General features: G+C 38.9%; 2 protein-coding genes and 1 long non-coding RNA gene across 4 annotated transcripts; 2 read left to right on the top strand and 1 right to left on the bottom strand.

Annotated features, from left to right (window-relative positions):
- Nucleotides 1–119178: 119178 nt before the first annotated feature.
- On the top strand, nucleotides 119179–823304 carry GRID2 (glutamate ionotropic receptor delta type subunit 2). 2 transcript variants are annotated; one of them, XR_007203777.1, is made up of 17 exons: nucleotides 119179–119349; nucleotides 265947–266102; nucleotides 535207–535491; nucleotides 550625–550830; nucleotides 602081–602134; nucleotides 609990–610163; nucleotides 615210–615371; nucleotides 623020–623139; nucleotides 678284–678385; nucleotides 690405–690602; nucleotides 697506–697818; nucleotides 717045–717183; nucleotides 727355–727550; nucleotides 755531–755697; nucleotides 816230–816470; nucleotides 818108–818503; nucleotides 820587–820675. XR_007203777.1 is itself a non-coding variant. In XM_048304515.1 (16 exons), exons 1-16 carry the CDS (start codon nucleotides 119262–119264, stop codon nucleotides 821007–821009), a joined length of 3024 nt encoding a protein of 1007 aa, XP_048160472.1. In that variant the 5' UTR covers nucleotides 119179–119261; the 3' UTR covers nucleotides 821010–823304. The 2 variants fall into 2 exon arrangements, 1 of the variants encoding a protein (XP_048160472.1); XM_048304515.1 differs by lacking the exon at nucleotides 818108–818503 and having other exon boundaries at nucleotides 820587–823304.
- LOC125326348 lies at nucleotides 757030–775329 on the bottom strand. The gene is made up of 3 exons (XR_007203778.1): nucleotides 775267–775329; nucleotides 757998–758136; nucleotides 757030–757407 (listed from the first exon to the last, which is right to left on the bottom strand). It is a non-coding gene; the product is annotated as an uncharacterized LOC125326348 (long non-coding RNA).
- Nucleotides 823305–836377: 13073 nt separating the features above from the next.
- On the top strand, nucleotides 836378–838131 carry ATOH1 (atonal bHLH transcription factor 1). Its single transcript, XM_048305111.1, has one exon. It carries the CDS (start codon nucleotides 836378–836380, stop codon nucleotides 837245–837247), a length of 870 nt encoding a protein of 289 aa, XP_048161068.1. The 3' UTR covers nucleotides 837248–838131.
- The last annotated feature ends 40844 nt before the right edge of the window (nucleotides 838132–878975 follow it).

The following is an 878975-nucleotide window of genomic DNA, read 5'->3' as shown; positions in this document are numbered from 1 at the left end:
AAGTGGATTAATCTTGAGAAGGACTGTAAGGGGCAGTAAACTATTCAGTTTTACCAATGTTCTTTTAGCTCTTGTAAATTTATCAAAAATTTATTTGCCAAAAGAAAAACTTCTCAAAATTTCTAATTGGGAAAACATTTAATAGAACCTGACAGTGGTTAAGAGGAAATTTCAGAACAGGATGGCATCATACATTATTCTACTTGTCTTTGTGAAACTTCATTTCTAACATGTTGGGGAAAATTAGAGCAATTGACTAAAAGCACAGACCCAGTCAGTGGGCTGACATTTATTAGCATAGCCCATGTGTGACAGGAAAGTAGGTAAATACCTTTTAAGTATTTTGTTTCAAAGAAAGCAAAAGGTTACAAATTTCACTTTAATAGGGGCTTTTATCATTTAAAATAATACATGGATTAGTCATGCCACAGTAGATGTGACAGTGGTTACAGTGATACTTCTAACTCATTCACAATCCACCTGCTGTGTTGCTCGTAAGCTACAGGCTTCCAAACTGCTTGAGGATCTGATTCCTACAGAGCAGCAGAATAGAAGTGTGGCATCACACTAGGCACTCTCTCAGTGAAATGTAGTAAAATTTTCCAACATGAAATTCATCATCAGCAAACCCTTTAAAGCATCTCACTGTGTTGTTTTGGAAAAGACTATTTCCAGTAATTTGCATTTCTGGAAGCAATACAAGAAAGTTGATTTGCTCTAGTACACCTTGTGTGTAAAGCATTGAGAATATTTGTTCATGGGTGTGTCAGCAATGTGAGCGTCCTAGCATGGAAAGATAAGTTTCACTGTTTATGTCTGCAGCACTGTATATGGACACATCTTAAGCTGGTTCCTGTGCAGTCCTTCATGGAGCTGCATCCAAACTCATCTCTGTTTCCAGAGGTGTAAATTTGCAGCAGGTCTGGCACTCAGTATGTAAGTGCCCAGTTTCTGATGCTGAGATTTCAGGGAATATTTGCTTCTTACCTCTTGTGTTCTTGGCTGGCAGGATTCTGTTTAGAGTAAAGCAACCTGCTGAAGATGAGTGCTCTGAATCTTTTTAAGTATCTGAAGCATTCCTCATTTTGTGAAGATAATGGAGGACTGGATCATTCTAATTTCTTGTATCTTGCCTACTTCAGTGTATTCTCCATATTTAAGCAGTCTTTACAGCATTCCTTGTTCTTGCATTACGTTTGTTTTGCTTGAACTTGCAAAAACATTTCTGCCGTTTTATTGGAAGAAACTGTATGGGTTTTTTTTAATAACCTTAAATTTTGCATCATACTAAGATTTTTTTTTTTTTACATAGATAGATATATTTGGGGTGATTTTCTTTCTTTGTGTTTGTTTCACATCTTTACTAACAAGACAGAATTTATTACACCAAATGTGAGTTTCTAAGAGGTAAAAAGGACAGGTATGGATATGACATGTAAGCTCATTTTTGTTTGGTATAGCTTTACATTTATTTGTACCGCTACATAGACAAAGACCTGCTGAAGAAACACAATGTTTTAAATACAAATATTTGAAAATGAATATTTATTACTGTGTATTTTGCCAACTATTATGGAACAGTTCAAATTAATGGTACAGTTGGATTAACTAAGAGTAATTTGAAGTAATTATAAATGGGCTTAATTATTTCTAGAAATATCAATTATTTACTAGGAAGCTTAAGAGAATATGCTCAAATTAACAACTGAATATTCACAAATAGCACACATGGAAATACAAAGGAATAAACTCTCATTCCTTTTGTGAGAAGGAAGGATGAGAACAAAGGAACACTAGGACACGTGGTTTTAGATACTTCTGTCATAATGAATTTTTATGTGACTAATGCACAATAACCTCATCTCAAATGTGTATGTAATTGAAAATGGCTAAATGCCATTTAAATAATGACATCTCCATGTTGTGCATATAAGTTGCACTGAAATCCTTCAAAAACTTAGGGATGTTTTTGACAGTATGTTGACCTGCTTCAAAAGCAAGGTCACTAAATGGAATTGGGCATTTAGTTACTTTTTGGCACCCACTCATGACATTATGGGCCCTTCACCACAAAGTGATACCACATGCATTGAAATATTCAGGTTTCATGTAAAAGGAGTAAGTGCTAAGTGAATGTGAGGTGTGGGGGAAGAGAAGGAAACTGCATGTTGCCAGTTTTATGGAAGAGACTGGATTAAGATAAAAGTGAGTTTTCCCCATAGTTTGGAAATGAGAAGTTGAAGAATGAAAGAATTTCTGTCTTTTAGGAATAGAACTCTTTCTGGCCCCTTAAGCTAATAATTACTTTTCATCTATAATCCACTTGCACTTTTTAACATGGAAGCTTAAGTTAACTACTGTAACTAGTATAGATAGCCAATACTTTTTTTCTTCCACATCTCTTCTATAAGTTTTGGTAGCTTTTATTTCTCTTTAGCCACTTGAGATGCAACGGCTTTTCAATTTCTGCTCTCTGTTCTGGAAAAAGACTTAATGGCTAAAAGCATTGCAGGAGTGTGTCCTTGAGGGTCACCCAGGGCCCTGCTGGCACTTTATTGCTGGTGGAGATGCATGAGAAGAAAATTATGCAGATTTCAGGGCAAGGCATTAGTGGTACATTTCCAACTAACAAATAATGCTGGGAAACATAATCTAGCACCTACCACAGTATTTCAGAAGCTGTGTCCTATGAATGGCACCAAGATGAAGTAAAAGTAAAAATCAGTCTTTCTTTGACACAAGGCCACTTTATTTGATGCTTCTGTGGATAAAGCGATCTTGATTCTTATACCTATTCCATAAAATAAATTAAACAGTCTTACAAACAGTGTTTTTTCAGGATGAGTCTGACGCTTACAGCCTCATATTAAATTTTAATTGATTCTGCTTTAACATCCTGTTGTTGATTTGAGACAGTTTCATTACAATTATTGGGACTACAACACTCAAGTATGTTCCTAGATGGATTTATGCTGTCAATTACTTTGCAGAAAGCAGCACATAAGATATCTTACAGTGTTACAAGTGCTTTATTGTATCATCTGATCTGTATAAGAAACAGAAACTCAATTTAAATTAACTGTAACAAAGGTTATTCCAATAAATTCAGTACATAGCTCAATGAATAATGGATTGCTGAAGGTGTTTATAGATATAGAACATCAGCTAATTTTACTCACTGTCACTTATTTATAAAGCAGTGTTTGTCATGAAAGAGCAGGAAGCCCACCATTGTCTCCTGTGACTGTGTTGAGAGTGAGTAAAATCCAGGTGCCAGATTCAGTCTGAATCAAACATGTTACAAGTTCTTGCAGCCACCATGCATCAGATAGTCCACATTTTATGTCAGTAAATGCATATTTAATACACATTGTCCTTTTTCATTAGTAAATATTATGCCTTTTCTGAGGTGATTAAATTGGGTTATATATCCCTTCACAGAAATGGATGTACACACAATAACATTAATCTGCTGTTTTCTGTTGCACTAATGAGCCTTTTAAGAAATCTAAAATAAATTTCTTATTCTAAGCCTTGAGCTCTTGTCCATCTCAACAAAATGACATGAACTGGCCAGGTAGACTTTAACTACAGTGAAACCTAACCGTGAAAAGTCTGCAGTGCCTTGGGAGGAAGGGTTTGAGTCTTACTGTGCAACCGGTCCATTGTATATTTTACCAGTTAGAAGGACAAGAGACAGGAACTTAGAAACAGCACAAAACTGAGGGTGTTTGAGTGAAATAGTCCTGCCTGATGAATATTCATATGAATATATATGATGAAAATTTTGTCTGAAGAATACCTTGCAAGAAAATACACTTCACAGGATGAACTTCAGTTTTCCAGTGGGGAGTTGTGTCCAAATTGGTAAACAGATTTTGGCTGTGTATGAGTAGATAGCTTCTAGCTTCCATGGCCAGCTACAGCAAGGACAAACTGTCTGGTCTGTTACAAGTATGATGAGAACAAAAGATAAGGCATTTTCTAGGGGTTTTTTTAATGCTAAAGACCAAAACCAGACTGAAAATCTTTTCTGGGTCTGTTGCAGTGTACTCTCGCTACTGCTGGAGACGTTGACAGAAGCACCTGTATCTCTCCTTCCTAAGGTCACTTTTAAAAATCGCTGACTGAATTTATCTAATACTGCAGTCTGCTTTGAATACTTCTGGCCTTGAATACTTGTAGTCCCAATATGCTCTGCAATTTACTGCTCCTAGACAACATTTCCCTCCCACTATTCCCAGTACAGAATGCACTCAGGTAGTTCTTTCTCTGTCCCTTCTTCAAGGAGAGATGAAAGAACCATTCAGGAAATGTTTTCTTCCCAGAGTGTTTTTGGCCTGTTGTGCTACCTCTGAAAAAAGGATGCCATTTTTGAACATGGAGCATAAAATCAGCATTATTTTTTCTCAGGTTTCACAAACAAGCAAAAATAATTCCCAAAGAGTTAATGATTGCTTCCTTTTGTTTAACTCCTGTGGCAGATTGCCGTATCAAGTTTTTTGTTAGTAGACTGGTGAATGTCAAATATGTGTTTTTAGCACAGCAGATGCATATTGCTAGTTGGAATGTAACTCTGACAATAACAGCATTTTTATTTACCGAATATTCAAATGAATTAGGTTTTTTACTGTTTGTTCACTTAACTAGTGTAGAGTAGCTGATTGAAATTTGACTTGAAAGATGCTTTAGTTGTGAGTTCTGGGTGAGGGACTTCGTTGTTTGCACTATGAAACATCAAATACTATTAAGACTATTTAATGCCTAGCACCTTTAATAGAGTAACTGTTCAGTACTTTTATTCAATTGAAATTTTCCCTCAAATGTCTAGAGAATGAGATTAAAATTCCCCATGGGATGAGCAGTTATTAATGTGAATAAATATGTAAAATAAAACTATTTAGTGTGAGTTCAGTTTTGAATTTGTCAGGAAACATCAACTGTTTATTCAACGTAATATTTATCACTACTGAAAATTATGTTGCATACATCTTTCCATTGAGAACAACTTTGTACAGGTCCTGAGGCTCAAGAGTGAAAAATGTTGCAGAGCTTAGAATATAGGAAATAATGTTGTTGGTATACTATAAGATGAGAACATGGTCATGACTTACCTAAAAGCATATAAATGACTTGCAAAATCATTAAAATACTCAAAGTGAGATAAGAAAGGATAGGTTCATATCTCTCCTGGTTTATCTGGTTTGATTTCTGTATTTTCCAATTTCAGTTCTACTAATACCACATTCTGTTCTAAAATTTTTCATTTTTGAGTAAAGCTTCTATTGCTTTTTTTGTAATGAGCATATATCTTTCCTTTTTTTTTTTTCCCCTAGGTAACGTTCATTTACTTATTGTTTACACTATTTTCTTCTATCTAGAATGGAAATATTTCTTATACACTCATTCAAAATCACCATCTTCATTTTTAATCCTGGAAACAGCATTACTAATGGGCTCATTATCATTTTTATCACTTGAAAACGAGCTCATTATCTGATGAGATGCAATTCTTTTCATATGTATTTTAAGATCCTTGATTTTCTTTTTTATAATCTTTGTAGGCAATCCTTCCTCATGATCTGTAAAGAAGAAAATTTATGAATAGATTAAGATTCTATTTATTCCTTGAGTAATTTTTATCTGTTACTTGTCTATGTATGCTTGTGGAAAAAAATTTCTCTACCACTTTTCAATTTTTTTTTTTTTAATTAGAATTCTTAATTGCTTAGGTTCTTTGTGTTGAGCTGGATAGTTCACTTTAAAGGTCTTTGAGGTCCACAAAAGAGAAGTTCTACCAAAAATAAATATTTATTTTACACTGAGAACTCCCTCTTATATCAACCATGCATCCATATGTAATTCACCCATTTTAAGGTATCTTTAGAAGTGCCTTATATAAAATCTAAATGTTTACCCCTTCTCTATTGGTGCAATTGACTTGGAGTAACTCATATCAGTTAATCTGACCAGGCTTTTTGATTCCTTGTGCCCTTTGTTTAGTACTTATAGATAGATGAATTATAGGCGCTTCAAAAGAGGAATAATTTCAACTCTGTGATCTGGTCCTCACTCACTGTGTGAATATAGCTGTGGATGGAGGCACATATGTAAGCACTTACACACAAATTAAAGAAAACCACCCAAATATTTTTCTGTAGTCTTCTGAAGAAAACATTCTCATTTCTTCTGCACCAAGTCAGACAACTGACTTTTTAAAAAAAATTTGAATTTTAAGTGTGGGTCATAAAATCAACAGAGCAGGTGCTGCTTAATGTAAGTTGGCTGCTAAGTTAAATGAGAGAGAATTAAAGACATAAACCCAGACAATTTCACTAATAAGGTATTAGCTAGGCTCCCCCCAAGCCCTAGTGAATTTTTTACATACAAGCTTGTAAATTTTTGAAGTATGACATTGCAATGCTGGATAGAAATGTATGATCTAAGGTATTTCAAATTTACTAGTGTAACTTAATCACTAAGGAAATACTCTAGAGTCCATAAAGTATTGAATGTAGTCAAAAAATTTTTTATTGCAAAGAATTATTGGGAATATGAGCCTCTGTTCTAGAAGAACTTGAGATATATAAAGACATTCTGTCAGCCTAACACAAATATTATTTCATTAATTGACTAGCATCATATACTTGTGGAATATCTGTCTGGAAAATAGTTCTAGATGATTTCTATAAAATGAGATTTATCTTAAATTAAACCCTCATTAATCAATCATTCTCATAAAAGTATATGCTTGGCTTTGAATATTTGCAAGGAGCAGAGTCAAATGGTATTCTCTGAAGTGCTTTAATTTTACTTAAGATGAAACATTTTACTTCTAACTTACTTCATTTAAAAAGACATATTGCAGAAACCTGTGATGATTTGTCAATCAACCCAGATCCTGAACTGTGACAGATCAGATACTTTTCTGCTCTGGTAGCATGTAATATTTACAAAGAGTTCAGGAGAAGACTGGCTTGTTAGTTTGTCTTAATTTGTTAGCATGGCAGTTAAAAGAAGAAATTTGAGAAAGAAATGCCCTAAAAGGAGAAAATAAAACCTTTTTATTGGATATGAAGTAGCATCCAAAATATATCCATCTATTAAACAAATTTTCAAAGAGATAAGACGATTTTTTTGGAACACTTGTCCCATATTTTTTTTTCCTTCCATTGAAAACCGAGACTGTACTAAGGGTGTTCAGTGGGTCACTATCAGGAAAAACACCAGTAGTTTTCAATCAAGCTGTTGCATGGAAGGAAGCTGCAGTTTTAAGAGTGTAAATTGATTCACCCCAACCCCACCTGGTTTAACAGAAATAACAACAAATGCCTGCATTTGGAGAACAGAAGTGAACACAGGATGAGTTACCCCAGTTCTATCTTTCTTTTTGTTTGCTTATTGGCAACTTCTCCCTCTGTTAGTAGCTAACAAAGCAACAAGGGATGTCAGATCTGGGATTTTTCCTATTGTCTGTACAGGATTTTTCCTTCCTGCTGAAGAAAACATAATTCCCCCCCATCTCTATAGGAAAGGAATTTGTGGTCCTTGGTAGGCTTTTTTTCTTTTTTTTTTTTTTTGCTTTGCTTGTTTGCTCAGCAAATGCTGGGGAGGCTGGGTAATCCTCTTAGGTTGGTTGTCAACCTGTGGTCTGCAAGCAAGTGCCAGGGGATGTAGGTGATGTTAAAGATGTACTGCCAAATGCTTTAACCTGTGTAAGGAATTTAATGGTAGGAACCATAAGACATCAACAATGCAGGAGATCAGCAACAGGAATGAGTAATGAGGCTCTTACCTGTTTTTCTTCTAGATTTAAATCTTGTTAAGACACAGCCCCTCAATTGTAATCACTGATCACAAAAAGTCAGCTTTTTTTGCACTCCCACATGTAATTTTTTCGTGTTTTTTCTATGTTAGGTGTAGTTCATGATGTTTCGTTTACTCTCTCTGTATCTGGACTCTGATTCAAGTTAGAATTTATCCAGTTATGGGGGTTAAATTCAGATCAAGATAATGTGACATAGGGTCAAAAGATTGTTTCCCTTTCACTTCATGCTGTCTGTGCAATGAACAAATTTTGCTTACAGATCAAATTCTTGAACTGAATTCATTAATCTGAACTGATCTATGATACATTTGTTAAAAATCCCAGGTCAATCAGCTTTTTTATGTGCTATTTCTGCACCCCTCCCCCCCATATATGTATTAAAAACTTTTGTATGCGGATTTCACCGTCACTAACATTGCTGATTCTACAATATAGCTTCTGGATTATTCTTAATGCCATACTTATCTTAGACTCCAACCAGATTGTTTTTCATTCTCCTTATTACCTTCCTCTATTATATCCCAAGTTATTCAGGAAATAGTCAAGTGCTATCCCTAATCCAGTTGTTTTTATTAGCTCACACTTCATGAGGCTGTATGATTTAAAGCTTGCCTTCTCCATCAGAGTGTTGTGGATATGCATGCTTACACACATGCTCACTCATCTTAAAACTTAGAGGGGACAACAAATCTTTTTTTAGTATGTCCATTAATGCAGAAAAAATAATGTGGACCATGGAAGTCAGTGCCATTTCATAGTTGACATAATACTGTTTGTAGTTGTTAGAGTTGTCCTTTGAACGGATTTTTTTTTTCTTTTTTTTTTTTGTTCCCTAAGTCTAGGAAGCAGATATACATATATAAACCTCATATCCTCTAGAGGTACAAACTATCCATTGACTTCAGCAATACCATCAAAGTTTATATGCATGAACCATGAGAGACGAAAAAAGTAGGGAAGTGTGTTAAAGAAGTCAAGACTTTGTGCTAAATGGTCAGCACCTTTTCCAGAATACTCTTCAATAGAGGCACAAAGAGTGAGAAGAAAATACACTCAAAAGAAAATTATATCAGTAAAACTACACAAAAATAGGCTATGAAAACTATTGTACTCAGCTGACAATACGCATTATGGCTAGGAATTCAATAACAACTTTGTATAGCAGATAGCTTCATTTAGCAAGACATTTCTTGCCTCAAAAAAAAGTGTTTTAAGTTCACAAGCATATCCTCTTAACAAGAGAAATGAATTAGAATATAGATGAAAAATATAAACAAATTAACCATCATGGGATCTGTAATTTCCAAAGCAAACTGCAATGATTCATTAGAGATATATTGGAGAATTGTGATGGAACAAATAAAGGTCGTGGTCTTATTGATTCAAAGTAGAAATCAATTTCTAACCATGATATAGCTCTAATTAATAAAAGTAGTTAAAAACAATATGCTAAAACAGATTATAAAAATAGAGAAAAAAGTATTCTAATGGAAAAAAAAATGGTTTTGTAAAATATAAATCGTAGCATCCCTCTCGAGATCAAATTTCTTCAGTTCAAGGAAAAGTTCCCATAATTTAACCACATGTTTTTAGGAACATCAGTTCCTAAATGACCAATTTTGTGCCATGATCTTGTTTGGAATTGCACCTTCTATTTTGCCTTCTTAATGGGCAAAGCAGGACTTTCCAAAAATCACAATAGGAAAGGCAACATAGTGCTTATCCTTGGGTGAATCAACCTGCTGGATGGCACTCGTGCGTTTGAAGCATCCCAACCGGTTTAAGCAGGGGATGAGGCGTTGATTATGTACCTGTATTTCACCAAAAGATACGTACAGAAAGTAACCTTTTTTTCCAGTCTACAAAAGGTATCTCAGAACCACTTGGTAGAAGCCTGCTAAATGATATTTTCTTTTTGAAAGCATTTTATTTTTTAGCGGAATTCCAGTATTACTATTGATAGGCTATTGAACTGTGCAGCATGAAATATAAGTAATTTTAGACTATTTATGTCAGTATATAATACTCTGGTTGGCTCAGTATAATAAAAAAGTCACCTAGATATTTACATGGAACTTATTTTAATAAATATATTATTGAGTAACATATATTTTACCTTATTAGTCTCAAGGTGCGCTGAAACTGTATTGGCAGCACAATTTAGCATTTATAATATGCATCTTTCTGAAATTAATCACTTTTATCTGTATGTTCTTAAACATTTTTGGCCAGGGGAATGGATACCATTCATCACTCTGAAATACTGTGTTGTTGTCATTCTCCTGGGCACTATTCAACCATGGTGTACATGGCATGCCTTTTAAACAATTATCTCCTGATCTTAGAGATAGAAGGAGAGTGTATCGTCCAAAAAAGGTTCCTTTATGGCTGTTACTCCAGAACAGAGTTGCAGTTTTGACAGGGTACATGTGCAAATACCTGATGCTGAAATTCCTGTGGCTTAGTGAGCCATTTGCTGTGCTGTCACTGCCCAGGTCAGCCCAGCTTCTAAACGGAGCTTTTCTCACGGCAAAAGAGGTGCTGGCAGGGGTATCCTTGCCATCTAGAGTGGTGTGAATTTGTTGACCTTAGGTGTGCACACATAGGGCTTCCTCTGGTGTACTAATGAGATGTCCACTGGTGCTTGGGAGAAAGGTGTCAGTCATGGAATTCCTAGCAGGTGTGGCAAAGAAAATGAATGCGTTTTAATTTTATGATACAGGTTAGATTCACAATAAATAGACAAAGCTCAGGGGAATTCTGTTTGCATGTTAGTGCAGTTTCCCATTATTTCCTTTTCTCTTATGCAGCACCACAGAATGATAAGGATTATATAATCATAGTAAGAGGGATGGTATCTCCTTAGTAGCTTTTGTCTTGTTTCAGAAGCCTACCACAGCAGTGACAGGCAGGACGGCTTTGCTTGCTTTCTGTCTACCAGAAATCGCTTGTGCCAGCATATCCAAATGGTCTCTTCAAAAATCTGTGCTTAAGAGCAAAAAAAAGACCAAGTTATTTCTGATTCTAGAGAAGTTGCTAAGCATGGTGATACTGCTGTAGCAGAACTCCTGGCTTCACAAAGCAAAACCCTTGCCAAAAACATTCAAAAGTAAGCACCAATTTACTGTTAACAGGAAACAAGTAACTGTTGGAATATAACAGTGGTTTTGGATTTTAAGATCTTGATTAAAATTTCCAGACTCAGCACCAGGGAGAGAGATCTGTGCCCATTGAATACCAACGCTTTGGTCTTGTGTGCTCTGAATAAAAAAGATGCATGTGGTAGCAACAGTACTCTGTAGGTGAGTGAGGGTGGGGGAAACAATTCTGGTGCAAAAAAATTAAAGTGAACTGAAGTGACAAGTGTCCAGTGTGGGGGACTTGACTTTTTTCAAGTCTTTTTTCAAGTTTGACTTTTGGACGAACAACTACCTATGTAGAAGACAGATTCTGTTTCTCCTGAAGTCACAGTAGTACCAGTGAATTTACTGTCATGAAAACTAAGAAAGAAAAGCTAAAGCAAAGTACACTTAGCCTAGTGTAAATTTGAGTTTGTAATGAGGCAAATGACAGATCTTTGCCACAGTGTTGATCAAATTGTTGGCTTTGTAATTCATCTAAACATCAGAATTTGATTTTTTCCCCCATAACTTTATTGTGAAGCTTTAACCCACAAAAAGCAAAATTGTTCTAAGTGAAGTGCTTTATTAATAGATATTGTGTAACATGTCTGCCAGCACTTCTCCCTGCTATTCAGACGTTCACATAAGATCAGCTATATTCAATTATATGGTCAGATTTTGGCATGAAATATAGGGAATTTTTAAAAAGTCAGAAATATTTTCCCTTGAGACTTAAAAGGACCAGAGTCTTTCAACATAAAAGGAAAAGAAACAAAAAAAATTCCTGGATTTAGATATCTAGGCATTCCAAATCTGCAACTAAGATTTGATCACTGAGCTAGAGGCTGAAGCAGTTGAGAGAAATCTGAGCTCTTTTGAAGTGTCACAGACCTAACAGTTGGCATGGTAGACAGTGTATATTCAAAATCTGGAAGGCATCTGACAGCACATCACAAACTATAGTTGCAAAACTGTGAATAAATAATATTAATATAGTTTACCATGTCTCCATGTAAAGTAAGTTGATTCTGTTCTGAGACCGTGAATAAGACAGATGTTTTGAAATAATCAGTAAAATAAAATGCATTTAAACGCAGTGTTGCTGCAGTCATCTAAAAAGGCAGGTCAAAAAGTGCTGATAATGGCCACAGTACAGGTTGCATCCATGAACTTGTATCAAACTCTTTCAAGTAGCTATTTTTGCCTATATTTTTCTTTGATCTGGCTAGCACTAGATAAAGACCTGTGACTTCAACTCTGATTTTTCTTTTTTTTTCCTTTCTGTGAACTTTTTTCCCTCTTAGAGGGCTTGAGGAAGTCAGTGCCATCTTTCTTGACCCATTTTAGTACTTCTCGTATCAAAGCAGTTATTCACAATCATCACCTGTATTGCAGATCCCTAAATGTGTGCTCTACAATTTGCCTATCTTTTATCTTGGAAGTAAAAAAAAGAAAAAAAGTTGAAGAAAATTTGTCCTAAAGACAATCTCTTCAAGGTTGCTTATTGCTCAGTCAGTGAAAACAAAAAGATATAATATACATTATATGGGTTGGGAAAATTAACCAAATCTCTGGCAGAAGCTGCAGTAAATGAGGAGGTAGGAGTTATGGCATGAGGTCCAGGTCGGGAACAAGCTTTTAAAATGATAGAGAAGCTTTGGCATCAGCACCTGCTATTGTTCTCCTGGATTATGCAAAGTGCTTCAATTTATAGATGAACAAAAAGGAAGAGCCAGTGGAGTGGCCACACAGAAATTAGGACCTCACCAGAAACCTGTTCCACTCCTTCATTCACCTAGATCCAGTGCAGCAGGAGCACCAGCCTGTATTAAATCTGTAGCAGCAGTGGCCACCATGTAGCAAGAAGCCACCCCCTCATTTTGGGACACTCTGTCTCAGTTGATGTCCCACCTGAAGTGGAAGTACTGTTGGAACAGTGTGCAGCACAAACATTAAGCAGCCTTTGGAGGTCAGGCTGAGGGAAGAATCCTGAAGTGTGATGCTATTTGTGCCAAAATCAGCATTTTAACTATTGATGTCCCCCCTCAGTAGGGGAAGAAGTTAAGAGGAGACAAAAGTTAGTGTGTTCCCTTTGACATTGATAAAAAGCTTTGCAAGGAATTACATACAGAGAATTGCAGTACAGCTGCGTTATTGATAATTATTTGACCTATGATCAATTTTTATAGTATTCTGTTGACCTTCACCACACTATTTCTTGTTGCATCCAATATTTGAGGGCTACACTATCTGAAAAAGCCTCACCCTCAATTATTTGTCTTTTTTTTCTCCTGTGCTGAACTTGTTCTCTTTGTTAAGTTTTCCTAAAAATTTGTTTTCTCCATGGGAGCTCTGTATTGGTTAGTTCTAGTGTTTTAAGTCAGATTATGAATGAATGATTAACACCAGAAGAGTACAAGTTTGAATTAGAGTAGAGCCAGGGAGATTGGCAGCAGGACTACTATTTTTTCAGTAGGTTGTGGAGGGAATTAAAGTCTTAAAAGTTTTGTGGTATTTCCTTCCCTACTATTTCTATTGTGTTGCATGGGTTTTTCCCTCCAGCCTCCCTGTTAGTGAAATGTATTAACTTGGGCCTCAAGGAAAAAGAAAAGGACGGAAAAGGACAATTTAAATTTCTTTGTGTTCTCTCTTAACATTTCTGACTGTAGAGGAAAAAGCATATTACCTGCCTGTAACCTGTGGCCTAAGGTCACGTTTAGGCCCTTATTCCCTTTTAAAAGCGAGGTCTGTATCACCTTCCTTTGCATCTGTCTCCAAATATTCATAAAGACCAAAAATGGAGGACAAATTACATGTTCCCTAGGAAATAATGCAATAGAGATATGTTTGATTCTGCAGCCCTAATAACAAGAGAAAAACAGATGCCTGAATAAGAAATGCAAAAATTGCAGGATTTGCAGGTATGATCTTTAATAAGATTTTTGGATGAATGGAAACAAATTTTAAGCAGAAAATGAATTCCATTTCTATTGTTAAAATGCTTATTACAGCATCTTTTTATGATTCATGAAAGTTATTTGCAGTGTGATATCCAGAAGTAGTACTGGTTTATGTATGTGAACGTAGAGAGAAAAACACACATGACTTGAGTTAATTTGAGTTATTAGGCTAGCTTTTAGGCTGAGAAATGTAGCAGATGCTACTCTTAATGGCTCAAACACAGAACTGAGTGGTTGATGCATGGATAAGTGGAGTACACTTAGGTAAACTAGCAGCAGAACATTAAGGCTATTTCCCTCTTTAGTGGAAGAAAAGTTCTATTTTGTAATGTAAATAAGCTTGAACTAATATCCCTGTCTTGTTTTCATAAGTGAAAATAGTCTAAAATGTTCCTTTACAATATTCAGTACTATCAAGAACCACATAATCTTTTTAATCACAATAATTAAGCTACTCCTTTTGATATCTGCGTTTTTTTATGTTTTGAAATAGTATCTGACTCCTTTTTTCTTCTAAGAAGACATTTAAACATGGATCTCTAAATGTGTGGTTTATGCAATGTCCTCTCCTTGTGCTGTTACTGCATTCATCATTGGTGTTAAGTGGATTTAAAATAACCTTCAAACGCAAATTTATATTTTTCCATCCTGACCAGCATTTTGTGTGTAGATAGAGTAATTCCAGGAAGTGCAAGCATAATGACATTAGTGGCAAACGCTGGTTTGGTCTTTCCTTTCAAGTGGTGTTGCTCTCAAATGCTTCCTTTCATGTCAGTGTGCTCCTTTTTAGAGGAATGCTTTCTACCACCCATTAGTCATTCTGTCATTGAAAGGCAATCCAAGACTTTGGAACACTCTAAGACAAACATTCACCAAAACTCGGCTTTTTTTAAAATCTACCTTTTTAAAAAGCAGTACCTCTATCAATGATAAGAGGGCTGAAGAAAACTGAACCCACATGCCAGTGGGGAGAGCCCTTAAAAGACCATTGTTTCTAGGGCTGGCTGATCTGAAAACCACAGGAACAATACAAGGACAAATGCAGATGTGTGATCCTTGACTGTAACTATCTTAAGACAGTGATGGTAGATGAAAGTGTTGGGAATGTGCAGAATATTTCAGCATCCAAAGTCCTCAAATATCCTCAAAAATCTAAATACAAAATCACATTGTTGATTTGAATATCCTTATTGACTTACCTCTATGTTTTAAAACGCGTATTGAGAATTGTAGAAGGCGTATTTTCCACAAGTTCTCAGGAGCAAACCTTAAAGATGAAGATTGGTTCATGTTTGCTTTACATTCAGGCATGGTGAAAAGGGGAGCAACAAGCTCGCTTCTCATGTGAAAACATCTTTGTTACTTTATTTGCATTTTACCCTTGTAAATGCATATTTCTTGTAATAAATCTGTCTCACTGTGGCTTGAAAATAGTGATCATTCATCTAAAGTCAGCTCAATGCTATTCTTTACTTTCTAGACTTGACTAATTGCCAGAATATTTTCCTGTTTTTCACCATTCCCCCCTATACGTTAGTTATAAAGGAAAACAGGAAAGTTGCTAGTATTTTCTCCATCAGGATATTTAAATTAACCAACCTGTGTTGGCAAAAAATGATACTTTTGCTTTTGAGGGTTAGGGAGAAATGAAATTCAAACTTTACACCCGGTAACAGAAGTTTGGGATGCTATTCATCATATTTGTCCTCAGGAAGAGAGCAGTCCAACACGACAGTTTGCAAGGAGACTAATAAATTGCATGGAAGTGTAGCCTCAGGCAGGAATGGATGGATAGGAGCTCATCTCCTGTGCATTGCTCTTTGCTGCTGTCGTTAGTAAGCAGCGTTGTTTTCCACAGCTCTTCTGGGAAGTGCGCCGAATTATCAATAATACGTTAACATCATTCCCCAAGGAGTCAGGGGCTGGAGGGACAGAACTGCTCATCCATTGATTTGTCACATTGCCTTGTGTTCAACTAGAGTACAGGTATTTAGGATCTGTATGTTTTGAAGATTTAATTTGTATCTGCATTTAAACCACAATCCTTTACATTCATCAGTTGCTTCATAAAATGCTTTAAGCTGAGGATCTTTTGATCTATTTATTCCAAAATTTCTAACAGGTACTTCTCTTTTGAGAACGAAATGCACTGTTGCCTGAGGTTTTAAAAAAATTAGTGCTTTCCGGACAGCTGCACCCCAAACAACTTTTCCCTACTTCCTATAGAAACAAGGATATAATAGAATAAAACCTGTTCTTCATCAAGGTTGCCTCAGACTATGCTGTTAGAAGCAAAAGCCACATTTTTTCCCCCAGTTCTTAATGCATTGTATATACACACACATTTGGATACGTGTATATAAATATTTATCTTTATGCACACCTCTCTGTGTACTGTATCTCCATGGCCCTTCAGCTGGAAAAGTTTGATTCCTGACAAAATACTTGAGAAGATTAATAATTTACTTTCCAAAGATTACTGTGGTTTGACCTTGGCCTATCAGTTCTTAGACAGATTTGACCTCAATGCTCAGAAAATAAATGTCTCTGCCAAAACCGTATTCTACAATGTAACTGACAGCTGCTTTCTTTCTAAATCTTGCCTATGAAAGAACCCTTGAGAAAAAACCAAACAAATTTAAACCTAAAATGCAAGAGAAATTTGCTTATCTTGGCAGAAACTTGGAGATTATTAATAAACTGTAAAGTGAAGAGATTGACTGTACTCGACAGGGACACCAGGAATAGTGATTTCTCTTGAAGAGCATTAATAACAAAATAGAATGTTGGTTGGAAAAGTTCATTCTAATTTTTTACATACAAGATGTTAATAACTAACTTTATTATATCAAGTGACTTTGAAGTTCTGCTGCCTCTGCAATGAGCCATCCTTCTGGGAGAGCCAAGGTAGTTTTGTTTGTTTAGTGTGTCTAGTTGGTTTCGAATGTCAGTATTTTAAAGGGGTTTTTTTGGTCTTATGGTATAGCTAAAAGATAAATAATGTCTTTTTTTTGCGGTTTTGGTTGTTTGTTTTAATTTCATTAGGGGAAGGTTTTTTGCTGTTCATTGGTTCAAAGCCGCTATAACATCCTGAAGAAGTCTAAGGGCAAGTCTCAGGAGTGTGTACCAAAACTCCCAAAATTTGCCTTGAAAAAGAATAAATGGCCTGAAATTGCCTTTCCCACTTCCAACATCATCACAACTACATAAGCAGAATTAACTGAATTAACTTATTTTCTTATATGGGCACTTTCAGTTTCCTCCAGTGTCCTTCCCCATCCAGGACCAGGAATTACTATGCAGATAAGGGTAAGAAAAATCCTCGGAGCAGTCAGGGAAAGTAACTTTGTGGCATCATCTAACTGCAGAAACATGACCTCGTTTATTCCCACCCCTTTTTCTTTCCCCTAATTTTGAGAGAAACATATTTTTACCCAATAATTAATTTATTTCTGTTTATCTGATACTTCATAATTAAACTGCTTTTAACAATGAAATCAAGGACATGTCTATTCTACTTGGAGGTAGTTTAGCACCAACTGTGCTGCTTCTAGGTCTGAGAAGCAGTGTGGGTGCAGGGGGAGTGATTCCAGGTCATGGGTTGATATTTTAACAAGATGCAATGTGATGGAAATACACCCACAGTACGATGTGGATAGAACAGCTGACTAAGTGGAATTTAAAAATTAGTGCCTTTTGCAGCACATACGTGCTGTAGGGCCTATTTTGAAAGCAGGAGTACAGTAGCTAAATGCTTGTCTCTCCCAGTGCCTAAGCGTGCATTTGTCAGTAGAATTAAGCTATATGCTGTTTGAAAGTAGGATTTAAGTCCTTACTTTTATAATTGCTTCATGAGAATATTATCTAGGGCTCAAATAACAAACTTTAGAATCAAAGAAGCTTGATAGAAACACTCATCTCTAAAAGTTTGGATGACCTCTGGACCGACACTTGGAAGCAAGAGTCAGTACATTTTAAAACACATCACGCATTTCAAACCCATTAAAACTTCAGATAAAAACATTAATAAATCCCAAATTTCAACCCTAAACATTTTCAAACAGCTTCAGCCTCACTCTTTTAATGCTGTCATATTTTTTTTTATCTCTATTTTCCACAAGCACGCAGAAGACTGCTTCTCTTCATGCCTAAAAGGGCTTCAGCTTTGATAGGATTGAGTAGTCTAGTTGATGCTTAAAAAGAGTCACTATCCAGAAAAGGGTTATTTTCTTCCCTTGACGCTTTCTGCCTCATGGTTCTTGACAGAGTAGTCATTACTAGAGGATACAGGTCATTTAAGAGGGAAATAGGGATATCTGCTTTCTCTGCTCACATTGTTGCCATGCTTAATGTCCTTGTACATGACTGTGAGACATTCAGCTCAACTTCCTTCTCTACCTGAGGTCGTTCTCATGCCCCTGTTGGGTTGATTGTAGTGATTTTTGTGTAAGGCATTTTCCATAATTTCTTTAATATTAAGAGAAAAGGGGGAAACTGAGTAGATAAAAGGGAGATTAAGATATCATAATCTTGTGCACATCACTGGACAAGAGAATCCTATCTTTCATTTACTGCTCCAAAGTTAATTCAGAAATTTTGCTCTAAAGAAGTCACTTAACTGTAAACTCCTCTTGCACTAAATTGAGCTTTTTTGTCTATTTTCCTCTAGCAATAAAGCTCTTAATCACAAAACACATCATGTGAACTCCTCTTTCACACAGCCAAGCTAAAAAAAGGGATTCATTATCATTGCCACTTCCACCTTTTTCTCCCTCCAACCCCACACTTTTTAATGAGCCTTTAACCCAACTATGAAATTTACGGTCTTGCTCTGTTTTGTAATTACGACTTATAGATTTTCTCTTGATGTTTTTATCAGTGTTGCTGGCAAATTTCTGACTTACATCCTTTAGTCCAACTTGAAATTAATAACTAGTTCCAGAGAAAAAAAGTCCATTTACCCTATGCTGAAGCAGCCTACCAATCTCAGGAAGAAATCTTCTGAGAAAGCAGAGCTCTTTTCCTCTTTGTCTGAAGAGGAACACCACGCATATTCAAGTAAAGGGTAATTCTTTCATTTCTTTGCAAGCATCAAATACTATCACCACCACAGCAGTGTGCTTAGGATTGTAGGGCTTGGTTTGGGGTTTGGTTTTTTTGTTGGTTGGTAGGTTAGTTCATTTTGTAAGACCATCACCAGGACTTGGATGGCTGCTCTAGTGAGTTTTGCAGTCCTACATCTCCCAAGAAGCAGCCCTGGCTAAGTGAGAATCAATAGCAAAGCCCAGAAGATCAGGGAATGCTGTGGGTCTGGCAGCAGGTGAAGCTGGGGCTGAGTGGTCACCTGGTCTCGGCTGTACATCAAATGCCTTCCCCACGTGAAGTGAGAGTGAGTCCTGTCTCCTCAGGCTATGCTGATTGGGAAAGGAAACTGCTTAAGCTGTTGCCTCAAGGGAAAAGGGCAGTTTACGTGTTCTGTGTGAACAGCAGCATTTCTCCAAATACCAAAAGTTTACCAGTGATGCTCTCTGCGAATAGTGAGAACCAACCCAGAGCTGTTTGCTTGGGTTGAGAAGGGTCAGCAATATAACTGTAGTCTGTGACAAGGTAATTAGTTATTTAAAATTTAAAAAAAAGGGAAAGTGATCCATCGGACAGAAACTGTGAGAGGGTAGCAGGATTTTAAAGGTAAGCATTTCAGGTTTAATGGAAGATCTGAGCTGAGGAATTTTGGTAGTGAGATACACTGTTTTTTGCAGCTTGTGCAGTTTGAATGGGTGTCTGTGGGAATTTGGAAACCTGTAGAATTGGTCTTAACTAAACTTCTTTGCTTCTTAAATGTTCCTAACACACCAGATTTGATTCTACCCATCTTTTAAAGGCTATCACATGGGCAGGAGAGTTGCTTGCATTTCAGCCCCTGATCCTCTTCTCACAAAGGCTGCCCCTGCAGCCCACCCTTCCCATCCCAAGAAACAACCTTGCCACATACAGACAATTCAGTGATTTTTGGTTTTCCTCAGTGCTTGATTAGCCTATAATGGCCTTTTCTTGTGCAGTAACCATCACCAGGTGTGTGAAGGAGAAGGGCAGATCAGAGGCAGTGCTTAACTAGCAGATACTGCTGGAAATCCAGGAGTGTCTTGGGGAAGCTTCAGAGTGGTGGTAGGATGACACACACATAGCCAAGATCCATTTTACATATAGGAATGTGCTAATATTTAAACACATTTTGGAAGAATTGGCTTTGGATAGCAGTAATACTGATGTTATGGTAGCAATTGTCATTCTCCAAAAAAGAAGAGCTAAACCAGAGATGAACTGGATTGAAAACATATTCAAATATTATTGTCATCTCTCTGCACCTCTATACTGAGATGAGTTAAAGTAGTAGAAGGAAAATTAATAATAGAAGTTGAGCCTGACAAAGCTGAGAGATGTATCTTTCAGAGAGCAGTATTAGATGTTTCTTCAGTCCTTGCTGTTTTACTGAGTCTCAGGGAAAGCAGGATCTTAGTTGTAGGTTCTGGACGGGAGATCTCTATAAGCAGATCTTGGAACATGCGGTTTATTGCAAAGGGCGTGGGTATAGGGGCACTGCTTAGAGCTGCAGCTGGCAGCTCTGAGCAGGCCCAAGAGAGCAAGAGAGTAAGCGAGTAAGTAAGGGGAGAAAGAGAGAGAGAGAGAGTGTAAGAGTGTGCGAAGAGTAAGAGAGGAATGGAAGTGAAGAAGAAGTGATGAGAATAGAATGGAATGGAATAGAATCTTGGTTACAATACAATAAATCATCTTCTGTACTGAATATTCTAATTGTCACTAACCAATCTAATACAAGATACAAATCCTATAGCATTTACATACAGCCTATAAGAGTTCTTATATTAGCATAGAGTGTTACATCTTAACTTCTAAAAACTACTCTTTGGACCCCTTCTGCTGAGCTAGTAGGGTCTGCTCTGACCCTTGGACCTGTTTGCAAGCAGAGGGTATTGTTCCATCAAGAGGGGGTTACCTTCAGTCGGCCATACCATTCTTTTCCAGTTGTTCAGTAACTAAGACTTGGTATTTCAAAAGTGGCTTTCATTTTGATGTCGCCTGTAGTTTTCATATTCCCAAAATCTTTTGTCAGGCAATCATATTTATAAGGCTTTCCTGTTTCATCTTCCCCAACACTTAGTTATTTTAATGATCTGAGGATGTGGGGCAGGAAAACAGCTGTATTAGTCCACTAACTTTTAGGCATTGCCTTTAAACTGAAAGGGTGTGTATACAAGATATTTTTCCCTATGAATATTGAGGCCTGCTCATGTCATTACTTGTTTCTTTCCGTGTTTACAATAGTATTTAACAGTTGCTGTATCCGTTTAATGTTTTTATTCATGTTTGGATGGTAAACAGATTCACAGGCCAATCTTGTGGATTAGTTAATTTCTAAACACCCTTGATGAACCCTCTTTAGAATTCCATTTAACAGAACCATAATTGCTCTACTTCTGTGTGCATATACAGCACCTGACAGGCTGCTGAAGCTCTGATGTAATCCAAGGTCACAGGAAGAACTAAGACGTTTTATTCCCCTTAAAGTATTACTATGCGGTTTTGCAATGAGGCAATTTCTGAGCAGAAAAAAATTGTAATGGTAGCCATGGCTTACTGCTGTAAAGAAGGAATATGGTACATAGCTTAAAGGAGTGCAAGGACCCTGTCTCTTGAACAGAAAAGTGAAGGAAATATACTACTTGCCTTGCTTTGTTACTATTCTGTGGCAAAACTCTCCAGTTTTCTTATCTGGAAGATGTGGATAGCAACACTTCATTTCTTTAGTGATATTTTGAGAGCTGCAAATAAACAACCTGGATATAGACTCTTTGGTTGGTGATATTTTCCTATGAGCCTGTTCTTGTTTTGCTCAAGGTCTTGGTTACAACACATGAAAAATAAGCTTCTAATTCATCACCACCAAACCCTCTGGAAGGACAAATCATAATCAGTTGGGACATCTTTATGCCAGATGCTCTCCTTCAAGAGTTTGAACACTGCTCAAAGACTGTCATTATCCAGAGTGGAAGTGTTTTTGCTGATGATGGTCCTAGAACTTGTGATTGCCATTTCATATGATCCTAATGATCCTGAATCAAGTACGGACTTTCAAAAACACACTTAAGCATCTAATTATATTCTAGACCACTGGATGCTTTTAAAAGTCATATTAAATAATTCTACTTGGACCCGTACAGCTTAGATTATCACACTGTCTTAAAAGGGAGGCTGTTTTAAACTTTCTTTTTTATATTTATTCAGACAAACACAAAGAAACTACAAAAATGGCCCTGGAAGGATTGTATAACAAGTTTTATTTCTTGTAATCAATAGCTATTCACACATCCAAAGGAACAAACAGAAAAGTTCCAAGGAGCCAATTATACATACCCACCCATTCCACCTCCCTCCACTCCCCCCCAAGTTTAACTAGATCAACTACTAGGTCATTGACTTAAGGGATCTAATTTGCTTTTGCACTAATGTTAGTTCAGGAAGCAGGAGTTCTTTGAAGAGGTCTCAGTGTAAATGGCAGTCAGATTTACAAGGAGCCCGCACTTGAGTTTAGTCTTATTTTGGTAGTAGAAATACAAAGCATCTCTATGAAATCGAATGTGCCTTATTCTCTGTTACGTTAAGGCCACATCAAGGACATTTCATCGCTTCCTAAAGTGGTTTAATGGGGATTGGTTGTTGTCAGTATGGTGGATTCTTGAGGGAGGAGAATGCAAATTTAGGAAAACACAGAAATTGTTTCTTCTACTACATGGTTAAAAAATATTTATTTGCACTAACTACATTGTTACAAAATAGATTAAACCCAGACATTCAACTACACTGTAAGAGCATATTTGTAAAGCAAGTGCAAAGAGTAAGTGATGAATGTGAAACATCTGTAGTCAATTTAAAATGACCAGAAAACTATTAGTAGTCTCTGAAATAGTTTCAAAAATTTTTCGCTTACAAATGTCTTATTTTGAATATAATTTTTAACACAATGCATTTGAATATAATACATAATGCATTATGTTTATAATTCTTTTGGCTTTGCATTTGCTTTCTCTGTTTATAAAAGTGTCTTGAAAGGGAAACTGAGGATGCCGGGGAATTATTGCCTGGAGAGGAAAACGAATCACAAAGCAAAATATCTCTTGCTATCTTCAGTGTGAGAAAGTTAGGAGGGAGTTATTTCAGTAATTCTGACGAGCTCATGCTCTTACAAAGCAACTCATAAACCATGCTCTTATGCACATGCTTTGCCATTAAATATTTAGTTATGAAGATGGCAACATTCCTTTCCCTGCTGTGAAAAATAGAAAGCTAAAATGGAAAGTGCAGTTGTAGCTTGAATTACAAGGTTTTATCTGGATTCACTTCTACCTTTGCAATGGGAATGCAACCCTATAATGAATCTTGATTTATACAGAAATTCTTCTTGTGCCTGTATTAATGAATAAATTTCTTGTAAACTACAGAAAACTGGGCCTTCATCTTGAAAAAAAACCACTTCCACACATTTGAGTTTTAAATGTTATTCTGACATGCAGGTGCAATTCCATAATATATCCTTAGCTGGCAGTATCTCAGTGGACAATTTTAGTCCAGTTCAACAGCTTTCCCAAAACAGTAGGAGGTCATTTTGCCTCTAAGTACGAAAAGACTAAATGACATAAAATACTTCACTATATAAAAATGCAGAATAAAAATTAGATTTAGTCTGTTTCATCTTTATTTGATCTTTGCTTCTTTAAATTTTTGGTTGGCAACCTCATTATTAATAGACTGGCTCAGAGTTTCACAATTAATGCTTGGTTAAACACCATTTAAAATATGATTTTTTTTTTGTTTCCATAGAAGTCAATTCTAATCCCATGATTCCATGAACACTTAAATTGTCATGAAATGCCTGTCTGCCTAAAAGAAGTAGTTCCTCTTTGGAGGCTAGGTCTGCACAAATAAATAAATAATTAAATCTCTTGGGATTAGCTTTGAGCGCAGATCATTTCTTGACCCATTTCATTGGGCAGGCACAGCAGTATTAATGTCAGTATTAATGCTCAGAGGCAGAGTGGGGCTGCCTCTTTAGGAGAGGGCTTCATGGGCAACACATCTCAGGGAAGTGTGGGAATTTCACTTGAACTGTTGCCAATCAATGCAAATTTCTCATCGCTGATTTTGATCTTGGTGAACAGGACAGAAACTTTAGACAAATCTCTTGAGTGAAAACCAATTCTCCCCCTTCCCATGCTCCTATTTGTGCCACATGAAGATCAAAACTAGGATATTTTTTGCCTCTCACATTTGTGTGTCGTTCTGCCCTGTGTTCCACATTAGCAGCTCAATCAGCTGAGCGGAAGAATGAAGGGTATTATTGCACTGCCACCTTTTTTAAAATACTTTTTTCCCCTTGGATTTTTCATAGGGATTGCAAGAGACGTACTCTTGACACCCAGACATTTCACATCCTGATTTCAAGCCTGCACTTCAAAGCACAGAAGCTTTCCAGCATAGTGTAAAGCACTGTATTTTTGTCCCCTAAAAGTAGGCTGAACTATTTTAAATGAAACTTAAAGGAAAAAGAAATCAGCCTGAGGTAGACATGCAACATAGAAAATTTCAGTCTGAGCAGCTTAAATTCATCTGCTGTTGTTTCTAGGCCAATTTAGGCCACAAAGGATGCAATCTGTGTATGGAAAAATAATTTAGGGGGAAACACAGGCTTTTTATAAACTCTGTGTTCTTACATATGCTGCATTTAGTTTACTGAAATGCAGTTCTTACCGTGGAAAGTTTCCAGCAACATTAGTTAGGGCTAATGTTGTTCTAGGTGGATTCTATATTGATCAGACAAAGTATAATCCCAGTTCATAATGCACACAAATGTGAGGTTTGATAGCTGGATAAGATTTAAGTTTTCAAGCATGTAGCAGACACAGCAAAACCCAATCAGATGCTGAAAGGTTTCAAAAATCTGGTAAAAATTATCAAAATATAGCTCGATAACTCATTTGAATATCATTTCAGACTTTCATTTTTTTCAGGATTGCCTCTGCTTATGTAAGGGCATAATTTTCTTAAATTTTTTTAAGTATGAAAAGGTTTTGTTCACCATCAGTGGTACAGCATTCACAACACCTTAATTATGTGCAATTAGAAAGATATATTAATTTCTTATGGGCATACTAAAAAGTGCAAAACTATTATCAAAACTTCAGCCTTTTTCTTTATATCACAAAATTTGCAAAATCTAATTGAAAAAGAACCATGGAACTGCTTTAGCCAAAGTAACAGCAGGAGATTTAGTGTTAAGTGTTCTGCATCAGACACCTAAAGGGAGTACTTAATATTATCCTACTGTACTTTTAAACGAGGTAACGAGGTAATAGTTTAAACGAGGTAATAGTTCCCAGAGCAATTTTAATTATTTTTTTATGGTACACAGGTAACATTTCTGAACTACTGTACTTTTCATTTGTTATGTCTTCGTATGATCAAGCAAGGCAATATTGAAGATTTCTGACATTCAATGTGAAATGGAGGACTAAACTGAAGGGCCAGAACTAACATTGTCTGTGCAATTATTACCATTTAGAGTCATAAAATCATTAAGGTTGCAAAAGACCTCCTAAATCATCAAGTCCAATCTTTGACGGAACATCATCATCTCAACTAAACCATAGCACAAAGCGCCGTGTGCAGTCATTTCTTGAACACTGCCAGGGATGGTAAGTCCACCCCTTCCCTGGGCAGTCCATTCCATTGCTTAAACACCTTTTCAGTAAAGAAATTCTTCCTCATGTCCAACCTTATTCTCCTCTAGTGCAGCTTGAGGCCATTTCCTCTTTTCCTGTCAATGGTTGCCTGGGAAATGAGACTGACTCAACCTTGCTACAGCCTCCTTTCAGGTAGTTGTAGAGAGTGATAAGGCATCCCCTGAGCTTCCTTTTCTCCAGGCTCAATAACTCCAGTTCCCTCAGCTGTTCCTCATAAGACTTGTGCTCCAGATCCTTCACCAGCTCTGCTGCCCTTCTCTGGTCTTGCTCCAGTACCTCAATGTCTATTTTTTTGTCATGAGGGGCCCAAAACTGAGCACAAGATTCAAGGTGCAGCCTCACCAGCGCCAGAGGGACAATCACTTCCTAGTTCTGCTGGCCACTCTTTCTCTGATATGAGCCTGGATGCCATTGGGGCTCTTGGCCACCTGGGCACACTGTGACAGCTCATGTTCAGCTGGATGTCAACCAATACTGGTTGCTCCTGAAGTCATATAAACCGCTGATAATCTCGCTTTTTTCCTCCCATTACTTCTACTTACATGGCATTACACTTAATCAAGGTATTGTATAGTGTGAACTATACAGTTTTTAGGATTGTTTGGGATCTATGGAAATATTGACTAAAATTATCCCAAGAAAACATTAAGCAAAGAAGCAGCTAGCATCCCTATCTTAATGTGCTTGTTTTCCCTAGAGCTGGTTCCAGTTTCATAAAACGCACTTTGATTTTTTTTTCCTTGTTTCTCAACAATTTCAACTTGATACTTAGTTAAAAGCAAAGAAGCTCATTAAATAAATCTCCAGATCTCAGTGTTCTAAAGAAAGCTTGAAACTTTGAACGTTGAAGACTCTTTAAAGTATAGATACATGATACAGAAGTACCTTTATGTAGTTATAGAAATATATAGGGATAGGTATTGAAAGTTGTGCATAAATGTATTTTCTAATATTTGAAAGTTTATGATACCTCAGAGTGATTAAGGACCACTGGATTTTGTGTAGTATGCAACAGGTGTAGAAAATGAAAAGTTAAAATGAGGACTAACATTCTCTTTGGGTCCTACTTCTCTGGTAATAGGTAATTCTGTTTTCACTGGCTTCCTCAATAATTTATTCCTATCAATTTAATTGTTTAATTTGTAATTAACGTTCTTTTAAAGACTCTCTTAAATATCATTCTGTGCGCCAAGTTTCTGAAAATATTTTAAAAGAAAAGTAATCTTCAGTATGCAAGGCTCTGACTGCCTTTTTCACTTGGTGTTTTGTGGCTTTCCATAAACCTTGCTGTTGGCCCTTCTTAGTAATTATAACTTTTTAACTTAATTTTAAAACACCTAGAAAGGCAGGTATTGAAAACATGCTAGTTTCTGACTAGTCTTAGGGGAGCTGGACTTCACTGGGACACCACTGCAATATGTAAATATTCCTAGTAGGCCTTACTTATAATGTTTTGATGGGAATCAGAAGAAAAGAATTTGTAAGATCGCTCCCCATCATCATAAAATATTCATTTTATAGCAATTCTCTGAATTTTCTAGTCCCCAACATGTGACTTGTGGCTTATTAGCGTCCCTAAAGTCACAAAGGGATAAGCTGCCCTGCTGAAGTGCTCTTTCTAATGAAAAAAAGGAGCAGGAACACATTCAGGGTGGAAACATGTACCTTTTCTTCCTGTTTGTTGTCAAAACAACAGGAAACTCTTTGAGGAGGTGGGTTTCTCCTGTTGATACTTCTGAGGAAGTAGTACCTTTTCCTGATCTTCACAGTAAGGCAAGCTGAAGTTATTGCAATGTAGATTGCTTTAGAAAGCTGCTAACAGCTTATTTTTAGAGATAACATGAGATGTTTTCTGTTCATTAAACTGTGGAAGAGTTACTAAAGTTAATAGTTGTAGTTACCTCTGCTGAAGTCATTATGTAAATTCAGTGACAGGGATGCAATTTGCTGATTATGACAAACTGATATTGTCCTAGGATATGTTAAAAACTGCTCTTACAGTAAAAACTGCACTAAATCTGTAAGAAGCAATTTCCCGTTGCCTACTACAATAACAGTACTTGCAAATTGGTTTTATTGTAATGTAACTGTGTGTGTTATTTAAAGAGGTAAACAGCTACTGGTAAGGTAAGGAAAATCTATGCTGCAAAGCTAGGCAAAATGTAGTTGGCATGAGGTTAAGAGATCAAGGGTTTCTGTTATAAATGATAATAGAGCTAATACAACAATATTAAGTTTTGCTCTCTATTGCTGTTAGTCTGAAGATAGATAAAGATCAGGGGATTAGTATATTCTTAAAGTATCTGGGTTTGGGTCTTAAAAGATTAATCTTCAGATGACACTAACTGGAGCAAAAGCTGAGCCCTCATCAGCAGGGGCTGTGCAGGAATGATGTAAATCAGGAGTTGGTTCACTGCTGTTGTGAATCTCCTGAGTCAGGAGAAGAATTCGGACCTTAAAGAGCTCATGCTTTGGTAACAGCTAAACAGTGCTTTGATTCCATTTATATATCCTTTTCTGTCCCTATCCACAAACATTTCAAACCTACCTGGTCACCAGCTGTTCATCTTTATAATCTATTCAACATTAGCGCACGCACACTCTCTACCTCTGCTGGGAAAGTACTGAGTGACTTTGAGACACCATGGTAGTGGGATGTGACTGTGGAAAACTGGAGAGAGTGGCTTCTCAGTGGGACTGCCTGGTGGAATGTTTAGCTGTCAGTAGCTGAGATTTCAGTATGCTTTTAAGATCAGAGCATTTGCCCTGCAGTCAACCTGTACCTTGACAGAGTGTGCAGCGGGGCTGTTGCTGGCTTTACTGCCAGTCAGCTGCATGTGGTGATGGAGAGGTGAACTAGATTTATGTCTCAGTGTCTTTTTTTAGGTGCCATGCTTATGTCTGAGTTTTGGAAGTAGGAAATCATGTTCCCTCCCTCCTTTTGAATTTCCTTGTTTTTCAGCTAACTCTGAATGTGTACTATTGCTGCATGCACCTACTTTCCTCTTTGATCCTTTTATATTTGCTCCGTTAAAGTTATCTTTAGATTTGTTTGTTTGTCTCTGACTCAGACATCAGTGAGCAGTGTTGCCTTTGATGGCTGGATCAGTCTGACATTTGTGAAAATACAGTAATTTTTCCACAGGGAGGCACCAGTCTTCTGGTTTGCTTTTCTAAAACGTATGGCCTCTTGCTGGGCAATGCTACAGAGGACATGCAGCAATCTCTGGCTGCAGCACTGGTTTCTGGGCTTATGAGAAAACAGAACCCACATTTTAGAAGCTCCAGACTTGTTGGAAAGAGTCATGCAAATTTCATTAGTGATTGTTTTTCTTCTTCCTCTTGAATGTCGAAGACTTACTATGTTAGCAGCTAAGATGTGGGGACTTTGTGCAAATATTTCTTGCGGATAGCTGTTCCAGGTGAATGTTGTCCACTGACTTAAATCCAGTAAGTTACTAAAAACTAAACAAATAATTTGAATATTTTTATTCAAAATGGAGAGGAATCTTGACTCCTTTCTATTGTGCATATATGCCAACTTGCATAGACATAACAAACCTGTAGATGTATCAAAAAGATCTATTAGGGTTGGAAACAAAATGAACAAAAAGCATTTCCTAGTTGGTTTTAAAAAATTTAGTTGTATCTCAGCAACAGTCTTTGTGCTCATGCTTCACTAGGAGAGTAAGTGCTGTATGCAATAAACTCACCTACTTAAAATCGTAATGAGAGCATAAAAAGGATTGTTCTATCACCATGTAACAATATCTCATTGCACTGTTCACTTTAAAGAAAATCATCTGCGTTTTTGTGGCATGCAGATAAGTATTTTAAACAGTCAAGAAAGTCTTCAACATTTTCTGCTATTTTAGCTTACTTCTTTGTAGCCCAGGAAAAAAGGTGGGGGGAGGAGTAGACGGAGTGATACAATCAGTTTTGGAGAATAAAATGGTATCTTCTTGCTAGGCTTCAGGAACAGATAATTTCTCATTTACAAGCCTATGCTTCAGGCATAATTCAATAAAATATATAAAGCTTTTGTGGTCTTGTGAGATTTAGTAGTGCAGAAACTGGATATATTTTTATTGAACCTATCTTTCAGAAAATTACTGAGTAACAGCCATGAGGTTCTGTTTCCTCTTCAGAGCAGTGTTGCAGTTTTATTACAGTAACATCCAACTGTAATGCTCTGTTTAAGGCTGTTGAGACAATTTCATTCTATTCCCCCTATTCAGATGCTTTGTTACTAAGCCAAGCTGAAGTCTGAAGTTTGTGATAAAAAGGGATTTTAAAAAGATCTCTGAGCATAAGCAAATGTTGATGTATTATGAAAATGACAGATTATCTTTCTTCCCTCTTTTCTAATTTTAACATTGTAATTCATCCATCAATTTATATGCACCCTGGGTTTGCATCTTTGCACATTAGTCTGTCATTTACTCTTTGTTACTGACAATAAGGGCATCATTTCAAATTTTCTTCATCTTCTTGAGTCAATTTGATGTTGATTGTGGGGTTAGATTTTTGGTTTTATTGTTTTGGTTTCTTTTCTGTGGGTCTTTTTTTTTTGTTGCTGTTCTTGGTTTGGGTTGGTATTGTTTGTTTTGTTTGGCTTTTTTTTGCTATCCTTGCTTAATTACCAGTGAATAGGCAGTAAGATGTACTGAGAGAGAGGAGATGAATAAGACCAGAAATTTCTCAGTTTCTGAAGATCATTCCTTAGGGATCTGAAGTTGGAATTGCAGGGAACAGGACTGTAGTTGTTTCTGCTATCATGTCTTTTTAGAGATGGAAAATGATTGCTCCTGGAAATTCTTGGCACTGATATTAAAATGATTAATATATTTTTTTTTTTTTTTAAATCAGGTATATTATGAAGAGCATATCCAAAATATGTTGTTTGGGTGTTCTGGGTTTTGGGGCAGTTTTTTTGTTGTTGGTTGTTTTTTTTTCCCCTCTGTAAAATCCTCTTTTTTTTTTTTTTTCATTATGATACACAGAAAGTTTGTCATGTGTTATAATAAAGCTGCAAAACACTTTTAGAAAAGACCAGTATTCCTTGGGGTATATTTCTAGGGGAAAAAAAGCCACAGTAAGAACATTCATGACAAGACCACTTACAAGAAAATTATACTCCTGGAACATATTTGAAAAGAAAAAAAATCCAGAGATATTTTTTTCTAAGTTTAGCATTGGCAGACAGGAATTTATGACTAGGAGTTGAAAAAGAAACACAAATATAAGGATATGCCATATTATTGTAGTTTTAATACAGAATAATTTTATGGTATTTTCTAATTTAGAAGTGTTTTGCTTTTTGATTCATGGCAAATTCTTAAGACAAACCCTGTACCACTATTAGTCCTAGAAATTTATTTTAAAATTATGCCTTTTTCAGCCATTATTTTGTTAATTTTTTACACATTTAGTGGACAAGATTAAGTCATTCAAAGGCAAGATTTTAAACTGTTGGTACTTACCTCATAGTTTATTAAAAGGCAACATTGCTATTGCTATTTCTCAAAATCTCCACACACTGAGTGGTGCCTTTGGTACCTCCGTGCAAGCGGACATTTTGATGTTATGTGTTAAGTCTAGGTCTCCTTCTGGGAAGAACACTAAGGTATAAGAAATACAGTCTGACAGTGAAAATGAACGATTATATAAAGATCTCTCACAAAGGTGTGAAGAAAACCTGTCACATACTTGGCTAGTCTAACGGCAGAGCTATTAGAAAATAACTAGTCTAAATCATGTACATTGGCCAGTTAGGCTGTCTACAGGCTTCCTTACATACAAAGGAATTCCAAACTAGTATGGCACTGATCTCTCTGCTGAAAACAAAATCCTTGAACCAGTTCTCTTGTCCAGCTGGAGAGGAATTTGTAATTTGCCCACATAAGTAGGCACACATGTTGATTTTGGAAATCTGCCTCCAATTAGCAGGTGTTTAATATTCCAAATGTATTTGCTCAGGTATCCACAAGCAGGAAAGCTTCCACTGTTACTCTGTATGAAAGGAAATTCTCATCCATAGGTTAGTAATGGAAAGGTAATTGAATTAAAAATAGATACTGAAAATGAAGTCTCAAAGCTATCTGTGACTTGTGAATATTCTAGAAAACATGATTTACGTCGCGTGGCTGAGGGAGCTGGTTTTGTTTAGTCTTGAGGAGGCTCGGGGGGACTTCTTCATTCTCTACAACTTCCTGAAAGGAGGCTGAAGTGAGGTAGGGGTTGGTCTTTGCTGTGCCTGCAATGACAGGAGCAGAGGAATTACCTTTAAACTGACACAGGGGAGATTCAGATTAGATATTAGAAAAACTTTCCACTGTTAAGTGGTCAGGCATTGGAACAGGTTGCCCAGGGAGGTGGTGGACTCACCATCACTGAAGGTGTTGGAGGGCCATCTGGATCTGGCATTGGGTGATGTGGTTTAGGGGTTACAGTGGTAGTGCTGGGTGGATGGTTGAATGGGATAGTCTTGCAGTTCTCTTCCAGCCTTGATGATTCTATGACTTTGATTCTATTCCCCAGTCTTTTTAATTACAAAAACAAATATTGTGCCTTCTCCTGGGACAAAGGAATTCACAGCAAATGATAGAGCTGGTCCCTGGTGATGTAATGTGAGAGCTACTCTGTTCTAGGTGGACCACTGATGGAACAAAAGGAGAGAACAGGGAGACTGTCACCTAGTATTACATAGCCTGAGCTTTTGCTACCCTGCTTCTCCCCAAGGCAGCACAGTGTGTTATATCAAAGGTATTTTAAATTTACTGGATACTAGATTTACAGTGCCAGGTAATCTAGTGGGAGATAGGAATGTGTGCTCTTCATCCATATTCCAGCAGAGGAATAATGCAAACTGTATTAAAGAATATAATCTATGCTCTATGAACCATGCTTCAGTAGCTAAAACAGGCTATACAGTTGCTGAAAATTGGAAAAAAAAAGAGGAACCCAACCAGCAGAAATGTAACATAATATGCACTGTGTCATTGCATATTGCTTCACTATTATATCATAAATCTGTAGTTTAGAGGCAATCTGCACCACTGTGAAAAATACTTCTGAGCAGAGGAAAGGGGAGAACATAACCTTAAAGTTACATTATTTTAAGGACCGAATCAGTAATTGCTAATCACTCTATTTGCATTAACACTTTGGTGAAAGAGAGTTACAATCCATCCTTTGCATATGCTAATTATTTTAAATAACGTTACTCATGAGAAAAATCTCAGATAGTACTTTCAAATAAATTAACTACAGGGTATATGTTTTGGTGCCAGTGACTTGTTTGATGGTGTCTTATTTGAGTCATCAGTGGCTCATTTAGTTGTTTTTTCTGGGTTTTACCTGATATTACAGGTCAAACACTGAGATTAATTTTGAGTGTTCCATACCATTTCATATACTTACTAGGCACAAGGTAATTGTGGGCATAAATTAAAGAAGAGAGGAGATTATTGTAACAGAGGAAAAGCTAGCAATAAGGTAGATAAACCTGGAGAATAGGTATTTGTTCTTAGTTCTATGTTATAAATAAAAGCTGCCTTCTGCACCCACAATTGATCCAGTGTCCTTTTGCTGAGCTAAGATGCTCCATATCATATCTGAAATTCATTCCATGTTAATCATATCAGTTGAGATTTTTTAAAAGTAGCAGTTTTGTGAAAAGGGGATAAAATGTTATAGGTGAAATCCCATGGTCAGGCAGAGGTTTCAACAAAAAAAGCTCCACTCATCCAGTGGATGAGTGCCAAATCTCCTCAAGTAACTCTATTTGTAAGCTTTTCTTTAAGTGAAAGTTAACTGTTTGTTAAATCCTCCATAATATTGACAGCTATGATTTACAGCTAAACAAATAAGTGTATCATTGCACATCTTCTCCATTTGCTAACGTGGCAGAGATCCTCTGCAACATCCAAAGAGGTTATTATCATGCAAACAATCTTCTGCTCATCTTGAAGCAGATGGATCCTGTCTCATTTAAATCGCCTCACTTTGTGCAAATGACAGAGCCCTCATGTTTCCACATGTTGGATTGCTCCCGAAGGAGGAAGCCAAATAGGTTCTGTTGCTGCCGACGCTGGCACCGCTTCTGTTCCCTTTTGCATGGAACATAATAGCAGATACGTTGTGCTTGGAAGTATCAGGACCTGTCCACCACATCCCCCTTTAAAAAGGAAGTGGTGTTTAAAAGAGAGTGACAAGTTTCAAATAATAGCAATTAACTTTGATTTAGAAAGCTAGAAGTGCTGGATTTCCTTTATCAATGCAAGGAGGTTTGTTAGAGAAACAGAAAATATTCTAGCACATCAGGAATTTGTGTCATTCCTGTACATTGGATAAGACATCCTCTGTAGGCAGAGGATTTATGTAAGGAGGTAAGCCAGGAGTTTTTAAGAACAAGTCACACAAACATCTGCTTGGAGTGTCCTAAGTATGCACTTCATCTTGCCTCAAAGAAAGAAGATGAACTAGGTAATCCCATTGGATGCCTTTGAACTCAGCATGTCTTTGATTTTCACATCGATAGGTACTTCCCTGGAAATATTTTCTTGTTTGAAAGAATAGCTTAATAAAACACAGAGGAAGGTGTTACCCTCTAAATCATAGACATATTTGCAGGATGGACTGTTTCACTGGAAAAGATTTTTGGTAGGTCTCCAGTTCTTCTGTCTACCACAGTACTACTCTGCTAATTTGGACAAGTTGTTTTCAATGTTATTTTTTCTTGAGTGCTATGTGAACAGAAATCCAGCTTTAATTTCAGTCATGTTTCTACTTCAAAAAGAACAGTGTCTTTCTTTAGAGGTATCAGGTGACAATGTCTTTTGGGACAGTCATATAGATTATCTTCTTCTAAAAATCAGCGACTGTCCTCTTTGGTAGACAGTATCCTATTGTGTTTAGGGAAGTTGCATTTTCATAAAAGCCAGTTGGAAATTGATTTTAATAGTGTTGGGAACTTCTTTTGGTTTGCTTTCAATCTTCTGAAATGAATGGAACCCTAACTCAGAGTTTTATTGGCCCTGATGTTGTAGCTCTGTGGTTTGCTCATACAAGTTTGAAACAGGAAGTTGTTTTGAATCTGATACCATTTTTTTTAGGCAGTGACAAAAAGAAGACTCTAGTTTATGCGTCTTTAGGAAGATAACATTTTTTCAATTAAAATATCTTTTCAGTAACTCCACAGGTGTGACAACAGTCAGGAGATCTGATATCTGCTCCACTATGACCTAATAAGGGAGTATTTTCTCATAGTTAATGTCAGTCTTTGTTTCAGAAAAGTAGTGCAACTGTGCTGGGAAACTGCCAGGCCCTTTATCATCCTTGAGTTTGAGTTGGCTCACTTGGTGTGAATCTTGCAGCCTTTGGGAGGATAATAGATTTTCTTTTAATTACTCCACTGAAGAACTGATCTCTTCACCCAAGCCTCCTTTTAGTTTTCTTTTTGGTTTTTTTTTGTTCTGGGGTTTTTCTTGGTGGGTTGTTGTTGTTGTTTTGGGTTTGTTTGGGGGTTTTTTTGCCTTTGTTTGGTTTTTTGGGTGGTTTTTTTGTTTGGGTTTTTTTTGCTTGTGTTTTTTGGGCTTGTGGGGTTTTTTTTTGGTCTGTTTTAATTACTTGCCATTCCTGATGAAGATTGGTGGATGCTAGGTCGATTACACAGCGACTGATCTTGAAAAATGTTGTTACACTTCTAATTGGAACAACTGATGTAGCCTAATACAAAGCAAGTGTCCCAGGAGACTTTGCTTCTGTCCAAGGTCTGCTCAAAAAAACCCAGGACTGAAGTTAAGTATTATTTAAGCCACTTGCATCTTTTCTACATTTCAGGCCATTTGTAAGCAGCCTGTAAGGAATGATTTCAGCAAACAGGGATTAGACTCTCCCAGCTGTCTTGCATCAGTGTGCAAGAGGAATGATAATGCAAGAGAGGATGCGAAGGCCACTGTAATTAGAATATTCAGGTGTAATCTTTGTCAGGTTTCTTAGCCAGGTTTATTGATATTTATAGAGAGGAAATTTAAGCTATACAAAGAATGACACAGTCAACAAGGGAAGAGTTCATGTGAGGTGATGAAAAATAAGTTGTGGTACCTGGATTTTTCAAAACTTGTCAATGGTCAAGCTTAGCAATGAAACCTGTCTTTGTTTACCTCCTTCGTGTTTGCTGTTCTCAGCATCCTTTGTGGCTGATCCTTTGGAAACAAATAAGGAAGTATAAGGGAACAGTCTCTTGCTGTAGTGTATATTAATATATACTACTCTACTACTGTAGAGGTAGTGTATATTAATAGTTAAAAGCCACACTAGCAAGGAGAAAAAAGTAGGTTCCATTTCCACTTTCAGTGTAAAGGCAATGCATATCCTGGTCCATCACACCATTCTATTCTCAAACTAAAACCTTTCATGTTGTGTTATCTTGTCTATGTCTGAAATAAATAATTATCTTTTGGAATTATGATGCGCTTTGTGATATTCCATTCTTTCCCCTAATTTTTGTAATTATTAATTTCTTAATAAAAAATTTTATCACTGAGCTGAGACTCCCAAAGGCATAATTTCTTCAGTGCTATGACAAGAGATAATAAAGCTAAAGGCCCAAGCCTATATTTATTTTTATTTTCGCAGATATGGTGTTACTCCAGAATATGCAAGATTTGAACTGGTGTTACTGAGGTGAGAGGTTGAATATAATCTGCTTGTTGGTTTCTCTTTATGCATCTCACCATCTGCTTGCAGTTGTTTAATTTTCCCCTTCATACTTGGTATTCTGCCTCTGAGAAGCATTTAGAGATTGTACTCCTGTCTTCCTTCATTAGCATGTCAGAGGGTGCAATGTCAGGACTAAGCAGGCATTGTGTATGGTTCACTGGAAACTTTAATTAGTGAGAGGGTAGGCACTCCACAGTCCTGAGGATGTACCTTTGCACACTGTCACTCCAGGTGCCATCTCGTGGCTGCACAGGCTTGTAATGATTGCAGCTTTGTCTCTACCTTGGCATGGTGGGTGCCCTTGGAGGAAATTTTTTATCTAGCTTGATTGTTGGTATGACAACTGTGGATCTTGGAGGGCCTTGTTCCAACTTTTCTCTCCATATATATTTCATATAATGTTTGTACCCAAGTGCTTCTATAGCAATTATGATCATGTTTTCTCTTTTTGGATGTTGATAGCTTGTCAATGCTTTATCTAAAGCAGATGACATCCTCACACTATGGCTTTTTTCTGATGATAGACTGTAATGTCAAAAGCTTTCTTCTGTCTCCTTGTCCATTTTATATGTTCCTAGACTTTGTCAATTGTAGCTTTTTAGAAAGTGTGAGTTGATTTGGTTTGGTTTGAGCTTCTTTTTAAACTGTTTGCCTCATGCTTTAGGTTTGCCAAAAACAAGTTACCAACTTGGAAACTCTGTGGTAAAATGGTCAGAAGCCTAATGCTCTTTGCCTCATATGTGCTTTGTGACCCACTAAGGGTTTTATCCTTTGTTTTTATACTTCATGACTGTCGTCAGTTTGTATCTCTGCCAGGCTCCACTGACACTTTAAGCCTGAGTCATAGCTGGAATCCCTGACTTCTCAGTGTTCTCTGGGGCTCTGTTTGAGTCATACAGTAAAGACTTTGTTCCACTAGTGACACAGCTCTAGCAACAGAGAGCACTGATGGCCTGGAAATGGCAGGAGCCTTTTCTCCTCAAAGGAATTGGTTTTGCCCTTGGTTGCCTCATTGTAAAAGCAAAGTTTGTGTAAAAATATTTGGATTGGCAGAAGGTTTTTTTTTGGTTTTTTTTTTTTTTTGTTTTTTTGGTTTTTTTTTTTTTTTTTGAGTTAACAATTCTTTTGCTGGTTTACAAGATTCATTTGCCAGCAGAAAAAAAAAAAATCAAGCTAACACAGAAGTGTCATTCTTTTCTTCTGAATAACAATAAAAATAGATCTATATTAATAGATACAGTTTAAAAGTCTTTTTGGTTTTATAGCATGTAAGCAAACTAACATGCAGATGAGCCTAGTTTTCTCAAATAAATTGTCATCAATGTTTCAGAGGGATACATGAATAAATTATGCCTAATTAGCATCACATTTGTGTTCATTAAGCATGTTACTTAATATTAAACATCAGAACTAAGTAATTTTAAATAACCATCTGTTTTCATACATTAAATCACAGTATTATTTCTGTAGCTAATGCTATTCTGTTAGTCTCCCAGGCAAGACCATAAAGCAAAAAAATGAATATGTCTACATATGAATCCATCACCAAAGAAAAACAAAATGCTAATGAGTATCAAGGAAATAGGTAATTAATGAGTATTGTAAGTGATATGATATTCAGCCTTTCAAAGGCTGAAGAAACAAAAATGTAAGAATATACAAACATTGAAGTAAGCTTGCCCCTGTTGGTACCTAACCTCCCATGTCTGTTATGCCACATATTTCCTATGTGGCTTTTAAATGATATATATAAATGCCATTCATTTCCCTGACAGGTTGTAAGTTATCCTGAATGTAGAATCACAGAATCATTTAGGTTGGAAAATACCTTTAAGTTCTTTGAGTCCAACCATTAACCCAGCTCTGCCAAGTCCACCACTAAACCACGTCCTGAAGTGCCACATCCACATGTCTTTTAAATACCTCCAGGGATTGTGGTCACTCCTAAGCTTGACTGTTTTCATCATATTTATCTTACATGCTTTCTTTCCTGTTGTTAAGTAGTTTAATTTGATTCATTTGTAAAGTTTTTGAATGGCCTAGGTTATAGTCAAGATCCTCTTTACTCAAAAAACCTATGGACAGTCTCTGGGAGCAGGGAATGAACTGGCACTAGAAGACTGCACTGAGAAGATCTTGTTCCTTGCATGCCCTTTCCTCATTTCACTTCCCAATTTCACTTCTCAATACAACCAGTATTAAGCAGCATGTCAAGGAAACCTGCAATAGAAATAAATAATCACTGCTTTTCTTTTTAAAAGATGAAAAACACCTTTACATCTTAGGTATAATTTAATTGCTGTTAATCCGTACAAGGCTGTTCAGTGCCATTGCTAGAGCTGTATTGAAGGCATATACCTCACCCATAAAAACACACAGTACAAAAAGTCTCAAAACGCTCAAGATGTTTGAAAAGGAGCACAAAACGAAGCTTTTTGACATCATTGCTGTGAACTCATTCTGTGGGAGGAGAGTAATTTCTCACTAGACTTCAGCAAGCAGAATTTTACCCCACACCTTTTCTTTCCTGAGCAAAAGAAGGAGGAGGTGCTTTAGTCAGAAAAGAAAAAATTTAGAATTGGAAACTGGTATATTAATTAGCTCAATGGATTGCAACAGTGAAATCCTAGCTTGTAACACCTTAAAGAGTTGGAATTTTTTAAGAAGTCTGTTATTCAACTACATCCTCAGGCTGGGAAAGTCATTGGATTTCTTTCCATTCCCTATTGATAAACCCATAAGATAACAAGGTAAAGTTGAAAAGACCTGTCAGCTCACGTTGTTCATCTCTCTGTACATTCAATGCTCCCCCTGACTGTCTGCATTTTTAGCACTTTGCAAAGGCCAGGCTTCAGTGTCTCACTGAGCTCTGTTGAAAAAATATTGTGGATTCTAAAACATAATCACTTGTGTGGCTGCAATGCATAGTGACAAGGGCTTGATTCTGACCTGTCTCTAGTTTAACAGTGAACTCCCTCTTTGAATTTTTTTTTATCAATCTTCATGCATGGAGAGCCAGATCGATGCAAGTGCATCACATTTTTAAATAAGATCAAATTGTATATAATTCAATAACATTGTTATATTTATTCATTCCAAAAGTTGGTTTGAATGTGGCATCAGTAGGCAAGTACTTCATAGTATGATTAGCCCTTATCTTCTTGTCTCTTGGGTTTTTTTTTTGAGGAAGATGGATTTAAAGAAAAAAAAATCAGTTGCAGTTTTATTGATTATATACTAGAGGGATCCTGTGAGAATTAACAGCTCATTTTTGCTTTTAAGTCAGGTTTCAGGACACATTTTTCCTCGTTATTCTGAGTAGCTCAAATCAGCAAGCGTTGTCATTGTTGCCATCATTATCATTATTATTTCACAGTAAAGATCACATTGAATAGCATAATAAAAGGTCAACTACTTAATTTCCTCTACAGTTCTGCTCCAAATGCTTCCATAATTTTCCTTCAAAACAAAATGGGTGTTGGTTTAAAACCTCCATGCTCTGCAGGTTGTTCTGTATAAACATTAATCTTTGTTTCAGAAGAATGCTATTTATGTCTTGATGTTTTTACAGTAAGTTTAAATAAATAAACATTGTAAAATGCTTTTGCATTGCTTATAGCTTCAATAAAAAGTCAGATCTGATAGGAGATGACCCATGTGAATACACAGATAGTTAGAGAAATGGGCTTCATGAAAATGAAAGAAAGTAACAGATCCTCTCCTTCTAGGATATTGAGTAGATAACAAGTCAAAGATGTGGGATTTTTTAAAATGTGAGACACTTTCTGAGTAATCTGAGAGTTAAACATGAGGTTAAATGAAATTATTCTAGCAGAGTTCTTTGGAAAAATTAGATGCTTAGAGAGCCAAAGGGATCCAGCAAGACTAAGAGGAAAAAAAAAATTAAGTACTGTCAGTCTGTCAGTCTTGAAGTCAGCTTGAGACAGTTTGAGAGACCCAAGCAGCCTTTCTGCATTTAGATTTGATTTAGCAGGGCAGCCAGGAAGGCAGGGAGCTCTCCTTGCTTTGGCCACTCAGGGCCACTCCAGGGTCTTACTGAGAACAACCACATCTGTGAGACATTTATTGCACACCAAGTCTTGCCTCGGATGTGACATTGGAAGTTTGACTGGTTATAGTTGATTGATTATGCTCTTCTGCACACATTGCTGCTGCTTCTTGAGCCTGCTGCCACCTCCCATTTCCTCCTTGCTTTTTAATGTCGACAACAAAACCACAAAATAAAACTGAATAATATCTGTTTCCATCAAAATCGATGGAGTTGCTCACATAATCTGAAATACTGTGAATAGTACAGCCAGTTGGGGATATTGCAATTGTTGACACTTAAATTGTGCTGTTTTTGAAGCTGGAGTATTTAAAAGACCGATACAAGAATTAAAATGCAGTAGAACTTCTGATTTCTATTTACCTTTTTCCCCGCTACACTATCTCTAGTAGGTTTGTAAAGGTCATGCAGCTCATTTCACAGCAGAGCAAAGGAAGGGGAGTCATTATGTTGAAGGCATTTGGACTAGTATAGCACACAAAAGGAAATGAAGATGAATAGGGTATTTGTGGTGGGTGGTGGATATCATAGATTGCTCTGGTAACACCTTAGTATGGTAGCCTCAGTTAAATTCACACAACAGCTGGCCAAGCTATAAGGAAATACTAAACCAAAGAGGTCTAGAGTATGATATTCAAGTTGAATGATTATGGAAAAGATGATGGGGTTCAATTACAGAGTTGGTGCTGTAGCTGACATTATTTTTTTATTTGAAGTTTATAAATATCTTCATAAACCCCTCAAAGGGGTTTCCAAAAGGCATAAGCACCATTTAAGTTTGTGATAAATGCAGAAAGTGTCAGAGTTTCAATACAAGCCAAGGTCAGGACATTTCTATTTCAAGTCAATCCTTTTAGAGAATACCCAGCATAACCACCTTGCAGTGAGGAGCCTCCATGAGAGAATTGAGCCTTTCCCAAATAATATTTGCCCACCTTTTTGAAGCAAAATCTTCCAGAGTGCTTTGGCTGTACCATGGCTAGTCAACAAGTCTTAATTTCGAGCTGTTTTGCTTTTAGTAATTAAAATTCAGGGGGTTTGTGTAGTATGGGTAATAAGCCCCATAATTTAATCTATTATATAATGGGATTTCTCTCTTAATTTTTCTTTCACCACTCCAGTTATTTGTTAGAAAAGTGATTTGTGATACATAGCCTGAAATCCCTGAAAAAAAAGTTTGAAGTTTTCAGCTGGAGCAACTAAGCAGATTTTTAACCTTGGAGTCCTTTTACAAGTTCCAGACTGTAAAAAAGTAAAAAAAAAAGTAAAAAAAAAAAAAAAAAAACAAACCAAAAAACCACCCTGAACTTTCCATGATCTTTTGCTAGTTTAGACTGATACAAAAAAGAACTTTTCCCCTTTTCTCTAATCCTTAAATTACACAGACATGCACCCAGGTTTAATGCTTAGACTGCAGTTTCCAAATGACACCATTACATACACATGTACAAGACCCTCTGAGATGCTAGAAATTAGTCTGAATTACACAGAAATGCATCTAAGGATCTGTGTCAAGGTGCCTTGAAATACTGAGACCAAAACACCATCTGGTTCTATCAAAAACTAATGTGTTAGACAAGTCAAGCAGTTCTGAAAAACCAGGGCACTTAGTGCTCAATATGTAACATGCTGAGCAGCTCCTGCCCTTCAGGATCAAGCTGCTTTTAAAACCTAAGTTTGAAATGTTGGACGTAATTAATTTTCTGCTACAATTAGTTTGAGGCCAAACAATAGAATGCAGCCACAGATCCAGGCTTTAACTGGGTGCTAAGGACATCCTTGCTTTGAAATGTAATATGCCTGAAGAAAGAGATAGTCCCACACTCTTTGTTCCTTATGAGAATTTAAATATTTAATGTGTGAGAATGTAGAATTACATTTTAAATCTGTGTACTGAATATGGCTATCTAAGCCACTCTTATTAGATATTTCTCTGCTAAATTTGTTCTTCAGAAATCCTTTTGATGATTTACTTCCCATATCAACAGCCATTACAGGGAACATTACTGAAACATTTCATGTTATTGTTAATTTTTCATTAGGTTTTATTATTTTAAATTCGTACACTGTTGCTAAACCTCCCCCCACGCTTTATTAATCAAAACTCCTAATGTAGTAAAACCACATGGTATAATTTCTGCTGAGCTGTTTGTCAATGTTTTGTTTACATTTATCCTTATCCAAGGTCATAAATAATGAATGTTTCTCTCAGTAGGCCTTTGCAGCCTAGTCCTGAAATCCCTGAGCTCGGTGGTGAAAGACTGTTGAGATCCTAAACCTGATACCACCCAGCCTACTGTTTCTGTTGAAAGATTTTGCTTATACCATGAGCTTCATCATCATCAGTGTTTGTGCCTTTCAGTGGGCCACAGGACTCAGGTTTGCACAGACCCTCTAAAAGAAAGGAAATGGAATCAGAGGGAAATGGAAACGGTGCTCCGCTGGCAGCCACCGATTCCTTCATTGCACACATCACATTTCTGAGTTTTGCTAAGTTTTGTTCCTCCTTGCCCTGCCTACAAATAAAGACATTTCTTGATACAAATCCAAACCCAAAGATGATGATCATTTTCAGCTGTGCTTGGTGCTTGTTTGTAGAGCTTGCAAAGCAGCCACCTGTGGATATTCATAGCTTTGGTACACTTACCTGCCTGCCAGGAATAGCTTTTTACCGCAGCTTTGCTGGGAGCCCCAGAAACTTTTCAAACCATAATTCACGGAAACATTTCTAAAAGCTTAGAAAAGTAGGAGAAAGAAAAGAATAAAGAATGAACCCTCCCCACACAGCACCACCTCTGGGGTCTGCCTGATATATACAAGACCATAGATATTATTAGGAGCATTTCCTTGTTGATAGTTAAGTGTTCCTGATGCATGCAGCTAACAAAACAGGTTCCCTTTTTCTGGGCACAAAAGTTTTGTGCGAGCTGCTCAACACCTGCTACAAATGCACTCATCCCTACCATGTTCAACCAGGCTTGAATAGCTGCACAGATCAATTATTTCCTACTGTTCAGGAAGAGAGTTAACTCCAGCTAGCCCACATTGAGATACAAGAGTGCAATAAGAACTGGCCACGAGGGACATCCATAATGGTCATCAACAGTGTTGCTCCTAATGTGAGTACTAAATAGTAAAGACTTTCAAGTTCTTTTGGCATCTGAAACTGATGTCATCATCTTATTTACCAGTGGGATAAAAAAATCTAGCTATCAATCTATTTTATGGCAAGTTGTTCCATCACAGTGCCATACGTGTTGAAGTACCATACCTTATGTATTAATGTCATCCACTCAAGCTGCCCAGAAAAAAATATAAATGAAAAAGCTGTCCTCAAAGTAAAAATTAGTTTCTAAAATGTCTCATTTGGAGAAATTTAGTTTTCACCAGAAAGTTTGCAGTAGCTTAATGATTTTAGAGCTTGTGCTCTGGCTTTTCTTCTTAGTCTTAGAGATTTTCTTCCATACTTTCACTAATTCAGCTGCAGTTGGGGGACACTACTACAAGGAAGTGAGGACTGTGCCAGGATCCAGCACTATTATGCTGGTGCAACTGGAACTCAGCACCATTAATTAATACTACCAGAACAACAACCTGGCCCAATCTTCATAGGTCAAACAAGCAACACTCATCCTAGCAACTGCAGCTCAGCTCTGTCAGGTGCTGGTGGTGGTGATCCTTTCCTCTGAGGGCCAGGATGCATACTAGACCTGGGGAGAAAAAAAAGGAGCAATGTATGTTATGGCAGATAACAGAAGCACCCCTTCTGCTTCAGTACCGACTATAAAAATAACCTCTTTGCAAACACTGAGATGCTTGAAAAATGCACTGATGATTAGAGCGTAATTTCTAATTACCACATAGCTGAGTGAAACATGTTTCTGATTCCAGGAGTAGTGAGTAAATCTCCTAACACACAAAAGAAAACTGAAATAAGGAATGTCTTGGAATTGCTGCTTAGGCAGACGGGTGAATAAACTCACCACTACCTAAGGCACAGCCCAGCTACACAGGAGCGCTACGACTGCTGCTGTGCACTGATCCCAAGTGGTGTGTTGAAAGTGAAACACAGATGAAAAGGAGTGTGGGGTGGATGGAGAAGAAAAGGAGAGACAAATACCAAAGAACTTAGCTTGAAGGGACAGGAGAGCTTGACTAGAATTTTTCTCAGGATGTCTTGTTTACTGCATGTAAATGCTTAAATTTGTTCAAAGGAACTTCTTTTCAAAGGATTTTAATGTATCTCACGGTGCTTAAAAAAACATCTTTGAACACGGTTTGTTTTCTCTGTGTGTTTTAGGGAGTGATTGATGCTGCTCACAGGACTTCATTAACCTCCTCCCTATTTCTGCTTGTGTTTTGTTCAGTTTTGTTATAAATGTTGGGAATTTAGGTAACTTGCTCCAGGTTATTTTGAAATGTTGCTCCCTGCCAACGGCACCTTCATTCTGTTGCCTCCAAGCAGGTTCATTAAAATCTCTGTAGAGTAGCATGCATTTTATTTGGCATTAACTCTAGCACAGCTCCTTGAAACAGCAGTTTCTGATTGATCTCGAAAGCTACTTTGGTTTTGGCTTTCCTGCAAACCCCTCCAGTGCACCTTGTACCTTCTAACAGTGTTCACCACAGACAGCTTTTCAAACAGTTTAAACTCTTGGAAAGCCATTGCTACTTTAAGCTTTAGTGAGTTTGGTCTTTTTTTTCCTTTTCTTCTTTTTTTTCTTTAAAATCTGAGGATAGAATGGCATAAAACTCTAGCTAGCAGTCATTTTTCCATTTGCTAGTCACCTCCTTTCACCACCACATCTTTCCAACTCTGATAGCTGTAATACTTTCTTCCTGCAAATTAACATGATTTGGCATTTTCCTTTAAGCTGCAGCAGTTTGCAGAACTTTTTAAAATTCCATGTTAATGTCTAACATCTGATTAGTTATAAATCAGGGAAAAAAATAACAGTTTACTCTTTTTAGCCAAGAACAATTGCAGTTACTTTCTCACCTGCTCTTCTCCCCAGCCCTGGAAATTTGTTAAAACAACTGCAACTAAAATCTCTAAATTATGAGTATCTTCTTGTATTTGCAGAGAAATGAGCGTTCATATTTCTGTCTGGCATAAGTAAGTCTTAAATTATAGCTATTTTCCAGCAATGAGGTGCTTCATCTCTTTTATGGTTTTCTCTCAAGGACTGTATCAGTAGGTGAAGTATGGTCTGGTTCTGTATTCATTCTACTGACAAAGTCAAAGTTATTCAGAAAACCCAGGCATTGCTTTGGTAATGTCTTCTCCAAGTGACGTGGCATTATTGGAGAATGGCTTCTTTATTCTGGCCACTCTCATTCTTATTATTAATTACAGCCACATCTAAAATCCTTGTTCTGGGCTAGGACTAAATTGTACTAGGTTTATAGAAGTATTTACAAAACAAGGAATTCCTGTCCAAATGGCTCCTGATCTAAAATTAAGCAGATTGTCTGTCTGAAACTTTGAGGACTTTCCACCTGAATTTGTTTGTCTCTACATGGAAGAGGACTAAAAGTTAGACTTCATTGCTTCCTGAATGTGTTTCATATAGTATGTTTTGATCTGTTAGGGAATCTTCTCTGTCTGCCTATATTTTCCACCTGGTAGATGTCAACTTTAAAGAACTCAGATGAAGATATTTTCATTTGGCCTTCTTTCAGTGATTTCCACCGACAAATAGAAGTTATTGGGAAATACTTTCTGCTGCCCAGGATTTTTCTATGTTCAGTTACACTGCATGACTTTTAATATAACATAGCCTCAAACCAACCTTTATAATAACATTACTCTCCTTTTTCCTTTGATGTCACGCTAAGTCATTCACCATGTTTTTGAGTAGGAATATGGTATAATATCAGCTTTTTAAAATGTTTGATGTTCCATTTGCGGTGCCTCCTTTTCTGCCACTTTGGAACGGCACTCAGCTTTCAACAAGGGAATTCATTCCCATCTCTCAATTCCAATACCCATGTTTAAATTTTTCAGACTGCCATGTGTGTTGGTGCTCTATTTTGCTTCAGAGTTCTGCATTCTGTAAGTTTTTAAGCTGTGAAACTCAATATTAACATTCTCAAAGACCATCTTACTGCCCATCTCTTTCTGTTTCCTTTGCATTTTTCCACTTGGCTATTTTTGAGCCTCTTTTTCTGAGTATGGACCTGGAATCATACAGAGAAACATTATGAGCCCCAAACACCTCCAATGAGGTCACTAAGGATCCTGCAGATTGCCAAGCAGGGTGTTCCAAGACTGGCTGAGCTCAGTCCCCTTCCCCATGACTATAGTTATGTACTTCAATTTCACCAGGACTCTGACAGCATTAAAGATCATTGATATTCCCTGAAACTGTGTCCTTGCTTAAGACCCTTTTCAGCCTCCTCTCCTTCTTCTTCTTCCCTTAAAGCCCTTCCCTCTGTGATTTCCCTGCATGCTGTGCTTCCAGCACACTGGCTGCTGCTTTCTGGGACTGCACAGCCCCACTCTGAAGCCAACCCTCTCCCTATGGAGCACATATGTGAGCACACTGTCATAGACTGTGTGCTCATGCACATGGAAGCAGGGCTGGTTTATGTCCCTTTTCTGACAGTGGTTGTTTCAACACTGGATTGCTCTCTCTTGCTCCCATATTTCTTTACTTTTCTGTGATATTGTTTTTGGTATTTGACTAAAATAAGACTTTTGTAAATTCTGAAAGAGCAGAAATATTACAACACAAAGGAAGCTAAGATAACATAATTAATCCTTTCAAAAGTCTTCTTTATGTGGTCAATGAATGTTCAAAGGCTGTCCATATCAGTGCTACCTAATGCCGTTTATGTTTGTTATATTTTATCCTTTTATAACAGAAACTTAGGGCTTTACCTACTGTATACCTACACATAAATGCACATACCATGCATAATAATGTAAGCACATATTATAATATTAAAAAAAAAAATCACACTTCTATCAACTGCTGAAAATCCAACCAAGATATGCTTGCAGCTCACAAAAAAAAAAGAGCTCATATTCCAACTCTCTTTACAGGCTCTTCAGAGTGTAATAGAATTATAAATGAAGAAACATCTTTTTTTAATCAATAACTTGATGTAGACTAGCAATTGCAACAGAAAAGACAAAATTTCTTATTCCTCCAATTGCTTGAATTGCTTCTAATGATAAAAAGACAAACAATGCACATTCATGGAATTACCTTATTCAAGGAGAAGAGTTTTACACATTCAGCACAACATGCAGAATTGGGAAAGTGTAGTAAAGCTAAAAGGTAGTTAAGAAACATTAATTTTTTATTTTTTGGCTTTGTGGTGCACCATACCCCCCTTTCTGAAAAAGAGCCTTATTCAGGTGACTTTACTGTGATACAGTAAAGAACTGCTCTACATCCCACTGCAGGGGCTACAAGTGGTGGCAATTCCTTTGCTAGATGAGCAGAGCAATGGAAGGAAACTGGAAGGAAGGTGAAACCTCTCCTGGTTTGGTCTTGGTATAACATAGTCTGGCAAAATATCTGATAACCATGAAAAAAAGCAAAATAACATGCAATCTTTTCAAATGTGTTTCATTGGCTGTGATATGCAGTTAGCTCTACCGTATCAATTTTTGAGATGTTCCAAAAAACTCATTGCTGCTTCTGAATGTCAGCATGTTTATCCATTCTAGCATGTATGTGAAGTATGAAAACAAAGATGAAGATGGTTATGGATTTTTATAGCACACTATGACTTTTTGGCAGCAGCAAGACCATTTGCACATAATATTGAAGTTAGAAAATCAAATTTTAACTTCTAATGTCTATTTAAATATAGTTAGCGTGTAAGTAAACAGCTGTGCTTATTATAAGATCCAGAATGTAATAATAATAATAATAAAATAATGTAATTTGAAGTTCACCCTTCTAAAATGCTCCTCTGAGATGAATTCTCATGGCTCCCAGCAAAGAAAGTGGGAGTCAGAGCTCCTCATCTTCACGAGTTCGGCCCTATAAGAGCAATATGTTCTTTAACATTGTTCAGTAATATTGAATACCCAGAAAATGCAGATTTCCAGCTGTTACACATCATCTCACAGCAATAACACAACTGTGATATTTAAATCTTACCATGTTTGTATAAGTGATATTTGGTATAGTTGAAAGTTGTCAGTAAATAAATATTTGAATGTTTGGCTTAACTTGTTTATTGGTACATCTGCTTGGGAACTTGGTGATAGTGATTGGTATTTCTGAAAATTAAGCTAGCAAAGGTTTCTATATGTTTCTATAAGTAACTAGGCATGGTCTATTCTGCTCTAGTTCAGCTGTAATAGGAAATTAGGAGGCAGCCCCAGCTTGTTCTCAAGCTGGGGGAGCTGCCTGAACCTGGTGGTTGAACAATCCCCTACAGTCTTGCCTGAGCTGAGCAAGGCTGAACTGTGATGAATCCTTGCTTTGCCACTCCTGATTTTCTCCTTTCCCCCCCCACCCCCCCGCGTTTGTGTAATTTGCTCTGAGGTGTGTGCCTGTGTTTGTTTAGGGCTTGCTTTTGGGTTTTTTTGTAGTTTCATCCTGAGTGGAAATAAAGTGGGAAGAAAGCCTATTCCAGCTGGCAGTGCATAGGCATGAACCAGTGGAGTTTCCATATCTCCTTTTTTTTCCCCTCCACACCTGCCAAGGAGACAAAAACCCCAGAGCAGTTACAAATGCAGTTGTCTGTCCCCATAAATGCAACGAGCTCCTAACGTGACAACTGCTGAATGCAGAGGCAGGGGAAGTGCCTGACAGCTGGGCTTTCCTCAGGCAGTACTCATGACTTCAGCCAGGCTGAACCAAGCACTTCACTCTACAGACTTAGAGGATACCATTTGGAGAGCATGTTTGCAAATGGTGTTATTGTACAGTGTTTAAAGGGAAAGAGTAAGAATCCCATGAAGGTTGGCACTCCATCTGGACCAGGAAAAGTGGATTGCTTAGCAACTAGCACTTACTGTTCTTCTCAATTATTCTTTTCTGTTGCAAGTATATGTCCAGACAAGTCTGTCTGGATTTTTTTTTTTTTAACCCTTTTAAAATGCAAACACACAAATGAGAAAGACTCCAAGATGTGGAGATGCCTTGTAACAGAATGCATTTCAATTCCTATGGGTCCATGCCTAAAATCAAGATCACAATCTTGCATGTACCCCTATGTGCTACCATATAAAAAGAGAATTTTCTGTAAGGTCCAACTATCCATGTATATCTGAACGCTCTCTCTCCTTGTATTCATTCACTGTATGCGATTTTACATCCCCTAAAATGAGTGACGTATTTGAGTTAAACTCTTCCCTCATTTCCTACACAAACAAAGTATTTTTCTTTTACTTAGATTTCTAAACTTCTACACTCTATCTTCCTACAACTTCCTACAACTTAGGAAACATAAAGCATGAATGCATACAAATGTAAATAAACACATACCTATGTACATTTCTGCCAAGCTGTTGATGTGTTCCCTTTTATGTGAGAACAGTGGATCTCTTTGAAAATATTTATTCAGGTCCTTCTCTTGTTGGATGATCAAGAATCAGCATACATAGGTGGTAAGGGGAAGATTCAACAAGTTGTTAGAACGATATAGTAGTACAGAAACCCTACTTTGTGGCTCCTGAGTTTGATACAGACTTTTTTGCCCCTTGACAACAGCTATTTCGCACAGCTGGCTTGTAGGAATCTGTTGGCTCTGATACTGCGAATAGGGCTTTTTGTGCTAGAAAAGCTATTATGGGGAGATAAATTGGTGTAAAATCATAATAGTATAAAAAAAATGCAAGAAGCTGTAGGTTATTTTCTGTGTTTTCAAGGAGTTTATAAATCCTGTTTACTATATCGTGGAAATGTTTACAGATTATTCGAAGCATTTTTCACTTCCTTTGATACAGTAAAGGTTTAGGGTATGCTGTGCATGAAGCACCCGCCTCACACACTGCATTCCTCTGAAAAAAACTTCATAATTGAGCTTTTATGAAAATATTTATCTTTAACACACAATTCAGAAGATGACTGATTAATACTTGAACTCCGTTCATTGGAACTGAACCTGGCTTTTCCCTCAGAGTTAGCAGAGAACCGAGTGGATGAGGGTCTGACTGGATGATGAATTCTGATATTCATTATAAAGAAGATAAAATCATTAAAATGTGAGGGTCTCTCTTTTCTCTCTTTTCTCTCTTTCTCTCTCTTTTCTCTCTTTTCTCTCTTTTCTCCTCTTTTCTCTTCTTTTCTCTCTTTTCTCTCTTTTCTCTCTTTCTCTCTTCTCTCTCTTTTCTCTCTTTTCTCTCTTTTCTCTCTCCTCTCTCTCCTCTCTCTCCTCTCTCTCCTCTCTCTCCTCTCTCTCCTCTCTCTCCTCTCTCTCCTCTCTCTCCTCTCTCTCCTCTCTCTCCTCTCTCTCCTCTCTCTCCTCTCTCTCCTCTCTCTCCTCTCTCTCCTCTCTCTCCTCTCTCTCCTCTCTCTCCTCTCTCTCCTCTCTCTCCTCTCTCTCCTCTCTCTCCTCTCTCTCCTCCTCTCTCTCCTCTCTCTCCTCTCTCTCCTCTCTCTCCTCTCTCTCCTCTCTCTCCTCTCTCTCCTCTCTTTTCCTTTCCTCCCTTCCTCCCTCCCTCCCTTCCTTCCTTCCTCACATGTATGTGTTTTGGAAACCATTTATTTTCTGTATGCCCCTAAATATGGAGAGACACCAGTCATGCTTTGCAATTTGAAACAAAGTAATGTTGTGGGATAACGAGCTGCTATCAGCTGAGGCACTTGAATGAGTGTGGTATCTTCTTAGCCTGCACTACACGGAAATTAAAATATACTAACATAAGTCTCCATGAGAAGCCTTTCAATTCCTTTTTTAAATGAATAAAGGAAATATTTTATTTGGATGGGCTGTTTGATTCTATATTTTTTTTTTTGCTAAAATCTGAGCTATGTGATATTTCCCTTCTTAGCATTGTAGTCTTTTTTTCCAACATGCAAGACAGCTACTCCAGCACAGACATAAAATTAGTTTTGCTCAATGGACTTCTTGTCATGCATGTGCAAAAAGCTTCATTTGCCTTCAATTTAAATTTTTGTTTTCCTCTGGTGACTCATTTTGCTGCATCTGTGTTTATTCTATAACCTGTGGATAAGGCATGTTTTCCTAGCTGGGAGCTGGCCGGGCTTTTGCTGATGTCTGCCATGTGTTGGTTTAGTCTTGCATGCAGTTCTCTCTTGATTTCTCTAAGCTCTCACAGTCAGCATTTTCCCAAGGTGCTCCACACAGGTCTTCTGGGAAACCCTTCAGGTAAAGGTCATCTTCAGGCTTATGTAAGACATCACAGATTCTTTGTCCTTTGTAACAAATTTTATTTCTCTACAAATATGCATACTTCACTGGTCTGTGATAGACGACTTATTATTGTAGTTCAACTCTTGCTTTATAGATTCTATTTTGATCACAGTGATTTGATCTGTTTGGGTTATCTTGCATTTTACACTTATTTCTTGGTATCATTTAATTCTGTATCCTTTCAATGAGCTGCTGCTTGCATCACTGGGCTTTGTGGATGACAGGAAGAGACTTACACACCAGAAAGGCTAATGACAAGAAAGAGGTCAAGCAACTGCTTTCCAAGATAATCTTCTAGGCAGTCAATAGCGTGAGTTTGGGAGTTGCTTTTTATTGATGAGAGATGAAATTTTGTTCAAGTGCTCCTGTAGGTACGTTTGCCTTCTACTTACAGTAGAAGTCTATATATTTTATTGTCTACATATTTTATTTGTTCTTATAATTGCTGTAGAAAGAGTCATGTAAATACTTGAATATATTTTAGTCTTTCTTCAGTATCCTCTCAGTCCCTCCCAAAGTGCCTTCTTATCTAAGTGCCTGATCTTTTTTGAGAAGATGGAGCTCTTTTAGAAAGGAATGGGAGTTTTACCCAAGCAAAGACTGTAAAATTGACCTATTATCGTGCAATGGATTATATCAAGTTCTAAATAACTATGTCAGATTTCAACTTGTTGATATCTAGATCTGTGTTTTTCACTGTTAAGTTGCTTTTGGGTGATGACTAGCAGAGTGTTAGCCTGTGTTATGTTAGGAAGTGTTGTATTAATGGTGTTTAAGATAAAACAGTTCTTGTATCAAGTAACAAATGACACGTGGAAAGTAAAATTCTTTAACCTTTAGCATTTGCTTAGGAATGGTTAGTATGTTTCTGTCCTCTGGGAATAGTGCAATGGCGGGATTATCCTCAAAATTATTTTGATGTAGTTCAGAAAAATTAATAACTTCTAAAAACAATTTTTCTACCCTTCTTGTATGTGGCTGTTCGGGTCATTCCGAGTTTTTATCTACTCGGCATGACCTTGCATGGTGTTACTGTCATGGAATACTGCTTTACATACCTCTTCTTCTTACTTAGCACTTGTTACTTTATTAGAGACTGCTTGTGGCTTTGTTTCTTCCTTTGTTACTGACATGCTTCGGCGTGAAGTGTTTGTGTGCATAAATAACAACTCACTCCACGTTGTTATAACTCAATGGGATGATAGGGATGATGGATTGCTTGCTGAAATGAAATACCAGCTTTATTTATGACCTCCCTTCCAAAGGTTCTGATTAAGATACTTCAGTACAAATCCATTTCTTCAGAGCCTTTACATTCCTTCATTTAAAGCTGCCTTGATAACGCTGTGTGCAATAACTAGTGTCAGCGCTGATGCAAATTTTTGGTTTAAAGGACTGCATGTATGCATGGACTCCTTAAGCAGGCATGGGTCCATTAGGTTATGGAACAAGAAGAATGCTCTCTGTTTTCTTCACTGTGGTGTGCCTATGAAATATTATTTGGGAATCCAAAGCACCTCTGGTTCTCTATGGCTGCAAAAGAGTAGCTGTGACAGTGGCTGAAATGCTGCCAGAGAGTTCTCTGTGGGTTTATGAATGTATCACCCCTCTCACATGACAACGTGCACAGATCCCCTTTCTGCTGTACATTTGCTACCTCTTACAACTGAACGAGTTCTTAAATGATAGTAACTACTTTAAAATGCCTGCTGTTTAAAATGCCTCCCACCAAATTGCTTGTCTGTCACTGTAAAAAAGAGCAGTTACTTCAGCTACTACCAAACCCTTTCCACATACAAAGACTGCTTCTCTCCCAGCCTGCACATTCCTCTACAGTGCTCAGACCCAGTCAGGCAGGCTAATTAAAAAAACGAGAGGAAAAAGGCAATTCCGGTTACTCTTTTCTTTCACATTTTCAATTCAGAATTTCTCATAGGCTTTTGGGCTGGCAACAAATAAGATTAAGTGGATTCTACTGCATACAACATCAGCTTTGAGTATTGTGGCTGGAGTTTACTCTTACTGACTGATTCTACTGAAGAGAAACTTCTGTGTTGAAAGCGGGCATAGGATCTAAAAGAGATTTACCATTAAACTATTTTCATTTAGTAATAAAAGCTTGAGGACACTGTTAAATTTTGCTATGTGGTAGGACATCATCTGTTGGGCAGAGAGTCTAAGCAACTGATATCAAACCTAATTAAATTTTCTGAGTCTTTCTGTAGCTCTTTTTGCAGTCAGTGAAGCTCTACTGTCAATGATCAGTTTTTCTCAAAGACCTTGCCAAGTAACTGATCAGAAAAGATCATATGCAGACCTTGAGTCTATTCCTGAGGGCGGTAGAGAGATGGAGAAAAACGCAAAGTATTCATATGCTTGGCATCTAAATCCAGGTTGTTATCTCTGCCAAAGATATAGCTACAGCTGTTGGCTTAGCTTGGTAAGTGTAAAGATAAGGCAGGTCAAGAAAAAAGGAAAGTGTCAGTGCCAAATGGTTCTGTAACTCATAAAATAATTTGCTTTACAACAGTCTCAATATTTTAGCATTTTTATGGCAGGAGTATCAGAGCTATTATAATTAATTATATTTTATAATATATTCCTTTAAAGGCACTTTCCTGTAGATGATATAAGACTGGGTCAGATTTGGTTAATACACTGTATTCTCCCTAATGAAGTAGGAAGACTTGAGGAGTAGAAAAAAACCCCAAACCTCTAAACTTGAGCCCTAGTGAATTCTCATATTACTGTCTACAGGTCATATCCTGGGGTTGTCATAATCTGTAATACAAAACCTTTCAGATTTGCACAGCTTGGCCACAGCAGGCAGTGGCCTGAAAGGCAAGAATATTCCCAGTGAGATCTGTGGAGCTGTGCAGTGAAACTCTCTAGAGTTTATAGAGATGCACTTACATGTTGCCACATTTAAACTCTCATATCTTGCTACTGTTCCCGGGACAAATAGAATGATTTTGCAGAGACTGTGCATTAGGAGATTATCCTTTACTTGCAGCAAAAGCAAGCTAGGTTCCTATATAACAGAGTCCCCAAAGAATGCCCCAAGTAAGGCAATGATAAAGGCTGCTGGCATGAAAACTGAGGACACACACCATTTGGGGAGGGTAAATCTTCAGGGTTTTTTCCTCTCAGCCTTACCTGAAGTATGAAGAAGACCTGTTAAAAGGCTTTTGCCTATACAGACATGTGAAGACCTTACAAATGTTTGGAAACTGAGAAAACCTGACACCTGCAATGTGACACAGTACCTAGGAAAAGAAACTTTTAAATTTGAAGGGGATGAACAATACTTGTATGAAAAAGTACCTTTTTTTTTCAGTATGAGAAATATTATGTGCAGTTTTGAAAATACCAGGAGTTTGGAAACTAGTTAATTATCTGTAACTGTTTAGGGCAGTGGATGGGTTACCATAGTGAAAAAGGTTCAGGTGCACTTTTCTACAGTTTTGAACAGACTGAACAGCCTTATAAGGCAAGAGAGAAAAATTTCTAGTCTTTAAGTTTTACAGACATCACAGATTGCTGCAACAGGTGACTCTAAGTAGCCTTGCCAGCAGCTGGAATTCATTAAAACCTTGATTTTGGGATCAAGATACACACCACAACTCCACCCACCCCTCCCCTTAAATTTAAAATATTTCTCTATGGCTGTAGAAGCCCTGGTATTGAAGATGTGATGCTGAGCATTGGTAAGGCAAAATCTCTATAATTTTTAGCAAGTTTTGATAAATACACATTTACTGAGGACCTTTGTAAGGCTGTGTGCTAAACTCTAGAGCGGTAAATTTGAATCTCCTGTGCAGATAAGTGCCTACACCCCTTTTCAGATTAGAGCAAAATCAGGGGGAGTGTTGCATATCTTTGAAGCCCTCAGCTAGTTACTTGGGGGGAGCTGCTCTAGAAGCTGCAGGACTTTCATAGAGACTTGTTATAAAATAATCAAGGTCAGTTTTGGGTAAAGTTAAGCTAAATGCTGATCAGATTGCTGATAACTGCTCAAAGGGAGCATAAGCAGCAGTGGGAAGGGGATGGAGAAGGAGAGGGAATATCTGGGCTCCTTTCACCTTTATTTTCTGTGCCTTTTGACTGTAAGCAGCCTTTATGTTATTGGATGAATTTCATTAATTTTTACTTCGTTCTCAGGATGTCAAAACTTTTTTTCTATTCCCAATGAAAAGCCTTTCAAGGATCTCATAACTAGATGCTGAGTAATCAGGTCATAGGCATTTGTGTGTATGCCTAGAAAACAAATCATGATGTTGAGGTGACTGCTGCAAACATTGATATTTGGCAGGATTGGGGGAGTTTTGGGCTGTTTGTCTCTATCTGCTTAACTTCAAAAGGTTAGTCTGAGTTAATTTTGGCTTTTTGCAGTGCTGCCGAGGATACAACCGTGGTCCCCACTGAGGAATTATACTGCTGTAAAGATTAGACTTCACAGTCTGTCTGTACTTGTCAGCAACTGATATCTTTAAAGAATTCCTTTGGAAGATGCTGCTTGTGTTGTTTTGACATAATGTCAATTTTATATAGATATATAAATATTTTTTACAAGGTATCAGCACACCCAAAGCCAACAACCCACAAAACCTCAGGAAAGTAGGAGGAAAGCTTTTGATGTTCCTTTATAACTCAGATAAATTGGGTATCAGGAGTGTATGATAGTTATAGATGAAACTTTATTTGTTTGTGATGGGCCCCTGAACCAAGTTAAGATAACTTACATAAAATGATCTCCATACACTATTAGTAATACTTGAAATTTAGAGAAATGAGACAAAGTGTTAGACACAATATAATTTTTCTATCTAGAAAAATTTTTCTTTTTTTCTATTGCTTTCTAGAGTAAAAATAAAATATTGTAGAATTTGCAGTTGCATTTAGGATTTATAGCAAGCAGGTGACAATGTAACAACTTAAGGGCAGCATTATGGACTATGGGATAACTAGGAACATATGGTCCTGGCTGAAACCTGCTGGACACATCTCTGTCCTCAGGAATGATTAGTATAGCTTTTCTGTTTTAATTATGATGGTTTTATTAGTAAATAGTATAAAATACACTTTAATAGGACACACTATCTGCTTTCAGACACAGTGTTGCTTTCTTAGTTTTGTTAATTTGATTTACAAGAAGTTTGCAGAAAGACATCAGTATGCTGGTTCTAACACAAGAATTTGGTACCAAATATCTGCTCAGATGCTTTTCAGTAAATCTGTAGTCATTTGGGAGCAAGAGACAGGATAAAGATTTGCAAAGAAACCAGGGACCCAATAGTAACACAAGGAGTGCTGGCAGTAGCTTTATTTCCTGATAAGGTACATCTGTCTTCCTTCTCTATCTTTCTACCCTTCCTTGGCCTCTCTGCATCTTATGAATAAAATGAAGGCTAATGGTCCTCTGATAAAAGAAGCTAGAGGCTTATCAGAAGTAGCTGCATGCATTTAAGATAGCCTTCTTACTGTACAGTAACTCTGAGAAACCTTTAGCTCTTACAGCTTTTTCCAGAGGTGCTGGATTTGTTTGTGGTGGCTCTGACCATTCTGGCTGTGCATGCTTTTACTTTAGAAAGAATAACTAGCTGAAAATGTGTTATAATTCACTTTTGCTGTAGTAATATGCTGTTCTTCTCAAAATTTTCAAACAGCATTTCAGCAAGGAAAGGATATTTATTAGCAATGGGATTAATATGGTATTTGGATGCTGCAGAGTGGGTTGTTTTCTCACCCTTTAATCATTTGTCCATTAAAAAAAAGTAATTTCAAAAACCTGGTAACTTTAATTTATTAATTTATCCATATAGAGTATGATGAGGAAGCTTAAAGAAAAATGGCCTCCAGGTTGTTATGTCATCATGCAGTAGAGATAGGTGGTGTGGATTAGGCAAGACAAATGCCCTAGTTTTTAATTTTTCCCCTTTTTTATTTAATTGAAGTTACTAAGTGCACATAGCTAATAGCACGAAATAGTGCTCTCTCAGTATTTCCTGGTATGATGAACTGATCTATTTTAATTACCAGTTGCTGATCCAGCTGGGATGAGACTTTAGCTCAAGCAAATCGAAATCAAGCAGTGCCTGTGATGACAGCCCCTGGCCCATCTAAACTACTTCTCTCTCTGCTGCTGCGTGTAGATGTACTGTGACAATATCAAATTGAGGAAATTGCTTGCAATGGATTGCTGAGGAGCCAGGAGTTGTTTTATATCTAGAGCTCTGTATCTTTTAAAATCAGATTGCTTAATATGTGGTGAAATAAATACTCGAGTGGGACTATTTTTCAGTATATCTATTATTATGAAGCGAAATTTAAAATCAAGGAGGTGTGACGGACTAATACCTTCCAGAAGCCTGAGGCATAAGACAAAATAAAAAAAAACGAGCTTTTCTACTCAGTTCATTATAACACCGTGGGAGATCAGTATCAGGGAAGTTTCTAAATGCAGAGGATAATAGAAGCATTACACGAAGTTTTAGAGAAGAAAATAATTTCCACTGCCCTCTGCTGACTGCAGGCTCTGCAGTGATCCGGCTCTGCTCAGCCATGTGTAGCTGTGAGAGTTTTCCTCAGAGCCTGCACTGAGCAGTAGGTGCAAGCCACGTTATGAATGGAGCTGTGAGAGTGAGTCACACTTGGAGGATAACGTTTTGCTGCAGGTGCTACTACAATATCTAAAAGGTTTTCTTTATGCTCACCTGCAATGAGCCATGATATATTGGCAGATGTGAAAAGCTTTTTCAAGTCCCTTTTGACTGCCAGGTTATACAGACTACTTAATTTCAGTGTGCTGTCTTTGCCCTTCCACTGCATGAAACTGTGTGAATTTTGGGCTCCTAGAGAGGTATGAAACACTGTTCTGGACTATTTTGTGTTGCACAATGTCAGTTTTATCCCAGTCATTGAAGAAAAGAAAAAACAAAAAAAAAAATGCCAAGACAAACAAAGAGGAAAAAAACCATAGAGGAAAGTTTTGCCCTGTCTTTCCCAGAAGAGCATTATAAGACTTTAGCAGGCAAACCAGGCTTTAGTATTACAGCACCTTCATTCACTCTCTTAACCCCTGATGGTTTTGAGGTCAAAACAGTCTTTGGGGTACCTTAGAACGAAGAGGCTGCAACTTTCCTTTATGGTTGATGTTATCATTTAACAGGCTTAAGTTGCAGTGTGAGAGCAACACAACTCCAGCTTGCTTATCGTGCTGTGGATTACTTGGGAGCCTCAATTTATCCATCTAAAGGTTAAATCCTTTCCCTGTAATTGTTTGTAGACTGGATCTAGTACCAGGTTAGGACAGTGCTAGTGAAGGAGAAGGTTGGGGCTGGTTCAGTACTACAAATCAGAGCAAAAAAATAAGGTAATTTTGAGTATTATAAAAATTATGGCTCCACTTAGTATTTCTATAAATTGATTATAACATTTCTAACATTATTCTGTTAGAAATAGCTTTTTCCTTCAACTTCTGTAACATCTCTGTGCTTCAGTATTCCAGTATTCCCCCTCAGCTTCTGTAGTGTCTTCACTCCCTGACTTAAACTGGAAATGTCAACCTACTAGTTTCCTGTACTAGTTTCTTTGAAACAATTTCTTTGGATGTTATGTGCAGGTATTGATGTGGTCAAGTGCCAGACACCTTCTGCATTTTCTAAACATAAAGGAAGGCAGCACTTCAAGGCTAGGCTGCTATTACAGACCAAGTAATTACTCTGGGTCAGTAGATGTATTTCAGTAAGTATCACTTGGTTAGATCAGGTCCCAGAAGGAGATTAAAAAGAGCAAGATGCTTCCCAGGTAAGTCTTTTATCTCCTCCTGAGTTCTGTGCAATGTGGCCGAATGCTACCTCGTAGGCTTGGGGTCGGTCAAATGAAACTATAGAGAGGAATAATGGTGTGTGGGCATGATCAGGTCTGAAGACCTTGAGGGTGTGTTAAAATGCTTATATACCACGAGGAAAGCAAAATGTGAGTTGGAGTCTCAATTTTGTCAGTAAGTATTTTCGTCAAGCTATTGTAATTTGTGGTTGTACTTCCATTCAGAGTTCTTCCAGGCCGCTGTTTCCTCTTTCGTGTTTAGTATCACAAGTGGTCTTCAGGGGTTCTTGGATGCTGCTGCAGTGCAACCTGTCCTGTTGGCAGCCAGAGCTGCCTCTGAATCCTGTGTCTTCCTCTCCTGTAGATTTGAAGTACTCTTGGCACTTCAGCATGAGCACGTGGGACCTGCTGTAGGAAAGCATGTGCCCCTGATCTGCTGATTTCAGATGCCTCTATATCCCAGAAATGGTTTGGAAGGTTATGTGACTGCACAGTGTGAATGCACCCGAGGGTCAGGACATGGATGGACAGTGTAGGTACTTAGCTTATCACACCTGCGGTGTCCAGTATGTTCAGTTCACTGGCTGAAGGCGTAGGGAGCTGTGTGAAATTTTCTGTGTGAAATTGTTGTCTAGCCTCTGCATCCTTAAATCAGGTCAGTGATCACAGTTAAATGTAGCTTGGAGGAAGGCAGCATATGAAAGTCTGTCTTTTTCTTTTGGAAGAAACTTGATAGATAAAGCTGTGCCAACATTAAAACTTGTACAGTTCTGAATGCTTCCATAGATGGAGCACTTGCAAAATTCCAGCTATCACTAGTTGGTGACCTTGTAAAGGCAGGTAAACCCTAAGAATGCCCTTGTAAAATAACATTTGGTTGGCCTATCTTAGGGGGTGAAAAAACCTCACTATGGTTGTCTTGTGTGTTCAAAAGATTTTTCAATTGGTTCCAGCATGTTGTCTAAATGAGATAAATCAACTGTTGCTTTTTCTTGAAAGAAAAGTTCTTTAGAGGAAGGTTCATGGGATTTTACTGAATTTAACTTCGACTGCTGCTTGTCTGTTGTGCTCATCTGATGCACAATTTTTTCAGAAACCTTATGATTGCAGAATGAACCCCAAACTATGAGCTGTGACTGCCTCTATATTACTGGCTGCTCTTTTGTTTTACTCTGACACCTTTAATTCCTGGAATTTGTACTCTGCCAAATACCTTTCAGGATCAATGGGTACAGAACTTACATTTTAAGGCTGTTGTTTCATCTGGCAATTAAGTATTGACAGTGGTAGTAAGGGGGGAATTTTATTCTGCAAACAGTCTTGGTGATTGCCAATGGTTTCTTTGATAAAAAGATACCCGGATATATCTGTCTATTGACTGAGTTAATTAGCTATAAACCGACTTGGAAATAGACAGTTGATAGTTATTTATTAAATGAGCACAGTTAATTTAGAAGTTATTCATCTTGCAAACAAACTGCTAGCTCTGTAAACAGCTATGGTTAACAATTATGATTGCATGTTTCTGGCATTCATTTGATCACTGGAAACAGAGCTAATTTAAGCCTTCCTCACAATACATTTGCAAGGTGTAATTGATTAGTACTTAGTGACAGTTCTGTCAGGAAGGTATAGAAATAGCATGCAGATGATTCAATCTATCCCAATCCTGCAGGACAAGGAGGAGTAAAATATATCATCTTTTATTTGACCTGAAGTCAGATCATGTGAGACTGTCTGCTTGTGAAGGGAATAGAAAGTTATCATTTTCACATTGTCATTTTTTCTGAAGAGGACTGCAAATTAACAGTTCAAAGGAGAAGTCTTTCCCTAGCTGATTGCTGTAGAGTTTATAAAGGTGTATTCTTAATCAAATTGGAACTATTCATTTGGTTTTGGACTAAGTACACGTTCTTCAGTGAGAATTAACATATCTTCCTTCTAGTTCTGATAGCTGTAGCCGAGCTATCAAGAGAGGAAGGTTCTCAGCCAGGTCTGAGAAGTAGGACACAACAATGACATGGATGGTTATGATTAGATTTCTTGCTAATTCAGTGTTTAAATATTGCAGTGCAGTGTCTAAATAACAACACTGTCATTTATTATAATTGATTATGCTATAATTAGGTTGTGGTGCCTCCTGTTGAGTCATGAGCTTCAGTGAGACCTCCTTGCTGTCTAAATTTCTCAGAGAAGTCTAAGTGTGGCTAGGATCACTTAGTTTCAGATTTGATCAACGGTCCATGTCTAAAGAGTCAAATATAAGAAGGCTTGGTTAGAAATGTGCAAATTTAGTCTTTGGCCTTGCAGAATGCACAATTGCAAAGCAACAAAGCACCTAAGCAGTTTCTTTAAGATTTTGTCTCCTTATTTGATAGGACCTGAGTGATTTTACTTGCCCATCCAAAAGCGAGTTTCCCCTATTTTCAGCCAGGTATACCCTGCAGGCTCCTTGCTGGGACAGGGATCCATCCAGAAGCTGCTTGCAACCTTTGAAGGCTGTGGGTTTTCTTCGTTTCAGTTTCATTTTTATTCTGACCTGTAGCTGTAGGGTGGTTGCATGCCAAGTCCCTGGATACTGTTAGAGGCTCATGTAGGACAGGGGAAGCTTCAGTTAATAGAAGAAAGAACCAGTTACTTGCTTTTATAATTTGACAGCTATTTTGGGAGCTTGCTGTCCTTTTCTATATTTACTTATGTTGCTACTTGCTGCCAAAGCTGTTTGTTTTCTAGTTTGTCTTTATTATCCATGTCCTTACTCTACTTGCAGATATTTGGTATGCAGAAAGGCAGGGGCATTGTATTGAAACAAAAATCTATGGGCATATTGTTGGTTTAGAGCCCTTTCTTGGCAGTCAGAAAAGATATTGAGGGATAGTCAAGTCCCAGATTTAGAAGTGATGTCTTAACTGTTTTTAAGAAACATATAACAGCATCATGCTGTTTCTGGCTCTGGAAGAGCAACTGAGCTCATTCTGCAGTTTCCTGAATTGAGGGTACTAGAAAGTCATCTTTAACATAAGGAAACCACTCTTGGCATTAGTAGAACCCACACCTAGAGGAAAGCTCATCAGGTCTTTGTGAGCAACTGTGTGCTTTGACTCCTGGGGAGGATTTGGGGCTGGCATAGGTCAAAGTCAGGCACAGCATGAGACCAGCTCAGAGTTTGGTGGCCTAGGGCAAGGGAAGCAGTACACAGATATTGTTAGCATTTTACATGGACTAGTTTGGACTCATTGCCCCATTCTGTAGAGACTTTTGATGTTCCTCATATGTAATGTGGGAAACCTTGGGATTTGGTTCCACTTGAGAGGTTGAACTGCTAAAAGCTCAGACATTTCTGTATTTAATCTGTCCAAAAGCAAGACTCTTTGTGTAACACTTTATATAAACCAGAGCAGTTACTCAGCAGGTGCTATTCATTTTGTAAATCAGTTAACGCTCAACACTGTGTCAGGAAAATTAAGGCCAGATCTGTTGCATCAAACCCTATTCTGACCCACCAGATCTTATCACCTAGCTTTTCCTCCCTTGTGGGTAAATAAGGATAATCTAGCGCTGTCCCTAGTGCAGGACTATAATGAAGGTCTCCTGTAGGCAGGCTATCTATTTTTCAGAGCCACGCCAATACACTGGAGTGAATCTGGACTCCCAGTGAGAGGGGTGTGACATTTATCAGAATGTTAATTAGTGAATGCCATTGTGTATGGGAAGCATGTGGAATTACAAAGTGCAGATATCCTTATTTTTATCCTGGTGCCCTGTTACAACTAGAAGTGTTGAATCTGAAGTGTTGTGTCCAATACATGTGTACTTCTACACAAGGCTTTTGTTTTGATTGACTCCTCCTGTTATAAAACTCAGAAGTGTTTGCACAGAATGACCCCTCCATGGAAAGCAGCTCTACTTTGTCATCACATGAGGAGATTAAAAGGTTTTTGTTCTCTTCAGTAGCAAAGTTATATAGATGCACAACTATTTCCCCAAGATCTTCAGGAAGTCAGGGCTGTCCATGGAGAAATAATAACTGCTTCAAGTCAGGTCTCACAGTCCTCCTTTTGGCTAGAATTTTTGGAGAGAATATTCTACTAGCATTGCCTTCACCACATACAGGAGCCTTGGGAATGCAAGGAAAGGAGCTCTGTGTAGGATAGTGCCCTCCATAATTCCCTAAAACAAACAAACAAACAATCTACATTTTGGTTTGTTTTTAATGGAGGCTGCAGATAAATGTGGATTCCTGGCATTATCCACAGTTTATTCATGTCAGACTGCTGTGTACCAGCACATTAGGTAGACTGTGTCACTCATTTTGGTGTACTGCAAAATGAAACATCTGAAGTATTTGTATGAATCCTCTATATATGATATAATTTAGAATGGAGAAGAGTCCTTTTCTCTGTAAGGTTGTATGTAGAAGCAGCATGTTAGTGTAAACCATTTTCCTTGTAAACTCACACTTGGAATTGATTGTGATGCATTAAAAAAGATACCCAGATTAACTGCTGATCATTTTCTTCAGACTTATGTATATTTTTGAGGGCTTTTTGCATTTTTATCTACCATAACGAAGACAGGCTTCTATAGATGCATTGCTCTCAGAGAGCACATGCTGTGACTGGATAAGTAACTAACTTTTTCAGGCATTGCCTTTAGGGGAAGAAAAAAAATCAAAATTTCTTAAAGGTCACTTTGTAAACCAATAGTTTGTGTCAAATGCTTCTGCAGTTCTGGACACTGTCTAGTGGTCACCTATAATTGAACATAGCAAGAAAATGTCATATCTTGTCTTTTTGTCACTTGTTCTTTATCTTTCTAAGGTGCTAATTTCACTCCTCTCCCAACTCCCCACTGACTTTTGCATTTCAGTAGTTCTGTTTCAGTATATCTTGTTAAAAAATATTGCAAGTGGCCCTATAGGTATGCTTTCCTCCACAGCAGAGAAATTTACCAAAATTCATACTTTGCCCCAATAAGAAAATGTTAGTGTTATGTTTCTATCACACAACTTTTTTTTTTTTTTTTTTTTAACAAAAAGGAATGGAATGTGAAACTTCTTTCTGACAAGTCTTCTTCTCTGTGCTGTTGATCCATGGAATAAGTGCAGTGCCATATTACCTGTGCATTTGTGCTCATTTCCCTCGTTTGTATTGCGATATAATTACAAAGGAAGTGTTTAGTTTATTTCAAGAGGAGTTTGGAATGCATGATTTTATCTCGATCCTAGCAAAACACAGTTGAACTATTGAGACATCTTTGCTTGTAGCTGTTCTTAGGATGTGAAATTTTGTTTGCATGTTCATCTTAAATGATGATTACCATGAAGCTATATTTTTACTGCTTCAACTAGTCTGTCTGGACTTCCTTTTCCATGGCTCTTTAATATATTAAGTGCATAGCTTTGCTTGTATTAACTGGCTGTCTTTAGCATATGTATGAGGAAATTCACAAGATGTGGTTGAGCCAAAAGCTTTTAGTAAAGTTTTGGGGTAATATTAAATTACCTGTAGAAATTAATTTTATGAGACTTCTGATGTAACTAAACAGCACATCTATTCTTGCCTGAAACCTATTAAGCTTTACAGGATCGTGCTTTGCAATTACTACACAGCATCCCAGGAATTTAAAATATGTGTGGACTTACACTCCTGTATCATGCAGATATAGTATAACCCTTGGCAAAGCACAGGACAAGATGTGCACACAACATCTAAATCCTGTTATTGGATGTGTGCACATGTGGTGTCCAGCACTGACTGCGTGCCTTGCAACTGGGCTGACATTGCTGGTTGCATTGATTTCCAGTTGGACAAATCAGTAAAGAAAATCAGTGTGCAGGATACATACTTTACAAAAATATTCACTTTTGGCTGTGCTGACAAGAGGTAGCCAGTAAGACTTATTTATAATGTTTTCAGCCATTAGCTCCAAACTGGGAACTAGTGCCATCTTGCTTTCAGCCTTTCAAGTGCTCATTCAATCACCCTCATCTGACTGATTAGCATATAACTGTGTTTTGTACTCGGCCTGACTGTGGTACAAGTGCAGCTTCATCATCTACAGCAGCAGCAAATAAGTGGGATCCTTGAAAGAATGATAGGCAAATGAATCTCACTGACAGTACATCAATTAACTTAGTAATGTATTACAATTGCCATCAGCGAAGAATACAAGCCTGAGCAACCTTGAGCATATCAGAGCTCTGCAGGATCCTGGCCTCGCATGCCTTGCCAGTGCAGCACTGCTGAAGAGGAAAAACGGCCAAGTTATGCTTGCAGAATTAAAAAGTAACATTTTCAAGTTATACTTGTGGGTTCAGTACAGCACAACTGCTCCTTCCTCTTCTTTTGAAACCCCCCTCCACCAGAACATGCTTTCCATAATGACAATTGATGGGGAAAGGGTTTGCAGAATACTGCTGCAATTGTGTGCCACCAGCAAGCTGGTGCTGGAGTTGCTTCATTCATGCTGGTTAATTAGGGCTCTACAGACTTCCAAAGCAGACTGGTAGAGCACCACAGCTTCAGTTTGCTGCTCCTATCCTTTGGTTCTCTGCTGCTTGCTTTAGCTGCAGAGAGTTGGGGCAAGGAAGTTCTGGACAGGTGAGGTCAGTCTTTTCTCCCAGGTAACAAGTGATAAGACAAGAGGAGATAGTCTCAAGTTGCACCAGAGGAGGTTTAGGCTGGATATTAGGAAAAATTTCTTTACAGAAAGGGTCATCAAACGTTGGAACAGGGAAGTGGTGGAATCACTGTTCCTGGAAGTGTTCTAAATATACATAGATAGGGTGTGTAGAGACATGGATTAGTGATGGACTTGGCAGTACTGGATTAATGGTTGGGCTTCATCTTAAAGATCTTTTCCAAGCTAAATGATTCCATGAAGTGTGTTAAACCAGCCCTGGAGGCATTACTCCAGAGACACAACTGACCAGTCAAGGTCTGCAAAGAGATACTGTACGCAGGAATATGTATTTCTTTTTCTCTGTGAACCCCAGAATATGCACAGAGCAAGGCAGTAGCTGCAGTACTTCAAATTTTCGTTACTGTGCAGGTAGTACCTGCAACTTCATAGTGAGAAGAACACCCATGAAGACCTAGTTTAGTTTTCACCTACCCAAAGACAATCTGGTAAAGTCGTCTTCTTCTTACAGCCCTTATACCAGGGATATTTCTTCAGATTGCTAGCTATAGGATTTCTAGAGGGAAGGTGATCCTTTAAATCTGAAGCAATCAATTCTAAGCTCTTAAAGGAAGTCCTTGATGGATTTCCTGATTAAAAAGCTTATTGATCTGTGTCATCTTCAAAAAAATATATCAAAAGTCAAGTATTTGAATATATGAAAATGCAAGAGTATTAAATGCAAGAATGCTAATTCTACATGTTAACTTTTTCTCCACATTCCTGAGTGCCTCCCAGAGGTAGGACAGCTTTTGCAAGAAGGAGGAAAAGAGGACAAGACTGACTAATGGGTGTCTGGATCGTAATACCAACTTAAAGGAGGGGGTAGGATTAAGATAGAACTTATTGTAGTGCTCAGTTTCATAATTTAATGTCCTTTTGTTACAGCTTCCATGGCTTCAATTTCTTTTGGAAAGACGATAGTAAAGATTAGCACTTTCTTCAACTCCTAAAATAGAAATGCATATATTTTGCATGTTGGCATTTTCAGTTTTTCCTATGGCCTTCATTTTCTGAATGCAGTGAGAATATGCAATGTGAGGGATTTATTTAATGCTTTTATTTTTACCTTTCTAAATAATTTTGGAAAAGAACAGCTTTCCTAGATTTATAAATGCTATAATATTCATTGGTAAAGGAAAAACGAACTTTTTTTTTTAGCTCTTTTTCTTCAGAGTGGCAAGGCACATCTGTTTTCTAAAAGTTTTTAGTTTATTATTTAGTTACCTGCATAATTAGAAAGAATCTTAGGCTTGCTGATAATTTCAAATATAGAGAACTTGACATATGGCTATCCTACTTTAAAACAGTTATCTACAGGAAAGAATATAACTTCCTAAATAATTATTAAACCTTGATTGTTTTCTGTTTTGACATAGCTGACCACCCTTTTTTTGGATAGACTGTTTTTGGTGAAATTGACACATTCATATTGACAAATCTCACTTGCTATGGAAATTGTCTGTACTGTTCAACAGAGGTCTATGGATCATTGCAAGGCCCTCAGACCATGATGGGATATTTCATTATGCCCTTCTCAAGGAATGTGCTGTGATTGTGAGTAGTTTTTTTTATCAATTAAGGTGTACCAGTTTCCAGTTATAACTCTCTTCCTAACTAATAATACTTTTTCAGCCCAATTAAGGTTTGTTATACAAGTATCAGGTGAGAACTATCATTTAGTTCTTCTGCAAGTAACAAAGGCAAAGAACTGAGGAAGGAGACCCAGCTCGTTTGAAAATTCAAGCTTTCATAAACACTTCTAAACAGGGCTTGAAAAATAAAGCATAGAGTTTGAACTTCATTCAGCCTCCTACACTGACCCTCTTCCTGCTGTCCTTAATTGCAGGGAAAATCCTGTTTCACCTCTGGTGGTAATTTTACACCCATGCTTACAGGACACAACTTTTCTTTGCTTTTTAAGGACTCAGTCTTCTTGTAGGAAACAAATATCTGTAATTGCTCAGCAATAAAGGTTAAAAACATGTTGCTAGAGCTCTTTGAAAATGGAACAATCTTGTGCATGTTGAATTGTTGCTATCTATCTAACAGGCATACAAGGAACACTACTACCATTTTATTATATTAATATTCCCTATAATAGTTACACTATATATCATTCTTCTCTCTCTTCTATTTTTTTTAATTTGGATTTTATTTAAAATAGTATTCTGATGTTCTTTCTGCTGTTGGGTAGTAATTTTCTCAGCAAATACTAACTCAGGCTACTGGCAAAGCAAAGTGTTGTTCAACATGATTAAGGATATTGGAATTACCCCAAATTGTTAATCTTGTACAAATACTACTGTATTTGAAGTTCTTGTATTCTGGAAATGGGGGGAAATTGATCTCTTAAATTGAGTTAGAAATATAATATTAATCAATTGAGATTTATACACTGAACCACCTCCAGTGTAATTTGTTTTGTACAGATTATAAGGCATAAGGGATATTTTCTTTCTGTATTTCAACAGAAATGCAGTAGTCTAATAAATGTGCATGGGATTTAAATTAGTTTGAACTTAAACTTCTGTGATTTAAAGTATTCACATATAGCAATCAAGGTGCAGCCTTTTCCCCTGAGTTACTGCACGAAAATATTTTCAATAACACTGCAACTTCACGACTTTATGGTCAGATTGTCAAGTAGAATATGTTTTTGTCTAGTCCTTATTGAGATGCTTAGCTGGAACATCCACAATGGGAATGACGGTTTGGGGTCCACCCCCACCCCCTCCACCCCCAATCCTTTATAGTTCTGTGCCTAATTTAATTCACATTTATATTTAGGTTGAGTAGAAATGAGGGGTTGTATCTGTATGCAAAATACGGGCTGACAGCAATTTCTGCCCTGGGTGCCTCTAGACCTCAGTGATTTGGTGGTGAAGGTGATTATCTGCTATTAGTCACAACAATGGGCTTCTGGGCATAACAGCACTGAACTAGACAAAAAGCTTAAAATGCCATAGAATCAGCAATGACAGGACCCAGGTGGGTGAAGGAAAAGAGGAGCTTTGGTGCTGAACTTAAAAGGCAGCTCTTATACCTCTCCTCCTTTAAACTTAAGGGAAAGAAAAAGAAAGCAATGGTGGGTGGAACAGACAGTTTCCGACAGTCTGTTCAAACTATGAGGAAAAATATCCTGAGGCAAAATATTAGGTTTTGTGACACAGGTTAGGCAAATATATATGGGGATGGTTTAGCTGTGCAGAGCAGTGTGCTGCTTTCACCGTCACAACTGCAGCAGCTGATAAAGTTACTTTCTTCAGAAGTGAAGGGACTTCTGAGAAAATGTGGAGATATTCACTTCCCTGAAATGCCTGTTTACTCATGAAAAGTTGCCTGACACTAAATGGACTTTTACTCTTTGCCATGTCCATTAAGCCATTGAATGTTCATTGTGATTGCAGAGCAGGAGCATCCCTTATGCCACATAAACAAGCTGTAACTACTGTAATGTGAAAAGGATGATGTGGCTGTGGCTAATATTAGGCACAGCATTGCAGTCCTACACTAATAGAATGTCTAATGATAATAACAATAATGATAATAATATCTTATGTTTCTTTCCATGTACTGTGTTTAGATTCAAGTGGAGGCAGTGACGTGTTGGAGCTAAGGAAAACACTAGAAAGGAATAGATTATAATCTTAAAACTTGTAAGCACTTTGTGAACAAAAGATTAAGGAGGCAAACCCCTACAGGAGAATGGCAATCCATAGAAGCTCATGCTCTTAAGGATGAGGCAGACGAGACAGTCCAGTCTATCTTATAAATGTCAAATATCTGGGTGACCAAGAACATTCCTTTTGCTCTTATGCACATACAAAGTGCTGGTACGTAAAAGGAGAGATCTTCATTCAGCACACTTGTATGAAAAGATCTCAGACAAAATTGGGGGGTTGCAGTTGGTCTTTTGGGTGACTTTACAGTATCTGAGTTAATTTACTTCATAAGTGTCACAGAACCTCAGTAGCCCACACACCTATAGGACACACAGTTGTTTAGAGAAAATCCATTTCAGCTCATATGGTGTGGTAGAAGATGAATAGAGGCTTCCTGACACTCAAATTAAGGGAATAAAATGGAAATTGAGCATGAGAAGTGCTTAACACTGCAACAAAAAGATAGGACTGCTAAAGAAAATAAATCTATTTTGTTATGAAATTGTAGCTTAGAATTGTAAGGTTTAAAAATGGTCACAGCTCTCTAATTATATCCTATTGTCCCTAGTGCATGAATGAAAATGGAAAGAATGAGCATAATGTTTTGATCTGAAACAACTGGTTTAAAGAAGTGTTCAGATGGATGAAAGCAACCACAATGTGTAGTTATTCTTTATGTCATCATTTTAATTCATTATTTATATAATCTATTATAAATTTATATAATCAACAGAGCATATTAAGGCAACTTCTTTCTCAGTTGGTAATAAAAATACAGTGCATAAACAGTAAGCAGGCTTTTGGAAGGGGAATGGTGTTTGTGGGGGGGTTTTTTTGGATCTCGATTAGTTTTGCTGTGCTGAGGGCTATTGAACTTTTTAAGCCACAACAGTGATTTTAAATATTTTTTTAGTCCCTGAATTGAATTTTTGACTGAAACAAAAACACATTTTAAAGAAATTCATTAATACTTAACCTAGATATATAGTAGTAAATCTTAAAGTAAGAACTCTTCATATCTTTATTGAAAAAAACCATAAAGTTAAACAGATCAGAGTAAAATGAGGTGAAAATTACATATGTAGCGCTTGAGCTGCAACGATTTGTGTGATCTGTACTTATTTTTCTATTCTATCCTATTGTGCTATTTTTCTTGATGCACTCCCACTGATATAAAGCTCTGTGGCTATTTCTCCAATATGACAAACCTTTTCATGTTCAGGTCAAAAAATTGATTTTCTTTTTTTTTTGCGTGTGTATAATTGTTGTTATCCAACAGTAGGTTGAAAATGTTTTTCAAAAAGCTATTTTATTATTGAGGGCTGTACATTACCAGCATATAGAGAAATCTTTTTTTTTATTCTTCCAAAATAGAAGATGCACACTGAACTCCAGAAGAGGTAGAGCTCAGAATCTCAAGAGATAAATGGAAAAATATCTTCTTATCCCCATGTGAACAGATAGGGGGGAAAAAAAGAGAGAAAACATAGAATCATGAAAATGAAAAGCTCTCTAAGATCAATGAGTATAACCATTAACCCAGCACTGCCAAGTCCACGACAAAGCCATGTCTGTACGTGCCACATCCACACATCTTTTGGATATGTCCAGGAATGGCAACTCCACCATTTCCCTGGGCAGCCTCTTCCAGTGTTTGACAACCCTTTTGGTAAAGAAATTTTTCCTAATGCCTAATCTAAACCTCATCTGGCACAATTTGAGGCCATTTCCTCTTGTCCTATCACCTGATACTTGGGAGAAGTGACCAATCCTCACCTGGCTACAGCCTCCTCTCAGGCAGATGTAGAGAGCAGTAAAGTCCCCCCGTGCATCCTCTTCTCCAATTCCCTCGGCCGCTCCTCATAGGACATGTGCTCAGCCCCTTCACCAGCTCCATTGCCCTTTTCTGGGCACACAAAAACATGGCATCAACAAAAAGAAAGAGCAAATTCCCCTCAGACCTCCACCTGTCAGTCCTGCTATACAGAGGGCACATAACTTTCCCTGTGCGCTGTATTCACAGGGATGTGGAGGAGACAGGTCAGTATGGATAACAGTACGACTTAGGCTGCTCAGAAATACATCTTAGAATGGGTGGTCTAAATAAATGGAAAACAAGAGAGAAGTGCTGGCAGGTTGATCCAGAGTGCTTTTATTTAGACTGGAGATATTTACACTGGGACGAAGGGCTGCCATTGTAATGTTATTCCCCGAGTAGTTAGAAGAACAGCTTACCCTGCCTTCTAAGTTTCTTATCCTAGGCACCCCAAATAATCACTTCTCCATTTTTATATTATGTTAAGAATTCTGTTGCTGTACCAAGGTAAATGGAGGGAGCAGCGATTAATGGAAGCAAGGCTATGCATCTGGTAAACTTTCAGAGTTGCCTAAGTGATTAGGAATCACTTGCTTGATATCTGTTTTTTTTATACTGTGTAACTTTAGGTCATCATTCTGAAGCAAAGAAAGAGATACATCTTGAGCAGAAAATCATGGATGGGTGAGGATGAGATAACTCATGTGACTGTACTATGACATTTTTTCTACACTGGTGAGTTTTCTACATCAAAATATGACTGACTTGCATGGGTTCAGTATCTGTACCATGACTATCAAAAAACTGAAACTCAAGGTAAAACAGGTGTCACTTTGCCCATCTGTTTTTCTCTTCATATTTGAAGACATTTAAGGAAAAAAAAAAAAAGAAGATACAGATGATACAGATGTCAAATCTTGAAAACCACAGTGGACAGACACACCAAGAAGAGATTAGTTTGCTATTCCTGTAGGGCAGTTTGGGAGACTATTAGAAAACAAATGGAGAGAAGTGCTTGGGTGGGTCCTACAGTGCAGGGAGCCTTAAGGATGAGGAGGAGGATCATGAATTAGAATTAGAGTAAGATCCTAGACCAGAATGCAAAGGTTAGGTGTCAGATACAGTGTCTGCTAGTAATTATTGTTTCTTTGCTTGATGTAAAGGAACCATCATAAAGATTGATTAAAGTCCAGGCTAGTTTTATCAGTTCTGGGAACACAAGTGAAGAGATTTCTTTTTGAACAGATACTGTTGACTTGCTTGACTTGGACTGATTATGTCAAGTAAAGCTGTCTTATACCACATGTGTTTCATCCCAGTTTTTTCTGTGACCTAGAAATACTTTGCTCACAAGGAACTTTGACTTTGAAGAATAGAACTTATAATATGAGAAGAGGAAGTGCAATGTAGAGCAAGTCACAGATCCATTGAGACTGAAACCTTGATAACTGAGAGAAGAGAAAAAGTACTTCAATACTCATATGAAGCCTTGTAATTGAAACATTGGCTCACCTGAGTTACTGCTTCTATAAATTGAAGTGGACAATATGAAGTGACAATTTCCTCATGGGAAATAGGCAAGACCTTGGCCCTTTAACAAGATGTATTCAAAATAATGAAGTGCTGTTCTATGCATTACCTTCAGAAATATTTGCAATTTAAGATGTACCCATTAATTTATCAAAAAAATCTTAATTTAGTGTTCTCAGTATGAGAAACCAACTTATGCGAGTCTGATGACTTAATTAAAAATAATAAATTTTGTATACCATCTTTATTTTTTATAATTGAGCAAAAGAGATAATTATCAAGGCTGTAAAAATAATAGTTTGAACAGATTAGTTATTTTTTCAGAAGAGTAGTGCAAGCTTTTAAAAGCTGGATGTGCAAATGCTTTGGCAGGATTTTACCCATCTCTGAAAATGAGCTCCAATCCTGCACTATAAATGTTCCTTAGCCAACCTTGCAGACATGTCATCCTTGAGCAACCTTAATCACAACTTGCTGTGATAGTATATAACGTTCCATGCTGTACTATAGGAAATTGCCAAGTGAGGCCTTCAATAATTGAGACTTGCTACTTACTTTGTAGTGCTTTTTCTTCAGAAAATGGAGTCCTCCCTCCTCCCTCACCTGTTTACAAAGGACATTTCTAAACATTACAGAAAAGAAAACAATTGGAAACGATAGAAAAATGTTTGTGTCAATAGCTATTCAAAGAATTAAATCATTGGAAGAAATGTACTCTGCTGTTTGATCTAATAGAGATTTTATCCTAGTGATTTTCATGGAATAGGAACCTTCCAGCCTAGACAAATTATAAGATTATTAAACTCACGCATGTGTTGTGAAACTAAGGCTGAAGTCTGTGAAAGCTGGCCACTAGCTGCTGTAATAGAAATAGGAGGGTCTTTCCAATGAAGCAGACAGTTATTTATGAATATGTCAGGGTACCCACCACTGGAAATTTTAATTAGTATTTAATTACTAATTTAAGTAACTTAATTTCAGAACTGGCAGGTTTTTGTTCTCCACAAGTATTCAGGGATATTTTTTTATCAACGTGATATCCAGCCACTGAATGCAAGAGCATTGTAACTTCAGGCAGTGTGGGTTATAAGAACGCTCCTTTTGGCTTTCAGTGCTGAACAGTGAGCCATGTCCTGCAGGAGAACACTCTACTATTACTACCTGTACTGCAGTAGCATGTCAACATCTCATTGATGAGCTTGAGACTGCCCCTCTGAGATAATAATTTATACCATCAACAATGGAGGAGGAAGCAGCATTGTCCTGCCAGTCCTCAGACTGCCCTCAGGTATTTAGGTGCTCTTAGACAAAGCTGTAGCTTGAACGCTGTTGGGTGGAGGCAACCTCATCAGTGACCCTCCCAGCAGCTGAAGCCATGGCAGTCAAGTTCATGGAAGCTTGTAAAGTCTGGCCAATGTAATTCAAACCATAGGAATGAAACTAAGTGTTAGACTAGCTAGTTAATTTCTGACTTTAGAGGCATGCCCTGGGATCCTAAAACTGATCTCCACCTGAGTGCTCTGAAGCATTTAATAATGCTGCAAAGGTAAATGGGATTTTCAATGGTCTGCTTTTTTATCTTCAGGCAACAGACAGAATGTGATAATTTAATGATCAGCTAGAATGCCATCATATCTTCACTGCTCAGTTGGTGAAACTCAGGTTTTTCTTCTTCTATCTTCTAAATTAAATAATATTAAAATGACTGGAACACGTACTTTACTCAGGATATCATAAGGCCTCATCTTCTTCTCTTAACCTTCTGTGTTTTTCTTTCATAATGGTTATGTAAGAGTTGTATTAAAGATATTTTTCCTAATTGAAGAAACAGTTAACAACAAAACAGTTTTTCCATCTCTCATATAAATCAGGTTTTTCTTCCTCTAATCTTTATCATGAGCTGCTTTCACAATATGTACTTTTGTTCAAATTTCAGAATTGTGGACTTCCAAATGACTGCATTAGCAATCTAGTCTAAATTGAATCCATGTGTGTTATTAAAGCCCCATGTTACAAAAGAACTGCCAAGAACCTGCAAACATTTTAATTTTATTTATGTAATATTACAAAAGTAGTCCAATGACTGCTATGGGAAAAATAATTTCTAACCAGAAGATATTAGATTCAAAAAACTTTTCTAGTTTTTCTGCAGTGTTCACTTGTAACTTGTTCTCTCTGCTAAATGTGGTTGTTGGCAATATGCTATGTTAAAATATTACCTCTACCAGACCCCAAAATGTGAGAAGGGTAGAATGATTATAAACATTGCTTGTATTTAAAGTACCAATTCCTCACATAGAGGGTTTGGCTACCTTGCTGATTTTGCAAATAAAGAAAGCAAATCATAGCTGTCTAGCAGCTGTGGTTTTATAAAATGGAACCAAATTATTTCTTTAGCAATAATTTATCTATGATTTTCACAGACCAGTTGACTACCATGCAAAGGGCTACAGAAAAACTGGTCATCACTGATTTTACTTGGGTTTGCTGCAATGTGACATTGAGAGCCAGCAACTGTTGTTAGTAGAAATTCTTGTTTCTAATGCTCTGCCCCCAAATCAGGAGCCCCTCCTTTTGTTTTGTAAGTTGTATTTGTCTGAATGGAAAGCTATTTATTCTGTACAAACTTGATTATAAAGCATCTTCATGCAGAGGAAAATTGAACTACTTTTGTCTTCTGAGGTAGAAAATAGAATATAAATATGTCAGTTCATACACTTTTTCTATCTGGTTATTCACTTTCTCTCCCAAAATGGATATTTCATTCTATTTGAAGTGCCTTTGTTGTACCTTTCCTTCATGATAGCAGGAATGTAAGTCTATAAACAGAGACTAATAAAGACATAGTATTCATTAGAGAGATTATAACTTTGGAGCATATTTCTCTAAGCTGAAATCAAGTATGCTAGTAGTATAAATGCATTTCTACCAGGATAAACTGCTAACCCAGATCACAGTTTCAAAGAAAATTATTGGTGCATAATTAGACAGTTGATATTTGGAGGTTTTAGTTATTGAATGCTTAAACTTTTGTGTTTCTTATATGTTAAAATGCCCATGTACATGTGGTGTGTTAGGGTACATTTGGCAATAGGAGTGCTAGAAAGATTGTTTTACTTAAGGTGGTAAATTTCCAAGTGTTCAGAAGAAGAGTTTGTTTTTAAACATCTGGACTTCTGTGCCCTAGAATTTGCTAAAAGAATGAATCCCACAATAACCACTGACCTGCTAGCAGTTGTATATGAAGCCTTTCCCTGAATGGTTGTGCTCTGAGCAGATAATGTGACCTTTCCACAATGGAGTATATGGAATTTCTAAGTGGATGATATTGTCTCTTTGCTTGCAGCCACAGTGCTTCAGTTTTATTTAGTTTTCTGTGTTTATAACTTAACATCATGGGAACTGTAGATAGTTACAGGGGCTTCTTAGGCTTATCAACAAGAGATATCTGAAAGGTGGAGGAATTAGATGACCCAAGAAGGCAATTAGACCTTTCTGCAGAAAACAACAGTAATTCATGGTTCAAAGTAAAGAAAGATTACTTTTTTTTTCTTCACTGTAACTTTATAGAACATGTTTTTATTCATCTTCCTTCAGAGGTATTTAAAGACATGGGTCTGTGAGCAAAAAAAAAGGGCATTCAACAAGAATGGATTCAAAGAGAAAACAAGTGTTAATGGGACTTTGGAACTATCAGGGCAGGGCTGTGTCTTTTCCTGCTTGGTGGAGGTGGTTTTTTGTGTATGTAGCTTTTTGTTTGCTCGTGGCTTTATTTTTTTCTCCTTCATTTCCTAGGAAACAAGCCCAGAACTCAGGCAGACTTAAAAACTTGAAAGCAAAACATAAAGTGCGTGAAATGGTATAGAATGTGACATTTTAGTTAATGCAAACTAAATAAAACCTATTTTCACTGCTCAGATGTGTCGATTGAATTTAAAGGAGAGATCAAACCTAAAGACATCTTAGACTTTGATTTGAATAGTATCTTAGTCACTGTTCGCACACTTGTACTCTCAGTTTTAATCACATAAGGACTGGACTAATGGATTCATGTCAAGACCAATTTTTAAGTGCTTGATTTGTATAACTAGATATTCCTTGAAGGTGAAACTTTCTGTGTGCATTAATGCTGAAGGCAAAGCAAAACTGTATTCTGGTACTGTGCAACAGTATTCTCTTGCTCCTGAGCAGAACTGAAGGTGAAACTTGCATTTTTTTGGGCATTGCTATAAGTGGCATTTCACTTGGAGGGCCTGATCCAGCTTCTGTAATTGATTGACTGTGGCAGAGTAGTAGAGAGAAGACTCTTGGTCAGATACAAGAAGCGTGATGCTGATTATGTAGATGATTATGATTAGATTTATTGCTAATACAGTACCTAAGCACTGCCAATGCAGTAGCATCATCAGGTCTAAAGGGCTATAATATAAGGCAGGTTTGGCTAGAAACATACAGGTTTAAAACCTTTGGCCTTGCAGAATGCGTGATTACAAAGCAACAAAGCACCTATGGAGCTACATTAGGATTTTATTTCTGTATGTGACCAGATTTTTGTGCTTTTCCTCATGCATCTAGAAGGGAGTGTTTCCTGTCTTCAGGATGGACATAGCCTGAAGCCAGCCCTTCCAGAAAGAAGGATCCACAGGGAAGCTTCCTGCAACCTTGGCAAAACTGTTTGCCCCATTGGCCCAGTCCGCAGCAGCATTTTACACTGTTTTGCAGGCCAAAGTTCACTGAAGTCAATTGAAAATCCCCCCAGCTCCCCGTCAGGGGACTGCATTAATTATGTGAGCATCCAGACAGTTCCTCCTGCAAATCCCACCTATCTTTTGTCATAGTTGCAGTCACATTGACATGAACTCCACTGAGAACAGGAGTGAGCTGTGCCAGAGCGGTGTTTCTTGACAACTGTGGGAGTTGGGTAGACGTACTCCTTCAGTAGCATACTGTGAAAACCTGTCAGACCATCATATTCACAGATAAGTGGCTTCTAAGAAAATTCAGAAATGCAATTAAAATTTACTAAGCATTTGTAAAACTTGGTTCAAGACAGAATGTTTCGTTTGCAGCTCAAAGTTGAGATTTACTGTGGGGTTGTTTTAACTCAAAGTGGGCAAATGAAGGGATAAGACAAAATACTCGTGAGCAAAATTCCGGTTAAAACATTGGAAGTCAATGGTTTAGCTTAAGGACAATGGAAGATAATGTAATGAAAAGGTTGTGCTGGGACAGGCAGGACATTTATCTCTCCTGGCGTCCTGTCTCTGATAGTCTCTGGGGGGAAAATGCAAATACTTGAGGGAGAGTAGAAGGCTGTTGAGGCAAGTGCACAAAAATACTTCATTACTTTCCCAGCCTCAAACCATTTATAATTTGGAAAGTTACTGGGCTAGAAGAGCTTACTGTGTAGGTTAATAAAACTATTATAAATGCATTTCTCTTTCATGAAGGTACCCAGGCTGTTCTTGAACTTGTACTAACTTGCAATATCCTGTGGCCAGGAATTCTACAGCTTTGTTACAAGCTTTGAGAGGAATGAACTACTTTCAGTTATTCAGAATTTTTCATGTAGTAATTTTAATTTGGAACAATTGAGCTCTTGTACTAGAAGAGGTGGTGATCACTGTAGACCCTTTTCCCTCCATGTCATTAATGTTTTAGTAGTTAGTTGCTGCACATCCGTCTCTTTATTCAGACTAATAAGTCTGTACCTATTAATTCATAGAATCCAGGTTGGAAGAATTTTGGGAGGTCTTCAAGTCTAACCCCACTCCTTGTTACAGAATCCATCTTATCCTTTATGTTCTTTTTTTGAAGACTTTCCAGTTTTTCCAGGGCCTGTGTAGACAGAGGATCATTCATACTGCACAGTCCGTGAGATGCAAATTTGCTATGAGTTTATAGCATATTATAATGAAATTTTCTTCCTTTTTTTTTTCTAGACGTGTACCTATCTGCATTAAAAAAACCCCAAAAAACAAAAAAACAAAACCAGCCTCTTTAAATTGCAAGACATGTAAGAAGATATTTTATATATGATAAATTTGTGAAAGGAAGTCATGTGTGTAAACTTTTTTCAGTTAAAGCACTGCTACTTGTTGAAAATCTGAACATAGAAAATACTATATATCTCAGTTGAGAGCTCATTATATAAATGGAGTTTCATAAGAAAAGCTCTGTCTTTTCACTATTAATATCCATGATAATGACATAAGATGAAAAGATCTTATACTTAACATGATATTAAAGATAGAAGTTGATGGAGGAAACATATCACAGAAAAACTCTTTCTCAATTACATTTAAAACTGGGAGGAGAAAGAGTAAAACTGCAGCATTTTGCAGTGAACAGCACAGCATCTGTCTGAACTGTGGAATTCATTATTCACCCAAGACTTCTGTTGCTTGTATTATAAACAGCAAATAGTGATATAAAGATGGCCCAGGTACAGAGAAGGATCCAAAGCTTAATGCTATCAAAATGAATCAACTAAATAAAGACACCTTCTTCCTCAAAGAATATGTGGAGCTGAGGCAGTACATCACACAGACTGTCATATCAGACTAAACACTCCCCTCACTAAGGGCAAGCAAAGCTTTGATGCCAGGTGAGGTGTGACAACAGGGAGCATAAAGCCCATTACACATTCATTCTTTCACACCACTTCTTCAAAAAAATGCAAAACCTACCTTTTCAGTCTGTGGGACTGTGTCTGAACATGTTGGTCATTGCTGGGTATTGTCGAATGCTATCTAACTTTTTATATAAACCTGCGCACCACATTTGGGCTTATCTCTAATGTCATACACATGGCCCTCTCAATAGGAACATGGTATCATTGGTGGCAGTGCTTAAAGGTAGACATGACTTCTCAGGTGCTGATCACCAGCAAAATGTGGAAATGAGACCCCCCTGCTGCTTTTAGTAGTAGTGAAACTTTAATTATTGCGTCTAACTTTCCATCATACTTCATGGAATTTGTGGCCAAGGGAGTGAAGTCTAGAAAATTTCACTGACAAAATGTTAGGAAGCTTAGGACATTGTAAGGTTTGGAGAATTCTTGAAGACAATGGATTCTGAGATGCAAAGAAAGCAGAGGAGGTGAGGTGATAATTTGCAAGCAGATTTGAATTAGCTGCAGTGACAGAATGAATTAAGTATTTTCCATATTCTCCTATGCATCAAGCTGATTGGCATATAACAAAGATGGGCTGTCATATGCTGGGAGAAGTCTTGAAGCACCTGGAAGGAAGACTTGAGGAATCTATATCACTAGAGGTTTTAGAAAGAGTTTGCAGAAATAATATAGCTGCTGCTGCCTTGCTTTCAGTCTTGATGAGACTGATTCTGCTGCACTGCACAAGCCAATGCTGGTATTTAATGGAAAACCAACCTGAAAATAATGTGGAAATGAGCTATAGAAAAAGACTGACAGGCTTGAGAAAATGTACTAATGGGCTACTTTTATCTAACAGAATCATCATAACAAGAACTAATGACTGGAAGCAGAAGATGCATAAACTCAAAAATAAGACACAGATTTTTATGCTGAGAGTGATTAACCTTTGGAAAAAAAACAAGTGCCAAGGGGAACTGTGGATTGTGTATTTCCTGAAGATAAGGAATTAATACCAAATGTTCTTTCTGACAGTTAGACTGCAGTTAGGCTTAGTAACAGTCTACAAATAGCCTAATCTTGTTTTCAGAAGTGGAATTGATTTTTTTTTTTTTTCTTTGGGGTTTTGGTTTGTTTTGGTTTATTTTCAACATAGTCAATTTTTACTTCTTCCAGCTTGCTACAAGCACAGTATCACCTGCTGGCCTTCCTTTTGGATTCCAGTCATCAGCCCCTGTTTTAAATAGACAGTGGAACCATGCATCATAGGAAACAGTAGTTCAGAGTTTGGATGTGGGAGGCTCAAAATGACATAAATTCTTTCTTATTATGTTTACTACAGTAAAATCTTGGTTATTCACATGCTACAGGAAAAATGGGCAAAAATTTTATTGGTGAAACAGTGGAAATTAGGTTAGATGATGTAATGATGCCTTACAGACTAAGAATATATTAATTCATATACAACTACTACTAGCAGATGGTAATGGTGGGCTTATTTCTGTTTAGGAATTTGTGCCTTGCCTGACTTGATGCTATTATTGATCAATTTCTTAAATAACATAAAAGTAATAAAACATGTCTTTTTCTCCTCTTATGATATTTTGATTTTTTGTATTTAAAATTCACCTGTAAATTGCACTATAAATTTTATGCGCAAGGTTATCATTTGGTATTAAATCCAACATTCTGTGCAACATTAAATTCAGTGCTTTAACCCTGCCTGTAGCATACAGAGCACTGCAATCAGCCTGAGGGGTTAATATATTCACGTTACTAGGCTCCTGTAAACCATCTGACTGTCATTAAGTCTGTAGTCAAAATAACAGAGGTCTTTTTTCAGTTGTCCCATGTCCTTTTGTATGCATAAAAATATAGTAGTATTTTTAAAGTATAAAAGTTTAGCAGAAGAAAGAAACCAAAAAGATTAGGGGGAGAAAAAAAATCCATCTTTCCTTACTTGACATTTTGTTATTAGGGAAACTCAACAACAAATAATTACTATAGGATTCTTTGCTTACTTAGACTGCTTATTTACTCCTTACTTAATATTTGTATGTTCAGTAGTGTCAAACAGCACAACCAAAGCTTGTTCTGCATACAATAAAAGCTACTCCCTGGCTCTGGAGTTATACAGTATGAGAGTCAGCTTGTAATACCCTTGCTCATTTTGCAAAGATATATACTTTGCAAATAGCCATTTTGAATTAAGCAATGTACTACTCAGAGGGAAGAAAGGATGCAAAATGTGGCCCGAAGGATAAGATTCATCTCCCTTAAATTAGCTATTCAAAGTGCAGTTAAACACTTCCTACTTGATCCCTTTTAATATTGATTCAGCTGTCTGGCCCAGGCAGACACTTCCCTTGTATATATAAAGTACTGTATTTTGAGCAGTCAGGAGCCTGACTTGGCAGTGAAATTCCAGGCTCTTAGACTCCTGCTATGGTTCTTAGAGTGCCCATCCTTTCCCTGCACTAGTTTCTTCAGTTGCCCACTTTTTGCTGTACGTGTCTTATCTTCCTTTTATAGAGTCATAGAATCATTTAAGTTGGAAAAGGTCTTTAAGTCCAGCACTTAACCCAGCATTGTCAAGCCCATCACTGAACCAGGTCCCTAAGTGTCTTTGAAATACCTCCAGGGATGGTGACTGCGCTATTTCCCTGGGCAGCCTGTTCCTTTCTGGCTTTTTCAGACAGGCATTTGAAGTATTCTATTCCCAATAATATCATATGAAATGAGGGCTGGGGAGAAAGGGGGTAGAGGGAAGATAGATTGACCAAACTGAACTCCATCTTCTTATGTCTCCTGGCATGGTGTTTCAGGATCATATGGATGGAAGACATGATTTCTCTCCTTCCCACCTCATCATTTCAGACTTGGTACCTGAAGTAGAGGTAGCTTGCACCTTGGTGCAGAATAGAGGTCTGAGGCAGCAGGACAGCTATTTTGGAAGATCGTAGAGTTTGAAACTGGGATGCCATCACTAAGAAATGGTGCGAGCATCAGGAAAAGCTCTTTATCATGGAATGGTGCATGGGGAAGGAGGAAAGGGAAATGTGCCAGAGAAAACTGTTCCACAAAGACTTGTGCTTCTCTGTCCTTAATGAGAAAACTTCAGGGGAAGAAGATGAACTCCAGAAACCATGTCAGAAGCCTTCAGCAACCTTTCAAAATGTAAAGTGTGTTTGGTTTTCTGCCCAGGAACGGGGGGGAAATCCCAGATTTATGTAGATGTACAAGCATCTACTAGCTCAAGAGATGCTTACATACCTTTGATCTAATGGGCTAAGTGTGAGCATAAGCATTGCTTCTGCTTCCACTTCTGCGTGAGCCAGCAGTATAATCCTGAACAAGTGTCTTTGCTTGCTCTTGCTGCTGGTTTCCCTGTGCATAATACAAAGACCATAATATCGAGCCAATTCGCTTCTGAATTTTGGTGCATGGACATAACTAAATTGCATGCTGTACTCAGGAACTAAAATAATTTAGAGGATGAGTTAATCAGCACTTCTTACTAACACCCATCTACTTGTGAAGTGCTCAGGCATTATGTCAACTACCGTATGTTTGGATTCATTATGCTGGAGTGGGCCCACATCTATCTCAAAGATAGATTATACAATGCTTAGGCTATTCTCTGTCTCAGACCTTGGCTAGCAGTCTGGGGCTGTTATAAATCTGGGATTGTTATAAATCTCTGCTGTAATTTCTATTATACCAGACCGGGAATTGAGTTTTTCTCCTGCGTGCTTATGGTAATGGATTGCAGGTTACCAAAATTACCACTTATTGTATCCACCAAATGCAAGCCACTAACTGACAAAATTACCAATTACTCTAAGGCAGGTAATTGTTTTCCTTCAGGTTTTAAGTCTTTTTTTATGGGATTCTTAATTCGTCTAGATGTTGTTTGTATCCATCTAGCCAGCAAAACAAATAGATCTGTTAATGCTTCCTCACTTTTAATGATTTTTTTTAAATAGGTGTTTCTTATTCATCTTGAGTTCTCATGTGTTTTCTGAGAAAGTTTAAATGGAGTTTTCTGCCTTGGAATAAATGTACCTGTAGAATAAGTGTCTGTTTTCTGAAGGATTTTTTTTTTTGAACAGAGTATTTATGCAGAAGAACTTATGAGGAATAAAAAAACAACTTGGGGGGGAAGAGAATGGAGAAAAGTGTCATGCCTAGATATAATTTAACATTAAGTAATATGTGTAGATATAACTTAATGCTTTTTTTTTCTGTTTCTGTAACTGCATTCCTGCAGAAATGCTATTCTATGACTCACAGATAACTTTTAGCAAGCTATTTATGTATGTAACAAAGTTTGATTTGTTGTAGTTTTTTCTTTTTTTTTCCTTCTTTTTTTTTTTTTTTTTTTTTGGCAGGTGAATAATGTAGTCAGAAATCTCTTCCTCACAGCTATGTGCTTGTGAATAATTAGCTGAAGAGCCTAATTCTCTATTTCTCAACCACGGCATAAAAGGTTGGGATGCATGTGTGCCTTTCCAATGATACTGGTGTTTCTATTTGACCCATTTATTTGGAGAGGAGAACCAGCCCTCTTTATCAGTGAAAGAGGAGAGAAGACACTCACTCTATTCTTTAATTTGTCCCACTTGGTTTCCATGTACTTTGAGAATACAAGTTCAGGAAACTGGTAAAGAGACCAAGCTTTAGTTTTGCAAGCAGTCATAGGAAACTCTTGCAGCAACTTAAAATTTGGGAAAGGTTTCTTTTAGAACATTTTATTTGGACAGCAGTATCATAGAATCAAAAAATTGTTTAGGCTGGAAAATACCTTGAAGATCATCAGGTCCAACTATCAGCTCAGCACTGCCAAGCCCACCACTAAGCCAGATCTGCGCGTCTTTAAGCACTTCCAGGGATGGTGACTCAACCACTTCTCTGGGCAGCCTGTTCCGGTGTCTAACCACGCTCTTGGTGAAAAATTTTTTCCTAATATTCAATCTAAACTTTATCTGGTGCAGCCTGAAGCCATTTCCTGTTGAACTATCACATCCTCTAGTCCTATCCCACTCCTCCATTTAAACAGGTATTTTAGCAGTACAGGCTTGACATCTGCCCTGTGTCTGACTTGCAAGATGAAGTTCTCCAAAGAAACCACCACTAATACTGCTATTAAGGCTACTGGGGAGAAGCAGTGCTTTCTGGAGATTCACAAGGCAAACTCTCAAATATGTTTGTAAGGACTGTAATGAAGACCTGTCATATTGTTTCTCCAGAGCTAAAAGCAAACCTTTTCTATACTGCATCAAATATTGTTTTTCTCCCAAGCGAAATGCTCTGCCTCATCTGTATATGCCAGGTGACAGATTTTATCTGCTCATTCTATCTTTAAGGAATGTATAGACAAGTTGGTTTTTCTTGCAAAATCTGATGAAAAGCTTGTCTCTTCTTTTTCCATAGAATTTAAATTAAATATACTGTTCCCTGCTTGTGATAGGGTTTACCAGGGCATAGCTGCTTTTGTTCCCTTGTGAAATATGGGCAAATAATCTGTTGGGACAAGAGACACTTGAAAGATTGTAGGGTACTGAAATGATCTGCAGGACCACCTCCCTGTTCATTTAGAGGTTTTATAAATTTCATGTGACCTTTCCAATTGCTGCATAGGTAAAAATATTTTTAAATGTGAAATTGCTGCTGGTGTAGTACACTAGGTATCTTTTCTTAAGTTTAAGTCTTAATAAGTTAAGTTCACAAACAGACAAAATATCTATGTTCTAACCACAGCAAGTAAAGAGATAAATTGCCAATACTTAATGGATGTAAACCCTCTTCATTTTAAGGTTCCACTCTGTTTCTAATATTTCTCTTAAAAGGAATAGTATTTCACACTATACCATATTGCCTTTTGTTCCCATCTTTTCCCAGCACATCCTAAATCCACAATTACATGAATCCATGATTTTTTGGTTACACTTCAATTCAGGGTTACAAACCTTGTCCAGATACAGTTCTATACTAAGTTAGACAAGGTAGACGAATCTTTAGTCAAATGTCAAGGGTTAAATTTGTGCTGTTCATTTCAATTTCTGTCACCTGCATTCTTCCTTCACTTATTTTTACACTATTTTAAGTAGTTCCATAAAATGTTTAGCAGTTGCTAGAGAAGTTGTTTCAGAAAAAAATAAAGGTCACTCAAATAAAGACACAAAATTACCAAATGCAGCTAGAAAAGGCTCAACCATTCAAAAGGTCAGATTGAATAACACACACTGTGGGGTAATTTACCCCCCAGCTGCTTAGCTTTTATGAAAGTTGATGACAGCACAGAGGTGAAGGAGCTGTGTTTGTAGAAAGAGTTTCTGAAGGAAAAATTGATGAAGATTGATGTGTCTTTTGTAAAGTGCCCTTCGAAGATACCTATCCACTTAGAAGGTGAATATCTTTTTGTGATGATCACGAAGCGTTCTTTTCAGCTCTCACATCTCATAAAGCAAACACCCTCAAGATAGAATTATAAAAGGACAAAGATGGAAGGAACTTTAAGAACTGGCTCAGACTTTGGTGCATCTGCCCTTGAATTTTGTGTGATGCCTCTGAGTGCTGACAGATTGAATACTGTATTATGTGCTGCACATTGGCAACTGATAATGTATTTTTATTAAATGCTTCATTTTTTTTTCAGATTTTCCTTTGAGAAAAGTAAAGGAAATACTGTTATAGGTAGTGTATGTCAGTGAATGCTTTAAGAAGGTCATGTTGTCAAAGAGCTGCCCTGTGTGCTTGTGGGAATTTATCTGTTTTAAGTCCATCTTTTCTCTTTTGAGTGAAAGGTTCAAGGATGCTTGTTCACAGCAGTTCAGTTTTAAATATAACACTTATCGGTTTTATAACAACTCTTTGGGGCTGCTTCAAAAACTGGTAGGTAATATTCTCCATGCAATGAAAAGAGACTGTGTTTGTGGGAATACACGTGCAAGGTATGATCTTAGGTATGTTGATCATAGAGAGTTAACAGTGAAAGGAAGGAAGAGGAGATAAAAATGGCCATCAAAGGTGCTTTTGTCTGAGAATCTGGGAAAATTGGAGAAAAATTGTGAAAGTTGCTGGGGGCTTTTTTAAGGAATTGTTTTCCCCAGTTTCCTTCAATTTTTTTTGTAGAATGACTGGAAGCGTTCATAAGGAATTGCACATCACAGTAGGACAGTTATGTGCCCTATTTCAATAATCGTTTAGTTACCATTAAGGAGTTTCTTCTGTCGCAGCTGATGCTTTTGTCTCCACAGCAACTGTTATTCATACAAGAAAGAGGGGTTGAGGTCTGGTGTTTGCATATGTGTGTGTTTTGGGAGGGATTCTTTGCTAAGTGCTTTACTTTTCTAACTTTCATCCAACTTCCATCTGTAGAGATCAGTTTCAGACCCCTGTGTAAATCACCCTGGTAGTCCGGAAACTGCACTGAGAAAGCATTGGACTACAAGCAAAAATTTTAGGCATTTTCAGACCCTTAAATGGTATTGAATTTCCCTCTTTCAGAGGCTGTTTTTCTTGCAAAGCTGTTGTATCAATAGCAGAGTTAATAATGAGCTGAGACTGCTGCCCCCCCCCAATTTGAAGGCCAGGGAGCCCAGCCACATCTCTCTGGTGGAGGCAGCCTTCACAGTTCTCTCCTTGGAACAAGAAACTAACCTGCAGGACACAAGAAAAAGCCTCACTTCTCTGATTTTAAAAATTATTTGAAACAGATAAATAGGAAATATTTGTCCCCAGTGTGAAGCTTGGGTCTCATAAGCATCTAAATTTTGAGGGGTCATTTTATTTGTCATATTTTAGGTAGAGAGTTTCCAATTGTCTTTTATTCTGCATTAGTATTACTGTATAGTAATTACAGCAAAACCACTGAGAACTTAGGTCCGCACCTTTTTATGTGTTATGTTAACACTAAATAAGAAGTGTAGTTATCCATTTGGATAGCACTTTCATCTTGAGTACTTTTAGCAGTTTTTACCTATTTTTATATTTTTAAATTAGGCAGCTAACCTGAAATAATCTGGTATAAGTGACTGTTTATTTCACCCTTCTGTCATATATTCTTAGGGGTTCAGTTTGCTCTATCAGCTTTGACACTTAATCTTTGTCAAACTTGCTTTTTGGATGGAAGAAAGTGGTGTTATCTGTTTAGTTAGGTGTAACTAGCACCTCAGGGTTAAATCAGGAACTGATGGCTGGTTGTCATAGCAGGAAGGAGTGTTCCAGCTGAATCACAATATGTATTTTATTACAGTAAAATATGCTTTCACTGACATGGTCACCCACCCCACTTCTGAAAAAGAAACGGTGCAGAACTCCATAGTGCCTATAAAATTCACCATTGCTGGGGCCATATTCTTGAAGGTTAAAGTACATGTTAATTAATAAACTATTAGTGTACATTTTAATAGGATTGGTACATCTCATTTGGGTTCTTCCATCCATGCTACTCAGAGTGCTCCTTTTAAAGCAGATGAGAGGGATACTATATGTTCATAAATATAGTGTATACAGCATGCCTTTGAATGGGGGGGGGGAAAAACCCTACCCTGTTTCAGGGGGACTCTCCTGGATTTTCATCATGTTAATGTGGTACATGTATTCTTTTTTTTTCCTCATGAATTTGGACTAAATTTCAAAGATACATATAATTCTCAGTGCTTGATTACTCTTCAATTTTTTGCTTTAAAGTTTACATTTGTAGCTGCTCGGTAGACTTTGTTAAACTCTACTTGGTGGCAATCTTGGAAAGGATTTTTCTATGCTTTTCATCCTTCATAAAGCACGAACAATAACCAATGTATTACTGGTGACCACGTAGAAGAGCCGTAGGTGCAGGTGACGGTGAAGTACAATCAGTAAGTATTTGAGGCGATAGCTACGATAGTTTCTTGGATACATGATTGCTTTATAATTCCCCAAATAGATATTTTTGTTCCTGTAGTGCTGCACTAACACTCCACTACAGTAGTATTCCAGTGGTACTTACTTTATTAAGTGTATTTCTTGTTTCAGTCTAGTTGGGTATAGATCAGTGAATCACTACAACGTTTTTGGAAGGCAAGAGACTGCATTCTTGTACAAATCTAAGTTCTTATATATTGTTTGATAAAACTAAGCAAAGTTTTTAATGCTTGTATATAAAAAGTAAAAATCACTAAGACAAATCTGCTGCTAAAGAGGTGCTTTCCTGACTGTGTGCTGGCATATAAAAATTTCTAAATAAAGTTCAGCTTACTGATACTGACTGTCTACTGAGAGGTATTCTTGAGGTTTTCACCACTTCTAAAAATAGAAGGAAACAAGCATTTTTCATTCAAATTCTCTAGTCATGGGAGATTTTCAGAGCCTTCTTTGGAGTCTAATTGCTTACAAGTTCTTTTGCAGTTTTAGTTGGATTCATTATTTTCTATCACTGCATTTCAATGTAAATGAGCTGTGTGCAATTATACCTTCCTGGTGACAAAAGCCATTTCTGTACCTGGCAGCATGTAAAAATTCAGAATGCAAAATTGTCCAAATGGTAAACAGCATGCGTTTCTGACATTTCTACTGAGCCATGCTAATGAACTTCTGTATTTTACATGCAGTAATTAGTTGATTGCACAGATAAGAGAAGGTAAATGATGCAGTAAGTATGGACTTTGTTAGGGTATTTTTAGTGTTTGCTAAAATAATACTTTGATTTGGTTTGCTTTTTTTCTGTGTTTTCTTTTAAGGGTGTTTTTCTCACTGAAATGCACGCAGTGCTGCACAATGGTTAGAGCATGATATGCTGTATTAAACTTGGTCCAATCCAAATCCAACTCAGTTTCCAGAACCTACTGCTTCTGTTTTAAACTAAAATCAGAAACAAACATGCACAAGCCAGCTATTAGATTCTCTTGACATGACCTATCATATTTTCAACAAACCCACACTGTTAATTAGTTTTAGCCTGTTTACTCCTGCATGTTCACATACTGCCTTCTTCACTCTATGCTTGTTACTCTTGTTAAAACCTAAGTCATGTGTCCTGCTTGCATGTTTCAATTAGCACATCTTTCTTTTGCCAGTCCTCCATTATTCCTCCTGATGTCTGATTTCCTGAAGAACACTTTTATGTTAGCGTGACTTCTTCGGTTTACTTGTTTAAGGAGCAGCAGGTTCCCACCTGAAGACAAGAGCTCATCTCTCAGACTTGAGCTCTGCAGACCCCTGAACCAGCACACAGCACAGGAGTGTGATGTTCAACCCTTAAGGGCAAGGGAGCACCCAAGATTTGTAGATGCTTGTGGTTGAAAGGAATGATGAAAGTCCGCGTGTCTGCAAAAACTCACAAAGTTTTCTCAGTAAATTACACAGTTGGCACGGAGGTTAGAATGTTGGTTCCTAACCTACTAAATGAGCACACTGAAGTGGGCTTTGGATAAAGGGGTAAGAGGAAATGAAAGAAGGAAGGAAGGAGGGAATGAAGGAAGGAAAGAAAGGTCACCAGTCCTGGTTACAGTGTTGGTCCAGCCGATGGGATGTCCAGGGTTCTGGAGCATGCGTTCAGCCTTGGTGGGGGTACCTTTTTGTAGACAGGTTTCTCACTTCTTATGCAAATGAGTTCCATGCACACCGTTCTTTCAGACCTTTCTGGAAGTGGGCCAGAGGGCTTTGGGGATCTTGGGTGGTCTTGATCTTCCCCTACAGTCTGTGCCCCCTTCAGAGCCTCATCCTTGCTCTAGTGCTGTACTGTGTTGTGCTTATCTGCAGGAACTAGAACCCCGGAAAAGTGGTGCCCTGCTCCCACATGGCCCACCTGCTCCAGCTACACCTTGCTCTTTCCCATGGCGTGTTACTAGCAACAATTCTTGTCTGTTATTGCCAACAGTCCTTGGTTGGTTGCACAACCATCTGGCTATCGTGTTCAAGACACGCACACTAGCCCCTTATCCTCTGGGATTCTACAAGGAAGGCACTGCTCAGAGGTGAAAAGTGGAACAGACTTACTGGAAGCCAGAGCAGGATGGGAAAAACGAACTGCAGACATTGACAACACAATAGCAGTGAAGTGCATTTTGAGTTACAAGATGCAATCAGGCTCCTGTTCTTATATTGCAAGCCACTTGCTTACTTTACCCTCTTGCAATTGCTTAACACTCTTTTACGTATTTAGTTATTTATTTTTAATTTGAAACATGCCAACTTACAGGAAGGCATCCCAGTCTCTTTCTGAAAACTCAAACACTCCTCTTTTCCTTGGTGCTGTACAGGAGTTGTGAATTCCTTCCAAACTAAAACCCCCCTGTATCTGATTCACAGCTTCACCGTGCTCGAGTCTAAAAACCACAAGGCACAATAATCCTGGCTCAGCACATTAAGTTACTAGGGTCCAATTCAACCTCTAGTACTGCTGAAATAGTCAATCTGTCTGATTTTAAATTTGGAACAGGTATTGAACTATGAGCAGCACTGGCCTAAATTTTTTAGCTAGAATGTGACAAACAGCAAAGGCAAAAAAATTATTTACGGATGCTTGAATCACTTCCAAATATTTTGTTTCCTGTCCATGCATTATGGGCCCTTGCTCTTCACTAATTTTGGTGAGATTAATATTTTGCCTGTGAGACTGCTTCTAAAACGTGAAAATTCCATCTGTGGGTAGAATACCACCAACAGTTAAGGACAGACTATCTCTGCTCCTGTTCAAAGGTAAAGATATGTAAGGAGTAGGCACCTGGCTTATTCCAGACATCTCTGTGACTCCATTCAAATTGTAGAAAGCCCCTTCTAATTTTCCAGCTTCCTGATGGAGAGTAAATAGGTTGAAGGGGGAATGGAAAGCAGAAGAAAATCTCACTGCAGTCCCTGCTCACAGCAGGAGGTAGGCAGGTCTTTCCATGGATGAGAAGAAATTATTTCAGTTCTGTCCCTCTTGGGCACACATGGAGTTAGAGAAACTGAGGTGTTCTAATTTTTCTCTGTTCATGGGACAGCTTGTGTAATAGCAGTAGTCCCAGCCTCTTACGGGAAGTTGGGTAATCTTCTCACAACACAGAACTAGGGTGTGATTAAAGTCACACGTCTGATAGGTTAGTAACTATTATTGGACAGAAAGGGAATAAGTGAATAAATTACCAGTTCTTGCTGACTAATAGGATAGAATTTTTTCAGAATTATTTTGTTTGTGCGTTTCGAAATAACAAATTACTGTATACTACAGTCTTTTTATTGCCCATTTAAATGTATAATATATATTAATTTCCCAAAATAGAAGAAAAAATCGAAGCAACAATTAACTCCAGTGCTTATGAAAGCATATGTTAGTTTCTGAACCTTTAAGACACTTGTTCTCATCAAAATACATTTTGAGAGAGAAAACACCAAATACAGAGATATTCTTTAGAATATCTCTAATAGAGAAATAGAAAAAGCTCTGTAGATATAAGTGAACACAATGAATGTATATGAAAAAAAATTGACCATTTGGACATAATAATAGGAAAAAAGGTGTTTCTAGATTAAAATAGCATGTGATACTGTCCTATCAAGGAGCAAAAGAATATTTTTTGTGGCTTTCAGTGCAGTGTGTAATAAATACATATATTTGTATAAATGGATGTTGTTTCCACGTATCAGAAAGCAAAAGAAAAGATATTTATATTCCACGTCCTAAAGTTAAAAAGTTTTAGGATTCATCTCTGCTGACACATGTAATTTTTATTTTTTAAAATTCTTCTGCTTTATTATACCTGTCAAGCTAATCTCCTGTTTCTTGTTTATTCCCTCTGTTTCTTTGTACTAATCATTGAAACAAGAGCCTACTTGTGATAATGGGCTTGTATGTGGATCGGTGGTGTCACCATGAAAGGGTGACATTGAAGTTAAAAGAAGCTACTAACGAGGGTCTCAGGGGAAGTGGAGCTAATTAATCAAGTTAAAAAGGGATAATTCATTGCAGCCTTTGTCTTAGAAACACATTTCAAAGTTTCATTTCCATTTCAAAGTTGCAGACTGTAACTTGTAGAGTTATCATGATGCATTTAGCTGGAGAAATAACAATCTGGTTCTTTCTGACTGGCAGCTGAACAAGATTCCTAGTGGCATGTGAATCTCAGGTCATACCCTTTTAAAAAACCTAGATCATCACATTTAGGGTGACTCCTCCAAGTTGTTTTGAGCATGTTTTCATTCTTTCCTCTTTTTCTTTTTTAGTTATCTTACAAACCTTAAAAATAATATGCATATACATGTAAAACCAAAAATTTCTACCTTTGAAAAATGTGTCAGTTTAAGTTCTGCACAGGATTGTGCACAGTAGCTCAGTTGTCTCCATAATGTAAAGAATATTAGAAGGTATGTGAGCAATCAAAATGCTTTCTAGCTATCTTTGCTGAAGATTGAAATGGTGAGAGTTGTGCAATTGCCATAACTGAGGTTTTATGTTGCTCTAATCAGAACTGAAGTTTTTTAATAGTTTCACTTAGAGTAGTTAACTCTATATAATTTCTTTTGAGAGAAGTAATTTTAGGATATAAGGAAAATAGTGAAATATTACTTCCCTATTTCTAAACAAAATAAAATATTTTAAAACTTTTCCAGCAATTATATCTGTGAAACAATGTAACTTTTAATGAGCAGTAGTTTATAATCTGTCAAGTGAATGCTTCAGCGATCATACATTTAATTGGAACGTGCCAAAAATCTTGTTTCCAGAAGAAAATAATGCTAATCTGATGCTGTTGTCTTGAGTTAAAAATTATATGGTTAAGGAAAGTATCTAGCTAGCAGGAAATGATCAAGTTAACATTCCATACATCATGTTAACTTTGCCTCTTGCATGTGTATGTCAGGATTGCAAACATTTTCTCAAATCATGTCTATAGAACCATAGAGCTATTTCTGACAAAGACCCTAATCTTCAAATGTGATTAACTGCAGTTCATGGCAACAGAGGGTCTTCACATTGTTCGTGATATAAAAGCTCAGTGAGGCATTTCTATTCAACAAGCCAGAAGTTAATTATAAAAATGTTAAATAAGACAGAGAAACTTGTGACACATGATACCTGAATCTGCAGCTGAGCTGGCTTTGCAATTTGAAAGGCATTTGGGAATACATGTATTTTGAAAGCTGAAGAGAACAGTTATACTAATGATTACAGACTAAATTGGAATGTATAGTCTAGCCAGCAGCTTGCTTACTGTATTTTACTGTCCACAAGGGTTTACTGGAGAATTACAAGGAAAAACCTAAAACAGAAAAGAATGAAAATAAAAGCTGAAATATTATGGAGGAAGCTTATTCACGTACCTTAAGTATTATTGTTACTGACAGAAGAAAAGTAAAAATAAAATTCATCCACTTGCAAGTGTACAGAATAAAATAATTCCTCAAGAAAGGAAGAATTGAAAAATACAGTAAATGAAGTAACTTAATATGGAATATAATTTAAAACCTTTAACCTGCACAAAACTAATTTACTAGCGTTTTGCATTAAATGATATTATTACTAAATAATATAATTAAAATATTATTGTATGAGTATTATTGTATGACCCTTGTGTTTAAGGACCTGATTCTAGAAATAGATGAGAAAATCTAGAAACCACAAATCTCACTGAACTCTACACACTGTAGCCTTAAAAAACAGTGATTTGAGGGTATCTGATGCTTACAATTCTAATTCTATGTAAGGTGATCTGGATAAAGTACTCCAAGGGAGGCAAATCCTATAGAAGGAAAGATACAGTGCAATTTCTCTGACAGACAGGTACTCAGAAACTTGAAAAGAGTATAGATGGAAATGCAGATTCTGATTTGGTGGGTAGAATTATTTCCTAAGTGAGGCTGCAACTTCAGTAACAATGCAGGCCTTTCACATACAGAATTTTCTAGAAAACGTGAATAATCCTTCAGTTTGATGCTCAGAGCTTTGTAATGTCTTTCTGGTTGCTCTGTGACATATTGAAATAAACAGAGAGCTATTGTTTATTCGGATAGTAGGCCAGTATACTCAACAACTAACCACCTCCATTTCTTAATACTCTTTAAAAAAAACCCTAAAAACCTGGGTGAAATAAATCATTGGGAATAATTTTGTTTGTGAAACATTTAAATTGATAACATCTCACAACAACCTGGCCACAAAATTCAACATGAACAAAATTTCCTCTATGATATGAGGGTTGCTGTCCCTCCCTGCTTTGAACTTTAGAGAAGCACTAACTCCATTTTCTTTGTGTAGAGAGGAATATTACAAAGACACCATGTTAGCTTAGGCTTTCTTCAGTTTAAGCTTTTAAGCATTTACATTGATGGGAGACAGGGTGATTCTTGACCTTTTGAAGTCATTTTCCTTTGGCCATTACTCATTTGCAAGCTCATTTGAAAAGCACCTCAGAATCATCCTTAAGGCAAGAACTTAACTTATATAATTATTTTACTATACAAAGGGAAAAAAGAAATCTCTACTTAGTAGTAGATTCTGATGTGTATTTTCCCCTCATTCCAGTGGAATCTTAATTATGCAATTATGTCAGTCAGTCTTTTATGTCAGCAGACAGTCTTTTTCTCAAAAGACTATTTATTCTATTATGTAAGTCTGTGAAGTAATCTTTGCTCCATTATGACCAGCAAAACCCTGTGGCATTGTGACTTCATTTTGTTTAATTCCCTTGTGAGAAAAATTCCCTCTACAGAAGTCCTGCAGAGAGCTTTTCTCACTATCTATGTAGAATACTGGAGTCACCGGTCCAGGAACAAATTTGTGTGGTGTATTTTGTCCTCATTTCTCCTTTTTGTGTGGATGTTGGTGTCCATGGTGCATATTTCCTTGAGTATTTTGTTTTTGTTTTTAAAACAGTGAAAGGTAGCATGTAACATGCTGTATCATTGAGTGGGTAGCTAATCTCTTTTAAATTATGTCAGTTCTGTGTCTAAAATGCTTTTCAAATAAGGTATTCAAACAGAAACCTTCTGTAAGGTTGTGGTTTAACCCCAGCTGGCAACCAAGGACTGTGCAACTGCACACTCACTCCCACCCTCCTGGTGGGGAGGAAAATCAAGAGGGGGAAAAAAAGAAAATAAAACTCCGGGGTTGAGATAAGAATGGTTAATTAACTGAAACAAAATAAAACATGCTAATAATACTAATGATAATTTTCGTGAAGAGGAGAGAGAGTAATAAAACCCAAGAGAAACAAGCAATGCCCAGTGCAGTTCTCACTCCCTGCTCACCAATGCCCAGTCCATCCTCCAGCACTGATCAGTGGTTCCAGCCAACTCACCCTGGTTTATACACTGAGTACGGTGTTCTGTGGTATGGAATAACCCTTTGGCCAGTTTGGATCAGCTGTCCTGGCCATGTTCCCTCACAGCTTCTTTGTGTGCCTTCTCACAGAGTATGGGAAACTAAAAGATCCTTGTTTTAGGGTAAGCAGTTCTGAGCGATAATGAAAACATAAGTGTGTTATCAATTATTATTGTCATGATAAATCCAAACCCCAGCACCGTACGAGCTACTAGGAAGAAAATTATATTGTATTATAGTCAAAAGTGCCTGGGGGGTTGCAGGGCTGTGTTTATAACCAGGTGGTCTTTAAGGTCCCTTTCAACCCAAGTCATTCTATGACTCTATGAAAACTAGGCCATGTAGTTAAAAGGAAGATTCTCATTTACTTGCTTGTGTAAGGGCTCAGATTTTCCCAAGAATATGCAGTATTCTATCTGCGTGAATCAACAGTGTCATTAGTCCAATTAACAGAGATGAACAGGAAACTTAAGATATAAGTTGCTGGTAAACATTGTTTTCTAGAAAAATAATAGTTTGAAAAATCTCTCAAAGCTGAAAGTACTAAAATTATTTGCAACCTAAAATATGAATAACTTTCCATCACTTACGAAAAGGATGAGCCACATGGAAACTTGCTAAGGAAATTTATCAAACTGCAGAGAAATACCTACCTTTTCTTTTTTTCTCCCCTTTAAGTTCTGGGTCATTCAGTCCTATCAGCTGAAGCCAAAACATTTCATTAACTAGGCCATCGTCACTGTTTGAGTGGACATGAGTAGAGCTGTTTTAAAACAATGTCATATGTCAGACATAAGACCCCATTTTCCTATACAGTGAAGCGAAATTCAGATATGCCACTCTTTTAAAAAGCATAGCAGATGTTGGTTTCTTCTCTTTATTAATGAGCTGCAAAGTAAAAATGGAATCCCTGTTCCACATGGGGGTGGTTACAAGTAGAGGCCACATTTCTTATGTTTAGAGATCACCTTACTTTCACATTGACCTGTATCTGTTCTCATATGTAAAGCAGGACGTAAGAATTGCTTTTAACTTCAATGGGAGTAAAGAGAAATGTGTATTTCTTTGAAATAGAAGTGCTACATCTCTATGGTCTGTTCTTCCAGTTCAATAGAATATTTAGTCTATTAATACTGATAAAATGAGGGATGTGTTTCTTAAGAAAAGGAAGTTTTGAGACTGCCTTCTCCTGTTCCCTCATCTGAAGTCTAAGTAACATTTAAAATCTAGAGAAATAATAAGCCATTAGCCTAGTTTTGAGAGCCAGATTGGAGCAAATGATCTCCAGAGGTCCTTTCCAACCTAAACTATTCTGATTGTCACCAAACAGACAAAGCAAGCAACAGTGTAAGTACAGACTTGATACTCAATTCCAGCAGTGTATTATCAGAAACACCATTTTTTGGCTTTTTTCCCTATCTATTCTAGGTCGATCTCTAGTAAATCGTTGTTGAATTTTCGTCTTAAAGTTCATCATGTTTAGACTTATTTAGGCTTCTAGCAGATCCCCAAAATCACCAGACTCTTCATAAATCATTTCTACAGAGTAGATGAAAATTACCTGTTCCAGAAGCATAAAGAATTTCCCGCGATTTTTGTAGTTGCACAAGTCTGGGTGTTGTGTCTGAGGACAGAAACACTTTCTCTCTTTTGATTGTTGGATGGGAATATCAGTTGCATTTCTGGTTCTTCTGGTGGAAGTCATTGTCTTATCTGTTCTCTCCACTTTACTCGAGGTTTCAGATTTCTGAGTATTTCATTTGGGCTTTTTATGACAACTATTGATAGCTGCCCTGAGCAAGACTTAAGCTACGGTTCAGACCATCCTACACAGGATTTAGATGAAGCATGTTCAGCAGTAGGAATGGCTGATCCAGTGTTTTGGGGCTACCAGAATACAGATGTGTTAATTGAAATCGGGTATCGCTATTTGAAGTTTATGAAACTTCTGTTCAGGGTGTAGAGAAAATTTTTGACCACTTAATGCCACCTGTTTGAGCTCAGTGATTACATTCAGGGCCATCTTGAAACTATCAGCTTGTGTGACTCTATATTCTTTTGATATGAATTTAACCTTATGATCATGGTGAGAGTTTTAGACTGGGTCAGTACTCTCCAGCAAACAAAGCACTGTGTTTTGACCGAACTTTCTTCCTGGCTATCAAAAGCTGTTGGAGGCAGGATATGCAGAATGCTACAGTTTACCCCTCATCCCAAAGTTACAGACAAAATTTAATCGATCAAATAACAGTGATGATCTGTCTTGCTGGAGTCTCACAGTGCTTGCAGCATTAAGGGAGTTCACACAAGCAGTGCAGAAGAGCTGTGTGAGAAACAGGTTTGTTGTGTGCATAGGAATGTCATGCTGAGTGACATCCTTTTGTATGAAGATCTGCTACATCTTCATATTTGAGGGAGAAAAGGGTTGGAAGATTTTTAAGTCTAAGACCAATCTTGGATATTAGAATAATTGTTTACTGCTATTACCTGATTAACATTATTATGGTAAAGATGTCAGGAAGGTGTTTACCAGCTCTGTTTTTCTCACACCTGTTCAGTGATTCTGGGGACAAGGATAAGGTACCCCAGCTCAAGTCTGCTGTGCCAGTCTGGAGAGTGCTTACAGAGACACAAGACCCTACCTATGAAAAAAGAAATTGATTGACTGCGGTTGTCTGTGAAAAGTCTAGTGCTATGTAGAAAAACTTACTGAATGTGAAAACTGGAAGTGCAGTTGTGCCAGGAATATAACTGTGATGTAACCCAACACCATGCCTATGGCCTAAAATCCAGAAGGGTGGGACTATATTATCTATAATGCAGTCTGTGTGAAGGAGACCAGGATGCATATCCTAGACTATATTTTTGCCACTGAGTTATTTCTAGATGCTCCTCAGAATGGAGAAATGAGGGAAAACTGGATGAGAATAGGAGGGGACACAACAGGTGTTGTGGACTTTATTCAGTTGTATATGGTCACAAAGTTTTGAGGTTACATTTTTCTGTGTATAATGATTTCATAGAACCATACAATATTTTGGGCCGGAAGGGACCTTGAAAGGTCATGTAGTCCAAGCCCTGTGTAATGAGCAGGGACATCTTCAACTCCACCTGGTTGTTCAGAGCCCCCTTACTTTGTTAATCAGTTTCTGAAGGAAAAAATCTGGTGTGCAGACAATCGCACAACTTGGCAATTTCCTGTTCACAGAAGCACCCAACATGAGCATGTCTCACAGACTCCTCAAAAATTCACCTTAGCGACTATGCAGCCTCCCTCATGCTTTGGGAACTGAGGGCTACAAGGGTCATCCCCCAATTCTTTTTGGTGGCATGGTGATAACCCAGTGCACATCCTGTGAGAAAGAAAGCAGTGGAAAAATGAAAGCTCACCGCTGTATGGATTTCTTTCAGAATGCTACACTGGCCTCTACTTGCATGTCCATGTACTTTTCATGTTCCTCAAGCAGAATATGTGTGTTCCTTTCTCTCCAGAGGAGAGGAAAAAAGGTGCTATTCAGCTCCCTCCATTCAATGGTTTATGTATGTGGCTGGAAAATAAAATATTCAAATCTTTCATGAGTTACAAGGTGATGAATATCAAGTAGGATCCTACTCCTTGCATGGCTGTGCAGTCATTCATTGGGTGAAACAGCTTTTGAATTTAATGGGTGCTTTTCGCAGGGTGCTATCAAATGCTACCATGAAAATGACTTGAATTCCCTGGCAGGTCCCTTCTTTTGATTTCACAACTCTGTAAAAGGTGAACCACACCCAGAGATATGCTTTTCAGCTGCAGGACAAATGCCATTGCTCTAATTGCAGGGATCCTATTTTGTATAAGCACTAATATATTTATCAAGGCAGGGTTTTTTTCTCTGGCCTTGACATGTCAGTTGAATGCCTCAAATGCAAGTAATTAGCAGTATACTGAAAGCAGTATCTGCTTAAATTTTTTCATGGTCACAATGTTTTTCTGAGATACATGCACAAGAAAACAAAAGGTCTTGATTTGAGAACACTGAGGTGTCCTTTTAGCAAGGTCTTATGCGAAGTGTCAGACAATCTCTCTCTTGATGCAGCTCAGTCCATCGGGTTTTTGGTACAGCTGAAGAAAAATAGAGTAATGTCAAGAAGGGATTTGCTGCATGGGATTAGTAGCAGATCTTGTAAGACTGACACAAAATCAATCATGAGAGCCACCAAGAAATTGAAGTCATGTGCTTTCCTGAGGTTTTGAAATTCAGTGTTGATGAATGGTGCATGCCTTGTGGTAAGAGACTCCTTCGGCTTTGGCGTAAAGCAATGGGTTCACAGTCTGTTGCTAGACCACACTTTGAAGCATAGAATGCACCTGCAAGAAAAGAGGTAGTTTACAGGAGTTTTCTCTAATGGTCCAATTTAGGAGCACAAATCCTGTGAAAATCCTTATCTCTGTTACCAATAGAAAACTATATGTATGAAAATACCAGTAGCTTGCATAAGCAGTAGAACCCAGATTTTTTTTCATATAGTTTCCCTCTACGCAGGTATAAAGCAGAATCTGTTACTGAAATGCACAGAACAAAATAATCTTCAAATATCTCTTTACAAACCATGAAAATAAATAAAAGCTTTTGAATTTGGTGACCTATCATTTCATTGTTGAAAGATATATCTGCTGGATGAATTTGTGTCATCTTCTGAATACTGTAAATAAAATCCTACAGGCATTTTAATGTTAAATTTATACAGTGAGGTCTCCTCAGGAGATGGGAAAGATATCAGAAGTATGTCTTTTGAAATTGCCACTCCAGGTAATATGGGCTATTTGTATACTTCTTTTGTAGGATTCTGTGTTCATTATATTCCACTTGTTTTGGGTTTGTGTTTTTTTATTCTTTCTGTTTAATGTATACTTGTTTGTAACATAAAATCTGTCTTGCAGCCCAGCAAGCAGATCTAAGATTTAACAGTCAGACTGACTTCTTTCCTTTTCATGCATTGTCTGTAGTCAGAGAAAGCCTGCAGGCCTGTCGCTTCCCCTAACTTTTCCTGAGCAATTCAAGTCTTTTTGGATTACTCCCCTGAGCTGCGGATCCAAAGCCATTTAAGACTAATAGGTGTGTACATGTGTAACTGAGTGAATGGCCTGGAGCCAGAGAGGGTTTTGTAGACATACCTGTGGGTCTGCAGTCCCTCTTTTACCAGTGTTAGTGTGTTTCATGAAGAAGCTGATAAAAAGGAGCATCTGATCCCAGGAAGTACACAGTGCCAACATTTTTATAGAGAATAAATACTTTATAGAGAAGTCAGTGGAAAAACGCTGCCCATGGAATTCCCAGGGCTGTTTCCATAAACGTGTTTTCACAAGAACCACACATAAGTTCAGACTCTGTTGCTGTTCCTGGTAGATCTGTGACAAAGAGATTGGCAAGATCTGAAATTTTCTAATTTCCGTGTAAACAGAAATTTTCCATAAATTGAAATTTCACTGCTAGAGGAAGTGAAACCAAGAATAATTAAAGAATTTTCTTTTTTCTACAGCTTTTGTGTCCTAGCATTTACAGTAAAGCCTTATTAGATTTAAGCATTAACCTCATAATTCAACACATCAGTAGATATTACTGTTGATGCCTCACATGAGTGGGGATCTTACTGTCTTCTGTTTGGATAGAGTTAAGTAGTAGACTGAAATACTACTTTGTAACACAAAACAAATATACCAGGAATCTGAGATTCAAGGTGCTGAGATCTGTTTACAAATGCAAGCCTTACCCCTTTAATGTGAGTTGCAGAACTGATTGTGTCTGTACTGTGTAAAGCTGGTGGTGCAGTTAATCTTCGTGGCAGGGGCTGTCTTTCAATGGGCTCTTCCTATACATGCTGCTCTAAAGTGGAAAAATTGCAGCAAATTTTTGGAATACTAATTTTTCCTATTGTTTTCAATCTGGTCAGGTTAGTTTCTGTGCTTGCTTCTTTTCTTTGCCCCGGAAAGTTTTATTGTTTCATAGGAATAGTGGTTTTGCTTGGGGATTTGTTGTTGTTGTTTTGTTTCTAATGCGAAGTAAATGCAGAGTGCAAAAGACACATTGAAAATATTTGGTCCTATTCTAACTTAGTTTGAATCTGTACTACTTGGCGAAGGTTGTGTAGTTTCCACAACCACCAACCATGGGTGACCATCCCTTAAAAAGTGATATATACCTTGAACTGTTGGTAATAGTCACTGTCCACACTTAAAATTCAACATTATGTATACATATACAGTGTGGAGAAGAAGAAAAACTATTCATATTCCTGAGAAGAAATAATTTGGGGGTGCTGATGGATAAGAGGCTGGAAATGACCCAGCAATGTGCACTCACAGCTCAGAAAGCCAAACACAACCTGGGCTGCATCCAAAGCAGTGTGGGCAGCAGGAGAGGGAGGGGATTCTGCCCCACTGCTCTGCTCTGGTGAGACCCCACCGGCTGTGCTGCATCCAACTCTGGGGTCCCAGCACGGGAAGGACATGGACCTGATGGAATGGGTCCAGAGGAGGGCTGCCAAGATGATCAGAGGGTTGGAGAATCTCTCATTTGAGGAAAGGCTGGGAGAATTCAGATTGTTTGGCCTAGAGAAGAAAAGGGTAACCTATTTGTGGCCTTCTAGTACCTGAAAGGAGCCTACAAGAAAGATGGAGAGGGACATTTTACAAGGGCATGCAGTGACAGAGCAAGGGGGAATGGCTTCAAACGGAAAGAGAGTAGTTTTAGAATGGATATTAGAAAAAAATTCTTTACAGTGATGCTGGTGGGGCACTGGAACAGGTTGCCCAGAGAAGCTGTGAATGCCCCATCCCTGGAAGTGGTCAAGGCCAGGTTGGATGGGCTTTAAGCAGCCTGGTCTAGTGGAAGGTGTCCCTACTCATGGCAGGGGGGTTGGAAATAGATGTCTTTAAGGTCACTTCCAACCCAAACTATTCTATGGTTCTATAATTCTGTGAGCAGTGTAAGGGAAATCCCTTGATTCCCTTGATGCAAGCTCACTGCTGCAATAACAACAAACTCACATTATATACGCTTGTATTCATTGAGTTGAGCTTATGTTAACTGAGTTCAGAATCAGTAGGTTTAACAGACCTTTCCCAGAAATCTCCAGTGAATTTTAGAATGGTCAAGATAAAACAAATTTTTGTAGTGCATCTTCAAATAGACTTTTTAAAGCCTTTGGGGTGACATAAGAATTTGGATGCTGAAATTCAAATTTGCACACTTCGTCCAAGAGTACATTTTAGCCTCGGTAATCTTCAAATATGCCAAAGCTAGCATTGTCCTGCAATTCTCAAAGCACTGAAGAAATGTTTGTGTCTGTGCAGTCAATACAAGACAAAAAAAAGAGAAAAGAAGCATATATTTTTTTATCTTGAAGAGTAATGGGGGAAATTTAAAAATTAACATAGCTACATAGAAGAAGAGCCAATAGGTGACATCTGAGGATTAGAAAAAGGAAACTTTAACTGAGAGGAATGAAGCAGTAAGCTGGAGAAGTTATCTGAGCTCATGTGAATGCTGCTTAGCTTTCTGAACCATCTGTGGGACATGTGGTAGAGACTACAAAGAAAGATTTCAGACAAAAACCTAAGATGACCTTGGGCCCTACGTACAGAAATGAAAACTGCTTGGACAGGCTAGGGATGTGTTAGCGAAGTGCTGTCTTTTTAAAGCAGAAATCTGCTCTGCTTCCCTAGCAAGAGATCCACAACCCAGAGGGCATTATGAACCTACAATAAACGACTCTGTGTTAACACTTTGGATTATTCAGATCTCTCAAAAAAATCAGGTATTTTTCAAACTCTGTTGGGGCAGTTAAGGAAGAAACTCCTTTGTTGGTGAATCTGTTTTAAGTGTTGACTGACTGGGGCAACTTGAGATACTTTAATAAGGCGTGGAGTTAATACTTGGAAGGAGCACAAAGTTTAGACATACACCTTTTAGAGACTAAGTGAATGCCAGATGAGGAGGAGTAAGCTTTCAAGATATGTATAAAAAAATGGAAGCCAAAATACATGATTCAATTGCTAAAGAAATTTTATGCACTCAAGGAACATCACAAATTGACAGCTTTGAGTGAAATGAATACATCAGCTGAAAGAAATTCGTATGTCTGAAAGAGAACAAATGATGTGGAAACAGTCTGATGTATCTAGACGAGTTGTTAAAATGTCAGCAGAGTATTACATTAGCAAAATATGAATCCTCATAATTGTCAGGGTTCCAAACCTACTTATAAGTATTCTTGGTAATCAAAGGAGTCTCGATAGTCTAAAAGATGAACCTAAAGGATATCTAAAAATTAGTCTATTAGACCCTATTGAGCAGATCTAAATTTTGATAAGATTTAATCAATGCATACCTATCATCATTTCATTTTTAAGGAAATAATAAATTGTTCCATGATTGTCTCTTCGATTGTTTCATCAAAGAGCTTGCTCTTTTTCCCAGCTGTCTCTTTAAAGTGATGTCAAAGATTTGCAGACCTATGATTCATCCATGCTCTTGATGCTAATTTGCTGTTGACCAGAGTACATTTGTGTTTCAGCCAAAATTATAAGCACTGAGGTATACTGAAGTATAGGATCAACTCAGCAAAATTTGGTCTAATGAGAGGGAAAACCTTTAGGAAAATATCTGGACGGAAAGAAAGAGACCAGCAGCAGAAATCATAATTTTTCTAAATGTTGCTTGATTGATACTATACATTTATTTCAGCATGATCATTAACTTCCATGATATGAAAGCAGCTGAGATAAGACATTCCTTTTAGAGAAATACTTCAGGGGGTATCCCATCACCTTTCATTATAGACAGAAATTTTTGAGGATAGGGAGATCAAGTTCTCTTTTTTAACTACCATCATTCTATTTTTTGGTTAGTGAAAATATTTAATTGGTATTCTAAGGAATAATTTAAGTCTAATTTTTCTAGGAATTCATGAAAGTTTAAAGTAAAAATTTTAGTCTAGTCGTGCATGGCAGACCCCATTTAGACGTTTAATACAGTGAAAACAAAGCAGACTTCAAAACAAATATGACTGCTGAAATATGAGTGCACATATATATTTATACAGAGAGACGTATTATGTACGTCTTTGTGCTGAAATTTGAAAAGCTTAAAGTGTTTAAAACTTAAAATTTTAATCTTTTTTTACTGACTCATGAAAAATTAAAGCTCCCACTCTGTGATTTTTCTACACTTTTTCTTTGCTTTTCTTAACTTACTTTCTATTTTGGGGAGTATGTAAGATATGCAATAAAACTAATATTTACATGCCTTGTTGAAAGTAAAGAGAAGTTATTGAAATGTTGAGAATAAGGACTTCATTGTTGGTATAACAGGCTGTGGCTTTGCCCTCCTGTCTTTTTGGTAACTTCTTTAGGTCAAACTGATATAAGAACATACTTGACTTTTAGCAGCTTTGCTTGAGAGGTGTTGATGAAATCTCAAAATTATTACATCTGTCAAGGAGCTTGCAGATTTTCCCCCATAAAGGAAATGGGCTTTGCCTGGCTCCCTAGTCAGACAGTGTAACATTTTGTCACATGAATATCCAAGACATCAAGCACAGAAAGAAGGAGAGTATAAACACAATTTTAAGAAGTACTGAAAGTTATGACCCAGGTAAATTCAAAATCAGTAGCAAATCATGTTTATATTATATACTGTATATGAAAGTAATGTAGGTGAAGTTATCTTAATGTCAGAAGGTTTGTAAGGTGCAGTGCTAGTGCTCTAAACTGAAGTAGTTTTGAACTTTGGGAACAGATTTTCTCTTTAGGGAAACCTCAAACCCACTCTCAAATACGCAGTATCAGTATACGTGTAAATTTAAACTCAAAGTCCATATAAATAATGATTTTGAGGTAAATATGTGTGGATATTTGCTTATCAACTGTAGACACTTTTTTGCCTCCTTTTTAACTCTGCTCCACAACCAAATTATGAAACTTGACATACTGGGAAAGGAAATTATCTGTACGTATGTACAAGCCAAGTAACCTTGTCTCTTATGCCACTGTGCTGTCTTTTATGTACTGTGATGAAAACATGACGCTGTTATAAATTGCAAGGGAACTTATTTTGCAATGGTGGTTTTCACATGTAGTATGTGAAACTCTGAGACAGTGTGGACTAGAGATGTCCATTAGAAATTCTCAAGCACAGTAAAACTCAAGGGAAAACTGGAGAATTGGAGGTCTCCTGTCTGATTGTCTGGTATCAAAAATTTTGCTAACCAAATGAGAGCTTTTGGAAGCTTGCTTCCATCCTTTATTTGAGGCCAAATTGCGTATTTTGGAAACGTGTGTGGAGGTTCAGTTGCACGAGGATGCTTATGCAAGATACTATTTTGGTTAAAAATCAAGCATCCAAAAATTTCCCGACAGCTATTATGCATTATTAACATTTAGTCTTTATTGTTTTCAACTTTTTTTTTTTTCATAGCACATTATTAACTCTGCCAAAGGAACAATTATCAGGTTTTTCTCTCTAAAGATTTTTCAGACGGACTTCTACCACAGAGTGGAAATTGTACAAACAGCCAAGAGCAGTAGGGAGTGTTACTTGTTGCTAAATACTGACCCTGTTTCTCTGTCTCCCTGGCAATTTCCTACACATAAAGCGTTCACGTCCCTCCTCTAGATGTACTAAAAGGAGCTGAAACAAAGGTTAGTCTCTTTGATATTAGGCTGGAGTTCAGGAAGAAGTCTCTATGTTATAATACTGGCTTTCTTTTTAATGGTTACGACCTGCTGGGAATGCTTCAAGTTGAGGATAGGTTCTTCTACCTATACTGACTTTTACTGCAAACTCTTATAAAGACCAGATGAAAATACCATTGATGCTTTCATCTATACTCTTTCCTTTTTACTTTTTTTATGTCTTGTTTTGTTTGGGGTTTTTTTTAAACAAAGAATGGTGCACATCTTTGTCCTTTACCTTATGTCTGTCAGCACTTTTAAAACTGAAGTTGAAAACACAGAACAGTTTCAGGGCTGCTGGTGTACTCTGCTACAGCAACTTCAGTCTAACACCTTAAAAAAAAATCATGGAGACATTTATAATATACATGGGCCTAGTGCAATACAGGTGATCTATTTCACAGATGTTTCAAAATTTTTTAGATCTGCCCCTTCCTGTAATTAATCTTAAATCTTACCAAGTGTATTCTAAACAACAAGAAAAAAAGAAAAAAAGAAATCTTACTATAGCTGCTGCTTTTGTGGACAGGACCATTCACAATAAAAAGTAGAAAATTCAAATTAAATCATATGTGAGAATGGCCTAAGCAGAGAGTCAGTCTCCCTTAGCTAGAGCATTATTTATAGAAAGTGGGACAGCTCTGTCAGGAGAAGCTCAGGTGCATTGTTTAAATTGCTGTTCCAAGGAGTACTGAGCTCCTAGTGCTGCATTTTCACCCTCACTGTGTCAGGCTCTAGTCCTAGGTATGTATGAGAGCCTCTGTCCTGCCAATGACTTGGTTATCTAGGGAAGGCAAATGTTTCTGGTCTGGCCAGGTGCTCACACAGAGAACCATGACCTGAGAGCTCTGAGCAACATTCAGCCAGACCTTATTTATAGCATCATACTTCAGGGGCTCATCTGGTGTACAGAGACTCAGGTTCCAGCCAAAGGGCTGCCTTACAGTTTAATATGAAATGATGTTGGGTTTTTTGGATTTTTTTGTTTTTTTTTAATAGCGGTGTATCATTGAATGTTTTGCTTTTAACTTGAGGTTTTGCTTTTGTTTGGTTTTGTCTTTCAAGAGAAACTAAATTGATGACAAACCAGCTATTCAAATGTGTACCATTCTTGGATGAGCCCCTTTCTATTGCTTTGAATACCACAGAAAACTAACATGGGATTCAAAATTCCTATCCATCTTTTAGTTTAGCATTACTTCCCATAGTGTTTATGAAAGTCCCCTCCTGCTTCAGTCCTTATCCATGGCCCTGTGTTATTTTACACATGGGTTTGGATAACAGAAGTTAATCCAGAGGAAGAACATGTGATCTGTCCCCCAGATCCTCCTTATTAAAAATGTTAGAAGGATATTTTATTGCTGCATATGAAACTGGTTTTGCTTCCTCTGGATGCTTTTGTGATAAGTCCTTAGAGACTTCCTTTTCTTTCTTTCTTTAAGTCCTTAGAGACTTCCTTTTCTTTCTTTCTTTAAAGGTGACTTTCCAAAAAATAGGAAAGATCACTCCCTTATTTCTGCTCCCCTGAGTAGATCCAAAAATTCAGTTCTCACTTCATTCTACTGGAAGTCTGATTTTTTTATATAGAAATAATTCTCATTTTATAACTAGCTTGATAGAAGACAGAGCTAATTAGTCTGAAGTGCTTAATTCATTACTTGGTTTGTTTTAACTCAGTTTAGCCTGTCAAAGTTCACCTTTTGTGACACTTGTAACACATTTAATTTAAGCTCAAGTCCAAACTTCATATATTCTTGCAAAATGATTTTCATTTACAAAGGAGGAACTGCTTGATTTCTCTTAGTAATGAGACTGGAGTCAGACTACTTCTGCTTTGTATTGTGCCTGGTAGTTTCACCCAAAGCCGGGGGTTAGAAGTATCTCTGACAAGGTGTTTATTATAAAGTTGCTTATGCTCTGTCATTTCTTAAATACTTTTTTTTTTTTTCCCTCCACTTACCATGGACATTCAAAAAGGAGACATGGTAGTTCCTATGGATTATTGATTTTTCTGCTTCATTTTTCGAAGAACAGAGGTAAAAAAAATGCCGTGGGGAACAAATAGACAAATCACATGCCCTTAAATTCCAGTCCTTTAAACTTGTATTTGTGTGTTCAGTTTTCTGTATATGGGAAAAGTCTTTGATTTGATTGAAACTCTCTGAAGCAGAGAATAGAGCAGATGTGTTTAGCCTTGATTTAGTTGAGGCTTTAACTGATTTGAAAGGGAGTTGGGTAACCAAGTTGTGACGCTAACACAAGTTTCTGGATTCACCCAGAGTTTTAAACCCCTGAGGTGACTTACTGCTTTCCACTTTGTGCCAAGATTCACCCGTCAAAAATGTTTCAAATGAGATTTAATGCAATTATTGTTTCCCCCTCACTGGGTTCTTCCTCTCTCTGTGTGGAATTTGCTTTGCAAGAGTGACAGTTTAAAGTCTGGGACTGCAGCTCATCAATTAAGTTGGACAGGTCAAGGGCCATCTCAAAGGACTGTCACCCGTCCTTTACTCCTTACACAATCCCACTGCACTTCCCTGCAATTACTTGAGGAGCAATTTATATTAAAGGGCCAGAACTCCATGTATTTGCATAAATGTCTCACCATGTCCATATATACAAATATATATATATATATATATATATGAATGAGAATAAAAATGGGGAAAAGCAAAGAATTTACAGCAGATCTTTAGTGAAGTGGAACTTACTGAACCTGAACAACTTTTTGATACCCAAGGGAAATAAGCAATCAGGCCAGATATTCAGGCTAAATGGTTTGCAGCTTTTCAAGTAAGTAGCTCATGTGTCAGTAGAAGTCCATTCAGTCTTGTGCATGTAAGGAGGATCATAAAACATGTAGTTGCTTATCTACAAGAATAATTTATATGCATTTGCACAGTTACTCTACTTGGAGGATTGTCTAACAAAGTAATTAGAAGGTGGGTGGTTTTTATAAGGTGCATATAGTGCACAGCTTTTTCTTTCAGACCTTGCTTGGCTTTGCAATTATTTTGCTACAGTGTAACACAGGCAAACATTCTGTTTATTGATCGCCTCCCCTTTTCCATAGCCAAATGGCAAATGGAAGTACTGAATGTTATGGAGCCATTCACTACTGTCAATATCTTATTTTCTGAAGAATAAAATGAGGCTTTGTAGAGGAACTTTTGGGGCAGGAGTGTGGTTATACTCTTAATTCTTGGAAGGAAGAAAGTATTAATTACAATTAACACTTAAAAGAGTTAAATTATTGTTACTGCTTGCTATTTCAGAATAGACCACGTACTTGAAAAGTACTGGACACTGTAAAGGACAGTGGAATGGGGTGCTTTGTTATCATCCCCAGTGGTGAATTTGTTCCCAGTGTTTCATCAAACTGGTAGGTACTCAGAAACATCTTACCTGTCATTAGTCACCTAAATGTATATTGGCCATCTGCTTATATTTTGTGATTTAAGCTGATGAAAAAGATGGAAGAGTAAACACTAAAGAGGAAAAGAGAAAAGACATTAATGAACATGGAGAACAGTAATAGTTGGCAAGCTTGTAATATAAATAGATATTGTAGAATTTTTGTCTGTGTAATGGGGATGATGCATGAACATCTGATATCTAGAATCATCCAAACACATTTTGCAGTCATGCTAATAGGAATTGTTTCAATTTATCAGCATGACTTCACTAATGTGAAGAAAATGTTTAACCTAGTCAAAACAGAATATGCAGCTTTTGCCTTTCAAAATTCACTTGTTAGTAATTCGAAGTAAATGAAGTAGGCATCAATGAAAAATAGGTCATAATAGGAAGGTAATTTTACTTTGTGTTCCCTTTTTTTCCCATATATTGTAGGGTTTTATTAGAATTGTATGTTTTCAAAAGCCTTTTTGAAATTAAGTCTTTCTGACTGGCTTTCATTGAAATGGTAGCACTTCAGAGCTCTATAGCCTTTCCAGTCCTGTTGGGATGGTTATACAGGGTAAATATTATGTGAAAAGTACTTGCAGAAGCCAGTCCAACTGAGAAAAATACGTTGTTTATTTTAATTTTAGGTACTGTACAGACAAAGCTGAATTATCTTAAAAATCACCACAAATAATTCATCATGTTATTTAGGTGCTTTTCCCCTTGTCATGTCATCAGATCTAATGGTTCTTTCTTAATTTATGACAGAAATTCTGTGGAATAAGGTAAATGTCAACTATAATGATGCTGTTTGTTATGATGAAAACACAGAAAGAAGGAAATTATGTTTAATGCATCAAAGAAAGAAATTTCAAATAGGTTATTTCAGTTACCTTGATTTAATATGTCTTTTGGGGAGAAGGGAAGGAAGGAAAGGTGAGGGATTAGTACCAAAAGTGACAGTGTGAAAACATGCGTCATAAAGAATGGTTAGAGACTCTCAGATACAGAAACATATTTTTCTCATCTATGAAGGAAGGATTCTTTTAGAGACTACTAGACATAATAATATCCAATATGTAATGACCAGCTGGTGCCTTCTGGCCTGGAGAATTGTTTGACTCTTCACATAAAGGTAGTAACTTACACAGTTCTCAAATTCATCAGCCATCTTTTTCTACCTGGGTCTTCATTTGGTTCAGGTGATGCTTTGTTTGTTGGAAAAACCCAGCACCAATAATTGTAAAGAGGAAAACTTAGGCAAGACATGAGATTTATTTTGCACTGAGAATTATTTTTTAAAGTCAGCACACAGGAATGAGTGCACATCCTAGTTCAGACCTTGTGTTACAAGAACTTATCAAGTGTTTCTGGGATCCTGGTACTAAAAACGTGTAAGTTTACAGGCAAAAGTAATTTTTTCTCATGCTGCAGCTGCTTCTTGAAAGAGACCAGAGGATGTTCCAATGCACCAGGAGAAAGAATGGATAGTTTTGGTGAGGACTTTCCTGTACTGCAAATTGGAAAATTCAAATTCTGCTTCAGATTTTATTACATAGGATCTTGAGAATATGTTTGTCTTTTTTGCTTCCCTTCCCATCTCTAGTTTTTCTCCTGTAATCGGAATGTACTATATTGTGGTGAGGACTATTTTGCTATACTTTTTGTGCTGCATCTGCCACAATGAAATCGTAGTCTTGCTAGTATTCTCAATATAACAGTAATATAACACTAATGATTATTACTGAATAAAGATGCAATAGAAAAATATGTAGAGCTTTGCAGGTGTCAGCCTAATGACAGTGTTAAACAACCAGCAATGCCTGCACTATTTGTGTTTCGCAAATAATTGAATCCTATTTTTGTTAAACCACCAGATTTAACAGAATTCTTGATACCTTTTCCAAACAGGTAAAAGACTCTAGTGTGCCAAGTTTTCCCCTGCTAGATCCATGGGCTCACAGAGCAACAGTAATTCTGTTTTCCCACACTACGCTTTTCTGATTACCTCTTCCACCACTTGCAGTAGGAAAGACTGAGCTGATTCTGGTCTTGCATTATACAAAGCAAAGAGCATGTGGCATTTCTGGTTCAGTGATGACTTCCAACTGGCCTTTCTTTTACTGTCACAGTTGAAACTGCCTTCTCTCTTCTCAGCAGCAGTGAAGGCATAGAATGAGCCCAGTTAAAATGGTTCGCTCTTGGTTGGCTCTTTCACTCCATATAGTACCTAGAATAGTCTGAGTCCTTCAGCCATGTGACACTGAAAGGCTAAATGAAGAGCTACTTGGATCTGAACTGTGACTTCACTGTGCTCTGCCACCGCTCTGCTGTCTGCCACCAAAGCTTTCCTACAGATTTCTCTCTACTGTAACATGTTGTGTTCTCAAAGATAGTTTTCCAACCTTCCTGACTTCTCCTCCGTGCATGCTTTCTCCAGAGACTGGTATATTTGGCTTGGTGCTTCTCCGTCATGGTGGCTTCTAGCCTGTGCCTAGAATGAGCCTAAAGTCATCAATGGATGTTGGGAGTAGGAGTAAGATGCACAGAATTGGAGCAGAAAACACTCCCATACCCTTGGGCAATTACTAGGAGTGCTGTTTCTGCACTCTCACTGCCAGTCGCACCCTATTCAGGTTCTGAGACCCGCCCAAGCACTTGCTGAAAGTCACTCCACTCCTGCTGCCAACAGAAGATCCACAGGTACAAACTGTACCTGTGTCTGCAGCTGTCAGCATATTCCCTGCTTCTTTGCTTCCTCTATGGGCTTTCTCCTCCATTTGGGATGTGCTTTTCACCCAGCATAATTGTGATGTGGCTTTGGCAGAGAGTGCCTTGCATGTCTTTCACCCTCCCACAGCTCTTGAAGGGAAAGAAAAGAAGGGGCAAAGGGACGATAGCAACAAAGGCCATGACCGTGCAATGTAGGGAGTAACAGGAGGAGGAATAGAAGGACAGGAATGCCAGCAAGACAGAAAAGTGAAAGTGTATATTTACCATGTAAAGTACAGTAAAGCATCTTTGGGAGGAACCAGGAAAGACCTGGAGCACAACAATTCTGCAAAGAGCTGAATAACAGGGAGTTTGAATGAGAGTCTGAGAGGCTGAGGAGGACAGCTAGCTGGGTTATTACAGAGACAGGAAGAACTTGGCATTAGAAGATTTGGCTTAATATTCGCTGGACAGAAGTGGCAAGTGAAGGGAGAATTTATTCTCTGGTTTCCTTTTAACATAGTTAAAATTGAAAAGATGTTACATATGTACGTATCTCAGAACATCACATTTGCTCTGGCACCAATGAAAGGAATAACTTGACCCCACTTTTCTTCTGTTTTGTTTTCTCAAGGTTTTTCTTTCTGTTCAGACCATGCCAAATAAACCTTATGGCTCTTAGGCCCTGTGTCCTCCTCCCTCCAGCAGCCTAATAGCGTCTAAGCAAGGTACATCACAGGATGGCTCAGGCAACATAGGAGATCTATAACATGAGTTTGAATGGAGACAAAATAAATCTACCTCAGCAGCAGTCTCTGCAAAATCACTTGAAAACACTGGTTGCTCTAAGGGTTGACTTTACTTCATAACCGCTTTCTAAGTTTTATGTAGTGAGGCTAAAGGATAAAACACAAGCTCTCAACTAAACTCAATTGTATTGTAGTTTTTGAAAAAGCAGAAAGCTTTGAAATCCTTGCTATGTACTGCATCAATACTCTTTTTTTTCTTTTCCCAATTCTCTAGCCCAGCAGAATAACTCTTGATTCTGGTTTTGTGATGCATTCATTTGTGATAAGATATTCAAGGCCACATCATGCACTGTCTGTTGAAATGCAGTAAATATTTAATGTTCTGTTTATTTCTGTAATGCCCAAATGAAACTACTTTCTATCTATTTACCTATCTGCATGTGCACACACACACACACACACTCTTGGAGATATACACACATTCACATATTTAAACCATGTAGAAACTGAGTGAAGGAAATTGGAAAAAGGGTATAATACTTTGCATTTTTTGAAAATGAACAAACTAGTTAGTTCTCAAGCTATTCCATTAAGTAAAGGCAAGATTATCCACTTTATTCAGGAGGGGTGACAGAGGTCCAAGAGTGTATGTTTCACTCCAAGTGTGACAGGACAGATGGAGTCAGTATCTGGGCCACTACTTAGAATTGGAATGGTTTTATTAACCTGGACCTCTCTTATAACGCAGAGAGCAACCTAAAAGTTGGCAGCAGGCTAAAGCTTAAATTTAAAGGTTATTTGGCGGTCACTGAAGCAAGTCTATTTCCTAATGGACAGATGTCCACTTAACTAAAGCCCTCCCAGATGACTTCTTGTCTGAAGCTATGCCAGGTAAAGCAAAGACTGAGTGGATGTGTCAACTCAAGTAACCTCTTAGAGAGAGCAGCGTTCCCCGATAGTCTGGGCACCAGCTCAGTGGCACAGGAGCATTTGCTTGTGGCACATGGTCTCTGGTAGGTCTCTCAGTCAGTTGCATTATATCAGCACTTTTAGAATGCAAGCAGTTTAAAAAAAATATAGCATTGCAAGGTGAGGGATATTTGTCAGTTTGTGTTTTGAAAATGGGGGGAAACTGTTATTTAGATTGAAATAGTATTGTCAAATGGAACATGTTGCCCTACATAAATTAGGGTTGGAGGCTCATGGTTGGTTGTTTTAGTCAAGAAATATTAATCTGGCCAGCCTTGAGTATACCAAGTTTTAAATTTAGGTACACCTTCTCAGAACCTACATCATAATAATTATAAATAGTGAGAATTAATATTAATAACTTTTTTTTTTGCCTCATGTAAATTAGAATATGATCTGGGAATGGTGTCCTTATGGGGAGATCCTGTGCCCATTGAAATGACTCTCTACATGTATGTGTCTTATCACTGTCTGAATTTCTTTGAATACCTGAAGGATCTCCTGGGACTTAGAATTAAACAAATGAAAAGTTGACCTCTGCGTGGTCAGAGCTGTTTGTATGGCCAAACAGATGGGGAAGGGGGCATTATCTTATCCAAATTAAGGGTTTAGATTACTGAAAAGCAGGTGAAACTTTTGGCTTTAGCTCTCTCTCCTCTGAAGACAGAAGCTCAGGTCCCAGGCTGGCTTGGTTAAGGTAGCAGTGTGTTTTATGTGGGTGTGAGGAAATAAACTTTAGATATACACTTTTTCCCCGCACTGCATCTGTTTTACAAGAACAGCCTCTCTCTGCTGCTCCTCCAGGGGCTGCATTAACGTGCAACACTGTAATAGCTGATCAGTGCAAACATAATGTACATCAGCCATTAACCACATTTGAGTCAGACTGCTGGAAAGAAGACAACCCCTCCCTGCTGTTAAAAACCGTGGCTGGTCACTGGTGGCACTTCTCCCACGGACACCAGCAGTGGAGCTGGAGTGACGTTGAGGGAATTGAGGGCATTTGGGGAGGGAAGTCGTAGCAAACAGAGAGTGGCATGGCTGAAACCTTTGGGACTTCAGCTTCCAAAGTTCCTGAGGCAGCAACCGCTGAAGACCTGCGAATGGTGATTATGGCTTTTTTAGGAGCCTGGATGCGCTCATTATTTTTTAGGATATTTTCACAGTATTGGTAACTCCTCCGTTCTGAAATTCTTTCTTTCCCCTAGGTTTAAGTTTCTGCAAATGTTCTGTTTCTGTTGAATAGAAAAGACAATTATTCGTTTTTAATATTTTTATGATACCTGGAACTAACCACATAGCACAAGATTTTTTTCACTCTGTTTAAATGGGTTTTGTTTTTAATGAATGAGTATTAAAGAGAATGGAAATGAGGAAGTGAAAATTACTTTATATCTGTGGTAGATGTATATTAAGTCAGTAATGCGTTCGTTATTTGAAGTAATTTTATTTGAATTTATTTTTTAAATTCAGTCTCTTTCCTGTCAATTTTTTATATGGTGTTCTTTACCACTGGAATTATTATTCAGAAATCCACTCAAAATTCTTTTTTTGTATTAGTTAGAGGGTATTTGTGAGCTACAAACTCTTGGCTGTCTCATGTATTCTGTTATATGTGTCTACAGAGTTCTGCAAAAAATTCCATTTAGTGTGGCCAGTTTAGGGCACTAGAGGTTTTAAAGAGTCAGTAAGGACATCTGGTTCCTAGATAAGGCCTCAAAATTCTTAGTATTATCTAAACTGAGGATTAAAAAGTTATTATTTTCCAAAGGTTTCCATTACATTTCTTATTCTGCCTACTGTGCATTGTACATTATTAAAGAGTACTGCTCTGACATGCCCCCCAAAGAAGTGAATTAACATTTCGTGTGAACTCTGTTCTTTTGTGAAGAAGTAATAATGATTCAAGCAGCTCCAAAAGTTTCTCAGATGAATCAAAATTTATTACTTGTGAAATTAATGCCCATTACATTCACTGATACTGTGCATAAATTGTCATTTGTAGGAAAAAAATCCCCTCTTTTTTGCTGTTTGCCCTTATTGATAATAGATATGTGACTTGTAGAGAGGATAGGGACAAATGCAGCGCATGACTGACATAATTTGTGAGACTTTTGCTTCACACTGCTCATCTCTTGTTCACTTTACATACCTTTTCTTTTGTCTCTAAAGCAATTCTAGTTGTGATTTGTTACATGTCTTAGAAGAGAGAGAGTCTATTCTAACCTGTGAAAAGATGAGCCCTGACTTGTGCTTTGGATTGGGCTTGAAGCCTTTTGAGTGTTACTATTTGTAGAAAAGTTCTCACCTGCCAAGGTGGACTTATGCAAAGTCGAAATTGCTGCTGGTGCTTTTTCTTGGTAATGTTAGTTATTTTTGTTTGTTTTTCTTTTAGTAGAATCAGTTGTCTTGCTGTTGGTTTAGTTTAGCTTTTCTTGAAATGCTTATTTCTCTCTCTTGAACTAAACCCTTAAATTTTATAGGTATACAGCTGTTTTTGCCAACCAGTCCCATAGCTGAAAGAAGACAAATGCAAGTCAGGAGAAACAGGAGAAATATACAAGTTAGTTATGATGAATTTAGAAGTATTATAACTAAGAAGATGCCTTCAAAAGAGGTTTATTCTGAAGAAAATTGGTTGATCAACCTCTCACTGGTTGACTACCAGGACTTATCAATGGCTTGTGTCAATTTAGGATATAACTACTACGTTATGAGCACTTCTTTGATTTCTGCTTCCTGTCTCTAGTGGGACTAGAAAAATCCAAGTCAGAAGAAAGTGTAGTAAGACATAAAGTGGGGATTTAGTCTGTTTTACAGGAACATACTTAACCTCTCTGTACAATTCTCTGTCTGTGTAATGGGGATAATGTATTTAACTACAGCACAAGACGTCTGAGGATTAATCGGTTAATGAATTCATAGAACCCTGAGCATGAAAAGTGCACTCTAAATGTTTCCCATAGAATTTTCTCCATTACCTAAAGAGAGAGGAAGAAAAAAGCTAATTCATTGCTTTAAAGAACTGTGCAAATTCCATCAAGAACACAGATAATTAAAGTAATATTAATAGATTTTTAGGTCTTCATTTTCCCCTTGAGGCCAGGTGTCCCTGATTTTTTTTTTTTCTGTTCCCGTTCAAGTAATGTCCCTGACTCAGTTGTCAAAGACTGAGGAAGCAGAAGTGCCCATCTAGCTTTGAACTTGATCCCCACAGTGAAGTTGCAAGGTTAAGTAAATGGGGTGGGTTGGGTTTTTTATTTTAAACTGAGCATAACACTTCAAAAAGGTTCTCTCTCCCCCCTCCCCCAATGTATTTTTAGGTTGTATGCACTCCTGCCTATGTCTGTTCCTTAGTCCCAGTTGAAGATTTCAAGGGAGTCGAGGGCTCTATATTGTTTCTCCCATGTATTGCAGATAGGGGGAGGAGGTGGTTATTAGAGAGAAGCGCTCTCACTCGCTCGCTCTCTCTGTTTCTCCCTCTCTGGCTGATAGCACTTATCTCTCGCTCTCTCTCCTTCTCCTAGGTGATCCATTTCTAGGCAACGTGCTGGCTGGTGCTGGAGCTGCCAGCTCTCTCTGCATCCCACCAGCAAAGCAAGCTCCAAAAGCAACCTGCAGACCATCATCTGCTTTCCTCTGCCTCGCTCCGGGTACTCCTCCTCTCGCTTCTGCCCTGTCCAACCACCACCTTGCGCGACAGAGACAGCACGCTGGGCTCCATTGGCAGATTTTTTTTTTTTTCCTCCAGTTGTGGGAAGCGATTTTTCTAAGCGAAGGGTGGGGGGAAATTTCTGCATTACTATCTGCATTACCTTGAAGTTCACTTTGTTTTTTGGCCTCCGGGGGGGCTTTTCCTGCAGGAATCTGGCTGCTGGGAGCGGGATCGCCTGCTCCCTCGGTCGCCCGCTCCTCCCACCTCGCTGAAGGCGAGCTATTTGCTGCGGGCTCCTGGGGCTTCTCTGGCCAAGAGGGTTTGTGCGTGTCTGCTTGTGTGTGCGTGTCTGCTTGTGTGTGTGCGTGTGTCTGTGTGTGTGAGCGTGTGCGTGGTGTGGGTTGGAAGTTGCTGTGCAGCAGCGGGACCGAGCGGATCCCTGGACCCAGCGGAAGGATGGGGATTGTCTGACCAGCAGAGGCGTCTGCTGCCCGCGGCGGCGCCCGGGCTGGATGGATTTGCTGCCGGCGCTCCCAGCAATTCTGGTGCTGCCCAGGAGCCCCGCGAAGTGACGCGGGGTTTCGCCGCGGAGAGAAGCGCTAGGAGCCCCGGGCTCGCTCCCTGACCAGCCGCGGCTCTGCGCCAGCCATCGGGATTTTACACGCTCCTCCGGCTGCACCTCAAACTCTTGGGCTTCCTGCGCTGCACTGTCCTCCACGGCCGCACCGTGTGGCGAAGAGATCTGTTGTTGTAAAGCCTGGACCTCTGGAGGAGATGGAAGTTTTCTCCCTCATCCTGGTCGTGTCCGTCTGTTGGACTCGAATCTGGAAAGCGGCGATTGCAGATTCAATCATTCATATCGGTAAGGGGGTGCTGCGCCTGCTGGTGCTGCTGGACACTTTTCCAGCTCTCCTTTGCAACCTTCCCTCTCTTGGAAGGCTTTCCCCCTCCCCCCGCTGCCCCTACTCTCTTTTATCGCTTGATCGCTTGCTTTTTTTCCTGTTGTTTTGTCCCCTCTTATAACTGCTTTCCAGCCAGGATCTTAGGCGTCCTCTTTTTCCCCTACTGCGCTGTGTAAAGGTTTCTTGGCGGCGGGGTATGTGCTTTAGACCTTGAGGTTTTGATGAGGCTGATGATAGGGGCGCCCAGGGCTCGGGCGCTTCCTCGGTTCCTCCCCACCTCCCCTCAGCTCCAACCTGCCTTCCGCTGCCCCGGCTCGCCCTCGGCCGGGGGAGACCCCACGCCTCCCCGTGTTCCTCACACCGCGGAGACGGCCACGGAAAACCCCCACCCCCCACACTTTTTCTTCCTTCACACCCCCCATCCCGCCTTCCTCTCCCGCGGCGGAACAGGTGGTTTGGCAACGTGAGCGCTTCCCCTGCCGCGGGCGGGCAGGGCGGCCGCGGGGGCGGGGGGCTCTGGCCGTCCGGCGCCCCCTTCCCGGCCGCCACCCCGCCGGCTCCGGGCGCGCCTCCCGGAGACGCGGCTCTCGGGAAGGGCAGCGGCCTCCCCTCCGCCCCGGGGGCAGGGGGCAGCTCGGGTGATGCCGGTGCACGGCGCTGCCCGCACTCCCGCCGCCCGTGCCCCCTCGCTCCCCGTTATCCCGAGCCATCTCCGGCACGCCAGCCCTCCCTCTCGGCGGGCGCATCCCTGGGAAGCGCCGAGCCCCGCTGCCGAGAGGCGCTTCGCTCCCGCGCCTGGCGAGAGCGGGTCGCCCCCCTGCGCCGGCCGGGGATGCGCGGGGAGGGAGAGCAGCGGGGATGGGGAGATGAGGAGAGGAGGGCGCTTCCCCCGCGGCCGCTCGCCCATCTGCAGGCACCGCACGCAGGCGGAGCGGGGGCGGGCGGGCGGCCGACGCCGCGCTGCCCCGGGGAAGGTGCATTTGGGGGCAGGGTCCCGCCGGGGTTTTGGGGAGGTTCCTGAGGCGGTACCGGCCCCGTCTGTGGGGCAGCTGTCGCTCTCCCCGGGGCTGGCTTTATAAATATGTCTGCCGGTGCTTGTCGTGGGGACCCGTAGCGGGTTTCTCTGGAAGGGGAAGCGGGGAGTGTTTGGAAAGCCCGGCCGTCAGGAGCTTTCCTGCAGGACACCGATATTTGGGCAGCGGTGCACCAGCCCTTCGTGTAGCCGTCCCCGAGCCCACAAGCCACCGCTCCGCTTAGGTACCGCAACTTTATAGGGGTCAGTCCTTTTGGCTGTGTGCGACTGAAGCAGCAAATATTGCACAGGGGAGGTAGCGCTCTATGCCCTCCTTTTAAAGGGAGAAGGACTTTTTAATGCCTCCCAGTTGTAGACTGTTAAAGCGACACTAGGAGACAGCCTTAGGATTTCTTTCTTAAGAGCTTGTAACAAACGATCACGTCCTAGAATTTGGGGGGAAATTTTGACTGTGTGGCAGATGAGTTTCTTTTCAATCCACTGCCGCCCGTCCTCCTGGCTAAAGGAGTGCTGCTGGGCAAGCTGTATGCCTTTGCATTACCGTCAGGGGAGACAGCAGCTTTCCTCCCCGTGTGTTAATGAAAATTTGTTTGGTTTACTTGTTTTATATGATAAATGCATCACATTTTAACTCTCTTTTTAATTTTTTTTATAATGCTGTTAGTGATTAGATACATCAACACAGTAAATCCTCATTGAAAGCAAAAAAAAACCCAACCCAAACTAGCAAAACCAAAGTAGTTGCTTCTCACACAATTAATTTGTCTTGAGAGACAATTAGTACAGTTGACAAGGGGATTAACTCTTTTTATAGACTGGCTTATGTTGCCCTGAAAATGGCAAACTATGTAACTGTTATACAGAGCTTTAAATCTACTAAAATGAACACTCTGAAAATAAATGATCTGAAATTAGAACTGTTTTAACAGTAAGTGGTACACAGCTAAATATTCCAACTTGTATAGCTCACAAATGAAAATTTGGCCCCGAGTAGCACCACTGTATTTTGTGACCTGGTCTTCTGACCCCCTTTTGCTGTTTTCCACTCTTACTAAATAAACTTATGCATAAAATATTTAGACATAAGTAAAAAGCTGTATTTATTTAAATGAGTCAGCAAAAGCAGTAGCATGGTACTCTATGAAGAAATTAACTATAGAACTCTTAAAGCCAAAGAAAAGACCAAAATGCTCAGTTCAGGGGAAAAGAAATTCTACCAGAGGGAGTACTGATGCCTTAGGCAACAGACCAAACAAATGCATTATCTTTTTTTCTCGTTCTGCTGTGCTAAGATATTCAAGTGGAAAATATTTTCCATGTTTGAGAGGGGCAGATGGTCATAAGAAATAACATGCTACCTGTGAATACCCTTTTCCTAATAGTACATACTTTTTTCAATATAATGCACAAACTCTCTTAACTTGGCTGTGTTTTATTTTATGTGTTTCCTGTAAAAGGTTTCTTTCTGTCTCAAAGTATTTTATCAAGCATCTCTTAGACAATGCCAAAAAATGTTACAATTTAGTGAGTAGACATTAATGACTTGATGATGTCAGTGGGAGGGATACGGTGACTGATACCCATCTATGATAGTGCTTTTTCATATTCCTGTCTTCTGTGCACAGTTTCTAATTTGATCATTAGAGCAGGTCTGTGTGTATGTAAATGTGCACATTTAAAAAAGAAAGGTTTTCCTGTGTCATATTGTAAACATCGGTAGAGCTGCTTGTAGTCTGTACGTTTCTGCTGCCCTGCTATTATAAATAGGAACTGGCGGTTCAGAAAGACTACATTAAGCTCTCTTGTGAAAATGGTGAAATGAATCGACTCCACTATAATTTTCCTTACCCTTATATAAAAAAGAGAGGGGCAGGGTTACCATGTCAAAACTGTGCAATCCTGTATTATGCTGCTTCTCTCAACCCGTGCATTGATTGAGTAATTTCATCAGTCCCACATTACTTGATTGCTTAGAAGTTTCCTAATGATCTGTATGCTGTAGGAAGAATCTGAAAGTCGTGAGTGGAATGGTAATGATTCTGTGTTTTATGAGGCTATTCAAAAAGTCGCTCTGATTTATGTAGCTCGAAAGCTCCCAAGTCTTTGAGATTAGCCACGCTGCCTGATATTTTCTTCATACATCAGTTGTCCCACACTCCTCACTCCCTAAACAGGAGTTTAGAAGAGTGTTTTAATTAAGCAGGGATTAGGTGGCATTCCTTGTCAACTGCACAGTTTGCATATGCTTTATATCTTCTACCGCTGATAGTCTCATGCTTTTATATCTTGTACTTTGTGCTCATTATTTTCCCCTGATATGTACACACTTATGGATTTCCTATTGTGCCTATAGAAACATATAGGCAGATACGTGTGTTTTAGGTGCTGCAAAATCACCTAGGGCAGCAGTCACATTGTGTGGTACAAAAGTTTTGCTGAAAAAATACACTAAAGTATTTTTGAAGGCTAATTAATCTAGTTCAGCCTCCCTGATTACTTCAAGTTGGTTTTCATGTTTATCAGTAACTTCAGTCATACACAGTCAGTTTACTGCCCTTGGCTTTTTTATTTTTAATGGGAAATTCATAAATATATGTAAGATACAGTTATATATATATTATATATGCTTCTACGTATAATTATACATCTGTTTTTAATATATATATTTTTATATACAATATTTTTTTTTCTGAGAGAGAAAACTAATTCTGCTCTTACCTCACTCTTCTCAGCTTTTAGACTTTGTAGGCCAGGATTGCTGCATTCCTTGTGTTGGACAAGTTCCCTATATTGCTGGGTCCTTAGCTTTGGCTCGTACCTTTAAGTTCTTCTGTACCATAGTTAATAATATCAAGGCAATTCCAACATGGGGTCTATTGCTTGTTTCTCCTCTTGATATTAGTGGTGACTAAAATGTTTTTGTTTTTTTTTTTTTGTAAGGGAAAGGGATTCTTGTTGCTTGGTGGTATGCACGTCCACGTTTCTTCTTGTAAGCTGATGTGCTACAATGCAGCTTGGGTTGTGTTGTGAATTGGTAATGGGGATTTAATTTGCTGTGCTGTTGGTGAAGCCTCATTAGGAGGTATGTAGTGTACGCCACTAACTGTTCATTACAGTACTCTCACATACATTTGTAAAGCACAGGACAAACAAGCAAAACAGATTTATTAAAAACAAATAAATCTCTGTGTGCCTGCAGTGTCCGCAGAGGAGCACTCAGGTCCCTGTTTTCCTTGCTCTAGGGTGTGGGAAGGTTACTTGCTTATTTTAAACACACCTAGGAGTGTAGATCTGGAAACCCAGCGTGCTGGGGCTGAGCAGCCAGGAGGTTCTATTAGTAACTGTGTTCTACTTAAATGCTCAGCCTGCGTGACAAACTCTCTGCTTCTACGTGCCTTATTTCTGAAACACTTTCCCAGGTGCTTAGGTTTGTGGTAGTGTTTCAGTCCCTGTGAAGTGTGTTAGTTACTCTGTAGCTAAAGACAGATGACTTTGCATGCCATGGATTAGGATTTGCCATCATCCAAAAGCATGTTTGCCATTAGGTGTCACTGCTTTCTGGAGTGTTTCTTAGTCATCCTCAGGGCCTGATCCAGAGTCTGTCATAATCCAGGTGAGTTGCTTAGTTGACTTCAAAAGATTTTAAGCTGAGCCTGTGGATTGCTGACCACAGCAGGCAGCTCCTTTTCATGTTCCTAAATAACTTGTAGTGTTATATCAGGTTCCTTGCCCTTGATAAAGGCAGAGTAAAAAAAAAAAAAATCAACCATCCGTTTTCAAGTGGTGCCCTAACAAATGTCTGACATGGCAATCACTGCTGCTACTCTGTGCTTTCACATGAGTACTTTGGGATGCACTGAGCCTTTATTCTCACAATGCCATCTTTGAAAAAACACACTGGAGAAAAATCTTTCAAGACTGTGACTGCATAAACCTACCAACTAAGGTTCATTTAACTTAATGAACAAAGGCATTAAGTATGGTTCTCTTCCACTCCCTGGCCCTGTAAAGCAAGTGGCATTGGCAAGAGATGACTTCTGTAAGCCATTAGGTTACTCCCTAGATATAGACTTGAACTTACATTATTTTCTTCCATTTGATGTATAGCTATCTATAATCTGCCATGACAGCCTGGTTTTGGCTGAAATTTATTGGAGGCTTTTGCCTTTTGAGTTGAGGTTTGTATTTTTACCCTTTGTTTACTGCTACTCCATTGCTTTATTTTTTTTTTTCAGCACAGTGAAAAAAGGTTTTAAAAACAGTTTAAGTGTAAGAGTAGTTCTATTTGGCTATCAGTTTCTAATTAATTTTCTTAATTACCTGGGTTATATATGAGAACATGGTAACACTCTTTCCATCTACACTCTCTCCAAACATATTTTGTTTTGTATCTTTAATGTTCACAAACTTACTAGACACAGATAATTACCATTGATGTTTGGGCTTACAAGCGACCAATAAGAAAAGGAAGTAGTATTCAAGTATTTTGAGCAATTATAAGAAAATGATCAAACTTTGAAAACATATTTTGCACATATATTATGATACATAGTGGTATGTGCCAAAGGTTGATTTCAGGTAATACATTGGTAATGAGGCAAATTCAGATACCTTTCTGCGTCTGCAAATTTAATTGTTGCTTTTTTTTTTCTTCTTGTTTTTTCATTTAGATTTGAATTCCAGAAGAAGTAAGTTATTATCTAAGCTGTTGAAATTTTGAAGAAAACTTTAATTTCAGATTCAGGGTTGGCATGCATGTCAGAACTTGGGCAGCTCCACACCTGCGCATCCTATAGACCTTAGAGTCCAGTTCATAGCTCTGGTCATGCTCACACCCATTTATGAGAGCCTCAGATACAGTTTGTGCTATCTAGAAGTGCCAAGAGCATGACTGTCACAGCACAAAAGTAAAGCATAACAGGCAGGTTGTTGGCAACCTGACAGTGTGGCTGGGAGCTGGTCATGACAGCTCATGTTTCTTTGAGGTGTTTTGTACCCAAGGCTGGTGGTGTAGTCCCTGGCTTCCTACTGGGCTTCCTGCATACAGATGCACTTCCTCTCCTTCTGTGGTGTTACATTATCTTCCTGCATCATGTATTATGTCTGTGAGGAAGTAGTTGCTGGCCTGTTGCTTGCAGTAGTTACCAAAATGAGTTTCGTTGGCCTTTTCCGGAGTAGTGTTGACCATGGCTTCCTCGCTCATCTAGGCTAGAAGACTGTATTGGAAAAGGTGCAATACTGAGGGAGTGCAGTGTGACATGTGGCGTGGAATATGTGCTAAATGGATAAGTTTGGTGCAGTGCTAGTTAATCCATCCTCAATACCAGGTAACGAAGGCCTGGGCAAAGCCTTCTGGGCACAGCTTTAAGCTGGCTTGTCCATCTGAAGCAGCACGAGGAGAAGAGGAAGTGCTGTTGTCACCCCCACAGAGGCAGGATGTAGTTTTGTGTTCTTGTCATAGTAATTTAAACACCAAGACTGATATGGAAGCATTTGGAGGAGGAGTGGGTGAGGAACAGGTGTCTGTCTGGATTTCCCATGAGCACCGTCAGGGCACTTTCCTCTGCTATTCTTCAATACAGGAGTCAGGCTTTGGTTTCTGGTTATTGCTTGCCAAGTAGTTGTGAGAGCTGGTGGAGTAAGGGAAAGATTCTCTTGTGTCTGCAACCACTATAATTAATAAAGGCTTATGTGACTTGGAGAGTCATAAGTGATCTCTCTAATATGGAGGACACAGGCTGAAATTGAAGGCTAGTAAATGAAATGTGCTGGTGTTTGGATGACAGTTCTGAAACCTGGCAAGGGAGCGTGTTTGATATTGTGCAGTGCTGTAATTTTGTAAGGTTCAGAATTTATGTCCTAGTTTCAGTGATAATATACTTAATTCAGAGAAGGAGGTATTTTGTGTTCTGTATTGTACCGCAGAGTGCACTTCAGCTGGAGAGACTTCTTCCTGCTTTGGTCTGGGACTAACCACAAAAGCTCAAGGAAAGGATATTGTGAGAGCTGTAAGTGCTGCATTAAATAAAAAGAAAGAAAAGCCCTCATAAAAAGTGACACTTACTTAATGAGAAAGGATAATACAGTAACTACAGCATTTCTGTATAGCATTAAAGTTATGGTGGAAGAGGTGGTACAGAGGCAATTACTCTAGTTTTAGTCAACTGTAAACTGGATGGATTTGTAAGAGCAGGGTTAGATTTAAAGTAGATTTCCATTACACACATTAGTTGTGAAATGATGGGGGAGTAGGGTGGAAAAGACGAAAGGGAAAAAGTTTCTTGAAAGTTATGCTTGGTTTATCTGACAAGCTGTATAATCAAGAGGAAAATGAAAAAGAAAATGAGTAAAAATGCAAGGAGGGGAGGAAAATAAGATATCAAAGGCAAAAGCCACTAGTTCTGTCTGTTTCTATTTCTTTAGGAGCTATATAATGCTCCTGTAAATGCTATGCTCAATGGAAAAGTTCTGAACCGGAAAGGGGAAAATGTGAGGATACAGAATTTAAATGAAGAATTAGATGTGTATTTTAATGTATTAGATAACACTCTGTGCTGAAATGCTAATTATTCCTAATTGTTTTATTTGCTTTACCCATGAATAAAATATCACATATCTAATAAAATATGCAGTGAAAATAACTGTAAAATTCCTCCTGGAGCCTTTCATGCAGCTTTAAAGGATTTAATACCTTTTTTTTCATTGCTCTTTAAAACATTAACTTTCTGTAATCAGTTGGATTGCTAAGGCCAGTATCCAGTGAACCTAACAATAATTGCTTGTTTTGCAGAACAATTTTTTGTTAGTCCAACCATATCTTTCTCAGAGGCTTAAATCGAGTTGGTGATTTCATTATAATAATTCACTTGTGATAAATCAAAATCAAACAGCACCACTCCAGTGCTGTGGAAAGGAGCTCCGGATGATAGCTCTGGAGAGAGCAGAGGATGGCAGAACAGCAGACCTGAATGCCAGGCCTGAATTTGCTGTGCCTAATTTTAATGTATACAGATAAAACAATTTTGCAAACCCATTTTTAAATAACGAAATGAAACTTTGTACAGGGCAGGTTTCCCTGCCTTGGGATGCCAACTCCAGACCTCTGTTTGGGACCTAGACCTGATGACAGACAGTAAATTGCTTTGGTTTTAAAGCATGCAGGAACTCATCTCAGTCAAGCTCAGCCTCCTGAGCCTTTGGGATGTTTTGAAGATGTCAGTTGTATTTCTCAGGTGCCAGGACACTACTGCAGAGTTACCTCGCTGATTACAATCACTATTAAAATTGTCTGGCAGTGTACCCTGGGCTAAAAGCACACAATGAGGGTATCTCCAGACCATACACTATTAAGCAAGGATATTTCTTTTTGTATACCCTTTGCCTTCTTGCCATCTTTATAGTGTTCAACCTAAACATTTGAGAAATATTTTAAAACCTTTTCATGTACTAGAGAGTTGTTAAAGGGAAAAAGACAGTAGAAAAGATATTTCTTGCTCAGTGAAGCCACTGTAGAGTAGTGGCAGTGTGTGGCCAGTGTACAGCGTGGTCTGTGGAAAGACGATAGCTATTTTAGGTCTTATTAAAACACATTAATTTCTCCCTTTCATTGTTTTTATTAGTTTCTTTCTCACATTCCAGGCTCGTGGCAAGAAGTTGTGATGGTCACTTTGTTCTATGCTCTTAAATATCTGCTTTTAATGTCCAGGAAGAAAAAAGTGAAACATACCATAACACAAATATTTGTTATTTGGACGGATAAAACTGTTTTTTCTCTGGAAATTTCCTTGGAACTCCACTTATTTGACCTTTTTTTGAGACAAATACACCTCGAAAAGTTGGTTTTTATTCTTAAAGGTAGTCTTCCTTCAGCTCTCCTCTTTGGGAATAAATAGGCTGAAGAGTATTGAAGTATGTCCACTAATCTATTTGCTAGAAGCATCTTTAAAGATTTACTATTCTGGAGCTATTCTAGCTCCATGCTACAGGTTGATAGAAAGCACTGTGTATGTATTAATGTATGCATATAGAATATATAAATAGGTACTTTTTCAGTAGTCAGAAGAACATTCTTATTGAAAGTATTTGACTGGATTTTTCTTTAATTTGGGATGGTATTAGTTTCCATCTTAAGTAACAACACGAAGATTCGGGAGGCTTTTTGCTTGCAGGCAGGAAGCCTAACGTGAATACAAATCATGAAATGACACCCCACCGTGCTGGAAGTTGTACAAATATGAAACAAAAAGTTGGCTGTCAGGAGATTTGAAGATGAAGTGAAAGAGAGGGCTTGGATCTGTCTGTGACTCGGTTTGTACACCTGGAGACTTGTGTGTCTTTTGAGAGGTAGATTCACTCATTCATGTTTGTGAATGATCGCTTTGGGTACAAAGGGATGAAAGCAGGTAGAAATATCTACAGGGATGTCCTGTCAGGGCAGGTGCTGTGTGGCTGGTATCAAAATTTCCTGATCTGGGGCTGTGAGGTGAAAGAGTTGACAAGAAATGAAGGGCAGCAATGTGTTTATAATTATTACCTACAATATGTTATTGCCAGTAACACTGATTAAATTGGCCAAATAGAAACAATCATTACCTCATCAGCTGCCACCATGTTACTCTCTGAGTTTACCTAGTACAGGAGGTAATGCATGGTTATGCATATGCCCACTCTCACTCTCTGTCTCACTTGGACAAATATTTCATAGTACAGTTTTGGAAGACCAGGTAGGAGGAGAAAACCCCTTCTTGGGAAAGTGGAACTATATAAGTTGCAAAATTCCCTACTTTGTTTAAAGGAGATACTTTAATATAGTCAATTATTCTGAAAGTATCTGCAGCCTTATTTGGAAGCCTTGCGAAGCTTTTGTATTGCTATGGAAATATTATTGAAACAATCTCGAGAAATGATTTTCCAACTCCTGGAAGCAGCTCTCCTGTTATGGAATTGGATTGCATCCTGGAGATACATGAGAAATGCTCATTTACTTGAAAAAGTTCTGCCATTTTTGGTGTCATTGCAAAGCGTATAGGGCCTATGTCAAATAAAATGGCTGAGGGGAGTGGGCCAGAAAGAAATACGTGTTCTCTGCCACAGAGATGCTCTGGGAGCAGGACCACTATGGGCAGGGTTCTGGTGGTGCCTTCTATGTGGGAGCTTTATAAGGGGATTAGCAGTGGTGGGAGTTGGCTGGGTGGTGAAGGGATGCAGGAAACATTTGGAGGGGTTGGCAGGCATGATGGGCAGCCTATCTCTGTAAGAGTACAGGATGCCTGTACTCAAGGAATAGCAGGAAATGTTATGTTTGGAGACTGGGCTTTATGTTTGGGACAGGCCTTGTAGGGGAGGGCTATATGCCTATGCATATGAGAAAAGTTGGGAAATCCAAAGGAGCGAGGGACTGGAATGGCACAAATATTACCGAAAAGATTAATAATATAATGCAAATGATGCTTTGAGAACAACATAGCTAGGAGATAATATTAAGTTTTAAAGAAACTAAATTATACATTAGAAAATGGGATTGTTTCTCACTGTCTAGCCTCTATAGCTTTTACCATACAGCATTTGGTTTGTGTGGTAGACCTTAATTTTTTGAGTTTTTTCAGCCAATAATTGTACCTGGTTATTTGGCAGAAAAGTGAGATCCATTTTACCTTTGTATTTTTTAATACTGTTGTACACAGATGCAAACAATGAGTACTGAGGTGTCATCTTCCACTCCTCTCCTTCCAGGGTAACTCCAAGAGTATTGTACCTTCCTGTGCCTCAGCATTATCTTAGCATTTTATTTCATAGGCTGGTCTGTACCATGCCTCCTTTTAAACTCAGCTTCTGTGGCTGGTGAGTAGGAGGAAGGGATGCACACAGCCACAGCTTCTGCTCCATTGATTTTTGACCTAATTTAGGAAGGAAGGAAAGGGTAAATAATGCAGCTTCTGGATGCAAAGCCTGCCGTGACTTTCATGGAATGAGGGGGCGAGTGCTAGTTTTCTCCTCATCTCGAATAGCTGCATAGCTTGCTTTAAAAGTTACATCTTTCTTCAGTGAAGCTCCAGAGTGGTGAGTGGATCTCCTTTCACGCTTATCTTGTGGCATATGTCCTCATTTGGTCTGGTTTTCTGTCAACATCCTCCTTGTCCAACCCCCATTCAAGGCAGTAAAGGCACAGCCACTGGCTTGTGTTTCCTGTAAATGAGACACATTAAGAACTGGGATAGTAGTTTTTTAAAATATTTTTCTGTTTGAGGTCAATGATTTCTAACAACAGGGAACGATGTGTGGAAGGAGGAGGTAAATACTTCCTCAGGGGAAGGTAGATAATGATAGCATTTGGAAACTGCTATTGCTGAAAATCATCTTAGGATTTAGTCGTTAAAAAAAAAAAAGAAAAAAAAGTCTGTTCATTAAAGTACTGTGGGGTTGGAGGTTTTCAGCATTTTTTTAAAGGGATGCATTTTTCCCCCCATTTTTTGTAAGACTGCCAAATGTCCCTGAGGCAAGAATTAATTGGCTCTTTGTGTTGTGTCAAGTAAGGAGTACAAGTGTTTTCAGAAAATACTAGGTTTACAGACTTCCACAGAGAACATGAAAGGGAGAGAGGGGCTAACTTTCTATAAACAAGGTCCTTGCGTCATTTTGTACCAGAAACTTGGAGTAACAAATAGAATATTGAAATTGCTGGTGTTGGTGATTTGGAAGCTGTTGGAATCATCCCCGGTGCCCTCATCTCTTCATTCTGACTAATCCTCCCTTCAGAACAAGCATGTGCTGATTTCTTTTGCTCTCACCTCCAGGCATCTGCAATGAGTAAACACCTGCTCCTCAGAAATAACCAGCATTTGGGTTTTTTGAAAGAGGTTCAGGAGTAAGGGCCATGGAGATGTATTTTGTTGTTGGCGTTGCTTTGGTAATACAACAGAGGTTCCTTGTTGCGGTTCATTTCACAAATTCCCCCTGACCGTTTTAGATTTGGAAGTATTTAATCATTTTTTAATATTGCTATTTCAAAGGCTACTTCTTAAAATGGATTGAAGCCAGTGGATGGCAGCAGTCGTAGATGTAAGCTTTGAAATGGCCCTTTTATGGAGGGGTTTGAGAAGTAAGTCTTGGAGCTGTTGCATTAAAATTCCAAAGTGTTAACTTAAATGTAATAATGCTCTGACAAAGTGCTACTACCATCTGCTAGTGAGAATTAGTACTATTTAAAAATCTCCATAATTCCCAGAAAGAGCAGAGGAGTCACGGCATGAAGAAAAGTCTAACTCTAAATTAGTATTTTAGTTCAGGAAGTCACAAACTCTTTGTGGGGACCACTGACTTCTAGAGATTTTGTGTCACACTCTCAGCTCACATAAAGGAGTAAATATTTGTGGTATATGACTAGAATGGTGCCTGTTTCTAACTGTTTCCAGCTTGGTCCCCAGTTTTGAAGCAGAATCCTTTTTATTTACAACCACTTCTCATCACAGCAAGAATTCAGTGGTAACTAAAAATACAGTTTGCACGGTAAAACAACAAGGGAGTGTGTTCCCCATGGGTATGTAAAAAGCTTCATTCCTTATAATATAACTTTTGTGGACTGAGAAACTGTTCTTTGTTCAGTGTTCCTATGGGGTTTTGAACACCACCTAAACACTCAGCCCTTTCTGCATGTGGAAGTTGAGCTGCACTGAAGAGTGTGAGCTGTGGCTGGAAATGTTCTTGGTACCAGAACATCTTCATCCCTAGATTTCTCTCAGCTGAATATGCAGAAGTAATTCAGCTTCTGGTAGGAAGAGGGTCTGACCAGTTTTAAACCTATTCCAAAAGCCAGTCTAACTTACTGGTATCTGTTAGGAAATGCTTTCTGTGATAGTAATAAAGCTACTTCACTCATATTAGCAAACAGCCAAATCTTGCACAGTATTTAAAGAAGGGAGTAAGAAGAGAAATCTAGTAATGACAGACTACAAGTAGCTGTTGGATTGTCTATTTTAGGAAGGATTTTGAAGATCCATATTAGAAGATGCATTTTATAAAAATTCCATTTGAGAAGAAAAGGCAAAATGTGGCTAAGTGGAAGCGTTTTTCATGTCTTTCTCTTCCTCCTCCTAGAAGGACTTGCTGAGTTTTGTTTATTCATAGTCTTGCATGGAGTATAACTAATGTTCTTAGCTTGCTTTGCACAGAAATAGATCATATCTCATATTCTTTTAGCTGAAATAATCTTCATCAGCATTTCTTGCTGAGGTACAGGTACTGTATGTCCATAGGCCTATTGGTGCAACAGCCACGTGGCCCATGTAGCTAAGACTGGCTAAGTCAAATTCTCCTCAGTTATAAACCAGTTCTACCCTGCATTATTCTTTTGTATTATTTTTTCCATGCTGGAAGTACAACTGGAACTGATTGTGTGTTTGAGGAGTCAGGTCTTTCACTTGTTATTTTAGGTGTAAAGATTTTCACCTCTTCCAAAATGCCCCTCAGAAACCCACGCTGCTTTCCTTGTTTTTCATGTAGACAGGCTGATTACCCATAAAGTTACTTGTTTGAGACAAGTAACTGTAAATCCAGGATGAATGAAAGATTTCTTGTCTGTCTGTTACTCAGTTCAAGCAACTATGTTGTCTTGTACTATCACTGAGTGATATTTTGGTTTATCTGATGTGAGAGGGAGTACAGAGAGCCATCTTCTATTGTGTTAGCAAACCTCTGTGTGAGGCAGAGGGAACAGAGACTGAACTGTGAGAATGAGGTCTCACCATAAGTGTATTCTTGTCATGCTCTTACTTTTTGCTTAGACAGGTTTTTCTTTCCATTCATATCTGGTGTATACAGAGAAATAAAACCAGATGGATTTTTCACACATTTACAGTGAATAATGGCCGATGAAATAGAATTGCCCAGCCCACAGTTGTCAGTCAATAAACCTGCCCCTTGAAGGGATCGCTGTTTTTTGTGACTGGGTGCTGAGTAATCTCTGCTGGGTCTGTCACATGGTGACCTGCATGAGAACGAAGCCAGATACATTCCCACATCAGTTTCACTGCTTGTCTCCTTGTATGTAAATGTTTATCTTGCCTTTTAAAACTGTTTCAATACTGACAGATTCAAAGCACATACGAGCAGGAACTGAACTTTATTAAGAAGTAACTCGTGATAGGGCTAAGGAGGCCAATCTCTACCTCATGAATCCATTATTTTTGAAAGGACTCAAAGCAATTTCTAGCAGCTGTCTTTTCACTGATCCCTCTAGTTCCCAGCATCTTGATGAAGAATGAGGTTGATTTCACCAGGAGCAAGGAAAGGAAGCACTTGTTCTAGCACCGTAGAGTAAGGAGCAAGGGAAAAGGTGGTTGGTGATTTGTTGCAGGACTTCATGAATTTTGCCTCCAGGATTGAGTATAAAAATGGTAAAGTGCTGTGCAAGGCACACATTTATTGTCTGCTTCTTCCTTTAGAATCATTGGAATTTTCTTAAAGCTGTGCAGAGAGGTGTTTTGTGAGATTTAAAAAAAAATTCTAGAAGTGCTCAGAAACATAGTCCTTACTGCGAATCCTCCTCTGTACATACCTATATTTGTAAATAAGCAAGTGTCTTTTTAAAAGTGTGATTGGCAAAAGGTAGAGTAGCCTGGCTAAAAGTGTTTTGGGTCTAAATGGCACAAATCTGAGAGTAAGCTCGCACAGGAGTATCCTGATACAGTTTGATGAGGAGCCACTCATGGTAGCTAAACCAGCTCATAGCTGGGCAGGTGTAAGGTTCTCCTCCTTTCCTTACCTTCTCACCAAAACAGCTTGGATGTGCTCCTGGCCACCCCTGACTATCCTGTTTTGTGTATGCAGCTGCCTACCTATGTCATTCCCAAGAAGATTCTCTCATCCCATCCCACGCTTCCCCTTATTTTTCTATCACAGAAACCACTTCCAGAGGGCAGTTAAGGCTTTACCCGCATGCCAGCAGTTTCCTGTGCTCGTGAAATGCCAAGGGTTGAAGCCAACAAAGTGGAGAGTTCTCTGCTCCTTAGCAGGTACCTCTAGCAAGTTCTCTCTTCAGCATGTCTTGGGCCACTCCCTCCAGACAGAAGTTGATATCAGCAATGATATTTATTGTCACAGTACCTATGTTGCAAAAACCTGTATTTATGGAGATCCATACGTTTGAGATGAAATGACTGTGTATTGGCATGCAAGCATATTTATGTTGAGATCTGGCAAAATGGTAGGGAGGAAATGGAGAAGTTTCTGAGGCAGCAGCTTTAAGGCAAGAGTTGTCACTGAAATTTGTAGCTAAATGGCAAATTGTGTTCCCTAGTGCTGTTCATCCAATAGCATTGCTAAGTACCCATGCTGGGGTGAGAGCATCCGAGATGATAGATCTGTTTGATGTGCTGTCTGCAAAAAGTGTGTAGTAGAAAGCAGTCCATGGTGAAGTTTTTGTAATCTTGGTGTCTTGTTTCCCATAAGCTTCATTTACTTGGTCTCACGCCCCAGGACAATGCTCTTGTATCTTTGTTACCAAAAAGGTAAAAGAAAGCTTCAATAATTCTTTTAGCCTGAAACTATTTGGGAAATATTTCTGCTTCTGTTACTTCTTATTTTTCCCCATCTGTGCTGACAGATTATATTTATTAGCACTACACAATATTTGGAGCAAAAAAATCCTAGTTAAATTGCTTATTTATCAGTCTGCTCCTTATAAAAGAGGATTTCTAGGTTCTTGCTGGTTGCATGATATAAATGACACTGGTTTGGGGATACTAGAGCTAACTTGGCTGGGCACAGTACCTGAATTACTTGGTCATGTTCGATGTATAGTCTGTATTGAGCTGCATTTATATGTAATCAAAAGTGAAGAGCAGATAGAGAAGCTCAGGGTTTTTTTTCTAATTGACAATACTAAGTTGTGCAGCCAAGAAGTTTTTGCAGTGACACAACAAAGGATTTTTGATGCATTTGTTTTTATGTCATGCAAAGCAGTATTTTTGCAGACTGCTGGTGCTGCAGACTGACTACAGCCTTGAAATATTCTCAGACTTTAGGTTTTTTCTATTCTGTAAAGATCTGAACGAATGTGTCATTGTCCCCTCTCACTGTCTGACCATAGTGTGCATTTGAACTTGTTGCTTGGTTCAAATGGAGCTTTAATCCTGTATTAATTCTTTTCTTGGTGATAGTTCCTGCTGGAACGGTCATCAGGATAAAGACTGCTGGCCATGTTCCTTTTCTCATCTCTAACTGGAACGCGGTGAAGGGCTAAGTAGATTTTCAAAGTAGTCACTGATGCACCTTTTTTCAAGCAGGGCATGTAATTCCCAGCTGACATTATTTTCATCATTCCCAAGGGCTGTGGTAGTGGAGCCACTAATGCAGTCTGACAGACCTGAGTGTGTGTGGATAGAACCATTTTTTAGGACATAATGTGGGGGGAAATAAAAGAAAATATTTTTCATATCACATGTTAGAAAAAGCTGCCAGAGCCACTTAAAAGGAAACAAAATGGGCTATAACTATCTTCTTATAGATGATTCTTTTAGATAAAATCATTATGTCCTCTGTTGTAAAACTTTTGGAGGAAGAGCATGCCTACCATTGGGCTTGAAATCTATTTTCTGTGTTTTCAGACTCCGTCTCTCATGACTTCTGAAATCAGCATGAATCATTCAATTGACTTTATTGGACTTTGGATCATATCTTCTATATTTATGTAATTCCTTCTTGTCCTTTTATCCTTTCCTTCTCTCTCCCATCAACTACTGCCTTGCATTTTTTTATGCAAAGGCATTAGTAGCTGCCAATACTCATAAGCAGCCTTTCAGTAATGTATGTGTGAATTGAGGAAGACTGACTAGGGAAAATTCACATTCAGGTTTAAACATAGGTGGGAATCCCACTGGTACATTATTCCTATTACTCTTCTGGTATTTTGTATTACTTTAAGTATTTTTGTCTGAACAGGAAAAGCCTTATTCAGAAGCAAGTTAATTTTCAGTGTTTCTGAAACATTGCTTACTGTCAACTGCTAAAGACAGAACAAGATGGACTACACTGACATCTGTTCAGGGCAACAACTGTATATCCTCTATTCCACGCCTTATTCTTATTATGGCTAACAGGAAAGGAGACAAACAGTAGTTTTATACTTAAAGAATAAGATTAGAATTTGTGAAAGTTGAATTCAGTTTTGGACTCTTTCCTGATCTGGAGGAACACATGCAATGATTGACAATGATATCAAAATGGGATCATCAGGGCTCCGTATGAGCTAGTGTTGCACCCTGTTCAGTTATTGCCTTGACTTGTTGAACATCTCTTTTCCACGGGGAGAAATATATCCCCTTACTGAACACCTTTTGCCTTGTCTGCTGTGTTTGCATTCTTCAGGCAGAGCTCTGCTTTGTGCTGCATTGTATCTGCATGGCCAACGCCAGTGATACCATTTCAGCTGAGAGCTTTGAAGCTTCCTGTACAACTGTTGGTTGTAAAAATGTATTTTTTGCATCAATGACTAGAACAAGCTATTCTATTTTAGGAAGGCAAAATTTGGATGCAAGCAATGAGCTTATTCTGTGATATGCTTCCAAGATGATTGTGAGTGATGGAGCTGGAGTATTCGCTCAGTTTTACTGGAGGGTGGAAAGTGCTGATGTGGATTGCTACTGTTATGGGCAGAAACTGGGGCTTTGGGTGCAAGTTAAAAATATATATGTTTATTTATGAAAGCAGCCAAGCTCTAGCTTGTGTAAAGGCAATTATGACAGTGTTTCAAAAGGCACTGTAAATGCATCTCCCCATAAATAGGAAACAAACTGTTTATTTTTTTACATATTCTTATCTGCTGTTGCAGGTAAACGTGTTATCTGAAGGAATTGCTCTATTTTGCATTTGCTGCACTACTTTCAATTAGAACCTGAAATATCCAGTTTGAAAGCCTAAACCTGAAAATTTTAGATGATTTCCTGAACTACCAGAGGATTATGTGTTTGTTTTTTCTCTGACCTAGAACACTACAACATTGTAAGTCCGCCAAAGAACAGGTTAACTAAAACAATGTCATTTATTCTACACGGCAGAGCAAGTGTTAGGGCAGAGAAGTACACATCTGTTTTTGAATTAATGTCTGTACTTCAGGTGGGCCTTAAAATCATCTTTAATTTCACACCTTTTTTTCTTCTTACCAAGATTTTGAAACAGAAAAGTAATTTTGAGAGCAACTTCTCTATTGGAAATAATAATTGAAGATGCCCTAATAGTTAACAGAACAGCTTGCTGCAAAACATTGTGTGGTTTTGAAAGAGGGGCACCACTAAATTGATGCGCAGCCTGCAGGATATGTACAGCAAATGAAACAAGCCTAGCAATCAGTTGGTTTCCTCACCCACTGCTCAAAGTTGACATAGGAATCAAAAAAAGAGGTGAGACACGTTTCCTGAGCAGAAAAGAAAAAAAAAAATTATGCATTGTTCCACTGAGCAGTCTGCATCCAAGATGAGTGTTTTCTCTGCATGTCCTTACTTGTGTACCACCCCTTAGTCAGCTTCACCTTTTCTGTGATTCCAAAAACATCCACTGCTGTGTTCTGAAGGATGTCCTACTGCCCTGCTTATTTGTGTGGAGTTTCTATAGTTTGGGATTCATCTTTCTCATCTGGCTGTCCTATAAGCGCATGTGTCGGTATCTCCAGTTGTGTCTCTTAAGGGCAGCAAACTCCCCTTAATTGTCTTTTCCTATTAGATCTGTATTTGCCTTTTTACAGGTGGCTGAGGGGTACAAGTATAAAGCATATTGTATTTGTATTCCTTTATTTTCACACTGAAGTCGACCGGTTTGCAACGTTGTATACTTCAAATATTTAAAGGGATTAAGTTTGAATAAGCTCTAAAAAGTTCATGCATTTCACAGCTCAGTTTAAAGTAATTCAGATTCTTCATCTGCAAGGCTTTTTAAAAGAATGGATAATTTTATGGTATTTCATTTCAGGCCAGGCTGAGTAAAAGCAGGTTTTTTTTAAAGTTACCCAACAACTGTAAGTCTTAAGTGTTAAGCATGAATTCACATTTTAGGAAGATTTGTATTGTTTATTATGCTGGCTGAATAGTCAAATCCTATTTAAAATATTAATAGGAAGAAATGTTAGCACTCACAGTAGACTTTCAGCTTTAGGAATATTTTCTGAGCAAGCAAGGTCCGATTAGCAGTGCACTTTAGATGTAAGAATAATGCTGTGGTTAAAGCACTTGACTTGCACTCAGGAGACTCCTTTGTTTTTTGCTATTTCCACTAATTCTGGCATGACATTGGGCAAGTCATTCATCTTGCTGCATTGTGTGGACAACAGTGAGCATTTCTGGCTCTGTCACTATCTTCAGAATATTATTTTGCAGTTATTAGGATTTATAAGAGAACACTGAAAAGCTGGGGCATCCTGAGCAGATAAGCAGAATCTGGAGCTTCAAAACAAACAAAAGCCCATGCCTTGAGCTTTTCCATGTCACTCTGAGGCACACTCAGAATGTTCTGTTCCCTCTGAAAGATAAGATCTGTAATATGTAACTGAGGTGGTATTGCCAGATCTTGACAAGGCGATGACAGCATATATATAAAATGTTTTAGTGTGGCAGTGGGAATTCTTCCTAGACTGTTCATACACATATTTACTTACACAGCCACATGCAACCACGTACTTTTACTATTTCATTCCCCCAGCAATATTGAGAGAGACGATTTACTTGTACCATTACTGAAAATGGACTATAGCTTCTATTTCAACAAATGATTAAAAATAATTATTTGAAGAATTTCATGGTTAGAGAACCATGACTGACCCACATACTAATGTAACAAACAAGGCGAGTTAAATTAAAAAAATAAAAAATCCCCAAACTTACTATTTTCTTTTTATTCAAGACAAAGAAATTACATGGGTGGACATTGGGTTTTTTTATAGCTTAATAAAAGCTTCCTTGTAAGATTTTGTTTTATTTTATGCTGTAGTGTTTACTAAGGATGCCTTAACCCAGACTAACAGTTAAGTACATTGATTTTATGGATATCTGCTATCTAAATTGGTAATGTTAAGGGTGCTACTATTGTAGAAGATAAACTATTCCTTTTGGTTGCTAACAGTTATTTCTCCTGCATATCAATTATTTTTCCTTCTGTCTTAGTATGCCTATATAGCTCTTCTATGAGTAATTCCGTGTATGTTTGTATAATCCTACAGTGTTTTTCTGAATAGATTAAGGAATTAATTTGCCTTCTAATTTTCTTCTTCCTTATTCATCATTTGTAACTATGCAGAACAATAATTAAGACGAGGGAAGAAATACAGTGCATTGATTGTTCTTTAAATCCATAACTGCCTATTAAAAGGGACTTTCAGCTATAAACTCTGTTTATCAGTTAAATAGTAGTGTTTATTTTTAGAATTTTTAGTATGTTTATTTTTAGAAGGGGTGTGTGGGTACACATATGTAATACTAGCAGGCAGGTGGTAATGTCAGTAGGTAACTCGGCCTCCTGTATGTGAATATTGTTGGTTTTGTGCACCCTACTGACTTCAGTAATGTTTTGCTGGTATTCTGGAACTAGACCTAAGCAATATCCAGTTCTGTAGGGAGCAAGTAATTTGGTTTCTGAACCACACCAATTCTCAAAACTTCCCACAAGCCACTGTGTCAACTTTGCCTATTGACCTTGCTCTGAATGGGAGAAAGATGTGGTTTTTGCAATGTAAAAGGTAGGAGAAGTACATTCCCTGCACTGTGAAGAGGAAGCAAATGAGTTGTCCTAGCCTGTATATTTTAGCATTTTAAGCCATTTTAGGGTTACATTGTGAGTTGTAGGTTAGCTGGTCAGAGTTGTGCTGGAGGAAGATAAATTTTAGCCATTAGCACATTAGCAGCGTGAAAAAGAGAAAGAAACACAATTCTATTAACAGGGCTGATGGGCCAGTCAAAGTAGCTGGAAACTCATTAGAGTCTGTATTTCCATCAACATGTACATCTGTAGCAATTGAAAAACACTTAAGGAGTTGGAGACTTCAGATTATGATGCAGACACTTGTCTTCAGTAGGACATTTGTTTTTGTGCTAGCTGTTGTGATTAGAAGCATCTCTTAAAATGCTGCAGAGAACTACTCTGCAGTTTTCCTAATCCCCCACACCACTGTGCAGCTATCTGATGTCTGTGAAAGGCAAAAGAATTTAAGAATATGAAAAACAGAAAGAGAAATGCAATTTGCAGAATGGTTTTCTTGATTTGTATGTTTTACCATACATGAGATTGGTGTGGGAAATGAATGATGAATACAAGTAATACATTGATTCATTGTGTATTGTCAAAATACGAATATAATTGTATTTTAGTTCTTGTCTGCAGCAGTGTTTGCTGCTTGTGATAGCTTCTGGTCTGCTTACAGTCAAATGTGAGCAAAATAGGCTTTCACAGCATCTAATTCAGACTCCATGGTCCCTTGACTTCCAACTGCTGGTTTGAAAAACTTTTGCCCTGAGTAATTTGTGCTTTTTGTTTTCTAGTAGGAAAACTTTTTTTACCGTCTGGCAAGTGATGGCCTTCAAAAGATTATTCTGAAGCAGGAACAAAGAAAAGCCGTAAGGACTCTGGTTATTCTCTCCCTCCTATGTACAGCCCTCTGTAAAATACCACATTCTTTTTAATCATGGGTGCCAGGGCACTGCTGCCTTTTCACTCTCTTGTGATGTTTTCCAAGGAGAATTCTTGCTCTTGCAGTAGATTGTAGCTACGGACAGAAGGAGCAAGTTATCTCAATGTGTTCTTAAGCTAAAGAAAGTCTGTGGTTTCTTCAGAATCATTTCTTGGCTCAGTTAGTTCCTTTGAGGACAACAGCTTTGAGGTAACTTGCTAGAAAATCAGTGGAATTTGAACTTTTTGAAAAATCAAGTTAAACTCATGCATATTTCATGAATGCTTCTGTAAAGAAATGGCTTCAGTGTACACAGCAGGTGCCAAATTACAAACTCTCTTTCTCTTTCTATGTACACATACAAACTCAGTGAATCATTACCAGATTAGTCACCAAACAGTTAGAGTGCTTTAAGATGAAGACACCTGTCTTGGCTGTTTGTCAGAGCTCCCTCTCCCATTAGCTTCCAATATCTGACAAATTGGTGTTCCCTATCATCTTATTTCCAATTGAAACTCTTAACTACTGACCTTTATGCCAGAAGTTGTGGTGGTATCACTGGCAGGTAGAAAGGAATATGCATTCATTTAGCTTGGATGACCAGCTGGCCAAGTCCCTCATTCTAGCAGAGACACAAGTGAAGACACCTCGGGTAAATTTAAGCGACAAGAAGTCAGTTGAAATATAAATAATAATATTAACTTTCTTGTTCAAAAATCCCAATAACTTTAGTAATCTAATATATTTATTAACCCAAGAAATTCAGGGGAACCACACAGAAAAGATCCTGTCTGAATTTACTTGGTGGCAATGAACATTCTTGGTTAGGTTAGCCCTTTTCCGCTGGTGTCTTATTGACTGAGCTGGTGTTGATCTAATGGCCTAGGAACTAAGTGAGAAGGTTGGGGCTGATTCTTTGTGATAATTTCTGGCCTTGGAAAAGGTTAATCAAGCCATGTCTTCCACAGTACTTATGGAAGAGAAACTATAAATAAGAATTTCTCCTGTGGTTCCAGTATCATAGAACTTCTCTATGATAAAAGAAAAAATTTTCATTCATTATCCATATAAAAATAATGTGGGTTAATTAAAAGAGAAGGAATGTATATTTTCAGTTTTCAAAAGTTTCAGGGTTTTTGTTTCTGTTGTTTCCAATCTTATATTGTACATATATTAGTCTTTGAATAAAAAGTCATACACCTCCATCCTGGGGAAGACAAAAAATCTAGATTCTGCTTCCTCGAGCTTCTCCTAGCAGTATTCTTGCATCATTGTTGACATTCTTTAGAAATATCTCCTGCCACTAACGCTGTTAGACAAACAAAAGTCACTACAGCATAGGAAATACACAGATCATTCTGTATTTTTTTTAGACTAAGTTTTATCAGAGGGTCTCAGGCTGTGGATTATCTCTTCTTAAATAATCCCCTTCTGTGTAATTTTTATCAGTTTAAGCAATATGATCTCTTTTGTCTCTCAGCTTAATGTTCAGCTGTATTGATTCTGGAAGAGACTGGGGCATGCATACCTATGCAGAGCACTTCTCAGAGAACTTCAAAGATTTTCAATTTGCTGACATGCAAATTGAATTTCATGTGATTACAAATTCAAACACAAAACCAAATTAAATACCTTTTCTATAATTATGTATAAATTTAGGTTTTAAAAAGTGCTTTATATGCATCATTTTACTTTTGTCTTTAAACTGCAGACTCTAGTTTGAGGTGTATTGCAAATGTCATGGATTGATGAACTGGTTGAGAAGAAAGCAAAGATTCTGCTGAATTAAACAGGAAATTACATTTACTATGTATAAAAAGCATAAAGTGTATGAAGGCCATTGATTTTTTCCAGTCAGCAAGGCTGTGGTTTGCTTTGTTTCTGTACAGTGCTGTTTGTTTCCTGGTGGGAAATACACCCCATCTGAGAGGAGGAAAAGTAGACTACAGCTGTTTATCATTTTGTGCCATGTTTGCTTATGTAAAGTAAAAGCTCGATAATCCCAGCAAGCTAGAATTCTTGGCAAAGGAAAGCGTTAGGTGTGGGGAAATGGTATGGAACAAGACAGACAACTTTAAATTGCTTTTTGAGAGTTTGGCTGGTCAAGGTTTGTGTAAGAACTTCTTGCATGTCTGAAGAGATAAACCGCAGTCTGTGAATTTCAGTAAGTGGCTGGTGTAGATGAAGCTTCAGTGGTCATGTTTGCTATCGTCAGAGGGGTTGCTTATCCCACAAACATGACCACTTTCCAAAGCATGATCCCATGCTGTGGGTGAAACTATTTCTCAGAGCCTTGAAAGTGCCTGAACCATACCATGCCACTAAAAAGCATGCTGGACATTGCCTGTGATGCTTAGTGTAAGAAGGAGTAGGCTCCCAGTGACTTGCTGGAGCACCATCTTTGAGGATTTGTGACTAGGTTCATGAGTTCCTCAGTGAAAAGACCACATCCTGCACACACACTCACTTGGGATTAACAATAACCTGTTATCAGCAAGGAAGAACTGTATAATACTGAGGAGTAACAAATGCTTGACCCTCTGGTCCTGATCACTGTCCTCTCAATGCTGCAGAAGGAAGTAGGTGTTCCCAGCAACAGGAGGTGACACTGCGTGTTTGGGTGATGGGAGCCCCTCTAGCACAGCCACTGGCAGCCTCTTCCCAGCCTGAAGGGTTGGCAAAGCAAGCTCGTATTTATAGCTGGATTCTCAGCAGGCAGTGCAGGTCATACCATGAGCTGGTGTTCTTTGTCTCATGAGTGGCAGTTCCTTACAAGATTCTGTGTTTTAGCTTGTTCTGTCAAGGAGAGGATCTTTCAGGGCTGCTGAGTTTGGGCACCATTCAAGGCCAGAGGTGCATGCTCAAGCTTTCACAGGATTCAAAGCCAGGGATGAATGCTATGTCACACTTATACAATTTTGCATTGTTATTTTATTGTATTGCATGTATTTTTCTGTGTGACAACTTGAAACAAGTGTGATTAAAGCTTAAATATTTTGCCAAGCATCCTTTCTCTTTAAAAAGGGTTTTGTTGTCCCCACTGGAACGCCATAGTAAACTGCTACTTAGAATTCTCTGAGTGAATGAAGAGCTGGTGGAGGGCTAATTACATGTAATCAATTGATAGCTAAGGAAATCAAACACTATTATAAAATTTATTTGATGCTGCTTAAAACAAGGCTTTCTATAGATTAGGAAGTATAAAGCATATAACTGTCCTGCATGACATATTGATTTATAGCAAATCAGACTAATGCATATTGATTCATATATTCAACTCTGTTGCTGTGTGACAGTGCCTTCACTAGCATCTCCTTCTTTGGTAGGATTTTCTTGTAATATTAAGTAGCCTGCGATAAATCCACCTTATCTGGTCTCCAAAGCCTAGCAGCAGTGCCCCAGGACTTTGCTATAGGGCAGTTTGCAAAACACGGGGTAATGGTGTTTTACTGGGTCATGTTTTGTCCTCCGAGTTGGTGAGGGACTCTTGGGACAAGCACATAGTTGCAGATATTTCTAGTATTAGTACCAATAGTTTTAGGAATATTGAGAAGCCCTCGTGTAAATGTGTAGTTTTATTGTTTCTGTTGAATAGGAATACAATACTCTATATTCAATTGGGAAATTGAATTCGGAATTCAGAATTGGGAGCCATATGGGATTGTGCAGAAATTATGTCAGTTACACATTATGAGAGTCAGAACCTTATGCTTTCTGATGAGTACTCCTGTAGCATCTGCTTAAGAACATATCATCCAGCTTTATTTTAGAGCTCTAAATTTTGCTTTAATTAGAAGTGACTTGCATGTCAGTGGACAATAAAATGAATAAAGCTTGAGTAGAAGTGTTTGTAAGAACTAGGCGTGTTCTCTAGTTTCGCCTTAACAAGAAATTTTTCTTATAAACCTTCTAGGTGCACTATTTTGTTATATTTTATCTAATTTGTTTATGTGGCTGTCATCTGTATGGCAAAATTCCTTCCTTTTGAATGCTGCACCTTTGACCTTTATGTTTGAGTTTCAAAGATGCGCAAATTAACAGAAACCTTAGCTTCCACTCCCCTTTTGTTTCGTGTTTGCTGATTCATTCTACAATAAAACCAACTTCTTTCTTCTTCCTCTTCTACAATCACTGAGTTAACTGAACACTGCACAGATGAAATAAGTTTGCTCTGTTTGGATTTGACCCCCTTCTGGACAAACTCCAACTTCCTGGCTTTTGTAACATGTATCAGAGAACTGGTATCTCTTTTGTTTCATTAACACTTTTACAGAGTAATTTTTTAATGAGGTCAGGGACCAGGTAATTTATAATCCTACAGCTGAGGAGGTTACAGTTTATTGCATTAATAGAGTAAGTATTTGCTGCTAAACCACTAAAATCTGTTTAATAGATGATCTCGTGAGGGAAGAAACTTTTCCAACCCTTTGGAAGAATATATTCAAAATATATTGATTCAAAATATAGTGATTGTGGGCAGGAACCTGGGGATAAGATGCAATCTAAATACCCTTTTGTGAGCTTAAAGGAGGAGACCTACTTGAGTTTATTGGTCTGAACTGAAGCTAGAAAGGCTGCTATGTTCAGAACTGTGTTGTCTAATGCCTCCAAAGCTTTATAACTTTTATAATTTTTCTGAGCCTTATTTCCCTTCTTTTTTAACTGTGACTGGCACACATGCTAGCACTAAATCTGGTACCTCAAGCCATCAGCAGCTATCAGTGAGGCTTTCCCTGGCTATTTACACAACTTCAGAGACTGGCATGCATAACTCAACCTGAACAGAAAACGTGATCCATGGGGGTATGTTACAAGGCCTCAGCAGCCTGGCTGCACTGTGGTTTCATTTCTGGGGTAAGTGGTGCGGATTTATTACCCAAGTATACGTTTCAGGTCGTCTTTTTATGATGAAGCTGAATGGGATAGGTTGGTTTTTTGGTTTGGTTGTGGTTTTTTGTTGTTTTTTTTTTTTTTTTTTTTTTGAGGGGCTTTGAGTCCTTACTCACTAAAAAACTAATGAGTCACTACTGATTTAAACCTCATATTTACAGACGTTTATATTTGCAATGCTCACTATTTTAGGAGAACATGTAATGTGCTATTTGCTGCCATTCTTTCTTATAAAAAATGTAAGAATAAAAGTCATACATTAAAAAAAGAAGGTAAGAAGAATTAAGAATATAAATCATAGATTTAAAAGAGACATTTTATGGACTCTGTAATAGGAAAGAATTGTGGTCTGGGTTAAACAAACACCCCTATACATTGGTAGAGTTTGAGAGGAGAAAAATAAGTGCAATGTGTTCTTTAGTTATCAAGCCCTTCTTCAGTAATAATCTTCATCAATAGACGTGTTTTGTCCTATAACATCTTACCTCTTCCTTGAAAACTGAGGTAATTACTGTTGATGTTTCCAGGGACTTCTGATAGTGTAACTGTCTTTAATACACTAGTGTGTTCCTAGCTGTTATTTTTTGCCTCTAAGAATACATACTTTTTAGTATTCTTAAATAATTTAAAGAGTTTTGCTTATGAGAGACTGTATGCCCTATGAAATACTCAGCAAATAACTGAGAGCAAGAATTAGCACTTCCATACTCTCACACCTCATAACATCATCTCCAGAAGGCTCCTTGCCTCCTGAATTCAGAGGCCGTGAACATGGTACCTTGTGCCTATCCGAGTGTGTTCTTTGGTTTGGCTGATCTTTTTAGCCTTCTCCTGCGGCAGCAGCTAACTATTAAAGGATATCCCAGGAAATACTTTGAACTCATTTGTGTAAGCTGCAGCCACTGAAACTTAGGACAGTTGAGAGTTTTTAGCTATACTTAGTAGTATCTCCTCATGTTTTATTCTGCTTTCGACAGATATTGCTTTTGACAGATGTGGAATGAGCTTACATTTGTTTTCTATAGCTTACCCCTGCCACTGTGGTCACACTTAGATGAAGAGTGTATTCTGAAATCATGATATTTGCATGCAGACAGTGGAAATTAAAACAGAGCTGAGTAGACTTTCAAGGGACCCAGACTTAGTCTGACAACATGAATATTGGACTTGTTAAATGTCAGCTCAGTCTGAAACCTGGTTCACAAGAAGAGGAACAAGGCTGTGCAGGACAGACTTCCAGCTGCCGAGGTCTGGCTTATGGACAGACAGATGTTCAGGTCTACTCTCAGACATTCAGAGCATACCTGTTTGGTTTCTTTCTGACTCAAGTCTTAGAATCATAGAATGGTTTGTGTTGGAAGAGCCCTTAAACATCATCTAGTTCCCACCCACCCTGCTGCAGACCAGGACGCCTTTCACTAGACCAGGTTGCCTGAGAGCCTCATCCAGGCAGCCTTGAGTACTTCCTGGGATGGGGCATCCACGGCGTCTCTGTAACCTGCTCCACCCTCACAATGAAGAATTTCTTCCTAACATCTAATCTAAATCTGCATCTCTCAGCTAAAAGTCATCTTCCCTAGTCCTCTCACTGCATGCCTTTTCAAAACGTTGCTCTTCAGCCTTCCTGTAAGCCCCCTGGAAAGTACCAAAAGGTGCTATATTGTCTCCCCGGAGCCTACTCTTTCTCCATTGAGAACAGCCCCAACTCTCTCAGCCTCTCTTCATGTGAGAGGTCATAAGGAAGTACTCTAGGGAATGAGAGAGCTCATCCTTGTCTTGGGTGTAAGCAGTGGATTTACAGTAGCATTTATGGTGCTGTCACATATGAAGTTGGGCTTGTTCTGGTTTGTAACCCAGACAGATACATTCCCTTCATGTGTTCTCAGGATGTTTCAAGGGTTTCATTTGTCTCTGATTGAAATTAGTCATTGAACTTTCTTTCGGTTATAATGTAGAGTGGGAAGAGAACTGGATGAGGCACATTTTCATATTTGATTCTAAATTCTGTTTAGATATTGCTATTACCAGTAGCTTTACCATTCTTAGTTGCATATTGCCAATAAGAATAACATCTTCACATTCTGTAAAATAGAAATACTTTTTTTCTTTCTAGTCACCAGTCATCTTTGTTGAAGTCTCTGTGAATTGATTATATTGTTTACTGGAAATGGAAGAATTCTTACATCTTATTTTGAAAAGTTCATTTCTGCTTGCTTTTTTGAGGTAAATCTGGCTAGAAGTTAATGTATGAATGAAATGTCTTTCTAAATCACAGAGCCATTTTATAGTACATTGAGAGTAACCCAGGCAACAGGTTTTAACTCTTGCATTTATACAGAGTGTATCAGATGATTTACTCTTGTAATGTTACAAATCTGGACTAACTCCACATAATATTATTAAACCAGTGAACAATTGTAGGTACTGGAATTAGCAATACTGCAGCACTTGGACACCTCTAGTCTTTACCAGGGACACACTGTTGCTGCTAAACTGATAAAGACAACTTGATAAAGAAGAAAGATAACTTGAAATTCTAAAGCATCTACAGTCTGAATACAGGACGAGACGGCAGCTGGATGTAGGCAGTTGCATCCGGACAGATACTGAGATACTGTGGGACTGGATTAGTCAGCTTTGTAGGCAGTCAACAGAAACATTAAGAAGGGAGAGGAGAAGCACGTCCCTGCTTGTCTCTGCACAAAAAACCCCCAAAACCCGAACTGAGATTAGTTGCTAGTATCACCTGAATTATTGGTAGCAAAGAATAAGTAGAAAAAATGATATCAAAATACTGTCTTCTAATATTACAAAGAAAACAGAAGCATGCATTTACCTCCAAAACACCTAGTGGCCCTCTGTAATCAGTGGTTGTAAATATCGATTAAGCATCACTGATGCAGCCATTGCTTCTTCCCTTGTTGTCTGGATTGTCAAAGCTGAAAGAAAGGCAGTGCTGCAGTGTGCTCTGAACAGGCATTGGTGTGAACAGAGATGTTTGTATGTAGGGGACTGGACACTTTGAAAAGATGTTGTTTTTCCAACAACTTATCCATTGAAACTCTCAAAAGTCATTTAAAATCATACATCAATGCTGGTCCTCACATGAAGCTGAAGCAGTTTTATAGTGAAGCCCCTGACTTCATTGATATAGAAGGTTATTGTGTTCTTTTGATCTCCTCAGCTATGCCCACCCTCCCAAACCCATCTCCCAAGCATGTGTACACATCTGTGTTTGTGTTTGCCTTTTTTTCTCAAGTAATGTTTTCCAGGATGTCAGCATCAAATAATAAATAAAGAGATTATTTTGACAGAAGCTTGGGGAGGCTGTGACTGGAAGGGGCATGTCCTTCACAGTCAAATCATGGAAACTGTACCTTCAAACCAATGTTCTCCTGCAGGCAGGTCAAGAAGAGTGCAGTGCTTTACAAGTGAGTGTGACAAATGAATAAAATAGTGGGGAAGAAGATTTTTTTTTTTAGATCTGGTTTGCTTATTTTAGTTTCTAAACTGTTTGCCAGTAAAAGTCAGGGAAGAAAATACTGTTAACAATGTTGGCAGTTTTTTTCATTTGTTTGGATTTGTGTTGTTTTGGTTTTTTTGTTGGTTTTTTTTTTTTTTTGGGTTTTTTTGTTTTTTTTTTTTTTGGTTGTTTTAATTTGATAAATCTGGGATGGATGGAGTACCTGATTTTAAGCAATTCTTAAACTTTGGTGAGTCTGTTACCTTAATGCATCTCTTTCTGAAAAAAAAAATGGATGCTAATACTGCAATCTGTGTCAATAACCTTCTTTTTCAGTACAGCTGCTTGAGTTCAGGTGAAACACTGGCAAGGGGAATGGAGGGTGAATTTAACCTTCCATTCATGATGACTTTGTTTGTGTAGAAAGATTGAAGAGACAAGCATGGGAACTACAGATAGTGGAGTAGCATATTTTTTTTCATGCTTTTTTACTTTGACAGTCCCTGCAGAGTCCGTCCATAAGTAGTACTGATGCATTCATTTGGTATTTTGTCCTATTTGAACAAAGTTGGCTACCAGTCCAAGCAAATCAAAGAGCCAGTACAGCAAGATCTTGGACCACAATTGCTTATGTCCAGCAAGCTAAAACACCTTTTCCTAATTTGATCCCAGTGACATTTCCACAGGTATCTAGTCTTCTGCAGTGCCAGAATTTCTGGTATTTGTCAATGCCAAATCTCCCTTGCCTTGGACAGTTCCCTGAGGCTGATGAGCTTTTCAGACCTTGTCAGATGGCGACCTGGGAGTCTGTAAAGTTGACTCCTCAAACTGAATTCTCCTTCCCAGTGGCATTTGGTACCATATAGATTTCTCTTTATTATCAACTAGTAACCTAGCTCCACTCTACAAGGTAGGATGAGAACATTACTAGACTTGAAAGAAGTTTAAAGATGAGCAAAGCTGTGCTCATACCTATTATAAAAGTTTGGACTATGGTGCCTACTCAGGTCAGTGAATTCCTCAGGTGGGAATTCATGTTAGTTTGGGCATACTCTTGCTGATCTTTACTATGCGTCTTCTGGTGCTGTAGAATGAACTTTTCCTTGCCACCAATAAATTTCTGCACTTTTTGGTTTTGTGATATGCAAGAAAGGTCTGAGTTCCTTTTTAATTTTTTCTTTCTTTTTTTTTTTTAATTAAAAATTCAGACCTTGATGTACTGTGGAAATGAGATACCAGTATTGTGGTAACTTTGAGATACCAGCTTTGTTTTTGTACTCTAGTTACATCCAGCTGTTATCTATAGCTTTATCCTCCATAAGCTTCTTGGAGTAAAGGTCATTGTTACATATTTGCACTGAAAGTAGTAAAATGGGCTAACAAAGCATTGACATAAAGACGTTATTCAAGTAACACTTGAATAAATATGAAAAGAATAACATTTTAATATTTTGAAATTTTTGATATTGTTTAATTAAAGCACTAGGGTTGAAAATAAAACAATAAAGAAGCTGTCCCTGTTATGAATTCACTGCTTTGTCTCCACTTGGAGGAATAAAGAAGCATTTTGGCACATCTCTGAAATATCTAGCAAATTAAATAAAATCAAATCATAAAGATTTGTGTAATCAGTATCTAAATCTAAGTATCTAATAGAACAAAAACACTTTCTGTTTTAGAATAAATTAGCATCTCAGGCTGCCTTTGTGGGCAGTGAAACAAAAATGTAAGTCATCAATCTGTTTCTTCCTCTTAGCTATTAGCTGTAATTTTCTTTCCCTTCATTCTGGTTGTCTTCCTCCCCACAAGCTGCTGCTGCAGGTGCAGTTGGGTGATGCTTTCTGTTGGAAATGTTATTCAGCTTCTTTTCGGAAAAAACAAAAGGCTCCGCTTGGTTTCAAATGTTTAACTCTGTGATCCTGTCATAGCAGTGTCCTCAACTGCTGCAGCGAGGTTGACATCTAAAAGAAAATGTTACCAACTTCAAAGCAATCTATACCAAAGTACTTTCAGTTGGGGCTGATAAAAGAGGTAGACACTAACACCAGAGGGTTCTGGCTTGAACACTGAAGGAACAAGAATTACACATAGCTCCCTAATTGAAAGAATTGTATGAGGGAGAGAGAAGGTTTTCTAACCTTCTTGCTGTTTTATTTTATCCAACTAAAACTTTCTAGTAGATGTCTGAGCAAACTGCCCATCTGAACAGGATGACTAGACTTGTGCTTGGATTGTTTTCTTGCCTTTGTCCTCCCACTCTAAAGGGAAATACTAATGGTTGCTTTCTGGGGTCTAGGCCCATGGGGCATGTTTTGTGGGATACTTGGAAGAGACAGGATCTACCTTAAAAAGCATTTCTGCTAAGAGAGATGGCTTGCCTGATAAGGAGCACCTTAATTTGGGGCCATTGTTCTGAGCTGCTAGTTCTAAGTGGTCCTGCTTGAGCATTGGGTTATGTCCCAACTTCAGCATTCTGTAACTGCAATTAGCCTGTATATTCAAGTTAATTCTATTAAAAACAAGCAACTTTTTAAAATCACTGAGGTGTTTATTTAATACAGATGAATAGAAAACAATTGTGGGGTATTTTAGGACTGACTGATGCATATGCATGTATTTCCATTCCACAGAATATATAGAATGGTCTGAACACCAGGGTTGGACACTGGTTTTGACTGCTGCTTCTCTGGACTGCTACAAGCCTTATAAACTATTTGGTTTCAAGGGGTGTTGTGTTTTGGGGTTGATTTTTTTTTGTGTGTATTGCTTTTATCTCTTTTATTTTTTTTTTCTCTTCTGCGTATAATGCATAATGCTTCAGTGCTGGACAGAAGCTGCAAGGAGATTAAATAGACAACCTCAGGAAACTACTTCGGTTTTAGCAAAGAGCTGTCCATGTGATAAGCAAAATTTTCTTAGAAGGCATTTAAAGAAGTCTGGTAAACCTCTGTATTTTGATGAAGTCACAATTTGAGAGAAATGCAAAAGTGAGAAGATGGTACAGAGACTGAATAGACTGTTTTAGTGTGGGGGAAAAAGCAAATAGGAGAACAGAATAGTGTAGGCAAGCAGGGAAGCATAATGAAGAAATTTAATCTCCACTGTACAATGGAGGGGTCAGATAAGAGCCACATCATCAGAATGAAGAAGGTGGTATTTGCTAGTGCAAGAGTTTGTGTGGAGGCAAGTGATTGCACACAAAACAATCATGTTTTCTTCTTGATAAACAAAGTTAACAGGAACTTTCTAAAGGCAGCATGTAGAAAGCGGCTGGCTTTTAAAATTTCTTTTAAACCCTGCCTGCATAACATGCACCATGAATCTCTGTTCCTCCAAGCAGTAGATCTGCCTTTCCTGAAGGAGCAGCAGGATTTGAACCTCAATCTGTCAAATGCAGATAGACCCATTAGTCATTTATTTTGTGTGGTGACTCACTAGGTGACCGAGTCTTACCTTTTCATGCTCATCTTGCAAAACAAATTAAAACTGAGTCTGTTACCCAGGAGCAAAATGAGACTGAAAGCTACTGACAGGCTTTCTTTTCAATTAAGCCCTAAGGTCTGTCAGCTGACCTCAGTCCTGGGTTTCTGAAGGCAGATATGAAGATGCAAATCTGGAATGTTTCTTCTTCAGTAGCTGTACACCAGAGCTGTAGTAAGCTTTCATGTTAATTTTTTTTTTTTCATACCTGTTGACATGCTCTATAGTTCTGCCACAGAAATGTTTGAATTACTGTGCACCACACTTCACTCACTGATAACACTCTTAATTAGAATAGCCACAGTACCGGGATCTCTCTCTAAGGGCAACCTAATGATACGGAGATGCAATGACTGCTGCTTGATAGGGTAGAATTAGGTTATGTTCTGCTCAGTGGTGCAGCAGCTCCCTGGTGCTCTGTTACTGAATGTTGTTTAACCAGGTGATAAATAAGTGTGAAATTCCAAATCCTGATCACTTTTAATGCAGCAGATTAAAACGGAAAGCAAACACATTGTGGTAAATCTTGTTGTTTTTTGAATTCTAATTTAAGTTTTATCTTGTTTTTCCATCAGGACCTCCTTCCTCTACCAGGAGTGAAAATTTATTTATTTAATTTTTTGTTTTCTCTTCAGTCATGTTCCTTATACGATTTGAGGGGCAACATTAGAACTTTTCAAGCATTCCTTCATTGCTTGCTTGAATTTTTAATTTCTTGTGGCGAGTTAAGAAAGTCTTTGGGGACATAGCTAACGATAACATAAGATATTGTATTTTGTGTTTCAGCTGTTCTTTCCAGCTCTCAACAGATGGGTTAAAGCTGTAGGTCGGATGCAGATAACTTGATATTGCTGTTTAAATCTGCTAAATAGCTTTAGAACAGTGATCTTTTTCCTCCCTTCATCCTGTCCATTTTTATCACTAATCTAAACAAGGAGAAAATCCCAAACATCTTAGACACTGGGATTTCAGTCTCAAAAATGAGAGCATTCATGATGTATGTGTGTCAGAGCTGACAGGGAACTGGTGTGCAAGGGTTTTGCTCGTGGCTTCCAAGGTTACTGATCTCTCTGCTTAGCTGTGTGTACATTTAAGACACGCATTGCTAGATGATGCCTGTGATAGACGCCAACATTAGTGTATATTTTATTAAAAGAAATTTGAAATTTGTGAAGTAATATTGATGTTAATTTGGGTCCTAGTCCTGATCAGAAGTCACTGGGTGCTACTGCAGTGTGAATAAGAATGTTTTTGGGGAGAACCAGGAAGCATTGAAAAATGGAATTTTAAAAAGCTTTCAAATGGAGTTTCTTTCATATGTTATTTGAACTTTCTCACACATCCAGAGTGAAAATTACTGCATAGAACATTTCTATGAGAGCCTTCATCTCTGTGGTACTTTAAGGAAAAAACCCGAAATCATTAAGTGTGGATATAATGACTGCTTTGTTAGGGAATAACACACTTTAAAGTGTTAAAACCTTTTATCTAATAGAAGGAAATTTTGCTTCTTGGAAGTAGCAGGAAGACACTCTAGTAGGCCTGTTTTTGCCCCTAAGCAGATGCTGCATAAGCTTTAAGGAAAATTGCATTTATTCAGATGATCACAGGAATTCAAGTTGTTTTTTAAGGTGACTTCAATGTGTAGGTAAAAAATTCCAGTGCCATACAAACAGCATGTGACTTACAGCTTTTACAGGAATATTTGATGTAAGCAGTCCTGTCAAACAGATAAAAAATTATCCAATAATGTGAAAAACTAATAGGCCTTGACTGTAACTTGAAAAAATGCTGATCCTGATAAGGATCTAAATCGTTCACAATTCAGTTGAATCAGCAGTGAATGATTTTGTGCATCTTTGTCTCCATGCCAATTCAAAGGGTTGAATTTTTGAAAGTGAAGGAATTGGATTTACATCTGACTTACATTCCAACTTATTTTGTATTTGAGCAGTCAGATGGAGATTTCTCCTAAGGTGATAAATGTTTGGGTTGCTCAGCTGAGGACATCCTGCTTTTTGGGAGCACTAAACATTTGTTTTCTGGATTTGGGCAGAATTAGTTTCTTCCCATCTGACTTTAAGCTGACTTTAATCTTTGGCTCAGTTCTTAAGCCAGGTAAGTTTTTATTTACTGGCAAACTGTCATGAAAGAGTAGTTGTACCAGTATTTGAGGACTAATACGGTGAGCTGACTTTAATACAAAAAGAAAATAAATTTAGCAATGAAGAAAGTCAAGATTTAAACCGTCCTAAGCCTTAGTCCAGAAATTGCATTGAGTAACCTCAGGAAGTATGGATATGATGCTGGCCTTGATAGTTAGCCAAACTGACAACAGTGAAAGAGGAATCAGGTAATATTAAGCAGAATAAACCCCCTCTAACACTGTTAAAACTACCACTTCATTGTTTTACAGAGATATAAGCATTGTTTTCTTAATCTCTTTTAATGTGTATTAGGTTGTAATGGGCCAATGAATGCTAACATTTTCAGGATATTTGCAAATCTGAGGAAAGCATTTTTGTATTGCTACTTTACATAGAACTAATAACGGAATTGAGGCCATGTTGGTGAAAGTTGTCACCAAACCCCCTATTGACTTTTAATGTGTGTGACCCACACTAGTAAGTCTGCAAGACAGGAGCTGGCCTTTAGGTGTAGCTTGTATGTTGAGGTCATACCACTTACTCAATGGAGTGGAATATGTAGATAACATCCACATGAATAACACCAATCATGTAATACAGCTTCAAAAGTCAAGCATTCACTATGCTAAACAAATTTTCTCCTTGTGTACCTACATTAATAGTCTATATTATTTTTATTCTTTTGCTTTATACATCTTCTACCTCACAGTGCATTAGATAAACCAAATGGGTTCCCTCTGTGAGCAACTTTGATACTTTGCTTTTATCGTGATGTTGCATGTGTGTCTCTGTATCTTATTTACTGCACTCCATTTGAAATCTTTAGGAAGTCACAGTTACGAGCTTTACCATGGCACTCACTGCTGTAGTATCTGAGTTCATCCCAAATAGTAATGAATTTATTCTCACAACAGTGACTTCTGTTGCCTTCACTCGCTGCTGCAAGTGCTTAGCACTTCTGCAAGTCAGACCCCAGGGTCTCCAGGCAGGCGACCAGAAAATCGGAGCCTGCAATTGTTGACTATCTGTGAAAGCTCACTGTGTTTTTTTCTCAGATGGGATTCATAGGTGATTGCTGACAGCAGAGTGTTGGCAAGACTGGGATTCCTTGGTTGCATTCCAGGCTCTGGCGTAGCATATATTTCATTTACTCCAAATTGTCTCATGTTTGATTCCACTGTTTTCCTTTCCTTGTTCCAGGCTCTTTTTCTTTACTTGCTAAGACCCTGTTTTTACTTCTTGAGCTCCTTGCCAGCAACTTCTCTCTCCCTCCTGCCATTGTATGAGCCAGTCTTTTTCTTCTTCCCCCCACCCCACCTTTTCTTCATCCCTTCTCGCTGTTCTCTGAATCCAAATCTAGATATCGTCTCCTTCCTATTCCATTGTGCCGTTACATCGCCACCCCATCTTCTCAACAGCCCTAGGTTTAGTTCAGAACTTCATTGTTTTCCTTGATATAAATTCTATTTCTTCCTCCTAGCTCCTCCTTCTCAGATTTCATGCAAAGCAAATACAGATTTCTTCTGTCCAAGTTTTCTACATTACCTTATATCCTAACATTCGTATTCCTGTTTGTCCTAGTCCCTGTACAAATTATTTCATTCATGCTAGCTCTGCTTCTATTGAAGGCACAGTTTTCCTGCAGAGCCATTCTGGATGCCTTTTCCAAGCATCTTTACCATTTCCCTTCAACTTCCTGCTACCAGTTTCTTTCTTTAGTCCCATTTCTTACCCACCTATGAGTGTCACTTATTTGCATCTTCCATATTTCCCCTTATTCTCTCATACCCCTCCTGATGTATTTTTTGTCTCCCTTTTGTCTTCTTGTCATGAAGGTTCCTTTGCTGTGCTCTTGTCCTCTTCCAATAAATCTGGGAAAAATACTGGAGAAATGAGCTGTCTGCCTTCGGCTCCAGTTCCTGGGCCTGATCTGCCTGCAGGCTACTAGAGCTGCATCTTCATGGATAGTCCTGGTCAGTCTTGGGCTTGAGCTCAACAGTGCAGTTTAGGTAGTGAATTCAGATCAGAAGAGACTTTGTGAATCAGAAGTGAGGCTACATTAGAACCTTCTTGTGTCAGAGATCTGTGAAGGTGACTGTGGCACATCGTTGAAATGAAACCTGATGGGACTGGGATTCTGGAATGGCAACACAAGGAACACGATCTCTTCTTCAACATTAGTTTAATTGCCTTCGTTTAAAAACGATAAATTAGACCCAGGCAGATACTCGCTAGAGGAAAAAAAAGTGCTCAGGTGGTTATAACTGTGATAAGAATTTATGATTGTCATATTGGAATACATTTATATGAGTGAAAAATTGACACTATTACCTACAGGTTCCCCTCTGCCCCCTCCCTTTTTCTGTTTTTCCTTTTTTTTCAACAGTTAAAGGCAAATGAGACATATTTGAATTAACTTTTAGATGAATGCTTTTGGGTCACTGCACTTCAACTTGGCATGTCATAATCTTGTATATAGGCAGCCACCCGACTTCTGTGTGCACAGGGAGCTTTTTCATTTGTTCTTACCCATAAAAGTGGGTTCTCAGTATTTCAGTTAATATAAACTAGTATACGGAAACACGAAATGTTCTTTATTCCTTTTCTGTTGAATAGTCACAGCAATTTTATACTGGCTACTGGGAGAGGTGAATTCTTTTAAATATACATTGCATACAGAGAGAATTTTAGGGAAGTAGTTTTAATTTTTTAATGATGTTAGAGAGTATAAAGAAAAGTGGAAAACTAGGGCTGGAATGGGCCTCAAGAGGTAATATTCTTGCCCCGAGTAAATTTATGTGTATTGTTCCAGGCAGATATCTGTCTTGCCTGTTCTAATTACAGACTTTCCACATCCTCACCAGGCAATTTGTCACAGTCTGTTACTCTTTTCCCTGCTTGAAAGTTTTCATTATGTTTAATATGCATTGTTCTTGCTGCAAGTGGAATCCATTAATGAACATGGAAAACAGACTATTCCCATCTTCTTTGTTAACAGCCTTTTATGTACCTGTGGATTACCATCCCGCATCTCCTCTAGCTTATCTCTAGCCTGTCTTCAATGCTGCTACGCATTGTTTTGCTAATCACTGAGATCTCAAATGACAGATTTTTATACCGCTTTCTTAAGTACTCTTTGTTGGGGCTTATCCAAAATTCTGAAAAGGCAGATACTATATCCAGGCAGGGAGATGGGTAGATTTAAAGGGCTGAAAAAATCTCCTCCTCTTTGTTTACCTGGAAAAAAATTTCTCCACTATATTTCTTTGAGATCCCTGTGAACTATTTTCATAACCAACCTGTTGTCCCTAACAGACATTTCCACTGTGTAGAAGCATCTCATGAGTGTAGACATCTCACGCTCTTGTAGAATGTCCATAGTGATGATCACAGTGTTCTTGTTAACATTTATTCCATGAGCTTATTGCATTAGTATGATTATATGATCAGGTGTCTTTTGATTTGTTGTTTTGTAGAGGTTTGATTTTTAGTTTTGTTTTTTGTTTTGGGACTCTATACATGACCACCTGTGCTATAGGAATGAAGCAAAGTTGCATAGATTGTTCTTATTTTGGTTCAAGGCACGTGGAAAAAATGACAATTGAATAGGAATTGAAGTAGACTTGAAAGATTTGCTGGAGAGTACCAATATTTGCTGCATATGCAGTGAGTCACAAAAATGTAATCTTTTCTGCTTGTTCTTTTTTGGCTCCCCCACTTGATATACATGGTCTCTTACTCGAGGAGTGGTTGTGGCATTAATCATATCATTGGAAATTTCACAGAAATACAGACTGGGTTCTAAGATATTGTTTTCTTATTAGCCAGGTAAATTAATTGACTTCTGGACAGTTTTACCTTTGCTTCCCCTCTGTTCTTTGTGTGTAATATGGAACCACCTTTTACAGGAGAGTTATGAAGCTAGATTAATTCCATTTGTTTAAAAGAGGAGCACAGAAAGATAATAGAATAAGAGAATAGTTGAAGGCCCATGAGGAAAGTGATAATTTTGTATTCCGTGCAGAATTTGGATCGTGTCCAGTAAATACACTGTGGGATTACAGTCTGGGTGGTGAATGTGGGAACAAGAGAGGAATAATGATCTATTGAGTGCTCTTCATACCCTGCCTTGAACAGAAGAGTTGTCCTGTAGAAACACAGCATTTGAATGTAGATAGAGAATATGCCATATGCATACAAGGATGTCAGGGAGAGTTTGTTTAGACAAGCTTATTTCTGGAATCTTCCAACATCTGAGGTATTGAATTTGCCAATACTGTGTTCTTTAAATACTAGGAGTTTTAGGGGGGAGGCTGTAAACTTCATGATACCTGGATTTTATAGGATGCTGTCTTGGTTTGAAAGACAGGTGTCTGCTAAGGAAGGCAGAAGCCTCCCTTGGAATGGCAGATGCGACCCCCCCTTCCCTCTGAGTTATTATAACTTTGAAATCAAGGGGCTTTTAGGCAAAGATGTGGGAAATAGGAATAACAGTTCTTTACTATTATATATCTATATATGTATAACAAGTCAAACAAACAACAACAACTATGGCAGTAACAGCAATCACAAACCCAGTGCCAGCCTTCTCGGCTGTCGGGCCCTTTCCCCTCGGGTGCAGTTCCGCTCGCAGCCGGCAGGGGCGCTGGCGGCTCCCGGTGAGCAGGGCAGGTGCGATGGTTCCCCCGCGGCTGCAGGGGGCGCTCCGGAGCGAGCTCGGGGAGCATGCGGCACTGGTGCCCCGGGATCCCGGGAAGGGATGGAACAAAGGCTTCACAAACCCCTGGGCAGCCGATTCCGGTGTCCGGCCGGACCCTCAGGAACAGCAGGCTGGAACGGCAGGCTGGAACGGCAGGGAGGAGCACAAATCCTGGGTAGCAGATGAGATGTATCCAAACGGGGAACCCCCCCGGAGGTCTGGGCAGGCAGGGTGAGCAGGGCTACAATGTAGCGAAGGCTCAAAGCAACAGAAAAAAAAAAACCAGGAGAGCTCCTAAAACCCCAACTTTATCCACCCCGAATTGTTCCCACACTGACATGTTACATGAAACTTAACCCTTTTAACCACGTATATACACATGCAAATACTGATACAAGTACAGAGCCATGGGTAGTTCGCCCTAAAACAAGGTCCCCTTGAGGTATGCATCGGGTCTCTCCATCCTTTTGCATCACCCACCAGGTGCAACCTGGTCCCTGAGTGAAGACAACCCAAACAGTTTTTCCAAGCATACCTCTCATGTGCACCACTGGAACCTTATCCCCGTCTGTTGTTTGTAGGGGTTCGGATTGGGCAGGGCCTGCTCAGCTGGTGGAGCCTCGGGTGTTAACTAACCAGGTGGCTTTTGCTAAATGCACCTCCCAGTTTTTTAAAGTCCCCCCACCCAGTGCCTTCAAGGTGGTTTTTAGCAATCCATTACACCGCTCAACCTTCCCAGCTGCTGGTGCATGGTAAGGGATGTGGTACACCCACTCAATGCCATGTTCTCTAGCCTAGGTGTTTATGAGGCCGTTCTTGAAATGAGTCCCATTGTCAGACTCGATTCTCTCAGGGGTGCCATGCCTCCAAAAGACTTGCTTTTCGAGGCCCAGGATGGTGTTCCGGGCAGTAGCGTGAGGCACAGGGTAGGTCTCCAGCCATCCAGTGGTTGCTTCTACCATCGTGAGCATATAGCGCTTGTCTTGGCGGGTTTGAGGCAGTGTGATGTAATCAATCTGCCAGGCCTCCCCATACTTGTATTTGGACCATTGCCCACCATACCACAGCGTCTTCACCCGCTTGGCCTGCTTGATCGCAGCGCATGTCTCACAATCATGGATAACCTGGGAGATACTGTCCATGGTTAGATCCACGCCTCGATCTCGTGTCCACTTATAGGTGGCACCTCTGCCTTGATGGCCTGAGGCATCATGGGCCCATCGAGCTAGGAACAACTCTCCTTTATGTTGCCAATCCAAGTCTATCTGGGACACCTCTATTTTCGCAGCCTTATCTACCTGTTTGTTGTTACGATGTTCTTCATTAGCCTGGCTCTTGGAGACGTGAGCATCTACATGACGGACCTTCACGGATAGCTTCTCTACCTGAGTGGCAATGCCTTTCCACTCCTCAGCAGCCCAGATTGGTTTCCCTCTATGCTCCCAGTTTTCCTTCTTCCACCTTTCCAGCCAACCCCACAGAGCATTGGCTACCATCCATGAATCAGTATAGAGGTAGAGCTTTGGCCACTTCTCTCTTTCAGCTATGTCCAGAGCTAATTGGACAGCTTTGAGTTCAGCAAATTGGCTTGATCCACCTGCTCCTTCGGTAGCCTGTGCAACTTGTCATGTGGGGCTCCATACAGCGGCTTTCCATTTCCGGCTAGCGCCTACAATTTGGCAGGAACCATCAGTGAAGAAGGCGTATTGTCTTTCAAGCTCTGGTAGCTCATTATGTGGTGGGGCTTCTTCGGCACGAATCACCTGCTCCTCTTCTTCTTCAGGAGATAACCCAAAAGTCTCACCTTCCAGCCAGTTCATAATTATTTCTAAGATCCCAGGGCGACTTGGGTTTCCAATTCGGGTGTGCTGCGTGATGAGGGCGATCCATTTTCTCCAAGTAGCGTCGGTGGCGTGATGCATGGGGGGAACCTTTCCTTTGAACATCCACCCCAGCACCGGTAGTCGGGGTGCCAGGAGGAGTTCTGCCTCTGTGCCGATTACTTCTGAGGCAGCTTGGACTCCTTCATAGGCTGCCAAGATTTCCTTCTCTGTGGGAGTGTAGCTGGCTTCAGACCCTCTGTATCTTCGGCTCCAGAATCCCAGTGGTCGGCCCCGAGTCTCACCAGGCACCTTCTGCCAGAGGCTCCAGGAAAGACCATTGCTCCCGGCTGCAGAGTAGAGCACGTTCTTCACCTCTGGTCCTGTCCTGACTGGGCCAAGGGCTACTGCGTGAGCGATTTCTTGCTTGATCTGGGCGAAGGCTTGCTGCTGTTCAGGGCCCCAGTGGAAATCGTTCTTCTTTTGGGTAACCAGGTAGAGAGGGCTCACGATCTGGCTGTACTCGGAATGTGCATTCTCCAAAAACCTATGGCACCTAGGAAAGCTTGTGTTTCCTTCTTGTTGGTCGGTGGAGACATTGCTGTGATCTTATTGATGACCTCAGTGGGAATCTGACATCGTCCGTCTTGCCACTTTACTCCCAGGAACTGGATCTCTCGGGCAGGTCCCTTGACTTTGCTCTTCTTGATGGCGAATCCAGCTTCCAGGAGAATTTGGATTATTCTCTCTCCTTTCTCAAATAGCTCCGATGCCGTGTTCCCCCACACAATGATGTCATCAATGTACTGCAGATGTTCTAGCGTCTCATCCTCTTCCAGTGCAGCCTGGATCAGTCCATGGCAGATGGTGGGACTGTGCTTCCATCCCTGGGGCAGTTGGTTCCAGGTATACTGCACGCCCCTCCAGGTGAAGGCAAACTGAGGCCTGCACTCTGCTGCCAGAGGAATGGAGAAAAATGCATTGGCAATGTCAATAGTGGAGTGCCACTTCACTGCTTCGGACTCCAGCTCGTACTGGAGCTCCAACATGTCCGGCACAGCAGCGCTCAACGGTGGAGTCACTTCATTCAAGCCATGATAGTCCACAGTCAATCTCCATTCCCCGTCAGACTTGCACACAGGCCAAATGGGGCTGTTGAAGAGTGAGTGGGTCTTGCTGACCACCCCTTGGCTCTCCAGCTCACGGATCATCTTGTGGACGGGAATCACAGCATCTCGATTTGTCCGATGCTGCCGGCGGTGCATTGTTGAGGTGGTAATTGGCACTCGTTGCTCTTCCACTTTCAGGAGCCCAACTGCAGAAGGATTCTCAGATAGTCCAGGCAGGGTGTTCAATTGCCTAATGCCCTCTGCCTCCACAGCAACAATGCCAAACGCCCACCTGAGTCCTTTTGGGTCTTTGTAATAGCCATTCCGGAGGAAGTCTATGCCCAGAATACACGGGGCCTCTGGACCGGTCACAATCGGATGCTTTTGCCACTCCTTCCCAGTCAGGCTCACCTCAGCTTCCAAAAGGGTCAACTGCTGTGATCCCCCGGTCACCCCAGCGATGGATACAGGTTCTGCCTCCACATGTCCCGATGGCATTAAAGCACACTGTGCCCCAGTCAATGCATCATATTTTTGTGGCTCTGATGTGCCAGGCCATCGAATCCACACCATCCAGAAATCCCGGTTCTCCCGTGCCTCTTCCTGGCTAGAGGCAGGGCCCCTCTAGCCCTGGTTATCATTCTTTCCCTGGGCATACATGCTCGAGGTACCTTCAAGGGGATCCGACGTATCATCCTCCCTTCTGTAATGCCTGGCAGCTCGGTCACGGGAGGCTGAGGCTACCTTCACCTTAGTGGAACCCCCTCGGTTAGTGCCTCCCTCCTTGAGTTCACGCACCCATGCTGCCAGGACAGAAGTGGGTTTCCCATCCCACCTTCTCATGTCTTCCCCATGCTTGTACAGAAAAAAACACAGTTCAGCTCATGGGGCGTACCCTCTCTCTCTAGCTGGGGAATGATGGTCTCTGACTTGGGGGCCTGTGACTCGCACTGGTGACACACTGATCTTCCTCATCTCCTCCTTCATCTCCTCCCTCATCTCCTCTTTGAGGTCCTTAACCACAGCAGAGACATGAGATTTCAGTGGACGATTGACCATACTGTCATAATTTCTGAGCCTATTGGAAGCAGAGCCCACTGTTTCTCGGTTGTTGTCAGCATCAATTGTTGCAATGAAGGTGGTGTATTGTGGTGGCCCTAGCTTTGCCAGGTTCCACATCATCTGTCCTGTGCACCTGACCTTATCGGGGTCATTATCATGCTGTCCCTCCTTCCCAAAGAGTACCTCTAATACTGCCACCTCTCTTAGCTGCTGGATCCCTTCCTCGAGTGTCTTCCACTGCGTTCTATGATGGTACTCCTGCATTCTTTCTTTGTGGATGAACCTTTCTCTCACATTAAGAGCCGCTCCCAGAGAGAAAGGGGCCCTGGCTCCCTCGCAAATATCTGGTCCACACCTGGATCCTGGGTCAACGATCCCAGATACCTTGCCTCACCACTATCCAGTTGCACACCTGTGCCCATAAAGTCCCAAACTCGAAGCAGCCAGGTTGTATAAGGCTCATGCCCCCTTCACACAATGTCTTTTCGCATACTACGGAGACTGTCGTACGACAGGGACTCAGTGAGGATTTCTGGCTCTGGCTCTCCTGCTGGTTGTGAGGGCCCTGGCTCCCCATCATCATTAACTGGTCGTACTGATTTGGTCTTACACTTCCTCCTTTGCACAGGGGCGACTGCTGCTGACTGTGATTGTCCTTGTGGTTCAGCTGAAACCTGGATGGTTGTAGCATCCGTGGGTTCCACTGCTGCACCATCGGACTCACCCTCTTTGGGGCAGGGAGAGGGTTTTTCACTAGCTGAAGTGTATTCCCTTAGCACCTGGCACATCTCCTGCATCCCCTTCACCAGTACCCCCACCCAGTTCGGGTAGTCCATTTCTGAGGTGGGCTGTTGGGCGGTATCAGGCTGTGGGGCAGGGTCAACCTGTGGGGCAGGATCTTTAGTGTTTGGGGCTGTGTCAGGCTCTGGGGCTGGATCAGGCTCTGGGGTAGGATCTCTAGTCTCTGGTGCCGGTGTCTGGGTAGTTATCCAAACCAATCTCAACTTATCCCTGAGTGTTAAATAGAGTAGGCCTATCAGCACCAGTTGGTTAGTACCCAGAGGAAATCTAAACCCTTCAAAAATTGATGGGGTGAGCCCAAAGAACTGGTTGAGGGGTTGGGAGAAAACTTCCCCTGGTGTCATTTCCACACAGAAGGTACCATTGTTAACATAACCCCAAAAACATGCACTTAGTGTGTGATAGCCCTTTATCCATGTGCCCACATTACGGAGGAAGTTAAAAGCCCATGAATTCCTCACCTACTCGACCCATAGTGCAAATTGGATAACAGCAATGGTAGCCTTAATCAGAGGACCCATGTTTAGGTAAGGAGCTGCAAAGGTGAAGAATATAGCCACGACCACCTGCCACCAGAACCAGGGTAAACTAGACCACATAGTGCTGCCTAGCAAGGTTCCTATATTCAGCACACAAAATCAAGTTACCCAGGAACTGTTATTCCTCTTTCACTCCTTTCTCTTAATGCCCTTAGGCCACATATTGGACGCCAAGATCTGTCTTGGTTTGAAAGACAGGTGTCTGCTAAGGAAGGCAGAAGCCTCCCTTGGAATGGCAGATGAGACACCCCTTCCCTCCGAGTTATTATAACTTTGAAATCAAGGGGCTTTTAGGCAAAGATGTGGGAAATAGGAATAACAGTTCTTTACTATTATATATCTATATGTGTATAACAAGTCAAACAAACAACAATAACTATGGCAGTAACAGCAAACAATCACAAACCCAGTGCCAGCCTTCTCGGCTGTCGGGCCCTTTCCCCTCGGGTGCAGTTCCGCTCGCAGCCGGCAGGGGCGCTGGCGGCTCCCGGTGAGCAGGGCAGGTGCGATGGTTCCCCCGCGGCTGCAGGGGGCGCTCCGGAGCGAGCTCGGGGAGCACGCGGCTCTGGTGCCCCGGGATCCCGGGAAGGGATGGAACAAAGGCTTCACAAACCCCTGGGCAGCCGATTCCGGTGTCCGGCCGGACCCTCAGGAACAGCAGGCTGGAACGGCAGGCTGGAACGGCAGGGAGGAGCACAAATCCTGGGTGGCAGATGAGATGTATCCAAACGGGGAACCCCCCCCCGGAGGTCTGGGCAGGCAGGGTGAGCAGGGCTACAACGTAGCGAAGGCTCAAAGCAGCGGTGGGGGTAGGGCAGCCACAGCCGGGCTCCCAGTGGGGCAGGGAAGGTGGGGTTGGGATCCTGGGATTTCTCTGGCAGAAGGAAAAGCAGCCGAAGAGAGCAGCCTCCCTCTCCGTCCAAACGCTGGGGACCGACTGTCCACACACCCAGTTGAAACAAAAGAGTAGCCAGATGCACCCCACCCTCAGTGAGTAGATCTTTTATTTTTCTTAAATATCCAGCAATTTGTCCCCCTAACAACACGTATGGGGAAAATTCCTTTAACAGAAAAAAACCCCAAAAACCCAGGAGAGCTCCTAAAACCCCAAGAGATGCCTAACTTTATTTTAGCCTATTGCTATAAAAAGCATACTGGGAATTTTCGGTAAGGAATAGAAGTACTGGGATAATAACAAGGTAATAATGAAAGGGTGGTCATGCATGTGGAGAAATAGTGCCATGCAGTAAATGAAATGCACGTTTATAGCAGATAAACAAATTAACTGTCAGGGAGTAATTAAGAATCCTTGTTGAATATCTAGGCCTACGTTTAGTATAAGACTATAAGTGCTTGATCAATGAATGTGGCATACCAGGATAGGTCAGAGATACTTGTCAGGAAACACAAGAGAAATGTGTTATTTCAGCTCACCATGATTGTGGCCTCCCATGTCAATTGGGTAATAGCTGTCAAGTCAAACTAAACTTTTAGACGCCATAAATAACTTTCCACTGAGGAAGCTAATTGGTGAATCAATGCAGGGGCAGTTTATTGACACAATGTTGTTACCAAAGTACATTCTGTAACCAGGTGCTTAAATTCAGCATGCTGTCAAGAGCAACAGAAGTCAGAAGAGCCAATGCAGAAGTACTTAATTCTACAAATGGGGAGTTTCAGGAGAATAAGGATGCTTGTTAAAAAGAAACTTCTAGAGGTGGCTAAAAAATCATCTTAACAGATGACATGGATATCGTTTCAAGCCACTGTATTGGAAGCTAAAAAAATATAATGCATTAAAGCATCGTAGGAAGATCAAGTTTGAAAAGCATCATTGTTAAATACTGAGATTAGAGAAATTATCAAATATGCAGATGTTCTTCACAAAATTGAATCCCTATTCAAATCTCAAGAATAATAATTAAAAAAAACCCTGGAATGTAGAATCTGCTATGTTAAATGTGAAAAAACCTGTAAGGCAGAGCAAACACAATAGAGGAAGAACTTCTAAAGACTTTCTCAAACTCCTGAAGTGTGGAGTGTCTGCCAGGTAGTACATAAGGCCTGTGTAAGATTACAGTATAAGAAGATGGAGCACAGCATTCATGCATAGAAAACATTTGTTGCAGTAACAGTACAAATGCAGAATAAACTGGGCAGATTCCCACATGGTGATTTTTTTTTCAAAAGTTGATTAGGGAATGTAACTCAACAGAAGAGACAGTGGAACAAACTGACAAAATAAACAGTAAATATTGATTAAAAATATCTGAATCCAGTGGGATTTTCCCTAGAGGTCTAGAGGACCATTAAGGGTGAACGAGTTAAATTGATTTGTATTTATTGTGTTGCCTAACATTTCCTTGGTACCAAAGCCTTGGAGAAAGATTAATATAATGCCAAGCTAGAAAATGGTTTCTTTAGAGTATCCAGGGAACTGCTAACCACTGAGCCTGCATTCACCAAACTGATAGAAACTATGACAAGGAATAGTAGTAACTGGACAGATAAATATATATGGTATCTTGGGGAAGACTCAACATGGCTTATTTAGTCATTCCTCACAGTTAGAATTTACTTGGGGGGCTAGAGTAGTCCTGTCAATAGAGTCTACTTAGGTTTCCAGAAAGTATTTGAAAAGATTTCCCTTTTCCAAACAACTATAGGAAAAACTATCTAGCCATGACAATTTGAGAGGTACTAAACATGGAGAAGTATAAAAAAAAAAAAAAAAAAATCCACAGAAACAAAACACAAAACAATAGGGCCAGAGTTAGGGTTCGGTCATAGGGTTTTGCACTGCGGTCTTAACTTTCTGGAAAAAGGGATTTATTGTGGGTAATAATGAAATTCTTGTGAGATTGCCAAGCTAGTCAAGATGATGAAGAGAAGGAACAACTTCTAAGTGCAGCAAAAAAGGAGATGATGAAATTCAGTCTAAGTAAATGTGCAGAAGTACATAGAAAGGTAGAAAAAAAATCCCAACGGCAATCATACACAATGATGGCAAACCAATTAATTACTACTTTTTAAGCATGAGATGCAAGGGCTGCAATGAGTATTTCTAGGCCATTAGAAATTATAGGGAAAAGAGTGGAAAAACCCTAGAAAAAATTTTATGGCTTTATATACACTCACAGTATGTCCACGTATTGAAGTCTGACTTGGACAGGTATATTACTATTTGCAAAGTCAAGAAAAAGAAGAATGATAAAGTTTGTTAGAAAATTACTTTATCCTAAGTAGCAATTGAAAAATCAAGGAGTCCAGATTAGAAAAAAAAATATATGACTAAAGGGTATGTGACAGGAATCCAGAAATCATTGTTAGGTTGAGAGAAGATGAACAGACAATTATTATTTACAGGTTTTTTCTGTACAAGAACAATGGCACGTCAGGGGAAGTTAGCAGAAAGCAGTCTCAAAATGAGCAAGAGAAGATGCTCCTCAGAAGACACAGTTAAGATGAGCAAAACTGGGCCATTGGATATTAGAGGAATGCCGAGTGGTTTTTTTGGATCTGAAAAAACAAGTGCACAAAAGCAGAAAAAGAGATTTCAGAAGGATGTTAAACATAAATATATTACCACTGATTGAGAAGGCTCCTGAGCAGCAGATCACTGGACGTAAGGAGCTTTAGAATGATAGCAAAAGTATGGAAAAGGAGAGACAAAGCGTAGCTCCATGTGTTAGATAACAGGAAAGTGTTTCTGCACTGTATGAGAAAGGGTGAAGATAGAGAGGAAGAGGAGTGAGCAGACCTGGTAGAAACTGCAGGTGGCTGAAAGATCAAAAATGGGAATTTGACACCAATGCTGAGTAAGTAGCACTCACGTCATTTAGGAAAGGAGTGACGAAAAACCGACAATAGAATGGCAGAGAGCTGAAAATTGCGATATTTTGTGTATGTAGCTGTATTTCTTTCTTGGATTGAGTGTTAGCCTATTGATTAGAAATGTTAGATTGATTATATATTTTTAAAGTACAGGAATTACATTTTCCATGTGTTTGTAGGCTATTGTGCTCATAGCAATTAATGTAAGAAGGTTTGGGAATTAGAGCTGTGTTGAGATGTAAACTCAAGTAAAATGAAAGTCTCTTTAGTCCATAAATGTTCTCTCACATGTATGATAATAAAATAGGAATCATCAACTAGGATAGTAGATTTGCAGAGCCTGTACTATAATTTTATTCCCGGTCTTGCGGCAGACCTCTCTAAAATCAGCAGTGTATATATTATTTTTGTTTTATGTTGTTTTGTTCTCACGTTCATTAGTTCTTTCTGTTGTTAGACCACAGTCACTTTAGCTTGTTAGCCTAGTGAGGATCAACTGAAACATCGAAATCTTCCAGCTATCCAAGCAAAACAAAATAGAAATGAATTTCTGTGTTCTTTGCTGCTGCATGCTCTGTAAAAAAAAAGTCCTCCATTGATGAAGTGATATTATAATCTTTCCAAAGAGTGTATTACAGACAGACTCAGGAAAGGCCACTGAGGTAAGTGACTATGTTTTACAATAGGGTGAGACAAAATTAAGGCTGATAAACACAGTGCTTTCAAAGGAGCGCTAACGTTAAGCTCAAAGACATGGCTAATAAAAGAAACAGGGAAAAGAAGATTTTGCTTACTATATAACTTTTCACCCAAATCACTGGTTAATCCTCAATACAGTTATTTCCAATGTTTAGTCAATTCACACATGCAAAATACTTCACTATTATGTATTGCATAGTAATCAGCAATTATCCAGCAAAATATCAGTTCCATGAATGCTGCTAATTCACGTTGATTGCTTTCCAAGATGTGCTAGTGAAAGACAAAGATCTTGTGGGGTAGTTTTGCTAGATTTATTTGTCGCTTTAGGTTTAAAAGAGAATTACCTTCCCTTTCAAAGCTGATTCCTTTGATTACTAGCATGCATAGTTTCATTTCCAACCTAATACTCTATGCAGAATGCATTGCATATGACTCCTGAGTATTTCTGGTATTTATTTATCCCACTGCAGTGGGAGCTGGTTCAGAATGAAAATCCTGTATTGTCTGTCGGACAGGTATTAAAGTGTGAAACCATGAAGCCACAAGGTTTACGTGATGATTAGTGGTTTTTTTTTTTTTCTACTGTAATTAGCTTAGTCTCACTCTTACTAATTGGATTACATGTGAAAATGCAAGTCACCCTCGGGTCTCAAGGCTTGAATGAGGAATAACCATTTTGCAGTAGTTTTTCACTCTAAAGGGAGTTTTCTCAGAGGCTTAGGTCTTACCTGTCATTCAAATGGACTGTGACAGTGGTTTTGGGTCAACTTGACGAAGTTGCCTGGTAGTTGGTAGTTATGCCTATGCAAGTGCCTGCAGCTATTCCAGGACCTGGGAAAGTTCAGAATTTGTTTTCTTTGAGACATGCAAACCCATCTCTGTCTTCTTTTTTCACTGGTTGTCTGTTTCTTGTTTCGCAGCTGGCATGTGATAAGGCATGCTCCTTTTTTAGGAATAAGATTAGGAGAATTCTCCTGTTGACTTTAGGGCATCTTGGAAGTTGTCAATGAAAGCTGATACCATGTCATTTAGTTTGCAGGTAAGTAATTTCTGTGTTATGCGGAACTTTTCACAAGACCGTTTGGGGACTGTTACTTCCTCAGATAGACCTTCACAGTAGTCCCAGTTTTTAGGTTGGGTTTTGTGGCCAAACAGTGAGTTTTTTGATTTGACTCGGGTGTACTTACAGAGAGCTTATGTCTTGCCTGACTGGGTTTTCTTACATTACATTTTAAAATGCATTCTGATTCCAAGCAGAATGCTGTTTTTCTACAGATGGAGCCTTCTCTGTCATATTTGTTTGTAGTTTTCCCATTTTTTGTGTAACTCTCCCTCTCATTGTGTTCAGAGGTTTTTCACCAGGCTTGCAGTGTTACTTTTGTTATCACTCATTTCTAGAACACTTTTTATTTATAGTTCTATGAAATGCTCAAAGTACCTATCTGCATCAGTTTTATCTGTCTGGCATAGTCTGTCCGTCTAGGAGACTTATCAGTGGTGAAAGAACATTGTTTGTCTAAGAGTAGTTATCAATGATAATGGGACTTTTGCAGAAAAGAAAGGAAAAGTATATTTTACAGTACATTGTAGAGATATTCAGGGGTATGTATTTCTGACTGTGTGGTCTGATGCAATTTTTATTGAAATAGTGACTTCAGATAGATAGTATTTGGTCTCAGTCATAAAAGACTTGTCGGGAAATAGCAAACTGAGTTGCACTATAGGTAGGAATTGTAAGATTCCTTAGAGACTGATCTGCTGTTTTTAGTACATGCTGGAATGCCATTTAAATCACTCTGAGTCTTGGATCCATGAAGAATAAGCCGATAGCTTCATCCAAGTTAGACTTTATTTCTTTTATTTTAAGCAATTTGTTGTAGCGAACTGTCAGTGGGTAAAGGTAGAGGCACGTTTTACATCCCCACACCTGTTTGAAGAATGAACACCATCTGCCCAGGATTGTTGAGGATTGACTAATCTAGTGTTTTATTGCTCTAAATCGAGAGAAAATGCTACCAATACGTGCTCACAGGCTGCCATCTTCATTCAATGAAACAAAACATTAAAAGGTGCTGATACAGGAAAATGGAGTAATTTATAGGCCTCTGGATTAATAGTTTCACTTAAGGAGTAACGAGACAAAATTGTGTAAACCATATTTCTTAATGCCTTCTGTACCAAGCTATACAGGGTTCCTTCCCCTCACCCCAGGCCCCACTGATCTGAAATGCATTTGGTTTGTCAGGAGAAAATTCAATGAGCTCAACAAATCACAAGTTCTGGGAGGGCAGTATTATTTTACGGAATAGTTTGAAGTGATGTTACTGTTGAACAGGTCTTACAATTACCAAGATGAATATTTAATTTGAGCCCTTTAGGTGTGTGTTGAGTGACCTCATGGCAGTCTTTCTTACCAGGGCGACAAGAAAAATGCTCTTCAAGAGCCATTAAGACAAGTGATAACTATATGAATGGTACTGTATGAAATACTAAAAGCACTGGAAGTATTCTTTTATATTGCCCCAAATTCAACTACTAGATAAGGAACTTTTAATCAGAGGGGACATAGTGAAAGCCTGGAGTGGTATTATTTAGATCTGTATTTTACAAAGTTGGTGGGCCTTTTCCTTCTTTTTAGGCCCTATGATTCTTTCAGCTATAAGTGACACAGAAATAGTTTCTTCTACATCAATTCACAGATCTTTCTTCAAGCACTTCTGATATGTAGAAGGTTCCATTTTCATTTCAGTCCATTTGATTTTTTTCCATTTCATAAACACAAATATGCATACAAACATACACATTAAAGTGGGGTTTGTGCCCGCACGTTCCAGTGTCCAGTGACAGTTTAATGAAGACTTCTGTGAAAAATGGTCCTAGACTAAATGTAAGTTCCTAAATGTACCTGCCTTTATACATGTCAAATCTTAGACTAATAATAGATTTAGGTATCCTTATTTACATAAGGACAGACAGTTTCAACAGTGAAAACAAGGTATTTTTATGTTAAAAAATACATAAGTATTTTTTAACATAAAAATGTTAAAGTGTGACAAGTAACAATAAGCACTTCATTGTTACTTCCAGTGGATATCTCAAGTTATTTGGAGATCTATAGACACCAAGCTAAAAAAAGATTAACAAAACCTAATTGCAGTTGCTTCATAGTTAAACCTTCACCTGTGCATTGAATAATAAAAGCATTTTTTCTGTATTTTATCCATCACCCTTTCTCAAGGAAGACCCAAAACTGAAAAAATCATTAATGTTTTCTATAATGAGATGTGCTTTCAATAAAAATTTGTTTTTACTTGATATAATTACCATTTGCATGTAGTAATTGAAATAAATTTGCTTATGTAAATCAGAATACTTCTCAGCATATAAGCTACTTTTAATAGCCATGTAATTTTATGAAGTTCTTTATTCCTTTAAACCAGATCTTATTTTCCAATTTGCATATGCCTAACATGCAAATTACTTGTGTTCTCCATATCTTACTAATGTTTTACTTAGTTTTAATTGCTAAACTTCTTTTCAAGTACTTTGAATTGGAGAGTTACACTGCCTTTCATACTTCTGGAAAACATGATTTTATTTTATGAACCTCTACATAAGAAAGAGACTTCCATTGAGCCATGATTTGAAAAGCAGATTAAATAGCAAACCCTAGACTACTCCTCTTCTTTACTTCTAATGCAGTCCATGCTGAAGCAGAGACAATGAATTTAGGTGTGATCCATGCAGTTTCTCACTCTAGAGGCCCTTTGAGCTGCACAAAGTAAGGTCTTTCAAATAAATAAATAAAGTTGCTTCTTTATTTTCAGTGTCTTCCATATCCACGTGGATGTGTGCATGGCAGGGCACTAAAACTGATGCAGTTCACTTCTTGTTGCTTTGTTTTCTTTTTGCTCATGAGTATCTAATGTTACCAATATGGTCACCTAGCACAGTTTGTCGATGGAGTTTGTTGCTTACTGGTGCTGCAGAAACTGGGAAAAGACCTTTGCTGAAGAGGAACTTTGAACATTTCATCATTACCAGTCCCTTGCTATTGCTTTCTTTCTCAATTCAGTTTTTTATGGTCTTGTTTGACATTTTTGGCAGCTCTATTAATTAAGCAGAAGTTATCCCTGATTAATGTACTGTAAGCTGCTTCTGAAGTGCTATAAATAATGTGGTGATTAATTGCTGTATCCAAACGCAGTCATCCCTTAGCATACTTCACAGATGGATTGTTTTGGTGAAATGATGTCCCATTCTCATACATATTAGAGACACTGATTGCAGCAAAACTTATCACTCAGTTTTTCTGTTTTCTTCCAAGTAATTTATGTCTTTTGATCACTAGGACAATCAGTATGGGGAAGCTATTTTGAAATTACAAATGTAATATACTTGTGGATTCTATACAAGCTCATGCAAAATCCAGTTGAAAGAGAATAACAGAATATCTGAGTTGTGGAATATTCAACTTTGTTCAGCTCTAAAAAGAAAATTTAGGAACCATACACAAAGAAAATACACTCCTTGGAGGATAAAGATAAGATTTTAACCTCAATTGAAAAAATGACTGTGTTTTTTCATGGGTTTTTTCCTGCAAGTAAGACAGAAAATATGCAGACAGAAATGTAATTTTTGTTTAAAAGCTGGTAATATCCAATTTGTGTCAGAGAAAAGGCTGAGTGTAATGAACCAAAATTCTTATATTAACATTTCTGAATAAATCATCTTTATTTGAGATTCTGATTTTAAACTTACTAACTGAAAGGAAACTAGTAGTGCTAAAATCAGCAAAGCTTTTTAGAATATGTCCCTTTCAGAAAATTCCCTTACTGTAACAGCAGAACTGCTCTTCTTGCTTTTCAGATATGTTTAACTATTTGGCTTCTATTAACCTTGACAGAAAGCCAATTGCTTCTTCTCACTTCTGTGAATAGAGTATTTTAAATTGTGTGTGTATACATGCATGCATGCAAAAGAAATCTCTGGGAAAGGGGTGACACTTGGCGCTGTAGGCAAAGCCCTGGCTTGAAATCAAAGATCTAATGGGACGGTTGGACGTTTTCATTCAGAACCCAAATTAGAGTAACAGGGGTGGACAGTTTGATGGTCACAGCTGTGTATAGGCCATGGAGGCCTTCCTGTCTGCTCCAAAGGCCACTGGATCACACTCTGGCTATGCTTCAAGGAGTACAGCACTGAAAGAATGCGGTTCAGGAATTTTGGACTGTTAGTCTGTGTAAGAAAAGGGGTTTGACCAGACGGGATCTCACCAAAGGGCAAGTCTGTGGGTAAAGAGGAGGGATGACTGCTATATGTAGGAAAGTTCTTGTCTCAAATGCTTTGAATATCACCTTGCAGTTGATCTTATTTCAGATTTCTCAGCTAGGACTGGTCATGAGCAGCTTGTAGTAATATATTAAAATCAAAAATCATTGCATTATTGTATAAGCACTAGTATTATCCCATCATTTAACAGAAGACATTTTTAAACACACTTAATCTCCTAACCTCATTTTCTTTCTCAATTTTTCTAGAAACCTGGATGATAAATCTAAGCACCATCTCTGTTAAGAGCTTTGCTTATTAGGCAAGAAATAATATCATCCCTGGTCCAGATGGGCTTCTTTGTTCCTGCATGGCCTTAACAATGACAGTGGGTTTCTTTGCTGATATGAAGAAACAGCTGAGAGTCTCAGCCCATTGCCTTTAAGCATCATGTTTAAGAAGTACAGTTCGTTTTAGCCTAATAATAATGATGTCTTGATTCTAACATAAAAACAGTACTGATCTTTTTCACTTGCTCTCAAAAAAAAACCAAACAAAAAACAACCCCAAAACCCCCTCTCTTTATGAAATAGAAACAGTCTAAAAGATGATTGTCTCTCAGTTTGGAGACTGTCTTCACAGTCCAGATTTCTACCATAATCTTCCCTTTCAGTAAGGGAAGAAAAAAATATTTCTGTAATGTCCTAAATAATTCAGAGTAGAGGAAAATGAACAGCTGGCATGTCCTTTTTTATAAGCGGTAATGTTTATTTCTTTACCCTATTGGTATTGTGTTTGGATTGATGTGCAAAATGCACTATGTGAAAATGGAAAAGTTACATCTTCCTGCATTTATTTGCAAGCACAAAAACCAGGAAAGGTAAGGAATTCTCAGTTTAATGACTTGTAGATAAATTTAGGTGCGGTGGCATTTGAAATACCCCCAATTATTATTGATACTTCTAACCAATCTATTCTTCTCTTAGTCTAATTATGTTAACATGCTTTTTGTTAGACTGAAGGATAGATAAACTGATTCCCATTGAAGTCAGCATAAGCTGGAAAAAATCCCAGTTCTGCAAAGGCTCGCATGTTATGCTTATTTTGAAATATGTAAGAAGCTCAGGTATTTACAGGGAAATCTTCATATGTGTAGAAAATGATGTTCATACATAAGTCTTTACAGAGTGGGAAATTAGGATACAGATGTTTTTGATGGCATTTTTGTGCTGAACTCAACTTTTCACTTTTTTTTGTACATTTGAGAAAGTGTTAGTAGTACTTTTCCAAGCGTTCTTCTTCCCATTTGAAGAGACTTTCAAACAGATATAGTAAATGCATGATTACATTGAGAAAGAATGTAAGAATAAAATATTCCATTGAGTATTTCCTGGATTGATACCACCAATGCACAGCTCTTTGTGCATTTTAGCATTTGCCCTACATTTTAAAGTATTCTCATACAATATTTATTGTACATGTTTATAGTGGACTAAAGTACTTCTGTTCATAAAGTGCAAACAGATAACCCTGAGAGGGCTGTGAAGAAAATATTTAAGGAAAAAACATGTATATTATACATATTTATTTGTATGCTTTTGTAAGCCTCAGGAATATCTTCCCATGCTTTTTACATGCACCATTTAGATCAAAAATTTATGAAAACATCTAATAGAGCATATACTCAAACTGCAGAGGTAGCTGCTAATAAGAAGGGCAGTATATTTGCAAACAGGCATTGTGCTCAACCAACAAATCTTCCCATCTTCACAGATGCCCTGCTCTTTCTGATAGGAATTAAAAATCAGCTTAATAGGAGTTAAACTGACCAGTCATCTGTTGCCAATGACTGTTTTTCCAATTAGTGCTTTCCTCGTGACCACAGGATAAAATGCCATGGCTTTGACAGCCTATATGTAAAAAAGCAGAGAAAAATCCTAAGTCTTAAGGAGAGTGCTTCTCTTCCTCTCCCCAAGATAGATCTATTGTCAGATAAATCCTAGAAGTGAGCCTTAGAAATTTTAGTCTGAAACTACTTCAGTCATTTTGCAAGCCCTCTGTCTCACAAATAACGTCGTATGCTACCAATAGTTTGAGAGAACTGAAATGTGAAAAACTTAGTAAGAAGATGTCTTTTGGCTGAGGACAAAGCCATGAGAGCTATTACTAAACTGAGGGTATAAGGTGTCACATTTAGGGGGTAGGGAGGTAACCGATTACTATGAAGAATGTCTCAGTGATTTGTAAGACTATTTCAAGGAGAAAAGGCATGTGAGGACTTGCAGTGCATTATATGTAATTTCCATACTGAAATGTACAAAAGGAAGTTATGAATGCAGCTGATAGCTGCTAACTGTGAAAGAACACAGGCAAGGCTAAATGTCTGAGTAGAGAAAAATACTTCAGAGTGCAGTTCTGGAGATCCTTGAAGAAAAGATGTTGGCCCATAATGTGAGTGCCATTATGAAATGCACAAAATTACACTACTTCAGGAGGCAGGCTGTGCATAGAAACCACTTGTCTTGTGAGGAGTTACACCTTAGCAAGACGTATTGTTTCACTGCACCTACACTGGATATTATGGGGTAATAAAAAATGTGGTATTTTGAGGATGTCCTCTTGGAGTTTCCAGTTGAACTCTGTCTCAGGAGACATCTGTTAACAAGAAATAAAAGAAGCTGATTTTGTTTCAGGGGTTCTTTTTGTCGTGCTTTTGTTTTTGGTGTGGGGTGGTTTATTTGTTTGGGTTTTTTTTGTTTTGGTGTTTGTTTGTTTGTTTTTTTGTGGTAATTCAGCTAGTATTTGGTGATCTTAGCTTTGCTACTCTATGTTGATGTGTACCTTATACTTTTCCTTACAAGATCAGGGTTAAACTACTCCTACTGAATGGACTCAGATCCTTCCCCTTACTGGCATAATTATATGAAATAATTTGTTTGTCTTCTGCCATCTTGGGAAGCCAGAATACAAGTCTACTAAACTTTTAATTACCTGTTAGAAAAATGTAGTTGTTTTAAGGGAACTGGGGTAATATATTTCAAACCATAACATATGCTTTCCTAAAAGCTAGGGTGCATCAAATCTTTCTTTCGCAAGTGTCCTAATTTGTGGTCTCAAATGGAGTGGATATGCTGTCAACTTTTCATGTAATTTTTAAAGTGGTCATCTAGGAAGAAGTGTAGTATACCAACCTTTCTGAAATTTAGAATTCAAGGTCAAATTAATTTTAAAGTATAACATGGGAATAAAGTTTTATTGAAACAGCTTTTATAAAGGTGACACCTTTTACTGTGTCCTTTTTAAATTGAAAGGATGTAAATTACATATTTCTGAAGGAATAAAAGTTATGGGCAAACTGCATTTCCTGGAATAGGGACAATTGGATTCTCTGTCAGATGGGAATTTATATTTTGCAGTACACTGAAACTTGATACTCAGTTTCAAGTCAAATTTAACACTTAGTCTCATACAGTGTTTTTTACCTAACAGGCAGGTTGGTAGAGTCTATGGGAAAACCAAAATCCAATGACAGTTGCTAAGACATGTAGAATCATTCTGTTGTGGTGCAAGAAATTTATTTTCCCCAGTCAGCAAAGAAAATAGACATAAAACTGGAATTAAATGCGTGCTTTTAAATATCTGGTTAAAACAGTTAAATTCTGTGTATTATTTTTACTTTTTACGTTTACCCGCAGACATTCCTCAGGTATCTCTAAGAAATGAAGAATCAAATCATAGTCATCTAACTTACTTAAATTTTGAGTAGCTAACTTGAATCATTGATCTGTTCTTTTGAAGTGGGGTCATATGTTTAAAATTAGTCATGTGATTATGTATTTTGTAATGGAGTGATCTTCATTTGTAAGAACACTGAAGTCTTCTAAGAGCCAAAGTTCACATCATAATGTACGTCTGTCACATAATTAGAGCAAAAATTTGCCACAGCTGCAATGCTGGGTAACATTTTCAAATTTACATAGGAAATCTGTCATCTGACATTCATTTTGTATGTGTATGGTCATCACGCTGGGCGATGAGGAGGAAAAGGTATCAGCAGTTCTCCTGATTGAGTATTGCAGTCAATGAGAATTTGCCTTTCTGTACCTGCAGCACACAGCCTTCATGTCCCTGTTCTCTCTGGGGTGGGTTGGATGCTGCCAGATGCCCACCTAGGCACTGCCTCACTCCCTTTTTTCACCAAAGTACAGGAAGAGAACAAGATGAGAAAGCTTCTAGGTCAAGAAACAGGGAGATCACTTACCTATCGTGTCATGAACAAAACAGGCATGACCTGGGGAAAAATTATTGTCGTGTTCTGCCATATAAAAACAGATTAGGACGATAAGAAGGAAAACCAAACCAACCTTCTCCTTCCCCCTGCCTGTCCCTGCTTCTTTCTTGGCTCAGCTTCACTCCTTCATCCCCAGCTTCTCCTATCAACTCCCGCAGGTGGGGCCAGGGAGTGGGGGGTGAAGTCAGTGCAAAACAGGTCCTCTCATCTGCTCCTTTCTCCTCCCACTTTTTCCCCACTCCACTGTGGGTTCTCAGTGGGTTCTGCAGTCCTTTAGGATAAACCTGCCCAGGTGCCTGGAGCATTTCCTCCCTGTTCTCCGCTGACCATGGTGTTCACAGGGCTATTTTTCACACATTTAATTTTTAGCTATTCTCTACCAACAGCTCCACAGGTTTTTTCAACCTTTATTAAATATGCTTTCCCTGAGGCACCAACGCCTTTGCTGAGGGGCCTAGCTGTGCCCAAGTGGGTTGGTTGGCGCTGGCTGGAAGTGGCTGTGCCTGGCCTGGGAGTGCCCTCACACAGCCCCGCCTGGGGCCTGCATCACCGACAGCGCCCAGCTCCTTCTGCCAGGAATTTTTATCGTCCTTTGAGTGTTCTCCTTGACATGCTCCTTTTTTTCTAAGGATTCATGTACAGTGGAAAACAAAATCAAATCTTTCAGAGCATGATTTGACAACACTGAAAGTGCTTTCCTCATTTTTGGAAGGGAAAGAGCGGTATTAAATTGTGTCTCTTGGGTGTCATTGGCTTGTCAGAATAATGGAAGCTACTGCACAGAGGAGGCATCACCAGTGAATTGACCAAAGAAGTGATAATCATGCATGTATGTTTGAGGTGACTATTAGGATTTTCATATCCAACAAATTAGATAGTTGGTGAAGCTCTACTTTTATTCTAGGGTGATGAAAAAATTATGGTTTTCCTCCAAGCCTTCTTGCCTGCCTAGTGCTTTGTCTAGGAAAGACTGAGGTCAGATATTATGTTAATGTTTATTTACAGAAAAAAACCCAACAGGGCCACCATGGCAACAACTGCTTTATGGACAGCAGATTAATAGCTGTAGGTAGATGTTGTCAATAGAACACAAATTCTGGGACTAAAAGCCTAAATGCCAGAGACTCTGCTGGTTCTGGGCCTCTGATGGGCAGTGGCAATATTGGCTATTTCTCGAGAAGAAAAGGGATATTAGGGGTTTTTGGTGGGAGAAAAAAAACAAACCACATTTATATTTTACTAACTTTACCTAGAATTTTTAATGCAACAAAATTATTATTACTTTAAGCAACCTAATTCCTAAGTAACCAGCAGTAAGTGAATATTTAATTGTTAGCTTTAGAAGTTTACTTTTTCCCCTCCACTGAAAGTGTTAGTGCACTGGTAGTGCTGACTAAACAACATTAAGATTCAGTATCGAAGATTTTATCTTCAATAAGTGTAGTTATCAGAATATTACTTTTAGTATCCCAAATGCTGTAAAAATTTAGTTATAGCTTGTTATTTTTATTGTGAGTAGTCCTTAATGTGTTTTTTTTTTTTTTTTATGGGAGATAGCAAGAATTCTCTCCCTGTGTTTGTACAATTGAATCTAGAATGGACAGAAGTTTCTGCAGGCAGAATAGGGCAAGGTACAGGTCAGGATACCGCTTGATATCCCAGTCTTAGGTGGGAAAGGCTGAAGGATAACAGAAAACGAGATGATTGTTTTGACCAGATGCACAGGGGACAATGGAAAAGCATGTGCAAAAATGTGTTGGCAATCCAAAATGCATGTAAAGTTGTTAACACTCTCCCGTCACCATCAGAAACCTCTAGCATGTTTATTTCTAGACAGGAGACAAAATGCTTCTGTTTTAGTACTGAAATTCATGATTCTTTCATTTTGTGTCTGAAGGCAAAAAATAAGAACTGAGGCCCAACCATATTAATTTGTTTGTGATATTGTGCAGTAGATTAATGCCTCCATTTTGTATACTGTGATATTAAAAAATAATCAGTATTACTGTGGAACATAACCCTCTTTCACAAACCAGTCTATTGGTGATCACTATTCTCTTTGATGTAAAGCAGAGTATAAACAACATAAATTTTATATACATATTTTTATACACATATTCTGTATTAATCTTTATGGTGATCAGAACTTATCTGCATTGCATGTTTAAAGTTAATATATACACGAAATGCACTTTAGTCATGTATTTCTACCTGTGTTTGCAAACATTAGTAGAGGAGGTGACAATTTTGAGAGAATAATATCCCAAGAATTATGGTGGTTGTTATCAGGATACCTAATTAACATAAAGCATTGGCATTTTTTTCTTCATTAACAGAAAAAATTAGCTTAGTAGAAAAGATTTCAAAACAATTAGAACAGTTTGTAAAAGTTAAAGGATAAATCACTAAAAGCATTTTGTTAAATTTCCCTGATGTGAGGCTGTTTTCATATTTAAGACTTCATCCAAAATGTTGGAGTCTGTGTTACTGAAGTTTGTGACTGAAACTTTGAATTCTTTCCATGGCTTTTTAGTTATGGCTCTCTACTCTGTCTTTTTTTTTTTAACTGGAAGCCCTTCCCCACAATGTGGAGAGAAAAAATAGGTGAAACTCAGCATAGCAATTTTTGAAAGTTTCTTTTTTTCTGTTGAGGCAGCTATTCAGCCAGGTTTTCTAGTACTTGTAACACTATTGCAAAGTATTGTAGACTGGTAAGTACAGGGTTTACTTAAACAATTAAGGCTGTGGGATGTCTTTGGCTACAGTATCTCCTGTATCAGCAAAAATATCAAAAAAGTGAGTCTTTCCCAAGGGTGCTATTTCTTTATCAGAGTTTAGCTGCAGTTTTATCATCTGCATCACTTAGATACATCCACCCAATACATGTAATATCCATGATGCTTTGTAGGGTTGCCCAACTTTAATGTAGTGTTGTGTGGTTTTAATAGAGAAATGTTTCTCGGTGCCTTCTTCTCATTCACTTGAGCTATTTGCATATTTTTTGTTTATGAACTTTTTTACAAGGCATTGTTAGAATAATGAGGTAAATGTTATGCATTAGTCCTAGAGCATTCTTTGAAATTAGTTTTTTTTCACCTAGTGGAGGTGAAAAAAAGAGGCTTTAGAGAAAGGTGTGGTTTTTACCTTGACCAAGACAACATTGCGCTGTAAGTTTAATCTTACTTTACAATGCCTAAACACCAATTTCAGAGGCAAAATTACCTGAGATATTATTACAATATAATTCCATTCAGGAAGCTGATCATCTGGTTAGAAAAAAAGTGTTACAACTTGAGAAGGACAGAATGTATTTAAGATGTTGAAATCCTCATAAATAAGCTGTTTCTTGCATGATGCTAGTTTTATACAGAAGCTTACAGAATGAGATCTGTGATGATCATGTATTAATAATGAAGATTAAACAGATGTTCTGCAAAATGGATTTCACGTGAAATGTTGTTTAAATTTGTTTAAGGAAAGAAAACAGGGTTAGATCCTCATCTAAATCATTATAGCTCCATGGAGAACAGTAATATAGATGCTGAAAAATGATCTGTGATGGTAGTTTGGACATACAGCAGAATAGCAGTAACATCAGGTGATCAAAATATAGCATTATTTAATACAACTGAATTTTTTTTTTTACACGATGAAATTGTGAAGTATTTAGTTATATTTTATACTTTTTTATTCTTTTATGTGCAGTTGTCTTTATTTTTAATTAATTTGTTTTGGCATAAGTGAAAAGAAGAGCCAGGCAAGGTAGTTCTGAAGGCAAGACTATTTGTAATTTCAAAGTAATTGTTCAACATTTGATACCAGCTTGTCTTCACTTATTTATTCTCTTTTAGAATTTGCCTGACAGTCATAGCTGCAGTTCACACGGTGTGACCCTTACATATTGGGCTGACAAATCCTTTTCTTTCTGGTACTAAAGACAACTTGGAAGTCTTTGGTTTGGCCCTAGTTAATGAAAGGTTGAATTTGTTAATGGTACATTTAGACTGAAAATGTGTATTTCCGCCTCTCTTAAGTGCCTTTTGTACTTATATCTGGAAATGGTTTTAATCTGCATAGCTTAATATCATTGCCACTGTATTGTCCTGTAGCTCTATTGACTCTCATTTATTAGTTATTGGAAACAAATGCAGTTCCTGTAATAACTGAGTAAAGAAAGCCCTACAGCTCCTTCCAGCCTATCTCAGTATAATAATTTTGGCTAAAATACAAGATAAATTAGTGCTGATTGAATTTAATTATGACTGTAGAAGACCTAGTCTGCAAGGACAGAACGACTATGCAGGGGAGCCATGGTATCATCACTGTACCTGGCTTTATGGGGATATTTTATGAATGGTGTATAAAGCTGCAAGTATACTTACATTAATGCAGCTGGGCATGACCTAAAATAAACTTTGATTTATTATATTAGATGGGAAAGTGCAAATTTTGGTCGAAGTGCCCCAGTGAGTGAAAGCACTGCTTAATTGTTTGCTTGATGGAATTCTACAGACACAGAAAGTGATATTTTTTCTGTGTCCCCGCTCTGCAACTGTATAGGATATGCATGAAATATATAATATTTACCTGCTTAGAGTATTAGGAAGATTGCTTCCATTGTATAAAGAATGAAAAATACTTCTTTTCATGATAGAATGTGATAGGTTTTGTGCTCATGAAGAGAAATGGTATCATTTCTATACAAATTATTTCAGTACAATTTATAAACTTACAGCCTTTAAACATAGTCATTTAACCGTGCTGGTATTACAGCAGAGGATTTTGAATATAGCATTCTTAAACTTGGGGGCTGGGAGCACATAATACATGCGTTGGAGTGCATTCCTATCTGCTCTTTTCACACAGCCTTGAATTTAGGAGTGGGATGACATTATGGCATTATGCTCTGGTTAATTGTAAACATCCCAGGAGCAGAAGCAAACCAGCAGGTTGCTGTGGCTTTATTATGAAGTACAGTATAATTTAAAGCATTATTTAAATAAAGATACTTCAGATTCAATGTGTTGTCACTGAGGTCCAGATACCCAGAGAGGCTGCCTTCAGTACAGGCACAGACTTGAGAGTGGAGGAGAGTTAAAGTAGTAGGTGGAGCCTGCATGACAGAAGAAAAGGAGAGATGTACATCAACAGATGTAACAATGGAAAAAAACAAACAAAAACCCTCTTCAGATATATGAATGGTTAACAGTTTTAAAAGTAGGCTTTAACTAGATGCACTTGAGACCTTCAGTATGGCTTTGGGAAAAGCTCTCGGGCTAAACCAGTGGAATCGCACGCCCACACTGCCACCCACCAGGTTTATTTTTAGCTTGCTTCTCTGTCACCTTCTCTGTATCTTGGCTAGTATGCATTAAACTTTCCGCTATTAGATTGTGGATTTCTTCAAACTTTGCAACTCTGTGTCATCTTTTAGTGTTTTGTATTTTTTAGTTATGTTTTTGGTAAATAAAATCTAACAAATGTTTCAGTTCCTGTCTGTACAAAACCCTTACTTATGAAACATGCGTGGTAAGTAACTGTACTTCCTCTAGGTGTATTCTCTTTAGACTGAGATCCATATAGTCATGATTGCTTTGTGCGATCCCGTCACAATTGTTTGGTTCCCCGGTGGTTGCAGCATTAGAGAGTAAATTTAAATGCCACTTCAAATAAGCAGTTGTTTATCATCCTATTTGTTTATGTGTGTTGCCTTTTCATTTTCTTTTGAAGGACAAAAGCGATTCTGTATAAACAGAACATTAAAATATTGGTGAAAGAATGACTTAGATTCTGGTGGACTGAATCATTTGAAATGCACAGATCAGCAATAGGGCAGTGGTGGTTTATGCCAGCTGGAGAGTCTTGTCAGAGGACTCTGACTAGCCAAAGGTGTATGTTAATTTGTAAGTAGATGCAGATGTTTTTATAAAAGCTGTCTCTTCATAAGTTTTATCTGCTTATAGTATTGTCTCCTTGAAGGACCAGAATAGTACTGATCTTATGGGCCATATAATGTGTTGAGGTAAAGAAGATGGTTTGTGTGGTTTGAATTCTATGGTCAGTCAGACAAGATGATAATTTCAGTTTTCTTCCTATTGTGGTTCTTCTTCCCCAAAATAAACACACACATTGGCTCAAACGAAAGAGATTGTCATTCATAGCCATTCCTAAAGTGCACAGAGGAAATATATTCTGATTATCCATGTTTTCAGGGCAAGGCTGCTCTCTACCAGCTCTGCATTAAAAGGCATTTGTGGCCAGTTGCGCTGTTTGTGACTCATATGCCCCAGTGTATAAATCATGAGCTGCCTCTAGTGGACTGCACCCTCACTCTCAGATCTGTAGTAATATTCCTCCTTCCTGATGGCTGCCTGAGCCTGGCTCCCCATCCATAGAAGAACTGTTGTAAGCATTCTGTCCCCCTCTATACAGTTAACAGGCTGTGTTAAACCCTTTGGTTCCTTAACAGAGAACGCCTATGTCTACACTCCCTTAGCAAAGGCACTGCTAAATAAACCACACTGTCTTGATCTTCAAAATGTTATGAATTGCCTCGTATCACGAGTAACTGCATTGTGCATCCAAACACGCCTTGAGTTCTTTGAGAGTACTGTAATTGGATTAACAATATTCAGGCTTGACTAATTAATCATTGTAATCAGGTTACTAAACAATTCATGATGCTCTTGATAACTCAGCTCTGAGGGAATGATTAATGGTTTCTTAGGAAGGATTAAAGAACAGCTGACCCTACTTTGGGGAGGAGATTGGATCGAGTGCCCTGCTGAGATCCCTTTGAACCTGAATTATTCTATGATTTTATGAAAAATTATTAGCAGGGCAAATCTTCACATGGCATGGTTGAGAAGACTTCCATCAGAAACAATAAGCCCAGATCATTTCACACTTACCCTGAAGTTTTTATGCCCTCAATGACTTTTTTTTTTTTAACTAGAAAATTTTAATTGTCATACTGCTAAATATGCCTTTCACTTGGGGTCTTAAATTATGCTATAAATATTATTTGTTCCTCAGGATTCTTTGTAATATTGTAAAGTATCATAGACTCCAGTTATATAATAATCATTTGCACAGCTCGGAAGATAATTCAGGAGTCCTAAACTTAAGCTGCAGCTATAATCAGTTAACTACACTTTCTCAACACCAACCATTATACTGATTTTCTGTGCATCAAGATATGGATGCTGCTCAAAACAGTTCATGTAAATAAACATCTATATTCAAAATTAGATCTCTATTTAAAAAAAAAAAAAAGGACTTTCCACCCCAGACAGAGCAACTATTCCAAATGTGAAAATTATGTAACTCTGTCACACACTGTGACATTCAATATAGTACTTCATGACATGTGACATTGGCATACATGAAAGCTCTGGGAAAAAAAAAAAATATGCAGAAGGGCAATGACATACTCCTTACATTCTGTTTGTGCTAGTTTTTTATTTTCTGTCTCAACATTGTCATTGCAGGCCTAAAAAAGACTTTGATGTTTAAAACACACAATGTGTCACAAGAACAGCCTAAGGAGGAAGATTCAAAGGCAAAGAAAGAAGGATCATTCTTTGTCTGCCCTTTGTATCTATCAGCATCTTTGTCTTGTTCTGTCTGCCAGCAAGTTATGGGTAAAATAGCATCAAGGTGAAATGAAGTTTTTGTGAGGCCACCTGTCATCCAAAACCAGGATCTTCTCCTGTAAATTACTATGAGATTTAGGTAACCTATTGTAATACCTTGTTAGGAGCAGGTGAGTGATCCAAATGGCTTTTATGTTACTGCCTAACAGCTCACACTTCAACCTTAATTTTTGACCCTTTGAATCTGAAAAAGCTAATGTTTACTGACAGTGGGAAATGCAGTAGGGATTTCCTAGTCTGGTAGGAATTTGTTACCTTGGTTCTTAATGAAATGCGCTTTCAGCTGTTACTTTCATCTTTGCCTGAATCCACACTATGGCTGACTCCCAGATCAGATGCAGAGTTGCCTTTGTCCTCATCCGTTCTACAGCAGAGTGAAACCAGTGGAATGTTTTCCCATGTAATCTGTACATCCTTTTATCATAATGTTTATTCCTGGCCATCTTTGAGTGGGTTTTTTTGTTTGGTTTTGTACAGAGTAACTGGCATGAAGCAAACTCTGTGTTGCAGTCCAATAAATTTTTGGTTTTGAAGCAAAAGAGCAAGGGCAGGCGTTATGTGCTCTTAAGGTCTGGTTATTAAAATTATTAGATGTCTCTGCCCGAATTAAGGTGCAAACAAGACCGTATGCTGAAGTCAGTAGTATGGATTTTTATTTAACAGTAAATGTGAGGGAAAGGTAGAAAGAGGAAAAGAGAGGAGGAGAGAGAAAGAGAGTGACAGAGGGACACATTAAGTAGAAAAAATATTACACTCTGTGGATCCTGATGGTATTCTGTTGGTCCTCTTCTGGTTGTCTCAGTGGCGAGGGTCCTGTTCTTATCCAAGTGTGGTTGCAGTCTGGACCAGTGGAGAAAGCCCAGAAAACCCAGAGCCCAGTGGGTTTCCTATTCACTCAGATTCAGCTGGGAATGCCCAGGTACCCCCCTGGGGCAGGGAGTTTTACACTGGATGATGTAACGCTTGTCATCTCCTGCTGTGGAGGGGCCTTGGCCCCAGCAGATAAAGTCTCTGGTGGTAGGAGTGTGGCTGTCAGACTGGCTCCTGGATGGTCAGACAGGAAAGTTTCCTTCACATCAGGTGTGCATGGAGAGGGTCGAATGAGGTGGAATCCTGCATGTGGGAAATAGTGTCCAGAGCAAAACTGCCTGAGAGCAAGGTGGCTGACTTATTTGTAAAAATAGTTTGTAAGTGTGAGAAATCAGACAACCAGGACTCAGGAGAACTCAGATTTTCAGTCATGGTTTAAAATCTGAGCTTCATAATAGACTGAAACCCCAATGAGATTCCCAAGCTCAGCTAAATGTGTCTTGAAAATTTAAATGGGTAAATGTGTAGGAGAGAAGTAGATGGTCTTTTCTACCCAGTGAAAAAAAATCTAAAAAATCAGGCTTTTTTCTGAAGATGTTAGAGAAGAGAAAGTAATAGGACATTTTTTTATTTCCATTTGCCAATACAGCACATTATAGACAAGGAGAAAAAAAAAAAAAATAGGGAAGAGGAAGAAAAACTGACAGTACATTTTTCTTCCCATATAAAGCCTGGAGAATATTTTTCTGTCACACCTTATTATATAAAAAGTTAAACATGACCCTTTTTTCGTGATTTGTCCTTAAAAAACCACACACTGAAAACAATGAGATTTGCTTCTATTATGGGAAACTTAGATTTTAATAGCTTACTTGAAACACTGTATTATTCTTTAAATATCTTTTTGCTATTTAAAAGAAAATCCAGTGTCACTAGAAGCATTGCCCTGTATTTTTCTCACAGCATCTCTAAAAATACTGCTGCTTTAATTAATCCCATTTCACCAACTTCTTTATAGTACATGGTCTTGTCTTGCTGCTTAGAAATATTTGTGGAGAAAAACCATTTAAAAATAGATAAAAATAATGCATTTGAATGTTTTCCTCACCTCTGGCTTACTAAAGCTAAAAGCTGTGTGAGACTAGGCGGCATACTTGAAAGATGCTTTTTTTTTCATTTTCCTTTTCTATTTTGAGTGGTTTTTAGTAGTCAGTAAAGACTAACTATTTAGTAGTAATAGAAAATGGTCTCACCTTAATGAAATATACTCTATTTTAACAATAGTTACACATCTTTTCCTGTGATAACATTTTTCTTAGTTCTTAATATTGTTTCATATATCATATTTGTTGTTATTTAAATCTTGGGAAGTTAACTTCTACATTTATTTCTATGGTTAAAGTGCTGATATAAATCTCCTAGATGTTTTCTGGTCTGTGAGGGAATGAGAAAGAAGAAGCAGAAGTGTGGAAAACATAAATTACATTGTACGTAGAAGTGTTTTCAAAGTGTTTATTTTCCCTTCCTAGGGAATTAATTATGTCTGTTCCATTGAGAACACTCGTCAACTTAAAGCTCTTTAAGTTTTATAGTCAAGTAATTAACAAGAGACTTGGGTACTGTCATCTATGTTAACAGTTTTCTGATGGATGTTACTTGGTGGAAAATTACCTTGCACCATTCCTATCTGCTTCACTGCTGCAGGAATTTACCCACCTTGCAGTCAAAGAGCAGAGTATGGTTTGCTCCTTGAACAACAGAGCAGTATTTGTGATAATGATAAAGTGGACATTTTTCATAACGGGTAAAATCACAGCAGCTGGGCTTCATCTTAGCTGAGGGATGGCAGGTGGAAGAAATGCCACTCTGAAAGAGCTCTCTGCTCTAACTTATTTCCAACACCTCTTCAGACAGCAAGAGCTTGTTTACAAAGTGGGTGCAGCTGTGTGAAAGGGAGGTGATGGAAACACCTGGGCTAATGGCTCACACCAGTTGTTCATTAAGGCCTTGTCAAGCAGTTTCTGCTTTGTAAAACCAGCAGAGGAGGGGCCTTTGGGATAAAGTTTAGGGGGTGTGGTGTGGTGACTTTCCTGTGAGGACACAGTTTCTGCTGGTGTAGGAGGGAGAAGGTGTAATGTGGATACTTCTCTGAGTTGGTTCACTTATATGAGCATTGTTACAACTTATTTATGGTAAGTGAGTTTTATTCTCAGATGCAATTTATTTCACTGTCTGAGGGACAAGTTCTTTGGTGAAGGCTGCAGATGCAGGCAAGTCTTGAGGAAAAAAAGAAAATAAATATCTCTAAGCCTCAGTTCAGTATGCAACTCCTTTTTTTTCCTAGTAAAAGACTTTATAGTATTATAATGTAGTATAATGTATAGTAGTATATAGTATAATAGTATATACTAGTATATAGTAGTATAAAGTACATGTTGTGTCCATGTGAGTAAAAGTGGAAGTTACCACTACCAAAAGTGCTGGCTGTAATTTAGCATGTATCAAGCTTGCTTGACACTGTTGTGAATGTTTAGGGGAGGTTTTTGGGTCAGAGTCCAAAAGTGTTTCTTGAAATGAATTATTGCCATGCATCTTACCGACCTCTTTGCTGTAAGATATGAACTTAGTTCTTAGATAGCTTAACTTAGTTTTATCCCTAGCTATACTATTGTTTATGACGGCAAAATAAGTCCTGATGGGACTGGGGCTCTGGGGTTAAGTCAAAGCCATGTAAAACACTCCAGCCACTGCTCCATAATCTGTATCAATGGAATTTGAACACTCTGGTAAATGGCACAGCGGTGTTTAAGGAGTATGGAGGTGATTTTGTAAAAGATATGTTTGCCCTTAGAAATTTGGAATGGTATTTAAGCCAAGCTTATTTGCTTTTTCCTGCTATTATTTCCCTTGCCTTCTCTGCCTGTGTCAGAAACATTGCTTAGATGCCAAATTTGCCATTTGTGCCCATCCTCTGAGTGTATAATTTACCTCAGCAGTATAATTAAAATCACTACCTAGATTACAGCTAAATTAAGTTTAGTTCTTACCCAAGGCTCTTTGTCTTAGTCTGGCTTTTCATCTTTTTTTTTAAGTGACCTCAAAAAGGACCTCTTCTGTTTTGGTCTAGGCATTCAAACTGAGTCCACAAACTTTGACTGCATTTTTGTTTTTCCTAGATTTTTTTTTTTTTTTAATGAGAATTACTTCTTCATTACTCTTTATATAAACCACAGTTACCTAAATGAGCCAGTTTGGTTCTGTTTTCAATCCCAAGATAGTTGTCTTATCCAGACTTGGTCTTACAACCTGCATAGGCAAGTAGGGAATTGCTAGGAACATGCTTTGGAGTTCAGCATAGTGCCCTTTTGGTCTAGCTTTTCTGATTTGTCATGTGGTGATGGAGAAGAACACCTAGTCCACTAGGTGGTACTTTAAAATGGTGTGTGAAAATGCTACCTTTTTTTCTACAGAGCATTTGAAAAGCCAAGTATCAAATACCTGTTCCCAGAGCTGTTCAGTCAGAGTAATGTCTCAGCTTAATGAGACATTTTGGTTACAAGAAATTTTGACCTAAAATTCAATTTTGTTTTGCTTCAACCTGTCCTCAGAAAACTCTTTGCTCAAGACTCTTCCTGCATCTCCAGTTTTATATGTGAAATTTGCAAAATAAAGAAATTTGCCAGCAGAGTTCCAGATGGATTAAGAATAGAGTTAAACTAAATTAATGTGCAATGAGGTTAATTTTACTTGGTCATACCTTGAATGCAGCATCTACTATCTTCTGAGAATGAAAAACCAGTTCTAACTGGGACTTTCAAATACCGCTTTCAGAACTAAATTGTAGTTTTGCCTATATTTGCTTCAGTCTCTTGGGGTTTTTTTGTTAACAGATCTTTGTCGTCTTTTCACTGCTTTGTAGAGAAGAAAGAAGTCACAATTACTTGTCTATCAGGTTTTTATTAGAATGATTTTTTCTCTTTAATCAATGCAATTTTGCTTTTGGTAATGATGCTGAGCTTTTGATTGCCTTTTGATAAAGCTTACTGGAAATCAGTTTGCTTCATTACTTGCCCAGCAGAAGATGATGAAATAAATATTGTGCTAAAAAAAAAAAAAAAAAAAGGTGGCTCTCACATTCACTGCAAGAGATCTTGGGGAAAATTTACTCTGAGTAGAGCCCCAGCCTAGAAAATAAGTGGTCCTAACTAATATATAACCAAGCACATTGTGCTAGAGTGAAAGTGAGACCTTTGTTCTCACTTTTACCTCTTTTTTCATCTAATTCAGCAGTGTTTAAGCAACTAGCTAATTGTAAGTGCATGAACAGCCCAATTGATTTATCATGCTGAAGTGCCTTAAACTGTAGGGCAATGAGCTTGGCTTTTTATTTCTTTTGAGGAAAGGAACACTGGTGTTTGTGGCAGTAAAAGAATTATATTTCTCTTCTAAGGAATTGAGAGCATTTCTATTTATTCCAGAAATATACTCGTAAGTATTACATTTGTTGCCTTGAAGTGAGAGTTGTTACCAGAGAGTAATTTTTGGTGAAATGGTAACATATTATGGAAGTGATTTAAGAAAGAATGATTACTAATATATGTTTACTTATTTAATTATTTTTCACCAAGCAAACTCAATGCTATTGTGGCATCTTTTAGCTACTGCGCTTCAGTATCCTTTTAATGCAAGGTTTATGCCAGGTAAATGCCATCTTTTGATTTCTGGTAAGTGCCAAAAAGGATGTGTTTGAGTTTTAGGTCTCTTGGAAGGTTGTTTTTGTTGTAGTTTTGTATGTTTTTTTGGCGGGGTTCTTTTTCCCCCATTGGGATGTGATGATCTCTCAGATGATTCCTTGAAAAATAAGACTTCCAGGAGAACAGGAATAAGGAGTATGCTTGAAGTCAATAAGAATATCACGTCATGTAAGTCAGTACATTTGTGTATTGATGGAGGAGTATGTTCTGTTATTTGCTGCAGCAAGCCAGTGTCAGGACAAGGCATTCACTTATACTTCTGTGAACTATATTGTTTTGGTGAGAAATTACTGGCTGCATATGGAATACTTTTTCTTTGTTTGTCACTGTGGGAACTAATGTCTATCATATATAACTAACCTTAAATCACTGGAAAAAAACCCCATGTCAAATTATTTGGTATATTTCAAGCATAACTCAAGTCAAAGTTAAAGTTTGAGAACAAACTAGTTAGTGTTTTTGCATTTAAATAATGAGGGTTATGTTATCTTCCTGCAGAATATCCACATGTGTGCTCTGGGCAATGCTTGAATATAGTGTTGACTTCTGTAGTATAGGAAGTGGCTCTAGAAAAATCACTGCCATAGCAGTCTAAGCTAAATGCTCAGGTGAAAACTGGTATTAGATAAAATTAACATTTCAAAATTTACTTCCTGTCTAGTCATTCCTGTGACCCTTCCTGCATGCCACAAGAAAGAAGTGTCACAGTTTGGGGTGAAATAACTCTATGTAAATGACTTTTTTTTCTTTAGATTACATGTTGTTTTATTGGCCTTTCAAGCAGGAGATGTACAGACTGTTAATTTCCTGGGAGTGACCAAGCTACGAAATGTGGGAGTTAGCAGGACTTAGGTTATTTAACCTACTGCCTGTATTTGCTGGTGATTCATATGATTCTGTTCTTCATACAACATTAATGATGCTTTTTGCTAAATTGCCTCTCCAAACTAAATAATGCTAGAGAAATGAGCAGCTTTCTTTTCCTAATTTGATGGTAGCAGAGTCAAATACATTAGTCCTCAAATCAGTTGTTCAGACATTTGAAAAGACAGCTTCGTTAGCAGTACAAGGGTTATGCAAATAATCATGCAGAAAGGATTTTCTTGCTGTTCTATCTAAGGAGTTTCTTTGCATCTCTTTGGGTTTATGATTTAGAATTGCAGAATCACTCAGGTTGGAAGAGATCTCAGGAGGCATTTAGTCCAAGGTCCTGCTCAAAGAGGAGTCAGCATTAAATTAAGACCGTGCTGTCTGGGGCTGTAAAGTCTCTGAGCATGGAGATTCCCCAGCCTCTCTGGATTCTGAAGCCTTGTTATCCTCATGGTGAAACCTTCCCTGCCCACTCCCCTTTATCCGGTTGCAAGCCCCTATTTATGGCAGGATGGATGTCTCTCAACCTTCCACTGTGCACCACCATGAATAACCTGGCTCTGTTTTCTCAGTAGCCTCCCTGTAGTACTGGAACTCTGCTGTTAAGCCCCCTGCAGCCCTCTTTTCTTTGAGGCTGAACAAATCCTATTTTCTAAAATCCTGTTTTCTCCAGCCCCTGACCATCCTGGCTGCCCTCCAGTGTAAAAACTGTGTGCAGAAACTTGAGTTTCCAGCATTTTTTCTTGTTATATCCCAGTAGGCTATCAGCCTTCATTTATTCCGGAGTCCCATGCTGGCTCATCTTTAGCCAAACATCCACAAGGACGCTTGTGACCTTGTCTACAGAGCTCCTAACCAGGCACTCTGGGCCTAGTGGTACTGGTGGAGTCAGTCCAGTCTGGATGGTAGGACTTGATTTGCCCTTGTTGAGTTTTGTAAGGTTCCTCATGCTGTGTTTATCCATATTACAATAGTGCATTGCTTAGTAATTTGTACTTTGTGGTACAGTGTTTCTTGCAACCCATTTTTACCAAAAAACCCCATAGAAATGTGGACCAAGAAAAGTCTTAGGAAGTTATCCAATTCTTTCTGTCTGCTTGGGGCAGGATTACAATGCTATTGTATGATGATGCTGAGACATACCACACATATATTTTCTTTAAATTTCATACAGTGTTATGCATTAACTGTAAAAGTATTTATATTTTTTTACGATATTAAGTGTATCAAGTATTATCACTATGAGGAGAGAGAAAAATGTCTTAGTTGATGAGACATTTACTTGCAAATTAAGAGACTTGTACCTTGTTACAGATTCCTTTGTCTACCTTTAACAAAGATTCTGCTTGTATTCCTCATCTTTATTTTTTCTTTATTCCCATCAAGTTGTCCAGGCATGACATTTCTCCTGCCACCTCTAGTGAACAAATAGTAGAGTTATGGCATCTTCTTGCTTTTACCAGAGTATAAAGCCTTGATTCCAGATTTAATGTATATTAAATTGGCTTGCAAGTTGAGGTATAGGATAACACAGAAAAATAAATAATGGCATTGATTGAGATGAAAGAACACATCTTTATGCAAGTCAAGGCTATAATGAAATACAGAAAAGCAACAGAAAAATGAGCAATTTCTTTTTCTAGTTGGCACTGTGGGACACTATTAAGCAACATTTGGAAAATGTGATAGTCATTGGCAATAAAAACTTCACTTTTTGTAGAGCCTTGTGCTCTTGGATCTTTTGTGGTGAGTGCCATTTTTAATCAGGTTCTACAAATCACTCAGTTTTTCCCAAATTTCCACTTGACCTCAGTAATCATTAGCATAACCAATTGTTCTTTGTTTTTCTTTGACTTTTTTTGTTCCATTTCAAAGAATGTTGGAGATGGTTTTTTTATAGCTATATTGATGACTATCTCTTGAAGTGCTAGATTTTTTCACAGAAACATGTGGCCAGGTTTCCTTGCACACTTGGAAATCTTTGTGCTACTGTGTTTAACCACTCTTGTTTGCCTTCTGTTCCTTCTGTCTTTATTAGAGACTGTACAAACATGGTACAATGTACTCATGATGGATTCTGTCCTATTGTTAGACCTCAAGTGGCTGATCTGTCCTGCAGCTCATGGCCAGTGAGTCTTAGTTTAGTCACTTTTTAGTGGTGGCAAAGGTTATAACAATATCTATTCAGGAATAGGTTGGTTCATGCAGAATTTGATCCAAACATTAGCCTCCCTTCAACTCCAAGGTTGACTGATTCAGCCTAGAGTTCCTCTGTGGGACAGGAGGAGAAGGAGGTTTTGGAAGGAAGATCCATCTGCATGTTTGCTGCCATTCAAAATGACCAGGGGGGAAAAAAAAAAAGGAGAGTGAGGAAAACTGAACTGAGTGGATGTTTGTTAGACAGCAGGATCTGAGTGTTCCACGTAAGTGGCCATATCATCCTGCAGGCATTGACGCTTGCAGAACTGCTCGCTGCTGCCCCGTAGGACTCTCTGGAGGTGGAATAGTCACTTAGAAAATGAATACTAGTCTTTCTGAAGGAGAAAATCCTACCTGTAATGGCTGTAGTGCTTGGTTTTCTTACTGTATCCTGATTCCTGATAATTTGTTCTTGTATGATCTAAAGTGATTTGGGTTTTTTTATCATTTTATAGTGTATTTTGAAACCCACTTAGGAGGAGAAGAGATGCTTTCAAATGGACTCGTAAAGGGTTATGGTTTGAATCAATTTTGAGGTCAGGAGTTAATCCAGAAGCCTTAGAAAAATCTCACAATTGCCATCACCTACCTGTATCTTTAAATTGACTTTAGTTTATTGGGTAGTTTTTTCTGAGAGCTTTAAAGTGTTGAGTAAGTGAGGAGGCTGCGTTGCTCACCCTCCCAACACTGAATTGACTCAGCAGTATTTCCCTATTTACATAGTAGGCAATTTCAGTTCATTATCCATAACAAGCTTGTGTTTATGCTCTTCCTAGTTAGATATTTTTGTACATACTGGCATCTATAATTTAAAAGCTCTATTTTTGACAGATTGGAAAATGTGTGTAATTTCTCAGCACTTTTTTCCCCCCCTCCTTCTCCACTAACTCAGCAGATTTTTTTTTTTTTTTTTAAAGCAAATAGTCTTTTTTGTGTTGAAAGAGAAACAAGTAGCAATATGCATTACAGCAACAAACCAAGTATAGTAGATTTCATTATGTGGGAACTTGGGAAGGGAGAAATTCTGTATCTCTGTTCCATTCCAGGTGGGAATTCCAGTTCTGGGAGGATAGAGCTAGAAGTGCTCATGCTGGATACACTGCTTCCTATATCGCATGATTCCCCACCTCCAGTATTCTAGGGATTGTCCCTCCTATAGGACATTTAAATAATTGTGTATACCCTTGTATACATGTTGTATTTAATTAACCTTATGCTTTGAAGCAATTTCTGGCTTGCAGAAGAATCAGCTGTTTTCTGAGACAAAATGGTCAAACAGTGTCACTGCTGACAGTAAAAAAGTCCAAGAGCAGCCAAATGACTCAAAGCCAAATTTGCCTTTTAACGTCCAACAAAGTACTTTGTGTCAAAGGTAAAACCAGCTGATGTGTTCTGTTAGCACTCACTGTTTCTCTTTAGATGGACATAGGAGTGATTGATGAGCACAATATATTTCCCTACCTAGGTGAGAAAGGGGTGGTATCTTAATTCTGCTAATATCAGGACCTTAAAATGGTATTCGGTACTTTTGATACATGTGAAAATATAGGGGGAATTCTACAAGGCATCCTAAGAAAATGAAGAGCATGCAAAAATCTGCAAGCAAAAAAACCAAGCAAGGTTTGTAGAATCTTAAATCCTGTAGGCTTTGGTTTTATTAAATTACTTTTTAAGGTCTAGTCCAATTATGTGAAAGTACAAGGCTGTAATGAACAGCATCTCAAGTCCCTACATTTTTTTCATTTATTTCAAAATATCACACACAGAGTCATGGGTGGGGTTTGAAGGTGCCTCTGGAGATCACCTAGTCTAACCTTCTGCTCAGAGCAGGACCAGCTGGAGCTGATTGCTCAGGTTCATGTTGTGTTTTGAGTACCACCAAGGAGACTTCATTACTTCTCTGGGACAGGTTGCCCAGAGATTTCAACCCTCTCCCAGTGAATAAGTGTTTTCTTATGTTTAAATGAGGGGTTTTATATTTCAATTTATGCACATTGCTTCTGGTCCTTTTTCTGAGCACAGGGGAAGGCTCTCAATTCCTTCCATCTGTTGGCAATGCTGTACATAATGCAGCCTAGAACCCTTTGCACAGTTCTGGCTTGTGTTCATCTTGTCCACCAGGATTCCCGAGTCTTTCTCCTGGAATTCTTATGTGTTTCATATGCTCTTGTACATTAGTCTTGCACAGCCACATATTTCTGAATCAGGCAGAGAGCAGCATTGCCATTAAGAGGCCCAAATCCAGACAGGATCTATGGGTACTCAGCCCTGCAGGATGTACTTGACAATTATCATGATTGAGTCCTTAGTAAAGGTCTGGCTTAGCAAACAAAAATGACTCAATGGGCTACTGGTAGCAGTTGCTGCCTGATTTTCTTTATTATGTTCTGTTCTGAATTATTTTTTAGAGTATGTTATTTTATTGCATAATCCCCCTTTCAGTACTCCATGTAACTTCCATAAATGTTTCAAAATTTTACCTACAAAATATCTGCAAATTTCATGCTAACAGGTCCTGTATATACTCTAAACTGAAGATTTTAAAGGAAGTGCTGTAGAATATTAAAGCTTTCAAGTATCAGTAAGAGTTTGGGGCAGTTACTCTTTTGCAGAATGCAGCTATTCTCAGGATTACATCTTGGAAAGAGTAATTAACCTAAACTATTTCTTCTGCACTTTTCCTTTTTTCTCAAATGATTTATGCAGATCTTAGCTGGGTTAACTTTAACAAAATTCAATGTGAAGTTAGAGTCTTTTTTACTCAATCATAGTAAGTTCTTTGTAAGTCTAGTTTAATTTTGGTTTAGGTTACTCAAGCACTTCACGTCACATGGTATCAGGGAGTGACGGTGTAAGATCTGTGACTGTTCCTGCTCTTACTCCTGCAGAGGCACCGTTAGGCTCTGTGAGGAAGCGTAAGACACCATTTGCTCAAAGACTACTGCTTTCTGTCTTCAAACTATACTTTATTTAAAAGTTTGCACGTGTTTTAGTTCTTGAATCCTAGTGATAACATTTTTTTAATGAGTCCATTAAAAAAAGGCAAGAAATCTCCTTTCCTTCAATACTGTAAATAACCTTGCCTTCATCTTTGACTGGGTTAGTGTTGTTTCTGGGACCAGTTTGGGCATTTAGCCAGAGTTTGATATCGAGTTGAGTCATCTGATTTTCATCCTTGTAGGATGGCATATTAATACATATATGATTGTGACAGTGATTGTTGAAAGTTTCAACAGCTGAAGTTGAAAATTTTTGGGAATTGGGCAATCATTAAATATTCTAAACTGAAATATTGATAAAGCTTCACATACTCTGCTGCCTTCCATCCTTTTGTGTTCTCACATTATAGCTGTCAAGAGGGAAGCAAGGAAAACAAATATGTTCTTATTCACATGGCATTAATTGAAATTCAAGCATATTGTGTCAGAAAGGTGACATCTTGCTGAAAGTTCAGGTTTACTTACTACTGTAAATGAAAATACTGGTATGAAAAGTAACTGTAAAACTAGAACTTCATAAATAGTTCTAGCCCCCCCCCAAAAGGCACAGATAAAAGCTTGCTTCTGACATATTTTACAAGACTGTATTCTGACTGTGGGAGGTATATTTAGTGTTTTGGTAAATTACATTCCCATTAGTATAGTACAGAAAACACTGAAAGAACAGAACACTATCTTGGGCATAAATAAAGCAAAGAGCATGGTTAAATGTAAATGCTTAAAAATTGCCATGGAGCTATTTACTTTCTGACTACTTTATGGTTTAATATTTGACTGACTATTAGATTATATTACTGTAATGGTAAATATTAAGTGGTTGGAGGATATTGTCTGTTTGCATAAATGCGCAGCTTCATTAAAGGAAGAAAATGGGTGTGTTTTTAATATAGGGCTACTTTCTATGATTTCTAGGATTAGCCTTTTTTTTCCCAAAAACACCTGTTATTCTTTGTGTATTTCCATTTAATTTTTATTAGTTGTTTAGCTATATCTGGGTACTCACACACTGAGATTGTGCAGCTTGATGAATTTTTCCATTTCCCATTTTACTGCACGTTTATGGTGCTAATGTCAACCTCCATTATGCTAGTCTGACAAACCACTCTCCCTCCTAAAGAGCCAGTCTATAGCTTTGACTTGGGCTATAAATATATACACAGCTGTGCAGATTTTAGTTTAAGCCTTCATAAAGCATGATCACAGCTGCTGGAGGAGGTAAGAGTTGAAATATAAACATGGGGATAGGGGGATGAAAAAGACATTGGTGAGATTGAAAAGAAGAACTGATGAGTTGAAAGTAGGGTATTCAATGTTTTAGCTCTTTGTCTCTTTTATTCCTTTAATTGATTCCTGGGAGGCATGGCGACAGTATGGTAAATCAATGCTTTTGTGTAGGAAGCAGTTTTTATCCTTAAATGTAATTTTATGTTGTTGTGGTTTAACAGACTGTTAAGTCTGAGGATAAGAAGATATGTAGGTAAATTAGACACAAGTACAAAATAAAGGTTGTCACAGATGTGCTGATGATCATAATTGTGAAAATGAAGGGAAGTGACCATGACTCAAACAGTTAAATGACAAACTGTGCAACACACCAGTTTCAATATCACCTGTTCATGTTTTTCTTGGGTACACTATTATGCATTTTGTTTTGCTGAATTAGCTACAGGATATTCTTTAAAGGACTCCTTGCATAGGTCATGACAGACTGAAAGTGATGAATGAGACAGATGGAGAATGAAAGGTTGAGGTGACAATAAAGCAATGAATGTAGATCTCAGCATCATGTTGATGAAGATGTTTATTTAGAAAGTAAGACAGACCTAAAAATAATTGCAGGTGAATCAGTTTTGTAATACATGTTACTTATCAAATGGTCTTTAAATCATTTCAATAGCTGTTGGGGGTGTTTTTTGAGTAATTCAAGAAATCATTGAGTGATGATTTTAAACCTGATGGCCAAAATAAAAGAGCAACATGTAATAATTTTAGGAGAATCTTTTCCATATCTGCTTGAACTTCTCATTGAATAATGTGAACAATGAAATATATGAAGCATCAATCATACCTCTTTATTATAGCACATGGAGATGTGAAGTTCTGCATTGTTCAGTTTTGGCAGATTGTTGGAATGTATCATTAGACAGTAATAGATAGCCAGCTTTCAAAGTGCCACTGGTATGTTCTTGCTGACTAACAGGCTAACAGAGTGTGTCATGATTCATGTAGGAAAGGATAAACCTACATTTTAATATGCAAGAAATTCTAATTTAAAAGAGCTTGCACAAGTTGTCAAAACCCCCACAATGAAGAGTTAACAGTTCTTACTCATCTGCAATAAAGTCTATTCTAAAGGCTTCATTAAAGAAGGAAGCTACAGATGGCAAATTATGGTAGCTGTGAAATAAGTTTCCTCAGGGGCACTTGGAAACCTTGTAGTTTTCATTTTTTATCTGGGAAAGTGATGGTCAGTGTCAACAAAATGCAGTTCGGTATTTTTTTTCCTTTCTCTATAATTTCCTAGGCTTGCTTACGGAATTTTTTTTGAGTAGGGGCTGGTTTTGGTGGGGTTTTTTTTCCAACTGCTATGTCCAGTAAAATTGGATCCTTTCCTTGATAAAAGTATTATCAGTGCACAGCTACTGATATTTCAAAAGCAAAATATTTTCCAAATGGTTTACTGAAGTTCCTCAGATCTAGAGCAAAAGAAAAAGGATGTATATTAAAGGCCTGTATTTTTATTAGATAAGAAGAGTTTTGACATTTATTCTTTCTGGACTTGGAGCACTTTTATATCCCAACAAGTTCTTATTTCAGTCTGGAATTTTACCTGCACAGAAACTGCATGCTAAATTAGAAGTACTACTTCTTAGTGTAGTAGTAAGTCAACAGGATAGCGTACAGGAATAGGGTGCTCAGTTAAATCTCTGAGGACTTTATTAAGGCCTTAACATATAAATCACACTGCCTCTGTATCTAGTGCCAAAAGGCTTTTAAGATGGATTGCTACTGGTTTAACATGAAAGGGATCACTGGTTTGCAGATCTGCTTTTCTGGAGCAGGTTTTGCTGCTGAGGAGTGACCATCAAGGTGTTCAACAGTCAGCTGTAAAAGCTCTTGGGATTTCTGTAGGGCTCCTGCTTGGGGATGCCTCTGGGTCTTAGGTGCAGCACTACGTATTCATAGTTTAGAATATTTGACTGATTTGTTATTTGTACTGCTTCCCTAATTTACTGGGTTCTCTCCACTCTGAGCCCTTTTGAGGGCATTGTGCTGTACACAAAAAGTATTTGAGAACGGTGGACAAGAGATTTGATGGGTCCTCCCGTGCTTGATGAAGCTTGGTACCTTTTCTATTTCAGGGCCTGAAGGCAACAGGACAATCTTTTTGTGTTCATGCTAAATATTTTTCATGGAGGAAAAGTACTTTTTGAATGAGATATTATTTCAAGATATTTTCGTTCATACTGGGTTTTTTTCCCCCTTTGTAGTTATCATTTGATGCTGAAGGAATTCCTAATGTATATTCGAAAAGGGCAACTTGTGGATTGTGTTTGAAACTTGGATGTAGCAGGAGTCTGAACATAAGTAGGCAAGCGAAGATCGAGAACATCAGTGCATAGAAATTCTTATATCCTACAGGGCATGATGATCTGGTGATAAATATAGGTAGCCCAAAGTCAACAGGGCTTCATTAAAAACACTGCATTTAAATGAGGTTTTATAACTCATAAAAGGCTAAGTTCAATGTTGTGTCAGCAATGAAGAGATGTTTTAGATCTCTTCATCTCGTGTGTTGAAGTTGTGAGGTATTTACTCTGATATTAATACAGACAGGCAACTGGTAAGTAAGTGGAGCATAATAACTTCAGTAAAAAGAAAAAAATTACATTCAGATTATATTTGTATAGACAATTTTGTAGCAGAGAAGAAATGAAAAACTGAAAGGAGTGAAATAATATAGTACAAATCCACATAAGTGAAACTGACAATTTAGAAGATTGTCTTCAGTACACATTTGCCCTTAATTTCATACTTATTTGGAAGTATGTTGACATGATTTTTTTTTGGTCGCAGTTTCCAACAGAAACAAGCGAAATTTTGGAGAGACTAGAAGATATTATACATTTTGAAATCTTATATAAAGTACTGTAATATTAGTTGCAATGGAAAAATAATCGAGAGATTTTTGTAGGTTGTTTGGATCTATAATCCATTATTGTCTTCAGAAGTCTTAAATTTTGGAAAATAGTTATGTATTTCAGTTATAGTTCATTAATTAGTAGGCATTTCATTTCAGTTTTTCCCTGGGAATAGATTAACTTTCTATAGCTTTTTCTTAAATCCCTTCAAATTTCTCACTGCCTGAAAACTCTCTGAATTTTAAAGTCACCTGGCAAATTACTGAGGGAAGGATTCTTGTAGCTTTTTTAGATGGCCTGTCAGAAGAAAGGGCCAAACATCATGTGGCACTGGATCTTTGTGCAATTCCTAGAGCAGTCATGGAGTCCAAGTTTAACATCTGACAACTTTGTTTACAGGAGGGATTTTCCATGGGTGAAGCTAAGTTTAAGATTTCAGTTTAGTTCACTAGTGTTAGTTAGTGTTTGCACAGTTGGGATTGTAGGATAAACTTAGCAAAGAACGAGTCTGAAGTCTGCATTGAGGCAATGCTCTCCTGACTTAGAGTTGCTTTAGGTATGTCTCGTATGCTTCAGTGTTTCAGAGAAGTTCTACAAACAATGCCAACAGGGAAAATTCCTTTTATTTGCATGCACAGGATACAATTATAGGTGATTTTGGTGTCTTAGAAGCTCTTTACTTTTCAAACAAAGCACACAACGCTGCTTATTCATGTAGAAAGTTTTCCATGTTTGCTTTATAGGTGCATATAAAATTTATTTTTTAAAGAAGTGAGTATAGATACGTGTGTAAAATCCACAAGTGCATGCAGTACGTACATGTATGTTATTCAAGGGAGTGCAGTGACAGTGGTGTGTGGTACAAAGTGTCATTAGCAAAACTCAAATCTATTCATTCTTATTGTCATTTTGCAGATTTCTGTTTAACAGCAGGTAAGCAATGATGGTAGTTCGGTCTTGAAAGTAACACAGGAGTCACTTGGGAGTTTAGTGACTCAGAGGAGTGACCTTGCTGCTTTCCATTGTTGTGTTTTTAATATAAATGTTATTGAGACAATAGCAGCAGTCATGGATATGCTTTTCTAAAAGGTATTCCTTGCTAAAGTAGAGAATCCCTTAATGGTGAGTATAACCCTGAAGTCATTCTTACAGTCTCTCCAACCATCTGTCCTTGGAGCTTAGGAAACAGCTTGAGATGCTGTTCTTAACCCCATGGTGGGAATTTCAGTGTTCCTTATTTGGTTGTTTTTTTTTTTTTTTTGGAGTGAGGTAAGGTTTGTTTGGTCTTTTTTTGTTGTTGTTGTTTTAATAATATTTATATAAAAAAATACACTCTCATCAGGAATAGTGTTCTGTGACTTGGTTATTGATGGTGACAACTTTTCCTGTTCTGCCTGTAGAAAATTCAAGAAGGGTTCACTGTTTAGTCTGTCAGCTCACCAGTTACTTCATAGAGCACACTTCAGTATTACTGATGTTTATATGAAACTACCCTTTTTTTGGCATGTTAGAGTCTAGGAAGAGTACCTTGCAATAATTTTCAGGTTATTCTTTAAGAAATGAGGTGGAATACAGCAAATGAAAATTATTTGAAGTTTTTTGTGGGTGGTTTCATAAAGGTGGGTTGACTTTCAAATTAGTTGAATAAGAGTCTTAATATTTCCTCTTTTACGTTGAGTGTTTTTGATAATTAATTAACTTTAAGAAAATTTTTTCAGTTACATCTAGCTATCCTAGTCAAAACCTTTTTTTTCTTCCCTTCAAGCTAAATGGCACTGAATAGACACCTTGCAAATGTTTTGAATATATCAGAAAATTTTGCTGCTGTTTAGTCAACAGCTCTAATACATCTTTTTACTTTAGTGGGTCACCTTTGGGGTGGGACATTGGAAATTTTTCTGGTGATGACTCATTCCAAAATTCCTTTTGAAAACCTCCAAGGAATCTCACGTTCTTTTACTCTTGGGATGTTTGAACTCTTGCAACTGTGAAAAATTATAAAACAGACTTATAAAGGAAGCTGATGGAATGAATGTGAAGGGAGCAATTGAGGATTCTTTCCACCTATTCTGTATGTAGGCTAAGACCTACATGTTGGCTACGGTCCAATATGTGGTCCAATTTATTCATCTTTGCTGCTGCTTCTGTTTTGTTCATTATTTTGTAGTTAGGAGTTACAAATTGGTATATCCTGTATGGAGTCAAAGATGTTCTCTTCTAGCAGTGCAAGAAGAAATTGTATTGTTGAGACATCAAGTTATGATCGTGCTTAAATACATGGCCTTTTTTTCACTTTAAAAATCCAGCTTGCAAATCCATTAGAATGTTTGCTTCTGTCTGTCAGAAAACAGAAATTATTTAGAGATGTGTACTTTGTAATACAATGCTTTAAATCCTTACTTAATAAACTTAAATGCATCGTACTTTAAATAAGCACAGCAAATTTCTGCTGGTCCTATCTGAAGAACCCAAGTAATTTAAGGAAGTTTGAGATACCTACAAGTTAGGGTTTTCAAGAATGTGTTTATAGTCCTCTTTTTTAATAGTCTTTCTTTTTCCCTCCAGTTTCTCTTGATCTGAATCTGTGCTCTCTTCACCTGCTAGGCTGCTTTTCCTCTCCATTGAAGGCCTTTGTTATGCTTGGAAGTCTACAGGGTGATGCTGCTATTCTGATCTTTGGCACTGTGTGGGTGTGGCAATGGCAGGGAGAAAATTTCCATGTTGTTTTCATGAGGCACCTGACACCTAGAACTGAATCACACTTTTAAACAGATTTGTTTCTTCCCAGGGATAATTCAAATAAAAAACTGTTAATCTAGTTTTGTCAATTTTCAGTAGGAAAAAAGAAATGCAATGAGTTTTGAAGCTGTATTTAGTGAAAAAGAAGGAAAGATAATTTCCTTTGATAAAACCTTTCGTATTGTAATGCCAGTACATCTAGAATATCCAGCCTAAAATGAAATAAAACTGCTATAGTAAAAATTTTAGAATGAAATGAATTGTAAGTATTCAGAAGGGACAGCAATTTTACTTACTGAAATATAATGGTCAGATTTCAGTAGACAAAAACCCTCAAATATTTTCAAAATAGATTTTAATGGGAAATATTTTACTTGGAGTGAAAATAAAGCACTGAAATACTGGCATATTCTATGAAAAGCAGTTTTCTAGCAAAGCTGCTGCTGGATACTTGCTTCAGCATCCAGTGATGGTTAGTAGTTCATCCTACAATAACTAGGAGGGATCAGATCAGACTGTCACTGTGATTATTGGCTTACCCCACTTTTAAAGGCTTTGCAAATTATTTTATAGTAACACCGATGACTTTTCTGGATGCATGCATGGCTGCAAAACTAACACACAGTCTCTCTCCAAATGTGCAGTCTGAGTAGCTCCTTTTTAATTGTGATGATCTTTTAAAATCCATCAGACCTCTCAGTTCAAGTTTCTCTTAAATATAAATTGGTGTGTGAAAACCTTGGCTTCCATTAACATCCATATTTAAACAAAAATATCACATAGCACTCAACTCTGTAGCTTAAAGAAATGAAGCACCATCAAAAAGAAGTAGTTATCTGTTAGTGAAAAACTGAAAAGACAGCAGCAGCATCCAGCATCTAGTAGGCAGACACCTGTTCATTCACACATATACTATCACAACTCTTGAAGAATCCTACTTCTCTTAGAAAATCTATATGTACAGGGTGTTATTTTTTAACAGCTTAAAATGAGTGGTTATATACAATTCAAGATACTTTTTGGTGAGTTTTCAATAGCATGACCTGTTTACTTGCTTCTACTTTGCATCCAGTGAAAATGGGATGATTCACTCCTTTTAAAAAATGAAAACAAAATAAAAAATGCATTTATTTCCATTCTGTGGAGAGCAACTGTGCTATAAAAGCTATGTCTGTATCACATAAGGCAAAAGTATCAAGGAAATTCCTACTCCAGTATGTGGAACTTATTCTGCATAAGCAGAGTACTTTTTGGTCTAGTGCCAAATCAGATTGTAAGTAACATCTCAAGGGTAAAGATTCATTAAAATTAGGAGGATTAAACCATCAAAAGTTCTTGTGAATTATGTAAGCCTCTATGACAGTTTGGTTAACTGGATGAAATTCATGTTGGAGGCTAGCTTTCTGTCCTTCATTCTGTAGGTATATTGAAATCACAGTGTCATATTATGGAAACTGTAGAACTGTGTCTCATTCCTATATCTCAGAAAGGATGAACACAACATAAAATTATTGTTCTTGGCTTTAGCCTTCATTTATTCAAAGGCTTTGAGTTTGTGTTTGGATGGTGGGTTGGAGCAGGGTGGCAGAAAACAGTCAAGATTACTGTCAATGCACTTGTAGAGAGGGAAAAATCCAGGCATTCAAATTTTGATGTTGGGATTTGTTTGGCTTGGTTTTTGTAATAAAAAATTTAGCAAGCTTTGATTTTTACTTACTTACTGCTCATTATTCTGGGCTATGTTGAGACATCAGCATTCTGGTGTGACAAATTTATTCTAAAAATCAGTTAAACTAACTGACATATCACTGCAGTGGTTATTCACAAAATTATGGTAGAGGACCTCTTATTTTAGGAATGGGCTTGTGAGTCTCACATGGGGAAATATAGGTTCATGTTTTGTTTCTTGTGAAAATCACATAAGTGCTATGTGCATGAGAAAGTATTATTGGGGTTTTGAAATACAGTTCTGAATGAGAGATTACAAAGGTGTAGAAGTCTCCACGTCTTCCTTTTTGATAATAAACTCCTTGATTTACTTTTTTACAACAATGTTTGATTTTCAGCTAGTTAAATGCAGCGAAATATTTTATCACTTTTTTTTGTTTGTGAAAATTCATGTTATGCAAATGTGGAGAAAAACTGATGACCCCAAGCTATTTGCCTGTACAAACACTTTTGAAGGTACTGCTAAAAACCCCACCAAAAATGCATTGAAAAAGCAGCTGGTGAAACCCTGAGTGAAAATTTGGAATACTAGAGTCTTTGCTTTTAACAGTGATGTTTGCTTCATTGCAGAATAAGGTAACATTAAGAGTAATGTTGTGAACAGAGGGCAGGTTCTTGTGGTCTGCCTGCTGATTTTGGCAAAAATGCCTGGAGAAGTGCAAAACCACATTCTCCTGCATTGCAAGGGTGCTTCTTACTCTGCTTCACTACTGATGTAGTCACTGGAAGCTGCAGAAGAGGCTTCTCCAAACTTACAATCCCAGTACCTAAGATAGCTAGGAATGCATGTGATAGTACACACGTTGTTAGAATATTTTAGTAGTTTTGTACGTGCATTTTTCCAGCTGTGGATCCGGGAATACTGGCGTGTGTGTGTGCAGTCTTTCATCTGTGGGTATTTCAGTGATGTTTATACTTGCAGCACGAGTAAGAGACTGTTCAAGTGTTGCACATTATCTGCATTTGAAAAAGGGCCAAAGTACCTAGAAGTGATGTAATTATCAGTGCTGAAGAAACATTCTAGGAGAGAGAGAGGCAGAGTGGGGTTCAGTGACATTATCTAATATCTGTCAGACCTTTCAGGGTTTATGACATCTCAATAGAGCCAAAGTCATGTAGGCTAAGAGAGAAAGCATGTTTTTTCTGTGTTGATTTCTATCTGAATGTATAAAAGAACTGGTACTTATGAACCTTCTCTATTAATAAGTGGACTATAATAAAATGCTGTTTTAAAAAGGCTAGTCTTATAAAAAGCTCTGTCGTTAAGTTGTTGACTGCTTCACTTACATGTGGGTAGAGAGAATTCCTCTTTCTTTAGCTGAAAGTAATGCAGGACCCTTGTGGTGGGGGGTTTGGTTGGTTTGGGATTTTCTTTGGTTCGAAGGTTTTGCTTAGGTCAGAAAAACCTGCGTAAATGCATTACTGGGAATGGCTTCTAAAATTATCTTTGTTTAACCTTGCAGGAGAGTGGTTTGCCTTTGCATGCATACTGTATTCTTTTTGTCCTGTCTGCAATTCTTCCCCCTTTCATGATCCAAAATGGATACCAGTGCAACTGTGATGACTGACAACAGTTCCTCAATGGAGGATGCGGTAGTGTTTTGCTTTTAAATAGGAATTTAAATATAAACTTTTAAAAATTCTCTGCTATTTCTCTATCTTGTTATTTGTTATTTTAAAAAGTATTTCAAGTTATAAATGCAACCAATGAAATAATGAACTGTAATCTGTGTGAAATTAGGATTGAGTAAACTCAGCTGCACAGGAAGAGAAAAAAGAAAAAGTAAGGTTCTGTGAGAAAGTGGCGTGGCAAGGGATCTTTTCCTGATGGAAAGATGAACCATGTAATAAAGAGCCAGGTAGAATATAAAAAAATAAGCTGCCAAGATCTGAAATAAAAAGGTGATAATTTTAATGGAGTTTGGACAGAACTTCAAGTTTGAAAAATGTGTTAATGGTTTGCAGATGTGCAGAGATTATGGGGACTTAAAAAGCAGGATGAGCTGGAGTAAAATCAAAGGAAAAGATCCCTGCAAAATACAAAGTGAGCTACTGTGTTTAAGGAATATGAAATTACCATTGTTGTCTTTGTAAATTAAAAGATGCTGCCTGATAGCAAGTGTCACTTGGGAAAGAAATATCTGCATACAGTAAATTAGAGGTCGATTGTGGAAGAAATGACTTTACTGTGTTAAGGGAAAAGCAAGTGCGTGGATACATATTTTTTGCTACCTAAAATGACAAGGTCTTGGTTAGTTGTAGTACTTCTTTTCCTCAAGGAAATAGTACTTAGAGAAAAACAAGTAAGAGGAAAAGACAAGCAAGATGTGTAAAAGGTGAAGATACTATTAACTATTTTTAGAGATAGATAATAAGAAATGTTGTCCTTGACTAAGGTTGAAACCAGGAGATAGGGAAATATTTTGGGGCAATAGCAGATTTTATATTTTCTTCTGGAATTTTGGTTAAATCTCACGACACCTGAAAGTAAGAGACCTATGGAATGTTTGTATGCAGAGGTTAGTGTACACTTTCTCCCCACCCTTGAATGTGCATGTATTTTCTTCTGTTCTTTTCTTCTGGAAGATACTTGGAGCCTAAACTCACTGAGGAAGAATTCACACATGGATAATACAAGTGTGCATGCACCCACATATGTATTGTGTCTGGCGAGATATTGATTGTAAATACATGGGGGTTGGGGGGGGGGGGGGGTGTTTCTTGTTTTTTTGTGATTTTTTTCCTTTTTTGTTTAAACTCAAATCTGTTTGACGGAGATTTAACACCTTCATTTAAAATACAGAAGCCACAGTAAAAAGTGTAACCATTTCTAAAATCCCTCTTTGTATCTCTGTGGGATCACAGAAAATGATAGGCCAAAAAGACTTTCAAATTCATACAGTGCTGCTACACCACCAGAGTTCTATTTGGTCATCTCTGTCCAAAGCTTCTCTTTCCATTTTGGAGTCAGCTGTTGTAATCTTGCTTGTGACAATGCTTATGATGTCATTGGCTTTTTCACAAAAACTGTATCCCACTTTCAGGGGGATGGCCATGTGCAAAGGGATGCCTCATCATGCACGAATACAGGGTCACTGTGTCTTAGGTTTGCATCAGTCTTGATAGCAGTCCTCAGACTGCAATTATGCAAGTGGACTTAGCAAACGAGCTGATGTGGTGCTTTCTGCCAGCTGAGTTTCCTGAGCTAACAATGAGCTATTTTTGGGGTAAAATCTATCTAGCAAAAAATAATTTCATGTTTCTGGTGCATTTTTTTATATCACACATTAAATCCTAAATGGCATTGTCATGCTATCTGTCAGGAGCTCTTCTCAATATTAGGCTGAAAGAATAAGTTTTTCAGTAGATAACAGAAATTTAGTTCTTCCAGACAGGAAATATAGTTAAATATAAGTTGAAAAACAACTGGAAAATTTTGCTCCTAATGCCAAACTTCATGGCTATACACACTAAAGCTTTCATTGTTTCACTCTATTATGGTTCTGAGGGAAGGCAACTGAAATTCTGGGGTGTCTGAAACAGACTTAAGAACATAATGATACCTTTAACGATAATACTTTTTACACGGTTAAAAACGCTTCCTCCTGGAACACAAGACTTTTCCGATCTCCTCAGATTACTTACTTCTAGCACTGTAGCAGGAATGACTGGCCTCAGCATCAGTGAAACCCAACAAGGGCACATTGTGTGAGTGGGTTTTTCTTTTTAACGTGCATCAAAAATAAATGAAACCAAGCAACAAAAAGCCTGGTTACATTTTTCTGAAAAATGTTTTGGTGAGGGGAAATTGTTGATGAAAGCAGATATCTCTGAAAATATCCTAGTTAAGAATAACAGATGTGTTAAGTCCAGTTTCTTCATGCATTAGTGAAATCACCTCTGATCATTAATTAAAAAACTGCTTAAATCGTCTCCTATGAGGAAAGACTGCGAGAATTGGGCTTGTTAGGAGTGAAGAGAAGGCTTTGGGAAGACCTCCCAGCAGTCTTCCAGTACTTGAAGGGGGCCTATAAGAAAGGTGGGGACAGACTTTTTAGCAGGGCCTGTTGTGATGGAACAAGGAGTAATGGTTTTAAATAGAATCAATTTAGGCTGGATATAAGGAAGATGTTTTTTGCAATGAGGGTGGTAAAACAGGTTGCTCAGAGAGGAGGTGGATGCCCCGTACCTGGAAACAGTCCAGGTCAGGTTGGACAGGACTCTGAGCAGCCTGATCTAGTTGAAGGTTTCCCTGCTCTTTGCAGGGTGATTGGACTAGCTGGCCTTTAAAAGGTCCATTCCACTCCTAACTATTCTATGTTTCTATGAAATCAAAAGGAAGATTCTTTGCTGATACCAGGCAGCATTTTTCAGGAAGCATTTATCTTAACAGACACCAACAATCTCTTACAGACTTTTTCCTAATTTTTTTCTGTTCCTCCTTCATTTTATTTTTCTTTTCTTATCTTCTGAGATCCCTTTCTCATATACTTTCACATGAACTTCATGCTTTAGATCTCTGCGCAGTTTCACATTTGTCTTAAGTTTGTGGTACTCGTTGTCTGGCTATGCAGAGTTAGATTTTTTAGGGTCTGAGTAGTTGTTAGAGCTCTACATAGTCTCCTGCATTTCTTTCCATAGGGAGTATTACTATTTTTTTAAGTCAAGTGAAGATTACACTTCCTTTATGATACACAATATTATACTTTTGGTTCTCTGAGCTTTTTTCAGTCCTTATTCGTACTGGATATCTTTCCTGGTACGCTACTTGGGTTATGCCACAGTGCCAGTGCAACTTTATAACTTCAATTAAGGAATTGGAAATAGTTACAGTAATAGGGAGCAGCATCTCCCCTGAATGTTCTTTCATTCATTCAGTGACTTGAATTCTACTCTAGTTGAAAGGGTGTGTGATGTTAACACACACAGCTTGAATATCAATGGATAGTTCCATCTGTGCAATGTGCACTTAAGTATGACAAGAAATGAGTCACTCACACAAATATGTAATTGTCCCACATAGGTGGTGGTGCACAGTTATGCGTGCCTGCTTCTCTCCCCTTAAATGGTGAATTTCCTGAAAGAAAAAAGGCATTTTATTAATTTGATGGCTATACTTACAAACTAACTCTTGTCAGTTTTTATGGAGCTGTTTTCAGTGAAGGATTGGGGTAATGTGCTTATGGTTTGTCAGGTACTTAAAAGAATGATGGCCACATGCAGAGAGGTGTGTAAAAGATTCGTATCAGCACCAAAAGGGAGAATGAGGTGTTTCATGTTTGTTCTTTCTACATAACATTAATTTTGGCAGCAAACATCTACTCAGGATTTCCTGCAGCTGTGGTGCTCTCTGAGGAATAAATAAAAGCAGCATGTGAATAATTTTGTCTTCCTCCTCCCCACCTGGCTATTCCTATTCTCTGTGTTGGTTTTGCTGCAGACACAATGATTTTTATCAGAAAAGCCTAGAAGAGATGGAAATGGCTTGGGATTTTAAACTTCTCAGCTCTCTCTGCTTGGTTCTTGTTTGGTTATCCTGTTTTATGACCCTGCTCTGTGGCAGGAACTGTTACAGCTTATGTTAGTAGAGTTCACCCTTGATACTGACTTGGTCTAAAGGGTGCTAAAAAAATCAATGTCGAGTCAGAATTTTCATTCCTCCACCCCTTATCCATTTAAGAATCTGTACTGACTAATGCTCTTTTGTGAGGAAAACCACAGAACAGGGGATCCTGGTTTACTGAAATTTCTGTATAAAATCCACAATGGGATGTGTACAGGATCGAATCTGAGAATGTATGATGATCAATGTTTTAAGAAATAACTGTAAAAATAGAAAGGTAGTTATGATGCTGAAGCCTTTTATGTACCTTCATTCAATAATAACTGGTCTCTGCCATGGAAATAAAGAAAAGCAAGGGGGTAAGAGTGAGTTGCAGCCAGTTGGGAGAACACCTCAAACCAGATGTATCTGTCATTAGAGGGGATGCACCCCTTGCACTCCTCTTCCATTTTTTTGCTGTTCACCTCTTTATGATGTGGACCCTATGCATTCAATTCTCTACTATGGGACTCCCTCCAAAAACAAGAAAAAATGATTCCAAGCACACTTCACATGATGCTGTATTAGTCAAGTGCTACAGTATGACAGTAAAGCTTGTAAAAATCACAAATAACAATAATAAAACAGATTTTGCATTTGGGAAAAAAAATAACCAAGGATAAATGAGAGTATTTTTGTTCAGTTTTTTTCTTTTCTAAATTTGTTAGAATTATTTCTTTGTGAGTTGTAGACTATCATTTCTGAGGCCTGCAGACTATAATTTCTGGCGTCCTGCTGTGTGAGGTTTCTTATATTTTTTAAAATTATTTTGTATGTACTATAGAACACCTAAAATCACTTTGCTTGTTCAAAAAAGTTGAATTCCAGTACTTTATTTCTGCTCCTGAATTTGATCTTACTGTATTATTTCATAGAACTTTTGGGAGGAGTTAAATTGTTTTGAAAGCTTTTTCCCATTGTGGATGGATCTGGACACCTTTATTGCCAAAGTGAAAATAATAAATGTAGTTTTTTAATTTGTGGCTTTGTAACTACTGTCTCCTCTTGGATATGTTTCATCGAAGCACAAAGCTCTCAAAGTAATTTTTAAGCCAATGCAATTCCTCCAAGACTCTCAACTTTATCACTGTTATCAACTGGAAGGGCCCAAACTGGTTCAAGAGCTTGCTAGAACCCCATCCCCTGGCACTTATTAATAATAATACAGCCAGAAAGGTGTGTTTACTAGACTTATTTTTATGCTGCTGGACTCTAACAATATTATCCAGGTAGCATAAATGGCACATGGAAGTTCTGGTAAGAAGCCTAGCTGTTTTTCTTGGCTTTGTACTTCAGACAAAAGGTAAGGAAATGAAAGGACACACCCTTACCATTGTACATTAATGTTTCTTCCCTGTGATGGAGGTGTTGCTGGTGGGATAATTCCTGTATCATTCATTGATATTTGTATGCTTAGCTTGCTTAGATACTTCTGGGTGCCGGACAGTGGCATGGAAGTGTGTTACAGTGAAAGCTGAGGTCTAGGAAAAGGAAATATGGAAGCCCTTTGTAGGGAAGAACCTAGAAGCAGTTTGGTGTTTGAGACATGCCTAAGGAAACAGTAGTGGTTCAGAAAGGACTTAGGGGCTGATTTTTCTACTATGGCATGGATCATTCCATGTGAGAACTGAGGATTTTTCAAGTAGTGAAAAGACAGATTCTGTATATTCAGAGTTATTTAGAATCTCAGAAAAGTATCGGTACACCTTGGGTGTAAAACTGACAGTGTAATAATTGCATCTTATAATGGTAATTCCAAATAGGAAGCTTGGAATTTTCTTAGCATATTGCCCAAGTGGGAGAGGAACATTGAAGAAAATTAACTCCACCTCAGCCCAAACCAGCACAGTTATAAATGTGGCTGAGCCAGGAGAGTTCTGACAGCCAGCTGAAAGAGCAACTTGTGTGTTTAAGCCTAAGGGAACTTAAATCTCAGTCTTTCTGTGGATGATCTGGAAGAGCAACAGCAGCAAAACAGCTTGCCATCTTGGCAATGAGAGAACTTGACACATGAGTTGAAAAGCTCCTACTGTAGGAAGAACAGTTAAAGGTTCTTAGACATCAATATTGTACTTGACTCGGTGCTTTGAGGTTTTTTTTAGCAGTAATTGATTGTGTCATTTGCATGTAAAGGATTCCTAGAGTGGGAGTTAGTAATTCTCTCACAACCACAGGGAGGAGAAAGCTGGTTTTCCTCAAACTGTAGTATATTTACCACAAGTGTATTCAAAGGTATGGTTTAGTCATATTATTGAAGCCATTTCATAGAAGATTATTTTAAGCGAGCTGTAAATACCTTATTGTGTGAGACCTACTGAAAGTGAGTGGAAATCTTACAGCTTTCAGTTCTCAGGCAAGTCATACATTTGTGGTGGGATTTCAAATAATTGGCTAAGTCTGCAGTTATGCTGCCATTGACTCTCATGCCTTGATTTCTCCACTCAGGTTTCTGTGGTGGAATTGAACTATTTATTTCTGATAGTTGTCTTCCAAAGTTGGCATGTGTTTGATCAGAGTTGTCTCTGATGTCAAAGTGGTCAGAAGAGGCAAGAAGGAAGTAAAGTGATTTGAAGACTATCTGCCCAGGTGCTTTTTAGTAAGAAGAAATAGTAGCTTTGTGCCACAGCTGAGCAAGCACCAATACTGGGGAAGTGCTAAATCTTATCAAACATTTTAATGGTTTCCAGAGCAAAAGCTGTGAAAGCAATCTTCTAAGGTAATGAAGAATGCTTTCTACTAGATACTCGGCATGATTTTCTTATCAGCCTTCCATTGTGGGAAGTGTCAGCCTTTCTCAGTGTTGCATTTAGCCTTGTCAAGCCCACAGCCACAGAACTGTAAAAATTAGGATGATCAATATTTTTGTTAATCTTTTTCAGCTGTAGAATCTCAAGATTGAGTTAAGTTTAGGTATCCAGCACAATAATGGCTCCCAAAATTTTCTCTGTAGCCTAATCTCAGCAGAGAAAAATTCAATAAGCCCTGTCATCCTTGGTAGTTTATTTTCAGTAATGAAAGTCCTGCCAGTTTGAGGCAATCCAAAGTAGATGAGCTAGAGGCACTTGCCTGCCTATAGAACTTGGGAGGAGGTGACCAAGTAGTTGATGCACATTAAGTGACTATATGCTAATTCTACCCAGGGGATGTTGAGATGGCTCTGCCTCATTGCACACGCCTAGCTTTTCTTTAGTGGCTGTCTTTTAGTGCACTTGCTAACCTAATTCCCTAACTCTCAAGAAAAAAAAATAGGAAGAAAAAAACCCCTCACACATTTTAAAGCAGATGTTTTGGTGCAGTGCTTGTACCTGTCACCAAAGCTTTTATGCAGTTAGATTCATTTGGTCTTTTGTTATTGCTGTGAGTTTTTCTTTCCCCATTACATGAAGCATAAGAGTTTCACGTTGCTTAGATGTCATTAGTTTGCATTGGCAATGTTCAAGTACATTGCCAAGTACAGTTTATTTTCTCTTTATTTTGTAGAAAAGAGAAGTTACATGATAACTTGGTGGCGAATATTTCCTTGAATAAGCAGTGGAGACCTGTCGACATATCAAATCTATCTGAGTCTGTAATTACAGATACAACAGAGGTACACTTCACAGCCTGATTGCAGTAGTGTGGTGACAACTAAGAGGAGAGGCAATCTGCTGGAATATATCTATTGCACTTGTCACAGTGTAGATCTGCAGTTCTTTGAGTGCTGCAGACTCCTAATTTCAGTGACCTCAGGGCTTGTTCTAGACATCCACTTGAATCTAATCCTGGAGGAAGGTGTTTGTTTGCTTGCTTTGGTTTTCTTGGGGATTCTTCTCTCAGGGTGATTTTCTTTACTGTGAAAAAACATTCTATATTCTGTGACAGGAACGCAATAGGTTGGTTGTCAATGGAATTGCTATGAGTTAGTTTTTAAAATTAGTTCCTAGAAAAATAAGAATAAAACAAAGAGAGGACTTAATTTGCATACTTAATTTTAGCTTTGATGTCTAAGCACATTTTCTACTTTTTGGCTTAGAGGATGTGTGTGTGTGAACATGTGCACCTTTGTGTATCTGTCTGTATAAATCAGATATATGTGTATATATAAACTGAAATATTTTTATTGCTTGATATATGCCTTTAGGCAAATACTGCTACCTAAGGGATAGGTAATAATGTAATCTGAATAGGTGATTTGTGCTATTCACAAGAGCTCAGAAGTGCTAAGTGTAGGTGCTGTGTAGGATACCACTTTAGAAAATAATTAGTCCCTTTATCAGATAATAGATTTGGTTCTTATCTTTCACTTAAGTAAAGTGAGATAAAATCATGCTTTATTTCTATTAGTGCATACTGGCATTCAGGCTTTAAAATGCAGGGAAAACCAGTGAGGTTGGTAGTATCTATCTCAAATACAGCTATAGACAATTAGCTAATTCAGTTGATTAAAAGAGTGTTAAAAGGCATTTTTTCCCACTAATATTATAGAAAGTAACAGGCAGTATAGCTAGCATCAAAGATTTAGGCACTTTTGTGTTGCTTATGTGGGAGGCTTTTTTGAACAGTCTCATAAAACACAATGTCATTGCTATTCCTCTTGCAATATTTGGATTCTCCTTTCAATGTGCAGATCATTAGTAAACTGTGAAGCAATCAAGTAATCAGAGCCCAATTAAATGGCTCATTCCATTCCTGGGCTTAGAGAGGATAGTAGATGTGTGAAAGTCTGGCTGCTAAATAGAGCCTGAACTGCATAGTGAGGGAAATCTCCGTGAAGAATACAAGGTAGTGAAAAATAGAGATGTGTCAGCTGACCATGAAGAAGCAAGTGCAAGCTCATTTAAGTTTGTATTTTTTTCATGCAAATGTAATCACAAAACAAACTGTCTGTAGTAGATTTAGGAATTTCTAAACTGTAATTAAATTTGGAAATATAGTCATCCAAAGTTGATAAGGCTGTTTTCTGCCTTGCATTTTTTTTTATTAGAGCTGTGTCTCACATTTCCTCCTCTGACTTTTAGACCTTTCCAGTCTAAATTTGAATATTTAATTGAGTATTAATCTGTGTGCAGATTAAAAATCAGATTGAGAATGTTATGCCTCATGCTAAAAAGGAGAAAGAGATGCTGAAAAAGTAACTATTAACTCAGGTCTTCTGGTCAACAGTGATTTTTGTACTGTGATTAGGAAGCAGTTTTTCCAAGTATGACAGGCATGAGATGGAGATGTATTGTTTTAGTTTAGGAGAGCAGAAGCATTGTGCAGTTAGGGTTCCTGAGACCAAGAAATAATTCAAGCATAAAAGAAATATATCTACCTGATACCTGTGTAGGTGAAAATGTGACAGCAGAGCTAAAAATAAAGTCATCACCTCAAAGACTTGACTAGAAATATTTTGGAGGTTAGACATTGTCCAAGAGAAGGCAAGAGAGTTACTGTTTTATCCATGATCAACTCCTTGTGGAAGGGTTAGAATGAAATAGATCATTTTTGAAAATAAATTTTCCCTTTTTTGGCATGATGAACAATTCTTTGAAATAGTTTAATTTTTTATTCCAAAGAAGGGACTAACAGTGGTAGTCATCAGCGTATAATCCTTGATTGTATTGAATTTTATATTTCTCTAAAGGATTAAAGAGAAATCTGTCAAACATTTGCAACTCCACCTGATTTTCCAAGCAATCAGCCTAGCCTCTCCCCTACAATTTCAGTTATTAAACCCCACCAAATTATATGAAGAGCTAGAAAGTTAGAAGCCAGGTGATTTCAGCATGTATTTAGTTTAGCAGAAGGATGTTAAGATTGTCACAGCTGAGACACGTGCCAGACAGTTTTAGCAGCTCCTCAGTAGTTTCTTGTAACACTGGACATCCCTTCAGCACCAATCTGCTTATTGCCAAGGTAATTTTGAACTTATATTTGCCAGAGTATTGAAGAGCTTTAGAATATTATTTGTGTCTCATATTCAATGCCTAGGGTTTTTTCCCTTTGTTTTTTCAGTTCTTTTATTTTTTTCTTGTTTAAAGCACATTCTTTTTATTCTTTTGAGGAGAGCACTGTACACCAGAAAACATACATAGTTTTTATCCCAATTCTGGCATTCAAACAGGGTTGCATTTCCTTAACACTCTAAGTAGGCATTAAGTGTAATTCCTTATTCTGAGGACTCTGTATCCTTCCTTATGTGACTCCTTGTGTTTCTAACTAGTGATCTTGGTGTCATGACCATCCCTGAAGCTGTATCTTTGACACGATAGTGAATTTCTAACCAGATAATTTTTATTCATGCACAAGTGCTGTCTCAAGGCATGCATAAAACCCAGTAATAGCAGTAGGGGAGAATTACTGTTATGCTGGAAAAGAAAATCCTTTATGTGAAATTGGCTCCTAGGTGTTCAGTGGTGCTTGGATGGATATCCTGCTCATTTTAAAGAGGTAGTAAGAGGCATTAAGATTCTGAATGGAGATTGCTAATAAAAAAAAAAATGTCTGTAGAACAAGCAATGAAACTATGGAACTATGTCTTAGTATTTCTTGTAGTGGGGATGCTATGGTCAGATTTTTCCTGAAATGTTGGTATGTGAAATAGAAATGACATGACATTGAGCTAAAAATGATAATGACTTCTTAAAGAATCAAACAACTCTTACTGTAGGGTCCTACATGGAATCACTGTTCACCTTTTAAAATATTTGTCTCTAGAGTATTTGAGATTCGGATGATACACGAGCGTCCATCTGTTTGAGAACCTGAAAAATAGAATAAGTGGATAAATTGATCAATCTATTTTCATCATTCATTAACTTTAAAAAAGCAAAGTAGAATGTAGAAAATCTGATTGATCTGAACTTCTGTTTTCTAAGCATTTAATAAATTCTTATCAATGTACCTATTGAGTAATTTCTAACCAAATGGGAGAGTGTTGGGACAGAGTTTTCGAGTATCATCTGGAAATAAGTGGGCTTTAGGCTGGGGTCAAATATGGCTCTGTAACTTGCTTCCATATTTTATGCCTGAACTGGTCAATCTCTGTACCTCCTCCCTACAAATTTCTTCACTTGCAGCATATATTTAAAAAAAAACTTCTCCCTTTTTCACTACTGGTAAAACCAGCCTCACCTACAGGGAAAGCAAATCTGGAACTGTGCAATGGACCAAGTCAGAACTCAGAACCATTTAAGAAAAGCCCAGTGGGTGGGTAAAATGGGATGTGTAGGCATCAGTGAAACATCAGAGGAGAGATTAAGGCACCCAGTTTGTGAAAAGGGTAGCAGGATGACCCCAGCTTTTCTGTAGCTTTGAAGACAGAAGAGGAAATTACAAAAAAGTCTGGTCTGTAAAAGAGGTTGCAGTGATTGTTTTGATTAAAAGAGGAGCTGGAGAATACTCTGTGCACAACTTTTTCATATAGTTAAATAGGATTTATATTACACCATCATTGATGAATTACAGTTAAACCACAAGGGTGTTTTCTGTAGTTCTTTTCTCATCATTAGTAATTAGAATGATATTTGACTGTCAATATAAATCATCTCCTCACTAATTAGCACTCTGGTGCGATTTGTTAACTGAAGCTAAAGAAATAGAACTGTGTGTGACTCATCCCAAAATGCAGCTCTGTTCAGAAAGCAGGCCTGCATCAGAGTTTAATCTGGTGGCAGAAGAAACAGGTTAGTTCGGAGAGAAAATGGTTTTAGTGGCTAAGACTCCAATAGTTCAGTCTAATCTAATAGAGGCAAGGCTCTACTGATTTTGATTGTGTAATCTTTGAAAATCAGCGGAGTGCTCAGAAACCCTAATTTAGACATTAGGATTTTTTTCTTTTACCAATAATTGACTATAGTAATGAGGTTCCAGTAGGGACATCTACTTTGTGTGCATTATGTTAATATACACATTCATGGAATTCCAGAGGCAACAGAAAGAGGACTGGCCTGTTTGTCTTCTGGTTTGAACTTTCCTTGAGTTACAGAAATGTCAGCGCTGTATGTTTTCAATTTATTTTACAACAAGCCTATACTGCTTCCTCTGTTGAAGTTTTTAACTTTCCTGTTTAGAGTTTCCTTTAGAATAAACAGTCTTCTTCAGGGATGACTTCTCTGAGATTTGAGCTGCACATTATTTGTTATGTTGGTGCATATGCTGCTACGTTGCTCTGCTCTCTGGTGAGAGGGCTGAGAGCACAGACTTGGTAATGAACCCTTGAAGACAGCAGGGGGAATAACAGTGGAGGTAAACAAATGTCAGAAATTGTGCTTAAACTATAAATTTTTCAGCTTCTTAATTGTTGAGATCTTAGTCTCTCACCCTTTGGGAACAAGTGCTTTCACTTGTTATCCAATTGTCACAAAATGTTCTGGCTACTGATGTGTCTGAATGTGCAGCAAAGCCTATGAGGCCTGGGTGCCAGACTAAGAGGGTAAGGGAGGGAGCCAACTCTTTTTGATTGTCTGGTTGTGGGGTCCTATTTTTATATCTCACATCATGATCTGTGCCCATGATACTACATTCCTGCTTCTGCAGAAGACAAATGTGACTTAAAATTTTGTAAGGAATAGATATTTCAAAACTAAAAAGCTTCTTAGCAGCAGCAGCAATTAGTCTTTTTCTGCATAACTAGAGAAGTTCCACCTCACCCATGGTGTCAGAAGGCTGTTGACCAGAAAGGAAATTAGTAATTGATGTTAACTGTGTCATTAAGGAGGGCTCACAAAATGAGGGGTCTAATGGGATGTTGTCTTGAACGTAGCAGAGTGATGAATTTCACCTATCCTGTGGAAATGTCAACCCCTTGTTTCTATTCTTTCACTTACAGCAAGATGGGAGGAATTTTTGTAATGCAAATAGAAGAGATAGTGCAGCATTTTGGGAAAAAAAGGAACACTTTCCTTGAACGGTGGCCAAATTGCTCGGAGTGTACTAATGGAACTGGGTAATAGGTGAATACAAAATTACTTGTGCTGCAAAAAATGCCTTTTTTTTTTTTTTTTAAAGAAAGCAGTAAATTAATTCCTAATAAATGAATTCAGTAAATTGTCCATCCCAAATGCTTTCTTCTATTTCCATATTGTTTATTTATGACGTAGAGCTATGTGATTTCCAAATTCTATTATTTTATTTAGCCAATCTTTTTGCATTTTCTAAAAGCAAAACAAACCAGATTAACATAAAACAATTGGTTTTGAGTTGTCAAAATGGTTGTCTTTGGCCAAATGCTAAATGATTTGTATTAAGCTAACTTTTCAAAATGGTTAATGAACACTTAAGTTATTAAGCACATTTTTCTTAACTGACCAATTGGGTTTGAAACCTAGAATTTCAAGATAAGGAAAGTAAAAGCCTTTTGAAGTGGTTTAGTGACCAGGCTTTTTATGGTGTCTATAGGAATTGAGTGTCATTTACTTGTCTTAAGGATTATTGTGTTGAACTCTGCCTTCTCATCAGAATACTTCGGGGAGAAGGAAGAAATATGTTCCGAAGATGGAATAGGAAATTGAAGAATTACCAATATAAGCTCCCAGTGCGTTTCTTCACTTCTGTAATTTTGCTCTTGATGGTAGAAGGATAGTAAAGACTGTAATACAAAAGTTGTTATTCGTGGAAAGATACCTAAAGGTAAAACAGGGCGTTTTTATACAGTGTGTGAAACAATGTATCGGTTGCTAGTAGCAACTGTGGTAAAATACTTTCCCTTGAAACTCCCACTTTTCACACGTCTGCAGTTTTCCTTAACATTCCCTCTCTAATACAAGATTTTCTGAAGAGTTCCCTTTAAGTCATTACCCAAATAAAAGAAAATGTGGGAATTATTGTCTACTTTTTTCTTTTTTTTTTTGACCAAGGTTTTTTGGTTCTGTTGGCTTTTTTATAGAAACATGAGAAAATTATCAATTGAATTGGATTATTACTAATTGAAGGTATTTGATTTTTCCAATATAAGCCCTAGATATGATAATTGGAAGCCTTGAATGGTCATATGAAAGTTAAATTAGTTCTTTTCTTTGAAATATATTCATGGTACAGAGAACATTATTATATGACTGCTGTGGAAGCTTTTTCATCAAATCAAATGATCAAATGTTAGTCTTGGATGTTTTAAGGTCTCTCTAAAGCTTTTGTAAGCTGTAATGTAAATGCTGTAAGTATTTGGATTGTGTGAATAAATTTATTTCTGATGGTTTTTCCCTGGGAGTGATTTAAGGGTCAGGGAAGCATGGTATAAGTCATTTTAGTTTTGGAGTACAGCGTGGTTATTGTCAGTCTTATGCTCCTGGGCCATTCTGTCAACTCCCGGCAAAGGAATGTTTCAGGATCACTCTGTATCCTCAACCCTAAAAGGACTTTACATTGTAAAATCATAATTAGTGGGATTGGAAAGGACCTGAGGAGGTCAGGCACTCATCCCTTCAGAATTCTAACACAAAATTTGGTAACATTTCTGTGTTATGTAGATAAAGCACGGTGTTAATAAATAAATAAATACAAGTAAAAAGATAGGGTGAGGGGAATTCAGTTTGAATTTCTTAAATCCCAATGAAAACCCCTCAATGTTTTCTTCAGAAATTAGGGAAACCAGAAATATTTTCCTTCCCACAATGGCCGTTTTTCCTTCTGCAGGATTAATCCTTTTTTTTAAAGAATCTGTGTGCTTCAGGTGCATAACAGTACAAGTACAAATTAGGGCAGGTCATACAGAAGTTTTATTCACTATGGTCATAGTGAGAGAACTGTGGGACAGCATCTCCCTGCCCTGTGTCCCTTGTCCTCTTCCAGGTGGTTGCAGAGACCCAGCCTATGGACTGCTTCAGAAAAAAGAAAGAGGTGAGGGGAAAACACTCATTTCAATCTTAAAGCCAGGTGTCCGTCCCTGGGAGGGATGGACTCGAGTAGCGTGCTAACTGCCATGGTTCAAGTAAATAATGAGACAGTGTGGAGGCTGTAAGAATGGCCCACCTGGTATTACTCTAGCTCATGAGTGGGGAGTTGGAGATCATCTCAGACTGTTAGCTTTTAGTTAAAAAGAATATTATTGTAGTAAAATGCTTTCTTAGCCAGATCTCTCAATTATAAAACATTAATTTTACCACCACAGTGTCTTTCCTTTCGAACTTTCCTCACAGGTCAGATTTTCTAGGTCTTATTGTTCTCACTTGTGTATTGATTTGCTGTGTGTTTGGGTTTGTTTTAGGGGTTTTTTTTCTCATTTGTTTTTTCTTTTTTTGAACACACTTCTGCAGCTTCCTCGAGAGCATCGCACAAATTAAAAGAATTAACTGATGTTTTTTGTGGGCTGAACACCACTCTGCACATCCCAGTGTGATGTTTATCTTTCTCTGTAAAAACATAAGTGTTTACTCGTGTCGAGTTTGTGACCATTATAATATGTAAATTGTGTTCTGCAAAAAAATATTACCTAACTTGTCCTTTTTCATCTTCTATTATAGAAAATATGCCGCACCAGTGGGACAGTAGTGTTTTAAGGATTCATAAGTTTATAATTATGGTAAACAATTAAGAGCTCCTATGGCACTTCTGCTTTCAAGATTAGAAGCTTGCTCTCCTGTGTGTTTCCCTCTCCTTTTATCATAGGAAATTACACTGTTTCTGTAGTGGCTCCCATCCCAGACCTCAACATATTTTACAAAAATTAATGAGGGAACCTCAGCACTGAATTTTTACATAGAGATTCTAGGTCCTTAGGGGAAATGGTTTCTTTATTATGAGTCCAAACAGGTCAAACAGTTTCCTGTATGTTGTCTGGCATTAGTCAGTGATCTATAAAGTTCAGCATCATTTTTATTCCCAGTGAAGCTAATGAGATTAGTCATATGAAGCAGTCTATCTTAGCTGAAATTATCGTACCTCAGTGAGGGCTTGTCTAGCACGTGAAATCCAACTACTGAGGCTTGTGTGATTGTCATCTTGGTACTGTTAATTACATCAGCCATTAGTAATGTCTGGTTTTCAGAAGACACCTTCTGATTTTCTTAGATTAGTAAAGACAATAAGGTATCAAAAAATTTAAAAAAAAAAAAAAACAAAAAAACAACAAAACTCAAAAATGGTCCTGGGAAGGTAATTTTTTTTTTCATTTTTTTTGAGAACTGTGGAGGGAGTTTTGTTTCCATTGTGCTTTTTTGGGTTGGATTTGTTGGGGGTTTTTTGTTTGCTTTTTTTGAGGTGTTAGTTTTCGTTTGGTTTTGTACTCCTGAAGTTCTTTTAGTTTTGAAGTATGAAATGCTGCTGTGTCACAGCTAATGTACCAAATAAATTCCATGGGCTGGGCTTCATCTGGGAAAATCAGAATGTTTTTCTGCCAGAGATATAAAATTTCTTTTCATGTACTGTAATTTCTCTCAACCCCAAAAATGTTGTGGAATTGATAGGGGACCCCACAATCTTGTGTCCTTATCTGGTATTTGTATCATTAGACTTCATTCACCCAGAACTGAAGTTTCTATTGTTTGAGTAGTGCAAAAAGTAGTAAATACTGAACCTGTATTAATTTTATTTTCTCCTTGGTTGCTGCTTGCATTACTTCTAGCCAAAAAAGATACAAAAGTCTTCATATGTGTCAGAGGTCTAACTGTAGGGTGTTCTGTAGTCAGTTGAGAATGGTCTATTTGACAGAGAGAGTGAAATCTTCTAGATGTCATCTTGGAAGTCACAACTGCATTTCTTCAAATGCATTTTCTTATCAATGTAACAGCAATTCGTGCAATGAAGGGAACAGTGAATTGAAACAATAGATTACATTTTAATAATGCTTGACCCAAAATGCACCAGAGACATCTTTCTTGCTCAGTGAAGTATGGCACTCTCATCCCAATCTTTTCTCTAATTTAGAAAGCTGTGACATTGACATAGCAGGACTGCAATTTCAGCACTTGGAATGCAAGTTCTGGTGATCTAAATCCAGCAAAATATAAGTGGTAGCAAAAGCCTGCCTGTTTAGACTGCTTTCACTTACTTCTAATCAAGTATTCCCATGAGGTGGATTTTAACTTTCTCAGTTTTCTTTATGTAATGTTTGATTCAGACCTTACTGCTTGTTCATGTTAAAATATTTTATTTTACTGTTATTTAATGGCATGAATACTGTATGTAGTCTGTGTTTTTTATACACTAGATCTGGTTCAAGTAGCTGGAGAGGGTGATGCCCTGTGCTATTCACAGTCTAGGCAAGTTTAGGAAAAAAAAACATTCGAGACATGACTGGAAAGAAGATATTGTTCCCTAGTGCCTCAGTCCATGAGTGCAGTCAAATAATTCTCATAGTTGCTCATTATTATCCAGTTGCAAGGAGTTGCTTGAACAGTTGAGCAGTGAAATGCAATGCTTAGAAATATTTAGAAAAGGATTGTACATTTGAATTTTTGCACTTTTACTTGCAGCTAATGCACAGATTAATTCTGAAAGACGTAACTCTGTCCACAGTGTAATAGAAAAAATGTTTGCTTCTAGATAATTGCATTTTTCACATACTACATGCTATGACAAAAATATTCAAAAACTCGTTGTTAAATCTCGAATACCAAATAACATAGATTTCCTAGTCTCTGGGATTTTTTTAAAATTTGCCAAAATTTTCTAAATTTCAAAAGGTGCTTCATGCTATTTAGCTTTGAATGTAGGGCACCATTGAAGCGAAGAATAGCAAGGTTGGGTTGCTTTTGTGCATTTGCAATTGGGGCCCCAAAACATTTTTTTCAGCTACTATCAAAAAAAATAGAAGAATAGTAATACCATTTTTGTATGTTAGCTGTGGAGTTCCCATTTCCTCTTTGGGGATTTTGGGTTATACTTTCTTTTTTGAACACCGTTTTCCAGTATTCTGAAGATTAGTTGTAGAAAGCAGTCTTTCTTAGCTGAAAAATTTCTGTATGAAGAATTGGTCAAGGTGAGGTATTAATAGAAATTTCCACTATGTTGTGTGCTGGGAGGTTTCTCACAGTTCATTGCCCCCCAACATTTTTCTATGATTTCCCTACATTTGTGGAATTTGTTGTCTGTTAGTAAATAATGTGAAAGCTGATTTAACTCTAAAGCTGGCTCCACATCAAACACTTTAAGAGAATTATTTTTAAAAATAAAGACATTTAAATAACAAATGGAAAGTTACCATAAGAGATTTGTACAAGGGAGAATAGTTGATGTGTACAGCCAGTGTCAGGATACCTGATTTGCTAAAAGAATCACTGCTAAAACACCTTGAAACAAATTTCATTTTATTTGCATTTCCAGCAAACAAAGGTGATCTGCTAAGGTGGAGAAAATAACCAAGGGAACAATAATTTTACACTTATTCTAAAATATGGTGAGAAGAGAGCTCAGTCTGAAAGCAGAAGACCATCAGGATGAAACTGTTCTGAAAACACCTTAGAAACATAATATTTGAAAGGATCACTTGGTCCAGTGCCTGTCATCCTTCTGACTATAAAGAAAGAGAAGGCATGATAGCAAAGGATTGGAGGCAATGAGTATTGAAAAGTAGGTTTCTGTCAAATAACAAAATAATTAGGTAGAAGAAGTTATTTAAAGGTCTTGAAAAGAGACAATATCTAAACCACAACACAAAATTATTTTGATGTAAAATACAGATATGAAGTGAAATAAGGAAAAATTTAGTTTTGTCAGAGATGCCTAAATCAGAAAAGAGCTGTACTGTAAGTGGTAGTTGCACTGTCTTGGCAATGGCACATATAAAACGGTGACACAAACATACAGAGACAAAATTAAAAAGATGGATTAAGTTCCAGTGAATAAAAGGCCATAAAAATGTCCTGTTTATCATATTAGGTATGAAAAGAAAACAAAGAAAAACCATAAATCCTTTTATTGAGGAAGAGGAAATAATTAATAGCTCATAGTAAGCTAAAGAGGTCTATTTTCTTCTGTGCTTCAGGCCTTTTAAAAAGAAAGATACTTAGAAAAATGTAACATAGTAAAGTCAAGAGTAGAATGAGTACATAGACCCAGAGCAGGAAAAGCATGAATCAGAGAATATTTATCCCATCTCGGTGTATTTAAGTCATTTATGTCTGATGAGGTTTACCTACAATCCCTCAGGAACTAACCGGATCAAAGGCTCAGAAACTGGCAGTGTTTATCTTTGAGAGCTCATAGAGAATGGGTTGGCCCCAGTGGGCTGAAGAAGGGCAAACATAGTAATTAATCTCTCAAAAGAGGAAAAGCAAGCATGACTGATAGTACAGTTTCTCTTTCCTTACTCCAGGAGTTGAAAAGAGGGTAGAGAAAAGTTGCAAACAACTGGTTCTTAAGAACCTAAAGAACAAGAACAAGCCAATATGAGTTCCCAAAGAAAAAAATAATGTTAAACCAGTGTGACTTCTTTGCATGTAGGGTAATCTTCCTAGCATGTGTGGTATGGTGAGTTCTTTGGTAGCCTTGCAAATGACTTTCAAAAAAGGAAATCGTAAATAATGCAAATGCCAGATCATTATATGATACTTCTTCATCATTGGTAACTGTGTTTAGAGTATTCATCAATAGTTCTCTGTGATTATATTAAGAAATAGGAATCACAGTCCCAAAGGATGTAAAATTGTATTTTAAAAAAATTTCTGAGAATATGCAAGATCAATTCTTTATAGATGTTTAAAAGAAAATGTCAGTTCTGTGGTTTGTAAGGATGTGACTCTTAACTGAGACAAGCTATCGGGGAGGCTTTCCGGAAAAGTTACAAAGAACAAGGGGGTTATGTTGCTTTTGGTAGCATTTAAGTATGATCACATTTCCACTACAGAAATGACGTATCCTTTGGTAAATTAATTTGTTTTAGTTTGGCACCTGTCCCAGTAGTCAGTTTCTGAAAGGGTTATGTGAAACACGATAACCTTTGTTTTACAACAACCTTTATTCATGTGGGCATTCAATCAGGCCTTTTCTCCTGTTCTCTCTCAAGGTCTTATGTTCTGTCCTGAAGTTAAATACTTCACATTTGGGATACTTCAATTCTTGTCATCAGTTCTGGCTGTGCTTAGGGCTGCGGTAACCTTTTGCAGTAGTTAGTCATAGACCAGTGCTGACTATCATTCCTATTGTGGATGTCTCTTTCTTTGCTAAGTTATTTATATTCAGATTGTTGCTGGAAAGATAACTAATTTTTTTTTTTTGCTAATGTTTAATAAGAGTTGCAAGAGAAATATTTTCCACCTGGCAGAACATTTCTCAAGCTGTCCTACACGTTTGACTGTTCCAAAGAAGATTGGTACTGAGATTGGCAGTCACTGGGCAAGGAAGACTGATCTCAGGAGGCTAAAAACCCTATAGCCATTTTTAAAGTTTTCAGAAGCTTCTTTTGCACTAAGAAAACTCTGCCTGGATGTTTGTTTAAATGGATTTCCCAGTAGGAATAAACCTTTAAAGCTTTCAAATGACAATTGGGGCTTTCTCCTTTGGAAGGCAGAATTCAAGATAGCTTTTGTTGGAAAGCCCATTTTGAAGATTTCATTTTGTATGCCAAAATAAGGCTCTTGAAGTTTAAGTGACCATAGGGAATTTCTTCTTCCTGTGCTTTTACTCTCAGCCAGGAGAGCACCCAGGACTATTGTGTAAAAGAGCAGGGAATATGGATTACTAGTCAGTATTTCACATATGTGAACTAGTTGGGTTTTGAAACTTTATTTTTATTTTTACTTTAACACCTATTGCTAGTAACTCAACCAATATGATTTAAAAAAAAAATTAAAAATCAGCTGTCTTATGTCTTATTATGTCTCCTCTCCCATAGCTGGTAACTGCAGCACCAATAACTCAGTCATTGGAGGATGAATAGCAAAGGTGTGATTTCAGATCTTGATTCCATTGACATTAATGGGAGTCTTGCCATGGATGGTTTGTGAAGAGAGGAAAAAAATCATTGTTTGCCTTCAGAAAACAATAATGCTGGTCTTCTGAAAGCATGAACAATAGCTTTGTGTGAGCTACATCAGGGAAGATAAAAAGCAGAGTAGACTCTTCTCTGGGCTCTGAATAACTCTTAGATGTTAGAAGTGTTTGAAGCTTTTTTTGACCAGGTCAGGCATGATTTCTCTTGGTTCTGTATTTACATATAAAAGTCTCTCTCTTTTGCTCAGGTAAAGTTATGACCATAATTGTTGCATGAGGTTTGCATATATTCTAGCAGTCATCTTTATTTGCTTCCATATGCAACTTGCACATACTTTTTGTGTATTTACTACCTAAAGAAGCTTCACGGAATTCAGAATGGCTGAATCGTTACAGTTCTGGGTGATCCTGTCTTGTATTACCAACATCTAACTGGCAAGAATGCTTTGTTTGCCCTCTGGTTTCTTTCCTGCTCGTCTTACAACCCTAAACATTGCATGATTCCACCACTGAAGGATCCTTATTGCTTCCTCACAAAACTACATTTCAGTTTCTAGTGCCACAGTTACAACTTTTGCATTTTTCACTGTATTTGTTTTATATGCTCAGCCTTACAAACCCCATGATTAGTGACTTTTTATTCATCTTTAATTTCAAAATGAGGACATAATTATATAGACAGGTAACTTTTGCTTCATTTTTGAGGAGTTGGGACAGTCATTGAATAACATCTGCGACTGACAATTTTACATGGTTTTGTATTTTTAATTGTAGATGATGTTCTGGGGTAGCCTCTGATACTGTATTGTCAGTTTGAAGGGAGTTAAATCTATTTATAATTATCCCACCTTTCTTGTAGAAAGTACCACAGCAGGCTGCGTTTTTCAGGGCTTAGGGTGAATTTTTCCAGCTCTACTTTGAGAAATGTGATTCTCTCTTCCATGAAATTAATTCCAGTATAATTTTTTTTTTACTATCACAACATTTTAAAACAAAAGGAACCGTCAGAAAGTAGAGAACTAAATAAAGGGGTGCATAATTTATTTACCAAGCCTGAGACTCTTACTGAGTTACCTGAAAGGATTTAAAGGTGGACACTGATCAACTGGCAGATGAAGAAGGTATTGAGAGCAATAAAATATTGAAAGAATTAACACCAAAGTAAAGTAACTGACAGCCTGAATTAGAACAATTACTTCCTTCTTCATAGCCTTTGGTTAGCCTGGCCCTTGAATTTGAAGTGACACGGATGATGGCTGCTTGATGCTGCTTGAGTTCTGCCTTGCTCTGTGGAAGAGGTGTCTCTTCCTACTGTATTAATTTAACATGCTTCACTAAGAGACAAGCTTCCAGGCTTTCCTTAATTTACTCTGGTTCTCCTTCAGAGAGTTCGTATTCTTTGCATTTTAAGTTCCCTTGATAATAGGATGTTTCCGGCTTAAAGCTGCATGGCACCTTTCCATGTCGTTTTGTGCCAGCACAATTCTGTATTCTGCGTTGCTCAATCAAGGTTGCAACATCCTGATATTATTGTCACAAAAAAAAGTGGAACTAGAAAATTTGGTTCTTAGATAATGGAAGTGCTTTAAGGATATGACCTTACCAACAGTTATTGATCATAGAAGGTGGTTGGAACTAGATGATCTTTAAGTTTCCTTTCAACCCATTTCCTAAACCAATCCATGATTCTATGATCATCTGCCTTTGGGGATCATAGTATTGGGCACTACAATATAAAAAAGACATTAAGCTATTAGAAAATGTCCAAAGGAGGACCATGAGGATTGGGAAGGTACATCCAGGCAAGCATAACGTATTTCAAGCTCAGGATAGGGTAATCTGATTTTTTTTCTCAACTCAGTATTGCAGCTAATCTATTTCTTTTTGCTTTCTGGTGATTCTTTAAGTCACAACTGCATAGCATGCACATAAGATGAACTGGTTTGTAATTTTAATGTGTCATGTACTGTGTGCCCAACTCTGTGCTGTTAGGGCTTAAGATGCAAAACTAAAATATCTGAGATAAGGCCAATATAAAGAAGGGGAAAAAGTTCAAATAATGAGTGGTGATCCATAGTCTGTCATCGGAACCTAATAGATATTTTCAGTCTCGTGAATATATTCTTTGTAACTCTTAAATAGTACTAAATCAGTCATGAAGATTATAAACTGAGAAAGCGAAATGCACTAATGCAGTGTTTTAAATTTTCATACCCTTTTGAGTGCTTGTGTGACCTTTACAAGATAAAATAAGCTTATTAGGTTTTGTATGCACAATTCAACAGTCAGGTCAACTTCCAGGACTAATGAGAGAAGGAGAAAGTGAAATTTATTGATCTGTTGGATGCAGTTAACTGGCAATTTGGCATTTGTGTGCCCCCTTATGCATTCAGATATTGCCAGTTAACTTCTGTAGAAGCACAGTCATGTCTACTGAGTTTCTAGTTGAGCACTTTGTGGCTTTTTTCTGCAGGTAAAATGGTTATGGATTGGAGGAGACTTTATAGTTAGAGGCTAACCTGATATTGCCCTGAACTTTCCTGTTCTCCTTCAGTACAAAGGAGAAAAAAAAGACCCCTGTGTTTTTAAATCAAGGGAACTGACCTATAATTCACTTGTGAAGCTCTACTGATGGAAAAGAGGTTTCGATTTTAATGTGAATCAGCGTCTAGGTAATGAGCCAATATCTTTGAATCATTCAAGTACTTAATGGCTATGGTTAAATTTATGATACTGCTGGGATTGTGGAAGCTTCTAGAAACAGCAGAGTGACAGGTTAACAATCACTAACTTTCTAAGAACAGTTGATCAATCTAATAGCACAGTGTCTGCAAAATGAATCATACTACTTAACCTTACACATTGTCAGATGTTATTGGTCTTTACAGGTCTTTACTGTTTACATACTCTCAATTTTACTTGTTTCTATGATATTCACTGTCTGATAATTCAAATTCTATGATGGGTTTACTGGTGAAATGTCACACATGAGGTTCATTAATTGTTTCTGTTTCTCTTCTTAGACAAGATTGTAACTAAAGTATGTGTATAGAGTAAGTAGGCCAGGTTTTCTAGCTGTGTACAGCGGCAGCAGCTATGAGCATCTCAGCTTATCTGGCATGGGTGCATTTGTATAACTATATTAGTTTGTATTCTTTTCACACTTTGTCCATTTAAATAGTGGAACTTGTATGCAATTAAAAATCTAAATGGCGGGCCTTCTTAGTGTTGTGACAAAACAAGTGTGGAGTGTGTCCGAGTTTTGTACCATCCAAAGTTACAAATGTAGGTATGGACCATCACAAATAACAGTGTACTGCAGGAAGCTAAAAAGTTGGTGATGATGAATATGACCTGCTGTGCAGTATTACTGAATTCTTGAGAGAATAAAATGCTACTTGAGTATCTCTTATTGCCAAGGTTTCTGTTTTGCTGAGAAGTGCAGTGTGCTTGGAGGAATGGATAGCCTAATATTTGCGATCCTGGAGGATGTTTCGTGGAGAGAGCTCTAAATGCTAAATAAGAATGTCTCTCTCACTGTTAGACCCCATACACTCAGCTGTATGTTTATCTTCTGATTTTTCAGCTTCAGGTTTTCAGCACGAGAAGATTTGAGGATTTTAAAATTTCATTTTATTATAATTATAATAAGATGTAAATATCTTTATTATTGTGTGCACAGAATAATACTCCTTTTGCAGTGCAGACCATTCTGGAAAGAGGAAGCAAGTCAAAATTTCGGCCAAAAATCTGGTTAGCTGAGCCATGCAAGGTGTTATGAACAAACTGAGCCATTAAATTTACTTGTAAGTTCAGGGTAGCACAAGAAATATATCTAGAGGCTATAAATAAACTACAAATAATTTACAGTTCACCATCGTGTTTTCTCCATTCATCCACATATTACAATCCTTTCAGAGCAAAGATACTTTTAGCATGTGGGTCATATCAATTTAGTATTTATTGCTCAGGAGATGGTTGGCTTGCTGATACTGTGTATTTTTCTTCACTAACAGTAATGAAAAGCTTCTGGTTGCTAGATACTTGCCAGATAAACCTACATGTTTAATAATGCTGGGGTTTTCTGGTCGTTTGTTGGTGGGCTTGGGGGCAGGATTTTTGGGTGATGGGTTTTAGTAGCTAGTGACATAGCTGGCCTACAGAGCTCATAGGTTTCAATGAGACTTACAGGTTTCAGTCAATTGTTTCTGGTATGTTATATTCTGGCCCTGGAGTCAGAGAGCTTCAAAGGGAAGGGAGCCTTGTGTAGAGAAAGGAGACAAAGACTTTTTCAGACTCCCTCTTTGAACAGGCATCGTAAAATTTTTAGGTGAACCATCAAATAGAGAAATCCGTCAGAATTAAGATATAGCTTTATAGGGGAAGAATCTTGGCTTAAACTTGAGAACTATTTTCAACCCCCAGGGAAATCAGTTTATTTTATTTTATATTTTAATGGTACCCCTTGGGTTGCATTTCTTAATAGCACATTCTCTGAAGAAGTTGTTTCTTAATGCAAATGCAATGATGATAAAATAGGATGAGGGTCTTTAAAGCAATAATAATGTATGAGATATATTAGGTATTCTGATTTTTTTTTTTTTTCATTGAGTATGTAAGTTTTCTTTAGATATTGTTTCTGGTTGCTTTCCAGATGTTCTGAAATGCCCAGAGGCCTGAAAAATACTGTTTTGTTCTAAGGTTGAAAGCTAGTCCTAACTGTTACCAAGTTATCCGCTCATTTCCTAACACTGCCAGAAACTGCAATTAAAAGTATGAAGTGAAATAAGTTGGTAAATATGGGGTTTTATAAGAGTGTGTTGAGAGAAAACCCAGAAGTTAAAAAAGGCCTTTTCATGCAGTTGTAGACTAAATCTGAGGAGCTAGTTCTGTTTGAGCAAACCATGCTGAAGCAAACCCTCAGTATTTGTGCAGTTTTTATCTAGTACAGCTCGCAGTAAATGTTTTAGGATGCTTTTGAAATATGGAATAAAATGTACCTATTTAAAATCTACAGAGGGAATCATTATAGCTAAGTTAATGATCAATGTTTATTGCTATACTGTTTATTAATGTTGGATTTATTCAAATTAAATTCAGTTGATGGTCTTTTCAGATAATTTAAATAAAGTTCCATATGAAAATGTTTCTACAATTTTAATACATGTTTAATGAAATAAGTGCATCTTAATATTAGTGTAAATTTGAGAACTGTTCACAAACTTGTCTAAAGGAAAGAGATTTTGAGTCACAGATATTTCTTATCTTTCAGATGTTTACACCCATTTCTTCCCTTAGAAATATTTTTCCACTTCTGCCTATCAAAATCTCATGTCCTCTCCTTTTGTTCCTTGTTGACCAAGGATTAAAAATGAGAACCCAACCCGTTCCTAGCATGGAAAGTTTTGTTAGGGCTTGTAAAATTTGTGTTGTCTGTTTTGTTTCCTTGCCTTCAGCCTCATTCTCTGGAGTTCCTCCAGTCCCTTCTGTGTCGTGTCAGTTTTTCATAGGGTGACCACCAAGACATTCCAGCATCTCAGATTATGTGCCATTTCATAATTTGGTGCAAACTAGCTGACAACTTCTTGCTTGAATGTAATTTTCATTCAAAGCTGCTTTGGGTTGAGTGTTGAAACAACAGAGATGTCTGAGCTAGTTTAAGAGTAGGGGAAAATCTTTTTCAGGTGTTAGAGCCTTCAAGCATATCCAGGCCTCAAAAGTCAAAGCAAGTGTTTTGTCTTTTTGATCCTGTAATTGTCTATTGCATTGTGGGCAAAGCCTCTCAGTCAAGCCTGCTCCATGGGTTGAAGTCTGTTGGAATAGTGAACACTCATAAGTAGGTTGGTTCTTTCTTTTCCTTCTCACATATCCAGCCTCTGTCTCTGCACTCAGATAAAGATTTTGGTTATCATTATATCAACGTGTATGTGTGTGTGTGTGTGTATATATATATATATTTATATATATGTTATGTTAATTACTGTTGACAGAAAGGTCTGCAAATTTCAAAAATGAAAAGGGGGCTCATCTAAAACATGGGATGTTAGTAATTCAAATAAAACAAACCAGACAAATTATTAAAATGGTTCCTTTCTACCTCTACCCTGTGCCATTATACTTTCAGAGCAGAAAACCAGACCAAGTTAAATACGAGCTTTTCAACATGGTAAATATAGGCAACATGACATCTGAGAGAGATTTCCAAAGCTCCCTTATGAAGTATGGACTGAGCAGTTTCTGCTAGCTGCAACTTGTTACTCCTCTAAGACCTTTCCCTCTAATTCAAGTAGAAGAAAGAAGAAAATATAGAATGCAAATACAGTGAGAAGCATGGAATGGGGGAAGAAGAACTTGAGAAAGTCCTTCCTGAAGATAAATTTGTTCTCTTTTCTTTCTCAAGTCTGAGCAGATTTGAGCTTCTCAAAGTTATCTTGGTTTCCCTCAGGCGACCAGATTGTAGTGCATTCTTTTAGTTTCATTGTTGCCTATAGCCATCTTGCTTTAATGAGCAGTTTGAAATCTTTGGGATGAGTTGAACTGTTAGCTCCTAGAAGCTTATCAAGTCTAGAACTGAGCTGTCGAAGTGTTTTAAAGACAGCTCTGGAAGATGAAATACAACTGTGGGAGTGAGCAGTTAAAAGCAGTTCCCTGCTGCTTTCTTCCATCTATTTGGTTTTTCTTTTCAATTTTTTTTTTGTATTATTAATAGAAGTAACTAAGAATTAAATGGAACAAGAGATAATCATGAGATTTAGCTAAGTGTAATTCAACTAAGTTGCTGCAGTATCTTTTTCGTGGCCTGAAATACAGCTGGGTTGAAGAGTTCAGGTTCGCATTTACATACGGTATGTTTGACTGTTGATTCTGAATTTAATTTCTGACAGCACTAAATGCCTTAATGGAATACAGACGTAAGAGCAGAGATGACTTGCTTTTAACAGCTCATCCTAGGAGGCACACAACCCCAGAGTGATTCATGTAGTGAAACACTTAAAGGCTGAGCCAATTTTGTTTCCTGCCATTCTTTCAAAGAGAAAGGAAAAGTGTGTTACCATGTACTACTGTGTCCTTAGGGCTGCACCATCCTCTGATGGCATTAAGCCTGATCTGAATCCAGAGACCAGTGATAAAAATGGTTAGGAAGAAAAAAAAAAAAAACCATCAGAGGCGAGACTGAAAGATCTAATAATAACTTGAAACAAAAGGAAGGGTATGTAGAATTTCTATGCCATATTCTTTTTTTGGTTTTGATTCTTCTTTACATTGTGAGCCTAGATGGTGTAAATTATTTTAAATTTTTTTTTCTTACCATTTTTCTCAGTTCTTTCACTGGAGATCTTCCCAGTGCTCATATCTCCTTTGGCCCTTAATCACAAGGATTTCCTTCCCACTGCTCTGCCAGATGTCTGAGTTAAATGTGTTCACCAAAACAGAATATTTAAAAAAAAAGCTGAGCAAAAGTAACTTTTTTGCTTATTAAATCATATATTGCTACTTCATAGTTCTGAAGACACAATTCTTACAAGATTTTCAGTGCTTATTTGTCTGAGGGGAAAAAAGTACTACAGAATTTTTTTTTGAGGCTTGTGTCTTTCCAGAGACACTAATTATTGACTTGCTTTAAAATATAGAAAGATATAAAACATTTACTACTTCCTACTTCTGTATATCACTCAGACATCCATGTAAAAATCTTTTAAAGATCTTTCCCAAGGAAATTTTTCAGCTTTCAAGTACCATCAAGGTTAGACATGCACTAAGCAGGGTTGGCCCTCAGACTTCTTAAAGATAGGGTAGGCAAGAATCAATTTTTTATTATTTTTATTCATTGGAAAGTTTCTTTTTTTTGGTATTTTTGTCAGTCCAAATGGGAAGAAAAATGACAGGGAAAAGTATTTTGAGGTAACTGGCAGAGAATATTGTGTTCTCTTGAGATGTGAAGGATCCAGCTCCATAATCAGGTCTTTAGCTCTGTCTTAACCAGGATTTTCATCTTGGGCTTCACAAGTTTTATTGACTGTTGTTTGTTGTCCAAACAAAGGCTTTAAATCTGGAGAACTGGCACTGTTTGGGGAAAACATGTTCTTTGAAATACTTTGAGACGCAGCAGGAGAGTACTGTTGATACAACTAAACTAATCAGAGCTGATGATAATATTTGTATGTCACTGCTTCTCATGTCAAGATTTAAATCCAGGGTACTGTTGCTGTCAGGTGCTCTTAACAGATTAAATCTGGTTGGAATTTCAAAACATTTGTTGGATTTCCAGGTTAAAGTGCAGTCAGTGTCATTAAAAATCATTGAGCACTTGTGTTTTGGCTTGCAGGGAGGCAGAGTGCTTCACTGTCAGACTCTGGATGTTATGTCAGCTCCCTGCTGGTTTCTTGTCATGAAAAAGAGCAGCTGGGAAATTGAGAATGGGCACATGGCTACTGTAAAAACTTTTGTCAGAAGCCAGGCTCCCCTCAGTAGTGTCTGTGGGACTGCTAGAGGAGGTATTAATGCTGTTTAGATTTGGATCCAGAAAAACTGATGCTTGTGTTCCTTGTGTGGAAGCTATAGATGCCAGTGTCCTTGTCTGTCCCTCTTCCATGGTGTTTGGTGCGTTGAGGAATCCATTCAGCGCAGGTAGCTCGGGGTGCAGCTGCATGTTCAGCTCTGGGGGCAGGAGCCCGAGCCCCAGGCAAGAGGCCGTGGAGTGCTGACCCTTTGCAGAACAAAGGGCACAGGGACCTGTGGCCCAGCCAGGGGACCGGACACCCAGGGACACAGTAGGAGCTGGTGATTCCAGACTTTCCCACCCTTACACTGTGAGGATGTGAAAGCCCAGGGGCTCCTTGGTTCTGGGTCCCTCCTTGAGGAACCAGCTTGAGCTATTATTTTGTTATTTAGTCATGGTGCAATAACTAAATTATTTTAATGATCAGGATGTCTGAGACTGTGCTATGGGATCAAGTCAGTAAGGAAGCCTGGGGGGAGTATGGGGTGTGTAGTTGTGAAGGGGCCTTGGTCCCATCTCAGGTGGTGTGAGAGTGGCTGCCAAAGGAGCTCCAGGATGGTCAGACAGGGAAGCTTCCTTAACTCTGCCAGCTGCGGGAGCGTCACATCAGCCCTGGAATGGTTACGGGCTTTCTAGCTTTTTCAAATGTTTGTCGTGGTCTTCCAGAAAATTTTTGTTTCCCTGTCCGTTTTTACAAGAGAATATCAGATCATCTACCGACTGTGTTGGCATCAGAAGGAAATGAGCTTCAAGGCACAGCTCTATGAAGCTGTTATTTTCTCTCTTCTGTTAGTATTTTGTGAAAGCTATCAGAAACATTCTCACAGATTTTCTCAACCTAAAATTTAGCCTGTCAGTGTGGCCATACTGAAAATGAATAGGAAGGAAAAAAATACCCACAGCACAAAAACACTCAAGTCAATACATAAGAGAAAAAGATCCAAACCCTGTACAATAGAAAAGCAAGGTGTATCAGTATAGAAAACATAAGAGTCTTGTTTGTTTCACACTGACTCTTTGAACTGCTCCTTGAACAAAGGTTTAACAACTGTCACTGTCATTTGAGTCAGTTTGCTGACATTTTGCTGAAGGAGCCAAGAAAACAGATCTCAGTAATAACTCTGACTTTTATTTCCCTCTGTGGTAGTACAAGGGGTATCATCTAGTGTTTAAGGTTTTTGGCCCTCACCAACAGCACCTTTTTTCCTGCTTGAGAAGAATGTGAATTTTTTTATTTGTTGTTGTTATTATAATATACTGGTGCTCAACCGTGGTAATGATTCTTCAGAAATAAGCATGTTGCCTCACCTGCAAAGTTCAGTACACTATATAATAGGATTTTAATTTTTTTTCTTTTCCCACAGTGATCTTCCTTATATCTATGAAAACTGTAGAACGTCAGGGAGCCAGCTAACTTAGGAAACATACTTTGAGCTTTACAGTTTTAATTATGACGGGGGCAAGCATCATCATTTGGATTGGGAAGCAAGTACAAGGGCCATGGCTTCTCTCTGAACAGTAGAAAAAAGCATTTTTCTATTCCTGTCCCCATGGACAGCTCTGGTCTTTTAGCATTCCAATGCTATAAGGAGTTCCAGCAATCCTTTTATTATTTATTATTATTGTATTATTATTATTTTATTTATTTTATTACCCTGTTGGTTTTTTTGCACAATCCCACAGCAAACAGCCACAGGGTGACATTTTTACCATATTCATGCAGAATTAATGCAGATCTATAGAAGAATTTTTACGCAATGAAGATCCATGCTCTAAATTTTTATTTTTCATTTTGGATCATTTATTTCTGGTTAGGAGGTACTGTTCAGATATCAAGACCAAATTTCGCTTACTGTTCAGGGAACAGATGTTTGTCTTGCTGCCTAAGCCGTATTTTTGAGCTTTTCAGGTGAAGATTCATTGTAGTAATATTAACTGCCACTTTGACATGCTAATTATAAACCCACGTAAGTTTGGATAGGATACAGGCCTCTTTGCTTTATGATGCATAGCCTCACAGCTGAGGTTCTTTGGTTTATGTTAATACAGTTAATAGGCCTTAAATATGTGCAGATTATTTGTTATGATCTCACTTATGACAACAAATAATGTTAGGGTCTAATTATTAAAAGATGCCTCTGCCCCAATTAAGGTTCAAATGAGACCACGTGCTAAAGTCAGTATTATGGATTTTATTTAGTGGTAAATGTAAAGGTTGGGGAGGACAAGGGTGGGGGGAAGAGAGAGAGAGCGCCAAGTTAAGTAGAAAGATGGTCACCACCACATGGGTGCTGCAGTGTCCTGATGGCCCTTCCTCTGGTCTCGGTGGTAGGGGTCCCCAGTGTGTTCCTCTGGAAGTACCACTTTGATACAGTCCAAGTCCCAGGTGTCCACCATGTGTATGTGCCCTTCCGACAGCTTGGGATTGCATGTGTGTAAGGACTTGCTTCCTTTCCCACAGTTTGCTATGGTGAGAATTCATGCCCAGAGCGGTTACCCAAATCTGCTTCGCCAGGCCTGGAATCTTCCTGTTGCTGTCTGCGTTTTCCTTACAGTGGCATTTTGTCTGGTGTGCTAGATCCAAACCTTTTACCTCAATGTATGTCTGTTTGTTTTTCTTTTTTAATGTGATAAGATACCAGCATTCTGACATTGATTTTACAGAGAAGCATATGAAGGGAGACCACCTGTTCTGGATAACCCAGCCACAGCCATTCTTAAATCATTTTTATGTGTTGTGATGAGGATTTACACACTCATTTGGGCGGTAGGGTGAACAAAACCACATCCTCATTACATTTTGAACTGAATTCTTTCAACCCTTTACTATAAGGTTTTTCTATAAACTTCCTTTTTATTGATATAGAGATCCTTTTGAAGTGCTAATTATATTTGAGTGAATCCTGCAGTTTTCCCCTCCTAGAGTTTGTATTCATTCTGCAATGAAGAAAAAGACATTAGCTAAGTTTTGTGCTGGTGTTTTGCGTTTGGCAGGTAGCAAGTGTTTGCTTTACTCTTGTCTGAATTATATTTTAATGGGAAAGACCCATGACTCAACAGCACAGTTAACTTGAAAATAAAGGCTGTTTTACTTTGCTAATAAAGCCTATGAGAGAAAATGGAAATGCTGTGATTTTTCCAAGCTCTAATCTGTAGGAAAACCCCTTCAGTGGGTGAGCTGCCCTGAAATGCTTTGGTTCAGTGAATGTTTGAATGTGAAATTCAGGTCTTCTGGCTGCACTTGTTTTTTGGTTTTTGTTTATGTTTATTTTATTCTCTCAAATGGAAGCTGAAATACTGTATGGTTAGAGATCATAAATGAGGTACTCAGTTTATTGTAAGTGGATGACAGGAACTTGATATTTTATAATTATCCTGTAGCAAAAGATAGCTGTAATAAGTTTTATGTGGTTGAAGAACAGCAGAATCTGATTGTGTATTATTTTGATTATACAGAACCAGTGTGAGCAACTGAATTCAAAGGACAAGTCTTTCACACCTAAATAATTGACATCAATTTGTGGTTTTCATTTTTACTTGGATTAAAGTAAACAATATATTCTAGCTGACTACACAAGTTACAGCACAAGATCCTTGAGTACTTAGCATAGTAGACTAATTCTGACTATATTTTAATTTTTTATACTGCTGAAACAGAAATGGAGGATTATGTCATCTGAGAAAATTACCTTCTCTGAAGCTTGTGAAAAAAATACATTCTTCGATGTGGCAAAATTTGTCTTGTCTTGGACATAAATTATGCAGTCTGGTGGATTGATGAAAGTAGCAGTATGTAAGCATTCACCATTTTTCATTTTTGGAGTTGAATGACTGATTACTTGTGCTCAGTTGCTTTTTTGTTTTTTCTTTTTTCTTTTGCTTTTAAATCTGACTTCCCTTTTATGATTACGACGACATTAATTTATGATATATAAGTCTCTCTTTGTGCCTTTAAAAAAGGTGTTTATATGCAGTGGTGTAAAGTAGTACTTTAAAGGGATGTTAACAAAATCTTGTCATTTTCAAAAAGATCAATTTCACAGTGGTTTCAGAAACTGCATCTGATTATGGGTCACCATGCCAATTTTGTTGTGTTCTTACAAATGCAATTTCATGTGTTTTATCTCTTGCTGTGTTGTTTAAAATAGTAATATACCAAAGAAAATGAAAGCTGGCTTCCTAACTCAAAAGAGAGGTGTAGCAATTTCTGCATAAGGATCTATATGTGAGATTCAGAAAGTTAATGGAAGGTATAAAAGCATAACTGTATCTAAAAATAACAATAGAGGGGGGGAAAAAAAATGAGATGATGTAGTGTGTTGTACATCATCCTATTTTAACTGAAGAAAATCTATTCAATACAGTGTGTTTGTAAGTTAGTGACTGTGACTAACTTTTAATACATCTTCAAACTGTAAAAATGTTCCTTGAACTGGACATCCGAAAAGAGAGAATTGTTGTCCCCTTAGTCTGGAAACATAAATCTTTATTTCTTGATCTAGAAGGCAAGCACAGTAATTTAGACTCCACAGTCTCAGAATCCCAAAACCTCTTTAGGATTTAACCGAATAGACAATGGTGTGCCTTGTTAGTTGAAGTTGTATTTGCATGCCTTAATGTGCCTTGCAAGTCTCAGTCTCATTCTTTTCCATACAAAGGGAAAATAGCTTTACAGCAAGAGCACCAATACATTTTTAAGCCAGAGCAATTCACCTTCTGGTCATTTGAGGCCTGATAATCTACAGTCAGCATCAGGTTGGGTTTCATTTAGAGTAAAGAAAAAACCCCTAAAATATCAGAGTTAGTGTTTTCAGAATCCAGGCAACTGCAAGATGTTTCAATTTCAATAAGAAGCTGATGGTGATGAAAACCACATAGAAGCCAGGAAGGATTCTAGCAGAAACCTTCCCCCTCTGGAGAGGAGGTACCATCAGAAACTTGCCCGTTTCTTGCTAATACTTGTTCTGTATGCTTGACAACTGGTTTGAATGATTGCAGAGTGTATTCTTTGTAAGCATCCAAACTGACTCCTGGCCACTTTCCTTCACCTATGTGTTCCTCTAATCTGTGAGCCCTTTCCTGTAACTGGTGGGCATCTGCATCTGTAGCCTTGAACTCTCATTGTTTTGAGTGGAGAAATCTTGCTCTCAGTCCCTTGAAACCATTCTATGACCTACTGACATGAAGAACAGAACGTGCAGTCACGAGACTCTGTGTTTCTCAGGCAAGAAAAAAGTTCCCTGAAGATGCCAAGGTGCTCTACTCTTGATGTTCAGTAACATTTTTAACCCCAGGGTCTTCCTCTCTGAAGAGCTGCTGATTTCAGGTCTTCCATGTTTGTTCTATACGACAAACTAAGTTTTTAAGTAAGAGATGCATGAAGTGGTTATATTTCCACAGCTACTCTGGACAATGATGCAAAATGGATAAATACAAAAGCCTAAAAGAATCTAACACTGTGCAGGTATTCCCCAGAAACTGTCTTGGAAGACCTGACTTAGGGGAATCAAAGCAGCAGTGAGCTTGCAGAAATACATCTCTTGTAGCTACTTGTCTGGAAACAGAGATAAAGTAAATCAAAGCAAGAGGAGAGTGAAAAATGAGCCTAAATCAAATGAAAGAGATTAAATTTTGTAATTTAGTCCTTACTGGAAGATAGCTGTGTAGAAAAACAAATTTTCTGAAAAGTATGCTCTGCAAGAAATCTTTCACACTAGAATTACTTATGTTGATCTCAACTGTCTTGAGTGTGCCAGCTCAGAGGAGCCTTTGACACAGGAACTGTTTAGCATGCAGTATTGATCTGATGGTTAGAGGTGCTGAGTACCCAGGATCTCACACAGGAAAGGTGAATGGGGCCCATCTCAAATGGCTTCTAAAAACTGCTAGTGTACAAGTGTATGCCTTGCTTGAGAAATCAGAGCAATACTGATTTTACTAAGGCCATGTACAAGTTATCCTCTCCTATAAGGAAATAAAAATCTTTTCACACCTGTCACACATGGGACAGAGCAAGGGAAGAGTTTCAGGTTCCAAAGGGAAACCTGAGGGATTTGGGAAAAGAACAGTAAACATATTTACAGATGAAGGTGTTTTGTAAGGAAAAATGCAAGAAGTTTCTGGATGCTGTGGTGCAATGCTTCAGAGGTTATTATCGAATGAGATAATTTGAATGCTCCGAGCCTTATGCCTGATTTCATTTGGGTTAATCTGTCTTGCAAGATGTATATTCTGACTTGGTACCCTTTACAGAGGCTATAGGCTGACTGACCTGCTATTAGTTCACATTTGTGTTAGTACACTGTCATAAAACCGTAAGACTTTAGGTTCTTGATTACAAAGGTTAATATTGCTTGGCTTTCAATTAGCAGCTGTTGAGTTAGGGGAATCTAAAAGCTTGTCTTCAAAAGCAAGTTGACTTTTGTAAGATTAGTGATACATTTAGGATTTTTCAACATAGTAACTTGCTCATAAATGAGCAGAGGTGGAATTTACACAACCCAGGTTGTCCAAGCTGGTGATCATTAGAGCAGCATGGCTCCAGAAGGATAGAGAGATGTCATTTTTAAATTTCTTCTGTATGCTGGATGAGTAAGGACACGGTAAAGATCTATCCTGTTGTGACTTTGTAGAAAGCAGAGAATGAATCTTCATAAACTTGGGGTGAAAAATTCCCACTTGGAATCAGTGTTTGCAAAGTAGCACCCAAACGCTGCCTCTTGGTGTAGCCAGAAATAACTGTGAATACTAACCTTGAATGCGTTGAGGAAAGTCAATGAGTGTGCTCTAATGACAGCAACAGAATGTTGTTTGGAGGCTGAAAGCCTTTCAGGAGGTTCTGAAATGGTACCTGATAGGTAGGCTGCAGTGGTAGGTGAGTGCTTTGGGCAGTTTAGTCATCATTTGTTTGCTGTGTGCTGTTCTTTGCCATGTTAATTAATGTCTGACACATTGAGGGGAATTACGTTGACTGATCTGCAGTAATAGCCTGATTCAAAGTCCAGTGAAGCTAATGGGGGCCTTTACACAGGCATAAGTAGAGTTTTAGCTTCCAGATGCTCTTCACTGCATATTGTAATTGCATATTGTATTGTTCTCAGAAAAAATGACGTCTCTGACATACTGGTATATCTGTGAAATAATAGAAATTTTTGCTGTTGCACTTAAGACTGTTTGATTTCAGTCTTACAGTACTTTTATTTAAATTAGACTGAGTTTATTGATGCAAAATGCTACATTTAAATCCTTCTAGAATAAGTAAAAACTTCTACTGCACTTTACTAAGTCTTTATATAAAAAAAAAATTACAACTAGTTAAATTATTAATGCCTAATGCTGAAATAATTGAACTAACTTGTAACATCAGATTAGTAGTGCTGCTGGATGTCATAACAGTAATTATTGCAGGTAAAAATCTTCTGATAAAATGGCAAGTTTGCAATCACTAGAGGTTCATACATGGGGCAAGTCTAGCCTAGTGCATTTCTGAAAAAGAAAACTGGTAACTGCTGCTAAAGCTTTTCTGATTTCAGGTATTGAATGATGAGTAAGCAAATGTGCCAGAAATGAATCCAAGGTGAGGTTTCCTGACTTTCTGAATTCTCACTTTGATAGATTCATTTGCATTCCCTTGGAATATGAACATATACACATTTACTTATTCTTCTGTGAGTCGCTAGACAAATCTGAGGTCAAAGCAAATTCTACCTCAGTGCTCCAGTGATGATGAATAGATTATACTTAGCCCATACTGCTGTAGTATCAAAAGATTGCACAGTTCTTCATGTACCTATCTTCATACACTTTATGTGAGATTGGAAATTGACTATATTCAGAAGCCTTTAGAAAACATATTGTTTTTTTCTTTCAAAAAATAGGGCCAAAATACAAATTATGACCTATTCTGTTATTGCCATTTGCACACAGCCAGTCCTAATTTAATTATATTGATTTAAATTTGGTGTAGGTTTTTGAATTGAGTTGATTTATAATGATAAAGTTTTCTCTTAACATTTGCACTCCTATCTTGTAATATCTATATACTTCTCCACTTTCTTAGTTGTGTTTAGGTTGCAAGAAATTGGATGTAGGAGGAGCCCAGCAATTAGGGTTTGGCATGGAAAATAAATAGGCAATTCTATAGGTAATTATGCAGCTGGAAACCAGGGAAACTGAAGTCCCAATTTCTTTTAAATATCTTTGTTTTAAAGTAGTAGCTCTAAAGGTGTAACTGAGAGTGAATGTTTGGGATGGAAAGTAGAAAACATTCAGAAGATATTAGACTAATTTTGTTACTTTTTTCCCATTTTATTTTTAAGCATTGTATTTCTATTCAAAAAGGCCTTATAGGTATGATTGAAAAACATGTTTCTGAAAGAGACTGCAAGGGAATGCAAAAGCTTAGCAGATTAAGTTAGGAGTATATGGGAAACAGTGCAGTAAATGGAGCAGAGAAAAAAATTGGCGCTAAGGCTGAAAGGGAAAACCTAGGAGGAGAGAAGAGAGAATGCAAAAAAGGATCTAGGCTTTAGTGCACAGAGCACTGAAAAAAAGATTAAAGAAGAAATTAAGGAGACCTTTAAAGAGGATCCACACTTACTTGTGTTGTTCTCTGAGATCACATAACAAGTTTCTTTCAAAGACATTTCCCACAGGATGAAAATTGTGGTATTTTGTAATCAGACCTGGTACCCAGTTAGCAAGTTAAAATTGAAGCACATGGGTGTGAAAACTTGCCAAGGGGATGTTGTTCTTTTGTTTCCTAACTCAGCAGATGGTGTAACCCAGAGATTTGAGAGTCTTTTGATCAATAAACATTTAAAAGTATATGTGGGGGTTGTTATTTGTTTTGTTTTAAATTATTTTCCCTTGGCCATGATCAGTGCAGAATGCACTGTCCAGTCTTTTAATACTACTCAAGGTACTTTTTGAGGAACACACCTTGGCAATCCATTTCATTCTTCCCTATTCATAAATTTCTGGAGTTTGAAGTAAAATGGGATTAAATAGTCTAGTAAATCTATCATACTGCAGTGGTGTCATCAGAAGAAGCATAAGGTTGAGAAAGTAGGAATAAAGTCTAAAAATCTCTTAATTTATAATATCCCTGCTGATCAGGGGTAGCCTGTTAAGTCCTTAAATGACCATTATTTTCCCTCCCTTCTCCTTGGAGAAGCAATGTTTATTCAACTTCTGTCTGCCATGTTTAAGAGATCTTCCAACTTAGAAAATGTTTTCTGGTTTTGGAGCTGCCCAAGCTTTCCTGAAACAGGTTGATAGGCCTCTGTTTTCATCTTATTTTTTCTCTTTTGATCCCACTCTTCCTAACATCATTTATGCTTTCTAATTGCAGTAACCTAGGCATCCTTAGAAGCCTACCTTCTTTCCTGAAGCTTCAGGGTTAAAAAGAGCGATGTGATGCAGCTTGTGTGATGGATAAAAAATAGATATCACAGTCTTTTCTATTTTGTCTAGCAGGGTGACTTTCTGCCATTCTTTGCTTTGACAGACTCTCCCTGCAGGTTGTAGTTTCAGTCTTCCTTCAAATGTGTGTAGGCCAGAACCCTGGCAACTTATATTTCATCATTTGATTTCATTCATAGTGCCTGTGTATAAGCATCTCTTCAGGCAGGTTCTGCTCTCGGCCACAGGGAAGGCAAGAGATGGCATTCCTGATCCTGACAAATGTGTTGCTTTCCCTAAGGGGAAACCTGAGAGGAACAGTGTGCTTACATTTCATTATTGTTTTTTAAACTCAAGGCTGGTTGTCAGGTTAATGTCTTTTGAAAATTAAACAAAACTTCTGACTTGTCATTGACTTTTAAGGTCTTGCTCCCTAAATTCTAAGATAGAATCTTAATTAGGCTTCATGACTTTTTGAGGGATGGTTCACCCATTTTTTTGTTTTCCCTGCTGATAAAGCTTTTCCTGATCTGGAAGAATTCCAGACCACAGTAAAATCCTGGACAATGTTTTTTTCAGGAAATTTATCTATTTGTGACACAGAAGGTAAAATATTTTCCTAGAGGATAACACCTTTTTAAAATTTTTTTTATTTTTCTTTCTCCTCATAATTTATAAATCTCTTTGCAAAGAGAGATAAAACAGTTTTAATTAGCATTTACTAAATTAAATTTAATTTCATTCATTTAAAGCATTTTATTTTGTATTAAAGAGATATTTGTTGATTGGGAAAAAAACCAGACAAACTGCAGTTTTTCGTTAGGTAGAATAGAAATTGCTGCAAACACCTGCAGAGCATTCAGACTTTGCCCATGTTTGAGTCCCAACTTGTGTGTCCCCATGTTGAGGTTTTTAATTCACCATGAACTTTTTCTGCCCACACAGAGCTGGCTCAGGCTGAGTTATGGATCAAACACCTGGTCAAGCTGCCAGTCTTTGAAAAAAGCATGATTAAAGTTTGGGAGACTTCTGCCTTCAAAACCTGACCATTGTAAAGCAGTAAGAAGAGATGCACATCTGTGTATATACCAGCACACATCTGTGCAATTGAGAGGTGTGTCTCCAGCCAGCGCCACCTTTCGAAACACTCATTCTTTAGTGAGGAGGAAATTCATTTAATTTTTCTCTGAGACTGATTTAGTTTCAAAAGGGAAATCCCTTCCTGCTTCCCAAGGGGTTATTTTTGGAGGCCTTTTAGAGAAAAAAATAAAAATTAAGCAAATGTGCATGTGTTTCTTTAAAAGAGCGGCTCTGGCAGATGCAGCATGGTTTGCAGCATATTCTTCTTGAATCAAATAGGATGAGTATAAGTTGCCAACAACAGCAACAAAAGATGGTGGTGGGGGGAGGCAGAGGGAGAAACAGAAAATGTGTTGACAGTGGATCTGACTGACACAGCCCAAAACAATAGGATGCATGTTTAGCATGACTGGCTCTATTCATTCTCCTGTCAAGGCTTGGTGTGCCAGCCTCTCAAAGGCAGCAAAGCTGCAGGAAGTGTCACTTCCTCACAGAATATATAGAGAAATTTCCTTGACACTATATTCTTCAGCTGCAAATGCATGGTTCTGATGGGGTTTTGATTAGCAAGTAGCTCTAAAAACCTGGTGACTTAATAGTTGTGATGCTGAAGAGTAATATGCATGCATGAGAAAGGCCAGTTGTATAAATCAGCCTCGTGTCTATTGACTGGGCGAGCTTTTCTCTTGTGCTACACAGCACAGTATTTGAGCCTGCTGCAATGCGTAGGAAAAACTCTGTCTGCATCCTTAAAATGCTGGTTTTCTGGTTCAGAAAACCTCAGGTACACTGAGTCCTATGGGGGCATGTGATCAGCTGCCATTCAAGAACATGTTTACCTCACCACTGACATGCAGCCTTGTGCCACATTTTCCTTAAAGTACAATCGCAGCGCACTATTTGATCATCTTCCAAGCCCTTTAATATGGCAAGAGGGATGGCTTGAAAATTGCATATAAAAAGTGAACCCCCAATTACTCTGTATTTGCAGTACTGCTGCACTTCATTTGCACAATAGCATTCTGTGGCAAAAAGACTGTGGCCACTTCAGGTTGTCTGGATAACGCCTACAACCCCACTGCAAATCCATGCCTGTTTTCTAAAAATTTCAACTGCATCTTCTAGAGCTGTTCTTCTCACACTGATTTCTTGTTTGCAGAATTTGTGAGAAAATATATTCACTATATATTCAAATATATACATAATAACATATTCAGGTCATTTATAACATAATCTAAACTGGAGGACATCTGAGGATTCCTGGTGAAGGGTTTCTGTCTGTATCTTCTGATGAGTTGTTTCTCCCTGGGGTAAGAGCTGCTCTTAGCATTGGTTCACCATGGCTGATTAAAAGCTTTCTGTCTGTTTAATTTCCATGGCTTGCCAGCACTGAGTTTGCAGTGCTTGGTGAGAATCTGCTTTTGAATGGTTTTTTTTATTTAAAGATGATGATATGTGCTCGAGCTGTGCAGAAGTATTGAGCAGTCCTGCGTGCATTTAAAAATCTATTGAAGAATATGGGGCAAGTGTCAAGCTCTTCCTGAAACCCACAGAGTTTTTCAGTTTTCTCAGGAAATTTGTCACAAATAATCTTTCTGAAAATTAGTTCTACTTTCTCAAAGAAGCAGTTGATTATACCCCTTGCCAGACTGTTTCAGTACATAAACAATGTAAGTAGGTGAAAGGCAGGTTAGCCTCTCTGCAGTGATTATCATGATTGCTTTTTAGCTTGCTGCTTAAAAAAACCAAAATGCTTTACAGGCTCTTATTTTATTGAAATGGTATTTTTTTTAAACACAGATATTTTCAGTATCTGAAGCTAATCTGGTACTTACTTGCATTGCAGTAGAGCCAGCACCAAGGCGTTCAGACTTGGTTCTTTTTCCCTTTTACTTTCAGAAGTTGATACCAGGATATGGTTTTTAAAACCTTAACATAGTATTTGATAGTAAAAAGGCTTTGAAAGCAGCCAAGGAGATACTTCAAAAGCGTATTTATATTTTTATTGTTTAAATGAGAGTATAGTTGCAAATTGCAATTGATTATTCAAACATTTTGGAAACACAACTGCAAAATGCTGGTACTCTTGATAAAAGATGCATGGATAGCAATTTATTGCTGGTTTCTTAGGAAAAATAATCTCCTGATGGGAGTTCATTAAGAAATAGTTTCCCTTTTGCATTTAAGCACTGATTTATGGCTGCTTAATCATTATTTGATGATCTTACTGTATATTATTTTTTCCCAATTCCTAATGTGAGTTCAAGGATTTATTTTCTGGAATTCTCTCTAACTCTTCTGCATATTTCTGAGGATGAAGTAACCTAATATAAAATGAACATGCAAAGAAAAAAAAAAGAGGGGCAAGTAATATGCAAATCTATATTCGTAATATGGTAAACTCTTGTGCAGTCATATGGAAGAGGAAGTTTGAAGATTTTATTTGTGGAAACTTAGGTGTCAATCTTAAGGTTTTATAATGACTCACAAGCATAAGTGTTTACTTTAAAAAGCAGAACTGACTCCACAAGGCTTTTTGAGATGTACTGCTTTTTTACTTTTGAGTCTTTGTCCTTTGTGTCTATAACCATCTCTAAAAAATGGAGCTTGAGATATAGATTCATACATAATGGGCTTTATATGCTACTGCTGAAGAATTGTAATAGAATAGTTAGTCTTTGTTAGCCTTGTCATCCTGTTACATTCTAGGATAGAGCTGATAAACCTCAAATGACTTCTACCTGACCAATTTTTATTACACTTTTAGAAGGCTCTGCCTTGGCTTAAAATATGTGATGTGCCATTTCTCTTCAGGAAACCATGTTCTTTAGCTTCTTCACTTTCTTTTAGAAAGTGTGTATGCATGAGATGATAATTCTATAGAGTGTTCCCCTTCTGTGAGCTTGTTATATGCATTTTCATTTTTTAATCCAAGGTTTCATGAATTTCATGTAATGCAGGATGGCTTATTGCAGACTGCAAACATAACAATGCGACCTTTTAGAGTGATGTTTTTATTTATATACCCTGCATAGCTAGGAGAGGAGATGTCCCTTCTACCTCATATGAAGTAATATTGAGGGATTTTTTAAAATGTAATTAAAGTGAAATATGATAAGTCATGCATCTTCAAGCTTGAGTTACAGTCATCTTCCCCATTTTCTGTGTATATTCAGAAGGAGAGAGATAAGACGAGCAGAAATAGAAAGTGAAAGCTTCTGAGGACAGGTAATTATTCCAGTGGAATAGCTTCATGTAGCAAACAGGTCAAGAAGTTACCCAGGCACTAAACTGGTGTCTGCTACTGGGGCTCAGATCAGAAGCACAGAAGTGTCTGCATATGTGTGTTTTATTTGTTTGTTCTGAGATAACCAAAGAGCAAGGCTGAAACTTCAGCCAGAATATATCTGGCTTCTGTAAGCATAGCTGATGACAAAGGTGTGCTTTCAAACCTGGCTCTTTCCTGAGTTGAGGGAAGCAGAGAAGTACTGAATGGAAGTCCTATGGGATATACAGCCCTGAATATTCTACAGGAGATAGATGTGTGCACTCCCTTACTTATGAAACACAGTGGAATGTGTTTTGTAGTGGGATAAAGAATAATAATAAATCAATAAGGAATGGTCCTGATATTTCCTCTTGTATTCTAGGACGTTGTTAAAGAACTTGTAAAAAGTGCTCAAGATGTCTGCTCAGTTTTGTGCCTTCTCAGGAGTTTAAACCATGTCCCATGAAAATGTCCCAGCCACCATTGCAGCATCCTGGTACTTTGAGTTACTTCCCGGACAGTAGAACAGCTTTACCAGTGCTATAAATATATCTGCTGCAAAGTTTATTGATACAAAGCCCATGAAAGTGAAGGAGGGATGGGAAGAGAAATGTGGGTAGGGTAATGTCTGATTTAAATTTTACCTTATGTTTCAAGGAATCTTTTTTTGGCGTTCTATTTCTAAGACCAAAGAGCAAAGTTATGTTATCTGTATGTGGGGGGAAAAAAAAGGAAAAAAAAAGAAGAGAGAAAAGTGGAAATGCTTATGTATGAGTGGTAAGATGCTTTGAAAGGCTTATTTTTCTTCAACCTGTAAAAGGAACTATCAGGAGATGTTTTACTGGGATGACTAGAGGCTGAAAGGGTCATACTGAAAGAAAATCCTCTAAGATCCCAGAATCAGGGAAATACCTCTTGGTTGCCCTGTCAAGCTGATGAAAAATACTTTTCCTTTGTAGAATATTAACTGGTTTTGAGGCTTGAGTTTTTTTCCCCTCAAGCAGCAGGAAGTTGAATTTTGTTCATGAAAATGTGGATTGCTACCTACAATTTGATTTTAGAGCTGCATATCTGAATACAGACTCACATTTTGTCTGGAACAGAGGATAAGGAAGAGGAGATCTGGATGTGAACACTTGTTGTGGTCCCATTTCTTCAACTAATATTACCCTTTTTAAAGGGCCAGTTAAGTACACGTGCTCTGTTGTTACGCAACATGTACCTAATTCTCAAATCCTGGGTAGTATAGTTTTCCTTTTTCTCAGAAATTTTATCTTATTTTGGCTGCACTTTGTTATAAAGAGTAAATTATCGTACAGTGATGATCTAGCATGGAAAATCATGACCTCAGTAAAGTTGTACTTGCTTTTAAAAATGAGGGATTAGGAGTCGTGCCTGCAGCTGAGATCTAATACAGAATATTTAGATATCCTCTTCTTGCTTGGAAAGAGGCCAATGAGAGATGTAAAAAAAATCTTCTAAGAAACAAGTTGTGTTTGGCACAGTTGGCTGGGGAATCCCTGTATGAGTGCTTAATTGTACAGGGTTTTTGCTAACCTCTGGTTAGGAATTTGAATACCGGGAGTTATGGGTGCAAAAGCATTTATATTAGGTAGAATTCTGGTGTAGTCTTTTGGAGTAATTTGACAAAGTAATTACACATTCTCCCAGATAAAATGTGCCACAATATACTCAAGGTATTCTGTATTAATTGGTAATAATACAGTAATAACTAATTAAAATGGTCCTGCGATAATTAAGTGATACGATAATAGTGAGATTCAAAACCTGTAGACAAATTTTAAAGCTTTATGTCTGTGATGTGACAGGCCTGTAGGCAAAGTCAATGTGGGCTAAGTTTCCGCTTCTTTTCCCAAACCATGAAAGGACTCGGTTAAGGCAGAAGTGGCTGGAAAATGGAACTAAATCTATCTACTGGAGTACTTAAATGTAGAGGAGAGCAGAATTTAGATTCTAGGCTTGAATGTAACCTGTCCTTCTGCTTTGTAAAATAATTTCCTAATTTCCTTTAATGTTCATATTGAAGTGACTACTGGGATTGTTTTCTCAAAGTTGCAGTAGTAGATCATAAGAAATGTTTTTTCTTCAGCTAGTGAGCTGGGAGAATTGCTGATACTAAAAGTGATTACAGGAATAATAGGAAGGTTATTCTTCTTTCCTGGGTTTCCCTGTTTATTTATTACTTGGAGGCTTATCACATGTGACAGAAAATAAAATGCACATTGTTTACAGGTACTGTTCTGCTGACTAGAGGAAAACAAAACCTTGATCTTGGTTCTCAGAAAGTTAGTAGCTGGCATTATTTCAGATTATATTCATGTTTTGTTAAAGAGAAAAGCTATTTTTTATTATAGTGGAAGTTTTCTTGTTCTCTTTTTCCCACTTTTGTAAATAAATAACAAAATTTTCTCAAAATTATCTGTTGCCTACAACTGGCTGCTGTCAAAACACTTCTCTCTCGCTTTGGCTGGCTTCTCACAAACTTAAATGGATCAGTAGAGATCATGCAGCAATAAGAACAGGATTTATACCTCCATAAGTATAACTTCTGGAGGTTTTTTTATTTGTGTTCAGGTCTCTAAATTGCAAGTTTAAATTTGAATATGCTTAATGACACAGTTTTTCTTGGTTGGTTCTTTGTTTTATTTTGGGTTTTTTTAAATAGATATAATTTCATTTTTATTTTCTTTTTCTACTTGCCAGCTTGCGTTTTTTTCCTGATTTAAATGAGGTCTTAAAATGTAAAAGAAAGCCTTTGCCTAAGTTACTCGACTTCGAGTCTGTTCAAGTTAGAATGATTTTGAAGGTATTAAACACATTTTTGTCACCTTCAGTTTAGAGCCACTTCAGTTAAAAAAACCGATAAAAATCCAAACCAAGAACACAAACCAAAACTTACAACCTCTCCTCCTAAAAATCTCCAACCAAAAAAAAAGCAAACTAAGTCTCTTTTCTAATGAAATTTTCAGATAAAGTGGGAGCTATAATAATAACATACTTACTGTTATTTTAATATCAGTGTTCCAAGATTGTGTTAAGTGATAGAAATAAAGATAGGTACTTTGAATAATCAGGTTTTTATTAGATTCTTCTAATTTTGACAAGCAACTAATTATGGAGTGTCTGAAGAAGTCACTCCACATCTGCTTAATATTCCTTAATCTCTAAAATGGGAAAGTAATTATTCACTTGTATATGGCTTTTTATAAGTTGTTCTTGACAGATGATAACTTAAACCAAACACATAGTTCTAGGTCTCATTAAAAAAATCCAAAGCCAGGGCTAGTTTCTCAAAAGTATTTGTGATCTTAGGGAGATTAAACTTTATTCCAACTGTGGATCTGGAGGTTAACATTAAAGAAGCCATTGGAAGAAACACCTGTTCTTCGTTCTTTAGAGTTCCTGTCTTAAAATCAGAAATTCTGTGTTGATTAAAAAAAAATGTTCAGACATTTATTGTACCCTAGAAACTGCTCTTTTGAAGAACTTGGGCTTTTAATTGACTTACAGTGAAGTTTGGGAAATGCGAATTTGCAGGCATTTCATATGATAGTGTTATCATTTTCAAAGAGCTTTGTATTTCTGAAGAACAGTAGGGTTATTAGAACAAAGGGTGAAGTTAAATTGCAGCAGAGAGTTGAAGAAATTTAAAGCAGGACTTTTTGGTCATGTTCTAATGTGTCTCATGTAGGATGACATTAACTTTTTCTTACTCTCCACTTCTTATTTTGCCTGTTCCAAAATGGAAACTGCATTACAATAATTTATTGGGTGAAATTTTTGAGATAAAAAATTTGTCACTTGTCTGAGAGATATTTTCTGAGAATCTATTTTTTATACACACATGTAAATGATGAATTGAGAAAGTAGAAAATATTCTATCAAACTTGTATAAGAAATACAAAGATGATAGGCATCACCTTCTATGGAAAGTGACAAAGAATTTAAGTATTCAACATCCTGGATCATGAAGGCACTTTGAGCCCATAGTCCTGAATATTTTCAAAGAAAATTTCTGAGCCACGTGGGTTGTCCTTTTGCCAAAATGATAAAATTAAAAAATTATAATTAAGTGGAATAACACTAGTTCAGCAAAATCTGTACTGAGAAGCAAATAAGAATCCTGTTTGTAGAAAGAGGGTAATTTGTACCATTTCTTGGAAAGTGGCTATTTCTTGGGGCAATTTTGGATGCGATTTTTTTTGTGTTGAAACTGGAAATGGATTGATTCCAGATTTGTTACACTCTGTGAAATAAGAGTGAAAGAAGTTACATATGTTAATTTTCAACTGGGATATAAATTGCTCTCTACAAGGTAGTCCTGTCCTGTCTTGCAAGAAAATGGACTAATTTGTTTGGTTGCTCTCATTTCCATTCAAATTCCATGTCTATGTGTAAATTTGCTGAATGTCTTTCTTCCAGCAGAATAGAAGAGCTGTTTGAGAGATTATTTTCAGAGTCTGCTTTTGCATATTCAGTCAGGCTCATAAAACAGCTTCTCATTCCTGCTTTCTTCCCTGTGTTATTTAATTCTTAGCCATGGCATTCATATCACTACACATTGTATCAGATAGATTTTAAAAAGCTATATATTTAAAGGTTACTTGTCTGTACTTCTCTGTTGTACTCAGACAAGCTGTGCGTGCTCCATCATTGGATCTAGTGAAAAGTGTCCCTCCCCATGGTCTTTAAAGATCCCTTCCAACCCAAACCATTCTGTGGGTCTGTGGCATGATGACTCAGCACCTCTGTCTTATTTTTTTAGAGGGAAGAGGAGGCTGAGTTTGTACACCGTGTGGTAATCAAGAAATAATCCCTTATCCCTGGAACACCCTCCCAGTGGCAATATTCAGTGTCAACACCTGTATTTCAGTTTTGTAAGCCAGGCTTCTGTACTCCTTGAAATGATTAAATTGTTAGTAGCAAAAGGCTTGTGAAATTTCCAAGTGAAATAGGAAGGAAAAACCAGAAAAGTGCCGCACCCCCCAGAAAAACCTCACGCTCTAATCTTTGCACTTTCACATCTGTGTGTGTGTACGCAGACATATGTTTGTGTATTAACAACATCTCCAGGAGATTTGGAACCTCATTCTCCATTAAGTTCAGCTGCTACAGGAGTAAGGTGCTACAGCTGCCTCATGTCATAAAGAAATGATTTGGCAGCAGAATTCTCTTCATCTCTACCTAGCAGTCTGCATCATTTGACTAATTAAAGCATTAGTTTGTCTTTCAAAAATCACAAAGCAGAATTGTACACAGAGGCAGAACAACAAGTATGAGAGTGGAAGACAGTAGGCAACGACAAAAGCTTAACAACTGTTTAGGAGTTATTTTTTAGGATACAGTCATCCTTGTTGAGGCTTTTTGAAGTGTTCCTTCATTAACAGGTAGGGGCTAATAAAATTGATGAAATAGAACATAGAATCAGTGTTTGCTGCAGTTTTAAGCCAGCATTTAAGCAAGCTCTGAAAATACATCATAAGGTTGTTTTTTAATATCCTTTTCAAGAATGTGGATACCATACAGTAAATTTATGATAATCACATTAACTTTCTGTATGGGATGTTAATAATATGGCAAGTATATCTACCAAACCAGATGCTTTTCACAGCTAGACCCTAACTTGATAGTTATGGATATGATAGAAAACATGAAAAGCTTCTCATTATTATCAGCTCGTTTGTTGCATAATGAATGCGAAGATATTATCACTGTAGTTAATCACCACATCAAGTTTATAGTGGAACAGTGCACAGAAGATATCTTAACACTTACGCTGTGAAAGGTACATTGTGTATAAAATGTATTGTTTATATGATGATAATATTGTGCCCTGCTGCGTTTACAAAAGTAGTTAGTGGTCTCCAATGGCACAACAGGTGCTTGTGCAGCACTTTTCAGTCTGCAGGAACGAATACTACGTGGCTCTGCAATTTGTGCGATCAATTAGTTGGCTCTTAAAAAGAAAAACAAGGTGTATGTCAATTGTTATTTCTTTGATATAGTAGTTTTTACACCCCTTTTCTACTTGAGGACTCCTTAAGTCAATGAGAATGTCAAGCAATTGGGAAGGGACTTTATTACTTAGCTAGAGATTTTCCAGAGTCGCCTTTTAAGATGCCATTGATTATATGTTGCATAGAAAAAAAAGCATCAGAATTGATGGCACATGATATGGTTTTTGGGACTGGCCTGTGCAGGGCCAGGAGTTGAACTTTGATAATCCTTGTGGGTCCCTTCCAATTCATGACATCCTACAAAATGCATTTCTTGGTAGGACTACAATGTTTTGCCTTCTTCTCCCTCTGTATTCCTCCTTCTTGTACTTGGTAGCCAACAATAACACATCAGCAAAAGGGACTGGCAAATGACAGCTGTTTTTTAAATGAGATTAACAAGACTCAGCAGATGATTTTGACAAACTGTACCATTTGCTACATTAAATATAAGTGTAAAATGATGGTTTAGAACTTGAGAACAATTAGAAATATCTGTCAGGATGAGCTTAAAATAATTCAATGGTGATTGGAAGGAGTTCGTGCTTCTGCATATGTGCCTGACAGACAGTGTAAATAAGGAGGATAAGATCTTAGAATCTGTTCTTTCCAAATGTGAACATAATTCCCAATGACACTGATGTGTATCCACAATGTTCTTGTAGAATTTAACAGAAGAAAAAATTCCATATGCATTCTGGTCTTGCAAACTGTCAGAACAGTGATTTTCAAAAATTCTTGAGCTCCAGAGAACTCTAGCACCTATTGTGTGCAAATGAACTGACTCCAGACTGCCTCCAATCATATTAAAATTAAATTAAGGCAGTGCAAAGACAATTGATTCCATATCTTCAGGCTTGTGTTTCATCTTACCTAGAAATTCTCTATCACCTTATAATTTATAGGTTTGACATACAACACCTGAAGCATTGGCTCCCACTGCATGTAAATCTGTTCAGAAAAGCTTAAGAAGTGAAGTCTTTATTTAATTTGTCAACCTGTCAAGCCACCATACTTCCAAAGTTTGATTGGGATACTCTAGAGATAACAAAAAGGACAAGGTGTAATACAGTGGGATACCCTCCTGAAGTCAAATAATTTAAAACAAGTATCAGTTTTCAAAGCCAAGCGGAACTGCATCGGTTGTTTTACTGTGAGATTGGGACATGGAAAAACAACCATGTTTTGGCAGAAGAATGGAGAGACATTTCTGTATTTAGATGATAGCTGCGCTTTTCTGACTGTCTTTTAAACAGACTTTGCCTCTAGCAATTTGCAGGATTGAAACACCTGTAAAATTCCTCATTTGCCTCTGTTTCAAATATTTCAAGTTAGAAAATGAAAACAATAAAGGGAAGGAGTTGCTTTATCACTTCCATGATATTCCAGTCATATAGCTGTTCTGAAAATGGGTTAAGTGCTTATAAAAGGAACAAAAATGGACTGTGATTTGGGTAATGGTTCGGGTAAGTGGTGCCATACAAAGTTGGAAGCACTGTATGAAGCTCAGCAGAGTCTTGTTTCCAGATGTAACTTGAGAGAGACTATTCATATACCTAAGTTTAGGTTTGTACATTCAAAAAGCATTTGCTAAACTTGGGTGGGAACAGGGAAAACTTTCATTCTCCATTCCACGTCATTAAATGTCTGATTTAATTGTTATGTCCAGCTAAAAACTTAGCTTCTCTAATTAATACCAGTAATGTACAATTTGTGTACATACGCCAGACTGCAGAACTAGATTTGTAGGGAGGACAAGATTTGTAGGGAGGGTGGCTTCCCTAGAAAATAACATGGGGAGTTTTGTTTTGGGGTGGGTTTTTTTCCACATATTCTGGTTATATGTGGACCTTGTATTTAATAATTTTGCTGTTTGTTGGGGGGTTTTTTCATTCCATTAAAAATGGATGCAGTTGTTATTTAAGGAATGCGTTCTGGAGATAGCAGCAATCTGTACACAGGCATATGTAATGTATGGTCACTCAGTGCTACTGCTGTCAGGGAAATGGGCATTGCTCATGGTCTGGAAAAATATCCGCTCCTCTCTATCAGAAGCAAACCTTTACAGAAGTCCATTAAAAAGATGACAGTAGGCCTGATGCTTCTGTTATTTGATCAATCTTGCATCAGTGGTAATCAAGAAACTGAAGGGAAGTATTTCTGATCTCATCTGTGCTGCTAAAGTTATAGGTAGAACTTTTATACATTAGTGTGGCAAGTACATTCTCTTAAGCTGATTGTTTTAATTTTTTTTACGTGTCTGATGATAAATAGTAGAAGATATGTGCTAAGGTACTGCTCAATGTCTTTACTGTGCTCGTTGAAATAAGAGATATATAAAGTAGAAACACAAATCTTTAGAGTTTGGTGGACATGGAGACATTACATTCTCTGCAGAAGATGGTGCAGGTGCTCCTCAGCCTGTCTTGCTGTCTCTTTTAACGTCATCATGGGAGCTGTGAAAGTCTTGAAAAATTAAAATGAACAAACAAATAGTGTTTTCAAAAATTTCAGCTTGACCTAGATGCACTCTGGTGCCGAGATCCCTGTGGTGCAGAGTAGGAAGGCTCTGGGGAGCAAACACATGAGGCTGACGATTCCAGATGCGCGGGATTGGCTGTGCCCTAAGCTAAAGCCCCACGCTGGCCCCAGGTGAGCCAGCTGTGCTCCCCACAGACTGGGGAGCTCACTGGCCAAGCCCTGTACCGTGGCTGGCATCTGCAGCCTGATGTGCGAGGTGGCTCAGGACATATCTGCTGGGAACTCCCTCCTGATACAGGAAGCAGAGGAGTTCAACTGCCTTTATGCTGCAATGACAAAATTAAGCTTACAGTACTGTTTCTACAGGGTTTCTAAAACAACCTAAAAGACAGAGACAAAGGACGCTGTTTTCCCTTCATTGGCAAAATCAGATGTGATTGCACGTACTCAGCTGCCTATCAGTCAACAGAGAAACTTAACAGCAGCTCTAAATGTGTCACAATGAAATTTAGGGTCCAATTGTATGAAGGCATGCTGAATACCATGGTAATGGGAGCTGCATGCACAAGGCCAAGTCTCTGTATGTGACTTCCTAAATTCCTGCTAAATTACTGCAGCCCCTCTCTAAAACTCCTGCAGTCCCTCTCTTTGTTGACAATAATGCCATTATAATTGGCCTACTAAAGCTGTATGGATATATTCAGTAAATCAGATATGATAGTATGCGATACAGCCAGGCATTTGCCACTGTAGTTAAAAATGAATGAGTTTGATACAAATTTTCCCAACCAGACCTTCACATGGCCTAGAAATAACATGAGATTTGATTGCACAATGTATCTGAGGTTCTCAAATACCAGTCTTACTGAGGCCTCCAGAAATTAGTGTCTCATATCCTTATTTCATATTGTGGAGCCGGACCTGTGGCAAGGAGCTCATAGATCTGAAGGACATTTCAGATGAGATCTGCCATGAATAGTCAAAACTCCCAGCTTCCTGTTCTGAGCATTAACAGCATGGCCATCCTTCTCCCAGCAGCAGTGTTAAGTTTCTCATTCAGAATAATAATTCAATTGCAGCAGTTGAGAAAATACAGTGGAATTGGATTCAGACACTGGAAAATGTTGGCAATACCAGTGGCTCAGAGAACTGTCACAGAATCAGGAGCTGCTGAGAACATGAGAGAGTTGCTCAAAAAGTTCCTATGTATACACTTTCCCATTTGCATCCTTTTCTCTCCAAACATTTACCAGCTGGAATGAGCTGGTAAATTATTAGGCAAAGCATATATGGTTTTTATTGGTGAGGGGTGTGTGTGCAATGTTAGGAGGTGAAAATCAAACACGTGCCGAAATTGAACTGTGACCTCAATTCACAATGGTATTTAATCCATGTGCTCTTCCTCCTCTTTGAAATAAGGTACTTTATTTTCTGAGGGTAATATGGGGCACTGAGGTCCAGAAATGTCACACTTCCATATGTAATAAAATTATAATACGTGAGAACATTGCCAGCAGTGGACTTTGTCCTTTCTTACTTGATAGAAAGACAAGCAGTGGTTTAAATCTCTTCTTGCTTAGCACTTGCCATCATGATGCATTTCTCTCACGCTTTTGTTTTCTGGACTGATTCCACAAGACTGCTCAAATCGCTCTAGAAATAGCTGATAATACTTAATTTGGATTATTTTTTTTTTGTGTGTATGGGTCAGTGGGACAAGGGATCATTGAAAAACCATTCTAATGATGTTATCAGTATCTGAACTTAGTGAGCATTCGTCTGATTTTGTCTATATTAACTTAAAATGACAGATTTCTGGTGGCATGGCTGAATGCAAAGACTTCTCTGCTAAACCACATGACATTTTTGATGTGCTGAGGGTTTTTAAAAAGCCAGAAGAGAATTATGTTTGTGCTGTCCTGATCCAGATTCTGAGATAAAGCTGAAAGTAATGACATGCTAATAAAACAGGAGGGGGAAGCTGGTGCAGAGTAGTTGCTGTGTCAGCATGTCGGCTCTTGATGCAATCATGGGAATGCTCCTTGAGCATAGTTAGAAATGACATGTTTAGTGTGAGGACACTTCCAGCTGAGATGAGCAGTGGGGGTGGAAGAAAAATGAACAGCATTACTTTTGTATAATTTTGAAGACTTTCTCCCTTTGTAAATAGTGTTGCATCATTTTTCTAGTGTGTCTTACAGTATCTATAGAAATAATCTGCTTTTCCTCCTCAGCTGTTATTACTTTCTGTAACAATTTTTCTTATGGCCAAAGGGTTCATTCTAGACATGTGCTCCAAGTAAGTACTGTGGTCATCCCAGTTCTCTCATTTCCAGCTCTACATGAAGAAATGAGAGAGCATATAGGTCTCACTATGGAAGTAATTTTAAAGTCTGATAACTTTTACTTGTTCATTTGGGTTTTTTGACTTGGTTGAATGACTGTATTTGAAAGAATACACAGAAAATCTTCAGACTTCAGGCCTTGGCAAGAGCAAATCATACCTTATACATAAGGTTTAAGTTAACCCCTAGGTAAAAGTTAAAGGAGCTAGATGTAAAAATTTTGATATACCTGTTTCACATTAGAAAGATCAATCCTGTTTACTAGAGGATAATTTCTGAAATGACAGTGAAAGGGAAATATTCCAGCAATGTTAACACAATGTGAACAATCCCTTCCATCTTTTCACTGAAATAGATTTTCTTTTAGAAAACAAGCAAAAATAATATCCCTTCCATCTATCTCTGTAATACAGAGACATATATAGACTCATGAAATACAGCTGAAAGAGGGACATAAAATTATATATATGGGAATAGTAACAATTTAAAAGTTATTCAGGGGTTTTGTGGCTTGGCTTTCTTTTGTTTTTTGGTTTTCAATTTTATATAACAACTGAAACTAAATTTTGAGAATCGATTATGTAATAAAATTTCTCTTATCACTGTTTGAAATTGTAATGCATGTGCTGCTGTGCACTGCCATCTCCTGAAAGGAACAGTGCAATCTTTATGATATCTTAAAACAGTTTTTGTGTAGAGAAGTTAGATACTCTAATGAATGAGGCCTGAGTTTCTGAAGGAAAACAATCTAATTCCTGCTTGGATGCTTAGACAGGAGCTATGTTTAGAACTAATTTTTGCAATTCACCTGTATGTGTTTTCCTGTGGAGATACTCCTACACTAGAATGTGTGTGATGTCATTTCTGTGAGGTAGTTTCTTTAAAATGTCAGATACAATATTGGTTGCAGGAGAAATTTTGAAATTTGCATCTGAAACATGGAGCTATAAAAACATAAGCAGCGGTCAGAGCAAAAGTGGAGGCATTGTACTCAAGTGAGAAAGAGCAGCATTTGTGAAAACAACATCGAGTTTGATCTAACCTAGTCCCTTACATTTCAGATGCTGATAGAGTTAGGATTTGTTTCAGGTTGAGAAACTGGAGAAAAAGCATAGGAGTTTATCAGGAATATCTGTGTGTGAAAGAAAGAGAAGATTGTCAAGAAGGTTTCTCTGTTGAGAAACCTTGATGGATTCACCAGCCCAGGATTATCTTTGCAGCAGCCAGTGAAAGGGCAAAGGTGCTGAAGGGGATTTTTATGATGACACATACAAGAGAAAACTAGTTACCTGGGACTTTACTGTATCCTCTACTCAATAAATGACCTGAATTGTTTTGGGGACCAGGCCAGGCTTCAGATGACATTTCCCATCTGTTGAATAAGAAGCTGTACTCGGCAGTGTTGGCTGGAAGATCTTTGTTTTGCCATGCTGTTCTGCAACACAGTTGACAGCTGTCCTGTGTGTGTGTGTATGAAATCCATGTATGTTCACTTCTTTACAGTGTAGCATTTGTGACAGAATTACTCTACAGGGATAGAATTTGACTAATTACTATAATTATTTTCCAATTCTTTTTTTCCCCCCCCTTAATTTTACCCTGGTTACTTAGTAGCCATCCTTCAAATGCTTGCAGGGCTATGTCATTATCACCAGTATAGGTGTAACCCCAAAATGAAGCCTTTGTGGGTTTGGTTTGAGTTTCATGAGGTTAGAAACATGTTTAGGCATGTCTTGGACACAGTTTTTTGTCCCCTTAAATGCTACATGTATCCACAAATAGCTGTCTTTGTGGAGAAAACAGGGTTTGTAACATCTTGCATACCAAGCATGTTCTCAGCCATGTGCAGCTTTGCTTTATGGAGCTAAATAAAACAAGGGAAAATGGAACAGGGGCAAGGGGAAAAATGAATGTTCTCAGCTGAGATTTGCACAGAGATGACAGGTGAATGAGGTGGAGAGGTAAAGAACAGCTGTTCCAGATGGTAGGAGCTTCAGGAGGGAAAATGCTGGAGTCAAAGCGGTCAGATTGTAGGAGGAGATGATGTTCATGAAGGATGAGTGGTGCTGGCAGGGAGATGAGTGTGGGAGGTCAGTGGGAAAAACACAGTAAACACTTTGTATGAAGTTTATTTATCTTAAAGTAGCCATTTCTTCTAAATGAATTGCAGTCAGTTCTTTCCAGCACTGATTGCAGGAGTTTACCTGGAGTCATCAATGATCACTATTTTCTGTTGTCATTGTCTGCCTCAACACATTCACTGCCTTAGCTGAGTTCTGTACTGACAGCAGACCCTCAAAAATAAATAAACACAGTTTTCAGAAGTCTGATTTTGAACCAGCCCTTCTGTCTCTTTAATCTACTGCCTGGAAATGAAAGCTTTTAAAGGTGCTTGAAAATCTAACAGCCTTGATTTTAAGGTTTTAAACAATCTAGCATTTGTCATAGGACTATAACAGTGTAGTTGGAGCTTATTTCTGGATAAATAGTTCATACAAAAAGAAAGCGTAAAATAATAGGAAATCAGTGATGTTAAAGGTGATCCTATGGTTTAAAGAAAAAAAGCTTAAAACCTCTGGATCAGTCTTGGAGTTCTTTTTCAGTACACATGAAGAATTGGCTAAATGAGAGTTGGGTACTCTCACTCTGCCAGCTCCTCTTGAGTGTTTTGGTTCCCTGTTTACAATGTTCTGTAAAATGTTGTGAAGAAACAGACAGAACATTCACTTTCTGTGAGTTTTTTAAAGGCAGAACTTATTTTAATTAACCATTTAAATTTAACTTACTGGCCTCAAGAGTCAGACAATTAGTTGGAACTGTTGTTTTGCAGATCCTATAGGTATTACACCTGAAATAATTTATATTGGCTGCTGACCTGTCTATTGATCATGGGTGACAATTCTACCTCATTTACCCAGTGCTGCTACCATTTTAGGCTTAGTCTCACATTGTTTGAACTTTATATTTTTTAATTGTCAGTAGACATGATGTTAAATGTATATCCTAGCTCACTGTAGTCATTCAATATATTAAATGGCACTTTTGGAAGAAACTCAATTTTCGTTTCATGGCCGTGTTCTTATACAAATAATTTGCTTTGTGCCTAACTGTTTTTTCCCCAATATTTCTAGCTGGAATCAATGCTCCTCTTCAATTTGTCTTAAATTATGTCAAAATGTAAAAATTGTGTATATTGTGAAGCAATTTCTGGGCTCTGTATAGAGAGAACTGCTCTTAAGGAGTGAGAAAGGGATGATGTTCTAGCAAAAAATGTCTTAAGTGCTTATGATTAATACTTTGGGATACTGCAGGTGAAAGGTGAAATGTGATTTCTGTTCTTTTTTTTCTGCACAGGGGCGATTTTTGATGAATCTGCCAAAAAAGATGAGGAAGTTTTTCGAATGGCAGTTGCTGATCTCAACCAGAATGATGAAATCTTACAAACAGAGAAAATCACATGTTCAGTGACATTTGTGGATGGCAACAATCCTTTCCAGGCGGTTCAAGAAGGTAGGACAACTGAAGAGATTTCTTGCTGTTGTTTTTGCAGTGACATGTAAAATATTACCCTGATAGTTTCTTAGCTTTATGGGAATTCGTAATTTTTGTTGGCTCCTTTTTTTTGTAATATCAAATAGCACATTTAGTTTTGGATTTAGCTGCTTTGGTTCGTGTTGGTCATAGTGACTTTTAGCTATAAAGTCACCTTTTATCCATTTTCTATGTATAGGCTGTTGAAATGTGATAAAGAAGTCAGACACACTTTGCCTACATCGTTCTTCTTTTCCAGCCTGTTTTGAAGATACTGTCAAAATGATGACTACTTCCTGCTACTTTTTCATTTAATTTTGTGCAACTAATGGCAATTTGTTGGGAAACATAGGTTGTTGTGTGGGTAACTTTTTCAGCCTGCACGCCTGAAAAAGTTACATGTTTTAAAGGAAGGATGAGAAGATAACCTGGTGACTCGAAAGTTGACTGTGTCCAACATGATTTTGTTCTTAGCCTGACCTTTGTGTCATTCCACAATTACTGGACAAGGGATGACAACACTACTTCGGGCTCCTGTAATAGTGGCAGGACGATAACAGAAAATAATATTTGAAATCCCTCTGAGCTGGATTAGTAAATCACTGGTGTGACTGAGGAGTTCTCTGGAAAAACAGCTCAAGAAGTCTTTAGAAATACGAATTCAAATTTGGGGTTTAAGCATTTGTTATTTCTTTGCTGTTCTGGCACACTAACAGCTGCTTGAGATGCCAAAGTTATTTACTGAAGGTATATTACCAAATTTTTCTTAACAACAAAAGTAAATTTTGATGATTTTCTATATCATTATTGGCTCTGTATTGACATTGAGATTTAAGGGAAATACGCAAATAGTTTCTTCAATATTTGTGTAGTCAAAGGTTTGGCTTCAATTGGTTATTGACAAGGCAATGCTACTGAAAAAGCCTTTAGTGCTTATTTTGTTTTTTTACCAATGACATTCTTAATTTTTGACAATTTAGTAATTTAGTCAATTTTCTTCTGTTAAATTTTACCAGTAGATAGATCTGTGTAACAAGAAGCATTGCAGTCTGTGCTTGATAGAACTGAAGCAGAAAAAGAAGTGATTTTGAAAGTATTCCGGTTAGAATCAATTCCATCTCTTTCCATCTGGAAAGGCTAACATAGAAACTGGAACTACTCGATACTTTTAGAATTCAGAGGGGAAAATGAGTAAGTGAGCTCAATCTTTTTAAGATGCTTTCTACATTTTTTCTTTATTTTTTTTTTAAATCCAGGATGGATGATATTAGCTGATGCTCTGTGGTTAGCATTAATTAACTCTGAAAATTAGCAATTAATTTCCTGTATCATTGTGGTTGAGTAGTTGCAAACTATTTAATGAAATTATGCTTTAAATACAGTATTTATTAGTGATTTAGAGAAACTGCAAGTGTCTAGTAAAGTAGAGCATTCCAAAAGAGTTAATGACCTAATATTTCAGTATTCAATTATTTATTTTATGCAAAAGTTGTGTTTGTCATTGTTGAAAGTATCTTGGTATAGTCAACATTTGAAATGTGAATGGATCAGATTTGACATAAATTTCATTACCATCTGTTGGGGAGACGAAAGGTCTGTTGCGATATTGATGAGTTCACTATTTTCCAGTAAAAACTGTTTCTTGTGAATACATGGTCAAATACAGCTACAGGCCTAGCAAATATATTCCCCATCTTTTAAGGGCCCTGTGTTTTGCTTGGAATAATCCAAGTGAAGAACAAAGGTTTGCATCTTTTGCACGTGCATATCTGTGACATTTTGCTTGTTAAAATATTTTACCACAGTTAATGTGCTTTGTTTTAACTGAATACAGGCAGAAGCTGCAGTGTAATATTTCAGGTACTTTGCACCAGTTTCTTGCCTTTCTCCTTTTCTCTGTATCTTTATATCACTCATCTTCTGCTCTTAATTATATTTCTAGAAACGTTAGTAGCACGGAAGGGGACCACTCTAACTTTTGTCACATATTATGTGGTTTATAACTTTGACAAATGCTTACCAAAATGCACTGTACTAAATACCAGAAAAAAAAAAAAGTTCATTTAAACATTCAGGCCATTCTAGTCTTTTATTTGTAAAAGAATTACTAGAATGAGGCTAAATCTCATATTTTTCAATGTGTGACATTCAGTATTCTCAAACTTGTCTGTTTCATGCAAGCATGACCCTTTCCTTGGAATCCTAGCACTGAGCCTGAGGTCCATGGAATCTCCTATGAAGCAGAGCCTAATGTTAAAAAATATACAATTTATTTAATTTACTAATTGTTTGTTTTAATTGTTTTTATATAAACTGATTGAAGTTTGCATTGTTTTAGGCCACAATATCTGGAATTCTTTAAGGTCTTGACTTTTTTTTTATAGTATAAACTACAGAATAGCCTTTAAAAAACCCAACTTTTAATGCTTGGTAAAATGCTTATTTAAAGCATTAGATCCATAATAACAGCTTAAAATTGGTCTAAAAATGGTCTAAACTTGTCTTTAAACTGCCCTTTTCATCAAAAAAGAAAGATAAAGAATTTGCCTAGGACTGTGAATTTCAAAAAGCCAAGAAGTCATGAGCAAAGACCTCATGAAACAAGACGTTAGGTACAGAGTTATTTTTCATAATGCAGTAATGGACAGCCTGCATTATTTCTTTTATTTCACTTTTAGTGAAATTGGCAAGTAACTCCCAAACAATGTAAACAGAAATACTCCGACACTTCCTAATGATTTTGGGATGTAAAGATAAATAATTTGAGAGGATTGCCAGCTGTGCAGTACTGTGTTGTTCTCTCTGAATGTGTTTTTCATAAACTATTACAGTGCCCTTAAATGTCTTCCATTTGTACCTTAGGGCATCTCATTAACAGCTCTGATTGGGGTGATGATACTATAGCAGAGCTGAGTGGTTTTATCCTAGAAGACCTATGAATGACATGCCCCATAATATCACTGGAAGTGCCCTCAGGGACAATTTATAGGCATGTTCCAGTGCATAGAAATAGGAGGTGAAATTCTTGAAGTTAGGAAAGTTAGTCTTCCCTTCTGTTGGCCACAGAAAGGGCCAACAGCAAGTGTGGTGCATCCCACGCCCTTGTGGAAGCTGCAGCCCAGTCGCTAAGTCACAGTGATCCCTGTGGAAATGTCCAACATGGCAGGTTCTTTCCTCTCTTTCTTTCTTTCATCAATACAAAATACTGCACAATATTTATAGTTCTCTTCTGTGCAGTGTCTCAAAATATTTCCTTGCTTGTGTGGTTGAGAGAGGAACAATATTGTGATTGGCTTTTTTATGCTGTGCCCATGTCAGGTACCACAAAGGAAAAGCAGAAACTGAAGTTTTCTTTGTACATAGACACAGAAAGAAGTTGGGATAGTCAGGTTTTGCATGGTGGCAAGTCAGTGATTTAGTACTATGAAACAAGGAATTATGAGCCAGATCCATAGTGGTGCTAAGAATGTGTTTTAGTATAATCTTTACTTCCTTTTCTGTGAGACTCCAATTTACAGCAGTATTTAAATAGGGATGGGACAGGACTTCGAAAGGGTTTGAGTTCTACGTACACTTAAACTGTAATTATTTTTTTATAAAAGACATGCTTCTCTATTTCTTTGCAATGGACTCTTTTTTTTCTTTCACTGGGAAATTTGGTTGAAATAAATACAACACTTATTTTCTCATTTGTCAGAAAATTACTCTGTTCTCTTATCTTTCTCTTAGTTTTATTATGCTTGTGCTTACTTCAATACACTAATAATTAAAGTTTTAATTTAATGGTTCAGAGCCTGCTGTTTCCTCCAGTCCTTAATTTATCATTAGTAATATGACATAGAGTAGCTGAAAGGTTGATATAAAATATGTGATGGCCTTTGTGTTTTTGTGGCAAGTGGGGGGAAGGGGTGGCTTTGGTAGCTTGGACCAAAGGTAATAGCTTGGCTCCTGCTGACACATGTCCTTGTGCAGCACAGTTTCCTCAGCCCTCATGCTGCCATTTCCACTTGCACACCGAGAGTTATGGAGCAAACTCTGCAGGAGTTTGCAGTGCTTGAGGCATCCACAGCATCTGGAAGGTAGTCAGAGCTCGGCCAAAGATGTGTGTCAACCTTGGAGATCCATTGGCAAATATTTGCTTTTCATTTAGTGCTGGTGGGGTTTTTTTAATCCTACTCCTTTCTCTTAACTCTTTTTTTTTTTTTTTTTTCTTTTGACAATATCACATTTTACTTATCTTGAAAAATAATTCTACAGTAATCCAGTATTTTCTTCTATAGGTTACCTATAACACATGACAAATAGATTTGACTGATGTTGTTTGAAATTAGCTTTGCTGGACCCATTTTCTTATTGCAATCAGAAATATGTGAGGCTTATTTTTCTTTTTTTTTCCTAACCCAACCTTTTTGTCATTCAGGCTAGTCACCAGAGTATGCTTACAGACACCAACTCAAGCCTTCGTAATGGCTTTTGAAAGCTTATTGTGATCAGTGAAGTAAATAAGGCAGTGAGTCATAACTAAATGGGATTCAGCTGTAGAGTAACAGAGGTTTGTAGGGCAGCAATATGTATGAAGGTCACATGCAGGATTTTATTCAAGCAAAGTTTTATGGTCAGAAATTACAACCTGATGGATACATCTGCTTTGGCCTTTGGGACTAGATGAGTGTAATAAGATTGTCCTTTCCCATTTCTCTGATCACCATAGAAATCTGTTTAAATCCACAGATTTCATGGCCTGCTAAATTTTCTTTCACTTTGTGTCACATATTTCTTCAGATTTCTGAGCCTTCCTTGTGCTTTTTATTAACCAGTACATGTTCAGTTTGAGATTAAATCTTTACAGGGTTGAACTTCTTCACTGGCCCTCCATTTTATTTCCAATATGCTTTTTTATTTCCCAGTAAAATGGATTTTGATGCAAAAAGATATACTGAGGAGGAAAAAAAATCAAGCAGGATTTGAGCTATAAAAAGTCAAGGAAGAAGAGGAGGAGAAGCATTTCAATAATGATATAAAAGTCCTTTGTAAAATCAGAAACTGTTGGAAGTGTTTGCAATTGCAAATTTCTTGTATCGTGAGCACTTCAGAAAATACGGTGGGAGATTGTTTGAATTACCTGTCCTCTGTGCTTTCTCATAATGTACCAGCAGTTGCAGCACTTGGCCCTGTTCTCAAAGTGCTGGGTGAGGAGCTTACTACTCTTACACAGCCTTTGTTCTCATTTTAGTCTTGCTAACCTCACAAAATCAATCAGATCTCCAATCTGCATAAATGTACCATGGGAGTCCAAGTGTCGACAGCTTAAGAAAAGAGATGTTGCTACACTGGTGATAACATCCTGACAGTTGAGAAGGCAGTGGTTGCATGGGAGAAGATCACAGAGAAGGGGGAGGAGTGAGCACTGATGGAACTAAAAAAGGGACATGTAATAGAGGCTTAGTTTAGGATGAGCAGGTTGCACTTTTAACATATTTTCATCAACAATTTCAAAGCTTTTGTGACCTTTCTTTGCCCAGAAGTAATCTACTCAGAGCATACTGCAGGCTGTGAAAGGAGACCAGATTTATTCTCAGAAAGGCCTCAGAGTGGTACAGCAGATACAGTAATTGCAAGACTTCCATCACTTTCCAGCCTTTGGATTTTTGAGCCTCCAAGTTTTCTAGTTCCTAATTCTCTCTGTAACAATGTTTTCTTGATTGTAAGACAACTTCCATTATCTTTGTTTCCAGTTTGAAAGTAAAATCTGGCAGCTGTAAGCTGCACTAAACTTTCAGATACTTGAAAATTTAAAAAATTGTTTATATTCAGCTCTGAAAAAGTCCCCCAAATCCACATGAATTCAAATAGAAAAAAAGAAATTTTAAAAAAAATCAGTCTACCAAGAATGGCTTTTTTCAGGATAGCTTAAGCAATGTGAGAAATTAAGCTATAGATATTAAGGTGGTTGAACAGCCTTCTCTGCCATAGGCTTTCCAAACTGCTGAGCCAAAGAGGGGAGGAAAGGGGCTTACTCCAGTGCAAGCTAGGGCAAGATCCAGCCATCCTTTCTTTAGGTGCTGTTATCCACTTTGTCTCCCAGAGTACCTAAACCCCACTGAATGTACACTTTATGAATGCTGCATGTCTTTGCTGCGGTTTAAGGAAAGAATACTAGTGTTTCTATGGAAACCACTTTTCTTCAGGTGACCAGGAGACCTGGTAACATCCCCCGTTACACTGCAATGCATTGCAGCATTCAAATGCAACGCTGTGACTGAAGGTGCTTATGTGGGGCCACACATCAAACCGAGGACTTTGGTGTTTCAGACTTTGCATTACCTACCACACTACTTTTCTGGGGTCCTTCTTCCCCCCTTCTGCTTTCTGATGACTTGAAAACAGCAGGACTGATTTTCCTAACGCTGATGCCATTTACCATTTTCAGTTGCCAAAGTTTGGCTCGACTTAATTTTTATGGCAGATTTTGACATTTTTATCAGAGCTTCCACTTTCAAATGACAGGCAGGAATTTTAATAGGCTTGCAAGAAGTTCCTTCCTAGGCTGTTGCTTGAAAAGCATGTGACTGTGAGACTTTTAACCTCTAACCCCTTTTATAAAGGTGGATCAAATAAATGAATAAATACACACTGGACAAATGTGATGCCTTTTGATGGTGAGGTGCAGAGTGAATTTTATCACATTACTAAAGGAAAAGCTGGACAGGCTGCTATTCTGCAAACCTAGATTGGATCATTTCTGGTTTCTCAATAGACATGTTTCCACTTGCAATTCACAAGTGCCCAATATGTGTTTTCATACATTAAGCACAGAGCTTCAGTCTGCTGTGTTAATGTACTCTGACACACTGCTAAGCGTTTACTTTTAAGAGAGCTATGCAGATTGTGATGTGATTAAATAATATCAGTAGTACGTTTAAACGTTTAAAGCCACTGTGCCTGGAGGGTTTTGGGGTATTTTAACAAACAAAAGCATAGAGACAAAGGAAATGAGAGATGGTTCATCTTCCTAGATGTCAATTATTTAACTAGCACCCTGAGCTATTAGTCCCCTAAAGTAATCTCCTTAAGTAAGTAATGGACACCCTTTCTGGATTTTCTTCTCAACCTTTTGTGAATAGTGTCCACTAAAATTACTAGAGCAGTCAATCATCACTGCCCATGCAGACATGTATATTCCCAGACAGGCCTCACAGCTTGCAAGCTTGCAGCAGGTTGTGGCAACTACCAAGCCATGAACTGCTGCATTCAGCTGTTTTCTGCTCTATTGAGTCCTCCTGAGTCCTCTCATAGTGTTAATTGGAGATTTTGCTTTTCTTTCTGCTGGCCAAATTTTATGAATTAAGTGAAAGTCACCAGGTCCTTGTTTCACCATACTGTTTAGGTACAAACATGGATCTGACTCCTTAAAGATCCATATTTGCTGCATCTATCTATGTCAGTGCTTGTTTAAAAGTCAATAGAGTTAATTAATTTTAATAAATTAATTTCTTAATTTAATTCTCCCCTTTTAGCTTTCCTTGCACTTCTTCATTCTCTTCTCAAAAATATTTTGTTTCATTTGCAAGCTGGTTTTGTTATAATCTGTTAGTTCTTTGGCCACTGTAGTCATAGTAAGTACTGTGTTTGAGGCAACTGGGTATTTGTGTGCTTCAAATAATTTTATACGCACTCCTCTCTCTCTTTGTATAATCAGAGACAAAGTGTACTTTATGGAGGACAGTAGTGTTTTAAAATCTAATTTTGGTAATGAGGAAATGAGCCATGACAACTCTGGAGGTGAAGCCTGAAGTGAATTATGAAGGTCATTCTCTTAGATGGGAAAATTAATTATATTTTAGCTCGGTTCCTTGTTACTTAGACCCTTTATATTGTACACCACCAAGTAATTTTGACTAAATACCAATTTATGAAAAATTATCTGAGCAAAAGAGTGCAGTTACAAGGACAGATTTTGAAACTAGGAAGAGTTTTATTAAAACACTAATCATATCAGAAAACCATAACCTTTCATGCTATCTTTTTGAAAGGATGTCTGCTGTGGGATTTTGATGCTCATTCATTTTGACTGTGGGTGGGCCTTCAGCTTCTGTGATTACAGGCTCTTCTGAAACTCATTTTTCTCCTTAAAATCCAGTATTTTGAAATTTTTCATTGTGTAGTCTGGAGAATACCGAAGTGAGCCAAGCCACTCTGAAGGATGCAGCCACTAAGTGCAGCACTTGCAGCAGGCAGATGAAGCAGGTAGCGTTGACAGTAATTAAAAAACATTTACTCTGAGCCTGAAATAGACACTGGAGTCTTGCAGAGCCTTTCATGTTCTGTTGACACAGAAGTGGGAGCTTGGCCTTGGGATCTTTATGTAAGGGTATAAGGAATTAACACACAGGGCTTAACTCGATGTGGAAATTAAGCACGTGCTTAAAGGCTTTCCTGAGCAGGGATATACTTAAGCAATCCCAAATCAGTGACTTAATTTTCTTCGGCAGCTGGTATTCATTATTTTGTTTACTTTAAGGGCTCATTTTCTCCAGAAACTTGTAGATCTTTGCAGCACTTTCACATCCTGCACCTCTGGTTGTCCAAATGTGCCAGGTGGCTGTAGCTCCTCTGGTATTGCTGGAAGCAGAAAATATGGCTGCAGGTCATGGCTGTGCCTTGTGACATCTGGAAAAAAGTTTGAAATGACAATGAATCTTCCAGAGTGCCAGGCCACAAAACACAGCTAAATAAGTAAAAGCCTACAGAGGTTTGGCTTCTGACATTACATTTCACACTGAGAGGTTTATGATGTACAGGGCTTGGTCATCAGAGTACCAGAGAGCTGTACTCAGAAATTGCAGTTTCATGTTACAGGTAAACAGTTTATGTTCCTCCCATCCCTTTGTGATCTGGTGCAGGAAAGGAAGCCAGCAAGAAGCTACTTTCTTTTCAAAAATATTATGTGTCTTTAATAGCAAACTGTGAACAGTGGCAAGCCGTGTGATAGCCAGCCCTTGCTAAGGGCACAGGAAGAGAGCATGAACTCCCTGTTCCAGGTGCAGGCAGATGTTGGAGCAGCTTGCTGTAATGTTGGATGCCAGGAGCTGAAAGTAAATGATCATTAGTTGTCAAACACAGAAAAAACAGCTGCCCTAAGAGAAACTTTTTCACTTTTCACTTTTTTTTCAGTGAAAAGGGATACCAAAAACTTTGTTTCCTGAACAGAGAAGATGAGTGTTTCGAGAAAATGAAATCCATTCAGACTTACCAGGAGTTTAGAAAAAGAAAAAAAAATGTTGCCTAGGTTGCAACAGTTGACATTCTCTCTAACGGGTGCAGTCTGAAGAGTGAGGTGATGCAAAATAGCGACTTGCCATGACATTTGTGAAGAGGCTCATTGGTTCTACTTAAAACACGAAATTTGAGTTTTTTCCTGAGGTCTTTGCTAAACCTAGTTCTCTGATACTAGAAAGGAAAAGGGAGTAAACTGGTATAGATGAAGCAATGTTGCAACTTTCATTTGGATATCATGCCTTTCAATGTATTTTTCGTTCTTAATTTGGCACTGGTGGATCAAATGCTGAGCCAAAATCATATTCTTCTGTGTGCTTGGCTCGTTGAGTTCCACGCATTGTGGAGTAGAAACTGGTTCCTGTGGTGAGAGCAGGAGACAGTCTAGAGATACCTGTGCAGTACAGGAGCAAGTGGCACCTAGCTCAGCTGGGTTAGCCAAACACAGTGACCTTGATTTAGAATAAAAATAACAGTGTAAAACAAACCTCTGAAAGCACTAACTTAAGAAAATGTTCTGAAGTTATGTTCTTTGTTGTCTTAGTTTACATGGCATTAAAAGATGTATTGCTCTACCTTATCTTTATATTAAAAAAACCTCCAAACAAACACAAATCAATAAAAGAACTATACAGAAAAACATGTTCCTGTATTCAAGACTTTTCTTTGTACTCTGTTAGTAACAACTGCTTCTTTCTTAATAAAGAAATTATGTCTTTCAACAGCAGATAACAGCATTATATTGAGAGTTACTAGGAATTCTGTAGTTGGGATGTTTTTTCATTGAATTTCATTTTTTGGAGGATTAACATTTTAAAATAAGGTCAGCATCCAGGGAAGCTTCATGAGCAGTTATTGAGTGGCTCTATGAGTCCCACTCAAGTCATAATTTTTTAAGCATAAAACATATATCTTTTTCAGTGTTTCTCAATCTGCCATAGAGAATTGAGCACAACTAGTTTCAAAACTCCAAGATGTACTTATTAAATATATTTGGGCATGCCAAGATCACAACTCAAGATTTTCTGAGTTCAAGTTTTGTGTCAAGTCCTCAAACTAGGTTGATACACGTAACACGTTTTCCAGTTCACATATGTTTCTCGTCCCTGTGTAATACTTTTTTTTTTTTTTTTTTTTTGCTGTTCAGACATTCATTTCATGTGCAGTCTAACTTGATGAGAAAGTTAGAAATTTCTGTGTATCAGCAGATGTTCCTTGCGCAAGCTGCAGGGGCTACAGGTAGTGAATATAGTGGATCACCTCCTACTCCTAGCCAGAACAGACTCCGGAGGAGCACAGATGGTATCTGGAGCCTCCTTTGGCAAGTGCTGATGCTCAGGCTCTGCCACGAACTGTGCCTCAAAGAAGAGTTTTGGACTTTACGTAGTACAATATCAGTTGCTGCTACAATTAGGATGATTTTGGAAGACATGATTCTTTGGTCTAACTGATCAACAAGTTCACGTTCTGTGATATTTGTGAGGAAAGTACCTTGAAAAACAACCATTTCAAAGTGGAAATGGGCAGCTGAAATCAGCAGCTTCCAAAAGCATGAGAAAGGTCTAGTCCTTTCTGTGCTTGTTGTTAATATTAAAGACATTCTTAAAACTAGTTACTGCATCAGTTTTTAAACTTCAAATTATTTTCTGGAGCTTCTACCAAAATAATAAGAGCAAAGTTTTGTTATTTTACAGTATTAGTTTGTTACTTTAAAAATTGTCACCTTGTAAGAGTTGGTCCCATGTATCTTCTGTCAGGGAGTTTTAAATTCCATATTTTTCTTTTATCTTTTTTTTTTTTTTTTAAATTACTTGGCATTTTGAAATCTTTTTTCCTGGGTGTTTGTGCTCTGTGCCTTTGGCTTGTTCAGTTTGTGCCTTTATAGACTGTAATTTGGTACTGCAAAAGGTGTTCTTGAGGAAAAAATTGACATGATCAAACATGGTGCAAAGTTGCACTTACCTCCTGCATTAATGGGAAGGGAATTTAAGGAGAAAGGCTCAACTTCTCTTCCTATCACCAGCAGTAATAGTGACTTGAAAGTTTGTTCCCTTTTATTCTTCATATCTATTAATGTTTAATGCAGGGACCAATTCATGTAGAACACTCCTCATTGTCTATTCATTGGCTTCAGGAGTTGGACTTGGTGATCCTTGTGGATCCCTTCCAACTTGGAGTGTTCTATGACTCTTTATCTGAACTGGAGAAGTAATTTATTTTGCAACATGAAAAAAAAAAGTGATATCAAAAGTGTCTGTGGATGAATGATTTCCTTTGATAATGAAAAGCAGAATTTTGAGTAGTTTTCCTTCATGGGAATTCTTGTATTGCTAAACTGTAGTATCTTCCTCCACAGCTTCTAGAGAAGTGCTTGAGCTTTTCTTTAAGGGATGACCTCCTCCATTCTTCTCCTCTTGCTTAGTTTATTCTTGTTGATTATTTCTGGATGGTCATTTTTAGACCTGGTAGTGCTTGCTGTATCTGGCCATTTTTGATGACATGATTATATAAGAATCAAGAACAAAAGTACTTGTCTTTATCTGGCTTTATGAAAACCAAAAATTCTTCATTCTAAATTACCTCTGAAAATCAGTATGGCTACTAATGCTTGGAAGCATCTGGCTCAGCAAATCTTTCTGATAAGTTGAGTGTGATCGGTTGTGTGCAAGTTGAAAAACATTATGCGTGAAAAAATCTGTGGGCTCAACAATGTGTCTGCTACAGTGATTTTATTCAATGTCAAGGCCAAAAATAGAAACAAAATAGCATTAACATAGATACTGTGTTGCTGTAGTATTTTCCGTGTCTTGCAAAATTTCCTCACTGCTGAGATCTTGGTGGGTGTCACTTCTCAGTAGAATTAATTTCAAACTTAAACTCAGATTCTTCCCAATGCAAAAGGGTGTTCAGTTTTAGTAAAGGTAGCTGAAATACACAAAATGTAAGAAAGGTCTGTCAAAGAGCAACAGAAGCAATGTAGGAAGTGAGACAAACCGATATATTTTTTTCAGAGAAGATTTCTTTCTCACAAATTGACAAGTTGAAGCATGCTGCTGATGTGTAGGAAAATAGTGAGGGATGGTAAAAAATGAAGAATGTGGAAGCAACATTTAAAGATTTGTTCATGCCTTTCCAAATGTTGTTGATAAGTGTGTTAGAATGCAGTGGTGTTAAGACTAGAGATTTAGATAAACTGTTCAAAGGACAAATGCAAAAAGTTCGTGGTGGCTTTTTTACTGCTTTTTCTAGAAGATGAAGAAGCCAATTAAACAAAAATGTAGGTATTTATTGACCATATCACAATAAAAATGGCTTGAAGATCTCCTCCTCAGATTTTGAATGGTACTGGTGATATGGAGCCACTTGGGAGGCGGTACAGGTTTTGTTGCAAGACTCACATTACTTACATAAGAGGACTTGAACGTTTTTAAGGAACAAACATCCCAGTGTGAAGTAAAAGATCTTTTAATGCAATTTTTGATGAGATGCCTGCATCTCAGGAGATCTCTTTTTTCTCAGCCGCAGATTTACAGAGTGAATGCAAGTTCTCTTATCTAGGAAATTATTACTTCAGTTTTTTTAAATTGCTCTGTTTCTTGAGGTGAATTAGGATGGCTATTTTGGTTTCAAACAATAAGTGTAAGTCTTTATAAACGTACTACTGTTCAGACTTCACAGACTTGGAGAACTTTAGAAGTTTTGGGGTGACTGTGTGCAGGTACTGGAGGGGCTTAGCTGCCTTTTCAATTACATCAAAAGAGTTTAGCTCTAAATAGTTATCTCCTGGAGAGACCTGTGTTCTATAAAGGATACAGAAAAGCTGGAGAAGGAAACAGCAGAGATTTTTTCTGTATGCAAGAACCTTTCTTTTTGGAGTCTGGAGAAAAAAGGATTGTAGACTCTGAGGGCCTCAGTTGTGACACACAGAACTTATGCAAAATTAACCACATTTATATTAACTGTAAATATTTATCAAGCAAGAGTAAATTATATCATCCCAAGGTATAAATATGTATTTATCTGGCTCTTTTGTAACAGGAAATGAAAAAAACCTTTAGAGAAACATGAAATGCACCTGCTTGTCATGACTTGAAATATTTTTCGTCTAATGTGCCTGACTAATTCAGGGTCTTTTTTCCTCCTCTCTCTCAATTTCTATTGAGGACTCACAAATTCTGTTAAAAGAGTTGAAAAGCTAGCTCCCATGGGGTTGGGTTATACTCCTTTAATTGGTGTACGGGTCACAGAAAGAGATATGAAGGGTTTAAGCCTAAGTCTCTAGGTCCCACTTTCAAAATAGAAATTGAGTAGAAAGCCATGCCTCTAACCACTGTTGGACTTTGCAGAAAGCCTGAGCAATGATATTGCAAGAAAGGGACAGGTTTGATTTTTTTCAGCTAATACAAAGAATCTGAAGATATGTCTTTAAATCAGCCATGTTTATAAATTCTTGATATTTATAACCAGCAATGCATTAATATATTGCTATAAGAAAAAGAAAAGAAGGTACCATAGCTAGGAAAAAAAATTGTTTTGGTTAGAGATAGACATGTGTGGATCTGTATGGAATATTAACTAGTGATAAAATTGTTATTGTTACCAAGGCTACTAGAGTATACTCGATGTTGTCTTCAAATGCATCAGTAATTTTTTCTGTTAAACCTATCATTGTAGCAGCACTTGAGCATTTGAAGTAGACATTTCCCAAAGCTTTACCTGGCATAAAAATCACTTGGCAGATGTATCTGCCATGCACAGTCATTACATCTGGCAGCTGGAATATATATCTGGATAGAATAGATTGCAGTTTTGGAAATATCATACTTTTGGAAAGGTAAAATATAGTTCTCTGATGTTATGTTAAACTTGGATGACAAGGAGCTTTGAAATGTTTACCTGCTTCTGGTAGCTTGTTTGTAAATTTTTTTAGAGCCCACAGTCTGCAGTCAGATTATTTCATGAATTGTTTCTTTATCTGTGGATTCATAGAATTTAATTTTAATAATATAATTTCGTATTTCGACTCTCACTATAGAAGTATGTGGAGCATAAATATTTAAATGGCCTGCTTTCTGAGGTTTACCTTTGCTGTTTCCAGGCTGCCTCTTGAAATAGTTGAATCAGTTTTTGTCTTTCTGATGGCTGTGTTCTGGACATCACCAAATTTGGAAGGCGCGCATGATCCTTGGCTGGGTTCCCTATGGCAGATCTCCTCATTACAGTTCTGCAGGGCTGTGGTTATATGGACTAGGAACAAGACCTTTACAATGCACCAAAGGGGGTTAAAGGTTACTTTGTACCCAGAGGAATTGTGTTAAGCTAGGATATGAATTAAAAGAGAAATAACCATGTGTGATCTCACCTTAAGAACTGCTAATTTGGAACAAATTTCTATGCAGGTAGTGCCTAGGCTGTTCGAATTTCAGACTACCTGAGATTAAGTTTCACCATAATGTTAGGAGAACATAGAAAAGAATCCTTTAATGTTTAGGACATGATGCTTTGATTTTCTTGTTGCCTGATATTTTCATGTGTGTAAATAGCTCATCTAGTTTGGAGAAGATGGGGGGGAAGAGGGTTAGGACGGAGCAGGAGAAAATTTCATAGTGCTCCTTGATGTGGAATTTTCCTTTCTTTTGGTTTAGTGTTTTGCTTGGTTCTCTACTTGTAAAACATGACATTTTGATCAGCATTTAATTTTCTGCAGAATAAGTAACTTAGATTTCATTCCAGACAAACTGTCTTGCAAACTTACCTAGCAGCTGTTCTATGCTTCGCTGTCATTTCATGCAGTCTTGCCACTCCAGGTAAATAGCAGTTTATACAAAGACTTATTTTGGAATTTTCCAAAATATGTTATGAAATATGTCTTTCTCCATAAGTCAACCTGAAATTTAGCTCAGCCTTTTCCAGTTATCGGAATCACCGGTACCAATTATAATCTCTTCTCTGAGTCTACAGTTTTTCATTATTCTCTTTGTGTGGTTGAAGCTGCTGTGAGAGCCCTGTAGTTATCAGGTCACCCTCCTTCAGTATTGCAGTAGTAACACTTTAGTGTTGCAGAAGATCTCTGCTATTTCAATCTTTATTTTAAAAATTAGTACCAGCATAATAGCAATTATTTCCTTGGCTAACTTTTAGGATTCTTGAATTATGGACACTTAGTTTTACTAATTTGGAAGCATTTGTTCTTGGTGAATGAGATTGTTTCAGAAAATGATAGAAACATATACTAAAGATACATCCTTTTAGGAATGCTAGTGCTCTTTTTTTCCCCGCTGTCTCTCTTTGTGCCAGCCAGCATCCCAGCCTTCTTCTCTGACTTCCAGCATCAGTGGTGAGGCTGTTCTGAATGGCTGTCCCCATGGTCTGATGATGATCCATCAGAAAAAGCAAGGCTAGGATAACAAAATGCAGAAGTCCAAGTAGAAGGGACAAATCTTCCCCAGCCTGAGTGAATACCACTTGCTGTTGATGAGTTTTGGAAGCTCCTGTGAGTGCCATTTAGATTAATGTGTGTTGTTGAAGGACTAAAGAATCCAGGGATAAGGGTAGAGGAGAGATTTCAGAGGATAATTGCTGTCACTAGAAGGGCACTGTGCCTAAGCAGCGAGAATTAAACATCCTTGAGCATCGTGAATCTGTTTCATTGCATTCACCCACTTCCTCTGGCATCACATTCTGGTTGTTTTCTACAGCTGTATAAACAAATTAGATCTGTTTGTTCTAACTAAAACTCTGAATACAGGGTAGTCAAGCCCAAGTTTATTGCCTGATCCACCTTTTGCTCCTTGCTCTTCATTATTATAAGAGGGCAAGAGAGCTTCATGTTTTATTCAGTTAATACAATGTATATTTAATTTGCATTTTTAGTGTTTTCAAAGGTGAAAGATAACTTCAGCAGCCATGAATGTGGTAACTTAATTGGTTGCAGGGTAATAATAGGATTCTTGGAAATGGTTTAATTGGGAAATCATGCAAAGCCTCAAACAAGTGCACTGGTCAGAAGCTCACCTGTGCTGCACTGCCACACACCCTCACGAAGTAGCAGGGAGTTACAGATGTGCAGCTGTCTCAGTGTTGCCTGCTCATTTAATTTCAAAGGTTTGCAGGAGGAGAAACAAAACCTAAAGGGATGAATAGAGGCTACCAAGGCATACTAAACACTGCTGAATGCTTTCCTTAATTTCTCTGCCCCTGGGAATGGTTGGGGTTATAATTTTCCTTGTGTACCTTATAAATGGAGGAACAAAAAATGGCCTGTATTAAAAGGTGGTGTACAAAGTTTGTGACAGTGAAATTTATCTGTCCTAATGCAACATCTGCCTGTGGGATCTGGGCTTCTAAGGCAGCAGCTTTTACATGTGTGGGTTATGTGTTATGAAAAATACCACAAAAGATGGGAGAGGAATACCCCAGGATTTTTGATGGCTAGGGTCTGCCTTTTGCTACATCATTCCCAACTTAGAGAGAGGACAATTCTATCAAGAAAAAGGATCTGTATTCTCCAAATTAGATGCTACAGTGATAATATTTTCAACCAGTTAACAAATATGCAAAATTTTCTGAGTGCAAACTCAGAAGGAACATCTTTTTAATCAAATTCAAGTTGGTCCAGAGAGGTTATTTATCTGCAGTGTGTAATTGTACCATTCATGTTTTATTGAGCTGCTATTACCAAAATAGAGTTCACTTAAAAAACAATACTAGATACTGTTTCTACAGTGTTTCTTCACTGTGGCTGAGTGTTGGCTTTTTTATGCTACTTTTATCATTGGTGGTAGATGTAAGACTCTGTTTTCTTAAAACAGTGGGTGTCAGCAAAGCTGGCGTCTTAGTACTGAACTACATACACACAGAGGAACTATATATGCTTTCGTCTTCCAAGCCTATTTCTACATTTCATTCCAATTTGCAGTTTGACTAGCACCTAATATACATCTTTTACTGTTTTCTCTAGAGCTTCTTTTTTTTTTAATTCTTTTGAAGTGTTCCTGAAATGTGAGATTTTCTTGGTGTGAAGGTACAACATGGATATGAGAATAGCCAAAGTGTCTAAACCATGATTTTTGACCTGAAGTGGGTTAATTTTCCCAAGATTCCTCTCCTGCCTTTTCCTACAGTGATACATGTTTTTTATTATTTTTGTCCTTCTGGTGTACTTTTTACCATTTAGAAGCCCGAATTGTGAATGTACTCATTATTACTTATCTGAAGTTGATGAAGATGTTCTGTACAATGTGCAAGAACTTGGTGTTTTGTTCACTAACCTTCTCCTTTTTAGACAGATTTTAGTCTGCTTAACTCTGTAATTTTCTTGGCATAAGAATCACCAAAAAAACCTGAAAAGGTGGGTTTGTTGTGACTCACCAGATCAAATATCCTTGCACCTCCTACCTCCCCCTCTTGTAAGCCAAAATACGCACATAGACTTGGCATGGGGATGATTTCATTGAAAGCACCGATTTAAAACTGCATCATAATAGTTTCAACAGCATCCAGCTGTAGTGTTTGTAACCAGTTTAATCCTGTATGAATTATTATTTAGATAAAGGTTATTAATTGCCAGCTGCTGTTCAGTTAATGGCAAAATGCCAAGAAAGCACTCAGAGGCCTCCCTGTTCACCTATCTGTTGTAGGGAGTCAAGTATTTGGCTTTAAAGTAGAAAATGTCAAAGAAATTTTTCTGCCAGGCTTTTAAATTCTTTCAATTATTCTTTCTGTTAATAAAATGCAGATTTGCAGCATTATTTTTAAAGTCCAGATTAAGGTAGAGATGGAGGAGCTAAAATTGATTGGGAATTGTATCAGGACTGCTGTGTCATCCCACTTCCTAGCTATCATTAACATTATTATTATAGGTACATTAGTAATAAACTCCAGTAAAAGCTGTCTCTAGTTGTGGCTGTTTTCCTAAGCCACTGGTCTCTTTCGAAAGTTACTTAATCTTTTATTGCCTGTTCAGTGATTATTTCTGTCCATGACTTTTTATCTCTTTCCTCCAAGAATATTTGTCTTTGCAAGATATTACCACAGAGTGTAATAAGGTTTTTTTCTACTAACAAGTTACCAAGGCCTGCTGCAAATTGCATTATTACAGCCTATGCAGGGCAATTACCTATTTAAAAATAGGAAGAGAAAAATCAAGGGAGGGCAAATTTATTCTCGTTACTGTTATGCTATTTGACAGTTTTAATTTTTTGTGATGAACTAGCACTTTCAGATGAAAAGCATCAGAGTCTTTAATTCTTTTGTGTAAATTGCAGTGTAGGATTCTGAAGGAAGAGCAGGATGCTTTACCGAGTAGCTTCCAAACACAAGTGATAACTTCCTTCAGCAACTCTTATATAGCAATGGGAGCCCTGGGAGGAGCATCCAAGGGCTAAATCAGCAAACAATCCCATAAGAAGCAATTGTGGCAATTTTACCCCAGGGTGGACAGACACAGAGCTTCTTTAAATGTGCCTTTCTTTTTTGTTTTATTTTCTTGTACAAGAGGCCTGAAGGATGCCATGCAGATATAGTTAAACACTTGTAAAAAGGGTTTCTTTAATTTATAATTAAAGAATATCTCCAGGTCTGAAGCTTTGGTTTATAAAATGGCATTAGTGGATGTCATGATCATGTTTAAAACAAGCAGCAAAGCCCTACATGGGCTTTTTTCGCAAAGGCAGCCACTGTTAGGCTGTTTCACTTGTGATATAGGTTTTTTCTTGTGGAATTACACTGTTAAGTTATAACCAAATAGCTCTATGATAAATTTTCTAGGTGAAAATACGGTTTCACAGGAGATTTTATCATTTGGAACATTTTTATAAGTAAATGCCGTAAGGTCTCGAGCAAGAGCCCTTAAAACAAGAAGCTTTATTAAAAAAACTATAATGTCTAGAGAGACCATATCTTTGAAGCTGTCCTGATAATCTTGGCACAGAATAATTTCTTTTTGTTGCATCTTTTATTGATGGGGTTTTGCTCAAGATACGAGCATGTATTTACACTCCATGATGTATATAAATAAAATGGGTCACAACAGCAAACAGGAGGCTTAGCAAACACTTTGCAATTTTTGGTATGTGTATGAAGCTATTATATAGCTGTATATTGTACAACAGTAGTGCTTTAAACCATTTTTCCAGCTAAAGCTTTTAAGTTGTCTATGTTAGTAGGCCACGTTGGAAAATGAAAAAGAATGTTGGTGTGGAGAGGAGAGGAACTGGCATTCAGCTTGTTGGCTTTAATGCACAGAGAGTGACAACAGGTTGGCTCCTAGAGGAGGGAGTTCATGGTTTCTTCCTGTGGTAGTAGGTTTTTCCCCATTGATGCTTGAAGTTCAAGACAGTGTGATTTTGTATCTGGAAAGTTAAAGAAATGTCCAAAACTGTTGTTTACCTGGGTACCTTTGAACCTAATTTAGGCTAGTTCACCAAAGAATAGGGGGAACTTGATTTATTTCCATAAGGAATTGTAGGGTATGAGGAGTTGTTCTGCTGTACTTTAGCTGTGGATCCATATAACAAAGAAGCCCCACAGCCCTGGGAAAGAGCTGAACCCAAAGCTTGGGATATATCACAACTTTCTGTGAGTGACTGACATTCAGGATACCATTAAATGTAACTGCAGGCAGCTTTGTGTTGCCTCACTCTCCCAATGCAACAGTTTTAGACTAGATGGACATACTTTATGACACCTTCCCGCCTCATGCTACTCCTACATGGAAGGAGCTGCTGTTTCCTTTCATCTCATCACTTCATTCATTACTGTGTCTGGTTGTAGGAAGACTTTACATTCAACTAGGTACACACATAGCTGGCAGCACAGGAAAAGCACCTGAAGGTACAAAGAGTTGCTGGAAACTAAAAAGTTTTCTGATATTCTCCCTACAGGGAGAGAGAAAGGGAGAAAAGAGCCATGACGTAGGTATTTTTGTGAACGAGTGGAAGGAATGGAGGAAGACACATTGGCAACCAAATGACTTGATTCCAGCAATGGAAGGAAAAGGAGATAAAAAAGTGTGACACATAAGAAATTCTTAAGAATGCTTGTTGTATTTCCACTTTCAAAATCTACAAATAATGTCTTTCTTTCCCCCACTAAGGTATAAACGTCCAGTGTCCTGACATAAGTTCACGTCATTGCATTACTGGGAAGGAGGTAAACTTTTTACACCATCAAACCAACGTGTTGCTAAATCAAGAACTCCTTCCAAAGCATTGTAGAGATAGATGTCTCAGCTCTACAGACATTCAGTAGCAGATGTCCACACAGGAGAATTGCCAGGGAACACCTGTATTTGCTGCACATGGCTTCCTGTATTTGCTTCCCGAGCTTCTTTTTATAGTTGTTGAGCAGAACTTTCAGTGCCAAGTCCCCATGAGCTGCTGTATGGCTCCATGCTTTTTTCCTCCAAACTCTGGTTTTTGTTGCCTGCTCTGGGCTTTTCTTACTTGTTGACTAAGTGAATATTATTTGACCATTTTTTCTCTCTACCTATATCTCTCTCTCTACCTCTCTCTCTCTCTACCTATCTCTCTCTCTCTACCTATCTCTCTCTCTCTCTCTCTCTACCTATCTCTCTCTCTCTCTCTCTCTACCTATCTCTCTCTCTCTCTCTACCTATCTCTCTCTCTCTCTCTCTCTCTACCTATCTCTCTCTCTCTCTCTCTCTCTCTCTACCTATCTCTCTCTCTCTCTCTCTACCTATCTCTCTCTCTCTCTCTCTCTACCTATCTACCTCTCTACCTATCTACCTCTCTCTCTCTCTCTACCTCTCTCTCTCTCTCTACCTCTCTCTCTCTCTACCTCTCTCTCTCTCTACCTATCTCTCTCTCTCTCTACCTATCTCTCTCTCTCTCTACCTCTCTCTACCTCTCTCTACCTCTCTCTCTCTCTACCTATCTCTCTCTCTCTACCTATCTCTCTCTCTCTCTCTCTACCTATCTCTCTCTCTCTCTCTACCTATCCCTCTCTCTCTCTCTCTCTACCTATCTACCTCTCTACCTATCTACCTCTCTCTCTCTCTACCTCTCTCTCTCTCTACCTCTCTCTACCTATCTCTCTCTCTCTCTACCTATCTCTCTCTCTCTCTACCTATCTCTCTCTCTCTCTACCTATCTCTCTCTCTCTCTACCTATCTCTCTCTCTCTCTACCTATCTCTCTCTCTGGAATTAAAGAGCAAAAGACAATTTAGTTGAAGGCAAAACCTGAGATCACCTTGTCCAACACCATGTGTGATTAGCTAGAATAAGAATTGTGCCTCCTGAAGTATGCAAAGCATTCCTGTGTATTATCAAATAGTACCTTTGATTTCATCTATGGGTGGATGGATATCAACTTAGAAAAAAATCATCCCAGAACAGTTTGGAGAGGTTTTTTTTGTTGGGATTCTTGGTTGTTTGAGGTTTGTTTTTTTTTTTTAACATTTTAGGTTTAGGTTGTATTTGAGTTCCTGTTTGATAAGACAAGCTATGCAGAGAGAATTGGATCATGTGGGCTTTACTGATTTGTAAAAACAGTTTTCTTCCTTATTTGGTTGCAGTATAATAATCCGAGGGGAATTTATTAATGGTTCCAGGAGAATGATACTTCAGTGTTAGTAACAGGGATGTGAAACTGAGAAACATGTTTGCCTGACTTATGGTCCATTCTGATGTTTTGTCCACTAATATCCTGCAATTCCACAAATAGGAGGATCACACAATTCTACTCATCCTACCTTGACTTGTTTGTTAATGTTTATGTGCTTATTATTCTCATGCTTTGTTGGGGGTTTTTTGTGGTTTTTTGTGTTGGTGGTTTTTTTTTTTTTTTTTGTTAAGACAATCATCCTTTTCTCTCATAATCATTATAAGTAGAAACAATGAGTCTTTACATCTGCACTGATAAGTTTTCATGGAGATTTTGTAAGTCTGCAACCATCTCTTTTGGACTGCAGGGATTTCTTAATTAAACACAGGCTTAGGCTTATGTTTTATATTTCTTGTCAGAGACAGCATCAATACTGTTCTACAGGCATGTAGAACAATTGAGGCTTAATTGTGGAATGAGATAAACATGTATAAAATCCAATTTCTTTTGTTATTGATCTTCTATATATTCTAGGGAGATAATTTATGTTTGCATACAGATCAGTAGGTCATTGGAGAGCAATTTAAACCTTCCAAGGCATCAGATCTTGCTGGAAGAGCTGTCAGACTACAGACATAAACCATTCCACAATTTAGGATGGTAATAAGAAAACCTTTGTTAATGGACCTACTGGATTTCTCCTTTATTGGCTATTGTCATCAGTCTGGAAGCATGAATACAGACAATGCATGATGCCAGACTTCATTTAGCCAAGCTAATAGCAGTACTTAAGGTAGAGTGGGAAGACTTATTCACTCCCAGTTTGGTGTGTGACTTGAAATCCTTTTGTGAAATGTCTATTATGTATATTGGTGGTTTTTTTGTTAGTTTGTCTATTGAAGAGTGGTTGTGTTTATAAAATGTAATAAGCACTCACAGCACTGCTTAAATAACATTCTGGCAGTGTTATATTTGGAGTGAAATAACACAGGGCACAGTGCTCTGATGGATATGGATTTCACAGTTACAGGGATTTTCAAGGCAAAAGCTTTTATTTTTATTCTTCTCTTATACTTGGCTGCTTTTAGAGTTATGCCTATTAACTTTTATAGATGTCATACATTTTTATGTTAATGGTTCAGCTTTGGCTATAGAGAGAAGCTCAACTTCTGCTCATCAAACTAGTGTACAAGCAAAATTATGACACTTTAAAATGGTTAAAGAGCTGCCTTTATTGTTTTATGTCAATTTATTGCTTGCATGTTTTTATGGTAAAAAGAGAATTTTGTTTCCTGTGTATCAGGACAGACTCACAGAACTTCATACCTGTTTAGTAGAAGGATTCAGGCTTAATCTCATTTTTTTGTAGGTGTTGGCACTGGCAATTTCAATATTGTTGAGGCTCATGCCAGATTTTGCAGTGAGGTAGCAGAAAAGCACCTGCGTTTCTATGGAGCTTCTTTTCATCACTGAGTAATGGGTACTCTGGCAGCTGTGTGCCTTTGCAAAGTCCCACACCCAAGGGGGATAAAGCCTAGTTTTCTGTCAGTCACTACAGCTAGAGGCAAGTTTCTGATTTCATACAAAATCATTTGTGATTCTTGCTAGAGAAACACCCTTTGTAATATAGAGTGATGTATCCCAGAAATAACTGAGAGGCGAATCTGTATTAGAAATCTTCCAACAGCATGGAGCAGCCAGTGGAGCATGCAGAGAAAGAATTGTTCTTGTATTGCTCTTCTGATACAGAGAGGCTAAGACACTGTGCCTTGGTTTGAGCAAGCATAGGGGTTTTTGGATTTTGCTTAATTTGTATTTCCACCAGAGCGACAGATGATACACACAAATTTTGTTTATGATTTCTTGACCTATGTGAAAAAAAGACACTGTTTCCTTTCTTTTCTTCTTTTATTTGATAAGTTCCATATCCAGACTCATTAAAACATCCTTGGTGACAAACAGATTTTCCTCAGATTCAGAAAACTAGAGTGCGATGCAGTGCATTGAAAAATTTGGCTGTAAAATTTTTTTTGTAGTATTTTATTTCAGTTTAACGGTTTGTGTGTACAAAATTATGCACTCAGAGAACCAGTGCTTGTTATGGACTATCTTCTGTTTTACTTTGCCCATTTAACTTCAGATGGAGGTGAAACAGGGAAGAAGTAGTCCATCCCTTTTCCTTGTGTGACCTTGGCCAAGTCACTAAAATGTAATTTCCTTGAGACAGAGAAAGTAAAATAGTGTCAGCAGAAATAGTTTCTTAGGTTTTACAAACTGTTGGTAATTGCTGAATATGGTGAGGCTAATACTCAGAAGCTTATTTTCCTCTTGAATTATACAGTGAACAATCTGTCAATAGACTGTAGACGAATTGCCATTTTTCTTAACGTGTGTTTGAATCTGGGCTAACTACAGGTTAAACTTAGGAGAAAATTCACTGTTATTTCAAATTTTGGCTTCTCATTCAATCACGTAGTGTTCCTTTCTTGGAAGAATGGTATAAGTTTGTTTTGTTGGGATTTATTAAGTGTTTTCCTCTTTTTCTCACAAACCAGTGAAACAGTTGCTGTTGCTCCATAGTCCTTTTCATTAGTTTATCAAAATATTTTTTGATTTAAAAAGAATAATTTACCATAATTTCATACCACCCTTTCATACCATTGTGGGAATTTTTTTCATTTTACAAATTCTAACCAAGTATACGATAAATAGCAGCATTGTCTGCATCCCAGCTAGAGATGGCTCTATTCCAAGACAAGACATTTTGCTCATTTGAGCAGTATGCAAGTTTGGAAATTCAGATTTGTATCGCTGTGCTGTATAACCCAAATTCCAAACAAAAATATTTTATATGCCATATGTATGTCTGTGATTATGCACTGACCTGCATTACCTACATGTGTCTCAACATAATAAAACAAGGGAACATTAGAATTATTTATGTGAGATTGCTGGGGCAGGCCAGATTAAAAAGAAATCAATGACTCTCTGAAACCTTTCAAGTTCAATTATTTGCAGAAGCTGAATGGAGAACATTACCCGATTAAAGGAACGGTATTTTTCAATCCAGTTGGCGCAATTTGTGAAAGACCATACACAGGTGATAATTGGGAGAATATCATCCTCTGTTCAGCCAAGGTGGAAATATCAAAGAGAAGCACTTCCAGTTGGAAAATATCTGCTGAGTAGGATTTAATTTTTATCTGAAGTCACTTCTGTCTGTGACTTCCAAAAGGAAAACAGTGATATTGTTATGATCACTGATGGCACATGAGAGACAGGATGAGCACTCTGAGCCTGACAGCTAAGCCAAAATAATTCAGCAAATTCAGTTTACCTTTGGTAATACATTCAATAAACTTTTTGAGTGCAGTTAGGCAAAACCAACAGTTAGGTGAAAGCAAAATAGAATTGATATATAAAAATGACAAAGGAATGAACACTGTTTGACAGAGGTAGACACAGCCATAGATAAGAGAGACCTGAGATAAAAAGGTTCTCTCTTTTCAGAGTATATCTATACTATATGGGATATATTAGTCGGTGAGTTTCTCTTAGTTTTGAACCAAGGCCATGTAATTTGTTCCTGAAATTACTGCAGTAATACTACTCTCAATCAAAATTAATTTCTCCCCTTTGGGAGAATTTCTCCCCTTTGCAAAAAGTGAAATTTTCAAGAAGGTACTTTAAAATGTGAAGAAGTTTTATGTTACCTTTGCTTGTCATTATTATTTGTTTCTTTCCCATTTTCTTTAGGAAATTTTGATGATAAAGAAAAAATATTCTTTTATTATTTCAAACAGAAAAATCCTTTACAGTTTTCAGCCACATTAAGAAAGTACAACCTGCATCATGATTCAGATACTTTTGTTGTAATGTAGAACATATCTATTGTACTATAGCAAATAAATATTTCCTGAGCTTGATGATAAAGTCTCAGTCCAGTAAGGCATTTAGATTTCTAATTTCTGTTAATATTCTATGAGCATATTGGAATGAGAGTTAGGCCTTTGAAAATCAATGGCATAGCTTCTTATGAGATAGGTTTGCATAAATTATACACACTCTATATTGAAAAGAATATTTTTAATGTGATATACTGACAGATCAAAAAGCTCTAGTTCGTGTGCCATGTGAAAAAGTGGACAATTTCAGTTTCTTTCCTTTTAATCTTCTGCGGTGTCCATATCCCTTACTTTTGTTATAATTTCTATTAACTATGTTGCTTGGGCTGGGAAAATAAGAAAGGTATTACATTAAAAAAATAAATTTAGAACAACACAAATATTGTGTAGTTTGTAAGATGTATTTCTAACTGAGCTATCACAGTGAAGGAAATAGCTGAATGGGAAAAACAAAGGCTCATTAAATCTCGTTAAATGGTGATTTTGCTTCCTTCTTTCTCACTCAAAAAAATAAGTTTCTTTAAAAGGAAAAAACCCATTCTGGTGTGAGAGCCAGCAAGGTAAAAGCACTGTCTTTGTCTGCTGTGTGTCTCATAGATTCTCATTACCCATTCTGTTTGGCAGCCTGCACATAGACTTTAGATTAGTTTGCTTTGCAACCAACAAAGCATAAAAGACCTTTTGCTATCAAATAAATAAGTAAATTGACTTATTAATCTATCCTATGTATTAGGGTATTATTTGAATATGTTTGCCCCTAAAGAGGTGTAAGAAGCAATTAGAGGCTGCTGTAATAGCTGCAGGATGATGACAAAAGAGAAAGGCAAGGTCTAATTCTTCCATCTGTGATCTACCCTGTGTACCCTCTGCATTATCTTTGCAGATAGAGATCTGCTGATGTCAAGGAAAAATGAGTTGGCTGAAGGATGAGGTCCTGTGGAGATAGAATGGTCTTGGTTTGGCTATGATGAACAGCATAGAACAGAACAAAGTCGTCTGATTGGAACTTTGAAGGCAACCATGGCCAAAATATTAACTTTTGCCTGATTCAGTGTCATTTATATTAGAAGTACACCCTGTATGTGCTAATAAGCTTAATGAAGTAAATGGTACCCCATATATGACTGCATTACTCAACTCTCTGCTTAGATCTTGCTTTACATAACATAGGAGGAGAAAAATAAGATGGCTGTATATAAGAAGGGTAGAAATTTCAGCTCGTTAGGAGGAAGACCCAAAGGACCTCAGAGACAGTCTAGAGGATACTCTCCCTCCTTCCAAAGAGGGATGCCTTCACTGTAAGCTTCTTCAAAGGATTACCATTGCCTGTGTTAACACAATATTATTGTTATCGTTAGAGCTCTATCACAGCTCGTGCATTTGTCAATGGCAATTCCAAAACTTTTTTTCTGTTGCTTTAATAAATTGCACTATTAGTCAGTGTGTGATCTCAAGGTTCTTACTAAACGTGACTGGACCTATAAGTTTGGATTGGTTAATCTCAGTATTTGTGGATCTGTGATCATGCAAATTCTTATTGAATGTGACCAGAATTCTAGTGCTGAAGTGAAAAACTGCCCTATTTATGAATCTGTGCCCCTGGAAGCTCCTATTTAACATGACCCGACTTACAGAGCTGCAAAGCCCTCTGAACTCTGGGGACTGACAGGCTGCACTGCAAGGGGTTTATTTTCTGTGAAATTTCATAGTCTTAACACATAACAGATATATACTCGAAACATATATATGTAAAACACATTTATATCCCTGTCAAGTATACAATGGATGTAAATCTTAGTTCCAGATTGTCAGATCAGAAGACAGGTGGGTACTGACCATTTTTTTTCTTTTTTTTTAGTTCCCAGCTCCTGCAGCTGTATGTACAGAGAATCTCTTACTGAAGGGTAAATTTCTAGGTGCCTTTTCCTCCCAGCACCCTGCAGCAAAATACCTTTGTTTAAAATGAATATGTTGTTTGTATAATGATCGTTCTGATTCGAAGGTGCAGGATACTCTGCACAGGCGTAAAACTGTAAAGGACAAAAAGGTACAGCTTGAAGGTAGAGAGGAACTAAGAAATTTTGAATTTGGCTGCCGACAGAAATGATCAGTATTAGTTCAGGGTTCTTTAGACATTCTGGTGCTGAACACTTGAAAATCCTACAGTACTTTTGTTTTTCTTGCAAAAGCAAACTTGGCAATCACAATCATCTGTGTGGAAAGCAATTCAAGCCTTCTATTCCAGTTGGTGAGATTGGTAATGGGGTAGGTAGTTATATTTTTTTGCTTTGTTTCCTTTCTAAAATTGATTCTAGATTCCACTGATTGAAAACACTTTCTAAATTATTGGAAATGTTTTTGTTTTACTGCAGTGTTTAATATTCTGTTTATCTCCACATACACAGACTTTCTAGTTTCTCTCACACCACCCAGCCCAACTGTTCCCCACAACATGAGTTGAAGCCCTGTTAGGTCTAGCACAAAGCCCTAAATGTTTGCAGGAGATTTGTAAACAGTGTTTTTATTTCCTGTCTCTGGCATGAGGAGAAGGCAGTCAACCACACGCTGGTATTTGTGCATTTGTAGTTATTGACAAGTTTATCCAGGTTTTTGGACAGAACTTGATGAGCTCTGGTCCCACTCAGTGTTTCTCTTAGTGCTTTGCCCAGATTGCAATTTTGTGCAGTTTTGCATGCCCTTTCCAGAGTGCAGGGTTTTGTCCTGCTGCCCTGGCACCACAATATGCTTTATGTCCTGTCCCTCTGTATCTTGCATCTTTCAGGTGACTGGAGTTGTTGCATTTGTTTTTCCCCTTCTTTCTACCAAGTGGAAGTCTGTTACTATGTAAAGAGCATACTGATACTGAAAATTTTGAGGATGAAGACCAACAAAACCTCTGAGAACTGCCTGGTACTGGTTAATATTGTTCACTAAGTGCTGTCCCATCACAGTTATTTGAATTTGTTATTTTAAAGCTAACTATTCCATTGTAGGTGGATCCCACAGGTTCAGTTTCTTAGTTCCTACATGCCAGCATTAAAGACCTCTGACCAATATCTGATTAAAATAGCTTCTTTGATCAGATGCATTCAGAATGAAGGGAGAAAATTTTAACCTTTGGAAAATCCTACAGACCTGCACTTCAAGCAGAGGGTAGTGCACATAAGCTTTGTAATTATGGTTCAAGATATGATGCTAAGTAAATTAAGCAAGATACAAGGAGGAAGAAAAATACTCCCAGATGCCATTCTGTAAGTTGTGCTAACATGAAGGAGATGTCAGTCACCAGATCTAGCGATTGACAGAAATATCCCACCTCACGTCTGTTAAACAGGATATTTCAGAAATCATTTTCTGATGGAATCGTCTTTTCCCTCCTCTGTTGCAATTTGTGTAGTTAGCCAGCTCAGTATCAGGGAAGTAAACTGAGGTAGGAGTAATATTTCTACAAAATAAAGTGGATTATGCCCCTATTCTTTCCAGTTTTGCACAACTTGTGTGTAGACTATGGTGCTCATGGTGTTGAAGACTGATCTGCTCTTTGGGCAAATGCTGGTTGCATCTGTCAGCAGTATGGAAGTGGTGACTCAAGGAGAAATGATACAGTGCTTGTCCAGATGCCTATCCCAGCATCCAGACAAGTGGGTGTAAAGGGTCTCTCAGCATACTTCTGTGAGTCAGGGTAGCTTTTGCTCCTAGATGAATTAACCTTTTTCACTTTTTTGCATTTTTTCACACCTGTACTGATGGGTTGCTTAGCAAAGTGTTTTATCACGTATAGGACCCACGTTGAGAACAAGAACCATGGACAAAGCTGGTAGGCCCGTATATAAAATAAAATAATTTGACTACATCTGGGTTGCTCCTGTGTTATTACTGGCAGGAAAGGGATAGGCCGCTGCTCATCCAATTTTAAAGGAGCAATGAAAGCAACTAATTCTGGATAATCAATCTGAATATCCTTTGATGTTCCAGCTCTGTTAAATATGCCGTTTCTGGGACTGTTGTCCCAACACAGATAATAATATTATTTTGCAGGTGTGAGGAATCAAAATTGTCTTTCTGTTTAGAAAAGAAGATATATTTTTATTCACTTTTTAGGTGGCCTCATGGAGAACTCTCAGTCTAGGAGGTGAAATGGGGGTATATAATACTGATATGTTGCCATGAATTTTGTGAGTAATTCTGCTTTCAAAATTGGCTCTGTGGTGACAGGATTCTGTCAGGAAGACAGGCAAGTCACTTTTTGGAGTATAGTCTGAAAATTATGAAAATTTCAGAGCAATTGCTTTCTAGATGTGATGTGCCTGAAAATGAGGATGGACTGTCTTTAGGAAAGCTTGAAGCAGGCATCTCCTTTTTATTGCAATGTCTTTTGGTTTTTTTTCTATGGTCAACTTGAGGCCAAAAGCTAGCACTCTGAAAATAGGATTGTTATCTTAGAAACTTTATTCTTCTGTACTTTGTAGTTCATGGCTTATTTCTGTGAACCACAATTCTTGGAACCTTTTGGGTAGCAGAATCAACGGGAGCATTTCATTTCAGTATCAATAATTATTTCTGGTGATAGATTTTAAGTGGTCCGAAAGAGGATGGAAACAGGAATTGCGATTACAGTGAAATAGGGGAGTAAATCTGTGCTCTGTCCCCTTCTCAGATCAAGGCCAGTCGATTAACACAGCAGTGCTGAAACCTTTTTGGACAAATGTCAGCAAATCAGGCTACAGGGCTTGTTCTGCCTGTAGTCTAAATGGGTAATAACTCCCAAGTGCCTTGAAGCCAGACAGCTTTTCAATCCCCAATCTGAATTACTGCTGCAGTTTTAACCTGGTTACGTGAATAAATCATTCTAAAAAGATACAAGTAAGAGGATATTGAACAGTCTAAGTATTTATGGCTTGTGGTTACACTGGTCCCGGACACAGGGCAAGAAAACCAATTTCCAGGGGTGGCCTACTTCATACATCACTAGTCAAGTATGCTAAAGTGCTGATGGCTAGGAACACCTAACTATGCATGATTAGACCAAGGTGGCAGGACACATTTTCTCCTTTTATATTCCTTGGTTTGAAATTAGAGGACACATCACTCTTCAGCTTAAAAGATCAGAGGTCAGGAAGTTTCAATCTTGTCCTTCTCACATCACAACCTTAATTTCATTTTTCTGCCCCAAACACTATTAAGATCTATGATTAGATGCCATGGTTAGAGGCACTAAAATATCCATCTCTTTGGCTTGTCATCTGTCTGTCTCAACAAACTAGATAGGAACTATGAACTAAAAGTGAGAAATAACTAAATAAGGCCAGGGCACTGCGCATATGTCCTCTTTTTCTCTGATGGATGTCAAGCAGACCAGGACTAAGGGGAATGATTCTCTAGACTATCCAGGTGTGTGCATTATCTTGCAGAGGTGTGATGGTGGCACAGAGCAGGAAGTCTTTAAAATCTGAAAAATGTTAAAAAATTATCAAGATAACATTACAAGCCTATGCCTCAAGCCAGCAGCTGTGAAATTGAATCTGTGTTGCAATCTGATGCTCTAATGGCATCTTCCCAGGCCTTTTGCTGATGGAAGTTGCATCCTTAAGCAGATGAGTAAACTCCTCATAGAAAAAGTTTTGCCAAGATTCAACATGGGTTCTTTAATCATGCTGATTGCTTATTGACCTGTAGGTAAGAATTTTTAACTGTCATGAACTGAGCACAATGCTTATATAGATTGTTGGGGTTTTTTGTCCTCTTCCAGTATCTAAGAAGGAATAAATGATAGCTTGATTGTCAGCAGTCACCTAGGCCAGAATCTCTTGAGTTCCACACCTCCAGTATTCAAGCTTTGCAGCTTTGTCATAAAATCTATCGGTTGACTTGTTAAAATGTTGTATTTAATATTCTCTTCCAGAATGGACCACAGCAGTGTGTTACATGCTTGTACAGTCATTAAAATTGTGAAGAAGGGATGTAAAATACCCTTAATCTTGGTGGCAGTCCCTTTGTGCAAGTCTAGATAAATGCAGGAACAACCAGGTAATAAATAAGTAGTTGTTGCAGTCTTCATTCCTCAGGTGTATTTGAGGAGGTGGCTATTAACTGAGAAAGTGATTTTTGGTTATCTCAGGGACTGAAATGATGCTTAATGTGCAAGAAAGGTTTCAACTTTCTCCTTCCCTCTGTCGCTGGCCTGCTTTGTCTCCCCCTGAATGATCCCCATTGATCACTTACTCGCTTGGTAAGCCAGTTGAGCTCACCAACGTAGGAGAAAACAGACCCAGCCTCCTGCTCAGTGGAAAGACAACTGGGAGTAGAAGGCTGGGAGACTGGGCTTTGATAACTCTGTTTTCATAAACAGCAGCTTGTTGTGTCAGCTCTCTTGTGAAACTTTATGCTCAGAGCAGTTTCAGGAGTCATAGCTTCAGCACTCTCTGGTTAGGGTGCTCAGCAGAGGCCTTTCTGCTGGCAGGGAAGTCTAAGCTTATAGAAGAGTCATTTTTATTAGCTCTTTCTTAGCTTTTAAAAAAATAATTTCAGAAAATCTCCATATTATGCTGAGAGTTACTAAGCTCTGCATGTGACTGCAGTCTTGTGGAATATTTGTGACACAGGGAATCATGTACATTTAGTCAGTATTGGTTTCCTGCTTCTTGGGATAGAAGGTTAAGAGGTTTTTCTTACATGTGCACAGGGACTATCTAGATGACGGATGATTCTTAAAACTGCCTTGGACTTTCAGTGTTAATACTTGAAAAACTTAATAGCCTTAACACGTGTGAAGACTTTTTGTGTAACAGTATGGTGGTGTACAATGGGATGTGTTACAGACCTTGTGCTTTATTTTCAGTTATTTATTAAAGGTTTGGTGAAGACAGAAATTGTATCATCCATCTAGTAGACTCTCCCTTGTTCTCCTGTGCTTTGCAGTAATGGACATAGGCAGAACAGAACTCACCTGTAACACAAGTAGTTTTATGTTCAGAGACACTTGGAGTTCCACATACAAAGAAAAAATAAACAAAACCTATCTTTCAGGGTGCATAATAAAGACTAGAAGAAAACAAAAATTGTTCAGAGAAACTGGGGAGATGCTTCCCAGTACAGCTCCCTAGAGCCTCATCACTAGCTTACTTGATAGACCAGTAGCTGTGTGCAGACTGGCAAAATACTGTTATTTAAGACTTTAAAAATGTGGTTTCTTTTATATTCTTCAAAAATATGATTTTTAAGATTCACTTAAGAAAATCTAATTTGAATGCATTTTTGTGTAATTGTAAATTATTCATTTTAGCAAATTTGTAATCTCCCTTTCTCTGCATGACAGTCACCTTTCTTTTCCCTTTTTGTACACAGCTGAATTCTTATTTTCTTTTCCCTCATCTCTCTTGAGTTTTTATTACTGAAAATGTAGCAGGCATACTGGTGCTTTGCGACTGCCCTCTGAGAACTAGAGCTGTATAATGGAAAACAAGGTCACGCCACAAATGTATGAATTCCATTACAGTTTGTTAATTCCTATTATTTGTACATATATTATTTGAAATTAGATCAAGTTCTGTGAGAGAAGGGTAGAACACAATTTTGCTCAAGCAGAAGATGAATCAAAATCCTAAAGGTCTTTCTGCACTTTATTCAATAATCCCAGACTAAACAGTGATGGAGAAATACAGAGAAGTGGTCTCTGGCACAACTGGATGAACATTCTTGTTTTCAATATTCCCACATATGAAGCTAAGCAAGCAATTCAGATAGTTGTGGGCATAAATGAACTTTGCTGAACTTCTTCAGACAAATTCTGTACTCTCTTTTCCTTATTCACAAGTTCTGGCATGTGACTTTGCTAGCATATTAGTAGGTTTCTAATGACAGTAATGGTGTGTGAAGAGTGCAACTTTAAATTGCTATACTTAATTATAACTATTTTTCCCTCTCTGCTCTCCTGCAAAATTATTTCCTTTTTTATTTGATAGCCAGTGATCAAATGATTTAATGAAATGATCTGTGGAGAGTTTCTATGGAAAGCAGATTTGACACCTCTGATAATTCAAGAGGTTTTGGTTCATTTCTTAGGAGAAATGGCTTTAAAGAGTCTCTAGGGCTTTAATATTAAGTTCTGCCTATAATTTACCTGTTGGATATTGTTTTTAAGAATGCAGTACCTTCAAAATTGCATTCTTTGCTATTTAAAGCCCAGTGTTCAAATGATCAAATGAAATTACCTCTGGAGGTCCACAGTAGTCTAAAGCAATGTCTCATGATAGACTTCAGCTACCTTTAGATTGAGCTATAAAATGTAACATTGGTTACTAGGCTTCAGGAAGTGCTGTCTTCATCAATGAGATCTTATTAAAATCTATGGACCCTTTTAGTGTCTGGATTAGCTGCCACTGCTCTGGGTAAATCTATTTGAAAGAAAAAGGAGGGAAATATCTGTTCTCTAAATACCTTTTGGCTGTCTTCTCAGTAAATTGGACATAGAAATTTGAGGTAGAAATGTGCTTTTTCTCCTGCAAACGAACATTTCATTTGCCTGAAGGGCACAATGTGAAGGCTACTGTCTCCTGCTCTGGGAATGTGTTGCATGATGACAATAGAAGGGAGTATATTTGTATTCTTTTAAATTCTATCTTCATAATGTTTTAAAATATTAATTGCAGAAAAGGGTGGGAAGGAGCGGAACATGGAATAGTAGGGGAATAGAAATTGCCTTGTGTGGGTTAGAATAGAGCAGCTGAAAGGCAAGAACAAGAAATTATCTGCTAATTTGTGCATCCTGTTGCCATATTAGGATAGAAATAAGTTATGCAGAAGATAGAAGTTTATGCTGAAGTTGTTGTAGCAGACAACAGCATCTTTCTAGTGCACATATGAGCTTGTGAACTAGCAGAACACCTCTCTGAGGGCAGAGATACTGGCAAAAGATGTGCAAGATGCTCTCTTTATCCTTTCCACTCCATTAGTGCAACAATGTAATGAAGTTTAAGTGAGGCAGTTTGTTATTGATGGAAGCTCAGCCTTGCTGCTAACCCATAGCATAGAGGAGGTCGTGCTCTGCAGTGTCAACGAAAATCAGTGCTAATGGAATAACTTAATTAAAATTAATTGGGTATGGTTCTGTCTCTTAAATGTAAGATTGATGCAGGTTATTTTTAGCTGCTTTTACTTAAGGCTAAACTCAGTTTACTTAAGATATCCCATATTCTTTGTTTTCTTCTCTTATTCACATAAAAGTTGGAGTACAGTGAAATGGTTCAAAAATATGGAGAATTCAGGATTGGGAAAGACATAGCAGACCATCCTAGTCTGTTCTGCTTCTAGACCTCGTTAGCATCTATAAATTCCCTCATTCCTCAGCATCTATGTTAACTGATGTCACAATAAGGATTGTGTTCATGAGAGCGAGAAAGAACTGCATGTGACAGGACATGCTGCATGTTGCATATCATCTGAACAGAAAATCTGGCCTTTTCTCAGTCAGTGACATTTTCAGCACTGCCTCAACTTTGGTGTGGTAGCTGCAGACTATGCCCTATAAAACTGTGGTTTTTATATCGTTCCATGCAACTGGCAGATGTCTGTCCATGGAAGATAAGAACAAGTATCCTGTCATGTCTTCTATACAGCAGTAATTTAGGTGCTTGCCTGTGTTTTGTACTGGCCTTGAGTAAAGCCTACAGAACCTGCATTTTCTTGTCTGATGCTATTTATTTACTCTTTTTGCATGTACCAGAAGGTAACATTTAAAAGTGTAAATACTTGTGGATGGAGAAGAAAAGAGGAAAGGTAAAAACCACAATTGTCTGTATTCTTGTTGTTGAAAATGGAATATAATGTTGATTCAGGTTATCATCCTATTTTTGCTCTAATGCACTTCAGGGAAGATCAAATTACCTTTATTCAGGTCACTGTCACCACTACTCTGGAGCAGTACCTGTACATACCACAGCCTGTATAATCAGCCACAAAATACCTTGTTTTATTGCACAGTTGACACTTTCTGAAGCAGAAAAGTAAAAAAACAATGACAAAATCGTGGCATTCTGTGGGGCATCTCTTGCCTATTCTTACGCAAAGAACTTGTGCCTTGAAGAACCGTAAATTAGATGGCAGAAAATTGTGTGGGTTGCAACTCAGGTTAAATGCCTCCAACTATTAAAAGCATGCCACTGCAATCAAATGTGCCTTGCCTCAGAGAAAAAGAATTTAACATCTCCCTCCCCCAAGCCCTCCATATGCAAAACATACGCTTAGTGGTTCTTCCCTCCACAGCTTAACTAAACACTGGGAAAACTGAACTTGCACATATCTGCTTTCCTATGGCCCCATTTCTTCCTGCTGATTTCTGGTATGCTTATGGTTTTTGTGAGATTACTGGGGGTATTGAGAGAGTTCTTAAGTTTTGAGAGAGGTCAGTGATTAAAATACTTGCTTTTCTGTGTGCATGTGGCCACACTGGTAAGTGCTATAAGCATGCTTATTTTTCAGTATGGTATTTCCCTTCCAAGATAGAATACTTTTTGCCAGCATTTTGCAGAATGAGCAAGAACTAATACATTTTTTCTTAGACAACTCCTGTAAACTGCTAGAGATAATCCTTAGTTTTCTACTGAAAGACCAATGAATCATTAGCACCACAGGAGAGAATTGTAATGAATTCTGATTAATCTGTAATACACCACCACTCCAACATCCTTTGTTAATGGAATTTTTGATTAGATTAATATTTGAATTATAAGGGGTTTCATCAATTCCTTCTGTAAAAGCTGTACATGCAAGTGACTTTACCAGCTGGGGAGTATTTAGCTGGCAGAAGCTGTAGGGGAGTGTCCCCATCTCAACATCTCAGTACAGAGCCTTCAGGAATCTGTCCATTCTTGTAATGGTTTTCCTCAGCTTTTCTTACAAGTATACTAGTATAGTGACCAGTTGCTACTACCGAGATGTCTTCCCTACTTAGTCTTTTCACAGACAGGTGCTTGCCTTTTATTGCTTTTCCTGCAGGTATTTTTAAGTGCTTAGCAGATTGACTGAAAGGAGATAAGGTGGGCAGTGGGTCTCTAGACTGGGAACTCTGAAGCATAATTTCAATTTCCCTTCTGGAAGGCAGGCAAAGGTAAAAGGCCAAAGTTGCCTTCAAAAACTGCCAGGGATCTGACTGGAAAATGGATGAATGTGGCCAGCATCCACATGATGCACTAATTAATCTTTCAGAGAAATTATAAAATAGATCACGTCTAAAGTAGTTCTGCATTTGTTTATCTATATCCTCTCCTTTCATTGAAAAACCCTTCCATTATTTAGCAGAGAAAAAAAGTATTATTTGATATATTTTATGTACTGGTATATTTACCAAGTAGTAAAGAATATTTACCAAATATGAAAGGGATGATATTTCAGGCTGAATTTCTTGAAGGACAGATAAAGTTCTAGAGAACACCTTTCTACAAACACTAATTTCGTCCAAGTGCTTGATAAACTAGAATGGTTTTTTAATTATGCAAAATAAGCTGCTACCACTGCTGAAATTATGAGAGAGATCAAGCATTGCCTGCAGGAAAGATCCAGGGTGTTCTACTTAATAACAATAAGTCATCAAGGAGACTTGAATTGAACAGAATAGGGGAAGTGTCCTAGAAATTAAAACTTACTGTACCCCTTTTTAGAGAATTAGCTCTCCAGTGAGCATACATAATAAATTTTACAACTGTGGCTGCAATTTCTACATGCAAGGATTGTGACTTAAGGGGGCTTCTTGGCAGGGTTGTGGTATCTGTGGAAGACAGAGTGCAAGCTGTAGTGCAAGTTTGTCTGTGGGTAACAAAGCTTCTCAGTCTTCAGAGGAGAGCACATGGGTTCATATTTTGTGATACAAAAATCCTACAAATATTTGGCATTCTGTAGGTGTGATGAGACTGAGTCATCTATACCTTCTATGTGGATTTGCCTAAGTTCTCCTCTGTAGCAAGTGCTCCCAAAAGACAAAAATAGCTTTAAATTCAAAAGCCAGACTCATCTTGAGTATAACTTATAGCAATTGATATTTTGAAGCAGAAAATAACCCCACTCAAAATATCCACGTAAACTGAAACTGATATTAAAAGTTTGCAAATTTTACTCTGCCTGACTTCTTTCCACTTGCAGTCTTTCCATTCCTTCTCTGGTACAACCCCAGCCTTTCCTTCAGGCTTAGTTTTCTCCACAGTGGTTCTGTGGCTGGAGAACAATGTTTGTGTTCTCCTCTGGAGAAAGGCTTTTTATCCATCACCTCCAAGGCCCGACTGCCTCTCACTTCTCTCGGCCATTTCTGCTGTCCAGATTCGTGTCCTTTCTGTAAGCTCTCCTTCCCAGTCCTCCTTCTTCCTTCTCTTTCTTCACTCTTCTTGCATCTCAGCCCCAGTGAAATCCTTTCTCTCCCCAGGAGCCTCACCATGACCCAATGTGCAGAAGCAGGACAAAGCAATAACAAATTTCCCCCTAATGTGCATCCCCAATGTGCTCTGTTATAACATACCTACACAATACACATGTGTTTTATACAGTAAAAGAAAAATTAAAAGTAAACCAGATGGTGATCATTACAGCAAGACACTGTGGGTTTGCAGAAAAATATAAATACATTAGGAAATCAGCAGAAGTTAGAAATGTTGGACATGCTATGAAACCTGAATAATATACAGAGGATAAAAAGGTACACAGCTTTTATTGACTAACAGCCCCTTCATGATTATATTAAGGTCAGTGGCAAAGCTTTCCCTCATTTCATTAGAACTGGACTTGGTCTTAGTTGTTATTACTTAAAACACTCCAAGGAATAAACAGAACAATCAGAATTGCAGTGAAAAGGATAGTTCACTGGATGGAAAAGAGAAAATATCAATAAAGTGGAAATGTATTTATCACTATGATAGATGGTCTTCTAAATCTCAGGCTTGGTACTATGCGTGATTTTGGCCATTTATTATAGCCACTTGTTATATGAGCAAGTAGAGAAGCAAGACTATACATTAGCAATGACTGGGTCATTCCAGGTAAGAAAAATATATTTTATGGTAACAAGTGCAAAAATAAAATTTTAGTTGAGGGATAAAAGACTGAGAGAAATAATTTTTTTCCTTTTTTCCCTCTGTATTATACACTGTAAAATAATATGAAATATGATTTGTTCTATTCTACTTGCAGGAAAGACCAGTGAATGCAATTTATGGTCACTGCTGGAGGCAGTAGAGGCTTGAGCTAGGTATACGATGAATTTTTTTTCCTCATAGTTCTTAAACTGCAGAACGGTTTGTTGTATAATGCTCAGGTACTAGCACCACTTGCTAGGTGACTAGCAAAGAATGATTTTTAAAGAAGATGCCTTCCATCAGTTTTCTTGATGAAAAATGGAAAGAAAGGTATCCTCACTTCCTTCTGCTGTGTTTTGCTTACCTTCACCTTCATATCAGAGCTATTCTTTTGTATGGCTCTAGTTTTTCTTGGCAGTTTTATGTGTACTATGAGGTTTCAGAGCTGACATTTCAGGGTTCAAACACGTTCAAATGTAATTTGGTAATGCTAAAAGAAGCAAAGATGATTTAGAGAATTTATTAAATACAACAACATGTCTGTCTCAGGGGGTTATTTGCTGGCAGTGCAGTAGTGGCAGGTCATTAGGAAGAGAATAGATGAGTGCTTTGGTTTGTTCTCTCACCTTCCTGCCACAGCTATTTCCTTATGCTTTGCAGGCCTGGGTGGGCTTCCATGTAGTTGACTGATTTGTTTTCGATTGCACTTACACTTGCATATGTAATCTGAAAAGAAAAAAAATAAGGCTTTCTTAATATATACTTAATTTCTAATATTTTTTTTGTCATCTCATTTTCTCTGCAATGAGTTTCCAAGACAGCAAAGCTCACCATTAGATGAGGTACAAACAACAGCTCTCTACTTACCATATCTTGTGCAAAAAAATATGTAAATATACTTCATAGTTACATGAAGCAAGAAGGATCAGATATTCAGCTCTAAGTTGGGATCAAGTTGAAAAAATTAGGGATCAGTTTGAAAATCCACATGAATGTACTTTGTAGTTGATAGTGAGGTCTTAGGACATACAGGTGTACTAATTAGGAGCTGAGCAGACCAATGTCATTCCAAAGACATGAATATACAAAACAGATCTTTGGTCCTGTATAGATAGCTCTGTTTTAATTTTTTCTTATTTTGTGTCTCATAAAACACAGTTGTGGAAGTGGAATGTTAGTGATACTGTAGATAGCTCTGCTCAGCTAATGATATTCGAGGATGGTGCCTGGCTTTAAGAAAAGCATAGTCCACATAAGTAATTTCCTTTCATAGTGTTAGTCTTGTATAAGTTTACATACTTTTAATTTTCAACTTCAGGTTTATTTTGATCTTTTAATCTTCTTCACTAGCATGTGAAGGGCAGTTAATCTTCACACCACTTTATTAAAACAACAGAGTAATGAAGCTCCTTACATGGATAGCACTGGCAATCAGATCCAATAAGAAAAGCACAGAGAAGAACTAATGGCTGGGCTAGAAACATAATTGATTCATTCCTCTGGACTTTTAATTAGAAATATATCAATTTTAGATGTTCAGTTTACTTCACGGAAATGAATCATCTCTCTCAAGTTGACTTTCATGTTTTTTCTCCTCCAACGGGTCATATCTTGGTTATGTTCTGTAATGCAGTCTAGTTTTCCATACATTTTTTTCACACTGTAATCTATATGCAAGGCTGTTGGATTTTATGTATTTTTTTTGTTTGTTCCCAAAACCATATATGGAACTTTTTCAGGTAGCAATAGACTCCAAGACTTTGGCTGTATGGACATAAGTTTCCACTCACTGCACCAGCGCTGGTTACCACTGTTCCCCAAATGCTCGACAAACAGGATGGAACATTTCCTATTTTTTGCCGGTTCAGGAGACTCCTGTTTCCAGGGCTTTGTCTCCTCACCAGTTTGCTTAGGAGAGAAATTGTATTTTGCTGTTTATTGTTTGCAATGCAGATATATGCAACCATTTTAAAAAAGCTGAAGGCCAAAACTGTTGCGATTATGCAAATATCTTCTGGATTTTGTCATTTAGCTGGGATGGGAGACTTGGTGCTTGTCCAAGTGTCACATCCAAACAATCACAGACCTATGGCTTTGTCTGAAATGCAGAAACTGTGCTTTCTTTGGTGTTTGCTTTCAGATTATATATTGGGTGTTGGCGTCTTGTAGGTTTGTTTTGTCTTTCTCTCTCACTGTTCTAGTCTAGTTTTGATTAGAAATTAATTAAATTAATCTTTCCCAAGTCATTCCTTTTCTACCTGTGATGGTAACTGGTAAGTGACCTCCCTGTCTATCTCAACCCCGAAGCTTTTTCATCACATATTCTCCTCCTTTCCTGTTGAGTAGGGGGTGTGAGAGGGCACCCAGGTGAGCACTGGCAGCCAGCCAAGGTGAAATCCACCACAGGGTTGTAAAGTTGGGGGTTTTTTTTTATTGGGAGGTTTGCTTCTTGAGTGAGAAGTAAAAGGTGTGGAAAAAACATGCAGTGATCCTGGAAGAATGCCTCTTCCCCATCCAGCTGATCTCTGGGAACAGATGTCTTGCAGACCACCTTGACAGGAGGTAGGGTCTGAATTTGCTTTGTGATAGAAGGCGAGTCAGTGAAACTTCATTTTCTAATGAAGTAGTATGGAAACTCCAAGTGGTTTCTCGGAGTATCAGCTGTGAAAACTGTAATTACAGCTATAAAGTAGCAAAAACTTCAGTAGAAAAGCTCTAGGGTACTACTCTTAATCTGTAGTCTCTTAAGCACCTGTAGTTTGGGGGAGTTTAAGAACATCTGGATACAGATGAGCCTGTTTAGTAATATAGGAAATTCTTCTATTCACCTGTTCTTGAATTCCTCTAAGAATTTTCTTACGTTCCAAACCAACTGGAACAGCGTAGTGCTAGAGAGAGATTAATATCAGTTGCTTTGTCAGTCATTTTTTTTCTTCTAAAGAGGAAAGTGGGAGAGAGAAAAACCAGTTCACTGACAACTCTATAGCTCCAGGTTTGTGCTTATTCTGGTTAGATGGTTTAGCAGTAAACAGTTAGTAAACACAGAAGCATTTGCTGTCCAGCACTACTGATATGTCTCACAGCAAGAAAAATAGAGATAGTGAATGCTCCAGGATTCTGACGCAAACATTCTGCCCTAAACACTAATTTAGTCCTTTTACTTCCTTTCCCTGCTCACCCCAACCCCCAGTTGTAATGGTATGAGTTAAATCTTGTCTTCCAGACTGTGGAAGTACATTTGAAATGTCTGAATTTCTGTGTGTTAGGTGCCTTTGAATTTATTTCTGTCTTGAGTGCTTGCCACAAATTAGAATAATACCGCTCCTCCTCTTTCTGTATTAAGTTCTCCTTTCTTTTAGGAACTGAATTGCTCATGAAGGTATGTTTTTCAAATGCCTTTCTGCATTTTACTTTCTAATTACATGACAAAGATGGAGTTATTAATGCTGTAATAAACTATCTGACTGCGATTGCTGGAGGGTATTCCATTTTTGCTTAACTTCCAACATTTATCAAACCCTAAACTGCTAAAAATTAAATTGGGCCCTTAGAGATAACACTTCTTTACCAGTGTTGTGTTGAATCTGACACCAACATCTGGGGGTTATATTGAGTATTACTTGATTGGCATAAGTAAAAATCAAACTAAAAATTACATCACATTTCTAAAACATGAGATTTTATCTTGCTTATAGGCATTGCTTTCAATTCTCATTACAAATTAAAATTACAGTGAGACACATCAGTTTTCTGTACAAATGATGCCTAATATTACCAACTGTCAGGTTTAACAGATATCAAAGACAATTCTTGGCCCAGGTTGCCTTGACAACACATGTTGGTTTTGGCCTTCTTTGTCAATTCAAATTCTTGAGTTCATAGAATTTAATTAAGCTACCTTTTTCTTTTTTTTTGGTAAAAAGAAACCATTCAGGGGATGCCACTGAAATTTGAAATACATTCAAATAAAACTATTAAGAAGTGGATGCTATAAGATTTTTTTATATATATATTACTTGCTGAAAACAGAATTTATCATACTTTTTTGTCATCTATTCTGCTTTGAGGTTTCAGCATGCAGGACTGTAAACTCATCAAGACCCATTCACTCCAGTTGTTTTTCCCCCTGTACCCACCAATTATTTCTCTAGATTAAATCCTGGAGTTTGTAAGTTGTCATTTCCATCTAACCAGGGACCTTCAGGAAGTTATTTCTTAACTAATGATCTGTGCTTTTTGGCAAGCACCAAGCTTAACGTTCACGTTTCTAATGCTGCAGAGCTGATGTCAGCCCATGATAAGGTGCTTCAGCGGTTCATTGCCTCCAGTGTTAAAAATAACCTCCTTATTTTCAGACTGTATTAATCTTACTTCGGGTTTCGGTCATTCATTTGTGATTCTTCCATTATCAAATATTTCTGCTTCATGTATTTCTTAAAGGCTGTAATCAAGTCACTCCTTCATGTTCCTTTAGATCGGCAAAGCAGGTTGATGCTCCTTTTTATGTCATGCTTTCCTGGTTTTTTAGGCTCATATTTGATGTTGTCTTTTGAATCTTCAGTCTTCAACAATTTTTCTGAAGTATGAAGAGGCAGGTAGGACTCACCCATCCAAAGGCACTTTGATTCAGTGGCAGATGAAAGGTACTTGGACCTTCCTAAGCCTACTCAGTATTTGCTTATCTATACACATCCGAGTGCCTTTTTTTGACTGACACCACTGCAGAGTTGCTCAGGTTCCTCTAAGTAGGTGCTACGACCTGTAAATGTCCATCTTCAGCCACCGTTCCTTTGGATAGAGTCACCACTTAGTAAATCTAATCTTTGCTTCACTCCTAGGAACATGAGTGTCATAGTCTACATGGAAATGTAAGAAAAATGAGGGGGGAAAAGAAAAGGCAGATGGTTGAGTTCAAAGCTGTCATTACAAAATTTAATTGCATCCAATTTTGCAGAAGAAGAGCTGAAAAAAATCAGACTTTGGTGTTTGTTTTGACTCTTATCTATACAGATTATTTTCCTCTAATTTACTTTAAATTTTGGGTTTACTGTCACTCAAAGTCACTCTTTATTTATTGGTCTGCTGCTCAGTAAAAGGGTAGCAAAAGTGACAAATCATCAATCAAGCTGGAGTACAAGTGATCTTTTAATAGGGTTTTGTTTTCAAAATAGATAGCTGTTGAATGACAAAGCAAATGACTTTTCTGTGCAACAACTTTGTTGCTGTTAATTCCTAACAATCTCCTTTCCAACAGAAACTCAGACTTTCCCTTCTGATGCAGCTCAGCTTACTTGCTACTGTTGTAGCACAGAATCATATTGGTTGCTGCATTTGTGCCTCTAAATAACTTATTTTGATAAATACCTCATAGACCATGTCCCAGCTTCTGGAGAAGCTTTTAATATTTAATTTTGCCATTTTCATGGATATAAATTTGAGGTGAATATTTTTATCCAGAAAGCATTTCGTCAGTTCTATTCAAAGAGCAAATGGTGGCACATTTAATTATTGCCATTTAGAACGGGAATACATGTTCATTTTTAGCTTCAAGAACCTGATATAATGCAAAAAATACAATTTGTTTGCCTGCATTCATCTGTGTTTGAAGAAATACTCCAGCTGTGTTATTCACATAACTTCAACAGGTTGTAGGGTTTCTGTAACCATTTTGATCTGCAAGGAGCAAGGGTTTAGGATTTTTTTTTTTGTTAGTTTATTTGGTTTTGGTGTTTCTTGCTTGTTTGTGGTGAGGAGTGTTGTTTTTTCCTTTATTTTGGGAAAAGGGAGGGAGGGAGCTTTTTGCTTTCTTTTTTCTTTTGTGTTGGTAGAAACACATGTACTCACGATAGTACCAAACATCCCCAGTCAGAAATGACCTGTCATGATCTATGCTGTGCTTAAATGCCTTTTCTAGGATTGGGCTGTCTGCCTTTTTTTTTTTCGTACTTTTCAAAGAAAAATGCAGTAGATGGGACTAAAAACCAGGAGAAGAGAGGAAATGACAAAGTTGAGCATGAAAAAATAAGACCGTGATTTAAGATCACTCTGCAGTTTCAAAATATTATTTATCAGTGTCAATAAATAAATTATATCAGTTTTCTGCAAGTGCCACTCAGCTTGGCCATAATTTCTTAACTAATAGCTGTTATGAATCATAGACAAGATTTAATCCTGAAGAGAGATTTATTGGAGAAAGAGGCAGAATGCATAGACGAGCAAGGAACACAAACAACAAACCAACCAAACAAGCCAAAAATAACTTTTGTATTACGAAACTGCCTTAAAAAGTTGCTTTAGTTTTTTTCCACTCTCAGACTGCATCCTTTACTCACTCACTATGACAGATTAATTTGGACAACAAGGATGAGACATCTGCCGCTGTAAACTCTGCCTCAGCATAGGGAAAGCTGCCCTTGGCACAGCAGACCACAGAGATTCTGCGGGACAGGGGACAGCTTGTTGCATTCATGTGCAGAGAACTATTTATATTCAAGTCTTCCTGTTTTAGTCCTAAACTTCTCCCTTGGAATTTTAAAAAGCAAATAGCAATTAAAAAATGCACGTATCTTTGAAAAGCCTTATGCTTATACTTTACAAATGTAAGCTTGATAATTTATCTTCTTCCTGACATATGTATGAATTATATGCATAACTTGGAAAGTATTACGACAGTTTTGAAGCCATGTTTAAGATACATTTGTAAAGCACAGATTGTGTCTGAACTCTGAAAGATTCGGAGTAATTTTTGGTTTGCAAGGAAGAATCATATAAAAGCTTGGAAAATTGGAAACCAGTTCAGTTAGCCTAGTGTAGATTTAAGAGTGAGTCTGAGGTTTGAAACTCACTGGTAACACACTCTTCTGAACTGGGATTCTGGGGAAGTCTTAAAATTATTCTAGATGTTACTTATTTTTGTACCACAGAAACATCTGGGCCTCAAATTAGCTGAAAAGGCCTGGGACAGATCTGTGAAAGGATTCCTGTCAGATTCAGTCAGCCTGTTTTAAGTATCATGGAATCTCAAGAGGCTTTAGGCTATAAGAATTGATAATGAAGTTTTTCTCACTTTCTGCTCTTGTCCCTTTCTCCAAAGGTACTACTTGACTTTGGAGCAAAGGACTCTTCAAGTCCTGGAGCTCAGCCTGTGTGTGCCAACTTTTTGTTTTGTTGATGACAAAGAGTGATGACACCCAAGTGGCAAAGGGCTACAGAAACCTTTCCAGGGTTAGTTCTTTGTTGTGGTCCTCCTCTGCCTTCCAGCAGGTGTTGCACTTTTTTGAGAATGCATTAGCAAATGATTTTAAAATAATCGGGAAAAACAGAAAGGGAAAAAGCAGTGGACCCATGCTTTTCCCTTAAGGTTAGGCTAAGTATATTGCACTGTTGGATTATTTTTTGGTTTTAATATCTGTTTTTATAGCTGTGAACATTTTTCTTTGGTACTCGAATACTGAGAAAACATTCTGTATGTCAAAAAGGGTAGCCCTCAGTCTGTAAAAAGGGTAAAGGTCTGCACCTTCCTGAAATTTTGGAATTGTGCCAAAGGTAGGCTGAATATCCTTATGGGAGACAGCAAAACACTGATAGCACCATCAAGGAAAAATCCTAGGAGTAGTCAAGAGTTACAGTCTTTCCATCAGCAGTGAGTATTTCTGAACATGGTTTTGTATATGCCTTTTCGCTGTGTATAGTTCGAGTCATAAATATTCACATTTATGCCACTTCTCAAAACATCATATGAGAGCTTTCAGCCAAAAGAATTCATAAACAGAAGCAAAGAGGGAGTCTTGAACTGCCAGCATATAAAAAAGGAGCAGAATACATTTCCGTGTACGTTTGTAAAGAAATGCAATGAGTGTCATGTGAGAAAGTAAACCACCATGACACTGCACTCCCTATTCACACATGCTAAAGGCAAACTGTGCCTGGCCACGGAGTTTTTCACCTGAGGGCTCCTAGCTTTGCCATCAACCTCCACTACTATTCCAGAGTCAACTTACAGGCATGGAACAGCTCGGGAAATTCTCAGGGCCTCAAGTACAGGCTGATGAAAAACAATACTGTACAGTGGCAGCGCTTCCTCTGCCTCTCCACAATGGGTTTTTCTCTTTCTGTACAAGGCAGCAACTTCCTTTTAGGGTTAGAGGAGAGACCCATACTTTTTTTGCCATTTTTTTGGTAAGGTTATTAACTACATTATGAAAATAAACTAAATCAATGGAAACACGAATTCTCAAATCACCTGCAAGGTAAGTAAACATAGCAGGCATTTTCTTGCAATGAAACAAGGCTTTAGTTTTGATATCCCCAGTAAGCCTTGGCAAAAAAAAGAAATCAGAAGTTGTTCTTTTGTGCTGTTTTAATATAAGACCTATTTCAGTAATTATTTTGTGCTTATTTTTGTGCTGTAGAACCTCTTGTAACAGCAAAAGCTCCTTTCATTTTTTCTGAGAACTCAATCTCTCTCCTAGTATTAAGAAAAGAACTTTGCTCAGCAACTTTTTGGCATATTAGTAGCGTGTACTTTGTCTTGGTTGGGAAATGCATTAGATTGCTATGTAAAATGTATCTAACAGTTTTCCCCTACATAGGTTGTGCAGGCTGTGTGTCCTGAAGGTATTTGATTTTGCCACAATTTTTTTGGCAGGGGAGCAATAACTTGCCAAAATCTTTAATTTATATGAAGAGAAATTTTGAATAATAAGTTACATAAACAGAGATAGAATAGATCTTTGATATTATTCATGGGTCCTCTAGGAAACAAGAGTAACTGTCCTGTCAGGATGCTTGATTATTTCTTTAAATTGTTCTGTATATTCTATGCTTCCAGTGTGGTGTAATTTAGAAAGTTGCCATTTAAATCCACATATCTTACCGTGATATTAAGTGTATTTAAACCCCATAAAATGCCTTCTAATTTATTTTTCATTTAGTCCATTTAATAAAATAGTAATAATGTTCTTTCAAGTGAAGGTTATGGAAGGAAAATTGCTCCTACTTTTAAAATATACTCCTCAATTTGCTGTACCGTTTATTGCTCTGCAGAAGTCATTTACCCTCTGGAACATTCACTTAGAATAAAATTATTGCCTAATTTCTGTAAAAAACACCGGAGATTGGTCATGTTCTTCATAACTTTAAATGCAATTTTGTACATTGTTAATGCTTCATTGGTTATGCCTAGCAGTAAATCCAAAATTTAATTTATCCTTGGTATTGTTTTTGATTTGCTTTCTGAAAGCTTTGTCTTCTTCTGAAGTCTTTGGAGAGGTAATAAAGAATGACAAAAACTGTTGCAATGATGATGCTTAAGTTATTTTACAGTGTTTTATGTTCCACCGCTGTTGCTCTCAGGTTTGTTCTTATTACAGAAGGAAGCAGTTTTAACATAGCCTATATTGTTTTTGAAGATGTATGGGGAAGGCAAATTTGGTTCACCAGCACTGCTGGGAGGTCATTAATTTCTGATGTTCCCACATATTTTGAAGACATCTAGGAAGAAACATTAAAATAGCTTTAAACCTTTTGAATCTGGTCAAAGTCCAAGTATTATTTCTGTGTTGGGAACCATCTGTTCTCTTTTCTTCTTGCACCTCTGTGTGCCAGCCTTTCCTTCAGTCATACTGCATTCAGAGAGTGAAAGTCCAAGGCTGAGCATTGGACTTGTACCTATGACAGCTTAGTATTTAATTTCTATATTTCATTGATCTTCATATAAAATATTCTCAGTTGATAGGTAACAACATGCATTTCCTAAACTGCCAACCCTACGTATACCTCTGAGAACTCTAAATCTGGCAGTGCTACAACTTCGATGATGTTGCTGTGGTTCAGTGATATTTTTTCCTTGTATAATTGCCCTCCACTTACACCTGTGCAGCCCTGCTGTTTTCAGTCAATATGAGTATTTGTAACTGCTCGGAACTGCTGATTTGGTGCACAGGAGCAGACTAAAAATCACTAGTTTGTCTTTGTTGTCCTGCAAACCATGGCCTTGGTTTATGCATCCTTGTGGAGCAGTTTTGTTGCTGTCTAATTGAGTGTTACACTTTCCACAGTATTTTATAGATAAAAACCCCAAACAATACAGACCTTCCCCACTCTGGAAAAAGAGACTTCCAAAATCAGTTCAGTTTAGGGATGCAAGGGAATATAAAAATTATCCTTTTTTTGACTTTTAGCTTGGGTTTAAGATTTTAGTCTCAGGCCTCTTGCTATTGTCTTTGGTCGGTTCTTTTCTTGAATTGCTGAGATTATGCCTTAGGATCTTGGTTTTTTCAGGTAGATCTGCTTAGACGCAAAGACTTACATCTTGGTCCAGGAGGGTTCAGTGGTATGGAACTTGAGTGTCTTCTGCACTCTCAGCTACTCTGGGACTCCTAAAGATTTCATTGCAACTAAGAAGTGCCTATCTTCTTTTTCAAAACAGAGAATTAAACTTTTTGATCTAAAGCAAGGTTATTCTTTCACAGGTACTAAATTCCAGGGATAATAGTAATTTTTATTTATTTACTTCTGTGAATTGAAAGTAGTGAGTGAGCTTCCGCTAGGAAAATTATTGTTCTTCCTTATAGTTGTCTTATTATTTGTTTATCTTGCATCTAAATTCTCTGCTATTCATTGAGTGGCTCCTAAATACCTTTTTTCAATATAATATCCTGCCAGACATTAGAGCAAATAAAACTTGGAAGATATAGGTAACTGGTCTAATACTGGAAATAACTGGCCTTAACAAATTAATTGAGTTGAATTAAAAATCTGTAAATATTCACACATGCTGCCTGGCATTAAGATGATGCAAATTTTCTTCTTCTGTGCATAGCCAGGTGTGTTGGTGGAGGTTGTGGGGTTTGTGAATATGTGAGGGAGGCTGGTCAGTCCCAGGGTCAAACACAACTGCAAAGGTTTTTGCTCAGCCTGGCTAAACAAATAAATTGCATTACTTTTGTTATGAAAGGCCTTTATTAAGTTCGGAAGGGACAAATATTTCATAAGAAATGGAAAAATATTGGGCCATGCATGAAGTGAAAAGGAAGAAACGATAACTGGTAGAAAAATATATGCATGGATGAAATAAAGGTTTAGACTCTCATGTGCTGCTTATGGTTGACCATAAACATCTCCCTGTGTTAGGAATATTTGAAATGCAGAGCTTTTCTTTTTATTCATGTTCTGATGAAATATCTTATTAAAGTTTTTTTCAGAACCCACTTGTGATTTTCAAATTGTTTCCAAAGAACTGAGCACATTGTGAGAGTCACTGCTTTAGCCCCACTTTGTGAAAGCTACCTTTGAAAATGTCTTTCAATAATGATGAAAAAAGAAGGATCCTTTCTCTTTGTGTGGGAGGATAACAGAAGCGTTGTAGCAAGTGTAAGTCTAATTACCTCCAGTGGTAAGAAAAATGCCTACATTCAAGTCTTTAGAATGCCTTCTTGCACTTAGGTACAGGCAGAAACACCTACAAATCTGTTTTCTACAGTGCAGCTTCTGCTGTAGTTAGCTAAGAACATACTGGTTTAAATATTTCTTCCAGTTTCAAAATTAACATTATTGAACTTTGGCAACACAGCTTATTCTGTTGTTCCTAAATTATTTATGAACTTTCCAAAATACCTTTCACTTTGTTTGTGGTGCTGCTGCAAGCTCCACAAATGGGCTCAGATTTAATTTAATGACAATTTCTTGTATGTACAGTGTGGGTGTGTGTTTAGAGATGCACAAAATTGTGTGGGTTTTAAAGCATGATGATTTGTTCTTTTTGTGTTTGAAAATTAATGTTTAATTCCCAAGGTTCTAATGTTTTTTTTCTAGGTATTAGAAGCACTTTTGGCATATATTGCATGAACATTTTATTTCATATGGCTTGTGAAGAAAGGTTTCTTTTAAACTCGCATAAAGGGGAATTAGGCATTATCTGGAGTCAGAACTGTAGACAGATAAGACTAGAATGGCACTTGCTCACTTCCACTTGTGAATGTATTAATCCCACCTGTCTATCATTTTTCCATCTTATCCCTCTCTCTTTCCAGTCCATTGTTACACATGGTGTAATATTCACATATTTCCCAAAAGGAAAGTTTGATTAAGCTAACCTTTGCTTTACTGAACCAAAAGGCATCACAGGAAATGTATCCTCTTCTCCTTCTCTCCTTTCCCTTTTTTAAATTTTGCTTAGTGTTTTGTATAGATGAAGCCCAAAGTGTAAGAAAAACTGCCTGTGGGGATGCCATTTGTTTAATTTATTCTGCTCTTAAAATCTGTTATCTAGCTGCCTCAGGTCTCCTGGTTTTTAGGATGTATTTATGACTGTTTGACAAATTATGTTTGTAGTGTTCTCCTCTCAAGTTTGCTTGGGTTCACAGAATTAGTGCCATCTTTTCCTGAGGATCAGAGTGGGGTGGTGGTTTTGGAGGTGGTGATAACAATCCCTGAGAGTAACTTCATCTCACACACAAGTAGTCAGTGCTCTCGAGTCTCTTATCATGAAAGCATGATAAGGATGTTTTCTTTGGCTTGAGAAAAAGCTTGGGGATATTGCAGTGTTCGGAAAATATGAAGGAAGTGTATCTAAGTTAAAGTAGGTGTGGGTATGACCTGCTTTGCACACCTCTGGTCCCTGTAAAATGGATTGTGAGAGGAAGCTTGCTCTCCTTTGTCAGTAATAGTCCAGCTTGTGGTCGAGGTATCAGTAGGCTCTAAACAGCTTCTGTCTTTGAAAGGTATTTTTGTAAGAAACAATTAACACCTTGATAGCAGTGTTGGTTGTTTCTTCGTATCCTTTTTAACAATGGTGTTATTCTGCAGGAAATGTTTAATTTTCACCTGCCATTGGTTGTCATTTCAAAGGGGTTAAAGCAGAGCTCTTCATCTCCTCTCCATTAGTGCTGGGTGCAGCATTCCTAGTAGCTGTGGGGAGTATCATCTCTTCACTGTTTTTTGGCCTATAACCTTGATCTCATCTCAGTTTTGATTACCTTTTATATCCCAGCATCTGCTTCCTTCTTACACAATTTTGTTTTTCCATAAGAGCTCTAACATGCAGCTTTTGTTAGCCATGTGCAAATCTGAAAGTCACTACATTTCACATTCCAATAATTCTATTTTCTGGTCTTGGCAGATGACATATTTTCTAATCTCCATCTACTCTCATCTACTGCCCAAGTATTTTTCGTAACCTCTGGCTTGGAACATTTTGCCTGCTCTCAGCTAACCTCCTTTCCTCTATCACATCAGAATCAAGTGCTCATTTTTTCTGTCAGTGATGCTGGAGGCATTTCCCAGCCTATGTGTTGTTTGTGTTCTATCACGACGTTGTGTCCTTTTTGAGACAGGAGGCGACACAAGGATTTTGTCACGTTACTATTTTATTCTATCTACTTCCTTGTATTAGCTTGGGGGGAGCACTTGCATTGGCACACAAAGCCACTCACCACCTTGCTCATTATATGGATCCTTAATATTCTGTTTCTCTAGGAGAAGCCTGACAGCAGTCAGGCTGCTGCAGTGCCTCTCATCCTGGCTACCGGGCTTCTCACTGCTCCTTGTCTTGTGCCTTGCATTTGGGCTGAAAGGTCTTTAGAGCAGACACTACTGTCCTTTTTGTTCTTTTTTGCAGTCTGATAGGGCTTCAGGAAAGGCTCTCAACTACTACAAGAGGATAAGAAAAAGCTAAAGCTGCAGGAATTATGTATATTGGAAATGGCCAATTTAGAAGTTGCTAGTTATACAATGGCTACTTTAATAGAGGAGCCTAGCCAACAAAGTTTGTTACTTAAAAGGAATGGATAATTTTCTTCTTTGTCTTTTCCCCTTCTCACACACTACCATTGCTTTGAAATTTTTTTATCAATATCTACTAAGTTTGTGTTTTATTTACTGTATTGAAATATACATCTACAGGCTGAACCATTTTTATAGAAAGGGAAAGAGCAGAATTTTAAAAAAACCCCAACCTGTTGCATACATTTTTATAATCTGAGGTGAAACCAAGGAAGTGAATTCTGAAAGTAAAGGGAAAAAAAGATTGCAAAGCTTAGAAATTGCTACAAAGGAATCTTCATGTAATTGTCTTGAACTACAGAAAGCAGGATCAAACTTAGATTTCTATCAAATATAACTTAATAAAACCATGTGTCTGTTGAAAATTTGTTTGATTATACAAAAGAAATATTTGTGTAAAGCTCACTTTTCAGACTAATTTGATAAAACATTTTACTTGTACTTTCCAACCTTTCTAAATGAGACCTCTCCTTGGCAGCCTGGAGCCTTAGGAGGCAGGCAGTGACGATACAGTTCCCTACCTTAGAGGGCTTCATCTATGAGTTGCTTTTTTACCTTCCTATCTCTTTTGCAGTGCTAGTTTTTTTCTTATCCTTCCAGTTTTTCAAGTTCCAATAATTTGCTGCAGCAATGCTGCTTTCCTCTCTTCTTGGAAACAGAGCTACAGTGATATTTACAGCCTATGAAATATAATGTCACTTTTCAGGCCTCTACAGCCTATTTTTGATTCATGTTTTGGGGTTGGTTTTGGTGGTTTTTTGTGGCTTTTTTTTCCTGATTCATATTTTTTCCTTGTTTTTGGTTTTGTTTGTGTGTTATTTATTTAGCTTTTGTTATTTTTAAATGATGTTTTGGCTCTTCTCCACTGGAGATGTGACTTGCTCCATAACAAAGCAACTGGTCTGTTGAAGACATGATCCTGCTTGCATCGATGGCTAATACTTGATATGTCAGGGCAGGAAAACATACAACTTGTCTTGCTGAAGGTCTGAAGCTATTTCTAGAGGAAGAATTCCTTTGTGATCTCTGCAGTGAAATCCTAACACCCAAGAGTGTGACATTGCCTTTTCACTCCAGCTTTCTTGCTTTAAATGGAAAAAAATGGTTTTTATTTTTTTGGACATGTTGCCAATTACAAGCTGATAATATAAAATTTCCTGCAGAAAGCTAATTGAAAGGGAAGTAAACCTTATCTTGGTTTCCTCATAAAGCAAATTATATTATTGTATCTTAGTGACTTATCTTTGTATTTCCTTTACCAGTGACATAGACATCTTCAGGTTACTAAAATGTTTGTGCTACTGTGCTTGCAGTATTATTTTTAGTAGTATGAAATAGTTGCATTTCTATTTCAGGCCTAGAATCATCAGCAGATAATATAAAAATCTAGTTGTTCTTATCCTTATAGTAAACAGGTATGGCTTTGTAATTATACCCATGTATAGTACTTAAGCTTCCCTTCCACACACAGAGAAAAGAGCATTCTGGTGTATAATATTTTGATTTGAGCTATGGTTGGAAAAAATGTGAGAAAACTAGTTAGTCCAATGTGTTTTCTAAATTATTAGGAGTTTTCATCCCTATTCATTCCTTTAATTACAGAGATAATGATAATTGTATAAAAATTAATTAAATAAAACTTGTTTGTGCTATTTGCTGGCATCTGTTCTTTAGAGCAACCTGTCCATAGCCATGCTCCAGGTGGTGGGTGAGGAACTGGTGTATATTGAAAGCCAAACTCGGCTCACCTTGTGCAATGGAGGGGACCTGCTGTTTCTCTTTTTTCACCCCTAACACTGGGGCTGAGCAGCAGGATGGACTTCACTTGAGAGCTGTGTTTGTGAGACCTAGTGCTGCCACATCACCCACATCACCTTTTTGCATGTTCCTCCCTCTTCCTGAAATACTCTCTATGTTCACATTTTGCTATCCCAACAGTAAAAGTGAAACTTTAATAGGGTAAAAGATATGGCTTGCCATTTCTGAAATATTCTGAGGTCTTTATTAGTTAGTGAAGGCTCAAGTGGAAGTGCATGAAGCTTGCTCTCTTTGAAATTTACTTTTCTGTATGTTACAGTGTTTAGTAGTTAAGTTTGAAGCAGAGACTGGTTCAGACTGTTTTAGAGTACCTTGGGAGGCATCTAAGAAATAGGAAACAAGTAGTACCCAGGCTTTCTGGATGTTTTCAGATTGCAGAAATGAGGATTTGGTCAAAAGCAGTACTGAGAATGAAAGATTCTGAACTAGAAGCAAAGATGCTCGTGTGCATTTAGTGATTTGTGGCATCAGTAAAATTTTAGCCCTTTTTGCCTGTCAAAATACTATTCCAAGTGTTTCTGGCAAAGTCAATCACTTTGGCCAAGGAGGACTGGGAGAGAACAGGGTATATGCTATTTAGATGCTTGATGTTGGACAAGGTTTAGATGAATTTCATGGGCATCTCTTGACATAAAATGTCATTTTAGGAAAAAAATGCAGGAACTGTGCTGTTGGTCTTTGCAATTAAATGCTTCAGTCATAAGCAGCCTTCACCTGTGAGGTGTAATTCTCAGATTCTCAGTTATAGGGGTGCTCCTGGCATGATTTATCCTTCCCCTTCTCTTTAGTGATTGTTTGTCCTAGACACTATGTGCTGTATTTCCAGCACAGAAGTTTTCCTATCTATTTGGCTGGAACAGAATGGAGGGTTAAGCGTGGGAGGCTGGATTTTCAGACGCGTACAAGTTAATCTGGAAGCAGTTTCTTGGAAAAATCAACGTGAGTTGTGCTCCCAGGTCATGTAGGTATTTTTTTTGTAAATCCCAGTAAAACATTGAAGGCTTTGTAAAAAGTAAACAGTCTTAGAGTCACTTAATGAATCTCAAGGAAGGAGGAAACAGACTCTCTTGGAGTATGTAATCTGCTCTTTCCTGCATGCAAACAATTGACTTCAATGTATGACCAAATTCACCCATTGCTGAGCTCATGCACTGTTTGATCCTATGATGCAGGCTGCAGTAGTTAGCTTTATCAAAATAAAGGAATAATAAGCATGGAATATACTGGAGTCCTTAAGACTTGCTACATGTTTTGATCTTCTGCTATGTTGATAACAACAAAGCAATCTATTTGTTCTGAGAATCACCTTACCTTGTTAACTTTGGAAAGGTAACTCCAAAAATCATAACTCTTCCTCACATACAACCTTTTGGGCAGCAAATAACAGTAAGGAGGACAAAAAAAACCTCAAGGAAAATACTGAAAACTGATATAAAATGATGCTGTTAATGCCTTAATATTCATTTTCCTTGTATCTGAAAAAAGGCTTATTTATCTGCAAAATAACATACAGTTTAATACTTTTTGGCTATTTCCTATGCTTTTGGAGAGCTGGCAAGGGATGGAGAAAGCTGCATGATTTTTAAAAATTTCAATGCAATGCAAAGCTTGACCCAAATTTTCCGGACAGTGGAAGGTTTGAGCAAAATCATGGTGAAGGAGAGACAGTGTGTATTTGAAAGAAGAGTATTGATGGAAAGAGCAAGCAGTGCTTGCTTTTGGTAGAGAAAAGACCATGGACTTGACAGCTTAAAAGAGGACTACTACACTGACAACTCCTCAATTTCCACCACATCCTCTGCTATCACTGCTTTCCCTGCTCCATTCTTATCCACATGCAACCTAAAACTCGGTTTGAAAGAGAAACCTAAATAAGTTCTCCTCTGTTTCTTTGCCTTCACCCCACTCCTGTTCTTTTCCTGTGCCATTAGATGAAAAGCCAGACAAAGAAAGAAACAAAACAAAGCAGAGAGGGATTAGAGAAATGGGTCATGAAATAGGAAATTTATAAATTAAATGAAGCCCTGGTAATGAATTGTACAAGTGCAGTTGTGTAAGAGTAAGGAGAAATTTTTCCTTTTAAATAACAATCAAAATTCTAAAGGTTTAATTTTACTTTTCCTTCTGGATTTTACAATGACTAGGAGTTTCCTCATGGGACCAGTTCTGCTCATATTCACCCTAGTTATTCTTCTTTTGACAGGCTCTTGCCATCATATTTGCTGTAGCTAGCAGAACCCAGCTGTCAAAATGAGCTAGCACGTGTAAAAATCTTTCTGCACTGTACTAGCATCTAATTGGTAGATTTTCTAAATAAATATTAAAAAAATGAATATGATATATTAGTCCTACTGTAGAAACCTTGATGGCAATTATGAGAAACTGAATACCATGGAGTTTACAGGTGGTAGTGGAATTAGATTCCTTATGGAAGGGATTAATTAATTTATTTTCAAGACTAAGTGATGTCAATTTCCATTTGGCTGGAAATAATGCTTCCAGTTCAAAGATCACCTCTGAGCTCTGGTTATAATATGTTAATGACATAAAATCATCCAGATCTAAATCATTTTAGAGATTGCATTCTCTGATCTGCAGTACACTCTGCTAGTGTCAAGTAATAAAAACATAAATCAGCTGCAGATTTTCATTCTGCATGCATTTGTGCACAGCACATCCACTATTTTGACAGACAACAGCTAATGGATCAGAGAAGACCTCAGAAGACTTTTAAATATCAACATAAATCTGATCTTGTTTGCTTTCATAGTTTGCCATTATTTTAAATGAAATAAAATTAGGCTGTGTCATGAACATCATACTCAAAGTAAAGATCAATACGTACTCTTGGTTTGTGACATTTTGATTTGGGAAAAAGGTTTTCTTTAGCTACTGCATGTCAAATTCTAGGGACACATACGTGGGTTTGATGTATCACACCAAGTAGCTGCTTGTGCTCTCGAGGAAGAGGTGTAAAACACAAACACTGGTGGATTGTAAAGAGTACCTATTAATGAAGTCGTACTGTGTGAATATTTTACAGGCTGAAATCTGGATATAGCTGTCAGTTGTGTGTTTGCCACCTTTTCCAAATACAAAGGGGGAAGATGTTTATTGTCTTTATCAGGGGTTCTGGGCACAACAGCTGCATCTTCTATTCGTTATGTATCTGGGCTGGTCTTATGCACATCTCACCTTCATCAGTTAGCAGCCTATTCCAAATAACTGGGCCAGATCCAACAGCTTCAGGGAGAATGTGATTATTCATTGCTTTTTGAACTTAGGACCTGAGTGTATTTCAAGGCTGGAGCTGATGGCAGCCATCAGCCCCAGCCTGAACCCTCTGTCTGTGTTCATGTAAACAGCAGACATGCTAGGAGGATTATGAGATTAATGTTTCTACCATGTGCTCTCTAATTCTTTAGTATTTATTTAAAACGTGCTAAGCAGTATTTATTTTATGGTTGAACAGTTTGAGCAGTGCACTGGAAGTCACATCTATTGTTGGCTATTTAACCCCAACCATCGTGGGAAGTAGAGAGTGTCACACCTATCAGAAAAGCACAACAGCAAATGTGGGACTGAGCACCAAACCTTTTTTATTACCGTTGTTGTTATCAGCAGGCTCTGCAAAATCAGTGTCAGAGACCTTGATTAAGGCAGGGCAAGAGATAAGCTCTTGTGAACTGGTGCTGGGAAATTCAGAATCGTGCACTCTCTGGGTATTGCTTATTCCAGTACGGCACAGTGCTTGCCTGTCGTATTTTTACATTACCCATTTTCCTCCGATTGATTTTTAAAGTGACAGAACATATTCCTTTCACATCATAAAGAGCTTAAATATGTGCACAGATTATGCAGTGAAAAGAAGGCTCTCCTACAAAACCAGTTGAATGCTGTACATGTGGGGTTTTGCCTTTGACTAGAAATCAGTTCTTGAGGAGTTGGTTATATGCACTGTACAATTCCAAGATAGATCCTCTCTCTGCACAGGGATGTTAACTTGTATCAGACAGGAGGATAAATAGTGTTTTCTAAGATAAGGTAAGGATTTATCAGCAAAAGTGATAGTCGTGAATTCTCTTCCCTCTCAGTTATTGGAAGTCTATGTGGTATAAATTTTAATGAAGAATGTGTTGCAAAATGGGGAGGAAATAAATAAGGCTGTACTTATTATATGGGAATGTGCGATTTCCACATGATCTATTAAAAAATAGCAAAAAACATGTCTAAAAAAAAAAAAAATCTAAAAAAAGAAATTACCTGTCTCGTGCCATTGGCACAAGAGCTATACCACTGGCCTTCTTTGTGCTAGGTTTGATGTGGTTTACAAAACCCTATGCTGGCACCATGTATGTGTTCTTTTGTCTTAATAGTTTGCTTTTCATTAGGGACCATGCTGTTACCAGTGAGACCTCGTTCTCAACGTCTGACCAAGCTGCTGCTGGTCAGGAGCACACCTTCTGCTTGCTTATATGCTCCTCAAACCTTTTGCATTCTCCAGAAAAATGTGATTTCTCTGATCTCCAGGCTGGACCTGCTTTATTATTTTTGTGATTTGTGCAGTGGATTTTCTTTATGTTCATTTGAGATTAGAGAGATGTTCCAGACCAATTATTTTTCTGTTTAGGTTATTTAAGTGAGTTGATAGTTGTTTGTGTCTTTCTGGAGTGTGAATCTCCTTTGTGTCAATCAGCTCAGAAAGGATCTAATTCTTGCACTTCAAATTCCCAATGACATTTGAAATAAGTTGGGCAAAAAAAAAAAGTTGCTTGTACTTCTAAGAACAGGAAAGTTTTCCAAAACAAAGCTTTCTGTAGTAATACTCTCCTGCAAGTTTTAATAATGTTAAGACTTTGCATCAAAAGTAAAGGCCCAAAGCCAAGATCTATGTTCCCACTACGCCTGATTCAAATCCTCATTTGGAATATGCTACATTCCTGATTTGTCTTTGAAATCCTCTCATTTGTAAGTGCGCCACATTGTATTAGTAATTAACTACTCACTGGGTCTGGTGTTTGAGCCTTGCTGTCCTGTGCTCTAGGTGAGTGACATTATTTAATGTTTCATTATTTGGGATAATGCCAGGCAGAGGGAAAAATCCATCCCTGGAGCAACACAGAACCTAGGCCACTATCCTCTGCTGAAGATGTGAAGTCAAGTGCAGCCTAAATTGGCTGTTCAGGACCTTGGCTTGGCACCTCCCAGGTGAGCATGGGCTGATCAGCAGTTTTGCTGAGTGGTGTGGCTTCTCTCTTTTTGCTTTATTCAAGAAAAAATCTTCATGCATGCATGGGAACTTCCATAGCTCTTCATGCTGAGCAATGGAGATTCCCACTATTCAGGAGTAGTGGGACTTGGCTTGTCATCCCAAACTGCTAAGCCTCATTTATCAGCAAAGAGGATTTACACTGAAAAACTGCTTGTGTCTCCATTCAAATAGTAATAGTCTCAAAGACCAAGGTTTTTTCCATCAAATAATTCTAAGGAACGAAAAGCCCATATGATGTATTAGATAAATAACCTCTTTTATAGATCTGTATAACATAGGTCTAAAGAAACAACTCATAACACCTCTGGAGTGAAATAGAGAAAAACACCCTGTGTAGCTTTCTTGAACCTCCCACGATGCTTAGTAGAAGGTGTATCATTTCCTTTCAGACTTTGTAGGAAAATTCAGCTGCATAGTAAAGTGAGGGATTATTTATAAAAATCTTTAATTATGTGAACAGCTCCTTGTAGCTCTCCTTTTTCTCTCTAGTTCTATTATTAGTAGAAACTGCAAAATATAAGTCTCTACTTTTAAAGGAAATAGTCTTGAAATACTATGCACAATTTCTTGAAAGCCCTTCCTTTTGTAGAGATCAGATGTGCTCAAGGATGGGTGCTCCATTTCATCCCCTTTTCCACTTGCACTGTGTATATGCCTTGTCATAAATACTATTTTAAAAAACCCAGACAGTAGCCATCCCTTGGATCTAGCTAAATATTACCACTAATTCTGTGAGTGCTGGTGGGCACAGACAGAGGTCCTGAATGATACATCACTTACCTTGAGCCAAACTGCTACTAAAAATACAGGAAATACTACTTAGCAGTCATTGAAATAATCTCAGCAATTTTTAAAATTTATTTTTCTTTGTGTAGGCTGGGCTTTGTCCCTCACATAAATTGCACAGGAGAACTTGTCACACATGAAAGTGTCACTGAGGTGAAATGTAAAAAGGCAACTGCTGATTTATATTCTATGGGATGTCAAAAAGCTGCCTGTCTCCCATTAAGAAATTTTGTGGTTTAACCTTTGTATATGAAACAAAAGATCTTTGAAAATTTCTGAAATGAAATTTTCTGTGCCTCAGTGAACTACAAGTATGCAGTCAAAACTGATTAGGGGAAAGTCAAAGTGAGTGTGACTTTTTCAATGTCATTGGAATATTCTTACATTCCACATTTTCTCCAATAATTCACTTTTCATAATTTAAATTGCTATATAGTACTTCATTTTATTTTTATGTTCCACATAAAAATCTTGAACATTCAGAAAAGTGTCATATTCTGTTTCCATACTGAGAATGAAGATTCTTGAAGTGACCAGTATCAAAAGCTCACGTTGCTCTGAAAGCCTGAAATTAACCGTGGTGTGGTTTCATTTGGTTTTCCCAGGGACATATTGGATCAGTGGAATCAAAGGACAAGTTTATGTTTCACTCTTGCAAGAAGGAGTAAACAAGTCACAGCCTGAATCCTCCCATTCATAAAGAGCTAATGGGAATGAAGCAAGTTTGAATATCAGTTAATTAAAATATAAAAAGGAAAGGAATTATGAAATGTAAATAGCCTAATGAAGTGAAAATTGGAGCATATGTCTTTGGAATTAATAAAATCCAAATTTTTGAGAGTTATACTTTATGTACCAAGTTAATCCTTTAAATCATATGCATTTGAGTTGCTTTGCTTTGCTCAAAGATGTACTAATCCCAGGAAAAAATAACCTTCCTGTTATTATTATATTTTTATACACTTCTGCATAGTTAGAAACTCTTTGCACATGAGATTCCCCAGAAGGAAAGTAAATGGGTTTAGTATTTGAATCATCAATTAAATGAAAGAGGATAAGCGGAATTTCTCAGAGCAACTTGGATTGAAAGAATCCTCTACATTTACAATATAACTTTAAGTCTTTGTGGTGGTGGAATTTCCGTACTTAAGGTATTATGCAACATTTTATAATATAAATTATTTATAGTAAAGAGAAGCTTTAGTGTTTAATGGAAAAATTCCCATCATATTAGTTATTCTTGCTGGTTTTTGAAGTTGAGGTAATCCCGTATATTTTGGCATGCCTACAAATTAACCAGATCTTAAGGTTGTAATCTGTTGAAGAGAGAACTTTTAGAAGATCATGGCAGAAAAACAAAGGATGTACATGATGGTATGCTGACAGAGTCCTAGTAATTGATTCTTTTTCTCTTGGCCTTTCTCCTTCCCCACTCTGACCCGAGCGTCGCTCTCACGTTTGCTCAGTTCTTGCTGCGACACCTCTTTATCTGTGCCTGTTGTAGCACAGCTCTGCTCAGAGAGACGCCAGCTCCCCCAGCCCGCACTCCGAGCTGCCCCCAGGCTGTGTGAATGTGGCAAGCACAGCCCTTAACCTGGGCTGGAATACCCGGTCTCTTTGAACCGAGCATTTCCCCAGGCTCAGGCACTGCTAGCAGCAGTCTCGCTGCTTCGGCCGGCTGGGAGCGCACACGAGGCAGGCGTGTGCCCGTCTGAAAAACACTGGTTTTCTGTGTGGCTCTGTCACATTGCTGGGTCACTGAATTTGCTCCCTTGTCTTCAGGGTTATACTGAGTGATTCTGGGTTCACTGACACAGAGTCTGCCTGCGCATCATGAACTCTTGCTCGAATTGTTTACAACTTGCAATAAGTGTGTCTGTGGTTGTTGGGATATGTCTTTATGTTTGAAGACCTTTGCAATTCCTAACTCGGGTAGTCTGTTGGGTTTTTTTAAATTTAATCAACTGTATTGTTGAAAAGTTATCTTATTTCTTAAGAAATATTTTTAGGTGTTGCTGGAAGTTAGTTTCATACTATCAGAACAAATTCACAGTATTGTGAGACAGTTTAGGTCTAGCCTGAAAAATACTACTAAAATTTTCCAATTCTAGTTGGGGTCAGTGGGTAAGCTAATTTTTTCTGCAGTATGTGCCTGGTACTTCAGTTATGCCTAATTTTAGGCATCTAACAAATTAACATTGAGAAATACATTCCCTTGGTTATGATCTGCTTGCAGATAAGCCCCATAGCCTTTTCTAGCATGATTTTTTAAACCACCATAATAAACATTTAAGCTTTCAATCAGCCCTAAGAGCTATTGTGTGCATGTTCACCTGCATCTCTTTCTGTTGGAAAGATTACTTCAGTTTTAAAATGCCAAGTGAGCATATCATTGTGGTGATTTGCAACTGTGTCATGGTGTAAATGTTAAAGATGGAACACAGTATTAAACTCTTCATACACAGTATTAGAAAATTTACCTAAGTGATCTACAAAAGGTATTTCAGCGATAAAATTTTGAACTAAAGTAGTAAGTAGGCACAACACTGTGTGTTAAGTAGTAATTATGTAATATCTTGCAAATCTATAATCATATACTGAAGAGGTTGTGGGAGCTGCAGGTTTTGAGGAATTCTGTGGAGTGACAGTGGGGAAGTTTAAATAGTCAATATTCATCTTGCTGTGTAGTTATCCTGGTAGGGAATGAAACTATTACAGTGAGCTAGTGAAGATTTACTGCCTGATAACCTGATGACATTATTGAGGCACCACTGAATTTGTGAAGTCCCAGATCACTTCTTGTGACTGCCTGCACTTTCCCTTTGGGTTTTATGAAAAGAAGACAGAGGCATATCTTTTATTCCAAATATTGTATTTTACCTTTTCATCCTGAGGGATGGTTTAGGATAGGATTTAAAGAAAAAAAACCAAACAAAACAAAATATGGTCTTCTGACTTCATAGTCGAGGCCAAAAACAATGGCCTGGGTTGCTAGTACTGGGGAAATGGAGAGGCTGGCAAGGTACCTGTAACAGGCAATAAATCCTTTTGAATATTTATGCAGATGATTGTCTTGAAATTTATAAGTGTTCGATCATTAACACTGAGATTAGTAATATAATTTCTGCCACTCTAGCATGAAATGTATCCCAAATGTTAATGAATGCATCCATGTACCATGGTAGTAAAAAAAAAAAAATTATCTCCAGTTTGCCAACAGAGAATAAATATTGAATATTACTACTATCCCAACTCTGCCAAAGACATTAGAGAAATTATCTGTGACTCGCCTAAAATTAAAGAAATAGAAAATATTTGACAAGCCTGGGAATTGTACCCACAGAATTTGCATTTTGAGGAAGACCTTGCCTCTGTCTTCTTCAATTAATCTTGATAATTATGAAAGCATCGTGTCATCCCACAGAAGACTCAATGCTTTTCATCTAGAGGTATCAGAGGGTATTTAACATTGCTAATGTGAATTCTAATACATTTAAATTACTTCAGAAGTGTGGCACATTTCTACCCAAACACTTTTTATTTCACTGAGTACTTAGCATTTAGTTAGTCTTTGGAGGATGATGCATACTAAAACATGCCTGACATAATATGAAAACAGCAGTATTTTGTGGAAGTGATACAAGAATAATGCACAGATAATTGTACTCTGCTGACAGTGATACATAATAGCCACTTGCTTTTCTTCTGGTGAAGTCAATACAAGCTAAACACCTTCATTTTATAGTGCTAAAAACTCAAAAAACCCATGATTATTTTAGTCCCTTTTTTCTTGTTTTCCATATAATTCTGGTTGGTAAATGGTATGTTAACCTCATTCAGAGGATTCCCCAGTCCCTATCCAAAAGAGGAAGCAAGGATGTAATCAGCCCTGGCCTCATTAAAATCTTTCTAATGTAATCTGTTGTTCTCAAAAAGCTTAGCCTCAGATCTACCAAATGTATTTTAATTATGTTTTAGATGGATTGTGTCTGGAGCTATGCAGTTGCTGAAGCAAATTAATCCATTACATCAGCCAGTTCGAATTCTTTGTATGAGAATATTTACAAAAGACTTACAGACTAGCTAAAGAGACTCAATACAGCTTTTTCAACAGCAGTGTCTTATATTTTATGTTTTTGTCCCCAACCTATGCATGGATTCTATTTAAAAAAAAAAAAAAAAGAAAAAAGGTAATGTATGCTTCAGTGTGATGCATAGTTTTTGCTCACAGAAAAAGATACTAGGAATGATACTTAGCACAGGTGCACTCAGCAGTGAAGCTATAATAATTTATTTAATTCTATCTAAAATCATCATCACCTGTACTAGAATTGCTGCAATTAGGAATTTATTATTGAAAGCATGCAATAAACAGTAGATACAGCTGATGATGTTAAATAGAAAAATAAATTTTCAATTAAAGTGTGCTATCCTGGAAAATTTAATTTTCCATGGGAAATGATCAAATTCTGTTTAATAAACAAACACTAAGCAACCTGGGAAGTCAGTGTGTTGACCAATTCATTAATCATTTTTTAAATCTTGCTAAATACAGTTTATTGTCTTCAAAGTACCACTAATTACTTCAATTAGCTTTGAAGTGTATCTTTTCTTTCTCTGACTGTGCCTGTAATTTTGAACCCAAGAGGGCTTTCTAGTCTTTAGATGTGTTTGTTTCATTTCAAGATAAAGTTCAACTCCAAGCCTCTTTTAACTGTCTATATCCTTAAAGAAAATGTGGGGCCTGGCCACAACTTTTTCTTCTCTCCCTCCATGTGGTCTCTTTGGCTGAATGGGAATATGGAAACCTGGTGGGCATGTTGAAATTTGGTCAATAAACAAGTATGGTTGGGGTTTTTATCCTGGGGGTATTTGTGAGTAAATGATGGTAAGCACATAGTTAGAGATTTTTAAAAGAAAAATTATTTAAGTAAATAGGCTGAAGAGAGTTGAAAATTCTACACTCTATACTTGAAAGTCAATCCTATTATTTGGGCAGTTAAGTATGTGTTTAGGAGCTCATCTACAGGGTATCTTTTTTCTGGAAATGAGAATGTGAAGTTCCCAAGAAGGATGAAGTACTGATCTTCATCTCATTATCTCCTCTCAATCAATTATCATCCTCAAGTGTTGTAATAGGAAGGTCTTCTAAGAAAATACAGGGAAAGTTGTCTTGGAAAAGGGAAGGGGGAAGAGGATAAGAGAGAGAGTCAGAGTTAGGGAAATGAAGAATGGAGGAAACATTTCACGTTTTTATTACCTTTGTAAATATCTTTTGTAAATCTCTGTCTTTTTGTTTCTTGTCAATTTGTGGGGAGGGGATGTTTTCAGACAGCAGGGATGCTGTAGGTATCCCAGAATGAAGTGCCAGCACTGCTCAAGATGCTGTTAAGGTGCATCTCAGAGGCGCAGCCACCTCACTCTGTGTGTGCTCAAAGATGACCGATCCTTTTTTCCTTATTAGTTAGTAGGGGAGGTGTGATGGAAGAGAGCATTTCCCCAGGTGCAGCTCAGTCAGGAGCTCTGCTTTCCTGGGGCACTGCAAATGGGGTTGAAAGCCCAGCAGTTTGGCTTTAAATCACTTTGGCCTGTGCTCAGCGCGGCTTAGCACAGTGGCACTGCACAGGCAGAAAGCTCAGCTGCAGAAACAGGATCATGCTGCTTTGCTTTTGTTTTTTCCAGTGTTAAAGTGCCCCCCAGGAGATCCTCTGTGTGGGCTAAACATTTGTTTTCCATAGATTTCATCTTCCTGGGGCTTGCATAGCTAGACCTTGATGTGCTAGCTCAGACCCTGCTCTTGGAGCCTGTGCTTGTGAGAGCTCCCAGTAATACCATGTGAGGTGAAAGATTTCTTGAAAACTGGCATCTTCAGCTGGTAATTTTTTATACTTAAGCAAACACAGGTCTCAAAAAATTCTACATTGTTTGCTCCTTCCTTCTTTGTTTATTAACTTCCTGGTGAAAAACACCAAAAACCTCTTATTTACAGGATAAATAACTTCAGGTCATTTTTCACTGATACTATTTTTTCCTTATCTATAAAATATTTAGGAATCAAGAAAGCTGATTGTTTTCCTGATAACATGTAGGTATGATTTTTAAAGTGTGCTTAAATCTACTAGAGAGACAGAAGTAGAAGAATCTTACAGCCCTCTCTCCAAACGTCTGTCCATGACTGAAGTTATTTATAGTGTGGGCATTTCAGTTCTAGTTATGACATGTTTTGTTATGTTCAAAGTTCTTCTGCACCGTCATATTTAATGACAAAATTACAGCCATGAGTTGAAAAAACTAGTTTATGAGATGCATTAGCTCCATTGCAAGATAACTTTTCTGCTCCCAAATACTTGTATGGTCATACTGCTCTTACCCTTAGTATTGCTTTGCTATGAAGTGAGAAAAAGAGCAAATACATAAATTATACCGGTTAATAAAATTGTATTCACTCTTACAAATGTTGCTCAAATTTCATCCTTAAGGTTACTGTTTAAGTTCTATTCATTTATAGAATTGATTCTTTCCAACCTGCTCAGCTTTGCTTTGACATTCACATTTGAAAACTAAACCCCATTTTAAACTACAAAGTCTTACAAGGTTTGGCATTAAAGGCAAATGTTATTTTGTATCAGTTATGTTGTATACAACCTTTAGATTGCTAAATTAGGGAGAAGTTTAAAGTCTGTGGTGAAAACATGAAGTTGATGGTGTTTAAATTGCTGGTTCTTTCTGGGGTGCACCTTACTTGATCTATATATTTAGAAGCTTTTTCTATGTCTTGTGTAACTGTGCTAGGCTTTATGTGTCTTTGCTCTGATTTAAAGGAAACACACTTTTCTGATGAGTGTTAGCAATGTCCTCAGTCCAATTCTATTGCATTGCGAGACAGCAATTTGTTGCAATAAATTGAAATTTACTGAAAGTTAGTGAAATTGTTTGAGCATAAATTTCCCTTAGCATTTATAACATTCTTTCAGCCATTCTTTTCTCTGAAAAATGCTGGAGAAGGCTCACAGGGGACCATGTACAGTGCTTGTCTGTATATCATCAAACTATTTTTGTTTTATTCAAAATATTTTGCCTGTGGGCTGCTGAATATTTTTGTTGACCAGTTTTCTCAGCTGATGGTTGCACCCTCAATCATAGGAAGATTGATCTAATATCTTCTCAAAACTGAGAATATAAAACCCAATAGTTGAATATTTTAAAATGAAGGGCCCCACCGCCCTCCCCCCACCCCTTCAGTATAGGCACCAAATAAAGGTTTACTTATCTGCTATCGAAACATTTTTCCAGTGAGGTCTTCAAACTGAACAGATATCTGAAAATTCAGTAGGTAATTTTAACTATAATCAAGGCTTGAAAAAGAGTTGTTTTTTTTTTTTTTTTTCTATACAGAAATATGTCCTATTTTTGTGAATATGTCTGAGAAAGTGAACACTTCTACCCCCACCTCAAGGAAGAGAAACTTCCTGGTAACACAGCTTCTTAGAATCAGGCCTGAATAGCAAACTCCTTTTTAAGGCTGCCAGTATTGAAAATAGTCACCGATTTAATTATTGGATTATTATTACAGTTCGCTTGTCCTTGTTTTGATTGTGGAGAAAAAAGAAATATTTTGCCTTTAAACCTAAACCAACGTACAGAACACCACCTTCTCTACTTCAGACACAAGTGCATTGCACGTGGTATCTGTTAACTTCAATCAATACAGCTTCTGATGCCCTCTGGTTTAAGTCTCTGAATTAGAGGGGAATTTTTCCTATCAATGTATGCAGGAACTATGTAAAACTTAAGCAATATTGAATGACAAACTCTAGTACAACTCTTTATTGGCACAGTGAAAGGGGAAACTGTGGTGTGATGCTTTTATCTTTTTTTTGTTCTAATAAATGGATTGTGTATTCTTTGGAACTGATAGTTTCCAAAACAAAGTATATTGATTTTTTTTTTCCCCCCTCTCGCATTTTGTCAAAGTTTCTGCCTTTTCTTCTAAAGGAAAATTGAGAACGGTTTGTCGAAGTCTGGAATGCAAAGGGGAAAAAAAAAAAAGAGAATGGTAGGGTGATAGGCATTCAAACCCATAGGACTTGTTGAAAAAGGAGCACCTTACAGAATTGCTGTCTTAAAAGTAATGACACAGAAGCATGGTGTATGTTACAAAATAGAGCGGTAGAGAAGCTAATATATAGTCTAAATTTGTTTCCAAGATGGTAAAATAGTTCTACAATTAAATCTTTTGACATAATTGCTTGTGTATAATTTGTGCAACTTTCCTTTAAAATAATGTATTCAGTAATTTTTTTTATTTTTACCGTTTTGGAATAGCCACAGAAGTCCATTTTTATCTTAACTGACATCATAAAGTGAAGTGAAGCTATTCCAAGCAACTTTTCCAGCTAAACAGTTCCAACCTTCTCAACTATGAATGATCCTCACCCTACTAAATTTATGCTCATTGGAAAGATTACTTGGTGTGACCTTGTTCAGAACACCAATACACTGAGGAGAAACTCTGATTTCAAATATGGAAAATTTCTGTGGAAAAAAGTATTCTGTGGAATTTCTCTAGACTGAGAAATGGTCTTGAGTTCTTTAAAATCTCTTATACAAACAAATAAAAGTAACATAAATTATTAATTGCATCCCAGTTGTTCTGTTGTGTGACCTGATTCTTTTCTTTGCAGATATGTTTTCTTGTGTCAAAGTTTAATATAAGATAATTTATTAAAATGCTGCGAGTGTCAATATTTTTTTTTTTTTTTTGTAACTGTTAGCATCAAAAACTGTCTTGGCTGCTGTATGTATGCATGTGTGTTCTCCCTTTTGATCTTTCTCAATGTTGAAGTGCTAGCATTGGTATTTGCAGTATTTCTGTTTAATTTTTTTTATTAAGTTTACAAAGCTAGATGTAAGCATTGAAGAGTCTCAATGGAATTAAATATTAAAGCACCCTGAAGCTACTTTTAGTGCTGCAAAATGAGAAAATGGAGATAAGAAAGAAAAAACATGCTCAGCATGTAAATTTACATTTCCAAGTAATAGGATTTGGCCAGGAACTACTACGTTGTATTTCTTTTTTTTTTTTTTTCTTTTTTCTTTTTTTTTTTTTTTTCTTTTTTTCACTTTTTGCCTTGCCTGTAGTATTTAAAGCAGTAAGAATGTGCCAAGGACTATTAAATTTTTACAGTGGTGCTATACCATAGGAAACAGGAAAACGTCTTAGTCACCAGACTATAACTGATTGGGTGCTAAATTTCTGGAGATTTCTTGAACGGGGTTCATGGTATTAACAACTGTTAGTCAAACTGCATTTGTCATTTGTTTGGAGCTGACTACACCTGCTCTATTGTCACTACTGTCCTCCAGTTACATGCATGCAGCCAAATTCAGTGGGGATTTTGGCTTGCTTTTCCTATAAAATCTGGACCAGGCATGCATGATCTTCCTGCCCCTGGTCTCCTACTGAGTCCATGGTTTTTTTGTGGGACTTGAAAGGCATTTGATCACAAGCCCAGTTACCACCAATAACAAATCTGAATAACCATGAGGAAACACTTATTCTCCAGATGCCATGCTCCTGGCTTCCCCCATACAACATGAAAGAATTATATTCCTTCTGATTCCATGATATAATCAAAGAGCTTCATTACTGTCCTTTCTACAGCTCTGCTTTCTGTCAAAGTTTCAGTATCCTGGAATCATGGGGAAGCTCTGGGCAGGTTTTGTCCAACCTCTGCCATACTTTTTATTAAGAAAGTATAGTCTACTTCCTCCTAGATATTTCTTCTGTTTGTGGCTAACATTCTTGCTGATATTTGGATGAGAAATTTAAAAATAAAAATTCAGTTTTATTTTTAGACATCGTAACTCACCACGAACAGTGCTGTGATTACATAAGCAGGCAGTGAGTGTAATATTGAGAATTCTATGTCAATATTCAGTACCAGAAATGCAGGTTGAATATTCTGTTGGTTATACACAGTTGTGAAATGAATTTTAAGAAGAAAATAAGTAAGAATAAGTAACAGAAGGGACGGAAATTGAGTGTTGTGTGGAATTGCTAATTCATTTTATGTCCGTGAATTAATTTTCAAAGCAACTGGATAAATTTTGGTCTCACTTATGCTGTAGTCATTTCAGACATTAATTTCTGAGAACCATATCTGAGGTAATAACTTTCAGTATAGAGTTTTGCCTGTGCACTTCTAGATCTTACTTGTAGCTCTTTATTGCTTGTGCATGTGTCATTGCCCTTTTAATATTCTTGGAGATTGAAATAAGCAAAATCAAAGACAAATAACAAAGAATACTGTTATAAATCTTAATTAATTTTCTTTTGCATTTGTCTTCAAAATCAACAAATCATTCAGACAGAAATAGGACCAAATGGTATTGATGCTGGTTTCTGTTGAGACTGATCTAATTTTAGCGGTAAAATGAATTTTTCTATCTTTGAGAAGACAGCTTTGTGTTTCTTCTTGATATGCATCATTTCCACTGAACAGAATCAGAGCCAAAATCCTCAATTTTTCTGTCTTGTTCCAGTGAGAGTAAGAATTGGATGCTTAACTTTTGGGGTGATAAATAGAATACCCATGCTGAAAGCAGAAGCGTCTGGAGTTCTCTCATAGACTACCCAAGCAAAATTGCTTCTCTTCCATACTCTTTTCCTTCTTGTTTCTTTTAAAAAGAAAGCTGCAATTATTTGGTTGGAGTCTTATCTAGAGGCAATTCTGATTTCAGGCATATTCAGTGCACGTGAACTTCTCTCTGCATGAGTTTCAGACTTCACTGGCTGAGTGCTAATTTGATTCAGTCCCTTGTAAGGGCTTTCAGGAAAGTAATTTTGTCTTTAACTTCTAGCAGTAACAAAAGGTATATTCTAAGACAGAAGCTTTTATTCCAATACAGTGTAATGATACACTCATGAAAGAACTGATTTGCACTTGTGCTTGGCATTGCAAATTGCAATGCGTGTTATGTATTCATTTTAACATTGATAAATGAAAAAGGGACTGAATAAAAACCTAACCTTCCTAATTAATTATCCCATGTGATCATAAATCTGTTCTGATATTACTACCTTTTTAGCAAGATGCCCTTAAAAAGAGTACAACTGTTCTGTGTTTCTGAATATAACATTAAACCTTTAAATAATGACCTAACTTAAAATATGTATTGATCCTGTATTATGCTTTTCTAGTTGTACTCTGTGCCAGTAGACAGTGAAGCACCATAAGGAAATCAATGTCTTTCTAAGCAGCCAAGAAATAGAGGTTTTGCCTAGAAACTCTCAGAACAAGGTGCTCTCGTGTAGGCAACACGTAGACCTGCAAACCTGGCCTGACATCTCTTTACCCACAGAGCTGTTAATATTAAGCAGAAATTAATGTTGGCCAATCCTTCAGCACTAAGCACATGCTCTGATCTGATGTCTCCTGACATCCGGAGTCACTTTAGAGTCTAGGTAACCTGGATATGGGAAGACATTAAAAATATATGTTCCTTTTCTCTTGTCATCACTTTCCTGTGATGTTTATCTTTACGATCCTCAGTATTTTGGTGCTGACTGCATTTTTCTTATCCCTGCTATTCAAACTTCTGTAGCTGGTGGGTTGACCAGATGCCCACCCAGCCACCCTCTCAGTCCCCTTTCTTGATGGAACTGAAGGAGAAAATAAGATGGAAGAGCTTATAGGCTGAGATAAAAACAAGGAGTCTACCTACCAGTTACAGTCACAGAAAAACAGACTCATCTTTGCAAAAATTTATTTAAAAGGCCCAGAGAAAGGCTGCCTAATGTTTTTCTCATTTGCTGTTTCAATTTGAATACTTGAAATGTTCCACTAGCCTAAAACAATTTCTGACATAACTTAGAATAGTATTTTCTACTAAAAATCTCTGCTCTTTTCTTGCCTTTTTTTTTTTCTTCTAAATTCATCTATTGCTAGTATTACATTTGATGAGTGTTTCAAGAAGTAATAATTTGAAAGTTAGAATTATCCAGAGCTCTGGATATAAATTCAGGTTATCATGATAGTTCAATTTCAAAGAGATAATTAGGTAGCCCTTATTTCATATATCTTTAGTCTAACACTATTTTCTGCAAGTCAGTGTATGAAGAAAGTACATGGTCATTTTGGCTTCAGTAGAAAGATATGAATGTATACAATTTTTCATGATCATAGGATTAGATTGTCAGGCTCTCATGGTAAGAAGATATAATATTCTTCCTTTGAATTCCTTCTACAGGCTGCAGTTCAGGATTTTCACCCTTACCCTCTCTGTCTTAAGTGGTCAAGCTTATCTTCTTCCTATGCATCAAAGGCATTTTACACACTCAACTGTAGACACTGTGTCAACGGCTTTGCTTTGCTTTCTGCCCAGTTTACCCATTGATTTGCTTTTCATGTTGAAATGGACTTTATCATCTCATGGGCTGTGTAAGCTTGCTTGACTTGAAATCCATCCTATATGCTTGTTATTTTTGACTGGTCTTGTAGCTTGGTGCTTCCATCTCACAAGTACCCCCTAGCTTCTTAAACCATTGAAGTTTCAGCATTAATGTTTAATAGCTGTGACCTCACAATTGATTAAATCTGGCTGACTTAACCTTTCTGAATATGGGAACAGATTTTCATCTTGTGTAAAAAAAGAAAACTCTAACCAGGACCTGATTTTTTTTCTGTAACTGTTACCATAAATGGGAATCAGTTCAATTAAAAAGAAAACCTAGATGTATTAAGAGACACATACTGATATTTTTCACTTTGTGTGGCGTTATGGATAGAACTTCATTTTGAAAGTAAAGCACAGAAAGGAAACCCAGCCTCTTTATTTTCCTGTAGAAGGAGTAGATAGGCTGGAAGCTTATATACAACACCTTTTTAGTTGTCCTGCCTACACAGCCAGGGCAACCTCTCTTCCTCCACAGGAATAAACAAGCAACCAAAAGAAAAACCCAACCCTGATCAAACAGATTACTAAATAAAGAAAGTCAGTGTTGAATTATTCTGTATTCCAGGTAATTGCTTCCAGGTGTCATCTCAGTTCTGTGAGAGTTGTCAGTTGTTTGATAGTATTTTGAGAATTTGGCTCTCTCATGCCTATTGATTTTCTTTCTTTCAGCTTCACCACTTGAAAGATCAGAAGTCTCCTGCTAATATGATAAAGAAGTATTTTATTTCACTTTTTTTCCCTTTTTTCACAGTGTGCCCATACAATATAAGACATTCAGCCTTAGGACTGTCAGTATATGAAATAAAAAAAGCTATATTGAGGTAACATACGTACTTACCACGTGTTGACATGATTTGAACATGTAATTTTTTCCAGTGCAAAAAATATGTGAAGTTTGTTTTATTTTTTGAAGTCTGAGAAGGATAAGAAACTATTTCCAGAGACTTTTAGAAATAAATGGGGTTAAAAGGGTTACTAAATTATTTTATTATTGTTCAGGAGAGATCTTCAAAAGGAAAGACAAAGATTTCTATTGAAATACTTTCAAATAGCAGCATTCAAATAGTTTTAAAGTACATACTATCATTTTCTAAGCACTTATTTTGTGTGTTGTATATGAAAATCCATTTCTGATCCTATCGACACTTGTTTTTTTCCTAAAGTAAAAAAAAGGGAAACTTTTGATGTAAATCTCCATGTAATGTTAAAGCCCCACTTGGCTCACACTGATTACTATAAATTAAATATAATGGTAATCAGCCTCAGCGTTTAGCATGTGGTATGGAAATCTGTGATTTCCATTGATTGCAGGGAAATTATACATGTGCCATTTACTCAATATGTGAATAAAGCAAAAGTACTTTTTACCACTGGCATTGGTATATTCTGCAATTAGGGTGTATCTTTAATACCAGGTGAGTACAGGGCAGTTCACAACTCGTGAGTCTGGTATAGCAGCAGTAACTAAATGTATGCTTAATTTGAAGCACATAAGTAGTTTCAGGAACTATGACTGAAAGATTGCCTTGGATTTAGTTGTGTTATACCAGCGGTATGCAGCCAGTGCTGGATAGCTTGTCACTCTCATCTCAGTGACACACTCAGATACACACCTGTTTGTTTGTAAACTCGTTGAAGTTAAACACTCTCCTTAAAAACTTCCGTCTCAGAATGAGGATGTTTCAGCGATAGTTGTCCTTGATTTTAATCAGTTGTGCTTCCTCTTGTTAAGCTGAAGAATTGGCTTCATGGCTCTCTTCACCAAGATCTTACTCAACAGTTAATAAAAAAAACACATTTACATTTACAAAGTATGCCTTTTGCTAAATTAATATGAAAGAGTGAGGGGAAAATGTGTCTTTTGAGCTCTTCTAAAATAATTAAGTATGTGGACTTTGGGTTGCCACAGTATTGCTTATTCTGAGAGGAATTTTTTTTCCTTTACAGCAAGTTAAATAATCGTGCCACATTGATGCTCCCAGAAGTGTAATTTTTAACAAAGATTTCAGTTTACTTGCAAATCTGTCACTTTAATTCAGATGTTACTCAATTGCTGATATGAAAGCTTCTCCACTAATGCATGTTTTCCATTTCTTTCAAAATATATTTTCCCCTTACAGGTAATAATAGCTGTTAAGTCAGCAGGTAGATCACTCTAAGGTCTCAAACAAGTGCATCTTTAAATAAGGCTAACAAAATGTGAATCTTTAAATAAGGTAACAAAGCAAATGGAGCTGAGAATTAGCTGTAGGAAAATGGAACGTCACAATAATCAGTGGCTGCAATCACTTAAAAAACCCTCTAGCCAACTGGAATAGGGAAGCAAATACAAATTAGGGGAAAGTCAAAAATAAGATACTAAAACCACAAAGGAGCTCTTGTCAAGAATAAACTTTACAAAATGTGATAATAACTTAAATATGCACAGTGCCTTCCAACCCCCCAGTTCCAAACTGCCTTGCAAACCAATGACAACTCTGCTAAAATGATACCTGTATGTGAAAAGTGGCAGCTAGGCTACAGTTAGGTAGAAGAAACAAAGTTTTTGTGCAAAACCTGAAAACTGAGCAAAATATCTGAGCCTTTCCCATATGTGAACTCCACACAGTCCAAACAGTCTGAGTTTGGAGTTAAACATACAGCTGAAGGGTTTTTCTACTCAAAAATTTGTTCACGATAAAAGCATAAAGTGACTAAATATATCCTGCCTGATTTGTACTACTGAGACGTGTAAGCTGAAATCAAACTGTAAAAATGAAATATTGAAATTTAATTGAAAATTTCTCTTCCTTGAATTAGTGTTAATTCATTTGACTTTGATAGAAACTTAGTTTCCAGTTTTGAATGTTAATGACATGTAATAAAAAGTTAAATACAGGAATGTACCTTGTAGGCAGAAAAATCAGGAAGAAAAGAAAAGTCATTAAAATAATAAAATAATTAAATAATTATCTAATTAAAGTACTGTTGAAATTTGGAGCAGGTTTAATCTTCATTTTATGCATTTCTTATAATGCTCTTCTTAGTGACATTATGTTATGAAAGGACTCTTAGAAATCTTTTTGAAAGAAAGATGAAGTCACTTCTTAGCTTTTTACTCTTTGCACCTGTCATTAATATATTAAAAAAAATCAACAGGACAGAGACTACAAAGGACTTCTTCTACAAAGGACTGCTGAGTTTTTTTAACACTTGTATTGGTGGATTATCATAGTATGCTTAAAACTAGGATTAGAAACTGAATTTGGGTATTCAGATACTGGACAGATCTACTGAAGAGCATTGCAAACTTACTACGATTAAGATGCTGGTGGATGCTTTTGTTCTCATATTCACGTGCATCATTAGACTTTAATTAAAACAAGGGTTAGGGCTGGCTTGAGAAAAGTGCTGCTGAGGACCTCTAGTTATTAGCCTTCTTTAGGCTTGCAGAGCTAAAATTATTTTTGATCCCAGGTGAAACAGTACTGATGGAACAGTAGTTTCAATGTGTGCTTTTGTAAAATTGAGGTGCCTTCAGCTATGATAAAAACTAGGACTGGGCTGCAGTTAGGAGTAAGATTCAATGTATCAGGCTGTAGGAACTCTACTTCTTTTTGTGCTGTGCCAGTGCCCCAGTTTTTGAACAAGTGCTGGTGTGAGGGAGAGCAAGAGCTGACTTCTGCAGGAGGCATTGCTCTGTTTCAGGTTTCCAGTTAATGTAAGGGGTTTGGAAAGTAAGGACTTAATGATGCTGTCAGGTACGTAATGAAGGAAGACCTAGAGGACTGCCTGCTGCTACATGTATTGACTGGTTAAAGCTGGAAGTCAGGGTAGATTTTGGGGACTGAAAAACTCAGTTTATTACAGGTTTTTGAAGTGTCTCAGGGTATAACACAAATGACAAAATACACACCTCTTAATTTTGGTGGGGTTTGGTTCACTGCCATTTTGTTAAGCTCAAATCAGGGCTTGACACTGCCTGTATATGTAATTAGCAAAAGTGATGGAAACAAAAGTGAAAGTCTAATCTCAGAATTTGTTCTTTTAGGCTAAATACTTGGAGGAAAACCCTAATGTATGAATTTGTTCTTTGCAGTGCCTTAGTAGCAAAAAACCTGACTCTTTTTTTTGGACTTTTTTTTTTCCATTGAAAAATGAAATATGTCAGTATAGTTGCCAAACCTTTGATCACTCGTCACTTTGATAATTTCTGGGCTCATGGAGTTCCTACACAGATGGTAAAATAGGCTGATGTAGTATGTCTGAAATGACAACATTTCTCAAGCTAGACAGAAGCACGGTGTGCCTCTGTGAGGGATATCTGCCTTGCTGTCACCAGCTTTGGTTGACAGGGATTGCTTTGGATCTCTTTTTTCTTCTTTGGGAGCTGGTGTGCACCTAGGAAGGCAAAACCTAGCCCAGCATTAGATGAAGGGGCATGATTTAAACAGAGACGTAGTAAGTTACAAATATGGCATCTGCCTTTCTTGGCAAGAGAACTGAGAACCTGGAATGAGAACGTTGGGGAACTATGGGGATTCATTTCAGAACAAGGTCAGAAACATAAAAGCAAATTACATGGGCCGGTCTGAACATTATTTTTCATTAAAAAACAGTGCTCAGGCTTACTGCTAGATGCATTATTATGACCATATGTTAGGACTAAAGCAAAACAAAATGCATTTGGAAGATGCCATTGATCTTTAATGAGTGTGCTGTCTGTGATTTAATGAAGCATACGGCTTGTCCAGTTCATGAAGTGGAAGGGATTTTCATCAGGGACATGTTGGCACGGCAAATGCTTGGTACATTTTAGCCTTCACATTGGCATTTTTTCAGTATGGCTTGCTGCAGCGTTGAAGATTTGACCTTCATAATGCAGAAAAAAGACAACTGGAAGTTGAAAATAATTTCCAGGGAATTGACTCACTATGGCAGTGTTATTGGTTTTGATAAAAATTTGAAACTTATTTTAATTCTTTTTTTTATTCTTTTTTTTTCTTTTTTTTTTTTTGTGAGAATGACGTGCCACTGCTCATCTTGTGTGTAGCAAAATAGCATAATCTCTCCTTGGTATAAGTGTTCTCAAAAATAATTTCTTCTAGAGCAAGGAGTGCCAAAATGCATATGCAGTCTGGAAGTCAGTATTTCAGGTTTATTGAGTTTCTGGACATTTATCAGGTTTTTTGGATAATGTAATGCCATTGATTTCAGGAAATTCAATTTCCAGAATTTTTGGGCGCATCACAAATCTCATTGAGATAAAGAAATATTCATACATAGATGCTGCAGAATCTGACCTTTCGTCTTTGTCTATCATGTGAAATTTTTTAAGTCTCCAAGTGTAGAAGATTGCTTGTGCATGATGTTTGCCCTTGATACCTCTAAATCTTTGACTTCCAAAAGCGCTGGGCTGTGCTGAAGGGAGGTATCAGTTTTCTGATATCTTACATCTTTGGACATCACAGTCAGTGCACTGAGTAAATGGGCCTTATGCATCTTTCTAAATTTTTGCATTGTCTTGTGTTTGCTCTACAAACAGGGAATCCACACTAAAAGTGCTGTAGAGAGCTAAAATTGCATTCAAGTGCATGACTGTTAGGCTTTTTTTGTTTTACTGGGACCAAAAATGCCTGAGACATCCTAGATCTTTGCCAGTATGATGTTTTTAAAAGCTTAACTGTATATACACATGCATTTCTATTTTTTCTTGCATAATTTAACTACTTCTTGAATATTAAATTTTGGGACTTGTGCAGTGTGGTTTATTTAATTGTCTTATTAATTGTGAACCTCAGCATTTAGCCTTATTTGTCAGACAAGGTTTTCTTAACTGGATGCCCAAAGCCTGAAAATTATGAACAGAGATGACAAAAAAAAAAAGCAGAACTCATTTTGAACATACAACTGCCATTGATTTTTTGGTGTTATTTATTGCAGCAGACAGTCCCTTTTCAAAGAGCTGCTGTATTAAGAATTCATTCCTTTACATTGATAGATCTGAAAAATGAATTGAAGGTACTGTACAATATATTTTCAGTTAGCATAAAACATAAGCACTGAAATGACAACCAAGCCTAAGTTCTGTTTTCCAAACCCTGAAGTCTTTTAATAAGTGTGTAAGACTAACTTGAAAGTGGAATTTAAAACCCTAAACCATTGAAAACTGTTCTTAGCTTTACAATACATTCAAGCAAAGGGATTATTCATGTGTATCAAGTTAGGCATGTGCATAATTCTTTTGAAGAATCAAGGCCTGAATTTGTCACTTTAAATAGCACTGGCCTATTTTACATGCACAGATTAAAATGAGTCTCCATTTGAATCCCTTCACAGCAGGGCCTCTTAGCAGCTCCTTGTGGTCCAGGTGCATAAGAGGCTTCAAAGTAGTCTCCTCTGAAAAGTAGGAAAATAGAAGAAAGTAGAACTTATGAGAGCAAAGAAAAGAAACTGGAAACGGGAGTTAAAAATTTAAATTTGATGGGTGTGCTCAAAAACACTTCTGGATTTCAAAACAAGATTTATTTTTTCAAAAAAAAGTGCCGGTGATTTGAAAATTAAATGCTCGACTTTCAGTTGCAGGGGATCTCCAGCTCTCGTTGACATTTGCATCTCTTCTCTCTCTATTAAAAAGAAACCCACAGTCAAATCATTATGTGCTCCTGTAAATTGTGCACACAGATACTAATGTGAGTCCTTTTAGTGTTCTTAGTTTTAAAAGAAAGGGAACATTTTTTTGTGTCCTATCTGTCTTGTTGCTTTAAACACTTGCACACGTTAATCCTCTGTTTGCTCAGCTATCACCTAAATACCCAAGTTGTGTTATCTTACTTAAGAATAGCAGCATATTCAACAACTTAGGGACCTAATGGCTAATATGTGTGGATGAGCCTTACATTGCTTTAATTATTAATCATGGAAAAATAGAAAAATTACTTGTAGCCCAAGTAACCATTAATAATATTCAAGTGTAATGTGTCTGGAGGAGGTCAAGACTGTAACACCATCCTGTTGGGGAGGAAAACTGTGTTGGATTCAAGTGGTGGACCTTGGCAAAACTCCTATAAGGAGGCCAAGTGGTCTCCACTGCCTTCTTGTACTTGCATCAGGGCTTGTGGGGTTATGATGATGGTGAGGCGATGTCAGCCTTATGGCACAGTTTTAGAGCACTCAGCTTCAGAAGCTTTGAAGTAAACAGATCTGTTAGTCTCCCTTTTCAAGTGCTTTTTAGTGGTTCCAACTTCAAAGCAGCTTCAGGTTACTGCAAAACTCTTAGAAATACCTGCACAGAGGAATTTCCCTTTGCATATTGAATGCAGGGAGGCCAATTCATTCCATTACCTTTTGTCCAGAGTGATCCAGACAAGATCCAGGGAGACCCATCTTGGCTTGATGTGGGGCAGTCACTGTTTTCCTTTTCTGCAGAGTCGGGCAGAGTTTGAGGGGAGTGCAGGAGGGCATTTCCTCCTGTAGTGGAGAGGCTCTGTATACATCACCTGCATGGCTACTTAATGAGTCACTCATAATCCCACTCCATGATCTCAGAGGTCTTTGCCAACCTCATTGATTCTGTCTTTCTGTTATTGGCATCGACTGCTGATGTGTTACACTGTCCTTATATTACTGAGGATCCTCTAAGCTGATGAAAACTGGAGAGAAGACCACCAGGCTTTCCTTGAATCCCCATCCTGTACTCGTGTGTCTAGGTGCCTCCCTCGGTGGATTTTTTGGTGGTGATGGGCTATTTTCAGCCATATTGCATATATAGTTCTCATCCTTATATAAACTAATGCTGACTCTTAGTTTTTGACTGGATGTTGCCCCGCCACTGAAAGCTACTAAAGAGAATAATGATGACATTTCAAAACTTACCTTTACTGTTAATACATTTTGAGATTGAGAAAGGAAAGAGCTTGAGAGCCACCTACTAATGTTATGGCTGTAGGATTTTCACATCACTAAAGTTATCTCACTGTTTAGAATTAAAAGTATCTTAATTCACATAATAATTTGTAGATGTATTGAAATAACTGTCAAGCAGAATGTAGATATATTAAAATGCTCCATGATTCTGTGTAATCTGGGTGATGATCCTGGTTATCAGTAAACACTAAAAGTCACTTAAAGTTGTAGCTACAGTTCTGTACAGCTGTTCATCATTGCTCTGTTCCACCCCCAAGCCTCAGACTCATTCTCTGACCAGGAATTTGCACACTGTCCATTTTTTGTAGCATGATGAATAACTGAACCTCATTTCATCCACTATCAAGTAGCTAAAGTTCTATTTCTTAATACATATTGAAGCTTTGAAAATACAACTCTACACAAGACCCCGGTTCTGAGTGGCTTATCACGGTCTGTTCAAGACCATGATGAATAGATAATATTGTATTTTCTCACTGTATAGCTATTACTGTGCTTCGGTTTTACACAAATAACAAGGTGAGTCCTGCTCAAAGGAGTTTGTCATCTTATTTATTAGCTGCACTAAATCTTAGTAACAGAACAGTGGGTGGTGCATTTGGAAATTAAGAACTAACTCGAGATATACAGCTATAACTGCCTTAGCCAAACTTTATAGAGCCAGTCACGCAAAGAAAGTGAACTTATAAATAATAGAATTAATTACTCCACACAACATTTGCCTTGAAGTTCTTTTTTGTCGTAACTGCTTTTTTTAAGTCATCCCATGCCTTAAAGGACCATGATGTAAACTAGAATACCTTTCTGCACGATAATTTAAGCAATTTAAATTTGAATAATGCCATTGTGAATTATGGGGTATTTAACTACTGTCTCTCCCTGTATTCTATCTGAACCTGGATAATGCAATTTAAAAGTATGCCTTGACTTTATCAGTTTTATTAACACAGTAAAAGCTATTTTGATTGTCTTGCAGCAGGGAGAGAAAAGGTTGTTGGTGTATGACTTTCCATTCCTCAGAGAAAAACTCACCCAAACTAAATACAATGAATTATTGGGCAAAGGTTGTCTGTCTTTGGATCACGCACAAACTCTTGCTATCTCCCGAAAAGAACAAACTGACAATTTAACAGTAAACACAGTAGAACCTTTGCTAATAAAGCTTATCACTATTCTATAAAATTTTGGAGAAATTAGATTCCTGTTTCATCACAACAATACCAGAAAATAACTATTTTAGTCTGACATACCATTCTGAGAATGAATTAGCGTGATAATTTTTAAATTGCATTGTGATTGTTTTGCCAAGAGGTAAGACTAACACTTTATTTTGGATACAAGATATTTGTTGCCTGTAAGTTCTGAATTAATATTACAAATCAGCAGAGTCCACCTGAATTTTGCTTACACAATCAAAAGAATCCAAATCCTATACATTTCTTTTGAAGTTATGCCTGCAAAATTTCTCTATTTGGTATTTGTCTCTCTGTATTTAGGAAAAAAGCATTTATGATGCAGTTTTTGTGGTGCTCTTTATCTGTTGTTTATTCCTCAGTTTTTCTCCTCCTGTGCTCCCACCTGCCTCTGTCCCCCAGCCCAATATCTGCTGATGTTATGCTTTTTTGTGTCAACACTGTTCTTTGGCAGAGCCATTTTTAAATAATCTTACGCTCAGGAAATGCGTAACCATGCCTAAGGTTCTGTAAAAAAATGTAATTATAGGAAACATAGAATTAACTTTTTAAGCAAAATTTAAATTTAAAAGTAAAAACCTCTGCTGTTGGTTGGGTCAGTGGAGCATGTGTATGTCCAAGAAATCATGTGCTTCATCCCCTCAGGGAAGCATTGGGAAAGGCAGCTCCTTCATACACACTCAAGATTGTTGTCTCTTCTTTCCCATGAACTTCTGACAGCCACGTTGCTCTTTGAAGCTAAGGGATGGCAGTGACTGAAGCTGTTGCATGCTTCTCACCCATGAAATAACAGCAGATTTGGTACATTTCACATTAGAATTGTATTCAAGCATATACTTGACAGCAGCTCACAGCAGTACAACAAAGCCCCCTAATCAACCAAAATGTGAATGTAAGACATAGAACTAATTTTGCCCATGGAACCAAAAGGCCATCCACAATAAATCTACTTAATCTCTGTGGCACTTGAAGCAGCTACCAAGAGTTATTGGCACTGTGTGGGTGAGGAGCATGAGGCAGGGAGGAGCCTGAGTGATTTACCTGGCATCTCACAGCAGGCAGCACCTCGGTCACACAAATTCTGGGAAGTTGTGCTTGCTGCTTTCCTGTGGAGTAAATAGCGCCTCTGGCTTTGAAATAAATGGGAGGAGCCTGATAATGGTAAAAATTTTGATACTGAAGAGAATGGGAAAATTGGAATGATGTCTGCTACAGCACTTGGCTTACTGAAATTTACAAGAAACATGATAGAAATCAAATAAGAAAAACTAGTCAAGCATATTGTTTCCCAGCATACATTGTTAGTAAAGTGGGTTTGCAAGGTCACTGCTAAAGTAACATCACTTCACAAAATAAACAGAAAGTGACCTCTGTCAGCTTTTATCAAAAGGTCACCTTAAGAAACTTATGCACTTTTATATCCTTAAAAGGTTATAATATAGTCAGTAATAATCGGGCTCTTTTCTCCTTTTCAGTAGCCAGAGGGCCACATGTGGTTGTTCAATCAGAGTGTGGCAAGTTCATCTAAGATCTAAGACAAACAAACAAAACAAAATTTCTGTATTGTTGGCAGCATCCCATAAAAGGAGTAACCATGAAACTTGAGTTATGGGGTTTTTCCTATAGAAGTCATGCATAATGTACAGTAGCTCTCTCTAAAGCCAATGAAAGCATGAACACACATTGGTGGAAAGGATTAAATTGTATGCTGCAAGGAATGGAACTTCTCAGTAAGAAGCAAAATCTAGAGTAGATAACGATAATCTACTTGCCTGCATTAAAGGATGCATTTTAATCTTCAAAGATTAGTTTGTAACCTACAGTCTGGTTCTCAATGATCCTTTCAGCCTAATTTTCCTATCTCCCCTGTGCATTTTGATCTGCTTTTTCATTTCTTTCTTGTATTGCTAAGTTGGTAGAGAACACTGTTGTTTAGTATTTTCATTTTAAAACAGGGTATTTCTAAATGTCTACAAGGGCTGAAACATCTCATACCCTGGAAGTAAAAACATATTAAAGACTGCACGCTTCTCATTTTGCTCATTCTCTATCCTTTTATATGGGAAATTACACAGCCCCTCAAAAGCAGCCTATTCTGAGCACCAGATCAAATTAAAAGTGTCAACACAGATGCTTTCAGTTTCTATTTTTGATCTGCCCAGCCTCACTTTTTAGGTTCATGGCTACAGGCTGACAGATACGTGGTTCCAAATTCCAGCATTTCTGGATGGATTTTTCTTTTTTTTCCACTATTCCTTTCTGTGGAGTGAAATTCGTCTTCATAAAGTAGGCCAATAAAAGAGGTTTCCTATCATTTAACAATGTGAGGAGAGCTTCAGTGACCCACAGAGCTTTTCTGCTTAGTACAGTTGAAGCCTGTGTGCTGCAAACCAGATGTTGATACTTTCTTTGCTCAGACTCATTCTCACCTTAGAGTAATAGCATCTTTGTCTTACTATAATAACAGCTGGGGGTAAGTATATCTCTTCACCAATTCAAATAAAGGTTTTTATGCTAAATTTAGCATACAATATAGTTGTCTAAGCCCTTCAAAACTAAATGGAATGGTAGATATATTCCAACTGAATTCGTACTGTTTTAAATTATGTCAACTCAAGACCTCCACAGCTTCCTCTTCGCTTCCATTGACCCAAAAAAGACATCTGTGCGAGTGGCTTAGATTTAAGCTAACTCTTAGGAATACAACTAAATGGTTTAAATCTCTTCAAAACATATGCACCAAAGTGTTCCTTTGGTTCCCCTTCCTCCCTCTTAATGGCTCTCTTTGACATGATGCTCTTCTCCTGAATACCAGGGGTGGGCTGGAGCAAAGACTGTATTGCACCTGCCACCTTTTGAGGCAACAAATGTTATACAGGGAAACTTTTCTGTGGTTTAATTCTTGCCTGACTTTGGACTCTACAGCCTTAAACTTCCTTCTTTATCCCTCTCCTCTAAAAGAGTAGGCAACTTCTATGTGTGCAAAACCAAGTGTTTCTGACACTTGGTAACATACTAAAGGGGTTTTTTTAATCTCAAATTTTATCCTTCTGAGACTTCTGACTCTTGAAAAAATGATCAGAAATCTCATGGGGAAAAAAGCTTTTTGAAAACTCCTTAAAATCACAAATGGAGCAGAAACATAACAAGTTCTTCAATCATGTTTATAATTTTCTCTCTTCAAATTTTAATTCACTTGGGAAAATCAGGCAGTGGGGAAAAAAAACCCTAAACCAGCCTCTAAAGCTAAACTTCTGAAATTTCAGAAAAATGGTTAATTTATGGTTTGTGTTGTGCCTCACTTTAACTGAACCAGTCTCTCCATCTCACATATGCCATCACACCAAATTTTGCATTTTCAACTTTTGCTACAGGTTCATTAAAACAGTAGAATTAATAAATTTTTTACTCTCATTCTTTGTGTACTATATTAGAGCCAGGAGCTAGTTAGCTCTCTTTTTAACGCCATTGTGTGTGGTTTGAGTTACCATGATTTTTGTCTTCTGGTTGTTTATTTTACCCCCATAGATATCAGAAAGTAAACAAGGTTACTGCATTTATATTTGGACTGTATTACTGTACAGTAATGCATTACTATGCAGGCCACAAAGTTTAGCTGAGAGAGGTTGTTGTTTATCTAAAGAACACATTTCCATTTATATGTGTATCTATAGTACTCATAAAATGTAGCTATAATGGGATATCAAAGTTACTTCACTTTTATTCCTTTCCTCCTGATCATCTCAGTTAATCTCACATATCTGCATTGTCTTCACAAGCACTTATAAATCGGTTTGGAATGTAACATAATTATCAGATGATTTTTGTTGTTAAGCAAGTGATGTTTGCTTTTAAGAAAGATAAGTTGGCAGACATTCGTACTATGTATTTCAGAGCATTTTACAAATTATTTTACACAGATCTGAGTCCAGCTGTGCATCTAGCACTGTCCTGATTCAGCTATGTTCACAAGCCCTCCATTCCTGCCCCCGTTGCTGTTGCACATATGCTGCTTTTCACAGAAAACCTAAGGGTATGGCCTAAGTGTCACTTTGTATGGCCACCATCCCAGGGGACCACGAATCTGTGGTATATTGTATAAGAACGCAAAAGCAGCCCAAGAGACTATGTAGGTGTTATCACCATCGTGAGTGGAGAACATTCTCCTGTTGTTTCTGAATTAGTTGCTAATGGCAGTACTAGAACAAGCTTCCAGTATTGACTAGTCCAGGTATTTTCAGTACAACAGTACATATGATAAGAAAGAGTCGTTGTTTTTCAGACTGAGTGCTCACTGGTTATCAGTTAGTGGCTTATGATATTTTAGACAATTTATAAACAATAAGCTTATTAACTTAAGGAGTTCAACAAGGTGTTACCAATGTATGTATTTTAAGCTGCAAGTTTAGCAGATGTTTTACTAGCAAAAGTGTGTTAAGGCTAAGAAAGACGAGACTGCCGCTCCTGCTCTGCTCCATGTACTGTTATAAGCACAAAAAGAATATGCGCTTTTTTGAGTTTTGCTCTTTTTAAGAGGAAAGATTTGACATAAAGCAATGTTTAACAAAAATGAGTATTCGGTTCACTAACTTATGGTAATTAAGCCTCAGTTCTACCCATCCAGAATAATATTCCACTGCTGTATTTTTACCTAGTACTATTTTATTATAGCAAAATAATTCCTTGCCCTGAGAGTAGTACTGATAGCATCTCAGAGCTGATGGTTCTTACACTCTTGTATGCTTATGACGTTACTTTTTCGAGACAGCAATAGCCTAATGCTGGGTGGATTTCCCTGTAGAATAGGATGTATAGATATATAAACAATGAAGTTTGCACTAGAAAAACTGTATTCCATTTGGTAGGCGGTTTTGTCTTTCCAATAACTTCAGTCCTTCCTTGATGAAGAATTTGTTAGGGAGATTTATTTTTCTCTTGGAACAGATCAGATTTATGCTCACAAGTGTATGGTCATACAGCCTATGAATGAACCTGTACCTTTAGGCATGGTGCAGAATGCTAATAGAGAGGTTTTGCCATCAGGTTATCTCACTTTCTCAGGTTCAGACTTTTTGTTAACTTGTCCAGTGACACTCCTAGGCTGCAGTGAAGTTCACTGATGTCAGTAGTAAATAGTTCAAATCAGACTTATTCATAGAGTTTCTCCAAGAGTAATTCTTTGCCTTGATTCTTAAAGAGCTTTACAGCCCAGCAAGAAATATGAGATCCTATTCAGAAGAGCATTCAGCCACCAGCAATCTAAATACAGTGACATGGGGAAAAAGCTTAGGTAAATACATCCAGGAAGCCTAAGACTGAAGGGGTTTTTGCATTAGCTGATTATCACAAGGTTTTATGCATTCAGCTCACCTTCATTTTAATAGTGTCATGAAGTTTTTACTCTTTCTACATCACTGCTTGAAGGTCAATAAAAAGATCAGATAAAAGATGACTTTTACTTACCTTATCTTCAGACAGATTATGTAAATCTGACATTAAGATGTCTTGTCATATAATATCCAAATATTCAACTCTATTTCTTAATATTCTTTGTGTTGGAAGCTTTCTAGTTTCTTCATTTTCAGATTTCTTTTCTGTGGTGGTCAGTCCAACAGCAGACTGAAAAAAAGGATTTTTGAGGCAAAATATTCTTCCTCTAGCAGCAGCAATGAAAAAGCTGTTGAAAAGACTGTGTTAGCACGTCATATTATAGAAAAATATTAAGCTGCAAGCTATGTATTATACATCAGATTTTAGAAAAAGCAATGTTTCAGAAGACAAAGAGCCAAGTGTTGTAATTGAAAACCGCTGAAATGAAAAATATACATGTGTATATTACAGACTGAGCAGCAAGGAAAGGAGAAATTCGTAGCTCTTTCACTTTTGCAAACTTACTAGAGTGAAATAAATCGATCCTATTAGAGGCAGAAAAGCATTAAATTAACACCACTGGGACCAGAATTTTCCTTGTGTGTTGTTTTCCTGGACCTGTACTTTCCTCTCTGCCCTTTCATCCTGCCAAGGTTTCTCTCTGTCCCCTGATAGGTACATTAAGGGATATGACACATGCAAGAGAAAAACACTATGTTCATAGATTATTTGTGTTCTTTGCAGTTGTTTCTTAGCAGGCACTTTCAGTGGCAGAGCACAAGAACCCTGCTCTGGCTATTGCTGACACAAGGTTAAAGTGTTGTGTGCTCTTCAGTTGGCTAATACCCAATTAATGTATCTCAGGCAGATGGAATTTGACATGAATTGCACAGTTCTGGAAGACTTTGCTGCCTTTCTTTATAGCAAGTTGAAATTAAAATCCACTTAGCTTTGTAAGTCAGTTTATTTTTAAAATCCTCTAATATAACTAATAGTCTCTGACTTCCACTTTTCCAGATGCCCCTGCTGCCCCTGGATGCAGTCCAAGGATGCCTGTCACTTACTCAGGCAGTTTGTACTGCATTTAAACCCTGTTAGGTGGGGTAATTCTAAAACTAAGCAACTAAGGAAAAATTCTTGTCTTAGCAAAAACCAGTGTAAATACTGAGAGAGTGATTCTGTACAGGTATTTTTTTGGATATCATGATTTATTCTATATCATGAAAAAGCTGTATTCCAGTGCCTGTAGGGTTACACAGTTGTTTTTTTTCATTTAGAGCAGGTGTAGCACCTAAAGCTATACTTTTAACTCCTTTTAAGAATCACATAGATTACCAATTTTATATTTTTAGACTTGTAAAACCCTCTATACCAAACTCGATACGCATCCTATATACAAAGTTATAGGATGAAATGCTACAGGTTCTGCACAAATGTCCTGCAGCTGCCAGGAGGATACTTAGCCTGTTATCCACTGATACTATTAATCTTTTCCAGGAACACTGCACCTTTGAAACTTCTATGTGATTGTCTTAGAATATCAATGCCGGTTTGACAGAATGCACTGTAATTGTTATAAATAAGTCAATCTCTGTTCATTCTTATTTTAGGACTCCTGAAAGGGACTGAATGTTTAATAGGACCATAATTCTGTGTGCTCCCTCTTGGTTACACTGATTGAAATTTTGTTGGAACACACAAGGAAGTCGCCAGAAACATCTGCTCTGTCATGTGTGTATTGCCTATGTAATGTGCATGTGGTTCATGCTTGGCACAAAGGTAGCTTATCCTCTGATGACAATACAAAAATGCACTCAGAAACCTTGGTGCAAACTGGCAAGGATGTGGCATCAAATAATTCTAGTCTCTAGATGAACAAGCAGCTTGTATTGATGGAGAGAAGGCAGAGAATCAGAAAACCCACATGAACTTGGGTATCTAATTGCAGTACATAAAATTTTACTAAAAATGAACTGTAGGGAGAGGCATCAGCGAGCTATAATACAGTGAGCAGTCAAAGTGAGACGTGCTAGACACTACACTGAAACCTACACATTAACATGTTGGAATGATATTTAGCTGGAATGTTTTGTCTCTTCATAACTCAAGGATTGTGTAGTTATTCAGCTTCTGAGAGCTGAAAGATATAATTTGTCACCATATTTTTCAGAGCTGCTTCAAATTTCCATCTGGAAAAAATTCCTTGAAACAGTCTTTTTCATTCCAGTTGTATTTTGAATACTGATAACAGAAATTTGGGAAAGAGCTATAATATCTGAAAATTAAATTGTTTTATTGATTTAATTTGAATAGCTCAAAATAATAGTCAAAAAACTGATGCATTTAGAAGATATAATCAAAGGTAGCTAGTCAGGGACCTCCTGCATTCTCCATCATTATTAGGAATTCATGAAAAATATCTGCTTAATGGTCAGGAACCATAAAAACAGTAGGCAGCATTAAGAAAGGAATACAGAAAAATGCTGAAAATATTATAAAGCTATGACATACATTACTGGTTCAGTATTTTTTGCAACATGACGTTCAGTTTTCTGTCCCATGTCATACAAACCTATATCATGTAGGGTAGGCCTGTAAGGGACACAGATTATAGGTGGTAGACATCTGTTATTTTTCTCTTAGCAAACATCACAGCTTTGTTAAAAGATATTATTAAGGCTTTCTGCCCTTGGCTGCAAACTTTGGGAGGCTGAATGCATTAATATTTAGCATCAACATCCTATTTTTAAAGAAGAAATCCTTGCTAGGAAATATCAGTTGGATCCCAGAAAACCATAGACCTTACAAAATTGGCAGTCAGTACTGATCATGAGCTACATAAACTCTCACTTTAACTTGGTACACTTTGGGTACCATAGCACTTTCAACTTAACTGAACACTTAAAAGCTGTCTAAATTTACATCTTCTTTTTGTCCCTGTTTCCTGTAATTCTAATAGTATTAATGGTAATTCTTTATTTGTGCTCCTGTCTATTCTTACTTCTGTTAAGGAATTTAAAGCATCATGATAAAGACTAAGATACTTCAGATTGTGCATTTTTATAGTTAAATATATTAATTAATTAGTCTTGTTGGAGGCTGTAACAGTGACATTTTTATTGGAGTAAGAAATACTGTTTCCTTCTTCCAGAGCAACAAATACCCATTTCAAAAGTTTTAGAACTTTAAACCTGCAGTATGTCAGCCATTGGTTTGCAGTTCAGGAAATCACAAACACTATGACAGTGCTATGTCTTTTGTAAGTCTGCCCTTGGGGCAAATTACTGTAACTTCCACACAGCTACCTTAGGAATTCATTCGATCCATAATATTTAGAGCATCAAAAAGATTTAACATCTCTTTGCTCTCTACTAGCTTTGGGAAATGTCCTACTTTGTGAGATCCCACATTCCATTTAGTTTTACCAGCACCTAGGGGAACTGGCTTTTTAATTACACTTCTGGCTAAGAGAACATGGACAGGATGGAACTAGATGAACGATATTTCCTGGAAAAATCAATGGGCTAATTAGACAGAAAAAGCAAAGCTCCATTTTGCTTTTGCTTGAAAGTCAAACATACTGCCCTTACAAGACATGACTCTTGCTTATAGACATGGCTCCTTCCTTCAGTTGTGAATGACATTAATCAAGATGCTATCAGACGTAGCAACAGAATACAGAGGGCAATGAAAGAAGACATACCAGTTCTGATTTTTTGACATCACCCATGGGTTCAATCATGGTTCTGTTGTGAATTCTTTGTGTTTCCTGGATGAGTCAAAATTATTTTCTGATTTTCAGAATAATATTAGAACATTCAAATAGGTAAATAATCATTTTTTTCCATGGTGTAGAAAGCTTTAGGTTTTTTTTCCTCTTTTCAAGTCCATTTTTTAAAAGTATGGATTCTTCCATTTTTGTCATCTAATTTCATTTTAGAAGAAATGTCTATCTGATTGTAGTCCTTCGGATAAAGTCTCCCATTTCTCTGAGTTTCTTCTGAGCAAGTGTCGATACTGATTATGTATAAAGATCGTCTCCCTTTTAATAAGATCTAGTTCATGTGCTTTATGAGGCAAGCATCACTGAGTATTAAATGTATTTTTGTTAGAAGTTTCATGGTAAAGCTCGTAATGTTTTCCCTAACTCTTCACCAGTTTGCATATATTTATTAGTTCTTCACTTTCCTGTTTGAAAATTTGCCACTCAGTTAATCCAAAGGTGCATGCTAAGTTGCTGAAGCTGAAGGAGTTTTTAATGATTTTTTTTTTTTTTTAGCTAAATTAATAGAAAATAAACCAAAATAGAATATGGAGAAATTCCCTGATCAAATCCTTGGGTTAAACATGTTTGTAGTTGTTGGACCTCTTATTTTCATTTCTAATTGTTTTAGTAATGGTAGGTTCTCAGTTTTTAGACTGACATGCCAGCTGAGCTGCTGTTGGGGTCACTGTCACTATGCTGATAGGACTAGGTGTCCTAGGGAGCAGAAGTTCCTTTATTGAGTTCTTCTCCTTGTACCCCACCCCTGCAAGGCCTGCCTGGCAGCCCTCTTGCAAGTCTCCTTCTTTGAGAGCAGTATCTTTAATACATGTTGTGCATCCTCTATAGTTTGCCAATCTGTTACTGAATTGGGACCCTCTAACTCAGAATTAGTTCTGGCAGTGTATTGGGTTTGTAGTCTAGAATTCCATAGCCACCTTCTCTGTGCCTGTTATGTTACAACAAGTTACAAGAATTCTGGTGCTCAACAGAGTGGGTAGGAGGGGAGGAAGCAGTGAATTTGCAAAAAGAAAATGGAAAATCTGAGGCATCAGCAGCCCAAATCAACACATCAGCTGTGGGGTTTTTTTTTTTTCCTCTTTTGGGAGCTATGGACAGATCTCTCTTGTCTTGGTTTCAGTTTTTCCATATTTAAGCTTGTTACTGTAATCTTTTGCATCAGGCAGAGGAATGTTGTTAAGTTTAATTGAATTTAGAGAACAGCTTTGTAATCCTCCTATGACATTCACTAAAGGAACATCTTGTATTGTTATTTATTTTCCAAGTGTTTTTATGTGGTTGATGTGGGATAAGGTAAACAAAGAAAGGGAAAAATTGCCAGAAAATGGGGAAAATTACACAGAGAAGAATAGTGAGAAAGAAGTTAATGAAATTTTAAAAAAAAAGGAAATTTGGAGAATGGCTTACAAAAAAAGTGAGTATAATGAAGGTAAAAATCTGCATCTGAGCATCCTTTTTTGCAGTATATGCATTTTTGTAATATCTGTTAACATATTCCTAGTATACATATTCTGCTATACTAGAAATACAGCTAAATTTTGAGCACAACTGCATTATATGTACATTATTTTTGATGTGCCATATCTGAAGGTCTTTAATATTAAATGGAAAAACTTATCTTTGTTCTTCTCAAGGTTTGCTTTCCTAATTCTGTTACTTTTCCTTGTTTGGAATCACTTTCTTTGTTATTCCTTTCAGAAACCCAGCAACATTTTTGTTACTCTGTGTATTCTGTATTGATAATTTGCACAGTTAATTCCTGAATTTTTTTGAACAAAGATCGCTCCATGTCATTTTATTCATTTGTCGTCTTTTTTTTTTTTTTTTTTTTTTTTTTTTTTTTGGAGGGGGGTAAGATTTTCTCTAATATTGTATGATTTATAATTTGTCATTTTCAACTTCTTAAAAGCCCAGATGTTAGGAGTGATGATTTGCGCTGGGTTTTTTATATAAATCTGTCAGAAATGTCTCCTCAAAGACTTTTTCCATCTCTGTTGACTTGAGGCTATGATTTTAACAATAAGCAGTTTGAAAAGCCAGAAATTGGCCACATACTTGTGGTTAATCCCATAGAAGGTTAGTCATAGTTCTGGATCTCAATGCTTTTTGAGACTGCATTAATGAGTGTGCAGAGGTGCGAAGAGCCGCAGCATGTGGTTATCTCAAGTGTTAGTGCTGTTTGTTTTCGGGCCAGTGGATGGAATAAGTTTTGAGGTTTGCCCATAGGAATCAACTTGTTCAACTTATGGAGGAAAATGTTCTGCTGTTTTGTAGCTGTTTATTTTCTGATGATCTCAACTTTTCTATTCTTGACAGGTCTAAAGTACTGTATCCCTAAATTCTGGTTTGGGCTTGTAAGCAGGAGAGTTTATTGTAAATGAACGTGTGTGGTTTTGAGTGAACATCTAGACTGATGTTGTGCAGTGCTTGGGATTTGTTGGTCATCCAGGATGTACTAGACCAGTCCTTGTGTGGACTGGATCAGTAAGGCTACTGCAGACTTCAGCACATGTTCAAAGATTTCTTTTTAGTCATTAAACTGTTTTACATATTGCTGAACAGGACACATGCACATATCAGACTGGAAAGGGCATTGGGGAGGGGTGACAGCTGTAGAGAAAGCAAAAATTTAGCAGTGAAATGAGGGTAGAGTGGCAATACTAAAGAGCTCTTGCCCCAAGAGTGGGCTCTCAGAGTGAATAAACTTGAGAGACTTAAGTTTTTTGATTAAATACGAATTGAAATACTGTGTTGTCAAAGGGGAAAAAAGTCGAGAAGAGAAAGCAGGGAGAGTCTTAGGAAGCAAAAATTACATAAGTGAACCATGAAGTTGCATTTGCAAAGAGGACAGGGCATGCAGTATTAGCAGCTACTCTGAAGTCTTGACACTGACCCTTTTAACAAGCATCAGGGGATGTTTAAAGGGTGTCTGAGGTTTCAAGGTCACACAGCCACGACAGGCGTGTCAAAATAGTTGAGAAATTGTGAGATGTATGGTTGCCATGGGAACTGCTACTCTACGTGTTGTATGCGCCTATTATTAATGTTACACTTGTATTGAAATTTTAACACAGGCTTTTCGTTTTAATTGGACTGGTTGCATGTTTGTACTCCTTCCCAAACAGCTCAGAACAAATGAGTGTTTCCATTATTAGATATTTATCAGATCCACAAACACAAAGAAAATTGCTTTCTATCAAGGTAAGTGAGAGAGGAGAGCCACCGAGCCTTTCTGTCACATTAATTTTACAAGAAAGGAAGGGTAGCTTGCAATTAACACATCAAGATAGTGCTTGTTTACTTTGGTAAACCTTACTGGATACTCAGTAGGTTAAATTTAAATACAATGCATCTGTAGGCTGTCATGAGAAAACATGGAAGTATGATTTTATTAGAGAGCTTAGATAGCGTTTATTTTTCTGAGCTTATTTTCAGAAGCTTTTAGACAGACCTTAAACAGAAAAAATCCATTTCAAGTAAATGGATTATAATGTTGAATTTTCAGGGAAACCTTAGAGACTTAAGAAGGGAATGGTCAAGAGACTGGCAATTTTGTGTTAGTGGGATGATAATGACAATTATGAATGAGTTATTCTAAAGGGACAGTAATCTTTTGTAGAAACTGTTCTGGTGTAAGTGTCCAAAATGTAATTTATTTGGCTTACTGGGAGCCATCCGAAAATTAATCATTGTTGTGAGAATATATTCCTTAAATTGATACAGTCAAGTTTTTGATAAAACTTTTATTTTTTATAAATAATTAAAACTTCCTTCTGCTTTTTCAAAGGAGCACCTTCCTAATTATTCTCTGTGTTTGTGTATTTTAAACTAATTTAGGTGTATAAAAATGCTTCAACCTTGTTAGCTGGGCGTGTAGGTTCTAGATGAGGACTATAATGATTTTGGATAGACAGACATACATTTGTCTAAATTTTTAAGTAACTGAAAAAAATTTGACATTTGCTGTGGATTTTTGTTAGTGTTTCTTAATAACTAAGTTGGGACAATTTTGGGACCTGTAGGAGGTTTTCATTACACTGTTCATGTGGTACTTTCTTTTGGATTTCTTTTCTTTATTGGAGGTTTACACTGAAAGAAATGAATTCCTACTAGCAGAAAGGGAAGCAGTTAATTACTCAGAATATAATATTTTCCAGCAGGGGGTAGTTTAGCTATAGATACCGACTTCCCACAGTAATTTGTTTCAATAGCACATACCCTCTTAACTAAGAACGAAGTGATAAAAGTAATGAGCTCTTAAACTCTTAAAAGAGCTGAGATGAAGGAAAGTCACTCAAGCTTCTTGGAAAGCAGACTTTTGAAAGTTTCTTTGACAGTACAGGGCAGTAACAAGTTCCCGTTGTGTTTGGAAGTGGCCTGTTAGGCAGCTGTGGCTGAATGCCTTCTAATAATTTCAAAAATGGGAGGTAAGGTGTATTTCATTTCTGATAACTGGAGAGCAAGAGAATTGTCTTTCTTGAAGTTGATTAGGATACATTTTGATCCCATTTAGCTTGACTTTTCCTCTGCTCAGTGGCTTCCAGTTCAAGATTTCCATTAGGAGATCTGGTAGGCATTACTATGAGAGATGTTTTGTTCCTTTTCAAAACCAAATCCCCTAGAGGCAGGATACTACTTGCACGAGTCCTGAGTTGTACTGACTGAAGAGAGGAAAGGTAAAGCTGTAAGAGGGTATGGTGATTCACTTTTCAAAATAAAGCAAATTTTTTTTTCTATATATGTTTCAGCTGCTGGCTCAGGTTGGAAAAGCCTAGGAAACCTGTTGCCACTGCAACAGAGCTGGGCAGTGTTTAAAAGTATAAAGGATACATGGATCACTAACTGAAATGACACATGTAAGGTGTGAGATTCGCAAAATGAGATCATAATTATTTTCTGTGAGAGGTTATCTTATCTAGAAAAATAAGTCTCTCTAATCTGAACCTCAAACACACGAGATGTCAATAGAATTGCACACCTGGCTGAGCTCAGTGCACTCTGCCATTCCAAGGCTTAGTAAATTTTCTTTAAGAAATATTGCTGTGATATTATGAAGTGATAAAAAAATCAATGAGGCAATGATTTCCCAGTCAGATGGAGTGCTTTGTTGTTAAAGTATTTCTTTCACCTGAGGCTGCGAGGGCTAAAAAAAGTTGGAAGGGATTGCTGAGTGACTTGATGGAGATTTACTTGCTGTGTTATTCCAGTGAAGGCTAAAATGAATCTGTGAATGGTGTTTGTGGCTATAGGAGGGCACCTGCAATTATTCACTCTGCCACTCATGGAAGACATCATTGATTAAATTCCAAAGCCTATTGACTGTATTGATGGGGCTGAACTTCCTCTCATCTTGGTATTCTGCTTTTACAGGGTGCACTTAAAGTAGTTTGGTTGGGTTTTTTTTCAAGCAATCAGTAGAAATAGGGAATGCGTTCACTATTGAGAGCTTCTGCCTGAATTGTTGACATTTTGTTCCTGGCAAGATAAAATACAAGATGCAGGTTTAAGAACTAAAGTAAGAGTTGGGTCTATTCCCGGAGCTTCTAGTGAGATGGTTAAAACTGAGCTGAAAAATAGACAAGAATTCCTTGGTTTTCCATGTCATTTGTGTGATTTGCTGCCAACTGTGGCACTCATAAAATTATGAACATGTCATTAAAATGCTGTACTAAAAAGTTTAGAAATGGAACATTGTGTGTACAGTTGGCTTTTACAAAATGAGAGAAAATTAACACTATTAAGGGCTTTGCCATGTAAATAATTATAAGCATATAAAAATGAAACATGTTGATATCATCACAGAAACAAAGGAGCTGCTTAAGTCTGAGTGACTGTAAAATTAAAAAGGAAAGTTGTTTTGTTTTCAGTTGTGTTATCGGTATAAAATAGAAAAAACAGTCTTTAAAACCCCACTCCCCAGGAAGTAGCTGCTGTGGAAGTCTAGCATGTCAACAATTTAAACTCAGTAGAAAAATGTCTTTGAGAAGGAAGTGGTGATTTTGGGCTGCCATAGGTGGTAGCTGGTTGCGTATTTGCTGTTGTTGACCCTGCCTGAGAGTCCTGTAAGTCTTCCCCAGAGATGAGGTAGGAGATGAGCATGGGTGATACATTCACAAATTTGAATTATTTTCATTCGTCTGTCTTTGTATTCTCAACCTTCATTGATGTTTGCGGCTGTGTGAGCCTCAGGAATCTGGAGAAGTGGAGTGATCAGTGTTCAGGTAGGGCTGTTAAGAGGAAAGAAAAAAAAATTTCTGTCGTCTTCTTTCTCCAAATCGGAAATGGTGACTTTGGGAAAAGTTAGAGGTTACTGAGGGAAAAATCCCAACAGAACTTTGCAAAGGTTATGTTTGAAAAACAGCCAACCCCCAAACTGTTTGATAATAGCTTTTCCTGTCTTTACCAATGCTTGTGAATTACTGCGTTGGGCTAAAAGACAGGAATATAATTTCTTTACAAATCAACCTGGGTTTTGTCCTGTAAAAGTGATAAGGTACAATATGCAAACTTATTTTTTTAATCCAGTGTGGGCTTAAATATGTAATGAGATACCAGAGTTTGCAGTAACACAGGTGAATTATTTTCTCTCAGTTGGATCATGTGCTAGTGACAGGTTGGGTTAAGAACTATAACAGCTTATCAAAAAACATTTTAGTAGTTATTACTTCTTTCTTAGGGAAATTTCAGCACCTTTGTGGTGTAAATGTGGTATCTCTGTTGTATTATGATTTCAAACTTGAAAGTTATCAGCTGCATCTGTAAAATGCATGATTGTGAAGACTTGTCTTGTAGTTGTTTTCATCTGCTTGCAAGTCAGGAATCATTATCCTTTTCAGCAACTGAAGTCTTGCTCTGAAACAGCTTTCTTCGTTGAAGACCAGCTAAACAAGTATTACTTGCCCGTAGTACTTTAGTGCTGCTGACCATCATACAAAAGAAATTATGTAATAAGCTAAGTTTTAAATCACTTTATTTTCTTTCTGACTGTGAGATGCAAAGCCTGACTTTCCTTTCTCAAAATATATGGGATAATAGCAAGGGGAGGCTGACTGGTTGGTTTTGCCACTTGGGAGGTTTTAGGTGATAACTTACCAATGTTAATTAAAACTTCAGTGTTTCTGAATTTCCAGAGCAACAAAAAATGAGACCATATACTGTCTCCTCCTTTGTTTTCATAAACCATATGGAAGTAAGATCCAGATAGCTCCTACTCTCTGAGAAACTCTGACCCCACAATTAATTGGAAGCTTACTTCAATGTGTGATTTGGAGATCTTTGCTATAGAATGATGGCCAGCAAGGCTTCACATTTCCATCCTTCTGTAGCAGGAATAATAAATTTGAGTTATGAAAAACCTCTCTAGACTATTTGAAAAATTGAAATACTAATTATAGGTTTGCAAGTAGAGCTGTGATATATAATTTTAATTCACTCATGCAGTGGTCACAAAGAGAATCAGAACAAAATTACAGGCATTTTGGGAAATAATTACATATATTTTTAAAATGTTTGTTCTGAAAGGGCTGTTAATACGATAAAAAAATGAAATCTCTCATGTTATTGAACAAGTAATATGACAGAGGCTAAAATAAATAAATTGCTGCTGAGATTTAGGAAGACTCATGAGCATGTGTTGAACATAACAGCAATCTCATCAGTTATGTATTAAAGAGCACAGACAGCGTAGCTTTCCAAAAGGTGTGTTGTTATTCTGAATCTCTGAAGTGCTTCTGTTGTTTTTGTCAGTGTAACTTTTTCAGAGGCCAATTAGTCTTACAGAAGAAAAATATTTCTCCTTGCTTTAAAGCTCTGAATTTCAAGTTGAAAATAAAAGAAAGATAATAATTTCTGTCTGGAAAGCCGAATTTCTGACTCTTGTTATATTTACATCCTTTCTTAACTGACTATTGATTCTGAAAGAATCCTGAGATGTATCTTGATGTTTTAGACTTTGTAATTTCTTAGGACTGCCAGAAGTGGGTTTGTACTTGGGTTTCAGATTGGCTGCCACTGAAGTAATTACACATCTCAAGCTGTGTATCTTACAGTGGGTAAACTCATTTAACTTTGCATCAGAGAACCTGTGTGTGCAGTTAAGAAACATGATGAAAACGGTTATTCCTGCTTTCTGAAAACATTCCAAGAAGCTGATGAAGAGGTAGGATAAGCTAGTTCAAGAACATGTAATTTACTTTTTCAAGTGGTATGTATTTATTTTCTAGCTTTGGATTTCTTTCTTGCGTTTTGGTCTTCAGATCATTCAGATTTTAATTCTAGAAAATAAAGACATGTGGTGGTACTACATGAAATGCTTGACAGAATCACGGAGTATTCCATTTGGAAGGGACCCACAAGGATCCTTGAGTCCAGCTCTTAAGTGAATGGCCCACGCAGGCATCAAACCCACAACCACGGCATTATCCATACCATGTTCTAACCAACTGAACAATAACTCCCCAAATATTAAAGCACAGAATTAGACTTGCTTTGTCTAAGTAAGTGGAAACAAAGTATCCTGTCTACATACTAAAAAATGGGATTTATCACACAGCCTATGAGGTACCCCAAGAGCTTTGATATGCTATGGTAAGGGGATTTACAGGGCAAAAGGGCAGTGGAATGATAAAGATTAAATCACAAGAGAAGAGAAATATGATTTCTAACAAATCCAAACAGATGCTCCAAAGATTTAACCAATTTTCAACAAAGGATGTGGTCATAAGGAAGGGCAAAAAATGCTCTTCTAAAATCCTTGTATTCAACTCTTTCTCTAACATCAAGGTTTAGTAAGTACTAGAAAATGTGTTGGAGATGACTTTTCCAGTGATAAGCAATCAGGGTAATGTGACAAATAACACTGTAATCTCTGATATTGTACTGAAATTGCTGAAGGGCAAAAGTCTTCTGGTCTCCTTACTGGTCAGGAGAGTATGAGTTCCCTGTGGCACATTGTTTTAGCAAGCAAGTTTCATAACTTAATAAATGCTGAAATTTTAAGCTCAAGTACACATGCAGTACATGTGAGCTTAGGCAGTGTTTAGGTATTTTAACTGTTGGATGGGTTTTTTGTTTGTTTTGTAGTGTGTTGTGTTGCTTGATTTGGTTTTGGTTGGTTCATTTGTTGGGTTTTTTTCTTCAATGCAACATTTGAGGTATTTTTATTTCTGGCCTGGGCTGGATGGAGACACATCAAAATGACAATTTTATTCCTGTAGTATTGATTTCTCTATACACTGTAACCCTCTTCTGCCTGCATCTGCCCTGGAACTTCTTTCTGAACTACCCCATTCATCTGTGAGTCTTCCAGGGATCCAAGGTCTTACTCAAATACAGCCCAGCTCAGAAACTTGGGCTCAGATGTCTGAGAAAATTGTTAAAGTATAAGAAAAAGCTGTGAGACAGCCTGTAAAAAAAAAAAAAAAAAAGAAGAAGTAAAAAGGGATAAAATTACAGGCAGAGACAGAGTTATAGAGACGAGGATTGTTAATACCTCACAGAATTGAGAGAAGAGTCAATGTGGAAAAGTATAAGGAAAATAAACTAAAGGAACAGGAGAGGCTGGTTGGAGGTCAGCAGATGTAGCTGTGAGCCGGTCGAGTCCTTGGTGCTAGCAGAGGTGGTGGAGGGGTGGCAGCTTGGTCACACAGGGTACCTGCTCCAGGGAGCTCCAGAGACTGGCCCATCTCCTCTGAGCTTGGGTCTGCCTGGCTGGCAAAAATACTTTGATTTTCTTATCAGGGTAGTGAATAGCCCAGCAAGTCTTAAACTTGCTGTCTTGTGTGTGTGTGCGCACGCTCATAAATAAATAACAGCTTTATATTTTTTAAGCTGTGCATGTACTGCTGGTGCAGTACTTTGCTTGTGCCCAAATAAACTGACAGCAAAGAGGGTTGGCAATAGTCATCCACCCACCTGCCTTAAAAGGCCATTCCAACAAGGGCTCTTAAAGGGGGTGGGGGGGAAAGAAGGAAAAAGAGGGGAAAAAACCTAAATAAAAAAGTGTTAAACCCCCTCAAAGAACTGGACAAAACCCAAAACCCAAACCACTTTGTCAGCACAGCATATCATGTGCTTCCTTTTCTTTTCTTTTCTTTCTTGGTGATGTACAGGTAGGGCAACCTATAATGGAAAAAAGTGATTCAGGACTATTGAAATCGAGTTGCATTCTCACTTCTTATTCACCTGCTTGCCAGTTGATATTACAGATACAGTTCCAAAGACAAAGAATATTATTACTGATTATCCTTAAAGCATTTTGTTTCGTCTATTATTTCTTTTGCTATAGTTTCATGAGCAATTGTAGATGTGATGAAATTATTTGGTATTTCCCCAACAATGTAAGGTTTCTGGGAGATACATTTTGTTATTTCAAATTGTATTGATTGCATATTTTCTCATCTTAAAATTATTTAAGTTTTAACACCTGTTAATCCAACCTGATTTTTATCCTGACCTTCAATATGAAAGCTTCAATTCAGAGAGTCAGCAGATGCTCAGGAGAAGAATTGTTTTTCTGTTCAATTTATTTCCTTGACTCTCATTTAATTTTGTTTTGAATTTTAATTTCAGGGGGTTTTTTTCTGAAAATTCACCTCAGCTAAAAAGATACTTAAAAATTATTTATCACTAGAAATCACATTTTCTGCTTTGAAATGTGTAGCCAGGACTGCGTGTTGAATCCTCCCTCATTGTGTTTTTGGATAATAGATTCTTTTCATGTCCTTCTTCACCCAGCACCATTTCCTTTCTCTCTCTAGTGCAATGTCCTTGTTGAAATTAAACCTTATGCAGTAACAAACCTCTTCAAGAAATTACTGCTGAAATGTGTACGACATTTTAAAAAATTAAATTTATTGAGAAGAATAATCCAGTCAAAAGAGGGAGATAATGACATCTTTTTAAAGACCACCATCAATTTATATGGAAACCAATATTTTATTTAGAGCATGGTATATTAAAATACTCTGTAAGCAACACAAAGTGAATACTCTGGGACTGATTGTTATTTACCCAATTAATTTTATTAGTATGAAGTATGATATTATTTAAAATGAGCAGGTGGTTGGACTTCTTCTAAAGCACTAATAGAAATATTTTGTTTGGTCTATAAATTCAAAATTTTCTTTATCACTTCTTGGTGCAGCTCAGAAAAAGAAATCAGGTAGGAACTAGGCAATTGCACATGATCTTTGTAGAACTGGAAATAAATGCAAAGAATGAATAAAACAGGGAAATATCACTGGGCATTCAGGGAAAAATATAAAGGCTTCAAGAGCAGAAGTTTTCTGTTTTGGTTTTGAAAAAGATTTAACAACATTTTCAAATTCATCTAACAGCTTTGAAACTGAATCGTGGTGAAACAGTAACATTGTTTGACAAAAAATAATATGCAAGGCTTCTCAGAGCAGGATTGAAAAGACCAAGGTGAGGAAAGAAAAGCATAGGACAAAGATTTGAAATAGATGTGGTTTTAAAGCTACTGGGTGATTGTGAGAGAGCTGCAGATGGAGACACGGGTACTGAATAAATATGATAAATGCTGTAGGGCAGTGGTGCTCCTTTGAGTCCTACGTCAGAGCCTCTTGGACTTCTGTAATTTTAGGCCAGTGCTGTGTTCATTGCACGTGTAGAACACCTTTAAAGCAGAATTTATGCTTGTGTTTGCAGAATTAATGCAGTGACTGAATACAGATTTATTGTACTCCGGACTTCAAAAATGCAGGTTGTTGAAGGGGTTGCAGATTAGTATAAAAAACTAGAAAGAACAATGAACAGAGGGAAATGTCACATGCAAAAATGAAGGGCTGGATTTGGGTTAAAAGTGATGGTCATGGTGGGAATCCAGTTAAGAGGACATATATTTAGAGTGAAGACAAGAAGTAAGCAGACCGATAGACTTAAGAGTAAACAAAAGAAACCCAACAAAAAATCCTGCTGGGAGAGTTGGAGTTTCAAGTAACCCTGCCTTGTTTTAGACTTATGACAGAAGCCAAGCTTCATTTATGTGCAGTGCAGAAACTTTGAAGGCGAGGTTTTCAGCAAAGGGCCTGAAGAATTAATGTTTAAGACCTATTTTTCAGTAAGAAATCATTGATCCTGTTTCACTTTTGCGGGTTATTTTTAATGAAGCACTTCTGCCAGAAGTAATATATGTATCTCTAAGCTTTCTGCTGATTTTTTTCAGGACATGAGCATTTAGAAATGGTTGGGCAGACTTTGGTCCATATATTTTCTTGCTGCTTGCTTGCTTCTTTCATATAACATTCATCTAGGGACCTTCAAAGAGAGTCCTGAGCACAGTATGCCTATAGGAATAGGAAAATGCTTAGGTAATTGAGTCCTCATGCTAGAAGTCATAAGCAACTTAAAATGATATGACTCTAATAATATAAAGATCTGTGGCTGTTTGTTTGCAGCTTCATCAGTCTGCAAAGTATAACAATGCTTAAAATGATCTCAGATGGATCTGATAGTTTGATAGACAAATTGGAGCAACAAACTGTGCTGCTATGATTTAGGAGCACTAAGAAAAAAGGACCTGAGACAATTACGTTCTTTCTTATTCTACTTTCGACATCTATTGGTCTCTACATTTTTATTCAATTGAGTAAATGTCAGCTAAGGATTCCGTCAATGGGTTTACAGCAGTGATTCATATAGTCTCCTTCACCAAAAGAAATGAATTCATTTAAAAAGATGAAGTAGTTAAGGTGATTTTTGCAGTAGTTGATGTGTGCGCGTTTTTGTGTGTGTTGGTGTGTTTATGTGTATATATAGCTGGTTACGGACTTGGTACAATGATAGAGGACCTCCTAGGTAATTAACTTGCTGCAGAATTCCTTAAAGTATGCAAGCAGGTGAAGGGAGGTTCCCTTGAACATTTCTAAGAGAGTTTTTACAAGGCAAAGTTAAGCGAGAGGTTGAGATTCTCAATGTTAATTTAAGGAAAACATAGAGCCTTCCTGATTGAAATGACCATGGATTTGCTTAGACATACAGAGAGGGATGACACAGACACAGATGTTAAGGCTGTAGCTTTGTTTTTACAATGTGATTGACATAACTGTACTTGAGAATAGGTTGCATTTAGTGCATGGATATAAGGTGACCACCCAGGATGGTGAAGATATCAAAAAAAGTCCTTTGGGGCAAGGGGCTGGTGGGGATGTGTCATGTGGGTTGGAAACATGATGGGGGAACAAGGAGATGCATGCAGCAGAGTTTGAAGTGGTGTTCTCCTCCTTTCCAAGGTCATGATCTGCCAGTTTGCGTTCTGCAATGTATTTTGTTAGTCATCAGTGAAGAGCGAGCAGGTTCTTTCTGGGTCTGCTATTTGCAGGAGCCTAATAAGTAAAGCTCACCTGTGAGGCCTTCTGATAGTTTGCTAACATTGTATCTTCCTCTTCTATCCGAGGAACACCTGCTTTGGGCAGCTTCTTTTTTTTCTTCCTGGTTCTGTGGAGAAGTATGTGCTTAGCTCTTGTCGAGTAGGAAAGAATAGTCTTGCTGGTCTCTGCTGTATTACAGGACCATGTGCTTGGACACAGATGTCTCTGCTTCTGTTAAGGCTGAACAAAGGCGCTGCTGTTTACTTTTTGGCAATTTGCTAGCTCAGGTGAGTTCAGACTCATGTATTCTTGTGCAGCTAGCGTGCAATCATCTTTCTGATTTGGGCTCTGGTGAGGGTGGCCATTAGTGAGTCATCCTCCTGCCTGGCCAAATCTTTCACTAATGGGAAATCTTTTAACAGTAAAAGTTTCCAGGCAGAATCTGGGCAGGGCCCTGAGACTGTTATTTTCATATGTTGCTATTTGAGACCGGACACATAATTGCTGAGAACATCATGGAAAGTAGGATGGCCTCTGAGCAATCATTAACAGCAGAGTTTGGACTGAATTCAGCACTTCCCAGCTGGTCATAATCAAGAAATGGAATTACTAGAGTAACTTACTTAAGCAAAAACACCAATTTTCCTTTGCTTTTTTGAATATGTAAAATACTTGCATGAGAAATGCAAGTTTTACTCTTAACTGTAGTTGAGCCTGTGTTTCACGTTAAAAGATGAAAAAAGCTTCAGTAGAAGCCCTGTGCTCATGATCATCAACAGATATGCACTGGGATGTTTAACTGCATCGCCTGTGCCAGCATGTGAATTATTTCAGTTTCTAGTATAGCATAATATAATTTGACACTGGTAGGTCTGGAGAAATTTTAAATACATAAATACATATGTATGAAAACCTGCTCAAGTGACTTTTCTGTTCACTGCAATGTGCTTTGGGTGATCAATCATTAATAATAGTAACAGTAATAACAGAAGAGGTTATGCCCTTTTTGAATTTCTTGGATTGCAATAGCACCTATGGGATTTTACCATGCACGTTTGAAAATGGTATCAAAATTGGTGTTGACTTTGGAGCCTGTGCTGTTAATATTTACATGATGCTTGCTGCTTTGGGCATCAAATAGTACCTGTGTTGGGCCTGGAAGGACCCTCTTTGACTTCCTTTGGGTTTGGACAGTGTCCCATGTTTGAAACTGTTGGTTAATCCCAATGGCTGGAGGTCACAAAAAGGGCAAAGGTTTATTCAAGCAAGTACAAGATGGATTTGACCTCTAGGCTCATGCCCCTGGAATTGCTTTTGAACAAAACCTGTAAGCGCGTGTGGTGAGCTTGACGGCTGGGCCAGATGTGGAGGACCACCAGTTCTCCATCTCTATAGTTATTACTTATATTCAGAGCGCCTTCTAGTAGGTCAGTAAATCTTTGGCAGGCACCATCTGTACTTGTTTATACATGGCTGAGATTTCATATTCTCTGGTACATGCTCCTTCATCTTTTAAAGATGCAAAGGCTTTATGTGACTCAGAATACAGTGCTGCAGAGCCCAGACTTTATTTCAATATATGCCATAGTGCCTACCATAGAGATCAGTGAAAGTGTTGGATAAAAAATCAGGCAAAATAAAGTGCAAGGGAAAGGAATCAGTGATAATGAATATGGGAGGATGAAAATTATATAAAACATGAGTTGTGTAAAGCTAATTGAGATTAAGTACTTGCAGCTGTATTCATGCATGCGCCTTTCTTGCACGAGAAGATACTCAATTTTCAATATATTGGATGTGAAATTTCATGGCTGGTTTTTTTTTGTACAGCAGAATAATATGATATATCGAGATGTTTGCAAAAGATGGGATGAAATAATAGGTGATTAATTTTCAGCTGAAATTCAGCCTCAAATTTTGATGTAATCTCCCGATTTGAATACATGGAAATTTTTGAATTTGACCACTTTCCTAGGTTACAAAGGCAGCATTGCAACTGTGCCTTTTGTGTCTTTTTTCTTCCACTTGGTTGTAAGATGAGATTTGACCACTTTCACCTTTGTATGTTGGAACAGCTTGTTGTGCAGGTATTTTCCTTCCCATCAGGACTTGATCAAAGTCCTTGAAATTGATGCCCTCACTGAAGAATCAGCTAAACTGTCTGGTCACTGTTGTGCGTGCACAGAGCTGCTTGCAATGTGGATGTGTAATACAGGTTCTTTCCCTCAAGAGCAGAAGTTAGGATGTCATAGGAATAACTGAAACATGGTGGAGACAACTGGTGTGACTGGAGGACCACAATGGATGGCTATAAGCTGTTTTGCAAAGACAGGCAGGGAAAAAGAGGAGGAGGAGTTGTGCCCTTTGTTAAAGGAGAATCTTGAATGTATGGAAGTGAACTATGATAATTCCAGCCCTATGGAATGCCTCTGGGTCAAGATCAAAGGGATTGGATCCAAGGGGAATCTTACAGTATGCATCTGCCACTGACTTCCAAACTAAGATAATAAAATCAAAAAAGCGATATTTCGGTCACTTAAGCAAGCTTTGGGTCAACACAACCTGGTTCTTAGGGGTGACTTAACCCACCCAGACATTTGTTGGAAGAACAGTGCAGCAGCTTACACATCGTCCATCAAGTTTCTGGAATGCATAGAGGACTGTTTTCTCACACAAATGTTAGATGTGCCAACCAGGAATGAGGCACTGCTGGAGTTGTTAGTCACAAACCAAGAAAAACTGCTTTGTGATGTCTCAGTTAATGATAGCCTTGGCTGCAGTGATCACAATATTGTGGAGTTTGGGATCCTGCTGAGCATACTGAAGGCTAGGGCTAAGGAAAAAGTTTTAGATTTTTAGAAGAGGAAACTCAGCTTGCTCAGAGCGCAGATGGGAAGGATTCCATGGGAAGGTTCCATGGAGGATAAAGGAGCTAGCGAGGACTGGGAGTTTTTTCAATAATATTCCCCTGGAAGCACAAAAACGTTTCATTCTCTTTAAAGATAGGGAAGTACGTGGAGCAAGAGACCCCCTTGGCTTCACTGTGACCTTCTGAGTGTGCTCAAAACCAAGGGAAGTGTACCAGAGATAGAAAAGGAGACAATACCCCTTGAGCACTACAGGGGCACTCCCAGGGTGTGCACAGATGCAATCAGAAAACCAAAAGCTCAGTTCAAGTTGAAATTGGCCAGAGATGTCAAAAACCACAATATAGGGTTCTTCAGATATGTAAACACCAAGCAGAAAGAGGAGGGAAATACTGGCCTGGTGTTAAACAGCAGAGGGGAATCAGTCACCAATGAGACTGAAAAGGCAAAGGTTCTCAATGTTTTCTCCAGCTCTGTCTTCACCAGCACTGTTGGGCCCCAGGCCTTGGGAACAAAACCCCAGGCTGATGCAAACACAGACCCACTGTCAGTGAAGGAAGAGTTTGTATGTGATCTGTGACAGGGGCTTGGCCCCCAATGATCTATGGGCCCTGACTTTGTCCCCTGAAGGTGTTAAGAGAGCTGTCTGACAGCACTGGGAGGCTGCTGTTCATAATCTGTGTGGTTGTGGATACTGGGAGATGTCCCAGAAGACTGGAAGAAGGCTAATATCACCCCCATCTGCAAGAAGGAATTAAAGAAGGATTCAGGAAATTTTAGGCGCATCAGTCTTATTTCAGTCCCTGGGAAAATTATGGAACACATCCTCCTGGGGGCCATCACAAGTCAGAAAAAGCACAAGATTGGGAAGAGCCAGCATGGATTCACCAAGGGCAACATGTGCTTGACAGACGTGATCACCCTTTATGACAAAGTAACTCGCTTGGTTGATGTGGGGTAAGTGGTGGACATTGTCTACCTGGATTTCTCCAAGGCTTTTGATATGGCTTCCCAAAGCCCTGTCCTGGAGAAGCCAATGTGTTAAGGGTCTTGACAAGTGGTCCCTGTGGTGAGTGGGGAACTAACAGGCAGCGCCCAGAGAGTGGTGGTGAATAGCTCTTCAAAATGGCAACCTGTCACAAGTGGGGTCCCAAAGGGATTGATATTGGGGCCAATAGTATTTAATGTCTTCCTAAGTGAGCCATAAGATGGGACCAAGTGTACCCTGGCAGAGTTTGTTGATGGTAGAAGGCTGAGTGGGAGAGCCACCCTGCAGGAAGACCTGGATAGGCTGAAAGAGTGGGCTAACAAGAACCCTTTGAAGTTTGACAAGTACATGTGGTCCTGTACCTGGGAAAACATAACCCAGGAAAACAAGAATCTACTCTGCTGAGGAGCAGCTCTGTGGAAAGGGACCTGATGGTCTTAATGGATGATGAGCTCAATATGAGTGGACAGCGTGGTGCTGTGGCAAAGAAAGCCAACAGGATGCTGGGTGGCATCAACAAGGGCGCCACTAGCTGATAAATCATTATTGTCCCACTCCAGTCAGCTTGTCATGCCTTGAATTCTGTGTTCAGTTTTGGTCCCTGCTATGCAAAGAGTTGTGGACAGGCTGGAGAGGGTCCAGAGAAGTGACACAGAGATGATCAAAGGACTATAAAGCTTGTCGTATGAGGAAAGCCTGAAAGAGCTTGATTTGTTCAGCCTTGAGAAAAGAAGACTTAGGGGACATGCGAGGGGACCACCATGTTCCAGTATTTCAAGGATGGCTACTAAAACTCCCTTCTTACAAGGAGTCAGATGGAAAAGATGAGGTGTAATGTGTACAATTTACTCCTAGGGAGGTTACAATTGGGCACAAGAGGAAAATTTTTCACAGTTAGAGCAATCAGCCATTGGAATAAAGTGGGGGATCCCCCAACACTGGACACATTTGATATTCAGCTGGACAGGGTGCTGGCCTATTCTATGATTCTGTGTAACATGTCTTTACTGCAGCTATGAAGAGATGTGAGATGTTTCCCCCTTTTTTCTTTTTTTTATTTTTGTAAAAATGTTGGCTATCATTAGGTTGTTCTAACATGGCTTGAAGCCCCTATTAGGAAATACAGTTTCACTTCAGGATTTGCTTTATGAGGAACACTACAAGGAGTAATGGTTTGGAAATCTACGCCTGGAAAGAGCCAGGAGCTGTGAATGGCTCCTACAGCAGTGCACAAGCTGCTGCACGGGGGAAATGTCACAGAGGCTATATTAGTTTAATTTGAAAATGGGCTGGCATGGAATCATAATATTGAGTATGATTGGGAAAATCAGTGTACAAAAAAAAAAATAAATCCTACAAGTAAAAACGAGAACAGCAAAAAACCCCTCAAACCCTAATGCTTAGATTGTCTAGTTAGGGATAGTTTCAGTGTCTGAGACTAATGAAGATGCATATTCCGTATCAGGACTGCACAGATAGGTACGACTGAACTTGGTAGGAGAGTTGCAAATCTATCACAGAAGACCTCTCATTTTTACATCAGCATGTTGCAATGAAAAGCAAACATTTGGACCTAGGATACCCAAGTCCTAGGAGGTGATCTTAGTCTTTATCTCACCTCTGGGAGAGCAGTTCTCTTTTCCCTGGGTGCTTGTCCTTATTCTGAAAATTTTGCACTGCTCAGTCTTACTCCCTATCACTTCTTAGAAAAAGCTCCTCTCTGCTCTTTCTTGTGTGTCTTGTCTTTCCTTGACGTTGCTTAGATCCTGAAGTATTTCGGAAGATCCAATTTCTGTTCAACTGAGAACTTTTGAAGTAAGCATATGTATATTTAGAATTTAGTGATGCTTCTTTGAAGAAGTGTTCTCACGCTCTTTGAAAAGCTCTAATGAGTTTGCTTAGTTTGATTTAGAAACATAAAGCAGCTCAGTGTTATTGTAAAGACTCCAGGTATGTTTCATAATACATCTATGGAAATGTCTGATGCTGCAAGAAGGAAGAAAAGAGTCTGGGTTTGCTTCTGGGTTTTTTTTGTTAGTGAACTGGCAGACAACAAACTAAGAACAAAGACTGGAACTACATTCTACCATTTTGTTTGATAAAGCTTAAAGATCTCTGCACTAACCAGATATACTGCAGATATTAGTCTTGGTAGAGAAAATCATTCTTGATTTAACATGAGAATGATTCAGCACTTTATTAAAAATGGGATCTATTGCTCAATTAATGCAATGAACTAAATAAAATCGCTTTCAGAAATTACTTCAGGGAGCAGGAATTGTGTCCCTGATGTTTTTTACCCTCAGTCAAAAGTGAAAGGCTTGGAATTGATCACAAAGGCATGGACACAATAAAGAAAACCTAGCCGTCTGTCATCAAGAGCTCCTAGGTATATGTGCTAGGAGATTTTTGCTGTGTTGTCCTTATCTTCCCATTCTACTGTGCATTAGGTCTCCAGAGAGAGTAAAAGTGCTTCACACATGCTGGTGGCAGCAAGGGCAGCATGCCAGGTTTAGGTACTGTGGTGCAAATCAAAAAGCATTCTATTAATATCGCTGGTTTTTTCTTGAAAAACTAACCAAAGTGAAGCACTTTTCAGATAATGCTTTTAGGAACATGGCATCATTTAGTGAAGTGCCTGGCTTGGTGTTTGCACACGACTGAATATACTTTGGAAGTAAACTAAGAACTGGATGAGAAAATAAAACTGATTGAGCTACTGTGTAGCTCCTCTCTTGGCAATTCAGTTGCAAAATGCTGTACCCAACACATTTTTAGCATTTGTGCTTTCACTATGGCCTTGGTTCTTCTGTTTTCAACAACCTCTCCTCCACTTTCATCTGATAACTGTATTAGCAGAAAATATTGATTCTAATTACAGAAATACTTCTTACATTGATCATGAAAATATTCATCAGTTTATTTCAAAACCACATGGAATTCTTGCTAAATATCAACTGATTTTTATAAGTCTCTTATCTGAAGCACTCCATAGTCTAAGAATTTATTGAAAACAATTTGTTTTCCATATATTCATTCCTGACGCATTTTTTTCTTTTGGAAGTAGAAGTGTGGTAGCTTTTTGTGCTTTGTGGTGGCATTTGGACAAGTTAGGGTTCTTTTTTTTGCTCTTCTCTCTAGCTGGGGAAGGGTAACTACAGCCAGGCAAATTAGGGGTAGATTTGCAGTTCACTAGTTAGCCTGTGGTTGTGCTCAGTGTAGATACTCTTAGTTGTTTACTTCATTGCAAAGATACTTTCCAATTCCAGTAACAATCCTTAGAAGAAAAAAGGAGTTGTGAGGAGCTAGTGTGATACGCACCAATGTCCCTGTTACATACGCCTACTTATATACAAAGTTGTCCTGTGTGGAAAAGACTCAAAAATATTACCTACATTATATATTCATGTTTTTGTTTTTTTTTACCTGAGGAGTAATATGAGAACATTTGTGTTATCAGTGAATTGTCCAGTTCTGTCTTAGTGTTTTCTACATGAGTATTGTTTCCTTGTTAGGTTGTTAAACTTGTTTTGTTGCTCTGGAGAAACTATTCAGGGAAAGCATAAGGTATGTTGATGCCATCTCTTCAAAACTGAATTTCTACCTTCAGAGGTAATATTTTGAGAGAACTAAAAGCTCAGAATTTAAGAAAATATCTATTTTAAAATATATCTTCCTCCAGGTGGATTTGGAGGCACTTGCCTTCATTACTTTCAATACTAAGCTTACAGGAGATTTCCTCCCCTCACTTTTCTCCCAGACGTGCTCATCATCTCCGGCTCAGAGGTGATGGGTGATTAGTACATTTATATATTGAACCAGGTGAGCTATCTGATAATACAAGGGGCTGACCCTTGTATTCTATCAGTTTTTCTCCACTGAAAAAACATCCACCAGGATTTTGAGATCAGTCTCATAGTGCCTAAATAGGATCTGTAATTCTGCATGGTTACATCTGTGCTTGTATGCATTCTCAGACCTATTTGTGAGCAACAGTGATTGCTTTAGGGCAAGGAAAACGTTCTGTGCTCTGTATGGGAAAGACATGAAGTGTGTATGTGTGTTCCCCGTTAAACATGCATTTGCCAGTTCTAGCAATGCCAGTTCTAGTAACTCAGGTGCATAACATCTTCAAAATTGCTGTTCTTTCAGTATTTCTGTCCAATAATAAGTTATGTACCTGCAAAAATGTCTCACTCCTAGCTTTGTGCAGTGAGTTTCCTATGACCATTTCCAAACCACATACTGAAGTGGAGTTGCTCTTTTTCCCGAGGACAGGGTCTTGGTGGGTTTTTATTGCATTTTTTTCTTCCTTTTTTTTTTTTTTTTTTTTTTTTTTTTAAACTTTATCACATTTTTAAGGTGGTTTTCTAGTAAGCAAAGCCAAAAATTGCCTGGTGGTTTTGTGCCAGTAGAGTGTTCATGACAGTAAAATTATCTATCTCTCATTTGGGAGCAGGGACATTTAGGATTGTCAGTTTTGTTTTATGTCTTAAAATTCGTTAGTTGAGTAATGGTGGGGGAAAAGAAAAGAAGCCATTAAAGGGCAAACAAGACATGTTTCCAATAAAACAAATAGACCTACTTAACTTAAATAATTAACCAAATGATATAGGGAGTAGCTGCTAGTGAACTGTACAATTTATTCAGTTATACTCTGAAGGGGTTTGTCTTGAGTGTTTTGTTCATCTAGAGAGCTACGTCACAGGGAAAAAAGAAAGAGCTTCAGGTTTCTGAATTTTGACGATCTGTGAGTTCACGTTTGCGTGTAGCTAACTTGGATGCCAGAACAAAGATGGATGCAAGTAAATTGTGTGTTTTATGAGAGAGTTACTGAGGGAAAAGATCTGAATAGTTAGGCATCAGCTAGCCCCTATGGGGTGTTGCAAACCTAGATACACCACAGATTCGAAAAATATTATTAATTTTCATACGTTTTATCAATGCAATTGTTACTGAGTGCTTTGATAAGGATGGTGCTGAGACCATTCTGAAGATGAGCAAAGAGAAAGCAAGAGTGACAAAAAGTGGAGAAGATGAAGGGTAAGAGAGATGGAGGTCTGAGGGGAGAGGAGCATCCAGCCAACATAGGAGCAAAAGCTTGGGCCCTGGTAGAAAGAGAAAACTGGCCCTGTAGGATTCATTATGGAGCAGAGGTAGTGGTGCGTAGAAACACCGGGATGACCTTGACGGAGAGCAGGGAAACTGGAAGCCACTGAGGTGAATTTGGGATGTTGGTCTTATAATCATTTAGGTTGGGAAAGACCCTTTAGATCCCTGAGCCCAACTATTAACACAGCACTGCCAAGCCCACCACTCAGCTGTGTCCCCAAGTCCCGCATCTACGCATCTTATAAATAGCTTCGTGGATGGTAACTCCACCACTTCCCTGGGCAGCCTGCTCCAGTGCTTAGTTATCCTTTCAAGTGAAGAATTTTTTTTTCCTAATAGCCAATCTGAGCCTCCACTTGAGAAACTTGGAGGCCATTTCTTGTCATTCTATCACTTGTTACCTGGAAGAAGAGATCAGCCCCACCTCATTCCAGCCTCTGTTCAGGTAGTTGCAGAAAGCAATAAGGTTCCCCCTCAGCATCCCTAGACATAAGTATTTAGAATGTGTTTCAGCTGTCTCCTGGAGGATATTTTGATCTCTGTTTTAGTGTTGTTATTACTATTAAAACTTCTGAAGTGTGATGGGGGGAGGGGAGAGAGAGGTGGCAGGAAAAATCAGGCCATTTAGATCCAGAGCATGCTGTCCTGCTGACCTCAGGGCGCCACGCGGCAGGACACTGTGCAAAGGGGAAAACTGCCTTTTTGCGTCCACAAAGAGAACGTTCAGGGGAAGCAGGAGGGAGGTATTATCTTCACAGTGAGGTCAAAAGCTGCTCTGTTAGTATGGTGTCTGGATAAGGCTCTTAAGCAGGCTTGATCACAGCAGGGGGAGGCACTTCAGCGTTTTCTTCATATTATGGTCAGAGCAGATTGCCCTGAATTATTCCACCCTGATAATGTACATCTCCAGGCTTGCAGCATTCCTGCTGCCCTCCCCTTTGTATGCAAACCTTGGCTAGCAGCTCTCCAATGCAGGTAAGTCTTTATCTGTCAAATGTGATTGTGCCCCAGAGGCTCAGTCTTCCTGTTGCATGCTAGCACCCAAATAGTAGGAATTCTCTATTTGTAGTGTCTGACAGTCTGCTTGGAAAAATTCAGGTGGGCAGAACCTTGGAGTGATCCCAGGGTGATAGGCTCACCGTAATTTCAGGTATATGGAGTTCCTTTCCCGACTGTTTCCAGTGAATTGCAATACAGGATTTTGGATGCAATTCCTGGCTGTTAGAAGTTGTGGCCAGCTTGACACCAAACCATAGACCAGGTTTTTCTCCTGGCATTGACACCACGGGAGTTTGTAGCATGGTCTCAGGTGCCAGGCTTTGTGGAACTGCACATTATCCCTCTCCATATAGAGTTACCACATTACAGACTTCCAGAAAGGTGGTGTCACTCTGCAGATGCTTTGATGCTCGTACTCTTGGACAAAGAAGTAATGAAATACGGAAATGGGAAAGGAATAATCATCAACCATAGAGTGAGAAATGTACCAGCTGTGGGACTGGCCCTTCAACAATGAGCCTTTCAATTGTGAACCAATTTGTAAGTTGGTACTTTGGATCCTGAAGCATTCACAGATATTTTGAGAGAGTTCTCTGAAAAGGGTATCACATCTCTACCCTGTCTGTCTTAGATGAGTGAACTTTTATCACATTGAAGACCAAGCCCTGACCATCACAGATGCTGTATTAGTTCAGCTGCCCTTGACCCTCTAAACAAAAAGTGCTGTGATCAGATGTCTTGATTAGTGTCCAAGTACAACAATTAACAAAATATTGTATAGGAAATCACTTGTGACTGCTTTTCTCAGTCAAACTGCCAGTGGATTAATTTCCCTGCCTTGCCATTCTGGAATAGATGAGAAAAGTCCTAATCAAAGCTTTTGTCAGGTTGGCATCCATAAATTTGATTTCCTTCTTCCCCATCAAGAACAGCAGCATTGTTCTTTCTGCAGAGTCATTAAACAGAAGGAAATTTTCATCCTTCTCTTGACTATGAAAAAGAGAGATAGGGGAAACCCAGGTGCTCTGCAGAAGCTGGACACCAATTATATTTCTCTTAACTAATCAGCAGAGAACTAATTTATCCTTCTTAAATGGAGGCCCATATGCTCATTGATTTCAGGCATACTGTAAAATCTGCTGGTTTTGATGCTCTGTGATGGGGAGTAAAGAAGACCAGAGTGAATAAATCCGTTGGCAATATTAAACCTTTTATTGTAGGAGCAGGAAAGCATTTGTGGTTGCTGAAGCTATCGGGGTTTACTGCAACAAAGTGAAACATTGAGGCAGAATGATCTGTGACCTAACAATTGTATAGATCTCTTATCAACTAATACAGATGCTCTTTGGAGGTTTAGGGTCAGCATATTACGATATTGCTGTATTAGGATGCTGCTGAGTCATATAGAGGCTTTAATTCCTTCCTTGTTAAATCTTCTGCCAGTCAATGATGGCTTGAAATTATATATGAAAGCTGAAGGACAAGGTTTAGATACGTACATACCCTGGAAATAGCATACATTCTTTAATTTTTTTTCAGTAACGTGAAAAATTTCTTTACTGTGTGGATTGGTGTACTTGTAAGAAAATGTACTGTATCTTCACTTTGTAAAAGGATGCATGTTATTCAGAGATACTGGGGTTAGTTTGAGAAAGTAAGTATTCTAGACAAGTAAGGGTGTGTGGATTTTGGAGAAAAGAGACTGTTTCACGAAATACATCAAGATGAAGGGAGACATGCTGGACTTGTGGCTCTAAGTGCTACGGAGAATTGCCTCTCATCAAAGGTATTTGCATTTCAGGACTACAGAATGCTGAGTAATATGAAAATTTTAAATATGTTTTTGCAAGACTGAAGATTTTTTGAAGGGCAAAAATGTCTAGATGTTTAATTGCTCATAATAGTATCTGTCATAACAAATTTAACTGTTACTTACCTGTATTTGTGGAAGCATGAAGAGAATTTTGCAGTATGTTTCAATCAATTATATTTTTATTCAGCATGTCAATAAAGGCTGTATGTTCATAATTTATGCTAATTCAGGTGTCTGAGGACAAAGCTGGTCTTTGTAGTTATAAACATCTTGGAGTTTATTAACTGCCATGACTGTCATAAAGCATTATTTGACTGGAATTTATTAAACCATTAACAAATTTTTAATACCTCAGAGGGGACTGTCAAAGGTGAATGCTATTATCTAACCATGTCTAGACAACTTGTCAGGCTAGCAGAGGAATTGGCAAGCCTGCTATTTTTAGTCAGGATTAAAATAAGTGACTTGAACTAGAAACTCAAGTTTGTGTTACCTAAAAATACCAAGTAATAAGCATATGTCTTATCTTTGAATATGATCTCTTTTTATCATACTTGGAATTTATTGGAGTTGTGAGAATTTAGTACTCACTCTAATGAGAGATGCTATGAGAGTGATAGTGTATTACCACTGTGAAGTACTGAATATTTCAACTATGAGTATGTATTTATTGTTAATTTTTTGAATGTGTTCTTGGTGTCCTTTTCTGAATGACTATGGTCATGTTTGCTGAACTCATAATGAGTGTCTCCTTTGATCCTGGTGACCTTTGGATCATGTTGTAAGCCTTTAATATTTTCCTGTAATTTCACTCTTCTTTCTTGAAATGCTCTGGGATCTTAAATATGTCTTTGCTTGAGATGTCCTTGGACTCTTACTCTTTGCTTTGAAAAAGTATTCATGCATCAGGGCATTACGTACAGATATTTACTAAGTAACTAAGTTACTAAGCTAATTGATCTCAGTGAGGGTTTGGTGTGAACTTCTATTTGTTATATGAAAATGATTTTTTTTTCATTATATCGACAAAATAATTAAATATTAAAAATTATGATCTATAACACTGAAGTAAATCAGAGTGTTCAAAGTTCAACTACAAAAAGGAGAAAGAATTTGTGGAAATAAGACTTTGTTTGAGCAAACAGCAGTTATTACTCCTAATTAATGTTTGTGTCAGGTTTGCTACTTTGAATATGAGGGAAAAGTTGAATACCTGACTATACCTAGCAAGACATCATGTTCACTGAGATTCTGTGCTAATTAGCACACAACTTACAATGGAGAGATGATGGGTTCACTGCATATTTTTCTACCAGAAAGTATGTTTGTCACAGTTCAGTCCAACTCAATTCCACTCATATACAGGACTTCGGGGAACTCAGGATGGGGTTGTTAGAATCATGTTAGGTTCAGACCTATGTTTTGTCTATAGGTCTGTACATTGGGTTTCCAGAGATGTTTTTGTGTCTGATGATAACGGCAGAAATCTCGACATCATGCTACAGCTTGAAGTGGATTGGGATGTGGTTACCTAAGAGGCATGGCTTTTGCACAGCCATTTTTCTACATCTGTTAACAGCAAACTATACCAAGATTGCATATGGGAAATAGGAGTCAGGAATGTGTCAGCTCCCTTTGGTTTCTGCCTTCCCACTTCGTTTACAATACCAGCATTTGCCAAAACCTGCCCTCTAAATAATGCCTATGTATTTAGCTCTTGTATTTCTTGTGGCATCCAGATTTGTGATAGGAATCTGGAGTGATTGATCTAGTCTCAAAATAAGAGCATTACAAACTTTTAAGACAATCCTGCAGCCCATTTCTGCCTTCAGCTTTGTAGAATGCACTGCATGTTTTATACGGATGTTTCTGAGACTGTGTCTTTCACTGTTCTGAGCATCCAAGGAGCAAGGTCCAAAACTCTGGAGGAAAAGACAGAGTTATTAAAATACCAAGCTTTGGTAGCATGTACCAAGTTCTGCTTAGCATTCTTTAATGCTTTGAGGCTGTAAATGCTGTATTATTCATTGCCATTGTACACATTCCCTCTAGAGTAGCGATCAATTTGTTCCCTGCATTTGCCTGCTCTGTTGAATTCTACCGAATTCAGACACTGCATTTAGATAAGAGGTGTGCTTAGGAGCTGCAAAACAGACTTTTGCTGCTTGTTTTGAAGCCTGGCATCTGTGTGATTGACTCTGTCATCCTCTCCGACCCCTGGTCTAGCCCCGCCCCTCAGGGCTGTGGCAGCTGTGGAGCTGTCCAAAGGGGCTAGCGAAGGGTTACATGGCTGCTGGGTCATTATGCAGATGCAACTGGCAGGAGTTTAGCTCCCTATTTGATGTCGGAGAACACACAGCAAAACAGCAGTCGGATTTTTTTTTCACAATCTCTCTGCTGACCACACATTTGTAATGGTTTTAAAACACTGCCTATAGGTGTTTTCTTGGAACATAAAAATAAGCTCTCGTACCCTGGCGCCTGAGCCAATATGTCCTGGTGGTGCTGTTACTTACACTTTGTATCTGTGGGTCAGTGACATATGAGGCATTATACTTCAGAACTATTGAATGTTAGTTAAAGACAGAAAAAAAGCTTTTTTTTTTCTTCCAGATAAAAGCATTACATTTATTTTCTTATTCTTGGGACAAATTAATCCAAGCCAGTAAGATGGTATTTCATATTATTAACAGAACTAGGTCTGCACCAAACCTCAGAGCATAGTAGTCCATAACCAGATGGGACTTGGCTTGTCTCTTTCCTTGGCACTTTTATATCAGTGTTTGCATCCCCTAACCAGCTGTCACCAGGGCTTGCACATCAATATTTTATTCCTTTCTGCTCTGATGCCAGTGGGTGTCAAATGCTTGCTCTCTGCTGGGCCCTGCAGTTCATGCTCTTCTTCCATTAAGATCTGAAATCTTCTATGGTTGGAGAAGAGGTTTTTGAGAGATAACTCTGCAAAATAGCAGTGCAGGCTGAAGTCTCTCAGTGGTACAGTCCCTGCATCTGGGATTTTAAATCCAGAAATACTAGGGGATGAATTGAGGTGTTCCTTAAAGAAATATTTGAGAAGCCTCAGGCAAAATTAGAGTCATGTAATGGACATAAGATCAGGATAGCTCTGGTGGTGTTTTGTAATGACTGCTCTGTCTGTTGCTGGCAGCCAGCAGTAGTAGTTACCCCTCATGCCTCAGTGCCAGTTTACTTCTGTGGCAGGTGATGGTAAATAATGAGTATTACCTGATTTGGGTGCTTCCTTGTGTTGAGTTTCTTACGAATAACTTAAGCCAGCTATTGACACCCCTTCAATTAGTTATACCTCACTTAGAGTTAGGCCCACTGCTGTGCATTTACACTGCAAATACAGGGTGATGGATGAGCTATTTGATCTGACACAACACCAGTTAGCTTCCTTCCCAGTAGCAGTGTATCTGTATTGGCTCCAGAACCTGCTGCAGTCTGAAATGTTGCTGAGTGTAGGAGTAGAGGGATCAAAAATCCTGCTGTGCATGGCAGAGCCACTGAAGGAGGGAGGCCTCAGGAGAAGTTGCTCTGTGTTTACTGAGATGTATGAACGTTCACAAAAGTGGTGAATGTGTTGCTCCTCATCTAAAGTTTCTGTTTAAAAGTAAAACAATAATAAAATTTGGCACACTGTCAGAATCTGATTTCATGATGGCAATATTATAATAATGTTGACTTTTAATTAAATGAAGTTGACATATTTTAAGTCTGCAGATTAACCATCTGTTGCGGCATTAATGAATATCCTTCATGGCATCAGATCAGGACCCATGTTTTGTTATGTTTTGCTTTTTTTTTTTTTTTTTTTTAATTTCCCCAGATAGCTCTCTGCAACATATATTTGTTGATTGATTAAAGCATGAAATATTGGCCAGAATCAATTTGGATTAGGTATTTATCCACTGTTGGGAAATGAACTTTGTGCCCAGGATTGATATTTCTGCACTTCTTCTAGGTTAAAATGTTTCTAAGCAAGAATTTTTGTTAATTGTCTTTTGCTCTTCTCTGTGCCAAATGCATTTCTTTGAACTACACCTTCTAATTCATGGCTTGTGAGGAAACCCTCTTAACATACTCATCTCTTGCACAGATAATCAAACTTGGAAATTTTTCTGGGCTTCTTTATGAAGGTGCAATGTTTCAGATGACTGTGTAAACTCAAGTAGAACATCTTCATGCGTATATTTAGTATATTGTGTTTCTGCCTTCAGCACCAGCTGTATTATGCATAAAATAAATATTGTTTTGTAAAAATTACTTCTGCAAGCAGGACCTAAGCAATATGCTTAGTTCTGTAATGACAAGGTAGCTGTAGAAATGACATTATGCCATAATTTGCAGCTGCATCTTCTTTTGCTTTAGGTGTTTATACTGCTTATTACTGATAAGAATTTTCTGTTTACAAAATGAATTAATTTTACTTAACTTAATCTTGATGAGCGTTATTTGTCCTCTATCGCCCTTCTGTAGGGAATTGTTTGGATATTGAATGTGTTTCCTCACTTGTTTTCAGAATGTAATTTCTTCTGTAGATTTCTACTGTTTTCATTATCTACTGGGATCCTTTTGCGATCACCAGTTAAGATGCCTTCCTTTCTTTGAATGCTGGAGATGTAACATTCAGTTTTGTTTCTTTTGAGAGGGAGCTTAAAATAATGGTAATGGCCAAACTGTGTTTTGTTGAACATTTCACTCCTACTTGTGACTGTGGTGATGTGGAGGGACAAGTCTTCTGTGAGCAGCAGGTGAAGCACAAGTGACTTCTTGGGTCAGACTCCTAATGTTGGTCCCATGAGGAAAGCAGGCCATGTCGAGTACAAGTGAAACAAACAAGTCTGTTACTTGATTTTGCAGTGTATTTTTTCCAGCCACTTTTTACTGATCTTGTGTTATCCTCAGAAAACATGGTCTGGCCAATTAGAGTTGCGCTGTTTGGTTTTGGTTTTTATTTTCCTTCTAACTTAAGGCAGTATGATAGCTGAGAGAAGCATGTGGATAGCCTGATACACATCATGAATTCCTTTGTTCACAAAGGGTCTGCAGGTTCTTTTGGGGTCTCAGTAAGTAAGGCAAAGAGACTTGAGGCTGTTTGAGTTTATTGCATAAAGAATGGAAGTATAAAAGGTGATAGCAATCTTATCTCTCTTTTGATATCAGAGAAGTAGTGGGAAAAATTATAGTCAGTTTAAGTCCCTTCTAAAGCTGGGAACCTTGACTGTCTCAATTGTTCAGAAGAATCCCTTTAAGTTGTTCATGCTATGTGGATCCCATCCATGTTGAGGTCTGTCAGCATTGTGGTCTTTGGACATTTCATTGGAATTTCTGGAAAGTAAACAAACATATTCATTTGTTCTGCTGTCAGGTAGAGGAATGTTGTGTTGGGTGTGCTGCTTAATCCAGAGGAAAGACAAGGTGAGTAGGTTGTGTTGTACACAAACTTAGATCACTCATGGACTAGATGGAGACTACATACAGCTTCCTCCATTACAAATTCATCAGTTAAGTTTGTTCAGCAGCCACTGAGATCTGCTGAGAGCTGCCCATTCTGTTGTATCTCCACAGGAGCCTGTTAGAGGCAAACAAGGAACGTGCTCAGGTTATATAGGTGTTACTTCTGCTGGCATATGGGTCTCATCGAGCAAGTCTTGTGGTTATACCTTCCTTAGGCTTTGCCTGAAACCACAGTCTCCTCATTACAACATTTTCTGCCGCCACCCACCACAAATTCTTTGCTGGTTTGTGGAATGGTCATGTATAGCTATGGTGCCCTGGTGCAGCCATTGGCATGGCATTGAGTTTGCCAATGAAAACCTCATGGTGTAGTCCAGGCATTCCCCTACTGCACAAACAAGCTGAGGGTTGAGCAGCTTTGATAGATGTCCTGTTTTATCAAAGCTGTCTCCCCTGCAGCAAGGGCCACAGTCTGACTCCTGGGATAAGGGACAGAGAGAGGTAGAGCTCTCTGCTTGAACTCCCCTGGGACAGGCCCTGATGTTCTGATCATTTAAAATCCTTAAAAGTCAGATGCTGTCTGAGTCAAGATAGATAACTGGCAAAATAACAAGGGTAAAAAAGAAACCAACCATGTCTAGGGCTTTTAAAGTCAGCGGTGCCATTTAATGTTAATTTTCCATTTTAAAAAGCAGCTTTAGAAAATATCTTCTGTATATCTGCAGGGATACGGCATGGTATCTTCCATTAATTTGATTAATTAGTGCATTTAATAATGTTCTACTGCAAACAGGACTGACTATTTAGCTGCCGGTTTTAATCTAACATTTAAAAAAAAAGCCCTCTTGAGTGTAGAAAAAGACTATTAGAGGTTTGGGTTTTCTTAAGTAGGAGAAGAAAGCTTTGCACTTTTGTTAGGATAAACATTGTTAGGGTTTGACATACACATTTTTCATGCCTAATAACTGATTGATATTATTCATCAGTATAATTTGAATCACTGTTATCCTGAAGGGAATTGCCTGATTAAAAATATTTATCTCTCAAGAAGATGAAAGAATGCCAACGTATAAAAGATTAGCAAGTCAAATTTTCTAAATTCAATGCAAAACCAGAAAGTAAAAGGTTTTCTTCTCCTCTTGTAGCAGCAGATTGTAAGGAGCTAGCCTCCTCCTCACTGTATTTTCTCTACATTGGAAGGAAGGAGCTTAAGCTACTTGGTGAGCACTTCTAGTTCTTAAGATCTTCCTAGTAAACAAGCTGTCAATACTGATCAATCCAAATGCCAGTTCAGCTGTGAAAGGGCTTGTGCCTCAACTACTATTAACAACTTGAGATAGAAATTAAATCCATATTCTTTTTATAGGTTTTTCTTCTCATTGTTGCCACCTGCTCAGACACGTTATTGCAATTCCTCTGGAAGCAGAGATTTCATCCTGTGTCTGTCTGTCACTCTCTCAAGTTCCCTCCCTTTAGCTCTTGACTAGCAGCTCATTTAAATGGACTGCCAGCTGTATCAGAGAGCTGGTCTGTAGCTGCTGTCTCTTTGGATGCAGTTTAACCCAGGCTGGTGCTGTGTGGTTTGACAACCTGAAGCTGTGGGATAGATCTGTGAAAATTAATTGGGCTTCCACCAAGAAGGCAAGGTCAGGCTTCAAAGCCCTGGTCCTTTGGTGATGGACTCTGCAGCCTGCTGAAGGTCAGGGCTGTGGCAGTAGCAGCACAAGTGAGTGCCGCTCTGTCCCAGCTATACTGGCTGCACTGTATCGCAGGTGCCAAGGTGAGGGTAAGACTAAAGCAACCTGTGTAGGCAAAACAATGGAGGTTGCCAGGGAAACCTGCCTTCTTGAGTCTGAGTGAACACAGAAGATGAAATAGTGACATAAATATTGTTATGCTTCATTTCCTGAGGATGCAAACTCAAAATAAATTTAAAAAGTTGTTGCTTTACTGTTTTTGTCTGCTCTGGAAATTCTGTTAATTCTAGTGTGATGAAATCTTGCCAACAGAGCTTATATTCAAGTGTTGTGTACTTTTTTTGTTGCAAACATGGGAGCCTAGAGAGCAGAGCACGTGGTTTATGGTTAAAATCACAGAATGGTATAGGTTGGAAAAGACCTTTAAGATCATAGAGTACAGCCCAGCACCACCAATTCCAGCACTGAGCCCTGTCCACAAACACCACATGAAGTGCTGCGGAAGCTGGTGTACTTAGCTGGATGCAAACTGTGCTTGTATGCTTGTATTCTCTGCTTGTCTGGGCTTGTTTTGTCTAGCAGCTCCCTTCTCTAGGGACTGGAGCAAGAGAAAAAGAGTGGTAGGAGTGTGTTAGCATGGAGTGAAACCCCAGGAAATGACCTCTGTCCTGAGAAAGTTTCATCTGGGAAAGAGCTGTGACTTAAGTAAGGACTGTAGTAAAAATTATAATTTGATTGTGTGCATGTCTGCCCTCAATTTCTTGTATGCCCCATTTGTCTTTTAGGATGGAAGCTCATCATAAAAGGAAATAATATCATGGGAAGTTGTTGCTGTAAGATTTTGACAGCCAGAAGGAATTTAGATAAATCCTTCATGTAGCAAGGCAGAAATACTTAAAGGTGGCACAGAAATACATTTCTAAATGCGGATAGCTATGTGGAGAGTTCAGGGTCTTATTTTAAAATGTGGGATTGAAATAAAATTTTAAATTCTAGGTAAATGAAGACAAGCTAGCAGTAGAGGAGGTACAGCTGTAGCAACTCTCTGCTAGAGAAAAGCTAATGTATGTGGGTGTACTGAGGTAATTTTGCCTTGGTCTTATTGGTGAACCATAGACTTGCAGGAAGTGGATCAAAGTCTGTTGTCGCAAACGTGAGCATTAAGCTAAAACGAAATATATTTATAGTTTAAAAAAAACCTTTCCAGTACTAAATTGTGGTAAATGAGACCAAGCACCGTTTGATGGAAACTTGCATCACAGGCTACTAGGGTTGGTAGATGAGCACAGCACTTCCATTTCTCTCCCTCTAAGGAGCACATGTAGTTTTAGATGCTGCAGATGGAATTGTGCAGCTAGGGATTTGTTGCCACTTTCACTGTAAGAATATGTAAGTCTGGGGAAGACTTGCTGCCAGTATATTCATGATTCCTTTTTCCTCCAGAGATAATCATCTTAACATAACTGATACTACAGCACAGTACTTGATTTTTATTTTTTAAAAATTTTATTATTCACTTTGGATTGGAAATGAATCAAAGTCCAGGTCTTGACCTCTAATTTTAAAAAGGCTCTAAACCAGTTTTCTTTTACATGACTTTTGGTCTCTATATGTGTAGAGAATTAGACAGATATCAAATGCAAACACATAATCCCATGTAGCATATATTGTTGGCCTCTTACTGAAGTTCTCCAGAATGAAATACATCTGTCTGCTTGATGGGGTTTTTTCAGCATTGCCTCTGACAAATATGGACCTCCATGGTCAGAATGGCAAACTATCATATTTCCTCTCAGTATGTGACTTCAGCTGAGCACAAGCTGTTCAAAAGGTAGAAGAGCATAATGAGAAATACTTCAAGCCACAGAAATGAATTCACATGGAAGTGATTTGAATTGAAGTCTAAATATGCATAAAGTGTATTTTAATAGCATTGCCCAGTGTTTCTTAGGCACGTGGGCTTCCCTTCCACAGTGTATCCAAGCCACAAGGCAAGGATTTCCTTTTCCACATGACATACCACATGCTAAAACTTCCTTTGAATTCTTACTCAGAACTTCAAAAGCAATCACTGTTCCTGACAATGGCATCTCTTTGGTTAGTAGCTGAGCTTAACTGAAGCTGAGTTTGATTGATTTTCTTGTATTAGGTATGTCAGAATCATGCTTTGGTTAATATAACTAAGATTTATGAAATTTTGTTTTAGTTTTTTATAATTTACAGTTTATCATTCCAAATGCACCCTTCTAATGCAAAACATAAATGAAAACTGACAGTTCTTCACACAGAACATCTTCTGAAACTGTCACTTGGTGAAAACCATTATCACTGGAAATTTAGGTTGTTGAGTTTTTCATAGAAGTTTCTTGATACCATTTAAAATAGCCTGCAAATGTAATTATTTCGACGTAAAAAGCACATAAATAACCATGGTTCTCTTTCTAGAGGAAGTTTTTTACAGAAGCACTCAAAAAATACCTTACATGAGGCACCTGTTTATGGTATTTCTTGCTGCTGCTGGCTCATTTACAAACGCTTAACCAGTTCTTGCAAATTTGTGCTCGTTATCCATTGTTACTTGCCCACTGTTGGGAGCTCTAAGCCCTTTAACTTTAGCCTGTTGCAGGTAAACGCAAGGGAACACAAAACTCTCAGTATTTTCCGCAACCTGAGAGCTGTGGTTTTAAAAAAGCACTAATCTGAAACATCCTGAGCATGAATCGCAGAATGGGAATCAGTGCTTTCTTCAAAACGTTACCGCGGCCCAGATCTTCTGTCGTCTTCCACACTGCTTTGCACTCTTCCTGCAGATCGGAGCAGCAGGGCAGCTGGCACAGCTTTCTGCTCAGGGAGTGTGCTGAAGGGAAGAAAATCCCTTGGTGGCATCATGCCAGGAGAGCTGTCTTATTTCACTCCTCTTTGCAGCCTGCAATATGAAATATGTGTCAGATGACACCTTGGGGAGCAGGGAGAGGGGGGAAAAAAAAATATTTAGAATAAATCCTCGAGTCCAGAAGGGCTTTGTTTACTTTGCTGCATTTGAGCACAATTTAGAGCAGCCTTGAGGTAGCTCGTATTTGTGATTTGATTATGAAAGGAAAAGGGGAAGGTCAAGGTATAGCCACTAGTGCATCAACAGGATAAGCCCTACTGCAAAACATTCATCTTGAGTTTATTGATCATTACTGTAGAAAGACAGCATGCGCAAACTGTAAAGACAGAAAAACCCTTTGAGTTCATTTACAAAGTTTAAAAAATAAAATTCCATACCTGCTCCTCAGCACAAATTGGGGTTGTGGCTAATTTCAGAAATAATTCTTAAAGAGGACCAGGTGAGAACAGGAAACCAGTGTGACTTTTACTATCAGAAAGCCTGATTTTATGAAGTGTGCAACAACAATGGACAGGAATTTCCAATAATCTCATAAAAGTCCTATTGCTGCACGCTTTGGTATATTTTCATTTTCAGAGCAGAAGGATATTGAGGAGTATTGAAAAGCTAGATTTTAAAACAGCTTCAGAGAGCAAGGGTCAAGAGAGCAGCTAACAGATCTGTTTAAATTTAGTTGCCAAGGCAACTGTTAAACTTATGAAATTTGACAGAAATATTTCTATAATGTATATAGATTCATGTAAGCACAAATTCTGTCGGAAAATATGAATTTTAGGATTGCAAAAAAAACCAAATATTACAAAAATAGGTGATATCAATATTAAAATTGCCTTCTCTTTGTAATCCATTGCATTTTCCTACGTAGTTCTGTTGTAAATTAGGTTTTCTTGTGAAGTCACACATTTTTTTCTCAGAGGTCTTACATACAGAGGAAATTGTTGGTTGTTCAGTATATGTATTTGTACTTTTAATCCTCCCCAATGTATTGCTGAATGTTGTATTTAATGCACTCCATTGCAACTTCTCACTAAATACTCTGCATCATCATCATCATCAGTGTTGTAGTGGGAATTTTGTATTAGAGAGTCTTGAAGTGCTGCATAAACTTTAATGAATTTATCATAACCATACCCAAAGGAAAGTTGCTGCCTTATCTCTGTTTCACAAATACACGATTGACTCTTCAGGAGGTTATGACCAAGACTGTCAAGCAAACATTTGTTTGAAGAGGCATGATCTGAATTTCCAGAGGCATCAAGTTTCTACAGTAGTGTTTCCATTCAGAAAGGTTCTTCAGCCAAATACTGTTTGAATGCTTAGTATTTCTGTGAGTCTGGCCTCAGGTGTTGCCTACTGAGCATGTAGGAAATGAGAAAGACACAATTAGTAGCCATCTGTGAAATGTTTGCCCAGCATCACAGTGGAGCTTGATGGCAGAGATGGTGTTGGAATCCAATTCTCTGGAGTAACATTCAATTGTCTTCACTATCAAACCCTCATTTCTCTTCTGTGTCCAGCTTTATTTCTTAACCCTTTGCAGAACTGGCACAAATGAGGCATGGACAGCAACCTTCACTGCTTGGCCCTGATGAATTTGTGTCATATGGCCCCACACTACACACTGAATGAAGCACTCATCCCACAGGAGGGGAATAAAAAGTGCCTTTATGAAATTAAAAACTGATAGTGTAGAGAGAACTGGCCTTTTGTTTAGGATTTGAGTACTTGGCATTGCCTTCTTAATATTCTTTCAGTGTAGGTATTTTGATTATGAAATATTTTGTTTTATATATGGCAGGTTGTTAATACTTATGGTGACTTCAAGTACAATATCATATTTGTTGCCTGGATGGTCGTTTGTCTACATGAGTCGTTTTATTAGATAGCAGATGGTTTGGAAATTGTTTGCTGTGACAGGCCTGAGTAGAATTGGTATTCTCTGTTCCCAGATCAAAAGCAGCAATCTAGGGAAAGAGGAGAGCAAAACTCTCACATTTCCCCTTTGAACTGAAAAATGCAAATATATGTGTCTATTATTGAAGGAAATGAGGTTTGCTGCACTGATCATGGAGCCTTAAGCAAATCTGATCAATCACAGGATGAATTTCCTTAGTACACCTTTAGTGCCAATATTGGCAGTAACCTTCTCTGACCTTCTTTAGAGTTTTTTGAACTTTTCTGCCCTTCTCCACCTTTCTGTTCTTTCCTCTGCTCTTCTTTTACTCCTGGCCATCTCAACTCTTCTTCTCTGTCTTTGTTTTCTGCTTTTTTTCTCTTGCTTTCTTTTTTCACCTTTCTTTGCTCATTTTTTCCCTTTGCTCTTCTCTGCTGCTCTTTCCCCTGCTCTCCTCTGTTCCACCTTTTTTTTTTTTTTATGTTCTTTGACCTTTCCTGCCCTTCACTGTCCCCTTTCCACTCCTTTTTGTCCCTTGGTTTCTGCCTGCCCATACCTACCCACAGATATCAGTTTTTTTCTGCCCTTCTCTGTCATTCTTCCCCTCCTTGAACCCCTCTATCCTTCTCTCCCGTGTTGCAAAACCATAACTATAGGCCAGACACCCAACTCCCTTTCCCTTCTCTTTTGCCATCTTCTGTGCTCTTCTCTGCCTTTCTCTACCCCTCTCCACACCTTTCTTCCCCTTTTTGCATCTTGTAGCATCAGGATATCTGGAGTTATCACTGTTTAATTTATTTGGTGCTATTCTTCAAAATGAGTAAATTCATTTTTTTCTTTATGCTTGAAGGTAACTCTTGATGATAGCTGCGCATCACATTAAACAATGTCTGCTCAATACACTTGATAATATCTTTCTGAATTTAAGAGGGGTTAAAGGTGAAAATGATGCTATCAGCTTCCATCTGCAACAGAGATCAAAGGAAAGAACAGAAAATTCTGCTTAAAGACACCATTGTGATCAATAATAGTAAACACCTTACAGGAAAGTCCCCTATACTGTAAACTTTATACTTGGAGTGTAAATATTTCATCCTAAAAGCACAGTTTTTACTCACATTTTTCATAGTTTATATCCTGTGTTTAACTGGAAAAAATGGGGGAGGAAAACCCTAGAGGTAAGAGATTTGATATGCACTGAAGCACGAATTGCTACTCCGTGTAATACGAATTGTCTATTGAACTAAAGTGATTTACCTTTTTGTCTCATAATTCCTGAGGGTAATCGCCATCTCAGGTGGTAGACAAGTAGAGTAATAGCACAAAGCTCTCTTGGGAAAAAAGTAGTATTGATTCACTCTTGTTTGCAATTAATATAATGATGAGGTTTTAATCTTATGTTAAGAAGTCTGTAGTTAATTAATTAATTAATTGAATCCTGTGTACAAACATGGACATTGAGTTGCTGGTGACCTAGAGAGACCCAGGAGCTGGTGCTCGAGAGTAAAAACAGCAAAAGAGCTGCAGCTTGTGTGCTAAAGCTTTAATACTGCTTCAAACCTTAGAAACCGTGTCTAACTGGCAAAATGACCCGAAGTTTTGATGTTATCGAACCTGAATTAATCTAAGTCAATCAAAGCACTTCTGGGTAGTCTGGTATACAGAATAACTGTATTTACTGCTACTAATCTGTGACTACGGGATTTCCTGAATTTAACAAGGTTTAGCAGTGACTTCTGGTATCGACATAGGCACTGCTGGAAATTGAGGTGTTCTCTTCCTATTTATTTTATACTGTAATAAGGCTTTAAAGTACTGTGCTATTTATGCTGTTGTGTTTATGGTGAGAGGTCAAGCTAAAGAACTGAGCAGACCATTTTAAACCCTGTGGCGCTTTTCCAAGAAAGGGTAAATTAAAGTTAATATCTTTGACAAAATCCAGTATGAGAATTTCCTGAAATTTTGATATGACTCGTGCAGCACACCTGTGTTCAGATATTTCTTTTAAACTTAATTTTGAATGAAGCTAAGAATCTTTATGAGGTCATAGAACTGTTTTGACAAATCTCAAGAAAAACTGACCTGAATTAGTGTTTTATTTTGGGACCAAATAAAATTAATTTCTTATATATTGTGAGAGCTCAGGATGTTTTTGAGCTTAGATTAATCAAAACTAATAAATCAGTCTCAATAAATGCATGCAGTGCTCGGGTAGATCAGTTTCTTCTATTTTCCCCATTACATACCATTTTGTAGGAACACTATGATTTTGTTACAGAGACAACTTTCATCATTTATTGCAGAAGTGACTAATTCATTGTGTTAGACAGCAAGTCACTAGAAAACTGTGATAGAGAAAAAATAAGGGTTACATTTGCCAGCTGTAGATGAACAGTGTATTGTGAGTTTTCTTTATTTTCTATGAAAGTTACATAGGATAACTGAAATTTTTAGGGGCACATAGGAGCATGAAAAATGCTCATTTTCCATCTTCACTACATTGCCATCTTAGCACTTTTATTGACTAAATCTTTGGATATTGAAGAACAGTTTAAAAAAATAACTCATGTAGCTGATGAACCCTGTCATTATTGGACATTGGAGCTCATAATCACCATCTTAGGAAAATGCCCAAGGCAAATCCCTTTGACTTTCCGCTGTACAGTTATTGTATTATGAAATGCCACAAAAGCAGCCATGGATTAGTATCAATCATTACCATCCACGAGCCTTCAAAGCATGTCTGCTATAATTTCAGGTGTCCTTGGGCAGGTCTTTACTTCGCTGATGGGCTTCCCTAGGAATTCCGTTTCTCTGATTAGTGCCTAGCTGTGCCAGTGGGATGCCCCATCTGGCACGTGTGGGTGAAACCCCAGGAGCACCCACCCTCCAAAGTGTGTGCAGGAAGTTTGGATGGCTTGCACCTCCCAGGGACCCACTTGGAATGACCCGATTCTGCCAACACATCTCTCTAAAGGACATATGGCATGGACCACACCATCCATCTTCCACTGCTGCCAGGATGCTTCCATGCATGGCATGCTGCTTTGGAGGGGTGCTCTGCTCAAAGCTCAGGGAGATCTATGTCTTCCTATCAACTGAAAATGTATGCATGCACAGCAGTTTTAAGAGAGCTACCCACAAAGCAATGAGGAAGGTCAAGAAGGTCTGTTTTGAAGTAATAACAACAGTTCATGGAAGTAATCCTCTTGCAGAGAAGATCCAGAAGGGCTTTGACAAAGAGGCTGCAGTCTGAAATGTGGAACAAGCACATATCTGGGAGGAGAAGAGAGGAGGAAAGGAGGCACACCAGACTTAAGGAGTGGAGGTATGTCTTGTAACAAAGTTGTCAAAAACCTTGTGTATCTGCAGAATTCCAAGTTTCCCTTAACCGGGTCCTTAGACAGCCTTAGAAAAGTCATGTGGACAGTAGAAATCCTTTTTCTCAGGAGAGCGTGCCTTAGCCTGTCTGTGGACCAGTAGCTGCCAACGTATCTTCACCACCTCTTCCAGAGAGGTGTAACAGAGCCGGAAGGCATTCACAGTGAGCTACGAGGGTTCAACTGTTTTTCCACCGTCAATGTCGAGGGAAGGCCCATGTCAAGAGTCTTAGGGGACCCATTCATTTAAGGAGTAGGAGCAATACGTCAGGGAATCAATTTCTGGATCACCTTATTTTATTGAATAAGTTGAATCTAGGTGAGGCATCCCAAAAGAGGACTGCAGGATGGATTTAAGAGGCAGGGACTACGGAAGGGTTATTCTCTGCCCCAAATCTCACACAAGTGATTGTGTCTTTCAGACTGGCATATGGTTTAAAAAAGATTAAAAAAAATATTGGTGACCTGCTTAAGGAGTGACAGCCTTTTTAAACTTTTTTTCTTTAAAAAAAATTGTATATTGAGAACAAGGGTTTATGCTGACCTTGTTATCTTTTTCCACTGTAGTGCAGGATAAAACTGCAGAAAAAAAATAGTGTCTCCTTATTATCTGCTCCTTGCTTGTTGTGACTCAGAGTGGACTTTAATTTGGAAATAGGAGGTGGAGAGCTACATCCCAGATTGGAAATGCTTCAGAGAATCTCTCAGACTCTCTAGGGTACAAACGGAGGCAGTAACAAAGTACAACAAGATTGTCATGCCCTTCTGGAGCAGTAGCTGGAGGTTGAGATCTTTCAGCATCTGGGACATAAGACCATGAGTATTTAGCTACCAGTAGTCAGGACTGGGAGATCAGCCATCATCTCCTCTTCCACTACATCTTACTGCTCCCAGACTGTCCTGCACACTCTGAATTGCTGAATCTGAGTCCAGTGGTGTGATCGTAGCTTGTCGTGATGCCATACGTACGTGAGCAGAGATGGATAATCACAACACTTGGAATGGAATGCGTAATGACTCATAATTTGGATGCCAGGACTGAGAGAGACAAGGAGGGGAGCTAAGTAAGTTTTTGTTTGGCATCATCAGATGATCTTTTAGACCATCTTTCCTCTTACTGAGGACTGCTTTATTTTTCAAGCACTCAAGCAACTTGCTTTAAGGGTCAAGACAGACATTGTTTGTTCCTTTTCTGAGTTATCTGTCCTTCCTGGGAAATAGCCTCTAGTATGGAAGACCATCTGAAAAGATCTTGAGGGATCTCTTTCTGTGAGAAAGTCCTCTCTTTTAGAACAGTACCAATTTGTACTGTCTACAATGAGAAAAATAATAATTTTGTTTGTGTAATCTGACAGTGCTCTGAGTAAAATATTCCTGTGTCACTGCAAAGGGACTAACCTTTTTATAAATGTTCTCCTTTGTGTTTGTTTTTTTCAATTTTTCTCTCAATGGAGGGGTAAATCCATGCTGTGCTGCTGACTGTAGAACTTCTTTCAAGGTCAAGCAGTGCCTTTGCAAGGCCAGTGCTGCTTGCTTGCACTTAAAAGGGGATTTTTTTTGGTCCTTATCGAGGAAGTGTTTCTATGGTTTATAACATGTTTTCTGGCTTTCCTGCCCTGTGTGAAAGTGTGGTGGCCCCCAATGGGACTTTGCAACAGCAGGAGCTTCCAGCATAGACTTGGCATAGCAGTCAGGACTATAAAAGCCCTAAGTTTAGGAGCTGCCAATAGGATTTGTCTTGCCACATGCTAAAGCAGAAGCTGCAAAACACCATAAGCTTCAAATACCCCCAACTTTCCAAGTGCTTTTGGCCCAGCAGCTGAACAGCTGGTATTTTATGTTTGCATGTTTTTCCCCAGAATCCTGCATGTCTCTGCCTTGGGCAGCACATAGATAACCCTGAACACAGCGCCTGTGGTGAGTGAGTACGCGGGCAGGCCTCCAGCTGTGCTCCTGCTTTCCCATTCCTCCTCCAGCACCTTCTTTGTGGACCTGGGCTACCGATGTGATGACTGGGAGAAGTCTGGGGAAGGTGTTTGCACCTCCTAGGAAGTCCAACAGGTAGTCTTGTGTTGGAAAAGAGTATTCACCCTGACCCAGGTGCACATGGGCCAAAGCACTGCAAGGTGTGCTATGCTTTTAGGAGAGATTATTTTCATCTGTGTGTTTAGAAGGATACAAGGAGGAGAGTACAAGCAGGCTTTTTTCCCTTTGTAGGCTGGTTAAAAAGTAGCTCAGAATAGAACTGCTCTTGATGTGTTATATTTATGATGTATGGGAAGGGAGGGCCTTTTAATAGCTCAGACAGGGAAGTCCAGCAAGGGCTGTGGGGTTTTCTCAGTAGCTCATGATGTAGCCCTTAAGCAGTAAAGGGGCTGCTGAGTGAGGTTTCCTTGGGTATTCTGGCTATCAGGAGAGGCCTGACAATAATGTGATATTAGGAATATGTGTCCTTATGTACATCCTGGCATGTCTGGGGCAAAACACATGAAGTTCTTAGGCATGACCATGTTGTGTTAATAACTTGCCTGCCTGATACTGTGGTGCATGAATCCTCCTGTTAGCTGGGGAGAATCTGGGGATCAAAATGGGGTGAAAGTGTCTTCTCTTAATGGCCCTAGTCCACAGACTATGTTATCTTTGCATATGTAATAGGAATCTGTTCCCGACTGCTCTTTACCACACACCAAAAAGGTCTTTTGGTGAAGCTACTATGTTTTCGTAGTCTTGTGTTCCATACCTTCATGGGCTACTTTTCAAATCTACTTCTTTACCAGAAAAGAAAAACTCAAGTGAATATAACATGTTTAATATTTACCTAAATTAGAGATACCAAGTTCCAACAGTTTGTTAAGGGTGAATCATTGAAAACTCACATAAGCAAGGGACAGAATATTTCCAGGATGTTGCAGTTGGGAAAATGTGTACAATCTAACCCATTGTCACTGTAATGCCTTCACTATACAGCCAAAGTTGATGTAGTGTCAAGATTTGTTGAACTTCCTATGTCAATACACTTCTTGAAAATTGAATTCTAAATGGGAAAATAATATAGATTTATTTAGAAAGGATAACTTAACACAGCATTTGCCAGTCTTGATTTTTAAGTTGCAAAATCATTATGAATATAGTCATCTCTCTTCCCACTGCTTGCATTTTAGCTTGGATAAGGAACAAAAAATAAAATGAAACCTTCAAGCACTCACATGTGTGTCAGATTGCCTCTGTCTTCTTATGTAGTGTGCTTTGGGATTGTAGAAGGGTTAGGAAAAGATTTCTGAACAATTGACCTCTTCTCTTGCAGACAGAAAGTCATCACAAATTCAGAGAACTTCTGCTGGCTTTACAGTTTATTCATTGATCCTAAAAGAAGTGATGTTCTATATACATGTACGAATGGACATGTTAAATGCGGATGTCTTAGTGGCCCTGCTTTGTAGCAGTGGTCTGAAAGAAGATATAAGCCCTCCCATAACTGAGTGATAGAAAGAAAGGTAAAAGCTATTCAGTTAAGGCTGATGTGTTGGAGAGGAAATTTTCCAAATTCTCTTTTCTATGTCAGACCTATGCGTGATGGCCAAATGTGGCAATCTCCTTATGGTACCTCTTCTGTGATATTCTAGTTATGTTTTTAAAGTCTAATCAGGAAAAGAAAGTCTTTCTTCATCCTGAGTAAGTTGTAGTTATATTTAATTAACAATTCATTAGCTTATTTTTAACATAAATTTATGTACTTATATTTTATGTAAGCTTATGTATTTATATTATTTTTAAATGTGCTGCACTTTCCACCAGCTATGTTAGCTAAGGAAGTATAAAATGAATCAAAGGCCTCTGGGATCTATTAAGAGATGGAAGTATTTGTTTATCAGGCCTTTAAAAATATATAACTGCACTTTGTATTATATTATTATACAAGCACTGTGAGCTATAGCATATGAAGAAAGGCACGTAGAAGATCTCAGGAAGATTTACTTGAGCATTATTAGTGAACCAGTGAGTGATCTGGAGTTTCGTCTTCTTAAGGGTTTTTCCTATTACTATAAAACTGGTTTATGTGGGGTGTCAGAAAAGGGTGGATTACCAAGTGCTAGTGCTTTTTTTATAGCTTGTGTTGTACAAGGAGAAATTGATGGACTGATAATTTGTGCCCTCAGACTTGTAACGATGTGATAATGTTTTATTTACAATTTCTTAATCTTAACCAATTTCCCCCATGAAATAGGTAGTCAGGGCTACTTTTTCTGACATTTAGTGGCATGTAACATCTACAATTGGCTAATAGAACTTAAGCTGTTGAATGTTATGTTTATTGTCTCTATATTATTAATTCTGAAGTCTTTATTAAATTATTTATTTTTCATAGGGGAAATTTAATGCTGACTCTATGAGTAGAGTTTTTTTCCATAGAAAAGAGTCATAGCATAGACGTTGTGTATTGGAACAAAGGTTTGTGTTTCCAGCTCAAGCAGACTCCTGAGTCAGTAGGTCTGAAGCAGAAAAATAAGTGCTAAAGCGAATACTCCAGCACAAATAAAGAAGCACAAAAGCCACATTAAGTAAGTAAATTGGCAGCTAGGAAATATTAGTTCTGCCCCATGACAATAAGAATGTACCTCAGCAACTTATGAATCTATGCGGGCTCACAGATTTGCCATGCAATTGTGTTCCTTCATGCTGCTAGTCTATATATGTCCCTGGCTTTTAAAGATCATGTTTTGTTTTCCACTCTTCCCTATGAGAGTGCTTCTGTCAATTCTTTAAATGATAACAAAAGGTGTCTTTATGTAAGCTGCATCAGATGGACTGGATACTTTTCTACATATCCCCTAGTATGCTCTTTTCTTTCTCTTTCTTACATATTTGAGGTTGATGTTTTATTAGTTCCTTATACTTACTGTGATTTCTTTTTACCCTTGATATTACTTTACCCTTGTATCTGATTTTGTCCCTCAGATTTCTGGTTTGTACATCAGCCTCACATTATTATTTTATGCTTTAGTATTCATAGTCTGGTTTCTTGTTTCTGATCTGCTTCTTTCTCATGCTTAAAGTTCGTAGGAAGCTCAAGAACATAGCTAAGGTGGCATCCATTGCTCTACCCTTTCTCCTTTATGCCTTGGACTCTTGAGGAGATCAGTGTTTTGATCCTATGCTTAGTTAAAAGCTGTCCCTGCAAGCTGAATCCCTTACCCATACGGTGGTGTGTAAATCTGGCACTGTGATCTGGCTCACAGCTGTGACCAGTTTCTCTGCATTTCATTCTCCAGCATCCCAGCACCAGCTGGCAGCAGCAGCAGCAACATTGCCCTGGGGGCAGTGGGGTGGCAGTGGGTCCTGACCATCCCCACTGGGTTGGGATGTGGGCACACACAATGCTGCAGTGGGGAGGAAAAAGTCTCTCTGAAGGTCCTGAGTGGAGCCCATAGGTGTTACGAGATGAGCCCACAACTGCTGTCCCTGACAGAGAGCATCTCGTTTCCTTCCTGCTTGGAGCTGAACACTATCAGTTTGGAGCAAAAACAGAATTAGACTTCATTCAGAAATGTGAAATCTGTGATAAATTATCTATTGTTACCTTTTGTTTAGTTTTTTAAAAATTTTTTTACACTGGGATGGATATTCAGAAAATAATGCCTTTTTGAGAGATAATCATACTGTCCAGAATGCAAATTTTAATGGATGTTTGTTTTTTAATTTTGTGCTCAGCTCATTGTGTCTTGATGTGCTACAACAGTTTCCTGTACCCAAGGTGGTGGAAGCCCTTAGCAAGCTCATGACTTGTTATGCTGAAAGTGAACTAACAAACAGAAATCGTAATTATTGTGTTAGTCCCTTTCTCATACAGAGCTTCAAAACCAATCACTTTTTGATACAAGCTGTGGTCTATTATATATTTGCTGTTGAATCTCTTCAGTAATTCACCATTTCTTCTTTGATAGAATGTATTTACTATTTGGATAAAAAACCTAGGATGGTGTAGCGGGTTCAATTTGAAACCTGGCAGAAACACCAATTTGAGTGTAGTGTTTTGGTCCAAAATACTCATTACTTATTTACCTTCTGTGAGATAAGAATTAGGTGAAAGCAAAGCAGGCGCAAAACTTAAAAGAATATAAAGAAGTTTATTAACAGACCTAAAAGGAAGAGGAAAAAAAATCAGACCACACCTTCAGAACACTTCTCCTCCCACCACCTTTCTCTCTTCTCCCACTGACAATGTAAAAAGACAACCCTTGAGATGTTCAGTCTGTTTACCACTTCCATAATAACCTTATTCAGTTCACTTAGGGAGAGGAGTCTCCCTTGCTCATGCTACGGAGACATCTCCACAAGAAGTTTTCTCATGGCTTCAGTATTACAACGAGCCAGCCGCCCGGGTTGGTTCTCTGCTCATATGTGAGAGTCCCTTCCCCCGACTTGCAGCTTTCCCCACAACTGCTTTCGAGGGTCCAATCTTGAGCTACTGGGGTACCATTTTAAGGTTGAGCAGTTCAGAAACAAAGGTTCTCTTCACCCATCTCTGGGAGCATTTAATCTCTAAGAATAGAGGCCCTCCCCCTTCCCTGGGAGGAAAAGCGTCCTCCTCATCTTCATCTCTAGGACTATCCCTGGGAGCCTCTCTAGGAACAAAGGTCTTCTCCTTCTGATTTGGAACAAGAGTCCTCATCACTTCCACCTCTCCCTGTTCAAATTTCACATCAAATTACAGCTACTTCAGCATTTGCTTATTCCAGCACAGGTATTTTTGCTCACAATTGAAGTTTGAACACTCCACCCTCCCATGCTTTCATGAAATTACAATGGGTACTCTGATATATCATAGTCCATCACCACCATAGCTTTACAACAGAATTTCAGCTTTTAAGCATCTCCTCTTCCTCCTCCCTCAGGGTTTCAGCTCTTCCTTCTTTACTTAATGTCTGCAGGCTCCATCTGTTCTGGAGGAAACTTACAGCACTAAAAGGGTTACTCTCACCTGGGCCCCGCAGCTGGAATTTCGCTTATCACTGTTGGTCACATGATCTTTGCCAGTAGCTTCAGCTGAATCTTCGGGGGCGTGTGTAGAGCTGGGCCGCGCCATCTCCACGTACCAGAGTTGTGTAGGGGCCGCGGATGGAACAGGGTCCCACGGCTCCGCCATGGCTGTGTCCTAGCTGGCCCAGGCCGAGCAGGGCCCGGCCCTGCTGGGCTGCATGGGCCCTGCCCAGTTACTTGTCCCAAGGCCGGAAGCAAGAGAGAGCTTTCCCGGGGTTTGTCCTTTCTTAAATGTGGACCACAGAGGTGTGTCAAGCTTTTTAAGTGTCTTAAAAAATTGTCAATATTCAAACTAGCCAGTTGTTAGGTTCTGTTGGGTCATAGAGAAAGCTGTAAGCACCTCTTTGCAAGAACATCACTTCCATAGCTATGCTAACCCATGACAGACGTGAAAGTTCTAAATAATGAGCAGGTGTTCTCTTTGTAATTCCACAGTGAATTCTAGTAGTAATCATTATTTCTGGTATTTGTTTTCAAAGGAATTTAGAAGAATTGATAGAAACTTCTTGTTGTTTATTCAGAGTAGTAGGTTGGATGCTTTGGTCTACCTAATAGGCAAAAAATCCCACCAAACAAAAGTGTCAGCATCGCTGTTTGACTAATGCAGTAATGGAAGTCACAGGTCCTGAGCTGGTTTGGGTTTTTTGTTTTCTACGTGGTCATTGCTGTGATATCAAAATAAAATATTAGTTAGTGCACATATTTTAGTAAAGGGAGAAAATTACTTTTTAATTTTATTAAAATGTTACAGCAGTGTGCTTTAAATTTTAGAATCTGACACCATTAGATTAACACCATTAGATTAATACCTGGTTACAGTAATTGGATATTGGTAACAGCGTTGTTAGCAGAGAGATCCTATTAACTTGTTTACGGAGCGGCCTTACATGGCTAATCCAATTTGGAGCTCAGCATTAATTATAGCAATGCAGAGATGAATGGATACTGGGTGCAGCACCTTTCTGCAGGGAAGGCAGTTCTGGTGGGATAGTACTGGCCAAGTTACACAGACAGCTGAGAAACATCTGAGTCTGATAAGAGCATCTCCAGAGAAAGCTAATCTGGGTGATCATTGTGCCTGGAGATCAGGGATTGTCTGTACTTCTGGAAAGGAGCAGGCTCCATGGGGGTGCCCTTTTTCCTTGCCACGAGGTGAAAGAAGGGGTGGTTATAATTTGCACCTATGAGTATGCAGTGCAGTGGTTTGTTTACACAATTTCATTCTGTGTTTGTATATAGTGTGCTCTGGGTGTTTAGTTATCTATATGGGCAGAAATATGTGCTGGCTCACAACAATGGCTTGCTATTGGCATGTGTGAGTATAATAGTTCAGATGAATTTGAGGACAGGAGGAAGGAAAGAACACCTTAGTCTGTCATACATATTTGCATATAGAATTTGGTTGACCTATTGCTAAGATTGCTAAACTGGTTGATATAAGTGAAATCAGTACTTGTGGGTTTTTGGGATAAAAATTTGGTTCTTCTTCTTAGTCATTTTTTGTCAGAGCCATTGTCTAGGTGAAATTTTACAGCAAACAGATTGTGCATTGAAATATTTTGCTCACATATTATGTGAGGTAAAATTTCAAAATATTTTAATATTGTTTTTCCTGTAATTCTAGATGATCAGAAATGTAGTAGTAATTAGAGCTATTTTTCTATATTCTTTGTGGTTTTCAGTGAGGAAAAGAATCTTAACTAAATGCTAAATTTATAGATTTCTGTAGCAGAATTTACCAGCTTGTGGAATGGTAGAGCTCCTCATATGCAGAGTGCTTACATCATATACATGAAGTTGATAGTCAAGTGAAGTGCTGGTGTTACAGCCTTTCTGTTTTCTGCTTTTTTTTTTTGTCTACTTCCTAAATTTGGCCTTTTACTTGAGTCTTCCACAAAGATAGGTTTCTGCTAAATCCAAGTGCTCTGTTTCTTCTCCTGTACTTTTCCTGCATCATTCCATTATACTTAGTATTTCAGAGCTGACAGAATTGGGTATTCAAGGAAAACATACACTAGATTCACCAGGCAAGGAATTTAAATTTCACAAGGTGAAATCATAACACTTTTGAAGTCAGTGACAAAACTCACTTCAACTATAGCAGGACCTAGATTTTATCCTCAGTTTTTGGGCCCAAATAAGCACTTCAGTCATGAGATTGCCCACTTTGGAAGAAGAAAAAAAAAGACGAAAAAAAAAGAAGAAAAACCCGACTAAACAGAGAAATAATGACTGTTGCAGAAAAAGGAGTACGCAGTTAGATAACATTGAATTAAGAACTGTGTTGTATATTCCTACCTGCTTGTCAAGGTCATAGTTTCAGCTTCTAGGCTGGTACTGATATATTACAGACCTATGCAGAGGCATGTAACCTACTTTACATTGCAAAACATAAAAGAGAGGGCAAAAATGGTGTCATCGTGTCCTCTATATGTAGTGCTAATGCGGAGTGACCGGATTATTGGAATTAAAATCAGTTTCTGTCTTTCTATAATCAGACAAGCAAGTTTAATGATTTTATGTAAATGTTGAGTGAAGCAGAAACGCAGGTTTTAGTCAAAGTGACTTGGAGGACATGTTTTCCTTCTCCTTTTTTTTTTTTCCTTCTTCCTCTAAGACTCTTAAGCGAATGGAACAGACTATCAAGTATGCAGGCACATTTCAACCCACCCATGCCAAGCTCTCAAAGCATGGAAGCACAGGCACAGTTTAATTAAATTTATTCAAGAAATCCCCAGACTAAAAAAATAAATAGATAAATACACAACACTAATTAGACTGTTCTTCTCTCCAATAATATCACTGGAAGTGTGTATTTATAGGCATGGAAAGACACCCCCTGCCACTGTATGTAATGATCCGTTTGTATTCAGGACTCACAATGATGTTTCAGCTGATTAATCTCTTCAAGTGTTCTTTTTGGAGGGCTGAAAGATTTGTCAGAAATCTTCAAAGTCTGAATGACTCTGATTTGCAATCCTCATAAAACTTTAGTTTATTAAATTGAACCTGTCAATATTACTCAGTTCATGGTCTCCTGTTCTCCCGTTTAGACTTTTCTGTGAACTGGAGAAATAGTGTGGTTTCAAATGAGGTTGTGACGTATGATGTAATGGTGTGGGTGAGCTGATCTCTATCCGGGAGAGGGGCAGCAAATAGCAATGTTTCCCTGCAGGTTCCCTCTCAGGTCACTGGGGAAGCTTGTTTGGTGCCAGACTTCCCATGAGGTGCTAACCACAACTCAGAGATTCTCAAGTCTTTTACTGGTGTGCTTCATACCCTCCTAGGTCTAAAAGTCAGTATTTCTCCTTCCTTCCTATTATATCCCAACTGCAAATTTTGTGAAAGTTGTAGAATCAATCCTTCTTTATTTTAAATATCATGAGAAATGCATCCATCTAAACAGAACAGTCATTTGAACACTTTCCTTCATTCTGAGTTGTGTTGATGAAGAAGTATTGTCATTCTTTCAGAGGCAGTGCCTGGTCCCATGACCAGAGATGACAGTAATCCCAATTTCACAGGAAAGTTTGACAAAACTGAGTTACCAGTTCAAATATTTTGGCATGCCCCTTGTTGTGCCAGAGGAAAGATGCTTGTCCTGTGTGTAGGTGAAATGAAGCACAGGGAAGAAGTAATTTTTCAGGAAGTTAGTGGTGAAGAAATTTCGTAATGATGGGAATTTGTACTACTACTTGGATTCCCGAGTTTTCTTGTAATTCATTTTAATTCCAGTTGGACTTCTAACTGTGTTGTAGCTGCATTCCTATGCTGGACCTGCTAGGAGGAAAATTAGGGTTTTGACCATAAACTTGTCAACTTGGACTGTTCAGTGCTGTGAATAAACTTAATGGTTTTCCAAAGGAAGGCTTACAGCCTTCTAAAACACAAAATATGATCTCATTGTCCTTTAGCTTGGAAAGACAGAAGAACAAATCTTTTTTAAGGCTCAGAGAAATTTTAAAAAACCCATACACCCCCATCCCCCAACACTCAAAATAAATCAAGACTCTCATAAGAGGAAGAGCCACTGTAATGCACCTTTTATCTGTAAAAATACATCTACGCTGTTTTAATTATTTCAAACCAGGACTTGTTGCAAAAATCCTGGCTGCTTTTGAGAAATTCATTCTCCCTGATTTTAGGGAGGCATGTAGCTTTCCATTTGGCTAATCTAGAGTTTGGCATAGACTTTCTGCCCCTCTCCTCTTTAGTCTGGGTCTAATGCTGGAGCTTCTCTATGGTAGGGGTCAGTCTCAAACTAAATTAAAGGAGTTGTGTGGTTTTTGCCTACAGTTTCTCTTTAGTTTTAGTGATAAACACATAGATATATAAGAGCAAATTTTGCTATCACATTGGATTACATTTTATACCTAATGGACATAAAGTGCTAAGGTCACAGGAGGTGTTGCACATGTGATCAGTAATTATGGTCACCAGAAGAAGTATGGCGAAGGGCTGTTCAGTTTTCAATTTGAAAAATTCAGCCAAGGTTTGTTTAACAAGCATTAAGAGAAACTGAGGAATATGTCTGGTATTGTGGTGTCTGCTTTAGGTTTATATCTTGGTTTCAGCTCCTAGGAGAGGGAAGGGGTGCATTTCCTTGTTGGTCAGTCACATTCATTCTTTCAGGATTCAGATGTTTCTCAAGGGATTTTGCCCTACAGATGTGGTTAGTGGGCTCTTTCTGTGTTGTAGAAGTTACAGTAAAACCTGTGCTGTTTCAGAAGGTTTCCTGTAAAGACCCTCCTCCACTGGAAATGCCCTACTGTGTACTAGGAAGAGACATGAAAAGATGCAAAGAATTATTTAAAAGGAGACAATAGAAAGAGAGCAGCTATACCATTCTCATTCGTATTTTGACATTGTTTTCTTAACTGTTTGGGGCTTTTTTATATTTTCTGGGTTTTTTTCCAAATATCTGTAGGTCTTTGGGGAAATAACCTTTTTATTTTATCAACACACACTGGTTTAGCATCGCTGTGGTCTTGCTCCAGAGCTGTGGATTCTGGGGTAATAGTGGCAACAAATAATGATGCTGAGAGTTGGTCCAGATGTTTATCCTGAGGTTAAAATCATATCAACAATGCAACCAGACATGATTTGTTTTGTCTTCTTCCTCCTAAAGCAATGACATATTATAAGAAGTCAGGATGGTGAGCAGAGGATGTTCTTAGCTGTTCTCTTAACCCGTTCAGCAGCATTCTCATCCCTGTAGCTTCATCTTACAAACTGGGATCATGCTTTTTTTCATAAAGCATCTCATGAATCTGAAATGAAAGCCTTTTCTAGGGAGTATTCATATCTGAATTCATGAGATGTAGCAGATTTGGGTTCGGTTTGGTTTTTTTTTTTTCTTTTCCTTGAGATATTGGAAGCATTCATTAGAAAGGTTGCTGCAGAGTTCTGTAGCTCATTTTATATAAAAATTTTGGGTGTTTATGTGAAGAAAAAAAGTCCCCCCAAACTATCATTGCCTATTTCCAAAACACAAATGATTTGAAATGTTTGTCCAGAGACAAACATGGCTGGCAGCTAGATGAGGCTTAATTACATTTCCTGCAATTCACTGGCTATTTGTATTTTGTGAGGAAAATGCCATTCCTCCTTGCATAAACCATCAGGAGAGCAGAATGCAGTCGTAACGTTGCTTTGCTTCTCCACCCTACCACTGCCCCTGGGAAGTAGGTGCTACACAGAAAATCATCTTCCTACTTGCATGAAGATCCCACTCTTCAAAGGTGCTGATGCCCTCCTGGGTGGTGGCAAGTGGTAACAATATCCACGTGGCAGCAGTTTGCTGAGGATTGCTGGCACGATGCAGTTCTTGAGGCACTTGATGTCATCTCCTGCAGAAGAGGTCTAAGATGCATGAGGGATGAAATCCTTTCTCACTAATTTTAGCAGTAGCATATTTTTTCTCGTGTTTCTGTTTTGTAGGCTGTAGGTTATGGGAGTGAAAACAAGTGAAGTGTTTAAAGGAGCACCTAGCTGTCAGAACAGTATCTTCCCTACCAAAATATCCTTGGTTTACTCTCATATGTAAATGACAGGTTTAGCAGGCCTCCCACCTGCTAAAAAAAGCAGTTTCAAATCTGAAGTGAATAAAAATGGTACTGTATTGAAGTATTTATACAGCTTTTTCTGCTTTTGCCAATTGTATCTTGCCATTAAATACTTAGAGTGATCTGAAGTGTATTTAAGCAGACAAGAAACAACTACCCCTGCCGTGCTCTGACAAATACAGCTATTGTGATTTGGTACACAGGAAGTGTATTACACACTCTGAATCTTGAAGTAAAGACCTTTTAGAAACTGCAAACCCACATGTATCTCATGCTTTGGTTTTTTTCTGAGGTACATTTTGTCTTGCACTAGTAAAGTAGGTCCTGTAGCAGGAAACACTTAAATCCATGTTTTTTCTTTTTATTAGAGGGATTAAAAAAAGAAAGGAAAAAGACTGGTGAATCATTAATGCTGTATGATAATGGCTACAGAGCTTCCAGAACTATTTCTGTGTAGAGCGAAATAATTTAGATTTTACAAAATCATAGTGTCCAATCCAGGTTTAAAGAAAAGCACAAATCCCTAACCTCTAGGAAATTGTCACTATTATTATATGGTTCCAATGAAACTGTAGAACTTTATCACTGATATAGACTGGGAAATAAATATTTTTTTTCAATTGCTTTGAAATTTAAAGGACAGTCTGGTTTACAAGTGACAAATAAGAGGGAGACATGTTAGATGGATCATAGCTGAATTTATCTGTTGTTTGGACAACAGTGCAAATAAGAAATTATTTCAAGTCTTGTGAAACTTGTGAGTTCTGTGGGACTGCTCCTTCCTTTTCACTTTTTGAATTTTCTTTGCTGTTTGGTATTCTCTGTGCTAGCATGAGGATAAACATCTTTTAGGCCTGAACTAAAGCATCTGTGAAAAAAACAGTTTCTGAAAGAACAAAGTCTAGTCCCCATGTGCTGTTATTTCAACTACTGTCAACCATTGCTTGAAGTGTTGTGTCCAGCAGCTGGTTGGTGATCATCAGTTTGGGGTTTAAGGTCCTGTGTATTCACCTTTCAGAAGAATTCATGGGCAATTGACTTTCCCTAAGAAATCTTGCCCTGGATTCTCTTTTTGGGTTAACATGTCTCCTGTTTGAAGAAGGGAAAAGAGATCAGAATAGAGAAAAGAGCAGACAAGGGGGTTTCAGGTAGTGTTTCACACCTCGCTTGTATGGGTTGTTTGTGGAGCCTTTGCACTGGTGTGTAGAGAGCTCAGATTGGCTGTGCTCCCCTGGAGAATGTGGAATTGCTGCAGCAGTAATGGATCTTGGCTGGAGGCTGACCTGTGTCCCTCAAAGAGCCATGTGCTTCTCTTCCTTTCAAAACCCTGAATCCCTTTGGGACCACAAAGCTTATGTAGTGCAGGATTGTCTCATCAGTTCTGTATCCCATGCAGGAATGTTTTCCCCAAGGCTAAGTTTTATCTGTTTCTTATTCCTGGGCAGGAACAGATACAGGGATAGCAATGGATGCAGAGCAATACACTGTATTAGAAAGTGCAATGCTCTAAATCTGTGGAAAACAAGATCTGGTACTATAAGTGCTGGAACTGAGTTTTGTTTGTTTCATCGGCCTAGGCTTACACAGTACACAAGGATAATTATGGCCTGAGTAAATATCCAGCACAATTGTTGTTTCATAATAAACAGTGATGGTTTTTTGGATGCACGGAAATTATTTCCTATATATATTCTGTCTAAGGTTTTGGTGTTTTAAAATTTCTCCATCACTTGTAAGCATCTCATTTGATCCAGTCTTGGAAATCTATACTTCTTGTAATTTCTCACAAAAGAAAATGATGGGATAAGGGGGTGATCCCTTTGGCTTATCTTCAATTCCTTTTGACTGTCCATGTATTTGCTATTGTCAGAAGAAATGGAAAGTGTCCAGTAGAATGTCTGTGTGTGCGTCTTCCAGATTAGCTTCAGCCCTCACCATAACATCTGTAACCCTGGAGCTGCAGGCTGTATGTCACCGATTCCCCTCTTTTCACAGCTGGCCATATGCAACAGGCATGTTTGTGAGCAGGCTTTTCTCTCAGCTGGCTGGGTTCCCTGATACAGAAGGCAGGGCAGGAAAACATCAAGAGGTCACCAAAGCACACAACAAGGTCACTTGAGTTGGACACCAGTGGCTAGCCCTAAGAAGGGAGTTGTGGGGTAAGCACAGGTGGGTTTTGATCTGTGATAGGAGGCTCTTTAATCAGTGGCTCTTACACCCTTGGTTAGCATAAATGGGGTCTGGAAGTTGGATCCTTTCGTTTAGTTCAGACAGACTGCAAACTAGAGTGAAGATGGCAGAAATGTTTTAATATACAGCGTTTATTTGCAAAACTGATTTCAATTAAAAAAAACAGTAACATAAAATCTCTAATTATATTTATAAAACATATATAAACATTTATAACATTTATAAAACATATTTATGTTGGAAAAAGTAAAATTTATTAGCAATTTTAGTAACTGAATTGTAGTATCATTCAGTTTCGAGCGAGGAGGAATATTTGTTTTTTCCTTTTCTTGCCTTTTTTCCTCACTACAGAAATAGATGGAAAAAAGAACTCCAGATTGACCTAGAATCACACACATAAAATGGTTTTAAGTATTTTTCACTTATGCCATCAAAACAAATAAATATGTTTGTTCATCTCTAGCTAGTTCCATGTTTTGCAATGAGTCCTTGGGTACCTTTGTACAAGCTTTGACTTCTGTGCTTAAGTGTTCCCACTGAGAAGAAATAGAAGAGTTTTTTGTTTATCACATGGGATGGTTTGGAGTCAGTTATGCTGGAAGAATATTTTAAAGACAAATTAACTGTTCAGCTGGGAAAAGACTGCTAAAAGAAAGACCTTGAGAACATGCTGATTTATTTTCTCCCTTTGGCCCCTTGTGCACGTCCCTTTATTTCATAGGGGTGTTTCTTTCAATGTTAAGAACAAATATAAATTTTCATTTGATTTTTTTAAAAAATATAGATATATTTTTAAAAAATTGCTCTGCAAAGCATAGTGTTGAATGTTGAAGAGCAGGGAGAAGAGGAACTGAGAGGCTTGTGACCTTTGTCTCTCCTCCTTAGATCTTCTTTGTAATCTGTGGTAAATGGCTTAATCTCAACACTTTAAGCTTCTGAATGTTGAAATGGGGATAATGTTCTCACATTTCATGGGAGGTAACAAATGAAATTTACTTATATGTCTAGAGTGTCTTGAAACTCCTATAAATTAGGTGCTTTAAAAATGCAAAGTATTCTTTCTTGACAGAAATTTAAATATGAAAGCATTAAAATTTAGCTCTCTTTTTTTCTTTATGAAGAAGAGCTTTCCCTGCAGAGATCTTATTCATCCTTCCTATTCATACTTTGTGCTGAAGCACTTCCAGTTCTGTAAAACATTTCTCATGAGAATGGTATTGGTTGTTGTTACCTGGCTTGAGTTGGTTGGCATATGGTTAGGAATTTAGGTGCTGCTTCACTTAGAGACAGCGTAAATGCAGTGAGACTTCCTGTAATATTTTGTGTATTCTCCCCTTTCTATTCTGCATCTCAATGGTCAGCACACCAATTTGGCAGAGAGTATCTAATTGATGTACAGACAAACAGGTTAAGGCTCCTTATGTTTAGTTTTACTTTTATTCTTTTAGCTTAAAGAAAGTAGTTTGTAGGGAAACAAACTACTTTTTGACCTGATAAAATTTTATTGAGTAAATTCATTATTATATATTCACTTATGAAGTGATCTTGGGACATGCAGGGATTATTCTGGTGTAATGCAGAATTTGAAATCAAGTTTCACTCATTTGTCTGTGATCCTCAGAAGTGATACAGCCTTGCTTCAGAGTAGTGTTTTTACTTCATTTTATCACTCTTTTAGGAGACATGTGTGCCTTCCAGTTAGGGCAATCATGCTGTGCAAGTGCATGACTGTAAGGCAGCAGATAAAGCCCTGTCCCCAGAAAGAAGCCAGCTGGTCTCTTGTTGCTTCTGCCCTCCACAGAGGTGGGGGCAATGGCATGAACCCTGGGTTCTTCCTTTTCTTTATGTATCAAGTCCCTTTTTTTCTTCTTTCTGTCCCCTTGTGTGGTGGCCGGTGGGCCTGCTGGACAAGGAACGAAAGGAGTCCTATGGTGGGATAAGTCCTAGGTTCCTTTCCAGCTTGTGGTGACTGAAAAGCTTCCCCCAGAATGCTCTGTTCTATTGTGTTAATGTACCCCAGTTCTGCTCCCCTGGTTGGCTCCACTGGCTGCCACAACCTTTGTTACCTGATACATCCTGAGAGTTTCTTGATTAGTTCCCTTACCCTGGACCCCCTGTTGCTCTGCCTTGGGACTTCTCAGAAACCTTGCACGAGTGTGGATGCATTAAATCCCTCCTGTAGAACCCTATGCGAAAACCCTTCCTGCTCATTCACTGTCGGACTGTTTTAGCTGGCTATCCAGTGTGTGTGTGCCAGCGTGCTGGCTGCAGCGAGAGGCTTCCTTGGAGGCACTCTTGGGAAGGTCTCGGCATGTTACCATCTAATAGAACTGCGACACCCTTGAACTTTGCAGTGTTTCCAAGGCACTCGTTCCACGTTGAGAGAAAATGCACTGTGGGACTGGCTTAAAATTTTTATTGACTAGCAGTGACTAAACAGATGGTTTGAGCTAATTCTGTTAGGGAAAAGTTTCAGCCTGCAATTCTTCACCTGCTACCAGGAGGTTGTTATTGCAAAGATGCATCCTTGTTTTTGACCTACTGTATTTGTGCTGCTCATCTTTGCACTTAGTTGGCTTTTGGGAGCTTGTGTCAGGCGTGTGCTGAGCTACTCATGGGAAATGCAGTGGCATATAATTTATGGATCCTAACTGGCCTTATGCTGTAACAGCACTGTCCTGTTCAGGATGGCCAGTATGGAAGTGCCTGCAGTCCTGTGCAATAACAAAATGTCTTGTAATGCAGCGTGATTTTCGTAATAGTTTAGGGCATTTTTAGATGCTTTGGCATATAAGTGTCTGGGCAGAAGTTTTCTTATAATCCTGTGTGTAAGACTTACCAAGATAACTAAAATCGGAGTGGATCTTCTGTACACAGATCTTTAGTCATTCTGTAGGAGGAGATAGTATGTCTGTGTGCTCATACAAATCAGGGATGCACTCTTAGAAAGCAGTATCACAGACACCCATGCAAGCACTAGGTTTGTGGCTCTTAAAGTTGGCTGCTGAATCTCAAACACAGCATGAAGAACTTGGCCTTCTTAGGGTCTACCACCAATCTACTCAGAGTGGTACATGTCAAAATGCTGAAGCAACCAAGTGGGTTTTGATTTCAGGTTGTGGATTGATGGAGTCTCATTTACAGCTCATCAAGAGTTTTGTGTGATCTGTATTAGTCTTTGATTGTGAATTAGGCACTGAATAGCATACAGACAAAAATGCCTTCATCCTAACTTAGCCAGGTGTGCCTCATGCAAAATTGCTGCATTAAACCATATGGTAATTTGCATTAATCTTAAAACACATAATTATAAAAATGCTGGAAATGAAACATTTAAAAAAATAATTGGAAAATATCCCAGTAAAACAGTTTTTAAAACTAAAGATGAGCTTTGTATCACAGGCTATGATAAAAAGGAAATACTGTTTTCTGTCTGAAAACAACTGTTCCATTAAAAATGCTAAAGCCTACTTCATACCTTGTGATAAAACATCTCAGACTTGTTAGTCGTATATCTACTGCTTGAAGCAAAACCAGTTTTATCTGCTGAAAAAATGTGGCACATATTGTGAAGGGGGATAGATTTCTATGCCATCTTACTTTGGGCAACTTGTCAGTCTGGGAGTTCTGTTTTCCAAGTAATAAACTCCTTTCCTAAGCAGTATTTTTGATAGTCTTTCAGCACCTTGGGGCCTTTAAATCTTGCTAGCTCACCTCAACTGAAGCAAGCATGAATGTTTCACAGTGGTATGTGTAAGCATCTGGTCCACCTTCAAGTACTCGGAAAAAAAAATGTTGTGGAGCATTGCTTTTTGAGCAGAACACCTGCCTTCACCTGAGTTGTGCCTTTGAAGAGTCAGCAATGGCAAGCTTTCTTTTTTCAGAATCTCACTCTATCAAAAGGAATAGAAGTGTTTCACTGTGGGAAGGAGATTTCCCTAAAAATGCACTTTCTGACTTCTGTAGCCTCAATGAGAAACAGCTACAAGAATGCTGGCAACTGAATGAGTGGTAAATATACTTGCTCCTGAACATGAACTAGATTCTGAAGAAGGTTTCAGTAGTATTGTAAATATTATTTAGTTACAGTAATATTGTAGCTCACACTTCTGCACTGTTTGCCCTCCTTATATTTTTTTATAGGCATTCTAAAATTCCTATTTTCGTTAAATGTCTTTATCACACCTAGTATTAATTTTGGTCCTAAATCACTTGCCAGTAGGAAACTTTCATCTCCAAAATTATCAGCAAAGGCTGTACAGTAAAAGTAGAGAATACAATATAGAGTTTTCCCTTTTATTTTGTAAAAGTATGTATGTTGTGGGCATATGACATTAAGTGAGAGTTTTAACTTGATTCTATGCAAATTTAATTATCAGTCCTTTCTGGTGTGATAGATTAATTTTGGTATAGTTCATGTTGTTTGTATAGCCTTAATTTGTAGTACATAATATTCTTGTCTACATGGGCAGGCAGTGTGGGCTGTAATGGGATTAATATGGACTTTCCATTGTAAAATAATTGTTAATTCTCTGTATGTGTGCATAAAGTAGAAAGAAACTCAGCTGGGTTGAGACAACATGCTTGTGTATCAAAGCCTGTGGTATTCACCTGCCTGACTCTTTCTAGTGTTCATTTACATAATTAAGTCAAAGCAAAATCTGACTTTCACTCACAATCAGTTTGAACATTAATTGTACATGAATGCAATCTTCTAATTATTTCTTTTGTGACTGGAGAGATTAGCTTGTAAGGCACACATGAAGAGTGATTAGAAAATTAAACAAAGTAGGGCATATGCTGGTGGAGGAAAATTGTAAAATAGGTGTTTCTCTTGCCAAGCTTCACTCTTCTTTGGTTCATGAGGTTAATGACTATATGCTAGAGATTTGCTTCGGGTTACCAAAATTACAGGCAAAAGTCTTGAGTGAAAGAAGGGTCAGAGAAGGAATCCTCTTCAAGCAAAAATGCTCTTTTATTTCAATCAATGCCAGAGGAGACATCTGTGCTCAGTGGTTGGAATATATTATCCTTTTCAAAACGCCAGTTGAAAGAGATTCAATAGGTAGGCTAATTTTAAATCAAAGCTGTGTGATAATACATTAATCTCTCCTTGTCTGACACTATGCACCCAAGAGACAGTAAAATACACAGGCTTGGGCTGACCCAATATAAGGAATGTGATCTAACTGCACAAGTTGAAAGGAGGGAGAACACCAGTATGTGCCCGAGGGCAAGATCGTCAGGGAGAGCTGTGAAGAAATTGAAGGTTTGAGCCCGTGTTAAGTCCCATAAAGTAATAACAGATACATTTCAAACAAAGATGCACTTAAAAGGAGCACCATGAGAATGCATGCCTTCATATTTCTAAAGTCAGCCTTCCTCAGACAGTGCTTTCCTTACTGGTTGAAATTCATTTCTACTTTTTTTCCTCTGGTCCTTGGTAAGGGAAATGGTGTGTACCACGTGAGATGTTCATGGCCATCCCCGTTGTACCATTGGGAACTGGTCTTGGAGGTTGGTCTTGAAGGTGAGTTTCTTCTTGTTTCTCACTTTTCAGGCAAGTCTTACTGACACAAAAAGTTTCAAGGTTTATGGACCACAGCATACCCTGTTTGCCTTCTCTGCACACAACCTGCATCTTGTGTGTCTCAAACACAACTGGTGTTCTGTGCCTGCCAGTTGAATAAAACACACTGTGTAAAAGTGTCTTGTCTCTCAAAACTGATCAACCCCCCAAAAAAGTAAAGAAGTCAGATGGAAACCATGCAAGTCTGCTGAAGTTTCACCTCTGGTACAGTGATCTGTCTTGCTGGTTTCACTTGAATCCACAACTCACAAAAGTGTCTTATCTTCTTCAATGGGCCTCTGGCTGCTGGTAAAAGGGATGTTAAATATGTATTATTTTAAAACATGAAATATTCTCTTCTTGTTTCCTGAAAATAAGCTAGATTTTTCTCCTGAAATTTAGCTGAGTTTTAGATTACCCATATAAAGAAAGCATTTGTATTTTTTTGATCTTGCCTTTCTGGTATCCAGATGGAGAGGTGGGAAGGGCAGCTGTGAAGATGAGGTTAATGGACTTCTGTTGCTCTGAAGGGAGGATCAAGGATATATTTAGGAAGTGGAAGGCAGATGAATTACGGAATTCTATATCTGCTTTGTTTTGTTAAACTACAATTTGCATGTGGCATTGGACACATTGTCTCTCATTCCTTGTTAGTTATTCCCAATGTGCAAATGAATATATAGGGACCCCTTCCCTGGAGGTGTCTCAGGTAAATAGGAAATCTCTTTTTAGACATTTTTTTCTATATTATATTTAAAAAGGCAGCTGTCTTGTTTTGTACCTGGTTTTGATGACTATCTCTGCAGCTCAAGCTCAGCCGCATTTGAAAAGTGGAATAGTAATCCCAAATTTAATGCAGACATTAAAAAACAGTGTGTTTGTGACTCAGTAGTGTTACGTGTCAAATCTCCGACGCAGCTTTTCTTCTAAGGCCCTGCCTTGCTTTTCTGTGAAAGATGAAACAATGAAGCTATTACAGAAATGGATCACCTATGAAACAGTTTCCAGAAAACAGCATCTAAGAAAAATTGCAAGCACAAGCAGTGCTTAATGCAATCAACTGGATTGTTTTAACTTTTGAAAACATATTATCTCTTATTAATGCCTTTAGCACAATGGATGTTGTTTCTGCATCTATTTACATAGTATGAAAATAAGAAACCCTTTATTCCAAAAAGCAGTCATTAGACTTGTTGTTGTCTTAATTCGAGCAGTAATTAGTATTCATAATCAAATGTTTAATTAAGGCATGTACCCAGGTTCTTAATGTCATCTGGCAAGAACTAGGATGAAATCCTGTCCAAGGTGCAATACTTGTCTAAAGATATATAGCATGTAAAATGCAGTGCTATTATATAGCATTAATCAAAATGTCACCGGTTCCTGAAATGGGCTTCTGTCAGGGAGCATATATTGGTGTTCTGGCGGATAATGGCCCCGCTAATTTACGACAGACCACCATGTCTGTAATAATAAAAAATCTTCTCCTTCTGCTCTTTTGGTATTTTCTCATTGATGCATGTCATTTTTTGAGCAGGATAAAACAGTTCTGTCATAACATATAATATCTCTGTTCTGTAAATGCGGAGTATGCTATTATATAGAAGGAAAATGTTATACTGTGCTGTGTAGGCAAGAAAATATAAATAGCTTTGTATTGTGTTTATTCGTGGGGAACAGAATCATTTATCCAGTCAACTCTTCCCCTCCTTTGTTTTGAAAGAGGCTTTTTGGAAATAAACATACATAAGGTGTAGTTCATTTAAAATTGAGTTTCTGACTTCAGGAGTGCACAAGGTTTAGTTTCAGGTCAGTAAACTGATCTAGTGCTAAAATCACCATTTTGCAAATCACAAATAACAGATTACAGTAATGCCTTCTTGGCAGTGAATCTCTCTTGAAAGAATTCTTTATTTGAATCCTTAAGCTACCTTGTTCTCAGTTTAGAATTACCCACTTTATGAGTGGAGCCTTTTTATCAGTGAAACAATTGCAAGAAAACCTTTGAATTGTCTGTTTCTGAAACTATAATTTGTTATGCCTAAGCAGAAGGCATTTAATATAGTTTATTCCTAGTAGGCTCTACTGCTTGTAATTAGAGTGCTAGATTTTTGTGTAGATTTTAAGAAATAGAGTGTACTAATTTTGCAAAGTCAATAACTAGGTATTGCACAATATATAGGAATTCACATTTATATACTCAGGCTCTGTAGATTTGCAGCATGCAAGTAGAAAAATTTCCATCCCGGTTGAACACTGTAAGATGTTTAGAAGATGCTAAGATATAAACTATTGACGTATTTCATCTGTTTTAAAGAGAAGGCAAAGGGTAATCCCTGGGAATCCTTGCCCAATATACTTGTGTTGCTTTTGAAGGCTTTTTCAGCACTGGGGAGAGCACAGTGGAATGCACTGCTGTTGCTTCCTGTGAAAATGTAGACAAGCTCAGAAATGTTAATGTGCTCAAACACTTTGCTCTCTGCTCTCAGGTTAGAAAAGTCCCTGAAGTACACCAGCCAGTTCACGCCAACTTCTGGTCTCATTTTAGGAGATCAAAAACACTCTTCTTAATACTGAAAAATGATAGCAAAAAGGTGGGGGGTTTTTAAATTTTTACATTGAATACTCTTGAACGCAGATGCGTTGTGACTCACTGCTTACACATTTAATATTACAACCTGTGAAGACAAGGCACAGTGAAAAAATTCACAGAGGTGAAAATTCAAGGACAAATAACTATTTTGAATAAATAATTGTCCGAAATACAGGACTATTTTTCTGTCTGCCTACCTCTCTGTTATGTTTCCTACAAGTTTTTTGAAAGTCTTGAGAAATTTTAGGATGTCATCTAATAAACTAATCTAAAGAAGTCAGGATTTCTGCAAGTTTTCCTTCTGTTCAGAGCTCTTTAAAGTAATCCTGAATACTTTGGGACATTTTCCCTCTGAAATAGCAAATATCAAGATTTCTTGTGTACCATGCTAGTTATTTGACCCATATCTTGAATCATTGCATTGAACCCCTGGCAATTATCATTTTCTAGTCTAATGGTGCCTTCATTTCTAACTCCAAAATTGGGAAGCACCTTGTCATAGTGTGCCAATAAATCTCATGTGCTGCAGGAAGCTTAGGCTATCTATGGTAGGTGGAAGTCAGTAGAGTATCATGGTCACCTAGCCTGTAATGTCCATTAGTTTATTTGCATTAATAATGCCTATTTGAATTCAAGAGAGTAACTTGTAAACTCTTCAAATTCTAGTGGTACTGCATTGCTTGTTCTTATGTGATGGAAGTTCTCTTCTGAGCCTGAAAAAAATCTTCTGTGAAAAAAGGTCCAATTAAACTGACATATTCCTGATGGGGAAGGGAGTGGATGTGTTGGTTTATTGAGCTTTTTCTGGGCTAAAATGACATAGGCAAACATTACACTCTCTTGTTGCAGTTAGAGGTTCTGGTAGATTACTTATGCTAGAGTAAAGGTGGTATTCCTGGAATGCTTCTTGCACCTTTTTTATTCCAAAAGTAAGCAGTGTTTACAACTGTTTTATGTATTTTAGTGATTGCTCTAGTGTGTATGTATATATATAAAATATCTTTTTTTTTTCATCTTTGTATATAAGGGACAGACACCCAAATTACACATTGTCTTTATGGTATGTTGCCTATGGTCAGCACGAGATACTGTTTTTATGAGTCCCTGAAGGTATCAGCATGAGGAAAAAAAATATTTTCTACTGCTACTCCAGAAATTGCTTCACACTAGCATTTCTAGTAATACACAGAGATGCACATATGTTTATATGTAGTCATAACCTGAGTGAAATTCCACCATAAGGATACCGGAAATATAATGCTGGAAACATTATTCACATCCAGCAGATGACAAAGGCTCTCCTGAAACTGAGTAGTTCAAGAAACTACTGAGTGTTCTCACTGTCCAAATTAAAACTCCCTTATCTCCTGTTATCAGTGTAAGAACTATCCTCACCAGCATTTTTGGTACATACCAAATTTCAATATGAAAACTCAGTGATCTTCTGTGTGAGTGTTACAGCCGAAAAATGCCTGTTGTGGAACAATCTCCTTCTTTAACATGAAAATTCTCGTATAATAATGCTGTGTAAATGTAAGGCTGTAACTGCTCATGAAAGAAAATAGTTTAGAAGGCTTGAGTATAAAAACCAGCAGATTACTTTTAAGGTTGTTTTAGTTACAAAGTAGAAAACATAATGAAAGGAATTTGGTGTAAATATTGCAGATTTCAAAGAAAACATTATTTTCCAGTAAGCTATTTCTAAAATATATTTAATAATTTCATCAAACTTTTACTGGTAAAAAAAAAAAAAAAGAGCATTGAGTAATGTCATTATTAAGAAGCTCCTGGAATGTAAGCGTGGAATTGACTTCACTCAGAGCAGTGAAGAACAGGCTTGGAGGGCTTTAGTGAAACTGGGGGGTGGAATGTTAGTGCTGGGAAAGAAGCCCTGACACACTGACCAGTGGTTGATTTTTAGTGCCTAGGGGGCTTGACTGCTGCTCTGGCTTTGGTTTAGACTTGCCAGGTTATCAGTTGTTGGATTGTGGTGCATGTGGGCAGTTCAGGGGAAAGGGATCAGGATGATCTTTCATGTGAGTGTTCAATAATGACATTGCACTCCTTCCTCTACTTTATAAATCTTGATCTGTTTTCGCCATACTGCACCTTCTAGCTCTATATTTAGTGTGCTGCATGGATCACTTTTTCTTGGTAGGTACACAGTTAACCTCACCTCTAGCAAAACAGCAAGAATGAACCAAGAGCTTTCCTTTCCTCACTGAATTCCCAACACTTGGCTATTGCTCATGCAAGAGGAGTAAGGAAAGCATTACTGCTGCCTCTCCCCCTCTTTGTATTTCATTATGAAACCATAAGAATGAACATATGATATAGCCTTGGGCAAACAGGGAATAGGTGGATGCCTTTCCAGGGGGTTGCTGTGCCTGGTAGCCTGTGTCAGTGAGAGTGCCTCACATGATGGAAGCTGCAGCAGGGCAAGGAATGACACCATTTTCGGGGTGCTTCTGTTGGTGACATTTTGGCAGTTGTAGGATCAATCTGAAGGCTTCAGACCATTTCTTGCTCAGTTTGTAGTGCCAGTGGAATCACAAAATCTGCCCATATCCAGGGTAGGGTACCCTGAATGCTATTTGTGCTCCATGATGCAGTCTTTGTGAATTTAGATAAAAGATGTGCACGTCTTTTGTTGGATTTGTTCCCTCATTCCCAAAGGAAGCAATGTGTAGCCCTGCAGTTTATTCTGCTTTCTCTTTTCTGTATCCTGCAGCTCCTGATGAACGTTCAGCTCATTGCTGGCTAAAATAACATGGAAGAAATTGCCTTAATGTAAAATGCATTGATTCGCAGTGCAAGAATAAAATCCACAATAAGAAAGCACTGAAACTTTGTTTCTCTCTTCACATAAGGATTATGTACAGAGGAAAAGATTCATATGAGAGATTAGAAAAAGGAATTAATGGTAAACACAAACAAGTTATACTAAAGCTCTTCAGAAAGGAATATAGAGAGGTTTCACACCATGAGTGGGTTTTAAGTGTTTCATCTCTTGGTAAACAGGTGCCCAAAGAAAAAATGAAGATATCAAATCCATGGTCACTTTAAAAGGAATGGAAGATGAATGGCTGACTTGCAGTCCTTTTACTTTAAAATATTCAAACCCACTATTTTAAAGAACAGTGTCAGTGGGAGAAACCTAGGAGTACCTTAGCCAAGCCTTTGAAATAGCTAGATGGTTACAGTGGGAGCTACAGCTTCAGCTCCATCCAATCAAAAGGGAAGAACCTGACTTTCTTGTTCTGTGCAAGCCCACAAACTATCAGCAGTGGGAAATGGCACTGACCAATGTCATCTGTGACAGCTTTGATATCAAACATCGAAATTTAAAATGTGAAGGTGTATACCTTCAGTTGGCAGCTAATTTGAGAAGTGAAGTTTTTTTCAACAAATAACCTAAGTGACAGCATTCATTTTCACTAAGTTCCACAGCCTTCAGTGAAGGAGAATAGACACTTAGCTAATGCAGTGTCCCCTCTTGGAATTTTTAGGGTAATTTTTCTTCCTCTTCCTAGCTCTTAGCTAAGCAGTAGTGGTGCAATTCTAGTTATTTTCTAAAAACAGTTTTTCTATAAGCAGAAAGAAGTACTGTTAAACCTTGGAAGTATAAAACATCCATAAAATATTAGTCACTTCTTCCACAGCTGTAAGTGTCTTGTGCTGGATTGTTATGAACCCTGTTTTGTTCTTAGTAGATCACTCTGAGACAATGGAGTACCTTAATGCCAGTAAAGATCATCTGGTCTTGTCTTTTCTGCTTTAGACATATGAAGTTTGACAGGACCTCTATATGTGGATCAATAGTGGACTATTAAGAAGATTAAAATATGGTCTAGAAGTGACAGCAACAGGTTGAGAATTGAAAATCTCCTTTCTACTCCTGGCTCTGCCTGTGGCTGGACAATTTACTTACTGTCTCATTGCCTTATTTCCATTACATGGGAAATGACTTTATTAGTACTGTTGCAACAAGACTGACTATTAAGGTCATTCCTATGCCTGTGCAGTGCATAGAGAAACAGTTTGCTGTTTAATACCCAGCATTAGAGCAGCCCAGGCACTACAGCTCCTTGCCTGCAGTTAAACCAGGTGCCACATCCCAAACCAGGGGCTGGAATTTGCTGTGTAGAAATTGCTGGCCTGCTCCGGGTAGGGTAGTATATTTCCCTATGGCACTGCATTGAAAGGAAAATGTTGGATGGGATGTACAGGATGTTAATAAGGATATAAACACCTTCCTCTCTTTTCCAGATCAGTGTATATGGCATTTCATTTCCAGAGAAAGGCACTCGTATTTTTAGTGAGTGGCAGTAGGTGCAAGGCTTAGTGGAGCTCAGGTGATTTACAAACACTGAATATTTATTTGGCCAGATATTTTCTTCTGCCTAATCCTAATTAAACGTAAGGCAGTGGTTTGATTCTTTTTCCTCACCGAATGCTGACTGATGCTGCAGAACCTATCTCTGATTTTATTGCTTCTGGCCTTTTCTGCCAGCAACTCTTTTCCAGATAAATGCAGAGAATTTTTATTGACAGCTTATTTTAACAGATCTTATGATGAAGGATGTGTCTGTTGCAGAGGTAGAGAGCAGCTGTGAGATGGGTTTTACTGGCTGTGATCCAATTTATCTAAGTTGTCTGTCTTGCTGTGATTCATCACGTACTATAAAAAGTAGTTGTGAAATGGGCAGGGGAAGAACCCCAACAAACCTATTTCTAAGGTAAAAGGCACTTTGTGTCATGGTGTCGTGTATTAATGCAGGCCAAAAAGAGCAGACTCACCCTGGCAGTATCAGTTATCTTCCAGGTCAAGCTGTAATGTGGTGAAGTTCCTCTCAGAAACAGCAGATGGATTGCTGCACTGAGCTCAGGTGTGGATTTTGGAAAAGGGTTGTAGTCTTACAACCAAAGAGAGCTTTCAGAGCAGTTGTCATATCGAGGTACTGGTGGGTTCAGATGTGTACTATATCTTCCTGCCCAGGAAATGCCCCAACAAAAGTTTGGCCCATTTTACACAGAGCCTGAACAATTCCAGATGGACTCAGACTTACCAAGTGTGTCTGATGGTAGGAGCTGTGCTCTGCTTTCCCTCCTTTTACCTTCCCCTCAGCTGCATGGCAGGAAAGGGAGACATTATTTAAAAACCTCTAGAGAAGAAGCATGAATTTGCATTTGTGATAGAGAGGGGAAGAAATAGATTATTTTAGAAGCTCCAGCCTTTGTGAGTATGTGTGTTTTGAAGGTGTTGTGATGTTACAGGCAAAAATAAACGGAACAAGAAAAGTGGAGAGCAATAGTTTGACATACAGGTGCGTATGTAAAACTTTATGTAAATTTTATATGAAAGCATGATCATTATATCATGCCTATTTAATTTCTCAAGAGAGTTTGAACTCCATATGGGTGGATGCTGCCAGTGTTTATGAACTGTGCCTATTGCACTCATTTCTCAGTGAGTTGAAAAGCTCTAATTTAATACTTCCAAAGGAAGAAACCTAAGGCCTATTGGCATAATGAAAAAATATGAACTTATGTGGGCTTCATTGCAATCTCCAAACAGTTAAATCAGGTCTTTGCTTTCTAGCTGGGGAACATTGCTCTACTGATGGGAAAATCCTGGATTAATGTTGTTTAAATTAAAGTTGTTTGCACTAGGATGGACTACTTTAAACAACTTATTTCTAATATCTGATGGTTTTTTGTTTGTTTTTTTTTTTTGTACTTTAAAAGTTAGAGTCCTCTTCTTGTTTTTTGGCTTAATATTGTTTTGCTCATCTCCATTTTGCATAGGTAGGAATCAGGAAAGGAAATTGGCTTTCAATGAATTTAAAATATTTTAAAATATATATCTTTTCAGATTTTACATTAATTGCATCCTAATTGCTCATTTTAGATGTTAATTCAAAATATATTCATTTTAATTTAAATAGTTTTAGTCTTTAGTGGTTGTTTTTCTGAAGAAATATTTATCAAATAAAGTAATGTTTCTCTTATTATTTTCTGAAAATGCATCATGAACATCTTAAAAAATGCTTCTATTTTTTTTCAACATCGACCCAAAAGCTATTCCCTTCCCACAGCAGTATCAGATGTCCCAACGTAAAGTAAAAAGTGAGAATGTTACCAAGCTTTAAAAAAGATGTACACAAACCCCAGTTAGCAACCAGAACTGTAATTTTTCTCAGATTGTATTTTAAACTCATATCTTCTGAAATGTTTTAACTCAGTACACAGGATTTAGATGTTAACACCAGTTATTAATATTTGTGCTGGTTTTGTTCTTCCAATTTTAGTGGGTTTTAGAAAGAAACAAGACGTTGAATTATTTCTGATAGAAATGGTAATAAAATAATTTTAAAGTCCTTAGGTCCTCATTCATGTCTAGAGGCTTCTGTTCACACTATTCTCTTGGGTTTGGCTTTGGGATTTTTTGGAGTTTGACTGTTTTTTGTTTGTGGTTTTTCCTACAAACTGTAAAATACTAGCAAAACAGAGTAGGTCAAGTTGCAGTCCTTTCTTAAATCTCTCAGAAATGCATCTTTCATTATTTTAGTAATTTTTGGCGTTTTCTTGTCATCCATAATTAGTTTTTTTTTTTTTTTTTTTTTTTTTTTTATATTTTAAATTTATAGATACTTTTCACCTGGAGATGGTACACTGTTTAAAGGTGCTTTTCTGCATTTGATTATTTTCAGTTTGTTGTGGGCAAGCTAAAGTAGATAATGGTGAATGTACTCAAATTATGAAATCATGGTAACGGCTTCTGATGCCTAACATGTAAGAAATAATATATTGAGGACAGAGAGCGGTAGTAAGAGCCACTGTTTTATTTGTTGGTTAAAAATTATGAAGCTATTTCCTCTGTGGAGGCAGAAATTCTCCATAAGTTGATAGGCGGGACCTGACTTAGTGTCCTTGAAAGATTTGTAAACTGGAGAAAGAATTGTCCCTTTTAAGTATTTGGAGAGATGACCCTGGAATTTGCAAGGTTTGTGAAGAAGTTGCTTAAGCATTGCTGTATGAATGATTAATCCTCCAATTAATAACATTCATACTGAAATGGCTTCTTATATTAATAATGGCACCAAATGACTTTGACATATTTATGCATAAAACAATTTACTATATATAGCAGTGATATTAAGCAGTTTTTGCAATTTGCAATTAAATAGCTTAAAGAGGCTTGTACACTTACTGACTGTTTAAGCATCAAAGATATTCTAAAGCATATTTTCCCACTTCCAGCAGTTATCCTTGAATTTACATGTAAAGGCAACTTGTAAAACATGGCAGGCTTTAATTAAAATATTCCTAGAATTCTCTGAGCTAGACTTAAATAAAAGTTTAACATGGGGAGGGGAAAAAGACTTTTCTAGCTTGTGTTGGGTCCTGAAAAATCATGTATGATATATTCATTTCTGTAATAGTGACTGGGAAAAAAGTGTCATCTGGAAGCTTTCTGCACATGCAGAAAATGTATAGAAAGGTCTTTTTTCAGTTTATGGAAACAAAATTTTTTTAGGAACCCATACTTCATGGGAAAAAACTGCAAAAAAATAGATGTTCTTTAAAATGTATTTTGAAATTTGGTAAGAGTACAGACAAGTTTTAAAACCTAATACAGGAAAGCATTCATTATTAGTACAGTTTAGTTGGCCTCTTTTTGTTGATACTGATGTTTGTACCCTATGTGACAAAATGCATAATGTAGGTATTAGAAGCAGAATCTGGAACTAAGCAGGTGAAAAACATTGAGAGAAGAAAAAAACTTACAAAATAGCACTTAGTGGAGGGCTAAACTGACAGTACTTTTATTCTTTAGTACTTGAATTTTGTTAGCAAGAACTGTGCAGCTAGAGAGTAGCTAAGTATTTCATAAACAGTAACATGTCAAGGTGAAAGCTTTTCTTTTTCCTCTGGAGTGGGGATTTAAGTCACTCACAATATTCCTTCTACTCGCTTGACTATGAAATTCTTCAATTCCTCAAAATCAGATCCAGGGTCAGCCTGACTCCTGGGAAGAGGACTACACTGTTTATTAAATTAGGCTTCAATTCAGGTACGTTATCCGCATGGTTACAGGTTCTGTTTAGTTGCCCTCAGAGGATTCAGTTCATGAGCTCAGCTTGCTTGGCAGGAATAACAGAGCTCTGCCATTCTGACTGATGAAACCATAGCATTTTTTAACACTCAGAAGTGTTGGTTTAGTTTTGTTTTGAATGAAAATTTAATGGAGATGAAGGAGGGAGAAATGAAGCTTTCCTTCTGGTGCTGGCCATCTTTTTGGAGAACTCTGAGATTCTGATCAATTTCAAACTTCCTGTTTCAGCATCCATACCTGCAGTATCTGAAATGAGTTGCTTACAGTCACCCTTCATTCAGAAAATATGTATTATACTCCATGTTCCATGAAACATGTTCAGAGTTACTCCAGTAAGTCCAAGATTTTTTTTTAAATACTACAAAGTACACATTTTTCTATTAAGTGAACTCTCAGGGAGCGAACAGATTTTTTTCAGGTTAGGTGATTAGGAACTTACCAGAAGTAGGTTTTGTTTGTTTGTCTGGTTGTTTACTTATAGGAGCTTAAGACCATTCAGATAAGCTGCAGTTCCAGCTTTCACATGTCAACTTTTAAATTATTCTTCTTTTAAGTAAATTTTTTCTTAATCCACTTTTTCTGTTCCATATTCATCATATATCCTTTGATGGTGGTAGAAACCTTACCATTTTTTCCTCTGCGTAGTCTGTTTTTTCACCTTAAAATTTCATTGTATCTTAATGCATAGTTTGGACTGGTTTCAGAAAAGTGAAAATAAATGCATGGATCTTTAATAGTGTCTTTTTCTCCCTCACCATTCTGGAAATGGTTTTTGGGATTTTTGGTTTTTTTCAATTAAATGATATGCCCATTCATTCATGGTAAACTTAGAAGGGGATGTGGACAGAATGGAAGCGTTGAATAACACTGCTGATAAAATATGCAAGAATAAATGCAAATGACAGATAATCCTTAAAAAATTTGACTGACTGGTAAAAGGAAGCGAGTCGTTCCTTCTTTGTGAAGTCTCAAAATACAAGACAGTAGAACAAGTGTGTGGTAGTGGTAAATACATACCTCACTGGGAGATGTAAAAGGATGAGTTGGGGTCTGTCGCGGGTTGGGTTTGTAACCGGGCAGAAACACCAATTCAGTGTAGTGGTTTGGTCCAAAATACTCATTACTATTTATCTTCTGTGAGATAAGAATTAGGAGAAATACAAAGCAGGCACAAAACTTGAAAGAATATAAAGAAGTTTATTAACAGACCTAAAGGAAGGGAAAAAAAAATTATACCACCTTCAGAACTCTCCTCCTTCCCCCACCTTCCTCCCTTCTCCCACTGACAATGTGAAAAGACAACCCTTTAGATGTTCAGTCTGTTTACCACTGCCATAATAACCTTGTTCAGTCCATTTAGAAAGAGAAGTCTCTTCTTGCTCATGCTATGAAAACATTATCACAACGAGCCAGCCGCCCACTTCCAAATATTGTTCAGTCCATTTAGGAAGAGGAGTCTCTCTGCCTGCGTGTGAGACCCTTCCCCTGACTTGCAGCTTGTTCAAGGTCACACACAGATAGCAATTGGTTTTCCCGCATTCGAGGGTCCACTCTTGAAGTTTTTGGGGTACAATTTTAAGGTTGAGCCGTTCAGAAACAAAAACAGAGGCCCTTCTCCTTCCCTGGGAGCAAAGGGTCTTCCTCATCTTCATTGTTAGGACTATCTCTGGGAGCATCTCTAGGGACTGAGGTTTTCTCCTTTCCTGTGTGGAGCAAAAGTCCTCATCTGGTCCATCTCTCCCTGTCCAAACTTCTCATGAAATTACAGCTGTGTCAGCATCTGCCTATCTCAGCGCAGGTGCTTTTGCTTACGAGCTGAACACTCCAGCCCCCCATATCTTCATGAAATTACAACAGGATACTCTGATCTATCATAGCTTCACAACAGAATTTCAGCTTTAAGCATCTCCTCTCTCTCTTCCCTCAGGTTTTCAGCTCTTCACAGCAATAAAAAGGGTTAATCTCACCTCGGCCTTGCAGCTTTGCAGCTGGAATGTTGAATGTTTCTTATCGCAGTGGAGAGGGGGGAGAGCCGAGCCGCTCTGGCTGCCCACGGCAAGGCAGTGGGGGGGTTCCACGGCTGGAACAGGTCCATCGGCTCCAGGATGGCCGTGGCCCGGCCCAGCCTGGCCCAAGCAGGGCCTGGCCGGGCCCGCTGGCCCCCACACGGGGCCCGCAGCCACCTGTGCCAGCGCCGGAAACGAGAGAGAGCTTGAGGGGGAGTTTGCCTATTCTTAAGTGTGGATCACAGAGGCGGTCACAACTTTAAGTGGCTTAGAGAATTGTCCATATTCAAACTGGCCAGCTGATAGGCTCTGTCAGGTCCCAGAGGAAGCTGTAAGCACCCCTTAGCAAGGACGTCCCTTCCGGGACTATGCTTGCTAACCTATGACAGGGTTCTGCGTGTCTATCAAAAGCACAATTCTCCTCCTCCATTTCCCATCTGAAATTGTAAAGAAAAATATGTGCTTGTTTATCAAAATGCTCATAGAATTAAGTAGCATTTGTGCATTATTTTCACTATACAAAAACCTATTTTAGGCTCAAATATTACTGTTACTTTATATTACCTTGTGATTCTTCCTGTTTTCCATACTTTGGGACCTCTGAGAATACAAAAATACAACTCCTGTCACATACTGGAATTTCATTCTATCTGCTCACAGCATTGCAAGAGGCAAGAACTCATTATTTTTAGTACAGGTTGGCACTTTCACAGGAAAAAGCATCATTAATATTCATTTGGATAAACAGCTGTGTTCTTAAGTTATTTTGCTAGGATTCAGCAGCCTGTTTATTGTATCATTGTAATGTTTGACCATGGCAAATATGCTGCTGTGCCAATAGGTTTCCTGCTTTACCAGAGGAGGAGGCATAAACATCGCCCACCTGCTCAGTGGCTGCCAGTCTCAGGAGGGTTTGCAGTCACACATTCACACAGAGCTTTTACTGCTGAGCTTGTACAACCCATGCACGGGCAGAGGATGAAGGCAGAGGGAAAGCAACAAAAAATATGACCATTGTTTTGGTAGCTTTTCTGGTTCTTCTTTGCTGAATTCTTCAGCAAGTCAGATATCTTCTGGGAGTAAGCCCTAGGATTGGTTAAATCTTAAGCATGTGGTGAGAAGATGGAAACAATTCGAATGACGGATGTCCTGGGTGAATAACCAAATATGCATGTGCCAGTTCCCTGTCTTCTGTGATGGTCTGTTTTGAATTATATTCAGGCTCCTTTCGCCCAGGTTATCAGGAGCTGTGGGCCAGTGTAACAAGGTACTTCTCCCCAAGGATCTGTTTTGTCAAACCAGGAAGACACATTGCTTGTTTTGTCTTAGATTACAATTGCATGCCTGCATAATTTTTGTTTTCACTTCTGTTTGGTCACTGACATGATCTTTGCTCACAGAGCAAGGAACACAGAGTGTCTAATCTGTAAACAAGTAGTTCTCATCCTTCCCTCTCACACTGGGAAGAAAATTCTGGTACCTGGTACAGATAGATTTCCTCTTAAATACCCACTCTTGGCCCTTGTTGGTTCATGGAGATGGACATGACTGTGTGCTGAGTTTTTGTCCCCTTCATTTCCCTAGGAATTAGTTCATAAAAGACTTTGAAGACCAGCAGAGTGACTCTGGGTCTGAGGAGTAGACTCTCTAGTACAGCATCATGGTTCAAGCAGAGGCAGATGAACGCTGTGATTTTTCTCCCAATTTGACAACTTCTTCTTGAGTGAATGTAGATGTCGCTTTGTTTTGTTTCTTTTTACCCTCAAAAAGGATTTTTCAATACATAATCATGCATCATCTCCCTCTAAAGCCTTGGAGAGCAATTTAGGTCCCTGTAGCTCCTGTGATTTTAGCAGTTACTGAGAGCATATTGGTTATTAGGAAATGATTGGAGGGGATTTCCCTCAGTGTGACAAGGTACTTTGCCATGCACTTGTAGGAAAGGCAAGGTTTGATAGGAAGTTCAACAAAATGGAGATAGGAAGGTGCAAACAGGTTAACAATAGCATAGTTTTTACCAAATATTGCCCACTAGTTATAAGGACACTTGCTTTATTATTGAGATGGATAAGAATACATATGCAGATGGGTGGGTGGAACAATTGGGACTGCAGAGAACACAGCTTCTCTTCTGTAAAACATCTTGTTTATTATTATGCAGATATTCTAATCTGAGGGCATCCAGAGGTTGCTTTAGCCGTGATGAAATGAGGGAAAAAGAAAAGATTTTTCTGTATTGAGAGCTTGATTCTTCTGTTGCCTTTGGCCCTTGTTCTGAAAAATACAAAATGCTTGGCATATTTTTATTTGCCATTAAAACAGCATGTACCTAAGGTTAAGTATGCAATTTAGGTCTCCTCTAATAAATGTGCCCTTTGTCAACACATCCTTTTACTCCCTGGAATCTAATATAAGCATGTATTTTCTGAAAAATTGTGATAAATGGCCTTTAACAGTTCAGTAGATGAAATGCTGCTGCTTCCTCTGCTGTATTCAAAGCTGTTAAACACAGCGTATTCAGAGAATTTCTGGCTATGTGGCTGTGTAGACCCTCAAAAGCACAACCTGTTACTAGAGGTTCTGTCTTGCTCGTGCACTTTCTGTGAGACAAATGTATGATGGAGATAATGGGCTGGATGTCCTGCTTTCAGGAAGGCCAGGAATCAGATTCCCTGCTGGGGTGAAAGACTGAGAAGTATATACTTATTGGCACAAGCAGCAGTGCCAGCTCGGGTTCTCTCTGTTACAGTCTCTCTCCACATCTAACCTGTTTGTAATGCAGCTTTTACTGTAGTTTCCAGGTCTTGCAGTCAAAATCCACCCTAATTTTACATCATTCCATCTCCAATATTGTTAAACTGTTGTCTGTGATTTTAACTTCCCGGATATTTTATGTCTAATTTGCTACTAGAGTTGTGTTTTGTGACTCGGGATCTGCTGTTTTGCTCCAATTTGCAGCTGAATGAGACACCATATAATGGCAACAGTATTTGTGTTCAGTGTGTGCCCTGTGAGGTCCCTGACACCTCATACATGTTGTGTGCAGGACTTGGTGTTCCTGTGGTGTACTGCATGCTAAAGACCAAGTACCGCTTTTTTACCTCTGATTTAATATTTTATTTAATGCCTGTATGCTTTAGCCACAGCATTTGCAGCTCATTATTTATTAGGAGTGTTGCACTTGTCATTTGATAGTGACATGCTCCAAGGTACTGTATGTGAAATTGCCTCTGACTATACATTCCAAATTTAATTTTCTTGTATCTTTTCAGCTGTTTCCTTGGAACACCTCTGGAAGAATCTTACTGAAAATTAGTAGGAATTTCTTTTTGAAGTTTTGGCTTTTACTTTGTTTATTTTAGTTGGGTACTAGAGAAAGCAAAATGTAAATGTGCATTTCTGGAATCACTGGCAGTGATGTGAATTAGTCTTAAACAGAAGGTGCACATACATATAAGTTCAACTGCTTTTAATGCTGATATTAAGGGTTGATATCTAGGTTAGGCACTAGGTAGAACACTGCCATGAAATAAACTGCAAAAGAGACAAGTGCACCTTAGTTGTTTCATGAAAAAAGAGAAAGTCTTTGAGCTAAAGCCTATAAGGTTAATGTAGTCGATATCATTCCTGAACACTAATTATAGATAATTTGTCCCTTGAAAATTTAGCTTTGAGGTAGTTAAGGAAAAGGTCCTGTTGTTTTGCAAGGCAGGTAAAGAGTCTGAAGCAAATTGGGCATGTCCTCGTAGACTTTGAGAGCAGTGAAAAGGTTGTGTTCTGATTGCTAATCCAAACAGCAATCCTTGCAGGCAAAAGGTCTAGACTCTGACTTGGTTCTTTTGAGGAAATTCATCTTCTGAGCTGATGCCACATGACTGGAGATAGCAAAGCACTAGATCTTAAAGATAGATAAGACCATGCTGTGCTCTTGCGTTAGGTTATGATTCCCTAGCTGCATTCAATTCATTATAGCCTGGAGAAAGGGAAAGCAGTGCGACAGAGCACGGCATCTTTCTAAACAACTACATCAGTAGAAACCCCCTGCAGAATTTTAAGCCATTCATCACCTTCCCACCCTCATCCCTCCTTGTTGTGCTGATAAAATACTTTGCATCCATTATTAAAACACATCTTTCTGTATTAGAATGGCCCCGCAGCCAAAGCTGTTCTCTGCTTTGTTATGCGAGGCCAGAAACTGTACAAACTTCTAATGTGATGTGTTTTCTGACAGTCTGATGTTGTTAGACTGCTCTTGGCAACTAACTTTCTTTTTTCCATTGTTCTCATGAATCAAAAATGTGCAAGTTAAAATGAGGTGACATATTTGTGTTTGGTTTGCATAAAATTGAATGGAAAGACTTAGCACAAACTTTGTTGAAAGGAAACACAAGCCTGTAGTAATGGGTGTCCAAAGCAAACCACCCAGTGTTACTTGTAACCTGATGTGAGTTCCAGACTTGGTAAAATGCCCTGCCATGTTGATTCTGGTATAGAAGAACACCCTAAAGATGTTTATCCTTAGCTCAGTTTCTCTTAAGACCCAGTGCTATTTAAAGTGAGTACAATGCACAAGATTTATTTAGGTTTTGTGTGAATCTAAACAGAGTGGGATGTAATGTGTGACCATCTGTCTAAAGGAGAAATAAAATTACATTAGAGGTGTCATATGATTTTTAAGTCTTATTGGAGGTTTCTGATGTGAAATAATATAGTAGATTAGTATAGAAAGGAATAAATTGGAAGGGAAGAAGTATGAACAAGGTCCTCAAGAACTAACTCAGAATTTTCTCATGTAAAAGACTTGTTTACATAGAGGGTTTTCTTGTTTCTGAAACAGCAAAGACAAGGCCAAAGGGTAAAACTTTCAATATTGCTGAATTCTTCTCTGGAATGGTATTTGCCTGCGACAACAGGTGTTGTGCACTGTTGAAGTGGTAGTCTTAGAGGATTTACAGGGAGTGCAGGAATGACTTTGGGTTCTCTGCTTTGGCAGTTTTTTTAGCTTTCAATAGCTCTCAATAGCTTCTTTTTATGGCACTAGTTAAGGGCTCATAACAACCTACCATGAGCACAGTCAACGTGGACTATCTATAAACCTGATGCTGGCAGAGCTGCTTGCCCTGATATGGTGGATGTTGTTTGTTGGTGTAGGGTCACTCCATCAGTCCTAGTTTTTGTTAAGTCAGGAAATCCTCTCACTGCTGGAAGACCTGAGAAATGACATGGTACAATTAAGTTTGTATATACCCATTTAGAAATGTTTCCTTTTATATTCAGAAGGAAGGAGCATGAGAGGTTTAGGAGTATGGATGCTTTTCAAAGGAGGTTTTAGAGGGCGGGGAGAGGGAAATTACTTGGTTGAGGTGTTGCAAGATAACTACCAGTGCCTTTTGGGTGTGAGTATAAAAGGAATTAAAACAGCTTGCTATCGCAGTCAAAGAAAAGAATCAAAGAAAGACAACTAGCCTACCTACCAGTAAATTCTCAATCCTCCTTCACTAACAAATTTCCAAATCTTTTGTTGCCACGCTGTCACAAGGCTCTATCCTGCTGCCATAAGTGTGTGAGGGATTCAGAGAGCTAATTCCCATAACACCAAGAAGAATTTTGCATATAAATCTTTCACAAGGAGATTTTATATGTATTTGAATGAACTGTTCCATATTATCTTAGCAGCAATCTACAGACTTGAATTTTCCTTAGTATTGTCTGACAGACCATGACAAAACACTTAATAGTGACACAATGGCTCCTTCACAGCTGTTATAATCTATTGTGGCATGTGGCATAATTGGGGAATGTTTTAATCTGTTGGTGCTCCACTCGGAGTAACGTGGATTATTGACATGCTACTCTTGCTGCAAGCTAGAAGTTGAGCATCTCCAAATGTTCTGCAAGCTGCAACTCTATATTGAGCATATGGTATAGAAAATTTATTATAGCAGCTACTGATAGACAGTAGACAAAAATCTTGATGAGACTTGTCCAGTGGGTGCTCTTGCACACCCGTAATCTCCAAGTGTGATCTTGTAAAACTGTGTTTCGTCATGGAGGTCTGCCAAAGACATGCTCTCCCAAATCTGAGCGCTTGGCTAAAACAAATGTCAGTTTTACTTGGATGCTGAAGATCCTTGAATATGTTATGCTGTAGAAATATGCCTTTTCCCTTGGTAATAATTTCATCCCTTTCCAAACCAGTATTAGGCATCTGTGATTTTGTGTATTGGAAGTCATCTTCAATGAACTATAGTTGTCTTTACCTGTGAAGCTAAGTAAAGATTCATTTAACCTAAGATGAACTGGGGGCTCCTCCTTGAGATATGCCATTCATTCAGGGAAATAGCAAGTTCCACCACCTATACAATTTGTTCTAGACACAGAACAAAATTTAACTAGTGGAAACCACTGATACCTCTACCTATCATTACTAGCTTTCAATTTTGCATATTTAAATATAAATTTAAGTTACATATCTTTATATAGAAAGAAAAGAATTAAGAATGCTATGATAAAAAAATGATGTTGAGTGTTCCAGAGCCCCAAGTAACAACAGTAAATGGAGCCTGATACGTCAGAAGTTTGAGAATATGGGAGAAGGTGCCCTCAGACACTGTTTTTCTCCTGGCCTATGCTGCAAAAAACTGTTGATAAGTTATGGGAGAAATCTTAAAGAAAGACCAGGACCTCTTATCCTATGTTTGGCATTTTAGTTTGTTATAGCACTGGGAGAGGGTTTCAAAAGTCTCCAGGAAGGATGCAGGCAGTTGAGCTCTTAGAGAGAGTATTTTGAGAGGGTGGAATTAAGACATAAAAGCACAAGTTGTGTGACCATCTAGTTCCTGGCGCAATTAACTTCCAGCATCAAATGTCTTTAGTAAATGATTAAACAGCACAGTGAAGAGGCAAGTGTATCTTTCTGGTGTGTATTTTCAGATTTGAATAATTCAATAATGTTGACGTGAAAAATAAAAAAAACACAGTTTGTATGTCTCACACAGGTTTGGAAACTCTGATGTGCAGCAGCTCTCCAAAGAAGCATGTTAGAAATTGAGAAGCTTATTTAAAGCTTAGGCTGCCAATTGAATCTGCAGTAGGCAGAAATTTCACGGGGACAGCTTGTTTTGCAAAGTATCCTGCTGCTGGTTTTTTTATTTTTTCCAGTGATGGAAATAACCGAGACTAGATTTCCCTCTGCTCTGCACCCCACCGCAGTCTACCCCCACCCCCATATTTGAGCTTCAGATGGAAACAGAATATGCAAAGCAGGACAGAATTATGTATTCTCTTAGGGTAATAGGACTTACATGCCTAGTAGAATATGCACATGGTACATGTAAACAAATGCTGTTATATGTGAGCCTGCAGCACCAGGGCTTTTTCCTAGCACTCAGAAACAAATTGTCACAAGCAATCAAAGTGGCTTGTGTTCAGAGGCAACTGTGTGTATAGTGAGATATATGTACTTTATGCTGAACAGTATGTATAGAATTACAAAATCATCTAGGTAGGAAAAGACCAGTCTGAACATAGATATATATACTCCGTACATAAAGTAGAAAAATAGAGACAGTCTCCAGCTCCGTGGAGTTCAGTCTGGGCCTTTTCCAGCTCTGAGATCCTTGCTCTGTCACACTTATCCCACTCTCAGCATGTATCTTTGCTAAGAGTTTCCCTTCACCCTGCCAGGGCTGTGCCCTTCTGAAAACACAATCTTTCCCTCTTCACTAAGCACACGAGCCTGGAGGTTAGTAATATTCATCAACCTTTCCTCCCATCCAGGATCGCAGCTAGCCAGAGTCAGCACAAATATTTGCTAAATTAATTAGACTTTTTCTTTAATCTCAGAGTAATTTGAAGTAAGGTTTGGGTTTATTCTTGTAATATTTAAACATATGCACAGGTTCTTGCTTCTTTCTTACAGTTCCTAGTTTTGCCATTGTGAAGTCATCTGGTAAATAATGATCCTTCATTCAATTATTTGCTTATTTTATTTGATCCTCTTACAGATTTATGTATGGACTGTGCTATATTTTTGGAAAGACTAAGTAGCTTTGTCTACCTGAGCCCATGTAGGTTGAATCCCAAGGAGCTACTCTGTAGCAGACAAATAGTTATTGAAAATTGTGCATAAATCTTTCACAGTTCCTGTTTCATTTTGGTGGCATCTTCACTGAGCTGATCAATAACAGAGTCTGTAATTTCTCTAGTGCTTCTTTTCGAAGTTGCAATGTTGTCAAAATCACAAAAGAACATAATTTGTCAACTTATGTCACTCGCAGTGTAGCAGATTAGAAAATTGAGATCTCTGTCAAAATTATTTCCAGATCTGTTGGGGTCCCTCCCCTGCCATGGAGCCCTGGCAGAGGGGCCCTGAGGGCACAGACACGGGGTTTCCCTGTCCCTGCTCAGCCTCGTTCCCATTGGTTGGTTTGTGTTCCCTGCGCGGGCAGAAGGACCCTTGGTCCCGTGACTGGAACAGTTCCTCAGCAGAGCTCCGGCCATGCGGCTGGAGAAATAAACATCTCTCTGAAACAGCTATCAAGAATCTGTCTGTCCATATATATTTCCTTTCCACGGGACTCCTGGTTTGGTATATGCGTGTTGCAGTATCCCCACTGCAACAAATGGTGGAGAATTGAGAGCAGAACGATCCCCGATCCCTAAGCGACTGATTTGTGTGAGTAAACCCTGGAAACTTTGGATTCTTCTTCTTGGTTTTGCTTTGCTATTCCATATCTAAACTATGGAGGAACCGTGGGAAGACTCTTGGCTCTCAGAGCCGCATATGGACATTTATCTTAAACTTAAAATGATTCTTGAACAACGATTTGTAAATTTTAGCTTGATTCAAGCTCAAAAAGAACTGAAACACTTCCTGGCATGGTTGTTTAAGAACTTTTTCTATGTTTCTTGGGATTTAATTCTTACCAAGGGCTTTTGGAAAACCGTTTGGACACAGTTAATACTGGAGTCAAAATATATGCCGATGGAAGAATATTTTCGTGAATATTATTTAGTTACCGAGACTGTTGAGCAATGTCAGCTGTGTCCTGGCGAAGGGAAGCCTGGCGCAGGGACCGTGCGGCCCAGGCCACGTGCACCGAGCGCTCTGCGAGCAGCAGCGAGGCAGTTCCCGCGCGCGGGCGGAGCCACGCGAGCCGCAGTGTCGGTGGCGGAGCGAGGCGCGGCGGGACCCGGCGGTGCCTGCCCGGTCCTGTGCAGCGCGTGGTGGAGCGAGCCCCGTGAACGCCCGACCGAGAGGGGCGGCGCGCGGGCGGCGGCGGGCGGCGATGGCGGTGGAACGGAGCCGCGCCCGGCCGAGACGCGCGCTGGAGCGGGGCGCGGGGGAGTCGTCGCTCGGGGGCCCGGCCGAGACGTGGGTGCAGCGCCCGGCAGCGGCAGCGAAGCTGCGACCAGAGGAGGCGACGCACGGAGAACTGAGCGGCGCGGCGCGGCCCGGCCCGCGCAGCCCCGAACGCGACCCCGGGAAGAGCGCGCAGGCACCAGCAGCCCCGACAATTCCAACACGGGAGCGACCGAAGGAGAGAGCAAAGACGCAGCGAGACAGAAAACAGCAGCCACTCGGAAAAAGGAAAAAATCATAGTAACTAAGATCTTAGGGATAGTAAAATGGTATAATGTTAAGCAAAATTATGGTTTTATAACAAGGTGTGACAACCAGCAAGACATATTCGTGCATAGAACTGCTATTAAAAAGAATAACCCTGAAAAATGGATCCCAAGCTTGGGAGATGGAGAGGTGGTGGAATTTAATATTGTACTAGGGAGAAAAGGGTTACAAGCATCGCAGGTCACTGGGCCTGATGGTGTTCCTGTAAAAGGCAGTATATATGCAAAAAATCGTAGTCATGTTAGACAGTATCTCTATTGTAAGCCCCCCCTACAGTTTCCCTTTCCTAATCCCACCTTTCCCTTTTACCCTATGTCCTATTACCCCCAGTGTATTCCCAATCCGTTTTTTCATCCATGGTTTCCCTCACAAAACCATGCTTTTGCCAATTGTTTCCCCAAAAATCCCTTTCCAATGCCGAGTGGGGGATGAAAAGGGGGAGGGAAGAAGTTAAACCCTCTCCTGCCTCAGTTTCCCCACAAAGCATGCTCAGAGTCCTGTCTCCCTTCTGTCAGCCCTAAGATGTTCCAGAGAATCTGTTTGGACATTTAAAGACTCAGGAGAGTGGCTTGTTTTGTCTTGAAACGGTTCTTGTTATGTTTATCCAGTTGTTTTCATTCTCCTTTTATTAAAATAAAACGGGTGAGGTGTTGGGGTCCCTCCCCTGCCGTGTAGCCCTGGCAGAGGGGCCCTGAGGGCACAGACACGGGGCTTCCCTGCCCCTGCTCAGCCTCGTTCCCGTTGGTTGGTTTGTGTTCCCTGCGCGGGCAGAAGGACCCTTGGTCCCGTGACTGGAACAGTTCCTCGGCAGAGCTCCGGCCATGCGGCTGGAGAAATAAACATCTCTCTGAAACAGCTATCAAGAATCTGTCTGTCCATATATATTTCCTTTCCACGGGACTCCTGGTTTGATATATGCGTGTTGCAGGATCCCCACTGCAACACAGATCATCTCCCGAAGATTACCTCCTCAAATTTTTCTTGAAGTTTACGTTTTCCAACATTTTTATCTGTGTGATTGAAAGAGGAACATGTTTTTTCCTTGTCTCCTTGGAGACCTTGAAATTGAGATGCTGTATATTTTAACCCATAGCATAAACAAAATTAAAGAAAAAATAAAGTCTGTCCCCATTCTGCTCATGGCTCATAAGCCTCCTCAGTTCTGTGATAGTCTGACAAATGTAAAATTTAGGGGATTTTTTTTGCACCTTTTAAGGGATTATTATTATTATTATTATTATTATTGAATTATTACCAAGCTTATTTACTGGGGGTAGTTTGATACAGATATAAGCAGAAATTTAGGAATAACTAAATTTGTGAGAGAAGGATAATGCTTCCAGGAAAAGCTGGCTTCATCTCCTACATTTCCAACTTCATCACACATTTCCCAACTTCACCCAACTTCTTTGTGGGGAAAAAAATCCTCTGGGTCCGAGGTTCTACCTTGCTCCCACCTGCTTTAGTTCACAGCCCAGTTAAAGTCTTAGTTGAATGGCTGACTTATATTTTCAATACATGAGGCTTAACACTGAACACTTTTTTTCCTCTCTTTAATCAATGTCTTTAATTGCTCAAATGTAAAAGTCAAAGGCAGTTGTCCTGCAAGTCTTTCAGAGCAGATCAGATTAAAAAAAAAAAGATCTTTATTATGTGATCAAAGTTTAGGATCAAGTCTTTTGTCAAGGCACAGATATGTTTCAAATAAAGTATTTCATGCCCTTGTCATCATGTGTACTGTCTTCCCTGCTCCCACCCCTTCATTCTCTCCTTTGAGGTGAACTTCTTCCCTGGAGGGTTAATTTATTTGCTGACGCCGTTCAAGACAGGAGACCCTCCATCAGACAAACAGTAGTCTTTCTGGATTTATGACAGTACTCCAATTTGTTTTGCAATATTCATGAAAAATTATGCGATTGCTTTGATGTAACTGAAAAAAACCCCACTAATTTTGCTTGAATAACTATTTCCAAAGGAGTTTATTAAATGGATGATAAGTACTTACGGTTTTTTTTTTCCCTAGTTGGGATTTATCTTTAAAATATCCTGTCTGCTTAGCATCCTTATGTTATCATCATGTCAAAATTTTGTTGCTTCCTCTCTCTTGGGAAGATGTGCCAGTATTTTTGTAATGAAACAGGACACAAAAATTGACTCATAGTGAACTGGAGTTGTTCTCTCCTAAACAATGCTCGGATTTTGTTTGGCGACTTTACCCATTTCTTTCCTCTGCCACTTGGAAATTTAATGAGGATATAAGATACAGACTCTTGAGTAAGAGTTTCTTCTCTCTTGTGATGCCTAATTTCTAAAATATTTCCAAGATTGAAAAGCACTGTTAAGAGATAATCTGAGTCAATATTAGCATAATAACCATCTGTAAGGTTGTCAAGGAAGGCTTGGAATTTATGACTTGGTACTGAATATGTTCGATTATTTCTTTACAGGAACAGCAATAATGTGAAAAATATGTTGCACAGTCTAACACTGAGATATATATATATATATAATTTATAAAATATTTTGTATATATAAAAATATTTTTCTTGACAAATGACAGGTACTCTAAGTTTCCCTTTAGCAATATATTCAGACCAATGAACATTTGTTTTCTCACTTACAAAAATGCATCAAGAGATTTTAGACATATGTAGTCATAACCAAAGGAGAAAGATTGATGGCCATGCTGGAAACACTGTAATTTTACCTTCTCATTTTAGAAGTAGAAACACTTGATGTGGGCAATTTTCAAAGTGCTGAGATGAATGTCATATCTTAACATTTAGAAGAATTTGTTGATGATCTGTAACTCCCAGTTCTCTTTTGAAAATCCATCTCCTCACGCTGTACAAGTAGAAATACTCACATTGACATGTGTAAGTGAAAAAGCGATTGATACCAGTCTGTGCTTATTACAGTACATTACCTTTAGGAAGATAACCAGAACACACTTTTCTGCAATATTCTCAGCTTGCAACATAAATTAATGTTGTATTTGAATAATCAGGGATTTGGGAATCAACTTCCATTGCAACCTTTGGCCCATCTGCTCACCAGGAGCTCTGGCAGTGTGTGTGTGACACTGCATGAAACTACTTGAGGAACTTGCTTTTTAAAAAGCTATTATGTTTGTAAGATTCTTGTAAAATGGTTGTTGGAAACTAAAGCTTCACTTTTGGATTAAAGGTAAATATTCTTTGGTTTTGTTATATTACTGCAATAGCTAAGATAACTTCATGTTAGAAATAGAGTGAAAGTCATTTTGTTCCATAAAAAATGGTAATTAGTTGTGGTTTTTATTCTTTCAAAGCCTATTATACAGGTTGAAAAAATAGGTTTGAATAAAGTGCTAGATGTGTCCACCGTAAAATATGTGCAAATCTGCTGAAATTAGCAGACTTACACCAATTAAGTGTAATTTTATTAATATTCATGCTGCTTTTAACAGTCACTTGCTACTTAGTAACAGTAGTATTATATTGTGAAAGTAATATTTTCATGGGAAGTATTTGTATGTAGTCTTTGTGTTAATCATCACCGTACAATTTTGTTATGAACAGAATTTCTAATGTGTCAATATGGAAGCCTGAGTTCTTAATTTTGCTTTCCTCTAAATTTTCCTAAGTTCTTACTTGACACTGGGTTTTGATTTAAAAAGGAAAATGATTAAAAATAATCTACAGACTTTGGTAACTTATTACTGCCTTCAGAGCCAAGTCAATCTTCTAGCTGCAACTTGTGATTTAGAGGTATCTTCTAATAAGAGTATGGAAATAGTCTAGGATAAAGCAGCATTAATATACTGATGTTTTTCTGCAAATTACAGTATCATTGCTTACCTAAACGTGTCTAGTGTTTGCTTGAAATAGCTGAGATTGTGATGAGAAACTGGGGATGTTGGAGTGAAGTTGAGCAAGGGACAAACATGAGAGTGGGGGAAGGTGATGTAGTTTTGGGTTTTTTTTTCTCATCATTCCAATCTATTTTAACTGTCAATGCATTAAATTACTTTCCTTTATGTTCCTTGTGGTTTGGCTGTGATTGTAATTGGTAAGTGATCTTCCCAGCCTTTTATCAACTCATGAGCTTTTTTGTCTGTTTTTCTCACCCTGCCTTTTTGAGGAGGGGGAGTGAGACAGTGGCTGAGTGGGCAGCTGGCAGCTGTCTCAAGTCAACCCATCACATGCAAAGAAAATGACAGCCTAACTTCAAATTTGAAATAGATATAACTCCATAGGAAGCCAAACAAACAGATCTTTCTACAGAGGGCAATGACATTTGATCTCCATTGGTACAGCAGTCAGTGTTATGACTATGCAAGTTTGTCTTTTTTAGTTCTTCATGTTCTGTCATTAAGTCAATAAGAATAAATTGTCTTTCAAATTGCAAAGTCCATTTAAACCACAGGCTACATTAAGATAATACTTTTGCTAATTAATTTAGCAGTTTAGCATTAGATGTTGTTGCATTTTTCTACCTATTTTATCATTTTGGGCTGAAATTGGTACTGGAAAAACTGAGTTTTATCTCTAAGCAGTTATGAGTTTTGAGTTATTGTTTACCTGTAAATGCATATGGCATGAGAATTCTGAGCCTAATTCTCTATATGTATATTCATCTTCTGGTTTGCTATGGTTGACCAAAGGAAAGTGACCATATTAAACCCATGGCCGAGCAATTAGAATTTAGCAGTGAGAAATAGTACTTCAGTACAGTGATTAAATTGAAGTTTTATGTCTCAGTTGATATAGTTTATGGACTTAAGCTGCTCTTGAAAAAGCTTGCTTGATATTAGCTTTCAGATTTATGAGATGCTGAGACACAGATGTGTTTCTTTTTTCTCATATTAAGGAATACAAATTGCTTGCTTGCAGTTTTCCTTTTAACTGCCAGATTCTGAATAATGTCCATTGTTTGTTTTTGGGTTGGGTTTTTTTGTTGTTGTTGTTGGGTTTTTTGTTTGTTTGGGGGGGTTTTTTGGTTGGGTGTTTTTGTCTGTTGGTTGCTTGCTTTTGTTTGTTCTGTTTTGTAAATTAACTTATTTAATCCTAGATGTGCCTGAAATAAAAGGGTTTTTTTTTTTCCAAACTGCGTGGGTTTACAGGATTGACTTTACCCTCAGCTCCTTGTTGTCCTGGCATGCCAATGAACTAGATTCCTAAAGTGGAAATGAATTCAATTTTTCATGCTTTATAAAAGCAGCTGAGTTGTGCACAGTCCACTTCATAGTTTCATGTGTTTTTTTAGCCAGAGGAAATTTCTGCTACAAACAGTGTAGCTATGCACATTTGTCTTCCCCCGAACTTGATGTCGCATATTATGTTTTAGGCTCCAGTTGGAGTGTTTTAGACATGGTAAAGATACTATTGGATATTATCCATCTGCTGGATAGGTCTCTGTAAACAAATAGAAACAATGCTAACAGTGTAGGATCCATAAAGAAGTTCATGATCTTTCTGGATCAGCTAGCAGATAATGCTTGCTTAAAACTATCATGAGCAGGCAGTAAGTACATAAAAAAGCAAACTATATCTTGGGTGCCTGAGCCCTCTTTCTCTTTTCTGAAGCTGATTAAATAATGTAAATGCCTGCATACATGCATAACAAGCATCTGCGTGGTCAGACTGCCAGAAACAAACACATTTATCATCATTGCTGGGGACTTGTTGTGTCATGCAAACGTGCCATCTAAGTCTGATACAGCAGCAGCCCTGTGACAGATTTAACAAGATTAGATGACCTCCAAAAAAAGCTTTTCAAAACATTACAGATAATGCTATGCAAATTGACAAGTAGCATGGACAAAAAGCTTAATAATTACTCCTTCTCCTTTTAAAACATTTTTCTCTTTTGGAGGTCAAGCCAGGTTAATTTATAGAGTCTGAAAGTGACTGTTACACACACTGTGGTTGTTTTTCAGAAAATGTAGGGAAAAAAACCCAAATAGGCTAAATTACGAGAAGTGATCAGTGTAAATTATGTTATCGGGTCCTCTCTGAGCCTCAAAGGTCAGGGAATTTCAGTTTACAGTTGGACAAGCTCCAACAGAACCAGCACTCAGAGTTAATGTGACCCTGCTGGGTTAGAAAATTATTTAAAAGAACCAAAAAATCCCCAACAAACCATTGAAAAGTAATGGCTCCAGCAATGATACACTCCTACACTGAGGAATTTCTACTGGATAATGTCAGTGACATCTAATTTATAGGTCATAGTTCCCACAGCCCTGTCTCATGATTGCTTTTTGACAGCACAACTTTTCTCACCAGAGGACTTCATCCTGTTGAGGTGTGTGTGGATTCATGGCCATTAGGTTAAACTTGGATAAAATATTAAAACTTTTCAGTAAAGTCTTTCCCCTTAGTCCTACAGACAAGGAAGTGATTACTTTTGTAGGTTTTTAGTAGTACTGCCAGCTTCAAATAATTACAATTATTGTAATGATTGTAATTATTGTAATTGTACAAGTTGTACATGAGTTTCAACAATTGTAAGAGAACTACCTTTAATGATGCACCCTGATCTTAAGAGGGTCAGTTCTACATCAACTACAGCTTGTGTAGATGGACTGGACTTGCTTGGTACTTGGTTATCTTTCAAGATCACTGTGAAATGTAAATCTACTGCAGAATGTGGACAACTGAAGTTTGGAGGTTTTTTTTACAAAAAAGGGCACTGGCATGGTTGCATTTGAGCAGTGAAGGAGAGTGAGAGCTGGACACTGTTGAGTTTTCCATTTGGATAAGGATTTAGCTTCTGAATCCCATTTTCTGATCAACCCCATCCACCTCTCCTGGAGAAGTAATTTTGAAGCAACTTTACTAGATTTCTTTCAAGTGAGTTTCAGCTGGCAGATCCAACCTGTTGGCTACAGGGCATGAAGCCCACAGGCCCAGCCCAACTCCAAGACAGCCCCTACCTGAAACATGAGCTGAGTGTGGAGTCTGTCAACTCTGTCATTCCTCAGGTTGGCACTTTCTGGGCTTTGCTGCTGGCTAAAGTGGGCTATTCTCTGAGATATCTCAGGAGCTGGAAACTGTGCTGTGGAAAAGGTGTGGCTAAGCCGCTCTTCTTAGCGAGGGCTTAATAGTGTTATTGCATTGAGCACCTGTAAAGCTTTCAGTGTCAGCCACGTGCAGTATTGGCTGTTCTGTAACCACATCAGGTCATGGTGTTCTAGTCCATGACTAAGCATGTAGGTCTGATGGACACGTACATTTCTAAATGTCCAAGACAAAGGATTTTACACCAGCCTGAGAGATGGTCAATAGGTAATGGTATACCTCAGATGTAAATTTAATAATGGTTTGGGACAAAACTCTGCTATGATGTTTTGAGAACTTCTTTTGAAGTCTCCTTGGGAACTGAGGCACTGATGGCTCAGTCATTGGGACAGTTTTGGAAAGTGCTGGCATGACAGTAGAATGAGCAATAGAGATACTGATAAGTAAAAAGACATCTACTAGTGCATTGCATGCAGGACTCTCAATGCAGATTTGTGACAGGCATATGTAATATCACGTAGGTGAATGACTGGTTTAAGTTGTTAAACCCTGTTGACTATTATGTTATATTTGACAGAACTCTGAAATCTATTTTTGCAGGATTTTCATTAAAGATTAGAAGCCTAAGGTCTGAACTACTTTCTCAATTTCACTGTAGTAATAAAAAATAGGTGGGGTAAAAAAACTCGAACAAAGTCATGGTCCTTCTGGGAAAATGAAGATTTTCATCAAAAGTCTTCTAAAGAAGTAGGGTGAGTTGACAACATCAGTATGGATCTGACTATAGGGCAAAATGAGGCCCTAATGATGACCTAATATTGCACAAAATTGAGCTAGCTCTTTAATATTGGTGAAGCTTGGTAAAGAACTTTTTTAAATTCAAATCAAAGTTCAGTTCCCAGATTTGATATTTTCCTGTTATTAATCAAAGCCAAACTTTGGAATCACTAGCAAAGCATGCTAAATGGGTAAAGGGTTAAGGGGTTAAAGGAAGATAGCAGAACCCTAGAGAATACTGGGATATCATTGTTCCAGGCAGACATCACACAAATATGTTGCAGGAACATGTAGCCCAAGCAGATGATGGGAGAAGGCAAAGGAAGAGGAAGAGTGGGGATTCATGCCATCCAAAAAGACAGTGTTAGAGTAAGATAGATACTCCTCACCCTGTCACTCAGGGGCTATAACCCTAAGCCACTTGGCTTTTTTTGCTTAGTTGCTGCTGGGTTTTATTTATGTATCCTTGTTGTTTTTTGCTGCAAGATCTGAATTGTAAAGGATGGTGAAGAGTTTCAGAGTTGTACTGTTCAGCATGCTCCAATATCACCCATTACATCATTTGGAAATCGAGAGATGAGGACAGTCTGCAAGTCCCTGCAGAAGTTTCAACATTAATAATAACAGTAGGACATCTATTAATTTAGTTAGATGAGTCTCTTCTATATAATACGTTGAACTTCTGCCCACTGAAGGCATGTGTACTAGTTTGAAAACAAACCAGTGGGAGGCACCAAGTCAGAATAACAATTTAATGGAAATTAAAGAAAAGGAAAAAAAAAAAAAAGTAAAAGAAAACACTGTCAAACTGACAGAGTCAAGATACAACCTGACACCCTGTTAGGCAAGGTGGTGGTAGCAGTCTGGTAGAATGGTGGCTGCAGTCCTCTGAAGCGGTGATCCTGTAGTAAAAGAGTCTGCTCTTCCTCAGAAAGTCCAATGGTGGCTGTGTAGCTCCTGTCCTCTGGAAATCCAGTGGGAAGCCGGTGTCTCTGGTGTTCAGCCTCAGATTATATCCACGATGGGATGCTTGGTTCCTCCCTCTGGGTGGAGCATCTCACAATGGGGTAACGAGTCATGAGGCCAAGTGTTGATTAGGCTCATTAACAGAAGATAGTCCGGAGGGAGTTATCTCTGAGTCAGGCGGCAGGACAATGATGGGCAATTAACAGCAAGATGGTCTGGGGGGAGGAGGCAAGGAAACACTGCCCCACCTGATTTCAACAGCTCATGAGGATGGTAATAGAACACACTGCAACCCAGGACAGCATGTAATTCATTGATGAGGTGGCCTCAGCCCTGTCATCAATTTTACCTTTTTCTTTCCTGTTGAGTCACCATGACTATTTGGAGAATTTTGGCTTCAGTCAGATTGATTATCTCGGTAGGGTAAAAAATTAGTCTTAGGCAACAAAGAAAAGCATTCCTGTTTGTAGGAGCATTATAAATGCTGAGAAATTGTTTTTCAAGGCAAGTGATGGATTATGGAACAATAGAAGAAAAACTTGGAAGATGAGAACCATCACAAGACTAATCAGACTAAGAAAACCAAGAAAGCCTTTAAGAGTATTACTCTTATCTGTTCAAGGTGGAATATTGCTGCGCTGGTTTGTTGCCTTTTTAGTGGATTATAATTTTAATTTTTCTGTGTTGGGTTGTTCTTGTATTAGAGAAAAATGCCTCTTGTAAGTGGGTTCCAGGCCAGCAAATTCAAGATATTTGTATTCTTGCTTATGTGAAACTAAGAAAAAAAAGACAAATCACGTTAGAGAAAATAAGCCAATTAGTGCAAGAACCAATTTAAGAAAAACGGAACAACCAACTTTCAGTAAAACACTGTGTGGATGGTTAAATGCAATGTGGTTTTGTATCTTTGTTATAAAACATCACCTCTTGGTCACTGCCAGATGCAACCTGTAGCACTACTTCACCCAAAAGACGATCTTTTGTCTTGATTCTGTTTCCATGAGATCAATAGAAGGCCAGGACTGCCTTCTCTTTCTGAGTTGTTCATGTTCTGTAACAGAGTGACTCATTCAAAAATGTGTATTTTATTTCTGCTAAGGAAACTGATAATTTAAGAATTGGTCTTTTTCTCACCTGTGCTAATATAAGAAAACACCATCTGATAAAAATCATTTAGGGCTAAAAATCAAATAATCCTCTGATACCTGAAATTTCAGGGCTCTTAGAAAATATTCTGTTCATGAACCCAGCTTTGCAACTGTTTACTTCTTCCCATCCCCTTTTATTCTCTTTATTAGCTATCAATTTATAGGAATTTCAATGAAAAGACTACCCAAAGGAAATCAGTCTGTAAAGTCCATTTGAACATCTTAGAGTTCAAATGTCCTCTCTACTGAGCAAACAAGAACAGGGGTAATGAATATTAAACAAGTCTGTCCTCATTACAGCATTGCACCTGAGAGTGTGCTGCTGTAATTGACAAGACGTTGGTTTTTTAGATCTGTGGCTTTTTCTAACATTCAAGGGTCACGTTCCCCAGCATATCAATTATCATTGGTATATACTGTTTCTTCTAGCTTTATTTTGACATAAGATAAATATTGTGATTCTTCTTTCACATGCATTAGCCATAATTTCAAACAGAAGATCTTAGTTTTGAAAAGAAAATTTACTGTTCCAGTCCAGATGTTAACTACAGTCTTTCAGTAGTTATAGTTTATAGTAATATATTCTCCAGAATAGAATTAACGCAAATTATCTCAACTATCTGTTATTTGGCCCAGTTACATGTTCAGAATTCTGTAAAGAGCCAAGAATTTACTTAATGTGCACACAAGTACATTTTGCACACAAAACCTAGTTACTTCTTTGCACAAGAAATGTTTACATTCTGAATTTCCTTGTCAAATTATCTAGATACTTAAAGTTTATATAAGTTTAAAGAGGAATCCTAAGCCATTAGACAAATTCAAGGACAAAACAATTCCTGAAGGACCGTTAATTAGGGGATGTGAATTCTGATTTTAATGAACAATGGTTGAAGGCTGGACAAATACGCAAGCAGCCTGTTTATATTCTAATTATTCTATGTCCTGGGCTTTGTCTGGATCTCATTACTGAGTGCTGTATTAGAGTATGTTTGAAGTCAGGCAAGGGCCATCCCATTTTGTACCAAAAAAATCAATTTAAATGAGCTATTTCAGAATGATATCATGCGTTATCTAAAATACCAGACATTTCGATATGGTTCCTGGTTGCCTTTTTACACTCATGAAATAATAAGTTTCCATTTGTACTTTGAAGGAAAAAACATATTTCAGATTTAGTCGATAACTTTAATTAAAATATTGATAAATACCTCCTGTGATAGAGTCATTGTTTTTAAAAAATAAAATCCCCAAAGCTTCTGTAGTTCATTCTCTGGCTTCACAGGTAGCACTGGGTTTTCAAAGTGTGTTGCAAGTATTGTATCAGATATCAAACTGTTGCTTCTTACTGGTTTTAGGAATGTAGTGCTCAGTAGTCAAAGGCGAACAAAGCTCTTGAGCTTAGTGCCATCATTTCTAAAGAATAGTGCTGATAAATTAATTAAGAGCAACATGGAGACATGAAGTATCAACATAAATATTTGATAGCATACCACAAATCTTCATAGCTACATTTCATTCATTGTTACCGGGGAGCAGATCATTACAGGATATAGCTTTCCTGGCATTGGTTCTTTTTGGGGTTTGGGTTTATTTCCCCCTGTGAATCATGAGTAGTGTCACATAAAATTACACAATGAGTGCTTTCTACATTTTTATGGACTTTAAGGCCCGCTGTGATTGACACACATTTAAGTGCACGCTGGCAATTATTGTCAGAGTTGCTTTGAAAAGCAAGCCCTGCCTAACAGTATTCTCCATGTGCTGAAGACCGTGCAAGAAAAGAATTATCTCAGGCCCAAAGGTTGTTACATTTTGTAAACCAGTGGTGTGCAAATGCAGAGAGAAAAATAAAACCAGAGAAAAAGAGCCAAACTTCCCCAGGCTTTTGTATTTTGATGCATAAACTGATCTATAGTGAAGTTGGAGGGCAGGTGTACTGTTCAGTTGTTAGCATATGGCCAGCTAGACCCTCTGACTTTATTGTGCACATTAAATAATCATGTTCATGACTTAATTTCAAACAGATGTGTTTGTAGCATAAAGTGTACAGGACTTGGAAAATATGGCCATAAAAGTCTGAACTGCCTGTTTCCAAGACTGCAGTGAAAGGGATTGTATTAGTAACTGTTGAAAGCAGGCTGTTGTTGACATAAATTCATTAAAATGTCTTGCAGAGTTTGAAGTCAGAAAACAATTTTGCATTTATTGGCTTCATTAAACATTGTCTTTGACAATGGTATCATAAATATTTTCCTACTCTCTCTGCAACACAGTTTCTCTGGTGCTAAGTCCTTACAATTTTGAATAAGGAACTTGCCTTAATGCTGATGAATATATTTTTCAGAAATATTTGTAGCTTGTAATCTGATTAGACTGGTTAATGGAGTTATTAGAATTTTGAGTAATTAAACCACGGTAGATATCTGGAACATGATGTTTAGATTGCCATCTGGCTTGCTTTTCCTGTTGCAGTCCTCGTCTTTCTGTTTCCTTGCATCTTCAGCAGTTGGTTGCCTGTGCAAAACCCAGCCACTCAGATGTTTGCATTCATCTGCTCCATGTCTTCATGCACAGAGGGGAAAGAAGTGGCACGAGTCACATGTTTCCAGCCTACTAGATCCAAAGTCAGGTGTGGATTTCAAACCTACGGGTCATATTGCAGTCCTAGCTGTTTGAAAGACTTCCTTTGCACTGAACTTTCTCCTCTTTCTGCTTTTTTGTGCAGTCTTTCTTCATTTTCTCTTTCTTCTCTTTCCTTTCTTGCTCCCATGTCATTTTTATGCTCCATTTTCTAACTGGAGTTGTACAGATAAGTCAGTATTTGGCATCTGTGTTTCATCTTTTGACAAGTCCATCACTTACCAGTGACTAGAGGTTCTATTTTGTATAAAACTCGCCTCTTTGCCCAAACTTCACATGCTGCCAGGGAATCAAGGCAAATCAGTTGGCAGCTGATGATTGCATCAGGTGCTGCATCTTGTCCTCAATTTCCTCACAGCAAAGAATGCCTTTTGCTCCACCAGAACTTTGGCTGGCAATACCCCAACAAAATCCCCATCAAGCCTTTTCACTATGTGGTAATCTTCCACCAGCTGGGACTGGAGAGCCTGAGGAACTGGGTTATTCACAGGATGATATTTCCAAGAATATGCTTTATACCAACTTATAATGATACGATTTCTAGCAGTGTTATATTTTAAGATACCTATGTAATAGCTCTGGGGTCTGGCTGTGCGTCTCAGTGTGTGAGTAAAACTGCAATTCTCCTTCTCAGAGTTAGGTGATGAATCTTTCTGTTTGCTGATAAAAATTCACATCTCTGTTTTAGTGAGAAACCAAGCACATTGAGTCTAATTCATGGCTTTCTCCCTGAGTACTCCATGAGCTTATTTTAAATAAAACACCCATAATTGTTAATAATAAGAGCTGGAAAAAATAATACGTCAAATAAGCTGGAAATTGTGATTTATTCAAGCAGTCACATACTGAATTCAAGTGAATAATGCAGACAAGATGGGGGAATGCCACTGCTCCCTGATCTGTTCTGCTCACCTAACATTGGCAGTCCATATATCCTTCTGTAGGTCAGAACAGACTATTATGGTAGCAACAAGGCATATAAATTTAATATAAAAATGTAACATAAACTAGAAAAGCCCAGAAATTTTCTTTGTGTGGCCACTGGAGCTGTGTCCCAGGTGTGACATGGACAGTGTATTAAAATCTGCTCACTACTGAGATGAGCCAAGATGACATGGAGCCTGGTTGTTCTCTAAGGAGTTGGAGGTGAAACGTTTTATCCTATTTTCAGTGTTCTTCTAAAATGAAGTCTTAGCTACCCTTAACATCTGTGGCTAAAAAAAGCATTTATGGTTTATTGTGGATCTTGAAAACAAGAGATGCTCTATAGGCAACAATACATTGTGGCAAAATCTTAAAGCTGAAATTGGTTTTGAGAGAAAATTCAGCTTTTTTTTCCTGCCACCACTTGAAAGTCAAATGGCAACTGAAAATATTTTTGTCTTGCTTTTGATGTCTTAGTAATAGTAAAGTCTTTAATGCCTCAATAATACAATATAGCCATACTATATCAGTATTCCACCTTGTTTAGCCAGTTCTTAGCTAGTGGGAGTGAAGAAAATAGTGCTGCAGCAATTTATAGGGCAAATACTGCTCTTCCTGGAACTGGAGTAAATCTAGTCCACATAATGTGTAATTTATTTATGTACAGAAGATCTCATAATTCAGCACAAAAAACCTGATGCTTCCTTTAGGAGAATTAACAGTTTCCCTCACTGATTTGACTGCTGAAATGCTTATTCAAAATGGGTGAATTTGATACTTCTAAACCCGATATTATTACTGTTAAATTGCAGTTTTTATTGGAAGAAGAATGAAAGCAAGGATTTTTCCATTAGTAAAAACTGGGATTCTTGTTTTTGTTATTTTTTCTTCCCCCTTTCAACTGCTGACAACCTCCTCTACATGACGGCTGACACAATCTATGCATGCAATGCTGTATTTCTCAGGAATTTTCTATATCACAGGCAGAGCTGTTGGGACAGATATATGTATCTCAGTGAAGATTTTGTCTGAACATGACTAGTCCAATAGCCTCATTTCTAGAATTGCATTATTTTTAAGTTGATTACCACTAATTACTCATTATTCAATATATCTACAAATATGTGTTACAGTGAATGCATCTGGGAGGCTTGCAAAAAAAACCCCAAAAAACTCAAACCTCACCTTTCCTAAAAGGAAAAGCTGAGGTTGTATGACTGCCCACACTAATTAATTTTTAAATTTTCAGAAGTCTCTGCCTTTATATATAGATAATTTTACAAGACGGAATAATGACTGGATAACTATAGATCACTTGATGAAGTTTTGTTTTTGTCACTATCTCATTTACTCCATTTAGTTATTTACCTTCCAGGTGAAAATCCCTTCATATCATACAGGTTATGATAGCAGAGGGATATATTGATCAAGTACTTAGTCTAAACCTAACCTGAAAATTCTGAAGGCTGGAGGCACCCAGTATTAGCCAGTGGGGTTCAGAATTGTAAGTATCTTGCAAGTCAATTTTTTTTGCAACCTGTGGTACTACTGAGAATCAGATGCTTCTAGATCTATTTAGGTTTCACCTAAAGTAACAGCTTTGGCTTGATACACCTTTATCCATCTGCTCAGAGTAGTTTTAGAGGGGTGGAGGTTTGGAGGGATTACTCTAATGTTTCTATTCCTGTAGCTTTCTCTTGTTTCCTCTGCATCTTTCTGCTGTGCTTTTTTTCATCTCAAGGAAAAGGCCAAGCTCAAAACCTAACTCAGAATTTCAACAATGCTTCAAAGGGGGCTTCAGCTAATCCTACCCATCCCATGACAAAGTTTTGTATTTCTGTGTGCAGTTTGAATATCCAAAATGGCTCTGTGGAGGGGGAAGTATCATTCTTTTGCCAAGAGCTCTTGCCAGGAATCGATGTTTTCTCAGTAGATTTGTATACTATATGTCTAGTGGGGACAAAGAATCACGTTAACATAATTAAGCTGCAGAAATTAACATCAGGAAGATTTAAAATTTGGGCCCAAAGAGGCCTGAAAGTTAAAGAGAAAATTAGCCAGGCCTTATTTTCAGGTTCAAAAAGGATAAAGTTTGCAGTACTTTACAAGCGAGACTGCACTGTTTCTGCATCTGAATGTAGCTTCTATTATAAAGAAAATTCATAATGATTAGAGTGTTGTGGGCTGGATTCATTAAAGGGATTAGCTTGTCTTTGGGCATATGTGTTTATGTAGCTCTGAGCGTGATATGTGTATATAAATCTATTCCCACACAGAAGACTTTGTTAGCTTTAACTTGAGATTGCTTGACAACATAGCCCACCAACACAACCTGTAAGGAGGAGGGAAAAGCAAAGCTGTTCTTTCTTGTATTCCTCACTCTCTGTTGTACTCATTAATTATGTCTAATTACTCTCTCCTTTTCTTATGCAGAAACTCTGCATCTCTTTTCCTTCCAGATGATAGGAAAGCAGTTCAGACTTTGACCCAATCTCCTGAAGATACGGTCATGATTTTTTTCTGGTGATGGCTGAAGGTGTTATCAATGACATGATATGTTCTCCCACGCCTCATTTTTTGTGGTTTGTAAACTTACTGGCTTTGTATCTTTGCCTACTTTTTGTGAGACAGGACTACAGATGGAATTTGTCAAAGGAAATCATCTCAAGTTGCAATATTTTGAAAATGTCAGTGTATCACGTTGGTCTTGTTTTGTTCTTAATTTGCCTGTATTTACATCAAATTCCACTCTGCTTTTAATATGTTCTGAGAGTATATAATAATTATTTATGATAACAGTGACATATGGATGGTGGGACAGCTGAGCTTGCTGGGTAGTGCCAATGCTTTACCAGGATAAGTGCTGTGGGCAGTTCTGAATGTGGTAACACCTAAAGAATCAATCAGCCCAAATATAACTCCCCTATAAGGGTTCTCTCTTCCTATTATTTCATTTCTACTTGCTTTGCAGAACATATCCTAACCTGTGATTGGCATTCTCAGAAGCTTATCTTTGCCAGGACAACATGGCCGTGTCCATCAATTGAAGGATTGTTCCCTAGTGGCTTATCTAATAAAACGCTTTTTTTCTGGAAATGTCACATATCTGTAAGGGCCAAAGATCATTTGGCGTCTTTGCCAGACCCCCTCCATCATGCTACATTTACTGTCACTAGACATTTAGTTTTATAAGAGAGCAGCTGTGCCAAGTATTCCTAACAAAAATTGAGTACCAGTCAAAACTGCTTTGACTGAAAAACATGCTACAGGATCATAAACATCTTGCAAATATTCTTCAGAAGTCAGCAACTGCTACTGCTCCCATTCTGTCTGGAGAATGGGTAGGCTTTCGCTCAGGTTACCAGTGCTCTACTTCATGTTACTCTTGTGCATTTGCCAGGAGTTGTGTGTAGTGGTTTCCTCTGCTATTGGAAATCAGCAAAAGGACTTTGCTATGGCCAAAGACTCCTTTCCTAAAACACAGGAAGGCTGTGAGGCTGTTACATCTATAACACATGGTTTTTGCTACTGAATGGAACAATTTCATTTGAGGATAATGGATTTTTATGGAATTACAAAATATTGAAATGTTGGCATCTTGATTTATCATTTTATTTAACCCACGCTGAGGGAATTCATTATATCAATCTAATCTAGTCAATTTGTTTATATATTCTGTGACACACTGAAGTACAAGTTACCTGGGCTGGGATAGGTAGGTGTGTCACTTCTGGGTCCATTTTCTTACCTTCCTGCTTATATGCATACTACATGTCAAGATGGAAGATGAATAATGTGCTCTTTAGTCTGTCCATACATTAGCTCTACCTAATTTCTCTTGCTCTTTCCAGGTCTCGAATTCCTTTCACCCCTTGATTAGTAACCATGGTGCTTATAATGTGGTGCAATTATAGATTGGAATGTACCAGCACAGAGTAATTTATGCAAAAGTAATTACTTAAATGACTCTTCATTATATTGCAATCAAATCCTAGATGCTCTGGTATAGATGTTACATATCCGATCTCAGCATGCTACTTAAAGTCTTTTGAATTGAATTCTGAAACGATGTAAATCAGTGCAGTTCATCTATACAGCTCTAGTGCTTTGAAAAGGGCTGCACAGACTAGTACAGCTACAAAAGAAAAGAATTTGAACTTATAAACCAACACAGGAAGGTACATTTGAGTGAGCCTAAAGCACTCCCAGAACAATAGTCTCGACAGTCTAACAATGACAGCGATCAAATTCTTTCTTCTCTCAAATTCCTTTGAGATAATTTTCTGCATTTTTACTTTAGCCACTGAGTTAGCCAGAAAGTGGTGAGTGAAGCCTATTTCAACTTAACCTGTACTGGAGTTTTTGTTGCTTGTGGGGAGAAGAGGGACTGCTGGCTGGGTGAAGGCCTTAGCCTTAGTGTGGTAGTCGCATCTTATATTTCCATCCTGTTTAAGCTTTGTAATAGCTAAGTTGCCTTTGACTGTTCTCTTGGCAATTTTAGGTGGATCTGGCAGCAGCTCATTTGGAAGACTGCATTGCAAGATGTGTGACTGAGGCCTCAGAATGTACTAATGAAATTATCATGTCTGCATCATGTTGCAGGGTAGTGATGAGCCTTTGTAGAGCTATAGTGGCTTTAATTTGGAGTATTATAATTGATTGAACTCTGAGAAATGTGGAAACTCACCTTCATTTCCTCTGTAATTCAGGGTGAAATCTAAAACCACCCAAAACTTCTGGCAAAGCACAGAAAGGTCATTATCCACCATGAAGGCTTTTTGCAAGCACTGTTTCTGTATTTTAGGCAATGCAGCAATGTTTGTTATGGTTTGAGTGAGTGCAAGGAACATTTCTGATTCCAGTTTTCATTATATATAGAGATTTGCATAGAGCACATTAGTTCAATCAAGTCTTAAATAAAATAGTTCCAGGAAAGTCTAAAAAATCTCTCAGCTAGGGTACTTAACAGGGTCAGCAGGAAATGCCAGTGAAAATCCATCCATCTTTCTGGTTCAACTATTTTGTCATTAGGTACACAGCATGGCATCTGTGTTTCACAAAAGTATTTCTTCTAGCAAGACATTGTTTCCCGCTTTGTTTGAAATAATTGAGTGCTAAATGTCTTTATTTCTTTACAATTCCACCTCCTTCCCTCCTTTCTATCTTTATGAGACAATGGTGAACTGATCTCAATTTGTGCATGAAGAAATGATGCCACATATGAAATATTTTTACATAGACGCATGGCTAAGTTTGTATTAAAACTTGAACAAAACTTGGGCAGAAAATTTAATGCTGACCAGAGAGAGAGTAGAGCTGCATGATTGCTACAGTTGGGATACTAATCCCAGAGTGTGATATATCCTTGCAAAAGTAAAGGTTTATCTGAAGAACGGATATTTGCTATTATTTTGCTATTTTAAATAGCTTTAGACTATCTAGTCTGCAGACATAATTATTGAGGCTTTGCTTCAGTTTGGATGTAGAGATCTGAAAGGTAGGTTATCCAGAGCTGGTGAATGTACTGATTATCAGGAATTGTCAAAATCACAGATTTTAAGTCCTCAAGAAGAAAGGAAAGGATCCTCCATGATGTACCTGACTTCTGAAAAGTGTTTCCCCTTTTTACAATACACAGTGTTACAATTTCAGGCTCTACAGGTTTTTTTAGGTAATGTCCTTCCATTTTTCACTAGTTCTGGACACATATAGCTCATTACATTTGGAAGGACGGTGCATATTTGAGGTGAAGATGTCCTTTTCTCCTGCAGAAGTTTTTTCATTTTGAAGAATGTGTCTAGCTAGTAAGTGAATGTATGATTATCCCGTGTGGGACTACATGGTCAGTTTTAGCCTGCCAAGGGAGCAGGACCAGTGAACAAGCTTGGAAGTTGGTGGATGCAGTTAAGGCCACACCTCTGCCTTTGCTGAAGTCTCTGTGCCAGGTAACTGAAAGCTAATATGGGCTTGTCCTCCTGGCTGAAATCCTACCTGCCTGTCGTACATTGATCACTTAGGTTATGACACATTGAAAGGCACTAAAACCCCCACCCTGCAACAGATGTGTGTTCTCATACAATTGTATTTAGTGAGAAGTGATAACTCCAGAAAGGAGAGCACAGTGATACAGTTATTGTTCTCAGCCTTTTTTCCTAACTACATTATCAAGGCCAGAGTGTCCTTTTCATTTTTATTTTCTTTTTTATTACCTATTTTGCTAGAAGAAACAAAATTATTTTGAAAAACACAAAAACAACATGGAAAGCTGGTATATTATTTATTTAGAAACCTAAAACTGAATTAGAAAAATGTGAACAGTGAAAATTAGCACTTGGGGTCAAACCCATGGGTATCGATAAAGCATATATTCAAGTTTAATTGAGTCCCAGCTGAGCCCAGTGGTAGAGGGCAAGGATGGGGACAAACAGCAATGTGATTCTGTTAAACCTCATATAAAAATATAGCAGCTTCATGGTTTTAAGTTTGGATATGGGCCCTCTGATTTTTTGATGGTCTAACATTTCATTTTCCTGTGATGCTCCAGTCTAATAAATAGATCGGTTTCCTGTAAATTATTACTTACATTAGTGAAGGAATTCAACATAATCTTATTTCTGTTCCTTTATGTCTCTTTCCGAATACCAAGGAGTGTATGGATTAGTGTTTCCAAATTGCTGTGTCACCAAGAGTCCTGTTTCCTTGAGGGGCATGATGAATGTATACAAGACTGCAAAAATAATAATAGTGATATATTTCGAACAAGTAACTTTTTATTGCTGGTAAAATGCACAAGTCTGTCTTATGAAGAAAACCTGAGCTGACAACTTGTTTGTAATTTTGTAGAAGTTTGCCATTTTGCTTTCTCTGCTTTAGAATTGTTCTGTTTCTGGACTCTTGGATTTTAGTCTCGGCAAGGAACAAACCATTTCTTCCAGGGTAAGTATACAGTAGTATCTTGTACTGAGGCCTTCAGGAGTTTCTTTTGTTTACTTATGGAAAATGTTTGCCATTAATTTACTCGAGATCACTCTTGACTAACAAAGAGAGAGGTAGTGGACATTTCATTAAGCAAAGCCCAAGAATCTGTGTGGAGGATGTACTTGAACAAAAACAACAGCATGAGCTCCTCTGTACTGTGTCAGTGGTTGCTTTCAGAGGTCACCATATAGAATTTGGAAGTGTAATGAATATCAATTCCTTTTGAGAGGTGAAGAGGAAGGGGAAAGAAAATCTTCCATGATATTATGAGCTGACATTAGTTAGAAAAACTTTTGTGCTAAGAAATGCATATGTGAGTAATATGATTTGGGTACTTTCAACATTGGTGAGAAAGATTACCTATAATTAAAACTGCATCATTTAATGATTGGATTTAATTAAGGAAAATTTTATCCAGTTTTGAAAACCTGAAAAACAAAGTTCTCCCAAATTACCTTTTTTGTCTTTCTTTATTTCAATTCACAAACTGGCAAACTGACTAAAGGAAATGTTTGCATTGATGTAAGGAACCACTTAAATACTACCAGAAGTTCCACATGAAATAAAATACATTTGATAAACTTCCAAATTATAACACTTAGGCAAAGATTTGCATGGATTCATTTATTTTGACAGAGAAAGCACCTAAGTTACTTTTTTGGATCTGTTCCCAAAGTTCTTTGCTTTGAAAACTCTTCAGGATTAACCTTTTTTTTTTTTTTTTTTTACTAATTAAGTACCTTGTGTGGAAGTGCTGAGGTCTTGACAAGGTCTCCTGAGATCAAATTTTGTTTTGTATTCCATAAGTACCAAATTAATCTCAAAGTGTTCAGGTTTCAGGTATTATTACAGTAATACATACTTGTCCCAGAGGACACTCAGTTTTTATTTTATAATGATCAACTTTAGGTGCCCTTCATAATCTTTGTTTTCTACAGATACTGTGTCTGCTTAGTCTTCTCCTATAGCAATGTGAAATCTAAAGAGACAGCAAAAATGGGAAAATATTTGAATGTATTTATCAACAGTGACACTAATAATTCAATTCACCAAGTTATTCTCTGTAGTACTCAGCTTCATCAGGATTACTAAGATCCACCTATTTTCCTGCTTTGGAATTCATGAGAAATGCACAAAGCTCCTGAGGATTTGGAGTTACTCCAGGGATGACAATTATTTCTTGAAACTCTGGTTCTGCTTATTTCACTATTAAATGCTTCATTTCATGACTGCAGAAAGCATTACTCTAATTTGCTCCATGAAGCTGTGCATGCTATCTTCCAAAGTATCAAGAAAAGATCTGATGTTTCAGAACTGTTCTGTTCTCAAATAATACCCTGCTGCAAAAAAAACCCCTTCTTCTGGCAGAAGTCTCAGAGCATAATATTTTCTCTTTTGCTGATAGACACAGTTTCTGGGGCTAGGACCAAGACAGGCAGAATGTGGCAAGGCTGTTAGTAGCACTAGAAGAGCCAAGGAACAGTTGTCATGACATAAGAAAGAAGCTATTGAAGGGAGGGTAAAAAGGCTGGGGCTCTTTGGTTTGGAGAATAAAATGCTGTGCTGAGGATATGGCTGCAGCAAACAAAACCATGAAGGGCAGGACTGTACATGCCATAACCATGGAAAACCCATTTACAATGTAGAAGAGAAGGAATTCCTTTCTTTTTTCTTCAACAGTGATATTGAATTATTGGTATTTGTTGCCTCTGCAGAGAATGCAGAGAGACAAAAGTAGGAGTTTCATGGGGCATTAGAGAAACACGTGGGCAACAGGTTCATAGTAGACATCACGAGGAAGGGGTAGGGAAATCTTTCCTGTCCCATATTTCTGGGTGAGCGACTGGAATTGCCTGGGAAGGGGAAGTGGGAATGTATGAACTGCAGATAGCAGCTGTTACATACAGCAGCTTTCCCTACTGCCACAGTCAGAGAGACAGTGTGGATTGGCACACACAGTTACCTGGGGCGTAGAGCAATCACTGATGAAAAGCACAGGGCCAGTACGGTATTTCTTGCACTCTTCAGTAAAGCTGCATTTTAAAAAGTGTCCACAAAGTGTAGTAGAAGTTGCTGAATTTGAAACACACTTTGTTGGGGCCACTTGCCTGTCTCATTGTTTCTTTTGCCTTTACCACTTCTAGTATATGCTTGTTTCTTGTACTTAGCAGTAGGAGCAGAATCTCCAGAGGGCTTCATTCATTCTCTTACTTTCCCCCCGTGGTTCCATTGTGTACGTTTACCCAGTTTTAGTCCTGTGACATACATACAGCATGTACATGCTTTTGAATCCTGGGCAGTTCCGAATCACTTCATAATTTTGTGGTAAAAATCTGTGTACTGTTATTCCAGACAAATTGTACACTCAAGAAATGCTGGCTGTGCTGACTCAGCTTTAGAACACTGTACCAGGCTGTATCTTGTCCATCTTGCTATGAAATATGTCTAGTTTTTGAGGAAAACCAAACCATATCCATTTAATGATGCTTTTCCTTGTTATTGCTGTTACTGGTTTATAGGAAATATAGTCTGCAGTTATAAATGCAAGTGAATGGTTCTCTACTGGTGTAATTTTGGAAATAAAACTAACAAAAGCTACTCTATTCCTACATTCCACTTCAGTAATTGTGTCCTGGCAGCACAGTGCAATTCGTGGGCTCTAGGTAGCTAAAAGCCTCAGTGCAATTTCTCTTCAGATCTGCAGAAAAGTTCAAATGAGCCAACCTTTGTAGATAAGCAGTAAGATAAAGAATTTGGATTCTTTGTAGGTGCTTTGAGATTTGGGGAATTTTGACTCAAGAAGAATTATGCAGTTCAGTCTGCATTGACCATTGCTTGCAGAGTACTGATTATCTGTCATATGTATATCCAAATTCATTGTTGGTAAGGGGAGAAGGACTTTAGGATGAAAGGATTAAAAAAATATCCTGCTGAAAAATGAATTGTGACACACTCATAAAGAAGATAAAATCACTATCGACACTTGGTAATTCTGAAATCTAGAGACAGATTCCATGTAGAGGAGAACAACAAAGAATAAGCAAATTACTAAAAAGCTAAATTAAAAGCAGGTTTCTTGAACCTTTAAGAAACACAATTTAGGTAGTAAAATCCATGATCTTACAAATTACTTACTGGATATATTACCAGCTTACAGCTTTGCATTGGATAGTTAAGACTGCTTTTCTTTATGTAAATTGGTGCTGCCCTTACTCCTGTCTCTGTACATTTGTTAGGAGGGCATAGAGAGAATTGTTTCACTGAGTTGTTAAGCACTTGCTCACTGAAGTTTCCTCATTCAGAACTAATGTAAATGAGAAGCAGGGTTTGTAGGATATCCTTTGTGGCTGTGGGTGAATAATTGTGTGTTCCTGTTCCCAGGATGCCATGACAGGCAGCTGTTCTCATAAGTAGGATGCTAAATGTCATCCTTTGAAGAGTATACAGGGATAGGACTGTGCTGTGCATACTGCAGGCCCACCCAAAGATTTGGCCAGAAACCGGAAAACAACCCCAAGTTCATAAATGAGCATGGTATTAGTATTCCTCTGTCCACTCTAACCAGGAGCATGCATGCATATTGATTGTGTAAAAACCGGTTACGTTTGTGGTAAAGAGCAAGATGAAGATCAATAAGTAGATGATGCTTTTTCCATGTGGGATATTGCTTAATGAGCAGGTCTCCAGTTTTTCTATCTGTGAGCTCTGCCACCCCTGAATTGAAATAATCTTCCCATTGCTTCTATATCTGTGCCTCTGTTCCCCAAATCTTTCCTCATTGAATTACAGATTGCATGCTGTTAGTGTAACATAGTGTTGTAACTACAATTTACAGAGTTTCTCTGGGGATAAGCAGTGTCGACCTGGTGTAGGAATTTTGTGAGGCACCCTAATCCAGTTCATCCCTGAGCCTCTCTAGAGAGATTAAAATATCCCATTACCTTTACATGCTCCCTTTCATTAGGATTACAATCATGTTCCTCTAATGGAAAAGAATGGTGCCATGTTGTTCATGTTGATATGAGCAACAGTGGGACGCCTGAATAAACCAAGCACCAAATACTCAGTCATCTGTAAATGAGCTCCATGTAGAACTTTCTAAGCAAGCGAAATCCTACTTAAAATGCGTTTAGAGGAAATTAAAATAAGATCTAATCCAGAGCCCACTAAAATTACTGAAGAGTTCGTGCTTACTGCAGTTCTCTGTGATAATGAATACATTCAGAGAAACTGTGCTCTGTTTACAAATACTTTCATGAGAGATGAATAGCATTTCTTATGAATTTTTCATTCTTATCCCAGACTGGGAGGTTCCTGTGAAACTGTGCATAAAACGTAGTGGTAGATCTTAAAGGCAGATTTTAGTGCTATCTTTATAGAGGGTTTTTTCGAATTCATAAGCCTTCCTGTAGAGATCAATTCTTCCATCTTGTGGCACTTGCATCTTTTTCACTGACAAGCTAGAAAGCTTTGACAATAGTCAGAACTTATTAAGGGCATAATTGCTGATGAATGCCAAGACATTTCACTTACAAGTCAAAGTATGCTTCGTACATCAGATGTAGAGTTTAATACAGAATTAAATGCTTCCTGTCAGCATCCAGAGAATGATAAAAGGAATCTGTAGAAAGTTTATCACAATTGAACAGTTCTGTTCTGGTATGTGCAAAACCTCTTTGGCCTCTCCACTGGGCCCTGCTGTTATACTCAGGACTATTTCATATAGTATTTATATATTCATTAGCTAAATTTCATGTTTGTTAATATAATACAAAATGGACTGCTATCAGTGAAATCAAGTTATACTAATGGGAACACTTCAAGCGCTTTAAAATGTGGGGGTTCGGTTGTTGTTTCTTCTAATAGGCAAATGTCAGTAAATTTGGCAGTATTTCTAGGCAACATAACTCATTTTTAAAAATGATTGTGTTTGCCTCACATGTAATTGACTCTGGAGAAGGATATTACAAAAGGATTGTGCCACTGGCAAAAACAAGCTTTCACTGATGCTGATAACTCAGAATTTGTGTTGTATCCTTAAATACAGTGTCTCTGTAATCCATTAAAATAATCCAGTAGTCTTTTCTACTGGTGTACAAAGCAGTATTAGATTGTTTTAATGCATTAGAGACATTAAAGTTTACAGTTAAGGGAAGCCGAGACTCAAAAGTAATAATACGTACCCTACAGTAGGAAAAGGACGAGAAATGTAGACTTTAGTTCAAGACTATTATTTGTAGATAATCCAGTTTGCCCTGAATACTACATAGAAGCAGAAAAAAGAGACAAGTCTTGACACAGAGTCTTAAACAGACAGAATATGCTTACTTTAATTTTAAATTATTTTGGCACAAATTGAAGAAAGAATAAAATTGCATTTGGAGTAATTTGTGCCCTTCCAGTGACCTTATAATGAGAAGGACATTGCTGAGATTAGGTTGCAACGGAGACCTCTGATTTTCAGTCTGCAAGAGATGAAAGATTAGCCAGATTTGATCTGTGAAGCTCAAGGGTGTCTAGAATGAGGAGGTCATCATCAAGGTGTATGAAACCCTGGGAGAAAGAGAACAAGATTGATGGTAATATACTATTATTAGAGATAAGTAATTAAATCACCAAGATGTCTAAGAATCTGGGGAGGGAGAATAAATTATTTCCTAAGAAAGGGAATAATTTCCACTATGCAGAGAGTAGGCAAAAAACAGAGCCAGTTTTTCCATTCCATACTTATGGAATACAAAAACAGCCAAACTGAGTCAGCATTGATCAAATTGGTCCAGAAGGGAGCTGAACTAGATTTTTGAAAATACTAGTTTATGGACAAATTTGGGCTTGTGCTTGTACAGCTGTGTTTGTTACTTAAAACTAGAGCTGTCCGAGTATCCCCTTTACACAACTGAGAGGAGCAGCAACTTGTCTTTACTCTCACTTGGGGATGAAGAGCCTATACCCACTTAAATACCTTTTCTTTCCCGACTGAGACAACACTGGTTCTTGCCCTTTCCCAGATGGTGATGGAGAGGGAGTGCTTGCATGCCTGAGTGGTCATTAGTCCATTTGCAGTACCCAGCTGTGTCCGTGGAAGACATAGTCCTGTCAGTGGAAAAAGAGTGGATCAAAACACAAAGAATTATATTCTTTTATCGGTAAATGTGCAAAGGAGGGACTGACTCTGCCATGTCTTCATGAAGATCACAGTGCCACAAACAGCACCAGCTCACAGAGTATTCAACATTACCTTGTGCCATTCCCAACTGATGAAAAGCGTAAATGGATAAAGGCAATGAATTCTCTGGGTGCTGTTAGCAGGTAATAAAACTGGCAGTAATGATGTTACTGGAGGTGTTGCTTTGTCAAAAGGAGCTGTTCTCTCAAAAGGAGCTGCACTAGACTGTTCTGCAGATCCTGTGGGTGATTCGTCTCTAATTTGGTTGGCAAAGTAGTGATTGACGTGGTAGAGAATGCATCAAGGGCTCACCTGCTCTCCTAGACAGCTACTGAGAAAAAATAATGAAATGTCATTGGCTTAGGCATTATTATGCTTATCTGTGAGATCCCTTTCAGCTTTTATCAATTTTATGGCAGCTGCAGGCTTTTTTCTGCTTTTTGTCAGGCCTCATTCATTTGAATTATTTTTTCCATTGGAGAGCTGTGTAATTTTTCCCAAAGCAAAGCTATGTGTCTTCTAGCACTAATAAAATTCTTGTCTCTTTTCATTGCAACTTGCCTCCAGAGCAGGGCCTTCTGGCATACTCTGCAGCAGAGGAGATAAAATAATCAATAAGCCTGGATCTGAAAATGAAATGCAACATTTGTTTTCTTACTGAGCTCTACATGGCCTAAAACAGATGGCTTTGTGATGCAGTTTTTAGTGTGCTCGTAAGGATTTTTGATATGTGTGTGATTTTTATTTTGAAAATATAAATTGAGTGAATGGCTACTAGCACAATGACTTGACATCTATTATCCCCCGTCACAGATCAAGAACTGTAAGTGATGTACAATTAGAGCAATGCTTAATAAAACTCTTGAGATTAAATGGAACCGTAGTATACTGAGTGCGTAAAGTGCTCTCGTTATTTTCTGTTGAAAAATATTTTAGTCTATCTTTGTCATGCTTGTTTGGCTGCTTGCATATGTTGGTCTGTGCTTCTCAGCTAATGTGGTGGCAGATAGTAAATGTATATGCATCAATATCATTATTTATCTGAGGGTGGCAGGTGTGAGGCAAAATGTGAGTCTTATGTATATTTATCCTTTCGATATTTCTCTAATTAATATTTTCTTGCCAGAATATATTTGAATTCAGTTTCTGTCAGATATGGTGTGGTGGTTTCCAAATAAGAAGAGCAGCTTCATACTGCTGCATAACCACAGAGGTGGCGCTTGGCTACATGAAGAGATATCCCTTCTCTGCCATCAGATTTGCTCCATTATTAGGAGCATTTAGGGAGAGCAACGGTGTCGTGGCAGTCTTCCAGATAAATTCTGTTTTAATGTGGATAAGAGGCATAGCAGAACACTTTAGTGCGTCCTCTTTGTTATTCTCAATTGGCAAGAAATGGTACCCAGGAAGAGCATCCCCTCCCTAGATCCATGTACAATTACAGTCAAGTCCTGATACCTCATGGTCAGCACTACAGAGCAGTGCTTTGCTGTGATGCTGTTACACCAACAAGTGGCCATTCCCCCTTATTAGGACTCTGACAGAGATAGTGACAGAAATGTAGTAACCAAGAGACAATAGACATGGCCCAGCAGGTCTGAACGTCTTCTGTTGCCTGAGAGTTGTTTCAAAAAGTCTTGCAATATCTCCAGTACACCTCAGGAAATAGTAATAGCTTCAATGTAAGTGAAGAATCCATGCCTTCTCTGAAATCAAAGTGTTCTTCTTACAGTTATTACAGCCACATGAAAAAAAAAATATTTTTAGCAATCTTTAAAATTATTACTATACAGTGGATGCAAAGCATTTCAGTCAGCTAGTGAAAATGTGCTGCATTAATTAATTCAAAACGAAACTACTGTTCAAGATTTTGGTAAACTGATAGAAACAGAGAAACATTTCAGTTTGACATCTACTTATGGTTACTTCTGTAGCTTCATTTTGGTTGAATATAAGTGAAAGAGTTGGTGAAGAATATTTCATAAAATGTGCAGTCTTCTGCAGATATTCCATAAAGCCATGGGTTAACTGGTCAGCCAGTTACCTTCAGGATGCCATGAATGTCCTCCAGTTCCTTCCATTGCCAAGGGTTGTTTCCCCAAGAGGAAAGCTCTAATTGCAAGATGTGTGAGATAATGAGTATGCTACTATTCAACCAGAAACCAAAAGTGCTACTGATTTGGGACGGGCATTCCTTCTAGAGGCACTCAAAAGAGGCAAAAACATACGCTGAAATGGTTGAATACTCACTTTCTACAGATCTGGTACCCTTAAGAGCAGTCAGCCAGATTATGTCAGGACTTGGAAGAAGAAGAGAGGAATTTGCATCTGGCTAATCACATTTCACTATTTAGAATATATTTTTGATTTATTTTTTAACTTCACCTCAACCCAAACATCAAATCCCAAGTGTAGGCTGTCAGTGCAGATGATATGCCTTAAAGGTTTAAATGAAATAAAACACAAGTAGGACTGACAGAATTTGTAGTGAAAGATGCAAGTGTGCTATTCCCAATTTGTAAATATGGTCATTGTTTTTGCATCCCAAATTAAAAGTTCTTGATATTGTCTACTATCTCACACAACTGAGGAAACTCAGAGATTTACAGTGAAATTGATTCATTTATGTCAAGGATGTAAAGTAAACACCAAGAAAACAAAGGCATCTCCTAGAAACATTTTACATTTGCTTTAAGATTTCATATGAACATTAAGAAGCTTTTATTGTAACTTTTTCATTTGGAAATTTAATTTGCATTCTCAGTGCACTAAAATTTCTTTGCTAGTGAGGGATTTGGTTTCAACTTTTGCTTCTAAAATATTTCCTAAATACTAATTTTTTGTCATATTGCTCCTTCATGTCACTTATGTAGATATGTTTTCTGTTGATAAAAATTCATCTTTTATGCACTCCATAGGTTACCATGATTAATTTTTAGTAATAAAAAATTGCCTATAGTCCTGGAAATAGGATGTGTAGCTATGGGAAAAGCATTTCCTGTTCAGAACCGGGATTCCTGACATTATGAATCAATGGACTGTGATCAGCTCTCAAACATAATATTCCAACCACCATAAACCATTATCAGGGCTGCACTTGCAAATACTCAAATGGTTCTGTAATTTCTGTAACCTCACAAGATCATGGATTGGGTGTCATAGAAGCACCGGGAGTTAGACTGGTTAGTAGACTCAATACAATAAAACAAATTGTAGATTCCGCTGACATCCACTGGAGCAATGATGGAAATGCATACCCTTTCTGGAGGCAGCTGAGCTTTGGGAATTCACCTGTGCAAGACAATGATTTCTATTCATAGCTCTGTTCACTTTAAGGGTTTTAGCAGGAAAAAAAAAAAAAAAAAAAGGAAAGTAGAATTTATGAATAACAGAGATTTCGGCAGTGCTCTGAATGAGTTACCCTCACCATGCTCATTTCTCTGTCCAGCAGAGGCTCTGGAGATATGCACTGGCTGTATGAATACAAGATGTAAAGCTTTACTTTCTTTGCAGTAAAAACTTAGAAAAGCATGGTCCTAAATGTGGAATAAGTTAATGATATTTTGGTTTAAGATTTAGAAGAATAGAAAATTTGTTTCTATTGGTAAAAGCTCTGACTATTTAGTGGAACTCTAATTATGAATGCAAGATCTCTGCTGATAAAAATTGTGGTCTTAATTTAAAAGGGCTATAACTTCCACTGGGCACCTTTAAAGGGTCTCCCAGCCTTTAGAATTGGAGAGCTGTGCTTTTTCATTATCACCTTTGAGGAAAACCCCAAAGGAAACCTCCTTGGGACTGGGAGCTAAAAATGATTTTTAAGTCAAATGGCACTGCTACTGATTGCTAACCAAGACATCGAGGTTTTCAGGCTGTCAATCCTCTTTCTTTTCATACCACCACAGCTCTGAGTGCTCACCTGACTTGCTGTTTGTGAAGCAGCATTCCTTGGCAAGCATGTTTCCTGACTTTTTTTTTCTTTGGATTTAATCATATGTATGTACTAAGCCAATTCAAGTATCAATGGAAGTGATTTGTAGTTTTGACTGTGTCTCATTGTCGATCTGGTGTTACAACAGATGATCGAGCCTTCACAGTACTATCCAATCTCTCTGCTAGTCTTAAAGCACCTTAACTAGTTTTTATAAGGTCAGACAATTAAGATAACTTAACTAGGTTCACCACTTCAAGGAATAGTTGGTGTGTCTCCAGAAAAGCTAATTGCAATCCTTAGGTATGGTAGTGGCCATTCTTCTCTGGCATCTCCATCTCACAGAATCTTGAGGAGCTGTTGACAAAGATAAAAAATTGTTTAGAAGGGTCTGCAGCTTCTTTGCCTGCCATGACTGTCAGTTTAGTAAAAGACACCTCTGAGAGAATGCCTTTGGTGTTGGTAATCTGTAATGCCACTAAGAGAAAGAAGTATTTTCAATTAGGCAACAATGGGCAGCCACAGTCTCACCAATGTGGATCCATGTTGGGAACTTGCTGTTAATTCCAGCCCTGGGAATTATCATATTGATGGCATGTTATTATGGAGCTCTTTTATCAATAACACACCTTCCAAGGGCTATTAAATCATTATTTTAGATCTGAAAAAGTTCCTGAAAAGACAAAAAAAAAGATTAACGTCTGACAAAAGTCAATTTAGAGTGTCAGGTTTTTTGTTTTTCACATATAATTACCTAAAATCTTGATTACTGATTTGGCTGCATAATCTGTCCTTTGCACCTCTACTTCTCTCCCCTCCTCCTCCCTTAAATCCATTTCTGGTTTCGTACTTTAACATATGAGATATTTTTCTAGGATCAGTAACTGTGAGTTTAGCTTCTAGTCTAATCATTTAATCCGAGAGGATAATAGCCACCTTCTAGATATTATTTATGACAGAGTTGTGGTAGATGATCTGAGAAACTCTCTGCAGCCACAGGAGAACACATTCGTTCCTGTCTTTAGCTCATCAAGGCTGATGTTATAAAAAATGTCTGCCACGAGTCTAACTTATGGAATGTCAAAAAGATCTTTGGATAAATGAAGATGAACCTACCCTATGTTATCAAACTTCTACTTCAGGCAGAACAAAGGCAGTGAAGAATGTACAACTGAGCACCATCTCAGAGTGACTGTTTTTATTTTCGCTGCTGATGCAGCAAAATGGGGCTAACACCTTGATACTTCATCTTCTGTTGCAGAGGCTCTACAGTTAAAAAGGAAAAAGCAAATCCAAAACCAAACCACTAAAAAACTAGCCAGGCAATCATTCTTTACAACAATTTAGTTCAACTGCCATCTTGATTCTAGTACCAGAATCTGAATTTTCCCACATAATGACAATTTTTCTGAACCAAACCCGCTCAGAGTTTTATTCTCAACAGTTATACTGGAAGAGATGCTAATTCATATCTAATTACATACTCTTTTAATTAATTAGCACTGAAAAGTTGGAAATCATTGCTTCACAAACACTTTCAAACTATGGGCAAAAGAAACTGTATTATACCTGTAAAGAAACAGGGTAGGTTGGTGTAGAACATTATAAATTAATTTGAATCTGCAAAGCCTTGTCAAAATAAATGGAAAGGTTCTGCATTGGAGCCACTGCCACTGTTTTCAGTCCATCAACACAGGTGTTGACTTTCTCTCATTCTGCATCAGGACTTGGGCTTATGTTGCATGTTATGCAGAGGGGTCAATTTCTTTTGTGTTTTTCCAAACTTTCTTAATATTTAGTTTTGGATGAAATTCTGATCGAATACCATTTTCATTTCTCATTCTATTTGCTGTAAGCTAACCACATACCTAAACATTAAAACCAGAAAATTACCAGACACACAAAAAGTTGTAACTACCTCACAAATGTCTGAAAAGCAACAAAAAACTTTTCCTTTTTTTAGGGTTATCTTAAAACCTTAAAAAAAATGGTGGGGGTATGTGTAAAATTACACTTACGGCAATGTATTACTGCTTTCATAGTTGCTTCCTAATTTTATCCAGAATACTGGTTTTGGGGAACAGTGGGGAATGGATGAATAAGAAAGAAACTATGAACATGGGGGGCTTCCTTGCAGTATGTGGCTGCTTCCTGGCTGAAGCACTGAAACTGTGTGTTAATAGCGTATAGCAACAATGTAAGGTTAGAAATAAAGAATAACATCATGCTTATGAAAACTGCCAATGCAATTTGTGCAGGTAGAATGCAATTACCCAAACTGGACTATAGCCAGACATGAAAGCATTGTACTTTCTGTTTCAGACAATGCAGTGGCTACTTAGGATATAACAAGAAGGAACTTTTTCAAAGCACTTGCATGTCCAAACTCTAGTACTTCTCATGCAAATATGAGAGATTTTTATATTGCTGCCTCAACCATTGGTGTATTTTTGTGCCTTTAACATGCTTAACAAAAATACATAGACAGCTATTCCCCATAATCTTCACCAAAAAAGAAAACAACCCACCCCAATTCTTGTGATTTAATGTTCTAGATGTTTTGTCGATTAAAGTCTTAGAGGGTTTTGTATAGCTTGGGTGTATCTTAAATACATAGCTTACCAGATCTGCATTAAAAAAAAAAAAAAAAAAATTGCTGTGGGAGCATATTCAGATTATGAAGAGACTGTTTGCTTCATATCTCTGTCTTGCTGCAAATCTTTTTCTGAAAAACCCTAACTGTATAAACAGTGAGTAAATTTTTATAGGATGGTGTTTTTCCAGAAGTTGCTCTATTTTACATAGAAGATTCTGATAATACAGTAGTCATTCAAGGCTGTATTTAGATCTCAAGTGGAAAGTGATGCTGCTCAGCACTTGGACTAAATATTACAATGAGATCCACTTTTTCAAAACATCATTTATATGCTCTTGAGCCATACAAAAAGAAAACCTAAAATTATGATGGAAGGCGATTCTCAACTCATATTTGCTTTATCTATGTGCTTTAGCAATTTCTGCTGGCTGGATTTAGTTTGAGTTGGTTTGACTGTAAGTGAGAGGTTGATGGTGAAATGGCACTTCAGAGAAATACCATCTAAGAATAAATCATTATGAAATAAGCTTAAAATTTCTTCTTAACTGTGGTGCTTTAATCCTATCACAGAAGACTAATTGGTGCTAATGTATATTTTGGAACTTTTTGAACACTGGTTTCTTCCTACTCATCATGTGCTAAAATATTCCTATTCAACTGGCATCATATTTATGTAACTGAAAGACAGTACAGCAATTGTACATTTTGGTTTTTCTCATATAGTATTCATTCATTACATCATTGGGATGTTGATGCTTTCTGAGACTAGTCAAAGTGATGTCATTAGCAAGGTACCTGTTTCTGGAAGGAAAAAAAAAGGAAATAATTTTTTTGAAGTTGACATTTGAGCCTTCCTGCATTCCTCAGATTTTTTGTTGACACTGTTGTCTTGTTTCTGAAGGGCTGGTTCCAAAGAGCAGACAAAATAGCCAATAGCACTGACGACAGCAACAGGCTGCTGCTGAAGCTAAAGGAGACAAGGTTTGGATGTTTCTATCGACCAAACCTGTGTGTTGTTTTTGGCTAACCCTTTGCACCTGCTGATGTCCTGTGCAGCAACCAGTAGCAACTTTTCCAAGGAAATCTTAGTAATCTCTTTGCCAGTGTCAGCAGGAAGAGAAAGACCTTTTCATCTCACCTCTTGTACTTTTCAGTCCTCCTCTTCTCACTTTTTTCCCAATTTACCTGTGCTGCCTTACAGCAGCCCTAGAGCAGACCTTCACCCCTTCCTTTCTCTGTCCCATTCTAGAAAGGCAAGGGTGCGTAAAAGCTTATTTAACAGGAGAAATAAGAAGCAGGGCAGGCAGAAATAGTGTCAGCATAGATAAAGATGTAAAGGACTCTGACACTGTGTCCTCAGGCGCTGAGTTGACTGACGTGACTAGCCATCATGTAACCCGGTGAGTTTATTTTGTCTCCAAAAATCAGGGCACTGAATAAAAACACCCATTGGGAATGGCCCTTGGGAGCTTCTTAACCCGTGCACAATGCCTGGGAATCTCTGCTAATTGGTGTGGCGAGTTTTGCATCATAGTGTAGACATAACCTAGGGGAGGAGGAGTAACACAGAGGTAACTGGGGAGAGAGAGAAAGGAGAAGGTATCTCATGTAAAGGCATGTGAGAAGGGAAGAAGGCTTAGGCAATGTGAGAACTGAAATACATGCAGGTAACCAAGGTGGCCAAAATCCACAGCTGAAGCATAAAGAGATTTACTCCATCCCCACTCTGGCAAAAGACAGACACATCCACAGCTAAGCTTATTCCATCTTAGCTGGGACAAAAAGCACACGTGCCATTCCCACCTGCCATCAAAGGCCTGGCACAGGTGCAATCACAAGGCTGTGTTTTACAATCCTCAAGCTTCTTATCTCTCTGCTCCCCCACAACCAGGCCTAGGCCTGTGAAGAATATTTTTTTAGGTCTTTTACAGCATTGTGTTATCTTCTAGAGGAATCCCACTTCTCAAGACAGGCAGCAAACAATGAAATTTCCCACAGTGAATATTAGCATCCCCCAGCTGCCAGGTCATCTTGACCGAAAATACCTATTTTTCCCTCCTTAAAAAATCTTCAAGTTTTAACCCTTTCCTTCCAACAGGCAGGCAGTGAAGTACTGCCATTTTTTTATTATTCAAACCTTCCCCCAACCAGTCTCCGAGATGTTTTAAGCCCTGGTGTTGATGACCAATTGAGTAATCCACTGAACTGAGTAAAGAAAGTATCTTGACCAGATGAAAATTTCCTCCTGCATAGTTGTGATAACAGCTTGTTTTCTTGATTGTAGTTATAGAAGGTGTATTTTAAACTTTTAAGTATTTCCCAGAAAAGGATGACATCTTTTTCTTTATACTCAAGCACATTTTATTGTATAAATGCCTAGTTTTCAACTAAATCAAAGGGAATTAGGTATCTAAATACCTTTGAAGATCTGAAGTTAGATCTAGAAAGATTATTTAAAATGTAGGGGTCTGTGATACCTCAGTATAGGACATGGCAGAAATCAGAGGTGTTTCTGAAGAAAAAAAAAGGATCCTATGTTGGTATATGCTTATGTAGTTGAACAGAGGATGGTGAGGTTTTGCTGCATGTTTCAAAATGTATTTTTGCTTCACTCTGAATGTATTTTGCAAATATTTAAAATGCATAGGATGAGTAGTTCATGTGCATTAGATGAGCATTTTCAGAAATTAGTATTTTGCCAACAAATGTCTACTTTCAAATATATATTTAAAACCTTTTCTTTTGCTGAAGATGCCACTGAATTTTCTTAGATTAGATAATTATCTTTCATTGTCCTTACATTAAATTCAGTTCAGCTTCATCTAGCTTTTTGACTTCTAAGATTTGTAATAAACTTTTTTTGTCAAATATTAATAGAAGGTAGAAAACCTGGGAGTTTCTTAGCTCCAGAACTTGGAGAGTGACAAATTAACAGAAAGAGCTGAAGAGGTTGAAAACTCTACCCACATCCTTAGTTTTATTGATGCAAGTATCATGGGGGAATTGAGGTCATGACACTGCTACAGCTCCACATGTATAGCAAGACTGACAAGTCTAAAATCTTTCATCCTCTCTCTCTGATACCCTCATGTTCTTCCAAATAAAATAAGAGTATAATACAATGGCATTTCTCCCTCAAAAATTAGTATCTAGAATGAATTTCTAACTATTTTACTTTTGTTCTTTTTTGATGATAAGGTGTTTACTATGTTCTCAAAAAAGATTATGTAAGGGATGGAGGGAATTTGTTGGGGAAAAATGATTTTTACAGAAGTAAGGTTAATAATAACTCTTAAAGGAAAGTTTATGGAAGAATAGCAATGAAGAACTATGGGGATTGTGAAAAACCCTTGTGAAATAATATTCTAGTTCTCTGGAGAAAACAATCTAAATAAAAAGTAGAGTTGGACAGAAGTGAAAAGCACAGACATAATTTGCCCGGGGGTTCGGGCAAAGCTGTTATTGTCAAACTTAACTTCTTTTTACAGACAGTTTTATTATTCATGGGCCTTTTTATGCATTCTGACTATTTCACTTCTAAAAGGATTCATGATTAGTGTGTAGAAAAGTCAGAGTTTTTCATTTATGAATTAAAACTTGTCGGTAGGCAATTATGTAGCAAACCTGTATGAGCCTGGGTCAATATACTGGACTAGAGGAATCCACTTTGCTTCTCATTGTCTAAAAACTTCTGGCCTTTTTGGTTCTCATTTATATGTTTGAAAACCATAACTATGAAATCATCTTCAAACCTTTCCAGTGACAGATATCCCCTCCAACAAATGGTGCTGTATTACTGGGTAGTGTTGCATCTTCATGCTTTCAGAAACCTAAAAAAGAGGGATACACCACTAGGAGGGATTTGAATCCAGTTTATGCACTTGCCAACCGGTTGTGACAAATCAGATCCTTTAGGAAACAATAATACAGTTTACACATAGTGTTTTGGGTTCACAGTGTGGCATGGCACAAGCCTTAATCCTAAAAAAGCTAGCAGATCTCTATTATTCTCTAATCCTTCTGTGCAAAGAATTCTTCTGCCAGGGATTGCTCATCCATAAACATAAATCTTTGAAACTGCTTGAAAATATGGTCAATGGGCCTGGTATTTTATCTTAATGCTTGTGCCATAGGTGTATCAATGACATTTATTTCAGACATTTATTTTTAAATATTTTGATAGTTTTTTGGAGTGGAAACAAAACAGGATTAACAAGGGTTTCTAAATCCTGGATTTTCCTCCTCCTCTTTTCTTTTGTAAAGCAGTAGTCAGACATTGAAAGAGCTGGAAAGTGTTCCTGTCAAGGCTGATAGACTCAACAATTTGTGGGTTCTGTACTGGGACTGATGAGAATTCCTGCTCCCAGGTCTAAAAAGTTCCTGTAAGAAATCATTAAGATCAAAGTTTGCTATTCTTGGAAAAGTACAGAAGGTATTACAGTCCCACATAGTTTCTAAGGAGTAATTTCTGAATTGATTCACAAATTCATTTGCATACCTTCTTCAAATTATTGATGCACACCAAAGTGCTAAGCAGGTGCAGAAAGGCAACACTGCCAAGTGTCTTCCTCAGTCTATATGGCTTTCTCTCTAGCTAATACATGCTGCATGTCAGACTGCCAGTGGTAGTGGCAAAATTGGCAAGTCTGGTACTTCTGTGGTGTGTGAATGTGGGGTTGAAATGGATGATCACTTTTTGTGCAGCCAAGGTTGTACAGCAGAAACTGCATTTCCTGTAGGCCTGTACCTCAGGGACCTGTGCCATAGATTTTTTAGTATAAACCAGATCTATACTGGTTTATACTAAAAGCCAGTAGTATAAAAGGTGTATATGTCCTCACTGAGGATGTTTGGGCAAGCCTGCAGACAACCAAAAATACTGATCTTGAGAAGTATAAAACTCTCCTACACATAGCTGATTCCAGAATTCAGTGTCAGCACCAGAGCACATTGAGAAAAACATGCAAAGAAAGAAAACAGGAAGCATATATAAAATACAGCCAAGGCTTAGTAACTGGAAGAGATGAGGGGACATTGAAGACAAGCAACATCCTGACGTGAACATTTCATTTCTCTTCCTCTTCACGGTATTTTCCGTATTTGAACAGAGCTCTTGCCTCAGATGTAATAAATCCTTTTCATGTAGCCAATGGTTCCCACTTTATAAAGCAGCAGCCACTGCTTTTTAACTTTTTTACTTCTTTTTTATGGTAATTGTCTTTAATGTTAACTTTTTCTTTTCTCTTGTCCTTCAGACGCCTCTTGCTAGGAAAAGTAATCCTGTACATAACCTTCACATTCTCCTTCATTTCTTACACAGATGTTTAGGATTATCTGGCTCGGCTGATCTCACATCTCATCACTAATCTCTTTTGTCAGCTTGTCCATTCTTTAGATATTATTTATTCTTTTGAAGTTCCTCACTTCTGTCCCTTATAGTCACTGAAGGAACAATGACAAAAGATCCAGTGAAAATAGTAGCATAATTTACACATTTCATCTTTACCTTTAGATTGATGCTAAACATATATGGTTATGGCCTTTGCTGTCCCTTTTACTCATTGTTTCATACCTAGGATTTATTAAAGACTATGTTGATCAACAAGAGTTAAAAATTATAGCTTCTTGGAGTTTTCTGTAGTTGAAAATATTAATATTTGACTCCCAACCATGATGGAGGGCTCTGTTCCTTTTATATTTTTTCCTTGTTATTAACTCTCCCACACCAGCTGTCTTCAATACAAAGGCAGGCAGATGTCTGCTGACAGCCTTATTTAGAAATTCGAGTGCTTTCCAGATTTAAATCCAAGATCTAAAATTTTAAGATCAATGCACAGACACTGTGGAAGTGAGAACTGTTGTTTTCATCTGAGTTTCATCTTCTACATCGATCTATTGTTCCAATCAGTGTTGCATCATCTTCCTATCCTAGGAAAATAGCAGCAGGCAAAATTGAACTGGTTCACAGAAGCTCAACGAGCTGATATTTATTTTTGAGAAGATGCCATATTTTCAAGAAATACAATACAAATATACCAGACCAATGATATAGTGATCCTCAGCTCTGAGGAAATCCACCCAGGAGAAATTTCAAACTGACTTCATGTGTTTTCAGCATTAATTAGCATTCCAGATATACTACAGGCAGTCTGAGGCCTTAGGTTGCACCAACTCAGTATCATATTTCAGAGCTGTGTAAATCCAGTAAAAATTTTAATCACGTGTTTTATTCCTCTACCTCTGGCTCTTGTAGTCAAATATCTGTCAAACAGATCAGTCAGAAAAGTTAAACATATTTATAAAGACCAAAAGTTATTTTTTCTAAGTGGAATCATGCACCTTGAGGTATATAATTTTGGAATGGAGAAGAGCTTTTCTGCTATCATTATCAACCTGTTGCAGTATTTGTGATGCTGCAGGTGCATATAACAGAGGCTCTGGCCTCTTTCTCACTGTGATTTTGGTGGGGAGTAAGTTGCTCCTGATAGGAATTTCAAACTATATTGTGAGAAAAAAAGCTCCTTTTTCCTCAGGTGGGTTAGACCCAACCAGCTGCCTATTTACTCACTTCTCCCACTGGACAGGGAGTAAATAAAAAGAAGGCAAGAAGACTGAGGGATGGAGAAAAAGATGTTTTATGAAGTGAAACAAAAGCTGTGAGTGAAAGCAAAACAAAAAAAGGGATGTATTAATTCTTTCACATTTGCAGACAGCTGTCCAGCCGCTTCCTGGAAAGCAGGTCCTGAGAATGAATTTCTTGGGATATCATACCTGCAAACATCGGGAATTTCTCCACCTTTTCTTGAGATTTTATTGCTGACTACATTATGGAGCACCCTTTTTCTCAATTTTGGTCAGCAGAACCCGCTCCCAGTTTCTTGCTTATCCCTGGCCTGGAACCAGGGTGACAAAGTGTGAAAAAGAGAAAGTCTCAAAGCACTGCTCAGCAAAACATTGGGGTTTTATCAGTGCTGTTTTAGCCAGAAATCCAGATCCAGAGCACTATTCAGGCTGTTACAAATAATGTTAATTTCATCCCAGCCAGACGCAGTCCACTTCCTTATCCCCTCAGGAAGAGCTGTTCTCTTTTTTTTTTTGGAGTCCAGCAGTAGTAGGCAGTGTTCTTCATCTAAATCATCCCGAAAGTGTGCATCATCCTGGCAGCCAAAGGTCAAATTAATGAGCATCACTTCAGCTTGGCCACTGCCAGTCACCAGTGTCTGACCTCCAACCAGAACACCCACGTCCACTCAGAGCTCTCCGTGATGTGGTGATAAGGCTCTAATCTGCCGTCAAATCTGGGCTTTGCCTTAAAATTCACTGCTCTACCCTGAGTGTATTATTATTGCACCTTTGTCACAGCTCATTGAGCCACATAATCATTCTGCGTGCATCACTGCTTCCTCCCCTGGTAAAAATGCTTGGCATCCAGTGATGGCATCATGGTAAAGGTGCAGTGCTTCAGGAGCAAAGTTCTCTAATGGCTAAGAAATAGATTAGGAAAAGCTACGAAAGCAACTGACACATTTTATAACCTATACAATCCTTTTGTGAGGTATTTGAGATTCTTGTGGGAAAATTAAACCCTAAACTCATCAGAGGTCCATTTTAAAAACAGTTTTGGTTTTGATAGCTAATATATTTCAAATTTCATTTAAACAGTTTATGAGATGCCTGTAAGATAAAACAGGTTTATTCATTGGAGAGTTTTCTTCCCTCAAACCTATTAAAATTTCAAGTATCAAGCATTTCCAGTCCCTGAGCCAAAATTCATAAAGCTTTTGATTCATTATTTTACATAAACAGTCATTGTACCTGATGAATTGATGTTGAATGTGTTATATTAAATTCCTAAATTCCCCAGTTGTTCTATAGGATACTTCACTTTGAAGAATTGTCTGATTTTACTTGTGTGATGCAGTAAATGATTAATATACTAATTGTTGCTAGAATATTGAATCATCTGTTCTTCAGATTCAAAACTGCTACCGCTCTGAAGAGCTGCTCCTCCACTTCTCCTCCATTTAGTGAAAGTGATAAACCCATGCCTTTCCTTTTCGGAAGTAATTGAACCAATTTAAATGTGAAAGTCTAGATTGTCTCTGCACTGTCTCTTCATTTCTCCCACGCTACTTCTTCCCCTCTCCTTTTAGTTGCCAGTAGCTCCATTGTCTTTTGTTCTCAGTATAAGAACCTCTATTTTTTTCTTAATTTTATCTTGTCTGAATGCCAGCTCTTTTTCTTATTCTTTCTTTTTGATGTTGCTTTGGCTGCTGGGTTTCATGGGATCAGCTCTTCAATCTATGTACAATCCTGTACATGTTTTCCTTCCTTGTTTTGCAATAAAAACATACTTCCTCTCCAAAGTATGTGGGTCTCAGTTCTTTCCTATATTCATCTTGAGATCTCTTTCAACCCCACTTTCATGTTTGCTTTTTTCCTTATTTTCCCACTCCTCATCCTCTATACCATGTCTCTTTTTTCCCCCTCATTTCTTCCTGCCTTGTGGCTTCAGCACATTTTGGTTGGACCTAAAAGAGGATGCTTGCCAAGAGATAAGTTTGCTACTCCCTATGTCACATGAAGGAGCTTGATTTTTTAATTTCTGGACTTGCTCCATATGAGAATGTGGTTATCAACCAAAGAGTTTTAAATACATTTCTCAGTTTTTCAGGGGCAAATGAGTATACCTCCTTTTTTTTTTTTTTCCTCTTGGTGCTAGTTTGTCACTTTCTGGCAAATTGTGTGGGGGTTACTTAAAATCAAAGTTAAAAAAAAAATCAGGTAAGAATTTCCTTGTACCTGATTATAGGAAGAAAGGAATTTTCCTCCAGAGACAGTAATGGCATCCATAACATGAATATTTAACTGCTACTACAGTGTTATTACAATGACGCTCCAGTGCAGTCACAAGCTGCAGGTGTAGTGGGTGTGGTAATACAATGTTTGTTCTGAAGACTGCATAGATTATGTGAGGATACATGCTTGCCATGCCCTGAAATTCTACCTAAAAATGGCACTGAAATTCCAGCCACAGCCTGAGACATTTTTACAAGAGCGAAACACTGCCTGCATGAAAAAAACACACAAGGGAAAAACAAGTGTAACAAATTCATAATTCAGATTAATTCCACAAAAATCTTTATTGCACTCAACAAATAATGACAGCTCCCTATCACAGTGGCTGAATTTTGTTACTATCATTCTTTAGAAGTCTGTATGCAGAAAACCCATTTCATCAGCATTTTCCTAAGAGTTACAAGTTTTCCTTGTGACTGTAAAAACCCTTTCACTCTAACTTCAGAAAGATTTAGTCAAATTGTGTGCACTGCTGTTGTGCAGATTTCAGTTTCCCCTTGGCTTGTTTGAAAGAAACAGAAGGCATCATTTACTTTCTCTGTCTGCCCTCATTCAGCCAAGTAGCTGTTTAAGCAGCTGGACAAAACCAGAAGATGCTGGCTCAGCTGGAACAGGGGAAGCAGTAGCCCAAATAGTAAAGGAGTTCAGGGACACAGAAATGAGGCAGGATTATTCGGCAAGATTAGGCAATTTCTGGTATTAGGAACTAATATCTGTAGCAGGCTTTGCAAGTGATGGCCAGAAGGATTAAAGGAAAGTAGATAAAGATAGATGCTCAAGTTTGGACTTGTTGAATTTCAACCATTACATTTCATTTGAACAGGCATGGTAACACAGATGACAGAGAAGGCTCTGGTAGGAGGAGTTACAATAACCTCACTTTATCTTGATGAGGATGTAAACAGAAATTTTAGCTGTACAGAAAGCAGGGAAAAAGGTGGGTTCATGGAGGATACTCAGTAGAAGCCTGCAATACTGGCTGTTTCTTCTACTAAATACCCTCCCTTTTCTCCTGCTTTCTATGTAGCTAAAATACCAACCCAGTTAATCCCCAATGAAAAGACATCTAAAACAAGAAGGGACTTTGGGAATAAAAGAAAAAGATCTTTTACAAAAAGGATAGCAAATCTTTTGCTGTGTAGTTCATTTTGATGGTGACTCTTCCAGAAATAAGCACCAGAGAGATGGACTCAGTGTTGTCAATCCTCTACATCAAAACATGATTGTAGGATGGACACAAGGAGTGGTTGGTTTTTTTTTTTTATCCTCCTCTTTTGACATTCAGACTTTTGGTTTGCTCCCAGCATATATTTTTAAGGTTCTATCTGCAGTTATTGTTTTGAATACACTCATCTTTCACTGTAAAAAATGTTATGCTGAGATCTGTGTATGATCTCAGCCTTAAAGAACTAGGCAGTGTTGAAAAGTCTGTGGTAAACATATCTGGTTGCAAATTTCCTTACACCTTTGACAGCAATAACAAAGTTGAAGTGTAATTAAGTAGTTAAGTGAGGGCATATTTAGAACACCCACATATCTGTTGAATTGTCCAAACAGTTTGGAGATGTATTTAAATAAATCCTGAACTGTGTTATATTTTTCAGTAGAATTGAGTAGCTTTAAATGCAGACTAGTCTACTGAGGCTGATGGTTAATATGCCTCTGTCATGTTCAAGATTTCAAGGATCTTATTTCAAGATTTTATTTTTAAATTGTGTTTCAGTCTGCAGTTTTGAAAAAAAAATCAGCGAATGGGGCTAAGTAAATGTGATCACTTTTATCCTGTCAGTACTAATTTTCAAAAAAATATTTGGAATAATTTTATATTCTGTTTAAATTAAATACATTCAATTCTCACAGTAAAAAGATAGCAGAGCTTTTGAATATACACATTGCCTCCTTTTCCTCTCCGTACTGCTGGTGCCTGCTTGCTTCACAAAGTCGTGTCTGAGCATAAAGCTGACTGTGCCTCTGAGCAGATTTTTGCTTTTAGTTCCTCTACAGTGAGGGCTGGAGAGGCAATGATAACTCTGACTATTGCAACTCATTCCTACAGGAACTTTAATTTTGGAAACGGAAATGGAAGTCACGGATGTCTCTTTGTTACGTGCAAGATGGATGAATATAGGAGTTTGTTCAATAAAATAATTGAATCAATTACATAAATTTCAGTGGCTTGAATTTCTTTGAAAAATAAAAGTAATTAGATTATGCATACTATAATTTCCATAGGTAAAGCTGACATAATTGTTGTCTCAATTATGGGAAACTTTCTTCCTTTTATGATGTTTATACAGTTTAGTTAGTCTGTGTCATGGTGGTGACTGTCATGCTTGGGAGATTGTTTTATGTTCTTTAGTTGAAAGAAGAGAGCAACGGAGCTTCTTAAAATTTTCTGGGGTTTTTTTCTGTGCTACATAAAGTGAGGCTGTCAAAAAAGAAGTAAAACCAGAGGGTTTTTTCTGTGTCTAATCAATCAATAAGTCTAAGGAAGCTATTTTAACTGAAAATCACACTTGACTTGTAGGGTTGTGCTTCTCATGTAGGCAGCACTTTATTGAGTAATGCTATGGCACAACTCCCAAAGGTGCAGTCATGGGGAAACTTCTCAGGTGTTTCTTAGATCTAGCAGCAAGGGCAGCTCTTTCACCCAATATCACAGGCTTGTCCAAATCCCATTTAGTGTTAAACGGAGTTCATGTCTAACAGGGAAGGAGATCTTGTTTCAGAGTATGATAAATATCTCTTAAGACTGGTTTGCCATATCTGTAGAAAAGAAACAATTCAAACATGGTGTTAGGGCACTAAAAAATGAATGGCATTGCCATCCTCTGCAGGCTGGCTACAGGGAAAGATGTTGTTTACATGGAAATATTTATGTGTTGCGTTTTCTTTTGCTGCTGGTAGCATTTTCTGATGATAAGTTTTTTCTCTTTCTCTTTTTGCTTTTCTATAACTTAAGTAACTTTAAGAGTTGGGTTTCTGTTTTCCCACACACTCTCTCCTATACAATATTGAGAAATAGACAGGGTGGTTTATCTAAATTTTATTAGCATGAACATAAACTGTAACATCTGGTTTTACATAAGTGAACCAAAATTTATCTGTGACTAAGATTCACTGAATTAGTTTAGATGGATTTAGGTTTTTTTAAAAGCTCAAAGTATTAAAAAGGGAGGCAATCAGTAAATACAATAGTGTTTAAGATTTAACTATATCTGGAAATATCCTGAGTTGTGTCATCAGTGTGTACCAGACAAATCTTGTGTCTATCACAGTAAATGTTAGATTGAAAGTTCCTCAGGACAAGTTGTTGGTTATCTACCTGGGATTACGCAAATATTTGTTGGTTGCTTGGTTTGTTGGTTAGTTTTCAAGGTTTTTTAGTATATTGGGAAAAACCTGCAAAAGTATCATCGAGAATTAATGCTGCTAATACCAATATGTGGGTATTCATTGCAACTTTTTAAACTATAAAGTTTATATCAACCCATAAAATATATACTCAAAGCACACCCAGGCTTTGTATGGTTTTTGAGAGCATTTCCAAACAATGCTGTAATAAATTATTCCATGAATTTGAAACTTTTCATATCCAGATCATGGCTGAGTTAGGCAGGACTCAATTGGAGCACAAACTGGACTGCTTCTCATGTGAAGTACTTTTTATTGGTTTTTTGCAAGCAAAATTTAACCACGTAAGAGGGTGTTTTGCTTAAGGAAACTGTTAAGATATTCCAGGGTTCACTTTAACCCTTCTTCAAAATCCTTTATATATTAGCTATGGAAGAAATTTGTTTCAACTATGAGCCTACAACTTGTAGTCCAAGGTCTGGTCTGTAATTCATGTATTATGGTCTCATGTAATTTTGTATGAAGTTTATAGATCAGAAAAGCATCATCATGTAGACAGTAAAAAGTGCCTTTGCTCATATATCAAAACTTTCTTGAGATGCTGCTGTAATTTATACCAATAAGATACATGATTTTACTCTAAAAAGGCATTAAAAGTAAAGGGAGATCTTTTTCCAGTGGACTTCTAGAGTCGTCTCCTCTCTAGGTACATAAATATATAATACTTGCAGAACTCATAAGATATCTTCCACTTGTTCTCTTCCATGTCGTTCAAGAAAAGTAGCAGGTAACTGTAGCAAGAGACATAAAATTATAGAAGTTTTAGGCTCTGCTAAGTAGATCGTCCTTTCTCAACAAATTTCTCAGAAAAATATTTATGAACTTCCAACCTTAATTATATTACCCCAAGCGTTACTGCCATGACAATAAAGAGAGGGCAAGCACATCAATTATAAATCAGAAGAAAGGAGAAACTGTACTGACATAGAATTTCTACATAGAAAGCTGCCTGTATCAGCTCTTGCTCTGTGGGAGTCACTTCCCTAAGGCAAAGGATGGCCCTCATGTTCATCAAAGTGCATAATCATGTGCTTAATTACTCCTGAATCTGGACACATCAACAACTGCTTTGTACATTATTTTCTTCCAACAAAACTTGCCCAAACCGTGTGAAGTGGTGTTTAGTGGGAACTTAAAGTGCTTTTTTATCGTACAAATGCTGTTGTTAAGTAGTTTTTAACTACAATTTTTACAGGTTTTTATGGAAAATTTTATATAGAGCACTGCAGTCAGTACAAAACATGATGTGGATTATACACAGTCAGAAGTTACTGTCTGCTATGTGCAGTGGATTTACTGCATTTATAGGAACCAAAAACTTCATAATTGACCTGTTTAAAAACCAAACAGACAAACCAAACCCAACAAACTAGTGTGATATTGCTGTGATATTTATTCAGGATGTATAGTCCTCAGGAAGATATTACATAACTTTTCTTGGGTTTCGAAAAGAAACAGGACAGTCCTCAGGAAGATATTACATAACTTTTCTTGGGTTTTGAAAAGAAACAGGACTGACTGTCTTAGGGTAAGTTGAAGGCATTTCCATCCTAAAATTATTTACAGACTTTGTAGTGTAATGCTGTACTCTAACTTGCTGAACATTCAACAAGAGCAGAATTTATCATGCAATGTGACCTAAATATTTAGCATTTTCTGATATTTCCTTACATGAGCTGCTTAAAGAAAAACATGAGATGACTATTAAAGCAATTTTATGTATATTTTTATTTGAATGTTTTTTCCTGTATCCATGATTTTCCTGTAACTTAGAAGTGCTATTCAATGCATATACAGTTGCTAATATGATGCAAATGATTAAATAACAGAATTTGGTTGTTTCAGTTAAAAAGTATTTGTGAACATTCAAACTACATTTTGTTCTTTTTTTATTTGTTGTTGCACAATAAATCAGGGTGTGTTTGTTGCTACTTTTATGTGATTGCTGTGAGCAGTCTGGTGGACTGCAGTACAAAATACAATTCTTCAATAGCATTCAAGTTAATGATTCTCTTACAGCGTATCTTGTGTTGGTTTTTTTAGTGAAGCAAATGACCTCTGTGGGGATGGTCACAATTCAGATTAAGATTCTGTCCTTTTCTTAGCTCAGCCATTTTGCTTCTCACCCGTTTCACCTTCCTTTCTACTCTGTGCTGTAGAAGTGGGAAAAGATGGCAATCAGATTTGGTGCCCTGGATGGATGGCTTTAGGTTTGGCTGGGGGCTGGAAGCAGCCATCTCTGGATACATTCATCCTAATAAGTTGGAAAATCACTGTAGCTTTCCTTTGGTAGTAAATTGAGTAGGCTTCTTGAAGAAAGACATCTGCATAAAATCCCTTACCCACATGTTCCTTTAGGCCTTTCCAGTATATTTATTTTGTTTATTATGCTTTAGCCATACCTATGATAGCTTTCAGAGAGCTAATTGTGCATAAAAAAGATGGAGCTTTATGCAGGTTAGTTAAATATGGGTTTTTTTCTTTATGGTCTGTGCTGAGTTGAAGGTTTTGATGACTGAAATAGTGCCTAAGCTAGTTTGTTTAAGCCTGATACCTCTGTGCTCTTTTTTACTTTTAACCCTTTTTATCTCTGTACTAGAGAAGGGATTGAAGGAATAGGAGCTGTGCCAAAAGACTTTGTCAAACCCAGACTTTGAGACTGTATTCAGAGAGAATCTGTTAACTAGTCCTTTAAGGCTCTTACTAAAAGGAACATTGTGCTAAGCTGCATCATTATAATGTAATAGTTCTGTGATCGAAAATAGGTTGAAAACTGTTTCTTTTCTGGTGCAGCAACTTCAGATATTTAAGATATCATCATAATGTTCTTTAAAGTTTGCTGCAGTCCTGTGAGAGAGAAAGTAGTGAGAGATGTTGATGTGTAGCTCTATTTAGGGAGCAAGTCTGTATTCAGATGTTTATTGTTAAGCAACACTGAAGTGCACACTGTACAATAAATCATAATAATTCCTTTAGTTATTCTTTTAAATAGGTAATTCATTCCTGTTTTTAAATGATGCTGTGTAGAGGCATCTTATTTGCACTTTGGGTAAGGCTGTTAAATACATGAAAGGCTTACCAACGTGTATTTCCATAAGGAGGGACAGCGTATATGAAAAGATAAATGTAAGTGAGAATATATATCTGCTAAATATGTCAGTTTGCTGCAAGAATTTAAAAGAAAAACAAATGAAGCTTGTGCTTGACTTGTTGGTGTTTGAGAACTGTGCATTTTTACACTAACTAATTGAAAATACTTGTTGTCCAATTCAGGGCAGCAGTTGTAGCACTGCAGATGAAGGATACTGAGAAGCTGGAGACTCACTGTGTGATACTCCCCAACCTGCAATTTTGACATCTCCCAACCTAGGCAAGAGGAACAGACAAGGGGGCATGCTAATGACCTCTTTGAGTTATAATTAGGCTGTCTCAATATTTCATTGGTGCAGCCACCATGCTCTTTCATTCTGATGCAGCTCTGCTGTGCTTATGTTTGCGATATCCAGGCAGGCAACAAATACATGACAAAACCCAAGAGTGAATGTGGGAATAATTTAAGTGATGCATGACTTGCACCATTGGAAGCATAGAGTAGCTTTTCATGTTTCTCATTACCAAACCCCACTATTTACATATTTTGATGCCTTTCCATGAGGCTTGGTTTTTTTCCTCCTGAAAGAAATCAAAAAGGATGAACTGTCCAGTCCCATTCCCACCAGTACAAAGTGGCATAACTGCTTACCCTTGTTTTACTCTTACCTCAGCACCTGCTAATATCTTGGAGACAAGAAATTGGGCTGTGAGGTCTTGTTGGTCTGAACCAATGTAACTGTTATAATCCTGACAGGTGCTACACTGATAAAATTTGTCTTTATTGTGAATGTTTTTCTCAGAAAAGTTGTGAGAATATCTGGGGGCTTGACTGTATCGATCCTTTTCCTCTGTGTACTTGGTATAGTCCTTACTTCCTCAGAGAAAGAACAGGTTGGTAGATTTTTGTATGGAGTAATTTCCACGTTGCCATTTTTCATGTGTCTAGAAAGTTTACATTCGTGTATCAGGATTCCAGAGGCAGACTGAATTCAGAGGCTCTTCCCTGGGCTGTGATAAAGCTCTACACGGGAATGCCATTTTAGTCTAGATGGTGATAAATGGGATACATCCATTACAGATATGAATAATTTTAGAGCTGGTTTCGGGGGAGCCCATTGTGCATCATTTCCTGAACAGCCAGTGTAATTGTCCAAGGTGAAATTGTTTCTTTGCTGTGTGTCCACTTCAGTGGTGCTTTTTTATTGTTTACTCTGAGTCAATGAGAAGAAAGCCATCTTACAAACAAGTTTATTTTGGCTGTGAGAGTATTGAGGAAGAGTTAGAGAAAATGTTTTTCCCTGTACTGTTGTCAGGCTGTTCCTCTGAGCAGGAAAAAAGAATGTCAGTGGAAAGAATCAAATAGGTCAGATAGTTCAGGAATTGTTTTCACGTAGTGATAATATAGAAATATCTTGGTGGATAATACTGACCTCTCGAAAGGTGATGATGTTTTTTTGCTCAGTGTGTGTGTGATGGTGAAACAGTCACTGATTTTATTCTGTATTATATGAATGTCTTCACTAGAAAACTCCAAACAACTGCAAAAGTAAGTTGAAAGTGTTTCTAATTTTTGTTCTTCTAATTTGTTGAAATATGTGAGAGCTTATTGTCTGAAAAAAAAATTGAGTGGTTCAGGGGAAGGAGGTCTGCATATTCAGAATTCTTTAGATGGTCAGAGATCTGCTAAGAGTAATCATTTAATGATGAGATGTTTTTCTTTAGGAAGTAGATGGCACTGCTCAGTCCAAGTTTCCTCTTGAACTTACATTAATCACATTATATAGAGAACTATTATTCTCAGCATGTACTTTAAATTAGATTTGCTTTGTCTTTGTTTGGCTTGAATTAAGAGTTTTTACATTTTTTGTGTCTACTCAAAAATGCTGCTTCACCTTATTTGTAAGCCTTGCCTCACTGAATAATTTTCTGCCTGTATCTGCTGCTGTTAGAGAGCAAAGAGACACTGATTTTTGTTATTCTCAATAGCTCAAGTAAATTAGGGCATGGAGCTTCTTTCATTATCTTACTGAGAAACAGCTCTCCAAGTTTTCTTGTTGTTTCATACTAGTTTACATTTTGAATCTTTCCAGATTATCAATGTCTTCTATAAAGTGTGGGCAGCGTAAGAGAGTATTGCAATAATAGCTTTGTTAGTACTGTATGCAATACAAAACCATTTTCCTCCTTCTCAAGAGAGTACTCCTTAATGTTGGCTGGCCCTGCTCTTTGTTTTCAGATTGTTTCCCTCCTGTACACAGGGTCTTTTGTTTTAAGGTAAAATAAAGCAAACAAAAGAAAAAATATCTGGCACTGATTGATGGAGAAGCTCCTTTCTGATTGCATGTGGAGACTTTCTGCCCACATCGCCAACACTTTTTAATAATGACTATTTACGGTGATGCGAGCTAACATGTTTTACTTGCATTTAAATGGAGTAAGAACAATCCCATTGCCTGTAAGCTAGGAAAGCAATAAATAAGAACAAGGGAATATTCCTCAGCTTTTATGGGACAGTTGCTTTTTAATTCAAGTATAAAAGTATTAACTTGGGAAATGTTGGCTAGACAAGGCCTGTAATCAAACATTAAGCAATAAGGATAAAATACCAAATTTTAAAATCACTATATGTTAGTATTGCTTGTTCTGCCCATTGAGACTTGCATCTTTTGTGAAAAGACAGCATGTAATCCTGAAGGTTGACAGCCTGTTACACTACATGTGCACAAGGAAAGGATGAGTAACATATTTATTCATGGATATTCTGTATGCTTCAGATGGTGATATTTTTTAAAACCATTTTATAAGAAGGAGTCATGTATGACATTTCTTGCACATGGACACTGCTACCTCTGTTTAGCTGCCACAGAGATCTGTTGAAGGAAGACTTAAATCACAAATATTACTCAGGCACTTAAAAAATATTATTGAGGAGATAAACAACTTTTTTGGTTCAAAATATGTAGTCAAGTTTCAAATAATTATAAAAAAATCCCCAACACACAAAACCACAAAGCTTCAAGATGAACTTTCTTCAATGCTATTCAGAGATACAGGTATTAGATGAAAAATTCTTCTATAGATTATTAAGTTGCTAATAACTGGGAAGTAAATTATAGGAATGCCTAGAAAATTTTCACCGGTGAGGTCATCAGTACACTGAGAAGGATTTTTATTTTCATCAGCTCCCTGGGAGAATGGATACACACTGGGATGAGCCAGCAGTGTGGCCAAGAAGGCCTGGCTTGTGTCAGTAACAGCGTGGCCAACAGGATCAGGGATGTCATCATGCCCCTGTACTGGGCACTGGTGAGGCTGCACCTCAAGTGCTGTGTTCAATTCTGGGCCCCTCACTGGAGGAGAAACATTGAGGTGCTGGAGTGAGTCCAGAGAAGGGTGATGGAGCTGGAGAAGGGTCTGGAGCACAAGTCCTGTGAGGAGCGGCTGAAGGAGCTGGAGGTGTTTAGCCTGGTGAAAAGGAGTGTGGAAAAATTAATCTCCTTTTACATATTTGACAAAAACTGTACTGGTTTTGGAGTCTGCAGTACAAAGTAAAGAAATAGTTATAATCTGTTAGAGTAATCAAAAGCACCACATGGAGTTCATTGCAAATAATATTTTAAAATAGATTAAAAGTGTTAATCCATTATGCTTCCTGCAATTACTGAAGAGAGAACTTTATTCTTTTGGGGAAAGAAAGGCATAATGAAAGAGCTTTGAAAGGGTTGTTTGTTTAGATGAGAAATGACAGGAGGCACATTGGTTAAAAACTGCTTAGATTTTTGTTTCTGAAATGAGAAAATAGTTTTCAATAAACGTTGAGAAAATTAATAATTTATGGCCCATATCTCACCATGTCCAGATTTGGCCAATTCATTTGGGCTGCATGAAGACGTTGTGTATTCTGGAAAGAAGAAAAGTACTGTCTTAGTACTTGTTGGAGTGTTGGAGCAGCAAAATACAGTGTTGGAGCAGCAAACAAGGTGGCAGTCTAGGAAGTTACTGGCTTTGTAATATATAGAGTTGGAAATTTGTTATTTTCTTTATTTTCTGAAGTCGTCTTAAGTGCTACAGCTGCAGATCCATAGACCTGAGTAAAAGCAGAGTGGGTTTGTCAGGGGAGAGCCCTTCCGTGGCTATTCCTGTCTTCTAGGTCAGGAAACTGAGGAGGTTGGCAGCAAGAGTGCAGTTACCAAAGTACTGGTACTATATGTTGAAATGCTTAAATGACTAAATTAATGAGTGATTACACAGTGTGCAATTGTATTGTACCAATATTGTGGGTTTGTATTTCAATGATGACAATGGCTGTGCAGCGGCAGCATTTGTCTCTGCAACAGAAGGAACACAAACAGGGATTTTCTTGCTCTTTTTTTTTATTGTTCAGTGTTGGTTCCTAAAAGTATTTTGTAAAGTTTCTGCACTATCTCAGCTGGACTTGGTCTCTTTCAACTGCTGAACTGTTGCACTGAGTCTCATGTAGGTACGATTCCCTTGTGCTCTCTAATCAGTTGGTGAGGGGTTGGGCATTAATTAATATTGTTATAAGTAATAGGGAGGCAAAAAAGATCAGAAGGGGACAACAGAGTGAAAAACAGACTGTTTATCAGTACTTGTGTACTTTGCCTTTTTTAAGCTGTGCTATTCTAAAACTCAGTGTAATTATAAGAATAACTCAGAGGGGAAAGAGGAAATGTTTTGCTTGCTTTAGCTGATAAAGGTTTGCTGTGTTTATGTATGAAATCCCACCTTGGGCAAATAAAACATTAGCTCTATTTGATAAAAATATTCTAAAGTCAGCAATTGGCAAAGAGCAGCTTCACTTGATTGTTGAGAAAAAAAAATATACATATATATAAAAATATATATATATAAAATTATATAAAATATATAATGCCTCACATGGTTAAAATAGCTCCGTTTGGTTAACAAGCACAAATACAACTTTGAGAGTGTATATAATTTTTCTATTAGTTTGAGGACCAGGAAATTCCCAGCTATAGTCTGACAGTATTTTGAGACTCTTTTGTTTACTAAATGAGGATTTGACCCTTCAGTCTGCAAGTCTTGTTTATATAACTTTGATTGCAGCTTTTATTGTAAGGAAGACTGACTCTTCTCAAATGTCCATAATAGTTTAGTTTAGATACTTGACATTGGTGAAAGATTTATTGAATCAAAACCTTTAGAATATTTGGAGAAAAAAAATCCTATTAGATCATTAAATCTGGTTTCCTGCTGCTTCTCAGAGAGAGACCTGTTGCTCAACTTGATCTTATCCAAAAGGTTGGGGTGATCTAAACATAATAAGTCAAATTTTCAAGGTTTCACTGGGGTATGAACACATCATTCTGACCATCTGTAATACTTTAATTACAGGGAGCTATCTGAATCACAGGTAAGTGTCTTCCAAGAAAATTATGAGTGAATATTATTGTATTGGATGTGAAAATGAAAAGGCCATTTGAGAAAACAAATGCCTTTTTTTCAGTCTTGATTTTGTTACCTACACTTACAAACCATAAAAAAAATGTTTATTCAAATGAATAGTGTGACAAAAGCACAATGACATTGTGGTATTAAGTAAAAAAGGGAAAAACGTGTTGTATGGAATGATGTGCAATAAGATCTCACATTTGCTAACAGAGGAAATGCATTCTAGTCAGTTCCAAATGCTATCTTTTTTTCCAATTTGTTAACTTATGCAGTAAACATATTAATTAATTAACTATTTGGAATGTGAGGGCCCACTGCTTGATACCTTCTGCCTGCCTTTACATCCTTTGTGGGGAAGGAGGCTGTGCTATAGCTGTGAAAGTCATCCACACTGTAATAAATTGTAAAATGTAGTGGTGCATATGTAACCTTGTATTCCATGGTGAAAAGCATGTGTTTGTCTCGCTTTCCTGTCACCACGTACTGCACTTTTTGGGACATAATTTCAAGTTGGCTGAGATCCACACTCAGTATAGTCAGTCACAACTGTGAAGCTGGTGTTGAACTATTGGGATCAACCACGGGAGGGTCACTGAGGGTTTCTTTACTCCTGGAGAAAGAAAAGGGAGGCGGTACACAAGGATATTGTCAGTGTTGTAATACGGGCATTTAGATAAAATGTAACATCTGGCTGATTACCAAGCAGTTCATTGTGCAGGTGCAGGATTATTTTAGCAATGCAATTATGCCAGGTTTTATTATTATTTTTACACTCCATTTAATTATCAAACAAGAACATTTGTGAGAACCTTACTAAATTAACTTTGCAGGAGAACATGGATTTATAGGGTAGTTTGCAGGTTCTGCTCATTTTTACTCTGTGTTGTGTATAGTGTTGCAGCATTCCTACTGTGTAGTGTTTTTAATTAAATAAAAGAAGCAAAAAAATCTGTTATTTGTCAGTATAGTTGTAAGAAATCCTTCAAAATAATGAAAATGGGGACTTTCTGAGCTTCCATATCTGTATGTACAATAACATATCTCTCACTGACCTTCCCTAAAAGCAGAGTTCTGCCACAAGCTGTGCCTGAGCTTATGTATGGCCTTGTGGTCTTCAACGGTAAAGGACACAATTATTTCTGATGCAGAGTGGCAGAATCTTGCCACTAGAAATGAAACCAGTATCATCTCCTCTTTGCTTGCTGAGATATTCCTTTGACATTGATCTTTGCACTTCAGCTGCAGCAGAAAAATGGCAAAGGCTACACCAGGAGAAAATGTCCTTCGAGAGCTTTGGAGCAAACCCGGACTTATGACATGGGTTTAAGTGTTGAGTTCAGAACTGAAGGGCTCTGTTTCACACACACACACACACACACACACACACACACACACCCCTCAAGGATGTGGTGACTGGGTGCTTTGCTGAGCTACAAATGTTATCCAAAAACGTGTAGGGAAGGGAGGGAGAAGCAGCAGCAGCTCTTCCATCAGTGCTAAGTCAAATCAAGTGGCCTGGTTTTCTGTGCTCATTGTCATATGGAAGATAGGGGCCAGTTTTTTCTCTTGTGAAGTTATTTGTGGGATTCTATTGATGTCTTTCAATACTTATTGATGTATTTCCTTTTTTTAAATAATTATAGTAAGGATGACAATAAATGGGACTTGTACAATTCTGTAGGACTTGTACTTTCCTCCTGTCAAAATCAGCCGCTCTGCCTCCAGTCCCACAGACACAATAGCCAGATGTTTTACCAAACCAAGCTGTCAGAATAGCTTTTTTGTTTTTAAATTTCAGTGAAGTGTGTAAGATGGAAGAACTTTAGATTATTTCTGAATGCAGGAAGCAGCAAATATTTGCTTTAGCACCATATATTCCTTGTACTTCTCTTATCCTTGCACCATCCTTTCCAAACTGTGCATCACGCACTTGGTCACTTGCAAGGTCTGGGGAATATGATGAATGGGATGTCTGTGGCATAGGAGCTGTTCAGGTATAAAAGATACAGAGATTTCAAGAGGGGGCCCATTTTGAGGTCTGACAAGGTTAAGGGAAAATCCCATGACCCCAATGCTATACTAAACCACTGGCAAGCTGGGTTGTTTCAGAGCATTTTGGAACATGGCTGGTGTTGAGGGTTGGAGATTGTTTGGCTTGTTCTGTTTTTATTTGTGTGTGGTTTTGTTTGGGGGATTTTTAAAGGTAATTTAAATATATTTTTAATGAAATATTTTATTAAAGGGCAAGTCTGCCCTTCAAAGTTTAAGAAGTCACGTTGCTGTTTAGCGAGAAGCTCACTTCAAAACATAACTGGCTGCTAGATAATAATAGAAGATAGGAAAAAAGTGAGAACAGATGAGAAATCGATGATTGGATTTAAACTTATTTGAAAATTGGTGTCAATTGTCTAATCTAAACTGGAGGGCACAAAAATCTCTTGAGCCTTTCTGGTGGCTTGCAGGTCAAATATCAGTCAGTCTATGCAGCGAACTGGTTCTGCAAGATCTTTGTTACTTTGACTTCTACCTGGTTTCAAATTTTGTTATTCATGTCTCATAAATCTTCACAACACCCAACACAGAAGATGTATTTGGAGCCAGGAATTAAAATCAATGCATTTTCTTTGAAAAATGGAGTAGGAGTGAGTGTGGTAAGTCTTTTAACGTGGCTCTTGGGAAAAGCGTGTTTTTAAAACTGATTTTCAGTTATTTTTAGCTGCTATGTCTTTAATAACAATAAGAAATTACTTGGATAATGGTGAAAAGTGAAAAAAAGAGCTTTGGTCATTGAGTCTGCTTCAGTGAGCTATGGACCCCTTTCTACAGCTCGTGCTGGATGAATGCTGCAGGTAGAGAAATACGGCAACAGGAATCAGCAGTGAGAATGAGAGAGGAGTTTGGTAAAAACGTTTGACTTATCTTTGTCCTGAGTAACATAAACCTTGGCTTACTTGTATTAGTTTTCCTGTCTGCCTTCCAGTGTTTTTACTCAGTATGTGAGCTCATATTTAATCTCCTGTTACTTGTCTTATTGACCACTTCCAATTGCTTTAATTCATGCCTATCCTTCACTGTTTGACTAAGCTTACACAAATGTTTTGTTCCCATCACTCTTAGCAATTTTAATTGGCTATTCTATCAATTTCAACATTGTTCCTGGTATGTTTTAGAGTGTATTTCTTTTGTGAAGCATTGTAGGGGCAGAGACCTGAATATACCAACTTTTTGCTAGTAGCCTAAGGTTCACTGTGATTTAATGGGAAAAGCCTTTTTGTAGATATTTCAATGGAATGTAAAATCCACAGTGGCAGTATCCAAATGAATTTGGGTTCACATGAGGCTTTGTGACTTACTTTTCAAACATAACACTATTAAAAAGGTGTCAGCTGAAATTTAGATTGGATGAACTCAGCAGTTATTAGGCATAGAGAGTTTAAATAGAATGGGATTCTTGAGAAGAACGCAGTTATTTAATTGAAAACAAGATGAACTGTTCAACTCTTCATTCACTCTCACAGTACTTCAGTGGAGGTTATATAGGGAAAAGTTCATTAAATCATCTCAGGGAGTGTCTAAAGAAACAAAAGAATGATCAGTAGGCAGTGGCACTCATTGCCCCTTTTTCAGGAAACAAGTTAAAATGAGTTCAAAACATGAAGCTTTTTTATACTTATCTTGGTATACTGTCTGCTGTCTGTGAGGGGAAAAAACACATGGAAATAGAAGATAAATCTGCTCATTACCTAATGTGAAGTGGGGAGAAAGTTAATGTTTTTATCCAATTTGTATTCTATAATGAGATCCAAACAATCTGGTGTCTTTTTTCAGAGTAGTGTGCTAGTGTCTCTTTAAAATCCATTTGAGAATCTAGCTGGATACAAATGAGGCTCTGTTGCAGTGGGGATCCTGCAACACGCATATATCAAACCAGGAGTCCCGTGGAAAGGAAATATATATACGGACAGACAGATTCTTGATAGCTGTTTCAGAGAGATGTTTATTTCTCCAGCCGCATGGCCGGGGCTCTGCTCAGGAACTGTTCCAGTCACGGGACCAAGGGTCCTTCTGCCCGCGCAGGGAACACAAACCAATCAATGGGAACGAGGCTGAGCAGGGGCAGGGAAACCCCGTGTCTGTGCCCTCAGGGCCCCTCTCCCAGGGCTACACGGCAGGGGAGGGACCCCAACACCTCACCCGTTTTATTTTAATAAAAGGAGAATGAAAACAACTGGATAAACATAACAAGAACAGTTTCAAAACAAAACAAGCCACCCTCCTGAGTCTTTAAATGTCCAAACAGATTCTCTGGAACATCTTAGGGCTGACAGAAGGGAGACAGAATTCTCTGAGCATGCTTTGTGGGGAAACTGAGGCAGGAGAGGGTTTAACTTCTTCCCTCCCCCTTTTCATCCCCCACTCGGCATTGGAAAGGGATTTTTGGGGAAACAATTGGCAAAAGCATGGTTTTGTGAGGGAAACCATGGATGAAAAAACGGATTGGGAATACACTGGGGGTAATAGGACATAGAGTAAAAGGGAAAGGTGGGATTAGGAAAGGGAAACTGTAGGGGGGGCTTACAATAGAGATACTGTCTAACATGACTACGATTTTTTGCATATATACTGCCTTTTACAGGAACACCATCAGGCCCAGTGACCTGCGATGCTTGTAACCCTTTTCTCCCTAGTACAATATTAAATTCCACCACCTCTCCATCTCCCAAGCTTGGGATGCATTTTTCAGGGTTATTCTTTTTAATAGCAGTTCTATGCACGAATATGTCTTGCTGGTTGTCACACCTTGTTATAAAACCATAATTTTGCTTAACATTATACCATTTTACTATCCCTAAGGTCTTAGTTGCTATGATCTTTTCCTTTTTCCGAGTGGCTGCTGTTTTCTGTCTCGCTGCGTCTTTGCTCTCTCCTTCGGTCGCTCCCGTGTTGGAATTGTCGGAGCTGCTGGTGCCTGCGCGCTCTTCCCGGGGTCGCGTTCGGGGCCTCGCGGGCCGGGCCGGGCCACGCCGCTCAGTTCTCCGTGCGTCGCCTCCTCTGGTCGCAGCTTCGCTGCCGCTGCCGGGCGCTGCACCCACGTCTCGGCCGGGCCCCCGAGCGACGACTCCCCCGCGCCCTGCTCCAGCGCGCGTCTCGGCTGGGCGCGGCTCCGTTCCACCGCCATCGCCGCCAGCCGCCGCCCGCGCGCCGCCCCTCTCGGCCGGGCGTTCACGGGGCTCGCTCCACCACGCGCTGCACGGGACCATTCGGGCACCGCCGGGTCCCGCCGCTCCCACCGCGCCTCGCTCCGCCACCGACACTGCGGCTCGCGTGGCTCCGCCCGCGCGCGGGAACTGCCTCGCTGCTGCTCGCAGGGCGCTCGGTGCACGTGGCCTGGGCCGCACGGTCCCTGCGCCACGCTTCCCTTCACCAGGACACAGCTGACATTGCTCAACAGTCTCAGTAACTAAATAATATTCACGAAAATATTCTTCCATCGGCATATATTTTGACTCCAATATTAACTGTGTCCAAACGGTTTTCCAAAAGCCCTTGGTAAGAATTAAATCCCAAGAAACATAGAAAAAGTTCTTAAACAACCATGCCAGGAAGTGTTTCAGTTCTTTTTGAGCTTGAATCAAGCTAAAATTTACAAATCGTTGTTCAAGAATCATTTTAAGTTTAAGATAAATGTCCATATGCGGCTCTGAGAGCCAAGAGTCTTCCCACGGTTCCTCCATAGTTTAGATATGGAATAGCAAAGCAAAACCAAGAAGAGGAATCCAAAGTTTCCAGGGTTTACTCACACAAATCAGTCGCTTAGGGATCGGGGATCGTTCTGCCCGCATTCTCCACCATTTGTTGCAGTGGGGATCCTGCAACACGCATATATCAAACCAGGAGTCCCGTGGAAAGGAAATATATATACGGACAGACAGATTCTTGATAGCTGTTTCAGAGAGATGTTTATTTCTCCAGCCGCATGGCCGGGGCTCTGCTCAGGAACTGTTCCAGTCACGGGACCAAGGGTCCTTCTGCCCGCGCAGGGAACACAAACCAACCAATGGGAACGAGGCTGAGCAGGGGCAGGAAACCCCGTGCCTGTGCCCTCAGGGCCCCTCTCCCAGGGCTACACGGCAGGGGAGGGACCCCAACAAGGCTCAAGTGAAGATGGAAGGCTCTGCACCCAGCCAGGGTGCTGAACAGGTATTGCATGGTCTGGCTGCAAATGAAGAAAACATAAGAGTGGGAATTGGGTGACTGGAAGGTCAATGTGTGTGCTGTGGTACAAAGAATCATACAACTGTTTAGGTTGGAAGGGTCCTCCGGGATCATTGAGTGCTACCGTCAACCCAGCACTGCCAAGTCCTCCACTAAACCATGTCCCCAAGTGCCACATCGACACATTTTTTTAATACCTCCGGGAACGGTGACTCAACCACTTCCCTGGGCAGTCTGATCCAAGGCTTGACAACACATTCAGTGAAGAAATTTTTCCTAATATCAAAGCTAAGCCTCTTCTGGTATGACTTGAGGCTGTTTCCTCTTATCCTATCACTTGTAATTTAGGAGAAGAGACAGACACCCACAATAGAGATACATGATATATGATTAAAAATATGCTGTATATATATATGTATAATTTATGAAGACATATGCATAGCAATGTTTGTTTATGGCTGGACTCAATGATCTTAAAGGTCTTTTCCAACCTAAATTATTCTATTCTATGTAGAGTCAGGTCCTTAACCCTTTTTCAGTGTAGGTGGTGTCTTGCTTTATGAATAGCCTAGTTATGCCCTGGGAGAAGAGTAATGGTGTTTGTCAGAGTGGCAAAATCTAGTTTCTGGAATCCAAAGCGGTGACATATCTTGTTTACTTTATCACTGCTTCCTTTTGTAATTGATCTGAAAGTTCAGCTGTTGCAGAAAAATGACAAATGGTTGGTGCCCTGTATCTGTGGAAATTATCTGGGAGCTATTGTAAAGGCTGGTAAGGCTTTAGCTGGTGCAGATGTAATCTCATGAATGGCAGAGCAATTGCAATCTGAGACATAGAATGGAGGTCTTAAAAAAAATAAAAGAAACATTACAGAATGCCTGATGAAATCAGATAAAGCTGGGATTTATTTCATATGGAAAAGTATGAGATGCTGATGTTTGTGTTTGGCTGCAGGTTTGCTGAAACATTTTCAAACAAACGCTGATCTTTCTTCCTTGGAGTCTGGTGTTTCTTGATCTGCGTCTGAAATTAAACATGTTGGGTGGTTCCTCCCTGCTGCCCTCTTTCAATGTTTAGAGGAAAGGTAAATGTGGGTACAGTAACGCCCACATTTTAATTTTGCCCTCAAGTGTCAGACTCCACTGTGAAATACCATTAATGCAAGTAGGAAGTGTTCTATATGTTTAAAAAGGTTTCATGAAAAATTTGGTCTTGAATTTAAAAATTTTAATGAACTCAGATGATCTGAATTCAGCTACTCTTGTCATACAGCAGCTGTGAGTGGAAGCATGATCTTAAGTTATATTTAAGCAAGTTCATTTAAGCAGTAAAAGGATGGGATGTAAAAACAACCCCAAACAAAAGTTAAAAACCAAAACCAACAACAACAAAAAGCCCTGCAATATCTCAGCACATAAAAAGCTATATGTTGTTGACAAAAAACATTTCCTTGACTGAGGAAGCAGCTGTGACATAGTGTATTTAAATGATTCTACCTAAACATAAAAAGACAGACTTAAGAAAGAAATCTAAGACACAAAGAAGACAGAAATTAAGGCACCAGTAGGATAGGTGTTCTCTACAAAACAGAGCTTTTTAGAAAGCATTCAGACAAAGCACAGGAAAAGGTCCACAGCCATTTGGAACTGCTGTTTGGAGTGTTTCTCTTGTCTGCCCACTGGTCCCTAGCTCCCAGCTGAGTTTGATGGGAGAGACTGAAAACTTAGGGAAGTTACAGCAGTGGTCAGTGGCCTTGTACACAAGGTCTCTATTAACAGACATCACTGAGTGTGGAAGGCCAGGGTCAGTCCCACTGGAATGTGATAGGCATAAATCCAATGTAAGTATTTAAAGCCGAAATTGGATGTTGATTTGCATCTGAGGCATTCAGATAGGGGATCATCATTAATATCTCCCTAGACATTTAGAATTAGCCACTAAAAGTTTGAAAAGTTCCGAACCATTATGTAGGTACCATTGTTCTTGGAGATGGCACATTTCTGCATGTAATTCTGAAAGTTACTGTGCATTTGATCATTGTGGTGAATGGCATGGAGGTGGGCTTTTCAAACAAACTATTGACCGAACATATTTTAAAATCTGTTTGCAAAGCTATCTCTGTTCAGAGCAAAAAGAGATACCACCAATTCTAAAAAGATTACATGGGCATTTTAGAATCTTAAAATACATAATTGAAAATAAATTTTCGTTTAAAAAAAAAATCTTCTTTAAAAATAAAGCTCTTTGATGTAAAAATAAATTAAATAGATAAATCTTTCTACCAGAACAGGGCAAAAGAAAGCATGTTTTATTCATGTAGCAAGCTGCTATTTTACATTGATGCAAATAAAACTACATATGAAGTAACAGCTGCTCTCCAACAGATTGCTGCATCTCACAATCTGCGAAGGGAACACAGCTGGAGAAATCTGCAGAACATTTTTATCTGTAAATCAAACATAAACTAGGAAAGCATTCAGTACTGTACGTACAAGAGCATCAATGTTTCCAAAGGGTTTCCCCATGCTGTATGTAGGGAAAATTGATTCTGTTTTTAGGTTGTCTTCTACGAAATATCCAGCTAACCACTAATTTCCAAGGTATTCGTTCCTACCTCAAGCGCTTCACTGTCTGTCAATGCCTTGCAGATGTTTCACTGTGAGTAAGCAGGCTTACGTTTTCTCTGACAGAATATGAGTGTGAATACCATTTTTACTTGAAGGTGTGTTGTGTCCTTCCTTCGAGTAAGATGTTGACCTAGGGTGGCAGACAGATACCCAAAGAAGTCCTTATGTCATCTCTAAGAGAAGATATTTCTGACTCGGGGAAGAAGTCAAATCTCTCACGTAGGTTTGCTGCATCTTTTGTAGTTTGAGAAGACAAACTCTCTTCTTTCCTCTGGTACATAATTCAGACATTGGAGCAAAACCATGGAGATTGGATGTGTTTCTAAAGGGGTGGGGAAGAATTACAGCCTAAGCATTTTTGTAATGTTCAAGTTAGAAGTGACATCTTTTGCCTTAACTGATTAACACTGAAAATCACTGATTCACAAATTGGGAAATACAAGCCTGTAGTACCTACCTTAATATTTTCTCATCCCCTCCCCCCAAATAAATGCTTGTCACAAGAGAGAGTAAAACTGTCACTCATCAGCCTTGACCATGGTGCTGTGTGTCAGTGTGACCATTTTGTCTGGCAGATGCTACTTGGTAAGCTGAGCCATAAGCCTGCATGGGAAGTGATGAGAAGGGAGCGACCTGAAGTGGTTAAATGTATAAACTTCAAAGGCCATTAGACTAGGTTAAAGGGAAATCAGTGTGTCAGTCTTTTGTACACTGGATAAATATTTGTGCCGTTGCTGAAGGCAGAATAGACCAAAGTGTAAAAACATGCCAATTCTTTATGAAAAAAAAACCACAACAAACCCAAACTACCCAGCTGTTTCTCTGAGCTGGACTTTTCATCATGTAATTCTCTAACAGAAAACACAAGTAAATTTGCATATAAGATACAGTATAAAAGAAATGTAAAGTGTTCAGTTTGAAAGGTTGTAAATCATTGCATTGTTTACCGCTATGAACTCCATGGCCGGATGCTGATTATACTTAAATATTTACATAACTCCCAGCAGCAGTTAACAGCTTTGCCTGAAAGAAAATCATCTTTCTAGTAATTTGAAGGATTTACCTTTTGTTTATTTTTCATTGTTTGTATTTGGGTTTGTGGGGTTTGGGGTTGTTTTGTTTTGTTTTGTTGGGGGTTAGTTGGTTGGGGTTTTTTGTTTGTTTTTCTTTTGGTTTTGATTTTCTTAATATACCAGGTAACATTTAGCTCTTTGTAGCTTGAAATGCTTGTTTTCATTTTATAGATCAGTGCTCTAAGTGCTTTTAAGTGCTGAAGGGGCCTGATTCAGCAGAGCATCCTAACAGGTACATGTAAACTTTGCTGCCTCAGGAATATTGGATAGAAAACTACAAACCTATTTAGTTCGAACAGTTCAAAAAGTGTTATTGAAGTCAGTGCCTGATGATCAGGTCCAGTTCTTTCCCTTGAACCAGAAATTATTTCTTTCTACATCATGGTGTGAAACAATTACTTTCTTCCTTTGCAATTTGGTTAGTGGCTCTGGCTCTGTGGCAGTTCGTTCACTTCTATGTCCTTTGATTGCTTTGGTGTGCCTTAATTTGTTATAAATACTATTTATTTTATGTATATGCCTGGTAACTTCTATGCTTCCCGGTTAAGTGGAGAGATGTAAAATTCCTTCTTTCTATGCAAATAACCATTAATGTGGTTATGAAGTTATGTGTTCTGGAATGTAGCTTTCTGGGAAATGGAGATTTCTCAAGAAATTTTTCAAGTAAAACAAGATTTACTAATGGGATGAAAATTAAAATGTCTCCAATGGTGAAAGAGAGTGTGTGTTCGCTGGATGTGTTTGATTTGTCATTAGGGTGTTTGTTCTTTTCTAACTTCTTTAACTTGTAATGAAACTTTTACTTTTATTGCTTAAATACTGCTTTAATTTCCGGTTAAAACAAAGCAAGTACAGCTGTAATGAAGCTTTATCTGCAAAGAGTGGTTTTCAGTTATAAATTTCTTTTATTGGAGGCACTACAACTTATTTTTTATTTTACTGTGCCATGCTTTTATCTACATTAAAAACAGTCTGATCTGTAATATTTCACATTCAGGCATTGCTTCCTGAATAAGAGACTAACTTTGTTATTAAAGAGAACAGCTGAAGCATATAAAAAAGAAACCTAGAAAGGCAACCACTATGGAAAAATATTAGCAGTTTTTATAGGCACATTAAACAAGGTACAAATAAATTGCTTTCGTTTCCCTCCACATACGTTAGAGCTTTCAATTCTAAGGGTATCCAAACCCAAGATGAAACATGCTAGCAATAATGGTGGAGTATATAAAAGCCATTTAAATGCTCAAAACTTGTCTTATGATTCCGACGTGTTCCCTGACACTACTTTTATATCAAATAATTCTAACTCTGACTTTAAAAAGTGACTAGAAAAATCTTAATTTAAACGAACTAGACTTGTTAAACTGGAATTACTTAAGCTGATTACATTGCAATTGGCTGTACTTATTGTCGCTCTGAACTCCCAGAAATGGCAAAGAAACCCCATACTGCTTTACTAGGCGTTCTAACATTGTTATGGCTTGTGTTGATTATGAGCTCTCTTAGTGTCAGAGTGTGCAATATATTTTCATCTGATTTAATTCTGGGGAAGGAGAAAATGGAATTGATGTCTGATACTGAAGCAGCTTTCAGCCATGAGAGAGAAATGAAAGGTGCAATTTTTTCTGAATCAGTTAGTTAAGCAGTTGCCAAATGCAGATTTGAAGTTGAGTGTTTGGAGTGTGTATTTTTGTTTCTGGTTTGCATGTTTGTTTGTTTGTTTGGGGTTTTTTAATTTGACCTTGCAATCAGGTTTATGCTATCTGAAGCAATATCCCAATTATTTATAAAGTACATTATTTCAGTACCTTGCAACACTATTCTTTTGCAGTCAAAATTGAGCACTGTACCATCTTCCTTTTCACAGTCAGAACAATAGATACATTATTTCTAAAATAATTCATTCAATGCAGATTCCTCCTGGAGAATGAAGATAATTTCATGTTGATGTTGCAGAGACGTGCTTGATGACAAATGAAAAATAGAACAAAATAATTTTTCATCAAACTAGTCTTTGCTTTTAAGGTGACATTTTATTTCAAGAGAAAAATTGAAGGCTATTAGATTAAAAGAGTAACTGGCTTATTTTGGTACTGACAGGGAAAGCAAAACTGTTTCAGAAGTTAAAATTGAAGAGATATAGCAACAGTGAGGTGACTTGATATCTTACTCAGGCAAATGTGTAATTATTACATTCTAACTTCATTTTGAATAGTGTTTTTTCTTCACAGCCTGCCCCACATTCTGATGCAAGATGGAGGATTTTTCTGCTCAGATTTTACAGGGGAAACCAAAGGGTTCTCTTAAAAAGACTAAATGGAAAAAAAAAAAAAACCACTTGTGAGATTTAACTGAGCTGAAGCTACCTTCAAAGGGCACAATACAGTCACCCTAAAATAAATTTTTAAAAAAGCAAAGTATAGGATATTTTTTCTTGATTCACCTCATAGCCATCCCAATGCACAGAAAGCAAATCATTAATGTTATATTTGTGGCTTACTTTGAGACACATTAAATGGTTTTGAGACATTTCTAGAAGTAATGCGCCATAGCATAGCCCAAGTAGAAATTAAAAACAGATTTGTTCTGAAAGCAGCCCCACAAATTTAAGTTTTCAGAACACAAGAGAATACCAAAGTGAAGTGAAGGATGCATCTTTCACATCTGTTTAGTGCAAGTAGACAATAAAGAGAAGGGTTATTATTCTACACATAGAACTTTACTCTTTAAGGTTTTGCTCCATTCAGTAGCTAAATGACATGTGAGTTAGACTTGTTGAGGAAGACCCAATCAATGTCTCAAACAAAAACAACTAGGGTTTCTATCTCCTTTTCTCAAACCAAGAAACAACCCAAGAGCTTGTCTGTGCCTCAGACCAATGGGATTGGGATTCAACCCACTGCAAAGGGTTTTGTTTCTAGGAACTGTGTACAAGGAGAATGAGTAAATCACTGCTTTTTATCATGCAAATGGAGCTGCAGGTGATTTCCAGAAGGCATTGTGTGATGTGCTTCTCTTGAGTTTCCTTGTAAGGTAGGTAACTGCAGAGTGCTCCCACGAGGCTGGTTTTAGGGAATGTACAGCATCAGGATGGTAAAAGACATGGCAAGAGCTGGGTGTGCACTACATGTCGTGCTCACAAGAGCATGAAACGTACAGTGCTAACAGAGGCTCACAACTGACTGCAAGCAAACCTGATTTAAAATCTGATACCTAGGGGAGAGACATGAACCTCTGGGTTTGGATGTGAAATAATGTGTTAAGCAGGAGTGGGAGTTAAAAAAAAAAAAAAAGAAGAGCAACAATAGCAACCTTTGGATAAAATATATTAGTGTAATTAAAGGACATGAATTATAAATACACAGCCTGGTAAATAGTAAGAGAGAAAAAACCTCATAGGCCCTCCAGAGGCAGTGTTGGCATAATTGTAGGTACAGACATCATGTTTTATCATGGTTAATGTTCTAGATATAAAAGAATCATAGGCTGTAAGAGAAGGGCAGAGTGACCTCATTTATTTTGTGATTACCAGTTGTCCTGAGATAGGTGGATTTATTGTTTTTTTTGAAAATGTTAATAGAGTTTGGACTTTCCAGTTTCACCCTGTCTGAACAAAACAGATATGTATAGAGAGGATGATGCATTACTGTTTTTAAATAAAAACTGGAAAATGAAATATGGTTTCAACCTATTTCACCTTTTTTCCCATCTCCACCACTCTGCCAGAAAACAGGAAGCCTGACCACATCAAGGTGTCCTTTATAACTAATGATATTCTGTGCTTCCTTCATTGGAGGATCATACCTAATCAGAGAATTTAAGAATGAAGTTATGCACGCTATATAATTCCCATTTATTCTTTTTTTTCCTAAGTTGTCTTTTACTGTCATTCCCTTTAATTAACTTTAATTTTTTATTGCTATCTATCTTGCTTAATCAAGACGAGGGCTGCCCACAAGAGATTGCAATGTTAGATGAATCTGCGAGATTATATTAGAGTGTGTTGCTCATTTTTACATGAAGTCTTATATATAATATATATGATATTTTTATTTGAAGCAAGCATCTGGCATAAAGCCAGAAAGACGCACTGCCAAAAGAAGTGTCATTCCAATAGGGTATCAGAGCAATTTCTTCAGATTGATTTTCTTTTTCTTTGCTTTTATCTTTCATTTATCTCCTATTTTGATTTGGTTCTTCTAGTTACAGTTTCTCTGTTGTATTCTTTGCAGAGTATAAGATAAACATTCAAAATAAACTTTTGAAGCCTTCTTGCTGTGACAAGACAAACGGAATTTACAATTGCGAGAAAAAGTACTGCCTATAACCACAACATAGATCTATGCTATGCTTCACTGGCTTTACGTAGCCAATGTTTAACAAACACTTTGAATGTCAAGGTTTGCTTATACAGAAGGGCCTTTCTTAATGCTACACAGTTAATTATTTGAAGTGATAGAAAGCACGTGGTTCTGTTCAAGGACTTGCCTTTTTGTCTTCCTTGAAAAGTTTGCTCTCATTTGTACTCAGCTTTCAAATGATTGAAAGAGGAATAAAGATATTATAGGAAAGGACTCGTGTACAATTAATTTTCAGACCTCAATTTAAGAAGAAGGAGCAAGCTGGTTCTCTCTGTGGTTCTCTGTGTTCCCAGGGATATAATTGGGAATGTCTCAGAGTGAAGTTCACTTGGCAAGGGAACGTGGTGTATTTCAGATTTGCCTTCTCCTAAAGGTATGCAGAGGCATCCTGTGTGTTTTACTTTTGTTTCATTAGAACAGACTGGCTTGAGTTGGGACAACTCTGATGAGACTGGTTTGGCATAATGAGAGTGAATGGAGATGACTGTGGCCTAATTAGGATATTTTATTACTGCATTTAATGGAGGTACATTGTGCCTTGGCACAAGTGCCAAGGGGTAAAAGTGCAATTAACCAAGTCTTAAGTAAGCAGGAAATTTTAGATTTTGGCCATTTAATGTAGTTTCTAGATAAAGGTTAACAAAAGGAAATTCTTATTTTTCTTTTTATTATTTTGTTTTCATTTGCTTTCTTGAATATATGTATATTGTCTATATATGCGTGTCTGAGCTGATATATGTATGTGCTATAAATATCCAGCTGCCTCAGTCAGGACAACAGCTGTCCCCTGAGGATTCTGAGTTTGTAAGATTAAAGGTTTTCCTGTTTATTAATTGAAAAGTTTAATTAGTGCTGAATGTCTCAGGCATATTCGCAATTTGTTGAGTTCTAGTGCACTTGCCAGAAAAACAATAGAAGAGTCAGACATTTATCAAGTGCTGGGCAAAAGCTCCAGCTGTGATGAAGAAAGTAGAAATAATACAAAACTGACCATCACTATCGGATCCTTCCACTTCAGATATTTGCAGTTTATCTAAAGTGGATCTTAACCAGGCCTGTCTGGAGATTTTCAGAAACAATCCAGTGACATTTTTATCCCACTGTTGGAAACATTGGGCTGACCTATTTATACTGACAAAGTGTTAAAGTATGGCGAGAACCTCAGCAAAAGTGAGCAGCAGGAAGTGCAGGATGTTAGAATTGTTGTCCCCAAAATCATATAAATAGTAAATATAATACATGGGTGTTTGAATATATTACTTCTCTTGTAGTGATCCAGCACCCCTGAGAGCTCTTTAGTAAGAAATAGTCACTATGTAGAAAGCCTAGGTGCTGAGGTGTCTTGTAGTTGGAAGACTCTCCCTCAAATTGAAACCATTTGCCTTATAATGTTGCAGGAACAACAGTCTAGTTTCATTGCCTGTTAATAACTGGACTAAAATCAAGTGCTCTGTTACTTTGGCAGCACCACTAGCTGCTTGCTGCACCTAAAATGTGATGGGTGCTGTTGATGTAATTGATGACGTAGTTTGGCAAATAAACATGGGGTGGAGAAGGAGCCATGAGCCCTAGGATGATGCACAGTGGGGGGGACCAGTGCACAAACCAGTGCTGCTGGTGGTTGGTTTTGCATGTAAAAGAACTTTGTGCTGGTGATCATTTGTCATTAGATCAAAGGAAAATATTTGTTGTCAGATGCGGCATGTTCCAGGGAAGCAAGGATGGTTAGAAACCAAAAGGGGTGAGGGATGGTGCAAGGAATGAGGCAGAAAGGTAGGTGGGATTCCTCCGCTGGTCAAGGACTGACTTGACTGTTCCCATGGAAACAGAGCTCCATGCTCTCTTTAGGCAGCTGCTGATTACACTTTGAATTTTATTTGCATTCATGATTAAGGAGGAGTATAAAAGGACTGAGGTAAAGAATTAAAAAAGCAATAAGAGGATAAAAGACCTTTCAATAAGTGTTCCTTAGAAGCTTTAATTAAAAAAGTAGAGGAAGGAGGAGGGAAAGTAAGAGAGATAGAAAATGATGGCAAAATTTTAGAAATTTTTATTAAACAGGTGAATTGCTGTTTCAAGAAGTATTGGAAGGATTACTAGCCTCCCTGTGAACTTCTTATATTTCATAGCTTTATACCATGGGAAAAATATAATTTTATTATAGGGAAGGATGCTGTTCTTCAATATAAAGAATTAGATCTAAAACAGTATTTAAGTAAAAGATTTACATTATGTTAAGACGTAAGGAGTCAATATTCCTGACAGTGTTCAAGAAAAAATTGGGCATGGTACTCAGTGCCATGGTCTAGTTGACAAGGTGGTGATCAGTCAAAGCCTGGGCTTGATGATCTTGGAGGTCTTTCCCAGCCTAAATCATTCTTTGATTCTGTGATCTTGGGCTTTTCAGACCTGACTGGACATTTCATAAGGCTGCTCTGATCATGCCTGTCATACTGTGATTTATTGTGCATCACACTGTTTTTATCAATCATCAGAAACTTCTATATAACACATATATGACAAGTGTATACTGCATGTATTACACTCCTGTGAAGAGGGAAAGGCCACCACTGCAATCCAGAAGCAATGGTAATTTATTAGTCTCCTCTTCTACCCTTAATAATTGATTTGCAGCTTAGTCAAATTTCTGATGCCACTGAAACAGAATACAAAATTTGGCATTTCAGATATACTTGGAAATAGGTAACCATGATTTCTTTTACATTCCTTCTAATAAAATAAGACTTTACAAATAGAGTCTGACAGTAATCAAACAAAAAAAGAGGGAGGTTGTTGATAGGAATAGGATTTATAAAAGAAGGAGAAAGAGCCACTGCCTTCAGTAGAACTAAGTTTTCTCTATGGATCTTCATCTTCTTCTAAGTGCTGCATTTTTCATGACAATTGATATGTTTCTGTATCATTAATGACACCAAGTTAAACAATTGCAAAACATTGCAATATAGTATAATACAGCTAGTTAATATATTCGTTATTGCTGAAATGCTACAGGATTTGTCATATCCAAAACCAGAAACATGACACTAAACAGCTGCTTCGTCCAATTTCTATCTACTTTTGTCTATTGAGTCCCTCTCCAGCCAAATACTTTCCAGATTATAGCCACTTTCATGGCTCCATATACCATGGATCAAACTGAAGTGACACCAGCAAAGTGGGACAGTTCTCCTTCTGCATCAAATACCAGTGGAGAAATAGTTGGTTATGCAGAGAGGCAGCCTGTGAGTATTCACACAGAAGAAGGGAAATTTGTACCCATACCTTGCCCCAAGTTGAGAGACACCTGACTGTGGATACTGCTTACAGTCTTTTCTGTATTTCTAGCCTGCTCTGCATTTGGTAAATATTGTCTGTTCAAAGGAAGAGCCGGTTATAGATAGGTTCATGGGAGTGAAATTGTGGCTGTTTGATGAAATGATCATGGTTAACAGGTGTTTGTAAGTTCTGGTTTGTGGAGCCCCTGGAGCAGCTCCAGCAGAGGGCAACAAAGACGATGAGGGGACTGGAGCATCTCTATTGCAAGGAAAGGCTGATCTGGGCCTGTTCAGCCTCAAGGAGAGATGACTGAGAGGGGGCCTCATCAATGTATACAAGTGTTCAAAGGCAGGGTGTCAGGAGGATGGTTCAGTTCTAGAAACACTTCCTGTTAAAAATTGTTTGTAGATTGAATCAGCCTCTGTCTTCAACAACTAGCTATCCAAGCCTTTAAGCTAAGATAACTTGATTTGTTGCAGATGTATCACCTACTGAATGTCTCTTTCCCTTCTCCAGTAGTTTGGGATTTTGATCCTGGAAGATTTCATGTTGGTGGGTTTTTTTGGGTTTTTTTTTTTTGTTTTGTTTTGTTTTTTTTTTTTATTGAAACGCTTTCCTGTCTATTATGTCAAAAAATGATTTAAACTTTAAAAGGGTACTCAGCAGGAAATACTGAGGAAAATAGGTATTGAGAAAATGAGTGAGAAAAAAAACTAGAGAGTATCATTTTTCACTGCTGAAACTCATTACTGGTGTGGAAGAGATCTGTGGTGAGCTGAGCATTTCTAGTAGAAAATGTCAGAATTCTGTTTAAGTGAGATTTGTTACAATACACTTGATGAACATGAATGTTTACTGCTACTGAGCTACGGTAAATAGTGACTGAGCAGTGGAACAGATTGCCCAGAGAGGCTGTGGATTCTCCGTCCCTGGACATATTCAAGAACCGTCTGGATGCAATCCTGTGCCATGTGCTCTGTGCAGGATGACCCTGCTTGAGCAGGGAGTTTGGACCAGATGACACACTGTGATCCTGTCCAACCTGACCCATTGTGTGATTCTGTGTCTGCCAGTTAAGCTAAAGAAAAAACACAGATTGCCTTAAAAATAAGGCATTTCAATAAATGTTTCCCATTCCTGGATAAGGAATCTCTTAGTGTACTGCTTTCTGAAGCAAACATAGAGGTTTTCTGTGCTTTAAATGAATTGAAATTGATGTGGTCTGAGTTATTTGAGATGTACGCTTGCGCGCATGAATGTGATAAAAATAACCAAAGAGAGCACATAAATGCTTGAGTAATGCATGTTGTAATTGTAATGCCTGGCTCTAGCACTTACCAAATGATTGCAATACACATGAACGGAAGGACATATTTTTAAATTTGTGGCCAAAATGGACTGCAGTCAAATTTGAACTAGCTAAAGCATTTGGAAAAAGTTCAGGTGGTTGGCAAGCCATAAGCTGGCTGTTAATGAATGCATGATACACTGCCATCTTCTTCTGAGCATGGGGATGATTCCTTCTACACTTTCATTTTCGTGAAGTTTTTGGATAATATATATGTTTTCTTGGTTATATTCCTCTCGACTCCCCTCCCCCGCCCCCAAAATCTGTTTTTAAAAGAAAAATATTTTTCTGTCATTCTGGCAAGGAATCTATTACATTTTGTCACATCTTAGTGGGTGTGGTGTGGTGTTTGAGAATTGCATTTTGATGAGAGTCAGTATGTCTTGGCTTGACAACATTTTTTAAAATTTTGTTCCTTATAGCCTAGATGTTACGGGAATATATGATCTAGATGCCCCTACTCCTAGGAAATCACTTGTTCTGAGAAGTGAACATTTCTCATGTGCTGTAAAAACGGGACATTTTGGCAAGTCATTGTACATGATGAACAAGGTTCTCTCTGATATCTGCAAGTCATTGGCAAGCCCCAGTCCTAGAGGTCTCCAGTTCCAACAATCCCCCCTGCGCCAAGCTGGCAAACGTGATCTAGTAGGAAACTACTGCCTCTACCAGAGCAGCTTGCACTTAAATTATAATGGATTGATTGGCCTGCACTCAGGCCAACAACCATTCTCACAAGTTGCTATTTTTGTGGGTTTTGCCCAGATGATCTAATAGAGCATTTGTAACTAATTAATATTTACATTAATTTTGTTCACAGTTTGTTTTTCCCCCCTCTCTTTCTTTTAAGCTAAAAATCAATGCAGCTTTCTGATTTTCTTTTTTTTTTTTAAGGGATGCAAAATTTCTGCTCTTTGCTTTCTCTATGATAAGGCTACTGTGGTGCTTGTGGTCAAACATCAGTCACTTTCCTACAGAGAAGATTTTGCTCCTGAAGTCAGATTTGGCACATCATGGCCAGCCACCTCATAGCCAGTCAGTGAGCAAGAGTAGTCGCTGCCTTTGTTAGCTCTGCAGGGGGATGTTGTCTAGAGAGATCGCCTTGGCACGTCACTTCTCCGTGGTACCAAAAATAATTTATAACTAGAAGACCTATTTCTCTATTCACTCCTGGCTAAAACAACACAGTGTCTTGTGTATGTGTTTTGGGTTTGGGGTTGTTTTTCTGACAGCTTTTAGCACTTTCCAGCTGATGATTCGCACAGTTCCCCTATTCCGGGCTATTTAGTCGACGTGATGGCTCTCGGGTAGCTGCTGATGTGGGCTGTCATCATGATCTGACATTTCCTTCGTGGAGCTAACAGGAAGTCTGTTTCTGTAAAGGCCATGAAATTTGGGGCCCCCTGCTTGCTTTCCTTACAAATCTGAGAATATTAATTCCTCTAAAGCCTCTCAACAAATGCCAAAGGGAGTGAAAAGAAAAAAACAAAAAAAAACCTAAACATTTTCTTCCCTGCTTCACTTTTTTTCTTTCCTTATCTCTGTTTCTCTCGACCTGCTGAAGTTGTTTAGACGTGTGGGCTTTTAACAAACATTCCCTTTATAAGATAGAGATGTTATGAAGCAGTAAGTGTGGCAGTACCTCGCAATCGCTTAAGGAATCATTATAAAAAAGAATAAAAATCAAGATGAATTTTCTGATTATTTTTATAATGCTTTTTTATTAAGTACATTTAGACTAGGGGCATGCCCAAACCACTTAGAACATAAATATTTCTTGTGCCAGGGTTTGTTTTGGAATCAGGAAAAGGTGTTGTTGTGAGGTTCGATGTCTAGGCTTGCTTTTGATGAAAGAAGGATGACAAAGAAGTAAGGCAACAAGACAGTTTTAATTGAATGTGACATTTTAAGGATGATCTGAAGGGTTAGATCTTATTCAATGACTCAGCAACCTGAAACGGCCTGAGTGTAGTAAGTAAGGAGGAAAGCAACCTTGATGTTATTATCCCCTGCTTCCTGAGGGATAACCAGGAGTGATGAAGCCTCTCTGTTAGGATTAGAAGCAGTTTTACCTCCAGCAATCTAATATAATTCTCCTGACGTTACACAGTGCTTTACTTAACCTCAAAGTACTGAGCAGTATATCCCAATTGATACAGAACAGTACTATCAGGTAGGTTTACTAGTTGTCTTATCTTTCTAGTTAGTGTAATTGGATAAGAAAGCTTTCCCCCAGGAAAAATGGTACCAAGGAAAAAGAGGGCAAATGAAAGCATAGTGGATTTTTCTGAACAATTCCTTAGCAGCATGGAATTCCGTTTACTTTTACTAGCTTTGAATTTGCCCCAGTTTATCCACTTAGAAGAAATTAATTCTTGCTAATGGAAATCACACTGGTTTTATGTTATATGTAAAAATGGAGCTATTGTAGATGCTCCAGCAGAGTTTACCTAAAAATACTTAGGCAGGCCCACAATGGATTCTTTTTGCCCCAAAGTAGCCTGGCAAGCTAACATGTTGAAAGGATGTAAAGTATTTTGGTTTTGTTTATATTTTCAGGGATTTTTTTTGTTGCCCCTCATCTCAGATGAGTGTCAACAATCTTATTTCTAACTTATTGCAGGATGACCCTGGTTCAGTCTTCCATTATTGCAGTATTTTCAGTCTACAAAAATAAATACTTGCTGATCCTTTTAGCTTTTTTCTTTTTCTTCCTGCACTCTTTCAGTAAATATAGACAATATTTGAAGGCTTTTTGTGTTTTTAATGTTTTTGACAGCAGATCTTTTAGATGTATAGGTGTTGTTCAGATGCAAAGCAATAGAGATTACTAAAATCTCAAAAATGGAGGTGAGGTAAATTGTCTCACATACAACTCTAAGTTCAATATCTGTTATCACTGTCTCATGCATAAAGCTGTGTGTGCTCATTTGTGCTCCCTTAAAAGCGTGTCTGTCTCATAAAATACAAAAGCCAAAAGGTTTCAGTTCAGCAAAGAATAGAAGCATAGCAGATTTAGAGGAAGTATGGAATGAATTCCTGTAACTACCTAAAATGGGGCTTTCATGTGTCTTTTTTTTTTTTTTTTAATTAGTCTGGCATGAAGTGTCCTTAGTTTCTGTAAGAGGCTATTTGATGTGGGAAAAAAGCTTTGAATGGTTTTGTTTTGAGATACAATCCCTAAAGTATTGGAGGGGTTGGTGGTGGTGTAGGGTTTTTTTGTTTGGTTATTTTGGTGGTTGTTGTTGTGATTTTGGGGTTGGGGCATTGTTTGTGTTTATTTCCTTATGTTTAGACATTTTACTGTCTTGTTTGTATTTCCTGTTTGCCTGGCAGATTTTTAATTGAGCTGAATTTTGAGGGTTTTGGTTGGTTGGTTGATTTTAATTTGTATAACGCAAAATGAGCCCTCTTAGACAACTCCTCATCAGTGTGCTTTCTCTGGCAATCAAGAAAATGGCCAAATATTGCTTAAGCATCAGATCTTATTGTGTGCTTGTTTTGATTTTGTATTGTCACCTACCCTAAACTAAATAAATTAAATGCACATTTGTCTTTCAAAATCTATGTAAAGTATCATCACAGGCATCTCTATACTGCTGGATTTGAAGATTCTCCATCAGTTGGGTTTTGAGCATGGCTTTCAAAGACACAGTTGTGCTTCCTTTCCTTTAAGATGCTTGCTGGTTATATGTTCCATAGATCTCAGCAGTCTACTGAAGACTGCCTGGATAATGCGGAATTTCATGCCTGTGTGCAATTAGACTTCATGGTTTGTTGAAAAGAAGATATTAAAAGAATAAAATAAGAAAGAAAATATTCCCGTAGACAAGAGGTATCTGCTGTATCCAAAGCAAAATTGTTTGTCTGAAGTTTTTTAAAGAAGCAGTAAGAGGGGTGAGAGTCCAGATTTGCAGAATTTCTAAGGCAGGACATTTTCTTCTTTTACATGATAGCTGAGTGATTTGTGCATGCAGTGAGGATATAGGAGGCACAAATTCTTTTCTGCCTCAGAGGACTTCAACTTAAATCTCAATCATAAGGACAAAGTGTCTGATGGGAGAAGAGCAGGCTGCTGGACCCATGGGTTACAGCCCATGTTCCATTATGTGTTTGAACAGCCTATGCAAAGTGGAATGGTCAGAGAGGCAGGCTGGAGCTTCAGGGCCCAGAATAATCCTCTCTGAGTAGTGACAGAATCCCTGGGCCTGGGTCGCATAAGGTGGTGTTGAATAAAGAAGAAAACTGGGTTTAAATCCTCCACATCTTAAATGATGGCTTTAATTGCTATGTGTTGATTATGTGTTGATTTCAAGAGGTAAGTCTCTCCAAATAAACAGTGCCACAACAATTGTTTTAATAATTAAGGAAAAGATTTTCCCAGTACTGCAGGCCCTCATCAAGTATCTGCTTTTGTTGCGAGGGCTTATCACATAAAGGCACAGCACTTTACCCATTTGTTCTACCACTGTGCTGGAGGGTTTATGGGTCCATATAGAGGTGAACCAATTAAATTCAGGAATTTGAAGGCATCAGCAGCCCTCTGGATGAAAAGCTGGTGACCTTTGCTTGCAGAGACAGCTACTAGTAAGACTTATGTAGAAGTCCTGCCTTAAGTCTTTTGAAATACTGTGTAACGCAATAGTTAAAATCCTGCAGCAGCCTGTCTGTTCTTAGGGTTTTACCTATTCTGCCTGGAACAACTCCAGAGGTAGTGAGGGACTTCCCAAAAAGATGAAATCAAGGCTTTACTTTCAATTCCACTTTCTGTTATATAGCCTTAAACAGATCTGTATTGATTGACAAGAATTGGTAAAATTAATAATACAGTAGTTATAAACTCTAAGTCCTTCCTTTAATATTATATTATAGAAAAAATCATGGAATACTAAGTAAACATCTGACCACAGTGTGCCAGCATTGGACTGGTTGGATTTTTGTTCCCTATTATTAAGACTGTGTAGCAGGTTTGGTTTGTAACTGGGCGGAAACACCAATTCAGTGTAGTGGTTTGGTCCAAAATACTCATTACTGTTTACCTTCTGTGAGATAAGAATTAGGAGAAAAGCAAAGCAGGCACAAAACTTGAGAGAATATAAAGAAGTTTATTAACAGACCTAAAAGAAAAAAAAATTATACCATCTTCAGAACTCTCCTCCTCCCCCACCTTCCTCCCTTCTCCCACTGACCATGTAAAAAGACAACCCTTTAGATGTTCAGTCTGTTTACCACTTCCATAATAACCTTGTTCAGTCCATTTAGGAAGAGAAGTCTCTTCTTGCTCGTGCTATGAAAACATTATCACAAGGAGACAGCCACCCACTTCCAAATATTGTTCAGTCCATTTAGGAAGAGGAGTCTCTCTGCTCGCATGTGAGTCCCTTCCCCCCATCTTGCAGCTTTTCCCACAACTACTTTCGAGGGTCCACTCTTGAAGGTTTTTGGGGTACAAATTTAAGGTTGAGCCATTCAGGAACAAAAGTTCTCTTCACCCATCTCTGGGAGCATTTCATCTCTAAGAACAGAGGCCCTTCTCCTTCCCTGGGAGCAAAGGATCTTCCTCATCTTCATCTTTAGGACTATCTCTGGGAGCATCTCTAGGAAGTGAGGTTTTCTCCTTTCCCATTTGGAGCAAAGGTCCTCATTGCTTCCATCTCTCCCTGTTCAAACTTCTTATGAAATTACAGATGCGTCAGCATCTGCCTATCTCAGCGCAGGTGCTTTTGTTCACAAGTTGAACGCTCCACCCCTCATGCCTTCATGAAATTACAATGGGTACTCTGATACATCACAGCTTCACAACAGAATTTCAGCTTTAAGCATCTCCTCTTTCTCTTCCCTCAGGTTTTCAGCTCTTCACACCACTAATAGGGTTAATCTCACCTAGGCCGTGCAGCTGGAATGTGGCTTATCGCTGTTGGTTACATGACCTCTGCCAGACAGCAGGGCAGCTTCAGCTGAATCTTGGCCGCACTGGAGAGGGGGAGCTGAGCTGCTCCGGCTGCCCACAGCAGGGCTGGGGGAAGGGGGGGGGGGAGGGGGGGGGGGTAGTTCTGTGGGTGGAACAGGGCCCATCGGCTCCAGGATGGCCGTGGCCCGGCCCAGCCTGGCCCTGCTGGCCCCCACATGGGCCCCGCAGCCACCTGTCCCAGCACCAGAAACGAGACCACGCCTCTGTCTCAGGGTTTCTATTCTTAAGTGTGGATCACCGAGGTGGTCACAACTTTAAGTGGCTTAGAGAATTGTCCATATTCAAACTGGCCAGCTGATAGGCTCTGTCAGGTCATAGAGGAGCTGTAAGCACCCCTTTGCAAGAACATCACTTCCGAGACTATGCTTGCTAACCTATGACAGACTGCTATGGGTATATGCTAGGTTAGTTCAATTTGTAAGAGCTGGTCTTTAGCTTGTTTAAATTGCCATAATTTATAATATATCTCACAGGGACCCATTTCTGTCATACGACCTTGGAAAACCAAGTGGAACTGTATTTTGAAGTAGAACGGTGAAAACAAAAAAATCCAGAAAGCTGGAGTGTCCCTTGGCTGGTGTTTAAAATGGATGTGTAAAGAAATATGGCCTTCTGTTACTAGTGGCAAAGTCAAAAAAAAGTGATCTTTGCCATCCAGCAGTTCCTCCTCCTTCACAGCTGTCTGCTTCCTCACAGCCATGTTGTCTGTCTTTATGTGAAATTTTCCCTGGTCTGGTTTGTCCAGGCTTACCTAACATCATCAGGACATGCTGTTTAAAAATCCCCTCACTTGAAATAGTCAAGTTTCTGATTTGCAGAATTGCTAATCCTCTTTACTTCAGCTGAGGGAAAGTGGTAGTAGCCTGTATTTAAAAACAGTTGCCCTGCTAATGTTATCATTCTTCTTGTGATCAGCCTTCTGTAAAATGTATTGTTTTGTCTAATCTATTTTTCATAACAATAGTACTGGTAACAATTCCCTTTGCAGGGGTATCTATTAAAAATGAAACAATGGTATCAGTCCACCGAAACAGCATTATGTGCTATACTCTTCCTTTGTGAAAGGAGAAGACACTTTACAAAAAGCAGTAGTTCCTAACTCTGCAGCAGGATATGCAAGTGTGAATCCACGAGCCTGTGCCAGCTCCTATTAACAGCAAAAAGACAGTAACCCAAGGCAGTGGGCAGTTTACATATTCTGCAGCTAGAGGAGTTTCTATTTCTGTTATACTCCCAGGTAGAGAAAAAAAATTTGCACGCGAAGAAAGCTGTCTTTTAGCTGATAGAAACACGTGAAGCAGCAGCACAGCAGTGTATGTGCGATTGCAAAGCAGTGGCATACGTTAGGTTGGGGATTGTTCCTCAGAAGTCACTGTGGTCTGTAAAGCATATTTGTTTGTTGTGTTTGAGAAACAGCTGGATTAGGTTCTAGAAAAGGTGACAGAAGAGGATGACTTGAGGTTGGCAGCCCCCTGAAACTTCCTTCCACCTCAAAGAGCTTTTATGGTACATTTCATTGTTGTTCTCCAATGAAATCTGCAAATCTGGCTTGTGGTGGTAGATTTGCAGGCCTTTCCAGGAATCTGCATATGGAAATAAAAAGGAACTGATTGGCCAGGCTCTTCTATGGAGGTTGATGTAGAGGACTTTACTCCAAATCATGGCACAGGCAAGGGAATATGGAAGTAGGTAATTGTCTTTATGGGAAACATCAAGAGTGAGTTAAAGACCTGAGTTCCAAGGTGCAAGTGTGGCTGAAACATTGTTCCACTGGGGAGTGTGGATGCCCATGGGTAGGAGGCTGAGCATGTCATATAGATCTATTTAAGGATCTATACCTGCCTCTCCTTTGAAGAAAAAGGAATTCTTGGGGAAGCAAGACCTTTCAAGAAGGAGTTGGGATAAGGCATGTTGATGATGCCAGTCCTGGGGGTCATTCCCAAGGCATTTAAAGGTATTGTAATCACAATTTTAGCTTGCCGCCAAAACCTCAGATCCTTGAATGCTTTAAGTGCCAATTGACAAAAAGCAATGGAAAAAATATGAGCTGATAGGAAAAAGCGTTTCTCACTGGAAAAAATTTTTGAAAAAATCACTTTAAACAGGACTTTTTACTGCATTTCCAGGGCTGTCCTTATTTTACAAATAGATGAAGTTTGAGAATAGGGCTGGGTTGTGTCTTTGTCTTCATTTTGTTTGTGGGTTTGTTGGGTTTTTTTCATATTTTAAATACTCCACTAGTTCCTGGTGTTTGCAAACCTTATGCATGAGGCTTACTCTTTGCCATTCTTTATTTGACATCCCTGGATTTTACCATTGATTAGTTTTGGCACTAGAAATGATAGTGATACTGAGAATAAGAGGATTTCCTTTTTCCCCTTCCTGCTCTGTCTCACCTTTTGTTGCTTACTTTGGGAAGTGAGGTAATTTGACAATCCTTATATGTGTGCCAATCACCTTATTCCATAGTATTTGGCATCACTTGTCTGCCTTCATACAAAATAACAAGGAATGAAGGCTGCGTTAGTTCAAATGTCAACTTAAGTCTAAAAAAGGATTTAATTTTCTATTGTGGGGATAAAGTCACAGGATTTTTGGTCATCCCTTGCACTAATGCTAAATATTTGCCTGTGTTACTTGAAGTTTTGCAGAGCACTGACCTTAGACTTTTTCTGTGGTTGGATGTCTTAAAGATTTAGAAGTGCAGGCAACTTTCATAAATGATAGATACTATGTTCTTCAAGTTAAGGCATATATTTTTCTCTTGGTTTTGCATTTGGCCCATGCATCTTGTCATAGAATATTGCTGTGTACAAGAAGTTGGAGACAGTCATATTTTCTGTGTATACCTACATATTTGTGTGTACGGGTGCTGCTGACAGACCAAATAAGAGAATGCATGCACCCAATTACTAAAAAAGAAAAAAAAAAAAATCTCCAGTCTATTCACTATGTTGCAATTAAAAAATAAGCTGTTACCCAAAGCAGTAAAGGGGAGAGAACAAAAGAAAAATTATGGCTAACAGTGCCTTAGAATATAGCAGTCTGAAATTCCTCTTCTCACAAAGGAAGACAGTTGATTGTATAAAGCCTGAGGAATGGAAAAATGTGCTTGGCTCTCTTCTCACTAATTCATAAGTGAAAATCAGGCATAACTCTTGGAAAAGTCAGAAAACTTCACACCTTTCAAAACTGGTGAAATGAGATCAGGGCTATTTGCTAAGCTTAAGCCTCCTATTTTATCCAAGTTCTGCAGAAACGGACTTACAGACAATGGAATAATGTATTAGAATTATGCAGACTCATGTGTTAAAATGAATTTTGAAATTATTTACTCTTGACAGCTAGTCATCTGTAATTAAATTTCTGAAAACTGACCTTTTTTTTCCGATGGAACACCTCTTGCAACACTCTAATGAGGGGCAGTGGGAAAGGTAGGCAGTGCCTGTGCTTTGATCAGACCAGACCAATGGCACAAAGACCACGTAGGCATTGCTACAATGTCCTTGGCAGTGCTTATGTGACTTAAGAAAATCCTGCTTGACTCAGTCCTGAGGAAGCCTTTCTGAAACTTCAGCATTTTTTCGATTGCACACACAGGATTCAAACAGTAAAGAGGCATTTGGAGTGCCACTTCCATGTGTATGGGCCAGCATTTTACTTGGCAGAATAGCAGGTTTTTGTAACTCCAGTCCTTCAGATGTGCTGCTTTTGGTTTTTGTTTTTTTTTTTTTGCTTTTTTTTTTTTTCTGTTGTATCCTTCAGATCTTGTGGTAAAATGGAAATAAACATATGTCCTTGTTTTCATAAAGTATTGGACGTGCTTGAATGAAAAGAACACTTTTTATGTCAGTTCTTTGGTTTTGCCTCTGCTTTCCTACAAATGATATCTGTAGTACTGCAGATCAGAAGGTGTTCTGTGGTACTCTCATTTATTGCTAGTTTCAGGGCAAGCTAAATGCATGGAAAAAGCAAGTCAAAGGGAATGACACTATTTTCAATTCACAACTAGGAGCTCTTGATATACACAGTAATCCTGGTTCCCCTCTCTTTCACATCCAGTAGTGACAGACCAACTCAGTTACTACTTGAGAGGTGATACCAAGGCAAAATAAGTAAAGAAGACAGATTCCTGTAGTGGAGTCAATACTCTTGATTTGAGGAGTTATTGTGGCAGCATGAAAGAGCTGGAGAAAAAAATCATGTCAATAAATACATTAAGTGCTGCACCACAGGAGTGAAGTCTTCAGTGAAGGAATAGACTTGCTGGTATCTGAAACAACACAGTGAGCACTGGTGCTTCGATCCAACAGCAATTAAAAGATTTTAAGAGATCTAGGAAGAAAATTGTAATTTCCATTTCAGGGAAAAGCAAATGAGCAGACTCAGCAGTTCTAGTGCTTTGCTCCACATGGTGTTCCTGCATGTGGCTCTCTTGTGCTGTATAGCTGTGCAAAACTACTTCTTCTCCAGCTTTGGAAGCTGAGACCACCTTTTTTTCACTCCCTACGTGGTTTTGTGTTTGTCACAATTTTAAAATGCTACTTTAAAAGCACGGGAAAGCTTTACCTCTGATTCCAAATAGGATTTGTGTCAATTGATTTCTAATAGTTCATTGGGCGTGTTTTTGTTGGACACGTCTCTCTGATGTCAGAGATAGGTTTTAAATTTTCTTTCAATCACGTTTTACCATAGTGTGCATGGTTTAGAACAACTGCTGCTTTCAATTAAGGTTAAGTGTTTAGTGTTACTCAAATACTCCTTGTTGAAAATGTATATTTTCCATTTTGGGGTTATGCAAATTTCTTTTTCTGTGACATTGGAAAAAGTCAAGGGAACAGAAAAGCTGCATTACCTTCTTTTCCTGGCATCTCTTGCAGCCATTACAGTCAAAGCAATCTCAGTAAAAGGTTGCAACTGGCACTAAAGGAACACTGCATTATTATTATTCCTGGAGTAAGAAAGCAAGAGTAGACTCTCAGACTTAGGCACATTTTGTCTTCTTTCTCCTTCTCTTCACATGCTGAAGCTGCTGCCAAGCCCAGCTGCTGCTTTGTCTGTAACATGCACCAAGCTGATTTTTCCCCAGCGCCCTTTTAGCTGACACGTTTGTCAATGCCTTGACTATTTGCACTTCAGCAGATACAGTGCAGTAGCACTGTCACTGTCCTCCTTGCTGTATCTTCTGCTCTCTTCAATTACTCCCACATTGCAGCAACCTGCATCCTCCTCCTCCCTGATATCTAAATGGATTTATTACTTCCTGACTGCAAATCTGTCTCATCACTTACCAACTAATATTTAACATTCTCTGTTACCTCAAAGCTGTGATTACTTCCCTCATATTATTCCTTTATTGTTGCTGCTTGCAAAACACTGTGTACCCTTTTTTGCTCTCCCCATGCCTTTCACTAGTACTGTTTTAACATTTCTGAATCCTTATCTTCACTTTGTCAGAATTGCACCCTCAGCTCTTTGTCAGTGTGTTGTTCTGGGTTTCAAGGTCTTACGTAGTTGTTAGTGAATCTGTGGCTTATCTGGGTTTGTTGGAACCAATCACACTGCCCACCAGGTTTGAAACCATGTGGAGAATGTTTGTAAGTAATATGAGCAGAGATGCTGGAGTCCTCTGATACAAGTATATATGTCTTTTTCTAAAACCCATGATCAGGTGTTCGGCTCCCAGGAGTTGAATTTTCCATGAATGTTTCTGCCCTGTCCCCCCTGACCTCATTACCTTACAATTTCCCTTCTCTTCAACATTGTATCTGTAATTTTCCTTGTGAAATGTTTACTCCTTCATCCAATACTTCTGCTTATAATTCATTCTCCATGTCTGCTGGCATTTTGTGTTATGCATCAATAGTTTGTGTCTCACCTACAGCTCTGCTCTCCTTTTCCACATTCACTCTCCATTACCTACATGCTTGTGACTCAATATGTTCTCATAATCAACTTTGGGGTCTTGCTTTGGGGTCACTGCAGATTTGGAAGTCTTTGTTACTTAATCCTGTTGTTGTAGGCTGCCTTGCCTTCCTTCAAAATTTTTTGTTTTCATAAAGCATTGTTACCTTGGGCTCAGAACATAGAACAGTTTCAGTGGCACACTAATGCACAAAACAAACAATGAAAAGCTACAACAAAGAACTTTATTTTCAGCCTTTGTACATGTTTGAGCTTGGCATGGAAAATAATTTTCTTGCCTTGCTTTTTGACCTTGGGCAGGAAACTCTTCTTGGCACATCTGGTGTTTTTTATTCTGTAAAATAGAGGTGAAGATGCCGTGTATCTTTTCAAAGCACTTTCAGAACTGCAAATAATGAAAAATTTAAAGGTAGTTGATTATTTTATTCTTATCATGCTTGTTATTCTGTGTGTCAGTCAGTGAATCAAGCACAATGTCTATTCTTAGCAAATAATAATGGTGAGAGTTGTTTTGACTCATCTGAGATTTTCTTGAGTGGCTAAGTTGCTAATGGAACTGATGTTCTGAACTCCTACAGACTTCTCAGTTTTTTCACAGCCATGTATTTTCTGCAACTGATGTACCACCTCCCTTGCCTTCTGCTTATTCTCATACAAAGTTCTTTATTTGATGTCTGTTTCCCTTTTTTGTGGCAAATGCAAGATCTGGCCTCGGTATTGTTTGGTCTTAAGTTGCTCTGTTTGATTCACTCAGCTGGAACTATTGGTTTGTTTGGGTTTTTTGTTTGGTTTTTTGTTTGTTTGTTTTGTTTCATTTTATTTTTATTGTTGGGGGGGTGGTTTAAGAAATCAGTATGTGTCCTTTTTGGCTTATACTCTGTCTACAATGCCACATTAAAAGACTGAAAAAGTTGCTTAGCTGTCCCCATAGCAGAACATTCCCTGAATATTTGCTGCTTGAACTGTAGGAAAGAAAGCTCTCCCAGATTACTGTTCACAGATTTCTTTTCATTTGGGGGATGGTCTTATTTTGAACAGTGTTGTTCAGTAATATCTATGCTTGGAAGGATGCCAAGATCATCCAGGGCAGCACAGGCAGCTTTTCCCATTGTAGGGCTTCCAATTAAGCTAGTGCTACCAGCTGTGTGTTCTTTTGTCTGCCCTGGACTAGGCTGTGGTATTGTGCTTCCCACTGTATCTCTCCAGCAGAGCCTGTTGTCTCCATATTAATAGTTTGGGCAAGAGAAGGGGGGCTATGAAACACAAGCATTCAGAAAAGAAACGAGATGTAAAGGAACTTCTGGCAGTGTGAGTTATGCTCAGGAACAGGCCTTATAACCTTGAAAAAAAATGGGTGGGAAAACACAAGTGTAATTTCTTTTATTTAGGTCATGAAAAACTGTTTTACAAAGGTGTCAAATTATCATAATCGCCAAAGCATAAGGGAAATCAGATTACTAATCCCAAATTAGTTATGCAACAAAGTGATGGCAGAGTTGGACCCAGGATATGAGTCTTCAGATTCTCACTGCAGTGTCAAGTCCTCTAGATCTTGTTTCTGGACTTTGGAGGCAATGGGGTGAAGTAGGTGGGGAAAAAAAAATTTAAAAAGAAGAGGTGGAGAAGGTGCCACGAAGAGGAAAAGCAAGTTGTTTTGCCTGGCTGGAGCAGATTCTAAGGAAAGAGGAAGAACAGGCAATGGGACGATGACAGCCAATGCTCTGTGATGCTCAGGGCAAGAAAAGCAGACAGGAAGGAAAGTTAGAATTGAAACAGAAAGGAGGGAAGGGAAAATTGTGAGACAGTTTGATTTATAGGGGGCAAGGAAAGTATAATTTTTGTCAAATGTCCTCAAGTTCAGTGTTTTATCCTCTTAACAAGAAAATTACCCTGGCTTATTTTGAGTAGGTTCATAAAACAAGAAATGCTGATGCTCAAGGTTTTAACAACCTTGTTGTTGAGGGGTTTTACCCCCCAGGCCTTCTCTGCAGAATTCCAGGGAACATAGAATTAGAGTAAATTCCTGTGATTGCATCAGGATGTTATCTTTTGATAAAATTATATTTCATTTTATATTAAGCTGCTTTAAGACTCAGCCTTTTTGTTTCCATATAATTGCTGCTATGCTATCTAGCAGGCAAGCTAGATATTAAAAGGGTATCAGACAGTATGTGCTGCTTAATAACTACTCAAACTGTGCTGGCTAAGGAAATAAAAGATTCAGAAGCAGTGCAAGGGTGAAGGAACAAAGTAAGGGATGGAGGAAGTTGTCATGGCATACTGAGGTAATATGTCCTTCATCACAAATTAGGTAATCAAGTGGAATCTACCAATGATTTCACCTGAAATGAAAAGTTTTCATTTTGCTGAATTGATGAATGGAAATTGCTCGTGCAACACTTTGAGCAAGGATGCTGGCAGTAGATGAGATTTGGCTTATGTAGGTGGGAGTTCAGCACAAATAAAAGAGAATATTTTGGAGTAATTCTTGGAATCTATGCCTGGGTTTCCTTGCATTTCTTATTTTCCAATAGGCTATATTACCTTTTCAGACAGACATCCCTGTTGGGATGCCAGGATTCTAGAGGTCAATTTTGTGATGTGTATCTAGCCTTTTCTCCAGTGAATGTCAGTGTCTGACTTTAATTGATTTTAACTTCCTTCTTTCCCTGCCGCTCTTCACCCCTTAGCACATATGTCAAGCCTTTCTTCAACAGTGCTGCCTGGCACAGCCTCCTCTTTCCAGATCTAGCAATACTACAGCCTCTTAACATCTCAGCCATAGGTACCCTGAAAAGCACCCTGTCCTTTTTGGGGAGTATACTCATGTTTGCATCCTAACAGACGTGGCAGCTTAAGCCACTTTCAGCTGAAGATTTGTGGCTGTGTAACTTGTTTAAAATGATGGGAGTGATTCTAAATGTTTTTTGAAAAGCTCAGGCTTCTTGAGAGGCTGGCAACCATCATTTCTCTGAGACAAAGCCTGGGTGCAATTGTTGAGTGCCAGGTGATACCAGATTTAAAAAATACAGCAAGTTGTACGGCTGTTTCTCTGCCTGATGTGCTAACCTGGCAAGACATGTATCTCTTTGTGCCTCTGTGGAATTGAACAGAAGAGCTGTAGGCTGGTGTGAAAGAAAAAGTAAATAAATCAGGACATTTGTCCAAAAAGAGAACCTGTGGAGCCTTCTTTCTGTTTGGTAGCCTTTGCAAGCTGTGCTTCTTTCAAGCCCTCTCACTGAATCCTGCAAGCAACAGCATCAAAATACCTTTTATACATAAATCTTGCTTTCCTCCAAACTTGGGAGACTTTTAGTTTATTTTTTCAAGGCTCAGGTTAATTATTGAATTTTAATGTAGCGGATTTAATGCTACCATAATTGGCAAAGCTTGTATACAGGAAGATATCTGACCCAGAAAAGACTCTCAAATGCTTTTCAGTATTAAAAATTCGAAAAGTGGTTGGGGTGTTTTGTGCAACAGAGATGCAAATGCACTTTCTGGTAATATTTTTTTAGGTACCAGAAGTTTGGATTATTTTTCCCAAACAAAGAAATCCCAAGGCTTAGAAAGCACCGCTGCTAAGGCTCAAACACAAGTTTGTTTTACAGTCAGGACAAACTAAAATCCCTTAAAGGTTAATTACAAGTGAGTTTAAAATATTGTTAGCAGTCTGAGTTGTGCATAACGTAGTGGCAGGAGGGAAATTTTTACTAATGTTTACAGAGAAGATGTAAATGAAGTGGAATTCTATAACCTTATCAAAAAAAAGGAACAGGATAGACTCAGTTATCTGCATTGCAGAGGAGAATATTCTTTAAAATCCAGTCAATAATTTCCCCTCCCCCCCATCTTCTCCTTATTTCCTTCTGAAGAGTTTTCAGGATATATTAAAAATGTGCTGTCACTCTTCTCGAAATAATTCAGCTCTAAGTCTGGGATGAACCACTGTGTTATGAAGGAAAAATAATTTGCAAGAGCAGAATTGCCATCCAAAAGTGACTAAAAAGATTTATTGGAAATTTGAGGCCAATCTCACTTAATCATGGATCTCATAATCACATTTCATTCTACTTCTTGTATCTGAGATTATGAACACCAAACAGAAAGACCTGTAGTTTATCTGTTTAAACTTCTTGTCAGTTTTCATGGGTGCTTTCATGTGACTACATTATCTTTCTGCAATGAATTCATGAGTGGTTTGGGGAGTGTTTCAAGGAGACAAAGACAAAAAATATTGCATTTTGGGAGGGAGCAGAACATCACAGTGAAAGAAATGCAGACTTTAACCTTATTCCTTACCCTTTGCAACAGAGAATTTGCATGCTATGGTTCCTCAGTGTTCATGAGCACCCTGAAGCCCAGAGAGGATTTGAGGAGCAACCAACAGCATATTCTCAAAATAAACAAGAAATAATGGCTTGTATTTTCAAAGCTGCTTAGAAGCTGCCTAATATTAATTTATAGGGGCTTGGATATTTGACCCTTGAATCAGCTGTGTATCCTGATTTGGATGATGAATTTCTGGAACGCATTAATAAATCCAGTAATACTCTCTTCATTGCTATTGTATGAGGCTTCTATGGACTAGATTTTTTTTTTTTCCTGACCTCTGACAAGATTGTAGGTTCCTGGCCATTTGGATGGAATGGGGAACAAATCTGAGTATTCTTCCAGGGAACCTGTGATTCATCAGGTGGTGAATTGTACAGGCTCCAAAAGAGAGTAAGAAGATAAAAAATGTGTCTATGGAAAGACTATATTCACCTTCAACAGAAACCAAAGGAAAGCAAATTTGGCCCAACTGTATGGAGCCCTCCTGGTGACAAAATCCTTGGAGCACTTTCAAAGCATAGAGCAGATGTACAGAGTAACAAACTGTTTTATAGTCTCTATCCCAAACCAGACATATCAGTCAAGAGAAGTTTTCTTCCCCAGATTCCCATTCAAATAAATAGCTTTGAGGCATTGATCCATGTGGATAATATGTGGAAAACATCCAGGAGCAGTGAGGTTGGAATGATGTCAGCTTTGAAGAGGACATCCAGGGGAATGACGTTGGGATGTGCGACTCAGGCCCATGGGACCATGATTCTGGGAACAGCATTTAGATGTGATTTTTGTTCACTCAACGTCACCACAGTCAAACAATGCTACAATTCTTGAAGGAGCCTGGTAGTTTCTAGATTATAGAAGATGAAAAGGACTGTAGAATACATGTCTGATTATTTAAAGGGACCCTACCCACTCTGTATGCACAGCATTTAGCATTTCCAAAAACATAATTTTAAGAGTTGGTCTGACTTTGTTTAACCAGCAATTTAAGTGGGAGCAAATTTGGACTGCTACTGAAGTCTCTAGAGATCTTATACTCCTTTTTTTCCAGTTTGGCTCATCAGTTCACAGTAGATGAGGGTGATGTGATTTACTATCAGGAAGAACATGGGAGAAATAAGTAAGAAAATTCTCACTTTCATAGCAATAGTTAATTCTCAGTAATCCCCTTTTCTTGGTGTTTATTTACTCCTACATCTGTTTTTAACTTGCTCTTATTTATAGGGTTTTTTTGTTTTGTTTTCTTTCTAAATTACAGCAACTAGTAGTTATTTAAGGACCTACCATTGTTTCCATTTTAGAGAAAACTCATTTTAAGGACACATTTGTTACCACAGCCATTTAAATTCTGCTTTGCTGGAAGTGCTTGATGTAAATTATTTATTTCAAATTGAATTGGCTGTGGTCTTTATTTTTAAAAAAATAGCATTCTAACCACAAAATTAGGTTTTTTATTTTCTTTAGACGCCTGCCAAACTAACAAGAGATTTTACTCGAAAAGGTTGCTTTTCTGTTACTGGCGATTGGCCCACCAGCGCTGAAAATTCAGAAACTTTGCATTTTGAATAAAACCCAGATAAGCTGCAGAGTTAAACATAATGCTGAGTGCATGCCAGGGTGTGCTATGTGTGATGTATATATAGATATAGATAAAAATTGGAGAAGCATTTTAAATCATCTTATTGATATTCTTAATATTCTCTCTATGCAATGCTTAAAATAATGTGATTAGTTTTATTCCTTTAGCTGGTGAAGATGAAGTTGGTAATAACATCTGCTGTGTGGCAGTTATAAGGGTGAACTAATATCTGGACAACAGATGTTTAAATGTAACTTACAGTATGAATCAGTATTTTAGAAACACTATTACTGAACTTCTGCCCCTTCTTTGCTAAATTTGTAATGGAGCTGTGTACAGGTCCATTTGAGTTTGGCATTTCTGCAGACATGACTGAGGACTTAACAGACACAGCAATATTTTTATTTCTCTAGTTGATGGCAAACTAATATTCCTTGATCATATTGGCAGTGGACTAAATACCAGCTTAGAAATACAATCAATGAAGGAGGTTGTAGTAAATGAAATGGCAACAGAGTTTTGAATGCCAAGATAGCATTTAAGTGTGTGTGTATGTATATATATATATGTATATGTGTGTATATAGATATATATGTGAGTGGGTGGGTTTCTTAGTACAGACGGGGCAAAACAAAACTTGGATATTTCAGGCTCAAGAAAGGAATGCAACCAGGATTTTAAATATGTCTGAACTGTAGCTTTTAGTCAATTGATAAGATACAATTGAAAGATTTGGAACAGTAGGAAAAGGATTTTAGTAGAGTTTCTGTTAGTGAGGGGGGAAAAAAGGCTCGAGAAGACATAGATCTTAGTCTTGTGCTTTTTTGCAATCATCTCTTTTCATGGAGAGAACAAAACATCTGCTTGGCTGAGGAATATTTGAATATTGTCAATAATATTTTGACATATTGCATAGGCTTTACTTTGAATGTGTATATACTGCAGAAATTATATTTCTGCTCAAAGAATAATGCAGTCAGTTTTACTCAGAGGTGAACGCTCAAACTCATGCACTGATTTTCTAGAAAAAGCTGCCTCTGAAATATTGTCCCTTCTCCAGAGCTGACTCTCTGTGTATTAAATAGTCTCTAAGTATGCAGGAGTAAGGTCTATTTGAGCATAATTAAGTGCCTATTGCTCGAATCCAGCACTCACAATTCTCATAAGCATTCCACGGAATAAAGAGACACCCAGGCAACTTCGGTCCTGAGGCTATTGTAACAAATGTGATGCAGTGTCAAGGGAGAAGATTTTAATCCTTTTTTCAGTTTGTTTGCCAGTATTAACATTCGGTCCTGTGGAGCTGAACGTTTCATGCTGTTTTCTTCCCCTTCATGTTTCAATAACAATTTTCATAAAAAGCATTTCTCCCACTTCATGGCATTACAGGGAGTGGTTTTTCAGGGTCTGAAAGTGTGCCTGGAAATTTAGACATTTTCAAGCAATTTCTGTAATGCATTTTGACTTGGCTATATTTTTAAAAGTCAGGTTTGAGAGACTGGAGGGTCACACTACATATTATATTTGAACAGGTGACATCAGAGTCAAAAAACTTAAATTTTTGATGTATTAAAAATAGGCTTTTGCAAAATCTAACAAATTTTATTTATATCAATTCTATCAATATCTAACATTATATCAACAAAAATAGTTTTGTCTCAAGCAGTAGCATTCTCACTGGGATATGCAACCTAGATATTGCAGTCCTTGGTACAGGAAAACCATATCAAGAAAGAGATTCAGCATCTCCCTAAAAATTTCACTTGACAAGTATTTTATCTTTGTTGAAAGTGATGATAAAGGACTGTAACAAGCAGCATAAAAGATGAATAGCTATTAAGATTGTTTTGAAATGTTCCAAATTTAAGAAACGTATGAGATGCTGATAATTCTGTTGTCCCATTACCAATCATATTTGATACTTTTCTGAAGAAGGATACTTTCAGTTATTGAAAATGTGTTACCTTTAACTTGAAGTCCAGAAGCTGAGCTGTATTCAGAGCATGTAACAGAGGGAACAGTTTATCCTAAACCAAAACACTTTGAAACCTCTCTCTGGGAACGCTCTCTCTCCCATAATTATCTGCATGAAGGAACTCAGAAGAGTTCACAAGGGACAAAACCTCAGCAGCAGCATCAGTAGGCCCTGGGAAAACACACTTTCATGTTCCAGATCTCTGTCTCTTAATGAGAATAATGCTCTAGCTTTAGGAGAAGGTGGTTCTCTGCACTCATGACCTCTGGTGATGTCCTTTGGCTTCAAAATCAATCTCCATATGGGCCTGAATGGGGAACTCCTTTCCTCACACTGAAAATATTCCCCTTGAGATCAATAGGTGTTTGCAAACTAAAATATTACTCAGTGTGAGTAAGAGCCATATGATAGAAGGCAACAGATCTGGAACTAAAATATGGTATTATATTTTTAGGGGAATATTTTCTCACATGTGGGTTTCTTGTTTTTGCTTGCACCTGTTGCGTGTGCAGAATAGTCCTGCAAAATAAGTAATTGTACAGTTTAGTATTAGATATTAATATGTAAATACATATTAATCTTTGCCATCCCATTACTCATTTACATGTGTAAATGCAGGTTAACTGCTTGTGTAACTCTGCCAGTGGCAAACTAAGTATTTCAAAATTTAACCTTGGGTGTGCTCTGGGGAATTACGCTACAAGTCCATGTTATTTCTTCATTCAAGCTCTCCAGCATGTTAGAAACACAGTATAGACTCTGGTTCACAGGGTAACCCTTAAAAATTACTGACATAATTATTAATTTCTTTGCTATTTATTGATTGCATCAACATTATTCATGATAAACACCTTTTGTATTAATATGGATGTCACTGGTATTATACTCAGGGCTGTCTACTGTAACTGATAGGACCATTAGTAAGGTGGTGTATTTTGCACAGTCAACTTCTTGCCTTTCTTAAGGAGGTGAGGAAAGTAAATGTATAGAAACTGTTCACTGAATTTTGAAAACATTTTGCTATTTATAAAACTAGCTTTTTGAGGGGGAGAGTTGTTTGTCTTCTAAAGAAAATGGTAAGTTTACGTTAGATATACATATACCATATATACATATACTTCTTAAACCCCAAAAGAAACTGCATTTTTCCTTGGACAGGTTAATGTCCATAATGCTATTCAGTTGTCGTCAAAAGTTGACAGAAAGCTTGAGCTGTTATTTCTTTGAGTTTTCCCTGTATAATGCAATGATATTATTATTCGTGGAGCTGTTGTGCTAGGCTTTGAAAAGTACTTATCTCCTTGGGTGGTCACGACAATTCCATAGCTGAAATCAGTTCTTAGTGTTTTTGAGAAGATCCAGTGGTGGGTCTCGTTTCTAAGGGAGAATTCATTTCTGGATAGGGTGGACAGGACAGTCTTACAACTTATACCACAAGACACCTCAAAATGAATAGACTAGCTTCATGATTTTGATTAATTTTATGTCTGGATTACTCAATCTGAAAAATGTACCCATACTTTTCTTGATTGGTGCTGTTGTGTTTCAGCTCCCAGTGTTTGTGTTTTGACAGCAAATAGGCCCTGTGCGCTGACCCGCTCTCACTCCCATTGTCGCTGTGTTTTCTTCCAGCCTGTGACCTGATGAACCAAGGCATCCTGGCCCTCGTCAGCTCCATTGGCTGCACGTCAGCAGGATCCCTGCAGTCTCTGGCCGACGCCATGCACATCCCTCACCTCTTCATCCAGCGCTCCACGGCAGGAACGCCAAGGAGCGGCTGCGGGCTCACCAGGAGCAACCGCAACGATGACTACACGCTCTCCGTGCGGCCCCCCGTCTACTTAAATGATGTCATCTTGAGAGTGGTCACAGAATATGCCTGGCAGAAATTCATTATTTTTTACGATAATGACTATGGTAAGTATTTATTTAGCAGGGTGATTTTTGTCAAATCCATAATCCTGTTGAAAAGTGTCATATTAGAGCTTTATAGTCTTCCAATAGATTATGTTTTGCTTGTGAACATTTATGGTTCTGGCAGCATTTCACAGCACCTCAGAGAAATCTACTTCTAAAATCCATCAGCATCTACAGATTTATTTGATAATGTCTTTGTTAGAGTTAGCTGATAAATGAAGAACTTACGTGTTTTTCTATTCTGCCCATGTTTACAAAGCATAAAAGTTTTTAGCAAACTCTTTTGGTTTTTTTGGACTGTAGAAACATAAAATGACAATTCAAGAAGCAACATATAAGATTTGCATTCTGTAGATTTATTTATTGTGTAGTAAATCTCTTCTGTTTGTTGGCATCTATTTTCTGGCCAGAATCTGAAGCAGGGGTGAATGTAGGTCACAGGTTTGGCAAGAACGAGGTGCTAGTCATAAATATAAAACATGTAAAAGGAAGTCCTGGAGAGTGAAGAACTTGAGGAAGGGGGCTTGGAAAAGACAAGATTCCCTCTTTTTCGAGTTTATTCAGTGTTCCTGGAAGGTGCTGAATCGGTGGTTTTTGTGTGATAGAGTAAGTGTGACACAGATGGTGGTGTCACAAGACTGTACCATCCAGCTCGGTGAAATCAGCCAATTGTGGTCCAGATATTTTCTACAGCTGACAGGAGAACTGGAAAGATTTCTCCACTATGGGTGCATTATCTAACGAATTTAATAATCTTTATTTCTACGGAAAATTGCTTTGCAACCAGACCTGTTTTTTTTCAGATGCATCCAATATTCATAAGTAATCATGACTGGCTTGGATGAGCATTTTAAAACTTATTTTCAAAGTTAAATCTTTAAGTTATAGGAAAATGCTCACTTCAGTGGAATGCTGTGCATAATATCTGGTTCATTCAGGTCAGGTGTTATTGATTTTTGTTCCCTGCCTACATAATAAATTCTTAAATTAGAGCAACAGAAAATGATGAATAGGAAAATCTTTCTTTATAATAAAGCAGCACCTAAAAGCACCAGCCATGGAATAAGGAACACACACACAAAAACCCCTACAAAACAAATAAACAAAAACCAAAATATCCAAAAATCTCATGGCAAAGAGTATTGTTGATCAGAAATTGAGTTTATGTATTTAATTGCCAGGTATCTATGAAGACAACTATGAACTTTTCATTTAAGAGGTATCTTTTAGTAGGTATTTTTGAGTTTAAAAGCCTCCAGCAAAATTTTATAATTAATATCTTTGAATAATTATATTCAAAAATACTGGGTTTAAATTATTCAGGTTTCAATTCTTAATTTGAGAATATAGTTCAGACACCATGTTATTTTATCCTTGATAGCTGGCTAAGAACTTCATAATGGTGTGACTTCTGTAACAAAGATGCCTGTCTACCTGCCTGCAGGGAATAAGTTTCAGAGCAGTAGCTCATTCAGTGACACATCATCTTCAGATGGGACCTGTGGCAAATACTAAGTCTCTGTACCACCCTCTCTGGCATTCTGAATTCAGTAGTCTACAAGTAATGCCATACTAACCCAAGACAGATTGGCAATCTGACTGATTAGTGATCACCATCACAAACATCAGGAAAAGGTGCAAAAAAAATTTCTGCATTTAGTATATACTGAGCAGTATATTTCTAACCATTTGTGTGGCTTGAGTATTTTGGATGGGAGGGGGGAGTAGGTTGGTTTTTTTGGGGGGAGGGGTGTGCGTGCATAGTTTGAAATTTAATACCACAGATGATTTTAAATACAATCTGATTTTTAAATTAACCTGCAACTCTGAGTAGAGATATTAGTTGTGCAAAGGTATGTTTCTTTAAACTGTATCAAGCTAAATCCTTGATTTCAACAGCCATCCCAGGGCAGCAACCAATTTCTGTATTCTTCTTTTGCTTCCTACAATTTCTTTATAAAATTTTTTGTTGTTTCCTCCTCCATTTTTAATAATGAACAGGAGAGCCAAACTTTCAGATCACCATCTCTAACCTGAGGCCTCTCATTCTTTCTATTACTATGAGAGTTGTTCACTGGCTCTCCATTCCCATGTGTTGCTCATACTGGAATGCCCCTCTAACTCTTGTCTACCCTGTGTCAGGTGAAATCATTTTGTTTGTCCATAATTCTTTTACCCAGTTTTTTACCTATGACAGCAATTTTTCTCAGACACAGGATGACATTATTTTCTTAGTAGCACCTAGAGAGTAATCTTGCCAGATTGTTGTAAATATTAGCAAATTATATAACTTTCTCTCCTTTTCCTGCTATTTTATTGATGAACTAAAACCATTTCTCTTATGTTAGCAGTTCACATTTTCTCATCTGGGATTTTCTATTGATGGAAGAGGGACTAGCACAAAGAGAGGGACAAAGAAATTAGTGTCATGAAAAGAGGAGCTGGAATCACTTCTTAATGGATTACAGAGTGGATAAGTCTGAATTCAGTATTCACCATGCTTTGAGCAGCAGGTTGGACAGTGTGATGTCCTGAAATCCCATACAACTCTAATCATTCCATGATTCTGTGATGTTTGAAAAACCCATTCTTTAGGTGGGTCTGTAGATGTGAAATATTTTTACAAATTAAAAAAAAAAAAACGATTGCAGCATTAGTTTGGATTTTTTTTAAAGAGAGTTGGCCCAAGAACTCCAGAAGACCCTGAGGAAGACAACATTGCTGTTAGCTTCTGTGCCTGTTTCAGAAAGAAGTCAAGATTAGGCATGCAGATATGGGGTGGAAGTCCAGGGATAATCCATGCTTTTGGTCAGTTTCAGTGCAGCTAAGGGTGATTGCAATTTCCTCTGGAAGATCCCAGTCCCATTCCTCAGTTTGCCTGAGAAGTTCTGCTTCATTGTGAGACTTATTTATTTGCTCCACTCATACAGACCTAAAATAAAATTCTTGCTAAAAGCTTTGCTCAGTGTAACCGCTTGCAGCAGTTAATATTAGAAATTTTAATAGAATATTTAGTATTAAACATTGAAGTAGATGGGAGTTCGATACATGCCTTAGAATTAATTTCATATTAGGAAGAGGTTATTGATATGTTGTGCACAGCCCTCTGCAAAACTGATGTTTGAACAAGCAGCAATTTCTTACCCTGGTGGTATTTTTTCATATGTAGTGATTGCTCCTTCTCAAGGTGTGTATCATAACATGAAGTGGTGTCTCCACAGCAGTAAATGACTCTTGAGAAATAATGAGAATATAGATTCTGGTATGTATTCATCATTTTTTTTTTTTTTTTTTTTCATCGTTGCTGTCTTTTTGTAAGTTAGAAAATGAAAAAACCCTGATTGACTGATTCCAGCAACCAGCAGAATTCCAGTACTTTCCTTTCCAATAAATTTTGTATAGTGATTTAATTTAATTACTTAAAACTAAATACTTTAGTTGTATTACTGAAATTATTTCCAGTAATAATTTTGCTCTATGAAGAAAATGGGCCTTTCATATTTAAAATAAATTTTCCTACAGTAAAATTGGGATCTTATCCAAAGCACAAACTGTGCTAAACCAGTTGCCTTGCACCTTCAATATAAGCTGCAAACCTTTATGTGTCAATTTATCAAAATCATAGTTTTTTAATCCTATCAGTAGAATTGCTTTCAAATTTTATCTTGCAGTCTATCATTGATTCCTTTTCTGATCAGGGCATTTTTTATAATGGAAATGTTTTCTGCAGGTCTGAGAATAATTTGCCCAATGTTATTCTCCTTAAAAATCTCAAATTCTTATTGTGAATATAAGTAGATGAGTATATTCAGTTTTACTGTTTTAACACTACTGTACTAATATCTAAATGTTAGAAACTTCAGGTCTACTTAAAGGTTCTTTACTGACAAAGAAAGTTAACTCTTTGAAGGAAGCAATTCTTTCATTATGTCATAACCAGCTGGGTGTTGAAAAAGTGAGGTAGAAATGCATTTCTTAAACAATTGATATCTAAGTTTTCAAATGATGTTTCTTTTCCAAGCAAAATTGTAGGTAGGCTAAGACAAAACAAAGGATGCCTTGATAATTGTAAAAAATATTTTCTTACTGTTGACTTAGTTAAGCTAAGACTCGAGAAAAGCCATAGTCTCTTGTCAGTGGTAGAGCCTTCCCAGTAACAAATGTAAGGCTAACTAGCAGAAGCAGTTAGTGAGTGGGGGTGTGAGAAAAGAGAACATTTTTCTATGAGCAGGCTTAGGTGATATTGTATTTCATTTGCTACAATTGTATCTGCAGTTTATAAATTCAGATGAACTTTTGAAAATCAGAACAAGTCGTCTTTTCCCCAGTCCTTGCACTCTGCAAGCATGATCTAGACCAAACTCTCAGTGCAGACAGTTCCCTTGAATTCAGTGTGTTTTGTTAAGTTAAGGCCTGCCCAGGACCTGAAATCTGATTTTTTTTAAGAAAATTTAATACAAGGATATTAAAAGCATTCAAGAACAAGTCTGCACTTCTTCAAAGGCCATTAAAGAGGATCTTCTTGTGGAGATAAAGAGTAGGCGGCATGAAATGCAGCAAAATTATGCAGTAGACTGATGCCTTTCTTAAAGTGCTATTAAAATTACTATCCACACAGTATGTACAAGCCAAATTTATTTCATTTAAGCAGCCAAATCAGCTCCTACTCGCTTCATTCTTGACTGCTCAGCTCAATCTGTAGGATCACTGTGCAAAGGACGTTTGTGCATCTCTTTCTTACAAGCAGATGTAGAGACCGGGAAGCTCCTCCACTAAGTCTGAATTCTTCCCTAGGAGCACCAGCACCCTTTCAGGGAAGGCATTTTCATATGGGACACTACAAATGTATAACTTACACCTTTGGAAATCACAGAGTTTGGATTTGGGAAAAGAACCAGTGCCATCTGTAAATATTTTGAGCAAGCTTTACCAAGTTTTTAATCTTTATGGCTTCAAGTTCAAAGCGAGCAAAATGCAGTTTGAAACACGCAAATCCTATCTCATCCACAGACTGGCACCTGACAATTGCCAGTCCCCAAAAACTAACATGCAAAAGACAGATACATTTCATGGAATTAAATAGTAATTTGAGACCAGAATGTGTGAGCCCAGGCCATATAAGCAGACTGATTGAGCTGGAATTCCAGCACACTGTTGGGTTTTATCTCTGTGGTGTATCAACAAAGGACAAGCTTTTGCAATTCGTGTTTTACTCTTAGGCAGTTTACAGCTTACTGTATTTTCCAGGAAAAAATGTAGATACTTTTCTGTAGTAGTAAATTCTTTATGAAGAAACCAGTAAATCACTGCAAGAACATAGCTGTGAATTTTGTGCACTTTACAGCGTAGGTATCTCTGCATTTCTAAGATGAAAGACAGAAAGTCTAGCTGTTTGAAAACATTTATTTTTAATGTTTTGTTGCTGCTAAAGTAGATAGAAAGATTCTGCAATTTTCCTCTTGAAAGGTTTAGGGAATAAGATTTTTTTCTGGAGAATTAATTTAGTCTTAATCACTATTCTTTTATAGTGATGATAGTAAAATTTAAAACCCTTCTGTATTTCATATTAAAAGAAAAAAATTCTTAACCCCACTTCTCTTTCCAAGTTTCTGGCATAACCTTGTGTATTTCGTCCCAGCATGCTTTTGATATGCAGCCACCAATGGAGATCCATGCAATATTTACTGATTCCAGAACTAAGATATCTTTGTTTACAGTTTTTTGACCATCCTACTAATACTGCAGATATTTGGCAGTGGATATTTGTCATTCCCTTAAGTGGTTTAATTTTAACTTTTGTAAAGAGGAGAAAAAGCAAGCATTAAGGCTACAGAAGGGGATGTGCTCTGTGAGGCTGAAGGAGGCATTCCCATAGGAAACCAAGGCTGAAAAAGTAATTGTCAAGACTTGGTTGGAGCAAAAGGGAGGAGCTTAGCAGTAAGAAAGAGTTTAGTGGGCATCTGTCTTGAAAAACTTCCTCATGGATCTCCCTTCTTGCTCCTTTATCATATACAGGAGTTTCAGATTATTTCTGCACAAGGAAAGAATGAAGGCAGTGGTGTGAGGTACCTGGCCAGTAGAAGCTGTCTCAAGCTCAATCTGAAAGATGATTTTGGAGCAAGAGACAAAATAAAACAGCATCTTAAGGAGAAAGCAGTGACGTCTCTATTACTGAGGAGTTCAGCCTAAGTAAACAGGTCTGTGAAGCTATGAAGATAAAAGAGCATTATCCCCATCTCTACTCCAGAAACGCAGTGGTTTTCAAGTAAATTGAGTGTAATGCTAAAGAACTGGAGTGCTATTCTTTAAAGATCCTGGAAAAACAGGGATTATACCTGGAACTTGAAAGGCTGTGCTGCTTGCAGAAAGACTACCTCATGTGTTTTAAAGCATGATGTTCTGAGATGATGCCCATCAGTATGTGGGCCCCAAATTCCCAGCATTTCCTTTAAAACCATGTAGAGTAAGTGATCCTGTGGACACTTTCCTGCACACACATTTTCCATAAATAAGTATGATGACCACTGACATAGACGTGCTTGAAACCATAACATTTTCTAATCATTTTAAGTTTTAATGCAAGTTTAATAAAGACTCATAAAAGAATCATGCTCTTTTTAATCGATTGCAAATGCTTATAATTACCCTGAGGCTGTTTTCAGCTGCTTGATGACTATAATATTCTCAAGTCTGTCTCCAGACAGTCTTAAAACTGTTTATTACTCATCTGGCTCTTTGCCAGCTTCCCACACTCATTTGCTTCACTGTGCCTCAATAAACATATAATTAATTCAAGCTTATTACTGAATTTTTTTTCCCATTAGTATTTATTACGTCATTCAGATAAGGAAAGGAGCATTGATTTTCAGCTGTAACTTTAGTGTGTCAGGTGAGAACTTCTGGCACAACTTGCATTTGCTGATTGACATTACCACTGCAAATTGGGTATATATTTTGGGCGACCCTAAAATTATTCAGCTTCTGAATTATACTACAAAATTTCTCTAGCGGAAAAGTGGACATGCTTCTCCTTTTCAGCCACATAACACTTGGAGAAATGTATTGCAGGGACTATAAGTGAATATGTAGAAAGATAAGAGAGTGTTTGTCACTCCCTCATGTTGCAGCCCTTATGGAGGGGATGAATAAAGCGTTCAAAGGTTTCACCTTACAGACCTGTGTTCTGTTAGTAAGCTGGGGTCAAAATAAAACTGTAGGTGTTCTCCCAATAGCTGTGCAGAGGTGAAACTCTGTAAATGATTGCTATTTTAAGGTTTTGAAGAGGTAGGTACAAGATTTCATTTGTATATGCAGCCTGCATCAGAAGAAAAGTAATTTATTTAAAGAATATTTGAAAACCTGAAGCTTACACTGATATCTGCTACTGTTCGCTAAGTATTTTTCAACTCTTAACACATTGTTCTATCTTCTCAGAAGTATCAAAATTGAGTTTGTAAGTTTATATTTTGGCAGCTATATAAATGAGCCATAATCAAATGAGGAAACTATTGAGAAAAGTAATTTTTATGTGTTGAATTGAAGAAATTATATCACCATTGGGAAAAAAAAAAAAGAATGAATTAGGTATAATAACATCATAAATGTCAAGTAGTATCACGAATTGAAAAGAAAACTTGTCTCTGAGAGTTTTAACCAGTCAAGAAAAAGAGGAAGCAGAGAGATAGGAAAGAACTAGAAAATATTTATAGCACTACTGCTAAATCTTAGTTTATCAGCTTTACTTTTGTAGGTTATGTTCTTCACAGCACCAGTTCACTCATAAAATATTCCTGTTTCTATGCTGTAAACATTTTAATCAAATGAAAATGCTCTTTAGGAAGAGATCGATGCACAGAGAACAGTTTGTCTTAAGGAAGTTTATAATGTGTATAGAATCATGGGATAGCTTGGATTGCAAGGGACCTTAAACATAATCTAGTTCCAATGCCCTCCCATGGGTAGGGACACCTTCCACTAGATCAGGTTGCTCAGAGCCCCAACCAGACTGACCTTGAACACTTCCACAGATGGGACATCCACAGCTTCTCTGGGCAACCTGTGGTAGTGCCTCACCACCCTTATAGTCAAGAATTTCTTCCTAGTATCTAACCTAAATCATCCCTCTTTGCTTTGGAACTCATTACTCCTTCTCCTATCACTACAGTTCCCGGGGCAGAGTCCCTCTCTGGCTTCCCTGTAGGCCCCCTTCAGGTACTGGAAGGTTGTTATGAGATCTCCACACAAGATTGTCTTCTGCAGGCTGAACAGCCCCAACTTTCTCAGCGTGCCAAGCAGACACACATTGTTCACTGCAAGGACACTCTCTTTGTTGATCTTTACCCCACCTCCCTGGAAGGGGATGCATTGTTCCTCATGCTTACGACAACCAACAGGGAGTAGCAGTGACTTACAGGGAGAGTTGGTGAATCACACAGATGGACTTATATAATATATATGTATAGTTGCTATTTAATAAAGGCTTTTATCTACACAGAGATATAAAGTTCTGTTGTACAGGATTTGAGCATAATTTTTTAAGTTAGGCATGATTTGGAAGCACCAGGCAGGGACAATTGATTTCTTTGCAACAGGTTGTTTCGCTCAAAGACAACCCATAGAAGCCTTTTGGAAATCTCTAATGCAAACTGTGGTCAAAAGGAAATTGAACCAAGAGATTGAAAGCAGGTTACACAGTCAAAAGTACATGGATAGAATATATTGGCGTGTCAGTCTTCACGAATGAGGCTGGTGATCGCAATCTGACTTCCTTTCTATTTTTTGAGAAGCTACAGTAACAACTGATACTCTGAAGGATTAGTTCTAGCTTTATTTTTATTATCTTTTTTACTCTTCGCTTTTTCCCTCTTTCTTTCCAGTCCAAAAAAAAAAAAAAAAAAGCAAAAAGAAACTCAAAGGAAGCATCTTTTTTCAACCATCAGTAAGGTTCAAAACTGAAGTCTTGCAGGATTTGAAAAATGCAAATTTTGGTATCTTTCCCCCAACACTGATTCAGCTGCTCAAGACTATCTGTATTGATTTAATTTATTTAAAGGACAATTTCTAATAACTGATGTATAATACAACACAAGAGTATCTAATGTAAATGATATTTGAATGAACATTTAAAATAGGGATTACATAGATATTTCATTAATGCCAAAATAGTTCATATCAAACAACAAAAAATTGCAATCACCTGCTTACCTTTCAATTTGAACTGGAAATATCTTCAAAAAGGAAAAAAGTATACAAGTGTATTTTTTTCATTTTTCTCAGTTCAATGATACTAAAAAAATTGAGACAATTTGTTGTCTTCTTTTTTTATGTGTAAAAAATGTCAGAAAATTACAAACAAGGAGGAAAAAGACCCTGGTCATTTGTACCATTTACAAATGTTCAGTTTCTCTCAAGATATATCTCCACTTCTTAGGCTGCACAAATTCTGATATTATAAATGAGATTTTATATGTAATTAAACATTTGGGCTTGAATTTACTTCTAATGAGCTTGAAGTACTGCTATATTCTCTGAAGTTCATCATCCAGATGAAATTGCTCAAGTAACTGTCCCTCTCAGTTCCCACATGCTAATACGAAAAAGCTGTGATGATTTTTTTTTTTTAATTAGTTTTAATTTGGCAGTTCAACAAATTACATATAAGACAATTAATGAGAGGGAGTCCCACTGCTGTGCAAGTAAAATGAAGGACTGTTACTGAATCGTGCTGCTAAATTGTTGTTTTCATCAGGCTGGATCTTAATCACGTTAATAGATATCAGGGTGCACAGGAACGCAAACGCATTGCACAAGCCTTTACACAGAGCAGGGGCACCATCAGAGTCTGGCTGAAGCTGCACACCTCCCTTGTGTACAGTGCATTACCACAGTTAATAGCTGCTGTCATGCTAGCCAGCGTTGTGTAAGGAAGAACCACTGTGGTACACTTGTAAAGCTATCTTGATAAGAATTTGAACGGTGTTATTTCTTGCACAATGGCTTTTCTCATCATCTGTACAAATAAAGTGGGTTTTTGCACAAATTAGCCAGTGAATATTTATGACAGGCACATTCACCTTTACCACCACAGCTGAATCAGTTGGTATTTATCAGCCAGATACTCTGAGGAGAATGTTCTCAGGTCTGAAATGCCATCAGAGGGAGGATGAGCTAATGACTGTAAGCCAGGCTTGAGATAACCAAAGTGCACAGTGAGTGCCTTGTAATTTAGGTGGAACACAATGTTATGGGTGGATGGATTAATTTATTAGCATTAGTGAATAGTGCCATCTTTCTCTTCTCCTGATTATAGTGTGATCTGAGAATTTTTTTATGAACTTTGCATCTACTTATAGATGTTTCCTTTTTAATAAGGGTGTAAGAGGTACTTAGCATATGAGTTATTTAATATTTGCTGTTTATTTTATTCAGCTTATAAAATCTTCACTGCATATGCATCCTGGTATTCCTGTATGAGATGCCTGAAAACCAGCATGTATTGTTCTAGGATGCCCTGATTATTAGGCTTTCTCCAAGATGGATTAGGGGACTTGCTCCCTCTGTATAAAACAGAGATGGTAAAGGAAAGTTGGGGGGGGGGGGGGGGGGCAGAGAGAACAAAAAAGTGAGATGAGATCTGGTTCCATCATTAAAAAAAATCCTTGTGCAAGAATCATAGAATGTCCTGAGTATGAAGGGACCCACTAGGCTCATTAAAGTCCCATGCCTGGCCCTGCTCTGGACAGCCCCAAAAGTCACACCATGTGTGTGAGCTTTCCATTAAATGGTTCTTATTGTTAGGTGATGTCTGAGTGTTGCTGCCAGGCTGGTCATTTAAGATTTAGACTTGTAGTCTGTGAAGGGCACTTTGCTCTTCTCTGAGCACGCTCTGTATTTAACATACTTACCTGTTTCTTGTGCTTTTTCAGTATCAAAAAGATTGTTCAATGAAAAGATGGGGTGTGAATTTATGCTTTATTTCCTAAATTCTTCCTTAGGTCAGAATCCACAGCAGCTGACACAGTAATGACAAGTTTGGTGAAGCTGTCACCTGAATTCAGATCTCAGCTGGGGCAGTGTTACACTGACTACCTGCATTTGAATACATCAGCCAGGTCTGCAGAGCTTCAGAGGCTCTGGGCCTTGAGCTCACCTCTGCAGGATGCTCTGTGTATGAGCCTCAGCTGTGGGTGCAGCCAGGCTGGTGTGCCCAGTGCTGAACCTGCTGTGCACCAGCAGCCCAGACCGTAAGACCTCCCTGTAGACCTCCACCTTGTGGCATGGTTATTTATGCCAGGGAAGGCCTTGAAACAGAGGCCTTGAAAAATTTTGCTTGCTTTGTTTTTTAGCGTTTCCAAGACAACTTCACAGACTCTTACACTGAACACAGTTTTGGTTATAAGGAGAATGTTTGGTAATGTTTCATGTAATTTTCCAGTCTGGTTTAACCCTGTAGGTGATGCTGATTACAGAGGGGTACTCTGTTCTTGTGCACACAAGACTGGGAGTGATGCCTGCCTAGTGAAAAAACCACAAAATGTAGTACTAAATAATAGTGGCACTGAGCTGGGAGAGGAGACAGCAACTTTGGCTTCAGCATTGATCTCTCTCTATGTGCTAAGTTTGGCTTTGATCACCAAGGAGGATAATTAATAATGGTGATAACGGGGAAACTCTTTTGAATTTCTGGCTATGACTATGACTCATCTGACTTAAATAGAAAGTAAAAATGTGACTTCTGTCTGGGCAACAGGTTGGCTAGCAAATTCAGGGCAAGAAACACCTGTGTTCCAGACATGAACAGTCTTGTGTCTCCTCAGGAAAGCCATCTGTGCCACAGGTTGCTTGCCAGATTTTTCTGCAGAAGGAGTTTATCTATTAAAAAGATGATTCCACAGTTCAGTGTGGATATGTGCCACTTTCAGACAATCCACGCAGGAAAGATAATGCTGCCCATTCAGTGGCAGCATCTGTTCTTTGGCATACTCTTTGAATATGATCGTTGCTAGTGACTTGCTGCTGAAATATTGGAAGTACCATCATGATTTAAATAGTATTTAAATTGCAGGGTGTTTTAATATGCTTTCTGCTGTTTCACAGCATCAGGTGAGCACCACCAATAGCTCCATTCTGCTACTGGGTAAGCCGAGATATAACCAGTGTCTGTGTTTATTTCCTGCCTGTATCTTTTTGTTGCACTAATGCCAAAGACAGAAGTAATAAAGAAGAAGTAGGAATCCTGTTTGGTACATTTTCCATTAGAATGGTGGTATTTTCCTAAAAGCATATCACACAAATGCAATACAGTTGGCACAGTCACCTAATAAATGTAGAGAATGATACTGGATGTCTGTCCCTTTTGTCCCATCATTTAGTGAAGAATCAGTATAATTGTTTCATTGTTTATATGCAGACCTTCATTGCAAAGAAAGACATTTGATTCTATAATCTGTCTTCTGGCCAACACAGATTATGCAGAATATCAGTCAATAACCCCAGTGTGTTTATAAATTCAGGTCAAGTGAAATTATGTTCTTGTTTTGAAAAAGGACAAATAAAACTTTGCTTGGTGGTTCCTGCTTACCATGATCTGGTGTCAGAAAATACATGGATTTTTGAGATAGAATCTAAGTCTTTAAAAAGGCTTTCATAGCCTAAGTAAATTTTCTTCCTGATATTTTGATAGCATATTTAGATCCCATCTGCAAGTGTTCCTTGGGCTTCAATGATTTTGACTTCAACCAGTTTTACTCATTATATGATTTAAGTAGTCTGGATCCTGAGTAATCCTCAGTGTATGAGCCCCAGGAACTTTAGAATTAAAGGGTTAAATCAGAAAGAAGTTATTTTGTCATTTGCATAAAACTAAACATATTTGTAGCACTTCAAATAATCTTGTTGTCATTTAAAGTGCCAAAAAAATTCTAACATCTCTGATTAGAGTGAATCTAATTTTCCTGATTTAGATATTAAATAGAAGCTGTAATTAGTATCTGATTCTTATGGCGCTTTACTTTTAGTGTAGGCATGTATTTTATTCGTGGTTAAACTATCCTACAAGTGTTTAGTAATACTGATATTTTGGCAGTGTCTGGAGAGTGAGGTTTTGGTGATAAATGTCTAAAATAGCCTTAATGCCTAAAATACCATTTCTTTCCAGTTCATGGTATTTTGGAGCTCTAGACAAGAGACCCAGATTGCTGACTGTGACAGACTTCCAGGACTAACCCTGTTGAATAATTCTTGTGTACTGTTTGATTATAAGGTATTCCATGGCTGTTTCTTCATCATTTCTAGCATCTCAGTAAACTGGTGCCGGAGGAGGATGGCTGTCTCTAATATTCTCTAGTTAGTTGATCTTTGCTGGTGATGCAGGCAGAGCATTTTTTTCTTGTGTGCAGACTGAACTTTTTTTTCTTATCCTACTGTCTGTGCCACCACCTCATAAGAAGAGCTGAGAGCAGGGGAAGTCGGTAGGTCAGGACGAAAGAGCTGAGTAGCCAAGCTGTTGTGAAAGTCTAATTGGAAGCTTTCTCAACTACAAGATGTCTCATGCAGAAAGACACATAAAAATCCTGTTCCTTCAGGTCTGACCATTCCCCTGGAAAATGAGTGATTGAGACAAGGAACTGATACAGCACCAAGGGTCTAAGAGGGAAGCAAAGCAGGAACTGCAGTCCCTCAGAGACTGGATTTAAGGCTACACGTCTAGGAGAGACCAGATTTAGCATTCTAATGGGAGAAATATTTTCTGGTGATTTTCGCCACAAATGCCTTGATAAACCTGAGGAACCTTTATTTTTTGGGGAAATGTTTCTTCAGAAATTCCCGTTGATGTGGGGTTACTGGTTTCCTTTTTTCTTCTCTTTTTCTTTTAACATGGTGCATGTTTCGGCTAGTGTCTGTTGTGTTGACTCTAAGGCTATTTCTTTTTCCCCTAACTGAGAGCAGTTGAATGTGTGGGAGGTTGGCATGCCAGTAGGGAAGGCAGGATGTCCTGCTTAGCATCTTCTGGGACAGCAGGTCAGAGCGACTGCTGGAGGGAAGAGTCACGTTAGGGAACTGGTGGCTCAGCTCCTGAAAACAGGTTGAGAATCTGCGGTAGCAAGCAGGGGTCAGATAGTGAGGACTCAGTGAGGCTGAAGGGATTTTCCTGAGGTCCAGAAGGCCCTGATCGGACTTGTGAAGTCATTGAATGATTTCAATTTTTAAGCATAAAGTTTGGCATTTTAGATAAAACCATTCAAAAGAGCAAAGGGAAGGAAAAAGTCAAGCCTGCTTGTGGAATTCAGTACTGGAAAAAGCCCTCCCAAAGCCTTGGACCAGCTATCTGTGAAGAGTACACAGATATTTCAGTTTGGTAGACTTCAAATATATTATAAGCTAGGTAGTGAACTCAGTCAACATTTTGCTGATCAATTTTTCCTTTCTAAGTCATTCTTAAAGAAGGGTTTACTCAGAGTGAGCCAGAAAACCCTACAGGACCACTTTGCTGTGGAAAATTTACTTAACTCAGCCAGCAGTATCAGATGGGACCAGACAGTATCATTGCAACAACTACATATTTGGCTTTTGTTTTGCTTTTGAAGGAAATAAATAATTGTGAAGTTTAGAACAACAACGAGACTTTTTGATGAGTGAACAGCCCAAGATTTACTTAGATACATTAAGCTATGTAGCATGGATAACATAGTTTTGAGTTTCCCAAAAGAAAATAATCTGCTTCCTGCCTTTCTCATCCTCACCTGCCCTCTGACAACTCTTGCTTGAGGGAAGAATTGTGTGTGATGGTCACCACGGCCTCACTGCTCCATATGGATTTTAATGTGAAAGTCCTTTAAGAAAGATTAGGAAGAAGTGTGATGATTGAATGGCCAAATTGGGAAAAGTGCTACAAGTATTTGTAGGTTTGTTTTCTAATGGCTGTTTTGGACAGTAGCTGTTGTGTGGCCACTCTTTCTCCTGTTTCAGTACTGTAAGAAATGCAATGAACATGTCTCAGGAAGAGGTTTAATGAATATTAAGGGAAAGCCTGCAGGGATCTACCTGACAAAATGTTTCTATGAGATAAATTGAACTGTTGTGTCTTTTTTTCCAGTTACCAATTAACATCTTGTTTGGCTTCTGATTTTTCTAGATATCCGTGGAATACAAGAATTTTTAGACAAAGTATCTCAACAGGGAATGGATGTAGCATTACAGAAAGTAGAAAACAACATCAATAAAATGATCACGGGGCTCTTTGCCACTATGAGAATAGAAGAACTGAACCGCTATCGGGATACCCTGAGACGGGCTATCCTCATAATGAACCCTTCCACAGCCAAATCGTTCCTGACAGAGGTACGTATTTTAACAAGAGGCTTTCTTCTTGTTTTGCTGACCAAGACCACAGTGGTCTGTCAAAAGATTCAGTTTATTTGGCTTCATAATTGTAATCAAAAAAAACCAGCCCCTCCAAGTAAAAGTTTAAATATTTTCTATTCAGAGATCAGCATGCAAGGGTGTTTATTCATGTTCCTAAATATGCATGTGCATTTAAAGAAAGAATAAGTAAAACCAAATCCTGCATGAGCAAGAAGATTTAGGAAATATGCAGAAGGATTACCCCTCAGGCTTCTGTTTGAAGCTCAAAGATGCTGTATTGCCATTGTGGTGCCCATTACTGAAATATTTACCACTGAAATTTTTATTACTCTTACATACATATATATATATATATATATATACATAAAAATATGTATTTGTGAATAAGATGTGTTTACCTAATTTAAATTTTATTTTTTTATATAAAATCATGTTGATAGTGTTCTCTTATGTGCCGCTGAGTAAGGTAATGGAATATATGAAAGATTTGATCTGCATGAAGAATTTGAGATGATAGACTAAAGTAAAGTGTTTTCAAGCAATGTGGAGCAGATTTTCAAAAGGTTCTTTGGGATCTAGAGACAGAAGACCTGCATATGACATTTGACTATGAGTTGTACAATCTTTTTAAATGAGTGGCATGTTTCTTTTTACACAGCATTGTGTCATTTCATGTGTGGTTTTTACCTGTGTGTATACTCTTTATTGTCAACCAATGCTTAAAAATCTCTTTTCTGTTCCACAGAAATACACTTTTTCTCTTCAATAATTTCTCTTTGGATCTGTTTCTAACTTGCATTACTTTTTTTCTATACTATGCTATTGCCTTGGTCTTCAGAAATTGAAGCTCAAAAACTATTTCTGCATATTCAATCTTGAGTGAATGCCTTTTAGGAATATTAGCTAGAAGAGGGCTTTCTTGGTTTCTTTTTCAAAATTTTGTTTGCCATTGGGTTTTTTTGGCTGGGTTTTTCACTGTCCTCGTTACACACTTGACGCTTGCTAATTCTGAATAATGAGGGTCTGCTGCTCTATCCAAATGTCTGTAGTGCTTCATAAGGTTGAAACAATTTTTGGGCACCTTTAAATTGTTCTGCAGTGTTTTCATCACCCAAGTCACAAGTGTGTCACTTTTTGGTAAGAGGCATGATAAGATATTTCACAATTCTACTTGTAAGCAGCATGGTTGGGGGCTCTAACTAGAGTAACTCAGCAAAACAAAACTCCTGCATTGTTCTTACAGAGAAACACTCTTTTTAAATAAAGGTACATTTTATCATTTATTTTTACACACTTGGGTATAGTAACAAAGTAGTTTTCATCTTTTGAAGTTATCATGTATGTGTTGTCAAGAAAGTAAACAATTTACTTTAGAGTTCTGGCTTTGTCACTGGCCACTCAAGACCCCAAAAATTAAAAGACAGTTAAAAAAACAACTAAACCAAATCCACAATCCCCCACCCTCCAAAAAAATTCCAATACCGAACACCCAAGAATTCCTGCAAAACAAGAGGCTCCCAATGTTTCTCCTTCCCTAGAGTCTGTAAGTCTACCAGGAAAGCTCATTATCTTCTTCTGCAAGTGTGGTTCAAAGAAAGACTCTCACATCAGCTTCATATTACAGGTGTTTGGCTGGATAAGAGTATTTATTTGGAGTATGATATGTGACGGGTAAACTGACAGCAGGAGCCTTCTAATAGGAAGAGTCACTCAAACAGAAGTGTGATTATAGCCATTATTTCTGTTGGTGACAGGGAATGAACTAAACAATTGAGCTCCAACACAAAGTCATTGGACAAGGAGAAGTTTGCTGGGGTTGCTTTTACAAGGGATATTAAAAGCTGTTATTTTGAGTCAAACCAGCAGCTGTACTGTATGGGCAAAGAAATTATAAAGCCTGTGGACTGCCAGTGGGCTAAGATATTGCTAAACAATTTAATGGACATGCTGATTCTAAAGCCTATGCCTTGTGCATGATCAGTTAAGCTGTGAAATTCAGTGTAGCCTAGTGGATTTAGCACGTAATCCTTATGAAGATAGTAAGAAAAAACTGCATATGTAGAAAAGCTCATGGGTTTTTTCTGCCCAGGAGAAGCTTTTGGCTTGCCTCGCTGGATTGAACTGTCTGCTCCTTTCCCCAGACCTCACATAATCTCTCCTGCTTGGTCTCTTCTTAGATGACTGCTCTGGCTGAACCCCATCATTGTTTAGCTGAGAAGAGGGTTCATTCACACTGCAACAGCTGTAGTAAGCGTGGTCTTGATTACTATGCAAGTAACAACTATTCCAGGGTAAATAGTCAGACGCTGGCCTGTGTAAATAAGCAGTCTGTAAACTGGAGTTTGCTTGTGTAGAATTTATCTTTGTTCAGACTCTTTGGAATTCTGTGTTTGAAATCTTTTTATTTTTTTTTTTTTTAGCAGTATTGCTTTTTGTGTTAGACACTTCTTTCTCTGCGGCTTTTCTATCTCTAGAGCTTGCAGAGATCAGATCTGTACTTACACACACAATAAAATGGAGATTAAGAAGTAAATACACTTCTCTGGCTGTGGAAATAAAAGCCTACCTTCTCTTTAAACATTATGTATTAATTTGCCCTGCATACAGCATGGAAAGGCAGGAAGATTTGGGAGCAAGTATTACAGCATTTCTCCTTACTGGCTAAAGGAATAATGTAAAAAGAGAGGGAGGGGCCAGCCAGATTCCCAAATGTCCTTTGTTGCTTTGAGCTGGGGATGGAGGAGGAGAAGGAAAAAAATTCTGCTGAACAAGTGAAATTCACTGGGGCTGAGGAGTGCAGACGTATGGAGCTAGCAGAGACTGGCACCTCTCCACAGATGAGTTTCTGGCAGCATCTGGAAAAATACTTTGCCAGTAATATACTGGTGACTTGTTCAGGTTTTTTTCTGGTGCAGTTTTTCTCTGCTCTCAAACAGTTGCCCAGGTCCCATAGATGAAACATAATATTCCCACTGAAACTTTTGTGATGACTAAATATCCATCTTGCACAAAATTTGCTCTGCTATCTGACAGCACTGGTGATGAATGTGAACTATGTACCACTTTCTTGCTTTATATTTTGGGGTGGGGATTATTGTTGCATGTGTTCTTCTGATTTGTGATTACCTGATGGATAGGAAAAGCCCTAAAAAGGACAAATAAGATGTCCTTAAATAAGATGTCCTTGCCAGCTCATCATGACAACAAAAATCAGGAGCTTCCAGCGTCGAGTGTGAAAAGGCTGGGTAGGCAGGGTCAGGCCAGGAAAGTCAGGTAGCAGCAGAGGTTCTGGGGATAACAAAGCAAGTTTGAGAAGCAAAACTTTGGGAGGCAATACTTCAGGACACGAGCCAGATGTTCTCCACTGGGCCAAAATGCTGTCAGTACGTCTCTGCTTTCAGGTTTTTTTCTGATTAGCTAAGGAAGCTACCTTATCACTTGAGTGCAGGAATGTGAATGTGTTCTTTTGTGTCATGACTCCAGGAGCTGATAATGGGACTACAAAGGAGGGACAATGCAGCTAATTCATTCATTTAGTTATAGAGAAAAACTTCACACATTGAAAATCCAGTAAGCCATGTGTGAAAGAGCCCTAGCACCAGCCAGGGATTTTGCTGGAGTTTTGACAGGCAAGCTCTGGAAGGCCTTGGATACTCTTTGAGGGGGGATGGAGGCAGCTGAAGACACTGCTGCCTCCATCCTCCCTCAAAGGAGGGATTACCAGCCCAGCAACCTCAGCAGATGTGACTGTGTATCTTCCTGCCCCATGCAAGGTCCCTTCTCAGGTTCTGTTGCAGGGGTTAGTGGCTTCTTACAGTGAGAGGTGAGAACATTTTTTAGCTGTGGCAGCAAGATACAGAAGTTTATCTAGCAGAATTTTCAGAGCACTGGCAATGTGCATGAGCCAACAAAGCTGTTGAGGCTTGACAACCTCAAGCTGTCAATGAAGTGAGCACTGGCGTTTCCCAGACTGGAGAGTACTACTTTTCAACTCACTGTACACTGCATGGTTTGTGTGAAGGAAACTATTAGCTATTTATTATTGCCAAGGTTTCACTCTGCAACAAACTTGCAGTCACTGAACCATCATGTCCAGACTTCAAGCATGATAGAGATATTGGAAATATTTACTGTTAAAAATGTATTTAAAGTTAAACTCATCTGCATGACAGAACTGGGTTATAATTATTGAAAAGGTGTATTCAACAAAACTAGCTGCTGCCAAATCTGAGAGTTGTAGCAAGTAAGTCCTGTGTGCTGGCCTGTGTGTATGCAGCCATATTTATTGTACTAACTTATATAGCTGTTGTTTTATTTGTCTATATTTGTTTTCAAAGAAAATTAAAATCATGTAGCTTTCAGCATTACTATAATCTACTACACATGGTTTTGAAAATAAATTTCCTTTTTTCTATCCCAGGCTAATGTGCGACAGTCCTAAAATAAGGTTACCTTGGATGAAAGGAAGCTACACTGCTACTTTCATGAATAAAAGAACTCAATATAAATTAAATGTTAAAATATACAGGGAAAATAGAATTAAGCTTATAAATTAAGTACTGAAGAGTTCTTGCCATGTAGTGGGCAAGTGGAAAAAAAAGAAAAGCGTGTTTAAGGAGCAAATGGAATTGAAATTGCTTCATGTAATTGAACCTTCAACATGCTTTTACTAATGGTGACTGTGAATAGAAGGAGAAGTAACATTTATTCTGTGAAACAAGATTATTCCTGATAGCAAATGCCCTGATTTTTATTATGTTTGATTTTTGTCTCTCTGTTGAAAACAACAGTTAATTTTAAATGTAATTATTTGTAAAAATACAGGTTTTTTCTTGTACTGACATAGTTATTGTTTTACCAGGTATTAGATTTGATCATGAAACAAATCACTAATCATTTAGATCTAAAGACAGGGATTTGCTTTAGTGTTACATAGTACTCTAGCCAGACTTATTTCTTTAAGCAGCTTATTTACTGAGAATTAGGAAAATTTATTCAACTTCTCCAAAAGATTTATTCAGTGTTTGTGTGTCCAATGTTCATGGAAATTTAGTATTTTCTTCCCCCCCCACTTTTTTTTCAAATCTTATTTTACATATATCTTAAAGAAGGCTAGGACAAAAATTAGCTGTTTTGTTTTTCTATTCCTTTTTATTAATAAGGAAAGTAGTCCTGTCTGTAGTCAAAAGCATGATATGCAGATATGAGGTGAAGTGAATGAAGTTGAAAATAGGAGTTAAGAAACTGCTGCACTTGAGTGCCACTACTACTGAAACCTGCAGTAAAAATTTGGATGTTTCCAGTGGGAGCAGATGGCAATGATTTTTGTTCAAGTGTGGACAGAAAGCATACATAGCAGGGAGAGGTAGAAGACTCCAGACAAGTATTAAATCCACATAATTCACAGAATCACACAATCTGCTGGGTTGGAAGGGACCCACAAGGATCATCAAGTCCAACTCCTGGTCCTGCATGGCATGTGCCAAGTCACACCATGTGCCCAAGCATGTTATCTAAATGCTTCTTGAGCTCTATCAGGCTGGTGCTGTGACCACTTCCCTGGGGAGCCTGTTCCAGTGCCCAATCACCCTCTGGGCAAAGAACCATTTCCTAATATCCACCTTAAACCTCTCTTGATACAACTTCAGGTCCTGTCACTGCTCACCACAGAGAAGAGATCAGTGTTTGCCCCTCCTCTTCCCCTTACAAGGAAATTGTAACTGCAGTGAGGTCTCCCCTCAGTCTCCTCCAGGCTGAACAAAGTGACCTCAGCCACTCCTCGTATGTTTCCCTTCAAGCCCTTCATGATGTCCGTAAGTCTCCTTTGGATGCTGTCTAACAGCTTAATACTTCCTTCTGTTTCTCCCTTGCCCGGCTGGCGATGCTGTGCCTGGTGCCCCCCAGGACAGGGTTGTCCCTCCTGGCTGCCAGGGCACTGCTGACTCGTGTTCAACTTGCCATCGACCAGGACTCCCAGGTCCCTTTCTGCAGCGCTGCCTTCCAGCATCTCATTCCCCAGCCTGTCTGTACATCCAGGGTTGTCCCATCCCTGGTGCAGAATCTGGCACCTTCCTGTACTGAACTTCACTTGGTTGGTGATCTCCCAGCCTTCTAATTCATCAAGGTCTCTCTGCAGGTCCTCCCTGCCTTTGAGGGAGCCAACAGCTCCTCCCAGGTTTGTATTGTCTGTGAACTTAGTATTCCTTCCAGTGCTACATCCAAGTCATTCATGAAGATGTTGAAGAGTCCAGGGGGTGAGATGGATCCCTATGTAACCCCAGTGGTGACAGGTCCCCAGTCTGATGTCACCTCATTCACTGTGACCTTTTGTGCCTGAACCATGAGCCAGTTCCTCACCCATCCCATGATGTGTTTATCCAGCTGAGTGCTGCACGTTTTGTCCAGAAGGATCCTGTGAGAGACAGTATTGAAACCTTTACTGAAATCCAAAGCGGCTGGTTTGCCTTTTTGTGTGTGCCATAGCCTGCCAGTCCCAAGTATGTTCAGGAGCAGGCATCAGATTGGGATTTAGGAAGGCTGGATTCTCTTCTGCTACGTGTATGTCTGCATATCTGTGTACAGTGTATATGAGCTAAAAAGTAACATTCCTTTGTGTACATACATACATTTTCTGCAACGACAAAAGTGTATTCATCTGCCACCTAAAACCCACACAGAGTTTTATGCTTTCAGATGAACTCTACTACTTGAACAGCTTCTTCTTGTCAAAGTAAAATGGAGATTGGACGAGCAAGGATTTGCTCTGTTGAATTCAGCAATTGAACTGATCCAGTGATGCACTGGAAAAATACCCAGGTTTCATGGGAAGCCTGTTGGATTTCCAGTTAGGCTGAGTGGTGGTTTGTCACATGTATAAGTACATCATAATTTTCTGTGCCCTGCTGAATGTGGTAGCTGATGGGTAGTTTCTCTAACAGTAATGAAAAGAGTAATTCTTTATCAGATAGATTGATGCATGATGTTTGTGATACATCAGATATGCAGCACAATTTGCTTCAGAGATTTTCAGTATTGTCTTTGCGAAAGTTTATTCATGATCACTGGGAATTTTTAAACAATCCTGTTTACATAAAACACAAGTCTGAATTCTCTAAAGGCAAGAGTTGTTCAGGCAGCTCTCTTTTAGAGGGCAGTGATGAAAGTGAAGAATTGGCAGCAGACATATGAACCTATTGCTATTTTTATTTCCTTTTCCTATAATTTTATCAGAAGTGTGTATGTTGATTGGATTTTATATAGGAGCGATAGTCTGCAGAGGCCAAAATCAGATTTTTCGGTCAGGGACTGTTTGCTCCTTTGCTTTTCTTGTAAGTAAGCAGAGTGTTCTCATCTTTGAGGTCATCTTTATCGCCTTAGCATTTCAGCTTTTAGACCTGAACTCTCCTGGAAAGCATACTTGCCTTTTTTGAGTCTATTCTCTGCACCATTGTTTGTGGTGGAAAAAATCCTATTCAGCCTACTCTACTGTAATTAGTTGTTGCTGATAATTACAACGTTAAGAAATTTATCTTTTGTTTCTTTTTTCCTTCTCCAGCATTTAAAAGCACAGAATTTATATCTGCAAATTGAAATACAGGCTTGAAGGATTTTTTTATTTCATAGGATCTTCCAAATCTCTAGTAAAGGAATGTTCAGAAAATATGTTCAAAATGTTGAACCACTAGAACCATCCTTTAAGTGGTCTCCCGGAATTTTTTTTTATAACCTTCAAGAAGGGGTCTTGGAGGGTTTTAGATTTTACCTTTCGGTGAAATCTGAGGGTTTACTGTGTAGTCCAATTGGTTTACTGGGTAGTCCAATTCCTTGCTTTTTTGTGCTCTTGCATCCTTGAATGCAAGCCATCCAGCTGATGGCTGAATGACTGAATGAGAAAATGACTGGGGTCTTGCCTATGAATAGAGTGACGTTGGCTGAGATTTTATATGCATTTGCTTACCATAAGGTGAAAGTTCAAAGATAAAACATTTTAGTTACAAAAAAAAGAAAGAAAAATGTCTCACTGGTAAAATAAGTCTGCTTCAAAGGGATATGTATTATTTGCATCATAACTGAAACTGCAGCCTGAAGCAAGCCTTTCTGTCTGTGTGTTTTCAGGAACAGTAAAATTCAGTTTTGCAACGTAGTGTTGGGGTTCTTGGGACAGAATGAAGTGCTCACTGTAGCCAAGGTCAGTTATTTTGGTATCTAAAATGAAGAAAGAACGTTTTGGGAAATCTATCCCGGCACAGAGGGTCTGCATTTAGAAGAGCAGGAGCTGGGGGCTGTCTGCAGGTCCTTTGCACTGACGTGAGGTCCAGAACTAAGGCCGTACCTTGCTGTTACTGAAAGTTAAGGCTCAGTATCAGTAGTGTGGAGCTCAGCTGGCACATTTGTGTTGGCTCTGTAGGTTTTGGTTTTCGATTAGGGTTGCTGATAACAGCAGCTGAGGAGAAGCAGCATAGAGATGTGCTCATCTTTCAATCAGCCACGCCTCATAGGTTAGAAAAGTCAGGCAAAATCCTGACTGATGTTACAAGGCTGGGGATACCAATAAGCCTTATGAATTGTACCATGGTTCTCTAGGGTTTTATACCCTTAATGGAGTGTTGGTGGCATAAGGAGACACTCACTGAAGTGTGTGTGCAAAGGCAATATGGACTAGAGCACTTGTGTGATTCACAGCATAAGAAACTAACAGCTTATCTCTACATTTTTATTCTTTCGGTGTTTTCTTCATTCTGGCTGTATGGCATTTAGTGATGTGACCTATATTACAGATAGATATTCACACAATGCTGGCTTCTAGCATATGTCAGGGTGTAGCACAACTGTGAGATATGCACCAGGTCAACCTCTCTAGTGACAACAGCAAAAGTTGTAGCATATTAATTTTTTTGTAAAAACAAAACTTTTTTTTTTTATAAAACATGCACATACGTTCATTAGAGAGGTGTATGCAGGGCAATATGACCATAATTGATCTGTGTCTTGTTGTCAGTACAAATATTTACACTATCAGAATTTGGGTAGCTATACAATAAGATTCTTCATCTTGGAATATAATAAAATAAGAAAGAAACCCGACACTGTATGTAAGCTCTGACCACTATTTTGTATTGAAAGCAGTAGTTAAATTTTTAGTGTGTTTGAGAGAAAAGAAGGGGAGCTTTAGTGATTAAGTAGTGAGTAGAAGATATATTATGTACTTTCTGAGAATCTCATAATACTTGCTGTTGTGCAAACAACTGTTTGGTTATGCTTTCCTATAATTGCTTTCTGTTTCTCTACATGGCTTTCAAATACTCAGTAATTGACATCCTCTTCTTTGGGATCTTGCTGGGTATGCTGTTTTCTGGACTAAAACAAATAACTGAGGGGCTGACCTCCCATGATCTTTAAAGATGTAATAATTCTTTTCTCCTTCAATTTGTGTTGGCTATTCTTTGTTCTGCTTTCTTAAAGTGCTATCATACTTAATTATATTCTACTGTTGTCATACCAGCGATTTTAATTGGATGTGATAGTCTTGGTTACTGCTTAATCTTCCTCCCTGCTTTTATAGCCTCACTATAAACATCTCTGTTGTGTTCCTCTTGAGAGACAAATGTCTTCCCAAGGAGAGTAAATTGCTTCAACCAGCCAAACAGAGTAAATAAATTAAAAAAAAAAAAAAAAGAAAGCAAGCACATTAATGCAACAAAGCTATTACATGCACATCGGTAGAGACAGTCAGTGTATGTATTAAAGCGTGTATTTTCTGCATAACTGAGGGTGGCTGATTCTTGTAAGTGTTATAAAAAGCCCACTCTGAACATCTGCAAAACTAATGTGCAATTGACTGCCATGGGATGAGTGTGTCTTTGAAATAAAATGACAGCTAGAGAGGATTAGCTTATAGTGGAGATAAGATCTGACAAAACTATTTCTAATCCAATTCTTTCTCCAAAGCAATGTTGCCTGGTTGGCAGAACTGTTCTGCCTCCTTTCTTCTATACCAGAAAAAAGAGGTATAGTCAGTGCATTAGCTTAACTTTGTTTCCAGAAAATATAACTGATTTCCTAGCTACCATGAAAATTCAGTGTTGAATGTTTCTAACCCCAAAACACAATTAATTTAATCACAATCAATCATTATGTAATTAATTTTCTCCTTCAGTTAAACTGAAGAGTAAACTAAGAGCCATTATTTCTTCTTTCTAATAATGTTGCCTGTGACACTGAAGAAGCTCTCATTAGTTTGTCTGAAGTAAATGTAGAAGTTTATACCCTATCACTCCTTCCACAGCATTTGCTGGAATTTTGCTTATGAAATTTCATTGAGCAGGGTTTCCTACGTTTTTCCCCTTTTTGCAGTTTGTGTGTGGTAGTTTTATTATGGCTATAATGCTTTTGCCACATATACTTGTAATCCTTGTGTCAAAATAAATTCTTTCCTTTAATATTTGGTCAACCTGACTGGACACTTATCTGTAAATAGATGAACAGCACATTAACACCATTAGAAACCATATCTACAGTGATGGATATCTCATTCAGGTTGCTTTTGTAGACACTTCATAATCAGCAGTAATACTTTTGAAGACTGTTTTAAGATAATTTATTCTATTTTGGAAGCACTTAGCCAACTGTCGCTGATTTTATGGTTTCTACAGAGTTTCAACAGGAGTTGGGGACTGCTGATGTCAAGAGCTAATTTTAGATTTACACATTAAAAGTTTCTCACCTCCCCACATAATTTGTCCCTAGCTAGGACTTCTGCTATTTAGCTTATTTATAAATAATTTTTAAAGATTTGGAGATTTTTGTCCCGGATGTTCTTATTTCAATTGGAATATTAAATAGTGCTGCAATTCATCTCAGAATTTCCATAAATGAAAGTAACAGCTGCTTCTGCTGATTGTGAGAGTAGGTGTAAAAAAGTATCACTTTGAGTTTGTAGAAACACGTTTTCTACTGGTTTCCTGTGTCATCCACAGTGAGGGCCCTGTCTTCTAATAAGAGCCCTATGCTTCCTTGGGGGCTTTGCTTAGTTTGTCTCTTCTTACAAGTGACTAGGCAGTTGTGCTGAGAAGGACTTGGGGTGCTGAAGGATGAGAGGGTGGACATGACCCCGCCATGTGCATTCAGCTGTGGATGCCACATCCTTGGAAGTGTTCAAAGCCATGCTGGATGGAGCTCTGAGCAGCTTGTTCTAGTGAAAGGTGTCCCTGCCCATGGTAGGGGGCTTGAAACTAGATGGTCTTTAAGGTCCGTTCCAGCCCAAACCATTCTGTGAATTGCTGAGGAAGGGAATCAACCTTTGGTTTTAGATAGATAAATATTTTGATCTTACAGAAGTTCCTGTGTTTCAGAGAAACTAAGGAGTCACAGAATGGGTCAGGTTGGAAGGGGCCACTAGAGGTTATCTAGCCCAACCTCCTTGGTCAAGCAGGGTCCCTTAATACACATTATTCAGGATTGTATCCAGATGGCTTTTGAGTATCTGCTGAGAGGGAGACTCCACAATCTCCCTGGACAGCCTATTCCAGTGTTCAGTCACCCTCAAAATAAAAAAATTCTTCATCATGTTCAACAAGGAATAGTAGGAGTTTATGCTGTCAGCACAAATTAGTCTAAGAAATAGTCGCTACACATGAAAACTCGAGGAGGAAAAGGAAATTTGCAAGATCGTAGTATTGACCTGCTGTGTTAAAAGAGGAAAGTAATCTGTTTTGTTCGGTATCTTGTTCTTTATCTGGCTTCTGAGCCAGTATTACTTAGGAGTTAGGTGGACATAAATTCAAAGGAGATTAAATGAAGAGATAGATTTTTTGTCAATTGCTTTAGGAATTCAGTAAATGAAGTTGCCTTAAAGAGTGCTTTACAGAAGGCATTCATCTAGTTATAAAGGCACCAAGAGCAGGGGCTCCTTTTAGCTTGTCCTCAGGTAGTTGGAGACAGGCCAAAAGAAGGCCTTAGTTTAGGGAGGTAGACTGATTCTCATCATGTTACTGGACATTTCTTGGTGGGATTTATAGTGGGAAAATTTCCATATGTTATTGCTTATGTTATTCACTGTTTTTGCATTGAACAAGAAGTGAGGTGTGCTGGGGAGAAAGCAGAGGAAGGAAAAAGGGAAGGGAAGTGGATGATTCAAGTTTTCTCCAGATTCAATTAAGCAATGATGAAAGTACCTTCCCACAAACTGTAATTTAAACAGAGACTAGCAAAAATAACATGCTTGGCATTTTTAGATGCTCTGAGGAATGAAAGCTTTTCATGTGCAATATCTTTAAAACATTTTAATTTCCTGGACACATGTGTTATATTGAAATTTTCTTTGCTCAGGAGAGAGTGGCTGCTGGGTCTACAGAATACCTGCTTCATATCCCCTGGCAATTCTTTGGTGTACCCTCATGGTAGTGATGTAAAAGTCGATCTGATTCATGCTTCTTTGATTTTTTTTTTTTTTTTTTTTAATACTTTGCCTTCATTTTAGGGGGGGCAAATAAAATTAATTATAAAATTAAACCATGTTTTATTTATATATTATTTCACATATATTTATCTAATACATGTCTAAGCCAAAAATCATGCTTGCAGTTCAGAAATCAGGCCAGTATATGCTATTGTTGGAATCAGTATTTAAAGAATAAAGCCTGTGGTTTCTGTTCTGTAAATTACTTAAATGTTGGTAAAACTTCATTGACTTTAAGGTATCAGATCCTGACTGAAGCCTAAAACTAAGAGGCTTTTTTCCATCAAAAATTTCAATATTCTTATGGTCTGTGCTTCTGAGATAGGCAGGCAGATTACCTTAGGGCCTGGACTCCGAAACATATTTCATAGAATTTCAAAGCTCTTGCACTTCATTCCAAGTTGGAATAAAACCAGATTTTCAAACATCTCCATCCTCTGCAGACTTATGTGACCTTTCTTTTCATTCTGCTTTTCTCTTGACTAGCTTTCAAACTTACTTCCAAGCCAAGCTCTCTACATTTCAGCCTGTTGTATTGCGGTCATGGGTCTTCCAGTATAGAAAGAACATCACTGTCTTTGCTATGAAGGCATTTAAGTATCCTTATTGCCAGCTGCTAAGTTTGAACTGAAAGTACTTTTTCATTGTCCATTTAATCAATCTTCATTTGAATCTTGTTTGAGAAGTGGCTTCCAGCCTGCCATTACAGAGGATCCTAATTAGGCTTGCAACAGTGAATCCAAGCCGACTGTCAAACCGGTGTTCAAAGAGGACACGGAAAGCTAAGTGGTGTCCTCAAGCTGGTTGACAGACTCATGCAGGCTGAAGTGCACACTGAACAAGGGAGGAGGCAGAACAGGGTGAGAGAACTCATAATGTACTGCTGCTTCCCCATCACTGATCGCACCTGAAGTGTGTGAAAAGACAAACCCCCTCAGACTATATTCCCAAGCTTTGCCATTGCCTATGGGAATGGCAAAGCTCATTGCCTTGAGGAAGACTTGGTATTTATTTTCAGAAAACAGTATTGAGCAAATATGAAATTAAGTGATTTCCTTTATTTTAAAATTAGAACTTAATCTCGTATTGCCACATCTGTTCACTGTCCTGCTTATATCAAGAAGGTAAATCAGAGGCTTTACAGTATATTGTCTGTCAGTGCAGTGATTCTCCCTGAGGTATAACTGTTACTGTTTGCTCAAGGAATGTTTTATTATGTTTGTACAATACTAAAAAGGTGTGCATTCTCAAGGTTTTTGATACTTCTAATGTATGGTATAAAAAGTAGGGAAAAGGGTTCTGTCTCAAGGGCATAATGCATTCGCTTGGGATAAGAGGAACAGAGGCCTAGAATTCCCCTGGGAGAAAGCACCAGGGCTGCTTTCAGTTCCCACAAATGCTTTGTTTGGATTGTGGAATAAATTCAACAGGATTAAATTTGTTGAGTTGAAAAATAGCAATATGTAGCATAGAGTGAGAAATACAATTTTTAGCCTGATACAAATGTGCATCCCCTCGCAGGAATTACAAGTAATATTACTTGATGAGAAATGCTGCTTTTCTGATTGAGCTACTCTGATGCAGAAAGAATTGAGAAAGTGGAAAGAGTCAATGAATACCAAGGAAAATTAATGATTGTTGAGGATCAAATAAAGTGAAAAGATTGAAAATAAATGTATTTCCACAGTTTGCTTGCATTCAGAATACTTGATACAGTTTATACTTCAATACAATTCATGCAGTTTCCACTTAAGAGCATTTTATTCTTTTGTCTGTTCTTCTGTATATATTTACCTCTTCTTTTTTAAGGTCAGTGTAGTATACTGCTTTTTCCATTTGCCACAATATTTTATGAAATTCCTTTCATATTTAGCCCGGTAAACCTTCCATTAACCAAGATTCTCCAGATGCCCTGCATATCAATTGTTACTTAAAATTAGATGTATCACTTCATCCTTCTTGCCTTTTTGACTTTGTAAGATTGCCATGAGAACATACATATATTATGGCTATGGTCTTGCTCCTTTTAAAGAAGTTTTTTGTTACCCTCATAGGACTACAGGGTTTGTAAAGTTCTAGGCAGTTTATTTGTCTTCATTTCTAACAGAGGCATAATTTGCAGACTCTTAGTCTTAAGTGGTTATTGCAGGATTGCCTGATGTTTTGGATAGATCCCTGTAGCGGGGGGGGTCCCGGGAGCAGGGGAATCCAGCCAGAGTCACGATACGAACACCGATACGATTTGAGCATCGCGCTCCCCTTTCATTATTCGGTTACACCAAGTTATACTTTTTCCCCCAAAGTTCACGCCCCTTTCCCATGAGAAAGCCTCTAAGCAGCGGGGGAGCTGACCAGTGTATACCTTTTCCCAAGGCTGTTCAAGGCTGCTGGCTGGCAGGTGCCTAGCAAGCCTGTTTTCAGCCTGAGGCCCCATCAGGGGTACTTCTGCAACAGCCCTGGGATGCCCAAGCCCTCCTATATTCCACAAGGAATCCCTCTACACATCCCTTTATACACACTGCTGCCTTCTCTCCCCCTGTTGCTGGTGCTCATATGGACCCCAGACAGCACTCCCCACTCTCCCTGTGGGGACCACCACACACTGTCAGAGGGAAACTCAGCATGCGACTCCCTTTTATTTTGTATCTGACAAAAACATTTTTCATGAGGACACAGTGGTTTTCACAGGGTGGCTGTGTCAGATTCTCATCATTTATATGATGATCTGGTGGTGTTCACACAAAGTCCCATTTGTAGTTTGGGGTTTTTTAACCTTGACAGGAGTTAATGCTTTAATGATTTAAGATGCCCTTCCTCGTTTAGTTTAGTTTATCTTTTTTTTATTTTGTATCCAGTTCAGTCAATCTGACTGCAAGTCAAAGTGCTTAGAATTTGAAGATGATGAGCTCTTTGCCTTCTGTGCACATTTCTTGCTTGCTTGAGGCAGTCACACCTACTGCACTCAGTAGTACTAAACTGGAACTTTTAGCTTCTGGTCGCTTGAAAATTTTTGGTTTTCTTTGTTTGTTCCACCTCTAAAATTTGATGTTTGTTTTCATATTCCCCAAGTCAAGACATAGAACTCCATAGCCTCCTCACAGCTCACAGTTTTATTTCCATGGCAGTCTGCTTCTCCTTTCCCATGCTGATATAAGGTCATCTGCGGTTTGCTTAGTCCTGCACCTCTTCTTGCTCAAGGGTTTCACTTCTTGTCCTGATGGGTTTTGCAATTTTGATTTTACCTTATGTGATATACAGAAAAACCAGATTTTCAGAAAATGCAGCACTTAGTGGTGGTAGTTTATTCTGATGCAGAAGAAACATGATGGATTTAAGACAAATAGAGCATTAGATACTTTTCACAAGAGCATTTTTTACACCAAAGAATATTTGTGCAAATCAACAGCGTTTTTCTACTTTTACCCAATTAGTGGGGTTTTTTTCCACAAAACCACGTCACTGTTTCTTTTTGTATGACTTTTAACTGATTTTCCTAGTGGTATTTATTTTTTCAAGGAGCTTTTATCCATGATAGCTGTAGGGTGGATTTGTTTGACACAACCCATTGCTATTAACATCTTTTGTTGTGTCTAGCATTTGATTCTTCTGTCACATTTGTGCACATTCCGCACAAAGATGTTTCATTTTCTCTATATTGGAGATATGTATCATGTTTTTCCATACTGGCAATTCCCTATGGATTGAAGTTCTCTATTTATTAATGATAGCAAAGGGATAAATATATATTCACATCCTCTTTTCACTACAGGATAATTTAGCATGGAAAAGGAAATTTTTTTCTTATTAAGATTTTGAAGGCAGTATTTACCAGTCAACAAAATTTATCAACATCAGTAAATTCTTGTCTCTGAGAGGTTGCTACGGTGAGTTTATCAATTGAATAGCTCTTACCCAAGCTTTCATCCTATGGATGACTCTCACAGTAGGGATGCTGGTGATTTGCAGTTGGGCATAATTATTTCCTGCTGTCTTGTCTAAGTCTGTAATGTCTGGAAAATTATGTTTGGGAACATAAATTCAGAATCTGCTCTGCACTAATGACTGCTGATTGCTCTTTCTGGATTTTCACGCAACTTAAATATGCTCCCTGTCTTTCAGAAATCTGTTCAATGTCTAATCACCTAAACTTAAGCAAGTTTTACCCTTTATTTGTTTAATTATTCTGCACAAGCTGCTATATTCTCATCCATCCCTTATTGTTCAATTTTTCATTTTCTCAGGACCATCACATCTGCTCAGTGTTTCAATTTAGCTGATTCTATTTAGGAAGTAACTTTCAGGTGCAGACTTTCTAAATAAAAGGTGCACCGCTATAATGTGTTGCAATTGCAAAATCTCTTTCTCTGCACTTGATAAATACAATCTCACCTGGCTTGAAGCTGTTCAAAATACTGATGAAAGGTTGTTTCCTAGCTTGCTGCTCTCCCTGTTCTTGATTTTGCCTTCTTAGTGGTGTAGAACACAAAGCTTTTGCATTTTCCCAGAGCTTTTTTCTGAATTATTGAATGTTGCTTTTTTTGAATTTTAAATGGTGTTTGGATGTCAGCTCTTGTTTGCTTTGCCCATCTATTATTGTTCATTGCTTTCTTCTGAGTGATCTTGCTTCTTCCATGATTTTCCCTTGCACGTGGAAAGAACACATTACTAATTCACACTAAACCAATCCTTTATCCTGCTTCTGACCTGTCCTCCAAACTCTTTTGTCACCTCTCCTATGATTAACTTGACAATGTACAGGCAGCTGTTATGCTGAGACAACTGCCTGCTGTGGTGACTAATACTCCCTTTCATCTTTGTTCCTCTTTTGCTTGTCTACCTATCACTCTGTCTACCTACTTAACTGATCTATCTTGTCAGATACCAACTTTCAGAAGACAGGATCTCTCTCATCTTTATGCAGGTGTCTGCCCAGTGGGTTTTGACCTAAAGGACGTCTATGTGGAATGTGCAGTGCTATTAAGGATTTATTTGTGCTGAGGTCCCACACCCTCATAATTTCCTCCCTGCTGTGATTTCCCCTTCCCTCTATGTTCCTACTTGCATGTTGCAGCACCTCTATGCCTTCTCTTTCACTTGTTCAACTGTTTGCTTAGTTGTGAAATGTTTGCTTTATTGATATGATTCTATGATTCTAACCCCACTTTTCGTGTAGGATAACTACAATGTTTCTTTCCATTAACAGTCTTTCAATAAATGAAATGCCTTTTTTATTGCATATATGTGGCCAATTAAAACTTGAAATATGAAGTGTGTTTCTCGAGGTCATAAAGCCATGAAGTAATATTTAATGTAGCTTTAGTATTAATTGGTCAGTACAACAAGTTGTTAAAATGGGTGTAGAAGTCACAAACTAAATTATTACTGAAACTCTTATACATAAACTAGATAATCAAAAACATACCAGGTGACACAAAATATGACAAATACCATTGCAGTTAAAAGTGCAAGGGAATTCCAGTGAAACTAGCAGATGAAAATATTTTATCATTATGAAGGAAGAATGAGGCTTCAGTTCCCACAGTTAATTCATTCAGAGATTGTGTGACATAAAGTATGATGTTTAAAGGAGCCTGAATGCCTAAGTGCAGTTGTACTGACTGCATCCACAACTTACATGTTTTGTAATGTACTAAGGTTTTATTTCATTGATTCTTTTTTCACTGGTACCTGACCTGCTCATATCTTCTTGTCTTCCAAGAGCATACTCGGTCAACTTTGTTTCCTCTGGAATTTCAAATGGAGTGTGTGTGGACTAGTCCTCCTGAGTGCCCACTTGTACTAGACACTCTAACAGGATAGGAGGGATGAAACACCTCTTCTCTAAGACTTAGTTCAATATTCAGTCTGAATCAGGGTTTGCCTTATTTGTACATATCAGAACATCATATCTGGGTTTAAACTGTTATTCAGTGTGCATATCCTAATTTAATTTCTTGTGCTGTTTTACAGCCATAGTCACTCAGGTGAAAAATTATTGTCTAGATCTTCTTTCTATACATTTTGATTACTGAAATGAAAGAAAAAAAAAATCCCTAAACACTTGTTGGGATTAAATCCTAGACGTTCTTCATAAACACAGATATCATAGAGTGTTTCTGAAGTCATTGTTAAAAGTAACAATATTCAATTTTCTGCAGTTTGAGCACATTGGCTTTTTCCTGTTGTTAGTCTCCTGTAGATAGTTGCATACATTTTGATTTATCTAGTGCAGCATTACCTCTACAGTTGGCCTTCAGTGTAATACATTCTCTGGGAAGAGAAATTAGCCTTTTGTGCTCTTCCTTTTAACATTCTCTGAAGAAACAGCAGTGTGTCTCTGGCTCTAAAGTTGCAATTTCTTCCCTCTTTCATCCCAGAGGAATTATATTTAACATTTCAGTTTTGGTAATGATGGAACCACAAATCTTTCATTTTTAAAGATCAAATTATCCATAGCAATTAGTTCCTCATAGAATGTCAGGAACACTGTTTTGTGTGACAGATGGATAAATATTTTCCCTTGGTTAATCAAGAACAAACGTTTCTGGTAGTGTGGAATGCTAGGGCATCATTTACTTACAGCCTTTAAATCAAACACTTCTGAGACATATATTTATTTCATCTTTGTTAATCCTGTTATGCTGTTTCCATCTAATAAACAGGGTGGAACTGCCATAGCAAGATTGTAGGAAAAAATTTCAGAAGTAGTAAGATGTTAAAGGACCTTAAGTGTCGCTTGAAATGTGACAGGCATTTATCCTTGTAAACTTCAGCAACGCTGAAGCAGACTGACCATCTCAAATACCAAAGTCACTGTGAGGGAGATCAGAGTCAGTATCACAAACCACTGGGCATGGCATGCCAAAGCAGAGGACCATTTTCTCTCCCACTGCAGTGGAATATTTTCCATTTTCATGAGTAAATTATTTTTTAATATGCATATATAATCCCCAAACAGTTTAATGTAATTATGAAATTATTTTCAAGGAACGTGCCTTTGTTTTCAGTAACAATTAAGTGCTTTAAAGTTATATCAGTCTTGATAATGTTGAAGCAGTTTCATTTTTAAGTAGGACAGTGTATTCTGAAATTAACATATCAATTAAAAACATTAGTGATGCCAAATCATACATAACAAAAAAGAATGAGAACAATGTAAGTGTGTGAAGTTCAGGTAGCATGTGTGGCTTCAAAATAGGCTGGCTCTTTACCAAAAAAATATTTCTCTCAAGGACATGGCAGTGAACTGACTTTGCTGAAGGTGCTCCCACACTGTTCAGTGACAAGAGATCACACAGCTCTTTTGCTGCTGCAAACTTGAAGCTGTGTTAACACATGCCCATTCACACTGAAGAGGTGACCGCTATTTCTGGCACTAGTGTGTGCCAGTTCGTGTCTGACACAGGGAGCCCTTAAACTGAGGAGGTTATTCAGACAGTGGCCATCTCCTGAAGAGAGTTTGGTTATTGTGTCCTGTGACACTTGAAATGTTTTTGTTATTCATGCAGGTCTAACCACAGGCTTGACAAAGGTTTTCATTTTACATAGTGATTTCACAATGTCTATCTCTTTTGAAACAACCGGATGCACAATAAGAAAATATCTTTTTTACCTAGTGGCAATATTCCTTGCCCTTTCATTATTTTTAGTAAAATTGCTTTCTATATCCATAGTTTTTTTACATTTTCAAAGCAGTTCACAAGCATTGGTATTTTAACTAAGAAATCCAGTGTTTTGCATTGCTGCTGTAGCAGCTTTCTTGCTGTTTAATGGAAATTGATCTTGGAGGCGATGGAGACAAGCCAGTAAAAAGGGAGCAAGAGCAAGTGACACAGCTACTTAGAAAGTGAGAAGTTCATTTTAAAAGCAGCAAACATTCCATTCCCATTGTTTCAAATATGTTAGCTCAGAATTGTATCAAATTACCTTGTCTTGCTAATTGAACCAGTAAAAAAGACCCCACGATTACAACAGTAAATTGTGCCCATTATCTTGTATTGGACACATATAATCTCTAGGCTGGAGCTGAGACTTTCAGATTTTGTTTTTTAGCTGCCGCAGAGTGGATTTGGGGAACAATTTTTCAATTCTTCAGAGTTTTGGGTTTTTTTATGAGTCTGGCATAATATCAGAGAGCTTTGTACATAACTCTGTTTGAAATACTTATGGAGGTGGTTACTCTGGTAAGTCTCAGGCTGTATGTGATATTTCATATATACATTCCTGCAGTTTTCTTTGCTGAAGCACATTGCTTGTCACTAAGTTTTTGCAGCTCTTGTTTCTTTTTTATGCTTAGATATCAAGTACAAATATATACAATCTAAGTAGTAAGCAAATGTAAAATGGTGTCTGTTTTGGTTAATATAGATTAGTTGGTACCTGAGTTTATTGGCATTCTAATTGTTCTTTGCCCTTCATATAACTGTACTGCAACATATTTAAAATTTGCTAAGTGTCAGACATGACACTTTAAGAAGTACTGAAGTGTGTGTCCCTGAGATCAGGTCTACTGCTCTAAGTAGTGTCTTGTGGGAGAAAGTCAGATATATTATGACTGGTTCAAGTTGTACAGGAAAATATGGAGACTCAAACTGAAATTTGGCATCAAAGTTAATGAACCTACGAGAATGAGGCATCAAATTACCACTGAAATTGGGAATTTACCAGCAAGTGCTTGGGGTTCTTAGAAGAATCTGTTCTTCACAGTTGGAAATTATGAAGACCTCTGTCACAGGTCTCATTCATATGATTTTATGTACGTTATTTGTAATTAGTTTAGAAAAGATTTAGCGCTGTAAGAAAAGACTCATTAGAAAATGTCAGACACAATTAATTCAACAATCTTTTACATGGCAATAGGAAAATCAAGACAGGTCATGCTATTAATTTCAGAACCAAAAAAAGGACAAACTATATTCCTGCTCAGAGGAATACTGCTATATTTGACACAGAGAGCAATGGGTTTTCCAGTATCGGTGTTATCAGCCCCTAAGGTAACTGCTACTCTACAATGCAGACAAGGAATTGAGCTTTGAATCTAAATTTAGATCAGGTTGGCTCCTGACATTATAAAATGGAAATACTCCATTAAGCTATTCATACAGATTGGACTAAATCATCTAGTTTCAGAATCTGAAAGCAAAATTACCTGAGATGCATGCCAACATTCAGTTTAAATTCTTAAGCATATTGAACATTAAAACTGTTATTAAATCCATACTGCTGCCTGAAAATCTATCACTGACATGTAGGGAGGTTAAACATGCAAAATTCCCTTTGATATTCAATCCACATTTTTTCCTCAGGAGAAATTTATATGATGTAGACCTTTTGGAATCCCAGCAGGTGCGTTAGTGTTCAAGTGTGTGCTTAAGTATTACTGTAACTACTCTCTTTTTAAAATGTTAGCTTTATGGTACAATATTCTGATGCCCATAAAAATATCCTTAGGTATCTCTTAAATATATTCATGTGTTTTATTTGGTGTATCTAATTCTTTTAAATATAGTATACATGTATGTTATATTAATGACACAATCACGTAATGTAGGTATGAAATCCAAGGATTAACAACTCTCAAGTCAGAAGGACAGATGTTCAAACTTCTATTGTTTGAACGGTAGGAGAGATGGCAGAGATTGGAGAGACAAAAGAAGGTCCTCAAATAATTATAGTCCAGTTCAGCTATCTGCATTATAAATTACTCACTCAGAATATCTGAGAGTTCTATTTCATGTTTAAATGTATATAAAGAATCCAAAATTTTCAACTTAGAGATAATTCTTGGGACCTGTGAATTTTAATGAGCTGCAATGAAAAGCCAGTATTTGAAAGTTTCTTTTGGGATTTAAAGTGCAGAAAAAAAAAAAAACTTCTGAAGCATTTTCTTTTCAAGATGCTAAAATATAGCTATAACTATAAATGCAATATAATAACAACAATAACAATGAGAATAATAACAATAATAATAATGCAGGCATAAAATCATAAATCCATAACAATAGCAATATCAAGACGCTAGGATGTGGCTGAAATGAGAAAGTAAAATTAGATTGTCCTGGTATTTTACTAGAGAGAACATACTGCAACTAGCACATTCTCATAAACCTGTGAGTTCACACACACAAACCAATTTTTGCAGTGCAGGTAAAAGGTCTGCCTTTGTCTTTGGGGTGGGAAGTTGGTAACAGGTGAATTTCCAAAAGGTTGTGCCTATGGAATACATTCTAGGCAGACATGAGCTTTCTTTGTCCACTGTTGGAGTGGGGTAGGAAACGAGCCAAGTTCAGCTGTTATAGTGCTGAACATCACTTAATTATCTCTGCTGACAGGAAGCTTTATACTAAAATGGAGTTGTGCTTCTTCTGACTTTCATTAAGGTCCATGAATGGGTGTGGCCAGCTCATATTTGTTCTTAATATACTGTGCAGATGCAAAACCTGAAATTAATGAAAATAGCATTTGGAGATACTGCTAGAGTGCATGTGGCTTTGCACTGTGTAACTGGTGTTATGATCAGATTAAATGGATTGTTGAGTAGTTATTTTATTTTTTGAGAGGTAAAATTTGATCACAATTCCTCCAGGGTTTTAAATTTCTCTTCTGGGTACCAGAAGTGTATTTATAATGGAAATTTCCGTGGCATTTTTCAGGAGTTGAACATTTTATAAGTCTTGATTTTTGTAATACATGTTCATTCATATTTACAGAAAGGATTATAGTCTTGGGAGGTAATTTTTTATAAGAGAAAGTACATTTCCTCATTTGGTTCCTTTTTTTTATTATTTTTGAATATGTTCTAAAGCTGTTCCCAGGATAATTTTTTCTCATCTTAAGAGCCATGATCTACTGTCTTCATCGCTTTGTTAGACATACATGCTTTTCCTTTTTGTTTCTTGACTTCTAAGTATTATTATTTTAAAGAGAGACATTTGGAGGAGAGGAGGAAGGTCACAAACTATTCAACAAAGCTTAGGAAAACACCAAATCAGTTTCAAGGCTACAGAGAACATAAACCATGCACTATAGTTAAAGCCTTTAAAATTATAAAGTAGGTAAATTGGATTTTCATGGAAATTTCACAGAAAGGCTCTTATTTCCAAACACCAATATAATGTCTGAATTGAGGTGAAATCCACATGAGATTCGTGAACTTTAAAATTCAGCACTTTCATTTTATGCCATTGAGCAAAATACTCATTTTTAAAATTCATATTTCATAAATAGCAGAATGAAATTTTATCCACTGTTGACTGGCAATACCTTGCTTTAGCCAAGATGAAGTCATTAGAAATACATTATAGCTTTGCTGCTTTTCAGGGTCTGCTGTTTCCATTTATGAGACCTGTCTTTCAGACTTACATAAAACCAGAAGTTAAAATTTATTTTCAAGGAAAATTGAAAACTTCTGTTAGCATGAAAGCAGGGGGGTTTAATAATAAAATAGAGAAAAGAAACCTTGAAGGTATTTGATGACCTCTTGCATTTATTGTAGGGCTCAGTAATCTAAATTCCTATGTCTGCTAATTACTTTGTCTCTAAAGGTGGCCAAGTCTCTTCACTCCTTGGTGGCTGCCACAGCTTCACCTCTTTGCAATTCAAATATTTGGGAAAGGATCCTTTTGCTATGGATTTTAGCCACTTAGTTAGTTCAGCCCAGTAAAATGACCAAGCTGTTAAGTGTTGTGAAATGCAGGAGCAGGCTTCTGTTTTCAAGGGTAATTGAAGGTGTGGAAGATAGGTTGATCTTAAATGACATTTGCTTGAGTCATTTCAAATTGAACTGTATCCAAACCCACCAAAGACAAGCCCCTCAGCTGCCTCTCCCACTGAATAAGCTGTGTTGACATGGCTGACTTAGCGATCTGGGTCACAATCTTTTGTCATGCAGAAGAAACTAGACCAAGATTAATGCCAAAACTGATTTACTTTCTAGCAAAGTGTCCTTGTCTTACATTTCACTTCCAGGTGTTTGAATAATACAAACAGGAGATATAATTGGTCTCATGATAACTTATCTGACACCTTTTTCTCATGCAGTTTTGAAGATTTGTGCTTCAAATGAGGCAATTTGCTGATATACAGCCTTTATCACTTCCGATATCTAAACAGTATTTGGAACAGTCAGAAAAAAAAAACTGTTTAAACCCTATAGACAGAACTTTGTAGGTAGTCCAAATGCACCAGTAATTGTTTCTTCTAGCCAGAAGACAGCACAATCATTTGTTGTTTTCAAAGTTACTGAATAAGCTACTTTAGTGGGTTTAAGTCAACGCTGTAATTTAGGAACTTTTCTAGCATCTTAACAAACTCCCGGAGGAATGTCTCATTAGCCTAGTGTCTGAAATTGATTTTCTAAAGTGTAAAGAGCATCTGAAATATTTACTTGGTGATTCAGGCTGGAATGCTTCAGAAATGAAGATGTTTTGCTCAGTCTCTAATGTGTTTCTAATGGCTACGGAGTGAGGAATGAAGTCCAGCACTTCCATGGAAAGGTCCCTTTCAATTCTTCCTCTTCCTTTCCTCTTGAGCAGCATGGCAAGAGCTTGCTATAGAGAAAGTAAAAAAATGGGAGAAACTGGTCATTTAGCTCTGTTCTGGCAATTCTGCTGTGTTTCTTTTTCTGGTTTTGTACAGGAAGAACACAGGGCTCGTGCTCCAGTGAGCAATCGAAAGGTCCTCTCAGAAACGGTAGTAAGTAGAAAATTGAGAGCTGCCTTTTTGGCAGAGGCTTAGTATTTTAGAGGAAATGCAGGAGTTCAAATCTGAGTGCCTGGTAGTGACAGCGCCAGCAGCTTAACTGTTTTTCTATGTAATGGTGTTTCCATCTTAAGAAAATGCTGATCTGCAGTAATGGAAAGTCCAGGTGAAGGAAAGCCCTGCTGTGCCTTTATCTGAGAGGAATAAGAAGAAGAGCTAAGCAAGGAGGGGAAGGTCTTCTGGGTCTCCCCTCTCTTTTATCTGATTGGAGTGAGCACAGCTGGCTACAAGAAATGGTCATGACGTGCTCAGGCACTGGAGATGAGACACAAGCATGAGCCTGGGATGGGTAGAGGAGCGCCTGCTGTCCTTGCCTAAACAATAGGTGAAAACACTCCCAGTAAGTTATAATCACTTTTGAAGGGTTTTCTTTTTTGTTTGTTCTGTTGTATGTTGTTTTGGGAAGGGGGATAAGTTGGACTAGAAATTAAAACAGTCCTTGTTTCTTACTGATATCAAATACTGTGGATAAGCTATTAGAATTTCCTCCTGTCTTTTATACTACCAAAGGAAAGGTCATGCTATTGCCACTGTGCACATTAAAGGGAGAGAAGAAAGAAGTACAGAGGTCCTTCTTTCTTCTTTTATCTAGACTATGTTCAAGGAACAGAGGTCTCTGAGCCGAAAAAGTCCCTTTGGGATGAGTCCTACGCTCGTCTTTTTTCTTCTGTATGTCTTCCGTTTTCCATTCTCTACATTAGTGGATTGTCTAATCTGGCTGTTCATGGTGGGTAATATCATTAACTATTGTTTTTCTGCCGCTTCTAGCAAGTGTAGTTAAGCAAAAGGAAAAAGCCGAGTAGTTACGCACTTTATTTCTGAGTATAATCAAAATTTCTACCATTATTGACATTATTTGCATACTAAATACCCTGTAACCCGGCAATGAATGTCATGTAAAGAAGTTTTCATTAATGGCACCTTGGAAAAACCAGAACAGAAATCCAGAGCAAGGAATTAATCCCCTAGTCAATACTCACATAAGGAACTTTTGCAAGCTACTAAGATACTATCATTGATACATGTTTTAAAAAGGAAGATTCCTATATTCTTACAGGACACATTTTATTTTACCCCAGAAATCATCCTATAATAAGTATTCAAAAGAAAGATATTGTACTATATAGAATCTATACTATTGAAATGTCAATATAGTGCCAGCTAAAGCAATAGCTTTGCATGGAGCATTGATGTATATATTGCTCTCTTTTCTCATAAACACAGCAGGTGGATTTAGAAGAAGTCAGACATACAATTCCTTTCCTCTCTGAAGAATACAAGTCAACCATATATTGCAATTACAAAAAACAATGTATTTATCCTGAAAAAAATTCTACAACAAAAATAAAACAAACAAAAAAAATAAACCACAAATAAACAAAACAAAACCTACAGAAGCAACATATTCTGCCCCAGGAAAGGTTGTCAGCTTGGCTTTGTTATGATTTACACTTGAAGCTTACACCCGGAGGAGACTGACTCTACCTCTTACTTTTTCATGTTTCATTCAAATAATTTTGGGGACTAAGATGTAAAGATAAAAATGTAGATGCAAATGGCCATTCAAAAAGTTGGGAGTTTTGTTTTCTTTGAATTAAACCTGTCCTTAGACATTTAAAAAAGATTTATCTGCAGAATTGTTCCACATGTGAAGGGGAAAAATAATCTTCTGCACAGATTTGGACATAAGGGATTTTTACTGTTATCAGAACCTCAGGTTTGTATAATTGTCTTTTTTAACTATTGGTAAGCCGGGAATGATTATATTACTGTAGAAATTAGTTAACGGGTTTTCACGAGGTTTCCGTATTTCAGAAAGGGGCAATTCAGGTGGTACAAACAGCTTTCTGCATTCCCCAAACAGATAAAATTGCTCTCCCTACCTAGTAAGCCAGCTGTTTCTGAATATCATTTGAAAAATATTTGGTTGTCAGATTCTCAAGAGAGAAATGCCAAAATAAATGCATCTTCCTCCAAGATCTCTCAAGGCTACACTTGAGGCACCTGACCTAAGCAATGGCAAAAATATTACCCAGAAATTGGCAATGCTAGACATGAAAATATCAGCAGAAATCAAAATTTATGTAATGAACACCTAAGGAGAGAGTAGGAGTGAATCACTCTGAAATACCTGACCAGTCAAATTCGAGTAATGAAAAGTGCAAGAGTAGAGAATGACTTGCTGCGTGAAACCATTTGAAAAAGCTTGTGCAAAACATTCAGAGCCGAATGAGAAAATGTAGCCACCCCCTTAAATAGAGATGCAAAGGAATATTACCTTTAGGAAATGAGCACTCTTGATTTCACTGTCATTCTCAGGCTACCATCTTTGTTATACATGGTTGATTTCTTGCTGTCCCTTTGTAAATTCTTTATTGTGATTAGATTGGGAAGAACAGAGCAGGGTTTTGCAGTTTTGGTTTTTTGGTGGGGTTTTTTGTTTGTTTGCTTGTTTGTTTATTTTCTTGGAAAAATTCAGGATACAGATTTGGGGGAAAAAAATATAAAAGTGCACAAGCAAGAGATCTAGCCCAGATCCAAATAGTCAGATATGTCTGTGAGCTATAAAATGATATTGGGCCTGACAGAACTCAGATACTGTCCTGGGATATTTTATTCAGCACTCCAGCCCCCATGCTCCCCACATCTCACTCTCTCTCCATGGACATTAGCTCAGTAAAGTAAATGCAAGAGCACCTGAAGAGCCCTTTTCACCATTCTGAGTTTGTGGTTGATACACAAAGGAATGCTCTGGGATTTGTCAAAACCCTACAGAAGTTACAATTCTTTCTTGTCATCTTTTTTTTTTCCCTCATCTTTCTTATTTATTTGTATAGCTGTAGTTATAGCTGAGAAATACTTCTGACAGGCAAATTCTGTATTTTTACCTCCTGTCATTGATGTCTGATGCCACTCTGTTTAGTTTTACATTCATATTCCATATTTTACTCAATTGAGAGTGAAAATGCAAAAGGGGAATGTAGTGGAATAGTTTATATGAAAAAAAAATGAGAATTTTTCAATTTCTACTGCTGTTCCAGAAAAGCTATTCCAGAACGATTGCTCTACAATCCACTTTTCCACTTGGAACAGAATGTTTTATTCTGTAAAAAATTAATTCTCTTGGAAAGCAAAGGTTTCTGATGAACCAAAGATGAAGACATATCACAGGCTTAACTCTTAGAGCTGTGCTGAGCTATAGCATCTGTTGTGATTTTTATAAAAACATAGAACCCATTATTAATAGAATTTGATATATAATTACACTAATTTTTATTTTCCTGAAGCTCACTTTGCTCGTGATTGGCTATTTCATTGCATTGAACTGGGTCAACTTATCTTAAACTGGAAGAAACTTTAATTTTAGGTCACTTTAGGACTTTGGCTGTAGAAACAAATTTGAGTCTTAGAACACATGAGAAAGTAATGCCTGCGCATAGACCAACTTTATCAGTGTAAGTGAAATTATCTCATCCTATATGTAAGTTTAATGTCAGTTCCAAACTTTTCTTAACATTCTCTTAGTACTGCTTTTTTAAATTACTCTCTTCCTCTTCTTATCATTTGTGGCTAGTACTTGTGCTGCTAAACTGCTGCTTTCCTTCTGACACTGGTCTCCTTTCGGAAATCCTGGAGTTTTTCCCGCTCGGCTTTCTAAGCGTTTTATAAAAGTCCTTCCCAGCTTGCTTTCACTGCAAAAGCTTGGACTTAGTGAACTGAAGTTCTTGGGAATATAGGAACAGACTTTGATAATTGCTTTAAATTGGCCAGGAAACTGAGCTTCTGAGGGGCCCTGTCCTTAAGATGGAGTTTGAAAAAAAGCATCACATGATTAAACAGAATAAACCCTTTGGAAGTTTTTGTTTGCTATTATTTTCTTCAAAATTCTAATAGCTTATGGTTTCTAGTAATAGAAGTCACTCTAAATCACTCTAAATTCTAACAGCAGACTGTGGGAATTGGTCACATATAGGCTTCAACTGATCACATATAGGCACCTCATTAACTGGTGTTACAGTAGCTCTGCCATTGTTTATTTTAAACTCTCTCCTCTTAGACACTCTTCTGGACAGAGTCTATGGGTATTCAGGAAAAAAAAATGCTAATTAATGTGTCAGGGAAGTCAAAGAAATCACTGTTGATACAAAGGATTCCTCCTTGTTTCTTGGAATAATCATTTTGCTTCTTGCTGGCATTTATGATTCAAATAGCATACTAAGAAAGAGGTAGGAGAGAATGGGAATTAAGGTGAATTTTCATAAACATACATTAGAGGCAGACATTTTGCTGGTCCCTTAAAGTTTCATGACCTATTTTTATCCCCAGATTGCAGTTCTGTTTGTTTTCCTGGTGTCTTAAGAGAACTTAGCTTTAATATGGATTGTATCAGTAGCCTCTTTAGGAACGTGTCAGCTGAGAGAATGACACTATGAGATGTGTGTGATCTCTAAAGATCATAAAAGAAAATGAAGTGTTTTAAAACAAATGTTGCAGGCATGGGTTTTTGTTGGTTTGTGTTTGTTTGGGTTGTTTTTTAACAGAAGAGGTTTCCGGTATGGTGAGGCTTTTGACAACAGGTAGTTTTCAACATCCTCTCACTGTCCTTGTACTTAATTTCCTGCCAACTTCAGGTTTTTTCAAAATGCAAAGAATGGCGTAGTCTCTGCAATTGACAGCCTTTTAACCTTAAAATTACATGTAATGTCTAAAGCAAGAGACTGAAATCAGTCACCAAGGAGGCTGTGCTCTGCAGTGGCTTGCGTGTCTGATGCCATTTAGCTCAGTGAAGAGAAAGGTGATGCTCAGATGCTCAGCTGTCATTTTGCGTAATAAATTTGATGCAACGTTTGATTCCTGGAAAATACAAACAGTGCTGAGAGCAGGCAGTCGAGTCTGCAGGTTTTGGTGACTTCATTCCCCCTTACCTTCTCAAGGGAGGGCCATGTTTCCAAGAGAATGGCAGACCCCACAGAGGGATAGAGTCATGCATCAGGGATTTTGCATTGGAGGACCAGGAATGGTTCTGTTTTTGCAGGTGAAGAAAAAGAATGGGTTTGAATGGAGAAATGGATCACTGGGGGATTTTGTTCATTTTCCACATTATGGTGCTGCTGGCTAGACCTTCAAGAGCAGCATTTTTGACACTGATATTTGGAGTTGGGGGTGGTGGTGCCAACTCAGACTGTTTAAAAGACTTGCAGGTAGGTAGCCTGGCACAGAACAGTGTTTCAATCTCAACATGACAAGCTTGTCTTAAAATAAAAATTTTAATTCTTCAGACTTAATCCTGATATTTTTTACTTAGTTGTTGTTTTTTTTTTTAATAAGGAAGGACAGATTTGTCACTCTGGCTCTTTTCCCGATTCTGAGGTAGGGTTTATTCTGTCATTTTTAAACTGTGAAGGGACTTGCCCTCTGTCTACAACATGTAAAGAAAGCCAGAAATGTAGAATTGCTGCTCCTCATTAACAGTTTGTCCCTGTTTTGGGCATTCTGTCTTTGTTCACCAGGCAGCAGACATGCTTCACTAACAAAGGTATGTCTGTGTATTTCAAAGCAGAATTGTAAACAAGTTCCTTGTAGTTAGTGAGGCAACCTGAAGAGAATTTAGGGACATATTCTTTACTTGAAAAGAAAAAAAAAAAAGGGAGAAAATAATCTGTGTCTGAAAAGGTTTCATTCCTGATGTCTGGACAGCTGACTAATGATCACAAAAATTGGATGTATTCTGTTTCTTGTTTCAGCTCTAGAAACTGTGGTATAGAGAAATACATGAAGAAACTCTCACTTATTCCAGATGGACAGACTTATCTATTGCTGGATTCCTGCTTTTGATACACTCCACTTCTTACAGTGCTATGTGTTCACAGGACAGCAGAAGTTGATGTGACTTTGTATATGGTGTAGATCAATACAGAGAAATCTGTATATACTGGGCTTGTCTGCTCTTCCATTTACTCCCCACCAGTGCAGCCTCTGCAAGCACCTCTTGTGTCGGGAAAGGATATAAAAATCCACTGCAACAAGGAATGATTGCTTAGAAATTGCACACAAAGAGTTCTGTGATCATTTCAAATCTGAATCAGTTTTCATGCCTGTTCAACAAAGTAGGGTGGGAGAGGCACTGTAGGAGAGTCTCTCTCACAGGTGAACAGGGTGGGTTCATGGGCAGGTGGTGTTACCATGACAGAGGAGCCAAGTGGCATCCTCCCCATTCCATAGCTGTCAATTAGCAGCTGGATATGTGTGTGTGAGGAATGATCAAGGACCTTCCGCTGACCACTAAAAATATCTGTTCTCCAGAAATAAAAAACCAAACAACTTGTTACAGGCAAGTTGTGTTGCGTGTCTAAAGCAAAGCACAATAAATCAGTTTTCATAATTGTTTAGTCCAGCAAATAAACTTACATTAAAGCATTTGAATTGTACCTGCTATTATTTAGAAAAGGTTTAGGATTTTTGAGCCACCTAATAGTAGCCGTTCTATTCTTTCCATGTTTGCCCACTGAACACCAGCTATGTTTGACATAGGATTGGTAATACATGTTGTATGTTAATATGGACTGTGAGCTCTCCAGAATGCACTACAGAATATGGTCATAATTGATTCTTACCCCGAACTGGAGCTATTAATTTCCTAAAACAGTAAAGCCATAATAACATTTTCTGTGTGTATATATTTTGGGGGGGGGGGGGTGGAAATGAAGAGAGATAAAGATATGGTTATTGCCTTGACATTTTGGTAATGAGATTTTATGCTGAGCCGGAGTTCAGGAAAAGCACAGCTAGGGAAACTAATAGAAAATATTAAGGGAAAGAGCAAAGGCTGGAAGGTACAAGGGGCATCTTTGAGGTGCCACACAATTATGCTCATCTCCTCTGTTGAGCTTCCCCTGCTTGCCTGTTTCTAACATCAGCTCTGAGGTGGAAGGAGAGCATCACTGCAGTGATTAAAGGCATCTAGCAGTTAGTAATCATCTCTGTAAATATAGAAATATGTGTCACTGTGGACTATCTAACAATACTGTTGTTTATTAACAAACATTGCATGGGAGTACATAATAAATGTAATGGTCCTCCTCCTTTTTAGTTGGTCAGTGTCACAGATATCTCATATCTTGCTTTCTTATCAGCTGTTGCTTTGTTTCTCTTTTCTGTGTCTTCATATTTGATTTTGTTTAGGCTAGCTGAGGGGGCAAGGGCTACTTTTGTTCCCTGTAAAGGAAGAGTTTTCTTCAAAAGCATACAGCTATAAAATTAAGATTAAATAGTTATTATTTATCCTGGGAAAAGATCAGTTTCTCTATATTAGCTAGAAACATAATACTTTGGTTTGTAAAACAAAACACTTCTTCAAACACAGTTTTGCAGGACCATTGTACATATTGCCTGTGAGCAGGTTATGATAACATATTCACATGCTTGTGTCAGCAAACATAATTATCATTAATAGGTTCATTAATATTTAGTTGGGCCATCTTAGATACTTCTCTATATCCGGACATTTTTGCTCTAATTTTATTTTCCATGAATAATGAACACTACAGATTTTAAAGGGAATGAGGTGTTGAAAAGAATCATAAAGAAACATTTTATTAGAAGAATGGTTGATTGTCTGTTTATTGGACTCATTAGTGTTGTATGAAAGTCATAATTGAGTAAGAAGTAAATAAAAAAACCTATTATCCAAAAAGTTACCGATTTCCTCACCAGCACTATGTACAGTGGCTTAATCTTGGTTACATTTATGTCATTTTGTATTTGAAATGCAAAATTTCCTCAGTAAGTTATTCATAGCTGACTTTTACATCTGGTTGTAAAATTTCATTCTTTGTATAAATTAAAAGGAAAAACTGTCTTAATAATGGGAGTGAAATGAGGCTAGCCACTGTGGTTGATGTGCTAATATGCTGGGGGGGGAAAAAAAAGTGGAATTAATTTGTCACTATGATAAATTGTTAATTTGAAAGCAAGATGGATTATAGCAGTTCCATATTAACTGTAAATGCTTCACCCTGAGGACTGTGTTTAGCACAGGAACTGATTGAATAGGAAAGATGGAATAACTTCAAGTAAATCAGATCTTAAAGCATCTTGTGCCCAAACCTCTCTTCTCCTTGTGTGTCCCAAGCCCCATTCCATCAGTAATTAACATTCTCAGAAGGAAAAGGTGTAATCTTGATTTATTTTGAAAGATTTGAACTGGTATATTGATACTGTTCTGGGCTCTGATGTGGGACTTCCCACAATCCATGAGTCAGAGAATTTGCTTATTGAATTCAAAGTTCACATCCAGCTTCAACCCTTACCAAAAATGGTTCACAGGGAATATCATATCCGATCTGGAGTCTTAACTGCAGGCTAATTGTGGTGACTGGAAGAAAGCTGCCTTTTTCACTGTAGCACTTATAGGTGATCTGATTTACATAAATTTTCATGATTTTTTATAGGAAGGTGGGGAGGGGTGATGTTATACCACCATTTGTCTCAGTGCATTGGACCACAGGAATTTGGTGCCTTCTACATGAAACTGGATAAGCTGTGAAAAAGCTCAAAGCTAATGAGCTTTTAAAGTAAAACAAATAATAAACTGACAGGGTCACATGGGGATGTGTATGCCTGGGACTGGGTTTTTTAAAATTATTTATTTATTTTAAATAAGCTCAGTAGAGTCTCACTTTTCTTTGTCAGTATTTGTTACATGCTTTACCTGCCTTAATTACAGAGCTAGAGACACTTTAGGAAATTAATTCATTGCAGTCCCCTCTGTCCTTAGTCATCTGCATTAATAGTTATCTGTGAAGAAAAGTCACAATCACACAAGGAAGGTGAGTTTCTCAGAATGGGAAAGTATCACCGTCACCAAAGCAAGGTCTTTCAAGAGGCCTATCACACTGAAACTATTTTTTACAAGATTACTTGAAAAAGTCTTTTTAAGTATCTCTACACCATTATTTCAGAGACACTTGCTTCATTCCCATGAGTAAGTTGTGCTTCTGCCCTAATAAATCACTAATATCATCCTATTATTCTGGAAATTAAGTGAAAGAACTGACAAATAACAGCAATTGGCTGAAAACAGCTTCCATTGCAGGAAGCAGGGCCAGAGGTCCTGAAGCCATAGATAAAAATTTGTTTCTACCTTTAAGATTGAGGAAGCAAATAGAGCTTTAATAGAAGTATTTTCTTACATCGACTTACAAAAATATTAAGTAAAAAATTAAAAAATAAAAGTTTAATTTTATCTCATTTAAAATCTCACTTTAACAACACATATAAAAAGCTAGGTGCCAAAGACCAATAAGTATAAATTGGCAAAGGGCTGCTAACTTAGCTATTTTTTGAGGGAACAGAAGCTCAGATAGGAAAACATTCGTTTATTGCACCTATTTTACAGCATAGTACTGTGGTAATGATTAAATGAATGTTACACAGCACTCTTCCAAATTATTTAAGGACTAAAGCTAAATCAGTTTATATTGGCTTCATTATCTCACTAGCCAACATAGATCCTTCACTTCTAAGTTTTGGACACTGTCATAAATAATATAAACTCCTTTCACTTGTTTTTTTTGTGCCGCCATGGAAACAACAATTTTTTTTAGTAAATAAAAGCTTCATAAAATCCTCTTTATAAGGGGTGTAATTTGGGACCAAATTTAATACAGTCATGTATCCTTTTTCCATTGTATTTATATCATCATTTTGAGCAAAGAGGAAGGCAGAGGTTTGAAAAAGAAGGTGCAGACTTAAAAAATTTGTGTTCCCTTAGTGAGATTGAAACACAATGCGAAATAAGCCAAGTAGGAGTAAACTGCAAATTTTTCTCTCTCTGAGGTTTTTTGTTGTCTGAGTCTCAGTGCTCTGCAATCAATATCCACAGAATTTTCCTGTCATTTCCTTCCCTTTAGGAGGATGTCTTTTTTACTTCATTTTATAGGTCACATTTCTAACAGCAGATAAATTTTTTGATGTATTATTTCATATCTGTAGTTAGGGGCGCTTGCTACAGCTACTGAATAATGGTATTTCAATAGTGCTTATAGAGAACAGCTCTTGGCTTCATTGGTGTGTCCATTTAATCCAGAGGCAGCATGGTGACTCTGTGGTCATTTTCCTACTTGTCCTTTTTCTTGCACCTTTCTTCAGGTTCCCCGCATGCTTATACAGCAGAGATGGCAAAATTAGAGCTAATTAACGTGCTTCAGATTATAAAGGAAGCTTTTCAGATTAAAGTGAAGAAAAATGTGCTACAATTGCATCAAATTGGTCACTTTATTATCTGCTTTAGAGCTTTTGTAGGTACATTCTTAGAACAAAACCTGCTCTAATATAAACAGGCCTCAGACACTGTTCAGTCACCATTAATAAGGTTTGAATGTTGCTTAAGTGCTCATATGAACACACCAGCTCAGCTGCACAAGTCTTGGACTGACTCTAGGACCAGAAGCTGATTGAGGACAAAACGGCATTAAAAAATTGTTATAAAAATTCCCTGTTACATTATATTTATTCCATGTAACTGTTGTAGCACCTATCATAATTGCCCCTTTCAGGATTACCTGCTCTTGGAAAGGAAGGTAGAGCCATAAAACCTCCCTCCTCCTACCCGTTTATGATGTTGACAACTTCCTGTGTTTTCCCCTTCTCCCTAGGACCAGAGGAGGAGCATTAAAAAATGTGATCACAATATTTTTACTTATGGATATTTCAGCTTGCCTTTCCAGTGCCTTCATCAGCCAAAACACGTATGCAGTTGCCAAAAAACAAGAAGCATACATGCACAGATTGAACAAAGCTGAGACCTCCTCTGGAGGCTTTTTTTCAACTAGTTGATGTCAAGAGCATTTGTACTTTAAATGCCCTTTGAACAAGTGAAACACGGCTGTGGGGAGCCTCGGTGTGTGTATGAGGGAAAACTACAAATGGAACATAATGAAAAGCCTGCTTCCTCAAAATCAGGTTTTATGCTTAGAATATGAAATATTCCAAGATGACAACACTTATTTTAATTTCATTAGGTGAAGGAGTATCAATTTTCTTTCTTTTCCATGTATCCCTTCTCACAATGAACCAAAGGAGTAGTTCTTGCCATGAAACCTCTAATCCTAGCTACTCTCAGATCAGACTTGGTTTTGGAGTTGGGAGATACGGTACTGTGTATTTAATTCCAAGGTTTTTTGTTGCATTTATCCTCAAAGTAAAGACAAAATTATAGTAATTTCTTTAAAATGTCGAATTATAATCATAAGAACAGTGATAACTTCTTGCTAGAAAAGGTACCCCATTTGTTTGTGCTACTGCTCAGTCATGTGCCAGGATGCCATTGTTAGAAATCAAACAAGTACAGAACTATAGTGATAAAAGTGTCTTTCATTGTCATAAATGTTAAAAAAACCCCAAGCCATGTATTAGCTATTGTAACATAGAACCAGGAAGATTCATATTTTGACAGAAACATGGTCTTGTTCTGCTTTTATTATCTTTTGCCCATGGGAGAGTGAAATTGATGCACATTAAGCAATTTTGATGGCCTCTCTTCCATTTTGGAGACATGTTATCATGTGTAGAGGGTCACGGATCAAAGTTAGAATCTTCTTCAGTAATATGAATTTTCTGTGATGTTTACGAAGAAAATTTTCTCCTTTGGAGGATCCTGTAAAATGCCTGCTTTGGGAAATAAATTTAAGGGCTGGATTATAACTCACGTAGAGGACATTTTCACATGTACAGAGATAGATCCCTGGTCTCTCAGGAAAAGCTGACAGTGTATAGGATACGACATGGTAGATGAAACAAATAGGAATAAATTTGTGGTGCATGCATATATATATAAACCAACTGTGTGTTGTGGGACAAGGGGAAAACAAGCTCATTTTATTTAGTTTTCAGATAGCTGTGTTTTGTAGCCTATGTTACCAGCATCAGACACTGCAGTAATGAAGGTTTTTAATATGTTTGCAGGATGCCAGTGCAGAAAATGATCTGAACACGAATTTCTCATGATTCCTTAGAGTTCTTGTCTGTCACACTGAGCTTTAATTCAAAACTGTCTCTCACGAACATTAACACAAAACTATAGAAATCCCTTCCTTTGTCTTCTCTGAGTTTCTGATTGATTGCAGACGAGAGTTTACTTTTTTACATTTTTAAAATAATTCTCTTGACTCCTCTTGACAAAATTCTTAGTGTGCACATAAGAAGTGCCATGAAAAGATGTGATACAAAGACACTGCCTATCCAAGTGGCAAGAAGTGAAACAAAATGCATCACAATATCCCTAACAATTTTTGCTGTGACAGCCAGATGGTTTCCTACTCAGGAAGGGGCCAACCAGCAAGATTGAAAAGACATAGGAGAGAAATACTCAAGAAAAGCAGTTAAATATCCACCAATGGCTCTGTTGGTGCATTTCTGCTCTCCCTCTGAAATGTTTTTTCCTCATCCTGATGATGCTTTGAGGATGGAGATCAAATGTGGCATTGACAGATGAGAAAACATGGTGGCTCCAGGCAGAGACCAGCGGCTGACGAGGACATAAGTGCCCATCCCCAGAGTAGGCAGTGCCATATATGAAGCACAGAGGGAGTGCAGCTTGGCCCTAAAAGCAGCTGTAGGAATGCAGTCAGGTGCAAGTATTTAGCAGTGTCTAAGCAGTTGTGTTTAATTGCGTGGCAGTGTGCAGTGATCACGTTCCCTTCTTGCTTGCAGGTGTGAGGTTTCTGGCTGGGGTATGTGGGACGAGCTCTACCCCTTCCTGTCCCTGACTTAGCTTTGGAAATGGTTCAAGAAGTCATCTGTCATTTGACACAGCTCTACTGAGCTGTGCCAGCCTGTCTGTCTCAGGTAAACTGGGATTTGACTGAACTTCAGATGGGCCATAATTATGTTCACACATTAAGAATTTTGCTTAGGTCATTATGACAGATGTGTATTTCTCCTCTCTGCTGCATAATAGAGCAAAAACCTACCTTCTTATATTGTTATAACCTTTTTTCTTTTTGCCATTCTTCCTTTTTATTTATTTTTATTCTTCTGTCTGGATAAGCTTTGTACTTTGTATACATGGGGGCCCACAGAGGACTTCTGATGTACTTGCTTCCAGCTGAAAATGCAGCCTTATAGCCAACTTGTTTTTCCTATCAATCAGTCTGGAGAGAATAGTGCTCTATCTTGTTGATCATTCTTGTGTAAAGCTCATGTATCACTTCAAGGATTGTCTGGATATTGGTTCTGTCAGTTTGCTTCTATCACCGTCAAAAAGCAAAGACCATGTGCTCATAATATTAATAGTCGGAATAGGAGAGATATATCACCGTTCTGGTTCAGGTTAGTCAAAAAGATGATTGAAAGAATGCTACAAAAATGCAGTGCTTAAAGGTAAAAAGCTGTTTGACAGTACCTGGGGGAAAAAGAAATGTGTTGCTAGAAAATTTATGACACTCTGCAATGTGTCTTTCATAATTTACATCAAGGTACCTGTGCCAGTAATCTCTTATACATATGACTTATTTTCCTCACATGAGTCATTTCATCAGCTGAGTAATCACATCGACTTTAGAGGAATTGTTATCATGAGAATGAATCAATTAACTGCTGTTTATCTATCTAAACTAAAAAACAAAAGGCAATTACAATTATGAGTTTGGCTTGTTTTCCATTAAAAAAAATAAAGTTGTAATATGGGCTTAGGTAGAATGGTCTTCAACACTTCTTTTCACGAAAGTTAAAAAGGCCTTCATTTTTCTATATAGCTCATTTTGCTAGGGCTATAGTTGCTTTCACAAACTTAAAGTGCAGAACTAATTGTATTTTTAACAAAGTGCATTCTGTTTTTCCTTTTCTGGGATGTGTAAATCCTCTTAAAGTTCTTCCACTCTTTTTACTTTCCTCCAATTTGTTTTTAAAAGATGATAGCAAGGATCTAATTTAAGCCTCTTTGTTCAGTAAGCCAAAAGAAATGGGCAACTCTTCCACAATGAAAATTTGAGAAACAATTCTTAGCAGCTTAATCCCTATAAATTATTGAGGAACTGCACAGAAAGGCTCCAATTATGCTGTGTGTGTTAAATGCTTCTAGTTTTCTGGTTTTTTATGATTGCAACTTTTGCCTCTCCTGCAATTCCTCTGTGTTTCGTTTCTAATGATAAACCAGAATTGGGTTAGAATAACCATCCTAGACAGCTAGAAAGTTTTATCTTTTTCTGTAATTGAACACATATTGGCTTCTGATGCTATTCTTTCACTGATAAAGTTCTTTTCAATCTGTTAGCATCCGTCCCATTTTAGAGAGGATACGATGTCCCAGCTGCAGTTGCATTTCAGGTGTGCTTGAGCTTGTAATTTTGGCATGTTTATATCTCCAGTGTCTGTGGAGTAGATGCTGCTCGGACTCCGTGGATCCAGATGCAATTACTGTGTGGAACCAGCTTTTAAACCAGCATCCAACAAGGATGAAAAACATAGAGATTTTCTATCTTTCTAGAGCTGGAATATAATTTAATCTATATCAGTTTCTGCTGAGTTATCATATTTATGTTAGCTTAACCATTAGCAGCTAGAGAAATGCGGTAATACAGAGAGTACTTTATATTCACCTTGAAGATTAGTTTTTAATAACCTTCAGTGACATATATGAAGGAATTCAGATTGAAGGTCTGCGAACAGGTATCTGGCAAGCAGTATTTTGTTGAAAAGATGAATATGAACTGTGTAACATGGTTGATGCCAGGATAGACATTGCTTATCAAAAAGATTTTTATGGTGATATTAAAAATCTTTAAATTATTGCCAAGGTTCATGTAGTTGACTGGCTGAACTACTCCCAGAAGTAACAGCCAAATTTCCCAAAAGCTAGAGGTACTTTATTAGGAAAATTTAGAACCATAATGAGAAAATGCTGCTGTTTTGATCCATGTCCTCTTTAAGACTCAGCGAGTCCCTGTGCAGATCTTCTGGGCCTGCAATGCCTTTGGAGCTTTAGTAAGAGTGATCCATTTTGTTCATATCCTGTGAAGCACAGAAGAAAAAATGGCCACTGGGCTTTGCAATCTGGTGATAAGAATGTTTTCAATATGTTTAGAACAGATTTTGTCTTTGTACATGTACTGTCGAGAGGATGTTTTTCATAGGGAGCTTCAAGCCTGCAGCCGATCAGAACTCTATTAAACTGCTCCTGATTCTTGAACTCCTAATACCATAAAAAATGCTTTCAGCCTGTGTGCTTGGAGAGGAGCTGAATGCTAAGTTTATGAGCAAGTCAGAAATGGGGGCTATCTCGCTTGAACCTCTGCCACTGTTGTTCTCTACAGATATGTGAAATGACACGAGAGGCACCACCATGAAGCTGAAGAGCAAAAAGAGCTGATGGCTTTAGCGATATTTTGTCACTTGAACAGTGACCTTTGTTAATAATGCCTGTGATAGGAAAATGAAATACTTTCTGTTTCAGTAATGCCAGTCTGATGTTTGGCAAAAATTGCTTTTAAGGCAGACAGCAAAGAAAAAAGAGCAACACTTATATTCTGTAGTGTATGAAGTTTAACATTTTCCCTGATACGCAGTCAAGACTAAATCTTGAGTTTGCTAACAGATGCAAAAGGAGTTGAAACCACATTTCCGTATCACTAATAAAATAAACAACACACTGCCAGCATAATCAGGGCTGGATTTTCAAGGCATTCAACTTGTATTTAAAAACCTGATTGGAATGGGCAAGTTTTCAAAGGCACTCAGCATCCTGCAGCCCCTGTTGGGGAAAATCTGAGTAATTTACAGATGCTGAGCAATTCAGAGGGTCTGGCCCTAAAACGTTCATGTGCTATTCTTGGGAAAAAAAGAGGAAAAGGTGAACTAAGCCTTGTGTTTTCAGTTTGAAGAGAAAAATTCTCTATGTACGTTTAATAGTTCTTAAATTCCTTCAAACCTTTAAAAACAACAGCACCCACACTTAATATCAAAAAACAATCAAAAAAATGGGCAAAACTGACTAGTTTAAATTTAATTTGTATTTTTAGTTTTATTAATTTGGAGTGCTGGTACCTGAGTTGGACAGGAAGCTTTTTTGTGGAAAATGGCTGTTATTTAGAAAACTGGTGGTTTGTATTTGGTTTTTCTGTTTGCAGGCTTTTAAGCAATAGCACCTTAAAAGTATTTGTTCACACTACCAAATAGCCCTCTGAATCAGGCACCCTATTCTGCTATTGCTGTTCTCCACTTCAAAACTTTTTTTCCTCAAGGCTCATACCTTTTACCCTCTTTCTAATTTCTAATTTCATATTCTTTTAATTTAAACTGGTGTAAAGAAAGAGTAACTGTACAACAATCTATGGAAGTAAAATCAACTATATAAAATCAACTATGGATGAGAAGGGAAAGGTTATTTAAAATACACCCTTTACATGATTCTTTTAAAAGTTTTACTTAATCAATTTTTCTTTTGCTGAGTTCAGTCAACCCATAATAATCCACACTGGAAGGGAATCTTGTGCCTCTCAGGTGTATTTTTCTTCAGTCTTAACTGTTCACTGACTTACTAAAGTGGTAACTTTGGTTAATCTCAGTTAGAAACACTAATGAATAGAAACACTATGTATATGTTTAAAGAGGAAGCAAATATGAAGTTGCATATTTTTATATGAGCTAACAAAGTATCATACATTGAAATTAGGACAGATACCATTTTATCATCTGTGGTTTTTTGTAGTCTCCAAAGCTCTCTTCACTAGCAGCCTAACTACCTAAGGCAGACATTAAGAATGATCCATTTTCTAACTGGCATTCCTTTTTCCTCTACAAGTTAAAGCATCGAGTTAGACTGTTTGTCTGAACTTCTCATGTCACATTAACAGTTTGCAAGCTTTTTTCTTATTAATAATGCTTGGAATATAGATGCTGCCTATAAGGTCTGCAGCAGGTTAAAATTAGGAACTGAACCTTTTATTCTGCTTAGAAAAATAATTTACATCTGCAGATGGAGTAAGTGTAAGTCTGTGACAAAGCTTCGTTATTCCCTGACTTTGTGGAGAGATTCTGGCCTTGGTGAAGGCAGTTGCAAAGGCATCAAAATCAGCAAGGCAATTATTTTCCATCTTTTGGAGGACTTGTCAACAGCCTTCAATCTAGGTGAGTTCACTGAAAGGGTAGCTCCAGAGTATGTCTGCATGTAGGAGATGGTGAGGTGTTTGAAACAAACACCACACCTGGGAGAAGTTTCTGACTCCAGCTCTTAATCTATAATGACAAGGAAATTTTGATACTTTAGCATAGATTTAGGCTTCTTATGCTTGGTTCTTCACCTTCAAAGGTGATGACAACCACTTTGATTCAAAGCCCCTGTCCAACACAAATACTCAAGTTTTTTGCTTTGATTTCCAAATAGAATTCAGCTTAAAAAAAAATAGAAATAACAGATAAAGAACAAGAGATCTTCAGGGATCAATTTAGTACTATCACTATAAATAGAATCTAGTTCTTAACAAGAAAGACAGGTACAGGCAACCACTCAACAGTCATGAATCTGAATTTCTGCATTTCCATGATGGTTTGAGTCACTTTTTCACTTTCAAATAAATAGTTTCTAGGTGGAAGGTACATTACTGTTCATTAAGAATACTATTATTCTGCTTTCTTGCAACTGTCTTGCAGTGCAGATGGGAGAATGTGCTCATGGGTTTGAGTTAAAGCAAAGCAGTTTCAGAACTTGTGAAAAAAATCTGTGGTGGTTTGTTTTGGGTTTTTTTTTCTAGAGTGGATATTACAAACATTTTTCAGAAGGATAATAGGAATATAAATCAAGGCATAAATTTGGAAGTAAGAAAACCAACTGTAAGAATAAAATAATCCTTAAAATGAAATATATATAAATTGCTTATAGTTATTTTATTCTAAACCTACAGTCTACAGGCTGACCTCAGGAAGATGCATAGATTTAGACACCTATAAAATAAACATTATTAGCTTTTCTCAATGATTAAGGAAATGAATCATTTAAAATGGCCACTTCTACCAGACGGAATGTGTTTTTATTTTGTGCTCTTGGTACAAGCCTGTGGTCAAACTCACCGAAGTATTAATGCTGTCTTTATTTACTTTTATTGAATATTTAACTGTTTTCTTTTCTTTAGCATGGGGCTGATTTCTCTACTTTAACAGCCTCCATCTCTTAAAATCTTAGGACAGCAGATACAAAGTGTTCCCTGAAGGTTGATTCATTTCAGATGTAGTTATGATGGCAAGCCAAGTCAATATAAAACTAATTATTCAGTGGAATAGCCCAATACTTTTAGTTTAAAAGTATCATACTTTGAAATAAATCTGAAAAAATGGAAAGCTGATCAAGTGCTTCAACTATTTATTTCTTTTTAAAAGAAATGCATTTTCATGAGAGGAGCAAATGAAGAAAATGAAGCCATATCACCCATCCTTAGGAGGACACTAGAAGACAATTTCTGCCTGCCTCCCCAAAGTGCTTTGGAAGCTTGCTTTCTAATCCTTGGTAAATGTCTCTCAGGTTTCACCCAAAGTTTTTTTTTATGTCTTTTTTTTTTTTCCTGAGAAGGAACATCAGGGAAAGGAATTCCAAAAAGAGGTGACTGTCCAGAAGAATATAAATAAGTATTGCCATGTGTGGTTTGGTTTTTTCCCTGTCTCAAGAGTAGAAATGGGTAGAGATTAAAATTAAATTACAAAAATATTGCCTTTGGTGAAGAGAGATTTTTATGAGCTTTAGTTTCTGGTGTGTAAGAATGAGCTTTATAAATCAACAACTGATTTCCCTGCTGAGAAGCTCAAAGGATAAAAGTGGGGACACAGAAAGAAGTTGCTGTGGCACCAGCAGGAAGAAATGGTGGCAGTAGCCTGATAAAATTGTGGTGGTTTGATGAACTAGGAACTAGAAGGAAAAAAAGTAAAAATAAACAAGCAAACAAACCTGAGGATCTCCATGAACAAGTCCTGCAGTGTTTAACATAGTACAACACACTAAGTAGTACAGCTCCACACTTTCACCTTTCCAAACTTCAGATCAGTTAAGGTAGTCTTCAGTTTATTCCTTAATGTTCTTAGTACTACCTGGACATTAGCTATTTAATAGTCTTTAGCGTTCATATTTTGCTTTAAATACCAGTCCTTGAGGAGCCATCTATACTATTGGAGACTGCTCTGGGTGCTGAAACTAGTCAAATCACATGTCTTTAATTAGAGGTCATGTTAAGGAATGACCTCTGACTTCTTTTGTTTGATTGGTTGTTGCTTTTTCTTGGTTGTCCTTTTCTTGGAGAGGAGCATTGAGGCTGAAGGGGGGAGGAAGGTTGAATTGGAGGGGCTTCCTCCCTCATGTGTTTTCTGGAAGCCTGGTTTTTATCATATCTTAATGATCAGCAAATTGCTATACCCCTGAGGGAGAAAATTAGGTTAAGACATGTTCACCTGTAAAAGAGCAGTGGTGACTCCAAGAGGCTGGCCTGTGAAAAGACATAGACAGCAAATCTAGAGGTATCGGATGGAAGAATTTTATCCATCTTCTGGTTGGAAGAGTGCAGTTCAGATCGCCAAACCTCATAAATTGGATATATTATAAGCAGACAGTGTTTGGGAAAGGTTAACAGGAAGTTGGTGTCTCAGCTCAGCTCTTGGGAAACTAACTTTCTAAATCACTTCCTAAATTATTCCAATATCAGCCATTCCCAGAGCTATGGGCTAGATAATGCCATCTGTTGGCTTTTGTGAAAAAAACTCAAACAGAAAGTGTGCTTTGCTCTGTGGTGGTCCAGTAGAAAGAGATTCACAGTCAATACTGCAGCTCTTGGTGGAGCAGAAAGTCAACAGGAGGGCAAGCTCTAGCTTGAGACACTTCCCTTCAGCATTTTGAGAAACGAGTCATGGCCTCTGGGTACCTTGTCACAGACCAGTCCCAGCTGTAGCACAGGTAAAACAGGAGCCCAGGAGCTCTCCTCTGTGTTGCAAAGAGGAGATACTTGAGATGGCCTGATCCTGCAAGGATCTTTTCATACATGCAACATTACCGCTCGCTTAGGTGTTTGCAAGGCTTGTCTGACTAGCTGCATATGCGTGGAGCTGAATTTTGAAAATCCAGAATGGTCTTCCTGTTTCCTTTGTAAGGGTTCTGAGCTGTATCTTTGTTTTTGCCCACACTTTTCGGCCCATATCTATAAGAAAGAAGCAATGTAGATAATTTTTGATGTCATTTTCCATTAAATGACTTGTCCTTTTTTGTCAAAAAGCCTTTTTTTTTTCTTTCTTGCTTACTACTGCCCATGGAAAAAGCCTGCATGCTGGCACTACAACTGCTTTATTTGCTTTAGATTGTCTTGCATTTAGGCCATTTGAAGGTTTGAGTGTGAACAATAGAAATAGTTATGATAAATTGTCAAGCTCTTCCAAAGATTCAGAAGTTCTGGAGTTACTGCCAATGACAGATGATTTGTCCTTGCTCATCACTTGTCATCTTGGCAGTGTTTTTATGCTCTCTGCTAAATCTCCCTCAGTGTGTAGTTGAATTCTTTAGAAAAAGAAAATTAGTTTCTGTTTCATCCACGTTTGTGCTCATCAGTTCAATAGCACCCGTGTTTCACTAAGTGGAACACCTTCCTCATGAAGCATAAGTTTGATTTATTTTAATAGGGTGTTAGGAGAACTGCTGGAGTTTGACATGAACACATTTCTGAAGTTACAAAGATGGTAAGAATGATCTTTTGTATCTATTGCTGTGGATTTCTATGACTGTGCATGAATGGTGCTGCATACTTGACAGGCTGTATCCTTCGCTGCAGGATTTATGCAACTAATGACAATGTTTTCAAATGCTCGAGTGTGAACTCTCTGTGTCTGAAAAAAGGCTGAGTGAGTAGATAGTGATTTTTTTTCCCAGTTTTTCCACAATTTCATAAGGTCTCTTTCAGAACTGGCCTGCTAACTGGCGTGCTTGGAATCTTAGTAATGGAGAATTATGTGATATGGCATTATAAATAATTGAATACCAACAGTCTATAGATGAAAAAATGCTGAATTCAGAAAATAGTTTTCTGAAGGAGTTGGTTAATAGGCTGTCCTCTGCTAGTCCTCTGACACTGATTTAGTTGTCTGAGACAGGAAAGGGTCAGTGGCTATGGGCATTAGACTGAAACCCCAGTTCACCCCGGAGTTCTACTTACAAATGTTCCTGCACAGTGGAGGTCCTCAATGGCATAGTAGAAATGGAACCCCAGAAGCACAAAATGCTTTTTTTGGGGGGGATTCTTTCAAATATTTCCCCTTTCAGTAAATAAATACAGTCTGAACTGCAGAACAGTCAGCACAGAATTAATAAGTTCTGCTTCCTCTAGCTACAGGTAGTCCCATTCATCACAGTTAAGAAAGCAACTTATATTTAGAAGCACAAAGGCAGCTGTCTTGGGTTAGACCAAAGACTATTTCAGTGCCTTACTGCTCCAAAGGTGGTTTGAATGCCTAAAGGAACAGTAAGAACTGTGTAGGGATACATGATACTGACTCCTAATGCTCTCCCAGCTCGCAGCTCTGCTTAGCTTCAGAGAGCTTTTTGCATTGACCTATAGCTTTATATGTTTATTAACCCACAGCTTGTATGATTTCCCCTAGAGGATGTGTGAAATGAGAACTTATCAAATAGGTACATATTTTCTTTGCTTTGGAAAGTGTCAGCTTTCCTCCATTTAATATCTGTGTAGAATTTTAGTGTTCAGCCCTCATTATGAATGCACACTCTAGTTTTTCTCAGTTTTTGCTTTAGAAGTGAGCTTCATAAACCACAGGTTCACCTGCCCTCTGTCTTGTATGGAAATTTCCAATCCGTCCCTTACTTTTGGGAGGGAACAGTGCTGCTTCCTGTCACAGAGCCAGTGGATGAATCTGAAACTTGCATTGTATTCAAATGCTTGAGGTCTTGAATCCCCAACCCCCACACACCCCAATCAAGTTGTTATATTGCTTCTAAAATAGAGGATTTCAGATTTCTTTTTCATTACTGCCCTTATGTGCTTGCAAGCATTATTCTCTACATTCGTTTTTCCCTGGCACAGAACACAAGTTCATGCCAGCTCACTTGATATGCATGCAGATATGAATTTCAACAAGAAAAAGATATCACTCAGATAACAAATACCTGTTCTACCATTCTGAGCATATTAGGCATAGAAACCTGCTGTACAACTGCCTCAAATACTTCTGATGAAGCTGAGCTTTATGTACTTTTTAGGTTATGGTCAATTTTAAGCAGACCCAGGCATGGTCTTTTTGGGTTTTTTTCACTTTAGTCTTACTTGTTATCATCCCTTCTAAGAGAAAATGCCATGGCTTTTTAAAGTAAAGAGAATGGTAAACTCAGTAGATAGACAAGGACATTCTGGAACAATGTGTCATGGCTGTAAAGACCTGCTGTGTGCAAGTAATGACTGCTGTACTGATGAATAATCTAGGTTGTGTTGATGCTGAATTTAGACGGTTTTGGGGGTTTAACTGATTTATTATAGTCTTGTGCTTGTAAACTAGTGCTTAATAGCTGCTGATAATCTTCTGACTGTAAGTTTATGCATATGACTACTCTTAGCATTTGAAGAAAACTTTAGGATTGGGCAACTTTTTCTCTCAAGCATCAAAACTGAAGGTTTACATAGCATTGCATTTATTTATTTTCTGTAAAACAGTGCATGTGCTGGTGCATTCATCTACACTGAAAAACATAAGGAGCATAATATTTGGAAAATATGGGAAGGCTATTAATGATGATGATAACATTATCGTGCCCTGCAATTCTTACAGACAGAATGTGCACTGCCAACTTTAAAGTCAATTAAATGGACAATAAAGGCCATGCTGGCAGAAGACATGTTAAGAATGGGGGGAGTGAGATGCAGCATTTTGATGCTGCTGGAATGAACAGCTCTTTTGTGTGAGATAAGACTGAATGACCCAAGGACAAAAATATGGCCTTGAAATCCCAGCCCTAGTGTTGAGTCCCACTTCAGATGTAAATTTATATTAAAAATCTAGCAACTTTCTCAGGGCATCATCAGTCATCTTTTTAAGCAAGTGTCAATACTAGAACAGGCTTTGGGTAGATGTGCTAAGGAACATGCCGAAAAGCAGCTTCTAGCTGACTGAAAGGTAAAGTGAATTTTTAAATCAGGGGCTATTTGCAGCTCATCTAAACTTGGAATGTATTAGTTTGAGTGTCTCTGAGTGTGCTACAAGTTCATCTCCATTTGACATATGCTTTTTGAAAATGCTTTTAATATTAAGTAGATTCATGAATGCATAAACTTTAATGGATAAAACATGATCTTTCTGCTGAGGAGTTTCAGCTGTAACTAAAAAATGGGTTATTTCATCTTGTTATTTGCAAATTATGAATAAATCTGTTACAGGTACCCTGAGCTGTTTGAAATAACAGTGACTTGTGAGACCACTCAGCTTCTTCCAGTGCCTCGCTTAAGTGGTCTGTGAGCTTTACATAACAAAACCAGTGACACTTAGGACCATATTTAATTAAAAAGATCTTCTCTGATTGAAATCTGAGAATCTGGGCAAAGTAGGTACTCCAAACCAAATATTTATTATGAAACTAAATGAACTGAAACAGAAGTTTTAATGGGAAATACAATGCATTAAAATCTGATCAGCTGAAGCTTCGGGCACAAAGAAGTTATCCGGCCCACTTGTAACACATTAATAAAAAGTGAACAGAAAATGTGAATTTTCATTTTGTGGGTTCCTTGAATCTGAATTTTCAGTTGACTGCCACTTGGAAGCAGAGAAAGAGCTTAGGAGCCCTTTGTGGAACACAGTTATTGTAATTTTCCTACCACAAATGGGAGACTTGACTCAAGGGTGTCACTCTGGCAGATTGCCTTGGAGCCACACGAACCTTATGAGACCTCATCTCCAGCAGAGCAGTTACAGCAGGGCAGACGTTCCCGGAAGGACATCCCAGAGCCAAAAGTTAGGAAGGACAAGGTTGCTAGGACCCTGACAAGAAATCAGAAAATATGTCAACTGTGCTGCCTTTTGTTCTCTGTTTTTGTATTTAATTCTGCCTGCTTTCAGCAGAACTGTATGTAGATTGACTAGCAGAATTGTTCCTGCTTTAGTAAGGCTTTGATTTGTTCTGTTTTATGGAAAATTTAAATGACAGGTTATGTTGTAAATGGGATAAACTTTCTGTCCTTTGGAAGTTTATGTAAGGAGGAAATGCTCCATTGTGAACTTTGTTACTATTCTGTCCTCTTTTGACCTTTTTTGGTTCCTGGGTGTGTTTGTATTCCAACTGGTTTGTTATGAGCAATCTGATCAGAACAGCCGTGCTCCTATTCAAGCATCCTGGCTCAGTCTGTTGTGCTGCCTCCTATCACAGTTACTCCGTTTCTATCCTATTCTTTTATATGTGCCGTGGGAACCCCTGCACTGAAGAATGCAGGAAAATGTGAAAGCAACACAAGAAAATATCATGTTGTTTTTAAGTACCGTACTCCACATAAAGAAAGGACCCTAATTCCTTTGCTAATTCCTAATGCTAATGATATTGAAATTTTCCAGAACCACATTAGCAGCTATGGCTTTCACTCCCCTACATTTCTGATCGGTGCTGTGAGAGTTTCAAATAAGAAATCAGTCATATACGGCTGCTCTTGCTTTCCCCTCTCCCAAGTCTCTCCAAATCACAATTTCCAATCTTGCCTGTCATTCTGCTAAACAAGCAGTGACCCCAATTCTAATAGCCTCTGAATTAATAATGAGGGTTATCAGTGTGAGTTTTTTTGATGCTCTTAAGATTTGTGGCCAGTTAAATTGTTCTCCTTTGGACATAGCACAGTATAATTTGCCACCATCCTTGGCAAGTGCTGTTTCTGTTGGTCATCATTAAAAGCCAATGGTCCAAGTAATAAGAGCCCAGCACCAGACATCTAATTGAACATTTAAACACTGTCAGTTCCAAGATTTGTTTCTGTTTTTCTTTGGTTTTTTTTCTTTGTGTTTTTTTTAAGGGGGTATTCAATACATTTTTAAGTATCCAGTAGTTTTGAGTTATGACTCAAGATGATCATGGTAACTATAGAAAAGAAATTAATTTTTTTTTTTAACTATTTGCATGTTAATCCTAATTCAATTTCAATTAGAAAAAATAATTTAAGGTGTCCAGCCTTTTCCAGAGTTTGTTTCTGGCCTCTCTTTTGTTGATGATTTCTTTCCTACCTAATGAAAGCAGAACAAGTGTATTTTTATCCTCTTCATTTGTGCTGTGAAGTTGATTCAAAAGCGACTTGCCACAAAGGTGTAGTGGATTCAAGGAGGGAAAGGATTGAGTGAAAGATGAGTTAGGAAGCACATGTTCAGTCCAGCATGAAAGCAGGTCCTAGAAAAATTTTCAACAAGGGAAAGGAGAAGATGTATGAGAGGAGGATGAGAGGCCTTCTGTGCAAGGAACATGAGACAGGCTATAATTCATCATTCTTGTGACAGCCCTCTTTCTCAGGAGAATCCTTTCCTTCCTGCTCTTTGCACTTCTATGAACTCCAGCATTTGTTGTGTGGGTTTTTTTGGTTTGGGTTTGTTTCTTTTTTCTTTTATTCAGAGGCTTTCAGCGTAGATATACACTGGAAAGGCCTTAGAAGCAAGAAATACAGAAATATGACAAAAGTTACTTGATATTCATTTTCTGCCTTCCTCTCTGTTGCTTCCTCTCAATGCACAATGTGCTAAGGCAAAAATGTGTTCATTTCTCTCCTCAGTCAGCTGAAACATATTCTTTCCTGTGATTCTGGCAATGAAATGTATTTTCCAAGTTTAATTGGCAAGTCAAACAAAACCACAAATGCTTCTGCAGAATAGTGCTAAAGGTTCTCTATCCTCAGTTCAACAGCAAAAGTCCTAGAGAGCATGTGCTTTGGTTTTTGTCATTTGCAGAGAGCATCTATTTAATTTTTTTCTGGCTTTCACAAGCAAGCTGACTGATAGCTGGTTTGTTCTCTATTTCAGGTCGTGGAGACTAATTTGGTTGCTTTTGACTGTCACTGGATCATTATAAATGAGGTAACTGTCAAGTGAACGTTGTTGTGAACCATGAATCCTGTTTTCAGGCTTACTGAGAATATTCATGCTGATTCTCACTTTGCCAACAGGAAGCAATAGCTATGACAAAGTTCAAGCACACTGAGGGAGTAGATGTTGTTTAATAAAAGTAGAATGACAGGTTCTTGGACTTTGCTGTTTTGTCTTGCCTGTTTTAAATGGAAGTCCTTGTATGAACAAATGGAAAATAAAATGAAAAAACCCCTTTATTTCTGAGTATTTTGAGATTTCACAACTGAGCTGGCTGTGTTCACAGGATCTTTTAAAGGCCCTTTTTAAATATGTGATCTTATGTAGTGGAGTCCTTGCATTTTTTTTTATATTTTAGTATTTTTTTTTTAATAATCAAAGTAATAATAATAAAATCCCATATTTTCCATCCCTTTATGAATTCTCCAAATGTTCCATCATGATTGATATCCAGACCTGTTGAGATTAGTTGGGAGGCTTTTTGGTAGACTTCTGGATTAGGTAACATATGAATGTTCATAAAGAGAAAAAAGAAAATTAAATTGAGATCCTGCTTTTACACTGTGAAATAAGTTCTTCCATGAAAGCTTGTTAGTTAAAATATGACAAGTCAATATGTGAAGTAGTTTTGTATACAAACATTGAAAAATGCAGTTCAGGTTTTTTGTTTTTATGAAAAATAATTTAGTTATAGGATATCTGGATTCCCATAGTAGATAACTATCTCCTAACATGTTAATCATTCAACTCCTGTATATTCTCAGGATAAAAGATTGCTTGGAGATATTGCATGTAAATTCCATGTTCTGCTATCTGGATTTACTGTACACTTCTGTTTCCATACTTAATTACTGCATTTTCATTAGTATGCTGGGCTAAACCAGTGGATTTTTAGCCAGTTTTCTTTGGAGAAAAACATGTCTCAGGAAATGCTGTGAAGACAAACCAGGTCCAGCATAACCATTAGTGTGGGCCCTGCCTTGCTCCTGACCGGTGCTGTGTGTGTTTTCCAGGACTGAATGGGGCTTTGCTGGGAGAGAAGCCAGCTTGAATCTACAGGTGGTCACGTGAACAACATGCATGCTTTCTTTTTCGTGTCAGATTAAACCAGAATTCACTTCAGAGTTAACGCTCAGTACTTTAAAAGGAGCATTAACTGAATCTAAAGCCGTCTTCTGTGTGAGTAGATTGGACGGCAGTTTCTTAGACAAAGCTCAGGTTTTGGCTTGCTGTTCAAGTTAAAGACACTGCCATTGATTTTTCATTTCAAATGTTACATACTTTCCAAATGATCTAAAGAATGTTCTTGCTTTTAGCTGTTTCAGCTCCTTCACCCTCAAAAAGACAAAACAAGACCAAGGATCCATTCCTAGTATATATGCTTTCTCTTTGCTTTTTATTCAGAAATTTGTGTCTCCATGAGGAAAAAAAAAATCTGCTTTTCAAGCACTGTTATTTGCACATTGCAGCAGATGAAATGGCAGAGCAATCAAAGTGGTTACCACTGATCTGCCTTCTCTGCTCCAAAACTCTTTCTCTGGGCTGCAGTCCCAGCAGCAGAAAAAGCTGAATGATCTGCGCAGAAAAATGTACACCATCCCTTCTTAGTTTTATAGTCTTGTGTATGAAAAGGGTAAAAGCTGTGATTAAGTTCATTCCAACAAACTGATCTGAACCATTGTCAATAAAGTCTCTGCATCTCATTCAGTAATTCCTCTTTTCTCTTTCAGAGAAGGTGAACATGTTTAATGCTATCTCATCTTAATCTGCTTCTGGACCTAAATCTTAGATACTTAGAGACTTAGATAGCTTTCTAGCTCTGTTTGTTTAAAAATGCAAATAATCTTAATATTATGTGGATGCAGAAATCATATTAGCAATAAATAAGATCGGTAAATAATAATATGGCAAGAGTTCTGCTTTGCCCAATTTTCCCTTATCACTATGTTCAAATTAAAGCAGAAATCTACATATTTCCTGAGTGTTTAATGTTGGGTAATTGCTTATTGCAACATTTTGCCAGCTCAGTAGTGAGATTGCAATGCCTCTATTTGGCAGTGCAAGACTTGGAAATGCAGCTATTTGTGGGCCCCTTTCAGTGTGATACATAAAACAGCTGTCTTTATATCCCAATCCATTTGAGGTGGTCATCCATGAACTGTTGATGACCATAGTACTTCCATAGGACTGGGAGATGATCTCAGAGTTCTGCCCATTTTGTTGCTCATGTGAATCTTTTGTGACAGCTTAGGCACCTGTACTTGAGTGCCTGTATTGGCTAAGTGACACTGTCAAATAAGTAATGCTGCTTCTCTGGCCTCCTAATTTGAAATTCTAAGATGATCTGTGGCAGTGAAAATGCATTGTTTTGCAAATTTTGCATATGATTCAAATAATTCCTTGACTTGAGGTACCAAAATAAGCTGGAATTGTCTTTCCTTTTCCATCAATGTTTCAAGGGAATACAACATTCTTACCAACTATAGTAATACAGAAGCAAATAACCGCCTTCAGTTTTGTGATCGGGAATATGCTTAGGCTTTGTGAGGTAACATCTGCTATTTTAATTGCTCACTTTAAATGCTATAATGCCTGCAAAGCGTTCCTTAATTTTTATTGTCCCATTACTTGCTACTTTATGCAATACAGCAAATTTTCTTGAAGACTGTGTATCATAATGTAAGTGTGGGAGGAGGTGGTTTTTTCCCATGAAATGAAAGAATTCATAATTTTCTAAAACATAATGCATTCCATTAGACTGTGGAAAATAATGCTAATCTCCTCTGATCAGTATAGTCAGCTGAGGAAATACTCTCCCAATAAATGTTCCTATTTCTTCAGGGCCTTAAACCAGATGTTACAATTCTTTATTTAAAATTTGCAGGAGTCATAGATTTGAACATAGTCATGATCAAATATGCCTTAACAAAATGTGGGAAGGGATTTCTCACACTGTCTCATCCTCTGTCTATCTGTCTTTGCTTGCTTCATTTCCTCTGCACAATAGTAAATATAGCTTCAATGACCCAGGATGGAAAATGATATTTCTTCCATGACTCTTAAATCACAACTGTACAGTAATCTTAGATTTTATTTAGTGGAACTGAAGAAGGGGCTTTTGTATGATTTTTATCACTTTCCCTTGCTCTTTTTAAATGCAAGAAACGCCCTTTTTTCCATTTTAAATCATGTCTGGCTCAAGTATTTTCTTTCCTTAAAACATTCAGGGTTATCTTGCTATACCCAAGGCTGCCACCAGTTCTCTGTTACTACTGTTTACTCAAGGACAGCCCCAAACAGTTTCCACTGCCTATAGTTGCAATACAGGAGGTGAAAATATTAATGCTACTTTACAAAGGATTGTTTGGATTTCATCTGCAATAATGTGGTCAGTTATAACCAGGTCTATTACAATTAGAATGGAATGAGTGCACAGAAAAGCTGCTTTGTGTAAGAAGAGACTGGAAAGGTTGGCTTGATTAGCCTATGAAGGCAAAGATTGAAAGAGGATGTGCTCTCTGTTTGTAAACACTTACTGAGTGTGAATAAATGCATCATTGTCAAGGGCTAGAGGACAAGGTTGTCACAAGAACAAATGAGTTCAATTTGTCCATGAGTAAACTGAGGTCAAAAGCTGGTGAAAGGGTTTCTAATTACCAGAGGCACCAGAGGATGGAAAAACTCCTTCATGGTGAAAGAATGAAAAAAACCTCCAGAGTCTTTTAAAGACCAATTTATGGGAAAAGGTCCAACAGATTTGCCCATCATAGCACAAGAGAGGACTGGGGGACCTACAAGGTTGTATTCAAAGTTTGTATTCTTTCTGACTTTTCCTAGGAGAGGGCTTCTCCTTGGCCCATGCATTCATCTTGTTCATTGTGTTTCAGCCTAATGCACTCCACCATGAATAAGAGTGTAGAGCATAACCATGTTTCAAGCTCAAGCAGTTAGGTCAGGTCCTATAATCACGATTCAGTTCCAAGAGCTCACATAATTCAACATTTTCTTATGGAGAATGATTAATAAAAGCATTAGAGCTTCATTTGAGCACTTACATTTTTCATTGGGTTGGTGGGTCCATGTGAAATTACACCCTCTTTGGAACAGGTGGGCAACCAAGTTGCCAGCTCCTGGCATTAGTGAGAGCTAATGCACAGATGGAGTGAACTCTGCTTTCTCCAAGATCTTGGAATTTTTTTCTCTGAGAAAGCTAAAAGTTGATTTCTCCTTCTTCTATTGGGTTTTATTCATCCTTTTCTGCAAAGCCTAAAAAACCTAAGGGAGATAAAATGGAGCAAGTGAGGATGCATTTCAAAATCTCCTTTTCCTTTCTTGGAGCTTCATCTAGCCATGCCTTTCCCTCAACTTCTCTTTGGAAAGTGCTGAGAAATTCAGGAGGGGCACAGCAAAAATATGCTCTGGCATGGGCAGTGGCAGCCCAGAGGCCTTAAGCCACCCTTTCCCCCTGTGCTGACTTTTGGAGGAGGAAGAAACACTCCTCTCTGCGTGTCAAAATTTTCTGTGATGAAGTCCTGGCATGCACTGGAAAATAGTGCACGTCCACTATCTTATAAATACTGGAAACATCTTCTTGGCCCAAAGTTAAGATGTTTCCATAAGAAAAGGTATTGCTGCCTTCGTTTGGTGCTTAATACAGGAGCATGTAAGTAAGTTCTTTCCCTCCATGTCTCTCATTGCAGGTACAATTGCTCTGTGGTGAATAGTAAGTCTCTGCCTGGGCTGCTTATCTTAAAATAATGGGACACGTTAGATGTCCAGTATGTAGTCTTGGTTCCCATGGAGTCTTGCCTTATATGTCAAGATGATCCTCTTCAGTTCTTGTTTCCTAATTCATCTGTAAAGAGTTCTTAATTTAAAACACCATTTGTTTCCTTATTTATTTGCCTGCTTAGATGAAGTGTACATCTAATTTTTATCCTAGTTCCATTTGTGACAGGACAGTCTCCCCTTAATTCCAAGTTCAGACTAGCAAAAGAAAGGCTTGGAATTGAACTTCTGTATTGAACTTCTCATGTGAAAGAAAACCAAAAAAACAACCAAACAAACAAAAAAAACCAAAAAGAACCAACAAAAAACAGACAACCTCACATAACCTAGCCTAAATTTATTCAGGTGCCAACTCAGTTCAACTTGGCCAACTTTCTAATTTTTTTGACATTCAGTGCTTGTATAACAGATCATCTGCCACCCTTATATCATTACAGTGTATCCTCCTTTGAAGTGCAAATGAAAATTGTTTCCTTTCATACAATAGTTGCTTTATATAGTTTTCTTAAGTGAGATCCAAAATTCAAGAATGAGAGATGATATTGGAGAGTCATTATATAAAAGGCTTGTCACTCAGTCAATGCCAAATATTTAAAAAATGACAAAGAAATACATAGCAAATGACTAATGTTGAATTTGGGGTTGCATGGCATTGCTTTGTTGTCAATCTAAAATCTGGATTTATGATAAAATCAGTGGAATTCACAGCATTTTAAATAATAGCTGTCATTAATCTATAGATGTGTATACCTCCTTGGCCACCACACAAAAATGGCTTTGGTGTTTTGAGTTCTATTATTATTTCCCAGGTGATGTATAAAAACATGAGGTAGCAACCTAGAGGTTAAAATGAGAACATTCTATTTAAAATGCACCAAAAAGTGCTGAATACGGAAAACATAAATACGCTTTTATGGCAGAAAAGATAAATGCTTGAGGATTTGAAAGTCAAAATCTCTTTTAAAGTAGTATTTGGCAATATAATATGGTCATGCAGGCATCTCTTTTTTATATTATTAGAGTGAGTTTAGTAATCTTGGTGTTACCGTTTGGGCATGCTGTATAATGAAACCAGGCAAACTTTTCTAAATCTTCTGAGAAAGTGTATAATTTAAAATCAAGATAAGAAATTTTTTGAGCTCTCCTTTATGATTATATTGAAAGTATTATAATTTTTTTTTTTTTTTTTTTTTTTTTTTTGCTAAAACAGCATTATATATGGAGGGTTTTTACCTCATAGCTAGTGAAATGGTACAGGCTAAATGAAAAGACAGCATCTTAAGCTGAGATAAGCCATTATCTGTGGTACATTAAGAATTAATCGACCAGAACTGCAAGATATTACACTGAACACAGCTGATGTTATGTTATTTCTCTTTGCAGCAAAAAAAAAAAAAATCTATATTTCATAAAGAACATTAATAACAGACGAATTCAGAAACTGTGATAATCTGTGAAGGCAGATAAAATACTTTTACTGTAGTCAGGAATGTTGAAGTTAAAATTTACATCTCACATGTTTTTCTTTCAAAATTTAAGGGAAATAAACAAATACCAGTATGTCCAAAGTAGTTCCTTCAAAATAATGAAAGGATATTATACTGTAACAGCAGAAAAAGCCAAAATAACTGGGGTGGTTGTCTTAACTTTTAAAGAGCTGCTTTTTCAAGAAGCTTGGCTTTATTTCCACAAGAAAGATTCCATAATTTGAGATCAAGTCTAGCTCCTGGTGTCTCCTAAATTCTTTAATATGGTTATAGATCAGGAAGCTAAGGCAGAAAAAGATTATGGCATTTCATTACAGGTATAACAATGCAGATGTGCCATATCCTTTGAAAAATGACAAAGCTATAAATGCACACATGAGAATTAAAAATGTTCAATGAACTGTGCCTGTATGCAAGGGAATATTAAATGCAGGCTGCTAATAGGAGACTCTTAATCACCTCCCTTCCTGGGGGCATATCCACAATTTTAAAAGTCTGGAAAGTTCGGGGCATCAGCCTCTGTAATTAAGAGAGATCATGGACAGACTGTTCAGAATGATGGAAAGTCCTGGTTAAAAAAACTGTACAAATTTTAGATTATTTCTACTATTTTACAGGAAAATACAGACACAGAATTATCTTGAAAGCTGCCGTCTATTTGAATCACCAGGAAAAAACCATGTTTAACTAAAGTTCAAGTTCTTGTGTGAAGGCTGGAGTCAGTTGCTGGTGCTTGGAAGCCCATGTTCCTCTTACTCAACATTCCCTGAGGGAGTCATCATTCAGCTGTGTAAAACACCATGTTCCCAAACTGCAGGAATTTATGCTGTGTAAAAAACTGTTTTTCTGATTTCCCTAACCTGTCTTAAATTTAATATTTCAAGCTTAATATGTGTGTATTTACTTAGATATTTTGTCTTTAAAGTATTTGTCTGTAGAGCTGAGTGTTCAGCTGTAAGCTTTAATAGATACCCTACGGAATTAAAATTTGGTTTTAAGTTAGGTCTTGCTATAAACAAGCACATTCACACCTAGAATGCTCTTATGCATTTTCTTTACCCTTTTGGTAAGTGATGCTTGCTAACTTGCACCTTGTTTATAGGTTCTTGATATTCTATTTCTAGGAAATGAACACTTAAGGCCTGAAAAATTGTCTCTACCTTCACAACTCCTAAGCAATGCTACACTCAGAAATACATCATGATATGGCTTCCTACTGATTTACACATTATCTGTCAAGGATGCTGTGAAACTCTTTTAAATAAAAGATCAGAAGAGGTAAAAGGAGAGGCAGAGAAAACCCCAAATGAAACAACTAGGACCAATTACATGTACAAATATTTGGTGAGGTTTGAGCACAGTACATCTTGAACTTTGCAGTTAAGGGTGGTATGTCATTTGCTTTAATGAGCATGCACATATTGGTTTTGAGGCTACGGTGGAGTTTGACAATAGCTGTGTGTCAATCACAGCCTCGTGGTCCACTCAGTTTATTTTTTGTTTATAATTTGGTGGTTACATTTCTGAATTTTGACTCTCATGCATACTCTCTGCCTTGCCTTATCTTTCAGGAAATAAATGATGTGGATGTGCAGGAGCTGGTGAGAAGGTCAATTGGAAGGTTAACAATTATTCGACAGACATTTCCAGTCCCCCAAAACGTAAGCCAGCGCTGTTTCCGAGGCAACCACAGAATATCTTCATCGCTGTGTGATCCGAAGGACCCTTTCTCCCAAAGCATGGAGGTAGTTCATATGCCAGTCTATCCCCACCTGGGAATTGTCTTTCTAGATAACTTCTAAGTTTTTCCCCAGGGGCTTACTGTAACAGTGTTATTTTTCATGTCCTCTCTGACATGTAGCTTAATGGCTCATGGCATGCCCAAATACTTGGAGTAAGGGGGTGAGTGTGTCTGACAGAGAACAACTTGCCCGCTCCACAGCAATAGAGATAAATGTCAAAAAAAAGCTGCCTGATCTCCAGGTAGTAGGCTAGCCATTTTGTTGCCCTGATAAATTTTAATTTTTGTCATCTCACCAAGAAGAATTTCCTTTGCGTAGTCAATGTCTCCTGAGTTGCTGTGCTTCTCTAAGCCTCAAATATGTTGTCATTAAGAAAGTCTTCCAGGGAGCACCCACACCGTCTCTTTCAAGTGTCTTAGTGTATACATCTAAATCTGTGTCTAAGTTCCAAGGCCTTATTTTCAGGGTTGTTAATCACAGATTACAATTAAACTTTAAGAGCCTTCCTACCACATGAATTCAGCTACAGGATCCCTCCTCCTGACTTCACATAGTTTTTCCAAGAACAAGTCCTCTGTCTCTCTCATTAGGGTTCATCATGAAAAAGCTATGGCAAATCAGGAGCGTGAAATTGGCTTACGATGTTGATTTTACTTTTGGGGGTTTTTTTTCTGGGATCTTTTGTGCAGTTGTAGAAAGATGACTGCATACTATAATTTTTAGCAGTGGAGGGAGGAGCATATCTGACCTAGCAGGTAAAAGCAGCCACCTAATGATTCTGAGAGGGCAAGAAAACAACGGGAGGAAAATAGGGAGGTTTTGAAGAGTGTCTTTGTTTAAAATGAAAATATGTAAGGGAAAAAGTGTGGATAGTCTTGTCCTGTTTTAGATTAGTTGTAAGAGCCTTTGTTGTCAGTAATTTTAGTTCATAAAGCAGCCAGCCAGCAATTATTGATGACATGAAAAACTGGCTATAGCACAGTGCACAGTGATCCTATTAGAGTTCTCAAAACAAACAGGAATGTGTGATGCCCATTGGTGCATAGGATATCTCTACAGACTATTTAGGAAGTACAAAAATCCTTTAGGCTGTGCCTGTCTGTCATGGCAGCATGGTCCTAGGGGGAACTTTGGAAGTCTAAGGACAATGTGTTATGTGCAGGAGCTTACGTGCAGGAGCCAGAGAGTGCAAAGAGCAGTTCTCATGAACAAAATTACTGACTAAAGCAAGGCAGAAAACAAGAGTCATGTGTCCATGGGAAGCTTCACATTTTGCTTTGTCTTTCTCTTCTACTTCACTTTCATTTTCACTTCAGCAGTTGGCTGACTCTAGGAAAGATAAGTTTTAAAATTCAAAGTTTATTCTCGACAAATTGGAATATTCCATTTAATTTGTTAGATTAGATCTTATACCTTAACCTATGTGCCATGATCTACCTATAGCTTGGAGAGCTACAATATTCTTATTGAAAGATTTCACAGCATTTTTGTTCAAAGGAGTGATGGAAGCTTGAGTGGTTTAATTGTTCTGTGCAACTGAGTCACTTTTTTCATGCTTTCCCTGGAATGGCTGTACTTCATTATTTTAGCTGAGACAACATTACAAACTGAAAGGAAGGAAAACTCTGACACAATTTCCCCTGTGTCTTCATATGATGCACAGTCCTTTGAGTAGCTGTGGGGTTTGTTTGCTGCTTCTTTGTTCTACCCAACAATATTATAAATTAGTTTCTAATCCAGTGGGGAGTAGGAACAGTTTATAAATTGAAATTACTAATTTTTTTTTTTTATGACATCGAAGTGTGACTAATCAGAAACATTCTCTGGAAATTATAAGGGTGAATTTCTTGATTTATTTTTTTCTGAATTACTTTTCTGATTTACTAAAATCTGTGTGAATAATTAATTTTTTTCAGCATCTTTATTAAAACACTGAAAAGCATTCTGATGAAGATATCTCACTGTGTCTTTGGAATTGGCCTAGTTGAAACAAACTCTATGAGTTTGTGTCATTTTGAAGGCAGAAAGTTAAAAACTGGATTCAGAGAAGAATTTAGTACTGTAACCCTTTTGTCTAAAAACTACGTTCAATATTATAGGTACACATAAAATAGACACTGATAATCCAGATTAATCATTCATCCTTAATCTAATGCTAAGTGCCTTTCTTCCACAATCTGGATTAAAAAATTACATCTGAATTTTGAACTGCATCAACAGAAGGTTATGCAATTAAATACTTCTTGGTAATGCAAGCGACCAGCTATTAGTCTAACAGGCTTGGAGTAAATAAAGGATCAGTAATGGACACCAGGCATTAAATGCCCTAGTAAATTAACATGGGAAGTTAATAAAAGTGTCAAGTGACTTTAAATTTCAACCCCCTTCTGTTCATCAGGACAGATATTAATGAAGCATACTTCTGGTAGTGGCAGGAAAGGGTGATTTTGGGAAACAGAAATTAATTGTAGGGTCTTTATCATTGTATTATCAGTGATTGATTGCTGTAAATGTTAAGCTCAACTATTAGTGAAGGACTAACAATGCTTAATAGCTGCTGAACTCTGTCCTCCTGAGCCCTGTTAATACTGGATAAAGGCCCAGCTATATTACTCTTAGATTAGTGAGTGCATCCTTCCTCATGAACTGACAATTGTCTTCTATTCCCCTTGATAGTAGGTTACAGAAGTTACCTTGAAAGCAATGTCATTTTGTTGGGAAATGATGACTTGGCATCCACAGCTGGTCATGTACCAATTTAGTCTCATTAGTGACCTTATTCCCTCTGCTCTCCAGAGGTGGTATGGGGTTTTTTTTCCTGTTGGAAAAGGCTTACATGAAAAAAGCTTGCCTCACAGCGCAGTGATAATTCTTTCCCTCCCTGCTCCAACAAATGTCCCTGTAGAGCTGACTTCCTTGTGGAAACACAGTTTTAGCTGAAATGCTTTGAATTCTTTGTAAGTTTACAATATGCAGGCAAATCATCCAAGTTTTTTAAAAAATGCTTGATTAACCTGGACCCAGATTCTCAATCCATGCTTTTAATCCTGTCATGCACAGTGATGCCTGGCCTGTGCCTCTGAAGAAAGGAGATTTGTTCCTGGGTGAATACCAAAATGGAAATATTCATAGTCACTGGAGGAGCTCAAGTAAGAATAAAGAAGCACCTTCCAGAAAGACAGAGTGAAGGATCATTTAAAGAAAAGGGGCAATAAGGATCAGAGGTTCTGTGCATCTCTGCTACTAACAGTGTAGAGTTGTAAAGGTAAGGGAGGATTCCAGCAGCTTATCACAAGGGAAAGCAGCAGATCATTAGTCTTCCTTTGATAAAATTGGGAAGTCATTTGGGATGTCTTAAGTAATTCTGGCCAGGTAAGGAGAGAGTAGGTCTTTCCTGGGTGCTATGCAGGTACGGAATCTGTCATGAGACCTTCCTGGGAACAGCATGCAACAACAGGTTGCGGATGACACAAGCAAAGCCAGCATAAAGATGGGATTTACCAAAGGAAATAAAAACATAAAAATATGTTATATGGAAAGGAGTAATTAGGTAGAAAGAGAGGTGTTTGGGGTTTTTTAATTTTTATTTTCTCCTTTTTTAAGGGGATGTGTGGATTTGCTTATCAATGTCTCAGATCCTCAACATTATTGTGCTTCCTTGCCATATACTCCCTCCCAATAGTGCAGGGCTTTCCCAGTCTTTGGATATATTTAAAAAGCAGAATAGGGCCACTAAATTCCCAAACTTTCCTTTTGTAAGCTTCCTTTTTCTTCTAAAACTTTGAGCACACCACCTATATCTGTGTAAAAAACCTTTACAGAGAGCAGCCAACATATTCCACAAATCTGAGGAAATGTCTTTTGGCTTGTCTGACTGATGGAGAAAAAGCCCCAGCAAGCTTTCCTCAAATTGCCACTGGATAATTTGTTGTCAGGCACTAGGAATGCTCTACAGAGCTCTTTATCATGCAGCTGAGGAAACTGAGTTTCCCTCAGTAACTTCAGATGATCCATAGGTTATCTAAAAATAATATTCCCAAAAGTCTTTTTCATTTCTGAACATAAATTTTCTTCATGAGAACCTCTGTTCAGGACAGCTGAGGTTTCTTTTTATGATACTGTCAGTAACTTAAATGTTCCTGCCATTTGAGGACAGGAAAGACTGATATAAAACTATATTGAAAATTACTTGTTTCATAAGTTTTCATGAATTCTGAGGTTCTATTCTTTTACATTTAATTGTGTCTTTCACATCTGACTTGGCACTGTGTGCATTCAAAAGCACGTACATAGAACTAGAACATGGTTAAGTGGAAGTGGCACACAAGTGATTTCTCTTCTTGAGTTCCACTGTTCTGTCTTTGATCCCAAACTGGAACTTCCTCGCACTGTATGCAGCTCTGCTCACAGTGAAACATACACACATTTATTCTGTAGGAGTTTTGTCTTGCAGGGAATTAAGAGCCAATGTCAAATACTCTGACAGTAAACACTATAAATTGCAGAATCAACATGCAACTGCACACTGACAAAAATTTCATTGAGTCATATTTCATGCCAGAAAGTACCAATCTGAATTGACTGCACAAATCAGGAACAAAAAACACAATGAAATGATCTCTTCTAAATTTTCAGGGTTTCTGCTTTTCAAAAGAACAAAACAGCCTTGAAGATAATTTGATGGTGTCCAAATATCTGGTGACTGAAAAACTGAGTCTCACAAGCAACTGGTTAAAAATAAAAGAGTGTCAGTTTACGGTCATAAGTAGAGCTGTAAATCTGGCAGGTGGAGCTGTGCCAGTGACTGGGCTGCTTGCACTTCTCATGTGTGTGTAGTTTGTTGCTGCAAATCACTTTTAGCGTTACAGCCGTCAGCTGCAGGTTTTACCAGAGCCCAAAGGAGTGACATTTTGCCTCTTACAGGTTCTTCTTAATACCATATAAAGTATTTAATTACCAGAGGATTATGGGTGAGGCAAAACAAATTATAAATTCTGGCAGGAGGCTACAAATAATAGTGGTAATGCTTCCCTTTTGATCCATTTACAGATTTCAAACCTGTATATATATGACACTGTCCTCCTGCTGGCAAATGCCTTTCATAAGAAGCTGGAGGACAGGAAGTGGCACAGCATGGCCAGCCTCACCTGCATCAGGAAGAATTCTAAACCCTGGCAAGGAGGACGATCAATGTTGGAAACCATCAAGAAGGTACTTTTTCTCTGTATTTCCTCATCTTTGATTTCTAAAATACTTACATTAGGCAGTATTTCCTGCTGAGGTGCACATTACTCTACCCAGTACCAGCAGTATAGGTTTTACATATTCACAGTTCCTGAATGGAAGTAGTCTTTATTTGGTTTGGGTTGTTTGTTGGTTGGTTGTGTTTTTTCCATGTCATAATAATCATATTGAAATAAAATCAATAAGCTTGTTTACCAAAACTACCAAACCAGCTGGATGTTCAAGGAAGAAAAAGTGTCGCTGGTGAACAGGTAAGTTTCACAGGTTAGGAAGTAAAGAAAATAAATTTACTGTTTTATTTCTAAAAGAAAAAAGTTGCAGAATTACACCTGGGTAATGTTCTGTGGAATTCACCGTTGCACTGTTTTTGATGTTAATAAAGTGAAATCATAGAAATGGGAATAAGGAACCCCCTAAATTATCTAGGCTATATTCAGCCACCACAAAACTGTGCCTGTAACAGTCTCTACAGAGCTTTGTCCAGTGTTGCTGTTTCCTTGTGATTTTTATTTCATACCTTAATCATGCTCATGCCCAAGATGCTTTTCCTGTTCTTCAGTCTTTTAAGACAATTTTTCTTAGTCATTTCCTTTCTTCATAATGTTTACAGCCTCCACATACTTACAGACAAATATTGCAGCCTTCTGGGCCAATATTTAGTCAATATGAACAAGTTCAGGGTTTGCCCTTCCCTGTAAGTTATTCATGTCATTTTCCTTATGTTATTGATATCTTTCGTAAAACTGCCTTCTAATTTGTCTGCATACACTTACTTGTAATGTATACTTACTTTTAAAGTGCTGGCATTGTAAACACAGGAAAAAAAAGGGACAAAAATTTTGTCCATTTAAAAAAAAAAATCTTAAATGCTTTAATTGTGGCTTTCACTACAGAACATAAAAACCATTTAAAATATAATGTTGTGATGAGAAGTTGCCATTCTGCATTAGGTATTTAGCTATACCAGAAATTATGACGATGCAGGCAAAACATAAGACTCCTTTGAGCACTGCTTATATTTTATGCAGTCCCAGCTTAATCTGCGTTACCTCCAAAATGACAGTTCAAGGATTTCTTTGGTATCTGTTTCCACTTTCCATTCTAGCAGTTTGAAGTCATGAGACTGAAAGAATAATCCAGGACACATTTCTTATTTCAGGGGCAGGATATGGCTTTAAGGGACTCCAAACTGTATTGCTCTTAACCTACCTAACAGAGCAATTTCAAATTCACATTTGGCAATCCTGTGTATTTTGAGCTATGTTTCAGGCAAGGCTGGTTCGCCTCTTGCCTTGCATTTTGTAAATACCATTGCACACTTTTCCATTTAAATGGCCAGGAGAATTATGAAAGTGTTCAAGAAGGCAGGAGCAAGTGGAAATTCCAGAGTTGTTGTTAGCTTGCTAAAAAAATTAATCAAATGCCAAAGAAATTCCTGATCTGTGCAGCTAACCACGCTTCCATCCTGTCACTTTTAGGTTTCTCTGTTATTTCAATTAGATGGCTTTGAAAAGAAAGTATTTTATTGGTGTAAATTGAATAATCCAAATCCTCCTTACACTGCACTGTGCTGACAGAGATGAATTTCTAGAAGTAATGTGCTAAAATTGAAAGTCAAAATCGAATCCAAATGAAATACAGAAATTTTACTGTCTGTGGATGTCAGTAGCATTTCAATCCGTAGGCAGAGGAAAGCTAAAGATTGCAGCTGAGAGTTGGAATTGCACAAGAACAGGAATTCTGCTTTAGTTTTGTGGCCTACTTTCCCTTTTCTTTCACTAAAGCAGTTAGGTAGAAGAACTTTGGGATCACAGCTATGTACTTTTGAAATTAAAAATTTGGCATTGATGAATGCCTGATGGGGCATCACAAAAACAATAAAATCCAAAAGTAATGAAGGGAAAAAAGCCCCCACTTAATCTCTCTTCTTGAGAATGCTTGTCTTTCCCATCTCACCTTATTCTTTAAACATGTTTTCACTCCTGTTGTCCTGGGGAGTCCTCTAAAATCAACTGAAATAGAATTTTTTTCACAAAAACATACCAGATTTCCTTAATTTTGAAAGCAAACAGGAGGAAGTCACCACGGGGTATTTAAATAGTTTCTGAATAAAAAGTTCTGTGTTTTCATTTTGAAATCACCACTGTTTACAGGATGTAGTGTATAATGGAATATCATAGGAAGATATTGATATAATTCAGGGTGAAAATACATTCTGAGATTTCTTAAATATTCCTGGAAAAAGAACTTCCATCCTCTGCAACACCTTAATTCTTCCTTCATGATGATCTGTACTGTAGAGCTGAAGTCATCACCTGGTCTCAGGTTGTCCCTCCTCCCAGTGTAGGTTCTCTAGGAATTAAATTGTACTCAAGTATGGTTTTGAGTTGAGGAAGAGATGTCTAATTCCAGGCTGCCTGCCTCAGGAGAGGACCAACAACTCAAGCAGTTGTTCTTCTGGCAGCAGCAAAGCAGAAGCACCATGGAGCTTTTGCTGCTAAAAAAAAAACCAAACAACAACAAACCTAGTTCTAGAGGAAGCTTTTATAGAAGAAATATCTGTCTTTTAGAGTTTAAGATCCAGACGCAGGAACATCTGGAAGTGTTTTAGCTACAGAGGGAAATCTTTCTTTGATTTCTGGAGGGGGAAATAAGAAAAGAGTTGGGAAATCTTTATTAAGCTACTCACTGAAGAAGGTAAGAGAAAGGGATGCTGATGTTCTACCTGCAGCAGCAATTGTTAAAAATGGAACTCTGGTGGTAAATAAACTGGTTTTTTATAGTTAATGAGCTGCTAGGGGAGAGTAGGGAACAGAGGAAATGAGAGTTTCAAACATTTCTTAAAGTGGTAAAAAAGCTGTCTAAATCATTCCTCATTGTCATTTGTTGAATATTCGACTCATTCATTACTATTTCTACAAACAGCTACAAAAGCTGGTTTTTTTCTTTGTGAATTCAGCTGATTGGACAAAGCCTAAAGAAAAAATTTTAAGCCCACCACAATTATTTAAATCTAATATCAGTTTCTACCCATTCTCGAACTGAATAAACAGTTAAATCCATCTGGAAATACAATCCTTCTAATGAATTTGGCCAGCTACAGCAATTAGTTTAAATTCACTTCTGTATAGGATCTATCCCTAAACACATGCTCACTTGTTTATTTCTCAGTAAAGCTATTTCACAGTTGGAGGAATAAGTATCACTAGAAAATAATTCTACTTTGAGAAAAATTAATCTTCCTGAATAGTCTGGGAATAAATGTAAGTAGGATTAGAGGGGGGATCAACTCAGCAAGATGGCATCTACCTTCTCTCACACATCTCAGGGCTCTTCCCAGTCACATTTTTTTAGCTCACTAACAGCAAATTTTTAGTGCTAGCAGCAACATAGAGCCTGTCCCTTTCTGGGAAATGAACTGTTTCATGAATCATAAGTGGAATTGTCAACTAGTTCTGGTCTCAGAAATGTCACTGACACTCAGTGGTGACTTGCAAAAAAGGTGCCAAATTGTTTTTCAGGTAATAGATTGGATGGTCTCTGCTAGTTGAAAACTCAGCCATGTTCTCAAAATCATATTTTTTCAAAAATGAAATGTGGAACTCGTATTTGATGTTTGTAGCATTTTTTCCTGCCTATAGCCACATTTTTTATCCTTAATTGCAAAACAGCTAGTACCTGAGAATAACCATATTTTGAAAAAAAAAAAAAAAGAGGAGGAAGTTTGAACAGAAGCTGAGAGCAAGAACAATATTTTATAGCTGATGATTGGCAAGCTGACATTCCCAAGTGAGGTCCTGACTGCTAGGTAAATACTGCTTTCTTCAGGGACTTACTTCAGTGCCTAAGCGCACATAAACTGTAGTTTGTCTTGCCAGTCTAGATGAGACTCAAGTAGGCTTTAATTATATTGCCAAGCTTTATAACAGCTCTGCAAAGCCCCGAGCAGTGATCAGAATCATAAGTAAAACACTTTTGTCCCAGCAACTGACATTTCACTCTTCAGTTTCATATGTGTCAGGAAATTGCATGGTTGCAGCTGAACCTTAGAAGAATTTGAGAAGGTACATAACAAATGTGTCTTCATGTTTCCCCAGTAGCATTGTTCCTGTAAGATAAATGCAACGAAAAATTTCTTTTACTCTTGCCGGTTATCATGAGTAACACTGAAATCACTGGTAAAAATCTTGTCAGGAAGTTACTGGATCAGTAGCTGTCATACAGATGGTCATTTCCTCTGTGATCTCCTTCCACTATGCATTAGCAGAGGGATAAAACTCATGCCATAAATCAAGTGTTTCAGAGAGATCCATACTGTGAAAGACTATGCATAAAAATTGGAGCAGGGTCCTGAAAATCTTCCTAGGCGATATCCTGTTCCACTCTATCAGCCCTAAGCAATAAACCAGATTTGTGTAAGCGTTGTAAAAAGGCTGTGTGGGACAATGAGGAAAAGTAGAGACCAATAACAGGATTGCATGGTCCAACAAGATCAGTCCCAGGTAGGGAGGAGAAATCAAGACCCCAAGAAATTTCCTATAAATTTAGCATTGTTGGTATTAAATGGGCAGTTCCTTGCTGTTTTGTATTTTTGCCTCTGCCCTTCCCTCCTGAGCCAGCATCATTCCCAACTAATCTGAGCTCTTACTGCACTATTTTCATACGTACACAGTCTAGGAGAGGAAGCTCTGATTAAGACAGTCCATAACGAGAAATTTTCAAAGATTTATAGGATTGCCAAAATAGATAAATGAGAAATAATGTTGTGGTGGTTAAGATGGAATTCCAGACAAATAAAGTTGATGGACTTACAGTTTGTATCACGCCCTGACAATTGCAGCCATTTAAAAAATCAAGTTAAATAAAGTTATACAAAGTTTCTGGATGGAGATCGAATTCCAAAATATGTCAGGTAATTCTGTTAACCTGTACTGTATGTAAGGGGACATATATCTCCATATCCTGTGTTTTCTTAAGAAATGGATTTGATTACTTCAAGTATAATTGAGGTTAAATGATTCTTTAAATTATTTTTAATCATATTTGCTCAAATAAGGAAAAATATTATTAAAAAATTTAGAAGTTTATTAAAATTTTAAATTGCTATCTTAAGTCTCAAAAAATCATTTACATTTTAGACATGATTTTATCTTCATGTTCCTTAAAGTATTGGAACCACTCTCAATATGGAAAATAAAGTCGCTTTAATTTTCTAGATTGAAAATCCTATATTCTTCATTTCTTTTTTCTGCTGTACAAAGCATCTGTGTGAAGAGATTGTAGGGATTTTTTTTGTTGAATATTTCTTTTCTTTCACCATTTTGTTCCAGTGTTTTCCCTTCCTTTTTCCAGGTCCTGCTTGTGGCTCACTTGAGATCATGGTGCTGCTCAGGTGGTCTATAACAGTTTAATTAATTTTCACACTTTACCTACCTCTGACCCACAGTTTTAGTACCCAGTGTGGGGGAAAGTTTTGGGAAGTAATATAAGAAATATTAAGTATAATATCATCAAATCAGTATCTGGTAAGGTGTCCAGATGGAGTCTTTGAGCAATCAGCTGGGCATCCCAAATATTGCAGGTCTGTGCCACTTTGCAGGCATTTCTACATCACATGTTCTGTGAAATTGTGCCTTAGGTAATCAGAAAGCCAAATAAGAACCTATGAGAGAAAAGGTATGTGGGGCAAGTTTCCACTTCTGTTCCATGAGTAGGATGAAGTCAGATTTAAGTTAAAGGTTCATATTTGTGAAACTCGGTTATTTACCAAAGGATGTGTTCAAATGATTCAGTGGGTAAACACAAGCTCCCTCTGACTTTACTCTGAACCAGCCAGAGGTGTGCTAACCCCAACCTAAAAGCCATGAAAGTGTTATTGTAGTGAAGTTAAAAAGTAATCAGAGTGTCTTGCTAACCCCAGCATACGTCAAAATTGTCTGGTTTGCAGTTGCCAGAGTTCTCCTGCAAAAGACTGTTCAGATATAGCCTTAACCAGGATATTGGATTTTTTTTCCTTTCTTTTTTTACATTTATTTTTGTTGTAGTATGGAATAAAAAGTAAATATTGTAGAAAGAAAATATTATAGAAAATATTTTTTAAAAATCATTAAATATGTATATACACAAAGTATTTCCTTGGTTTTAACTGTAAATGGCACTCATTACGTATTTGTATTATAATATTTGTATTATTATTTTAATATATAATTATTCATGTATTATTCCCTGATAGTACTAGTTTCTAGTTGTCTAGTAAATTCTAAAGATATTCTCAATGATCAATTTCATAACTTTTGTTATAATTACAGTCATGTTTTGTAAAAGTAGGAGAACATTCTGTTAGTTCACAGCAATTTGCAATGGAGATGCAAATTCTGTAGTCCTTCCTGGATTTTGTCCAAACTCAAGATGTAAGAATAGAGCTTTTAATATCATGATTCAGCAAGGCTCATGTGCTTAGCTAGGTAGTTCATAATGCAAGTTTTTCCAGTTTAAATAAAAAAGCTCCTAAGTGAAACAGCAATCACAACTGCAAAGTTCTTGCCTTATGTTTTGGGGAAAAACTATGCATTTCATAGGGTTTTACACCAGAGGCAGATTTTTTGTGTGTGTGTGTGCATAAAAACATAAAAAAAATATCTTTTACCTTTCTTTTTTTGAGGGAGAGGGTTAAACATCAAATTTTCCCTGAATCTGTACACTGAAGAAATTTTTGAAGGGTAAAGGTTTTCATTATTGGCATTTTACATGGTTCTGTTGATTTTATAGTTCAGGTCATCATAGTTCTTATACAAAGATGAAATGCGTGTCATGTTGAATTAACTCTGGAATATATTTTGAGTATGGCTGTGGTGTGTATAGCCCTTTGAACTCTAATTCTTTGTAGGGATTATTCACTGTTTCATCTGTAATATTTTAACCCCTTCCAGCAAAACTGTAAAAGAGTTAAAGCACGCTTGAAGAGATGCTTCACTCTTGCCCATGTCATGTATTCTTAGTAAAGGATAATTGGGAGGAGAAAGAAAAATCACTGCATTCAGCTAGACCTTGAATCAAGCCCTTCTTCATTTGTGCAAATCACATATGTTGAGCTCAAAAAACATGTAACTTCATCTAAAATTCAGCCTGCCCTCATGTGGAAATCATTCATGAGGGAGAAATATTTAAAGGGAAAAAGCAAAAATCAACAAACATAACTAATTTTTGTGCAATTTCTTTTATATATTTGTGTTTAGCTTTGCTTCCACTAAACTTTGTTGCAAAATGGTTTTGGTTTTTCTTTTAAATTTGGTGGGGTTAGAGTGTCAATACATATATGTTGATGGGTCAAAGAACAGAAATTGGAGTGCAAATATGCTAAGAGTAAGACTATTGCTTGTATTGCATCTGTGTAGCATTGCTGACTTTAATTCTTCTGCGAAGAACTTAATCATGATGCAAGAATAATGTAAGCATCAGAATTTTTAGGGAAACGTGGTCTTTGGAAAACTGTCCTCATGCTGGTAGTTACCTGTGTATTCTGCATAGTTAGTGCATAAATCCCTTTGAGAAACAGAAGGTTAATACAGTTACCCACTTACGAGTTTTCATTCCATTTTCCTTTTTTTTTCAATAGGGTGGAGTGAATGGCTTGACAGGAGAACTGGAATTTGCAGAAAATGGGGGGAACCCCAATGTACATTTTGAAATTTTGGGAACTAACTATGGAGAAGATCTTGGCAGAGGCATCCGCAAGGTGAGGCTACATATATTCAAACAAGAGACTATTTTTACTGATATTTTCAAAACCTTTCTGTGTTCTGTGTTAATAGAAAAGCATTTGATGGCAGGTAGCATGGTGTTCTGTATTGTTAAGGAGTAAGAGATGGGAGAAAAGCTTTGAACTTTGAGATACTCATCTATTTTGTTATTTCAAATAGGCCTTGGAGCAGGTTGTGTTGATCAAGGTATCATTTGTAATACAGAATGTGTTGAGTTGCTGATCAATTATCCAAAAGGACCAGTGAAAGCTGTTGTTTTGTAACCCTTGCAACCTCTGTCCAAAATAGCAAATTTTACACTGAATTATGTTTAAAGCACCGAGATTGGTCGCTGATACTTGGTCAAAGTGGGATGCTCCACCTGCTAGGTGATTAAAATTCATAGCTATGGAAAGAGAAAATCTCTTGTAGCACAGATAAAATTTCTGAAGTCTCTTCACGAAATAAAAACATGGTGTTTTAATGAGTTAACTTTTACAGAATAAGTTAATGTTATGTATTCAGCTGCCAGACACAGTCCAAATGCATGGACTTGGATGTTACAGGGAATGGCATATATGTCCCACAAAATTACTCTTTCTTGGTATTTGAGTTTTGCCAGTCTAAAACTAAATTTAAGTCCTGTGTAAGAAATGGTGGAAACGGGTCTCTATTTGCAATGAATATCCTTAGCTTTGAACAACTGCTTATCCAGTATGGCAAAAATCGTTTGGGACTTCACAGGTGAATAAAAGAGTAATAAGCTTTTCCAGGAGCAGCTGTCCTTTAAAGACACACTTCCTGAAAAATACCAAGATCTCTTCATTTAGTGTATCACATCATACTGGGTTTTATACAGGAGGAACATGAGGTCTGAAAGGAAACGATAGAGTTTTCTTAATATGTGTAAACTGGTTCCATGTGTGCGTCACTAGATGATGAAGTGCCTCATTTGTCTGCACACCTTCTGGAGCAACAGATAAGTACTCTGAAAGAAGGAAGAGATAAATAAGAAGTCTAAGGTGTCTAAACACTGAACTGTCTCCTCCACTATTCACCAGAATTGTTATTCTGTTCCTGCTGTTCCATCTCTTGTCAATACCCTAATGTACACACGTGCTTATAGTTATGTCACCTTGAGCAGAGGTCCTGATAGGTGCTTCAGAAACTAGACAGAACTGGATCTGGTTGATATCTGGAGGAACTTCACAGAGTCTTTGGGAGATAAAGACTTTGGATAAGTCCTTATTCCCTTACCTTTAAGTTCTGTCTGTTTCAACATATTTTGACTTATTTTTCATGCTGCGCACTGAGGAGCTATTTATTCTTTAGAGTTACCTTCCTAAGACAAATCTGTGTCTCTTGGTTTAATTTGTTTCATTGACTTTGACTGGGGGTTTTTCGACTTCAGGCCTGTCTGGGTGAATGCCTGAGTGAAGCACTAAATTGTGTTTTTTCATTCCCAAAGAAGATAGAAGAGAAAGAGAGACTCAGAGATCTTGGAAATACAGAAGTACAAAAAGACTTCCTAGCTATTCTAATTCTTGGTTGATGGTGTAATTTAGAATTGTACTGCTAGTTTAACAGCAGTAGAGTTGATAGAGTTTAATTTTAAAACAGATGTTAATGACTGTGGGCACACCTAACTTGTGTAAAACAGTGGGATAATACAAACAGGCTTTTTGAACCTGCCTTGTTTACTCTTTAGGATAGTTCAAGAACAAAGAGATATCCACTGTCTTTGGAGGGAAATGGATTTGAAGTTGGTCAGAGAATAGAGCTTTGCTCATAATATAATTAGATTATGAAAGTCAGCATCATACAACCCTGTTGAGGAGAAAAAAAAGTTTAAAATTAAGCTACTGAAAGTATGTGGGTTTTTTTCGTTTGCCAAGATGAGCATTTAAAATTAAATATCAATATTATAAGAAAATTTTCCTGTTGAACAAGATAGTAAATGCCTCTCCATAGAGTTTTGTGATGCTCTGCAGCTAGTTAAAAAGAAGAAAGGGTTCAGAGCAGAACAGATTAAAACTGTTTGAATTTTCTTTTTCCTAAACAACACTCAGTATTCCAGAGAAGGCTTTAGAGAGTTCTGGTGTACAGAAAGAAATTTTCTTTAGAAAGTTCTGTATATATTGTGAGAATGTGATAATTGTTCTCAGATGTTTCTTTAAAAAAAATTCCAATTAATTATTTCAAATTTTTGCAATAAATTGAATAAGAAAATAATTTAAAATTAATATAGTATTTCTAGTCAATGTCACAGAGATAAGAAAAACAAGGTAGGTTTCTTAAAACTACTCCTTCAGAGGCAGAGAAGAAAATTTTTAGGGAATTTTATTATTTGACAAAAATTCACATCTTTTATCTTTGATTAGGATTTACTTTACATCTACTTTACAGAACTACTGGTGTGAGAACCAAATCACAATAATTACAGGAGTCAGATATATTTTTGTTAACTACACTAATTAAAGTACACTTCAGATTTTCATGTATTTAGTGATCTGACTGCAGAACTACCTAAGCATTTTTATTTCTCAGCTCTAGTAGAAGCAGCTGCAATTAGCAGACTGACTGAAATTTCTGAGCTAATGCATCTTCCCTAATCAACATATTTTCAAGTACTTTTATAGGACATAATGAAGGGTAAAATCATTACGAAAAGCCCATTGAAGTCATTGGGACCAGAGATTCCCATCAAGTCAATTGTGTAAAGAACTGTTATTTTGTTTTCCTGAGGAACAGTCAATTGATTTTAATAAAGCAAGTAAGATTTTAAAACACACTCGAATTTCTCAAGAGTCCAGATTCTGCTTGAAATCTGTTCTCCTTGGGTTCTGGAGTCATTTATACTTCTGCAAAGTTCACTTATATTCATAGGTGATTATCCCCAGGACTCAAAAAAGCAAATAGTTTAGGATACACTAAGAATTCATGTTTATGCTTTTTTTTTATTTGGACAGATTAAGCCATGTATCTAGGAGAAACTGCTTTCATGTCCCTGCCTTCAGCTTTCATGGGCTCCTGTCATAGCTGGAAAGAGAATTCATGTGAAAGGTTGTTGTGTTGGGCTCCGTCATCTAGTGACAAGTTAACAAATCCCGGAGTGGGATTTGCCTGAAACAGCAGTTTTGTACCCTTGTGACTGTAAATGTTATCCATCACCTTGCAGACCACGGATCACTTAGGTGTACTTTTTGCCAGAGCTGGGTACTTGGAATAGTACACTCAGATTGCTGCCAGACACTGATTTTATTGGCACCAGTGGTATTACAACACCAAAGGAACTGAAGAAAAGCTCTGGCTTTTACACATCGTACTGTGGCTTGCATTTGTGCAGATGTAGTTATGTTCAGTGGGAGACATGGGTGTATTTCTGACATTTCTCTGTTGGCATTTGTCTGTTGGTATTTGACATTTGCGTATGTATTCTTTGACATTTAAATTTCAGTGCAATACTTTTATCTATACTGCTGAAATGTAAGCTGCCATTCCTGTGAATAACCATCCAACAAACAAACGAACAAAAGGGAGTTGATAGCTCCGAGTCCTGTCTTACATCTTAGTGGTGTAGAAAACAGCACCGCAGAAATAAAGTGGTTTTCATGTTTCTTACAGTGCCCCTTGTAATTCAGAACGGGCTCATCTTCAAAGGCTCTGTTCTACATCTTTTGAAGTTTAGGGGACTTTCTTTCTGTTCCCACACTGGTTTTCTTACCACATGTGCGCATTTGAAGATCAGGGTGTGTTTTGCTCTGCCTCCACTTCCATATTAGCATACACCCACCTTCTGTATGTTTCTCTTCTCTGAAGATGTTTTTAGGTTATTTCCTCCCAGTGAGGGAGCAAGATGATATACCTTGCTCTTGCATCAGTTTCTGCCTGCACCAAGATGTTCATGTCAAGGTTTCCTTTGCATTCAGGACAGCTGGAGATGCCTTGGAGGAAGGATAGAGCTGTGAGCATGCAGGAAAACAGTTAGCCTTGGAGGGGCACCAGGGTAACCCAGGATGTTTTGGGCCATCTGCATTTGTTCATTAGGATTGTAGGGTTTAGTTCTAAATAATTTTGATTTGATTGTCTTAAGGAGGAAATGTTATCTATTTTAATCCAAGGCAGATCTGTGGTGCCATGCATTTTGTGTGAGAGGATTGAAACCTCACTAACAGATACATTGTTCCTCTTCACTTCTGCCAGTGCAAGTGGCAGGACTTTCCTGCATGCAGGTTTTTATTTCACAGACTATTAAGGGTTAAGAGCAGCACTCCGTAGTTGTGCTATTTGTTTGCATTTTTTCATTCTAATAAAATAATTGCTACTTCCACTTCATCTGAAAACACTTGTTGTTTACAGTAGTGGCATTTCTTTCTAATACACTATATTTTTTCCTTACACTTGCCTCACGGAGCAACATATGTTCCAAGCATATATTTTGATCTTCAGGAAGTTGCTGTCTATTCTTATAAAGTTAAAACTTCTTTTCTGCATCCTTTATCTCTTATTCCCTTTTGTTCCATTAGGTAAAAGGATAAGTTATACAGCTCTGCTGACACATATTAACTAACACCATTTAATAACCAAGAGCACATGAAGTATTTCCTTCTTGGTTAGCTTCCTGGTTAGCTACTTGAGGTAAATGATGGGTTCACCTGTTCTCCTTGTGAGTGCAGTCAAGGTAGAGCTGTGTAATGTGACTTTTAAAAGGTGTATGTATCAGCACCTGGTACTTTAAGCTGTGACCTGTGTAGATGTTTCTAAAGGTTGACATGCAATTTATGATGTGACTGAAAGATACCCTTGCAATTCAGAGACATTATTGGTGGTGTATTTTCTAGACAGTTGAAATAAATGTTGCTGTGTCTGACTGCTTTGCCTCTAGTGCTGATGGAGAAGGTGGACCTGGCACAGTTCTACCAGGATACTCTTTCTAAAGCAACTTTAAATACTTAATCAGCCTGCTAGAAATGAAGTAAACTACTTAATACTAAAGAGGTAATTAAATACCTTGATGAACCAAGACCTGCTGTTCCAATTCAGCACAGTACTTAAATTTTGCTGTAAGCCTGCTGAAGAGTAGCATTTCCTTCCTTCATTTAGTGGTATGCAATAAATAGATTAAGACTGATTCTTTACTTTCTGGTAGCTTCTGCAAATCTTTTGTCAAATCTCAGTGAAATTTAATTTGGCTGCAAAGTGTTGGGGATTTGCATGCTATCACAATGAAACTAGTGTTAATAGAGAGCTATGTTTTACTTGGAAGTCTACTTCTGTTTAGCTTAAAGGCCAAACTAAATGCATATTTGAGTATAGCAGAAAATGAAATAAAAGTATCCATCCATAGTTGTATTCTTGAATTTTAAAAAATTTAAAAGTATTTTTTCAAAATTCCCTCTCTGCTTTTGAATGGAACATTTTCTTTTAAAATCTGAGGATGCAGAAAGAGAGACAGACTGACTCAATCAGTAGTGTGCCATTTGGAGAATTTACCAGCTTTTGGACTCTCTGATTCAGATTGGGGGGAGCGAAATCTAATTTTTGGTGCTAGATTGTCCAGCTGCCTGCCCTGACACTGGGGTCTTTGGATGAGTAAGTATTTCTTTGCTTGTAATAAGTGCAAAGTAAAGCCAGAGATTAATTTGGGGGCTTGGTGGAGGCTGCCCCAGGAACTCAGAAGATTAAGGTTCAAGTCATCCTTTTGATAAATGCAGAGCAGAGTTGCTACTACTCAACCCACTCCACATGAATTATTCACCTGTGGAGCAAAACATCCACCAGGAATACATGAGAACCAGGATCAGGTATATGAGCAAAATGACCCAGAAGTCAAACTCCAAACTAATACCCACAAAGCCAAGGCAAGCACAGTGCACTATTTCTTCTTAGCAGAACAGTCAGCCATGTCTGCTGAGCTCCAGTGTGTTTAGTGTGTTGTAACAAAGAGAAATTATTTTAGGCTGTAGTACAAGTGGGTGTCCAGATTCCCTGGTCTAGAACAATAAGGTTAAGTGCTTTTTGAAAATTCAACTCAAATAATTAAGATACAGGTTTATCCAGTTTCCAGCACACAGGTTTGATGGCTTTTAACAGTGACTTCCAGAGCTAGAGCTGATTTGGAAAAAAAAGTTTCTTAAGCCTCTGAGCAACTACAGCCCTCTGGAGTGAAGAGGGGCATGCTCCTGCATTGGGATCAGTGTGGGGAGAAGGGGAGAATGCTATGGAGCCCTGGGGAGAAGTAGTGATGTCAAACAGAAATTCCCCTTGGGACCTTGACACTCTAGTATTTCTCTTCACAGTTTTGGCACGGATGGGCTCGTCTCTCTTTTGCTCAGTATATCCTGTCAAAACTGATAAGAATGTTCTTACGGAAAAATATTTTCAGTGCATTGGGGACTGCCTATTTTGACTGATTGCTTTCATCAGAGAGAGACAAATCTTTTTCTATGCACTTTAAATTATATAGTTTCATGCATTTTATTCATTTTTGTTCATCTGGAAAAGAGGTTACATTTTACCCATCTCCTGCAGAAAATATAGTTGTCTTGACAGCAAAGAACAGGAGAAATATTTTCCACTTTCAAACTGTGTTTTTAATTTCCTTTCATATCTTGTTATGACAATGAAAACTTGAGAAAGATAAGTCAAAAATTAATAATAATTAAAAAAAAAAAGCTGGGAGCAGCAACTCCTGTTCTCTGTTGATGCTGCTAGGCAAGTGCCTAACCACAGAGGCTCCTGTGTGATTATTCTTTGCTTCAAAATAGGCATGAGAGCAAAGAATGACACAGAGCTTCAGTCATTTTTGCAGAAGAGAATTTTTTTTTGTCCTGAAAATTTTTGAATAGCAGAACTAGCATGATGAGTTTTTAATACCTACATTTGAAAAGAAAATTTGAATTTGCATGTTGGTCATGTTTATGTAGCATGTAAAACTTGATTTGTGTCCATCAAATATGATTCCTTCACTTCTGGATTCCTCTTGAACTGCTCACACTTGGCTCAGATCAACCAGACCAAGGGATTAGATCACTTTTGATTTTCCGAACTTGATATTGGCAGAACCCTTTACAGTTTTCAGTATGATTGGTTGGGCCACTTTTGAAATACCTTTATTATGGTTATATGGCTTTTTTTTCTGCTTGAGTAGCTGTGAAAGCCTCCCGGTGAACAAGGATCTGCAAAACTGGCTGGCAAGTTGTGAATTTTTATCCTCAAATGCTTCTGCTGAAGAAATTAGCTTTGTAACTTGCTTCAGAGATCTGAAGTGCTTGGAAACTTTGAAGTGCCTCAAAACTGACATTTTGAATAATGTCAGAAGGAACTTGTATTATTTAAGAATGGACTTAATGCTTCATTGGCCTCTCAGGTAGTAATGCTTCTATGTGATTTTGGAAATCCCATTAGGGACTTCTCTTCACCTTTAAGAGAGTACTCAGTGGGTGCTGCTTCAAGAATGTGGTTCATCATCCTTGAAATTAATAGGATAAAACACTTAGCTTGACTTGGAATTACTTGTTTTAAGGTGGACAGTTTCAATGAATTATAGATTCTTCCAGAATTAAAGTTTTTAATGCTTGTCTTTTGCTCTTTAGAGCTGCTTTGCTTTCAGTCAAGGTTATCATCTGATGAAAATTACTTCATTTCACAAATGCTTCGAACTGGAACAAACATATGTTTTCCAGGAATAGGAAGAAGTAATAAGTATATTTAACCCTCCATTAATCCAAAAAAATGAGGGTGTTGTAGCTAATTTATCATGTGAAGAGGGAGATAATAACTATATCTCCAGTAAGTTATATATTTCCACCCAAATTTGGATGCAACTTGGGTATCCTAGTCAAAAATTCCTAATAACTAGAAAGTCATGTGGACAGGAGAGAGGAATGGTAAAAGACTGAACTGCTTCTTTTAACAGGAGGCATGAAGTGACAGTAATATGAAATGGGTCATTAAATTTTAGCTTTTGAGGGTGGTAAAGGCTTCAGTTCTCAGAATTAAGGGCTCAGTGCACAGCCTTGGGAGGGCTGATACATATCTGTGGGTTGTAATCCAGATCTTAATCCATAATGCATGAAAGTAGATCTACACAGATTTGGAATTATAGAATTGTTGAGGTTGGAAAAGACCTTTAAGGTCATTGAGTGCAACACCAAGCCCCCCACTAATCCCTGTCTCCAAGCAGCACATATACACACTTTTTGAACACTTCCAGAGATGGTGACTCCACCACTTCCCTCGGCAGCCTGTTCCAGTGCTTTGCCATCCTTTCAGTGAAGAACCCTCCCTCTCACTACAGCCTCCTCTCAGGTAGTTGTAGGGAGTGATAAGGTCTCCCCTGAGCCTCCTTTTCTCCAAGCTAAACACCCCCAGCTCCCTAAGTCATAACACTTGTGCTCCAGATCCGTAACCAGCTCTGTTGCCCTTCTCTGGACATGTTCCACACCTCAATGTCCCTCTTGTAGAGAGAGGCAAAAATTGAATCTGGTATGTGAGGTGTGGCCTCACCAGTCCTGAGTAGAAAGGGGAAGATCTCTGCTCTGCTCCTGCTGGCCACGCTATTACTGATACCATTGGATGCCATTGGCCTAATTGGCCACCTGGGCCATTTCACAGGATTTGAATTTGATAAATTGTCTTTTTCTTGAAGAACTGCAAGCCAAGACTGACACAATTATATGGCCTGTTGTGTTCTCCCAGCCACATCCCATGATAATATAGAATTGTACAACAGTCCAGGCTGGACTTCAAAGATCATCCGGTCCAACCTTTCAATAGATTGCTTCTAATTTGCATGTTTAGTGAAAGGCTTCTCCTTGAAGGCTGTGTGATCTTGTAGGCTGATAAGTTGGATGAGCCTCTGTGGCGCATCTGAAAGGCCTGGAATGCTCATATTAATCAAAACTTTGCTGGTACAAGTTTAAAGTAGGCAGAACTGTATTTTTTGCAGTAAAATCTCTTTGTTCCAAGTTAGTGTATTAGCAGGAAAACATAAAAATGTGTCTTTTTAGACACTGACTATTCATGTATATCAGAGACAAAACTTGGTTTGGTTTTTGTTTACTTGTTTGGGGGGTTTTGTGGAGGAGATATCTTTGTGTGTGTGTGGTTGGTTTGGGCAGATATTTTGGCTGGGTCTTTTTGGGGTGGTTTTGTTGATTTTTTGGGGGTTTCTTGGGTTTGGGGGGGGTTTGATGTGCTTTTTTGGGGTTTGATTTTTGTTTGGTTTGGGGTTTTTTTTGGTTTTTGGGTTGTTTTGTTTTGTTTTTCAGTGTTTGTATTGTGGAAAGACTATTTCATTGAGCATGATGCTGAATAATAATTTGTTGACAGCAGTAGGCACTATTTTCCTGCAGTGGGGTAAGGAACCCTGCTAAGCCCAACACCCTTTGCCTCTGTGGCCATAAAATATTCAGTGAGATTTTCCACTGAAGGAGGGAGAATCCAAACACAGACATTTAATCTCTTTAGTTCTCTACATGCAGACTGTGGGATGCAGAGGAGCTAGACAAGTCATAAACCAATTGGGAAATGATGATTGTAGATTTCCACTGAGAACACCCTCTATATATCTATTTATATATATGTGTGTGTAATATCTACCACCCTCAGCCTTCAGAGCTATGGGAGAAGATTTACAGCAGGCACAAATGTGAAAACATCCATGAAGCTGCTAAGGGCTCCCAAATGAATCAGAAGGATGTAGACATCTATAGGCAAGAGTCAGAAAGTGTTACGTTAGCAGAGTCAAGGGTCAGCCGTCGTCTGGTGCAAGCAGGGGCCGCCCCGCAGGAAGAACAGCTTGAGTCAAGGGGGAGTCTCATCTTTGGGCTGCACGAGAAAGTGCACTTGGGTACAATGGTTGCTAAAGAGAAAGAGGAGAAATGACACATCAGACAGTGGAAATTGCATTCCAGCAAAACACAGTTGAAAGTACAGTAAATCTTTGTTGTGGTGTTTTTAAGACCGATAAGAAATAAATGGTGATATTTGAGAAGACAAAGAGAACTATCCCTGCGGTTTCAATTTGGATGCTGTATCATGTTTATAATGCACTGTAGTTTCCCACCACATAACTCAGCTCGTATATTTCGAAATGTGGCAGAGTTTACTATGCATAAATCCATTTGTAAAGTAGAAGTTTTCAGTTAAGTCTTCTTATCTGCTAAAAGAACTCCAGGAGTAGAACTGATATGTCATTTTGTCTCAATATTGAGTTTATGGCAATGCTGAGATATGTTTCCCCTAAAGTGGTTATAGCTGTATCCTGCAATTAAAAGATTCTTAAAAGTGATTTCCAGAGATAAAGTTACCTCTGTGTAATTGTTTAGGGATGCCTCTTTGTACCTTTTGAGATCTTTGCAAACAATAAAAATGAGGATGGTGAAGCTTTCAATGACTTCATGATATTTATAGTTCCTTGATAGTGTTGGAAGGTTTTTATGATTCAGCCTTAAAATTACAGTGCTCAGATTTTTGCCTCTTCTAAAGTTATGATATAATGCCTTAATCAAAGGGTAAGTTACAATAGAATTTAATAATAAATATTCTTGTCATGGTGTACTCCTGCTTTAAAATGCAGAGCAGGAGTAATAAAAAAAGTAAAATGGATGAAGTCTCAAATACTTTACATTTTATTTTGATAAACAGAATTAATATTATTTGATAGAACCTCTAAGAAAAAAAACAAGGCTTTTGAGGAAATTGTGTGCACTAACAAGGCTTTGAAACTCTTTAGGCTAGAAGCAAATGGGGATAAACATATTTTAAGGAATTAAGAAAGATATGTCTGGCACCTGTGGCAGATGTCAAAAAATAGTCTCATCAGTATTCCAACACTACTCTCCATTTCTCAAAATCTATGAAAAATATTACAGACATTTCTTTCTGAAGTGTAGCAGTAGAAAGAATATCCTTCTTGTGTAAACAGAATAGGATAGAATGGGATAAACTGCAGGAGGCATTCTACTGAAATTTGAGCTCTAATTAATTTAGATCATACATGTAAATAATTTTGAAATTGGTTTAGAAAAAATACAGCATAACATATCAAAATTTATACATTGGTGTGAAAAAAATACATTTAAGTTGATAATGTTTCAATTTAAACTAGTAGCTTTAACACATTTTTCTGATCACTGCTCAACCAGTCTGCTTCTGAACCTCATCACAAAGTTCTTAGTCTGAAATGCTGGATTTGATTTTAGGGGTTTATTTGTTTGTTTTAAACACACTTTTATAATAAATAATGCGCTTGGAGCTCATAAAAATCTGATTTAAAGTATGCATTCTAATGGAGTGCCTTAATAATGAGCCATAAGTGTTTTATATGAATATTTTAATGCAGCATTCAGTTTCTCTACACTTCTACTGATTTTGCATTATAACTTGATTGCCTTTAACAATAATAGATTTTATTTTAAAGCCTTGATGCTGGTGTTTTGCATCAGTTTGACTCTATAAGGTTTCAGTATTCTAAACATTAGTATTCTGAAGTAGAACTCAGGTACTCTTAGCTCTCCAAATTTATTAGCTACTGATAAAATGTGGGATTTCCCCACTGAATGTGCATGTCTGAGTTCTCATTAGTCAGTTTATTTTAAGGTGTGTATTAAATTACTTGAGACAAATATTTGTCATAAACATAAAGTGAGAAAAAAAAGTCTTTTAATTAAGATGTAGTTAAATAGCATAAATCCATTATTAAAACTCTCACTGGAGCAGTGTCAATTAATGCAGTTTTTTCAAAATATCGATTAACTACTTAAAGGGAGTGTCAGTCCCACTCAGGCCACAGTGGTGAAACAACATTACAAACTGATTTCCTGTCTTGCCTTGCAATCCCTGGAGCAGCCTTCCAGGCCTGCTGCTATGGGTGTGTTTCTTGCTGCTTCATTCATTTATTTTCCACAAATTACGAGCTCTGCTTCTGACATTGGAGCCCGCTTTTCTTGCAAAGTGCGTCACAAGTGATGTTTTATTAGCAAGGAATAATGTCTGAGAATTGTAGGCTTTGCTGTGGGATGTAGGCAATGCCTTAAAAAGCATGAACAGTTCATTTGCGCTCCAGAAAACCTGCTCAGAGAAGGTTACAGAAGAGGTTGTCTAAGCTTTGAATTAGAGAGAGATTCCAGCCTCGTATCAGAGCAGTTATGCTCACAGACAGATGGTAGCTAGTGTTGGGGGTCAGTGGGTATAGTGCCACAAAGTTTATTCCAGAATGAGGCTACAATTTGCAAAACAAAAGTGAATGGATTTTTATGTTATCTGTGTAACAGTCTTTTATCAGGGAACAGGTAAGGTGAACTTTCTTTTCTATGATGGTAAAAGCTTATAGGAATATTTTACCTGGATCTCAGTATACAGTACTTGGATTGCCAGCACATTTGGTTGCTAGCAGAAAGATTTTGAAGTACAGCCTTTTGGTCAGTATAGACTAAGGTAAATTGTATTTCCACTGTATCTATATGGTCACAAATTACCTTTTCAAATATATTTGAAGGACTGGAATAATTCACAGCTAGTTTGGTCTCCAGTAAAGTCACAGTGAGTCTCTTGATACACTTGATTCTGGATAGTTGAATTGATTTCTCTGTTTGGCCTTGGGGCTTGCTGTACACAGAACAGAATGTGTGTAGGTTAAGGGGGTTCTGGGGTCCTGTCGGGACGGCCGGACGTAGACGGTGACGGATGGAGACGAGAGATCTCTATAGGCAGGTCTTGGGACACAGTCGGTTTATTGTAAAGGGCGTGGGTATTGGGGCACTGCTCAGAGCTGGTAGACTCAGCTCTGAGCAGGCCCAAGAGAGCAAGAGAGTGAATGGGTGAGAGAGAGAGAGAGAGAGAGTAGGAGCAAGAGTAGAAGTGGAAGAGAGGAATGAATAGAAGAGAGAATGAATAGAAGTGAGAATGAGAATGAGAATGTCTGAAGTCCTGGTTACAATACAATAAATCATCTTCTGCACTGAATATTCTAATTGTCACTAACCAATCTAATACAAGATACAAATCCTATAGCATTTACATACAGCCTATAAGAGTTCTTATATTACCATAGAGTGTTACATCTTAACTTCTAAAAACTACTCTTTGGACCCCTTCTGCTGAGCTAGTAGGGTCTGCTCTGACCCTTGGACCTGTTTGCAAGCAGAGGGTATTGTTCCATCAAGAGGGGATTACTTCAGTGTCCATACCATTGTTTTCTAGTTGTTCAGTAACTAAGACCTGGTATTTCAAAAGTGGCTTTCATTTCGATGTTGCCTATAGTTTTCATATTCCCAAAATCTTTTGTCAGGCAATCATATTTCCAAGGCTTTCCTGTTTCATCTTCCCCAACAATGTGAAAGTTATTGTCCTCTCTTGCTGCTAAGCTTACTGCTGAAGACCTTATACCCTGCTTGCTTTTAGCTTTTCTACTTACAGTGTCTGCAGGAAAGCAAGAATGACAAGACCAACTCAGTGATGGATATCTTCCCACATGAGAATATAATCTTTATGTGCTCTGTGACTGTAGGCCACCAACAGATTGCCTTAAACAAGGACTGGTGCACTGAATACAAATGCTTTTAGCATATGTATATACTGGAGCTTTTCTGTTTGGTCCAAAGGGGAGTGAATTTAACAAGATGCTGATTTTGTGGTGGACATTTTTATGTTGCTTTTACAATGGGGGGCCTCAGGGTGTGGGTGTATGTATGTGGTGAGATGTCAGGCATGATAGGAAGAGTAAATAAAGAATTCTGATGAACTTTTCTGATAGTGGACCTCATCCCCCTTTCTCTAATGTACTTGGTATGTAACATGATACTCCACATTTATTACAGATCAATTCCTCCAATTTTTTTTTTGTTCCCATTATGTATTCCTTCCAAGCTCTTTTCTAACAGGTTTGTAACATCTAAATTGTCAGTCATTCCATTAGTCATTAGAAGCTGCTTTCTAGCTTGTTGTGACACTCCAGAATATTGAGACAAATCATTCTGGAAGGGGAAATCAACACATCAATAAAGAAAACGTCAATAAGAAAATGTTATGATACCTTGTTAGAGAAATGTTTGTCCTCATCATTATTTTATTTTGTGTCTTCTTATTCATTCCATTTGCCTTAGAAATTGAGAAAAAGCCCATATAAAAGCATCTGATCTAGTTAAATTCATTTTCAAAGAGGGGTTCCAACTGCTCTAAACCTCCAAAGACTATAGATAAAATGAAGTGTATTTCTCTCTTCCTCTTTTTTCCTCTCTCCTCTCCATACCTTTTGAAAGATGCCTTGAAAATTGCAAAGAAAATAATACATAACCACATGCCATATTGGACAGATTTTGTGTGTGATCTCTCATAAATTCTGTTGAAAATTAACCCCAAAGTCCTTCTTTAGAAGACATAACATTTTCCTCTGGACTACACCTACCCACTGAAAGGCTGTGAAAAAGAGAAAGGTGCTGGGTTTTTGCCAGCTGTATTTTTTGAACTTCAGGGATAGCAGTAGATGTGCAAGAGGCCATGAACTTGAAGATGTTGCAGTCCTTTGGAGACCAAAAATAACAGACTTAGGACATATTCTAATTAGAGATTTTGGGGTAGGACAATTTAAGCTTCACAAGCCAATAGTCCTGAGATAACTTTGGGCAAAAAAATGGATATACTAACTTCCTTAAAAAAAAAAAAAAATCAATCATCCTGAACAGCATAGTACAGCTGCTTACCTGTAACAAGATCTTTAGGACTTGGGAACAAAAACAGCCTCTAACTTGATATTTTGGGGGTTGAGAGAATAGAAAGTGTGGGATAGAGCTAAGTGGTTAAGACCTCACATTCTGGAGAAATCAATTAAAATTGAAAATAAGGCTTACACAGTGCTCTGAACATGGTTCATAGTAGAAGGCAGGTATTTCTTAATATTCTGCTTTGAAAAACCTGTTTGAAAAAGGAAAAAAAAATCTTATTTCATAAGGACTCACAGTTTTATCCATAATCTCTTTCTATTTTCTCCAAACACAACAGTACACACACTTAAGGGTGGGAGGATGTTAATTAAAAATAATACAGCATCAGCTGAATGCTCCACAGAATTTAAAATTAAATGTCTGCAGAGATTATTTGCTATCATGCTTGCTATAAAGGTATATGGTTCTCATATGGGATCTCCTAATAATTTGAGATATGTCACTGCCCTCTCTTGGTGAGAGGTAAAACTGGCCTCTTTTTCACAAACCCTTAACTAAAGAGCAGAAAGGATTTTTCCTTTCTTGTGAGTGGGGATTTTTTGCCAGGAAATCATAGCAAGTTGGATATTGTGGATTAATAATTGTCCATGAAGTTTCTGATGTTCATTTCAGCTTGTTTGTGAGTGAGCTTACTGGTTTGTTCTGTGGTGTGTGCACATATTTGTTTAGGAATATTTGTTTAATTATTCAACCTCATAAAAACATCATGACAATACATTCCTTTCCATAATTTTACACAAATATTTCAAAATATTTGTTAAAAATATTTAAACAAAGTCTGTGTGTCTTGTGAGCAGTGAAAAAGCTAATGACATTCTAGTTTCTTGCTGGAATAGTTAGCTAGGTGCTATTTTAGTAAAACCTGTCAATTTTAGGCAGCTAATTCAGGGGCATGTGTTAACAAGTAATCTTCATCTACCACATGTGGAGAGGAGGTACTGCCCTACAAGGCAGTTCCAAACTGCAGAAGGTATCTGGAGATATTTGCTGGCTAATTTCAACTGTTTTCTTTCAAAACTTGTAAAAGACTTTCCTCCAAAACTCTGTGAAAAGAAGATCTAGATCTGCAAGCTCCCTGAGTTACCCCTGAGCTGATCCCTGGTATCTGGGAGAACTAAGAAGTCATACATGGAGCCATAAACTGTGGCTGATTTTTTTAACCATGTGCTATTATGAACAGTTTTGTGAAACACATCACAAAAACATGAGGTTTGATTTCCATGCCATGATTAAATCTGATTAAGTTAAATCAGGGAGTGTAGTTAAATTTCAGTCAATCCTGTGTTTTACTTCAAAGTAATCAAACAAATTCTTCAATGATAGCATTATTGGTTCAGGAAGGCTGGGAGTTTATACTGCAGGAGGGACTATAATTTAGAAATTACACATATTTTGTATGTGTCACTTGCAGTTCCCAAAGGGATCTTTTTGATGACTTATGTTTCGCCATATATTTCAGGAAGTCTATGTTATGTCAATATTTACAAAGGAGTGAATGGGAAAGAATAAACCAATACATCTTGTCTTTTGACAACGTGTTTCTTCAAGCCAAAGAAATGAAAGAAAACAGAAGTGTGGTACACGTCCAGAGCCACAAAAGCAGTTCAGCATCTGTTCTGTTTTCAAAGCACAGAGATGATTCTTTGTACTGAGAAATACTTAAAACACAAATGGCTGTTACTGGTAATCCATGTTAAATGTTTTTAAACAGAGCAATGACTTTTTCTGTAGTAAATGCAAATTTGGCAAGTACCCCTGTTCGAAAGGATGGAGGATTAGTTGTGTCAGTGGTTAAAAGTTTAAGCTATGCCAAGAGCACAGCAACTTTCAAGAAAAAGTCTGAAAGGGAGGTGAATTGTGATGGACAGGCAAGGAGAGCCTCCTGATGCTCACAAAGGGAAGGGATCCGCATGTTTACTGCCTGAAGTCACTATCACCCTCCAGGTAGCTCTTTGTTACCATACAGGATGTCTTCCAAGAAAAGATTGCTTTTTTCCTTTCCTGTCTAGCACTCAGCATGCAGCACCATGACATGAGTTTTCACTCAAGGATTGTCAGGAACTCTGCAGATTATGCAGCCTCTTGTTTGCTGTCCTCCTTGTGATCTGCATCCATCAGTGGCCCTCTCTGAGAAACATGTGGGGAATGGTTGGACTTTTCTGGCATGCAGCAACATCAGCAGGTCTGATTTTATAATAAACGAAGGTCGTTCTCTATATGAATTCTCTTGGCTTCCCAGCAGTTTAGCCAATCAATCTGTAAGGAGCCTCTGCAAATGTCACCTTGCAAATTGACTACATACTTTGGCAGGAAATTAGAAGGAGCAAAAACAGTTCAAGAGCCAGGGTGAGACATAGCTATTAAATTTTTTGCCTGTGTCTTTACTGAAAGGGGAAACAATCATATCTCTTTCAACACAGCAAAAAAGAGGAATCATGACACGTTTTAAAAATGCAATGTATTTGATGCAGCAATCTTGGTACACAGTGTTGTGAAGTGCCTCAGGGCTGCCACACAGTTCCCTGCCTTCTTTCTTGTGTAGCTGTTATTTCAAGTCTGTCCTGTGGGATACGTCCCATCCCTCCTGCATTTTTGAAGGAGACAGACGCACAAGTAGCTGGAATTCTCTACTGACTATTTCTGTATTAGTAGAAAGGCCAGGTTTTAACTTAAAGTACAAACCTGGCTGGCTGATGCATTTCTCTATGTCTCCATTTCTCTGTGTCTGGGATTTGACTAGTCTGGGCAGTCACCCCTTGGAGGTGAGTTTTAGACTGACAACTGGTACAAATTAGAGATATGAGTGTGGGGCAAGCACACAGGAGCTCAAAGTCAGTGGTCGGAAGAAGCCCTTCAATAACATTGTGGAGTAACAATACATCTTTGCCTCTTTATTTTTGGTTTCTGATATCACTGACTGATACAACAGCAAGGATGTTCATTTTCATGTGTCATCATCAATGTGGGAACAGTAGAGTTTAGAGTAAAAAACCACTGTTTTGGGAGAAGTGTGGGCAGGGAATTAATATAGCTGCTTCCTATGCTGGCTTTCTGTGCTGTCTCTCCTGCTTTGTTTTGTCCAAGTGTTCCAAGTCCACGCAGTCAGTGTGAAATGCCAGAAGCTGGATACAGATAATCTGCTCTGCTCCTCTTTACAGTTAGAATCTCACTGTCAGTTTTTCCTACTGACTTCCTAATAAGTTGGAAAACTAACTGGAAAGAAAAATGTATTTGTAGCATTTTGCCACTGCCCTCAGATTTCTTCCTGTAATTCAACAAGTGAAAAGAATTTCCAGTGCAGTGCCTGCTTGTAATTTTTAACTATGTGTGTATCTTATTTATGTAGAAATAGCTGTAGTGCCTTTAAATTGCACCCCTCTCCCAAAGTTCAGAGCACTAGGAAGACCTGGGGTAGCTGAGAAAACTTTTTGGCTGAGCTCAGTTTTGAGTTCAGAGAAAAGCTCATTAATATATATATGTGCATATACGTAAATACGTATAGGTGCATGCACACACAGCTGCTGGTCTGCAGTTTTCCTAGAAAACCCTAGACCACAGAGCTCTCAGTGAGAAAACGGATTGCCTGGCCTCACATACGGGATGTTCAGATATCCTGAATGCCCCAAAGGTGAGATGGACTTCTGACTCGAGTTCTTTCTATGTATTTCTAAAGCCCTAAAGCTTTTCCCTCCTGAAGATCATATATCTTTTGGAAATCTCTGTTCCATAGGATGCCTAAGTTCCTAGAAGGGATTGCTTGCTTCAGGCCTCCAAAAGACTCATTGGTTGCTTCTGGACGGTAGCACATATTACTGGTCTGTCTTTGTTTTTATTCCTGTCCTTGTCATTGAGCCCTCTTTGAATGGAAAGTCGCCCCAGCTCCTCTTTTCCCAAGTGCCCATGGTAAATGCAGAGCATCGCCATCAACAGTATTTATAGCAATAATGAATCCATTATGCTGAGACAGTTGCAGGAAATTGTGCCCGTGGTTTAACTTCTGAGATTAATGGCTTCACAGGGAGCCATTTTACCTCTTGGTTTCTCTTTTCTTCTTAACCTCCAGCACATTTGTCCTTACATTCTTAACTCTCAATATTCTTGTCATCAGTTTTTTTCTTCTTTTTGTCCCTCCCTAACATGATGATAGATAGACTCAGGGAAGCTATCAAATTGTATTTTCTTCTTCATCTGATAAATGAATGAATCACTCACCAGACTTTTATCACTCTAATATAAGGGTGTAATGAGCCAAGTGACTTGGATGGGAAATTAGAAGAGGGTCACTTGCCTTTTATTTTTTGTGTTAGGCTTTGATGGAGCAGTTCATTAGAAATACCATGAGTCCTTACAGCAGATTTATGAGGAGGAGACAAATCTATTTTATGCTCTTAAGTCATGGTCTGGTCCCTGGTCACGATTGGGTAGCATTTATTATGCTCATTTCAATCTTGCACTGTATTTGGTTTTTTCTGCGATGCAGTAGTCCTTAATCTTTACACTTGAAATTTTATTCCTGATGTTTAAGCACTAGTGGATGTGTTAGACTACATACTTTATCTGTAGCATATTGGATTGATTTTTCTATTGGCTTGAGTTATTCTTTGTGATAGATTCTCTTCACTGTAAACTGTATCTTCATGTAGGCTAGGAAGAATTGTTCTTCACACACACAAATACATACATACATATATATTTAATATGTATACTTTTTGCTGAAATGTTCAATTTCATTTTTTTTAAATTCCAACAAGAGTAAAACCTGCAGAAAATTCATAAAAGCTGCTTGAAGCCCTTACATATGTTAGACTCCTTTTAGACATAAATTTTCATCTGTGGCTCTTTCGGGCACTTTAGAAATGGTCTGGTGGATTAGCGACTAAATAATAAAGCTCACACAGAAAAAGCTACTATTCTTTCTTTTGGTAAGATATTTATATAACTAACACATTGTTAATTATAAAAAAAGTATGTTAATCACTAAAATTTAAGATTGTAAGATAAAGCAGTGCACTATAAAAGCAATTTTTAAGTGTGTAATGTGAACAAATACGTATACGTTAATTTTATTTATATAATTGTTCCTCAGAGAGGAAGTTCCAAACTAAAAGTATACTTGATGAAAATACTAGAAGCATGTAGTTGTTGTTTTTCCTTAGTGGGTGCTAGATATCTAAATTCACAAAGTTATTGGGAGCTAAGAGTCTTAAGCATCTCAGAAGATGAAAGTGCTTATGTTTGTATGGCAAATTAAAGATTTAAGTTTCTAAATTTAGGTGCAGAGGTTAATAACATCTAAACCATTTTTACAACTTTACAGGTATTTATTCTGTTTAACAAAACATTCAGAATTGTATGCTCAATTAAACTCCAAGGATGATTTATCCATGTGAATTTTAAGCACTATATAATAATTTGTGATGTTTTGGTTATTTGTCTGGTTTTGTTTGGATTTGAAAAAAAGTACCTGCTTTAAAGGAAATGTACTTTTTGGTAGCAACAAAATTTCCTGTTAAACTGAATGCCTAAGTTACTATCATCTGAGATCTTCAGATGCCTCACCAGATGAAAGCTGTTGTAGTATGTTGGAAAAACCAATGGGAAACTGTAGCCCCTACTCTCAAAGGTCACGCAGAGTGAGTATTAATCCTTATGGTAATCATTAACTTTGCTCTCTCTCTGCATATTTCCTCCAGTGAAGATCCATGGTGTTCAGAGAGCAGGCTCAGTGCTGTCCTAGAAAGCTTTCAGCTCACTCCAGCTGCTAGGGCATTGTGCTTCTATTTTCAGAGCTCTGCACAATGTAAGGGCCTGGGCTCCACAAATTGATTTGAACCCTTCACACTGGACCTCTCTGAAGTGGTCTCAGAGCTGCCCCTCCTGGCTGCTGTCCCTGCCCCACTTACTCAGGCAAGGGGGAAAAAGGACAGGGTCAGTTAATGGCCATGAGTGTTCCTCATGAGGGCTGGTGCGAGTCCTCTCATTGCCTCTGCCTCTGCTTCTTGGTCTGCAGGAGTAGAGCTTCCTGCCAACTGTGTGCCTAGATTTGAAATCTCAGTGAAATTGCTTCAAGAAATCATTGTTTTCAGACAGGAATGTAGTTGTTAGGGGTGCTGTATGCTTCCTTTTTTCCTTTGAATTACAATTCAAATAACTCTAGACACCCTGTTGAAATAAATGAGTGAACACCGTAAAAATTACTACCCGCCTACTGTTCCTTGGTGAACAAGGCCTACGTGGTTACAGATGAGCATCTAAGAGTGGGGGATTGGAGGTAAATATGTGCCTTGCTTTTGTAACTTCTCTCCCTAAAAAAGCTACTAAAAAAGCAAAATTTCATGGCTCTGAAAGTGGGTTTTTAAAGCTCCCAAGACAATCTGGGGGAAACTTTGCAGCTTCTGTTCAAATTATGCATCATCTGCAGCTCATGAGGCTGATGTTTGCTAGCGACTCACCACAATGGTGCCACTGTGCTCTGTCAATGAGTAACTGTGCCATTATAAGGCAAAACCCAGACTACCTTCCTGAATTTCACAGCCTACTCAACAGCAAAAATCATTTGAACTGCTCTAATTATCAGATGAATTCCTCACTCCTGTAGACACTGTGAAGAGAGAACCCATGAGCTCACTGCTGGACCGGCTCCGTCTCTTGGAGCAGCGGCTTGATTGCACTTCCTTTCTCAAGGGTCATTGTCAGACTGTCTATATTGATTTGCATTAAAGATGCATTGTGCTTACCAGAGATTCCCAGCATGATCTGTGAACATATCATAGCTTCTAATCAATCCTATTCTTGTCCTTCTACTGCGCTTCAATTTCTATGCAGCCTAACACCTCAATAGAAATTGTCTTTTTTTCTTACTCTCTTTAAGGAACTGAGCTGGTTGGCTGAAATTATCTTGCCTGATAATTAGCTGTTACCTGTTAAGTCTGTTGTACATATAGTAAAACCTTGGTTAACTGCAATGGCCATCCATATAACTAAGGCATTCATGGGTTGTAAAGACAGGCCAAGACAACCACTGTATATGGAGAGAAAACTGGAAAAATTGTAAGTCCTGCAGTAGGAAGAGTGTCCATATCAGCACAGCAGTATTGGAGGCGAGGAGGCATCAGATGCTGTAAGCAACATCCTCAGCATCAAGTTCAGGTCGTACAGCAGCCTGGAATGGAGACAGTTCCTTTTTGTACTTTGATTCAAAAAAATGGATCTTGGAAATGGGATCTTGGAAATTCCCTAGGTAATGTAGATTTCATGCTTGCCGTAATTCACAGTATGAACTTTTGTGCACCAGATCCGTGCACATATCATCTTCATTGATCTCTGCAACCAGTTTTATATATATGTACACATAAATAGATAGGATTATCTCTTCATATTTCTTAGCCTTAGTGTTTATAGCTCTTGATGTTTCTTTACCATAAGAATATACTTTTACGTATTTTTATTCTGAGGGGAGAAAGAATTTACACTATTTTAGTGTAAGGCATCCTTCCTAAATCCTAACATTGCACCTCTCTTTTTAACATTCCTTATTCATTTCTCAGCATCCTAGACTGTCACTAAACACAGAACTGTTTTTAAATGCGTAATTGGTATCTTATTACCATTGGGGCTCTGATGTGCAACTACAAAGACAGCAGGAAATGGGCTCCCAAATAGTTAACTCTAAACAGATGGACATCATGAGGTAAAGGAAGGAGCTTGACCTGGACCATGACACTAATTGTTCCCCATAAGGTTTGTAGCTTCCTCAGACCAGTGGCCTCCTCAAGCGCCTTTTGATTTTATATCTACAGAATGTGAGTAGTTTTATTAGAATAAATTTAAGATGCTTTACTGTCTTGTCCCTTCTTGAAATACACTCCCTCCACCCCCAACATCAGCAATCGGGTATACCTTGGATTAGAGGAACCTCTGGTTTGCTGGTTGCAGAAAAAATCTCAAATGAAAAACTCTGCAAATTTTATACAGTCAAACATGCTTTATAAGACATTTTCAGTTTAATTTTCAACACGCATGGTACTTGGATATATTCCTAGACTAACATTTAAAGGTGCTTCCTGCAAATTTAGCACCTTGGACAACTGAATTAGAGGAAAGAGAGCTATAATCTAGAAATTACGAAGTGGATTTAATGTATTTCAAGTATTAGAGAGTGTGGTGCTGCTTTGGGGTAGGAAAGTTTCGTTTATATTTTGTAAAATAAGATAAATTATATAAATCTAAAACATTCCATTAAGTTCTAAGTTTTCTATTAGTCTTGTTCACACTAACATAATAGCTCAGTTTTTTCAAGAGGAACCACTATTAAATTAGGGCTTTTTTTGCTTTCTGGGATGGAGATGTTATCATCATGTTTATAGTGCAGTCTTGTAGACAAATATAAACTCATTCTGGACTGAAAAATATCTGAGGGCAGTGAAACCCAAACTACATAAATTCCATTCTTTAATGAAAGCCCTGGAGAAGGTATGAGCTAAGCAGATGTCTTACATCATCCAGTGTAAATATAGATCAGCTTTGTACTTTATATACGTAGAGAATTGACAAAACCAAGTAAAGATACTGAAAATTAAATGCTCTGCATCCCCACAGGATGACACTTTAATATTAGAAAGTCCTTTAATTTCATTGAGTGTAATACATATAATGAAAATGCTCAAGTGGGTTTCTAGCAGAGGCAAATAACTGGACCCACTGTTTCTAAAATTCACATAGCAATAAATTGTAAGCCTACACCATACAAGTGAACTAGGAATATAAATTTAATATGCTTACTTACATAACCTGGGTCTCTCAGTGCAGTCGAAATACTGACTGGCGTTCACAGATTAGGTCTGGATTTCATATCTAGCTATTCATTTTTATGTTGCTGCTCGCAATTCAAAACATCATAGTGATTTATTAAAATACGAATATCGATCTAGTATCAATATCCAACCGAGAAGGACAAAAACTCTCTAACAGTTTAGAGTTAGAAAGTGCATGTTTTATTTGGCACCAGGCACTGCATGGGATAGCTCCCTAAGATGCAGGGCCCCGATCCAAGCAAACACAAAGCTTTTTATTTACAAAAATTATGAATATCCAAAATACAAATGCATATTCATAACATTAGCACCTCCCAGTCTCCACTTCATATGGAAATGAGCTTACATGTCATTAAGCATGCGTAGTGTGTGTCCTGAACTGAGTCGGTGGTCTTGAATTGGGTCAGTGGTCTTAAAAACATGAAGTAACTCATCTTCCTCATTTTGACCTTTTTGCTTCTCTGAACTGTAACAATCCTAATTACTTTAGTGACCTCTAAGTTTCTCTTGTGTGACTTTTGGATTGGTTCTCACAGAGGGAGGAAATTGGTAACTGTCCTTCTTCCCTACACCGACTTATCAATGTTTCTGTTCCTCGTTCTAAGCACAGTTAAACAAACATACAAGTGACAGATCATCAATCATTCAGTAATCAATTACTAACATCTTGAAAACCATTTCAGATCCAGCTCTCTTAACTATTTTAATTAACTCTAGCCAGGCCTGAATTCCCTCATATTCTAACTAATTTCAAAACAGCTAGCCTATAACTAAAATCCTTATGTTTCTTTTAAATCTATGTTTCAATAGCCAGAAGATATTAATGAGTCCTGTTGAGGGGAAAAATTATGCAATTCCATGAAAGTTTTGCAACATTCTACTTATCTTGTAAAAATTGTCTGCTGTGCAGTCTTTTTTCTCCAGTTAAAAGCCTGATCTCAAGTCCTCTCCTTCCTTTGATTCTGAAAAGCCTTTCAGTGAAATTTTAACTACCTGTTTGAATCCACAAGTGAAATTTTGACCTCAATGAAGTTATTCCCACAGGATGCCATTTTTCCAGGTGGTATTTTTCCAAAAGTAATTTCTGACTTTTTGACTTTTTCTTTATATATAGAGCTGAACTAATCCAGTAGAACCAATTTTTTCCAAAGAAAAGAAACCTTTCCAATTTGTGAAGCTTCTGTCTGGGTATGCAAGAGCTGTAGGCATGGAAAGGGAAGCAGTATTTAGGAGAAATAGATGGGAGTTGTATTAATGGGAAGAGGTGAAAGCATGAGTATTTGCACATAGCGTTTTAGTATTGTGCAGTGTAATATTATTATCACAAAGGTAATGACAGTGTTTAATAACAAATAAGAAAAGTCTGATTTTGACAGCAACAAATCTATTTCAGACAGTATGAGAAGGGGTTGAGAGGGTCCTCTAGTCCAATGCACTTCACTGAAGACTGACAGAGAACAAAAAACCAACATTTTAGTCCTGCCACAAACCATCGCACTTTCCAGGAGTGCAGGTTTTAAAGGCTTCTCAGAATAAGATAGTGCCTTTGTGTTTAACATTTTTTCTTTATGCTTTTTGAAGCCTTTTAAGGTTTTGATGTTAATGCAAATCTGGGACGCCATCCTGCCCTCCTGTTTTTTGTCCTGTTACAGTTAAAATAGTTTTTTCCAATGTACATTTCACATTTATCAACATTGAGCAGCATCTGTTATTGTACCACAGTTGCTCAGTACTGTGAGATCTATCTGAATTTTTTGTTGTCCATTTCCATGTTTATTCAATTGAATTATTTAGCACAATACACAAACTTTGCCACTCTGCTCTTCATCAACTTTCCTTGACGCTGTATGAATATGTCAAAGAGCGGAGCCCAGGAGACGAGTGCAGATACCAGGATATTATTAATATCCTGCTAATATGAAACTGTTTCTTTCTTCTTATCATTTTTGTCATTTAACATTGGTTATTTAGAAAAGAATTTTCCCTTACATGTCATGACAGCTTTTGCTACTTGTGACTTTCATCTAAAAGAGGCATGTTGTTTCCCCCATAATTATGTATCTAGCAGCACAGTTGATAATTCTGTTTAACCTCACCTGGCTTCCTGAAGGCTGTGGATTTTTTATCTGTCAACAGTGCATGTTTTTTCACCCCAAGTCTTGGAAGGAAGAAAGGAAGCCTCAACCATAAATCCTAAGCACTCAGTAATCAGTCACTCGCAGTCGTATCAAATGCAGATTTTTGGAAATGCTGCTTTAGATTCTGACAGAATTTCAATTTTCCATTTTGTAAATCCAGAAGTTTTCCTGTAACGTGAGTTCTGCAATATAGCACTTTCTACGTGTGCATAAATATCTTCAGATTCCTAATTTTTCTGTTAAATGGAGCACCTTACAATAAAAATATTGTAAATAAGAAGTAACGTGCATTCCAATTGTGCGAAGGCTCTGAATTCATGCAATATTAATGAAGGTTTTGATTAATGCTTCCACATAAAACTAAAGGAGACAGAGTAAAGCCTTTTTTAGTAGCTCCCCCACCCCTGTTTCTGCATTTTAATGAAAAGTTTTTTAATATTTAAAATACATTTAAAGCCTCATGTGTATAGGGAAGCTACGTAGTTAAAAAAAGATAGGTAATTTTATTAGGCAGAGCAATTTGAAAAAAAGGATAAATGTCAGCTTAATAATTCCAATGACAAACTCTGCAACTTGCAACATAATTGAAGATTTAAAAATGTATTTTGCAATTGTATCCTGTACCAAAAGGAAAAAGTCAGCAGCCAAATTCTTTTCTCATACTTAGACATTGCAGACAAATCACTGTTGATTTATTCACAAACACTTTATTTAATAGTATATCTTTTGTTAAATATTGTAACATGACGTTTGTGGGCTACTGATGTGTACTGATGTGGGGTTATAATAAATTAAGTAATGTGTTCCTGTTAACTGAATGAAGTGTTTTAATATGGAAGCCTGATTCACGTAGATGTTTGAGTTCATCTGATTTGAATATCGTGCTGTATAAGAAGGAACTATGCCCAATATTGTTTTGATCATGAATTTTCTAAGGGAGTAAATCATAGGGGGGAAACCACACAGCCATTACAGATTTCAAACTTAGTGAGAAAAGTCCCGAGAAACAAACAGCTACATAGAAAAAACCCCAAAGAATACTTTTTCTTACTGCTCAGTGAATCCAGGCACAGAATGCTCTAAACTCCCTTGACTTGTATTTAAAGTAGATGTGTCTACTTTAAACAGCCAGAAGCCGACCCCTTCATTCAGTAAGGTCACATCTTTAAAACAAAATGCATCAAGTTGTAATCTGGTTCTTAGCATGGGAATATTATGATTTGATACATTCATAAGAGCCAAAAGTCTGTCTTTAATGTTTGAGTAGCTACGATTACCTTCGCCTTGTAAGACTGGTGAACTTGGGTGGCCTTCCAGTTCTTTCTTCAGTTGTTTCTTCTTTACATCTCTCAATACTTAGGCAGGGAATAATCTTTCTATCTCTTTCTTTTTCTCCTGTTTACTGACAACTTGGCCTCTCCCTTTTCCCTAATTCCTGGATGTGAGTTCCGCCTAATTGACACGGGTAGAAGAAAGGTAGGAGAAATTTGTCTCTGTGGATACCTTATTCCCAAGTTCACTTGACCTCTGCACTGTGTCTTGCTGTTCTGTGCTTATTCCAGATAAAACTAGAACTACACATCTGTGGACACAGAGTTTTTCAGGGTTTTTTTACAGGTGAAAAAGCTCTATGTTTTGTTCTCTGGATGTAAAGTGATTGGCTTGTTTTATCCAGTAAGAACTGATCTAATGAGGCATTGATTTCTGTTGATTTTGTCTCTTCGTGGAACTTTTCTAAAAATCAGACCTTGATTGTGGAAATTTGAGTAAGTGGAAATGCACATACTTGAAATCTGTGGCCTTGTATGTAAGCACAAGTCTTTGACTTGCTCATGTTCGTCAAATGTGTATTAATATATCTATATGTGTATGTGCATTGACATGTGCATTCATGTAAGATTCCATCAAAATTATTCTGAGGTAGTGAGGGGTGTTTGCCCCTAATCCTTGATTTTAATACTCAGTTGTAATGTACCACATCAGAAGTGCTCAATTATGATGAGAAGCTGTTGTGTGCGTGTAATTCCTTTCACATATCCTCATTCATTTGTTTATCTTCATTTATTCCAGTGGCTGAAATCAGGGAATAAGTGTAATATTTGGCTGCAGGATTTAGCAGCATATTTGTGAATGACTGAGGTCAAACGCTTTAAACCACAGCCTTCAAAACTTGACATTGTTTTGAGATGGAATATAGTTATCAACTTTATCACCTTTCTTTCTCAAAGAGCTTCATGCCTCTGTAATTATATCTGATAGGTTGCGAAATTTGATGTTCCACAAGCCTTATTTCTTACTATATGATTTTATCTTCACTTGCTTTCCCTCATCGCTGCACCCACATCTTTGGTCAGCAATGATTTTCCTACCAGCAGTAATAACAGAATTTAATTCTGAGCACTGATAATCACTGGTGAACTGTGTGAAAAGAACAATTACTGTGCAACACTGTTTCTACTAATAAGATATTCAGAAGATAGTCTCTGCAGTTTGCTGATTTCTCCAGTCTGAGTACAGCAAAGCTGTAGGAAAGGCAGGGTGAAAGAGAGCGCCAGCTAGATGGTAAATACTCCGAAGGTCTACCATATGCATACTTCACTGCTACCACCCCCAGAAAAGGATTGCTGGCAGCCGTGCAGCAGTGACTAGTTAAGAGTCTGAGGAATGCAGTAGGGGCAACTATAGCTCTGTTCATAAGTCTTGGACTGACATCTAAACCCAGATAATGTAAACTGAAAAAACCCAGGTGCCTGGCAGCTGTGCTAGAACAGGATTAACAAGATCTTCCTTGGCAAGAGAGGGGTGTTACTCCTCAACACCAGAGAAATGTGGCAACCTGAGCTTTATAATGCTGCAGCCAAGGCTGCCTGCTACCTATTCAGGTTATTGCAGGGTGAAAGGCAGTGGAGTGGTCCCACTCTTTTGCAGCGTTTTTGATGGTTCCCATCAGTTTCTGGCACAGTGGAGTGGAGCAGCCTTTCCTGCCTCTTAAAGCTCTTGCTGTGATTTCTCCCTTGTCTTAAGGCATCCAGGTATTGTGCAGGCTAATTCATTGTTTTCTCTTGAGATCCAACTGCTATCTACATCTCCTTTTCTAGATGTCTTTTTTTCCTTCTAACTGCATATCTGATTCTTTTACAGTATCTTTCCCTGTCTTCACCGTGGCATGAATTATTTTGTGTTTCATTTTGACTCATCTATTTTTTCTGTAAAGGAAACTCTCTGTGCTGCATGCCATTTATGGCAAATCATGAAATTGCAGCGTTTCTGTCTCCATTAAAGTTAAAAGTGTTGGGTTTAGAGCCTCTTTTTGGATTGTTGTTAAATATCTTATGTTGCCTGTTTACTGTAAATGCACTTTTATTTGTCTGACTGTAGATGAAGAATTGTATATATTTTCCTTAAATAGTTTTGGATGAAAATGCTTCACTGTGAGGCAGAACTGCAGTTGTGTAAACTTGTCTTAGTTTTATTGGTACTACAAATTTAAAATCTGTCCTTTCACAGTGCTTAGAGAATTTTCTCCTAGAGTCACAAATTTTTACACTGACTAAAGAGGAGGCAGCCCAAGTCCAAGAAATACACTTGAACATTTTCCTTGTGCATGGAGTTTTTTGTTAGAGACAGAATATCAGCAATGAGCTTTTATTTCAGCCTACAGTTAAATCCTGGCTCAGGCCATACTACAGAAATTAGAGCCATCTGATGGGTTTCTAGAAGCTTGTGCAAAAGAGGTTGATGCTCTCCACCCACCTAAAACAGGAAAAATAAGTCTTTTTCTTCAAATATCACTGCCTTATCTTTTTGTGGACAACTTATTTCAGGAAGGGTGTTAGACACAGAAGCTGTCTCCTCATTCGAGTGAGCCTAATGCACAGATGTACTGTGAGACGAGCTTGCACCCACTGTATCGAAGATCTGGAGATGAGATTTCTCACTCCTACCTGTAAAGCCCTTTTTAGGTCATTCTTCTACATATTGTTCGCAAAATTGTCTAGTCCTATTTGCAAAAAAAAGAAAAAAAAAAATCTTGCTGATACGCTGAAGCAATCTGTTTTCAAAAGCATAGTGCAAAAATCAAATAGCAGCTCAATAAAGTAAAAGCCATTGTAAGTGCACAGTTAGTGGACAGTGCTGTTTAAAGTATGGCAACACAAATGTAGTGCTGGAAGTTAGACTTTTAACTCTCTCCAGACAATAGCATTTGAAGGCTGACCTCTTATTTTCTGATGGGGTTTGTGGGGTTTTTTGTATCCCTCACACAAGCTCAGAACTGCCTGGCATTATTCAGATCGGGAGAGCTGCTGGCCTTGTAAGTTGATGTGAAATGCCAGAAGAAACACAAGAAAACAGCTAAACTAATGACCAAGTTACCTGTCATCACAGTTTTAGTGTTATAAGCCTGTTTGATTAGGTCATTTATTGGGAAATGCCAGGTTGTCTGCTTCTCGCTAAAATTAGCAGGTCTACTTTTCCTAAGACAGGGCTGTGTCACCTCGAGAGAAAGGCTGGGAGTAGAAAGGTCAGTGTTTACTTAAGAAAAAAGATAAATCAATGGGGTGAACTGAAAAATCTTGCACCTAAAGAAATTTAGGCAAACTAACTTTGAGAGGAGGGAGAAAAAGAGATTGCAGTGCTGAAATCAAGTCTTTCATATATATATATACATATATATACACATATATATATGGTATAGGATATCTATTTCAGTCTCTTCTCAGAAATCAAATTAAATACGTAAAGCACTACATTTCACTATCAACAATCAAATTAGGTAATATTTGACTTTATGCTAATTTTTTGATAAGGAAAGAGACACCCATATAAAATTAATAATGCCTAAATTCTCTATTAGCCACTTCCATACCCATCTACAAACCTAGACATCAGTCACTTCCTTGTAAATGTATCAGAAGTATAAACCTAAGCATTGTCAATTAAAATGTATCTGTATTTCTTTTCTTGGTTTTTTGTGTCATGATTTTGTGCTCCACTTCCTTAAATGATGATCAAATAGCATTCTTTTGGTGAAATGTATGATATAAACCAAAGAATTTTTTCCTTCATTATTTTTCCTCTTTCTGAGTTATACTTACCAGAGAATGCAAAACTGAGTTTCCTGATAACCTGTCAGAGCAGGCAAGATATATATTTTTTTTTTCATTCACTGGAAAATGTAGTAAGATAAGAGTTTTTCTAAAGTGTCTCTTTGACCAACAAATATTTTTTTAAAGTCTTTTTAGAAACATTGGGTTTCTCATTTTTCTTTCCAAGTTAGTTGATGCTGAAACATTAGTGTCAAGGGAACGTGCATTTTGGAAACATCAAGGGCACCTTTATCTATGTTCTGTGAAACTTTTGTCATGGAAAATGTGAATGTTGCTTTTGGTATATTTTCTAGCTGTATTCCTTCTGATTAAAAAAGAAAGGTGCCTTGGCTCATAAAAATATTCTGGGACAATAACAGGACAAATAAACGGTACAGACATCTGAATAAGTGTAAAGGTTGCAAATTGTGACTATAAAATATATGATGTGTGTGTCCATGGCCTATATTTACACAGGAGAAGACCACAAATTTCGTATGTGCTGCTTGCTAAGACAGCATTATAGTAAGTCCTTTAAGAAATAAAAATTCATTTAATGAACAATACATTTAGAAGGAAAAAAATAGCTTTAGTCGAAGACCTACAGGTTTTACATCCTTATCTTTTTGCATAGGCATGACTTGTGAACATTCTAGCTCCATCCTCCTTCACAAGATACCCATGTTCCCTTACTTTCTTAAAAGCTGTTAACATTTTCCCTCTCAAAGAGAATGTGGCTCATGAATCCCTATTCCAAGTTTTGCAGTCCTCTGTCTGCGTATGTAAGAGCAGTCTACTGGAGAGACGTGCAGCAAACTGGAGGAAATAGGTGCTACTTATTTATTCCTGGAGTGAAGGGAAGGAGTTTTTCCCCTCAACTTTTTCAGTGAAAGGAAGGTGAGGCAACTCACCTTTATCAGTTGAATGAAATAATGGTGATTTGGGGTTTTGTTTTTTAATTTATTTAAAACTGTCTTTGGGCTTCTGAGCTTGATTTAACGTTCAGTGAGGTACACAACTAATGTTGGAGTATATGTTTCATGTTTTATAGTTTCCGAAGGCACAGGGCTGTTTATGGGGGATTTAAGTTTCAAGTATGGATGTTGGGAGTAATTATGTACAGGACCTGATTCAGACAAACAGTTAAAACCAAGCTTAAATGCATCCTTTCTAAAAATAATAATAGAACAATGGAATGTGCTTAGTTGTTTAAAATGTGTTGAAATTTAAATAGATTAGTCAGGCTTGTGTGAGATCTGCTATCCTGCATAAAGATAGTTTCTTAAATAAGATTGGTAGATGAGGCTTGAACATCAGTGATGTTTTGGCAGTGCACTGTGACGTGGCATTTGGGTCTTTTGGTTTTGTAGGAGAAGAACTGATGTATGGTGTCAGACTAAAAAATCATCCCAGCTCTATAGCCTGTTTCTGACCGTGTGGTTACTGACCACTGCAGTAGTTGGTGGCAAGGAAGAAGTATTAGGAAAAAGCTGAAATGTCTACCTGCACTCCAGCCTTGTGCTCCGTAGATATTTCAAGCAACAGTATGGGGCTGGCATATGCTTATTTACTCTGCCTGTCTTCATATTGGCAAATGACCTTGTAAATACTAAAGTGACACTAAGAATATGAAAAAGAAATTTTTCTGGAAGGTACTGGTTGTCCATTTTTAATATTGTTGGTATGGTACCAGCTGACCCTTCTCTGTCCAAAGGCAACTAATGTACTCCTTTGTTTTTAATTATAGCAATTGACTTTTGAGTTCAGATAAATGTTGTTACTGCTGTAATTCCTAGGTTACCATCTTTTAATTATCCCAGTCTGAAAAACACTTGAGTCTTTTGACACTGCCTTATTTTTAAGCAGGGGCTAAAATTCCAGTGACATCCATGGCATTTTGGTAGATAGGAGCCAAGCCAAACTGTGTGCTTTTATTATGTTCCTGAATAATATCCATTGCTTTCTGCAGGGGTGGAGAGATTATGTCTAGCAGACAGCAGGAAATAAGACAGGCAAGGCTAAGGGATATAAAAAATTAGCAGAGTTATAGCCCCAAAGAGCTATTGACAGGGTAGAGAAGAATTTGGGATAAACAAAACAAAGCTAAACCAAACAAGGCTTTGTTAAGTAAGTTAGATACCTCACCAATTAAGTTCATGCCTCAGACACAGAGGTTTAGAATAATTGTTAGAACAGATGCTTCTAAGCTTTATATTGAGATCAGTTCTAGGTAATTTAAACCTATATCACAGGACGCATATATAACACAAAAGATGCATTGTTTTTATTAAAGACATTATTACAAACAAAATTATTTGAAAAAAGATTATTAGAAAACTTTATCAAAAGAGTGTCACAACATGTATGTCACAATCCTGATGGATCTGTTTGTTAGTCAACTGAAAAACTGTAAATCAGTGTTGATGAGGTCAGAAGAAAATGAAAACAAAATAAATTCAAAAGTTTCAAGGAGAAGGTGAAGTGAAAATGAATTATGCTCTTATTTATTTTCTTCACCTTTTTCTCTTGGTAGCTCTTAGGCGAAGTGATTTAATTCAATGTTGTGTCTAATAAAACACTTTAAATGTGTCCTTTTTGAAAAATTTGTCTATAGCCTGCATTATGGTCTTATGACACTTTGAAATGAATTGAGCATTCTCACTTTTAAAGGTGCTTTAATACTTGTTTCAAATCCTTAAAAGTCAAGTCTCCAGATTGAGGCCAGTGCTATCAAGAGCGGGAATAAATCAAAGAATCTGGATTTATATCTCAAACTCTCAGGAGGGGAAGTTCTCCCCAAGAAATTCTTCATGTGACAGGTTTAAGCTCCGTAATGTTTTCTGCACCCAGGCATAAATCCCTTTGTAATGAAGAAACAAAAAGGCAGCAGTAGTTTTAATATCAGATTTTCACTATAAAGTAGTATTTTTAATCTACACCCATATCCAGTTGCAAACAATAGTACTCCGTGAAAATCCATGGAAAAGCCGGCTTTTAATTGGTGTCCTAGAATTTTATTTAGCTCTTAGCATCCCTCATTATGCTGAAAGAGACCAGGAAACATATCAAAGAAATTATATGAAGAAAAGTATCGTATGATATGTGTCCAGCTGTTCCTCTAGTTCCACCACCATAATAGCAAGAGTTGGTGCAATGAAGTCCTATTATTATTCTAGAATAGAGATTGCTCAGTCTTTGTGAAATTAGCATCCATATTGACAAATTATACAGAACTGGCAAGCTGCCTCTCATTTACATATAAACTGTATTTACTTTCTCAAGCAAAATAAATACTTCTAGGGTCAGACACTCGTGCTAGAAATTGTCATGGCTCCAATTCCATTTTACATCACTGAGGACTTGCTCCCTTGCCAACAATAGAGTTAAGTAAATGAATGAATTTAACTCTTATCTGAATTCATTTAATAATAGCATATCTGCAGTTCAGAAACTAATCCTTCACCCTCAGGATAGCCATGGGCACTGTTGCAGACAATATTTTCAGCCTCTCTATGGTGAGACTTGCTTTAAAATTTTGCAGTTGAAAATACTTTCACTTCTCTTGACAACCTGCCTATTCATTTTATTGTCACTGCTTTCCCTCAGGCTCTGCCAAGAAGTTTGCACTTGCAGTTTGATCAAATTACATGCTTTTCCTTGATGTGAACATGTAAAACATCACTGTGTTTTGCTCAGGAAATGATAACAGATTACAGAATGTCCCATGTTTACGTCACTGATTTGAATCCAGTCCAAGCCACTAGTGACTGACTGTCATCCTTAAATAACCCTTATGAAACTGGAGAGAGTCTTAATCATTTTAATTTTGCAAATGAAATATTTCCTGAATATGAATGAGGAAAATCTAAAAATTCACATAGTTGAATGGGATGTAGTTGAGCTGCAGCTGAGCTTGAGTGGAAAGGAAACTATTTCCAGCAGATGAACTGTAAGGCAGCAGTTGATTGACAGTGACATCTCAAAATAATTGAGGAACAGACATTTCTCCTTCTTTTATTTTGATTCACCAAACGAAAGCCTTAGTTCTTCTCCCAGTCACCATTATGATGATAATATTAGCATTCATTAGGTATCTAAACACAACATCGATAATCATAGTAATGCTACCACATCATAAATAGCAGAGGCAGTAATTTACATAAAAAGTACTGTTATCAATTGCCTCTAATAATGAAAGTGTCTCAATAAACATGCCAATAATACTCTTCTCTACCCCCTTTTAGAATCTCCAAAGAGAAATAAACCCAGCATATCCTAGTTGCTTTTACGTCAAGTTTTGAAATAAGACCATTAACTCTAAGCACACAAAGAAGTTATGTGTCAAAAATGCAGTCAAGAAATCATTTAAGGTCTTGTTTGAATGATTTAGTGTGTTCATATTAAAAAAAAAAAAAAAAAATCAACTAAACAAACAAAAAAATCAACTTTTCTTGTGTTTCATTCCTATGGTCATCCATTTCCTTGGTATCTGGTATCAACATTTTTACATGTGTACTCTTGATGCTGAGTCACGATTTTCTTCAGTTTTATGTATATTGATCCTTGATTTTTTTCTCCATCAATATTATTATTTTTAGGGTGTGGAGGACAGAATTTAGTCAATATCACTGTGCTAAATTAGGAGCACTGTCCAAAATTCTTCAGATTTATTGGGTTTTACATTCAAATTAATCAATTTGTTATGATTAATAATCTTTGATAATCACATAGAATTCTCCCAGGTAATTCAGTATGTAAATGATATTTTTCATATTGGATCATTATTTCTGAGAGTGCATATAATTTGTGATTTCATATATGATGACGGATCATGTTTCTGCAAAGAAAGAGGTATCTGACTTCTTGCTGAAATTACCACTGTCCCTGGAAACTTCAAAAATTTTTGCGGCCTCCACTGTAATCGATGACATTTATTTTGAAGTACAGATGTAATAGATATCATCTTGTGTAGATCAGGAATTGATAAGTTAAGCACATCTACATCATATTTTGGTTTCAGTCATTGAACTGAAACTTTTATCACAACTTTGATTTACTCTTAAAATATTGCTGCATAGCTATTTAATATAGCACTTAGACTAGTCTCATATTACAGATATCATAGAATAATATCCTGGCATGGAGGGTACCCACAAGGATCATGGAGTCAAACTCCTGTAGCCCAGCACAGGACAGCCCCAAGAGTCACACCATGTCCCCGAAAGCATTGTCCAAATGCTTCTTGAGCTCTGTCAGGCTGATGTTGCGGCCACTTCCCTGGAAAGCCTGTTCCAGTGCCAAACCCCTCTCTGGGTGAGGAGCCTTTTCCTGATACCCAACCTAAACCTCCTGTGACACAACTTCAGGCCATTCCCTCAGGTCCTGTCACTGGTCACCACAGAGAAGAGATCAGTGTTTGCCCCTGCTCTTCCCCTCATGAGGAAGCTGTAGATTGTGATGAGGTGTCCCCCAGTCTCTTGTAATAAACCATGTAATTTTGAGAACCATGGGTTTGAAACCAAAATAACCTAAGGATGTTTGATGTTGTCATGAGTGCTGTATACAGATAATGTGAACAGTGTTTGTGTGAATGTTTGCTTGAGTCAGGTTAACAGGAGATAGTTTTTATTGGGAGGTAGTGAGGACAGTATTACATTTGTCAATATATATGGGAAGAAAATGGGTGCTCAGACTTCCTAAGAATCATCTCAAGGCAGATTTTGTGGCAAAGGGAGTGCTGGAATGTCACAAACTTCTAAAAAGATGGAAAATTTTGGTGCAAAGGGGGGTTCTGGAAGGTCATTCTGAACTGTTCCTCTTTAAACTTGGACCTGTAGTTATGTCTCAAATACTTGTGTCTTTTTGCTTTTTGTAAAAGTTTTTCTTTTAAATGGTGAGTAGGTATTTATGAAACTATACTCGTAGCATCCTAGTGAGGTAAGGTGGCTAATGTATCTCAGTTTTGACAATGAGAACTCAGGCACTAAGTTCAGTGTGCATTCAAATTGTGGAATCCCTTAATAAGACAGACCAAGATGATGTAATAGTTGGGAATAGTGACATGCAGTAGAGATCACTCAGTTCGTCTTTGGAAATGAGATCTTTGTGTGTTGGACAGCAATAAGAGAAGAAATTTTTATAAGAAATCTTTTCTTACCATTTTTCTGTCTGTTTGAACCTTATCACTACTGATGTGTTCCTAATGAATTCTGCTTGAAGACCACTTGGAGTGATAAGAAGCCCTATGGAAGAATTGTGGAAACTTTGTCTATATTGTACTGCAGTTCTCACCAGCATCGACCACGTCTATTTGAATTGATGTTTTTATATGAACACTGCATCAAGGATGAAATTCAACTTCTATGTTCCTCTTAGATATGGATAGCTTGAATAGCACAACTTTTAGATAAAGGGAAATTCGTTCTTCTCATCACAGCTGTCAACATTTTAGCTTTGACTTTATACTTGGTAAGGGGTTCATTACATTCCTATGGTTTCAAAAGTAGGAGTGTGAGGTGGAGAGGCAACAGTGATTCTTTAATATGATACTGGTGACCCTTTATGGTTTACAATGGGTCATAAAAAGGCAGGTGGTGATCAAAGGAGATTATGAAGACTTTTGTCAAGATATGGAATTTTCAAAGAGTTAATTGGATCCAGAACTGGTTGGCCAGGACCTTCATCTATTTTAATTGCTTTTTCTTAGGGGCTTTTTTGTGTGTTTTCAGTTTTTGCAAGAGTATGTCTTTATGTCTGATTCTGCTCATTTGGGCAAGATTTTGAATATGGGGCAGTGGGAAGTTCTGCATCACCCTAAGTTTCTCCCACGTATCCCACTTGGGACTAAAGACATTGCAAGTGTAGCATCTTCCGTGCTATGGAAGAGGTTTGATGTTCATCTTATGATGTTTTGGAAAAAGATGACAGTGGCTTCAATACAGGAAAAATCCTAACTCCACTGCTAACTTATGCTTTATGAGCCCAGTTCCCTTGTGCTTATGGCTTTTGCAGTGTTCATGTAATCAGAACAAGCCAAGAAAAAATTATAAATTGCATTAACTTCATCCGTTATCTATAAATATTGAGTAGGTAAGTGATACAGCAGCAGTAAGCTTTACAAAAGGTCTGTGAGAATTAGCAAATTTACATGCTGTGCATCCTGGCTCTGAGCCAGAAGAGTTTGTTTGGAGATTTTTTTCTTTTTTTAACTCCACAAATTCTCTGCACCTTCAGATTGACTCTGATTATACTGATTCTTGCAGCTGCAACGGATTTTATTATTTTATGGCACACAGTACTTTTTCTGTCATTTCCTGGGTTTGTTGGGGTTTGTGGTTTTGTGTTGTTGTTGTTGTCATTGTGCTGTTTCACTGTTGCAGATAAAGTGAATGGCAAATCCATACCAAATGGATTTGCTTGTCATAAGAGCAAAAGCAAATCCAAGAAGATTGATGCGTATTAAACTCTACATTTTAGAATTGCAGGTCTTGTGCTTTAATAATTAGAGGGTCTACAGAACTGTTAACACAAAAAATTCAGGAGAAAGCATTTCTGTGTTCCAACTAATCTCATCCTTTTTGGTCCCACTGCTCCCCATTGTTTCTTATGGGATTCTTCTCTCATTGCTTATTAACTCAGTTTCTGAATTCTAACAATATGTTGAATGTCTTTCTTATGCATTTTGTCTAGGAATGCTAGGGCTAAGAGCTGCATGGATTAAAACCAATATATGATGACAAAGGTAGTATTTTCAGCTATTAGTTTGATTTCAAGTAGTGCTGTAGCCTACGCAGGCTTCTAGAAACACTGGTGTTGCTGCCAAACTCATGGCACAGCCGAGAGCTGGGGGGTGGCTTGAAGTCAGCCATCATAGCTCACCTTTGCTCTTTGGCCAGGAATTCTCTGGTAAATACTTGTGCCCAGGATGTGCCGTGGTGTTTTCCTATCAGAGCATCCAATAAAGAGTTTCTGGCATTCAGTCCAAGTAGAGAAATGCTGAAGTGATGATCTGAGGCTCTGCCATATTCTGTGTTTTATTAATTCTGTCAATACCTAATAGCTATGAACAAATCACAAGGAACTGGGGCAGCTCATTCCATGAGGTAATTCACTGACAGAGAATTTTTCAGCCACATACCTTTAGAATTTGAGAAGAGTAAAATAAAAGTGGGGCTGAGCATCTAAGCCAGAGAACTCTGATCCAAAGATATCTGAAGTCAGTAGGCTTTCATCTTGGTTCCTTGTCTTTGATTTGGGACCTGAGTGCAAGACAGCTGTTTCCAAAATTTCTTTTTAATATGATTTCTGTACTAGCTAAAGAATAGAAAAGATATTATTTCTTCAGTGACAGAATTGCCTAAATCTTTTGTTCCTCTACATTTAAGCAGGAGTCTGTTGTTATTTTTTAAGATGCTAATTCAAATTATGAAGTGTACCCATGATTGATTTCAAAGAGGAAGAGTTTGGGTTAGAATAAAATAGCCTGCCTGAAGCCTCGAGAAATTACAAATCACTGAGCCAAGCCTACCTTAGGAAAGGCAATTTTATCCTATTCAAAGAGACATTTTTCCTTAGGTATTTTACATGAGAACCCTGTGCTCTACTTAAAAAAAAAAAAAAAAAGAAAAAAAAGAAAAAGAGAGTTCTTTGCTTTAAAGAATAGCCATTCCTGAAGCTCAAAGAATTGTTTCTTCAAAGAAGAAACAGCAGAAACCAAACCCATAAAACAGTGTTGTGAGTTGGTTTTTTTTATGACTGATTAGTAGCAAGCCATTATCAGAGCTGTCAGGAACAGCTTCAAGTAGTCCACAGGAAATTTCAGGTTTTTAAAGCTAGTGCTAATTCTCTTAAAAGTGCCTTTTTTGGTAAGATTGAAAACAATCTCTAAAAAGCCTGCTAAATTTTAAACCTCTAATTCTAATATGCTGAGCTGTGAATTAGGACTTCCATCCTCTTCTGTCAAGAAAAGGCACATTAGTAAGATTTTTAAAAATTTCAAAAGCAGGTATTACCAAGATCATCTTCCATGTGAGTTGGAGGATGATATAAAAGTGAAAATGGTGAGTGGAGCTGTTTGCCTATCTCAGAAGTGGTTAAGCTACCACATGCAACCTTTTCACAGTTTGTTTGTTTCCTCGCTGAATTGAGCTTCCTGTCGTAAACAGCATCAAAAGTAGGTCATGACACCTTTAGATCTTTTTTTAATTTTGAGAGTAATTTTTTCCTCCAATCTTTCTTTTGCAGAGTTGGAGAAATTTTGCCCTAATTTAAAAAAAAAAATAAATTAAATGTCAGTCAAAGAAGACAAAAGCTGGAACTTTTCCAGCTGGAAAGTGTGAAACAAGTCAAAAAATAGTAGGAGGGGAACTTGGTAAAAAGTTATGCTAAAACACTTCCTACTGTATTACCACTTAAAAAATAAAAACTATTTAAAAACCTTTCCAAGGTTGAATATGATCCAGAAATTAGAAAATTACCAATTTATTTAAACACCATCTTTTGTAATTCCAATGATATATTTGTATGATTTATGATAGTTTATTTTATCCTGAACTGACATCTGGTATGGAAAGCTTCAGCCTATGTAGTTCAAATTGCCAAATCTAGCAAACAAAAAATGTTGATTCACAGCACAAATGATAGGGTGACCTTAATAATTACTGATTAAGTCTCCATCTATTATGTATGTCTAAGAATAAATAAATTTATTCTATGGTTGTGTATTACAGCTGCTGCTAATTCTGAGGTGTATTTATATTCAAGGAAATAGGCTTGTTCGGTTTTCCTTTTAAATATTTATATCAATCTTCAAGAAACTAGACAACCATCATTGATAAAACTTGCAGATAACTAGAGGAGGAGTTGTCTACTATAAAAAGCAATCTGCATTAATTGATAAAATGGGACTTTAAGGATGAGGGTCTCATAGGAAAAGAGAATTGTTTGGATGGATGATACAAATTGCTTCGATGAAGGAGAGGCTTTAAACTTTCCACCATTTTTCCTCACTCCATTTATAGAAGTTTGCTTTCCCATTTCAAAGGCATCAACTGTGTGGGCAGCCCATGGACAGGATGTCCTGCTTTGATCCCCAGAGAGCATCACCTTCAGATGGAAAGGGCTTCAAAATCCCTCAAAGAACTGAGGTTGCACTGACCAGTCTCTGCTTCACTGGATCCTCTTTCTTGTGCCTTTTGAAGATGGAAGAGGTGTTTGCCCTTTTCCAGCCACTAAGACTTTCAAACATCAGAGATTTGTATCTCCCTCAGCCCTATCAGCTATATCCTGTGCAGTTCCATGAACTCATTTTCTTATTTAAGTACAGCCTCATTGATTTCCCCGTGCCATGTGTAGCACTTCATTTCCCCAGACTCTGACACGAGGTGCACGAGCTGGAAGGCCTGAAAACAGACCCTGACAATAAAGATCCAGTCAAGGAAAGCATGCTCCTCCTCTTGTTTCTGAGCTTGCTGTCTCTGGGTCCCTTACCCATTGTGCAGCAAGCCTGTCCATTCCATAGCCTTCCTTTTGTTACAGATATGGATGAGGAGCGCTTCTTTCAGTGCCTTCACATCCTTACTCCTCCTAGATGCACAAAACATCACTGGTGCAATATCCAGTTTCTTGCCTTCTTCCTGCAGACAGCTGACAGTGTGCCCATCCAAGGACAGTCAGGCCTACGGGGAAAGGGTTATATCTTTTATAAGACCAAATAATACAGCTGGAAGAAAAACAAGAAAGATTTTTGTCTCGGAGGACTTTCATTAGATTTCTGAGCTCAAAACTCATTCTCTCCCCTGACTATATTTCTTGGTCTAATAAAAGATATTACTTCTCTTTACAAGCCTAGCAGGTTCATAGAATTACACCAGCAGAGCTACAACGACACTTCTGTAGGAGCAGGGAGACAGAAGCCCATAAAATTCAAAATAATATATGTTATATATGTTAAGGTTATCTATTCAATGTAGTCACTCTGAGCATAGTGATAATTAGCACAGAAATAGACCAGGCTGATTAGAGACTGTTTTTCAAAAGAGATATGAGCCTAATATAGGTTTCTGGAGATGGGAATAGAAAATGTCAATGTACTAAAGGTAGGAATAGATCTTTTGGAGTGACTTATATCTTATTTTTGTCAGTGAACAAGCACATAAGGAGTAAAAAAGAAATATGGAAAAAATTCTCTTAGTTACTGAAGTAAGATAATTATGAATCCTATCAGCTGAGCAAAAAGGACATTAATGAATATTTTCTAGTTTTATACATTGTTAATAGTATTCTGAGTTTTCAAATCTGTCTTAAAATCACAAAACCACAAGACAGACAGGTTTGGATATCAGGGACTTGGACTTAGAACAGCTTGTTTGTGCAAGGACTTAGTTCTGCTTGTTCAAGGAATTTGAATTTGCTGAACAATGATGGTTCCTGGGAGTAGGACTGTCATGAGTTGTGTAATGCTTGCACTAAGTTACTGTCAAGGCTTTCTTAGAAGGTATGTGGTCTCTATTTTCACGGCTTGTAAAACTGGTAAGGATTAAACTGATAAATGTAGATGTTCATGCCAGAAACCAGACAGTCCCATCATGAGAAAAAGATGTCCTGTAAGGACAATGTGTCCAGGCAAACAAACCAGCATAGCTTTCTGATTACTGAATGCTTTGGAGAAACTGCCTGTAATCTCCATAAAGGAGGCTATTACATGATATTATTCCATGAATAAATTTGTATATGAAAAATAGATGAATTATTCACTTAGTGCATCTTGCATAGAGGCAATTTATGTTTTCTATAGCAGTACAAATTCTCATTTTAATGAGTGCTTTAATGCAATGAAAAGTGAGCTGAGCATAGTTCCCAGGTGTTGTACTAAAAATGGAGGCACATTCAGGATCTATTCTAAGAAGAAATATAGTTGCATTTGCAGGTGTAGGGATAGGATTGGATTCTCATATAGGCCAGGGAGGCTTCTTTTCACTAAAATCTGGCTTACACCAACCCAGACTCCAGCCTCAACTGCCTTATATTCAGGTTCATGTTTGCAAAGCCTGATTGTGTATTAGAAGCACAATGAAGTGCAGGTTAAATCAGTAATATATAGCTATGCCAACACAGTTAATAAAGCATCCAGAGTAAAGTGTTTAAATCAGAACAAATGCTGACAGACTACTAGCATTCATCTCTACTTTAGACAATGAATAGATGCCACACCAGATACTAGGCTCTTTGGGCTTTTTTTTTTGTCTCTTTAGCCTGAAGTGGGAGACTTACAGCACATTAGCTAGGATTGCATAAATGAAGGTTAGTTTTGCAGTGAAATTTTAAAAGACCATGATATTAAAAATAAAGAAATAAGTTAAAAAAATTATTAGGGGGAGTTTGTGTTAAAGCTTGAAGCTAGTAGCAATAATATCTTCTTTCTAAATTTGGGAAAACCAGTAACATTCTCCATCAAAACTATAATGGAGATGAACTCTGAGACAAGAGTAGTCCCACCAAGAGTCAGCTTTCAAGCAAGCACTCTTAGTCCTGCCGACATTTACACCTTCCCCAGTAGCTGTTAACCTTAGGGCCTGCTCCTTAAAAGATGATCAGTGTCCCCAGGCAAAAGCTTTGAGTGTGCATTGGGAGACAATGCAGTGGTACACACAGGCTGTGGAGAAAAAGGACTTGAGGATTCTTGTTTTGTGCTCTGTCTAGCATTTGGAAGGGTGTTATTTTTAAGTCACCCTTCCCAGATGAAAGAAATTTTTCACATGGGAAGGAGCTGGGATGGTTATTTGAGCCTAACTACTGATTTCTTAATGTACTCTTAAGACAGACATTTCTTTCTTCTTAAAAGTAATAGATCTTTTCAAATGGAAAGATGATTTTAAAATAGGTATTATCCCTTAAAATTAAATCCCAGAAAGACTGTAGCGAAGAGCATAGTATTAATACTTAGATGGTTAAATTATCACTGCCATAGATGCCAATATGTTCTTAGAAGGATCTTTGCAATATCAAACTAACTAAGGAAAATTCTCAGTGGTTTAAAGTTCTTGGTTTCTTTACCCTATTTCAGCAGTGTGTATGAATCTATTGTAGGAATATAGTGTTCTAGCAAATATAATTCTCATCCTTTGCAAGACAGATTTATAGCGTTCTGTAGTTTTAATTACTAAGATATATTTCTAATTTATTTTTGTGGCAAATTTCAGTGTCATTAAAGCAGTGATTTTCATTTGTAACAAAAATTTATTTTAGTGATTCAGCTATTCTAGACAGGGTTTATTAGATGTGTCATTTAATCTTTTAAACTAATGGTTTACTGTTTTCCACAAGGATCTTTTATTTAAGTCTTCAGGTACTCTACAGCATATAATTTGCCACTTATTTATGAAAGCATACGAAATTTACTCACACTAATGCCTCCGTTTCTTTTTTGCAGAACTACCCACTACTGCATGTGGCTCCACTGAACTAGTTACTAACAGACCTTGATAGGATTTAGATATTCTTCAGTGGAACACTGACTAGTAGTAAGCGTAGTGGACTCCAAATTTGCTCTAAATCATGTATGCACAAGTGTAACAGATATTTTAAACAGGTTATGTACAGCTGTAGTAGCTCTACAGCATCACCCCCAGGAAAAGCAATTGGGCAGTCAGAATTACTCTTCTTCTGCTGGTAAGGGGAGGATGCTTCTGAAGTCTCCTTGGAGGCAACATCAGAAGGCCATAGAGAGTACAGGCCTGTTTTAGGGACAGCCTTTCTGCTAGCTAGTGATGAAGCAAATGCCCTCTGGTATATAAAAAGAAATGAAGTTGAATTTATGGACTGTGCTGAAGGTGAGTTTATTGTGTTGGTAATTAGAGGATTGCTTTTGACCATTATCAGTATAGCATTTGGTTATCAGCATAGCAGTTCTCTCATGGCCTCTAGACCTAAGAAAATTTCAGTTTATTGATGCTAAAATGGCCTGTGCTTTGCAACTAAGGCTAGATCATCTGCAGGCAAAAATTTTAGAAAGTATTGTCTAGATCCCATAGAGGTCTATGACCAGACCACATTATTTAAATATTTCCCAGTGGTGGATGCTCCTGGTACCTGTGCTGATCTTTAGGACTCTAGGTGAGCACACTTGCTCTCATTGCAGTTGAATTTAGTGGGAAGAAGTTACTTGTTGTAATCCACGTTGTTGGCCACAACCATCTCCTCAAATTCACTCAGGACCTTTCTGTTCTCCACTGCCCCAAGTGTCAGGGTCAAAAGAGAGCCTTCAGAAGAAGGTGCTGTTTCTTCTCAGTTGGGGCCTGGTACTGATAACTAACTCTGGTTGGTCACTGCTGTGCTAAATTTTTTTATTTCTTCACTAATAGTTCTGATTCTTAAGAATGTTGCTCTGTGCTGAAGGAGTGGGAAAAAACATCCTCAATCTTATTTTCTTCACTACCAAACCCTCAAAAATATATGATCCAGTAAATCACTTGTTATATCTGGTCCATAATGCACTAAAATCTGGTGACTCTGTAGCCATATACTCTGTGAGCATGGGTTATACTGGAGTAATATTTTCTGACATATCAGTGGCAAAATGCAGCTTTGATTTACTAACCAGTATCAAGCTGGGAATTCTGTGACATATCCAACTTAGCAGACCTCTTTATTTCTGCCAGTGCTAAGAATAAATCCTGAATTTTACAACAGAGTATTGATCTGTGTGTAAGCAAAGATTGTTTCCATCTCCATGTTCCTCATTTAAGCATCCCAGGAATCTGAAGAATCAATGGAAAGCAGTTTGTCATCTAGTGCTACTCCTGCTGCATTACCATGTTAGCTCCTCTGTAGTGAGAAACTTGAAGGCAATATTTGAGTAAAAGCTTGTTTTGGTTTGTCACTTTGTACCTAAGCTCTCCATTCTTTAGGCACTCTCCAGAGTGCCTTCACATATGCACATTTAAAATGGAAATAAGCTAAATTGCCCTTTCATGCAAATTTCTCATGCTCCATCTGCTTTTTTCTTTCTTTTTTTTTTTTTCTCTAATATTTACGTTTTGGTGTTGATGCTTTGTGAACAGCTGTTCCCTAGCCCCTCTGCTTGGGAAGCATGTTGCAATAGCATGTATGAATAGGAGATGCTCTTGTCAGATCTCTCTTTGTACTACATTTAAGAAGGAGCTGGAAAACTCTGCTGTGCTGAGCAACAGAAAGTGTAAGCTACTTTGATGTTGTGTAACTTTGAACAGCTTCTAGACAGGTACAAATATGCTTAAAGATATAGAAATTGTCTGTGCTGAACACTGTTGTATGTTTCCACAATACCTACATGCTAATTCCTTTGCTTTTCATGTTGGCAATGAGAGGCTGAATGTGTCTGAGGAGACAGGGACCCACAGTCTTTGAGACAAAAATAGTATCTTATTGCAGCTGCCTCTCTTTGACTTTGTATTTTGTATTTGAAAGTAGTGTTTTCATGTCAGTACATCAGTGCCTTGACTAAGGAGGAAGTGTTTTTCTGTGTCCTTTTTTTATTTGGTGTTTCATGGTGAGGTTGAGAATTGTGTAATAATGCCAAAGATGCTAAGTGTAAGTATAATATGAAATGAGGTTGCTCTATTTCCAAGGTTTTCAGGACATGTATTTTCATGGTATGTGCATCCTGGGAACATCCCCCACCCTTCACCCAAGTCCAATGAACTCGTTCCTCTTGCATGAGGAAAACAACCACAGCAGTACTGCCTAGTGAGCATTCAGTAGCTAAATAAATACATAAATATACTTTTGAGTAAATAGTGCTGAGGTATTGCTTAATTTAAAATCCTTTAGCCTGCCAAACAAAAATGGAGATTCCCATATGCTATGCCTGAAAAAAGTACACTTCATAACATTGTACTTCATAGGAAAAGATAACCAGATATAGAGTTCCTTGATGCATTTCTGTGAAAGCAGTGGTGTGATAATTCTGCTTACACTTCAAAAATAGTGCTAAAGAGGTGCCACTGAGGTTAGCCCAGATGTTCTGTAGCCTCATTGGGCCCCATATATACTCAAACATGCATTGCTTGTCTGCTGCCTTTAAAATAAGAACAGATTTCTTTAGTGCAAGCACAGGTCGGTACTACTGCTCTGCAGGAGCCTCTCTTTTTCTTCCCAGCTTGGAGAGTGATGAATCTAATACACAATTCTCCACGTGGATTTACTTCCAGAGCTGACTCCCAGACTTCTAATTCAGTGATTATATTGAAGGGGAGATCTTTATTGCAGGGAAAAAAAAGCCAAGGTGCTTCTCAGCATACGTGCTCACCGAGCTGACTGCAATGCAGTGTGGAGGTGCCCAAGCAGCTCAGCGCTGGCAGCACTCTGCTGCAGAAGCAGGGCATTCACCATGGGCCACTTTAATCTGAAGGATTCACTGACGGCGTTTGCTGGACTGGGTTTATTCAGAATGCTGCTCTGTAAACCCACTTTCCTCCAAATGAAACAGTGGTGGGTTTGCTCTGCACTATTACTATTTTGATTTCTTACTGGAATGTTGCCCCCAGAATTTCTGAGCCCTGAACAGCAAACAGGTTTTGTTGACATTCCACTTTGACAAACCATTTCTGAAAATTCAGACCATAAAAACGTGCCTGGCTAAGCTGAGGGGAAAGCTGGGAGTCTGCTGAAGAATGTTTGAATACTGCCAGGGAACTGATGAGAAACTGAAATGTGCTCTGTGTGTTTTCTTGCTACCTGTAGAGAGGGAGCTTCATGCAACCAAGTGGAAAACTGCTTTTCATTGTTTGTCATTGAATAGGTTTGATCAAAGGTTTTATGATGGTATCAAAAGCTTTTATATTGTGATTTAATACAAGCTGGAATAATAACCTTGAATATTTTTCTCTGATTTCATAAAGATGGTGGACAAAACAGACCAAGTTCAGTTATAAAACCTGATTTTAAGATTCTTGGTTTTCTTCCAGACCTCACATGACTTAGATAAAAGACATCCTTTTTAACTCTTAATATGCTTAATGAGAAAGGAGACAGTAATTTGCAATTAAAAATCAAAGTGACTATATTTATACTGCACACAAACCTAAACTTACTTAGTATTATCAATTACCTTGGGATAATTCAGACATTAGTGAGAAAGCTTTCAGTGTAAAATGAAAGTGATATTCATGAGTTTTACTCTGGCAGTATGAAGAAATTTGTTAGCAAAGGGGTGATGTCGGTATTGGGTCAAAGAACAGGCTTTTCTGAGTATTTGACGTTAATTGAAATATGGAGGCCATGGGAAAAGAGATCAACATCTGACTCACCATTATCCTTGTCTGACTCTTCTCTTCAGAGTTGTGTAAGATTGTCAGGGGATGGGAGTAAAAAAGATGCAAGAAAGATGAAAGCAAAGGAAACAGGGCTGTACAATAATTTGTTTTGTTAAGTCCCATCTCCTTCATAACACAAAAGGAGAAGGAGGAGTTCGGGGAAAGTTTTCTGAGAGGACTGCCTGAGAGAAAAGGAGATCCAAGGGCAAAGAGAAAGGGGAAAGGACACAAAGTGATTTGACAGATGAGTCAAAGCTGGATGTAGTGAAAAGTGAGGTCCCTTTTCCCCCAGACACCAACCCAAACCCTAAGAAACAAGCAAACAAACAAACAAAAAACAAGATAGGAAAAAGGCACAGGAAATGAAAAGGAAGATCAAGGGAAAGAAAAGCAGAGAGGACAGAAAGTACACTGATAGTACAAAGAGAAATGGATGGCAAGAGGTTTTGTAATGTAGGAAAGAGGAAGATAACGACAGGTGAGCGAACTGCTGGGAGTACTGAATTCACAGTAAAAAAGGACTAAAGAAGGGAAAAAATGGTATTTTCCAAAGATAAGAGATGACAGAAGGGGAAAATGATAGATTAAAACCAACGAATTTCAAATGAAAGGGAAAGAAGCGATAGAGAAAGTGAGCCAGAGATAAAGAGATGGGGGGGAGGAGAAGTGGGGGATCATTAGAATGACACCACTGGCTTGGAGACATGGTTCATTTTCTTTGAGATGTGGTAATTTACTACACATTTGAAAAATTAGACCATTAGATTCTAGAATCTTGGCCTAAGCACTAAGCATCAGCTTTGTGAGTAGAGCATGGAGTGTGAGAACACCTATGAAGTCCGTGCCATTTCCCTCATAAATTCAACATTTGTCAGTGATCTAAAACACTCAATTATAACTTCTGGCAGCAATCTGGGTCCTTGAGAAAACAATGAGTCAGGAGCTAGTAGGCAAATGAACAGCAGGTTACCAGCAGGTAAGTTTCCATTAGCTTCTTTATTTCAGTTCAGTAAGAAAAGAAAATTTGGTTAGTCCCCAAAGCAAAATATTTTATTAACTCCAGTCAGCGTTATTCTGCCTTGTGCTTTGAGGAAAGAAATTCCTACTTAGGTCACTTGCACTTGTGTTTATGATCAGTTAACAAAACAAATCCCCCACCTTGACTGCTGCAATTACAATCCTTAGCCCACTGGATAAAGAACTAAACTTGGGTATTCACATCCACCTAATAGCTCGAAAATAACACAGCAAGTCTAGGGGCAGGCCATTCCATCTAGTCCAGAGACAGATTAAAGCAGTAAAACACACTGTACAGAATAATTAACTGAATGCACAGAACTATATAGATTTCACCACGCAGAATGCAGGAGAAACAAGGGCTGCTATACATTATCCAATTGTTGAGCGCTGTATTTTCTATTGATTTTAACATCTTGCTATTTGCTGACTGTTACCTAAGCTTCGGTGAAGGTAGCAGCTAAACACAGAAAGCTTTCCTGCTAACCACTCCTATTAGGAAATTGCTGTGAAGAACAAAACTGATCCTTGCTTCTTCAGTCAAGCCCAGAGTTACAAAGGCCCTCAGTTAACCCCTGGCCATCAGATTTTTTTCAGATCTGGTTGACAAACTGTTGGTTGCTGGCTAAAGAGCTGAACTGAAAGGATTCTTTAACCAGGTAACAGAGCATCTGACTAAATTTTAAATGACTGATAGTATCATATTGATGATGAAAAGATTTTTTTATGGTGTTTTTTCTTTGAGACAGTCTTTAATCAATAGGATTTAGTCTCTGATTTCCCAGTTGCTGTTGGATGTTATATTAAACAACAGCTGACAAGAGGCATCAGCAGTACTCTGTGCAAAACAATTTCTATGTTGTCCTTGAATTTTGCCTAGACTGGTGTCCTGGAAAATGTTGCAAATTCTGAATCCACATATCACAAAAAAAATCCACCTTTTTCTTCATCATTTTTTATTATGTGTCCTATTTCCAGTCTTCCCAGCACTCCTGGGAGTTTGAATCTTCCAACTGAGTGGCATTTTGTGACAGCTTCATGGGGGCTTTTCCATTTCTGTGAATTTAGTATGCTTTGGAATGGAAAAAAGGATTATTAAGGCACATTCCTTCTGTTGAAGTCAGATCTTGTAAGAATTTAGTTCCTAAAGCAGGTTGGACCTGGGTGAAAATGGAGGATAGAGTTTCTGAAGAGCATGTGGGTACTTCAGGCAAGGAGGCTGCTATTTCTCTGGCTCATCAGCTCTGTATGAACTACTCTGTCATAGGCATTTCCACTGGAAATGTTTCATCAGGCTGTTCATACTAAAAACAAGATACTGGTGGGGTTGTTTTCTTTAAATGACTGAGAAATAAATGAAAGAGTCAGTGATCCCAATGTCCTTACAGATTTTGGTTGTGGATGTAGTACACTTTTATCTTTCAGATTTCCGTTGCACTTTCTCTAGTGTTTTCTGCTCTTGACTCTAAGTAGTGTTGTGATAATGTAGTCTGAGTTCTGAGGTGGTTGCATTGCAGTGCTGGATAAACCAGTTCCTGAATATTTTCTATATCCATTGAAGTAACAGAATACTCTAAACTTTGATGTAGTGACAAGCAGTTAAGTAATTTATCTGTATCACTATTCTGCTTTTATTCATTTTCTCTGATGGTCATCAACTGTGATCATAGCAGGTCAATGTATTTTTCTTGATTAATTGACACAATTTACTCTGCCAGAAAAAATAGTGAAAGCTCTCAGATATTCAGCAGAATTCAATGGTTGCACAGGAAGTAGGGGAGGAAAACTGGCTGTAAGCTCTGTCGTAAAGGCATTATAGATTTTAGTGTTCCCAGTTCCTTATAAATAATGAAATTGTAAGTACACATGAAATAGATTTTTGCCTACTTTAATATTGATACACAAATTAAATTCCTTTCATAATGCATTGTTCATATAGTCAAAACATTTTAATGAAGAAGGGAAGTAAATTTTTGGCTTTGCCAGCAAAACAGGAGAACAAAGCCCATTTCAACAATGATGATAGTGAGGATAACAAGCTGGGATGTGGGATGAACAGAAAGAGATTGCAAACTGGATAGCAAAGGAAGTAGAAGACTGACAACTTTTCCATCTTCATCTTATTATATCAAACGTAGCAGAGTGAAAGCTGTCATTAGAATAAATAAAATAAACTGCAACAGAAGTACAAAGTACTACAAATGATAAATTTCATGTGGTATGAAGATGACAGCACTGTGATCAGTAAGAGAGTTCCCATCACCCATCTGCCCAAATCTACCAGAGTTAATGTGAGATTCTGTCATTGTCTGATCTATTCTCTCATTTCAACCATTAGAGAGAAAACAAAAGAAAAAAGGAAGTAAATGCAGAAGCAGCAAATGTTTTGCAGCAGCAGTTAAACAAGACAAAGCTGAAGAGGGAGCTTCATACCACCCCATCTCGATGTTTCAGCAGTAGTTACATTTGCTTCTTGCTCCAACGGCAAGCTCAAATTGTCATCAATAAAGGTTGATTTGTTTTCTCCTAATAACAGTAAGCAGCTCCCACTCAAAATCAATTTCAACTTTGTTGGCAAGCTCTGCACATTTGTCTTCAGCATGACTGAGCTGCATAAAGGAACAATTGAATTGAAAATTAAATGAACAATAATTGAAAATAAAAAGTGCCTTTTTAAAGGAAAATTGGTGCTATGCTGCATTTCCAGAAATCAGTTAAGTTGGTGGGGGGAGATTGCCTTAAAAAAGATAGGGTTGGGCTAAAAACTTAATTATATAAATATGTACACATAAACGTACATAATTAAAAGTGGACTTTAACCTCAAAAGGATAAAAAGGCTCTTCAGCAGCTTCCTAGGGTTTTAGTTCTGGCAAAAGCAGCAGAGTTTCTGCAGTAATTATACATCCAACACATTTAGATATGTTAATTGGGTCTAAGTTCTAATTAGTTTCTTTGTGTGACTAAGAATGACAATCACCAAATTAATTTAATGCAGTTTTGTTCTGAGCTTAGTACCGGTTTTGCTATTTTTTGTACAGAAAATGTAGCCTGTGGAATGCTTTGCTTTATGGGATGTCAGTGGTTTGTCACGTACAAAGTACAGTGCAAGTATATTTGCTGCATTTCGCTGTATTATTATAGTCAACACACTTCAGCATTTAGGTTATTCAGCTCAAAGTGTTGCAGGGCTTTGCCAGGGGAGTGATGAGGACCTGGAATGTGTCAGCAGTCCATCCATGACTACTGAACAGCTAGATACACTGTGGAGGTCCAGAAGAAGCCGAGTGGGCTGGTATGATCTCTTGTTGGGCTTTGTGATCAGATGGGAATACGAAGTGGGGAAACCTGTAGGTTAAGGGGGTTCTAGGGGTCCAGTCGGGACGGCCGGACGTAGACGGTGACAGATGGAGACGAGAGATCTCTATAGGCAGGTCTTGGGACACAGCCGGTTTATTGTAAAGGGCGTGGGTATTGGGGCACTGCTCAGAGCTGGTAGACTCAGCTCTGAGCAGGCCCAAGAGAGCAAGAGAGTGAACGGGTGAGAGAGAGAGAGAGAGAGAGTAGGAGCAAGAGTAGAAGTGGAAGAGAGGAATGAATAGAAGAGAGAATGAATAGAAGTGAGAATGAGAATGAGAATGTCTGAAGTCCTGGTTACAATACAATAAATCATCTTCTATACTGAATATTCTAATTGTCACTAACCAATCTAATACAAGATACAAATCCTATAGCATTTACATACAGCCTATAAGAGTTCTTATATTACCATAGAGTGTTACATCTTAACTTCTAAAAACTACTCTTTGGACCCCTTCTGCTGAGCTAGTAGGGTCTGCTCTGACCCTTGGACCTGTTTGCAAGCAGAGGGTATTGTTCCATCAAGAGGGGATTACTTCAGTGGCCATACCATTGTTTTCTAGTTGTTCAGTAACTAAGACCTGGTATTTCAAAAGTGGCTTTCATTTCGATGTTGCCTGTAGTTTTCATATTCCCAAAATCTTTTGTCAGGCAATCATATTTCCAAGGCTTTCCTGTTTCATCTTCCCCAACAGAAACCAAGCAGGAGTAATTTGTGCTTTTATTTAGAAACAGCTATTGGAAAGATGAGCAATTACAAGAGAGTAACATGACGCCTCCTGAGTTTGATTCTCCTTGTAACCTGTTGGTGCTTTCAATTTCTCTGGTGTTCTGGATCTAGTAGATCCTTGATTCAGTCATTCCTTGAGATTTCAAGTATGCTCAGCATTTCCCTCACTCATTCCCTGATAGTATAACTTTGACTTCAGAAGGGTAAGAATTAGCTGTGAGTACTTCTGAAAGTAGCAGACAGAAGTGACTATGTTGTTTTAAGGCTATCTTCCTTTGGGAAACATAGAATCATGGGATCATTGAGATTGAAGAAGACCTTTGAAACCATTGAGTCAAACCCAACTCCTATGTCATTGCAGAAAGTTTTTTTTTTTTACTTTTTGAGACACACATTTCTTAAGGAGGCATCTTCAAAGAATTGATATGAATGTTATCGGAATTAAAAAATATAGAAGTCGCTACAAAATAGGTGTAATGAAGAAAACAAATATTTCAAATTATCCACTTCTGGAATGGTTAAATTTGTTTACTTGAAGTTAGTTCTTTCTTTTCTGTTTTACTTTGAGAGATCTATGAAACACATATACAAAGCCTTTTCACACAAAGGCTGAAAATAATGATTTCGTAAATTCCTCCTCAAGTATGGTCAGCAGAGGTTTTCCCCTTCTTTACAAACCCTTTCAGATGGTTCGAGGCAACCTGCCATTTCTGTGACTCTGTGTGAAATTACAGTCATATTTTCGATGTTTTGCAGTTCTTTTTCTCTCAGATTACAGTGTTGAATGCTCCAAGAGAATAGTCTTAGTAGAGGCCACTGGACCCAACAATAACCTACTGATGTTAATCTTGATTTGTCAGAGGGAGCAAGACCTTTTGTTCCTTTAAATAGGAGTCAGAAGATGAGCATCCCTTGAAAGGTTTCATTCACAGTCCATGGAGAAGGAAATTCAGAGCAAGAACTCATAGCTGCAGGTGGCTGTCTCTTTGGCTGTGTAATGACTTTACACAGGCAATTGGTTTACATGCCTTAATTGAGACTCTGCTCCAAAGTCCTCTGAAGTCAGTCATTTCCTTCTGTTGGGTTTTGGATTTAACACTGGTAATTGTGCAGGCCAGCTGAGTGAGGTAATGAATTTCAAAAATGAAACTGGTTATCTTGGTATGTGGTGCTAAGGCACGATGTGTGGTTGATTGATTTCTTTCTCTGTGCTCAAAAAAAGCATCTACCATCATACAAAAAACAGGCAAGCTGTATTTTCAGAGAAGCTGAATTACAAGTCGGTATCTACTAAACTCAGATTGAAAGGCAGATAATCCTAGAGAGATTCCTGAGCAAAAGCTTCATCCACAGAAGCTCAAGAAATACGATAGCACCAATGCAAAGAATGGCGTAGATGAACTTCTGCATTATCTATTGTGGTCCTCTCTCAACACTGTGGTGTGCCTATCCAATGGTCTTTTCCTCAATCATCTTTAAGTGTGATTTTTAACCTGGCTTAAAATCACTGCTGTTTCATTAGCAATTAATAGTATAAGCTTTAATTAAAGCTGGTGTAATTCCTTTTGTCAGAGTTCCACTAGGAAGGATGGGCTGGAGTAGACAGCGTGCTAAAATGATGGTAGCTATTATTTCTTCAATTACTGAAAGTAAGGTAGAAATATTGTTACAGCTACAGTACTTTTTGAATGTTTTCAAGTAATATAGAAGTCGTCTCTCAGCTATTTTAAAACAATGCATATAATTCCAAATCCTGGATGCTGTCATCCATTGCACTGGTATTTAAAATCAGAAACTGATATCCTTAATTGCTTAAATTTCAATTTAAAGCTGAATCTGTGCACAAGCCATTCCAAGTTTCCATGCCATTGATTCCAGAAGGTATTCTGTTTATTTCATATGTTCCTGCTTAAAGCCACCTAAGAGGAGTGACTAGCAAAGTTTTATGGGCAATGAGAAAATTTTTGTTTTCTCTTTTAGCTTGGCTGCTGGAACCCCATCACTGGTCTGAATGGGTCACTAACAGACAGAAAGCTGGAGAATAACATGCGAGGAGTGGTTCTGCGTGTGGTGACTGTGCTGGTAAGCAGATGCTCAACCTTCTGCACTAGCAGGAATGGGTTTTTTTTCCTTTTGCCTCATCTTTTTATTATGTACATCATTTTACCAAGAAGGTAGTTGGCGTTAGAGTGTCTGATTTAAGCTGGTCAAAAAAACCCCAGAAAAATGGATAATTTTCCGCAAGATAAAATTATTTATCAGTATAGTGCATTTCAGACTGAATCAAACATGTTAGAACCTTTTTCTTGCACAAGCACATTCTAAATTAGGTAAGACAAGCATATGAGCTGATAAAGGGCAACTTCAAGTGCCCTGTTAGCTAAAGTTACCTAGCTGAACCTCTAAATGATTCAATTCCAATCACCTTGGCAAATTGAGAGCAGTCTAACACAAATTGTCACACTCAGGAAATATTCAAGGTCAGCTTAGGGCAAGTAATGTTAGTTTGGTAAAACATCTCCTGTCCCATCCTAGTTTTCTTCAGCCAGGTTCTTCCCCTTTGTGGGCATCTTGTGTTTAGCAGCCACAGGAAAATTCTTGGTTTAAAGCTGAACAGACAATGTCTACCAGAATAGAAGGTACTTCATGTTATGAGGCCAATGTATTCCCTGCCATAAACTTTGCTTGAGGAGAAGTTTTTAAGAGTGGAAAAAAATTTAAACAAAGAAAAAGAAAATAATATGAGACATGTAGCCCTCTTTGGACCAATGCCCAAATACAAAGTTGATCTGGGGCTGCAGAATTGTAAAGGTTAGATTGAACCATTTTCCTCTTGCTACTATCTACTTGTGTTTGAGTTCAGTGTCTGAGGGCCCAGCACTTGTTTATAAAGAACAAGAAAAGAGGAGGTTTTAGGCTTTGCATTGCAGATAGTGCATGATGAAGGAAGAGGCTCCTACAGGGGTGGAAAGTGAAATCACCAGAGCATGTCAGTGCCACAGACACAACAGTTTTGTACCCCTCCAGTTATTTTATGGGTATTTAAACACCTTTATCTGTCAGGGTAAACATTCTGTTACAGCTCTTAGTACACTAGAGAACTTCCTGTGACAGTATCTACAAGACAAAACAAACCAAATAACAAAAAAAAAAAACAACAACAACCAAAAAAACCAAGAACCACAAACCTAAAAAAAAAAAGAACCCAAAACCAAACCAAACAACAGCAAAAGCCAGCCAAGAAAGGATGAATGCACAGAAAAAAAGGAGCAGTAACAGAGAGGGGGAGGATCATACTTTAATTGCATGTTCACCAAAATAGTATCATGTTGGCAGTGGCTGCTCTTTGTTTTCCCTGATACTCGTATTAATTGGTTCAGTATAATTATCTGTTGACAAAAAGGACCTGTGGATTTTCCCTAGAAAGATAAAGTTGTTCTTCTTTCCTCTCTCCCCACTGGTTTATCCCCAGTTATCTTAGTTACCTTGCTGGAGAGCAATCTTCTTTCACGTTATTATAGCATGAATATTTATCAACGTGCAAAGATACACAAAAAAAAAATTATCTATGCTGATAGGATTCTGTAATAATTATAAAAATGAAAGCAGACATTTAAAGTTCAAGACAGAGCACATGACACTTCAGTCTCCTCACTAGTTTTATATCTGCTGGATAGGACAAAATTGGAGATTTATATTTAACCTGTGAAATGTGTGATTCTTACCTTGGATGTGAGAGCAGGAGGGATTTCACCAATTAAATTTATTTTAGAGATGATCTTCTTTATATTTTCTCTTCCATCTTTCTCACTGTTCTTCAATTAGGTCAATACTTTTCTCTTAAGAGTAAAGAATCTATGCAGACTGTGAATGATTAGTTATTGATATTAATTCTGCCAGTTTCTAACAGTATGATCTTGATCCAGGGAAAAAAGTGTTAAAAATTAAATAATATACCTTTGAATATTAATAGGTTTCTTTTTCATGGAGAGTTGAGAAGTTTACATTCATTTGCAAATTTGTTTTGTTAACAGTTCAAATCTCTCATGTCTTTCTAGATAGTACCCCTTCTCCTCTTCCAATTTCATTTTGTTATGCCTTCAGGTTGAAAAGGACTTATTCTAAAAATTGCAGTAGAATTTGAGAGGATAACAAATTGCAGCACCTGGGTTTATACTGCATTATACTAAAGAAATGAAACATTCTGGAGTCTGAAAATAAATGATTGTGACTTCTTTCCTCGGTCTTTCAGTAAGCAAATGCTGAACAGTTCCCATCATCCATCTACTAATTCCTTTCCCTAAGTAAATTTAATAATTATGGGCTATGTATCTGCAGACCCAAACCAAAATCTCTTTGTGAGTATGGCAGAATACAGTATAGCCCCAAACTGGAAATCATCTGGTTTCACTTGGCAGAGAATCCCGGCTCCTCTGCAGTAAATGTGAATGCTCTCCTTTGCATAAATAGCAATAAGAAATATTTCTTTGTGGTTTATTCTGAGGAGAACTATCTATGGTCATGTTTGTGTACATGTAATTCAATGGTTTAATCTGAGTTGGATTAGTACCAAACTTTGTACACTTCTAGAAAAGGGGTTTTTTTGTCTGACTTAAATATCAGCTGTCTCTGTCTTGGACTGCTTCCACATATGAAGCTGAAGTCTGAACTTTGTGTTTGACGAGTTGCTCTTAAGTTCAAGTCTCTTGCTTGTGAATTTCTGAAATGTATTCTGAGTTTCTGAAATGTAGCTCAATCAAAGGTCAGCATAGTAGTTCCAAACAAATTCAGAGTGTCTTGAATGAACAATTGGCCAAGAAAAAATTTAGCTATATATCCATTTTTTCTGTCTCAGTTTATTCTCTTTTTCAGTTGTTCAGTTTTGTTGAAAAAGACCTACAATACAGCAGATACTCTCATAATATAATTTTACTAGCTGTGGCAATTACTGAATTATTCATATGAATATTAAGACGTTGGAAAGAGATCTGGTCCATTTGGCAATGAAAAGGCCAGCAGGTATTTGTAAAGTCATATTTTTAAAAAAGCCCCTGTTGTTCAAAAAAAGGAAATAGTTTGAATTTCCCTGTTTTAGAGCATTAACACCTTGACTAAAAGGTACAGAGCCTTTCCTGAAAGTGCATAAGGTATAATATCCTCATGGTGCAAAAGACTCTACATGACTTTCTGTGACTCTACATGAAAATTCAGAACAGCTCCCAAACAGGAATATATTTTCATATCTGGAGGGTTCTAAGAAGGCAGGCAGGATAAGGGAAAGAAAGATAACAGCAAGCCGTGCTGAATTATGCTTTGCCATACATCCCTAAACACTGTACCTCGAGAGTTACTACCTGGGTTACTTGCACAGAGCTGCAGGTTGGTCACCCTTGGCTGCAGGTGGGCACTGTGGGACATGATGTAGTGAAAGGACTAGCAAAAGGTTAGATAAGCACAGAAAGAAAAAATAATTAAGAAACATCATTTGCACGATGAAAAATGTTATCATATGTGGACTAGTTAATTCTCAGTGTCTGGTAATAAATTCATGAGCATTTGTTGCACAGATTAGAAAAGAAAGTTATTTGAAAGCAGACAATGTCTTTAGGAACATCAGCTGGCAGGAGGTCTGCATCTTCGGTCCCTTTTTTTATTGAATTTACCACTCAGAGAGAAGATGAAAAGTTAGATATGAAGCTAAGGCCTGGTTTTAAAAGCTGAAACTGCCTTTGGGATTTGACTTCCAACACTGGCTTAAAGAAAGTAAAAAAAAAAAAAAAATTCTTTCCAAGAAGCTGGAGTAACTTTCAGAGTGACTGGGGAAAGGACATAAGGCATAAGAAAGATGAAATAAGACAATGTTTAAGCATAGGTGGAAGAACAAACAGTCAGAAGTGATAAAGGTTTAAAAATGTCAGGACAAAAACATCAGTGAATGACTGTACAATAAAGATCAACTTCAGGAAGATCATGTGCAGGATACCTCATTAAATATTGAATAAATATTTTATAAATTGTGGAATAGTCTCATAGATAATGCTTCTTATATGTTCTCCCAATATTTTGAGTGATCACTTTTCCTATACAGTCCCGACCCCGTTCCCCATTTCATAACTGGGTGCTGTGGACTTCTGTAAAGTCTCTTCATTCTGCCAGGCAGTTCTATCTCTGCACTAAGAAAAATAATTTTAATTAAGCATGTATTATACTGAATTATATATTGCTCTCTGTATTGGTATAATGGACTACAGTAGTACCCAAAATAGTAATAATTAAAATCATTATTATAAGAGCAGAAAGTGATATTCTTCGATAGAGGCAGAACCTGTCTTTCTATTCCTCTTCCAACCACCACACCTGTACAAGGGCCAAGTTTAAATTGCTACTGACTGGGCACAGGTTTCTGTGAATGGCTGTTTTATATCCCTTTGAGCTACCTAGCTTGTATTAACAGGTCATAAACCTTACAGTTATTGACTACTGCGATCATTCATTTGACAAGCTTTAATCTCACAGCCTGCTGGGAAACCTAGCACCTTTTTTTTTTCAATTATTGTTTTTTTCAATCCATTTTTCTAAAGTAGCAGGTACTATATACTAAATAAGGTGGATATCAAGCAATTCAAATGTTTTGGGAACTTGCTGGGGCCAGAGTTTAACAGCAAGTTAGGGGCAGTGCAAAGCCTGGTAGGACCAACCCAACTCATCTCTGTGTCAAGGGCTACCTCTCAGGGCTCCTTGGCTCTTATCTTCTTGCTGACCCTTACCCATCTGCTCTCTGGGCATATTTGCATTCCAGAGCAATTCACACAGTTCACAGAAATTTGACTTTGAAACAGAAAGAGGCTCTTACTCTGACTGTAATTATCCTTCCATGCTATGCAAGACAGAAAAGGAGCTGAACTGTGTGACACGATCCTTATGAATAGGAGCCCCCTTGCAAGGCTGCTGGAAGGAGTACAGTGTAGTTCCCAGCAGGTTAATGTGCCCATACCACACTTTTGCTAAATCAAGTGTCTGAACTATCTGCATTAAAGCCACCATTGAACTCTTTAGACATACTCTAAAACATTCCAATCAATTCCAATCTCAATCCATATTCCTGTAATATGGCTCAGAAAGAGCTGTTACCTGCATTAAGTTATTGTGAATTAAAATCAATGCACAAAGCTTGGCAACATCCTAATAGACCATTGCCACAGGTCACTTTGAAAGAAGTCTTAGTCCCATTGCTGAGAAATGGGAGGAACTGGGAAGAGGGGCTAACATTCTTTGTTCATTTGTGGTAAATACCACTAAACTAAAAACCATAATAAATCCAGAAGCTACCATTTCACTCTGGAGGAAAAAATACTGTTTAAAGTACCGTAACTGAAAGAACAAACTTCATGTCTAGTTGAAGATGACAATAAAAATATCAAAAAAAGTGACAGACTACGCACATGGATAAGAATAGGCCAAATGTAAAATCCCTTTAATAAGGTATTCAGTTTCTGGGATGTGAATGGACTTCTTGCTGTAGATGAGGTGACTTTTCTGTCAGTACAAGTGACTTTCTAATCAATCTGTTTGAAAAGCACAGGATGAGAGAGAATGGTGGTTTTCAGTGCCAGTACGGTTACACATCCCATTGGCACTACAGGATATTGAATGAGTGTAGTATTTAATTATCCAAGATCTTGTAGATTTGAATCCTTTATCTATGTTTTAGTGTTATTAAGAGGTGGGAGCTATGTCATATTTTGCAGGAATTTTATAACTCTTGATAGTGGGAGAATTTCTGTAATGAAAGAATGAAATGTTTCAATTAAATTTTGGTCATTGATTCTAACATGAATTAATGTATATTATTGTTCAATTAAAAATAACAAGCTGCTGTGCTGTTCCTAGCCAAATAAAATCCCCAAAACAGTGGTCAATAAAGCACTTGAGGAAATTAAGTATTTGGGGCTGCAATTTTCACTAAAATCTTTTGGGGAAGGAAATGCAAAGTCACTAACATTTAAAAGGGGGGCATTAATTATTTTATGAGTCAAGGAAAAAGTGATTTTGCCTAGCAACAAGACAATAGCATCTTGTGCTTGAAAATATTTTGTTTATAGTTTACAAGACTTAGTGTTTCCTGTTGGTTATAATGGCTGTGCTTGGTCATCCAGCAGCCATTGGAAGGGAGCTGAGAAATCTAGTAATAAGAGTGAATTTCAGTTTGGGGAGCAGTTTCTTAACATTTGGAGGGAATGGGAGTTTTTAAAGTGTCACAGTGAATATTTACTTCACGAGATTGCCAAGGCTCATCCTGGGCTATGGAGAATGGTTTAATGTGCCTGTCCACTGTTTCTAGAGTCAGTGTCAAGTACAGATTGACAGTCTTGCCCACAACTGAGCTTCATTTCTTGCTTTCTTTTTTCTCACTACTTTCAGTAGAGAAAAAGGGAAAATTTAATGAATGCAGTCCTATTGAATGAATACAGTGTGTTCAGAAATTTTTGATGAGTAGACACAGAGGTCATTTTCATATGCTTTATGAATGCTAACTACCCATATAATTACCTAATTTCAAAACTCTCTTCATAGAATCATTTAGGTTGGAAAAGACCTTTAAGATCATAAAGTCCAGCCGTTAACCCAGCTCGGCCAAGCCCACCACTAAACCATGTCCCAAAGTGTCACATCTACACATCTCTAACATCTACAAATGTCTCCAGTGATGGTGACTCCACCACTGCCCTGAGCAGCCTGCTCCAAAGCTTGACAACACTTTCAGTGAAGAAATTTTTCCCAATATCCAAAGTAATCCTCCCCTGCCACAACTTGAGGCCATTTCCTCTTGTCCTGTAGTTAGTTTCTTGGGAGAAGAGGCCAATTCCCACCTTGACACGACCTCCCTTTACATACGTGTAGAGAGCAGTTATGTCCCTCTGAGCCTCCTTTTCTCCAGGCTAAACACCCCCAGCTCCCTCAGCTGCTCCTCACAGGACTTGTGCTCCGGACCCTTCACCAGCTCCGTTGCCCTTCTCTGGTGTAGTGAGGGGTTTAAAACTGAACAAAGGATTCTTCTAAAGGTAGTAGAAACACATAAGGCTCCAATTTGTGCTGTAAATCCCAATAGTGTTTAGTTTCTCTCACCTTAAAAGCCAATAACATTTTCCTTACTGAATATTTTCTGTACGGTGCCCTCTATAGGAAGTTTTTTGTCCATGCTAAGGGGCAAAGAGGATTCAGCTGACCAGGAAAATAATCCAAACCATTCTGTTTTGCTTTTGCTTTTTCATTTGTAAAGTACATCCTAGATTTTTAGCACGTTTATATTTAGAGCAAGCAAAAGACCGTCACAAATAAGTGCAGCAGAGCAGTGTATCATAGCCCCATATGATTTCTATCCTGAAATAAGTCTCAGCTTTAAGCCACAGAATCCACACTTGTAATTGCAGAGAAAATCTACCTTACTGCCCATTCAGTGATCTCATAATGAGGTGGTGGGCGCGGGTAAAATCATGAACAGCTGAGCTAAGACCACAACTTCCTTGTAAACAGCCCAGTGCACACAACTTTTTTCTTCCTCTCATGTATTTAATTAGGGTGCTGTCTTTAAGATCTGAATGGGGCTTTTCTGTTCTTTCAATAAAGTTTTCTGTAATTTGTCCAAAAAGAGAGGATCTTTACAAAAACACTGGACCTTTAAAACTTGATTTTCATTGAGGAACTAAAAGATTACTATCAAAGCTTGGAATTTAAAGTCACTATTCTACTGGCTAAAAATCATCCCAAATAGAGACTCTAGGTTTAGGGAACTGAACTTCTGAAAAGCAATTATTCTTTTGTTCTCCCTCCCTGCCTCCTCTAAGGCTGGAATTTATTGCTTGACTTTATCATCCACATCTGTAGCACAGCTACAAACAAATGTTTCTCTTTGATTGTCTAATTAATTAACACAACCAAGTTAAACTCAGCCTAATTGTTCTTTTCCGCTATTTAGCTTGAGTATTGCTCTGTTTTCAAGCGTGAAGGCCTTCTGTGCCCAAAAGCTTTTCTCTCCTTTCCTATTTTTAACTTTATTAGGGGGTATAGTAAAGAATATAAAAAGATTACTCCAAACCAGATATTTTATCCAAATTATTGGTACATCTGAGAATTTCATCAGAGTAAATAAGAACTGTATTTTGTATTTTTTAATCTTAGACTCTTGAAGCATTTAGCAAATTGTCCTGGTTTTGGCCAGGACAGGGTTAAGTTTTGCAGTAGCTAGGAGGGGGCATAGCTAGGACCCTGAGGTTATGCTATACCATCTCACATCAGTTTCCAGGGGTGCTGGGAATGTTAAATTATATCAGTCTTAATACGTAGCATGTTGTTAACCTATGTCAGTCTTATTGTGTGGCTTCTTCCTTAAAACGTGTGATAATTGAGAAATGAATGGAAACAAACATTTTCTTGAGCTACTTCCCCCAAAGTACTTGTACAACATGTCATCTTCCCAAAGTTTTCCCTTTTTTATGCCATGTTGCCTTAATCTTGCGTTCACCTTTATCCTTCCTAAGGTGTGCTAGTCTAATATTTTGCAGTTTCTCTTGCTTGGGGGGGACATGAGCACCTCTGAAGCCAAACTTTGTCTTCCTACAGCCATAAAAAACAATATGCATAGCTTCACCCAATATAACCTTTAGCTGTCTGCTGCTGACTTTCATGTTGCTGCAGGCGGTATTGGCTGTGTGGCGCTTAGCTGTCCACCGGGGTAAACCCACAGTCCTGTGTAAAATCCACCAGGTCTTAAACCCATCCTCCTTTGGGTCAGGGCAGCACAGCTTTGATCCCAAGAAGAAGCCAGGCAGTGATAATTGTAGAACTATTTTGAAAAGGAACCCTTATTATTGGCTTAGTAGTGCTGCATTCAGTTGACAAAGGGGGCATGTTGAAGGTAAAGTTGAACAAAAATACCCCCTCCCTTAAAGGATCTCCACTGAGGTTGGGTGAAAAACCATCCCCTAAATATACTGGGTGCCTATGGGGTTCAGTGAGGCAGATCAGCCTTGCAAAAACAAGAAGCTATGGTTGAGCAACCTGTCCTTTTTGTTTTTCGTTCCTCAGCCATGAATGTTGTGACTTGTTTGCTTTTCCAGACCTCCCTTTCACAGGCTTTATAGGCTGTGAAGTCTTCTTTTGCCTTACAAGACCCCTAGAGAGGTGTCTCCAAAAGGAAGAAAAGGAGAAGCAGGAGCAGTGGCCTTCCTTGGATCAATTTACTGTATTCTGGAACAGTTTAGGTTTGACGGGACTCTTGGGTGGCAGCTGAGTGCAGCAGAGTAAATGTTAGAGCAGGTTTTTGGAATGGTGTCCAGGGGAGTTTTGAGCATCTCCAAGGATGGCAATTGTATGGATTCTCTGATAAAGACCTTCTTACATAGTCTGAATCAACACTTGCTTTGGAGAGAAAGTGTATCAGGATTTTCCTGAATTTATTGGGGTCGAATGGAACTTTCATCATCCAGGTGAATTTTTCCACCTCCAGACTCATCAGTTAGCTCAGCTGTTTTTCACACCTACTTTCTACAAGCTCATCATTATCCTTGCTGCTTTGCTTTGTGTATTTTCTTTCTGCAAATTCAGCTTTCTCAAGGATGGAGACAATTGTTTTAACATCCATATTGTAGGGATGCATACACCATTCCATAGCTCCCGTGGCACCCTCCCAAAAAAAAAAGGACAACTGGCATAGTTTCAGCCTGCCGCATTTATGAGGGGAAAATATCAAGACAAATATTTTTGTCCTCTTTCAATGCATTCTCAGAAATATAAACAATTACACCAAAAAAAATCATAGCAGTAGATTGGTTTAGTTTTGCTTGGAATATGATTAAATTATTTGCTGCTCCAGACTTCAACAAAAATTGGGAAGTGTTAGTTGCTTTGCATAAAGCTGATTGACTGTTTATATTTCATTACATATATATAGAACACTGGACATCGGGGCTTTTTGTCAATCTCTCAACAGCAAACAATATTGCATTGCTCAATAAAGGACTGATATCAGTTGTGACAAACTGCATTTTAAACAGTGCATTAAATCACTACAGTGAGCAACTGGGTAGAAAATCAGTTTATGAGCAACTATGTTCTAAATAATTTAGTGATAAAAATTAATCCTTTCTAATATGAAAATTATCAACTTCTAAAACATCCTTTGTACACATAAATCTTTAGAATTTTGTGCATACTGTGTTTAGATTGATAAACTACCATGTTTATTTTTTGCAGAAACATTTCTTCCCAGCAATTTTGAGTCTTATTTACGGAATCTATCATTCAGGTGATCAGCAAGACTGAATTCATTTTGCGCTCTCATTTAAGAGAGGCTTTCACCAACTTAGTCTCAATTTATTCAATGTTCTTGGAACCTGGGCACTGGAAAACAACTTTAAATATTCATTTTACTTTCGCTCCTCCATTTTTAGTCAATTTCACTGATGTTGGATAATATGGAAGAAAGAAATTCTATCTGACAACTAGAAATAATAACTTGAGGCAGTCCACCCTTAATGCTTTTTTTTTGGTCAGGGATGGGGTTGTTTGGTTCATTTTCTACTTGTTTTGGGTTTGGGTTTTTTTCTGGATTTCCTGGAGTCAGAAAAGAACATCCTGTCACTGCACTCTGGTTGCATCCTTTCTTCTTTGGCAGCATCCTCAGCATGTGGCTGTCCTTGAGAATATTTACTCAAGCATTTGCAAATTATGTTTTCTTATTTCAAGAACATCCTGCTTGCAATTCAGTGACACCTGTTCATACAGAAGGACATTCCAACAAGCTAAAAATAGTAGTGAGGTATAGGCTTAATGAAAAAATTGTGAAAATGCTTTGGCTTTAAAGTAATTTGCACATATAAGTAGTAGAGTAATAAAGAAATATTTTAAACACTACCAAGAATTCCACTGGAGAAACAATGAAAGTTTGGGCCACAAATACTGCAAAAAATCAATTCTGTTTTCTTCGATATATTTGTGGGTTTTGCAGACCAGGACAAAGTGGTCAGGGAGTGGTTTCATGTGCTTGTCCTGGCCAAGCCATGACAAGTCAGAACTAACTTTTTTGCGCCTCAGAAAAGGTGTTTCTGTTAACCTCATATGAAATTAAATTGCCATGTAATGAATTAAAAGGATGACATGTAGCATATTTTAAAAATTACCTAAGTGTTACAGTGCCTCCATGCTTTTTGGGATGATTTAATATTTTGCTCTACTTAGATCAGGCAGGTGTTTTCAGAGAAAATAAAGAACAAGCACAAGTGAAATCCATCTATGGCAAATATACATTGTTTGCTCTTAGATATATGATCTCTCTTTGTGTGTCATTTAAATAAAAAGTGAAGGGGAATGTGTAGAAATCGCACAACAGAAAGAATAACAGAATAGAGAAAACTATTACAAGTCTTTGGAAAAGTAAGAAGAAAAACGTTTTTTGGAGATCTGAACTTTCAGTATCAGCTTTTGATATCTATTTGTATCCTTTATGATGGTCAAGTTTTAGATGAATAGTCATGAATCATTCTTATAAACAGCCTTAAGTCCTATAATTGATAGTCCCTAAACTAATCAAATGGAATTTCTTTGGATAGAACTATTTAAATTTAGCTGACCTATAATCAGGGTTCAGTAGAAGGACAAGAGCAATACATGTTTCAGTTTTGCCATGTTTTTCTTTCCTTACAACATGAATTAGTGGTTGCATTAGGTACCATATTTGCCCAGCTAGTGGAAAATGGCAGTTCTGTTGAATCCTCCATATTTATGGCCAGACATTGAGTATATGTCTGTCCTGCTGACTATAAGTGTGGTCAGCAGGCATTACTAAAAAGCATTTCAGTTGAAATGTTACAGCAGAAGATCTACTTCTGAAATATGTAATAGAGAATAAAATTTCTCTGTTGAAGGAAATCCAACAAAAAATAGCATTTCACAGAATGTAAGGGGCACTGCTAACTATGTATTTTAGAAAAGTTTTGTATAAGTAATATTTGAATAGTCCCTCCTTTTGTTTAAAAAGCCTCCAGCACCCAAACGTGGCATATAATTGCTTTATTAACAGATTCCTCCTTTGTTGTTTTTTTAGGAAGAGCCCTTTGTCATGGTGTCTGAAAATGTTCTGGGGAAACCAAAGAAGTATCAGGGCTTCTCAATAGACGTGTTGGAAGCCTTGGCCACTTACCTCGGCTTTAAATACGAAATTTATGTAGCACCGGATCACAAGTATGGGAGTCCTCAGGATGATGGGTCATGGAACGGCCTGATAGGAGAACTGGTGTTTAAGGTAAGGTCATTAATGATTTACTGATTAAAGCTGTGTGATACAGTTAAGGAATATGTGGTATGTTCTGTTTGCATCAGCCAGTAACCTTTTTTTATGAGTAATTGATAGCACTTCTTTTCTTGCGTGTTGCCAGACCTTGATAACGTCCATTGGGCAGTACCAAAAAAAGCTGGAAATAACACTTGCTAGTAACTGTTTAAGAGGCAAGGCAATCTCTTTTTTTCCACCCAAAGTAAAATCTAAATGCGGTCAAATAATGGGATGTGCATTATCCTAATTAGTTTGGCAATACCTGACACAAATGAGTTGAAGAGGCTGTTCAAAAGAGGAAAAATTGGTGTTGCAGTAATTAGTGATACATTACATAAATAACGTATAGCACTTAGAAAAATGTTGGCGTGATGAATACGTGAAGTATATAATCAACAGAAAATGTTTTATTGATATATAATGACACATTATGTAGATGTATGAATCAAGAGTAATATTTATTCTGTAATTAATAATCCATTTAGTCTACTTAATTTGACATTAATTGTTCAATATTATATAATAAATAAATTGAACCAAATGCATATGCAATATTTTCCTTTTTTTTTTTTTGCCCACTCCTCTCATCTTACTTGTTTGCAGTTTCTCCCTGCAAACAGAGAGAGAAGACTAGGCTGGCTCTATTCTGCTGGTGCCTCAGTTGTACCATGAATATATGTATTTTATTTGCTCATAATTAACATGTGAAGGCAGCTTTTACAGTTATTGAGACCTACATTTGTTGTGCTTCCTTAAAGAACTGGAGCAGATATTCATGTAAATAACATAGACATTGTCTATAGAAGTGTTTTTCCAAATCTGCATGTGGAATTTAATTCACAAGCACAGCAAACAGAAAGGAGAATCACAGTCAGATACAGGACCTAAGACTTGTAATAAAGAAAAAGAAAATATTTTTTTAAAAAAAAAAGTAAGTATTATCCTCCATGGGTTAAAATTACTGATAGGTTTAACCTATTCTGCCTTCCTACGCCGGCAGCCTGTTGGAAAGGAAAAAAAACCAGCTACTCATTCTGTACCCATAACAACTTTCATACAGCTACACTGTAATAATAAACTTCCTTTGCCGTCTCCCTATGTCTTTATGAAGCTGGAAGGTGGAATTGTGTATTCACAAATGGTAAGCTGGACACAGCTAAAGAAGTAGATTTTCTGTCATCTTCTAAACCTTGGCAACTGAAAATCCCTCATCTAATTTTGAGATGTAGCACCACAATGGCCCACTGATTTCTTTTTAACCATTCTTTCTGCCTCTAAATCTGATATTATGCTACACCCTACTCTCTACAGTACTCATCAGGCCACTGCATTACACAGACTGGAGGGGTCTCAGTCCTAGATGGTCTGGAAATGGAAGTGGGCCTGGAATGTTTTCTATTTATTGGCAATGAATGATTCGTAAGGCAGAACTCATAACAACTGAAATGGCTCAAAGGAAAAACATGTATACTATTCTTGTCCCCTTGGCAGGCAGGGATTCAAAGAATAGCTCTTTGAAGGTGGTAACCCCCCAGATCTGTAAATTGATGTCTCGAGTGCAACAGATTTATCAGTCTGTTATGATTTTGCTGTAAATGAGCCTTTGTGGACATGAAATCTTTCTGTTCCATTACAGTGCATGAAGAGTTAATGGAACTGCATTTGGAATTCAAAACCCATGTTTTCCCTATACTGTGGCACTGTATAATTTTTCATCTTCCTTACCCCTATATAATTAATTAGCAGTAAAGGTTCACTGTGTCCTTCTCTCCCATTCTTTGTCCCTCTCAAGGCAAAAGAACTGCTGGGCGAGCAGCCAGCGTCTATCTACCCCTTACCAAGTGCAAGCTGTTCTTAAAGGCTGCTTTCTTATTTACTGTGAACTGAGTTCTGCTCCCAGACCCAAAATTTCCATCCGCTTGGCAACTTTATAAGGGGAGGTAGAGGAGCAGAGAATAGTTTTAAATTAAAGGCTTAACGTGTTTGAAACATAGCATTTCCTTGTTTTCCCAACCAAGTTTTACGTGATAGTCTGGCCAACAAGTGGAGGAATTCCAGGAACAGTGGGAGTACTCTTTGCCTGTTAGTGTGTCAGCCAGGAATGAGTTCTGCAAGAGACAAGTCTCACTCAAGGGTAATGGAAAATAGCTGCCTTCTCTTTTTGAGTGCACAGAATCATACAACTGTTCAGCTTGGAAAAGACCTTTAAGATCATCAAGTCCAACTGCTAAACCAGTACCGCCAAGTCAATCACTAAACCATGTCCCAAAGTGCCACATCTACTTGTCTTTTAAATCCCTCCAAGGGGAGTGACTCAAACACTTCTCTGGGCAGCCTGTTCCAATGCTTGGCCACCTTTTCAGTGAGTGAGGTTCTCCCAACATCTCCTGGCACAACTTGAGGCCATTCCCTCTTGTCCTATTGCTTGTTACTAAGAAGATGGATCCCTCCCTTGCTACAGCCTCCTTCCAGGTAGTTGTAGAGAGCATCTCATTGAGAAGGGTGTCTGTGGCCACCACAGAAGATGTGCCATATGAAATAGCAGTTGCTGTGGCAACCACATGATTTCTGTGTTCAAGATCAATATTCACTGCTTGCATTAACCATCTTCAGTGTGCAGCAGTCACTGGTGCAGGTCCTGGTATCAGGGAGAGCAGTCCCAGGCTGATCTCGTTTGCAGCAGCCCTGCTGGAGTTGGATAGCAGGGCAGGAGCCCAGTTGTTCCAAGTACATGCCCTGGGCCCACAGCTGGCTTTGCAGACATGACCCTGAGCCAAGTTCACTCTGTTCCAGCTTTGAAGACAAGGTTTCTGTTGGCTGCTAAAATAGGAGCTGGAATCAGCAGCACATAGTAAGTGGTCTTTAATTTGAACTTGGAAACTGATTCAAGCCTCCCCTCCTTTGACTGTCAAGACCTATATTAGGTACACATTTGGTCTATGCATGTTTTCTAGTCAAAATAACCTGAATGTAAACATGCCATACAAAGCTTTCTGTTTTCTAAACATCTGAACTAGGTGGTCTTCAGAGAGTAAATGCTCTTTGAGAGAAACATGTGGTGCTCTTGTCCCTCTCCTGAAGAATGACGAGGGCTCTCACTGCATCTTGTAGAGCTTCATCTTGCAAACAGGATTAGTTCAGCAGCCCTTCATGGAGAGGCTAAAGCCATCTCAAGGGAGCAGTGCTTTACCACAAATCTCTCTTGCTGTTAATTATCTGTGTCTTCTCACAATGATTCCTTTAGTTGCCCTCTATCCAGATTGCCTGAGGGATAAGCCTGTGTGACAGACAAGAAAAGTGGCTAATGCCACTTCTGGGAGAGCACAATAGGCTTTCCAGCATGAGTGGGCTTTCTGGTGATATTCACATCCATCAACCATTGCTTTTCACATCTCGACATGCTACCTTGATTGCGAGGACTTTTCTTCCAATGAGGAGCCATGAGGAAGCAAATAGCATAGGGAAAACAGCCTGATTCCACTTAAGCCCATCAGAAAAGGGAAAATACATGCTTAATCATTCCTAAGGGAAACTGCAAATCAAGTAGAAACCTCTTATGAGGCTCTTTTTTTATTGCACCTTCCCAAGATGGGTAGCATAAGAAGGAAGAAATCATACAGGAAGGATGAAGTGAGAAGAAAAAATAATAGCTGAGTAAAAGGAGAATTATTTGGATCTATGTGTGTTAACTTGAGTAAAAATATCTCTCTGATTGGTTTTTGCATGTCCGTGTTAATAACTGTGTAACGTGGGACTGCATTTTATCACTTCTAGCATATGTTGAAACTTGATTTAACATTGAAAGTGGATAAAATGAAGGGCCTCACAGGACCAGTTTAGAATAGGTTCATTTATTTTCCCTGTATTTGATCATGAACCACAGGAATCATCAGAAGATTGCTTTCCATGTGTATGAGATGTGCTTGCTACAGTAGTAGCTTAGGGACATTTCAGGGATTTCTAGGCTTTGCTGATAAGCTGGTTCTGTGACACCAGTAGCAATGCTATCAGACCCATTTGGTCATTTCTTCTGGATTTTCTCATTCTGGTTATGTTGCTCTACAATGGCCTCAGGAGAACTGCTGCTAAGGAAGATAAATATAAATTCCTGTCCAGGTGACAGAGAGCAAAATAATGCCCTCTGCTGTTTTTTTCAATCTGTTTCAGGAGTCACAGTTTCATTCATGAGAAACGTGTAAGACATATGATGCTTGTTTGATTTTGGCACTGCAAAAACTTAGTGAGTGGAGAGCTATACATGTTTATAATTCATATTGGCAGCTTTATATCTAAATATTGACATAATTGCATGCATTTGCCTTTCTATCTCAAAAGCACTAAGTGAACCTTTACTTCTTCAAACTGATATCTTCTCTGATCCAATCTGACATGTTAATGATGAGCATTTAATTTTTTTCATCTTCCAGTTTTGAAACAAGATGACAGAGTCTATATGTAATCAAGAATGCTCACTATCAGTAAATCAAGTATCAAGTGAAGCTTAAGCTTGATTTTGTGCTAAAAGTGTAGTTTTCTGGGAAACTGGTGTTTATGATCCAATTTAGTAAGTTTAAGAATATGAGTTGTCATATTTCAGTGTAGCTTTTTGTTTGTTTGTTTTGAACAGCTGAACATCAGAGTGCTAACAAGTCAGGATTTATATCTCTCCTTTCTGTTTTTCACTTTGCTACCTCTCAAGAAGTAAAGACATATAGAATCACAGAATGGCTTAAAGATCATTTAATTCCAACCCCGCTGCCATGAGCAGGACATCTTTCACTAGATCAGGTTGCTCAGAGTTCTTCCTTGAACACTTCCAGGGATGGGACATCCACAGCTTCTCTGGACAGCCTGTGGCAGTGTCTTACCACCCTCACAGTAAAGAATTTCTAAGATCCAGTCTAAACCTACTGTCTTTCAGTTTACATTTCCCCCCATCCTGTCACTCTAGGCCATTGTAAAAAAGTCTCTCTCCATCTTTCTTGTAGGCTTCCTTCAGGCACAGGAAGGCTGCAATTAGGTCACCTCAAAGTCTTAATTATATATGTAGCGTATAAAGTACCAAGACACAACTATATCGCTATTGTTGCTGCAGTGCAACAAAGGAAATGTGACATTTCCATTAGCACAATATTGTTCACTGTCGTAGTTGGTTGATAACTGGAGTGGAACCATAATTCTGGGGAATGCAGAGAGCCTGCTTCCCAGAGACGCAAATTAGAAGTAGTATATCCATAAATTCCATGTGGTCTGTTTTTTTCCTTTAATGGTCTTCAATGTATTTAATGGAAAAAAAAAATTCCTGTAAAAAGGAGGGGAAAACAGAAAAAAATTCTATTAGTCATACAGTCAACTATTATTTGGTAAAAGTATCTATACTGGTGTATGCCGCTTTTCAGTAGAAAATCTTTCAACATCTTACAACAATGCAACTTGAATGAGAAACTCAATGATCTAGTAGGGTAGGGAAGTATTTTAGTAATATGCTGATAATTAATAACCCAGCTAACTTAATGAGCAGAGGCTGAGTCTAGGACTTTTTTTTTCACATGTCCTCCTTTACCCCTAAATTCCTATTTTGCTTTTTGATATACATTCAGGGAAAAAGCCCCAAACCTATGCTATTCATTAAATATAATTGTAATTTCCTGTTTGACAACTATTGGACTTTTATATTTGTAAATTCTTTCTAAAACATATTTATGTTCACAGTTGTGGAAAACAGTTCAGGTGCTGGCTGGTTTGCATCCTTCTCCTTGGAGCTAGGACTTGACTGTCAGCAGATGCTGTGAATCACTTGAGTCACTTGTTAAACAGAAGTTATATGATGAGAGGATAGAGAGACTCAGATAACCTGAACATTTCCATAGACAATTCTAATTACTGACTGAGTTTGCTGCTGCCCATGGGCCAAGGGCAGTTGAATCATCACTCACAAGAATTTGGTAGGAAGGGACCTGAAGTGAATTCGTGAAGCCATGGTTTCAGCTGTGCTCATCAACACAGCTTCACTTACGACACCAGGGAATTTAACACACAAATTAGAGCTGAAGCTCTAATTCACAGCTTTTAAGAAAATCAATATTTTCAAACCCTTTTTTGTCCAAATCATCAGGCTTCCAGCTAGGCTCTGCCACTTTCTCAAGCCAGTGAACAATCAATATAAAGTTAAAGTAACGTCATTTAAGCTGAAGTCTTAAGAGGACTGTGGTTAGGAGTATGTTTGTACCATGGGCCACAGAGTGGTCTGCACATCGTATTAAAAGAGTCTAGTTGATTTACAAAATTTTCTAATCAGCTTCAGCTGCCATACCTTCCCACTCAATATTTCAAATCACATATCTAAGGAACTAGGAATCTCTGCCTTCTTTGGGCAAGAAGGAAATTCAAGAATTAATAAAATGACTCAGTACTTTCAAGTTTTTGTGCTCTCCTCACCCTCTTCCAAAGGACCCCACACTGCTCTAGGCAGAACAAAAATGGATTAAATCAAGGTAGTAGAAGTTTAAATATTTTAAGTACTCTTTTGTCATATTAAAACATCTAGAATTCACAGTCTTATTGCTCAGTATTTGGGCTTTTTAAAATGGTATTCATGTGTCCACTTTAAATAACCTTTCTTGTTTTCACTGAAGTTCTAATTGTACCTGTAAAAAATAAAGTAGCCAGAGTCCGCCAAGTGAGGTTTGCTTGCAGAAACTAAGACACATGTTATATCTACCTTGTCACCTTTCTGTGCTCACATATATGATGCTGAAGACCTTGGTCCTGGCATCTGATTCTCCCTAAGCTTAGCTGCTATAAATGACAGAGGAACAAAGATCTTTTTGTTAGCTCCTACTTATGCACATTGTTTTCTCCTCCTCTCCTCAGCGAGCTGACATAGGGATCTCTGCCCTAACCATCACCCCGGACAGGGAAAATGTGGTGGACTTCACAACACGTTACATGGACTACTCGGTGGGCGTGCTGCTGCGCAAGGCAGAGAAGACAGTGGACATGTTTGCCTGCCTGGCCCCGTTTGACCTCTCCCTGTGGGCCTGCATTGCTGGCACAGTGCTCTTAGTCGGGCTCCTGGTCTACCTCTTGAACTGGCTCAACCCCCCGCGCCTTCAGATGGGGTCCATGACGTCTACAACTCTCTACAACTCCATGTGGTTTGTCTATGGATCCTTTGTGCAACAAGGTAAGAGACAGAGGGAGGCTCTGCCTCTGAGAGAAAATCTGTATGTCCTCCCCATTGCTGTAGAGACCTTCCTCTTCCCTGCCTCCCTCCCACAGCCCACAAGAGCTGGGAGGATTGGAAAGCCTTGTGCTAAAAGATTTCCTAGATATCTGGCTGCCCTATGTGAGAACCGTGAGAAGTTCGGAGCACTACATGCTAGCTTGTGATTTGTTGTTTTGTTATTACAGAAAAGTGATTTTGCTCTGACTAAAAAAGAGTATTGCTCATCATTTGCTGGAGAATTATTCAACATTAACAAGTGTTATGTTCTTACATAGGCAGAGAATGCTGGGATTTGGATTTTGGACTAAGTTTAGACTAGTCAGCAGTGCTGAACGATCTTACTGTGTCTGATAGTCTTTCCTCCCTCTTCTGATTTATCTCAATTTTCCTATATAATGTTTAGATTCAAGCTTCTCTGGCCTTCCTGATTGCTTTCTCAATCCCCTCTAGCATCTGGTGTAGCCCAGGCTGTTCCCCACTTCTGCTTATTTTCCCAAGTCCTTCACAACCTTACTCTTCTGGCAGAGTTTTAATCATGCATCCTAAAGACATCAGGGACTGCAGATCTTGGCTGGGTATATAGTACTTAGGATTCTGGTCTACAAGTTGGGGTTGTAGTGCAAAGTGGAATAAGAAAATACAGCTTAATATAAGAGCAAAAGGGGGTTTAGATAATAACACTCGACAGCAAAACAGAATGAACACCTTCTTGCTTATCCATGTAATTGTTCCTCAGTCACTGCTGGCACTGCAGGTACACCTGTTTTAATTTCATAGCACATCTGCTCTACAAAGAGCCATGGCCACTACAGCCCCAAACTCACAGACAGTTCCTTGTGTTTTAACCTGAATTTGGATGGAACACTGTAGGTAAAGGGGTCATATTTACATAACACTGGCAACATGTTATTTAGCATTACATTATTCTTGTTTCGAAACAATCAGATGACATCCACAAAAGCTAAAGGTATCCATAAAAATCAAGTATGAAGCTCCTAGAAGGGTAAAAAAAGCTAAATTAATGTCACTATCCAAAAAAAGAAGAAATTATATTTTAAATTTCCACAAGAGGGGTGATTTTAAACACATGAGCATAGAGACATTACTTTTAAAATTATCATTTGCATTGAGCAGTAATGACCAGCTGGGGAAGACCTGAAGAGATTGTTTCAGGGGTTTTGTGATTTTCTTTTTTTTTTGTTGTTTTTAATAACACCAAAGACTTCAGAGTAGCTGAGGCCTATGGAAGTTTTTTGAATATGTATAGGTGGGGTTATAAAGCTTTCTATCTAAAACATCCCCAGTGTAACTGTTTAGGGAATCCAGCTGTGTGAGAGCAGTTGGTCTGTTACAGAATGAGAATCATTACATCTGTCCTCCTGTTAGGTTAGAACTTGTGAATTAGTTTCCTTACTGCATGAACGTGAGTCATTCTACACAGGTTTATTAGTCTGAGCATCCCTGCTGTACTCTCAACATGAGTCCCTAAAAGCTTTCTAGGAGACTGCCCAGCAAAGTTTCAAAGGCGGCACAGCTAGTTTAACACACTTCAGTCTGAAAAATTGTTAACCTGAATTGTTTGCCTCATGGTTTACCCAAGGAAGCCTGTGTTGCCTGGTTTCCTGAAATTTCCTAACTCATAGATCCAGAGTGGACCAAAAGGGAGCCCTTCAATAGATGCTCAGTTAGCCCAAAAAGAAAAGGATTTTTTGACCAGTCAGTGAAAATGAGTGCTTAAGGAGGGCTCAGAGAGAAGCCTTGAATTCAGCATGAAGTTGAGGAAGAAGTTAGATGAAAAGAAGTGGGACCAGGCGACAAAAATAACAGAATTCAACAGCGACCAAAAAAAAAAAAAAGGAAAGAAGAGGAACTTATTTGAGCAGATCTGCATCCATTCCCTATGGTAAGAGGGATGTGAGGTGCAACTCAGTAAAACCTGCTGGTGGTACAAAGCATCTGGGGGCAACAAAACTGTTGTGCGACTTCAGAAAAAGAAATTCACAAAATTTGGAAGGTGGGAGGAATTATTTACAGAGAGAAGAGACACCTTACCGCTCTACCATGTGGATTCTCAACAAAACTCTATAGAATTCACCAGAACAATATAAAATACTCACTTGGCTGCTACTGAGTAAGGGAAAGCTATAGACACATGTCTCCTTCAAAGAACAAAGAACAAGCAGAACTGTCCTGAATTAGCTAGAAGGAAAAATGAAACACATTGACAAGGGTTGATGCCAAAATACATGACACTTACAGACTGAAGTAAACATAAAGACTCAGAAGAACTCAGAAATTCAGTGCAAAAGAGATGCATTTATAATGTCAGCCTGTATTTCACGTTCAATTTGAATATAGCAAAAACAATATTAGCTGAAGCGTTATTGTTTACTAATCCTTGTGAATACAGAGAAATGAAAATCATTTTCATTGTCAGGGTAACTGGCTATTGTGGTAATTTTGCCTCTGTTTTCATTCATCAGCTCTTCATTCAGCAGAAAAATGGCAGGTTTTATTTGTTTTGGAATAGTAAATCTGTTGCTGTTAATTGTGATTGGCAGACCTTAAGTGCAGCAGCATTTCAAATACTGTCAGGTTCACTAAAGAAGTCTTTCAGCAGCGATTTAAAGCATGACAAGGTACTCATTTCTGTTATCAAAACATGGAGCCAAAGATGCTTTTATGTCCTGTGCTGACAGAAGCAAAGCTGCATGAACCGAGGATTGCTTGTGCTTTGATAGTTCTGGATCCTTTGGGGCTAGCAAGTGATTTGTGGCGTCATCTTCTCTTTCGCTCCTCTAGACAGACGAAAAATTTGCAGGCATGGAGACTGGCTCCAGACCTGCCACAGCTCTGAAGACAAAAGAGCGCTCTGGTGCAAAAAAATACAAGGCATTCTTTAAGGGAATTCATAACCTATTATGATTGAAACTAAGAGCTCATTTCTTCTGAAATAGTTAAAAACTCGGCAGATTTAAGCAAGTAGCTTTAGTTCACAGTGTCCCTTTTTATTTTTGTTCAGCCTTGACTCTGATGTCTTGTTTAAATGCTGTTAAAGAGTTTTAACCTTTTGCAATTTTTGAAACACCAAAATACTGTGTCATTGTCTATAGACAAAAGTCAACACAGATCAATCCAGTGGTTTTTAAGGCAGGTCTATAATTACTGTCATATTCAGTTACAAAATTTGAGTATTTTTAGTTGCTTCCTTAAAGGTAGACTGAAACTTAATGTCACAGCTACTTGTATCACTTAAACTTAGGTTTTGAACTTGGCTTTCAGTTTCTTCCCTCCATATTTTAGAGACCGCTCTGGGCACCATTTTTAGATGGGTAATATAGAGGTAGGTATATTTTAAGTTTCCCTTTTTATTTGATGTTCATTCATTATAGAGATCAGTCAAAATAATACACTTTTTTTTTCTTTTCTAATGTTTGAGATACATGGGGATAAGGCTGTAATGTAACTGGGGAGGCCCAATTAATATAAAAGTGTATAAACTACAAAGTGGGGGTTTTATCCTGTACTCAATCCCTTCATTATTAAGAAAACAAACAAAAAACAGGCAGGCAGAGCACTGAAATGCTTTGGCTTCCTACCCAATATACCCACTGAATCTGTGACCACTAGGAGGGCAGAGACTTTTAGGTGATCATGGTGATGCTGCTGTGGATTATATTAAAAGCAAATGTTTCTGACTCCGAAGTCAGAATTCAGGCATGAGTAGTTAAGACAATATCTGTTATCTCTGAAATGTCTGTTCTTCTAAAGATGAAGCAAATTTTTAGATTCAGACTGTGGAAGATTGCAGTTGCCTTGAAATTTAGTGTCATGGCTTCTGAATTTGTTCTTTTCCTTTTGGTCATCCTAGAAAACTAAGTGACTAAATATTAAAATGTCCTAGGGTATATCACCATGTCCCACAGCCATAGGGAGGAGGAGGAGAGAAGATCCAGCAGGCAGGAATTGTGCAGCAAGATTGATTTATTTAATTATTTTACAAACTCTTTTATAGACTTTTTTCTTCATAGTCTAATTGGACAAAGGATCAGCCACCCCTTGGGGGTGATTGGCTAAAATCCTAAAAGATCTATTGTCAAAATATTTTTCTACTGTACCATAAACAAGGCTTCTCAAGGTTGCAGGTGTTTGGTTGTTTACATAACTCCGCTACCTCTCTGTGAGAGAGAAAAGTCTCTCATGGACTTAGAAAATAGCAAGAAAATCCTTGCTAGCAGCATTTTTGTATCCACAACTAAAGCTCTGTATTTTGCTTCTTTTGGATATTACCCTTTGTCAATTGGACAGATAACTGGCTCTAGGCAGCCCTGCTTGGGCAGAGTGTGCTTGACAAGGTCCCTTTCTACTTCAAAGAGTCTTAGTGATATATGAATAATGACATATTATGTACTCTTTGCTCAGCTTTTGTGCTACTCTATACAACCAAGGTTTTCCTTCTTTTGAGCCATGGTATCGTTGCTGCTCCCTCAAACTTTGCCCGTACTAGAATTTGCCAATATTGGGAATCTGCCATAGGAACTCTCAGAGAAGAAATTTGGGGGTTCAAGAAACTTTACTAAAATCTTCATCCAGATCAACTAAATCAAGTTGCTGCAATAGTCTGATGACTTTTTTTACTTGCTGAGAACCTAGTTTAATCTCCTGAAGGTTTTCTATTAGCTTCCTATTCGGGGCTCTTGTTACAACACACTCTAGAGACCACTCTGCTCTTACCAGTACTGGAGAAAATCAATGATTTAAAAAACAGAAGTTCAAGGTCTGGAGTTATTCCCAACCCTTTTAGTATAATAGATCAGTTTTTGAGACTGGTGAAATGGTGCATAATTTTTTACCAAGGACTTGCAGAAGAATGATTTAGGGGATTTTCTTTTGAAGGCAGCCTCTGAAATTTAGCTTCAGAAGACAGTGATGAGCTAACTTAGTATAACAGAATTCAACTGAATGTTGACAAAATAATGAAGTTAGAGAAAATGACAATGTTTTGTATTTGATGTGAAAGACACCATAAAAGACTTTGTCTCTATCTTATCACATTCTGCTCATTTTGCTTTGAATTTTTGTATAAGAGAAGGTATTTCTGAGCTGGCTTGGCAGGATTTTAGATTATGCAGGTAAAGATGCAAGGCTCTGTTTTGTTTGGGGTTTTATTTGGGGTTTTTCTGCTATAATGGAAAATATCTTTCAAATGGCTGAATCATTCAAGATTTAATCACTTCTTAGTGATTGCAACAAAGCAAACATTCATTATCGTTTTATAAATAGAATTTGACCATAGGATAATGAGCGCTTGAAGTATTACCTGCAAAAATATAATTTTCTTCAGAGATCTTATTACACTTGCTTAACTTAGCAAAGTTATGAAATGGATGATGTAAAAGCACCACTGGTGGGCCATTTTTTTATCCCCTCATATTTGTTTAAAATGCTGGTCAGAACTGGATGTTTTGATTGGTCATCAGTGGTGTCAGTAATGGCCAATTATGTTGATAATACCTGGTAAATGAGCAAATCTTACTGTTTGCCTTGTGTAAATTACATTTCACAAGAGCAATAAAACAGCCTCCAAGCTTTGGCACTTCAAAGTCATTATAATACTTCTCAGATGGTTAAAGCTGCTCAGAATTCTCATCTTCTTCCTTTTATTACCACCCAAGGTGTGATATAATCCTCCTGAAATGCACTGCCTGGAGTCTGCTGTTGCTTAATAAATTACTCCATTTTGCTTATCTCACTCTCGGCATATCCCTATCAGCAGGAAACCATTATGCTGAAGCAACATTCTTGCTTAGTGACATTTTCTCTTAATTAACTGTACAACAATCAAATATTTAATATTCAGAGGAAAACTCTAGAATCATTCTGGAAAAGTTGTGTTAGAAATTAATTATATCTTCACATGTGATATTTAGTGGTGAAACCTGATTTATTTGATTTTTTTTTTTGGGGGGGGGAGGGTATGTTTAGAAATACAAAAATGATCCAGTATAAAGGCTTTAAGACTGGGACCTAGTTCCTAATTTGGTTTCTTCACCTGATCTGCTGGCTGACCACAGAAACTTTATTTAATATCTTAGATATCAGTTCTTAGTTGTAAAATGGAGATATTACCCATCCTCCTTCATAAAAATATGTTTTATATCTTCTGATGGAAGGCAGAAGTTAAATGGCAGTCTCATTAATTAACAATTTTAATTGCTCTTCAAACTAATGCCAGTCTTGACATATTCATGTAGCAAGGGGAACAGACTTGCTGAGCCTAAAATGCTCAGCACTGAGCTGGGAAAATGGTAAGTCAGATATTGAACATGTTAGGAAACAAACTTCATACACCAAGAGGTTTATTTGTGACGTGATAGTTCCACCTTAAATCCTCAAGATAGAAGCCCCTAAATCCTCAAGCTATTGTATTAAATCTAGGCTAGTGTATCAGTAAGTATATTTACCTTCATAAAGCCATCTCTCTGAAATGGGGACTGCCGCCCTGTGGTACCCAAGCTCCTTTTGCACGTCTCAGTGGTTTGGCCAGCCCTCTTGAAAGCGTCAAAAAATGAGTACATTTTGGCAATTGCATCCTGTATGAATTTGGAAACCACTGGAACTGACAGCATGCACTGAGAGTTGTTGTCATGTACACAGTACGCTTTTGTAAGCCTTGGATGTAGCTTTATGTCCCTTCAGAGGTTTATTTGGTTGTCTCTTCTTGAAATGGTAATTCCAAGGAATAACTGTGCTCCAAATAAACAGTTCAGTAGTGTGGGCATTTGTTTGCAGCAATGTGATACCACTAGTGTGAAACTACTAGGGGATATGCTTGGATTTTCCCCTAATTTGAAGTTAAGGTTCAGGCAGTTCTCAGAGGCATCTTAAATAACGCATTTCTACATCTTGTCTGCACATGGTTGCTTGAGTAATAGCACTGGGTACGTGAGGCAGTATATTTAGAGATTTTGTGTCTGATATACCACTTCAGAAGAGGAGAATGAATGGCAGTGTGAAAGCCCAAAAACTACCTTAATTGCCTAGGACTAGCTTTGATTGACTGTGAGAAGGCAATGTCTGACTGGCTATAGTATAAATGCTGAACAAGACCAAACGAGGCAAAAGGAAAGTAGAATTGGAGGTCATGGCATCTGTCCATCATTCTGTGTTCCTTCCAAAAACATCCTAAGGTGAATATTTTACTCAGAACAGTTTCTTTGTTATAATTTCTCATATGACTATATGCTGTAATTGGGTAAAGAATTGATAAGTTAGATTCAGATTAGGTAATCAGTTTTGACTTTTCAGGGTTCACCTGTGTATAATATGCATTTAATTGGGGAAATGAGGAAGAACAATTTAGTCAGGAACTGAGTGTTTCTTGCATGGAGGAGTAATATAACCCCCAGTTTTATCTTCAAAGATGTTTAGAAGCTGAAGAGGCAAGTCTTCTCCTGCTATTTGATATTCCTACACAGGAATTTACACTTAAATTGACAGCTTCAGGTGTTTAAGGTAGGGAGGAAGTGAGAAATGAGTTTTAGCTTTATTAAAAATATTTCCCATCTGCTTGGGTTGACAGCAGCTTCATCCACAAACTGATTAGCCTTTTTCAGCTGAGGACATCCAAGGCACCAGATAAACATGGGTTTTAGAGGCAACCTGTGGTAGTTCTGTTGCTTTTCAGCCGTGTGAGGAGCCCCTCCTCTGCAACAGCTGTGCCATAGCTGCATCCACCCATGCAGATCCACTTCACAACATCAACTGGTGGGTAGGTGCCAGGAAAATTGTTTGAAAGCTGTAAAGACAGGAGTAGCAAAGAGGTTTTCAAGCTGCTGGCAGGAAAGTCTCCCTTCTTCAGCAGCTGAGGGATTTTTCCTCGAACCTCTAGTAATATTAAAGTGTTTATAAAAGGAGTAGACCAAAATTAATAAAGAAAGGAAACAAAAAATGCTACCAAATGATTTTTTTTTAAACTAACCTGTTCATTTCACTGATTGTTGAGATGAAAGACCAGTGTCAGCAAATACGGTAAAAGGGGGGGGGGGGGGGGGGGGTGTTTGTAATTTTTTTTAGTCAGCCTCCCAGCATGGAAATTAAGGAGGTTACCTTCATCGTGGCAGCATCCTGGTGTAGGAGTCTCCTGCTGCTTAATTTATATTCCTCCACTATCAATAGTGGAGGGAGAGATCTTAAAGTAGGACTTTACCTTTTCAGTGTTTTTGAAGTTATTGAGATGGGGCTGGGTTAAAAATGTGTGATACCTCACCTACCAGGCAAAAGGGACGTGAAGGAACACAGTTTTGACTGAAGACTCTTCTTCCCCCACACTAAGACAGAGTAAAGGTAGCAATAAAGGGGAAAGAAAGTCATCTGCAAACAGGCTGTTAAGGAACAGTGATAATAAATCTGTTGAGTGGGGTGTTCGTTGTTCATGCCCAGATATACTTGCTAATAGAATATTTTTAGCTATAAGCATTTACCTCCTTCTTACAATGGCTTCTTTTATTTCTATATCCCCAAAGAGGAAAATCCTTGCTATCCTGTAAAGTCACCTTTGAAGTCTCTTTACACTTCTGAACACCCTGAGTTGTGATCTTAAGCAGGGTGATGGCTGATTTGCAGTGAAAACCAGGTTATTCAGCTTTCAAACAAAAGCATTTGTATTAGTGATTTTCATCAATAAATGACATTATAGCATTTTTCTCTGATAATTAAAAGGATGAGGGATTCATTCTGTCCTCTGTTCACAGTCATAATACTATGTTAGGTCATCTGAATTTTAGAGATCACTTTGATAACAACATTACAGGACGCACCTGAAGTGGAATTTTAGTTTGAATTTTAAAATGTGTTATTTAGGAACATAGTTAGAGCTCCTGCACTGGTAATGATTGAACTCTATAAGGCTAGGAGTTCATTGCAGAGAAGCATTCTGAAAATTAAAGGATAACTAGAATTAGTGACACAAGAAGTGAACTAAGGTATCTGAGATGCCTGTGATTCTCTTGCCTCTGAGGTAGTCAGGGTTCATTCTGTCCTGATGGATGCTTGGAAATCTTGGAAGAACAGATTTATAAAACAGGTCATAACTTTTAAAATTCAAGCAAAAGCATAATTTTTAGTGTGTAATCCTTTTTTAAATTCCTTTCACCCCCTAAAATCTTGAGTCACAGAATTATATAGAGGTAAAAAGATTATGGGGAAAACTCCTTGTCAAAAGATGTGGAGGCTTTACTGGAATAAGGGTTTGTACTTATGGTCACACTGCATTGTTTTGTGTTTCTCTTGGCTCACAGTTGTTCAGTTTCAGCCAAAGGGGACTCTCTCCCTCATATTTATAATGTCCTCTCTGACAGGCTCTCCGCTAAAGCCACACTTTATTACCTCATAAATGACGTTGCTTAGCTTAATGTTAATTTTACATACAGATGGTCTGTTTTCAGTCCATTGTGCACAGTTCTTTCTGCTGTCCATGAAGGTGCTAGGCACAACCCTGTCAGTAGCCTATGGAAAGGCCACACTAAGTAAACTGAATGTGACAGTAACACATACATTATCTTCTTAGCCACTTATGAAGATGTACCAGAGATGATAATTGTGGCTGATTGCTTTGAGGCTTCACAGCATTTGAATCCAACCATTAGTAATTGAGAGTCTGGGTCTCAGCATCTCTTGAAATCTGATCTAAATGCTGCCAGCGTGCAAGGTTATTTTTTAAGATCCAGTGCCAATATCCTCTAAAATATTAGCAAGCATATATCACTTTGATGCATTCCCAGTGGCTGCAAATAGCACCTCTACACGGGCATGCAATCAAGTGCAATCCTAAAAGCACACATCACATCACAGTGCTCGTGAAGAGGATCCCCAGAAGCTCCCTGTGTTTCTTGCAAATGCACATTGAGCTCTAGTCTTTGTTTGTCTCCATGTGTGTATATTAATAATTATATTCTGTAAAACTATTGCCTTATGTGTCAAAAGTAGAAACAAAGAAGTATCTGGTCAGAGAATTTTTTTTTTTTTTTTTTGCAAAGAGCAGTTGGTAAAATTGCTATGCTTATTGCACAATTATTTATGATTATGTAATTGGATGGTACTGTATTTGGTAACCCCAAAATTAAATTTGAAACCCTGCCAAGTCTTCTAATAAACCAGTGCATTTCAGCAGCATTAATACAGTATATTTTGTCTAGCAGATTGATGAGATGTTGACAGCAAGCCTCACAGTTCCAATGTGGTCATAGTTACAGATATCAAAGGATGCACTTTCAAATTTCCAGCTTGTAGTATAAGACTAGTAATTATTCTTCTAAGGGCTCCCAGTAACTTCAGCAAATCCCAGTAGATGCCTACATTTCATTTTAGCTGCAGTCATTGCTCCTCTTTTGTAATGGCACCAGGAGAGAAAAACAAAATATGCTTTGTGATACATTTTCCAGAGCTTTTGGAAACACTGTACAGGCTACTCATCCCCTCTCTCTCTGATTATGTTGCACAAGTCACTACAAGGTATTTGCATTATATTGATGCACACTAATGTTTGTAGCATTTTCTTTTATCTCTCATGAACTTTGATTTTTAATTGAAAATACATTTTGCTAATTCCCAGAAAGACAGAATCTGACCACCGCAAAATTGCTAATATCTGAAATGTCATTAACCTTGGGTCTAGGCCTAAAAGCCAGGAATTAATTCCTATAGATCTTGAAGATTCATCCTGTAAATACTACATAATAGGAATGAAAAACTGATTAATGTATGTTATTGAAGCATCACAGACGCCAGGAGAAGCTAGACCGCAGGCATTTACTAAATGGTTGATACGATATGTTTCCCTTCCCAATTCTTGCATTATTGCCACCCTTTCAATAAGATGGGTGGAAAGAAACAATTTATTGTTGTGAAGGGAATTATAAATATACTATAACTAATATGTTATGCTAACATCACTTTAATCAGGTAATTATTAAAAACCTGTTTGGCCTTTAAGGACATTGATTTAATGGGAATTAATTTAATGATTGAACACTGTGTAACATTATCATTGCTAGTGATGCAGAAAATTGGAATCTCAGCTCAGCTGAAAAGAGTTTAGACGTTTTATTATCACATTAGATCGCATTCTACTGGAATGTAGTTATTAGACCCTTTTTTATATTTTCAATATATATTTAAATGTTTGGGTTTTATCTAAAAATTTCTGACTGAAAAAGTCAGTTGAAATTTTTGTCATTGTACTGCTCTCCTTTCCGATAGAGGCTTGAATTTCTGTTTAAAATAGCCTTAAAGAAAGTCCATTAGATTTTGGTTTTGACTTGCTATTGCTTCTCCTATAAAATAAATTTTCTCTGTTTTCATTCTCTGCTTTCTTCTCTGCAAACCTGACAATTTTTTTTAGGAGGAACAGAGTTTAGTTTATGGAATAGTTTTACAACTTTAAGGACACAGCAGCTTTATAAAGTAGCAGCAGATAGAGCACAGTTCTATCTAGATTATTCTGAGGCTGAATCCTGCACTATCTAGTCACAGCTTAATGGAAATGGTGAACATTATAAAAGAAGTGTGTTCAGTACCTGAGGGTTAAGACAGAGTTAAAGCTGACCTTTATTGTTACAACTCCCTTTTACCTACAGGTGTGTTGTCTCTGGATGCCCTCCTTGGTTTGCCCTTAGGAGTGCTCTTGTCACAAATTATTTTTCATCTTTGTAGTGCCTCTAACTACTGTTGTATATAAATTACACCCAGGGAGGAAAGGGAAGCACATAGTGAAGTGGTGCGTCTGACAGACTGCTGCAAATAGATTAATTTTCAAACAAAATTTTACTCAAGGACGTCTGACAATTCCTCCTGTATCTTGGCAGAATTTTCCAAGGGAGCCTGGTGGCCAAATGATTAGCCCTCTGTCACTAGAATGAAGCAGTTGCAGTAGACACTAAGATCAAGTTAGGCAGGCTGGGTATTTGAAGACTGATCAAAAAATAATTTGATAATAGGTATAGCAGAGTCTCAAACTTACAAAGACTGTAGGTTACTAGCCCAGTGGCGAGAAATGCTGTAGTAGGCTGAAGTGCTTTGCACTGGATAGCACTGGCCCTTTTCTTGATGCTAGAGGATTTTCTAGCTTTGGAGAGGATATTTGCAAAGAACAAGACTGAAGAACCTGTACTTCAAGCAAAGTAGCTTGTGAGCAGGCCTTTGATCAATCTTTTGGATATTTCTATTTGTCCATCAGGTCGTATGTCAAGGCCCTCTGACCAGATTTATGAGATGGGCTCTCTGGAATGTAACTTGATGAGGGCTTTGTGACTTGATTAGTCCCAGCATTTGAAATCTCAGCATGGGTAATCTCTTTTTATTAATGAGAAAACAGAGCTGAGCAATGAGCCTTAGTATGTGAGTCAAATGCCAAAGGCACATCCAAAGAGATACACAGCAGTAGCAAATGGAGGATTTTCAGAGGGAGTTTTCAAGATATGAAATGTAACTTGGAGGTGATTACTGGTGGGCAGTAACAGAGGGTGACAAGGTAGCATGGTAATCTCTCTTTCAGATTGGAGCTGGCTCATGCCTGCCCTCCTTGGTAGGAGGCTGGGGGAAGCCTAGATCTGCCTGCACAAGGTTTTGCATATACCCTCAGGTTAGCTGGCTTCCAGAGCTGTTGATAAGGATCTTTAAGCATGTATAAGATGCAGCTTCTCAAACTCCTTCACAGATTTCAGATAACTAGGAGTGATTTGAAATAAGCCTGAAGGAGAGGAATGATAGTCTAAGATTTTTACCCTGTCACATAAAGGGGAGAAATAAATGAGGAAAGCTTTCTTTTGTGCATCATTGCTTCCCTTCTGGGAGTGCAGTGAGGGCAGTGCTTCCCACCCAGCTGAAAGAAAACAATCTTCCAGGGAGAAAAAGTAATGAGATTAGTCAGGGGATCATTACACTAACAACAAATGGTAAGAGTAAGTGATTGTTTAGTTCAGAAATAAGACATTATAGGGCAAAAAAAATTAATCAGAGCACCAAAAGACAAAGTGAACACATTCTTTAACAGCCTATAGACCAGCAGGAGAAATCTGAATAATAAACAAGAACAGTTAGACTCAGAAATACAGAATTGGTCTTCATGATGTTTCTGAAATCTTGTAGGAACACTTGGAAGTAAAGTCAGATGGACAAGGTTGGCAAATGGGGAAGAAGGTGCCAAAATAGCCTTAGGTATTTCAGAAGCTGAGAACTTGGAAAGAACTGATTTTGGTTTTTTTTCTGTGACTGTGTGCTAATGACTGGAGCACAAAATGAGATGGGAGACAGTGTCTGCTGCAGGCCACCAAATCACACTGGAGTGGAGGATGGTTGGCTCCCATAATGCATATCCGTAACACATAAGGGGAAGTGTGAGGTGTAACAGGGGTAGTCCGGCTGAGTGATGGATGTTTCAAGCCTCCAGCTGCCCACGCTGAAGCATCTGGAATGCATATGTAGAGCATATTGAAAGGAAAAGGAACATTGATTGCACCAAAGTGTTAAATTCTACAAACTTCAGAGAAAAAATTACATGGGGAGAAAGTGTACACAGAGGTGAGGCAGAGCTGAGAACAACAGGAAGGAGGGTGCTGAAAACTTTGTTAGGAGGTACAGAAACCTTAATGATATTGGTGCATTAGGTGAAGGTGACACCACTCAAAATCGTTATGCCAGAAAGACGATAAATATTTCTCTTCTGTGCTTGTGAAAATAGCAAATTAAATACTTTCTGTGTTGTAGAGGTTAAATGGTAGCTACTAACATCAGACAGTTTCAAATCAGCAAATTCAAACAAATTTCGCCCAAACATTTAAGAGAGTTTGCTGTGCAGCTTCCAAGATTCCTGTTTGCTGATTTGAGTCTTAGAACATTGGGCAGGTTCTAAAAAGATGACCAAAAAAATCTATTGTAAACCTAAAGACCAAGCTGAAACTTCAGTGCAAGTTTTTCTTCCATCTTACTATATGGATGTAACAAGATGAGACTTAACAAATAGATGTTTAACAATTTCAAAACATATAACCATTTAAAAAGTCTACACATGACTTTAACTATTTTATTTGAAAAAGCAGTTATCATTGGGATTTGATGGAAACTTTTATAATCACTTTAGTGATTATAAAAAAATTGGTTCCCTTCCAATCCTACTACTTCCAAAAACTCAAAGAACAGTTCCTAATATATTTGAAGTATTTTCACAGTATAGTATTAACATGTAGATGCAGTGCTCTCTCTTTAGGAAGTAAAGACCTGAAGAAACGTTTCATGTGTGAAACAAAATATCTGAATGTCTCTTTTGATTTTTTTTTTTTTTTTTTTTTTTAAATCACCACATTTTGATACAAACCAAATGCTACAGGAGGAGCAGGTGGTGTGGTGAGTAAAAACTATAGCTGGCTCTCGAACTTCTCCACACCTTGTAAGACCTGGCTGCCAGCCTTGCCTCATGATCAGTTCCTTCTCCACTCCCAAACCCCTGCAATCTGCCAATATTTGCAAGGATAGGGAATTCAGCCACTGATTTACAAGCTTATTTAGAAGGCATTACCAGTTCAAGGGGTTGTATTCTCCTGTAGAATAATTCATCGTGCCAGCTGTGGTCAATGGGTGTTAACTTAGCACAAAATGAAATATTACAAGCTCAGGTTATGGCATGCGAGCTTAGATGTTATGGAAAGGAATACATGCAAAGTTCGAGGAAGAATGGAGATGTATGGATGGAAAAAAAAGAAAATAAAGGAAGAAAAATTCATGATGAGAGATTTCCCGACAAGTTCCAAGCTGCATTTACTTCACAGCTGGTAGAAATAGGTGTAGGCTTCATTGACTGTAAAATATTTTTTGTCCTATACTGAATTGAACATTTCCAATTGAAAACAGGAGAGATTTTATATTATCAAGAAAGTTTTTAACAGAACAATAGCAATAACTAGTGCCCTGAAAGATTCTGCCTTTGAATAGCTCTGCTTTGCAGAGTTTTGCAAAGATCGCAGAGCTCAGTCAAACTTAAGGTTTTGTTTCTCATGGGGAAAAAAAAAAAAACGGAAATATAAAATGCCTTTTCCTCTGTGTTAATACAAACTACTTCCCTTACACCCACTCTCTATTAATGTCCCTTTCACAAAGAAAACAGAAGAAATACATTGATCTAAACTGTTTGCAACAGACATCTACATTTCTTTATTTATGGAAATTGCAGAGGCACAGCATAATTGATGTGACTGTTCTAACAGGCTAAAGGCTAAATTGCAGCCAACTCCCAGTCCTTTGTGCTTTCTTACCAAAGGCCAATAATTCACTGAATGTGGATAGAATTTTTGTAAGAAAAATCAAAATCTGTCCCCAGATAACCCACACTATTATTTCTTCACCTTCTTTTTCAAAGCACAGTTGAGATTCTTGCTTTCAATTTTGATAGTATTACAGTTCCTCCACAAAAGAGTCACAATTAACATATTTTTCATGTTTCTTTAAATTATCTAGAAAACTCCTTACACAGAAATTCAGCTCACTGCGGTTTTTCTTCAGGCAAACAATCGACAAATCCCTGAGAACAAGGTGTTTGGAAAAAGAGCCTATGCATTTTGAATTCTTCAAATTTAGTCCAGAATTATAAAATACCAAGATCTCTCTAGGCTGAGATCCTCATTTTCCCTATTTTGCCCATTTGTCCTGTGATTTCATCCCTCCTTCTTGCCTGTACTCCTCTTTTGTGATTTTTGATGTGAAGAAACCTTTAAACTGACTGCTAATGAGGGAAAATAATTTTTTTTATGTACAAATTTGTATGGTAATTGTAGAGTTTCACATTTTATCTTCTAAGTTGGGTTTTTCCTGATATTTAGGTCTGTCATAGTTATGCATTATATCGTTTGCATTGTCAAGACAATGCATTCTTTTTCCTGCCTTCTATTTAGCTTGAAGCACTTGGAAAGAAATGGGAATAAACAGAAATTTATAAGATAAGTTGCAGTCTAACCCTGTCATCTGAAGTAGGCCAGCATTAAAATGGTCTAGGATTGATGAAGTAGAGCTGCATTAGATGAGAGTGGGAGGACTAAAAGTAATTTCTTTCACTGCGACTTCTACAGTAATTCAACTTTTTCAGAAAACTCCCAATAAGATTGATTTTTCTAGTCCAGTTTACCCTGGAAAATATCTTTCCCTTCCTGCACATACAATCTGAAAATTTTAAAGGCAGATCAGATTTTTTTAAGTGATTTTAGCACACATCATGTGTCAGATGCATTATACTGGGAGCTGTAGCCACAACATAGGTGATGTGCAGGTAGTATATCCTTTGTACTGTGTGTCCTGTGTGTAGCCTCTTGTAACTTGACTATGTTGTCACCCATAAAGATGTCAACGCACCCAAAACTCATCCTAGACCTTGGAAAGCAGAGCTCAGGGAGGTTTGCATGTCTGTCCCTCCTGCACACTAATTTAAAGTCAAGGGTAGTAGTATCTTTTAGGTCTGTAGCTCTCTGTCATGGTAATGTTAAGGGAAAACCAGTGATTGTTGGTCTCCTGAGTGACTTGGCACTCTTCTGCGCTGAGAAAATGTGGATTGGGACCGAAAGAAAACTTCAGAAGGTTTTGTCCCCAGGAACAAAATTGGGGAGAGTGAAGAGGTTTCTTAAGGTGAACTGTCATGGTGCAGGAAGTGTCTTAGCAAACAGTGCAATGGAACAAGACTGTATCGCATTAAGTCTCCTAAGAGATGCCGAAGAAATTATACCATGGCAGTAAAAGATGTCCTTTGATTTTTGTTTCTTTTTTTCTTCCTCTGGGAAAGGTGGAGTACCCTACCTGTACTGCTTAAAAGTCCTGCACCTGTGCAGTTGTGGTGTCAGCCCTGCTTTAGAAATGATGGTTTAAGAAGCCTCAGTGGAAGGATTGTTAGAGGAGTGAGGAATTATTTTGGTATGTGTTTATTGTACATGTACTTAGATACAAGTTTTGTCCTCAAGCTTCATTTATTGACTGCTGATATACAAGGTACAACTCTGAATTAGGAACAAGGCTTCACAAACAGCTAGATGAAATAAAAGCGCTTGGCCTAACCAGCGTTCATGGGTTTTAAAGTCTGTTTTTAACACGGGGTGGAAAAGGAAAAAGTAATAGTGAATAGTGGGGACAACCTTACAGACATATGGGAAAGCTGTATGGACAGTAGGGAATGCTGTGGCTGAGGCATCTGTAGTGACTTTCGTGTTCACTTGATGCACAGCATCCTCCCTTGAACCAGAAGGCAGGTGTGTGAGTTTCAATGGTCCTCTCTCTTCTCACATCTAATTTCAATTCAAAAATGTGAGAATTTAAGAGTTTTAAGCTGAAAAATGAAAATGCAAGTATGCCCAAAAGATTATTGGCTTCTTGTCAATCACACTACCCATTTCAATTAAGTATGAAGATTATCTGCAGGGATTGGCACCTGAAAGTTAAAAGGACAAACAGCCTTTTCTGATAAATTAATATAATTGTTTGCTCTTTTCATTTTATTAAGAAATCATTTTTAAATTAAGTATTCCAAAGACATCGCAAAAATTGTTGTAAAGTAGAAATGCTCTATTAAAAGTAATTTAAAATTTGTGCAGCAGTGAAACCCAAGTCTTCAGATGTTGAAGTTAGTGTTCACCTTTGATAATCCTTAGACTGAAATAATATCTCCCAATGTGATCAGTAGATTCTTATTTCAGGTGATTACATGGCATCTTGGAAATAAAAGAAAACTCATTTCCAGCTGTGTAGGTCTAACAGATTTTATCTTTCAGTTCTGGAATTCTCAAAAGGCAAAGGATTTCAGTGTTTATATACCAAAAGTATAAATGAATGGATGCAATTGTTATTTCACATATGGGACAATTCCACATCACTGATGCAGGAAAAAATTTTCAGATTTGTATGGCAATGCAGAGTTCCCAGTGTTTTGTATAGGTAAGAAAAAATTAAAGCAGTAAGAGGATCCTTAATAGACAACATTGATTGAACATACAGTTTCTGTACATAAGTGAAAATTATTTGTTCTTGGAATGTGAATAATTATAATTTGTATTCCCTTAAACTTACTTGCTCTGGAAACATTAAGGAGTTTTTACATAAGTGAAGAACAAACTACATACAGATGATTGAATCGGTAACAAATTGCTTTTGCAAATCCCAGGCATTGTACCATCATAAGATTTTACATCTGAGAAAGCTACCTCAAAAATAATGTCAGCTTCTCAAATTGCTGAGTGTAGAGGGAGAGGAAAAGGGTGAACATCTCGAGCAGTTGACTGTGGGTGCTTGCTGCGTTCACCTATCCCCCTTTAGTTATTTGTAGGTGTGACAAAACATACTGCAGACCAAAGGGGGATTAAAAAAAAAAAAACATTTCCTTCCTCTAAAAATCTGAGATTCATATGTTTTTAACAGAAAGAGCTATTGCAAATACTCCAAATTAGTGTGTTTTGGGGCAGCTATTTGCATAAAGACTACTGCTTCTCATGGCTTGCATTACTAGGCTCTTGTCTCACAATCGATGGTGTGCAGCTCATCCTGGGAGGCTTAATTGCTGCTCATGTTCTGTTTACATGGTAGTTGGATTTTAAAGGAAAGCAACCATAGAAATACAAAACAATGTTTGCTTTCTTCTTCAATACGTGTGGTTTTTTTTTCCTGCATGTCCAAGTTCACTTGCAGCGAGTTGTACCCACACATACGGTTCTCACGAGCATCTGCCTGCCTACAGAACTGTGAAAATTAATTGTGTTTTGATGGGATTTTTTGACTTTATGTTCCCCAGAATGAAAGAAAAACTTAATTAAGGTTTGTAGATAAGATCTCTAAGGAAAGACCATTGTAAGAATTTACTTTGGCTGCTTTTGTTCTGAGATCTAGAAGTCTATTTCCATTACTGGACAGGACTGGCAGATGAACTGCAATTAAAGGCACAATAGCAAAAGAGATTAAATATAGGAGTGACAACTGACAGCATGGGCTCCCTTCAGTGCTTTTTCTTGCATAGAAGGTGCAGCTCCAAGTCCTGCTTGGTTTACTGAAGCACCAGGTTTTAATGAACTGCTTTACGCTGTTAACCTTGGGGTCCAGTTATCCTGAGCAGTGCATGAGCATTCCTCTGCCAAATGAAAACTCTTGCTTTTCCTTCTTCCCCACAGGAGGAGAGGTTCCATACACAACTCTGGCAACCCGACTGATGATGGGAGCCTGGTGGCTTTTTGCTCTGATTGTCATCTCCTCCTACACGGCCAACCTAGCAGCTTTCCTCACCATCACACGCATTGAGAACTCCATCCAGTAAGTTGGCAAAGAATGATTCAAGGGAAAGGAGGGAGAACATAAATATACATGTAAAGGGGTATAACTGTTCTACTTAAATGTGAGAAAAGGAATAAGTTTTTATCCTCTTGAGAAGTAGTTAGAAAGTTAGAAAAATAACAATATACCATGGACTGTCAGTCTCCCTGGAGACGCTTTTTTTTTAGACTTTGAATTGTTGGCCTCTAGCAGATACTTTTCCATGTGGCAGACATACATATGTAAGCTTGCACACATACATATTTTGAAAGAAGCAGTTGAGTTTGAGATGACCACACAGCATCAGTATTTGAAATGGGAAAGTATTGTTGCTGCATTCTCCAGCTCTGCTTTCCATTCAGATGTATTCCACAGTACTTATGTTCTGACATTTTGGTCAGGAAGAACACAATGCTTCTTCAATGTATGGGGAGCTGAAAGCTGACTTCCCCTATTCTTGCCAAGGCAGAGGTGTGTTAACCACAACAAACAGTAACAAACTCAGTCACCAGTAATCCTTGCTCCTTCTGCTCCCTGGTGCTCTCTTACTACATAAACAGACTGCATCGTTCTCTCTTTCCCATCTATTCCTTCTTTTGCTTCATGCCTCCCTAAAATGAATGTCCTGGTCTTCTCCTACCCCTCTTATGGTGAACTCTTTCTGTCACACCTTCCAGTCTTTTTTTGAAGATCATGTCATCTTTCTAGGTCTTCTACCCTCTCTCTCTGCCCTTTTGCACTCCAGTATCCTCTCCTTCAGCAAGCTGCCTGCTGAGTTATCCTTGCTCCCGTGGCTCCAGTGACATCCTTCACCTTCAAGTGCTCGCTCCTGGATCAAAGCAGACACTAGAAAATAAAGTGAAGCATTAGCTAGCCAAGCACTGTGAGGGGCAGCTGGCTAGTTTTTCATAGCAGGTTTATCTTGAGGCTACAAGTCTGTGAAAGTATGTGAGTGACAAAATTACCCTTTCCTATATATCCTTCTTTGCAAAAATCATAGAGTGACTTTAAAGAAGAGAGGCACATTTCACCATATTTCTTCCTTCAGAAAGGTAAGAACCTGACCTTCAAGTCAGGCTCAACAATGACCTTAGGGAAAATTCCATTTTCCCAGTCCAGTCATTGATTCAAGTCCCTGACTTGTGTGTATCATCACCTAAGGTCTTTCTGCCTCTAGTTCAGCTGCTTTCAAAATCTCCCTGAAATTCCCCTTGAGACAGTGAGCCACTATCACAGACTGAGCAGGGGGAGCCTTGGCCTCCTGTGTGTTCACAGGTCAGGATCAAGCACCACTGTGTGCCAGCAGTCACTCTGCTCACACAAAGGCACTTCTCCTCTAGGTGAGGATTTTCTATGTGCTAAAAGCAGGCCTGGCTTTCACATGTGCTGGTAAACATCTGCAATAGCAGGCAAATAAACATCTGTAATAGCAGACAAATTTCATTTGCAACTGAAGCCCAAGTCGGACCCAAGAGCGGAAGCAAAACCTGACTTTGAGTGCATGGTTATGACTCGGGTGATGGAGGTGGAGGGAGAAGTTGGTGTTCCACAGCCCAGATTGCCCAGGCTTTACCAGTCCTTATTCATCCCAATTCAACTGGGAATTTTTTACAGCTGTTATCCTTCCTTTCTGAGGTAACAACCTTACCACTTTCATCTATTAGAGGGCTACATACTCTAAGACAGAGATATATAAAATGAACTAAAGTCACATGAGCAAATTATTCCCTTGATACAGTTGTATTACCAGTTAAATCAAGCTATCATTTTCTTTTGTGTTCTAAATAACAGATTTTGAGATGATGCAATGCTGCTGGGGTATTTAGACACAACTCAATCATTTGACCCTGCAGTCTCAATTTTAATCCCCTCAAAATTTATATGGGAGTAAAATGATATCCTGTGTCAATGCTTGTCAACATTGACCTTGATATTTTGAGGAAAGTTGATTTATTTATTTTTTTAAGTTTAAAAAGATTTAAATTTGACTAAGGACTGTGAAGAAACAACATGGGAATTTATGCATGCAAAATAAATAATAATTATATATTCACTCATTCAGTTTGTCCTTACAAGACTGAACAAGGCTTCTGTGTTCTGCTTTGAAATCATGTCCCTTCTAGTTTTGAAGTAGTCCAGAAAAATGTTCAAATTATTGTGACAAATATCTGTGTTTTCTTATGGTGTGTAAAAAAGAATAAAATATACCCAAACTATAATTTAATACATCTTCAGCTTTTTCTTGCAGTTTATTATGATGTCACTAGAAAAGCCTCGGTGGAATTTTGAGGTTATCATGTACAGTTGGGACTACATTGGTCTTTGTGCTGTATTATTTATGGGCAAAGTCACTGAAAATGTTTTATTCAGTAGAAAATGTTGCAGCTGGAAAGCTGCTGGAATGAAAGAACAGACATTTTTCAACAGCACTTCCAGCTCAAAAATAGAGTAATTAGATGTGTTTAGTATCCATGAGGGAATTAAGTTATCCTAACTATGGTGTGAGTATAAAACTTTAGTTTACAAAACTGCTAAAATTGGAACTTAAACAAGCACATAAGAGAGGATGTTTTTTTACCATACTGAATTACTGCAAAGTGGAAAACATGAATAAGCAATAAAGAAAAAAAGCTGATGCTCCTTTTTTCCTTTTTCTTTTTTTTTTTTTTTTTGGCAGTTCAAATTGTACCTTGGGGAGCCTTCAAGGCCAGAATGGAAATGAGTATAAGCATTAAAAAAAAAAAAAAAAAATCCATATTCTGCTAGTAGTGCTTGTCAGCTTTAGACAAGCCAGAAAAAAAGGAAAGAAATTGAAGTCAGTGGGTTTGCACAGATATAAAAAGTAGTTAATAGTTTTTCATTTCAGATTTCCAGCTAGCATCAGATATTACAGTGTGTTGTTGTAGGTATGGTCCTTGTGATATCTTTTACAGAAGATAATATGCATATTACATGCAGCCCACAGCGTGTTTCATTTCCATTAAACATTTGGTAGTTACTGCCTTTCAGCTTTTGGGTATGAAACTAGTTTGTGTTCAGAGCCCTTGCAGCTTCCCTTCCTCAGCTGGTGTGAAGACTGGGCCACTCTTCCTACTCAGTGCCTCATGGTATCCAGAACTCTACTTTGAGAAGCAAAGCATGCAAAATTTTATCAATCCATCCACGAAGGAGGACCCTTAGAGAGATAACTGTTGCCTTTCTCTATTGACTCTCAAAGTAGATCTTTGCAGTATAACCTCACTTGATGGCATTTGTGCTCTGCTTCAATGTTCAATTTGAATCAAATATTTACGGTTTTTAAATTAATTTTCAGAAACTAGAAGAAAAAGAATGGGTGTTAAATCTGCTTTTCCAGAGAAATGGCTTCTCTTAATACCTTTGGGAGCTCAGCTTTTCACCTTCTGCCAACATGTAATATCAAGAGCAGAGGCACTCAAGTTCTAAAGTAGTTCCTGGATGCATCTTTTGTTCACACTTGACCCACATTGCAGATGACATTTAAATCGAGGCAGTCAGCATTTCAAATGCCAAAACACCGTGACAGCAAAGCATAATTTCTATGTGTCTTAAATCTTTGGATCACTTTCTCAAATGCAACACAAATTAATAGTAATTAGGAGTGACTTTTCTTGGTAAATGCCAAATAAATTTGGAGGTCCTGAGCTATTTCTAATAGGTGCTCATGCTCTGCAGTTCATCACTGAGCCAGTGTTGACATTGTTATGTTTTATGATTCCTTTAGGACCAAGTTAGAGTCCATTGGCAGAGATTGATTTTACTCAAATTACTGCACGGTTTTCTGAAATAGGAGAGGGTGTCACCACCTTCACATGGGCACTGACATTTTGCAGGAAGGTTGGGGAAGTGGAGTGAACAGAGAAGAAGTCAGAGGATTTGCCATCTGAAAGCCTGGTGCTAGGTGGTTTCAAGTTTAATCCACTTCTAAAAGTGTGGTAGCTTAAGAGCTTTGTACATATTGTGGGGGGAAGTTTGCTTCTTTTGTCTTCTGTAAAATCAGAAGTTCCCGTTATGTTCTCCATGTTATAACTAGTGTGTCTTGTTTGGTAGGTGAGACCTCTGCCTCCAAACATGGAGGCATAGAGGGAAAGCAGGTCTTTCCTTCCTTAATCATTCTTTTCACAACATTTTGCTAAACCGTGATTCATTTGAAGCTAAGGAGTCCCCAAGGCTTTATACAGCTCAGTGCAACTGACTACAGGATTTCTACAAGGGGGTTGCCTAGAACTCAGTAATTAGATATTGCCCAATGCATGTCCATTAATCTTTTATTTAACATGGTTTCTGCCACAGCTGATCCTGACAACAGTCAAACCCCTTGGCTTAATGTGCCCCGTTCCTTAGCCCTAAATTTGCTTGTGAACTAATCCTTACTGTCCTAGGGAAAAAAAAACAACCAACCGGACAAACGAACTGAAAAACCCTCAAAAGCACTGGAAAGCTTTATCTGTATTAGTAATAAATAAAATCTTCAGTGTAGGCCATGAGATCAGTTGTTTTTTGCTGAAAATTCAGTAACTGGTTCTTACAAACAGCTCTGTGCATCACTCAAGCCTAGCACAGCCAGCCTGAATTGATCTATAACCCAGGTCTACAAAGCTGTGTTGATGCCCAAGTCTCTGACCTCAGTGGTGTTTTATCACCTAAAAAGAAATTTGGTTACTTATTTATTTATGAAGCTGACCTTTTGTTTTCAGCGTTTTTCTGTGTACTTTTTTAATATTTTTGGCCGACATGTGAACATGTTACCAATTCTGAGTCTAGGATCTGAATTTATAGAAGAGGGTATGCTTTGGAGAAAGAAACATATCCAAATCCTACTATGTTTTTCTTCTAGCTGGAGGCAGAGGTAATTTTTTAAGTTGCAAAGTAATTGATTTGCACTAAGCCATAAAATGAAAGTGACCTGACAACTGCTGCCTGATTAAGGGTGTAGAATACTAAACAAAATCAACAAACGCTGAAAAATACATCTATCTGTTAATAATTCTTCCTCAAATGACTCAATTCCTCCTCTGAATAGCCCTATTAGCCTAGTTAATTTAGGGTAATATTGATGCTGGGATAATATTGGTATTATCCCAGTAATTGCAATGGGAAAAAAACTTACCATAAAGGCCACTCATAATATTTTTCCCCACAGTGCTGCATGAGTGATAGAAAAAATAAGCTGAATTATGACCTGGCTGCATGGTCACTTCCCTAGAAGCAGAATTTGTCTGTATACAAACTCAGTTGAAGGTATCTTACTTTTTAACAGTTTTTTCAATTATATCTGCTTTTTTTAAATTCTTAAGAAAATTTTATCATTCGTTACCTTATTGCTTCAAAATTAGAAATTCAAGGAGAAAAAAGTTTTAAAATGTGAGATTATCATTTGCTTACTCATGCTAATGAGTGCTTTGCTTTACAGGTAGTTCAACTGAGAACTATCGAAAAATTTTCAGTGCGGGTAATGGAATCAGAATTTGGGCATCAAAAGATCCCTTGTAGGAATTAATTAGCTTGACAGAGGCTTTTTCCTTGTTTTGAGATCTGATGTGGCAGCTGTGTGCTGAGACTGGGTGACAGAGTGAGGCTGAGGATTTACATGTCCACTAAAGGCATTTGTCTGAAAAGAGAAGGAATTGTTTAATCCAGGAGCACAGGTACACTGAACAATATGTAACCTATAAACCAGGCTGGAGGCAAAGCAGTTATAAGAGTTCTTTCTTCTGTAAGGGAACCTCAGTGGTTTAATAATTCTAGTAGTTCTCTCAAAGTTTGTCATTTCTCTTTGTTTTGCTGTACCATAGCTTCTAGGTTCAATGTCTCAGCAATAGTCTGCAGAGCTGCGGGTTATTAAACAAACAGCTTCTGAAGGAGGTCATATATATTATGATCCCATTTTACATGTTTGTGTGAGGGGAGGGAGTCACTGATGTGTGATAGATCTTTACTGTATTTGCAGCTTGTCTATGCAGCAGAATATACATAAGTACACCTCCAAGGCTCCCAAAAGTCTTTCTTTCTCCTCAGCATATGGTCAGGTGAACCAGAACTTTGGGTTTACTGCCAACAGCAGCATTGAGTGCATCCATAGAGTTTACACTTACATTTGTCTTGCTTTTGTCCTCTTGTCATCATTTTCTCAGCATGGAACCTCACCTGCAACTGTGAAAAGATGCAAGTAGGGCAGCTGAGAGGCATCGTGTGTTACAGGATAGCACATCTAACAGTGAGGCACTGCAGACTCTAGTTAATGCCAGACTTGGCAACTACAACATGCCTTCCTGAAGGCATTGACATAATTCTTCTCCTTGTTATTTCCCTGCTGGTGGTGCCTTTGTGTGTGATAGCACACTTGCTTCTCAGCCTGTTTGCTTCCCATACCTGACTGTAGTACACTTCAAGACTAATAGCTCATGTCTTCTGCTGGTTTGCCCTTCTGAAAATAACAAAGTTGCTTTTATAGCCACAAGATATACGCAGGAGCTCTTTTTCTTTTGTGCTGTTTTTAACTGATTTGTGGCAGCAGCTACACCTGTCAATTGCATACTGCTTAGCAATAATATATCCAAAAAATGCTTTGATGCTTGTTATATTAGAAATTATATGGCCACACAGAGTCTTGTAATGATTGCAATTTTACCAAGTGTTGTCACTAGAAATTGGAGACTGGATAAATTTTTTTTGCATACTTTTCTAATATGACAAATAACAATTACAGGACATTGCAGTCTGCATCCTGTGACAGCTCGTTGCACTGCTGAGCACTGCCAGTTGATTATAGGAGCATACTGGCGGCAGCAGCAGTAACAGAATGGATCAATATAGTATGCTGTATTTATCTAGTGCCTTTCATCAGTGATGCTTATGACAGATAGACTGTCAGCACTTTGCACAACACTTTGCCTAATGGTAAAATAAGGAGAAACTCTCAGCAAGGCCCACTGCTGCCTACCGGGGTGCCTTTCTGCAGAGCTGTGCTCAGTCTGGTTGTTGCAGAGTTTTATTCAACTCTATAGAGTTTTGTATTTGTCCTTGCTGAATTTCACGCCCTGCTCCTCCAGCCTTTCTAGGCCCATCTGAGTTTCAGCCTGGCCTTGAGCAGGTGGTTGGTCCCCCCAAGTCATGTCATCTGCAAACTTGACAGGAGGGTGCTTGCTTACCTCCTCCAAGTTATTGGTAAAGACATGTCCCAGGTTAGACCTCTGGAGTACCTGTTAGCAGCCTGCAGGTGAGCTACCCTATGAGCATGACAATCCAATTGGGAATTTATCAAATTTGGTTTCCCACACAGCTGTACCTAATGATCTCATTTGGATACAAGAATATTGTGGGACGCAAATAGGCAGGCTGCCTTGCTAAAGTTAAGGTAAATTTTGTCAATATCTCTAGTCTTGTCCACAAATGAAGTAATTTTAGTGTAGAAGGCAACCAAATTGGTCATTGACTTACCTTTGGTGAGTCAATGTTGAGTGCTGCCAGGCAGCTGCCTCTCCTTCACGTGCTTAGAAATGTGCTCTGAGAGGACTCACTCCATGAGGTTGGACCAACAGTAATTGCATTAATCATCTTTTTTAACTTTTTTAATATAGTCTGGACATTTTCTTTCTCCTGTATCAAGGGATCTCCCTTAGCCTCCTTCACACCCTGCAAAATTTAAAGCAGGTGGCCTTGCAAGGACTTGGGCCAGCTCTCTCAGCACACTCTGACTTCTCTGGATCTAGAGACACCGATCAATCCCCTGCCTTGTCTGGTTGAGATTTACCTGACCACCTACTGCTCGTTGTTCCTTGCCTTCTTGAACCCTGCCTGTAGTCACAAAGGCCTGGGAGACCTTGGTGAGGAAGAGTGAGGCAATGCAGGCATTGAGTACCTCAGCTTTAGCTGTGAGTGCTGCCCCCATCCACAGGGTCACACTCTTCTTATTCAGCTTTTTAGTTCTGCAAAAGCTATTCTTGTTACTTTTGAAATCCCTCAAGAGCATCCACTCCAACTGAGTATTTCTGATGCTACCCAGGGTTGCTAGGAAATGTTTCTAAATTCCTCCTTCGATGGTTGTCTGTACTTCCACCATCTGTGTATTGTTTGGTGAGATGAAGTTCTTTTTGAAATTCTTAGGGTTTCTTTAGTAATTTCAAAGTGTAATAGATGATTGAACTGCTTTCCCTGGAGAAACTTACCTGGTGGCTGTGTCGACTTCAGGACTGATCTTTAAAATTACGTCAATGCTTATTTCAGTATGTTTATTAAACTTATGCATATGACCTAAGTAGCTTACTAATTCCCCCGACTGCCTCTTTTTAAAATATTTACTGCTTCCCTTTTGCTCACTGGCTGCAATGAGGGTTCACATTTTTGCTTACAGCTCAGCCATTCTACATTTAGTCTTTCAGAACTCACAGGTGTTTATCTGGACTCGATAATTTTTTTTTACTTTTCAGTTGCCAACTAACCACGGTACTTATTGTCCTGATGCTTTAGTCTACCAGAGTCTCATATTTTTCCTCATAGAATAGGGCATGTCTTGGTCCTCTGGTAGAAGTACACTTGGCTTCATGAAATGTTACATATAGCATCTCACCTTTGATGACCCCATATATGTACAGATTCTTTGCAGGTTCCCAGTACCTAGACTGTTTAAAAGGAATGAGATCTTGTTGGAGAAAGTGAGATGATTTGAGGGATTTCAATACCATTAGTTATTTACACCTCACAATTACATTCGTCCCTTCCTTGTAATTACTATATGTTATCTAACTAGAATTTAGCTCTTGGTCAATGTTTTTCAAAGCCCCTATGTCTAAATTTCAAAGGATTTCTTTTATACTTAGCTAACATCTAAACCCTTGCCATTGATCTCTATTGATTTCTTCTTTTCCTGCTTTCTGTTTTGTTCATGGCATACACATCCTGTGAAATGTGATTACTGTTTTCTTCAGTGCCATCCTTACAACATATAAGAATTCCATTTTTACCACCCCCCGCCCCATAGGGCCATTTTCACTAGCCTTCATATTTACATTTTTCAGAAATACAGCTTGGAATTTGATGAGTTTCCTACATTGCTGTTTGCATTTTCTGTGTCTGCAATAAGCTTTTACAATTTGCTATTGCCTTCTTTAAGACAGCACTGAGCTCCTTGATTGTCCTTATGTGTCATCCACTAGATTTGTGCAGTTTATACACAGTTAATTTGGCTGGGAAAGCTGTAATGGGTTTTAAGCAGTAGACATATTGCAGTAGTCACTTTGAAATTTTAATGAGTGCCATTAAAGAATCAAAGGTACAGGAGAGCAATTCTGCAGGAAAGGAAAATACAGGCCAAGAGGTAAGGAAACTTTAAAGGATTTTTATATACATTTTTAAAGTCCAAAGCAGGTTGATCAAACCACATTTGGGATACTTTAGAAACTTCTAAAATGGTTTATTTTTCTGGTTTATAGAGAAGGGTAAGACTAGACAACATGTAAACAGAACAAATTTATTAGACTAAATAACATGAACCATGATAACATGAAAATGTGATGAAAAAACAGTTCATTAAAGTGCAAGATCATTAAAGAAATCTTATTGCTGAAAATAATACAGGATATGACATATGTGATGGATGCACAGTTCAGTGCAGGAACACCCCCACCACACTGCCCTTCACAGTGTAACCCAGGAACACACAGAGGTGCTCAGCCCAGATGCTCTGGGCTGGGTTTCATGAGTCCTGGTGCTGACACCAGCTCCCCACAGCAGGGTGTGTGTTTGCACCATAGGCAGGTACCCAACTTCTGTAGGACTCCAATGCTCCCTGCCTCGCCCCTGCTCAAACGAGCTTGGCATTTCCCAGGATCCTCTTACTCCTTCTGCTCTTTTTTCATCCATTTTCACTTTTTCTACCCCTTCCTTTCACTTCATATTCCTCTTTGTGTCTTAAACCATAAAAACAAATTTTCAGCCTTGCTTTATCTTAAAAAACAAAAAAACAAAAAAACAAAAAACAAAAAAATAAAAAACAAAAACAAAAAAAAAAAAAAACAAAAACAAAAAAAAAAACAGAAGAAAGTGTCTTGAGAGCTGTCTTCCTCTGAGTTGTCCTTTGTTTGCCTGCAGCTCCTTCCTCTTGAAAATGTGGATTAAAGTCTCCTGTGTCTCTTTTTCTCCCCCAACAATTAAGGTCTCTCCAGGATCTCTCGAGGCAGACGGATATTCCTTATGGCACCGTCCTGGACTCCGCAGTGTACGAGCACGTGCGAGTGAAAGGCATGAATCCCTTCGAGAGGGACAGCATGTATTCCCAGATGTGGCGCATGATCAACAGGAGCAACGGCTCGGAGAACAACGTCCTGGAGTCCACCGCAGGCATTCAGAAGGTACTGGCACGCTTCCTTTATGCTTCCCATTGGACATGCTCTGTGTAACACCATGTTTGCTTAGTCGTTGCTTTTAGCTACAAGGGATGCATTTGCACCCTTGCAATGGTCATGCCTGGAACCAATTTCCGAAAGCCCATCGCACTGGCACGGAGGATTGGGACTTCTCAGGTTTGTGGCATTGAATAGCATTTTGATATGTGAGTACCTTGACTGTTTGTCCCAAAAAGTATTTACAGGTATATTTACAGGAGATGAGTGTGTTTGTAAGGGTGCAAAATGGAAATAGGATCACTGGACTTAGAACCCCAGAATACAAGACATTGATTATCTTATTTGTGTAGTCTCCTGACACTGAAAATCCTGGCTTTCTGTTGTAGCTCTGGGTCATGTTTGTTTTGAGAGAAGAAGGCAGGAATGAATGATTTGACTTTAAAGAAGAGTCTCACAACCGCTTTCTGTAGTAGGTTTAGCAATGGAAAAATACTTTGAGAGCTCTTTGTAGGGACATTTGTGAATGGAATAGTTCCCTCCCAAATTGTGGCTGACAGCTACAGCTTTTATAGAAACACCAGTCCATGAAAGGATTCAGTATAAGAGTCAATATAGGTTAATGAGTGACTGTAAACAAGCTTTTCCCCTACCATTGTATCTTTATATTCAGACTTCCAAACCGAATCAAAGAAATATCATATTTTGCTGACTTTATTTTAAACTTCAAAAGGTGAAGATTTCTTAGAGAAAATATCCATGAATTGTGTGTTCACTTTGTCACAATCTCGATTTAGAGACTTGTAAAAATCCAGATGAACTCCGATTTTGTCTCCACCAAAATCCATTGGCCAGGAAAATGTGTAATTTCCGGTGTTCTCACTCTAGATAGCAACAAGAGAAAAGAGTATGTTAAGAGGAATGATGAAATCACTGGTGAGCTCTTGATAATAATAGAACTACAAAATAACAAAGATTATTTGGAGTTTTAAAAATCACCAATCCAACCTCTGGATAACCAAGATCATATTTTCTCCTCTGAAGGACTAAACAGCATAAAAGAGGCAAGAGAGGCCCTGGGGAATGCACTTTTGAAACCCTTTTAGATAAAGTCATAAGCTGAAAGAGCAAGAAAAAAGGGCCTGAAGATTTATTGGCTAGAGGAAATTGCTTTTTTTTGAGAAAACATATTTTAGCTCAGTTTGTAAGTGACTGATAAAGCTGGGGTTTGCTTTTTGTATGTATAAAAAAAAAAAAAAACCCGAAACCAAAAACCTTCCCTCCTTCTGGCTTCCCTTCCCAAGTTATAAAAAGAGTTTTGGAAGGATCAAAACCCAGAGTACATCAAACACAGCTGTGCTGACTAACAGCTTTTAGCTGAAAAAAACAAACAAGTGGTGTATCCTGCTGGCAGGTAATTCCAGACTACAGTCATTGATTTCTCATTCCTGGAAACATGGCAAAACCTACAAAACCAGAAACATCCAAGTTCCTAATTTCTCATGCTTCTGCTTCCCAGGAATAAGCAAATCACGATGTCAAAAAAAACTAAGTCGTGTCAAGTGAGCAAGCCCCCACCCTCCAGTTTTAAAAAATCTGAGGTCTTAGGCCTGATTCTAATGAACATACACATCTACCTGTGGGTGCACAGTTTCTCCCCTTTCTTCAGTTTACAGGAAGAAATGACACCGAAAATGATTATTTGCCAGCTGCTGTTCACACAGAAGTTTTTGGGAAGTTGTAGTTGGCCTGCTCAGGAAGAAAGCTGGATTAAGAAAGCTAATCTTAGGCAAGGAAAACTAGTGTTTTTAAAGGTATCTGATAAAAGGCAGAGATTATAATCTCTGTAACACACTTCATAAAATGACAACATTTCAGAAAGAATTCATGGGTCCCCTTGGCCTATTTATATGCTTCATAATGCTCTTCAGGGTCTTTAATGAATTTAACTGGCTACATCAGAGCTATTAACCCAGTTATAACCCCGGGCAAGCTAAACCAGCAGATCTTTCTCTGTGCCTCATTTTGTTTCCCCCATCCATCAGCACCAAAGCGTGACTGGCCATCACCTCAGCAAACCTTCCTGGAGTGCCAAGTGAGACAGCAGAGACTTAATGAGTGCCTCCAAATAGGTACAGGGAAGGGGATTTCCACTCAGCTGAGTAGTGACCATGAAGGGAGTGAGATAGGATGGACCACCATGGGAGAGAGGTGTGCAGGGATGAAGTGAACACTCCCATCTTTAACAACTCTCCTCGCTGCATCACCTCAGAGGTTAAATGGGGTTTGCAAGGAACTTCACAGAAGACACTTCCCCAAATATTCTTGTAAAATCCTAGAAGTTCTTTAGTTTTGTCTTGCTTTTATTCTGACAGCTCCAGTGGAGGTGGCACCATTTTATTGTGAGGAAAGTAGCAGACTAATGCTAATGTATATATAAACAGGAGGAAGGGGAGAGGGACCCACCACTGGTTCACCCAGAGCATGACCTCCCTCACTCAGCAGGACTGCCTGCTTGCTGTACCAGTGGCTTCGTGGGGAATGGCACCTGTATGAGTGCAAACACAATACAGCCAAATGACAATGATTGCACAGTCCCACTTTGCATCAGGCATTCTACTGCTTTGACCTCCTTTTCCTGGCAGGAGGGCAGGGCAGGCAAGAGAAATAGGATGGGGAGATCATGCCATTGTAAGTTTTCAGGTTTTGATATTTATTGGTCCTGTTCCTCTCATAAATCAGGTGCATACATATCACCATGTGTGCTCCTGTTCCATCCATAATGAACAGCTATAAATACCACAGGTCCAGCTAGAGAGCAGCTGGATAGATTTACCCTGAAGAGAGAGAAGTTTTAAATACCTCAAACAGGAGACAGCCTGAAAAGCACAGGCACTTTAGATATTTTCTTCCACTTATTGTCTCTTCTTCTCTCAAAAGGCAGCAAAAGGCTGTCGAAAGTCTGAATTTAAGGTAGGGAAGCACTCAGTTGTCTTCCTGCTCTGTGAAATCAACATGGGTGGGGAGGTAGCTGTATTTTTATATAAGCCTGGATAATTCTGGAGAATATTCACTTTTATCTTCCCTTTTTCTTTATTATTCCTAAGTGTTTCATGTATCTCAAATTGATTTTCCTTTTTTTTGCATAGGTTATGAAATATGCATCTCATTCTGTCATAGGAATGTCTATTTTTGTGGAAGTTATTTATTCAGAGAGGATTTACAGAGGCCCAAGTCATGCCTGCTTAAACATTCATTGAGGACTCCGAGAAAAATCATTTAGGCTTAAACATATCACATTACATACCTCTTTATGTCTTCTTAAAAAGCACATTACCCTGCTTAATCCTTTACAAGCACCACAGGCTTTCCTATCCTTGGAACTATTCCCATTTAAAATATAATGGAGCTCTTCCATTGTGCCCCTGTCTGCTCTTTCATCCCTGGAGTATAATAGTGCCTAATGCCCTATTCTACCCACCTTGTTCCTCTGAACACGATACCATAGCCTACAGCGTCTTCATTTCTCTCAGTAGTACAGAGTGGAAAATTCCTTTCCCAGGTGGAATCTGAATGTGTTTGAAACCTCTTCTGTCTATTTAACTCTATCTGCAAAATATTTAGCTGCTAGAAAACTTGTGAATTATTGTCTGGTGAAACAATGCTTCTGGATGGTGCATTAAGAGAAACTCCTTGTAGGCTCCTAGTACTTCCTTTTCAGCTTGCACACAGTGTCAAAAGGAATTTGGTCTTGAGATGTGGATTTCCTTGTGATCCTAATTGCAATGCCAGTGGAAGCATGCTAGCAACTGCTCAGCCCATTTGTTTTCCCTGGACACTGTGGATGGCAGTCTTACCCTCCTGAAAATACTGTAATAGTAAAAGTATTTATGAATAGACCATAACAAAACTCTGCTAAGGTTACTTGTATGGGGAAGAAAGGGGTAATAACAATTTGCAATTCTGTGCTAGAACAAATTGTCAGTAACTGACCATGGATATTCTTAATTTGTCTACAGCAGTAGCGACATCATGAATATTTACCTTGGTGGGCCAAACCCCCTCCTGACTTCATTAATTATCCTGATATACTTAAAAATTTGCCATTGGAATTGCTGTTCTTGTGACAGATTCACTGATAGCACCGCAAAACATCTAGTTAATGTATGGAAGTCCCCACCTCTTTCCTGTGAACATTTCTGGCCATGGAGTAGCCCAATGAAAAGACACTGAAAACAAAAGAGAACCAAGACAGACTTTTGGAATACTGGATGTGCACCATGACTCAGCAGTTTGGCAGTGGCTAAGAAAGGGATAGGCAGCAGAAGAGGTGAGAGCATGTAACAATGCTGGGACAGCTCTCCAGCCTATTTCAGTTCACGCCCAGGGGATCAGCTACACTATGCAACTGTTGGTTAGCAGGCTAATTATCAACCCAAACACCAGTTCCCTGGTTCCCCTCTGCCTCTGGAGCTGATGCTTCTTGGGCAGGTGAGATGTTCTGTGTCTGCTCTACAAGTGATAAGGTTAACAAGTACCCTTAAGAGCTTGATGTGTTCAGTCCCACAGCTGAAGGTGCAGGCTCTCTATTTTGCAATTACTGTCTCCTGTACAGTCCATGATTTAGAGCTGGCAGGTGCCTTGGAGTACCAAAGGCACCCACTGCCCTTACTTTTTTATTATCATGGGTGGTCTGGCTATTTTTTTTTCCCATAATCCTGTGTATCTTTACTGCCATATCTGGGGCTTTAAAAAACTTACAGCAGTGACAAAAATTAGAATCCTGACCAGAAAGCACTACAAACACAGTGTGGCGTTACTTTCAGGCATTATCAAACAGCTAATAGTTACCTTGGTTAGCTTAGGAGCTCAGTGTGTTTGGGAAGTAAAATAAGTGGTCTGTGACAGTTAACAGAGCATGAAGCAGATTTTGTGCATAGCTTTAAAAATTAAATGCAAGACTTTTCTTACTACCACATTTTCTCAGAATTCAGGCTATGTCTAATAAAAGGCTTGCTCTCCCTCACCAACACTTCTGAGTATATAATAAAGTTTGATCTAACTGACTTTCGAGAGAGTTTTCACAGGTTTTATCTTGAGTAGAACACCTGTAAAAGTTATTTTCTGCAGAGTTGGGCTTTATTCAAATGAATAAGTCAGAATTTGAATTAGCCTACATATCAAGAAGTGGATCTACATGGACATGTGTTCATCCAGCAACTAAGCAAGCCAACTATTGCTGTATTCCCTTTGTCTCCAAATTTTTCTGAAAGGTTTATCTGAGTTCATCTTCTCCTGTTTCATCTTACAAGCTGCTGAATGTACCTTACCATTTTTCCTCTCCCTGAAACGGCACCCAGGTTGCTCCTGACTCCTGTTCAAAGGTCACTCTGCGTATGCCCGACAGTCACTTCAACAACTTCAGATGTCACTGACTGCTGTCCTGCTGTGGTGCTGTGTCATTTTACCTTCCATGGCTGTCTTTGCTTGCTCTCTCTCTTATCTCTCAGTTCTTTTGGAGAACTTTCCAGACTGTAGTGGGTTCAGTTTGTAACCGGGCAGAAACACCAATTTAGTGTAGTGGTTTGGTCCAAAATACTCATTACTGTTTACCTTCTGTGAGATAAGAATTAGGAGAAAAGCAAAGCAGGCACAAAACTTGAAAGAATATGAAGAGATTTATTAACAGACCTAAAAGAAGAAAGAGGGGAAAAAAAAAAAAAATCATACCACACCTTCAGAACTCTCCTCCTCCCCCCCACCTTTCTCCCTTCTCCCACTGACAATGTAAAAAGACAACCCTTAAGATGGTCAGTCTGTTTACCACTTCCATAATAACCTTGTTCAGTCCATTTAGGAAGAGGAGTCTCTCTTGCCCATGCTATGAAAACATTATCACAAGGAGCCAGCCGCCCAGGTTGGTTCTCTGCTCGCATGTGAGTCCCTTCCCCCGACTTGCAGCTTTTCCCACAACTGCTTTCGAGGGTCCACTCTTGAATTACTGGGTTACGATTTTAAGGTTGAGCCGTTCAGAAACAAAAGTTCTCTTCACCCATCTCTGGGAGCATTTCATCTCTAAGAACAGAGGCCCTTCTCCTTTCCTGGGAGCAAAGGGTCCTCCTCATCTGCATTAGCCCTACTCTTGGGGACATGGGCATCTACATGGCGGACTCTCACAACCAGCTTTCTTACTCAGGCAGTGATGTTTTTCCACTCTTCAGCTGCCCAGATTGGTTTTCCCCTACGCTGCCAATTAGCTTTTTCCCACTTTTCCAGCCATCCCCACGGAGCATTGGCTACCATCCATGAATCAGTGTAGAGGTAGAGCTTTGGCCACTTCTCTCTTTCAGCAATATCCAGGGCTAGTTGAACAGCTTTGAGTTCAGCGAGTTGGCTTGATCCACCTGCTCCTTCAGTAGCTTCTGCAACCCGTCGTGTGGGACTCCATATGGCTGCTTTCCACTTTCGTTTCATCCCTACGATGCGACAAGAGCCATCAGTGAAAAGAGCGTAGCGTGTGTCTTCTGCTGGCAGTTGGTTGTACGGTGGAGCTTCTTCAGCACGTGTCACTTGTTCTTGTTCTTCTTCATCAGCGAGACCAAAGTTTTCACCTTCAGGCCAATTTGTGATTATTTCCAAAATCCCAGGGCGATTCAGTTTTCCAATACAGGCGTACTGTGTGATGAGAGCAATCCATTTGCTCCATGTGGCATTGGTGGCATGGTGGGTAGAGGGAACCTTTGCTTTGAACATCCACCCCAGCACCGGTACTCAAGGTGCCAGGAGGAGTTGTGCCTCAGTGACAATTACCTCTGAGACGGCTTGGACTCCTTCATAAGCTGCCAAGATTTCTTTCTCTGTGGGAGTGTAGCTGGCTTCAGACCCTCTGTATCTTCGGCTCCAGAATCCCAGTGGTCGACCTCAAGTCTCACCAGGCACCTTCTGCCAGAGGCTCCAGGACAGACCATTGTTCCCGGCTGCAGAGTAGAGCACATTCTTCACCTCTGGTCCTGTCCTAACTGGGCCAAGGGCTACAGCGTGAGCGATTTCCTGCTTGATCTGGGCAAAAGCTTGTTGCTGTTCAGGGCCCCAATGGAAATTGCTCTTCTTGTGCGTTACCAAATAAAGAGGACTCACAATCTGGCTGTACTCAGGAATATGCATCCTCCAAAAGCCTATGGCACCTAGGGGAGCTTGCGTCTCCTTCTTGTTGGTTGGTGGAGACATTCCTGTTCTGAAATGTTTGTGGGCCATCCTACATCCAAGACCATATTCTTTTGTATCTATAGCTTATCCCTGTCCCTTAAGTCCAAACAAATTGGCTCCACGAAGACAACTTGAAGTTTTACTTCTCTTAAACTGAGCTGAGCTTCTTTCATCTGAAATAAAATTTGTGTGTTTTTCCTCTGCTGTCTGTTCATGTCTGACCACTTAGTTCAACCTTCAGCCTACAGAAGCTGACTTCGTCATTTTAAATTTTCTTTCCTGTGGCTTTCTATTGCTGGTGTGTCTATTTAAGTCTTGCCAATTTACTTTCCATGACATGTCTACGTTTTGTCCATACGACCTCCAGCCTGTCACTTCAGTAGTTTCCAGTGTTCTTTTCTAGGGCCTCTATAAAGAATTTTTTTTCCATTTAGTTCCATTGAAAATGCTCCTGGGTAAAAATTAAATAAATAAATAAAATTGCCTTGACTTTCAAGGCCTTTCATGGTGAATTCTGACTCTCCCTGTAGCGTTCTCATTTCTGAGGTGGAAATCGTTTGTGTGAGCTTCCAGTGCAACTCCTTTTTCAAGCAGGCATCTTTATGCTTTCTCTAAGGACCCTTCTGTAAGGTATGTTTTCCTTCAAGACAGTAGTCATGTCTTTCCTTCAAACTCCTGAGCACTCCCCTTTGTTATTACAGTAACAAAAACATTGACAACCAGGTCCCTGGTGTGCTATGATCGGTACCCATCAGCTGAGGAGCTCTGTTTTGTTGCTTCTTTATGCTCTTTCCCTCCCTTTGGTTTATTTTATAGCTGCCAAATCAGGGGGGAGAGAGGAATGCACACTGTAATCATCTAAATACTGGCATAGATGGGATGTGGGGGAAACCAAAGAACTACTGTACCCCCAGAATGAACTAAATTAATGAACACCACCATTATCAGATGAATAGTATCTCTCAAAAAACAAACTCTCTGTGCCTGACCTTTCAGCCTTCATCCTCAGAGGAGAGCTACAGCCTAACTTCAAAAGATGAGCATGGGAACTAAAAGTTCATAACAGTCTGACACAATATAAAAAAAAGAGGGGGGAAATAAGATTTTATTGAGCAATTTCTCCATGTTATTCTTCAGTTTCTCCAGATTCAGTGGTGCCAGCTACATATTTCTTTTGAATTTTCTCATTGATTAACAACAACATCATTGCATTAATTTCAGAGGTAGTTTCTAATCTTGAAGTTTTCTGCTTGTTTTTAGATGCTTGTTTGCCTGAAAACTTGGTTATTTAGGGCTCTTCCCACAGATATATCCCATCTTCTGTTCAAAGATAATTCTTTCTTAAAACCTTGCTTCACCTTGATCTGTCAATGGCTATAAGTATACCCCCATCATGTGTAACTTGAGGTGTCTAATTTAGGTGTCCAAGTTTCTTTCCTAGCTATTGTAGACAGGCAATTTTCTTCTCTAGAGAGTGGTCAGGAGTGCCTAAGATGGCATCCTATTTTTCTTGGTGGCTTATTTTGTACAGTACCTACCAAACTAAGATCGTATTCCTTGACTAGAAATGGAAATAAAAATAAGACACAGCAAAATATACCCTGAGGAACTAATTTTGCTTCAGTCCTGTAGAACTGCATTTTGCAGAGAGCTGAGTTCAGACTTTTCAGCTGGAGAAAGGATAGATGGCAGCCCTTTGAGGAGTGAACATGGGATGGGGTTGTGGTCCCCATCCTTCATCCTGATGGCCAAATGCAAAGCTCAGTACTTCACACCTTGGCCTGTGTCTAACCCTGGAGCCCTATTTTTACAGGCCAGAACAGTCCAGAGGGGAAAACTGATTTCTTTGAGAGTGGAGATTTCACTTGATTTTTTTCTTATGTAGAACTGGGCTAATTAAGATGGACTTATGAGCAAAATGTCTGTAGTGCATCCCTGTCCTGATGGCAGAAGACCAGCTCTGTAGGAGTGTAGGGGTAGCTGCCACTATCAGGCCCAGGGTGCACTGCCAGCCATTTGGTCTAAAATAATCCTTATGTACATGCAAAATGTAGCACTAATTTTGTGTTAATAGCCCCCAGTCTCTAGCTGTTGAGATAACAAATAGGAGTTTCCTTTTTTGTTTTTTTGTTGGTTGGTTGGGGTTTTTTGTTATTTCTGGAGAACTTTGGATGTGTCTGATAGGTAGGGAAGGTGGGAACACTGCACTCTGATGGAGAGGGTACCTCGACCACCACACGTGGAGTAACTGCTTGTGGCTTCGTGTGTGAGGACTTTGTATCTTCTGGTGCCTTTTTCTGGTCCTGAGCACTTTGGGAATTGCTGCCAGACCAGTATGTATCCACATTTGTTTCCATGCCCCTATCACATCTGAATAGCATCATCTCAAGCATTATATATGGGAGACTTTAAATTTATGCATAACTAAGCAGTATGAATGCTGCTTTCATTTGCACTGGCAGGTGATTAATTGTTGAAATTCCAAGTTCTGTCCTGAAGCTGGGATTTTTACAGGATCAAAAATTTTGGAAGGTATCAGGGAGTAAGAAAACTGACAATTAGGAACTAATTTAAGAAAAGGCATGCATTTTCAGTCAGTGGTTGTAAAAGCTGAGTATGAGCATGTCGGGATAATGCTCACAGGAATTTTTTTTGCTAGTATTATTTGTTGCCTAATTTTTCGGAGCTGGTCACACTCAGTGTTAGGGAGACACCTTTTAGAAAGGATGGTATAAACAGAAAAGGATGCTGAACCCACCCCTACAAATGAGTAGCTTAGTTTGTGTATATTTACATCTAACAGAGCAATGCTGTTGTCATATTCTATAAAAAGGGTTGTGAGTATTTAGTAGGTGATGAATGCATTTATTATGCATTAGCAGGGGAGAGGTCTGAAAGAGAAACAGCTCTCCTGGGTGCTGTTACAAACCATCTCCTGAGTAACACACGGGATTTATTAAAGAGTACAAGATTGGAAATGTCTTTACAGATCTATTTGTAGCAAAGTGAAATTCTGCTGCATGTTGCTCTCTCAATTAAAACCAAAGTTTATTGGCTGCAGAGGTCAGGAAGGGTTTGGGAGATGCAGATTCTTTGGGGCAGAAAGATACTGAGGGGTCAGTTTTGTAAGGTCTCAGTTGTTATTTGGGTCCTGCTGCTAGAGTGATGTTGGTCCTGGTGTGGCATCTTACAGTGAAGACATGCTGGATATATATAATGAAAAAGCAATGCAAGGAAACTTCTGCTAGATAATAAATGTTTGGAATTTTTCCAACCCATGAATCTACCTCTAATGCTGTTGGTAAAAATTGATCCACTACCTTCTCAGGCTGTTCAGTCTGTGGCATTGCTTTGGGAAAAAAGGTTGTGACCAACAGCTTTAAATGACCAAAAACTGTATGATGAGAGATGAGCAAACTGTGCTGAGGTGCCTGCAGAGCAGTGAACCTCCTCCTGTGCCAGCGGCTTGTGGAGGGATTTTCCATTCTTTGGATTTTTGAGTAGCACATTCATTGCTCTTTATTAAACAAGAGGGACTCCTGATGGAAGTTACAAACTCCCAGGCATATGTTTTCCTAGTCTGGTCACATCAGATATGGGTCGTGTTTGTGCAACCTGTAAGGAAGCAAAACTTGGGATGAGCAAAATGTCCTACTCTAAGTAATTCTTTTACTTCTTCAGGTCACTTCTTGCAGATATTTTCCTATGGGAGGATGACAAAAGATTTGAATTTGTGTAGTTCAGCAACCACAAATTTTCTTTTGTGCCCAAATCTAGTTCCAGATCCCTTTTTAAAAAGCATCAATGGAAAAGTTCTGTCAAAAATTGCTACCTCATTTTGCATTCTCGTTGTCCTAAGAAAGAAAAACTCTACAAAATGCCTGACAAAGAAGAGTAGTTTGGCATTTGGAGCACTCCTGTTTGGCCACAGGGAACACGAAAGTTATCAGGCATCTGTTATTCTGGTCCTGTGAGCTCTTATTTCTCCATTTTATCTCCATTAACTTAGTGCTTTTCCTGCAGAGGTTCTGTAACATTTCTAGGTTCATGAAGATTAATAACATCACCCTCCCAAGAGTGTCTGGGGACTACACAGACTCCTACGCAGCTCCAGCAACCTCTGCTTGTTCTTTTCCTTCTGAATTCTCACTTCATTTGGTTTCTTCCCTCTTACTTTTTCATTTGTCTGCTTTTTGACCCTCTGTCTTTTCTGTTTGGATAACAGCTACTCCAACTTTTCCCCAGCTAATTCCTTTCTTCTTTCCACCCTTCACCTCTCCAGACTGTTACACATCCCCTTTGTTATCTCCACTGCCTTACAGTGTTTCACTGTTGATCTGTGCAACCATTTCCATTTGCAATCAGATGAAGCATTCCCAAACTCCGACTTTGAAGCCGGGTTGCTGGCTCATAGTGTGGTGGGCTGCTCTGGGGATGTATCACACACAGACGAGGGAGATGCAGGCTCTGTCTAATAATCAATAGATGGAGGCAGGAGAGCACACTCTTGCTCCAGGCACAGAACTTGGTAATGTATTCACTTTCTTGCTTTAACGTTTCCAGCTATCATTTTTGTGTATTAACATATTTTAATAATACCGAAATACTTCAGGATGCATTAACAAATGTAAATGATGGGATTGAATGTAAGGCTGTTTAAAGGATATATGCAATAGAAAAGAGAGATGAACAGAAATAATGAGAAAGAGTGCATTTTATACATCCCCTATGTTCCAGCCTTAAAGCACGACTTTGACTGTGAGGCTGTGAGTCTGAAATCATGAGAGGACAAGAGGTAACAGAGGGATCTTGTTTCATGTTTTTGGAGCTGCTATATCAATCATTCATAAAACAGTTTTGATAGCTTTAGATAATTTCTGTTCAACAACTTATTACTAAACAAAATGTCTGTTCCAGAGATCAGCAAATGCAATTGCAGTGAGTAGATCTGTAGGAAATCTCCACTGTAAGACACTTTATAGCTCCTCATGAAATGATTCAGAATTTTTCCTTTCTAATACTCTTACAGCTGGAAGTCATAGAAAAGAAAAAGTGGATAGATGAGGAGAGCCTGCATCTGCTCTAATAGCAACTTTTTACAATATCATCCTTAAATAGTCAATGCATTAATAAACTTACTGGTAGGCAATGACAGGCTAGTGAAGTACTAAGAATGGTGCAGGAAAATTAAATTGCAAACTAAAAATCACTCGCAGAATACTTGGGAAAATCAACCTTTCTAATCTCTAACATGTATAAGTATCAAGCCTCTAAGTATCAGAAGATATAATTAAAACAGTTGATTGCCCTTAAAGTCATCCTAGTTTCAAAACAGGACAGTTTAAGATACCATGGAGAGAAATAAAACACAAAAAATGTGTAATTTTTCAAATACAGAAGAGGAACCCTATACATCCCCAAAATGGTGGTTGTTCTACAAGCTCCAAGTCTGTTCTTCTAAATAGCTCTGTGCATTTAATTGCACATAGAAGTTTTACAGCCAGAGAGAGCTCTTATATCTAATCTGAAAACACCTGGCTAGAGACTGAGCAGACTTTTGTTGTTGGCTGCTTTTTGACAGTCATTTCATTATACATAGTGGGAAATACTCTAGTAAAACTGCATTTTGTTGGAGTATATCATTTTATTGATTTATTTCAGTCACTTAAGCTTATTCATTTATTCACAGTGTTATGAGAAAAAGAAATGCTTATATCGTGTTTAAGGAGGGAGAGAGGAGAACGAGGACCAGTTTGGAGCAGGTCTGGTGGTTCAAACTAGATAGTTGCTACTCAAAAGTAATTGCTGTCCTACTCTGCAGCATGCCAGAACCTATGATTAACGTTTGTGGGCTTAAACCATACTCATGCCAACAAAATCCTGAGATTGGGAGGTAGGGGGTTATTGCTTTACAGGATAATTGCAGTAAGCAGAAAGTCTCTTCTGCACATGTTGTCAGGCTTCACTACAGTCTGGTGTCATGACATGAGCAAAGGCTTTTGGGGGTGCTTTGCTTTTCCATAGTTATTGCCAGGTAGGCAAGTGGGTTTTCCTAAAGTGTGTCAACTAAAAATAAAGCTAAAATTCTTCTGTTAAATAAGCAAAATCTTTCCTCAGGCTGAGGAGTAGTTATAATCGGGTTTTTCTCACCATTTATTCTCTTTAGTTAAATTGCCATCAAGCAGTTTATGTCTCTTTGCATTTGAATTAGGTGGCAGAGTTGTCCAGTTTGAAAATGTGACTACAATAAATGAGTTTCTTTTCAAGAGCCAAGCTATGGAAGGAGATGATTAAAGTGCCACGTGGAGTATTTTAAGAAGCATTTTAACCAGGCTGAAATCACATATCATTCTTCTATTCTTTTGCATGAAATAACTGCTCTAGATAGGCTGCACAACTCCCTTCCTGAATTACAATGGCAGGAGAGAGTTGTTTACTATTCCCAGCTCTAAAGCTTTCCCGCTGCATGGGGGCTGATTGGTGTTTATGGCTGTTTGCAGAAGGGCTGTTTAATCAAATAAACCAGACCCCATTCCCTGCTGAATGTAAGAGAGGGAGAGATATCAATCCCAGGGGCTGTATCAAGATGGGTGGAGAACACAATGCATCTGTAATGAAAAACCCAGTAGATAAGCAACTGCATTATAAAAGTCTGCAAGGGTTCTGGTCATAGCATCAATCAAAGGGTAGAAGATTGTTTTGTTTTATCACTCTGACTTCAGAGCAGGATTTCCCTGTAATGCAGTCAAGGTTTGACCCCAGCTGGCATCACAACCCCACACAGCCACTCTGTCACTCTCCCTCATCTCAGGACAGGGGAGAGAATCAGCAGAGTGAAAGTGAGAAAACTCATGGCTTGAGATAAAGATGGTTTAATAAATAAAGAGAAAGCCACACAAGCAATCAAAGCAAAACATGGAATCCATTCACCACTTCCCACAGGCAGGCAGGTGTTCAGCCATCCCCAGGAAAGCGGGGCTCACGTGTAACAGGTACTTGGGAAGACAAATACCAGCACTCTGAATGTTCCCCCCTTCCTCCTTCTTCCATTGGCTCTATATGCTGAGCATGATGTCACATGGTGTGGGATACCCTGGGGTCAGCTGTACCCACTGTGTCCCCTCTCAACTCCTCCTGCACCCCCACTCTCCTCGCTGGTGGGGTGGTGGGAGGAGCAGAAAAGCCCTTGACATGGTGGAAGCTCTGCTCAGCAATAATGAAAATATCCCTGTGCTATTGACACTGTTTCCAGCAAAAATCCAAAACATAGCCCATACTAACTAGTACAAAGAAAATTAACTATCCCAGTCAAAACAAACACAAATATATTTCTAGCAAGAATTCTCAACCTGTGAGTAAACAAATCTAGGACATAGCACCTTCCCATCAGTGAGTCTTGTCCCTGACAGTCTGTAATACAAATTCCCAGGGAACCCCTAAATTTCAGTCTTCCATTCAGTCCTGAATGCAGTTCTTTATACTCTGTTTTATAAGAGATTGATGGCCAGGACATGTCTTGTGATTATCCAAGGTACTGCAACATAACTTGATTCCAAATGGTCTGAATTTGTTACCACGGGAAGACGCCGAAAACAATGATTTGTGTCCTGCAGCATGGAGAAATGGCATGGACTTGCTTTTTAAACTGCATGTAGTCAGAAAAATGTGACAAATCCAAGTTTGAAAATCTTTACATTTTGTTTCACACATGGCAGGAGTTCTGAGCGTGGTTGTGTTTTATGTGACACTTCAAGTATGCACTTGAAAGCTGCTGGACTGGGCCTCTCAATGGGCACAAGTACCCACTCACCTCATTCATGGGTTTTCACTGGGAATTGATATGGGAGAGGACACCAGTCTGCTCATCCCTCTTAGAGGGGAGGCCCACAGCTACTGCATGCTCAAAAGCAGAATTTGGCATGAAAAAAATTAGGTGGTTATAAGCAGCAATATCTTCAGGATCAAAATTTTGGCCTTAAGTGCTACAATTCTTCTCCAGTGATGTCTTTATGCACAAGTTGTTGTATGAATCTCTTGGAGTCCAAATGTTGTGGTTCACAGCATAGTCAGGAGGCAACACACAACAATGTAGGTGCACACAGGGCAGGTGTAACCAGCAAAGGCAGGAATGTTTCCTCACAAAAAGAAAACGTGAGCATCGATAAATGAATGTTTGCAAAGTGCTTTCAGTCCTTCAGATCATGCTGTTACTAAACTGAACCTCTTTGATTATGCAATGGTTGTGCTGAAAGCTAAATGAAGGAGATGGTTTTATTTAAACAGTATCTTATTCTTGATTAGAGCGATCATTAAATCGTTTCAGATCCAACAAAGTGAGCAGCAGATGGAACACAGCAAAGACAGCAGAGCAATATGAGATTTTAGAAGAGAATCGAACTAGGCAAACCCAGAAGTAATTCAAAAGAGCTCATAACAAAATTCTGGCTAATGTAATGACATATAGCATATGTTTGTTAATTACAACAGTTGTGGAAAATACTCAGGGTATTATTTTGTCTTTTGATAGATGCCAATAGCAATCTTGAGTTAGAAAATTGTACTTCTAAATACATCCTCTCGTGTGGTGTTGAGAATCTCCCCACCTTATTAGACACTGTAGTGATTTTGCAAAATTTAGATGAAGTTTAGTGGAGTGGAAATATCAGCCAAGCTTGTAACTAAAGATCACATAAATTCATCATATCTGATGGATTTTGCTATGCTTCTTGCAGTACCTCTCTCCTCCCAAACTAGTGTTCTGCTTTTCAAGATCTTGAATTGCCCAATTCAGCCTCTAATCAGCTGGCTTCTCCACCTTCGTAGGACATCCCATCAAACGTTTTCTCTGTCTTTCTACCACATCCTTTCTCCTATCTTCAAAGTTAATTTCTCCCTACAGCCAACATGAAAATTCTTTAGCTCAAATTTGGCATCCATTGAAAGCAGTCAGTGGTAGACTTCAGCTCAATTTCTATTTCCATTCACCAATTGGAAGCTGACTTGGCTGTTTCCGACCTTGTGAACAGAGTTACAAAGGGGAAATCTCATGACAACAAGAATTACTTAACATAACGTTATATCACATCCAGATCCATTCCTGGCTGAAGGAGGACAAATCACAACCAAATAACAGAGAAGCTTGCAGAAGGTTTGTTTTGAATTTCTTTCTAGTAGTAGTCCTAGGCCTGGTGGAGTTTCTTCAGTCCCCATAGAGTTTCACATGGTACACTTTTGGGCTGATACTGCATCAAATTGTACCATATCCTTTCAGGATTTATATTGCACACCTTCTATACAGGTTTCAGTTTATTTTAGTTATTTATTTTATTTATATTATTTATTTATATTATTTTATTTATTTCTACCCTAAAATTTTTAAGCTATGAGGCATTTCTAACACTCCATGACAAGTTTTATCTAAATTTTGCAGCTGCAGTTTTGATCTCATCTTTATCATGTTATTCTCAATTTCTAGATTTCTGTTCTTTGTTTTTTACTAGGTTGTTGTCATATTTTTACAGTCTGTGATTTATCTCAGTTCATTCAGCCCATACATTGCCAGACCTAGGTTCTGGTGTGTGCCCCATGTAGGTACAGAGTAAGCCCATTGAACTGACTATTAGTTATTCACTAGCTGCCAAATGTAGATGCCTGTACTGGGTCTCAGATTCCCATTGTGCTTGCATTGTTCAGCTCTAAATAATTTGAAATATGACAAAAAGAATAAAAAGAAGTTTTAAAAGAGACAAGAGAAAATATTATTGTGGTTTAATCTTCTTCAGCTACAATACAATATGCTCTTCACAGATATGTCATACATAAGATAAAGGAGGATATATTTTTCTGGCATTGTATTTGCTCTGCTTTCTTATATACATCTTGTGAATTAAAGTTTTTCCAAAATTGAACATGAGTGATGTAGCAACAATGATACTATATTGGACTTGACATAGATGTCGATTTGTAGGAATCGTGCTTTCCCTTTGTGTCTGAAGGGATGATCTTTTCAGATGAAGAGCCCACGTGTGTGCAGTACGATGTTTTAATAGAAGTGCACACAGAAAGGAGCTGTATCTGCACCCAGAGCACTGCACTGGCTGTTTGTACAGATGCAGGCATGCAGCTGATTTTCCTGAAAACTTAGTCAGGTACTTATCACCAATGTGGCAGAAGCTGTGCAGCATCCTTTAGTATCTCCCTTAAAAAGTAAAAAAAACCCCATTGATTTCATCATTTTCTATTTAAAAATCCATACTGAAGGAACAAGGAGCATGCCAATAATATAGAACTGGGCACTTAAATTATTATTTTTCTGTTTTGGCAGTCAGTTAAGGTCTTTTTCCACCCTTGCCACTGTGCTGGCAGCTCACATGTTCCTGTGAAATGAAGTACCTAATTTTTTGAAAGCCAGAGGAAAAACTGCAGTTCTTCCCTAACTTTAGTATGTATGTATCCAATACACTGTCCTTCTCATGGGAGAGCTCTGAAAGAGAAATTATTTTAAAGTTACATTGTGATACAAATGTAACTAACAAGGAACAGCAGTTTAGATATTCCTTCTTTACATAGACATAGTCCAACTTGGTTTTCAGTGAAATAAATAAGACAACACTGATGAGATTACATTTCCTAACAAGGTAGTGGCCTTTTTCAAGCCATCAGATGCTGGGTGATACCCGCTACACTTTAGATTAAGTGCTAGAATATCAAGTTCATTATTTTAGGATTCTTTTGCATGTGTTTTTCAACTTCCTTTCCCATTGTTTGGTGCTACCTAATGAAATTACTTCATTCACTCAAGTAAGATGTTTACTGATGTACATGATTAGGTGGGCACTTAGCTGCCAACACTGCATGCACAAATACCTGATTTGCAAGGGAATTTTCTAACTAAGAAAATCTCAGTTGATATTCCTAATTCCAGCTGAAATGCTACTTCATTTTAAGATGGCAAATAAGCTCTGATTACATGATGAAATTTTTTTTTCTCTTACATAAGTACTTTACTTTTCTCATGACTTCTCTCAAAGATACCTTGGCATTTTTATTAACAGGGTAGGACTAGAACAAGTACTTGATTTTAACCCAATTGTATTCTATTTGTATACCCAGTGACACGGGGTATACACATCAAATTCAAATTAAGAAAATAAGTAAGACTGGGTGACTAATTATAATGTATGTTTACCAAAGAACTATCCTTGTTTATGATATAATGAGATTTCTCAGCATACTTTGTCCAAGTTTGAATTTGAGAGTCTTGAGCAACACATAAAGCGACATCAGTCTCCATGATTCATTAGACTCACAGGAAATCAGTAGTGGAGCAGGAAATACAATTTCTTATTGCCTTGATGATTCTATTTATACATATTTAGATTTTTTTAAGATGCCTAAAAACATGGCTCAAGTAAACCAGAGTGAGCTATCATTAGGGATTTATTCACTGGAATATAATCATAATTGAAACTGAAACTGTGTAAGGAAGGATAAGTATTTTTATAAAATACTGCATAGTTTCAAAAGCACTAAAATTGTCAACATGTCATCATAGGGTATTTTCATATTCAACGACTATCTCTTTTTGATCAAAGTGGGGTTTTTTTCATTTTGAAATGTTAATCCATGGCAGGAAAGTAATTCAGATTGAAGTCAACTTTTTGGAATAAAAATATTCTCCAGTTTGGATTTTTTTTTACTGGTTTTGGTGATATTTTTCCTTAATTCAAAATTTTGAAATTCCTTGTGCCGAAAGATAACTAATTTCTGTCCAGCTCAATCTATCACTTTCACCAAGCAAAAGGTCTGTGTTTAAAATTACATCTCTGAGTTTGTGTCAAGTGTCCTGCCCAGGAATTTCTGTTGATTCCTGTTTCAAGAGAAGGAAGGGACTAAAAATCATGAAAAATACAAGTCCTGAATGACTCCTCCAGCACAAGTGATTGTTTTTCAGTAATTCGTTTATTTTCAGTTGATGTTTGGCAACTGTTTCTCAGTTCTGTCATCTGTAAACTGATTCCTGGCATCTGAGCTATGGTGTGGGCAGATCAGGATGATTTAAAAGCAAATATAATGGAAGTGTGTGACTTGCACTTCATCTGTTATTTACAAAGGTGTGCCAAATGAATGTTACAGCCCTGGATAAGTGGAAATGCCTGTAGCCAGAGATGAACTGGTCTGTGTACATTTGAAGGCAAAGGCTGTAAGTATTTCACTCTGTAAAGATGCAAAAGCCCAACTATCACCTGAAATTAGAGTGGCAGTAAACATAAAATCCCTAGTTGGCTGTGAAGAGTGCTCAGGAGCTGTTGAACTGTTTTGAGTGCTGCTTGAACTTGAAACTCCTTCTGGACACTGTTTACATCTTGATTTACCTTTACACATACAGAACTTGGGTGCCTGCTCCTCTACCTGGCCTTGCTCTGCCTGGCTGTGCATTGTGAATGACTCTTAACAGCATCCTTTGTATTCACTGTTTTATGTGAGGGGTTTGACTTCCTAGTTTGTGACTGCAAGCAGGGGCTGTAGGCTTGCTGCAGGGAGGGCAGCAGAGACAGGAGTCATCTTCAAGACTTACAGGGACCTTATGGGACAAGTTCTGTTGTGTCATCTTCTCAGTTGTCTGCAGGGTGATAGCAAGAAGGCAATCTGAACTGAGTAAAAAATGTGACTGCACTGGTCTTCTTTCCCCTCCCACAGCTCCTGATGTCTTCCATGGGTCCTAAACCGCAAAAGAAAGAGAAAACTTTGATGGCTCAAATCTGTAATGTTCTCTTTTCCTGTGGGTTCAAAGCACCTTCTTGCACGAATCAAAATGCATTCAGCAGTGGGGTCTCCAAAGACCTGACAAGGCAGTGACAAGGGATGGTGTGGTGACATTAGGAACCAGTCTGTGCAGCAGCCTGAACTTACAGTCTTCCAAAAGTACTCAGAGACACCCTATGGTAGCCTTTATTGAGCTCCCAGGGAAAGCAGATGCCAGGGGTTGCTGAAAGGTAGAAACCTGAAGGGGTGGGGACAAATCTCTGTTTGCCTCTTTCCGTGGCCACATGACCTGCTGCACTTCGGGGGAAGATTAACTGCCAGAGAAGATAAGTGGTTTCATGCAGGTTCTCCAAAGGAAGAGGAGGCTTTTGAGACAAGCAAAGTCTGTATGCAAGCAAATGGATATGGAAGCACTGAGCTTCATGATCCAAACCTCCTCCTTCGTGCTTCAGCCCAAGCTTGTGCGGGTTGCCAGCAGTTAGTGCTTCTTGTCTCCTGCAGGTCATCAAAATGAGGGGAAACATGCTAAGTTGCTGTGCAGTGTAATTTCAGATAGGTGAAAAAGAGGGGCTGGGAAGCTTTTCTTTTGAAGCTCGAGAGACTGTGTCTTGACCAAGCTGGCTCCATCCAAATCTGGGCAGGAGATGCTTATCAAAAAGAGAAGAATACAATGGCTCAAAAGAAGGTAGTTAAATTCTTTTGTGTGAATAGTGGGACATCTTGAATCCTATTACCACTAGGAAAGTGGCCAGGGCTCATGTACAAGGAATATAAAAAACTGAAAGGTAAGTCAGTTTCTTTAAAATAAGTTTCTAAAACGAAACTATTATTTCAAAATAGAATTTCAAAAAAGAATTTTTCAGTATCACTGGTAGTTTTGCAAAGATTTTTCTTGTGGTTACAGTTCTTTTTCAACTGATGAATGGTTTTGATGAGTAGTTTTTTGACGTTTAATGATTTTTCTCTCCTTGCAGTTGGTATTCAGTAAGTGTGTCTTTGAAAAAGGAATGCTGCCCAAGAATTGCAGTTAGGCTTCTATTCTAAAGAAGGGGGACAAGAACCCTTCAGTGAGCATCATACTGGATTGATTTAATATAAAGAGGAATTCTGCTTTTCTAAATTTACCTCTGTTTAGCTTCTCCATGGTACGTCAATCCACAATTTTTTTTTCCACCCAAATGAGGAGTATTGACCCATGTACGTTTCCTCATTTAAATGTTCTTTTATAGGGAATTAACTATCACAAAAATATTAATTTATCAGAAGAGGGGGATGCCTTTAGCAACATTTGGTTTAAAGTTGCCTCATTATTGAGACTGCCACTTGGTTACCACAGATCTAATTTTCTGAAGTGCTTTCATATAATTTCTCTATATGACCTTCACTAGTGATACTCTTAAAACAGTATGTATTGCTATCTGCAGCACTTGGTTGCCAAAGAATAAGTGAGAAGCTGGCATAATAAAAAAAAGGTATTTCTTCCTTACCTTTCAAAGGCCTGCTTTGCTGGGATTTGTTTTATTCTGCTGTGTCTCTTCCATCTGAAATGAATGTTTGCTGTAGCGAACCTGTGGTTCAGCTGCATGTCAGTGATCAGCATGATCTGCTGGTTTTTTAGTGCTTTGCTGTGATCACCTGAAGAGGCAGCTGGCTCTGTTCTCCCCCCACCCTCAGAACTGTACCTTCAGTTGGCCTCCACTGTTTTGCTCTGCTTGTTGTTTTCTTTCGTGTTAACTTACAAGATACCTTTAATTACAATGGCAAAATGTGACAGCACTGAGCACTGGGAAAGTTCTGACACTGTGGTGCCCTCTCATTACAGAGCTCTCATACCTGAGTAATTCTTATTCTGGATGAATTATTCAAGGTCTGCCCAGTGCAACAAGTGAACATGTGATCATGAGGCTTTTCTCAAGAAGTTGATGGCAGGCTGCATATGAGGAATTAATGCTTTTCCTTACTAAGTTTTATAAGTAACAAATAGACATGTCATTCCACCTGATAAGACACTGTAATGAAAGATAAACTTCATACTGAAGAAGAGATGAGGCTGGGATTTCTAATCTCCTTTTTTTTCCCCTAAGCTTCCCAGGTGTTTCATTTCTGCTGCTGTTTTCTCCTGGGCTCAATGATGCTTTTAGAAACTATTCTGCATTTTCTGTTTGAATAAGTACAAAGAATACACTTCAATGTTTTTCAAATAGTAGCCCTTGAACTTAAATAATTTTCTATAGGCCCTGCAAAATTACATACTAAAGGTGGTGATAGTACTAGTAGTAGTAGTAGTAGTAGTAGTAGTAGTAGTAGCTGGTTACCTTGATGAGTTTCTTATATATACATATATATATATATATATATATATATATATATATATATATAAAAAATATGAATTTTCATTCTGTGCTCTAATACCATCATGGGAGTCCAGCTCCTGTCTTGCACTGCAGAGAGCTGTTGGTCAGATTCAGATTCCCTAAATGCATGACTGCATTTCAGTCTTAAGTTATGCAGATCAGCCACACGCGCTGTCCTGCAAGGGAGAGTGGGGCAAGAAGCTCCAAAATTGCAATTTGGATGTACAGAATGATTTACTTTTGTAAATTATTGGGATCTATTCAACAAAGCTGAAATGTAAGGTTTTATTTCACTGGGATCCAAACAGAAGTCAGATGAATTTGTGCCCTTTGTGAACAAAACCAAGACTTGAAGCCTTGGTCCCCTGAGGAAAACAAATTAGCAAATGAGAATTTCTCTGAAGGCAGAAGATCTGACTTCTGCTGCAGTCCGATAAACAACAACTTAATTGGCCTCTTGCAAGAGGATTATGGAAAGTGTTTCCATTCCCTTCTGCTGAAAAAAACCCTCTCTTGTGAATGCCATCAACCTGTCTGCCAACATCTGACAATCTGAAAATCTAGATTTAGGCTTCCGCCTCAGATTTCATCTTTTCCTTTTCCCATTTTGGAGTACAATATCCACACTACGTATACCAGCTTTCACTCATCTATTTGCAAATGTTCACTCAATTTTCTCCCCTCTTCTTCATTCCTTGTGTAATAGCAGCCTTGGTGAGGCTGTGCTGTAGAGAGGAGCACATCCCTCTGCAAGCTGTAGCTGCTGCACACTTGCTGAACATGGCAAGAGTGTATCAAAAATTTCATTTATGTATTTATACATGCCAAAGTCTCAGCTCCACACTGATGGGCAAAGGTCTAGCTAGAAGCACTGGATGGTGTTTTTTCCTCTGTGTAGTCAGTGCAGTGGAATGGTCCATCTTGGAGAACAGGACTCTCAAAATGCTGTATGGAGCAGGTGATTAACCAATGTCCTTGACTGGGTTTAAGTCAGAGCTGGAGCTGCTGCTTCTGTGCTGGGGAAGAGTCAGTTTGTATCCTTAGCTAAAATACAACAAATACTGCAGCTCACAACTTCATAGGCAGGGAAAGGTGCACAGCAGTTGGCACCTGACTGATAATGGAAAGGAGTAGAAAAGCACCACTACTGTGACTCTGGGGTGTAGGCACAGGGAGTTAAGAAAATGGGCTTCATCAGCATTATCTAAAAATTTTAAGATTTTCCTCTAGAAAATTAATATCATTTTAATCAGTTCAAACGTAAGACTTCCCTGCCCTTATGAGTTCCATTGTTTTTATAAGAGTTAACACATTTTATGTACAATGAAATATTTAAAAGAGGCCTGCAGGAAAAAAAATTGCCAGTTCCTTTTAACCTGCAATCTGTTGTGTATTTTTTTTCTTTCACAACGATTCTTTGTATTTCTTTTATAGAGGAATTCAAGATACAGAAAAGATATTATCCAAGAAGACACGTATGGAAAATTGCAGCAATTGGTTGTTGTTTACTTACAATTACTTTCTCTGAAATTTAACATTTGCTAGACCTAGAAATGTGATTTTTAGAATGCCAGAGCTGTACACAAATACATTATTCAGCTTACACTGCATGAGCGGGTTAGCTGTAGCAAGAAATACTATTCACATCCATCTTGACATAAAATATATGCATATGCAACAGTGCAATGGCTTTAAATGTTTTCCTCTTATAACTCAACTGGTTTTTGGTGGAATCATCCAGGATAAATTTTAGCTAATATCTACAGACACGGGTTCAGCAAAGAAAAATTTTGTAAGTGTTCAGTGATAGAAAATAGAAATATAACAGCCCTACAGAAATAGTTTTACCATCTATGTGCTGATGACCCCTGTTCTGTGTAACAACTCTTTTTACAGTAACTCTTTCAGAATTGCTCACAGGACCATGAAGTCAAGCCAAGCATTTCTGTGTGGTACCACACCTCCCAGTTTCACTTAATGACCACTGCGGTGCTTGACTTCAAAATACCCTGATGAACAAGTAACAGTTTCAATTTTGCCTGGTTTTGTTTCGGGGTTTTTTTTCCCCCTATGACAACAGACATCAGATACTCAAAAAGTCTCTTTAGCCTCTGCCATAGTGACAGGCGGGAAGCCCCAGGGAAGGAGAGCGAAGTGTCAGTTCTGCATGCCCCGGTGGACTGGAGAGCTGGGGCTGCTGCAGAATGATAATGTGCTGCCCTCCTACAAACACCTCCCTGGTGATCCTGGGCTGCATGACCATGTGTGAACAGCATTCAGATCTGCCACCATCCTGAAATGTTGTTCTCTCTGCACAGAAGGCCAATATAATGGTGAGGAAATGTAGAATCAGGTACGCAGTTTTTCCACGAGTACTGAGTTACATGCGTTGCATGGATCCGTTTCTTTTTCCAAGGAGATTTTGCTTTCATTTAGCTCCCATAATTGGCTGAATGTAAGTTTCCTAACTTTTTCTCATAATACAGAGCTGGAATTTTTGCTGTTGATTTTGAGGCCCAAAGTAGAAGTCTTTCACATAGCTATTGGAGAGCTACAAAATATGTGCTTCCCATAGTAAGAGGGAGAGAGAGGGAAGGATATAAGTTTTTAATTGACATTTTGTTCTGAAATTCTCTTGTCCTTTTACAGAGAGCATCATCTCCTCTTTCCATAGTGTAGGTGCAAATATCTGTGAAATACCAGCAATGTTCCAGGTATGCTATACTCTAGCAAAATTTTATTCTTAGTCCTTTAAGCTAAAACCAGTCTTGAGCTGTGTGAAAGATCCCTGGACAGGGAGTTTAGACCAATTCTCAGAAGAAGAGTATTCCAAGAAGGAAATCCTGTAGCTCCAGAGCTGCTAGAAAACTGATTCTCTCTTAGTGAAAAAAGTGTTTCTCCCATGCATAAAAATTAAGAATTTGAGACAGTTTAAAAGTAGTGTCACTGCTAATGGGAGGGCCAAACTGATAGAATTGCAAGGAAGGATGGAAGAAAGCCATATCCAGCTCGGCTAAGTGACAGAAAGATCCATCAATAATTGAAAAGTGTCAGCTCCAAAGTGTGACTGAGTATTTAGAACTGCAGAGCAAAAATACCTAGGAATGACATAAGAAAGTTATACATATATATATATATATATATATATAAATAGGTAGTAAGACTAAATTGAAGTAACAAAAAATGTTAGAGCAAGAAGTAATTCTCTAAAGAGATGGATTGCAAGCATGACAATTGCAACTTAGGTTTACTCCATGGTTTTGAATTCCTCATATTTGTAAGTGAATAGGGCAGAAATGCTAAAAAGGATGTATTTTAATGCATGGAGCAATCATGTGTTGAAGGTAGATGATGGGAATGATCCCTTCTGGCTCTCCAGTCTCTTTTGTGCCCCATGCACTTTAACTGAGGCTCACTGTGATCTTATCTGTGAAAAGTAATATCTTCGTGGGAACCTGAACTGTGATATTATCAGCTCTGCTCTGAGGATCTTACATATACCACTTCATCACAGATATTATTGACAGTAAGTGCTTTTACCACTTTTATATATTCTCTTTGTGAGTTGTTTTACAGCAAGGCAGCTAAATCAAGAGAATTTTTTCTGACCAGCTGAGCAGTTGATAAGTCCCTTTACAAGCACTTAGGTGAATTCAATGCACTAGGATGATAAAAAGGCAGCTTAGGAAAAAAGCGGGTGTCAAAACATAACCCTCTGCTCTTTCCATCACCTCAAAGGTTATGTCCCACATGTAAAATTACTTGGGTTTTGAACCCCACTTTCCCTTAATTCTTTTGTTCAGAAAGTCCATCTGATCCTTTCCAGGATTCATTTGCCCACTTCTGATCTTCTGCTTTTGTCTCCTATTTCCCTCCCTTGTTCTCTGCACATCATGGTCCTTTTTCAGGCTGAGTCATTATCCTTTTAAATTCTCCTAGGAAGGGCTTTTGTCTCAGTCATGCTATTTCTTACTCAAGTGGTGTCTGCAGGAGGATCAGAACAACCCATGCTAGGGAGAGCTCTGTGAGTGGCAGTGCCTATAGGACAAGCACACAAGTTGTATAGTTTGTTAATTTCAAATTCACTTCTATCCCTTAGTCCCTGACTGTTTAGATAGACCTAAACTTCCACTGGGATGAGCAAAAAACCATTCTTGACTATTTTCAGAGCCTGAAGATTAAAACTGACCCAGTCCTGCACTTGTGTGTGCACTTTGAAAAGAATTTTCTTTATCCTGCAAATCCTGCGCAGTCCACAGATAATATGGCTCCCTTTCTGTTCCAAAATCTGCACAAATCCTCCCCCTGCCATGCCTACAGATGGCAATAGGAAATATTCCCTTGCCAGGCCTGTAGTTAAAAGGAATGTGTCCCAAATGCAATCGTTCCTTGTGCACTACATCTTGTGAGCAAGCAGACGGTGTGGCTTGCTTCAGTAACTTTTATAGGCAAACAGTCTTTAAAAACATAATCTACATTGTCAAAGCCTAATCTAAATGATGTACTGACATTGCTTACTTTGATATGCTGACTTGGTTTCGAATTCTCTCTGGATTGCCTGGCCCCACATGGCCTTTTTGTGTTTTGTTTACTTTTCACTTAGCCGTCACGTATTTATTCCCATTAGATGTACAAAGGCAATGGATTCAGCCTAGTTTTATAGCTTAGTTGGCTAATACAGCACAGGGAAAGCGCTGAGTGAAGCCAAGCAGAGGGGCAGGAAAAGAGCAGAGTGATTCTTCTGGTCTGACACAGACACCAATGAAACAGAAAACCTGTAAAAGATCTAGGTCTGGTAGAGCAGCTAGAGATTACTATTTTTTCAGAAAAACATGATTTTTCTGGAAAGCAGAAATTCACCGATTTGTATAGACCGAATTTCTGGTTTTAAAGGCTTGCTTCTGAATAAATGCTGAAATTTCATATGCATCACATATATTTAATTTTTTTTTAACTCTGGATTTTTTTCAAGTGTGAATGGATGGGGAAATATTACTTTAAAAGCTTTTCAGTGTAATGAGCTCGTTGGATTTATCTTAGTCAAGCAGTTAAAATGGCTTGCATGATCTTGTTCTGTGAAAGTCTTCGAAGATATGTGAAAATGCCTCATGCTGAGAAAAGTAATCCCAAAAAATCTACTTGGTGTGATCTTACCCAAGAACCCATAAGACAAATGGGTGTTTGTGAAGTCCGTCAGAACTTGAAGCATGACTGAAATGTGGACCATTCTGAACAGTGGTCTTCCCTCTGGATAGCCATGCCTACCGTCCCATGCTTCTCCCAATGGGAATACCTAACTTCCCTCTAAATGGTTGTTTTCACACTTCAAAATAAAAACAGGGGAAGATTTCACATGGAATTTAGCATTGGTGGAGGGACTATGGTGTTTCCTTTGTTGCCTGAAAAGGGACAGTCAGATTTCCTCCATGGCACTGTGTCACTGAGGGCATGTTTTCAGGTCATGTTTCTTCAGTTTCAGCCGAGGTGCTCAGCCCAAGCCCCTCATAGCACCAGTGTCTGGGCACCTTTGATGCTGGCAGCAGCTGGGCACCCAAACTTCACTTCCTTTGAAGAACTGTGCTGAAACTGCCCCATTTCCCGGTGCAGTGACCTCCTTTCAGACTTGGCCATCCGTAGGCTGAGCTTTTCCTCTGTTTACTGCAGGTGAAATACGGGAACTATGCCTTTGTGTGGGACGCAGCAGTGCTGGAGTACGTGGCCATCAATGATGTGGAGTGCTCCTTCTACACGGTCGGGAACACTGTCGCGGACAGAGGATATGGGATCGCCCTGCAGCACGGCAGCCCCTACCGAGACGTCTTCTCACAAAGGTAAGGCTTTGCAGTAGGAGCAGCAGGTACGAAGGGAAGGTTTCTCTCAGCTCTGGACCCTTCTTTTAATTGAATTTTTGGTGAAGGGAAAAGATCTTGTATTTGCAATCCACTTCATTTCTTGCGTAGGCATTCATTTTCTCCGAGACATTGAATTATTCACTTTTCTAGAAACTGCATTAAAAATGCTTTGTGTTGCTCTTATTTGAATTGTTCTTGTTTCTTTTGAAAAACATTAATGAGATGAACTCAACTTCATTAGCAGGAAAATGAGGGAAGAGTTGCTTCATTTGTTATAGAGAGTCAGCATAACTCAATCCTTCCTATTACAGAAGCTGTTTCTTAAAGAAAAAGAAAGTGAATTTGGACACTGATGGGAAAACTAAAGGGAATGAACAAGAACATTTGATTTTTTGGTGGAAAGACCCCTATTAGAAACCAAAAGCATAGGTCCTTATCCCCATACTAATCGATCTCTTGGGTTTCAAAAGTGAAATCTCTAGAGATGCTACTGGTACTGTCTTTCTATTAGGATTGGAAATACTAAATTAATTGTATGTATTGTGCCTTTGCAGTATTTGTGCTTCACTCCAGTATTGATTCCTAAATCAGGATGCATGTGAAATGAAAAAAACTACCCAACTTTCTTAAAGTGTAATATCTGCAGTTTGGCGCTTAGGAGATGTGGGCTAATCTCGTGATCCTTTTTTCATTCTGAATCTGGTCTCTCAGCCTTGTTTCTGTTCGTTTGTGTTATGTGCATGAAGCAAAATTTTACAGTTGCTGCGATGGGATTTCTGTTGTGTGGCTGCCTGGTAAACATACAAAATATGCTTAATTTGGGCCTTTGCCTTTGTCCAAAGACTGTGGTGGGGGGAAAGCAGCCAGTGAGTAACACTGTGCAGATCCAGAGGAATCATTCTCTGCTCACACTTACAGCATGAACAGAGAAGACTTGGATTCATTGAATCTGTTCTATATCGGGAGTGATATTGCTGAATTTTGTGCTAACGTAGCAGCAACATAATAAAATTTTCACAGGATCAGTGAGAAATGTAGTTTCTGTGAAACATGATCTGCTTTATATATTACAAAGAGTATTAGAGGCAAATATTTACCAAATGCTGTAATACTCTCATATTCCAGCTGTGACCAGGCTGGCTCTGCTTAAAATCTCTGGCGCTCTAAACAAAGGAGGCAAATTCCTTCCTGTAATCTTTCATAGAAATTCTTCCACCTATTAGAGTTCTCAGGTGCTTGTCAAGGTGTTAAGTCATCCTCTTCACAGTCTTATCCACATAAGCTTGAGTACAAAAATTGGAAGACATTAGAGAATTTCATAGCCTGTGTCTTTATTACTAAACACGGTGAAAGCGCCAAATGACATGGCACGGCTCACGCCCGCATTCCTCATGCCCACCACTGCTGCCCTGCAAGTCAAGCTGGATGCATCCAAACTGCCCTTAGACACTGCTTGTGACAGGGTTTGTATACTGGGTATAGCTCTTGGCATATGGGGAAAGAGGTTATGGCTGGTTCTGGCAAGAGACTCTCTTCTTGGCCGCAGCATTCAGCACATGGAGAGGCTTCTTCCGATACACTGCCTTCAGCGACTCCTGGATCATTGGTCTGTGCAGGCCTGACATTTCCAAGTACAATTTTATTTCATAAGGAAATTTCAGCTTTTCAGTGTATTATTATATCTTGGAGCTATACAAAAGAGGAAAGAAGCATAAGAATTTGCACATATATAGGTATTTTTATCTGAGGATCTTCAAAGCAATACTTAAATATTAGCATCTCTCAGGAAAGCAAATGCCATTTCCACTTAATGCTTGGGGAATCCATAGCATCAGGAGACTTAAATGAAATGCAAAGGTCATGTGTTGTCCCCTGGTGGAATCAGGGATCATAGGCACTCATTTTTGATTTCCTGCTAAAGTTGTCAGAGTTTAGGTAGATGAAGAGAGGGATTACTTGTCAGATACTGGGCCACAGGAGGATCTGGATGGATGCGCAGAACTTAGCACTGGTGAGAAAATAACTCATTACATTAGCAGAAGTAATGGTTGAACAGAGAAACTGGAATTTGCTTGCAGTGATACTACCTCCTGGAGAATTTAGAGAGCCTGAGATATATGGTCTGAAAATGTGTGTGCTGCTGTGCTTACATTCTTATTTCTGTATTATGAGAGCATATTATATAGCATTTTTAATTATGTCCATAAATATACATTTACAGTTTAAAGCAGTGGAAGACCAAATAAGAAACAAACATATGAAAGAGAAATCATGCTTACAAGGTAGCTTACAAGGTTTTGTTCTTAACATGCTTCTGTACTGTTCTTTAAGTTTACATCCGTGTGGTTTTCACACACCATCCTTACATTTCTTCCTAATGAAAAGGCTCAACAACCTTCAGCAGCTGCAGCCTGCATGCTAAATAGAGAGAGGAATAGATCCATTGTATAGGATTAGAAAATGTTCATATGAATATTTCAGTTTTTTAATGCATCAGGGAGCTGGTTTAAAATATATTGGCACTTCTTGATCTTTCCCAAAATAAATATATTTATGTGAAAATACAGGTCTTCTAAGAAATTTCATATAAAGCCATAAGATGCACAGTGTTAAATCCCTAGGGTGCAGCTGTAAAAGGTCTGGCAAGCTTACAGGAGATTTTGTTCTCTGTGCAGGAAGCTTTTCTGAACATTCAGGTGATTCCCAGAGAAACAGGAAAAGACAGAGAGAAAAAACACTCACCCCTTCTCTCTAAAGCTATGGCATGTGAGCTGCACCCAGGGTAACACTGTGGTAAAATTTACCAACAGGAAGCAGCGTAAAGAAGCTGGTCTTTGAGACCTTTCTTTTTCACATGCAAAAAAAATCCCTTCTATGCCAAAACAAAGACAGGAGCAGCAGTGAATGGCCTGACTGCGGTGTCAGATTGGCTTTTTTGCTGGACAGGGATGGCAAAGCAGCCAGGTGGGATCCCACACAGCATCTGTGACCAGTCCCTGCCTAATGCTTTGTCTGAAAACAGGTGCTCTGGGTCCATCCTGAAAATAGGCATGTGGCTGTAACACAAATAATATAGAAAAGAATCTGGGTAGTATCTGAAAGGTAGACTTGTCATAGCCATCCTGATGACTTCATTCACATTGTTGCAAATGTTAACAAACACAACTGGCCATGCCACTAGGCAGTGAGATGATGTGCTCAGGTAGAGTGCTGTCCTCTTTTCTTTGCCACTAAGACTTAACCTTCTGAGCACCAGCAGCCTCCAGGCAGCATGTCAGTTTTCTCTATATATATTTTTTTTTTCAAGGTAATGACAGGGGCTGTAATAATAGGAACTGCCAAATTTCCTAGGAGAGCTTGAAAAGCATGTGTCTTTTGGTTCATGAGGAACTGTGTGGTGACACTAAATTTGACACCTGTTAAGAATTCTTTTCAGCCCTAAACTTTAAAACTTCCACTGCACCCCTGGGAGGTATAACTATAATTGCAGACGCCTTTCAGAGTATTTCATAGGCTGTCTGCGCTTCCTGCAGTGCTGCAGCAATGGCTCAGGCACTGCGCTGGTGGCTGGCTTTTGGTGGGGGTCAAGGAGGGGTGGCAGCAAAGTGCTGGAATGCTGTTCATGTCTCCACTTTCTCTGCTGTTTCACTCTCTTCTTCTGCACTACAGTCCTGGCCACACAGCACGCTAGAGGCAAAGGGAGAGGAAGCACTAATTTCGTGCTCAGCAGAGGCCAGTAGCCAGCTATTCACTTAAGTAACTGGAACATGTCAACACCCAAAACCACTGAAAAATCAAGCCATAGTTGTTCTGCACCCCTCACATCCCAAAGAGCATCCGTGTGTGATCTGCCCCTTTAGGTAAAAGAAAACAGTGACCATAGGAAGAATAAAAAAGAAAAGGCAAGCTTGCCCTCAGAGCCCACAGTGTGGGACTCTTGCTTGTTCATCAGCTGTGTTTCCACAAATGATCCTCCCCAGCCAAGTACAAGCTCATGGACACCTAAAGTTGTCTGTGTGCCAAAAGAAGCAGCAGCATTTCCACAATTCCTGGTGGTTGTCTGTGGGAGGTGGGGTGTGTGAGGGCAAAAAGTATGGAAGGTGCAACTACCATATGGCTTCTGCAGAAACCTCAGTCTGATTTGACATTATGCACAAAAAGTCACAGCAAGTTTGTGCTGCTGCTAGAGAAGACAATCACATCTTTTTGTCCTAAGTGGGAAAAAGAAATGGACACTTTATATAATGATTTCCTCATGGCAAGCCCAAAGACACCTCCCTAGGAGCAAGTGGTGCGCTTTCAGGTATCCAAAAGTTTGGAGGGAAAGAAGAGAGCCATCGCATGGCATTTCAGACTGTCCTTAGCAAATCATTAGCCAGCTGCTTTAAATAAATGGTATGGATATTCTCCTGTCCTTTTTATATCTCATCAGCAGAATCCTGAGTCTTAGAAAGTTCCTGCCCTTAGCCATAAATATGTGTTCCTCCTGTCTTCTCACCATTAATTCTCTCTCGTTACATTTTCATTCTGTGTCTTGGAGGTCACTTATGTCCAAAGACTCCGGTGCAAGGAAAATTACTTGATTCCTAACTACCTTGATTTCTTTTTCTCTGCTCTTGGGACTATGTACCCTTTTCTTTGAGAAGACCCCCTCTATTTTGTTTTTTTAATATTCTTTTAATGAAAACCCAAGAATGTGTCACTTATTCTCTGACTTATCTTTTACCAGCTATGTGGAAAATAAGAGTTTTGGATTACACTCTAACCCTGCAGAGGACTGATAATAATGATGTAATTGGATTTTTCATTATTACATACAGTGATCACCTGCAGAATAGTGGTGCCTTAGTAAGAGACAAACTTTGCTTTGTCTCGGTAGTTTGCTAAGAACTGAAATCCTATTCTGAACTGTATATATAACATTCTGAAAAATATAGCAGACAAACTAGTAAAATCTACCTAAATCCTCCTAAAGCACTTTTTTTTCCTGATAATTCCAGAAAATTAAGAAACTCTGCAAATTGGGAGAATTACTTGACTTCAAGCAAACTCCTGAATTTAGATAGAAGAGTTTAATTTTGAGAGTCTGCTTTTAGATCATGTCACAAGTTCATATAACTGAAATTACATTAGTGAGAGGAAAAAAAATCAAAATTAATTCCAGGTTTCTGAGGAGTCTGACATGAGAATCCAGTCTTAATTTATTCAGATAGAGTCATTGTTAATAAAAGCCTTAACTTCAGAGTAGCACATATTAACAAGGTAGTTTCTCAGATAACCAGGATACTAAATAAAAAACTTAAGTACCACACCAATGTCATATTTCTTGACCATCCAAAATAACTAGTCTATCCTTATTTTTTACTGTCTGCATTAGACTTGTGGGGTAAAACTGGGAATTGCACGAGGCCCTAGGTCTCAAAACACTTCCATCTTCCTTTTTGCTGAGACAGGTCCTCCAAGACAAACTGCAATTGCCCTTCATGCCAGGAAACTCACCTTGTGGAAGCACTGCTCAGCCAGCCACCTGCCCTGCTGGGGCTGCAGGGTGCTCACACTCTGCACACCCCACTCCGGGCTGAAGACTTGTAACCTCACATGGATTATAAGCAAAGACGTAGCTTCATTCTGATTTTTAAAAATGGCATCCATTACTTCATGAGAAAGCCCTAACATAAATCTTTTGTCCCTCTGCTATTCTCTCTTCTTTTTTCTACCAGGTCCACGAGCATCTGATCCAGGCTTACAGTGCTCTGTAATCCTATCTGAGCACATTGCTAATCGCTTTCCCCAAGGACCAGATGATCTGACACTGTCCCTTTGCATCCTCTTCCCCTAACTGCCTATGCAGAGCTGCAGGTTCTGAAGATTCCTGCACAGTCATCAGCAGTGTTTCCTGGCTTTATTACCTGTCCCCAACTCGCTTGCTTGCGGGGGCTGCTGGCTGTAGGACTGCAGAGAAACTGTGGCTCCCACACATCACGCTGCAAGAGCAGGAGAAATGGCTTTATCGATTCTTGATGGTGTGCATCTGGTGCTTGCAGGTCTCACTGTAAATTCATGATTAGGAGCTGAAAAGGATGGAGACGCCTACAGAAACACAGGCTTTGGCAACTTCTTAATCTCCCGTGATATTAACTGATGAGATGGGTTAAAGGATTCTGCAGCAGATCTGGAGTTTATTACATACACATAGTGAAAAATTACTCAATCAAAACAAATAAAGGCAGTGAGCAAATTAGTGGGCTTTTAAAATACACCATAACATTAATTGATGGGGTAAGTTAAAGAATCATGAAGTAGCAGCACTGAGAAGAAGCATGAGAAAGAAAATCATAAGGAAAGGCATTAGATCTTCCTGCCTTCACACAGCATAGAGCTATGAGCACCAGAGAGCTGCCTGCCTGCTTCACCATGGGAAGGCACCTCTGCATCCAAGCAGTGCTGTGGTGAAGGAAAACTTTCCAACATTGCTGCATGTTGGGAAAAAAAAGATACCATGAAAAAAGGCAGCTTCCTTCTTCCTCTTTTTCCTAATCAATGCTCACTTTCAGAAAGGGCCCTGCATTCAAACTTTCACAAAGGCAAGCCAGGTAAGGGTATGCTTATGCATATTAATTCCCCATCATTACCCATGAACCACCCCAAAGAAAACAGTCTAATTGTAATGTGTTAAATTATCAGTAGATAGCACTTTGCAAGCTATTTCTTACTACTTTCTCTCCACTTCTCCAGCCTCAGGCACCTCAGACTTGGCGTGTAAAATGGCCAGAGATTACCCAGCGAGGTGTGCAGTACAGTCAGTGGAAAAGTGTTGCTCATCCAACTATGTGGAAGCGACATTTATTGTAAGCTGAGTTGTTCATGTGTTTTAAAGTTTTATGGAGTGAGTAAGTGCATGGCTGCAGAATTTGAAACTGCTTGGTTATAAATCTGATGACAGTAAAGCTAAAAGAAGTCTCAGCGAGTGGCTTCCCTCCAAGAACTGGCCTTTTTATGAATTCCTGCAGCAGAGATTAGGTTTACCGTCAGTGCACACTGTCCTGGAGTACACCTTTTTCTTCTCTGGCTGCCTTCTCGTACACTTGTGTGCGTCAGTCTTGAGAGGAAGAGGTGTAACTACTCACTCTGACTCAGCTGAGCAGCAGCATTGCCTTTAAAGTGGGGTGGAAAATGAGTGCAAAGCTTTCCTTGGAAAAAGGAAGGATCCGGTCATACAGTTGTCCTGATGGCAGAACCATAGTAACCACAAGCAAGGGTTTAACCCACCTGCCCCACACCAGCACTACCTCCCAAATGTTCCTGGCTCTTGGCCTCAGTTTTCAAAACCCTGGTCAACCTATTTCAGTTAAAATGAGCAAGAGTAGCAAAAGACCAAAGAATAATAGATCTTTGCTAACCCGTTTCGTTGCCTTAAAAAGTAATTAACCTTTAGCTGGACCATAAAGCTCGTTTTCAGCTAGTCCTGTTTCCTAGATAAAAATAAAAGGCCTGAAAACAAAGCTTCTTTTCAAAGCTGAAATTAACTCGATGGAATGACAACTGGAGGGATTTATGCATATCTGAAGTGAGAGTTTTGCTTCCACCAGTAGAACTTCTGCAACAGAGGCTACCTCAACCTGCAGAGATTTGCTCTACTGTGGAACACCGATGTGCTATTTGTCACCCACTCTTCACTTACTCATCAGTAAGTGAAGAAGGTGCTAGCCTTGGTTTATGACTTCCCCCAAGTTCAGGGGTAGGGAAAGGGAAAAAGAGCATGTGGAAATTCTCCAGAATGTAGAGCCAAGGAAGAGTGGCAGCAGGTTTCCCAGCAGAGCTGTCTTCCCTTGCTGAAATAGAGTATGAGGAAGAAGAAAGCTTGTTGCAGCAGCAGAGGAAGTGACAGGACAGGCAGCGAGGACAGGGAGGAGCTGAGTGCTCCTGAGTGATTATGGAGGGCAGATAAAAGGAGCCTTCCTTATTGCTCAGGTTCATGCAGGAGGAGATTAGCAAAGTGAGAAAGCTAAAAAAAAACTAGCCAGAGAAGTCTTCTGCTGGGTCTCAGAGCAATCTCATGGAGTAGGTTGCTCTAGGTTGTTCCCCAAGGAAATCATGAGGAACTGGGAGGAGGAGCCAGACAGTTTGCCCAGCAGGGTCACCAGTATGACAGAGTGCAGTGGTTAGAGAGGTCTGGATTAGTTGGAAGATGAAGATGGGGTGAGGAAGCCTTTACTCTCTGATTCCTCTGTAGACTTGAGGAAAAAATGTTCCAGAGATGAGTTATCATGAAGTTGGAAAGACCTCTGCCCAAATCCCAGAGAAGACTTGGTGGTGGCAGAGAGGCTTTCCAGGGTCAATACAGATGCAAGCATTTGCTGACATGAACCAGCTGGATAATGTCGGAGACTTTTGTTTGCACAATGTGCAACAGTGTGGTTTATATTCTGCTTTAGCACCAGTTGGGTAAGGTTAGCCCAAAATAAAGCAGAGCCCTGATCCCAGCCATCATAGCTTTGTTGACTGTCCTAAAAACCAAATGCCTTTCCAGACCCAAGTTTTCCACTTAAACACAGTGTGCAGGCAGACAAAAATGATGATATGGCCAAGGAAAAACTGTGTTTGCCGTTTTATTCATAGAACACTTTTGCAAAGTGCATTTAGTAATTTGCTGTTGTAACCACCTGCACAGAGAGCTTTCAGGGCAGAGCTCTGACACTGTATTTAGTTCATACTTTGACTGCTCAGCTAAAACTTCCATTTCTATGCATTTATTCTGCTTCACACATTATGTTATCAGTCACTTTCAATATTTCAAAGTCACAGCAGTCCTTTTCTGACATGCATTTGTCAGAATGAACTGCCTTGACTGCTGTTATTACAGACTGCAGTTCCTGACTAAGGGAAAAGTCTTATATGGAACCAGAATTTTGAAATTTTTCAGAAAAAAACAATAGATAAAATAGAATTAAATTACAGTCAATTAACAGAAATAGACATTTTAAATGACCAGCCTTTTTTTTTTTTTTTTTTTAAGGAGGAGAGAATGGGAATGCAGGGTTTATAACCTAATATAAAAGAATTAATCAGGAAAAGTTTGATCTTTCAAGTTCATATGCAAGGTATTGATAATGGCACTCTTCAGCTGTCTGGTAGTAAATCAGAAAAGTGCGTCTTACTTGGACTTTCTCTCAGTCAAATACTTTATCACACTCCTCTAGCGATCCCCCTGAATAGAAGGATTTTAATAATAAGGCCGTTGTAGTCACAGAAAAACATCACAAGGGGTTTTGGCCTATCTGGAACGTGCGCTTACACTCCTGATTAAGTCCTAGTGGCAGTAATTTGTCATGGCACATGAGCACATCTCCCTCTTGCATGTGCTTAATAGCATGCACAGGCTTTGCCAGTTCACTCTAAAAGCCCTCACAGTTAAGGGCTGAGCCAGGGGAAGTACACTTCTTTGGAAAGGTTATGATCCTTTCATTCTTACTGCAATTGAAAAATATTTTTTTTTCCTTGTATTTGCTACTTTTGTCTTCAGCTGAAAGAATAGCCTAACAGCTGAATTTCCAAAGCAGTGAAGAAAAGCTGCCACTTAATTACCTGGCTTTGTAGATAAGTACATGCTCCAGCTGCTCCCACCAAAGCAGCAGGAAGGTTTCAGCTGGTGACAAGCATTAAAAGGAAAAATAACTCTTATTGGCTGCAGTTTCATAGGTGGGATGCCTCTACAGGACCAAAGAGATCATCAGTATCTCAAAGACATTAGTTTCCTACAGAAAGCTGATAAGAAAGATAAGCTGTGTTAGGATTTGTTTGTTTGTTTAATTAAAAATCCAATTGTTTTTTAATTAAAAAAAAACCAAACAAACTCCATTACGGTAATATTTGGAGAGAAAAGCAGCACTGTTTTGCAGCCTTGAGAGCAGGGATTAGAAGTTCCTGGCCCAGGATTGATTGGTTTTTTTGGCTTTGTCTAGGGTATTCCTACAGCAACATGTGAGAGAAACTGTGAAGAACTGAGCCTTGAGTTAACTGAGAAATAGATACTTTATTTTTAATATTGTTTGGTTGTATTAATTTCCTTGGGTTTGGGGGGGATTTAGTTAATTAGCAGTGGATCTTCAGATCATGGAATTACTCCAGATTTATACTGGTTTAGCTGACGGGAGAATTTAATCCTATAATGTGTCTTTGGCATAATTTAGATGTAAGGCTCAAGATTAAGATCCCCATGAAACAGGGAATTTATGTTCATTTCTTCTTCTTACACTGTGAAGTGCTATGCAAAGCTAGAGAAACGTGTCAGCTCTGACAGCCACACTTGGGCAGCAATCAGGGCTTTCAAAAAGCTATTGGGTTTCACCTGCAGCATCAAATTCCCCTGTGTTCTTCCATTTTATATAAGTCTGGAGGAAATTGTAAAATCCATAGAAGAAAAGCAATTGAAAAAGAGGCATGGTTAAAGCCCTGAGGAAGTGAAGGTTTGTTGATCTTCTTCATGTCCCTTTTAAGTTAAAAACACCAACAACACTCATTTTTAATTTATTTAAGTCTAGCAATCTTGCACCAGGTTAAACATACAAGGTCTCTTGAAAATACAGGGTGTCAGAAAGAACCACTGACAGGTGTTTAACACAAGGAGAAATATATCCATGGTTGTATATGTAGGTATAGGTAAGCTGTGCTGGCAGCAGTGGCTATATTTTATCCTCACCCCCAGAATGAAATATTTGCGTGTGTGGCTGGGCTGGCAGCAGAGAGCAGAGCAGCATGTAGCAATACCCTCTGCTGCTTGGCTTTGCAAGTGAAGGGTCTGTCACTCCAACTTGCTACAGGACACTCAGCTCAGGGGGGATGAACAATACGTCCAAACTGACTCCACAAATCACTTGAACGCCTAGCAAAGCCCTTTGCATCTCCAACTAGCTGTTTTCTTCCCATTTTCTCAGCTTTTACCAGTGCAGGCCACATGATTTACTGCTTACTTGCTCTGAGGCCTTCTTTGGTAGAAGAAATCCAGGGTGGCTTTGGTGTTGGAGTGTTTTTAAGGGCTGAGCTTAGGAGAAGTAGACTCTGCTTTCATGGAGAGCTGCAATAGCTGACATTAAAGGAGGCAGCAGGGCTGGCACAGCTGCGAGCAGTGCACAGACACAGCTTCCTTCCTCTCGCTCCTGCCAGCTTTATTTCAAATTACCTGGTGCCTTGGCACCACTGCCTGTTTCCTTTTTTCTGACCAAAGTGTTTTCCTACTGCTGCTTCACTTAACACAGACCCTTTTGCCTGGTTCAGTGTTGTGTAGCAGCCTGTTGCCCCTTGCCCTGCCAAACAGGGGTAGTGGGCTGAAGGGGGACCCTGTGGGGTGAAGCCCCGGGTGGGTGCAAGGGAGTGACCTACAGGGTGGTTGGGCACAGTCTGGGTCTGGGAGGGCTGTAAGTGCCTGTCCTCTTGGAGTAGTGGTCTCAAAACCTCCTCAAAAACAAAGCTGCTGTTTGGGGTCAGTACTGTTGCTCATTGTGAAAAAGTGAGGATTTTTTGTCTCCTTTCTTTTTCCCTGTTTCTCAGAGGTGTAAGTGGTTTGTCCGTTCATGGGGCTGAACTGTCATCATCTTTTTCTTGTGTTGAAAATAAAACCTGGGTAACGACTCTCACCAGGAAACTTCTGTCCTAGGCTGGCAGGACTGGGAGAAGACCATGCTGTGTGCCTTTCAGCCCGTTGCAATTTAAGATGATTCCCACAGTGCTGCATTTCAGGTTCAATTCTGAAGATTTGCTTGCTCGCCAAAAAGCTTTCTCATCCCCCGCAGGCATTGCATATCCAGTAGTATCTTTTTCTGAATTGAGGAAAAAGTAGAGATGCCAGTCCTTCATCTTGCCTAGGCAAGGATAAGCTCCTTGCTAAAATTTTTAAATGTTACATCCCTTTAGATCACTAATATACCTGTAGCCTATCCCATACAGCTGGAATTATCACATGGCTGAATCTTAATAGTAAAGATGCAGGTTATCTCTGTGTAAATAGTGCCAGATCTTTATTCACCAGGAGAAATGCTGCAGGTCTGCACTGATATATTGATTTGGATAAACAAGATAGTTTGTTCCTATCCGGAGCTGCCTTCTTAAAGTTCAGTTTGTGATGCTTGCAGGTAAAACTGATGATTTAATGTTCCTGGATACGGCAGAATACCTGGTGTGCTGCCTACAAACCAAAGGATTTTTCTCTGTAGGCCTGGTGCTGGACTTTCTGAGCCTCTTGCTGTACTGCCAGCACAAATACAAACATTGCATCTGGGCAAAAAGGGTCCTTATTTCTGTTTGCTGTTCTCTGTGGCAGTCTGCATTGCTTCCATTTGAGCTTAGTTAGTGGTGCTTGCCTTGAGTCACAGCGCTCTGACAGCGGGGCTGCAGGAAGCTTTCTTGGCAGCATTTGTTTTTCTAGAGAATTGTTTCCTAGCTGGGGGGTTTATTGCCTTCTCTTAACTTGAGTTTTCTCAAACAAATTTCAGCTCTTTGTCCAGGCTTGGTTTTAACGAAATGGAGCAATTTATGGTTGAAGGGGGGAATTGTATGATATTTAGCGATTATTTTTTGAGTCAAAGTAGGGAACAAATTAGAAAAATATGAGGAGCTAGCTTAAGGCCTTGTCAGTCAGAACTGCTCCTCTTAGCATGCCACTTCTCCTGAGTTAGCCTGTCTGCTCCATGCTAACACAGCGGTTAGCTAAATTAGCTGGAGTCAGCTGGATACTTGAATGTCATTAGAAACTGAAATCTTTGTTAGAGTTGAAAGTGAAAACTTATTATTTGATAGAAAGAAATATAAAAGAACACTTATAATAATTCCAGAATCAGTCATCATAAGATGATGAAAGTCTGAATTAAAGTTCCACATCAAAGAAACCTGAAGGCAAGGGATGCAGTTAATTCAGTCATGCAACTCCAAATCAGCCTTATAATGATGCCATGCAGTTAACCTATGCTTATAATTAAGGCATTTCCTTAGTTATTAGAACTGGAGTAGATAAAAACAAGTGTGCTTTTTTCTTTTAAATTTTCTTACAACTTGTTAGATTTTTGTCTTCAGATGATGGGAAGGCCAGTAAGTTGCAAACTCAGGAAGTTAAAAATGCATGCGAGGAAGGTGCCTAATCCTAATTTCTGTTCTGAAGATCTTTCTCTGGCTTTTCCTACATCAGTGTGACATTCTGTGTAGGGCAGACTAAGTGTTATACTGGCCTTTCCAGCCCCACTGTCTACAAATCTCCTCACTTCATTTTAAACCACTCTTCCTCTGACATCACCCTGCTGCCTCTCTCCTCCAAGCTGATCATTTGCTCCTTTGCAGCATCTCTCCATCCCATCCAGGGCACTAAGGTCACACGCAGCAGCATATGTGAATACTCCAGGCTGGGACATGGATAGCCCTGGGACACTCGAGGGATCCTCCAGATTGCTCATTCTCCATACCATGAAACCACAACTAACTTCCTGTGATGTGTTCCACTTCATTACATTGCTTATTGAATTTCGCTGGCGGTATTGTCTTTTGTCCTCTTGGGACCAGCATCAGTTGTCATGACAATTACTGTCAGATGGTTGCAGCTTGTGTGCTTGGAGGAGTGTAGAAAGCTGATGGCCAAAAGAAGTAGCAGTTCAAAGAAGCATAAAATGACAGTTACTGCATAGCGACCGAAATTTTGGGAGCTGCAGCAGTTGATAGATAGTTTGATTTCAATCAATATCCTGTGTGTCTTTCAGTTTAGCTCCTAGATGAATGTTACTGGTTTGGGGTTTAATAATCACGATGACATTTGAAATGGCTGATGAAAGAAATGGGTCATCCTCTGTGAAGTCATTCTTCGGGTTGCTGTGATATTTATACCTCTGCCCATCTTGCGTGGGGTTTGGCCATTTTATACAAGGAAGTAGTTTAGAAAGGAGCCCCAAGACATGTTTGGAACAACAGGGAATCTTTTTTATGTCCCTTAGCCTGTGTTCCTAAGCCTGTGCTTAGCCCCAGCATCCCTGGTGCTCTGGGAAAGAAAGATGGCAGAAGTGGTGGCTAACTGGATATCTCCTGTCACCTGGCTGTATTACTCTGTGGGCAGTGCCCACAGGCTGGAATTTCCATCTCAGTGCTTTTGGACTTTGGGCCTGCCTATTGACACTTCTAATAAGGGTTGGTTGGCTTGGTTTATTTTTCTAATGAAGCAGAGGCAGAACTTAGTCTGAAAACTTCTTCGCACAAGCTTGAAGGAGATCCACGTGCAATGAGTATGGAAATTTTTCTGTATTGACTGAGGAAGATGAAGTCCTTGTAAACAGACATAAATTGGTAGACAAAATGCAAGATAAAGGAAATTATGTAAACATGCCAGGTGCTTATAAGAGTAATCTATCAATGCTCTTCTGTAAAACAGTAACAGGGAATATCAGTAGAGTGGGGCCTTGGAGCAGTATTACAATATATACCAATCCAAATATGCTCTCCTGGGAGCTTTTCTGAAAATGACTAAAATCCCCTTCCATGCAAAACAAGTCTGGAAAGAAGAAATGCATGTTCCATTTGCTCAGTTCATAGCTTCATGGATGGGATCAAATTAATTCCTTACAAAATTTGGAGAAAATGTTTTGCTGCCCTTTCAAGTCAGATATTCCTAATGGGAAAAACTGTGTCTCTGGCACACCATGCTATGAATTTATCATTTTGCTGAGCAACTTGACAGAAGCAGAGATGTTTTGGAATATACCAGACTGCTTGATGGTCAGTTTGTGTTTAGACAAAGAGGAGAAGAAGGGTCTTTAGGTAGTTGATTAGCAAAAGTCTGGACAAGCATCGTCTGCTTTTCTTTTGAGAGGGAAAAGTGGAGACTTTGCACTCATCACTGTCACAAATGGATCAGCTTTGAGGCAAGAAGGCCCTGTCACATCCTTCTGAAGTCACACAGCCACTTTTCCAGCCCCTTTCTCAACCACACACTTTGGAAAGCCACAAAGGTTTTTGCTGTATGTTGGGTAGCATTTTTAAGCCTCTCAACAGGGGAGGCATCAATATTGATCTTGTGCTAGAGACTGCATTTCTTGATGCTTCACTCTTTTGTAACAGACCCCTTTAGAGGAGAAAATGGGCTAATAATACTCATTTCAGCAGAGTCTCTTGGGAATGGAAGCAGGTTTTTTGTCACACTTGAGCTGACAGTTTTCTGACTGATGGCATTTATGGGAAGTTGAAAGAGGATTAAAGTCTCATGATGCTGGTTTATTTCAAGAACATGACATGTTCAATATGATAATAAAGTGGGGATTTTTCTTCTGTGGCTTTTATGGGCTCAGGGTTGTTTAGGATGAAATTATGGATAAAGCCGTAGCTGAAGTCAGCAGTATGTGTTTCTGAGGCCATGAGGTGCAAGGTGACAGGAGCCATTATAAAACCCGTGGCAGTTTTTTTTCTACAGAGAACTTGACAGCAAAGCCAAAAGAAAACTTAATACTGAAATGATTCATTTCATGTGGGAGGCCAAAACTTTTAACAGTGTTGGAAGGCATTTTGCCATAATGTGCTTTAATTTCATAGTTGTGCTGACATGGTATATCAAGGATTATTATCACCAAAAGGCACTAGAGACTGGTTTGAGATTACAAGTATTTAGAGGGCTGGTGAAAAGAGAGTTAATCTTCTGTTCCTTTGTGGACATGTAATGAGTGAAAGGAAAGAAATTGCTTCCCAATATCACAAATTAGCACAGTAAAGAGTGTAAAATCTTTACAGAAAGGAGGGTGAACCATTCATCCATAAAACACTTGAATTCTACCTTCAAGCTCATTAGTATATGTGTTTTACCCACTAATTACATAGCCAGAGTAATAGTGTTATAAGTCCTCTGTACTAAAAGTAGGCTGCTGTAAATAAATCTCTGTTGGATCAATGTATTTTTACTAAGGAAACCCTAGGTTTTGAGTAGAATCTTCAGGGTCTCACTGGAGTGAAGTTATCATTATTAATATCCCCTGTGGAGGTCTGAAATATCTTTGCATTTACTTAGCTATTTATATGCTCATTTATGATAATACTTAAGTAAGCTTGGTTGGCATTAATAAAGTTGTGGTTCATTAAGATTACATTTTTATTTAGAAAGACCACTTACTCTAGGCCATTGAAAGTTAAACTGTTTTCAAAAGCCAGCAGCTTTCAAAAGGCAGCTGTGCACTGCACAAGAGTCTCCAGAGGTTGCTTTGCCTTCGGTGCTCCAGATTGCCTCGGATGTGATCTTTGGGCTGAGATCCCTCTGGCTTCTTGGCTGTACAGGGAGCAAGGCTTGGGGTTTGCAGCTGGACAAGCCAAGTGCCCCACACCAGGTTTCCCGGGCAGGCGGAGAACCAAGGGGCACTGGCAGGAGGAGGACAGAGCAGAGACGGGGGGAGCAAGGAGATGAGAGGTCTGGTGCCCTTCATTCACCACACATCGCCCACAGCATTGGGGAGCACCAATGGGGCATGCCAAAACCTGCTGCTGTTGCACTGGGGTGCTTGTTTCAGAGCTGCAGCCCAAGATCTTCATTTGTCTGATAGATGACCCAAGCAACAAAGCTACAGGCAATTTGCTTTATTGCTGTTATATGACCATAAGAATCAGAGGGGTCTGCTGGGTCACCGAATCCATTGTCCCGCTATGATAGGCAAGCACACCACATGAGTCCTTTCATAGCTTCATCAAGGGCCATCTCAGTACCAGGCTGAGGGATTTTTTTTCACTTGAGTGTTTTCCCCTGGGAGGTCTGTTGTTTTTCTGATGCTGTTCCTGCTGGGAAGCTTTTCCTTCTCCCTATTACTCCCAGGGATATTCTTTATAGTCCAGATTTCTTCATAGCCAGTGTGTAACTGTTAGCTTTTGTTAATATTGGCGTTTCCCTCACATTGCTTTTCTCTGTTTCTACCTTCTGCCACTCTCAGTTCTCCTTTTCCATGCACGTCAGCAAAGCTTTTTACCTCCTGAGATAAGAGCTCTGTTCTCCTGTTCATCCCCGTATCTCTTATCTGCACTGATTCTGGTTTCATGAAGGTGGGTAAGGCCAGCTGTGCGGAGTGTGTTGGATGAGATTGCATGTGTACCTGCCAGAATCTGAATCAGAAATACCTTGGCTGGTGTGCTCTGGCACACCATTTGCCCATTTTGCAACTTCATTGTGCTGGTGGCTGTTGGCCACTATTATGTGTCAGCCTTTGCTGCCCTCACTCACATCCAAGCAATGAATGCCTGGCTGGCATGGTGTGCTGTTCTTCATCAGCTGTGCTCTCTCCAGCCCTCAGAATGGGGTATACAGTTCTTACTTAAACCTCAGTAAAAATGATAAACGTAGAAGGCATAAATGTGGGGATACTGTAATTTCTTTTTTCTCTGTTTTTACTCTGAGACTGAAGAAGGCCCTACATAGAAAAATCCCCATGATGTACTTAAGTAGCAATGTAGTAATTCCAGTTTGTTCATTTATGTAAGAAAAGACCTGAGGTAAATATAGTACTGCAGTTCAAGATAAAAAACCCTTCATTAGGTTATTCAGGGGAGCTTTTTTTTGAGGGAATTCTAGTCCATTGACTTTTCTCACACCCACACACCTTCAGCATAAAGGGAATGGTGGCACAGAAGAAAACTCCATTGTTGTAAACTAAAGTTTGCATTTCTTCCAAGCAAGTCTCTATTCTTTGCAAACCTGGAGAATAATAAATGCAGATTGCATCAGAGACGTAACTGATAATAATAGCACAGTGTTTGGTCTCTGATTATTCATTGTAGTAGGACAATTACAAGAATCTTGAATTTTTCTATGGTGCCACTGAGATTTACTACACTTCATTGCAAAAAAAAAGCTGAACAGCCTTGGTAAAATTTGAAAAAAGTCTATTTTTCTCTTTTTCTTCTAGTCAGAGGTAGTATTTTTGATTGCGACCAATGAAACCAATGGTTTCATATAAGAGCTGTGAGATGAAAAGCAAATTGTCTCAGTGCTCTTCACCTGGGTCCTGAAGCTTATAGCAAAACCAGGCATGCTTTTGAATCTCCAGCAAAAGCTGAACTCCAGTGCGTTTCCCATGGATTGATATTTTATTGCAAGCATTTTGCACTAGTACTACTGTTATATCTGCACGAGAGATAAATTTATTACGCTTTCTGATGGATTTTTACATCTTAAATATCACAAAATACAGTTGTTATTTGACAGGGATAGGCTATTGGGAAGTAATAAATGGAGTCAAATAGGGACACTTTATTCCCTAAACACTTTCTTTGGATCGCCAACTGTGTGTTTGCATTCCAATAATTGGAAGTTTCCCATGCAGGTATACTGCTATATCTCTAGGAGAGATTTGATCTGTGCACATTGAGACATAGTTCATTTTTGGCTAGTACTAGTAAAAATAATTGCAATGTCAGTTCTGTACCTGAATTACTTGTGATAGATAGACTTCTGGATTAGGTAGTCTGCACTCGGAAATAATGAGAAATGTCAGGTTTTGGTTAAAAAATGAGCAGTGAAATATCTCTGCAGGTTATTATCACTTTGAGGGATTGTGGTTCCTCTCCATTATTCCTTCCACTATTGTTGAATTGTCCAATTTAAGTGAATAACAGCACATTCTTTCTAGAAACTGTTGGTGGGAGCCAAGGAAATAAAATGTGTTAGAGGGATCTATTACATAAAGGATACCTGCATATAATAGCCATTGGCAAAGTTGAGAGACAATAGCCAGGAATCAAATTCACCAAATGCAGAAGGTTTTCGGCTTTGTTTTTCAAAAGTCTGAGCTACAGATACTGAGCAACCCAGTCCTACTAGAAAATTCCTGCTTTTGTACCAACCCTGCCAATATTCTTAACAAAGCAGTCTCACAGGTTGGACACCTTCTGCTTTCATTAAAACTCATAAAGCTGCTATTTGAATCTTTTGTAATCATGCATGAGCAGCTACAGAAAGCATTTAACATCATGCACTGTCACATTTGTAAAAAGGAGAGCTGTGTTGGAACTTTCCAGAATTCACAATTATCCATATGCCCTGCAAAACCAGCTTTAATTTCTACCCCTTTTCTGAAAGAGTTTTTAAAGCATGTCCTTCCAGACTGACTGGATAAAAGGCAGGGATAAATCAGAATTCTGCAAGTCTTTTCTCATCTGTTCTCATTGACTGGCTCCCTGAGAGGTCTGAGGTCTTGGTGCAGCACTCTTTTTTTTTTTTTAATGCACTTTATTACTGAAGAAACTAAGTACTTGCTGATTGATACTTGTCTTTGGCATCCTATTCTTTAGTGATTATAAATATGCTCAAATTTCATTCTTAATTAGCAGTATGCAGGCTCTGGCCATATTAAAACTAGAGCTGTTGTATTGGTCAGTCTGTACAGGGGATATTTGTAAAAAATCTTTGTTCTGGTTAGCCTATTCCTTCAAGATTTCTTGCCTTTTGGCATAGATCTGTTCCAGCATGCCAAGCGTCCTTTCTGTGGGAAGAAAAATGCCATATCCTGCAAAAAGACTCTGTTGGGAAAGTAGACCAAACAAGGACTGTCCTACCTGGAGGGATCTGTGGAACTCTTCTGTCTCAGCAACATCTCAGAGATTCCTCCCCTCACCCTGCGCTGCAAGGTCTGTTTGGGTTGAATTACCCACATGACCCAGTGGAAATACAAAACTCACAGTTTCACAGACTTCGACAGCTTTAGGCCAGTTCTGATTACATATTTGGATGAAGGATAATAGGGAGATTTAAGACAGCAAACTCTCTTTTTAATTATATCTATTCTGTGTGCTGTGGAACTTGTTTAAATACCTGGAGCAATTAATCACTTGCCAGGTTTCGTAGCTCAGGTTCCAGCTGCTATTTTGACACAGGAAGGCAGTATATTTCTAAATGAGGAACAACCTCCTTTCCTCTCTTTTATGTGTAAGACAGGCTAGACTGTTATGCTTAATTCATCTTTAATGAAAATATATTTATTTGTTCTCATTTTGTAAGTGAATTTCGGTCTTGGTCTGTACAGGGAGAAGAAGAGAAGAAAGGAAAACAGCAATTTTTTGGGCTAAGATCTTCTTGTGCTGTCTGCCAAGTCTTATTATGAAGCTTTTTTTTTCTTCTTATGGCCACATTTCAAAGCCTTGTGTAGCAGAGATGATAATAAAAAACATTCCAAGGGGTCTACATGCATAACAGTGCTCAGTGTCACTATTGTATGGAATTTCATTTTCTCTCATCCAATTGCATGTTGCTGCAGTATGTTCTGTATGTCTTCTTGATTCACATGAACAAATTTCAGAACAGCTGGGCTATGCAGCCATGATGAGATGAACAGGAAATTTCATCCAGCACCTTATATACTCTGCACTGTCTTTTTGCTGTTAATGTCCTACAGGTATTGCTGCTGCTCTGCTAAATAGGCTTTCAGTCATTCCTAGTGCTTTTTCATTCTACTTCACTTAATGATCCGTGTCAGCAAGTAGATCCCTGTTTAGAACAAAGTGAAATAAAATTGCTTTTCCTGGTTTTATTAAATTTCTTTTACAGCATAAAAGTTACCAATTTGGTCCTTAGCTGGACCAGTAAAGGCTGTGCTGGTACTTGGGTAGAAATGTTGCATCTGAGGCCCTCCAAGATGAGGCAAGAGTGCAGGTTAGCAGATTCCTGTGCCTTTAGCCCTGCAAGAAAGAGGCCAGGAAATTTCCCCTACTGTGCTCTCTCCCATGCTCTCTCCCTGACTGGGGCAGAAGCAGTTCTTCAAGCTGAAGAAAATGCTTCCCTTTACATAAAACAAGGAATCGGATATGGGAAAGGCTTGTTAGACCGCTCAGTTTGTTTCCCTGACAAAGCAGATCTGTCCTCCGTCTTTCCCAGTGCTTCAGCTGTGCTCTGAATTTCCCTATGCTTCTGCTGTCTTGGGTTTTGGGTTTTTTTCCAGAGTGGAATAAGCCAAGTATTTTGTCTAGTCATTAATAAAGGAAACTTCACTCTTCTGTGCCTCTCCTCTCTTGCTTGCTGCAGAAAATACTATATGGTTTCCCTAATATTATTGGTTTACCTAAGCGCCAGTGCATTGTACTCCCTAATGGTAGTCTTTTAGGCAACAACTACCTAATTTATATTAGATGAGCACTACCCATTTGTATGGATGACAATATCACCATGTTGTCAAGCACCAAAGTGACAGCTTTCTTCTCCCTTTCTGTCTGCACAGTGAGCTGGCATGATTTATGACTGTCAGCTGCACTCTTAATGCTTGTGCTCATGTGTGGGGATGTGTTCATTTTAAAAAGTTGCAGCATTTTACAGAACTTCCAGATTTTAGCCTGAACCAGCATTTTTGGGTTTGAGATAAGACAGACTTTTCTATAATTTCCCAAATTCCCAGGATTTTTTCTTAAAAAAGCAAACAAGGAACAACTAACTGACCCATGTAAATGTAACTGGGCATTGTGGTTACAGAGAAACCCAGCCTTTGCCTGGTGCCAGCAGTTTTGCACCTGTGACTGCTCCTCTGTCTGTTCTGCGTGAGAGCCCAGCAAGAGCAAAGCACCTATAAGCTGGAACCTTCCTGTCCTGGAGGCCCCATAATCGAGGGTTTGTGGTGGGCTGATGTGGCTTTCCCTGCCTCCCTGCTTGCTTCATCCCAGATGGAGGCTCCTGAGCCAGGGCAGAGCTGATTGCTGCTGCATTTATTCCTCTCTCAATTCTGCTTGTGGTTAGTAGGATCACCTCAGATTGCTAATGCTCTGCTTACTGCAGTCTAAATGTGTTTTCTTACTTCAGCTTTAATATCCTCACTGTTGAAAACCATCCCCAATTAGGGCAGGAGAATCTTCCAGCCTATAGAGGTTTGTTGGCATAATGTTTACTGTCAATATGCAGACTCCTTTGGCTCACAAAGTATATCACATGTAAAAATGTCACCTCTGATTCCCTGCAAAATTATCTGTTTTCTGTGAGAAGTTAATTACTAATTTCCAACCAGCTGGAATGAGGCCTAATGATGGCCTTCTCTTAATTTTTGACAAGTGATAGCTTGATTGGAACTAACTTTAGATAGCTTCAAATGTGAAATTCAGTTGCCATACAGTTTCATTCCTTCAATTCCTCTAAAGACAGTGCCAGAGACAAGTTTATTTTCTGGACCTTTAACCACACAGAAATCACAAGGCCAGAAAAATGCAGAAAGAGGTGTTTCAAAAACTCTCAGTCTGCATCTGGAGCAGCAAGACTGTACAGCAATAACCCTCACACCAACCATCCAGGTAAAAGCAGGGCAAGACAAGTGGGCCTGGTGTGTGGCAGGGCTGAAGCAAGCAGCAGGCAGGAGTGACACTGATGGGAAGCTGAGATTGCACATGTTAGCTAAGCCAAGCTTTTGAGGTGTTTTGTTCTCTCGTGGTTGCTGTTGACTGAGCAAGGGAAAAAAGGTCACTTTCCTTGCCCCGTGCCTGGATGAATTTGGAATTGTTTCACCCCAGGGGGCACACTTACACCTCCCCATGCTCCCCAGGTCAGCAAAGACCGAGCAGGGATTTATTCTGCCTCGTTCAGCACATCCCTGCGGTGCCCTTGCCTCATCTCCCTCCAGCTGCACTTCGCGGGAGGCAGCAGGCTCCATCCTTCCTGAAGTGGAGGCACGTGGGGCTGGTCCTGCATCCCTCCTCCCCTCTCTGCTTATGGGGAGATTCGTGCTGCAGCCTTGTTCTTGCAGTTGCACCGCTGTTCAGCGCTGCTGCTGCACAGTGAAGCATTTTACAGACTTGTCCATTTTCAGCAGCAGGAGCTGTTTTCTGGTTTAAAGGGTGATTTCAGATGTTTCAGTTATTTTCTGGGCATAGCAGATATTACTACCCATTCATCCATGAAGCCATCAGTTAGACTATTATTTCTTTGTCTTGCTTTCATCCTCTTGATGGAAGGGTTGCATTTTATTTCATCTTTATTTTCCTTATATTTTTGTTTTGCACATGACCTTAATACTTGATTAAATTAAACATCCTTTGTCTTACCAAGTTTTTTCAAACTCAACAGGATTAGGGCTTTAGTGAGTTATTACAGAAGGAAAGCCTTTACCTTGGAGTAAGTGATTTCCTGCCGTTCTATGTTTTCCTGCCAGAAGCAATGAAAAAAGCCACAAGAGACGGGAATAATGCAGTCATATTTAGTGAGCATCAAACGTAGAGCCTGTGTTATTTACACTCTATCTTATTAAACTGAACTGAATGTTTGCTTGACATCTACCTTTGTGTGCCAGGCCTTATTCTGATGGCAGAAAGCAAATAGAAAGACCCTGGAAATTCAGAGAAGAGAGACTTACAAATTGGTTGGACCCAGGCATTAGTGCTTGTCCAGATCTTGCTTTTCTTCACTAAAACTTTGGTGGTGTCTTTGCACTGAGCTCTCCACAACACATATTTTGGGTTGAGTGAGAAAGATTTAAATGAGTGCAAATTTCTGCTTTTCACCATCCCAAAAGTGTAGTTCCCCTTGGATTCAAAATATGTGCTCTTTCTCCTCGCCTGATCTCTGTAGCTGGGTTTTCCATCATCTACCCAATGTCTGCCAGTGGCCCAAAGAGTCATTTCCTCCTGAAGTTTCACAGCAGGTCATTTTTCTCTTCTACCTTCAGGAATGTCCCTGCCCTCACCACTTCCCCCAGCAAGATTGCTTACCTGTAAATTAGAGGTGATGAAGTACCTCTTGCCAAGCTAAGCTTGGTCCTTGCTCCTCTGCTTTACTATCCCAGCCTGCCACCCAGCTGCCGTTCCTCAAGCAGACTTCTGATGGCTACTGCTGCTACTGCTCTCCTAGGCTGCAGGACGAGCAGGCAGGGTCCAGAGGATCAGGGAAGCAGAGTGCATTTCACACCTCATAGCATTATAGGGGCACATTTAAAGTCATTTCCAATCATCTGAAAAGGAACCAGGGAAGAGGAGCAGCAAAGAAGGCACAGACATGTCAAAGAAAGCTATCTGCTTACCCTTCTAGCTCAAGCAGTAAGGTGTTAGGTTACAGTTAAATCAGAAGGTTATTGTAAAATGTTTTAGTGACTGATGCCACTAGGAAAGCATATATTTAATGTGAAATTCAGATTCTTAACAGAATTTTCCAATTTCGCCGATTTTCCTTTTCATTTCAAAGGCTCGCTGTTTGTCTTTTCACTGGGCATTTATGTAATGCTTGAAACTCTGACATATCCTTATGCATTTGATCCATGAAGATATATTCTCTTCCTCATCCACAAAAACAGCTGTAAGCTGCCAGCTAGGAAGGCTCTGTCATAGATAAATTGGCAGATTTCCCTCCCATCTTGTCCTGCATGAAGACCTCCACTGAGAAAATCACCTCTAAATCAATCAATAGGGACCACTCTCCCTATTGACTGCAGATGGAGACCACCTCAGCTTTGCATATCCCTGGTTCTTCTTCCCTTTTCTGCAGCTGGTAGATATGCCAGGTCCCTGTTCCCCTCGAGACATGTTTATTATTTTGGAGAGGTGGGACAGGGGGAAAGAGGCAGCAATCAAGATCCAGACAGATCCTGCATTTGTGGGGCTGTTTCTGCTGGTTTGATCAGCCTCGTGGCTGCTCACGTGTCTCTACCCTGCTGCCTCCCCACTCACAGTGGTTTGATATTTCCTGCTCTGGCCCAAGGGGTTTCTCTTTGTAATTCACTCTTTGCTTCAAACCTTGTGAAGGATAGACAGCCTGCCTCTGAGCTGGGTCTGAATGGTGCACAAGCCTTTGAATCTCTAACAAGCAGCTGACTGCAGCTCTGAATATGATCTAATAGGGAGCAACATGCCCAGCAAACTCCTGCCACATTCACTTGAAGCAGGAGAGATTTGTACGTACATGCTCTTGCTGAAAGACTGTATTATGCAGAGCATGCAAAGTATCGACTGCTATCCATTTTTAGAGCTATTGTTAAACACAAAATTAGCATTGCCGAAGAGACTGTGGGAGATTTTTCCTTCTCCCCTCCCCTCCCTCCCCTGGTACAGTGTCTTTATTCTGTTTTCTCTAGTTCCCTTTGTCTTACTGGCATACTGGTCTGCTAACCACCCTTTGTTTCATTTATATTGAAATCAGCTGGCAGAAGACAAAGTTCACAGTGTATATTTAGAGCCCGTGGTTTTGAGACCCTTAATTATTATTTTCCTCCGTCTTTCCTGGGAAGCCGCTAGTGATTTGTTTTCAGGTTCATTTCATGAGTGTTTACTGTCATTTACTCTGAACTCTGGTCGTCTCCTTTCTCTGCCTGTCCCTCAAAATGTTGACCACATGCTGGCTCTGCTTTGCATTTCTGTATCTGAGTTTGTATTTTAATATTCATTAGGTATTTGTACTGACAGCCCATCAATACATTAAATTAGTATATATGCAGCTAACAAGTATGGTACATGGTTAACTGACTTATAACAACATTAAACCAGACACAACAGATTGCCTCAGCAGGGTTTAATAAACTGTACTTATCCACAGTCCCTCTGAAAAACAGACACACAACTGCAATATGCAGTGCTCCCTGGAATAGTAAGATAAGCAGCAAACACACTAAGCTAAACATGTTTTGTTCCTCTGATGAGAAAATTAAAGCTTACAGAAAGCTGCTTCTGTGGCTTCTATTCTTTCAAACAACTGGGCTTGCAGGTATCAAGTACCATGCATTTTAATTCCAGAAAATATTTAGTGAGCATTGAATAATACTGGAGTTGATAAAAGGCATGCACAGTTATGCATTACTCTATTCATTCTCATGCAATGCTTTGAAGGTATTGAGATCTCTGCAAGCAATTAGTATCATCATTAGAATATCAAATTTTTCTGCTAATTAATGCTAATGTGATTAAAATGGGATCTTTTTTGGATAAGAGGTATTATCTCTTCTCTATACAAGTAAGAAAGCTGCTCTTCTAAAACAGAAGAAAGCAGGCAGAAAATTATGTCAGGTGATAGGAGAAGAGTTTCTCAGTTTGTTCGTTTGCAAATGTGACTGTGTCCCATCCAGAAACTTCCAGAAGAAATCTCCTGCCTTGCCTCTTGGAGAGAGAACAGATCCCCTATTGCATTATGTGCATCAGAGTTGTCTTTTAAATCATTTTAACATCAAATCGAATAGATGTGTAACAGATTTTAGTTATACATCCTGTCTCTACTCAAAAACTGTGATTAAAAACACACTGAAGTACTGTAATAGACAAGAGCCACTTAAAAAAAAACATGAGTGGAAGGGGTTTTCAAATGCAGTATTTATCTAATATTTTTCAGCTTTGTCCTGAAGCATGTGCTTGTGTAATTAACTTTTCTGCTGTGAATCCTTCTTTAACACCAGCAGTGTTACTAAAAAAGCCTCTTCTCCTGCATTAGGGCATTAGAAGTGCTCATGCTCCCATCAATTAAACCACAATGGTCCCTCTCCAAGCACTTCATCAGGCTCAGGACCCGAGCGTGGTCACAATCCCTGCCCTGATGAGATGTGCTTGGGAAGGATTTTGCTAAAAGCACAGAGCTTGAGACAATCCCTAAGCAGCACTGCCCTGCACGTTGCCTTTGAAGGCCCATCAGCCAGCTCCAGCCCCCAAGGAGCACAGAGCAAACAGGCAGGACAGTGCACAGCCAGGAGGGAAGCCGGGTTAATGGACTTACACAGGAGAGAATGAACACAGAGAGCTTTCAAGTGTGGTCCAAGTAACAACAGTCTCTAGGCAGTGAGGTGCCCAGGCGCTAGAGCTGCCACCATCCTCCATGTGGGCTTGGAGAGCTTCCCCTGGTATTGGGAAAATCGCTAGCAACAAATGGAAGCATCCTTCTTAAAATAATTTCTTTTCATTTTTGTTGTTGTTACTGTTTTCACTTGATCTCTCTGTATCTATTCGCGGTAGAGAGTTGTTGGCTTGTTCATTGTTTAAAATATTCAAACTATTTTAACTTTTTCTCTCTGTTAATAAATAATATAAAGCATATGGGACACTGGCACTGGATGCAGCAGCAGTACCTCAGCAATGTCAGGTGACTCTTTAACAGCAGATTCTGCTCATTTTCATGAGGAGCGAAAAATCAGCAGCGCTTGAGCTGTTCTTGCATGGGTAATGCCATTGTGAGCCGTTCGAGGCATTTTCTCTGATAGAGAGAGTGAAAAGCTGCCTCTTAGAAATCACAGGTAATTTCTCATGGCATGACCAGACTTCATATTCCTTGCATTTACATTTATTTACAGTTTTTTGAAAGGAGACACGAGACCCTGACTGTTAACTATCTCCCCAGATTTGTTTCTTTGAGGCCTCCTCCCAGCCCTGCATCATCTCTCCTTTCCAAGCCACATCCTGTCTTGCTGACACCCAAATCCAGAACTATGGAGGTGAGACACTTCCAGTGGAATGGGAGGCCCCAAGAGAAAATTGTTAGCTTATTAGAGATACCTGTGCTTTTTTACTGATAACGTTATCCCCACCCGAGCATACAAAGGTAAGTTGGATGGTCTACGATCACCATTCCTTTTATGAACCTTTAAGAGCATTCCAGTTTTTTCTCCATGTGGTTTTTATTTCCTGTGGATAGTCTGCAAATTTATAAGCAGGTAGCACCTAAGAGTCCAAGCTCTGGGCCAGGTAGTAATTTTCTTTCTCATAAACTGTCTCTTACAGACCAACCTCCATAAAAGATGTAGGGGTCTGGGAATGCTGGGGATTTTAGTTCTTTAGAAGATGGGTTTCATTTCTGATGTGGCGTTAAAAATCACTCCGAAAGATAAAAGCAATTAAGAGATGGCTGTTTATTTATCCTATTATCATTTACAAATGCCAGGATGTAAAGCTCAATGTAAAAACTTGGAACTAGGATATGTAAGTGGGGAAACTGAACTGGAGACGTCTGAAAGCTAAACAAAGCCAAGACATATTGCAGATATCTCTGACTCAGGCTTTCTGCACGAGTTGCACTGAAATGTAAACAAAGTGGCTTCAAACTGTTGTCATTAAGAGGTGGTAGCTCCAGGAATAGTGTTATATCACAGAGCTGCCAGAACATGCCTTACTCCCTTTTGTTAAGTACTTTGCCAATAACCACCCAGGTAGTTTGGTACCTGCCCCATCTCAGCTGTCAGACAGCTATTGTGAGAGCAAATTCATAGAAAAATTATTTCAGGACCACCCATTTGTTGCCACAGATTGCCAGGGGTCCCTCTGAGCCAGCAGGAGGAACACATTGTGGCTTTTCACACTTGCCCTTCATTCTCCCCACTTTCCTCTGCAGCAGTTTGGAGGCAGCAAACAAGCTGAGCAGTGCTCCCTCGAGCTGCACCTGGCTCCACTGAAATTTTTCTGGTCTAGAAAGGTCTAAAACCTTCTCTAAAGGTGGGAAATACCCATCCCTCATTTCCCAAGCAGAAGATAATGACAAACAGTAATGAAGTTTGTGTGCTGGAGGAGGCAGTGTGGGCAGGCATTTCCCTTTCCATTGGCATGGAAGCTCTCCTCATCGGTGCTGTGTCCAGGTTGGCACACCGCTACAGAGGTGTCCTGTTCCAGAGGGGAAGTTGTCACTTGCAGGTTTTAGCCAGCCCCTACAACTGATTTTTTTTTTAATTGTTAGCCCCAAACCTATGTTCTTGCTCTCTTTCTGTCTGCAGAATCAGAGCTGCTTTTTTCTATAACCTTTATGCAAAACCTTGCATTGCTTCTGTTATTGGTTTCAAAAACCGATAGTATCAGAAACCTGGGTTTATTGTGCTCATTAATTTCCTTTCAATAGCTTTGGTATTGGTCTTTCTGTCATATGCACACAGTGTATTTCACTCATGCTGTTTTTCTGCAGAGTTTTAATACATGATTTGGGAGGAAAAACCATATCCTGCCACTTAAGCAAATGTGGCTTTAGGGCTGCTGTGTGTTCCTCCAGTGAGCTATAACCACCCTGACTGTGTCACAAAGCCTGTCTGATTGGGACTGGGGGGCTCAGTAATGAACCTTGAATTTTCTTTATCTTTGAACGAGTCCAGATGCTTTGTTAGATACCAGTCCTGTTCTCCCTCCTTTCCCTTTTTTTTTTTTTTAATCTTTTTTTTAATGTCAGAATGAATTGATCCCAGGCTGCTGCTCTGTACTCTGACACTCCTGAATATGGAAGTGTCACTGTAAAATGAACCATAGCAAATTGTTAATAAGCTACCTTCAGAGAGAGTTATAGTTTTTGACATTTAGTTATAGATTTATCCCTTGTGCAGGAAGCCTCATTCATTTCCTGCATGCTAACCATGGTGGGGAAAAGGCATTATTAAGTATTTTTTGTACTTTGGTCTGTTGAACAGCCACATCACATGCAGTGCTAGGCTCTAGCAGGCACCAAGAGCAGGAAATGGAAGGAAGGACAGAAGAAAAGTCAACACTGTGTGAAACCTATGGGCCAAAATCCTTTCAAAGGGTCGTAGTTTTAGGGTGCCTGTCCCACCATACTGGTTTGGTATCAGTGCTGCATATTCTGAAAGATGCTGTCAGTTATCAGGGCTTATTGAGTCAGGTTAGAACACGGCTCTGCACTGACTCCCATGAAGCCAACCCTTACAGCAGCTATTTCTGCTGAAAATAAATAATAACCATTAGGTTGTTATATAGGTGATTTTTTTTAATGTTTGCATGTTATCTATTAAGTTAATTTGTTCATATAGTGCTTGTTATCATTTTAACAATAGTAAAAAAGAGGTAACATAATGATCACTAATTATGAAATTTTGCACTTCAACTTGCTGATATTGTGTCATTATCACCTAAATATTCATTTAGAATAAATAAACAGAAACTATAAACAAAACCCATTAATTCATTTAGCAAACAATTTTGTTGTAATGCTGAGATACTAAAATTCTGATTATAAAACCCCAGTATTCTGGTTTCTGAGATAAATACCTGAACACAATACTGCTATGTTCACCCATTCTCTTTTTAAAGTGATACTGGGCATAGCAATTTTAGATTGATGCTTTGGACCTGACAAAAAAAAATTAAACCTGCTTATTATTTTGTTCCCTTTGGTGCCTCTAACACTAAATATGTCATTGTGAGTAAAACCCATCTGAAAGGGGAAAGAGCTGCTCCTTGTCCAAGGATAATGATTGGGAAAACGTGTGACTATTTTCTCCCAGTAAGAGGCTTACAAATATGTTCAGAAGGTGCACTGCCCAGTCTAACATTAGCTGCGCTCACATTTTGTTCTTAGCAGTGAGCAAATCTCACTTAGAAAATTGCAAAATCTCTCTTCTAACTTATGATTAAAGGAATGGCAGTGACTTCAGATAATGATATTTTTTTTATATATCAATTCTCTTCTCCAAAGGTATTATACTTTACTCTGGATTTTCAAAATCAGGTGTAGCAGGGTATTTGCAGAAGCAGCACCAAGGCTTATATAAAGCAATACCTGGGTAAGATAAAATAATAACCCTGCAAAATGAGGGAGAGATCCAAAGCACACCAAAGTCAATTTTCCTTCCCAGGAATTTAGCAGATGTTGGCTTAGTCCCCCATCACCTACAGCTGCTCTGCTGGTATTTTTTTCCCCTTTAGCAGAAAAACAAAGGTGTTCTTGAAAATTAAGGGAGGGCAGCATTCTTGCCTACAGAGGGCTGACCTCCCCTTTCAGCTCTGGTTTCCACCAGTGTAATTCTAGGTCTTGACCCCCATGTAGACACAGTGGACAAGATCATGACATGCAGAGAAACTGATTTTGGGATGCAGTTAGATCCATGGGTGTCCATCTAACATCTCCTCTGTTTGCATAGAGGTGAAAGTAATGTGCCTTGTGGTCACAGTGATTTACACCTCCATGCCAGCTGGATGCCAAATGCCAAGGCCAAGCCCTGGGTGGTGGGATGTGAGGGCAGGCTGGTGTGGAGATACCTGGTGCTCTGCTCTATGAGCTGCTGGGGAGGCTGGCTGCAATCCTGCAGACTGATAAACCCAGGTACCTGCCCTGCAGGAGCAAGCCTGGTGCCAAACACCTGCCAGGAATGGCCTCGGCAGCACCAGACTTTGAAAATCTAACCATAGAAGTTAAGTGGAATTGTTACTCTTCTCCCCAGATAAAGGTAACGTGCTGAAATACAAGGCTGAGTTGAATTTTATAAAAGAGAAAAACCTTCTAATTGCATAATCAGACTTGCAGGAGATGAAAGGGCAATGCCAAGCTAAGCATGGCTAAGCAAAAAAGAAAAAAAAAAACTGATGAAGTGCTTATCTACCTAAAAGAAATAAGACTGAAGGATCAGTGTCATGCAGGGAAATACAAGTTTATTAATGCTAATAAAGACATAAACATTATTGTCATTAAATTCGGAAAAAATAAATTATTGTCACCATCAGACTATATTTTTTAATGGTACTTTCTAGGTTTCTGTTGATGTCCTGGCATTAATTCCTCATTTTATCCTGTGAGTTAATTTTAAAAATTCTTTGTGACAATTTGGAGTGGTTATAGTAATTTTCAGGTAGATACTAATTTTACTGACCTTTTGGGAAGTTCAATCCAATTTTAACTAAAGTCGGTTGCTAGGTATTTATCAACTTCAGTCAGAGCAGCTTCTTACCAGACACGATACTGATCGCTGCTTGTGTGTAATTATTGTACCCTAAATGAGGTTATTAACTAAACAGAGATGCACTTAAGATAATGCTTGTCCTACATCTCACAGGAGTGTAGGTTAGAGCAAAACTGATTAGTTTAAGGGAAAGAGTTCTGCCAAGCTGCAGTGTATGTTGCAGATGGACACTGACATAGTCTAGGGCCTGGATACTTTTGGAGAATTCTCAGAAAAGAGAGAGATTTGGGGCTGGATTCTCTGAAAAGGTTAAAAAATCCATTAAAAAATCAATTCATCTGAGTCTCTAGGTTTTAATGCTACAGATGTAGGGTTATAATGGTGTTACACTTCACCTGGGGATGAGGATGTGTAAGTGTGCATATGCATTTTGGCCCAAGAAAAATACTTATGTTTTGCGCAAAATAGGGTTTTTTTTCATTTAAGGATTTTAGTTAAGGCTGCTTCCTTATTGTAACTAGAATTCTTACAGGTGTGTTTGGTCCTGATACAAGGGTGTATTTGTCAAACCACTCAGCTTCCAGCCCTCTTTTACAAGGTCAGCTTTTTATGCTACCCTGCCTTTGTTATACAAGCTGCTGGTAACCAAATCTTCTGAGTGTTCCCAGCAGTGTACTGAGCAGCCTGAATGACTTCTGAAAACGTGTGGATTCTCCACAGGTTTCTTCCGGGGTGATGGGTGGCAGTGCAGGGTATGTGTCTCTGTGTTCAGACCACTTGCTATGTATTGGAAAAGTGAGAGTGCTCAGCTCCAGGACACTCAGTCAAAATACAAAGTGGTGATTTTTGCCTCTAAAGGGGAGGAGGGGAAGGAGAAAAAGAGGTTTGGGGCAGTTCTTCCTTCTGGAGACTTCCATTCTTGCTGTCTCATTCTTATTCACCTTTTGTTTAAAAAAAACCATTCAGGTGTTAAAGTCATGTCGCGGGTTGGGTTTTGTAACCGGGCAGAAACACCAATTTAGTGTAGTGGTTTGGTCCAAAATACTCATTACAGTTTATCTGCTGTGAGATAAGAATTAGGAGAAATGCAAAGCAGGCACCAAACTTGAAAGAATATAAAGAAGTTTATTAACAGACCTAAAAGAAGAAAAAAAAATTATACCATCTTCAGAACTCTCCTCCTCCCCCACCTTCCTCCCTTCTCCCACTGACCATGTAAAAAGACAACCCTTAAGATGTTCAGTCTGTTACCACTTCCATAATAACCTTGTTTAGTCCATTTAGAAAGAGAAGCCTCTTCTTGCTCGTGCTATGAAAACATTATCACAAGGGGACAGCCGCCCACTTCCAAATATTGTTCAGTCCATTTAGGAAGAGGAGTCTCTCTGCTCGCGTGTGAGTCCCTTCCCCCCATCTTGCAGCTTTTCCCACAACTGCTTTCGAGGGTCCACTCTTGAAGTTTTTGGGGTACAATTTTAAGGTTGAGCCGTTCAGAAACAAAAACAGAGGCCCTTCTCCTTCCCTGGGAGCAAAGGGTCTTCCTCATCTTCATTGTTAGGACTATCTCTGGGAGCATCTCTAGGGACTGAGGTTTTCTCCTTTCCCGTTTGGAGTAAAAGTCCTCATCTGGTTCATCTCTAGGGACTGAGGTTTTCTCCTTTCCCGTTTGGAGCAAAGTCCTCATCTGGTCCATCTCTCCCTGTCCAAACTTCTCATGAAATTACAGCTGCGTCAGCATCTGCCTATCTCAGCGCAGGTGCTTTTGCTCACGAGTTGAACGCTCCACCCCCCATATCTTCATGAAATTACAACAAGATACTCTGATATATCATCGCTTCACAACAGAATTTCAGCTTTAAGCATCTCGTCTCTCTCTTCCCTCAGGTTTTCAGCTCTTCACAGCAATAAAAGGGTTAATCTCACCTCGGCCTTGCAGCTTTGCAGCTGGAATGTTGAATATTTCTTATCGAAGTGGAGAGGGGGGAGAGCCGAGCCGCTCCGGCTGCCCACGGCAAGGCAGTGGGGGGGTTCCATGGCTGGAACAGGTCCATCGGCTCCAGGATGGCCGTGGCCCGGCCCAGCCTGGCCCAAGCAGGGCCTGGCCGGGCCCGCTGGCCCCCACACGGGGCCCGCAGCCACCTGTGCCAGCGCCGGAAACGAGAGAGAGCTTGGGGGGGGAGTTTCCTGTTCTTAAGTGTGGATCACAGAGGCGGTCACAACTTTAAGTGGCTTAGAGAAGTGTCCATATTCAAACTGGCCAGCTGATAGGTTCTATCAGCTCCCAGAGGAAGCTGTAAGCACCCCTTAGCAAGGACGTCCCTTCCGGGACTATGCTTTCTAACCTATGACAAGTCATCTTTTACATATTCGAGGCCAGAGAGCCCCAAGTCTGGGGACTCCAGTAATGCAAAGAAAACCCAAGTTTTCAAACCAAGAAAACCCAGCTTTTCAACTGACAGGTAACAGCTAAGTTTTATTTCAAAATTGTAACCAAAAAACCTAAATGCTTTATCAGAGGCATTCATTAAAGAAGCTCTGTGTTTCCAGCTATGGAAATTGGGTGCTCGCTGAAGTTGCCTTCCCTACCAGCCTGTGCAGACTGATGTCTTTCTCTCCCTCCTTAAAAGGCCTAATTATGCCATAGGCAGCCACCTTGTTCTGTTCAGTCTCGTATTCTGCCACATTACCATTAGAAGCAGAAAGAACTAATTAAATAAGTATACTAAATGACTATTTTCTCATTCATTTATTCTCTGTCCAACCTCATTGTGTATTCTCTTTTAGTCAGGGGATAGATGGAGGAAGGCAGGCCCTGTTTTTTTCCATCAGTTCTTAGGGGTTTAGGCTGCCATTAGGACTACTGCAGTTATATATAGGTTATTTTTCAATTCCTTCTACAATCTCAGATTGAAATTCACTCCCTTGGTATATACTGTCTTCTGCATAAAGGTGTCAGAGGAAGCCAAAATGTAATCCTGCTAAGCTCCTACTTTGTTTCAACACATCAAAATTTCAGGTGTAAAAAAATACTGAGATTCTTTAATAAAGACATGTGGGGTCAAACCAACCTCAGCAGCCTGTCCCTGGTGCTGTCATGCTTGCAGCTTACCAAGCCTGTTAAAAACCAGTGGCTGATGCTTTGTGGATTTGTACTGCTTTTCTGTGGGAAGAAAAGGAGTTGCAGACAACAGCAGATATCCCTTTTCCCCCCTACCTCCTCAGCCCAGAGAGGGAGAATGAATGTCAGCCTGTGAGAGTCCCTTTGGCAAGGAGAAGGCTTCTGTGAGCTCTCCCATGGGCATTCCCATTCTGCATCATGTCTGAACAAAGGGCAGCTCATATTATTTTAGGCCTCCCTTGGGATGTCTGGAGCAAAAGGTAGATGATACCCATCAAGACATTAGGACCCAGGGCTCCATGCACTGTGTAAAACACAGCTCTGAAAACTATATAATTTATCAGGCAGATGTAATTCCATCAAGGGGTTCTGGAGATGGTGCAAACCACATCATCCAATTATAGCCTGGAAATTCAGTTACTGTGCCTGCAGGAGCAAGTACTGCCCTTATATCCTATAGTGTGATTCTGCAAATCTTGTTTGGGGGGAAGCAGTGCTGCCCTCCTCCCCCTTAGTGCTGTTCCGGAAGTATTTGTGGGATGCATTTTGGTGGAACACAGGCCATATTAAAAATGCTACTGGTTTATGCCACAAAAGGCTAAGGTGAATGGAGTGCAATTTTTCCCTCGTGAGCTCTTCAATTAAATTTCATTGTCATGGGTTTAGTGCTCAGGTCAGTGCAATCCGAGCAACACATCCAGAAAAGCAGAAGGGTTAATTAGATACGATATGCTGGTTTTGGTACAAAATACACAGAGCTTGACTAGTTTAAGTAAGCATTTGTGTTTGATTAGATTCTGCATGTCCTAATATAGAGAGACTGTGTTGTAATAGAAAAGATGATAAAGATTGAATTTATGTCTTTTTTTAATAGTAATGAGAAGTGTGGAACTATCCTAAGATTATCCTACCCTCTCTGTGGGTGAGAGTAGAGTTTGTTTTAGATTTGTTTTATAGTGTACTGTGAAGGGTTTTGCTGGATTTGCTGCTAATTTGCTATTCCAAAGGAAATATTTAATGCTCTAAGGAACAAGTTCTAAACATCTAATACGTAAAAACAACTCCCAAAGTACTCGTTTGGCATTACACAAGCGTCATACTTAATCTCTAGAGCATATGGCATTTTGTTACGATTGCACATGTTGACAAATGCTATCAAACCTGTAAAATATGAATTTATTTTGTAAGCAATATACTTATTTTTATTTCATTGAAGTAATCAACATCTGTCTGCATAGTCTGAGAAAAGGCTGTGTCTGGCTTTTTAATATTAAAATTCCTTTGCTTTGGTTATAAACCTGTCAGTCCTGATAGGAGAACTGAAGGCAGTTTAACTGAGTTTTATAATATCTGTGTCTTCCTGTGAGCTGTCTCCACTCTGGTCAGGACATAGAAGGTCCTTCAGTATTTGCCTTAAGTCCAGAAAACAGTCTAGAGGTCAAAACCAAATTTTCCCCCTATCTTGGAAGATGGATGCACTTCAGAAACCCCTACCATTGTGATTTTTGTGGATACCCCAGAGTGCTTCCAGATGCATGCCCTTGCAGGAAAAGAAGAGTAACAGCCTGGTTACCATCTGTGGTACTAAGCCACAGCACAACACTTGGCCCATCAGGCCCCACACAACTTTCTTACCCTGCCACTACCTTTAGCTACGTAAGATAAATAAAATGGATGGGTTTTAGTTGTAACTGGCTTGTGTGTAGCTTTTTAGATGTCAGACTTTGCACTCCCCTACTGAGCTTGTACAGTTGTGTGTTGAGCTTTTAGAAGTAAACAATAATTTTTTTCCTGAACTTCTGTATGTTTCAATTGAAAATATTTGAGCGAGGCAATGAAGGTTTCAGCTTAGAAAATGTAGAAATGTTCTTGGCTGAAGTAATTTTAGAACTTTACAGGACTCCAAATCCAGTTTAAGGGCAGAGATACTGCTGCTTCTGGAAAGCTATCTCGGGTGCTAAATGCCCTGTTAAAATACAAAGCTCCTCCCAAACAAAAGATTTAATAAAAGATTATTTTTCCTTTATGGCATTTTTTACAACCACTGCAGTGTATGGCACCCTCAATGGTTTTACAGCCCCCTCGTCATTGCCTTGAGTTTACTGGCCATGGTAATATTTATGGACAGTGCAGGCATTGTGCTCTGAACAGAGTCTGCTCGCCAGCATCAAGGATGATTCACAGGAACAATTTTTGTATGTGATGAGATTTTATAGTAAAACAGAACTCATATTTTTTATTAGTCACAACTTTTCACACTCTGAACCATTCCAGTTAGCCTTCTTTATGTCACTAAAACTTTAGAATCAGAATGATTTTTGCTTGTTGGTATTTCAGCTGTCCTGGTGTTTTGAAATAGAGATTTTGGTTCATTTTTGCCTTTTACAAGGGTGTTTATCTCTCCATAGCAGATGTAGTTCTCCCACCCCATCCTCCCATGGAAAGGTCTGCTCTGGAGATCTAAGATGAGGATGTGGGGAGAGGAAAGGAAACCAATGAATTTTATACAATAAGGCAAATAATTTAACAAGCATCAATGTGGAGGGTAGCTGCCCCTCCTGTGCTATTTCAGACAGGCTGCCCACTCAGCTGGAGTTGGCAGGATGGATAGAAAGAAGTGTGCAGGAAGAGAGGAGAGGTGTTGCACCAGGGGCTCCATCCCAAAGGACAGAAAGGGAGAGGCTTCTCAGTGGTCTCTAGGTGCTGCAGTCCCATGCTCAGCATTTCACTCCTTTAAATTCTGACCCAGTTAGCTTGGCCACCTCCATCTTCCCTGGCTTCTCTCTGCCTCTCCCCTCCTTAGCAGCCTGAGTTAGTGACCAGGTGCAATTTCAGGAACAGAAGTGGAAGCAGCTGGGAAGAAAATACTAAATCCTTTTTGCCTTTAGTGCTTCTGGTGCAGGAACACAAAATCTCACTTAGGCCCTGCCACATCCAGGCCTTTGCTCGCTCACCTGTTAGACTATTTTTAGTCTCATTGCCCTGTGGAGAGCGTAATGATCTCTTGCATGAGATTGCAGGAAACTCCACAGGTCAGGACCAACTCCATTTCTGCTTGTTTTGTTTCTGTGTATGGTTATTGCTTCTGGCCTGTATGGAAAACCCCTGTATGTCAGAAACAAGGTTTGGGCTTTCTCCAAAAACACTTTAGATGTCGTTTAACTTCACTTTCACACTGATAAAATGGTGGAAACTCTTTCCATCCTTCCTTCCCACATCAAGCATCCCTCTGCTTCTGTCAAAACCTAATCACAAGTGAAGATGTCCCCCACAGAGGACCTCTTTATAACCATAGCAACTCCATCAGCAGCTCATGGTCACATTGCAGAGGTGCTTGTCTGGAAGGATGGGTTTTCTTGCTCAGAGGGGGCACCTGCAAGTCTATTTTCCTTCTCTGTAATGAAAGCAGGAGAAAAGCACATTCAAGGCTCATGCTTGCTGTTTCTTGGACACGTGATGGCTTTAAAAAACAGACAGACTGGAAGAATGGTCAGAATAATGTGAATGAGTGGGGAAATGCAATTTCCAAACACAGCCATTACATTGCAAAAGCAGCTGATGATTCATGAGCATTAGCAAAGAGTTTTGACCATCTTTTCAAATTACATTGTTATTGCTCTTGCAGTGGCTGAGAACCTTTTATTGCATTCATTACCCTTTTAAAAAGTAATACTAGGGCTGTTTTCTGGAATAGTAACCGTGTGTATCACAGCTGTGGTTCTGACAATAAATAGTTTCGTGAGGTGTGTTGGCTTATTCCAGCATTGACTGCTGTGTATTAGCTCTCTGAAAATTAACTATAAAATGACACCTCTGGGTCCAGAGTTCATAGTTTTTAAAATTTTCAAATCAGTGCCACTCACATTTCAAACAGGTCTATTTCTTTGCTTCCCTAGCTGCCAGCTGCTGCAGCTCAGTGCTAACTTAGCATCACAGTTAATAAACTTTCTCCAAACTGCACCTTGCCTTGAGTGGCCCAGTGCACTCTTGTTTTCTTTTGGCGTTACTGGGGCCCTGCTTTCAGGTTACTACAATCCACCTCCATCTAAACTGTGCGTGTAAAGATTATTTCTCAAAATGTTTTGTATTCTTACTCGAATTGGTTCACTCTGAAGCAGAATAAAGTGCATAGAAACGAGACCTTTGTAGCCACTGTAGCTCAGTTTTGCAGTTTGCCTTAACCCAAATTGGCCCTCATAGAAATTGTTCAGATGATTTCAGGAGGGAAAAGAGGAGAAGACAAAAAAAGCTGTCATGGTGACATAAACTTCCTTTTCACTCAGAAATTAGGCCCAAAAAGGAATGATAAATATTTACATAAAAATATGAATAACAATTTTTCTATTCAAAATTAATTTTAAATATAGTTGTTTTGTATTTCACCTTAAAAACTGAAAGTCCTTTGGTGCTTAAATCTGTAAGAAAGCATTTTGCTCTAGGCCAGATTAAATATCTTGTTAGAAATTAAATTATCTTTTTCTATTACAATCAGGCCCTAAAATTAATTATTTGTAGAGTCCTGAGGAGAAGTAATGGCAATTGAATACACAAGTTTGATGCTACTGTGCAGGAAAAAAAGGATTTGTTGTTTCTGTGTGCAACACTGGTGGTATTTTTATTGGTGATTAATACTAAGTTCATTTCTGCTACAGATACCTCATAAAAATTCAGAGCTACATAAGCAGTCTGGAATCTGAGAAACGCGATTCTCATGAACGATGCTAGAAGCTCAACCTATTCAGCTTATCAAAATGAGAGAGGAATGAGTGGGTTTAGGTTATTCTAGAACAAAAAGAAAGCATAATTTATGTCAACTTCATACAGACCTAATTTTACTTTCCAAGGTTTGAAACCAGGTTTCTAGTATTGAGTGTCAGGGTTTGCAGTATCCCTTAGACAAAGGTTTCTTGCAGAAACACTTTCCATAATGATATTTATGGATCAAGACAGGAGAGTAGGTATAGCCCATGTGGTTGTTCATTGTATCTGAATGAGGACATAGGAACTCTGGAAGGAATTAGATTTTTGTAGTGGAAATGCATTTTTCCCTGGCAGCACAGAATAAAAGGTCGATTTGTACTTTGCATTATTTTGTCTCCTCTTCAACGAGGTTGCAAATCAGGCTCTCTATATGAGAACACAGGATGGCTGCTCCGTGACAAAGAACTGAATCTGTATTGGTTGGTTATTACTTCTGAATCTTTAACAAGGAGACAGATCTTCTACAGATAGTAATGCTCAAAAATATTACAACTATCCCTAGAAAAAAAATGTTGCAAGAAAGCCATGACTGGAAGTGCATGAAGAAAAATGGGAATTGCAACTATGAGCAACTCTATTTGAACTAAAAAAGGAATTGCAAGTCTGAGCATTCTCATTTAAGTGATGTTCTACAAGCCACTACGATGAATAAAGTATTCCATTAAAATCATCAAAAATTCAGACAAACTCCCTTCTTGGAAATGGGCAATTATGTAAACTGGGTGCTAAAAATACAATTTGTATATTCATGCGATTTTTTTATTTTACCATTGCAACATTTTATTTTCAAGTAGTTTTTTAAAGTTCGGCTTGCATAGCTCAAATTAGGATTCACATTTGAGTGTAATTTTTCTACATAAAGTAGATCAGCTACTGGCAGCACTTGAATTAATGGTGGTTTATGTATTTGGACCATGAGCAGTAAATCCTGCCTTCATTGTCACAGTTGACACTGTGCATTGTGTAGGATCACAATATTTAGAGTGTGTCTTGATATTTGCATGGAATATTTAGGTTTCCTATTTATTTTGCACTCCATATAGCTTTCATCAAAAAGAATCTTGAACAGATGTTGAGCAGGTTATTTAATAGGGTTTTTTACATAGATAAATTAAGAGAATTGCAACTAGTTTCACAAGTGGTGCTTAAGATCAAAAATAAATCCTGTTATGTTTTGTCCATATCAATAATGCGTCCATGGTGGGTGATGCTTTTTTGGCAGAAAAGGAAATGTCTTTATCAGAAGTTTTTTTGTGAACTCGAAGTAGACCACTGAGAGAAAAACCTAATTAATGAAAATTGACTGGAAAAGTGCCTTTAGGCCTAACTTTTCTCTTTGGGTTCAGGAGGTGCACTTTTTCAACACTTCTTCAAATTGTGTCTGCCCCTGGGAAGGTGGAAACCCTGTTTCTGTTATCTCTGAGGGTCTGCCAGAGATGAGTGACTTGAGATTCTGGTATGGGATCTCTGTGCGTGACAGTGCTGTGGTGGTGCCTTTCATGTGTTCCTGTTGAGAAATGCTTTTCCAAGCTAAGTTACCCTGCCTTGCATCTTCCACGAGTCTGAAAGCTGCCAGGATGTTCCCAAGAGTTCCAGTGTTCTTTCTTGACAATAGCTTCTGGCACCAATATTGGGATCAGCCCTTGCTGCATTTTGACAGAGTTTTCAGGAGCTATTGGGACAAATAAATAAATACATTCCAGGTGCAAGGAGGAGTGACATCCTCCAACTTCCTGGGATAAACACGTCCAAAGGAGGGCAACAAGGCAGGTGAAAGGCTTGGAACACAAGCCCTATGAGGAATGACTGAGGGAGCTGGGGTTGTTTAGCCTGGAGAAAGAAGACTCAAAGGTGACTCTCCTTCAGGTAGACTACCTTTTCAACTACCTTTCAGGTAATTGTAGTCACGTGGGGGTTGGTCTCTTTTTCCAGGCAACAGCTGACAGAACGAGAGGACACAGTCTCAAGCTGCACCAAGTGAAATTTAGGTTGGATGTTAGGAAAAGGTTTTTTACTGAAAGAGTGATAAAGTACTGGAATCATCTGCCCGGAGAGGTGGTGGAGTCACCATCCCAGGATGTGTTTAAAAAAAGATTGGATGTGGCACTCAGTGCCATGGTTTAGTTGAGGTGATGTTAGGGCACAGGTGATCTTGAAGGTCTCTTCCAACCTGGTGATTCTGTGAAGTTGTGGCTCTGTCCTTCAGCACTGGTGTTCCTTTCTGTCCCATCTACATGCAAGCAAGCTAATGGAACGTGTTCTGTGCCAGCTAAAGTCTGTTGAAATCTGAGAGTTTTTTGGTGATGTTGATTACCAGACTAAACTGGTGGCAACAAAATAGCTTTTCCAACCTGTGAAGTGCTATGAATTTTCAAGTAGCTTCCTATTTTTAACTCACTTCAGTGTTCTTCAGGAATTTTCATAGCTGTCACATCTCATTTTAATCACGGACATGAGTTTTCTCACCCCTGACTGACAATGGGTTCCTTGAAGCTGTGGTTGTGCACTCCAGTCTTTATAAAAGAAACTGCCCTTGTACCTTTGAAGAGCAACTGTTGATCAGGAGCACCTCCTGTGTAAATATTTCAGTTTAAGGCTTGCGTGAATCTTCCATCCTATATCTCCTCTGTATGTTTTATGAGATGGCCTGAAGTCTCATAATGAATCTGATGCTCTCCAAGCCTTGACTCCCACACAGGAGAAGCCTGGTTTGTGTAAGATTAGAAAAGGACAGCTTCTTCTTCTTCTAAAAGGATAACCCTGACAGAGAATTTGAGTGTTTACAACACTGCAGAAAAAAAATGTAGCAGACAAATGCTTTTAATGCTGTTTGTGTTAAGATATGTGCTGTGTAAAATAGGGCTCTATCTTCAGAATCTGCTACAGATCTCCGTGGCCAGAGACACTTAAGCATCCAGCATGTTAGGATGCCCTTAATGGTTTTCTGAACATGCAAAGCAACAGCTTTTTCCTAAGTTACTGTTTTAAGTTCTGTGACTTCAGCTGGTGTGATTTTTCAGAATTAACATCTTAATTCGTTGCCAACTGGGGAGTGCAGTGCAATACCTAGTGTTAGCAAAGGGAAGGTTACCTGCAACAAAGGGGCTTTTTTTACCTGTTTTTCTGGAGGCAAGAAGACAAAAGAGTCATCACAGAACAAAAAAAAAAAGGTTATTTGCCAGAACTCCTTTTCAGCAGTCTCTTGTGCAGCAGGTACCCACAGTAATTCAGAGCGTTCAGCTTTACCTTGGAGATGGACAGAGTAGTAGGGAATGGGACAGAGAAATGAGAGAGCAATGCCAGCCATAGCAAAAAAACAAAAACCAAACAACTAACCAAACTACAACCCCACAAACCCACCAAGAAAAATGTCATATGTATAGATTTATTTTGTGGAATATCATGGGATATTTAGTTTCATAGATGCCTTGAGGTGGCCACCTAAAGCACAGAGAGTAGACCAGAATAAGAGAATAAAAGGAGGTATTTATTTGAAGGGCCTTCAAAGGTATACCCTGGGCAGTCAAAAGGCTACACCCAAGATGGACACCAGGTCATGGGTTCTTCACACTTTTAAAAGTTTGGTCCATTTGCATATCAGGATTAATTCTCCAGTTATAACTTCAGTTAATGATGTAATTACCCTAAGCTTGCCCTCCCCCCCCCTGCCCCCCAAGGCTTTATTTTACACATTTTGGGGCCTGGGACAACCTAGAGAGCAAACCTAGAGAGGTTTGTTGTGTCTAACCAGCATGAGAAAACAGTAGTTAACAGGCCACAGGAAACTTCAGAGTTACACACTAGGCAATACAGGGTTTGAAAAATATGAAAGTTAAAACCTAAGGCATCACATAATAGAGGAGAATGGCAAAATGGATCTGCAGTTCCAGCGGAAAAAAATACGGGTTTTGAGGGGTTAGAAGTTCACTGCAGTGTGCAAACCATAGTCCTATTTAAAGTGCATCCTCCATTAGAGCAATGCTGTCTTGTGGAAAAACTACCCTCCCTTTGGAGGACAAAGCTGCTGTATAATTAAGGTAATTATTTTTTCTGTAGTTGTCTTTTATCTTATTTTTCTAGCTAGTTGAGGGCTTTTTAACTTGGGAAATCTTTTAGAAGGTGCTAATAAGAAAAACGGAGCAACTGTTGGCTGCTGAAATGAGCCAGCTGAGGGGTGTTTTTGCTTAACTTGGCCCAGGGGGAACAAAATAATTTCGTGAATAAGAAAGACTCCATGTTTGAAAGGCCACAGTCTCCATTGTTAATGAAGTGTCTGTGCTGGAGACCTTTTCTGAACCAGGCTTTTATCAGATGCAAACCATAAAGGCACCAGCTAGGCAAGGTAGCTATGGCTGCACTACTTTTTATCTCTGCACAGTGAGCCCTGTGTTTTGGAAGAAAACCTGATGCTGTCAGTACAGCTTCACATGGCTGCTCTTCCCACCTGCTGCTTGGAACCGAGAGGGAGCTGAGGAGCCATTCTGTGTTTTCTGTCAGGGTCAGTAATGTCCTGGAGCTCGTGTTGTATGAGCACCACGAGACAGGGACCTCTCTCAGAGTGTCTCAAAAGCTTCATGTGCGTTAAATTCTTCCTCTGAACCACAGCAGCCTAATTAAGAGCTTTTTGTACCTTATCATATTTGATGGCTCCTGAGGTGAGGGCTTCACACCTCGTAGCATTTCAGTGGGGTAGGGTGTGGAGGGGGGCAGCGCTGTACAGGTTAAGAAGTGCTGTTGTAAGTAATTACAAGGAGGAAAATAGCTTTGCTGCTTGGCTGCCATGTGTGGCATTGCATGCTCCATAAAGATGATGGGATTTGCCTGCTGCTCTGTTCTAACAGGGCTCTGTGCGTGTGTCTGCTGCCCTCAGCACTGAGATCTCATATTGTACCAGAGCAAAAAGCTCTTGTGCAGGAAATGTTCACCTCTCTTTAAACAATACCTCCACACGAGGAGATGTTGTAACATGCGCTCCTTGTGGTCAAATTGCACCCCCTTTGAGGAGCTTGTGATCCCCAAACCTGCTGCCACTCCACCGGGATATTGCCGCAATATAGTGATGTACAAAATAGTCAGGGATTCGGTGACAGGCAGCACTTGTTCTGTAGTGGTTAAAGGTGGATTGGGTGCACCATATAATGTGTCAAAAAAAGTTAAATTGCCCAAACCTATGGTGTATTTTTGCAAAACCCTGGCATGCTCACGTTATTTAGCTGCTTTGGAAAACATTGCCTGAAATTCTTGTCTTGGGAGATAATGTACTGCTGTTACATACTGTGTGTCCATATGAAAAGAAATTAAACTAATTACATTTTAAGGCCCAGTGACTAGCAAGTTTTGTGCCATTTTTACATGTCTCTATGGAGCACATGACCACCTGTCTCTCCAGTGCCACTTACCAGGTAACTCTGATTTTTTATCAGACTGTTATAAAAGCTCTAATCTGTGATTTACTGTGATAGAATGCAGGGAGGCTAAAATTAGCCCATTTACTTCCCTCAGCCACTTACCCATATTGCCACTACTCCCTCTCCAGTCAAATGAGGTCAATCAGCTCAACAGCCCCATCCCCTCCACTAAATCTTTAGTTGAGGAGAGCAGCTCCAACAAGGCACAGAGGGTCAAGATCTCTGAGTGGGAGAATTAGGCACTAAATGTCCATGGGGCTGTGTGCCCTAGTTAGGGAAAGATTTGCTGTTGACTCTGCCAGCACCATATCTTAGTGCATCCACACTTCCAGCCCAGGGACATCTCCCTCAGTTAAGGGAGACTTTTCCTCCCGTGCTCTGGATTAAACATCCAGTCTCAGCTCAGCCACCCTATTATCTCTACCAACCTGATCACATCACAATGGCTGTACTGCAACCTCTCAGGTATTTACCATCTCCACTCATGTCTCATCTCTGCCTCTCTTTTCTAAGTGTACAATTTTTTGTCTTGGCCTCAGTTCATAAGCCCTTATCTTCTAATCTTTTTTGCCTTTTGGTGTGTGTGATCTATCTTGCCTCCTTTTAGGCCTGTGATCTATAAAGAAGAAGTCAACTAGTATTACGAGGTAAACAGGAGTGTATTACATCCCCATGTTTGCAGGCTGAAAAGAAATGGTGATGGTCTAAAGCACTGCACAACCCAAAGCTGTGAATCAGAGCCCCCAAAATAAGATATTAGCTTTTCAAAAGGGATACATTTAAAGAAAAGGAAATGCATCTTTCATTTTCATCTCTGGTTTTCAAGCATCTCAGAGTTACACTCTGGGGTTCTGCCCCACAGCAATGCACACTCTAAGCAATGAAGAGAACAGCTAAAAAAATGCACACCTGAAATTTTCATTGGCCTTCCTCAGCAGGTACTTTAGGGAAAAGGCTTCATTAGGGGAGTTGGAAATGTTGCCAATGCAAAAGATTAGCGTGTCCAAGGAGCATGTAGTTTTCTCCATATGTTTTCTGGACACCAGACTTCAAGCAACTGTGTGACCTTAATCTCTCTCTTGAAAGCAGAGCCCTCCTCCTGACTCAAAGATTTAAGCAGGTAAACAAAGCTCAAGCATCCCAGAAGCCACTGTAATGTGGCCACTTTTCCAGTAAAGTCTCTCCCTAGCCCCAGGAGCATGCACAGGACTGGGAAGAGAGGTAATAGAAGTAAATGTAAAACAGGTTCATGTCCTCTGAAGGAAAATTACAAAAGAGAAATCTTAAAAGAGCCCTAAAAATTATTATAAAATCAATTATGAATTTCTGTTTCTTCTGAACCCGCTCCAGCAGCTAGTGAGTCTTCACGTGGCATTTATTCTTCTCTTTGTTTATTTAAGAACCAGAATCAAAAAGCAAGCAGTAATTTTGAACTTCATTCTTAACTCTAAAGCCTTTCACTTAAAACCTGGTTAGACTCAGTGCTTGCACTAAAAATAAGCTTGGGAAAATCAAGTTTGCAATGTTAAATATTAATTCAATTTGCAAATATATGCACAGTCTTAAGGAGCTTATCTATCACGGACAAGACATAAAACCTGACTTCTCTTGTAGATGTGAAAAGAACCAGCGGTTTTGTCAGCATTAGTGCTCTAAAGTAAAACAAGTGTAAGAAGAAAATCAGCCAGTATAAGTATCTTTTTGCCTGAAAAACTTTCTGTGCTGGGCTGCTTGGCCTGGCTTTCCTCTCTGCCAGCAGTGGCAATAAAACAAAGCATGCCTCCCACCCCTGTTACAGGAGTGGCCACCTTGGGTTTCCAGCAAGGGGAAAATCCCCGCTGCCCTGTTCTGCAGCTGGCTCCATTTCCTTTGGTCCCATTCACCTGTAATTGGAACCACACAATCAGAAGCCCCAGGCCCTGGTTAGAGGCTCCTTGGGCAGCTGGTGTTGGGTCACTCTCACAGCGTGGGCGTGGCCTTGTGCTCAACACGTTGCTGGCTGGGATGGCTCTGCTGCAGTGCTCTGCTCGTCTGAAGGGATGGGAATGGAGAGAAGGTGAGTGTCAGAGGGTTTGCTCTGACTTCTGCAAAGCAGGCAGTGCTGCTGCTGGTCCTCCATCATCTTTTAACTGGTGCAAAGAGCTTCCCTTGAGCAGGCAGTGTGGGTGAGCTTTGACTTTTCGCATCCACCTTGCCAGAGTGGGCGATGATTGGCTGGTGCAGGCTCTGGTCCAACAGGACGACAGCTGAAGGTGGCCCTCTCCAACAGAGAAATGCTGTGCTGGGGATTTAATTCCAGTTTTTCAAAGAGCTGGCTGGAAAACAAGCATTCTGTTTCAAAGGGGGGAAATAAGAAGAAGCCTAAGCTTCAGTATCCGATTTTTTCCAGAGGTTTACAGCTTTCCTTAATGCAGGCAGATTCCTATATCTGATTTTCCTGCTCCCTGCAGTAGCTTCCTAAAGTAAAGATTTACTTGCAAAGGGCTCTTATCTGTGTCTCTGGCATGACTTCTCTACCTGATAACCTCTGTTATAAAGGAGATCTCACTTTCAGTCCTTGCTTTGAACCGGGCAAGAAGGATAGGAGCCCAGTCTGCCTACATCCTGCATGTGCATCTTGCTCTCTGAAAAATTTGGTCAGAATATCCAGTTTGATCTGAAACCCAACCAAAAAGAGAAGGTTGGAAAGGAAAAAACAGTAATCTTCTTAGTTTTTCATTAAAATCAGAACTAGAAACTAGTCTTAAAAAAATAAATAAATAAACAAACGGCACAAACCTCACTGGAATCTGCCCAACCCTAAATACCCACAGAACAGTCTCCATGTAAAGCTCCTTCTACCATCACAGTCTCAACTATCAATCACAGTCATATCTTTGTATCTGAATGTTCCTAGTGTCTTTTTTGGGTTTTTTTATAACCGATTGTCAGAGATTGAATACATCTTTATTTAAAAAAGGTATTTACAGAGCTGGAAAAAGCCCCTGCTCCTGCTTTTTGCCAAGTGGGAGAAGAATGAATCTGACATTACCCTAAGATTTTATCTATTTAGCCCCACCTGCAGGCTATGTCCGTGAGGTGTGCAATACATATCGTTGATGTGTCTCTTCAGTCAAGCGCTCCCAGGGAGAGAAGTATCCCCTGGAGTCTGTCTGACCCAAATAAGGTGAAGAAATTGCAGTTAAGGACAGCTGTGTGATCCAAGGTGTGAATGGTACAGAGCTCAAGGTGCCAAGTGGTGCTGTAAAGGGCTGGGAAATGCTGCAGCTTTGCTGGCAATGTAGAGGAAGATCTCGCTCCCTTCTTCCACCGCCCCCTCATGTCCCTGGCCACTGGTGCTGCTCTGATCCCCTCGGAGCTGGAGAGGGGCTGTGGTACTGCCCAGCTGCCAGGAGGGCCGTGTCCCTTCCAGTCTGCTACAGATGATTGCTTTGGAGCTCCCCGCCAGGCCAATCCTGCACAGAGCCCGGTCTTGCTGGTAACCCCGAGGTTGTGCCTGTGTTTGGGAAATGCCTGTGGCCAGCAAGAGAGAGGCTGTGCTGCAGCAGCAGCCTTCAGAGCTGTCAGTGATGTAGAGACTGAGCAATAGAGTCAGCTAGCAGCTTGCGCGGGAAGTCATGGCTAATACACTTCCAGGTCTTCAGCCTTTCCCACCTGTCATGTAGCCTGCCAAACTGCTCTTTTCCCTTGCCTTCTCTTTCCTCCACGCTTCTCTTAGGAAAACAAGCAAATACACCAACTGCAAAAGGGAGCAGAGGGACCGGGAACTGGGTTCAGCCACTGCTTTCACCACTTACCTGAGGTTTGATCTTTCCGTTCTTGCTTCACAGGCTCTGACTCAGCTTTCTGCTCTGTACAAGCAGAGCACTAATACTTGCTGTTAATGAAAATACTTTTAAGATTAGATACTTTTAGAGCATTAACAAAGGACATTCCTGAAATTTGTCAAAAGTTATGACAACTTCGTATAGAAATTCTCCTGTGGAAGAAAAGAGACAAATATTTTGAGAGGCTTACAAGTTAATGTGATGATAAATGCCAGGATCTTATTTTCCAGACTGTTGCTTTACCTTCTCTCTGTTCCCTGGGGGGCTGCGTTACAGCTTTGCTCCCAGCAGTTGCAGGCAGCTGCTGTTTGCAGGGGGGGAACTCCTGTGGCATTATTTATGGCAGCTCTCAGTGAGAGGACAGTGATTTACTGTGTGCCATCTTCTGCAGCTGTGAAAGTGCACCATGGCGACAGGGACATTCAGTGGAATCCTGATTTTCAGTCAGACACAGAGGTAAAGAAAGGTGAACTGGCTGGGTAAAAATAAAAGCCTGCTAATATCCTCCTTTGCCCTCCCACAAATAAACTTTTACTTTCTGGAATTGGGAAATTAGGGTTGGGAATACCCTGGCATTCATGCTTCTATCTCTCTTGCCAGGCAACTTTTTCAAGAGAAATCAGGATAGTCCTGATTCTTCCTCTAAACTTAAGTGACATTTTTTTATATAGCTCCCTTTCTTTTGCCTCTCCTCAAACCCTACATCTGATTGCATCTACTCTGCATCTGACTCCCCTTACTAGGGAGACTCTCTGATGAGTTTTCCACCAAACTTGCCCCATGCTCTGAGCTGCACGATGTGTGGGGTGGCAGACACAGGAGCCCTCGCCCAGGAGCTCTTCGGTCTGCCTCTGCCTGCAAAAAGGAGCTCACTTCTCTGTGCTACCAAAAAGAGCTGTAGAATTTGACTTCATGCCCTTGATCTTGAAAAAGGGATGCACAGGTCAACTGAGCAGGCTCATGGGCTTATCCAAATTGAATCTCAGTGCCAAGTCTCTTGGTTTTGACCTATGCTATAAAAATGTTAAATTTCCTACAAAGCCATTGGCATTCTGCACGGGGAAAATGACAGAATAGCACCAGGGAATGCCTTGCATTTTATTTCTGGGGTTACTTCTTTCAACCACAGTTTATTTGGCACAATGCACGGGAAAATGATGGGATGTGTTTTTTAACTTTACACAGGAAATCCTGGCATTGCCTTCTGTCAGTAGTAGTGAACCATGCCAGTCAGTTGTGGCACGGTGTCACGGGACAATGAGCAAGCCCAGCTTAGTGGCCCCTGTGGGAAGCTGCATGGGAAGCTGCTTCATGAGCTGTGTCTGCTGGAGAGGGAGTAAAGGGAGAAGGAGGGAAAGGTTCATTTATTTGCTCCCAAGATTCCTCCTCTGAGGTTCGCATGGTAGAAATTGCAGAACTGCAAGTGGGATTGATAATTCTATAAAAGACATGACTGTAGGTACTATAATGGAGGGCAAGCAAGCCCATTATCTGGTCTGGATGACTATGAAAGATTTGTGCTCCAAGGCATCTGCTGTAATTGAAGATTTGGTTGGTCAAGCTGTAGAATACTTTTAGGATACAAGTGTGCTGTCATTGTTATGCCAGTTTATGTCTCCTTTCTCCTGTTCTCCTGAGCTGAATGGAATATAACCTTCAGGTCAGTAATCAGTGTGTGAATAATATGGACCTACATTTCAGGGGAAAAAAGGTATGAGCTGAAATGCAAAACTTCAGATCTTCCTGCTAGTTCCTGTCTGCTCTGCTTCCTCCAGCAAAAATAATGGTAGGTCTTGATTGTTCTGTATTGCTCCAAAGCACTAAAATCCAGAGGGAAAAAAAAAAATAACATTACACACATGAACAGGTACAGCCCTTGCTTATTGAAATGCAGAGGAGACCAGGGGACCTGATTAGGCAAATTTTGTGAGACAAGAATACAGCCAAACTTTTGAAAAACTGCAGCATTACCAGGGAGCTGCCTCTATTAACAGGATAAACACTCAGTCCTCCTGCAGATTGTTATCCAGATTGAATGGCACTTGGTTCATATCAAGACACTTCTTCATAACATGGAAATCTCGGGTAGTGTGCTCCCTCAAGCAAACACCATGCTGCTTAAAGCCTGATTCCTATCATGCAAAGTAGCCTGCAGGCCCTGTGGACAGACACTGCAGTGGAAGGTGGGCAATAAACCATCAGTTATTAACTTTCCTAAACAGCAGTAGCTAGCAAGGTTTGTGTGCCAGGCTTTTTCACCTCTCTGCATTGCTGGTAGCCCTGGGGAGCACGGAAAGGGACTTTGATCGCCAAGAAGTTCTCCTGTTGGCAGAAAACCAGCAGACACAGAGGTGGCAGCCTGGCATGCTGATGCCTTCCTGGAAGTAATCACTCAGTCTTTTGAAGAAGAGCAACTTCCTACCTTATCTCCCCATCCATAAGAGCAGTAGGGTTGCAACAGGCAGCAGCAGCACAGCCCATGGGTTTGTGCTGCGCTCAGATTGAGCCGAGCGCTGTGCTCGGGCAGCTTCTTGCTCACAAAGTTGTACTACTTTATCTTTCATAATCTTCTTTCAGGAGAAGTTAAAACCCTCTTTGGGGGGCTGTTAAAAGACCTGAATGCTCATGGAGATAGAGACATTTATGATCTCATGTCTTTGAGGAAGTCTTGCCTGATGCAGGTTGGAAGGGAAAGTAGGCAGAGCAAGCCCCAAACCAGCCAAGGTGCCCTAAGCAGTATTTCCAGGGTGTCCATCTCAGGCAGATCTGTTTGTAACCTGGGCCAGCCTTGTGTCAAAAGTGTGGTTTGACACACATTTAGCCTTAACAGCAGGAGTAGAATTCCTCAAACCCCAAGGTGCAGAATAAGAAATACGATTTTTTTTAAGTGTAGTCCAATCCACGCTTCAGTGCCTCTGGAAAACTTGGTGGGAACTTTTACAATTTCTAGGCAGAATTGTGGCTTTTCCTTAGGCTTCCCTGGCTAGTCTCTACACTGGTGTATGTATTTGAAAAGTATTCACTGGTATGATTTGAAAAAAGCTTTAAAGAAAAACATTTCGGTGGTGTCTCTAGAAATGGTTCCTCTATGAAATGCTTTTGCTTGGGAGAACACATCGAAGTAATGAATTAAATTTTGAAGCAATAATATATCCTATACAATAATCTTAAATGTTTTTACTTTCATTGTCCAAGGGATTGTCTGGAGACGGCTGCCCTCGGTATAATGTAGATGTATAAGGTTGGTTATTGCAGTGTTCATGTACAAAAGTAGTGGTTTCAAACCTCAGTGTGTTTATAACCCTGTATGGGAATGAATCTGGGAAGCTTTCACTCCTGTAACCAAGTATCAAGAAGATAAAAGCATTTGAGATATTTTTAAATGTCAGATTTCAGACACAAAGCATATTACTGTGATTTGATCTTCAGACTCTGTATTTATCTGTCTAGCTTCTCCTATTCTATCAACAACTCTGTTCACCTTGGAGATAAGCTATTGATTTGGGGTCTCTAAAATCCAAATTATTATATCTAGGTCAAGGTACATAAATCATTCATTTAAACACTATCAAAATGGCAATTTTGGAGGTTTTAATTTTTAAGGGCTTAAAAAAAAATCACTGCACAAGCAGTTTAAAACATGAAAGAATCATCAGCCAAATATTTCTGTCATTTTTGCTTAGGTAAATAGCAGATAAATGTCAAATATGCAAGGGCCACCTAGATCTCTTACTTTAAGAAAGAGCTGTTCTAGACTGTCAGTTCAAGGGATTTAGTGTAGCTAATGTGTCTTCTGTTTCTCTTCTGTTTCTCGAAGTATAGATGTGGGTGGTTTGTATAAGAATGAGGCTTCACACTGCTGGAAGCATGACTCCAAGCAAACATGATCAATTCCAGGGTCTTACACTGAAGTGAAAGATCTTTTCCTGCACCCAGTAACCCAAATATCACAGTGTGCTTAAGGATGCTGCTGACATTTTCAAAGACCACCCAAGGTGTTGCCTTTCTGACTGCAGATATGCTCTGGCTCTCCATGGGACTCACTATCTTTTCCTTTCCAGCTCTCTTGCATCTCTTTGGCTTGCTTTCATTCTGCCTCTTGTCAACTCATTGGAGTCCAATTTTGATATTAGCAAATAGCATGTTGTCATAGCCAGAATAAGTGCTTGACTTTTACAGGCAGCATAAACACATACAGTATATAAAAACTGAAGTTCACTAGTCACCACAACTCTTAAGATTAATCATGTTAATGATTTAATTTTTATTGTAATTGCTCCTTAGCTGAAGACAAGGCTTGTGTCTTCACAAGTGCTAGGTCAGGGTTCAGTGAACTAGTTTATTTATCCTTCTCATAGCACATCAGCAGAGGCTCTAAACAGATTAGTTAAAATTATTCCTTATGATCTAATTAAAAAATAATTCCTTAAAAGGAAAGACAAATATTTTCGTATTTCATTTTGGTATTTTCTTAATGAAAGCTTTTGGTGTTTGAATTATTGCTTTGTGTCCAAAAAATCTGAGAATGCATTTTGAAATAGTAATTGAGCCTAATAACTGTTTGCATCTCACTCTTGGGGGAAAAAAAGTAACAAAATCAAACTAAACTGCTTTTCTCAATTGTTTTCTTTCTCCTGCTAAGCAGGGGAGCAGTTATTTACATAGCTTGTTAACCACAGGGCTTCTCAGACAGGGGTCAGCTGACAAGTGACACTGGAGGAAATGTTCAGTGAGGTGAGATTTGAGGGAGAAGACACCTAAGAAGTATGCATTTAGCCTTAACAGCAGGCTGAGAGGGCAATTTCCAAGCCTTCCATTTTTGGTTAATCGAGGTTAATCCTGTACTGATTCAGAAAAATGCCACTTTTGTCACAGCCTATCCAGAAGGGTTGGGGCTCTCGTGTGTGCTCTGTGTTGGGTTCTGCTGTCTGAAAGTTAAGGATGAAACTCCTGCTGGCTTTGTACATTGGGGTTTCCTGATTTTGTGTGAAATTATCAGCTACTTCAATTCTGAGAGGAGCTCCTGATTTACTTACATGCTGCTTGGGACCTGCAACTCAAGTCCTTGAGCTGTATGTCTGTAAGCATAAAATCTGCTCATAAAGCCCCAGTATCACTGTTGACTGCCCTCAGCGTTGCACAGGCATTGTCATAGGAGACAGTGTGAAGAGAGTGTAAGTTTAAGAAGGAGTACTGTCTCCATTCTGTGGCAGTCCCATGCACCACAGCTGATCTGTGGATCTTGGAGGCAACTTTGGAAGCATGGGCAGTTAGAAAGGCACATTTCCCAGAGCAAACCAAGGACAGGGAGTGCAGAGCTGTCCCAGTGGAGGGGAGCACATCAAAGTCTGCTCGGTTCTTCTGCAGACTCCACGAGCTGTCTCTGCTCTTGCTTTTGGCTTATGGTAATGAAAGCAAGAGGAAAATTATGTCCAGGGTGTTCATGTGGCCATGAAGTACTGAATTATTTTATAAAGCCTAGTAACTGTCATTTTTCAAGTAATTTTCTAAAAGGGGCTGGAATTTGGGTAGTGCACAGGAACCAATGTACCTTGAAAGTACATTTCTTTGTTTTAATAAGGCTGGCGGTGTACCGTGACTCACCATAATGAATTAATTTGGTGTTTACCATAAGAGCACTGAGCTTAATGAACTCATGATATTTATGCAACTGTCTGTAGATGTTCTCTTGTCATTTGGGATTTATAAATAAGTACTAATACTTTTATCACCGCTTTCTCCTGAGCAGGAAGGTTCTTCACAGTGAAAGGCCATTAAAGCTCGCTTCTATTTTTCTATATAAAAAGTAAGCAGAAGATCTTTAATAACTTGATTTTTATCTTCATGTAGGTCTCTGAATTGTTATTATGTACTCAGCAAAGCTGTTCAGCTTGGACAAAACTATCGTAGAGCAGTCCTTATCAAATTCCACCAGTCATGTAATAAATAGAGTTAATATCTCATTTCTTATTACTGCAGATGCCATTTCATTTAAAGTTAGCCTTCTGCATTTGAAAGGGAGTGTCCATGTAAGTTCAACAGATTTAGGTAAAAAGAAATTCTCTAAATTGAACAAAGTGATACTAATTTGTGGGATCCAAGTGATGAGTGCTGCATCTTTAGAAGGTAATGGTTTGTTGCTGAACAAGACAGAAGGTCAGCTGCTTTCTCTCTTTTAATATTGTTTGATGTGCAAATCCTTAAAGCTGAACAGCAGCTCTGGTTTACTACTGCTTCTTCTGTTATCTCTGGAAGGCGAGATGCTTATCCTTGTTTCTGTGCACTGACTTCCTACTGACAGCAGTGTGGTGCTGAGCCCTGCTGAGGGGCAGATCAGAAGGCGACCACCTGCCCGCCCTCGTGGGCCTCCAGTTAGTTGGGCTTAAATCTGCTTGGAGCCCCTGCCATAAAACAGGCTTTGCAGCTGGACCCAAGGGCACTCTTTTGCTGGGTTAAGTGGTGGGAATGGGTGCAGAGGGAGCACTGCTTCGTCTATTCTGGCAGCATTTGGCTGGCACACAAGATTTCCTCTCATGGAGCCCATGACTGGCAGCTCATTAAAAAGCTGGCTTAAAAAAAAAATCCACACAGAAAAACAGAAAACAGTCTCTTCAAAACCAAAAATTCTCACAGATATCAAGATCTGTAGTAGCAGGAAGGGCTGCTATAGCAATGATCTCTGCTTCCAGCTGCTTTGCTCATTTTGCAAGCTTTGCCAACATCACCTCCTTCACTCAGGAGCAGGCACTTGCACTGCTCCCCTCTTTCTTTCATCCCAGGACAATGACTTCTGCCCTACACCTTCCCACATGTCCTTTTCTTGGCTGAAATGTGATACTATAAATCTTATAAATATGATTTAGGGCATCAAAGTCAAGGCTTTGAGCACCAATGTGTGTCTCCTACAAGGCCTCAAGGATGAGGGTAAAATATGAAAACTCACCAGGTCTCAATGAGACAGTGAGGTACCACTGGCAGGAGAGGAGATGAAAAAAGACCTCAAGAGTCTCCTGCTTGCCTGTCTCCATTCTTATTGCCCTCTTCCTTCCCCCTGTCTGTCCCACGAGGCAGCAAGCCAGGCTGGGCAGCAGCCATCCCTCTCTGGCACCAGCCCTGAGCCAGCCTTCCAGGTGGCACCAGTGAAAGCTGCTCTGCTGCCGAGAGAGGACCCTGCTTTGCCAAAACCTAAAGCTTGCTCAGGGAGATGCAATAGGAGCTGGCATCACTCCAGTTGGTGCAGCGAATAGGAAGGATTTAGGCAGTTGCTTCATTGAAATAAAAAACCCACAAACTCTCCTTGTGGGTCCCTGTCTACTTTGATAATTGAAGGATGCTTACAAATTAGCTTAGTTTTGTATCTTGCTTGAAGAGGAGAACCAAGTTCTGCAAAGACTTTGTACCAGATTTTTGTTAGAAAAGCTCCAGCAAGAAGATTTTGCCTGAGGAATTTGACTTTTGGCTAGCAGAAGTTACCAGAGGTCTTGTCACTGCCTGGTCCCATCTGCAAGCACCAAGTGCTCCCAAGGCGACCCATGTGAGCCCCCTGGGAGCCAGCACAAGGGCTGGGACCTTGGCTCAGGCTTCCGAGGCAGAGCCCACCAAGGTACACAACTATAGCATTTTTCTTTAATTTATTTACTTTTTCTTCCCTCTTTGACAGCGGGCATTCATTACATTGGTTCTACAAATCTGCTCTCTGCAGCAGTCTGATCTGCTGACTAGAGCCAAGCACCTCATCACATCCTTTTCCTTATCAGTGCCAATGGGGAAGTTATCCCTCTGGACAACATGTTCCTGGTGCAGAAAGCTGATATTCAGTCACCTTTGACATCTCAGGACCTGCACTGGCATTTCCAATATCATTGTAAATGATCTCTCGTATCTCGTGCTCATTATTGATAGCTGAGAATAAAATTAGATCAAAAAAGATGTTGTCACAGAGGTCAATTTTGGAGCATTTGTGACACCTTGCTATCATATTAAGTTGGGGGGTTTTATCTGTGGGCATTTTGGAGGAATAATTACATTTCACTGCCAGCAGCAAAGTATGTAGTTATCAAGTGGAATCCAGCCCTATTCCCATTGATTCATTAGGATTTGTTCACATCCCTGTTAGATTTGGAAACCACAGGCAGCTTAGTTTTCTGTTTTTATATCCATGAGACATCACTTGGCACTGTGAATTCAGAGCCAAATCAGTTAAAGTGCACACAGATATTTTCTTTTGTGCAGCTCAATAAATTTACGTCATTGCCTTGAAAAATGTAACTCTAGCAGTTTGCTTGCTAAAGAAAAATATATTAAGACCTGCACTCTATCTGTAAGCAAGTTTTAAAGGTCAAGTTTTTTGGACAAATCGGATTATTTCGATATATAGGCTTCTTTTGTAAGCTTTTTAAGACTATGGTATTTCAAAACATCAGGAAGTCATGCACCCTGCTTATTACTTTCCACCACTCTTCCCACTGCCTTATGGCTTGCAGTACGACTCTGTACTAATAAGCAGGTTCAAAAGAGCCAAGGCCATTGAGGAAAAAGTTCAGTCGTAAAATTCTGAGACTTAGAAGGAGATGCCCTTGCTGGAATTACAGCATTAGAACATCATTATCATTTGAAGCATTTAGTTAATGTGTTATTGCTTTAGTCATTTATTAAATTTGAAAATCAAATACCAAACTGATTGTAGTGTCTGCCACCCAACAGGTACATCTGATTAACGTATCGGGGAACCTGCCAGGAGCTGCGGCAAATCCACGTATTTTTATGGAAAGAGTGCCATCGTGTGGGAGGCTCCTGCAGCACGCAGGGATAGCAGCGCCCGTGTGCGGCGCGCCTGCTTGCAAGGAACCTCCCCTCCTCCTGTGTTTTTCCTGGAATTTCCATAAAAGTGCAATTTTCTTCTCTGAAAATGAGCCGCAAAGATAGGAAGTTTCATAACTAGGAACAGGTTAGAAGTGTTAAATCTCCTTAGTGTGTTAACTATTATTTTGGTTCCACAAACAGGTGAATTCTGAATCAAGTGTTTCCAAAGCCTAACAGAAGCAGGATGTCCCTCTTTACCTGTGTGACATTAATATAGTTAGATATCAGTGCTCTTATCATTTCTCTCAATATGTATTTTATCCCTTAAATTCTGTTTGCAGCTGCAGTTTTACAAGGCTTCATTATAAGCTTTCCACTTCTTGAGCTTTCCCATGTAATGATACCATTACTATCCCCAATTTCTACATCTTTTTTTCACGTTTTCCTTTAAATAATTGAACTTATATGTTACATCCATAAAGAAAATTGCCAATAATTACCAAGAATACAATTAGGAATAAATCTCCGTTAAGGAACAAGCCAAAGCTCAGTGTCTTTATGCAAATGCCTTTTGTTAAAAAGATGTCTTGTGTAATCAGGAATTATACTGACAAGTGAAGAATCATTTAATTAATGAGAATAGAGCAATCATTTGGATGGTTCATTCTATTCCTGACTGAATAAAGGAGAGAAAATAGCCCTGCTCAGGGATTACAGCCGCTGCTGGAAGAAGTAAACCCCATGGATGTTGTTCTGTACAGTAATTCCTAAATATAAAAGCACATATGTTTGGATTAGGTATTGAAAATTAATTGACTATTACTCCAAAAGAACTTATACAAAAGGGCTCTGTTTATGCTGGCTGTCTGCTCCTGCTAACCTGTCAGAATGGAATATTTGGGCCAAAATACTCGCCTTAATCCTAGTACAGGATTCCGGGGCAGCGAGAACCAGGATTATGGTGAGTTTTCCATAAGGACTGCATGCCGTGACCGAGGGTAGTGTATGGACTCTGTTTGCAGTTGCAGAGGAGTAATTTGTTCTCCAATTCAGTCCTTTGTTTAGAGCAGGTCAGTTTGCTCTGGGTCTTTCCCAGTGGGTCTTTGAATTTTACCAAGGGTGGTGATGCCATAAATTCTCTGTTCCAGTGTTTGACCTCTCCCATTCTCCTCTTATCTGGTTGTAATTTCTTATCTTCCAGTTTATCCCAGTTGCATCTCCTTCTGTCACTGAGGGTCTAACCTGATCTTCTCTACACACTCCCAACAGGCAGCTGCAGGCAGCAATGGCAGCAATCCTGCCTATGGTACCCATCCCTCCAAAGCTTCTCTGAACATGGGTGGCTCATAACAGCTATTCTGTCTCATGCATCAAAACAGAGAATCCTCCCATCCTTGAAATATCCCTGCACCATCAGGAAGCTTCAGGATGAGGTTTTCCTAAGTTGTCTCTGGGTTTGGGAGAAGTCAAAATATAGTCCAGGCAAGTCTGACCTTAACTACCCTTCTCCAGGCCTGGACCTTGAGCGATGCACTGTCAGCAGACACTGCACAGAATTTGTCCCACTTCTTACAAACTCAAAGCTACATGAACAAGGTGATTCCAGTGTCTCTAAGGACATGTGTATCACCTGTGATCTGTTCCTGGAGGGCACTGTTCCCTTTGGGACAGCACAGGAATGAACAAGCAGTTCCCCTCTGAACAGGTCATGATCCCAGCCACCAGACATACTGCCTAAGTGGGAAGTGAGAGCTCCCTCCAGACCCGTGCAGGGATTTCAGCCACTGGTGGCTGTGTCAAGCCTCCCATTCCTGGCAAGACCACAGCACAAGTGTATGGTCATTAGGATGTGCCATAGCAGATTAAGTGGCCTCATGGACACAACTACCTGTTCAAGCAGCATCAGAGACTGAGCAACCTCTGTACAGAGCAGCTGCCCTGTGGTCCCCAGGTGCATTCAAGCTCCCTTTCAAGGCTGATGTAGACCACTGCACTGAGCTGTTGTGGTAGCCCTGAGACAGGGGGACAGCTTTCCTTCCTCCTCTGGTGCAGTACAGTCTCTCTGGTAGCAACATCCCAGACCTCTGCTGGTTTGTGTGCACTTGGATTTTTTTGTATGCTGTGTCAAATGATTGCAGTAGTAATTGTTTGCCTTCCAACACTGAAATGAAAAACAAATTTATTACATGAAGGAAAACATTTCCCTTGTTTTATTCTTTTTTTGGTTGAAATCATTGAATTTTTTATTTCGGAGGCACCCAGATGTTATTATCGTCATTTCTGGGTGCTTTTTTAAAAAAATATTCTCCTTAGAATTAAATGGAGTAAATATGAAAATATTCTTCCAAACAAAATTCTCATTTTTCAAACATTTCATCCCACAGGAAGTCTAGTTAAATATGTTGTCCTTGCAAAGCTGCCCAGTCAATATTTGGCTGAAGGCTGGGTATGTAGGTCCAAGGACAAGTGAATTCCACAGCAAGGAACCTTCCTGTGGAATCACTTATCATCAGGTTGCATTCTGACATTAAGCAAGACTAGTTTAGGTCATCACTGATTGCAATAAGATGGCTTTGCTCTCTCTCCAAAGCAGCAAAAGTAGGTAACCTGATAAAGATCAGTTTACAACAACACCACGTGTAACGTGTGGTAGATCTGAAATGTGCATTCCTTCTGATTTTTTTAATTGACATGTCTCTTCGCCAGTGATTAGAATTCAAAATATTGTCAAATATCTAACGGACTATGAAAGTCAGTTGACATAGACTGTAGTAAATGCCAATTGAGAAAATACAGTGTATGAAGAAATGCATTTTCACTGAGGTAGTTAAAAGAAGGAAAGAAAGACTTGTGTGTGCTTTCCTGTATCTGAAGTGTGACATAGATATCCATATGCTCAGTCTAACAGGCAAGCCCATAATCAAGCTTTCTTTTCTGGCTAAATCAGTCTGTCCAGGTTCATCTGCTGCTTGGCTTTCCGAGACATGTGGGAAGGTTGCAGGCAGTCAGATTTACATCCTCACACTCTCAGGCCCGTTGTAACCCCTGACTCTGTGCTTTCTCCCCAAGGATTTTGGAGCTGCAGCAGAACGGCGACATGGACATACTGAAGCATAAGTGGTGGCCGAAGAACGGTCAGTGTGATCTTTACTCATCTGTGGATACCAAACAGAAAGGAGGTGCCCTGGACATAAAAAGTTTTGCAGGTGTTTTCTGCATCCTCGCTGCAGGGATTGTCCTATCCTGTTTCATTGCAATGTTGGAAACGTGGTGGAATAAAAGGAAAGGCTCCCGGGTTCCATCAAAAGAGGTATTAGACCCTCCATTTCTCCTGGGGAATTTTCATGCACCCTAAAGATTGCTGCTTTGACTTTATAGCACTAGAGAGGGAAGGGAATCAAATTCAGAGATACTTCTTTAGCTTCCTGATTTTTTAAGGTGAATGATGTTCCTCAAAAACTTTTTAGCTATTCTTTCTAGAAAAGTTTGAATGAAAATAAATGTATATTGATGATGTATAAATATGCAACTATTCTGAGTAAAACACAACTGTTACTTGTAGAATAGTACATTATTAATACATCAATATTTAGTTCATTGTTCCCTTTAGTGACAGCTAATTCTCACTAGGTGTCTTAGCTTCTTCTTGAAAAATACATCCCCTAAGCTCAGTGGCTGAGCCTCTCAAAATGCATTTGCAAAATTTACCCCTTTAATCAGCAGTTAGCTTCTTGAATAAGCTTGTCCCCATTTTCAGAAACATTAAGCCCTTGAGACTTCCATGAACTTTGGTTCTTGTTACTTCATCTGAAGTCCAGGGAAGCAAGACTACGTTAGATTGTTCAGGTTCAGACCAGACTTATTTCTGAAACCTGCTACAGGCTAGTTTCAGAAAATCTTGGACAGAGGCCACAGAGAAATATATTATTTTTCACCTGAGACGAGTTTGGTTCTACACCTGCATGTGTAATGCTTTCCTTCCTGTGGTAATCTACCTGTCCCTCTACCAGCCATCTGAGCCTTATGCAACTTTGCACCAAATTCCTTGTGTTCATAATTAAGTTTTTACGTCTGCAAAATGCTAAAACGAAATTAGGGACAAAACGATTTATTAAAATATCCTTGGAAGCAACACCCAAAGCTGAACCTAATATGAGCTTTAATGTAGCACTATCAAATATAGCTTTTCTGTCTGTGTAGCTTAGGCACATCTGTGTAGCTTGTGGGGTATTGCTGTTAATTTGTGTGCAGTGGTCTTGCCTTCTCTGCAGTTTCTCCATTGTGTTTATTCCTGCTAATCTAATGCTGTCTAATCAGGCAGGATTAATTACACCACCTAATTAGACAACATTGGCACTGATGTTAAAATACATTTAATCTTTTCTTGCCTGTTTTAATTCCCAAGCTTTTTTTTTTTTTTTTCTTTTTTTCTTTTTTGTTCAAGATCTGGACCGGACCATTATTAAAAGGAAAAAAAAAAAGGAATCTCTAGTCTTTAAATTGGGTTTCTCAGGAACGGAAACCATAGAGTTTCACCTGGTAAATTATTTTAAAACGCTAAAATTTACTGGATTGTTGTTTACCCAAACTTTCAGAACTTCATACTTTATATTTATCTGGTGCAAAACATGAAAATCAATGACAAAGGAAAAGAAAAAAATGCCAACACAGATATTTTACGCAAGTATAAAATTTTCTATTTCAACTTTCAAATGCTGAGAAATTCAAGTGTGTACTTTCCACAAATGGTATAATTTGGCCTCCTTGATCTTTATTATATGGTCATTAGCTTAGCATTTAAATGCTCATCTCAACGTTAAATTGAAAAGCTTGGCTCAAAACTGAGTTTAACGTGGACGTATGTGCTGAATGTCGCCATTATCCTGGATATGGGGGTCATTCGGCAAAGAAATACATCTTAACTAACTTTCTTAAAATTCATTTTAGCTTCCATGAAATCCATTGGCTCTTCCAGGCCACTAGTCCAGAATCGGGGGTCAGATTGGGCCAGTTTGTGGTCAGCAAGCCAACCCTTTTTCCTGGTGGCTGCCATCTTGTGCTCCAGAATGCAAGCATTTATACTGAAACAAATTGTCTAATGGTTGCGAAGATAACATTTCGGTCGCATGCCAGAAGTAACCCATTCACTGATGTCTGCCTGAGTCTGCAGACAGCCTTAAACAGTAGCTCTGAGAGAAGTATGAACCGCCCCAGTAATCTCAATGGGATGTTGACTCTGAAGCCTGATGATAATTTAAATGTGAAAACTGCTGAATATTTCACTACTGATCACACAAGAGAGAAGAGGAAAGATCATATTATGGAGATGTGCACAATCTTACTGTGAGTGGGTCTCATTTTGGTGTATCAATTGGGTGGAGATTGGGTTGTGGGCTAAGCATGGGAGATTATCACCGCTTATATATTTTCACTGGTCTGACCCTAGCCCCAAATGCATCTCTGTAAAAGAAAGAGGACTATTTTATATATTTTGAGTAACTCTTAGAGGCTCAGAAACTATGTAATTCCAATATTTTCCCGACTGGCATTTTAAATTACAAAGTGTTTGTATGTTTGTTTTTTTCAACAATAAAAACAAACAAACAAAAACAAAACCAGGAAAAAAAAATACACGAAAAAAGGAAAAATATTTAGGACTGTCCCTCAGAGACATAGTCATGACTTGCACACACTAATGGAGCCTCTGTATATTTCTTTAGCTTCTGATGTGGCCCCAGTTCTCCTGCATCCATATGCAGCTCCAAATTTTTTAGGAGAGAGCGTTTGGTGAATGCGTTTGGATTTGATGTCACCTGTGTGGTTGTTATGTGCATCCATGTCTATGTCCACTTGTGAATAAATGATAGACAGAAAGCTAAGTCCGAGAAATGAGCACTGCATTTTTTCCTTCCCATGATGAGCTCAAACCAAAGCCCTTGCGGTCAGTGATCATCCAGTCCCTGGGAGATCCCTGATGCCCTGTTCCCTTCCCCTTTTCCCCTGGTTTGCCTGCCTGTCCCTGCCCTCAGAGGGTGCAGTCCTGGAGGGGAGCTGACCTCTCAGTCTCCTTCCAGTCGGGCTCTGTGTTCGGCATGGTGCCAGCGCAAATGTTCAGTGATCCATTTTGCTAAGTAGGTGAACTCCTGCAGTTTGTTCTAGATGTGGACTTTTTAGGAATGAGTGCTTGACTTCATTCCTAGAGAAAGGAGAGATCTCAAGCCCATTTGGTATACTAGGAGTTTTGCCATTGATTCAGGGAGCTCTGGATCAAGCCAGTCAATGAATTTCAGTAATCAAGGCTGGAAGTCATCAGTGCACATCTATCGGCTGCCTAATTATCCTCTGTGAGGTCCTAGAGTGTGAGATATTTCTAGTGGCCTGGAAGAGCTAGTAAATTTCACAGAGATTAAGGTAAATTTTAAGGTTAGTTGAAATTGATTTTTGTTCTGAATGAGCTGCACTACTTAGACTGAGGGAATACCCCTGTACGTGTGTACTTAATGCTGCTTTGAATTAAGCTTTGCAGTTCAGCAGAAATATGTATTTTCAACAGAGGTGATTTATTGGGTCACCTAGGATTTCTCCTCTTTTTTAACTTCTGTGCATTTAAATTCTCAATTATAACAAACAAACCTGTTTAATTGAGTTCTCTGGGAAGAGAGATTTAAGAAGGAAAAGGGACAGAGGTAAGAGGAGCTATGCTATATTATAATAAATACATCAGGCTGCCTTCTCTTCTTACCCACAAAAGTATAATTCCATCAGAATAGATGGAATTGCTTCTTTGTAGGTAAGGAGATAATTAATCCCTCCATCGGCATTGTAATTTAAAATTGCCTGGTGTACTCCTTTTTGTGCGATGTCAATGAGTCACCAGTGCTTGGGATTTTTTCTCTGTATGTTCAGCTTTTCTATGCTACAATTTACATTATAAAGGCAAAAAGGAACCTGAGATGTTTCTAGCCCTTCCTTAAACCCTGAGAGGATGACAAAGATGGCAACCTGATCCCTCAGAGCCTCCCATGTTGACATCCAAATTTAGTTCTCTTTGCGGAGTTGAAGAACTGGCATCATTCCAGGCATTTGAGATCATGCAGTTTGCTTTTATTCAGCTGTTGCTAGTCTAACCCACCTAGCTCCGAGCTTGGCTTTTCCTGAAAATCTACCAGTGGCGCTTTGAGTTTTGTTGTTTGGATCCAGGGTTTGAAGGTAGCTGTGGTGTAAGGGTCTGCCTCGGTTTGGCTTCTCCCACCTGGCTTCAGGCGGTGGGGGAGTTCGCTGGTGACATTCAGGACACCATCAGCCAAGAGCCAGCTCTAGTTAATTGTGCCTTGTGCTCCCCGAGCAGTGCTGATCACCCTGTGAAACTTCAGCCCAGCACAAATGGCAATGGTGAGTGGTGCCTCTTGTTTTTCTCATTCCCCAGGATGACAAGGAGATCGACCTGGAGCACCTCCACAGGCGCGTGAACAGCCTCTGCACAGACGACGACAGTCCCCATAAACAGTTCTCCACCTCCTCGATTGACTTGACCCCGCTGGACATTGACACTTTACCCACACGTCAGGCACTGGAGCAAATCAGTGACTTCAGGAACACTCACATCACCACAACCACCTTCATACCAGAGCAGATCCAGACTCTGAGCCGCACGCTGTCTGCTAAAGCCGCCTCGGGATTCTCCTTCGGCAGTGTGCCCGAGCACCGAACTGGCCCTTTCAGGCACAGGGCACCCAATGGGGGCTTTTTCAGAAGCCCAATCAAAACAATGTCATCCATCCCTTACCAACCAACTCCTACCCTGGGCCTGAATATCGGTAGTGATCCAGACCGAGGCACCTCCATCTGAGCATCAGAACAAGTTTCTTCACTGTTTCTTATTTAGGACTCCCTTTGCAAGGAGCAGCTGTAATATTGTGGGACTAACATGGATGTAACCTTTCTTCTTTACCTTATTTTTTGGTTTTGAGGGTTGTGGTTTAGGTTTGGGGTTTTTTTCTTTTTTTTTTGTTTGGGGGTTATTTTCTGTTCAGGGGTTGTTTTTGGGGTTTTTTCTTTATTTTATTTAAGAATCAGAATTATTAGTAGCAACTCTTTCTCCTCCTCTTCTCTGCTTTCTCAGTCCAGTCTCTTCTGCCTCCCCTTATTCTCTGTACTACTTGAATCACTTATTCTTCAGTTTATCACCACGTTAGGTTTTGGTTACTTCAAGCTTTTCATATACTTTAAATATAGGAAACAAGCAGTGATTCATGCATAGGAAAACCCTGAGGATTACTTTACAGAAGGGCATTCGCTCCTCCTCCCCCACCGCCTTTTTTTACTATAATTGCAATAACTTAAGTATTTTTCATGTACTCTGCTGCATCCAGTCAGCGCTCCACTGCTGTGTGTCCTTTTAACTGTGGACCAAAGGCAAACCCTGCAGTTTAAGAAACGGAAAATTAAAAAAAAAAAGGCAAAAAGACAAAAAACATTAAAAAAAAAAAAAGGAAAACAAATGAAGTTCAAAGATCATTCAGGCCCCATAATATAAGAATGCAATTTTGTAGGATTACAAAAAGCCATTACTATGCCAGTAAAGACTACAGTTAAATCTACTTTTGCACTGCAACAGTGCATATGACCTTTATGTGATTGTACAGTGTTAAAAGTTTTTCTTATGTACAGTAAACTGTATCATATGGCAGAAGCCTCTGTTGTGTTAAATAAATTAGTATCTCATACATATATATATATACATATATACGCACAGGTATGTGTATATATATATACATGTATATATAGCTATAAAATGACAGCCGTTGCTATTGCAATTCATTTAATAAAGCTTTAGTAAAAATGTGTTGTATACAGGAGAGATGTACAGTGCAGGGTGTCTTTTCATTTAGAAAAGACAGGTTGCTTTAATGTTATTCTGACTTGCATCGTTTGCCAACAGAGCATATTTTATACTTTTCTATTAGAGCATCCAGGGCAATTAAACATTTGTACCTAGATGTAACTCCTTTGGTTAGGTTTTGCATTGGCTTTTGAGCATTCTATAAGGCTAATCTTGATAATTTTCCTTTTAATTAATTAGACAAATGGAACTGTCTCTTAGGTATACCATGTTCATGAACAGCTAATATAGCTCTAGAGCAGTTAAACATGGATCAAAGGTCAATAAATCCTTTTCCAAGTCAGTACAGTTGATCAATAAAATAATGGCGTTAACAGAGAAAATAAAAAAGCCCTCAAGACACACAGATGTGGCCTTAATTATAATCACGTATTGGTCTAAGGGGAAAAAATATGAACAGGCACTCAGTTTAATCCTTTCTATGTTAAATTAGATTTAGAGGAGCTATGTATTTTTTACATTAGTGCCAACTGTATAGAGCAAGATAAAGAACAGCAGTGAGAGCAAAACCAGTGCCCACTTTGGCACCAGCTTTTTCAAGTAACACCGTTACCTGTTAGAAACATAGGAAGAGCTTTCAATTTGTAATCCTTACACTAAAAATGCGGTTAAGTAGAAAGCAAGCAGTTTATCCTGTGAGTTTTTTGGTTTGGTTTTCTTTTTAATGCAGCCATACACTTACTTTAATCTAACTCATTCTTTGGCTAAGATTAATAGGAATCAGCATATGTGATTTGCTTTAGGATAAAATAAAAGGTATATTCTTCAGATCTATTCTATTTTGATGCTAATTCTGTTCTGGGGGAGCATCTTGTACTGTCACTGTTTTTTGTACTAAATCTTCAAATATTGTCTACTGTGTAAGGCAGAACGAATTCTTATCGTGCAAAAGGCCATTTTGTTTCCAGGGTAGCAAGTGTCTAAAAGCATGCACAACTTGCTTCCCCCTTGTAACATTCATGAACTCATCCACACTTCTGAGTAAAAGAAAAAAAAAGAAAAAAGAAAAAAAAAAAAGAAAATTTCTTTCCAACAAGCTACATAGGGACATACCAGATGTTGCAGTGATTTTAGCTATTAAAAAACCTGTTAACCATGTACGATATTTAAAATAGGCCTATTTTGATGTGTTGCCTATTATACAGATACACAAAACACTTTTTGGAGGCCTCAGTTACAAGTGGCAGAGCTTTCTGTGTATAATTTGTCTAAATAATTTGTCTAATAAAATTGTTTTCTAAACTTGCGTTTCCTCCTGTTCAATTGCTGAGTGCAGGGGGATTTTCAGCCTATGACAAGGTAATGTACTCATGGTTTTGCTGCACTGCTACTGGAGGGTTTTAGCCCATGGAGATGGCATGAGCTCCTCAAGCTGCTCTGACTCAGCTCAGTGAACAGCATCTTTGGAAAACACCAGTGTTTACCATGTTTATCAATGGCTTAGAAATCTAAGGCTTAGGTTTCAGAGAGCATTTACGAGCAGCATTTTGGAGGATGAGTTTAGAGTTCCTTAGCACTGACATGTATGGGACATGATTTTTAGAAATACTGCATCCCACTTTCATCTGTTTTAATATAATGTAGGAATATTCTTGGAGCACGGCCTTTATTTTTATAGAATCACACTTTGCCATCTTTATTTGCACGGAGGTTAATTTTCCCTGATACTGGACATACACTGCCTAAAACAAAACTTTTAGTGTGAGAGGAGGTAGCCCATATTTCATACATGATGGCTTTCTCAATTTTTAAGTTTCAATAACATTTTAAACTTAATAACCTTGTCATTAGCAAGCTGTGCGGAATGTACTGCAATAACATCAGCCATGACAATTTAACTTGCAGCATCCAAAATTTGTCTGCTGGCTTTTTACATTCAGTGTATTTTATTCACTTAATATTTCTGACCTCTTACAATTTTCTATTAAGCTTAGCAGGCATTCAGGGGATCATTCACCTAAACAGAGGCACTGCGTCCCTGTCCCACTCACAGACACGCCTCTCTAGAGCCAGGTAGTTTTACAGGTATGACATATGTACTCTCTATAATGGGCTACATCATGGTGAACCCTATGTGACACTTCCCTTTCTTTACAACAAATTCCAGGGAAGTAATAGTGTTAAGGACTGTCAAGTGTTTCTGCTGCAGTAGCTCCACTGGAGATACAAGCCAGCTGTTTATAAAGATGAGTTGTTTGCATGGTATCTGCAGTTATATGACCTTTTTGAGATACCAGCTACAAACAAAAAGGGAGCAGTGGAAGAAAACATGTTTATCTGATTTCGAAGAATCTCCTAGTAAGATGTTTCTATTGACCAACAGTGAAACACCTGGAGATAAATAGTTTTGCTGAGCCAACCAAGTGAATGATTGCAGCCCTGAGTGACACAGCTGCAGCACGACCAGTGCCAAAGTCCCTTTTGTTTCCCTCTTGTCTTCACCAAAAAAAAAGGGCTAGGACCATTTCCCTAAACAAATCAGATTTTTCAGAGTATCTTTTTCTCTTTCTTTCCTACTTACATAGGATGCTATGAAGTGATGAGAACATAAAGCTGCCTTTCTGCCAACACTCACTGGGTCAGTGCAGCTTGCTAGAGGTTAATGCCCCCAAAAAGTTTAATTTCTCAACTCTGCACAGAGTGATGACACAAAAAGTAAATGAGCTTCCTTTGTGCATGCTTGTGGCTGTAGCTAATGAAAAAAGTCTCCAAAACAGCAAAGGCATCACACCAACACAGCCCTGCTTTAACCATTTTTCTCTCAGTACTAATTAATGCTTCCTCTTCACTCTACAGAGCTGTTTTGAAATAAATGTCAAAACCAAGTATCTCCCCCTTTATCTGAGTCACAGACAAAATTTTTGATAAACACTGGGACATGAACATGTATCCACGTGTCACATCAACAGCAGTGGGCAACTGTGAAGACATCATCACCATCTATCAGCTTGTCATGTCTCACCCAAGGCATTATTCATGAGGTCAGAAATAGAGGCCTCCAAAAGAAGGTCAGAGCAGGGGAAGTGATTCATAGCTCAACAAAATCCTAAACATAAAAATTGTACCAATGCCCCAAAATTGCAGGAACCAAGAACATAATTTAGAAAGAAAATACTTTGCAGGAGGTGTAGTTATAAAAATAAATTTACTACCTGTCGAGACATACAAAATCTGTGGTCCCCCCCAGTCCCATTCATCACAGTGGTGTGATATTTTGTGTGTACTACAGAATCTATTTCTGCAAGATATGTCAGAAGAAAAAAGAAATCATTACAGCTGGAAAACTGAACTGTCAAGTCATTGACTACTGTACTCCAGGTCATACAGGAAACTTGAGGCAGAAGGAAGAATTCAGCATCTCAGAACAAGTTCACTGCTGTAAGGGGAAAAAACAAATCTTTCTGGGATCAGTAACTGCCATGCCAGTGGAAAAAGAAAGCCACCTGAAGCCCAGCAAGCACACAACACCCCTCCACCATGACATCACAGCTCGGTGCTTCTGTAGCTAATTATTCCTACCAGCACTAATAAGGCCAATATTTCTTTCAGTGCAATATAATTTTTCCCCTTTCTTAAAAAAAAGTAAATGCTTGTGTCCCATTCTTTGTTCTAAGGGGGTGACGCACTAACACAAGATGGGATAAGGGATCACTTCACAGTCCCAAAACAAAAGTTAACAAGAACTTTATTTGTAAATCCAGATATCATCAGTTATAAGACTGACCCTGCAAATGAAAATAAAGAATTAAAAGGCGAACCCATTAATTAATAAAAGGTTTGGGGGGTACGTGAGACAATCATCCAGCTCCTGAAGTAACCACCCAGCTGCAGGTGCTTTCCTAGGTTGCTCTCCTGGCCCCTGCAGCAGCTGATGTGGCAGTAAAGTAAATGAGAGCTGTTTGGGATTTGTGTGGCCAGATTTTGGCAGTGGAGGGGCTACAAGGATGGCTTCTGTGAGAAGCTGTCAGAAGTTTCCTCCATGTCTGAGAGACCCCAGCCAGCTCCACAAGACAACTAGATGATGTTAGTGCCTCAGGGAAAACAGAATTAATAATGGGGGAACGTTACTGCCCAGGAGGAATTGCCACTGGGAGAGAGGGTGAGAATACATGAGAGAAACAGCCCTGCAGAGCCCCAGCCAGTGCAGAAGGAGGGGCAGGAGGTGCTCCAGGCACCAGAGTACAGATTCCCCTGCAGTCCGTGGAGGTCCAAGGCGGAGCAGAGATGCACCTGCAGCCCGTGGAGGACAGCACAGCAGAGCAGGTGCATGTCCAAAGGAATGCTGTGGGAAGCACATGCTGGAGCAGACTCCTCGCAGGTTCTGCCAGGAGAGAGGAGCCATGGAGAGAAGAGCCCATGCTGGAGCAGGTTTGCTGGCAGGATTTGTGACACTGTGGGGCACATACACAGGAGCAGTCTGTTCCTGGGGGACTGCACACCGTGGAAGGGACACATGCGGGACCAGTTCATGAAGAACTGTCCCTTGTGGGAGGGACCCTACACTGAAGTATGGGAAGAGTGTGAGGAGCCCTCCCCTGAGGAGGAAGGAGTAGCAGAAAAAATGTGTGATGAGCTGCCCCCAGCCCCTACTCTTGGTCCCTCTGGGGTACTGAGGGGCAGGAAGGTAGAGAAAATCAGGAGTAAAGTTAAGCCCAGGAATAAAGGAGGGGAGGAGGGAAAGCATTTTAAGATCTGGGCTTATTTCTCATTACCCTAGTTTAATCTAATTGGTAATAAATCATATTTATCTTCCCCTGAGTCAAGTCTGTTTTGCCAACAACGGTAATGGGTGAGTGATTTTCCCTGTCCTTATCCCAACCCCTGAGCCTTTCATTATGTTTGCTCTCCCCTGTCCAGCTGTGGAAGCGGAGTGATGGAGCAGCTTCGGTGGGCACCTGGCACCCAGCCAGGGTCAGCCCACCACAGAGCTCAGGTACAGCCTCTGCCAAGGTGTAGCAGGCAGGTTTGCTTTCACAGTCCCACAGGTGCCTCGTGTTACAGCCCCCCAAGTGAGTGCTCAGTGCTGGGCTCTCTGCCACTGCTCTCCCTGCTTCAGCTGTTCGTGTGCCACCTCCACATCCGTTGGGACCCCAGCACCAGGGCCCTGGTAGGCTATGGAGAATGGGAGGAGAAAGGAAACAGGGATTTATTTCACAGCAAAGATCTCACAAGACACACACACAAACAAACAAACAAACAAACAAACAATTTGAGGGTTCACACCTGGTTGCCCAGTAGGTCAGCTGAGCTTTGCCTGACTTTTCCCTCCTTGTGGGGCTGCAGCAGCAGCTTTGCTACACAGGGTGCAGTATCCCAGTTCCCCACAACTGGGATGGAAACATCATACCCTCCTTCTACGTATAGGAAAATGCTCCACATGAATCTAATTTTTGTTGCCACTCGAAGAAAGACTCACAGGTGTCACTTACTCCCCTTGATTGCGGAGAGACCCTCTTTTCCCACTCAGCACAGTCAGAAGCAGCCAGAAGATCCTTGTGCAAGCATTTTTCCTGGGAGTGTGAAGGTGGTAAATATTATACAACTGCTAGAAACTGAAAAGCACAGTTGGAAAAATTAAGAAAAAACCACTTTTTTGTGGGTTGTTTGTGCTACATTTGCTGCACTCTGCCAGTCTAGATCATGTCCCTGTCAAATGCCAGGAGAAAAAAGAAGGAGGAGCAGGCAGCTCTGTGAGTGTATTGTAGCCCTGCCACTGCTGGTAAGTTTGCCTTTCTCCCCCACTGGCCAGGGACATGCTTCTTCACACACACAGTGGGGAGGTCTTGTTTGGTTTTGAATATTCCCTGGATATGAATATTCACTGGGGACCACATTAAGAGTAATCACAGCTGACCCATGTTGTTACTAATTAATTCTTTTGCTTACACACGGGGGAACAGGAGAAAGAAAGCAAATACTGTGAACAAAGCTAATAATGTGGTTACTTGCTACTCCTTCTATCTGACACATTTTTAAGGAATAGTCTCTGCGGCATGACGGCTAACACAGCAAGAAATTGATGCAGTGTAACAGGAAAGTGTGCTACTCTATGAAATAGTGCTCAGGCAACCCTGGAATGGTTTGTCTTGCTCTTTTACCCACCTTTCTGAATCATATCTGCTGTTGCTTGGGTTGGTTTTATGTCTCCCCAGGTTTAGGAGACTGCAGATGAAGTTTTCTTACCTCCTGCCCACCAACAAAACAGAATTCCGTGAACCCCATTATATGCTTCAAAAGTTATCCTGTCAGCCTATCTATACAATACAGAAAGTAGAGCTGATATGGGACACAGGGAACTTTGTTTTCCTTACATCAAGATAAAAGATATGTAGAAGTAGAGGGGATACACCTGGAAAACTGACTTTTGAAAGACACATTTTTGCCTTCAGTAAATATCACTGTGGTCTTTACTTTTTAAGACTTTCTACATCGTCTGACAGATGTAGGTCTATCCATGTGTATATTAAGTCTGCTGTGTCTTATATGAGTTGTTTGAAAAGGGAAAACATATCCATAAATATTCCTCAGCATTTATTCCATAAGTATTGACAGATAGAAGCAGTGTTTCTTTCCAAAACTTACACCCAGTGGATTGGCATTACAGACAGAGGGTTATTATCCACGGCACACAGTAATTTGCTGCAGTGCATAAATAGAAGTTAACTTGGAGCAGAGACATGAGTTTCTATTTCAAGCGGTGAAGCCATGTGAGAAACTGGCAGGTGTGGTGCGTTTGCATGCAGAACTCCATCCATTGCCACAGGCTTCTTCCTGAGTTAATGGTGGGCACTTGCAAAAGAAAGGAAAGGGAAAGGAAAGGGAAGCTGGGGGGAGAAGAGCACTGTTGTCACGGGTTAGAAGAGCCGAAGGGCCGCGATGAAGGAGCGGCGGTACCGGGCGGGTTTAGCGGCCGGCCCGGCCCGGCCCTGCCCGGCGCCGCCCGGGTGGTGGCGCTGCGGCACCGCCTCCGGCTCCCTCACGGCCCTGCCCGGGCCGCGCTCCGTGCTGCCGGTGCCTCGACGGGGAGGGCGCCCGGGGGCGGCCCGAGGCGGGGGGCTCTTGTCCCCGAAAAGTGCCCCGGGGGCGCCGGCAGTAGCCTTGCGGCTCCCCCCCCGCCAAGCGCTCGCCATCCCCCCTCCGCCGGGGCCGCCGTTCCGGGGCAGCGGAGGGGGGAGCGCGGAGCCGTGCGCGGCCGCGGTGGTCACGCGGCGGCCGGGGGAGCGCCATTTCCCGGGAAACGGGGCGGGCCGCGCCGCTATGCCGCCGGGATAATGGCGGGGGCCAGCGCCGTGTCACCTCTTGTGTGCGCTTTCCAAAGAGGAGCCCGGGCGTGGCGAATGGGACACAGACCGCCATTGTGCCGGCGACACTTTAATCGCCCACACCTACAATATTCAACCTGCTGCCGGCAGCGGGGCAGCACCGGGGCGCACACCCCACCCGAGGGGACCGAGTGGTGGCCTCGCCGCCGTGTCACCAGGGCGAGGCTTTTGGGGGCACCTTCAGTGGCGTGGTGTGGGCTCGGCCAGCCCGGCTGGCTAGCGGTGCTCACCGAACACCAGCAGAGCAGGAGCCCCGAGCTGGGGGGACCCGACTCGCTGGGAGAGGTAGGAGAGAAATGCCCTCGTGTCCATCCCAGGCGGCTGTGCAGGGCGCTCAAGGACCCGCGGGGACACCAGGGTTTTGTTCAGCAGCTTCGGCTGGACATTGCCTGTGTGCTGCCTTCCCATGGACGTTACCTCGTGCTCTCACAGGGGTGTGAAGGCACAGAGGCCTATGGCAGAGAGAACTCTTCCTAGCCTGGATGCAACACCTGTGCTGAAGCAAGAGGTGGGGTTTTCTGCCGCATGAACCTGGCAGGGGGAGATGCTGGTTCCTCCTGCCATAGCTCCCTCCAAAAGCTGAGCCACTTGGGCTCTCACTGAGTTCATCTGTGGCCCCTGTCACATGGGGGCCCTACACTCGGGCCTCTGCAGACTGTGGGTTCCTGATGAAAGCTCTCAAGCGCCTGGCCTCAGCAGGCCATCAGCTGTGTCTAGCCTAAACTTCTGCCTCAACAGAGCTTTTGCTCATTGCAGATGAACACTAGGTTTCACCCTTTGGGAATTTCTAAAACTTTTATGGAGGTCAAATCATCCTGCATGCCTGAAGAATAGAAATAATTACAAGTCTCTCTCCCTCTCCAGACCAATCCGCTCTGCAACTCAGGGGTGTACCAGAGGTCTTGATGCAGTCAGGGTTTTGCAAGCCTACTGCCACAGGAGAGCTGCTTCCCAAGAGCTACAAGACTGCAGCTGAGCATTGCTGCTTGAACAAAACCAATGAGGACACTGTCACAGGCACTGCAAACAACGCTCTGCTGAAGCTGTCTGATGTCTAATAGACTGGGAAGAGTTTTCTCATTTTCTTTGCATGGCTCAGAATTTTGAGGTGTCCCTAAAGCTTAATCCTCTTTAATGCTTAATTTTTGTGTATTTCTTTCTCTCTTAACCCCATGACGGGAATGAAATAAAAATGGTTCTACTTCTTTAACAGGTAGAAATTCTTAAGACATCCTAATTTACAAGGTAGTGAACCAGCTGAAGATGTCTTCAGAAAGGTTTCTTTTCACAGCCTTTCACAGGGGTAGTTCCTGAAAGCTCTGTTTGTGCTGTGTTGTGTTGGAAATGGATTGTTCCTAGAAGCCCTGTGTTCTTTGCTGTCAGGGATTAAATGAGAGGATTTCCAATGAATGGCAAGGTACTACTTTTTCTTGGCTGACAAGGGTTTCTTGGGGAAATACTCTGCTCTTGGGGATTGATGTGAACTGCTGATCAGCACCAGACTGGGTCCATTCACTTGATTTCCTCCCCTTAGAGGAACCACTGTTCTCCACATTGTTTTGGCTTCTGTGACTGTAAATATTTACTCTTTACATTTTAGAGATGTTCCCTCCTCAGGAGACCTGCAAAGGTTCAGATTCCAGGCTGGCTTTTCCACAGCTAAGAAACCTTCTTCGGGGACTGGGCTGCCTGATTGCCCAGAGCTTTGTGGGTGATGGATGTGAGAACAGCAGACTGAAGGCCCAATACAACTGAAGCAGCCCCCTACACTCACAGGTTACTGCTCAAGTAATGCTGCTGTTGAGAGGCAAGGCAGATTGTTTCAAATGTTGATTTTTTTTCTTTTTTTCTCTTGCTTACATGTCAAATGTTATTTTTTCTCTCACTTGTTCACTTTTGTGTTACTACTATGCCACAGAGAGCCTGCAAGCTAAATTTTTCATTTATACACCAAGCCTATGACTAGAATGTTTTCCCAGAGCAAACCTTTGTAACTGTACTTTGTGCAGTGACTAAAGTGACAGTGAAAAAGGGAATGCTGAGGTGATCATTTAAAAATAATAAATCTAGTCCCAGCAAAGTTGGAGTACTTACACTTCCTGGGCTCTTGTGCAAGAGAACTTGAGAGCAAGAGGAGGTGACCAGATGTGATTTGAAGGAAATATATTGTTTCTGTGGATGGATTGATGTTAATTCTCTGATCTTAAACTAAATGAAGTATCAATCATATGCTGTAAAACTGTTGATCACGGTGGTAATTTTCTTGCTTAAGTGATTTATATTAGTAAAACATATCAACTAGCAGCCTAATGAAAGCATGTTAGAAAACACTTGTTCACATAGCAGAGATGGTCATTAGTGTTCTCTTACTGCTCATTTCAGGAGTAATTAAAACGACGGACCTGTGGGTGGTGCCTGTGAGCATGCACAGGCCCTGCAAAATTGTTCGGGCTGCAAAGGATGAACAAGCTGCACCTGGAATAACATCATTGTTCAAAGTGTCCCACAGCTGAGAAGTGCCTCAGCTGTCCAAGACTTTGGTGGGACTGAAGGCATTTAGCAATTTTAGTACAACCTCCTTGCCAAGCTGAATGTAAAACAAAAAAGTGTTTAAAACTAAATGACTAAGGGAAAATTATTATGAGTGATGTTTCCTTGAATATGAAGCTTTTTATTTTTAAAATATGAATTAATGTCTCAGTAACATCTGTAGCCGTTTAAATAAATGGGCAAAATGTACGTAGGTACAAATTCCATAGAAAAGATTTCCAACTATATCACCAAGCTGAATTCATTATGCCTTACAATGGCCCCAGGAGGTAGGCAAGTATTATTATACCAATGCTTTGCATTTCTCTTGGAGGCAGTGGAGGTACTTGCACTGGAATTAACTGTATACAGTTGCAAGTGTCCACAGGGTTAGCCCCAGAGCATAGATCTTTATGGAGGTAAATGTCACCAAGAAATGGGAATTAGTTTTACAAACCCTCCAAGAGCTGAAACAAATGACATTGGGTAAGTGTAAAAATCTGCCCAGGAAGATTGCTCTGCAGAAATGAGGGCACATCTGCTTCAGCAGCAGCATGGTCCTGGTTGTCCTGAGTGGAAAGGGGCAGGTTTCAGAAATGTGATTTCCCACATTTCCAAATGCAGGGCTTTTGTATTCCCTGCAGTCATCCCTTCTAATGTGTATTTAAAACACATTTGACAGTAAAGCATCAGACACTGGTCATAGGAGGAGCCTAAGAAACATTTGCTGCTGGACCCTCTTCTGCTTTAAGCAATCTTGCTCTGAATAATGTAAGTATGAACACTTTATTTGGGTGAATAGTCTGAAGATGCAGAGATTGAAAATAATTCAGCTGTACATTGTCTTTTTGTGTGTGTTGTTGCTCACTGTAGTAGCTTCTAGATGGGGTTTGCCATTCCAGGGTGCAGGTCAGCCACTGGGAGGGCAGAAATCCACCTTCCCTCCTCCTGCAGGAGGCCTGGGCAGGTTGCAGTTGAGATTCACTGAGGATTACCTGATCTCAGTGAGCAAGACTCACACCTTGGTCTCTATCCACTTGTGGTTTTACTGCCTGAAGACTGGGGGAGGTACAAAGAGGGCTATGTGTCCCCCCCCCCATGCACTTTTCAAAAGAAAAGGAGGAAATGGGAGAACATGTGGGAAAAGTGGGGAAGGGAAAGAGAAGGAATAAAATACTTTCTGACCAGTGGCAGAGAACCCATCTGATCTTGAAATGGAATTGAATGCAGAGTTAGACTGTTGAGTACAGTTAAACTTGAGGACTGACCCATGTGCTTTGTGTGCTTTCAAAATGTCTCTGGCTGTAATGATAGAGGAGGCTTTTTGCTCTCCCCCCTTTTGTAGCACATTTTCTGTAACACTAATATGTGCCTGACCCTGAGTTGCTGCTTTGGCCCTTAACCAGGCTGAGGGGGGAGGAAAGGAGGATGGGGGAAATATGCATAAAGATACGGGGATAAGTTCAGTTTGTTTTCCTCTGAAAGCTTTGACACTTGCTTAGAGCAGATTCATTTTCAAGGCTTCCTACATTCCTGCTATTGTACAGTAAGTGTTTCAGACCGGTGTGCCTGTGTTTCCGACTCCTGTGAAGTCCCCTTTGCTGCAGGGCGTGCCTCGAACCGCTTCAAAAGAACCAACTTCTACAAAAGAAAAAAAGAAACTCAAGTAGGCTTGAACATACAAAGAGAGGGAGAAGGGAAAGTGAAAAGGGCCGGGCAGTGTTGAATACGAAATGAGTTCAGCCAGCCCCAGGAGTTCTTCATCACTTACATTTATCTTATTCTGGGAGAGCAGAGCTAAACCCAGTGCTGACATAAACCACCCTTTGCCTTTGACTTTGACTCTGAGTGTGTGTGCACACACAGCAGCTACAGGCATACAGAGAGTACTGGATTTCAGTGAAACATTTTTCCTCCTCTGAGCAGTGGTGTTGGTGGGGAAAATGCCTTTTTGTGTGTGTCCTTTCAAAGGCAAACTGTGGAGTGAGTCTCAGATGCCTCCAGTTTCAAAGCATGCGTGCGCTCACAAAACACGCGCTTGAAAAATAAGCAGCTGTTAGTGTTTCCCATCCGGGAAGTTTTCCAGTCCAAGGAGCACGCTGAGGTGTTAGGCTGATCTCCCCAGTGCTCCATACAGTTACTGAGGTACTGCTAAGGGAAGTCCCCAGCACCAGACAGCAGCCCTGGGCTATCCAGAGGCCTGGGCATCAGCCACCCTGCATCCACATGTGAGGCTAATGGGATGCTGCTCCCCTCTGTGCCCAGTGGGTGGTTTGTGGGACAGAGGATTGCGCCTGCTGTCAAGGAGGCCCAACAGCCACACAGGCCACCAGCCTGGAGGGAGGTGTTTAAGACTTCAACACTGCACCAGCCTGGCTCTCCCCATGCTGGGAGCTTGCTAGGCTTCTGGAAAAGCGTGTCAGTGGCTGCTGCTTAGCAAAGCTCACGCTCATTTCCAAGCTTTGGCCCGCGGTCCTCGCAAGGAACAGCTCACAGCTGTGGCACCCGGCGCCCAAACGGGGAACACGGAGGCTTAACCCTGGGGATGAGAGCACAGCAGGGCTGCTGGCAAAGCACACCTGTGCCACAGGGACCCAGGGAGAGAGCACGTGGTGCCTGCAGACTGAAAGAGAAGCCGGGGGCTGAGAGTTTAGCCGGCAAACAGCACCATGCAGCACAGTGCAGAGGGCTTTTCCTCCTGTTCATGATGGAAGCGTTTATTGAAGGGGGGGCGGGGGGGCGTGTTAAACAATAACAGGGTATAAAAGTTGTTACCAGATACAAATAGATGGTCTGGCAACTTTATGGATACTATACAGAAACAAGGTATTAACTTCTTCTCCTTGCCACCTTTCTTACTGAGTAAACACTTTCATTTTGGCGAGAAATTGACAACTTGTTTTGGGGGAATCCAGCAGCTTTTGCCTTTGAAGCATAATTGTCGGGGAAAAAAAAGAACAGTGGAAGTTTCCCTCAGTTTGTTTTTAAAGGAAGCAAACCATCAGCATCGCGTTTCCTCAGTACCATCCAGTTGTTTGTGGAAGGTGGGCCCCAGGAGCCTGCCGCTTGCACCAACCGTGCCCAGCCAGCTTCCTAAACTTGTGAGGCTGCTCATTCCATGTCACTGCCGCTCCGCTTTGAGCTGCTGGGCTCCCTCGCTCCCTCCTTGGCTTGCGAGTTATTCACTTTTGAAAAAACATATCTACCTCATACTGTGCCCATCACTTTGTTCTCCACACGCCTATTCACACGGGCAAACCTCCACTTCTCCTCTCCAGGCAGGCGGCGGTGGCGGGAGGGGAGGCAGCGCGGAAGGGAAGTTAAGATGCGTGCACGGAGCTATTTCCCTCTCCACCACCTTTGGCCAGCTATTGTTGGCCCAACAAAAGGACTCGCTCGCGGGGGATCGGGACCCTGCCGAAAACGTGGCAGCTCTGGGGGCAATGTGCTGTCCCGGCTGCAAACGCCACCGCTTCTCACCTACCGGGTCCTGCGTGGGCTTCCCGTGTGTCCCCGGCATTAATCGCTCTAAAACCGAGGGCATTGCCTCGGCGGCTCCGCAGCCGAACCCCCGCACAGCGGCGCCGCGCTCCCTGCACCGCCGCCCGCACCGCTTCGGGCGGGCAGCGCTCCGCACCGACAGCTCGGGCAGGCTCGCTGCGGCCGCAGTGAGAGCCGGACGGACCGACGGCTACTCGCGCCCGGCGCGGGGAGGCCACGGCGGGCAATTACCGGAGCCTCCGAGGTTTGGCCAGCGGCGGCTATAGGGAAAAGCATGTTTCCCCCGGCGGGCGCGACGGAGCGTCCTCAGAGAATGCGGCGGCGGGGACGGCTAGGTGCCACGGGGTGTCGGTTCCTTCTGTCGGCAGAGCCGCCCGCCGCTGCGCGGTGCGGGGCGCCGCGCCGTCGGGGCTCTTCCCGACACCCCCCGTTCGGCAGGCCCGGTGCGGGGCTCTCCCCGGCCCCCGGTTCGGCAGGCCCGCTGCTGCCCGGCGCGGGGCGGACGCGCCGTCGGGGCGCTCCCGGGCACCCCCACCCAGTTCCGCCCCGCCGCGCGCGGGGAGCCCGCCCGGCGCGCGCCTGCCCGGGGCGGGGCGGGGCGGGGCCGCGCGTGCCGCCGGCCCGGGCTCCCCCCCCCCCCCCCCCCCCCCCCCGCCGCCGTCGGCAGCGGCCTCCGCTCCCCCCGCGCCCCGCGCGCCATTGGCTCCCCGCACGCGCCGGCCCCGCGCGCGCGCGCGCCATTGGCCGCGCCGACACGCGACCGGCGCGAGTGGAGGGCGTGCGGCGGGAGGGGTGGGGCGCGAGGGAGGGGAGGGAGGGGGAGGGGGGCGCGGGGGCGGGGGGGACCCCGGCGCGTGCCGCTCCTTAAAGGGGGGCGCGGGCCCGGCCGACACCGGAGCCGTCGGGGCGCCACGCGCGAGGCGGGGGCTGCGCGCGGCCCCATGGGCGCGCGGCGGTAGAGCCATGAGCTTGCCGTGGGCAGAGCGCGCCCGGGAGCCGCCGGGGCCGCCCGAGCCGCCGCCGGGCCCGGAGCAGAGCGGGTGCGGCGGCTTCGCCCCGGGCTCGTGGCTCGGCGTGTGCTGCGCCGCCCGCCTGCCCGCCGCCGCCGCCTCGCCGCGCTACCTGCTGCCCGGGGAGGACGAGGAGGCGGCGGCGGAGGGCGGCGCGGCGCGGGGCGGCGGGAGCAGCCCCGGCGGGGCGCGGGGCGGCGGGCGGCCGCGGGGCGGCGGCGGCGGCCCCGGGCTGCGGGCGCAGGTGAGCGGCGTGCAGAAGCAGCGGCGGCTGGCGGCCAACGCGCGGGAGCGGCGGCGGATGCACGGGCTGAACCACGCCTTCGACCAGCTGCGCAATGTCATCCCCTCCTTCAACAACGACAAGAAGCTCTCCAAGTACGAGACGCTGCAGATGGCTCAGATCTACATCAGCGCCCTGGCCGAGCTACTGCACGGCCCCGCCGCCCCTCTCGACGCCCCCGGCAAGGCCGAGCACCGCGGGGCCCCCTTCGAGCCGCCCTGCGCCGCCGCAGGGGCTGGAGCGCCGCCGGGGCCACCGGCGCCGCCGCCGGGGCCGCCCAGAGCGTCGCCCCCCGGGCAAGGCAGGACTCGCTTCCCCCCTCCGCCGGCCGCGGGGGGCTACTCGGTGCAGCTCGACCCGCTGCACTTCTCCTTTGCGGAGGGCGCCCTGATGGGACAGAGAGCCCCTTCCCCCGCCCTCCTCATGCCGCAGCCCGGGCAGCCGCCGCAGGAGAGGAGCAAGACGTCACCCCGGTCCCACAGGAGCGACGGGGAGTTCTCGCCCCGCTCCCACTACAGCGATTCGGATGAGGCCAGCTAAGGCAGGGGTGTCGTCCCTGGCACCCCCCAAGGCCGCCCCTCGAAGCACAGACTCCGCCGTGGGGTGAGCAGCCGAACGCGGTGCCGCCACGGACGGCATCGGCTCCCCTCGGTCGCTTTGAAATCCACCCCTTCGTCTCCCACCCCGGCAGCCCCTGGTTTGTCCAGGGGGGATGGCTGTTAGCGAGTGACTGTACCCGCCCTGTCTCTCAGGGTCGGTTGGTTTGTTTTCATTTTTAGTTAACACTTCGAAAGTTTCTTTCGCCTAGAAGTCGTTGCCGTTCCCTCCTGCCAACACGCCACCTCGCAGCGCGGAGCCTGGCTCGCCCCGTCGGCGAGCAGGTGATGCGCAGGGAGAAAGCCTGGCCCCGGGGGTGCCGCGATGCCGCCGGCGCCATCCCCACCCGGCCGTGAACCCGCCCTGACACCCCCGTCTTCCAGGACACCGATCCTGCCGTGGGTCGTATTGCTGTGGAAACACACACACACACACACACACACACACACACACACAAAGTCAATAACGCACCGTCTTAACCTGTAAATAGCGGAGAAAATTTGGATGTTCCTTAGAGCACCATGTCGGCGTCTTTTGTGGGGGAAACTTGGCGCAAGCACTTTATCAGCGGCTGGAGATGCAGTTTCAAGAGGAAAGCTACTAACTGCCAATTGGAGACCAATATTTAATTAAGCCACTTAATCATAACGCTCTCTTAAAAACGAAACCAGTTTTGTCGTGTCAAACTTTTATGTCCGTTTTATCTTCCTTTTGTGGTAATAGGAAACGTATTTATTATGCAGTGTTTGCAATTCTTTCTGCTTCTCTCTTTTTTTAAAAAAAAATTCTTTTCTACGACAAGAATCGTTTATTTTGATTTTAGCAAAGCCAGCTGCCATTGTTTTATGTATTTTAATTCTAAAATTTTTTTTCAAATCAAATAAACGTGGGGAAAAAAAAAAAAAAACAAAAACAAAACAAAATCAGCCTCAAAGCGTGGTCGGGTTCAACTTCTCCCCTCGCCCTCCCGTCGCCGCGGTGGTGTGAAACTCCGCGGCGGTGGTGAGAGGTACGGAGGCGAGGGCGATACTCCGGGAAGCCGATGGGGCGCCCCGGCTGCTTGCAGAGGGACGGGCGGACCCCGGGGCCGGGGCGGGCTCTGCCCCGCGTGGAGCAGCACTCCCTCTGCTCCCTGCACCGCCGGGACCGTGTCCCGTTTCCGTCCCGCAGTTCCCAGCGGAGCCGGGATAATTGCAACAAGTGCAGGGTAAGGAGCTTGTCGCTGCTCTGTAGCGCCTGTCCCCGCACAACCGCTCGAGTCACATCATTCCCTTCTTCCCACCTCCTCCTCTAGTCGGGGACGCGACCGGATCTCCCCACGGAGCCTCCTCTGTATCAGCCGAGCAAAAAGGGCCGGGAGCGGGCGGGGAAGCCGGCGGGGTGGACACGCGAGCAGCGCCGCGGGTCGCCGGGGGATCAGGATGTGGCCCCTGGGCTCGAGCTAAACCCGGGCGGGAATGGGGGATTGGCTGATGCTTAGCTCAGCCCGCGCGTGACACCAGACCCGGGGCTAAACCGGAGCCGTGTCGGTGCCGAGGTCCCGCTGGGTTCATCAGGTGACACTGAGAGAGGGGTGTCGGAGAGGTGATCAGTTAACCAGGCGCCGCCGGGGGACTGGCTCCCGCGGGATCGAAGCCCGTGAGGGTGTCGCTTTCCCCTGCAGAAACAGGGCACCTGCCCCCCCGGTAACCCCAGGCTGTCGCCCTGCCCTGCCCGCCGCCAGCACCCGCGGCCGCCGCCCGTACCTGCCGAAAGGGGGTACGGTCCCACAGGGTGGAAAGTTTATCGGGAGGGTCATTTCCCTTCCTATTAAAACGCCTGCTTTGTCGGGGTAGGTCAGCTTTGGTTACCGGCACGGATTTCTGGGCTGTGGAAGCCCGTTTCGTATCTTAGGGGGCACGCGAGGGATCCCATAACGGGAGTGATGCGGCGGAGCACAAAACCACCGACTTTGGGGATGTTGTTTTGTTTATTTGGTTTAGTTTGGGGATGTACCCGGCGCGGGTACCCGTGACTGAGGGGCAGCACCCGCGGAGGGGTCCCGGGGGTGCCGGCCATGGGTTGAAGGGGTGCGTGCAGCCTCTCGCCGCCCCGCCGTCCCGGGCGCTGCTTCTGCGGCTGCGAACACGCGAGGTGGTGGAAAAGAGCGCATCAAAATCCTCCCCGCTCCCTCGGCCGGGTCCCTTCCCCCGACAGACGAGCGCAGCGCACGGCGCGGCTGGTGCTCGTAGCCTCAGCGCAGCGCTCGCCCTCTGAGGGGCTTTTTCTTCTTCTTTTTGTTTTTCTTTTTTTTCTTTTTTTTTTTTAACTCTTCTTTGAAAGAGATACCCAGCCGCATTCCCATTTTAAGGTTCAGCTATAGAGTTTGCATAACAACCGCTTGGCAGCCCCCCTCTCTTGCACTCCGTTAACAAGCTGTAACGTATAGCTGCAGGTTGCTATAATCTCATTAATATTTTGGAAACTTGAACATTGAGTATTTCAGACCGCTCATTCCCCATATGCCAGGCCACTCCCGCTATGCTGGCTGGTTCCTTTCTCTCCATTATTAGCAATTAGCTCCTACCTTCCAAAGTCAGCTCCAAGTATCCAAGATACTAGCAAAGGAATCAACTATGTGTTGCAAGCTAAGCATGCTTAATATCTCCCAAACAAACAAAGAGACAACATTTCTTTAAGTAATGAAGATGGATAAATCTCTTTATTGAGCTTGCGACAGTGTTTGTTTTGTATAGACTACCGCAAAGTTTTTTAACAAGAGCGGGGACGCGCACCAGCCCCTAGAAGCAGTCTCGCCCGGTTTGCTTCGTGGGGTTTTATCATCCTAAATGGGCTTTTATTTGAAAAGGGCGAGTCAGAAGCGCACTATCCGAGCGTTAAATTTTGGCTGAGCGCTAACTGTCCTCCGGGGTGTGCGAAACGACCGCGGCGGCTCGGGGGGCTTGGGGAGGCGGTCGCCTTTGTGCGAGGCTCACGGCGGCTCCGCTGACTTTTGAGCCTGGGTCGCCGGATGAAGAACGGCCGCGGGCTCCGGTGCGTGGCTCTGCCCGGCCGTCCCGGCGGCGGGGGTTTCGGGGGGACGGAGCGGGACGAGGCGCGGTGGTGGCGGGGCCGTGGCGCATCTCTGCCGTGCAGCTCTCCGGCTGCTGTTTGCTCAACCTCTGGCCTCGGGGAGGGAGGAGGAAGGGAAGGGGGAGAAAGGGTTAAACCCAGAGAGGGGAGACCAGAAAAGCGCAGGAACCACGGGGGGGATTAAGGGGGGAGCTGGCCGTGGGGCCAGTGTTTCTTAATTAGAGCGGGGCGGACAATGCTTTGGGGCGGACAATGAGGGGGGGACAGGGGGGGCTGGAGGGCGGAGGGGGGGTCTGGCCTCGCTCCCGGCCGCGGTGCGCCGTGTCTGGAGCGGAGCACGCGTTGTCAGCTGGTGAGCGCAGCGGCCTTTCAGGCGGCTCCCCAGGGAGCTGCGCGCCCGCGGTGAGCTCCATCGTCACCCCCTCCCCTCCATCATCATCATCATCGGCCTCCTCCTCCTCGGCGGCTCCCCACCCCAGCCGAGCACAACAGCCAGCATTCAAGCCCCCTTCCCTCCCTCCCCTCGCACAACAGCAGCGCAGTGGCAGCCACGCCACCTCCCAGCAACCAGCAGCACGCGAGGGCACCGCCGGGGCACCTGAAAGAGTCAAAGCCAAAGAAAGGGAGACAAAGGAGGAGAAAAAGATACGCAGGAACGGCCCAGCGTGTCTGCTCCGACAGTGCGGAGAGGCAGGCGCCCACAGAGGGACGGGCGAGCCCACGCGGAGGCCGGCACGGCCGGGCGTGCACACGCGTGGCCACCTGCACACACGTGCACTCGCTCACAGGGGTCCGAGCCGCTGCAGCAGCGATGGACACACGTAGAAATCCCTCTCTCCGTGCGGGAGCAGAGGGAAGCGCCCCGGAAACTTTCCGCCCCACAGCCCCGTCCCCGCATGGGGCACCTCCCGGCTTGTGATTCTCTGTGCGCCCCTGACTCCCGAGGCCCCACCTCTGACACTGCCACCCACGGGCACCGATGCCGGTACCCGGCAGGAGCCGGCCTTGTGTCTGGTCACCCGTTGTCACATGTGCCCGTGACGGGCTTATCCGGGAGAGAAAAATGCGCGGAAAGTGGCGAGGGATCCGCTTGTGCGTGGGTGAGGGGGACCCTGCCGGCCCCGCGTGGGAAGCATCCTCTCCGCGGGCAAGCCAGGCTGGAGCGAGGAGCTGCCGGCGCACCGCGGGGGACAAGAGGACAAAGTTTTCCGCCCCTAGCCAAGTGCTTGCAACGCGGAAGGGGCTTTGCTCGGGGCTGTGTGTCCGCCGGAGCCGGGGCTGGGGCGCACGACCGGCTGCGCTCCCGGAGCTGGGCTGGGGCCTCGGAAAACCACTGCTGCCCTGCCGCCACCCTCTGTTAACTTCAGACGGACTCTCTCTAAGGACGTTTTCCAGAGCTGCTGCACCCCCGGCAGTGGATGGGAGCGCGGCTCCGCGGGCTGCGCTGCACCTGTGCGCTGGGTGCGCTGATCATGTGCGGTGTGTGCGCTGCCGCTGCCGCCGCTGGCCATTTCCAGGCTGCCCAGAGCGGGGCAGACAGAGAGGCCTCTTCTGTAGTGCTATCGAATGGCTCGGGATGCCTTCGGGAGCCCAGCCAAGGCGTGTCAAAGGCGGTTTGAGCGGTGAAGCATTTAAACGCTACAATGGGTGACTTTCTGGCGTGTGCTTTTCTCCCTCCCCGCTTAGGCCCGGGAGGAGGGAGCAGGCATTTTTACTGAGCTCTTCCGGGGATGGATGCGACACCCGCAGCCCCCCAGCCCGGGGCCGCAGCCAGGCTCTTCCCCGCGGGGCGCCAGCGGCGGAGCTGCCGCCTCTGCCCCGTCAGGCAGCGGGGAGGGGGAACAGCTCGGGTCTTCTGCCGCTCCCCGCAGCTTTTCGCTCCCAGTTCGGTTTAACAGAGGTTGCTGGGGGTGGGGAGGTGCCGGCCCGTCGCACCCGCTGCAGCGCGGAGCGCAGCTGGAACTTGGGATGGGAGCTTGTGCAGCGCGGGGATGGGCTCTCGGTAGTGCTGACAGGGAAGGCGAGATTTGGGGATGAGAAAGCAAATCCCCTCCGTTTCTGAAGAGATTTATTTTTGTATTTCACCCTGGTTTTTTCCCCGTGTGTTTTGTTGTTTGTTTTTTGTTGGGTTGGTTTTCTTTTTCTTCCCCTTCTTCCCCTGCTCTCCCCTCTCTGATGTCTTCTTATCTTTCTTTCCCGGTGTCTTGCAGCGGCCAGCCCTTTTCCCTCGCTCAACTCCGAGGCGCGCTGCCGCCGCCGGGGTGCCCGGGAGAGAGGCGGGCGGCGGCGCGCACCCGCGGGCGAGCGGGGCTGCAGCACTTTTGTGGGGCGGTTAATCAATGGCACATCAGCGAGACAGCGCATCAGCCCATCTGCTTGATATATATTCAGAAGGGCTCCAGCCCTTTTGAAGTCTAATTTCTTCCCCGGGAGAACGCGCCGGGTAATTTACCATTATTTCCCAGGCAGGGCGGCCAGCGGGTTAACCCTTTCCCCAAGCGCTGCCGCCGCGGGTTTTCCTCCCGAGCGAGCAGCTTTGATCGCCTCAGCGCCTCGCTGCAAACTTGTAAAAGTGCCTCTTTAATGGTACGTGACTCGCTGAAACAGGACACCCGGCCTACCGGCGCGGTAAACCCCTCTCCGGCTTGTCAGATTGGTGTTTAAAAGACCTGCTCGGGACAAGCAAATCCCTCGACCCTACCGGGTCAGCTCGTATCATTTCAGCTACAACCACCCACTGATATTTTTGTGTTTCAACATCTTCGGCCTTGGGGGCTTTTTTTTTGTTCCCATCCGACGCTCAGAAACGCAGTTTTATCCTGAAGCAGGAGCCAGGATGGAAAGCGAGCAGCGCATCACGTACGGGCTGAGGTGTAACACTGCACTGCGCTGCAAAATCCTCTGGCTCAGAGGGTGGCAGAGCCCGGCAGGTGCGGGGGGACGGGACGGACAGCACGTCGCCCCCCGGCCTGCGGGACCCCGGCACGCGTGGGAGATGCGCGGGCAGCGCGGGACCCGTCACCGCTGCTGTGGCGGGACGCGCCGGGCGGTGGCCCGTCCCTCTACCCCGTCCGGGGCCGATGAGCCCGGGCAGGATGCCGAGCCTGCACCCAGCAGCCCGGCACCTCTGAGATGCGCCCCGCAACGAGCAAGCGGAGCTATCGGAATTGCGTCCCCGGACAGGGGAAAGCGTTTGACTCTGCAAGTTTCTGAGCTTTTATTTCTTTTCTCTGCTCCCTTCCTCCTCCAAAGGCTCTGCAAAGCCGGGAGATGCCCGGACCGCCGACGTGCACTGACTGAACTCTGGTTCAGGGCACACGCTGAATAAGCTCGAGACCGTTGAGCGGCATCACCTGCTTCCCATAAACCCCAAAAGCAAACCCCGGGGACCGGCCGGAGCCGCCGCCGTGCCCTCAGTCCCCACCTGCACCTCGCTTATCTACAGTCAACATTTTTATCCTGCCCGAGAAAGGTTCCTGCTCGCTCCCGGCTCCAGGGCGGCATCCGCGACCAGCAGCTACACCCCGGTCCCCCTTCCCTGCCAGCTGGGGCTGCCCCCACTTCTCCTGGGAGCAGTGCGAGGAGATCGGCTTTTTTATTTATTTATTCATTCATTTATTAAATCCACCGGCCCAGCTTCTGTAAGAGCCGTGCATGACAATGTCTCCTACAATATCTCTTCTCTGAAGTCTCCTTCAAAAAAGGAGGAGGGTGGTGCATTTATTTCTTGGGGGTTTTTAACACAGAAAAGATAGTTCTGCCTAAACGTTTTGTGGCTGGCGAGGCTGGGAGAAGCCTTGCTGTTATTCCACTGGAGCGAGAGTGGGCTGTCCACAGGGTCAGAGCAAAGAGGGAAGGCAGGGGAAGCAGGGATCCCTTTCAGAGCGGGGAGGGGGCTCTTTCATACTCCATTTTGGAAAGCAATGAAAAGGGGGATAAGTGCTTCCACACAGCTTGTCCGCTTTGGATTTCAGTTGCTGTGGGTGAAAGTAAATTTAGTATTTGCTTTGTATTAGCCACAGTTTACATTATTTTATTTTTCTCATGCCAGTACTAATGCTGAACTAAGGGCCGGTGTTACATGAAGGTCCCTCAAAATGCCGACTGTAAACAAGCTGTGATGATTTGTGGTAGGACTGCACAACCATCCTACAGACATGTAAAGCTGGGAGCTTGCGTAGGGCTAATTTAGGCACTACTTACAGTTCTCAGTCCCTGATCTTCTCCTCTGGCCTGAGGAGGAATTATCCTGCCTGTGGAGAAGGACCTGAGGCCCAGCAATGTTAAGTGGCTTGCTGTGGACAACAGGAGCCCAGGGCCACAGGTGGGGCATGAGCCCAGGATGTGTGCCAGCACTTTCTCACACAACACACTTTATTCCAGTTGCTTCAAAAGTATTTCCAGTTGCAAGACTTTGCTCAAAGCAAAGGACATTCAACCAGGGGCTGTCTTTACACTTCCAGAGATGTTTCACCAAGGTTTTTGGTAGTGTCATCCTTTCCAAAGCCCAAGGAAGCAGCTTGTTTTGCCCCCAGCTGTAGCCTGTTATTTAGGGTGGGTCAAGAGGGAGGGAGAGGTGGAATTTTCTGATACATGATAAAGCTGAGCAGCATTTTGGGAAGGATGGTGAGTGGATGCAGGCTTTTGCAAGCAAAGTGATTCTCCTGATTCATAGCTTGTTCCCTCATTAAGTTTGAATCTGTTTCTGCTGGAGTTTCCCCACTGGGATGGGTGAGAACATGGCTGTGAGGTAGTTTTCCAGGGCATGTGAGACTCTAAGGCACAGTCTGATGTGCAGAATATGCATTACCTCCCTGCCTCGGTCACCTCTCAGGTAGGGAGAACATCTCTTATTTTTCTGAAGTTAGCAGTGCTGCAATATTTGTAGTGAAGATGTGATAAATGCAGCCTGAATTACATTGTTATGTTTCATCACTTACCAGAATGTCTTGCAAAAACACTCTCACAGCAAATTTTTGTGTGGTTCATATTTGATTGTTGAAAGATTTCTGGATTAAATCAATTATGCTTGTATTACTTGGCTATCAAGACATTCAATTAACTCTCTTTCCTGCCCTACAGTTTGGTGGCTTCCTCTTTGCATTGCAGAACATCCTGAAAGCTTTTTCTTTAAAAAACAAAAGTCTGTTTTTCCTTCCTTTCAAGGAAGGAAAGGCTCTGAATTGCATAGGGTTCCCAGGGTTTTCATGTTGGGAAAGAGTGAAAGCTTGGGAGCATTGCTGATTGTAACTTTGGGGTTAAGAAGTAATGGGGTTACACACACCAAGTGAGGTAAAGGATATTAACCTTTGCATATCCCAGGCTAAACAAGAGCTTAGAAAGTAATTCATAGCTTTTCCCCTGGTATTCCCACCCCCCGAGCAAGTGACATCTGGAAAGGATATTTCTATATTTGGTTTCCTTTTGTTTTTCTAAATAACTGAGAAGTGTAAATAGAAGAGCATCTTCTAACTGAAAACAATGGGTCTAAACTTACCTTAGAGCTGCTGTGGTCATAATTTCAAGCATTCTTAAACCAGGAACAAGAAAAAAAATATTCCCCAAAATAGAAATAAAAATTAAAGTGTTTTGGTCTTCTGAAGCCAGGCTTTTGGTCTTCAAAAGCTGCTGAGTGTTCAGAGGTTTTCTGTGGCAGTTGGGTGCTTAGCAGGGAAGGAAAACTTGGACTCTTATTGGAATACTGAAGTGGTATCTGTGGGTGCGTTTTGCAGTTGTACTTATTATCCTCGCACACCTTGAATAGTATTTGTGGAGCTGCTGTAGGGAACTGACCTGGAGATTCCTGAAATAGATGGTGGTGCAGAATCAGGGCCTCCACAGAGGGTCAGCAAGCAAAAACTGAATAAGGCTCTCCGGAGTCTGCAAGAAACATTTGGAACAAATAACTTGATGTCATCTTTTGGCAGACCTTTAATTTGTTTATTCAAATAAAAACCCAACAGACTATCAGAGATGAGAACTTTTTTTTTCCTTCTTGAATTGATCTGTTTTGATGGATCTTCTTGATTTTCAATGCTTCAAATCTGAGAAATGTAAAAACATAAGTTTCAAGATGTTTGCTCTACTTCTGGAGCTTTTTGAAAAATTATTGGAAGTGTCAGAAGTTCCATTTCAGCTTTTCTATTGCCTGAAAAAAATTAAGAATATATTCTAATTCATTTTTTCCCCTCTCATTCCTATCAAACAAAATCAAACCACTCTTGCCAGCCTCTCCTGTTTGTCCTGATATCCAGTCTGTAGGTATTACACCTGCTGTGTTTTCTGCTATCACATAAAATTCATACCCTGTGAATGGCTCTAGATCAGTGACTGCTCTGTGGTGGAGCCCAGGGCGTTTTCATTAGGAGACTCTGCAACTCTGGGAAAACTGAGCCATCAGCCTTTGGAAAGTATGGATTTCATGAGGAAGAAAGTTTCCTGCTGGGTTTTAATTTTTTTTTTTCGTGCAAAATTCATATTTTATAAGTATGCCTAGAGGAAAAAAAGGAAGCCAGCAAAATTGGCGCATTCAGTTTCTGTGATTTTACTACAGTACCAACATCAATATATTTAATCAGCTAAAAAAATCGATTAACATAATAGAAAATACAGCATTAAAGATTTTCCTAAATGCTGCTATCTTCATCTAACTACTCCCTTTGACAATTCTTGCATTGCACTGTTTATTTTCCCCTTCAAGCATTTTGAGGTTTGAAAACAAATGGCTGAATTACTCTATGAGTTCTAATACCCTCACTGGAAGAGAATATCCTAAAGTTCTCATCAAATGTTACTGGAAATTACTTCAGGCCTCTGATTTTTCAAAGGAATATTTATTTTTTTTTTTTTTAATAAAATGGGTAAGGATTTTTGAGCGGCAGTCTAATGTTAACCTTTTAGAACATACTACTGGATAGGAGAGCAGTGTGACAGTTTTCCATCAGCATAAACCCCCTCTGTATTCAGGAAGGTCTCACCTCTTTGGAGAAAAGAATTGCCACCTTCGGTATTGTGGTATGAAGTGAAATGTGATCTAAGTTGGATGATGGAAACAGTTCGACTAAAAGAACAGACCATAGGAAAGCTGACCAGAGGTTTCCCAAATGGAAAAGACGAGAGAAATAACAAAGCCAGGAGATAGTTAATTACCATATTGTGTAGTTTTTTGGGGCTATATTCATGCACAGATCTGGACAGGTTGCTCGGGAGAAACAGCTCCTCTCTTTGTGTTTGGAAAGACCAAGAAATCTGATGAGACATCAAAAGAAATGTGAGAGCATTGCTTAAATCTGCCTGTGCTGGCCATTACACACATTTTGTGGTTTTGGAGTAAATGATGAACAGTAGATGTGCTAACAGCAAATGTCATGACCTGCTTTGCAGGGGTTGCCCCTCTGAATACATACTGGCCGTCTTGTGCAGGTGTTCTTCCTGTCTGATCTGGTAATAGCTGGCAAACCATGGAATCGCAGAGTGGTTTGGGTGGGAAGGCACCTTAAAGATCATCTAGCTCCATCTCCCCTCCCACAAACAGGGACACCAATGCCCATTTTTTGGGCTGATCCAAATGCTTGTTTTCACATTGTGCCTCTGTACTCAGCGCTGCTGAGGCTGCACCTCGAGTGCTGCATCCAGTTCTGGGCCCCTCACTACAAGAAAGACATTGAGATGCTGGAGCGTGTCCAGAGAAGGGCGGTGGAGCTGGTGAGGGGTCTGGAGCACAACGCTGTGGTTATTGCCAGGAGGTGCTGTTCTAACTTGCATAATATTATTTCAGGGTTTTTGAGACAGAGAACACAGCTCTTGTGGGATACTTTTGTGATGCCACAGATTTTAGTGGTAAACGATGTCTTTTAATAGATGTGCAATGGAGTTCCGTCAACTTCCGCTTATGCGGACAAATATTTGTGCCTGTGAAAATAAGCAAATAATTATTAAAAAGGTGTATACAAAGCTGAAATTTACCTTCCTCACCCCCTATTTTCCATAACTTTAGGTAGATTTTCAGCAGCTGTGACCATGAATAGTTTTCTGGTTATTACCCCAGAAGCAGTGACACATCTCTGTCACCACAGCCCAATACATATTTTTGTACAACCATACCACCACACATCGTTTTGCCTTAAGAAACAGTGACCCTCAAGTAATATGTTACATTCCAGAGCATGGACACACTTTTTCAAAGAGCACAGCTATTTTGAAACCCTCTCAGTACTCGGCCAGCCCTGAGCACAACTTGGAGGACCACAAAATTGTGAGTGTAGATATTCAATATTCAATTCAATACTGTCAACCAGATCACCAGCCTAATTTGGAAGACTATTTTTAATTTTCTACAGAAAGCTCAGTGTTTCCATAAAACTCTCATTTAGCCACGATATAATATTCAACCAGTTGTATTCTGAAGGAATTTCCTAAGCATTACAAACTCCACACTTTACTGAAGAAAGGGAGTACTGTTACCAAAATACAGACAGCATTAACAGTGTATTCTTGATGTTCAAATGCCAGCAGGTGAATTCATGTCATTAATTATGGGGATTCTCAGGAAATATCAAAAAAATCTATTGAAACTCTATCAGTAATAAATAGAAGCATGATAATACCTCATTATCCGGCTAAATACATTCAGAATTTTTCATTCTCTATGAAGGATGTAAATAGTGTCATGAAATAACATCCTCAGCAATGCACTTGGTTTTAAGGACATTACTAAGCACAGGTTTATGACAACTGACTATAACCGTTTTTCTTTTGAAATGAATTCCGTTTTTTTTATTGAAGTCTGACTTTTAAATCAAATTAGGGAATTAGGATATTTTCTATTAGCTCTCTAAACTTTTTTTCTAAGTTTCTTTTCTCCTCTCCAACACTTAACCCTATGCTTACATGGAGTTGCATCCCTTTCTTCCTGTATGTATTGCAGTGTGTCCAAATTCAGATTTCCCTTTAGCATCACATTATCTAGGTAAAATAGGTGTTACTGATAACCATCCTTCAGGAGTAGTGGACTACAGAATCCATAATATGGAATTCCTGTGATGAATATGCTGTATAGCCAAAAGGAAAATCTGTCAGGGTTCATATTTCCCCTTCTGCAGGAAGAACAGTTTGTCCAAAACAAAACCTTTTTAACCACAAAGCTTTCGTGTTGTACATAGTAGGACACTGTTATGTTTTAAAAAATAGCCTTTGAAGTTGCCTGTGAGCTGCTGTCTTGATTAATTTAAAATTTTCGGCTTACGCACCCTGCAATAAACCCTTTTATTAACTTTTTATTGCAACTGAACTTCACGGCTTTGCGCTCGGAGGCAGGTGTTCCGAAGGATGCCCTGAATCAACACAGGGGAGCCCAACCTAAGCCAGACAGCGCCATAAAACCGCGTGAGGCGGAGCCCATAAACTCGTGGCTGAGCCGCTCCCGGCTCTGGGGGCCTGGCTGGAGCTCCTGCAGGGAGGATGTTGCCCGGTGGGGCCGGCTCTTCCCGGGGCCGGCTCTTCCCGGGGCCGGCATCTCCGCGCCGCGCTGGGAGCGCCGCGGCGGCTCCTCCGCTGCGGGCGCGGCCGAGCGGGCGGCGGGCTCTGTCCATGGTAGCTGCGGCTCCCAGCTCTGCCAGAGACCCTCGGGGGCCTGTGATCGCTTTTCCCCTCTTTTTTTTTTCAGTTTTCTCTCTTTTTACATTTTTTGGGGTTTTTTTTTTTTCGTATTTCTTTCCCTTTTCTCCTCTCGTCCTCTTCCCCCTCCTTAGTTTAGTCCCTTCCTGCTAAAACTGACTCTACAAAAAAAAAGAAACCAAACAGCCCCACCAAACACCTCATTGCGAGCCTCTCCACCCCGCCCTGTTCAATGCCGCGTGTGTTTTTAATCTATATATCACCCCTAGCTAAAACTCTTCAGTGATATATGAAGCACAGAAGCTTGGCTTGTGACAGAGGTGACACAGTGGTAATTTCTTATGGGGTCTACAGATTTTAGTTATGACGTAACAGAAAGCAGACAATATTGTTCCAGTCTGTATTTCAATTTATGAGGTTTAATAGGAAACTAAATATTGGAAAAATGCTCAGAATGAAATATAAGGAGTTCTTGCAAAAGCTGTGCTAAGAATCAGTCTAAAATCATACAGCCATAGAATCATTAAGGTTGGGAAAGACCTCTAAGGCCACCGAGTCCAGCTGTCAACCCAGCACCACAACCATGTTCAGCACTAAACCATGTCCTCAAGTGTTATATCCACACATTTTTTTAACATTTCCAGGGACGGTGACTCCACCGCTTCCCTGCACGTTCTATACTTGATAGATCTTTCTGTACTTTTTGGTTTTTTTCTCAATATCTAATCTAAACCTCCACTGGTGTAATCTGAGGTCATCCCCCGTTGTCACTTGTTACTGATGTCCAGTCCTGCTGCAACCTCCTTTTTGTAGAGAGCAATAAGATCTCCCCTCAGTCTTCTTATCTCTAGGCTAAACACCCCCAGCTCCCTCATACGACTGAGCTCAGGCCCTTCCCCAGCTCTGTTGCCCTTCTCTGGACACTCTCCAGCACCTCAGTGTCTGTCTTGTGGTGATGGGCCCAGAGCTGTCTGACATGTCTAACATGAGCTCTCTGCTGTTAGCTCACATCTGTTAGGGGACATTAGCTGGTGACACACGATGAGGGACAGACATTTCCAGGGTCTCCCTCTCTGGCTCTGGCATGCCAGTGTAGCCTGTTGCACTGGTAGGGGTAAGCTGTGGTGTTATAGGCAAGGCCTTTACTCCCTTCTTTCTTTCTTTAAAAGGATTTTATTCCTATCAGTATAAATAAAGGATGCATTCAGCCAGTGAAAGTAACCTTTTTTTTTTTCCAAAACATCAGCCATAAGTTTTGCATAAGCTGATCCTTCTTTAAAGCTCTCCACATTTGAGATATTGGTCTTTTAAAAACTTATTTATTAGCTTAGTCTATCACAAGGAAGCAATCTCCCTCTGGTGCTCATAGTCTCTGGTCCTTCTCTCTGTTTACAGAGCCCAGTTGGATTTATACTGGCAGGAACCTCTCCCTGAATTGCCTGTGTGTAGGAAGAATCCCAGTAGGACGTGACTGGCAGGGAAAGATCTGTTTCCGTCTGAGCTGGGCCTACCCCAGGATGTTAATCTGTCCTCTGCTGCAGCAGGGCCTTTATCCCAGAGAGACATGAAGCAAACAGGATGAAAATCTGCACAGGCCTGGTGTACCTTCTGTAGGGGAAAAAAAAAAGTGAAACAGAAACATGGAGGCTTATCGCTGGTGGAAATAAAACCACTGACAAAATATAACAGAAACAAGAATTAAAAATCCCAAATTCCTGCATTCCTATAATCCATTTGAATTTGCAGTTCTATCGCACAGCAGTATGTTGATAAAGTTAGGTTGTCTTGCATGAGAGTTTAGTTTTGATATAATGACAGAAAGGAATACTCAAAGTATGAAAAAATCCCAATCAACAACAACCAAAACAAATAAAAAATCCCAAAAGAAAACCCAGAAGTATGGCATTTGAAAGCAGGTGTTTCATTTCTATGAAGGAAAAAAGTGGCAGAAGTGTGAGTCTCGAATCCACAGTGAAATGAGAACTTTTCATCTTTCTAAGAACCGTAGTTCAAATTTTCTTCTCTCACCTCAAACCACTACAGGAATTGGAAGCTGTGGGAGGATCCTTGTTTATCCTTCTCTGCTTTGCTCAGGCATGGTTCAAAATGGAATCTGAGTATATATTTTTTTCATTGTTTGTACTATGATAAGATTCTCAATAAGCAGGTGAGTGCTGGAACGACAAGGGTGTAGCTCTTTATTACTGTAAGTCATCTTTATGCTCATAAATAAGCCTTTGGAATTGAATGGGATTGCTCAACTGTGCAAGAGTGCACAGGATGTGCCCATAAACCGAACTAAAACAGGCTATCCAACATAATTTAAACAAGGATCCCATGCCTGAAGCGAAAGCCCTCAGTGTTGATGTTATAAAACATTATCAAAACACTCTTAGCATGTTCCGTGTGGGTGCTCGATGTTTTGCTGTATAATTCTAGCTTTGCTGGTTTCACATGTTCATCTTTAGCAGCTGGAAAGCCCTTCTGACACAAACACAGCTGGAGTCCTGTGGGTGTCTCATTTAGGGCTCTGTGATCGCTCGAATAAGGGTGGTAAGCCCTGGCTTTGAATGTCTGGCAATCATTTGTGCACTCCATGTATTAATGTATCCAAAGGCAGTTAGCGCAGGTGAAACCGCTGGGATCAGGGCCTTGAGGGTCTGTTTCACACTGCACAAAAGCCAACTCGTGGTGTGTTTTAAGGGAACCTTGTAAAAGTTAACCTTTGCCATTTAGGTTTTGAAAACCGGGTGATCTTCTAAGTCATAAAACACACGAAGAAATCGATCCCTTGCCAGACACTTACCGAAGTACCAGAGCACTTTTTGCCAGGAGCATTTCTGTTGTTTGGGTCATGTGGAAGAGATCCCTGCTTAAAAAAAAAGAGAACCAAACAGGAAAATTCACCTCCTTCCCTTAGAAATGAATTTCATTCCCATTTCTGTAGCAGACCCAACTGCTAAATGGCCAGCACAGCCATTTCTTCTGTCACAGGAGCCGCCCACGGAGAGGGCTGCTACTCCAGCTCTGTGTGAAACTCCTACCGGAGGGCCCCAAAACAATGGTGTTTGCAGTGGGTGTCTGCCCTCTCCTACACAGCCATAAGGGCTGTTTCAAAAGCCTCCTACACAAATGAGTACCTATTCACTTGGCAGATGGGGATGCAGGAGGGCAGGCAGAGCCTGGCATGCAGTACTGAGCCCAGCCCATTCCTGGGCCTGCTTTGAAAATTCAGGTAGCTGCACATATGTGTGCTGTTATCCAGTCTGAAAAGGGGCAGTAAGTAGTTCCTAAGAAAAGGCTTTAAATTAGATAACTGGACAGCAGCTTCATGTGGTACCAATAGGTCTGAAAAGTTTAGTCCTGCTTGTAACAGGGGGGTACAGTGTGGCAATGCAAACGTCAGTGAAACAGCTAAATATTTTTCCAGCATGGTAGGCTGGCATTCAGATTCCTTTTGGCTCTGATTTTATCCAAGCTGGGCTTTTCTTGGAGCGAGTTCTGCTCCCTTTCAAAATGATGAAAACGAGGCTTTCTGAGTGGGCAATAAAAGCTGAGTATGCACGACAGGGTGTGTACTCCACTGCCTTACCAATGTCTCTTGGCCAGGTGGCATAAAGCCATGTGAGCACAGCATAAATGTGTCTTGTTGTATTTCAGTGCTACTGTAAAGTGCATTTTATGGCTGGAATAAAAAACACAGAAAGAATTTCCTTTTGAACGCTTGTGTAAAATTTTTGTAGCAGAAAGAAAAAATAAAAATTACTTTATTTCTTAATAGGTCCTTTTCATTTCTTAGCTACTTTGGCAATAGTGTGACTGCAAAAAAAAAAAAAGCCCCAAACCCTGCATGCAACACATAGGTGGATATAATTTTTCAAAATGTCTTTGTATGTTTCTCGTCTTGTTAGTAGAAATTGTTTAACTGCTGAGTGTAAGCATCCTTTTATAAAAGTGTCTCTTGAGGATTAGAGTATTAAATTTCTTAAAAGGTTTTTTGTCCATATTTAATTTTTTAATGCAAAGAATATAAATGTTTAGCTCTTGAATTTAATTGGATTTAATTGGAAATTAGGCAGCCATGCATTTTCTTAGTACAAGATTTCCCTACAGAAATACTTTGGTTCTCTGATAAGTTTAGAAATATATTATTCTGATTTATGATAGAGCCATGATGATACCATTACTCCTTTCTTTATCCCCAGTGCTTATATCTCTCCACTTCTCCAAATTTTTCTTTAGCATCTGGGCTAGGCAGATGAGTAGTGCTTGGACTAGACTGGAATAGGGTTGCTTATTCTGAAATCCTTCTAAAAGTTTCCTTCCTTGCCCTTCATTTCATGTAGCAGTTTCATAGTTGTCTCCTTCCAACATTCTCCTATGTCCTCACATCTCACCCTAAGTTTTCATGTGTTTCTTGATACCTTCCCTACAAAAATGTTCAGACTCTCTTTACCTGCTCTATACCTATGCCAACTTTTATTGACCCCTTTTCTTCACCTGTGACTGCAGGAAGCTTTCTACCATGTTCCTGTTCTTTTCCTTTCAACAGTCCCACCAAATTGCTTTAAACTTCCCTTGTATTTCATAACACTTGTCATCCTAAAACTACAAGTCCTACTATGTGCTTGGATGGAGCATGCCTAAGTATCCTGATGAGCTACATTTGGGATTAACATCCCCACTTAAATTGTGGAAGATCTGATTCAGAGCTGCTTTTCTAACCTCTGCGATTCAGTCAGGAATAAGCCAGCGTCTCCTGGCTCATAGCTGAACATCCTACCACTACGTGCTGGTTTCTGAAAGCAGAAATGATCAGAAGTTGCTATTCCCTCCTAGGGAGACATCAGCAATGGTATTTTGGCTGGTGATACCCTGAACATAGTGCCAATTGTTCATGTCCCACTGACTACTCTCATATCTTCTACCATCTTGCCCTGGTAACCTCTTCAAGTGCCCCTCTGTCTAATGTCTAATTTTAAACAAGTGAACTTTTCAGGATTTTCTAATTAAATAACTTGGCAGGGGGAAAAAATTGCTTTGTAGTGTGTTTTGCAAACTGTTCTGCAGAAAACCTGCCAGGTTCAAGTAACATTTGTTGAGATGTAGGTAGGTTGTCTCTCTGTCAAAGGTACTGAGGCTTGGAGGTCTTCTGCCCTTCAGAATTCATCTCTGACAAATAGAGACTTGCACCTTCCAGTGTGAATGGCTCTGGGGGATGCCACCAATGCCAGGATCATCATTAACCTGGGGCAGTGAAAGTTCATTAAATCCCCTGGGGGATGGTTTGGGGTTCTTGGGAGCCTGAAAAACAGTGGTTTGAAGCAGTGGCAGTGTCTGGACCCAGCATGATGTGCCCAGAGCCTGGGATTTTGCAGGCAGCTGCTGACAGAAACTCATTTCTCTCATTGCACATCTGCAAAACAGATTTCATTTCAGAAATCTGGAGGTGGCATGTCGAAAACCATGTCCATCTCTGAATTTCTAGTGAATGGATGCTGGAACAAAATCAAGTCTCAAAGCAATGATCTTCCAGCCAGCTTGACTAATTTCCTTCTCTCAAAAGGCAGAGGATTTACCACCAACTCATTGTGTTGGTAAAAGTGCTGCTAAAGCCCAGAAATCTGATTCTGCCCTCTGCTAAGTCCATCAGAGATGAACAGGCCCCAAATTAAATGGAATTGAGACAGTTGTCCTTTTTTTATTTGTTAGCAGGCATGGATTTGGCTTTGCCATGAAAAACTGTAAACTATTTATAATAAAAATTTAAAAATAAAAAATTATCAGTTTTTACAATTCATGGGCATTTTCATAATTCTTAGCTTTGCTTTTTGCATTTCACTAATTTATTTCATCGTAATGTTCTTTTTGTTCTATAAGTTTACAGAATGTGATGCATTTTATTATATACTTGGTAGCAATTTTAACAGGCTTTGTAGTTGTTTGCAGGAAATGTATCATTGGGAGAACAATAAAGGTGTGTTATCTTAACTTTTTGACCCATCAACAAAACCAGTGACATTTGCTTTTCTCTTCTGGTTCACAAACTCCCACCTGAATGGGTGTTGTGTATGAAAAATAAGCAGCTCATCAGCACTGCTCTGTAGCCCCCTTCAGCAGGTTTAAACTAGACTGGTGTGCACTCATGTTAGCACAGGTATCTGAGTGCTCCTGGTTACAAAGTTTGGCTGCCTCCGATAGCAAAGAAATATATGCAACTTCAGCTTGAAAAGGAAAAACAGATGCCAAATATTTGAGTTTCATGGCATGCCTAGTCCAGATCACATGAATTTCGTCTTTTATTATTATTTATTTTAGTTTATTGTTCACCTGCAGTTTGGGCAGCTTCAGCTTCCTTGTGCAGGTGTTGAGGGACACATCTGGGCCAGCTGAACACCTGCACCGTGATGCCCACATGTGACTCTAGCAAAATGCTGCTAGAGCAAAGCAATGGAAGCAAGAAGACAGTCAGGTCTCACTTTAGATGCTGAGCTGGAAAATCAAATTAAAAATGAGTCTTCAGAAGTCAGGGCAATCACAGGAAAGTCAAATGGAGCATCCCCTGACCCAGCTTTTGTCGCTGTGCAGGGAAGCGGAAGCTCATCCCCGCATGGAGAGCCGGCGTGCCCATGAGATGGCTCTGCTTCATAGACTTTGTGAGCTGCCACTTGCTGCTTGGGGCAAAGATCACGTTTTGACATTTGTGCACTGACTGACAAAATATGATAAAACGAGTGATAGGTGGACGTGAGGGTTTTGCTGAACCATGAGAGCCGGAAAATTCAAGTGCCAGTTTGTGGGTACTGGGAAGATGCCCTGAGGGACAGGGGTGATGTAGGCTGGTGCTGGGAAATGGGAGAAGTGCTTCAGAAAGTGGACAAGGCATTTGCAGTGATTTTCTTGCTGCTCTAGAAGGGCTGTGCTTTTTTTATTTACTTCACAAAGTAAGTCTAGATATATTTCATTTTGCTGTATCACAAATGCCACAAAAATGACCTACAAGTAGGTGAGTACTGCAGCTCAGGTTAACCTGAACTTTCACCTTGTTACATTTTTATTTGCTCCCGTTTCTCTTCTTCAAACATGTAAGTGATATCAAGTTCTGTAAACCAAGCTGCTGGAATAACCTAGAAAATGGCATAGACCAGGCAGGAGAAATAGGGTGGGAGGGATTTGGCTGCAGGTTATCAATCATTAATTATTCATTTTGTAAACAATGAGGGAGTGTAAAAGCAGCCAGGAGAGGTAGGTAGACGATTATGTTGTAAGATAACAGAGATAGGGGAAAATAAGGAAAAAATCCTGAACAAACAAAGCTGAATGTTATTCATAACTGTCAAAAACCTTCCTATACCATAAAAGAAAACATCAGTGAATTATTAATCACTTCCATTAACGTAATTGTGCCAGTGTTTGACGGCAGAGTAGGATATGATGGATATGATTTCAGAAGACAGAGTTCTACAAAACATCAGTAGAAAAGATGTAACTTAGGGAAACAGTTGAAATCATTTTTTCAACCTCAAGTTTGAGTAAAACCATGTCACAAATCTCAGAGGAGGTTAAGATAAAAAATGATTGGGATTTTTCTTTTTTCTTTTTTTTTTTTAATTTAATGTCTGAGTTTGGCAAAAGGAGGAAGTAGTGAGTTGAAAGACAGATGTGGTCATATGAGTTTCTATTCCTTGTGGTTCCCCTCCAATGTGTCTGAGACTACTTACATGTTGGCAGTAGCCTGTGTACACAGCAGTCTTTTGTGGTGTCCTCTCAGTGGTTACTCATGCAGAAATTATTATGTTGGAGTTTTCTTGGAAAGAAGAAATTGGAAAAGCAAGAAACGTGTGCAGAAATAACATCATGTCTGCACAATCTATTCTTTTAGCCTAAAACCTTTTATCTAAACTCGAAGCAGGCATGTAATTATACCTTAATCCAAGTGCTCTTTAATAAAAGCAAAGGTCTGTTTTTATAATTGCTATAAATGCCATGGAGCAACACTTGTTGCCTGTATGCACTACAAGTGAGGTGCTTTCCAGGAATCTGCTTTCTCGTGCACAATTTAACCATTGGGGAGATCACATCTGGGGTGCCTATTAGGGCTGCTGTTGTATGTGGTGTCCAGGCTTGGCTGAGGCAGTCCCAAGGGCTGTCCACCCTGGCAGTGCTGCTGCCTGCCTGGAAGGCACAGGAGCTCTCTGGCTCCAGCCCTGGCTGGACACCCACATTTGCTTCCCAGGAAAAAGGTTAAGGGCAAGGGAGGCAATACAGCTTATCCTGCTGTGAAGTTGGGGTGTGCTGCATGCAGCATGCTCAGGTCCTGTGTTTTATATAGTTACTGAAATCCACAGATTGCTGTGCGCCCAGCCCTCTTCCCTCTGAATTCTGCTTCTCCAGGTATCATGCAGCTGCAAAGTCTCTTTCCTGGGTCCCTCCTGTCTGCTATGTCAGCCTCTGGAATTAGCGTGGAAGGAATGGTGGAAGTGTCCCCTCCACCCTGGCTCCCACCATCCCACAGAGAAATGTCTGCTCAGCATCTGTACTGACGGCAAGTGTGAGGTTTTGCCGCAGTAGGAGCCAGCACATAAAACACCTTGAAGACTTCCCTTGTTCTCCTAGGAGGGCTTGGCTCTCTGGGCTGCAAGCACATGCTGCTGGCTCATGTCCAGCCTCTCATCCAGCAGCACCCCCAAGTCCTTCTGGGCAGAGCTGCTCATCCCTCAGCCTGTGCTGATATTGGGGGTTGGCCTGACCCGCGTGCAGCACCTTGCACTTGGTTTTGTTTAACCTCATGGTATTCCCAGGGACACACTTCCTGAGCTAGACCAAGTCCCTCTGGCTGGTAGCCCATCCTTCAGGTGTGTCAGTGGCACCACTCAGCTTGGGGTCATCTGGGAATTAGCTGAGGGTGCACTGGATCCCTCCATCTACATCATTAATGAAGATATTAAATAACAACTGGTCCCACTACAGACCCCTGAGGGACACCACTTGTCCCTGATGTCCGTTGGGACCCTGAGACGTTGACCAAAACCCTCTGGATGTGACTGTCCAACCAATTTCTTATCCATCTAACAATCCACTCATTAACCCCATCACTCTCCAGTTTGGAGAAGGATGTTGTGGGGGACCCTGTTAAAGGCTTCACAGAAGTCCAGGTAAATGATATCTGTAGCCCTTCCTTTGTCCACTGATGCAGTCACTCCATTGTAGAAGGCCACTGGGTTGGTCAGGCAGGACTTGCCCTTGGTGAAGCGGTGCTGGCTGTCCCAAATCACCTCCCTGTTCTCCATGTGCCTCAGCATACTTGTAGGAGGATCTCCTCCATCATATCCCCAGGCACAGAGGTGAGGCTGACAGGGTGGTAGTTCCCAGGCTCCATCTTTCTATCTTTTTTTAACATGGGTACAGTGTTTCCCTTCTTCCAGCTGCCTGTGACTTCGCCTGACTGCCATGACTTTTCATGTCATGGAGAGTGGCTTAGCAAGTACATCAGCCAAATCCCTCAGGGCTCTGGGATGCATCTCATCGAGACGCACAGACATTCAGGTTCCTCAGGAGGTCATGAACCTGGTCTTTACATACACTGGGAGAGACTTTGCTCCCCACATCCCCATCCTGATGCCCATCCACTCAAGAGGTGTGGGGCGAGAAGTTGTCATTGAAGACAACTTCCTTTTCTGGTTAAATCTGGTTATATCCCTATACAGCCTCTCTCTGATTGATCCACCCCTCTTATTTATGCCTTTCCATACAAATCCTCAAGTACAGAGCATGGAGGCAAGAAGCAAAGGTCTTGGGGATGACATGGCAGGCAGTCGGCTGAAAGGGGAAGGCTGCTCCCCACCTCCCCGAGCCCATGGTCTTTTACTGAACTGAGCCATGTGCTGTGTTTTTGTTGCTTCCCTGGCCCCTCTCTAGGGTTTTGGGTGTTGGAGAGTAGGGACAAGCTTGCACCATGATCCTCAGTAACTGCTGGGAGTGTGTGTCCCCTCACACCTGCGGCGCAAAAGCACATAGAGGAAGGTTAGGCCAAATTACACAGCTGATTTCTGCTCAGGCCATTCTTCTTTCCACTGTTTTGCTTGATCTCTTAAAGCAAATAACACCTTTAATAGGCACCACATTTACCTCTGAAATAGTTTTACAAATTAACTGTTATTACACCACTCATAAATGACATCTAATGTGAGACAACAGGGATTTAACTACTGAGAAAGGCACAAACTACTTCCACATCCCTATCTTTTTAGCAGCTTAGCAGTTTTCAGTGTCCACTTCTCCTATGTGTCTATAAATCAATTTCCAGTGTTCTTTTATTGCTGCCTCATTTTCACACCATATTAATTTTATTAAAATAAAAGGCAGAAAGAGGACAGAGTTTAATGTTTATTTTTGCATCTGAATCCCTGTACAAGTTTGTTACGGGCATGTTTTCTAGCTCTCAGTGGTGGTAGTTCAGTGCTAGCAAAAAGGGAGGGTGGATAATGTGACATGCATTTTACTTTCAGCAAGCTTGTTATACCAGCTCTGAATTTTTCATGAAGGCTTCAGTAACCTGTAGCCGAAGCTCGGGGGGTTTCCACCACAAAGAGGTGGATCGGCTTAGCTCTCACTTCCCATCTGGCACAGGGTGACAGGGACAGTCGGGGGCTGAAGGAAACCTGAAGAAGAAAAAAGTTCATGTGGGACATCCATTGTGATGCATGAAAAGCTAAACATGTGCCTCTTGTAGGGACTCAGCTTTGAAACACTTACTTATCTCTGGCTTCAGATTATATTTAGTCAGGGTGTTTTACTTCAGTCACCAGCACAGCTGTCCAGTCTGTAAATAATACTACAGATAGCTTCCCTCAAACCTTTATTTTGCCAAGGCTGCACTTTCAGCATCTCTCGTCAGCTTGTGCCACAAATACTGTGCTTGCTGCCTAGCTAAAGTGAGGTTTAAATTAGAGTCAGTGTCACAAAAGAATTTTGTCCATTTATTGGCTTGGGGGTTTTTTTAAATAATAAGAAGATAAAACCTATCCCAATGCAAGTGATTTTTTAAAAATTTGTCACTTTACATATAAACTGTTGTCTATGAACACTCAGGAAAACCCCTGCAGTTCTGCAGTCTTCTAGCAGTTGGTTCCCAGAAGCAATATCACCCCCATGTGTATGGTAGCTGAGCTGGTGCACCCCTCTGAAGGGCATTCTGCCCTCAGTTATGTACAAAAAGCTAACCATCTGTGAAGTATTTTATAAACAATGTAAAAGGTGAAAATACAAAGATTTCAGAAGCTACAGGGTGTCAGATTAACTTTTGTTGTGAAAACCCACTTCCTAGGATTTTATTATTTTTAAATGCTTGAGGTCTTTTTTTTTTTTAATTACATGATCCTAGCGTGCAATTCTTCTGCACAAGATGCTGTTACTGGTTAATTAGTTCAATTTCTGGGTAACTGCTTTTGTACTGACCTACTGAATGCACGGTTCAGTTGGCCCCTTTTAATGTATGCAGTTTATGTTTTACTATGTACACAAAGCAATTATTTCATTGGTGATACTTTTTTCTATAAGGCTTTTATTCCCCCTCCCCCCTTCCCTTCCCCCCCCCCCCCAAATTTCTTGAGTGCTTCACAGATAGCAGTTTGGCTCCAAGACGGCTCTTTGGGATTACGGCAGTGGGGTGTGTGTGGAGCCGGGTTTTTTTGAGAGGTGGAGGCAGGAAGAGTAATAATGAGATATTCCTAAAGTCTGGACCAATTTGGGGTGTTCAGTCCAAGATGCTTATGATCCTGTAGCAGGCATAGGCAGGCATCTACCACTGCTTCAGCTCCAGCTGTTGCCACTGAGCTTTTCAGAAAGCAGGGTTTTCCAGGAGGAAGAGAAATGGCATCCCACCTTGTGAAGAATTTGGCCATGTTCCTTGCCCGTTACTGTCTGGCCCTGTTTTAACATGGTTTACAGACTAGGAATACAGCTGTGTGGTGCATAATACTAAAACAGACCCTAGGTAAAATCCTCGTAACTTTTTAATTTATAAAACAGGAAAAAATTCTCCCCAAAGACATTAAATATCTTGGTTTTTATTAGCTTCAGACATGGAATTTATTTAACAGCTACCTGGCACTTGCCTGTCATTGCAGTTGCTTTGCTTTCTTAGTGAAATTAGTTTGCTTGACGTTGGGTTTAATTTCTGTTTGTGTTTTTGAGAGAGGAATAGCAAGTGCATTGACCAGCCCCTCTGGCCGTCAGCTTCATGTGGGGATGTACAGAAGCCTCTGGCAGAAATGTGGGTAGGACCTTCTTTGGTATGACATGGAACAGCCTCAACCGTGGGAGGTGGTGGCCAGCCAGGACACCCCGAGGAAGCATCCATCCTCCCCTTCCAGTGTTTGGTTAAACAGAGGGCTTTCCTCCTGCAGTTCTGTTTCTCACTCCATGGTGAGAGAGGATCTTCCTGGGGAGCCTTTCTGAGCTGGGAGAGCAGGGGCTGTTCCAGGCACACTGAGGAGCCGATGGCACGGCAGGAGCATGAGCACAGGGCTGATATTCCTTCAGGGGGAAGGCTCCTGGTGCCAGAAGACAGCCGTGCTTTTGACACGCTTATGGTGTGCGTGCGTGTGCACACCAACAAGGTGTTACAGAATACTGGGGTAAACCACCCCCTGCCAGATAACAGCCTTTATTAAAATTATCAATCTGGAGATGCCAAGGCACAGCCTTACCTGACAGATAAACGTGTTTGTGCTTGGATTGCAAGCTGCTTGTTGCTGTTTAGGTGGCAGGTTTAAGGTAGGTGCTTAACACAGAAACCCAAAGCTGCTAGAGGCGAAGGACCTTTTACCCCCAAATAGATTCTCTGCCTGCGTCACACTGTGTCCTCTTTCTGTTCTACTTGCCAAACTGTACTGTCAAATCCACCACAAGCAGTTACAGTCATTTCATGGATGGTTTTTTGAACCACCTTGCATTTGTGATAAGGAAAAGGCTTTTTTTTTTTTTCTCTTCTACTAAGATGTTTCTGTCTGTATTTGGGAAATAACACAGCAAGCACCACAAAAAACCCAAAACAACCGCAGTTTTAATGTCCAACCCAAACCTGAAAGCTCAGACTTCCAAATGCCCAGAGTTAAATAATCTTTTCTGTTTTTTTTTTTTTTTTTTGTTCTGAGCTGCATTTGTCAGTAAGATATTAAATAATCAGTGTCAGGTTCAGCTTTTGTCTCCAGGGGTCAGTGGATGTAACCTGCTCCCCGTAAATTCACAGTTTATGAGGCAGCGGCGATCCCTGCACAAGTGGGAGATGACTTTTGAACTCACGCAGCCTCAGACGGGAGGAACATTACACTTTATGAGCATGTTTAGGGGCTGTTAAGGCTGTTTAGAGGCTGAAAAGTCTTCCTTCATAAATAATGGAGCTGGCTTAAGGGAGATGACTCTGTTTATCTTTAGACAAACAAACCCACCTCGCAAACACACCCCCTGCGTCTATTCCTTCTGGAGAAAAAGAACAAGTGCCATCATAAATGTTATATCTTTGCCCTTTTCTGTAGGGAATTCATGCAGCACTGGTGAGGAAGACAATAGCAATCTATACTGTTTTTCTTTTCCATGTTGCTGCGTAGCCCTAAATGAGAAATAACCCATGAAGAGGAAAGAAAATGCAAAGTATTTGAGATCACAGAGTTTGCTGGTCACCAATGCTGACTGTATTTCTCCATTTCCTCCTTGGGAGATTTCCCTTCCCCGAGGGCTGCGAGGAGTTTGTAAGCACAGAGGATGCCCTGTGCCAAACTGCTTCTCCTGACCCTTTTCCAATCCTGCACAGGCCCAGGCAGCCCAAGACATCTCTTGCAATAAAGCAAAGGATGGGGTTCTTGTTGTCTGGAGGAGAAGGAGGCTTGGGGCAGTAAAATCAGTGTTGCTTTTCCCCTGCCATGCTACAGAAGCAACTCAGCTGTCTTGTCTGCTCTGGATTTTGTCTGTATTTCGTCTTCTGTTCAAGACTCTTGAAGCATGGGGAAGGTCATGTAAGGTTAGAGGAAAGCAGGAAAAGCAGACTCACAGCTTCTTAGTGTCCTTCCAAATGCAGATGGGAGCAGAAGAGTGAAGATTCTGCATGTATTTTGCATTAGTTGAGGGGGGTGGGTTGCAATATGGCATTTTCTACGTAAGGGTGACTGCTGCAGGAAAAGAGAATCAAAAATGTGAGTCCAATTCTGACACTGACTGCAGCATCCTCCTTTCCCAAATTCTTCAGTCTCTGCCCGAGCCTGGCTGTCAGGAGGGGGCTCTGAGCAAGCAAGTACAACATCATTTAAACCCACACATGTGCTACGTGTTAGCTCTCTGAACAGCTGTTATTTTCATTTTGAACTTTCTTCCCTAGTTATTTACAGACAGTCATGTTCATACTTAGGGGTTTTCTGGACTCTTTCTGTTAAAGCAAGCCAAGATTTGAATCCTATTGTGTGCGTTTGATAATTAGAAAGTGAAATGACACAAAAATTAGGAATAGTCCCCTCAACTCAAAACCAGCAGTTAAGTACAGGGCAAAGGAGTTAAAATGGGATTATTACAACTACCACCACCACCAAAGTCAGCTGAACAGGCAGCCTTACATAACCATAGTTAAGTTATTCTTTCTCTACACTGTTGTTAGCAGTCAGATACATATTTAATGGGTTTTCTTTATATCCTATAAATGCTGGCACTAGAGTACTTTCCCCAGGGCATTCTCTGAATAAAAGAAAGGAGAAAATGACGAATGCATTTAGCACATGCACCCGCAACTTTATGATAAAAGCCAGCATTTCCCCATACAACACCTGTTGTTGTAGCTGGGTTAATTACTTTTCATTGTAATCAACTGCCTGAAATATTTATCACGGTGCCTGTAATTTCCCAAATCTGAAAGCGACACCCAGAAAAACAACACAACTATAATATTTCAGGTATGACATTCAGCGGGTTCAAGTTGGTTTTTTTTCTTTGGATTCCTTGTAGGGTATAGTTCTTAATTCTCATCTTCCATTAATTCAAAACTTTTTGTTTAGTAAAAGTGAATCTTCTCTGATGTTACATCAAAACACTGCTCCTTACAATAGTACATCTACACCAATATGGTTACTGAATGTAGAATAGGATAATGTTTCCTTCTTTCTTGATTCCATTTTCAATCCCCTCCCTGTTCACTGCCTTCTCCTAAATTACAGGATCTGTAAATCATACGGACCTGTGGTGTGGCCATGATAAATAATGTAGACCCTATTTTGTTTGAGATATGAGACTTTTTTATTTTTTGAGAAGAGGTTTGCAGAAAGGGAAGAGGTGTGACTGGAGGAGCCCTCTGGCTAAGCTCTTGGGGGAGGGATGTGACAACCTGTCCTGCAAACCACCTGGCTGTATTTGATTCTGCTCCTGTTGTAGGTGATGGAACATGGTTTTTGTTGCCTTGCAACAAAAAGCAGGGATGGATCTGGTAATGTCAAAGAGCAGCCAGTACTTTTCAACTTTTAGTACTTTATACAGCAACAGCTAAACTAATATAACAATTACTGTCCCCAAATCCAGTTTCTTAGCAGTTTCAAAAAGTAATCACAAAGTGTGTATTGAGTCGAAACTTGAGAGAATATCCAGTCATTGTACTCCAGATTTTGACCAAGGGCAGTGATGTCCTCATACGCAGCAAGTTCTGCAGTGCAGGGAGAGGGATGCTTGAACTTCAGCCTATCCCTAAACCCAAATCCTTTATTCTTTGGAGAGCCCAAGGACATTCATTCTTTTTATATAAAGCTGAGGAGCATTGTCTTTGCCCTATACCTAGAGAAGTCACATTAACACAGAAATAATCAGTTACCTTTGCAAAGCTGGGAGAAGTGGGAGGAAAGCAAATCAGCAAGCTGTGTTCTGCTGTCCAAAGCTTTCCCTTTCCGTGGCTTTGAAGCATGGGCTGCAGTTAGAGCTAAGGGAGTACGTGTGAGAGAGAAAAAGCAAGAACAGAAGGGAAAGCTACACTGCAGCCTCTTGGGAGATAATCCACTTCCTGATCCCAGTGCACCTGAAGGAAATCCTCAGCACTTCAAAGGAAGCTGTGAGGTTAAATGGTCTTGGCACACATAAATGATATTGATGTGAGTGTCTGACAGGGTGCTTTAATAAGTGCTACTGCATCATTCAGCATCTGACACGTTGGGTCTTTTCCACCACAGTGTGTCTTTTCAGCGTTATTCTCCTTGGAGTCCTGTTGGTCAGGGCTTGACTTCAACTGAGTGGTGCAGAAAACCTCCTGTAGATGCCAGCAGCAAGGCATTCTGCTCACCTCTGATGCTCAGTGCTCTTCTCCAAAGCCCTTCCAGTGCTCTAAATGGCAGTAGTACCATTCTTTCCTCTGCTGCATTTGCCTGTGTCTGGTGCATGGGAGAGGGCATGGGCAGGAGCATCCAGGAGGTGGGTGAGTTTTGGATGCCAAGGAGCTGTGGTGTGAACGGGTTCTGCTGCACAGACCCCCATCGTTCTGCACTTCTATGAGGCTTTGCTTTTCTGGAGCTTCTAAAGGAAGATGCCAAGTCTGAATGATTGCTGGCTAGTTATCTCAAGCCTTTCTAGTTAGAATGAGCACATGAATGGTATAGCAGGAAACAGATAAGCTTTTTTTATGCCCTTCTGGCAGCAGAATGAACAAAATGGTACAAAATGTATGCTATTTGGAAGCTGTAATGATTGGCCCAAGCATATCCTCTCTAATTTATCCTCATGAATGAATGAATGAATGATTCTGCCCCCCCCCCCCCTCCCCCCCCCCCCCCCCCATCTATCACTGCAATTTTTGTTTCCTTATTTGATAAAAGGTAGGAGTGGCAGAGTTCTTTGGAGGTCATACTCCACGGAAGTACTCTAGTAATGAGATAATTTTCAATCAAAATGAATAGGTTTTCAATACCTGATTGGATAAATAACCTGGCCTGATCTCCTAGCTGACCCTGATCTGAGTAGGAGGTTGCATTAGACAGCTTTTGCTCTCCTTTTCAACCCAAATTACCCTGTGACCTGAAGTCAAGGAGTTTGTCTGTGACCACACACTAAGCTGTTGGGTGGTAAAAATGCACTGTGAAACAATGGTGTTAGCCCCTTACTACTATTTTTGTGATAAAGAAGGTGTGAGGTCTCCTACAGAGTCACTGCATCAAGCTGGTGGGAGTTTCAGTAGCTCTCAGATGACTCTGATTTTTGTCACTGATGCTCTTGGTTTAGAAATCAGCTATTCTTTAATCTATGTTTTATTGTTTACTTCACTTTACCCCCCTCTCCCTCCCTCTCTCCCCCAAACTGGTAACTGCTTAAAGTCATGCGCTGAAAATGTCCCCGTTTAAATATCAGCCCCCTTGTGGGTGGGAAAAAAAGCCCTACAAAATCATCTGCTGCTTTCTTGCACGTTTTCCTCTGTTTCCCCTACTTTTCAGGTGTAGCCTCAGATACTTACAGCTCTCCAACTTGCTTGTTTGCTTCGGGGGAATTAGAGTATGTGTGGCTGTTAATTGCATTTTTCCAAGCATAGCTCTCAGGTTAGAGGGGAGTGTGGTTGGTTGGCTGTTCAAGGCTTTAAAGTCTGGGCAATTTAAAGAGTCATGGCAGATGCGCTGTCCATCAATGAGATTGTTATTCACAGGTCTAATGTCATATCCATGTATAACAAGATAGTGATTGACAGGAAAGTTTGTTTTGAAAGGAGCAAAGGTCAAGGTTTTGCTGACAGCTTAACAATGGAAATATTGCATCATCAGGATATTTTATGGAGTGATACATACATCTACATAAATGTAACATATGATGGTGGAACAAGGGTGCAAGATGAAGCTCTGAACTAGGATGAAGTTTTAGAATATTTATAAAAATAAGTTACCTGTGCTTTATCCATATTTTTGAGGAATAAACTCAAAGTATCTGTGGGTATGGCTCATGCAATGAATTTGACCCGTATCACATGGAAGAGACTTCACTGAAGAGCACTGTGGTTGAGTGGACAAGATGTTAATTGACTTTGTCAGTGACTTCCTTGGGGGACCTTGAACAAATGATTGCACCTGTGCATCACTTTCCTGTCCATTTAAAAGGGAGAAAGCATTTTGTCTGTCTTGGGTTTTAGGTATGAAAACTCCCTAAGCCCTCTTGGCTATAAAAGAATTAGTTTAAAAAACCTGAAAGATACATAAAAGATAACAACTGAAAAGACAGATGTTCAGAATATTGGTCCTTCTGGAAGAAGGAATTTTCCAATTCCTCTCCTAGTTTTTTTTTTCCCCCCTCCCATTTCATTTCTTTTTTTTTTTTCAATTTTGTACTTCGTTGGGTGAGCTCACTTCCTCTTGTCCCAGCCTGATTCTCAAATAATCATAATTTCTTGACCTTTCCTATGAAAATTATTTTTGCATTTAATGTACATTAAACTAAAGCAGAGACTAAGAGGGTTATTTATTGCTATCATGTTGAGATATGAGCTACTTTTTCCTGTGTTTTCTCCTGTTCCATAGTATCCAAGACTCCCTTTCCCCAGTCTCTGCCCCAAAACAGTTATTTATTTTTTGATTTCTCTTTCTGCAGTGCAACCTGCCAGTAGTGATCTTCACTAGTGCCCGTGCTATAAACCCAAAGAGGCCAAACCGAATAAACCGGCAAAATGAAAATTCAAAGCAGCTCCCCAAATACCTTCCTCACACACAGCCTAAGTGTTTAGTTAACATTCGAGTTAGGTACTGAAGGTCAACAGATTCAGGCCCTGCTGGAACACGTGGGTCGCTGGGAGCTGTGGCTGAGAGCTCTCCCTGCTGCCCCATCCCTTTGTTCGCACACGAGGGTCTCACCAAAGGCCTCATCTCCTCCACGTCAGGTTTCTTTTCCCTGCTTCTCCACCACGGTTACCCATGCTCTTCAACCACCCATATGAGTACTCTTTCCCAGTGTTCAGGGTCCTTTTCCATGCTGCATGATAATCCTTGTGTTCTCCCATATCTGGAAAACGCCAGACTCTGGGCTATCCAAAGGTGCCTCATTTTTTCATGCCATGAAACAGCAGGAGAAAGCATGATTATGAAAGACAAACAACGATAATACAATGAAGTAGCTTCCAGGCAGTATTACTCATCAAAGTAATTAATGACTTGAATAATGGATAAATTTTAATTTTTAAAACCTTAAACTCAGTACCAGTATTTTTTTAACCTAAAAAAACATAATCATCTAATCTAGTTGAAATTAAAAAATTATTACATTGGTAGCAGGAATAGCAATTTTTGCACTGAGTAATTCAGCATTGTAAGATATTAATCTTTTACTAGCATGTTCTTTATTTCTCACTGTACTTGCAAGTACTAACACTTCTGTATAAGCAGAAAAAGACTGAAGAAAAAAGCAGACAATTCATGCCTGGTGATGATGCAGGCAAAGCAGGGCACAAGCTGTTATTCCCCTCCTCTTGGCAAGAAATGCTAATGATTTAAGTTTTTTAAGGTCTCATACCTTCATTAATACTTCCTGTAGTATTTTTTATGGCATTCTCTTAAATTAAAATCCAAGCCCACAATGTCTGCCTCCAAACCAGAATATCCTGCTCCACCATACTGGCTGGGGTTCTTCAGTCTGGGTTCCCGTTGGAAATTTCCCTCTTGGTGGAGCTGCCCCATCCCAAGCCTGCTGACCTGTAAATGCTGCTCTGGGCTTCTGTGAGTGCAATTCTCTCTCTGCAGAAATGCACTTGAGGAAGGAGAAGCAACACAAAAGCTGCCTCCAGATCAAGAATGAAGGTTCACATTGGAAAGCTTAGCAAGTGCACCTCCCAGGAGGCTCTAGTTTATTCAGTAAGGCTTCCTTTAGCACCTTGAGTCACCTACAGCATCTGCCACGTACAATTCTTCCATCTCCAAATAACAATGTATTTACTTTGGATTTTGTAAACCACACAGACAAATTGTGGTTGGAATCTTATCTAGTTAAAGCTTTTTAATGGGTGAACAAGGGACAAACAGTGCCAGTAATGTTCCTTTCCGCCTGATTCACCCAAACTGACCTTTGAGATGACTGCATTTACCCACTGAAATTTGATGTTCTCATCTGCCTGGCTTAGTAGAGCACCAGCACTACCTGTCTGAGGGGGAGTATGGTCTTTGTATGCTGCTGTTCAGGGCACACTTGAGGACACAGAGGAATTCTAGTGACCAGCTTGTTCCCAAATCCCCTTTGGTGCAGAGCTGTCACAGGTGCAGTGTGTGCCCATAGAGGTACTGGGCAGTGCTGTCACACTGAGTGTTCCAGCCTCCTGCACAGCCCTCAGCATGGCCCACAGGGTTTGCCTGTTGGGATAGCAGGCCAGCAACAGGTTGCCTTTCCAGTGGTAGCCTACATTTTAGGCAGTGCTGCTTGATTAATGTGTCTGGTTCTGGCCCTTAATACAAGAGGGTACATGCTGGGGGAGTCTATTTTGAAAGCAGAGATCCAGCAACTCTTAGGTGTGACAGTGATCAGCAGAGACATTGTCTTGCAGCTTTCTTCAGGCGTCTGAGAACATGCTGGAGCAAAATGCTTCCCTTTACTTGCTTTTTCCAAGTCCTGGCTCTCTGTTTTTATGACCAGTATTCAGCTGAAGCCCGAGTTGCCAAGGTGGGCTGGGGAGCAGGCAGGTGTGTGATGCTGGGTGCAGGCAGTGTTAACCAGGTTTTGAGCTACATAACTCTGTTGCTTTTAAAGATGTTTTTCTTAATCCCTGTAGAATTTGGTTTGTTTTGTTCTGTTGTTTGGGGTTTTTTTTTTTTATTTGACAATATTCTACTCCAGTGCGGTTTTGCTGTACAGCCCTTTGTATAGGTGCTGATACATCCCTACAAATATGCTGTATTCCCCTTCCAGTGTAAGAGCAGAAGAAACTGGGCAAGCACAGGCCCAGTGCTGTTGTTAGGCTGCCAGCTGCACTGGGGTGAGGGCAGCCCCACATCTGTCGTGTGCCAGGGGGACGCGCTGCCAGAAACCAGAGCTCAGTCCTCTGCCAGGAGGAGCAGGGCCAGTGCGCCGTGAGCCCGGGCTATTCTGTGAGCTCACACAGGCAGAGAAAGCTGACAGGCAGTTCTAATCCACTCTGCTGGTACCCGTAGATGACAGAGCATCAGTGCAGGAAGGAAAAAAACCCTGATGATTGAAGTCACACACCACGCTGCAGGGTTGGTTCCTGAGAAAACGACAAGGAAGGGCTCAGTCAGGACCACCTGAGCATGTGCCTGTCAGCTCAGTGGTAGCTAATATTGCCTGTATCTATATTTATGTTATTTCCCCTCTGCAGAGGGAGGTGATATGCCCTGAAATGGTGTATGTTTCAGATACAACGTAGGAAGACACAGAATCCACACCAGGGGTGTAATATAGACATGTTTGTTGTGGGTTTTCTTTAATTTTATCGTATAGGAGCAGGCATGAGCCTCACGTCTACGCTTCTGAAGTGTTTATATGGGATTCACTTTCAGGAGCTGTCTTAGATTAAATTTATGAGGCAATACTATATTGGCACTACACTGGTGTCACTGCAGAAGTTTTTTGGTGACAAGTGAGGGGACAGAGTGGAAGGAATATAAAGGTCAAATGGAAGTGCTCTGGCTAAGTGACTGCCACTTACTATGTGTCTGCATTATCCCAGGCACTATGGGCCCCGACCCAGCTGGCTTCAGCTATTAAACCATAATATTTAATAAAAATCATTGTGATCTGAGGTTTGCTGTTGCAGTGCCCACTGTCTGCTGGCACAAGCTTTGAAGGAGCACAAGGGAAGGCTTTCTATCAAACGCACTCGCGCCCAAGTTCAAATTTACCATTTTTATCTTCAAAGCCCAACCCAAAGTAGGAAAGGGACTGCCTCACGCCTGGGAGATCATGACCTCCATGACAGCTACATGCTTCCAAAACAATAGACCTGTCAGCCACAACAGAGAGACTTGGAAGTGTGGGAGACAAAGATCTCTAGGCAACTTGGCCCACGATTATGGAATGCCTGGAGGAGATCAAAACCACCACAAAACTTGCCACCTTCAAATCAAGTTTAAAGACCATGGCTTTTTATTTGTGCTTCCCCCCCAGTATACCAGCCCCTCAGAGAAAAGAAGAAAGTCGGTGTAAAAACACGTGCTTGTAGGGGTGTGGAGGCAGGAGGTAAGATGGAAATGTGGATCTCTTTAGCTGTTTACTTGCACAGGAGGTGCTTGGGGTCAGTGAGGAAGAACCTGGTATAAGTGTTCCGACACCTGAGCATAGCTGGAAATATTGTTGGAACTTATTACAGTGATACTTATAGAGATGTCTGCTTTACAACGTTCTCTGCAGAGCCCTGTATCCAGATTCTTATGGAACTACCTTAGGGGACAGATACTAAGTGTAAGTTGAGACTGAAAATGGAGCCAGTTTTGAAATACATGCCTGGAAAAAGCTGGCAACCAAGAGAATACCCCTACTCAGTTTCAAGTCTCTGCTTCTAAGGGTGTATGTGGTTAAATAGGAGCAGGCATGGGCCTTACATCTACATTTCTGAGTGCTTCCCAGGAGGTCCACTCTCATGGACACTTGACATTTCTCTTACATAAATTAAATTGAAGTGATGTCTATGAAATTTAGAGGCACCTCCCAGTGTCTCTCAATAAAAGTCCTGGCATTTTGTTGATATTAGTAAGTATTTCTAATATGAAATAGTGGGAAGAGAAATGTTGTGCATATAAGAAATAACGTTATATGTAGAGATGTTCCAGGAAATGAACTGATTTTTTTTCTTTGTAGTAGAAGAATAAGTAGAGAACTGTGAAATACCTCAGCAAGTGAATATCTTACTGGTCCAACCAGTCCTCAACTTCCTATACAATCTTCTCATATTTAAAATGTGTATCCTTCTTCAGCATGTTTTGAGTGACTTATCTATGTTTCATAAGTCTTATTTATTTGTTTTTCTTTAATATTACCCAGAAACTTAATTTTGCTTGCACATTTAATGTATTCTGAAAATAGGTCCTGAGAGCCATCAGAATTATTTCACCTTATTCTTTTTGTTTGCACTTTTTGATTGAACATTCACAGAACCATAGAAAGGAATTGTAGGATCATTTAGTCTGGAAAAGACCCTTGATATCATGGAGTACAAACATAAACTCATTAAACAAGCATTTAGAGACAGCTTGTTGTTTCATTATGAACTAGAATTAGTCATATATATAACATCTAACAGCAATACCAGTATTCACCTTTGATCCTGAACATCAACAGCTACCATGTACATTTTCCTATGGCTGCAGCAGAAGAAAATCCTTTGGTCCCTGTACTTGGCTTAACAATGTATTTGTTACTTTCCTCTGAGCCCCAAACCCTTTAGTAACTTTTTGGAAAAACTTGGCAGATGCCTGAAAGTGACTGGGAGATGCACTGAAGCCTGAGAATGAAGAGAGCATTTTGTAAGGATGTAAATGCAAGTGCAGGCATCCCCTTGAGATGGGTGTTCTGTACATGAGATTAGGAGGAGGGCGTTGCAGGAACAGTGCAGATCAGTAGTGGGAAAGGGGGAGGGAAACGAAAAGAAACCACCCTGTCTAGAGACCCCTGCAATCCTTGGATCCCTCCCCTGGACCATCAATATCCGCCTCCTGATTTCTCCAGGAGACTCGCTCTGGCCCATTCTCCAGAGCTGCTGAGATGTCTTGATTCATCCAGCTTGACCTGTAGCCTCACCTGCTCACTTCTCCAAGTAAAAACATTCTCTCATGTCCACGCAGCTGTTTGCTTGCTTGTAGGAAATAAAGGCTGCTCGAAGTTGCCTGCTCAGGTCAGAGTACTAAACCAAAGTACTGAACTAGTACAGATCCACAGATGCATCAAGGGAACAACTTCATTTACCTACAGATCTGCACGTTCTTGGAGCTCCTATAACATGCTACCAGCTAGCAGTAATTTCATCCAATTAAATTCTTCTCCAGGACTATGCCCTTTGGTGACATCCTAAACAATCTCTTCTACTGCAAACTGTAGTAACACCATTGCGTACAATTCTGTTTCAGAGGACTTGGTAGCAAATTTGCAGGAGCTGCACTGCAGAATGGGAGTAGCATTTGCCACAGTTGTGGGGCTTGAACTTCTAGCAAGGCAATCACCTCTGAAGACACAGGAGGCAGAGGTGACTTGCTGCATATCAATTCTACACAGATCCATGGAGATATGCCTTTCTAGCTTTCTGATTTTTTTTTTTGGTTTTGTCTTAGACTGCAGCTAAATTAGTATCTTCCTCAGAGAATTCTTTGTTATTGATAAAACTGATTTTTCTTTTTAATAACTGTGAATAAAGTGATAGTGAATATCTGTCATACAGGCAAACTGTTTACAATGTCCACCAGCCACCACACCATTTACCCCTCTCTCACCAGCAGTCTGCAGGGTGCTGTGCTGAACTGCAGACAAATCTCAGAATTTTCAGCCGTGTAGAAGTACTAAATCACCAAAATCAGTTTGTACTTAGTGCTTTACCTGACAGACCTCTTTAATTAAAGATTTGACTGTGTGCAGACATCAAGCCTGTGAAACCTTTGTCTACAGAAAGACACCAGAGTTTTCCAACCTGTTCCTGATCTTTGTATTCTGGTGGGCGATTCCAGATTGAGTTCACCATCTGGGCTTTAATCGTTCTGTATCAGAATGATGCCATTTCTCTGTATGGGGGTGGCAGGAGCAGGTCTCCCTCTACACACGAACAGCAATCCTCCCTTGTTAATCATCTCCGTGTGGCTAATCCCACTCCAGGTGTAGGTGGTGGCCAGGCACCAGAGCTGGTGGACCACTGGCAGGTTCTTTTTGCTTGTTTGCCTGTTTTTGCTGCATAGTGCTTTCTTCTTCCAGAGGAAAATAGATTCCTGTCAGGTCTGGAATGCCTACTTTGTAAGATGACAGCCTTCTTTCCTTTTTATCTCTGAAGAAGTCCCAGAGCGAGGGAATTGTTTGGATGCACAAAGAATTTCTTTTACAGAAGAGAAATGCTTTTGCTTGTAGGCTGTGATGCAATTCAGCTTTCTGCAGTATTAGTTTCCACTCCTTTTGTTTTTCGCTGTCAGCAAGTGTTACTGTGTATACTACACCACATTTTCCTGTCTGTGACTAAGGATTTCTGTATTGGCCGAGGATGGAAATAATAGTAAAAAAGGTCTTGGTGGCCGTGGGTCTTGCTCTTTTCAAAAAGCCCACTCCCATGGCAACAAGGCCTATTAGAAGGTAGCAGTCTTGTCACCACAACTTTAAGTCCTAATAATTCAACCAAAAAGATAAAACGAAATGTGGCAACTTTATCTTGCTCAATCTCTTACGTAAAGTCATTTCTCAGAAACTTGATCAGTGGTAGAGACAACAAGCATTTAAAGGGGAGAGGCTTTGAGAGGGGAAAAATCCATTCACATCCGAGTTTTGAAAGATGAGTGAAAGATGGAAGAAAACATGATATTACAGCAATCTTTTTGCTTCTCTTGCACAGTGAACAATTGACCCAAAGTTTAGGATTTTGAGATTTTTGTGATTAATAGGCCAGCTGGAGATTTGAAATTTACCTCGTATGTGAAATAACATTTGCTTTATGAAATAATTATTGATTGCAAACACCTCTGCCAAAACTAAAAAGGAGGAAAATGAAAAAATATAATAGTAGAAATACTTTTGATTAAAGCAGTTATATCTTGTTCAAAGATAATTTTTACAAGTGGCCTATATATAAAATGTATATTGGTTCCTATGGACCAGCAACAGGATTTCCTGTGTCTGTTACTTGTACTGGCTTCAGAGTAATTGTGGGAATGTAATTGACAGTGTGGGTTGGTTTTAGGAGTTGAGGAAAGATTTATCTATTTCTTATAAGTAGTTCTTGCCTGGATATTTATATGTAGTAAAGAAATGCCAGTTTCTGCCCCTGTCAAAATGACCCGTCCGGATGTTACCGTGGTTCAAGGTGGTTTGAGCTGAATGGAAGTCTGGATGGGGCACTGCTTCCATAAAAGATACTGGAATTAATTTTTGGTGTGAAACCCATAACAGGCCACCTACAAAGTTGTTGGGAGTCAAGTGTGTGGGGTGGAACTCAGGGTGTTTTGGGAATGAGAGTGGGACTTGCTTGTCCCAGGGAAGGTGGGGAAGAAACTCCCCACCACTGGCAGCAGGGGCTCATCTGTGAGAGGCTGGCAGAGCCAATGCTTCACAAGTTTGGTTGATAAACCAAGGGACAAACCTGAGTAGTAATCCCACAGGAGAGCTGTGGCTTGTGTTTCAAAATGGCTGAGAGATGCATACAAAAGGAGCTGAGACTTTTTTTCATTGTCTTAAAAAGGGAAATAAATTGTGACCACTCAGGTAAACGAATCCTAACGTGTGTGCCTGATATGGAAAAGAACGTACCAGGTAATAAAAATAATTACAAAGCCAAAAAGTTTTCCTTTTTGCTCTGAAGCTTTCCTTTTTGGTACTGGGCACATCCTTGCATGAGGCCAAGTTATTCTGGGACTGGATCTCCTTTCACAGATAAGGGCAGAGTAATTTGTTTCCTTTTGATGGGAACATGGGTTAAAACATTCTTTGCCAGTACTTAGATCTTTCTTTGTTCTTTTGTTGGTATAATCAGAAAAAGGACTGAAAGACCTTTTAGACAATAATAAAAAAGTGCCAGCTTCTGAAGTTCAGTTTCTCTTCCCTTGTGAGGGTAATATCATGACAGTATTTTGTGTTTTAATGAGCACAAATTTCAGTGCCCTCATGGAATACAAACCTAGGTCAAGTCCTTTCATAAATGAGCAGGTAGCTTCAAGCTTGGCTATTCTAGTGATCTGGATAAGCTTCTATTTTCACCAATTATTTCTGATCATTTATTCTGGACATTAATTACTGTATACCAAACTTCTGCAAAGCTGTTAATATCTGATTTTCAGTAAATTTGTGTCAAGTACCAGATTTGATATCTGCATCTGTTTATTCTAGTGACTCAAGTGAAAATCTCACCTTTGTGAGAAAAATCAGATTAAGTTTTGCCCTGGGGAATGGATTTCTTTGACCCTAAGCAATATTGACACTAGTATGACTTTAGAGGTTGTGTTCCTGAGTCAGGCTGACATGTGTGCCAGCAGAGAAACTTCTAACACTTTCTGATATGTGGCATAGGGTTGGTTTTTTTCATTTTCTACTTTGCTTTCCTGCTGTCAGTGGGTACTGAACTGCTCCTTTGGATTGGATGTCTTGTATGGAATGGTTAAAAATGTGTTTGCTAGTGCAAAAAGAGCAGAAAGGTAAATAAAGGGCACATGACTCCTGTTTGCAGTGGATTCTCTTTGAGCTGGATTGGTAAAAGTTGAACTAACATATTTGGGCACCAGCTCAAAAAAACACCTAGTTTGAGTATCTGTATATCTTTCACTGAATAAAAAACTAAACTAGTTTAGAAAAGATTTGTAGTAGTTTAGAAAAATATTTGAAATAATGAAATTGAATTTGTTAAAGGTGTAGGGTTGTTTTAAGAGACAATTAAGGGAATGATGCAAAGACACAGAATCCTTGTTTCTAGTAATTTCTAACACAAAAAATTCTTTATGCCTGGACTACAGCTTTCCAGAGAGTTTACAATGATTTTGTAATGTTATTTATTGGAGCAGAGCAGTGGAAGAGTTAGTGTGTGAAAAGGAAAGCAAGTTTAGCAAATGCAGGGTTTTTGTTGTTTTCTTGCCTTGTGTAGGGACATAGAAAACAAAAGAGAACTGCTGTGCTTGTTACAGAACGATAGGGCTGGTACCTGGTGAAATAATGCAGGTGGGGAAGAGCATTTCGGCCAGCTCCTGGCCTTCTGGCTGCCCCCCAACCCCAGGGGTAGGGCTGCTGTGTGTGCTGACCTTGTGGGTACAGCCTCCCATGGCACAATCCGTGTGGCACCCTGTGGCTATCACAGCAGATATACATTGACATGTGTCTGCTTGGGAAATCTCAGAAACTGATAAGCTCTCAGGACAGGAAAGAAAACCAAGTTGTTATTTAGAGTAACGAGAGCTGCTCCTGGCTGGGGCACTTTCGTAAAATGGCACAGAAATCTGAATGTGAATTTTTGTGTAGTGTTTAGTAGTGATGGGGAAAATGCTGACTTGCTGAAGGCTGTGCTATCTATAAACAGATAAGGAATCAGGGATTTAGAAGGCTGTAAAAATTGTTTTCTGCCATGCCCAGGTGTACAAACTGAGGTAAAGGATTTTAGCACAGGTCATTAAGTCACTTGGGCAGCAGACGTGAACAAGACTCCTCCATCACAGCCCTGCATGCCACCTTCCACCAAGTTGTCTGGTAGTTCCTTATACATTATTCTTTTGTAGGCTTTGTTGTTGTTTTTCTAAACTCAACAGGAGATCACATAAATACAAACGCCTGTGCACAAGGTACGACTTGAGTTACCGTCGCACCCTGGAGAGTAATACTCCTTGCTGGTTTTACATGTCCCTTCTCTGTGAGGGTTTCCACGTGATGCTGCTCAAACAGAGCACCCAGGAGGCAGGAACAATGTCCCTCTATACGCCGCTGGGCCCTCATTGTTCTGCGCAGGGCCCGCTGATGAACGTGAGATGGCAAAGTCATCGTCATTAGGCGGAATTTAATAGTGAATCAAAGTTCGAGGGGAGAATAGGCCGATCTCAGCTTTAGCCTCCCTTGGGTCCTGCTGAAAGATTAGAGGGAAAGAGCAGGGCCTTGCTAAGTTGAATGTATCAGATTGTTTTTCAGCAATAGTTATGCCTGTTGTAAACCCCTGAGAAACACCCAGTTTAACTCTTCGGAAAAACGCGTCCCACAAAGTCTGGGGAAGGGGGAGAAAGGACATGGAACGGAGGGAAAGATGATGTTTGATTTTCTTTCTCTGCTACTCATTGCAGAAAGAATAATTTCATGGTTCAGAAATTCCAGTTTGTATAAATTAAGCTACGATCTTCCTTAA

Source organism: Corvus hawaiiensis, chromosome 5 (assembly GCF_020740725.1).
Source record: "Corvus hawaiiensis isolate bCorHaw1 chromosome 5, bCorHaw1.pri.cur, whole genome shotgun sequence".
NCBI classification, from domain to species: domain Eukaryota; kingdom Metazoa; phylum Chordata; class Aves; order Passeriformes; family Corvidae; genus Corvus; species Corvus hawaiiensis.
This window is presented reverse-complemented; position numbering and strand designations above follow the sequence as displayed.

What these genes read in the sequence shown, in the direction of transcription:
- ATOH1 (XM_048305111.1), top strand. Translation starts at nt 836,378, where the DNA reads ATGAGCTTGCCGTGGGCAGAGCGCGCCCGGGAGCCGCCGGGGCCGCCC.
- GRID2 (XM_048304515.1), top strand. Translation starts at nt 119,262, where the DNA reads ATGGAAGTTTTCTCCCTCATCCTGGTCGTGTCCGTCTGTTGGACTCGA. An exon ending in TTGGCAGAGGCATCCGCAAG is followed by an intron (nt 623,140 to 678,283) that starts GTGAGGCTACAT and finishes TTTCTCTTTTAG; the next exon opens with CTTGGCTGCTGGAACCCCAT. An exon ending in TGCGTGTGGTGACTGTGCTG is followed by an intron (nt 678,386 to 690,404) that starts GTAAGCAGATGC and finishes TTGTTTTTTTAG; the next exon opens with GAAGAGCCCTTTGTCATGGT.